The 1,134,509-nt window shown below is 42.8% G+C and overlaps 6 protein-coding genes across 29 annotated transcripts; 2 read left to right on the top strand and 4 right to left on the bottom strand.

Moving 5' to 3' along the window:
* Positions 1-4,984: 4,984 nt before the first annotated feature.
* On the bottom strand, positions 4,985-14,451 carry LOC102451968 (inhibitor of nuclear factor kappa-B kinase-interacting protein). Its single transcript, XM_006118277.4, has 2 exons — positions 14,313-14,451; positions 4,985-6,245 (listed from the first exon to the last, which is right to left on the bottom strand). The coding sequence occupies exon 2, from the start codon at positions 6,222-6,224 to the stop codon at positions 5,490-5,492; it is 735 nt and encodes a 244-aa protein (XP_006118339.2). The 5' UTR covers positions 6,225-6,245; positions 14,313-14,451; the 3' UTR covers positions 4,985-5,489.
* On the bottom strand, positions 13,887-27,654 carry LOC142818169 (inhibitor of nuclear factor kappa-B kinase-interacting protein-like). Of its 4 annotated transcripts, none has more exons than XM_075934060.1 (4): positions 27,520-27,654; positions 25,650-25,876; positions 17,955-18,072; positions 13,887-15,163 (listed from the first exon to the last, which is right to left on the bottom strand). In XM_075934060.1, the coding sequence occupies exons 2-4, from the start codon at positions 25,835-25,837 to the stop codon at positions 14,330-14,332; spliced, it is 1,140 nt and encodes a 379-aa protein (XP_075790175.1). In that variant the 5' UTR covers positions 25,838-25,876; positions 27,520-27,654; the 3' UTR covers positions 13,887-14,329. The 4 variants fall into 4 exon arrangements, with proteins under 4 accessions (XP_075790175.1, XP_075790181.1, XP_075790186.1 ...); XM_075934066.1 differs by having other exon boundaries at positions 25,650-25,848; positions 27,520-27,648; XM_075934071.1 differs by having other exon boundaries at positions 25,650-25,848; positions 27,495-27,620.
* Positions 27,655-27,700: 46 nt separating this feature from the next.
* Positions 27,701-116,232, top strand: APAF1 (apoptotic peptidase activating factor 1). 6 transcript variants are annotated; one of them, XM_075934001.1, is made up of 28 exons: positions 27,706-27,961; positions 28,258-28,323; positions 34,194-34,374; positions 34,722-34,908; positions 35,856-36,053; positions 37,655-37,838; positions 39,706-39,818; positions 42,696-42,827; positions 43,213-43,451; positions 46,992-47,159; positions 51,406-51,537; positions 55,548-55,661; positions 57,449-57,633; positions 60,557-60,683; positions 65,888-66,013; positions 76,832-76,963; positions 79,396-79,521; positions 80,272-80,433; positions 87,076-87,204; positions 88,982-89,107; positions 90,616-90,735; positions 100,353-100,478; positions 102,881-103,006; positions 105,244-105,363; positions 106,014-106,139; positions 109,274-109,399; positions 110,269-110,415; positions 114,628-116,232. In XM_075934001.1, the coding sequence occupies exons 3-28, from the start codon at positions 34,237-34,239 to the stop codon at positions 114,772-114,774; spliced, it is 3,756 nt and encodes a 1,251-aa protein (XP_075790116.1). In that variant the 5' UTR covers positions 27,706-27,961; positions 28,258-28,323; positions 34,194-34,236; the 3' UTR covers positions 114,775-116,232. The 6 variants fall into 6 exon arrangements, with proteins under 6 accessions (XP_075790158.1, XP_075790154.1, XP_075790145.1 ...); XM_075934023.1 differs by lacking the exon at positions 80,272-80,433 and having other exon boundaries at positions 27,705-27,961; XM_075934012.1 differs by lacking the exon at positions 28,258-28,323 and having other exon boundaries at positions 27,706-28,215.
* A 17,861-nt stretch (positions 116,233-134,093) lies between these two features.
* Positions 134,094-957,476, bottom strand: ANKS1B (ankyrin repeat and sterile alpha motif domain containing 1B). 11 transcript variants are annotated; one of them, XM_075933974.1, is made up of 27 exons: positions 956,736-957,476; positions 862,131-862,211; positions 851,416-851,572; positions 831,793-832,089; positions 822,662-822,737; positions 820,130-820,231; positions 798,944-799,060; positions 793,589-793,764; positions 751,737-751,877; positions 718,871-719,036; positions 717,644-717,688; positions 674,844-674,980; positions 652,075-652,243; positions 535,682-536,262; positions 529,884-529,953; positions 471,354-471,460; positions 424,923-425,021; positions 393,142-393,294; positions 215,788-215,895; positions 210,565-210,744; positions 195,004-195,075; positions 188,052-188,180; positions 186,465-186,536; positions 169,754-169,840; positions 162,821-162,958; positions 141,996-142,163; positions 134,094-135,966 (listed from the first exon to the last, which is right to left on the bottom strand). In XM_075933974.1, exons 1-27 carry the CDS (start codon positions 956,867-956,869, stop codon positions 135,859-135,861), a joined length of 3,870 nt encoding a protein of 1,289 aa, XP_075790089.1. In that variant the 5' UTR covers positions 956,870-957,476; the 3' UTR covers positions 134,094-135,858. The 11 variants fall into 11 exon arrangements, with proteins under 11 accessions (XP_075790089.1, XP_075790042.1, XP_075790047.1 ...); XM_075933927.1 differs by having other exon boundaries at positions 134,094-135,969; XM_075933932.1 differs by having other exon boundaries at positions 195,004-195,078.
* Positions 957,477-994,076: 36,600 nt separating this feature from the next.
* On the bottom strand, positions 994,077-1,083,898 carry BLTP3B (bridge-like lipid transfer protein family member 3B). 4 transcript variants are annotated; one of them, XM_075934115.1, is made up of 22 exons: positions 1,083,529-1,083,886; positions 1,065,553-1,065,699; positions 1,047,458-1,047,620; positions 1,045,289-1,045,327; positions 1,044,133-1,044,224; positions 1,040,127-1,040,316; positions 1,037,051-1,037,191; positions 1,036,215-1,036,385; positions 1,029,099-1,029,279; positions 1,027,604-1,027,687; positions 1,024,197-1,024,379; positions 1,023,994-1,024,085; positions 1,016,764-1,016,905; positions 1,015,813-1,016,006; positions 1,011,625-1,013,120; positions 1,010,949-1,011,124; positions 1,008,755-1,008,882; positions 1,006,710-1,006,860; positions 1,003,558-1,003,814; positions 1,000,859-1,000,967; positions 996,654-996,835; positions 994,077-995,608 (listed from the first exon to the last, which is right to left on the bottom strand). In XM_075934115.1, the coding sequence occupies exons 3-22, from the start codon at positions 1,047,518-1,047,520 to the stop codon at positions 995,480-995,482; spliced, it is 4,200 nt and encodes a 1,399-aa protein (XP_075790230.1). In that variant the 5' UTR covers positions 1,047,521-1,047,620; positions 1,065,553-1,065,699; positions 1,083,529-1,083,886; the 3' UTR covers positions 994,077-995,479. The 4 variants fall into 4 exon arrangements, with proteins under 4 accessions (XP_075790230.1, XP_075790239.1, XP_075790220.1 ...); XM_075934124.1 differs by lacking the exon at positions 1,065,553-1,065,699 and adding an exon at positions 1,069,810-1,069,883; XM_075934105.1 differs by lacking the exon at positions 1,065,553-1,065,699.
* Positions 1,083,899-1,105,854: 21,956 nt separating this feature from the next.
* Positions 1,105,855-1,131,248, top strand: ACTR6 (actin related protein 6). Of its 3 annotated transcripts, XM_075934161.1 has the most exons (12): positions 1,105,879-1,106,013; positions 1,110,230-1,110,294; positions 1,111,120-1,111,237; positions 1,111,723-1,111,791; positions 1,113,742-1,113,865; positions 1,117,437-1,117,572; positions 1,117,664-1,117,720; positions 1,119,289-1,119,387; positions 1,119,571-1,119,649; positions 1,128,032-1,128,203; positions 1,129,209-1,129,347; positions 1,130,916-1,131,248. In XM_075934161.1, exons 2-12 carry the CDS (start codon positions 1,110,281-1,110,283, stop codon positions 1,131,043-1,131,045), a joined length of 1,137 nt encoding a protein of 378 aa, XP_075790276.1. In that variant the 5' UTR covers positions 1,105,879-1,106,013; positions 1,110,230-1,110,280; the 3' UTR covers positions 1,131,046-1,131,248. The 3 variants fall into 3 exon arrangements, 2 of the variants coding, with proteins under 2 accessions (XP_075790268.1, XP_075790276.1); XR_012905363.1 differs by lacking the exon at positions 1,110,230-1,110,294 and having other exon boundaries at positions 1,105,855-1,106,013; positions 1,128,138-1,128,203; positions 1,130,916-1,131,054; XM_075934153.1 differs by lacking the exon at positions 1,110,230-1,110,294 and having other exon boundaries at positions 1,105,855-1,106,013.
* Positions 1,131,249-1,134,509: the final 3,261 nt, after the last annotated feature.

Below are 1,134,509 nucleotides of genomic sequence, written 5' to 3' on the forward strand. Positions count from 1 at the left end.
GAACTGATGTATGATTAAACAGAATATCCAAAACGGGGAGCTATTTACATCCATCCTGATGAGTTTTGTGGAGTTTCTTGCTATTGTTAATCTGAGTTTGTGATATAATGGAAGCCATTCTGTTTTGTCATGTAAAATTACTCTAATTCCATGACTCAAGAAAAATGCAGGTTAGGATCAGAAGTAGGGATGTAATAGTACAGCTGATTAATCAAAAGCTTATGGGTTAATGCTATAGACTACAATGTGTCCCCATCCCCTGTCAGTAAATTTTTTAGCAGGCTGGCCAGCAGCACAGCTCAGTCCTGGCTGCACTGGGTCCTGGACCTACCCCTGCTGTGGCTCTACATTTAAAGAGTATTAGGAGGCAGGTAGGCATCCCATCTCGGTTCCGGCTTGTACTGGGAGCTCAGACCCCTTCCCCTCCCTCCCCCACACACAGAGGGGCTGTGTCTAGACTGGCAAGTTTTTCTGCAAAAGCAACTGTTTTTGTGGAAAAACCTGCCAGCTGTCTACTATGGCGCTTGAATTTCCCTAAGAACTCTTGACTTCCTGCTGTCTGAAATCAGTGCATCTTGCAGAAATACTGTGCTGCTCCCGTTCGCGCAAAAGTCCTTGTGTGCAAAGTTTTTGTGCAGAAGGGCCAGTGTAGACAGCTCAGATTTGTTCTGCACAAAAAAGCCCTGATTGCAAAAATGCGCAAAAGTGCCTTTGCGGAAAAGCATCCGTGCCAATCTAGACTCTTTTCCGCAAATGCTTTTAACGGAAAACTTTTCCATTAAAAGCATTTGCAGAAAATCATGCCAGTCTGGACATAGCCAGGAGCTGCCTGGGGCCTATAGAATAGTCCACTAACTGATAAGAATTAATGAGGTTAATTGACTATCAATTAACTGATATTTAACATCCTTAAGCAGAAGGAAGAGCATGAAGTTGAATCACCAAACAGTAGGCTTGGTCAGTCTGCACTACAGAGTTTACAGCTGTACTGTACTGCTGAGCTGCTCTATGCTGACAGGAGGGAGCTCTTCCATTGGCATAATTAAACCACTCCCAATAAGTGGTGGGAGAGCATATCCTGTTCACACAAGTGTATATCAGTGAAACATGTTGGCTTTTTCCCCACATTCCTAATGGACAAAAGTGCTAGTCTAGAAATAGTCTTAGATGATGTACTATGCAAAGTCAATCTAATGTTACTCCCACATGTACCTTTATCTTGTGCAATTGTGCACTCCACAAACCAAAATCTGTAATGCATTTGAGACTGGATGAAAAGGTTCAATATGACTTTCTAATAATATTGAGCCTGTATCTGTACATCTTAAGCACTCTCCATGGCTCGAGGGATGACTTATTCCATCTATTTCAATAAAGAACTATCTTAACTAAACTTGCTGGGTTTAGTGTAGGATGGTATTTGTGACCTGTACTATACAGGAGGTCACACTAGATAATGTGGTCATTCTGGACTTTAAATTCTTCTGCTTCAGTCCTATCTTTTCACTCTCTCGAGCTTTAGTGATGGAAACAGGTTTACTTTATAGTTCTCTCAAGTCCTAGGTTTGCATGACCAAGAAGCAAAGGTGCTATTACATGTACCCTAATTAAATGCTGGGGTCATTGACAGCATTATGTACAGTAATTGAAAACAGAACCATTCTCCAGCAGGAACATTAATGATGACCATTACCTGTTCCCTAGACTAGTATTCACCATTTCACCCTTACACTTGGCTTAACCCATAATATTCCCATTATTATCCCCTGCATAGAGCTTGCTCTTTTGCCCAGATAATTACCTTGCCCTATCCCCTTCTGGATCTATCAGACTGTAGTGCCTGAGCTTCTTTACTTTCCATTCACCATCCACAATGAGTAAGTACAAAAATGTTCAGATAAGCATCTGAGAGGTTAACAGACTTGTGGATATCCCTTCAACCAGGCCCAAATGAATTTCAAATTTTTCAGCATGACTATACAATTACAAACTATGTACAAGGTATGGGATCATGTAAGTATATTTGGTGTAGTTAGTATGTATCAGTTTGTATACTGTTGATAGCTCTCATGTGGCCTTTGAAACTTGTTTTGAAATCCTCCTCACCCACTTGAGCTAGCTTATTCACAGGGCATGTAGGACAGTCTCCAGTGTATTTTGCATTCGCTTTATAGCTTATATTATAAAGTCTTGGTATGGACTGCATTTTTGAGGTGCGTACAGTGCCTAGCATTTTGGTGCTATTAGAATACAAATGGTGAAATTCATCTGAGGAAGAGATCACAGCTTTTGGAATATTTCCCAATACTACTGATTGCCAAGAGACCATATATGGGGGAAAAGCCTGAAAAAATATGAGTTCTCAAACATCATTGTACTGTGCCCTCTTCTGACAACAAATGTTACACATGACCCCAATGCTCTAGGGGTGTATGGTGTTGGGAGAGGAGGGGAAAGCCTAAGTCCCACCACCCTTGGCAGGGGGACAAAGCCAAAGGGCTTCAGCTTCCATCATGTGTGATGTGGTTCAGGCTTCAGACCCAGGTCCCAGCTTGTCTAATGCCAGTCCTGGCAACCCCATTAAAACAAGGTCATGACCTGCTCTGGGGTTCTGACCCACAATTTGAGAACCACTATAATAAAAAATGCATAAATAGCAGAGCCTGAGGCATTCCTTTGCTTTGAGCAACCACTTGACAAAATTATCATGGCTTCTAAATTTTTGATCAACTTTTAAAGATTACTTATACTAAGCACCCTGTTTTTCTTTCAGAAAGTCACAACTCAGGTTTCACTATACTCATAGGCTACGTCTATACTGGCAGTTTCTTGAGCAATGACTTTTGCGGAAGAATTCTTGCGCAAAATGTCTTCCACAAGAGCACGTCTACACTGGCATGTGCTTTTGCACAAGAGCATCTGTGGCAGTGTGGACGCTCTCTTGCACAAGAAAGCCCTGATGGCCATTTTAACCATAGGGGTTTCTAGTGCAAGAAATTCATGTTGCCTGTCTACACTGCCCTCTTGTGGAAGAACTCTTGCGCAAGAGGGCTTATTCCTCATGGGGAGAGGAATAACTCTTCCGGAAGAAGCCCTGTATTCCGACGTTAGACTGTAAATTTACTTGCACAAGCACACGCGTGCAGTGTAGACACCCAAGTTTTTGCGCAAGAACAGCTGTTCTTGTGCAAGAAGCCACCAGTGTAGACATAGCTGCCACCCCTCTTCTGATGACTCTGAAGAATTTACTTGATTTTTACAACATAACCTGATCGAGCCAATGTAGGTAGTAATACCCTATTTTAATTTCCTGATGTGAGCCAAGGATCTTTTTCTTTTGGAATGTCTCTTCTTAAGAGTGATAGTCTTAAATACATTAAAATAAATTAAAATTCCTTTACGACATTGATGCACTCCAGTGGTCATAGTACAGCCAGTCCCCGAGTTGCGAACGGTCGACTTACGACCCTTTGCAGTTAAGACCAAAAATGTCATAAATGGCGGACCCCGAGTTACAAACACGATCCACGCTTACAAACAGCGTGGTCATGTGTTACTCAATGGGTCTGACTTACGAACAAACCGAGTTACGACCAATTGCTTGGTTCGTAACTGGTTCATAAGTCGAAGACAGGCTGTAGTAGCTTTCATTGGGTAGTGATTTCCATTTGTACAATTGGTTTTATAAAGGAAACAACCAAACACAGCACAAGAAACCCACAGATGGGAACTCCTCCAAAATCAAATACACCCACATATTTTATATTTACCAGTTGTTTCAAGGATATTTTGGATATCAAGTGCTTTGATCCTATCTGTATTAGTAGAGACTGAAACTCTCTTAACCAGGATTCTCTGGCCTGGCAACATCCATGGTCTACCATGGATGTTGCCAGACTAGAGTCCTGGTTGGAAGGCCAGCAATAAGGATCCCTGTGGAGCTGGCAGGGCAGGGGGCTGCCCATAGAGAGCTGATGACGGAGCCACCCAGTGCGTGGCAGCAGGACTGCCTAGTGGGGTTGGAAGACCTGGCATGTAGGATTGCCAGGTGTCCGGTATTGACTCAGTCCGGTATTTCCACTTCCTGTCCGGTAAAAAATACAGGAAAATACCGGACACCTAAAATGTCCGGTATTTTTTAATTTTTTCCCTTGCTTGGAGGTGAAAATACCAGACACCTGGCAACCCTACGACACACTCAGCAACTGGGCCCAGCCTCCAATTCCCATGCCTACCTGGTTCCACAGGGAAGCTGCCTTCTGGCTCAACCAAGAAAACAAGATGGCTGCTGGCAAAAAGCCTAAAGACCTGAAGCAGGGGGAAGCAATGCCTTCCCTGGGTCTTAGTGCTCAACTTTTCCTATCCTGCATGCACTTAAAAGGGGCCATGCTGTTTTATTTTATTTTTTTTGCTTAACTCTCAGGGTTTATTTATTTATTTATTTTGCTCAACAACTTTGCCCCCCCTCCCCCCAAAGAATTTTTTCCCTGGTGTTTTGTGTGTGTGTGTGTGTGTGTGTGTGTGGTATTTTTGGTTAAACTATATGGCAACCCTACTGGCATGTGGCTGCCTAGCAGGGCTGGGAGCTCTGGCGTGCAGAGGGCTACCCAGATAGCCCTCTTTACAGACCAAGTGATCATCAGTGCATGAAGGGGACAAATGAACAGTAGAGGCACCTTGCACAGGGAACCCAAAGACATTGGAATGAGGACCTTCTGTTAGGGGTAGTTAGTACCTCTTTCATTACACTGTCCCCACAGCGTTTTGCTTTGCTGTAGAAAGAATTTCTACAGCTCCACCATACATATTGTGACTGCAGTCCTGAATAAAGGATTCCATTTAGCTTGACAATTATAATACTTTGCATTTAACATGGAAAATTTCTGACAAATTTCCATTTTCAAAGATAACACTATTTCTAGTCATTGCTGTCTTCTGTATCCATGACAAAATGATAGATGTAAAATAAAAACAAAACCCCACATACTGGGAAAAACTTGGGGTAGGTATTTATTTGAGAGAGGAACATGAAATGCAGATGCAGTTTTGTGAACTTATGTTTAGGACTGCATCCGGAATCCACAATTTTATTCAACTTCAAAGCAGTAAGGAAGCCTGAAGACCCACCTGTCAATCTGAAGGCCTACCTGAGCTAAGAAAGCAAACTTATAGGTAAGAACAAAAATAGAAATTAAATAAAATATTTACATGTTTAAAAGTGTGTAAAATAGTCTACTTCAGTTCTACAAAACGAATAATTCATGAAAACATTCTGCTTTTCTAATAGTGACCTGGATCAGGCTCTTTATCACCTGAATTGTGACAAAATTCTCCTTTAAAAGGAGGATTGGCCTCCAATTTTGTTTCAGTATGCTTTGAAAAGAAGCCTTTAATTAAACCTCTCTTTCAGTGTCTTAGTACCATGCTTGACTAGATTATCACTTTTCAAATGCTACTACTGTGTTTCATGCAGTCTATAGATTAAGTAATTAATTCACATCTAACATCTTGGTTATTTCATCTTTCATATCCTTGATCTCAGTCTGAACTTTAGTTAAATTGGACAGTTTTTCATTCAAGAAAACAATTTCTTTCTCTCTTTGTAACAGATCATCAACCAACCTTCCTATTCTTAATGTTAGTTCATTTATCAAAGGTTCCAAACGGGCAAAATCTTTCTTTAAGTTGTACACCTTGGGTTTTAAATCATTTGCAAATGTAACTGTCTTCAGAACTTTTGCTCTGTTGCTTTCCAGGTTTAAAAGTCTGTCTGAATGTTTGCTGAAATCATCTCTCAAGTCAGACAATATGATTTTAATTTGCTCAATTCTTTTTGAGTTATCAGAGGCAAAACTTCGTAGCTTTGTAGTACGGTCAATGCTACTTGTTAGCAGATCACCTATATTTTGTACAGTCTTCTTTTCAGCTTTATTGACTTTATCTTCTAGAGCTTGCAGGGAATCAGTCAGTAAGGTCATATCTGACACTAGACCTGAAATGCGTCTTATGTCAGTTTTTACTGTTGCAATCTTTAGAGATACATCTTTTGCTATCAAAGCTGTACTCTGCTCAACTTTTTCAACTGCATGAAAAACAGTTGTTAAATTCTTCTGCAATTCTTCTTTTTTTTGGATTGTACTCTTAGACCATGTTTTCATGCCAGAGAGATCCTCTTGCAGATGTTTAACATGAGAAATTTTCTGAAGAGCTTCCAGTTGTTCCATTAAGTCTTGAGTCTTTTCACACTAGAGGGAGATACAAAAAAAAGTATTTCACAAAATAAGCACAAGTTTTTAATGAATAAGTTCACAGCTAAACGGCAATTAAGTTTTCCTGAAATCTTTCTGTTCTGAGATCTTAAACATTAGTGATGGACCCAGGGATCTCGGTCTTTAAAGAACAGTATTTCTGCCACAATGCGTTTGTCCCAGACTTTCACCCATTAACTCAATTTTTCTACATAAGTATAGGCAACAGATTCACATGTAATACTAGAATTCTCCTTTTACTGTTACAACATAGATTCATAATTTTTTTTAAGGCTGGAAGGGACCAGGATGAATTTCTGCTCTGACCTCCGGCATAGCATGGATCAGAGACCCATACCTAGTAATTTCTGCATTAAGCCCATAATTTCTATTTGAGTTATAGCGTATCTTTTAGAAGAGGTCGATTTAAAATAATTGTGATCCATGAATGTTCTGTAAAGGGACTCTGTCCTGTTCTTATTACAGCAAAGACTGCATAAACATTCTTTTGAACATTTATTTACATACACATCAAAAAGTACAAAAAAATAACATTTAATAACTTGAAAAGTTAAATGATTATTCATTTGGAGCAAATTTTTAAACTATATTCAGCAAAATCTTTCAGAGGGGAAAGAAAGCAGTTTCCTGCTCTCACACTATCTTAATGAGAGAAGATTCAATCCACTCTTGGGTTTTGTCTTAAGAGTTTTTTTTTAAAACGTCTATTCCTACTCTTCAGACAAACATGCACTTGATCAGATAAGAAAGGAAAACATTCTGCTTGGTACTGCTTTATTTGTTGTGGGTGAGGCAGGACACAGTATGAAGACATGTTGATTACAAACAGATATACTTTAGTTTCTAGACTATAGTTCTCCAGTACAAGAGGAAATGCTCTGGTCTCCTACCACTAGTTTTTCTTCATGCTGAGAAACAGAGCTAGTTACTATCACAACATACCATAGAATCATAGAATAATAGGACTGGAAGGGACCTCGAGAGGTCATCGAGTCCAGCCCCCCGCCCTCAAGGCAGGACCAAGCTCCATCTACAATGTAGCTTAGGAAGGTGAAATCATAACGTTAAATTAATTCCAAAACCTGCAAAGTTTGGAAACAACAGATGGCAAAAGGAAGATGAGAAAGAACAGAACGGATATACTGGAACACACTAGGGAGTGTAGGAGCTGATATGAGATGCTGTCTATGGTTTTAGCATCTTGACTGGTCTGTTGGCAGCCTGAGTATGTCCTCCCACTGCCAAAGTCATAGACAAAGTTGATGTTCATTTGAAGACATCAATGACTGTGAAGATTTGAGGTTTTATTTTGCCAATTTATGATTTCACATGAGTACGTGAAGGTCATTTTGTCACCATCTGGTAGTCTACACAAATAAATTTTAGACAAAACCTTGCATTCAATTTTGTGCTTGTCCTTATCAACTTTTTTTAAAACAATATAATAGTTTATACGTTGAGACTTTCTTTGGTCACCTTTTCCTCCATCAAAATGGGATCTGTCTTTTAAAATGGTAACAAAATATAACTCCCCAACATTACAATGTAGCAGTAGAAAATGACTCCCTCTAACAAAAACAGTATGCACTTAGAGCAGTGGTCCCCAACCTTTTGGGGTTGCCGGGCGCCAGGGGGCGTGGCCGTTCGCCTGCCAGGCGCTGGGGGGGAGGCGGGGGCGGAGCCCCCCCATAGCCGCATTCCGGGGGCCAGCGCTCTTCCATCAAGCGCCGCGCACCCGGCGCTGGCGCTCTCTCCCCACCTCCCCCAAGTGCCGCGCGCCCGGGGCCGGTGTAAAGTTAGTGTTTCGGTCGCTGCACCGGCGCTCTCTCCCCCCCATGCGCCGCAGGGGGTGAATCCGCAGCGCCCCCGGGGCCGGCGCTCACCGTGTGCCACGCGCCCAGGGCGGCTCCGGAACCGCACATGCGCCACGTGCCCGGGGCCAGGCCAGCCCTGAGCACTTGGCGGGCGCAGAGAAATGCCCCCGCGGGCGCCATGGCGCCCGCGGGCACCGTGTTGGGGACCACGGACTTAGAGTAAACAGACATTTTTATTTATAATGACTCTTTATCAAGGCAATTGACTATATATCATTTTCTATTAACCATCTCTTTCAAACATGTAAAAATGGACAAGATACCATATGTGCTAGATTCTTATTTATGGGCTCAATGGAGTATTGGTATTAAAAACAGCTGGGTCCCCCTTAATGCTGATAGTTGTACAAAAGGAAGTTTGGGGCCCAAGATATTTGTGTACATAAATTTTAAAGTACTTGTGCATTAGTATTTTGTAGCACAAGTTATGTAGCTTGTACAATATAAAGTTGTTGATGGCACAACACTGCATACAGCATATACAATTTATTAACTGTGACAAAGAATGAAGGTGTCTGTTCTGAAGAGCTTATAACCTAAAGGAATAACACAGATTGGAAGAGAACAGTAAACATCTCTAGAAGTTGACCTTAAGATTGTACTTTGGGAAGAGTCATGACATTCTGTTATAGCTCCAAATGAGTTTTGTTTTCAAACTTGTAACACCTGCTATTATACCCTTCTGGAACTTAGATGCACAGGAAAACATTCAAATGGTTTCTTTTGAATTAAAAATTACTGTTTCAAATTTATTTTATCTAATTCAATTATTGTTAATTTTAATTTAGGGATTTGGTCCCTGTGTATAATTCTCACTGCTGTCTGCCAACTACTTTTTGATCCAGATCACTTTTTTAGCACTGATGCTGACATTGTTTTTAACTTTATTTACATCACATTTAATATCTTGTTCAACAACTGCTTGTGTGATTAAACTCCAAGCTGAAATTTACAGCTAGTACTCCACTCTGTTGTTCCTTCTATTAAACTGATCACATTTATAGGACATGATTCATTCTTAGTGAACCCATGCCAGGATTACACCATTTCACCCCAATAAACTATTTCACATACTTTTCCCTGGGGGACAAAAGTCTAGTTTGGTTGTAATTACCATCTCATTTTCACAAATTCATACTTAGACTGAAAAGGCCTAATGTGAAATTCTAGCTACACTCAAGCCAATGGCAAAACTCCCATTGATTCAGTGCAGGCAAAATTTCACTTCTACTTAAGAGTCCTAGCTATCCCCGGTGAACATAGGATCATTTAATACAGCCTGTGGTTCCCAAATTTAAGATTTTCAGGCAACTTTATTGGTTTACTGGCTTAAGAACTTCGTAACACACAATGCTCACTACTATTTGTTCAACTGTATATTCTATCTAGCCTGCAATGGAATTTGGATTGATCCAGACCTACAGTCTAAAGATGGTAAAAGTGGGATCTCAGTCCTTACTGTTAACCAACACCTATTATATAAAAGTGAAAATTCTAAGTTAAAAAACCCCCAAACTTATGAAAAGTATTAAAACGTGTTACAAAAAATTATTATCCATAAAATGTTAATCAAGAGAAAAACAATCTAGATAGCCAAGCAGACTTTGTGCCACTTGAGGCAGAAAAATGAGAACACACCTTTGTTGAATAAAAAAGTAAATAGATATAGAAGTGTCACTGAGGTACATTTTGTCTATTAAGGGACAAATAGGATTAATATAGCTATAATTGTTTATTAGAGATTATTTTAATCTGCTAAGTAAAATAAATAAATACGTGAAAATTGAGACGAGAACAATTTTATGCAGAGTTAATCTGCTGAATTTAATGGGCATATGCAGCTCACAAAATCATTACTTTGGACCAGTCTTAAATCAGGAATAGCCAAAAATACAGTTTATACTGTAAGGTTTTTGCACAAGAAGCTTTTTGCAGAAGAGATCTTCCTCAAAAGCTTTTTGTGCAAAAGTGTGTCCACACCTCAAAAGCGCATCACAAAAGTGATGTGCTTTTTCACAAGAGAGCATCCACGCTGCATGGACGCTCTTGCGCAAGAAAGCTCTGATGGCCATCCACAGAGCACCTGTGCTTTTTCTGATAGGCTCTTTTTGCACAAGAAACCCCTGCGGAGCATCCACATATGCCTTTTTGCGCAAGAACTGTAGTGCAAAAAGGAGTTATTACTCATAGGGAGAGGAATAACTATCAGCAAAAGCCCTCTGTCCTGTTGATTTACTGTATTTTTTTTTGCGCAAAAACACTTTTGAGGTAGCGGAGGACACTCCTCTAGTTTTTGCGCAAAAATCTTGTAATGTAGACATAGCCATAGTGAAGGTGATTAACTGATAAGCAAAAACTTATTGGTTAATGTTTTAGACTACAAGCATTTCCTCCCCCTGCTTCCCAGCCCCCTGCCAATAAATTTTTAGCAGGCAGGTTAGCAGCCTAATCAGTTCTGGTTGTGCTGGATCTGGGACCTATCCCTGCTGTGGCTCTGAATGTAAAGTGCATTAGGAGCCAGGTGGGCAGGCAGTGCAGCTCAGTTCTAGCTTGAGCCTAGAGCTCAGAAACCCTCCCACACCTCCGACAGAGGCTGCTGCGCTACTGCCTCTGTATCAGAGGTAGCAGTGTAGGGCAACAGGCAGCTGGTCTGAGAGGAGAGCTGTTTTTTAAACTGGTTCCCCTCATGGACCAGCTCCCATTCGGCACACCACACTGCAGAACGGCAGGGGGCTCTTCGGGAGCCGGGCTGGAGCACACTGGCTGCCAGCCCCACCCACAGGGACTGTAGAATAATTGAGTAACCCTATGAATTCTTATCGATTAATCAATTATTCCTAGTTTGCAAACCAAGTATGTGACTTTAGGCATGCCTGTGCAGCAATTAAAAGTCTACAGTGGGCCTGTGCCAGCTGAAACAGGCTTGCAGGGTTCAGGCTAAGGCAGTGTTTAATAGCAATTTAGGCTAAGGCTGGCACTGGAGATGTAGGACCCTATCCTGGGCTCCAGCCCAAGCCCAAATGTCTACATTGCAATTAAACACCCCTTTAGCCAGAACCCTGCAAAACTGAGTCAGCTGCAGTATAGGACTGTTCAATTGCGAGTAACTGACTAATTGAATAGTTGATGCATTTTGCATCAAGTATTTCATTAGTCAATAGAGCGCCTTGTCTTCAAAGGCGAGAGCACTTTATGGAGCCCAGGTTCAGCTGGGGACTCCCCAGCTGATCCTGGGCTCCATGCGGTGCTGCCGCTTTGAAATGCTGTGTGCAGCCTGGAGATATCCCAGCTGGCCCCAGGCTGCATGCGGCATTGCCGCTTTGAAGTACTCTCTCTTCTCCTCACCCTCCCTTGCTGCCTCTTTCTGACAGAGGCAGCAAGGCGGGGGGAAGTGACTAGTCCTTTACATCCCTACTGCAGTAGAGACATACTTTTGAGGTTTAAAATTCAGACTACACCTGCCCTCATCTTCAATATAGAAGGCTTTTGCAGATTACAAGTCCTCATGTGTAGTGCACCAGTTTGATCTAAACAGATCTGTGAAGGTTACATTTCTACACTGAAAATAATGATGGTTACAATGCACTTCACATAAATCAGGCATAGCTCTCTGGTTCTAACAGGCTGCCAGTGCAGCTCTTGATTGAGCAAAGCTTGAATAGTCTTGTTTTACCCACCTGATAGCTGCTATATTAGTTGTGTTTTAACTTTGAAATACAAGAATTTATATTGGAAGTCACATTTCTTTAGGCCTACTAATGTGCCATTCAAAAGGATTTTTTTAGATGGATTGTAGTGTGATTAAGTGTGATTAGCACCAAGATTAATTGTCTTGTATAAGGACAAAAATCTGGTAATACTGACATGAAAAGGGATTAATAATTGGAGAAAACTAATGTCTTTTAAATTTAGGAAATATAAATTGCCTTAGAATTAATAATTTTGAATTTTTGTTTTTAATGAAAAGTTGGATCCCTATCTAGCAACAAATGTAAGTAATAAAGGGCAGGGAAAAATCAGTAACAAAAGTAGTCTGTTTCTGAATGTTAGGCAGGTATAAGTGGGAAATGGAGATTTATGAGATGTTTGAGGGAAGATATGTTAACCCCGAAAAGGAAGTGATGCTAGCAAATTCACAAAAATTGAAATGATGGAAGGTTATTGACAATAATGTTATACTCAGGTTGGGAAACATCTTAACTCCACAACTAAACCCACAGACTTCAGTGAGACTTTCCTACAGAATGGAGCTATTCAGTGTGAACAGGGGTGGCACAATTTGTCACAATGATCTTGAGAATGTCAACTACAGTAAGTGAGGAGGCCAATTGCATGTGGCCAAGGAAATGAAGGAGAGAGAAATGTCAAGATTAACTGTTGTATAATCTATCAACAAACAATATCTTAATGGAGATCTTAGCAAAAGTTGTATATTTTGCATTGCAATCTGGCCTTTTCAAAGATTACCTGTCACCAGGAGAAGAGATCATGTTCTCCTCTCATTTATACTGTGTTTACGGGGCTTGTACTTATGTATTTCAGAGGGGAATTTAGACCAGCATAAGGAAATTGTTAAATGTACATAATTTATTACCAATAATCCAGAAAGTCCTCTTTTTGAGCTGTCAGTTTAAATTCAAAGTGCTGTCCCTGCAAAGGGTTTTTGGGTCAGCATCACGGTTCCTTCTAATCTTTTCCACCTATGTGCTGAACACATTTTTATGTTCACTGAGGTATTGGAGAATGTGCACCACCCGTATAAACAAAAAATTATCTGTGGGGGCTGTGCTAATGAGTTAGGCAGCATTTGAATCGCTCGAGTGGCTGCACAAGCACAGAACACTGGAAAACAACTAACTGTATTGGGGTTTATATTACAAATAATTAGAATATATATGCTTCAATGGAAGTGAAGTGGGTATGTTTCTAATCTCTCACAACACTCTTCCACTGAGGCATAATTATTATAAATAATTAGCATTTTTTGAAAACTAGTTAGGTGCAGACTCAAAATCTAAGGCTATGTCCTCTCAAGTAATAGGTGTAACGGCATTGCGCAAGAGGGTTTTTCTTTCGCAAGAAGGGAGAATGTAGACGCTCCTTCTTGCACAAGAGCCTCTTCTGGAAAAAAATGGTGGCTCATTAGGTATGCAAATGAGGCTCAGCGATATTCTATGCTTAGCCTCATTTGCATATTACTCATGCAAGAAGCCGCCAGTGTAGACCTAGCCTAAGAGTCCTTGTAAAGAAAGCACTTCCTGAATTTAAACTGACGACAGAAGAAAATCCCCCTCCGTCCCCTATTTATTTTGGAACGGGACCTTTATTAACTCCATTCATCTGAAGAAATTAGTTGTGCCCTGAAAGCTCATACCACCATCTACATGTTTTGTTAGTCTTTAAGGTGCTGCTAGATTATTCGCTATTTTTAAAGTTTTATCAGAAGAAAACTTTCGGATTATTCCAGTAAATACAATTAGATCACAATTACAGCTCATTTGGGGGCATATTTGTGTACACCACTATGGTCTCCAGTATAGGAGAGTGGGGATGGACTAAAGATCAAATTCTTTGCTCTCAATAACACCCATGTAAATCTGGAATAATTCCATTACATTTACCAAGAACAAAATTTTGTCCCCACAAAAGAGATGCAATTATGATCTAATTTTACTGAATGAAACCAAATTTATGAAACTACTGACTTTTATAATCAATATGATACATTAGAATCAGACTACAATTCATATAACCTGTTCAGGAACAGGTATTTAATGTTTCGTATATTACAATACAACTAATACATGAGTATGAACTATAATTTTGCAAAAAGCTGTAATAAGAAAAAAATAATTTAAATACAGTGTTTCAAATTCTGAATTAAGATCCACGTTTTTTCATGGAAATATTTTAATAAAAAGAATATCATTATAAAACATGAAAAAATTGTCTGTCTGTCCGTCCCTCTTACCCCATTACATTTTATTTTTTTCCTCTGTGGTAAGTTTAGGAATATAAACTCTGATACAATGCTGATAAAAATCAATGACACAACTTCTGCAATTTTTCAAAGTTTTTTGGACTACTATTTTTGATTATCATTGTTTGTTTATAAACACATTAACATAACTGAGCTATAAATATTGTCCATATTGATAAAGTAACATACTTAAATTGAGTCTGAACTCATTTATCACCACCATCATTCTGTTCATTTTCTAGACTGTAGTCTAAAGGCACTTCTCTTGTGTTTGAAGATAATGTAATGTCATATACTTTTTCTTTTAAAACAATTATTTCATTTTGCAGTTTTAAAATGTTGTTGTCATACTGCATGCTTTCAAGAACCTTTTGCATTTCCATTATACTTGACACTGTTTTCAGCATTTCATCTTCCATGGTATAGATCTGTAACGTCAAGTCTTCCATCTTTTTCTCTATACCGGTCAGCTCACTTGATACTCTAAGAATGGACTGAATGGCATTTTCAACTATTGGCAAGTGGGACTTGCATTCCTCAATTTTCGGTTCATAGTCTGTAAGCTGCTGACTCAGATCTATGTCTTTGGCTAACAAAGCATTCTGCTCTTCTTCTAATTTTTCAACTGTCTTTGTATCCAACTCCAACTGCTGTTCAACTCTAGAAAGCTCATCATCTTCCTGTCTTTTTAATGTTTTAATATTTCTTAGTGTACTGTCTTCCAATTCTTTTAACCTTTCTGAAAGAGACTTTATATTTTGATCAGCAGTATTAATTTGGGCCATAACTTCAGTATGTATGAACTTTGCTTCAGATTTTAAACTACTAGTGTTTGCATTCATTTCATCCAGGCTTCTTTTCCAGGAGTCCATAACATTTTGGAATGTCTCATTAATGCTTTGCATCTTTTCAGAGAATGTCTGCTCACTGGTCTGAATGTCCTGCATGATGTTACGGAGAGTGGACACTTCCTGCTCAAACTGGGTCACCATAGAGATGGATGAGGTAGCTTCCTGCAGGACACTTTCGGAAGACTCAAGCTGCATTTGTAACACAAAAGAATGTCCATGTCTACTTAATATTAGATTGGAAGAGCACTTCTATTTTATACAAGTGGGAATATAATATATACATAAGGCTCAGTCAGTCTCTTGGAGAAATTCCCTCTGACTTGAGACACATTTCCAATCTTACTATTTAGTTTAATAATTTATATTAATTTATATTAAAAATCTTGTTGTTCCAGTTGCTTCAGGCATGCAAAAACTAGAGAATTTTTATGACTGTTTTCACATGTGTATTACTACTTAGGAATTAGTATATCCAGTTAATTTGTTACTTAGCATCAGAATTACTACATTCAAATCATCTTGACCTCAGTTTCTATTTATATAAAAACATAAACTGTCATAACATATATGTAAAGATATTGAGCAACAAACTTAGAACAAATACCTTCAAATTACAAATAAAATATTACTACAGGTACCTAGAATTAAATCATTCAATTAAGAGTATTACCAAAAGACCAAGTGGTACAGGGCAACCACAATGCACTACCATACAGAGAATCGAATGTGTCTCTTCCCTGTGAAATCTAGCAGGAGATAAGAGCACTATGAAAACAATACACTAAACTAAGGGAAGAAAACAGAGGGTGGAATCCTAAACCCAGCAAAGTCAATGGGAGTTCTGCCACTAACTACAGTGGGTTCCACGATTTCAGTCAGAGAGCATAGGAAAACTTTGTAATACTCTTTGACCAACTGAAGAGCACAAATGAAATTCCAGAAGGAACATAAAAATATTTCAGTTTAGAAACAACTGAAATAATCTTTACAACAGAGAAGGAGTAAGTTTGCATGTATTATACTGAAAATCATGAATAATTTTCCTTGGATAGACAACTCTTTGTTTTAATTTCTTCAATAGGATTTTCTTTTGTAAAGATATTATGCTGCCCAAATTTAAATCACCAAGTGAAAAGCCTTAATTTAAGTAACTGATTCTAATCAACTTTTCCATGTGTACTTCCTTTATTTTCTAAAGACAGGTGCATTACCATTGGTTGATATAACCATTAATACATTTATTTACAACTAAATTAAGTCTTTATACTAGACTTGGTATATTTTTTTCCACTAACTAGGGGGTATGCGCTAAAAGCGTATATTTATTTATTTAAGGAATTATGTTTCTTGCTAACTGTCAATTTTAGACTTAGAAAATGGTGAATGAAATTGTTTATTTACCTAGTCTGTCATATTTTTACTCATGATTTATGTCCAGCTGCATTAGGATGGAAACTGGAATTTAACTGAATGCACAACAGCAAATACAAATATTTATCAACAAAACAAGCTCTTAACTATTGTGCCATATTTGTAAAACTCAAAAATTAAGTGTTGGGGGGGGGGGGGGGGGGAGATCTCTCTTTATACAAAAAAGAAAGTCAACATTTTTGATAGAGACTGATGGATTTAGCATATCTATTTTATTTAAATATTGTAAGAGATTATAAGGTTAGATGTTAACATATTTCATATTAAATTCAGAATTGTAAACAGGTTTATTTTTTAAAGAAAATATATTATAATTTAAATATCAAAATAAAATAAAATAAAAACATTTAAAAATCATTGAATTTTATCCAATATATGTACAAAAAGGAATTCCAAGTTTGAGGTCAGCTGTCTAGATTGAAGTGTACAGAGTTTCAAATTAAATTATCTGCGTGACTTTATAAGATTAGGGCTAACATGGCAGTATAGGCACAAGCTGTATTATGCTTCTATCATCATCTGTACCATAGAATGATTTTAGAATAATATTAACTTTTCTAACACAACACAACACAACACAACAGTAGAATGGAAAAAGAACACAATGCTGAAAATCAGCTGTTTTAAGATTTTAAAATTGGTAACACAGAAGACAGTTTGAAGTGGGAGCAAGACCAATTTACCATACAAGAATTTCTGTCAATTTTCTTTAAAACAATATATAGCTAAACTACATGGAAAACTAAACTTCTAAATTAAGCCATATGAATTTCATGGAGGACTTTTAGTAAAGAAAGAATTAAAATACAGTTCTGTAACATGCATGATTAATGGATGGACAAATTTAGGTCCCGTATTTGACGTATTAATAGTCTTGTAAGCAGAGTCATACATATTCTAGAAATAAAAAAGTGAGCACTTTTTTATATGTAATTACAAATGAAAACAGTATTAGAGGTCCTGAAAAGATCAACAACAAACAAAAATATAAATAATGTGAAACATTTTCACTCAGCTATTTTCCACAGGGTGAAACACTGACCTTACTGAAGTTGATGAGAGCTGTGCAGTTAACTTCAATGAGGCCAGTATTTCCTTAGCAATGCTGGTATCTCAATATAAACATACATTTGTCTGTGTGCTATTACTTACATAATAAGTAAGTATTATATAGCAACATAGTCTTAGAAAGTTTTTTATTATTAGTGATTCTACCATAAATGTAATAATATGTAGCATTTCATAGCATTCATCCAGAAAAACAACTTTATAGAACTGTTTAAATATATTTATTTCCATTTTATAGCATTAGAAAACTAAGACAGAGAGGTTAAATTACTTGCCCAAAGTTATACAGCAAGTAAACAAAAGAGTTCAGAACAGAACCAAAAGCGGATCTGATGTCCAATAAAATGTCCCATTAACTGCCATTTAGATGACTGAATAAACATTTTACAATGGTCTAATTTAACTTTGACTAAATCATTATGAATTAATACATTTTAGCTAATATTCAATATGGGTTGTCCAATTAAATTCCAATTATTACCTTTTCAGAAATGAAATTAACTTTATCTTCCATATTCTGGCATTTTCCAGCTTCCAGCTGTAATAAACGATACTCTTTCTCCATGTGAGCAAGTTGGCCTGATTGCTGATATAGGAACCTACAATCATGAAAAAGTAGTATATATAATTTGCATGCTTTAAATGTTTTAGCTCTTGATTCTGGAAGAAGCAACATGAGTGTATCTACCTTCACACAGCTTGATGCATGATCAGACCCATAGAAAAGAACAGGACTTATTAAGTTTGGTCTACTTTAGGACTGGAACGATAGACTACCAAAGGGAAAAAATAAGGAAATGGACAAAAATAGCATTTAAAATAAGAAAGTGTGTGAAAGACAGATTGTATGCGTGTTCTACTCAGCTATCACCAAGCTACATAACCACTTCATTGTGATTTAGTGTAAATATATTGAACAAAAAGTGCCTTCACGGGAAAGGAAATCCTTAAATTTTTTTTCACTAAGTGGTTAGCTGATTAGATGGTCAAGTTAAATAAAACAAGATAATTTGCCTTCTCAAAACTATATTTAGCAGCTCTGACACAGGGAGGGCCAAGCTAGTTCTAATTTTGTGTTAATTTTAACCACTGCTGTTGTGTTGTGGGAATGCTTATATTTCTGCTGCCTGTGACGTACGAGTTCTGTGGATAAATAGATTTTATCCTACAGGCTCTTAGTTCAGGCTCTTTCAACTATTACTTATTTTAAACAAAAAGAAAAAAGTTAATTGAAATGTCCCTGTATAATTGGCACATGTTCCAAAACATAGCAAAAAGCTGGCTCAAACAAAAGAATGTGTGCTCAGTAAACAGTCATACAGCAGGAAGGAAAACAAAGGGAGTTCAAAGAGATGGGAAAACCAGCATGGACTAGCCTTACATGTTAAGGTGACCATATTTCCCGAAGATCACCTTACATGCATGGGACTGTTCTACTGGTAACATGAATCTGCCAAACTCCCAATCACAGCTGTCGCTTATCACTTGAACCCTGCTGGCCCCCCTGCTTGAAGGCTGCTTCTCATTGCTAGAGCCCTGCCTGCCCCCATTCACTTGAGCACTTCCTCCCTTTCCCCTCCAGCTCAGCCTCCCCCCTGCAGAGTACTGGCATCTCTGCTCACTCTCTGCATATTCCTCCACATCACAAATGAGACAAATGCTCTCTTTTACAAAAAAAGTTAGGATGGCTGGGGCAGGGCTTCAGAAAGGGACTCTAATGGACACAATGGGACATGTCTCTACACTGGGAGTTAAGTTGATTTAAATGTGTTGCTCAGGAGTATGATTTTCCACCCCCTTAGTGATAGTTATATCAACATAAAAGACGGCAGTGTACTCCAAGTCCTGAATTTTAGCTGGAAATGTTTTCCAACATGGAGACTGACATTATATAAAGGAGAAGAAATGCCCCAAGAAATTCCCTACTCCCTTCCGCCCCCTCCCGCCCACAGCCATTCACAGCACAGGAACAGATATACAAAATAGCCATTAAACAGAAGAAACGGTCCTGGCCTGATAAGTTTGGCCAGTAAGGCTATTGAGGGCACGTGATGAGAAAAAACTATGGTTTGAATTTAACCTAGTTTGTAAAGTTGGACATTAGTTGCATTTTATCTTCATTTTTCTTGTAACCATTTCTGACTTTTATGCTTCATTACTTCGTTTCATTTAAAATGTATCTATTTGTAGTTAATAAACTTCTTCTGTTTTATTTAATCCAATGTGTACTAAGGATGTAAAGGAGTAATTGAGTATATGATTAACCAATAAACCTAGGCTTATTGGTTAATCTTCTTGACTACTTATTTCCTCCTCCCCTTGCTGCCTCTGATACAGAGGTAGCAAAGAGCGGGGAGAAGCAGGAGAAAGTCTGCCTCTACATCCCTGCTGCCTCTATCTGCTGCTGGGCTCTTACTACAGTAAAACTCCATTAGTCCAGCATCCAATGCTCCGGGACTCCTGATGGTCCGGCACCATCAGGAACCCGGAAGTGCTGGGGCAGCCGGACAGGCTTCCCCCATTCAGCTGCTGCTGGAACTGACCGGCAGCTGAATCGGGGAAGCCGGGAGCAGAGCAGCTGGGGTGCTGCTAGGTTGGTCTGGTAGCGCTGCCCCTCGGGGCTGCAGGGCCAACCCGGCAGCACCCCAGCTGCTCTTGGGGACTCCTGGGGCAGAGCAGCTGGAGTGCTGCCGGGTTGGTCCCGCAGCCCCGAGGGGAAGCGCTACGGGACCAACCGGGCAGTACCCCAGCTGCTCTGTCCCAGGCGTCCCCAAGAGCAACCGGAGTGCTACTGGGTTGGTGCCGTAGCGCCGCCCCTTGGCACTGCAGGACCAACCCGGCAGCACCCCAGCTGCTCTATTGCAGGCATCCCCGATTCAGCTGCTGCTGAAACTGACCAGCAGCGGCTGAATCAGGGACTCCTGGGGCAGAGCCTGACTATCGTAAGGGGGGGCTATGAGGGGTCTGGGGTGGCATCCCCTCCCACCCCACTCCAGACCCCTCATAGTCCCCCCCTTCTGATAGTCTGGCATATCTGATAATCCGGCACCCCCTGGGTCCTAAAGGTGCCAGATTATCGGAAGTTTACTGTACATTTAAAATGCAGAGGCGCAATGTCCCAGACTGCTCTGTCCTGGCTTGCAGTGAGTTCAGTAGCTCTTGTTTGCAGCAGCTGCAGGCAGAGAGGTTGCATCCCCTCCTGGCTACCTCTTTTAAGCTGGCTCCCTCCAGCACTGGCTCCTGTTTCTCCCCCTTACCGTCTCTGAGAGGGAGCAAAGGGAGGGAGGAACGAGTAGTTGATTCTCCCATTGACTACCAGATAAGCTTATGCTTATCAGAGGCATCAGCACAGGTTGTGGCAAGCAACTGGTGTATGCACAGAGCTGGTTTTTTAACTGGCTCCCCTTGCTGACCGCCTCCTGTAATAGAGGCAGCAGCAAGGGATAGATAGCAGGGGACTCCTTGGGAGTGGGGCCAGGAATGCACTGGCTGCCGTCCCCGGAGACAGTAGAAAGTTGAGTAACCAATAAAAATTCATGTGGTTACTCGACTATCCGAGCAGTTCCAAACCGTTGGTTCACGAACCACTGGCTGCAGTAGCAGCTGCTGGAGCTGAAGACAATTGTTCATGGTGGCTGATTTTGCTTGGTGGCGGTGCTGGGGCTGAGGGAGCAGCAGGCAGAGAAGGAAGCGCTTTCCTTCCACCTCCTACCCAGGTAAGATGGTGGCCCAGTCGGGGCTCCATACTCCCTCCACCTCTACTCATGGGGATGAGAAACATGCTTGGGAAGGGGGAGCAAAGGAGGAATAAGTGTGCATGCCACCAATGGCCGCTCCCTCTGCCTGCACGGCAGCAATGGCTATGCTCCCTAGAGGGGGAAGCCTTGCTCTCGGGAGTGTGGGGGTGGGGTAGGGTCATGGTGTGGGCATGGGCTATAGAGGTCAGAAGTTAAAGGGTTAAATGGCATAGGGATGGGGGTCAAAGGGTGTCAAGCACTGGGAAGTAAGAGGCTGGGTTGGGGCTAGGCGGATAGGTAACATTTTATTTGCATATTTACATATTCATTATTTGCATAATACACACACATACATACAAATAAAATGTTACCGGTCTGTTGAAAGTTTCTGAATGGGTTTGCTGGTCCATGATATAAAAAAAGGTTGGGAACCACTGGACTGTTCTATTACCTGCTATCTAACATCCCTGCTGTGTATAATATGAAGTGTCTGACAAATTATTTGAAATAATAAGATATCATATTTTTATCTTAAAGAAATAACAGACTTATGATACTTGTATTGTCCAGGAGAGGGCCAGATGATGCAGGAAATATATTTCTTGGAGGGGGGGGAGGGTAAGATTAGGAATGAACGGGGGTGACCTTGTACTATAGCTTAGACCAGTGGTCTCCAACCTTTTTACACCCAAGATCACTTTTTAAATCTCAGAACAAGCAAAGATCTACTGCCCCACCCTTTCCCAAAGACCCCACCCCTTCCTTGAAGCCCTGGCCTCTCTGTTCTCCTCTCCATCACTTGCTATCCCCAGCTCTTATACACTCTACACTGCCACTTTTTTCCCCAATTCTTATGTAGGAAGAGGTTTTTCCAACATTTGGCCTGTCTAGACTGGACCAAATGTTAGAAAAACCCTTTCTTTTTGAATTCCCCTTATTCCTCGTGGAACGAGGAATATAGGGGTTACCGAAAGAGCATGTTTGCTCTTCCACTAAAAAAAAAGCAGAACAAATGCATCCTTGGATGCGGAAGAGTTTTTCCAGGATGTCTCCTGCAGTCTAGCCGTTCCCTCACTGGGTTGAGACAGGATGTGTGGGCTCTGGGGTGGAAATGAGGGATTTGGATGTGGGAAGGGGTGAGAGGTGCAAGCTCTGGGAGGAAATCTGGATGCAGGAGGAGGTGGAGAAGGGGATGCTGGCTCAGGGGGGGAGCTCCAGGCTGGGGAGCATTGGGGTAAGATGGAGGGTTGAGGTACTAAGCAAGTCACAGGCTCATGGCTGTGAGGATGCAGGAATTTGAGTTGGGGTATGTGAGGGCTCAGGGCAGGGGGTTTCAGTGTATGATAGGCTCAGATCTAGGAGGTGCAGGAGTGTGGCCAGATGGGGGCGTGGCCCCAACTGGGTTTTTTTTTTGGCCAGGCTTCATTTTTAAATAAAATACTATGTTAAACACAAAAAGTTTCTGCATTGTCTTTATTTATGCGAAGGGCAGGGAACCTATTTTGAGTCAGGGGGTCACTGACCTACAGAAAAGTCGGTTGGGGCCACACAAGGGAGATGCCAAAAAAAACCAAACCCTCCTCCCAAAAAGACCCCAGGCCTCACTAATGTGGCCCCAACTATGCTGGTGGGAGCAGGGGACATGGTACTGGGGAAGGGTGCTAGTGGGTGCTGGGGCAGGGGACAGTGTGCTGGGGTGGGATCAGGGTTCTGCAGCAGGGGACAGGGTGCCGGGGTAGGGGACAGGGTGCCAGTGGGAGCAGGGGACAGGGTGCTGGGGTGGGGGCAGGGTTCTGCAGCAGGGGACAGGGTGCAGGTGGGGCACAGGAGAGAGCGACAGGATGCTGGGGGGAGGGGATAGGGTTCTGCAGCGAGGGACAGGGAGTCCCCTTCCCCAGCCTCCTCCAAGGACTCCCCTCCATCCCGCCCCGCAGAGAAGGAAAGCCCCCGCGCATGCCTACTCTGGGGCCGACACCCCCTCCTGCAGCGCAGGGAAGCCCCTGTGTGCCTCCTCTGGGGACTCCCCCAGGCAAGTTCCCGGCACGCCAAAGAACTTAGGGAGGGGAGCAGCCAGTACTCTTCCGGAACACCCAGAAGTGGTGCGAAGTTGTAGGACTTCCATCCACCTTGCGGGAAGCCGGCACTACCTCCACTTTCACTGCAAGTAGGTAGTGGGGCTTCTTGGGGGTGGGGAGGAAGTGGGCGGGGCTCAAACACCATGCGATTGACTGGTCGAGGCCTCACAACCTATCAGTCGATCGTGATCAACCAGTTGGTGACCACGGGCTTAGACTGATAAAGAGTCAAGATGTGGTAGATTGGCTGCAGTTCACACACAGGCATAGCTGTTAGTAACTTACATGTTAGTGGCTGTTTGAGAGCAGTCCATAGTGGAGGCTATAGCAGCAAAGCAGTGTAAAATGCATCCCAGGTTAAAGGGCAAGGGTAAACACAGCTACACATTAATGTACCTTGAGTATGACACTGTGTAAATGTTATAGTCTTAATACAATGAAATTGCAGTTGATGGCATGTAGGCAACCACCACTACCACCATAGGATGAAATGGGAGACAACGGAGAGGGCACTGTCAGTGAAATAAATTTAATTTGCTATTAACATCTCAATCCCAAATCAAGATAGAAAAAGTACAGATAGTCCAGGGATCCTCTTTTTGGGATCAATTTAAGTAGAAGAATTTTTTTTAACAGAGATCTATTAAAACAACATACAGCAATTAAAGAGAGAACTGAGTCCAAAGCATCTGTAATAAAGGACTGTTGAAACTGAGGTCTGGAGCAAAAACTAAGAAAATGTAATTTATACCTATCCCACATGTGCCAATTTAAGATGAACTAAAATTATACAGTTTTTATTCTTCTAATCCAGACAATCCTGTGACCTAGTCAATGATTATTTGAGTGAAATTCTATTCCTACTTAAGTAGAAATTTTGCCACTGACTTCACTGGGACCAGTCTTCCACCCATAGATTATACAGTTTGTAATTTCTAGCTAGAACATATCTGTTAGAAAAAATGTCCAGTTTTGATGTAAAGAATTCAAGTGGTGACGAATCCACCATGTCCCTAAGTAAGTTATTTTATTTTACCAACACTGTAAATAAAATAAACAATGCCTTATTTCTAGGTCCAATTTCCAGCTTTGCCTTCCTGCTGCCATTGGATCTCATTATAATACCTTTGCTTACTAGATTAAAAAACTCTCCACTACTGGAAATCTTATCCACATATAGTTACTTAGACATCATGATCAAGTCACCTTCTAACCTTTTTGTTAATCTAAATAAATTGAACTTCTGTAGTCTCCCACAGTAAGATAGGTTTTCCAGACCTCTAATCATTGTGATGACTCTTTTTGGAGCTCTTCCCGTTTGTCAACATCTTTTTAAAATGGCAAACACCAGAAATGGACACTAGTCTACTAATGCCATATACAATTCCATTGTATGTGACAAGGAAAAAAAATCAGAGAAAGTAAAATTTAAAAGTGTGAAACTGTCTATATTAGGGATGTGAAGGTTTAACCGGTTAACTGGGAAGCCTCATCCTTAATAGATGAAACAAAAAACAGGACTATGTAGCACTTTAAAGACTAACAAGATGGTTTATTAGGTGATGAGCTTTCATGGGTTCTACCCACTTCTTCAAATCAAATAGTGGAAGAAAATTGGCACAACCATATATACCAAAGGATACAATTAAAAAAAATGAACACATATGAAAAGGACAAATCACATTTCAGAACAGAACGGGGATGGGGGAGGGGAGAGGTAAATGTCTGTGAGCTAATGATATTAGAGGTGATAATTGGGGAAGCTATCTTTGTAATGTGTAAGATAATTAATGTCTTTGTTTAAACTTAGGTGTAAAGTGTCGAATTTAAGCATGAATGACACTTCAGAGGATTCTCTTTCAAGTGTGGTCTGAAAAGGTCTTTGAAGCAGGATGCAGGTAATCAAGTCATTGAGACAATGTTCTTTCTGGTTGAAATGGCAAGAAACTGTTTTTTCTTTGTGATCCTGTATAATTTCTGTTTTGTGAGCATTGATTCTTTGAACAAACGTCTCAGACACTTCGCCAATGTATATAGCAAACGGACACTTTCGGTACACAATACCATACATTATATTTCTGGATGAGCAGGAATGTGTGTTCTTGATCTTATAACTCACTTGGTTAGGTCCAATAATGGTATTAGCAGAGTGAATATGTGGACAAAGCTGGCAACGGGTTTGTTGCAAAAGAAGGTACCAGGGTTGGTATTAGTGTGGTATGTCCTGTATGACCATATAATTTATGCTATCATGTGCCGAAAGTGTCCGTAAGTGGTTAACCAATATGCTTAACTAGTTAGCAAGTTAAAGAGGAGCTTACACCCCTAGTCTATATCCAGAATTACCTTTAAAGGATTACTTACCAGGTCAGCAGTAGACAAGCAAAAAGTGAAAGTAGGTTTAAGACTGTTCGCGAATCTATCCAAAAGGAACTCGGGCTATTTCTTCCACTTCTGGGATTAGAGAGCATTCCATAATTGCTCTGCTTCTGTGGTTCTTCGTTATGCTTTGATGAAGGAACAGGTTTCTTTCTTTGCTTCACATCAGACATTTTAAGAATATCTTTAGGAAACAGAAAGCAAGCAGAGAGCTAGCAAAAGAAAGCAAAATGAGTTGTTTAGTTCCTTCGGGTATGCCTACACTTGCACCCTCTTTTGAGAGAGGGATGCAAATGAAGACATTCGAAATTGCAAATGAAGCCGGGATTTAAATATCCCGCGCTTCATTTGCATATTCACATTATGGCAGTATTTCGAAATAGCACTATTTTGAAATAACAGCCACTGTTAAGATGCGGTTATTTCAAGAGAAAACCCTTCTCTCGAAATAATCGGTAAACGTCATTGTATGAGGAATAAGGGTTATTTCGAAGAAGGGTTTTCTCTTGAAATAACCGCATCTTAACACCGTCTGTTATTTTGAAATAGCACTATTTCAAAATAGCACCATAACGCGAATATGCAAATGAAGCATGGGATATTTAAATCCTGGCTTCATTTGCAATTTTGAATGTCTTCATTTGCATTCCTCTCTCAGAAGAGGTTGCAAGTGCAGACATACCCTTCCAAGTTAACACAGAGAATTCCCAAAAATGCACTTAAGCAACTGCACTCAACATTAATTGCTTGATATTTATTCAGTTATATTAATCATTTTCAAGAATTTGTCATAACTATTCAGTTTTCCATTACATGACCATCATCTTCCAAACTTTCAAAGAAATGGTCCAATTCTTCATAGCACTAAGCCCATAGATTTAATTTAAAAAAAGAAAAAGAAAGCTGATTCCACATAAGCCGATGGCAATTGTCCAGGAAAACTTTCAACTACTCAGGATGCAGAAGCAATTGGAGTTTACAAGATGTTCTTAAGATTACTATGCCTAAAAGAGATATGAAAAATAAACAAAACATTTTTCCAAGACAACACTATCTTTCACGATTTCTCATGTTTGAGCAACTAATCTGTTGCTTTACAGTTGAGTCTTTCACAGCGGAAAAGGGGAAAAGAACCTGGGATAGTGAATCACCTTGGGAGGGGGAGTGAATGTTTGTATTATAACTTTTAAAATATGTCCGTTCATAAAGCCAGGTTCATTAGTTACTATATTTTTCAACCTTCAAATGCAAATATATGTAAATGACTTAAAACAGCTATTTTTCCTGTTTTGTATTAAGCACTATTTAGGGAGTTTTAACAGCTTTAAGAATCCTTGCCCTGTAAATACAAGAGACAAAACAATAATAAATTATAAACAAAATCTCATTGTTCAACAGGCATTCTACCGTAATATAGTCCTCGCTCTATTTAGCGGCGCACAACGCTTTACCGTATGACCAAATGAACATCTATGAGATGAAGGTTGAGAAGATACGAGAGTTATTAACACGAACGCCAAGAAGTGCATCAGGCATGAACAAAAAAAAAGATCCCCACCGCTCAGACCCGACTTTCTTTAAAGCCGTTAAAAGTTGCTTTGGGCGGAGCACTGGAAAACTCCAAGGAAAACGAATTTCGGAAGGAATGTTAAAGGCGACTTAAAACGTTTTAAGGCGGACGCAACCCGTCGGCCTGAGGGGCGCCCCCAGCCACACGCAGGGGGCTGAGCAGCGCCCCGCAAATAACGGCCACCCCGCCCGTCACCTCCTCAGGATCTCCCATCGGCAGCCCTGCCCCCCCCCCCGCCATCGCTCTCCCGATCGCCTCACCCCGTCGCGCGCCCGTTCCCGGTACCTGCAGCTGGAGCCAGGCGCGCCACCCTCCGCTTCAAACTCCTGCCCTGCTGCCGCTCCTCGCGGGCTCGCGCGCGCCACGTCAGGCGCCTGCCCCGCCGCTCGCGCCCCGGCACCCAGCGTGGGCGGCTGTGCGCCAGCGCGAGCCCAGCGGCTGAGGGTGGGAGGGGCGGGAGGAGGCCGTGGCTTTGTTCCGCGGTCCTGGGCGCTGGGGGGCGGTGTGAGCGGCGCGGCCGCTCGCCGGGAGGCGTCTGTCCTGCCAGCCGCGCCGCCGCCCAGCCTCGCGGAAGGAGGAAGTGGCAGCTGGTTGCGGGGCGCCTCTCCCCGCGCTAGCGGCGCCGAGCCTGACTCAGACCCGCGAAGGGTCCGAACCTGGCTCGTGCTAGCGACCGGCCTCCCCGAGACCCTGCTCCGCGCTGGCTGCCGGTTTCTGCCGCGGCCCGGTAACCGCGCGCCCCAACGGCCCTGGAGAACGGCGCGGGGGGAGGCGCGGGGGCCTCGCTGAAATGCCGCGGGCTCTGCGGGGGGGGGGAGGTGTCTGTCTCCCTTCCAGCCCCCCTCCCTCACTCGCTGCCGCTCTAGCGCAGAGGGTTTGTGCGGCGGGGGTGTGAAGCCCACGAGCTTCTTTTTCCCATTGGTGCCGGAGCTGTGAGACCCCCGCCCATGGGAGCGGCCCCCGGCCGGGGAAAGTTGTCCGGTGCGTAAAGTTTCGTGTCTAATTTCCACCACTTGCCTCTAGGGGGCGTCGGACCCTCTGCGTGGCCGGAGCTTCTGCCGTCGCCCAACCCCCCGGGAGTGCAATGAGGTAGGGTCTCGCTGGCACGTGCTTGCTGAGGCTGCGGCGTGGCTCAGCTATACCTGGGAGCTCGCCTTTGTGATTTTTGAGGCTGGAGGTGCTAGTAATAAATAGGCAGTTTTCAAGCCCAAGTGTTCGGTTTCTGCCTGCTGAGCTGCTGCTACATGGAGATCACACAGCTGTTGCTGCCATCATGTGAGATAATGTAGAAAGACTCATCAGTGCCACTTTCGATAATGCATTTGAATTCTGTTTTTATTTTGGAGACAGTTTTCCTTGGCTGGATGTTTTTTTCAGTCCTAGTTTTATTTTAGCTGGCGCTGTACTTCATAAATAGATTATATAATTAACCTTTGTGGTTGTCACTTGCAAGAATATACTGATAGGGTTTTTGGCTGCCTTCAGTGTCTTTATTATACATGAGAATGAATAAGAACTGTTTTGTCTTTATCGGACAGTTTTGTGTTCTGTTTAGTACATGCCTGATTCCTTACTTAAAGGCTGATGTAATAGGGAGATCTGTCTCATTGGGGAGACTTGGGACATAATTGTGTTTTTATATTACTCCTTAAAATAAGTAGATTAGGCCCAACATTTTGATTTATGGACTGTAATGATTTATTTTAAACACTCCTTTGTATTGAAAACCAAAGAGTGGTACATTGTATTAGTACAGAGGATCCTAAAAGAAAACAGAACTTGCCAGAGCAGTCTGGATCAGAGCAGACCACTGATTCATTTACTTTTGTACTGCTGTCTCTGATTGAAAGTGACCAGAGCCAAATGTTTCAGAGGAAGTCTGAAGAAGCTTCATATTTCTTGGGGGAATTTTGTGCCACTGTGCATGTGCAGAATTAATTTCCCTTGCAGAAACTGGTTACCTGATAAGCATGGCAGTGAAGCTAATGCTTACCAAGTAACCAGTTAACTGTTTAACCTTTAACATCACCAGGGCTTGACAAATGGCTGCGAAATCTGCTCACCAGTCCCGCACTGCACATGCGCAAGACCCGCATGCGCGCGCTGTCGGTGAACGGGACAACTGGCTAAAATCTACTTACCATAGGCGAGTAGATTCAATGATTTGTCGAGCCCTGAACACATCACTAATTCTGACTGGGAAGCAAAAGGAAACTGAGAGAGAGGTCACATGTCCCTCTCCAGCAGCAATGTCAAGCAGGCATAGCAGAAGCAGCCAGGAGAGACATAAATCACTGCCAGGTGGGTGGCTGGGCTAGGTGAAATTTCAAGGCTGTCCCTTTCACTTGCTGTTACAGTGCACCTGGTTCAGAGGGCTGGGGCTCTAGTGTGTTTCTGGAGCATGTCCAGTGCTTGTGCTGCATCAGGGTAGGGTGCAGCCTCACCAGTGAGTTTGTCCTGAAGGGAAGGGAGGCTTCAGGGTGATCCCAATCTTCATGCAACCAGTGGCTTATGCTCCTGTTGGGAGGCAGGTTTTGCGCACACCCCTTGATCGTGTTGTGCCTGCCCTGCAGAGGCATGGGCAAAGAGAATGCACTATGGGGAAGTTGTAGGGTGTCTTGGCCAGGAATGCCATTTAGGGAGTGCAGGGTGCCCAGTAGTGGTGGAGGACCTTAAGGTACCCTATGGTGCAGTATGGTGTTGGAGTTTGGGAGGAGGTCAATGTGGTGGATTAGAAGAGTCAAATCTCCATAAAAGTAGAGGTGAGATCATAGGGATATGCCCTGGGGAAAGGGACAGTGAGTGTGGGAGGAGTAGCTAGGGGTGCTGCATATTTTCGATGTTGGTAGGGACAGCCTGACTCAGAGCCCCTGTTGAGCATACTCTATCCTGGGTTTGCAAGAGCTGAACAAGACTTTGTTAGAATTTTTTCCTGCTGCTGCTGTGATGCTAGGCACTGGAACTGAGAGCGGAAGATAGAGTAAGCGATAGAAGATGCCTTCTTGCTAGCACACAGCCAGCATTGCACTGGAGAAGGAAGCAGTCTGACTTAGATGCAGTAGTGGGTAGAGGAGTTGGAGCAGGAGCTGGGGGCTCAGATAGGAGTCTAAAGGTTGGAGAGGGCATCGAAGGAGCCAGGCATTGTAAGAGAATAGGGAAGATAGCAAACAAGACATGAGTCATAATTCTTTCACTGTATTCCGGGCTGGTTAGACCTCACCTGGAGTATTGTGTCACATTTCAGGAAAGCTGTGTCAAATTGGAGATAGCTCAGAGAAGAGCAGCAAAAATGATTAAATGTCTAAAAAACATTATCTATGATAGATGATTGAAATAATTGGTTTTTTTTAGTTTGGATAAGAGAAAACTGAGAGGGGACATAACAGCTTTCAAGTACCTTAAATGTTGTTGAAAGGAGGAGGGGAAAAAATTATTCTCCTTAACCTCTGATGACCGGATAAGAAACAGTAGGCTTAAATTGTGGTAAGGGAGGGTTAGATTGAACATGAGAAAAAACTTCTTAACTGTCAGTGTTGTTAAGCATTGGAATAAATTACCTACGGAGATTGTGGAATCTCCATCGCTGGAGATTTTTAAGATCAGGTTAGACAAACCCCTGTTAATGATGGTCTAGATCAGCGTTGGGCAACCAAGAATAGGGAGTGGGCTGCATTAATGGCCCTCCCTTCACTTCACTGGGCTGCAGTACTCTGTGGAGCATGCAAATCTGATTCACATTTTGTCCTCGCTCTTCCCCCTCCCTCCCAGATCTGGAACAGCCACAACCAGCTTTGAAGAACTGGGAGGGAAGGGAAGAAGTAGGAAGTGCAGGGTTCCAGTGCCGCTGTGGGAGAGTGGAATAGACAGGGTCTGTAGACTGCAGGTGAAGCTCCAGTGGGCTCCAGGTTGCCTAACACTGGTCTAGATGGTGCTTGGTCCTGCCATGTGTGCAGGGAACTGGACTTGATAATCTCTCAAGATTCCGTCCAGTTCTGTGATTCTGTATTAGGAGCAGGAGACAGGATTTATAAGGAAATAGAATGGGGGTCAGTTAGAAGTTAAGTAGGAGTTGTGTGGGTCGCAATGGAGAAAAGCAGGTGAGAAGTATAGGAGCAGAAGGGAGGGATAGGGACAGGTTGTAGGGACAAAGGATATGTAATAGGGATTTGAAAGTGTAACCGTGTACACAGTTAACTGATGAGCCTAGATTAATTGGTTAACCTTTATGGTTACCGGCAGGCTTCTGGTATGTGTAGGGAGCCTGCGTACATTGCACAAACAGGCTAAACTGAAGTTACATGGGTAATGATGCTAGCATTTTCTAGCATTTTGATGCTTGTGTTTGCAATCTTAATATTCTTCTAATGTAGTTTTTTTAAACATAAAGCTGATCCATGTTACATCTGTGCCTTAGCGAGAGCTTTGCTGCTGCCTAGCTTTGTGTTCAGCTCCCTCACAAATCTGCTTTGCTAGCAAACTCATAACGACTCTACTAATCCAAACCTTGTATTGCAAATAACAATAAGAAAACCCCAACTCCTGAATTCTGTAGAGGCATAGCTGCAAAATCTAGTTCCTCTCACTGGGACACTTCTGTAGGGCTGGCTTGCCATGAGTATTTGGGAAAGGGTGAGGCCCCAGTCCTTACTTTTCCCCTTCTGATGACCCAAGGAAGGGTATAAAGTGTGCGGAGAGCAAGTGAGATGTAAACATGTATGGTGGTGGAGCTTTGTGGGAAATTCTGCCTTTACATACTGATGCTTTGGTATAATCTAGCTGTGCTCTCAGCAAGCAGTGTATGTGAGTAGCTTTTCCAGGGACTTGCCTGGGCAAGTTAGGCAACATTGGAAAACAACTAGTTGGTGAAACTTGACAGTTTTGAACTCTTGTCTTTGGGGAGACTTACTCAGTTATGATAAATAACTCTTTGTATGGTTCACTGCAATATTTGAAAAGTGCCTTGTCCTTGAGACATTATATTAATTGGTATATGTGTCAAAAACATCACTAACTTGTTTGTTTTTCCTCTTGAAAAGTTAATATATATTTGATTGCTAAAAAATGGGAACGTCAGTTGATCTGCAAAGAATTTGTGTATTGAACATTGTCTAATTTCACAATTAAAATATGAAATGTCTCAATTTCAATCATGCTTTAAGTACAAATTTAAATACAACTTTAATGGCGGAGCCACTTAAGTGTCCCAATTATACATAATTTGGCGTGTAGTAGGAGTGTGTTCTTTTTGATAACGTGAACACATTATTAGGGTTTTTGGGTAAGATTTTGAATATACTGGTAATGTTTCACATTTATTGTACAGTATACTTCTAAAATCCAAACACTAATACCTGTCTTTCATTTGCCAAAAAAAAAAAGAAAAGCTACTTACATGTGTTATACTATAAAACAGTGTATTTCAGTCTTTCCGGAATAGTGTATCCCTTTCATGAGTCAATTTATCTTGCATCTCCCCAAGTTGCAACTCACTCAAAAATTATTTGCTTTCAAAATAAAATATAAAAGTACAAAAGTGTCACAGCACACTATTGCTAAAAAAACTCCTTACTCTCTAATTTTTACTATATAATTATAAAATAATTGGAATATAAATATTGTATTTACATTTCAGTGTATAGTATATAGCACAATATAAACAAGTCATTTAATTTAGTTTAGTTTGATTTTGCTAGTGCTTTTTACATAGCATGTTGTAAAACTAGCCAAGCATCTAGATGAGTTGATATATATTTCTGGTTGAGAATCACTGCTAAAGGAGATGATGATAGAGGATTTCATTTTGTTTCCTTAATTTACAGGCAGTCTCTGAGTTACGCGAATCCGACTTATGTTGGATCTGCACTTACGAACGGGGCTTTTCTCGCCCCGGAACTCGCGGGCGGCGGGACCACCCAGACGCGCAGTGGTCCCGCCACCGCGTCCTCCAGGGCGAGAAAAGCTGCTCGGGGTGTCCCTGGGGGTCCCGCGCCTCTGCGGCTTTGCTTGGGGTGTCCCTGGCCTGCTAGGGACCCCTCCCAGCAGACCAGGGACACCCCGAGCAGACCAGGGACACCCGGAGTAAAGCCGCAGAGGCGGCGGAGTCCTGTGCCTCCAAGGCTTTGCTCCGGAGCAAAGCCGCAGAGGTGCGGGACCCCACCACCTCCAAGGCTTTGCTCCGGGTGTCCCTGGTCTGCTGGGGACACCCCCCCCCCCCCCCAGCGGACCAGGGACACCCGGAGCAAAGCCGCAGAGGCGCGGGACCCCGCCGCCCCCGCGGCTTTGCTCCGGGTCTCCCTGGTCTGCTGGGGGGGACGACGCAGCTAGTGCGCCACCCCCCCCCAGCAGACCAGGCTTTTGTTGTGGACGCCTGGGGTAGAGCAGCTGGGGTGCTGCCGGGTTGGTCCTGGGGGGACCTACCTGGCAGCGCCCCAGCTGTTCTGTCCCAGGCTCCAGATTCAGCCGCTGTTGAAACTGATCAGTGGCTGATTCCAGGAAGCTGGGGGCAGAGCAACTCTGCCTCCGGCTTCCTGTTGTCAGTCCCTGGTCAGTTTCAGCAGCAGCAGCTGAATCTGGAGCCAGTTCCGACTTACGCACAAATTCAACTTAAGAACAAACCTATAGTCCCTATCTTGTACGTAACCCGGGGACTGCCTGTATTATGTTTATCAGCCGAGCTGGATATAAGCATCTGAGCATGGATGGTAATACAGATATCTAGGAGAGGGGTAATACAAATATCTTAATATAATGTTCTCAAGAAATACCAGTAATAGGCTGACATGTTGGTTGCTTGTGCAGTTTCTAGTGATGTAATTCATAACATGAACTTAACTGAAGATCAGCTATATTTCAGCTGCTGGAGTTAATGTTGGGGTTACTGTTGCCATTTGCTTTTTAAATGACATTACATAAAAGGAAATATATTTTGAAATCAATTTGTTTCTTACTGTCTTGACTAGCTCATGTTCCTGTGCAAATTTATTTTTACTGCACTGAAGAAAAATGGATGTGAAGTCTCGAAATCATTTGCTTCTGAATCATGAAGCATTGGAAAGAGACATCAAGACCTCTTACATTATGGATCATATGATTGCTGATGAAGTACTAACATTACAGGAGGAGGAGAAAGTAAAAGCACAGGTAAAATACATATCTTAATCAATTTCCTGTTCTCAGACTGATCAACATGTTTTAGAATACTTGTTTGAATAAACTTCTGACATCTTAGGCCATGATTCAGCAATATACCCAAACACATGTCTAACTTCATGTAGGGCTACTTACATGCTCAAAGTTAACTGTGTGTTTGAATATCTTGCTAAATTCAAGTCTTAATGCAAGTTCATTATCTGACCTGTATTAGCAACAAGTGTTCCTGGCAATAAGAAGCACAGTATTTAACTAGCTAGGTGTTGGAACTAGATCTAATAAGTCTCTCAATTTTTGAGATTTTATATAATAAATTTTTATTTCTTTGCTTCTGTTAGACTACGCAGAGGGAGCGAGCTGCTATGCTAATAAAAATTATTCTTGCAAAAGATAATTATTCATATATATCCTTCTATAATGCACTGCTTCATGAAGGGTACAAAGACCTGGCTGCTCTTCTTCAGGATGGAATACCTATCCTCTCTTGTAAAGGAAACAAGTCTATGGATGGAGGTACTTCATATGGTCAGTATAACTCTTTCATTCTTTAGTCTTGAAGATAGACTTAAATCCTGGTTTAATTCCTTCAAAATGAATAAGTGTACGGCTTCTTGAGACAGTTTAATTTGGTATGGCACTAGCCAATGTTTCCATATTTCATCTGACATACAGGGTGGGGAAGAGAGTGGTCTTGTATGAAATTGGTGGTTTCATGTTCAGTAATTTTATTTTAAGAAATTTTCTGTTGATTAGTATTTAAATGAAGGCTAACATGTCCCATATTTCCATTTAAATCTGAAGACTTGACTGTGAAGAAGTAGTCAAGAGGAAGAGCTTTGTTGTAAGCATATTTTAAAGAAGCTGAATTTGAGTAGAGTATAGAAGTAAAATTCTGAAAATCTTCTTGGAAACTTACTTCCTGCCCACAAAACTTTCTTTTATGTTAATTTAATACTTGGGGCATACTAAAAGTCCATTAATAGTTTATTCACATTTCTCATCTACCATAAGCGTGTGTTTAAAGTATAGACTTCAAATTGTCTTAAGTGCATTCCTAAACCGATTCAAACATCTTGTTGGCAGTAGTTGTGTTCTGTGACTGATGTGAAATGGGGCGATTGTCTCTGAGCAATCCTTAGTGGCATGAGCATTCATATAGCATTTGAAAATGTGCCATCAACCTTACTGTACTTTTATTGATTATCTAGGTCTAAAAATGTGTCATGGAGGGTGAGTTACTCCTTTATGCTACAGTGATCAGTCCTCTAGTTCACAGTGGAAATGTAATCATAGGCAGCGCAGTGAGAGAGAAGCCGATTCCTGTTTTGTAACCTTTATGTTTGTTCTGGGGACAAACAGTAGATTTCGGCAACTGATGATCTAGTAGTTTTTATAACAGAATTTGTTTTAAGAGCTGGGGGGAGATTGTTTAGACATTATTTCTGTTCTGTGTATGTATTTTTAAATTTCAGTGAGGACTGTCCTCTGTGAAGGTGGAGTACCACAAAGACCAGTTGTATTTGTTACTCGTCCAAAACTAGTGAAAACAATTCAACAGAAACTGTGTAACTTAAGAAGTAATCCAGGTTGGGTCACTGTTTATGGAATGGCAGGTTGTGGGAAGTCTGTTTTAACAGCAGAAGCACTTCGGGATCACCATCTTTTGGAAGGTACTTTTAGCATTGTCATATAACTATTACAGGTGCCCATTCTTAATTTGTACAGACAGTCCTCTGGCAAAGCCTCAGAAGTGCGGGACCCCGCCGCGGCTGCGGCTTTGCTCCCGGTGCCCCTGGTCTGCTGGGGACTGTCTCCAGCAGACCAGGGACACCGGGAGCAAAGCCGCAGCGGCGGCGGGTTCCGCGCCAGAGCAAAGCCTCAGAGGCGCGGCACCCCGCCGCTGCAGCTTTGCTCCCCGTGTCCCTGGTCTGCTGGGGGGCAGGAGGGGCGCAGGTAGTGTGCCCCCCCCCCCCCCCCCCAGCAGACCAGGCTTTTGTTGTGGACCCTGGGGCAGAACAGCTGGGGCACTGCCGGTTGGTCCCGCAGCGCCGCTCTGGCACTACTGGACCAACCCGGCAGCACCCCCGCTGCTCTGCCCCAGGCGTCCTGATTCAGCCGCTGCTGGTCAGTTTCAGCAGCAGCTGAATCAGGACGCCTGGGGCAGAGCAGCTGGGGTGCTGCTGGGTTGGTCCAGTAGCGCCGCTCCTCGGCGCTACTGGACCAACCCAGCAGCACCCCAGCTGCTCTGCGCCAGGCGTCCCCAAGTCAGCCGCTGCTGAAACTGACCAGCGCTGACTACAGGAAGCCTGAGGCAGAGTTGCTCTGCCCCGGGCTTCCTGGAATCAGCCGCTGATCAGTTTCAGCAGCAGCTGACTTGGGGACGCTTGGGGTTCTTAAGTTGAATCTGTATGTAAGTCAGAACTGGCGGTCAGTTTCAGCAGCGGCTGAATCTGGACGCCAGTTCCGACTTACATACAGATTCAACTTAAGAACAAACCTACAGTCCCTATCTTGTACGTAACCCAGGGACTGCCTGTACATAACATTTTCATAAATCATTACTGAGCTTAAGTCCCATTGCAGGTAAATGGGATTCAGGCTTCTAAATGACATGTGCATTTCTGAAAAAAGTCATCTAGTATTTATAGTTTTGATACTCTGAAACCGTGTTTCTTAAACGTTTTAAGACTGAGGAACACCAAGGATTTTTGGTTGAGCCACAAAAAAAAAAAAAAAAAAGAGAGTCCGGGGTGGGGGGAGGAGGGCAGGGGTGGAGTAAGTTATTGAGAGGCAAAAAAGGTAGGGGGAAAGTTATTGAGCAAAAAAAAAAAGTTGCCTGCCCCTTTAAGGGTGGCCATTTTGAATTCTCTTGTTTTCCACAGTACACTTCCAACTGCCGGTGTGCCGCGGAACACAGGTTAAGAAACGCTGCACTAAAATCATTGGATGTAACTAGGTCATGGAAAAAGTCCTCAGAATTACTTTCCGATTCTGCATAGTATTTTTGGAATAAGGATATAAGCAGTTCACTCTGCTTTGGTTGATGTGCAAATGCGTTTGAATTTAGAATTACGGAAGTATTTTATTCACATTTCAAAATATGTTTACCTAGTTTGACAGCTGCTTAGGAACCTAAAATTTATTTCCATCTTAGCTTTATGAAATATTTTCTTGATATAATTTTGATTATATTTATCACTAATTTGTCACTAATAGCAAATATGTGTCACCTAAAAATACGTATTTTAATTCTTCATTATCTTTTTCCTAGATTGCTTCCCAGGAGGGGTACATTGGATTTCTGTTGGAAAACAAGACAAGGCGGGACTTCTAATGAAACTCCAGAATATTTGTAGTAGACTAGACCAGGATTTCTCTCTTTCACAGAGGCCACCACTTAATATTGAAGAGGCTAAAGACCGTCTTCGTCTGCTGATGCTGCGCAAATACCCCAGGTACTATTGATGGGATAAATGATGTGTCTGAGGAATTAGGTTATATATAAGAAAACACAATCTTGGTCAAGTTATTTAGCCTTATTGTGACTCCTCTTTAAAACTTGTACGAGGTTATAATGTGGTCACCTTTTAAATTCTTTCCAACCTAACCTTTGAATATCCTAGGAAGTAATGCAGTAGATTATAGAGGAAATGTTGTTTAAGGCAAAACTGAAGGATCTTCAAGAAGTTGGGTTACTCTTAAACATATTATCAGGGCTCGACAAATCAGTGAATCTACTCGCCCGTGGCGAGTAGATTTCAGCCGGTCGCCCCGTTCACCAGCGGTGCGTGCATGCACAATGCGGGTCTTGTGAATGCGTAGTGCAGGGCTGACGAGTAGATTTCACTGCGGTTTGTCAAGCCCTGCATATTATGATGCTCAAATGAAAGGCCCCGTATGAGGATTTTCCACTCTGTATGTGTGATGGGTTCAGAAAGGCATGCAAAAACTGAAATTAGACACACATGTAAAAGGATTTATAATATACACTGGAAGATTTACCCCGTGTTGCTTGGGTCCTTACCTCAAATATTTTTATTTTTATTCATTTAAATAATTGTTCTGGGGTAGGACTGTGGATGAGGGGCTCGGTATGCAGCCCCAGGGAGAGAGGATTACTCTAGCCGTCTGATCTGATCTAGCTCACTGACAGATCTGAAGGTTTGCCCATCCCTGGACTAGGAGGGGACACACGTTGTAATTTATGTAAGCTTATCTTACTGCATTCATCAGGGGCTTCTTGCATTCCTCCATTCCACCTCATAAGTTCCTTAAATGCCATTCCTGGGATTCTCCAGTCTCTCTTCTGGTTCGGGTTCTGTGTGTCTCCTTACCCTTATGTTGGGATCACTTGATTGCCTCTCATGGGTATTGTTTGTCACTCTTTTCCCCCATAGCAGAGTACACATTCTCCTATCAACACTAAGGGATCTTTTTCTTTCCTGCCATGCTGAGAGTTGTGTTTCTCTTTCCCTGCACTCCTGCTCCCCCAGTTCTTCCCAAAAGTCCCTTTCTTCCATCTCAATAGCAATGGATAGGTGCTGGCTGGTAAATTGTCTTCTCTTGCCATGGAGTAGATTTTTGTGGAGGTTGGATATCAGGAAGAAGTAGTGAAGCTTCATCTTCTTCCCTGCCTGCTGAGCCACCACCACATAGCTGTTACGTGGTTAGCAGTTCTGAAAGCAATTTGCTGTCTACAAGCTGGGATAATGTTATACTTAAATGAGTTAATGGGTGTCATCTACCATTTGTTTTTGTTGTTGTTTGATTTGATGTATAGAAAATTGCAGAGGTACTTTAATCTGTAGTTGTGCTAATGAGATCGCACGTGGCTCAATATGTCCTTCAGTGTTACATAGTTCTGACTTTCTTCAAAACAAATAGGGTTCCCTGCATTTTTGGAGTTTTAGATGTGCTTCTCAAAAGTTACACTTCACAAACATACACATACAAATAGAGAGATGCTGTTGAGTGAGTGGAGGGTAAGCTTCTCAAGTTTGGAAAACATATATATATTTTTCTATCCTGAAAGGTATTAAGAAGAAAAATTTCGAAATGCTTGCCTAATAATTCATTTGTGACAGAGATACAGCCATAAATTACAAGCAAAGTTGTATATTTTCCCTATTGACAAAGTGGTGAATGGCAAAACGTTTACAGTAATTAATTATATTTTGAGATATTTGGCTTCAAAACACACCATTCTTTCCTGAATTGCAATATTTAATGCGACTTACAGATAGCATTTTAATAATGAAATAACTTTCCAGAATACTTTTTTGAGAAGTGGTTAGTTGACCCTAATTTTTTTTCCTGGTTTAGGTGTCTCCTAGTTCTGGATGACATTTGGGATTCCTGGGTATTAAAAGCTTTTGATAATCAGTGTCAAGTTCTTATTACCAGTAGGGATAGGAGTGTAACTGACTCAGTGACTGGTAAGAATTGTTTTCTTCCCTTGCCTAGCTTTTGATACATATGTATGTTTTTAAAGCTATTCAACTTTTGATTTAAATGTTTGCATTCCTTTTGAAAGGAACCGCTTTTTTCTTTTTCACTTCAGTTATAAAAATAATTTGTCAGGTGTGCTCTACCTCTCTTGGGTGCAAGTGGCTAATGTAATAGGGGATTTAAAGTACACAGAACTGGTAGAGTTGTCTGCTACACTCCAGTTCCATAAGTTTATGCATGGGAAAATGTTATGTACTATTAACATAAAACAGTATGTTATGAATCTGACATGTTGCCTGGAATCTACTCTTTCTGATTTCTCCAAATCATTTTGCAGCTTGTCTTTTCTGCTAGTGTTGGTGGAATACTTGATCATAGTTCATTTGTCTTTTTAAATTATAATATTAACTAACTCCTAAATTGCTCTTGCAGTCCCACTTGATAGCATTCTCACCTTGGAAGTCTTTCTGCAAGTAATTAATTTTCTGTTATTCACCTGATTTCTAATAATCCATGTTAATAACACATACTATTAAAACTAAATATCAACCAGTTAACAATATGAGTCAGAGTTCAAAAATTTGCTAGTTATGTTAGATGCCTTTGTCTGTGGGTGTGCAACTTGAGACTATTACTTTCAGAGGATCAGTATTTAACAATTTTGAAAATCTAGACCCCTTGAAGTTTCTCACATTGAATGCCCAAAATCACCACTTGCTTTTGAAATTCATGCCCACAACACAGTTCTACATTAAATATATTTTATCTACAGGCAGTCCCCAGGTTACGTACAAGATAGGGACTGTAGGTTTGTTCTTAAGTTGAATCTGTATGTAAGTCGGAACTGGCGTCCAGATTCAGCTGCTGCTGAAACTGATCAGTTTCAACAGCGGCTGAATATGGACGCCAGTTCTGACTTACATACAGATTAAACTTAAGCACTCCAGGCATCCCCAAGTCAGCTGCTGCTGAAACTGATCAGCGGCTGATTCCAGGAAGCCCGGTGCAGGGGCTTCCTGTAGTCAGCCACTGGTCAGTTTCAGCAGCGGCTGACTTGGGGACACCTGGGGCAGAGCAGCTGGGGTGCTGCTGGGTTGGTTCAGTAGCGCCGCCGCTCCTCGGCGCTACTGGACCAACCCAGCAGCACCCCAGCTGCTCTGCCCCAGGCGTCCTGATTCAGCCACTGCTGAAACTGACCAGCAGTGGCTGAATCAGGACGCCTGGGGCAGAGCAGCTGGGGTGCTGCCGGGTTGGTCCAGTAGCGCCCAGAGCGGTGTTATGGGACCAACCGGCAGCGCCCCAGCTGCTGTACCACAGGCGTCCGGAGCAAAGCCGCGGAGCACGGGGGCAGCGGGACAGCCCAGACGCGCCGTGGCTGTCCTGCTGTTCTCGGGCTCCGTGGCTTTGCTCTGCTTTGCTCCCCGTCCCCCTGGTTTGCAGACCAGGGGGATGGGGAGCAAAGCGGCGGAACACGCGGGCAGCGGACAGCCCAGAAGCATCTGGGCTGTCCGCTGACCACGTGCTCCGCCGCTTTGCTTCCTCTCCCTGGTCTGCTGGAGAGGGAGAGGGAGGGGCCCCGTTTGTAACTGCGGATCCGACATAAGTCGGATCCGCGTAACTCGGGGACTGCCTGTATTAGCTACTTTGTGGCTTTTGCATAACCCTTTAATACAGACATCATGTAATTGCATGCTGCTTGCAAAGGTGCATTGAGTGAACTCATGGTCAGATTGGCTAGTAATCTCATTTTTTTTCCTTCCTCACCTTGTTAAGAACAGTTGCAGAACATAATTTCCGCCTTCCCTAGGCTGTGGGATATTTTTCCTACTCAGTATATTTTAGTTTTATTGTTGTGGTTCTGATATTTCATTCACTAGAACTCTTAAAATTCTTAGATATGTTTTTGTTCAAACCTATTCAGATTTGTATATGATTTCCTCTATTTTCTTTTTATTATCCTCCCTGATGTGTATTGCTGTTTGTGCCACAAGAAAGAACGCTATAGTTTTAGATTTATTTTTAAAGTGTAAACATGTTTATTACTAAGAAAATTTGCCTTCATTTAGTGCCTTTCAGATTTACGAGTTATCTTTGGTGTGCTGCTTTCTGTTTCCTTCCTTAAGCTGATGTTTGCCAAAGTCTATCCCTCTTGAAATAAGGGATAAGGGATCTTTCGGAAAAGGCTTTATTTTTCGAAAGATCAGCCTCTAGACTGGCGCTTTTCTCCGACAAAGCTCCGTGCCGAAAAAAAGCAACAGCCATTTTTATGCTAATGAAGCGCGGGAGATTTAAATCCCTGCTCCATTAGCAATTGCGATACGTCTAATTTAAATCCCTTTTCCGAAAAAGGGATGTAGTCTAGACGTAGCCTTAGGTTTGGGCTTCTATAATATTTAACTCTTTGGAATGGGAACTTGTTTAGCAAATTTACATACTGTACCATTTCATAAATATTTATGGCATGACATAAGCAACAAAAAAAACACTTGCAAAATCTGTAGTCAGTGATGTTTTACTTAAGCTGCCAACCTTCACTATGTTTTCTTAATCTATTTTAAATGCTAACTTTATTGGGTGGGGAAGGAGATGGCCTGAATACTAAACTATAGTCTAGTAATTATCACTGCAACAATTTTGTACTTATTACATATCGGTTTGATAAGTGTAATTTATGCTCCTTTCCCCATCAATCTAGGTACAAAAGTACTTTAGTGACATACAAAGAAGGAAGAGCCAAGTCTTTAAGCACACACGTTATTTAAAGTTTTTGTTTGGTAGTCCTTTAACCTTTTGCACACAAGCTAATTTAAATACTTCAGATACTTCTTACTAAGTTTTTGTTTTTACTTAATTTAAATCTCCAGGCAATAAATATGAAGTTTCTGTGGAGAGTGGATTAGCACACGATAAAGGACTAGAAATTTTATCTCTGTTTGTTAATATGAAAATAACAGATTTGCCAGAAGAAGCTAATAGTATTGTAAGGGAATGCAAAGGTATGTAGTTTTAGTTTTTACAATTAGAAATATTTTTATTTTTTAGTTTCTGCTTTATAGAAATAAAGTAAGGAACACTAAGTCTGTACTACAGCATTGTTTTAAATGAACAACAAAATGAATGCTTATCTTGGCTTTTGAGTATACAGCTTTTTCTGCCTCCTTTCTCATTCTGTGTAGAGTATGTACAGGAAGAGTATTCAGATGAGTTCTCAAAAGTTTCATACACATAAATAAAGTGCATATCTTGTTCACTTTGCCTCCAACATCCCAAGATGTTTGTCGAAGAAACAAGAACCTGACCTGACTTCCTCATCAATGTCTGTATTAAATTGTTAAGCAATAAATTTCAAGATTTTAAACTTTTTTTATTCATGTTTTTCAGGTTCCCCTCTTGTTGTGTCATTGATAGGTGCACTATTACGAGATTTCCCTAACCGATGGGAATATTACCTCAGACAGCTGCAGAATAAGCAATTTAAAAGAATAAGGAAATCATCGTCTTATGATTACGAAGCACTTGATGAAGCCATGTCCATGAGTGTTGAAATGTTAAATGAAAAATTTCAAGACTATTATAAAGATCTTTCTGTCCTTCAAAAGGATGTTAAGGTGCCAACTAAGGTAATAAAAGCAAAACTGAAGAGTTTTATAGTTGTTATTGAGATTCAACTACTCACTTTGACTAAAAGTAATAGTTTTTCTTTTCCTTTTAATATGTATGACCTAATGAAAAGAATTTATCACCAGTGTGATTTTAAAAAGTAACAGCATCTTAGTTTGATATTTAAGAAGTTGTACCTGAAGAGCTGTTGCAATACGCTTGAACCTCTTTAATCTGGCAACCTTGAAAAATAGGCTGTGCTGGATTATGGAATTTTCTGGATCATGGATGTTTGCCATAATGAAGGGTAAAAAAGTCTTACTAAAGCTTTTGTATTTACAAACCGTTATAGAGAACTTTACATGTATGTATAACATGTCATAAGATAAATCCTTAATGCACTGTATTTAAACTGTTGTTGGGAGTTGGGTGTACAGATTCTGGGAGGCAGGAGCAGGGTGGGAATGGGGCCGGGGGGAGAGGTAGGGTGCAGGAGTGTGCTGGGGTGGCGTCTAGGATGGTGTAGGAGTGTGTTTGGGTTGGGGGGGTCTGGTCTGGAAGGGAGGGAGGATGTAGGAATGTGCTGGGGGTGTGGGATCTGGGAGGTAGTGAGGGTGCATGAGGGGCATGGGTTTTGTGGGGTCTAGGCATAAGGAAGATGGGATTGGGGTGCTTATCTGGCATCCCACTCTCAGGGACACACGTGGCTCCATGCCTCCTGCCATTCCCATTGGCCATAATTCGAAGCCAATGGGAGTGGTGGTGGGGGGCAGCTGCCAGACATGTGCTTTACCGCATTGCTGTTCCCCCAGTTGGGGGTAGACGAGAGTGGCAGCACACAGAACTGAGTCCTACCTGTGCCAGGCAGAACCCCCAGGCTGGATCCAAGCTACGGCTGGGCTGGCGTGCATCTGGCCTGCAATCGTAACTAGCGGGGAGCTGATGCTGGCATTCAAGCCATATGAAGGTCTGAACCATGGATGTTCCTGAATCACAGACACCCACATTAAGGAGGTTCAAATGTAATATAATACCTAGGCCTTATATAGCTCTTTTGATCAGACTTTATTGATTTAGCTAAAAGTTGAAAAAGCATATTGAAAGTGGTTAGCATTTGAGAGAGGTTGAGTAAATAAGCATGATCTTCATTGGTAAGAATGTGCAGATGAATGAAGGCAGATGGGTGAATTAATGGCAGGCTGCCACTTGATTAATTTAGTGCTTCTTCCCAGTGTTGTTTCGCTTACCTCTCTCATACTAGGCATTTCACTGGGCCCAGTGTGGGTTTACATGGCTCCCTACATATAACCAATAACATGGGGCAGACTCTCCTCAGCTTACCTTTAGGACTTGGCTCACTTCTGATTCTTTTTGCCCTACACATATAAGGAGGTACTCAAGTGGTATCTAGATCTCTGAAGAGTTCCGGTCTCCCCTTTTCCTAAGCAAAATCCTGGGTCTAATTTAAGAACATTAGAATGGTTATACTGTGTCAGACAACACAGGTGCTCCAGTAGGAATGAAGAAAACAGGTAATCATCTCACCTGTTTCCAGCTTCTGGCAAACAGAAACTAGGAACACCACTCCTGCCCACCCTTGCTAATAGCCATTGATGGACCTATCCTTCAAGAACTTAGCTAGTTCTTTTTTGAACTGTTATAGGTTTTCGCAACATCCTCTGGCAAGGAGGTTGACTGCGTTTTGTGTGAAAAAACACTTCCTTTTGTTTTTTTTTAAACCTGCTACCCGTTAATTTCATTTGGTGACTTACAGTTCTTGTGTTATGAAGAGGAAACAAACTTTCTTATTTACTTTTTCCACTCCAGTCATAATGCTATAGACCTTTGTCATTCTCCCCTTAGTAGTCTCTTCTTCTAAGGTGAAAGGTCCCAATCTTACTAGTCTCTCCTCATACAGAAGCTGTTCCATACCCCTAATACATTTTGTTGCCCTTTTCTGAACCTTTTCCAGTTTGACTATTTCTTTTAAGATGGGGCAGCCACACGTGCATGCGGTATTCAAGATGTGGGCATACCATGGATTTATATAGAGGCAATATATTTTCTGTGTTTATTGTCTATACCTTTCTTAATGAGTCCCAAAATTCTGTTCGCATTTTCGACTGCTGCTTCACATTGAATGGATGTTCTCAGAGAACTATTCACAATAACTCCAAGATCCCTCTTGTACATAATTTTGCATTTGTAAACATTGAATGCCACAGGCCATTTTACTTCCCAGTCATTCAGATTTGTGAGATACTTTTATTGTTCTTCATGGTCTGCTTGGGACTTGACAGTCTCTTGTAGTTTAGTATCATCTGCACATTTTTGCCACCTGTTTACCCCTTTTTCCATATAATTTATGAATATGTCGAATATGACTGGTTCCAATACAGATGGCTATGTGTGTGTCCCAGTAGAGCTTGGACCTCATTGGTCTGGCACCTTTGGGACCTGACTCGACCCAAATGAGGGGATTTGCTGGGCCAGGGAAGGTCCCTCCCCACTTAGCCATGCTGCCACTGGGCTTGGCCTCCAGCCCTTCAGGGCTCTCTGGCTGTGGTGCTCCATCCCTAGCAGTACCAGGGTCGGAGTGCCACGTCCAAAGCCGTGCAGCTACGGCAGAGCTCTGCAGCCTCCTGGGGCTGGGGCTCTGCGGCCAGTGTGTAGGGACAGGGACGGAGCTCCGTGGCCCAGGCCATAGCTCCATGACTGCCGCTAGAGCTGGTGTTCCCCGGTTGCTGGAATTAGAATGCAGTCAGGAATGGGGCCAGAGCTCCCTGGCTACCACTGGGGTCAGAGCTTCTTGGCCAAGGCCAGAGGCCCAGGGCTGCTTGAGCCAGAATTCCCCCCCCCTTGCCCCTTATGGTGCTCCTGCCCCACCACCAGACCTTCCTCTTCCTGGGCTCTGTCGGACCATGGATGTTGTCTGACCGGGGAGTCCCAGTTAAGGCAGGTACAACCTGTACAGACTTCGAGATTTACCCCTGCCCTGTGGCCCTTTCGTTTTTTGTGTAGGCTGACCACCGGTTGCAGATTTCAATACAATTAAATAAACTAATAAAATTTTGCTCCCCTCTTCTAAAAATGAAAACCAATTACTTTTTCTCAAACTGATCTCTAGAGTGTGGCTTTACTATGTTTTTTCCCATTTTCCCCCTGTGCATTTTAAGTACACTCACTTCTTACCTGGTCCAATGGTAGTCTAAATATTTTGTACATCAGATTTTCCTTCCCTTTTAGTTATTTTAAACAAAGATTGCACATGTGCTGTCTTCTGGAGCTGGAAATCTCTCATCAAGAACTTAAGTATTTTTTGGCAATATTTAGGGCTAAGAAAATTTCTACTGTGCATTTTTGTGTAAATCCAAATTGATCTATTAATCTAGTTTGGTATGGAAAAATTAACATTGGTGACCTCATTGTTTTGTCTGTTCTATAAGAAGTTGTATTCATTAATTAATGTGGTCTTTGTTGTCTGGTAATTTAAGTAATTTGGGGGTAATAGCCATATTGCTGCTTTAGTCCTACCTCTTTTATGTTTTATGGCTTTTCAGGTGCTTTGTATTCTTTGGGATATGGAGACTGAAGAAGTTGAAGATATACTGCAAGAGTTTGTTAATAAATCTCTCTTATTTTGTGACCGTAATGGGAAATCATTCCATTATTATTTACATGATCTTCAACTTGACTTCCTCACAGAGAAAAATCGCAATCAGCTTCAGGTACAGTAGCCATAACTCTAGTTTATACTTACTCTTAAACATTGGTCAGCCAGGTGTAGCGATGGGCAACCTAGGCTCGTGAATGGGCCACATGAGTGTGTCTCCATCTCCACGAGCTGTAAGATTGTTGTAACCAAGATGGTTTTCCGGGATAGGATAGTTTTGCTAACAGTACTGGCATACCTAGAATTTGTGGATTGTGTTGGTTGAACCGCACATAGCAAGTGCTTTGATTGGCTGTATAAGGAACACATAGATCTCACAGTCATTGTTATGAGCATATACCTCACTTCATCTGGTTTTGTTTTACATGCATGTTGCTTTAGTAATACTGGTATGGAAAAAACTGCTTGGTCAGAAACCAGCAGAATCTGGCAAACCTTTGGGCAACAGTAAACAAAATGTCTTGTGGGTTACTCATAGAATCCTGATGAGCTGCATGTAACCTGTGGGCTACAGATTTCGCACCAATGGCCTACTGTGTTAGATACACTTCTGTTACAGAAAATAGCCGTAGTCTATATTCCCATGTTACAGAATGTTAATAACCATTTTTGTAAAGGTAGATCTTAAATGCAGTTAACTTTAAGTATGCTTATTAATGGGGTTTTTTTGACAGTCATAATTTGTAACTATTTTGATGCTGAGAAATTTGAAAAAGTTGAGCTTAGTTGACAGTGGGCATGTTTGGAGTTATAAGACTCTTTAAAATAAATTTCTTCTCTTGTCTCGGATTCTCTGGATATTACCCATTACAAGTAGAAGATAATCTTCACACCACTATGTGATGTCATACCACTTCCTTTTTGGTCTATTTTTAAATGGAGTATAGAAAAGTGTATGTGTGTGTATATTGGTGGTCTCTTGAATGAAACCCGGGGGGGAATGAGAGAGTGATTGCAAGTAGTATATATTTTTCTCTCCTATTTGCCTTGTAGTATACACTCAATTAGCAAAAGTAACAGTGAGAAATTAAAGTCAAAGAATAAGATCAACAACAAGAGTTATTTATGCATGTTACAAAAGGCTTTAGAATTTAAGGCTGACTACAACCGTAAAATCTTTTTAATTTAGATTTTTAAAAAATAGTTCCCCATATTTCACTTTCCAGTTTAGTTCATTAATTGGAGAATAATGTTCTTTGAGTACTGTCCCTCTGGGTGCTCCACTGCAGGTGTCCGTGTGCTCATAGTTGGAAATTTTTGGTAGTAGTGCCTGGTTGGGTTGCATAGGCATAGTCCCTGATGCCATGCAACAAACCCCCTGTCAATTTCTTATTTACCAGCCTAGGTTACGAATTGAAACACTCAGCAGTGCCTGGCTACTTTGTAGTTAATTATTCTACCGTTGTTACTTAGCTTCCTGTTAGCAGATACTTCGTTTCCTTTTCTTTTCCTTTTTCCTTGATTTAAAAAACAAACAAACCAAACAAACCCACAGAAACCTTTTCCCTTCTCTTTTCTACCTTGAATTGTGTCAACTGCCTATGAAGACCTTCAGTAACCGTCAGCATATGGAGCCCTTTTGGGAGTGAAATACACCAATAGAAATGCCCTGTTTCCTGGACTTTACACACTGCTGCACCTGTGATCGCTGCCTAGGCAAAACGCATATTTCACAGAAGTTTTAACATTGTCTCATGCTCACGGCTAGAAATTTACAGTTCAAAATGTCTCCTTATGGTGCAGTCTTTGAGAGGTGCTTTGGAGCCTGAAATTCTGGGCCCTGCCCACCTCTAACTTGCCTCACCAACTGCAGTTTCAGACTAGAGTCCTTCCTCAGGGCAACATGCCAAACCTAAGAGACAGGCACCTGACTCCCCAAAGCAGGAACCAGCCATAAAGAGCCTTTCTGTGTATGCAAGTTAAATAGTGGTTAGTAAGCTAATTGAGTAGTTAATGGAATTTCCTTTGACCACTCAATTAGTCGATAAGGGGGTTAATTCCTAGGCTGTGGTGCAGCTCTGCATTTTAAATGGCAGATCCACAGCATAAGCTGGGACTTAGCTGTCCCAGCTTGCACCCAGTCCCAGACCCGGCAGCTCTTACGACATTTAAAAAGCAGAGGTGCAGTGTAAAAGTAGGGTAGGCAAAAACGGAATTATTGTTAATTTTAGTTGCATAAACCCATAGTAGCACTTAAAATAGCACTATTTTCTGGCAACTAATGATTAAAGAGGGCATAACAGGGCTTTATCCTTCTCTGTCTCTTCTCTAGCCACAAACTGCTTGGCAATCTTCTTTCTCTCAAAACCTTTTTGCAATTTATTTACAGTGTCCTTTCCCACCACTTTTACAATGTGTGTAGCTCAGAATATATAGTGGTATACACTTGTCAGAAGTTCACTTAGCCAAGAATGAAGAAGAGAGAATGCATCTTTATTCTGAGTGATCTTTCCTGGCTCTGCTTCTGAAAAACCTGCTAGTTTCTCTTCCTCTCAAAGAACTTCTTTCGTACGCCTCTTCTACTTTCTGGGATAATGGGTTAATTAGCCTTATTGCTCTCTCCTGCCCAGCCACAATCTATCAATTAGGCTCCTAAGGTTTACTCTGAGGACATTTAATTGGTGATCCAGTGATCAGAGTGCTGGTATAGCTACCGACAGGGATGGATTAAGAAAGGGAATTTGAGGGTACAGGTAATTACCCTGAGCTAAGTATGCCTGGTCTACTGCCCCTAAAGCCCCTGTGTTCCTGGCCAGACTTTCCTTGAGGGGAGGGGAAGGAAGCTTGTCATGCTGCTGTTCCTTTCCTTTCTGGAGCTGTGTTGCTGAAAGTGCTGGGAAACTCTGTCCCTGCACTGACTGCTGTTGCCTGGGTGCTCTGCCCCGCAGCTCCCATGGGCTGGGAATCACACCTGATACCCTGCACCTCAGCTCTGACCCCTTCCTGCATCTTAACTCCATCCAGAGCCCCAGCTCTGACCTTGCTCCAGTTCTCTAGACCTCTCCTAGAACCCACACGTCAACCTTGAGTCCCCTCCTACACTTCTGCCCAGACCCCACACCTCCACCCCAACCTGGGCCTGCTCTCGCAGTCCAAACCCCGCGGCCTCAGCCAGGAGCCCCCTCCTGCATCCCAAACTCCTCATCCGCAATCCAACCCCAGAGCCCATACCCCCAGTCAGAACCCTCAATTCCTTCCACATCCACCCTTCTGCCTGAACCTACAGCCCTGTTGCATACCAATCCCTCATTTTTGGCCCCACTCCAGAGTCTAGGGGGCCAAAAATCTAATAGACCCACACTTCCACAAGAGTTAATCTGACCCTGACTACTGTTGTCCAGCTCTCTGTCACAGTGGAATAACTAGTTTCAGGAAGAATTTGAGCTGTAACTATGTAATAATAATGTATCCTCTGAGGTCTGAAATTAATTATAAACCAAGTTTTTACAGTATAGATCGTGAAAGCCTTTTAGTGTCCTGCTTTTTCTAGGTTGGACTGCATGTGGTTTTGGGACTTGGCATGGATGAAATCATCCCTCTTGTCCCACTAAAAATCACCTCATCTAGGGATGCCATAGTTTCACTACTGAATTGAATAGAGAATGAGCCCAGTACGTGGAGGGCATCGAATTTAGGGTGGGATTTTCAGGGGGAGGGAGGAAGTAGGTGACTTTGAGGTATAGCTCCCACAGTTCTCTTGAAATTTCCACCCTAAATTTTCCAGGAACTCAGAAGATACAAGAAGCCAAAAGTGATCTATTCAAAAGCAAGAAAAAAATTCAAGATCCCTCCTCCTCTTGAAGAGAAAATATCTTTTTCATACCTCCATAAAATATTTTATGTGCAATGTAAAAAAGATAAATGTTCTCAGTAGTCATGTACTGCTCTGCAAAAGCAAATAGATTGTGGAGTTACCACACAAAAATGACTACTTTGTGCATATAGTATGTGAGCTCCTAAGGCCATAGAATGATTTTATTTTGTAAAGTGTTTTATGTGTTGATAGTCTTTGACAAATACAGTGTGATCTCCTCATAACTTTGGGATTTCCTTTATTGAAAAAATGATGCTGATCTAGACATAAGTACCTTAAAGATATTGGGGAAAAATTTGAAGGAGAAATGAATTAACCTTTCAGATTGTGCATTTAGATGTTTATTTTACTTCACACTTTAGAGGGGTGATAATTAAAAATCTGAGTTGATTTCTTCAATAACATCTTTTTAAAACTAATAAAAATATTTTTATCCTAGGGTTTGATGTAGTACTAATTGAAAACGTGTTACTATTTGTTATTGCAGGAGCTGCATAAAAAGGTAGTAAATCAATACAAGAAACATTATAAACTACATATACCTACTCCAGCTCAAGAGGACTGTATGTATTGGTGTAACTTTCTAGCATACCACATGGCTAGTGCCAACATGCAGAATGTAAGTTCAGACTCACAAACTTGATCTTTCCTATTTTCCCCACAACTATATAGGGTTGTGGGGAAAAAAGTTTCCCTATATAACTGTTCCCTACAAAAGTTTCTTCCTCCAGTTGTTGCAGACTCCTGCGATTATATTGCAAGGCTTTTAATGAATTCTGTTAAAATTCTTTGAATTAAGATTAATGTAGCTGTAGTTCATAGTATTAAAAATACAAGTGTTTGTGGTGGTGCAAGGTTATTTGCAATGTCTATAGAAGAAGGAGGCATGCAATTGTAATTCCTTTGGTTATCATCACTTTTAAACCTCTGACTCTACCTCCCACCTCTCCCCCCCAGAGGTTTAAATATACTAGTTCAAATTGGATTCTCCAGGAAGCCACAGACAAAGTATTTTTGGATGAAAAAGGCTAGTTTCAAGCAGACTCAGGGCTGCCTTTGTGAGCCAAGAAACACAGAGGATCTCTGGTCCACCAGAGAGCCCTAATCCTTAGGCAAATGTTGGAAGAACTTAGATAAACTGTCTCATGAGACTTAATTTTTGTTCTCACCATTGTCTTACTATATATTTTAGAAATGTGTTTCTGTCTGCATGTGAGTTCATTTGTTCAAGAAATCCTCCTAAATGGTAAGAGCTAGGACTACCAAATTTGGTATGCAGCTTCCTCTTACCATAACTTGAAGTAAAGATTGTGTTTGGTTGTGCCAGAACAATGGGATGTGCCTGGAATTTGATGGTTTCTCATAAAATGGAAAAAGGAGAGGGACAGTTACACTGTAGACTGGCCACAAAGGGAAGCACCAAGGGGCCAGAGATGGGGACTGGGACAGCTGTAACCCATTGGGTCAGCAGGGGGCAGGTGTGAAGAAAGGGACAACTATTTACTATATATTTCAGAGTTTCTGTGTTTGTCTGTCCCCAGTCGGGAGACATGCACCCCTCCCCTAGCTGTGCCTGCTGTAACAGCAATGGACAGGCATTTCTTACCTAGCCTCAAGCTGTGCTGTGAGAGAGCTGGGGTTGTCTTCTCCCCTTGGGGCAGCCTGCATACTGAACTCCTCATTCTCAGTCTCGCATCAGACTAATAATTTAAATGAAGAAAAAGAAAATATATTTGAGTTAAGGACCTGAGCAATGCTGGGTAAATCTTCTAGTTTTGTGTTATATTGTATATGAGCCACTCGGGACTTTTAATGATTCTGTGGATGTACAGATTGGGGGATATCTACACATACCATCATCTGTCTATCTTACTGGGTTTTGTATTCATTTAACATTGGTCCAAAAAGTAAAATTTTGTCTTTTTTTTTTTTTTTCTATTGGTTTTTTTGGGGACAAAAATTTCAGTTAGCTCTATAATTGGATGGAAAAACGGGAGAGGAAGTTCTATGAAAACTACATCAATATCTCCCATTTGAGTTCTGAACTTTTGTCAGTTTCAAAATTAGAAATGTTTCTAACACATTTTCTGCTTGAATTATTTTTATTATGTACATCAAAGATAATTTTTGCAGAGTTCCTGTTCATATTGTGTGCTCTTGAAAATCTGTTTGTGCTAAAGCAAAAAAATATAGGTTTTTTTTAATTGTAAGCTTTGAAGTATGGGATTGGATTCTTTCATTTCTAAAGCACTTAACAGATTGGTGTGACCAGAAAAAAAATCAGGTAGGGTAAATTGGAGACTCTTGGAAAAAGATTACTAAGAGAATGAATCTGAAAAAAGTAACAGCGATCAGCTGTCTGCCATTTACATAAAAGTGTAACTTTTATAACTTCTGAGACAGACTCCTGGCTAAGCCAGAACTCTGCCACTACAGCCTGGCTGAGAAGGTCAATTAGAACCATCTGAGCAAGCCCAGGCCTGAAGGGCCAATGGTAGCAGCTGTGGGCCTCACAAGCCATAGGGCTATATAAGGCAGCCAGAGGGGAGCCAGGAGAGAAGTAAGAGGAGCCAGGGTGTGGCTGAGTGTGCTCCCCAAGCCAGAAGGAGAGGCTAGCTGAGTTTGCAACAGTCCAAAAGCTTTGTAAATAGAAGGTGGTGGGAAACTGATAATAAAAGGCCCGGGTGACTGCACCAGAAGGGGGTCTCCAGCTGATTTGTGGACCAGAAGATGTCCCAAGGCAAGGGGCCTGAGCGAGAACCTTGCCACACTTCATTTTTATTTTTGTAATGTATGGTGGTAATGGAGCACTCTTTAAATATATTGAAGGTCTGTTGCTCATTGTTAGCCAGGACACATTTAAAGCACTTGTTGTGTGTCCATATCGGGGATTCATAGCCTTTAAAGAAGTGATTAGGGTTTTCATTTCATTTATTTTGTAGAATATTTGCAGATTTACCCAGCGTTGCTTGGGTCCTTAACTGTAGTAAAGGTTGAAGTTTTATTTATTTATTTTCTTAACTTAAGTAAAATGTACTTCCTATATTTAAATGATTGTGTAGGGCAGGAGGTTGGGCATGGGAGGTGGGTTTTAGGGCAAGGGGTACAGGAGTCAGCGAGGTGTGACAGGCTCAGGGCAGAGGGTGGGAGTTGCAGGAGTCAGGTCAGGAATTCGGGAGTGAGGGGATTCAGGGCAAAGGTGGTGCAGGAGTCAGGGCTAGGAGGTGTGGGGGGCTCTGGGCAGGGAGTGTAGTGTGGAGGAATCAGGACAGGGTTTTTGGGACTCAGGGCAGGGGGTGTGGGTGGAGGAGTCAGAGGTTGAGGGGGCTCAGGCAGGGGATGGAGATGTTGGGGCACATGGTTGTGTGCAGGGAGGGCTCAGGGTAGGATTCAGGGAGGTAGGTGAGGGCCTCAGGGCAGAGGGCCAGGAGGTCTGGGGGGGTGGGGTGGGGGCTCCTCCTTGATAGCTGCTCCTCCTGTGGATGGTCTGTGCTGCCCTGCCCGGCCTTCTGCTTGTGGGAGGGTAAAGGTGGCAAGGCTGCTGGCTGGCAGGTTTTGCCCTCTCTCCTCCCATCTGGCACTGTGGTCGAGGGCCAGTGTGGAAGGGTTTGGGGCAGGGGAGTCACTTATCTGTGGCTGGCAATATGGAGAGCTCTGGCCACTGTCTTCCTGGTACAGCTGCCTGCCTGTGTTCACTCTGCAGTATAAATGTCCCTTATGCTTGCTGCCCTCTGTGGTCATTGCGGGGCATAACTGTCCCTCCTAGCAGCCCTCTTTCTTTATTATGGAAAACATTTGGACTACAGGCACATGCCATTGTCCAGGCACAATCAAACCCTGACCTTGTTTTAAAATAAGAGGAAGTTGCATACCAAATTTGGTGGTCCTAGCTCTTATTGTTTAGACGGAGTTCTTTATCCAACAGACTCACAGACACACACATTCTCTAAAATTATATATATTTTTTCCTTCCTCTTTCCCTCTTCCCTCACTCTTGGTCAACTTTTTCTCAGCTAAAATAGAGCTAATTAGTTTTATGTAGTGTGGTGCTCTTAGGCAATCAGATTAATTCACAATAGAGGTGATGTTAAAAACAGCTTCATCCTTTTGATAGACAGAATTTATTTGGTTGTTTTACTCTACAACTGCTTTAAAATTTGACTGTGGTGACTTTATGCATAGTAGTTATACTTTTTGTTTTTTTCAGGACCATGAAAACTTTATAAAGTCATCTTTTTAAGGCATTCTGTTGGACTGTATTTTTTATTTTTTGACTAATTAAAGTGAATATTTGGGAATCTTATCTTTTCTCTCTCTACTAACTTCAGGCTCTGGTTAATAATCCCTTTTTCAGGGCCTTACATTAGTAGTCTCTCTGACTCCCTCTTCAGGTGCTTGTAATTGATGAGGCTTTTTTAAACTTTCCCAATAATACATTTTAAATTTTATGGCTTCTTTAAATATGGTTTTTTTTCCTTTGTCAGTTGTCAATCTATAAGATTTGAAGCTTTAGAGGGATGTTTTTTGGGTTTTTTTACTGTACACATTTTAAAATGCTGTATAACAATTTTATATATGCAATAAATTTTTTCCTTACGTATTTTTGTTAAACTTATTTTTTTCTTACAGGAACTTTGTGCTCTCATGTTTTCTCTAGATTGGATAAAAGCAAAAACAGAGTTGGTAGGGCCTGCCCATCTGATTCATGAATATGTAGAATATAGCCCTATATTGGATCAGAAGGTATGTTACTTTAAGATAAATGACTAATAGTCTCTAACCAGACCTTGTTTTTCTGTTTGATTTAAGCTTTTTTAAAAAAAGAATTGAATGGTCAAAGGCAGGAGTGGTAAACTATGGAGTTGCCACTACAATACAGCCTGTAGTTTGAGGAAGAAAAAATGAATTCTTGGACATTAATATAAATATGAGTAATGACCATAAAATCATAGACAGTAAAACTTGTTATCCAGTACGTCCGGGGATTAGGGCGCACTGGTAACCTAAAAATTCAGGTTATCTTGGGGGAGGGGGAGCATGGGAGCTGTGCGGGGGCTGGGATGTGGCCTGCTGGGGGGGAGAGTGGCCCACGATCCATGTGGGGGGGGGCAGGATGCAGCCTGGTGAGAGGGGGAGTAGAAGCTGGGGGGGGCAGGAGGCAGTGATGGCGGGGTGGGGGGGGGGGCTTGCCTGCCAGGGGGCACGAGATGTGGCCTGGGGGGTGGGGGGGCTGGAGATGGAGATGGGAGGTGGTGGCGTGGGAGCTGCTGGGGGGGCTGGTCTGTCAGGGGGCGCGGGATGTGTCCTGATGAGGGAAGATGGAAGCCGGGGATGGTGGGGGCAGCCTGTCAGGGGATGCTGGCCTGCTGGGGGTGCCAGGAGTTGTGGGGGGGAGCCAAGATGCTTGCTTCCGGCTCCTGTTTGCCCCTCCCCTAAGTATGTGCTGCACTCTCATCTGAGGAACACTTAAAGGGCCAGTTTCCTTTTTCTTTTCATTTCGTTTTGCTAAAATTTGCCAGTTTCTACAGTTTTCCGGATGCTTAAGTTCCAGATAGTACAGGTTTTACTGTATTAACTAAAACAGAACACGTATATTTTCAGTGCGAAGATTGAAAATACATAAATGTATGAAGAGTGTGTTATATATCTCTATATATTTATCTCTGTGTGTGTGTGTGTGTGTGTGTGTGTGTGTGTGTGTGTAAAAACAAACTTTTTATATAAAATGTTAACTTATTCAGTATTTTAAAGTTAACAGACAAGTAACACTATGCTTCAGCGGGGTAGCTGAGTTAGTCTGTAATAGGAAAAACTTAAACAACAAATGGTCTGGTAGCACTTTAAAGACTAATAAAACATGTAGATGGTATCATGAGCTTTCGTGGTCACAACCCATTTCTTCAGATGACCGGAGTGTTGGATGTCCACAATGAAGAATAAAAGAGGGAAGGAGAGAGGAGGGGAGAATAAAAAAAAATTGAAGGGGGGGGGTGGAGACAAAGAGGCAGTGGGTAGATAAGTTTCAAAGTGAAGCAGAGCCATCCTGCAACAGGAAAACTATTAGCACCTTAATGACAAGATAGTTAAAAAAGGCTAATAAGAACCATTAGTTTGCACTTGGAGAGGAAGAGTACTAACAGATTCCGTATAGACATCAAGAACCATTGGCAGCTTCCTTGGTTGGTTGATAATGTTCCTGCAGTCCCCATGTCCAACTGGGACAGATTCTCTCACCCTCACTCTGAGAAATAAATGGTTGAATTTAAAAGAACTGCTTTGGGATTAAGAGACTACTCAATGTGAACAAAAATGATGGTATCTGATCCATTATTCTGGGAAATCAGTATCATACAAAGGTTACTTCCAAATATTCCAGCCAATTAAATCTGCTCCAGGACTAAATATAAGATGCACTTCTTAAAGAATATTTGAATTGTTATGCAAAATGCAAAAGTATGAATAATATATATTTGAAAAATGTCTGTCCAATTCAGGCTGTATTATCAAACATATACCCATTTTGTTCACAGGATAGCATAATACGTGAAAACTTTCAGGAATTTCTCTCTTTAAATGGACATCTTCTTGGAAGGCAGCCATTTCCTGACATTATACAATTAGGACTGTGTCAGCCAGAGACTTCAGAAGTGTATCAGCAAGCGAAACTGCAAGCGCAGCAAGAACTTGTTAAAGGAGCATTTTACTTGGAATGGGTGTAAGTCATTGCAAACTGTTTTGATGCACTGGACTCTTGCATACAAGAAACTAAAAAACTCTCCTGAAAACTATTTTCTATGTATAGTTAATCCACAAATACCTTTAAAGGGAATTATGATTTTTATAAGAATAAGAAATCCAGCAATTTGAGCAATTGTAAATCTAAAAATTATTTTTAAAAGTCCAAGAAAGATAACATGGCTGAATAATTCATTTGGGGTAGGTAGTTGGTTTTTTTTACACCCGTACCTAAATGTATGCTGCAAGGTTTGATCCTTAATGCTGAAAACAGTAATTCATGTAGGTATAGAAAGAAACTTTAAGATAGGTAGATAGAGGCAGGGTTGTCCTTACCATGAGGCGAACTGAAGCGGCCACCTCAGGTGCCAGTCTGTGGGGGGGATGCCACTAGGACCCAGAGAATTGAGACCTTTCAAAGTTTTGGCCCAAGCGAGGGAGCATAGGGGCGTTATTTGAACTCCCCGCCTCAGGTGCCAAAATGTTGTGGGCTGGCCCTGGATAGAGGGTACATACCATCAGTCCAGTCCAGTGAAGTGAGGTAAGATTTGAATAGCCATAAAAGAAATGTCAGAGAATTCCAATTGCTTTGGAAGGTAGGATTAAAATTAAAAATCATCTGGACAAACTGGGGAAATAGTCTGAAATAAATAAGTTGAAATTCAATAAGGACACATGCAAAGTACAGGCAGTCCCCGGGTTATGTACAAGATAGGGACTGTAGGTTTGTTCTTAAGTTGAATCTGTATGTAAGTCGGAACTGGCATCCAGATTCAGCCGCTGCTGAAACTGACCAGCGGCTGACTACAGGAAACCCGAGGCAGAGTTGCTCTGCCAGTTCCGACTTACATACAGATTCAACTTAAGAACCCCAGGCGTCCCCAAGTCAGCTGCTGCTGAAACTGATCAGCGGCTGATTCCAGGAAGCCCGGGGCAGAGCAACTCTGCCTCGGGCTTCCTGTAGTCAGCCGCTGGTCAGTTTCAGCAGCGGCTGACTTGGGGACGCCTGGGGCAGAACAGCTGGGGTACTGCTGGGTTGGTTCAGTAGCGCCGCTCCTCGGCGCTACTGGACCAACCCAGCAGCACCCCAGCTGCTCTGCCCCAGGCGTCCTGATTCAGCCGCTGCTGAAACTGACCAGCAGCAGCTGAATCAGGACGCCTGGGGCAGAGCAGCTGGGGTGCTGCCAGGTTGGTCCAGTAGCGCCGAGAGCGGCGCTGCGGGACCAACCGGCAGCACCCCAGCTGCTCTACCACAGGCGTTCCGAGGAAAGCCTGGTCTGCTGGGGAAGGGGGGCGCACTAGATGCGCCCCCCCCCCAGCAGACCAGGGAGACGCGGGCGGTGGGACCAAGACGCGCTGCGGTCCCACCGCCCCGGTCCTCCACATCTCCCTGGTCTGCTGGGGCCCACCCGGGTCCTTGGCGGCTTTGCTCCGCGTCTCCCTAGTCTGCTGGGGGGGGCTCCCCCCAGCAGACCAGGGAGACGCGGAGCAGCTTTTCTCGCCCCGGAGGGCGTGGGCGGCGGGACCACGGCGTGTCTGGGCGGTCCTGCCGCCCGTGTCCTCCAGGGCGAGAAAAGCCCCGTTCGTAAGTGCGGATCCGACATAAGTTGGATCCGCGTAACCCGGGGACTGCCTGTACTCCAGTTACAAAGGAACACTCAGTTGTGCCCACACAAAATGGGAAATGACTACCTGGAAACGAGTACCGTGGAAAGGGGATCTGATAGCTATAATGCAGGGGTGGGGAACCTCTTTTTGGTTCAGGGGCCAGGGCTACTCATCCACAGAAAAATCAATCAGGGGCCGCACACAAGTGAAAAGCTCCGTTCTCCCTGCCCCCACCAAAAAATCCCCCCACTCCTTACTGACTAGGAGAAGAAAGACTCCTCCTACACTTCCCTAGCACACCAGAGCTTTGGGAGGCCCAGCCTGGTAGATTTTTGTGTGCTCCAGCCCTGCAGTATGGCAGAGGGGGGCTGGAGCACCAGTGTAGGCTCCCCAATGCTGGGGGGGACCCCTGAGCTTCAGGGGCCAGATCCAGGCAATCTGGGGGCCACATCCAGTCCCCGGGCCTGAGGTTCCCCACTTCTGTTATAGTGGATCACAAGCTAAATGAAAGCTAACAGTAACACTGTTGCATACAAAAATTGAATATCATTCTGGGATTATGAGCAAGACACAAGAACTAATTCTTCCACTCTACTCAGTGCTATTAAGACCTCAAAAAGTATTTTTGTACGGTTCTGAATACTATATTTCAGGAAAGATGTGAACAAATTGGAGAAAGTCAGCAAAATGAGTAAAGGTCTATAAAACACGTTGTATGAGGAAAGATTGAAAAAATGGGATTTGTGATAACCATTTTCAAATACATGAGAAGTTGTTACAAGGAGGAGGAAGAAAAATTATTATTTTTAAACTTTAAGGATAGGGCAAGGGGGATTTAGATTGGAAATTGGGAAAAGCTTCGTAATTGCAAGGGTAATGAAGCAGTGGAACAAATTGCTTAGGGAAGTCATGGAAAATCATTCACTGGAGATTTTTAAGAACAATTTAGACAAACACCTGTCAGGAATGGTCTAGTTATTACATAGTCCCGCCTTGGGTGCAGGTGGACTGGACTAGATAACCTATTGAGGTTCCTTCCAGTTTTTGTATAATCCCGTTTTTGGATAATCAGATCTCGCCATCCGAAGACATACTCAATCAAGCCTTTGCTGTGCATGTAGAAGATTGCAATGTGTGTTACTGTTCTGTCTTTTAGATTTCAGAACATAAGTAAAAGATATTAAAATACTCTGTGAAACATACATATACATGCATTTTTTTGGGTGGATTAGATTGAAAAGAGAAACCTCACAAGTATTTTTCTGAAATCATTGACTATTATTTCTGTGTTGTAGAAATAAAAAATCCATGAAGAACCTCTCCCGTTTGGTTGTCCGACCCCATACAGATGCAGCTTACCACGCCTGCTTTTCCAAAGATGGACAAAGAATAGCTTCTTGTGGTGCTGATAAAACCTTACAGGTAATAAAATACATACATGCAAGCAAAACTATATATAAAACAGTCTGAACAAAATAGTGCTTAGATTTTTCTATTTTAGTTTTACTGTACAAGGATGCCAAGAAACTAGAGTACTTCAGAGGGAAAATAATTCAAAAGTGTATAGACAACAGTGCCAAAATTATTTTTACTGTGTTATTTATGTTGTCATCTTTTTATTCACGATAAAGCATATATAGTTCAAGGGTTTATATCCCCTAAATGCAGCTATAGCCAGTGTAATATAAAGATGTCCATACTAGATAGTTTGTGCACACTACTGGATCATGTTGTATTGTAGACATGCCCTTAGGTGATGTCTGTAGTGGCTTATCTATGGTGCTGCAGCTGTGTCTCTGTACCTCTCTGAGAGGGAATAGCTAGGTTGATGAAAGGATTCTTCCATCATCCTAGCCATGGCTACCCAAAGGTTTAAGTTGAACTAACTTTGGTGCCCAGGGATGAAATGTTTCACCTCTCCGAGGGTGCATCTAGATTATATTCCTCTTTCTAAAGAGGAATGCAAATGAGAGAAATTGAAAATGCAAATGAAGCGCTGATTTATAAATCTCGTGCTTCATTTGCATAATCTCTTCTGATTGCTTTTTCAGAATAGATTTTTTTGGGGGGGGGGAAAGCACTCTCGACCTGGTTCGTTCGAAATAAACCAACAACCCTTTTTCAGGAATATTGGTTCTCTTGAAAGGAGTTTTTTTCTGAAAGAACTCCATCTAGACTGTGCCCTTTTTTTTTTTTAATTAAATCTCTTCCGAAAAAGTGATTGGAAGAGATTATGCAAATGAAGCATGAGATTTGTAAATCAGTTTCATTTTCATTTTTGATTTCCCTTGTTTGCATTCCTCTTTCAAAAGAGGAGTGTAGCCTAGATGCACCCTGAATGACATAATGGTGGAATTATTAATATTAGAAATTAATAATGGGTAATGATTAGAGTTTCCGATGATCTGGTAGGGGTCTGGAGAAGCTCCTTGTAAGGCCTACTACATCTGCAGCAGCCCTTTAGGAGTAGTGGGCTCACCACAGACCTCACCACAGGTTTACACACTGGCTGCCCAGGAGCTGGGTCAGCATGGGCTGCTGGCTTTGCTCCCAGGGAGCTGGCTGCAGATCCTGCAGTGAAGTCCTCCCAGGAGCAAGCCTGATTCTGCTCCTGGGAGGCAGCCTTGCCACAATAGCAAAGACTCCTCGCTGGGAATGAGGCTGACAGCTCTTGCCAGCCCCACTCCTAGGAAGGAGGCTTCGTTGTGGGCTCCGCAATATAAAGCGTATTTAACTTTTATACTGCAGAACCTGCCGAATGTAACCGTGTAATCACTAGGATTTTTAGCAGTTAACACGGTTACCTTTTTAAATGAATTTTTATATCCCTATTTTAAGTCCAAAGGCTATGTGATATTTTATACACTTGCTCTAAATATGGCTAACTGTCTAAAAATAAGCCATCACTGTATCCAATACAGTATCAAAGTATTCCAAAGCATGTGGTCAGTAGGCTGACAAATAGGCCCGACCTAGGGAAAACCAACTCATGCTCATGTGCTCCAGAATGATGAGGCATGATCAGACAGAAAACTCTCAGAGTAATAACTTTTTTATTCCCTTCAACAAACTAATGTTATGGCCAATTACCACTTTAGCAAAGAATTTATTTGAGACAGTTAATCCTAATTCTCAAATTTAATCCAGTTAAGATTTACAACCTTTTCTCCCCTCCTTTTCTCTTTCCCTTCTTCCTGCTAGCTAACACGTTTTTGTTGCACTTGAGTTCAGATAGGCTTTGCTTTTAAGTAGGGCTCTAGCTGACCCTGGGCTCCATGCAGCACTTCCCCTTTGAAGCTCTGGGGCAGTGTTTCCAAGGGGCAGCGCAAGGTGGAGCCCAGGCATCAAAGTGGTGCATCAAAGGAGCAGTGCAACACGGAGCCCAGGATCAGCTGGAGTGCCCAGCTGACCCTGGGTTCTGCTGCCACGGGGAGCCCAGGCTCAACTGGGAGTCTCCAGTTGACCCCGGGCTCCATGGCTGCCCCTTTAAAACGCCGTCTCTGGAGATTGAGATCAGTTGGGAACTGCCCACCTGATCCTGGGTTTCCTGCGGCAGCGGAACCTGGGGTCAGTTGGGGACTCCCGAGCTGACCCCGGGCTCTGTGCGATATTTCCCTGGAAGACTCCAGGGCTGCCCTTACAAATGCGCACGGCAGCAGCTTTGCTGCCATTGCCCCTTTAAAATGCCACCTCTGCACTCATTTGTAAGTGGTAGCCCTGGAGCCTTCGGGCTATCCAGCTGATCCCTGGTTCTGGGGAAATACCACACAGAGCCTGGGATCAGCTGGGGAGTTGCCAGCTGACCCCGGTTCCGTTGCCGTGCGGAGCCCAAAATCAGCTGAGAACTCAGCTGATCCCGGGCCCCACGTGGCATTTCCCCAGAACATCTGGGGAGTCCCTGGCTCAGCTGTGAAGTGGCTGCTCCTTTGAAACACCATCTCTGTGCATTTCAGAGGGGCAATGGAGCCTGGGGTTAGCTGGGGAGTCCCCATCTGATCCTGCGCTCTGTGCTGTGCTGCTCCTTTGAAGCGCTGCATTGGCACTTCAAAGGGGCATTGCAACATTAACATCTGCAATTAACGCGTTAAAAAAATGTTAATCCTGGACGGCATTAATCGCAGGCATTAAAGCATGTTCATTGACAGCCCTTCTTTTAAGATAGTATTGGTATTGTTGTGAGAAGGTACCTGTTGGTTCCTTCAAAGACACATTCTTTGTCTTATTTAAAAACCATCTTTAGTCACCCATATTGGTCAGAGATCTTTTTAGAAACTCCCTCATCTCATTGATTAATTTTATTTTTTGAAACAGACATCCTCTCTACTTCATTACTTTTGGCCTTATAACTCAAAAATGGAAGAACTAGGACTATGGGTGTACAATGTCAAAGCAGTTATTATAGGGATCACAGCCGCCTGGTGGAATAGCACTCATGAATGCAACATAGGCATTGAAATGTATGCACTGTTTAAGAGAGAAGAGAATAAAAGGTAAAAGTGGTCCTGGGAGAGGGGTTTGAATCGCCTGGAACCAGAGTTATACCCTTTCAACTCAAGGAGAAGGGGAAACCATAAGAAAAAACTCCATAGTTAAATGATCTTGGCCCTGTTTCAGTTGGCATCTCAGTACTCACTTGAGAACAAATTTTTGTTGAGGATCAGTAGTTTTTGAGTATGGAAGTTTAGTCTAGATTAAGCAAGGATCCTGCATTATCATAAAAGTAAATTTGAGAATATTTGGCAAAGTGATTGAGGTCTTCTTCCCCCCACTTCTTCCCATTCTGAATTTGAGGAACTTGGGGATGAAAGATTTTGTTGTAAGATCTTCCTTGATAAGATGAAATGTCTTCCTTTCTTCCTCAAAATCATTGTTTTTTATTAGAAAAAGTCCTTATATATCGAAGTAATCTGATTCTTGTAATCTATAGAACTAGAATTCCTCATTTTAATGTAGACTCTAGGAAAGTGTTACCCACATGGAGGATTAAAGAATAAATATTAATGTGTACAATGTTTTCTAGTTTTGCGATTTAAAATTAAAATATCAATATTGTTAGTTGACAATCAATTGATTGTGTCCTTTATACATTCAAAATTTTGTATGTTAAATACTGAAGAACCTGATTAGAAACACAAGTCTATCCATTGACAAATCTATCTTCATACAGTAAAACTCCATTAGTCCGGCATCCAATGCTCCGGGACTCTTGATGGTCCGGCACCATCAGGAACCCGGAAGTGCTGGGGCAGCCGGACAGGCTTCCCCCATTCAGCTGCTGCTGAAACTGACCAGCAGCTGAATCGGGGAAGCCAGTAGCAGAGCAGCTGGGGTGCTGCCGGGTTGGTCTGGTAGCGCTGCCCCTCGGGGCTGCGGGACCAACCCGGCAGCACCCCAGCTGCTCTTGCGGACGCCTGGGACAGAGCAGCTGGAGTGCTGCCGGGTTGGTCCTGCAGCGCCAAAGGACGGCGCTGCGGGACCAACCCGGCAGGACCCCACCTGCTCTGCCCCCAGGGGTCCCCAAGTCAGCCGCTGCTGAAACAGATCAGCGGCTGATTCCAGGAAGCCCGGAGCAGAGCAGCTCTGCCCCGGGCTTCCTGGAATCAGCCGCTGATCTGTTTCAGCAGCGGCTGACTTGGGGACCCCTGGGGCAGAGCAGCTGGGGTGCTGCCGGGTTGGTCCCGCAGTGCCTAGGGGCGGCGCTACGGGACCAACCTGGCAGCACCCCAGCTGCTTTGCCCCAGGCGTCGGGATTCAGCCGCTGCTGAAACTGACCAGCAGAGTCAGTTTCACCAGCAGGCTGAATCCGGATGCCTGGGGCAGAGCAGCTAGGGTCCTGCCGGGTTGGTCCCGCAGCGCTGTCCTTTGGCACTGCGGGACCAACCCGGCAGCACTCCAGCTGCTCTGCCCCAGGCGTCCCCAAGAGCAGTTGGGGTGCTTCCGGGTTGGTCCCGCAGCCCCGAGGGGCAGCACTACGGGACCCACCGGGCAGTACCCCAGCTGTTCTGTCCCAGGCGTCCCCAAGAGCAGCTGGAGTGCTGCTGGGTTGGTGCCGTAGCGCCGCCCCTTGGCACTGCGGGACCAACCCGGCAGCACCCCAGTTGCTCTATTGCAGGCATCCCCGATTCAGCTGCTGCTGAAACTGACCAGCAGCAGCTGAATCAGGGACGCCTGGGGCAGAGCCGGACTATCGTAAGGGGGGGCTATGAGGGGTCTGGGGTGGCATCCCCTCCCACCCCACTCCAGACTCCTCATAGCCCCCCCTTCTGATAGTCCGGCATATCTGATAATCCGGCACCCCCTGGGTCCTAAAGGTGCCGGATTATAGGAAGTTTACTGTATTTTTCTAATTTTTCATCACTGCACATACACTCTTCCCATCACTGTTTTTCATCTCAAACCTAAATTTTAATTTCTGACAGTATTTTTAAGAATAATTATATCCCTTCCCCAGATATCACTTTCAGCAGCTCAAGGGCATTCTTATTGTTCCTGTGGTCTTCAAGCTGAGCTCCAACTTTGTAAAGAATAGATATTTAAAATTCTGGGCGCACATTCCATGAGATGATAAACAGCTCAGAGTACGATAGATGTAGGATTTCAGTGTTTATTATACTCTGCCCATGTAGGTGTTTAAAACGAAAAGTGGAGAGAAACTTTTGGAAATAAAGGCTCATGATGATGAAGTACTTTGTTGCAGTTTCTCCGCAGATGACAGATTTGTAGCAACGTGTTCAGTGGATAAAAAAGTGAAGGTAAAGTTACAGTGGTGAACACTTTTCCTCAAGGTAGAATAAGTGGCTCTTTTTCTAAACTTTTTCAATTTAAATTGAGCCAGCGTTAAGATCTTTTGTTTATGTATACCTTACGTGAAAAACAAGTATTGTAGGTGCTGGTTTTTTAGTTTGAAAAGAATTTTAAAAGACATGCTTTTATTTTATATGTTTCAATGTAGAGCATAGTTTTGTATAAAGCGTAATTTGCTATATTATTTAATTTTAAGATTCTTCAGTATGGCTGGTGTATAATATTATTTGTCTGTGTGAACAGAATCATTACAACGTAAGTGACATCAGTACCATAATTAGGGTTGCCAGATGGTTTCAACAAAAATACCGGATGCACCTGACATTACATCACGATTTACGTTACATCTTATTTAGAAAATACCGCACATTTATATTTTCCTCATTTATGTTTTCTCATGGTTACTGGTTTATAGAGGTGCAACCAGGATAAAGTTTATTTAAACAGAATACTGCAGAGCTTTCAGCATGTAACCATGTAATCACTAGGATTTTTTGTGGTTACATAGTTACCTTTTTAAACTTATTTTTACATCCTTAGTTGCTGGTGTGTCAGAAGAATACAAAAGAGGGATCATTCTCCACCAGCAAAGCTGAAGGAGCCAGCGACTGTAAGATACGCCCCCCACAGTTAGGCCACATCACCAGATTTCAGGGTAGGGCCACATTGACTCCTGCTCCAGCACGGCAGTTGAGTCTGTACCCACTTTACTCGCCCAACCCTAGTGGCCAGCAGCTGCCACTACCCTCCACAACAGAAGCATTGAGGCTGCTCAGGACTTGTTGCACTTCATGGCACCATTCTCATTCCTTAGGGCCAAAGAGATGGTTGGCGCCACCCCATTATCAGGTGCCATCAAGAGAGAAGCTGGCAATGATGTCCCAATGTTCTCCTTCTCCATGGCACCCTCCAGCACTGGCACCTCCTGAGAGAGCCCAGTCAATCCTCCAGATGTTAATAATCTGCACCCTGAAGTTTGGCTCCTCCATGGTCTTCTTTCTAGGAGACCTCAGAATCAGTCTGACTCCTACCGCTCCAGTAGTGGCATCTACATTAGTGGCATCAGCACAGGCATTGACTGTAGCTTCTACACTGTCTTGGGCTTCAATACTTCTGTCAGCACCGTGTTCAGAGCCAGCAGCCCCAGCACTAAGGTGCACAGCACTGTACACATTGCCACTTCCGCAGGCCTCCCAAGAGTCACAGGATCCCTTGGGCACTCCTGACAGGGAGCAGCCTCCTGTTATGGGGGCCTTCTTATTGTCATTGGAACAGGCACTGGTAGACACTGCCATAGCCCCAGTGATTGAAGACAGCAGGGTGTGACAGCAGCTGCTGTGTTGGGCTGCCCAGGATCTTGGAATCAAGGCAGAGGTAGTCTAGGATTCTGAACCCATGGTGGACATCTGTTCCTTCTCACATTATATGGTCGCTCATAAAAAACTTTGTGGACTCCACCAAGGCCCTGTGGCAGACCCCTATTGCCAAGCATAATGAGCAGTGATATTTTGTGCCTTCTAATTGTTCATAACCATTACGCTCCCACACACAGCCTGATAGAAGTGTCTCTACAACAAGGCAAATTAGCGCAAACAAGAAGGTTTCAGAGGGCTCTCTCCCCAAAATAGAGAGGCTAAACATCTAGACCTGTCTGGAAGAAAGGTCCGTTCTTCAGATGAATTAGAGCTCTGAATTTCAAGCCAGCAAGCTGTTGTCAGCTGCTATTTATAGAACACCTGTGCAGCAATACAAAACTTGCAGAGCTGCTCACCCTAGACTCCTATGCTGAGTTTATGGTGTTGGTTGAAGAGGGCAAGCTAATCTTCTGAGCTTCCCTTCAGGCTGTTTTGGACAGTGCTAATGCCACCATGAGATTCATGGCTACAGAGATTGCCATTAGAAGGGGATCATGGCTTCAGGTGTTGGGTCTCCCATATGAAGTCCAGCAGACTATTCAAGATCTCTCATTTGAGGTTGTGACTCTGTTCTCTGAGAAGATAGATAAAAGGCACACCAGAACAAAATCTGTATCCACTCAACATCACATTTTTGTCCTGACTATCACCTTTCTAGCGTGGATGGTCCTGTATCAGTTTGGACCATTGGGCACATGTCACACTAGAGAGGGGATATGTAGCACAGTGTGCCAGATTCAAACTTTGGCCACTTCAGTCATGGCTACCATCAGTGTGTTGGCCAGTCTGTGACAGTCTGTACATGATTGTAACGCTGCCTTACCTGGTACTCTATTCCTGCCTGTGGTGGCTCTACTCACAGATAATGTGTGAATGGATCCCTTTCATCAGCCCTCAGTCATTCCTCTCTCCTGTGACGGACACATCAGACTTGGGCTGAAGAGCACATTTGGAAGACCTCAGAACACAAGGTCTTGGTATCAGGCAGAACTCAATCTCCACATCAGTGTTAGAAAGCTGAGAGTGATATGCCTGGCAAGCCAAACTTCTTCTTCGGGTAGTCCCCGTGGGTGCTCCACGTCTGGTGTCGGGCTGGTCCCGGCGCCACGAATCGGAGCTTGCCCTAGCTGTAGCCGACCGGGTCGCGCATGCGCGAGCAGCGTTCGCGCCTTTGAACAGCCGCGCGGGACCCGGTCTCCGCCAGTTCCTCTCATCCGCCCCTGGTCGCGGACGGGGCTCCAACTTGTCTTCTCCCTACCTCAGGAAAAATTAAAGAAATACTGTAAAATAACATCGGCATTTAACTATAGAAGGGAAACTGATTAACAAAGGCGTAATTAACTTTAAAACCGGCGGCTCAAGCCGCGGCTCTGGTCACTTTCTCCGCGGCTCTAGCCCTACCGGCTTATTTAAAAAAAAAAAAAAAAAAAAAAAAAAAAAAAGAAAGAGATATAGATGAACAAATAGTAATGGACACGTAGGGGTTCACAAAATATACAAATAAGGAAACGGGAACAGAAATTCTGTCAGGGAGAGGAGCGCCAGGCAAGCCCTCTCAACCTTTCAAAATGCCGGGCTCCCCCGGTTTCAAGAAATGCTCGGTATGCAGGGACTCTATGCCGCTCTCAGACGGCCACTCTGCCTGCGTTCGCTGTCTCGGGGAGGCACATATTCCCCAAAAGTGTGGGCACTGTGCCAAGCTCACTTCCAGAGCTCGTAAGGAGCGCGAAAGGCGCCTGAAGGAAATTTTATTTGATAAGGCATTGATGCCTTCGGCTACGGCAGGATCCTCTGCCTCAGACCCCACTTTGGAGAAGCGGAGGGCTCCTTCCCCGAATTCACCTTCCCCGAGTAGGAAGAGAGCCTCTCCAGCAAAGTCCCTGCCAATAGCCCCACAACCCCGGGGCAGCGCAGGAGGAAAGCCGGGTGCCTCTGGTTCCAGGGCAGCCCGTGCACCGGCAGGAAAAAAGCCGCCCGGCACATCAAAGCCGCGGCCGCAGCCGGCACCGCAGGAGTCCCTTAAAGGGCCAGCTACGTCGGCACCCACGCTCCCGGTGCCGATCACTCCAGCCTCCTCACGCAGCTCTCCTCGCAGGGAGCTGTCCTCAGCACCGTGCGCACCGCCGGTGCAGCCTATGGAAATGCCTGCCTCACGTTCTACTGAGCCTGTGACCCTGCAGCCCTCTTCTCAGGACCAGCTCCCACCTCAGATCTCTATGGCACTATCCAAGCCAGGTGCTCAGGTGGTCTCGCTCTCACCCTCTCCGGAGGCATCTCCCCACCTTCCTTCTCAAGCTGATCATGCTCTGGGTCATAGGAAGCATTACAGTCGTAGTGTGTCTTCTCACCACCACCATAGGGACCGTAGTTGTTCGCATCACAGGCGCTCTAGGTCTCGGTCCCCTTCCAGACACTCCACGTACTCATCACAGCATTCGTACTATGACAGGCATGGCAGCACTAGATCTTCTAAACACTCGTCACCTGCGCACTCTGCTCGGCATGGTTCACATTATCATAGCCGCTACTGTGACGAATTTTCGCGCTGTAGTCGGTCACGATCTCGCTGTAGGTCACCATGCTCCTGTCGCTCAATAAGTCCAGGTTCCACACATTCTAGATGCCAGGGACAGCCTTCCCGGAGATCCGTGAGGCCCCCACGATCCCCGACCCCTAGGTCGCAACTATCAGACCTGGAGGAGGGGCAACTTTCTGAGTCAGAGCCAGACAAGTCTCCTAATGCTAATTCTTCAATATCTTCGGCTGTTAAAGCCATAACTCCGAATGAATCGTCACTCCCTGATGATCTAAAAGAGTTCCAGGATCTGTTTCGCCGGGTAGCACAATCGCAAGAGGTACAGATTACTGAGACCGAAGGGAAACAGCATAAGTTGTTCAAGAATTTGCATCCAAAACAACAGAGAAGGATCGCCCTACCAATAGATGAAGCCATTATGGAGGTGGCCGAGGATATCTGGCAAACGCCAACCTCAGTGCCACCTACTAATAAAAGAGTGGACAAAAAGTATTTCGTACCATCAAAAGGATTGGACTTTCTTTTCAACCACCCACAGCCTAATTCGTTGATCGTAGATGCTGTCCGCCATAAGGCAAAGACTCCGCATTTTAAAAATTCACTTCCGGAAAAGGACTCTAAGAAACTGGATTCATTCGGGCGTAAAGTCTATTCTTCCTCAACCCTACTTCTTCGCATCGCTAACTATGCTGCGCTCCTCTCAAATCATAATTTTGATAACTATTCCAAGCTTCCTGAACTTATGCAACATCTTCCGGACAGTAAGAAACATCTTCTGAAAGCTGTAGTTCAAGAGGGATTCGCGGCGTGCAGAACATCCCTACAAATCGCTGTTGATGTAGCGGACACCGCGGCCCGGGCCATGGCTTCAGGCATTGCTATGCGTAGGGCCTCATGGCTACTGTCAGCGGGAGCTCCTAGGGAGTTGCAGACCAAGGTTGAGGACATGCCCTTCGATAAGCAAAAGCTATTTGCCTCCTCAACCGACGAAATTTTACACTCGGGGAAGGACTCACGTACTACCCTCAGAACTCTGGGTATGTACACGCCACCTTTCAGACAGAGGAGATATTATCCATTCCAAAGAAGGTATGACTATCCCTCGTATAGGCAACAGCAGCGTGTACCTGAGCAACCCAAATTTCGACAGCGCCCGCAGCGCAAACGACAACAACAAAATCGTCCATCAACCAGACCTGCTCCTAGGCAGCAGGTTTGACTCGCATGCAGAGGACGCGAACATGCCTCCAGTGGTCAGTATACAGAAGCGTGTTTCCATCACATTCAACCACCGGCTGAAGCCCTACATACATCAATGGGCCAGCATTACATCGGACCGCTGGGTCAGAGAAGTAATAACAAAGGGCCTCTCCATCCCATTCCGTTTGCTTCCCCCCACCACCCCCCCCACCATAGCTCTGATTCGGAACCCGTCCCACGAGACCATTCTTCGGGAAGAAATCCTCCACCTTTTAAACATAGGTGCCATAGAGCGAGTCCCAAACGAGTTTCGCGGGAAAGGGTTTTACTCCAGGTACTTCCTGGTCACCAAGAAATCAAGCAGGTGGAGGCCAATCCTCGACCTAAGAGGTCTAAATCGCTTCATCCGCAAACAGCGCTTCAAAATGACCACGCTGGTCAAGATCATGCCAGCACTAAACAAAGGAGACTGGTTCGCAGTCCTAGATCTACAGGACGCTTATTTCCACATTTCGATCCACGTGGCACACAGGCGATTTCTCCGCTTCGTGGTAGGAAACGATCACTTCCAGTTCAAAGTACTCCCGTTCGGCCTTATATCAGCACCAAGGGTGTTCTCCAAGACACTAGCGGTGGTAGTGGCCCATCTACGCAGAATAGGAGTCGCAATTTTTCCTTACCTGGACGATTGTCTGATCAAGGGGCGCACCCACGCAGAGACCTCCCACATGGTGAGGGTCACTCTAGCTCTGTTCAAATCCCTCGGCCTTGTGGTAAACATGGAAAAATCCCGACTGCAGCCGGCGCAGACCCTTACTTTCATAGGAGCACGGCTAAACTCTCTCGAGGAAAGAGTACATTTGCCGGTAGAGCGCTTCCAGGTCATAAGGGACCTAGTGACAACGGTTTTGCAGTCTCCTATGCTACCAGTCCGTGTATACCTGCAGCTCCTCGGTCATATGGCGGCTACCACAATCATCGTGCGGCACGCAAGACTAAATTTAAGGTGCCTGCAACACTGGCTGGCCACTGTGTACAATCCTGCCAGGCACAGCGTTCGCAAAACCGTGGTGATACCCGTGCAGGTCAAGCAGTCACTCCACTGGTGGACCGACCCCAGCAACATGCTAGTAGGGGTTCCATTTCACGCTATGCAACCAGCAAGAGAGATGACCACAGACGCGTCTCTCCTGGGTTGGGGCGCCCACATGGGTACCCAAAAGGCGCAAGGTCGCTGGTCCCCAGCCGAGATGTTGTTGCACATCAACCTCCTCGAGCTGCGGGCAATATTTCATGCATGCAGGCGGTTCAAACAGCACATAAAAGGCACAACCACAAGGATTCTCACAGACAACATCGTAGCGATGTACTATGTGAACAGACAAGGCGGTGCTCGCTCCAGATCCCTTTGTGCAGAGGCAGTTCGACTGTGGAAATGGTGCATTCGGAACGACATTTCTCTCGTCGCTGCATACTTACCCGGTGCACAAAACACTATCGCAGATGCACTAAGCAGACATTTTTATCAGGACCACGAGTGGGAAATTCGTATGGATGTCCTCATGCCCCTTTTTCACAGCTGGGGTCATCCGGACATAGACCTCTTTGCTACAAGGACCAACGCGAAATGCAGAGCTTACTGCTCCAGAGCGGGTCTGGGCATACACTCTCTGGGAGATGCGTTTCTCCTTCACTGGGGAACGTCACGGTTATATGCATTCCCTCCTGTTGTGCTCATTCCCAGGGTGCTAGAGAAGGCCATAACGGACAGCGCACGAATGCTGCTCATAGCCCCGGCTTGGCCCAGACAACCATGGTACTCGACCCTCCTGCAGCTCTCGACTCGGATACCTTACCGATTCCCTCACCTACCGGACCTGCTGTCGCAACAGAACGGCTCCCTTCTCCATCCGAGGCTGGACACCCTTCACCTAACAGCATGGATGATAGATGGTTCAGCTCATCAGAGATGCGTTGTTCGGACCAAGTAAAGCGCATCTTGCTGTATAGCAGGAAAGAATCGACTAGAAAGACCTATCTTTCAAAATGGTCGAGATTCACTCGTTGGTGCGCTCCTAAAGATCTCGACCCCTTTCTTTCACCACTGCATATCATATTGGACTATATTCTCCAGCTGCAGACGGATGGTTTATCTATATCATCACTTCGAGTTCATGCAGCGGCGATTGCGGCCTTCCACATGCCCATCGAGGGGAAATCAGTTTTTTCCCATCCTATGGTGGCGAGATTCTTTAAAGGCCTAGTTAACCTCAATCCACCGGTTAGGCCCCCGCCTCCTGAGTGGAGTCTTGACTTGGTCCTCGATGTTCTAACAAAAACCCCGTTTGAGCCTCTAGCAACCGCTCTGCTGCACCATCTTACAATGAAAGTGCTTTTTCTCCTTGCTATAACGTCGGCACGAAGGGTGAGTGAGCTCGCAGCACTGATGGCATCGCCCCCATATACGGTTTTTTCTAAGGAGGCGGTAACATTGAGATCGCACCCAGCCTTCCTACCGAAGGTCTGTACTGAGTTCCACATCAATGAGCCGATCGTTCTGACAAGCTTCTATCCGAAACCTCACACGTCGAGACAGAACGCCCTCTTGCACACTCTGGACGTCCGCAGGGCTCTAGCCTTCTATATAGATAGAACTCGTGCTTTTAGAAAAACGGACCGTCTGATGGTCTCCACCATGGGGCACTCTAAAGGTCAAGCCCTATCTGCCCAACGTATCTCGAAGATTATCGTGTCGTGTATCACTACCTGCTACAACTTGGCTAAGAAACCGCTTCTATCGCACCCTAGAGCCCATTCGACACGGGCGATGGCTACGTCAACGGCCTTCGTCAGAGGGGTACCTTTACGCGACATATGTCGTGCTGCTACATGGTCTTCCAACACGACGTTCGCAAGACATTATGCAATAGTACAGCGCCTGGCTTCTGATTCGGCCCTAGCCTCAGCAGTGTTGCCAAGCCGCGATGCTAGTGATTCCGTAGCCCACGTTTAGTGGATTACTGCTCCGGAGTCACCAGACGTGGAGCACCCACGGGGACTACCCGAAGAAGAAGAAGAGGTTACTCACCTTCGGTGCAGTAACGATGGTTCTTCGAGGTGTGTCCCCGTGGGTGCTCCACGACCCGCCCTCCTCCCCGCTACGGAATCTTCTTTATTATCTTTTTCAGATGGCGGTGAGAGGAACTGGCGGAGACCGGGTCGCGCGCGGCTGTTCAAAGGCGCGAACGCTGCTCGCGCATGCGCGACCCGGTCGGCTACAGCTAGGGCAAGCTCCGATTCGTGGCGCCGGGACCAGCCCGACACCAGACGTGGAGCACCCACGGGGACACACCTCGAAGAACCATCGTTACTGCACCGAAGGTGAGTAACCTCTTCTTTCCAGGCCCACCTAACAGGGAGATGTGTATTGGTCATGACAGACAATGCCACAACAATGTTTTATATCAACAAATGAGGGTGTACGATCCTCTCCCGTATGCCTGGAAGCCCTCATTCTGTGGGACTTCTTTGTAGAGAACTCGATTACACCTGCAAAATTGTACCTTCCTGGAGTGCCGAACAAGTTGATGGACCATCTCAGCAGGTCCTTACATTACCACAAGTGATCCCTGCATCCTGACATCATAAACTCAATGTTCCATTGTTGGGGCTTTCCCTAGATAGACCTGTGTCACATAACACAACAGGAAGTGTCAGCTCCTTCTTGAATCAGAGTCAATGATACATCACAGACATGATTCTCCTCCCATGGAGAGTCCATCTCCTATACAAATTTCTGCCTATCCCTCTCGTTCACAAGGTGCTCCTCAAGATACGGAGGGAAGATGCTTCAGTGATATTATTAACTCCAGTCTGGCCCTCCAACATTGGTAAACATCACTCCTGGAAATGTCTGTGAAGCTTCACACACTTTTTATTGCTCTTCCCAGATTTACTAACTCAGGATCATGGCTCTCTCCAACATCCAAATCTTGAGTCATTGTACCACATGGCATGGAGGCTTCATGGCTGAACCCAGTGGAGTTCTTTTGCTCTGTTCAAGTCAGACAAATCCTCATTGGAAAGAGGAAACCATCTATGAGAGCTACCTACCTGGCCAAGAGGAAGAACTATTCATTTGCTTGCCTCGGTGCTATCTCCACTAGGCTGTCTTCTCCACCTCAAGCTACAGATGCTGTCTGTGTCATCAGTAATGGTTCACTTGGCCACTTTCTCTGCCTTCCATCCAGGCACAGAGGGAAGCTCGATCTTTGTTAACCTGTTGGTCAGAATTTCCTCAAGTCTCAGCAGACTAAGCTTGCAGGCCTTAACATCAGAGCCCATTTACACTGTGTTCCATAAGGACAAGGTTCAAATGAAGCCTCATCTGGCTTTTCTCCCAAAGATTGTCTCCAAGTTTCACATCAACCAGAATATCGCCCTTTCTATATTCGATTCTAAGCCACACTCAAGCAGTAGGCAGCAAAGGCTTCAGTTATTAGATGTTTGCAGAGTGCTAGCCATGTACATTGAGAGAAGGAAACTATTCTGCAAGTCCTTCCAGTTATTGGTGGCAGTGGCAGACAGAATGAAAGGTCTTCCTGTCCCTACATTCATGAATGCTGCAGCCTAGCAGGGGTACCTGCTCTTCTGGTCACTGCACATTCCACCAGAGTTCAGGCCTCTTCCAAGTGTCTCTGGCACAGGTTCCCTCCCAGAGAATCTGCAGAATAACAACATGATCTTCCATACACACCTTCACCAAGCTCTGTGCTGTCAATCAATAGGCCAAGGATGATGGAAGAGCAGTGTTCCAATGAGTGAGCAACTGTGACTCCACCTCCTGAACTTAGACTTGTGAGTCACCTTATTGTAACTAACAGAACAAGCACTCAGAAGAAAAGAACAGGTATTAATCTTCTTGTAATTGTGATTCTTTGAGATGTATTGCTCATGTCCATTCCAATAACCACCCTCCCATGCCTCTATCAGGGTTTGGCAGGGCTCTGTATTGAGTGCCATGGAAGCATGAGTCAAGGGGGTGCCCAGGCCAACCAAAATTAAAGCTGCAATGGGAAAAATCTTTCAGCTTCCATGCATAGGCATACACCTGATTGTAGTGGGCATGAACAATGCTTCTCTAAGAACAGCAGTTATGAAAAGATGAATAACCATTTTCTTTAACTCAAGACTTTTTTCTAACATCATCTCTGTTTTTCAAATGTTTCAGTGAGGTGCAGGCCTGCCCATTTTGGCAAGGTAATTTGAAAAGATAATTCCAAGCATCTTTTTGTAATTACATTTTTAGTAAAAGCTTATTGTCTGACTACTTTTGTTTTTAAAAGCCTCCTCTATTTTCCCGTCTTAGCCATAAATTATTACTTGGAAGTAATATTTTTCATTTTAAAATATAATAGTTTCAGATTTTTACCTTCTTTCAGATGTTACTTGGAGAAACACTGTAAAATAGTTACAATCTTAGGAGAAAAGTGAATTTCATTTATAGTAAATGTTTCAGTATAGCTGTAAAAAAATCAACAAAAACACACTTTGTTTTTTATAAGTGTATGAAATATATATCAAATGATTTTTGGTTGTTTATTCAAATCAATTAGATCTGGAATTCAAGAACTGGTCAGCTTCTGCAGGTATACAAAGAACATGATGAACAGGTCAACTGCTGCCAGTTCAACAACATGGATGATCAACTTCTCTTAGCCACCTGCTCAAATGATACTTACATCAAAGTAAGTGGAAAATGTTGAGATTATTTTATACTGTTCACTAGTAAAATGATTTGTTGTAAGTGTACATGCACTTAATAAATACCATAAAACAAGTTCCTTGACTCAAAAAGCTGACTCTAAGATATTAGACAAGGCACATGACAACAATGTAGGTAAGGAAGAATATAGTGATAATTTCTCAGAAGATAGGTAGAATTCCTAGAAGTCCATTTTTTTACAAGGGCTAGTGAGACAGTGGAGTGGGACTTAGCTTAAGAGGACAAGGAAGCTGCCTCAATAGGAGACAGTATGCTAAAAAGTTTGAAAATGAGAGTTTGGGAAAAGGCTAATAGAAAAAGATTAGGAATGGAGTAGTGATAAGAGCAGAAAGTTTGGAGAAGGAAAGATTATGTATGATCTTCTAATTCAGGGTTGTGATCATTGCTTAAATATCAGAGGGTACAGAAAGCTAATGAAGAGACTCAAGGGAAGGGGTTTTTGTTGAAATGGCAAGAGAAATAGATGTTATTAGCAACTGCATTTTTGAATGATTGGGAATAGTGGGCAGAGTAAGTGAATAGGAGAAATCAGAAAGAAAAAGTGTAATAATTGAGGCAAAATGACCAATGCATCGAACAGAGGTTCTCAATTGTGGTCCACAGACCAGTGGTGGTCTGTAAGCTCCATTCAATTGGTCTGCAGATCGTTTCCTCTAAGGTGCATGCCTGGCGGATGCACACAAAACAATGAAGGGCTGTCCACCTAATTAGTGGCTTGCAGGCATGGCTCCACTAATTAGGTGTTTGGACCCTGGAGAAAGATGCGCATGTAAGTTGAGGCAGTGGCATTAGGGGAAGTAGGAGGTAGGTAGGAGGGGGAGAAATTGGGTGAGAAGAGGGCTTAGGAATTAGGGATGTGCAGGGTTGTGGCAGCCAAAGAGGAGACTTTTCCTAGCTCCAGGACTGCGGATGCTGTGGAGAGACAGTCCTCCTTCCAAGCCTCTACTCTGTAGCGGCTAGAGATGTAAAGGATTAACCAATTAGCCCCGTAAGCATTGCCCTACTGGCATGCTTACCAGATAACAGGTTAACCGTTGCCATGCCCAGATGGAGCTGTCCCCCACCTGCGCTGCAGGGGACCCAGCCCGGCCAGAGCAGCCACACTATGGGTGGGGGGGCTGCTCTGGCTGGGCCAAACCCATCACACAGCCCCCTGCCTATGGCATCATGTGGTAGGCTCTGCCCTTTCCGACTCGGTCCATTGGACGGAGGGCTGATTCAGCAGCCTCCCACCCACGGTGCAACATGGTGGACCAGTTAACCATATAGCTTAACCGATTAACATTTTAAATGGGATTTTATATCTCTAGGTATGGCTGTGATAGGGAAGACCCTTAGGGATATTAAAATGAGTTGTGGGCTTTTATTTATAGAACCAAAACAAAAATAAAAAATAGAACAGTACACTGGAATGGATGAGGTGTTAGGATAATGACCAAGATTGTCATTTGACTAGTGACTTTATATGCCTCAATTTTTGAGACACCTTCACAGGATCTGATTTTTCAGAAAGCACTCAACTTACTCATTAAATATTTGGGCCCCTTTGAGGTATTTCAAATGGGGCATCCAAAATCATCTACTCTTAAAATAGCTTGTCTGATGGACTAGAGAAGACGGGATAGAAACCAAGTATTGCCAATGCAAAGGACAAAATGAATAAAGAAGAGCCACTAAAGGTAGTACTGAAGGACCAGTTAGGATGAGAATCGAAAAAGATTATAGATTCAGAGAAATGAGAGTGATCAAATGTTCAGAAGGCTATGTTCAGACAAAAATTATAGTGGCCTTTTGATGTAGTTAGCAGGTCATTAGTGACATTGGGGTAAGGATAGAGTCAATGGAGTACATTAATTGGATGTAAGACTATTTAAGGGGGATCAAAGAGAGTTTAGGAATTATGAATAAACTGCTCCTAATCTAGGAAGATAGGATAAAAAGAGAGGTATTTTGAGAAGCATTGTGATCAAGGCAAACTTTCCATACTGGTCTCTTCCTCTCACCCCACCCCAGTTTACCTTCTTCAAAGGCCTTGTCTTCAAAAGGGTGAGAGGAAAGGCATGTTCTTAGTTTGAGTTAATTAACTGAAGTGTACTAAAAACTTTAGGTAAATCCTTGTGAAGATAGGCAATTTTTAGTTTTCACATGCATTGGTAGGTCAAAGTAAAACATTTGAAAATCTCAGCCTAAAAGTTCAGGTAACTTAACTTAATGAATAAGTGTTGCCACTGATTTCCCTGTGTTGCTTTGTATGTGAAGAAAAATCTGAATTAAAGCTTTTCTCCAGTTTTTGAATGTGGATTCCTGTTTTTGATAAGAAAATTTTTGACGTTCTTACCTTTAGAATTTTTTATTTTTGTTTAATAGCAGTTGTGTTGTTTACTTTATATGCAGCTTTGGGATTTGAACAGAAAACATTGTCGAAACACAATGTTTGGTCACACAAATTCTGTCAGCCACTGCAGATTTTCACCAGATGACAGATGTGTGGCTAGTTGCTCAGTAGATGGAACTTTAAAGGTATGCTTTGTAAATAACCAGTCTGGTTTTTATTATAGAAATTTCTGTTATCTGATTATAACATACTTTTCATTTTTATACTGTCTTCTATTCAAGACTCTCAAAGCCTTTTAGAAATGGTAATGAACAAAACCAAGTATTTTCACTGAGTGGTAGCTGAGTGGCATTTCTATTTTAAAGATGGCTCAGATGTTAAAAAACTTGCTCAAGATCCGAGAATAATTCTGTGTCATAGATGAAATAGAACCTAGGTGTCTCATTTCTAGTCCTTTATTTTCACCATCCTTCTTGTCATGTAACTTTTCTAATCAAAAGTGTGATTTTTGTGATATATTTTTAAATAATATGCGTGTAATAGCTAAGATTTAGCCTGATTGAAAAAAGAGATCTACTTATTAAAATATATCTTCAATATGTTCATCAGGAATGACTAAAACACAAACTAGCTGGAGCAGAGATTTTTGTAAAGTAGCTGTTCCCCAATATTGTAATGTTTTCCTTTAAAAATGGAGGTATAGTTACCAATTACAACCTAAAACTTGTACCATTTGAATCACTGTTCAAAGAACATAAGAACGGTCAGACCAAAGGTTCATTGGGAACATTCAGGCTCATCTTGAAAATTAAACTAAGAATACTGTATGTGCCTTTTAATAATGAAATCAAAACATCAATAAATTAATGCTAATTTCACTCATCAATACTAATTGATTTTTAAAACTAACTTTAATAATATATTTATCCTTGAAGTTTTGGGATGTGTGTTCAGGAAATGAACTGAAAACTATTGATATAAAAGAATTCTTCAGAAATGCAGATGAACACCAAGATGATGTGGAAGTGTTAGTGAAGTGTTGCTCCTGGTCAGCAAATTGTACTACAATAATGGTGGCAGCAAAAAATCGGCTGTTAGTAAGTTCTTCATAATATTCAAACTCTTATTTCTTCTTGTGGCCTCCATTTTGTTTTACTTCAATCAAGTGAAAAAAATACTTTGTCAAAGTGTGTGCGTGTGTGTGTGTGTGTGTGTGTTAGTACAAATTGTTAGTGGAGGATAGCAGGAACATTTTATAGTATGAGGAGAAAAACATTTAAATTATCTTCATTCCTACAGTACAACTGTCCTGGAGATCAAGATGCACTAGTTTAGATATGTGGGAGAGAGCAGCTATGACCTGCATCATCTTCATATCCTGAGATGTGGGTTGTGAAAAATTAGCTGGAAGCAAACCATGCAGATAATGTATACACTATATGTAACGTATGGCAAGAGTCCAGGTATTTTCCTAAAGAAGGGGCTAACTTACAAATTTTGAGAGATGCTATAAATTGTTTTCAGCTGCAAGCTCCCTCGGGACCTAACTGATTCCGGACAAGGGAGTTTTCCAGACCAGGGAAGGTCTTGTGGGAGGGGGGCACATCAGCCTCTCTGCTGGACTCCTGCCTGCCACCACTGCCCTCAACCCCCATGCTGCGGCAGCCGTGTAGGCTCTGTGGCCCCATTAGATCAGGTGGCCCTGGCAGCCCGAGAGCTCTGCTGGTGGTCCTTTGGGTGCTTGCAGCCCTGCCAGCTCTGAACTCTGTGGCCTCTTCCCCACCACCTTCCTGGCCCTTGGTAGCCCCCCATCCTGCGATCTCCGGTGACCCTGCTGGCTTCCCAGCACCACTGGCGGCGAGCTTGGTGGTTCCCCTGCCCTTTGGAGTCCAATGGCCCTGTTGACTTCCCGGCCTGCTGCAAGCTCTGCTGTCTCCTCACCCCATGATTCCGGCACCTCCTCTGGCTTCCCAGCCCAGCTGGCTGCAGGCTCTGGTGCCCTGTGGGCTCCGTTGGTCTTGCTGGTTGGCTCTTCTCCAGCCACCAACAACTACAGATGTTGCTGGATCAGAGAGTTCCAGACCACAACCTGTACTGGCTAAATGCTATTTAATGGACTCACTCCTGAACAATTTTTGTGCACATATTGTTCCCTTTTACCCAACAGGATTTTTTTTTAGTTATATATTTCTGTTCTGTTTACAATTTGTTTTGCCATTCATCGAAGCTGGTGTGATTCAGCTCTGGGGAAAGATTGAGGAATGAAATCCTTCTGCCTATTTATTCATTTATTTTTATTTCTGGACCTACGCAATGTCTGAATAATATGGGTGACGGGCAAGATTCAACATTTTAGCACCAAGTTAGCATGGTCTCATTGTCAGATCTTATTGGCTCTCTCTGTTTTATGGGTGCTTTCTGCCTTTTTCTCTGAACAACAGCCAAGCAGCTGGAGTTACCTGGGGGGAGGGGGAGACAGCTACTTTTACTCAAAGCACCTGGAAGGGCTGCCTGTGAAGGGGGCTGTGGGGATAACAGAGCGTTTCCTCCTCCTTTATTCAAAGCAGCCCAGCACATGGGGTTGCCTGGGAGGGAGGAAAGCTGAGAGGGGCAAGGAGTTGCTGCTGCTTTTTTTCAAAAACCGGTTCAGCACATGGGGCTTCCGGAGGGAGAGAGGGTGGAGGCGGCAGGGAGTTGCCCCCGTTTGTGTACAAAGCAGCCCAGCACATGGGGCTGCCTGGGAGGGAAAGTGAAAGAGGGTTGCTATCTCTGTTTGCAGTCACACTCTGATGACAGCTGCTGGGGCTGGTTGAGAAGGAGTTGCCACTTTTTACAGGCACAATGATGGCAGCTGTATCTGCTCCAGAGAGTTGGACTCTGAGTCAACTCTCCCTCCCAACCCCCATACTGACTCCTCCCCACTTCTATTCCCACTTCCTCCCCCCCCTCCACACAACAATTTACCATTTTCCACCTTCTCCTTCTACAGGGTCAGAACTCAGGAGAAGGTAGCTAATTAGTGCAGGCATGCTGCATGGCTTCACTAATGAAGTGGGCAGGTCTTAATTTCTTCTTGCATGGCTACTCAGCCATACACTTTTCAGGGAACTATGGTGGGCAGTAATTTTTAATGAGGGGCCACTCCAAGAATTTGTAAGTGGTCGAGGGCTGCATTCTTCCATGATATTAATGGAGGAAGTGCAGACTCATGGATGGAGGTTGAGTGCAGAATGGAGCTCAGAGTAGGAGATTGGGTATGTTAAAGATAGATTAAAGAGATTAAATATTTGGGTTTTTTGCATAGGTTGGGGTATAGAAGAGGGGTGGGATCTGTATTTAGCATTGCTGATTGGATCCAATGGTTAATTACTCTAGCTATTAAAAATACATTATCTTTATTTGTAGTCAGAATTTGTCTTTCTTCAGATTCCAGCCATTGTTGTATCTTTCCCTGTTAGATTAAAGAGTTCCTTATTTAATCTGTTTTCTGCAGATACTTATAGACTATTACCAAGTCACCCTTTAACCTTCTCTTTGTTAAGCTCAAAGAGTTTAAATCACCCTGAGGCATGTTTTTTAATCATTCATGTGATTCTTCTCTGACCCCTCTCCAATTAATCAACATCCATCTTGGACAGCTTCCATTACCAAAATAAGAAAACTAACTCTATAGCACTAAGACGGATACTAATACAGAAACCAAATTCCTTTCTGAATGCAATATTTTGCAATATAAAATGATGCCTACAGTTACTGCAGGGACTTTGTACTAGCTCCGTGCTGGGGCCAGAGGAGTGTGCTGTTCCCCTGGCTGTGTTAGCTCTGAACCCCCGTCATAGGGCTTACTAGGCAGCTGGGCAGCCATGCAAACTTAGAAGGAACCCTGGGTCTGGAAGCAGTGTGTGTTCTGGAGTTAGACAGCGTAGCCAAATGTACCAACATCATTGTTTAGGTCATTGATAGGGATTGAAGCCAGGACTTTGAGCATTGGGGATTATAGAGAGACACCAGCATAGTTTAGAGCAGCAGATCTCAACCGCTGGTCTGTAGACTGGTGCTGGACCACAAACTGCTGGGCCGGAACGGCTACCGGCACTAAAGCCAGCTGTTTGTGGCAGCTCTCCGGGTCGGGGCTGAAGTACACCCAGGCCCCCTGAGCTGCTGCACAGCAACTGGCTTTAGCTCCAGCAGCCGCCAGGTGGCAGGCGGCTGACAGAGCTGAAGCCAGCTGTTCACATCAGCCCTTTGGTGGACTAGTAATATTTTACATAATGAATATGCAAATATGCAAATAAAATGCTACTGGTATGCCAAAAGTTTGTGAATGGGTTTGACAGTCTGCAGTATAAAAAAGGTTGGAAACTACTTGTTTAGAGAGCCCTGGGGGCCCAAATTACAGGAACCTCCCTGGGCATTTGAAAAACTGCCCCCTCTCTGAGCCTTCTCTTGCTGCCTCAGTGGAAGGGAGGCAAAGTAGTTACAGTAGTTGGCTGTAAACTAGTTTGTGGTTCTTCGTGTCAACAGAGCAGAAAAGGCCTAGTCCAAAAGCTTGCTCCTTCCTCACCCCTTTGAATAATCTGTGGAGGAGCAGTTGCAAGCCAGGTCTCCGTTTATGCGTACAGGAAGTTGCAGATGGATGAAAGGGGCAGCAGACTGTAGGTTTGACGCCCTCCAACTTGTGGGCATAGAGATGTAGATAGCATTATAAAAGTGCTACCTGAAGTAAGGATATTAAATTGCAGTTTTCTGTCTAATCGTGTAGTCAATATAATTTGTATTGTACATGATTAGTCCATAAGGACTGCTCTGCAGAGCTGCAGTGGGGATAGCTCCTGGCCGCAGCTCAAGCTGGGTCTGAGCAGTGCCAGGTTTGGGAGCCACCTGTGCTATGGCTCTGCATTTTAAATGCATCTTAAATGCCAGAGCAGCCCCTGCCTGTAGCCAGCCCTGGCTGCTGCGAACAGGGGCTTTTTGATGGCAGAAGTCTCTGTCAGCAGGGGAGGAGGGTGGGGTCCAGCTCCCTGCTAGGACCCCCGCAGACAGGGGCTGCTGCTGGAGCATCATACCCGATTTCCTCCCTCCCTCCGAGGTGGGGGGGAGGGGAGGATGTCGGGAGGGGACAGGTGGCACTGAGGAGACAGTCCTGGGGGGTATCGACTTTTAAGCTGGCTCCCCCCAGCACTGTCCTGTTCCCTCCCCTTCCTCTCTCATACAGAGAAAGCAAGCAGGTGGGTGGGAAGGAAGCAAGCAGTCGACTACTCGTTAACACCCCTAACCTGAAGGGAAAAGCATAGTAGCTGAGTTTGTGAACTAAATTAATGGTAGCTGCTTAAAGGCATTTGAGGGAAGCTAGAAATTCTATCAAATCGTTGTGGATTGAGTCAGGAGATGATTACAAATCTAATTATGCCATAAAGTAGTGATTAGTATTATAAACTCATTTTTTTTCAGGATCTTACAATTGAGTTATTAAAGTCGCTCAGGATTAAAAATTGGCAAAGGATTAGCCTTTTGTTTGTCAGAGTTCTGATAAAGCATTCAGCCTTCGAGTTGTGGCATGCAGAAATAAGATATTTTCAGGATTAGTTGTACAACTCAAAAAATGGCTTTAATTGTATCTATTAAACAATTATACAACAGACCATTTACCCGATTTAATTTAATATTTGATTATTAGAAAAAATGAAATGGCTGAGAAAAAGTCAGTTTTACAGCATGTTGTTTATATTTGATGGAGCCAGTACTAATGCAAAGTTGTTTCCTTTAATTATAGGTTGCATCATATAAATATTTAAAAGAAAACTTTTCATTTATTCAGTGTTCTACATACTGGCTGGGGGTAAAGGCTCTGGGATAGTGGCAAGGATGAAGGGCCAATGTAGTATATTTTTGAGGTAAAAAGTTAACTATTTTAAAAATATACTCATGAGGGAATCCTGTGCACATGCAGAATTCATGTTCCTTGTAGATTTTTTTTTCTTTTTCCGTGCAGAAAAATTGCCTTCTGATTGGGAAGTACAGGGAAGCTTGTGAGAGCAGTATTGCATCCATCCCCAAGGATGTCCTGTTTTGTGGCTCCTGCTTTGCACATGGCTCAACTGTTTGTCTTTGCTAGGCTAGGAGGAAGAGTAGGACTTGCTCTTCCCCTGCAAGGAGCAGATAGGGAGCAGATATCCATCCCCAAAAGTCTCCCCTAGCTGCAGGAAGCTCCCAGAGCATTTCCATTCATTGTTCCTCTGTCATGGTGGAAGGGGTCACTATACAGGGACCTGCTTCCCTGTCCTTTTGTGTCTGGGGGCACCCAGATGCTCCTGCAACTAACCCCCCCAGCTGAGCCTCCCATCTTCCCAGGCAATGTTCTCTTTAATCTTTTCCACCCCGTGCTAATTTTTCCCACCTAATTATGGAATACTTTTTTATGTGTACTATGGCAGGGATGCATAGGCACCACCAGTAGAAATAAAAATCCTAGCTGTGAGCATTCAGCTAATCAGGTGGGTGGCACTTGAATCTCTCCTGAGTGGCCACACAGCTCACAGGAAACACTGCTGCCGAGCCTTACTTTCTGTACCTGGAGGATTCTCCCAGCTTTCCCCTCCCTCCAACCAATGATGGGCAACTTAGGCTAGTGAGTGGGCCGCATGAGTGGCCCCCCTTCATCTCAGTGGGCTGCAAGATTGTTGCACCTGGGATAGGGTGCTTTTGCTAAACACTCTTGTGAACCTAGAATTTGTGGTATGTATCAGTTGAACTGTACCAGGGCTTTGATTGGATGCAGAGAGAGTGCCTGACTTTGTTAACATTGTGTGCAGTCAGCATGCATCTCACTTCACTTACCCTTGTTTTGCATGCCTGTCACTTTTTAGTAATAGCCCAGATGGAAGCCAGCAGAATCTGGCAACCCTGCACATGGGCAACAGTAAACAAAATGTCTTGTAGGCCATCCATAGAACCTCGATGGGCGACATGCAGCCTATGGGCCACAAGTTGCCCACCCCAACCCACTGAATCCAAGCCAGCTGCAACCACACCCCCACTCCACCAAACTCCAGTCTGTCAGCACCCAGGCTCTCTGTTGAGCCCCCATGCCTAGATCCTCCATTCTAGGCCCCATCCTCCCCTGGAAACACAAACACCGTCACTTGGACCCTCGTATAGGGTCCCAGTAATTGGCCCTGTACCAGAACCCCACGCATCCAGGATTCCCTGCCCACTGCCTCGCAAAGGACCAGTCTCACCCCACATCTGGATCCTCCCCCATACTAAGCGTTTCCACACTTAGATCCTGTCTGAACCTTGCACTGTGTCACGGTGAGATGCAGCTTTATTGAGTCCATGTCATAGGGAAGGCAGAAGGTGCTCCCCCATCTGTGTGCAGCCAGTGGCCTGTGCTCTCCATTGCCATACTGGAGTCTCCACATGTATTTATTGACACATTTGCAGAATTTTTAAATAGTATGCAGATAATTTTACTTTTTTGGTGCAGAGTGTATTTAATTATGCTTTAAATAAATACTTGGATGATAAAGGTCTCTGAAAGAGGAGTGGGTCTGTTAATTTAAGGAACCACATTCTACCTAAATGGTTAATGCTTGTAGTTGAGTGCTTTAAACTACCACTGATGATCATAGTTAATTATTTGCCAGCAATACAGTACATATAAATCTTAGTTTTTAATTAATAGCTAAATAGTCACAATGTTAATACAATATAATTATTAGAATTTTATATGTTCACAGCTTCTTGATGTTATAACCAGTGACTTGTTAGCAAACGTCCTTATAAGTCACCATAGTACAATCCAGTACTGTGATTATTGTCCTGGCAATCAATTGGTAGCAGTTGCTTTATCACATTATTCTGTTGAGGTAAGTGACTATCCTTGTTAACTTAACATAAATAGTTCTCCTGGGATGTGATTTGGAGAAAATGGGGTGTCTAATTCCATTAATTTTGGAGAACTAGAACTTTTCAGTGACTGCACTTACGTCGGATCCGCACTTACGAACGGGGCTTTCTCGCCCCGGAGGTCGAGGTGGCGGATTGCTACCTGCGAGCTCCGGGGCGAGAAAGCCCCGTTCGTAAGCTGCTCCGGTGCCCCTGGTCTGCTGGAGACCGTCTCCAGCAAACCAGGGGCACCGGGCAGGTTCCCGCGCTTCTGAGGCTTTGCCAGAGCAAAGCCTCAGAAGCACGGGGAACCGCCGCTGCTGCCGCTTCAGTCCTGGTGCCTGTGGTCTGCTGGGGACCGTCCCCAGCAGACCACAGGCACCGGGACTGAAGCTGCAGCCACGGCGGGGTCCCGCGCCTCTGAGACTTTGCCAGAGCAAAGCCTCAGAGGCGCGGCACCCCGCTGCCGCTGTGGCTCTGCTCCCCGTGTCCCTGGTCTGCTGGGGGGAGGGCGCGCAGCTAGTGTGCCCCCCCCAGCAGACCAAGCTTTTGTTTTGGACCCTGGGGCAGAGCAGCTGGGGCGCTGCCGATTGGTCCTGCAGTGCCGCTCTGGGCACTACTGGACCAACCCGGCCGCACCCTAGCTGCTCTGCCCCAGGTCCTGATTCAGCCGCTGCTGGTCAGTTTCAGCAGCGGCTGAATCAGGACGCCTGGGGCAGAGCAGATGGGGTGCTGCTGGGTTGGTCCAATAGTACCGAGGAGAGGCGCTACTGGAGCAACCCAGCAGCACCCCAGCTGCTCTGCCGCAGGTGTCCCCAAGTCAGCTTCTGATGAAACTGACCAGCGCTGACTACAGGAAGCCCGAGGCAGAGTTGCTCTGCCCCGGGCTTCCTGGAATCAGCTGCTGATCAGTTTCAGCAGCAGCTGACTTGGGGACGCTTGGGGTTCTTAAGTTGATTCTGTATGTAAGTCAGAACTGGCGGTCAGTTTCAGCAGCGGCTGAATCTGGACGCCAGTTCCGACTTTCATACAGATTCAACTTAAGAACAAACCTACAGTCCCTATCTTGTACGTAACCCGGGGACTGCCTGTATATGTGCAAAATTAACTTAGTTACTTTAGTGTTCTTGGCACATAATGGAATATCTTAATTTCATTTTTATATTTTTACCCATTTTATTAGCGGTATAATTTTGAATGGCAAAATACTGTTTTTGAACTATACATATTGTTCATTTTGAACATGTTTATTTTTTATATTTACACATGAGCTGCATAATATACTGTAAAGTAAAATTTTCATGTTAAAAGAAAAATTAAAAAAAACCCTCAATCTCTAAGAGATATGGTACAAAAGACTTTTATATAGTATACCAGCATACTATAGTGCTTTTGATGATTCACCCAAGTGAAAAACACTAAGTAGTTAATAATACTTACTTTAGCCATTCTAGTCCCAAAACATTTGAGTATCGTATTTTATAGAACAGATATATTTGTTTATATTTTGCGTACCACATATATTAAATTGATTTAATTATATAAGCTGCAAAGGCTGATCTTTCAAAAAATAAATGTCTGTATAATGACAGCAGAAGAAAACTCCATGTTCGATTTAGCATATTCACGATGAGGACTGAATGCAAATACTAGTAGAAAAAAATAGGTTCTTGGGTATTATTATATGTGCTTGTGTTTCGTATTTCAAATGTGGTGATGATAGAGTCGGGCTCTCCTTTTGTTATATTTTTGCTGTAGTTATGGAATACAGAATCCTTTGCAAAAGTAGCTGATTGTAGAGGACATCTGAGTTGGGTTCACTGTGTGACATTTTCCCCTGATGGTTCTTTATTTCTGACATCATCAGATGACCAGACAATAAGGGTAAGGTAATAACTTCTAACTTCTGAAAGAAAAGTGTGCTGCAAATATCTTGTTCTTTTGAAAATGGCTAGATAACACTCATGTCCATCTTAGGACAGGAAGGTTTTAGGTATTCAAAATCTCCCAATTTTCAATACTTGAAATCTTAGACTTGGATCCTCAGGTCTACTGATAAGCGCTATATAAGAGCTGTCTATTATTATTAACAATACAGGTTGAAACTCTGACCATGGACGTTTCAGGACCAGAGAGCCCTGGTGGAGGGCCACTGCCTGGGAGCCCTGCAGGCTGGCAGGGTAGCAGGAGGCCAAAGCACGGCAACAGGGCTTCCTGGCAGGGTAGTGGGAGCTCGATGCTCGGTAGTGGGGCTGCCCAGTAGGGCAGCAGGAGCCCAGTGCACAGAGGCAGCAGGGTTGCCTAGCATGGCAGTGGAGCCTGGCATGACAGCAGCAGCCCAGTGCGTAGAGACGGTGGGGCCGCTTGGCAGAACAGTGGAGGCTAGCAGTAGGGGCCAGTGACAGGGTGGGGAGCCAGCTGAGAGACCAGTGGTCAGGCCAGAGCTGGCGGGGGGAGCAGCGGCAAGAGGGCCAGAAATGACCTCCCCTGGTTTGGCAAAATCCCTCATCTGGGGCCGGTCGGGTACCTGTTCAGGGAGGGTCCAACCTGTGGTAACATACATGGAATACTCGATTATTTGCCTGGGGCTGCTCAGATCCTTAACTCAGTATTTGTTTTTTAGAAAATAGAATGAAAATGTACATGCTTCATTTGAATCATTACTCTGGGGTGCGGCTGCTCATGTATATAAGCTGCGCCTGGGAGAGAGGACTACCCCAGCCCTCTCTGACCACAGCAGCTTGGGGCCAGGTGAGAAGCACTTCTCCATGGTTGCTGCAGCTCCAGTGGCATGACTGAATGCATGTACCGCAACTTGGGCAGGTCTAGGTTCGTCTGCCTCCTTCATTCCCCAGCCAGAGTGAGGAATGCAACAATATGTGCACTTTTCTCTTGCTCCCTGGCAAAAGGGAACAGCCGGTTTTAGCCCCCTAAGGGGCAACTGGGGGTTGGAAGGCTCAGGGTTGGGGTAGTCCTGGAGGCAGGGGGAGCGCCCTTAGCCCCTTTTACCTACCTAGCGATTCTCTCTCTTTTTCATATGATTTTATATGCCCCCATACAATTTAGGAGGAGTTACTGAAATATAGAATGCAATAGATTACTTTCATTTTTAAAATTGTTTTCTTTCATTTCAAGTTAGGAAGTGGTGTCTCTGACTAGAGGAAATAGGGGAGTCAGTACAGGAAAAATATCAATATTGCACTTTATCGAATTGGATTGTACATCCCTTCCTAGTAATCATATCAATGAAAATCATTAAGTATTGAGCAGTTATTAGTGATTTTAAATGACTGAATTGGAGTTTCTAACTTTTTGTATATTGCCTTATTTATTGACTGAAAGTTGTATAACCTGTTCTTTATAGAACCTTTGAGACATTGTTCTTTTAACAGATTTGGGAGTCAAGTAAGGTGTGCAAGTCCTCTGCTGTTGTGTTAAAACGTGAACTAGATGTCGTGTTTCAGGAAGATAAAGTTGTGGTTTTAGCAATTCTCAATCAGAAGCATCTACAAGTAAGTATCTCTGAGTGGACTTCAGTACATAAATCAATAATATGCCTGAGGCTGTCTGTGAAAAGCACATTAAGGATTGTTGTTTTTGTTTATGATTTAAGCATTTGGATCTGGTATGTAAATGGATAATGTTTTGTAATTTACTCAAGGATTTACTGTAAAGGAGCTATGCCTATTTCAATGAGCAAGACCTATCACATTTTGCAGGATTTTTCCTTTGAAAAGTTAGATAGGCAAATTGAAGCTGACTGCATAAAGATAGGCAGAGGACCTTTTCTGTTATAAAATAACTATTCTTTATTGGGGGTATGCCTTATATTTTACTCATTTTTGGATACAATATTTTTGTATGGGTTAAACCCACAGATTGTTGTTGACTAAGCATACTAAGTACTTTAAACATGCACATGTAGCTAGCTGCCTTCACTTTTGTAATTTCTTCTTTGGGTGCTTCCAGGTAAGGTATAGAGATGTCCCTGAACCATGGAGTAGAGCTTTTTTTCAGCAAGTGTGTCAGCGGGCTGTGCATGTGTGAGGGGAGCCTCAAGCTGTGTTCAGTTTGGCACATCACATGCGCAGGCTCCCCCCCGCCCCTTCAGTTCCTCTTCTGCCGTAGAGCTCTCTGTTCTCCTTAACAACTCTCCTCAGGGAGGAAAAACCTGTCAGTTTTTCTCTCTCTCTGTCACTTCTTGTTGTTCTTTGACTGCTGCCTCCTTATTCCCTTAAAAAAAAATCCTGTAAGCTCCTTAAGGAGCCACTGCTTGTCCTAGCACCTGTCTTTCAGGCAGTTGGGCACCCCCTTTGTCCCTCCCTCCCTTGAAAAAAATAAATAAAGAAAAAAGACAGACAATAATGACAATAATAAACAAAAGCAGAGAGGCAACATTTGGAGAAAAGCAACACCACAAACAGTGAAACAGATGCCCCTACAACCCTTGCAGACAGCGCAATGCTGGGTTCTTCCAGTTTTAAAAAATGTCGGTCATGCCAAGTCCTGATGCCAATCTTGGACATACATGCGGATTGTATCCTCTGTTTGGGGGAAGCACATGTACCCCAGAGATGCGAACTGTGCCATGGTCTCACAGCGAGAGCCATGAAGGGTAGGGAGCTCTGGCTCCGAATGTTTTTATTTGAGAGGGCGATTCAGCCTGAGGGGACTCAAGCCTCTTTGCCAGTGGGGCAGGCTCCCTGAAAGAGAGCCGCTTCAGCGTTGCTCCAGGACTGGGCTAAGAAGCCCTTTAAATCTCTGCCCCCAACTTCATCCCCTAGAGTAGCCGGAGGGGACAAGATGAATACCCCTCACACCGAGGAATTCGGGGCCACAACTGGCACTGCAATCTCTGCACTGGGTGCAGCCCTGGTCCTGAAAAGAGCTGTATTGGCACCTGAGAGCTCTCACCTGCACACCGAGATCTGTGCCACCAGCGAACAAGCAGTCCTCCCATAAGGGACCACTGTCAAACACGAGGTCCTCACCTCCTGACTCAATGCTGCCCCCCCATGGAGGCTGTGGCCCAGTGCCAGGCAGACACAAACAGCAGGCAGGGTGTTTCACCTCTTCCCTCCAGAGAGGCTTCTCTTTTGCCATTCTCACCATGTGTTTCCCCGCACTATGTGAGGTCTCCTGCACTCTCTGAGCATGCTATCTTTGGCCAAAATGATCAGTACAGTGTTTTCACATCACTTGTCCCTCCACTACCTTTCATCATCTTTATTACTACCAAGAGAAACCACGATACCCTTCTTGGTACTCGGAGTAGCCATAACCACCATCCCACAACCTTTCCTGATGGTCACCATGGGACCATTGGAGTCCATGGAGAAGACTGCATCATCTATCCCAGGGTACGTCTAAACTACATGGCTCCATCGACAGAGCCATGTAGATTTGTTTGTTCGGCAAAGGGAAATGAAGCCGTGATTTAAATAATCGCGGCTTCATTTAAATTTACATGGCTGCTGCGCTGAGCCGACAAACAGCTGATTAGCTGTTTGTCGGCTCAGCATGCTAGTCTGGACGCTCCCCTGCTGACATGAAAGCCCATTATCGACCTCCCCGGTAAACCTCATCCTACGAGGCATAACAGGGAGGTCGATAAAGGGCTTTCAGGTCGGCGCGGGAGCGTCCAGACTAGCGCGCTGAGCTGACAAACAGCTGATCAGCTGTTTGTTGGCTCAGCGCGGCAGCCATGTAAATTTAAATGAAGCCGCGATTATTTAAATCGTGGCTTCATTTCCCTTTGCCGATCAGCCTAATCTACATGGCTCTATCGATGGAGCCATGTAGTTTAGACACGTCCCAGTGAGGAGACTTCCCCCACCATCCCTCTCTCACTATGCCAACACCTGTGGACTCCGAAGAGGAGGAGGGTCAGCTCCCTGATGAACACACTGAGTTACTGGACCACACGGAATTCCCTCCTGATAACTCTTCATAAACCCTAACGAAGCTCTAATACCAGACGATACTCATCCAACAGATGATCTAAAACAACTCCAAAAATGGTTTAAGAGGGTGGCGATCACCCAAGACATCCAGCTGTATGAAGTCAAAGAGAACAGCATCGACTCCTGAAAAACATATGCCCTTCTTCACAGTGAAGAATCATGCTGCCCTTCAATGAGGCTGTCTTGGAGGTCTCTGATGAAATTTGGCGAACCCCTGCCTCAATTCAACCAGCATGTAAAAAGGCCAACAGGAAATACTTCATGCCACCAAAAGACTTAGACTTCCTTTTTTCACATCCCAAACCCCTTTATTGTGGACACTGCTAATCATTGTGTAAAGGCCCCTCAGGTCAGACCAGCATCCAGTGACAAGGATCACAAAAAATTAGACCTATTCGGATAAAGGCATATTCCTCGGCCACACTGCAGCTAATAATTCCTAATTACTCAGCATTGCTAGCAACCCACGACTTCGATAACTATTCTAAACTGGCTAAGCTCATGGAACATCTACCACATTCCAAAAGACCCATACTCACATCAGTCATTCACAATGGGCACACTATTGCTCGTGCAGCCCTTCTCAAGAGACGTAGCGGACACAACCACCAGGGCAATAGCCACGGCAGTGGTGATGAGAAGGGCCTCTTGGATCTTATCAGCCAGCATACCCAAATAACTCCAGTTGAAGGTGGAAGACCTTCCATTTGATAAGTGCAAACTTTTTCCAGCTAGTACTGACGAAGTCCTGTATAGCAGCAAGAACTCATGCACTACCTTTTGTACACTTGGCATATATACCCTTCCATCCACTGAAAGCGTTATACTCCGTACAACAGAGACAGCTACTATAACTGTGTTCAGCAATAGCAATGTGACTATAATCGTGCCAAACAATGATCCCAGAGGAAGTGTCCACCTCAGGCTTGCTCCTTGGGTTCGCAGGAAGCGAAGCAGCAAATTTGCTGACGATATCAAGTTTGCACATTTATACCAAGCTGGGAGGGGTTGCAACTGCTTTGGAGGATAGGGTCATAATTCAAAATGATCTGAACTAACTGGAGAAATGGTCTGAGGTAAATAGGATGAAAGTTTAATGAGGACAAATGCAAAGTACTCCACTCAGGAAGGAATAATCAGTTTCACACATACAGAATGGGAAGTGACTATCCAGGAAGTAATACTGCAGAAAGGATTTTATGGGTCATAGTGGACCACAAGCTAAATATGAGTCAACAGTGTAACACTATTGAGAAGGTACACCTTGCAGCAATCTTAACTCTTCATGAATGGATAGATGTCTCATCTGTCTTTGCACACCCCTTAACATTCAAATTTCTGAAGGGCCTTCACAAACTCTACCAAGTAGGGTGCTAGTCCCTACTTGGGATCTGAACTTGGTCTTGGACGATCTTATGAGGACTCTCTTCGAAGTTTTGTCCACTCCCATTCCTACAAATGAAAGTGTTTTTTTTCCCTCTATATATTCTTCTCTCAGCACACTTAACTAAAACACAACTTATTGCAGAATACAATGTGCACAGACCCTACAGAAAGCTTGTTTTGTCACTGCATTCATTGTGGCTCATGCCATTGTGGGTACCTTCCAGTTCCTCTTCGAGTGTTCCCCATGGGTGCTCCACTCATGGTGTCAGGCTCGTCCCGCACCTCAGTTCGGATGCTTTGTATAGCTGTTTCCAGCCGGGTGCGCGTGCGCAGGGTGCAGCTAGCGCCGTTCACGCTCTTTGATCTTCGCACGCACCCGGCTTCCTTGTCAGTTCCTCTCACCGTTCCGTATCTGTAAGGGGTACAAAGAACAAGAAAACAACTCCGGAATGGGGAGGAAGGGTGGGGCTTGGAGCACCCACGGGGACCCATCTCGAGGAACCCTCGTTACTGCTTAAGGTGAGCAACTTCTCCAGGAGGACATGGCTCGCCTCGGCAACGTGGGTACCAACATCACAGTCCCGGGCATTATATTTATTACAGAGGGTATCAGCTTTTGACACCTCCAAAGAATAAGCAACATTGCTATACAATTCCCCCTATTCTGTCACTGATCAGAGGGATACAGAAGATGATTGAGGACTAGTCCAGAGTTCAGCTTCTGGGATCATGTTTATCAGGAAGCCTATAGTGATCTTGAGAACACTCACCATGCTGTACATCCATTTCTTTACCTTCCATTACAAGATAATGTTGTTAGCTATGGTCCAGTGGTGCATTAATATCTGAGGGTATGTCTACACTGCCACCCTAGTTCGAACTAGGATGGCTAATGTAGGCATTCGAAGTTGCAAATGAAGCCTGGGATTTAAATATCCTGGGCTTCATTTGCATCTTGCCGGGTGCCGCCATTTTTAAATCCCCGTTAGTGTGGACTCCGTGGCCACGGCTACACGCGGCACGGAGTAGGTAGTTCGAATTAGGCTCTCTACTCTGCTCTGCTCTACTCTAATTAGGCTCTCTAATTTGAACTACCTACTCCATGCCACGTGTAGCCGCGGGCACGGAGTCCGCACTAACGGGGATTTAAAAATGGCGGCGCCCGGCAAGATGCAAATGAAGCCCGGGATATTTAAATCCCGGGCTTCATTTGCAACTTCGAATGCCTACATTAGCCACCCTAGTTCGGACTAGGGTGGCAGTGTAGACATACCCTGAGGGAGGTGGGGGAAAAACCAAGTATTACACAATGTGGCTGTTAAGCAGAGACAGTTGTGGAAAGAAGTAATTTCAGTTGGATCTTTAATACTCTCATTCCTTCTTGGGAAGAATCACATTTAGAATGTGGTTAACTTTGTTGAAATGAGTTTGTGGAATGGCACACACAGGATTATTGTGGTATGAATTATACAAGATTCAATAGGCTGTCACCAATGCAAAATGCTTCCTATTACTTATGGAGGTCATCACAATTGAACAGATTGAGAGGGATTTTGTCTAGTCAGACTCATGATTTTAATTACAGGAAGTGTTGTTAACAGAAATCTAGAAGTTTTCACATATGAAGAAAAATTTTGTTTCATTTATTTCTTGCTGTCTTCTAATCAAATGCAAATATTAGAGAGCAACTTTGACACATTAGACATCAGAAAAGCTTTCAAGATTTTTCTTTACTGGACCTAAAAATCCAAGGTCCTATTTTTCCATTGGACCATGAGGTGCAGGAGACAGAATGCATTCAGAATATCTCCACTACAAGAATCTGTAACTATATCAAAGAACCATGTAAGGCTGAAATGATTTGAGGGAATTTGTCCAGAACAGCCACATTTTCCTGGGTTGATAAGGCTGGCAAAGGAGAAATGTAAAGTACATATTTAGTTAAATTTTATAACTAAAATTGCACTAAAACTAACACTGTTTTTATAAAATATTAAGCTCAGCTTCCAGGGGTCTGGTGATGCTGCTTTTAGTAGATGGGATTTCAAATCAGTTGAAACTGTCTAGCTTAGTTATCTGTACTTCTAAATTCTGTTTTTTGTCTCCTTATTCCCTTATTTTGCTTTTTCCTTTACTGGCTATTTCCCACAAGTAGAGCTGATATGCCTTGCACAAAGGAGAGGTGGACAAACTTTGTCTTACTGATCAGTTTATTCTCTTTGAGAAGGGTTTGCTGATCAGTCCACACTTAATTTTTTTGTAGGGAGGGGAAATAGTGAATCTAATCAGTTGAAAATGTGAATGTATTTTTGCCAAGAATATTTGTTTGAGCAACTCGTATGCAATAGCATAATTGGACTCTTTTTTTCTAAGGTAACACACATGACCTACTTATGTACAATTAACATATGTATTTGTGATATATTGTAACAAGTTCTTGTGTTAATTATGGACAAACTCTTTTAGGAAAAACGATGGTGGGCAAGTCTTGTACTGACCAGGTTCACCTAGATGTGGAATTCTAATTACCTCCACCCAAACAGCAGAGGAGACCCAGCCGTACAAAAATAGGACCAATTTATGTGCCCCTTCTTGAAGAAGAGAAATTGACAAAAAAATAGTGTTATGGTGCATAATCAACTAAAGATGAGATCCAAGTGTAATGCTGTTGCCAAGAAGTCTAATATAGTTCTTGGTTAGAAAAATAGGGGAATATCAAGTAGGAGTATGGAGTAGAAGATAGCTTACCAAAGCATTTGACACTGGTGTGACAGCTATTGGGAAAAAAAGTTATAAAAGCCTAATAGAGAAAATTAAAAGCTTGACACCAAGAGTAGGCACTTATGAAATTTGAGCCAAATAGAATCCAGAGACTGAGCTAAGAATGTGTAGGGTGAACAATAAGCATTGCTGCGGGAGTCAGCACTGTCTCATGCCCTGCAGGTGGAGGAAGTGAACCCTGAGCATCATAAGCTGGCTCAAAGTGGGCTGGATGCGGCCTGCAGGCCATAGGTTCCCACCCTTATATTAAAGGATCTGAGTGCATAGTAGGGACGTTAAAATTTAGCTGTTACATGGTTATGCACACCTCCAGTGCAGGCTGACAGCCAGCTCTTTGGGAGGCAGTGTGCGCTGGGAGCCAGCTTTTAAGCTGCTGCCCCGTGCTGTTATCTCTGATACAGAGGTAGCAGTGTGGGTGGCATTTGGCTTCCCAGGAGCCAGCTTTTAAGCTGGCACCTGGCAATCATAGCCTCCTGTCTGGCTCCCAGGGAGTCAGCTGCTGCCTCTAGGTGGCAGCTGGCAGTTCGAGAGCTATACCGGGAGCCAGGTGTAGTTGTTTAACCGATAAGCATCGGTTACCCATTTAAACGACTACTCTCTTATGTCCCTAGTGCATAGCAATATTCCTCATGGAGAAAGAAGTTGATAACTCTTGAGCATTTTCCCAATCTTGCATATCTGGGTTCTATCTACCTGTTTATTTAGTACTATCTCTTGTTATAGGTGTTTGTGTTTATAGTCTTTGTTTTTTGTAATCTTACAGTTTGCAATGTTTACATTAGAAAGTGTCTTCTGCTGTCCCGGGTGCTATTATCCCATTGTCATTAGGTATATTCGAAAGAAGTATAAATTAAATTAATTAATTTAAAAAATATAGGTAACCTTCTCCCCCAGGAAAAAAGACATTCTTATTTTACCTCTATACAATCAAAAATTTTGTGAGGCGGTGTTTGACTCTAGAGACTTTTCATTTCAATGATTGATTTGTTTTGAAACTGTTTTAATTTCACATTCTGATGTCATTTATACCTGGTAGGGATGTGAATGTTTAACTGGTTAACCGGTAAGCCTCATTTTTAATGGGTGAAGCTTACTGGTTAAGATTAATCGGTGGGGACTGGAGCAGCTCCCTGACTGTTGTGGGCAAGGGACTGGCCTGCCGCAGGCAAGAGTTGCTCAGGCATCTTGGTCAGAGCAGCTTCTGTCTGCAGTGGGCCCAGGCACCCAGCAGGCAGAGGCTGCTCCAACCCAGATGCCAGAGCAGCCTCTGTTCACAGAGTTAGGGTTTGCTCTAGCAGGGATGCAAAAGAAGCCTGGCCTGCTTCAGGGGCAGCGGCAGGCAGCCCCAGCCAGGAGGAGCAACCCCTCCACCCACCCCCCCCCTTTAATCCGTTAACCTGTAAACAATGTGCTTAAACAGTCAACCAAGTAAATGGGATTTTACATCCTTAATACCTGATTTCCACTTTTTTATAAGAAGATATACAGAGCAATGCAGTTGTTACAGTAACTGAATATTCTATAACCATAAAAATACACTGGTGGATTTTTTTAAACTTTGAAGTGGGACTGGATGACTCTGAGGGTAGGGATACCTGGTAAGCAGTGCCTTACTATCATGCTTACTGGCTAACTGGCACCCTGCCCGAGCAGCCCCATAATTGTAGCATGCTACAGGTGGGGAGGGCAGGGAGGACTGCTCTAGCCCAGCCACGTCCACTATACTATCTGTGGAAAGGGGGCGCTTCAGCTTGGCCAGGCCTGCCGCACCAAAGGAAGGCTGGTTAACCCTATAGTTTAACTGATTAACATTTTACGTGGGATTTTATAACCCTGTCAGAGGGTTTGATTATCAGGTATAGAGTATTTTATCTCTAGGTCATAAGTTGAACTGTGTTCAAGGTTAAGAGTGTTGGTGTACCTTCCGTCAGCTGGCTGGCATATGAACTTGTTGGTTCTTAGACTACTTCCCAGTGAACAGGTAGCCACTTGCCATTTTTTAAAGAAAGATTTGACTTTTGATTGTCAGAAACAGATGGATTAAAGTGGTCATTTGCACACCAAGGAAAATGTTCCACTGTGCCTCTGCCTTTTAAGCCTGCTGACATTTCTATGGACAAATTACTTCTGTTCGTTGTCTAAAGGAGATTAACCAATGAGAATCAGAAACCTGCCTGTGGATCTAGGAAGAGACCAGTGTATGATGCGTACACAAATGCTGCTGGTTTTGGCCTGTGACTATCTTTAGAATAACCTTATTCAGTGTATAGTACAGTTGTGACCCGAGTTACGATCACCTCCACTTACGACCATCCGCACTTACGACCAAAGTGGTCGTAAATGCAGATCCAAGTTACGAATGGCAATCCGCACTTAAGAACAGCACGGTCGCCATGTAACTCTATGGGATCCGAGTTACGAACTCTTCGAGTTACCGACCAAATGTTGGTACGTAACTTGTTCGTAACTCAGGGAGCGGCTGTAGTTAAAAGAAACAAACCATGGGGTTCTCCCCCTCCCCACTACACACACATAGTTACTTTTGCATATCAAAGAGAGAAAAAAATCTCTAAAATTTAGCCAAAGTGTTTTCTTTCCCAGAGACGGTTTAAAAGGAGACATTTTCACTTGTTTGTAAATCATTGCATTCCAAAGATCTTTCCATGAAGATTACCTAAAAGTGATAGTTAACTGTATGTCACTTCTGTATTTGAAAACTGTTCTGCAGGATCTATAAAATCCTGGCAGCTTAAATTTGTTTTGTCTAAAGAACAAGTTCCTGGAGCTAATTATACAGCTTTTATAACTGATTTCTGGTTAGAAAAGCACATCTGAATGTTATCTAGCCTATGTTCAAGTAGGATATATGCTAAAAACAGTTTTGGTCAGATACTAGATTTCACAAAAGCTCTCTACGCTTGTCACAAGTTTTTAAGTAAAAAAAAAAAAATACTGTACAAAGTTGCTATAGCTTAATAATCCACATTTTTTTCTTGCAGCTAATTAATGGAAATACAGGCCATACTGAGTATCTGACTGAAGCCCAGGAATCACCTATTTGCTGCTGTTGCCTAAGTGAAGATCTTCAATATGCGGCATTTGGAGAGGAGAATGGAACAGTAAAGGTACTGTACCCAGATTTTTGGACAGAATTGACTAAACCCCCAGGTGTTTCTAAGAATTTTTAATTAGCTTCCTTTAATACAAAAGTAACATTTAAAAAAATATAGAAAGAGAGAGGATAAGTCATTCAGGTATTGCTTTTTAAAAACAGAGTATGTTATACTTTTAAAGGTTAAAATAAATGGTATATAATGCTGTTTTATGGAAAATCAACTGTTCCCTACCCAATAATGAATATACCAACCCAGCTCACTCCCTGCCATGTGGGAAAACAGTGGGAATGGCTTTAGGAAAGGAAAACGGAGAGGTAATCTGCAAAGACTTTAAGAATTCTGTAACTGGGGTTTCTCCTCTTCTAGCAAAAGCAGCAAGATGTTGGATCACAGACCCCAATATCTGCATGGATCTAGGGTTCTACTGGATAACCTATGCCTCTGTGCTGCCTGCATATGGTCCCCATTAGTTGTCCTCTGCTCTGTCAGATGACAGATGTGGGTTCCAGAATGTGGAGATCACAATGTAAAGAGTGTATTGCTTGAAATTTAATAGAGCCTCATGTCACGAGTAGTTCCGGATGTGACTGAAGGTACTATGAAAAGGGAGAACAAAGTGTTCCCTGGCGATAGCACTTTTGGAGACTAACGTTTATTATCTAGTTTATAAACTTCAGAACTGTCTTGGCAATTATCTCCATATTTTTATCTGCGTACATAAAAAGAGTAAATAGAGCAGTGGTCACCAACCATTTGAGGTTGCCAGGTGCCAGGGGACGTGGCCGTTCGCCCGCCGGGCGCCAGAGGGCGGGGACACTTGCACGCCTGGGGGCGGGGCTCCCCCATGCGCCGCATGCCTGGGGTGGTGCCCCCTTCAAGGGCCGCACTCCCGGGGCCAGCGCCCTCCTCAAGCACCGCGCGCTTGGGGTCGGCCCTCCCTAGCCCCTCCCCCCCAAGTGCCGTGCGCCCGGGGCCGGTGCCCCTTCCAAAGGCCGCGCACCCGGGGCCGGCGCTTCCCCCATGCGCCGCACGCCTAGAGCGCGGGCGGCCAATCAGCAGCGCTCCCGGGGCCGGCACTCGCCATGCGCCCAGGGCCGGCTCCGGCACCATGCATGCGCCACGTGCCCGGGGCCAAGCCAGCCCCGAGCACTTGGCGGGCGCACACAAATGCCCGACGCCCCCGGGCACCATGTTGGGGCCCACTGAAATAGAGTGTTAAGAGCAGTAGTGTGTTACACATGTTGGCCGCTTGTCTAATTTCACATCTGTCAGAACAGAAAGAAGTGCTTACAAATTTTGAAAATTGCACTTTCATGTTAATCTGTTAATTACGGAATATAACACAAATTTAGAGGCCAGCTTGCTGTGTTGCAGTCATGTTAAAATAAAACATGACACATATGTAATTGAGAAATTGTATAGTCAATAGTTTGACAATGCTTTGGTTTGTAATGAAATATGTTTGAGGCCAAATAACCTATGTGAGTTAGGTTTATTGAAGTAAACCAATAATAACATAGTATAGAAAAAGTTTCTATCAATTTCTGAAAAGCCATTTTGTGGAACAGTCCATTCACTCTAGCCAGAATATATGCTTCCAAAACTACACCCCCTAAAGTGATCTTTTTCTACCCAACCTGTTTATAAGTGCAAAATACTGTATAAAGTCACTTAACCACTTAGTTTTCTACCTTGTTTTTCTGGTACTATGGCATACTCTTAATCTCTTCATTATGAATACCTGCATTTCAGGTACCAAAGGAACTCCTTGGTCTGAACTAGGGTAGAACAATCATATGTTTTTATCCTTTTCTTTTGAGACATTTCAGTACTGGTCTGTAAGAGTAAATTCCTTCTTGTTGCTAGAATAAAGAGGTCATTTGTCCTGGTCTTGACAGCTTCCCTATTTGCTTAAGCCAAAACTTACTGTAGTGAATGAAAGGGGCTATGGGATACTTAGCATAAGCGAGCAGGATAATGTAAAAGGCTAGGCCAATTAAGGCTATATAATTGCTATTACATTACATTTAGGTGCTTCATGCATACTGATAGCTGTATGGTGTGACTAATACATATTGGTAATGGGATGCACGTATGCCATCGCAGAATGTATTAGTCAGCAAACATGAGCGCACATAAAACTTCACACAGGTTGATATATGCCAAAGTAAATTGAAGGACTTATAGCCAGTGTTGAACAATGTAGATTATCTTCTCACTTTTTCCAAGGACCAAGCTAATGTATAGGGCTTTCTTTCCACCTACTGGTTTAGATTTGAGTCCCTGCTTTTATATAATACTGTATAGTATTCCATTATTTTTACTTCAGGTGTTTTGCTTTCCTCTGTTTGTTCTATTAACGAAAATATTTTAATTCTTCATAAATGATCTCTCTGATTTTAATTATTCAGGTTTTGGAATTGTCTAATAGGAGAGTTTTCAAATCCAGTACTGGTCATGAGAAATCTGTACAACATTGCCAGTTTACATCTGATGGACAGACCCTTATTTCAAGCTCTGATGATTCAACTATACAGGTATGGAAAATGTTTTAAACTTACATTGGAGAATTCAAAGCTGTTTTTAAAAAAGGTAGGGTTACGCTGCAGATAATGCAGACTCAACAAACTCCATCCATTTTCCATATTGACCATTTTTAGTCTCATGGTCCATTTGGATGGAGCATCATCACAGCTGAGAAATGACGACTGGTCAGGAGATGTCTGTTAACAAGATCAGTTCTCATTTACCCAACCTTGAAGCTTGCTGTCTGTCTTTCTACTGGTATCATTCACAAATTCTATATATATGTGTACATAGAGGCACAAATACTACACAGATTGTTTGATTTTTGAATTAGAGACTAACCAAGATCAATAGCTCTAACGGCTTATAATTTACCTTTACAAATTTGAGGTACTTAACTTTTTTACAAATACATCTCTACTAACATTCAAAATTGGGTCTTTGATATCAATGGATATGTAAAGAGTGAGGAATTTTCTGACTTACCAATCCTATACTCAATGTTCCATTTTTTTAAAAAACTGTAGAAGATGGGGACAGCAGAATGTTTCTTTTATGTAATTAATTATGCATGCTTATCTTGTTGAACAGAAACAATAAGAACCAAATCTGAAAAAGGAGCAGTTCCTTAATAGCTTAAATAGAACCAATTTTTTAGTAAAATGTAAGGTACTGCAGTGACTATTGTGTGACCATTTAGAACTTTTCTATTTTCTGGTCACATAATGATGAATTACACCCTTTTGGTAAATGTAGCTGAATAGTGGTCATATTTGCAAAGAAATATGGATTCTCAAAATAGGACAGTTCAGACATTGAGTAATTTAGGAATTTTGGGACCTGATCCACAGTACATTGAAGCCAATAAAAGATACATTGACTTCTGTGAGCTTTGGATCAGGTCCTCAATTCTGCCTTTATTATAAACTTAAATCTGTGAAGATGAACATTTAAATATTGGAGGCTAGGATTGAGCTTGAGATCTGATTCTTTTTTGCACACTTGTGGAGGTAAGCATTATTGAACAAAGGAAATTTTTATTAATTCCTTTAACTGACAGCATAAGTTTTGTTTTTGTTTCGGATTCCCTTTAGTGGCTAAGTTAGCACTGAAATTTTTCTGGATTTTCAACCACATACTTTTCTTGGCTATTGGCTACCTATTTTCTTTGGTGCAGAAAGCTATATGTTTAAAATAATTAAAAAAATAAATCTTTGAGCTGTTTAATAATTTTTGTAAATGAGATAACATCCTTTGAATGTTTAATGCACAGTTGCTGAAATTAAAAGAAAAAACTATACAAACTTCTAAAACAAAGGGGCACTTGATCAAAAATGTATTTTAACTGTAAAATGAGTAAAGTTGTAAAATAATTCTGTTAAAGTGTGAAAGGTTATTTATTTGACATAATCAAGGTTTTAAGGTCCCAAATTCGAGTTTTCAGGAGAAGTTTTCAAACTCACTAATTACAGCTAATAATTGAAAGTCACATTATACAAATTTTATTGGGAAGGCTTTTCCCCTTTTTAGAGTTTTTCTCAAGGTTTACTTCATTCACATGAACTTTTTATCGGCTGGCCATTATGATACACTATTATATGCTTTCGTAATTGGCTCACGTTTGTGCTTACCTGAAGTGTTTTTCAACAGAGCCAGTTACTTTCAACACTTTAGAGCAGTGATTCCCAACCTTTTTCCCATGGAGGAACCCCTAAAATAATTTTTCATATCCCGAGGAACCCGTACCCATGAAAACGTTTGCTTGGCCAGAAAAAGTTGACAGTGGGAAGTGCAATTCAATTACTGCTATATTTTTTAAATAAAATGTATTTGTAAAGAGCTGGGTGGGTGAGAGAGAGAGAGTTTACATTGTAAGAAAAAAATTGGAGTATTTTTCCTGTCTTTTTTTGTATTATCTAATCTTTTTTTTTTTTTTTCCTTTAAATATCCTCCCCCTCCTGCCTCTCACTCGCAGAGCCCAAATGGCCGCTTGCTCCTGCGCAGCGGCCCGGCTGAGCTGCGCAGAAGTCAGCCGAGTGCCAGGGTGGGAGGCAAAGGCAATGACAGAGGTTCCAGGCCCCACCCAGCGTTTTTTATTCCATGATTTCTCGCGGAACCCTGATGATGGTCCGTGGAACCCCAGTTGGGAAACACTGCTTTAGAGGGTCTGGAAGACCATGGATATATTCTGCTGAAGAACCCATTCTTTGTTTTTTGAAATGCTTACAGATTCTATGTTGATAAACAGGTATGGAATTGGCAGTCAGAAGAATATATATTTTTAAAAGGTCACAAGGAAGCAGTGAAGAATTTTAGGCTTTTGGAAAATTCAAGACTTCTTTCTTGGTCATTTGATGGAACAGTCAAGGTAAATAAAATGTCTTTGTATTGACAAATTATAGAAGATGCATTGTATCTTCAATTGGTAGCAAAATACATGCAAAAACAAAACTGTATATTTAATTTTAAATTTTTAAACTTGTGTCTTATTAATGCTGAGGTTTTTATCTATTAATGGAAACTACATGATATAGCTGCATTCACCAGTTGCAAGTCCTTTTTGTTGAAGTGGTGCATCAGTGTAAAGTGTATTTTTTTTTCACCAGAGTAGCTATACTGGATGCTAAAAATCCCAATGCAAACAAGGCTTAAAATTGGGAGTAATTGCTGTATTTAGGAAATGCAAAAGTGTCAGAGTCAGTTCAGTAGGAAAATGTCAATTAAAAAAACTTAGTATTTTGATTATATTTTGCTTTTTCTGTTGTTGGGTTAATTATGCATTCCATTACATTGTGTAGTAAGTTCAAATACACATTTTCATTTATTTTTAATCATTCACCTTACTACTCCTATTGCACCCTTACTATTTAGCATATTTATAAAGTCACAAACTTATTGGATTTTCTTGATGTACTTAATCCAGAATACATTATTGTATTAGAACTGTCTTATAGATTCTGAATTTTGATCAAAAAGAGCAAAAGTAGCCTGTACTCTTTAAATTTTAATATTTTATAGGTGTGGAATATCTGTAATGGAAAAATAGAAGATGATTTAGTTTGCCATGAGGATGCTGTTCTTTCTTGTGCCGTTTCGCTTGATGCCACCAAATTTTCATCTACTTCTGCTGACAAAACTGCCAAGGTTAGTAAACATAATGTTGACAAATCTGCACAATATGGTGAGTATGTCCTGGAATTTGTGCTAAAGATAATTTCATTAGTTCGCCAACAACAATTCAAAATACCTCTCAGCATTTTGAAATATCATATTTGCATCATGGGACTATCTGTTAGTTTATATGTTTGTTTGTGAGATTATAATGTGGTCTGTTTTGGGGTCTGTGTGCTGAGCCAAGCATCTGGCTAGGCTGAGAGTTGACTAATGAGTCTTTTGTCCTCCGATTACTCAGGTCTGTAAAGTGCCTTGAGAAGGGAGCAGAACTAACTCAGGGAAAATATTATCCCAATTTTTTTACATATAAAAAGAGGATGTCTAAATTAGTCGTCACCACTGAAGAAAGAAATCACAAATTCTCTGAAAACATCTGTTGGGTGTGCAATGGCAGTTAGAAAACTGACAGAACCACTAGGAAAGGGACACACAAAAAAAGAAAATAAAATGCCACTATTAGGGATGCAAAATCCCTTTTAACTGGTTAAATGGGTAAAATCTGGGAAGTGCAAGGTGGAGATGACAGAGGTATCATACTTACTCATAAGGTGGGGAGCTTAAAGCCAGAGCCTGCCAAGATGGAGGCCATATGAGATTGGCCAGTCCCCCAGAATAAGAAACAGGTCCAGGCCTACATTGTGATGGCGGGGTACTAGCAGAAGTTTATGCCCAACTTTAGCTCCATTGCCACCCCCATCACTGAGCTGTGTAAGAAAGGTAAGCCAAACAAAGTGGTCTGGACTGAGCAGTGCCAGAGGATCTCTGTGCACTGTAGGAGGCCTTTGTTGGAGCCCAACTTGCCTGCAACAGCCAGGCTGGAGCAGTCCCCCAACCTCAGATGCTTTGGGAGGATGGTGAAGCCCCTGCGTACAACACATCTGGCCCTGCCGCAGACAAGGGCTGCTCCATTTGGGCTGGAGCACCCCTGTCTGCAGTGGGCCCCACGGGGTTGGAGCATCCTCCTGCCTGTGGTGGTTGGGAAGCTGCTCCAGCCCTCACCAGTTAATTAGAACTGTAGCTAACCATGACTAACTTTTCACATCTGTAGCTGCTATATAAGTCTATATAAATATGAATATGCATGCAGTTCAAGTCACCCCATCGCAAAATTGGAATTAGAGTTGGAAAAGGTGCAGAGGATGGCAACAAAAGAGATCAGGGATACGGAACAACTTTATCTCACGAGAAATTAAATAGACTGTGACTTCTCTTTTTAGGAAAGAGACAACTAATGTGAAACTATGATAGAAGTCTATAAAAAAATGAATGGTATAGAGAGAATGAATAGGGAAATATCATTTACCCCATAGCACAAGAACTAAAGGTCATCTGATGAAATTAAGAGGCAGCAGGTTAAAACAAGCAGACGGATATACTACTTTAATATAACACACAGTCAGCTTATGGAATTCATTGCCATTATGTGCTGTCTGGCTATACAGAAAGGACAGGCGACATTTGTCATGAATTTAATCAGGGCACAACTTTAGAAATAAATGGAGATTGCCTATCTCCTAGAACTGGAAGGGACCTTGGGTCATCGAGTCCAGTCCCCTGCCTTCACAGCAAGACCAAGTACCATCCCTGATAAATTTTTGCCCCAAATCCCTAAATGGCCTTGGTGAGGATTGAACTCAGAACCCTGGTTTAGCAGGCCAATGCTCAAACCACTGAGCTATCCCTCACCACTAACTTTATTATTAGATGACTGGGACTACCCAGCAGATAACAGCATATTTATTCCATAATTATTTGAGGGGCTTTTACCAGCTCTCCCTCTTTTCCTTCCCTGTCCCTTCAGCTAATCCATTGCTGGGACCTTACCGTCCACCTCGGCCTGATAGCAGGTATTAAGGTGGGCTGTAAGAAGGGGGGTTGGCTAATATTAGGAGTCCCCAAATGATTCCCACTGTTTACTCCTTTAATGAACACCTTTTATTAAGTTCTTTTCCAAGTCATTTACCTGCTCGTATAACTTTGCAATTGGAGTGCCTGCATTGGACATTGACCACAAGGAGGTGCCAGCAATTAGCTTGGCTACTTCCTCCCTCACTGCCAGGTTTCCAGATATCTTCTAATGCTATTTTTTATATTGAGTAAAAACATGACAGCATCTAAATTGGATAAGTGAACCCCATCCTCCTGAAACAACTCAGCTGTCTCATATACTGTGCCAGGATGTGAAATTACTGCCTCTCCAGTACTCAGCTTAGGTTCCTGTTTTTGGAATTTGGGCTATTTTTTATTTTGCTCTTTCTAGCAGTCATATCCTTGTTGTCTAGAAGTCTGCATCTATACATTAAAATGTATTTTGTCTAGTACTTGTAATTCAAGTACTTTTATAAAAATTGTATTTAATCAGAGTAGGCAGTTCCTTTGTCCACTGTTTTGCCCAAGTTTTGTTTTGGAAGAAAACCAGAAAAACAAGTTCCAACATGTCAAAATGTTTTGATAATTCATTTTAAAATGACCTTTTGTCTAGAATTGTGAATCGTATATAATATTTTTCATATTATCTAACCTAAACATCATTACTTTTCAAAAATTTCCTTCCAGGGAATATCACAATTTTCCATTTTTGTTTCTGTTCAGAAAAAAGCCACATTTCAAAATCTCTAAATCTTTTGAGAAATGCAACTTATAAAATAATATTTAAACTAAATAAATCATTTACGTTTCCCTTCAAGTTACAAAGAAAACTTAGCCATGTTTCTTAAGACCATCACCTTTAAGGTTACTTTTTGTCAGCTGTTTGAGTGGGCTGCTTATGTGTGTCCCATTGTATTACACCAGGAGCACATTCTGGAGTATATATATTTTTTTCATCTTATAAAAATATCTTTGTATTGATTAGTGAATTTCCTCTTCCTGAATAACTTCATAAACTTTGTCTAATGGGCCAGGAGCTTAAAATGTGTAATAAAAAATTGTGCATACTTTTTCAAATAATAGCTAGCAAATATGTGCTTCTCAGATTTATGTACTTTGAGTATTTTTAAGCCTTACGTTCACGTGTTTCTGATCAGATTGAACATATACAATTTTGTAAATTTTCCATGATGTACCACTTATCTTCACTATTTTATTAAATGTTTTATCTTTAGATATGGAGCTTTGAAAGTTCATCAGTTCTTCATGAGCTTATTGGTCACAAAGGCTGCGTGCGGTGCTGCACTTTTTCCTTCGATGATAAATTCTTGGCCACTGGAGATGACAATGGAGAAATAAGGGTATATTTGGGGACATTTTAATATTCGAGTCAAAACTACCCTAAGGGTGCTTAGTCTAGTGTACTTGGAAGATACGAATTTGGGTAATTATTTCTGCCCTGCAAACACTTACTAAATGGCAAAGGGAAATCAGGCAGAATATAAACAATGGAACTTTTGCCATCAAGATGACTGCATGTTTTTGTAGTGGGTATAAAACGGAAGTCATCTAGAAACTACAGGCTATTGAGTTGCTTTAGAAATGTATTTAAAGATCACAATCAATAGACTTAGAGGGTAAAGTTTACAAATAAGAAAAGAACATTCAGAATAGATGTGCATGTGTACATTGGGGTTTGATCATCTATTGCACATCTTTTGCTTCATTGATTTGTGTTCTGAGACTCTGGATTGTTCATTTTTAGGACTCATGGTTTATAAATATACTTATGGATTGATAGGAAAGGAGTCCCTTTTTAGGCATTTATTGCATTTAGGTTTATGTATTGCACAGGGAAAAAAGAGAAAAAATGTAATATAAATAGCCTTCTGCCCATTCCTCACTCCTTGAAAAGTAGAAAATATATTTATTCTGTTGACTTTATGGTTTTTGCTAGTGGTATAAATAATGTTGCTCTATAGATGGCTAAATTCTATGGGTTCTTTATACCAGTTAGCCTCCTCCTTCAATTGTGCATTAAACACTCCATATACAATAAAGGTTTAAGATTTAAGAGTTATTCTTTGAATTATCTTCTTACTTTACATCCTACTATAATGTTTGAGGTAAAGGTTGGATTTCTCTAAATCCTGTCATCCTTGAAGCAATTATCCTTTTTATTTAATGCCATCAATAGGTTGTATATATTATTAATTGATGTCTTTCTTAGATTTGGGATGTCTCAGGAGGTGAATTACTTCATCTCTACTCCCCTGTTACCGTAGATGGAGGAGAATCAACACATGGTGGCTGGGTAACAGACCTCTGTTTTTCTCCTGACAGTAATATGCTTGTGTCATGTGGAGGATATCTTACGGTAAGCCCCACAGAATACTATTCTAATTAATTAAAGTACAGGTTTGGAAAGTGACAACTTGGGTGTTATGGTCATATTCACTTTTCAAGTTTTAAAAACTGTTTCCCTTCCTTCCTCAGCCCCAGTTTCTCATTGCTGACAGCTTTCTCAAATTTGTTTGGGGTTGGCTTTTTTCATGCTTGATTTCTGTTCAAAAGTTTTAAAAAAGTTTGAGTGAAATCCATTGTTTTGAGTTATTTGAGGATAGCACTGGTGAGACGCTTTCCATATATATCTTAAATCTTGGATCAGTTGCCATCTATAAACCACTGTATTTGCAGTGCCAGAGAAAATAGAATTGAATAGTCAATTATGATGATCAGTGCATTCATGGGCATTTCTAAATCTCTCTGCTGTACCTAACCTGGTAAAATGTCTTGGTAACTGAACTTTTTGATAGGCTAATCAATAGAGTTTCTCTTTTACTTAGAAAAATCAAACAAAAACAACAGTAGAAGTGACAAATCTTACATCGCATCACTAGACCTATGATTAAAAGTAGAAACTTGATTATATTAGCAAAATGGCCCTTAATATAAGAACATTTGTTAGCAGAGCATAGTCCTTGCTGAACACCCTTAAATCTCCTCAAGCTTGGGTGGCCAATACTTCCAAAACATCAACGTCAGAAAGAATTATGTGCACTTCGCCTTGCAGAAGTGGGCCCTTATTTTGTAAGAGCTGAACTTCAAATATTGGTTTTTCACTTTCTTCATAAATATATAAAAGTTTAAAAGAAGTTGGTGACGGCATGTGGTCCTGATCCATAACTAGGTCTTCTACAGGCTATAGTAATACACATACTAATAATGTGGTACTGTACTTTGGAAGACATACTGTAAAAGTTCTCTGAAAGGATGCCAGTTAAAACTGGAAATTGAAATTTGTCATTGATGGAGAAATTTCTAGTGGTTACATTTGTATATTCCATTAGAAACTGTCAGTAACTATTGTGGTTAAATTCATTGAGCCATGTCTAACTCTGCTTTTTACAGACTACTTCCAAATTCTTTAATACGAGTTCCATGTGTGGAAAATAAGTTTTTATAGAACCATAGAAATGTAGAGATGAAAGAGACCTTGAGAAGTTAAGTCCAGCCTCCTGCACTGTGTCAGAGCCAAATGAACGTTGACCATTCCTGATATATTTGTCCAATTCGTTTTTAAAAGCTTCCCATGATGGGAGACTTCGCAATCTCTCTCTGAAGCCTACTCCAAAGCTTAAGTACTAGGGATATAAGCAACTAGTCAAGTACAGGCACTCCCTGACTTACGCGGATCCGACTTATGTCGGATCCGCACTTACGAACGGGGCTTTTCTCGCCCCGGAGCTCATGGGCAGCGGGTTGCCACCCGTGTCCTCCGGGGCGAGAAAAGCTTCTCCCTGTCTCCCTGGTCCCACTGCCCACGTGCTCTGCGGCTTTGCTCCACGTCTCCCAGGTCAGCAGACCAGGGAGACGGAGCAAAGCCATGGAGGACTTGGGCGGTCCCGCCACCCCCGTCTCCCTGGTCTGCTGAGGGGGGGGGGTGCAGCTAGTGCCTCCCGCGCCCACTCCCCCAGCAGACCAGGCTTTTCTTGCCTACCCCTGGGGTAGAGCAGCTGGGGGCTGCCGAGTTGGTCCTGCAGCGCCGCTCCAGACCAACCCAACAGCACCCCAGCTGCTCTGCCTCAGGCGTCCCCAAGTCAGCCGCTGCTGAAACTGACCAGCGGCTGACTACAGGAAGCCCGAGGCAGAGTTGCTCTGCCCCAGGCTTCCTGGAGTCAGCCGCTGATCAGTTTCAGCAGCAGCTGACTTGGGTATGCCTGGGTTTCTTAAGTTGAATCTATATGTAAGTCAGAACTGGCGTCCAGATTCAGCCACGGTTGAAACTGATCAGTTTCAGCAGCGGCTGACGCCAGTTCCGACTTACATACAGATTCAACTTAAGAACAAACCTACAGTCCCGATCTTGTACATAACCCGGGGACTGCCTGTACTTCCACTTTGACAGTTATTCTCCATATTGTAGTTCTGCATTTTATTGTGTTTCCGTAAGTGAAATACTTTGCACTAGTTTTCCCTGAATTTTATCTTTTTTAATTCAGATCAGTGTTCTGGTTTGTCAAGGTTATTTTGAATTTTAAACTTATCCTCCAGAATGCTTGCAACCTCTTCTCCACATGGTATGTTCTGAAAATTCTGTAAGCATATTCTCTTGCTCCATTATCCAAGTCATTAATGAAAATAAGATTGTGGCTTTTGTCTTCACTAAAATTTCCAGATCACAGTAAATCTTGGAGGGTGGGAGTGGAAATTGAAAAATTATTTTAAAATGGTATTGAAACAGCAATTCCTAGGATGCAGTTCTTAATTCAGTGGAAGTTCTATATTGGCCAGACCCTTGTTCTGTCTGGGTATGTCTACACTACTCCGCTAGTTCAAACTAGCGGGGTAATGTAGGCATACCGCACTTGCAAATGAAGCCCGGGATTTGAATTTCCCGGGCTTCATTTGCATAAGCGGGGCGCCGCCATTTTTAAAACCCTGCTGGTTCGAACCCCGTGCAGTGCGGCTACACAGGGCACGAACTAGGTAGTTCGAACTAGGCTTCCTAGTTCGAACTACCGTTACTCCTCATTCCACGAGAAACCAAAGGATATATGGTTGTGACAATTTTCTTCCACTATTTGATCTGAGGAAGTGGGTCTGGCCCACGAAAGCTCCCCACCTAATAAACCATCTTGTTAGTCTTTAAAGTGCTACATAGTCCTGTTTTTTGTTTCAGCTGTACTTTGAACAAATTTTCTACCTTCCAATGAAATGGATAATGATCTCATTATCTTTTTAAATGTTTAAACCTTTAGACTGCAGCTAAGCTCTTGGCCTTAATGATCTCTCTTTCACAGTTATTTTGTGATATAAAAATATATCTCCTCAGTTTTGAATGCTGTTTTTAAATTTTATTTGCTCCTGTACTAAGAGAGGGGTAACCTGGAGTCTCTAACTTAATCTTTTCTTCCTTTTACTATTTTATATATGCCTTTATTGTGTATCTGTAAACTAACTAGCCGTCATCTCTTCTGTATCTTCTAATCTGAAAGTCTCTCCGGCCTTTAATAGGGAAGTTAACGATCATTTATTTGTGTAAAATTTGTAGCTGCTGGAAATTCTAGCAGTTACACATTTACCTGCAGGGGGGAGAGGGGCTGGCGGGAGCCAGTGTTTGGGAGCTACCGGCTTTTAAGCCATCTCTCTCAGAGCACTAGCTAGCCACTGCCTCCGATAAAGAAGTAGCAGAGCAGGGGGGGCAAGTGGCTCCATGGGAGTCAATATGCCCTGGGAGCCGGCTTGAAAGCCACTTGGCACATATACTGGCTCCTGGCTGCCTGCCTCTTCCCCCTGTCTCCCTATGCTGCTACCACTCTATCAGAGGCAGATGGCTCCATGGAAGCTGGTGCTCATGGAAAGCCAGCTTTTAAGCCAGTTCGCCCCAGCACCGGCTCCTGTCTCCCCCTCTCCCGCCACTGTCTTTGTGGGAAGCAAGGGGTGTGTGTACAGACGGCTCTGCAAAAGCCAGCATGCAGAGAGAGACAGCTTTTAATCCAGCTCTCTGCACATGCGAGCTCTGCAGAGACAGCAGCACGGGTGCGAGAGGTTCCTGCCTGCCTCCCTTTGTGCCGCTGCCTCTGTGGGAGGCAGATGTGGGGGAGAGGAGAGATGATTCTAAAGAAGCAGAGCAGTGCGGAGAGCCAGCTTAAAAGCTGGCTTCCTGCGTGTGTTGGCTCCCGCCTCCTCACCCCTCCCTCCGCCCACGTTTCCATCTCTGTGGGAGGGAGTAAGGGGGGGCACAGGCTGCTCTGTGGGAGCCAATATGGGTGGGCAGGCACTGACTCCCCCCACCCTCCTCCAGGCAGCAAGGAGTGGGGGTTGCAAGTAATGGGTATGGTTAACTTATAAGCCCAGCCTTATCGCTTAATCATGTAATCAATTACATGCTACCATCCCTAACCTCTAACAGCTTTTGACCCTCTCTTAACCCCTTGTTTTATTTGAGATTTTTTTATTCTTTCCCCAGATACAGAATGAAGGAAGAAAACTAGTCAGTCACCTAGGCCCACCATGCTAAACTTATTTTCTTTGACTTGTATTCTAAATCTGTTCCTACTAACTTAAAATGTTTCTTTCTTTACAGTGGTGGAATATAATGACTAAAGAACCTTTACAAACATTCTACACAAATGGAACTAACCTCAAGTCGATATGTGTGTCTCCTAGTTTCAAAATATATGTGACCATTGATAACCTTGGTATTCTTTATGTGCTACAGATGATGGAATAAATTATTGAGCACTGTGGATGTTAAAATTCATGCAACTGATTTATAGAGTTTTGAATTGGAAACAAAATTCTACTAAATCTATTTGACATTCATTAAACTGTGAAGTGTTTTGCAGTATTGGATTCATTAAATGTTTGTATGTATAATATTTATGTAAATTTTTGCAAATGAGCATACATTTCATCTTGGTTTTGATCAGCGTTGTTATTGTTAATGGTTTGTCCTTACATTTTGATTTGCATACTAAGTATGCACCTTGTTATATTGTTGGTAAAATTATATTAACTTGTATTCAGATAGGGTGAGATGATTAACAGCAGAAGACATAATAGGAGTATAATACATGGAAATCATAGTTTGTAGAAATCTGGTGGCAAATGTTTTCAGGCCATGAATGTGAGACTGCCAAGTACCAACAATTATGATCTTTTACTAGGCATGTGTGACATTGTTTTAATGAATATAGAAGGGAAAGAATTAATGACTTTGCTAGAATTTCATTTCTCAGTACAAACTTGGCACTGGTCATGGAAAGAATTTTAGCAAAGAATCGAGTAGCTCTCCCACTTGTACACCAGTACTAATTTGCACCACTGCATGAAACCATGATGATTTCAAGATTTACGGAGATGGGTGCATTATAAAAGAGTAGTGAATGTGGCTTATGAGGGGGGAAGATAATGGCTGCAGCACTCTGTAGGCACACTTTCAAAGGGCGTTGGTAATTGCATTGAAGGAGATTGTGTGCTCATTTTCTAGTCAGAGGAAAGCCTGCTAAGTTGAGGATGTAAATGGGTCAAAAGGCTCTTGTTCAAAAATACTGATGTTTGCAGTGTTGCTAAAAATACAGAAATTTTCTTTTTGTTTAAGGTTAGTGTTCACTCTAGTTTGTGCCATGAAGATAATATTATGTGCTATCCGGTCAGCTTTGTTTACAGGGAATCCTCTGCAGAGGAATCTTTTTGATCCCAAAGTATGTGATTTTTTTAACACATTTGTTGATCCAGTAAAAGATATAATGTATCTGAGATTTTCTACACTATCTGCCTTTTTCTTAACTTAGATTTTGTAACTATTTAATTAAATAACCAACTATTTCTAATCAAATTTAAAGTAAGCTTTGTTCTAGTCCATTGATTCTGTCTGTCTGTGAACTTGCTCAGGCAGTAGTAACTGTGATTTCCTTTTCTTTCAATTAATAACAAAACATTTTTTAACGTCAGTATTTGGATGTTTAACACATTAAAGTGTGTATATATAAATTTTCAATGTCAATTTTTCATCTTGTATTTCAGAATAAGTTTTAAAATCTCAGTGTGTTTTCTATGACAACCAAATTTTTATTTCTTTGTCTATAATCTTCTGCAATACGACTGTATTAGAGCAATATTGAATACGGGTAATGTAATGAAGTTACAATTAGACATGTAAAAAAATAAAAATAAATTTAAGAGATGAGTGTGTGGGTTTGGGGTTTTTTTTTGTATATTGAATACTGGAAGATTTACCCGGTGTTGCTGAGGTCCTTAACTTGAATAAGTTTTATTTTTCTTCATTTTAATCATTGTTCTGGATTGTGGCTTGGGATGAGGGGTTCGTATGCAGGCTGCCCTGGGGAGCAAGGACAACCACAGCCCTTTCTCACTGCAGCAGCTTGGAGCCAGGTGAAAAGTGCTTGCCCATGGCAATTGCCATTGCAGCGAGCACAGCCGGGGAAGGGGTGCATCCCCTTTGCTGGGGGACAGATAGACACAGACAGACTCTCTGAAATATATACCGTATATTCCGGCGTACAAGACGACCTCTGATGTTAAAAAACATCCCCCAAAAATCGGGGGTCGTCTTGTACGCCGGATGCCCCGCCGCCGGAGCCCCTCCGCGGCTTTGAAAGCCTCGGGGAAAGCCGGCGGGGGGGCATCCCAGGCGCGCATGGGCTGCCCCCCCGCCGGAGCCCCTCCGCGGCTTTGAAAGCCTCGGGGGAAGCCGGCGGGGGGGCATCCCAGGCGCGCATGGGCTGCCCCCCCGCCGGAGCCCCTCCGCGCCGCCGCGGCTTCCCCCGAGGCTTTCAAAGCCGCGGAGGGGCTCCGGCGGGAGGGGGGGGGGGGGCAGCCCAGGCGCTCCTGGCGGCTTTGCTCCCGGTGCCTCTGGTCTGCTGGGGACCATCTCCAGCAGACCAGGGACACCGGGAGCAAAGGAGGCGGAGGGGCGCTGGGGTATAAGATGAAACCCTATCTTTTAATTAAAAAGATAGGGGGTCGTCTTATACACCCAGTCGCCCTATACGCCGGAAAATACGGTAGTAGGTAGCTGTCTCAGTCCCCATCTCTCATCCTTTGCAGCATCTCTGTGGTCATTCTGCATTATAACTGTTTCTCATAAAATGGAAAGGAAGGGGCCTGGCAGGAGGTACATTCGAATTCCAGGCACATCCCAATCCTGGCGCAACTAAATCCTGACCTTGCTTTAAGTTATGATCAGAGGAAGCTACATACCAAGTTTGGTGGTCCTAACTCTTACCATGTAAGAAGAGTTCTTGAACAAACAGACCTGCAGATGGTTGGACAGATGCACATTTCTAAAATATACAGTAAAGATTTTTTTAAAGTTCTGCAAACAATCCAGGCTGCTTCAGCCTAATTTGTGAATAATTTTTGGAGCTCTTAAGTTTATACTTTATTGGGAGGAAGAGTGATTCAGGGGTAAAAAATGAAAAGAGTGCTGAAATTCTTTTTCATGAACATGCACGAAAGAAAAGCAAAGTCAGGAGATAAATAATCTTTCCAAGTGCGCTACCGTCTAAATACATGAAATATAATGACATTTCAAACTTCATAATACAATGCTTTGCAATAAAGTTAGCATTAAGAAAGAAAGGTTGAAGGACAATAAAAAGGTGAAGGGTGGCATTCTGGTGTCCTGTTTGCTGCTACACCTCTGTGGTGGCCCCTTGCAAGCTATGCTGTAGCAAGTGGGAACTGGAGCACTGAGAGTAGCAAAGGAAATTCTGGACTGCTCCAGGCTACAGGGCATCCCATAGATAGCTCTGATTTCACTTTCTGTGCTGTTCCTCGTAAAGGCATAGTGCAGATAGTGAGCCAGTATTTCAGATACATTTGAAAACAGCCAGCCAATTAGGTAATAGGACGTGTCATGTAAGCTACAACAGAAAGAAACCTATACAAAGTCTGTGAAAGATGAGGGTGAATCCTTGGAAGATTTTAAATACATACAAGAATAGAATGTGATATGACTGAGATAATTTATACCGGCAGAGTCAAAGCAGAAGTTAATGGGGCAAACATATGGAGTTGGTTTAGGAATGAAGGGAAATACGTCTTTTGTAGTTAAGACGCTCTCACAACTGCAATAGATCTTTAAAAATGTAACTGCTAAGACAAGCTATAAAAATGCCAGGGCTGGCCTTACCGGGAGGCAAACTGTGACACAGCCACCTCAGGTGCCAGACTGGGGAGGAGGAGCACCACTAGGACCCAGAGTGTAGAAAATTGTGTCTGCTGCTGGTGCACATGTATTCTCTCTTACCATCAGAGGAGTAGAACAGGAAGAAGGCAGCATTGAGACCTTTCAAAGTTTTGGTCCAAGCGAGGGGGCATAGGGGCGTCATTTGAGCTCCCTGCCCCAGGTGCCAAAATGTTGTGGGCTGGCCCTGAAAAATTTGGAGTTAAAAATGTAACTAATACAAGAAGCCTCTTAATTGTCCAACCTGTTTCTAACAGGGAAAAAAACAGTTTTGTGATGTGATAATACATTCTTGGTATGTTGAGGTCAATATGAGTTTGAGGGAAGAAACCCACTCATATTTTTGTCTGCTCTTAACCTAAGAAAGCAAGTCCAGCCACAGACTTCTAGCAGGTCATCATTTGGCAGTGGCACTGCTGTTTGTTGAAAAGTGTTAAAGGTGAACTCTTGACTGAGTCACTAACAGTTAACCACCCCTAACTTTCAGCCAGCCAACATGGGTGAGAGTAACCCTAAAATCTAGTCCTTTTGTGACTATATTAAACATTCAAATCATAATCATTTGATTATTACTGATTAGATGTAGTAATTAGCATTTTTACAATTGCTCTAACCATGCCTAAAATAGTCTTTGGCCTTTGGATTTACTAAAGGCATAAAGTGTAACTGCGTAACATGAGCTAGGGCATGCAGGAGGTCAGTGCAGGGACTAGATTGCTAGTGGGCACATGAGGATGAAGAGGAGAAAGGAGTTGCTATAATACATAACAGGCACTAGACTGGATGGACAGCTCTATTGCATAAAGGAGATTATGGGTAGCAGGTAAGGAGGGGAAAGGGCAGCTATTCTGTGGAGCACTCATCAGTACACACAGGAAGAGAGAGGGGAAGAGGCAGCATACCAGGCAGTGGGGACAGGAGAGTGTCAAAAGGGATGGTTATGCTGCCTATAAATGGACTAGGAGTAGCAGAGAGTGAACGCAGTGGTTCTAATGTATAATGAGTACTGTGGGCAGCAGAGTGTGAAAGGGAAATGAGCACTGATCCTGAATAATAGACACCGGGGGGGGGGGGGGGGGGGAGGGGGACAGGAAAAAAGGGAGGTTATACTTCACAAGGGCCTCTAGGGACAGTGGAGTGTGATAAGGGTAGTAGCACTTTTCCTGCTTAATAGACTTTAGGGGTAGCAGAGACTTCAAGGCTCCATATTGCATTGTGGCTCCTAGTGTCCACTGTGCACAGTGACCTACCCCTTTCTGCGCGTTTACCCTCTGAATCCCATACTGGGTGTTATGCAGAATAGCTGTCCTTTCACCTCCTCAGGTTCAATGGGCAATGATGGCAGCTGATAGAGAAGGTGGAAAAGCTACTACACTATGTTTTAACACCCACTAAGGCAGTGGTTTCCAAACTTTTCAGCATCATGCCCCCTTTTGGATTTTTGAGAAACCCTCGCGCTCCCCCGCCCCCAGCAGCAGCAAAACTTGTTGAGCAAAAAAAAAAACAGGAACGGACAGGCTGAAAAACAAAAATAGCAGAAAAACTGGGGAGGAATTGATGGGGGGGGGGGCTGGATTACCTTGCGCCCCCCTGGGATTTCTTCATGCCCCCCAGTTTGGGAACCCTGTACAAGGGAATGAAAGGGATGTAAGGGTGCCTAGGCTGCAGAAGAGGCAGAACAGAGCAAAGCAGGGAAAGGAGTGCTCCCTACTCCATAATAGGCACTAAGGACAAGGTTAAGGTGCAGGAGGGACAGTAGAGAGTAAAAGGGGGGGAGGGGAGATTACACTGCACAATGGCCACAAGGACTAGGAGAGTCTGAGGAGGGGTAAGGGGCATTTGTACTGCCTCATCAAGTCTAGGGACAGCCAAAGGCAAAGGAGGGAAAGGGGTAGTGAAGGGCCTAATGAATAGTGGGAGAAGGGATGAAAGGGGCAGTTGAAGTAGAAGACTGTGAGGAGAGGAAAGGGAGGTTATCCGGCTTAATTGGAAACAGGCAGCAGAGAATAGTGGGGGGGGGGGGGGAAGAGTTACCATAGTTCTTAGTGGACGCTAGGTGGAGCTGCAATGTAGTATAAGACTTCCTTTCCCACTCACTGCTCCCCATGGAGTTAGGCAGTAAAGCTTCCATTTCAGCACCTCATCCTCTTCAGCCCCTATGGCTGTTCAGTCAGTGAACTCTCCTTTCCCTCCTTTGGCCCTCTGCTGCCCTTAGTTCCCATTTGGCAGGAGAGCTGTCACTTTCCCCATTTCGTTCGCTGTTGCCCCTTGTTCCCTCTCTTGAACTTAGTATCTCTTGTTCAATGGAAGCAGATGTTTCCTCTCCTCAGTGTCTGCTGTCCCTGTTTCCCATTAGGCACCATATCTGTCCCTTTCTCCCTTTCGCTAGCCTGCCACTAGTGCCCCTTATGCAATGTAGCTCCTTCCCCCCCTTCACTCTCTGCTTCCCCTCAGAACCTTTCTGCCTATCATCCTCTCTGGCCCCTATGGCCTGTTATACAGGTCAGCCAATGCTTAGCCCACTTCACTCTCTGCTGCCTCTATTGTCCGTTTTGCAGCAGAGTCGCCCCTTTCAACTCTTTTCCCCTCTTCCATCTCTACTGCCAGTTAGGCCAGTTACCACTGCTTTCCCGCCTCTGCTCTCGACTGTCCCTAGTCACGGTGAGGTATTGTAAGCCCCTCTGTCCCTTTCTCACGCTCTCCTGCCCATAAGGGCCGTTGTACATTTTAATTGTCCCTTCTCCCCTTCACTGTCTCTTGCCCCTTCTGTCCTTTTTTGCAATATAGCTGCCCCATTATGGAGTATGGGCACTCCTTTTCCATTTCTCTTCTCCGTCTTTTTGCCCTTTATACCAACTAGTGTCACAGTTGAGTTTTTGTCATGGTGGTATCCTACATTAGCAATAATTCCAACAGTTGCTAGTTGGTAGCCTTGCAAATTTAGCTGATGAGAGAAGAGTCAATAGTATTGCTTACATTTCTGAACAGGGCAATAAAATGGAAGATGTGAGCTGTGAAAGGAGAGCAAGAGAACACAGAATCATATTGCTCAAAAAAGATTTGGGGTCAAAAATGCCAGCAACTTCTTTTCATGAAAAGCAAAAGCAAGAGTAAAGACAAAGTTTTGTACTTTACAGAAACATTTGGGGGAGAGGATACAACTTGGTCAGCAAGTTTTCTTTGATGCTTAGCTGTGTTCCAATTAACACAAAACGGAATAAAGTTTAGCCAGAAGCAACTTATCTAGATAACATTAGTATTCCCATTATCTCTTGTAATGCCAGATCAAACAGAAACATTTCTCCCTCCAAATCTAATAAACCAACAATTAATGAACATCTCCAATTTTGTTATATAGTCTCCTTATCATTAGCTAAAATCAATAACATCAGCTTCTCCATTCTCTGGATGATGTTGTGCTTCAAGTAGTCTTTCCAGAAAGCACTTTCCTTATCTAAGTTGCTGCAGAGTGTTTGTCACCTCCTTATCTGTAAACACTTCCCTTAACACTTCACAAATCTTTGCTGTCCTGAGTTTCTTTACTAAGGAGGGAGGCTGAACAAATTCACCACATTATTAGTGTTTTCAGGAAATCTTACATTGCCTTAACTGGCAAAACCACTTTAATTTAATTTTTTTTGTCTCCTAATCTGGTGTCCTATATCACACATTTGTTTTAATGAGACTGATTACTGCTTCCAACTTCTTTTTTTTAAGGACCCCAGAGAGAAGTACCCATTGTAATCAAACAGAGGACAGCTTGAGGGCCAAATGAGTCCTGTCACCTCGGGTACATCTGCACAGCAACATTATTTTGAAATAACATAGTCCGCGTCGACACAGCAGGCAGTTATTTTGAAATAGTGTGAAAATAGTGTCAAGCTGGAGGACTTCTTACTTCGACTCCTGTTACGCTCATTGTACGAGGAGTAAGGGAAGTTGGAGGAATCGTGCTCTATTTCAAAATAAGTGCTGTGTAGATGCTACCAATTTAGAAATAATCTAACTGATGTAGCTCAATTTTCATAGCTTATTTTGAGTTAAGCCCTCCTGTGTAGATGCAACTCTCCTGAAGTTTCCTCCAGTTACAGCTGCCTTTTTAGAAGCAGGTTGTTCATGCAGCCCCCTTTTGCAGAAGAGCTTCCTTGAGATAAATTCCAAATTTTATTTCAAATGGTTAGACCAACAGGTAAGGTTAATAATGTCCTGGACTGATTTGCAGCTGTGTCAAAGGGCTGTATTGGATTTCTTGAGAGATTTTCTCCTCAGTTCCACTTCCCCTTCTGAGGCATTTGTGATAACTGGTGTCTCCAGCAGGCTTCAGGGAGTGATTCAGCATAAGTAAATCAGAGGCAAGATACAGCCTTTGCCAGGTGGGGTCATGTCAGCCCTTTCTGCCCCTCTAGCAGGGGAAGAGGCAGGATTGGAAAAATTAGCTTTTGGAGAAATGTCTGCCATAACATTTCACCTTGCTGTGTGCTATGGGCCTGCCCTCCTTGTGCCATGGCCCCGATCCTCTCCACATATGCTAGAGGGAAGGGGGTCTTTGGGAAGCAGCTTTCTGGCTATCAGCAAAGGACAGGCACTGTGGAGAATTCCCCCCTAGTAGGATAGGGCGCTTTCAGAGTGTGGCCCTTTTATGCTTCAGAAGGGTGTCAGAGCAGTGTGAGGGTGTCTTGCCCCACCTAGGAGTGCCAACAACTGCTCAATCCAGAACTGCTTCTGATAAGTTTCAGTGCTTGTTGGTAAAGCCCCGAATAGATACAAAATTTGTATCCACATCCACATTGGTATCTTCGAAAATAAGCCGTGGATATCCATGGAATTGCAGGGCTCTACTTGTTTTGCTTAATGTCTCTGTCACTACAGGGCTTCTGCACAGCACTGAGCTTCTGTCACTCAGTTTGTAACTTTCCCCTTTTGAGTCTCTATTAACTATATTACATTCTCAATGCAGTTTCTTTGAGCAAAGTTCTATAATTGATTTTTTTCTTATATGCCTCATTCCTAGCATGGGATAACAGGATTGCCCAGGTGTAGCCCAAGATGGGAGGCAATAAACAGTTTCTCCAATGTCTGTCTCAGGCTGTCACAGAGGGCAAATCTACACTCATAACTTCAAATACAAAAATGATATATGCATACAAATAGCATGAACAGAATCAGTGAACCATAAGCTTTTCATAGATATCTTACTTGGACCACTTTGTACATGAATTGGTGCAAACATAACCGTGGCTGCAACAATGTTTTTGTACGCTCACATCAGAATCCAATAATGTGACCGCCTGTTTTTTCTCTTCAGCATTTTTCAGTTACTTTCATAGATGAACATGAACTCAACAGTAGTGTAGGAGTGCACATTGAACTTCTGAATGCGTGATGCTTAAATTGGTTCAAAATGAGGCTAAACAAATGCATACTTTCCAGCAGTTTGTACATTATCTAGGTGGTATAGCTAATATTTTATAATACATACCTGCATATGTAAATATTATTTACTATTTGGAAGACATTTACATCTACCAACAAAGCTATTCTACTTCATGATGATGTTTTTGTAAGGGAACAGGCAATTTTTTTCATCTTCCACAATTGTTTTGATAGGTTATTTCTGGAGCTTCCTAGTAGCTACATGTGTGGATCTATCATATCACACTTTTAAAATGGAAATTACTCGCCTCTAATTATTGTTTTTTTAATTGTATAATTATAGCAGCTACATATTCTTTTTCTCCACTTGACCAGGAGTTATCATATTTCATTGCACTGTGACCCTCTTCTGACAACAAAAATTACTACATAACCCGAGGAGGGGGAAACTGAGCCCTGAGCTCAACTGAGGTCTGTTGCACTGGGCAAAGGGGGGCAAAACCAAAGCCTGTGCCCCATCACCCTAGGTGGGGTGACCAAAGCTGAAGCCCAAAGATATCAGCCCCAAACAGGATGCCTGTAACTTGAGCGCTGCCACCCAATGCTGAAGTCCTTAGACTTTGGCCCGGATTGGTGAGGCTCAGGCTTTGGCCCAGGACCCCAGCAAATCTAACACCAGTTGTGGCAACCCATTAAAAAGGAGTCACAACCCATTTTGGGGTTCTGACATAACAGATTGAAACTCACTGCACTAGACTCAGGAGTAGAAATAGCTTCTTACAAGTACTATCATATTGCTCCCTGGGGTGATCAGGGTAGGAGGTGTGATAGGACAACACCTGTAAGAAATTTAAGTGTGGGGGCTCAGGGCAGAGGGTGGACATGTGAAGGGTGCAGGAGTCAGGACAGGCCTGGAGATGTGGGGGTGGAGTACAAGGAGGGGCTCAGGGAAGAGGATTGGGGAACGGCGAAAGGAAACGGTTGGGGGGTATGAGGAGGAGCTTACGGCAGGGGGCTGGAGTGTGTAGGTAGGAATGTGGGAGGGGGCAAGGGTACCTTTTAGGGAGAGCAGGGGGAGCTGAAGCCCTCCTCCCCCATTCTGAACAATGCTGCTTGTTGCTTGCTCTTCCCCTTCTGCCACTGTCAGGGATGGCGAGGAAAGCGCAGAGCATGGGCTGGCTCACTCACTCCTCTTCCCCTGCTCTCTGCAGCCAGGAGGGAGAGGAAAGCAGGCGAGCCGTGCACTTTCCCCTCACAGTGATGGAAGTAGGAATGGGAGGTTTCATCCCCCCAGTCCTCCCTATAGGACATCTGGGGCAGGGGGGCTCAGGTAGTACTGGACCAGTGTAGGGCGTGACACCAGAACTGTCCCGTTCACCTGCCTGCTGCTTAGCATGGCAGCCTGCAGCAGAGCCTGTCTGGAAGTGAGTCACGCCTTCTCCTGCAGTCGAATGCCCCAGCTCGCCCTAACTGGAGTGGCACAGCGGGGAGCACTGACTTATACTCACCTCTGACTAGACTCAAGGTTTATTAAATATTTATATGCTTGAAAACCTGCTGGTTAGGGCAGTTTACTGGCTCAGACTTTGGCTGTGTGAAGCGTTCTGAATATTGCTGTGCTTCAAGAGTAGGGAGCCAAGAGTACAGAGCTGCTAGCTTCAGAATGAGAGCACATTACAGGTAATTTTCTTTTCCCAGGTGCATCAGTAATTTCCAATTTCATTCTTTTCTTCATAAACTGTTCTAACGCTATCGGTGTTTTCTCTTGTTCACATACCTCCTTCCAAAGCATAAGACGAAAGATTAGGGCAGTAGGAGGAAATTTATTTTTGGTTTAACATCCAGTCACTGGAGAGGGATTTTGCAAAGGAGCTGGTATGTTTTTAATGCAGGATTAGAAAATGCCTAGTGTCTGGTGGCGATTTTTTTAACACAACATTTGTGGAACGAACAAATGAGCAGTTAGTATAAATAACTTTCCCTAGGCTTGAATCTCTAGAATGCAGAGCAATTACCTCTTGGTTGTTTTTTTTTTAAATAGCATCTGAAGTTTCAGAGAGGCAGTAGCCATGTTAGTCTTTACATTGCCACTGGACTCCTTGTTATTTTTGCTGAAACTGACTAACAAATTTATTAGGGCATAAGCTTTCGACAACTCATATCCTCATATGCTTGGGGTGAGTTTTTTCAATGCCCTAATAAATGTGTTAGTCTTTCAAGTGCCTTTGGACTCATTGTTTCCCGGAAATTTGCATTTCTCTGGGTCAGAGGTGCTGTGCTGCGGTCAGCACACATGCAAGCGCATTAGTGCATTCATGTGACTGGACTGGAGGTTCTGTGGAGTTCACTTAGGACACTCCCAGGCTGCAGCGAGGCTTATAGATCCAGATGTGTGAACAACAGACACAGGAGCAGGGGTGGCCCTAGACTAGCTGCCAGCAACTGGCGCACTAGGTGAACCATGCAATCGACGCCCCCACCTCCAAACCCAATGATATTGCACCACCATTTGGCGCCCCATTTAATTTGGCGCCCTAGTTCGCCTATATGGATGGGCCCACCCCTACACAGGAGTGAGAAGTGAATAGTGTAAGCAGGGTCTTAACTGAAGCTGATTAAGAGAAATGAGGTAAGCTTCTGCCTGACTTCTTAGGAAAGCCACAATCCATTTTTTAAAAATAGGCACAATATAATTTCTTTGCTATTTTGAGGTACCTCATTTTTCATAAACTATTTTAAAATATCTCACAGCGAGGTGCTTCACTGTATTAATTTCTCAAACAGAAGCAAAAAAACCTGTGGTCCTTGCTCTAAAACTAGTGAAAAGAGTAACAAAATAAACACTCATTTAGCAGGTTTTGGAGGGGATCTATTGTCAACCTGCTGCTATGACTCACTGGAAGCAATATGTTTATTGAGGCAAATCTTTAGGGTACAATGTTCTTCCTTTTAAAGTTACGTGTTATGGTGGGTGGCAGGATAGAAATCTCTGCTGGAGCTACTAATGTTATTGACTGGCACAGTACCCAAAGAAAGATGCTCTCAGGGGATGGCTGCTGCAGACAGATATAAATTGATTGGCTTATGGAAGTCACTAAAAAGGACGTTTAACTTTTCGCTAATTTATTACACAGTCTAGCCAGGAAATTTTGATTTGGTTTGGGAAATGTATAAGATATTGCAACAAGTCAAAAATCTGCAAACTTATTTCCATATCATTTTCTTTCACAGTGTTGAAGGAAACAAAACTTGAAACTCTCAGTTGGGGTAGGGTGTTTTCCTTTGTACCCCTGAATAGCATAGGAACTTTGATTCTTAAGAACATAAGAACGGCCATACTGTGTCAGACCAAAGGTCTGCTAGCTCAATGTCGTGTCTTCTGACTGTGACCAATGCTATGTGCTTCAGAGGGAATGAACAGAACAGGGATTCATCAAATCATCCATCTCCTGTCACCCATTCCCAGCCTCTGACAAGCAGAGGCTAGAGACGCCATTCCTACCCATCCTGACTAATAGCCACAGATGGACCTAACCTCCATGAATTTATCTAGTTCTTTTTTGAACCCTGTAAAAGTCCTGGTCTTCACCACATCTTCTGGCAAACCTATAGATGTCCTCGGAATTGTGAAGTTCCACAACCTTGTCAGAGATGCCTGAGCTGCCCAACCTGCCTATGCCACATACGTGCCTCCTACTTAGTCCTTTGCCGCTGGCTCCAACATCCCTGCAAATGGTGGTTCATATTGCAGTGTGGGTCACTTAACTACGCTGGTGGAGGAATCAATGCTATGAGGAGATGCTGTTGCACATAAGACTTGATAAGATAGAAACGCATATACAGTAGGAACAAAGCATTTAGAGAGAAAAGATTCTAAAACCAAACATGACTCTTGATTTAAGAGTTACAGCTTCAGAAGGGAAGAACAGCCAGTGCCTGAGCTCAGTCACCGCCACTGGCAGTGTTCCCTCTAAGGTTTTTCCAACCATGAATGGCGTGAGTTTTGGTTTGTGCACCAATATTGAGGTCCTGTGCACTGGTTTGGATGTGTGCCACTGTGGCACCCAATTTATTAACATACACATGTTCCCGGCCGCCTGAACAGTCACCTCACCCTTTGCCATGCAGCAGGTCTGATTCCCAGCTGCTGGAGGAGACCTTGCCCCACCCTCAACCATGTGACAGGCCCCATTGCTGAGCCCAGCCACCAGAACAGGCCCCGACCACCCCCATCTCCTGCCACTTGGCAGCCCTGGCCACTGAAGCAGGCGTCCCCCACCCACCACGCGGTTTCAGCAGGTCCCCCCCTCAATCCCAGCAGGTCTGTCACCCCTTGTCATCTCAGCTGGCCCCGCCCGCTGGAGCAGCTGCCTGCTATGCGAGTGCTACTGCATGGTTCTCCAGAGGAGGTGGGCGGGGGAAGAATTTTTGTGTGTGCAGCTGTGCAGGCATTCACTTTAGCGGGAACATTGTCCACTGGGTAAAAATAGTTGATACACAGGGGCCAGTTGCCCAGGATCCACATGGGAAAACTGTGAAATTCCATCCCGAGGTGGGTTGATACCTAAAAACAAAAGCATTGCTTGGTTTGCAGTGGGAACAAAACTTTTACTCTTGTGTGCTCTCAGAGGTTTTTAGCTTGTGGTCCATGGACCCCTAGCAAAAAGAAAGTTGAAAAAATTTAGGGAACGTTGTCTTTTCAGAGCTAAGAAAAAAGACATAGACAAGAAAGTGTTTTTACCCACCTGCTCTCCCCCCTCCCTTCAGCAGCTGGGGCACTTTCAAGTAAATGGTAGGAAAAGTCATTCAAATGTGAGTTCAAGTATCACTGGCTATAAGGAGCAGGAAAATATTAATACATTAAGCAAAGGCTGACATTGCAGTAGTCTCTATATTCCCACTAGAAATTGTTCTTCATTTAGTGTTAATACTGCCCAAGTGCATTTTCTACCAGTATAATCGCTTGAGCGGAAAAAAGGTCAGCAGTTATATCAGCATTTCCATTCGCACCAACCTCTGCTCATTTGCCATTGTACCCAAACACAATCCAGCATTCCAACACAGACACTAAAATTCTGACACAAAACCCTTCACACTGCTGACTCCTGACAGTCCCTCTCAAACACAAAACCATAATTCCAAACATGGCCAGATTAATATGCCCAGATAAAAATGATGTTAAAATAGAAATAAGGGTACGCATACCCTGAACATGTAATGTGGGTTGGTCAGACATTATAGGGGGTGTCTCTTAACAATGAAATTCCTAGGTTTAAGGCCAAACATAGATTCAAATATACTGAGTTATGGTAAAATGCAGGACACCCGAACAATTTTCACTCTCTAATGCAGTGAGGTCATTAATACACAGGCTGTGTCTACACTGGCACCCTTTTCCATAAAAGGGATGCTAATGAGACACTTCGGAATTGCAAATTCCGCGGGGGATATTTAAATTATTCCTTTCAAGTAGGAATAAGGGATCTTCTGGAAAACGGCTTATTTTCCACAAGATCCCGTCTAGACTGGCGCTTTTCTCCAGCAAAACCCCGAGCCGGAAAAAAGCGGCAGCCATGTTCATGCAAATGTCATTTGCATGCCATGTTCATGCAAATGCCGTGGGGGATATTTAAATCCCCCGCGGAATTTGCAATTCCGAAGTATCTCATTACCATCCCTTTTACGGAAAAGGGTGCCAGTGTAGACACAGCCCCATAGTCTGTAATGTTCAAAGGCTCAGAAATGTAACTTGTTTTTAAAAACTAGTTTAATCCATTTATTCTCCTCATGGTGTCACTGCAGGACAGAGTTAAGGTTGTTCAGGTGCTCTTGCTGTGTGCATTTCTGTACTGTAGCACATAGGAATGTCGTTTGCTTTTTGACCTTAACGCTGAATTTCCAGGGTTTCTAATGCTTGTTCTGCAAATGATTACAACATGTTTGTAATGTATTTTACTTTAAGTTACCAAAGTGCCCTTTCTCTAGTCTTAACAATTTATGTCTGGAAATTCTTTTGTCTTTTTTAAAAGATGAAAAAATGTCAAAAATACATAACCATTGGACAGGAAACCTAAAGAAAAAATCTTACCTGTGTAATATTTCTAATTATTTGAAGTGATGATGTAGCAACAGCAAACCTAACTTTTAGGGCAAGCGTCACTACATACTGGGATGCGTAGGTGTAGCGCAAAGTAGCCATGCTGGTCAGTTTCCAGTGTGTCTCCATAATATTTTCCCACTAGATGTGCCTATGGTCTTAAAGGATAGAGTGTGTTAATTGGTCATGAAAAAGAGTCCCTCAGTGACCCTTGTGCAAGTGCCTCACAATATAAGGCCTCAGCTACATGTACATGGGTTCAGCACAGAATCTGGAATGGAAGTTACAAGCAATATAATCAGTGCATGCAGCCTAGCATGAGTCAATGTGATGTGATGGAAAGAGCTACAGGCATGGTTGAGGCACGCCTTTGTTTAGACTATCACCAGGTTGAATCACCCCTGTGGAGTGTGGTCTGTTACTATGCAATGTTTACATTTTCAGCCATTTGTTGGCTTTTTTATTAAAGCCCAGTGCACTGTACACTTGTCATCCAGTACACCATGGAGTTCACAATTTGACCCAGCTCTAGCCTAATGTCACAGGTTTCTTCAGGCTTCACTTACCTGTTTACTCTGTCCTCGCCTGTCCTCCACTTTCTGGCCAGCACTTGCTAACGCCAGCGAATCATGCCAAAAAGCCAAGATGACCTTCCACGTCCCTTCCCCTGTGGTCACAGACTGATGGTCATGGCCACTGCTGAGCTGGGGGACCTAATTCACAAGGGGTGCTGCTGTCTAAGGGTATGTCTACACTACCCCGCTAGTTCGAACTAGCGGGGTAATGTATGCATACCGAACTTGCTAATGAAGCCCGGGATTTGAATTTCCCGGGCTTCATTAGCATAAAGCCGGCGCCGCCATTTTTAAAAGCCGGCTTGTTCGAACCCCGTGCCGCGTGGCTACACGCGGCACGGGGTAGCTAGTTCGAACTAGCTAGCCATTCCGAACTATCTGTACACCTCATGGAACGTACAGAACGTGGAACGAGGCGTACAGATAGTTCGGAATGGCTAGCTAGTTCGAACTATCTAGCCCATGCCGCGTGTAGCTGCACGGCACGGGGTTCGAACAAGCCGGCTTTTAAAAATGGCGGCGCCAGCTTTATGCTAATGAAGCCCGGGAAATTCAAATCCCGGGCTTCATTAGCAAGTTCGGTATGCATACATTACCCCGCTAGTTCGAACTAGCGGGGTAGTGTAGACATACCCTATCACTGTGGCTCAGCAGGAACAGCAGCCTGTGTGCCCTAACTGTGAAGTGCGCAGGCACATGGTTCACTCCCTTCCTGCAGTGCAATGTGGCTCTTCTAGCCTTTTCTCCCCCCTAAGCTAGCTCAGCGACCTGGTGCCAAAGCCAGGCCAGGGACTACAAAGTTGGACTTACAGGCTGCAACACTCAGTACTGCAATGGTTAACTTTCAGGTGCTTACGAATATAAGTGAACAGCAACAGGATGCCACAGCTTCCTATGCAAAAATGAGAGGAGTGAGATGGCTGAGCAGCCACTAAAGTCAGGGTTGGTGCCAGTTGGCCCCGAGATGCCACTGAGAGGGCCGTGTCCTTACTCCCTCCCTTTGTACAATTAGGCTCCTCAGGCCAAGCGATAGCGCGGTCTCTGGCTCTGCTTGCTAATCCTAACCCAGGAACCCCTCCCATAGAATCTGGCAATGCAGGTGCCCAAGTCACTTCCTGTGAGTCAGATATAAATGTGCCTGTCTCTGTCTCCACACAAAATGGCTGCAGGAGGAGGCAGTAACTTTATACCGTTAAAGCTGGAGCTTAGCGCCCTCAGCTGGGAGGTTGGCGACTCAGGTTCAAATCGCATCATTGTGATTCTTTCACAGACGTCATGGTGGCTGTGATTGTCCACAACCTCGGTGACTTCCACAGTGACAGGTGTAGCTGATATCAGGCCAGTTGCACTGGCTGCTGCTGGAGTGACCCAGGGCCAGCGGCACCAGCTGCTGCTCAGAAGGCTCTTGGCAGCTGGCTCTGGGGCCCACTCAAACAGCGCTTGTTGCTGCTGGTCTGGCACATACCTCTCCCCTTCTCCCCGAGCAGCTGGGGAGCTCCTGAGCAGTTGTTCACAGGGTACCCCCGAGCCAGCTGCGTGGCCATTGCTCTTATGGTCTGGGGACTGCATAGACAGTAGCCAGTGTGGCTGATCCCAGCAGGGGAGCCAACAGTCATGCTGGGCCCCCGGGCAAGGTGGGATGGGGCAGCTCCACACTCCCAGAAGGGGAAGGCTCTCAAGCAGTAAGGGTGGGGCTGGAGGCAGCCAGCCCTCAGTGCTGTCTGTAGTGCACCAGGCCGACCCCCAAACCCGTTGAGCTGCCCGGAGTGCACCATGCAGAGATCTGGCGGCAATTTAAATGGCCTCCAGCTCTGAGTGCAGCGGCGGCACCCTGGGCCCTTTATAATTGCTGGGCCCCAGGCACTTTGCCCCCCTGGGTCATCCAAGCAGCAGTCTCAGGGTGGCTGGAACAGTGACCCCAGGGGTGGCTAGACACTGTCCGGACAACAGTTTCCAGGAGCAGCAACTGTGGGGGAAGAGCGGGGTGCAGTTAGCTCCCAGCAGGGCCCCCACCAGAGCAATGGGGCCCCAGAAATAGAGATTTACTCAGGGGTATTGTTGGTAAAAGTCCTGTGAATTTGTATTTAGTGCCCATGAGCGGTCCATGACAGTCATCCTCTTGAATGTCAGTCATGGGAGGTAGGGCTTGCCCGCCCTCCCCCCCAGTCAAACACCAGCCCTGGAAAGCCCAATTGAAAAGGGTTTGTGACTCACTTTGGGGTCCCAACCCCAGTTTGGGACCTGCTGTTGTAAGGTGAGCAGTGCCATCACCCCCGCCCCCTCAATTTTGACAGGAACCCAGTCCTGTAGGCAAGCACTGAGCATGCCTTGGGGGTGCCCCGAAGAGCTAGGTGGAGGAATGCTGATTGCCCCTGATTCACACGGGTTTAGGCAGGAGGTAGGTGCTCTGATGCCTAAAGGGAGACACAATCACACTTGCTCAAAGGTAGAAACACAGGCACCCAGGAATTTTAACCTTGAAAACTGAGTGAATTTACACATCAACCTGGTTCAGCTCCCACTGGCACCCAAGTACCTTAGTGGATTTGAGCCCCAGGGACCAAGCCCACTTGCTATAACTTTCCCCACCCTGTCTCCTCTCAAAGCTAACACCCTACCCCCCACTCCTGTGTCCCAACCTACCCTTTACCCCAGAGACCACAATGGCTCCCACCTGTTGTAAAGCCCCCTCGCAGTTTCTGTCCTGCTTCAAGCTCCATATCTCCATGCCTCCTGGCTTCAGTGCCTCCAAAACCTGAGATACTCTGACCCACTGCCTGCCTGTACTCCCCAATGTGCCTCTTCCCTTGGGAGTCACAAAGGGTGGTGGCCTTCTCCACTCTGTCATTTAGCTAGCGTAGGGATGGGCAATAATTTTGATGGCAGCGGGCGGTGTAGGGGGGGTTCCAAGATTTTGGTAAATGGTTAAGGGCTGCAGTTTTCTATGGAAATGATGTGGGGTTTGGGACGGAGGTTGGGTGCAGAAGGGAGTGTAGGGTAGGGGTTAGGGGTGAAGGAGTGAGTTGTAGACTGGGACAGGGGATTGGGGTATAGGGTCTGGGTGGGATATGGGTGCAGGAGAGGATTCTGGCCTGGGGAAGGAGCGTAGGAGGTAGTACAGGGTCTGAGGGGGACTTGTGATCTGGGCGGTGTGGGGTCCCTGTGTGCAGAGGGTGTGGGTGGTGACCTAGTCCAGGAGGGCTTGGTGGCTGGGGGCAGGGAGCTGGGGTGCAGTGCCAGAGGCAGGCTCTGGGTGGGAGGAGCTTACCTAAGCAGCTCCTGACCAGAAGCCCAGAGGACCCATCAGGAAAGCTCCCTACCTGCCATAGCCCCAGACCGTTCCATGTGCCGCTCTGGGCCCATAACTAAAAAATGGTGTCAATATTAGTGTCAGAATGCATGGCCCTATATGTGCATGCACATTTCCCCATTGAAATGCAGAGTCTGATGCAAAACCCATTGACTTAGAATCATAGAATCCTACAGCTGGAAGAGACCTCAGAAGGTCATCAAGTCCAGCCCCCTGCCCAAAGCAGGACCAATCCCAACTAAATCAACCCAGCCTTCAAGGGGAGTACTTGCCCCAAGGTCATTGGACTTCAGAACAAGCCCTTTATGTGCCCCAGTGATAGAAATGTAGCTGTGTTAGTCTGGTGTAGCTGGAACAGCTGAGGAAGTGGGTCTGGCCCACGAAAGCTCATCACCTAATAAACCATCTTGTTAGTCTTTAAAGTGCTACATAGTCCCGTTTTTTATGTGCCCCAGTGAGAGCAAAATGATGCACAACGCTGTAGTGACTGTACAACTTCATTTTATTTTGTGTGCTTTTATAGGATATAAATAAATGACAAAATTACAAAATTTATAACTGGAAGCCCAAGCATATTTACATATAAGTATTTGTTGCAGTGAGGCTCTTATTTACTTTGTTCCTATACAATTTTCCTTTTGGTACCATATTTTTCAGTGTTATTTTTACTGTCAATTTACTACATACATATCAACAGTGAATAAGCAAAATATGTACAAGGAACTATTTGTTCAAGTAAATTGAATACTGTATTAAAAGGTTTTCATTGCTCAGAGCTATAGGTTTAATTAAACCATATACAATTATCAATTTTAAACCAAGTCCAGTTATCCATTTTTTGGAGTTCACCAATTAATGATTGTAATTGAAAAGCTCAGTTAGATATGAAATAATAATAATAAAAAAACAGTAAGACAACCACACAATTTATCAATATCTCTATAATGAACTTCAAAATGATTCACAATTTGACTGGATAGAACAATATACATTAAAATGTCATTTTTCTCTTATGATATTTGTACCGTTATAATTCAGTTCTACATAAATATACATTATGGCATTATACAAATACTCCACAGACATTAAAAAAATTAAAACACTTTAAAGAAAATGTAAGTAAATTTCATTTCATCAGGCAAATGCTTTATCATTTTTGTTTCATGAAAAGAGTTTTAATCCTTTGGAATTTTTTTTCTTTTTCCTTTTTTTATTTAGAAAAATGTCTGCAATAGAACGTTATCAACACTCCTTTCAAACAAGCTTTCTTTGACAGAAATCTTGAGAGCAAAATCTATAGTTTTGATTATGTTCTCCAGAACTGCGGTTGAGATTTTTAAAAATACGAATAGAATTCACAACTGTAGCAACTTTAAACTGTGTAAGTTATTGTATGTGTAGTGCAATGACTAGTCTGCTTCTACTCTAGTCCCATCAGATGAAGCATCTAGCTCATCCACAATTGATGTTTTGCTAAAGGTACTGTAGCAAGTGCTTAGTTAGCTTTAAAATAAACTAAATCTTTCATAGTTAATCTGACTTTATCACCCATAAATATTTCTATGTTCTCCCACAACATTCTTTTCCATAAAAATATCTCATACATGACACATTTTCTATGCATTATTATTTCCTCTTTTGAACCAATCATAAAATTCTGATCCTTTGTGATACTGCGATAGATTAATTTTAAGAGGATCAAAGGACATTAATGATTACATATAAAACCAGCACACACAGAAATTGGGGTAACTAATTTCTTGTTATTTTGTGATGATTTTTTATACAATAAGTGTAATCAATTCGTAGGAGTTCAGTTGTTTCACAAATATTGTATTTAATAATTCTATTTAAATTAAAACCTATCAATATTTCAGTAAACCCCCCACCATAGGTCATACTCATAGGCAGCATCAATGTTAGTTTAGAGAACTTTTTAAAAAGTAGAATCCTAAAATAAGAAATCAAAGAAAGCACTGTGGCGGAGTCACAAGAGAGAACTGCTTGAAAAATATTTCCTCACTCTTCTTGCAGACTAATTTAAAAGTCTTCATACAGTGTCATTCGCCTGACAGTGCTGCAGGAAGAACCTCCCCAAAAATGAGTACCAGCCTTTTGTTGTTAGTTACAAGGCCACTCTTACAGTGCAGTCTTCCTCTCTACTGGATTGAAATGTTGCCGTAAAGGAAAGGCTGTGCTGTGACTACTTGGAGTGCAAGGCACAACAAGAACCAGAGGACAGTTTTGTATCAGAAAATTGTAGTTTCATACTTGGTATTAATTCCTCTTTTGGCTTCTTGTCCAGGTTCTACAATCCACGGTAGATTAGCAAGAGTCTTTTGTTCAGATGGATCTATCTGCTTTAAAATAAATATAAATAAATACATGCATTTAACTGGATCAGCACGTCTGTACAAAGCATCTCAAGTGCTAGTTTTGCATCTGTGCAAGAAGTCATAGAATAAATCCAATTGTTTTACCATCACAGAGAAATCTATACAGGACAATACTTACTTATGATTAAGCTTTTTTTAAGGACTTCATCCTGAGCTGTGTGCTCTAACCTTGTTTAACATAACAGCCAGATGACAGCATCAGTAGCCAAAAATTGTTCTCTCTCAAGATAATCTTAAACAAAGCATTCTGTCATACACCACAAAACAGGACGTTAATTATCTTATAGTAACTGGAGGTTCTTTGAAATGGATGATTGCTATCTGTAGTCCATTGTGGGGCCACATGTGCTCCAGGCACCCAGAGCTGGAGAATTTTGAAAGCAAAAACCGTTGATCCACCCATGCACCTTGGCTCACTATCTACTTTTAAATGAGGAGATTAAAAAGTGGGTTGACCTGACCACCTCTTTATTGCAAATTAGAAAAGATCCAAAACAAAGGGGAAGGAGGGTTGGTAGTGTGAGACAGAAAAGGACCACAGCTATCTCCCGCAGCTATTAGAAGGTAAATAACCTTCTAGGAAAAGAAAGAGTGTGAAGCATGGGCCTGGTGCTTGAACCACTATGATTAACAGACAGGCTGTGTCAAAAGCAAATGTTTGCCTGCAAGTCTTTCGAGGGAGTCCACTAGCATATTCTGGTTTCCTGGTAGCTAGATTGCTGACAGGGCAATCTGATTGCTGATGCACCAGTTCCATAGACTGACAGCTTCTCCATACAGTGGATGGATGTCGTGCTTCCCTGTCGGATGTAAGGGATGGTTGTGATGTTGTCCAACACTATGAGAACACGTGGATCTTGAAGGAACAGGAGAAAGGCTTTGCAAATCCTTAAAACTGCTCATTGCTTTAAAACACTGACGTGAATCCTGGACTCTTGAGATATCCAGTGCCTTGTGCTCTATGAATGTCTGTGTGCATTCTTCAGTCCAACAGTAAGCATCATCCTGGCTGGTGTGGAGGCAAGAAAAGCAACCCCCACACATTCCTGGCAGGAATTCTTCCACCACACCAGGAATAGTTTCACCATGGTGGGAACAGTCACTGTGGTGTTCATGGATTGTCGGTTAGGCAAGTCCACTGTTTGGAGCCATGCTTGTAAGCAAGGAGGGTAGAGTCTTGCAAATAGCATGATGTAAGTGCATGAGGCCATATAGTCTAAGAGACACAGACATGCCCTGACAGGTACTCAGGGGTTGCTTATGACCTGGTCCATAATATTGTTCATGGCCTGAAACCTGCCCTACGCAGGTAAGTCCTTGTCCTGGCTGAATTTAAAGACAGCAAGACGAAGTCAGTGTAGGGGTGAAGATGGAATTTTTGGAGCATTTGCACTGATCCCCAAAGAAGAGAGGAGCTGCAGCACTGTTGAAGTCATTACACGGGCCTCTTGGCATGACCTGGAGACAAGGAGACAATTGTCAAGGTGCAGAAGATGGTACAACCACAATGTCTCCTACAGTCTCCTACTGCAGTTTGGTAAATACCCCTGGGCACTAGCATTGCCAAAGAGGAGTACATTCTATTGAAAATGATTGGAGCAGTATGGATGCCCACATGAAAGCTGGTGTCCATGTCAAAAGCTGTAAACTGCATGGCCTTTTCCAAGGATGGCATTATAGATGCCCACATCATAAGGAATTTGAGTTTCTGCATAAAGTGGCTAAGCTGCCATAAGTCAAGAATGAGTCTCCATCTGGCCTCCTTTTTGGGTATTAGGAAGTATGGCAAGTAAAAAACATCCTTGTGGTACAAACGAGTAATTCAATCTATCATGCCTACTTCTTGTTCGAGAATGTTCAAGTGCAGTGACCCTGAACTTTTCAGGGCTGTGCTCCCCTTACTTCTGCTGGGGCCAAGGGTGTGATTCTGGGTGGAGGATGAGGACAGTGTAAAGGGGGCCAAGGCTGGGAATGGGACCTTGGCAGGGATGGGGCAGGAAGAGGTGGGACAGGAGTGGGGACTTGAGGGAAGGAATGGAGTGAGGGCAGGGCCAGCACCCCTCCCCCCATAAGAACTGGGGAAGTCAGTAGATTTATAACCTCTCTCAAGAGGAAGGGACCCAAGGGGGAGGGAGACTCTGGGTCTGGGGGAGAGTGAAAGTGTCCTCAGGCAGCATGTTGGTTTCAGCTTTTCTCAGAGTGAGAATGGTCCTGACCACCCAAACCACAGTCTGTGCTACAGCTATTGAAGACAAAGATGGTTCTGCATGTAACTGAGGCTTAGTGCTTGGTCTTCATTCGCGCTGGCAGGTCCCAGCATTTGTGTTTCGTGGGGTACCACAGGCACTAGTGTCCTTGATCACAAGCCAGTGCTGATGGAGCACTTGTCTTGGGGAGTTTCTTGTCACAGCTTGGGATTTTCCAAGTTCTCTTGGTCTGAGCTTGCTGTTCAGGCAGGGATGAGTCGGATTTCTTCAAAGTGGATTTGGAGGAAGACTTAGTGCCATGCTAAAGGGGAATGCTCCAGGCTCTCCTGACAAGACCCTGCTGAAGGAGCTGTGTGGGATCCACTTCACTTCAGAATTTGTGGCAGGAGGTGCACCCCTGGCTGAGCCAATCTGGGGGTGGTGGTGGTGGGGTTTTCTCTGGCCCACATTGAGCTCTCTTGGCCTTTTAGATTAGATGCTTCCCAAGGTGAAGCTCCCACCTTTCTTGAGTATGGCAGGGGAATGAAGGGCAGATACTGCCTCTTGAGGCACTACAAGCATTGCTGGCAGTCAGTGGTGATCAAGAAGGATCGAAGACAGGACGCTCAAATGTTGAAGCTGGGAGTCCTGCGGTTGGGTGGATGGTGTTCCCCAGGGCAGGGAGACTAACTGTGAAACACTAACATTATCAGGTACAAACTTCACAGACACGCACAGATAGTCAAAGCAAAAGGGGAAAACTGAAGTGCTGGATTCTGGGGATTTCAAACTGAACTACATGGCAATGAGAAGGAATGGGGAGGTGGTCGCCCCACCCCATCTTTCATCTCCTCAGCTGGAGGCACAAACGGTGAGCTAGGGATGTATGTGTAGAGCTATGGACACCACTTTCAAAATTCTCCGGCTCCAGGCACGTGGGGACAGGCATCCAAAGAAGAACAATACCTCTCTGACATTTACGCACTTGAGATGGGAGTTTTAAATTGAGTTAAACGAATAATGTAGGCGCTAGCCAGGGTGATCATTCCATCAGGCCTTCATTCGGAGTATCAGTTTAGATGCAATAAGAACTTTACCAAAAACCAAACCACAGCTGAACAATTTGTATCTTAGGTTAGAACTGCGGCTGCCTTCTTCAGTCTCGACAGGAACTTATAGCATCTTCTGAGTCTTCAGTATTAGAACTGACTACATTTCGGACTTTTCCAGTTCACAGGAAATTCTGCCTGTTTGTAATTTAGTTTCATTGCTGCTGTTCAGTGGTGGCAATCAGTAGAACTGACGCGAATCATGTCAGCAGCGGCTAGAGATTTTGACAGCCATAGCTCTGGGGCAGCCCTGCCGCGCAGAATGCTCCTGAGGCAGGAATCCCTGAGCTTCCAAGCTCCCAGGCCAGCCAGATCCCTGACTTGCCCAATTCCCATTCCTGCAGCCTGCAGCCTTCGGAGTACAGCTCAGCCTCAGGAAGCCTGAAATCCCCGAGACTTGAGCATCCCACGTAAGCTGGGGCTCACAGGACTTTCAGGTTGCCTGATACGGAGCCAGGAGCCTAGACCCTGAAAGCCACATCATGTGCTATGATTCCCAGCAGCAGGGAGCCTGGAAACCCTGAGAGCCCTGATTCAAGCCAAGGTTTTAGGGCTTTCAGGCTCCACACTGCTAGAACAAGGAGCTGAGTCTCAGTTAAAACTGGGACTTATTCCTTGTTTCTCTTCAGGGAGCCTGGAAGCCCCAGCGTCCTTGGACTCAGGCCAGACTGCATGGTTGCCCAGGAACCATGGACCCTTAAAGCTCACTGTTCTCAGCCCATTCTTCTCCTAGGTCAGGGATGGGCAATAGTCTTTGAGTGGGGGCCACTTCAAAAATTTTTGAAGTGGTTGTGGGCCACCCCAGAAGGGGCGGAGCTTCGGGCGGATGGGTGGAGCCTTAGGTTGAAGGGGTGGGGTCTTTAAATAGCAGGAGTTGGAAGGCTTACGCCTCCCCTGTGGCTCCCAGGCATCATGTGAGCTGGAGACAGGAGCAGCGAGCCTTTCAATTCCTGCTATTTAAAAGTCTCGCTGCTCCTGGCCTTGCTGCTAGCCCATTGCCTGGGAGCCGGGGATGCTAGAGCCCTTTCAACTGCTTCTATTTAAAGGGCTCACGCTCTCTCTGTGGCTGCCAGGAAATGCACGTGGGGGCGGGGCCTGCAACAGCCACGCAGGCCAGATCAAAGCTCTAGGCTTTTGCTCACCCCTGTCCTAAGCAGAACTGTATCCATGATTTGACAAAAATTCACTGAATTCAAAGTGTTTTTGTGAAACAAATCAGGTCCCACAAGTCAACCTTTTTTGACTGAATTCTTTAATGGGACAATTCCTGACTAGCGCTACTCAAACTAGATTTTAGCAATCTCTTGGACTGCTGACTGTCTTTAAATCTCACAATTTTTAGCTCTTTCCCAAGTTTCCAGGAAAGGTGTTGTGTATGGAGGAGACCAATGCATTCTGGGCCATCTTTAAGTTCTACATGCCCCAAATTATATTTGATGAGTACAATCAATAACCAAATATGAGACTGAGGACCTACCTTCTTAAGTAGAATGTCACTATAGATATGGTTTTGTTGTGAATTGTGGGAAGGGAAATTAAATCAGGGAACCTGTTTGGGCTTATGGAGAAAATATTGGGAATGTGTGTTGTCTTCCACAGAAAATAAACTTTGGAAGCTTTGGAAAGAGAAGGAACTCATTCTGGTGGGAGGAAAGCGGGAAAAGGGAGATAACTGAAAGTTCAGTCAAGTCTTAAATTAGGATTTAGTTGATGGAAGCCTTATCTGAACCATAATTCTGTGCTTTCAAAATCTGCCAGTCATTGATTTGCACTGATCTTGTACAGGCAGTCCCCGGGTTACATGGATCTGACTTACATCGGATCCCTACTTACAAACGGGATGAGGCAACCCCGCACTAGCTGCTTCCCCCCAGCAGACCAGGGAGACGTGAAGCTAGCACCCCCCCCCCCCAGCAGACCAGGGAGACGCGGAGCGGCTTTTCTCAGCAGACACTTCAGCTTGAGAATAAAGGACTGAGGGAAGTGAGGTGTGGGAGAATAAAACTGAGCTCAGGAGAAATGTTTGGCTAGAGTTTCCCCTACAATATGTACCAGTTCCAACTTACATACAAATTCAACTTAAGAACAAATCTACAGTCCCTATCTTGTACGTAACCCGGGGACTGCCTGTACTGGGGAAAGTCACAGTCACTCAGTAAAGAGACATGACAAGATTATTGTGCTAATACTTGATTGACCCCCGAGGACTGTTTTTTAGTTAGCTTCTACAGATATTAATGTTACGGTCTCGTACTAGTGTCAAAGCTAAACAAAAAAGGATACAATATATCTAGCTAAATTTTGTGTTGATTTACACCTGGTTGCAGTTTCAGGGCAATCACAGTGACAGCACAGGTTGTAAATCAGAGCTGATTGCGGCCTGTGCTATTTAAAATAGCTTCATTGCACCTGGAAATAAACATGGAAACATGTCAATCAGTGGGGCATAAGCGATACCTGACTAGTACTACATATAGAGCTCCTTAAAGTGGAAGGGTCCGAGATAAATGTTATGAATAGTTGGCATGATGAGATTCTAATGCCTTGTAGACTGACTTTGGAGTGATGACTAGATGTGGCCTGGCTTATCTTGGGAGGTGCTTTTCTGATCAAGCAAATATATAAACGTCTATTAGACTCATGCCAACATATTTGTTTGTCTAGCTGGGTTTTGGTTTTCCTATTTGCTACTTACCACAGACTTTCGAATACTAACACGCGGCTTTGGAATTGGTTTGGTGGGTTTGTTTTCAAAGCTTTCTGGGAGAGTTGAAGAATGGCCCCCTTTTCGTGCCTGTAGTGCGAGCTGGTAGGCCACCTCGAATGCCTGTCCGAGTGTAAGAATAATTTCATAGGCTAAATTCTGAAACAACAAAACATTCATAACTAGAGTTAGGATAAATTAGCATTTATAAATATGAATTAAGGATAATCCTGCCTAGTGCTGTGGGATAGACTTTTACATGCATGTACTGTACAACTCAATGCTACCCTATCAATCTATATACATATTTTAGAGTGTGTCCGTCCACCTTGTGTCTGTTTGGGTATGTCTACACTATAGCACTAATTCGAACTAACTTAATTCAAATTAGTTAATTCGAACTAAGTTAATTCGAACTAGTGCATCTAGACCTAAAAACTAGTTTGAATTAGCAAAATGCTAATTCGAAATAGCATGTCCCCTTTGAGTGGACCCTGAGCCGAGGTTAAGGATGGCCAGAAGCAGTGCCGGCAGGGCATCAGATTAGGACATAGAGTGTGGAGCTACTGTCTCAGGCTAGCCAAGGGCTGTGCTTAAAGGGTCCCACTCCCCGCCCCAGACAGACAGTTCTCAGGGGTTCCCCGCTTGCAAAGCAGTCCTGGCTTGGAGTGCCCTGAGTGCCCACACTCGGCACACCACAGCCCTCGGCCATCAGCCCAGCTGCACTTGCTGCAGGCTGCCATCCGGGGGGGGGGAGGTGTTAATCGGGGGGCTGCAGGAGAGCTTCCACCCCGAGGAGCCCGCAGAGCCACCTCAGTCCTCCCCATCGGGGGCTCGTACCCCATTCCTCCCTCACCTCCTTCCACTTACCCCTCCCTAGCCCCCCTTCCTGATGTACAAAATAAAGGACACGTGTGTTCAAAAATAGAAACTCTCTTTATTGAACAAAACTCAGGGAGACAGGGAAAAGGAGCTGGGATAGGGGAAGAGAGAGGGTGGGAGAGGGGAGGGCAACTAAAATGATCAGGGGTTTGGAACAGGGCCCATATGAAGAGAGGCTAAAGAGACTGGGACTTCTCAGCTTAGAAAAGAGGAGACTGAGGGGGGATATGATAGAGGTCTATAAAAGCACGAGTGGTGTGGAGAGGGTGCATACAGAAAAGTTCTTCATTAGTTCCCATAATAGAAGGACTAGAGGACACCAAAGGAAAGGAATGGGTAGCAGGCTTGAAACTAGTAACAGAAAGTTCTTCTTCACAAAGCAAAGAGTCAACCTGTGGAACTCCTTGCTGCAGGAGGCTGTGAAGGCTAGAACTAGAACAGAGTTTAAAGAGAAGTTAGATAAATTCATGGAGGCTGGGTCCATGGAGTGGTATTAGCCAGGGGATAGAAATGGTGTCCCTGACCTCTGTTTTGGAAGGCTGGAGATGGATGGCATGAGACAAATGGCTTGGTCATTGTCTTCGGTCCATCCCCTCCGGGGTAGCTGGTGTTGGCCGCTGTCGGCAGACAGGCTACTGGGCTAGATGGACCTTTGGTCTGACCCAGTACGGCCGTTCTAAGCTCAGGGCTCAGGGTCGGGGGTCTCACTGGACCACCTTGATTTTCATGCCAACCTGCTCCTAGGTGGCCAGGCTGGCAGCTATCCTGCCCTAGACAGCCACTTTCCTGTGCCTAGTGCGGAGGTCGTCGATGAGGTCCATGATGTCCGCACTAGACCAGGTGGGCGCCCGCCTCTTGCGGCCCCGGGCAGCCTCCTGGGAGCCGCCAGCCTGGTCCCGGGAAGAGGCAGAGGGCTGGGTGGCAGCGGGTGGCTGGTTTGTGCCGTGCCAGGTGCAGGGTCTACTGGCTGGGTGCTGGCAGGCACCTTTAAGGGCTCCGGGGCTGGGAGGGGGGCAGACGAGTTTCCCTGGTGGTGCCCAGAGTGGCTACCAGGGAAAGCTGGGGAGGGCTAGCCTCCCACTAGTTCGAATTAAGTGGCTACACATCCCTTAATTCGAACTGCTTAATTCGAACTAGGCGTTAGTCCTTGTAAAATGAGGTTTACCTAGTTCGAATTAAGCGCTCCGCTAGTTCGAATTAAGTTCGAACTAGCGGTTTGTATGTGTAGTGCCTATGAAAGTTAATTCGAACTAACATCTGTTAGTTCAAATTAACTTTGTAGTGTAGACATACCCTTTGAGAATCAGTTTGTTCAAGAACTCCTCCTAAATGATAAGAGCTAGGGCCACCAAATTCGATAGGCAGCTTCCTTGTCTCCTAACTTAAAGCAAGGTCAGGGTTTGGTTGTGCCAGGACAACTGGAAGCCCTGGGAAAAGGGCTGTTTTCCATAACAGGCAAAGGGAGACGCTGCTGTTTGGAGGGACGTAATATGAGAGCAACCACTGGCAACAGTGAGCTTGCAGGGGAGAGCTATCCTGCAGATAGCTGGGGGGCCACTGGGGGAAGCCATATTACCAAGGGAGGGGACTGGGATTCTGCTATTTGCCTGCCAGCAAACTGAGTAAGTAGCCCCGCCTACCCCAAATCCTTTCTCCCGTTCCCAGTCCTTGGCTATAGTGCTAGCGGGAGGCGGAGGGGGGGGGGGGGGGGGAGGGAAGAGGGAGGAAGGGAGAAAAAATACCCCTGGTAGCCAGGATGAGCCTGGGGAGGATAAAAAATACACAAAGGCAGATGGGGGTGGGGAGGGAGTTGGGAGGATAAAAAAACTGGAGGTGGCTTGCTATGTCTTTTCTATCTTTAACATCTGTGATTCAATGCATCTCCATCAAAGGGCAACCCAAGTGTGATTTGCCATAATGAAAGGCATTATTCCAGGCATGTCCAAAGTCCGGCCCGCGGGCCAATTGCGGCCCGTGTTCCGGTTTAATACGGCCCCACGGGTAATTTGGCAATATCTATCTTTTATGGCCCCCAACGAATCCATATGTATTGAGATGAATACATTGTAAAATCTCCGTTAATGTCAGTTGGTCTAAATCAGTTATAAATATATTTGGACACAACATGTATACTTGGTGTTATGTTCCTGTTCATATTTTTTGAACTTAAAAGTTGACAGACAACCTTTATTACCAATAATATGTAATGTGTTTACAATGTTCCTGACATATATTTCAGCTTCTTGGATTTTTTTTTCATCTGGCCTTCAGATATGAAAGGCAGAGTGATTTAACACCTGTTTAGATTTGTCATCCATGTGACGAAATGAAAAGTATGCCGTTTGCAATAAACTTTGCATAAAATAGTTAATCTGCATTTAATTTTAATGGTTCAAAGAATGTCAGGCAAAATGGTCGGCCCTCACGCATGTTCACTTCATCAAATCTGGCCCTCTTTGAAAAAAGTTTGGACACCCCTGCATTATTCAATTGTTGTACACAATGTTTCAGTTGTTAAACATTTAAACAGTGATTAAATTTGGGTGGGGTGGCCTGCTCACACCTCATTGTCAATACATAGAATAGATTGATGTTCTTGAATTTCTTCTCTGTAGCTCCATTCTGTGTTCCAGCACGATAATTCAAGGGAAATTCTTGTAAGTTTTATTTTAGTGTCAGATCACAGAACTGAGCCAGTGGAAAGGGAGGGTGAGCCAAATCACATGCTTCTTCAACCAAGTCTGTGTGCATCACACACCCCCCAGCAACCTTTCTTGACTCTCCTTCAAGATGGCATTCATCTTGTTTCATTGTTTCATTAACTAAGAAGATGCCCTCTTTCAAAATCTGCAGTCTGAGTCATTGCTTCCCCTCTATTGTGTCTCTGAACACTCTGTGGTGCACAAGCACAGAATAGCAAAGGCACAGGAGGGAACTCATTTTCAATGAGCATTTCCAGAAAACTGAAAGGGAAGTGTTGTAAGTGCATCTTCACTTTACTGGGCTGAGTTGAAAATATGGTGTCAGGCCTGTGAGCAACATGCTCAGGCTTTGTCTTCTGCAAACTAGAATATCAGCAAATTCTGGGAGGTTACTGTGCATTGTGGGGTGTTTCTTACCAAAGAAGTCTAATTCTTCAAGAATGAGACCAGTGGGTGATAGCATAACTAGAGTAATAGGAATGCTCAAAATGCAGGATAGACTATTTATAAGGTGTGAAACTTGGGAATTTGGATTTAAGGGATTAGTGTGAACCTTTCCTTTGGTAACTTGGGCTCAACACCCCTGTTGGAGCTTTGAGCTTCAGATATGCACAAAACCCAAATCTCAAAGTGAAATGTAGTGGAAACCACCATGCTTCATTCAGTTTTAGGTTGAAACCATGATGAACGAATCACACTGGACTTTGCTGCAAACCCACACATTTGCACAAGCTCATTGGAAAGGGTAGTGAATCCTTCAGTTAACCAGTTTCTTCAGTTTCTAGTTTGTAGAAGCAATGAACCCAAATGAGATTTGAGTAAGTATCGAATCTGCCCTTCACTAGTTAGACCTTATAATTTTATCCTATCCCTTATTTCAAGCCATCAGTTAAACCCCCACTGTTGACATGAAGGTATTTTCTCATTGTAACACCTACTTTAGGAACAGCATACCAAATTCAGACCTTATGGAAGCAGGTGCACCTCCAGTGATGTCAGTGGAATTGCATCTGTTAACAAATGGGGCTAATTATTCCATCAGTGGCCCAGGTGAAACTCCCACTTCCTTAAGTGGCAGTTGTATCTATGCAAATGGAGGAATTAATTGTAATTGGGTCCCAGATTTGCATTTGGCTGATTATAAATCTTCTGGTGCAGCCAGCATTGGTCATGATAGATTAGATAGAAAACATGAATTTTTAACATGTTCCTCCAAATGTGACCAGACTGCTGTCAAGGTCCCTGCGTAGGCTGCCCCTCTCAAGACCCTTTTCCAGTCCACTGAATGTTCTCTTTTTCAAGAGACAGGCTCATGCCTTCAATGCATTTGGGGATGGGATCTCATGATCCAAACCCTCTCTGATTTGGTCTCCTGGTTACACCCCTTAGTTGCCAATCACACGATAATAGCATATGTTTGCAGTGATACAGAAATAACGTCTTTAAAACAAAGGAGGATTTATTGTGCCATAACGTACACAATGCCTTGAAAAGAGGATTTAAAATAACAGAGACCCATATCATATTTCCTTCCCTAATTTGAACTTTCATATCTCTAGCTCAGGAAGACCTACCTGTCTCAGTCCCAATCTCTGAGGTGGGAGAACTACAATACACTTCATTCCCAATGCTCCTCCTTCCCCTTGATTGAGTTCTTCCAGCATGTTAACCTTTACATTTATACACCTAGGGCCAGTTCTCCCAGTACACTCACCCTCCCCTTCCCTTTCATAGGATCTTTGGGGTTTTAGGTCTTCTTTGTCCCTAGGCTTAGCCTTGGGCAGAGTAAAGATATTCTAACCTGGAGGGAACTAGAAGGATAACTTCTCCTCCTCATGGAGGGCCCAGTTACTGTTCTCTCACCTGCTTGAAAGTGTGTACCTGAAGCTGTCTTATACCTTAGTGCTTGTGGTGGTTCCTGCCTACAGGCCAACCCCCAGGTCCAGTCTGTCTTAACTCTTTGCATTCAAGTAGGCAGCAACCAGAGAAACCAACTCATCCATAGCAATCAGAAGAAATAAGAACAGACATTTTCTCAGTTCATTGCAGCTGCTATGATCACATCCACCATCACCGCAAGCTACTCAAGGATTCATACCTATAATACTGAAATCATCTGCTTGACCTGACATGAGTAGGGCAGCCAGTTAGGGAAACTTGGCCAGATTTGCTCAGTGCAACAGATGCAGTTTGCGAAAAGATTCACAGACTTTAAGGCCTAAAGGAATCATGACTTCACAGACTTTAAGGCCTAAAGGAATCAGTGTGAATCCAGTTCAGCATAGGCCACAGAATTGAGAAGCCTATTGGTCATATTTGCCACAAATGCATAGAATGACCCATTGCATGACTCCCAATGGTGTGTCTATGCTAATGTCACAAGATTAAGACACATCTTGCACTGTTGTAGGGACATAACAGTGCACTGTCATATAAGGTTAACCGTAGCGAAGATTATATACTGATAAGGAATAAGTTGACAGGACCGGGGTAGAAAAATGGTGCTGGAAAAGAGCACATGGTAAGTCCAGCAGTGCACTTTATAGCATGGCCTGCAAGGCCATCAGGACACAGTTTGCACTAGCTAAGTGTTAGGTGACAGAGTAGATGGGAACATAAAAATTGCCATGCAGCAACTTGCCATGCAGCAAGAAAAAAGGTCCAGCTAGTCTGGAATCCCGCTTCCCACTAGTAATTAAAAATAGTTCAAGATGCTGCAAATTATTTTCCTCTTTAACACATTTTATAGCAGGACAACAGCCATGCTCAGAACCTGAATAATCCACAGAGGAGCTTGACGTGCAGGCTAAATGCTACACTACCAAGTTTTGTCAACAAAACTTACGTCAATACCCAAAAGTCAAGTGAACAAAAATTGCCAAAGGGTGTTCACACTTGTTTCCTCTGTCGATGGATCGTGTCCACACGGGGGGATCATTATCGACAGTGTGAGAAATGCACTGTGGGTACGTATCCCACAATGTAGTGTTGTGGGAAGGCAGAGCTTATCCCTGCGCATCTTGGGATTCCCTTTAAATTCTGTCACAGCTTCCTCAGCTGTTGGGAGCAGCATCATGAGTAGCTCTGTGAGCTCTCTGTGCTGAGGAACGTCAAAGTAGCACAGCAGCCTAACCCCCTCTATCTGTGGCAGCAATCTGCCTGCCTACTGCAGGGCAGAACAAGAGCAGTCACTGATTTGTTGTTTGCTTGTTCCACAAATGGAGCAACTCAGTCAGCAGTCAGATACTTCCCAGAGCTTTGAAAGGGGAGAGGTGCATGCCTGCAGGGCAGCAGAGATCAAAAGCAGAGTGATCAAGACAGGCATTGTGGGATACTGGTGGAATCCAGTTCTGTCCAAAAAACAAACAGCAGAGTCTACACTGGCTCTTTGTCAACAATGAAGGAAGGGGAAAAGACAAATGTCTCTCCTAGTTGTGCAAGTTTTTTGTCACTGAAACTGAGCATATTTCCTGACAAAAGCTGCATTGAGTTTTGTCACCAAAAGGAAGTTTTTGGTGACAAAACTTGGCAGTGTAGAAATACTCGCAGTAGTCACATGTAAATATAGATGTACCTGATGAATGTGTTTAAATATGACCTAGTAGAGAAAATGGACCATATTATGTTAAAGAATATTATGACTGTAACTGGGAAAGGAGTCATATATTATTTATTAAGCCCCTTGAAACAAGGCAAGGATGTACTGGAATTAAGGATTGTCTGGTGATTTTTAAAGCAGGAAAAGCCAACTGCAGAAAAATATTTATACAAACTGGATTAACATAAGAACATAAGAATGGCTATACTGGATCATACCAAAGGTCCAGCTAATCCAGTAGCCTGTCTGCCAACAGTGGCCAATGCCAGAGGGAATGAACAGAACAGGGATTCATCAAGTCATCCATCCCCTGTCACCCATTCCCAGCCTCTGACAAACAGAGGCGAGAGATGCCATTCCTATCCATCCTGGCTAATAGTCATTGATGGCCCTAATCTCCACGAATTTATCTAGTTCTTTCTTGAACCCTGTTAAAGTCCTGGTCTTCACAACATCCTCTGACAAGGAGTTCCACAGGCTGACCGTGAACTGTGTGAAGAAAAACTTCCTTTTGCTTGTTTTAAACCTGCTGCCTATTAATTTCATTTGGTGACCCCCTAGTTCTTATATTGTGGGACTAAGTAAATAACCTTATTCACTTTTTCTACACCAGTCATTATTTTATAGACGCCTATCATATCCCCCTTTAGTCTCCTCTTTTCTAAGATGAAAAGTCCAAGTCTTTTTAATCTTTCTTCATATGGGACCCATTCCAAATCCTTAATAATTTTTGTTGCCTTTTTCTGAACCCTTTCCAATGCCAATATACCTTTTTTGAGATATGGTGACCCCATCTGTACACACTAGTCAAGATGTGGGCTTACCATGGATTTATATAGAAGCAATAAGATGTTCTCTGTCTTATTCTCTATGCTTTTTTTCATGATTCCTAACATTCTATTTGCTTTTTTGACTGCCGCTGCACATTGAGTGGATATTTGCAGAGAACTATACACAATGACTCCAAGATCTCTCTCTTGAGTAGTTGTAGCTAAATTAGTCCCCATCATACTGTATATATAGTTGAGATTATTTTTCCAATGTGCATTACTTTACATTTATTAACATTAAATGTCATTTGCCATTCTGTTGCCCAATCACTCAGTTTTGTGAAATCTTTTTGAAGTTCTTCACAGTCTGATTAGTTTGGGGGATTTCACATTTACATACAGAATGGGAAGACTGCATTGAAGTTGACCAATATAGGTGCTTTACACGTGCAACACCTGAGTAGGAGAGTGGAAATGCCACAAGGTTCCCTTGAGGAGTTTCCACTGGACCTTCCTCATGGGTATTTGTGGGGGACTCAGAGTTTCCCCCCAGTAGAATAACCAGGAGGCTCAGCACTAAAAATCAGTGGCTCCCCCATTATCTATGGAGGGCTGTGTCTAGACTGCCTTTTTTTCGAAAAAGCTTCACCTGCATCTTTCTTTTGAAATTAAATTGAAAGAACGCAGCTTTTCTTTCAAAAAAGGCGTTCTTGAATGCAAACAGGGCTTTTTCGAAAGAGAGTACCCAGACTGCCTGGGTGCTCTCTTTCAAAAAAGCGGCTCACTTTTTCGAAAGAAGAGATTGCAGTCTAGATGCTCTTTTTCGAAAGAAGCTTTTTCGAAAGTATCTTTTGAAAAAGCCTCTTTCGAAAGAGGCTTGCAGTCTAGATGTAGCCGAGGACTTGTGCTTCCACAGCCCCCTTCAGGCTCCCAGGAAGGGAAGCATAGTTGTTGGATCCATGGGCTGCTTGGACCTCCTGCAATGGCTGGTGGCCCAACCTTCTTCCCAGGATGGCCGAGAAGGAAAATAAGTTAAGGCTGCCAGGGTATGTCCACGACAGCACAAAGACAAGGAAGAGGTAGACTGTCTCCTTTTTTTTAAACTTGAAGTTGTAACACGTACATGCCTCAGCATGCCAGCCTGACTCAAATGTCTCCTGTCACTTGCATTTTAATTGTTCTATTACTATTTTATATTTTTTTATTACACTAGGGCTACGTCTAGATTGCATCCCTTTTTCATAAAAAGGATGCAAATTAGACCTATCGCAATTGCTAATGAAGCGGGGATTTAAATCTCCCCTGCTTCATTAGCATAAAAATGGCTGCCGCTTTTTTTCAGCACGGAGCTTTGCCGGAAAAAAGCGCCAGTCTAGACGCGGATCTTTCGGAAAATAAAGCCTTTTCCAAAATATTCCTTATCCCTTATTTTAAGAGGAATAAGGGATCTTTTGGAAAAGGCTTTATTTTCCGAAAGATCCGCGTCTAGACTGGCGCTTTTTTCCGGCAAAGCTCCGTGCCGAAAAAAAGCGGCAGCCATTTTTATGCTAATGAAGCAGGGGAGATTTAAATCCCCGCTTCATTAGCAATTGCGATACGTCTAATTTGTATCCCTTTTACGAAAAAGGGATGGAATCTAGATGTAGCCTAACTGCTTTTTATTGTGTGAAAATTTCAGAGGTTTTTGCATATGACACTGCATATATTACTGTTGTATCTTTACTGTGTTATTAATGTTTTTACAAAACTATATTAAAGTTTCTAAGATAGTTAAAGTAAGAATAGATCATAAATATGCCTTTTAGGTTTTTTTTATTTATTTTTCATTAATGGTGACTTGCAAATAATTTGTTAAAAAAAAAGATTTTTTCTCTTTTTTTTTTTTGTCTAGGGAGGACATGAAGGGTTTCTGCTGTTTTGTAAAGACTCTCTCCCCGCACAACCTCTTTTGCTAAAAGCTCAGGATCGTCAAGTCTGGTGTGAGGAAATGTTTCATTGGTGTGGAGAAATGTAGCCTGGTTTTACTAGATAAACTTTTCTAGAGGTGCTGCTGTTCATGTCTTTGACAGCTTACTGTGAGCTAACATATCTCAGTGGAAAGGGGAGGGCAGGTTAATAAAGCCATTCAGGATGCATCTACACTGCACCTGGAGCTTGAAAAAAGCTACCCAATTTGAGCTATGCAAATTGCATAGCTTATTTCGAGTTAATTTTGAAAGAGCTTATTTTGAAATTTGGTGCTGTCTACACAGCACTTACTTGAAAATAAAGTGCTATCACAAAACATCCCTTACTCCTCATGGAATGAGGTTTACAGGGACATCAGAATAGCGAGCCTGTTATATTTTGAAACAATGGGCATGCTCAAAAGAGCAGAATAGCTATTTCGGGATACCTCTGTAATGTAGAGTCCCAAATACAGGAACGTAAAATAAGTGTTAGCAAAAACTACAAAAGTACAGAGGAGTTTAACACAACTTACTAAAAATCCCTTTCTTGTTCAATTGCTAAATTTCAGTTTCTGGTCTCTTGGGATTTCATAATTTCTCTAGTTCTGAGGGACAAAACCCAAACCAGAAAAAACCAGTTTTAAATTTTTTTCCCACAATAATGAAATAATAAAACAGAGCAAGCCCACTTTTTTCTTCTGAAAAGTCACTTTTCCACTTTTTACCATCCCTTTTGATTTTCCATATGAGATTACCCACTCATCCACACCCACACCCACACCCACCTCCCAATTCTCTGACCCAGCCCAAGAGTGTTCAGTGCAAGTCTTGAGGGATATAAAAGAAGGAGAAGATAGCTTTATGTTGTGCAGGCTTTGGTCTAACCTGGCATGAATTGAAGCTGACCTAAGGCTATTCTGATCTCCACTGGCTGATTTCTATTCCTAGGGGCTAAGGACCTGTGCCCTGTGGTGAACTGCAGTTTGGCATAGGATCTGCCATGGTAGCTTATTTTTGGAGAACCCCTCTGTGGTGGAGGGAATGCTTCCGTGGCAAGTGAAACCAGGTTTATGACTTCTTTGTACTATTGGGGAGTGCAAAGCAGCCTTTGTTGTACTGATGAATAAGGTCCCATATTTGTACATTCTCAAAGTCTGATGTTTTGGGCATTTTCAGGCAGAAACATTACTTTTTATGTAAGTGTGCTATGCCGCACACAGTCACCTCATAATACTAACTTAATATCAACAAATGTCACAGTTTACCTCTCCTTACATTAATTTTGATTTCTTCTCACCAGAAAATGTGAAATTAGAAGGACCATTTTTTGCAAGTTAAAAAAGGGGTTAAATGTATTGATTTTAAAGTACTGAGTGTATCTGTTTATTTAAAGTGACAAAATATATAGTTAAAAATAAAATGCAAATGCACATTTTTCCACTGTCAGAATTGGATTTGCTGGATAGAACTACTGTAATACACTGAATATAAGAACAACTTTTGCAGTTATTCATAAATGTGTTATGTAGCCTAGGAGTATATTGCTTCTATGGGCAAAAATACGCTTGCAAGATCAAGCTACCATAGGAACAAACAAGCTCTGTACTTTAAATAGAAAAGGTGATCTCAATCGACTGCATGTTTATTTGTGCACATTTAGCTTCTTTTTGATGGTGTTTGTGCTTGGCATCAAAAATGTTACATCCTGAGAAATAAAAAATAAAACAAATAGAATATTTGAACAGGCAGCACCCTGGTGAGAATTATGTAGCAGGAGAATACTATGTTAAAACATCCAGACATGAAAGTCTATCTGTGTTTCTTAAAATAGCCATGGTAAGTGCTAACGGCATTTAGCACTGTACCCAGAGTAAAGAAAATACTGGAATTATCCTGAATTTCTAGTCTCCACTTGCAAGGCAGAGAGAAATTTAATTAGATCTACTACACCTGGAACTATATGTGCTTGTGTTAAGCCTTATTGACAAGAGACAGTACATTGTAGCTATTATGAGCTTTTCAAAGGATTGGGAAAATTAATAAATCAAATTGACTCAATCAGGGCAGTTCTAGCTGGTTTACTTTTCATTAATTCTGCTTTCTTTAATTAATAACACATTTTGTTGATCAAGGCATAATATTTTTAAATATATATTTAATTTTCTTTCTATTCCCTAGTCACACCTAAATCTCAGTAGAAAGAAATGTATAAATAAAAATATTTAATAAAAAATAAAAATTCTTCTAAAGGCCTTGAACAGCTATTTAAAATAATTAAACCTTTCTATTCTACCACCTACTAATACTACCTTAAGAGCCACAACTAAAGTGGCATGTTCAGACACAGCTGAATTGTTTCTAATGTATCTAACTGATCTATATTCATGGGAAATGTGTTTCAAGAATACATGCACAATATACTCTGAGGATTTTACATATTTGTGCATTTTTTACTTTTTGCTAGCTAAACAACACAAAAGAGAATTGTAAAGTAATAGTGTAATATGCACTTATTCAGGTGTTTTTTCTATAGTAGTAGGAGAAGTAGGGATTTTTCCTGAAAATAAGATTTTTGAGACATAAGGCATATAGGTTCACCCCTAAAAATAAGAATTAAGTGCTTTTATCTGCTATTTTGGCTTCTGTCTTGAGAGCTAATATCCAGAAGGTCATTTTGAAAGCTTTATAAATTTAGATTGGAAAAAAAAGGTATGCTAAAACAGAATTTTTAAATGGGACCAGTCTCCCATTCCTTGTTCACCGAAAACTCCCACTGACTTTGCAGCATACAGACGTGCTTATGGGCCGAGGAACATTTTGCATACAATAAACAAAATCATGTTTTTCTTATTGAAGTCTAGTGACATTTTTCAAATTATATGTAGAACTCAAGAAAATCCCCAAGAACAACTGGGAAACTAGGCTCTAGTCCCTGCTAACAGGGACATCTGAGACTGTCCTCAAAGCCAGACCAGTCGAACTTAGCATTGAGCCACTTGGAGTCAGGGAGGAGTCCTCCACCCCCCATCTGAGAGGCATAACACAGTTCACCATTTCTGATGACAAAGAAGAGGCAGATGACAGTACAGGCCAATAGAGGATGGTCCCTGACTCCAAGACTGGCCAGGCATGGTGACTCTGACTCTAACAACTTAGCAGTCAAAATGCTATTGGCTTTGGTTCCTGCATGGATACTGGTACTGGACAAACTATTGCCAAGATACTGCAGCTACTATGATGCCATCCACTACTGGAGGCTTTTGCCACTGCTAGGAACCTGCTCTTGCTGTCAACAGTGATGTCACTGCCAATACAAGAGAATCTTTATTAAGGTTCATTTTGCACTGATTTCGACATTCTACTCCTTGGTTCACATGAGATGTCTATCCATTTTCTCAAGGGCCTGGAGAGACTATATCCTGTTCCTCCATGTGATTTAAAGCTGGTCTTATTAAAATGTATGGATCCCCATTTAGGCCCTTGGCAATGTAGCCCTTGTCATATCTTTCATGGAAAGTGACTTCATTACTACAGCAAAAAAATCTCAGAGAACTATGCCTTCATGTCAGAGCCTCCATACACAGTTTTCTTTAAGGGTAAGGTGCAGCTGCATCTTCCCCCTCACTCTTCCCCTCAGCTTCCTCCCAAAAGTGGTTTCCCAGTTTCCCAGTAATTTCCGCCTGTTTTCTATCCAAAGCCACATATGAGCAGGGAAGAACATCTTCACACTGGATATTAGAAGTGCCTGAGCATTCTTTAGAGAGCACTACACCGTTCTGTAAATATACCCAACTCTTCATAGAGATTGTAGAAAGGATGAAAGGTCTCCCCGTCTCAAGTCAGAGACATTCACAGTGGATCACATTGTGCATGCATACACATAATATGAGCAGGCAGGCATTCTGGCTCCAGTTATCCTGACTGCCCATTCCACTAGGATGCGTCTAGACTGGCAAGATTTTGCGCAAAAGTGGGCGCTTTTGCGGGAAAACTTGCCAGCTGTCTACACTGGCCGCTTTAATTTGCGCAAGAGCACTGACTTTGTAATGTACAAAATCAGTGCTTCTTGCGCAAATACTTTCACGCTCCTGCTCGGGAAAAAGCCCTCTTGCGCAAGAATATTTGCGCAAGAGAGCCAGTGTAGACAGGGAAGAACTGTTTTGCGCAAAAAAGCCCCGATTGCTAAAATGTCGATAGGGGCTTTCTTCCGCAAAATCGCATCTAGACTGGCCATGGATGCTTGTGCGCAAAAGCACTTTTTGCGCAAAAGCGTCCGTGCCAATCTAGACGCGCTTTTGCGGAAATACTTTTAACGGAAAAACTTTTCTGTTAAAAGTATTTCTGCAAAATCATGCCAGTCTAGACGCAGCCCTAGAGTGCAGGAATCATTCCAGGCTCAGGTCCTATGCGGGACATCTGCAGTGCAGGAAATTGGTGCATACATTCTCTGCTCCTTATGGCATATTACTCAACAGGCTAGGGATGTCAGTTTCAGTCGAGCTGTTTTACAGTCAGCACATCCATGAACTCTAACTTCTTTGCAACTGCTTGGGAGTCACCTTCATTGGAATGGACACATGCAATCATTCAACGCCCCCCCTCAAAACCCCACAACAACCCCCCCAAAACTAACCCCCCCAGTTATTAACCTTTCTGTAACTCTTGTTCTTCAAGATGTGTTGCACATATTCATTCCGTCCCTCCTCCCTCTATATATTGGAGATAGCTGGAAAGAAGGAACCAAGAAGTGCAGGGTTGGCTGGGCCCTTTATATTAGCACTACGGGTAGAGCTACGCTGCACACTTATTTTGAAATAAGCTATTCTGGAATAGTTATTCTGAAATATTTTATTTCAAAATAGCACATCTACACTGCAGGGAAGCCTCAAGATTAGTCCAAGGCAGACTTCCCTAATGTAGATGTGCTATCTCAATTTAGAGCCCCAGGAGGCACTGGGGAGGACTACCTTAGGATGGCTCCAGTGAGGGGCTATTTCGAAATAGCAGAAGTGGAGCGTCCATACACATTTTATTTTGAAATAGCTATTTCGGAATAGGTGTTATTCCTCATAGAGTGAGGTTTACAGATTTAGGAATAAGCCATCTGTTATTTCGAAATTATTTTGAAATAACAGAACGGCTGTATAGACGCTCACATTATTTCAAAATAACACTAGTTATCTCGAAATAACAGTGCAGTATAGATGCACCCTATGAGTATGTGGCACCAGAGGGGACCAGAGTCACTCGGATGGGTACCACAGAGGGAAAAATTTCTAGTAACTGTTCTTGGGACAAGCACACACCTATACTGAATGGACATGAGCAACACATCTTGAAGAGCAACAGATACAGGAAGCTTAGTAACAATTTTTTCTTATGAATTTACAAACCACTTGAGATTCACTGTGGTAGCTAGTTACCATGGTATCTTTGGGATCTCAAGAGGTATATAGCCTTGTAGTTCAGCTATCTATGTGATCTTCTCTTTAAATATAAAATATATTTCATCCAAGCAAATGTAAACATTTGATGCATACAATAACATGAAAATGTATTAGCAAAGAAGGTTTTCTATCCTGAGCTTTTCTAGTGTGTACACTATAAAAATTTAAACATATACATTTTAGGATGTTATAAGATCAAGCCCCTTATTTTTGAGCACTCTGGCCCAATTCAGGAAAACTCTTAAGGCATGTCTACATTGGAGAGTTATTTTGAAATAACACCCCTTATTTCAAAACTAGCCAATTAGCCCGTCATAAGACGGGATTTTCAGGTCTTTCCTCCACGTCGATCTTCTCTCCTGAGCCTCCGGTCTCGCGCTCCGTGTGTGTGTGTGTGTTTGTGTGTGTGTGTGTATCTCTCTTTCTCTCCTCCTCCCACTGCCTCCCCCCCCCCTCTCAGCTCACCTCCGCCTCCAGCCTCTCTCTCAGTCTCCCTCTTTCTCTTCTCCTTCCCCTCCTGCCTCTCACTTGGGGAACCGCAGAGCCCAAACAGCCGCTTGGGCACCGTGCTCCCTGTGCTGCATGGGGAGCGGGGAGCCCAAACGGCCGCTTGCGCCGCTTGCTCCCCCGCTGAGCGGCGCAGCTGAGTGGCGCAGAAGTCAGCCGAGAGCCACGGCGGGAGGCAAAGGACGTGACTCAGGCAATAGCACCGCCCAGAGGGAACAGCCAGGGAGGCAACAGTGCCGCCCAGAGGGAACAACCAGCATTTCAAGTGTTACAGAGTCACAGACATTGGGCTACTATATATATGATAACAAAGCAAGCATCCACACTACCAAGCCTGTTATTTCAAAATAATGGGCTTATTATTTTGAAATAATAACTCCTGCTTGAGAAGAGAAATAAGCTTATTTCAAAATAGTTATTTCAGGAGTTATTATTTCCAAATAACTTGGTAATGTGGACATAGCCTTACAGTGTTAAACACAATCAATGAAGGGACTGGGCTGCAAGGGACCTTGGGATGTCATCTAGTCCAGTCTCTTGCACTGAGGCACGACCAGGAATACCTACAGCATCCCTGACGGGTCTTGTCTAACCTGTTCTTAAAAAGCTACAATGACAGGAATTCTACTCCTCCCTTATTAGCATATTCCAATGCTTAAGTAGTGCTCATAGTTGGAAAGTTTTTCCTAATATTTAGTGTAACCTAAACCATTCTTGCTGCAGCTTAAGACTTAACTTCTTGTCATCCCTTCAATGGAGATGGAGAACAATTTATCACCACCCTCTTTAAAGCAGCCCTTAACATATTTGAAGACTTTTATCTGGTCTCCCCAGGTCTTCTTTTTCCAAGGTTAAACATGCCCAATTTTTTAAACCTTCCCTCAGAGGGCAAATTTTCTAAACCTTTTATTATTTTTGTTGCTCTCGACTCTCTCCAGTTTATCAACATCTTTTCTCAATTGTGGTACCGAAAACAAGATACAGTTCTCCACCTGAGGCCTCATCTTTGCCGAGTGGGACAATTATCTGTGGCATCTTACATACAATGCTTCTATTAACATACTCCTGAATTATATTAACTTTTTAAGCAAATACATCGCATTGTTAATACCTATTAAATTTGTGATTGACTACAACCCCTAAACCCTTTTTAGCTGTAGTACTACCTAGCCACTTATTTCCCTATTTGTAGTTCTGCATTTGATATTTTTCACCCTTTTATACTTAATTGTCCAGTTTCTCAATTTGTTTTGAATTCTAATTCTGTCCTTCAAAAGGCTAACAGTCCCTCTCTGCTTGTGTCATCTGCAAGTATTATAATTAAGGCTGCAGTTTTTCAGTCAAGGGTATTTTTAGTAGAAGTCATGCACAGGTCACAGGCAATAAACAAAAATTCACAGTGCATCACCTGCCCAGGATTTATATTATATACTTCAGACTAAATCTTGGGGTGGAGTAGCCAGGCGGAACTGCAGGTGCTTGGGGAGAGGTGGTTAGAGGCATTATGGGTGCTAGGGAGGAGGCGGCCCAGGGGTCAGACATTCTGGGTCAGACCAAAGGTCCATCTAGCCCAGTACAGTGGCCAATGCCACGTGCCCCAGAGGGAGTGAACAGAACAGGGAATCATCACATGACCCTTCCCTTGTTGCCCATTGCCAGCTTCTGACAAACAGAGGCTAGGGACACCATCCCTACCCATCCTGGCTAATAGCCAGTGTTGGACCTAACCTCCATGAATTTATCTAGAGGCATGTCCCTCCTTCAGGTCTTAGCTCCACACGCTACCTCCACCCCAAGTGCCATCTCTGCAAATCCCTTTGGTAATGAAATGCTGACAGTGGGAGTTTTGTGGGTGGTGCCTGCAGGCAAAGGCAGCGCACAGAGCTAGGAACTGAGGAAGGGACATTGCCACTTCTGAGGAGCACCCCAAGGTAGGTGCTACCCAGATCCCTCATCCCCTCCCACATCCCAACTCTCTCCAGCACCCAAACTCCTGCTGATGCAGGATGTGGGCATGGGTGCATGTTGGCCTGAGGCTGCCTCAACAGTGGCCAGTGTGGCTGACCCTGGGGCTGCCCAGGATGCTCAGGTGGCCCTCAGGCCATCAGCACAAGTCACAGAGATCCTGGAAACTAAACAGAATCGGTAGTTAATAGAATCCATGACTTCCATGACCGTAATCACACTCACCACTCCATAAACAATGAAAATATTGTCCCATTACGGGATCTAGGGAAAATCCCTGTAAGACTACAACCCCTAAACTAGATATTTCTCCCACTTTTTGACAACAAACCATTGATAATTACTCTTTGAATAAGGTATTTCAACCAGTTTGCTCCCATTTTATATTAATTTAATCTATTCTATACTACATTTTCCTGGTTTACGAGAATGTCATGTGGGAACTGTGTCAAAAGTCTTACAGAAAATCAAGATATTTCACATCTACAGGTTCTCCCTATCCACTGTGCCAATACTTCTTTCAAAGGAGAAAATTAGGTTCATTTGGCATGATTTGTTTTTGACAAATCATGTTAATTATTACTTATAACCCTATTAGCCTCTAGTTGCTTACAAATTGATTGTTTTGTGTTACAGTATATTTCCAAGTACTGAAGTCTGTCTGACTAGTCTACAGTCATTGAGTCCTCTTTGCTCTCCTTTTTAAGGCACGAATATTTACCCTTTCACAGTCCTTTTGGACCTCATCCAACCTCCTTGAATTCTTGCAGATAATTTCCAATAGTTCAGAGATTGCTTCAGCTAAGTCCTTAAGTATGCTAGGGTGATTTTCAGCAGGTCCTACTGCCATCAATACAGCTAATTTATCTAAACATTATTTAATCTATTCTATCCCTATTTTGGTTTGTGTTAATTCTCCTTGTTGTTACTATCAATAGTGTTAAGAATCCCATCACCCTTAACCCTTTTTTAGTAAAGATTGAAGTAAAATAGGCAATAAATACCTTAGCTGTCTTGATGTCGTCCATTTTTACTTCTTTCCTGCTAAATAGAGAACCTGTACTTCCATCTTTCCCTTGCCAGTAATTATAGATCCTTTTTTTCTTGGTTTTTATGTCCCTTCCTAGCTGAAACTCATTCTGTGCCTTAGCATTTCTGATTTTGTCCCTGTATGTCTGCGCTATTCTTTTGTACTCATCCTTAGCAATTTGTCCTTTGTTACGTGTTTTATGGAATTCCTTTTTGATTTCTGGGTCAATAAAGAATTCCTGATGGAGCCATATTGGCCTCTTATTTGCCTTCTTATCTTTTCTTCATAGTTTGCTGTTGCACCATTGATATTGTCTCTTTAAGAAATTGCTAGTTCTCTTGAATTCTATTTTCATTAGATTTCCTTCCATGGGACCCAGTTCTCTGAGTCTGTTTTAATTCCATTGTCCTTATTTTGCTGCTGTCACATCTTCATTTCCTTAGAATCATGAAATTTACAATTTCATGATCACTTTCATCCTAATTGACTTCCACTTTGAGATTTGCAACCAATTCCGCCCTGTTAATTAGAATCAAATCTAAAATGGCTGTCCTGGTGATTACTTCCTTTGCTTTCTGAAACAAAAAGTTGTCCCCAATACAGTCCAAGAAATTACTGGACATTCTGTGTTTTGCCAAATTATTTTTCCAACAGATTCTGTGTAGTCCCCTATTACTACCAGCTCTTGTGTGTTGGATATTTCTGTTATTTGTTCAAGAAATGCCTCATCCACCTCCTCCTCATTTGGTTGTCTGAAGTAGACCTCTATCACAATGTCAACCCCTCCCCTGTTTTTTCCTTATATCTTCAACCCACAGACTTTGATCTGCACTGCCTGCCACCGCTTTCTGAATCTCAGAACAAATGTGTATATTCTTAATATATAATGCAACACATCCTCCTTTTTTCCTCTGCCTGTCCTTGCTTAACAAAGTATATCCCTCTATACCAATATTCCAGTCATGAGATTTATCCCACAAAATGCCATAAAATTATAATTTATCTTATGAACTAATATTTCCAATTCTTCCTGTTTATTTCACATTTTCCTTCTATTTATTTACACCTAAGACGTTGAGCAGTTGAGAGTCCTCCAAACTTATCTGTAATTTTCCATTTCCTGCCCTACATTTAGCCCTCTGTTAAGGTCATCTCTCTTTTTAAATATCTACATATAGATGTTTGTCACATCCCTTCTTTGAACCTAGTTTAAAGCCCTCCTCCCTAGGCTGATGAGTCTGTGTGTGAATATACTCTTCTCCATTTTGATCAGGTGATTCCATCTCCCTTCTGCAGTTCTTCTTCCCATGGCCGAGTAAGCCAAAGCCCTCCAGCCATCACCATTTGCTCAGCCATACATTCATTCCCAGGATTCACAGTGCCATTGACTTCAATGGGACTACACAGATGCTTCAAGTAAAGCTTACTTGCTTTCACGGGTCGAGCCAAAGTACTTGACTACTTTTGTGATTAAGCTTCAAAAGCATAAAGTACATCGGTCCAACTATGCAATACGTTGTTGTTTTCATGGAAATAGATCAGAGTTTGAGAGTATTTATGATTTTTACTTCTTTATAATGCCCTGAGATTTCAGAAGGCATGACCAAACTTTTCATAAAAAACTTTATGAGCCATTCCCATAGAAGTCAGCTAAAGGAATTGTATGTATTAAATAGTCTTGGAGAAAGCTGTTTGCCAAACCTGATAATCAGAATCAACAGCTGAGAATCATAAGTAAACTTGTTGCAGAGGAAAAAGTTTTCCACAGAGGAATGAGGGGAAATGATCCAACATCACAGAGAAATGCTTTCTAATCCTTCAGCAGTGTCATCTTATCACCTACCTGACTCTTTCTAAACTTTTTCAATATATGTAACATTTAATATTACTTATTTTATACAGATAATTTTAAATGAAAATGATTTTTAAAGGATATTGTCAAATGAAACAGTTTCTTTAAACTGACCACGTCAAATGCAGTGAATACATGGCAGTAGTGGTGATTAGTCTTCAAGTCTTTAGTGATGTATGCAAATGTTGAGAGGTCTTCAGGGTCTTGTGCAGCACAGGAAATGTTGCGGATTTCATGTTCAGCAATAATATTCTGTTAAAAAAAGAATGGAAGTATCATTGTTTTTCGGTCAACAGAGGACTTAAGTGTGGCTGACCCTCAAGTAATAACTTTATCTGTTTTTAGCATGTCTCAGAGGGGTAGCCATGTTAGTAAGTAACTTAAAAAAAACTTAAATGAGTGGTCCTGTAGCACTGTAGGGTATGTCTACACTGCAGGGCTTAACTCAAAATTAGCTACACAAATTGAGCTACGTCAGTTGCGTAGCTTATTTTGAAGTTGGAAGTGTCTACATAGCACTTATTTTAAAATAGAGCACTTTTCCTCCAACTTCCCTTACTCCTCAAACAATGAGGGTTACAGGAATCAGAGTAAGAAGTCCTCCAGCTTGACAGCATTTCGACATTATTTCGAAATAACTGCTGCTGGGTAGATGGGGATTAAGTTATTTCAAAATAACACTAGTTATTTCGAAATAATGTTGCTGAGTAGACATACCCTTAGATAATCAATCTATCTATCTATCTATCTATCTATCTATCTATCTATCTATCTATCTATCTATCTATTGATAAATGGTATCATGAGCGTTTGTGGGCACGACACACTTCTTTAGATGAATGGAGCAAGAGGCACAGAGGAACAAATATGAAGCAGAAAGAGAGGAATGGGAAGGAGAAAAAAAACCCTGTCAATTAAAGTGTCTGTGCTAAATGAGGCTTTTGGAGCAGGCTGTAAGTGTCTGACACTTCGCTTTTGATGTCATGTGGGTGTTGAATCTAATGGCCCATCCAGGGAATGTCTTTGTTCAGCCCCTGGATAAATGTTTTTAGCATATTAAGGCTACAGTCATTCTATGTATTAAAATATTTCAATGGTATTAGGTCTTTGATTAAACTGTGATTAAAATATCACACTGTCAGCTTCTTTCACAGACCATTAAATTCTGCCCCTTCCAACAGTATCCAAAATGTTATCTATCACCAATAGTGAATCCTACAGGAAACTGCAAAAAGCTGGAACTTTCCTACAGTTCTGTGTTATTTTTCAAATGAGAGCACTGTGTTATTTACATGGTATCCTGCGATAAGGAGGCATCTTTCATGAAACTCAGATGAGAGAATAACTATAATCGATTATTAATTTTCTAGTTGTATATCCATTGATGCTGTTGTTCTGTTCTGACAATCAGCATATGGTACCACTGCAGCCCACAGGCAGATGAGACAGGATAAGACATTGCAGGTGCGTACTCTGGCTCTTTGCATGCTGCACTCTGAGGAAATTCAATCTGACTCTTCCACCTCAAACAGAAATAACAATACTAATCAATGAATAACACAGAGCTGTTAAGGGGGTTTCTACTTAGGAAAAGGGTTTCTTTGAAAAAATATGGCAATATATCTCAATATGCTGCCAAGATCATCCTGCAGGAGGGGTATGGAGAAATTAAACTGTTCATTCAGAGAAGGACACTTGGGTAATGGCCAAATTAAACTACAGAATGGTACTGAAGCAAAGCCAAGACATGGCTGTCTGATGGGGTGAAAAGACTGACAAATGAATGTTCACCCGTGTAAAAATATTGTTGTACATTTACCATGTTTAGGCCAGAGGACCGAGGAAGCCGAAGAGGAGACTGAATTCTGGTTATAGATTTAAGCCTCGATTTTGACAAAGGCACATGCTCAAAGAGAATTCACGAATAAGTATGGTCTTCACTGCATGGGTAAGAGCTTTCCTAAATCCCAGTGTTACTCATGTGGCTACAAACAAAGAATGTTCCTGTCCACAGCATGTCATCTCTACTATAAAGCAACAAATGGTCTGGTAGCACTTTATAGACTAACAAAACATGTAGATGGTACCATGAGCTTTCGTGGGCACAGCTGTGCTGATGAAAGCTCATGATACCATCTACATGTTTTGTTAGTCTATAAAGTGCTACCAGACCATTTGTTGTTTTTTCTGTACAGATTAACTCGGCTACCCCCTGAATCATCTCTACGATTGTGCTGCTACACGCTTTTTGGCACCAAACATATATATTATAATATATAACGTCTAATGTCAGAGTCAGTAAGCTCTATGGCTAACCTGTGTCAGTAACATTTATGCAAAGTAAAAGGATTCTTTGAGCATGTCTCTCTTGTTTTTGTCGTCTTCTAACCTGCCAAGATGAACTTGCAAACTTGGCAAGTTTTCTAAAAGGTCTATTAATAGCTAATTGAGGAAATAATGAGTGAGTAAACTCTGGATCAAAGGGCATCATTCTAACACTTTTATACTCAAATTATGCAAAAATCCAAAATAAATTGTAACTCTTAAACTGTTGTAGCACATTATTTGATTTCTATTTCTGTATAATGCATTATTCATACCAAATAACAATAAACAATTATTAGGCCTTAATGGACACCCATTTGTGAAGATCTTTATACTCAATTATATTTAAGGTTCATTTGATTTTGTATTGCTTTAGGCAAAATACAATAATATGGTTTTCTTTATATTTCTTTTGTTCTCAGTTTGAGAACTGTTGGCCTAGGCAAAAATTTTATCAGAATTAAAATCACAGTAAAAACCAAGGTGTTAGTTTCCTGATGTGTTACAATTTTGCATTAAAGATGAAAAAGGAATTTATACCCAGATGATATTTGAAATGTTTCCTCCCAAACCAGGAACCACATAATACTGACCTCATTTAAAAAATCCTATATACTTGAAAATAGCTTCAACTTACTAAAAGTTTTGCTAACTTTTGTAACCCTCTCAAGTACCTTGGTCTCAGCATAAAGTGCACTGGTTTAGAGATTTGTGTTTTGAAACTACAGTAGTTGAAATTCACAAGAGTGTTTTGCAACATTTTAACTTGAAATCTCCAGGTTTTTACCATTTATGCATACTGAGATTTTTGCTAGAAAGGAAGGAAAGGCCTATGAATTTCCATGGTCCAAAACAAACAGCTGAATTTCCCTTTATGTAGTTTTTATAAAAAGCCCTCTCCCTCCATTGCAAGTTGCCTGCAGTGACCTAGATTTCCCTGGGACACTTCCACTGCAGAACCATATTCTTGCCATGTAAGCACTGAAACCATTACAAACCAGTTTGCTGTTCCGGAGTGCACCAATCTGGCAATGACCAAAGATTCTAAGTCTAAGGGTATAAAAGGTCCCATCCACAAAGTGCTACTTAGTTTCTGGGTTAAAAAGATACTCAGCAAGCTCTGAAAAAGGCAACAAAGAAAGGAAGCTGAGCCTGGCTCTGCTAAGGAATACCTTTGCAGAGTTCTAATTACTGGAAAGCAACCTTCCTTTCTCTTCTCTAATTGTCTCAGCTGATTCTCATTGTCTCAGCTCATTCTTAGGAGATGACCTATCAGCACAAATCCTCCAGAAAGTAGTAAACGAGATGTGATCAATAATAAAGAAAGCTAAAGACTGTTCTTTCTAACTCTCATCCTTTCTGCTTTCAACAGCATGCTGAGTCAAAGTATGATTCAGATGCCAAATAACCAGGGATACAACTCTGGTGGAATGAATTCTGAGTCCTTCCACTATCTAAACCCCTGCCTTGTCATAACAATTTAAGAGTATGTAGTTTTATTGATTTTATAGTCTTTAGTCTGAAATGGCAAAGCCTGAAAATTTGATCTATGAAAATATTTAGTCCTTTCAAGGAAACTCTAACCTGTAAATATCTAAGTTAAGGCATTTGGCTCTACTAGGCATGTTATGAGGCTTTGGAAAGTGTAAAGAAAAGATACTGATTTGCTTCAACTGGGAGTCAGATATAACTCGGCATAGGATCTTGAGATAAGCAAAACTTATTGGCTACGTCTACACTGGCATGATTTTCCGGAAATGTTTTTAACGGAAAACTTTTCCGTTAAAAGCATTTTCGGAAAAGCGCGTCTAGATTGGCAGGACGCTTTTCCACAAAAGCACTTTTTGCGGAAAAGCGTCCGTGGCCAATCTAGATGCACTTTTCTGCAAAAAAGCTCCAATCGCCATTTTCGCGATCGGAGCTTTTTTGCGGAAAACAAATCTGAGCTGTCTACACTGGCCCTTTTGCGCAAAAGTTTTTTGGAAAAAGACTTTTGCCCGAACGGGAGCAGCATAGTATTTCCGCAAAAGCACTGGCAATCTTACATGAGATCGTCAGTGCTTTTGCGGAAATTCAAGTGGCCAGTGTAGACAGCTGGCAAGTTTTTCCGCAAAAGCAGATGATTTTGTGGAAAAACTTGCCAGTCTAGACACAGCCATTCTGATTACATAGTGTAAATGAGGCTGGGTTTTCATGTACATGACAGTAACTCTTATGAACACTACAAAACCTTTAGTTATTGATACATAACAGGTGCCATCAGCTGCAGGCTTATCTGGAAGCAAGCCAGTTAGTGCTAGGTTTGAGATTCCACACAGCAATTTGTTTCTGGACTTGAGGGAATTGGATAGAGCACACACATGGGCAGAGCTAGAAGCAATGGCCACAGGAGAGTGGCAGATTGCTACATGGACTTAACAGTAGGGAAATGTAGTCCAGAGTTCACAAGTGTGAGAAGATATGTTGCTGTTTGAGAAACTGGATAGGACTGATGCATTACCTATCTTTCTAGCCAAAACAGAAAAACCCTTGCACTCCAGCATGTAAGATTTCAGTGTAGAATATTTGCAAACATAAAATTTGCCATGTTCCTCCAAAAGAAATGAGGGAAAGGTAAAAACTCAGTTTTGCCCCTGATGGAACACGAAGACTTGAAAGAAACCCTTAGGTCTTTTGCTGTGCCAATGAGGACATTGAGGGTGCGTCTAGACTACAGGGTTTTGTCGACAAAAGTGGACTTTTGTCGACAAAACTATACCTGCGTCAACACTACCGCTGAGTTCTGTCGACATAACGTCGACAGAACTCAGCAGTTTTGTCGACGCTAGTAAACCTCATTTTACGAGGCATAACGCCTTCTGTCGACAGAGTTTCTGTCGACAGAAGGTGTTATTGCATGTAAACTGTCCTTTGCGCCCACACTACCATGTCGACAAAGCAGCTTGCTTTGTCGACAGAACTGAATGTAGTGTAGACGCTCTTTGTCGACAGAAGTTTTGTCGACAGTATCTGTCGACAAAACTTCTGTCGACAGAAGCCTGTAGTCTAGACGTACCCTGACATACTATTCATTTATTTCTCCCATAATGAGTTCTGGTCTTTTCCCATACTCCTCCACACATGCAATTTTTAGCTCACAATTGGTTTTTCTAAAAGTGAAGATCTGCTCTAGGAATTATTTGGAGGAAGTTCTCTGGCCTCTGTTATGCAGGGGGCAGTCTAGATCACATCATCTGTTCTGGCTTTAGAATCTATGAAAAAGCCTTCTTAAATTGGTCCACTTCTAATTTAATGCCTACATAAAGTGACTGCCAATGGCAAGGTTGAGGGATAACAAGGGATAGTACATGAGCCAGATTCTCCAGTGTGGCCAAAAATGCAAAGCAGTCACAAACCCTGGTAGCCCAGTGAGATAGGCCAGTAACACACATGAAACCAAGTAACACCACAATGTTTTTTGTTATTTGCATGAATTGATATAATTAGTATTTTCTTGTCATCTTAGAGGCTAGTACATTATATATCCTGTAAGAAGCCTGCAAATTTTATTTTAGCTGAGCAATAAATCCTCATACTTTCCAGCACTATGTTCTTCTGTCTTTCTATTTGTGCTGTGGTTTATAATGCTGCAAATCTAATTAGAGAAAAAACCCTGTACAAACACCAGATGCCCTGGCACACAGTATAATGAAGAAGTTTGGAGACTCATAGTGATTGTGAAGAAATTGGTGCAGTACAGAAAGACAGAGTGCAAATACCTGTAAACTTCCTGTCACAGGGTGACTGGCCCCTGCAAGAAAAGGAGCAGATTCCAGTGCACCTGCACTGATTATCTGATGTTCAGTTGGACCTAAAGAGAAGCTACATGGTCTTAGGAAAGGGGAGACAGATGGAAGTAGTAGACAGATGCCTGCAGGGTGTAAAGAGGCTCCTGAGTCAATAGGGGAAAGACACCAGGAGAAGGCCATAATCCAGGCAAGAGATACTGGAACAGCAGGAAGACCATCAGGGAGATGGGGCTGAGTCGAGCTGCATTTTCTTTTTGAAAGACATCAGTCTGGAAGAAATAAATTTCCCAGAGGGGGAAAGTTCTGTATCTCTGGCCAGCATGGACTTTTTAAGGGAGCCTGAGTCAAGGTGAAACTGAGGGATGCCCCAGCAAAGCCATACATGGCCAGAAGGGGGCACTAAAGGGCAAGCACCATCTATGACACTCCCTTAAAATGGCTGAGAGCTGGAAAGCTATCAGACCAGTCTTGTAGCTCTTAAACTTTAATGTTGGGTCTTCTATAAAATATCACAATTTTACTATGCTTATAGGGGTGAGGAAAAGGAAATAAATATCACGTATGGGATATTTTGTTTTTTGAAAAGCCTGGAGTATATACTTTTCTGCATAATGTACTGTAAGGGGAATACAAGTTGGGGATTTTGTTTAGGTGAGGAGGGATATCCTGTCAAATCCTTCTTTTGCTGAACTTCTCTTTGATGAAGGAAGACTGGACATAATTCCCTCAGAAGTGCCATCACTGCTGCTCTATTTGCCCACAAGAGTGGATTTCGAGAGCGAGAAAGAGACAGAGGTACTCTGTGTGTTCAGGGTAGGAGAGGGGGAAAAAATGGGGTACCTGAAATCTAAGTTTTGATCCTCATGTTGCTTTTGCTAGATCACTTCTTTAGAACAATGAGGAATAAAATCTGATGTCCAAAAATTACACATACCTTATTTGTTGCATCAATAAATTTGACTCCTTTGTAAGAGACTGATAGAACAATAGTAGGGACTTTCTTCATTTGCTCTGTGGACTTCTGAAATAAAAAGTGAGACAGCTGTTAGAACAGTTTGTTCTGCAATGACAAGTGTAGTCTGATTACATTTTTTCTTCTTTTTCTTCTATTGGAAAAATATATGTGAATTAAAGAAAAAGAAAAACTTAATTTAAATATTTTTCTCTGTCTCTGGATTATGCTTTGGGCTTGTGAAAAAGCTGCAAACACAGTCTACAACACAGATATTAATTTGCTAGAGAAAAATAATTGAATGGCTATATTTACACTTTAGTAAGGTGAAATATGAGTAGGGACAAAACTCTATAATATAAAACTATTGTAGCATGTATTAGTACTTAGTTGGTAAATAAGGCTCAGAGAGCATTCATTGTGAGCGCCACAGATAGCAAAAAATATGACGTGGGATCAATGACATTTTTTTTGGCCAAGAAAACAAGCTCAGTTGCAATCAAATACGGAGATAACACCAAAGTCAGAGAGAGCAAGCTGCAAAGTAATCTAGAGAGATTATTAGAGCTGCTAAGTAAGATGAAAGCCAATACTTATAGGCTACATCTAGACTGGCATGATTTTCTGCAAATGCTTTTAACGGAAAAGTTTTTCCGTTAAAAGCATTTGCGGAAAAGAGAGTCTAGATTGACACGGACGCTTTTGCGCAAAAGCACTTTTTGCGGAAAAGCATCCGTGCCGATCTAGACGCGGTTTTGCGCAAGAAAGCCCCAATGGCCATTTTTGCCATCGGGGCTTTTTTGTGCAAAACAGTTTTTAGCTGTCTACACTGGCCATTTCGCACAAAAGCATTTGCGCAAGAGGGCTTTTTCCTGAGCAGGAGCAGCATAGTATTTGCGCAAGAACACTGACAATCTTACATTAGATCATCAGTGTTCTTGTGGAAATTCAAGCAGCAAGTGTAGACAGCTGGCAAGTTTTCCTGCAAAAGCGACTGCTTTTGCGGAAAAACTTGCCAGTCTAGACGCAGCCATAGTGTGCTAAATACATACAAAAAATAACCTGCACAGATCTAAACTAAGGACTATTACTGTATCTGGAAATAATATGTCTGAGAAAAAAGTAGAGTTAACCATAGACAGCAAAATAATCATGATTTTGAAGGAGAGGGACAATAATCAGATCTTCTAATTGGGTCCTATTCTCTCAGGATTCAAACAGAATTATATATTTGTAACAATATGAAATTAAAAACCATGCGGCCAACCAGATTCTGAAATTATGTTCGTTTCCATGAACAATGAGGGTAATTAGCTCTGCTAATCAAGTTTCATAGTTAACCAACACACACACACACACACACACACACACACACACACACACATCTATGTATATACATATAGAGTGTTGTTTCATAGTTAACTATGTAAATATATATATAGTCAGCATGTGCCTTTGCATCTCTCTTATTAATGGTGGGAGTCCGAACAAGACAATCTGTACTGAACAAAGCTTCCTGTAATCAAAAGGGCTAAAAACATCCTTAAAAAAAAGAAAAGAAAACTTAAATGGAAATTTCAGAGAATGTAGCAAAATCTGAAGGAAGGTAATAATTATATCCACATTTCTCCTGAACATGGAAAAAAGATTACTGATGCCAATGGAGGGTGTGTGTGAAAAAGATGTCAAATATGAACTTCTTCATAAAATTCAGTGACAGTTCACAGAAGGCGTGACAGTGAATTCATAAAAGCTCCAGTATATCCATCCATCAGAATAGCAGGCAATACACCCAGCCTACACTTAGTTCCAGACAAAATATTCACAAACATGACAACATAGATTTAATCATCTAGCAACCAAGCTTCTAACTTCCGTCCTTTCCCTTCTATTCCTAGAGCTAAATCTCTTGTTCAGGCACTCTGTCTTCTATGTTAATTAATTTAATTGCCTCTTGTCTGTCTTTCCTAATAACACTTCCCATTCCTTTCTAGTCCCTATAAAACAAGCCCACTAAATGCATCTTCTCTGCCCATTGATCCTATCTCATCATTGTCTCTTTTAGTCTCTCCCCTGGACTTCAAATATAGCAAGTTCAAGCTTTATGTCCTTGCCTTCAAAGCCCTGCATAGTTCTGCCCTCCCTACATAGGTCTGCCATGACCCTCCTCAGTTCTCTTGCCATTTGAAGCACGTGTTCATTGAGGATTCTTGAAAGTGGGGATGAAGGGCAGATTGTAGGATCCAACATGACAACATCTCAAAGAACCATAGTTAGCTTTGGGTAAACAACCACAGTAATCCTTCTGACTGGGGGGAGGAGTAGTGTCAGCTGCATTAGTCAAACAGGGATTGCAGTACTGCTCTCCTGAACTTGTCATCTGCTCTGGCTGTCTAGCCCAGGGTACAGCATTTGATAAAATGTCAGTGGGTTACATTATATTGCCACGTGGCATATTTCTGAAGCAGTAGAAGAACATCATGTAAGATCTCCAGATATTTAATGATGCTCTGTCTCCCACCCCCTCCCTTTTTCTTTCTCTCCCCCTTCCCCTGCCCCTCTCCTATTTATTTCGAGTTTTCAAATCCCCAACTCATAACTCCAGTCATCTGAAGAAGCAGGCTGTGCCCACGAAAGCTCATGACACCATCTACATGTTTTGTTAGTCTATAAAGTGCTACCAGACCATTTGTTGGTTTTTATGTAAGATCTGGGGATGCGAACTGTGAGAGAGGTGCCCAGCCAACTGGCAAATCAAAGAGATACATTGTGTCACCCAATTAGATATTTTTTGTGATGAGATGGAACTGACCTTTGGAATGGCCAGGTACAGCCAAAAATTACCACAGACAGCCCGGATGATTTGGGTTTGTGAATATAGTAAAACAAAGCTTTGCAAATGTCCAGCACATGCAACTTCTCTCTTGATGAAGGAGTGGGGTTTCAGGAAGAAGACATGCAGATTGACTGGCTGATTCAGATGGAATTCTGACACCACATTGGGGATGAGCTTGGGATAAAGTTTCAATATCACCTAGTCCAATGAAATGTCCTGGTAAGAGGGTTGGCCATAAGAACTGTCTTCAGGGTGAGAAGAAATAAGGAGCATCCTGAAAATTTTGAGAGGATGCTGCTGAGGTACAAAGTAGGACCATGTTCTTGGGTAAATATGCAACAGGCCCTGATAAATTCTGGTATCTTTGGGTGGTGAAAGGCAGAACATGACTGCACAGGTGGATGGCAAACTGATATTGCTATAAGCTGAACTTTAGTGGAGCTGAATGAAAGGCCAGACTATTTCAGATGTAAATAGTCAAGACACTTTGGTACTGAAGGCTGCAGAGGGTCCAAGCCACTGCTCTTGTTTCACCACAGCCGCAGCACCTGGGAGTGCAGGGTGCACCACCCCGCCTGCAACAGCCACCCACACCCAGGTCAGCAGGCGCACCAGGAACCAGGAGGAGTACCAGCGGTGGCACCTGTGGCTACTGAGGCAGCAGCTCCACACCCAGGAGCACTGGGTCTGCGAGGACCTGCAGCTGCAGCAGCAGAGCTTACAGGCACTGGAGGATCAGGGCCGTGCCCTCAGAGGTCACCTCCAGTCCCTGGTGGACAGGTTCCTGCCTCCTCCTGCGCTAGCCCCTGCGGCCAACCCAGCTCTCGTTCCTCCTTCCACCCCTGCTCCCACTTCCTCCGCACCCCCCGTCCCTCTTGCCCCACCCTCCACACCCACTCCCCCCCGATATCCCCACACCTGCAGTGCTGCGAGACAGGAGAGCTAGCCGGACCCCAAACCCTGAGCTTTCCCTTCCCTTCCTCCCCTTCCTCTCCCTTCCAGCTCCATCCTCCCAGGTTTCCCCCTCCCCTCTCCCACCCTCTCTCCTGCCCTCTCCCGCCTCTTTTCCCCTGTCTCCCCAGAGTTTCCTTCCACCTCCCCAGTTGTGATAAATAAAGAGAATTGTTATTTTTGAAAATATGTGTCTTTTATTTGACATCAGGAAGGAGGGGGGGCTAGGGAAAGGTAAGTGGAAGGATGAGGGGGAAGAATGGGGCACAAGCCCCCGGTGGGGAGGGCTGGGGAGGCTCTGAGGGCTCCTCAGGGTAGAAGCTCTCCCGCAGGGCCCCCTGGATCCTGACAGCCCCTTGATGGTGCTCCCGGATGGCAGACTGCAGACAGTGCAGCCAGGCTGCCGGCAACATGTCCACAAGATGCAGCAGAGTCCCCGGGGGCAGGTCTGGTTCCATGTTGCAGAGTGCCATGGTGCCCTGAGTGAGGGCAAGCAGAGCACTCCGAGACACAAATGCTTTGCTGTCCCTCAGTGAGGTAAACCAGCAAGCAGAGAAACCTGAGAACTGTCTGTCTGAGATGGGGGGTCGGTTCCCTTTAATCACAGCCCTCGGCTAGCCTTAGGCAGCAGCCCCACACACTAAGTCCGACCCTGATGCCCTGCCGGCACTGGTTCCGGCCAGCCTTACCTTCAATTCATGGTCCATTCAATGTGGATGTGCTATTTCGAATTAGCAAAATGCTAATTCAAATTCGTTTTTAGGTCTAAATGCACTAATTCGAATTAGCTTATTTTGAATTAACTAATTCAAATTAAGTTCGTTCGAATTAGCGCTGTAGTGTAGATATACCCTGGGGGATTAGGCCCCATTTGTTTGTGAATGGTGCAGGTGACATCACCCTATCTCAAAGGTGTCTGTGCTTCTAATCTTTGTTGGAAAGTTGGATGAGAACATGACTCCCTCCTGTACATGTTATACTCCATTCTACTGATTAAGTCTGTGAGGACATGAGGTAACAGAGACCTTCCTATCCCTGCAGCATCTCACTTGAGACTAAAGGGATCCGAGTCACACTTGTAGGGACTGCAGGTGAAGTCTACATGACGAACATGAGGAGACACAGGGCACAAGTGTGGCCCTGATCAATGCTCTTCAAAAGAGCCCAATCTTATGGACAGGCGGCATGACGCACCTACACTGGGAACCACACTGCAACATACTCAAAGAACATTGTGTCATCAATAATCGTACCACCATGACCCATTGCATGTTCTCTGTCATTCATCTGTTCATCTTTATTGGGGAGGGATTATGCTTCTTTTATATTTGAACAGGACATAGCATAGTGTGGGCACAAATGGAAACAAATTATGTATAACAATAAAACATTATTTACTGTTAAATTCCATTAATTATTTAGCAGTTGTTATAAAAATAGTTTCCATAACCTTTGAAATAATTTGGAGACATCTGCTCAGATTCCACAATAATCTACCATATTTTTCACACTTGTGTGGTATTTTAGAATCCTGCACTTCTCAGTCTTTCATATTTGCCACTTATTATTCACTAGTTCTACGACATCACTAGAGAATTTGTATCCGATAACCCCTTATTCTATCACATCACCAACATCTGTTAGTTAATTAGCGTGCACAGTCTAAGGCAGGGATGGGTAAAATACTGTCTGCAGGCTGGATCCAACCCACCAAGCCTCTGGATCCAGGCTATGGCTCATGAGGAGCCTTAATCAGGCTCCCTGGCTGCCCTGCCCTGCTCAGAGCAGCTATCTGCCATGTGTTTCTGTGAGCACTGCAAGCCCAACAGAATGGGAGGGGAAGCTTCACCTCTAGCACAATCTCACAGTTCCCATTTGCAGGTTTCTGTTTGCAGAACAGGCAGCATGCAAAGTATTCCTCCCTGGGGCTCGCAGTGTTCCGAGGAGCATATGGCCCCTGCAGTCTGTGCAAAAGGCAGGGAGCCTGACTGAGGGACCTTCTGGACTACTGGCCAGGAACTGCCCAGATAAGTACCTCCTGGTTAGTGCCTGCCTCTGGCACCCCAGCTCTTCCCTACCCCCAACCCTCTGTCCCTCTCCTTCATCCCTATTCCACATAAACCAAAGCCTCTGCACAAACACCCACTCCCAGACTCTGCATCCCAATCCTTTGCCCCAGGTCACAACCTAAATCCCTGCCCCCTCGCACTCCCACACCGCTGGCCCAGGTCACAATCCCTTTGCAGACCTTGTACCCTGTCCTATATTCCTACAGGGTGGAATCCTCTTCTGCATCCATAATCCCTCCTGGATGCTGCACTCCCTCCTGCATCTGAGTCCCCTGACCCACCTCACAACCCTCTCCTTCACCCAAACTCCCTCACTGTTTCCACACACCTTCCTGCACGCTCAGCTTCCTTCTGTACTCAACCTCCATCCCAGACCCGGTGCCTCCTCCATTAATATCATGGAAGAATGTGGCCCTTTATCACTTACCAAATTCTTAGAGTGGCCCCCATCAAAAATCACTAACCCTCATCTAAGGTGTGTTGGTGTCCCATGGACTCTGGATAATTTTAAACATATTCATCTGTGCATGTCTTGACGCATTTGAAAATTTCCCCCAGTGGCTACTATAGATCTGAACTTTCAGTCTTTTCTTCCATGTCAGGTTTAAAGACTGAAGTGAATTAACTGGATAACTAAACTACAGTAAGGTAGAATATATATTTTGAGAGGACAAGCAAAGAAAGTCACACAACAAATAACCTATTTGGCGAACCATGCATATATATTTAATGATGCAGTGTCCCAGATGTCAATATCTTATAAATCCTCTAGATTTAATTTCTGCTGTGTTATGTCTAAGGCACAAATCCTGCAAAAAGAGCCATGTTGGTGGAACCTGTGCTTCCTGCCTGCAGTGAAATGTGGCACTGTAAATCTTATAGGAATCAAAAAATAGATTTCCACATTACTATAAATCCTGTCCTCAACCAATACATCATTTCCTCCTATCTTTTGATTTAGACATTGACCCAAATAAACACCTGCTGTGACAGCATGGGCAGCCTTTTAAGTAGAAAATGAACTCAATTTACGTCCTTTTAATTTGAGACCCACCCTACTATTATAGCCCTAAAAATCCACTTGCTAGTGATTACTTGAAGGCAGATGTGGTTTGTTGTATGCTATTTTATTTGTAATTAAAAAAAGAAATATATGAATAAACAAAATAGATGTTTGATGGTTTGTCCCTTCACTTCACTGTTCTTATACTGTAAACTACTCAAGAGAGGAACCATGTATTTGGATTTATTTGTACAGCATCTAGGAGGTGAAAGTCTCAATCCCGACTGGGACTTTTGAGTGCTACTGTAATAAAAATATAAATACTAATAATTTTATTATATTTTATGTTTTGTTAACAACTTAATAACATATAGTGGCCAATATAAAATCATGTTAATTTCCAGATTTTTTTCTCTATTACTAATTCAAATAGATGCTGCATATACTATTTAAAGAGATTACTCAATTATGCCAAACCATTAGCAACATAATAAATATATAAATTGGGAGTACATGTTTAAGAGTTTGTAAAATCTTAAAGTTAAATCCAGTCTCTATTTTCCCAAATGAATCTGCTAATTATGGTTTGTATTTGCTTGTGATAGCTATCTGAGATTATAGGTGCAGATTACAAAATATGTAATTAAACTGTAGAGTCAATACTATTTTCTAAAAAAAGTCTGAACATGACTCTATACTGTTAGTGACAATTTGTTCCTACTGCCCTCTCATCTGAAGCTTAATGTTTCAGTACAGGAATCACACTATCCCTAATCTTACCCACAAGTATCTTACTTACAGTTATTCTAGGGTGTGTCTAGACTACATGCCTCCTTCGACGGAGGCATGTAGATTAGCCAGATCGGAAGAGGGAAATGAAGCCGCGATTAAAATAATCGCGGCTTCATTTAAATTTAAATGGCTGCCCCGATCTGCCGATCAGCTGTTTGTCGGCAGATCGGGGGAGTCTGGACGCGATGCCCCGACAAAGAAGCCTTTCTTCATCGACACAGGTAAACCTGGTTTCACGAGGCTTACCTGTGTCGATGAAGAAAGGCTTCTTTGTCGGGGCATCGCGTCCAGACTCCCCCGATCTGCCGACAAACAGCTGATCGGCAGATCGGGGCAGCCATTTAAATTTAAATGAAGCCGCGATTATTTTAATCGCGGCTTCATTTCCCTCTTCCGATCTGGCTAATCTACATGCCTCCGTCGAAGGAGGCATGTAGTCTAGACACACCCCTGGGGATTACATATCCTTACTGACTTTTTGAGTAGTCTGCTTGGACAATGTTGTTTGTGTGAAAGAGAAAATAGTAACAAATATTCACTTTTGGTCAAATTGGTGTCATAGCTAGGCACTTTGGAAAGTACTTAATACATTCTATCAAATTTGCCATCTTCTCTGTTTCTATGAGTTTTTACAAAATCACCTATATCCTTATTGGCTATAATAATGTAATCTCTTTTGATAAGATATTTCTTCTAATTGCCATGGCAAAAAGGTCCAAAGCCATAATAAAAAAGATGATACAGGAATTATGTTTGCCTTGCATCTATCGATACGTCTAATGGTGAGAAACCATGCCCCAATCTTGCAATCAGTCTCTCTCCAGCAGATTCCTTGAACCCATGTGGCTCTAATTTCAGAATCAATATTAACATATAGAATAGAGTCTGTTGGATTCATCTAAAATAAATATGCTCTATTCATCAAACATTATGCCATAGGGAGATTAGCAAACTAACTCCTCTCCACCCTGTCAAATGCCTTCTTCAGTGCAGCAGCATGATGACTGTGTAATGTAAATCTTTCATGTGTGACATTCAGAATTCATCCTTTTATAAACCACTTCAGAAATTATGTACTAATTTTGGCTCTAGATCCTCCATTAAGTACATAAGCAATCTTGCACATACTTTAAACATAACATTAATGAATTATCTTGAACAGTAATTTGCATATCTCTGTAAGTCTCTATCATGTTTTGATGTGAATGATATTATCTTATTTAAATACATCAAGAAGTCTATTATTGTCAGCTTCCTTAAACATTCTCAATAAGGCTGCGGTTGCTAATCATTCTATATTTTGTAAAATTATGAGCATCTTTGTCCAGAATCTTCCCAAGACTCAACAAGTATACAGCTGCCAATGTTTCCTTCTACCTTATAAACTTTTTCTAGAGACTCTGTCTCATCTTCAGTAATAAAAGCCATATCAAGCCATTTATTGAGTGAGCAATAGTCACCCATTTATTTCTGATTCATAAAGTTTTTTGAAAAAATAATGCAAATACTCTCTAGTTAATACCTCACAAACTACATACAAATCTACCATATGATGTGATAATGATAGGTATTATTCATTCTACTTGATGAGCATTGACTTGTGCTGTTAACAATTTTCCTGCTCATTCTCCATACTCATGGCTTTTCTTTGAGCCTGAACAAAACACATTCATCCTCTGACTGAGAACATATTTTGCACAAGCCAGTCCCCTGAACTAAATATGTTGTATAGGAATCTGGCAAATTCTGCCCTTTTGTCTCAAGCTGTCAAGAACAATTTTTTTAATCAGTTTTGTTTATCTTATCCCTCTGAGATGCGAACACTGCTTCAATATGTGAGTCTCACATTGTAGGAGATGTAATTACAGACACCACATTTTAGGCAATGACACTGTTGAAATCCTATATTTGGGGGGTGGAAGGAGAGACGTGAGAGGCAGGGAGTAGTTTTCTATGACTTTTGTAGCATGCAGCATTCTCCTCCCTCCCTCCATAAGCACTGCCAGGTCCAATAGCTGGCACATGGAGGAGAGAGGGAACAATATTTTATCTCATTTTTGTTTGGGGGAGGAAGGAGAAATGACTAAGCTAAAGAGGCCATAATCTCCATCCAAATTCTCCCCTTTACATGGGGCGGAGGAAAAGATTTAGGTCTTGACAGGCTGCCCCTGTCTATTCCATTTCTCCATTTCATATAAGGTACATCAGCTGAGAAAGGCTGGTTCCCTTCTGTTTATCTTTATCACTGAAGATGGAAGGACTGGGCTGTGTGACACTTTCAACTCTAGTATTTAAATCCCAATTCAGCAAAGCATTTAAGTACACCCTTTTGGTGAATCAGAACCTTTGAACCTTGGTTCCTTCCCCGTACCCAGAAAAATCTTCCTAATGTTTACAGTGTCACTGGAATCCAAAGAATAGATCCTCAAATGCCCCAGTAGATCTGATTGTTTAGAATCTGATTTATGTAGCTGTGTAACTTTAGGATTTGGGGTTTTTTTGTTACTGGCATTTAAACAACCCGCCTTATGTATGTGCTAACAGAACTGGTACTAAGTAGAAAATAGTGCCCTCTAGGCATAGTCAATATTCAAGGAATTCAGCTGTGTGGTCACCAGTGTGAGCCTAAAGTAGAAACAGGACTCTGCTCAGCTCCAGACAGGAGACTTCTTTTTCAAAGGCAAAGGCATTCTATTCTGTCTTCCTGTTCCTACAGAGATCTGAGGCAAAAGCAATAATCTGATATAAAAGAACAGCTTTTACTATCTCTCATGCTGAGAAGGATGAAAGTCCTTAATTCTTGGATGTATCTCTCAATATAATTAATAAAAGCATTTGGGGCCAGGACAGAAAAATTTAATCTTGAAATACCAAAGGTCACCTTACAGCAGGTGTGGAAAGGAGATAAGGAGAGTGTTCTGTTGTCTGCAGAAGGGGGGAGAGATGTTACAAGAGAAGTCAGCTGAAACTGAACAGGCAGATATAAAAAATAAATCCCAATCCAATCAAATTACGTGGATGGGAGAAAAGTAATCCTTCTCACAGGTGCAGTTCTTGCCAAATATCTGTAATTTTGGATGAATGCAAGAGCAGCATTAAGCTCTCAGAAGCAAGCAATCTGAATTTTTTTGCTGGAGACCCCATCTTGAAATCACTTTTAGACACCTCCATATTTTTCCCCCAATAAATGAATCTATGAATCTATTTATTAGGATGTAAAACCCAAAAAGCACAATGGGTGACCAAAAAGGGGGTCCCTATTTAAACAATGGTTCTGATTTCTTCAATACTGCTGTAAATTGGGGTTGCATACTCGAGAGAGAAGTTATAACTCCCTTGGTCTTGGTAGTTGTGACCCCAGTTTGAGAACAAGAAACACGAACAACTAGAAAACGTACTGGAGGGAATAATCTAGCATGAGAAGGGAATAAATCAGATCACATGCTAATAGGTTACGTCAAATTCTAATTTTCCTGACTCTGTGAAGGGTTCAGGAAGACTGAGACACTTTTCCTCTTGATGGACAGGAAGCTAACTTTCATCAAGGGAACAGCAAAATTGCTTATAACAGAATAAGGCCAGGTAAGCACCACAAGCCACACTAAGGAAAATTCCAGGCACCTTAATTTTCACAGATCATTTTCTAAAAGCAAGACCTGCCAGACTCTATAAAGAGTAACTAACACTTAGTTCATTTATAGCATGAACTTTATTATGTTACAGGCTTAGTGAATGTAAAAGGAAAAATAAGAGTCAAAGGCAATGGGCCAAATTTTGTTCTCTGTTACATCAGTGTAAAGGCTCTAACTTTAATGAGGTTGTACCAGTGAGCAGAATTTCGTACCCAACAGAAAATCAAATATACATTATGTCACAACTTCTTAGGGCACTTAAATGAAAACAAAACAAAACCATAATAGAAGAATAAACCTAATGGTGCATAAAATGCAGTAATGAATGTAAGTAACATAACAGATTTAGGACTGAAGATGGCTTACGACTATTTGATCCCCCTAAATCACAGATGCCAATGGGTTACATCAGTAGTCCCCAAACTTTTCATGGTCATACTCCCTCTTCCCCCGTCTATGCCCCTCCCCATGAGCTGGGGCCAGGTGCAAGGCTGCAGCTTTCGGGGTGGGGCACAGACAAAGTCAAGGGGGCAAAAGTTGGAACTGTAGCTCAGAGTGGGCCTGGACTGAGAGCGGAGCTGTGGCTAAGGGCCAAAGCTGGCAGAGCCAAGCTAGGTAATGGTGAGGGCTGGTAGCCAGGGCTACAGCCAGGTGTGACACCATAGCAGAGAGCCAGGGGTGCAGCTGGGGGTGAAACAGAGCTGGGGACAGAGTGGGGCTGGATGGTGCTCCCTCCCTGCCCTCTCTGGGGACTGGCCCAGGCCCAGCCATGACTCCCAAACCTGCATCCCCTTAGAGGGAAACACCCCACAGTTTGGGAACCAATGTGCTACATAGAGAGGGAGACATTTTTGAATGCCAGATACCATTGAAAAAATGTTTAAACATTATTTTCCCATTGACTTCCATAGGAATAGGAGAACAAAGAGTAAGAAGCACAAGTAGGTGAAATCCTAAACAAAAATAGATTCTATTTTCATGCAAATATTCCTTGCAATGACCAACAGCAGGATTTTTTCTGAACAAAATATTTTAAGATTTTCATTTTAAAAAGCAACAGAATAGTATTTAATTGTATTATGTTCCATAGAGTACTGATATAACTATGTTCGGGTATGTCTACACTACAGCACTAATTCAAACTAACAATTCGAATTAGTTAATTCGAACTAAGCTAATTCAAACTAGTGCATCTAGACCTAAAAACTAGTTCTAATTAGCATTTTGCTAATTCGAACTAGCATGTCCACACTGAGTGGACCCTGAACCAAAGTTAAGGATGGCTGGAAGCAGTGCCGGCAGGGCATCAGGTTAGGACTTAGAGTGTGGAGCTGCTGTCTCAGGCTAGCCGAGGGCTGTGCTTAAAGGGACCCGACCCCCATCCCGGACAGATAGTTCTCAGGGTTCCCCGCTTGCTTGTCTACCTCGATGAGGGACAGCAAAGCAGTCCTGACTTGAGTGTCCTGAATGCCCACACTCGGCACATCACAGCACTCGGCCATCAGCCTGGCTGCACTTGCCACAGGCTGCCATCTGGGGGGGTCAATCGGGGGGGCTGCAGGAGAGCTTCCACTCTGAGGAGCCCGCAGAGCCACCCCAGTCCTCCCCATCGGGGGCTCGTACCCCATTCCTCCCTCACCTCCTTCCACTTGCCCCTCCCTAGCCACCCTTCCTGATATAAAAAATAAAGGACACGTGTGTTCAAAAATAGAAACTCTCTTTATTTAACAAAACTGGGGAGGGGGAGGATTAACCTCTGGGGAGACTGGGAAAAGGAGGTGGGAGAGGGGAAGAGAGAGGGTGGGAGAGGGGAGGAGGGAGCTGGAAGGGGGAAGCCAGGGGAAGAAGGAGGAGAGGAAGTATCAAACTATGGTACGCCATATCTTCAGTACTGTGTATGGATGTGGTCTCCTCACCTCAAAAGAGATGTTTTGGCCTTGGAAAGGGTTCAGAAAAGGGCAACTAAAATGATTAGGGGTTTGGAACAGGTCCCATACAAAGAGAGGCTAAAAAGACTGGGACTTTTCAGCTTAGAAAAGAGGACACTGAGGGGGGATATGATAGAGGTCTATAAAATCATGAGTGGAGTGGAGAGGGTACATAAAGAAAAGTTCTTCATTAGTTCCCATAATAGATGGACTAGAGGACACCAAATGAAATGAATGGGTAGCAGGCTTTAAACTAATAAAATAAAGTTCTTCTTCACAAAGCAAATAGTCAACCTGTAGAAATCCTTGCTGCAGGAGGCTGTGAAGGCTAGAACTATAACAGAGTTTAAAGAGAAGTTAGATAAATTCATGGAGGTTGGGTCCATGGAGTGCTATTAGCCAGGGGGTAGGAACGGTGTCCCTGGCCTCTGTTTGTGGAAGTCTGGAGATGGATGGCACGAGACAAATGGCTTGGTCATTGTCTTCGGTCTATCCCCTCCAGGGTACCTAGTGTTGGCCGCTGTCGGCAGACAGGCCACTGGGCTAGATGGACCTTTGGTCTGACCCAGTACAGCCATTCTTATGTTCTTATGTTCTAAGCTCAGGGCTCAGGGTCGGGGGTCTCACTGGACCACTTTAATTTTCAACTTGAGGTCCACGATCTCCGCACTAGACCAGGCGGGCGCCCATCTCTTATGGCCCCGGGCAGGCTCCTGGAAGCCGCCAGCCTGGTCCCGGGAAGAGGCGGAGGGCTGGGTGACAGCGGGTGGCTGGCTTGTGCAGTGCCAGGTGCAGGGTCTGCTGCCTGCGTGCTGGCAGGCTTGCACCTGGCACAGGCACTGTAGCCAGACTGTGCCCCTTTAAGGGGTCCAGGGCTGGGAGGGGCGCAGATGATTTTCCCTGGTTGTGCCCAGAGTGGCCACCAGGGAAAGCTGGGGAGGGCTAGCCTCCCACTAGTTCGAATTTAGTGGCTACACAGCCCTTAATTCGAACTGCTTAATTCGAACTAAGCGTTAGTCCTCATAGAATGAGGTTTACCTAGTTTGAATTAAGCGCTCCGCTAGTTCAAATTAAGTTCGAACTAGCGGTTTGCCTGTGTAGCGCCTATGAAAGTTAATTTGAACTAACGGCTGTTAGTTCGAATTAACTTTGTAGTGTAGACATACCCTTACTCTCAGGGAAAATCTAAAATTCCTATTAAATTGATTTTCATAAGATTCGTCTTAAAAAAACATAATTTAAATTTGAATCAAGGTGATAGCACATTTTAAACACTCATAAATTAGCCATAGCATATGTATAATAATTTTGATGTTCTGAGTTGAGTCAAGTATAATACATTTTATTGAGGATGTCATATATTACTAAGGTGCCACATTCCACGCTTAAGTCTATGTATGCATATTTCTGAAAAACAAGTTAATGCTGAATTTGAGGGGTGGAAAACCTAAATTATAGAGAGTATATTCTCCCTTTCTCTAGACCCCCAAATCACACATTTGTGATTGTGGGTCCTTAAAAAAAAGAGTTAGTTCCACCAACAGGGTGAGTTTCCAATGTGAGTAAAAATTATTAGTATGCAATCAGCTGAAAAAACAGAGATCTCCAGGCAATTTATAAGGCATAAATTACTGTCAGCCCTTAGTTAGAATAGCTTGTGTGAAAGCCTGTGCACTGTAGATATGTAACCAATAAGGAAATGGTTGTCTGACTGCATGAGTTTTATACATTTTTTAGCTCCACAGCAGATACAAATGCTAACTCTAGCACTCAGGAAACATTATGCATGATGCCTCTAAGTTCCATAAACCAATGAATGGATTATGCACATACATTTTCATCTGCATAGATTACGCTGTAATTATATTCTTCATTTTTCTTAACCACTTCAGACTACCATGTGCATGAGAACACCGTTGATTGTAATGTACATATAAGAAATTATGTTACAATTAGATATATATTGTATAGCTAGGATGTCTTTATTTTATGTTTCTAACTATAAGAAGGGTCTGAACCACTGCTTCCAATGTAGCCAGCTGAAAGGGGAAAGGAGCCCCGGGTATGGTTATGTGCACTCAGTTGTTTAGCCCTGCAAGGTATTCAACTGTTGATATGTAAATACAGCTCATGCTGGAATGGGAAAGAAATCCTGGGTGTGATTATATAAATTAAGCTGAGCCAGTGCTATAGGCCTGATAGATGGTCAATTGTTAGAACAGAATTTTGCATATTGTAATTAATTTGGCTGTTGTGGGGTCACAAACCATATGGGGTTCTACCCTAAATGTGGGAATTGTAAAATTTAACCACCAGTGCTTGCAGGAGAGACACTGTCATTGTAAAAAGTCTCAGATGGACAAGCCGTTCCCTTCCAGACTCAAGTGGATTGAATTGGGGGAAAAAAGTTTGAACCAGCAGGCTACATGCCCTCCAGGCATGAGCTGTAAGAATGGTTCAACCTGTCTCTTCCCTCCTGTTCTAAGGGTAGACCTAAAACAGACTCCATAAGGAGTCTCTTTATATTTTGAAATATTATTCCAGTAGAAGCTGGAATCTTTTGGTCAGCCTATATGGTGGGCCAAGAGCTGAAATCACTAGGTTTGGTCCAGAGCCAGACCCATTGTGGAAGCAGCAGCAGGTGGCCAGTGGGGTAGCTGGCAGTAACAGCCAGGGGGTGGCTGGTAGGAGCAGTGGCAGGTGTCCAGCACGGTAGCTGGCTGGTAGAAGTGGCGGCCAGTGGGGCAATTGGCAAGGCGGCTGGCGGGAGTGGCCAGCTGGTAGGAGCAGCAGCAGGCAGGCAGCGGAGTGGCTGGTGGGTGATCGGTAGGAGCAGCAGCAGACAGCCAATGGGGTGGTTGACAGAGCAGCTGGTGGGAGTGGCCAGTGGGTGCCTGGTAGGAGCAGTGGCAGGCGGCCAGCGGGGCGGCTGGTGGGAGCAGCTGACAAGTGGCCAATGGAGTGAGTGAGATGCCTCCTATCCCCACCAACCTCCAAGGTGATTGCAGGACTGTGCTCTATATTAGGAAAGGACTTTGTAACATGTTAATAAATTATGCACTAGTGTGTGTATATATATATGTATATATATATTTCCTTTTAGTAAATTATATTTATATTACCATGCATGAGCCATAACATTAATGAAATAAAAATGATTTATTCTCACTAGTATGCACACTGAAATGCATGAAAATTACTTTGAAATATGTGCAAAGAATTGATAGGAAACATGACACATACAGCAAATATATATGTATATATTTTTTAGCCTCAGTGTGATAATTAAAATGTATATAAAATATCTATTACTTAAAATCATGATCCAGAGCAGAATGGACTTTCTATTGAATACCGAAGTAATTTAAAGGATGATGGAAACTAGATAGATCACGTGGCATTATAAAGTAGCAACTTTAGTTTACTGAACAGTATCTACTATTTCAATGATTAGACATGAAAATACACATGCATTGACTTACCCTCATCTTTGCACAGGCATCCTGTGTTGATTCTGTGCCTCTAAGCTCTTTTACCAGCATAGAACCTAAATACTAAAATAAAAAATACATTCAATTTTCCTTCGCTAAAATTCAGAGCAAAGATAACTTTACAAAAGTCTGCTAAAAAACTAGGGAAACTAGAATAGTATTAGGTAGCCTAAGCATTATCTGATTTGGGATTTTTACTTTACTATTAAAATACTATAATTTCCAATGGAGGTTGTCACTTCATAGTCTATATGAAACAGGAATATTTACCAGTAAATCAATAAATGAATTTAGAGGGAGAACTTATAAGTGATACCAGAAAGTAGTTCCTCAAATTAAACAGAAAGCACTACAGAGTGCTATCTTAAGAAATTGCATCTGATTGCAAAGCAAGCATTTACCACTTCTTTTAAAGCAGCCATCTGCAAGAATCACATCACTGCATATAATTATAGGGTTGCAGAAGACAGTAAAGATAAGTTATGTGCAGCTGATGTGAGCCAACAGATATACACAGATAGTTAAAATATACAGTTTCTAGGCCTACAGTTAGAGAGTCTCTTTAAAGACTTTAGTTCATACCTCTTTGCCAGATATACTGACCTGAAAAAGGCAATAATGTACACACATTTCAGGATAGATAGCAGTAGAGCACAGTACAGAACTGGGGACCATTACCTGGTGCATTATAGCTAAGATAAAAAGGTAAACAAGCCCAGTGCAACTGCTTAAATATAGGGCACTCTAGCTGTATTCAGTTAAGTATTGTAGGTTATAAAATAAATTGAAATTGAAGCATATAAGCTAAACATCTGTGATTTAATCTGAGTCTTGGATCAAGTCCCAGTTAGGACCTGTTTCTGCTTCACTGGAGTGAATGAGAGTTTTGTTATTGATGTCAGTGGGAGCAAGATTAGGCCCTTTCATAGAAATAGTACCATTGGAACAACCTTTGATATAAGAACATTTAAACTACAACATTTAGTCTAATTAAGGGTCTGTCTACACTTAAACTGGTACAGTTGTGCTGTTCTACTCCAGGGTAGACACTCACTACAGAAATGGGAGGAGTTATCCCGTTGCTGTAAAATAAATTATTTTTTTGGTTGAATACATACAGGATATGGGGCCATGAGCCCATGGAAGTTTACCTGCAACTTCTTTGTAATAGACACATTACTATTTGAAAATTCTAGTGTGCTGCACTTGTGTGCTGGGTGTATAAAAGCATCAGTGTAAAAGATTGGGGAACATGTCATAGTCACCATCTGCCATTTGCTTTCATTGTCATTGATAGCCTTTGAGCCTTTTTCTGATGGTATCATTTCTCAGTTGCTATGGATGCATGGACTGTAATACATCAGACAACCAAAATAAAAATAATTTGTTTCTTTTTTTTTATAAACAATGGAAATGTTTCAAAGGAAATACCATGATTCATTAAAAATAAAGAATGACCTTGTGTTACTGGAAAATATAATAAATTAAAAAAAACCAACACCAGCGCATTTCAGATGATCAGAGACATTTATATGTAATCTATCAAAAAACCAAAACATTGATTTTATCAATACTTACAAATGCTTTATAATCGCACGATTGAAAGATGAGTTTCTCTGGGTGATGTTGCCAGTACTGTACTGGAGTTGATGCTGTGGCTTCATTAGGTGGTCGTAAGGTAATTGAAGGCTCTCCCCAGTCTCCTGTCTGAAAATCATATTTGTTCTAAAAGTAAAACAGGCTGTAGGCAAATTTGCTACAAAGTAAGCTCTCTTTTTGTAATAACTGCTTTACATGTATCGTGTACTTATTATATATGTTATATAAATAATATAACATAGGAATACATCTTGGATTATAAACTGAATCTTGAAAAGTACTATATAAAACAGTCACCTTGCATACAGTTTGGTGACGTTTGAACTTAGTTTACTTTTAGAATAAAATAAACACTTGAATTCTTTTAAAAATATACTGAGTTTGTAAGATATGTATGAAAATGAGAGCTCTTAGAAAGTCATAAGAGAGTGAAAAATCCCTCCCATTCATAGAAAAATAATTCTGCTTTGTGTTTTGCAGACTTTTCTCTACAGCTAATACATTTCCTATTACCCCAATTTATGTCATTGACAATACAATATGTATATTTTACAAAACAATCCAAATAATTCAGATCTTGATATGATTTAAATACTGATTCTCTATAAACATATACGTTTAAAAAGCAAGATATGCTGTTGTAATTAGGGACAATTTCATATATTAAAAAGCAAAATACAATTCTGAAGAGTAAAATTTTGTGGTAGGGCAGTGAGCCACCACCACCTAATCAAGAACAATTTGTTGCCACCAACAGTCATCAACACTTCACTATATTACAAGGGACATTGATAAAATCATTATTTTCCAGGCTAATAAAAATAGATCTAACCAGATTTTGAAAGTCCAGTTGTCTAGTTTATTGTAAACATTTTGTATGTTTGAATGCACTTTATTATTCTCTAACATTTTAAGTTTATCCCTATTATTCCAAATTTTAGTCTCCTGAGCTGGGAACTGTGTTTCTTTTTACGCATTTTAAAATCATTACCTACTACATATTTGAGAGAGTTTGTGTGTCTGTCTGTCCATCTATCTGTGGGTCTGTTTGTTCAAGAACTCTTCCTAAATGGTAAAAGCTAGGACCACCAAATTTGGTATGCATCTTCCTCATTAAGTTATCGTAACTTAAAAGAAGGCAAGGGTTTGGTTGTGCCAAGATAATGGGATGTACCTGGAATGCAATTGTTTCTCATAAAATTGAAAGGGAGAGGTCTGCAATCATTGACAATTATACTGTATAATGAGCACAGGGGGCAGCCAGGGGCCTGAGATGAGGACTGGGACAGCTATAACCCCATTAGGGCAGCAGGGGGCAGGGATGGAGAAAGGGACAGCCATCTACTATATATTTGAAAAAAAATGTTTCTTTCTGTGTCTGTCTATGTCTCTGTCCACTAGCTGGAGAACATATACTCCTCCCCCAACTGTGCCCACTGCAGCTGCAGCAGCCATGGAGAGGTGCTTCTCACCTGGTCCCAAGCTGCTATGGTGAGAGAGAGCTGGGGTTATCCTCTTTCCCTGGGGCAGCCTGAGTACTGTTTCCCTTATCTCCAGTCCCTCCTCAGAGCAATGATTTCAATGAAGAAAAATAAAAATTATTTTAGTTAAGGACCCGAGCAATATCAGACAAATACTCTAGTAGCCTATATATTCTTTCCTCTTTAATCTGTCTACCTACATATATACCTTGATCACCTTCTATTGATGTCTGCCTGTATATTTAACACTATTTCCTTTTCACATCCACACTTAACATTTCTGTTAAATTTCTGTCTCCTTCTATAACGCTCTTCTGACATTTTTCTGAGGGCCAGACATGTCCCCAACCCCTCCAGGATAATCAATGGAATTGTGATTTCCTTCCACATTGTTCTATTGGGACATTGTTTGCTCCCAAAGGAAAAGATTGTAGAGATCCAGTCCACAGGGCTATTGCTGATTTGATGACCCAACATGGATCTTCCTCATCATATAGTTTTTGGGGCTACAACTGACCTATGGAAATTCTCACTTTTCTGTATTAGGTCTCTCTCTCTCTCTCTCTCTCTCTCTCTCTTTCTCTCTCTCTCTCATGCCATTTTCCTCTCCGATGTGATTATTTTTTACTTTGACTTGTTCTACCTTTTCATCTACCACCGCATCTACAAGAGCATTTGCCATCTTTGCAATACTTTTTTTCAGTATGTGTTGGAATTGGCAACAAATTGTTGACTGTTAAGCTAGTAATAGAAACATGGAATCGGATTAAGATTCCTTCTCTAAAAGGTTATGGTAACACTTAATAATTAAGGTAAAACATATGAAAATATTGTTATCAAACCAAGTCTAGCACACCACCACCTTATCAATTAAACCAGGACAGAATAAACAAAACAAGAACTGTACATCCATTTTCATGTGTCACACAGTAACGAAAGGACAGAAACTTACACAACTTTGCAATGAAAAAGCAAGAGGTAAATCTGGAAACATCAACATTACCCTGCCAATGTGATATCTTAAAGCAAGTGTACACATCATAAAACAAGTAGAAGCTACTTAACACCAACATTATTGCTCCCATCCGCAGCTGTACAGTAATTCACAATCTATTTAATGTTGCTAGATACTCCAGAAATGGGGAGTGCTTATAAGTACTTTGTCAGATATATGAAATGTCCCTTTGCAGAAGTAAGCAGCATAGACTGCACAGCTGCAATGCTCACCTTTTGCAAGGAAAGCAATGTTGCCATTGCTACAGTTATGGCATCTTGTGATGTGATCAGAGAATATTCACCTGCTTTTACAGAAGTGATGATTCAATATGATTAAAAAGACAGGGCAGGGCTCTGGAGCTTGATTCTCTTCTCTCTGAATTCAATGAGTGAGATTTACTACCTACTACAAGGACAGCATGATTGAATCCTTTGGGAGAGCTTATGTCATCTCTATTATTCAATAGTTCATGGCCCCTAGATGTCAGAACACTTGAAATCCTCTCACCTTAAGACTTTGCTTCTACTCCCTCCCCCCCCAGTAGTGGCTTTCAATGACCTAAAGATCTGCTGGAAAATTTATGGAGGAAACTGTTTAGTGGCAGAGCATGGTTCATGCATTTAGCAAGAGGATATTGTGATGGAATAAGCCTGACCAAAGGGCGGATGGAGTAAAGAAGCTATAAAAGGTAAACCTTTTTGATCCTTGCTTCTTGGACCCTGGCTATTCAAAGGATCTTAATAATGTAGGAACAGCATTCCAATAGTACAAATGACACTGGGTCATCTCCCTAAACCCCATGTTGCACTAGTCCTAAAAGGATTTGCTTTCATAACACAGAGGACAGATAGCAGCGAGAGATTAAATGAGGAGTAAAAGGAATAAATGAATTTATATTTGACACTATTTTTGCACAAAAGATATTAAAAATAGAAGTATTAAAAACCTTTAAAAGCTGTTCTGTAACCAATATTTCAGTGTTCAAATGGACAGCAGTGGCAGGAGAACAGTGAATATTGTTAACAGACAGGTCTAACATATAAAGAAGCTAGGAGGTGACAATCTTGAGGAAATGAGAAATAATCTTCAGATCAAGTATGAGGGAGTGTGAAAGTATCATTCCTTTGTATTAATTACTCAGTAAGTACAAACATCCAAATAAGGACCCTATTCCTTTCACATTTAGATAAAAAGAACTGATAGCATTACCTTAAAAGTACTTGGGATTATAATGGTGGGTCTAAACATATAACACAGCAGAGAGAGCTACAGAAAACTGCGGTTATGACAGACTTTTGGAATTGAAGCCCTTTTGTGTATTCCAATCAGCATCTCCTTGTAGAGATAGCAACTACTAAGAAAAGCTGCAAAAAATTAAATGTAAGTATGGATTATTCTTGATTGAAGGAAAAAGAAGGCATGTTACTCACAGAGCCCTGTAATGCTCTTTAGTAACTATATCATGTGCTCTTTAATATTCAGCTGAAGCTATTTTTTCATCTAATTTCTTTTTGATTGCCTCCCACCAAGCTCCTTACAATTTTAGGCAATGCTATTGCCAATATACACTATTTCTCCTAAGTCAATAATAATAATTGCTATGCATGTATAAATGGATCAGTAGACTCTATCTTTCCTAACTACATCATCTCCCTACCACTTTTCACCTTCACTTGTACCATCATGTCCAAAGTTAAATTGTAAACCCTTCAGGACAGGGACCATGCCTTTCTATTTATTCTTGGGATACCAGACTCTAAAACTCTGTATAAGAATAAAGGCACTTTTCTGTTGAGTCACTAAAATTCTCCTCTGAAATTTAGGATGATTATAGCTGAGTTATGTTGGGCAGGGGAATCTAGTTAATTCCATCCAGGATGTAAAGGAGTGGAGCAGCTCTGGGCAAGAGGAAAGCCTAAAGAGAAACTGTAGGGCTTGAGGAGGAAGCTTGGACTGACATTTTTGAGGTTCGAAAAATGCCAGACCTGAGGGATGAGTCTGGATTCTAACTCATGGTCCAGATATTGGGATTCAAGCCCTTTCACAAACACCTAATGTATTTTCAGCTACTATAAAATAATATGATGATCTCCATTTTGTAGGTTAAGACACTGGGCCCACTACATTTAATTTAGTTTTTATTAGTGCATATGTTCTTATAAATATTTTTATTTTAGTACTTCTATTTGTAAGTCCCAAAGATAACCAAACAACTAAATGTTTTATATTACAGTATACCATATAGGTGGAGGTGATATCCATGTGATGAACTGATAAATGTGATACCTTTATTCACTGTATGTCAGTTTGTCAGGTATCAGAGAGATTTTCACATGTTTTTCATAGAATTGCATGCCCACCAGGCTGTCTCCTTAGGCCTTAACATTTCATCCATCCTACCCCCAGCAGCTTCCAACAGTTACTGTGTTGTCTGTTTTCCATAAACTACTCTGAGAGGAAATTTTTTTTCTCTTACTCCCTATGAATATGGAATTCATCTCACAAAATTATCCCAAGACAAGCCCAGGAGAGCGAGATTCAAGTCTTCATCAGTGATGGATTTTCTAGTCATAAATGTCAGAGCTTTTAAGTTATATATCTCATGTTTCTACGGTACTTTATACCACTGGTACTGGGGCGTAGGGTTGCCAGATGGTTTAACCAAAAATACTGAGCACCCCCACCAAAAAAAAAAAAAAAACTGGGAAAAAAATTCAGTCAAGAAAAAAAGGGGGAGACCAAAAAAAAGGGACCTCGACAGCAGTTACTAAGAAAAAAAATCAGCACAGCCCCTTTAAGAAGAGGCTTTTTTTGCTGGTGGCCAGTTGGTTTTTCTGTTTCAGCCACAAGACAAGCCCCTGCAGAACCAGGTAAGCGGGAGGGTGTCGGGGGAAGGGGGAGTGAGCCCGGCGGAGGGTCCAGGGGGGCCTGGGTGCTGGGACTGGTTTCTGAGTGTGTCCTAGGGTTGCCAGGTGTCTGGTATTTTCGCCTCCTGGCAGGGAAAAAAAATATCGGATAGTTTAGGTGTCCGGTATTTTCTGATTTTTTTTTTACCAGACAGGAGGCAAAAATACCGGACTGTCCGGATCAATACCGGACACATAGCAACCCACTGGAGAGAATTCCAGCTTCCTAGGGGAACACACCACTCCTGCTTCTAGCCCTAGAAAGTTATGGGATATTCATGAAGTGACACTGAAAATATAGATTAAAACTATTAGGCCATATTTAGAATTTCAACTCATAAGCTAGTTTTACATTTTTCCCTCCTGCAGTTTGACTCCTGGTAACTAAGGAATCTGACTTCAGAGGCAGAAATGTCAGAAATAATTTCCAAGACAGTTTTTTGTATAAACTCTCCAAAGCATTCATAATCTCTTCCTAAAATATGGACGGAACAAAATATGACCCAGAAAAGCAGAGTAGGCCTATTTTAGGGGTTTTGAATTTTGTTTTTTAACAGGGACTATTTGTTGTGACCATTCACCAGTAAAGTCAGGTGTTTTAATTCTAGCTCTATGCATTAGTGGCTAGGACTATAAACAGGACTATAAACTATACAATACAGTGCTTTTAGCCAAAATTTTGTATTTGTTGTTCCTGGAGGAATTTTAAGTGTTCTGTGGGACCAGCCAAAGTCTAATTCAATTTTTTAATGTCTACTGTCAAAAGAGAGATTTCCTGTGGGCACCGTGGAAGGTTTTTAAACTTTGTTTTTTGAAAGAAAGGTAAGTTTTGAAATGATTCAAAAAGTTTCTGCTTGTATGCCTGAAGAAACTCTGAAACTTTCTAAAGAATGGTAGCTGAGAGCTTCCTATGACAAAGGTAATCTAAAATGGCAGCCATGTTATGTGCATAGGACCCTCATGAGCCTCATAAAAGTATCATATATGGGAAAAAGTGAGAGAAAACATTCTGCATAGCATGTTACATTAGAGAAAACTGTTTTTACCATCACTTCAATAGCATATTTTTTCACATAAATTATACAATTTTGGGACATTATCAAGGCCACATATAATTCACAAGAAACGGCTTACTGCCAGAGTGAAAATGGCATCATCTCAAAGGTCATCAACTATTATGAGGAGAGTGGATCCTACTTATAAACAGGGAGGCTGCAGCACAAGACAGGGTACACAAGCTAAGCAATTTACACATTCTTGCTTTTAAAAAAATGAGAAAACAACGTGTTGGAACAGACTTATCATTAGGTAAGTTTTAACTTAACTCTAGAACTAAAAAATCCTTCATCTCCAGTCATACAATCAACATAAAACTAATCACACACCATGATAGATGAATGTACACACACATAATCCTAGGTGTCAGCACACAGTACGAATTGTTTTGCAATTTCAACATGACACCCATATGTAAGTACTAACAACACCATGGCAACACATTACACTCCCATACAGTGACAATGTAGCCATTTATTACAGTATCTTACATTATGAACCTGATGCATCGATGAGAAAGGAAATCCTGCATTCTGGTTGGTCCATATCTCACAGACAGAAGACTGCTAATATAAACAGAAAACTATATCTCATCTTGTAAATATTAGTGCACTTCAGCCATCAAAAAACAGGAATAATAAGTATGAAAAGAAATAGATTGTAACAACATTAAAAAATGAAATTGGTTTAAAAATGGCAGCACGTAAGAGTCATTTTTCTTTTATTTGCTGACAAAACATTTTTGACTGACTGGAAGAAAGTATAGTTTATTTAGAGTCTTCAGAGTAGATTTCAAACTGCACACACAATAAAAATAATTTAATCAGAAATGCTGATGAAATGCAGATCTGTAAATAGAAAAACAGAAAATAAACAAAGAAAATAAATAAACAAATGGAAAAGTCTAGAGAGGTGGCAAAATGAGTTGCTTTCAGTTTGTTTTTTTACTATCCACAAGCTCAGTTGTATTTTATTTTTTGAGTCACATTCTGTTGGCATTGGTGAGAAGGGGATTCATACAGATTTCTTTACATGGATTAGGAAAAATAACAGTGAAATAACCTAAAATTCCATTTGCACTGTAACTATTAATAGAATAGAAGCAAGACAGTAAAATGAAATGATCATCCTCCACCTTCCTCCAACAGTAGCTCCCTTTCATACAAATATATAGGGCCAAATACTGCCCTCTACTGCACTAATGCATCCCCCTGAAGTTAATCAAATGGGCAGAACTGATCTCATATTGCCCCTCCAGGATTTTACAAGCAGTTTTTAACAACAGTAAAAGGATGATACTGCAGTAACTGTAGCAACAGAACCATATAGACATAGCATCTGTTGGCCCATTTAGCATATTTTCTTAGTGAGATGTCATAAAGAAAGCCACTGTGACACTACAAGAAATGCTAAGATAACATCTCATAGGAGCCAAGCAACTAAAATAAGCATCAGACATGGGACTTGCCCACAGTAGCCAGAGCAGGCAAACCCCTCAATGCCCAGCTCAAACTCCAGTCAAAAGATATAATCATAATGGGTCACAGACAATTTCCTTCAATTGGGTTGAAAGAAAGACAGTTTGAAAACTATTGTACTAGGATAGTGGTTCCCAACTTTTTTTATACTGTGGACTGGTAAACCCATCCACAATCTTTTGTTGGACCTGCAACATTTATTTTCATATTTTCATATTCATTATGTAAATAATGAATATGCAAACATGCAAATAAAATGTTACCGGTCTGCCAAAAGCCCCAGCCCCCAGAGCTGCCACAAAAGTCTGGCTTCAGCTACAGCAGTTTCCACATGTTAGGCAGCTGCTACAGCTGAAGCCAGCTGTTTGGAGCAGCACGGGGGACCGGGGTTGAGGTACACCCTGGCCCTCTGAGCCCCTCAATGGCAGCATGCTACCCCAAAACAAGAAAAGAATCAAATTATAGCCACCCCTCCAATCTGACCAATAGTCTTGGTGTACCCAACTGATCCCTCACTCTCCCAGGCCCCAAAAATCAAACCAAACTTGGGCACTTAATACGAGAGACACACAGCTCTGCTGAAAAGGTTAACAACTATCAACATTTTGCATAGGGATACTGTGGAGGACAGAGAAAAATGTCATCAGCTACTGCCTAATCAGTATTAGCATATGCCCAAAGAAATAAATGCAAGCCATTAACATCACAACAAAACATCAAACTATACATATTCATATGAAATATCATTCCCGAAAAATAGAGATAGGTAGATCACATATATGGGAAGTTTCCCAGATCATTGTCAGGACCCTTTAGAAGCACTGTGTTAAGAAACTTCCATTGCTTCTGTCAATCTGGCTTGACTTACTTACTTTTAGACAGTGCAGCTTAATCCTCTCAGATACCTGTCATTCAGTTAGTGGCCAATCAGACCACAGAACATTTGAGCACTTAATTCTTTCCCAGTTTACTTTCATTCTACTCTCCTTTCCCCTATAGTCTAGTATATCCACACGTTAAAAAAAGTTAGCCCTACTTTCTGAAATACGTCTAAAGCTTGTCTGATAATGTTCCAATAATCTCTAAGAAACATCTGCATTAATGTAACCAAAATACTGGTGCAGAGTGCAAGCATTCTAAGGAAATGCTACTTTTGTTTGTCACTTAGAACATGCTTTTTGTTAGTAGATTTGCAAGCAGTTCACCAGCCTCATTATCTCCATTTTACAGATGGTGAAATTGAGGCACAATTCATGTAAGCAACTTATCCAACACCCAATGCAGGAACCAATGACAGAGTCAGGATTAGGACCCAGGTCTTACATTTCAGACGCCAGAACAGCACTACCCATCTAAGAAATAAACCATACTAACTCAAGGTAATAAGGGAAGGCAGGTGGAGAGGCTGAGAGGAGAAAATGCTGTACACTTCTCTCCCTTCTTTCTGGCACTGCGGACCATGCTCATAAATGTCATCTATGGAGTTCATGACAAATAACCCTTTGCCCCCCAACAAGTAGAGGCTGCCTCTATTAAAATACTGACAGAAAGCTTGTAGTAATTTGAAAACTTGGGAAGGTTTGTCAGGCAGTTACTTAAAAAAATGTGTACTGTAACTCCATCATTCTCCTACCCCCACATAAAATGGCAAATGCTGGAATTAAAAATACTTTAACCTTGGCTATTAGAGAGACAAAGAGGCTGAGATAATATCTTTTATTGGACCAACTTCAGGTGCTCAGAAGAAAAGTTCTGTGTAAATTCAAAAGTTTCTCTCTTTCTCACCAACAGAAGCTGGTCCAATAAAAGATATTATCTCACTCAGCTTGTCTCCCTAATACCATGGGACCAATATGGCTACTACAACACTACATTAACATTGGCTAGTCATGAGTGACTTGAAGTCATGTAGTCTTATTCAGAGCAGGATCTAATCCACACAGGTACAGTCAGAGATACTGATCTTCTTGTCGAGCCTTACGATAAATGAACTATGCCCAGTGCTTGTGATCTACAGGATAGATTCCTGATTGAACTAGTGCAGGACAGATGGATGGAAGTTTGCATCTTCTTTATTCAGCATCTTTGTGTGTGGGAGGAGGGGAGATGTCTCTGTGACTGAACAGATGCTCACAAAGCAATGCAGTGGCTAAGAGAGCAAATGGCATCCTTGGATGCATAAGCATTCCAGTGACACCAATTCTAGTTCTAGAATTTAAAAAAGATTGCTGGCAAATTTGAAACATTTCAGAAAAGAACTCCAAGAGTGATCTGCAGCCTGGAAAACCCACCAGAGAAAGGCTACAGAAGCTCATTCTATTTAGTTTATCCAACAAAAGGTTAACAGGGGACTTAATCACTGTCCTACATGGGGAAGAGATTTCCAAAAGCAGAGAGCTCTTTACTCCAACAGACAATGGCAGTACAAAAGCCAGTGATTGAAAGCTGAAGATAAAATAAATTCAGACTAGAACCAAAGTGACATTTTTTAATAGTGAGAATAATTAACCATTGGAACAGTGTACCTAAGGAGATGGTGAATTCTCTATCACTTGACCACTTTAAATCAGGACTGGGTACCTTTCTAAAAATATGTTCAGAATCAGCTAGTGATTATCTGCATGATACAGGAATCATGGGATGAAAACTCTCTAGTCTGCTATGTAGAAAGCCAGACTAATATGACCATAACAATCTCTTAAAACTGTCTACATTGTCAATCATGTGTGATGCAATCTCTTGAGCTAACCAGAAGAGACTGAGGTCATGTAAGTGCTCTCTTGCAACATGAATACTTGGAGCCTGTAGTAAAATAGCCTCCAAGGGGTTAACTAAGTTACAGAAAGTATAATGGGTTGGTGCCATGTTCCATCCCTCCTTTGCTTCCTGTTTAGTTAGTGGCTGTTTCCTCTTTCTCTTCTGTAGCTGAATAAAGCAATTTGTTCCCAGCTTGCATTACAATAAGTAGGGTGGGTTTCCTGGGCACCAAGCAGTCTCTTTACGGGACCACTGTTATAAAACAGCTGTGTAGATCCTTCTGCTGAGTCCAAAAGCAGTCACATGTAGGAAAGAAAAACTCTGAGGAAGAGGGGAAGGTGAGCAGCTGGCCTGAACATGCAGTAGCATCACTGTTCCTCTCCCAGGCATAACAAACAATGACTATTCAGGTCCATCACTGGAGAGGCACCATGCACAAAAGTTGAAATACATCCTTTCTTACCCATGTCTACAGGACCCAGAATAAAAACTATATGTACATTAACACAAACTACCCAACACTAGCTAACTAACATATTGTAATTCAATTTGGTACTAAAAATAAAGGGAATGTTTGATTCAACCCCCAGAAAATCATTCTGGGCATGAAGAGCAGGTCCTTTGAACTGCAGCTGGCCATAGAAAGGGATGAAATGGGATGCCTGGGCTTGCATTGTGCTTTTATAATCCAATGAAGATAAACATTCAGAGCAGAGAGGGCTCTCAGGCAGCGACATTGCTTTTCAGAGGGTCACCAAACTCTCAGGACGGGCAAGAAAGAAGGGAATGCATCTCATGATTAGGACTATCCAAAGGTTGCTTTCACAAACAAACTCCTTTGAGCCCCCTTGTGAAAATGGGGGGTGACAGGAATTCTGCCTTCCGGGTAATTCTTCACATGAGAAGGATCTGCAGAAAAGTGACATTTTCCTAAGAAAGCAGTTTGAGCCATGACTACTTGCTCCCGGCATCTGCTGCAGACATATATGTACCTTGTAGTTGTCCTTTGATATAAAGAGAACAAAAGGACTCCCTTGTTTATCTGTGAACCAGCTGAAGCCTTTTCACATTGGACTCTGATCCCCTGATCCCTCAGATGAAATTCCTCTTCACTCAAGCAGTCTGCCTGTGGTTGAGATGAGCTGGTACATGCAGAGAGACCTGGTAGACTACAAGCTGTTTTTAGATTTATTTTCATCCCGTTAAACAGGAGCTGGGTTTCTTCTGGGGGGGAGTGCTTAAGGTTCCTTCTGTTAATCTGTGTAGACTATTACTGCCTTATGCAATCTGAGAAAACATGCCAGTTTCCTCAGAGTAAGATACATCCTTGCATCTTAGGAGTATAAGTGCACTGATATACAGCAAATCTTTTGTAGACTGACCACTTCCCATGATACTAATGTTTCCCCCCCCCCACAAATGCTCCCCAGCCTATATCCTTGCATCTCTCAGTTATTCCCAGACTGGACATCTTTGGAGGTTGTCATACTGGGCTTCCTGTGTATATGCATCTCAACGGTAATGCTATATAAAAGTCAGCAACTGCTTGATGGATTTAACAAATGAAACCTTTATAATCTTTGGACTGAAGAAATTTCACATCACTGTGCAGGTGATGATTTAAGGTGGCAAATCTGGCAGACAATGTGACACTAAGTTCTGAACTAACAACCAACATTTACAATGAGAAGATTTTTTCAGAAAAGCGCTCTACTTCCATTTGAGGGCCTTAGTACTTTCCAGGAGCTAAAAGAATTGGAGACTGTAGCTTAGAGCTCTTCTCTGGACTCCAGAGCTCATTGAAATATTTTATTTTATTAAAATCTGAATTACTTTGTCAAGAGGAATGACCACTCTCCCCGGATCTTCCAGATCATCCTTACAAAAATAATGCCTGTATAAGTGAGAAAATGTGTGAATGAGTAATTATCACCCCTCCATCTTGGTTTAGCATTTGTGGTATTAACTGTATCATTTATATAAATTATTAAAGTGGCACATTCTTCTTGGACTCTGTATGCTGACACAGTGTGCAGATCTAATCTGCATCCCATTGGATTATTTCAAAAAGCAAAAGCGAATCACATTTTTGAAAACATTAGGATTTTTCAACTAGAAATGTATAAGTTAGTTCTTAATTTCTTTTTTATAGTTTTACTTGGCCATATTTAATACCCTTGTATGCAGTGCTTCATAGAAGTGAGTTTGGTGAAAGTTAGGGGTTACAATAGTCAGATCAAATAGTATGCAAAAAGATGACATTCTTTCAGTAACATTTATCATGCCATCAAAATTCTCACGTGGTCTTTTTTCCTCTGCTGTAAATTCAAGTTCTTCAAAGCTTAGCTATCTTTCAGTATTTAAAAATATAACACATTTTAAAAAGGTGAAACTCGAATCGTTTCATTAGGTTCCTATTGGGGTTTTCTAACATTACATCGGTCTTGTGTTCTTCAGTATTTATATTTTCCATTTGTTGGTTGCATTTTGAAACAGAAATCAAATTCTCAAACAAAAGCAGAGCAAAAGATTTTCATCCATAATGACCTCATCTTCATTTTACCATTTTTAAAAATCCACTGCCATAGTAAAGCACTCTCTGGCATAATGTATTTCACCAACAATTTCAGCTGTTGATAAAACACACTATTCTCACTATAATCCACTGGTTTTTGCAGATGATCAACTTGCACATTGGTCTCTTCCATTAGACATTCAACTTTTAATTTCCTTCATAATCTTTAAATCCTCCAAAGGTGAGAGTGGGGGAAAAGAAAAAAGAAATACAATAGTATAGATAAACAAACAAAAATAACAGACTCATAGTTAAACCCCAAACTAGGTTTTAAGAGATATGGGTTCTATTAATGACTCTGCCACAATCTTGCTCTATAAACCCGGCCACATTACAATCTTTCTATGCGTCAGCTTCCCTAGGAGTAAAATGGAGAACATGATATTCACCCATGGTAGCCTCAAGGACATTGTGAGATAAATTCCTAAAACATTTGGAAGATAGTGTAGAAGTTCAAGCTATAAAGAGCAGAAAACATTCTCCCTCAGCTGTTCACAGAAACCTGTATCATCCTCTCTAGCTTTTGTTACACTTTGACTTAACTATAAATAATATTTAGTTGCTGCTAGTAGGCATCGTTCCACTCATGGAATAGAATTCTAAGTATTAGTCCTAAATCTTCAATCAATTACAGATATACCAAAACTTCACATTTCAGCATAGCACCACACTTAATAGAACTACTTTACTTCAAATGCACAATCAAGCTATTATCCTATTATATTACTTAGCTCTTAAGTTTTAGAATAGAGCATCAAATCAAATTATGAAATAAAAAATACCTAGAAAAGCTTAAAAATTGAATTGACATAGGGTTCAACCCTAGGTGAAGATTCACCATCTTCAGTGAATTCCCTAGACCAAGAACATGTGAATTCATCCCCCCCCCTCCAACCTTTTGAGATATGGAAGACTGTACCTCTTCCCATTACAACAGTAGTCCAATATGCAAAGGCCAGTGTAACAACAATGTCCTGGTCTTGCAATTTTTTATGCATTTTTACTCTAGGTGTTAGAGTTTCTTTGTGGTTTGTAAAATCTTTAGTCCTGTAAAGAGTTGATATTCTAAGCAGCTTTTCTTAAGGAACTTAAGCAGGCTTTCTTTTCATGCCCATGATTTTCCCAGCAAATGTTAGATCTTCTTGAGATTTCAGAGACTGATCTTAACTTCACTAACTTCAAGAGGACTCTTTCCATTTTCATCAATGAGCTTTTCATCTGGCTCAATCTTTGCTCTGGAAAAAAGCTATGTTTCTACAAAGTTGATCAGTTAGGATTGATGGTAGCTAACATCAGGATTATTAAAAGCACCATAATGTGGGTCCTTCTGGAGAAGGTACTGGTCTCCAAAGACCTGTCAACCACACTTCAGAAGCAGCAGTTTCCACTACTATGACCTCCTGCAATGCTCAGCATACTGATCTGTGCTTGGCTCTAGCTGCCAGAAAGAAAGTAAACAATGGCAGTCACATTTTGGAGCTATGGAACTTTTTCTCAGTCCTGGAGGAGGCAGGAAGAATGGCCTGACATTTGGATGAATCAGAGTCCCATTTAGTCTTACATCTCCCCAGTTAGGCTTCTTTGACCTTTATGGCAAGGTAAGGCTCCTCAAGTTACATATCTAGTCTGATTTCTAAATAGACTTTTTAAACACAGAGATTAATATTCTCCTCTGAAAAGAGTTCAGTTGTCGGTCAGAAGCTGCCTTTTGCTGACCTTCAGGAATCATTTCATTGATTTCCCAAACAAATCAGATTTTCATTTAAAGTTTAAAGTAATCTTGAGTGTATTTAGAGCTACACTAAATATGTTAATTTGATCACATTCATCTATAACTTGCAGGCTTAGCACTAAATCATCTTCTGTCTCCAATACCAATAATACACTAGCCAGTCAGTCCTATCTTTATAAGTTTCACAAAATCCTTTTCACAATCATCTGTGTTACATTTTGGCAATTTCTCTGCTCAACTCCCTAGGACTTCCAAGATTTTACAGTTTGGCTGGGAATTTAGAAGACACCAGATACCCAAATCCCATTGAAATTTAATTGGATTTGAAAGTCCAAATTGCTTAGGCTCCTTTGAAAATCTCTGTGTTATTTTTTTTTACCCCCCAGAAAATAAGTCCTAATCTGATCTCCTGTACAGCTTGGTGGCGGGTTGACCAGTGTTAAACAAATTTAATCCAATCTTGTCAATTGGGCAAATAAGTTCCAAAGATATTTAGAAAGAAATAAGATCTGAGTATGATTTAGGAAAATGATGTAACCATTTTGTCCTCTAATGCATTAAATGGCCTTATCTTAGCAAAAAGCAGGAGGATTGATATCTAATGCAATAGCATGCTTGATGATTAATACATAGCATATAGTAAAATATGTGTCATATTAATGACAGAACAATTAGAGTGCATGGATTATTTTAAAATACATTATTTGAATTTAGATTTTACATTTAAAGCTCAGAATAGGCTTATTGGAAAGTAATATAATCAAAGAAAGTTGAGAAAAGAGCTAAAGTGAACAGTGTGATGGAGCCACATTTTTTTAGTAAGCTATAAATCTGTAAACTGTCATTCATTCAGTAGCTTCTCTTCAATGTAAGTTAAAATGTGCCCATTAACTAAGTGATGAAAAATACATCTAAATGCCCCTCAAAAATCACAGCACTGAAGACTTGCCCTGCCATCCTTATGTACATAGATCTTTCTATGATGAAGTATATACCCCTTGAATAGAACCTGGCAGAGAAAGGATCAAGGGGAAAAGGAAATATGAAAACTATCCCCGGTAACACAGTAGAATATTAAAGGAGTTGTCTCTGAAAAGTACTGTAGCTGGGGGCAAGATGCTTTCAATAACTGCTTACAAAGAAGTTAGTCCAGCACAATGCAAAAGCATCTACACGTTTGGATCAGAAGAAATGCTAGATACAACAGAGTGCAGCATGTCCATGCTTGGGATCAAACTGAATGTTTACTTTCATGAGGAATTTTTGGGAAAGACTAAAGATATGGAACAGCCTTTCGCTAGGAATACCAGGAACAACAAATTAACCAGTTTTAAAACTGATCTTAATAGATTAATGAATAGCTTACATCAGTGGTTCCCAACCTTCTCAAGACTACGGATCCCTTTTCAATCTATTACAATTTTAGAGACCTTCTCCCAAACAATATATCTGTTTTCAAACATTCCATTACTTGATAATCATTTGAAATGAATAGTAGTTCATGTTAGCTAAACAAATATAGCAGTATTGAGAGAGAATGCAGGGTGTTCACATTGAAATGTAACAACTTTGGGGTACCATATATTTTTATTGAATAAAATTGTATTGGATCCACCTATCCATTTTTGCTAGATGCCCAACTAAACCCTTCCCACCACTCTAATAGCTTTTGAACAGTTAGAGTGAGTTGACGTATTCACATCACATGATTGTTTCAAAAAAGAGAAAAAATGGTAAAAAGTAACTGACCCATTTGTAAAGTGACTCCAGAGGACAGTCACAGATTGCCAGGTTCGGCACGGGCTGAGGGACATGCAGACTGCAGGGCACAGAGGTTCTCAGCTCCCATTAGCTGCTGTTTGCAACGCCGGACAAAAATCTCCTGGTAGAAAGTCCCAGTCCTACAGTGGGCTCAATTCTTACTTTTAAACTTTCCGTGGACCCCCTTCAATACTGTGGTGGACCACCAGGAGTCCGCAGACCACAGGTTGGGAACCACTGGTCTTACATGATGGAGTGGCCTATGATAGCAGGGGACTGGACTTGATGACTCAGGAGATCCTTTTCAGTCCTACGTTTCTCAATAAATTTAATTTCAACAAAGCATTTGGGGTACATGTCAAGATGCTGAGAAAAAAACTGAATTAAAATATCTACTTTGAGACAAAGCCCAGTTTCACCTCTTAAGAGCATGACTCTGTCGAACTGAATGATCAGCTCATGGAGACATTGATATTTCCATGATATTCCTGAAGAAAGACTTTTTTCAGATCATTTCCTGAGGAAAGACTTTATGATCAGCAAATGCTATATTGTATTAGAGTGATCTGCCCTATGCAATTTGTATATGGCAGTAATGCACCCTTATTTTCCTCATGGCTTCCCCACATCATTGGTCTGTGAGGAGGCTTTATGGAGCCACTCTTCCTCGTAGATTCCCATGAGTTGTGTATACACCAATACCCCAGAACCAAATGCAGAGCTAGCAGAGAACCCAAAGAGATTTGTGTTCAGATGCGAACACAGCAATCACTCCAAGCTGTGATTTCATCCTGGATCTAGCTTTTTTCATTTGGTACCTACAGGAATCCTAAAGGATGACTAGTACCAATTTCTCACTGTGATAGTGAGAGAGAAGGGGCAGAAGAGCAGTCACTGGATACCAACTCCCAGGAAAAAGAAAACCAAGTGTCTTTTCAAGTGCATTGAAGCAGTAGAGGTACCAAATGCCCTGTTCTCTACTTGGATATGAGGCACATATCATGGCCTTTCAGGAAAAGCAATTGTAATTTTTTCTGAAAAGTCCATAGGTATCTGAGAAAGGGATGTTTCAAACCTCTCTGCAGGATCAGGATGTTAACACAGGAAAAGAGGAAAGTAAAAGGGAGGCTGGCTGGGATGCTAAAATGGTACTTAAAAGAAAACAATAGAGCCTAAAAGAGGAAGAGGGGAGAGCAAACAAAGTAATAAAATGTGCACAAATCAGTCTACTCAACTACAAATAATGAGATATTTCATATTCAGATATCCAAGTTTTATGATCTTCAAAGACAGGAGTGGGCAAATAATTTTTGATGGGGGGCCACTCCAAGATTCAGGTAAGTGGTTAAGGGCCATACTTGTCTGTGGAGGGGGTGTGGGGTCTGGGACAGAGGCTGGGTGCAAAAGGGAGCTCAAGGTAGGGGACTAGGATCTGAGACGGAGTTTGGGTGAAGGAGGGTGTTGTGACCTGTGATTGCAGTGCAGGGTCTGGTAGGGGATATGGGTGCAGGGGAGGATTCTGGGTTGGTGGAGGGGTGTTGAAGAGGGTGCAGTGGTGGGTGGCAGTTGTGACCTGGGGCTGGAGGGAGAAGGGTGTAGAAGATTTGGGTTGTGACCTGGGCCAAGGGATTTAGGTACAGGGTTGAGGAGGGGATACAAGTGCAGGAGAGGAAAGATTTAGAAGAGGGTGCAGGATTTGGGAGGGAGTTGGATGGTGGGAAAGGGTGGGATGTCCGAGGCAAGCTCTGGCTGGGCGGTGCTTATCTAAGCTACTCCTGGCTAGCAGCACTCTCAGGAAGGATTCCACCCCCGCAGCCCCAGATTTCTGGCTGGTTGTGCATGGGGCTGTCTGAGCTGCAGGGAGGGAGAAGGGAGGAAGAGGCTTTCCTTGCTGCCCTTGCTCCCTACAAAATCTCTCAGGGTATGTCTACACTACCCTCCTAGTTCGAACTAGGAGGGTAATGTATGCATACCGCACTTGCTAATGAAGCCCGGGATTTGAATTTCCCGGGCTTCATTAGCATAAGCGGGGAGCCGCCATTTTTAAATCCCCGCTGCTTCGAACCCCGTGTAGCGCGGCTACACGGGGCTCGAACTAGGTAGTTCGGATTAGGGTGCCTATTCCGAACTACCGGTACACCTCGTTTCACGAGGAGTAACGGTAGTTCGGAATAGGACCCTAGTCCGAACTACCTAGTTCGAGCCCCGTGTAGCCGCGCTACACGGGGTTCGAAGCAGCGGGGATTTAAAAATGGCGGCTCCCCGCTTATGCTAATGAAGCCCGGGAAATTCAAATCCCGGGCTTCATTAGCAAGTGCGGTATGCATACATTACCCCGCTAGTTCGAACTAGCGGGGTAGTGTAGACATACCCTCAGCTACTACTGGCTGGAATCTGGCCAAGGGGAGCTGAGAAATTGTGCTGCACTGCCCTTGCCCACAGCAAAATCTCTTAGCTCCCATTGGCCAATTTCCTATTGGCTCGCTGAAGCGTCTTCCTCCCTCTCAGCATGCAGAGAGTCACAGGAAGCAGCTAACAGCACTGCTCCCTGACGCAGGGGCAGGTGTGTACCAGGTCAAAAGGCTTCACAGACCAGATCCGACCCACAGACCGTATCTTACCTGTTCCTGTTCAAAGAAGGCCTTGGAAAGGGTTCAGAAAAGGGCAACTAAAATGATTAGGGGTTTGGAACGGGTCCCATATGAGGAGAGGTTAAAGCGACCGGGACTTTTCAGTTTAGAAAAGAGGAGACTGAGGGGGGATATGATAGAGGTATATAAAATCATGAGCGGTGTGGAGAGGGCCGATAAAGAAAAGTTATTTATTAGTTCCCATAATAGAAGAACTAGAGGACACCAAATGAAATTAATGAGTAGCAGGTTTAAAACGAATAAAAGAAAGTTCTTCTTCACACAGTGTGTAGTCAACCTGTGGAACTCCTTGCCAGAGGAGGCTGTGAAGGCTAGGACTATAATAGAGTTTAAAGAGAAGCTAGATAATTTCATGGAGGATAGGTCCATAAAAGGCTATTAGCCAGGGGATAAAATGGTGTCCTTGGCCTCTGTTTTTCCAGAGGCTGGAGAAAGATGGCAGGAGACAAATCGCTCGATCATTGTCTTCGGTCCACCCTCTCTGGGGCACCTGGTGCTGGCCACTGTTTGGTAGACAGGATACTGGGCTAGAAGGACCGCTGGTCTGACCCAGTACGGCCGTTCTTATGTTCTTATGTTCTTTTTTAGTAATAATTAAGCACAGGCATAATTCTGCCCCCCACTTCCTAGACTTAAATCAAATTTCCCTTCACTGCGAAAGCATAGCAGATTGAAAGCATGTTTGTACATGCAACAACTTTCCCCTGCTCTGTTTTTGGATTAGAATAAGAGCCCTAATTCAGTAGGATGAAATTATACAACCGCCAAGTTTTTCTTTGAAATAAAAATCCAATTTCACTTTCCTAGAAGTGTTTGCCTTAACAAATAGAATTCATCAACTGATCTTGGATTCCCAGGTAGCAGATGGGCTTCATTTTTCATTTGCATTTTTAATTGCTTTTTCTCTACACGCATTTAACAAAGAGGTTGCAGCCTTTTCTCAGTGATGTAGACTATTACACAGTTATTTGAACAGTCTTTGCCACTTTGAACTACTGAAATACGCTCTACTTTGGGCTATGCTCGAAGACTACTTTGAAGCTTCACAGAGAGCAGAATGTAGCAGCCGGCCTGCTTAGTGAAGTGAACTGTTCATGTTACAAATGTGCTCCATGAACTGCACTAGCTTCCCATCTGTTTTTGGGTGCAATTCCAAGTTTTATTTTTGATCTACACTGCAAAGCATTATGATTTTGGACTTGGTATCTTTCTCCCTCTACACCAAGAACAGCAGAGATCATCCTGAGGCATTTTTGCTTATAGCTTAGCTTTATTGACCTTTTGAGTGATACAAGACTCATCTTTTTGGTCAAGCATATGCTTGATTTAAAATCATCAGTGAATTTTTTATGGTTGATTGAAGGACTACAGGGAAGGGGGCTGGTTTATTCTGTTGACAGTTTGATTTAATGTTGAGATGTATTTAGTGCAATGGTCATAAGCATGTAAGTCATTCTATATACATATATTACAAACCTTTTAAGCATGTCCAAATAAACTCCAAGATTACACACTTCCTTAGAAAATGGCAGGCACACTCAGTATAAGAAGCAGTCATCCACCTCCCTATTTTCCCTGCAAAACTGTATCATGATTGTCTTTTCTTTAGCGAGGGCCTGCCAGCTCATTTTTATCTTGGACACTCTCTCAGCCAATGTTAGGAATCCGTACCATCCCACAAAAAGGAGAGATGAAGCCAGCGTCTTCTGAATACTGATGAAAACACAGTCTAAAATTGAATTTCCTCTCAGGAGCTTTTACAGCTGTCTGTGTAGAACATGCAATGCAATCGACTACAATCACAAGGAACCGCTCAATAGAGGACTCTCATGGAGCAGAAGCTACTCCTAAACTCTGCTTTGGAGTGGGATAGAGTCAGCAAAGAATAACCTTATTCAGCTATTCCAGGTCCCACAGACATGTCAGCAGCACCTGGGCTGCTACCAAAAAATCTGCATTATGTTTCCCCATGAAGAGAAACTTAAACAGGACAGTGATGCCTTTAACATCAAACAGTGACTTCTTGAGCAAGGGCCTGGCAATTGCATGTTTAAGGCTAGTGAATACCTTGGCCTCCTGTAAGGAAGTATAAACAATCCCCACTAATAACTAATGTCATCCTGATGCCCTTCCTCAGACAGGAAGGTGTGGATCCATTTTACATGGAACTGCCCAGATCAAGCACATTTCAAGATTAGAGCCCTAATAATTTTCTGTGTCCTGTTCTAACTTATTTCTCTAAAAGTAAAGCTGTATTCCAGAATTTCTTTCCTTACTAATTTGTATTTCTTTCTTTCTTAAAAAAAAAAAAAAAAAAAAAAAAAAAGGTTCCTTACTATGGGTGTGTCTAGAACTACAGGGTTTTTTCGAAAAAAGTAGCCTTTTTTCAAAAAAACTGCCCCTGCGTCTAGACTGCTGCTGCGTTCTTTCGAAAGTAAATCGAAAGAACACAGCAGTTTTTTCGACTGCGGAAAGCCTCGTTTTATGAGGAAGAATGGCTTTTTTCAAAAGTGCTCTTTTGAAAAAAGGCGCTATGTAATGCAAACTGTGCTTTTTTGAAAGAGAGCAACCAGACTGACTGGGTGTTCTCTTTCTAATAAGCGGCTTGCTTTTTCAAAAGAACTGGTTATAGTCTAGACACTCTCTTTCAGAAGAGGCTTTTTTGAAAGTATCTTTCGAAAAAGCCTCTTTCAAAAGAGGCTTGCAATCTAGACGTAGCCTATGAGTTGGAAAATGTAGGTCCTGAACTTGCAAAACACTCATTCATAAGATTAACTCTTTGTGGGATTGTGAGTGTTATTTTTAAGAGTATAAGTCCCTGAAAATGCAAATAGGCACTTAGTGGGATTTTCAAACGCAAATAGGCATGTATCTGTATTTAGGGACATCTAAATGCATTTAAAAATCTGGGCTTAAGAGTCTAAAATGAAATATATACACATACTTTTGAAAATATTATATATATATATAATATATAATATAAAAAACCCAACAAAACAGGTACTATATTTGCTGATTTGGATCTGCCCCCAATATCTGACTATGAAACAACGACCGGATTTAATTCTTTGATCAACAGTATGAGTACGAGACCTTACCTGTGCCATCTGCCTCTCCAGTTTTGACCGGGGAATATCATCAAAATAATTTTCATTTCTTCTTCTCCTTGCATCCCCCTGCATGATAATGTGAGGAACGTCTAGGGAGCCACCAGTAGTGTAAGTGCTTTGGCTAAGTGAGGGAGACAACTGAGGAGGAGTATGGTTACCGCTGGGTTCCTGGATAGAAATGGAAAACGCAGCATGGTATAATACTATTTTTATGTCTTCAAGCAACCTGTTTAAAATTATATTTGAACTACTGTCAGTACAAAATTTAGGACCATTTCCCGAAGAAAGACTTTATGATGAGTGAATGGTACAGTGGGTCTGGCCCACGAAAGCTCATCATCTAATAAACCATCTTGTTAGTCTTTAAAGTGCTACATAGTCCTGTATTTTCTATTAGACTGTGACTTGCCATACACAATTTGCATATGGAAGTTATGCACCCTTATTTTCCTCATGGCTTCCCCACATCACTGGTCTGTGAGCAGGCTTCATGGAACCACTATTTCTCCTTGTATATACAAGCTGATGGAGATGGGCGGAGAATGGACAGAACCTTGGCTCTGCTACTTAGTGAGTGCTGCTGATCCAGAGCAAAGAGGGGAGTAATTTGCTACTGGGACAGGATGACAGAAAATTCCATTCCTATTTCCCAACTCTGAGTCAAGTCCTCTCCCTGAATTGCTGCTGGGAATATGCAGCTACAGGCCAGCCCTTGTCAGCATGATTGATGCCTGAACAATTTGTAAGGGTCAATATACTACAGTAATTACTCGTTTAACACGTGTCCGCTTAACACGTTTTCACGATAGCACGATTTTTTTAGGGAACGTTTTTTTAATAACATGACCGTCCCTGAAATAACACGGAAGTGCTCCGGTCACCCACTCTCTCTGCTGGGCTGCTGTGAGCCTCATGTGTGCTCGCAGCTCCAGCCTTCACTTGTTAGCAGCCGGCTGCTGAGCACAGGCAACTGCCTTGGGACCGGGACATAAGGTTGGGGGAGAAAGGGGACTGGGTTACAGCAGGGAGAGGAGGAGTTTGGCTCTGGAGAAGGGAAGGGGAGAAGAGGGAAGGGGATTAGGTTGGGAGTATGCCCCTGTGACGGGTCTGCTGGGACTGCATCCGGGAAGGGGGAGTTGGTGGGGAACAGGATGGCGAGTGGCGAACCCTCCGCTGCTTTGCAGGAAGGTGGGGGAAGCCCTGTACAGCCGTCTGGGCACTTCATCCCCTCTTGCAGGCCGGTGGCTGGGTTTCCCCAGCCGGCCTGTCACCGGCAGTTGCGCAGGGCTTCCCCCGCCTCCCAGCAAAGCGGCAGAGGATTCGCCGCTCGCCGAGCCGTTCCCCACTGACTCCCCCTCACCGGAAGCAGTGCGAGTCCCTGCAGACCTGTCACAGGGGCATACTCCCAACCCAATCCCCCTCCCCTCTGCTCCCCTTCCTTTCCCCAGAGCCAAACACCTCTCCTCCCTGCTGTAACCCAGTCCCCTTACTCCCCCAACCTTATGTCCCGGTCCCAAGGCAGCAGCCTGTGCTCAGTGGCCGGCTGCTAGCAAGTGCAGGCTGCAGACAACTCAGTACCAACAGAAAACTGACTTTGACACCACCGCTTGAAACACAACCCCCACCTTTTTCTATTATTTTCAATGGGAAAATTGACCCCGCATAACAGTTTTTGCTTAGCACGATCATTTTCTGAAACATATCTACCGTGTTAAATGAGGAATTACTGTATCACTTTGGAGAAGCCAAGTAGTCTCTACTCAAGCAATGTCTTCCCTTGTTGGGACAGAAAATGTGTGGGAAGAGACATAAGATATATAGGCTAAGTCTACACTACTAAGCTTTGTCAGCAAAAAACTTAGATTGACACCAAAAAGTCAACACAACAAAAATCTCCAAACAGAGTTCACTCTTCTCCCTTTATTGACACATCATTGACAATGTGAGCAATGCACTGTGGATGTGTGTTCCACCGTGCAGTGTTGTGGGAAAGCAGAGCTGATCCTTGCACATCTTGAGATTCTCTCCACGTTCTCCCACATATTTTTCAGTTGTTCCCCTTCCCTCTGTAGCACCAGTCTGTTCCTAATGCAGTACAGAACAGGAGCATTTCAGTGATTTGTTCTTTGTTTGTTCCCCAAAGGGAGCAGCACACTCAGCTGTGAGATACTTCCTGGAGCTTTGAAAGGAGAGGGTTGCATGCCTGCAGGGCAGCAAAGATCAAAACACTGAGCAGAGCCATCAAGCCAGGCATTGTGGGATACCGGCAGAGCCAGTTCTGCTGACAAAACAAACAACAGTGTCTACATTAGCTCTTTGTCAACAATAAAATGAGGGGAAAGGAAAAAGTCTCCTGTAGAGATGGAAGTTTTTTGCTGGCAAAACTGGGCATTTTTCCTGACAAAAGTCACATTGTGGTGTGTATGCTCTCACTGTTTTGTTGCCAAAAGGCAGTTTTTGGTGACAAAATTTGGTAGTATAGACATGCCCATGCTTTACTTACAATTTGTAATGGCCCTGCAGAATACAGTTTATACAGGAATATTAGAGAGAGAAACAGAGCACAGATTACAACTCCTAGAGCTCCACTAAACATCAATAATCAGCATCTACCCAGCCTGTTTACGTGTAACAGATGCAGGACACTGTGGTCTTGCTTACACTGAGTAGTTTGGGAATTGCAACCTTCAAATACACTCATCAGCATGCCATATGTCCAAACACAGAATTGCAAACACTAGTGCACAGGTCACATCCAAGTGAGGTTGCACTTGCTAGGAGGAAAGCTAACAGCATGCTCTCTCCCACCATGTCAATCTGCATTGGTACTGTACTAGCGACAGCAAGTATTATAGCATAGCAACTACACTGTATCAATTCTTCTTCCCACATCTGTCCCACAATGCACTAGTCACTTCTTAAGTGGACTCTGGTCAATTTTCTGGACTTTGCTGTAGGGTCAAGTTCTCCAGAAGCCCTTCTGTCTCCATGTATGTATCCCTTTTGGCAGCATCCACTCTGTGCAATCATCAAATGTCAGTGTTAGCTTTCCAAGCTGCTTTTGAATCATGTTTCAAAAGAACCTTAAGCTGGCCTGAAGCACACAAGAGTATTTGTTTAGATCTGGGATGATAAGGAAATACAGTTACAGGTGAACTGCATTATCGGGAACAGTCTGGTTTCTGACCAGGTGTTGAGCAGATGGTCTAGAATGGGATCACATGTACCTGGAAACAGTGCAAGGCAAAGATAAAGATAATTTTTTTAGGCTGTCAGTTCTTTGGACCAGGGACTGTGCAGTTTATGTGTATGAAGCATATCAACAATATACATATATCACTAAACAGCAGTGAGCCTGAAGGTACTGTACAATAATGCTGAGATACAAATGGCTGCTCTGATGCAGGAAGGAGAAGCTACCTTTGATTGCTTTAGAGTAATTAATTAAAGTGGATTCTTGGTGCAGAGTCAAACGACACTGTGGACTGCACCAAGGAACTGTACTTCAACCTACTGTGAAACCAGGAGGAGAGAAAGGATGCCTGCGGTGGTCTAATGTGTTTGGTTGCTCTTCCAATGGAAGGTTTCTGATTGGAGAAAACCATTATAAGCCTCCACATTTCATACTGTATCTTTTTTACTTTTGCTTCAATATTTACAAAATAATGTTGAAACCTACCATTGGAACTAGAAACACTGAAGTGGTAGTATGTGGCTCTTAGCCCAGCTAAGGCTTATATTGACATCCTTTTAGGGATAATCTTCACACAAGAAATGGTTCTTTCAATGTCCTAGAGACAAACAGATCTTCCTACGGCAGCAACTCTACATCTCACCTTATTCAAATTATTTTCAGCTTGAAATAAAATCATTAGTGCATATTATAAGGTAAATGCTATACTTATGTTTTTGTCTGAGTATTTCTATGGTACAGTATCCTCAGCTATTGAAGGAGTAAAATACTTTAATCCAAACTCATGTGTTTTCCTTTAGGGCTCCCAGTGAAGACAATTTTACTGTAAGGTGGGGAATAATATTTAGTTACTGTCTTCATCAGTAATCTTAGCTGTTGGGCAGAGAAATATTTTTCATCATCCTTGATTACACAGGAGGAGATGTAGTGTACTTTTCACAGTACCCCGAGAATGTATAATGCCACTAGTAACATAGGCTTCTCCACCAACGGAATCGAAAATATCCCCCTCTCTAGAAATAGTTTTCCAATCCAGTGCATCGAACCCACTGAGATCAGAGTGTGCTACTTTCAGCCACTGGCTATTTCTTTTTTATTTTAGCACTTGCAGTGTGCCAGGAAACCATTCACACAACAAATCAAGATATAAAATGTAACTAAAAATATCTCTAGGGCAAGACATCATGAACTCAATGACACTTTTGCTAGCACGACATTACAAACAGGTTTTAGGTATCTAAATCCAAGCATCTGGAGATAGCTTTTTGCGAATAAAGAGGGTAAACACAGGGAGATCATAGAATCAGTGATTTTCTATTAAATTAAGATTATAAAAGGCAGTATCAGCTCCCACTTTGGTTTTACTTTCTCCTCTTAGCACCAGGAAATGTAACTAGGAGCACATTATCCCTCTGACAACTAGAAATCCATTCCATAATGAATTTCCAATCAGAGGAGCAGTCACCATGGATATATTCAAATCAAATCTACTCAGAATGAGGAAGAACTGAATGAAAATGTTATAGTAAAAGGTGCTAATGAGCATGAATTACCTTGACTACAACACAATAAAGATGGGGTCCCAGATCACAAAGTTAGAAGGACAATAAATATCAAGAAAAACAAATTTTCTGGGATTAGAAATCTAGTAAATTTATTGCAATGGGAGGAGTATGAAAATCAGTGCACGTGGAAATCCCTAGGAAGCACCATGACCAGGCTTGCAGGAATGGAGTTATTAATGAAACATGAATAAGACAAATAACTTTAGATATCAAGGTGTTTTGGGGGATCTATTCATGTTCTCTCACTGATTTCATTTAGCGCTGTGTAAGTAAAGCAGACTTGCACTACAGAGAAGCAAACTGGCCTTTAAAGAATGAAAAGGAAAGTAATAAAACTCACTCTATATGCTTAGCCACAAAGTGACAATTATTTGCTCTTGCAGGTTTTTATGCATAGGATATTTATAAAATGATTGCTGGCTTTACAAGATATCAAATTTGCCAGGAACTTACCCTGAGGGTTATTGACCTTGGTGGTTTCTGAGGAGGGTCTTCGTGAAGCCTGTCTCCCAGAGATGCCAAAATGCGTTTCCTGTGGCCAACCAAGCTGATTTTTAAAACCTGGGGGAAAAAAAGCACTCAGGTAAGAAAATTCATTAAAATCATTAAACAACCAGTCAGAAACAAAACCTTTTTTATCAACTTCTTAATAAATAAGTACTCTGCCCTGGTACAAGAGAGAGAGCATGAGAGAGAGAGAGTGAGAGCACACAAGCAGTGGGAGGTGTACAAAGATTAGCAGAGAGTGCTTCAGGTCAGAGGGGAGGATGCAGAGAGTAAAAAGAGGAGAGAATGGTATAGAATGGGGAAAACCCCACGCAAGTACAGTTATGGAAAGCGAAAACAAGAACAGCAGAGTAGAAATGAGAGAGAAATAAAAGAAAACAGAGAATTATAGACTGAATTCCACATGGAACAGTAGCAACAGAAAAAAATAAAATAAAACCAGCAAGTAAAGATTGGGGAAGAAATGATAGGAATGCAGACAAGAGTGAGCAATGGAGAATAAAGGGAGCACCTGAAATGGAGGTATAAAGGTGCTAGAAAAGTGTGAGTAGCTTTTCCTCCACAGCAGGCCTCCCTGCAAAGTCCCACAAGCTTATTATCTTCATATTATTCAAGATATATAGGAAATCAGTGAGACAAAATAGGCTGAGATGCCAGCAGTATGTAGGTGACACTCAGGTCTGCACTTACTTTACATCAAATGTAAACAGTGCCAAGATGGGAAAAGTTCAGAAGACTGCAGGAGGGCAAACACAGATCCTGTCTTTAAAAAGGGGAACAAAGAGGACCCAGACAACTATAGCCTCATCAGCCTAACTTTAGCACTTGAAAAAAATAGTGGAACAAATTATTTAATAATCAGTTTGTAAGCACTTAAAGGGTAATGGTATGATAAGTAATAGCCAACACAGATTTGTCAAGAACTCATGCCTAACCAACCTAATTTCCTTCTCTGACAGGGTTATATGCCTAATGGATGAGGGAGAGGGACAAGCTGTGGACGGGATGTATGTTAATTTTAGTAAGCCTTTTGACACAAATCTCACATAATACTCTCAAAGGCAAACTAGGGAAAAGTAGGTGTGGGATGAAATTACTGCAGGAAGCAGTGCAGGTCAGGCCACTGCTTCCCACAGCTCCTATTGGCCAGGACTGGCAAACTGTGGTCACTGGGACCTGGAGGGCTCTGTGCCTGTGGACACTCAGGTAAACAAACCATCTGGTAATGAACTGCATGCAGCCTGTGGGCTGGAAGTTCTGCACCCTTGGATTAGATGATGTCTCAAGATCCCTTCCAGCCCTACATTTCTATGGATTACCATCTTTTTCAATGTCTAGGCATGAAGAACAACCCGAGAAACTGCTCCATGTTAAATCTCATCCAATGAATTTACTCTGGTCATGTTGCAGGAAGAGAGAGCATCTTCCCTTACTGAGGGCATTGTCCTCTGACTGTTAAGATGTTCTGTCTAGGAATGAGGCCAAAACATCCCCAAATGCTCACATTGGACTAAAAATGTAGCAGATTATTTGTGTAGCCCAATAGGTCACTCTGAACAGAACTCCAGTGCTCTGGTCTCTGTTGAATGAAAAGTCTAGTTCAAAGTCTCTGTCTTGATATTCAAAACTTTGCTAGGACTAATCCCATGGAATCTGAGAAATTGCCTTTCTCCACATGACCAGTGAAACTGATGACTAAGAAACATTAGCAGGATCACTAATTAATAAATCAGAACAGGAATGACTTGTGTGTCACTTTCTTTTCCTGTAGCTTCCTGCAACTAATGAACACCAAGACAGAAGAGGAATGAGTCCCATGGAACTGGAGGTGGATCTCCAAATAATTATGCTCTTTTGGAAAGAGTGGGCCTAATCTAAAAACCACACCAGTCTCAGAGTAGCAGGTGTGCCACTAAACCTGTTTCACATTTTATTCTTTCACGAAAATTGAATATTCCCATCAATCTGGATGTGGAAGGATTTGACAATGCATCTTACAGAAACATTATATTCGGCCAACAGGAAAATCTAATCACAGATTAGGAGTTAACCATTTTGTTAATGAAAAAGGCTTTGTTTTTGCCCTCGAAATGCCTTATGAGATTCCTCGTAATTGTCTTACTTGGGGTTTCAGTGATCATCTTCCTAACAGGAAATATTATCTGAAACCCTTATACATTTGAATTATAAGAAGAGACTTCAAAAGTTGATCTCAAAAATTGTTCTATGTTAGGTTATTCCTTCAGTATTTAGCAAAAATGTCAAATATCAAAAATATGGATGAATAGTTTATAAGGGAATGAGGCCTAAGGCAGTGTAATATTACAAGCATCCTGATATTTCACACGTAAGAGATTTATACTTACTTGGTGCACACAGAAATCTAGTGCCCTTCAATATTTCCAAAATCAGGTAACACTGATAGACAAATATTGATTTCTACTGTCAATTAATAGCATCTCTATAGTTGTTATGCAATATAGCATTATGCAGTAAAGATTTAACATATTTCATACATGGCATGAAACGAGTTTTTGCAGTTTGGCTGTGATAAATCGTATAGCTTGTGTCATGACACTGCTCCAGTAGCTTAAGGCATTGCATAGCCTAATTTTTTTTATCAGAGACAAAAGATCATGTGTATGATATGACTTTTTCTTTGATGACAAACATACATGTCACAAAAGAGTTGCACGCCTCTACCACATTTTTAGATTAAGCATATCTGCCAGTGTAGTGAGTTTGCTTATACTTGGTGGTATAATAAGAACATAAGAATGGCCATACTGGGTCAGACCAAAGGTCCATCTAGCCCAGTATCCTGCCTGCCGACAGTGGCCAGTGCCAGGTGCCCCAGACGAGATGGACATGATCAAGCAAATTGTCCCCAGTCATCCTTCTCCAGACTTTGACAAAGAGGCCAGAGGCACCATTCCTTACCCTCTGGCTAATAGGCTTTTATGGACCTAACCTCCATGAATTTATCTAACTCTTTTTTAAACTCTGTTGTAATCCTAGCTTCCTCTGGCAAGGAGTTCCACAGGTTGACTGTGCTCTGTGTGAAGAACTTTCTTTTATTAATTTTAAACCTGCTACCCATTAATTTCATTTGGTGTCCTCTAGTTCTTATATTATGGGAACAAGTAAATCACTTTTCTTTATTCACCTTCTCCACACCACACCACTCATGATTTAGTTGTAGCTAAATTAGCGCTCTGTAATATTTGAATTGTCATATTGTAATTGTATTATAATATAATTACAAGAAGAGTGCAGCTAGACATTTATCAAAAGAAAAATATAAGCACAGAGGTAAAGTAATATTATATTTATGTCTCCATATTCTCTAGTCATTCCATGAAGGAATGTCACAAATTCACAAAATATGACTAATATTTTGCATCTGGATTTCTGATTTTGCCGACAGATGTGAAAACACACACACACATATGTATCCTGATAACTGCCTGGGGACTACATACATATAAAATTATGTCTGCTGCAATTGGCATAAACTTACACAAGAATTTTTCCACCCAATCTGTCATTTTCTGATTAAATAATGTGATCTAATGGCATGATTTTATAATCCTCTCCACTTTTGGTCAGACTAAAGCCTCTTTGGAGGACTACAAAGGCTAACAGAATTCAAGAAAACAAATCCTGAAAAATTATGAAATCTGGTGAACATTATGCAGGAACAGTTTAATAGGGTTGTCAGTATGCCTGAAGCATCTCACCTTGTGAGCAGGTATTGATCCTGCTGGAAAAAGGATAAGTGGGTTCTGCTGATTCACTGAGGGTATGTCTACACTACCCCGCTAGTTCGAACTAGCGGGGTAATGTAGGCATACCGCACTTGCAAATGAAGCCCGGGATTTGAATTTCCCAGGCTTCATTTGCATAAGCGGGGCGCCGCCATTTTTAAAACCCCGCTGGTTCGAACCCCGTGCAGCGCGGCTACACGGGGCACGAACTAGGTAGTTCGAACTAGGCTTCCTAGTTCGTGCCCCGTGTAGCCGCGCTGCACGGGGTTCGAACCAGCGGGGTTTTAAAAATGACGGCGCCCCGCTTATGCAAATGAAGCCCGGGAAATTCAAATCCCGGGCTTCATTTGCAAGTGCGGTATGCCTACATTACCCTCCTAGTTCGAACTAGGGGGGTAGTGTAGACATACCCTGAGTCAGGTAGCTAGCTCTTTACCCCATGCAGATCTCAAATAGGTGGGAACATTTCTCCAGTCCAGACCCTAAGAACATTCAATCCTTGGTAGCGGGCTTGAAAAGAATACTATGTTGCTTTTTATTTATTAATAAATCCAACCCCTAGAAAAGGGATGGGTTTTTATTCTACATAGTGTGTTGACTTCATTTTGGAATGGCTTGAAACAGGCACCTACTCACAGGGCAGCAGTACTGCAAGGAGGCTGGAGACTGACTCAGTTAAGAGGAAATGGAGTAAACAAAGCTCAGAATACTATTAGCATTTTACTAGTGGCAACATCAGTTCCTCCAGAATGTAAGCTTCATTTAATTAAAAATATGTTTCTAAGGCCTTAAGGTTGTAAAGGAAACCTTGTACATGTGAACCCTTGCATGGATGAACCAATCAGGTGCTGTCTTCCTGAGCCTGCAGATAAACATCTGAAACTCCAACTGAAATTCAACACTTAACTATTTTACTGCTGATCACTTTAGGTGAAACCATATGCTTTCTGGGATTGTGTGCAGATAATAAATTGAGTATCTTCACTCTTCCCCTGCCTCACAATGTGGCCCCTGGTTGGATAATACCAAACACCACCAGAATTAAGTGTCCAGAACCCCCATATCCTGCAGCAAAAGGTGTTTTTGAAACTCTCAAGGCTACGATTTTTGTGAAAAGGAAGAATTCAGGGAACAAAAATCAGCCAATGTGGAGTCACGAGGGTCTAAAAAGGAGTCCTGGAAATGTAAACATGAATTAGCTTTCAATCCATACCCATGGAATCAGTATGGCAGTTGAAGGCATGTATAAATGATTCCTTCCTTACGTCTTCCCTGGAGATGCTCTTATGTGGCTGGGTGATGGGTACAGGGTTTAGTATTATAAGGACTTGGAAAAGTTAGACATCTACAAATTGCACAGCCTGGATAACAGAACTCCTGTCATAAAATGAACCCCCAAGAAAATACCTTGATAATTTTCCAGACATGATCATCCCATGGTATGGATTAAGTACAAACTATGTTACAACATTCTACATCTCACTGGCGCTGTACAGAAAATTATCTGCCAAACCCTGAAAATCAGGCCTTGTCCACACTGGGACTTGTACAGTAATTGTATTTGTATCTATTTTCAAATATAGTTAAAACCAGGCTTGGTTGTAATTGCTTGTGGCAAACTCGAGTCATCTTAGTAAACCATTAGAGCACTGAGACATAACAGTTTCTGAATATGTGTGATAACCCCTTATACACAGCGGAACTTTAGGCACTTAAAGTATTAAAATATATTTTATATTTTTAAAATTTAAAGCATTTATATTCCTCTAGCGTGTATTTTAGGATATATTTTAAAACATTGGAGCACAGGATTCATGTCATAACGGTGTCTGACAAGGCAGAAGTAATAATACAGCAGTGTTTCCTAAAGAAAAATGGTAAGAAACTGAGGTATAGCAGTCCTGCCAGTGCACAAATTGGGCTTTCCTGATATATAATTTACCCAAAAAACTTGGCCGTAGGCTGAAAGTTGGTATCCATTGCATGGGCAAATCACTTTCATTTTACTGACAAGTAAATATGGCTGAACTGTTAAACTTTGAACAACAGTTTCGGTACATATATAAACATAAAGCTGATAAAATTACACTGGGCCTCACTGCTCTGTCATGCTGAAAACTTGCTGCAGGGAATTAGAAACACAGGGAAAAACAGATGTTCAGTTTGCAAGGTTTCTTGTTAAACATTCTTTCCTTAAGGGGCTGCTGTCTGAGGCCCTTAGGATTTGCATAGAGTGAGACATTTCAACCCCAGGAATCCTAGGAACAGGTGAAGAAGGAAAGAAGGGACCAGTTAGATACATGGAAATTCAAGGAATTCTCTCAGCAGGCCCTCTCTCCCTCTTAGAAATATGGTGGCAGAGAAAAGCAATCTGCATGCTCCTGTATCTCCTCAGGAACAGCCATAGAGAATGCAAATTCCTATAGCTCCATGCTGTGCTAATTCCCAGTCACCTTTTTACTCAGGAATCCAACCAGCCTGAAAGGGATAGTATTGCAGAGTGGCAGTTGCTTATTCTTCCCCATCCTACACACAACCCCTACTCCAAAACATCAGGGGATCCTTTGCATGCTAAATGCAGTAGAAGGATCCTTGTATGCATGTATCATGTATGCATTTAAGAAAGGAATACTCTGGTCTGCTGAAATCTTGAAGTAAAAGAGCTGTTGCAACATAGATGGACACAAGACAACATTTCTGGATGCCCTTGTTTCAACAGAAGTCATTACTTCCATGCACATCAAGCTGGTAAGAGACTGGCTTATAAGTGATACAGGATATGTGTCATTATCCTACTGTATATATTAACCATTTGGAAACAGATGTCAAGTTGTCTTGGTAACAACAACATTCTACACAGACAGATGGTTGTCTAATAAATTCTCTTTCTATAAGTCAGTCATGAAGAAATGAGATAAATAATCTACCTGGAAAAAATAAGGCTCACATATAACTTAGTTTCAGAAGGGTAGCCAAGTTAGTCTGTAACAGGAAAAACTTAAAACACAACAAACAGTCTAGTAGCACTCATCTGAAGAAGTGGGTTGTGCCCATGAAAGCTCATGATACCATCTACATGTCTGGTTAGTCTTTAAAGTGCTACCAGACTATTTGTTGTTTTTTAAGTTTTTCGTATAACTTAGTGGCAGAACTGCCTTCTAGGGGTTCTGGAAGGCCAACAGGCTTATGTCTTCTTTAAGTATATGGAATTATGAGTCCTGATTCTGGTATCATCTGTGCTGGTGTAAATGAGAAATATGCCCACTGAAATCAGTGGAGTTGCACTGTTTTATAATCAGTGTAAAGCAGAATCAGATTCAGGCATCCTAGGTTTATTTTAGGGAACCTGAGCATTATCCTGTGTCACTGAAGTTACCGGAAGTTTTGCCATTGGAAAACCAATGAAAAATCTTCAGTATGTTCCCTAGGACTCATCCTGCCATCAACCCCATTTCAAAATTTTCATTAATTTTAATGGCAGGATCAGATGAGGCTTAAGAAAAATATGAGACTGTAAGAGCTTCATATTTTTCAGCTCTATATAAAAATAATACTGATGTTATGCTTGCAACTGATGATCCTTAATGTCACAATGAAAATTATTAGTTTCATTTCTTTATCATTGTCTTCTCCTAATCTCTATTAATTCAGACCTGGTCATTAAAGACTTTTACTATATCCCCTTATAACTGGTCTCAGTCTACACATTGATTCATTCGTACAGAACAACTTTAACTTTAGTTTTTAATTAACACATTCATGGACTTTTTTAAACATCTTGATTTAATAGTTTGGTAAACCACAGATGTAAGAAACACACACACAAAGGTTTGTGTGTGTGTGTATGTATGTAAAGTAACTTTTATTTTATCTGAGGTTTGCAAATAATATGGGATATTGAATATCATTTCTATCCCAGAATTATTACAATCACAATCAACTTGGTTGATTCAGAGACACAAAGCCAAAAATGATTTATCATTCTATTTAAACTGCTCTTAATGATGAACGGGTTATAGACACAAACAGAGAAATGCACTTCTCCCATCCTCACAAAGGCATATTATTCAGGCTCCATGTGGGTGGAGTGGGTGCCGTTATGCAGGTGAACTCCAGCTCCCACTCAGTACTAGAGCGTGGGATTACTATGTCACTAATCCCTCTCACTGACTTCTGTTTGTGCCTGAGAATTGAAATAGTGGCTGCATCCACTCAGATCTGCATGTGCAGAGTAGAAAAGTTCATGGATCTGGAGAATCTCTTCTGGCCTACCCCTAAGGTAGGGCTTGCACAAAGAGCTACCTACCCCATTTTACCTTGCAGTATTATTTGTATAACAGTTCACCTAAAGCATAATTCATGTCACTGGCAATGTAGCCAATCCTACACCAGCGACAGGGAGCCACAAATCGTGAGTAGGCAGCACGGGTGGCCTTCCTTCACCTAGGTGCAGTGTTTCTCAAAGTGGTCCGCAAAACCACTCTGAGAAACCTGCTGACTGGCTGCTGTGGTTTGTTTATTTACCGGCTCAGCAGCCACTGAGCCTCGCAGTTCCCATTGGCTCTGTTTTGCCATTTGCTGCTTCCCGCAGCTCCCCTTGGCTGCAAACCGGGAACCGGAGCCAACGGGAGCTCTGTGGCTATGAAGCTGGTAAATAAACACACCAGAGAAGCCAGTTAACAGGTTTCTCAGTGTGGTTTCATGGACCACTTTGAGAAACACTGCTTTAGCGTGCCACAGCAGCCTGTACGTGACCCCACAGTCCCCCTGTCTGCCCCCTTCCCACACTCACCTCTTCCACACTAGGACATTGGAGTCCTCACTTCTTATTCCTCCCCCTCCCACCCAGCATGTTTGGAGGAGCCGGGAATTGCCTGATTTGCACTTCATCCTTGCTCCTTCCCCTCCATCCCAGAGCTTGAAGAGCCATGAACAGCTGATCAAGGCATTCCAGCTCTGGGAGGGAGAGTTAGGAGCAGGGATGGAGCGCAAATCAGGTGATTCGTGGCTCCTCTGAAAGTGCTGTGATGGGAGGAGTAGGAGTAGGAAGTGCAGGGCTTTGGTGCCCAAGTGCGTGAGAGGCACGCAGGAAAGGAGGGAAGCCAGAGGGTCCACTGGCCGAAGGTGGGCCTGCAGGTTGCCCACCACTGTCCTACATAATTCTTATTGATTCCAGGTAAAAGGAAAGAGAGTGTTCTATTAATAAGTGGTGTCTGAATTACTAAATAGAATTATATATTACAAGTACCAAAATTATTTTATACTGATGCTAATCATTCCAATGAACATCAAAGGGAGAAAATAATAATTTGGCATCCGATACAAAAATTGCAACTTTCTGTAGTTCACAGTTGTAATAAAAAGACACGTAATACACACAGAACAAAAATAATTATTTTTTAAGATCAGATAGTAACATTTTATAGTGAAAATATATTAAAATAGAAATGTGATTACGTAAGTTTGTTTTTACCTCATACAATTGTATATCATGGTAAAAATGGTAATTAAACATAATAAAAAATACAATATAGTGTTGAATACCACCTCCTAACATTAAAATTTTAATGCATACTATCAACATTCGGACATCTCACAAATCACTATAAATGCCATCTTCAATGAGCACAACAAAAGTCAAATATCAGACATTACAAATTTTATTAATAATCAGAATAAAGGCTTTTGAGAAACATTTTATTTAGGAGAGGTAGCTTCCATTTGTGGGTACATTTACATGTCAGACAGCTGTATGATTGAAAATCAAATGATTATTATATTTGAGAATTTTCAATGCAGTAAATGATCTTGTCTGTGAACCAAACTAAGCTTAACAGTATGGGCCCAAACTTTGCATGCTTTACGCAAGCAAAACTTCTCAGTGAAGACAACTTTCATCTACATTCAGGCTGTTTTGTGTTAGGCTGTGATGTGCAGAGAATAAAAAAACAAGTGTCATGTTTGTCCAAGAACTTGTCATTGTTACTCATCCTAACCTAAGTCTCTGAATTCAATATTTGATCAAACACTGAATTAATATTATACTGTAAGAGTAGTCACTTTACAAAGGAAGAGCTTAAAAATAAACATGTGATACTTGTTTGTATATTTTGAAAAAAGAATAATCCTCAACAATGGCAATATGCCAACATAGGGAAGTCACAGTGAAAAGAAGAGGGCCAGTATCATCCTCACATCTACCCCAAAGTATCACAGAAGTGTTCTTAGAAAATCGGCTGAACTACAGGAAGTAACTAGCTTGAAAGACAATGATCATCACTACCAGTTAATTTCATACATCACAGGCTGGCATCATGCTGTACTTCGACTCTGACTTTGTGAGCAGGAAGCACTGCGGGTGGGAGAAAACAGACTCGGTGAGCACAGCAGGATAGTTGGATTAACTCCACCAGGGGCAGTGAGGGGACAGTGAAAGCATTTCTCAAAATATCTTTTCCTTTCATGCCTCGAGGTGAGCGCAGGCAGGAACATTCTCAGAGCCAGAGGGGTTACGAATGGATACAAATAAAATGGCGAAAAATATTCATCCCTCAATAGCTAATGAAAGGTCTCCCCGGTAGCTCCAAGTAACATGACAAATACCAACATAACAGATTTATGGCCTGCACGATTTGAGATAAACTGAAATCATATGGCCATTAAAATCATACACATCTTATGCAGATTTCTTCATTAAACATTCAACATTAGCATGGTGTAAACAAAACAGTTTTGGTCGGGAAGCAAATTGGGAAGAAACTATTCAGAACTTACTGAAGTATTTTCAAAACGGGAGACTGATTGTGACTTACAATTAAGGCTGAGCTAACCTCTTTGGGTAATTAAAACGTAAAAGTACCCCAAGTCTTTGGCTGTCCCTATGAAACTATATCTTTTAATTTTGAAAAATTTCACATATATGCCTTTTGCATTTTCTTGTGCTGCTAAGTTCTGGAAGACACACAGTGAGGGTGTGTCCATGCTGCATCGTTATTTTGAGATAACTAGCGTTATTTCAAAATAATGTGAGTGTCTACACAGCCATCCCGTTATTTCAAAATAATTTTGAAATAATGGACGGCTTATTCCGAAATCTGTAAACCTCATTCTATGAGGAATAACACCTCTTCCAAAATAGCTATTTCGAAAAAAGGTGTGTGTAGATGCTCCACTGCTGCTATTTTGAAATAGCCCCTCATCAGGGCCATTCTAAGTTATTCCTCCCCAGTGCCTCCTGGGGCTCTAAATCAAGATAGCATGTCTACATTAGGGAAGCCTGCTTTGGACTAATTTTGAGGCTTCCCTGCAGTGTAGATGTGCTATTTCGGAATGACTATTCTGGAATAGCTTATTATGAAATAAGCGTGTAGTGGAGACATACTCTAAGAAGGGCTTTTCTTGGAGTATTTCTATCTAAGCCAAAATCACAAATTCATGGGTTATCATGGGAAAGCTTCCCTTTCAATCATTTCCAGACCCATTTTCTTTTATAAAATGTTACTGCAATGGGCTGTTATTGTGGAATGATGTAGCAATCTTTCTGTCCGCTCTCCCCCGCCCTGTGCTCATTTTTGGGATCTTTCTCAGAGGTCTCTGGAAAAAAAAACTCTTAAATGGGGATAACTCTCATCTCTATGAAGCTGGTGTGAGAATGGTATGCATGTTTTGTTCCTCACTTTAGGCCCAGTCACTTCCTACTTCTCACCCTGTGCAGATCCTGAGAGCAAAGTTCCAGGAAGAAGGACACTGGCAGGGAGGCTGGCCCCAATCTTTCCTCACAGAAGAATCAAATCCATTATGTTAATTCTGCAATGAGCTCCGTATGGTTTGATTTCTGGATCTGAAGAGCGCTTCATAGGCTGCAGTGGGCCTAGGATTTCAGCTGGAACACCCAGTTGAAAAGGGACCTGGTGGCTCTACTGAGCACTGCTGAACAGGCAGTTAAATGTCTGGTTGGCACAGACCTAGTAGGCTTCCCACATGGGAACTGCACATGTCCCTCTGGCTCTTGGATGTAGGGGCAGCCACAGGAGCGGTGCACACTGCCTCCGCTTCAAGCACCGGCTCTGCAGCTTCCAATGACTGGTAACCCAGGCCAATGGGAAGTGTGGGGTGGTGCTTGTGTAAGCCACACACCTAGGTTACGTCTAGACTACATGGCTCCGTCAACGGAGCTATGTAAAATAGTTTATTCGGCATAGTCAAAGATGCAGGGATTTAAATAATCACGAGGCATATTGGAGCAGTCGACAAAGTCTTCTTTTGTTGACCGTGCCACGTCTAGACTGCCGCGCTGTGCCGGATCAGCTGATCGTCAGCACAGTGCGGTGGCCATTTTTATTTTAATGAAGCAGGGATTATTTAAATCCCCGCTTCTTTGACTATGCTAAATAAACTATTTTACATAGCTCCATTGATGGAGCCATGTAGTCTAGACGTAGCCCTAGTGTGGTTACTGAGCAATGCAAGTGGTACCTAGACCACAGCAACAGTTAAGACCTCTACAGCATGGGCTGGGAGCCAGCTGGCTTTTAGCTCAGAAAATAGAGGCTCCTATACGCCGCTTCAGAGATCCCAGGTTCAAATCTGCATGGTGGTGGTTACACCTGCATCGGGGACAGTGTAAGAACTGCCTATGAACCAGAGAGACATTTCACTGTTCACAGGAGTCACCTGAATGAAGTAGGCCCACCTGGACTCTGAGTCCCCTAACCCACCCTCAATCCTTGGCCCAGCCCTGAGCCCCTCTTGCAGCAAAACTCCTTCCTGGAATCTGTATCCTCCTCCTATGCCCCAACTCCTTGACCCAGTTTTGAGCCTCCTCCTGCACTCAAAACCACTTATTCTAACCCAGAGCCACCCCACAAAGCCCAAACTCCTCATTACCAGAGCCAGCATTCCCAGTTGCAGTCTTCACCCCTTCCACGCTCTATCACCCTGTCCTAGCTCCAAGCTCCCTCCTCCTCCCACATACAGAACCCCTTATTTCCGGTCCCACCCTGGAGCCTGCACTCCCAGCCCAGAGCCCTCATTGTCTTCCACACCGCTACCTCCTGCCTCAACCAAGACCCCTTTCTACATTCCAAACCCCTTAGCTCCACCCCACACCAGTACTCTATACCCCTATGCCTCCTCCGGTACTCTATACCCCTATACTCAACTCCACCCAGAGCCTGTACCCCAACCCTCTGCCCCAGCCAGGAGCCCCCTGCATCCTGAACCCCTCATTTCTGGTCCCACCCTGAGGCTCACAGCCTTAGCCAGTACCTTCACCACCTCCCCACCCCAGCCCCCTTCTCCAGGCTAGTGAAAATGTGTGTGTGTGTGTGAGGATAGGGGAGAGTGAGCAATGGAAGGAGTGAATAGGATCAAAGCAAGGGTATTTGGTTTTCTAGGATTAGACAGTTGGCACTCTTCTCATTGTTGGATTGAGGCCCATGGAGGAAGGACACAAGGATGGGAAGACAATCATGCCCAGGATTATTACCAAATCATTCTTTATGAGTAAGTAGTTCTATATAGTCTCCAATACTGTAATTTATAAAACTTCCTTGATCCAATGCCTTGCCAGTCTTATGGTGGAGTTATAGCATTTCCCCATATATTTAACCTAAATTTTCTCAACTGTACCTTCCGATTGAGTTATGAAAATAACCATTATTTCCTTTATAAACATCCCTCTACATATTGGCAGAGAGCTGCAATTGCCTTCAGTCTTGTTTTCACTAGATGGAGCATGCTTATTGCACTAATTCTCCAGTTATCAGAGTCTTCCAGGCGAGACAGGACTGAATTTCTAATGTATAAAACAAAGAGATGAAAAAAAGAAACCCGCTACTCCCAGCAAAAAATCCCTTTTTTTAGACTTCCACATTTATACATGATAAAATAGAGAGAATAAAAGGATTAAAGATCAATTTTCTTTTCCTTTTCAGATCACCTCTAACCTCTCCTGATACCATTCTTATTTTTCAAACTTTTTCATTTAGGTTGATCTCCCCTGAATTTTCTGTAATTGTGACCGTTTTGTTAAAGAAAGAACCCAACAGAGCCCTAAGATGTGTCATAAGAGTAGAATAAATAGCCTTATAGTTTAGGTATTTCTCTGAAAATGCACAGAATCAGCTTTTTTAGGGTGCCACATTGTTAACTCATGTTCAATTCAATATCTACCACACTCCCCATATCAAGCCTTCTGATATTACTGTTTATAACCCTACAGTCATTCCTATATGTTGCTTCCTACATCAATCAGTTTACATTTCTCTTATTAAATCTCATGTAATTGATTTCAGCCCATTTCTCTAAAAAATCCTGGTTTACAAATCCTACTACAGCACAAAAGAATCAGTCTTTGGACTGGAAATAATGCCGCTACAGATCTGCATTTATTGTGACAAGGCAGCAGAACATGAATCTTTGCTAGAGCTTGAAACTATACATCTGAAAGGAAAAAGTATTAATTTATATGTTGAATATACAGCACTGGGAATATTAATCAACAATATTCTGAGAAGCCAAACAGGTTTTCACATCTTTGCTCCACAAGTGTAAGCTACAGTACATATCAAATTAACTCACTACAGAAAAAAAACCCCAACAACCTGTCATGAACATTTTATAGCAAGTCACCACATGAGCTATGATTAATAATGAATCAGAAGTGCAGAGACAGTATGAATAACAAGAAAAAAAAAGACTTCATTAAGTTAAAATGATGAAATAATAACGTAATTTAGGTAGTCATTCAGTGTTCTGATATATAACTTTTTGGGACATATTTACATGTGTATTTAGGGTTAAATTTTATGTCTGATGTGAACTATAATATTAAATAACTGTCATGGAATACATAAATAAGGCTAAATCTAGACACTGTTAATTAAGTATAGTTTCAAATACTCAGTTATTCATGGGCATATCCAGTTTACATTATTTTTATTTAAATTATCCATAAATTTTTTACATTTAGGGTGCAGTACAAGAAAATGGAATTAAACCCACGCCGAGAAAATGGACACAGAAGCTCTTGCTGCTCCTGTGGTAACATACACTTTCTGTAATTGTAGAGTTCAAAAATATATCCACACTAGACTTACATTCATATTTTCTTTGTTACAGATAGGTCATGGAGATTCAATAGTGTAAGAGAATAGAATTTCTGCACTGCAGTGAAAGAGTTGTTTAAGTACAAGTACTGAAAAATATTTAAGAAGACTAAGATATCTTTTTAAAAGTATCACATTAAACTCCCTTATGACATGCTGTAGGTTTAATTTTCTGATTTTTAAGGAGTCATTCAATATTTAATACATTTCTTAAGAGAATTAATGTACAGTTCTTATTTTCTGACTTTAGTATGTATCTTTTGTCCTTTACAAAGTCCCAGCATTCCCACTGAGATTTCTAGATTTAGTATCTTCTCTTGCTGTGAATCAAGAGTACATGATCAATTTTGGAGGGGCAAGTGGACATTCTATCATCACAGTGTACCATATACATTGTTTGAAATCATATGCTAAATGTATCATGCTTGAAGATTTAGTCTATGATGTAATATCAATGGAATATTTTTAAATAAAACATCCAGGTTGCAAAATAAAGGTCTCGAGTCTCAAACTGGGCAACAATCTCCCTTGTTTAACTTAGAAGATAGAGAAGTGAACATGGTACAGCCACAGTCACACTCAACTCTTTTAGCTTTCAGATGGAATAACCTTCTGGATATTGACATAGAGGCTCCAGTTCAAAACCTGTTGTTGTGATACTAGTGGATGGGGGAGCAAAGTGGAATTCTTAGTGTTCTCATTTCCTCATCACCACCTCAGAATGCCCTTCTAGCTCAGAGCTGTTTCATAGAAGTGCTAAAATCTAACCTCTGGGAACAAAGAGAAAAGTTTTGGTTTGTTTGTGGGTGTACCGAGTACATTTCTGTATGCTTCATTCTGAATTTATATAGCACATAGCCAACAATACATAACACCTCACAAAGAATAAGCTGCATTACAACAGAAAAACAAACTTATTTTATGGACATATAATAACTGAGGTTCAGATGAAGAGATCTCACATAGGACAGAAATTTCCACCATACCAGTGTCAAATGAACAAGACAAAGACATGCAAACAACAAAGGAAACGAATGCAGGGTAAACCAAAAATCACAAACATAACAAATTCTGAATATATAAATTGGTTTATGTATGAAGTGCTTTAAATGCTAAAAATAAAACATTAAATTAATTACCTAGTTTCATAGGCAACGAATAAATGTCCCTGAAATAAGATGCTAAAATGGGAATTGTGGGATCAATGATAAACGAGTAGCTGAAAACCGAAGAGATTGAAGAATTAACATAGAAGAAACAGAAAGATCTACAAGGAGATCATTAGAGTAATCAGCTAAGAAATAACTAAAGAAGCATTGGGCATTGGTGCAACTAAATGTAAAAATAAAGATTTGAAAGATATTAGATGTGACAGCTATAAGATGTATGCAGTAAATCATAGTAAATAATATTTTGTCTGCCAAACCTACCAATTCAGACCTATTAATCTCTCCATCTCTGCAGTTTCCAGTTCTTTCTCTCTCATCTGCTAACCTTTTCTCTCTCTAAAACTTTTTCTCTCCTACTCAGTTCAGCAGCCCACCCAAGTTCCTTTTCACCCTGCAGTGTTGTCCTTGGTCTATTCCCCTTTTCTGCACTCTCCCACCTAGCTCAGCAATTTAATCTGAGCCTATATCTCATGTTGCCATCACAGCCAGCTGAACAATACAGATAAGTAAGGGAGAAATGGCAAAACTGAGGGAGAGTAAGAAAAAAACAAAACCACAGGCTAGAAGTCAATAATAAGATGGGTGAATGAGAGTGCCTCATCTTGAATGAGGGTATTGATATAATAGTCATCAGAGAAACTTGGTGGAATGAGTGTAACCAATGGGACACAGAAATATCAGAGTACAGAATATATTGGAAGGACAGAACAGGTTGTGCTGGTGGGGGAGTGGCACCATATCTAAAACAAAATATAGAATCAAATTAAGTAAGAATCTTAAATGAACCAAACTAATCCATAGTATCTGCATGGACAATAATTCCATGTTCTAATGACATGAATATAGCGGTAAGGAATACATTATAGACTAGGTATGTTAACTAATGATTAATTTACTAGTCAAGCAGTTGATGGAATTTCCATCGACTACTCGACTAGTCAATAGGCACTTCTGCATTCCTCCTTGGAAATGCACAAGAGCCCTTATAGGGCTCTTGTGCATTTCCAAGGAGGAATGAGGAACTCCATGTGCAGACCGGGGCCAGACGCTCTTGTGGATTTCAAAGCGGAAGTGCGCTCATGGAGCCTGGGGTCAGTGGGGAACTCAGAGTACCCCGCTGGCCTTGGGCTCCACACAGGGCCAGATTAAGGCATGGGCTAGCCGGGCAGCTGCCTGGGGCACCAACCTATGAGGGGTGCCTGATGGCAGCTGTAAGAGGTGCGCAGCGCCCCTTATAACTGCCATCAGGCGCCACGCGCCCAGCTCCTGGATCGCGGACTGCAGCAGCTCCCAGAGGCCACCCTGCAGCGGCCACCTGGGGCGGAGGCTGCGTTAATCCCCGCAGCACCGGCCAGCAGTGCCCTTCCCCCCGTGACCGTGGAGCCCTGCATGGCCAGCCTCGGCCCGCCTGCGTCCTGCCGCCGCCAGCTCCGCGCGCCCTCCCCCATGTGCCGGGTGGGGCCAGGGCCGCATATGTGCCCTCCCCCATGTGCCAGCGCAAGTGCGGGGCCGCACATGCACCCTCCCCCAACCTGGGGCGCAATTAAACTGTCTGCCCGGGGTGCCAGAATGGCTTGGTCTGGCCTTGCTCCACATGGCGCTGCTGCTTTGAAATGCTGTGATGGAATTTCAAAGGGGCAGCATCACACAGCTGAGCCCAGGATCAGTTTCAAAGCAGAGCTGCATGGAGCTGACCCTTTGAAATACCACAGCGGCGTTATGATAGAGGCAGTGGGAGGTGAGGGGAGAGAGGGGAAGGGTAATCTTCTAGTTGACTAGATTATCTGATAAGCATTTGCTCATTAGATAGTTGACTAGTCGACTAGTCCTTAACATCCTTATTATAGACCACCTGACCAGGATAGTGAAAGTGACTGTGAAATGCTAAGGGAGATTAGAGAAACTATAAACATAAAAAACCCCTAAAAATATTAGGGGATTTCAACTATCCCCATATTGACTGGGTACACGTCACCTACAGTACAGGATGCAGAAATAAAGTTTCTTGACAGTTTAAATGACTGCTTCAAGCAGTTAGTCCTGAAACCCACAAGAGAAGAGGCAATTCCTGATATAATCCTATAAGGAGTACAGGATCTAGTCCAAGAGGTGAATATAGCTGGAATGCATGGTAATAGTGACCATAATGTAATTAGATTTATCATTCCTCTATTGGGAAAAACACCACAGCAGCCCAACACTGTCAAATTTATTTCAGAAAGAGAGACCGCACAAAAATGAGACCAGTTAAACAGAAATGAAAAGTGGCAGTGCCAAAAATGAAATCCCTACAAGCTGCATTGACTCATTTCAAAGCACCATAATAGAGGCTCAACTTATATGTGTACCCCAAATTTAAAAAAAATAGTAAGAGAACCAAAAAAAAGTGCCACAATGACTTAGCAAGCAAGTAAAAGAAGCTGTGAGAGATAAAAAGGCATAATTTAAAAAGTGCAAATTAAATCCTAGTGAGGAAAACAGAAAGGAGCAGAAACTCTGTCAAATTAAGAATAAAAATATAATTAGAAAGGCCAAACAGGAATTTGAAAAACAGCTAGCCAAAAACTCAAAAAAGTAATAGCAAATTTTTACAAGTACATCAGCTTATAAATCAACCACTGGGGCCACTGTACAATCGAGATACTAAAGGAACACTCCAGGATGAGAAGGTCATTATTGAGAAACTAAATGAATTCTTTGCATTGGTCTTCACAGATGAGAGCACAAGGGAGATTCCCAAACCTGAGCCATTCTTTGTAGATGACATATCTGAGGAGCAGCCCCAGATTGAGATGTCATTAGAGAATTGGAACAAACTGATAAGCTAAACAGTAATAAGTCACCAGGAGCAGATGGCATTCACCCAAGAGTTCTGAAGCAACTCAAATGTGAAATTGCAGAACTACTAACTGTGATTTGTAACCTATCCTTTCAATGATCTTTTGCACCAAATGACTGGAGGATAGGTAATGTGATGCCAATTTTTAAAATGGGCTCTAGAAGTGATCCTGGCAATTACAGGCTAGTAAGTCTAACTTCTGTGCCGAGCAAATTGTTGAAACTAGAGTAAAGAACAGAATTGTTAGACACATAGATGAACATATCTTGTTGGGGGAAAAGTCAAAATGGTTGACTGTAAAGAGAAAGCGTTTCTGTAAAAGGAAATCACGGCTCACCAATCTACTAGAACTTGTTGAGGGGATCAATAAGCATGTGGAGAAGGAGGATTCAGTGGATATAGTGTACTTAGATTTCCAGAAAGCCTTTTACATGATCCCTCACCAAACGCTCTTAAAGAAAGTATGTTGTCATGGAATAAGAGGAAAGTTCCTCTCATGGACTGATACTGGTTAACAGACAGGAAACAAAGGGTAGAAATAAATGGACAGTTTTCAGAACAGAGAGAGGTAACTAGTGGTGTCCTGTAGGGGTCTGTACTGGGACCAATCCTAGTCAACATATTCATTAATGATCTGGAGAAAGGGCTAAACAGTGAGGTGGCACAATTTGCAGATGATACTAAACTGCTAAGATAGTTAAGTCCAAAGCAGACTGCGAGGAGCTTCAAAATTATCTCACAAAACTAGGTAACTAGCCAACAAAATGGCAGATGAATGTTAACATTGATAAATTGAAAGTAATGCACATTGGAAAATATAATTCCAAGTATACGTATAAAATGATGAGGACTAAATTAGCTGTTACCATTCAAGAGAGAGATCTTGGAATCATTGTGCATAGTTCTCTGAAAACATACATTCAATGTGCAACAGCAGTTGAAAAAGCAAACAGAACATTAGGAATAATTAAAAAAGGAATAGAGAACAAGACAGAGAATATCTTATTGCCTCTATAAAAATCCATGAAATGCCCACATCATGAATACTTGAATATCTTGGCACGGGAAAAAGTTCAGAAAAGGGCAACAAAAAGATTAGGGGTTTGGAATGGCTGCTATATGAGGAAAAATTAATAAGACTGGGACTTTTCAGCTTGGAAAAGAGGCCACAAAGGAGGGATATGATAGAGATCTATAAAATCATGACTGGTGTGGAAAAAAATGAATACAGAAGAGTTATTTACTCCTTGCCATAATACAAGAACTGGGGGGCACAAAATGAAATTAATAGGCAACAGGTTTAAAACAAACAAAAGAAGTATTTCTTTGTGCAACACACAGTCAACTTTTGGAAATCCTTGCCAGAGGATATTGTGAAGACCAGAACATTAACAGCGTTCAAAAAAGAACTAGAAACATTCATGGAGGGTAAGTCCATCAATTGCCATTAGCCGGGATGGGTAGGAATAGCATCCCTAGTTTCTGTTTGTAAGAGGCTGGAAATGGATGACAGGACAGGGATCTCTTGAGGATTACCTGTTTTGTTCACTCCTTCTGGGGCATCTGGCATTAGCCACTGTTGGAAGACAGAATATTGAGCTAGAGGATGGACCTTTGGTTTGATCCGGTATGGCTGTTCTTATGTTCTTAGATGGGATGGCAAGTAAAACAGATGGTAAAGAAAATGAAAGGCAACATACCAGATTAATGATACAATATTATTTAAATTAATTGAGGCTATTCTTTTAAATAATAGAATAATATGTAATACATATTTTGAATGTATGCATTACCTTAATGCCTAATTTCCTTTGCATATGTGAAGCCAACAGATCCAGGTTGTTGGCAGGTGGGATTTAACCTGGGACCTTAGAGGCTAAAGCCATGAGTCTGTACTGCATGAGCTAAAAGCTAACTGGCAATTAGCTAAGGCTGTAGAGCAGATTTCACTCTCCCTTCTCAGTGATCTCAGTGCCTCTGAGTTACACATGCATCATCTACTGTGATGATGACCTTGATATGTGTTTGGCCTTCATGGCAATCTTATTCTGCCTCCAAAGATACAACTAAAGTGTGAAAGAGAATGATAAACACGCCCACTTTCCACTCTGAAAGTTGAATCTGTGTATAATCAGTCTTCTATTACACTCAAGATGCTGCCGCTATGAATACTCCAACAAATCCTTGCTATGTACAGAAGCCTCAGATGCCTTAATTCACTATTAAAACCAATGTTACTGTTTTAATGTTGCTGCTGCATATAAAATGTAAATACAGGTTGAACCTTCCTGATCTGGCACCCTGGGGACCAGACTGGCCTTTAACCAAGGAATTTGCTGGATAAGAATAGGTCAAGGCTAGCGCCAGTACTGCCGCTCAGGATCCCATCCTCCAATTTCTGGGCTCTGTCTCTTATCCTGAGTGCACCCCATCCCCACTGTCTCCTCCCTCCCTGAGCTTGAAAGTCATAAATCAGCTGCTTGTGGCATTCTGGAAGCTCTGAGAGGGCAAGGGAAGAGTTGATAAGCACAGGGCTGCCGGGAAAGGGTCAGAAGGGGGAGCTTGGCACCATTTTTTCCCAAGAGTGCTCCAGCCACAGAATTGCCAATGAATCCAGACCAAGGATGTTGCTGGACAAGGGAATCACAGGTTACAGGGGTTCAACCTGTATGATATATATTCAGCATTTTACCAGTATAAGGCATTGAACAGAATGGCTATTATCTAATACCTTATACTAGTGAGTATGAGTGCACTTATTAACACCATTTTCTGCCATACATTTTTAACTTAATGTTTAGATATGAAAAACTATGAAAATATATCAACTAATGAAGAGATTTTTTTGCAAAACTGCTTCACTGGCGATACATTTTGTCAATGTCTCAACTGAAATTTATTCTGGCATAATGCAGAAAATACTAATAAAATAGTCTAATTTAACAGCATTTTATTTTTGCACCAAGTGAAACATGAAGGCCAAGAACTGGCATGTATGTCAAAGTCATCCAAGGCAGCTTTAGCATATCTGCAACAATAGTTGGGAATTTTATTTTTTAGAAAACACGACATGTGTTTGTATCAGCAAGCTTATCCATCTCCTCCTACACCTTTGTATTATAAGCACCCCTTCCTTCTGTTTGCTGGTAGAATACTAATTTGGCTTCATTTAAATGCTAAAGAGGCAGAGTCCAGTTATCTCATTTACAATATGTGTAAAATTGAAAAAAGTGACAAGCAGAATACAAGTCTGAAAGTGAATGAAGGGTGCCTTATTACACAAACTGCACTTTAAAATTTCCATGGAATTATTTTTTCCAAGAAGCCATCGACCAAAAACTAGATGAATTTCTTTTTCCCCCACAAATCACTTTAAATTATTGCAGGGGAGAAGATAATTTTTCCTGGGTCAGTCATGATTATTTCAACCATTTTACACAGCCTCCTGAGTCTTGATGCTAAGAGAGAAATCCTCAGAATATGGCCTCTGTATGTGCATGGGTAGTCACTTATACATGTAACTATTTGTTTACACTTATTTATGTACACAAACGACAATATGTCCTTACACAAAGTCCATCCTGAATGGACGTTGAGGGCACACACAGAAAATACTAACATTTGCACGCACAGTAATCATGTGCAAAAAATTGTGCATGGATAAAAATAGAAGCTGGACTGAGTCCCTTTTTGAAAAATTTGTCCTAGATGTTTCTCAAAGGAGCTATGCTATTACTTTGAGCTAATTCTGCACACGTTTCTGGTGGAATGAACACGTGTGAGTGTATAGAAAGGAGTATGTATACACTAAGGTGGGAAAAATGTGAAAGAATTCTTCTTCCTTCCTTAAACCCTTGCACACACATGCCTGTCTTTGGCTAGCATGAAGACAAACCACCAGCCCAGAATGGGCAAAGAAGGGTATAAGGACCATTTCAGATATTTCTTGGATGTTCAACAACATAGTAACTGAGCAATTAGTAATTAAGATTTGCATAGAGTTGTTCATATAGTCTACTCCAAATTGAAAAACAATTTCATTTTTCAAGCAAAGTGTAAAAAGCATATTGGGTATTATATATCCCCAATGATGTGGGGAATGTGGACTGGTAGATAACAGGAGCCATTAAAATTATAAACCTTCTGAGAATATAAAAAAGGCAAAGTATTTTTCTTTTCTTTGTAAGATACTATAAATGTTATCATTCCTGAAGAATAAAATATTCCAAGGATATATCAGTAGAAGGCTAGTTAGGAAAGCCACAGCTTGCAGATTTTGGTATGATAATTACTTTAACAGTCCAACATTTGGGGGACTGTAGAGCTAAACAAAATCTCAAATGTAAAAAAAATAATAACATTGTTTTGAACCTGCTTTGCACCACTAGGATGATACAAACTGGGCCAAGAATCTGGTCCATGAACTTGTAAATGAGAAATATAATCTATAATTAAATGGGAAACATCTTTATTATTGTTTTAACTTTTATCGAAATTGCATGGCTAAATCTATGTGTACCAAACTGAAAAGTTATCCAAATATTCCTAGTAGATTATGCACAGAATGAACACTCAAGACAACTCATTTTTTCTGTGTTAGTAGTATTAAATTTTTCATGCATTTTAAAGTGGGGTAATGGTTAGAAAAGTAATCCAATAGGTCAGACATTTCATTAACGCAAACATTAAGGACAAAATCCTGCTGGCAGAAGAATTTTTTTTCTCCCCATTGCCTGTGGAAATTTGTGCATGAGCAAGGCAATAGATCTTACTGAAAAGCTGCTTGTTTGCCTCCCCCTTGCAGCTGAATATTATAGATCTTGATGTAGAAGGGATGCAGGAGATCTACAAGCCTGATTTACATGATGAACATTCAGCTCACAGTTAGTACCTTTTCTGGGGCTAAGTTTATGCATATGTTCCAGGTCCAAGATTCTTTGTTTCTTCTGGCAAATTTAAACACATTAGTCTATTATACGAGTGTAGCAAGATTATTGTTTTAATAGAGGCTGTTATCTGAAGCGTATCTACATTAGCAACACATGAATTTTCAAAAAATGTTATATAGTTAGCTGGCAGAATTACTTTTTTTTCAAATTTCTACAGATAATATCAATGCTTATATTTAAGCTTTTAAAATGTTTATCTGTTTAAAAATCTTCACAGTTGTAAAGTTGATGGGTTTCAAGCCTTTGTAATCAATTTAAACTTTCACATATTTGGGAAATTACAGAGCGGACCAAACAATAATTATTTAATGACATTACATACTGCAGTTCAAAAAGTTAAAGATTTATAACTGTTAAAACTCAAATTGCTGACATCACATGTCAAAACACTCAAAGTAAATATCCTTAAATCAAACTGTAATAAGCTCTTCCAGTAGCATTATTCTTACTTTACCTGTCTATAAATTTTGATTATTATCAACAAAATATTTTGTTGGTTTGTGAGTGTACAGTGAAATCTATGTTACTGATAAAAATCTAATCCTTCCAAACCTATATGTGTATACAGGTAACCTGGAAATTATATAAAATATATTTGCAGGACCCTCTGATAAGTCATGATTAATGTTACCAAGGGTGAAATACCAGTCCAAGTGACATCAACAGCAAAATAGCTCCTACCTACAGTAAAGCCAGGATTTCACCCAAGAGTGTGTGTTCCAAAAGAAATGGAAATTGCACTGCATTACAGAAAGGGACACATTCAAAATTAGGTTCTACTATAAAAACTGACTCTTGTATTTTCTTACTCAGCAGAACTGCTCTATGAATGTGTTCAATCTCAGATCTGTTTATATTATGACTAAAGAACTTTGTGATTTTTATGGTGTTATCATGCCAGAGTCAACACAACTACATGAGAGTGAAGCAGATCTCAATCAGTGTTGCCAAATCTCTTGATTTTATTGTGACTCTTTCCTCAAACCTCCAACATTTTAGAATCTGAAGACTGTACAAGATTTTCAGTTCTGATGTGAAAAAAGAAAGGATGTTTTTAGCTCCCACAGTATAGGGGAAAACTTAAAATGTGAAGCAAGTTAATTCTCAAGGCTCAGGCTAGAAGGCAAATAAAAAGAATTTATAATTTATTATTTCACCCCTAAAATCTCTTGATTTGTGAATGGTTGAATTTGGCAATATTACATTGTCAGGTTTTTGCCTTCAGAGCTGTTAATTATGGAACAACCAAAGAGTCAAATTCTGCATTCAGCTAGACTTGAGCAATCCTGTTGTACATTTGGTCTGCAGAAACTTTATTATTACCATTGACGTAAGAGCCAGAAAAAACATAACTTACTTTTCAGATTCTATGTTGTGTTTGCAGGCCGATTAGAAACACCATTTTACTTCTAGATTTAGCAAACATCACCTGAAGGTCTATAAGAAGCTAGAGTACCATCCATTAGACATAATCAAATTTCAGAGTACACTCACATTTCAATGTGTTCCCAAATCTCACAATTTTATTGCCTGTCTTGCAATAGTTGGTATTTTTACTAAGAGCCCCAGTTTCTGAAGCCATGGGATTATGTGAGAAGTTCAGCTTTCATGTGTGTGTGTGTGTGGTGGGAGGCGGGGAGAGAGAGAAGACTTCCATAACCCATGGGTGCAAAGAAAAGCCTGAAAATATTATAAAAGTGTAATATAAGACACAAAAACAAGAATGCATATAAAGAGAACTTCAACATTTATTTATTTATTTAATAAATGATGCCTAGTTTCAGAGGCAGATGACAGTTTTGCGGGGCCCCGGGCAGCGTAATTCCGCGGCCCCCCCCCTTTGCCACGGCGCATGCGCAGTGACGCCATGCGCATGCACAGCGGTGCCACGGCGCATGCACGGGGGTTTCTGAAGCGTGGGGCCAGGGCGGCTGCCCTGTTCGCCCTGCCCTATATCCGCCCCTGCCTAGTTTAAGTCTCTGAATGCTTGGGGTTGGCAACAATGTCCTGTTTGTGATATTTCAGTCAGACTCTTTCTTCTCACAAGCTAGTTGTTGTGCTAGCTCATCTATGTAATTCTAAATCCTTTCAGTTAAATGCCACATTTAGCAAACTTGTGGCATAAAACTCACATTGTGGATGGAATTAGGTCTCTCTCTCTCTAACACACACCCAAAGGTATTTCAGAATAAATGGTCAGAAGCTCTATTTTTAAGGGAAAATGGGAAGACATTTGACTGAGTGCTGAAAGTTGAAGGTTTTTCTATTTTTTGTTTAATCTCTTTATTTTGGTCATTTCCTATATTGCATTTGGTCATACTGTGTAAGGGAGATTACTATAGGGATGGTAGTGATGGAAATTATTGTGTTCCTTGGCCCAAACAGTTAGCTAGTATGTGGGGGCTTAAAACGTTACTTCTGCTAGGAGTAGAAATTCATTGTATGGGTTAGGTATTTTTATGGTACAACCCTGTTTATTTAAAAAAAATTACATGGAGACCTGTTTCCAGAGTTATAAGAGGAAGCAGTCCAGCTTAGCAGAGAAAAAAAGAGTTTGCAGAAAGGAGAATTTAAAGGGCCAAAACTTTACTTTTAAATGTGACAGATGCATGAAGAGATTGTCTCTCTCGAGTGGTTCTCTTCAGTCACTACTGCCCTAAAACTGAGTGAAGTTTTACCTCATCAGGGTGCATATTCATGGTCTCTCATGAAGGAAGCCTGCTATTATTTACGAGAAGCTGCTCCAAACTTAAGGGGAAGCACAGAAGAAGACCCAAAAAGTGCCTGTTTAAAAATTTAGCAATTGAGTGATGGAGGATGACCTTAGGGGCTGATTGGCAGTGAGAGGCAACATCCCAGTCGGGAAAGACAGATGATAGGTAGAGTGGGGAAAGACTGAGTAAGTGCCTTGTAAGTGAGGACAAGTAGCTAATGTTTGATGAAGCAGAAGAAAGAAAGGAGAAGTGATGAGTTGAAGAAAGGGAGAAGATCTCATCATATTTTTGTCAATTTCTCTTGGAAGAAATCAACAAGATCCTGTGCCAAGACACCAATGGAATCACAAGAACTTGAGGAGTGAGACCAATCCGGTGAAAATGTGACAGAACCTGCAGATCTGAAGATATCCACTTTATATCAATGGGTACCTGCATCCATGGATGTGAATGTGGATATCTGCAGTTCATTTTAACAGATGCAGACGTGGATACACATTTTTTATCTAGAACCTTACAAATTTGCAGATATCTGCTATGTATTTGAGAACATCCGCAGATATGGATGAGGAAATCCATAGCTTGTTTTTGTAGCTAAAGATGTGGATACAAATTTTGTATCCATGCAGGGCTCTGGTAACAGTGATTGCAGGTTTGTGAGTCAATTGAGTTAGACATGTAGAATTGTTTAGTCAGTCTGGTCACAGGATTCCCTCCAGAGTTGTTCTGCAGCATGTGAACAGTAGCACAAGGAATGGACGTTAAAGGTGAGCCAGGCTCTGAGGTTGGCTGGGTGGACCTCATAATGGGAAAGTGAGGCAAAAGAATCAAGGAGAAGAGTGAAGCATGGATAAAATCAACAACCATATCAAAGAAAGAAAAAGGATAGAGGGCTGAGATGAGACAAGTCATCAATGCTGAATGACTGGACATCATGGAAAGAACGAGCAGCAGATAGTGAGGGTTGATGGGTGATGCTGAAAGAGACCAGATGATGGTTGGAGAGAGGAGAACTCAGCCAAAGAATGATCAGAAAGCATCCACCAATCCTCTTCCTCATTAGTCTCATTATTGGATCCAATGCCCCCCTCCAGTTACACTGGTGAGGTAAGCAAAGCAGGGAGGGATCCTGGGTGAGAGTGAGATATGTACCATGGAGGCATATTTTCCCTTCTCCGGAACTCACCCTGTTGGGGTCAATGCTGGGTGATAACAACTGAAGCAGCATTTCTCATTATTCGCTCACCAGCAGGGATACAGCAGCATAAAATAATGAGGACAATGTCAATATTATTTCTAGCTGCTTTCCACTATACACTGTGAGCATTCATCCCTTCCCTGTACGAACTGTGAATACCAGTGTGTTGTTGCCTGGGGCAGAAGCCAGTAGGTAGACTGTGGCTGTACAGATCTTAAGAAGAAACAAGCTGCCATGTGGGAAGAAGGGAACCAGGATATTCAGGCAGAAACCCCAACCTCTTCATAGATGGTCCAAGATCTTTAAGATGTTCCCCTAAAAAAGTTTGGGATAGCCATGGATTTGGAGATCAAGACCTCTTTCCATTCAGGGTAGAGGGGCAAATGAGCACTCCGATGGAATCATCTATAGAAAATGCAGAAATGAACTCAGAGCTTTCCTGTGTCAGGGATGAAATAATCTCTTCTTCTTAGCAATTACAAAATATGTGCTTGACTACATTTTTTCCCAGTCAGTGTTAACATTTGTGTTTGAAACTACTTCCAAACATTACTCATGCTCTCAGACAAGGCTTCCTGATTTACTAGATAAATGAAAGTGGGGCTGGGCAAAAGTCATTTAAGAATAAGAAAATTGTGAGACGAAGTTTTATTTCACAGCAGGCTAAAAAATGATTACAGAAAAGTGAAGAGCAAAAGATGACATATTCTTTTACCTTTATTTCCACAGCCATTTAATACAACACAGAACCACTCTATGGGCTGCTGACTGCATCCATTCTATGCCCATTATCCAGCTTCTTCGAAAAATGGAATACAAACTTGTATGTTTTATCTTATTGCAGCAGCATAGAACCTTTGTATTGAGAGCCAAATGAAAGGCAAAATGGGAATTTAGGTCAGTGAGAACAGTCCAAGTTTAGGGGGGTATATTCTCCTCTCAATGCCTTAATATACTTGCAATATTCAAAGACATTATGCAAAGGCCTTAAAAAGGGAGAACAAACTCACGTGAAAAGAACCCACTTGTGAAATCAACAGAGAAAGAGGAAAAGCAGTGAAAAACTAAATTTCTTTGGGTTAAAAGAATATCACCAGTGGAATGACATACAGAAGCACAGAATGTACTATTGTATACCCAGTTTCCATGGATTTTTGCAATTTGCGAATCTGATAACAATGCTATGACTACGCCTTTGGCTCCTCCACAACCTCTAAGATGCTTCCATAGAAACAACTGCCAAGGAGACTGGGACTACAAATTGTGGCAGGTCAGCTACTTTTTAGCCTTCTGACTCTCCTGCAGCCAAAAGGGTTACTTATTAGTAATTATGAACTTTGATTGCTACACTGTTTTACATGAAAGCTAGTTTTGCACCCTGATTTTCCTGTGGCAGTTATCTCCCATCTCCACATCAGATTGTATAACAGATCACACACTCAGTTTTTTTGTTTAAATGCACATACTTCAATTCTATCCAGAACCGCTTGTGCAATGTGGCTATGTTGTGCTATAACACTGGTAAAATCTGTCTGTAGATAAAACATATCTAGATGCAGGATGATCACTCTTCGGCAGAGGATGGGGGAAAAGAAGTTTTACACTTTTTTAAAAAACAGAAGGGGAATTGAAGCGCAGATAGATTCCGTGATTTTCCTAAGGTCACACAAAGTCTGTGACATAGCCAGGAGTTGAATCCTGATTTCCTTAGTCCTAATCCAATGCCCTAAATCACAAGAGTATGCTGTCTCTACACACAGGAGACCCAGAATCAGGAAACTGCAAAGCAGAGTTTTATGAAACTTTGTATTCCCATCCCAATCTGCATTGTATGCAGCTTGGCCAGACTCTCTAAGCTCTGCCATACAGCATTCACTGTATATGTACAATAGTACATATAAAACCAGATGATTTATATTTTCCATATTGCCTCTTTATGCTGCTCTTTGTTTTCATAAACCAAACATAGCCCTTGTGAAAAAAAAAATCAATGCATTCTCTCTCATGAGACAACTCTACTTTAAGAGGAAAATGTTGATGCTATCCAGACTGACATCTCAAACTGCCACCTTTTTGATCACAAACTAGAAGAGTGTTGTTATACAGAGTTACACTTTTTGTCAGAGATAGAAGTATAATCTATATACTGAATTTGAAAATTGGTAAATTTTAATTCCAAAGGGTATGTCTATACTACAGAGAATTACCGAAGCTGCCACTATTGATATTCCAGGGTTCGAATTAGCGAGTCTAGTTAAGACAGCTAGTTTGAACTGAGAGGGGCACTCCGATCAATGCCGGTAGTTCTGCTTCCACCTAAAGTAAGGGTAGTCAAAGGGAGAGTGTTCTCACTTTGACTGCCTGAAGTGTGGACAGTGCTAAAAGTTGGGTTAAGGTACATCAACTTCAGCTATGCAATTAACGTGGACATATCCTACGTGTATTACCTAAAATAACTGATTACATTTACCAGATAGGGATAAAACAAAAGGAAAAACGATGTAGCACTTTAAAGACTAACAAGATGGTTTAATAGGTGATGAGCTTTTGTGGGCCAGACCCACCTCCTCAGATCATATTCTGGAAGAGAATTGGCATGACCATATGTACCAAAGGAATACAATGAAAAAAGTGAACACATTATTAAACTGACAAATCAGATTTAGTACAGAAGGTGGGGTGTGGAAGAGGGAGGGAGGGAATAGCTATTTATGAGTCAATGAATGGCTAATCAGGGGTTATAAGTGGGGAAGTTTTCTTTGTAATGGGTAAGGTAATTAGCATCTTTGTTAACGCCCATTCGTAAAGTGTCAAATTTAAGCATGAATGAAAGTTCTGAAGTTTCCTTCTGTAATCTGGTGTTAAAGTCTCTTTGAAGTAAGATGCATGTAGTAAGATCATTAAGACTATGTCCAGGTAGGTTGAAATGAAAAGCAACTGGTTTTTCCTTGTGAAGAAGTCTGATGTCTGATTGTGGGCATTAATTCTTTGGCGAAGTGTCTGAGAAGTCTGTCCAATATACAAAGCAGAAGGACACTGTTGGCACATGATGGCATAAATTATATTTCTGGATGAACAGGAATATGTGTTCTTGATCATACAACGGACATAGATAGGTCCAGTGATGGTGTCACCAGAGTAAATATGTGGACAAAGTTGGCAACGGGGATTGTTGCAAGGGAAAGTTCCAGGGTTGGTATTAATGTAGTATGTCCTGTGGTTGTTGCTAAGAATCTTCCTGAGGTTAGGTGGTTGTCTGTAGGAGACTATGGGTCTGTCCCCAGAGCCTCTCGGACTGTAGTATCCTGTTTCAGTATAGGTTGTAGGTTATTGATAATGTGTTGGAGGGGTTTAAGTTGGGAGCTATAGGTGATGACAAGTGGTGTTCTATTGTTGGTTGTCTTGGGCCTATCTTGAACTAGATGGTTTCTGGGTATTCGTCTGGCTCTTTCAATTTATTTTTTTATTTCCCCTGGTGGGTAATTGAGATTTACAAATGTTTGGTAGAGATCTTGAAGTTTCTGGTCTTTGTCAGTGGGATTAGAGCAGATACGGTTGTACCTAAAGGCTTGACTATAGACAATGGATCGTATGGTGTGTCCTGGATGGAAGCTGGAGGCATGTAGGTAACTGTAGGAGTCAGTGGGTTTTCTGTATAGAGTGATATTTAATTTTCCATTAGTGATTTGTACTGTGGTGTCCAGGAAATGGATCTATCATGTTGAATGGTCCAGGCTGAGATTTATGGTGGCGTGTAGGTTAAGTCTCTGTGGAATGCGTCCAGTGTTTCTTGGCCATGGGTCCAGATCATAAAGATATCATTGATGTAGCATAAGTAAAGGATGGGTAAAAGGGGATGAGATCTAAGGAAATGTTGTTCTAAGTCAGCCATAAAGATGTTAGCGTACTGTGGGGCCATGCGGGTAGCCAGATAGAGATAAGTGAGGAGAAAATGATTAAAGATTTAATAATCCAGCAGGCTACATAAACAGCTGTATTGCGACTGTTGTTCAGGGTCAGAACGAAGATCAGAATACAGAGACAAGCCAAATTCAAGACTCTCAGGTCAAAACCAGAAGGTTTCACATGAGGGTCGAAACCACAAGGCCATCATATGAGGGTCTGGGAAGGGTCAGTAACAGGGTTGGAGTGAGGTCAGAGCAGGGCAATGACAACACAAGCAGGGCTTTGGCAAGGCTGTGGCAGGAACATGATCAAGTGTAGGCTGGGCATGGAGAGTCTGATACACTCTTGGATCGGAAGAATCCCAAGCATTGTTACAGGCTGGGGACTGACTAAGCAGCAGTTCAGCAGAAAAGGAGCTAGAGATTACAGTGGTTGAGAAGCTGGATAGGAGTCACCAGTGTGTCCTTGCAGCCAAGAGGGCTAATGGCATATTGGGGTGCATTAGGAGGAAGACTGTCAGCAGATCTAGAGAAGTGATTATTCCCCTTTATTCGGCATTGGTGAGGCCATATCTGGAGTATTCCATCCAGTTCTGGCCCCCTATAGTGGGGTAGATTGGCCCCCCACTTAGCCGGAGGTGGAGAAACCCCTCAGGGAGCCATTTTGGGCCCAGCCTAGCCCTGCCCCCTCACCTGACCGGAAGTCAAAGGGCGGGGCTAGGAGTATAAGAAGGCTGCCGGGGAGCTCAGTCAGGGCTCCTGCAGGGGGAGGTTAAGACCGGGCCTAGACCGCCCTCAGCGTCCTCCCCAGAGGCCAGCCAAGGCTTCCCTGCCAGGGCTACGGAGGCCTGGCCAAGCCAGCCAGCCGAACCTCCCGTGGACCCCGGGGACTGGCCTGAGCCGCTGGACCAGCTGGAACCCCGATGGGTACTGGAACGCCGGGGCCAGGCGAGCCCACGTGACGCTGCAGAGTTCCAACCCCTTGACCCCTGGATTGGGCCGACCGGACACTGCTGGGACGACAGCGCTTTGACTCCCTGATAGAACTGCTGGAGGTACAGGTATCAGCGAAGGGAGAGACAAGAAGTGGCCCAGGGGGTAGCATGGGCTGAGAACAGCCCTAGGCCAGGAAGTTGTGGGCTGGAGTCCCTGCTGAGCCCGTAGCAGCTGAACTGCTGCATCCAGGGCCCCTGGGCCGGGGCGCAGTGGAGTGGGTGGGCCTGCGCCCCCCCTGCCACCCACTAACCGGGTGGCAGTCTCCCCCTTGCCACTGCTGCAGGTGCACTACCTACCCAGCTCTTGAACTAGGAGCTTCTACAAACCTGTGTGTTTGTTTGCGGCCATGGCTTGAGTCAGGGCCTGGCTGCCATTTGCTGCCCTGCCCTGAGTTAGGGCCAGCTCAGCTTACTGTGTTTTGCCGCCCTGCCCTGCTCGAGGGCCTGGGCCTCCGTATGGTGGTTTTGGTACCCGGCCAGGATCCGGACCGGACCTTTTAAAGGCCCAGGACTAGGACTGTTGCTCTGCCCCTAACTGAGTTAAGAGACTTGAATATACGCAGAATTTCTTCCCCCATGGCCCGGGCCTGAAGCAAGGCCGGGCCCCTGAACTATTGTCTCTCATCCCGACCTGAAATAAGGCCGGAGATAGACTCATAGACTCGGACTATTTTAAGGCACGGTAGGGCCATAGGGCGGACTAGCCACCCATTGTACCAGGGCGGAGGAACCGCCTCCTAAAGGCCTGCCGACCTACAACTAACCGTCCCCCGGAAGGCGGGGGGGGGGAGGGGGGGAGAAAGGTCAGGCTATTGTGGACATTGCCGGAGGGCTGTGTCCTGAAAGACCGTGCCACCTGCCGGCAGATCTAATTCCCCGAACAGATGGCAGGGGGCGCTGTGGTGGAGCGGGAAGCCCGCTACACCCCCCCACTACAGAAAGGATGTGGACACATTAGAGAGGATCCAGCGGAGGGCAATCAAAATGATTAGGGGACTGGAGTACATGACCTATGAGGAGAGGCTGAATGCTTTGGGCTTATTTAGTCTGCAGAAGGGAAGAGTGAGGGGGGATTTGATAGCAGCCTTCAACTTCCTGAAGGGAGGTTCCAAAGAGGATGGAGAGAGGCTGTTTTCAGTAGTGACAGATGGCAGAACAAGGAACAATGGTCTCAAGTTACAGTGGGGGAGGTTTAGGTTGAATATTAGGAAAAGCTATTTCACTAGGAGGGTGGTGAAGCACTGGAATGGGTTACTTAGGGAGGTGGTGGAAACTTCATCCCTAGAGGGGTTTAAGTCCCAGCTTGACAAAGCCTTGGCTGGGATGATTTAGTTGGGATTGGTCCTGCTTTGAGCAGGGGATTAGACTCAATGACCTTTTGAGGTCTCTTCCAATGCTAGGATTCTATGATACACTGTGAGACAGCAGTAGTGTTTATGGCTGGGTACTACTGTTGCACAGACTGATCTAATGCCCTGGGGTGACTGGACTAATCTTGCTCTCAGTCCCTGAGCAGTAAGCACCATTTTAATCTTTAGGTTAAGAATACCAGCTTCGCTCTCCAACTTGCTTATATCTAGTGGGTTAAGAGTGGCTGCAACTCTTAAAAATTTATTGACAAGGGGATAATGAGATCAATCTTGGCTCATTCATCCCAGAATGCTGTAAACAGCAGAAATATAAATGCAATGTATGTTTAGTTTCAATCTAAGGAAAATCCATTTTGAGGAAAACAAGGATTTGGGCAGTATTGATTGATTTAGATTTGTACCATGCACAGAGTTTCTTCCATATTTTGGCATATGACATAGGCCATTACTTCCAAGACAACAAAGCTTCCATTATTTAGACCAAGCAGCCTTTCCTCTTTAATTGACCCTTTATAAAAGCCATTAAGTTCTGTGGAGTCTTTCAGGGGCTAAGAACTGCAGTGGACCCAGAGTTAATAGATCCTATCTGACAGGCAAAACTTTGTAGGATGGGAGAAGATTATGATCATCTCTGAGTAACAGTAACATCAAGGTTTTAGGGCACAGATAATAGTGGAATCGGAAAATGCACAGTAGACGCCTTTTGGAAATGGCTGAGAGAATATTATAGAATCATAGAACGCTAGAACTGGAAGGGACCTCGAAAGGTCATCAAGTCCAGTCTCTTGCCCTCATGGCAGGATTAAGCACCATCTAGACCAACCCTGATAGATGCCTATCTAATCTGCTCTTAGATATCTCCAGAGATGGAGATTCCACAACCTCCCTAGGCAATTTATTCCAGTGTTTAAGCACCCTGACAGCCTAGTTATTCAAGGCTCTCTCCCCAGTTCTTGTGTCAGGAATAAAAGCTTGGGGTCTTTTTGGATGCAGACAGGTCCATTCTGAGTTTTACAATAAATTTTTGCAAGAAAGGAGAACACAGAAAGGTCTGTAGACCACCAGCTAGTCTGCTTGGAGACAGAACTGCACTGACAGGCTGCCAGAGGGGATAAACTAAGTTCCATCTAGTGACTGACAGGTCTGGTGTTCATCCTTAGAGGGAAGGATGTTGTTGGAAAACCAAGTCTGGCTGTAAAAGATAAAAACTAATATAATCATCTATGAAAACTTATCCTGATAAAACTCACTTATTTTTCACACTTTATGGCATTTTACATAATTTTATCTTAAGCTTCTCCATCGCAGAGACTGCCAAATATATAGTGTGTATTTAGCTAGTTTGCTGAAAACTGGACATTCTTAGTGCTTAATCTCTTTTCTTCCCTACAGTAGGGAAACTATTATAATGGGTTAATTATATTTTTTCATACTAACAGGAATAAATAAAACCAGCAACTTCAATTATTATTATTATTATTACTGCTACGATATATTCTAATACATTTTGTATAACTCATTGCCACTAATAGCAACCCATCTACTGCTTCTGCAAATAATGCAATACCTTGTTACCTAGCAACTGAGCAAAGTCACTGCTACACTGAAAAAACAATCTGAATGTCGACAGAACATTCAGAAAGAACACAAATAATCCATTCCAATGCAGAGGAATTCAACATTTAAATAAAATATGCTTGATCCTCATCGTGTTATAAGTATCTTCAAAGGCTGGGTTTAGATAAAACATGCATAACACAATACTGACAATATCTTTATGTTCCTGCTGAGGTGCTTCTTGGAATATTTTATGGACATAAGTAGGGGAAGAGGGGGAGGGAGGAGAGAGAGTGCATACTATTAATATTGCCAAGACTGAGGGTTTTTTTTAGTGATGCTTCAATAGGAACTTTAAAATGTCAGCTTTATTAACAGTAAGTGCAATTACTTTCTTTCTTTCAACACACCACTGCACAATACTATTCTTTTCAGAATCTTTAGCTCTTTTTTGCACAGTGTCAGGTGTACAAAATTACATCCAGTATTCCAAAAGAAAAAAAAGAGACACACCTGACTGCATTATTTTTCATTCCCGTTTTGACAGATTATATTGGGGGTTTTGTGCTGTGCAATTTCCTCACTACCCAAGAAGGAACAATCCTTCAAGATGATTTTTGGTTCAGATCCATATTCCCGGGAAAGATGTGACTTCTGTAGAGTGAGCTTGGAACCTTCTATTTACTGCTGTCTTTTGGCCCACATATGCACTCTGACTAGCCAGTGTATAAAAGATTGCATGGCCCCTTCTGCTACTCAGGTTACTCCACTTATATATCAAGAATCTGCTGGGAAATTATGAAATAATGGGAGTGTGGATCCATGAAAATGATCATGCTGAAAGGCTTCAGTTACTATAGTAAGAAAGCATTCTTTTTTATTTAAGCATTTCCTGCTGTGCTCACCATTCTGGGTGATTAATGACCAGCCCTGAAGCCCTAAAGGAACTAGATCCCAGGACTCAATTAAAGACTGACTGCAGGACTACTCTTCCAAACTGAGCTACAGATCTAGAGACTAAAGAAAAACAGTTATGCCACGGAAAGTAACAAACACAACTCTAGATAGCAGCTTCTGTAATGGAATCATTTCTGACACACGAGGTAAAAGTTTGCCTTAGAAATGGTTAAAAGTGCCCCAATTTCTGTCAGCATTGTGGGCCTTATTTCTGTTTAAAAGGTAAGTTTACATCCTGCAATGTAGTCCGCCTTCCTCTGGTAGTGAATGGAACTTAGTGGAAAACAGATAAGGGTTGAGGGACTGGTGGTATGTAGTAATAATCAGAGGGCACCTTTGATAAGAATTTGAGATGTGGGAAAAGACTACCTTCTTTTTACAGACATCATCTCACTTCCGAGATACTTTTACGGGGTAGGTCAGGATCAGTGCCAGTATCTTAGACTCCCCATAATGAAGTTTTCCCTCTCGCAAATGCAATCTTTAGTAAGAGGTTTTGCAAATAACATGGACAGTGATACAAATCAAGATTCCATAACTTTGGAAAATGCCACTGTTATAGGAATGGTTCATGTACCAGAGCAAATTAATGGAGTAAATCCTCCAATAATCTCTCTGTAGGATAAATAAACATGTAGTTCTAAACAGACAGGCAAAAATCCCCAATACTAGAACCAGATGCACTCTTCATAAAATGACAAGTCCAAATTACTTGTCATAATGGTCAAATCATAATGGTCCCTTCTGACCTTAAAGTCTATGAGTCTATGAGTCTATGAGTGTACTTAAAAGAAAGCAGACAGCTCAGAACTAAAAGGATGGAGGACTAGTGGGCATCCAGTCTTTTGTCTTACCCCAATGGAAAACCATTTCCAGTCTGAAGAGTAACTATTATTGGTGGAAGGATTCTTAGTTTCCTGTAAAATTTGCTGCACCCAAAGGAACAATCATAGTTCAAATTATTCAGCCAGCCAGAGACAAACTTTGGATTAGATTGTAGAATTTGGCCTTGCCTCCAAAATACAAGATTCAGCACAATGAACAGAAAGATTTGAATCTCCACTATAGAAAGCCAAAGCTAGTGAGCTGATACTGGGGTTCTGAGTAGCACTGGGGCATTGCCCTCCCTAATATTTTGGAGAATCCTAGGGATAAAAAGAAGAGATAAAAAAAATTGGATTAAACATATAAAGGAGTAGAATTTAAGACAACAATCAATGCACCTGTGAGAGCCCCCCATATTCCCCTACCCCTGAAGCAAACTGACAGCACTTTGCATTGTCCTCTATGATAAAGAGATCTATCCAAAGGGTTCACAACTTCTGAAATAAGATACTAACTACTTCAACCTTGAGCTATTTGGGCATAGTATTGTCTGCTGAGGTCATCTGGCAGACTGTTCTCATTGCTTGAACTATGCAGAGCTGTGGTTATGAGGCACTGTTGGACACACCAATTCAAGAATTTCATGGCTTCTCAAAAAAGTGACAGAGATGGAGTTTTGCTCTGCAGGTTGCCATAATAAATGGCAATGGTACTATTTGTCAGGATTTCCATTAATATGCACTTTTTACAAGGCAGAAAAGACTTGCACACCACGCAACCTGTTTTCACTTCCAAGATGCTTTTACAGTTTGGAAACTTCCTGCATTCAGAGTCCTTGGATTGTGTCATAGCCCAGATCTGAAGTGTCTGTTACTACAATGATTGCAGAAGATGTAATAGAGCTGAACAGAACATCCTCGCGAACACTACCCTCACAGAGGGGAACCCAAAATTGCAAGAGGCACAGTAACTACTCAGTTCATCTCACTTGGATGCAGTCAGGATACTGTTTTCAGCAAACCCTGCAACAGATTAAATTGGAGCCTGGCTTTGGGAATTACATCTGTGAAGGATGACGCTAGGGACAGAAACTTATAGATATTTGAAATCTTTATTTGACGTCAAATACCAGCAGTATCGTGATCATTCTCTGGAATCTATCCTAAGGTCATGCATTCAAAAATCACTCCTGGAAACTCCACTATCTTTTTCAGGATAAAAATGGGGTTTTCCATGTTTATTCTGATGATCAGGGACTGGAACAATCATACAGATTATTTTGAGAAATTACCTTTATGAGTCAATGAGATACCAGAATACGGGTAGTTATCTAAGGTGGGATATCTTTATTGTCAAAAACTCTATGAAAATTCTTGACGCTGTGGAGACTTCAAATGGTTGGAACATGAAATTGGTGGTTTCTCATCAGGGAGAAGGGACTATATTAATTACCTAAAATTGTATGATATTGGTATAATTGGTACAGGCAAGTAGTTAGGGTAAGCAAAACTGTATGATGGAGTATGTTGTTGGACGAATACCAAAAATAACATATGCTGCTGGGTCCACAAAGATACAGCAGACTAGACTCCCGGATGGAAGATTCATTCAGACTCTGCATTTGGACTTTGGCAGGGGGGAGGGGGAGTTGAATTTGAAAGACCATTGTTCCTTTTCTCCTCTGGAGCCAACCGAGGTCACAGAGTGGGTCTAGATACATTCAAACATCTATTTTCTGCTTAGTAAAAGCCACCTGTATTTGAAAAGCCCACTAGCTTCTATACTGCCTAGATGGCCCCAATCTCTGGAAACAGAACATAGTAGAATGTTTCTTGGCATAGGGAGTGTAGAAATTTGAAGATTTCAAAAGCAGCCCTTGAATCTTTTAGCTTCCAATGTCACTTCTCTGTCTTCTGACAGACAAAATCAAGACTTCCAAAAGAGAAATTGTCTATTACTGTTAGCATCCCAAAGAAAACCCCAGAAGACTTCAGTTATGACACAGACATGCAGCAATTCTCTAAAACGAGTCATATTTTTTTATTTAACGTACTCACTCTCCACCACCCCTATCAACTGTCACTTGAAAGCTTATTTTATGTACGTTTAGATGGGGTATGATGTGGAGCTGTCAAGTGATATTATAAGATTATGGGCAAACTGAAACATTGTTTCCCAAAATGACAATGTTTCATTTTTTGCATAATTCCAGAAACATAACACCACTTTGGTTTTCTAAAGTTTAAGCTAATTTCAACACCTTACTCTCATGCTTATTAGCCAAAACTATAAAATGTCAGTTTATTGAAAGATTTTTGTTGGTTTTGCATGTGCATGCTTTTTTTCAGAAATGAGGAAGCTGTTTAGCATGTGACAAAAATGGTGAGAATCATGATCAATAATACAATTTTTTTTCCAATTCAGTTCCAGTTCAGTTTCAGTAGGGAGGACAAAACTATGGTTCAGGTATAGTTCCAGTTTACCTCAAAATACTGTCTTGAACTAGTCCCAGTTCAACTCCATAGACTTCCTGATAGAAGATTTTAATTTGTAACTGCCTATGTAGACAGTATTAGTCTATAAAATATTCTAGAAACTAGCTTTTTAATTCAGTGACAGTCATGCACAGGTCAGTGTTAGTGGTAATACACAGCTTCATATTATGAATATGCAAAAGCTCAGAGGGAAATAAGTGACCTAAAAAGTAGAGAGAGAGTCCACAAATAAACCCTTGCCTCTGCACTGAAGAGAGAGTAAGAGCATATACTGCTTTTACCACTCCTACCATCCACAATGTGATAAATCCATTTGACCCCAAATCATATCCAGAGGTGCTTGGCGTATCAACTGGACTGCATGTAACATTAGAGGGACGAGAATGTCTACTGATAATAGCAGGGTTAGTGAAGAACAAATGGAGAGATTTGTGAGACGTGCCCTCATAGGCAGTGGGCAAATGGCTGGCTTGGGGAAGCAAGCTCCAGGCCTGCCCAAGGTCCTGCTCTTCCGTGCCCACCACAGCCTGCCCCCATTGTGGCCACTGGTCCTGTCCCCCCGCAACTCCCTTCCATTATGGCCACAGCCCTTGTCCAAGGCTAGCACTTCATCCTCCTGGCTGATGAGTACTTGAGACAGAGCCTAAAAGGGGTTGACAAAGCTAATTGTACAATTGAAGTATTTGACAGATACAACAATAGTAACCGCATTGGACCAGATCTAAGGCTGGATGCAAGAAATACCAAGTGAGTATACTCAAGTGACATCCAACAAGCAGCCACTTGTAAAATTCCTCTGTCTCTATGGGCGTGTCTAGACTACATGCCTCCGTTGACGGAGGCATGTAGATTAGCCAGATCGGCAGAGGGAAATGAAGCCGCGATTAAAATAATCGCGGCTTCATTTAAATTTAAATGGCTGCCCCGCTCTGCCGATCAGCTGTTTGTCGGCAGATCGGGGCAGTCTGGACGCGACGCGCCGACAAAGAAGCCTTTCTTGATCAGCACAGGTATGCCTCGTGAAACCAGGTTTACCTGTGCCGATCAAGAAAGGCTTCTTTGTCGGCGCGGCGCGTCCAGACTGCCCCGATCTGCCGACAAACAGCTGATCGGCAGAGCGGGGCAGCCATTTAAATTTAAATGAAGCCGCGATTCTTTTAATCGCGGCTTCATTTCCCTCTGCCGATCTGGCTAATCTACATGCCTTCATCGATGGAGGCATGTAGTCTAGACACACCCTATATGGTTCAAAATGCATGTACAAGAGCACAACACAGACACTTCTTCCAGCTAGCATAGGAAAGTTCATCACCAGTAGAAATGTTGAAGAAGTCCACGATTTGTATAACACTCAGAAGGAAGCTGACACAAGATGCTTCCGCATACTGAATATGCTAATATAGTTTTTGGGTCTCTTGGTGTCAAAGGAACTGTAGTAATTATGTAATCTGATACAGATTTTTTTGCTTTGTACTGTTTACTGCTTTCCAAAGTGGAACAGACAGCATGGATCAAAACAGGCTGGTAACAGTGCCTAAGTGACAAATGTTGCTACATACTTGTGTGTGCAATCCATGATGCACTCACTTTTGACTTCTGCAATGTATGTACAATAGGAAATATATTAAACAGGACTCCCTATCTGGAATTGGGGGAAAATCTATGTTTAATGTCAAAATAAAGGAAACTTACCACTTCAGAAATCTTACTACACTGGAAAAGATTGATGTCCAAATTACAATTTCTGCAGCAACTGCTTTGGAGGATAGGATTGTAATTCAAAATGATCTGGACAAACTGGGGAAATGGTGATTATTCTGGGATGTATTAACAGGAGTGTTGTAAGCAAGTCACTAGAAGTAATTCTTCCTTTCTACTCTGCGTGGATTAGGCCTTAACTGGAATATTACGTCCAGTTCTGGGTGCAACATTTCAGGCAAGTTGTGAACAAATTGGAGAAGGTCCAGAGAAGAGCAACGAAAATGATTAAAGGTATAGAAAACATGACCTATGAGGGAAGACTGAAAGAACTGCATTTATTTAATCTGGAAAAGAGAAGAGTGAGAGAAGGAACATAACAACTTTCAAGTACCTAAAAGGTTGTTACAAGGAGGAGGGAGAAAAATTATTCTCCTTGGCCTCTGATGATAGGTCAAGAAGCAGTGGGCTTAAACTGCAGCAAGGGAGATTTAGGTTGGAGATCAGGAAAAACTTGCTAACTGTCTGGGTGGTTAAGCACTGGAATAAATTATCTAGGGAGGTCATGGAAACTCCATCATTGGAGTTATTTAAGAGCAGGTTAGATAAATATGTATGCTTGGTCCTGCCATGAATGCAGGGGACTGGACTTAATGTTCTCTTGAGCTTCCTTACAATTCTAGTATTCTACAAGTCTGGAGCTACATCTAGACTGCAAGCTTCTTTCGGAAGAAGCTTTTCCAGAAGAGAGCATCCACATAGCAAAAGTGCCTTTTCGAAAGATAGCGTCCACATTGATTGGACGCTATCTTGCATTTAAGTTGTGATTACTATGAATGGAGTGGCCACCAGGTTACCTGTGCTTTTACCTGGAGGCCTCTTCTTTTGAAAAAAAAAAAAAAAACCCACCCCTTATTCCCATCCACACACGTCTTTTTCCAAAAGAGCTCTTTCGGAAAAAGGCTTCTTCCCCGTAGAAAGAGGTTTACCACGGTTGGAAAAACCCCTGCATTCTTTTGACTTTCTCTTGAAAGAATGCAATTGCAGTATGGACGTAAGTGGCCATTTTTCTGGAAAAACTGCAGTGTAGACATACCCTGGAAGCTTATGTCAAAAGAAAACCTTGGCAAAGATATGGATGTCCTTATGTGGTTGATAAATTATTTCCTGTATTCTATGGCCCAATGGCATCTGAGTTTCTACAGCTGGTCTGCTCTGGCCTCGCACAGTTGGCCGCCTGCAGAATTAACTGGTAAGTGTACTGGCAAGCCTCATGCCTACCGATTAATCATTTAACTTCCCTATCATATTCTTTTCCCTTCTTGGGTTACATAAATTTCTGCTTGGTGAACATTTTCTTAGGGTGAACAGAAAAACAAGAAGTGGTGGCTGATATTGTGAATGTCGTTATGAATGCATTACACACTTCTTTGGAATGCCTCTATAGTGAAAACAAAAATGCTCTATGCACAATATAGATACCACAATGTATAATGGAGTGGGCAATACTTTTTGGTGGTGGTGGTGGTGGGGCTACTCCAAGGTTTTGGTAAGTGGTCAAGGACCACACTTTTTTATGGAGAGAATGCAGGGTCTGGGACGAAGGTTAGGTACAGAAGGGAGCTCGGGGTAGGGCACTGGGGTGCAGGAGAAGGTGTGGGGTCTAAGATGGAATTTGAGTTAAGGAGGGGTTGTGACCTTGGGCAGGGGTTTTGGGTCTAGGGTCCAGGAGTGGGTATGAGTGAAAGAAAGGATTCTGACCTATAGAAGGAATGTAGGAATGGGTGCAGAGTATGGGAGGGAGTTGTGACCTGGGGCAGGGGGTAAGAGGGTGCATAGGGTTTGGTGGTGACATGGGTCAAGGGATTGAGGTGCAGGGTCCAGGAGGGGATATGGGTGCAGAAGAGGACTGTGGCCTGGGGAGGGATGTATGAGGGGGTTAAGGGTCTAGGAGGGAATTAGGTGTGGAAAGGGCTGGGGTGCCAGATGCAGGATATGGCCAGAAGGTGCTTACCTGGCCAGCAGCACTCTCAAGCAGATTTCCCTGCCCAACTGTTCCATGTGGCTCTCTGCACTGTGTGTGTGGGGCGGCGGGAGGGCAGAGGAGGTGTTAACCTGTTTCCAGCCAATGGGAGCTACGAGATTTTGCTTGGGGCAGGGGCAGTGCGTGGCAGCATCCTGCTCCTCCCCCAGCAGAATTTGGGCAGGGGATTGGACTTGATGACCTCCTGAGGTCTCTTCAAACCCTATGATTCTACAGGGAGTAGAGAGCTGCTTTGAGCGGCGCTGCTCCATGCCGCCATGCCGCAGGGATGTACGGGCCAGATTAAAAGGCTTGTGGGATGTATCTTGCCTGCCCCAGATGTATAATATGCATAAGACTTTTGTTTAACAAAATATATTTTTAAGGAATAGCAGCACACAGATCTTCAAAATCAGAAAACCATTTGCATTTTACAGTAAATTATATATACAGGCAGTCCCCGGGTTACATGGATCCGACTTACATCGGATCCCTACTTACAAACGGGGTGAGGCAACCCCGCACTAGCTGCTTCCCCCCAGCAGACTAGGGAGACGTGAAGCTAGTGCCCCCCTCCCCAGCAGAGCAGGGAGACGCGGAGCGGCTTTTCTCAGCAGACACCTCAGCTTGAGAATAAAGGACTGAGGGAAGTGAGGTGTGGGAGAATAAAACTGAGCTCTGGAGAAATGTTTGGCTAGAGTTTCCGCTACAATATGTACCAGTTCTGACTTACATACAAATTCAACTTAAGAACAAACCTACAGTCCCTATCTTGTATGTAACCCGGGGACTGCCTGTATATATACACACACTCAGGTAATACTTTGTCAGGCCAACTTAGACCTGGCATAAACAGGTGCATCAGCAATGGACATGTCTGGTCTGAATAAAGTAGCGATGCAAGTTACACGCTGACGGTATGTCTACACTACAGCGCTAATTCGAACTAACTTAGTTCAAATTAGTTAATTCAAACTAAGATAATTTGAATTAGCGCAGCTAGACTTAAAAACTAGTTCGAATTAGCGTTTTGCTAATTCGAACTAGCATGTCCACACAGAGTGGACCCTGAACAGAGGTTAAGGCTGGCCGGAAGCAGTGCCGGCAGGGCATCAGATGAGGACTTAGAGCGTGGAGCTGCTGTCTCAGGCTAGCCGAGGGCTGTGCTTAAAGGGACCCGACCCCCACCCCGGACAGACAGTTCTCAGGGTTCCCCGCTTACAAAGCAGTCCTGGCTTGGAGTGCCCTGAGTGCCCACACGCGGAACATCACAGCACTCGGCCATCACCCCAGCTGCACTTGCCACAGGCTGCCATGCGGGGGGAGGGGGTAATCGGGGGGCTGCAGGAGAACTTCCACCCCGAGAAGCCCGCAGAGCCAGCCCAGTCCTCCCCATCGGGGGCTCATACCCCATTCCTCCCTCACCTCCTTCCACTTACCCTTCCCTAGCCCCCCTTCCTGATGTACAAAATAAAGGACACGTGTGTTCAAAAATAGAATCTCTCTTTATTGAAAAAGAGGTGGGAGAGGGGAAGAGAGAGGCTGGGAGAGGGGAGGGCAACTACAATGATCAGGGGTTTGGAACAGGTCCCATATGAAGAGAGGCTAAAGAGACTGGGACTTTTCAGCTTAGAGAAGAGGAGACGGAGGGGGGATATATGATAGAGGTCTATAAAAGCAAGAGTGGTGTGGAGAGGGTGCATAAAGAAAAGTTCTCCATTAGTTCCCATAATAGAAGGACTAGAGGACACCAAAGGAAAGTAATGGGTAGCAGGCTTCAAACTAGTAACAGAAAGTTCTTCTTCACAAAGCAAAGAGTCAACCTGTGGAACTCCTTGCTGCAGGAGGCTGTGAAGGCTACAACTAGAACAGAGTTTAAAGAGAAGTTAGATCAAGTCATGGAGGTTGGGTCCATGGAGTGGTATTAGCCAGCGGGTAGAAATGGTGTCCCTGCCCAAAGTTTGTGGAAGGCTGGAGATGGATGGCACGAGACAAATGGCTTGGTCACTGTCTTTGGTCCGTCCCCTCCACGGTACCTAGGGTTGGCTGCTGTCAGCAGACAGGCTACTGGACTAGATGGACCTTTGGTCTGACCCAGTACAGCCATTCTAAGCTCAGGGCTCAGGGTCGGGGTCTCAGTGGACCACCCTGATTTTCATGCAAACCTGCTCCTGGGTGGCCAGGCTGGCAGCTCTCCTGCCCTAGACGGCCACTTTCCTGTGCCTAGTGCGGAGTTCATGGACGAGGTCCACGATGTCTGCACGAGACCAGGTGGGTGCCCGCCTCTTGCGGTCCTGGCCAGGCTCCCGAGAGCCGCCAGCCTGGTCCCGGGAAGAGGCGGAGGGCTGGGGGGCATCGGGTGGCTGGCTCATGGCGTGCCAGGTGCAGGGTCTGCTGGCTGGGTGCTGGCAGGCTTGCACCTGGCACGGGCACCGTAGCCAGCCCGTGCCCCTTTATGGGCTCCGGGGCCGGGAGGGGGGCAGACGAGTTTCCCTGGTGTTGGCCAGAGTGGCCACCAGGGAAAGCTGGGGAGGGCTAGCCTCCCACTAGTTCAAATTAAGGGGCTACACAGCCCTTCATTCGAACTAGTAAGTTCGAACTAGGCTTAGTCCTCGTGCAATGAGGTTTACCTAGTTCGAACTAAGTGCTCCGCTAGTTCGAATTAAGTTCAAACTAGCGGAGCGCTAGTGTAGCGCCTATGAAAGTTAATTCGTACTAACATCCGTTAGTTCGAATTAACTTTGTAGTGTAGACATACCCTGACAGTCTAGATCTTCAGCAGCATCAGAGTTGGAGCGCAAAGGTAGATTTAACATATTTGTGTTCCCCTGATCCTCAGGGCTGTTGGGGCCCGATGTGATGCTCACCTCTCTTACAGCTTCATCAGGACTGATCTAACTTTCATAACAAAACTTTAAGCATGAGCTCTAGCCAGACCGTTACTCTTTCCTCCAACATACCCCCAAAAGTTGACAGTGTAGCAGCAGAGCCAGCTGATGGGGCACAGAGCTGGTATAGTCAGCGGTGCACTAGCCAGAGATTCCCCAATGCAAGGAAACCCTCACTTGGCCTGACAAGGCAGCTTTCCAGTCCTTTTGCACCACTGGAAAAGCACAAAAGAACAAGAACAAAGATCGAGATATGCTCCTTTTAGAGTGTATAAAAAATGAATCAGAGTAACTTGCAAGGAGGATTCAGCATGCAGTGTGTGGAAGTATGCTGAAGAAGCAGACGAGGATTGTGTAGAAGGAAGCTATAAAGATAACTAGAAGTGCTAAACCCATTTATTTTACACTATTCAGTAAGATGCTTTTCTTGCTACACCACCTCTTTGTGCTCCCTCTACAAGGAAGTTAGATTCATTCTGCATCCTTCTATCACCACAAATGTATGCAAAGTATACCTTTTTTAAAGCTATGCCTATTTGCTGAACTGACACCACTATTTATGTCACTGCTGAATTTGGAAAAGTATGCCAGAATTTCAACCAGCTTTGCTTGTGGCTGAAATACAAATGATCTAAAAGTGAGTCTTTATGAAGGAGGAACTTCCACTCTTAACACTAGTAGCAATAGCAGATACAGCTAAACTACAGTAAGACACTTGAGCACAGGACTGATATATGAAGTAATATTCTCACATTAAACTGAAAATCAAGATACAGTGTGAAGGACAGAAATCTTTAAAGAAAGAGACAAGTTAGGACAAAGTTTAAATTCATATTTATACCTCCAGAAATAAATATACTGCAGTTATTTCTGTAGTGAAGTCAGATAACAAGACTGTTTTGTGTAATTATTCTAGAACTCAAAATATATAACATACATGTCAATATGACTACAAAAACATGGGGAAAAAGCCCTTAGTTTTTTATCTGCTCACAATGCCTAATGCATTTGTTTCTTGATAGAGTATTTTTATTCTAAACAATTTTTGCAAAGGAAATATTTTTATAATTAAGTGAAATAAACAGTCATTGGGAACATGTGTTGCACTCTGTTGTGTAAGTGAAGGGGAATCAGGGAAAAAAATGAGGCAGGATATCCACCAGAGAGGTAGATTGGAAAACCAGATACTATCTTCCCTCGGGCATTGGGACCCCAGCAGGTCTGGACTGCCAGCTACAGGGTGTTGTCAACCTCTAGGTGTCCTCTGTGTTCAATACCATCTACCCCAGTTGGCAGCGGGACTGTGGCCTGGATTTTCTCTAATTGTGAAAATAATTGTGACCCTATCTTGATTAGAAATAGGAAAGTTTTCTAATTTTCTGTTGATTCAAATGATACTTTGAGCGAGGAATACAGGGTTTCCCATCAATGTCAAGTATACAAAAATCAAGGACTTAGTGGCGTAAGAAAAAATTAGGATGTAATATGTATTTACACTAAAAAATTAATTAAGTCATTTGAATATACTCAAAATGTTCAAAGAGGAAAACCTGTAATTGAGGACTCACTTTTTACACAATATGCATTCATCCAGTCTTTATTTCAAAACATTCTAAGATAATATTGGAATTAGTGTTTTTACATTGTTAGTCTTATTATTATGAAAACTTGGTTTGTAATGTTGTTATTCTTTCATTTTTAACAGGGAAGCACAAAAGGATTTCAGTAAAGTTCTCCAGCCAGACAGATTGCCTGATTATATATACAGTTAAAGACCACAATATACTTAAAAGAAGGGTAGCCAAGAGGAAAAATCATCTGAGCTAGCAATCTTGAGCCAAAATTTTTAAATTATGGGACTTTGGTCTGAATTTCCAATGATTTTTTTCAAAGGTGCTGAATTCCTGAAACTCATGCCACTTCTATTTAGGTGCTGAAATATAAAATTTGGAGCCCAACTTTAGACAACATTTGAAAATTTGGCCTGTATCTTGATTAAATACAGGATTCAGAAGTTCTAGTTGATGACTTATTCTCCATGACAGGTTTAACAGTAAATAAATTATGTCTTTCCTAGCAGAGACACATAAGAGGCAACAGAGGTTTCAGGCAGCCTCTTCTGCCCCAGCAAAGCCATGCTGGAGGCAGACATAATGCAGCCAGGTAATGCAATGCCTGTTGCCCCAGAAAGGATACAGATAGATAGGCTGCCCAACCAGCACCGGTTTTGCTGAGGGATGAGCTGATTCAACCTTTTAAAAAATACATAGTAAGAGATGTTGCTCAGCCCTGCCTTCCACCAATATCTAAGCATAGTATGCCTGACACAGGCATAATGGGCCAGATCCTCTATTTATACAAATTGTTGCTCAGTTGAAAATCAATGGAGCCATGACAATTTACAACAGTTGAGGATCTGGCTCAATGCCTCTAAGCATCACCACCTATGATAGTTAATGACCCTTCCCACAACCTCACTGTGCAGCTCTCCATTTTAGAGACATAATTAAGTCCTATGTTTTGTGAAACAATGTACAGTTACAGAAAATATCATCAATGCTCAGTTTATGAAGTTAATCAATGTTATGCAATTACAATGCCAGAAGATCTCAGTCATCTGCAGACAGACTGAAACCTTGACCCTCTGAAACTTAGCTCATCAGCCTCTACCCACATGAGCTAAAAGTCAGCTACCTGGTAGCTAAGGCGAGAGAGCAGACTCATAATTCTTTCTGTAGGTGGTCTCTATGCACTAGATTGGTCAGTACACCACACCCAGAAGCTGTATGGGTTACATTACACAATCCCCATACTGAATCCAGTGGTGCAATGGGTAAGTATGTCCCTAGAGACTTGAGTTCCCATATCAGTTAACAAATTAAAATGAGTTCGGTCGTTTCATCTGAGTCTCTATTTGGGTATTTTGGAAAGCCCATAAATATATATTAAGTCTTAAAAGAGGTCCAAGCATGGTGTTAGATGACACTGCCAATCAGGACTGAGGTGCACTAGCATAAGTATGTGATTAACCTCCCTTCCCTGTTTCTTGGTTCAGGCAAATGCTAAGACTCTCCTTCATTTTCATGAACACCAATTCCCTTTCATATTTTTAAGGAAAATAATTATGTGCATACAGTTCCATAATGTGGTTTAATTATAGCCCCATGGCATACATATTGTGCTATTTCTTGTCACTAAACACCAACAAAATACTTTTAACTAAAATTATTTTTCTATGCATTTTGAGTCCACTGACTTCAATGGCAACTTATTAATATTAAGGACATATTACAGATGTTTGATGGTGAATCAGGTTTTAATTAAAAATTAGCTTTCTAGGTGACTGCATTATTGATAATACTGTACTTTTATTACATTTTGGTATGATCTATGAAGTCATATCTGGAAAATTAAGTATCAAAACAATTATATGGCACAAATGTTTTACTGTTTCTATATAAGCTAGACGTTTCTGCTTAGGAACCTTTTGTTATTTTAAATTCTAATTTCTAATTATTTGTAAATTATTGCTTACTCAAGAATTCTATGAAAGAAAACTATGTAAGACTTTATAAAGCTGAATAATAAGATCAGCATATTAAATTATTTCTGCAAAATGTTCGAAAGCCTTTTGTAGTTGATGGACATTTTGATACTGACATCAATGAAAGCAGGTATAATGAAGAGGATTTTCGGTGTTATTTTTACATAACAGTACTATTTGCACTATTGTGTGCGTCTCTGATCCCTCAATCTGCTGTATCATTACCCAATGGGGGTGAACAAGGACTGTTTGCTCTAGCGACAGGCTGAGATACAAGTGTGTGGGCATTACCTAGTCTCCTGTGGCTAGATCCCCGTATAAATGGAGCATTTGAGAAGACAATGGCAAATCCAATTGTCCAGACATTGAGACCTAGCAACCAAGGACCCAAGAGATTTGGATCTCCTCAGCTTTCAGAAGGTAGTTTGAGGAGCATTTCCCAGCTGGAGAACACATGACTTGGAAGGCATGAGGTGGCAAACTGACTTCTAGAAGGACTCAGGGCTCACACATGGAGTATGACCAAGGAGGTCTGATGGAGAGACAGACAGGGCTTGAATCAAGGGTTCACTGTATATTGACTGGGCTATGGACTAACCAGAATGGACTATGCTTTAACCTTCAGTTCTTTATACCACTGAAAGACTTTCTATGCTGCATTTTAATTCACAAATAAACCTTTCTATTCTGACAATGCTGTGGGACTGTTGCTGCAAATGCTAGGTGAGGTGCACTAATCTCTGAGGAGCATACAAGTCTCCATAAGAAGTCCTTCTCAGTTGGCTTCACTGAATGGAGCTCACAGGGTGAAGCAGGGGTGCTGACAGCCAATGGGTCCAATCTAAGAAATCAGGGAAGCCACATGGCTTTCTCTACAGAAAGAGTGAGTCCCATAGAGATTGGCACACGTAAGGTGTTATTCCTACACACTGTTCAAAAGTTGGGGGCATAGCACCAATCCTGTGACAGCAGGATGAGACCTACCATCAAACAGATGAGACCTACCATCAAACAGGATGAGACCTAACCCTCATAACAAATCTTAATCTATAGCTGCTCTTCATCCACATACTTGAGTAATGTATAAATATACAGCAGTAAACCCTGAGGAACATTGTCATTCACTTCGTATTTTCATCCACAGAGATAATCACACTCACTCATTTCTTTGACTCATTATTCTACCCATGAGTTTGCAATCATTCACCATTTCTAGAAATTAAAACAAATTAGGTATAATACAATGTTCACCACTGCAACCTGGAATCAGAAGAAAGAAGCTGCTCTGACTATGCACTGAGGAGTTTATATACACTAATGGGCTTGCTAGTCCCACTGATTTCTGTGAGAAAACTCCCACTGACTTCAATCAAAGTAAGACTGGGTCCTAAGTATTACTACATTAAGGGTCTGCTCTTGCACTGCAGTCAGTGGGACCACTCACCATCAGCCTCTAAGGGACATTAGTGAAAGAATGATTCACCTTCTTTTATGTAAAATTTCTCATCTTATTTTCTTCTGCTTTTTAAACTCTTTTATTCCTCCCTCAAAAAGAAAAGATACTGCTCAAGGAAAGTATTTTGGATTTTAATCAATGGGCTAAATTCTGCAGCCAGACACACAGGAATCTCAACTGACTTCATTTGTTGTCATTAGTACAAAGTGCCAGCAAGTATTAGTTCAAAGTTTTAGTACAAAGTGCCATGGTATTTGGTCTTTAGTATTCCGAATAAGAGAAGAACCACTTGATTCCCTGCTGCCTACAACTTTCAAAGAGAATAGAAAAGATTCTGTCCAGTCACATGGGGTGTGTCTACATAGCCAGTCTTAAATCAAAATAAGCTATGCAAATTGAGCTACATCAAGTATGTAACTTATTTCGAAATAGCTTATTTCAAAATTGGGAGTGTCTACATAGCACTTATTTCAAAATAGAACACTTCTCCTCCGACTTCCCTTACTCCTCGTACAATGAGGGTTACAAGAGCTGGAGTAAGAAGTCTTCCAGCTTGACAGTATTTCAACATTATTTTGAAATAACTGCCTGCTGTGTAGATGCAGACTAATTTATTTTGAAATAACGCTAGTTATTTTGAAATAATGTTGCAGTGTAGACGTACCCATGGAGACTCAAGATCTCCTAAGTGAACCAGATGGAACACCTGAACAAAGAGACAATTTTAGAGCAATTTCTTAATGTGTCCACAAATGTGCATAAATATTACAGGGCACAGGAGGCTGGGTGGGGTGAAGCAAATTCCAAGAGGCAGAGTCCTGCTTGAGAGAAAACACTACTGGCAACACTGTTAGATCAGACCCATGAGACACCGAGTTTGAACATTGCAGATGCATCTACATTAGCTGGGGGGGATAATTGGATGGTCATTACGATAATCTCAGTTCAAGTAGCTGAATATTACACGAACATCAGGAGTTTCACTGAGCACCTGAATAGCAGACAGTTCAGAATCACAAGTACAGTTGTGATGTGCTTTCATGTGACTAGCCCACTCAAATGGGGTGGCTACATTATGAACTAGCAAGAATTTTCAGCTGGCTTTTATTAAAAAAAAAATCCTACTAGAGTCCATTTCAGCAATCTGGCCAAGAGGACATGAAAGCGTGAGTAACGGAGACAAGATCTACATATGATGAAACATACAACAGCAAAACTTCTTTTCCATTTGCAACTGGGAGCTTAGGAACAATGATGGTTCTAAGCAGAATCCCTATGTTGCGGGCGACTTTAATAGTGGTTCACCATCTCTGTTGATGGAGACGTTATAGACCTTCTCCATCAGTTATTTACCAGATCCTGAAAACTATTACCACTGAGAATTAACATCATCTTTGTCTTGTCCAGATGAAAGGTAAAGATTTCAATTCAAATCCTTACTTCTGTGAGCCTTGTGTCGGGGTCAGACATCAGCAACATACTCATGACATTTCAGCCCATATCCTCTCATGAATCTTTCAACAGTTCCAAGCAGATGTTTAATAGAAACGGTGACAAGATTGGATCCTATGAAATCCCACAAATGAGGACTCCAGTAGGAATAGCAGCCACCTATCAATGCCCTCTTGGAAGGACTAGAAAGAAATGGTAGAATCGCCTAGTCTTATGGCAGGCAGTTTGAGAAGAAGTCTCTCAAGACTGGATAGTGTTAAAGGTTCCTGAAGATGGAGGATGTAAGCAACGACCACTGGCCTTTTCTAGTGCCCCTGGAAGATCAACTAAAGGAATAAGAGTCATTTCCATTCCATTGCTCAAATTTGAATGTGTCAGATGGTTTGGAGTTGGTTGGCTCTCTCTTTTTAAGTGATCTTTCCTAGAGAGAAGAGGTTAGTTATTCAGGACATTGGTGCACTGGTGCCTATAGACGATTTATTTAGCAAAGTCCTGATAAGTTTTTTTTTAACAGTAGCTAACATTCCTCTTACCTAGAATAGGCACAGATAAAGCTAATATGAAGTTAGGCATACCACTTGCAAAGTTGCAAGTTTCTCCTCTTGGGACACAGGTTTATGGTATGGCTGCTCTCTCCCACTTTCACCTTGTTATCCCAGATCTCATGAGGGAGATTTGAATGCTAACTCTAAGCATTTTAGTGCAGATTACACAAATACAAAAGCAGAAGTAAAAAAGTCCATCTTTCTCCCCATGTTGACTGCTGCACAGCATTACAAGAACTTTTTATGTCTAAGACAGATTAATTACTGGACCTCTCATGGCAATTCCCTAGTGTTCTTCTCACATTTTTGTTACAGGTAATCAACAAACAAAGGTGACCTACAGAAGATGGTTCAGAAGAAGGGAGCATGCTGGTAGATGTACAGAGCTGAATTGTAGTAGGGATATACCACACCCCTGTATTTTGGGATGGATGAGAAAAGACATCTTCCACGGTGTCTGAAAATTAACAGGACCAATAAATCTCCATAAAAGCAATGATCAAACCACAACAGCAATTGTTTCTCGAGTTCTGTTTTCTTGCCTGTGACTAAGTCTAGAACATCTTGACATCGGGGACCAATGATTATTTGTTCTAGACATGAACCAAGAGGCCTTGTGCTAACAACTTACTGCTACTGGCTGTGCCAAAGAAAATTGATTTGTGGTGGTTCAGTGGGCTAAGGAATTCTCTGGAAGTTTAATTTGTTCACCAGAATTTAACTTTCATTTTTAAATAAAAAAAGCATTCACTAGTTCTTATAATTTTGAAGATAACTTTCAAAATGTGAAACAAATATAAATTGATGTCTGCCTGAGTGTGCAAACAGCCTGAAATAATAATTTTGATAGAGTCATGAACTGGTCAAGTCATTTCAAAGGTGTGCTAACTCTGAAGCCTAATTATAATTTAATTTTTCAGCGTTGTTAATCAAGGCTGAGCAAATCATTGCAGATGGGGAACAATATGAACATCTATACAGTCAAGAGAGTGATGTCTTGATACTCAGTATGTCTTAAGCACCTGGAGTTTGGACTATATATGGAGTTTAGAAAGGTACCCTTCTTGCTGCCCGCAATCAATTCAACCCCTCTATTGCAGGCAAAACCAAATCTTCCAGGACTGTCTAGGGAACTTCATTACAAGGCTTGACGATATCTTAGTAAACTTCAGAGCACTGTAGAAGTTTAATATATATGTGAAGACTGCAGCTCATTATGCTTATCATTGTGGTTTAACACAGAGGTGGGAAACCTTTTTTGGAAAATCAGTTGGGGGCCACACACAAGTGAGAAGCAAAAAAACAAAAACAAATTCAAAAACCACCCTCACTTACTGACATAGTCTCTGAATGAAAAGTAGAAAGACACTCTCCACATTCCCCTCACACACCAGAGCTGCAAGTAGATTTTGTGTGCTCAAGCCTTGCAGTGGGGCAGAGGGGGTCTTGAGTGCCAGCATGGACTCCCCAATACTTAGGGGGAGCCCTGAGCCTCAGGGAACTGGATCCAGGCAAGCCTGGGGCCACATCTGGCTGCAGGACCTGAGGTTACCATCCGTGGTTTAACAGAGAAATACATAGGAGGGTTTTTTTCAAAAATGTATTCTTTTGACAGATTAAATAAAGTGGAATCAGTACCATCCAGACTGTTGAGAAAATTTAAAAGAAAACAAATATATAAAAACATCCATCACTGAAACACAATGAATGTGATTGTTCTCTTCTTGGAACTTAACTAAAATCATGACTGGACTAGGGAAAGGGGCCTTCTTGAAGTTTCTCAGTTAGGGTGTGACTACACTGCACCATAGCTCAAAATAAGATTTACAATTTGAGCTATGCAAATTGTGTATCTTATTTCTATCATATTTCAAAATAGCTTATTTCGTAATTTGGTGTTGTCTACACAGCGCAAAATTGTGAAATAACCACTATTCCGAAACATCCCTTACTCTTCGTCGGAATAGAGAGGCTGTTATATTTTGAAATTATGGGCTAGCTGTGATGACACGGGATAGTTATTTTGGGATACTCCTGTATCCCAAAATAATGCTGCAGTGTGGACATAGCCTTACCGTAATACCACCCAGAGATCTGCTTTATTCTCTCACTGGTTGCATTTAGGAAAGGATGCAAATCACAGCTAGGATCCGTTGTCTTGTTTTTGCATCTGCTATTCTCCGCCCATTCCTAAGTAATTTGGAAATTGATTCATTTGAAAGTGGAGGATTTTTTTAGGTGGCATCACAAGGAGAAAATCTGAGTTCTAACCAATCTGACTTTTTTCACCACACAGTCAATCCTTAGATGTATTGTGATGCTTTCAATTAATGCCCAGAAGCATAGTGTATTTTTGTAATGGCATTTTTATGGATAAGCTTGTCTGGCACTGGCTGATTACCACACATCTCCTTCCTTTAAACCAATCAAAATTAAGGATATCAGTAGTATTACAAGATTTCCCACCCCTTCCCCATTGACATACGAGTATTTTTTCTAGTCCCAACCCTTCAACCATTTGCACACATGCTTAACAGGAAAATCATTGGAACCATCCACACACCTAAAGTTAAGCACAGTTGTAAGAAACAGAAAGATCAGGGCCTCTGTCAGTTACAAAGCTACATTAGAGAGAAAAGCCTTGTCCTCATGATGAACAAGTGTCAAATTACTATACCACAATTCTTAAGCTAGAATAAATCTTTATTCCTCGTATAGTTCCATTAAACACTTTGTGATGCTATCGGAATGGAGTTGTATAACATCATGGTAATTACACATTGCAGGATCAAGGTGTTTGAAAATAAACATTTACTCATTTTACATAAATGCCTTGGATTTGTATTGGCATTTGTGTAGAAATAGGAAACCATTACACTGTGACAACATTCTATTCTGGTGACCTTATCTCTTCAGAAGAGTACTACATCTTATTATTTCTCAGATAAGTGAAGTACATAAATATGGGGATTTTTTATATGGATCCAAAAGAACAGGTGCTATCTGTCACAGCAAAGGCTACTTTCCTACTAGTTGGTAACTCATTGGCACAACAGACCAGAATGTCCAAAGAAGCCAAGATATGTTTTTTTCAGTAATGCTCCCCAAACTGGACATTATGGTTTATGTTGTTAATACTGCTGCTGTCCAGAGCACTGTGGACTAAATCTTGATTTTGTGTATGTGGGCATGCATTGCCAGCACTCAACCACTTCACATACATGAACAAAAGTGGAAAGGAATTTTTCCAAGACACATGAAAATAGGTCTTAGTCCACATACTTAAAACCCTCAAAGAAAAATATTACTGCACATGTGCAGTAAGTTGTAGTCTAAATAATATGATAATGCCAATTCTAGCAACCATCATTCCAGAATATAAAGAATAGCTTCTTACATTTGATTTTTAAAATCTAAGCCTTTATGAATTACAAAAGCATGAATCATGAGTTCAACTTGTACTCATTGCTGTTTCTTTTTTACATTCCTAGCCCTTAAACAGCTGAACTGATTTTCTTGACAATGTCTAAACAAAAAGGACAAAATAGCATGGTTGTAAAGCTGAGACCGTCTTTGACAAGTTTTAGTCCGGAGTTATAAAGTCTCTGAAAATAGAGGTTTACAACGTAAATGCTGACACAACCTTCATGAAAGCAGCAATTGCCGGCTCTGCATGCTATATTATAGCTCTCCAGGGTGTATCACTTGAAAGTACATTCCCACTCTCCCCCACCCCAAAAGATTAATCATTGCTTAAAAATACACGAAGAGAGCACAGTGTAGATAAAGCTTTTCAGTGTCTCTTCCTCCCAGTACCACTCAAAGGTGATGAAAACTCACCAGACGACAGGACCCATCTCCATCAGGCAGCTGAAACTACATCGCACGCGATTAACATGTCGCTTTACCCTTTTTTTTTTTTTTTTTTTTTTTTTTTTACAAAACACAGAATGATCGACATTCCTGAATACGAAGCATTGGGGAGGGAGGGAGAACAGATCACCTGCCCTTTGCAACACTACAGAGCTGGAGCAAGGCAGGCAGATAAATAGACAGACAGACAGACAGACAGCCGCACAGGTTAACATAAAATAATCCTTAGCATCAAACCAAACTACAAGAAATAAGGGTGGGGTGGGTGGGGGACAAAGGGTGAGCCCCCCAGGTTCGGGCTCAGCTTCCTGCCCCAGGGGCAGCAATCGCCCTTCCCCACCAGAGCCGGGGGGCTGCGGAGGGGAGCAAGGGGGGCACAGCGGTCCATGCAATGGCAATCCAGGCGCCCTGGCTACTCACCGGCCCCCGGTCTCACCTAGGAGCGACGGCGGCGACAGGTTGGGGAGCGGGCCCTGCCGGGCTGGGCGGGGAGCGGCTGCGCTCAGGGATATGTATTTGCTGCAGCTTTTATCCCTCGCCTTTGTGCATCTTGCCTTGCCCCGCGGAGTGAGGCAGGGAAAGCGCGGCGGAGCCGAGCACAGCTGAGCGCTCACCCGCTCCCCTCCCCGAGCCAGCCGACACCGCCGCGCGCGCGCCCCCGCGCCGCCCCCCCCCTTTCCTCCCGCCGCGCGCTCAGGGCAGGGGCAGCGGCAGCGGCTCGCTCGGCGCCCGCTCGCTCGCGGAGGGCTGCGGGGGGAGGGGCCGGACGGGGAGGGCGCGCGCGCCCCCGCACCCCGGGGCTGGCTGGGTCCCGGCGCCGCGCTGGCGCCCCCCAACCCCCGCCGCGCCGGCCCCCGCGCGCATCCCGTTACTATGGTTATGCTCCATGTCTCCCCCGCGCGGGGAGGGGGCGGCGGCCGCTGTGCAGCGCCCACATGGTGCCCGGGGAGCCGGCTGCTACCGGTGACTGCACCTGGGGCACCAGCCTCCGGCCGGGGGCAACCGAGCACAGGGCGCGGGAGCGGGGGCGTCACGGGGGGGCAGCTGTTGTTGGAGGTGACTATCTCCTCCCCAGGGGCGGGCCGGAGGCCGGTCATTCCTCTGGCGGGGGGGGGGGGGGGGGGGGGGAGCACAGCAGAACCCCAAAAGTGCGGGGGGAGAGTCCGGGGGTGCAGCGTCTGCAACTTACAGAGGGGAGGGGAGGAGAAAACCATCTTGCCTCCTACCAGCTCCCAAAGCAGCTTCCCTGTCTTGCCTCTCAGCTCAGCCACTTGCTTGTACATCAGGGTTTGGCTACGTCTGAGCAAATCTAGAATTCACGAGTTAATGTGAACAAATCAGCATCCCACCCGATTGTTTCCTACAGTACAGGCGTCCCCCTCAGCACCAACAACGGCATCCGCTAATAAAAGAAATATAAAACAAAAGATAATTCCCTTAATATTAACTTTTAAAAATGTCTCAGGGCAGAGTTGCTCTTGCAGATCCATGTGGTGGCTCTCAAACGTTATTTTGTTCCCCCAAGGGAAGTTTTATGTACATAAGATGAGCACATTATCAATCAAGTTCTGCCCAGGGGTCTAAGATCAGAACTTTGCCAAGTCAAAATATTTTACTATAATGAGCTAAGCACATGTAAGTCATGTAGTTCCTAGTGAAAATGATGCTACTTTGGTATAGTTCCAATAGACTGCAAGGTTTATTCTAGGAACTAATAGATTAAAGAATTTAGGCCCTTATTCTGCATTTGGATCCACATAGCCTCAATGGATGCATCCATGTGGATTGTCAGAGTAGGGCCTAAGTTTTCGGACATTTTTAGTTTTAAACAAAACAAACAAGTGAATGTAGTGGTTTTAGTATGATTTGCTGCCTCTGCAAAAGAAAACTGAAAGCCTTGTCTAAACTGTAAGTCCATCAAGTTAGGTTAGGTCAGTGTGCAGCCTCCAAATAATTAAGTTTGCTGTTGTTGTCTATGTAGGCTCCTGCTGTTGGCGGGCAGCCTCACCAGAGGCACTTGGATCAAGAGGGCACCAGCTGTGAGCCACACATGGGGCTGTCAGCTAACAGGCAATGTAAGTAATGCAGTGTCTACATCGACACTGTGTCACCTTAACAACATGGACCTAAGCACTTCGTTTATTGCAGAAGTGGAGTTATTAATGTAGTAGGCAACCTACATTGGTGGGAGCAATCTTGTAATATAGACGCTTACAGAGCAGCTTACAAGAGCCTAACTTTACAGACTAGTGATGGGCAACCTCAATTAGTGACTGGGCTGCTTGAGTGGCCCTCTTTATCTCAGTGGGCTGCAAGATTGTTTTAACCAAGTCAATCTCCCAGGATTCGGTATTTTTGCTAACTGCGTTTGTGTACCTAGGATTTGCTGGGTTTGCCAATTGAACTGAAGCAGCACTTTGATTGGATGCAGAGGGAGCACATGACTCTCATAGTCAATGTTGTGTGCAACCAGCATGCACTTCACTTCATGTGCCCTTGTTTTAGGTACATGTCCCTTTAGTAATACCAGTAAGGGGAGAAAAAAAAACCTATGTGGATGGAAACCAGAGGAATCTGACAACCCTAAACAAAATGTCTTGTTGTCAGCACATAGTCCCTGATGGGCCACATCTGGCCCTCAAGCTGCAGGTTGCCTACCGCTGGTGTAGACCAGTGTTTCTCAAAGTGGTCTGCAAAATCACTTTGACAAACCTGCTAACTGGCCATGTGGATGTGTTTACTTGCCGATGCTGTGGCCACAAATCCTCATGGTTCCTTTTGGCTCTGCTTCTCCGTTTGCAGCCAAATGGAGTTGTGGGAAGCGGTGGCCAGACACACACCACTTCCTTCAGCTCCCCTTGGCTTTAAATGGTGAACTGGAGCCAATGGGAGCTGCGAGGCTCAGTGGCTGCAGCACCGGTTTATAAACACACTGGTGTGGCCAGTTATCAGGTTTCTCAAAGTGGTTTTGCAGACCACTTTGAAAAACACTGGTGTAGACCAACCAGGTGTAAAGAAGGAAGGGATGTAGCAGATGAGGGTTGAGATCCAGTGATAGCTGTTGAAGCCACCTTTCACAGCATCGACACAAGCTAAGCGAATGCTCTTGAGTTTATCATTTGCATAGGCACTAAATTAACTTACAAAATAAAACAAAAGTGAAATTCACTGGCAGTCCCATTTTATATATGTATGTATACAGAATTGCAAACAGTTGGTTTTTGAACAGGACCACTGTGGTTGAGGCCCATTTGAAATGTTATTCCTCAAAGACTTAATTATGTCTTAAACCAAAGCTGAGCGGAAACATTTTGAAAAGCACCATAACTCAAACAGTAAGTGTTCGCTGTTCATAAAAAGCCTACTTCATTATTGTGTTAATAACAATAAAATGTGTTTACTGCACAGACTAGTCTCTCCTCCCTTCCCTATACAAAAAAACCCCTAACTGATATGGCATAAAGAGAAAAGTTATGTGACATTTTATGATTAATTCACTGACCCACTCTTTGGAAAAATTATAAAGCATAATAATATTGACTTTGGATAGAGAAATACAGATTTGACTAAAGTGAACAAAGTAACTTTTATTATAATGCCCCCTTATGTAATTGCAGATTCATGTGTGTGGCTTAAAATAATGTAATGGATGTGCAGACAGGCAGTTCCACAATATTGTTTTTTAAAAAAACTTCTGTATATAATGACTGAATTTAAGTACCTAGATTTGCCAAATTAACATCCAACTTAGGCTTTCTTCAGTACAAAATCTTGGAAGGGGTTTTGAGGAGTCATTTTGTTTGACTGAATATCTTACACTGCTTCCTAAGGTTGCAATCCTGTAACTAGGCAGACTCTTGTACCTGTGCAGATTGGATAGCATGATTGGATCTATGTTTGGAAGCAAATCTAAAATAAGTAGATCTGATTTGTAAAACAGAATTTCCATCTCATGGGAAATTCCAACATTTTGAAATTTGATTTTGTCCTGGATTGAAATAAAAAAAAAATTCTATTTTTGTGGTATAGAAATTTGTATTTGAAAAACATGAAAACAAATGTACTGAAATGTTTCTTTTTAATTATTTAAACATATAAATATTAAATATAATATATGGATCGTCTATGTTGTGAGTAACATTCTTGATGTGCTGGAAAGGCTTTTTTGAAAAGGAACATTTTGCCACACTGTTTAAAGATGATTGGTCTTTCAATTTGCCTACATTAGGGCTACACTGTAGCATTTTGTTGGCAGAGGCTTTTGTGGAAAAAAAATGCAGTGTAGATGGGGCCATTTTGCGCAAAAAACCCTTTTGCACAAGATCCTGTATTCCTCCTTTTTTGAGGGATAAGGGATCTTGTGCAAAAGGGTTTTTTTGCACAAAATGGCCCCGTCTACACTGCATTTTTTTCTGCAAAAATGTCTTCCGCAAAATGGATAGGAAGAGACTATGCAAATGAGAGCATGAGAAATGCTAATGAGTGCTTCATTGCATTTCCTCTGCCAACAAAATGCTACAGTATAGACGTAGCCTAGATGTTTCAATGGGTGAATCCTTTTGATTGAATATGCTTTGTCCTCAGCTGTCATGTGCTTTATCTTAAGTTTTGTGATCTTCATTGCCTCGGTAGTTAATAGAGTGAAATTCAGTGTTTAGTGTAATTGGGACTGATCCAGTAAACACTTTGAAGATAAGGCCAAGGCTTTAAACAGACATCTGAAACTGACTGAGGGCCAATAAAAGGACATGAGAATGATCTGATGTGATCTCCATGACCTAGATCGTGGAGAAAGTTGGCAACCTAGTTCTATGACAACTAGAGCCTCGGTAGGTACCATCTTCATATTCAGCTTCAAATATGGGGTTTTATAGTAATTCAGCCTGGAGGTGACAAATGGTCAGGCCCTAGAAAGAAGCAAAGAGTTTAACAAGCTGGAGGTAAAAGAAGGCATTTTTAAAAATAGACAGTATCTTGCTCTCCAAACTTAGTTAAATGTCAAACAGGACCCCAAGACTTTGCACCAATGTAACCAATGGGGGCTGTCCTCATTCAATGTTGTATCTAATTCTTCAGTTTTGTAGCTAATTCTTCAAAATCTTTCCCCTTTTCAACCATCATCACTTTGGTAGCTGGATTCAGCTTGAGCCAGTACCCCTCCATCCAAAATCTGATCTCCTGTAGGCTTTCGGGTAACTTAGTGATGGGGGTTGTGTCAATGTTATAAGAAATAACTAAGTGTTCTCTGTATATTGTTGGCATCTGAGCTGGTATTGTCTCTCTCTCTCCCTGTAGTCTCATTTATATAATGAAGAGAAGGAGGGATCCCTGTGGGATATTGCGGGTAAATAAGAGAGGAATGGATGAAGCCATTGTAGCGTTGGGCAAGCTATACCTAGTAGATCATGTTGGCAGATCAGTAGTGTCTTGTGTCAGAGGTCCAATGATCTGAGAATAGAGGTCATGCCTCCTTCCATGGCCATAAGAAGGTAGTCTTTCAGTGCTCCTAAGGCTAGTGCTGTGCTCTGCTCAGTTAAAACCCTGACTGTCATGCATTCAAGATGTTGGTTGATGTCACATATTGTTCAAGCTTGCTGTTTCTCTTATCTCAATTATTTTGCCCAGGAATGGGCAGCTGGAAATTGGATGGTAGTTAAAGGTATCATCACGGTCTGCTTTTGGCTTTTTGAACATCGGGTGAGACCGTTGTGTTTTCAGTGAGTTTGTGAGTATGCTTCTCTGAGGGAGGTATTAACAATTTCCACTATTAGTGAGGATAGTTGATCTTTGTTTCCACCAGTCAGAAGGGACAGAGATCCATTTCACAGGTTGCAGCTAAAGATCAGGAATGGAATTTTCTTCCCTGCTTAATCTCATATATGTTCAGTTGATCTTAACGGCAAAGTACACTGGCAGCTTTTTACAGTGGTCAAAGCTTGGTCCAATATGGGATATGCACCCAAGAATAGCTCTGCTATCTGTGATTCTTCCTGCATTGATGTAGGCCTGTAAAATTATTGGTGCTGATGATGGATGAATTCAGAAAACTTTGTGTTCTATTAACACTGTAACTATTTATCTGTGTGCTTCATCTACTGTAGTTTGTCTGTGAACCACGGTGATGCTCTTGGGTAGGGAGTGGGCCCAGGTGTCAGAGGTACTGTACTGTACTGATGTGCTAATGCACTGGTTCCTTGGCATTGTATTTGGGTAGTTGCTGTCTTAAGGACGAGTTGAAAATCTGGAAGGTTCAGGGAGTACTCGTTACCCTGGCAAGAAGGAGCGAAGACTGATCTTTTGGATATGATCAGACAAGGAGAGTAGTATTTTGAGGGTTTGTCCAATGCATAATTCTAGCCTGAAGATATTATTCTTCATATCTCTCTCACTATGTGGGTCCAGAGATGGCCATAGAGAATCCTTTTTACCATGCGTGCCGTGAAATCTCATAGACATCCACATACCAACCATAATTTATTCTGCAGTCATTGACAACAGGGCTGATCCAACTTCCAGTGAAACTAGTGAAAAGACTGGCATTGATTTCAAGGGCAGCTGTATACAATATGTTACGTGTTGCGAAAAAGAATCCCATAAATGGTCTTCTATTGGAAATACTGGAAAAAGTAACATTCTCCATCCATACCAAAGCAGTCAGGCTTATTTGTTAGATTAAAAAAACACCCTCTCCCCCAATCCTAATGAAGATGGCCAAAGAGTTCATCATGTCACACAGCTGATCCTACTGCTTCTAATGAGAAGATAGATTTTGAGCTTTGTGGTCTTGTTTAAGAATGGATGGCTTTTTAAAATAAAATTGTGGTCTGTTGGAGAGAGTGGAAAGCTAGTTTTTCCCCCAAGATGTATTGTTCATAAATTTCAAGTTTATGTTTATCTTGGAATTTTTCTAGCCAGTGAAGATTATTTTATGATAACTAATTAATGATCTCTTAAAGGTAAGTTGAAACATTTTTTTCAGTAAGCCTTATTATTACCATAATGTCCTAAATGCTCAGACAAGTTTCGACAAGTTTCAATGTTAAATCATTTTTCTCTTTCAGTTCTGAGTCATTTGACTCAGTGTTAAAAATTAGCACTGCCAGTTTGGACTGGACTGCTGACATAAATACCATCATTTATCATCATTGTAGCAAAGGAAGTAGAGTTCAGTGCAAATGAAAATTAGTCATTGGTGGGAAGTTAAAGGAGCTGAGCTACTCTCTACACACTGAGGGAAAAGAGCAAAATAAAACAATATAAAATAAAATTTAAAGACCCTGGTCCTGCAGTCTTTGCTCAAGTATAATTTCCATTAACTTCAAAGGGACTTTCACCTGAATTATGTCTACATAGTTAGGTCCACAAGTATAGGTTTTATGAGTACCCAAGATCACCATAATCTGCAGAGAGTTGGGCAAGAGACTTGTGAGAAACATTTACTGTGCAGTAGAAGTGAAATAAAATGATAGAAAAATTATGCGAATGGAAAAATCTCAGTGGTATAAAGTACTGCTTATTGTATTGGAATATTGTACTAATTTGAATGAAAAGCCACCAGAATGGGAAAAAGGAGCAGAGCAAGTCCTACTAAACTGGAGTTTGCTAAGAGAGCGTGTTAGGCACTGAATAAATTAAGCATTTGCACCAGAGCTGAGTGGGTAAAGTCACTCTTCTGTATTGGTCTTGGGATACATGCATGTTAGTTATTATTGGATTATATTTTTAATTATGTTATCTTTAATTAAGGAAACAGAATAGAAAGGCAAGGAGAACACAATTTGCTAACCTTAGAAATTTTATTCTCTGCTGCTGAATAGTGGCAGTATTGCTGAAGAGAGCTTTTTGGTGTGGACAATAGATGAGTGAGCATGAACAGGAAATCACTTTACCTTTTTGAGCATGAAAAATATGTATAATCTAAGGGTCCTATGAGAACATGACTGCCCAATTTGACAAGGGTTAAGTGAATCAGACCAGCAAGATTCTTCCCACAGTCCTTCACCTCCAAAGCTGTCTCTCTAAGTCACATCCCATCCCTTAGAAAGTATGATAAACAAGTTTTAGTAATAGGACTTAGGGAATATTTAACTGCACAGGATAAACTATGACAGGAAACTAGCACTAAAAAGAAGTTAGGATGGAACAGCACTTAATTGACTTATTTCATTCCTTTCAGATAGATTACAGAGGATGAGCACTGCCACTCCAAGAACTCTCATGTGTGGACTTTTGCAAGGGTCAAGATCATTCAGTCTTTTCTTCAGCAATTCAAATGTCAACCACTCAGGGATGTCTCTTCCTTAGGAGAAAGGGCAACCTGAGGGCTTGCTAGCTGTGAGGGAAGCAATTCAAGTGCATGTGCAACATATCTTTGTCTCCCTTACACACACCTGGGTTCAGGTTCCTTGCTGCCAGTGATATCATGCTGAGTGGAACAGAGGGGGATGACTGAGGTACCCCTGCTGATATTGCATAGAACTGTTAGTGCTATTTTTTTAAAAACTTGCTCTAAGAGCTCAGTAGAAAAGCCAGGCTGAGATAGTGTTTCCACTTGCTTCGCCTTGGTGACAGCACTGTCCATTTGGCAGAGAAGGATGTCACTTACACTCACTCCTAATACAGTGCATAAAAAAATAAAGAGCTATGTATAGAATACTCACTATCTTCCTGGTGGAAAGTACTGTCCTAACCTGATGACCCTAGTGATCACTATTTTGCATTTTGAGAACAAGAAAGACATGGGGATGTTGCTATTTAGGGCTGTCTAATTATTGTGTGGTGCTTAAATACCACAGCAATGGGCACCTCAGAAAACCCTATGGGGTAGTTACTCACCAACTTGAGCTGAGAAAGTCTAAGAAAAAATGGCACCCTTTGAAAGGGATCTAATGTTAAGGATTAGTCTAATGTTGGGGATATACATGAAGATAGAACTCTATTTTATTTCATAAAACACAGACTGGTTACCTTGGAATAGAAGGTATGTGTGTAATCCAGGCCCGCTTGATTGGTGCTCTGTCCCCCTCTAGTGACACCTATATGATCAAGAGATTAGAGTCTACTACAGGTCTATTTAGAAGACTTGTGGCTTTTAGCTTATGCAGTAGAGGCTAATTCAGAGGTCCCAGGTACAATGACAACCAGGATTTGAGCACTATCTGAAAATTCTGAAGCAGATGAGGAAATCAGAAGAAGTTATTGACATTACCATATGAGTGCATCTACACTGTACCCGTAGCTCAAAATAAGCTACTCAATTCGAAATATGCAAATTGTGTAGTTTATTTCTACTTAATTTCAAAATAGCTTATTTTATAATTTGGTACAGTCTACACAGCACTTATCATATATATAGTAGCCCAATGTCTGTGCGTCTGTAATGCTGACATACTTGGCCATGCCCCCTGGCCGTGTACGTTAGCGCCTCACCCTCCTTCCCCTTCCTCTGTGGCACACTGTGCCACTCAGCTGGGCCCCGGCACCCCATTTTTGAAAGAACTGCATCTAGACTGTGGTTTCAATTTCGAAATAGCGCTTTTTTGAAAAAGCGCCTTTACGTGATTATGCAAATGAAGCGCAGGATATTTAAATCCCGACTACATTTGCACTTTTGAAGTGCTTCATTTACATCCCTCTGCCAATACAGGAATGTAACTAGACGTAGCCTGAGAGAGTAAAGCTCTTGTCCAATTTCTCATTTTCAAGGTGATCAAGGATCAGGACCCTTGCGGAAGTATCAGAAGACAAGAAGGCTACATCTACACTGCAGTGCTATTTCGGGATACTGGAGGTATCTCAGAATAGTTATTCCATGACTTTTTGTCTAGACATAGCCTGAGAGGCTAGCTCTGAAGAATTTTAGATAGAATAAAAAACAAAGAGAATAAGGATCAAACAATCATTAAATGAGACAAAGTAGGATAAGACCTGAATTGGAAAGAAGTATGATTTAGACATGTGGTATCAGCAAAGTTAGAAGCTGTTGAAGAACAGAGGGAAAAATACATAGAGCCATTCAACCTCATACTAATGGGAAGTATTTCTCCTTTGACAAAACAGAGGAGAATTAAACAAAGAGATGACGGGAGATCAGTAAACTGATCAGTGATCAAAAAGTAAGCACTGAAAAAGAGTCTGAAAATGTAAGCACTGATTAAGACAAGAAGCTTTAGTTAATCATGATTAATGAATACATAGTGTGGAAAATGGCCTGAGAACTACAGAACAGTATGTTGCACTGGTGAGCAACCTGATTGTGAGCTGTGAGATATTTTGCTAACTTTGACCATCTGCAGGCACCGCCCCCTGCAGCTCCTAGTGACTGTGGCTTTCTGATCCTGGCCATTAGGAACCGCAGAGGGTGGTGCCTGTGGACAGTAAATGTCAGCAAAATGTCCTGTGGCCTGCAATCAGATTACCTTGATGGGCATGCAGCTTCCAAGCCACAGGTTGTCTTCCACCAGTATATTGCTTCCCAGTAAGTTTAACTTAAACACCTGGTAAATTGTTCAAATAAGCTGTCAATATGTGAGCAGCTTCAGAAAAATAATGTCATACATATTATCATAATTGGGACCAATCTTGCATGGAGTTAGTTGGTCAGCATTTTTCTTTCAGAATGATTGTCTGGCAGAAATTTAGTTTTCAAAAAAATCAGCATTTTCCATAGGAATATTTCAATTATGGAAACAAAAAAATCAGTTTTCCAGTCTCTGAAGGACTACATCTCACTTAATGCAAAATGGATCCCCCTCTACCCAAACTGCATGATGCACCATATGAAACACATGTCTATGGATGGATCATGGGAGAAGTACTCTGGCCAAGGAGCCTGGCACATTGGAAAGGATGGCAGTATCAGACTCCCAAAGTACTGTACAACTTGCATGAGGCAATGTGCCACAAATGGAGAAATGCTGTTTAATGTTAAACAAATTTGAAACCAAACATCTCAGTATTGGGAATGCCAAAATGTTTCATTCTGTCTGATCACTTTTAAATGAAACATTTCAGCCTTTTAAAATTGTTTTTTTAAATATATTTTGTTCCCTGAAAAAATTAAAAATTTCAAATTTTTGTCCCAATTCGGGGCAAAACTAAGTGTTGCAATATTAGAATTTTCTGTGGAACAGAAATTTTGCAATTTGCTCAACCCTAGTGAAATCAATGAAATGAGACTCAGTTACAAATGTAAAGTACTTTTTTTACAGAGTGAGGAATAATTAAAGACATAAATATAAACTGGAAAAATACAGGTAGATAGTACAACCTCAGAAAATTCATACATTTTAAGGCCAGAAGGGGCCATTATGATCCCCTAATCTGACCTCTTGTATAACACAGGCCAAAAATTAAATATCCAACAATTGTCACTTCTGCCTCCAGGATTACATGTAAACTGAATCTAAGTAAATAGTTCAAAGCTGCTGTAGAAAAGAGAAGTGCTATGTTTAATTGTTTTAAGTTATAGGAATATCACACACTAAATAAACTAAGGCATTGCTTGCCTTAAGTCTGTGATTGCATAAAATGCCCCTCTTCCTGGGATTCCATAACATACAGATACCTGATATACTAGCCATAGTATCACCTCTATTCCTTATCTGTGGTTCTATTGGCCTCTGGCTCAACAGACAGTGCAAGTGCTCTACCAACTGCTATTCCTTGCTTCATTCCCCTCCCATGATTTGCCCTTTGGTCTCTTCTCCATGCTCACTGGGGGAAATGCATGTCTATATAGCAAGCTATTATTTCAAAATAATGTTGAGCTGGAGAATTTCTTACTCCGACTCCTGTAATGAGGAATAAGGAAAGTTGAAGGAAGAGTGTTCTTCCTTTGACTTCCTGCTGTATAGACAGCACCAAAAGCCAAACTAAGCTATTTTGACTTCATTTATGTAATTGACATAGAAGAAGTAAAGTATCTTAATTTGACTTTTGCCGTGCAGTATAGACATGCCCTGGGTTCCCTAAACCTCAGTTACCATGTCTGGGCTCCTGAAAAATATATCATTAATACTAAGCAATACGGAGGTCACCCTTTTGAAAAGATGCATTTAAGTCGTAGAAAGCTTGGCAGAGAGAAATACAAATGAAAAGATTTGAAAAAACAAGACCTATGAGAGACTGCTAACAGAGTTAAATGGGTTAATTCTAGCCAAAAGAGACAAACACAACTATTTACCAAAAATTAAAAGAGATGTCATAAAGTGGGAGAATTTTTCTGATTAATCAAAGAAGAATGAACTGTTAGTTTAACAAGTAGATGGGAAAATGTAGGTTAAACATTAGGAAAGACTGTATAACTATAGAAACAGTGAGGTTATGGTGCAACCCAGGGTGGTTGTGACATTGCCATTTTAAACTGAACTATTGTATAAGAAGCCCATTTATTATTCTTGGGGATGGTTTATAAATAACTGAATCAATCCTGCATGTTACAAGAGATGTATTAGATGGCCCCAGAGAAGTCACCTTCAGCCAAAATGATTCTATAGCTATCCTAATCAAAATCTTTTGTTCAAAGGCAGCAAAATATGAGATAAATTTACCTTTTCATAATAGCTATAATAATAAATGACTACTGTACTTTTTAAAAGCAAGTATTTTACTCTTTACCATTACATAAGCAAGCCAGTCATTAATTCTGGTATATGTTTTACTTAAAAATTGTTACATTAAGAACATTAATGTGTCTATGATATAAATGGAGAATAATGAGTATGGGCCTGATTCAATGAAAAACAATGCTACAGAGCCAGATGTAAAACCCGTATCTAACTTTTGAGACAGAATCTTTATTTTCTGATCTAATTTTAAAATGTAAAAAAAAAAAAAAAATTAGTATCAGTCCACAGAAGACACTGACTACTTATGTCCCAGTCTTGTAATGAGCCCTGTGTGAGCAGTCCCTTTTAACCTTCTGTAATACCATTGTACCAGCTCTCTCCCCTCCTCTTAAGCAGTCTCATCTCTTCCGTATACAGTATTCAGTTATTTAATATTTTTATGCTTTACTTTAAATTTTAGGACCATATTCTTCCTTGGTGTAACTCCATCAAAATCAATGGAATTACAACAGGTCAGAATTTGTCTTTTAATTATTAATAGAGCAAGAATGATTTGGACATTTTGAAACACACAAACATACAACTTTTGTTACTTCATGTCTTCATTCTTTCATCAGTCTGGAATTAGAAACATTCATAACTGGCTTCTTTCTCTCATGATGCGTTAACAATATCCATAAATATCTTTCATTTGAACAGTTATAACAAGTCAGTCTATAGATTAATAGTGTAAGCAATAGATTATTTTCAAATACAAGAAGAAATACCAGTACTGTACTGTCTTTTAACTCTTTCAGCAGTAAATAAAACAAAAAATTGGGTTTATAGACTTTAATATAATGTGATCAATATTTAGAAGGTTTATAGAACCTAATTTTCAGTTAAAATGGTTTTGGAAATAATTTAAATTAATTCCCTTAAAACTCACTAGAACATTAATGGTTTCATTGAATTGCTGAGCAGGGCCTGAATCTTATTCACAGTGGTTGGGACATGTAAACCAGAGCAAAGGATATTGGTAGGCTTGGCAATAACCAATTTTATTTTTTTAATAATTTTTATTTTATTTTTTAAATATTTTTTTTACATAAAATATTAATATTTATTTGAAACTTTTTATTAGCTTTTTATTGATTACATTTTTACTGTTGAAGTCAGTTATGGTGGGAGGGAGATAATTATTTAATTATAATAGACACAGTTTCAAAATGTTAAAATTTTATACATTGTTAAAACACAAACCGTCAATATCACATATTTAATATACAAAATAAATATCCTTAATCAATAAATGAGACCTGTTTTTAGTATTGATTTGTTATCCATTTGTAATAAGACTAATTCAAAAATCCTAAACCACCGGATTTTAACTCTAAAGTTCTCAAGCAACATTTTTCTTTCTGTTCATCTGTGCATATCAATTATTTATCAGTAGACATATTTTTGTCCATTGTGCGTCTTTTACTGACATTTACCAATAAATATCGAATCATTCCAAGTCTAGTTATTGAACAAGAAGGCAAAGAGAATTCTTAATACTAATCTCCTACAAATTAGCATGGCTGGTGCCTAGGTTCTCATTTCTGTGCAAATTGCTAGGGAATGGGGGTCCGGAGAATTTTTAGGGCTCACTGAATGAATTTCAGTCTAAAGCTGTAATACTTACCTATAAAATGAAATTTGTTCAGCTATCCATGTTAATATGTGAAACAGCCAAGTTTGCACATTCTTAATTTCCTTCCTAGTGTTGCTATCTTAGATTTTATTTCAACCTGGCAGCACCATGAATAAAGGCAAATTGCTAAGTGGCAATGATTAGGCAGCTGTCCAGCAGAGACTTCTGTTTATGATATTTATCCTATTTATTTGTTTATACCTTCATGACATTTTAAACCTTTCTCAGAACTATCTAGGGGTATGTCTACACTACCACCCTAGTTCGAACTAGGGTGGTTAATGTAGGCAACCGGAGTTGCAAATGAAGCCCGGAATTTGAATTTCCTGGGCTTCATTGCATCTTGCCGGGCGCCACGAGGAGTAATGGTAGTTCAGAATAGGAAGCCTAATCCGAACTACCTAGTTCATGCTGAGTGTAGCCGCAGGCACGGAGTCCGAACTAGTGGACATTTAAAAATGGCGGCGCCCGGCAAGATGCAAATGAAGCCCGGGAAATTCAAATCCTGGGCTTCATTTGCAACTCCGGTTGCCTACATTAACCACCCTAGTTCGAACTAAGGTGGTAGTGTAGACATACCCTAGTTGTGCACTAGGGCTTATATAAATTCACTTATTTATTTGTGCTTTCCTTGTCCTGCCACATTTCCTCCAGTTGTTGGCTATACCTATTTGGGGTGGCTTTCAACTGCCTTATCCAAAAGAGTGTCCTTCCTCTTTTTGAAGTCCCTTTTCTCATTCTCTCCACACCTTCTAATTTCTGTAATGAATGATGCTTACAGACAAGAGGCTCATTCAATGTGCAACCCTGATTTGTTCACTATGCATTGTCAACATTGTGCATTGAATGATGCACTATGGAAAAAATGGTATGTCATCTTATAAATAAAGACTGTGGGTATGTCTACACTGGAGCTGGGACAGACATGTGCTCACTCTCTTTAAGCTAGAAAGCTAAAAAATAGAGGTATGACCAGAAGTAGTGGTTCAAGCTAGCTGCTCAAGTACATACCCATGCAGATGGGCAGCCATCTACTTTAGGATTTTATGCTGTCACCCATCACCATAGAATCTGAATGCCTTGCACATAAAGTTAATAGCAAAGTCCTTAGTAGTCTTCCATAAAGTCCCTGGCACAGTATATCTGTGCCAAATAAAGTCTGAATGGGCAATCAATTTTAGGATTTCCCAGTGGGGGACATGCACCCCTCCCATGACTGTGCTCATTGCAGCTGTAGCAGCCATGGATAGGCACTTCTCACCTGACTCCAAGCTGCTGCAGTGACAGAGGGCTGGTGTTGTCTTTTCTACCTGGTCCAGCTTGTATACTGAACCTCTCATCACTACCTCCATCCCAGAGCAATGATTTAAATGAAGAAAAAAAGTATTTCAATTAAGGACCCAAGCAACACCAGGTATATCCTCTAGTATACGTAACCCAGAGGCTCTGAGATTATGAAGAAAAAGGAGAATGAAATCTGTTCTACAACCTTAGCTGAGAACATTGGATTTTAGGACCTGTGATACAGGCACATCTATTTAGCTCCTAAGTGACGAGGAGTCCTGTGGCACCTTATAGACTAACTGAAGTGTAGGAGCATAAGCTTTCGTGGGCAAAGACCCACTTCGTCAGATGCATGTAGTGGAAATTTCCAGAGGCAGGAATAAAATTTATTCCTGCCTCTGGAAATTTCCACTACATGCATCTGACGAAGTGGGTCTTTGCCCACGAAAGCTTATGCTCCTACACTTCAGTTAGTCTATAAGGTGCCACAGGACTCCTCGTCGCTTTTGCAGATTCAGACTAACACGGCTACCCCTCTGATACTTAGCTCCTAAGGTTTCAGGTTCAATCCCACCTACCGATGACTTTGTTCTGTTGGCCTCACAAGTGGAGGCTTGTTCAGGACTTCAGCTGGAATGTCTCTGAAATTCAGGACACGCTTCCTCAACCAGGGGAAGTACATAACCTACACATCTTCTAGGTTTGGTTTACTGTCCAATCTAGTGGCACTGAGACCTCTTAGCCCTGGTCTACACAAGGGAGTTATTTCAAAATAACTCTTATTTCAAAATAACAAGCAGAGTATCCACACTACCAAGCTCGTTATTTTGAAATAATGGGCTTGTTATTTTGAAACAATAACTCCTGCTTTCCACAAGGAAAAACACTTATTTCAAAATAGTTATATTGAAATAGCATTAGTGTGGATGCTCCACTTCTGCTATTTTTGAATAACTACTGACCAGAGTCATTCAAAGTGATTACTCCCCAGTGCTTCTTGGGGCTCTAAATTGAGGTAGTGCATCCACATTAACGGAGCCTGGTATTATACTAATTTTGAGGCTTCCCTGTAGTATGGACACACTATTTCAAAATAGTTATTTCAGGAGTTAATTTTCAAAATAAGACATTTCAAAGTAATTTGCTAGTGTAGACATGCCCTTACAGAGGGCATAATGAGTCTGCTCTATATCTTTAGCTGAGAGCCAGCTGGCTTTTAGCTCATGCTGTAAAGGCTCACGGACTCAATGCTAGAGGTCCCAGGTTTGATTCTGACTGTCTGTGTTACATAAGGATATACAGGGCCAGATTCATCTCAGAGCCTACATTAAAAAATACCAGTGTAAGCATCAAGAAAAGCGTCTAGTGGCAATATGTTGGAGCACAAAGTAGCTACACTTTTGCTTGTATTGGGGGTGGGCCTATAAGGAGCCAGCACATCTCAAAAATCTGCTTTTACTGACTGGAGGGAGCATAGTTAGGCCAGTCAGGGAGGACACTGTTTTAGCTCTTCTCTGCTCCCATGGATAGAGCTCTGTAGACTTCTCAAAAGAGTTAAAGCTTTCACTTCCCATCAGAAACAGGATTCACTGCAATGGGGATGCCACCATCTGCAGTGCGAGTCCAACTCTAGACAAGGGAATTTAGCTGGCTCAGGCAAGTTACAATTGGTACCTCACTATACCAGGTTTTCTGAATCTTGTCCACAATATTTTAATAATACAAGTTTCTTCATGAACAATGTTAAAGCATAATAGACAGAAAACTCCAACTAAAAATAATGTTTGGTAATAACTATTTGCATGTTGCTTCTGCAAATCAGTGGGAAAATGCTGACTAAAACAATAAAGTAATAAATAAAATCAATTCTTTATAATAACTGAGATATTTCTTTATATAATGTGTGTTGAAATTAAGCATGTTAAGGTTTGGCTATATGTAGTTCTGGGCAATTAAAACTGGGAAATTTCTGACCAATACATTTTGAAATCTACCTCAACTGGATGTTCCACAATTGTCTCTCTTACAGGAGTCACAAACTCATGCCTTTTTCCCAGCCCGTGCCTTTTATTGCTATATACTTCCATAAGACCAGAGGGTCAAATATAGAGGCAGGCAGATTTTCTGCCCACACTACACCCTTTGCACTGCTAAAGATAGGAAAAGGTGGAGACTCAGCAAGCCATAACCAGCTCCCTGTTGTTCTCCACTCTCTGAAGTAATTTTTATCTCTGGTAGATACATATCTCTGTCAAACAGTTGCACCATTGCCTGAGAATGTGCCGTGACACTGACAGTTGATAATTATGCAATAGCTGTTTTTAGGGTATCAGAAAAAGTAGCTTCAGGATAATCAGCATTTTGAAGATGCTTGCCTAGACTGCAGTGTGAAATCAACCTGATTCTGTCCATCACTGATACAGGCAGTTTTGTTGCTGATGAATACAGTATAAAGTGTCTAATTTCTTATGGCTGGGAATAGACCCCATTTAAAGTAGAAGGTTCTTGTCAAATAAATTATAACTAGAGAGTTTAAAACACCAAGGACAACGGCAACAAAAATAAATTTTTATCATTTACTTGCTTCAGAGAGGACAAACTGAAGGAACAAAAGACTAACAAAAGCACTGGGTAGAAACAAAACCTGAATTAATTTATTTATTTAATGAATGTATTGATGTGAACAATGTAGTACTTTGAAATAACAATTACTTTTGATAATCTTCCATTTTCTGTCCTTTCCTTTTACCATATATACCACCTTATAGGTCTGAGCTAGTGCAGTGAAATGGAATACTGCAAAAAAAAAAAAAATTCTCTCTATCAAAAAGGAATGGGGTTTAGTGATTAAAGCGAAAGGCTGTAGAATTGGGGCTCAGATTTAGGTCAAACCACTTGTAAAGTGTGGCTCAATCAGAATACTGGGAAATGAGAAAGTATGACATGTCCAACCTTTTTTCATTCCATACATTTCCATCCAGAAAAATCCTCTATATCTTTTGGCCCAGAACAATCTCAAACCAAGTTCAATTCATACAGTGCAGCCAAGAGGATATGAGCACCAGGAGGCATTGGCGATGGATTGGCCATGTGCTTTGGATGAAAACTGATTCTAACAACAGAGTAGCAATAAGATGGACACCTGGAGGCAAGTGAAAATGAGACTGCCTGAAAACAACATGGTGAAGAGCTATGGAAGCCAAGCTGAAAAACCTAGGGCACAGCTGGGGAAGCATTAAAAGACTTTCCAGTAACAAACAGGAGTGGAGGAGCTTTATTGCAGCCCTGCATGCCAAAGGTGTAATAAGAACATGATGATGATGATGATGATGATGACCTGTAAGGTGTGATGTCAATTAAGCCCCTACCTCAATCAGCACCACTGTGAAGTTAATCAAAAGAAAAGGACATGACTGAAATCACAGGCTATATCTGACTAAATAAATAAATAAAGCAAAAAAAACCCCCAAACCCAACAACAAAAACCCACAACAAAACCCTCTGCTACTATTTTTGCAAACATACCCAAGCCATTTGTGGCAGACAATCAGGGCTAGCCTTACCATAAGGCGAACTGAGGTGGCTGCCTCAGGTGCTGGTCTGTGGCGGGGTGCCACTAGGACCCTGAGTGTAGAAAATTGTGTCTGCTGCTGCTTGCATATGTATTCTTTCTGAAGTATCATGAGAGGAGTAGAACAGGAAGAAGGCAGAATTGAGACCTTTCAAAGTTTTGGCCCAAGCGAGGGGGCACAGGGGTGTCATTTGAGCTCCCTGCCTCAGGTGCCAAAATGTTGTGGGCTGACCCCGCAGACAATTAAGAGGAGGAAAACAATGTGTGTAAGGATTTTCTGCTGTAAGGTTTGCTGTTCTTTTTTTGGTTTCTGTCATCAGGAAATGTAATAAGTTTGGACTATTTTTATAGAGGATTTGATAATACATCTTGCTGTGCAATTTTACTTCTTTTTTCATCTATGGAGTAAGAATCAACAGCAGCCAAATCAGCATCCTTGTGTTTTCTTTTCCCCATATGAATAATTGTTGGTATATGTATATAAGGACTGGAGTGTCATACCATATTAAAAGTCTTATAATTTAGATCAAATTCTGCCTCCATTCTCTTTGGATTTAGCTATAATAATTAGTTTTTGGAACCAAAATACAGTAGAACTTCAGCTTTACCAACACCTTGGGAAAGGAGGTTGTGTCTGAAACATTGTAATGCTCATCAAAACATTGTGGCTGTTCTTTAAAAAAAATTACAACTAAACATTGACTTAATATAGCTTTGAAACTTTACTATCCAAAAGAAAAATATGGCTTTTCCTTTTTTTGTAGTTTATGTTTAACAAAATACTGCCCTGTATTTGCTTTTCTCTTTCTCTGCTGCTGCTACCTGATTGTGCAAATGAAGTGGGCAGTTTATAACTCTGGTGTTCGTAACTCTGAGGTTCTACTGTATTTCTAGTCTATCTTTTTTCAATGCACATATTATTAAAAACATAATAAAAACAAAACTCTAAAAATAAAACTCAGTTTCTTGTTTTCTTTCTATTGAATGGGAATGCTGTACTCTGTCAGGGTTGGAAAAATTCTGGGTTTCTTCTCAGAAACAGAATGACAGGGTTCTTTTGAAGTTTTCCTGATAACCCTCACTCTGGTGGCACTGTCGTGCAACTGCGTATACCTCTTGCCTCACGTCATATCACCAAATTTACTAAAACAAAGATTCTTCAAACCTTAGTGAACAAACTTAACTGTAAGCATGAGTAATATTATTGATTTCAATGGTATTATACTATGGCTGTGTCTACACTGGCATGAATTTATGGAAATGCCTAAAACGGAATACTATTCCGTTTTCAGTTTTTCCGGAAAAGGAACGTCTACATTGGCAGGCTGCTTTTCCAGAAAAGCCCTTTTTCCGGAAAAGCGTCTGTGGCCAATGTAGACGCGCTTTTCCGGAAAAGAGCCCCGATCGCCATTTTCACGATCGGGGCTTTTTTCCGGAAAAGACTACTGGGCTGTCTACACTGGCCTTTTTCCGGAACAGTGTTCCGGAATAAGGACTTATGCCCGAGCGGGAGCAGAATAGTTTTTCCAGAATAGCGGCTGATTTTGTACAGTAGAGCATCGTTGCTTTTCCGGAAATTCAAGGGCCAATGTAGACAGCTCGCAGCTTATTCCGGAAAAGCGGCTGATTTTCCGGAATAAGTGGCCCAGTGTAGACACAGCCCATGTGTGTGCTTAAAGTCATACACATGCATAAGTGCTGCAGCTTGAAATGAAACACAACAAGATGAACTCTTGAAGCATCAGAATAGAATAGTTTCTCAATGAAAAATGAATGGGTAGCAAGCAGGATATATTTGACATTCTCTTCACTCTACAACCAAAAATGCTCTGATGAGAATGATGTTGATCAAGACTTTGAAACTGAATAAGGAGTTGCCAAGAGCAACCAACAGAGGGTAGGTTCTAGTGGAGTGTTAGATTAGTATTCCAGGATAACAAAACTGTAGTTAAGGAAACTAATTTTATTGCTTTGTTATGGATAATTTTATATTCATCATGGAAATCTCTTGGCCTGTCACACTTTGGAAAACCGGGAGTCATGCATAAACTCTGATTTGCCCTTGTCTTCGGATAAGGTTGTTGATAGAAAAATAGTTCAAGATCACTAACTATTCTTGCTGATATGATCACCAATTGGATGGTGAACTTTAAGATTTATAGGAACAAAGAAGTTTCCCACATGAAGAAGCTTTCATCAAGAACTTTTGTTTTAGAAAAAATTCTTGACCCCAGTGGAATGGAAAAGGCAAAAATATGGCTATTTCAGGTGTTGCTGTAAGCCGTTGTTATGTCTAAATTACTTGATACCCATCTAAGTATATCCACATGGCTAAGCATAATTTCATTCATATCTGGTGTTCATTGTGTGAAGAGTACTTCTTTTTGTTTCAAACGTATTGCCTATTAATTTCATTGGTGACTCCTGGGTTTTGTATTACATGATAGAGTACATAACCCCTTATTCATGCATGCCATGTGCCATGCTATCCTTTTCCATGCCATTCATGATTTTAATAGATCTCTATCATATCACTCCTTTGTTGACTCATTTCCAAGCTGAAAAGTTCAAGTGTTTTTAATCTCTTATCATATGTAAGGTGTTCCATACCCTTACTCATTTTTGTTGCCTTTCCCAATTCTAATATTTTCTTTGAGGTGGGGCAATCAGAACCACACACAGATATGGTATGTGCCATGGATTTATGAAATGGCATTATTACTTCCTGTTTTATTATATCTTTCCTAGTGGTTCCTAAAAATCTATTAGCTTTTTTGACTGCAGATGCACACTGAGTGGATGTTTTCAGAGAAATATTCAAAATGACTCCAAGATCTTGTTGAGTTGTAACTGCTAATTTAGGCCCCATAATTTTGTATGTATAGTTGGGTTTATGTTTTCCAATATGCATTACTTTACATTTCTCAACATTGAACTTCATCTGCCATTTTGTGGGCCAGTCACCCAGTTTCTAGAGTTTCCTTTGTAACTCTTTGCAGTCTACTTTGAATTTAAATATTTTTGAGTACAGTAGAGTCCCTATCATCCGACCTAAATGGGACCGACACATGGTCGGATTACCAAATATGTCGGACGATACAGACTCTACTGTAGAGAACAACGGAACAGCTGATGCCGCTCCTGCCAGGGACAAAGTCCCTGCAGAGCAGCATCAGCTGTTCCGTTGCTCTTTAGGAGCAGCTGCTGCCACTCCTGCCGGGACGCTTCCAGGCAGCAGTGACAGCAGCAGCAGTTTCTCCTAGAGAGCAAGGGAACAACTGATGCCGCTCCTGCGGGGGGATGTCCCCCGCAGGAGCGGCATCAGCTGTTCCCCTTGCTCTCTAGGAGAAACTGCTGCTGCTGCTGCTGCCACTCCTGCCTGGAAGCGTCCCGGCAGCAGCAGCAGCAGCAGCAGCAGCAGCAGCAGCAGCAGCAGCAGCAGCTTCTCCTAGAAAGTGATGGGTCAGCAAGCGGGGCCGTTCTCTCAGCCTGTGCTGTATCCGACCATGCAGGGTCGGATAAATCGGAGTGTCAGATTACTGGGAATCAGTTAATCCGGACTCCACTGTACTTTTGTTTCATCTGCAAATTTTCATACCTCACTTTAGTTCTTGGAGAAATCTTTTGAAGGAGTGATTGGCTTGCTTCCCTTAGAATACTGTTTATGTCTCTGCTTCAGGAAGACTAGAGAAGGCATGGAGACTCCTGTGAACACCTTATGGAGTAAGCTAGACATGGTGGTTTTAATGAGCAGCAATGGAGGCTTAGGTTGGACATAAGAAAAAACTTTCTAACTGTCAGGGTGGTTAATCATTGGAATAAATCACCTAGGGTATGTCTACACTACCCTCCTAGTTTGAACTAGGAGGGTAATGTAGGCATACCGCACTTGCAAATGAAGCCCGGGATTTGAATTTCCCGGGCTTAATTTGTATAAGCGGGGAGCCGCCATTTTTAAATCCCCACATGTTCGAACCCCGAGTAACGCGGCTGCACGGGGCTCGAACTAGGTAGTTCGGACTAGGTTCCTATTCCGAACTACCGGTACACCTCGTGGAACCTCGAGGTGTACCGGTAGTTCGGAATAGGAATCCTAGTCCGAACTACCTAGTTCGAGCCCCGTGTAGCCGCGCTACACGGGGTTCGAACAAGCGGGGATTTAAAAATGGCAGCTCTCCGCTTATGCAAATGAAGCCCGGGAAATTCAAATCCCGGGCTTCATTTGCAAGTGCGGTATGCCTACATTACCCCGCTAGTTCGAACTAGCGGGGTAGTGTAGACATACCCCTAGGGAGGTAGTGGGATCACCATCATTGGAGATTTTTAAGAAGCAGGATAGACAAACATCATTCAGGGATGGTGCAGATGGTGCTTGGGCATGTTATGAGTGCAGGGGACTGGACTTCATGATCATTTGAGGTTCCTTCCAGTTCTATGATTCTGTAAGGGTGAATTATTGAAGAAGAGAGGGAGTAGTTGAAACCAGAGGCATTTACATGATTGTACTTTATAGAGGGATGGCTGAAGAGATTGCTAGGTCTCACAAGGACATCTGGAAGCTATAGAGTTGGTAGATATTTCAAAAGAGTGAGAACCTGCAAATCCTCCTCTGATTCAAAAGGGGTTTTGCAATTTTGGAGAACATAGGTTTGAGAGGCAAAGCAGGGCTGCCTCTGGGAAGAGACGTTTTCAGGGAGACCTGACGGGAGGGAGTCAATCTGAGGGATGAACATCACTGGAAAGAGCAGGAGCACTGGAGTTAGTAGTAGCCTACCAGGATAGCAGTTGCTAGAGTTGAGAGCGGTGGGAGTGCTCGGCCCACATTTTTTTCTTTTTCTGAATGACCCATCCTGAATGACACATTGCTGGCTGGTATAGGAATAAAGGTCAGGAATAAAGCAGGGTTTGGGCAAAATGTTGCCAAGAAACAAGGTACCTGCTGAAACAAAACCTCCCTGGACACTGAAGAGCCAACTGAGAAGGGTGGGGGCACCAGGACAAGGAGCTGAGTACAGAAGCCTGAGACCTAGAAAGTTGTTGTTGGACTAAACTGTTCTACTGGTAAGCTAGGGAAGTCACCAGATCTGCCTCTAGTGGTTCTGTGAAAACCCTTTCTCTGCTAGGGAGAGGGAAATCATTTACAGAAAATCACCTGAAAAGAATTCAGTGGAGACGCAGTCTTTGAGTCCTGAGCAGAAGACTGAAGAGCTGTAGATACAGTTTTATATGTACGTCACCAAAGGGCACTGTCGAGAAGGCTGATGAAGGAAGTAAAAGCTTAGGTACTTGGACACTGTAGAAAAAACAGCTGTTTTCCCAGCCTTATAGAGCAGTTGATTCACAAAAGAAACATATTAGAGTGGACAGAAGTTCATTGACTATGGAAGCTCTGGTTAGCCATTTATCCAAGCTTAACACTGGCAGGCCAAAGTCATTGTTAGTGTAAAGAGATGTTTTATTGAAGACAATTTAATGGCACCAAGTTATACTAGCAGTGAATTTGGCTCATCTCATTCCAAGTACTTTTTGTTTTTAGAGATGCAAGTACATGGAAAAGAAAAGCACTGTCTGAGTATGTGACAGCATGTTTAGACTGCCCGCAGCTTTTGAAAAAAGATATTCAAATTCGTGTCGAATTTGCATATCTTTTCCGATCCCATTTTCGGAAGAGTTTTTTTTTTTAAAGAAAAAAAAGCAGTCTACACGTGGTTCTTTTGAAAAAAAAAACACATTTTCAAAAGAACCCGGTACACCTTATTTTTTTAGGAAGAAGAGTTCTTTCGGAAAAGGTTTTTTTTTTTTTCAACAGAACCGCATCTAGACTTTTTTTTCCAAAAAACCCCCCTCTTCTGAATATGGGATCAGAAGAAGATATGCAAATGCGTGCCAAATTTGTATACCTTCTTTCGAAAGCTGAGGGCAGTCTAGATGTGCCCTGAGAGACAAAATGACAAGAACAGAAGAAACTAAGGGGGAAAATCAATGTCATGGGAGGAAATCAACAAAATTGAAAAAGAGTATGCCTCTTTTATTTTCCTACTAGCTGCATGAGTGATGCAACTCTTTAAAACCCATGAATGAAACCTTGGCTTTGTTGGAGTTAAGAGAAATTTTGTCCTTGATTTTAGTAGGCCAAGATTTCAGCCATATGCTTACCTGATCTCTAATTGCCCCTTTATTCCTTAGTTGTGATGTTTTTGTTTTGTTTTGTATTTTAAATCTTATAGCATCTGCCAGTTTGAGAAAGCATTCAATGGACACTGTCAACTTGAAATTCAGGCAGTTTGAAGAAATGAGTTAAAAGTAGTTTCAGGTTATGGAAGCTACCCTGGAGCGTCCTAAGCAAACCTTGAGGCTTTAGAACAGTATTTTCCCATTTTAAAAATAATGGCTTTTTCTTTCCTTGCTCAGCAAAAAGACCCATAATCAAACCAGGGATAACTGAATGACTGCACTGTTTATTTTGATTGCAAGCTCTTTACGGCAGGTATCATCTTTAAATAGTGTGTGTTCAGAGTTCAGCACAATGGGGCTTGGACATCTACAGCAATATAAATAACATATAGGAAAAACAGTGAAAGTGACTATGCTCAGTACCGTCAAGTAAACAAAGTGAGAAAAAAACCAAACAGAAACATGAATGTTTTTCTCTAATCCTTGTAGGTTAGTATATAATGGTGGGAAGCTTTCAGCTTTTTAACTTGATGGCATCTCTTTAAAATTTCTTGAAAATCCAAACAAATTCAAACTCATCTATGCTGGCTCACAATCTTGAATGAAGCGCTTTACATTTTATTGACTATTGTAGATCTCAGTCTGCCAGAACTGTACTCTTACAGCTTGTAAATTTATCATCTTGGTCTGTGATCTTGTCAGATCTCCTGTGCTATTAAAATTCTATCAATCCTCTCTGTATTTGGATGGAAAGCCTTTAAAGAAAACCCAGAAAATTGTACTGTTTGCTCAGTGACTTCTATTCATTCTTACGAGTAAATAAAAAAAAAAGTACCATTTCCAAATCATTCACTCTGATTAGTTGTAATTAAGAGAGCTTAAATACTTTAAAATTCTTGCCCAGATGTCTGTAATTGAGTCATATTTTGGATAACTGAATAAATACAATTTATTATACAATTTATTTTCTCCATCTGATATACAACACCAATTCCTTAATCATTACCAAATGTATTATTTTTGTTTTCTTCTTTTTTGCCTACTGTGCACATTCCCATCCTCTGCACCTAGTTTGACCTCTTTCATGAGTTTTTTTAAAATTACTAGTTCAGTCCTATAATGTTTTCAGCAATAAGTCTTAAATATCTGTGAAGAGATTATATTCTAGATAACTGATTAAAACATTATGTCTTGTTTTAAATTAGCATATATGCAGAGGCCCAATCTGTAATCAAATAGCCAAAAAAGAAATATTTTTGCTAATTCATTAGTATTTTGATTTTTTCAGTTACACAATATCATTTTCGTGAAGGAAACATGGGCACTTATAGAAATTAGGCAACCATGCAATCCATGTATAAAGATGTGTATACTGTAGTTTAAATTTCAAGTCAAGTGAAATATTAATGAACATGGATCGAGGAAAGTAAACCAGGGTTTTAAATAAATACATTACAGGAGAATCGCATATACAGCCCCATCCTGAAAGACACTTACACTTGTGAGTAACCCACTGAAATCAATGGGATTAGTCATACACATAAGTGTTTGCAAGATAAGGACTTATTGTGAAGAGTTCCAAACAGGACACACATAAAAAAAGCCTGTGTAAGTAAATAAGTGCTCAAAGTTAATTTGATGCATCTTTCTATTGAAGGGTTCTTGGAAGGCTTAAACTTCTCAGGAAGTTTTCATGACTAGTTGTAGAAAATATTGTTCCCAGTCTGCCGCTTCTTTATATTAGGAACCAAGGATGCAGAATACCACCTTAATGATTTGTCTCAAGGAACAAGGAACCATTCTTTGTTTTTGGTGTTTGTCTTCATATTTGAGCATGGTATACTCTCCCAAATACTTAGCTGACATTTGCTTTATGATACAAATAATTTAATTGCTGAAGAAGTGTTCCCTCCCAACAAATTTCTTGAAATTATGAATATTATTAAAAACCCGACACAATATGATTAAAAATACATCACTAACATCTGAAATGAATAAAACAACCTAGGGAATTCATTACAAAAAAAGGAACAACAACAACAACAAAAAAGGAGAACGGAGGAAAGAGTAGTAAAAGTAATACTGAAGCTAGCTATGGTCATATTAAAACACCCAGGGGAAAAAAGCATTTCAAGGTATTTTTAGGAGTGAAGAAAGATAAAAAGGGAAGGCTGCCATGGGATTGAAGTACAACATCCTAGAGCTCACCATATCAATGGTACCTCTAGCTGTAATCCCTAAATGCCAAGTGGTGTGGAAAAACAGGTATCTGTCAAGGGTTCTGAATGGAGTCCAGGCTTGCAAAGCCAAGGGCTTTAATAACCAGATTTTGTATCTCAGAATTGCATAGACCTTAGTTTTATCATCAGAATCTTATAATACTGAGCCATTTTATTTTTTTTCCAACAAACAGAAATTGAAATTTCTCCATAAATACAACCCTCAAGACACTCATTTTTACCAGTTTAATTTCTGTACTATCCTTCCTATAATATAGTGCACAAAGTTGTGCACAGTACTTTAGGATTGGTCTCACCACGTCTTTGTATGGTAATTGCATCTGATTTTAGCTCTGCTTCTCTGTTGACACATCCCTGTGTTCTGTTTGCTTTTCTAAACACTGCTGGATATGAAGTGACGGTTATAAAATTCAGTCTATTATTACTTCCATATCTTTTTTCCCTATCAGTGCCCACAGCTGAGACAATTTGAAGCATAATATCTTTTGTCATTTTCAATCCTTCACTTTATTGTTTGACACTTTTCTGTATTAAATTGATTTATAGAAGTTAGAGCTGGAAAAGGTTTATTTGATTATCCCATTCAACTTCCTGCAAATACAAGATTATTCCCTGCAGTATTTTTTCCAGGGTTTGTCCAGTATAGTTTAAAAATAGATTCTATCATTTCCATTGAGAAGCAGTGTCACAGCCTAATGCATCTTTACAACACAATTTTCCCTTCTAATATCAAACTAATTTTTTCCTGTATTAATTTAATCTTTTTACTCCCCATAACTTTGTGTTGCATACTAATAGATCCTTATTCTTTGTTGGTGTTTTACACTTTTCAGGTATTTGCAGACTCTTATGATTTCTCTTAAGCTTGATCCTGAAAACATGTAAACAAGTATGCAGGTTAATATATGAGAATAAATGTACGCACACTAAGGCTACGTCTATATGCAGAGTTTTTGCACCAAAACAGCTGGTTTTGCGCAAAAACTTGTGGAGTGTCCACGCTACAAGCGTGTTTTTGTGCAAGAAAATGTACAGTAGATCGTCAGAAGACAGGGCTTTTTGCACAAGAGTTATTCCTCTTTCTACGAGGAATAAGCCTTTTTGGGCAAGAGCTCTTGCGCAAAAAGGCATGTGTGGATGGACAACAGGAGTTTCTTGTGCAAGAAACCCCTATCGGAAAAAGCACAAGTGCTCTGATGGCCATTTTTTGAATGGCACTCAGAGCTTTATTGCGCAAGAGAGGCCATGGCAGTGTGGACGCTCTCTTGTGCAAAAGCACATGGCAGTGTGGATGCGCTCCTGCCCAAGAACTTTTTGCGGAAGATCTCTTCTGCAAAATGTTCTTGCGCAAGAAGCCTGCAGTGTAGATGTAGCCTAAGTGTTCACAGTATTTGGGACTTAGTCAAACTACACATATTTGTTTTTTATTTTTCTTCATAAATCAGTCAGTCAGTTAAGTCCTGTGTCTGTTTTCTTCCAATTTGTCAATATTTCTAGTAAAAAATGGGGACATTTCCCTCTACATTCTAATAAATTTAAAATGGATCCAACTAACTCAATTTAAAAGCTGATGGAAAGCTATCTTTTATTAGAAACACCACTGCAAAGACTGACAAAATTCTAGGTGCCAACATCTAATCAGTTGCTTCAGCCAAAGAGAATTAACTATGAAACACATACAAAAAAAGCCATATTCCAAAAAATTAGAGTAAAACATATACTACAGCAAGAATGCCAACCAGTTACTGGCAACACTAAGGCTACGTCTACATTGGCCCCTTTTCCGGAAGGGGCACGTTAATTTCAGAGGTCGTAATAGGGAAATCCGCGGGGGATTTAAATATCCCCCGCGGCATTTAAATAAAAATGTCCGCCGCTTTTTTCCGGCTTTTAGAAAAGCCGGAAAAGAGCGTCTACACTGGCCCCGATCCTCCGGAAAAAGCGCCCTTTTCCGGAGGATCTTATTCCTTCAAAGTAGGAATAAGATCCTCCGGAAAAGGGCGCTTTTTCCGGAGGATCGGGGCCAGTGTAGATGCTCTTTTCCGGCTTTTCTAAAAGCCGGAAAAAAGCGGCGGACATTTTTATTTAAATGCCGCGGGGGATATTTAAATCCCCCGCGGATTTCCCTATTACGACCTCTGAAATTAACGTGCCCCTTCCGGAAAAGGGGCCAATGTAGACGAGCCCAGTGGGAAAAGAATGTTTTGGGCTGCCCATATTCTCTATGATTGCTTATCAGCTGCCATATGACCTAAGTCCTCCCATTTCAAATTAAATTTTTCTATGCAGTAGATAAACATACACTTCCAAGTCATCCTAGGTCTACCCTGGCTTCTTGTTGGATTTTCTGGCTTCCAACTGACAGCCATAATTGGTAGTCAGTTATGATCCATTCATAACACACTCCCTAGCCTCTGACATCTTCTCTTATAAATTATTTGTGACAGTGATCTTGCTTTAGTCATTTTTCTGACCTCATCATTCATTTTCTTTCCTCATAGCATCCTCCTAATATTGTATGCAATCACTTGTGATGAAACACATCTAACTTCTCAGCATTTGTTTTCTTAAATTGCCAGGTTTCACTGCCATAGGTTGCTATGGCTATAGCAATAGCTAAAAAGATGCTTAGTTTTATATGTAAGGATACGTAAGGTATATACGTTTCCAAAGGTTCCCAGATTTACCGAAGGTTGTGTTTGCTTTGTTGATCCTTATTTTTATTTCTTCAAAGCATGCACCATCTTGGCTTATTGTGCTTCCAAGATATTTGAATCAATCTACCCTCTCTAGCTCTTCCTTGTTGATTTTGATGTTTAAATCCATATCTCCAGTTATCATGGTTTTGCATTTCTTTATATTGAATCACCATCCTACCTTTTCTATCATTTATTTACCTTCATTTGTGCATGCTTGAATTCCTTCAGCATTTTCATCAGCAAAATCTAGATTGAATAATCTTGAATGATTCCACCTTAAGACATATTGATTATTTTCACATTGTTTGAGACCATAATCAATGGCAAGCAAAACCAAGAATGTAGTCAGGATGCACCCTTGCCTTACTTCTATCTTAATTTCAAATGATTTACTTAATCCATTTTGACAGAAAAAGCGGCAAGATTCCGAACTACAGAATGTGTACCGCATTGAGCTTAAAAACTGATGTGAGGGTCTTAGAGACTATGAAGCAAATGATGTAGAGAAACATTGGGACTATTTTAAAACAGCTGTCATTGAAGCAGCAGAAATGAGGATTGGTAGAAAAAGAGAAACTGTGAAAGAACCGCATATGCTCCAACCCCTCAGACAGAGACCTACACCTACAAGATCTTCAACAAGCATTCTGTAAACTACGATACGCACACGAAGAAGTGAGGAAACAGATTGACAGATCCAGATGTGTACCCAGAAGCCTCCTGCTATGGGACAGCCCAAGAAAGAAACCAACAGAACACCACTGGCCGTCACCTACAGTCCTCAGCTAAAACCTCTCCAACACATTATTAGTGATCTACAACCCATTCTGGACAATGATCCCTCACTTTCACAGGCCTTGGGAGGCAGGCCAGTCCTCCACCACAGACAAGCCGCCAACCTGAAGCATATCCTCACCAGCAACTATACACCGCACCATAATAACTCTAACTCAGGAACCAATCCATACAACAAACCTCGATGCCAACTCTGCCCACATATATACACCAGCAACACCATCACAGGACTTAACCAGATCAGCCATACCATCACTGGTTCATTCTCCTGCTCATCTACTAACGTAATATATGCCATCATGTGCCAACAATGCCCCTCTGCTATATACATTAGCCAAATTGGACAGTCCCTACATAAAAGAATAAATGGACACAAATCAGATATTAGGAATGGCAACATACAAAAACCTGTAGGGGAACACTTCAATCTCCCTGGACACACAATTGCAGATCTAAAGGTAGCCATCCTGCAGCAAAAAAACTTCAGGACCAGACTTCAAAGAGAAACTGCTGAGCTATAGTTCATCTTCAAGTTTGACACAATTAACTCAAGATTAAACAAAGACTGTGAATGGCTAGCTAACTATAAAAGCAGCTTCTCCTCTCTTGGTATTCACACCTCCAGATCAGCTACTAGAAGTGGGCCTCATCCTCCCTGATTGGATCCACCTCGTCATCTCTAGCCTGATTCTGGCCTGCATATTTATTCCTGCCTCTGGAAATTTCCACTACATGCATCTGACGAAGTGGGTCTTTGCTCACGAAAGCTTATGCTCCAACACTTCGGTTAGTCTAAAAGGTGCCACAGGACTCCTCACCGCTTTCGCAGATTGAAACTAACACGGCTACCCCTCTGATATGTGAAAGAACAATGGATCTCAGCACAAATATGGGAACTCATCAATCAGATGAGGAAACAGAAAACTAAAGTTCTTTGAAATAAAGATGAGGAAACAAAGCAACTCTATAAAAATGTTGACAAAGAAGTAAAGAGATGCTATAAAAAGAATAAACGAAACAAGAGAGAAAAGGCTGAGGAAGCTGAAGATGCAAAACAAAGAAATAATACTATAATTGTCTATATGATCTTGAAACAGCTAGCAGAGTACAGGTTTAACTCCAGTTGAGTTCCAGTGAAAGGGAAATTTGGTGAAACTCTTAAGACTCAAGAACAAGAGAACAGATGGGTTGAACACTTCACAGAAATGTTTAATCAGCCTTGTCTAGCAACTCAACTTGAGATCAACAAAAAGGAACTGCCAGAGTTAGACATCGATGTGTCTGAAATCAAAGTTGATGAGGTGTTGTAAACTTTATGCAAGGTAAAAAATAACAAGTCACCAGGGCTACATGACATTCACTCTAAAATGCTCAAATGTGAGGGGAAGGGGGGAAGAGTTGGCAACAGAAGAAAAAGTTACAGAAGAATGGACACTCAGTACTATCAGCAAGATTCCAAAAACGGGAGACTTACATATCTGCTCAAATTGAAGAGGAGTAACTGTTTCTTCCATCACAGGAAGTTTTAGCTATGATTGTGTTAAACAGGAAGAAAGGAAAATTGGATACCGTTCTTCACAAGGAACAATCTGGTTTTAATCAAGGTTGTTCATGCACAGACACGATTTTTGCCTTAAGAAGGGTATTGCAAATGCAAATGAATTTCAAGGAACCCTCACTATTAATTTTAAAGACTTTCAAAAGGCATTCACCAGTGCAAATAGGGATACAATGTGGAAAATTGTTAGGCAGTATGGAATTCTGATGCAACTTATCAATGTAATGAAGGCATTTTACATTAACTTCAAATGTTAAGCCTACAGGAATCTCATGATTAATCTGCAGAACCAGAAGCTACAAAACTGGAGTACTATATTCCCAGCTCTGCCACAGGCTTACTGCACAAACTTTAATAAGTCAGTTTACATCTCTGTCTCTTTGTTTCCCCATCTGCAAAAGGGGATGATATTTACTTATCTTACATAGGTGTTGTGAGACTTAATTCATTCACGTTTGTGAAGTGCTTTCATTTTCTTATCTCTAAGAATCTTTAAACATCCAATGCATTATTAGAAATATTAACAGAAAAAAACCACTAAACATTCATGAATAATAGAGAGCTTGTGCTAATTAATGATACATTTTTGCCAACATAGCTCCTTTCTTGATACAATTAGAAAAGCAATAGATGAAGGGACAGATGAACTTGGACCACAAGTTGAATATGAGTCAACAGTGTGATGCTGTTACAAAAAAAGCAAATATGATTCTAGGTTGTATCAACAGGTGTGTTGTAAGCAAAACTCGTGAAGTCATTCTGCCACTCTACTCTGCACTAGTTAGGCCTCAGCTGGAGTACTGTCTCCAGTTCTGGGCGCCACATTTCAAGAAAGATGTGGAGAAATTGGAAAGAGTTCAGAGAAGAGCGACAAGAATGATTAAAGGTTTAGAGAACATGACCTATGAAGCCAGGCTTCACGAACTGGGCTTGTTTAGTTTGGAAAAAAGAAGATTAAGGGGGGACATGATAGCGGTTTTCAAATATCTAAAAGGGTGTCAGAAGGAGGAAGGAGAAAATTTGTTCCTCTTGGTTTCTGAGGACAGGACAAGGAGTAATGGGCTTAAAGTGCAGCAGGGGAGGTTTAGATTGGACATTAGGAAAAAATTCCTAACTGTCAGGGTGGTCAAATATTGGAATAAATTGCCAAGGGAGGTGGTGGAATCTCCCTCTCTGGAGATATTTAAGAATAGGTTAGATAGACATCTGTCAGGGATGGTGTAGACGGAGCTTGGTCCTGCCTTGAGGATGGGGGGCTGAACTCGATGACCTCTCGAGGTCCCTTCCAGTCCTATTATTCTATGATTCTATGACAGCAGTAGATGACGTGTACCTAAACACCCCAAAAACATTTTAATTGGTTTTGATAGGAGGAAAAATAACTTGTCACAATTATTGCAGAGCCCTTCCCAATATAAATCTTGCAGCACTGTACTTGTCCTTTGAGACCTAGAGCCAGATCAGAGATACAGTGGTGCAAGTTTTCCATAATTCCAGTTTTCCACAATTCCTAGTCCTAACCAGTGAAGGTTCAACATTTGGTGAAGTAGCACAGTAATCTCCACCAGGAGACATCTATGGTGTCCTGACCAGATTGTAGAGCTTCCCCAGCAAATACTGCCCAGGAGATACCCATTGCCTCCCCTAGCTGGTTGGCCTGACCCCTTCCTGGACTGGTCTCATCTAATGGCTTGCAAGGAGGTCATTCTAGTTCTAGATCCATACATACCTCATAGAAGGACTGGCCTAAATACATAACAAGTATTTTCTGAGAATTTTTATTGTACATAATGCATATTAGTCCTCTCATAAATAACATCCCACCATAATGAGATGGAAATATTGTAAGACTTTCATCCTCCAAAAAAGGCAGAATCTCAATATTTCTTGTATTAGCAGACTTGTAAAATGATAAGAGAAAGCCACTCACCAAGAAACAGTACAACTGATCATGAAAATCTTGTCTTGCTGCAATCTATTTTGTTTTTCCAGGCATTTTAAAATTAAAGCACAGTTCTACACTGAAAAGAGGCTCTAAAAATGGCATCTTCTTAGAGAACAGTTCAGCTACTTGTTTGGATTCTGAGTTGTAGCATCTGACCTTAGCATGCAAAATGGATGTATTACTAATTCCTTCTCTTAGTCATGTACAACCACTGTAACTAAGAGTGACTGAGATGAATTCTCTTATTTTTATGCTCCATTAACACAGTTATTTGTTAAGTCCCAATCAGTTACACCCAGGCAAACCTTACTGGGGGCACTAGAATGGTACAGGAGTCACTAAGGGCATAATAGAACCCACAGAACTTTTATTGTAGATGATTATATGTTGAAAAAGATCAACTCCAGTTTGAGTTTGAATGGGTGGCACTTAGAAAAGGTATCTGTAAATTAAGAACAGTTGTGGAGATCACTGAAACATGGTGAGCCAAATTCTTCCTTCATTTACCCTGGTGCCACTCCTCTGACTTACAGTGGCAATGGTACTTGCTTAAGGCAGGACTCAATGTGGTTCACTACATATGGAATTCCATCATGCCAATTTACTCTTGGGTATTTATGTTAAAGTACATTTCTAGTCTAAAAACCACTCAGGGTAGGTTTGAACACATGTATTTTTGTTGATTAGTATCTTATTCCATGAGTAGATTCACTGATGACAATGGTAATATTTTCTTTTTACTCACTGTTAGTAAAAAAGGCAGAATAGAGCCCTGAATAATTTTTCAAAGTAGAACTGCACTCTAACATAAATTCCCTGTCATGGGACTGATATGAAAAACACTGTCAAAAAATATGGCTTTTTCACTTCATTAATAAGCATTCAGCCATTAATCTCCAAGCTCTCAAAATGTTGTTCTTGATATTATCTACAACTGACTTGTTAGCCCCACACAGTTCTCTTACATTTACTATCTTCATATCGTTCCTATATGAACATGCCTGGGTCTAGGTAACATTTTATCAAGTGTTGCCTATCAATGAATTATAAAGTGTTAAGCAAGCTGAAGAGAACAGTTATACATAAATAACTTATATAGAAATATCTGTCACACCAAATAGTTTTAGTCCAACAGCTGCAGCATATTAGCTTTCATGGTGATCCATTTCATTATAAAACATTTCAAACATGACTAGAAAATGTTTCCAATCTACACAGTTTCTATTATGCTTTACTTGAGGATTGTGTGTCTTCCACTGGCATTGTGATTCAAGGAGACCCACCCTCAAGGGATGGTAGGTGGAGCATACGCTATCATCTCCTCAAGGTTCTGCCGAGGAGACAGCTTTAATTTATGGCAGAGGTTCCCCAGGAGTACCTTCAGTGGAGATTGTAGGAGCATGCACCAAACCAGTGGACCCCAACCTTTTCGGGCTGCCGGGCACCCGGGGGCGGGGCCGCCCATGCCCCACATGCCCAGGGTTGGCACCATGCATGCGCCATGTGCCCGGGCAGGGCCGGCCCCGATCACTCGGTGGGCGCACATAAATACCCCGCCCACGGGCACTGCATTGGGGACCACAGCACTAAACTAAAACATCATCCATGCACCCTGCCAATATGCTCTGTTTCTAGCCAGCACTGCCCACTACAGGGGCTGAGTAGCCAGCTCCAGACTTCCAGAAGAGAGGAGGTTGTCAGCACTTTGCACTACCCGTTTGTGTACTGGCCACTGCTAGGGGCCAACAAGTCCTAAGATACACCAATGATCATTATTACTGATCAGGTGCCCCTGTTTACAGGCTAACTTTATATTTTTACCCCATCTCACTGTTCTATAGATGGCTTAGCAAATAGACTGGACCAAATTCTACCACTGTGCATAAAGCTGGTGATACTTGCATTGAAGTCAGAAGTTAAGTTGGTGGGAGAGCAGGGGAAGTAGTGTCTCTTTTCCAAAAAACATCTACAAAATAAGCTGCATCTATATGCTACCAAAAATGAGATGCTCAACAAATTGCATGGTATTCAAATTATGATCATATGTGCCCCCTGGCTCTGTTGAGCTTCTCTGGCTTGGCTCCCCCTTGGTGACGCTTAAATGCCCTGCTGGGCTCTGCTTTGCTCGTCCTTGGTTGGGGATATAAATAAGTGGAGGTATTTCTCAAGACCACCCATATGTGTACCAAAATCAGAGTAGATTGTGCAGATATTAATACCAGGACTCTTCATTTCCTTTCTGCATGTCTTGATGAGCAGTTCAATAGTTAACAGTGTTAACATTTATAATACAGACGTATCAGAAAAGCATACAACCATATACCACCCTTGATTCAAGCCCTGATGGAAGTCAAGGGGAGCCATGCTTTTATACCTGATGACACAATTTGGCAATTTATATGCAAACTGTGAAAATAAAGCAAATGTACTTTACGAGTTGCAGATGTATGAGAACCAGTGGGCTATAATTACAGCACTTTGTAAATGATGTGTGAGTTATTATAAATGAATCCTTCTGCTCATCAGTGAATGGGTCAATCAACAATACCTTACATATAATCAAAAAATAACTGGCATTTGCTTTTCCAGATACATGGCAGGGGAGGGGAAAGTGAAGAAAACGGATGTTCTTTTCCCATGCAAGCACTTCAAATACGGTACAAGCAAATACCAGAAATATCAAATAGCTATAGGACCTAGAGTACAAAACCATATCGACTCCAGTTCAATCTCCTTTTCAGAGTTTTTCTCATTACATTTTTTTTCTTCCCAACCCCTTTTAGTTTCCCACTGTCAAAGGGCCAGGATGTCACCTCTTTGCTCCTGCTCTCCCTTAGAAACATAACAAACTGAGCAAATCAATGGGAGCCAACAGTGCTCCAGGAGTGATCATTTTTTTGCAGGGCAGGCTCACAATGAGAGGCAAGGCAAGCACTCTGGCAGTGAGAAGCACAAAGTGGTCATTAAGTTAGCTTATACCATCACCATCAACAGGGCTAATATGCTCTTTCGAAACCATCTTGCTGTTACTTTGTTTTTCATTAAAACTTGTTTCCAAATCTTTTCTCTGTTTTCTCTTTGTACTAAATTAAAATTGAATGTATTTTTTCAAAAGACACTAAAAAGAGAACAAGCAAGATTTTAAAAAACTTGTTAAATGATTTAATTTCTCAGGGCTCCTCTTCTCCTTATGGTAGGATAGAGAGTCCAATCCTCTATCTGTGAACATCAGTGGGAGAAGCAACCAGGTGGAATTATACCCTATTTGCCAGTTTTCCTAACTATTATAGTTGAATTATTTCATTAGCTGAGAAAAAGGATATTGTTTAATGAATGATAATCTTTTGGATGACAAAATTAATTAACAACTAATTAACTTTGTTTTAATGACTCGTAACAGTAACTGGATTAGATGTACTGAGAACAATGCAGCTCTAATCATCATTGAAATTAAGCAACAGGATTCCAAAATAAGAACAGGTCACCTAAGACTCATAATACTTTAGAATAAAATCAAGGTTGTACCCTACCATTTCATATTTGCTTAAAACCAAGTATACACCATCAAACTTGGATGATAAAGGTGACTGACTCAATGACAGACTGATCAGCATTCTGCATCACCATGAAAGAAACCTGGGTTCAATTTCATAGCCTGGTCTCAACTCCAGGCTAGGAACATCACACAGACAGCATTCTTAGGCCCTTGAGGAGAAAGAATGCCTCACCTTGCCCAATAATGATTCTTTTGACTGATTAAATAGTAATGTTAATAGTCTCCGAAGGGAGTCATTTATTTCCTGGTCCAGAAATCAATAACCACACTGAAGGGTTAGTCATGGTCTTGTCCTGGAAACACTTTTGAAAACAAAGTTGCAGTTTGAAATTGGGAAACTGAAGTGTGGTTCTGAGCCACACTTTATGACATGGATACTGTGCCCATGTTTGCTTTGTATGTCACAGGGATACAATGAATCGAGAGTAAAACAAAACTCCTGATTCAGCTTTATTTTTTGTTTGAGAGCAAGAGAGCGAGAGAAAGACAAAGGCTCATTTAAGGGATGGCTTAGCCTTGGAGTGGTGGGGAGTGGGGGTGGGAGGCTGTCCAAAGCAGGAAAACAATAACCTAAAAAATAAGACAAAAATATTAAAAACAAACAAGTATTTTACTTATTTGATTTTTAACTTTCATTTCTCTTTTATAAAATGTTAATATATAATAAATGTTTTATATGAAAATGTCTTTTTTGTTTGTAGTAGTTTAGAACAATAGTATTATTTATATAGTACATTTTTCTAAACTCAGAAAGACATTTCAGGGTGTGCACACATAGAATATCACCACATATGACTTGAAGGGAAGCAAAACCATATCCACAGACTTGGGCATAGCAATGTTTCAGAACAACACAAACCCTGCCACACCACATTGTACTAACTTGAACAATAAGACAAGAATTCACAAGTGCCTTTCTGTGAGAACTGCAAGATAAACAGACAGATAGAAGCATACCAACAAAGAAATTGTTATATGATAAACTGGATAGTGTATGATTATACATATTTTTCTCAAGGAACCTTTTCTATTTGCAACTTTTAAGGTAAACAATTTGTATTCAAAGAAACAGACCAATTTCTCCAATTTCTTACACTTGATACATTTGTTAGGAGACAATCAAAGACACTTTAGGCTGGATCCAGATAACTTTCAGGATTAGCGGAGGATTCAGATGTCAAAGAGACTAAATGCATAATAGTCTAATGAAGTTTAAAGAAATAATATTATTTTTCTTACTGTTGCCATGGGCTTTAGATAAAGCCCATATTGAATTAAAGAAAAATCTTAGTTATTGCTGACAATTTTTCATATTGAATTAGAAGCTGATATAAAAAAAACCTGCTGATAATTCTGTTTCCCTTTTTACTAATGTGATGATACATTCAGTGTAAAAAAGTAAAAGCTAATTTAAAAATGCTATTAAGGAACAAATTCTTTTCTATTTGGCTTACATTTTTACTTTCAATTATTATTGTTTTGATTTACCTTCTCTGGTAACCAGCAACTGCAGATTTTGCAGAGATTTTTTGTTTTATTTTGGAGGTGTTACTGAGGACTCCATATCAAAACTTGTATTGAGGTATGAAGTTGTGGAGGGGATTAAAAGTAATGTGCAAATGTGTTGGTGCTGCAACATGCTTAGTGTTAGTTTTCTGAAAAGGTACATCTAAACCTCTTCAGTAATTAAAAATGTCTTCTTTTTGAAATTTAGGCCTTGTCTCAAGGGGAAAGATTTTCAGCATAAACTGCCAGGCATCTGCACACAAATGATCTCTTATTTTGCTTTATGTTGCATCTTATCCCACTATAATTAACCCACTTTGGGAGCATCATAAATATTTCAGAATGAGTTATAGCATGAGAAGGGTTCAATGGCTGTATCTCCATTTCAAATATTACTTCAGGTAGTCCTCCCACTGCTATCACACACTTTGCATGTGGATTGGCCTGTCTGGTTACTTAGGCACTCTCCACAGACTGGGGTCATCTTGAACCCTCTCTGTTTAAATGCTAGCACATATCTGAGTGCATGCGTTAGCAATTCTATGTTGTGGCAAGGCCGCAGGTCCTGAATCCATTACAGTCACAATGCCTGTGATTCTCTGTGGTCTCATCACTTCCTGGCCTTTGGGGAAAGGTGCATATTCAGTCTCATCTTTCTTATAGTCGCCAGAACACCAAGATCTGCTAGCAGTTACTGGAGCAATGCAGGAGAAGAGGTACATTTAAGGCATAAGTCAGTACTGTGCCAAAGCCAAGACACAACCAAGACCTCAATCCCAGTACTTGTGCATACTAGCAGGAGCTGGACCAGATTTTGTCTGAGATGCCACCATACAACCCTAATCTATGGGAAACATTTTGCCAGTGGCCTGCAGCACTGAAAGCACACAGGCAGCCACAGACTCAAACAGCCACAGACTCTTCAGAACACTGCAGAACCAGCAGCAGGATGCCAGTAGCAAATGTGCCCTGACAGCCAAAGGGACAGCACAGCTGAGGGGACCACAAAGTGCTGCATTATGTATCCCATGTGTGCCTGCTTCAGGGGATCTGGAAACCTTTCTTTTGGTACTGGCTACATGCTGCCATGACTAGTGGACATTGCCATGCCAGAAGGCAAATTTGTGCATTCCTGTGCAGTGCTCATAGCTCCCAACATGGTGCCCAATCAGAAGACTTAACAGTTAAAAATGGCTTTTATTCCAATCAATATTCAATCCCACACCCAAATACACTGGCCGCTCTCCTCTTGATGTTCCCTACCGCCCAACTGTCTCTCCCACCCATTTTCTTGCTTTCAGCTATATAGCACCATGCAAGTTTGTCAGCCTCACGACAGAGATAAAAAATGAAAAGACAAACACATTGCCTCTAAGGCAATTTTATTGTAGCAAAAGGAAAAGCAAGAAATATACCAGTAGCAAATTCACTTAAGATCACAGTTTGGTCATTGTGCTGAACTTTTATAAATATTAAGATTTTTGGACATGTAAAGTTAAACAAGATAAACAGGGCACCTGAGGTTCTCTTAAATGCTCTATAAGGTAAGCACAGCTGCAAAGGTTAAAAAGGCTTTTCAACAAGCACTCACTTGTTGCAGTATATTGCATTAGTCAACTCATTACAGGACATGCAAAGCAGCTGCAAAACTTGTTTATTTGTAGCACATGTGATGATATTGGATGTGATATGTAAGAAGATAAGTTTCTAGGAGAATACTTTTTGTACTGTCTCTCTCCTCTTCCATCTCCCCCCTTACAGCTCTCCCTCATTGGTGAGGATCTCTCCCTTGCTCTCACATACCATGCAAATGAAATAAGCAACTATAAAAAACATAGATCTTTATGAAAAGCCTTTAGCTCTGTAAGGAGGCATCTCTACCTTCTTTTCAGTCTTATAGAATCATAGAACCATAGAATCATAGTTCAAAGGAACAATTCCCCATCATTCCACAACTACTCAGGGTCTAGTTAAACAGATTGTAAAGGGTCCAGTGTCACCAGGAGGCCATGCTGATTCCCTAGAGTGCCCTGCCAGAGGGCAGTTGCAGTGCTGCAGTTGCCAGCAAGTTTGCGTGACATGCCTTGGCCTAGCCATTGGCTTAGTGACAGGGTATAAGGCCCAGCCTGATGCACAGCTTGGGCTAAAAGTTTATAAGGCCCAGCCCTGGGTCAGGGTGGGGTGGTTTACATCAGCAGTTCAGTAGTTCACAGTTTATAGGGCCCAGCCCTGGGTCAAGGAGGGGTGAACAAACGTTTATCAGAAGCAGTTCAACAGTTTAGAGCTTTGTCCAGGTCCCAGCTGGGCAGGGGTCGGGTCAACTCACTGGTGGAGAGCCGATAAGTGCAGGAGTTTTTGCCCCACAGGGGGAACCTGCCACCCCAGGGTTACAGGCCCACCCGCTCCATGCATCCCAGCCCCAGGCCCTGAAAGTGGCAGGGCTGCAGCCACGGGGTCTGTGGGGATCTGAACCGCTACATGCTGATTAGGTCAGTGGGTCAGCGGGGATCCAAGTTATAATGCGTTGCCCACCCGACATCCATTTCCTCAGCCGCCCCAGGATTGGCTATACCTGGGCCGCTTTTCAGTTCCCCCCAGTGGCCTACCAGGCTTTGGCACTGCCCCTTGTGGTCTTCTGGCGACATAGGGGCTGGGGTTCATGGATTTCGGTTCAGGCACGAGCCCAGGTGGGCCAGTCCAGTCATCTGGGCCCAGCAGGAGTCCCGGAGAGCTCGGTGTGTCTTCAGGCCATGGCGGCGGTCTCAGTAGCCCGGGCCAAGGATCAGGGGCTGGGAGGGGTCCTAGCAGCCAAACCCAGTCCTCCCATTGGGGGCAGCATGGCTGAGCCCTTCACTGACGGCACTGGAGTCAAGCATCTGGCCTGTTCGGCTGCCAGACTCTGACTGAGCTCTCAGCTCTTATACTCCTAGTCCCACCCTCCGGCTTCCTATAGTTGGGGCTAGTTAAGGCTGGACCCGCCCACCAAGGGGTCTTAGAGGACGCTTCGTCTTCCAGGTCAGAGGGAGGCCATCTTGCTGTCCCAGCCTCATTACACAGATCCTTTCTCTTATCCATAAGAACATAAGAATGTCCATACTGGGTAAGACCAAAGGCCTTCCAACAGTGGCCAATGAGTGCCAAAGAAGGAATGAATAGATCAGGCACCTAATTGTGTACCAATGATTCTGGAGCAGCCTATTTGTATCAATGATGTTCATGATTCTAGTGCTCAGCAGTGCTTCTGCAATGCTGCCTGACAGTCGTCTGAACATTTATTTGAAATGGAAACAATTTGAAAACACTTGCTGGCCTACAAAATCCAGACACATTATGGGAAACCGTGGAGGGAATCTTCAGACTTCAACTCCAAGTCCTAGAATTCCCATGGTTTGTGAAGGACATCTAACAATCCACCATGATAATGCCTTGAGCTAGCAGCAGAACATTGCACCCTGGGATATCTAGTTAGAAATTGTGCATATGCAGAAAAAGTGTATGCTGTATGGATGCTATGATTCCACAGGAAAGTAGCTTAAGCCACATTGTACAAAACATTGTGGACTTACTCTTTTGGCTTGCTTATATCTGTATAATTAAAGTAAAATTATGTAAAAAAACCTTTTCTGTATAAACAAGGCTTTAGACCTCATTTTTCCTTCAGATTCCTCTAGTTTAAAAAATTGGTTGGTTCAATTTGTATAAAATGTGTATCATATCAGGTGGTATTCTACTAAACAGCAAATAGCTGATTTCTGTTTGGAAGTTAGAGAAAAGATGTGTATACATGTGGAAGGTGGCTTTATAATAGGGTTCTTGCTTCATCTTCAATGATGGAGAGACTAGTGTTCTCCATAATATCTGAATCGTATCTTTTTTCTACCTCACTAATAAAAAAAGAGGTTTTTCCATATTCAGCAGAAGATGAAATTTTCAGTTATCAAATGTGAGAAGAGGTGTTTATTTTCTCATACTTACAAATATATTCCAAATTGTTTGCCTAATATCATAAAACCCAGGTGTACCGTATTTGTGAATAACTTGTTTAGAGAACATAAGAACTGATAAAAACAATGATTTATTCTGAGTATAAACATCCATTTGAAATGCAGCCCCACATCAGATGATATGCTCCCTCATCATTATGTCTGTATCTTATTCAGTCTTTTCCCATTCTTTTTTCGCCTCATATTTTTAAGGTTAGTACATTTTACGGTGTCCCTCATTTCTTTTATCTGATACTATTTTTCATTTATTTTTTAGACTATTTTCCCTTCTGATGCTATTCATTTTTTAGTTTCCAATAAACAGTTCTTTATATTTTCCTTCAGTAGCTGTCTTCATTTTAATATTATATTTTTATATTTTAAATTCAGGTTCATGCTTATCGCAGCTATCTCACCTCTCTTGTAACCATTTCCCACTGTATCAGTATCTCTGAATGTCTTTCCTGGCTTTTTTCCCATTCTCCCTAATGTTTCTTCACAGAACAGGCACAGCACTAGCAGTGGAAATGCAGCATACTAACAGGCCTGACAATGTGCTTCAATGCATTTCTTGAGGAATCATCTTGAGAGACGTGAAATAATTTTGCCTCTGTGTCCATTCAATCCCTGGCCTTATATTTGGATTTCTAGCAAAACTGACTGATAATTTGTGCCCTATGTGAAAATGGAAACTGAGACCATAAAACTCATTACACACAAACCACCAAACAGCCATCACACAGCAATGACTTTGGGAATTAACAGCCTATGTCAGACTAAAAGCATTCAATCAGAAGAAGAAAAAAGCTCTGTGTGCTACTACTAAAAAATGAGAAGTTCCGTGGCACCTTAGAGACTAAGGGTATGTCTACACTACCCCCCTAGTTCGAACTAGGGGGGGTAATGTAGTCATATGGAGTTGCAAATGAAGCCCGGGATTTGAATTTCCTGGGCTTCATTTGCATAAAGCCGGCCGGCATTAGTTCGGATTAGGCTTCATTTGCAACTCCGTATGACTACATTACCCCCCCTAGTTCAAACTAGGGGGGTAGTGTAGACATACCCTAACAGATTTATTAGGGCATTAGCTTTCGTGAGTAAAACCTACTTCATCAGAAGTACAGTTAGGGCATCTACACTAGGAAGCCATTTCAAAATAATTAAAATGGATTTAAAAACTCCCGAAATAACAAAATCAAAATAGTATGTCCACACGATGGGGAAGCCTTGAAATTAGACTGAGTCAGCTTATGAAGCACTGGGGAGTAATTAGTTTGAATTAATCTGGGAAGTAGTTATTTCAAAATAGTGGCACTGGAGCGTCCATACTACTGCTGTTTTGAAATAACTATTTTGAAATTAGAGTTATTCCCCGAGGAAAGGAAAAATACAGATTTCTAAATAAGCATCCTATTATTTCAAAATAACAGGTGTGGTACTGTGGACACTCCACTTATTAATTCGACCTAAGGGGTTATTTCAAAATAAAGCCCTAGTGTAGACCAGAGCTTACTGAGTAACTTGGAGAACATTCATGCAACTTAGCTGGGCATGTCTCTATGTGCTGGTGGCTGAGTGATAATAGCACCTAGCGGGAGTTGCTGCTTGTAACTTTCAAAGCATTATGAAAGACAGCCCAGACTGGAGACTTAAGGGGGCACAGTGGTCCCACATTCCCAGATTGTACCGATGGAGTTCCATCACAACTGTATAAATAGCAAAACACATGAATGCCCTCCAACCAGAAGGAATATGTTATATGAAGCTTAAAGTGAGCTTGGAAAAATCTGATAATATTCCAAAGGGAGGAAATGATGACCACCTGACTGGAAAATCATAGAATCATAGAACACTAGAACGGGAAGGGACCTTGAGAGGTTATCGAGTCCAGTCCCCTGCCCTCATGGCAGGATCCATTACCATCTAGACCATCCCTGATAGATGTCTATCTAACCTGCTCTTAAATATCTCCAGAGATGGAGATTCCACAACCTTCCTAGGCAACTTATTCCAGTGTTTAATCACCCTGACCTTTAGGAAGTTTTTCCTAATGTCCAACATAAACCTCCCTTATGGAGGGAAGAGACAGGAAAGAAGGCTTCCTTAATCTCTTATGAATAGCAAATATGCTCAAATGAAACCTCTTGCATGAGAAAAGGAAATGTGTTTCCTGTGGAAGTGAAGCATCAGAACATATTTGACTAAATTGTTCAGGTTAAGGATCCTCATGAAGAAAGTTAGTAGCTTGAATAGTCCTTACATGACATGGCTTGAGAACAGACTGGAACAATAGCTATTTGGGATAGGGAAAGGTAAGATGTCGTGTCGTTTGGGCTGAATGGTTGAACACAGCTTACAAAATAAGGGGAAAGAAGGAAGAAAAATGTAATGGAATAAGTATCGTGAGTAATCTGCAGTTGGCTGTTGATTTGAGTAATAGAAGTAAAGATATGAGAAAACAGTATTCAATCTCCACCTGATGTGGGGCTAAAAATGCTGGGCTGGCAACTCCTTGTTTCTATTTTTTATTTCTCTTACTGGAAGAGAAAAATGCTCTAAGTCTGTCCCTTTGGCATCAAGAGTAATTCTTCTCCTTGGGTTCCTCAGGAAGCTGCCCTTTCTTGCATCCTTAATGGCATTTCCCAAATAGTCTCTAAAAAGCTTCGAGTTATAAAAGGGAGTTTTAGAAAAATGACTCTTGATGACTGAATCATTTCACCAGGCTTTTAACCAGAATTTCTTTCATGTGAGACTGGAATAAAGGAGACTGTAGGATGAAAAACAGGTAATATCACTTACAAAATCATACACGGAAAAAAGATGATTCAAAACAGTTTTGTACTTGCTTATCCTAAACTTTGAATGTGAGAGTAGAGAAAATCTTTCAGATTCAGAATAAGGAGGTTCTTATTGAGACTGTAGCAGACACAGATTCACCAAAACATCACAGAGGAGCTTTTGACATTATATTCCATGATTAACTGTTTTTCTGCTTAGCTGAGCACCAGAAGCATCTACCTTAGGGATATTAGGGTCAGATAATTGGATAATTCCATATTATCTTTTTAGATTTTATAACAGATTTTGCTATGTGCTGTAGGTAGCTATTTTTTGCTGGTGATGAGATCATTCTCAAGCCACTATTTGGAAAGCCAACTGTATCTTTGAGATTTTTATTTAAAATGCCCCTTAGAGGAGTCCTTATGCTATTTCTTTATATAATTCTTTATATGTTTTTGGCAATATTTTCAATTAAATTGATATTTATCTTTCTAAACACTTTTGATGTATTGTCAAAATCAGAACCTGATGGGAAAGAGGATGAAGATGAAGCACATGAGTTGGGATATTCACTTCTACAGAAAAAATAGAGTAGATTTGTTTTAATATTTTATAACTAGTTCCTTGGATTTCTTAGAGGTTGAAGTATGCTCACTTTTACCCTTACATTTGTGAAGAGTAGACAAAGTCTGAAGAACTATAAGTTTTAGGAGGGACAATGGAGGGAGATTCTAATCCTAGATTTGATGGTAAAAGGGATAGCTTCAGTTAAAGCGATGGAGATCTATTGAAATAATCCAATGTTCCAGGTCTGAGGTGCATGAAGGAATTATTAGGTAAAGTATCAGAATGAAAATTGCATCTGCCAGATCCAGAAATTGTAACTGAGGCTATGTCTACACTGCATCCCCCTTGTGCAAAATCCTATGCAAATTAAGTGCGGCGTAGCATATTGCCGCGCTTCACTTGCATAATTAATTAGGGGCTGTTTTTGTGCAAGAGGCTTTTGAGCAAAAAGGAGCCGTCTACACAGCTCTTTTTGTGCAAAAACACCCTCTTGCACAAGAGCTGTTCTTCCTCATTTTTTCAGGAAGAACGGCTCTTGCGCAAGAGAGTGTTTTTGCGCAAAAAGGAGCTGTGTAGATGGCTCCTTTTTGTAAAAACCTCTTGCACAAAAATGGCCCCTAATTAATTATGCGAATGAAATGCGGCAATCTTCTAAGCCATGCTTCATTTGCATAGGCTTTTGCACAAGAGGGATGCAGTGTAGATGTAGCCAGAGAGACCTCAATAAATTCGTAGGTACTGCTAGGTAACATTTCTCAGTGAATAGTTAGTTTGTTAAAAAATGGAGGTTTGACTCAGTTGAAACTATGAATCCAGACAGATAGAATAATAGATTTGAGTATAAAAAAAGTGCGGTGGGGTGGGAAATATTTAATTTCAATATTTTCTAAATGTAACCGTTCAACTTCTTCATTTTGAAATGTTTTCTTTTGATTAAAAACACCCCAAAATGAAACATTTGTGATAGTGCAATGAAATAAAACATTCCACTTAACCTGTAACATTTTTTCGTTTTTTACTTCAATAAGAAAAAAGTAAAGATTGTTATTTCATGTTGACCAGGAACAATTTTTGTTTCCAGATTTTTTTGTTTGGCCTCTAAATGGAAAGTGAACATATTTACACTGTTCTATTAGGCTATGTCTACAATGCAACACTATTTTGGGATACCGGAGTATCCCAAATTAGCTATCCCACGTCTTAACATCAAGCCCAGTTTTTTGGGCTTACTATTACGATGTCCATGTAAACCTCATTTCACAAGGAATAAGGAACATTTTAGAATAGCACTTTATTTTGAAATTTGGCACTGTGAAATATGATCAAAATAAGCTATGCATAGCTCAAATTGTGTATCTTATTTCTAGCTATGGTGCAGTGTAGAAGCACCCTGAGACTACGTCTACACGACGAGTTTCTTCAGCAGAAAATATGCTAATGACGGACTCATTAGCATAAGTCACAACATCATTAGCATATTTTCTGCCATTTATTTTTGCACAAGGGGTTTTTGCGCAAAAAGAAGCAACATAGCCACTTCCGTTTTGTGCAAAAACCCTGTTTTACGCAAGATCCTTATGCCCCTGTGCAAAACGGGTTTTTTGTGCAAAACAGAAGCGGCTACATTGATTCTTTTTGTGCAAAAACCCCTTGAGCAAAAAGAAATGGCAGAAAATATGCTAATGATATCGCAACTTATGCTAATGAGACATAGCCTTATAGAGCACAAACAATAAATCTGGTAGTCTGATGAGAAGTTTTTACAGAGATTTCATAAACAGATCAATTTCTGCCTTGAGGAATATTAACAGTCATTATGAGGAAGATTTTTTGCTGCTATGGAGAATTGGTCAAAGTGCTCTGATTTACTAAAGAAGCGTTGGCTGAAGGAGGCAGTTTGCTTAAGTCCTGCTGCAGGTGTTTCACAGAATTGCTTTCATGCTTTTTACATATACAGATGCAACCCAATATAATAGCTGCTACCTTGAGATTGGTGGCTGCACCATGACTGAGAGTGCTATTTTTAATCATTGTTTCAATGATGATTACAGGCGTTGCAGAGTGTTTCTTCTAACAGGCTTCTCAGAGTGTTTCATGTAACAGCAGCCATTCATCTCTCTTTCTTCTCTTTCACAAGCCACTTAGATACTGTCTAACATGACCTTTCCACTTTCATTTCACCCTGCTTTTTGGAAGCATATTTTTAAAATCTAGCAGATGCTCCATAACAAATATGAGTTATCATTAGGTCTGTGATGACATTTGGACAGGTAATATTACTCTCGGGCTACGTCTACACTGGCCCCTTTTCCGGAAGGGGCATGTAAATTTCAGCAGTCGTCGTAGGGAAATCCGCGGGGGATTTAAATATCCCCCACGGCATTTAAATAAAAATGTCCGCCGCTTTTTTCCGGCTTTTAAAAAAGCCGGAAAAGAGCGTCTAGACTGGCCCCGATCCTCCGGAAAAAGTGCCCTTTTTTAAAAGCCGGAAAAAAGCGGCGGACATTTTTATTTAAATGCCGCGGGGGATATTTAAATCCCCCGCGGATTTCCCTACGACGACTGCTGAAATTTACATGCCCCTTCCGGAAAAGGGGCCAGTGTAGACGTAGCCGCGATGTCTATAAGGGTAAGTCTACACAGCAGTATTATTTTGGAACTGAAGTTATTCCAAAATAACAAGGAATGCATCTACGCTGCAAGCCTTTATTTTGAAATAATGTTGAGCTGCAGGGACTTCTTACTCTGACATATGATAACCCTCATTTTACGAGGAATAAGGGGAGTCAAAGGAAGAATGTTCTTCCTTCGACTTCCTGCTGTGTAGACAGCAGCAAAAGCCAAAATAAGCTATTTCAGCTTAAGCTACACCATTGATGTAGAATAAGTTGCATAGCTTATTCTTACTATAGACCTGCTGTGTAGATGTACCTGTAGTGGGGCGAAGTGGCCGCTCACTGACCCTGAGGGGGAGGTGCCCCTCCCTCAAACCTTGGTGGGCAACACCTGGCCCTGATGACCCTCCTGACTGGAAGCCAGGAGGCAAGGCCAGAGATATAAAAGACCTGCTAGAGAGGCCAGTGTGACCCCAGCGCCAAAAAGAACCAGAAGCCTCCCCTGCCCGGAGGAAGAGCTGGACACAGGAGAGGCGGAAGACCGGCCTGGGCCACTGGTGCCCCTACTGGACAGTGACCTGGAGGGACTGCTTGCCTGACCAGGGGTTCCGGACCTACGAAGCCCAGAAGCCCTGCACCCGAAAAAGAGAAGGGAAGAAGCCCAGGGGTGATCGACCACCGTTTGGCTGAACCAGAACCAGGGTGGTGCGTTGTGGAACGGATCCCCACTGACCCAGTAGCAGATGGCTCTACAGCTACTAGGGCCCTGGGCTCAGACATGGGGGAGTGAGTGGGTCCGTGTCCCCCCTGCCACCTCACCCCTGGGTGGCAGTTTCTCCCCTTGGCTGTTACTTCATAGCAGCCTGCACTTGCTGGACCCCCACCTGAGCAAGGGGACCCAGCTAAGTGCGCGTACCAAGACTGTTGAACTGCTTATTTGTCTGCTGCCACACCCTGAGCAAGGACTTGATTTTGTAAACTCTTTTGCTTGCTGTCCCACCTCGAACTGAGGCTTGGGACGCTGAACTCTGTGCTTGCTACCCCAGACTGTACTGAGGCTTGGGCCACAGAACTGTTGACCTGTTTATTGCCCACCCAGAGCAGGGGCCTGGGCTCTGGACTGCTTATTGGTCAGCCAACAGCCCTGAAGAGCTGAGCGCCACAGCTCAGTTCCCCGAGAGACTAAGCAGGGGGTAGTGGGGCAGAGTGGCTGCCCACTGACCCCGAGGGGGTGGCGCCCCTCTCTGAGGCTACAGGCTTACAGTGCCCCAAGAGTTAATTCCAAGTAGTGCTGTGAAAACAACTGCACAGTCATTTAATTCTGCCTCAAGTCAGTCTTGGTATGTTTTTCAGTTTGTTTTAATAAAGGAAGGAAGGGAAGTTTGGCTCTTAAGTTTGTTCTTTTTGATTTCCAGAAGGATGGGAACTTTTGTCAACACTTTTCTATTATTCAAGAGGTTTTTTAGGGACACTAGGTCTTGGTTTATCTACTCACTGAAGGAATAACTTTTATATTTGTTTTATATTTCCAGTTTATATTGATAGATAATAATCTTTGGCAATTGTCTGAGGAGAGGAACCTGATAAATGCAAAAATGTTTTCAGTTGATGGAGTTTAGCTTATATGCATCATAATTATTACATTTTTACTTAGTAATATCAAATAATGATATTAACCATATGGTGGTGATCCTAGAGGGCCTCAGGTAAGCCAACAATATCGTCTCATAAAAGTTGTGTTAAAGAGGCTTACCAAAATTCAAATGGAGGGCTGTGTGTATCTTCTGTTCTTTATAGAAAGTAATAGTAGAGGTGATGGGTCATTAACATCTACATATCTGAGGGCTCGCATTCTGCTATGATCCAACAGGAGGAAGTGCTTCCAGGAATTTCTAGAGATTTTCCTTCAGGGTCCTATGTTAGGCATGGTTGACCCTCTGCCTGAAAAAAAGGCAGAAGAACAAGCCATCATAAAACATAAGGGATTTCTTAGTGCTTATTTTAATTAAAATTGATTTGTGTAGAATAAATTACAATTGCTCCTTTTGCTTGTCAAATGGGGTTGCTAGCTGAAGTATGTTTTTTAGCAAATATGTATCGATGCTATATCCTTAAAATCAGAGTGGGCTTTTTAATGCATCTACTGTGCATTCTAGATAGCACTTTGTTTATTGGAAATGTCTTAATAGTTTTGCATACAGTTGCCAGAAGCAGCATCTGCTAGCCTTGGAAATTAAAATTCACAATGAAGATATATGAGCAGAAGAAGGGCAATCTGTGCTGGAATTTAGGGCCCATATTCTGTCCTCAATTATATTTCCATAATTTCAGAATAAAGCTTTCGAACCTGATAGATAGTTTAGAATTAAATCAGTGTAAGAGGACAGAATTTGGCCAGATGTGGTTAAGACTTTTAACCTGTTAGTTAATCTGCATCTCAGAATCCAAGTGTTAATGATAATGCCGTGTAAATGATACCCATTTTGGCATAGTTGACAAAATAAAAGGTGTTACTTAATATATCACGATTTCACTAAAAAGATTCTTGCTGATGATAGGAGGCTCAGAAATTCCATGTAAAAAGAAATACTTCTAAAATGCAAGTGGCAGTCCCACCCTGCAAGATTTCAGAATGCTGCATTGAGCAGACATAACAGGATATTCTTCCAAAAATAATGTTTATTTGGTACTTTTAATTTAATTTATTAAAGCTTGCTGTAAAAAATATCATAATCTCTGATTAGATTGGCACAGGCATTTATTTATAGCTACCACCATTCAGTAGTGGCCAAACTGTACATCTGGGTTTTTATACAGTCTTCTTATGTTTGTAGCCCCAATCCAGCAAATCAGTTAAGCTTTGAGTAGTTCCATTCCAGTCTATTTAATTAATGGAAATATTCATGTTTACAGTTAAACAGATGCTTAAGTGCTTTTAAGGTCCATCAATAGCTAATAGCCAGGATGGGCAGGGATGGTGTCCCTTATCAGATGATGGGGGACAGATGATGTATCACTTGATGATTATCTGTTCTGTTCATTCCCTCTGATGCATTGGGTATTGGCCACTGTCAGACGACAGGATACTGGCCTAGATGGGCCTTTGGTCTGATCCAATATGGCCCTTCTTCTGTTCTTTTTCTGGATGGAGTCCTAATAGAGATGAGGAAATATTCTGTAGCAATAAGTATTTTCACCTGCATGTCTCTTTTCATAGCAGGTGTACCATGGTAGGGAGCACAGTCCCCTATTTCTGTTTATTTCTATCTTTGCTGCAAATTATTAGGGGCAGAGGGAGGTTAACCAAAATGTAATGAAGAATTTCATATGAAATGGTACCATGAGGTCATGGGTGAGCAGGCAAAAAGTCACCAGCCTGAGGCAGTACAATATATCAACAAAACAGAGACGCCGACTTTGTATAGTAGTGACAAAACATTAAATAATCACTGTATGTAATTGGTCACATGTGAAAAATATTTTCTTTGAAATTATTATGGTCCTATCTGACAGAGAACAGCGATAAATATCTTAACTTTGTCCTGCAATCAGTCTTAAAATTTTTGTAATTTGCTAGTAAAGGGGACTGATTGATTGAGGAGGTGATTGACTCTGAGTGAGTTAGGGATTCTGTTGTTGTGTTTTACGCTAGTGTTTCTTTTTATTATCACAAGATAGACAGACAAATATCCCCAATATGTGAAGTTGAAAAAAGGGGATCTCTTAGCCCTTTATCCCTTAATGATGCAGATAATTAATTCACCAAGGAACATATATATACTGTTTGGAATTTGCAAGTAATATTTACTGGTAAAACATTACCAACAAGGTTAGCACTAGTATCAGTCAGGAAGGTTTGAAGCCAATAAAATCAGTTTGAAAAATAAAAAAATTATCTGAACCGAATTTCTCTGCTCACCTGAAAAGTCTACGGCCACGTCTATACTACATGATAAGGTCAAATTTATTAAAGCTGATTTTTTTAGCACCCAGTTTTGTAAAGTCGTAGATTCATGTCCCCACAGTGCACAAGAATTCAGCACAGTTTGAAATAGTGCATCCCCAGTAGGGTGGCTACCATCAACTTTGAGTGTGATGCACTGAAGGTAGCTATCCTACAGTTCCTTCAATCCTTTGCATTCTAGGTCATGCTCTCAGAGCATGCTGGGATCAAAACTATTCAGTAGGTGGTTCTGGGCACATGTCATCAGCGTCCCATAATGCACTTGTTTCCTCCTTCCTCCCTGCTTGAAAGCAATGGCAAAAGAGTCTCTTCGTGCCATTTCTTCCCCTGGTTATTTGCATAGACATTGTAGCGGAGTAAGCATGGAACCTATCATGGATCCCCTTATGCATTAAAGCATTATGGCAGTCATATTGACGGTTATGAGCCTTATGCTGGAGTATATCCAGAGCATATTCAGGATCTGTCAGAATGAGGAAAGCCATGAAAATACTTTTCTGAGAATCACTTGAGTTGAGTGACTGGCAAATGCTGCTGGCATTCAATTTTCTGGACACAAATATCCATTCAGTGTGCAGCAGCAGTCAAAAAAAGTAAATAGAATGTTAGGAGTCATTAAAAAGGGATAAAGAATAAGACAGAGAATATCGTATTGCCTCTTTATAAAACCATGATATGCCCAATCTTGAATACTGCATACAGACGTGGTCATCTCATCTCAAAAAAGATATATTGGCATTGGAAAAGGTTCAGAAAAGGGCAACAAAAATGATTAGGGGTTTGGAAGGGGTCCATTTGAAGAGAGATTAAAAAGTCTTGGACTTTTCAGCTTAGAAAAGAGGAGACTAAGGGGGGATATGATACAGGTCTATAAAATCATGACTGGTATGGAAAAAGTGAATAAGGAAAAGTTATTTACTTACTCCCACAATATAAGAACTAGGATCACCAAATGAAATGAATAGGCAGCAAGTTTAAAACAAACAAAAAGAAGTATTTCTTCACTCAGCGCACAAACAACCTGTAGAACTCCTTGCCAGAAGATGCGGTGAAGGCTACAACTTTAACAGGGTTCAAAAAAGAGCTAGATAGATTCATGGAGGTTAGGTCCATCAATGGCTATTATCCAGGATGGGTAGGAATGGTATCCCTAGTCTCTGTTTCTCTGGAGGTGGGTGACAGAGGAGGGATCATTTGAGGATTACCTGTTGTGATCCCTCCCTCCAGGGCATCTGGTATTGGCCACCATCAGCAGACAGGTTACTGGTCTAGATGGACCTTTGGTCTGACCCAGAATGGCCATTCTTATGTTCTAATGGAATGCCAGTTCTGGTGCCATCAGAGAAGCACATACTGGTGGGACTGCATAGTTATGCAGCTATGGGACAATCAGCAGTGGCTTCAAAACTTTTGCATGCCTAAGACCACTTTCATGGAAGTTTGTGAATGTCTTTCCTCCACCTTGAAGTGCAACAATACCAGAATGAGACCTCCTCTGACCATGGAGAAGCAAGTGGCAATTACCCGGTGGAGGATTCAATGCCAGACAAGTATTGGTCAGTTGGAAATCAATTAAGAATAGTGAAATCTAGCATGGGGGTTATTGTGATCCAAGTAGTCAAATGACTACTCTTCTGCAATGGAAAGTAGTGACTCTGGGAAATGTGGAGGACATAGTGGAGGGCTTTTCTACAATGAAGTTCCCTAACTGTGGTGGGGCTATAGACGGAACACACCTCCCTATCTTGGCACTCTGCCACCTTGCCAAAGAGAGCATAAACCACAACAAGTACTTCTTGATGGTGCATCAGATGCTGGTGGATCACAAGGGCTGTTTCACCCACGTCATCATAAGATGGTTGGGAAAGGTGCATGATGCATGCATCTTTAGGAACTCCTACCTCTTCAGAAAGCGGCAAGCTAGAACTTTCTTCTTAGACTGGAAAATTAACATTGGAAGTGTTGAAATGTCAATAGTGACCGTTGGCCACCCAACCTACCCCTTGCTCCTGTGGTTCATGAAGTCACACACAGGCAGCCTGGACTGCAGTAATGATCAGTTCAGCTAGAGATTGAACAAGTGCAGAATGATGGTAGAATGTGTTTATGGGCATTTAAAGGGAAGGTTCCACAGTCTAATGACTAAGTTAGACCTCAGTGAATGCAACATTCCCATTGTAGTGGCAAACTGCAGTATTCTTCATAATATTTGTACGAGTAAGAGGGAAAGCTATATGCCAGGGTGGGGTTGGGGTTGGGGTTGGGGGAGCGGTCAAGGCACAGTGCCTAGCCAGTGTTTATGAGCAGCCAGACTCCAGAGCAATAAGGAGTACAGCAAGGGACACTGCAAATCACAGAGGCTTTGAAAGACAGTTTTATGAATAGACAGATTTGAGAATCATGCAAGTTGCTCTCAGAGGAGCTCCCACATTCAGTGTGCTGACCTGTAAACATCCACCTTTGACACAAGCAATAAAGAGATGGTTGTTCAGAAATCATGCATTTTTATTTAGGGAACACAGCAGAGAGAGAAAAGGAGTTCATGGTGGGAGCTTGGGTGCGGCTCACAACTGTAAGAAGGACAGAGTTTTGTTTTGGGAAATATCCCTAGTGGTTGAGTGTGAGACTATCCTTGATCTTTCCTCTCCCCCCACATTGTAGGGTCTCTGGGGAGAGGAAATATGGAACTTAATGAGGAGGGAATATAATTCTGCAAGGTCTGGAAGGGGTGCCCTTGCATGTAGCTATCCTGGAAGGCTGCCATGTGGTTAATTGTATCTGCCGTGGTCTTCAAAACTCTCTCCTGGGTCTTTACTTCCAGCTCCCTGCATGCTCTCCTATACACATGCTTTATTCTCATCTCCAACATCAGTGTATTCCTTAAATGCTCCCTGTCCAAGAGGGCGGATGATATTTGCTCCTTGAACATGTCATCCCTAGTCTTTTTTTGCCTGCGGATCTGTGCCAGCCAGACAGCTGGCAGAGCCAGAGGAGTGTTCAGCATGCTTACTGCTATTCCCGCTGTAACGAAAAATGAAGGGCAGACTTTACAGGAGATACAATGTAGAGTGTAAAACCTAATCTGTTAGAATAAAAGAAAGGTCTGTCTAGAGACTATAGAGATGTGTCATATACAAAGCAATTTTGTTTTTAAGTGGCCACTTTGCAGCAGGTACACCACTGAGTTCTTAGAGGAGCAGCTGGATTCAGTTTGGTGGCTAGCATGGTAAGGAACAACCTGGGGCTTGAACCTGTGGAAGGCAGGGGGCCTGGGTGTGGTGGCAAGGTAGGGTAGGAATTCATGTGGTGCCCTTATATTTGGTACCCTTAATTTTCCAGAAGAGTGCAACTTTCCCTTCTCACAGGACTATGCAGGCAGGAGGGACAAGAGAGTCAGGGTATGGCAGCAGGGTAGAGCAGGGGCTTACATGGCACACGTGTTTGGTACCCTCCATTTGCTGGGAGAGTGCAACTTTCCCTTCCTGCAAGACCATGTGAGTGGGAGAGGGAGGGGCTCTGGGCATGGTGGCAGGGCAGGAGCTCAAGCCTTGATTCATTGGAGATGAGCTAATAGCTTTGCCTGCTTCCTTCAGGTTGCCACGTATGATATCAGTCTTCTCCGAATCACACAGAGTGATAGGGAGCAGATTCTGACTGATTGTAGCAAGAAACTTGGACCTTATGATGCTTTGCTTTGTACTGCAATGATGCCAGACCACTTACTGCTGACTTGGCATGGAAAGGTGTTCTACCAGGGAGAACAGAATAAGGCTCCATTGCCCAGAAACCTTGTGAGAGGGTATGTCTACACTACCCCGCTAGTTCGAACTAGCGGGGGTAATGTAGTCATCCACAATTGCAAATGAAGCCCGGGATTTGAATTTCCCGGGCTTCATTTGCATGAAGCCGGCCGGCGCCATTTTTAAATGCCGGCTTGTTCGAATCCCGTGCCACGTGTAGCCGAGCGGCACGGGGTTCGAACAAGCCGGCATTTAAAAATGGCGCCGGCCGGCTTCATGCAAATGAAGCCCGGGAAATTCAAATCCCGGGCTTCATTTGCAATTGTGGATGACTACATTACCCCCGCTAGTTCGAACTAGTGGGGTAGTGTAGACATACCCAGAAGGATTGAAGAGTTCCTGTATGAAAGCTTTATGGAGATGTGCATGGAGGATTCCTGTTTCATCTCCAGATACATTACTAAGCTGTTCTGGGGACTCCCCGCCCCACTGTGTAGGCACAGTGGCCACTACAGATCACATCCAATTGACTTAACCTGCTTGTAGCAGAATGAAAAATGTGAGCTCACCAGAAATGCCCTCCTTGGAAGCTGTGCCTGGCTGCAAGATCTCCTGGGCTGTCAGTGACATCAATTACCCAACTCACATGCTGAACACCCTCCTCCTCTTCCTCATCCAAGCTGTCCTCAACACTGCTGCCCAAGTTTAGGAGAGGAATGTCTTAGGAGGAATCCATGGACAGGCTAGGGAAGCTAGTTGGGTTCTCCTCCCCAGAATCACATGCAGCGGCTCACAGAAGCAGTATATTTGTGGTGATGATTCAGACTGTCCATTTGCCTCAGACTGTCCATTAGCCTCCTTTGTCTTCTGGTATGACTATCTCCTTTATTTTCACGTGGCACTGCTAGACATCCCTAGTCTATCCTTTCTCCTCCAGGCCCTTTGCAATCTTGGCATAGATATTTGTATTTCTTCTGCTGATTTGTAGTTCTGCAAGAACAGATCCCTCTCCCCACACACAGTAATGAGGTCCAGGATCTCCTGCATGCTCCAGGCTGGTGCTCATCTGCTATCCTGAGAACTAATGTTGTGGTGTGCTGCTCAGGTGTGCTTTCTACTTGCCATGCTGGCCACACCTGAAATTAAATTCAAATTTTCCCAGGGCTTTTCCTTTTCACCTTGAGAGCAGTAGAGTTGAAAGTCCTGGCCAGAGCAATCACCACAGGGCATTGAGGGACACCTCCTGGAGGCCAAGAACTTTGACTTTTACAGCACTGCATCTGCACAGCACTACCTTAAAGATGACCATGCAAGGTCAAATTTAGTGTTACTCCTTATGAAAAGCAGGAGTGCCAAAACTGACTTTAGTGGCCCTTAAAGTTGATGGAGCAGGCTTCCTGGTATGGATTCATTGTTTACAAATTCAGCATAATGCAGTTAAGTTCAAACTAAACTCCAAGTGTGTACCAAACCTACATATACTTAGGCTATGTATACACTGCAGGCTTCTTTCGGAAGAAGCTTTTCCAGAAGAGATCTTCCAGAAAAACTTCTTTCGAAAGAGAGCGTCCACACAGCAAAAGCGCATCAAAAAAGAGATCTGTTTTTTCAAAAGATAGTGTTCACATTCATTGGACGCTATCTCGCATTTAAGTTGTGATTACTATGGACAGAGTGGCCTCTAGGGCGCCTATGCTTTTTTCCTGCAGGCTTCTTCTTTCAAAAGAAACCATGGCTTTCCCATCCACACGTGCCTTTTTTCGAAAGAGCTCTTTCGGAAAAAGGCTTCTTCCTTGCAGAATGAGGTTTACCAATGCTGGAAAACCCCCTGTGTTGTTTTGACTTTCTGTCAAAAGAACACAATTGCAATGTGAACGTAAGTGTAGTTTTTCCGGAAAAATGGCCATTTTCCTTGAAAAACTCTGCAGTGTAGACATACCCTCAGTCTTCCCCAGGTCTCTAATGCTTGCTTCATCATCTTGTATCTAAGACAAGGCTATACAGGAGATACCTTTCATGTGGTAAGAGTTGATAAATTTATAATTCAAATTTAGCAAAGAAATAAATTAAAGGAGACATTTGCTTTACCTATAATCTGCTGGGTGTTACAAAATTACAGCCATGTAAATTATTTTTTCCTCTACATCTTTTCCATTATCTGTAATGTGCTGGGATTTCCACACTTAAAGCATTGCATTTGCCTAGTTAACAATGTATCTTAATTTTTAAAAGCCCATACATATTAAGCTATCGTCAAATGCTTCATAATTCAATGAAGACTTGCTGAATGGTGATATTAAAAGTAAATAAAAATCAGGATCCTTTGCTGGTATAAATCAATATAGTGCCACTGAAGTTAGTAGAGTAAAATATTTACTAGCAACTAACCACTTTGGGCTAGTATGTAAAATTGGCTACTCAGAGGCACAAAGGGGTCTAAGACCTGAACATAACCCCTGCACAAGTTAACCAGAATTTACAAATATTTCCTCTTATTCAAAGGCACCATAGATTTTGGGATCCAAGTGATTCTCCAGACAGAGAAAATGAGGTCATCTCTATCCTGGCAGTCCAGAGAAACTTCCAGGTGAGCATGCCCAAGGAAATCTGGATTGATCAGTGGATCATAACTGGATCTCATAGAATACCTTAACATTTCCATTAAGATTTGCTTGAGTAACACACTGAATCTACTTTGGCTGGGGTAGAACTCTTTGTGTTTACTTCCTGTGCGTATTGCAGTGAATGAGATTAATAGCAAGATTGTTTGCAGAAAAAGATCATGTTAAGTATCAATTAGAGAATGTTCACACAAAGCAAATTTTGAACTTGTAAATATGAATATTTACAAATAAAATCTGATTTTAAGAATTTCTTTCAACCATTCCTGGAACAGAAACATATTATTTTATTTAAGTGTTCAATAGCACATCTCTAAGATAACTTAATATTTGAATACTCGCAATTGTGAACAATTTGTAGACTTGGAGTTATTCAGAGAACTCAATCCATGAAATACACCAAACAGCGAATACATCTGAGAAAGTAGTAAGATTATCCCATTTCATACACAGAAACTGAGGTAGAAATAATTGGCTACATTATGCACTATGGATGATTTGCAAAGCTTTAGTGATAGTCACTGCCAGAGTGCTATACTTGTGTGCTTAGTTTAGCTAACAGTACTTTTACAGCAAAAAGCAGAATCATTCAGAATAGCAACTGCATGTGCATTTACTTATTATTTTTAGAGCTGTTTGAATATTTATTGACTATTTTTGCCATTTTTTACTTTGTTGTTGTTGAAAAACTGTTGAATTTGACCAGCTCATGATTGTTACAGCTGGCAACAGTGCGCTGCAGGATGTACCATACAAACAGACACATATGAATCTGGCCCCAAAGAGTTTACTGTAACAATATTTTTGTTAGGTTTTCAGTAACTGCTCATAAAAATATAACTGACAAGGTGGTCATTTATAATATGGACAAAGTGACCATTGCTGCCTACCGAAACAAACTGGGGAAGCAGAAGCAGTAAGAGAGAGTTACTCACCTAGTGCAGTAACGTCTGTTCTTTGAGATGTGTGTCCCCATGGGTGCTCCACTCGAGGTGCTGGGCTTGTCCCAGCGCCGCAAACCGGAGGATCTTCAGTAGCAGTAGCCCCCCCCCCCACTGGACCGTGCATGCGCGACCGCTGTTTCGTGCCTCTCAGCTGAGCGCGGTCCAGCTAGTCAGTTTCCTCCCAACCGGAAGCATCTGAAAAATATATAAATATAACTTCGAAGCAGGGAGGAGGGTGGGACGTGGAGCACCCCATGGGGACACACATCTTGAAGAACAGACATTACTGCACAAGGTGAGTAACTCTCTCTTCTTCATCAAGTAGTGTCCCCAATGGGTGCTCCACTCGAGGTGTGTCCACAGCAGTGGTCCGATGACAAATGCGTGCTTCGGAATCATCGGTTCTGCGCTGCAGACAAGACCGCGTGAGCTACTGCTGAGTCGGTCTTCAGAGAGTTTACAAGAGCATAATGTTTAGCAAAGGTAAGATTAGAGGACCAGGTAGCTGCTCGGCATATGTCCTGTAATGGTACTCCACGAAGATAGGCAGTGGATGCCACCATGCCCCTAGTAGAGTGAGCTCGAGTTCGGTCAGGCAGGGGTTTGTTCCGTAAAGCGTAACAACGTCTAATGCAGGCGACAATCAAGCCTGATATGCGCTGTGCAGAGAGCTGTTTGCCCTTGCAACGTTCAGCTGTAGACAGGAATAGTCGTTGAGATTTTCGAAAACTACGCGTCCTTTCGAGATAAAAAACCAGCGCTCGTCTAACATCTAGAGTATGCAGACGGGACTCCTCCAGAGAAGAATGAGGCTTTGGGAAGAACGTTGTAAAACACATGGGTTCATTTATATGAAAAGCAGAATTGATCTTTGGCAGAAAGGCCGGGTGTACACGAAGTACCACGGCATCACTGGAAAACTGTGTATACAGTGGGTCTGCCGAGAGAGCTGCTAATTCACTCACTCGCCGCGCAGATGTAATAGCCAGGAGGAACACCACTTTCATTGTAAGCATCCGTGAATCAGTCGATGTTAACGGTTCGAAAGGAGGGCGAGTAATAGTGTCCAATACTAACGCCAAGTCCCGTGGCTCCGGAGGAATCCTATGAGCTGGATATAGGTTGTCCAGGCCCTTAAAAACCTCTTGGTGAGGAGGTGTGCACACAGTGAATAACCGCCGATGGGCAGAAGGAAAGTGGAGAGTGCCGCTAAGTGCACCCTAAGAGAAGAACATGCCAACCCTGTCATCTTCAGGTACAAAATATAATCCAATACCTGCTGGACAGGCAGCGAGAGAGGGTCGAGATCCTGTGCCGCACACCAAGCTTGAAAGCGACACCATTTCTGCAGGTAAGTCTTGCGCGTGGTGTGGCGTATGCTGTTAATTAGTACGTCTCACTTCGTGACAACACATGAACTCCAACCCTTGGAGCCAGCTAGGAGCCACGCCATCAGGTGCATGCAGTTGATGCACGGGTGGATCATCGTGCCGTGCTGTTGAGATAGCAAATTGAACAGTACCGGTAGCCGTATCGGTTCAACGACTGACATCCTTGACAACTGAGTTAGCCATGTCTGCCGGGGCCAGAAGGGTGCTATTAAAATTGTTGTTGCCTGGTCTGCCGCTACCTTCTCCAGCGCCCTCGGGATAAGCGGGAGAGGAGGAAATACGTACAACAACTGGTGACGACTCCAGTCCAGCAGGAAGGCATCCCCCAAGAAGCCTGCTCCGGTGCCCACTTGAGAACAGTACTGATGACATTTCCTGTTGCTGCAAGTGGCAAAGAGATCTATCTTTGGGAAGCCCCATCGTTGGAAGAGGTTGCAGGTGACCTCCGTGTGCAGCTCCCATTCGTGCTGGGAGAAGAAATTCCTGCTGAGAGCGTCGGCCCAGACGTCATCCTTGCCAGGAAGGTAAGCTGCCGTCAGGGTGATACCATGACGGATTGCCCAATTCCAGAGGCGGACTGCCTCTGTGCAGAGGGAGTGGGAATGCACACCCCCTTGCCGATTGATGTAATACACCGTGCAGATGTTGTCGGTGAGGATCTGTACTGATTGACCGCGAATGACATGGACAAAATTCCTGCAAGCGTTGAAGACCGCTCGAAGCTCAAGAAAGTTTATGTGTTGCAGTGATTCTTGGGGAGTCCAGAGGCCTTGCGCTTGGCTGTCCTGTAAATGAGCACCCCAGCTGAGCAGAGATGCGTCTGTTGTGATTTGCAGGGATGGTCTCTGAGCATGGAAGGGAACTCCTAACAACATGTTCTTGGCGTCGCCCCACCATATCAGTGAGGTCCTGACTTGGTTCGGGATAGAGGCTGCCCTGTTTGTGCTGTGTATGCCGGGGGTGTACACTGTGAATAGCCAATGCTGGAGACCACGGAGATGAAGCCTTGCATAAAGAAATACAGACGTGGTAGCCGCCATATGCCCTAGGAGCTGCAGGCAAGTAAGTATTCGAGATTTGGGGGAAATTGAAATAGTCTGTACCAAATCTCGAATTAGTTGGAACCTTTTCATGGGCAAGTATGCTCTTGCAGTTGAGGAATCGAGCCTCGCCCCTATGAACTCCAGACCTTGATTCGGAATGAGAAAAGACTTCTCGGCGTTGATTACGAGACCGAGAGCTTTGAATATCATGGTAGTAGTGGTGACCGCCCACATAGCTTCGTCGAAGGTGGGGGCCTTTAGTAGACAGTCGTCCAGGTACGGGAAGATGGTAGTGTCGAGATGGCGAAGATAAGCAGCCACCACTGCAAGGGTCTTGGAAAAAACTCGTGGAGCCATCGAGAGGCCGAAGGGTAGTACTCGGTATTGGTAGTGGTCGACTCCTACCACAAACTGAAGGAATCTCCTGTGAGCCGGATGAATTGTTATGTGGAAATAGGCATCCTGGAGGTCGAGGGAAGCGAACCAATCCTCCTCTTTGAGAGCCGGAATGATGGAAGACAATGTGACCATTTTGAATCTCTGTTTCTGCAGGTAATGATTGAGCTGACATAGGTCCAGGATAGGCCTCCAACCCCCTGACTTCTTCTGGGTGAGGAAGTAACGGGAGTAAAACCCTCTCCCGCGAAACTGGGCTTGTACCCTATCCACCACTCCTAACGAGAGCAGATGGAAAACCTCCTGTCGTAACAGGTTCTCGTGAGAGGGGTCCCTGAAAAGGGAGGGGGAGGGAGGAGAAGGGGGGGGAGAGAGTTGAAGGGAATGAGGTATCCTGTGGCAACTATGTCGAGGACCCACCGGTTGGTGGATATACGAGACCAACGATGTTGATAAGGTCTCAGGCGGTGATGGAATAAGACTTGCACGTTGTGTGGAGTCTCTATCAAGGGGATGGTGCAGAGTCCCTCGACCAACTCATCAAACTTGCTGCCGACCTTGTTGCTGAACAGGCGCCCTGTTAGAGCGTTGTTGACGCTTTTGTGGGCGCTGTCTAGGACTTTGTTGTTGCTGTTCAAAAGGTCTGGACCGAGGTGTGGCATAAGAAAACGGTCTTTGCTTGTTATAGGGCGTGTATCTCTTGCGTTTATAAGGAGGCGTGTACATGCCCAGTGTTCTCAAAGTCGTGCGCGTGTCCTTGCCTGAGTGGAAGACCTGATCGGTGGATTGAGCGAAAAGTGACTGCCGATCAAATGGTAGGTCCTCCACCTTAGACTGCATGTCTTTTGGGACCACAGCCTGGTGCAACCATGACGCTCGGCGCATGACTATGGCTGTAGCCGTAGCTCGAGAAGCTGCATCAGCCGTGTCAAGTGCTATCTGCAACACCGTCCTGGCAATGGTGTAACCCTCTTGTATCACTGCCTTCAAAATCTGGCGTTTAGAGTCCGGCAAATGTTCAAATAGAGGGACCAGTTTAGCATAATTGTCAAAGTCGTGATTTGCCAGTTGCGCTGCATAATTGCACATTCTTAAGGATGCAGTGGCCGAAGAGTAAACCTTCTTGCCTAGGAGATCAAGGCGCTTAGCTTCTTTGTCAGTTGCTGCATTTTTGGCTTGAGAAGTCTTTGCCCTCTGTTGTGCCGCGTCCACCACGAGGAAGTTGGGCTGAGGGTGCGTAAATAAAAAGTCCATCCCCTTTTGGTTTATAAAGTACTTCTTGTCTGATTTCTTATTAGTCGCCAAGGATGTAGCCGGGGTCTGCCAGATGTCATCGTCAATCTCTAGAATGGCTTCATCAAAGGGAAATGCCATCTTTGACTTCTGGGACAGTTGCAGGATCTTCAACAGCCGATGCTGCTTTTGTTGCACGTCCGTCGTATGGATCTCTTGGGACTGGGCTACCCTCTTGAAAAGCTCCTGGAACTGTCTATGGTCCTCCGCAGGAGACAAGTCCCCAGGGACCACGGCATCCTCAGGTGATAAAGGTGAGTTGGGAGCCGGTGAAACCAGGCTTTGATGGTCCTGGTGCGTGTGGTCATCCTCCTGATAGACGGATGCTGAGTCCTCCGCCAGAGCCGGTGGAGCAGCCAAAGATGAAGATTGTACTGGCAGCTGTGGAGATAGAGTCTGGCTGGATCGCGGTGAGCGTGAGCGGAGACGTTGTCTATCCCGAGGAGAGTGGTGGTCATAATAACGTCGGTCATAATGATGTCTGCGGTATGGACTCGGAGAACGTCTGGAAGAATATCTTCCATGAGTGTCATAATGGCGAGAACATTCTAGGGTTCTTGTTGACCCTGGAGAAAAAGATCTCCGGGAGTAGGGAGAAGGAGATCGGGAGTAACGCTCTCAGCGATATTGGCTTGACGGTGAGTGGTGGGATGACTGGTAGTAGTGGTCTGGGGCCGATGAGTAATGATAATGATAAGGAGCATGATGATGCGCAGAGTAAGATGACCTAGGAGAGACCGGTCCCGGTGAAAACATTGCACAGTCGGGTGTCAAAGACGGTGTCCGGAGCTGCGCTGACTTGTGTTGTGCTTTTGTCGGCACTGCGAAGTTGGAAGCAGGCAGCGGTGCAGAGTATAAGGGACTAGGGGATGATGAAGCGATCCCCACAGCCTGGTTGTTTATTAGCCGACCCGGTGCCGTAGGCTGCAGGTCCGGTGCGGGTAATGCCGGTGCCGCAGGAAGTGAGGCAGAGGCACCCTCTTGCGGCACCGATCCCGGTGCCGCTGACTCTGGCACCGGGGGAGAAGCCGCAGCAATAGCTGGGGAAGACGTCGGCACAGCAGCTTCTGCGGCTACAGTCATCTGCGCATGTGCAGGAAAAGCCGATGCCGGGGCGTCCGCCGGCAGCTTTAGAGCGGCAGTTTTATCCGTTGCCGGCACCGACTCCACTCTTGAGCCCCCCGCCGGTGCCGGGATCGGTTCCTTGCGGTGGGCTCTGACAGGAACGGAGGAGCTTCGGCACTTGCCCATTCTATCCGCAGGAAGCCTCAGCGAATGGCCAGAGGTTCCTGGTCTGTCCCCGCTGCTTACTCTGCTCGCCATGCTGCAGGGACTGTCCTGAGCCATCCGGTCATCAAGCTGCCCAGCCGGGCGCGGGGCTGACGTGTCCGGAGCCTGGAGGGCTTTGTTGAACAGGAGAACTCTAAGTTGGAGCTCTCGATCCCTCCAGGCGCGAGCTGTCAATTTGGCGCAGTGACTGCACTTCAGGGGAACATGTCCATCCCCGAGACATTTTATGCAGCGAGAGTGTCCATCTGATACCGGCATGGCATTTTGGCACTCAGTACACTTTTTAAAACCAGGTGATCCTGGCATCCTTATTGCGACCTGAAGCTTGACAGACAAGTACAGGCAAAAACTTTTTTTTTTTTTTTTAACTAAGAACTATTACTAACTACAACTATGCTAATATTAACAATTTATAACAGAAACAGCAGAAAAGGCTAAACTAACTAATTTTCCTCACTCCTCAGAGAGGAGGGGGAGCCTAGGGTAACTCCGTCTGCGGCCACGGACGGTTGAAAGGAAACTGACTAGCTGGACCGCGCTCAGCTGAGAGGCGCGAAACAGTGGTCGCGCATGTGTGGTCCAGTGGGGGGGGACTACTGCTACTGAAGATCCTCCGGTTTGTGGCGCCGGGACAAGCCCAGCACCTCGAGTGGAGCACCCATTGGGGACACTACTCGATGAAGAACATATTTGTTTTGGCAGTGGGCAGAACAGATTGTTTTGAAAAGTTCTTCATTTATCCAGAAGACTTAATTTATAATCTAAAAGACTGAGCAGAAGTGTTCTGGAGATGGATCACTTAATTTCTAGTAAAGCTAACAAGCTTTTGGGGTCGGGCAGACACTAGAGATAGAAAAAACCTTGAGTGAGGCAGGCAGCTTCTATTCTGGGGATGCACTAGTGTCACTTCAGGTTTCCCCCTCATTCCTTCAATTTAATTAATGACAATGTCAGAGATCAAATTATAGACTAATGTGATAGCTCCTTGTGATGGAGTTGAGAATCCCAGCATACTTTTTGTCCCACATGAAAGAAAGCCTGGTGCACTATTTGTTTTAAGATATGCTCAGAAAGAAGAAGGAAACTTGTTTCTAGCAATCAGAGCTCAGTTTGGACTTTAGTATTCATAAGTGGAGTTATGATTTTTCTTCATTTTCTGTATCAATTAAGGAACCATGAGAAAGAAGCTCCTTCATATTTTGGTGACGCATGCCGGGAGTTGCACGTCAGTACAGCTGGGTTGCAAAGCATTAATAAAGAATATACATGAGCAGTATGTACTTCAGTGCTTGTATTGTTTTATTCATAGTCATAGTTCAAGTAGATGCCTCTGAAGATGGCCTGGCAGCAACATTGCTACAAGAAAAGGAAGGTGCACAACACAATGCCAGGTAGCTTATATGTGTTGAAAGCTATTTCAGAGAGAAACAATATTGGCCAGTTTAGAAAGAGAACAGGCACTGCAATGAGTCAATTTTTTTCCAGGGTGATATTTTATTCTGAAAATGAATAGTAAAAGGATTACAGTGGTTGTAAAACATGAAAGCTCATAACCCTTTTGTAAGTAGGTGGCACCTTGTAATGTGGATACATAATTTTGCTATTTGTAATAAACAGGAGCATAAAGATTTGCTGACAGATTATGTCTTGGAATATCTCCAGTTTTGCTCCAGAGAAGGCAGAAAGGATAATGTGACAGGACAAGCTGTCAGGGGGGAGTAGAGAAAGAGTCTCAGACAAGAACAAATCGGCATTCACTAACAGCTGCACTTTATATTCCTGTTCATATTGTGTTAGGGCCCTATGATGGAGTGTTTACCCACACTGGAAAAGAAAGGGTACCCAATTAGGGCCCAATGGAGTCACATGAAGGGAGCTACAGGGCCAGAGACAGTCAGTTGCTGCAGGGAGCCCAAGGAGGAAGGACTGTGTTCCTAATAGGGTGCAGGAAAATAGTACTTTGGACAGAGCATTACTGACAGAGAATGGGGGAGTAAGAGATAGCTCCTGGCTGGCTGGAAGCTTTGAAAAGAGGGTGAACAAGGTGCTGTTGATCCAGGGAAGTGCGTCAAGGATTTGGAACAGAAGAGATGGAGGTGAAAAAGATGTAGCAGGACTCTGCTATCCACAGGTTTTCTGGGCTGGGACTCAGAATAGTAGGTGGGTCTGGGTCCTCCCCTATTCATCACTTGGGAAATGGCAGGATTTGGACTGCAGTACTAGGGAAGACATGGATGGTGGCATGGCTGGAGGGCTGAATCATGAAAAAGTGCTACAGTTCCTGGGCGAAATTGACTCTGCAGGTAGAAAAGACAGCAGGAGAAACTTCACAAGCCAGCATGCCAGCTGAGAGAGTTAATACTTGAGAAAAATCAACAGAAAGTGCCACTCTGATGGGTGAACTACATCCGAGGCCTAAAGACTGTAGAACTGAAAAAAGTGTGGATCAGTGCGTCTTTTTTCTCCAGCGATAGAAAATGGGGGCTACTCAGCTCCACAGGCTGAAAGGCAGGAAACTGGCCCTGTAAAGTTTATTCCTCACTTACCTGAAGGGTGGATTCAGGACCTGAATCAGAGCAGATTGGCTCTCTAAGGGTATGTCTACACTACCCCGCTAGTTCGAACTAGCGGGGTAATGTATGCATACCGCACTTGCTAATGAAGCCCGGGATTTGAATTTCCCGGGCTTCATTAGCATAAGCGGGGAGCCACCATTTTTAAATCCCCGCTGCTTCGAACCCCATGTAGCGCGGCTACACGGGGCTCGAACTAGGTAGTTCGGACTAGGGTGCCTATTCCGAACTACCGTTACTCCTCCTGTGAAACGAGGAGTACCGGTAGTTCGGAATAGGCACCCTAATCCGAACTACCTAGTTCGAGCCCCGTGTAGCCGCGCTACACGGGGTTCGAAGCAGCGGGGATTTAAAAATGGCGGCTCCCCGCTTATGCTAATGAAGCCCGGGAAATTCAAATCCCGGGCTTCATTAGCAAGTGCGGTATGCATACATTACCCTCCTAGTTCGAACTAGGAGGGTAGTGTAGACATACCCTAACAGTGAGGAAAGCATATGCCATATGAGAATGAGGGGAGAAGGGCTGGATGTTATTCTTTTAATGATAAATGCAAAGCATGCAAGGATTGCTTGAAAGTCCTTAAAATATAGACTCTTCTGCCTCACCTCTACAAGCAGCTGCAGGGAAAACAGCACAGAGGAAGGATATTGTTGCTTGATTGAGAATGATCCAGAGGAAGCAGAGCCTGTAAAAAGAGCTTGTAGTAGAGGCTTGGAGGAGTTCACCTCCCACACGGCTTCCGAGCTCTAACAACAGCTGTATAGTGGATGCTCTTGGTATATGTAACTTTGCATTTTGGAGGCTTGTTATGTGTGTATTTTGCAGGCTAATAAACACTTTGGATTTAATGAAAATCTCCTTCCACTTTTGTTCTTTATCTCACCACACTTCTGTGGTGGGCAAAGGCATCCTGATTCACTGCTGTGATCCTGCAGAAGGAGGCATGAGAACTGCTGGAGTAAGGCAATGCTGTTGGAATGCTGCATCTGAGCTTTTGGGTACACAGATCTGACATAAGTCTTTATTCATATATGATGGATTGGCTATGGAGTCTAACATATAATTCAGTAGCTTCAGGGGGTAGCCGAGTTAGTCTGTACAGAAAAAAACAACAAATGGTCTGGTAGCACTTTATAGACTAACAAAACATGTAAACGGTATCATGAGCTTTTGTGGACACAGCCCACTTCTTCAGATGACCGGAGTTTTGATGTGCAGACCCAAAATAAATAGGAGAGAAGGTGGGGGAAAAGGAAGAGGTGGGAGACAGAGAGTAGAGGGTATAGAAAATTCAGGAAAGTAGAGGGAATCAGTAAGTATTTGAAGATTGGGTAGTTAAAACGAAGCAGATAAGAATCAAAGTCAATTGATAGTATCCTTCCTGGCATAGGAATCTACACAAAGAGCTGTTTGCACCTTCATTGACTGTATGTTTCCTTTACATATATCTGATTTGTGTACATTGATACTTTCCTGCAGAGACTGTCCAGTTTGTCCAATATATATAGCAGTGGGGCATTGTTGGCATTTGATGGCATAGGTCAAATTACTGGATGTGCAGTCAAATGACCTTTTGATTTGGTAGTTTATGTTGTTGGCTCCAGTAATGAATTAGCTAGTATAAATATGTGGGCAGAATTGGCATAATTTTTGGTTGCAGGTCTGGGTTCCTGGCTGCTTATGATGTGGTTGTGTGGCATGGTTACTGGAAAGAATTTGTTCCAGGTTGGGGGGTTGTCTGTAAGCGAGAATAGGCTTTCCTCCCAAGGCCTCGGAGAGTGAGGGATCATTTTCCAAGATGTTTTGTAGATTGTGCATAATGTGCTGGAAGGGTCTGAGTTGTGGACTATAGGTAATAAGTGGAGTTCTGTTATTTTCTCTTTGGGGTCTGTCTTGAAGTAGTTCATGACTGAGTACTTTTTTGGCTCTGTCAATTTGTTTTTTCACTTCTCCAGGTGGGTATTTCAGTTTTAGGAATGCCTGAAAAACGATATACGTAAAGAAAACATACAGAAACCTATTGGGGAACACTTTAATCTTCCTAATCACTGTTTAAAAGATCTTCAAGTGGCTATCTTATCACAAACCAATTCTACTAACCAGATACAGAGAGAAGCATTGGAATTAGAGTTCATCCGCAAATTCAATTCTCATACTAATGGACTCAATTGTGATGAAGGATGGTTAGGACACTATCTACCTTAGGGTGTGTCTAGACTACAGGGTTTTGACGACAAAAGTGGACTTTTGTCGACAAAACTAAACCTGCGTCTATACTACCGCTGAGTTCTGTCGACTCAGCAGTTTTGTCGACGCTGGTAAACCTCATTTTATGAGGAATAACTCCTTTTGTTGACAGAGTTCTGTCGACAGAAGGCATTATTGCATCTAAACTGTCCTTTGCGTCCACACTGTTATGTCGACAAAGCAGCTTGCTTTGTCGACAGAAGTTTTGTCTGTCGACAAAACTTCTGTCGACAAACCCCTGTAGTCTAGACATACCCTAACAGTCATTGAAGGTGTAAACAGTTCTTTGTGTAGATTCCTATGCCAGGAAGGATACTATCAATTGACTTTGATTCTTATCTGCTTCGTTTTAATTACCCAATCTTCAAATACTTACTGATTCCCTCTACCTTCCTGAATTTTCTATACCCTTTAATCCAGTGGTCTCCAACCTTTTTACACCCAAGATCACTTTTTAAATCTCAGAACAGGCGAAGATCTACCGCCCCGCCCCTTCCTTGAAGCCCCGCCCCTTCCTGGAAGCCCCACCCTCTCTATTCTCCTCCTGTCCATCACTTGCTATCCCCAGCCCTTAATTTAAAAATAAACTGTTTATCAGAGTTTAAGTATGTGATACATAAAATTAAAATCACGTGTTTATAGTTATGAAATAAATGGTCTGTTTTTATTTATGCTATTTAAATCTAAAATGAAGCATTTATAATTATACATTTTGTGGGGACAGAGTTCTGTGGCTGGGGGCAGGAGAGAGGGAACAGGGTGCTGGGAGGGTAAGGGACAGAGTGCCAGTGGGGACAGGTTTCTGCAGCTGGGGACAGGGTGCCAGTGGGGACAGAGTTCGGGGAGTGGGGATGGGAATAGGGACAGAGTTCGGTAGCTGGGGACAGGGGAGTGGGGACAGCGTTCTGTAGCTGGGGACAGGGGAGTGGGGACGGGAGTGGGAACAGCATTCTGTGGCTGGGAAGTGGGGGTTGGGGAGTGGGGTGCCAGTGGAGGCAGAGAGTCCCCTGCATCTCCCTCCTCCCAGGATTCTCCTCCCCACCCCCAGGGAAACCAGTGTGTGCCTGCCCCGTGGCCACCCCCCGCGCAGGGAAGCCCCGCGCGCATGCCTGCCCTGGGGCCGATCTCCCCCCCCACGCAGGGAAGCCCCACGCGCATGTGCCTGCCCAGGGGCCAACCCCCCCGCACGTGCCAGAAAACCCCCTGCGTGCCTCCCGCGGGGCTGACTCACCCCTCCTGTGCAAAGCAGGGAGCCGATGCTCCCTCCCGCAGTACACCCGGCAGAGCAGCTAGCGCACTTCTGGAATCGCTGGAAGTGGCGCTAAGCTGTGGGACTTCTGTCCATCCCCAGGAAGCCCGCACTACCTCCATTTTCACTTGAGTTAAGTAGTGGGGCTTCTCGGGGGTGGGAGGGAAATGGGGGCGGGGCAGATAGGATGCCTCGCGAGCGACTGGTCGAGGCCTTGCAATCAACCAGTAGATCGTGATCGATCTGTTGGTGACCACGGCTCTAATCCCTGTCTCCCACCCCTTTTTTTCCTCCCCCCTTCTCTCCTATTTATTTTGGGTCTGTACATCCTAAACTCAAAACTCCAGTTATCTGAAGAAGTGGGCTGTGCCCATGAAAGCTCATGATACCATCTACATGTTTTGTTTGTCTATAAAGTGCTACCAGACCATTTGCTATATAATTCAGTATTCCTCCAGCCCACTTTCTCCATGTGGTGGGTAGGTTTCTGCAGTCTCGATTCTTCTGTCTTTATTTGCCATGCTATCCTGGGTGCCCTTGATATTTTACCACTTTTGGGCAGCAGGAGCTTCAGTTTTCGGTCTTACATATACTCATTCCCGGAGGAACAAATATTAAACAGAGCTGGTAGACAACCAGAAAGGCACCCTCCTTCCCTTCCTCTCACTTGCTCTAGAGGCTTTAGCAAATCAGATTTCTTGCATGGTGCCTGCTATCAAATGAGGAGGATGTCACCCCCCCATGTTCTTTTTGGGAAGGTTACAGAGTCCATTTGACCATTGTTTTGGTCTCTTTTTACTGGTATGTGGCCTTTGTTATCTTGTGCTCTCTTCTTTCTTCTGACACAACCATCTGGAACAGATATGTAAGGTGTGAAGAGATACCAAGAATATTTAGTGCAATGTATTTCCTGACTGTATTTCAGATATGAAATACACAAAAGACATGAATACTGAGGATATGGCTCTTAATACTAAACACATTTGTGGGGTGGGATTCAATGTAGGGTGTGACATAGGGCTCATCTACACTTCACCTCTACTTTGAGGTAACTAGCAGTATTTCAAAAATAATGCGAGCATCTACACAGCCATTCTGTTATTTTTAAATAATTTAAACATAACGGGCAGCTTATTCTGAAATCTGTAAACCTCGTTCTATGAGGAATAATGCCTATTCCAAAATAGCTATTTTGAAGTAAGGCATGTGTAGATGCTCCATTGCTGCTATTTTGAAATAGCCACTCACCAAGGCCATTCTAAGGGTATGTCTACACTACCCCGCTAGTTCGAACTAGCGGGGTAATGTAAGCATACCGCAATTGCAAATGAAGCCCGGGATTTGAATTTCCTGGGCTTCATTTGCATAAGCGGGGCGCCGCCATTTTTAAATCCCCGCTCGTTCGAACCCCGTGCCGCGCGGCTACACGCGGCACGAACTAGGTAGTTCGAACTAGGCTTCCTAGTTCGAACTACCGTTACTCCTCATGGAATGCCTAGTTCGAACTACCTAGTTCGTGCCGCATGTAGCCGCGCGGCACGGGGTTTGAATGAGCGGGGATTTAAAAATGGCGGCGCCCCGCTTATGCAAATGAAGCCAGGGAAATTCAAATCCCGGGCTTCATTTGCAATTGCGGTATGCCTACATTACCCCGCTAGTTCGAACTAGCAGGGTAGTGTAGACATACCCTAAGTTATTCCTCCCCAGTGCCTTCTAGGGCTCTAAATCGAGATAGCACATCTACATTAGGGAAGCCTGCCTCGGAGTAATTTTGAGGCTTCCCTGCAGTGTAGACGTGCTATTTTGAAATAATTTATTTCAGAATAACTATTCCAGAATAGCTTATTTCAAAATATGCTTGCAGTGTGCACGTAACCATACACTCTTTCCTATGGGACAAAATGTTAAATGAGAGCACAGTGCAGCCCTAGATGCTTTAGCACTAGTCTACAGGTACATCTACACAGCACCCTGCTGTCAGAATAAGCTATGCAATTTTGCTAATTGGGTAGCTTATTCCAAGTCTAAATCGAAAGAGCTTATTTTGAAATTTGGCTCTGTCTACACAAAATAAGATACTATTCCAACAAATCCCTTAATCCTCATGGAATGAGGGTTACAGGGATGCCGGAATAGTGCACCCACTATCCCATGAAATAGCAGGCACTTTTAAAGATGCAGCATTGCTATTTTGGGGTATTTCCAGTATCCCAGAAGAGCAACCCAGTCTAAATGTATCCTAAGAGATCCTGTTTGTATTGGATCAATCTGCCCTGTTGAGTTTATAACTGAGATATGAGTTGATGCTAAGTGTTTATACTTTTTTTGATGTGGACAGGCCTGATCAGCTACAATACAGAAAAAGGCAACTTTGCCTTGCAAGCTCAGTACTAATTTGGCAGAATGAATATTTGAGTGGCTTGCTGATCTGATACCTAGCAAACAGAGGAAGGTTGAAACAACGATAAATTATTACCTATAGCAGACAACTGTCCAGTCCCACCACCTGAGTGATCTGGATTGATTCATTAACAGCAATTACCAGCTAGACCATTGGTACACGGAGTACTGTAGTTTAGTGTGATAAACAGATCTGGCTTTGTGAACAGGTGTTAATGCTGGCTGTGTCTATTCCAAAACTTTTCCCATTCTAGCACCATTTTAGTATCAGGAGCCATGCAATTCAATTGCTAATGGAGAGACTTCTTTTCTTCTGGGATTAGAAGAAACCACACAGTTGCAAACATAGCAGTTTCCTAGAGCCAGGTTCTTTGCAAAGGTGGGAAACTGATCACAAGATTGGTAGTGATCCTGCAAGGGGCTGAGATGATTGATTTATGTAGGCAGTTAGTTTTCTAGGCATTAATTAACACACTCATGTTTCAATGCTCTGGTTGTTTGCCAGATGACTTACAAATAGAGAGGTAGGGCAGGGAGGGGAACTTTCTTTCCTACTAGGGGCCATATCCACAATTAAAATGACAAAAAGAATATGCTGTGAATCAAGGAATTTGGCTGCTGGCCCCATAAAACACTCAGAAAAATCATTTTAATAATGAGCAAAATACCTTGTCTGGAGTCCTTCTCCTTAGTTGTCTGCTCCATCCCTGGCAGTGGGCTTTGATAGTGAGTCCCTATTGTCTGGAACGTTCTGTGCCCCCATCCCTGTCACAGTCCCCACCATTGCTGCTCCTGCTGCCAATTTCTGCCCCTCCACCACACGCCACCAGATTATTCCTGGATGCTGTTCAATAGTATGGGAGGCTCAGTGGATGCAATACGCTTCAGAATCTGCTTCAACTCATTTAGGAAGGAGCAGATGTGCCTTCCCAGCCTGGAGGTTTGGTTGCTGTCCAAGACCTTATTAAAGTGCACTTGAAAGGCTTTATCTTTTGTCCTAGCATTGTTTAGCTCCATGGTCAAGCTTTGGTCAGCCTCTGAGCAATTTTCACATACATCCCAGGGTTTTGGATTTGGTAACCGAGTTTGGACTGGCAGTGGCACAACTGAAAAGTTATCATAACCATGAACGCTTACTTAAAACCAGAAAAAACAATAAATCCGGGTCATTCAATCATGCTTTCATTTGATGGTTGAGACTAAAATGTTCCTTAGATTTGTAAACTGCACTGCAGTGCTTGTATAAGATGAATTGAACAATACTGTTCCTTTTGTTTATCTTTTTTACAGTGCAAATATCTGTAATTAATAACAGTATAAAGTAATCACTATACACTTTGTATCCTGTAATTGAACTCAATATATTTGAAAATGTAGAAAAACATCCACAATATTTGTAATACATTTAAATTCTTATTCGACTATTCTCTAATGGTTCAATTAAAATTATTATTAATTGCAATTAATTTTTAAAATTTAGTTAATTTTACATTAATCACTTGAGTTAACTGCAATTAATTGACAACCCTAATTTAAGCAGTGTTTTCTCTATAATGTAATTAGTTACAGAAGAGCCCTGCAAATCCATGGCTATCCACTTACTATCTGCAGGTATCCACATCTATGGAAGTGGATACAGATATCTGCAGCTCATTTTTGCGGATGTGGATGTGGATATCAATTTTATACCTAGAACCCTGCAAATTTGTGGATATCCACTTTATATTCATGAGTATCTGCATTCACGGATGTAGGTAGGGATATTTGCAGATCATTTTTGCAGATGCAGATGTATACCACTTTTATATCCATGCAGGGCTCTATGGGCAGGGCTTTACAAGTGGTGGCGAGCCCCGATCGCCAGCTGCGTAGTTTGGCATGCTGCGCATGCGCAGACTGCGCTGAGCATGTGCTATTCGCGCTACAGCGCCATGCCGGGCTAAAATCTACTCACCACGGGCAAGCAGATTGCCCTAATTGTCGAGCTCTGTCTATGGGTGTATCTACACTGTACCTGTATGTCAAAATAAGATATGAAATTTGAGCCATACAAATATATCTTATTTCGATCTAATTTTGAAATAGCTTATTTTGAAATTTGGTGCTGTCTATACCCTCGTGGAACGAGGAGTACAAGGACGCCTGAATAGCGTGCCCATTATTTTGAAATCTATTTTGAAATAACGGGTGCTTTTAAAGATGCGGAATAGCTATTTCAGGATACTTCCATTATCCCGATACAGCGCCATTGTCTAGATGTAGCCTAAGCGACAGAGTTCAGTCAAATGCTTATTAATGTGTTACATGCACAAAAAACAAACATGTCCAGTATTCTTAGTTAGAAATAACCATTATTGTGTAACAAGAGTAAAATCAAATTAGAAAAGCCAGATCTTCATGAGAGAGTACACAGAGCAGCTAGGATCAAGAAGAAACAAAACTTAAGCTTCAGTGTCAGCAACATGCTTGGATTTAGAGAAATACAGACACAAAAATTTCTGCAAAGCTTTGTTATTACCATGACAGAAGGAGAGTGCACAAACTTGTACTCTGCTGCAGAGACAACAAAGCTAAACCTCACAGAATTTTTTCTAGAACGTAAAATCACTTTTCAAACTAAGGCTTAGGTCCAGTCATCTACAGAAAATTATATTGATCACTGCAAGGAATTATTATTGTTTCTTATGGAAGATCAATTACACCTACGTAGCTTCAGAGGAAGCCACCCAGAACAACAAGCAGAGACCAAATGCAGAAACACAACAATCTTCTTCCTTTTTCTCATTACCACTGTCTGCGGGTAAACAAAGAAAACACTTCCATACTAAGCCTCTATTACCTCTCTGCATTATTAGATACTTTGGTCACCCAATACTCCTGTTCCATTTTCAGATGGTTGCAAGGATGATCATAAATGGCCTGAAATGGTTCATGTCCTCCCTGTCAGACCAAACCTAAAGGATTGTCAGGGGCAACTGTTCCTCCACTTCCAAACCACTTATTTATTGAGACCCAAAAAACTCAGTTATTTTCTCCCACATCATTTTCTCCCATACCTACAAGAATTGTTGTCCAGATACAATAGTAATAGGGACCATATAGCAGACACCATGAGGGTCACTTTCCTTTTTAAGGAGAAATCGGTGACATGGAGTGTAGATATTTCTTTAGTGTAATTTGTTCATTTTAAACTGTTTATAAGCCTTTGATTAGAGGTGGTCCTAAATAGCACAAAGCTCTCTTTAGGCATCCCAGTCCAAAATCCAATGTGCAGTCCCCAGGAAGCACTTACGCAGCAAGCATGAGCTGTAATTGGAGAGATTAAGGCAGAGAGCAAACTCTCTTGATGTTCCCCACAACATTCTCCACAACAAAAGTAGCCACAAATCAAACCAAGAGCTATACAGCATTTCTTCACAATCTACAATACTTATATGTTAAGAAAAAGAACTTGTAAGACTGTGTGTAACAGCAATGTCTAGTGACTTGCGCCAAAAAAAGTATTAAGAAAAGGCTGTTGGGAGAGCTGGCAAGACAGAACAGGCTGACATGCCAGAATGCAGACAACTTGCAGCTCTGCAAGTCCTTTATTGCCAAGTGTAAGCAGCACCATGTCCCAGCTTCCCCCAAACTAGAAGAAATCAGCAAATGGTAAAAGAGAAATCAGGCAAGACTGAGGTGAAGCTGGTAGAAAGAGAAAAAGCACTTGAAAGAACTCACATCATCTGTCACATCTCTCATTGTTGTGGGCATTTTCCCTCAGACTGTTAAATCAGGCAGCAGCCTTGGGATATTTTGGACTCCTCAGTACAACTGGATGCCCAAATAGTCATGGCTCACTTCCATCTGTATGCCATCCTATTGAACATAAATCTGGCCAAAGGGATGCATACATTTGTGATCTCCAGCTTTGCTTATTACAACTTACGGTGCTTAGGATAAGTCACACACACTTTGTTCAGCAGTAAAAGCCGCTGTGAACACACAATCCCAGTACTTTGTTCTCTACACTGGCTCCCCAATGAATACAGATTCCAATTCAAGTTCTCCATCCTGGTACTCAGTGCTCCCCCATGATTGTCCCTAGCTATCCAAAAAATTAACTTTGTTTCTGTGATCATGACCCTGCTACATTCCACTAAAACAATGAAACCTCTCAACCCACAGACAGAGGCTTATGGTTATGGCAGACAAGAACTTCATAGGACCCTGTGTCTTGACTATGGACTCAGCGTGACAAAACACACTGCATGCCAAACTCATCGTTTTAAGAGCTGAATGAAAAACTCTTTGCTTTGCTTTAGCATTCCTTCAGTTTAAGAAAGACCACATGCCTGCAGCATTACATTAATGGAGTTATTTCTGTTAAAGTCTGAGAAGGAAGAGAGAAAACACTAGTTATTATTATATCTATTTCAAATACATAGGAGATTCTCAGATACTAAAATGATGGGGTCATAAGCAGTGTTGTCTTCAAGTTGTCATTGTCAAGTCCAAGTCAAGTCTCAAGTCACTACAGTTCAAGTCTTAAGTCGAGTCTCGAGTCCCTAAAGTCACTTACGAGTCAAGTCTCAAGTCTTAATTTTAAAAAACGTCAAGTCACTTTTGTACAAGCCATCAATATCGGCATTTTTTGGACATATTTTTCACCAAGTCTATTTAACAAAATTAGCAAGTCTCAAGTCACAAACAATGAACCCGAGTCGAGTCTCAAGTCGAGTCACCTAGGCGACTTAAGTCGGACTCTAGTTCAAGTCGTGGGACTCAAGTCAACAACTCTGCATATAAGTACTTAGTTTGATCCCATAAAAGGCGCAATATGCAAAAGCCAAGTTATAACACATTTTTTTTGCTAGGAATCAAAACTTTCCTGAGCTGTCCAATATACATTTCCCAGATTTTGCCTTGTTGAGACCATAGCTTAACAGGAGCATGATAAATTAATATAACTAGATCAATTCCTTTATGTGAAAATGAATGTCTGTCTCACCTGAATTCAGATCTCTGTTCGTAACCACTAAAAAGTCCTACTTCATTAGCAGTTAACACACACTTTCATTGGGAATAAACCAGATTCTCCCCCGTCCCCAAAACTGAATGGGAAATCACTATGATAACTGTGTGATATCCATTGGTAAGTGTTGGATTTCTAATGGCAACCACAGTACAATCACAAATGGATAGACATCAAGTAATTCATGTTTCATTTTTAAAATATAGTAAAAACAATTTAGACTACAGGTCTCTTAACAGGCATCCTCGGGACCTGAGCCAGGGATTTTGCCGAACCAGAGAAGGTTCCTTACCCCAGCCCCAGCTGCTGATTCTGCCAGCTGGGGGCGGGGAAGAAACGAGACTACCTCCAGCCCCTCCTGAGCTGCCTGGTAGGTTGCTGGCCTTGCTGCTGCTGCCCAGCCAGACTGCTTTGCTGGGCTCCAGCAGCCCATGCTGCTGCGGGCTGCTGGAGGCTCTGGCCCTGGTCAGCCTGCTAGGGGCTGCCGAGGGCTCAGCCTCCAGACCTAGCTCTGCAGCAGCCTGCAGGCGCTGACCCCGCTTTCGCAGGCTGTCCAGGGCTTGGGACCCATGCTGATGTGGGCTGCTAGGGCTGCCGCCAGCCCTGACCCTGGTCCTGATGTAGTGGGCTGCTGAGATCACAGGCTCCTGCCCCATGGCAGCCTGCAGACTCTGGCCCCACTTCCATAGGCTGCCCAGGGCTCTGGCCCCAGCCCTGTACTCCCATGGGCTGTTGCCAGCCCAATCCTGTGCTGCCACAGCATGCCCCGACCCAATCAGGGGATGTTGGAGACTGCTGCCGGCTCAAGCACGGCACTACTACTATGGGCTGCTGGGGGCTACCACCCAGCCCCAGCCCCTGCACCCTTCCCACTGCTTCATCCTGGCCCTTCCTGGATTGCCCTCTTGCCACTAGACTACTGAGGTTCTCTGAACCAGGAGTATCTGTGGTTCTGCCAACCTCCAAATTCCGGTTTTGGGAGGTGCAACCTGTACCAAATAAGGATATTACTGTACTTTATAAAGCTCTGAATATAGTTGAAATAGCTAAGTTATCACACATAGTGAAAGGAAAGGAAAAAATTAAGTGCCAAGCTTCAGGGTACTCTAAAATGACTCTTTAGCAGACACGCTTCAGAAATGTACAGATCACTCACTACATCATGTAGTTTCTCCAAAGAAAATCACTACATGCTATATCTACACTCCACAAACCAGATGATGTCTAACATTCCCAGCATTTGCTGGAGAGGATGTGGAGAAATTGGTCGCTGAATATGCATGTAGGAAACTGCACAAAGATCTAAATATTTTGGTCACCGATACAAAAGTGTACAGAAAATGGTCAACATACTTGTATAAAAATCCTTCCTTTTACATTCTAGGAAAATACTCCCTAACTATATAAAACAACAAGGAATTTTAACAAAAGCAACAAGGAACTACTTTACCCTGCAAGGGAAGGCACAAGGGGGCAGGAGAAGCTTCAGAGAGGTGTAGTTGGCCTCCAGAATGTATCCCACAGGAACCAGTCACACAGATTGGGGTTATTTTTAGGGATTTGCTTGTTTTCAGCCTCCTTTTGAACTGGGATTGTTGGGGTGTGTAAGGGTTAAATAAGGGGTCTGGGTAATTTCTATCTGTAATGGGGGTACAACATGGGCAGACAGTGCTTAAAAACACCCATACTGGGTCAGACCAAAGGTCCATCTAGCCCAGTATCCTGTCTGCCAACAGTGGCCGATACCAGATGCCCCAGAGGGAGTGAAAACATCAGGTAATCATCATGTGATCCCTCTCCTATCATCCATTTGCAGACAAACAGAGGCTAAGGACACCATTCCTACCCATCCTAGGTAATAGCCATTGATGGACCTAATCTCCATGAATTTACCTAGCTCTTTTTTGAACCCAGTGAAAGTCCTAATCTGCACAACATCTTCTGGCAAGGAGTTCCATAGGTTGACTGTGAATCACATGAAGAAAAACTTATTTTTGTTTGTTTTAAACCTGCTACTTATTAATTTCATTAGGTGACCCCTAGTGCTTATATCATGTGAACAATTTATAGATGTATAGACTTACTCTGAGTCCTCCTTTTCTGCTTGCTCAGGATAGATAAGCTATAGCTGTACCCCAGATGTAACTTGCCATAAATGGTCTACGTGTTAACCATGCTATCCTCTTTACCCCCTTATCCATTCCCATTTGCTCTGAAGAATACATTCAGGGTCACATGTCTTTTCTCCCTGATAAGTTGCTGATTTAAGGAGTTTTGTGATTTGAAAACTGCCTACATCAGCTAAAAAGCTATAAACAGGGATGGGTATAATTACGTTCATCATATTGTTATGATTATGCATTATATGGGTGTTCATATTACTAAATTAGGGTATGTCTACACTACCCTCCTAATTCGAATTAGGAGGGTAATGTAGGCATACCGCACTTGCAAACGAAGCCCGGGATTTGAATTTCCCGGGCTTCATTTACATAAGCGGGGTGCCGCCATTTTTAAATCCCCGCTCGTTCGAACCCCGTGCAGCGCGGCTACACAGGGCTCAAACTAGGTAGTTCGGACTAGGATTCCTATTCCGAACTACCGGTACACCTCGTGGAACCTGAAAAATAACTCTGTAGGGAAGAACAGGGCAATAGGTGAGCATCAATGTAGAATTTCATCCATCAACTAATTAAAAACAATTAGGGTGTGTCTAGACTACAGGGTTTTGTTGACAAAAGTGGACTTTTGTCGACAAAACTATACCTGCGTCTACACTGCCGCTGAGTTCTGTCAACATAACGTTGACAGAACTCGCAGATTTGTCGATGGCTGAAAACCTCATTCTACAAGGAATAACGCTTTTTGTCGACAGAGTTCTGTCGACAGAAGGCGTTATTGCATCTAAACTGTCCTTTGCGCCTACACTGTCATGTTGACAAAGCGCCTTGCTTTGTCAACAGAACTGGATGTAGTCTAGACGCTCTTTGTTGACAGAAGCTTTGTCGATAGTATCTGTCAACAGAGCTTCTGTCGACAAAAGCCTGTAGTCTAGACGTACCCTTATACACATGTTTCTAGGTTGGTGTTTGTGTGAGATACATACTCCAGTCTAGGAAAATGTAAGGGCCATCCAAAAAAGGGTCACAAAATAATAACAAAAAAACTACTAAGTATAGGCAGATTAGTAAAAGGACAAATATTCTCAAAATGGTTGAAAACTATGATTTTCAAGTTGACAATGTCCCTTTAATTCTGATAACAAGCTCAGTGTTCAGTTTCTTTCCACATCTGAAGAGTCTGAGAGAGTCTGACACAGGCCCACCAATGAGAGGGCAAGAGGGCAAAGGTGGCAGTTGCCATAGGGCCTGGTGATTTAAAGGAGCCTGGGGCTCCTGGCTGCTGCAACTTCTACCGCTACCCAAGCCCTTTAAATCTCCATCCAGAGCATCATGCTGCACATTCAGGCAGTTCTGAGGTTTGGTGGGACGGAGGTGCTGCACCATGCTCTGGGCGGAGGAGAGGGCTGGCTGCCATTAGCCCCATTCCTTCCACGTGAGGCTCTGCCCCTTCCTAAAGCATAAAACTCCCCACTACCTTGCCCAGGGGCCCACAGAGACTGTCGGCACCCTAGTATGACATTGATAATTATCTGAGTTGAGATTTGACAATTGGAAGGAATCAGAGGACCACCTATATAGTCACTATTTTAAATAGTAGAACTGTAAGGGACCTCAAGAGGTCATGAAGTCCAGTCCTCTGCCATCACAGCAGGACCCAGTACCACCTAGACCATCCCAGATAGATGTCTATCTAACCTGCTTTTAAATATCTACAGAGATGGAGATTCTACAACCTCCCTAGGCAATTTAGTCCAGTGTTTAACCACCCTGACAGTTAGGAACTTTTTCCTAATGTCCAACCTAAACCTCCCCTGCTGCAGTTTAAGCCCCATTGCTTCTTGTCCTAACCTCAAAGGCCAAGCAGAATAATTTTTCTCCCTCCCCCTTGTGACACCCTTTTAGATACCTGAAAAATCACTATCATGTCCCCCCTCAGTCTTCTCCTTTCCAAACTAAACAAGCCCAGTTCTTTCAGTCTTCCTTCACAGGTCATGTTCTCTAGACTTTTAATCACTCTTGTTGCTCTTCTCTAGACCTTCTCCATTTCTCCACATCTTTCTTGAAATGTGGTGCCCAGAATTGGACACAATACTTTAATTAAGCCTAATCAGTGCAGAGTAGAGAAGATAAATGACTTTGTGCATTTTGCTCACAACACTCCTGTTAATGCATTCCAGAATCATGTTTACTTTTTTTGCACACTGTTGATGCATATTTAGCTTGTGGTCCACTATGACCTCTAGATCCCTTTCTGCAGTAACCCTTCCTAGACAGTTGCTTCCCATTCTGTATCTGTGACACAGTGTCAGGGGGTGCACACCCCCCCTGTGCCTCAGTGCCCCCTGACTGTCCTCATATAGCCCCTCTCAGGGCAAGTTACAGTCTGTATGGGTTGCTCATCATAGGCATCTGCCACAATGGCTCAGCTTACCTAGTCGGCCTCATGATAGGCCCGCAAACCAGAGGCTGTGTCCCCAGCCCCCTAGCCAGGGGGAGTCTTGGCTGGCCCGCTTCCCACCTTTGCTGGCTATCCCCAGCTTGTCTCCCTCCAAGGAGCTCCTGCTTCCTCAGCAGTCAGCCCTCCACTGGCTCCCCCCCTAGCAAACTGTGCTCCTCCCTTTATAGCAGACAGCTGGGCTTGTCTAGCCACCCGGGCTTCTCTGGATCTCTGACAGCTGGGCTCTCATTAGCCTAACCGCTTCAGCTGGGTTCTTCCAGCCACCCTAAGGCTCAAGGCCTGAGCCTTGGGCTTAAAGGCCCAGTGCAGGGCAGGTGCCCTGTCACACACGGATTGTTCCTTCCTAAGTGGAGTACTTTACATTTGTCTTTATTAAACGTCATCCCATTTACCTCTGACCATTTCTCCAGTTTGTCCAGATCATTTTGAATTTTGTCCCTATCCTCCAAAGCAGTTACAACCCCTCCCATTTTCATATCATCTGCAAACTTAATAAGCATACTCTCTATGCCAATATAATCATTGATGAAGATATTGAACAGAACTGGTCCTAAAACAGACCCCTTCAGAACCCCACTTATGTTCTTCCAGTACGATTGTGAACCATTAATAACTACTCTCTGGGTATGTCTACACTACAACGTTAATTCGAACTAACTTAGTTCGAATTAGTTAATTTGAACTAAGCTAATTCGAACTAATGTATCCAGACTAAAAAACTAGTTCGAATTAGCGTTTTGCTAATTCGAACTAGCATGTCCACATTAAGTGGACCCTGAACCGGAGTTAAGGATGGCCGGAAGCAGTGCCGGCAGGGCATCAGAGGAGGACTTAGAGCATGGAGCTGCTGTCTCAGGCTAGCTGAGGGCTGTGCTTAAAGGGTCCCGACCCCCACCCCGGACAGACAGTTCTCAGGGGTGCCCCGCTTGCAAAGCAGTCCTGGCTTGGATTGCCCGGACTACCCACACTGGGCACATCACAGCACTCGGCCATCAGACCGGCTGCACTTGCCGCAGGCTGCCATCTGGGGAGAGGGACAATTGGGGGGCTGCAGGAGAGTTTCCACCCCAAAAGCCCGCAGAGCCAGCCCAGTCCTCCCCATCGGGGGCGCATACCCTATTCCTCCCTCACCTCCTTCCACTTACCCTTCCCTAGCCCCTCTTCTTGATGTACAAAATAAAGGACAAAAATGGAATCTGTCTTTATTGAACAAAACTGGGGGAGACTGGGAAAAGGAGGTGGGAGAGGGGAAGAGAGAGGCTGGGAGAGGGGAGGGCAACTAAAATGATCAGGGGTTGGGAACAGGTCTCATATGAAGAGAGGCTAAAGAGACTGGGACTTTTCAGCTTAGAAAAGAGGAGACGGAGGGAGGACAGGATAGAGGTCTCTAAAAGCAGGAGTTGGGTGAAGAGGGTGCATACAGAAAAGTTCTTCATTAGTTCCCATAAAGAAGGACTAGAGGACACCAAAGGAAAGGAATGGGTAGCAGGCTTCAAACTAGTAACAGAAAGTTGTTCTTCACAAAGCAAAGAGTCAACCTGTGGAACTCCTTGCTGCAGGAGGCTGTGAAGGCTGGAACTACAACAGAGTTGAAAGGGAAGTGAGATCAAGTCATGGAGGCTGGGTCCATGGAGTGCTATTAGCCAGGGGGTAGGAGTGGTGTCCCTGCCCAAGGTTTGTGGAAGGCTGGAGAGGGATGGCATGAGACAAATGGCTTGGTCACTGTCTTCGGTCCATCCCCTCCAGGGTCCCTAGGGTTGGCCGCTGTTGGCAGACAGGCTACTGGGCTAGATGGACCTTTGGTCTGACCCAGGACAGCCATTGTAAGCTCAGGGCTCAGGGTCGGGGGTCTCAGTGGACCCCCTGGATTCTCTTGCACACCTGCTCCTGGGTGGCCAGGCTGGCAGCTATCCTGCCCTAGCCTGCCACTTTCCTGTGCCTAGTGCGGAGATTGTGGACGAGGTCCACGATGTCCGCACTAGCCCAGGCGGGTGCCCGCCTCTTGCAGTCCCGGGCAAGCTCCCGGGAGCTGCCAGCCTGGTCCCGGGAAGAGGGGGAGGGCTGGGGGACATCGGGTGGGTGGCTCGAGCCATGCCAGTTGCAGGGTCTGCTGGCTGGGTGCTGGCAGGCTTGCACCTGGCACAGGCACCGTAGCCAGCCCGTGCCCCTTTAAGGGGTCCGAGGCCGGGAGGGGGGCAGACGAGTTTCCCTGGTGTTGGCCAGAGTGGCCACCAGGGAAACCTGGGGAGGGCTAGCCTCCCACTAGTTCGAATTAAGGAGCTACACACCCCTTAATTCGAACTAGCTAGTTCGAACTAGGCTTAATCCTCGTAAAATGAGGTTTTCCTAGTTCGAACTAAGCGCTCCGCTAGTTCGAATTAAATTCGAACTAGCGGAGAGCTAGTGTAGCACCTATGAAAGTTAGTTCGAACTAACATCCGTTAGTTCGAACTAACTTTGTAGTGTAGACATACCCTCTGAGATTGGTTATCCATCCAGTTATGTATCCACCGTATAGTAGCCCAATTGAAGATGTATTTACCTTGTTTATTGATAAGAAGATCATGAGAAACCGTATCAAATGCTTTGCTTAAGTCTAGGTCAGGGCTACTCAACATGCAGCCAACAGCCCATTTGTTTGTGGCCCGTGGTGCTATTTGGGTTTATATAGGGCTCAACATGCAGCCTCTGGGTGGGATCCTTTGAACATGGCCTCCACTGGGAGTGTGCTCCACAACAGTGAGGTATCTCCCAGGTGGGGTGAGCACTGAAAGATGCAAGTGGATGGGCTGGCTGGAACCGACAGGTACAGAGTGTTGGTGTTTTTAGCCCCCAGGGAGTGCTGGGAGCGCCAGGCATTGTGAGAAGTGCTGGCTGCTTAGCCTGAGAGGTGCTGACTGGCTCACACTGGCTACATTTGGGTCTGGCACCATGGCTTAAGGCTTAATATTTGTATTCATGCCCAACAGTGTGAAAGGAGCTATTTGCATATATATTTGCATATATATGTAACCACACTTAAGTTGTGGCCCCTGGGGCTTCCAAAGTTGAGTAGCCCTGGTCTAGGTATATCACATCCGCCACTTCTCCCTTATCCACAAGACTCGTTATCCTATCCAAGAAAACTATCGAATTGGTTTGACATGATTTGTTCTTTACAAATCCATGCTAGCTGTTACCTATCACCTTATTATCTTCCAGGTGTTTGCAGATTAATTCCTTAATTACTTACTCCATTATCTTTCCTGGCACATAAGTTAAACTGACTGGTCTGTAGTTTCCTGAGTTGTTCTTATTTCCCTTTTTATAGATGGGCACTATATTTGCCCTTTTCCAGTCTTCTGGAATCTCTCCCGTCTTCCATGATTTTCCAAATATGATAGTTAAAGGCTCAGATACCTCCTCTATCAGCTCCTTGAATATTCTAGGATGCATTTCATCAGGCCCTAGTGACTTGCAGACATCTAACTTTTCTTAGTGATTTTTAACTTGCTCTTTTTTCATTTTATCTTCTAAACTTACTCCATTCCCACTAATATTCATTATCTTTAGGGGGTAGCCAAGTTAGTCTGTTACAGAAAAAAACAACAAATGGTCTGGTAGCGCTTTATAGACTAACATAACATGTAGATGGTATCATGTTTTGTTAGTCTATAAAGTGCTACCAGACCATTTGTAGTATTCATTATGTTAGACATTCCTTCATCATCAGACTATTTGGTGAAGACTGAAACAAAGAAGTCATTAAGCACCCTTGCCATTTCCAAGTTTCCTGTTACTGTTTCTCCCTCCTCACTGCACAATGGCCTACCCTGTTCTTAGTCTTCCTCTTGCTTCTAATATATTTATAGAAAGTCTTCTTGTTTCCCTTTATGTCTGTAGCTAGTTTGACTCATTTCGTGCCTTTGCCTTTCTTATCTTGCCCTTGCATAGCAGTATTGTTTGCTTGTATTCATCCTTTGTAAATTTTTCCAAGTTTCCACTTTTAATATGACTCCTTTTTGATTTTTAGATCATGCAATCTCTTCTGGTTAAGCCAACGTGGTCTTTTGCCATACTTTCTATCCTTCCTACGCAGTGGAATAGCTTGCTTTTCGGCCCTTAATAATGTCCCTTTGAAAAACTGCCAACTCTCTTCAGTTATTTTTCCCCTTAATCTTGCTTCCCATGGGACCTTACCTACCAGCTCTCTGAGCTTGCCAAAATCTGCCTTCTTGAAATCCATTGTCTCTATTTTGCTGTTCTCCCTTCTACCATTCCTTAGAATCATGAACTCTATGATTTCATGATCACTTTCACCCAAGCTGCCTTCCACTTTCAAATTCTTAACCAGTTCCTTTCTATTTGTTAAAAGATGTTTGCTTGTAGTTTAAAAGATGGGCCTGGTTGATTCCAATCCAAGTTATACTTGTGTAAACATGGAGAAATGTCATTGAAATTAATAAAGAAGTTATGGCTTTGAAAAACAGGTATGAGATCAGAATCCAGATTTAAGCTACTCTTTAAAGACTTGCTGACTTTTAGTGGCACACTAAGATAGTACAATGTTGGAAATGCTCAAGAGAATATTAAATTTGCCAGTTTTGGCTGTGACATTTTATATGCTCTCCTTGGAAACGACATACAATAGGTAAGTTCTCTAGTAATAATAGTACTCAATGACAGACACTATTAAAGACAAAATAGAAGCACTGCATTGAGAATACCAGAAGAAAAGAACAGAAAATCTTTTGGTTTTCTGATTATGATTCCAGTTGTGGAAGTGTAATCATAATGAAAGGGTTGCTTATTTCCACACTTCTATTGTTTTTATTCCCAGAAGTGAGACACACACTAAAGGCCAAGTGTTAACTGAAAATTATTTAGTTTTCATACATCATAGAGAGCTTTTATAATATGGCTATTTGAATTCTAGTAGGCTGTATCACCCATTTGTCTAACAGATGACATGTGGCCTAAAGTGAAACATGATGGATCAGGTTTGCTCATCCTTCTCATGCCATATAGCCCCATTCACTGGTTCCCCACACTTCCCCATTTATTAGAATTATTCATAATGATAGTCCCTAGTAGCCAATAATATAAAATAATAGTGATCAAATTATCTTTAAATTAGTAATATTCAATTCTCATTTAATTCATCAGATGTCTGAGTATATGTTGATATTTGAAGCCAAAAGATCAAAGAGTTTTCAGGGAGATCTATTTATCACCGATGTCCTCCTCAATTATCATATCTTTCATGAGTAAGTGCATGGACTTCCAACATTTCTGTGTTAAAAACTGGTTATTGAGTGATTAACTGCATGACACAAAAGGGCGTGGCTACTGGGAATTAATCGCTCTGCATATGCCACTTTTGTGTTCTGATATTATTTGCTCTAAGTGATCTATTTGTCCTTTTAACATAACAAAAGCCTCAAAGGCATTTTTGTCAAGCTGCCTGTAGCAGCTCATGACAGAGTGCGCCAATTTTTGGGAAGTCTGTTGAGAAGCAAGGCACAGATCCCATATTGACTGTTTTCTATACTTAGATTTCATAAACCAAGTATTAGGCGTGAATTCCTCAAACATTATAACAGGCTTAATATGGAGTCACAGACAGTCCCCTTGAGAACTCTGGTCTATCTTGCCACCCAGTCCAGGAGATAATGCTGCTTTCTTCTTGTTTACAGTGCTATCTGAATGTAAGAATAGGCATTCACATGGCACTCTGTAGCCGACATCACAAGGTACTTTCCTACCAGAAGTGCTAACAAGTCACAAGTCCCTTCATGCTTCAACCCCATTCCAGGGGATATGCATCCTTGCCGATGCTGGGTTCTGCTCAATAAAAATCCAAAGCAAAGTGGACTGACAAATGTTCATTTCCATCATCTGAGTCAGATGTCACCAGCAGAAGGTTGATATTCTTTTTTGGTGATTTGGGTTCTGTAGTTTCTGGATCAGTGTTGCAGTTGTAAGACTTCTGATGAGGTCCACATCTCTTCCCTTTCAGAGTTTGGATAGCACTTCAGATTCTTAAACCTTGGGTCGAGTGCTGTAGCTATTTTTAGAAATCTCATAGTGATACTTTTTTTCATCATCATCAACAACAACCATGGGCTCAATGCCCATTGGTGTCCAATGCCTCCCTCACTATTTCCTTCCATCTTTTCCTGTCCAGTGTGGAGTGGCTTAGTTTCTGTAGACTAGCTCTGCACCAATCTACTATATCATCTACCCATTCTCTGGGTGGTCTGCCTCTTCTATTTGGACCATCCATTATGCCGAATACCAGGGTCTTAACTTTTCGCTCATCATTCATTCTGCAGATATGCCCAAATAGCTGTAACTTCTGTTGTACAACCTTCTGTAGTAGGTTCTCTTTCGGCTGTATCTGCCTATATAATTCCTCATTGGTGACCTTCTCAATCCATCCTATTCTCAAGAACTTTCTATAACAACTCCTCTCAAATGCCTATATCCTTCTCTTTGAATCTTTTGTTATCACCCACGCCTCATATCTTTACAACATGCTGCTAAATACACACATTTTCAAGACGCTCAGCTTAATTCCTAAGCTAATCACTTTACTTTTCCAGAACTTATCCATTGCATTCAAACTCACTCTTGCTTTCGCTATGCTAGTCACTATTTCCTTCTTACAGCATTTTGTCAAATCTACCGAGAAAGTATTTTTAAAACACACATGTGCTCGGTTATTATCCAAGAATGCTATAACATGAAATATATGGCAGAATGCAGGTAAAACAGAACAGGATGCATATAATTCTCCTCCAAGGAATTTAGTCACACATTTTATTAATACATTATTTTTTTAACAAGCATCATCAGCATGGAAGCTTGACCTCTGGAATGATGGCTGAAGCATGAAGGCACATATGAATCTTCAGTATATCTGGCAGTTAAATATCTTGTAATGCTGGCTATAAAAGTACCATGAAAACACCTGTTCTTACTTTCGCGTAACTTTGTAAATAAGAAGTGGACAGCATTATTTTTTATAAATGTAAACAAATTTGTCTGTCTTTGGGTGCATCTACTCTGCACCATAGGTTGAAATAAGATATACAATTGAGATACACAAATTGAGTATCTTATTTTGATCTAATTTCAAAATAAACCACTATTCCGAAACATCCCTTAAACCTCATGGATGTGAAATACAATCAAAACAATGGGCTTGCTATTCTGATGTCCTGGTAAACCTTGTTCCATGAGGATTAAGGGACTTGTTGGAATAGCGGTCTATTTTGAAATTTGGTGCTGTGTAGACAGTGCCAAATATCAAAATAAACTATCCTGAAATAAGCTATGCAATTTGTGTAGCTCAAATTGTGTAGTTTATTTTGAGCTAGCGCTGCTGTGTAGATGCATTCTTTGCAACTGGCTGAACAAGAAGTAGCACTGAATGGAGTTGTAGGCTCTAAAGTTTTACGTTGTTTTGTTGTTGAGTGCAGTTACACACTCTTACATTTGTAAGTTATAATTTCATAATAAGGAGATTGCTCTACAAAGTGAACTGAAAAATACTATATTCATAATAAAAACAATAATATAGAGTGAACACTATACACTTTGCATTCTGTGTTGTAACAAAAATCAATACATAGATTTCAACTGATATTCTTTTAAAACATTGTGAATAATCATGATTAATTTTTAAAATCCTGATTAATTTTTTGAACTAACTGTGAGAGTTAACTGCGATTAACTGATAATCTTATTTAAAATAATCTCATCTCACACTGTTGCCAGATTTTTGATATGGATAGTTAACTATTGATTGCAAGGTTGGGGAGGAATTGTGGCTTCAGAAGAACTTTTTCTTTTTCTTGTTGTAAGAATTTATTCTCTTTTTATACTGAAAAATTGGAAGTTGTGTGAACTTCAGCCAAATCAGCACATCCCAATGCTTTTATTTGTTCAAATTGCATGCTGAATGTCATCACACCGGTGATTGTTGTGACAGCTTATTTTAATTTTTTTTGCCAGAACATTGCTTCTAATCTGTTTTGTCCATTGCTTGAAACAAATGTCTATTCTATATCCATCTTACAAAACCCCAAGACCCAACATCTGTCAGCCAATTTAGTCCCTGTTCAAGAGAGCTATTGGACATGAGGCAAAGGGATTAGGCTGGCATAGCATGTGAAGCCAACCTATGCAACCTGGTGCAACCCTATAGCTTTGTACATTACACAAATCTGATTTCTCAGGATTTGTGAAGGGATGGGTGAATTTTATCAAAAGAAATGAAAAGTGACCTAATCAAGGTGTACACGGTTTTGAGCAGTTACTTATATGAACTACTGCAGCTGCTGTCAAGCCCTAGAACAAAGGAGCACAAATGTGAACTAAGAGAAACTTGGCCTAAAGGCACTTTAACAAAAACGGCTTTACTCAAAATCTGAAATGTCTGTAGAAAGTACTATAAAAAAGACAGCTAGTGTCAATGTTCTTCAAAAAGTGGATTCAGCAGCTACCTGGGGTGGGAGAAATGAAGGAAGTTGAGCATGTGAAATTGGAAGGGCTGTTTTTGCTCCTTTTGTGCTAATGTTTTGTGTAGATTGTACATATTTTTGGCCTGTGATTTATTCTTAAGTATTTAGCTGTGAGTATTCACAATTCTATGTGAAAGCTACTACTTGCTGGTTAATTTTGACAGGACACATAGCTCATATGGCATGGTTTCTGCTCCCTGAGTGGATGAGTATATCTTATAGAATCAAGTTTCTAGTGCAAATACTCAACATTTATTTTCATTACTTATTCTCAAATATTTGTTTAAAATTCATTTGAACATTCCAGACAGTCAATTCATTCACTTAAATATGCGTGGGCAACACATAGAGCTGAAGCAAATTCAATTTTGACTATGGAAGTTGTCAACATTTTTGAAATGATCACCTAGCTCTAAATGCATGCATTGAAACAAACAAACAAACAAACAAACCATAAAAAACAAAAACAAACCAAAAAACCCCATACCAACCAAGCAACCAACCAACCAACAAACCCAAAAGGGCTACTCTGGTACAATTTGAAGCATCCTATAAACATATTCCAGTCATTTAAATATAATAGCAAATTAATTCAGCCTTACAAAATAAAACTGGCTCAATGTCCAATGAAATAACAATATGATCATGTTTACTAAACTAAATTCCATCTTCACTTACATTCATGCAACACTACAGACTTTAACAAAACCACATAGGTAGAATTGGGGGAGAATTTAGCTTCAGCAGTGATTTAACTGATAAGCACTATACTATAACTCACCAATGCATTTTAACAATGCTGTTTCATCTAATAAACCATCTTGTTAGTCTTTAAAGTGCTACATTGTCCTGCATTTTGCTTCAGCTACCCCAGACTAACACGGCTACATCTCTATCACTGTTTCATATTGACATACTGACATACTGTAACCATATTAACTATGAAGTATATATTAATATAGCCTCTGGGAAAATATCCACATGTTTTTGGTTTTGGCATATGCATCATCATCTGAGATGTAAGTATTTGATGTTAAAGTAAGAAGATACAATTAGAACTCTCTAAAATTTTTGATACTTGTTAGAAGAACACCAGAACCACCTAGTGGAATTTTCTTTTACTACAGCGTCTTTTAATGCCATTTTGTAAATAGTAAAGGCAAATATAAGATCCTTAAGGGGACGTCAGATGTTAGTATGCAATATTGCCCACTGAATTGTATGAGTTAGAGACGGAAAAGACATATTAGGTCTTCAGTCCATCTCCTTCCATTGCAGGACCATTTCTATTATTGCCCACTATTGTTTTACTCCTCTGGTTTTACATGTGCCCAGTGGATGCATTACTTGTTTCGGGAGACTGCTTCATACCTTAAATCATCTTATGTGTTTCCTTTTCTTAATTTAACCCTACTATATTTAGTCATATCCCCTTGTACTGTTCTAAATTGTTCTTCCTCCGTAGTGTTTATACTCTTCATATATATGTAGATTTATCACTTTCCCTTTACACTGCATAGTGAAAATGTATATACAAAGATATAGATATTTAACCCCTTTAACCTTTTCTTATAAATCATTTTCAGTGATCACCTTTTAAGTTTTGTTATTCTGGATCCTGGTCAATATCTTTCTGACAACGAGGTGCCCAGAATAAAATGAAATATTCCAGGCACAGTGACATTAGAGACTATTAGCTCCCAGTTGTGAGATACTTTTCATAAGTGACAAAACTACTTTGGTTTCTCTTTTAGTGCCCTATCATATATCTAGCAAGATATCCACTGTTGCTCCTCAGTCTCTATCAGCGTTATTTTTTTTAGATATCTCCCCCATGTGATGTGAATGCGTTCCCCACAGATATAAATAACTTTCATGTTTCCAGGTTTCTAAGTGGCAGCCACATTAGTCTGTAGTCACAAAAAATGAGTACTGGGGCACATTAAAGCAGAGCCATAGGATTGTTCAGGACAGCTGCCCTATGCATTGTGCTTTGGGGGCCTTGAGGTGCCCCAAACCCAACCTATGGAAGGGTTCCAGATTGAGCCAGGAGATTACATGGGGAGAAGGGCCTGGCAAAGGGCAGCAGCAGGGGTTGCCCCCTCCACATTGCAGCAGTGGGTTCCAGAGCAGCCTGACAGCCTGCTCTGCTCTACCGTGCCCCATTACCTCCCAGCCTGCTGTGCCCTGCTTCTCCATGGCAGCAGGGAGCAGAATGCCCCAGCCCCAAGATGGAGCAGAGCACAGTGGGTTGGGAGAGGCTGGGGCAGGTTGAGTTGGAACAGGATTCCAGGCTGCTCTAGATCCTGCTGCTGCCATGCGTTTGCAGGTGGGTGGAGTGGGGAGGGGTGACCCCCTGTAGCCTCCTGTCTTGCATTGCTCAAGTGAGGAGAAGGGTGGAAAAGAGGGGTGAGGGTGGAGCAAGGGAGGGTTTGGGGGAAAGGGTGGAGTGGGGGTGGGGCCTGCAACAGAGGAGTTGCCTTGGGTCCCGCATCTGGCGCACTGAGGGGGGTGGGACTGCCCCAGCCCCCTGCACTCCAAGGAACAGCCTGGCCTTAAAGACTAACAAAAAGGGGGTTTGACCAGTAAGGCTTATGCCCTAATACATTTCTTAGTCTTTACAGTACCACAGGACTGGTCAATGTTTGCTGATCGAATCTCATTTTATTATTTTCTGTCTATCTAGGTTTCTTTGTCCTCACCTGTGTTTGGAATGCCTCCAAATGTTGTAATATCTGTAAATCATTAGCATCGTGTTTATTCTCTTGTTCATAACATCAGGAGATGATACAGAAGTAGTTATTACAGATCTTAAATACACAAACACTTTGTCTACACTGCAAGTTTTGCGGCAGAAAATATGCTAATGAAGTATGCATTAGCATGAATCACAACATCATTAGCATATTTTCTGCCAATTCTTTTTGCGCAAGGGGTTTTTGTGCAAAAAGAAGCAGTGTAGCCGCTTCTGCGCAAAAGGTTATTTTTGCGCAAAACGGAAGTAGCTACACTGCTTCTTTTTGCACAAAAACCCCTTGCGCTAAAAGGATCAGCAGAAAATACACTAATGACATCGTGACTCATGCTAATGAGTCTCTCATTAGCATATTTTCTGCTGAAAAATCTTTCAGTGTAGACAAAGCCAAAGTGTTCTGGGACACATTTAAAAATCATTTGTGCACACCTGACCTTCGACAACATATTTGCGCATTTGTACACACTCAACCTTAGACAACATATTTGCACACTATTATTCATGCATCAACAATTTACCCACATCAGCTGTGTATTATATAAGTAATATGGTCACCAGTGATGTAAACAAACTGTTCATACATGTAGCTTAGTGCATAAATTTGCGCACACAAAAACTGAGCTTGGCTTAAGATACATTTTGACAATTTGGCTCTAGAAGCCATTTTTTTCAACAATTAATATTCAGGTATACCTCCGACTGTTAACTATTCAGAGGAGGTGCAGCCTAAAGTTGGTGAGTTTTACAAGTGCAGCTCCTGATTTTTCTATGAATAGGACAACAGAATTAAATTGGAATCCTTAGGAGCTTGACACTGATCTCACTACTGAAGCTGTATAAACAACATATTTTTCAATTTGCTGGCTATTCAAAAATAATTTGGGGGTTGAGCACATCAAAATTTGGTGAAAAGATAAAAAAAGTTTTTTGGGTCGAATGAAAAATTTGATGCTCTCTTAACAAAATGTATCATTTTGAGATTTTTTTAAAAACATTTTTGACATTTTAAAAATAAAATTGAAAGAAATGTCAACAAAAAGTAATTTCAAACTGAAATTTTAAAAAAATCATTTAAAAATGTTAAAATGGAATGTTTCAACATTTTGGATTTTTTTTACATCAACAGTTTGGAAAAAAAAAACCATGAATTTGAAAAATGTTTCCATGCTGACAAAAACAGTTGTAGCCAATTTTTTTTCCCCAGCTCTGCTCATGATATGGCTCCGCTGGTATGAAAGTTTTCAATACCTGCAAAACTAAAGAACATAGTTAACTGAAGATAGCCAGCACACCTGGGTCTATATTGTCAGTGTCTGTTAGGGTATAAGGTTTATTCCTGCTGCCAATCAATGAATGGACATTGATTATACTGCAATTAAATCTATAAAGAACATCCTTTGAACTTATTATAAGTAGTGCAGCATGGTTCAGCTTTCCATCCTCCTTTAGGCAAAATTCAGAAGGCCTGATTTTCAGAGTTGCTGAGCACCCACATCTTCAGTTGAAGTCCATAGGAGCCATAGCTTCTTAGTACTGCTGAAAGTCAGGTACCAAACATGAATTTTGTCCAAGTAAGTAATATGGGATTTGACAGAAAATGTTTGCAATACAAGGCAAGCACAACACAACACCTCGTGTGAAAGTTTGTTCCATATGGTATTATCCAATGGTTTTCTCCTCCAAAATATAACATTTAGACAAAATAAGACTAACTACCAATTATTTCCAGGGCTGGACACTCTGAAATCATCATTACCATCACTAAAAGGCGAGGGTCCAAAAGCAAGTAGTAGTGGTTGCTGCATTTTTTGCTACACATGCCATGAAAACAAACAGGCTACGTCTACACTGGCCCCTTTTCCGGAAGGGGCATGTAAATTTCATGAGTCGTAGTAGGGAAATGCACGGGGGATTTAAATATCCCCCGCGGCATTTAAATAAAAATGTCCGCCGCTTTTTTCCGGCTTTTAAAAAAGCCGGAAAAGAGCGTCTACACTGGCCCCGATCCTCCGGAAAAAGCGCCCTTTTCCGGAGGCTCTTATTCCTACTTCAAAGTCTACTTCAAAGTAGGAATAAGAGCCTCCGGAAAAGGGCGCTTTTTCCGGAGGATCGGGGCCAGTGTAGACGCTCTTTTCCGGCTTTTTTAAAAGCCGGAAAAAAGCGGCGGACATTTTTATTTAAATGCCGCGGGGGATATTTAAATCCCCCGTGCATTTCCCTACTACGATAGGTGAAATTAACATGCCCCTTCCGGAAAAGGGGCCAGTGTAGACGAGCCCACACTGTACAGCATGGCAGGGCTAAAAAGCAGATGTATAACAATGCTTTTCACTTCTCTAACTGATGTGCTATATTCTGCGGTATATTACAGCCATAACAATTTCAGCTTCTTACATTTTGGATAAATAATTTCTGTTTTCTTTCATGGAACCACATGTAGCCCTATGGCTATGTCTACAATACCAGGTTATTTCAAAATAAGTTATTTCAAAATAATAACTCCTGAAATAGCTATTTTGAAATAAATTTATTCCTCTTCACAAGCAGGAGTTATTATTTTGAAAAAACAAGCACATTATTTTAAAATAACAGGCTTGGTAGTGTGGATGCTCGCCTTGTTATTTCAAAATAAGGGAAGTTATTTTGAAATAATTTCCCAATGTAAACATGCCCTCAGAAAGCAAATGCAATTCCATTTATTTCATAAGATTCACCTATGCCAGGGCTTAATTTAACCAACTTGTGTTTACAGCTAGCTTAAAGAAAACACTAATAATTTGCTTATTCAAAATGCTTGAAATTTGAAGAGGTGATCTTCCTGTGTAAGATATATTTCCAAGTTGGTTCATGCCAAAATGTGCTTCTTAACTTCCAAAACTTCTGAAAGAGGGTTGAACTTTCACGTCCAAAAGCATGACATCTTTGGGAGAAAGATCATCTGTCTCTCAAGCCAATTTTTTTTATAAATAGAAGTAAAATCATCTGGGAAGTGTTCCATATTCTCCACGATGTGCTTGAATGTTAATGTTTGCATTGAGATTTTTACATTAACAGCTGTGTCTGTGAAAAACATGAAGCCTTCCATCTGTCTAGTGGCTCTGCATTACTACACTTCAGTTATTTCACCTAATGATTGGAATATATTTTAACCTGAATTGGCCTTTTTTACTTTAGTGCATGGATAATCTTAATGGTGCACTTTGCCCAAACACTGCCCCATTTGGGCATCAGTTGGAATAAATATGGATTTGGCATAGAATACTGTCTGGAGGACTTCTGGGAATGGTCAGTTACACATATTTTAGAAGCTGAAACATTTATTAAACATCTTAGATACTTGTTTAATAAAAAAAAAGTGAACTTCCTAGTTGTGAGTAGGTCATGAGAATGGTTTTGTTCCTGATTTTTAGAGCTCTGCACATTTGTGGATATCTGCTTTATATCTGAGTATCCATATCTGCAGATGGCAATGCAGATATTCGAGGCTCATTTAGCAGATAAATATGTGAATGCAGATACAAATTTTGTATCTATGCAGGGGTCTATTCAATTTAGGGTACTATTGCTTTCAATACTGTTTAAAAGCAGGAAACTGAGAAGTATTCAACTTGAGAGGGTAGGGGAGGGAGGAAGTGAGCAAGATAACACAAAAAGCAGATCAGATAGTTTGGTTTAAATTATATCACCTTGTTTAGTGATAGTGTAATGCCCCCTTTCATGTTATTTAATTTGTATGTAGCTCTTACACTTCTATACTCCTCAGCCTGCCTTACTGCAATAAATAGTTCATACATTTTAAACTTTCTTGAGTGTCTCACAACAAATAATATATGTAATGATGAACCATACAAGTAGATAAATTAGAAACACACACTACATATACATATACACAAGCCAAACTGACAGCTGTCTTAGATAGGCACAGCTTCACTAAAGTCATTGATCCATATAAAAAAATTTCCCAAGCCCTCTGTATGTCTCCTGTCACATTTACCAGAATTTGTTTATGAGCAACAGTCAGCTGCTTTTAGAATTATGTCACCAAAACAAGATTAAGAATTCAAGGGAAAAGCAAACAGTAGCAGCAGATGAACTTTGGTGCAACAAAAGCCCCTTTTAATGAAAAACATCTCTACAGATTAAAAAAAGGAGGAGAGATCGGGGGACCAAAATGATGTATAAACAGAATTGTTTCTGAACAATGTTCTTCTAAGATTTTGAGGAGCCAACTACCCTTTCCAACAGATAAAATATACTAAATTATAGTTATCAGGTTAGTTTCATGTGCAGGAGACTGACCAGGTACCATTAATAACACTTGCCTATTCCAGGCACTAGAATCTAGTGACTAGAATGTATCAGAATATTTTTTTAAATAAACAGTACTGGCATTCTCACCTAGAGGTATTTTGTCCTTCGTATAATCATCCATCCAAACACACTTATTGGCAGCTAAATGGGGGTTATATTTTATACTTTCTATTTTCTTTTAAATAACCAGTAAAATCATACACAGATTTTTTTTTATTATGGGAGGTATGAAATGATGAGAATGATATAGATGGTGATTCTGATGACATATTATCTCACCTTGACCTCATGCTGCTAGAAGTTTCTATTCTCTGGTCTTGACATACAGTAGAACCTCTGAGTTATGAACACCAGAGTTACAAACTGACTTGTCAACCACACATCTCATTTGAAACCAGAAGTATGCAATCAGGCAGCAGCAGAGCCCAAAAAACAAAACAAAACAAAACAAAAAAACCCACGCAAATTCAATACAGTCTTGTGTTAAATGTAAACTATTAAAATGAGGGAAAAGTTAAAAAAGATTTGACATGGTAAGAAAACTGTTTTTGTGCTTTTTCATTTTCATTTCATCTTTCATCTGCATAATAAAGTTTCAAAGCTGTATTAAGTCAATGCACAGCTGCACACTTTTGAAAGAATAATCACAATGTTTTTTCAGGGTTACAAACATTTCAGAATTCAAACAATCTCCATTCCTGAGTTAGTCATAACTCTGAGGTGCTACTGTATATTTATTGTCTTGTAAATTTTTACATGGAACAGTCAAACCAAATAAGCAAGTACCAAATCAAAATAAAAGTGTCCACCAATCCATTGGTTTATACTGAACTGTGAATAAAATTACAGTATAAAATTACAGAATAAAATACATACACGAGAGATATAAAAAAGAGTGATAAACATGGCTTATTTGTGAAAATATAGGGAATGGGCAGCACTAACCCTGAAATCCCTTCTGATATGCCGTTAGCACCTTGCTTCATAAGAGTAAGAGGAGTGCACTCAAATGAAATGGGAACAACATCTGTATGCAAATGGAAGGTCTGAAAAAATGCAGTGATGGAGGCAGATAGTTGCCCTTTTGCTCTTTATCAGAGTTCCAAAGAATATTCATAAATGTTGCAGTGAAAAAGCAAATTACATTAATGCACCACTCCAGCATAACACCTTAAAATCCATTTCTTGAAACCATCCTTTCTGCATTGGTCTACTCTCCAGTGAACTCTTCACGCAAGCCACATTATTTGTAATGAGGTCCTGTGTTTTGTATTGTCTGATGGTAGACTCTTTGAAACATGGTCTGGGTCCTTCCAGTTTTCTCCAGAACTCCGTTTTGATGTTATATAAATATTGATTAATTATCAACAGTTCAGCCTATGGTTTGGGGAAAAGGCTTTCAAGAAATGCACAAAGATAGTTCCCTGACCCAAAGACCTTGCAAACTACGCAATTTACAGACCAAAAGAAGATGGAGATATGAAAATAATCTTGCATATTATAGAACTTCACAACTAACTGCTACTACACAGCTTCAGTATTTTAGTTTATTAAATAAACCATCATCTATTTTTTCTTTTAGATAACCCCTTTCCCTCTGTTAGTTCCTTGCCTATTTTTATTCTTTCCTGTTGTGATATTTTAGCAAACCTAACAGCAAGCACTTCCATCACCTTTTACATTTGACCCTGACCTTTGTTTTACATTATGATCACATAGTCCACTAACCCACCCAACAGCCATCCTTTCTCCTTATTCTCTTCTCTTTCATCCTAGTCATGTCATAGGGTGTGTCTAGACTACAGGTCTTTTTTTCAAAAAAAAGTGGCCTTTTTTCAGAAAAACTTCCTCTGCATCTAGACTTCCACCACGTTCTTTTGAAATTAAATCGAAAGAACGCGGCGGTTTTTTCGACCGCGGTAAACCTCATTTTACAAGGAAGTGCTCTTTCAAAAAAAGGCGTTCTTGAATGCAAACAGGGCTTTTTTGAAAGTGAGCATCCAGACTTCCTGGGTTCTCTCTTTCGAAAAAGCAGCTCACTTTTTTGAAATAAGTGGTTGCTGTGTAGATGCTTTCTTTCAAAAGAGGCTTGTAGTCTAGACGTATCCATGCAGTGCGGATGAGGAATGAATGACTCCAATTCAGATGACACTTGAATATGTAAGTAGACTCCTGAACAGTTCACTTAAGGCTACGTCTAAAACTGCAGCAGTTTTTTGGAAGAGGAAATGCAAATGGAGCTCTCATTTGCAAATCTTGCACTCTCATTTGCATATTCTCTTCCAATCCTTTTTGCGGAAGAGGTTTTTGTGATAAAAAGGCCTGTGTAGATGGGGCCATTTGTCGTAAAACCCCTGTTTTGAGCAAGATCCTGTAAACCTCATTTTTTGAGGAATAAGGGATCTTGCACAAAATGGGGGTTTTCCCACATATGGCCCCATCTACACGGGGCGTTTTATAGCAAAAACTGCTTCTTCAAAAAGGATTGGAAGAGAATATGCAAATGAGAGAGCGAGATTTGCAAATGAGCACTCCATTTGCATTTCCTCTTCTGAGCACTAGACATTACCAGGGCAGTGGGTATATGAAGGCCTGCCTGGTGCAAGTCCCAGTGCTAAATTACCACTATACCTATGTTCTTCCCAGGGCCAGGTATTCCCTAACTATGAAGCACTCCATAATAAAACATATTTCAATATCTGACTACATTTACTATGTTTAAAACATACAGTTGTTATGAGGTACCTGCATCATATTATCTTCTGACAGTAACATGACAAGTATTGGGGAGTTTGGTTAACATGAAGCTGATCACATTTGGCACATACAATACACACTGAACATGTCTAATACTTTATTTAAAAATATTTACATCTATTTGGATGGGATTTAAAAGGTAATTTGTAACATTTACTTAATGGGAAAGCAATAATTAGATATTAATAAGGTATTCTGTATTTCAATTAGTGTCTGGTTGAGGCCAATAGTACCAAAGACTAAAGTAAGAAATAAATACAGCCTTTTAGATGGCGTAATACACATTTCAGGAATATAACTTACATTTATTTAAGAAATGAAAAGGATTTATTGGTTGATATGCAGATGTAACTTTTGCAAGGTATAAAGAATGTTTGTGCAACTTTCGTTATAGGTCAGCTACAGTTGGTTTATTCATTTTTGTTCAGGTGTGAGTTTCTCCTCTTAAGCATTGGAGTATATTAGATCTCAGTAACATTTATTCCAAAGATGCAGTGGATATATACACACCATGGTTACAATTCTCTTCTTACCTACACTGGTGTCAATTGGGAGTTACTCCACTGAAGGCAATTGAGTTACTATAACACAAACCTAATTTAGGTGGGTGGAAAGGCAAGCCTGATATGAAAACCATCTTGTATTTTAAAAATCTTGACAAAATGATGAGCATATTTAACATTACATTCAATTCCTCAATCTTATTTCTCTACCCAATTCACATTTTGTATTTTCACTTTCCAGGGAGCCACAAACCAACAAAAACAAAAGCACATATCAAACCAGATGATATAGGTTAATGGTGTCTACATAAACCATTAAACTATGTGATCCTGTCCAAGATCCACTGCACAGCCCAGTGTTAATTGAATTAAGTAAGAAGAAAGAGAATATATTCCACAATATTTAAATTCATTACACTCCCTAGCACATTGTTCTTAGTTCAGACAAAAAAAACCCACATGCATATCCATTCTCTAATTGCTTTTTTATGGTGTACATTTAGGAATCGGCCCAGAGTTTTGCCATCCAATCTTCCTCAGGTACTGCATCAAAGCTATTGTTAAAATAGGTCTTCCAGATGTTGAACTCATAAGACAGGAAGCACAAACTGATTTGTGTTTAGTTATGTTTATTGAAAACATCGTAGAAACATCCTGGGTTGGGGAACATGAATATTTAATTCACTTTATTCACTTATATAGTTTTTCATAAATCTTGCTCTATTTCTGTACAGTATATGGATTCCTTTGTTGATTATTGGAAGGACAAGTATTTTCAGTAGTTATTGTGATGAATGCATTTTGTTTCGTCAGATGGCTTACGCATGAAGAGGGGGTGATGAGGGGGGATCCTCTTTGATGATGTAGCTGGCCGATCAGCTGTGAGGCAGCTCAGCTGCTTCTACCCCTGATGTTTAGTTTTGAATCAGATGTTGTTTTAAATAGTAGTGTAGCATCTTGGATGTGTAACCCCTGAGGAAAGCAGGATGGCCAAAACCTTGGGCTGATTCCTGTATGTATAATAAAAATAGCAGTTAGGAGAATGGATATGTCATTAGTCTTTCTTTTTTTACTAGGAATAATCACTACGGGGAACAGAAATATGAGTACTACTTGCTAGATTATTTTTATTATAATGTTGCTAATCCAGAGTAACTCTGCTATCAATGGATTTACAACAGAATAAATGAGATAAAACTCTGACTACATTTTTCAGTATTTGTACCATTTGCTAGGTTTGCAAATCAAAATGTTTATTATTTCTTCCTGATCCTGAACAGCTATGGATTTAACATTGTTCATGATTTTCCCAATGCTTAGAACCATATTGGCACTATTTTTCATGACAAAGTGGAACGCTCTTTTATGTTCTTTTAACAAACTAAGCAAAGCAGATCTAAACCAGGCATACTGCACCTCCTTATGTGAGTACTGTTCTGTGTATTAGTGGACATACACACACATATACCCAGTGCCTCCAACAGGGGGAGAGGGCGAAGGGGATAGTTGCCCTAAGGTCCAGTGATTTAAAAGGGCCTGGAGCTCTGGGCTACCACTGCTTGCACAGCAGTAGCTGAGGCCAGATGCCTTGGCCCTTTAAATCACTGCTGGAATCCTGGGTAGCATGATCTAGACTGTACTGCGAGCTGGTTAGGAGAGGCTAGTCCCTAAACCCACCCTCCAAACAGAGGCCTCTGCTTCTGGGGGCCAGAACCAAGCACCCACCCCATTGCTCAGGGCCTGGCTAAGTCTGTCACCTGCCCCTCTTCTACCCCCACTTTCCTAAATTCCTGTCTAAATTATACAATAAAGGAATTAAGCCCAAATATTGATGGTGAAGAAACCAGTCTTTTAGCTTTTTTATTTAAGTTTGAGAATAATGTTTAGAACAAAAAACTTAAAAATAAAAGTCAAAATCCGGAGGCTAGTGAAATGGAGATAAGAAAAGATCAAAAGAGCTAAGTATAAATAGTTTCATTACCTTGTGACTACTAAGGGAAGGGAACAATAACAACTTCTTATAAATATTTAAATGGTGTAGATGATAGGACTGAAGATTTATTATTTGGAGTTGCAGAAGAAGGTATAACTAGAGGTAATGGAATAAAATTAATAAAAGAAAATGCAGAATATCAAAGGGTTTCCAGCAGTGAAGTCTATTAGAATATAGAATAGTTTCCTGTGGAAAGTGACAGAAACTTCCTGTCTTAGAATAGTGATAGAAATGTAGCCGTGTTAGTCTGGTGTAGCTAAAACAAAACACAGGACTATGTAGCACTTTAAAGACTAACAAGATGGTTTATTAGATGATGAGCTTTCGTGGGGCAGACCCACTTCCTCAGATCAAATAGTGGAAGAAAATAGTCACAGCCATATATACCAAAGGATACAATTAAAAAAAAGTGAACACATATGAAAAGGACAAATCACATTTCAGAACAGAAAGGGGATGCGGGGGGAAGGAAGGTGAATGCCTGTGAGTTAATGATATTAGAGGTGGGGAAGGGTAAATGTCTGTGAGTTAATAGTGACTCACTATTAACCCACAGACATCTACCCTTCCCCACCTCTAATATCATTAACTCACAGGCATTCACCTTCCTTCTCCCCCTCCCCCCCGCATCCCCTTTCTGTTCTGAAATGTGATTTGTCCTTTTCATATGTGTTCACTTTTTTTTAATTGTATCCTTTGGTATATATGGCTGTGACTATTTTCTTCCACTGTTTGATCTGAGGAAGTGGGTCTGGCCCACGAAAGCTCATCATCTAATAAACCATCTTGTTAGTCTTTAAAGTGCTACATAGTCCTGTATTTTGTTCCTGTCTTAGGACATTTAAAATGGACAAAATCTCAAAAATGGATTGAGGCTACAATCCCTCATTTTCAGGGGATGCACTGGATAAAGAAATAGGCCTTTTCCAGCTAAAATGCAAACAGCTTCTGCTTCTCCTTGTTACACACTGTTGATATTTCCAAAATGCTTCCCTCCCCTATGCTAACAATGTCTCTAAAATCTGTTCTTTCCTCACCATCTCTGTGACAATGACGGTTGCCAAGTTCTTTGTTATTTCCATTCTTCATGACTAAATCTGTCTGGGGAGAAGCAAGGAAAGGCAACTGGGAAAGCTCAGGATCTCACATCCTCCTCCACAGGAGCGAGAGTCCAGCCATAACTCAGTTATTTCATAACTGGGCTCCCCACACAGCAGTTGGTGAAACCCAAATAGCCAGCAGGTTGGGGAGTCAGGGTAGTGGTCTGCAGTTCCTGGCAGGTGACAGAGCAGGGAGGTGAGGTGGGAGTTAGGAATATTGTGTTGCTGCCTGGGTGGGGACATAGAGGGGAAACTGCTCTGGGGCCTGGTGATTCAAAGGGCCTCAGGACTCCTGGCTGCTGCTGCCACTAGTACAGCAGTGCCAGGGCTGGAGGCCTCAAGCCTATAGACTGTTGCTTAAGCCCCGTGTGGAGCACTTCAGGAGGCACGGAAGGCTGATGGGGTGGGGACGGTGCAATCCAGGTGGGGCTGAGAGCTGGCTGCCACAAGCCCTGACCCTTGTGCCTGAAGCCTTGTCCCTTCCAGCAGCATGAAGCTGCCCCTGCCACCTTGCCTATGGGCCCGGCAATTCTATCAACCCCCCTGCTACTATGACAACTGAAAAGGAAAAAAGCCTTGGCAGCAACACATACAACGAGGAGAGGGATGGAGAAACACGTGGTTCTGTGTGTATATTAGATGTTCTGAGACCCACAGTAAAGATCTCTCAAAACTAAGAAGGAACAGAAGAACCTGAATTAAAAACAATATTTTTGAAAGGAATTAATTTTCCCTGAGAGAGCTCTTCCAAGAGAGCACTGTCTGAAAATTGGCAATGTCCAGTAAAAGCAAAGGATGCATTGTAAACTCGGGAGGTTTTATTTTCCTATCAATTGGGGGTTCTTCCTTGTGGCCTCTACAGCTGACCAAGTTTCTCTCACACAAAGGCATCAAAATTGGTTTACAACATTGTATAAATGTGCTCAGAACTTTAGTGCCAGTATATTTGTGCTGATATAACCTACAATGGACTTCAAATTCAGTCTTCAGATAGTCTCTAATCAATTTTAAATACCTGCAGCCAGAACTATGGGAGGCAGGCTTTTGGGGTAGCAACCTCAGACTGAAAGAAACAATTTATTCCATCAAAATTAGCTTAAACAGTATCTGACTTTAAGGAACTTTTGAGCACACAGATAAAAGTTAAATAATCACTGTTCAGAGAATTTAGAGGGAGTGTCTTTTGTTAAATGGTTCTCAAATGTTAGCACCCCAAATGCCTCCATTTTGATTTTATTCTTTTTGTGGGCCTTCAAGGGCGTCTCCTACCCAGCCTCAGTCCCTACTCTCACTGCACCCCAAGGACCCACTCCTACCCTGTCTCTTCCTGCCCTTGCTCCATTCTTCCTCCTTTTCTTGTCCTGAGCATGCCCTGTCCTCACTCTTGTCCCCCTCTCTTAGTACCTCCTTCATGTTGCATAACAGCTGTTCCCCTGAGTTGGAGACACTGGATGGGAGGGGACAAACTGATCAGTGGGGCTGATGGACCCCTTGGAGTACCTGCATGGATTCCCAGGAGTCCATGGAGAGCAGTTTGAGAAACACTATTCTATTACATAATTTATTTCTAGGAAACTGTTATAAGATTGCATGTTTGCTGGGACCTGACCAAAAGGAGATGTATCTCTCATGAGGCTATTCTGGTACTTAAATGTCTTAAATAACATGAATTAAGACAGCTGAACGGGGACACATCTTTTGACTGCATGCCCCATTTTACTGTATTTGTGGTGTATGTTCACTGATACCAAAGGGATGAGAAAGTAAAGTACAGTTAATTTATTCAGGGTTGTTCAAACATACTGTAGGTAGAACAAACAGTTGCCTATGGCAACAAAATATTTAGTAACTATTTTATTTGTTTATTGTCTGTGCTACTGCAGGCTATGAAGGGGATAGGGGGCTTGGTCATTTTCTACTTGCTTAAGGGCAGTGGGAATGCTAAGGTTGCTCTTGAGTTTATTATCCTGCTCTTGTGCTTCCTAGAATAGAAATACTATACTGAAACTTCAGAAGGAAAACACTGAGATTTAATAAAGCTGATTAGGTGATATGGCAAGCTATTTTCTTCCTGTATGATGGAAGACTTCATTATGATATTTCCAGGAGGGCACCCTCTGCTTTAACAAACAGAGAAAATATAATCATAAAAAAAGCCATGTCTTACATAATAAATGACTCATTTGTGCTGCACCGTGTTCCATTATAAGAAAATCTTCCTGCAAGTAAAACATACTCGATACTAACATTGCTCAGCTTTGATTATTAGTGCTTAAAATTGCTGCCAATCAGCAGTTTCAGTATTTGATTTTCAGATATGTCAAGGAAAAAGAGAGGAAAAAACCCCTGCAGTCCTAGTGTAAAAACAAACATTAGTTTATCAGGAGAGGAATAGGACGCATTGTTATAAGATTCACCTTGATGTTACTGAATATCTTAAATTTAAAAATTTTGCAGGGAAATTGTAAACTTATCTAAAGAAATAAAATGTTAAATTACAAGATTTGCTAAATCAAATGTGCTTCAATGGCCATGTTATTTGTAACATCAGAAAGAGTGAACCATTTTTCTTAAATTGACAAACTCTAAAGAATATTAAAAATAGGGGTAAACTGATTATGTTACATTTACACATGACTCATTAATTAGTTTGTGAAGAACTGCACAAGATAGATGAGGATAAATTCACTATTTCATCAGCAAACTATTTATAATTTTGATGAGATTCACAGAAGAAATGTTCCCTACCTTCTGTTCTCCTCCTATGTATATTGTAAAACTGAACAAACTACTTCATATTTTTCCACCCACTTTCCCCTGAATCTGAGTCTTGCTGAGATCTAAGATGAAGTGGGAGGAGATGGCAGTGAAGGGGAAAACTTTGAAAAATTGCCAGGGCTTGCACAGTGTCCTAACTTTCACTTAGAAACAGCATAGGCTAAAGTTGCTGATATATTTTAAAAGTGTTTTGTATTACCATCAAGAGCAGAATAAACAGTTTGTGCATCAGGCCAGACAACAGGTGAGGCTATCCCAATCTGCAGGAGATAATGCCAGTTCAGGATGCTCGTAAAAAAAAGAATAACCTTAGCAGAGAATCCAAAGTCAGGGAAATAACTTGTTGCCACATTAGACACATGGCTGCAGAATATCGAGTACTGTAAACTTCCAGTAGGACATCTGGCAGAAAACAGCAATATTAAAAGAGTAACAGTAGCTTTTGAAAAATCATCAACAACCACAGATGTTCAATAACTTAGTGACTGATAAGGCCATTACCATTATTCAAAGTGGGGAAAAAAGGATACCAGAAGGAATCTTTTTCCATGACCAAAGGCAAGATCCAATAGAAGAAATTGACCTATATGACTACAGTCACTGAGCATATCCATCCTTGCACAACACTCTCCCCCCGCCCCCACTGCAAACCAAATAAAAAATAAACCAAAAAGCTACTCAGTACAATACAAAAAATCTTTGAGGGTTGCAGTACATATTCTGGACATGTTGAACACATAACCATATTTGCATGGGGAAACAAATTATAGTTTTTATACAATTTGCTTATTGAACACTTCGTATTATCAATACTATTCCAAAGAGAACTAGTCATCTAAGAGTTGTCATTTGGATTTACAGTTATACCAACTTGTACCAAATTAATTTAATATATGCAATAGAATTGTATTGCTACCAGGAGCTAGAGAGTAAGTCCATATATATAGCTTAGCCTCATCTAGGCATATTTTTTTCTTGATAACAGTCATTCAGTTCTTTTGCAGTGTTGTGAAAATGTGATTGCAAATGTCATATTTTATGTGTATGAGTAACCATCCTATTGTCAAACATCCACAAAAAATTGCCTAACTGTAGGTATTTGGTCCTAAAATGTATACTACATAGCAGGTGTTTGCAAACAGACAAGCTGGGAACATGTATTTGAAGGAATTTTGAAGCTTTCCCCCCATATTCCTCCAAATAATTCATATACACATACATGAATGCATTCGTTCAAATCTGAAGCTATTTACATATATATCAACACCAGGATATATGGGATTACTTAAATATAAAACATCTCAAAATGTAATCAGAAGGAATTTCTTAAGTATGCTAATCATCTCTCTCTATATATTACATAACTAGCACCTGAAAGAACTGTAATTCAAGCTGCTTGCTAGAAATCTTTAGAGTCCCGTAATAACTAGATAGGCAAGAAATATCTGGTTTCTAATATAACTATCAAACACATCTGCATATAATGATAGTCAGATTCAGTCATTTAATGGTGGATGTAATCTGTAAAGATCTTGCACAGCGGGGTGAAACCAAGAGTCCAATATACAGACTACACTGAAACAGCTGAACAAAATGAGTTGTTTGCAAATTTTTGAAAATCACAAATCACAATTGCAAAGTACTGAAAATAGATTATTTTTTGGACCTTTAATAGACTTCTTTAATTTAGAAAAGTACAAAATAAATGAAGTGTCTTCTGAAATGCTTGCTACTGGAAAAATTTGCAAAACATTATTTACAATGTGGATTATGCTCTGCTATTTAAAACATGCTAAACTGTTGACTGAAAAGTGGCCGTGTTTATGTGATCTTCTTCTAAATCCAAGACACTTGGGGGAGCAGGCAATAGATCTGGGTTTTAATGAGAAGAAACCTGCTGGTAGGAGAGTCAGAGCCAGAAGTGTGTGAGTAAGAGATGGGAAATGTCACTTCCAAGTCTAACCTCTGATGGGATCCAGCATCCTCTCCCTCAGTGGTACTACACTGGCTCTGCCCCACACATTATTAGGCCAGTGGCATTCAAACTGAGATTAGTAGAAACGAATACCATCTAAAACAAAATGTTAATGAAAATCTTTTAAAAAGTCTTGTGGTTCATTCTAAAAGAACTTATGCAGGGGTGAGTGTGAATGGATTCTCTGTACCTTCTGCACTTTATTTTACACTTGCACTGGGCCATACACCATCATTTACTGGAGTGTAAAACTGGTACATTCCATTGAGTAAAAACCCTGTGGGAAATGTACATCCCACAAAATATCTGCATGTCAAAAGCATGACTTATAGAAAAAAACAATCACGAGGGGTATGTCTACACTACATGGCTCCATTGATGGAGCCATGTAGATTTATTTATTGGACAAAGGGAAATGAAGTGACGATTTAAATAATCTCAGCTTCATTTGAATTTAAATGGCTGCCGCGCTGAGCCGACAAACAGCTGATTAGCTGTTTGTCGGCTCAGCGGGCTAGTCTGGACGCTCTGCGGTGGACATCAAAGCCCTTTGTTGACTGCCCGGTAAACCTCATCCCACGAGGAATAACGGGGTGGTCGACAAAGGGCTTTGATGTCGACCCGGAGTGTCCCGACTAGCACGCTGAACTGACAAACAGCTGATCAGCTGTTTGTCGGCTCAGCGCGGCAGCCATTTAAATTTAAATGAAGCGGCGATTATTTAAAGCCTAAGAGTATTATATCATGTTCATATGCACAACCCTTCAGGAAAGGCCAGTGAAGTGCCAATGAAGTAAGGGGAAAGATTTGTATTGATTTTAGTGGGCTTTCAATCAGGTTCCAAATGCATAAAATGTAAGCAGAGAACCATACTTTCTTAAAAAGCAAAAATGTATGTTTCCACATGATCACAATGCAAAATTTATGTCAGAGCAGAATTCCCAGCCAGGGACATCAAAATGAGTTCCTCTTCTAAAGTTAAAATACAGTCCTATCACTAATCCAGTTCTGATATCTATTTATTTTTAATTACATATATTTGTTATAGATCCATATTCACGGTGCCCAACTTTGGCTAATTTGAGTAAGGCACCAGCATGCACATTGTCAGAACAAAAGCCTACAGAAACTAGAGTATCTGGAAGGAGTGCCACGGAAAAAAAGACCAAATTCCCTGGGCTCTTACATTGTCTGAAAAAGAATTTTCATGACACTCTAGTCATTTTTAACAGGAAAGTTACCTACCAATATCTTGAGTTCCCAGAGCGTATTACCTATACATGACCCACAATCTTGGAAGCACGTCTCAGCACCAAAAGTCCTAGAATCATTTGAAAAGCAATTGCAACCTTTTCAGTCAGAAATGATGTTCGGAGAGAGTCTAAAGGGCTGAATCTGCAAACATACTCAGTTCTTTTTAACTATTTTGAAATATAGCACAGGAGGTAATATTGTCTGTGAATGCCAGTTGCTGGTAAGTAACTGGTAAAAAAAAAAAACCTTTCATTTTCCTTCCAGAATTGCCTCTGAAGATGGGACTCTTGGGAGATTAAGCAGTAATAATAGCCACAGAAGAACTCAGGAATTCTTAATTGAATGGAGATTGATGGAATGCTCTCTTAAGAGGAAAAAACATCTAATCTAGGCCCAGAAAAGAAAGATCAAAACTGAATGACCATGTGGACAGGACTCCATATAGCAGCTGTATACATTTCACCAGTATATGGTTTGCATTTTTCAATCAAGCCATGGAACTCGCCTCTGCTCTTTTGGAATAGACTGGCATGGCTTAGTGCAGGAGTGGGCAAGAATTTTTGATGGGAGCCACCCCAAGAATCTAGTAAGTGGTCAAGGGCCACACTCTTCCATGATATTAATGGAGGAGGTGTGGGGGTTGGGATAAAGGTTGGGTGCAGAAGGGAGCTTAGAGTAAAGAGCTGGGATGCAAGAGAGTGTGGAATCTGGAGGGTGGAGGGAGTTGTGACCTAGAGGAGTGGTGTAGTAGAGGATGAAGGGTCTGGGAAAGGGTTGTGACCTAGGGCAGGAGTGCAGGAAGGGGTGCGGGAATTTGGTTTGTGACTGGGGGTAGAGGATTGCGGTGCAAGATCTGTGAAGGGTTTGTGACCTGAAGAATGGATGTAAGAGAGGGTGCAGGATCTGGGAGGGGTATGGGTGAAGGAGAAGGGATGCAAAGAGTTTGGGTTACATGGGCTAGGGATGCAAGAGGGGGACAAGAAGGAAGGGGCTGGGGTGCCAGAGGCGGGCTCTGGCTGGGAGGGTACGTCTACACTACAACGTTAATTCGAACTAACTTAGTTCGAATTAGTTAATTCGAACTAAGCTAATTCGAACTAACGGATCCAGACTAAAAAACTAGTTCGAATTAGCGTTTTGCTAATTCGAACTAGCATGTCCACATTAAGTGGACCCTGAACCGGAGTTAAGGATGGCCGGAAGCAGTGCCGGCAGGGCATCAGAGGAGGACTTAGAGCGTGGAGCTGCTGACTCAGGCTAGCCGAGGGCTGTGCTTAAAGGGTCCCGACCCCACCCCGGACAGACAGTTCTCAGGGGTGCCCCGCTTGCAAACCAGTCCTGGCTTGGATTGCCCGGAGTACCCACATTGGGCACATCACAGCACTCGGCCATCAGACCGGCTGCACTTGCCGCAGGCTGCCATCTGGGGAGAGAGGGCAATTGGGGGGCTGCAGGAGAGCTTCCACCCCAAAAGCCCGCAGAGCCAGCCTAGTCCTCCCCATCGGGGGCGCATACCCCATTCCTCCCTCACCTCCTTCCACCTACCCTTCCCTAGCCTCTCTTCTTGATGTACAAAATAAAGGACAAAAATGGAAGAGAGAGGCTGGGAGAGGGGAGGGCAACTAAAATGATCAGGGCTTGGGAACAGGTCCCACATGAAGAGAGGCTAAAGAGACTGGGACTTTTCAGCTTAGAAAAGAGGAGACGGAGGGGGGACAGGATAGAGGTCTATAAAAGCAGGAGTTGGGTGGAGAGGGTGCATACAGAAAAGTTCTTCATTAGTTCCCATAAAGAAGGACTAGAGGACACCAAAGGAAAGGAATGGGTAGCAGGCTTCAAACTAGTAACAGAAAGTTGTTCTTCACAAAGCAAAGAGTCAACCTGTGGAACTCCTTGCTGCAGGAGGCTGTGAAGGCTGGAACTACAACAGAGTTGAAAGGGAAGTGAGATCAAGTCATGGAGGTTGGGTCCATGGAGTGCTATTAGCCAGGGGGTAGGAGTGGTATCCCTGGCCAAGGTTTGTGGAAGGCTGGAGAGGGATGGCACGAGACAAATGGCTTGGTCAATGTCTTCGGTCCATCCCCTCCAGTGTCCCTAGGGTTGGCCGCTGTCGGCAGACAGGCTACTGGGCTAGATGGACTTTTGGTCTGACCCAGGACGGCCATTGTAAGCTCAGGGCTCAGGGTCGGGGGTCTCGCTGGACCCCCTTGATTTTCATGCACACCTGCTCCTGGGTGGCCAGGCTGGCAGCTCTCCTGCCCTAACCGGCCACCTTCCTGTGCCTAGTGCAGAGGTCATGGACAAGGTCCATGATGTCCGCACTAGCCCAGGCGGGTGCCCGCCTCTTGCGGTCCCGGGCAAGCTCCCGGGAGCCGCCAGCCTGGTCCTGGGAAGAGGGGGAGGGCTGGGGGGCATCGGGTGGGTGGCTCGAGCCATGCCAGGTGCAGGGTCTGCTAGCTGGGTGCTGGCAGGCTTGCACCTGGCATGGGCCCTGTAGCCAGCCCATGCCCCTTTAAGGAGTCTGGGGCCGGGAGGGGGGCAGACGAGTTTCCCTGGTGTTGGCCAGAGTGGCCACCAGGGAAACCTGGGGAGGGCTAGCCTCCCACTAGTTCGAATTAAGGGTCTACACAGCCCTTAATTCGAACTAGTAAGTTCGAACTAGGCTTAATCCTCGTGGAATGAGGATTACCTAGTTCGAACTAAGCACTCCGTTAATTCGAATTAAATTCGAACTAACGGAGCGCTAGTGTAGCGCCTATGAAAGTTAGTTCGAACTAACTAACATTCGTTAGTTCGAACTAACTTTGTAGTGTAGACATACCCGGAGAAGCTTACCTGGGCAACTCCTAGCCAGCAGCCCCGCTGGTTCTGAATGCTGTGAGCCCAGAGGAGTGAGGGGTACTTCCTGTGCTGCCTGTACTGCCAGCAGGCAACTCCCATTGGCCAGAAACTGACCAATAGGAGCTGCAAGATTTTGCTGGGAGTAGGGAAGCTGGCAATGTGTGAAGCCTCTTTCCCATCCCCACAGGCTTGCAACATTCAGGGAACTGCTCTGAACTGTGTGCGGGGATGGGGGAGAGCAGCCAGGAAGCTCCCATAGGCTGGATGTAGCCCACATACCATATTTTGCTTGTCCCTGGCTGAGTAGGATACCTACCTACTCATAGCAATTCTGAATGCAGAGAAAGCTTCATTGTGAAAATCTCTGTAGATTGTGATCTATATTGAAATATCTGAACAAAAATTATTTTCTTCCTTGAATTCTCCTCAAAAACATGCACAGATTTTTAAAAAAGATCTGAAAAGGTTTTTGAAAAGGTTTGGTCTTGTTCAAATTTTGCTAATGGTAGCCTACAATTCTTAAAATTTAACTTGTGCAGTCTGGCTTTCCCAGGCACGCTTTGTGATTCTAGGAAGAAGAATGGGAGATTAGTAGTTGAATTCAAGAAAAATGATAAAAATACATTCTCACCCTAAATGCATCTTTAAAGTAACACCTTGCTGATGTTCATGAAAGGTTAATCTGACAAAAATGGCTGAATTTCTCATACCCACTTTGTAGAAATAATATAAACCTATCCTGCAATTTGGAAGAAACAGTATAAACACTCCCCATTGGCTTAAACTCTGGAGATGCAAGTCTGATAAGAATTAAATTTAAGAACACTTGAAGCTAAATGATTATGCACCATAAGATAAAGATTAATTATCCACATATGCAATCTTTTAGAATGTATGAAAATAGAAGATTCTTGTACTGTAGGGATACTGCTGCTGTAGCTGCTAGATAAACAAATCTAGATGAAAGATGAATGAGATTTCTTCAGGGAGAATCAGTAGTTCAGAATAAAAGACACTGATCAAGAGCAAAGACATTATGTTATTAATTACATGGAAAAGCATTGAAAACATAGGTCATCATTTTAGACAAATTAGGTGATTACAGAAGAATGTCCTTAACCTTTTTCAGAGAGCCGGGCTAAAGTCTAAACATCCACCCAAGATAGATAAAGTGAACCTATATCTGGATATAGAAATTCACCTTGCACATGGACTAGGAAATCTGGGAGATAAGAGCACAAACACTGAAAACTCCATTTTCTGGGCAAGGAGAACTGAAATTTATCTGACAAGATGAATCAATTGTGAGCTCTTTCCTATCTCACCATTCGGAGAAATTCACAAAGGAGGAGAGTTAGGAAACTAATAAATCCTTGAGTCTAGTGTAGAGAAGTGAATCTAACAGAGTCTAAATCCCAGAGTCAGGGTCCCCAAAAGGATACAGAGAAGCTAATTGGAAGCCAGCATGAAGGAAGTTGGAAGCCAGCATGAAGCAAAAGTGAATAGTGCTTTTTTCTGTGATTTCTAGGATTCGACTATTTGAAGTAATTGTACCCCATGATGCAAGGGCATGAGAGAGAATCTTCAAAAGATTAAGGAATTCACCTTCATACTGTAGTGAATACAAGCAGATTCACCCAGCCTTGTAGCTCCCCAAAGTGTACTCTGGCATGCTGCAAGCAGGGCCGGCCCGAGCCATTCTTGCGCCCTGGGCAGCAGGCGCGTGGTGCATGCGCGGCCCCACCCCAGGCGCGCGACACCTGATTGACGTGTATGGGGCGCTGTGCCCCTGGGCGCATGGTGCATGCACGGCTCTGCCCCCAGGCGGCAAGCTATGGGGGGGGTGTCTTGGGCACACAGGCCCCTTAGCACTTCAATCAGGTGCCCCCCCCCATAGGTTGGCGCAGCAGGCAGCTGCCCTGTTAGCCCCCCTCCCTCCCGCCCGCTTAATCTGGCCCTGGCTGCAAGATGTAAGATCATGCTGTTAAGTGCTGGAAGTTTAACACAGCTTTGTACAGTAGAAACAGGATGTGGTTTTATACTCAGAACAATTATCTGCATTATTTGGAATCTCGGCGTGGTGGAAAATCTCTGGCCTTTTTAAAGTATAGAAGATCTGCAATAAATTCTATTCTCTGTACAGAAATCAGGGTAGATTTCTCCATATTGATTAGGAGCCTCAGTGCATTGAAGGTGGACTGCACAGTGGCCATGCTGGACAGTATCTGAGACCTGGGCCATGTTCTTACTGGTCTGTTATCTAGGTAAAGGAATATGTAGATTTTTGTAGAAATGCTACCACAGCAAGGTGTTTTATGAAAACAGGATGAATTCTAATATGTCAAAGCTTAATACAGGTTGGAGCTCTATGGTCCGGACTTCAATGTCTGACAACATCTTTGGTCTGGGAATCTTCCAGGATACTCCCACCCTTGGGCACACAGGGGGAAAAGTTGGGTCTCATGCTCATCCTCATCCTCATACTCTCAGAGTTTCTGGAGCGCTGCACATAGCTCATTTGCAGTGCTGAAGCTCAGGCAGGGAGTGGGAGGATCAGGGAGGGAGACACTCAGGGGAAGAGGCAGGATGAAATGAAGCTTCTGAGTCACTACTACTTATGACAGAAGGCTAGCAACACAGAACTTGTATAACTTAATTTACAGTGTTCAGTTCGGTGGGTAAGCAGTGTATAGCAACAACAGTCATTGCTTTTCAAAGTATTCTATAACTGTCGGCATCAAGGAAGGGGCCTGACAAAATGGTGGATGCTCATTGGCAATTCTTAAAGGAGACAATGTTAATCTTTAACAAATCTAGAGCCCTATTCTGATTTGACCTACTCTAGTTATACAGTAGTGCAACTCTGACTTCAGTGGAGTTACTCCACATCTGAATTGTTCTAAGTGAGCCAGAATCAGGCCAAAAGCCTTTAATGAGGTTTAAAGACCCACTTGGGGGAGCTAAAAAGTAATTTGCTGCCAGGTTGATTTTGGCAAAGTCTTCAGAGCACTTTAATTTAGAATATGTAGTATAGACAGGAAGCCCTGTGCAACAAAGTTCTTCACCCCTTACCTTGTTCAATTTAATGCTGGTAATTTGTATTAACTACTGAAATAAAGTATTTCCCGTTTCTGGCCAGAATTCCAGGCAGATTTTATTTCACTAACTCTGCCTCAGGTCATCACAGTTTATTTAAAAAAGAAATCACATTTAAAGATAGGATCTCTATGTCGGCCTGTAAACTATCTTCTGGTATGTGCATATAATATCCATTTAATTCAGTGGGCATTATGAATGTATGTAACATCTGGGAAAGAATTGGTCCTTATAGTAATCAATTTTTATGTTAATAAATGCATGGAAAGGGGCTTTCATGGGAGCATTGTGGGGAGAAGAAATTGTATGAAATGATATTTTATCTTTCATTTTATGAATTCTTTTTCAAGTCCCTGTTCTGGGCTGTATCTGAGCTGTGCCCTGGGCAAGCTCAGGGAATATTGGATGGTGGCTTTATACCATTTTTATGCTTTCCCTTTCCCCAACACTGGGCTTCACTAGGTCATTCCCCAGCATAAGTTAGAGCAGCTACATTAATGTATGCCTGGCTTCCCATGGCACCCAAAGGACTATTCTGGTAGTTAGAGGTTGATGTGGCATAGAAGAACTATGTAATGGCCTCTCCAAAAGGGAGTGGAGTATACCTTCTGATTCTGTGAAGAGGGCAGCAAGTGTGTGGAATAAGAAGTTTTTACCATCCTGGGAATTCCTTACAGGTCAGTTCAGCTGTCTGCATGGGTGCTTTAATCAGTTGTAGCATCAAACTTTTACAAATAGACAACAATTCAGTTGCAGATCCCTTAGCCTCTGTGGAAGCTATATACGATTATGCTGTGCTATCAAGTTAGTCATTATAACACTGTGCAAAATTAGAATTGTTCTACAGTCAATATATAACAACATTTATAGTTGCTTCCATGTATTTGTGCATCACCAAATGAATCTTATTTGAGAGACAAGAAAGCACAGTTATGAAAAGCGAACAGTTAAAATATTTTGTTTCTTAAACATAGTTTTGAGTACATGCATGGCTTCTTTTAACTAGGGTTCATTTTATGTCAAAAATAAATTATAAGAAACATTGCAAGTATTGTTGCTATACTCGTCTCAGTCAAACTGGAGAAAACATGTTTTATAGTTATAACCTTTGTTTTCATATACTTTTTGGAAAAAAATGTATTGGATTTTTACCCACAAAAGCTTGTGATATTCATTAATCTCTAAGGTGCCACAGTACTGCTCGTTGTTTTAACAGTTAGGGCATATCTACACAGCAGGGCTAATGCCAAAATAAGCTATGCAACTTGAGCTACATCAATTGAGTAGCTTATTTCAGCTTTTGGTGCTGTCTACACAGCAGGAAGTACGAGTTAGAGCACTCTTCCTCCGACTTCCCTTAGTCCTCGTAAAATGAGGGTTACAGGAGTCAGAGTAAGAAGTCCTCCAGCTCGACATTATTTTGACATTATGTCGAAATAACTACTTGTTGTGTAGACGCGGACTATGTTATTTCAGAATAACTAAAGTTATTCTGAAATAATGCTGTTGTGTAGACATAGCCTTACAGACTAACACAACTGTTCCTCTGAGTCTTTTAAAAAAAGGTTTTAGTCTTCCTGAAGCCAAAGTTTATATCATACTAATTTAAGTTACATAATTAAGACAAGGACAAAGTACATGAAAATGAAAGGTATATCATGTCAAGTAAAAACCAGTAATCTTTAACAATAATTAAGAAATTGGAACAGTATAAAATATTTATTTATATGGCTATTTCCTTTCATAATATCTCTGATTTGTAATGGGACATAATAAAGAGTATATAAAAGTGTGTTCATTGCAGATTTGCTTTTCATGCAACAAATAGATTAACTTACATTTATTAATTCGCTGTCCCAGATTTTTTTCACAAGGTCCATCGATGTATAGCCATTAATCAGAAAGGATTTGGTATAGTCACCCAGTTCAATGGAGTCTAGCCAATCTGCCACAGAGGTGGGGTTGTAGCCGTCATTACCGATCTGCTTCATCTGAAATATACAAATGAATAAAGATTACTAGAAATATTATTAAGCATCTTTTTGACAACATAACATGTGTTAAGTTCTTTGGGTCAGAATTATTTTCTTTTGACCAATGGGTAGGTAGGCTTAGAGGCTAGGATAGAATGGAAATAGCAGATGTTGTATATTTTGATTTTAATATGACTTTTAGTACTATCTTGTATGACCTCATCATAAACAAACTAGGGAATTACAACCTAGATGGAGCTATTATAAGGTAGTGCATAACTGGTTGGAAAATTATTCCAGGAGAGTAGTTACCAATGGTTTGTAGTAAAGTTGGAAGGGCATATTGAGTGAGGGTCTCCAAAGATCAGTTCTGGGTCTAGTTTTGTTCAATATGTTTACCAATGATTTAGATAATAGCATAGAAAGTACACCGATAATTTACAGATTGTATCAAAGCTGCAAAGGGTTGCAAGTGCTTTGAGGACAGGATTAAAATTCAGTATGATCTGGGCAAACTGAAAAAATGGTCTGAAGTAAATAGGATGAAATTCAAGAACAACAAATGCAAAGTACTCCATTTAGAAAGGCTCAATCAGTTGCACACATACAAAATGGGAAATGACTACATGGGAAAGAGTACTACAGAAAGGGACCTTGGGGCTGTAGTAGAACACAAGAAAAATATGAGTCAACAGTGTAACAATGTTGCAAAAAAGGTGGACATCGTTCTGGGATATATTAGCAGGACTGTTATAATCAAGACACAAGTAGTAATTCTTCTGCTCTGTTCCACACTGATTAGACCTCAGCTGGAGCAGTGTGTCCAGTTCTGGGCACCACATTTCAGAAAGGATGTGAACAAACTGAAAAAAGTCCAAAGAAGAACAACAAAAATAATTAAAAGTCTAGAAAACATGACATATAAGAGAAGATTGAAAACACTGGTTTTGTTTAGTTTGGAGAAGAGATGACTGAGAGGGGACACGAGAACAGTTTGCAAGTGCATAAAAGATTGTTACAAGGAGGTGGGAGAAAAAATGTTTTCATTAGCCTCTGAGGATAGAATAATAAACAATGGGATTATGCAGCAGGGATGGTTTAGGTTGGACATTAGAAAAAAAACTTCCTAACTGTCAGGGTGGTTAAGAAGTAGGGAGGTTCTGGATTCTCCATCACTAGAGATTTTAAGAGCAGGTTAGGCAAACATCTATCAGGAATGGTCTAGATAATATTTAGTCCTGCCATGAGTGCAGAGGACTGGACTAAATAACTTCTCGAGATCCGTTGTTCCACTCCTACGATTCTATAGTTCTGTGACTATTTCTTTAATAATTAGCATAATCTGCAAAAAATTAGAAATATTAGGATTTTGATTTTACTTTTCTAAATTCCTCTAAGCTACCAATAAGTAAAGAACTGTGACTTATCTTTCTGAATTGTTTTCAATGAATACGATTGAGGATTTTCAAGTTAGCTATTAATGATAAAATTTGGAAGAATAAAATATATAAAACTTCAGCTTGTTCAGTTGTTTAGGCATGCAATTTATAGGAATATATAAAGCAATATATAATAGTAATGGTTCAAACTGCATATGTAAGAAAAATGAATTACACAACAGCATCACATCTTTATACAAAGTGTAACTATTGCTAACTCAGTCACATATTGCAGTAGTAAATTTTTAAGAAGGAAGTTTAGAAGGCCTTATATTTTCCACAGACTTTATGGCATGCAAAACTTTAATAGAGTGAGTGCTAGCAGCCTGTCTCCAATTTCTCTTTGCTATATACAGTTTTACTGTAAGGGAACAAAACAAGTGTGACAGGAGCATAATGTTTTTGAGCTTAACTTTTAAGTGAGTGACAATGTAATTTAAAAAGTAGAGACTGTTGAAAATCTTGCCTGAACCAATTTTATTTATTTGAAATGTAATTTAAATTCAAGGCAGTAGAAAAAATTTAGTTTGCTTTTGAAAGCTGGAGAAGTGTTCACCGAAATATACAATGCTTTCCTTTCAAATAACTGGCAGACACCTGACACATGATGATCTTGTTCTTACTTTGTTGCAGTATCCTGGAGGAACAGGCAAAGGTAGGCACACTGCAAGGGGGGGCTGCCACTCTAGTCCTTGACATTTTGTTGCATGTGCTGGATATAAAACTTCATATGATGAATGTGACATTGTTGTCTTGAATCATAAAACAGGGACTGGTGGGTAATTCTGAGGCAGTCCACCTGCAGGACTGTGCCTGAGTAAGGCTCCCAATGTCCCCAGTTTCTGGGGAAGCCTGCCCTGGAGCATAGTCTCCTAACACAGATTGGTGGAGAATGACAATTCCAATTCATGGAGAACTTCAAAATGTTGGGATGTTGTTTTGAATTAGAATGAAACCAGACTTTGAAATCCTCTGTGAAACAGAATTACTGTTCCCTGCCCAGCTATACTACAGCTATCCATAACTCAATTTTTACTATAAGGCTGCTCTACATTAAATCTCACTCATTGACATGAGAGATACAACCCTTCAGTTACAGAAGTAGAGATGATAGGCTACATAGCTTATTACTTATTCCATGGTTTCTCCATGCCCTGTTTTATGATCTAAGACAACAGTATCACATCATCATAAATTTTTATATCCAGTACCTGCAACAAAGAACAAGAGAAAACAGTGGCAGATACCCTGAGTAGTATGCCTAGTTTTGCCAGATCCTCTAGGGAACAGCAACAAAATAAGATCAAGATCAGGATGTGCTATGTGTCTGTCAAATATGTGAAGTGACAGCATTGTATATTTAGGTGAACACTACTTCAGGATTCAAAAGCAAATTTTACATATTTTTCTGCTACCTTGAATTCAAATTACAGTTTATTTGAAATGTTAAGAAATAAAATTGATTTAGGCAAGACTTTCAGTTCAGCAGTCTCTATTTTTTAAATTACTTTAGCTTCGTCTTGCTTGATTTTTTCCAGGACTTTGAACTTAGGGGAAGAGAAGGATGTAGAGGATCACCCCTCAGTGTAAAAGAAACACATCCAAGATAGATTGGGCATCTTCACCTTCTCTGGAGCAAATCCTCTGACACTGGGAGCTCACTTATTTGCAATAAGATTCTGTTTCCAGATACTCTGATAGGGAGAAAATATTGCTTGCTAGTGAGTAGTGAGTGAGTACTTGTGCTAATCATATACCGGCAAGTCTCTGCTTAGTTGATATGCCAGTATATTGTCCTGGCCTGAAAAATATAGAGCCATGGCATAAAATTGGCATACTATGCACCATTACTATGGAGCTATAACTTCTTTGCACAGCTGTCTGGGTACCTACTTTTTTTCTCCTAAAACATTACTATCATCTTGTCAGTGACTATTAGAACCACTTTCTTATTTAAATGATGGAGACACTTGAAAATCGAATGTATTGCTCCTAATTACAGACCATTTATATGTTTTTTTTTCCTCCCAGGAATTCCAGGGACTAAACTGTCAATTGCCCTGACTGGAGGCATGAGAGATGAGGAAGGTCGGTGAAGCCAGGGATTTCAGTATAACCCTTGTGAGAACACTATGATGCTGAATTCATCATATAAGGAATAAAGTGACATTCCTGGGTATTGTCAATTTCCTATCTATTCTACTTGATGTTGATAAGCAACATCATAGAGGCTTCATCTTTGGACATGGACACAAAGTTATATATGTCATCAAAGACAAAAGGTCCATCAGCTTGAGGAAGATCATCAGTTTTTGGCATGAGCTCTCCAGTAATATTTCTGTTGATGTAAGGACTTTTAGACACATTCCTTCTGGAAGAAAAATGCTGCCTGTTGGAAAATCCAGAACTGTCCCAATAAGAGCTAGGGCAAAGCCGTGTGTGATTTCTTTTGGTTTATCCTGAACTCTACAATTTAGAATAAGGTATGTGTTTATATTGTAAATATTGACAGGGCCTTCTGAGACGATGTCCTTATGAGCCAATTATCCAAATAGGGGTAGACATGGATACTCTGACATCTCAAATGTGCCACTACCAGGGACAGACAGTATGACTACTTGAGGTATCAAAAGAAGGACTTTATATTGGTAATAATTTTGGCCCACCGCCAAAAGAAAGGTAGTTTCAATCTGAATGTTTGAATGAGAAGTAAAAATATGGGCCTTGTACACTGAGAGCCTCAAATTAGCCTTGAGTAAATAAGAAGGGGATGACTGAGGCCAGGGAAAGCATGCAGAATTTGTATTTTCTGATAAAAGACGAGCTTCTGAAGATCTAGAATGGGTCAGAGACGTCCATTCTGGGAGGATGACAAAGTATCTGAAATAAAATCCCTTCCACACAAACTCTACAGAAACTTTGGAAATTCCTCTATATAACCTGATTCTAGCAGGGAATTAATTTCTGATCATTGGACAATCTACAAAATCCACTGGTCTGTGGTAATAGTATTGGAATATGTAAGCAATGGGAAAGAAAGTAGAAATTCTCATTTATCCCATAAAACTGAGAAGTCAGTGCAAGGATGATGATACAGTGATCGTTAACTCATGATTTGTAAGGCTTGTGTCTCTGCAAATGCTGAACAGGGATTAATTGTTGGGATTGCTTTCTTTTAAAGGGATAGAAAGTTGAGGCCATGTATAGCAGTTTCAATTAATGAAACTCTGGTATATCAAATTATTTCCTTGGGGGTTGAGAAATCACCAGAGTTTGCAAAATAGATACACATGTCTTTGTCTCACTAGAAACTCATCTGTTCTAGACATATATGACACTTACCATTAAACTGGAGGTCTTTATCTGAATTCTTATTTCTGGTGGGGATGGTCAAATAACCATGGCTACATCTAGACTGCAGGCTTCTTTTGGAAGAAGCTTTTCCGGAAGAGATTTTCCAAAAGAACTTCTTCCGAAAGAGAGCGTCCAACCTGCCAAAGCACATCGAAAAAGCAATCTGCTTTTTCGAAAGATAGTGTTAACACTGAATGGATGCTATCTCACATTTAAACTGTGATTACTATGGACGGAATGGCCACCAGGGCACCTATGCTTTTTCCTCTTTCCTCTTCTTTCAAAAGAACTCCCTCTTCCCCATCCACACATGCCTTTTTCTGAAAGAGCTCTTTCAGAAAAAGGCTTCTTCTTCGTAGAAAGAGGTTTACCAAAGTCGGGAAAACCCCTCTGTTCTTTCAATTTTTTTTCAAAAGAATGCTATTGCAGTGTGGACATAAGTAAAGTAGCCATTTTTCCGAAAAAAACTCTGTAGTGTAGACATAGCCCATGAGTGGTGCATAAAAGTAGTTGTGCATGCTACTGTTTTAGATTCTACTTAAAAAAGCATTGAAGGATGCTAAGGCAAGCTTAGCTACTAACTGACTGTAAAGCATGAAGACTTTTGGCTTATCTTCACTCACGCTTCCTGAATTAGCATAGTTTAGATGTGTTTCTAGTGATCCTTTTTGGCCCTGAGGTCAAGGCACTGCATGCAGAGCAATGAGAAGTTGAATGACCGTTCCCTAATCAGGCCAAACAATGCCTGGATGCCTGAAACAGGAATGACAGGAAGGCTAGAGGCATACTTCTTGAACTATGATTTCTTTATCTTCATTTCCAGCGCATTAGAACCAAAGACTTACAGGCCAAAGAACGAACTAACTAAGCAAACTAAGGGGGTGGCATTAAGAATAATCTCCAAAGATCTGGCAAAGTTATTGGTACATATACTACCACAGTTGAAAAAGAATTGAGGCAGCCTTGACCACCAAACATTTGTAGCTGCAAGAAGAAGGACAAGTTGAATAAGAATACTTCAAAAATTGCTGCTATTAGATTGTTCCATTCACCCAAATAGCACCATCAGCTGATCCCCATGGGTGGAAATGTGCAGAGGCCACTCAAAGAGCATACCACATGAACCAGAAACCTAGTGAATAAAGCAGCATCATAGTAGCAGTTAGAGGTTCCGTTGTAAGAAACCGTATCTGCTCATCAGAGAAGGACTTTTACCTCTGTTGTGGAGTTCACAAACCATTCATAATACTTGAGAATATGGACTTAGGTTAATTTAGATGTAAATATGAACTCAAAATTCTAATAAAGGAGGCAGCTAAAAAGAATCAGAACATCTGAAGCCCACCTGTGAAGGGGTCAAAGTATCAGGAACTTCTGTATAGTGATGTAATCTTATTCCAATTAATGGTGGGAACAGTGTCCAGATGCATACTGAAATGAATTATACCTCACAGTGAGCAAATGTCCTGACACCTACTACAATTTGGTAGAGACTAGATGCTATGTTCTTAGCTTGATACTGCAGGAACTGGAAGGTTCCACAATCAGTGAGATAACTGCTTCCAATTAAAATGCTTCTGTAAATCCCCTTGTCAACAGGGATTGAGCTACCCCCATGTTAAGTCATCCCTAAACCTATGCAGGCTCCATCAGCACCTACCAGAAATTTCTGTGTCCCAAGTCCAATAGGGTGTGCCTTCTTCTGGCATATGTGTGATCTCTGAAACAGGTCTTTTCCAGAACACAGACTAAGATGCTCTTGGACAGGCAGAGTTAAGCATTATAAAAGGGTCTTATTGCCTATGTTACTGTGGCCCAATCCTAGATTACCAGGGACAGAGAACTATTCTTCTGAGAAACCGGATAACAGGTTGTGGAAATCATCATCATCATCTACACTCTTCATGGTTTCTATACCTTGAAAAATGGCTGTGCTGAGCTGGGACTATTCCAGGAAAAGTTGCATCAGGGTTATCAGTCTGTACTAAGCAACTAGGCAATGAAACAAGGCATCTATGTTAAACTGAGCAGCTTAGCTCCTATGTCACATAGGGCATTTAATGGAGTCACTATCTGTGGGATTTGTCAATGCATCCAGATTCACCCTTAGAAACTGTGCCTTAATGCCAATAAGATTCTGAAGATAATTCATGGATGAGTCCACTGATAGGGACAAATGTGTGAGAAAGGTTTTCCCCCACCTAAAAATTTCATACCATTCCCTCAATCAAAATTTTGTGCACAGAGAAAGGTGGGGGTATATGCCAATGTCCCAAACCTTCTTAGAGCAGAACACAACAGGGGACACAACCTTTTTTTTCCTATACAGAATGCTGAGGAAGTATGGAAAGGCACTAGTGCTCCAGTGCTGAGCTGGGCTACCTGATGTCTAGGGATAAAAGGGAGCCACTGTAATGTAATATAGCTTCATGATGAAGCACCTCTTATTCATGGTATGTAAGCTCTGACTGCTAGACTCTAAGGGCATGTCTAGACTACATGGCTCTGTCGACAGAGCCATGTAAACTAGTTTACCCGACATAGTCAATGAAGTGGGGATTTAAATAATCCCTGCTTCATTAAAATAAAAATGGCCACCAAGCTGTGCTGACAATCAGCTGATCCGGCACAGCACGGCAATCTAGACGTGGATCGGTCAACAAGGGAAGCCTTTGTCGACCGCTCCTGTAAACCTCGTTTCATGAGGCATAAGGGAGCGATTGACAAAGGCTTCCCTTGTTGTTCCCATGTCTAGATAGCCACACTGTGCCGGATCAGCTGATTGTCAGCACAGCGCAGCGGCCATTTTTATTTTAATGAAGCAGGGATTATTTAAATCCCCACTTCACTGACTATGTCGGGTAAGCTAGTTTACATGGCTCTGTCGACAGAGCCATGTAGTCTAGACATATCCCTAAGGTGTTCCTTCTCAAGACAATGTGAAGTTCCAGCCATGCTAATCCCCACAAAGTACATCAGAGTCTAGTTACTGGAAAGCCAAGAAAACACACTTTCAGTGGTATTGATGTGCTAATATAAAGATGTTCATATGCTGAGTCAACACAACGCCAAGATAGAGGCTCCAAAGTACTTATGCTTTGAAGCTGAGGTTTCAGTACAGCAGCATTTCACCTTCATAACACCTGGGCCCCAAGTTCAAGGTATCTAATTTCTCTGGTGCCCTTGGTGGTGCAACTTACTTTTATGGCTCTAATGAGCATGAAATACTTCATGTTTATGGGGCCCTTAGAGTTAGATGTCTCCACTAAGACCATGATGCACCTAGGCAGAGATTCTGGAGTGCTTCTTCTGCTTGGTGCAAATGCACTGCTGTAACAACATGGCTTCTCTGTAGCCATGTTAGAAGGCCTGTGCTAGGCCTGAACCAAAGCCGCCTTCTGCAGCCAGACTGAAGAGTAGCAGCCAGCTACTAGACATTTTTTTACTGGGCGAGAGATTCCTCCCCCCGCGGATGGATGTGTGTTCGTATCAATATGGGTTTCAGTCAAGGACACTCCTTGGCAACTTCTTGGTCAGCAATTGGCATATCTCTGTTTACAGTCATTCACGGTCACACAGCCTGGGCCTTCTGCTCTGTGTGCCTTGTATGCTCTAGGCAAGCAAAAATGGATGTTACAATGGGGGTTCCTGTCTGGCTACATTCTACTTCTTGATACGACACACTACATCCTAGGATACAAGATGGCGGTGATACCAGCACCTCTTGCCTACTTTGGGGGAATCTAGAAGTGCCCGATGGCTGGAATAGAAGGTTTAGGATCTAGGAATTGGCGAGGGTCCTTTCCTAGTGCTGTATATCGAATGTGCACAAAAAAGGTAGCTGCATTAACTAGGCATTGCACAATACATAGAGCTATGCAGAAAATGATTACAAAAATTACAGTGGTTAGAGCAGTGGTTATAACAGAGTGTAAAAAAAGAGTTAGGGAAAATCTCAGCTGTTGGGCTAACCAATTTAGCCATGAGATGTTTACATTCTTAGTTACAGCATGTCTTACAACCTTGGATCTGAGAGCAAGCTAAAAGTGTTATCAACTCAGCCTTGAACATAGACACAGTGAAGTTTCAGAGTTTGGATTCTTAAAACAATAACTTGGTTTTCTTAGAGAGCAAATTTAATCTTAAAAGTTGAATGCCTAACACAAGCACTAACTAATTTGTGCTTTGTCTGTTTGCAATTTTAAGCAAGAGGACATTGTCTAAAACAAAATAAAACTAGTTCATTTGAAACCTACAAAATAAAGTTACAATATATAGAGCTCATTCTTTGGACAGTCATTTTCCTTTGGGCTATTCCCGGTGGCAACTCCTTTCCCTCCGATATGGGCTTAATGATTGGGAGAGGAGTGTGAAGTGTTATGGCTTGAGCTTGGGTTAGCTCCTTTGTTTCTCTTAGTGCTGTGTAGGCTGCCAGAAGCACTTTTCATAAAGCGTGTAATTTAACTATGACCTCTGCCATAACTTCGAGCCAAACTGTATGGGGCAGCGGGGTACAGTTTCTCCTTCTTGCCATAAGGCATAGGACATCTCTGTGTTTCCCACAGTAAGGTACAAATGAAATGGGGCATTCAGGTGAATCGGACCCATAGACTGATAAGTGCGTATCTCGTTATCAGCTGTCTCAGAGCTTCCTTGTGGATGGGGGCTCATTCTTATCGAGGATGCTTCCTGAGCAAATTATATGGGGAGTAGGTACAAATTAAGATTCCCCATTTTTCTAGATCTTTAATTAGTTCACAGACCGGAGCCATAGCTTCGGCTGGAATGCTGTACTGTTTTATCTTGGTTACAGTGGAAGGCGGGAGAGCGGGGGTTTGAGCTAGCAAAGTTTTAAAGCCAGCTCCAAAAGCTCATTTTTCTCCATTAATTACTTTCTCCTTCCCCTCTCTAGCCTCAGGAGGAGCCGTTCCTGAAGGTGCTCCATGTCCTTATTTAGGGTTCGCACCTGGGTATCCAGGTTCTGGCATTGCTCTCAGAGTTTGTATCTCTCTCTCTGCACTTTTATCAGCTCTGTTTCTAAGTTCCAGTAGCTAGAGCAGGCTGCTTGCCACACACCCTTTAACAGCCAGATGCAAGCGCCTTTCCCTAACATCTCTTTATCCCACTTAGGGTTGCCCTATCCCTCTCGGGCAAACTCCTTTTCTATACAGCTAAAATTCATGTCAATCGTGACTGGCTTCATGCTGCTGTATTTGAACCAATAGCACAATCCTGCCGACTACGCCAATTCTGTCAGCCGACGGTCAGGGCAGTGTGTGTGTGTATGCCTCCGAGAAAAGGTTTAACGTCCGTGTCTTTACTGCTAGGACCGGGGTCCCGTCGCAGAGGGTGGCCAGCAGGCCAACAGATGCCCTGTTATATAGGAAGAGCTTATTACACCTTAGATTTTAACTGCTAGAACACAAAGTTCCTTCGCAGCGGGCAGCCTGGGAAAGGCTGGAAAGGTGCTTTAACGGATCTTGTCACCTGGGAGTGACACAGATCCAAACGCCCAAGCTCTCCCTATGTCTGTCCCTTTATGACCGGCTGAAGTTCTTTTAAATTGTGCTTGGTTCTGTTACAGCAACTGAAGGAGTCAGGTTAAAGCTTAAACAGTTACAGGTTTATTAAAAAACTTATAAAGCATATGGTTACAATGGCTATTGCTCTATTTCTTAAATGCTAACAAATACAGATTTTAAAAATGGTTACAAAGAAAATAAAGATAGAAAATAGAAATAATGGTACTAAGTGACAGCTTAATCTTTAAAGAGCTCTAAGTCTATGTATATATATACTTAAGCAAAGGACTACATCCAGGTACAATTTTTACCCCTTTCTGTGCCTCTCGACTCCAGCGTGTCAGGCCAGGGCCGGTCCCTCAATTCCTAGGAAAGACGAATACGAGGTGGGCGTCCCCTTGGAACCTCGGGAGATCAAACACCTAACCCGACCAGCAGATAGATGGTAGATTGACACTCAGAGAAAATGCGCTGCTGGACCTATCTTTATACCCCTGGGGGCCTGTATTCTCTTTCTTATCTAAGATGCCAAATTGTACTGGTCCGTTTTGTGGCGCCAGTTTTTACAAGCAAGTTTCAAGTTAATTTACACTTGCAAGAGAGATAACTAAATTGTGAGCACTAGACATTTTTTTACTGGGCGAGAGATTCCTCCCCCCCGCGGATGGATGTGTGTTCGTATCAATATAGGTTTCAGTCAAGGACACTCCTTGGCAACCTCTTGGTCAGCAATTGGCGTATCTCTGTTTACAGTCATTCACGGTCACACAGCCTGGGCCTTCTGCTCTGTGTGCCCTGTATGCTCCAGGCAAGCAAAAATGGATGTTACAATGGGGGTTCCTGTCTGGCTACACCTTCCAGTTAGATAAATCAGATACCCTATGGAATCCTCCTATTGATCAAGAGAATGTACCTTAACAGCTTGATGGCCAAGTTTGGAGTTATGTCTCCAAGGATCTGGTGGCAGGGTGGGCTATGGATTGGAACTCTATTATCCAGAAAGCACAAAAGAAAACTCACATGGTATGTGGTAAGGCAGAGAAGGAGAGAATCATCATGTTGAAAGATCCATGCAAAACCACGCAAGAGAAACCCTAAAAATCAGAACCCTCCCCCAAATAATTCCGCAAAGCAATTATTCTCAGCTGTTACAGACCAACTGAAGAGTGGAAGATGAAGCCATTGCTTTCAAAGCTTTCACAGGCAAAGCATCTAGAAGAAGCAACTATTCTGAACTTTTATAGGAAGATAAAAAACAGCTACAGGCAGTCCCCGACTTACGCGGATCCGACTTATTTCGGATCCGCAGTTACGAACGGGGCTGCCCCAGAGTACATGGACTGCGGGACCTCGCGGTCCTGCTGCCCGTGTACTCTGGGGCTTTCTCTGCGTCTCCCTGGTCTGCAGACCAGGAAGACGCAGAGCAAAGCTGCAGAGGGGCTCGGGCAGCGCGGCAATCCCGCTGCCCGAGCCCCCCCCCCTCCAGCGTGGCTTTGCAAAGCCGCGGGGGAGGGGGGGGGGCTCGGGCAGCAGGGCACCCCAGGTGCGCCTGGGCTGCTCCACTGCCGGCTTTGCAAAGCCACGCTGGAGGGGGGGGGGTGCGTCTCGGTCCGCCGCCCGTGTCTTCCTGGTCTGCTGGGGTGGGGGTGGGGGGCGCAGCTAGTACGCCCCCCACCCACCGGAAGACTAGGCTTTTCTCCGGACACCTGTGGCAGAGCAGCTGGGGTGCTGCCGGTTGGTCCCGCAGCGCCGCTCTGGGAGCTACTGGTCCAACCCAGCAGCACCCCAGCTGCTCTGGTCCTGATTCAGCTGCTGCTGGTCAGTTTCAGCGGCGGCTGAATCAGGACGCCTGGGGCAGAGCAGCTGGGGTGCTGCTGGGTTGGTCCAGTAGTGCCGAGGAGCGGCGCTACTGGATCAACCCAGCAGCATCCCAGCTGCTCTGCCCCAGGTGTCCTGATTTAGCCGCTGCTGAAACTGACCAGCGCTGACTACAGGAAGCCCGAGGCAGAGTTGCTCTGCCCCGGGCTTCCTGGAATCAGCTGCTGATCAGTTTCAGCAGCAGCTGACTTGGGGACGCTTGGGGTTCTTAAGTTGATTCTGTATGTAAGTCAGAACTGGCGGTCAGTTTCAGCAGCGGCTGAATCTGGACGCCAGTTCCGACTTACATACAGATTCAACTTAAGAACAAACCTACAGTCCCTATCTTGTACGTAACCCGGGGACTGCCTGTACTTCAAAGCCCTGACTTCAGTACAAGGAAAACAACTGCAGCTTCAAAGGAAACTTAAGATAAATGGTTAAGTATCAACTGAAAGTTGATTAATTGGAACAACTTGGAAGAGACAGACCCATACAGAGAACTGCCTGAAGTAAGGCAGTGTCCTAGAAAGAGCTGGAGCAGCACTAGGAAAAAATCTGGGGAACAATTTCAAACTGCAATCAGAAAAGAGCTACTAAGAAGATTCTGAAGGAAAATGAACCAATAATAGTTGGAACAGAACACAGGAAAACGCTGATGTCAAACTACCCACACTCGGGGTATGTCTACACAGCAAAGTTATTTTGAAATAACAGCTGTTATTTCGAAATAACTTTCCTAGCATCTACACAAGCCAACTGCTATTTTGAAATTAATTCGAAATAAGCGTAAGGCTTATTTTGAAATTGGTAAACCACATTCCATGAGGAATAACTCAAATTTCAAAATTACCTGGCCACAAGGTAACTTCTGACCTGATGCCCTGCTGGAACTTAAATGCAATTCAGTGTCCAATCAGTGTGGACGCGCTATTTCGAAATAGCAAAAAGCTATTTCGAAATGCATTTTGTGTATAGATGCATTATTTTGAAATAAGATATTTTGAAATAACGTTCTAGTGTAGACATACTCTCAGAGTAAAAAAAAAAAATAATCTGAGAACAAGGGGAGTTCCAGTATGTCTCACCTCAGGGAGCTAAGACTCAGCAGTAGGAACCCTGTACATATGGTGTTTTTTAAAGAGGCATAGCAAAACAAACACAACATAGGAAATAACTATTTGATTTCAGATTCTATGTGACTTATTTGCCATTTTTGTTCTTAGTTTTGGATATATTTTGTGCTTTTTTAAAGTAATTATACATCAGAAAATACAACTGAATGTAATTAGATAACTATGAACACCATTCCTGTTGTACATAATTTGGCAAGCTACAAACAGCTTCTTCACAACTAGGAGGATTTTTTTATTTATTTGTTTTTCATACAGTGTGAGTGTGTTTTTAGCAGTGATGTGAATAGACAATGATGAGAAGACTTACTGCTTTGCAGTTGAGGTGAACAGTTTTTAATCAGGCTTGTACACAGAGGGGTGAAGGGTGTGAACTCACCCACACCTCGGTCTCCTCTTGGGCTGATTCTGGCTGATCTGGGGATGTTGGGGTAGTGTGCTGATTGAGCCTCCCTCCCCCATGCTGCAGGGGGAAGACAGAAACGGGGCAGCCACCAGCCCACACCATGGGCCAAGCTGCAGCGGCCTGGCCAGACAGGGACTGATTCTGCCTCATCCCTCACATCCAGCTGGGGAAGTGGTCTGCTTTGTGATCTGCCGGTTGACCACTTGCAATCGACTGGTCAGCTGAAATCAATGTCTTGGGCATCCCTGGTATAGGATATAATTGGGCTATAATTAAGATCTGCTGGGCATCCCACAAGCATCAGGCCACCTAAAATCTACTTAACTACTACTAGCCTATATATAGTCTAAACTGAAAAACTCTGAAGATGAAGACTGGAATATTTTGGAATATTGTTTTTCATTACGATATTACAGCAAGATTCCTGAAGGTAATTTCTATAAAACTTTTATTACTGTATACATTTTTAGTAGGTTATGGCAAAATCATTTTACCGATCACTGTTTCCACTTAGATTTTCATTAACCTCCTCTTATGCACACTCTTTGCATGACTGTTTTGAACTCCTTTATATTTAAAAAAATTGCGGTCCACATTTACAAAAAAAGCACCCCCGCACAGAAATTCCTGCATACGGGACTGTAATGTTGATCCCCGATCTACTGCCATAATTTACACTTTGTGGACATTAGAATGTGTTTCCAGGTGATTGTGGTAGTTATGAAAGGACAATGGTATAGTAAGAACAGTGGCAAGTCTGGCTTCCCCAAACTGCAACACCAACATGCCTCAAACCCTTAACCTGGAAGCAGCACCTCTAATAGCGAGAGGACAATTTGACACCGCTGTTCCTTGGTCTCTTGCTGAGAATAGCAACAAAGAGAGCTGTAACTTGTCACCTTACCTCTCTCACCATTCTGTCCAAAACAATGGAGATTAAAACACACATAGCTATCCTGTTCCTTCAAATGTTCTTTCAAAGTCCTTCATTAGCTTATCATTCTCTATATCAAATGACTTGGCCCTAACCAGCAAAGCTCTGGATATTCTTGCCTAAGGGAAAATTTTCAAAAGTGCCTAATTAAAGACTTTTCAACACTGACATTTAGTTTGCAGCAAGCTGTCATGTAAATCTACCCACACCAGCCTGCTGTGCACTAAGGGTATGTCTACACTAGGAAATTATTTAACGTATTTTTAAATAATAACTCCCAAAATAACTATTTTGAAATAGCATGTCCATACTACAGGAAAGCCTCAAAATTAGTCCAAAGCAGGCTCCGTTAATGTGGATGCGCTATCTAGACATACAGCCCCAAGAAGCAGTGGGGAGTTATTACTTTGAATGACTTGAGGGAATAGTTATTTTGAAAAAGCAGCAGTGGAGCATCCACAATACTACTATTTCAAATAACTATATCAAAATAAGCATTATTTCTCGTGGAAAGCAGGCATTATTATTTCAAAATAACCAGTCCCTTATTTTGAAATAACAGGCTTGGTAGAGTAGATGCTCTGTTTGTTATTTCAAAATAACTGAGTTATTTTGAAATAACTCCCTAGTGTAGACCAGGGCTGAGTGTCCCCCTACATCTTTATATTGGTCTGAGTTTCCTTTTACCTGTATACTGAGTGAATTCCCTCTTCAGATGGGACTTGTCCTTCCTAGTCACTCAGGGTATGTCTAAACTAGCCCCATAGTTCGATCTAGGGAGGCTAATGAGGGCCACCAAAATTGCAAATGTAGCGCAGGATTTTAAATATTAAAGCCCTAACTCGAATTAGCTGTTATTCCTCCTGCAATGAGGTTTACCAGCTAATTCGAGTTAAGGCTTTAATTCGGAATCCCATTTCACTGCCGCACATAGACGTGGGCAGTTACTTCGGGCTAGTCAATTTCTAAAATGGCGACCGGCCAGGAACATGCTAATGAAGCGCGGGATATTTAAATCCCACACTTCATTTGCTATTTTGGTTGCCCTCATTAGCCTCCCTAGATCGAACTAGGGGGCTAGTGTAGACATACCTTTAGGGTGCATCTACACTTCAATGTTATTTCGAGATAACTAGCATTATTTCGAAATAACAATGCAAGTGTCTACACAGCCATTCCATTATTTCAAAATAATTTCAAAGTAATGGACGGCTTATTCTGAAATCTGTAAACCTCATTCTACATGGAATAAGCCTATTCTGAAATAGCAATTTCGAAATAGGCATGTATAGATGGTCCACTGCTGCTATTTCAAAATAGCCTCTCAGCAGGACCATTCTAAGTTATTCCTCCCTAGTGCCTCCTGGGGCTCTAAATCGAGATAGCACATCTACATTAGGGAAGCCTGCCTCGGACTAATTTTGAGGCTTCCGTACAGTGTAGACGTACTATTTCGGAATAAGCTATTTCAGAATAACTATTCTGGAATAACTTATTTTGACATAAGCATGAAATGTAGATGTACCCTTAGATGTTTTTGAAATATCAAACCTAAAACACAATTTCTATTTTTTTACTTATGTTGTGAGAATTGGGCTTACAAACTAGGTATGTCAACTTTCTACTCATACAAAACCGAACACCTTTGTCCCATCCCTGCTCCAAAACCCTGACCATGCCCAACTCCTTCTCATAGGCCACATATCCTACTCACTCCATCTCATCCACCCTCCCTCTGTTGCTCAGTCTCCCCATCCTCATTCATTCATTTTCATTGGGCTGGTTTAGAGGGCTGGGGCATGTGAGAGAGTGAGGGCTGCCTAAGAAGGAGTACTGCTGAAATGGATCTAGGGGGTCATAGTGAACCACAACCTAAATATGAGTCAACTGTGCGACAGTGTTGCAAAAAAAGTAAACATCATTCTGGGATGTTGTGATGGGGTGGACAAAGCCTGACATCCCTGCTGGAAGCCTTTCAGCACCCTGGCCAGCAACAGGAGCAGTAGAGACGTCCTCCAGGCAGAGTAGAGTGGCGCCTTTGCTTCAGCCAATCAGGATGCAGCAGGCTGCTCTAAAAGGAGCTGCTAGGTAAGGCCTGTCAGATCCTTTCTGGAACTTGACCCAGGCAGACCTCAGGGTGGTAGCTGGGCATCGTATCTGATAGGAGCCAGGTCCTGCGACAAAAAAAGGCTAGCCAAAAAAGCCAAAGACAGCCCTGCAGAACCCCGGACAAGGGGAACTCTGCCACAAGGCTCTAGAGAAGGGCTGATGGAACAGCATCCCAGGGAAGTGGCCCAGGGCATGACAGCAACTAAGTACATTGAAACTCAGCAGGTAACTGCTACTTACAGGGCCCCTGGGTTGGGACCCAGAGGAGTGGACAGGGTCCCCCCCTGCAAACCACACCCGGGGGTGGGGGTAAAAGAAGAGGCCTAATCTCTGGCCACTGACTGGACATTGTCTCGCCTGCAGACAGGTGAGTAAATACTGTGAGACCCCCCTCAGCCACCAAAGGGTGCTCACACGAAAGGCAGAACCTGTTACAGATGTATTAACAGGAGTACTGTAAGCAAGACATGAAACATAATTCTTCCTCTCTACTATGCACTGAATTGGCTTCAGCTGGAGAGTGGTGCCATATTTCAGTAATATGTGGACAAATTTGAAAAAGTCCAGAGAAGAGCAACAAAAATGGTTAAAGATCTAGAAAACATGACCTATTAGGGAAGATTGAAAGAACTGGGTTTTGTTAGTCTGGACAGAGAAGATTGAGAGGGGACATGCTAAAACCTTTCAAGTACATAAAAAATTGTTACATGGAGGTGGTAGAAAAAGTATTCTCCTTTACACAAATGCTAGGAGTCTGACTAATAAGATGGGTGAACTAGAGTACCTCGTATTAAATGAGGAGATAGACATAATAGGCATCACTGAAACCTGGTGGAATGAGGAAAATCTGTGGGAAACAATCATACCGGGATATAAAATATATAGAAAGGATAGAGCAGGCCGGGTGGGTGGCGGAGTGGCACTGTATGTGAAAGATAATGTAGAATCAAATGAAATAAAAATATTAAGTGAATCAACATGTTCCATAGAATTGCTATGGATAGAAATTCCATGCTCCGATAATAAGAAATTAGCAGTCGGGATATATTACCGACCACCTGACCAGGACAGTGATACTGACATAGAAATGCTGAGGGAGATTAGAGAGGCTACCAAAATAGAAAACTCTATAATAATGGGGGATTTTAATTACCCCCATATTGACTGGATACATGTCACCTCAGGAAGAGAAGCGGAGATAAAATTTCTCAATGGCTTAAATGACTGCTTCTTGGAGCAGCTAGTGCAGGAACCCACAAGGGGAGAGGCAATTCTCGATTTAGTCCTGAATGGAGTGCAGGATCAGGTCCAGGATATAACCGTTACAGGACCGCTTGGGAATAGTGACCATAATATAATAACATTCAACATTCCTGTGGTGGGAAGAACACCTCAGCAGTCCAGCACCCTGGCATTTAATTTCAAAAAGGGGAATTACGCAAAAATGAGGAGGTTAGTTAAACAGAAATTAAAAGGCACAGTGACTAGAGCCAAATCCCTGAAAGATGCATGGAAACTTTTTAAAGACACCATAATAGAGGCCCAACTTAAATGTATACCCCAAATTAAAAAACATAGCAAGAGACCTAAAAAAGAGTCACCGTGGCTTAACCGCCATGTAAAAGAAGCAGTGAGGGACAAAAAGGTATCTTTTAAGAAGTGGAAGTCAAATCCTAGTGAGATAAATAGAAAGGAACATAAACACTGTCAAATCAAGTGTAAACATGTAATAAAAAAAGATTTTGAGGAACAGCTAGCCAAAAACTCAAAAAGAAATAACAAAATGTTTTTTAAGTACATTAGAAGCAGGAAGCCTGCTAAAAATCCTGTGGGTCCCCTAGATGATCGAGCTATAAAAGGAGAAATCAAGGACGATAAAGCCATTGCGGAGAAACTAAATGATTTCTTTGCTTCAGTCTTCACGGCTGAGGACGTTGGGGAGATTCCTGAATCTGCACCGTCCTTTGTGGGTGATGAATCTGAGGAACTGTCCCGGATTGAAGTGTCATTAGAGGAGGTTTTGGAACAAAGAGAAAAACTTAATGTTAACAAATCTCCGGGACCGGATGGCATTCATTCAAGGGTTCTAAAAGAACTTAAATGGGAAATTGCTGAGCTATTATCTGTGGTTTGTAACCTATCCTTTAAATTGGCTTCTGTACCTAATGACTGGAAGGTAGCCAACGTGACACCAATATTTAAAAAGGGCTCTAGAGGCGATCCTGGCAATTACAGACTGGTAAGTCTAACTTCAGTACCGGGCAAATTAGTCGAAACAATAGTAAAGAATAAAATTGTGAAGCATGTAGAAGAACATAATTTGTTGGACAAAAGTCAACATGGTTTCTGTAAAGGGAAATCCTGTCTTACTAATCTATTAGAGTTCTTTGAAGGGGTTAACAAACATGCGGATAAGGGGGATCCAGTAGATGTAGTATACTTGGATTTTCAGAAAGCCTTTGACAAGGTCCCTCACCAAAGGCTCTTGTGTAAATTACATGGCCATGGGATAAGAGGGAAGGTCCTTTCTTGGACTGAGAACTGGTTAAAAGACAGGAAACAAAGGGTAGGAATAAATGGTACATTTTCAGATTGGAGAGGGGTAACTAGTGGTGTACCCCAAGGGTCAGTCCTGGGACCAATCCTTTTCAACTTATTCATAAATGATCTGGAGAAAGGGGTAAGCAGTGAGGTAGTAAAGTTTGCAGATGATACCAAACTGTTTAGGATAGTCAAGACAGAAGCAGACTGTGAGGGACTCCAAGAAGATCTCACCAAACTGAGTGATTGGGCAACAAAATGGCAAATGAAATTTAATGTGGATAAGTGTAAAGTAATGCACATCTGGAAAAATAACCCCAACTATACGTACAGTATGATGGGGGCTAATTTGGCTACGACAAATCAGGAAAGAGATCTTGGAGTTATCGTGGACAGTTCTCTGAAAACTTCCACACAGAGTGCAGCAGCGGTAAAAAAGGCAAATAGGATGCTAGGAATTATTAGGAAAGGGATAGAAAATAAGACCCAGAATATCTTACTGCCCCTGTATAAAACTATGGTACACCCACATCTTGAATACTGTGTACAGATGTGGTCTCCTCACCTCAAAAAAGATATTTTGGCCTTGGAAAGGGTTCAGAAAAGGGCAACTAAAATGATTAGGGGTTTGGAAGGGGTCCCATATGAGGAGAGGCTAAAGAGACTGGGACTTTTCAGTTTAGAAAAGAGGAGACTGAGGGGGGATATGATAGAGGTCTATAAAATCATGAGTGGTGTGGAGAGGGCTGATAAAGAAAAGTTATTTATTAGTTCCCATAATAGAAGAACTAGAGGACACCAAATGAAATTAATGGGTAGCAGGTTTAAAACTAATAAAAGGAAGTTCTTCTTCACACAGCGTGTTGTCAACCTGTGGAACTCCTTGCCAGAGGAGGCTGTGAAGGCTAGGACTATAATAGAGTTTAAAGAGAAGCTGGATAAATTCATGGAGGTTAGGTCCATAAAAGGCTATTAGCCAGGGGATAAAATGGTGTCCTTGGCCTCTGTTTGTCAGAGGCTGGAGAGGGATGGCAGGAGACAAATCACTTGATCATTGTCTTCAGTCCACCCTCTCTGGGGCACCTGGTGCTGGCCACTGTCGGTAGACAGGATACTGGGCTAGATGGACCTTTGGTCTGACCCAGTACGGCCATTCTTATGTTCTTATGTTCTACACCTTTGATGATAGGACAAGAAGCAATGGGCTGAAATTGCAGCAAGGGTGGTCTGAGTTTGACATTAGAGTAATGTCTTATCAGGGTGGTTAAACATCGGAATAGACTGCTGAGGGAGGTTGTGGAATCTTCATTATTGGAGATTTGTAAGAGAAGGTTAGACAAACACCTGGCAGATCAAGGATGGACTGGATCCTGCCATTAGTGCAGGGGACTCGAAGATCTCTTAAGTGTTCCCTCCAGTCATATGATTCTATGATACTTAGCCCCAACCCAGAACCCGCACCCCCAGCCCGAGCCCCACACACCAACCCCCTGTCCCCAGCCCTGATTCCCCTCTCACCCGCTGAACACCTCAGTCCCAGCCCAGAATACCATCCAAAACCCTCATCCCTAGCACCACCCTTGAGTCTGCAACCGCAGCCAGACCCCTCAGACCCTAGGGTACCCCAATCCTCCCTGCGAACCCAAATGACACTGCCACCCCACTGGCACAGGGAGTGAATCCCAAACATTCCTGGAATGGGACTTCATCTACCACTTCTCCCCCTCCTCCCTCCTATGTGTCCATTTCCTCCCCTACCTAATTTCTTTTCTTTCCTCTCTTCTTTTGCCTTCTGTATAATAAGAGTCTGTCTTAGTTGACAACATTGCTGTAAGCCTGTCACCAAAGAAGCAACTAAAAGTAATGCCTTATAATAGCAAGTACAAGTTTGCCAGAGTGATTGATAAGACTATGTGCTAAGGCCTGTATTTTTCCAGCAATGAGGCTGCAACACTCGAGAAGATTACATTTTCTATCTTTGATATTCTTTTCTATTCCCTGTTGTGTGTGATTGTCTTGTTTTGTCATTATTGGAAACAGGGCTGGACTGTAACATCATCCTCAATTGCTTCAGCCTATCTAATATTACATTTTCCTTTCCTTAGGAAGGGCAACAGTTACCATCTTTAATACCACCAGAGAAACTTCAGGGGATAGCCAAGTTAATCTGTTAGGCTACGTCTACACTGGCCCCTTCTTCGGAAGGGGCATGCTAATTCTGAACTTGGGACTAGGGAAATCCGCGGGGGATTTAAATATCCCCCGCGGGATTTAAATAAACATGTCCGCTGCTTTTTTTCCGGCTTGGGGAAAAGCCGGAAAAAAGCGTCTAGACTGGCACGATCCTCCGGAATAAAGCCCTTTTCCGGAGGATCTCTTATTCCTACTTTTCCCCAAGCCGGAAAAAAAGCGGCGGACATGTTTATTTAAATCCCGTGGGGGATATTTAAATCCCCCGCGGATTTCCCTATTCCCAAGTTCAGAATTAGCATGCCCCTTCCGAAGAAGGGGCCAGTGTAGACGTAGCCTTAGGGTATGTCTACACTTGCAGCCTAATTCAAACTAAGGCTGAAAATGCAGGCATTCGGAATTGCAAATCAAGCCCAGGATTTAAATATCCCACGCTTGATTTGCATGTTCCTGGCCGGTTGCCATTTTTTAAATTTACAAGCCCGAACTAACTGCCCGCGTCTACATGCGGCAGGAAAACGGGCATTCAAAATAGTCTTATTCCGAACTACCTGTTAAACCTCATTGCAGGAGGAGTTACTACATATTTACGTTAGTGAGCAACCAGCATTTGTTCCAGTATCTCAAGCCCAACCCTATACAAATGGCATTATGAAAGCAGTAATCTGACTGGATTATTCCAATTTTGCTTATCTTTTATAACTATACTATAATTTGGTCTCTTAGCCAATTTCTCCTGAGATAAATCATTACTCAGGAAAAATAGTAACATTTTTATGATTCTGGGGTAAACCCATTGGCTACGTCTAGACTGGCATGATTTTCTGGAAATGCTTTTAACGGCAAACTTTTCCGTTAAAAGCATTTTCGGAAAAGAATGTCTAGATTGGCATGGACGCTTTTACACAAAACCACTTTTTGCGGAAAAGCGTCCGTGCCAATCTAGACGCACTTTTCCGCAAAAAAGCCCCGATTGCCATTTTCGCTATCGGGGCTTTTTTTGCGGAAAACCAATCTGGGCTGTCTACACTGGCCCTTTTGTGCAAAAGTTTTGTGCGAAAGGACTTTTGCCCGAACGGGAGCAGCATAGTATTTCCGCAAAAACACTGACAATCTTACATGAGATCGTCAGTGCTTTTGCGGAAATTCAAGCGGACAGTGTAGACAGCTGGCAAGTTTTTCTGGAAAAGTTGCTGATTTTCCAGAAAAACTGGCCAGTCTAGACACAGCCATTTTGTTATAGTGGTATAAATACAGCATAGGGGAGTATAGAATGAAATGTATCAATATTTATATGTAATTATAATTATATATATGTATATGTAATTTATATATGTATTTTTTCCTATTCTAAAGTATTACAAACTTTTGCAGGTAAGCTCCTAAATCTGTCAGTTGTATTAGAAATGCAAAACTTTCATTACTCAGCAGGCAACCAGCATCTAAAAATCAAAGGACAGTTTTCATTTTCTACTACTGTCTCGCTGCTGCTTTTCCAATCCTATTTTCACAAAAATGAAGGTTGGTCAGGGAAAGTACAACTTTTAAAAATCAACATTTTCAAAGTATAACATTAGATTTGTCACTTGTTTTATTGTCTATGCTTATCCTGTATTCTCTGATGCAAGAAAGTGGGTTTCAAGTAGTGTTAAGACACAAGACAAGTTCCTCAAAAAACATGCCCTCTTCCCTCGGTTTTCTAGTTATAGACAGTCACAAAATGAGAAATAGAAAATGCCCCACAAGAACCTCTTGAAGTTTTAAAAGAATTGTGAATAGAAATACTGAAATTTTAGAAGTAAATTATATTAAAAGATTTTTCTCTATCACCACACATAGAATCACAGGATTCGAAGGGACTGCAAGGGTCTAAAACCCTGCTCAGATGCAGGATTTGTTGGTTTATACCATCCAAGACATATGGCTTCCATTTGAAAACCTCTAGTGAAGGAGCTTCCACAACCTCTTTACACTGTCTGTTCCATAGTCCTACTGTGCTTACATGGTTGGATATCTTAAAACACTTTAAAATATATATACTTATCTTGAAAATACGATGGGACTGGACTTGTCAACAGATTAACAAATACATTATCACTGTATTTTTCCGTGCAGGCTGTAAAAGGATTTTCAAAATTTGCTGTGTGCTAATTGAGAATATAACCAAGATGGGCTTATTAGATAAGATCTATTATAATACTGATTTATGGCTTTACGCCCTTGGCAGCTCTTCCTTTAAAAAACCCTGGGTTTTGAATAGGAAATGACACACTATTACAGCGTAAGCTCTCTTGTGTTGCCAAATCCTTTAAATAAAGAGTTGTGATGCACAGCGTTTGCTTCCAACTTCCTTCATTTTGGTATAACATTTTTACATTAAAGATGCATTAAGAACATTATCTTTTTGAACTATTTTTTGCCCCAGCTGGCAATCTCCAAACACCTTCTGACTGTTATACAGCACTAATTCCAGTCATTCAAAGGTATTTAACGATCTCGGATTTACAAAATGTGGCTTCTACCAGGAAACCGCATGACTCATTTATTCTCAGAAGCAACTGGTTTTGAGGGTTCATTTAAAGTTTGACTCTGCCATCCTTACTCATATTGAGTAGTACCACATACCTCAGGGAGTCTGTACATGTAAGTAAGAGTATGTCTACAGTACAGTGTTATTTCAAAATAGCTTATTTCAAAATAGTTAGTTCAAAATAGCTTATTTCGAAATAACACGTCCACACACAAAATGCATTTTGAAATAGCATTTTGCTATTTTGAAATAGCGTGTCCACACTGAGTGGATTCTGAATCGCATTTAAGGCTGGCCAGAACCAGTTCCGGCAGGGCACCAGGTCAGGACTTACTGTGCGGGGCTGCTGCCTGAGGCTATCTGAGGTCTGCGCTTAAAGAGACCCCCCTGGACAGCCAGTTCTCAGGTTTCTCTGCTTGCTTATCTACCTTGATGAGGGACAGCAAAGCATTTTGTCTCTGCATGCTCTGATTGCCCTCACTCGGGACACCACAGCACTCTTCAACATGGAGCCAGAGCTGCCCCTGGTGCTTCTCTTGGACGCGTTCCTCCGAGCCTGGCTGCACTTTCTGCAGGCTGCCATCCGGGAGGTCCATCGGGGGGCTGTCAGTATCCAGGAGGCCCTGTGGGAGAGCTTCCACCCTGAGGAGCACTAAGAGCCTCCCTGGTCTGTCCCACTGGGGGCTTGTAACTCACTCCTCCCTCATGTCCTTCCACTTACCCCTCCCTAACCCATCTTTCTGATGTCAAATAAAATATATGTATTTTCATGTACACAAACTCTCTTTATTTAACAACACGGGGGGGGGGGGATGAAACTCTGGTGCGACTGGGGAAAGGAGGCAGGAGAGGGGAGATGAGAGAGGGGAGGGGGAAACCTGGGAGGAGGGGAAGCTCAGGGTTCAGGGTCTTGCTGGACCAACTTGATTGTCATGCAAACCTGCTCCTGGGTTCACATGTGGCCTTTGGTGGCCAGGGTGGCAGCTATCCTGCCATAGATGGCCATGTTCCTCCATCTAATGTGGAGATCATGGACATTGGGGGCATCCCCCCCCAACTTGAATAAGGTCCATGATCTCTACCCTGGACCAGGTAGGTGCCTGCCTTCTCCGGGCCCTGGCAGGCTCCTGAGAGCTGGTAGACTGCTCCTGGGGAGCGGTGGAGGGCTGGCTGCCAGTGGCTTGCTGGCTCATGTTTTGGGGCCAGTGGGTCAGGGGCAGACACTGCTGGCTCTGAGATGGCAGGCTTGGAGCTGGCACAGGCACTGTGGCCAGAGTCTACCCCTTCAAGGGATCCAGGGAGGTGGGGTGGGAGAGAAGTGTTCTTGGTTGAGGCTGGAGTGGCCACTAGGGCACCCTGGGAAGGCTGGAGGCCCCCTATTTCGAAATAAGTGTTTACACAGCACTTATTTCAAAATAGCCATTTCAAATTTGGTGTTATTCCTCATAGAATGAGGTTTACCAAATCTGAAATAAGCACTCGGCTATTTTGAATTTATTTCAAAATAGCAGTTTGGCTGTGTAGGTGCTAGTAAAATTATTTCAAAATAATGGCCGTTATTTCGAAATAACTTTGCTGTGTAGACATACCCTAGGGGAGCTATTCAATGGGAGAGGATGTGTGGCATAATCTGTGACTCTTTAGCTCCACATACAGCAAGCAAGATTAGAAATGGACATGTATAATGTTCTGTATTTGTAAAAGCTGTGTATTTCTTTGTCATATTTGTTTTGCAAATATGCAACTAATGTTGGGATTTAGCATAGGAACTTCACACACATCTAGGGCTGAATAATAAAAATAAGCAGAACAATGGGTATTAATTGTGGCATTTCTTGAATGATGTTTCCAGTCTAGGCTTCAGAGCTTATAATTTTCATGAGTCCCATTTATTAAGCATGGCTTTCATTAACACTGCAATATTATAAAATCTTGTTCCTATTTTTTTGAGTTAGAGAAAGAAGAAGAAAAATGCATGATCCTCAATAAACAAAAAGGAAACATGTGGACAAAATATTTCAATGGAAGAGAGCTAACATTAAAAATATAAAATAATGTTAGCATAAAGTTATAGCTAAAAAGTGCCAGAAACTCTAGAATTCACAGTTACAATTTAAACATCAAACTTAATTCAGTACACTCTGCCTATAAACTAAAAAAAAACAAACTATTTTCTAGTCCACCTTACTTCCATCTGTATTTCAAATACAGTCAATGAAATACATACCACTATATTTACCCATGCTGCACTACATACAGACAGTGACCATCTACATACAAGGACGCACCAGATGCTCACTCATCCTGTCCTTCTCAATACCAGCCAGAACATGCTGTTCTTCACACCCTTACTTATTCATCTGTTCGTTATGCACCAGAAAGCCTTTTTCACCTAATTCATCTCACTGTACAGCCTGGAAAATCTTGTATTTGCTCTGCACACATTCACTGTAGGGATGCGAGACTGGATAGAGCACTCATACACCTTACTCTGGGATTTGTTCTTGCTCTATCTTCTACAGAGTCAATATGCATTCAGGGTCCGTTTTTCAGCCTCCTTGGCCTTAAGCAGAATTGAGACCCAGCTTCTGCCTGACATTATTCCCTTAGGCTACGTCTACACTACAGGTTTTTGGCGCAAAAACCCGCGGAGCATCCACACCTCAAGTGCATTTTTGCACAAGAAAATTTACAGTCAAGCAACAGAACAGAGAGCTTTTTGTGGTATACGTATTCCTCTTTCTATGAGGAATAACTCCTTTTTGTGCAAGAGCTCTTGTGCAAAAAGGTGTGTGTGGACAGGCAGCAAGGGTCGTTGCGTAAAAATTGGCCTCCAGAAAAAAAAAAACAGGTGGCCTCTTGGCCACTCCATCCAAGTTAATCAGAACTGTATAGGTCCTATCTGCTGACCCTCCCCTTAAAGCTGCAGGCACCCTGGCACGAAGTTTGCAGAGAGCAGGTGCCTTCACTGTGTGGCTCTGCTTCAGCCACAATGGCCAACCAGGAAGCTCCCTGAGACCCCCCTGGCCCTTCCTGAGAGCAGCCCCAGAGGTCCCAGGACCCCCCCTCCAGAGGGACAAAAAGGTGTGCCCCATCCCGGAGTGGCCTGGAGATTACGCCCCTCCTCGAACTGTGGGGCAAGGAGGAGTCGCTCCAGGATCCCCGGGCCAAGTGCTGCAACGTGGAGATCTTCTCCCACATGGCTGTATCCCTGGTGGTGTGACGTCACCCTGTCCTAACCATGGAGCAAGTCTGGGTAATGGTGAAGGAGCTCCAACAGGGGTACGTGAAGGCCATGGAGTGCAGGGTGTGCTCAGGTGCAGGACCCCACACCTGTCCTTATTACACGGAGCTCCACCACATCTCGAGGAGTGGGGAAATCTCTTCACTCCCTCATCATGGTGGACTCCAGCCTGGACACCCTGGTAGTCATCCACCCAGAGGTTGCCCCTGAGGAGAAGCCGGAGGGCCAGGTCCAGGCCCAGCCAGAGGAGGAAGAGCAGGAGTCAGGGACCATCACCCTGTCCCTCGAGCCAGTCCCCGCAAGCTAGGATATCTCCCAGGCCTCCTCAGAAGCCTGGGAGGGATCTTCAGATGAGCTGGCACACACACACACACACACACACACACAGGGCAGGGGAGGCGGGTGCACAGGGAGCATGGTGTAGCTTGGGCTGAACATGGCCGGAATCCTGCTGCCAGCCTCATGCAGGGGCACAGACATCCTGCCCTCAGTGGGGAGGTGGGCACACCCAGCTGCAAGCAGGATAGCTGCAAGGGAGCAGGCACGACCCTTTGCCTCCTTCCTCCCCCCCCCCCCCCCCCGGAGTGCTGCACACAGCACATGGGCATGCCTGCATGTGCTAAGCAGCAGCCGCTCCTACAGACAGCACACGAGCCGCAGCTGTGTGTGCAGACCCCAGGGAGGGGCAGGCTGCTCCTGAGTCCTCTGCCATCCATGAGGAGATCCCACTGTGGCTGGACACTTCCCTTGCCTGCTTGGCTGTGGTGTATGTGGAGGGGGGTGGAAAGAAAGGGAGCACCATGGTCCTTTGGCCACATCAGGCTCCGTGACACAGGGCATACTGTGCAGGCCACACATGGCCTTGCACCTGGGACATCCCCCTCTTGTGGGCTGTGGAATGGTGAGGTCGCCACTCATAGAGGAAGGCATAGCTTCAGGGAATGTGTGTGTAGGGATGACTGATGACCCTCTCCCTCTTATGTGGGAGCCACATCACTGCCACAGCCACCTGCCAGAGTCTGGGGGACCTGCAGATGAGCCTGGGGACCAGAGGACCTCTTGAAGCAACATGTTGGCATCCTGCATGACATCCATGACACTCTGTCACGCAGGCTCAATGTGGACCTGGAATGGCGGAAGTGTGCATGGACTGAAATGATAGCATGGTGTAACACCATGTGCAGCATCATGTCCCGCATGGGGGAACACTCACTTGATGTTGCTGCACCTGCCTTCCACCCTACTGCCCCCTTCCTATGGCCATTGCCCATCCGTCTGCCCACCCTGCTATACCCTCTGATCCCTCCCCATGTCATGCCTCTGCTTCCTCCCTTACCAATGCACATGCCTCCTCCCCAAGTGATGCCTATGGCCCCTCCTCCTGGCCCCCCTGCCAACCCTGACCCTGTTCTAGCCACCCCTCCTGCCCACCCCTTTCTGGTCCCCAGACTCACCCAACCCCAAAGAGGTCTCTGCACTCAAGGTAGCACAGTTCAGACATCCCCCTTCCCCTGCCCACCTTCTGCTCATGTTCAATAAAGAGACACTCCTTTTTTTTTTTCAAACCAAACAGATATGTTTATTGGGAGGTCAGGGAAAGGGCAAGGGGAGGGGGGAGAGGGGAAAGGAAGAGAGCGGAAAGGCACAGGCCCCTAGTGGGGCGGTCCTGGGAAGAGTAACTGGGGGGCCTGAGAGAACCTCTTCCTTGGGCCTCCTAGATGCGCACTCCCAACTGATGGGCCTGGTGGGTGGCAGCTGTTCAGGGCTGCTCAAACACATGGCCCTCACAGCCAGCGTCTGCCCCCCACCCTGGAAGGAAGGCCTTCCCCTTGTACTCTAACAAGATTGTGGAGCACACAGCACGTTGCCACCACTTTGGGGATATTGCACTCCCCGATGTCCAGGTGGGTGAGGAGGCAGCATAAGCATCTCTTGAGGCGCCCAAAGGCACACTCCACCTGCATCCTCACTTGGTTGAGGCAGGCATTGAAAAGGTCCTTGCTGGGATCCAGGTGGCCAGTGTATGGCTTCATCAGCCAGGACATGAGCGGGTATGCTGTGTCCCCTACTATGCACATTGGCATGTTCTGGTCACCCACAACAAAGTCCCAGTGGGGGAAAAAGGTGCCCACCTCCAACTTGGCACACAGGCTGGAATTCCTAAAAACTTGGGCATCCTGTGCCCTGTCTGACCACCCCACATAAATGTTTGTAAAGTGGTGCTGGTGGTTCATCAGCGCCTGTAGGACTATAGAAAAGTAGCTCTTTCGGATGATGAACTGGGCTGATGATGGTCCAGGCCTGAATGGGGATGTGTGTGCTATCAATGGCTCTCCTGCAGTTTGAGAACCCCTGGGCAGCAAATCCGGCCATGGCTGCGGCCAGATGCTCGAGACGGACGACTCTGCGTAGCAGCAGGGAGTTGATGTCCCTGATGACCTGCAGAAGGAGACAAAGAAACACACAAAACAGAGAATGAGAGGGGTTGTGTGAGCCCTTGGGAGGTGCTCGTCCCCCTCCCCTCCTCTGCCCCTCCCAACCCTCCAGGAGTAACCCCCTATGAGCCTGTGCCTTCTCCTCCAGCAGCAGGGCTGTGAGAGGGTGGGATGGCACAAGCCCCCAGAGCCAGGGCTTCCACCCCACCCCCAGTCCACCCTTTACAGTCCCCAGCTTTCCCCCTGAGAGTTCTCCTTATCCAACACCCCCCTGCCCCTGTGCAGGGACTGCAGCCCTTGAGCTCCTTACCTGCATAAGCAGGGCCCTGATGATGGACTTCCCCACCCCAAACTGGTTGGCCACCTACTTGTAGCTGTCTGGGGTGGCCAGCTTCTTCAGGGCAATTGCAATCTGCTTCTGCAGGGGGATGGCGGCCTTCAGGTGGGTTTCGCATCTCTGGAGGGTGGGTGCAAGTGAGGCACAGAGCTCAAGGAAGGAGGCCTTGCGCACGTGAAAGTTCTGCAGCCACTGCTGGTAGTTCCACCGCTCCATGACCAGCCGGTCCCACCAGTCCAAACTGGTTTCCAGCCTCCAGAACCTTCTGTGTATGGTGGGGTGCGGCAGCCAGAGTGGAGCAGCTGCAGCCATGCAGAGGGTGACGAGGAGGAGTTCTGAGTCCACATCCAGCATGAACATGTAGACAGCTGGAAGAAAATCCTGCAGGAACTGCAGCATGGCCATGCGGGGCTGTCACCTGTCCAGGGACAGCTCTGGCTCCATAGCACACAACAGGAAAAAGCTGTAGCATCCCCAAAAAGAACAGGGCAACCCCAGCAGGCACTGCTGATGCTTTGCTGTCCCTCAACGGAAGTCCGCAAGCTGGCAGTAGAAACAGAGAAACTGCTGTCCGGGGGCGGGGGGGTCCCGTTAAGCACGTGTCTCTGCAGGGCTCCGGCAATGGCACTTGAGCAGGGCTCCGGCAATGGCAACTGGTGACCTAAAGCCTGGCTAGAACTGGTTTTGGGTGGTTTATATGAAAGAGAGCATCCAATGAGTGTGGACGCTTTCTTGCGCAAAAGCACATTGTTTTTGCGATGTGCTTTTGTAGTGTGGGAGCTCTTACGCAAGAAGTTTTTGTGGAAGATCTCTTCCGCAAAAAGCTTCTTGTGCAAGAAGCCTGCAATGTAGACATAGCCTTAGATGGCTTCTCAAATCATGTGACAACCTGCAGGGTCACAAGATGCCTAGTGCATCTTCTCAAGTTTCCGCAAAAGTCAAAGCTAGCAAGAAGCAGATATTAATTACCTACTGGCAAATTGTGGTGTTCTATCTAGCATGTAGTTTAAATTCCAATGATGCAAGCATCTTTTCTTAGCACGCTTCACACACTTCCAGTGTATAATGAAGACCAACTTGCACCCAAAATATATTGGAAAAATAAGTGCAAATTACAGGATCATATATCTGAAGAGCAGAATTCAAATATTTAGCAGGACACTTGATGACTATCAGCAGTTTCCAATCCACATAGTCACCAATCCACATATGAAAGAGGTGGATTGAATCCATAATGGAATATCTTGAGTTTCTCAGATTACTTAATTGTACATTTCCAATCTGACCTCTATATCAAGAAAATTAGTCTGGATTTTAGACAAAAAATTATTTACAGATGTGACCCAATAGTCACTAAGTAAAAGCTGTCCCCAAACAAATCCCTAGCCCCACACCATTTGTTTTTAGCTTTATGTGCTAAAATACTGAAACATCAAATATTTCTATAATCATCAAATATTTCTAAAATGCTACCAAACCAGAATAGTACATGGTGCAGCTGACTAGGCAAAGCATAAGGCAGTAGGAAATTAGACTCACAATGTCCAAATTTCTGCTGAAGAATGGTATTATGTTTTTCAGATACTTGGTAACCCAATAATAAAAGAAACTGTACCTTTGGAAGGAGCTGGATTGCCTGTAATATTCTTTGCCTGTGTCCAGAGTTCAGTATTCCTATTTCCAACAGATCCTGATCCTCCATTACATTGCTTCCCTGAAAAAGGAGATATTCAAATCTGAATCAATCATGAAATAAGCTCCTAGGTTGAGTTTAAAAGAGAATAACTTTACTTAACACACCATCTGACAACAATCATAAATTACTGATGATTGCATTGATTTCCAGGTCTACAAAATGTGAAAGGACCTTGAACTCATAGATAATTACTAGTGTGCGGGCAGTGTTGCTCATGGAGAAATTGCAGTTCCCACTAAAAACAAATCCCAAAACGGAATCTTTCTCCTATACTCCCCTCTTATCATTTGACTGAGCACAAGGATATAAATATAAAATGTAACTATATGCATAAAATGCATCATCCGTTTTTCTTTGCACCTCCCCATACACTATACACTTTCTTCCTCAAGTTAGAAAAAAAATCACATACAATAAGATAAACTCAGTGTATGGATGCAGTTGGATGGAATTATTTAGTAACGTGTTACTAAAATGCCTTGTAACAAGGTGGCTTGCCCTTGGGCTAGAGAGGCTGTGCCAAAGCAAACCCTGGTCCATTTCTTATAAAGAGCAAAATGTTATAGCAGCATGGGGGAAACTGTAGAGAGACTGCAGAGAATGTAGAGAAGATCCTGAGAGCAGAGAAACTGCTCCTGTTAGGAAAGTTTTGGAATTTTGACCAGATCAGGAGAATTTAAGCTGTAACCACTATCAAATATTTGTTCCCCATATTGGAACTAATAGCCTAATCAAGTCACCCCTTAAACTTATCTTTATTAAACCTAATAGATCAAACTCCTTCAATATAATACTATAAAACATGTTTTCTAATCCTCTAATCATTCTTGAGTTTCATCTCTGAACCCACTTCAATTTACCAACATCCTGTTTGAACTGTGGACATCAGCACTGCTACACTAACATACATCGTCATATGTACTGTGGCAAAGTCCCTTGTTAGCTCTCCAGGGGTTCTGCGCTTCTTGACGATTTCTTGTGTGCCTCAGAGACTCACGGTAACGCCTTCACTGCCTTGGGACTTTCCCAGAGACAAGGATCCCCGCTTACAGAGTCCTTCTCATCACAGGCAAGTCCTGAGTAAGGGGGGAGGGGAACCAATCTCCTTTTCTTGGCCTTTGGTCTGTTCCTGTCACCCACCACTTCCTTCTGTTATCTTCCCCCTTTTTACCGCGGGGCGGGGCGGGGCTCGGCTCAGCGGACCTCTCAAAACTCTCCACCCCTGCTGCCTCGGAGGAACCCTTTTATAGGGACCCAGAGGCCTTAACTAGCAGCAGGTGCTTAATTCACCCCGTTACAGGCTGACTCCTAATTAGGCCTCCATTGTCTGCCCTGATTGCTGGGCTGCATTCAGGTGAGTCTAACTGGGAAACAAGAAGGCATTAACCCACTCCTAATATAGCCGCCTTCTATAAAATATTTGCAGTTCACAGGCTGTAGTCTGCCACAGTATATACATAATTCAGAAGAACATATGTGTAGAGGCTACGTCTAAACTGCAGTGTTTTTCTGGAATACTGGAGGTATCCTGCAAAAGCAATGCTACGTCCACGGAATGTGTCCACTTTTCCGAAAAAACATTCCGAAAAGCGGACACATACTTTTGTCATCCCTGTAAACCTCATTTTATGAGGAAGAAGTGATGGCTCGAAAGAGCAGATTTTTCCAAAATTTGGCACCGTGTAGTCACGCCAAATGTCGGAAAAGCCTCTTTTGAAAGAAAAGCAGAAAAAGATAGGCAAATTACAAACCACAATTTGCATATTTTTTTCGACTTTTCTTTGTAGTCTAGACATAGCCAGAGTGACAGGATTTTATCAGGAAAAAGAGTGACCTCCCAACACTCTGGGAGGAGTAGCTGCAGGGAAAAATATTTACTCACTTGTATTGTAACTGTTGTTCTTTGAGATGTTCACACATGTATTTCATCAGGTGCATGTGTACCTGTGTGTTGGACAGCTTTTTGTATCAGTACCAGTTGAGAAAGTGCACATGCTGTGCACTCTCACTGAATAATAGAAGCTAAGGTAACCACGTAGAACTTTATTTTCTTCAGGTACTTAACTCTCTTAGCTCTAAAACTGGCCTGAGACCTCCTTTTGCTTTGAGAATAAGGATATTGCAGCAATAAAAATCATTACCCCTGAGGAACAGAAGACCTTCCTTTATGGCTCCTACTCAAAGGAGAGATTAGATCTACACTTCTGCCACTTGAATGCCTAAAATTGAGCCCACCCTTTTAAGCACTGCTTGGCGATCCCCGTAGTCCTGTGGTAGTGGAGAATCTCATGATACAGAAGAGGATGCACCATGATGCTGAGGCAATGGCTGGTCAGCATGTTGTTGTGGAGGAGCTGTCTGAGCTACTTCCAGGTGATCAGTACTGGTTCTGGTACTAAGATTCAGAGAAAGTTGTCTGAAGTGCTGATGATCTTGATGAACTTTCATGGGACCAGCAAAGGCCTGGCATATACGCAGCAGAACTTGAACCCCTAAAAGGGTGGCATGGCTCCATTTCTAATCTTGGAACCAAGAATCAAATTGATCAAAAAGGGCCTAAAAACTGAAGCCGATCACTAGCACTGACTATACTCTATATCTAATTACTAGAAGGAACTGAAGAGAGTCAGGGTAGTTCTGTCCTCTAATACCAGCAGGCAGTGGTGTGTGACAACAGAGGGTGCTCAAGCTGCCCTAATGGGTTGTACTAAGAAAAAAAGTTATCTGACAACTGTGCACAAGGTTTGCACATACCTGCACTGGAATAGACATATGAAATCATTTGAGGGCAAACCTAATTATTGAGATTGTTATTTGCTCCACCTTTGATGAAAAAGCAAAGGCTTTGATGCTGCAGATTTCTTAAGTCTGTTCTACAGGCCTTAAAAAATTCTTTCAGCTTTGAATTGAAGTAGAAAAGATCTGTGAGACTGTAAAGCAGAATCAGATCTCATTCCAGTTCTACATTAATGTGACCTCATTCTACATTAATGTATGTACTTGTGATTGACTTTAATAGAACTATGATGATCTACACCAGCTAAGGATCTGGCCCAGCTTTAAAACGTCTGTAAGTTAAATTCTACTCTTGTTTTAAAAATATTTCTTCAGTTAATTTAACAGTTAAGATAAACCGCTGCTAAATAAACAATCAAATGTTTAAAAACATAAAAACAACAAGTAGTCCTGTGGCACCTTAGAGACTAACAAAAATATATAGTATCATAAGATTTTGTGGGTAAAATGATGTGCTCATCTGATGAAGTGGGTTTTACCCGCGAAAGGTCATGCTACAGGTTAAACTTCTAAAATCTGGGACTCTCTTGTTGGCCACATCCGTGGCTCTACTGGACCATGGATATTGGTGGATCAGAGAACCACAGTTGGCCAGGTTTAGGGGCTGGGCTGGCAGTGGGGAGCACAGCCCTAAAGGCAGTGGGTTGGCGTGGTGGAGCGCAGAGCCCCCAGCTCAGGCTGGTGGTGTAGAGTGCAACCCTGCAGGGGCTGCAGGCAGTGGGCCCAGTACCTGGGATCATAGCCCTGGCAAAGCAAACAGAGCCAGGAGCGCAACCCTGCCTGAGCGGGCACAGCGAGGCATGCAACTCCGCCCAGGCCGGGGCAGCAGGAACACTGCTCAGGCCAGGCTGAGACAGCAGTGCCTGGCACCCCCAGCATGGTGGGGAGCACAGCTCTGTCCCCAAATGGGAGTGCAGCTCTGGCAGGAGTGGGGGCAGTGGGGCCAGTAAGGGAGCAGGGCTGACAGCTGGGAGGGGAGCCTTGACACATAAAACTGGGAGGGGAGACTTAACATCCTCTGGTCCAGCAAACTCTGGTTTGTAACCACTCAGGTCCCGAGTGCGCCAGGCCTGGGAAGTCCTACCTGTTCTAAATATTTTTGTTAGTTTCTAAGGGTATGTCTACACTAGCTCCCTAGTTTGAACTAATTTAAATCCCGGGCTTGATTTGCAACTTCGAATGCCTACATTAGCCTCCCTAGTTCCAACAAGGAGGCTAGTATAGACATACCCTAAGGTGCCACAGGACTACTTGTTTTTAAAGTTACAGATGAATATGGCTACTCCTCTGAGATCTGAAAACATAAAACTCACCTTATGATAAAATTTCAAACAGGATGCTTTTTCCTTCAGGCCTAATGTGCATCACATTGTCAAGATGACAATTTCCTGTTTGATAATTATTATTTTAAATTTACAGTTAAGGCATATAAGATTTATAAAATGAGTTGTTCACAGTTCCCTGCAATTAACGTGGTTATCGGATATTTTTCATATTATGTGTGTTTTCCTTCAATAAACACTTTTTATGTGTGAATCAGTGTTGAAAGGAAGTATTTATTTTAAAGCAAAGCTGCTAACACATAAATAAAGCAAACACATTACTTACTCATGACTTACTGTAACTTTCCTCTGAACACACTGAATATGTATTATTAGTGACGAATGACTCTTATGAGGATTGGAAATCTTATAAGAACAGCCTTTCCTGTGAGATTGTCTGTTTAATCAGATTTGAAATACTGATTTTTGGCAGTCCCATGTCAAGCCTCAAATTATGCCTTAGTTGCACTTGTGCAACCATTTTATCCTCAGTGGAGTTACTCATATATAACAAATCAGAATTTGAAAAGAAAGGGGAAATTTTGCATATGAACTCTGGACAGCAATTCTGTATGGAGATTCCAACACCACAAGGGACTATTATGATCACCTAGTTTGGCTGCCTGTATAACACAGGCCATTTAACTTTCTTCCAAAAATTCCTGGAGCACATCTCTTAGGAAAAAAAGAATCCTGATTTGAATATTGTCAGCAATGGGGAATCCACCATAACCCAGGGTAAAATGTTCCAATAGTTAATTAGCTTCACTGTTAAAAATGCACACCTCATTCCCAGTATGAATTAGTATAGCTTTAGCTATTAATGATGCACAGGCCAGGAAAAAATGCAGTTCACTCTCCCAAAGCTCTTTTGGTTCTACATTCCCATCAATATTAAGAGCTTAGGGTACGTCTACACTGCATCCCTAGTTCGAACTAGGGATGCAAATGGAGACAACCGAAGTAGTTAATGAAGCGGGGATTTAAATATCCCACGCTCCATTAACATGATCTCGCCGGCGCGCTAGTTCGAATCACAGCTGATTAGAACCAGGAAGTGCGCGCCGGGACGCGTTAGTTCGGACTAAAGCCCTTAGTCCGAACTAATGTTACTCAACATTTTTTGAGGAGTAACATTAGTTCGGACTAAGGGCTTTAGTCCGAACTAACGCGTCCTGGCGCGCACTTCCTGGTTCGAATCAGCTGTGATTCGAACTAGCGCGCCGGCGAGATCATGTTAATGGAGCGCGGGATATTTAAATCCCCGCTTCATTAACTACTTCGGTTGTCTCCATTTGCATCCCTAGTTCGAACTAGGGATGCAGTGTAGACGTACCCTTACTTGTTTCCACTGAATTAAGCAGATAGAACTATGAATACACAGGAAGATCTGCTGAGAAGTGCCATTTTTACACAGTACTGTAGCTGGACTCATAGCAAAGAAAACCTGGCTTTTCAAATGGAGAGGTATGAAAAAAATCATATTAATCCCCCCTTCAAATTCTAAATTCGCTTCTGTAAAACAGTAATAAACAAATGGCATGATTGTGCAGTATAAACATTTTACTGGCATTCATTGGGAATGATCCTGTAACTGGACACTCCTCTTAAATGCTCACTGTCTCTTTCTCCCTCTGATACGTCCTATAGGCAATGAACTGGTTTTGGTGGGTCTTCAGAAGCTTGGTCTCCAGTCAAGTCATGAAATCTGAGTCTGCGTCTACACTGCAGGCTTTTTGTGCAAGAAGCTTTTTGCAGAAGAGATCTTCCACAAAAACTTCTTGTATAAAAGTGCATCCAACTCTTGTGCAAAAAGGAGTTATTCCTCGTAGAAAGAGGTATACCTACACCACAAAAAGCCCTCTCTTCTGCCATTCTACTGTAAATTTTCTTGCACAAAAACGCGCTTGAGGTGTGGATGCTTCATGAGTTTTCACGCTATTTTTGCGCAAAAACCTTGTAGTGTAGACGTAGCCTGAATGAACTCCTTCCAGGGTATTAAAGACTCCAATAATAAACAGTCTTTCTGCCCTGCCTAGGGTCTTCAACCCTGGCCATGGGCACTTAAAATTAAGCCCTTAGTTCAAGTTGAATTTTAGCCTGAATTATTTTAGCTAGGATGGGCAGGGATGTAAATCTATACTCTTCAGTGTCTCTAGACTGTTTTCAAGAAACTGGGAATACGCAACAGGGGGATGGATCACATGTTCTGTTCATTCCCTCTGAACTAGCGGGCATTGGCCACTATCAGAAGACAGGATATTGGGAAAGATGGATCACTGGTCTGATTCAGTATGGCTGTTCTTATATAATTTCAAAGCTTTGTCTTGGGCTTTATGCCACTTCATCTGTGGCCAGTAGGGGAACCAGGACCCACTACCAAGTTCCAGCCCAGGGACCCTATGAATAGGAGTTATGTTAGGGGTGGGCAAAATATGTCCAACGGCCACATCTGGCCCGCCAAGCCACTATATCTGGCCTACAAGAGCCTCTGCCAGGCTTCCTGCCTGCCTGCCACACTCTAGCACACTGTTCAGAGCAGCTCTCTAAACTCTGAAAGCCCAAAGGGAGGGGAGAGAGGCTTCACATGCTGACTACGCCCCGAGTACAATTTGCAACTCCTATTGGCCAATTTCAAGCCAATGGGAATTGCCTATTTGCAGGACAGGCAGCGTGCAAAGTACGCCCCCCTCCAGGCTTGCAGTGTTCAGACTCAGCCACACACAGCTGGTGCAGGGTCATGGAAGGCAGGGACTCTGGCTGAGGAACTAGTTGGGCTGCTGGCCAGGAGCCACCCAGGTAAGTGTCTCCTGGCCACAGCCTACCTCTGGCACCCCAACCCCTTTCTCTCCCAACCCTCTGCCCCCCCTCCTGAACTCCTACCCCATGCACACCTGCTCATGCATATCCCCACCCAGACTCTGCACCCCCTGATGCACTCCTCCTCCAGATCAAAGACTCCTCCCAGTCCTTGCACCCCAATCACCTACCCATGCTACAACCCAAATCTCTGCACCCCCTCCTGCACTCCTGTCCCGGGTCACAACCCTCTCCCAGTCCTTGTACCCTCTCCTATACCCTTCCTCCAGGTCAGAAGCCTCTCCTGCATGCATATACCCTCCTAGAACCTGCAGCTCCTCCTGCACCCCAGTCCCCTGCCCCAGGTCACAACCCCCTTCTTCACCCAAACTTCTTCCCAGACCCTACATCCCCTCCTGCACACCAGTCCCTTACCCCAAGCACCCTTCTGCACCCAACCTCCATACCAGACCCCAAATCTCTTCCATTAATAGCGTGGCCCTTGACCACTTACCAAATTCTTTGAGTGCTCCCTCTCCATCAAAAATTATTGCCAACCCCTGAGGTTTGTACTAATTGATTCAATTCATTGCTGCCTCCTCCCTGAGCCTCATTAGCTTCACCCTTATCTTAGGGTTAAGGTTCTCAGGTCTTCTCTCTCCCTGAACACCCACCTAAATAGAATGCAGCTAGAAAAATCTTTGGTTATCCTTCAAGTTCCTTTGCCTCCCTGGTCGCAGTCAAGACCTGACTTGCTAAGGCCAGGCAGCTCCTTTCACTATGACTAGCAGGGCTCACATTTGTTGTTGCTAGGCCTTCTTTATAAGACTCAAAAAGTCTAGAATGCAAGCTTGTACAACTGCCAAGCAGCAGACATCTTTATGCTGCCACCAAATGGAAGCTATTACCAGCTAATGCTCCAATGCTCATGACCCACTGTGGAGACAGACCATGTGAAGTTCTGTCTCTCAAGTGGTCTGACAAGTAGTAGTCGTATTGCTTTTGACTGGCCAAGCATTCTTTTTATGGTATGATACTTGTATTGTTGGAGCTTCCTATTTAAATATAGGATTGAAAATTCGGAAACATTATGCTTCTGAAGTCTATGATGGATGCTCTATGGGAGTTCTGTGCCAAGGAAGTGGAGGCAATCAATTTGCTCAGAGACTGTTGTAAGAAGTGAGTCCCATGGCTGGGGTAGGAAGCCAGTCAGCACAAACTCTCAGTCATCAGGAGAGAAAGCTTATATTCCCAGTTCTTTCTGCCTCTCAGTTTTAATTCTAGGCAGAAGTTACTCTTTTGGGGAACATGTGACTCTACAAGGCAACAAATACTTTGGAAATGTCAATCATTCAACCGGATTGCCTTCTGGAATGAAAGGAAGGATATGTCCATCAATGGCTATTAGCCAGGATGGGTAGGAATGGTGTCCCTAGACTCTGTTTGTCAGAGGTTGGGAATGGGTGACAGAGGAGGGATCACTTGATGATTACCTGTTCTTTTCATTCTCTCTGGGGCACCTGGCATTGGCCACTGTTAGAATCCTGGGCTAGATGGACCAGGAGAACTGGACATGCCCCACAGGTACCTCATTTTTTGAGGTTTACAGGATCTTTCGAAAAAGGCTTCTATTTTCAAGAGAACCACGTCTAGACTGTGGTTTCAATTTCGAAATGGCGCTTTTTCGAAAGAGAGCCATGACACTATTATGCAAATGAAACACGGGAAATTCAAATCCTGGCTTCATTTTCAATTTCAAAGTGTCTAATTTACATCCCTCTGTCAAAAGAGGGATGTAGTCTAGACACATCCACAGTGTTTAAGTTCCCTAAAGGGAAAAAGAGACACAAAAGTATAACAGTCCTTATACTAAAATGTGTATGTCTCTCTCTTGATATACTGTCCTTAACCTCTGATTATAGGACAAGGACTGGACTAGACCATGGAAATCAGGGAGGAGAGCATGTTGAATCTGTGCTGCAGAATCTGTGCCTTGGCTCTTGTGGGATCTAGGTGAGTTCCTATAAATTCCAGGAACTGAATTGGTTCCATAGTCAACTTTTAAAAGTTGATTTGTAGGCCTAAGAGTTGAAAGAGAGATATTACAGCCAGTACCATGCTTAGGGTATATCATTCCCTTGATTAAACAGTCATTGAGATTGTCATGGACAGAAGGAGCGCTGACCAGCACCCAGTGACTAAGAGGTTAACTCAGGTAGCTAGCAAAGCTGCTGGCAAGCAGCCAGAGAGCCAATGGGCATACGGTGTTGAAATCTGAATTGTATAAGATACCTTGCTTGCTTTCTTTATGTGGGAGAGATAAACCAGGAGTTGAGAGACACAGAATGATTTAAATCCAGGCAGAACCACCATGCCCCCATGGAATTCAGGGTAAGAGAGTGGATTGAACAAAGAGAAAATTAGAAGTAGGTAAAGGGAAAAGTGAATCCAGTTGCATTCAGAGTAATTTTTCTTTATTTTGTGGTTTGATTTCAATGCTCTGTGTGAATCTATGCCTCCCCTTCCCCTTTATCATCTAAGCATTGTGCCAGAGATTTTCTGGTTTTTTAATTTGTTTTCCTTAGTTGCTCTGTAACATCTAGCAACCACATATGCTTTTGCAAGTTTATCTTTTGTTTTGTAATAAAAATCACTTTTTAAAAGGTGATGATCTGATTCTTGTGTCCTGGAAAGTCTGTCTGTGTATATCTGCATGCCTCTGACTGAGGGGTCAGCAAGCAGAGACTGCAGCTCATTTTTCTTTTTATTTTTCAAGCTCTTTTGGGGCAAAAGAGCTTGGGATACCCTTGGGGTTGATTTTATGTATTCACCCCTGGTTTTTAGGGATCAAAAAGCACTTGATGGTGCTAGTGAATCCCCCAAATCTGTGTATTATGATTCTGGGGGCAATTTTTTTTGTAACCAGTGCCTCTAGAGGCAAGATTTTGAAGCTCTCTTGTGGGCCCTCACCTTCTGCACTCAGAGGCTGTGTCTAGACTACACTCTCTCTCGACAGAGAGATGTAGATTAGGCACATCGAAATTACTAATAAAGCAGGGATTTAAATATCCCATGCTTTATTAGCATAAACATGGCCACTGCTTTTTTTCGAAACGGAGCTTTTTTTTTTTTTTTTTTTTTTTTTAAAAAGGCAGTCTAGACGCAGATCTGTTGAAAAATAAACCCTTTTTCGAAAGATCCTGTAAACCTCATTTTTTGTTGACAGAGAGGTGTAGTCTAGACGTACCCAGAGTGCCAGAGTGGGGAACAACCCTGACAGAGATAGGGGAATATTATTATCCCTTGACATCAAAGGTGAACAGTGGTTACTGCCAGGGTCTTGGAAAAAATCCTGGGGGTCACAGATAAATCAAAAGGAAACACCCAATACTGGTGGCATTTTGAGCTGACAGTGAAGTGAAAGAAGTGCCTGTGTGCTAGATGGATTGTGATATGGAAATATGCTTCTTGTAGGTCAATAGCTGAGAATGAGTCTCTCCCATCTAATGCTGAATGTTTGAACTGCTGCCCGTGAGTCCTTCATGGTGTGAAGGACTTTGTCAATTTTGGCAGCAAAGAGGTGAGATTTATTGAAAGGGAGGTTGTCCACTTTCTTCTGAAAGTTTTCCAGAATGCCCATTGTCTGGAGCCAGAAGGCCCTGTGCACAACTACTGCTGTTACAGTCATGCAGGCTGCCATGTATGCTACATCCCTGGCTGCCTAGAGGGCTATGCATGATAATGTTTGACACTCCTGTATAATGGCTTGGAGCTGTGGGCACTTATGTTTTGGAAAATGTTTGGCAAGCTCCTGACATTTGGTATAATTGGCATAGTCATAGTTAGCCAAGAGAGCTGAATAATTTGCTACCCAAAGCCGCAAAGTGGCTGATGAGTAAACTATCCAGCCACAGAGATCAAGGTACTTGTGGTCCTTGTCTTGTGAATTGGAACGAAACTGGGGAACTTTCCCTGAACTGTACAGCATCCACTACCAACGAATTCAAGTGGAGGGTGAGAATATAGAAAGTCCATATCTTTCTCCTACTTCCTCCGTACCATATAGTGAGGGTGACGCAGCTGGTCAGACTAGTCGCTTCTCTTCCCAACACTCCTCATCCACCCAGAGGAAACCTCCTTGGGACACAGACTATTGGTGATTTTCTATTGGTTCATTTATTAGTGGGAAGAACTGTTGCCAGTGTTTGCCATATTGTATCTGCTGGTTCCATAGTGGCCAAGGGCTGCAGAATTTTAAAAAATTTGTGCTGTTTTTTTTTTCTACTTCTTGAAGGTCAATTTCCTGTGTCATGGCTACTGTTTTAAAAAGATCCTGGAATTGTTTCAAGTCATCGGTGGATGTGGGTGCCTTGTTGTGGGTGAGGAGGAGGAATTTTTTAGTGGTAATCTATCCTCAGCATCTCTGGGGCCTACATTCTCTTCCTCGGAACTTGCACTTTGAAGTTGGTGTCATGGGTGTGAGGTGGAGGAGATCTAATCACTGTCCTGGCAAGAGTGGGTGATGTTGTTCATGTTGTTCTCACATTGAGAGGCATGCATGGAATGCAAGTGCTTTTTCCTCACTATCTTAGCATCCAGGGAACGGGATAAAAAGCAAGCCGTGTCTTGGAGTGCACGGTTGCTGCCCCTGTACGCTCCTGAAATGGCACCCTTGTTTGAACCCATGAATTGGCCACAATGGGACATCTGGTCCCTGTATAGATGTCACTGAACAACACCACCAACTCTTGCCAAGACAGTGATCAGATCTCCTCCACCTACTCTTGCCTACCCTCACAAAATGGCACCCTTGGGTACAAAGGCAGTGAATATGGCCATGGCTTGTTCATACCAATGAGGAAGCAGTGGTCCATATGAGGGTTTGGATGGTCTGTGTTCCCCAGGAGGTCTCCTCTGGGTGGGTGAGGAGTGTTGGGAAGAGAAGCAACTATTCTGACCATCTGTATCACCCTCATTATATGGTAAGGAGGCAGAAGGAGAAAGAGGTGGCTGTTCTATAGTGCCAGTAAGGGAGTGACTGGTGCTGTGAAATGGGAACTGTGGCACTGAGTGGACCTCTATGTCTGTATTGTGGAGGAATTGAGTCAGTGCTGAGGTGCACTTCAGCACTGTATGTTTCAGTGCTGACCTAGTGGTAGTGGCTGGTACCAGTTGTCCCCTGCTTGTCAGTGCCAAGGAGAGTCCTGAGCCCGGCGCCTGTGGTGGTGGCATCTCCACATGGGTTGGTATAAGTGCTGTTTTCTGTGCTGGCATTGTCAGTGCCATTGTGGAGATATTACATCTTGGCTCCAAGCCTGCCCTCTTAGGGTATATCTACACAACAGCGTTATTTTGAAGTAACTGATGTTATTCTGATTAACATAGCACGTGTCTACACTACAAGCCTTTATTTTGAAATAATGTCGAACTGGAGGACTTCTTACTACATCTCATGGTAACCTTCATTTCATGAGGAGTAAGGGAAATCGAAGGAAGGGTGTTCTTCCTTCTATTTTCTGCTGTGTAGACAGCACCAAAAGCCGAGTTAAGTTATTTCAACTTAAGCTATGCAAGTGACATAGCTGAAGTTGTGTAGCTTAATTCGACTTTAGCCCTGCTGTGTAGATGTACCCTTAGATGCTATCAGCATGTATGCTATGGTGATGCCAGAGGTGTGAGCTTGTCAGCGGTCCTTATTCTAGAAGAGCTTGTTTTACAACTGTCTGAGGAAGATGAAGCTCGCTTCTTAGGAGCAGTGGAAGTCTGAACCTTGTCTTTAAACCTAGCTTTGGATGGGTCAGTGAGAGGTTTGTCCTGACTGGTTAAAGGGATTTTTCCAGGAGAATCATCTTGAGGCATAGTTCTCTATCTTGCCTGATCCTGGCCTTCATGCTGCTGCAATGAGGGCACTTTTGAGGGATGTGGCTCTCTCCAAGACAGTGAACACAGGAAGAGTACCCAACAGAGAGTGGCATAGCATCTCTGCAGGTGTCACATTTCTTGAGGATGGGGGAACTGTGCATGGTGATAGTTGGGGTTTTTGTCATCTTGTTTCTTGAGGATGCAAAGTTGTTTTTAAAGGAGTTGGGGTTGACTCTTTAGAACAAAAAAGAAGTTGAGGGAAGGAGTTTTGAATGGGGGAAAAGGGGAGGGGACAAAAAACATAATGATTTTTCCCTCTCTCAAGAAAAAAAGGGCAAGAGGAAAAACTTGGAAAGGAATAAAGGAATAATAAGGCTATTTTCTTGTGTCTCAGATAAAGAAGACTGCTAAGAGCTTAGTCTGTTGCCAAGGGCAGTAGAGAAGGAACGGGGAGGGAAGGGCTGCACTGTGCACGCAGTCAATGGACACAAACAGAACCACGAGGTAGCTACTGCACATGTGCGGCACAACCAGGCACTGCTAAGAAAAATCACCAGCACAAGGACGCACCCACACCAACAGTGGAGCACCCACAGAGACAGCACTCAAAAAAGAACTGTAAAGTTCTTTTTTAACTTCAAAAAAATTGCAGAGAAAATTATGGGAGGAAACTTTGAAAACAGTAAAGAGATTATGTAACCATGACCCTAAAGTCCTCAACTTTTGACAAAGGACTATTTTTTTTAATAAAACCCTTTACTGAAAGAAGAGATTAGCCTCACTCTAGGATTCTACATTGACTCATTAGTGAGCCCCTACCTTGCAGAGCAGTTTCTAGCAGCCACCAATGCTGCAGACTCAAATACAGTACATTTACTGAAATTAAAGCACAGTCTCCTAGGGAACTGTGCTGTTCTTGGCAGTTCAAGGCTGGAAAACACAAAAAATACCTCACAAAATGATTAGGAATGTCCTAAATAATCAAGACCCATTTCTTTTTCATTTTCTAAGTCCTCAGTCAGAAAGCCCATAAATTTCTGGCATGGCACAGTTTTTCCACAAGGCAGAAAAGATTACTCATCAGAGGTTTGGGAGCAAGAGATGGGTAAATGCAGTTTTCAGATATCAAAACTGCTACCTGTTAATGTGAAGATTTCATCTGCATCATACATTCATTTCAAATGCATCATACATTTATTTCAAAATCAGAACAGGCAAACAACCAAACATTTGCTTCTTTTAATATAGGTGAAAAAAGGTTTGCATCTTTCTAATGTGTCACCATTAATAGAAAACAAGCTCTGTAAGAACCATTATTGAATGACATGCTTGACCTGTACTTGAAGGTTAAGAAGATTTATTAGATCCCTAGGCTAGTATAGACATTTTTGCTACACTCAGAGACCTGATTAGTCCACATGAGAAACTGACCCCCCCCCCAAAGAACTAACTTTGAGTTAGTTGTAAGTAAAAGATTGAATGTATGTGAAATGTCATAAGGAAAAATTGCTATGCTATTGCTATGCAATAACCACTTGATTATGATTCAGGCATTTTAGCATGTGTGGTTCTATATTAGATTAAATCAATAATATAGACAGCAGGGCCAACAAGCCACCGTGGGCCCAGAGTAAGGTGTGTGTGTGGGGGAGGGGGGGGTCAGGCTCTGCATCTCCAGAAGGGGTGGGACTGAGGGTAGTCAGCCCTCAGAGCAATGTGGAGCAACACTCCAGCAAACTGCACCACAATTCAGACACTGTCACAGTAGCAACTGAATACAGACATCAGATTTTTTTTAATTTCCTCCATGCTGTCACAACAGGGCACAGTTTTGAGTGACTTAATTATACATTTCTATATCTGAATATGTTTATATTTATTTTAAATGTAATCTTAACTTGAACTTTTCTGGTTTTGTAGTTTTTTGGTTTGGGAATAATTACAACATACCTGTAATTCTTCTACCCTTAAATTACCAATACTGATGAATACTCTCTACTTTAAAGTTAACTTATTGTAGTTTTCTGTCTTGGAATTTCCTGTTACTAAAATAAGAAACCTAAAGAGCATGTTACCAGGCATTATGTCTAATGGTTTAAAGAAATGTAGTACCAACATTCATTTTTTAAAAATTTCATTTTCAGGGCATTTTCACCTGTATACAGTGCCATGCAGAGCAGCCAGTATGTACTAATTACTGTGTTTGCAGGTGCTTTTCAATTGCAGTTAATTGATTGTCTATGTTAGTGAAATTGGAATTACATGAAAGGGAGGATGGGAGGAGCCCAGTAGCTCCTGAGTCCCAATCTGTCTATACTTTAAGGGTTCCTTCTCGGGGTTGTGTCACTGCAGAGGAGGCAACAATGCTATTAGGAGCTTTTCAAGTACAGATGCCCAAACTTGCATCAACCAGAAACCTTCAAACAGCAGTGACAGTTGGACTAAGCAGTCAACCAATGAGAACTGTTGTCACTTCTTCCTCATTACAACCAGCAGAATTGTTCCATGTAAATTATCTATAAAGAAAACATGAATTACCTTTGATGTCACAATGACCTACTTAAGTATGACCTGAGCTGTGCAACTAACCCTATATGTAACCTATATAATCACAATAATTAGCTACAACAATTATTCATAATTTGGTTTAATTACAGTCTAAATTCTTGAAATGTAGATCATGCACACAGTTTCAATTAATTTTAATGAGTCTGGATTTTGTATAATTAAGATAATTGGAGAAAAAGAAAAAGTCAGTTGAATGAGATGCTAAGTTTCTTAAATGACCCATTTAAAATAATTTTAACTTTCACTAGTAAATATGTAAATTCCCAGAAAAAATATTCTTTAGTTCAGAAGTAAGTGCTGCAAGTTTGGGCAGAAAATACTGTCTTTCACACATAACAAAGAAGTTGAATCCCTGCTTCAAGTGCAAAATGGAATTCAACTTTAAAGATGAGACTGGTGTGTCTGTAATAAATTTAATCCACCCCTCACCTCCAGAAAATTCCTACAGTATTACTCAGATGCACACCTTAAGATAAGTGCATTTCATTTCAGATAATCTTGTCCTTCCTTGCCTTGCTATCATTTATCATCCTCAGCTATAGTATCAGAACTAAAATAGTAACTCTGATAATTGTCTGTGATCCATGCAGATGCAGCAATCCATTTGAGAAGATCACAACACAGGACCATGGAGTTAAATGTAAACAATTTGGGGGCATGGACCATTCCATATTAAAAGTGGTTAGTTCAAATTTGAGTTCCATGGTATAATAGTAAAAATAATAAGGAATTTAGGAACTGAATTGATTTTTTTTAAGTTTAGGTCTTTTTAAAACAATCTGATAAAATAAGTCTGAAAATAAGAAATATAAGAAACAAAAATGTGCTTTTGCTGTATAGTTGATTTAGCCTGTTTAATTATGTTTTCCAGGTATTCTGCTATGCCAACAGTAATCAATAACATTGACAAAGAAAGATAATCATGTTTGCAAGCACAACAGAGCTGCCACAAAGCAACTGAGAAATGCTATCTCCTATTTCCATGAAAGTCAAATAGGAAAAATATTACGTTTGGTTTAGCAGAATTTTGGTTAAGTCTAATTTTTAGAAGGGACTTAGGCTCCTAAATCAGTTCAGTGTTGCAATGCTTAGCACAAACAACACCTACATACCTTTTAAAATTGTTCCTAAAGGCAGACATAACACACAGTATGATTGAATGAGCTGCCATCTAATATTGCACATTTCTGAGATTTCTGTTATACAATTTGGTGTGATTTACTTTTGCAGTGTGTGCAGAAATGTTATCTTCCAAATGCCTGAAACCCAAGGGGTACATGGAGATAAACTTTATTTCCTCCATATTCTTTCTAAAAATATGAGAACATTTGATTAAGGGTTGACAATTTTCTTTTCTTTCTTTACTTGTTATTGCAATTCATTTCACACAGGAAGTGGGCTGTGTTTTTCTTATTCTTTCCAATTCAGCTGCTGAGCCGCTCACTTTGCGGGCCCACTCTAGTTACCGTGGCAACAATAAGGTCGCTGTAATATGATACCATGTGCATTTTGTCAATACACTGTGCTATTGTTCTCTGATAATATTTTTGAGAATACCTTTCCATATGCTGATAAAACAAGAGTAATTACCATATGACTTGTGCACGGACCACATCACTGTACTAAGAGCCATTGGAGAAAGTGACTCCAGGAAGGCAAATAATGTGTCTTGTAGCAAAAATCAAGTTTGAAACTTTCTAGTTTGGCACTTTCTGGTCTGGCAACATCCGTGATCTGCATTATTTTAGTTAACTGGATATCCACTTAGCATGCATGGGGCCAAGTTTCCCGTCTTCTATAAAATTTGTTTACAGCTACTAGCCCTGGCTCTCAGTGTTCTGTGATGTTATTTAGCTCTAATTTACTCCTAAATGTTTTCTAAGAGCCCAGTAAGCAGTGGAAGTGCTGGTAATGCTGCTAGACAATACTGACCTCCTGTGGTACGGCAAATTCTCTGGTTCAGCACTTGTCAGATCCTGTGGGTGCCAGACTAGAGAGGTTCAACATGCACTGAGCACTGACCAGTTGGCTTTATCTCTGTATTGATTTGATCCTTAGTACTCATATCCTGATCCAGTAAAGTGCATAATATATGGTTAACTTTAAGCATGAGTTGCGCCACTGATGTCAGTAAACGTTGGTGCTAGACCAAGGGGCGATGGATATCTGACAGCACTTCCTGGCTTAAAGTTGTTTCCATTATGTTCAGGGTTTACAGTTTGGATCAATGTCTTTCAGTCCTCCCTCCACACTCTACAAATTGTTCCAGTTCCCCTGTCAGTAAAGTTAAACTTATTTATTTAACAGCTTTGTAGAACTGGGACTGGAGAGCTGAATACATTGCAGCACTGAGCCCATAATCATCAGGAACATAGCTACTGCTCTGCTCTGCTGGTTATTTGGGGCTCAGTTACTTTTCAGTGCTCAGAGGGAACTTGCACTATCATACCCCTTCAGGGTTGCAACATATTGTCCCCTATTCTGCGAGGCCTGCTTTTTGTACTGGTATAGAGGGGCCATGGCTCTGACCCTTTCCCATCTTCTTTGGGATGATGGAAATCCCAAGGCCAAAATAAGAAGCAGTTCCTGCAGAAAATGTACTGATGCAGTCCAATGCTTCCCATTCATTGCTCTATAACTATCTGGCCCATACCAAACACTGAAAGAACTGAAAGCAAACTGGATAGACTTAGGTCATGAGTCCTTGAAGGAATACATCAATCAGAGAAATACTATATTTAAAAATGAAAGTTTAGATTTTTGGAAAATCATTTTGTGGCAAAGGGTAGGTGAGGGGTGACTACATCACCCCTCACCTACTGCATCAAATTCCTTACAAATAGAACCATTATTATAGTATTACTGCTTCACTGTTAGGCCAGGACATAGTTTTCAATAAGATTTTACGTGTCATGGTATGGCATCACTGACATCAAACCAAATCACTAGCCATTAAGTTGGTCCCATGTAAAATATTAATCATCACACACATTAAAACAGATTTTTAATTTTCTTTTGATTATCTAACCCAGCAGTAATAAAACTTTTGACTTTCAAATATGAGCAGGAATACCTGATTAGGCTCATGGTCATGCCTAGTGTCCATCACACAAAACTCTTTCCTCCCTTACAACTTCCTCACCCTACTCTCACATCTCTTCCTACAGCACTTAGTTCTTCCCTACTAAATTATGTTTCCACACTTGGTTCTGTTATTCTAATCCCTCATTCTGTCTACCTTTCCTCCTTCATTCACAACTGTCCAGTATTCAATTTCTCACCTTGTGATGGGGTGTGTATACCCCTCATTGGGCAACAGGGGGTTAACTCCATGCTATGGCAGCAGAAGTTTCACCTCTCAGACCATACTGGGCATGCCCCAACAGTGTTGGGTAGGATGCGGGAGAAGGAGGAACCATGGGGCTAGATGCGGTCCCCAGCTTGCCTGGATCCAGCACCTGGGCTCCTCCTCCCAGCATTGGGGAATCCGCACTGGTACTCCAGCCCCCATTTCCCCTTGCCCGACTGATTTTTCTGTGGGTCAGTGGCCCCATACCCAAAAAAGGTTCTCCACCCCTATCAGACTGCTGAGAAGAGAGGATGCTCTAGGCCAGGAGCTGCTATAGCCACGGATTGCAGAAACCCAAGGACCTGGAAATTAGACTGGTGACTTGTTACCCTTAGCAAAAAGCTGGGAGGCAGATTTCCAGAAAGTTGCTCCTGTTAGGGAGCCCAGGGATCCTGATGATGTAGCAGCTGTGACTTCAGGAACAGTGATAGGAAGTGGCCTGGGGAGGTGGGTGGTGTGGTATCTAGCAATCCAGCAAGGTCAGCGTGTTGCGGTAGGATTCCCCGCTGACTGGGTGACAACCACCCCTGTTGCTGACAAGGCCCCGTGCTGGGACTTGATGGAAAGGGAGGTCCTAGGTCCTCCATCGTGGCTGCCACCTGCCTCTAGGTGGTAGCCAGCTCTTCGGTCTCTCACCGCTAGGCCACACACCCCGGGCCAAAGGACAGTTATATAGACTATGGCTGCTAGGCCACACAATTCCAACCCTAAGGGCAGTCAGGAAGACTGCAACCACAGTGGGTTCACATCCTGTTCCACACCAAAGTCTGACAGGTTGTGCATATCCCTTGATCTATCCCTTGTGGAAGGGTCCCTCCTTCTCTGGCCAGCATTAGGGCTAACAGCCTTCTCCCCCTTTGCCTTGGGTTGGGGCTTGTAGCTGGGTTTCTGGGAGCCCAGCCACTCCTTCTAGGACTCTCTCCCTGCTGTTTCTAGCTCTAGAACTGCTACAGCTTTGTCTCAAACTCTTGCTCTGTTTCTCACTGTCTCTCCTTCTCTCCTCTACCTCTCCTTCTGTCCTCTCACTCTCCCCCACCTTCTAATTTGGGAGGTTTTTAAAGGCCTCCAGCAGGCCTCCGGCAGGCCTGAAGTTGAGTCAGCCAGCCCCAATCTTCCTGGGCAACTCCCTGCCAGCTGCTCCTAATTGCCCTGCAGCCCTCCACCCCTAATTAGCAGGCCTTTTACCCTTTGGGGCTGCCTTTTCCCCATTCTGGAGCAGTCCTCTGGCCTGACCTTGTCACACATTCCCCTCTCCTGCTCAAAACTATGGGGTTGAGCTACTTGGGTCTGAAAAAAGGGTACCCTTGTTAAACAATCTGTGTTCCCATGCTGGACTCCAGACATATGTTGCACACAGAAGTGGAAGGGGTGCAGGGACAGGAACCACCTGGTTATCCTTGCAATCTTGTCCTTGTTCCGGTGCATACACTGAAGGGATGCATGAGTGGTGACAAGGGTAAACTTTCACCTGAATAGATAGTACAGCAGGCTTCCTATAGCCCACTTTACTGTGAGGCATTCCCTCTCTACTAGGACACAGTTTTGTTCTCTTGGCAGGAGCTTCCTTCGTAGATACAGGACTGGATGTTCTTCTTCTTTGACCATTTGTGACTACACCAGCCCTAACCACACTTCTGAGGCATCAGTTTGCAAGATGAATTCCTCAAAATCAGGAAGTACTGGGTCACAGCACTTGGTCACTGCAGAGGGCAGCCTTCAGAGCAGTAAAAGCTTGTTCTACTAGAGTGGTCCATTTCATGATGTCTGGGCTGCAGGTTCTTGTCAAGTCCATCAGGGGGTATGCCCTAGAATTGAAGTGGGGAATTAATCTGCGGTAATATCTGACCAGTCCTAGGAATGCCCTGACTTGCTTCTTCCTGGATGGCTGGGGCCAATTTTGTATTGCCTTTACTTCATTGAGTTTGGGCCTCACCATGCCCCTTCCCACAATACATCCAAGGTATTTAGCTTCGGTTAGCCCTATTACACACTTAGCGGGGTTCCTGCTCTCCTAAGGGTAACTAACAGAGACTCCACTTTCTATAGGTGTGTGTTCCAACCTGGGTTATGGATAACAACATCATCATTAAGATATGTGGCCACATACTTGGTGTGCAGGCATAGTAGTTTGTCAATGAGCCTTTGGAACATTGCAGGGGCCCCATGTAAGCTGAAAGGGAAGACAGTATAATGGAAGAAGCCCTCTGGAGTTGAAATGGCTGTCTTTTCTTTGGCTCCCAAGGCTAGAGAAATCTGACAGAAGCCCTTGATTAAGTCAAGGGTGTACAAAAACTGGGCTTTTTCCAGTCTGTTGATGAGCTTGACTACCTGTAGTATGGGGTAGGTGTCAAACTTGGACACCTTGTTCAGCTTTTGGAAGTCATTGCAGAATCGTAGACTTCTGTTGGACTTGGGTACCAAGCAATTGGGCTGGACCATGGGCTATGAAATTCTTCAATAACTCCTTGTTCCAGCATTTTTCTTAACTTCAGTCTAGACCTCCCCTCTTTTTGCCCCTGAGATTCGGTAGGGTTTAACATTCACCTTCACGTCAGGATCTGTGAGGATGTTGTGATAAGCCTCAGTTGTTCTGCCCAGCTTTGCTGAAAACACATCACAGTTTCTCTCAATCATGCCAGCAATTTCTGCTCCTTGATTCGGGGTCATCTCAGGGGATATTCACACTTGTCTTTGAGGGTTTTCCTCTTGATGCAGTACTCCTAGGGCAACCAACTTCTCTGTCTCACCAGGATTTCAACATGTTGACATGATATATTTGCTCTGGATTCCAGTGGTCAGGCTGATGAACTTTGTAGTCTACCTCCCCAATAGCTTCTTTTACCTCATATGGACTCTGCCACCTGGCCAAGAACATTTCACCATTGAAACCAACACCATTAGCTGGTCTCCCATTTGGAACTTCTGGGTTGTTGCTTGGTGATTGTAATAGGCTTTTTGGACCTCCTGTGCCTGCACTATGAGGGTGACTCTGGCTATCCTGTCCCTTATCTGGAGTACATCATCAATGATATTTCTCCCTTGGTTTAGCTGCTTTTCCCAGGCTTCTTTGGTGATGTAAGCCAGGGAGTTATGGCCATATAACAACTCCAATGCAGAGAATCCAGGTGAAGCCTGATGGATTTCCCTCATGGCAAACATGAGATACGGCAGCACGGTATCTCAGTCTTTCCTGTTCTGGCGTACCACCTTCTTTATCATGCTTTTCAGAGTCCTGTTAAAACCATTTAATGAGGCCGTCGGTTTGTGGATGACAGACTGATGGCCTCGGGGCCTGTATGCAGAGCATTGTACATAAGTTCCTCATTAACTTGAACACCCATGCTATGTCTACACCGCAGGCTTCTTGTGGAGTGTCTACACTACAAGCCGTTCTTGTGCAAGAAAATTTACAGTAGATCGTCAGAGAGTGCTTTTTGCGTAAGAGTTATTCCTCTCCCCACGAGGAATAAGCCTTTTTGCACAAGAGTTCTTGCGCAAAAAGGCATGTGTGGACAGGCAACAGGGGTTTCTTTCGCTAGAAACCCCTATGGCAAAAATGGCCATCAGAGCTTTCTTGCGCAAGACGGCATCCACACTGCCATTGTACGCTCTTGCACGAAAGCACATCTCTTGCACAAAAGCACATGGCAGTGTGGACGCGCTCTTGTGTAAGAACTCTTGTGTGAAAATTTCTTGTGCAAGAAGCCTGTAGCGTAGACATAGCCAAATAGTGTCCCTTGCTCTGTTAGGGTTTCTTTGGGTATCTCTACTCTAGAGAAAATTTGAATTAACTCTCTAGCAATGGTCTTGAACAAGGTTTTGTGTAGGGGAAAGCTGGCATAGTTCAACACAACTAAAATGCTCTGATGGCCCCATGTGGACTTCTCTAGTGGGCCAATTATGTCCATGGCAATTTTCTCAAATATTCAATAACTGATGGGATACCAATGGGGCCCTCAAGTGTGGTTGGGGTCCATGCAACTGACAGTCAGGGCAGGAGGCACAATATCTCTGGACTTCCATGTAGACCCCTGGCCAGAAGAACCTCTGTAAAATCTGGACCAGGGTCTTATCTACCCCCAGATGCTCCCCAAACAGATGTCTATGGGCTAACTTCAATACCGTCCTGCAGTGCTTTTGAGGCACTAAGAGTTGTTCCACTACTTGTTCCTGAACACGAGCAATTTGATACCCCAAGTCTCCCTTAATTATACAATATGGCCAGGACCTTTGCTCTTTCCTTCCACAGGGACCCCATTAGCCTTGACTACGTCCTTATGGACATTACGATAGATGGGATCGTTGGCTTGATTCTGCTCCAAGTTCTCCCATGAAGGTCTGATTTGTCTGAGCTCAAGAGGACCTACCTCGGCTCCCTCCCTCAGGGGCCCTGAAGAACTGGGTCCTGTTTCTGGCTCATCTACTACTTGTGTTGCCCTCTTACTAGTTGGACCCACTTCCTACCCCCTACAAGTGCATGCTTTAGGTTCTGGGCCAGGATTCTCTTCCCCACCCTTTCAGCTGCTCTCCTCTCCCACCTTGCCTTCCAGGGATTCCCTGCACAGAGAACAGGTCCTCGGCAAACTCATGGAAGATCGGGAGAGAGCTACCTTTTTCTTCTCCATCCATGGGGAGCAGGTCACTAAACCCGGGGAAGTCCCATCCTATGACGATTGTATAGAGGAGCCTTGGGACCACCCCCGCAGTCATGCTTGTGACACTCCCTTGGACTTCTATCCTCACAGCAATGGTGGGGTAATAGTTGGCATCCCCATGTATGCAGGATATTCCAGTGCATTTGGCTCGGGACAGCTGGTCCCTCTCCACAAGCTTCCCTGAGATCAGTGTGACTGCCCTCCCTGAGTCCACTGATGGTGGTCTCTATGCCATTCATTTTTATGGCCAGGTGAACTGATGGGGGCCATTGCAATGTCTACAAGATTTATAAGGGCACAAGAGTCTCGCAGGTCCCCTAAGTCACACTTCATGGATTCGTCTATATTAGGGCATTGAGCCGCTATATGCCTTACTTCCCCGCAGGCATAACACCTATACTTTGCATAAGACATTCCCCTATTCTTTGGGCTGTTGAGCCTCCCTCCCAGGCCCTCTCTACCCCAGTCCCCAGATCCCTTCAACTGCTCCTCAGTTTCCTTCCTCTCTGACCGAGCGTGGTCTGAGGCTTCAGGAAAATGAACCCGTGGAATCAGGACAGGTCTCTTGTTTCAATGTACCACTTCCCCAGAGGTCTGGGAAAATTATCTGGCTGTCAAATGCCTCTCAACGGGGGCCTATAAGTCATTGAAGTTAGAGGGATCATTCTGGCTGATCCATCCATGCAGATTTGGTGGCAGCCCCCTCAAGTACCTGTCAAGGATGATAAACTTGATGATTTTCTCTGGGCTATGCATCTCTAGCCACAGCCACTTCCAGGCCAGATGGATTAGGTCGAACAGGAGGGACCTTGGTGGTTTGTTTTTCAGGAAGAACAGCTCTTCTGCAAGAGGAGGTTTTTGTGCAAAAAGAAGCCGTCTACACAGCTCCTTTTTGTGTAAAAGCCTCTTGAGCAAAAGCAGCTGCTAATTAATTATGCAAATAAAGTATGGCGATATTCCACGCTGCTCTTCATTTGCATAAGGTTTTCTGTAAGAAGGCTAAAATATAGCCATAGCCAATGTGTCTGCAGCCAGGCACTTAAGTTTCAGGACACTAAAGATGAATCAATCCCAGTTGAGAAGAGAAGAGAAGAGAAGAGAAGAGAAGAGAAGAGAAGAGAAGAGAAGAGAAGAGAAGAGAAGAGAAGAGAAGAGAAGAGAAGAGAAGAGATTTTTATTATTCAAACAAGACTATCGTTACAAGCATAGTACATGACTTGGTGTTAAACAGCCGTGATTGAAACAAAACTCAGAGATTCGCCCTGGGATTAATTCTTGGATATAAGAGAGAAAAACAAAAGACAATTAACCAGCTCAGACATAATTTCCAAATCCCAAACAAGGAAAACAATAAATTTGATGGATTACCTAAACTTCTTTCCTACTCACACATTCTGATGAATCCAGGGGGTCTGTTTTGGGGGGAGTTCATTTATTCCCTCAGTGAGCTCTCTAACAAAAGAGCTTGCTCTTCTCAGTTTGAAATTCTTTAGCTGCATTTCATTGGCCTATGCCCAAAGCCTCTCTGCCTCAGATATAGAGATTTAAGGTTTCCTCGCTCTCCGGTAAGTTAGACTTTCCTTTGCAGCTCGCATTCATGATACCTTGTCACATCCTTTACACATTGCCTGTATCTAGTATTTCAGATATACCACAAAACATCAGTTACACTAATACTCAGTAATTGTACCACAAATGGGGCCCTTTTCCAGTACATGAGCAGCTCAGGTACTTGGAAGTTGTAAAATATTTGAGAAAATAGGTACCTGACACAACTGTTTTATGCTGCTGTGCAAATTACATACGTGTCACGGCTGACTTAGTCTTTTACTGCTGGTGAATAAAAGAAAATGTCCCTCCAATTCAAGAGTTCCATTCTCAGTAATTTCTCAGCACTAATAGGAATTTATCACTTTTCCCCATGTTTCCTACTTTCACAATCTGGAGATATTCTACAACTTCACAGCCCTCCTATTCTTCCCTGAGGGTATGCCATTTTGGTCTATTTAAATGGAGATTCAAAGAGGAAAATCCAAGAGGTAATACACAATTTCTTGCCCTCATGTTACTCAAGAGAGTTTTCAGACTATGAATCACAGGTATCTAAAGAAATGTTTTCTGAAGACAGCAGACCAGCCCTGGGTAGTATGTTAACTTCAACATACTGTTAATACAAAACACTAACAATGAGAGATACAAGGTAGGTAAGGTAATACATCCTACTGGACTAACTTCTTCTGGTGAGAGTGACAAGCTTTAGAGCAGAGGTAAGCAATCTTACCAATCAAGACAACCTGCTGGTGGACTATGAAACTTTGTATTTACATTGACCATTCGCAGCCATGGCATCCAGCAGTTCCCAGTGGTCACAGTTTGCAATTCCTGGCCAATGGGAGCTGCAGGAAGCAGTGTAGAACACAAAGACTGCTTCCCATAGCTCTCATTGGACAGGAATGGTGAAAGGTGGCCACTGGGAGCTGGGGGGGGGGGAACAAAAAGAAGGAGGGCAAGCATGCCTGCTTTAGAATATACCCAGAGATCTTCAGGTCGAGTAGAAAAGGCATTCATAGTGTTACATCTAACTACAAAGGGGTATGTCTACACTAGCCACCCTAGTTTGAACTAGGGTGGCTAATGTAGTCATTCGAACTTGCAAATGAAGCCCAGGATGAAAATATCCCGGGCTTTATTTGCATGTTCCCAGGCGCCGCCATTTTTAAATGCCCGGTAGTTCGAACCCCCTGCCCGCGGCTACACGCAGCACGGGCTAGGTAGTTCGAACTAAAGCCCCTAATTCAGACTACCGTTACTCCTCCTGCAAGTGGTCCGTTCTCCTTGAGGACACAGTAGGTGAAACCCAGCCCCACTCTGCAAGGCGAGGATGGCAGGTGTCTGCACCATCATGGCCTGCTATCCCCGGGAGTGTGAACTGGCCAGGACTGCACCCCAGCCTCTTTGCTGCCTACAGTGTGGTGGGGGGGAGGGGGCAAGGGAGATGTGTCCTGCTTCTGTGTAGAGGGGGCATTTGGAGGGAGGGCAGTGTGCAGTGTCTCTTCCCGGGATAAGGTCCCTGGGCTCCCTCTCCCCTCCCGCCCTACCCCGCATAAGGGGACCATGATGTCACTCACATGTGGAGGCCTCCCCGGCCTCAGATCAGGCTGCTGACGGGCTCTCCGGTTAGGCTCGGGGTTCCTGGGTGCAGGTCAGGTTCCCTGAAGGCTCCTGGCTGCCGTTGTCCTCCTCCTCCTCTTCCCCTGTGTCAGGGGCAGGGCCTTCAGCCCCGGGGTCAATGATGACTGGGGGCACAGACCATCTGACCCCACAGGATGCGGTCCAGGGCCTCATAGTAGGGGCAGGCCTCCAGGTCAGCCCCTGGTTGGGAGGCCCTGGCATAGGCCTGCCACAGCTCCTTGATCTTGCTCTGCACCTGCTCCTGGCTACACATGTGGCCTCTGGTGGCCAGGCTGGCAGCCATGTGGCTGTAGACGGCTGCATTCCTGCTCTTAGTGCAGAGATCATGGGCATTGGAAGCCTCCCCCCAAATCTCAATAAGGCCCATGATCTCCGCACTTGACCAGGAAGGCACCCGTCTTTTGCGGCCCCTGGCAGGCTCCTGGGAGCCGCCAGCCTAGTCTTGGGGAGTGGTGGAGGGCTGGATGGTAGCAGGTGGCTGGCTCATTCTGTGCCAGGTGCACGGTCTGCTGGCTGTGTGCTGGCAGGCTGGCAACTGGAACAGGTACTGTGGCCCGAGTCTGCCTCTTTAAGGGCTCCGGGGTTGCAGGGGGAGCAGATGAGTTTTCCTGGTTGTGCCCAGAGTGGCCACCAGGACTCTCTGGGAAGGGCTGGAGGCTAGCTAATTTGAAATAAGTGTCTACACAGCACTTATTTCAAATTAGCTATTTCGAATTAAGGTTTTATTCCTCATAGAATGAGGTTTACCTAATTCGAAGTAAGGGCTCTATGTGTAGACAGCTATTAAAGTTAATTCGAAATAACATCTGTTATTTCGAATTAACTCTGTAGTGTAGACATACCCTGAGTGGTTTACAGACTTTTGTAATAAGCAATAAACCAGTGTTTTTACTGAGTCCATGATTTTTAATTTCTGACAAAGTTATAAAATTAAGCTTCCAAGATAACTCTTCAAAGGAGCTGTGTCAGTTTCATTTAAGGACAAAGACTGAGAGTTCAGATCATGTTGTGAAAAGTGTCCACCCATGGATAACATGGTAGTTTCTTTTATCTTTTTTATGTGTGAGTTCATTTGAGTGTAGTGATTGTCTCATGCAACTCACATAGTTGTTGGGACATTTAGCCCTGGTCTACACTAGGCAGTTATTTTGAAATAACCCCTTATTTTGAAATAACAAGCAGAGCGTCCACACTACTAAGTCTGTTATTTTGAAATAATGGGCTGGTTATTTAGAAATAACAAGTGCTTGTCGTGAGGAATAATGCTTATGTCGATAATGTTATTTCAAAATAGCATTAGTGTGGATGTTCATCTGCTGATATTTCAAAATAATTGGCCTCCAAAGGCCTCTCACAGCTTCCCTTGTGGCCACCCTGGACACACCTCTGACAACTCCAATGCTCCCCTTCTTCTGCAGAGTTTAAAGCTGCAGGCAGAAGGAAAAGGGCCTGTGGCACCAGGACAGCATTGCTGGCCCTGCACACATAGCATCCTTCATTGGAGCCATGTCAGACCGTAGGGCTCCTCAGCCTGGAGCTGCCCCCCCCCCAAAAGGATGTCTTCTCAGGTGAGTTCTATCACTTTCCCTATATACATGCAGAGGCAGGAGAGGCCAAGGGGACAGTGTCTGAAACTAAGGCCTCCTGGATGAGCACAGCTCCTTGATGTGCTCTTCTGATGGCACTGATGTCTGGCTGCTCATAAGCCTTGCCCCCCACCATGGCAGGAAAGTCTCAGCAGGACATTACCATGTAGGGGCTATTTCACTCCCAGAGGTCCAGGCAGGTGAGGAGACTTCTGAATTTCCCCTTTAGGCTGCTGAAGGCACACTTGACCACTATGTGGCACCTGCTGAGCCTGGCACTGAAGTACTCCTCGGTCAGGTCCAGGTTGCCTGTGTAGGGATTCATCAGCCAGGAGAGCAAGGGATAGGCTGTGTCTCCCAGGATGCACATGGGCATGTCCACCTCCCCAATCCTGATAGTGTGGTTGGTGAAAAAAGTGCCAGCGTGCATCCTCTGGAACAGGTTTGAATTCTGGAATATGTGGGAGTGTCCATGAAGTGCCCCTTGTGGTCCACCAGGGCCTGCAGCACCATTTGGAAGTACCTCTTCCTCTTTTTATAGTCTGAGGCATGGTGGTCGTGGGCCAGGATGGGAATGTGGATGCCGCCTATGTCCCCTGTCCCGCAGTGGGGAAGCCCATGGTGGCAAAGCCATCCACGATGGGGTCAATGTTCCCCAGAGTAATGACCCTCCTCAGCAACATGGTGTTGATACCCTTGGCTACCTGCATGAATAGGGCTCCAACCGTGGATTTCCCCACACTGAACAGGTTCCCCAGGGAGCGGTAGCTGTCCAGCATGACAAGCTTCCAGAGGGCAATGGCAACGCACTTCTACAGGGGGACGGTAGGTCTCAGCTGGGTGTCCTATTGCCTGAGAGAAGGGCCAGGCCACTCACAGAATTCCAAGAAGGTGGCCTTCTGCATGCAGAAATTCTGGAGACACTACTGGATGTCCCATCACTGTAGGATGATGTGGTCCCACCTGTTGGAACTGGTCTCCTTCCGCCAGAAGTGGCATTCCGCAGCGAGCAGGGGATTGAGGATCATTTGCTGCATTAGGAGTGCCAGGGCTTGGGTGAAAAGGTCCTCTGGTCCAGGCTGGTCGTCATCGTCCTGAAGAAGCATGTGGGCAGTGTGAACGAACTGTGCCATGAAGCACAACATGAGGCCCGTGAGCTGGCATTGCTTTAGAGCAGCTCCGGCTCCATGTTGGAAGTGCTGTGGCATCCACAAGGAGCAACCAGAACACAGAGGGTGAGTTTGGTGTCCCCAGAGGGAGTAGGAAGTGGAGAAGTGTCATGTGAGATGTGGCTGTAGAGAGGAGCCCCTTTTAGGACATAGCTCAGCTAGCCTCAGCAAGCAGCTACAGGAAGTGTTCACCCTCCTGGTGCCTTCACCAGAGTGCTTTCAGGGACTGTAAATGTGATGCAGGCTCCAATAAGTGTGGATGCACTATTTCAAAATAATTCTGTGCTAATTCAATGCTGCCTTGTAGTGTGGATGCGCTATTTCAAAATAATTCTGTGCTAATTCAATGCTGCCTTGTAGTGTGGATGCGCTATTTCAAAAGTTATTTTGAGAGTTATTATTTCAAAATAAGTATTTTTGAAATAATTCCTAATATAGACATGCCCATAGTGTGGTGGGTGAGAGATACCACATTTTATGATAAGCATACATAGGACCCCTGGATCCTGAAAGATGTAGTAGTGGAGCTATGTCTCAAGATTTTGCATTTGTTATTATGGCATTTGTATTTGCACTAACATTATTCCTCCATGCTATTTTCTGATGAGATGTTTGTTTTTCCTGGTACTGCCTAACTCACATGTAGATTTTTCTGTTGGGGTCAAAATAATAACTTTTGAATTGTTATTGTCCAGTAAAAGGCTATTAACATGATTTTAAAGCAGGGAAAAGTTGTATATAATAAATGTGATTAACTTCTCTGAGGAGTTAACATGAATAAAAGTGATAAACGTAGTGTGCTTGGATTTCATTAATTTAATATAGTACTGCATTAAAGACTTAATAAAGGTATAGAACTTATGATTTCAAGTGAGATGTGGGTTGGATATTATCAACAGTTATACTTAGCATGAACTTCAGTATATACAGTAAGAAAAATACAATTTATTGTTATGAGATGTAGTCTCAGCTGTACACTAACAGGAGTTACATGAGGGATTGTAAACTATGCACACTCTAAGTCTCAGTGGTAAGAATACATAAATAATTATCTGCAAAATTCAGGTTCTTTAGATATTTGCTAAATAACATTACTTGTTTCTCGAAACTATACTTCCATTAGAATATAGTCTAAGAAAAAGACTAGAGGCCAAATTGGCCAGTGGTGGTATAAGCATGTGCAATTCTTGTGAAGCCAAATTAATTTACCAGCAGTGAATTTGACTCTGGGGCTTTGTCAATTGGAAAATCAATTAAAACAAATGATAGAGAAGATTACCCAGATAACTTTGAGTTAAATTAAAGAAATTAAAGAAAAGTTTTGCACATGCACCTATCATATATATAGTAGCCCAATGTCTGTGACTCTGTAATGCTGAAATGCTAGCTGTTCCCTCTGGGCGGCGCTGTTGCCTCACTGGCTGTTCCCTCTGGAAAGTGCTGTTGCCTGAGTCACGTCCTTCGCCTCCCGCCATGGTGCTCGGCTGAGGGGCAGGGGGGTGATGTACACGGCCAGGGGGTGGGGCCTGACTGTGTATGTCATCGCCCCTCACCCCTTCGAGCTCCCCTTCGCCTCCTGCCATGCAGCATGGGAAGCACGGGGCCCAAACGGTCGCTTGTGATGCTTGCTCCCACACGGCAGCCTGGCTGAGTGGCTCAGAAGTCAGCCAAGCGCCACGGCTGGAGGCAACAGTGCCGCCTAGAGGGAACAGTCAGGGGACAGGGCCTGCATTAGCGTGCATCTCTGACATCAGGAAAGGGTGCTGGATTCAAAAGGAGGAAAGCGGAGCAGACACAGAGGACGTGGAGGAGACAGAGAGGAGAACAGAGGAGGCAGAGAGAAGGTGGAGGACAGCGAGAGAGAGAGAGATGCAGCAGGAGGAGGAGAAGAGAAACACAGAGTGAAAGGCAGGAGGGGGAGAAGAGAAAGAGAGAGAAAGAGAGAGAGGCAGGAGGTGGATGAGAGCTGAGAGAGAGGGCGAGGCAGTAGGAGGAGAAGAGAGAGAGAGAGGCCGTTTGTGCTGCTTGCTCCCGCACAGCAGCCCGGCTGAGTGGCACAGAAGTCAGCCAAGCTCCACGGTGGGAGGCGAAGGGGGGTGGGGCGGTGACGTACATGCCCAGGGGGCAGGGCTTGGACGAGAGTGCATCCCCGACGGAGACAGAAGAGAGCGGAGAGAGAGTGAGAGGCAGGAGGAGGAGAAGAGAAAGAGAGAGACAGAGAGAGAGGCAGAAGGTGGAGAGCTGAGAAAGAGAGGGGGAGGCAGTAGGAAGAGGAGAGAAAAAGAGAGAGATGGAGCAAGAGACCGGAGGCTCAGGAGAGAAGACCGACATGGAGGAGAGACCTGAAAATCCCGTCTTATGACAGGCTAATTGGCTAGTTATTAAGAGTGCCCCTTCTTCCCATTATAACACCCTGATTACAACTGCTTATAAAATTGCCAAACTTAACTGTTTAAGCTGTAATTTTCCATGCTAGACATCTACATCGGGCTGCCCTTTTAAGGGGAGGAAATTTCAGCCATAATGATCCAGCCATTGGATTGGAAAGAGTGAGGTTTGGAAAAAGTAATTGGTTTGCCAATGTTGAGTTCTTGAGATCTTTTCTTTTACATGCTCTGCCATTGCTGTTGTTTGGAACAGGAACTAGAAATTTGGGCAGGTGTTCACTTTTGTGCCAGGGATATGCCCTTAACATTTCTTGTGAAAATCTGTGTAAACTTGGCTTAGTTATAAGCCTTTTTAAGATATCAATTCTTGAAGTCTCACTAGAAACTGCATGCATTTTTTAAAACTAAAATCTCTGGAGATTTCATTCTGCCTAAGCATGCACCAGGCCCTCACAATGCCTAGTTTTGACATCACTCTGCAGGTGCTATTCCTTCAGAGTGACTGAGCATCTTCTAGCTCCAGGGAAAAGAGATGAAGACAGCTTTCCCTGCAATTGCTTTTTCAGGCCAGGGTGGAAACCAGACTCTGGAACAGAGATCAGAGATCCCTTGTTTCCTGTGGTCTTAATGACTTTCCGCCCTCCTGCTGCTCCCCAGGCAGTGTGGAGGCAGAAGTCATCTGACTCAAATGCAGAGTGAACAAGAGCTGATGGGGCAGGGTGAGAATTAGGGAGAAAAGAAAGGGATCTGGTGAGTCTGAGATTGGAGGTGTGGGCAAGAGAGAAACTGTGATTTAGTGTATGTCTATGGTTTGAGCTGGGGATGTGATTCCCAATTTGAGGCTATGTACCATGTCAGCTCAAGCTAGTGTGGGAGTAATTAGAGCATAGCTGTGGTGGTGCAAATGGTTGGAGGGGTTAGCTGCCCCACATACCTAGTATTTCATATGGGTGTACACAAAAGACAGCTGGCTCCTCCGATCACTTGCACGGCTGTGGCTATACATTAGTTTTACTGCACTTGCTCCATCAGAGCTAGAATGGACATATCTTGTTGAGCTGGGAATTACAATCCCTTTCAAGGCGTAGACATACCCCTAGTCTCAGTCTCTCATGGGGGTAGTTCTGGGGAGACCAAGGAGTGCACTGAGACTGACTGGGCAAGAAGACTGGGATTCAGAGCTGATGAAGGAAATGGGGTGATGGAGACTGGGAGTGAGTTGGCAGGGAGAGAAACTGAGGTCAGAAAATTGCTGGGGGAAAAGGAGTTGATTGAGACTGCGTGAACAAGAAGACTGGAAATGCACGTGTGTGTGAGAGAGAGAATAGAGACAGATTTGATGAGGAGCAGGGAGAGAACTGGGACTGGCTAGGTAAAGAGATGAGGACAAGGAGTTGAGTTGGCAGTTGGGTGGAGAATGAGATAGGATGGGGAGTCTGGTGAGTGGAACAGGGAGGATGGGGTTGAAAAAAGGGGCTGAATGAAAGCTGTGGGGGAGGGGGGGGGAGAGAGAGATTGGATGAAGAGTCAGGAAGAGGGAAAACTGGAACTGATGGGGCTTTTAGACCCTGAGTGGAGGCATGGAGGGAATGGGAGATTTGGAATCAGACAAGGAACCAAGATAGAGAGATGGTAGGACTATGAAACTGGATCTTGGAACAGAAGTCTGAGGAGGGGAAACGAGGATTCTGAAGGAAAGATAATGGGACTAGGATGGGTAAGATACAGGACTAGGAGAGGGTGAGGTTGGAGGGGCTGGGTAGAACAGTTAAACTTGGGGGTAACAGGCACAAAGGTCTAGGACAAAATAGTACACTCCCTTTCAGGGCACGGAATAGAACCCAATATTCCTGAGTATACTGAGCAGGGTTTGAATAGTGTGCAGTAAATACAGGCATTTGAAAAAATAAAATTATTTTAAAGGAGTTATGTCACAACTTCCCCCACTCTCATTAGCTGTGGGCAAGTAATTGGGGTCTCCCCTATAGATTCTCCCTCCTTTTCATGCTTGAATCCTGATGGAGGTAATGCTTCATGTCTTGCTGATGACAGGTATTGTCTCTGGTACAATAAATCTTTTCCCTTTGCTACATGCTATCCTCTCCTTTCTTCCCCTACCACCAAGACTAATAGTACTGGAAGTAGCTATCTAGCAGTAATAATGTTGCTACCAATTTCCTGCTGGGATGGTGCACCAGATTGTTTCAGTGGGGAGAGTTCTGCACTCTAAAATGAATCTTGGTACTATTTTGCATATTTGCTAGTCCACTAGTCCCATACTACTTCCATATATATTCTCAAAGATGACTGCCAATAGATCTAATATTTCCTCTGCCTATTTCTTAAGACACCTTGGACAAATATCATCTGACTCTGATGATTCATATATTTTAATTATCTAAATATTCTTTTATCTGTCACTTATACATCCTGTGTCCCTAATATCTCAGTGGTCTTCATTAACATTTACTATATTTCACTTAACCTCTTACTTTATTCTTTATGCAAAAACAAAACAAAAAAACCCAAACCAAAATAAGTATTGTGGTTCAGTGTTTCAGAGCATTCTCCATGTCCTCTATTATCTAAACTTTAGCAGCAGTCATATATTTTTCTTACTATTTTAACCTTGACTTATTTATAAAGCATGTGTTATTTCATTTTGTTTCCCCAGTTAGAAAGACGTATTTTCTTGTTTAATTTTCCTTTACTGTGCTTGTATGCTTTTATTAACTGTTTATGCTTTGTATTTTCTTTATTTTAGGTTTGATTTATTTTTCATTTTTGCTCCTTAAGCACCTACTGTTAAAACCACCTTTGTTCTCATATTGCCTAATTTTATTTGTAGGAGCATAGTTATCTGCTGTGCCAGGATTACAGTATCTCTTAAGATCTTATCCACATGTCTAGTTATTTTGTAGTACTTCTAACCATTAAGCTTTACCTATTCACTCCTTTAATTTTTCAAAATGTAATTACTCGTAATCAAGTCCCTCTGTACTGCTGCCTCCTATTAGCTCCGTCCTTAATGTATTCCGAGAATTATCATTGTGTGACATGAGTTTACCTGAAGGCCCAAGCTCCAAATTATTTCCTTTCCATCAGGCAAATATTATTTGAGAACATTTACATAATGGCACTTTGACCAGCTTTCTTTGAAATTTCCTACAACACACAATTTCTGTTAATGTTAAGAACATTCCCCTCATAGGTTACATAATAGCCAAATTTTTCCTTTATATTCAGGTCACTAGCTCCTTTTCCGATCATCAGTTCACACTATAAATATTTCTCTTCTTTCATCTATATTCTATAATGTGAATTTAAATGTGTCCCTCAATGTTTCTGTTTTCTAAATTATATACATGATTTCCCTCAGCTTCCAATTAACTTTCAGTCTTTATATATTGACCAGTTTTTTCTATACCTTCCTAAATTCTAAGGAGTAGCATTACACACCTTATTCCAGGTAGTGTCACTTCTGAACTTCAACTATATTCTCACACAAAAGAATACCGGAATGGGATTCGGGAGAGCTGGAGTCTCTTTGTTGCCCTTTCCGTTCACTAGCCCAGTATGAAGTCATTCAACATAGGGGAAGCCTTGCGACTTTTTACACAACCTTGGAAGACTAGGCCTGAGGCTCCTTTGTGTGCTCTGAACTGTGTGTCAGTGTGTGTGCATCTCAGACCAGACCCACTCAGACACGCCACCAGGAACATGCTTTATTCTGCAATCACAGAACAGGATTACAGTTTAGCAGCCTCCTCTCTGCTTGCAGCCTTCATAATCCCAACACAGTCAATGCAGAGACCCTGCTACGAGAGCAGAGGGTACATCCTGGCAGAAACCAAGAAGATCTCCCAAAATTCCACAGTTTGCAGGCCACAACCTGTAGTTCCCAGGGCTGCATCTGAAGCACACTGGACCTTGGGCTACACCCTGACTCCACTTATTGTAAGGGCAACCTCACCCCTTTTCTTAGTCAAAACACTCTCCATCTGAATATCACATGCCACACCCTTTTCATATATTTCCACGAGCTTCCTGCTGTACATCATCCAACTGCAGCTCTGGCCAAACCTCCCCCGCTCTCCCGGTCTATACTCCTCTTTCATCAGGCAGTCCTCTGTTCCAAATCAAGCCTGTCAAGTGCTTTGCACTGTCTTATTGAGCGCCTTTGAATGAGAGGTCTCTCTCTGGGCACCTCTTCGGTCTAATCCCACTCTGTCTTCCCTTCTCCAATCTAATTAAGATTGTTCAGACTCTCCTTGATTTGATCATCCTCCTCCATGGTCCCCATGGTTTGGTAAAGCTCCTCTAGTACTAAGTACTGAGTCCAACTGGTCTGAGGCTAGGTGTGGGTCTGGTGACTCACTGTAGTGTATCCCTGGCTTCCCTTCATTGCACTGTCCATCCCCTATGTCCCAGGTATCTCCAGTGTATGTCATCTCCCTAGTGGTTTTCTTTCCCCTATAGCAGTCTGGTCCATCTGGGTGCATCTACACTGCACCCATAACTCGAAATAAGCTACACAATTTGAGCTATGCAAATTGTGAGCTATGCAAATTGTGTAGCTTATTTTGAGTTAATTTTAAAATAGCTTATTTTGTAATTTGGGGCTGTGTACACAGCTGTTCCAAAACATCCCTTACTCCTTGCTGAATGAGGTTTACAAGGATGTCAGAATAGCGAGCCCATTATATTTCGAAGTAACGGGCTTGCTGTTAAGACGTGGGATAGCTATTTTGGGATATCTCTGGCAACATAGACAAGCAACTCCCCTTGTCTTCTGATCACGATATAGCAAATTGGCAGTAGTAGTAGTAGTAATAGTAACATAGGTCAGTGGATTGTTATCAGTTAGCACTGTGAATTGGTGTCCTAGAACAGCGGTGCACAACCCATGGGTGTATCCTCCGGGGAGGTCACAGCACCTTGGGCCAGCCGGTATTTTCTTTTCCTGGCTCAGTGCCTGTACACATGGTGAGAGTGGGAGGAGTGGAGCAGCAATTAAAGGGACTGTGCTTTTTTTTTTTTTTTGCTCAACAAAAATTTTCCGGACCCCTTTTATTGGGTCTGGGGGGTCATGAATGCCAAAAAGATTGCACACTCCTGTCCTAGAAGATAGTTTCTGAATTATCTGCAGCTGCCCATTTTAACACCAAAAACTCCTGTTTATGGACAAGATTTTTTTTTCCTGCGGAAGTTAAGGACCTGCTGGCATAAGCTATGCCCTCTTCTTCCCTAACTGAATGCGTGCCATTACAGCTTCTAGCCTTTCCATAGAGGTATCTGTCTGGAGTATGAATGGCAAGCTTTAATCAGCATGACCCAATGTTGGTACAGTAGTCAATTTTATCTTCAGCTCCATGAAAGTGTGGTCACATTCCTCCGTCCAAACAAAACTGGGTATCTTAGTGGGCCCCCTCCAATTTCTTCTTTTGGTCTGGGTCTCCCTTGCAGTTAGTGTGAATCTTGAGACTGCCAATTTGGAGTAGCTTTTGATATATCATCTGTAATAGCCAGTGAATCCAAGAAACTGTAACACTTCCATCCTGTTAGAAGGGATCCTCCAATCCTTCACCTATTGTGTCTTATCTAGATCTGTTGCAATGCCTTGGGCAGGCATCATCAAGGTAAATCAATACTGCTGAGTTCAAATTCCTGAAGGCACGAGTCATCAGCCACTGGAAGGTAGTCATGGCATTATGTAGACTGAAGGGCATCCCGTTACATTCAAATAGCCTCCCACGGGTGGTTATGCAGTTTTGAGGTTATCTTTCTCTGCCATTTCCACCTGCTAGTACACTGAGGTAAGATCTAGTGTGGAGTAATATCTGGCTTCTCCTAGGTCATCCAGAGCTTCTTTGATACAGGGCAGAGGAAATCCATCTTGAGAGGTTTTAGCATTCAGCTGTCTGTAGCTGATACACATTCACATAGAATTATCTTTCTTCCTTACCACCATCATTGGTGAAGCATAAGGGCTTTGACTCAGTCTTATTGTCCCTGTCTCTGCCATCCTCTGCATGTGTTTGTGGACCTCCTGGTACTGTGCTGGAAGTATCCTCTGATAGAGTTGCCTCACAGCAACAGTATCAGTCAGAGGTATCTCATGCTTGATTGTGGAAGTACAGTTTAAGTCAAGATCATTTTTAGAGAATACATCTGCATTCCACTTCAGAATTTCTTCCAATATCTTCAGTTGAGCTGGGTCCTGCACAGCTACCCAACTCAGGTCTACTTCTGGCCCACCCGCATAGTCCTGAGCCTGAGCCTCTTCCCTCTTCATTATTCCTCCTGCAAGGAGGTTTAACAGTAGTTCGAATTAGGAGCTTTAATTCGAACTACCTAGTCCATGCCGCGTATAGCTGTGGGCAGTCAGTTCGAACTACGGGCATTTAAAAATGGCACCCGCCCGGGAACATGCAAATGAAGCCCAGGATATTTAAATCCTGGGCTTCATTTGCAAGTTCGAATGCCTACATTAGCCACCCTAGTTCAAACTAGGGTGGCAGTGTAGACATACCCTCAGTTCTTGCCCTGGAGAATATTTTAAGTTGTGGCTCATGGTAGCCATGTTGTAGACTACTGAAGCGGTAGTTGGAGCAGAGGTGAGGCACCGAAAGCCCAGGGGCTGGATGCAACCCCCAGCTTGCCTGGATCCGGCCCCTGAGGCTCAGGGCTCCAATCTCCCAGCATTGGGGAGCCCATGCTGGTGCTCCAGCTTCTCCACTGTCCCACCACACGGCTGGAACATACAAAATCTACTAGACTGCCCCCAGGCTTTGGTGTGATGGTTTCTCCAGAAATCCTCTGTGACGGTTGTGACCCTGAATCAATTAGAGCCTTGCACGGGATACCATTCACTTCCACAATTTCCAGTTTGTGGCTGGTAGAGCAAGCCGGGAAACTGTGCATAATGATGCTACTGGGGGACTTCTCACCGGCTCTATGCCCTTCACCTGCCCCTCAGTATCAAGCTTTAGCAGTTTAAAGAAGAGGGAACTTTACCTTGCTTTGGCCCCATGACATGCGATCGAGGGGGCTGATGGCAGCCACGGGCTATCTGGCCTTCTTGTTCACAACAGTGGTATATGAAATGGCCTGTGGTATCAAGAACTTCAATCACTTCCCCATCTGGAATTTTGGGGTGTTGCTCTTGCTACTGTGCCTTGCTGTAGTACTTGTGCCTCTACCTCCCCCATTCTCACATAGCTTTGTTTCTGAAGAACAGTCAGTTCTTGAACTAGCCCAGATAGGCATCACAACATTGCCTCCAGCATCACAAAATCTGGGGTACTGCTGGGTAGAGTGCACCTCAGAAGCAGCCTGCACAGCACCATCTGACAGGGCATTTTGTTGCATACTTTTTATCCTCTGGGCTGGCCTATGCATTCTACCATCTACGCTCCTCTCCTGGGCCAGGTGACACGGTTCTCCTTGCAACTGTCAGAGTGTCATGAAGCAAGGATGTATGGACATCAGCTTGTTTCACACGTCTCAGTTCTGGATGTCCTGCATGAACTACTGTGTCACTTTATAGTCCCTATCAGGGAAAGTCTGGCTCTGTTGGAACTTCTCCTCTACTACCTGCAGTAGGACTTCTAACGCAATGGCATAAGACGAGGCTGTCTCTGCAGGGCATTGTCATCTCTCATAAAAGTCTGCTATGGTGTCCAGCAATAAATGACACTACTCTGCTCTATGCTCTTCAATAGCTCAGGCTGGAAACTACTCCTGAGATGGCAGATTAAAGACTAATTTATGGGCTCTTGACTGTGTGCAAAAAATCAAACTTTCCCTATCTGAGTCACAGCACCAATAGCTAAAAAATGTAGTCCTTCAAATTCACTAACCCGGTATGAGGTTATTCAACATAGGGGAAGCCTTGTGACTTTTTACAAAACTTTGGGAGACTGGGCCTGAGGCTCCTTTGTGTGCTCTGTGTTGTGTATCAGCGTGTGTGCATCTCAGATCAGACCCACTCCAAACACCAGGAACAGGCTTTATTCTGTAAAAAACACAGACCAGGATTTCAGTTTAGCAGCCTCCTCTCTGCTTGCAGCCTATGTGCTCCCAGCTCAGTCAGTGCTGAGATCCTAGAATTCCACAGTTTGTAGTCCATGACTTGTAATCCCCAGGGCTGCTCCTGAAGCACACTGGACCGTGGGCTATATGTCCCTGGATCTGTATCTGGCCTTTTGAGTGATGCTGGACAAGCTATATTGTCTCCCCATGCCTCAGTTTCCCAATCTCTCAAATTAATATAATGGTTCTTACCTCCCTTTGTAAAGTGCTGTGAGATCTATGGCTGAAAATGTTGCTATATACGCCTGTGTGTTCTCAGAATCCCTGGTTAGTTTTATCACAAGGACTGCAAGATATATTTGACTTTAAGTATATTAGCATAAAAATGCATGTAAAAATATAACTGATAGAACAGAAATGTGTCTAAGGGAATGACCTTTTCATAACCTATTTTTGCAACTGCTTAATGTTTATTTCCTAAGTTAATAACAAATTAATCAAAACCAGAAAAAAAGAGATAAGCATGCAGAGACATTATAAAAGGAGAAATAGGGGAAACCACTAGCAAAAGTATTTTATTACGGCAATGTAAATTACATTGCAGAAAATGTTACATTTGAGTATGTAACCAACCACAAAGAGCAAAATGAAATGATTGGTTAAGACACTTGTTTTAAACCCATGCTAAGTTCTTGTTAAATAGTTGTTACAATTTTTTGTTACTGAAAATTTAGAGCATAATGGAATATGTGCTGTTGATGACAAGTTGACATTTGATGTTAATTGGATAATGCTCAGTAATGCAGCCAACCACAAAATATAATATATATATGAAAATTTTAGCAATATGGACCAGTGTAAGTGGACAAGCCTGGACCCTGAATTACATTTTCTGCTTTTGTGCTGAATAATCCTAGATGTTTATTTTTTGATTAATAAAACAGGTGAGATTGACCATTTGATGTCTCATTGATCAATATTCTAAATCTGTGGTTTTCAACTACAGACTTCAAAATTTTTTTGAAAGGTTGTGCCAACCCTTTGGAAACCTTAGACATGATCTGTGGACCCCTAAGAACCACAGACCACAGGTTGAAGACTACTGTGCTAAATAGAACCTATTATTACAAAAAGCAGTATATAAGCATTAGGTATTATTAGTATTATTTCAAGGGAAAAGAATCAGCCTCCAGTTCTTTTTGCCACTAGAAAACATATAATAAAAGTATGTATTGGCATAACATTTCTTATTTAAGAGATAGTTACTCTATGGAGTCATGTCTGAATATATCACGTTTATTGAACTGAAGTTATTCCAATTTAGCTTGCTAATACTTGCTAATTTTGTGTACATTCATACTTATGAATAACAAAACATTCTTTAAACATGTGGTCTCAAATTTTTTAATTTTTTAAATCAAGACAATGACACCTAATTGTTTTTACCCACCAAAGTGAAGGGTTTTAACCCTATCCTTCTCTACTAGAGTAGTGAATATTTTAGTTCAATGCACTATTGTAGCACATTACCTAAACTATTAATGATATTAGTACCCAATCCTGATTTCCCTAGTCATATAAGTAGTCTCATTAAATAGTTGCATTTAAGTTGCATATTTTGAGAGTAACTATTTCTAAAGTAATTGGTGTCTAAAATTATATTGCAAAGTGCACTAAAATGTTGTTTACATTATTCTAACAGAATCATAGGGTTAGAAGGAACCACAGTGATCATCTTCTAGTCTAATCCCCTGCTAAAATACAAGATTTGCTACATCTAAGGCATCCAAGACAGGTAGTTATTCAGCCTCTCTTTAAAAACCTTCAGTAAAGGAGCTTCCACAACTTTCCAGTCCGTTTATTCCATTGTCCTGTTGTTCTTACAGTTTGGAAGGTTTTCCTGAGATTTAATGTAAATCTGCTATGATATAGTTTGAATTCATCGTCTCTTGTTCTGTCCTCTGTGGCAAGAGAACAACTTTTCTCCAGCTTTTTTTATGGCAGTCTTTCAAGTATTTGAAGACAACTATCATGTCCCCTTTTAATTTTTTAAAGCTTGATACAATCCTTAAGAACGGTAAAGAGAGGATATATTGCATTTGTACCTTATAAAATTATCTGGTTTTACGCAGACTTACACTATTTTAAAAAGACACTAGTTAAAATCAAAAATATAACTCCAGTAGTTAACTCAGCCTCCATGTATATCAACCATTAAGAAGAGAAAAGGTGACAGAGTAGTTAAAATTTGCACATGCACATAGATGCAATTTGAACTGTTTTATTAGGAATTAAGGAAAACATTTTTATAGCTTGGAGGATTAAAGGTTAACACCTAAGTACAAGTTGCCTTTTAGAGATGCAGAACACCTGCAGAGCCCATTAATTTCAATTGGAGTTTCTATTTAGAAGCATGCTCTAAAGAATCTGTTGTGGATAGGGAAGGAAGAAGAGACGATGAAATGATTCTCATCTTCCCACAATGTAAACGTGTAGGAGGTAGCCACAATGCTGATGCCTGTGCTCCTGCATCATAAGAAATGGTCTTGCATTTTAATAGATACTCAGGAGATACATGTTCAGTTCCTAGCCCTGTGTGACTTCTGTTAAGTTACTCAGTTTCTCTGTACCTCAGTTCTCCATCTGTGAAATGGAGATACACGTATCAATATTTGGGAGATGCTAGACACTATCATGTTGGATGCCAAATAAGCACCTGGACAGAGAGGGGCCCATGTGAGTAAGTTCCTTAGGAGTGGAAAGATAAAATGTTGGACAAACCATTGTTCCACGGTCAAAATGCCAGTTGCAGTTAATGGAGTGTTAAATATTTGGATATTACTGAACAGTAAGTGTTGGAAGATAAAAATAATTTGTCCATTCAATCAAATATCTAATTTTCCTGTGAACTCTGCCTCTTTTTGGTGATCTGGTCCACATTACTCTCACCTAATGTTTATAGGTCTTGGAGACCTCAACGTGGTCAGATTGTACTAGCATGTGATATGATTTAAACATCTTTTAAATTATTAGGAAAATGTACATATATGTGGTCATATGCAGACCTCTGTCAGAACTAGTCCCCAGTAGATACTGTGAACTAATCTGTTGCAATTGTTTCTGGGCATCCATTTCCCTAATCAAAAATTGAAAGTTACTATGATCCATCTCCAAAGTTATAAAGACATATGCAAGGATGATAACCAACCTACGATTGCATATATTTTTCATTAATCCATCCATTAGGATGTCCATTAGCTCATTATGTTTCTTCATTGCTTATATCCAGACAATATACTCTAATTTACAACTAGCTGTACTGATCTAATTGTCAAGATATAAATCCTCCTCTGTCTGGGAGTCAGTTTAATTGCAAATGAATCCTTACACTGTCAGATTTTCAATGTCATCAGTATTTCTACCCCACTCCATAGCACTGCACCAAACTTCTAACACAAGTATGTACATCCCAAAAGGTACAATGGTCCTTTAACAAATTACAACACAACAACAACGACAGGATATGTTTGAGAATGATTCTATCTCCACAAGTGGCTATGAGCCAAGTCTTGAGGCTAAACTATGTATGGCTTAACTAAACATTATGTGGCTGCTTCTCTTGAATTATTATAATAATATGACAGGATTTTTGTTTGCTATGTGCAGAAATTCTCTAAACATAGAAACAGGTTTGGTAAAAAAAAGGAAGAGCAATCTTTTCAAATACTGATTTTAAATGCTACATTTTAAAACAATTGTAACAACACCTACATGAATTGACAAACTACTGGAAAAGAAGAATCTAGATGGCATAGTTTATAGGTAAAGAGGTCATTTCTTGAATCCATACACAGAAAATTGTGAGAATAAATCTTCTTAGACACTTAACTGCCATTAGAATTATCTTCCGTGCCCTGTGAAGGCAGAATAAACCCAAGGATATAATTTCTATAAATCTAATGAATAATTTAGCATAAAACCCTTTTATCTAAGAAATACCTTAGTTACCAGAATGTTAATTTAATTTGTAGATTTTTGCCTAAATAGAATATATTTGTTCTTAGATATTGTATGGTATTTCTAATATTAATTATAGCATCATGATATTCCCTTTCTTGTTCTAAGCATTTATTAAGACTTGTTCTACTACATCGTATATAATAAGAGTGCAGTGGCTGTTGCTTAGGCAACAAGAAGGAATAAATGCGGGTCAGAATGTGCTTTCAGAAAAACAAGAGCAGAAACATGGTACAGAATGAAGAACAGACATGTTTAACTGATTTTTCATTGCATTAAAACAATAATATTGTTCAAAAGCAGACAGCCAACCAATTTTAGTCAAGTCTACAGCTGAATAAATAAGCTTACATAAAATAGATGCATTTTAAAACAATTTTTATTAAAATAAACAATTTTTGATATTATAGAAAATATAACATTGCACGTTTAAATTAACAGACATCTCATTTATCCTATTCCCCTAACAGACCTTCATTCTCCAATTTTAATATCTATAATTCAGGTTTAATTTTCTTTTACAATTTAGGATAGAAAGTAAAGTATTTTAGTGACAATAAACATTTATGAAATTATGCCAGGAGAAACCTGTTACATGATGTGATGATGTACGCCAACAAATAATATATAAACAAACTATAGGATATAAAATTATTGTAAATACTGAAGTTATTATATCTTTATTGTCTCGCTACATTATTTCAAAGCAATATGTTTAATTACTAGATTCAATGTAGTGGTTTAATATCTTATTCATATATGCATAGAACTCCAAATAACATCAGTGGAAACTATATGTTTTACCAGTGATATGTATTCAAGAAGAAACTAAATTAGAAAAAAACTAGTAGACTAAGCTGATCAAAATGCTTGACTACCATACAAACACCCAGGCTATAACTTAACCCACATAGTACTTGAAAAAGTTTGGTGTGGCTATTTATTAACAGAAATTCATATTGACGTAGGTATATTTATATAATTATGTCAATGAGCAATTTATGGCTTGCACACTGAAGTCAATTACAGTGTCCACATTGACTCCAGTGGATTTTGGATCAAGCCCCTTCAGCCCTAGTACAGGTTTGGAAAACATCTCAAGTCAATTTTTCTACCTACTCACTGTTTACCTGTAGTAGGTGCACCTCTACACATTTGTTATGCCACCTACAACCCTTGTGAACAATTTCCCTTTTATAATTTTTTTATGACTTATGCTCATCTGTGGTAGTAATTCTAAAGCTACAGAATATGTAAGATAATAGTGGTAGCAAGCTTGGCTACAATGAAATCCATGTAAGAACTTTTACTGGATTAATGAAGCCCATAAATTACATTTACGTTTATTTTATTTTTATGAGAATCTAATTTTTCTCCATTTAAAATCAAGAATATTTAAAAGAGAAGAAAAAGCTGCTAAGATTTTTTTTTTTAGTATTATCAAAAGAACAGATAGCAGCCATATAGAGGCAGGAGAAAAAAATTAAAAAATACATATATGGAAATAAAAAGAGATGTTTTTTCTCATTTTTCTTTCTATAACTCATAGATGTACATTTATTATTGGCAAAAAAGTGAAATGGGGAAATATGACTGAAATGATGATGTTTTTCTAGTCATAACATAGTCATGCCAAAGTCCACTTGAAAATCTTACATACCATATTTAACCAATGTTGTTAGAATGGCTCTAGAGCTATCCAAAGATGAAAATACTGAGAAAAATAATGAGTTGAGACCTGATAATGTACAAGTATGGTGAGTGGTTTTATGACAAATAAAAATGATAAACATTGAAAGAGGTATATTCATGGTTATGTTGTAATCTTATAGATTAGCTCCCCCCTTAATCATATTAATTTCAAGTGGAGAGATTGTACACATGAGGTTTGCATCCATACTACATGTGGATACCTTAAAATTTAAGGTATTTGAAATAATGTGGTCTTTTTGTTCATCTCAGTGAAACATTTAGAGTTAAACTAGGAAACTTTTGGTAGCCATTTAAAGGAATACTCTTGCTTTCCTGTTCAAACAAGTGACACTCATAAACTGATTACCTACCCCACTGCCCAACAACCTCACTTTATTAAGACACACGGAATTAATTAGAGTTGATACAGTTTGTTCAATAATTATCCATAATTAAAATATATCTTCCTGAACAATGGCATGACATGCTACCTAATTAACTTGGTGCTAATGTTTAAATAAAAGTAATATCATGTGATGTGCAACAGATAGGGGTGTGGCCAAGCCTTTACATACGGGGGAATTGCCCCCTCCCAATGATGGTGTGAAGTACTATGCATTTCTACTTTTTAAAAATCCTGGAGATTGATATGGGGGAGGGAGATAATCTTAATTCACAACTTCTCCTTGGCCATGTCCCTGGCTATAGATACCATTTCTTAACATATATATATTTTAGAAGTTTACTCTAATAACTCACATACCGATTCAGCTTTATGTAGAAAACTGAAGCACTACCAGATTTCAGTGCAAAGCAGAATAGTTCTAAGCTATTTAAGATCATGTAAGAGTCACAGACAGACAATAAAACCGAAAAAGCAGCTTCAATATCTATACACAGCAATACAGAGAAGGATTCTTACCATAAACTGCACATTGTCAAATCCATTAGCCAGCAAGTGGTTCTCATACTGAGGTAGCCCAATATTTTCCAACCATTGTCCCACTGTCTGGACAGGGCATCTGGGTCCTGTAAGAGGGTGAAGAGGGAGGCGTTTAAGCAACGAGTAGCCATCCACTGGATAGTAGCGGTAGTCCTGGGCTGAGAGGTGGCATTGCCACATCATGTTCCTGGAAAAGTTGTTATCAAAGGAGCCCGCCAGCTTGACAGATTAATGTTTTCAGCAAGGAAGAAAGTCAGAAGTAAAACATAGTTTACAGGGCAGTCTATAGCATATGATCCGTATGATCTGATCCTAGCTCAACATTTCTTAGTTATTAATCTTTACTATAGACCATAACGTCATACAGTGAAAAAAAGGCATATCAAGCTGTCAGCTAAGCTGTTTGTCGTTATATGTGATTGTAGGAATACTCCACAATGAGCAATGCACTGCCAGCAGCAAGAATTCTTTTTATCAAGTACTCCTACACTCATCAGTATGCAGCTCCATGCTCCTTGCTCCCCCTCGCTCGCTCCCCTTCATTACCCAGCCTAGGCTACACCTCGCATTTTCAATAATAGCCATCAGATAAGGCAGATTTTTTTTGTCTGCAAGCTGTAAGCCTGCTGCTGCTGCTTCCTCCTACACACTCATCCAAGTGTCAATCTTGAATGATGAGAGCAGTCAAAACAAATGCAGAAAATAGAAAGATTCAAAAGCAAACTAAAGCTCTTAAATCTGAATTGAATCTTCATACCAGTTACACATTACAGATCTGTTTGTTGTAGATATTTTACGTTTCAAAAACATCAGGAAATGTAAAGAATTAACCATAGCCTATAGCATGGTTTACTACATATTCCATTTAATACATCATAAATGGTCTATAGCTCTGCTTAAATTATACTGAAAATAATCATTCATTTTCTTTAATGAACTAACAACAAATGAATACATTTTAGAATGTTTTTCCTGTAACCATCCACAAAACAAACTGTAAAACAACCATATAGTCAAAATAATTAGTTTACTATCTCCAGGATTTTTCAACTGTAAAATATTATTAGACACGAGAAAACCTTCATTCTAGCCTACTTGTGATTCAAAATGAAAAGGTTACCATTTCAAATTAAGAGTTAAAGGGATATTTTTAACAAAGTAAAATTGAAAGTACAGATCCTTTCTCAAAAATGAATGTTGAATGATAACAGAAGTGAGTCTCAATGAAAGGCAGAGTTTGTGTATTATCTTAATATACCAGGGAAAAGGCAAAGACACAGATGATAAATTGAATGCTAAAGAACTACATTATTCAAGTGCTTACACTTTGACTTTCCTCCTTTCACAGAACTTTGAACTAACCACATGCATTATTTAAACTCTACAAATTTTGCCAATATGATAGCTTTCTATTACTTTGGTTGACCATATTAGGTCTTGCTAGAAATTATTCTTTTTCATACTACACACAAATAAAATCAATGTAAATTTAACCCTTCTCTCCCCACAGCAGTTACAACTTAAAGGCTGCAGCACCTTATTGATGTATGAGAATTAGAAAGTATGATAAACTAAAGCCCCAATTCAGCATCCAATGAAGTCAATGGGAAGACTCCCATTATTACAATGGAGATCCTCAAACTTCTAGTCCTGAAATAGATATACTGGTGCTAACACCTATGCTCATACGGAGTCACACTGAAAACAATGGCTCATCTTACTTCCTGTGGCTTTGCACATGAATAACTTCATTGACTCCAAAGGTGTTATGGCTGATTGATAACAGAGTCAGGAACCGGGGAAACATGCACAGGTACATGCATTTGCACCAGTGCATTAATCTGCCAGATCACGATGAAATGTAATTTTATCATCCAAGCTTAATTGAATGCTAAAGTGAATTATAGCATAGGTATTTAAAAAGTTGGTTAGATTTTAACATCTCTGAATTTTGATAGTTAAAGGTGTTATTAGTTAATACAATAACATTTTGTTTAAACTAATGACTTTTCATTTGACAAGTTTCACTACTGGACCCATTCAAATTTCAAGATTCGATATCTCATGACCTTCCACGGTTAGTAACACAGCAGAAAATCCCCTTTTCTCCATGAGATATAGCATTTCTATCTAGCAGTAATGATGGTACACTGCTTTATTCTGAACTACTTTATGCAGATGAATTTCTTCTATTTCTTTCTCTGAGACCTTGTTAGTTGGACTCCTGGCACTAATGCTTCTGGGAGAAACACAAAACTAGCATAAATAACAATTTATATTATTCCTAATATAAGTCCTAATATTTCTGTGAATATATTTCTCAAAATAAATAACAGTAATTGAGCTACAGGGCAGGACTAAACTTGATTATTTTAATTTTTGCTGTATTTGTATAGAAATTGCTGGCCAATTGTTTCCATCTTACTTTTTTGTGAAAGAAGCAGAATACAACAAATTTTAGTTTTTTATATTTTGTGCACATGTAGTCATAGGGATGACCCAGGAAACATAACTTGAACTCCAGAGGCCTTTATTTATGTAAATAAATGATTGTTGCTATTCACACGGCCATTATGCAACATTAACAGCAATTCTGCAGCAGAAGATGTACTTCCTGTGCTCAAGGCACTGCACAAAGGAACCATAGAAAAGCTCATAGAGATAGTCCATGTCCATTGTGTGTGCTACCTCAAGTGATAGAGAGACCTACAGTGATGCAGGTAGATTTTACAACTTGCCTGTGTGTGGCAGTTGCCTTTTCTTACAGCCTTCAGTTAGGGTACATCTACACTGTACACTTATTTCGGAATAAGCAAATGCCCATCAAAATAGCACTGAGCTATTTTGAAATAGAGCATCCACACTCATTAGATGCTGAATTGCATTTAAGGCCACCTAGAAGCCCTTCAGGCAGGGCATCAGGACAGCAGTCACCTCCCTGAGGCTTGTGCTTAAAGTGACCCTCCTATATAGTCATGTCTCAGGCTCTTCTCCTTTGCCTACCTCCTTGAACAAAGACTTTTCTCAGTGTGCTCTGGTTGCCCTCGTGGACACCGCAGCAGTCCTGCCATGGAGCCAGACCTGTCTCCAAGCTCTTCCGTCTCATGGTGCACCTCCTGCAGTTTCTGCAGGCTGCCCTCATGGCTATGCAGGAGGAATACCCCTAACTCATTGCAGGGCACCTCCTCTCCTCTCTCCATGTGCTGTTCATGACGCTCAACCCCACCCACCCTCCCCTGCAGACTGTGAACTGCTGCTTCTGGCACCTGGACACCATTCCAACCAGTGGGACCAGATCGTCATGGAGTGGTGGGACAACCAGCAGAGGCTCCACAATTTCCGCATGTGGAAGGAGACCTTTTTGGAGCTGTGTGAATGGCTCGCCCCTGTCCTCACACGACAGGACACTCACATGAGACCTGCCATCTACCTACAGACGTGAACAGCCATTGCTATTTGGTAGCTCGCCATACCGGACAGCTACCGCTGTGTGGGGAACCAGTTCGGGGTGGGGAGATCGACCGTAGGTGCTGTGTTGATGCAGGTATGACTCTCTCATGCTATTGTGCCAGGGGGCCAGTGAACTGCTTGAACGGGGATCTCTAGGGAAGGGGGTGGTGGTGATGGAAGCCCCCCCTGGGAGGTTTTCAGTCCCACCTTCACAAAGCCCTGAGGGGGATGGGGTAAGTAAGGATTGCTCCTGGTGCGTGTGACCTGGCAAGCAGGTCTTCCTGGACTTGCCTTCGCCTGCAGGTCACGCGGGGTCGGGAGGATGGTGTGGGAGAAGTGGCTCACACCCCACTTGCAGCTGGTCCAGCTGCAGAGAACAAAGAGAAGAGCAGTCATCCCTGGATACATGGTGCATGAAGCTTTGCCCTCTTCTCTGAGCTGACACCGAAAGGTCTCAGGTCAGATGAAGGGGATATGCTTCCAGCAAGACCACCTGAGGCCTGGACAGCGGGCCCTTTCCTGCTGGGGTACATATGTCCTTGGAGGAGCCTCACTACCCCCACACCCTGCGGACAAGCAGGCATGGGAAGGTGCTGGCCAGCCCAGGAGCCTGCGGGAAGCGGGGGGGAGGGGGCGGAGAGAGAGGGGGGAGAGGAGAAGCAACTTGGTGTCTTGGCTTCCCTCCATGCCATGCACACATCAGGTCCAGCAGTGGTGGCATCCAGCACAGAGAGAGGACTAGTATCTCTGCCCACTGGAGGAGAAGGGAGTAGGGTATAGGGGCTGTGTAGACACTCCACTTCTGCTATTTCGAAGTAGTCCCTCACCAGGGCCATTCTAAGTTATTCCTCTGGGGCTGCCTTGGATGAATTTTGAGGCTTCCCTGCAGTGTGGACATGCTATTTCAGAAAAGCTATTCTGGAATAGCTTATTTTGAAATAACAGTGCAGTGTAGATGTAGCCTTACTGACTTCTGGACAATTGCAGGTCCACAGTTTAGTTTCTGTGGGACTTTCTCAATGGGCAGTCTCTCTTTTTCACTAGTCACGCCTCATTTTCCAATTACCTTTTGTAAGAAGACTTATGCCTTGACTATACTAAAAAAGAGCATTGGTTTAACTAAACATATTTAAAAACTGGCCTAGTTTCACTGGTGTAAATCCCTAATCTAGATACACACAATCCTTGCTCATATCAATTTAACCTCACTTAGTAATTTATTAACACAAACTAAATTGATATAAGTGAGGATTTAACTGATTTCAGTGCAACTTTATTAGAGGTTTGCACTAGTTTGACTAAATCAATTTTTAAATCAATGTTCTTGAACCAGGAGATTCTTTTTGTAGTATAGATAAAACCTATGACTCATTTTTCAGTCCTATATAATGTCAAATCAGTGCACCTTTGCCACATATATCTATTTCCTGACTATCTTGTACCTCATGACACATTTACATTGCTATAGGGTCCCGATCCTGCAGTTGGTTCTGTTTAGGTACAGGGTCCACCAAGATATTTAACTGATGGTTGAGGTCATCACAGAATTTTGCACCATGTCTTCCTCCTGAGAACTTGTGGAAGATCTCTGGCCCAGATCTATAAAGAGGATTAAGCATTTATGTACCTATCAAATCAATGGAACAACACTGCACCCCACAAAGTCCGGGTTAGGTGCCTAGGCTCCCTATGTTGAATGAGGAGAGACAGAATCTTAAGAATAGCATCCGAAAAAAGCTAGCAAGATAGGCAGGGAACCACCTACACTAGCAAATGGGGGATGCCAAGGAGAGGTGTCTACACTAAGCCCCACCCCTATCACAGATATAGGTGCCTAAATCTAGGCTATAGGATCTGCACTAGGAGCCTCTCTCTTGGAGTCAAGTGGCTTGCACTGTAGACACACTCTACAGTGACTTATTCCGAAATAACGCTGCAGTGTAGATATACCTGTAGTGTGGACGCTCTGTTTTCATTTTGAAATAAAGGGAATTATTTTGAAATAACTCCCAACTGTAGATCAGGGCTCAGGGTCTTGGGGTACCACCACCCTTAAGTAGCCAGAGGAGAGAGTAGGAGTCACAGGGAGAGACCACCACCTCTACAGTTACTACAATACACATTTCTTTTATTTCAGTGTCCAGGCATGGAAACAGTTTACTAGAATACACATCTGTAATCACTCAAAAATGATAAATGATCCCGCTAAATCAAGTCACTCTCAAGGCTAATTTAATGGTCCTTCACATTCTCAATCATGGGAACTCTGGACTGGAAAAGATGACCAAATTAGACTTGTATTTTGACCTCTTTCTAATGTAAGGCAGAACCACCATCTTTATATGGCTAAAGTAACCCTTGGCAAATATATTCTCCTATTCACATTTACTGAGTACAAAAATTACAAATGGTGATTACTATACATATAAACGCAGTCTGAGGAGTGGTCGGATCCTGTCTTCTAGAGAACTTCCAGAGTGAATAAAAATAAATTATTTTTTAAACAAAAATTTTGAAAATTGGATTTTAAAATTAATTGAAATACAGGGTTATATTTTATCAAAATAAACCTACTAAAATTAAATTTGAAATTAGACCTTAATATATTTGTCAAAATTATTATAATCTATATCAGGAATGTTAAAATGCATTTAGTTAAGTAATCATGTAACTGATGAAAAATTCACGTGGTGGGCAGGCAGGCAGGAGCCAGTGCGTGTGGAGAGCCAGCTTTTAAGCCAGCTTTCTGTATGCACTGGCTCCAGTGGAGCTGTCTGCCCTACCCATGATGGCTCTGTATCTGAGGCAGCAGCATGGCGGGGCAGGCGGGAGCCAGTATGCATGAGGAGTTGGCTGCCCACATGCCCTGGCTCCTGCCTACTCCCTCTCCCCACACACTGCTGCCTCTGTATCAGGCTTTAAAGCCAGCTCCCATGCAGACAAGGAGCTTCCATGTAACTGTGCATGTTAACCAATAAGTCCAGGCTCATTGGTTAACCATGAACACAGTTACATTTTCACATCCCTATACATTACAAACTAACCACGAAAAATAGTATTAAGTAGTACATGTTTGCTGTCAAATTTTAAAGAAAGCCAGACAACTGAACTTGTGGAAATCTTGGGCTAAATACTTGGAACCAGAGTTATTTGAAATGTTAAATCAGTTTTGATGGTACAGGCAGTCCCTGGATTACGTACAAGATAGGGACTGTAGGTTTGCTCTAAAGTTAAATCTGTATGTAAGTCAGAACTGGCGTCCAGATCTGCCCCGGGCTTCCTGGAATCAGCCTCTGATCAGTTTCAACAGGCTGAATCTGGACGCCAGTTCTTACATACGGATTCAACTTAAGAACCCTAGGCGTCCCCAAGTCAGCTGCTGCTGAAACTGATCAGCGGCTGATTCCAGGAAGCCCGGGGCAGAGCAACTCTGCCTCAGGCTTCCTGTAGTCAGCGCTGCTCAGTTTCAGCAGCGGCTGACTTGGGGACGCCTGGGGCAGAGCAGCTGGGGTGCTGCTGGGTTGCTCCAGTAGCGCCACTCCTCGGCGCTACTGGACCAACCCAGCAGCACCCCAGCTGCTCTGCCCCAGGCATCCTGATTCAGCCGCTGCTGAAACTGACCAGCAGCGCCTGAATCAGGACGCCTGGGGCAGAGCAGCTGGGGTGCTGCCGTGTTGGTCCAGTAGCGCCCAGAGCGGCGCTGCGGGACCAACTGGCAGCGTCCCAGCTGCTCTACCACAGGCGTCCGGAGAAAAGCCTGGTCTGCTGGGGGGGGGGGGGGGGGCATATTAGCTATGCCTCCCCCCCCCCCCCCCCCAGCAGATCAGGGAGACGCGGGCGGCAGACCGAGACACACCGTGGTCCCGCCGCCCGGGTCCTCCGCGGCTTTGCTCCCCGTCTCCCTGGTCTGCTGGAGACCAGCAGACCAGGGAAACGGGGAGCAAAGCCTCTGAGGACGCCGGCAGCGGGACAGCCGTGGCGCGTCTGGGCTGTCCGCTGCCCGCGTGCTCCCCGGCTTTGCTCCATGTCTCCCTGGTCCGCGGAGCAAACCCCGTTCGTAACTGCGGATCCGACATAAGTCGGATCCGCGTAACTCGGGGACTGCCTGTAGCAGACTTTTCTGAAGGTGCATTTCAGTTTATTCATCTAGTTCAGTTCAATGATTAGATCATTCAAAATTCAGAAACCAATTGGAAGTTGATAAAGCAGGAAACTGGGCCTACAGATTTACCCTAATTGTGAGTGAAATATTTAACAGTGAGGAAAAGTTTAGAAAATGCCTCAATAACTTGTAACAACAAATGTTGGTGGGAAAAGGTGCAAAAGGAAGACAGACTTAATTAATCCAATCAAAAAGGCCAACTGATATAATTCTAAAGGACTGTGTTAAGATCATGCCTGGTAAACAAGTCAAATATGAGACTGAAAATAAATGAACCAAAATCGGTGTGTTGGTAATTTGGCCTAATTGGCAGAATAATAAGGGGCTGGAATATTCAGCCCAACACTCCCTTTGCAGATCCTTAAAAGAAAAGAGCATTGGGAACAAAAGTTAGCAGAAGAGGAAGTAGTCTGAAAATAATGACTGGCTGGGAGATCAGTGAACAGGAAAGGCATGAACTTCACTTTCATCACTCTCATCCCCACTATCTTCTTGGACCTTGGGAATCCACAACATCACTGCTGGACTTTCATCATTCTAATCTTGAGTGAGGACCTGATTAGCCCAGGCCAAACACAGAGACAGAGAGAGGGGGACCCAGATGGCATCACCTTTGCAAAAGCTTCCTTAATGCTTTGGCTAAATTCCAACCACCACCTGGGATATAAGACTATGTTACCATCCCCCTCCCTCCTATATATATATTTTTTTTCTTACCCCATTCTATTTCTTATTCTTCTCTTTTTGTCATCTAATTAAATTAGAGTCTGACTGTGCTGACCAATATCATGTATTTTATAACACTGCCGTAAGCATGTGACCAGCAAGGCAACTATAGGCATGTCTACACTGTAATTAAAACCCTCCGCTGGCCTATGCCAAGTGACTCAAGCTCCAAGTGATCAAGCTAAGGGGCTATTTAAATATGGTCTAGATGTTCTGGCTGAGGCTGGACTCTGAGAAGTAAGAGCATCCGAGAATTTGGGCTGCAGTTCAAGCCTGAATGATGATACTTCAATTTAAGAGCCCTTTAGCTTCACCTTTGCAAAACTGAGTCAGCTGGCATTGGCCAACCATGGATTTTTAATTGCAGCATAGACATAGCCTGAAAGAGGACTTAAATACGTCAATGTTAGAAGGAGGCTTATCCCTTTATCCTCCTACTTTCCTGTTCCTTCTCACCCTGGCCTCTCTCACGTGAACAGAGAACAGCAATACCTGCAGTCCGGAGATGCAAACTATTCAATGTATATGGGGGTTAGCTTCCAGCATGAATCCAGTTTCCTTTCTTTTTTCCCTTGTTCCCTTGTTTTTTTCTCCTATGTTTCCCATTTTCTTCCTGTTTGCTCCCAATGTATACAGTAATGTTCTCAGTTAAACGTGCCATGCCTATGTTTTTCTAGCAATGATATTGCAAACGAGTGGGAATATCAGAAACCGAAGATGCATTTTCTATTTTTAATGTTTTCTTTTTATATCTTTTATATTTCTTGTCTTGTTTTGTTCTCTAGAAAATGGGATCAGCCTTTAACAGCAGCAGCAAAAATTTCAGCTCTATCCCAGAGCAACTTTTCTCTTAAAAAAAAAAAAGAAGCTATTGCTAACTAATATCAACTAGGGATGTTTTCCTTCTACAAAGAAGGAAACAAAAAGGGTACGTCTAAACTACATGGCTCCGTCAACGGAGCCATGTAGATTTGTTGTTTTGGCAAAGTCAAATGAAGCCACGATTTAAATGATTTCAGCTTCATTTAAATTTACATGGCTGCCGCGCTGAGCCGACAAACAGCTGATGAGCTGTTTGTCTGCTCAGCGCGCTAGTCTGGACACTCCCCTGCCAACATCAAAGCCCTTTGTCGGCAGCCACGGTAAACCTCATCCCACGAGGGATAACGGGGCTGCCGACAAAGGGCTTTGATGTCGGCAGGGGAGCATCAAGACTAGCGTGCTGAGTGGACAAACAGCTCATCAGCTGTTTGTCGGCTCAGCACGGCAGCCATGTAAATTTAAATGAAGCCGCGATCATTTAAATCGCGGCTTCATTTGACTTTGCCTATGTGTCTAATCTACATGCCTCTGATGACAGAGGCATGTAGTCTAGACACAGCCAAAGTGAATTGAAAGTCTTTGTTCTGTATCTTCAGTAAAAGGTTAAAATAATTGTTAGTGTGGCAGGCTAAGGTTTCTGTGTACCAAACATTCTTTAAATCTATTTAATGTTGGACAGTGACTTGGCCATATTAACACCTTTTACTTTTGGGGTCCATTGAAATTAATACAGTACATCTTCCAGTCTATAAATAAAAATTAGGTGTAAGAGCCCGAGATCAACTAGTTCTAAAATCCTAAAACACACGGTACCAGAAATACACAGTTCAATTCATTAACTACACATAGTATTTCCTTTATTTAATAAAATCAGTGTTAAATGATAAACTTGTTTTGATGAGTAAAATGTTATATACCCAGCACATTTAATGCAATTTATTGAATTTGAAAAATTAAAATACTGTTTTGTGCATTATTAATTTAATTTGAATTTCTACACAAATAGACCTAGACACATATTACAAGTAAAAAGCAAATAAGAAACACATCAATCACCATTTTCTAACATAATTAACATTTAAGAAACTGAATATGTATCAATTAAACTATATATTTTCTTAAATGAATGTGTACAGCTATAGCGTACCATTTTGATTAGCAAAAAGGAGCACCAACTGTAGTGTAAAGATTAAATTTAGTACAAATTCAATACATTTTAATGGCTAACAGTCAATAAAATGTAACAGTCTGTAGGAAAATAATTACAAAGCACAAATGCAAATTAGTTTAAATCAATTATTTAAATCATTCCATCCTGTGACTTTCTGACCTCCACAGGATGAAAAAAATGAGGGACTCTGGCTCTCCTTTTTTCTTTCATCCCTACATGCATGAGTTGTTAGGATAATTAATCTTTTGGGTAGGAACCTAGTTGATGATTTGTCAAAGGTCAACTGAACTGTACTTTTTTTCTAGTTGGCTTTTTTATGTACAAACTGCTTTTGTTCAGATATTAATTCCCAAAGAAAAACTCATTTGAAACTGTTCCAGTCTATCATGTAAATATATATTTTTTGTCTACAAAAACCATTAATAGAATATTTTGATTTCAAAATCAAACTACCAAAGGTTAGGAAATGTTAGATTTACACTTGTGAGTGCAACCTTAATTCAGCACCCTTGTGTGTCCATTCTCTGTCCTGAATAAGGTCCTATGGCAAAACAGGTAAGCTTGCAATAAGGGTCAAAATACATATACATAAAGGGAGCTTACTTGACAATGATACATCTGATATTTTCCTAACTTTCAAGCACTTGATTTTGCGACCTAAATAATATTATTTTAAATGCTTTCAGGGGGTAGCCGAGTTAGTCTGTACAGGATAAACGTAAAAAACAACAAATGGTCTGGTAGCACTTTATAGACTAACAAAACATGTAGATGGTATTATGAGCTTTCATGGGCACAGCCCACTTCTTCAGATGACCCAAGTTTCCGGTCATCTGAAGAAGTGGGATGTGTTCACGAAAGATCATAATACCATCTACATGTTTTGTTAGTCTATAAAGTGCTACCAGACCATTTGTTGTTTTTTAAGTTTATTCTTTTAAATGTACATAGCTTTTTGCTTGCAATTTCTGAGAGGGAGTTATACACAAAAAAGGTAAAATCAAATTTTGTTATGTACTACTCAACCATTTCATTATGCTTCATCAACAGGGTTTGAATGCTGAGCCTTCAGCACTGCAACACAAACTGCTGCTTCTTGAGGACACTAGCTGACAGTGGGAAAAAGGCTTTTATTCCAGCATAGTAAAATGGACTCCTCACACCATGAGCTGGGACCATGTGTTAGGTCCTGGGAGATTATAGTTGGAAGTTCAGCTCAGCTCTCTCCCTCTTAAGATGAGATTTGGTGGAGTCATACCCCATGTTTTTCTCCCGTAGGGTGTGGGATATGGAACACTAGGATCATGTCTTAATGGAGCTCTATGTGTAACTTAAAATTCTTCCCCCAGTAGAAATCCCTGCAGAGGGGTTGCAACAGCATAACTATCTGCCAACCTTGTATGAAATCCTCCTTGGTGCTCAGGAGGTATAATTTACACCTTTTTGCTCATGCTTCAGCGAAAGTGAACCATAGTCTTTTGAGAGAAAGAAAGATTGTTTCTTACAAAGTGCTGTGTTGAGGCAGCAATTAGAGCAACAGTAAGAATGTTTCTCCTGCTGCTTGCATGAGATCCTCAGGAAGTATTTAGGGAAAATAGTAAACCTATGTCCACCATCTATGAGTAATTATTATAGTTGATTTTAACAATTTTTAAGAAAAAAATCTTCTAATTTGGCATGACAACCTGATTCAAAATGTATTATTTAACTCAGTAAAGGATTCTGAGATACTGTTTTCAGGAAAAGACATTTTATACTCTAGTGTATGGCAGCATAAAACAGTATAATTAAAATACATTTTTAAAATCAAGTCTTTGTGTGGCTCAGTCCTCAAAGTAGTAATAGTGGACCATAGAGGAAATTTTGAACAAAATATTCAAAGAAGAAGTGAGAGCTTCCTTCCTTGTTCAGGAATGTCTGAAGCAGTGGAGCATGCAGGCTGAAAATTTCCAAGACTATAAAATAAATGGCAGCCTTAACATTAAGGAGTTTGAAAGCTGCTTAGGTTTCTAATAAGGCCCAATAACACTGGCAGAAAGGCCTTTATAATACTGTAGCTCTCTTTGGCCATGTCTACACTAGGAAACTATTTCAAAATTAGCAAATTCAACTTAACAACTTCAAACTAGCATGTCCACATTACAGAGAAGCCTCAAAATTTGTCCAAGGCAGGCTCCGTTAATGTGCTACCTCAGACTGAGAGCTCCAGGAAGCACTGGGGAGTAATTAGTTTAAATTACTCTGAGGAATAATTATTTTGAAATAGTGGCAACGAAGTGTCTACACTACCATTATTTAAAAATAATTATTTCAAAATTAGCCTTACTCCTGATGAAAATCAGTGGTACAGATTTCAAATTCCATGGCCCGGTATTTCAAAATACATTTGCTTATAAATTTGACCTTGGAGAGGTTTTTTCAAAATAGAGTCCTAGTGTAGACCAGAGCTTCATGTTTGGAGTTGTTGAATCTTAAAACCATACAAGATGATATGTTTAGCTATTTCTCATGAAAAATTTATGTCATGTCAGTTTGGAAGGACATGTTCCTTTTGTCTTATTTCAGTACGTCTCTTCATTCTGTTCTTTTTTATGACATTCTTTGCTTCCCTCTCCTCTTTCAGCTACCTTTCTTCATTTGCTTTTATTTCCACCTTCTCAAGCTAACAGTTTTTATCACTGGCTCCTTTCCTTTTCCGCCATGCTTTAGATTTTTGGAGTCTCCTTCCTCACAATACCTATATATGCACTTCCTTCTTCTCTCATCTCTTTCTCATGCCTTTTATTATTTTTTTTTTTTTAAGATTAGAGGGCAAAAAAGGAGTTACTTTTAAAAAAACCAGCTAGCTACCGCAAAGCAGCTAAACCACTTCGGAGTTTGTCTATACTAAAAAAGAGGGTTAAACTCAGGAAGGGATTTGCTAACATGTTTGAACTAATCCCAATTTAATCATCTTTTTTTGCAGTGTAGCAGATTAGCACATTAAGTTGATTTAGTTGTTCAAAGTCACCCCTTGTCTCCGAGGGTATGTCTAGACTACATGGCTCCGTCGATGGAACCATGTAAGCTAATTTACCTGGCATAGTAAAAAAAGCTGGGATTTAAATAATCCCCGCTTCATTAAAATAAATATGGCCGCCGCGCTGTGCCGACAATAAGCTGATCCGGCACAGCGCGGCAGTCTAGATGCAGATCTGTCAGCTGGGGAAGCCTTTGCCAACCGATCCGTTATGCCTCGTGATCAAATCATGATGAAAAGTCAATATCTCAAAAATAACAAAAAATTAACCGTTGAAACATTTCATTTAGTTAATTTCAAAGTATTTTGTTTTGATTTAGGCTTTAAAAAACCCTTTTCAGTCTAATTAGCTTACATTTCTAAATGAAAAAAAAATTTTGAACTGGAAAACTCCAATTTTTCATAAAAAAGTCAAAATGAAACTGATGATTTTGAAATACTTTTTTGTTTGACATTTTTTCAATTGAGAAATTTGTCAAACCCACCCCCATTTCACAGTTTCAGGTTCAACAAATCAGCAATATTCAATTAAAAACAATAATCATAGGGTAAAAAATTCCAAACTAATGAACTAGATATAAAAGTCAAGACTTCAACATAGAAACTAGACTTATTGTTTAAAGATCCCTATAATCTTTGCCACACTATACAATTTACCCCTTGTTGACAATGGATGTCAGCAACAGACAAACTGGTTCTGAACACAGTTTAGCTCTAAATGTAGGCATAGGTAAACTGGTTTCAATAACTTTTCAACAACCATGGTAAAAATTCACAAGTTAGTTGCATCCATTGTTATCACCTATTGTCAGCAATTGTTAAGTTCTGTAACATAAACAATTATCAACCCCAGCAGGACCAGATGGCATTGACTCAATAGTTCTGAAGGAGCTCAAATATGAAATTGCAGGACTACTAACAATAGTATGTAATCTACTGCTAAATCAGCCTCTATATCAGATGACTGGAAGATTGCAAATGTGCAATTTTTAAAAAAAGCTCCAGAGGTGATCGTGGCAATTACAGGTCAGCAAATCTAGCTTCGATACCAAGCAAACTAATTTTAACTACAATAAAAACCAGAATTATCAGACTCATGAATGAATATGATGTGTTAGGAAAGAGTCACAAACGTTTTGACAAGGGAAATTATGCTCACCAGTCTATTTGAATTATTTGAGTGGTCAACAAGCATGTGGACAAGGGTGATCCAGAGAGCATAGCATACTTTGACTTTCAGAAAGCCTTTGATAAGAATCCTCACCAAAGGCTTTTATGCAAAGAAAGCAGTCATGGGATTAGAGGGAAAGTCATGGAATGAGAGGGAAAGTCCTGTCACTGGTCAATAATTGGTTGACAGATAGGGAACAAAGGTTAGGAATAAGTATTCAGTTTTCACAATTCAGAGAGTTAAGTGGTGGGGTCCCTCCTAAGGACCTGTACTTATCATTGTGGAGAGTTTCTGAAAACATTTGCTTGAAGTGCAAAGGCAGTCAAAGATGCTAAGGATGTTAGGAACATAATACATAACAATACAGAAAATGTGATAATGCCACTATGTAAATCCATGGTATAGCAAACTTTTGAGTACTGCGTACAGTTCTGGTCACTGCATCCTAAAGACATATATTAGAATTTGAAAAAAAAATACAGAGAAGGGCACCAAAAATTATTAGTGGAAGAGAAATTAAAAGGACTGGAGCTATTCAGCTTAAAAAAGGGATATGGCAGAGATCTATAAAATAATAGGAAGTCTTATTTATCCTTTCACACAATATGAACCAGAGGTCACCAATTAAATTAATAGGCAACAGAAGGAAGTACTTCTTCACACAGTGTATCAATAGCCTGTGGAACTCATTGCCAGGGAATGTTGTGATAGCCAAAACCATAACAGGGTTAAAAAAAAGAATCAAATAAGTTTATCAAGGTTGGGTCCACCAACGGCTATTGTCCAAAATAGACTGGAATGTAACCTCATCCTCTGGGGGTGAATCTACACTGCACCCTTACCCCAAAATAAGCTGCACAGTGCCACATTTCTAAATAAAGTGCTGTTCCAAAGTGTCACTTAACTCTTGTGGAACAAGGGTTACAGGGATGTCCGAATAGTACACCCATTATTTTGAAATTTATCCTGAAATAGCTCTGCAGTGTAGATGTAGCCTGGGTGTCCCCAATCCTCTGACTGCTAGATGCTGGGACTGGATGACAGGGGATGATCTAATATTGCCATTTTTATCTTCTTATGTAAACAAGCCCCAAAGCCTAGAGCTGGTAGAGTACTCAAAACCAGTATTTGTAAACAATCACTCAAATTCTGAGCCACTGCTTGACTTAGCCAAAATCATATGCTCCAGTTATTCAACTGCTTGCAAATATTACTGGTGAATGGATTTGTGCTTGCATAAATTTTGGGGGCAATGGCTGCTCTTTATACAAACACCACAATCACATGCAAATAAGGTTATTTGTGCCTGAACAAGAGAATTCATTATCTGCAATTATGCTATTTTAAAAGTTTCAGACATCCAATCAGAAAATAGAAATAACAAAGTAACTCAGATAACTAATGAGACACAACAAATAGCAAATACTCAAATCGGACAATTTCTAAACAAGAAAATAAAGTTTAACCATCCCAACTGTCCAGTGATTAGCCATGAAAAATACTAATTCAACTAATTTTGGTTCAAGAATAATTCACATATTTTCTACCTATATTAATAGCAATGAATAATTCAACAAGAACTATGTAGGAGAAGATTGGGATGCAGGATGGTTCTCTGGATGGGGATCAAGGGGTTTGGAGGGTTAGGGATCAAGGCTACAGTAGGAGGTTGGGGTACAGGTAGGGAAGGGATACGGACTTAGGGTGGGGCTGGAGGGGTTTATAGTACAGGATGGGGCTAGGATAAAGGGGTTTTGAGGGCAGGTAGGGAATCAGGATTGGAACAGGGGGTTGGGCTACAAAGGAGATGAGGCTCCAGATACGGGTGTGTGCTCTGGGGTGGAGGTGGAGATTAGGGTTTTGGGGTGAAAGCAGGTGTTCCGGGCTGGGATCAAAGTGCATGCTGCCCTGTCCAGTGTCACCATCCCTGCAGCTCCCACTGAGTGCAGATCCTAGTCAATGCAGAGCTGACACTTGGGGTGATGCAGCGTGTGGAGCCTCCTGGCTGCCCTATGTGTGGGAGCTGTAGGAGGGACATGGCGCTGCTTCCTAGAGCTGTGCAGAATCATGGCGGGCACAGAGCTTGCCTTGGTCCCTTTGCATGGCCAATGGTCAACAGCAGATTTTAATGGACCGGACAACAGTGCTTGCCAGAGCTGCCAGGATCCTACCGGTCGAAAATCACACACCTGGCAACCCTAGATGAACATGTGTTTATGTAAACAATCTGGGCCATAGAATTATAGATTTTTAAAGCCAGAAGAAACCATCAGATCATCTAGTGTGTCTACCTGTATACCATAAGCCACCAGCACCAAACAGCACCCTCACACTAAACCCAACAATTGAAATTAGAACAAAGTATTATAGCCCCCAGGAAATTAAAACTATTATGTACCAAAGGTAGAGAACAAAAAGATCTGAGGTACGCCAGTGCCCAATGCCCCAACAATAGTAGGAAACCAATTAGGTAAGATATGCCCAGTTTACCTTGGCAAGCTCATAATACCAGGCACTACAGAGGAAGGGAAACCACCCCTTCAAGATCATTGCCAATTTGGCCTAGGGAGAATTCCTTCTCAGCTCTCAATATAGTGAGATAGTACGCAATGTTCTTCTCCCTAGGGATTCAGTCTTACAATCACATTCATATAGGTAGGTCCTTACATCTCTACATACTACCAATCTATGTTCTTCAGCAAATAATCCACATTTTTGCTTGTTTAGAGAGGCATTTAAGCACAAGTTTAATAATTGCCAGAAGCGGGTAAGGACCTCTGTTTAATACTGCACCAAACATGACACCTCCAGTGGAACAATAATTTTTGAAATCATGCAGTTTCAAGCCTTATCCTTTAAATAAATGAGTGGGCAGAAATCCCTTTCGCCCATACAGAATCCTATTGAAGTCAGTTTAAATTCAGGATGACACAAGTGAGAGTCACAAATGGCCAAGAGGCAGAGAAAGAGGAGAGGAAGGGCAACATTGACAATAATAAGATCATGAGTTATCCAGTGAAGTATGCCATGGTATTTTAAAACAAAAATATTTCTTGACTAGCACTACTCCAGCTCAACCCAGCCCCCTCTAACAGAAGTGATGTTTTTGACTGGGATTTGAATGAGAAGGAATTGGCTTGTTGGACAGGAAAGTCTAAGCAAAAAGGGCAATACAGAAAAATAAAAGGCACAAAAGAGAAAGATGTAAAGGAGGAATAGAGGCTGGCAAGAAGGTGAATAAAAAAGAAGACTATATCAGAGATGTAGAAAACTTGATTTAGTAAGTTGTGGCCAGTTAACAGTTCTCCTGTCATTTTAGCTGTATACAGCTTGTTTATTCCTTCTTCCCTGTGGCATATTTTTGCAAAGGAATCTGCATTTCAGCCATGTGTAGACAACATATATGTGTGTTATATTTAGGAGTCTTCAGGGTAAAATTTGCCAGTGCAACTGAAATAGATAAATAACAGATACTGAAGGAGATGCTTAGGTTATCTGGTTCCCAACTCCCTTTGTCTTTAATAGGAAACTCGTTGTTAAAACCCACAAAATGCTTTGAACATTTACCCCACAATTTCCTTGTCTTCCAGAAAGGTTTCTTGGAATTCAAAAAGTCATTAAATATACGAGTATCTTTATTTCTTCTTCTCAAGCATCTACAGCAGAGGTGGGGAATAATTTTAGTGGGGACACGCACACCAAGATTTTGGTAAGTGGTCTCAGATGGAAGTTGGGTGCCAAAGAGAGTTGGGATATGGGACTGGGATGCAGAAGAGGATGTGGGGTCTGAGAGGGAGGTTGGGTGAAGGACAAGGTTGTGACTTAGTGTAAGGGATTGGGGTGCAGGGTCAAGGAGTGGGTATGGGTGCAGGATAGTATTCTGGCCTAGGGAAGGTGTGTTAGAGAATGCGCAGGGTCTTGGAGGGAGTTGTGATTTGGGAGAAAGGGGCAGTGTGCCTGACACAGGTTCTGGCTGGGAGGTGTTTACCTAGGCAGCTCCTAGCCAGCAGCCCTGCAGAAACCTGAGGCTGCAGCCCCAGATTATTGGCTGGCTGCCTCATGTGGCTCTCCTCCGAGCAGATGGGGGGGGGGAGGCAATGGGAGCTGAGAGATTTTTCAGGGGGGTGGGCAGAGCAGAGAGTAGCCTGCTGTTTAAAGGTGTGAGCTGCTCTATGTTAAGGGTCTCAGCAAGGTTGCTGCTGGCTGTATCTGGAATCTAAGCAGGTCATATCTGGCCTTCTGGCTGCATCTTGCCCACCCCAATCTACAGTATACTTGCCAGCAGCCCCACAGTCTAATTATTTATAACTAGCAGGTGAGGCCCATCATTGACCAGACAAAGTCATTTTGCATAGATTATACTTATAGTAAAGTTCAAGAAATTAAATATATGCAATTGAATGCTTTATTAATGTTCTTGCCAAAGGGAAGTAAAAGAATAGTTTTAAATTTTTAGGATTTCAACTTCAAACATTATTCAGTTTATTAAATAATTACCATAAATAGTACATTTGAATCAGAAACTTGTAAAGCTTCCATTACTCTTACTGAAACTAATTTGAATTATTTTGTGATTTGTAACAGTGAAAATGTTCTTTGCACTAAAATGACAGTTGAATAAGTGACTTAATTTTAATTTTGTTAGCAAATATTTCTTATGAACTCTAATCATAATAGTCATGACTTTTTTCCAATGAAAAACAAAAATAATTATTTAAACCAGTGTTTCTCAAAGTGATCCACGGACCCACTCTGAAAACACTGCTACCGGGCAGCTCAGGTTTGTTCACTTACTGGTTCTGCAGCCACAGAGCCTTGCGGCTCCCATTGGCTGTGGTTTGCCAGTTGAGAAACACTGACTTAAACCTCTCACCCAGCATATTCTGGTGTAAAAAGCAGTGCATTCAGCTAATTTAAGTGGCAGGATTGTTTATGCAAAATTTGGTATCTGTAGGTAATTGTAAAGTATGACTATTTTGCACAAACAAATCCACAAACAAACAAACTCTTTAAAATATACAGTTGATGTGTTCTATCAAATTTATATTATCCTAATGATGTATTCAGGAGCATACAATATATTATGCATGTCATGTTCTGCAAAGAATGTTAAAGACAACAATTTATCTCAAGTCATTTACCAATACATATAACTAATTTTCCTTTGCCTCACAACTCGTGTAGTTATTTACACCTAAAACAGGTTTAAAATATTGCCATTCTGATATGGTAGACTTTTACATTAATTTTATGTAGATGTTAATGAATATACTAGATGTAAAGCAGAGAAGAATCAGGTCCATATATGTTGCCAATTCCCAAATATTAATGGTGATAAAGAAAAGAGTTCATATTCCCACATTTCATATAATTGGAAAACTCATATGGATATTTTATCTGTAAATAGCAAGTGACATAAACCATCTGTATACAAAGTACAGCTATATTTATTTATTAGGCTGAACAGATACAGGCAATATTCATCCTGTGCCTTATTTTTACACCTCACTTGTCTCTAGATGAAGAAAAATATAAAATCTAGATATACAGTAATATTTCTGGGAATTTGTATGCTACTGATTAGCCTTTCAGACTTTCTGAGATCCTAACTGCTTCTCCTGTTATACTGATAGTTGATTATGTAGTCTCTATCTTCCCCCACATGCTATTCCTTTTCGACATTTAACCATCATTCCTGTCACTCTGGCTCACAACCTTGTTGCCATATTTCACTTCTCTTTGTTCTTCTCAAACATCATCATCTAAGCTGCTAAATTTTGCAGTTCCTTCCTCTAAATTATCCCCAAAGTATGTCCCTTCCCATACTGTCACAATTATGGCATGATCATCTTTGGCAGTCTTGATCTCTGCCTTCCTGGCCTTCACAGATTTCAAATTGCACTTTTCAGGTCTGTCCAAATTTCTGCTGTACAAACTGTATTTCTTGACTCTTATCCCCACTGTATCACTCTGTGAGTCTTTGTATTGGCTTTTGATTGCCATCTGTAACAGACTCTTCTCCCAACATTCCCCTCCCCTCCATTCTCTAAATTTGGCATGCCTGTTACTCCCCTAGCCTTCTATTTCCATTAGTGCCTACATGCAAAGGTACTGGAACGAAGGGTGCTGCCTTGACCACTGGCTTAAAATAACAACGACACCAGGCACACCCACAAGGGTGTGTGTGTGCAAAATGGGGGGCAATTTCCCTGAGCCCAGCGATTCAAAGGGGCCAGGGCTCCCAGCTTCCCCACTGCTACTGCAGCAGCAGTGGTGGCCAGAGCCCCAGGTCCTTTAAATCACTGCCAGAGCGGCACACCATGCACTACGGAGGCAGTGCTATGGATTGAGGGGAGCATGTTGCGCTCTTGGTGGTGCTGAGGGCTGTCTGGAGGGCTAGCTGCCTTGGCCCCTGAAAGGCCCTGCCCCTTCTGGGGGCAGAAGGCAGCCCCCTCCACACCCACAGAGGCTTCCAGTGCCCTCAACAACACCACAAATATATGGTTTTTGCCTTCAGCATCCTCACTATAAAATTGTTCCAGAACCACTAACTGCATGAGCAAAATCCAGCTCTCATTTACACTAATATAAATCCAGAGTAACTCCACTGATTTCCAACTGAGTTATTCCAAATACATGCAGATAAAACAGAACAATTTTGGAACCTATACTTTTCCTTATTTAGTCTCATTTCCCATGACTAATCTGTGTACTGTGGCTCTACCTGCACTGCAGCCTTATTCTTCTTCAACACTCTCTTAAAACTCACTTCTTTTGATCAGCTTTGTATCACTGACCTTCACTCAGATACCAAAGATAATGGCAATACATTTAATATACTAAATTTAAAAATAAAAAGGAGTTAGGCAAGATACTTTATAGCAAGCATTTCTCATGATCTTTAACTGTTATAACCTTGACACTGATATTTAAATAGTTTTTGCCGAACATTGGAAAAAATTGTGAAATATTTCTTGTGTAATTATGGCGAGGAAAGGCGGGAAGCTTTCTTTTTATTCACATATTCTCTTTATTCACCAAGTGTAGCCAGACAGGAACCCCCACTTTAACATCCATCTTGCTTGCCCCTCCTAGGTGCTTGGAGCATACAGGGCACACAGAGCAATAAGATCACCATAGTCTTTGAAGCCTTGTCAGAAGGCCTGGATATGATAGCTGCTGTGACCCTGGATGGCTGTAAACAGAGATACATATTGTTGACCTTGAGGCTGCGAGAACTGCCTTGGCTGGCACCTATATTGATACGAACACACAGTCGTCCACAGTAAAGAATGTCCAGTACTTACAACTTACAATTTAGTTATCTCTCTTGCAAGTGTAAATTAAGTTGAAACTCCCTTGTAAGAACTGGCGTCACAAAGATGGACCAACACAATTTGGCATCTTAGATAAGAAAGAGGATACGGGCCCCTATGGGTATAAAGATGGGTCCAGCAGCACACATACTCTGAGCGTCAATCTACCATCTATCTGCTGGTCGGGTTAGGTGATTGGCCTCCCGAGGTTCCACGGGGACACCCACCTCGTATTCGTCTTTCCTAGGAATTGAGGGACCGGCCCTGGCCTGATACGCGGGAGTCGAGAGGCACAGAAGGAGGTAAAAATTGTACCTGGATGTGGTCCTTTGTCTTCAGTGTACACATAGACTTAGAGCTCTTTAAAGATTAAGCTGTCACTTGGTACCATTATTTCTATTTTCTATCTTTATTTTCTTTGTAACCATTTTTAAGATCTATATTTGCTAGCAGTTAAGAAATAGAGCAACAGCCATTGTAACCATGATTTATAAGCTTCTTTAATAAACCTGTAGGGTATGTCTACACTACCACCCTAGTTCGAACTAGGGTGGTAATGTAGGCAACCGGAGTTGCAAATGAAGCCCGGGATTTGAATTTCCCGGGCTTCATTTGCATCTTGCCGGGCGCCGCCATTTTAAAATGTCCACTAGTGCGGACTCCGTGCCCGCGGCACGGACTAGGTAGTTCGGATTAGGCTTCCTATTCTGAACTACCGTTACTCCTCGTTTCACTAGGAAGCGTAGTCCAAATTACCTAGTCCATGCCGCGTGTAGCCGCGCGGCACGGAGTCCACACTAGTGGACATTTTAAAATGGCGGCGCCCGGCGAGATGCAAATGAAGTCCGGGAAATTCAAATCCCGGGCTTCATTTGCAACTCCGGTTGCCTACATTACCACCCTAGTTCAAACTAGGGTGGTAGTGTAGACATACCCTAACTGCTTAAGCTTTAACTGGACTCCTTCAGTTGCTGTAATAGAACCAAGCACAATTTAAAAGAACTTCAGTCGGTCATAAGGGACAGATATAGGGAGAGCTGGGGCATTTGGATCGTGTCGCTTCCAGAGGACAGATCCGTGGGGCATCTCTCAGCCTTCCCTAGCCTTCCCGCTGCGACGGGACCTCAGTCCTAGCAGCTAAAGACACGGGTGTAATAAGCTCTCCCTGTAAACTCTGGGGCATCTGTCAGCCTGTTGGCTGCCCGCCGCAAAGGGACCCCGGTCCTAGCGGTCAAAGACATGGACGTAAAACTTCTTGGGGCGCCCGTCAGCCTCCCCTAGGCCGCCCGCTGCGACAGGACCTTGTGTCCCAGCAGTTGAAGACTCCGGTGTATAACACACACATACACTGCCCTGACCATCAGCTGACACCAAGTACATCATTAAATTATTAGTCTCAGGCTATGTCTACACTACAAGGTTTTTGCACAAAAACCAGCAGAGCGTCCACACCTCAAGCATGTTTTTAACAGGGGGAAGGGAGGAGTAAATCAAAAGGACAGAGGACTTTTGCGGGTAGAGTTATTCCTCTTCCCACGAGGAATAACTCTTTTTTGCGCTACTGCTCTTGCACAAAAAGGCATGTGTGGATGCTCAAAAAGAGCCTATCAGAAAAAGCACAGGTGCTCTTATGGCCTTTATGTGAATGGGCATCAGAGCTTTCTTGGACGCTCTCTTGTGCAAAAGCACATCACTTTTGTGATGCGCTTTTGAGGTGTGGACACGATTTTGCAGAAGAAGTTTTTGCGGAAGATCTCTTCTGCAAAAAGCTTCTTGTGCAAAAACCCTGCAGTGTAGACAAAGCCTCAGGGAGGTGTTATTTTCATATATTTTATGACCAAGTGAACTAGATTAAGTAGGCACCCTGTATTTCTATTCTACTACTTGTAGAAATCCTACATATGAAAATTTTTGTTTATGTTACCTTGACTTTTCCCATTTCTCTCCTTCATATAGTATAGCTCTCCCTGTTGTAACTTGTCCCTGTGTAGATGCTTACCTTTTGAGGGTGGGATTGTGTTCCAATGAAAGGTGCTAAATAAAAGCAAAAAATTCTTACTATTAGCATTAATTATCAGTCTCATTACTGGCCATAAAATTATCCCAGCTCCTTTTAAAATCCAACTACAGTACATAGGCCAAATTCTGAACTCAGTTAATGACTAGAAGTCTAGAATAGAACTATTCACTACAGTAGATTCCTTTGAACTTACATTTGTTGAAGTAGAATTTGGACATTTGACTAAAACAAATGTATTTGTTTTAAATTTACCTGCCATTAGTTTTGAGTGCATTAATTATAAATGAGATGGTTGGGTCAGGTCAGCAGGTATAGTGGTCTAGGCCTCCAACCCCAGTCTTCCTGTTAGTTCAAGGTATCCCAGCTTATAATAGAGGTCTTTCCTGAATTGACTCTTTGATGGTAGACTTAGCTCTGCTCTTGTTGGAAACAAGGATTATAGTCTAGAGTCAGTAGGGGGACCTGGGCCCTCCTACTCAGTAGAGGGACATGGGTCCGCCCATTCTACAGGAAGTGACCCAGGATCCTGACAGTAAAATGGTGTTTACCAGCCTACCTTCAGCCATTCCACATGCTTACCTTCCATTAAGCCACTTCTTGCCATCCCTAGTTGCACAATATTTCCTTATATTTATGTAAGCCCCTCCATATCTTTAATCATCTTTGCTTCTTTATGCTGCAACTTTTACAATCTAGGCTATACTTGCTTTCAAAAAGCTGTAATCTCAAACCAGATTTTTTTTAAAATAATTACCTTGAGATTAAACATTCAATATCTGTTTCATGAGCATCTGATCTATTGTCTGTGTCTGACAGACTGCAAGCTCTTTGGAGGCAGGAATTGGATCTTTTCTTGTTTGTACAGCACTGAATATGCCTGTTAGCTCTCAAAAATATTTATAAAAAACATAAAACTCTAAAACCCTAAGGGGCTATGATTAAAAATTTAGAGTATTCAAAATCAGGAAATACTATACCATTGATTAATAGACTACAGGAAGCTCTTTTATTATTTTAGTCTTTTTATTAATGAATCACCCTATTTTCTTGTTCTAATTGTTACCCATTTAAAATAGTTATGAACGACCTATGCATTTCTGTGGTAAACAATAAATAAAATCTCAAACCAAAGGTGAATACTGAGGAAAAAACTCATTTCAAGTGACCTGCTAAACTTCGGAAGAACTTGCTAGTTCCAAGCTATGTGTAAAGAAAACACAACTAGTATAAAGGGGAGGGCTGAATGTCATATCAGTAAGAACATAAGAATGGCCATACTGGGTCAGACCAAAGGTCCATCTAGCCCAGTATCCTGTCTGCCGACAGCGCCACTCCCAGATGTCCCAGAGGGAGTGAACACAACAGGTAATCATCACATGTTTCCTCTCATCATCCATTTCCAAACAGAGGCTAGGGACACCATTCCTACCCATCCTGGCCAATAGCCATTGATGGACCTAACCTCAATGAATTTATCTAGCTCTTTTGTGAACCCTGTTAAAGTCATAGTCTTCATAACATTCTCTGGCAAAGAGTTCCACAGGAACTGTATGTTATACCATTAATCTTTCAGACAAGGCCATATGTCTAAAAACAAATCCACAACCTCCTAAAACATTTACTGAAATGGGGGAAAGGGGATAAATCCTTCTGCTTTTATGAGAATAAAACACCACCTATAAAATATTTTTTTCTACATGCGACAAATCCAGACCTCAAAAAGCCTTGAATGAAAAACACACAGGCATTTCAAGGTAAATGAAAGCCATCCTAAACCCATTTTGGACATCATAGACATAGATTAGACTGATCTCAGGTAAAATGCCACTTAAGTGGAACAAAGTTATACCAGGAATGAATGTGGCCCATAAAGGAAAGCACATACATATCATGCATTAGTCCACTGAGGGAAATGTGCTAAAAATAAATATTAGACCAGGGCTAGGTAAAATATGGCCTGCAGACCAGATCTGGTTCACCAAGCTGACAGATCTAGCCCATGTACACAGCGGGGAACCTTAAGCAAGCTTCCTGCCTCTCCTGCCCCTTCACACTGATCAGAAAAGCAGCTGCAGAGCTGTTTGTCTTTGAACAGCAGCGAGCCCAGAGGATGGGGGAAAGGTTTTGCATGCTTCTCTCACCCCCAGCACAATCACATTGGCCAGTTTCCAACCAATGGGAGCTGCCTGTTTGAAGATCAGGCAGCATGTGAAGCACCCCTCTCTGCTTACCTCAGGGCAGCTATTCACACACCCACAGCCCCTGCAGTCTATGCAGGGATGGGCAGGCAGGGAGCCTGCCTGAAAAACCAGCTGGGCTGCTGGCTGAGAGTCACTCAAGTAAGTCTGGCCAGAGCCTGCTTCTGGCACTCCTGCCTCTTCCTCCCCCAACATTTTCTCCCCTCAATTACCCCTACCCAACATAAACCAAACCCTCTGCACCTGCTACACCCCTACACCACATAACACAAACCTTCTACCCACTTCTGCACTCATACCCCATCCTAGACTCTGCACCCCAATTTCCTGCCCCATGTCACAACCCCAGCCCGCCCAAGGTAACAGCCCAAACCCCTGAATCCCCTCCTGCAGCCTAATTCCCTGCAGCAGATTTAAAACAAACGAAAAATGTATTTTTTTCACACAATGCACAATCAGTCTGTGGAACTCCTTGCCAGAGGATGTTGCAAAGGCCCAAATTATAAGATGATTCCAAAAAGAACTAGATAAGTTCATGGGGGATAGGTCAATTGATGGCAGGATGAGCAGGGATGATATCCCTAGCCTCTGTTTGCCAGAATCTGGGAATGGGCGACAGGGGTCAAATCACCTGATGGTTGCCTGTTCTATTCATTCCCTCTGGAGCATCTGGCATTGGTCACTTTTGGAAGGGTACGTCTAGACTACAGGGTTTTGTCGACAGAAGTTTTGTCGACAGATACTGTCGACAAAACTTCTGTCGACATAGAGCGTCTAGACACATTCAGTTCTGTCGACAAAGCAAGCTGCTTTGTTGACAAAACCCTGTAGTCTAGACGCAACCCTACAGGCAATAACACCTTCTGTCGACAGAACTCTGTCGACAGAAGGTGTTATGCCTTGTAAAATGAGGTTTACCAGCGTCGACAAAACTGCTGAGTTCTGTCGACGTTATGCCGACAGAACTCAGCAGTAGTGTAGACGCAGGTATAGTTTTGTCGACAAAAGTCCACTTTTGTCGACAAAACTCAGTAGTCTAGACACACCCGAAGACAGGACATTGTGCTAGATGGACCTTTGGTCTGACCCAGTATGACCATTCTTATATCCTTATAAACAACAAATAGTCCTGTGGCATCTTAGAGACTAACAAAATAACGTGTACTGTAGCATGTAAGTGCACTTTTCAAACCCATGCCTCCCAGAAGTCTGGCTTCCTCTCCTTCCCCAATCTGTTCTGCCCGTACTAAATGACTTGGGGTACCAACACTCTAACATGAAATCTTCCCATCTCCAGTGTGCTTCTGCTTGTAAAAGACAGAATTTGGCCATAAAGATATCAAACTTTCTTTGTGCAAAGGAAGACTTGTTGGGCTGGCCTTTTCTCTGTTTGCTGCCATATGGCTGCAGCTTTGGCAAAGCAGTCTTCCTCCTAAGCTGTTAATATTCTCCCTTCTCAAGGGCAGAACACAGATAGATTATAAGTACTTAATTAAGGCAGTATTTTAATTAGATATGTGTAGGCATGTTGGCATAAGGCTGTTTTCACAGTGGTTAGTTATATATCTGCAATGATATACTTTAATTGTAGTTTAGTATGTTTAGTTTAAAGCAATTGCTTCCTCTTTTTAACCAACAGCATAGTTAAACTTAGAACCTTAATATAATGCATCCAATTCAAGTGCTTTAATGAGAGGTGCTCTGCTCATCTTTATTCCTTTGTTTAAATGTGTCATAACTATCTGCTTCTTTCAGTAAAGGGACAAGGTGGATGAGGTAATTTTTTTCTATTGGATCAACTTCTGTTGGCGAACAAGACAAGCTTTTGAGTCAAACAAGGCTCTTCTTCAGACTGACCTGTGTAGGGGGTTGTAAACATGATCTCCTAGTGTGACACTGTGGCTAAAAAAGCTAATGCAATCATTGTGTAAATAAACAGAGGAATCTATTTTAAGAGCAGGGAAATTATTTTACCACTATATATTTGATACCCATGTGACTACTTCTGTATACTGTGTCCAATTTAAGGTCTGCACAGTTCAATAAGCATATTGATACATTGGAGAGGGTTTACAGAGGAGTCACGAGAATGATTAAAGGATTAAAGAAACTGCCTTAGAGTGAAAGATTCAAGAAGCTCTATTTAGTTTTAAAACAAGAAGATTAAGGGGTGACTTGATTGCAGCCTGAGAGTAACTACCTGGGAAATGAATATTTGACAATGGGTTGTTTAGTCTAGCAGAGAAAGGTATAACATAATCCAATAGATGGAATTTGAAGCTAGACAAATTGGGATTGAAAATAAGATGTACATTTTTAACAGCAAGGCCATGTCTACACTAGGAAACTATTTCAAAATAACTAAATTCAACTTAACTCACGATTTTACAAAATCAAAATGGTGTGTCCCCACTACGGGGAAGCATCAAAATTAATCCGAGGCAGACTCCATTGATGTGTATGCACTACCTTGACTTAGAGCCCTAGGAAGCACCGAGGACTAATTAGTTCAAATTACTCTGGGGAGTAGTTATTTCAAAATAGTGGCACCAGGGCATCCATACTAATGCTATTTTGAAATAACTGAGAAAAACAGGAGAACAGATTTCAAAATACGTATCCCCCATTTCAAAATAATGGGCTTGGTAGTGTGGACTCTCTGCTTATAATTTCAACCTAAGGGGGGGGGAGGGGTATTTCGAAATAAAGTGCTAGTATAGACCAGAGCTGAGAGTAGTTAACCACTGGAAAAATTTACTATGACTTTTTTTGTTGGACTGTTTGGCAAATAGATCTATGGTCGGAAAATGTTTGACAATATGTGCGGATTCATTTGCCACTTGTGTTCGTTTGGAAGGGCTCTTCTGAGTGTGTCTGTTGTTGTGTTCAGGGTGCTCTGGAGGTGCACCCCAGTAATATTTATGTTGAATTTCAGGCACCAGTTCCAAAGTGCTATGGCCTCTGTGCAAAGTGCTCAAGATTGGGTCCCGCCCTGATGATTTATATAAAACATCGTTTTGACATTGTTTATGTACAGTATGATATGACTGTTGATGATGAATGGGAGGAATTTCACGCATGCATTCTTGACTGCAGGGGGTTCCTGGACATTTATACGTAGGTTCTTGGTGCTGCTGGACAACAGACCCTAGGCTATGTGATGTCATAGGTGGGCGCCCCTTCCTGTAAGAGACACATCTGTCATCATCTGTGACAGACCTGGCCAGGTCTGGACACCACTGAGGGAGTCTGCTCAGGGTGAATTGCTCAAACTCAGGGCTCCTTACTGACCCTGACTGGGGACCCTTCCCAAATAGGCCACAAACCAGCCACACTCACGTGCAAAACCCCTCAGAAACCCCAGCTCTCTCTGTTCCACAATCAGCCCTGGGCCTAACACACAGGTGAGAGGTTATAGAACCCAACCTCACCTATTCCAAACAGGTTCTTCCAGTCCCAAGAAACCAGCCACAGTTCCCCGTTCACTTTATACCTTTGGATCTTACCCACAAGATCACACTGGGCCAATCCTTTAGAATCTAAAATCTAAAGGTTTATTAATAAAAGAAAGAAACATGTGAGAGTAGGGTTGTTAAGGAAAATACATTACATGCATCAAATCACCAAGTTCTCGATGCAGGCTCTTAGCAGAGATGTTATAAACTTCTATCTTAAAAGTCTCTGGTGTACATCCTGTGTCAGGATGGGCCCATGATTCTTCCCGGCTTGCTGTTCCACGCAGAGCTGCATCTGAAATTGGTAGCAGAACTGAAGGCAAGATGGAGTCTGCCTCATGGCATTTTATATTCAGCCCTGGTATCTTCAGCTGGAGCAGGTCACATGGCCCAGTGACCTATCCTTGTGTCCCAAGTCATCAGTTATCAGAAACTGACTGGTTTGCAGGTCACAGACACATTCCTTAGGTGTGTATTGGCCTCTCTGAGAACCTTGTCCCTGGAGCCTCGCTTATTAGCATAGTCACCGACTGAACATTCCTTGCCCATTGCTCTGACTCAGACACAGAATCTTCCAGCATCAGCACAGAGTACATATTTATAACTCCACATACAGATATCACACAAGTACATGAATAGCATACATAAAATCAGTAGAACATAAGCTTTCATCTGACACCTCACATGGCTCCCTTTGTATACACTTTGAGGCAACCACATCCCCCTTGGGTGCAGCAGTGACCTTTCTGATCCCCTTAAAATCCAGTAGTGTGATATCATCAAGACAGACAGTTCTGATGGATGGAAGGGGACACTGGAACAAAGGCTGTATAGACTCAACCATCACTGCAGGGATTTCTTAATCAGTACCGGGAGGACAAGGGATTTGGATAATGGGTGGATATTGGGCCTGTAAACATGCCCCAGCCAGCCCTGTAAACATCTCATGTGAAGGCAAGCATTGCTGACAACAAAATTGCACACTGCCATGTGCCCCAACAGTCAGAGGCATTTGAGTGCCGTCGTGCAGAGGCTGGATTGTAAGGTGTTTACCAAGGCCATAATTTGTTGGAAATGGTCCCTAGCGAGGGTTGCGGTGGCCCTTATTGAGTCGAGGTATGCTCTTATAAATTGGATCTTTTGTGTAGGAGACAGCATTGATTTGGCTTTGTTTAATTGCAGGACAAGGTGTTGAAATAGATGTCTTGTTATTGACAGTGAACGGCAGAAGTCATTGCATGAGTGCACTTTGAGGAGGCAATCATCCAGGTAAGCGTCCATATGATGAAGCGTTGCTTTCTCAGATATGCTGAGACAACCGCCAGAACTTTCTAAAAGACCCTCAGGGCCATAGACCCCTGGAAGCACTTTGTATTGGGAGTGTTGAGAATCTACAACAAATTAAAGAAAACGTCTTTGAGCAGGGTGGATGGAAATGTGAAAATATGCATCTTGCAAGTCGAGGGACAAGAACCAATTGTCCTGTTCCAACACCAATATGATAGTGTCAAGTGTTACCATCTTGAATTTCTGTTTCTGAATGAATTTGTTGAGTGCATGGAGGTCTAAGATGGGTCTCCAACCTCCTCATCTTTTTTCCATCAGGAAGTAATGGGAGTAAAAACCTTGGCCCCTAAATTGTACAGGGACTGGTTCGATCACACCTATGTGCAAAAGGTGTTCTACCTCTTGTTGAAGTAGAATCTTGTGAGAGTGGTCTCTGAAGAGGGACTGGGAAGAGGGATAGAAAGGGGGTAGAGACATGAAGATAGCCTCTCAATTATCTGGAGGACCCATCTGTTAGAGGTTATACATTGCCAGTTGTTAAAAAAGGGTAACAGTTGATGATGGAACAAGTTTGCATGCGATGATGGCATTGGAATAGGTGAGAGACTCTCATGACCTTCAACCTGCTGTTCAAATTTGCTTATTGGACTGCTGCGACTGTTGAGAGTTGGTAGAGGAACGGTGTCGTTGTTGAATTCTGCCTCTGTCTCTGTTCTGTTAGTGTTGATCTTGTCTGCTATCGTGTTATTAGTATAAGGAGGACATTGAGGTCGTGGATAGAGCTGATATCTGTATTGTCTTCTTCTAGATGCCTGATTGTGGATCCCTAAGAATGAAGCGTTGCTCTGAAATCCTTCATGGAATGAAGAATGTTGTTGGTGTTGACTGCGAGCAACTTCTGACCATCAAAAGGAAGATCTTCTACCATAGATTGGATCTCTCCAGGGAACAGAGAGGAGTTAAACCATGAAGCTTTTCTCATGACTTCTCCTGTTGCTATGGATCATGCAGCCATGTCAGCAGCATCTAATGCAGCTTGCAGTGCTGTTCTGGCTATAGTGTGACCCTCCAATACCAACACTTTGAACTGTTGTCTTTTAGCCTCGGAATATCAGCAATAAAGTTGTTGAGTTTGGTGTAATTTCTGTAGTCATATTTGCTTAATAAAGCAGCATTATTGGAAATGCAGAATTATAGAGTGGAGGACATGTATACTTTGCATCCAAATGTGTCACATCTTTTGCTATCACAGTCCAATGGGATGGACCAGATTTATTGCTGTTCGGGTTTCTCTCCACCACACGAAAGTTAGGTACTAGGAGAGTAAAACGAAACTCAGATCTCTTGGGTAGAACATAATACTTTTTATCTGTTCTCTTAGCAGTAGACGAGATCGATGCCAGAGTTTGCCACATCATCTTTTCAGGTTCCATTATTGCTTCATTAATTGGCAATGCTATTTTAGATGGTGTTACTGAGTGCAATATGACAGTTAGTTCATGTTGATTGTCGATTACCTCCTGGAGAGGAATGTTTAATTCAGAAGCTATGCATTTAAAAAGGTCTTGGAAACGTGCAACATCATCTGAGGTAGTTGAAGCTGGAGGCACAGACACTTCCTCTGTTGAGATGGGTTCATTTGGATCCTGGTAGGCACTCGAATCCTGCATGGGTGGATCCCCTTCTGGTGTTTGTTTAGAAGATGAAAGAGAGTATTGCACTTTGTGTTGTTTCCGGCCCTGGTGGTGCTTTTGATAAAATTGTCATCTGTCTCAATATTGCCAATGTGGGTATGGCATAGGTGGGGGTACCCAAGAATTACCATAGTATGGAGGCATGTTCCCAAATTCATGGTAAAGTCTGGAAGAGTAAATAGTCTGATCTGTGTAAGGATAATTTTTTGGAGAAAATCCCCTAAGAAGTTCATCTTCAGACTTGGATGAAAAATCTTTCTCTAGAAAATGATCTCTGTGATGTTAACATAGCAGGAGAATGATCAAGGTTTAAAAACAGTGAGTTGAACGTAGATAAGACTAACAAGTCTCTGTATTGAGTGCAGTGTTCAGCTGGTGTTGACGGTGCTGTAGTAGGGAGCACTGATGATATTTGAGGCGTTGGATTGTGCCTCGGTGCCGAGCTGACTAGTCCGCGTTAGGCGCCTCTGTAGTGGAGGCAGAGGTGCCGGGTGATGTGGTAGATGCCGTGCTTTTATGCTGCACTGGTAAGATCATGTTGGTGCCAGATGTTGTAGCTGCAACTTAAAGTCTGACTTGAGAGCGTGGTTTAGCACGTCATTTTATTAGCTGCATTGGCAGCTACAGAGACACCCAGAGCATATGTGCTGAGATGCAGTGCCGCCACTGTTCTCGGCACTACCCGTGAGAGAGATGGTTGTTTTGGTGCCATAGCCTCCTGAGACAAGGAGAACGCTCACTTTTTGGTGGGCTTTTTGCCTCCCTACTGTTTCAGTTCCTCAGGCTGTTGACCTGGGTCGGAAGCCGGTCTGAAGGAATTCTCACGTAAAATTAGCTCGAGACACAAGTCTGTTCTTTCGCACCCGCGATTTCAACTTTGCACAATGAGATCATTTTTGAGAGACATGCTTCTCTCCAAGGCAGCGGATGCATTGTGAGTACCCATCCAATACAGGGATAGGGTCTTTGAATGAGGAACAGCGTTTAAAACATGGTGAGCTGGACATGACACTGAAACAAGTCAATAACCGCAGGAAGGGGTTAACTGGGAGAAAAACCACTTATCGTAATCTAGTTTTTTTTAAGCAAGCTAACTAACTAACTAACTGGAGAGAAAAAATTGGTTTGGAAAGGGAATAAGTAGCCAAATGCAAAGAGTCTAGGGAGCTCTGCCGAGGTCCATCTGCAGCTAAAGGTGGTAGAGAAGGAACTGAGGAATGGGGGAGGGGAGACTCACGCATGCGTGATGCCTGCCACCTAGGAGTGCGCGGCTGAAGACTCGTGCATGTACGGACCCAGGAACTCTGCTCTGAAATCTCTGATGTAGAGCTCGGCTGCGGCGCACTGACCTAATGTGGAACACCCACAGGAACACCTCTCAAAGAAGAACCTGTGTTATGCAGAAGGTCAGACTAGACAACTGGTCCCTTCTAACCTTTGAATCTCTGAGTAAAGGAATGAATTTTGAGATCGCTGTATTCTGGAGTTACAATTATCTTTGGTGTAAAAATGTAATTTCCTTTATGCAGTTTCAACCTGGTGCATAAAGTTAGACTCTTAAATCATCAGGTTTTTTTCAACCACAGGATTCTATTCTGAGGAGGAGGACGGGTAGGAAGAGTTGAGGTCCATCCAACCAATAGGAGAAAGAGTATCTTCCATACTGTCTGATCAATCTAGTGAGAGGGATTTTAAACTAGCTTCAAAGTGTGTATGTGACAAATGCCCACAGATAGGTATAACAGAAGGTAACATTAACAGAGATCTAAATCAGGGGTCTGAAATCATGGGCCGTATATAGGCCATGACTGGTCAGAGCACATGTGCAATCCAGGCCAGAAATCCCAGAAGGCTGGGCGATGGGAAAAAGACTCTCCATTCCTATCCCCCAAACCACACCCCTTTCTGACACTGTCTGGCTCTCTTCCCTCAATGGCACCTTGTCCCCTGAGGGATATGACCTCAGAAATTATGGAGGGGACTGGTGTGAGGTGTCAGCAGCAGCCGGGCTCTCCTGCACCTCCTGTGGCAGTGGGAGCTGCAGGAAAGTGGAGCACACACAACTCTACTTCCTCAAAGCTCCTGCGCTGCTGCCATCCCCACACCAGGCCCCTTCCCTGGTAATTCCCAAGGCTGTGGAAGCATTTCTAGAACAAATAACAGAAACATTCAAAATGCAAGTCTTGATAGTCATGGGGGACTTTACTCAGATATCTGCTGGAAAAGTAATATGGTAAAAAACAAAATGTCTAATAAGTCCTTGGAATGTATGGGGGCAACTTTTTGTTTCGGAAAGTAGAAGTAGTAACCAGTCATGCTAGACTTCATTCTGATGAGCAGGCATGAATTAATTGTGAATCAGAAAACGGAGGGCATTTTAAGTGAATATGATAGATTTCATGATTATAAGGTAAGGAAGAAATGAGAGTAGCAGAATAAGACAATGGACTTCAAATCAAGCAGGCTTTAATAAAGTCAACAAATATGCAAGTAAGGTCCCATGGGAGGAAAATCTGAGAAAAAGAAATTTAGGGAAGCAATCAGTTTCTCAGAGATAAAATATTAAAGTTGCAACAGCAAACTACCCAAGGCAAAGGAAATATAAAAAGAATAGTAAGAGGCCAATATGGCTTTAATGACCTGAAATCTAAGAAGAACCTAACAAAATATCAAAACAAAGACAAATTGCCAAGGTTGAGTATAAAAGGCTACGAAACGCATACAGGGGTAAAATAAGAAAGGCTGAGGCAAAAAAGAGTTGTTTTTTTAAGGGATGTAAAAGGCCAAAAAAAATTGTTTTATAATTACATTAGAGGCAAGAGAAAAATGAAGGAAAGAGTAGGTCCTCTATTTAATGTGGAAGGAGTGCTAATAATGGATGACATCAAGAAGGCTGAGGTGTTTGTCTCTTTTGTTTCACTCTCACTAAAAAGGTAAGTGAGAAAAATATTAACAACAAGAAAAAAGGGATGCAAACCAAAATAGGGAAAGTACAGATTAAGGAATATACAGATAAATTCAATCACTGAAGGCATCAGGTCCTGATGAAATTCATGCTGGGGTACAAAATGTCCTGAACCAATCTCAGGACTATTAGTGATTATCTTTGAGAACCCATGAAGGATGGTGAGGTTTCAGATAATTAGAGGAGGGCAAACACTATACTTATCTTTATAAAAGTGGCGAGAAGTCCTGTGGCACCTTATAGACAAACCGAAGTGTTGGAGCATAAGCTTTCGTGGGCAAAGACCCACTTCATCAGATACATGTAGTGGAAATTTCCAGAGGCAGGTATAAATATGCAGGCCAGAATCAGGCTAGAGATGACGAGGTGGAGCCAATCAGGGAGGATGAGGCCCACTTCTAGTAGCTGATCTGGAGGTGTGAATACCAAGAGACTTCAGCCACTAGAAGTGGGCTTCATCCTCCCTGATTGGCTCCACCTCGTCATCTCTAGCCTGATTCTGGCCTGCATATTTATACCTGCTTCTGGAAATTTCCACTACATGCATCTGACAAAGTGAGTCTTTGCCCACGAAAGCTTATGCTCCAACACTTCGGTTAGTCTATAAGGTGCCACAGGACTCCTTGCTGCTTTTGCAGATTCAGACTAACACGGCTACCCCTCTGATACTTATCTTTATAAAGAAGAACAAAAAGCACCCAGGGAACTATAGACCAGTAAGAATTACTTCAATATCTGGAACAGTATATGAACAAATTATTAAACAATAAGAACAGGTATTAATTAAGTGATCTCTCCCCTGACACCAATTCCCAGGTTCTGACAAATAGAAGCTATGGGCAACATTCCTACCCATCCTGGCTAATAGCCATTGTTGGACCTATCCTCCATGAATTTATCTAGTTCTTTTTTTTAAAACATGCTAGAGTCCTGATTTCACAGCATCCTCTGGCAAGGAGTTTCACAGGTTGACCGTGCATTGTGTGAAGAAATACTTCCTTTTGTTTGTTTTAAATCTGCACCCTATTAATTGCATTTGGAGACTATATTGTTATGAGAAAGAGTAAATAACAATTCCTTATTTACTTTATCCACATCAGTCATGATTTTATAGACCTCTATCATACCCTCCTTAGTCATTTCCTTTCCAAAAGCAAAAAGTACTAGTCTTATTAATCTCACCTCATGTGACAACTGTTCCATACTCCTAATAATTTTTGTTACCCTTTTCTGAACCTTTTCCATTTCTAATATATCTTTTTTGAGATAAGGTGACCACATCTACATGTCATAATGACTCCAAGATCTCTTTCTTGAGTAGTAACAGTTAATTTAGACCCCATCATTTCATATGTATAGTTGGAATTATGTCTTCCAATATGCATTTACCTTACATTTATCAACAAAGACTTTCATCTGCTCTTCTGTTGCCCAGTCACCCAATTTTGTGAAATCCTATCAAAGTTCTTCGTAGTCTGCTTGGGACTTCACTATCTTGAGTAGTTTTGTATCATCTACCAATTTTGCCACTTCACTATTTACCTCTTTTTCCAGATCATTTATGAATAGGACTGGTCCAAGTACAGACTCTTGGGGGACACCACTATTTACTAAATGCAGTCAAACAATTAAAAATTAATTGCAATGAAGTACAACGTTAATAATAGAATACCATTTATTTAAATATTTTTGATGTTTCTATATTTTCAAATATATTAATTTTGATTATGATACAAAATATAAAATGTATTATGCTCACTTTATTTGTATACGAAATACAAAGAAATAATATATTTTTAAATGTATCTTATACAAATATTGTAGTGTAATCTCTTTATCATGAAAATTGAACTTACAAATATAGATGTATGTACAAAAAAATAACTGAATTAAAAAAATAAATCAATGGAAAACTTTGGCACCTATGAGCCCATTCAGTTCTACTTCTTGTTAGCCAATCACTCAGACAAACAACTTTATTTACATTTGCAAGAGATAATGCTGCCTGCTTCTTGTTTCCAATGTTACCTAAAAGTGTCAACAAGTATTGATGTGGCACTGTTGTAGCTGGTGTCACAAGATATTTATGTGCCAGATACACTAAAGATACACATTCATCTGAAGAAGTGGGGTGTGCCCATGAAAGCTCATGATACTGTCTATGTTTTGTTAGTCTCTAAGTTGCTGCAAGACTATTAATTGTTTTTAAGTTTTTTTAAAGATACACATGTTCCTTCATGTTTCAATTGCCATTCCAGAGGCCCTGCATTCCAGAGGCCCTGCATGCTGGTGACATTTTTTGCTCAATAGCAATACAAAGCAAGTTCATTTTCATTATCTGAGTCAGCTGTCCCCAGTAGAAGGTTGATTTTCTTTATTGGTGGTTCAGGGTTTGTAGTTTTCACAATGGGCTGTTGTTCTTTTAAGACTTCTAAACACATGCTTCAAGCAGTGGTTTTTTTGTGATGGTACTGCCCAGTAAGTAGTACTGGCATCTCCTGTCACAGCTTATCTGGAAAGAATGGAGCATACTGACACCTCTGTATGGAAATGTCCGATAGTCGGCTGAACTGCGTGTCTTAAAGGGGCTGTGTCTCTTAAAAGGGCAATGCCGGCCCTACCCAGATTTTTTTTTTTTTTTGCTCAACAACTTTTCCCCTGGAGTACTGGCATCTTTCTCCCTCCCCCCCAAAAAAAGCACTGGCTCTACCCCCTTGTCCCTTTCAGATATTGAAAGGCACTTCCGATTTTTAAGCCTGGGGTCAAGTGCTGTATAGCTATCTTTAGAAATCTCAAGTTGGCATTTTCTTTGCATTTTGTCAAGTCTGCAATGAAGATGATTTAAAAATGAACATGTGCTGTATTATCATCTGAGACTTCTATAACATGAAATATATGGCAGAGTACAGGTAAAACAGAGCAGGAGGAATACAATTCTCCCCCAAGGAGTTCAGTCATTAATTTAATTAATGCATTTTTTTAATGAGCATCATCAACATGGAAGCATGGACTATGAAATAGTGGCTGAAGCATGAAGGGACATACATAAGAACATAAGAACAGCCGTACTGGGTCAGACCAAGGGTCCATTTAGCCCAGTATCCTGTCTGCCAACAGTGGCCAGCACCAGGTGCTCCAGAGAGAGTGGACTGAAGACAATGATCAAGCGATTTGTCTCCTGCCATCTCTCTCCAGCCTCTGACAAACAGAGGCCAAGGACACCATTTTATCCCCTGGCTAATAGCCTTTTATGGACCTAACCTCCATGAAATTATCTAGCTTCTCTTTAAACTCTATTATAGTCCTAGCCTTCACAGCCTCCTCTGGCAAGGAGTTCACAGGTTGACTACACACTGTGTGAAGAAGAACTTTCTTTTATTCGTTTTAAACCTGCTACCCATTAATTTCATTTGGTGTCCTCTAGTTCTTCTATTTAGGGAACTAATAAATAACTTTTCTTTATCGGCCCTCTCCACACCATTCATGATTTTATATACCTCTATCATATCCCCTCTCAGTCTCCTCTTTTCTAAAATGAAAAGTCCCAGTCGCTTTAACCTCTCCTCACATGGGACCCGTTCCAAACCCCTAATCATTTTAGTTGCCCTTTTCTGAACCCTTTCCAAGGCCAAAATATCTTTTTTGAGGTGAGGAGACCACATCTGTACACAGTATTTAAGATGTGGGCATACCATAGTTTTATACAGGGGAAGTAAGATATTCTGGGTCTTATTTTCTATCCCTTTCTTAATAATTCCTAGCATCCTATTTGCCTTTTTGACCACCGCTGCACACTGTGTGGAAGTTTTCAGAGAATTGTTCATGATAACTCCAAGATCTCTTTCCTGATTTGTCATAGCCAAATTAGCCCCCATCATACTGTACGTATAGTTGGGGTTATTTTTCCCGATGTGCATTACTTTACACTTATCCACATTAAATTTCATTTGCCATTTTGTTGCCTAATCACTGAGTTTGGTGAGATCTTCTTGGAGTCCCTTACAGTCTGCTTCTGTCTTGACTATCCTAAACAGTTTGGTATCATCTGCAAACTTTACCACCTCACTGCTTACCTCTTTCTACAGATCATTTATGAATAAGTTGAACAGGATTGGTCCCAGGACTGACCTTTGGGGGACACCACTAGTTACCCCTCTCCATTCTGAAAATTTACCATTTATTCCTACCCTTTGATTTGACAGTGTTTATGTTCTTTTCTATTTATCTCACTAGGATTGGACTTCCACTTCTTAAAAGATACCTTTTTGTCCCTCACTGCTTCTTTTACATGGTGGTTAAGCCGCGATGACTCTTTTTTAAGTCTCTTGCTATGTTTTTTAATTTGGGGTATAAATTTAAGTTGGGCCTCTATTATGGTGTCTTTAAAAAGTTTCCATGCAGCTTTCAGGTATTTGGCTCTAGTCACTATACGTATCTTTAGTACAAGTTACAATGCCAGCTACAAAAATATTTTCATTTTCAGGTAACACCGTAAATAAGAAATGGGTACCACTATCTCCTGTAAATAAAATAAACTTGGTAGGATATAGTGGACGTGGAGACTCTAACATTTTATATTGCTTTGTTTTGGAGTGCAGTTATGAAAAAAAAATCTATATTTGTAAATTGCACTTTCACAATAAAGAGATTGTAATACTGTATTTGTATGAGGTGAACTGAAAAATATTATTTCTTTTATCTGTTTTACAGTTCAAATATTTGTAATAAAAACCATTATATAAAGTGAGCACTGTGAACTTTTTCTTCTGTGCTATAATTGAAATTTGTATATTTGAAAATTTGAAAAACTCCATCAAAATATGTATAATAGATTTCAATTGGTATTCTATTATTTAACTGTGTGATCAATACTGTGATTAATCTCAATTTTTTAATCACAATTTACTTTTGGGTTAATTGCGTGACTTAACTGATCAACAGCACCATACCGATACAAAAATAAAACATCCACACTGCTTGTTTTTGCGCAAAAACCCAGTACAAAAATGAATCAGCAAAAAATATGCAATTGAGATAGCGACTCATGCAAATGAGTCCCTCATTGGCATATTTTTTTTGCTGAGAAAACTCAATGTAGATGTAGTCATTTTGTTCATCTATGAATCTTAAAATTTTGTTCTTTTTTACAGTTTCAACCAAGTTGACAAGAACTGAAGTTAGGTTTACTAGCCAGTAATTGCCAGTATAACCTTTAGAGCCCCTTTTAAAAATTGGCATCACGTTAGTTATCCTCCACTCATCTGGTACAAATCTGATTTAAAACATACTGCAAACTACAATTTCACATTTGAACTCCTTCAGAACTCTTGAGTGAATACTATCTGGTCATGCTGACTTATTACTGTATAGTTTATCAGTTTGTTTCAAAAACCTCCTCTCATGACAATCCTCAGTTTTTTCACCTAAACAGAATAGTTCAGGTTTGGGAATCTCCCTCACATTCTCACCCATGAAGATGGATGGAAAGAATTAATTTAGTTTCTCCACAATGGTCTTATTGTCCTTGAGTGCTTCCTTAGGCATCTTGATTGTCAATGGCCCCACTGCTTTTCTAGCAGGCTTCCTGCTTCTGATGTACTTAATATTTTTTGCTATTATTTTTTAATCTTTGGCTACTTTTTTTTCAAATTCTTTTTTGGCCTTCTTAATAATATTTTTTCACTTCATTTGCCAGAGTGGATGCTCTCTTCTGTTTTTTTTTCATTAGGTTTTAACTTCATGCAAAAGGTAGTAGGAAAATATAGTTATGCTATGCTTTTACAGTAAGGAGCACTATCTAGCACATTAGCAAGCCAAGCAGGCTAATGTCCACGTTAGCTGCCTCTTGTATGAATACATAGAATGAGAAAGAGAGGCTTCCTACACTATTTCACACCCTCTTTCAATACACCTAGGCAGGATTGATCACAATTAGACTTATGATCATTAAACTGCAAATGAAACATCAGCTCTGGGACCTATTTGACATATGTAGGTCCCTCAAATGTTCAAGTAGACCTGAAGATTATTGTGATTTGGGGGAAAAGTCAAAATCTACTGAGGAAGACAGAAAAGAACAAATTCTAGCAAGTCAAGTGTAAAAACATAAGTAGACAAGCTTAAAAGAAGAAGAAGAAGAAAAAGAAGAGAAGCAACTAACAAAAGATGCAAACCTAACAGCCAAACTTTTTTTAAGGTATCTCAGAAGCAAGAAGAGAATGGGGCCACTGGACAACTGAGGAACTAAAGAAGTGCTCGAGGAAATTAAGGCTGTGGCAGAGAAGATAAAATAATTTGTGTATTGGTCTTCACTGCAGAGGAGAGCCATTCTTTTAAAATGGCAAATCTGAGGAACTGTGTCCTAGATTGAGTTATAGAGGAAGTTTTGGAACAAACCAATATATGAAAAAAATAATAAGGGAACAGGACAAAGTGGTAGTCACCCAAGTATTCTGAAAGAACAGAACTCAAATATAAAATTTCAGAACCATTAACTATGGTTTGTAATCTACTGCTTAAATCCTCTGCTGTACCAGATGATTACTGGATAGGTAAGGTGATGGTGATTTTTAAAAAAGACTCTAGAAGCAGTCATTCCAAATACAGGCTGGTAAGCCTAACTTCAGAATCAGGCAAATTGGTTAAAATGATAGTAAAACTCAGAATGATCAGATACATAAGCAGGACATGTTGGGGGAGAGTCAACATGGCTTTTCTAAAGGTAAAGTATGATTCATAAATCTACCAGAATACTTTAAGAGGACCATCAAGCATGTGGACCATGGTGACCCAGAGGACACAGCATACTTCAACTTTCAGAAAAGCTTTGACAAGGTCCCTCATCAAAGAATCTTTTTGTGAAGCAAAGTAAGCAGTCATAGGATAAGAGGTAAGGTCTTCTCACAGATTAATTTCAGGTTAAAGGATAGACAATAAAGAATAGGAATAAACAAACAATTTTCAGTGGAAATAGGTAAATTGTGGCATCCTCCAAAGATCTGCATGGGGAAAAGTGCTGTTCAATATAACCATAAAAATCTGAAAAACGAGTGAACAATGATCTGGCAAAGTTGGCAATTTCTAGAATTTTATGCAACCTTGATAAGTCCAAAGTAAACTACAAGGAACTAAAGTAGGATATCACAAAACTGTCTGACTGGGCAACATAAAGGCGACTGAAATACAATGTTGATAAATGTAAAGCAATGCACATTAGAAAACATAATTCCAACTATCCATGCAACATGAAGAAGAAAAAGATCTTGGAGTCATCATGGATAGTTCTCTGAAATCACCCGCTTTGATGTGAAACCATCCAGAATTAGCCTAACTGATCACTCATTTAAATACTAGAACCCTGAAACATTCTTATTTCCAGTATGAAGTATTTCCTATTCCCTGTGTTCAAGAGTCATTTCACCTCAAAGTGGCTAACTCCCTTAGTAATTCCCTTTCAAGTAACTTTCAGAAATAAACTCTGAGCCCCATATATCTGCACTACCCCAGGGAAAATGGGGGGGAGGTGGTGTAAGTGCCCTCCCCAGGAAGGTTCGGTCTGTCCTGGCTGCGCTACAGACAGCACGCGGTGGCCAGGATTGCAGCGGGAGTTGCTCCTAGGAGTGGGGCGCAGGGCAGTGGCGGGGAATGAACACTCCCAGGCACCCAGGCACCCCAGTGACCGTTGGTTTTGTATGTCTCTCTGCAGGCGGTGAAGACCATCAACAGGGTGCTGCTCCACAGAGTCGTCCACCTCACCGACCTGGACGCGGTCATCCAGGGGTTTGGCACCCTGGGCTTCCCCAACTGCGGGGGGGGGGGGGGGGGCGGCAATCAACGGGACACACATCCCCATCTGTGCCCCGGACCACCAGGCTTCCCTCTTCATCAACAGAAAGGGATACTTCTTTGTGATCCTGCAGGCCGTGTCTGACCACTGGGGCCAGTTCACGGACATCAGTGTGGGCTGGTCCGGCAAGGCACACGACGTGCGGGTGTACCGCAACTCCTCCGTGTGCCAGAGGCTGCACGCCGGGACTTTCTTCCTCGACCGCCACATCAGGGTCAGGGACGTGGACGTGCCAGTGTGCCTGCTGGGAGATGTGGCCTACCCCCTACAGCCCTTGCTGATGAAGCACTACACAGGACACCTCAGCCCCTCCCGGCAGGCCTTCAATGCCAGGCTCAGCAGTGCCTGCATCATGGTCGAGGGGGCCTTCGGCCGACTGAAGGCACAATTTAGGTGCCTCCTTACCTGCCTCAACCTCTCCCATTACAATATTCCACACATGGTGGCAGTGTGCTGTGTGCTCCACAATTTGTGTGAGAGGAAGGGGGAGGCTTTCCTGCCTTTCCCCTCCCTAACATACAATAAAAACACCTGTGTTGCCACAAAAAAAAACTCTCTTTATTTAACATAACTGGGGTGGGGAGAGGGGGAGAATGAGGATGGGAGAGAGGAGGGGGGAAACCTGGGAAGAGGGAGCTGGAAGGAGGAGGTGAGGGGAGGAAGGGGGAGCTCAGGGTTGGGGGTCCTGCCGGCCCTCTTGTCTTGCAGCACTGTGAGTGTGGAGGCCTTGGCGTTCCCAGGGAGGAGTGGGTATGAAGGGTGGGGCAGGAGGGACATGGGGGGGAAGAAGTGGGAGGGGGAGCAGGGGTGGGAGGAGGAGCGACAGCTGGGGCAGCTACAGGGGCTGGAGTAGCAGGAGGCAGCAATCAGTCCGCCAGGGTCTGCAGGTGCTCGCGGAGGGCACGGCCCTGCTCCTGCAGCTCCCGCAAGCTCTCCCGCTACAGCTGCAGGTCCTCTTGCACCCACTGCTCCTGGCTGTGGACCTGCCATCCCTGCAATCACAGCTGCTGCCTCTGGAAGTCCTCCAGGTTGCGGGGGCGCCTGCTGGCCCAGGTGAGGGTGGATGGTCCAGGTGGGGTGATGCGTCCTGCACTCGCAGGTGCTGCGGCTGCAGTGAAACAAGAGAAGTGGTCAGTTCTTCCTGGGGACACAGTGGGTGAAACCCAGCCCCCCGTCTGCAAGGTGAGGACAGCAGGTCTCCACACCATCACGTCCTGCTATCCCAGGGAGTGTGAGCTGGCCCAGGACTGCATCCCGGCCTCTGGGCTGCCTATAGTGTGATGTGGTGGTGGTAGGGGGGATGGGGAGGATGTTCCCTGCCTCTGTGTAGAGGGGGCGTCTGGAGGGAGGGCAGTGTGCAGTGTCTCTCCCCAGGGTCAGGAGCCTGTCATGTGCCTTCACGCATAGACGTGTGTGGGGAACAGGCCAGGGCTCCTGCATGGCACCCAGATGGGGCCACAAGTCCTGGGTGGCACGGCAGATGCACAGGTTGCTGCCTGCTCCATGGTCGGCAAGGCCCACACGCACGGTCCCTGGGCTCCCCTGCCCCAGCTCCACATAAGGGGACCATGATGGCACTCACATGTGGAGGCCTACCCGGCCTCTGATGAGGCTGCTGACGGGCTCTCCGGTTCGGCTCGGGGGTCCTGGATGCAGGGCACACTCCCTGCAGGCTCCTGGCTGCCGTCGTCCTCCTCTTCCTCCTCTTCCCCTGTGTCGGGGCAGGACCCTCTGCCCTGGGGTCAATGACCACCAGGGGGGCACAGACCATCTGACCCCCCCAGGATGAGGTCCAGGGCCTCATAGTGCAGGCAGGCCTCTGGGTCAGGCCCTGGTTGTGAGGCCCTGTCATAGTCCTGCCGCAGCTCCTTGATTTTACTCCACACCTGCTCCTGGCTGCGCATGTGGCCTCTGGTGGCAAGGCTGGCAGCCATGCGGCTGTAGACGACCGCATTCCTGTGCCTAGTGCGGAGATCGTGGGCATTGGAGGCCTCCCCCCAAACCTTAATGAGGTCCACGATCTCCGCACTAGACCAGGAAGGTGCCTGCCTTTTGCGGCCCTGTAGCCAGACAGGCCCCCCCGTCACATCAATCTTGCTTGCCCTCTGAGATGCCTGTACACAGGGCAGAGAAGGAGCAATAAAATCAACATAGCCTTGGAAGCTTCGATGCGAGACCAGGATATGCGAGCCTCTCTCTGACCCCGAGTAAGCTGAAAACATAGATATGGGAAAGAACAATTGAGGCGATAAACTGACCTCGAGGCCGCAAGAACTGCTGGGCTGGCACCTAATGTTGATATGATCACACAGAACCGTCCCTGGGAGAGGAATCTCCCACTGAGAAAAGAATCCTTAGTACTTCCAACTTAGTAAATTAAGTTCGCAACTCCCTTGTAAGAGCTGGCGTCACAAGAGACAGGCCAGCACCATTTGGCATCACAGATAAGAAAGAGAAATACGTGACCCCATGGGTATAAAGATGGGTCCAGCAGCACACTTACTCTGAGTGTCAATCTACCATTTACCTGCTGGTCAGGTTAGGTGTTTGGCCTCCCGAGGTGCACGGGGACGCCCACCTCGTATTTTCGTCTTTCTGAGGAATTGAGGGACCGATCCTGGCCTGACACGCTGGGACCGAGCGACGCAGAAAGGGGGTAAAAATTGTACCCGTATGTGTCCTTTTGTTTTAGTGCATGCATAGAATAGAGCTCTTTAAAGATTAAGCTGTCATTTGGTACCATTATTTCTATTTTCTATCTTTATTTTCTTTGTAACCATTTTTTTTAAGATCTATATTTGCTAGCAGTTAAGAAATAGAGCAATAGCCATTGTAACCATATGATTTATAAGCTTCCTCAATAAACCTGTAACTGTTTAAGCTTTAACCTGACTCCTTCAGTTGCTGCAACAGACCCAAGCACAATTTAAAAGAACTTCAGCCGGTCATAAGGGACAAGTATAGGAAGAGCTTGGGCGTTTGGATTTGTGTCACTCCCAGGTGACAGATCCGTTGGGGCATCTCTCAGTCTTTCCCAGACTGCCCGCTGCGAAGGGATTCTGCATCTTAGCAGCTAAAATCTGAGGTGTAATAAGCTCTTCCTATAAAGGGGCGTCTGTTGGCCTGCTGGCTACCCTCTGCGACAGGACCCCGGTCCTAGCAGTAAAGACACGGACGTTAAACCTTTTCTCGGAAACACACACACACACACACACACACACACACACTGCCCTGACCATCGGCTGACAGACCCCTGGGAGCCGCCAGCCTGGTCCTCGGGAGCGGTGGAGGGCTGGGTGGCAGCGGGTTGCTGGCTCATTCTGTGCCAGGTGCATGGTCTGCTGGCTGTGTGCTGGCAGGCTGGCAACAGGCACAGGCACTGTGGCCAGAGTCTGCCCCTTTAAGGGCTCTGGGGCTGGCGGGAGGGGGGGAGCAGATAAGTTTTCCTGGTTGTGCCCAGAGTGGCCACCAGGGCTCCCTGGGAAGGGATGGAGGCCCCCTAATTTGAAATAAGTGTCTACACAGCGCTTATTTCAAATTAGCTATTTCGAATTTGGTGTTATTCGTCGTAGAATGAGGTTTACCAAATTTGAAATAAGGGCTCCACTATTTAGAATTTAGCAGTTTGTATATGTAGACGCTATTAAAGTTAATTCAAAATAAGGGCTGTTATTTCAAATTAATTTTGTAGTGTAGACATACCCTAACTCTCTTACAAGGCATTTACATAAAACTACAGGAGATTTGTTGTATCCATAAAGTTTACAAAATTGATTAACTATTTGAAAATATGAGATTATATAAAACAATTGTCATTTAATATTACATTAATTTTTCTATATAAATATAGCCTTGAGTCTTGTGATAGGCTGACCTGAGTGCAGTGCAGGATCTTGGAGGGGGAATGGAAAGACATTATGGCTTTTTTTTAAAATCTCTATACATGACTTGAACTTGGGTCTCTTCCATTCTAAGTGAGTGTCTTAACTGCAAAGCTGATTATTCATTTCCATACTTTATCCACTGGTTTAAAGCTTATAAGGGAAGCAGAAACAACCTCGTCTCTTCCTTTAGCTGTTCCGTGAAGCCTTTGCTTTGCTTTTGTCAAAACACCCTGAAAATCTAAATCTTTGGGGTCAAAACAAAACATTTCATGTTGACATTAGTGAAAACTTTTGACTATTTTGGTTCAACTCAAACATCTGGCAAACGCCACGTGGATTTGTGAAAAGTTTCAGTCAACCTGCAATGGCATTGTATAGCGAATAAACTATTTCTCTGAATATCACCCATTTCTAATTATTTATTATTCATATTACTATAGTGACTGGGAGCTCCAGCCACAGACCAAGACTTTGTTGTAATTGGAGCTATACAAAACAGAGCAAAGAGACAGTCTAAAGTAGAAAATACTGCTAGTATTCAAATAAGGCCTTGTCTACACCAGGAGATTATTTTGCATTCACTAAGTTCGAGTTTGTGGATTTTACAAATTTCAAGTTCCATGGTCTTACTATGGGGAAGAATTGAATGTAGTCTGAGGCAGGTTCCATTAATATGAATGCACTACCTTGGATTCAGAGGCCCAGGAAGCATTCTGGGGAACTGCAGGAGGTCTCTCAGAGGCCAATTAATTCAAATTAGCGGCACCGGAGCATCCACACTAACGTTATTTTGGATTTACAAGTTTGGAAATAGCGTTATTCCTCATGAAAAGCAGAATTACAGAGTTTGAATTCCACGGCCCCTTTTTCCAGAATAACGGGCTTGGTAATGTGGATGCAGTTCTTACAATATCGACCTTAAGAGGCTAATTTCAGACTAAGGTCCTAGTGTAACGCATTCTCATTCAGATATAATAGTTTTAAAAGATTTAATTAGATCTCCCTGCTCTTTTATATGATTTTTGGATATCTGAGATGACTCTGATGAGTTCTCCACACTAAACTAGTTTTTCCCCCTTTACTTGTTTTTTAGGTGTCACACTCCCTGCATGCCTTCTTTGAAGCATGACACTAAAAAACAGCGATTTGATTTTAGAGGCATTTCTGTCTTATATACTGGTATTTCTTGGAAAAGGAGCCATTATTACAGCACTCAAGGGGTACAACTACACAACAGGGCTACGATTACACTGGCCCCTTTTCCGGAAGGGGCATGTAAATTTCACTAGTCGTCGTAGGGAAATCCGCGGGGGATTTAAATGTCCCCCGCGGCATTTAAATAAAAATGTCCGCCGCTTTTTTCCGGCTTTTAAAAAAGCCGGAAAAGAGCGTCTAGACTGGCCCCGATCCTCCGGAAAAAGTGCCCTTTTCCGGAGGCTCTTATTCTTACTTCAAAGTACTTTGAAGTAAGAATAAGAGCCTCCGGAAAAGGGCACTTTTTCCGGAGGATCGGGGCCAGTCTAGACGCTCTTTTCCGGCTTTTTTAAAAGCCGGAAAAAAGCGGCGGACATTTTTATTTAAATGCCGCGGGGGACATTTAAATCCCCCGCGGATTTCCCTACGACGACTAGTGAAATTTACATGCCCCTTCCGGAAAAGGGGCCAGTGTAGACGTAGCCCAGGGCTAAAGTCGAATTAAGCTATGCAACTTCAGCTATTTCAATTGCGTAGCTTAAGTCGAAATAGCTTAACTCAGCTTTAGGCGCTGTCTGCACAGCAGGAAGCCAAAGGAAGAACACTCTTCCTTCAACATCTCTTAATCCTCATAAAATGAGGGTAACAGGAGTCAAAGTAAGAAGTCCCCCAGCTCAACATTATTTTGAAATAAAGGCTTGCAGTGTAGACACACACTTTTTTATTTCGGAATAATGTCAGTTATTCTGAAATAATGCTGCTGTGTAGACATACCCTAGGATACTGGTAAATCAAGCAACTTGTGTGTGTGTGTGTGTGTGTGTATGTGTGTGTGTGTGTGTGTGTGTTTGTTTTAAAAAGTATAACCTTACCTAGGTGAAGGCTTTTTCAAATAGAGTATGAAAGAAAAGGTGAATTCAAACTGAAGCAGGTGCAGGAAAGGGCTTCTAGAATGACCCAAGGAATGGAAACCCTACCTTAGGAAAGGAGACTCAAAGAGCTTGACTTGTGTATCCTAAGCAAAAGAAGGCTGAGGGAAGAGAGGGTTGTTCTTTATAAACACATCAAAACCATAAATACCAGGGAGGTAGAGGAGTTATTTAAGCTCCAGTGTTGACACAAAAACAAATGGATATAAATAGGCTGACCAGACATCTCATTTTTAAAGGGACAGTCCCATTTTAAGCCCGCCTGCTGATGTCCCAACTTTTTCTTAAAAATGGGCAAATTGTCCTGTATTTTCTGTCTTTCCCAGTCAGTTCTGGTAGGTCTTGCTGTTGGCCAGATCCCTCCTTGCCATCTGCATGCCCATCAGTGGTGACTGTGTGTGTGGAGAGGTTCCAGTGGTCGACAACGGAAGTGGACATGCAAAGCTGCTGGTGGAGCAAAACTGCAGCATAGGAGCCAGATGCTCCCTCTGCTGGTCCATCAGTGTAGTCCCTACTACATGACATCAGGGCTCTGCCGCTCATCCCATTTCCATCTGGCACGGGCTGCATCCCTTCTCAGCAACCTTGTGTGCGCCCCCATGGGTTGCCTTGGAAATACACAGCTTCGGATACCAAGAGAGGTGGGTTTGTCCTGTGGGACAAGTCAGGCAAGGGTAGAGAGCACCAACCAGGGAGATTCAGGGCATTGGTCACCCTGCTGTGTGAATGAGATGTATGGGAGTGTGTCCCTCACACTCCCATGTGAACCCTAAAGCCTTAAAGATAGGAAGGTAAATAAAAAGAATCCAGCTATGCAATATGTATGTTTAACAGATGCTCAGTCAACTAGTTGTTAATTTGAACATTAGCACTGTTGAGTTCTGATTGATTACCATTGAACTCACTTGAATACGAACAATTTTTCCAGGTGTCCCATATTCAACACAGGTAAATATAGTCACCCTAGATATAAACTGCCCACGAACAAATTTAGGCTTGAAATTAGACAGATTTCTAAGCTTCAGGAAAGCAAAGTGCGGGAATGTCATTTGGAGAGGAGCAGAAAATCTAATTGGTTTCAAGACTGAGCATGGTAAGTTTAAAGAGAGGATGGTATTATGGAACTGCCTATGACATGAATCTAACAGCTGGTGATGGGACATTAAATTGAGAAGGCTTTGAACTATTACAGAGAATTCTTTTAAAGTGAAAATTCTAATGGTGATGTTTGCAGCAAGCTCTGAGAGAGACTGGCACTTCTTTGTTTACATTAAAGATTGTTAGATTAGAAAAATATGCTCTTACTTGGTTCATTTGTATACTTATGATTCTTCATTGATGGTAGAATTATATAATGGAGCTCAGCTGCACTTACACTGATAAAGAAAAGGTGGTACCGGAAAAGCTAGGTTGTCAGCCAGCTGCAAACTGAAAGGAAGGAATCTGAGACCTACAGAGGCTTTTTTGGAACAGAAAAATTAAGACACAATAGATCTCCTGCCAGATGAAAGGGCTGGAGAACTGAATATCACATGTGAGTGTTAAGAAAAAGAGTATGGAACACAGTGCCCACTGATAAGGAAGAGAGCACATATGCTTGATGGCCAGAATTATTGGGAGTCTCATGAGATACAGTTTAAAAAATTAGAGGGAAAATGAAAGTCTGGTCACAAGAAGTAATGGGTGCTTATCTAAACTATATAACCCTATGTGCCTATTAGTGTTTTGTCATCCCCTTTCCTTTTGTCACTATACTTCTCTTGTGTTTTCTTCATATTGAGGCTCTAATTTTGGTTGAGATCTCTAAGGATATGTCTAGACTACATGGCTCCATCGACGGAGCCATATAGACGAGTTTATTGGACATAGGGAAATGAAGCTGCGATTTAAATAATTGCTGCTTCATTTACATAAAAATGGCCACCGTGCTGTGCCGATCAGCTGTTTGGCGGCACAGCACGGTAGTCTGGGCACGCTGCGGTCGACAAGGGAAGCCTTTGTTAACCGCTCCGGTAAACCTCATTTCATGAGGCATAACAGAGCGGTCGACAAGGGCTTCCCTTGTCAACCGCGGCACGTCCAGACTGCCCCGCTGTGCCGCCAAACAGTTGATTGGCACAGTGTGATGGCCATTTTGATGTAAATGAAGCGGCGATTATTTAAATCGCTGCTTCATTTCCCTATGTCTAGTAAACTCATCTACATGGCTCCGTCGACGGAGCCATGTAGTCTAGACATACCCTAAGTGCTACTATAGTCCAAAATAACAACAACCATTGTCATCTTGGCTGGAGAAGTCTTGTCATGGCGTAAGTGCCAATTTGTTGTCTAGAGGTCCTTTACCTATAATTTTACTTAAGAGCATTACAAATTCTAGAAAATTAGCACAATATGCCAGGCATTTTTCAGTCTCTCTTAATTTCACTATCCCGATTTTTCTACCATACTGCTCATTCTCTTCCAGAAACAAATTTGCGTGTGCCATGTATATTTTTGCAACCATATTTGCATTCAAATCTGTTATTTCCCTGGATTTCTTTTTTACTGACTAGCAATTATTTCTGCCTAATTGATAAGCTGCAGATCTCTTCTGGTATAGACACCAGTACTGCTCCATGAAACAGATAGCTATTGGAATATTCTGTATTACAGTACTTTATCTACAAGATAATATGCATAATCACTGCCCAATACAGGCATATGTGACTCCATGGAGGAATTAGCAGTGATTTTCCAACAGTGAGGTGGCATCAGGCTCATTCCCAAAAAAGAAAGAGTTACTCACCTTGTGCAGTAACGGTTGTTCTTCGAGATGTGTCCCCGTGGGTGCTCCACTCTGGGTGCTGGTGCGTCCTCGCGCCGGCGACCGGAGACTTTTTCTAGCTGTTTCTGCCGTGGCGCGCAGGCGCCGTGGCGCCCTCTAGTGTTGTTCGAACTGAAGGGCACCTGCGCGCGCGCGGCTCCTCCGTTCCTTCTCTACCCACCAGAGCATCAGGCTTCAAGCAGGGGAAGGAGGGAGGGTAGTGGAGCACCCACGGGGACACATCTCGAAGAACAACCGTTACTGCACAAGGTGAGTAACTCTTTCTTCTCCTTCGAGTGGTCCCCGTGGGTGCTCCACTCTGGGTGACTACACAGCAGTTGTCGGCTCGCGGAGGTGGGTTTGGAGCCGTGTGGTAGTAACTGTAGACAGCACTGCTTGTCCAACCGCCATAGAAGATGCTATCGAGGTGGAGAGAGCATAGTGTTGTGCAAAGGAATGGTCGGATGACCAGGTAGCGGCGTTGCAAATGTCTTGTAATGGCACATTATGGAGAAAAGCGGTCGTGGAAGCCACTGCTCTAGTGGAATGAGCTGTGATAAGTCCAGGTAAGTCTTTGTTATATAAAGTATAAGAGGTCTTGATGCAGGATGTAATCCATTTAGAGATTCTTTGAGATGAGACTGCTTGTCCCTTGGATCTAGCCGCGTATGAGATGAAGAGTCTAGGCGAGGCCCGCCATGGTCTCGTACGATCTATGTAAAACGCCAAAGCTCGTCGGACTTCGAGAGTGTGCCACACGGCGTGGGTCGGTTCAGTGTGTGGTTTAGGAAAGAATGCAGGTAAGTGTATGGGTTCATTCACGTGGAAGGGAGAGAGTACTTTAGGTAGGAACTTAGGGTGGGGTCTAAGTACCACCCTGTCCTGTAAAAACACAGTATATGGGGGGTCAGCCATCAGAGCTGCAAGCTCACTCACCCTCCTACTGGAGGTAATGGCGACCAGGAAAGCCACCTTCATCGACAAATGAGAGAACGAGCAGGTTGCTATTGGCTCGAACGGGAGTTTTGTGAGGCTCTTGAGGACATGGTTCAGGTCCCAAATGGGGACTGGTGGACGAACCGGAGGAAAGGTGTTCTGCAGGCCTTTGAAGAGGCACTTGGTTATTGGGTCAGCGAGGAAAGAAGAGCTTGGAGGGTGATGGTGGAAAGCTGCTATGGCCGCGGCATGGACCTTAATAGTACTAAGTGCTAGGCCGGAATGTTTCAGAGAGAGTAAGTAGTCCAATAAGTTATGTATTGGAGCAAGGTGTGGTGGGTCTGCATGGGTCTGAGCATACCATTGGGAGAAACGCGTCCACTTGTAGCGGTAGGTCTTCCTAGTAGAGCGTCTGCGACTATTAATTAGTATGTGTCTTACTTGTTCTGAGCAGGCAGTTTCGGCATCATGGAGCCATGAAGGAGCCAAGCGTGGAGCTTCAGCCTGGTGATGTCCGGGTGAAGGGTTTGACCATGATCTTGTGAGAGGAGGTCGCAGCGTGGAGGGAAGGGATACGGTTCTGCTATCATCATCTTGAGGAGGTAAGGATACCATGTTCGTCTGGGCCAAGCAGGTGCCACCAAAATCATGCTTGCCTGGCTCAATCTGATCTTGTCCAGGACTCTGTGCAGGAGTGGGAGGGGGGGGGAAAGGCGTACAGGAGGGAGGAGTTCCATGCGATGGAAAGGGTGTCTCCGAGGGAATTCCTGCCCAGGGCTCCCCTGGAGCAGTAGAGGTGGCACTTCCGATTGTTCTTTGTGGCGAAAAGGTCCACTTCCAGTTGGCCCCAAAGACGGAAGATCGGTGTGAGGGCGCGTCTGTCGATCTCCCACTCGTGCTGGTCCATGAATGTGCGACTTAAGGTGTCTGCTGTGACGTTGAGTATTCCGGGAAGGTATACTGCAGAGGGGGTGACCCCAGGGGAGAGGCACCAGGTCCAAAATTTGGTGGCTTCCGAGCATAGAGAAGGGGAGCGAGCGCCACCCTGACGGTTGATGTAATACATGCATGTGGTATTGTCCGTCATAATGGTGATGGTCTTGTGAGCTATGTGCTGAATGAAATGTTGGCATGCGTATCTGACTGCCCGTAGCTCGAGAATGTTGATGTGGAGTGCTTGCTCTACGAATGACCATTTGCCTTGGGCTGTGATGGTTCCCAGGTGAGCTCCCCATCCCATGAGTGATGCGTCTGTTATGAGCGTTAAGAGTAGACGCTGGACGTTGAAAGGGGACACTGTGTAGCATGTTTCGAGGGGTTGTCCACCAGAGCATGTAATTGATAACGCGAGGTAGAATCGCAACATGCTTGCTCATTTGGTCCCTGAAGGGTTTGTATACCGTAGCTAGCCAGGACTGAAGGGGTCTCATGTGGAGTCTGGCGAGATTGACGACGTAAGTCGTAGAGGCCATGTGCCCGAGGATTTTGAGGCAATGGCGGACCGTGACAGTAGGTGCCGCCTGTGTTGCTCGGACAAGGTCGCATATTGTCGCGAACCTGTGATCGGGAAGAGTGGCCCTTGCTGTGATCGTATCGAGGAGGGCGCCTATGAATTCCAGTTTCTGTGTGGGACGCAAAGTGGATTTTGCGTAATTTACGTGAAACCCGAGACTGAGTAGGAGGGCTACTGTGGTGTCTGTCATGGCCTTTGCTTCGTGGAAAGACGCAGCTTTTATGAGGCAATCGTCCAGGTATGGAAATATTATGATGCCTTGGCGTCGGAGAAAGGCCATTACGACTGATAGAGTCTTGGAGAATACCCTGGGGGCCGTAGAAAGGCCAAACGGGAGTACTCTGTATTGGTAGTGCTGGGTACCCACTATAAATCGTAGAAAGCGTCTGTGAGCAGGATGAATTGTAATATGGAAGTACGCGTCTTGAAGGTCGAGAGCCGAAAGCCAATCGTGTTGGTCGAGAGAGGGAATGATAGTTGAAAGGGTAACCATCTTGAAACGGTGGTATGCAATGTATTTGTTGAGGCGCCTGAGATCTAAAATGGGGCGCCAGCCTCCTGTCTTCTTCTGGGTTAGGAAGTACGTCGAGTAGAATCCCCGGCCGCAGAATTGTGTTGGTACGTGTTCTACTGCGCCCAGTTGAATGAGGCGTGAGACTTTCTGTAAGAGTGCGGTTTCGTGAGAGGGGTCCCTGAAAGGGGATAGGGTAGGAGGGTGGTTGGGCGGGGTAGACGTAAAGGGGATGACGTAGCCAGACTGGACTAAATTCAAAATCCACTTGTCCGAGGTAATGAGGGACCATTGGTGGAAAAAAGCTCGGAGGGGGTAGTGAAATTGTAGGGTAGCTGTCGGGAGGGTCGGCGGATTGGCTTCCTGGCTCTCGACCAGGCCTTCAAACCTGCTGCTTGCCAGCAGGGGGATGAGGTGTGGCATGTTGCTGTTGACGTTGAGGTCTACGACGATGTGGTCTTTGTTTATGGAAATCGTATTTGGGCTGTTGACGGAATGGTTCCCTGGGTCATTGGTAAGGCTGATATCTATTCCTTCTAAAAGGGGGAGTGTACATTCCTAGAGTTCTAAGGGTTGTACGGGAGTCTTTCATAGAATGTAGCACCTCATCGGTCTTGGATGCAAATAGATTGGTGCGATCAAAGGGTAAATCCTCGACCTTTTGCTGAAGGTCCCTAGGGACGCCAGAGGGTTGTAGCCATGACATTCGGCGTAGGACTATTGCGGAGGCTGTAATTCGAGCCGCAGTGTCTGCCACGTCCATAGCTGACTGTAAAGCTGTGCGTGAAATGGCCAGGCCCTCCTGCATAATGCTACGCAGGGCTGGGCATTTATGCTCTGGGAGATGTTGAAGAAGGTCCTGGAGCTTCGAGTAATTGGCATTATCATAGTCTGCCAGCATAGCGGTATAATTGGCCACTCTAAGGAGTAGTGTGGAAGAAGAATAGACCTTTCGGCCCATAATGTCCACCTTTTTGTGATCCCTGTCCTGTGGGGTTGATCTTAAATTAGGCTGTTTACCCTTATGTCGGACCGAATCCACTGCCAGGGAGTTAGGGGGTGGATGGGTGAACAGAAAGTCCATATCCTTGGGAGCGATGAAATATTTGCGGTCTACTCTCTTGTTTGTTGGTGTAATGGACGCTGGCGTTTGCCAAATGTTGTTGGCTGGGTCCATAATAGCCTCATCCATCGGGATGGCGATTCTAGTAGCTGTTGGGGGTTGAAGTGAGCGGAGAAGTCGATATTGTTTGACCTGGACCTCCTGAAGATCTTTTTCTTCAGCTAGTGCTACTCGTTTAAAGAGCTCTTGAAACTTTTTAGTGTCGTCTCCCGACGGTGGGGCATCAGTGGTGACCGCTTCGTCTGGGGAGGAAGAGGAGTTGTGCATCGGAGATCTGGTCTCGCCATCAGAAAGTGAATCATGGCCATCCGAAGGAGCAGGAGAGTTTGGCTCTGTAGCTGATGTGGTAGCAGGGGGAGAGGCTGGAGGTGGCCTAGAGACTGTAGATGAGGGCCGGTGGTGAGACCTCTTTGGGTGTGGACTCCACGGTTGCCATTGTGTGGCGTATGGCGGTGGTGGATAGGGGTATTGGTGTGGATACCATTGGTGCGGAGGGGGAGGGTATGCGTACTGAACCGCAGGCATTTGCCAAGATGGAGGTCTTTGAGACGGGCTGGAATGCTGTGATGAGAATCTGCTTCTAGGTTCGGTTCCGATGCCACTAGCTGAAGAATGGTGTGATCTGGTAGAATGGATGGAGGAAGCCGGGGATGGCGGTGCCGATGAGGTGTGACTCCGCACCGAGGATCGGTACCGGCTTCGGCTTTGAGAGGGTGCCGAGCGGTGCGGTTTCGGCGGTGATGTCGGTGCCGACGTACATCTCGGCACCGAGGTTTTACTGGATAGGCTTTCGGTGCGGGCTTTCTTCGGTGCAGGGCCCGGTGCCGTTAGGTGTTGTTTTGGTACCGAGCGCTCCATAGACGGCGCCGTCGGTGCCGATGACGGCTTAGGTGCCAAAGCGGCCAGTGCCGTTGCCTTTTGTTTCGGCTCAGAATGAGCTCTCTTGTGCGGTGCCTGCGTCTTAGACCGCGGCGCACCGGAGGTTCCCGGCATGTCCACAGTGCTCACCGGCGATCCTGAGGACATAGCTGAGGCCGGAGGGAGAGCCGATTTTGATGTCGCGGAGGAAGAATGGGTAGGAGGCTGATCTTTCTCCATACCCTTAGCTTGCTGAGGCGAATCGTCTGAGGAGGGACGGAGCGACTTCTCATATAAGAGAGTCGTGAGTCTGTTGGCTCTGTCACGTCGCGCTCTGGCTGTTAGCTTAGAGCAGTGCTGGCACTTCTGCGTCTGGTGTGCCTCCCCCAGACACTTAATGCACGCAGAGTGTCTGTCGGACGCGGGCATGGCATCCCGACATGATTCGCAGCGCTTAAATCCCAGCGAGCCGGGCATGAAGGGCTGGGGAACAAGCGGCGAACCGCAACCAGAGAAAAAACTTTTTTTTTGTTTTGTTTTTTTGTTGTTTTAACTGGTTAGGGGGGGTTTAAGAACTTGGATAATGAGGGAAGAGGGGGGTAGAAACGACAATTTTAACTGTTTTTCTCTGACAGATTTGGCAGAGAGAGAGCGCTCCGTCTGCTGCCGAGGACGGTAGAGAAGGAACTGAGGAGCCGCGCGCGCGCAGGCGCCCTTCAGTTCGAACAACACTAGAGGGCGCCACGGCGCCTGAGCGCCGCGGCAGAAACAGCTAGAAAAAGTCTCCGGTCGCCGGCGCGAGGACGCACCAGCACCCAGAGTGGAGCACCCACGGGGACCACTCGAAGGAGAACAAATTACTCCCCATGCAACTCTTTTTTCCACCAGAATAGGGAGATGAAATGATAATTTCTAAAATCTGATATCTCAGCAAAGTAATATAGATTTATATTGACATGCCAATAATGCTAGCCATGACTTAGACACCTCAGGTTTGTCTACTCTAGGGAAATTGGAAAAAATTGCCCACTGTTGCTAGCACCAGTTTCTGTCAGCACTATTTTGGCAGTGTCAAAGATTTGTTTGAAACAAGGTAAGATAACTTGGTGCTAAAATAATGTCACCAGCTATTTACACTAGGGATCCCAACATTGCCAACAAAGATTCATCTGTAAAAAAAAAATCACTATTGAAGAGAATATTTGTAGACATTTTTCTCTGCTAAGGTTACAAACAACATTAATGATTCCAATTTACCATTGATACTGATGATTTTGAAATAGTTGTCATACTGCTTCTGTGAAAGTAAATGAAACTAATTCTGTCCACTGGTATTAAAATAAATATAAGATGGATTTCAGCATATTAGGTTACTTAGCAGAATTGTATCACAAATGACCTATGTGTCCTAAAAGCCAGCGTATTAAGTAATATTTAGAAAAGCTTTCTTTCATACCTGCAGCATCATCATTCATCTCTAGCCCAGTGTTAATTCCAGCATCTATGGAACTTATTATCTTATCAATCTGCAAGAGAGAAAGCAGGAAAAATATCTCATTTAATTAATCTATTGTATTTGATTACAATGTTCAAACACAGAAACTACGACATTTTACTGTTATAAAACAACAATGTAATCAAGAAGATCACAAAGAACAATTTATTAGCCAAATTCTTCACAACTGAATTTTCCCCTTTTTCTTTTCCAATTCACAAACTCCTATGCACATATAACTGTATCAGCATACTTTCAACCCCTTTGTCATACTTTAGATGTACGTAACTTAAATAAAGATACATAAATGGTGACTGTGTAACCATTCTGTGTAACAGCAGAAGGGGTGAATTTATCCCAGTATATATATGGAGAACAAAAATTTGATAACTCCTCAGTGTAACAAACAAAGGTATAAAAATATTCTTTTCAGACTCAAAATAAGGCACAACTTTTGAGCAACGAGAGTAATTAACTATTTGGATCAATTTTCCAATACTGATTCTCCATCAGTGGAAATTTTTACACCAAAGTTAGATTTTTTTTCGAAACAATATGCTCTAATTTATTAAGGAATTAATTCAGGGAAGTTCTATGATCTTTGTTATACAGAGATCAGACTAGATGATCACAACAGCCTCTTTTATCTTTACAGTATATGAAATGGGAACTTAATTTACAGGATGCAAAGAAGCACTGATTTGTTTGATGATGTTTGTAAGCCATTAGAGGATTATCTAAACAGTAATGCTCTTTATTCACCAAGTGCACACATTCTAGGCTATTGGCTCCTCAGCTACCACCTCTCTTGTGTGGAGACTTGTCTCTCTCTCCCACTTGACGGGAGTTTTACCAGACTGTATGGTTCCTTGCCCACACTGTGATTTTGTCCGCAAGCCAGAATGCCTAACCAGGCCAGCATATGTGCTATGCATTCTCTCTGAAAGCTTATGAACAGCATCATTGCAAGCAGTTATAGGTCAACACATGGCTCTGTATAAGTAAGTACATTTATTCTTAAGGTAAAAAGCAATACACAGAAAATATTAAGCAAAAATAAAAAGAAATACCTGGCCCATAATGTGACCATAAGATTAATCCAGTAAGATCTCTCAAAGATACAAAGATGTTGCAGGAAACTGACACATCTGTCACACTAATGGATAGTGATATTAGCTTGGGGTTATTAAGCACTGATTTGCTTGTTTATTTAAAATTGTAGCGTAATTTTCTTAATCTCCTATTTGCTTGTTCCCCCCCCCAAGCCTACTGCTGGAAAAAGAATTATGCCGACTGTAGCATGATATGGGTTGTGAGCCATATCACATCCCTCCCAAGATGCCTTTGCACATTTGTTAATTTGAAGGGTTTTAATGGTTTCATAGATTTCAAAAACAGGGGAACCACTGAGATTATTAGTCTGACCTCCTGCATAAAACAAGCCAGTCCCAGAGTTTCTCTAAAATAATTCTCAAAACATATTATTTAGAAAAAAGCCCTCCAATCATGATTTTAAAATTGCCAGTGATGGAGACTTCACCATAATCATTGGTTGGTAAGTTGTTCCACAGATTAATTACTCTCATTGTTTAAAAATGCCTTATTTGCAGTTTCAATTTGTCTATCTTCAGATTGTTTGCAAAACCCCATTATTTAACATGTGTTCAGTGTGTTGGTACTTAGGGGCTGCGTCTAGATTGGCATGATTTTCTGGAAATGCTTTTAACTGAAAAGTTTTCTGTTACAAGCATTTTCGGAACAGAGCATCTAGATTGGCACGGATGTTTTTCCGCAAAAAGTGCTTTTGCGGAAAAGCATCCGTGCCAATCTAGAAGCGCTTTTCCGAAAAAAAAGCAGAAAACAAATCTGAGCTGTCTACACTGGCCATTTTGCACAAAAGCTTTGCACGTAAAGGGACTTTTGCCTGAACGGGAGCAGAATAGTATTTCCGCAAGAAGCACTGATTTCTTACAGTAGGAAGTCAGTGCTTTTGCGGAAATTCAAGCGGCCAGTGTAGACAGCTGGCAAGTTTTTCCGGAAAAGCGGCTGATTTTCCAAAAAAACTGGCCAGTCTAGACACAGCCAGAGACTGTAACAATCTTTTCTTTCTTAAGCATTGAGCTCCTTGAGTCTATCACTAGTAGGTGTGTTCAGAGTCACTGACAGCCTTCACGGGCCCCTGGCCAAGGTGTGTGTGGTGCCTGACTCTGTGTTCCTGGAATGGATAGAGTCTCGGACAGAAGGGGTGCCGTATGCCAACTCCCAGGCAGTCCTCAGAGTCGCCCAGAGAGCGGCGCACATTCCCTTCACCCTACCCCCTCCCAGTCTTAGCGCTGCCTGGAGTATGCCGTGCTCTGACAGTAATTGAAAGGGCTCTGACAATAGTTTAAAGGGCTCAGCTCTCTGGCCGCTTCTGCTACAGGGTGGGAGCCTTGGGCCTCTCAGACTTCTGAGGCCCCAGGGCAACTGCCCTTTTTGCTCCCTTCCCTTTCCTTCCCTTCCCTGTCAGCGAGCGTGGGTATGTTCTTTACTCCTTTAACTGTAACTCTTCTCCGCTCTGAACCCGCTCCAATTTATCAACCTCCCGTTTGAATTGTAGGCACCAGAATGAGACATAGTATTTCAGTGGCAGTTGCACAAGTGCTAAACACAGCAATAAAATAACTTATCTTCTCCTATGTGAAATTCCCCTGTTTATATATCTAACTATTGCATTAAGTTTTTGAGACACAGTGCTGCAAAGGGAGGTCATGATCAGCTAATTATCCATCGCAACCTCAAATCTTTTTCAGAGACATTGCTTGCCAGGCTAGAGTGCCCCATCCTATAAATATGGCCTATATTCTTTGTTCCTACGTGTATACATTCAGTGATATTAAATTACACCAAGCAATCCAAATCACTCTGTATTAGTGACCTGTCATTTTTATTATTTACCACTCCCCAATGCTTGTGTCATCTGAAAATGTTATCAGTGACGATTTTAAGTTTTCTTTCAGGTCACTAATAAAAATATTAAATGGCATACAGCCAAGACCCAGTCCCCAACAGAAAACCACCTGCTCAATGACATTTTGTGATGTATCAGTTCACATCAGATTTTACTCAATTTATTGTGTTTCATTTTAAATTTTATAATCAAAATGTAATTTTTAAATCAAAATGTAATGCAGCACCAACTCAAACCCCTTATAGAAGTATATTAATTACATTAACATTATTACCTTTATTAACCACATTTGTAATTTCATAAAAAGACATCAAGTTAGATTCTATTTTCCATAAACCCATGTTGATTGGCATTAACTATATATTCTCCTTTAATTCATTATTAATTGAATCCTATTTCTGTTGCTCAGTTATCTTGCAAAGAATCACAATATCTGTCTGAAAGTACTACATTTACCCAGGCCATTCCTTTTACCCTTTTTAATATCAGAGCTACTGAATTTAGTGCAACTCCACCTCAGCTCCACCCTCCACTTTCCATGGAAAACTATAAAACAAAAATGTAGGTCTCAGGGTTGGAATGGTATATATAATAAGTGAGAAAGCATGATGATAATAAGTAAACAGAGTTTGAAAATAGAGAAACATTTTGTCGTTTATTCATATGTTTAATGTTAGGAAAGAGGAGTTCCATTTTTTCCTAAATAATAATATCTGTGGCAGGAGAAAAATCAGAGATGATATAAAAATTCCAGCATCTGCAATTTTAAAACCACTACACAATTTCTGGTAAATGACGCTTACATTTTTTAAAGGCTCTAGTTTAATCTCAATAACCTAAAATGTACACCAGTAACTAAAATTATAATGTGACTCCAAACATTTTTCCACTGAGAAGATATAACCTTCACAATTCAATCTATCTTACTGGTAACTTATTAAATCAGCTGTGAAAGTGACCTGCAACAACTGTTTTTAAAAGGGAGTTTCTTTCTGAGACAAAAATGAAGGTATGAAGGTTCTAGGCTTCTTTTCAATTTTTTCTTTTACTTTTTAAAAATATCCTTAGCTTGTCTCCACTAGAGATAGCTCATATAATAGCATTACAGTTCACACCATGAGCACAGATGATAGAGGTGCACTGGAGTAAAAAATTATCTGCACCAGAAAATGGCTTAGTCCGGTTTCAAACCCTTGTTACACAAAACAAGCAAACAAAACCTTATTGTAGACAAGCCTTTAGACTATCAATCTCTTTTCTGCCTGGTTTTGCTAGAGGAGCTAATGGATGTCTCTGAGGGTAAGCACTGTTAGTTTTTAAATTTTATTGAAAATAAGTAGTGGGATGGCTTTAACTAAAATGTTCACTCTCTTCAACCTTAGTTAGTCATTGGCATCAATTAGGTGATAATACTTTTAAAAGAAAGTTTAAACTGGGAATACTAAAAAAGCCTTCTCTCCTCTACTATTCAGTTTTCATCCTCTTGACTCTTGTGATATCAGCACTTTACTAGTTGTTAAGAGTTCTTCAGGAAAAATAGGACATACATTTCTAATTTTGAATAACAAGACAAATAAACCAAACCAAACCAAACACTACGCACCTTTTATGCCTTCTTTATATGTAGAGCCCTGCCTGGATACAAATGTTTACCCACAGATATATGCAGTAAGACATTGAGATATGTAGGGATCTACTCCCAAGAGACACTGCAGCTAACAAAAAGGAGTATGGAATCCTTCGCACTTAGGAGCTAGTCCCCTTCAGCAGGAACTTCTCCTTGCAACATGGCTATACTGCCCACAGCCCCACCCAAGCTATGGTGTCTCCTGTCTGGGATTATTCAGCCCTGCTGGGGGTAGGACTGGCAGGAGCTGACACTATGGGGTGTATGTATGGGATAGGGATATTTCCCTTTTGCAGCTTACCTTTAAAGAAATGCGACTGCAGCTACACAATAGTTGCAAAATTTCAAACACCTCCCTCTCCCAACTTATTAATTACAATAAGATAGGAACTTCAGTCTCTACAGGAGACAATTTATGTGCTTAACATTTAGCGCAGCCATAAAGAAAAATTCAAAGTAAAGACTCTGTAAAAAATACTGAAAACTTTCAACTAAATTCTGAAATTGCAGAAAAATGTCCTTCAAATATATCACAAAAGCAGCATTAATTTGTACCAACATCCCAAATCAAAATAGTCCCAAGCACAGCTCCCCTCCAACACCTGCTCATTCCTGTAAGGATCAGGAACATACAAAATGCAATGTAAAAGTGGGACTGACGGAGGATGTGTTATATATCAAGGCTTTGTGAAAATTCAGAGGTTTTGTTCCACCAAAAAAAAGTAGAATCTACAGATTTTTCATATCTGCCATTTACTGTTGTCTCATTAACTGATGCCCCGAAGAGGCTAACTGAAATAATCACCAAGCACTGAAACAGCAAGGAGAAGCAGCAATATGAAGCTATTTTATCAATTTATAAATTCTAGTAGTGTAGAGGTTTAGTAGGATATAATATGTGCTTTCTCCTGAACATCACAGAAAGTTACAGATTACTTCTGGTTGACTTCATTCCCTATGGAAACAATAGACTCTGCTAAGAATTTGGCATTGAGAGCAAAAGTGGATTTCCATTTTATCCTAGCTGTCAAACGGCTATGTAGTACTCCATGATACACATTCCCTGAGGATTTCCTATTGAGCATATTCAATTTATAATTTCTTCCCCCAGTAATTTGGAAAAGAGAATAAGTTTCTTCACAATTTTATGCATTTATTTGTGCAATGTAACCAAAGACTTACTTCTTCCCATTCTGAAGTAAAGGATGGGGTTCTTTCAGAATTTCCTTTAGAATTTTCTTGGTTTGATATGGGTTCACTCCAGCTGCTTCCTGCTTTTTTCCCATTAGATGGATAAGAGATGAGATTAGAGTCAGACTTTGAAACATTTTTGGATAAATGCATTTCAAGCAGAGTCTTTGGCAAAGATCGGATCCTCCCAAGTGTGCATGCTCGCTCCACAAATCCCCCAGTCGTAATAACCCATTGTTCACTTATTCTTGTTGTTGTGCCAACCAATGTATTATTTTCTAAAGGATTAATTTTAGTATGAAATATGGTTCTGTTTACAACTTGTGGTTTTTTTTTCTTAGCTGGCGGATCAGGGTTGTTTTCCTGCTGTAGCTGTCTCTGTTGTACTGTGTTCTTGTTTAAACTGATTTCTTGTTGATCACTGCAATGGTTTGCTTTACTATATAGCTGAAGTGGATTTTCAGGTGGGTCACATATAGGTGAAGATCCATGAAGTAGACCAGCAAATTGCTCAGCAGGGTGTCCTTTGGGAAGCTTATTTTCAGTGGATGTTTCTTGCTGACAAAGATTTTCTGCAAAATAGTAAGCGTTTTCTGTTTATAATTTTCATCAAAACATACTGATACTTTCTGATACAAATCATACTGATCATACTTTAAAAATCATACTTATCTTAACAAAGGGATATTTTTGGTATGATCTTTTGTACTTAAATATGTATGGAAACTGTATGTTTCCTATCTTAGCAGTCATGCATTTGGTTTATTCTTAATCTTTCAGGAAGTTGCACTCTGATTTTTTTTCCTGATAAATGTGATTAATTGACTTACTTTAAGGGGAAAATAAACATAAGCACCTCAAGAGTGCTGAAAATAAAAACTAGTAGAAAAGGGAATTGTTAGGGTACATATGGTTATTTTTATCTATCTTGATGATTTATCTAAATTTGCTTTTAAAAAGAAATAGGTACAGACTATACAATCTGCTGTTAAATTATTTGTGTACACTTACAGGTAATAAAATGCATTTGCAATTGTGATTGACAGAAATATTGTACTATCATCAATTACTCTTTCTATAGCCTAGTTAGTGACATCTAAACTAGGATTCATTTATCCTTTCATCAACTAAAGAACTGTTCTGGATTATGTGTTTATGTCTTGCAAATTGCAAGAAGAGTTTCAAAACAACAGCAATCATTGTAAAAAAAGAATAGGAAATTAAATGCATTTTATTGTCTTCAAAATATCCCATGTCTCATCTCTTTTAACAATTAGCTTTCTGTATGATTTAGCAGAAAACATACCTTTTTAGCAACCACTAGGAACATTTGTCCTTATAAACCTGTATCAACCCAGGTCAAGAGAAAGGACCGAGGGCTTCTACACACATAAAAGTTGTATTGCTTTCACTATAATGGAAAAAGTAAAGAAAACAACCCCCACAGTATGGATATTATTTCAAGAGGGATAAGGGAACTTTCGGAAAAGGCTTTATTTTTCAAAAGATCAGCGTCTAGACTGGCGCTTTTCTCTGGCAAAGCTCCGTGCCGAAAAAAGCGGCAGCCATTTTTATGCTAATGAAGCGCGGGAGATTTAAATCCCTGCTTCATTAGCAATTGCGATACGTCTAATTTACATCCCTTTTCCGAAAAAGGGATGTAGTCTAGATGTAGCGAAAGAAAGAAAGAAAGAAAGAAAGAAAGAAAGAAAGAAAGAAAGAAAGAAAGAAAGAAAGAAAGAAAGAAAGAAAGAAAGAAAGAAAGAAAGAAAGAAAGAAAGAAAGAAAGAAAGAAAGAAAGAAAGAAAGAAAGAAAGAAAGAAAGACTACCTTCCCAGGGTCATAGATGCATTGGCTCTAAGAAAAAAATCCCCAAAAAGCTGCCATCTCAAGTGATTTCACCCTAAAACACCAGGATGGAACACCTGAATTCCTTCTTCAGGGGTACCCCAAGCTCTTTTCCCCCAAAAGAGCTTGAAAAAGGTAAACAGAGAAACAACCTGCAGGCTCTGGTAGCTGTCCATCCCGTATTAGGCAGGCAAATATACACTCACACACAGATCCCTGTTACTTCTCAGGACACAAGAATCAAATCATTACCTTAAAAAGTTATTTTTATTAACAAAACAAAAGATATACTTGATAAAGCATACTTGATTGCTAGGTGTTACAGAGCAAATAAGTTAAACAAATTTAAAAACAGAGAAAATCTCTGGGAACAATTCTTAGATAGTGAATGGGGGAGGGGAGGCATGGATTCACACAGAGAAGTTCAAACCAAACCACAAAAATAAATAAAAATATCCTAATCACAACTAAATAGTAAGTTGAGGGTCAGTAATATGGAGTCAGCAGGCCTAAGGCCTGCAACATGGAAACAGCAACAGGCCTGCAATCTAGTGAGCAAGACTTTGGTTCAGTAACACAGGAGCCAAGAAAGAAGCTCTATTGATAATTGTGTGATTGTGTAAGTTAGGTCGAGCATGGAAAGACACATGAAGGCACTGGGTACAGACTGTCAGCCAAAGGGGAGTAATGGAACAGCTTAATAAGAAATGTCTTGGTACAAAAACTCCCTAAAAACTAATGCACATACCGACCTACGTTCAGGACCAGGTCGGAATTGACAGCATGAAGGATAATAAGTAAGCCCCCCTTCCATAAGGTGAGAGGTGGTAACTAGGAAACAGAAGGTGGTAACCTGGTACGTAAAGAAAGGATGTAAGTTGTTTGTACCTGTCTATAAAAGGACACCGCAGAGGGTGCTCTCCGGCCGACCTTGGGGAGGGGGGAGGGTTGCACTAGGCGCCTGAATGGCAGGAGTCATTGCCTAAACTTACAGAATGCACAGAAGCTTAACTTTGACTAACTGCTGTTAATATCTGATATATGGCAATAGGCCTGCCCGGTGTTGGTACCTTGTCAACGCTGACCATAGTGCCCAGTGGTGTAACATTGTACTGATCTCTGTTACCAACTGGTAGAGCTTCGCATTTGACAATTAACCTGCTCGATTGATTTCAAACCGCCTGCATCTGTCATTTCCGGGGCCTCTCAGAGATCTCTTGTGTTGACCCAAGTCCACGGGGTCTAACACTCTAGATAAAGGGAGTACCAATTGTTACGCATGCAGCCGAAAGTTTATCACCACCAATGGAGTAGAGGTCCTGTCAGGAGCGCGCCAGGATGACCCTGATCACACGACACTGACACTGACAGTCCAGACTACCGAAGGTACCAAGGTACGAAAACACCGAGGTACAACATGTTTCCCATTATTTACTCATGATCCCTTCCTGGTTCAGTCCACTTCCATGCCCCAAATTCCTTGGAGATATGGTAGTCCTTCCTGGGTTTAAATCATTCTGTGTCTCTCAAATCCTGGCTTAACTTCCCCACACAAAAAAAACAGGTAAGGTATTTTATACAAGTCATATTTGAGCACTGTATCCCCATTGGTTCTTCTGGCCCTCTGCCAACACCCTTGCTAGCTACCTGAGTTTAATCCCTTAGGGTACGTCTATACTTGCACCCTAGTTCGAACTAGGGATGCAAATGTAGGCGACTGAAATTGCTAATGAAGCGGTGATTTAAATATCCCACACTTAATTAGCATGATCTCGTCGGCGCGTTACGCCGCTCAACAGCTGTTTTGACAGTAAAAGTGCACGCCGGGACGCGTTAGTTCAAACCAAACCCCTTGGTTACTCCTCATATTTAAATCCCCATTTCATTAGCAATTTTGGTTGCCTACATTTGCATCTCTAGTTTGAACTAGGGTGTAAATGTAGACGTACCCTTGTTTACCGGGTTCTGACCAGCACTCCTCCTATCCATCACACACACCCTAAATCACAGACGGTGCTGGACAGTGTGGCCCACACTGGCTATGATTTCTTCCTGGAGGTCTAGAATAAAACAGAGTAATATACATGCACATGCTACATTTACTACTGAATACACAAAAAATTAAACATGACTCCCCACATGCATGGAATACAATAACTTGGATAGAGGGAAAATTTAACTGGCTTAATCTGGGAAACCTTCACAGGAAAGTGCATCAGCTACTCTCTGGCCCCCTGCCAACACCCTTGCTAGCTACCTGAGTTTAACCCCTCAATCACCAGGTACTGGCCAGCACTCCTCCTATCCATCACATACTTGTATAACTATTTCAGTTTAAAAAACAAGTCAAATATTATACCTCTAAGATAAATAATTATATCAGTATACAAAATGTATGAAAAACTTGTAAAGTCAGTTTGATTTTATACACAGCAAGGCTATCAGAAGGAAAATCACCATATCATAGGCAAGAAAGTTGATCAATTCCCTTCCATTTGCTAAAACTTGTCATAAACCATCAACATTAAACTATGGTTCATAGAAGCCTTCCTGGCAGTCCATAAAATGAGACAAAATCTGAGAAGCAAGCAGTGGGAGATCTAGAGAGTTGGGAAAGGAGATTGAACAGAACAGAACAGAACAGAACAGAACAGAACAGAACAGAACAGAACAGAACAGAACAGCCCTCTCTCTCTCACTGTTCAATAGTCTGAAAAAACTGGAGAACTACTATTCCAAGCTCATTGGTCATGTCTCAATGCTACTGCAAAATGCTGTGCAGAACTAGAAGGAATGTAATGGCCTGTTTAAACAAACTACTTATCTTCTTTGAAAAACAGATGCCTAAAATATATCTGTTAGGCAGACCTGAGCATTTTGGAACAGAGAAGGTTTAGGATGCTATGGTAAAGGAGAAGATGTGCGATGTGATAATGCTTGTAGAATCAATGACATCAGAAAGGCTGTTTTGTGGGAAAATAGAGGCAAATTCCTTAACTTCTTTCAACTTTTTAAATTCACTGGATGAGTTCTGTAAGAGCATAACCTGGAGGGTAAATTCAGAAGGTGGCATCTGTATGTGACCTCAACTCTACTTAGAAAGCAGGAATAATCTGAGTATGCACCTAAAACCCAAGACTGTGAAATATCTCTCTGGTTCAAAAGCTTCAGGGGATAGCCGAGTTGGTCTGTAACTGGAAAAACTTTAAAATCAACGAATAGTATCTCTCTGATTGTGTGTCTAATTTACAGAAGTGTTAGTTGATAGTTTGCCTTTTCTATTTTTAGGCATTTTCATTTCTGTAATTTGATCTAAATGGAATATTCTAATTGTTTGTGGTATAATTTTATTTTCCCCTTTTCAGTTGAACACTGAATATTCTTTAAATAAATCCAGTGTATATATTTGTATATATTACTTCTCACTCTCTGAAGGTTTTTAGTGTAAATGAACTGGATGTAGGTGATCTGGCCTACCAGTCACAGCTGGACTGAGGCCTGCATGTAAGGGACAGTATTCAGTGAGCAAAGGTTGGAGGAATCGCTAGAGCTGGGTTCAATAAGTCAGGCTGATGTAGGAGACCAGAGATCTAAAGTAGTATCAAGCTGAAATCAGGAGGCAGGAATCAGGACGAGAATCAGGCTGGAACTAGAAGCCAGAGATCAAGAGACAAGGTGAGGTATCAAAGTCTGTGTGGTTTTGCACACAACTTCCTGGGATATTGATCACAGTTAAAATAGGGCACTTGGCTAATCAGAGGCTTACCCTGGTAATGCTGAATTTCTTGGCCTTCCTGTGGTACTTATTCTCTAAATTTTCACTGAGTGTGGCTTTGCCTCACCATCTGGGGGAGGAGGGGGGGTCATCAGCTGTCCCAGGCTGTTTAGAGATCAAGGTTCTAATCCCTGCATCTTATTATTGCATCCCACTTTACGCACACCCTTCCTCCAGGTGGGTGCTGGGCCTGGGTTATCTGTATGGTCTAGATTAATCCTTTTTTACTAGATGAGGGGCATGGACTTGGGCAGCAGACTCCCAGGAGACTTCTTTGGGATCATAGCCCCTCTCAGTCAATTAGATAATATAGTCTGCCCCTCTGCAATTTACAGTAGAGCATACAATGGACTGTGTATTCCTTATGCCATAGACCTGAACTGGCAAAGTAGCTGATATGACAGATTGGAAAAGAGGTTCTCTGTATAAGGCTTCAGCAGGGATTAGTAGAAAATGCATCTTAAGAGGTTCAGAGCGCTGCAAGGTGATGGGTTTGATTTGCTGAACTGCTAGTCTAACTTGAAAGACAAAATGTTGGCCTTGCTCTGGAAGCCTACAAACATGGATCATATGAACCACTAGGAGTCGAGCCATTGTTTTAGCAGAGGGCAGGCTGTCACAGGACACCATTTTAGTCAGTTGATATATAGCAGCCAAGACCACAATGTGGCTAGAGTCAAGAACTTCCACTATGAAATCCATGGTGATTGAAACCCAGAACCTAAGCGTGGTCTTCAGAGGCATTAAAACACTAAGGGGCTTGGAACATATTATCATAGTGGGCACACCGAGCTCAGGAATCGACATAGTCAGAAACTTAAGCTCACATGTGGGGCTTCCAGAAGAAATGGGGAGCCACATAGAAAGTTTTAAAGTGTCCAAAGCAGCCTGCAACAAAGTGTCATGGCAGAAATTGAGAACTTTTGTCTAGGGGCAACCTGATGGAATATATATACATTCATCATGATATATGGTCTTATCCTGTGTGGAGCTGTGCATTTTAGTATTGGTTCTCATTTGCTCAGGCTGTTCCGTCACCTCCTGAGCTAATAGAATGCCCTATGAAGTGGATCAGATTGGATTAAGTAGGTCTTGGCAAATTATTAGGCATCGCCTTTCGTGGGTAGAACCCGCTTTATCAGATTTATTGGAGTGGAAGTTACAGAAGCAGGAATATATAACTTCCACTCCAATTCATCTGATGAAGTGAGTTTTACCTACAAAAGCTTATGCTCTAATAAATCTGTTTGTCTCTAAGGTGCCAGATACAGACTAACATAGCTACTCTGCTGAGGTGTGGCAAATTATGGCACTCAAGAAGTTACAAGGTTTTAGGAGAAAGGGTGGCTCTTGGTTGCTTTTTGCTTCTGTGGTAGCATTCCCCCTTTCAAAATGAGGCATGGGCTTTCTCATTCTTGGTTCCCGGGTTATAGGTGATGACAAAATTGAAGAGAGAAAAAAAGAATGTTCATCTGAACTGCTTTTGGTGCAAGGCATGAGTTTTCCATAGATAGTCAAGGTTCTCATGGTCAGAAAAGACTTGCACTGGGTGTTGGGCTCTTTAGAGGTAAAGGTGTCATTCTCTGATGACTGATTTAATTGTGAGTAATTCCTTACATAGTACTTCATAATTCTGTTTGGCGAGGATGAGTATTCAGGGATAGTAGACATAGAGGTAAAACAGTTGCTATGGACTATGTCTCTGAGGGTATGTCTACACTAGCTCGTTAATTCGAGATAGGTAGGCAAATCAGGCAACCAGAGTTGCAAATGAAGCCCGGGATTTAAATATCCAAGGCTTTATTTGCATGTTCCCATCCGGCCACCATTTTAAAATCCCCCTTAGTTCGAACGAACTGCCCGCGGCTACACGCGGCAGTTTAAAGTTAATCCAAACTAAGGACTTGTGGAATGAGGAATGAGGTGTCACAGTTAATCCGAACTAAGGATTTAGTTCAGATTAACTTTAAACTGCCGCGTGTAGCCGCGGGCAGTTCGTTCGAACTAAGGGGGATTTTAAAATGGTGGCTGGATGGGAACATGCGAAAAAAGCCTGGGATATTTAAATCCCGGGCTTCATTTGCAACTCTGATTGCCTGATTTGCCTACCTAGCTCGAATTAACGAGCTAGTGTAGACATAGCCATTGGGAGCAGCTCTCTCAGAGTATCTTGGAGGCATGAGCTTACATTATAAATACCTGGGCTGAGTGCTGATGTGCTAGAATGGAAACAGTGGTAAAGGCAACTTGAAGGTATTTGAAAGCATGGTGAGTTTTGGATGTCCAAACAAATTTTGTGGCCTTATGGAGGAGGTTGGTCATGGAGACTATTTGTCCATCAGTAAAACTTCACAAAGGAAGAAATGGGACCTGGGCATGGCCCATCTGTAGCCAGTCTCCACCTTCAAGGGATCCATCTTGACACACTGTGGGGCCCCAGAAGAAATGGGAAGCCACATAGTAAGTTTTAAAGTGGCCAAAGTAACCTGCAACTAAATGATGCACCCCAGCAATTAATTTTAAATCTGTCATAGAGAGCTAAAATTGCTCTTCCCGATGTGTTCAATGCCCTAGTTTTCTTAGGCCCCTCTGAAATTCTTGAGTCTTCACTAGGTATTTTATAGCTATCTTTAATTGTTGTTTCAAACTGTTTAATTGGCATTGAAGTAAAGGTACTGTTTTGTCACAGGGTTATCATCATCATTAGCTTTATAAGTGTCCTTATTCCAACACCTCTGATGTTATCGTTATTCTTGGGTGAAGCGCATGTATTGCCTGCCTGCCTTTGTAATAAAAATGTCCATGATATTATTGTATATGTGTGCATGTAAAACATTTGAGAACATATTTCCATTTGCAGAAACTAAATAATCTAGCTTTGCCATTATCTCCCAGCCTCATATTGCTATTTTGCTGGTATCATGAAGCCAAGGGTGGGCAATAAAAGGTGGCAGTATACCAGTTAGAGTCCCTAGTGGCTTGCCACTGATATTTACCTGTGCCTCCGTAGATATTGGTGATCACAGCTCTCATTGGCTGCCAACTGCCATTCCAGACAATGGGAGCAGCAGGAAGCAGTGTCCCAGTCTGAATTAGCCAGGAATGGATATCCACAGCCAATGAGAGCAGTGATTGCTGATACCTGCGGAGGCACAGGTAAATATAGCAGTGGGGGCCTGCCAGGGTCTAACTCTGGTGGATCAGATCCAGCCCACGGGCTGGTATTTGCCCACCCCTCCACTAGGATATATAGAACCAGTTTTCAATTTAGACAACAGATTGAAATATGGATTTCTGCTGACTGCCATTTCATATTTACACTGTTTGAGTGGCGTAACTTACAAACACCTCATCAGATTAACATGACTTTCTGAATCTCACTCAGAGACTGCAGAATTTATTAAACAAAGTTCAGGAGTATTCTAAATTCAAACACATTATGTGAATTTCCTATTCTGACTTATTATAACTGACTTATTCATACTTGTATCTCAAGAGATGCCCTTTTCAAAAAAGAAGTAGACTTAGCAAAAGAGTAGTGCCTGTTAATAAAGGAGGAAAGGAAATAAATTCAAAAATGTAATGGATAAATTTTATCTACCATGTTACATCTTTAACAAGCACTGTTGTTGCCATGGCAAGAGTTTTTAATGTAGAATAAAAATCCGCTGATAGAGATTTGTGTATAGCTCTGGTAACAACTAAATGACAACCGTGCTTCTAATCTATTCAAATTCTGATTGTGTATGATCTTAAAGATGTTTTTAGCCATATATTCTGCACATGTGTAATAGCTGTCCAACCTAAATTCCACATAATCACTCAGTTGACAAAACTGGCAATTTCTGTGATATTAGTACAGTATCCAGTGAGCATCTCTTATGCTTTCTTGCATATTTATGGAGCCACCTGCTTAGGAGGATAGTAGGCTAATGGCAGCTTGTTTGGCAAAAAAAAAAAAAGTCTTTGATGTACAGGAATACTTTGCGGATCAATGATATCACTTGTATTTTCAAGGTGGTATAAAACAAGATGATAAGCAAGATAAAATAGCAAATTTACAGTATTTTAGCTCTGAACTGGAAGCATTTAGCAAAGACAACAGAACAACAAACTATTACTTCATACAGCAGACAACAGTGCTCTGAGTAAGTGCCAGCTACTTGAAAGCAATGTGATAGCAGATTTCTTTAAAGAGGTGCTGCAGTATATTCTCACTCTAAACTCAGGCCGTGTCCAGACTCAGGGTTTTTTTCGGGAAAAGCAGCCTTTTCCTGAAAAAACTTCCCCTGCGTCCAGACTCAAGCCGCGTTCTTTCGAAATTATTTCGAAAGAACGCGGCTTTTCTTTCGATGGCGGTAAACCTCATTTCACGAGGAAGAATGCCTTCTTTCGAAAGTTCCTCTTTCGAAAGAAGGCATTCTTCAATGTAAAGAGGCCGTCCTCGAAAGAGAGCATCCAGACTCGCTGGGTGCTCTCTTTCGAAAAAGCGGATTTCTCTTTCGAAAGATCCGCCTGCAGTCTAGACGCGATCTTTCGAAAGAGCCTCTTTCGAAAGAAGCCTGCAGTCTAGACATAGCCTCAGAGGGGTATAATATCATGAACTTTTGCGGGGAAAACCATAACCATGATACTATATATATATTTATTAGTATCTAAAGTGCCACAGGACTACTCGTTTTTAACCTTCTCTACTGTGAAACTCTAGTCACCAATAGCAGCACAAATAAGGAGCAGCAACAATCAGCTGTTACCTCAAACTCCCCCAAAAGAACCAAAGGGACCTGACACCAAGGGAATCTTCTCCCAGTGCTTGCTGCGGCACCCCGGGCTATCAACCCCACTGGGCAGCCCCACTGGGACACACACAGCTTCTCAGCTGTGGGGATCTATGCTCCTGGCCCCACTGGTACCTCACTGCCAGCACAGCCTGCAACCCTGCCAGTCTGCAGAGATCCTAGGTACCAGTGATCCACCAGGAGTCTCTGGTCCTGGAACATTCTTGGTTGTGCTGGACCACACATGTTGCCAGACCAGAGAGTCCCATTTTATAGCGGTTTAACTTGTACCAGATTTTTTTGAGCCCCACTCACATTTTGCTTCTTCTCATGTCATAGACTTCATTTTAGCTGCACTTTGGCACATGATTGGACTCCTCCACCTAACTACTATTGGCACCTATGTAATGGCATTTACTGCCACCGTTTTTCTCACCTGCTACATCTTGACCCTTGTCTTTGTTCTTCTGATATGTACCATTATCCCTTTTCCTCACTCAAGACCATCTCCTTTGCATCACTACCTCCCTGTTTATCATTCCATGCTTCTCCTGCTTTTTAATTCAATCAGTTAGTGACCTCTCTTCTCCACACAAAAGGTCATTTCCCTTCCCACAGAGAATAAACTCAGTTATTTAAAAAATCAACAATAAAATTAATCAGTTAAAATGTGCTGTAGAGTTATATCCATATTCAAGATCTGGTCGTGACTTCCTTTAGATGCACAGATTTCAAATACAAAAAGGGCAATTATAATAATCTAATCTGACTTTCTGCATAACTCAACATAGAATTTAACCTAATAGCTCCTGCATTAAGATCATAATTTCTGGTTGAGTTACATCATGTCTTCTAAGAATCTGCTCAACGATCTTCTTTTAGTAACCCTTGTCCTCTCTTCCTACAATCTCTCCCCATGATTTTTTCTCCATGTCATGTCTTCTCTAAACTTTGTTTTGGGGTACCGACCATGGCCCTGATTCTCCAATATGTTTGAATTGTTCCCAAACTCACTAAGGACTGCCCAGATCCAGCAAAAATTAGAAAGGAGAGGTCCTGCAGCAGACTAAATACAGAAGAGCCAGCTCTCCAATGTCCCCTCTGATATACCCTCCACCTGTCCTGATTCTTTCACATTAGGTGTGGGAGAGTGGCTGATGAAGAAGACAGCTATGTGGTAGCAGTGGAGGGTTCTCCCATGACTAAGGGTCAACAGCATACTTAAACAGATCTCAGCGGAACCATTGTACCCACATGCAGTACCTAAAGCTCGCCTTTATCTTTTCTTCCCATATGATGTTTATTTTGATCCTCGCTCTAACCAGTTGATGATCTGACAGCATACATATGGCCAATTCTGAAATGACTGTTATATCTGTAACCAGTCACCTTTTGTCTTCCAGGACATAATCGGTTTCATTTCTTATTACATCATTCGGTGCTCACCAAGTCCATCGCCTTCCTACCCTCTTCTTGAAAGAGGTGTTCATGAGATATAGATGTGAGGCTTCTGCATAGTCAGCCAGCCTTTGACCTCTTTCATTTCTCATATCTGAGCCATATTGTCCTATCAAGTTCTTCACAAAACCTTTCCACTTCCTCGTCTTCTGCAGTGGATGTCAGTACATATGATACAATTATTTTCATGGTAGCTGATTTGCCTACGCTCATCATAAGCACTTCAAAACAAGATAAAATTATCCATGAAAAAAAGTTTCCTGCCCTCTTTGGGCACACAATAAATCCAACTCTCCCAACTTTTCCTTCTGCTGCTCCCAGAGGAATTTGTGATCCATTCTTCCATTTTGTCATGACTTCCTTTTTTATTTTGGTTTCAGTTATGGCAATAATGTCAATGCAAATACGATGCAATTCTTCCATAAATATATCAAACTCATCGCTTGAGAGGGATCGCACATTAACTGTGCCAACATATAAATTAATACAAAGGGATAGTCTCAATACTGTGAGACTCTTGGCATCCTCTGCTCTTATATCCACCACTCCACTACCATCACCATCACTGAGGAAGTGAGGAGGAAATGCACAGGAATGAAGGTCATGCTGTATTGTCATAGTGTTCTTAGTTGCGGTGGCCAAATTGTCACCTCGTGGTCAACCTTCTGGTGAACTTCTCTGTACTTTGCTAGGCTGGTCCTTGGACGGTGGACATAAAGTCTGCCGCCAGGGCCATACTCAAAACTTTTCAAGCTTGGTAAAACCTCCCAGAGCTTACGCTCCACTGGCCTAGTCTTCACGAGCCCAGGGTCACCTCCATGCCACAATGAGGCAACGGAATAGGATTTTGTGGCGTAAATGATTAAAAGTAATGACTGTTATATCTGTAACCAGTCACCTCTTGTCCACCAGGACATAATCAGATTCATTTCTTATTACATCATTTGGTGCTCACCAAGTTTATCGCCTTCCAACCCTCTTCTTGAAAGAGGTGTTCATGAGATATAGATGTGAGGATTCTGCATAGTCAGACAGCTTTTGACCTTTTTCATTTCTCATATCTGAGCCATATTGTCCTATCAAGTTCTTCATAGAACCTTTCCACTTCCTCATCTTCTGCAGTGGATGTCAGTAAGTATGATACTGCGAAAAAGGATTTGCCATTAATATATTAATGATACCATGCTGTTACCATATGATTAAGGAATTTTTAGTGTTTGTGGTCCTAAATTAGATTAAGCTGATTTTTAAAGACATCTTTGGTTTTCTACCCTCCCCCCCATGTCATGATCTGTTGCCCATCATTATAGTGCATCAATAAGGTTGCTTGAACATCCCAAATTTCAATTTCCATATTTTAATACGTTTGGGATTTCTTACATTTGAACATAACTCTGAAAGTTCCTTGATTTATGATATTTATTTCTGGAATAATTACAGTATCCTTGGACTGTATTTTACTACCAGCTCATTTTCCAGCAGCACAATCCCTCATGTTTTGCTTTTCAAAATACAATATTCTGAAGACCACGAACAATCATATTATGGATCACATGTGAAAGTCTAAGAAGCATTGATCTGAAGAAACAGAGATAGTTTTGGATATCCAGTACATGAATTTCACCACACCTCACATCATTTCAGACAGATGAAATACTGTATTAATACCTTACTGATTTGGAAGTTCTGATTGAGTAGCTCAATTGTATACTACATAAGATGGGGCATTTTTTTCTTTACAAATTTGTGAGAACATTTACAAAATGAGTGAAAATTGTTGCAAAACATTATGCATTTTGAAGAAAGTTATATATTACTGGGTTAAGATGTCCTGTCACCTTGTCTTGCTTGTAGGAGAGAGAAGCTAGTTGACTAGGAAGCAGTTGACACCACATGTGTGCCATCCTAGGAGGATGCCATCCTGGGAGGAGAGCCAGTCACCTCCCCTACCCTGTTGTCATGGAATCTGGCCAGGACATGCTTCATGAGCCAGGGGATGAAGGGGTAGGCTGCATCAGCCAGGATGATGATACACATGTCCACCTCCCTGACTCTGATGATGCAGTTGAGGAAAAAATGCCAGCATGCATCTTTCAGAACAGGCACGAGTTCCAGAAGATGCGGGCGTCATGTGCTTTCCCCAGCCTATCAACACTGATGTTGGTAAAGCATCCCTTGTGATCCATAAGTGCCTGCAGCACCATGGAGAAGAACCCCTTTCTGCTTATGTAGTCCAAAGCATGATGGTCAGGAGCCAGGATGGGGATGTGCATGCTGTCTATGGTTCCCCACCCCCATAACTGAGGAAGCTCATGGTGGCAAAGCCATCCACAATGGTGTCCATGTTGCCCAGAGTGACGAACCTCTGTAGCAACATGTGGTTGATGGCATTCTCTACTTATATGAGCACAGCCTGACTGTAGATTTCCCCATGCTGAACTGGTTCCTAATGGAGTGGTAGCTGTCTGGCATGGCGAACTTTCACAGAGAGATGGCAATATGCTTTTGCACAGAGATGGTGGGTCTCAGTCAGATGTGCGGTCACCTGAGGGCAGGAGTGCCACTTGCAGAGTTCCAGGAAGGTGGCCTTCCACATGCAGAAGTTCTGGAGCCACTGCTGGTGATCCCATAGATGCAGGACAATGTGGTCCCAGCAGTCCAAACTGGTCTCCTGCTGTGAGAAGCAGCATTCCACAGTGTCCAGGAGATTGAGAGGCATGCACAGCAGCAGGAGTGCAGGGACCTGGGTGATGAGGCCCTGCAGTTCGGGATGGTCCTCGTCCTGCTGGAGCAGCATGTGGGAAATTTGGAAGTTCTGCACCATGAGGCCCAGCATGAGTCCCTTTGCAGCAGCTCTGGCTCCATGTTGTGTGTGCTATGGCACACTGCATCTGTTTTGTATCCCATGAGGTAGGAGGCAGTGGAAGAGTGGCGTGTGAGATGCAACCATAGAGAAAAGCCCCTGAAAGTACATGTCGCAACTTGCCTGACCAAGCAGTCACAGGAAATATCTGCCCTCCTCGTGCCCTCCCCAGAGTGCTTCCGGGGGCTCTAAGTCCGAGGTAGCGTGGAAGCACCATTTCAAAATAATTCTAAGTAATTTTGATGTTCCCCCATTGTGGGGACACACTATTTCAATTTTGTTATTTTGGGAGTTATTTCGATTTTACTTATTTCAGAATAATTTCCTAGTGTAGACATGCCTCTAGTGCTGTTGCAAGACTAATGGGTATATCTTAGTAATGACAGCCCATAAGCAAAGCTTAAGGTAATCTTGTTTGACAACAGTATGAAAAGATGCACTTTTTAGTTTGTAAGTCTAGAACCAGTTTCAAGACAAGACAAGAATAAGTTCAAACTCTGAATGCTTTTGTACTGCTTCTGGACTTCTGTCCATCCTCTTGATAATAAGGAATCCACTTCTGATCTTCCCAGTGTTTCCTGAGACAAAACTCTGGAAAAGAAAAAAATGTGGGTGGAGGATGGAGGAAGATGGCATGGAATGCAGGTCAACTGGGTGTCTGAACTAATCATTTTCAACAATGAAAAAGCTACGATAATTCCACTCTGTAGGTCTAAGAAATGGATGAAACAGTTTCCAAAATGAAAGTTGGATATTAGAGACAAAATGAACCTGCAGTCCTAGGCAACTTGTCAGACTGTGGCAGTATAGAAATAGAAGAAGTTCATCTCCAAAGGACCTTCCCTTTATCCCACCTCTTCCACTCCTGGTAATATTAAAAATTCAAGAGGAGAATAGAAAATGTCCCATGAAAGGTTACTGACTGGAATCTAAAGGAAAACTAAGTAAAGCTTGTCTTCCCCTGAATAGACTGAGTCAGTCTGAGAGATGTGGAAGTATATATTGCATCCTTCATATTCCTAGGCTCTTGTCAGATTTAGATTGAAAAAAGGACTTCTCCTTCAAAATAGAAAATTTCTATTCAGGCATGCATTTCAACTAATTTCCAGAGTACCCGAAGAGTAGATTCTGCTGCCTAAGAAATCTATTTTTTCAGACTCTTTCTTGGATGGGACAATTTGTGAGACTTATTGACTTCATAATACATCAAAAATCTAGGAGGTCGGTGTTGGAAAACATTGAAAGTCCTGCTGAAGACCTGGTTTAAGTTATTTACCTTCTTGACAATTGCAGGTGCAGATGCTGAGGCAAACCAGAAATCACTAGCAGGATACAACAGGCTCCAGGAAGTGATGCCTTTCCTTGCTATTAAGAATTCAAAATTTGGAAGAAATTATGTCTTTTCTTGAACTACGATGCTGTTTGGCTCTAAGGATTTTCTTCATTAAATAGTTTGTACGTACCAGAAGAGGACTACTACATTGATAAATACAGACTAACTCGGCTTCCCCCTCTGAAGCTTTTGTACATTGATAAACACATGGCATTGATTTCATGAAAAGTTGTAAATGCTGTATCATCCTCACCAGCATAAGATTGGTTGTTGTGACACATTGCCTTCCTCTGGGGTGCCACTTGATGTTGTGGGTTACTATTGACAGGTCAGTTCTGGGAAGACTCACCTTAAGGGATTTGCCACAACACTCAGGTGTCGACCCCAACTGGAGTGCAGATCCAAAAATATATAATGAAATCCTCTCCTTCAGTACAGAGGAAGGTATGCACTGCCTCTTACCCCCCACTCCATTATTAATTGTAAAATCTGGGTTTTAGAATAAACAAAAACAAGTTTATTAACTAGAAAGGGAAGATTTTAAATGATTAAAAGAGATAACAAATAGAACAAAGCTGAGTACTAAGCAAAAAAATCAAAACATGTACACAATACTTAAGATCTGGTTTCAAGAAGAAATTTCTCACCCTAAATGTTATTTCAGGAAAGTTGCAGAGTTTCTGTAGCTTAGAGATCCAGTTATCACTTCTTAGAGACTAGATCCTTATCTCAGTCTGGACTCACCCTTGCCTTCCCCATTAGGCTAGTTCCTTTGTCTCTTCAGGTATTTTCAGCAGTCTTCCTTCATGGATAGGCAGTGGAGGACAGTCCTGGTGGCTTTTACCTTACTCCCCAGTATTAATTAAGTTTTACATAAGATGAGGATTTTTTGTTCCCCAAACTTGATCTCCTCCACATGTTAGTGGAAAGTTATTAGAAGTCCAATATAGTGTTTAGTACCAGGTAATAGCACCACCTGATCTAGTAGTGGCACAGCTAAGTCCCAGGATGCCTCTAAGGAGAGAGATTAATATCTTCACAGCCTAGCTGTTTCTTCCTTGTGGCCCAGCAAGGCTGATGGCCTATAGTCTGGTAGATATCTCCCAAATACACACTACATAATTGTTACATACCCCATATTCCTAACTGGAAACATAAATAATACATGTATGCAAACTGGATGATCACATTCAACGAATCATAACCTTTCCCATTATATCTCATATGACCCCTATTGCATAAAACTTAGTTATGTCCTATTCATATCAAAAGCATATTTCTATGAATATGGGGTCTATATCAGAGTTGCCATTACTTCTTCTTCATCTGTAACATATAAGTTACCAGAGTCAGAGAGAGAGGAACGGGATCTATAACTGATGGTAGCAATGAAGAAAGTGGTGATTCCTCTCTTGCAATTTGGTAAGGATCAACAGAGTGAGTTCCAACAGGGTTGTGAGCTGGTCTCTTGGTCTGCTTGTATTGAGAGGCTTTTGTCAGTATGGTCACATATTCCAAGGGTTAATCTGAAGACAAGTTAAGAGTCTCCAAAGAATTTCACCAATAGGCATGAAAACCATCTGAATAGAAAGAATGTGTACCCCTTGGAGGATGAAACTCCTTTATTTTCAGAAGCTGATTAGGTGAGCCTCAAAGTCCATCCCAGATACTGACAAAAGCCTCCTAAATGTCTCCCACAACCAAGTTACTGAAACAAGAGTCTTGCACATCCCCTCCAGATCAAAAAGAGGGTTTCTATCTGATCACTTCAATGAATAATGAACACCCTGATGAAGCTTGAGCCTATGGCACAGCTGAGGGTCTCATACAGCCTCCAAAAGAGGGAGAGCCTCTCAGGTTCTTAGGATTTGGACAACTGTTGGTGGTACTCTGAGAGCTGATGAAGCCAGAACCAAAGTTTCCAAATCAACCCATATTCTCCTTGGATCCATGACACATGGATTCTTACCTCATACCATTTCCTCTTACTGTTATGTTTACAAGGGAGGCAAGAGAAGAATCAATGCTATTTTATGAACTAGAAACAAAAAAAGACCCACATTCAAAATGTCTCATTTAACTAGAGGTTTCTTTGGTGCCATGAAGCATGAAGCTGATTTGTGGTAGGTAACAGAAAATAAAGCCACGAGCACAAAAGAAGTTTCAGTTCCAATAATGTTCAAAATTGGTTTCAGATTGAGGTCTGGAAGTTTTATATAGTCCCTTAAATGTTCAGACCTGTCACAAATTCCCAGGCCCTGGTCTATACCCTAGCCTTTAACCAATCTCAGGGGAGTTCCCCTTTAGTGTGCTGGACCTGAAAGATCCCCACAGGGACAGGTCCAGGACCTGTACAACAGAAAAGGGCCTTCGGGCACCAGAATGTCGATCTCTATCTGTGCCTTCCTGTAGCCAGTCCAACCAATCCAGACAATTTTAACACTTTTTCAGGGCACAACAAACTCAGTCAATATCTGTACCAACACCAGGCAGTGTTTTAAAAACAAGGCATTATTTTCTTAGTTACCTGGAATACAGAATTAGAAAGTCCTTTAGGGTATGTCTACACTATCACCCAAGTTCGAACTAGGGTGGTAATGTAGGCAACCGGAGTTGCAAATGAAGCCCGGGATTTGAATTTCCCGGGCGTCATTTGCATCTCGCCGGGCGCCGCCATTTTTAAATGTCCGCGCTAGTGGACATTTAAAAATGGCGGCGCCCGGCGAGATGCAAATGACGCCCGGGAAATTCAAATCCCAGGCTTCATTTGCAACTCCGGTTGCCTACATTACCACCCTAGTTCGGACTAGGGTGGTAGTGTAGACATACCCTAAGTTAGCAGGAGAGAGGCTGAAGCCAGTTGCAACACAGTGCATTCTTCATTCACTGCTTCCTTGTGCTCCCTCTCTGCTGTCTCTGTCCCATTTGTCTCCAGAGTACCTCTGCGAGTCCAGTTCCAAACACAGACACCTGACACCATCTGCCTTTGTTTTCCCGCTCAGGGCCTATGCTCTGCTCCCCTGAAGAAGGAACCTCCTCCTTTCGACTATTGTTCCTGAGATGTGAATGTCCCAGTCATTGAGGTTTTCATTATCTTTTGCCAAATCCTCCATTCACACTATTCAGTTTGTTAGTTATTCTGGACTCCAAACAGATAGCTATGTGAGTCAAACATTCCCTCCCTTCTCTTAACACTCAGCAAGTAGAAGTATAAAGCACAGAGGGGAAACTGAGGTGTGTATGCGAAAACCAAAATTCCGATATTTTTCACAGTATCCAGAACTGCAAATTTTGTGCAACTCCATGTGGTATGTTATGCAAATGTATTGAACTAATTTACATATATCCATAAACATTGACTTAAATACATTATTGGAAAAGCTGGGAGTAGAAATCATGGTTTTCTGAATTCTAGCTCACTGCATATACCCCTAAGCTATGCAGCATTGCATGGAGAAGACAGAGTGACAAGAAATGAAATTTAATATGTCCAAGTATGCAGACTCTTTCTAAACGATTACTAATATTGCAATCTACCTTAAACAAATTCATCAAGCTATATAAATATTTTACTAGGAAATTAGGCTAAAAATATTGATTTTCTGGACAAAAAGAGAAAAGTTCTCTAAAAGAACAGTTGCTTACCCAACAGTGGCTGTGGATCTTCAAGATGTGTTATTGAACACATATATTTCACTTCTGGTATGTATGCAACCATGCATAAAAGATCTGTTTTCTTTAGCCAGCAGTGTCTATTGGGGCCATGCTTGTGTACTCAGGGCCCTTATATCTCCCCTCAAAGGGCACAAAAGGTGGAACAGGCCCTCAGTTTCTTTGCCACGACAGAATGTGTAAACCTCCTTGCAGGAGGCATAAGGGATCTATCGAAAAAGGCTTTCTTTCTAAACAGATTCCCCTTAGACTGCCATTTTTTGCTGACAAAGTGCTGAGTCGGCAAAAACGTCGGCCATTTTTTATGCAAATTAATCACAGGATATTTAAATCCCCGCTTCATTTGCTATGTCGACCTGCCTAATCTGTATCCCTCTGCCGGCAGAGGGATGCAGTCTAGACATACCCTGAGTGCTTGCAATTTCTTTAAATAATGACTGCAGGACAGCGCTACCAACATGAATATCAGATCTTCATGCTTCAACTAAATGTTGCATGAAAATGTGGACTGATCTCTATTTAACTGCCTTATGTGTGGAGAACATAGGATCTCACTAATAAGATAGGGTATGTCTACACTTGCACCCTAGTTCGAACTAGGGATGCAAATGTAGGCATTCGAAATAGTCAATGAAGCGGGGATTTAAATATCCCACGCTTCATTAGTATAATCTCGCCGGCACGTCATTCCGATCAACAGCTGTTTCAAAAGTGAAAGTGCGCACCGGGACGCATTAGTTTGAACCAAATCTCTTGGTTCAAACTAACGTTATTCCTCATTTTTTGAGGAGTAACATTTTTTGAGGAGTAACGTTATTTCGAACCAAGGGGTTTGGTTTAAATTCCCACTTCACTGACAATTTCGAATGCCTACATTTGCATCCCTAGTTCGAACAACGGTGCAAGTGTAGACATACACATAGTGAATAATTATAGTGAGTTATTGTGATGTATTGGTTCAGTTTAACTGTGATCAGTTAGAAAAACAATCATGAAGTCAACACAATAGCTAAGCAGAAATTAAAAAGTACAGTGCCAAAAGTAAAATCCATTTAAGCTGCATGGAAACTTTTCAAAGATAGAAGCTCAACTTAAATGTATACCCCAAATTAAAAAACAGAGTAAGAGAACAAAAAAGTGCCACTGTTGCTTAACAACCAAGTAAAAGAAGCAGCGAGAACTAAAAAAGCATCATTTAAAAGGTGGAATTTAAATCCTAGTAGGGAAAATAGAAAGGCGCATAAACTCTGTCAAATGAAGTGTAAAAATATAATTAGGAAGGCCAAAATGGAATTTGAAGAACAGCTAGCCAAAAACTCAGACAGGAATAGCAATATTTTTAAGTACATCAGAAGCAAGAAGCTTGCTAAATAACCAGTGGGGCCTCGTATGATCGAGATGCTAAAGGAGCATTCAAGGACAATAAAGCCATGGGGGAGAAACTAAATGAATTTTTTGCATTGGTCTTCATGGCTGAAGATGTGAGGGAGATTCCCAAACCTGAACCATTATTTTTTAGGTGACAAATCTGAATGACCTGTCTTAGATTGAGGTGTCAGAGGAATTTTGGAACAAATTGATAAACTAAACAGTATCAAGTCACCAGGACTAGATGACATGCACCTAAAAGTTCTGAAAGAACTCAAATGTGGAATTGTGGAACTACTAACTGTGGCTTGTAACCTATCCTTTAAATAATCTTCTGTATCAAATGATTGGAAGATAGCTAATGTGACACCAAGTTTTAAAAAGACTCTAGAGGTGATTCTGGTAATTAAAGACCAATAACTTCAGTGCCAGGCAGATTGGTTAAAACTATATTTAAAAAGAGAATTATCGGATACATAGATTAACATAATTGGTTGGGGAAAAGTCAACATGGTTTCTGTAAAGGGAAATCATGCCTCACTAATCTACTAGAATTCTATGAAAGAGTCAACAAGCATCTAGTGGGATCCAGTGGATATAATATATTTAGATTTCCAAAAAGCCTTTTACAAATTCCCTCACCAAAGGCTCTTAAGAAAAACAAGCCATCATGGTATAAGAGGGAAGGTCCTCTCATGGGCTGATAATTGGTTAAAAGAAAGAAAACAAAGGGCAGGAATAAATTATCAGTTTTCAGAACAGAGAGTAGTAACTAGTGGTGTCCCATAGCAGACTTTACTGGGACCAATCCTATTCAACATATTCATAGATGATCTGGAGACAGGGATAAACAGTGAGGTGCTAAAATCTGCAGATGATACAAAATTGCTCAAGATAGATAAGTCCAAAGGAGATCAAAAGGATCTCACAAAATTACATGACTGGGCAACAAAATGGCCAATTAATTTTAATGTTGATAAATACAAAGTAATGCATATTGAAAAAGATAATCCCAACTATACGTACAAAATGATGAAGACTAAATTAGCTGTTACTACTCAAGAAAGATCTTGGAGTCATTGTGGACAGTTCTCTGAAAACATCAACATAATGTGCAACAGCAGTCAAAAAAGCAAACAGGATGTTAGGAACCATTGAAGTGTATAGAGAATAAGACAGAGAATACGTTATTGCCTCTCTATAAATCCATGGTACAGATGTGTGTGCAGATGTGGTTGCCTCATCTCAAAAAACAATATCTTGGCACTGGAAAAAGTTCAGAAAAGGGCAACAAAATGATTAGGGGCTTGGAATGGCTGCCATGCGATGAGAAATTTATATGAAAGAGGTCTATACAAATTATGACTGGCGTGGAGAAAGTAAGTAAGGAATAGTTCTTTACTTGCTTCCATAATAAAAGAATTAGGGGTCATCAAAGTTCAAAAAAGAACTAGATACATTCATGAAGGATATGTCCTTCAATGTCTATTAGCCAGGATGGGTAGGAATGATGTCTGAGGCCTCAGTTTGTCAGAAGCTGGAAATGGGTGGCAAGAGATGGATCACTTGATTATTATCTTTTCTATTTATTCCTTTGGAGGCACCTGCAATTGGCCACTGTCACAGACTGGACTAGATGGACCTTTGGTTTGACTCAGTATGGCCATTCTTATGTTCTCAAATAAGGAACAGCAGCACAAACAGTTGAAAGGCAATAGCCATGCTATCAGCTGTGAAGAGGTGACTTCCAGGTTCCAACAAAAATGGCACAGCATCCAGAACTGAATATTCTGTGCAACTGCATGTGATGTGTTATGCAAATGTATAGAACTAATTTCTTCTAAAGATAGAAAGGGCCCTAAATGGTTAAAATGACTCCCTACAGAAGGAGGAGTAGCTGCTTGAGAGGCAACATTGATGGGAAGCCATTAACAAAGGCAAAGATTATGGTTGGAGAGTCTGTCTATCCCAGTTCAGAGGTGGAAGTACTTGGGGTAAGTGGAATTTACTGAAATTTGTGAGGAAGAATTAAGGTTCACACAAGATCAGAGTTGGATTTCATGTTTTAAAACTTTCTCTGATTGCTATGCATTGTATTGGTCTCGGGCTGGAGGGAGGCCAAGCTGCCTCACTACCCGGTCTAATGATCAGTTACTCTCTTATGCCTCCTGCAAGGAGGTCTACAGGATCTGTAGAAAAAAGCTTTCTTTCTCAACAGATCCCCCTCTAGACTGCCACTTTTTGCTGACAAAGTGCTGAGTTACCAAAAACGGTGGCCATTTTTTATGCAAATTAAGCATGGGATATTTAAATTCCCGCTTCATTTGCAATGTCGACCTGCCTAATCTGCATCCCTCTGCCCACAGAAGGATGCAGTCTAGACATACCCTAACTGAGCTCTGCACTCCTTTTATACTTCTGGACCCACCTTTCTGCTTCCTGTGGGAGGGACTGGGTTGCTCTGGCACTGCCCACCAGGGGGTCTTAGGAACTGTTTCCCTTTCTGGGTCAGCAGGAGGCCAAGCTAACTCACTATAGTAACTTTATGTGAGTAAAAAATGTGTTTGTTTTGAAGAAGCTTTTTAAAATCACTTTAATCAGCTGTTACTCAAGCAAAGTGTCTTGGAGATGCCAGATAAAGTTGGTTGGAAACAGGGGGTCTGTTACCATGTGAACCAGTCTAAGACTGGTAGAACTATGGGGCTCCACCCAGAGAAAGGTGAAAGCAGAAAACCCTGTCACCGGTGGAGTGTACGTGAGAGGGATTGCAGCAGGGTCTGAGGTGTAGTCTCCCTAAAACTGTGATGGTGTGTTTACCAGGGAAACTACAGAAGCTGCCTGAATCCTGGTGAAATGGGCTATAACCTCCACTGATGCTTCTAATCTACCTAGCATATAACATGTTTCAATGCTGTTGGAAATCCATTTAAATTGCCTTTGAGTAGATATTGCCTGACTTATCCCCACAAAATGTCTAGGGAAGCTGCTGAATGGCTATATCTGTCAAGGTAATATAATTGTGGAAAAATAACTTTGTACATCTATAGCAAGGTTAAGCAGACCCTTTAATTCAGTTTTTATAATCTACTATTGCTGCTAAACACCTCTGCAGTGATGCAGGATAATTCTGCTTTGAAATGAGACTAACCATTCTAGTGCTTTCTTTGGATCATACATGAACTGCTAGCTCTGACAAATTACTCTAATTTACCAAATATGTAGGAGAGACTGAATATGTGGTAGAAGTTAATAAATAATTGCAAAAATATTGCAGTTGATTTAATTAGCATTTTCTTCATTTGAAACAAATTGAAAATCACATGTTACAGTTTCCTTAGATCTTTCACAAATATCTGTTATAATTATAGCTCAGCAACTCAGATGCAACAGAGATGGGCACCAGCATATAACTACAGCTGACACACATTTTCACAATTTTTGAATGGCCTTTTAAGAAAAAGAAGAAGTTACTCACCTTGGTGCAATAATGATGGTTCTTCAAGATGTATCCCTGTGGGTGCTCCACTGTAGGTGTTAAGACCCATCCCGGTGCCGCAGTCCAGAGATTTTGAACAGCCATAGTCAGCTGGATCGCACATGCACGTTGTGATCTCACAGCGTTTGTGCCTTTCATCTCATGCACGATCCAGCTCCCGCCAGTTCCTGTCAATCTCTCCATCTGAAAAAGAACTAGAAAGAGCAGATTATGGAGCTGGGAGGCGAGTGGGTAGTGGAGCACCCACGGGGACACATCTCGAAGAACCATCGTTACTGAACCAAGGTGAGTAACTTCTTTTTCTTCTTCAAGTGGTCCCCGTTGGTGCTCCGCTGACGGTGACTGCAGAGCAATAGTCACACAGATTGAAGTACGTGCTCCGTAATCAGGGTTGATGTGGAGGAGACAGTACTGCTGCAGCCACCGAGGAGTCCTTTGTTAACTTGTTTAAAATTGCATAGTGTCTCATGAACATGGCATTGGAAGACCACGTGGCCACTCGACGTATGTCTTGAAGAGGGACTCCCCTAAGAAAAGCCATAGTTGTGGCTACGGCCCTTATAGAATGAGCTCTAGGATGCATTGGAAGAGGCTTGTTATGAATCAAGTAACATGTGGTAATACAGGTTGTTATGAGCTTGGCCACATGTTCGGAGGACAGCACTTTGCTCTTGGTGTGGTCTGCTATAAAAAGCAATAAATGATTCATTTTCCTCCAGGTCTTGGTTCTATCTATATAAAAAGTGAGTGCATGCCGAACATCTAGTCTATGTAATCGGACTTCCATGGTGAACCAGGGGGTGCTGGATAGAATGAAGAGAGTACGATTGGCTCATTAACATGGAATGCGGAACATACTTTTAGGATAAAGGCGGGATGCGGTCTGAGTATGACTTGATCCTTGGTAAAAAGGGTGATCGGTGGTGTTGACATTAGTGCCACAAGCTCACTAACTCTCCAGGTGGAGGTTATAGCCAAGAGAAGAACAACTTTTAGTGTCAGCAATTGAAGGGACATGGTGGCCAGAGGTTCAAATGGAAGATGGGTAAAGGTATCCAAGACTAGGTCTAAGTTCCATGTCGGTGGAGGGGTCCTACATGATGGGTTCAAGTTAGTAAGGCCCTTAAGGAAACTCTTTGTAGTTGGATGTAAGAACACTGATGTACTATCCATGACATGGCAAAAAGCGCTAATTGCAGCTAGATGAACTTTAAGGGATGGAATGGAAAGACCCCCCATGGCTGAGGAATAAAATATAATCAAGTATGTGGTGAACAGATGCAATCTCTGGGGTTAGGCTCCCTTGCTAACAAACCTGAAATGGCTGTATACCAATTCCCTGTGACTCCACACTCCATTGGTAGAACACCATGATGTGAACCTCCACCACATAAACTTGTACATCATGCGGGTGGTGCCTCTCCTGATGTACAGGAGGACGTTCTTCATTTGGTCTGAACAAGCCTGTTCAGATGGGTTGAAGCAGTTATGAACCAAGCAGTCAGGTGCAGGGTGTGTGGCTGCGGGTGGATGAGGCACCCTTGGTCCTGAGTCAATATGTCTGGTAGATTGGGTAAGGTATATGGGCTCCAGAGAGACATTCTGTGCAGGAAACAGGAACCAAGACTGCCTCGCCCAGGCCGGGGCTATGAGAATCACTGTGGCTTCGTTCATCCTGATTTTTGTCAATTCCCTTGATATAAGGACGGTGGTAGGAAAAATATAAAGGGAGCCTCCCCAATGCTGAAGGAAGGCGTCCCCCAGGGATCTCTGACCTATACACACTCTGGAGCAAAAGCGGATGGATTTCTCATTCTCGCTCGTGACAAATAGATCTATGCTCGGGAATCCCCAACAGCAGAATATACGATGCAAATTTGCCACTCGTCGGGCACAAAATGTCTGCTGAGGGAATCTGCTGTGAGGTTGTTCATGCAAGGTAAGTATGATGCTATTAAGGTAATGTAGTTTCGATTGCACCAATTCCAAAGATGGACAGCTTCTGTACAGAGAGATCGTGTTCCACTTTGGCAATTGATGTAGTACATGGTGGCGATATTGTCGGTAAGTGTGCTCACAGTCTTGCCACGGATATGCTATTGGAAATACATGCAGGCATTGAAAAATGCTCTGAGCTCCAGCAAGTTGATATGGAGGGATGCTTCTGCCCGCGTCCACTTGCCCTGCATGCACATGTCATTGAGGTGCGCCGCCCGACCAATCAAAGATGAGTCTGTAGTGATGTGGATGGAGGGAGAACGGAGTTGGTGGAAGGGAACTCCAGCCAAAATGTTGCACAGGTTGGTCCACCAGTGAAAGGAAACTCGCACCTTGGGAGTAGGAAAAACCAATCAGGTGATCTGATGCTTCGTGGTGATGTATACTGATGCCAGCCAGGGTAGGTCTAGACTACAGGCTTTTGTTGACAGAGGTTTGTCAACAGATACTGTCGACAAAGCCTCTGTCGACAAAGAGCGTCTAGACTACATCCAGTTCTGTCAACAAAGCAAGCCGCTTTGTCGACATGAGAGTGTAGACGCAAAGGACAGTGTAGATGCAAAAATACCTTCTGTCGACAAAAGGCATTATTCCTCACAGAACAAGGTTTACTGCCGTCGACAAAACTGCCGAGTTCTGTCGATGTTATGTCGACAGAACTTGGCGGTAGTGTAGATGCAGGTATAGTTTTGTTGACAAAAGTCCACTTTTGTTGACAAAACCCTGTAGTCTAGACACACCCTTAATGTTGAAGGCAATGGAGATGCAATCTGGTATGTTGTACCACATGGGTCGTGGACGCCATGTGCCCCAGTAACTGAAGACAGGTAAGTACCGAAATGGTAGGGCTGGTGTTGAATATGGTTATGAGATCCTGAATCACCTGGAACCTTTGTGTCGGTAAATATGCGTGCGCTGATACCAAGTTGATGTGTGCGCCTATGAAATCCAGAGTTTGCGCAGGGGTAGTTGTGGACTTCTGCTTGTTTATCATTAGGCCTAGTGCATGGAAGGTTTGTCTTGATTTCTCCATCATGTGTTGAGCCTCTGCAAGGGAACGTCCTTTATTAGGCAGTTGTCTAGGTAAGGAAAAATGACGACTCCTTGCCATTGCAAGTATGCTGATACTAGTGCCAAAATCTTTGAAAACACTCTGGGTGCCGCTGACAGACTGAAGAGTAGCACCCGATACTGGAAGTGCTCCTCCCCTACTATCAATTTGAGAAAACACCTGTGAGCTGGGTGGATTATAATATGAAAATAGGCATCTTGGAGGTCGAGAGTTGTGAACCACAGTCTAACGATGGAATTATAGAAGCAACAGTCACCATCCTGAAGCGTTGCTTCCTTAAGTATCGATTTAACTTCTGAAGGTCGAGTATGAGTCTCCATCCTGTCTTTTTCTGCGTGAGGAAGTAACACAAATAAAACCCTCTTCTACGAAATTCACTTGGTACTCTCTCTACTGCTCCAATAGACAGAAACTGACTGAGCTCTTGCTGGAGGAGAGCCTTGTGAGAGGGGTCCCTGAAGAGGCATGGAGTGAGTGGGGTTGTGGGATGTATGGACATAAAGGGAATGGTGAGTCCGGAGGAGACGATCTCTAAAACCCAGAGGTCGGAAGTAATTGCGGTCCATTGATGATAAAATGGCCTGAGATGATAATGGAAGAGTAGTCGACAGTGATGTTTCTCAGTGATTGTGGAGAGTAGTTCGGAGCCCTTGACAATGAAGTCAAACTTGCTGCTTGTTTGTAGATGCAGCAGGTGCTTGATTTGTTTGGTTTCTTCTTCTCTGAGGGCATTGTCTGGCCTGGTCAATCCCCTGCTGTTGCTGCTGCCTATAATGGTAAGTGTCATACCGTCTTTGGAATGGTTGATATCACCTTCTGTGGTATGGAGGGGTGTACATACCCAAGGTTCTGAGGGTAGTATGTGTGTCTTTCCCGGAATGGAGAACAACATTAGTTTTTTCTACAAAGAGCTTGAGTTTGTCAAATGGAAGGTCCTCTACTTTGGTGTGTGATTCCTTGGGGACTCCCGCGGAATATAACCATGAGCAGGGCTCACCGAACCGCGGCGAGCCCTGCTCGCCAGCTGTGCTGTCCAGCGATCTGCGCATGTGCAGATCGCCCGAACCCAGCTCTTCCGGGTTGCCATCTACTCACCATGGGCGAGTAGATTGCATTATTTGTCGAGCCCTGACCATGAGGATCTCCTCATATCTATGGCAGTGGCTACTGCTTGGGCGGACATGTCCACCACGTCCAGGGCAATCTACAGCCCTGTCCTAGCTGATGCATAACCCTCTTGGACTATCGCCTTCAATATCTGTTTATTTGAGTCCAGAAGGTGATCCATGATTGAGGTTAACTTTGAATAGTTGTCGAAATCATGGTTTGACAACAACGCCACATAATTTGCAATTCTCAATAAGAAAGTTGCTGAAGAGGTCAAGCCCTTCTTCTGAAGAGGTCAAGCCTCTTATTGTCCTTGTCCGAAGCAGTCACTCTATACTGGGGGGTTTTTGCTCTATGATGTACAGCATCCACCACCGGTGAGTTTGGCTGAGGATGATTAAAGAGAAAATCCAAGCCCTTTGATGGAACAAAATACTTTTTGTCTGCCCTTTTGTTCGTTGGGGTTATAGATGTAGGCATTTACCAGATCTCTTCTGCTGCTTCTATGCTAGCCTCATCAATTGGAAGAGCCACTCTGGCTTTCTGTGTGGGCTGGAAATCTTTCAGGAGACGGTGCCTCTTTTCCTGAACCTATACCAACTGGACCACCTGTGTCAAAGCCAGCCCTTGAAGAGGTCCTGAAACTGTTTCATGTGATCCGGTGGAGAAATATCCCCTGGTATGACAGCTTCATTGGGTGAGGAAGATGATCTGTCCTCCGGTGATTGGTCTGGGTGTTGCTCCTCCACCTCTGACAACTGACCTTCTTCAGGCTCTGATTGTAGTTGTGGCTGAGGAGGAGAATTTGACAGCGCTGGGGAGGTTATGTGTTCATCTCTGTCAGATTGTGGGAGAGAAGCTCGACTGGATGCCCTGCAATAACAGGGAGAGGCTCTCCTAGAATGGCGATAGTGGGCCGTATGGTCCCTGTGATTGTAATAATACTGATGTGGTGGAGAGTGTCTGTAGGAGCAACTATAATGCCTGTCATATTCTGGTGATCAAGAATAGTACCATGAACTCCTCAAAGAACAGGGTGGCGACATTGATATTTGCCTAGAGTGATGGCCGTGTACGGCACTGATCTAAACGGAGACCTGCCTCGCTCACTCTGTCCATAGCGCTCGTGGTGCATATAGTAATGCTGCAGCTCTGGCGATCTCGGTGCCGGAGGGGAGGGCTATGGTGCCGGGGAGAATGTTGGAGAAGGCAACATTGACGATGTCTATTAGATTTGGCTGACGCCTTCCTATGCAAACTTGCTGTAGGTGCCGGGTTGGATTGTGGCACCGAGTGATCAGGCTCCGGTGCTGGTGTTTGTGGCACCGATGGCTTCGGTGCCGGGGTGTCGGCGTGGATGGCTTCGGTGCTGGGGCTGCTGAGTCGGAAGGCCTAGGCATTGTGTGCGGCTTCAGTGCTGAGGTTGCCAGTGCGGATGGTCTCGGTGCCAGTGGCTCATGCAGAGATACTTCAGTCTCTGGTGCTGTCACGCTCGGTGCCGACGCAGCGGTCGGTGATGGCAGTTCCATGTCCACCATCTTTTTCTGTTTAGAAGAAGCTCCCGAACGGGAGCTGGACATTCCAAGTTTGGCTCCTGAGCCTATTTTGCTACTCGGAGCTGTTGGCAGTGAACGTGCCGGAGACACTGTCTTCTTCCTTGTGGGGGCTGCCCCAGGGGAGGATGCCCTCTGCTTCTGAGGAGGTGGCTAGGGAGACCCTGTCTCTGCCGGTTGGAGTGCCTTGTCGAGCAAAGCATGCGCAGGTGCAGCTCCCTATCGCACCACACTCTGGCCATAAGTTTAGTGCAATTAATGCACTTTTGAGGGACATGGCCCTCACCCAGGCACCTGATGCAAGATGAATTGCCATCCAAGGCTGGCATTGCATCTCGACACAAATCGCATTTCTTGAATCTGGGTGAACCCGGCATTCTTTCTGTCATCTTCTCTCTGTATTTCTATTATTATTCTTTTTTTTAAACTGATTAACACTAACTAAGAACTATATATAATGGATAATAAACTTTTTTTGATAAAACTAGAACTAGACTACAACTATCTCTACTAAGTTAACAGAACAACAATCTTAACACTAACTAACAACTATTTTAGGTCTCTAAGGAAGAGAGAAGCGGAGATGAGGGAAGCTCCATCTGCGACCCAAGGCAGCTGAAGAGGAACTGGTGGGCGTGAACGCTGCGAGATCGCAATGCGCAGGTGCGATCCAGCTGATTATGGCTGTTCAAAATCTCCGGACTGCAGTGCTGGGATGAGGCCCAACACCTACAGTGGAGCACCCCCGGGGACCACTCGAAGAAGAATCAAGTGTTTCAAAAAATTAATATAACCATTTTATGGATCAAACTGGAAAAATAGGAATTTTTCAATACATTATTTTTATTACAGTGCTCTTGCTCCATCTCCCTTTTTCAAAGAAAAAAGGGTGGAGGGGGAGAGAGGAAAAATAAAAGGAGAACAAACAAAAAAGGAAATGTGGATGGTAGAAGTGAAGGAGAAACTTCCAGAAATTTCTAAAACCAAAATTTTCAAATGAATGAAAAATGTTCCTTTTCAAAAATCAATGGAATGGAATGACAAGTTTTCATAAAAATGTTTTAAATTTTTGATAGCTTTATGGCTATCTAAAAAACCTATCAAAATGTGAATCTAAGTATTCTGCATGGCTGCATCTAAACTGGAAAGTTTTTCCGCAAAAGCAGCTGCTTTTGTGTGAAAAACTTGCCAGCTGTCTACACTGGCCGCTTAAATTTCCGCAAGAACACTGACTTCCTACCGTCTGAAATTAGTGCTTCTTACGGAAATACTATGCTGCTCCTGTTCGGGCAAAAGTCCTTTTGCGCAAAGCTTTTGCGCAAAAGGGCCAGTGTAGACAGCTCAGATTTGTTTTGCGCAAAAAAGCCCCGATCACGAAAATGGCAATCGGGGCTTTTTTGTGGAAAAGCATGTCTTGATTGGCATGAACGCTTTTCCGCAAAAAGTGCTTTTGCGGAAAAGCATCCATGCCAATCTAGACGCTCTTTTCTGCAAATGCTTTTAACGGAAAAATTTTCCGTTAAAAGCATTTGCGGAAAATCATGCCAGTCTAGACGTAGCCCATGTGTTTGTACCTTAATAACTGAAGGGAATAATAGAAAGACATCCATTGTAAGATGCACTAATAAACATTTGTGCATATGGCCATTTGTGGAAAAAAAGATAGATATCTATTATTTTGTATGAATATTATATGTTCCTCGGTTTACCTCCCTGATATTATTTTGATAGGCTGTATGGATTCCAAGAGGAAATAAATAGGAAATGAAATGACAGGAAAAAAAAACACCAAGGAAAAATATCAACGGTTTACAAGAGAACAATGAGGTAATTCTTAATTGAGAAATGCCTACCTGTCTGTCTTTTCCCAGGCAAACAGGTTATTTTCCAAAGGCCTGAGCCTAAAATTAGAACACTGAACTGTTAAACCCTCCTGCCTGGACAGTATGGGTGTTTCTACACAGCACCTTTATCTTGAAATAAACTACACAATTTGTACTATGCAAATTGCATAGCTTATTTTGAGGTAATTTCAAAGTAGCTTATTTTGAAATTTGGCGCTGTCTACACAATGCCAAATTTCAAAATAAAGCGCTATTCTGAAACATCCCTTAACCGTCATGAAATGAGGTGTACCAGGACATTGGAATAGCGAGCCTGTTGTACTTCAAAATAACGGGCTTGCTCAAAAGACGCAGAATATCTATTTTGGGATACTTTCGGTATCTCAAAATAGCTCTGCAGTGTAGACATAGCCTAAGAGGAATGGTGGTAACCAGACAACAGCTGTTTGGAGAGAGATGCAGGGGGGATGAGCGACAGAGAGAAACTGCTGTAGGGTAGTTTTCTCTGCCCAGCCCACAGATGGAGACTGCTGGTAAATGAAGTTTACCAAAACTTCAACACTTGCAAGAAAAGGATACTATTTAGATGAGACCAGATGCCTCTTGGCTTGCAGTGTTTTAACCTTCCCTGTACATGCTATGTAACTAGCTGTGTATAAACAATATTCTGTTTTGAAAAAATTTTATTTGGAGTTATCCAGTGGTTTTGGTTTGGAGTTACAGGCTCCCAAGAGAAGTTTCCTGCAAGAGCCAAATACAGTTAGACTTGCTGTATTAACATAACTTGGGGTGAGGGGCAGCTGAAACCCAGAGATCAAATCCTACAGTGGAGTTCTAACCAGGAGAGAGATAAGGGAAGTGAAGTCTGTCACCTCAGGGGTACATTTTAAACTGGGAAAAGGGATGTAAGGTGAGGTTTGCCCTGCAATCATGACACCATTGCTTGTGAAAATATGTACATATACCTCTAAGTATCTAAATATTTAAGCAATTATCTGAGCACATGCATGTTTGAGCATGCAAATGCAGATTGTGTTAATCCAATGAATGGGTGCAGAAATTAAGTTTACAATAAATTACCTGCAGCAATATTTTCTCAAGAGAAGCCAAAAACCACTCAGCATCTAAGGATGGAATGATGCAGCACTCCTCTCCCTCTGTATAGCAAAGAATCAAAATCTCACAGCATCTGTCAAAGTTTCTAGAGCAGAGGTGGGCAATAAAATGGCAGCAGTTCATCAGAGTTAGTCTCTGGTGGGCTGCTGCTATATTTACCTGCACTGCTTAGGTATAGACGATTATAGCTCCTGATGGTCATGGATTGCCGTTCCTGGCCAATAGGAACTGTGGGAAGTGATGTGAACTAGGACACCACTTTCCACAGCTCCCACTGGCTGGGAACAGTGATCCATAGCCAACAGGAGTTGGAATCACCAGTATCTGTGGAGGCGCAGATAAATATTGCAGTGGTGGTCCGTCAGGTGCTAACCCTGGAGAACCAAATCTCATCCCTGTTCTAAAGAATAACATCATTTTATGAACCTTCAGTCAATACATAGCTCACCTATATACCAGATGGGAACTCTTTCTGTACTTCTCACTAGGGCAAACCAGAAGGTATTCTTCCATGTGAGGACTTAATCATAGTACAAGACTGACAACCTTGGAGATAATTAATACAGCAGCAATGCAAATTTATGCACAATTTGCACTCTTACTAGCAGTGCACTGTACATCAACCTTCACACAGCTGGACTGAAGTATCTAGTCAAGACTCTAGTCCCATTCTGTTTTTGCATGGTTAGGAGATGGGAGTGGTTGTTTACAAAGTCTTTAATGCATTCTGGTACACTAAAGATATCAACAATTTTCACCCTACACCAAATTACTTGATAACTTTTGGACTACTGTGCTATACTGTCTCTCCCCTATACAAATTACTTCATATCTTGGAGATTTAAAAGATTTTACTTAGAACTTTTGAACATGCCAGTATGGCATTGAAAATGCCAGTTGTTTAACAAACTCTTCCACAGCTCTTCCCATGTATAAAACTCAAAGCACTTTGCAGAACAAGGCAAAGTAAGATGCTGTCTGTATTCCTGGCACAAATTGAAGTACATTGATTATGAAACAAGCTTTGTGCTGTTAAAGCAGTATTTCAGGCACAAAAGTGCAATCTGTTATATTTACATAGATAATTCAAAATTGCATTATGTAGTTGCTTTTTACTTTATTACTAGAAATATTGAACTATTTCTGAATAGACAAAAGTGTTTCCAAATACCCAACATTAACTAAGTAATGCTAAAATGGCAGTGTTAAGAAGTAATTTTGGCCTCTTTTGTATATCATCTAGTCAACAGAGCATAGTTGACGTAATCCCAAGGATGCTGAAGACACAATCTCCTTTCAGAGGAGATTCCAATAATAAATCCCTAAGGGCTTTAAAAGATAACACTTGACTAGGTTAACAGAATACTTATTATATTCAAAGTCACAAGTTCAAACTATGACATTTGGAAAAAGTAGAACAGTTGAACCTGATGACGTTGTAAAAAGGATTAAACCAGTATGCAATAGTTATTTAAAGGTCTTTAAGGCACCTTTCTCCAGTGGTTTTATATAATAACAGTAATTCATAAATAAGTCTTGTGTGTGCCAATGGGAGCTACAGGAATAAGAATACATATTTAGCACTCTGTGTTTTCTGGGGTGAATATGCCACATGCTGCCATGAGGAAATGGATTTTATTTTAAAGACCGATTAAAAGAAATGTTGGCAGCATAAAGAAAGATCAGGCATATAATACAGTTTTTAAAGACATCTAAATATTTTTAACCAATTCTGGGATTTCATTATTATTTTTTATTTTACGGTATCTAGATGTGTGCCAGGCAAATAGAGCGCACAACCCAAGACAGGTCCTTGCATCAAAGCACAAACAATGTAACAGCAAAAGGTTTCTTGTACTAAAATTGAATTTTGTCTTATTCTAATACCATCAGATTCAATTGTTGTATGCTCACATTCAATATAACTTGTGCATTTCCATGTTCAACATTAGTCCAAACTTGGGGTCCAACTGTACCCCTCTGATATATACATGCAGCCCCCACTGGTTTCAATAAGATTACACATGTACACAGTGGCCACCATTACCATGTCAACAATGACCAAACAGCATCAGATAAATCAGGGTTATTTCCTGTTCTTAGGGATGCGCTAAGAATTGACAGATATTAAATGCTGATGCTCCTAGCTCAGCAGTTACAGGTTGCAAAGTCCACAAGGGGAGGGTTCTTCATGGGATCACCAGTCTATTTAATTTCCATTTGGGCTGGAAACACTGAAAGAACCACCATCTTATGGTATTTTGATACTTTTGATCCAAGACAGAACTCAGAATTACAAAGATATGATGAAAAGATTTACAATATAATTGGGAGAATTAGATGAAATTTTAGATCACAAAACATGTCGGGTTTAAGTTTGATTAGATAGAGTTTTTAATTTTTTACCCTCTCAGGTGTGAAAGATATTTTAAAAATGTTTGTAAGCACAATAGGAACATAAACCTTGACTGTCATTATTAAATTATTAATTATTATTAAGTTTGAGGTTGTTGTCCTTAATTTTAAACCCTGTGATGTTTGTTATCCTTTCAGATTAGTATCTGGAATAACAGAAAACAGTAAATATTACCTATCAATCTATTATGAGCACATTTCAGACTAAGTAGTATTAGAGAAAGGAAAACAAGATCAGTCATCAAGAAATTAAATACAAGACTTTCACAGATAATTTTAAATAATGTTGTAAATAAATATTGCAAAACTATTTACAATTTTGTTTTTGCAAGTTCCATTGTATATGCTTCATAATATTATTTAACACTCATTAATATGTTTACCATAGCATTTTACTTCACATTTTCCACCATTGCATTACCAGCGATCCACCTCTACTTATTACATTCCACATCCTAATGACTTAAAAAACCAAACAATGGGTACTGAAGAACAATTTGCACCTTCTCTATCAGCTTCCTATGGCACGAACACTCTAATTGACTGTTTCTTTCCCCATTTTTCCTTCTTCCCCCAAGCCCATATTTATTTTGGAACTGGACCTTTATTAACTCCATTCATCGGAAGAAGTGGGTTGTGCCCACAAAAGCTCATGACACCATTTTCTACATGTTTTGTTAGTTTTTAAGGTGCTGTTAGATTATTCCTTTATTTAAGTTTTTCCAGTTACAGACCCGGGCTATGTCTACACTACCTGATCTATCAGAAAAAGATACAAAAGTTTTTTCGGAAGAGACTTTTCTGAAATTTGGCCTGTCTACACTGGGCCAAATTTCAGAAAAGCCTCCTCTTTTGGAAGAGCACTTCTTCCTTGTGGAAGGAGGAAGACAGGGCTTCTGAAAGAGTATGTCTGCTCTTACGCAAAAAAAAGTGGGCATGGTGGAGTTTTTCCAGGATACCTCTGGTATTTTCCAGGATACCTCCTGTAGTGTAGACCTAGCCTCTCACGGCTACCCTGCTGAAGCTTTTGAAAATGGTGATAATGTTAGTATGAGTCACCTGCCCACATTTTAGCCATCATGTTCCTCAAACGAAAACCCAAGTCTAGCTGACAATGGTTAGAATCTTAGGTGGTCTGTCCACAGCATTCCCACTCATTGCTACCTTTGGTGAAGCTGCATCAATGATAGAATAGTGGTGGAAAATATGAAGGCAAATCTTAATGTAAACTAATCATATAGGATGTAAATTATTCTTGTGTCCTTTTGACAATTCTGGAAGCTCATTCAGTAACAAGAGCTGTCTGTCCCAGGACAAGAAATTATGCTACATCAGTACTTGCTGGTAATTTTGCAAGTGTATTTGAAGTGAGGCAGAGATATATGATTTTCTCCCTATAATTCTTGATGAGGTTGTCCTTTAGTGATTTGACTACTCATTGAATTACCTTACTAGCTAGAAAATCTGACTTCCAGTAAGTATAAACGTTTAATAAATCATCATTGTGAATTGGTGAACTCTCTTCACATATTTGGATATGAGCAAGATAAAGGAAAGCATTAGCTAAAGCTTCACAGATGGTGAAAGGAGATTCAGGAGAACAGTCAATCTGCTTTTCTACTGGAATTCTAAGATACCAAATAAATAACAAGATGTCTAAAAAAAGCTCAATAGCTAACCATTCAGATTCATAGATTTTAAGGGCAGAAGGAACCATTATGATTATCTAGTCTGATGAGCGTCCTTAGAGAAGCATGATGTTGAGGAGAGAAATGTCTTCCCAAAACAGATGGGCATCCAATAGTAAATGTGGAAGTTGAAGAGGCTATTTCCAAGCTGACTACAGAATTTAGTATTTCACATTAGGCAATTTCATGCACCATAAGCATATGATAGATCCACATAGAAGAGAAGTTGTGAAGAGAGATGCAGAATCAACTGAAGCAACAGAAATAGGATCATAGCTTTAGCTTTCTTGGAAGGAAGTATTATGGAGACCTCCTGGGCCAACGAATGAGTCTCAGATTCCATCCCAGATGACTGTAGGATAGACTCAAAGTTCCTAGATTGATATCTTAGTTTTCAGGGTCTCTTTATACCTAGAAGAACTATGGCTGTAATTGTAGATCAGGGGTGGAGAACCTTTCTTGTGCCAAGGACCACCGATCCACAGAAAAATCAGTCGGGGGCTGCACAAAAGTGGGAAGCAAAAAAGAAAAACAAAACCCTCACTGGCATGGCCCCCGACTATGAAGGGAAAAGACATTCCCTTTCCACACCAGGACTAGTAGATTTTGTGTGCTCTAGTCACATGGTCGGATAGGGGGAGCTGGAACACCGATGCAGGCTCCCCAATGCTGGGGGGAGGAGCCCCAAGCCTTGTGGGCCAGATCCAGGCAAGTCGGGGGCTGCATCCAGCTACCCTGTTGTAGATAAACTGCTTTTCAAATACATTTTTTTGCCCTCCCACCACATTTCCAAGGTGTATATATACTTTTATGGCACTGGTCTTGTCAAAGACTCAGGGTGTTATGGGCCTATAATCTAACCTGAAATTTGTAGTAAACCTGAGATGAGTGAGTTGACTCCTTTCTAACGACTAAATCTGGGGACTAAATCTTTGACAAATCCTCGAGACTGCTGTTGCACTCTGAAGAAAAGATTGAGAAGGCAGTTCTCACTCAGAAACAGATCACTCAAATATTGGCAAGAAATGTCCTCTCAGAGAGGCTTCATCTATCAGGAAACATGCTCATTCTTTAGTTAAATCTGAAGTTAGGAGCCATGCAAATCCAAATCACTCTAACAGCTAAAACAATCTGTTTAATAGCATTGTGGGAGGATACAGCAAACATCTCAACAAGGATGATCTCACAAGACTTGAGTATAATGATTGGCATAAACTCAAGCTTCTGAGGTCTGGGAACCAATGTAGTGTACCACACAGCCAAAAGATGATTGATATATTTGTTATAAATTATTAATTTAAATGAAAAATCTATTGCCGATTTGAACTGAAACTACATCTTTAACCTTAATTTAGGCTTAATTTGTTGAAACATAAGCCTGGCTTAGATCATGTTCATTATGAATTGAATGACCTTCAGTAGCACAATGGCAAAACCACTTTGTGATTTTTACTGTTGATGCAAAAGAAAGATAAGCACATATTGAATATCAACTTCCTGGAGGACCTGGGTTTTTTTGAGATCACTCAAAATTTTGACATTAACAAATTCTTTATTAACACATTATTCACATAACAAATAATACTTTGTATTTTTATAGCACCTTTGTAATAGAAAGAATCATCTGAAGAACATAACAAAGATGATTAAGAATTATTATCCAGCACACAGAGACTAAGGCTTCGTCTACACTGCAAGGTTTTTGCCAAAAACGGCCATTTTCGCACAAAAATCTGCAGAGCGTCCACACCTCAAATGCACTTTTGCGCAAGTAAATTGGCAGTCAAATGGCAGAACAGAGGGCTTTTTCCGGTGTAGGTATACCTCCTTTTACGAGGCATAACTCCTATTGTGCAAAAAGTCAAGTGTGGACGCTCCACAGGGGTTTCTTGCACAAAAAGAACCTATCTGAAAAAGCACAGGTGCTCTGATGGCCGTTCTGTGAATGACCATCAGAGCTTTCTTGCGCAAGAGCATCCATACAGGTGTGGACATGCTCTTGCGCAAGCAAAAGGCTTCTTGTGCAAGAAGCCTGCAGTGTAGACGTAGCCCAAGGGTATGTCTACACTATAGAGTTTTGTTGGAAAAATGACCATTTTTCTGACAAAACCTGGGTTACATCCACACTGCAATTGCATTCTTCAGAAAGTAAACTGAAAGAACAGAGGGGGTTTTCCAGTGTTTGTAAAAAGGAAGAAGCCTTTTTCTGAAAGAGCTCTTTTAGAAAAAGGTGTGTGTGTGTTAGAGTGGTGTGTGACAGGGCGTTCGCCCTGCACTGGCCCTTTATGGGCAAACCCCAGCCTGAAGCAGGTCTGGGGAGTTTAGCCCCAGCTGGGGCTGCATTAGGGGATGAGGGCCCAGCTGGGGGCTATATAAGAACCTGGGCGGCGGCTCCCAGGAGGAAGGTCAGTGAGGGCCTGGCTGCTGGGGAAGCAGGAGGCTCCCTGGAGCTAGAGCAGGGCTGGGGAGGCAAGGCAAGGCAAGGCAAGGCAAGGCAAGGCAGGGCTAGGCTAGGCTAGGCTAGGCTAGGCTAGGCTAGGCTAGGCTAGGCTAGGCTAGGCTAGGCTAGGCTAGGCTAGGGGCGCTCTAGCCAAACAAACCCCCAGACTGCAGGGCCTGCATAATGGCCCGGTGGAGAAACAACAACACCCAGAAGGGGGGCTCAGAGACGGACCTGGGCACTGCCGGAGGGCAGTATGGTAAAGAGGATGACATGGCCTGGAGGAAAGAGGGGAAGCCCCACCAGAGGGACGATACTCTGCTAGCAGAAGGAGCTGATTCCGGAGGCAGACGGCAGACCCCTGCTACAGTGGTGAGTGAACCCCCTCACATGGTGTTATAATGTTGATGTGTTTATAATGTTTATAATGTAATGTAATTGTTGTAAATAGGATGTAGGTAAGGTGCACACCTAAAGGAGCAGTTGATGCTATCAGTAAGTGAAAACAAAATGGAGTTTCTGGAAAGTCAGTTAAACTTTTCCCACCTTGTGTCTGCACTCAGTACCAAAATTGCACCAGGCACACAAGATCCTTTGCACCCAGCCCGGAATTGTGCACACCACCCTACTCAAGTTTACAGTTGACCTGTCAAAGGTTCTAAAAGGAAAAAAAGCACAGCACCCAGGGGTGGGTGGTCAGTGTTCCGGTCTATGTCTGCGAGAGCAGCACAGTGTCACAGAAGGCAAAGGCACAGGGATTATTCATAACTGTGGTGGGTTCCCACACTACGCTGTGGCGAAGACTCAGCACTGGTGATCTGGTATACACCAAGCAGAGGTGTTTGATCTCTACCTGCCTCGGACCATAACATTGTCATAGTCCCTTAAACACTCCGTTGTGGTCCAACGAAAATCATCCCAGAACTGCGAGGGATCACTTGCGAAAGAGCCTCTTTCGAAAGAGAGCGTCTAGACTGCACGTTGAACTTTCGAAAAAGCGGCTTGCTTTTTCGAAAGAAAGCATCCAGTGAGTCTGGATGCTCTCTTTCGAAGAAGCCCTATTTACATTCAAGAACGCCTTCTTTCGAAAGAGGAACTTTCGAAAGAAGGCGTTCTTCCTCGTGAAATGAGGTTTACCGCCATCGAAAGAAAAGCCGCGTTCTTTCGATTTAATTTTGAAAGAACGCGGCTTGAGTCTGGACGCAGGGGAAGTTTTTTCGGAAAAAGGCTACTTTTCCCGAAAAAAACCCTGAGTCTGGACACAGCCTAAGAGCTAAGCTGAGCCCAAAGGTAGAAGGTTGCAAGCAGCAGTACCACCATTGGCAACACAGAGACTGTTGTAACATATAAATACCTTACCTGTATTGGGGATCTTTCTGTCTTCCTTCTCTTCTGTTTTGGGGTGGTGTTGGATTTGTTGGTGGTTGTTTTTGTTCTTGTTCATGCACTTGTCAGTTTAAATTCTACAATATATTAGTGAACTATAATCTGGACTCCAAGTGTGTCTTTTTTGGGGGGGGGGGGAAGAAATCACCGGTGATCAGATACGGTTTCAAGGGCCTCCCTTCTGGTAACCAGAGCATTTAATATCATCAATCAGATCCCTTATCCTAAATTCTAAATTAATTCTAAAGATTATGCTTGTTACTGAGACTCTGGGGTAACATGTGGACAGGGAAAAGGGAGTTCTTTTGAAAGAAGAAGAAAGAGGAAAAAGCACATGTACCCTGGTGGCTACTCTGTCCCTAGTAATCACAGCTGAAATGCAAGATAGTGTCCATTCAGTGCAGATGCTATCTTTCGAAAAAGCAGATAGCTTTTTTATTGTGCTTTTGCAGTGTGGATGTTCTCTTTTGGAAGAAGTTTTTTTGGAAGATCTCTTCCGAAAAAAGGTTCTTCTGAAAGAAACCCGCAGTCTAGACATAGCCTCAGAGTGAAGATCATACAGAAGGTTAATGGCAGAGTCAGAACACAATTTTTATCTTCTGACTTAGTCTTTTTCTTTAGCAATAGGTCATTCTATAAAAAAAAAAAGTTTGCCTGGCTCTTCAAAAGTGTATTAAAGATACTTACGTGAGAGGGCTTACAATGTGACTCACATTTCTATGATGCATCAGATAACATCTGTCTTGTAGAATTGGTATTAAAGAGAAATGTTGGAGGAATTTGCCAAGAGGATTATAAAGAAGGATTTAAAACTGAAATTGTTTGGTGTGTAAGAATCAGGACGACATTCCAGGCATATGAGATAATACATGAGAAACTGAAAGTAGAAGAAAAGAACGGTTACTTACCTGTAACTGTTGTTCTTCGAGATGTGTTGCTCATGTCCATTCGAAGTAGGTGTGCGCACCGCGTCTTCTGGAGCGTTTTCCCTAGCAGTACCTGTAGCGCCGGCAGGGCACCCTCTGGAGTGGTGCCGCCATGGTATAAGTACCCCTGCCGGCATAAGTACCCCTGCCGGCGCTGCCCCACCTCAGTTCCTTCTTTCCAGACACTCCGACGAAGGGGAGGTAGGGTGGGAGTCGAATGGACATGAGCAACACATCTCGAAGAACAACAGTTACAGGTAAGTAACCGTTCTTTTCTTCTTCGAGTGGTTGCTCATGTCCATTGGAAGTAGATGACTACTAAGCTAACCCCACGGAGGAGGGGTCGGAGCAGTCATACCACCAGAGTCATGAAGTGAGGTGAATAATAAACTGATTTATTTGAACAATTCAACACTGATAAGGCACCATTTAAGAACAAAGACAACCGGAAACACATTTACATCACAGATTCGAGGACTGCAGAGTCCACCCTTGCATCCTCCCTGACCTGCTGAGGTAGCGCATAGTATGTTGCAAACGTGTGAAGGGAAGACCAGATGGCTGCCCTGCAAATTTCTGTGATTGGTACCTGGGCACCAAAGGCCACCGAGGATGCCTGCGCCCTGGTGCAGTGTGCCTTCACCCTGGGTGGGGTTTTACCAGCCAGGTGATAGCATTCTGTGATGCATTGCACCACCTATCTTGATAGCCTTTGTGTGGAAACAGGAGACCCTTTGACCCTGTCCCCGAATGCAATAAACAACTGTTGTGATTTACGGAACGGCCTGGTCCTATCAATGTAGAATGCCAGTGCCCGCTTGGCATCCAGGGAGTGCAGAACCCGCTCCTTAGAGGAGGCGTGAGGTTTTGGGGAAAAAAATGGGAAAGAAATCTCCTGGGACAGGTGGAATGGTGATACCACCTTCAGGAGGAAAGCTGGATGAGGCCGTAGCCTTACATTGTTATTGGAAAAAACAAGGTAGGGCGGGTCTACAGTTAGCGCCCTTAGTTCCGACACCCTTCGAGCCGATGTAATGGGCACGATAAAAGCAACCTTCAACGAAAGGTGCAGCAGGGAACACGTGGCCAGCGGTTCAAAGGGAGGTAGAATAAGCCTGTGGAGGACCACGTTAAGGTCCCAGGCAGGAAGCGGGGCCCTCACCGAGGGGTACAGCTTTTCCAGGCCAGTAAGAAACCGTTTAACCACCGGGTTAGAAAAAAGGGAGACTCCTGCCATTCCAACATGGAAGGCGGAGAGAGATGCCACATGGACTTTGATAGAGAAAGATAGGCCACTAGACCGAAGCTGGAAAAGGTAGTCAAGAATAATTGGAATAGGAGCCGAGGACGGGTGTACTCCTCTCCGGGACGCCCAAGACGAGAAGCGACGCCACTTGGCAGCGTACGACCGTCTAGTAGAGGGTTTCCTGCTACTGAGGAGAACCATCTGAACCTCTTGGGAACATTCCCTTTCAGGTTGGTTCAACCACGGATAAACCATGCCGTTAGGTGGAGAGACCGGAGATCCGGGTGAACCATGATCCTCTCGCCCCAGGGTTGAATTAGCAGATTCCGGACTAGAGGGAGTGCTATTGGGTCCTTGTCACGTTGCTGAATTGGAGGAAAGCAGCCAGATCGCTGCTGCACCCCTAGGTGGGGGTGTTGGCCCCAGAAATTGGTGTGGGGGGAGCCATGTGGGGTATTGAATGGGAGATTATTGTTTGTTGATCTTATGTACGCTATTTATGTGAGTGTATAATGTCTGTGTGTGTAGGTAGGAATCTGTAATCTGTGTGGAAGCTGAATATTTCTGTGAATGTGGTTAAGCATGGCTATGGACAGGCTGAGTAGCAAAGCCCTGTGGAACAATGGCTCTCAATAGGCTATGGACACACCCAAAGAATGGGATTTGTCACCTGAGGGCAGCCAGCAGGAAATATAGAGATTGGCCTCTGACCAGGTGACTTGCTGCAGACTAGAAGAGGCCAGGAAGGAGTATAAAGAGGCCATGTGATCGATGCCATTTTGTTCTCAGCTCAGCACTTCATCCCAGAGGCAGCACTGTAGGGATTGAAGAGCCCGGAAGACCTGTGAACCCATCCTGATCGTAGGATGTGCAATAAGAACTTTTAAACCAGCAGCTGCAACATCTCTGCTAGAGCCTGCATCGAGAACTGGGAGATTCGGTGCATGTAACGTACTGTACTTTAATAACCTTACTCTCATGCTTTTCTTTCTTGTAATAATAAACCTTTAGATACAGATTCTAAAGGATTGGCCCAGCGTGATTTGTGGGTAAAGGTCCGGAGGGTAAATTGACCAGGGATCTGTGGCTAGTTTCTTGGAACCGGACAGAACTTGTTCGGGGTAGGTGGGATTGGGTGCTAGGACCCCCCACCTGTGTATAGGCCCGGGGCCATCTGGGGCACGGATATTGCTGGGGTGTCGGAGGGGTTTTGCTCGGGAGGCTTCAGGCAGGCTGCTGAAGCGCTCTGTGAGACTGGTTTGTGGCCTGTGTGGAGAGGTCGCCAGTCAGGGGGACTGTAAAGAGCCCCGGATTTGAGCAATTCGCCCTGAGCGGACGCCCTAAGCTGTGCCCAGACACGGCCCGGTCCGTCACAGTCCTGGACAAGCATGTCCACCAGGATGGGGAACCAGAACTGTCTGGGCCACCTGGGGGCTATGAGAATGATCGAGGACCAAAATGTCCTTGCCCTGGTGAATACCCTGGAAATTAGGGGAAACGGGGGATAGGCATAGAGAATGCCCTCTGGCCACATGGTCGTCAGGACATCCCACAGGGAATATTTCCCCAGCCCCAGCAGGGAGCAGTAGGTTCTGCATTTGGCATTGCTTGCCAAGGCGAACAGGTCTAGGCAGGGATAACCCCACCTGCGGAAAACCTGGCAGAGAGCAGAGTCCTTGAGGGTCCATTCGTGGGCTCTAAAGGATCTGCTCAGCATGTCCGCTAGCAGGTTTTTGCACCCCGGGAGGTATTCCGCTTGAGGTGTGATACCGTGCGTGACACACAAATGCCAAAGTTGCAGGGCCTCTTTGCAGAGGGGAGGTGATGGCGCCCCACCCTGCTTGTTGAGGTAAAAGACCGCCGCTGTGTTGTCCATACGAACCAGGATCGAGCGGTGGGCGAGCCTTGGTAGGAAGGCTTTGCAGGCTCGCCTCACCGCCCGCAATTCCCGGACGTTTGTGTAGGGCACGCTCGGAGGGGGACCAAAGGCCTTGAGTTCTGTGTCGCCCCAGGTGCGCTCCCCAGCCCAGGTCGGACGCATCGGTGACCAGCGTCAGTGAGGGGGGAGGGGTACTGAAAGGGACCCCACTGCGTACCACAGATTCCTGGGTCCACCATAGGAGGGAGTCCAGAATTTCTTTGGGCACCATAATTATTGAGTCCCAAAGACCCCTGGACTGGCTGAAGGCCCTCGCCAACCACGCCTGCATGGGTCTCATCCGCAATCTGGCATAGCAGACCGTGTACGTACACGCCACCATATGGCCTAGGAGCCTGGAGCAGACCCGAGGGGTCGTTATAGGGGACTGGGTTAGCCCCAAGATCAGCTCCACTATGGAGAGGAGCCTGCTCTTGGGCAGGAACTCCCTTGCCACCCTCAAATCGAGGAGGGCTCCCACAAATTCTATCTGTTGCGAGGGAATCAGGGATGACTTCTCGACATTTATCAGGAATCCTAACCTTAGGAAAAGGGCTCTTGTGAGTGCCACATGAGCTTCTCCCTGCCCGTACGAGTGACCTTGAATCAGCCAGTCGTCAAGGTACGGAAACACGTGCACCCCTTGTTTGCAGAGATATGCAGCAACCACCGCCATGCATTTCGTGAATACCCTCGGTGCCATACATAAACCAAAAGGGAGCACCGTAAACTGAAAATGGTATTGGCCCACCATAAACCTGAGGAACCTCCTGTAGCTGGGTCTGATTGCCACGTGGAAGTACGCGTCCTTGAGGTCGAGAGTCGCGTACCAGTCTCCTAATTGTAGCACTGGGATGACTGATGCCAAGATCACCATTCTGAACTTGTGTTTTACTACCGCCTCGTTTAGATCTCAGAGGTCCAAGATGGGGCGGACCCCTCCCTTCGGTTTGGGGACAAAAAAATAATGGGAGTAAAAACCCCTTCCTCGCAGCTGCGGAGGAACCTCCTCTATCGCTCCTTTTTTGAGGAGAGCAGACACCTCTTGACAGAGGATGTGTTCGTGAGAAGTGTCCCTTACTAGAGACGGCGAAGGGGGATTTGAGGGCGGCGGGCCTAGGAATGGGATAGAATAGCCTCCACTTACAATGTTCAGAACCCAGGCATCTGAAGTTATTGTGGCCCAAGCATGGGCAAAAAGGGATAGCCTGGCCCCAAACAGGGGGCCAGGGCAGGAGATTGGTATGGGACTCTCGAACAAGGCATCAAAACTGAGGCTTGCCCTGATGGGAAGGACTGTGAGGACCTCCATGCTGGGTATCGGTCCTGGGGCGATGATGTTGACCCCTAGCCCCCTGAGGGTGCGTAGCAGCCCTGGAACCTCCACTGGAGGCCTGGGAACGGTGCCTCCAGTATTCCCCATGGGGGACTTTTTATAATGGAGATTGCCTATCTCCTAGAACTGGAAGGGACCTTGAAAGGTCATCAAGTCCAGTCCCCTGCCTTCTCAGCAGGACCAGGTACCATCCCTGATGAATTTTTGCCCCAAATCCCTAAATGGCCTCTGCAAGGATTGAACTCACAACCCTGGGTTTAGCAGGCCAATGCTCAAACCACTGAGCTATCTCCCCCCTCCTATAGGGCCGCTGTCACCGCTGCGGGGCCGGCGTGTGGATGCCCAAGGACTTCAGGGTGGACCTAGTGTCCTTCAGGGTATGGAGCCTAGAGTCGGTGTGCTCCGAGAACAGAGCTTTGCCCTCAAAGGGCAAGTCCTGAATTGTGTGCTGCACATCCGGGGGAATTCCCGCAACGTGGAGCCATGCCCCCCGACGCATAATGACACCAGTTGCCATCGTGCGGGCCGCTGAATCTACAGTGTCCAGAGCCGCCTGGAGAGCAGTTCGCAAGATGACTTTGCCCTCTGAGGCAACAGCCACGAACTCCTGGCGGTCCTCCGCAGGGAGTCTGTCTCGGAACTTTTCGACGGCCTGCCAGGTGTTAAAGGCATACCTACTCAGCATTGCCTGCTGGTTTGCGATGCAGAGTTGTAATGCCCCCATGGCGTAAACCTTACGGCCCAACAGGTCCAGCCGCTTAGGCTCCCTAGCCTTTGGAGAAGGACCCGGCTGAGGGAGTCTTTCCTTTTGGGCCGCGGCCTGCATGACCAAGGACCCAGGGGTGGGTTGTGAGTACAGGTAATCATGCCCCGAGTTTGGGACGTAATAACGCCTCTCGACCCCTTTTAAGGTAGGGGTCAAGGTTGCCGGTGTTTGCCATAGGGCGTTGGTAATCTTTGATACCGTTTTGTTAAGCGGTAAGGCCAATCACGCAGGCGCATCTTCCGTGAGGATGTCCACCATTGGCTCCGTGTCCTCGATGACAGGTTCCACCGGAACGGCCAAGTTGGCAGCCATGCGACGGAGGAGGTCCCAGTGCATGCGGGCATCCATTGATGGCAGGGTCTGCTAGTGCCTCATCCGGGGACGATGACGACGACTCCTGAAGTGGCACAGGAACAGTTGTCGCCAACTGCGGAGCCGTCTGAGTAGCTTGCGCTCCCGATGGGTCCACCTCCGGTGCCGGCGGTTGCGGTGCCACTGGATCGGGTTGAGGTGCTCAGAGAGGGAGGGAGGGGCTCGGGACAGGCACGCTGACAGTTGGGAACGGTGCCCTGAAGTCCCCCACCCCAGAGAAGGAGGCAGCTGACCTTGCCACTGATGGTAGGCCCAGGGGGTCCAGAAAGGCCACTGAGGGTGCAGAGGCCACGTTTGTTGAGTGTGTTCCCTCCTATGTCTGGACCTGGACCTATGGGTCGAGGATGCCCTCGAGGAGCCCGAACGGACGAAGGCAGCATCCGAGTCCGAGGAATAATCGGACTCCGGCCAGGGTGGAACCGATGAAGAAAGCGGGGCCAACCTTGCCATTGACTCAGGCTTACCCGCATGAGTACGTTGTGGGGTCGGGGGACCCATGCCCTGTGTCGGAAGGCTCACTGACGGTTGCGGCACCGGGGGACCCAGACCCGGTGCCGAGGGTTCTACGGCATCCAGTTGCGGCACCGGGGTGCCCAGGCCCGGTGCCGGTTGAGTCGCCAGCAGCTGCGGCACCGGGGTGCCCAGGCTTGGTGCCTGACGAGACTACGGCGTCGATGCCGGTGCAGATGAAGGCATGGAGACGGACGCCGGCTCCTGGGTGACCTCCAAAGAGGAGAGAGAGGTCTGAGTGGACGCCACATGGCTACTCAGATACGGCACCGGCACCACCAGGCCGGGAGCTGGTAAGGAGCTCAACTGCAGCTCAGTTCACGCATGGCTGGAAACTCCCTGAGAGTGACGGCTCGGCGATGAGAAGGGTGCTGAAGTAGCGATCGATACTGACCCCACATGGGGTGGTCCTGACGCATAAGCCACTTTAGCATGCCGACCTGGGCCATGCTGGGGCGAAGCCATAGCCAGCCGAGCCTCCGACGATGGTGACCTCGACCCTTCCGAGTCAACCGAGGATGGAGGGGAGGTCGTGAGGCTAATAAGGTCCTGCGCCGCCTCGAACGTATCTGGCGTGGACAGGCGGTGTAGAGGCAGGTGACCAGGACTACCTAGGCCTCCTCGGTGCCGACGGTGCGGAGGGGATGATACGCGCACCGGAGAGCCCACAGTGCGGTGCCCCACCGACATTGTCTTCTTCGAAGGGGACCTTCCCCGGGATTTCTTCACTCTCTTAGGGTATGTCTACACTACCCCCCTAGTTCGAACTAGGGGGGGTAATGTAGTCATACGGAGTTGCAAATGAAGCCCGGGATTTGAATTTCCCGGGCTTCATTTGCATAAAGCTGGCCGGCGCCATTTTTAAATGCCGGCAAGGTCGAACCCAGTGCCGCGCGGCTACACGCGGCACGGACTAGCTAGTTCGGATTAGGCTTCCTAATCCGAACTAGCTGTACACCTCGTTCCACAGGCGTACAGCTAGTTCGGATAGGAAGCCTAATTCGAACTAGCTAGTCCGTGCCGCATGTAGCCGCGCGGCACTGGGTCCGACCTATCCGGCATTTAAAAATGGCGCCGGCCGGCTTTATGCAAATGAAGCCCGGGAAATTCAAATACCAGGCTTCATTTGCAACTCAGTATGACTACATTACCCCCCCTAGTTCAAACTAGGGGGGTAGTGTAGACATACCCTTAGTCGGAGGAGAGTTCGACCGGTGCCGAGAACTCGACGCCGACATGCGGTGCCGGTGAGGGGCCTCCCGCGTGGAAGCCGGTGCGCTGCGCGCCGGTGCGCTGCGCACCACACGCTGTTCCGGCTGAAGTGTTGTCTCCATGAGGAGAAGTTTCAGGTGGGAAACCCTTTCTTTTCTGGTACGGGACTTAAAGGACTTGCAGATCTTACAGGCAATAGCCAGATGAGCCTCACCCAAGCACTTAAGACAGCTGTCGTGTGGGTCGCCCCTGGGCATAAACTTCCCGCAGTCAGCGCACGTCTTGAAGCCTTGCAGCCCTGGCATTCCTTACCCCCAAGGGGGAAGGAATAAAGCAAAGAACCTAACTATCTAACTGTGAGAACTATTTACAAATGAATGTGAGAACGGGAACCATTAACTAACTAAGTAGACTGTGAGATATGGAGACGCTCCAACGACCGTCGCCACGGTAAGAAGGAACTGAGGTGTGGCAGCGCCGGCAGGGGTTCTTATGCCCCGCCATGGCGGCGCCACTCCAGAGGGCGCCCTGCCGGCGCTACGGGTACCGCTAGGGAAAATGCTCCGGAAGATGCGGTGCATGCGGTGCGCACACCTACTTCGAATGAACATGAGCTACCACTCGAAGAAGAACCCAAAAACTGCAATTAAGGAAGACTCTTAAAGGATTCATACCATTCATACACATTTTTGACTCTCTCATCTAAGCAAGAGATAAATAAGAACTTTATCCATATACCAGGCTACATGCAAGCAACACTGATGTATTTCGTATATACTTTTAGCACTACTACATTTATATCTCTTGCTAAGTAACTCATATGGTTAACAAAATTTGAAATTAGCTGTGTCTGACTCTTCTAGCCACTCTCCACAATCTCCTACATCTGTTGTAAATCACTGTCCAGAGACAAATTGAGGCTTTCAAATATTTGTTTAATACTCAGTCTCCACTTGTGTCTTTGTAATTGAAGTGCATTGCATGCGGTCATTAGTTTCACTGTGTACCTACGATATGTTTAATTATGCAACTTTTTCTTTTCAAATAATAGAGACATTATTTTCAGTATTCCATTTTTTTTTCATCTGCTATAATTCAGGTTGTAGATTTGTCATGGATAATTTTGTGGATGAGTCATGAAAACACTGTCAATATCACAGCTCTTGGGAATCACGGGGAAAATTATTCAAAAATATCATAGAAAGATTTTGTAGCAGCTAAACTACTTTTGCAAAACCAGGTATTCAGTTCTTTTAAAAACATGTTTTTGGAGAACCAAGAGATTTTCTGGGTATTTAGCAATGTGTCACTTTGGTTTCTTTCCTTAGGCAGAGGGTATATCTTTTTGTAGATTCTGAGGCTTTGTCTTAGTTGGAAATTTAACTATGTTCTCATCAGGAATTTTCTCCTTAATGTGTTCCCTATTCATATCATATTTATGCCATGGCAGCCAGTATGATCTGCGGTATAGGGAAGAGCCTGAGTTAGTTTCTCATATTTTGCTAAACAGAAAAGACTGTAGTGAAAATATGTTGTCATGACCAGGGCTCGCCAAGCGGTGGTGAGCCCCACTCGCCAGCTCCACGGTTTCACGCAGTTCTGTGTTCTGTGCATGCGCAGATCGCTCTGCGCTGGCTCTTCTGGGTTGCAATCTACTCGCCACGGGCAAGTAGGTTGCATTATTTGTTGAGCCCTGGTCATGACCAATGACAACAAGAAGCACTGTATGGCTATGTCTACACTGCAGGCTTCTTGTGCAAAAACTGTTTTGCACAAGAGTTCTTGTGCAAAAGGTCTTACGCAAGAGCATCCATGGCAGTGTAGACGCTCTCTTGAGCAAGAAACCCCTGTTGCCCATCCACGCTGCCTTCTTGAGCAAGAGCTCTTGTGCAAGAGGGCTTATTACTTGTGGGGAGAGGAATAACTCTTGTGCAAAAGCCCTCTGTTCTGACGGTTTACTGTAAATTTACTTGCACAAGAACATGCGTGAAGTGTAGATGCTTCACAAGTTTTTGCACAAGAACAGCTGTTCTTGCGCAAAAAGCCTGCAGTATAGACATAGCCTGAGTGTCCAGTCTTGAGTACAGTATTGCCATCTATCTGTGCACTGACCTAGAAGTCAATTACCGTACCTTAATCTGTCTCTGTTTATAGACTTCAATCTTACATTATTTCTCCAGCTTTAGTTATCTTTGCTCTCTAGAATTATGGCTACACAGCAGCTTTATTTCAGAATAACAGTGCACATCTACACCACAAGCCTTTATTTTGAAATAATGGCAAGCTGGAGGACTTTTTACTTGGACTCCTGTAACCCTCATTTTATAAGGAGTAAGGGAAGTAGAAGGAAGAGTGTTCTTCCTTCCACTTCCTGCTGTATAGACAGCGCAAAAAGCAAAATTAAGCTATTTCGACTTAAGGTACACAATTGACAGGGCTCGACAAATACACTCGCCCTCTCGCCTGTGGCAAGTAGATATTGCCAGCTGGTGAGTGCAGGGGCGGACTGGCTTGGTGGGCCATTGTAACGGGCTGCCCGAAACCCACACTACGGGCAGCGTGGCCCCATCCAATCCGCCAGCCGGCCGAGGAGCAGAGCGTTGCCGGGAAGGGGGAACTGTGGTGATTCTCAGCACCGGGCTGCCTGTGTGCAGCTGCGGTGCGAGGAGGTGGAGTGCCGGCAGACACCAGGACGCTGGTGTAACGTGGCCCCACCGATTTTAAAGGGCCGCGGCAGCTCGGCTCTGGCTGCATGTCCCCGGCAGCTGGTTGCGGTGTGTGGCAGAGCCAGACCCTGCTCCATCGGCTCCAGTCCTGCCACGGCCCCAGCCCCTTGCCAGCGAGAGACCGCTCCCGGCCGACCATCTGGCTAGCTGCGCCCGCCCCACACCCCATTTGGCTCCCGCCGCCTATTCACCATGCCACCCCTGCACCCCAGATCCCATGCTCTCCCTCTGGCTCTGCGCCACCCTTGCACCCTGCTCCCCCCATCCCTGCTCTCCCCCAGCTCTGTCCTGCCCTTAGACCCCGATCCCTCTGCCCCTCCTGTTCCGTGTCCCATTCCCCGTGCCTTCACCGCACCCCACATGCTGCTCCCCCCAATCCCTGCATCCCTCTGCCTCTGTGCCTCCTGTTCCCCGTGCTATCCCTGCACCCTGTTTCCCCTGTGGGTTGGGAGTGAGGGGTGCTTGTCCATAGGGAGAGGCTGGACAGGGCAGGGAAAAGGCTTCTGTGACCCAGCAGTGAGTGAAAGGGGGAGTTCACTTGAAGCGCCTTTGCCTTTATGGAAAAAAATGAATGAAAATGCTATTTGCTATTTATAGGGCTAAAATGCTGGGACAAAAATGAAAACAAACAAAAAAAACATTGCAAAATGCAAACGTGTAAAAGACAACAAAAAAGGGGGGGAAATGTTTTGCTTGGCCCTGGGGGAGGGGAAAAATATGGGGGAGGGGCTTGTGCTGAGGGGAGTGGAGGGAAGGAAGTCAGGAGAAGAAGAAAGGGGAAGGCACCAAGGGACAGGGGTGCAGGAGAGGAAAATCCCAGGGGGCCAAGTGCAGACAATGAAGAAAAGGGCAGGAGGGGAGGTATCAGTGGGAGAGGGGAACAGGGTGATGCTGGGAGAGGAGAGGGTAAGGGCACTGGGGGATAGAGAGAGGAAGGGGAGGTGCTGGGAGAAGGCTTGAAAGAAGGGGTGGGCATGAGTAAGGTGGGGATGGAGCAAGGCATGTGTGAGGGGACAGGGGCATGAGGGGAATGGGGGCAGAGGGTGCTGAGGGGGTGGGTATCAGGGAAAAAGAGGGCAAAGGGGGCAGGGGCAATGAGGGAAGGGGGAGGAACCAGGAGGGTGCAGGTGCCAGGAGATTCTGGGGGTGAAGCAGAAGGGCAGAAACCTGCAGGGGAGGGACCAGCCTCAGAGGAGAAAGGCAGGGCAGTTGTGTAGAGGGAGGTGTTAGGAGAGGGGATGAGGAGGGGTAGCTCACTTGATCAGAGTTACAGAGTGCAGGTGCCAGGGACTACTGGATGAGTGGGCATCGGGGGGGGGGGAGAGAAGGGCTGGTGGAGGGGGGCAGGTCTCAGGAAGGCTGAGGGCAGTGCGAAGGGCAGGAATCAGGACAGCAGGGGAGGGTGAGGGGTAGTGAGGGGGCAGCAGGCACCAGGGGAGCTGATGGAGCAAGAGGAGAAGACATGGCAGCAGAGGGAAAAGGTAGAAGTTTATAAGATATTTATTAATAACTTCGGTGATATTTATTAAGAACATATTAGTAATTACTGTTCTTATTCTTATTAGGAATTTATGCCATTAAAAAAAACACTTTTGGGGAGGAGGGCGAGTCCCTTTTTTGTCTGGTGAGTAGGGTTTTCCATAATTTGTTGAGCCCTGACAATTGATGTAGCTGAAGTTGTGTAGCTTAATTCAAGTTTTCAAAAAAAGGAAAAACATAAAGAAAAGAATATCTCCTGAATCTAAACAATGCTTCTATCTTTCTTAACGTGAGTATTATATATTTGTTAACTCCATAAATTGTTTAAAGGTAAATCAGGAGGGTATATCTGTAGGAAGTTATTTCTTGTTTTTTTAACTGTATTTGTTTTTCTACTTTTTCTTTGTATACTACATTGTTTTAAAAATAAAAAATAGTGAAAATAATTATAAAGTAAATAAAAAATCTTTGTTTGACCCTAAAAAGAAGTATTCCTCTGTCTGTGGTTTCAAATCTTCTAAAGAACCAAACCCGGTTACCAAAACATTTGATTGCAAGGCAAGAGACTCAGTGTGCCAGGCCCATTAATTATCCTCTCCAGGCAATGTAGCAATGAGGCATGTTCTTTACTGTAATGCACCCTGTGATGGCACCAGCATCAGCAGGCACAAGTCTCTAAATAGACCACCAAACCACTATTGTCTTCACTTATATTGGGAAGCATACAACATGCCCCCGTCACATGCATGGGATTATATACACTACAGAACCATAACAAATACCTCATTGCTTACAGTTGGCCAAATGCACATTCCACCACCATCTTGCACCTACTCTCTGTATAGCTGAACTGCCTCCTGCCCAGTGGGTATAAATCAGGAGAAGCCTTCATCAAACTAGGGCAACAGAAAGGAAGGCTGGATCACCTTAAACCACATTTTACACAGATATCCCAATATTGAGGATGTCATTAAAGGTAGAACAATGTATCAGCTTTTCCATGTTAAAACAGGCCAGATCTTGAGATGCACCTGGCATGATGCACATAGATGGTACATCCTGTACGGACATCCACAATATGCCACAGTGGTCTGTGACTGCACTTCTGTTGTAACTGCAAATCACTGCCTCTTCCTTCTATGGACAAAAAGCTGTATTGGAAACACCCACCACTGTGTCTTGACTGCAGTTTCTGCAGAAACATGTCAAAAAAAATTCCTCCATAAAAGTCTGCAGATGTTAGTTCTAGATCTTAGGGTAGCAAGAACCATTGCTTCAGCACTAGAATGCAATGCACACCCTGCATTTTATCCATATATCAAATGCATTTCCTGATCCTAGATCATTTTCTCTCATAGTGCCCAGAGTGGGCAGACAAAATGTCCCACAAAAGCAAGCCTAATGCAGGATAGTGAATTGTAGCACTATGGAAACATGAAATATGCATCCATGTATCTATACTGCCTCTCATGACCCAAATAAGTCACCAATGTAGATACAGGAGTGACAGTAGCATGAGGAAATAGACACAAATAACCAGCGATATAGATTGCCATGAGATGATTACCCACAACTGCCAAACTTGTGATTAGCCTACAGCCATGTCTTCACTAGGGGGAAAAAAAGGTGTGTTCCTAACCTGAGTTAACTAGCAGGAACTAAAATCCTAGATTATATAAAAAGTTTGTTAGACTACAATTAGACTAATTTACCTTGATCTGCTAACTCATGTGAAAACTACAAACTGTCTTGACTACACTAGGATTTTACTTCCTGTTAACTAACTCGAGTTGAGAACACCTTTTTTCCTAGTGAATATGTGCTTTGAGAGTATAGTTGGACCAAGTGAAAGTGTACATGAGTGATGAGATGTTTTCTTTACAATAATTGATTGAAGAGCAGAGAGAGAACAGGATTAGATGAAGGGAAGGGAAGAGCTTAAGACAAGATGAGAAAGAAGGAAGTAGGGGCTGAACAGAAGGAAGAGTTCTCAGCAATAAATGAAAGAAAGGGGATAAGAAAATAAGAGAAACAAGGGTTAAAAAGGAGAGGAAAACTATTGTGAAGGCAACCAGGCAGTGGAAAGGAAAAGAAGAAATATGGTTGACACTAGAAATAAAAAAAAAAATTGGAAAAAGAAGGAAGAGAAGGACAGAAATGCCAAAATATTACAAATACAATGTTTTATTTTATATGCAAAAATATCTTTGGTGTAATCTATAGAACATTACAAAGGGACTCCCTCCATTTTCCAGCATATATGCATTTATTATATGCACAGTTGGTTCTGGTAAAGTTAGGGCAGTTACTATCTGAGGGTATGTCTACAATACCCCCCTAGTTCGAACTAGGGAGGTAGTGTAGACATACCTGAGAGAATTCTGTGGCTGCAAAAAGAATTTGCCTGGTGCAAGTTTATTCTACAACAGGTAGGTGAAGAGAGGAATCCTTAATTCCACTGCAATCGGTTTTATTGGATGATGGTCCTATTACTTGGCTCACACCACTCAATTTGTCCATGCTTGTATCCTTAAATATGTAGAGGATAACCTATTAATTATATTATTTGGGGTGTTAATAATCATATTGCTAGTGTTAGCGATACTATATCTAGAGCTATATGATTTTTCTCTTCTGACAAAAAAATCCCAATTCCATAATTTCAGTGGGTGATTACTGTAATACATTTCTGTCACTCACTGTGATATAACTCTCTCTCTTCAATCTGTCATGTCTTTTTTCCTTTTCCCTGATTTAACATCCTTAAGAGTAACAAGTTTGCTTTGCTCGATGAATGAGAAACCCATGGATGCTTTCCTCCAATATCTCTCTTTTATAATATCAAACAAGTTGGTCATTTAAATAAAGTAATTAATTCCTTTCAATTCTGCTTTCACCAGAATGAAGAAATACATCTACTCTTTTTTCTGCTAAGTGCATTTTTCTTTGTAAAAAGAGTAATCAAGCAACAATTGACCAAGCAATAACTGAAGGAAGCTAGTAGGTCTTTAGAAAGACAGTTGATTGTATACATTTCACAAGAGGAGTCAAATTGCTTGGAAACTGCAATTATTTATTAAATTTTGGCAAACATCCAAGAATTCTATCAATAAAAAGGTCAGTCCCAAGGTCAATTATTCCTGAAGGGACACATTCAATGAAGGAAGTTCTGAGTGGAAGGGTAAGGAACTTCAATTAGGTTGCTGTTTAAAGGTATCAACCTAAACTTTGCCACATATATTTGTCAAATATTACATAGCTAATCACAGATTGTATGTCTGGCTATTGGATTCTCTGAATTATGTCATAAGTGGAAGAGACAAGTTTACCCAGTGATTCAAATGAAAGTATACTAAAGATTATATCTCTCTCTTGTAAGTATTTATCTGCCTTAGTGTACACAGGAAAATCTACATTTGTATGAACTGTAACATTATCCATTCTAAAGGACTGTCAGAACCAGAAAAAAAAACATGGAAATCAGTTTATCAAGACTAATTACCCTGGTTTGTACTAAGTTTTTACTCATTATCATTCAACATCAGAGCTGGATCAAAACAAGAAAAATATGGATGATAAAAACAGGCAGTAAGGAGGGCAGAACCTACACTTCTTAGAGGGACACAGTTTAGATTCAGATGAGGATTATGACTTTCAAAGGAGCAAAAGGGCATTTAACTTCCTCATGGTCCTTTGAAAGTCCCAATCATCATTTTAAATTAACCAGCCTAAATATTTGCAATTAAAAATCCTTAAGTGATCGTAACAACTTAGATTAAGTTTTCTGGTAGTTGAACAGGAGCACTGTAAAAATGAATGTCTATAAGCAGTTTGTTTGAAGTCCAGTTTCTGATATAGTATCAGAAGGCAACAGTGTGGCCTAGTGGATAAAGAACTGCATTGGGACACACAAGTTATATTTCTGGTTTCACCACTGATCTTCTGGATGAGCTTGGGCAAATCATTTTATTTCTTTCTCTCCCCACTGTTTTCCTATCTTTAAAATGGGGATAACGATACTTATCGCTTTTGTAAAGAGCTTTGAGATCTGCTCTTGAAAGGAGCTGTGAGAGAGAGAGAGGTTGTACTGTCTTCCAAAAAAAAAAAAAAAATGGGCCAGGCCTCAGTTGTCATGAACAATTGATTTACATCAACTGAAGAGTTAGCCATGAGCATTACAATTCTTTTAAAAATGCATAAATACTTTTTCTATTCCCAGGCTGATGTCAGAGTCCTTTTTGCATGTAAGAAATTGACTACAAAGGGAAAACTGTAAAATTAACTACCAAACTCAAAAAATGCTGCTGAATGTACAAAGAAGTTAGAAAAAATGCTTTTCTAACTCCTTTCAGTTTTAGTAATTACAAGTGGCTACTTGTAAACTATAGTAGATATACATATTTTAAACAAATATAATTATTCAAAAAGTGTCCCTCTAATGAGGTGAAATTAAGGTGAACAGACAGCACACATTTTTCTTTTAGATATACTTACTTTAAAAAGACAGCTGACTTTACTCTTCAGATAATACAATTAAACTAAATCAGAAACAGATGGTACATAGTATTCCAGCTACAATCTACTTCTGTTGTTCTCCTTGAGCTCTCTATGAGAATGCAAAGCCCAAACGAAAATATAGCACTTCTTCTATGAGGGGGATGAGAATATAGAACACAGGTAAAATGGTCTGCATTGTGATTGCTGCAGAAGCAGAGAAGGGAATTAAAGGACATGATAGTGTGCTATCAAGTTTTGTGACCAGGAATTAGGGATGATAAGAGCCATGGTAAAAGATGAGGAATGTGTGTATAGACAACGATTTTATAATTCTACTTTTGAGAAAACATTAAATGTTGATCAATGCACTGACATGAAACATTGTGAGTTAGCCTTTGATCCAAAATGCACGGAAGAAAATGGACACTCTCCTGACTGGCTCTGGATCAAACCCCTTTATCTCCCATTAAAAGATTTAAAGAGGATCAGTTTCTTTATGTGACAATGTGCTTTAATATATAATTATTAATTTTACTATACATATTAACCATCTTCCATAGTTTAATATTGGTTACATTACTTCTCAATAATTAGTAAATAAATGGTTTGCCAAAGTGCTGTAAAGCAAAGCATTTTTAGATCCAAGATACTTGTTTCTAGCAATAATTAATTATAACAATCAGAATGACCTAGCATTATTTTTCTGCATTGGATATAGGGTAGTTTAATCATTTAAATTTTGGAAATGTCAGGTTACCATTCAGCAACATCTGCATATGAATAGCATGGAACAGTTCTTCCCAGGCTTCTACTTATTTATTATAATGATTACCATAGTGTTGTAAATATACACAGTGCTTTATTAAACAGACTATAAAATGACACAGTACCGGAAAAAAAACTAGACTAAAAATAGTTAGGATGTAATTTGTTAAACTTTCAGACACAGAAACTAAATACATTAGTTAGATGCAATGTATAAACTTAGATGTTTATATTTCACTATTAATAATCATTTTCAACTACGTTTATTTATGACCAAGCAGCACTTCCCCTACTATAAATATATTAATATTTCTAATTAGACAACAGCAACACAAACCACATTTATTCAGTCTTCAAGTAGAAGATGTTAATAACGTGATAAAAGCGAAGAACGCTAATTTTGTTGTCAATTCCATATCCTTGTAATTACCTCTTAAATGGGCAGCATTTTTCTTATTGTAATCACTGCTGTTTTCAAAAGTATTAGAATGAAAAAAACAGTCTAATTAATTCTTTCAAGAGAAACAATGCATTTTGACAAATTCCCCACATAGGGCCCAAGGCTGCATAAAGTTATACATGTGTGTAATTTTACTCAGACCAGTGCCAAATAATTCCAGTGAAAGAACTCAGGTGAGTCAAGTTATACCTATGCAATTCTTAGCAGGATCAGGAATGCCTCTTTTAAATGTGCAGAACGCAATTTTAATTTACAATTCATATTAATTTTATAACACATGTACAAAAGAGAAACCTTTGATTGTCAGCTGTTTTGATTTATTATGGGTCATAATCTACCACCCTTACTCCCATTCAGTAGTTTTATTCAATGTTTCAGTGTTTTCAGGACAGGATCCTATAATAATCTTGATATTTAAATTACCATCAAAAGAATACATAAACTCAAATTAAAGTTGTGACACCGAGCCAGAAAAGATTAGGCAAAGCAGGCTAAATAACCCAAATTCAACCTTTAAAGACATATTATAAATGTATATAAAGGGCAATTAACACAATTCCTTATAAATAGCTAACAAACTATCTAAAATTAGATAAACTCTAGAGCTTTGACATATAGACCTGTATTGTTAGAGAATTCAAAGAAGATAGTTGAATTGGTTTGTTTTTGCCTGTATCTTGTTAGAGGTTAATAATGTAACCAGATGGTTCCTGATACTATATTCTATGGATTCAGAGATCAAAAGGGGGTATTATCATGTAGCTGGAACTTGGGTATAATAATACCAATGACTATACTTCTCTTTGAAGTTTGTAGTAAACGGTCTATGAATTGGTTTATGGATAATTATCTTATGTTTATGAATCCAACTAATTACGTGTGTATACAGAGAGAACGGTTTTATTTTAAAGCCACAATGTTTCACCCAAGGAATACTGGTTATGAAGAGGCGGTGGATAGCCAGAAATATAGCCTCCCACTAGAGCCTCAGGGACAGTTTCTACTTCAGGGGAGGGAGAGCTCAGTCGTTTGAGCATTGGCCTGCTAAACCCAGGGTTGTTAATTCAATCCTTGAGGGAGCCATTTAGGGATCTGGGGCAATTCTGTCAGAGATGGTACTTGGTCCTGCCATGAGGGTGGGGGACTGGACTGGATGAGTTCTCAAGGTTGCTTCCAGCTCTATGAGAGAGGTATATCTCCATATATTAAATCAATACAGGTTCTCTATTTAAGATCTGCTTAAGCTTGTTCAGGGCAAACTTGCATAACTAGACTGAGGTCTTCAAATCCAGTCTGGATTACTCTCCTATTTCTCATGGAAGAATTGGAATAAATTCTATGGACTGCTTATTTGAACTATAATTCTGGAAATAATTCTTTGCAACTCAGCAGCTCAGCTTCCCTGCTATGAATAAAGCTTTTATGTCAGTTTCACATTTGTATGTATAATTATCTATTAACCATAATACTGTCTTTTCTTTTTAATAAATCTTAGATTAAAAATAAGAATTTGTTGTTAAGTATGTATATGGGTAAGTTTTGAAATATTAATTGGCCTGGTGGGTAATGTGTCCAATAGCTTGTGATTGACAGAACTTGATATTTGCTGAACAAGATTTTCAGCATTTCTGATCATATTTGACTGGGATGTCTGGGTGGGAATCCAAGGCTGGTTTGCTTTGAGAGAGCTGTGTTTTGGCTTTTGGGTAACCAGTAAGGTATTGTAGAAGCTGTTTTGTTGGTGGCTTGCTGAATTTATTAGAATAAAGACTGTTTGAAGACAGTCTGCCCCATTCTTTGTACAGCCACTCCCCGAGTTGTGAACGGTCGAGTTACGACTGTTCGCACTTATAACCAAAGCTCCCATGGAGCGGTTGTAAAGGCGGTCCCCGAGTTACGAATGCGATCCGCACTTACGAATAGTGTGGTTGCATGTAACTCAATGGGGTCCGAGTTACGAACGGATCAAGTTACGGCCAAGTGTTTGGTCCATAACTTGTTTTTAACTTGGAGAGAGACTGTAATTTGCTCTGGCTGACCAATCTCAATGAGGACTTCCTCCAAGCAACAAGGCCACAAATGTGAATGTGGGTTGGTTCATCCATTTTCCAGAATTACTAAAGTAAGTGTTCAGCTATTATTCAGCAACAGAAAACAGAATAAGAACTGCCCTGTGGAAATGGCTGAGTATTACCCTGACACAAACAGATATGTGAGCACAAAGCCAGCACAGAGGGTATGTTTATACTACAGAGGGTTTTTTGGAAAAATGGCTGTTTTTCTGAAAAAAACCCATCAATTATGTCCACACTGCAATCGTGTTCTTCCACAAGAAAATCAAAAGAAGAGAGGGTTTTTTCTGACATTGGTAATCTTCATTCTATGAGGAAGAAGCCTTTTTCTGAAAGAGCTCTTTCAGAAAAAGCCATGTGTGGACAGGGAAGAGGGAGTTCTTTTGAAATAAGAGGAAAGAAGAAAAAGCACAGGTGCTCTGTGGACACACTATCCATAGTAATCATAGCTTACATGTGAGATTGCATCCATTCAGTGTGGACACTATCTTTCGAAAAAGCAGATCGCTTTTTCGATGCACTTTGGCAGTGTGGACACTCTCTTTCGGAAGAAGTTTTTCCAGAAGATCTCTTTTGGAAAAGCTTCTTCCAAAAGAAACCTGCAGTCTAGACATAGCCCAAGAGTGCTGCTCATATAGGCAGTGCTTTAAGGCAAGGGAGGAGGCATGTCAGGGATGGCAGATAGTAGGACAGAGCTCAGATTAACTGATGCTGCAGTGTTTCTAGCTGTAGCATAGTTTAGATTGGAGCATCCATATAGCAGTTCTATGTTATAAAAAGGTCAATTGTAGTTCATGGCTGACCCAAGGTAGAGGAAGCAAAAGCTACTTCCTCCTTCCAGCTGTGCCTGTTGTAAATTCGGGGGATTGAGACAATTGTTTTCAGGTTGCCTCTCTGAATATTCAAAAAGAGTGCTCTGCATTACTTTACATTAGGTTGAGTTAGGAAGGGTTTCTTCACTATCACAAGGGGAAAAAAATCCCTTTTCTCCTCTTATTTTCTAAACTTCCTCGGTCTAATACACTCCTAGAATGCCTCCATTTTTAAACTTGTAAAATATTAGTTCCCTCATATAGCTGTATGGGAAATATAAACAGAAGAAAAATATCAACTTAATTTAAAAAATTGAATGAAATAATTAGCTATAATAATAAAGATGAGAAATTGAGCACTCTAAGGCTATGTCTACACAGCAGCATTATTTCGGAATAACTAGCATTATTCCAAAATAACACAGTCTGTGTCCACACACAAGCAGTTATTTCGACATAATATCAAAATAATGTCAAGCTGGAGGACTGCTTATTCTGACTCCTGTAACCCTCATTGTATGGGGAGTAAGGGAAGTTGGAGGAAAAGTGCTCTCTCTCAAAATAACTGCTGCATATACAGCACCAATAGTCGAAATAAGCTCTTTCGACTTAAGCTACACAGTTAGCGTAGCTCAAGTTGTATAGCTTATTTTAAGTTTAACCCTGCTGTACAGACATGCCCAAAGTCCTTGAAATGTAGTGTTAAGGTGGACACTTCAACTTTCCCCTTTGTGGCAAAAAAAGGATGTATCTTTTTATCATGTCATTTTTCAGTTTTTCAGATTATAATACGAGTGCTAATTCAATCAATACATTTAGCAGTGTAGACAGTCTCAACTATGAATAGGTTTTAATAATATAGTTAATACATATAAAAATAGAAAAAGATCAATGTTCTTTGCAAATATAAGGCCCTTGATTCCATAACTAACTGTACATAACAAGTGCATTGCTTTATCTTCATAAAGCCTAAATGACTTCACTGAATTCTGATAACAGCGTTTACGCTTTCAGATTTTTAAACAACCTTTAAGGGTATTTAGTATACTTCAGAATTATTTCAAGCGTATTTGGATCAAAAGAAAGGCCATTTCAAACAACAAATGTTTGCTCAGAGATAAATATTGATTTCTCGTTTTTCTCCTACATCTAGGAAAATCTAAATTTAAGCAATACGATAGAATAACATCAAAGACAAAACAAAGCACCACCCAAGTGACTAACTCACATATTGTTGTAGCATGATTGTGTTACCTTATCTAACACCTGTTTCAATTTTTCCACTTGTGAAATGGAACAATTGTAGATAGTAAAATAAATATAATCCTACTGAATGCTAGTAAGGACAGTATTTGGCACACTATGGCTGTTGGAAATATGCTCAGATTTTTTAAATATTCTATATTAGTGATTTTTTGTAGGTAGAACATAGAAATAGGAACTGATTTTATACAACTTTAATATACTTAAAAATACTGTTTGATAGGATATAGAGGACTGAATTATTTATACTATGAGAGATTTGCATGACATTTCCCCATCCCGATGCATACATTGACACACACGTATAAACCTTAAATACTCATCTATTTTTGTGACAGACATCCAACTTGTATCTATTCCCTCTCACAAATGTGGTAATTCCTAAGAATGTGATTATTTCCTTGGGAACTGTGTTTAGGGAGTATTGATTGATTTCAGATATCATATAAGTATATCTACATTATATTGGAGGCTTGGCAACTCCCAACAAGCATGTCTTTGCCCTATGGGCAATCACCCCACTTTACTGAGCTGTTGAGCATGATAGCTGCCCCAAAATGAGGGGAAACAACCATAAGAACATAAGAACGGCCATACTGGGTCAGACCAAAGGTCCATCTAGCCCAGTATCCTGTCTGCCAACAGTGGCCAGCACCAGGTGCCCCAGCGAGGGTGGACCAAAGACAATGATCAAGCGATTTGTCTCCTGCCATCCCTCTCCAGCCTCTGACAAACAGAGGCCAAGGACACCATTTTATCCCCTGGCTAATAGCCTTTTATGGACCTAACCTCCATGAAATTATCTAGCTTCTCTTTAAACTCTATTATAGAAATATTAAACCACTCAAAAACATTACATTTCACTGAGATAGCCTAATATTAAGTGCAAAGGCTTTAGCTAGACCAAAATATTACATCCTTGCAATCAGTTCTCAGGTGATTAAACTGCATCAAGATGCCACTGCTGTCTTATGAAATCAGAGGGAATTGATTGGGTGAAATGTGTCTCAGTGATCTTAGCATGTGAATTATGTTTCATGCGACAGAAGGAATTATGTTCCATGCTATAGAAGCAAACTCCCTCTACTCCAATAAGTTCCTTGACAGTCTCATTGGGGGAGAGATTCCTCCCCAAACTCAAATATGGCAATATGACCTTTCACATGTGACTAAGACACACCAAACAAGATTCTGAAAAGTAGATTCTCTGTATCATCACAGAACACTGGTCCACCCTGTATGGTGTCCCATCTCCAACTGTGGACAATCTCTGATGCCTTAGAGGAAAGAAGGCCCCTGTCCCCTGCACTTCCCCAAACAAAGAACACATCTAAGTCAATTGTTGGAAAGATTCCAAATAGCTCCAATTGTGACAATTGAAGGAGATTCAGAACACTGTGTAACTGTAACACCGGTCTACAATTTTTTAGAAGTCGTCTGCTTCAGAGATAAAATGTGCTATTTATTATGTATTTTGATGTGCTGAATTCAAATATGACAATTAAAACAACTGATTGGCTACTGTTTCCAAGATCTAAGATTTAAGTTTTTACATTTTACATCTATGTATGTTGTGTAGATAGTGGAGTTTTAATCATAAATTGTAAACCTAGGTTTTTTCATATGTTTATGGTTGCTTTACATGATATTTCACCTGTCCTGTTTATGTAACACTTTAAAAATCAGCAAAAGGGTTATATAAATAAAATTTATTATGAAACAAAAGGCAAAAAAATACTATGTACATAATTTAGTCCTATTCAGTGTCTACTCGGCGCTTCTTGGCTTGTCTCTTGTATTCATTAAATGGAGCATCTCTTCTCACTGTCCAGCAATAGCCTGCAAGCATTGATGGGCTCCATTTGCCCTGATAGCATTTCTCCATTGTTGCAATGTCCCAGTGAAATCACTCGCCATGCTCATTGCTCACTGCTCCGCAGTTCGGTGGAAAAAAAATCTAGATGAGAGTACAAAAAATGTATCTTTAGTGACATGTTGCAACCAAGGCTTTTGTATGCCTTGAGGAGGTTTTCCACCAACAACCTGTAGTTGTCTATCTTGTTGTTTCCGAGAAAATTTATTGCCACTAACTGGAAGGCTTTCCATGCTGTCTTTTCCTTGCCACGCAGTGCATGGTCAAATGCATCATCTCAAAGAAGTTCACGAATCTGAGGACCAACAAAGACACCTTCCTTTATCTTAGTTTCACTTAACCTTGGAAATTTTCCATGGAGGTACTTGAAAGCTGCTTGTGTTTTGTCCACGGCCTTGACAAAGTTCTTCATCAGACCTAGCTTGATGTGTAAGGGTATGTCTACTATACGACCCTAGTTCAAACTAGGGTGGTAATGTAGGCAACCGGAGTTGCAAATGAAGCCCAGGATTTGAATTTCCCGGGCTTCATTTGCATCTCACCGGGCGCCGCCATTTTTAAATGTTCGCTAATGCCGACTCCGTGCCGCGCGCCTACACGTGGCACGGACTAGGTAGTTCGGACGAGGCGTCCTATTCCGAACTACCATTACTCCTCATTTCACTGTTTCACGAGGAGTAATGGTAGTTCGGAATAGGAAGCCTAGTCCGAACTACCTCGTCTGTGCCGCGTGTAGCCGCGCAGCACGGAGTCCGCACTAGCGGACATTTAAAAATGGTGGCGCCATTCAAATCCCGGGCTTCATTTGCAACTCCGGTTGCCTACATTACCACCCTAGTTCGAACTAGGGTGATAGTGTAGACATACCCTCAGAGTTGTAACAAAATCTTCCTTGATTCAACAAGTGGTGGATGCTGAACACTTTTCCTCCCAGGCTCCAATGACTGTCAGAGTGGCCAATCTATCTTGATGTAGTGGGAATCTCTTGCACGACTATCCCATTCGCAGAGAAAACAGCAGTCCTTTGTGTATCCAGTCTGCAGACCAAGCAAGAGAGCAACAACCTTCAAATCGCCACAAAGCTGCCACTGATGTTGGTCACAGTTTATGCACCTCAAAAGTTGTTTCGTGTTGCCATAGGTTTCCTTCATATGGACTGCATGACCACCTGGAATTGATGGCAAAACATTGCCAATATGCAGCAAAACATCCATGACTTCTAGGAATAACATGATGCAATTCATATCATGTATGATGCAATACCAGCTTCAGATTGCATCATTCATTGTTTTGCCTAAAAAGCAAGTACTGTCCAAACCCAGTCATAGATTTATTCATAGATAGTCAAAGATGTATTTTAGTCATTTCTGGTTTAAATTGAGATCCCTTCCCTTTATAACTCACTTTTCCTCCGCCATTGGCAAGTCAAGGGTCGTATATACTGACCCAATAGCATATCTTGAAAACTAGAGCCAATCAACAATTTTAAGCATCATTTTCGTTCTCAGTGACCCAGAATTAGTAAAGTTTGACTACATTTATTTCAGAAGCATTTTGGCTATAGAGCAGTGTAATCTGTCGTCCTGTAAGTAGTGATAAAAGTTTAAACATAAATGGCTGTGATTTATGCGAAGAATAACATAGATGGATCAACATTTAATTTTAGACAGCATCAGGAGGCAGCATAGATTAATAAATAGAACAGTGAACTTGGAGTAAGAATACTGGCCCTATTCGTAGCTTTGCCACTAACCTGCTATGTGACTTAGGGTAGTTCACTTCATCTGTCTGTTCTTCACTTTTTTCTTTCTGTCAAATAGGGTTAATGATCATAGAAGCACAGAAATGTTGGACTGTCCTGTGTTAAGACAAGACCAAGTAAACCTAGACTGTCCCTGACAAGTGTTTGTCCAACCTATTCTTAAATATGTCCAGAGATGGGGATTCCTCAACCTCCCATAGAAGCCTTTTCCAGAGCTTAACAATCCTTGTAGTTAGACATTTTCTTCTAATATCTATCATAAATCTTCCTTACTGAAGATTAAATGCATTACTTTCTTGTCCTTCCTTCAATGGACATGGAGGAGAACTGATCCCCATCATCCTTATATTAGCCCTTAACTTATCTGAAGATTTATCAGGTTTCTCTCATCAGTATTGTGTTCGGGCATGTCTACACTACAGAACAAAGTCCAATTAAGATACGCAACTTCAGCTACATTAATTGCATAGCTGAAGTCAAAGTAGCTTAACTCAGCTTTTAGTGCTGTCTACACTGCAGGAAGTCGAAGGAAGAACACACTTCCTTCAGTTTCCCTTACTCCTCATGAAAGCAGGGTTACCAGCATCAACCAGGGTGCCCCTCTCACTTCAAATTAGCTGTGTTAACTAGACTGCTAATTTGAACCCTGCAAGATTGACAGTGGCAGCTTCGATCTTCCTCTGTAGTGCAGACATACCCTTACTTACTTTCTTTAGTAAATTTCTTTGAGAACTAAGGCTGAAAAGAGCTAAGTATTATCATTATATTAGAAAGATGCTTGGTCAAATTCTTAAATTCTAGACATTTTGAAAAGTTATGACAATAAGACATTTTTCCCCAAAAAGTTTAATACTATATTTCATGTATCTCAACTGAAGCCAAAGGAATTACCTCACAGATTAATTTGACCCTGCAACTCTCAGATAGTGTATTGCTTTCCAAAGCAAAGTAGCTAAAATAATTAAAAGACTGACAACTTATCCATGTTCAGTTTCGTAAAGAGTGACTGGAAATGCCTTCCTTTATGGTCATTTCAGACTAGGGCTTGATCTACATTACAGGGTTATGTCAGAATAATTACATCACTCATAAGGGTGGAAAATCCATCCCCTTAGTGACAGAGTTATACCAAGTGAACTTCTGGTATAGACAGCTCTATGTGAATGGGAGGTTTTTTCCCATTGACATAGCTACTGCCTCTTGAGGGAAGTGGAGTAATTACGCCAAGAAATGCTTTCCCATTGGCGTAAGTAAAGTCTTCATTAAGCACTACAATGGTGTAGCTACACTGACACAGATGTGCTGCTGCAGAGTTATATGTGCAGACAAGCTCTGGTTAATTTACCTAGCCACATCACACCTAATACAGTATATTTACTTTGATTATACAAAGGAGCAAAAAGACAATCACTGCATCACTCACTATCTTTGAGTTTTTTCTGGTTGCCTAGGCAACCCAGCTCCAATGTTATGATACTGATTATAAAAAATTAAAAAGTAATGTCACTGAATAAATGTCCATTCAAAATAAAAGGTATTCATATTAGTGATTATATTTACCAAAAAAATTATTTAGAAGACCAGACTAAATGTCTATTATTGTTTAAGCATTTTTAAACTAATACAGCTGAAATGGAACTAACACTAACCAATTTTTATGTATTACCAAAATGCATCAATTTTTTCAAGATGCTAAACTTTGCACTTTTCTTTTCAGAAAAAATCTTAGATCAAATCCTGCAATCCATATTTAAGCTTTAGAGAGATGTGAAGGCGTTAACTCACTATAAGTGCTGGCAGGTGCTCGGAAGCATGGGTATGGAAGAATCTCCAGTTTCCAGGCAACCCCTATGGACTGCCACTCTGACCATACAATGACCCTCTTGAGACTCAACTTTCTGGCCATGTCACTCTTTTATATATATCTGTTTTGGGTTATATACAAATTCTAGCAAAGGGTAGCCTCGTCTGCCAGGTAAGGCTCTCCAAACTTCCCCTAGGTTAGTAATTCAAGGTCTTGATTTTTCTGACTTCAGAGTCTTCTTTTGTCAGACTATCCCATAACATGTGTAGGTTTACTGCCTTCTGCATCCCATAGTGATTGGTAGATGCACCTTTTCCATTGTGTTCCCATCCAGGGACCAGTATCAGACAGCTATATCCTGCACCAAGAAGGGCTATATTGCTACTTCCATTGATAACTTCCTACTAGCCTCCTATTTCTCAAGAGATAAAATATACATTAAGAAACTGAAATGAAAGGTAAAGTCTCTGTGATTCTGGCAATGTTCCCATAGCCAGAGACCTCAAGTATGTGGACTCCCAGAAGTGGTCCTTCCCCAGAGCTCAGTGTGTAGTTCAGTAGCTCTCTCTACCATATGTACTCTTGGACCATTCTCCTTTTGAGTTCCTCCTCCAGGACATGTATGCTTTGAAGTTTTTGTGGGGTGGACCCACCTAGGCCCAGAGCAGCTGCTTAATTCTTTCCTTACTAGTGTGGGATTTGTATATCATCTACAGAAGGTAATACACCTGCTGATTTAAAGTAAAGATCTAATTCTTTGCTCTTTTTTACATTAAGATTCCTCATAGCCACTGAAAACAAAATCAATAAGATGGTGTAGACTGCAACTATGTCAATTTAGGCACTGCTTAGATGAAAATATAAACATACATAATAAATAATATAAATAATTGAGAGAGTTTGGCTATGTCTACACTACAGAGATTTTCTAGGATACCAAAGGTATCCCAGAAAAATTCTCCCAGATCCAGGGAACACATCTGCTTTTCCGAAATTTTTTTCAGAAGAACAGATGCGCTTTTTCAGCATGCCTATAAACCTCATTTTACGAGGCAGAAGGGATGTTCCAAAAAAGGGTTTTTTTTCCAAAATTTGGCTATAAACCTCATTTTACGAGGCAGAAGGGATGTTCCAAAAAAGGGTTTTTTTCCAAAATGTGGCTGAGTGTAGACAGGCCAAATGTTGGAAAAGACTCTTCCAAAAAAAAGAAGTGGAAAAAGCTATGCAAATTGCAGTTTGCAATTTGTGTAGCTTTTTCTAGAAGAACAGTGTAGTGTAGACATAGCCTTTGTAAGCTACTCCTCTCTAGAAATTAGGATCTAAAATTAAAACTAATTTACCAGTTATAAAAAAACCCCTCTCTCAGCATTAATTACTAATACAATCCAACTCAGCTAACAATTAACAAAACTGGTAAAAAACTTACTGATGAAGATAGAACAACCCTTTTCAGAATCATATCCCAAGTTCTCCATATTACAGTAGAAGGATTTTAAAAAATTAAAATAGTCTTCATTATCTCCATGTTCTGCTCTTGAAGGAATTCTGCACAAATCAAAATCTGTGAACAATATTTTAAAATCCTGCAAAATTCTGCAAATTGTATTTGTCAATTAATATATGTGAAAACACACACCACTGGCTGCACATAGGTGGGAGATTACCTTTCTGTCCTTATCCTTCAATGTTATTGATTCTGTATCCTTGCCCATTGGGTCCATAGGCTTGTCAACACTACCTGCTGTTGTAGATTTACGTGAGCTATGGGTACCAGGCTGAAACTCTCTTGGTGGTGATGGTACTGAGGATACCAAATGTGCCAAGAACCAATTGCAGCTATCTTAGGGTTCACTGTGGGGACTTCCTGATCTCTGTTTTTTTACAATTTATAAAGAGAGGACAGTGGGTTGGTTCATCAACCCACAGTCTTTAGATGTTGAGAGCTCTAGGAAAGACTCACATCTACCAGGTGATTTATGGCCTGGATCCACAGGTGGTTGGAAAGTCATCTCCAGAGAGATGATCTTCTGACTGATCTCTCTAACATGAAGAGACCTGAGCCTCAGTTGCTGGAGAAGACAACATTTTTGTTGAATATGGTCTTCCCTGAGGCAGCATATGCTCTGGAAGCGCTGGTCTGTGACAGAGATCATGTCTTTGTAAGAAAGGCACTTCTTGAAGCCCGATGAACTGGGTAAATCCTTTTGGTGGAAAGGTCCCCAAAGAGGAAAAAGCCCAGGAAAAATAAAGTATTCTTTAAATAATTTGTTGAGAGAGAAAGATAAGGAAAAGGAGGGAAAAAACTATGACTTAAATGACACTAAATGCTACAAGGTTAGGGCTAAGTAACTATAGAAATGCAAAATTAAAAGCAATGGTTATAACCAATGTTCCCTCTAATTATCTGTCACCCAGTTCCAGCTTCTAGTAGTCAGATGTTTAGGGACACCAAGAGCATGGGGATGTGTATCTGACTATCTAGGTAAATAGTCATTGGTGGACTCTATAGTTTTATCTAATTCTTTTTTGAACCCAATTATACTTTTGCCCTTCACAATATCCTTGGTAATATATTCTACAAATTGACTTTGTGTTGTGTAAAGAAGTACTTTCTTATGTTAGGGCTTGTCTTCACTATGGGATGTATCAGTGCAGCTGAGACCGATGCAGCAGGCATTGATTTATCAGGGCTAATGAAAACACGATACATTGATGGGAGAGCGCTCTCTTGTCATCTTCAGAACTCCACCTCAATAAGAGGTGGAAACTACACCAACAGGGGTATGTCTACACTACCACCCTCGTTCGAACTAGGGTGGTTAATGTAGTCAACTGAAGTTGCAAATGAAGCCTGGGATTTAAATATCCCGGGCTTCATTTGCTTCTTGCCGGGCGCCGCCATTTTTAAATCCCCAGTAGTTTGGACTCCGTGTCCGCGGCTACCCGCGGCACGGAGTAGGTAGTTCAAATTAGGCTTTCTAATTTGAACTACCGTTACTCCTCGTGGAACGAGGAAAGCCTAATTCGAACTACCTACTCTGTGCTGCATCAATGATTGTATAGACCTCTACCATATATCCTCTTAATTCTCTCTTTTCTAAGATGAACAGTCCTAGTCTTTTAAATATGTTCCCAGATGGGAGCTTTTCCACCCCCTCCCCCTTATTTTTGTTGCCCTCCTTTATACTTTTTCTGATGATAGATAGATAGATCAATCTCCCAGTAGAACATGTCTATATTATATATTCTAGAAAATTTACCCCGAGTTAGAAAATAAAATGGTGGGATTGGGAACGAGGAGTCCAGTATGCAGGCTGGGAAGAAAGCACCTCTCCATGGCTGCTGCAGGTGGCACAGCAGGAGAGAGGGTGCATGTCCCCCAGCTCAGGCAGGTCCAAGTATATCTGCCCCGTGCATTCCCCAGATAGAATAAGGAATGCAGCAAACAGTGCACTTTACATTGGCTTCTTGACAAAAGGGAATAGCCAGCAATGTCCCCATACATATTGGGGGGAAGCTTAAGCCCCCACAAAGGGCACATGGAGGTGGGAGGCTCATGTGAAGCTGAGGATGAGGGGTTCAGTATGTAGGCTACCATAGGGAGACAGAACTACCCCAGTGCTCTCTCACTGCAGCAGCTTAGGGCCAGGTGACAAGCACCTCTCTGTGGACACAGCTGGGGAAGGGGTGCATGTCCCCCATCTGGGGCAGGTTCAAGTTCATCTGCCCTCTGTGCTCCCCAGACAAGCTAAGGAAAGAAGGATTCTGTGCACTTTACCCTGGCTCCCTGATGAAGGGGAACTGCCAGCAATGTTCCTTTATGAATTGGGAGGGGAGCTTCAGTCCCTACTACCCTCCCTAAATGGTGTCTGGGAGGTGAAAGACTTGGGATTGAGGCAGTCCTGGAAGGTGGGAGGGTACACCCTGGTCAGACTCTTTCACCTGCCTGACACCATTTTCTGTATTGTTCTATTAGAAGCAATCCTATTCTGGGCACATCCCATTTTCCTGGCACAACCAAACCCTTGCTATGTTTTAAGTTATGATAAAAGGAAGTGGTGCATCAAATTTAGTGGTCCTGCCTCTTACCGGTTAGGAGAAGTTCTTGATCAGACAGATAGAATCAGACAGACAGACAAACTCTCTCAAATATTCATACATGCTCCATTGAGACTCTAATCTTTTGTGTATAATAATTTCCACCAAAAAGAAGTCATAACATTAGCATCTCTAAAAAAAAGTGCTTCTTACTTTAGCTTCATATCATAGTTCTATTTGCTGCTTGAAATGGATTCTGAACCTATGCCTTTACAGGAAGTTGAGAGACTTCTTAACCTTCTGATATGTCACAATAGGGGAGAATGAATGGTGCTAATATTTGGATAGATACCTCTACTGTTCTTGTCAATCCAACTTTTATATGTCTGGTCAAAAGAGAATGGTCTTGTTTCAACTTTTAAAGGAAATAAAGGAAGAAATATTTCCCTTTAAGTACATTGGCTATAAGGCTCAGTTCTTGCTTCTTTGTAAATATTAGCTGTACTTCAGTTAATTTTTTTCTTCCATTTATCCTTTAACTTCTCAGTTTTCTCCACTATATTGCTTCCAAGTTTGTAGAAACAAAAACATAAAAAACCTCTTGTCCTACCAGCACCCTGTTCCAATAAAAGAAGAAAAACTAATAAAGCACATTTGCACAATGCTTTACAATCTGCAATCAGAAATGTACAGAGTACAATTGCCTCCCAGGAGATCTGGGACTACACTAAACAATTGTAATTGCCAGTCATATAACTTTCATGCAAAAACTTCCCAAATGGTCACAAATGCAGAGGGATAACTTTATCTACCAGCAACTTGCAGCCAACTCTAGAGGTGATGGCAGCACCTCTTCCTGGTGTGTAACAACATTATACAATGGTCCAGGGCAGATACCATCTAACTTTATACTTTCATTTACCCATCATTAAACCCAGAGACTGCTTTCATACCTCACTAACTTACTGATGATTCAGTACCTCTTTAATGAGACAATCTACATAATTTGCAATAAAAGATGGAGACTTGTTTTTCAACATACATATGCTTCTCTTTCCTTTACTTGCACATGGGGGATGGCCATGAACCCTGCTCACCTCATATCACAACCACAGCTCTGTGATGCTCTCTGAATCATCTCTGAGCCTGTTGAGTCATCACTCAGCCTGATTACTTGAGGACCTAATGTCAATCAACCAGGATTCAGACAATCTAGAGCAGGGTGGGGAACCTTCTTTAGGTTGGGGACCGCTGACACACAGAAAAATCAGTTGGGGGACACACACAAGTGAAAAGTGGGAAAAACCCCTCACTGCGGCCCACAACTGAGAAGGAGAAAGACACTCCCCTCAATCCTCTCACACACCAGAGCCAAGGGGGCCCATCCTAGTAGATTTTGTGCACACCAGCTCTAGGGGAATAGCAGGGGGGCTGGAGCACCAGTATGGGCTCCCCAGTGCTGTGGTTAGGCCTGAGCCTTAGGGATGGATCCAGTCAAGCTGAGGGCCATATCCAGTCCCCGGGCCTAAGGTTTCCTACCCATGATCTAGAGGTACAGTTCTACCCAGGTGATCCTAATGCCATAGATTTAAGCTCCCAATGAGAGCAGCCACTCCAGTAAGCGCATCGTTACTATCTTGTCAGGAGTATCCCCCACCTCATGGTGGTTCTGACAGACCGTTCCTGTCCCTGATCCAGCTTTGTTCCAGCTCTTTCCTTGACTCTTCCTCTGGTTCCTGGCTCCATTCAATGACTGGACTACAGGCAGTCCCCGAGTTACGCGGATCCGACTTATGTCAGATCCGCAGTTACGAACGGGGATTTTCTCGCTCCGGAGGACTGGAGCGGCGGGACGCCTGGTCCCGCTGCCCGCCTCCTCCGGGGCGAGAAAAGCTGCTCCCCATCTCCCTGGTCTGCTGGGAGAGCCAGCAGACCAGGGAGACGCGGAGCAAAGCGGCGGAGGACCCGGGCCGGACCCGTGGCGCTGATCTGGAAGCGCCGCGGGTCCGGCCCGGGTCCTCCGCCGCTTTGCTCAGTGTCTCCCTTGTCTGCAGACCAGGGAGACGCTGAGCAAAGCCGCGGAGGACCCAGGGCTGGACCCACGGCGCTTCCAGCTGATCTGGAAGCGCCGCGGGTCCGGCCCCGGGTCCTCCGCGGCTTTGCTCCGCGTCTCCCTGGTCTGCTGGGGGGGGATGCAGCTAGTGCCCCCCCCCCCAGCAGACCAAGGAGACGCGGAGCAAAGCCAGGGGCCTGTGGTAGAGCAGGTGGGGCGCTGCCGGTTGGTCCCGCAGCACCACTCCTTGGCGCTACTGGACCAACCCAGCAGCACCCAAGCTGCTCTGCCCCAGGCGTCCCCAAGTCAGCCGCTGCTGAAACTGACCAGCGGCTGACTACAGGAAGCCCGAGGCAGAGTTGCTCTGCCCCGGGCTTCCTGGAATCAGCTGCTGATCAGTTTCAGCAGCAGCTGACTTGGGGATGCCTGGGGTTCTTAAGTTGTATCTGTATGTAAGTCGGAACTGGTGTCCAGATTCAGCCACTGTTGAAACTGATCAGTTTCAGCAGCGGCTGAATCTGGATGCCAGTTCCGACTTACATACAGATTCAACTTAAGAACAAACCTACAGTCCCTATCTTGTACATAACCCGGGGACTGCCTGTACTCCAATCACTAAGTCTGACCATACACTTCTCAGTTTCTAACAAATCTTCCACTAACTAGTCTCCATCTTCTCTCATTCAAACAGTTCAGGATTGTGTAGGTAACTCCTACTGACTATTTCCAAATTCTGCAGGGCAGACTTAAGGTTACGTGGATGTTTACCATAACTCCATATTTCCTGATTTTCTGAGGTTTGAATTTTGCTGAACTAAACATTCTGGAAAGGCACAACCATAACACTATAACAAACTTTTTTTTTTTTCATTTAATTCCATGACAGTCCTGGTAAGAAAGTGAAGAATATATCACCTTCAGTTACAATAACAGAGATATTTTAGACAGACAAACCCTAATTATTCATATGGGCTTGATTTTGTCCAGGTCCTGAATGGGTGCATGAGAGGAGAGAGAGCACTAGGAGCTTCCCCGCTTGAGTTCTCGGTGTAGGGTTCAGTCACAACTAAAGCTTGGCAAAGAAAATTTCAACTAATAGTTTATTTGCTAAAAAACAGTTTCAGGTTGACTGAAACCTTTTGAAAACTTAAGTCAAATTCAGCACATAATGCAATCCTCTCCTTCTCCCCAAATAGGAAAGAATTTTAAAAAAATCAAAATGTGGCAGCTTTTCATTTCAGTGACGTTTCACTTATGCATTTATCTACATTTCACTTAAAGTAACCACAAAAACATACCCAAAACCAAAATAATCATTTTGTTTAACACGCAATTTATTTTTAGATTTTTTTGTTTCAGCCACTGAACTGAAAAAAAAAATCAGCTCAGGCTCTTTAGGTCTCCTATGTGACACTAACCTCTCCAAAAAGGAGAGGGGTCTGGACAAAGCATTTGTCTGCTCTCGATCTGTGCACTGGGGAACTTTTGGAAATACTTGTACTTTTTGTGGCTTTTCGGAATAGGAGAAAGTAATCAACAACAGCCATAATTTCTTCTTCCCTCTCTTTCTTCCCACTCCCACCCATGCACTTTATTGCCTTCCCCAGTTCTGTGTTATTTTACTTTCGCTTCATACATAAGACAACAGTAACATATAGTCTTGGAAAATTAATCCTTTAACTGGCCTTTTAGAGCTGGCTGGCTGTGTCAGTACTAGTGAGAGCAAAGGTAGCAATGCAATGCTTTTGTACAGTAAATTCATTTTTCATATTAAGTATTATTTTTGTGCTTGATCCAACTGCTGTTTAAATAATGATCAATTATCAATGGGAAGAAGATTGAACACTTAGTAATTAATGTTTCTCTAATATATTTATTTTGCAGTAATTGTTTCATCCCTGAAAAAAATCTTAGGTTTTTTTATTTACAGTGACTTGGTGCCAGCATATGCTGCAGTTCCAAAAAGTGAATATGCTCCCACCTGAACAGTTTAATATTCTCCAAATCTTTCAGTGATTATTTCCTAAAAGGAAGACTTCCTGGGAAACTACGCTGATAGCTACATTTATCTAAGAACTCCATTCAGAATGCATTGCTGTTTGTGGTTATGTGAACCCTAGGATAGTGTTCCTTCTTGAAAGAGACTTTTTAGAAATTCTGGAAGTAAATTTCTCCAACAATCGAGGGTATAGATATGTATTTTAGTACATATCCACCTCTACATTTTGGCTTCTCTTTCTCTCTTACCTCGGGCCAGTTTGTTTGTTTTTTTCCAAATGAATGCTGAAATTCTCACAATTGCTTGACTCCATGAGTTGGGACCAAATATTTCAAGGCTTGTAATCAGTCACAAGAGCTGGTAACAATGACCATTCGCAGTCTGCTGAGAACTAGCAGGTGATATGGTGCTAGCTCTTCTCATTTGTAACTGCTTCTACTAGTCATGTGGCTCTTCATTTGAAAAATGTGTCTGGGTCTCTATATTAGCTGCCTGAAACAAAGGGGAGAATCTACCTTAGCTGCCTCCATTAGATGCTGCTACAACAACCACAATGAGAAGAAGAGGAAACAAGAATTGATGGGACTGGAGTTGCCAGTCAGCAGCAGGAGAGGAAAGTCTGCCAGAACAATATAGAAAGGAAGAAAGCAGCCAGAGTACAAAAAAGATTAGAGGTCAGTCAGGAAAGAAATATCTATGGAAGAAGAGAACCAAGTGGCAGAGAGTCATGGGCAGTGGAGAGAAGGACCAGGTAACTAACCGGAAAACATAAGCAGGAAGAAGAGAGGAACAGAACAGATATGAAAGACACATGAAAACTAACAAGGGTTTTTTGTGTCATACAGAGAAAACCACCACGTTTTTTCATAATACTTTCCACACAAGCCATTCCTGGAGCTACTATGGAACAGTAAACAATTGTGTATGGGATGTTTGATGGTTCACCAAACACATTACACTATTATGTTTTAGATATATTTAATTGCTAATCTGGATTTTTTTAAGCGTGATCATTCCATAGCTTTTTCCTTACATAGCCAAAACATGGGACATAAAAGAACAGCTGTATAGTATTATTTTTCACAAAACATTAATGAACTATGCAAAAAATGTGAGAAATGAGACATAGCAATGCAGGGGGTCACAAAAATATCTGTTTAACTTCAGAACAATCTTTTCCATTTTTCTTGAAGAGTTTGTAAAGATCTCAATTTTGAAAAATAATTTAATATTTCTCAACATAATTAGCTTGATTTTGAGACAGAAGTGGCATCTGTTATATGAATTAGTTGTCAATACTGGATAGTACTCAGCAAAGTAAAAGCTCTACATTTCAATATTTTAATCAAGTAATCATTTTTATTTTGCATTGACTCACCAATAGAATAATACATGTATCAAAATTGAGATGTCAAAAATGTGCAAAACTTAAAAAAAACCCTGCACCAGTTATAACACAATATAGCTAAACAGAATACTTACTGAATAAGTATTAAAATGACAAGGAATCAGAAGAAAGGTAGAAAACCTTAGGGCAAGAGAAAATATTAGCTACTAGCAAATTTACCCAGTGTTGTTTGGGTCCTTAACTCAATTATTTTTTTAAATAAACTAAAATATACATACCTTATTGAAATGATTATATTCTTCAATAATAATTTATTTTGTATTAAATTAATTTTAGAAATTTTTAAATTGGGAATGCCATCAAGTGTTTTCTTCATGCCTATAAACTCTTATGGTTCATTATATTTTAACATAAAAGGACAATAATCAGTTTGGTTTCCAATAACATTGTCTTCTAGTTTTCAAAACTTAAGCATTGACTTATCTGAGTCAAAACAGAGCACTAATACAAATTTCTCCATTTTATCTCTCTTCTGTAAGATGTATTTAGAAAGAATCCTATTCTATGTTCATCTTATTTTTCTGGCTCATCTTGGTTCAGTTTCTTTCAATATTCATTCACTTATGACAGTTTTGAGGATTTTACTTTATTTGATGATTATGTCTGTTTTCTGTTTGGTTTTATGAGAAGCAATGCCATTCCAGGCACATCCCATTTTCCTGGCACAACCAAACCCTTATGTTGCTTTAAATTATGATAAGAGGAAGTTGTATGCCCAATTTGGTGGTCCCAGCTCTTACTGTTTAGGAGGAGTTCTTGATCAAACAGACAGATTGACAAACTCTCTAAAATATATAGTAGATTAGAGCATACTCTTAAATGGCATTTCAATGATTATTGGTAATCAAATGTAGACTCAGTACTACAAACCATATAATAAAGCATTTGATTTTAAAAATACTTATTAGGACCAAAACCTACTTCTAGAGATTGTGACAGGTGGTATTTAAGAGGAAAGAAATCTGTCCATAATGGAACAGTGCTGATCTCTGCCTCACAAAGATTTTTCTTTTGATGATTATTTCCCAGAACAAAGTAATGTTTCACGATACAGATTGCAACATAGAAAAAGAAGATGTTACAGGCCTTTTTTTTTTTTTTTTTTTTTAAGAGGAAGGAAAATTGACATCTGCAATTTTTGTGCACATTTACTCTTCTTTCTAATAAGTGATAGTGGTTAGAATACATTGCAGCTTTCACTTCAGAAATGCAAAAGAATCTTCATGAACACAATGACATTTTGAGTACCAATTTAAATTCCTTGGAGTGAAATTTTACCATCTGGGAGATGTTCACATTTAGCTTGATTTTCTGAAACTCTGCACATTATCAGTAAAGCACAGTTTCTACAAAATCCTTCTCTATCACAAATATGTATTCTCGGTAAGCTGATCTAGTTATGGGAAATATTTGAAGAACTATTCTTGGACTACATTTGGGATTACACTTAATTGTGTTTTGTTTATTCATGGAGTCTGTTACCATAGACAACCTTAGTAATTATCTTTTTCCAAAAGCAAATTCATGTGGTCATTTCCAGTTATAAAGGTAATTGAAGCAGATATTAACTGCATGTTTCTACTGATAGAGCAAAGAAAAAAAAATCTGTTGTGGGTTCTGAAATTTGATTTGTCCTTTTCATATGTGTTCATTTTTTTAACTGTATCCTTTGGTATATATGGTTGTGACAATTTTCTTCCACTATTTGATCTGAGGAAGTGGGTCTGGCCCACGAAAGCTCATCACCTAATAAACCATCTTGTTAGTCTTTAAAGTGCTACATAGTCCTGTTTTTTGTTTCAGCTACACCAGACTAACACGGCTACATTTCTATCACTCTCTCATATACATGGTATTCTAAATCATATAACAGAAGCCGGTATTCTTTTCGCTCATCCTGGAAATCTGGAGGCATGAAATGATAGAGTTCATGATTCTAAGGAGTGGTAGGAGGGAAAACTGCAGAATAAAGATAATGGATTTCAAGAAGGCAGATTTTAAAAAACTCAGGAAATTGGTAAGAACCCATGGGAAGCAAGTCTAAGGGGAAAAGCAGTTTGAGAAAGCTGGAAGTTTTTCAAAGAGACATCATTAAGGATACGTGAACAAACCATCCCACTGCATAGGAATAATATGATGTATGGCTTAACTGGGAGATCTTCAATGATCTGAAACTGAAAAAGGAATCCTAGAAAAAACTGAAAATAGACCAAATTACAAAGGATGAATATAAACAAACAACAAATGCATATAGGGACAAAATAAAAAAGGCCAAGACCAAAATGAGATTAAACCACCTACAGACATAAAGGATACAAGAAATCATTCTACAGATACATTAGAAACTAGAGGAAGATCAAAGATAGGGTAGACCCATTACTCAATGAGGAGAGAAAGACAATATCTGAAAATGTGGAAATGGCAGATGTGCAAAAGGATGGTTTTGTTTCTTTTTTTCAACAGAAAGGTTAGCAACACAAAAGAATGTGTAACAAAGTGAACACCCAAAAAAATGAGGCATGATCTGAGAGTAAAATAGGAAAAGAACATGTTAGAAATTACTTAGACAAGTTAGATGTCTTCAAGTCAGCAAGGCCTGATGAAATACATTTTAGAATACTCAAGAGGCAGACTGACTGAGGAGATATCTGTGCCATTAATGATTACCTTTGAAAACTCATGGAAGATAGGAATGATTCCAGAGGACAAGAAGAGGGCAAATATATTGCTAATACAATAAAAACTCCAGTTGTCCGGCATCCAGTGGTCCAGCACTCCTGATAGTCCGGCACCACCTGGAAGCCGGAAGTGCTCTAGGCAGCTGGACAATTGAAGCTGCTCTGCCCCAGGCTTCCCTGAGTCAGCCGCTGGTCAGTTTCAGCAGTGGCTGACTTGGGGAAGTCTGGAGCAGAGCACCTGGGGTGCTACCGGGTTGGCCCTTGGCCCTGCAGGAGAACATCCACCCCGAGGAGCCCTCAGAGCCTCCCTGGTCCTCCCCACTGGGGGCTCATGCCCCATTTCTCCCTCATGTCCTTCCACTTACCCCTCCCTAGCCCCCCTTCCTGATGTCAAATAAAAGACACGTATGTTCAAAAATAGAAACTGGGTTTATTGAACAAACTGGGGGAGGGAGATGAAACTCTGGGGAGATTGGGAAAAGGAAGTGGGAGAGAGGAAGAGAGGGGAGGGGGAAACCTGGGAAGAGGGAGCTGGAAGGGAGAAGCAAGGGAAGAAAGGGGAGGGGAACCTCAGGGTTCAGGGTTGGGGGTCTTGCCGGACCAATTTGAGTTTCATGCAAACTTTCTCCTGGGTTCGCATGTGGCCTTTGGTGGCCAGGCTGGCAGCTATCCTGCCATAGATGGCCACATTCCTCTGTCTAGTGTGGAGATCATGGACGTTGGGGGCATCCCCCCAAACCTGAATAAGGTCCATGATCTCCACCCTGGACCAGGAAGGCGCCCACTTTCTCCAGCCCCTGGCAGGCTCCTGGAAGCTGGCAGATTGCTCCTGGGGAGCAGTGAAGGGCTGGGTGCCAGTGGCTTGCTGGCTCATGTTTTGGGGCCACTAGATCAGGGGCCCCGGTGGCCACTGCTGGCTTTGGGCTGGCAGGCTTGGAGCTGGCACAGGCACTGTGGCCAGAATCTACCCCTTTAATGACTCCGGGGCTGGTGGAGAGGAGAGTAAGTTTTCCTGGTCGTGCCCAGAGTGGCCATCAGGGCCTAAACTGAGGTTGAGATGGGCATAGGATACAGACTTGTTGAGAGTCTCTGGGTTAAGTAAAAAGGGTTAAAAAAGCAAGGGTGATATCATGCTAGGGGTCTACTACAGACCACCTATCCAGGCAGAAGAGGTGGATGTGGCTTTTTTTAAACAGCTAACAATATCATCCAATGCTCAGGATTTGGTGGTGATGGGGGACTTCAACTATCCAGACATATGATGGGAAACTAACACAGCAGAGCACAGATTATTCAACAAGTTCTTGGACTGCATTGGAAGCAATTTTTTTCATTTCAGAAGGTTGAGAAAGATGCTACGGGGAAGCTGTTCTAGATTTGATTTTAACAAATAGAGAGGAACTGGTTGAAAATTTGAAAGTGGAAGGCAGCTTGGGTGAAAGTGATAATGAAATCATAGTGTTTATGATTCTAAGGAATTGTAGAAGGAAGAACAGCAAAATAAAAACAATGGATTTCAGGAAGGCAGATTTTAGTAAATTCTGAGAGCTGGTAGGTAAGGTCCCTGGCTGCACCACCAGTGTCTTGTACAGAGCTACTCCCTGTAGCGATGTGCTTCCTGTAGAAACCTAAGTTCTCCTTAAGTACCACATTCCCAGCCATGCTATGGGGCTCCCTACAGTTCCTGAGCCACTACCTCGGGACTTCTGGCTGCATCATCAGAACTCCCCGCACTGGTAGAGTCCCCTGCCATGGGGCTCCTTACATCACCAGAGCCCCCTGCCACCAGGCTCTGGCCACATCCTGGGACTCCCTGCACCACCTGAGCCCCCTAGCAATGTGCTCCCTGCATTGCTTGAGCCCCCTGCCCACCACTGTCCTCCCTGCCCTAGGTTCTCTAGTCCAGGAACATCCATGGTCCTCCCAGACCACGGTTGTTGTCAGACCAGAGAGTCCCAGTTTAGGGAGATACAACGCGTATAACATTTCCTTTCAAATGGCATGTAATTCTACTCTTGCCAAAAGCCACCAAAATGTTTTATGGACTCAAAGATCTCCAGGGATCATTCTAAATCTATACAGGGTCAGCCTGAGTGGGGTGTTTGCTCAGTTAATCAGGGTTAGAAGCCCTTGTAGCTCAAGAACACCACACAATGGCAATCACTGTACAAATTGTATTCTTGGTAGTGCAGAGACCGACTGCACCTGTTCTTGCCCCATGGTGCAACTGAGAAGATTGTCAAAAAGTTAGGGACAGGAGAATGAGTTCATGGCTATATTTTTTTCCAGCACTAGCCTGCACAATGGGGTTCACATGTGAGAGGAAACATTCTGTAACAGCCTCTGCTCCCATAAATGTGAAACAGCACTGGAGTGGACTGCACCTGCCTAAGACGTAATGTCCTTGATGTTTCTCCTTGGGCAGTACTTGTGACTACATGCCGCAGTTTAGCACATAATGTACTGAATGCTAAAGCTGGCATTAGGGCTCTTACATTACTCTTTTAAAAATACATTTTTTCTTTAGCAATTACTGACTCCATATCTGACGAAGCTGCAGAAAATGAGTTATTTAATCTAAGGTCAGAAATAATTTTTGCTTCTGGCATGTACTTCAAAGCAATTTTTAGAATATGAAACTGAAGTGATATCCTGTGCTAAAATGCCCCATTTTGATCTTCAACCTCAGAAACACAGAAGGAATGCAAATTTAAACACGGAGTATAGCAGAATCCTGTGGCTCATCCGTTAAGTGTTCCAATCCAACAAAACCCAGTTTTAAGAAACTTTTCAAACATATGTCCATATATCAGTCAGGCTTAGAATTGTGCCCGCAGTGTTTGTGAACACATACATTTGTCTCTAGTACTTTTAATGAAAAAAAAAAAACCAACCTGACCTGAAAAGGAAACTGCCATCCATATAATGTTATTGTACTAGGTCTGATCCGATCCAAAGCCCTCTACAACTCAGTGGAAGTCTTTCTTAGACTCCCAGGGGGGTTGAATAAGGCCTCTAATGAGTAAATATGTTGAGACAAGTAATCAGAATTTATTTATTCATTCATTTATTTATTTTTCTTAATAGCCTATACATAATGTATCAGAGATTCCATTACATTTATCAGGATTTAAAAATATAAATAGCACAAACATTGGTCCCATATCAAAAGGTATTTGGATAGCTGGTTCCATAAACTCATATGGAGTCCTATTGCCTTCTAGGAACAGTCTATTGCAGGGCATTGATTCTAATCCAAGTTTCCTGAGAAATTTAATTAGTAGTTATTAGTCTATAAACCAGTCTATCAGTGATGGCACACAGTCAAGTTTCTGAAACTTACTCAAATACCATAGAAACTTTTCTGATTTCCACTCCCTTATGATACATAAAATTGAAAATGAAAAAGAAAGGAATGCAAAAATTTGTGAGAAACAATAGAATTATGTTCAGAAGGGATATCCAAGAGAAATATTGGATCTCATTGTGTTCCAATCTCAATGCTCAAAATAACACGATTAAAATTCATTTTCATTCATTCACTGGCGATCCCTCAATTTGAGTACGATATCTACTGCAGTTTTACAAATGAAGGATATAATAGATGAGAAAGGACCAAGGTGACAGACATAAAAAATTATTCACCAAGGAAGCTTTAGTGTATAGGATTCATTCCTTTACAGAAAATAATTCTTTGTATAACTTCTAATGATTTTGAGGGTTCTTAGATTAGTACTGAACATAGGTAGCGTTGGGACTAAAATTAGTGACATTTGAGAGATATGCCTCCAAATGACTATTCACTATTTTATATATATATATATATATATATATATATATATATATATATATATATATATATATTTATTTATTTATTTATTTATTTATTTATTTCTCAGGAGCTTAGTAATTATTTTAATCACTGTATTTAATAATAATTGCTTAATTTAGTAATTAATTTTTAATGTAAATATGTTTGGGGGTTAAAAGCCAAACTCAACAATATCTGTAATCTGATTTAGAGAAAGCTGGAGCCTGAACCTGCAGGGAGATGATCCTCAACTGGTGTAACTGTCATAATTACATTGCATTCAGTGCTTCCTACCATGGTTATTTCCATTCGATACAGTAGGACTACTCATAATATCTGTGCCCAGTGCTATATATATGATTGATCCTTTACATCATTGCACCAGTGCCTCAAAGTAATTAGCTAGCTAGTGTCAGCAAACAGCTATGGACCTAAGACCATCCTTTGAAGGAATTACGTGACTCCTATAAAAGTCAAATCCAATAATTTTTCATGAACAATTAAAAACAACGTAAAGAAATGTTTCAACACACTACTTAATTATACTGAAAATATAAAAAAATGTTCAGGGTGTATCCAACTCTGACTTATTTAAATCACATTTAGTGAAGAAAGTAAGCTATTTTACCATACTTTCAGAAGCAACTGCATTGAATATTTTTATAGCTGAAATAGGTACTAATATAATCCAAGAAGTGATAGAAGTAAGAAATACCATAGTCCAAAATATGTGAACTTGCTCAATTTACAGAGATGCCCCTAAAAACTAAAATGCTAAAATGTGCAGTAATAGAGCATACCTGGTCAAGATTCCAGCAGTGCACCATGGCAAAATGCTTTTGTTCTAAAACTGATGTAGCACAGCTTTTGTGACAATCGCATGTTTTCTCTGCTGAAAAGGAACATTATTTCCCATATGCTACTGTTGCTATTGGTGATACTGAAATCTTTGTGATATAATGCAGAACACTAAAGAATTTTGATGAATAAAATAAGACACACTATAACAGTTAGGTATTCCCTGAGAGGAAAGACTGTATTGTGGCGATGGCCCCGGATTGGGACTCAGGAGATTTCTAATCCATAAGGGTATGTTTACACAGCAATGTAACTAAAGTTATTCTGAAATAATATAGTCTGCGTCTACACTTGAAGCAATTATTTCAACGTAATTTCAAAATAATGTTGAGCTGGAGGACTTCTTATTCTGACACCTCTAACCGTCTCCTGCAATTGACATCGCTCAAGTTGCATAGCTTATTTTGGCTTTAGTACAGCTGTGTAGATGTACCCTAAGGCATTTGCCCATTGTGCAGAGGAATAATCTCCCTGGCTCAGATCCTCTAAAACATTTAGAAGCCTTGCCCACGAAAGTTCATGATACTATATTTTTTGTTAGTCTTTGAGGGGCTACAGGAACACTCTTTTTTAAGGTTTTTTTTCTAGTGAAATCAATGTAACTTATGGGCCTAAACACCTTTAAGGATTTGGGGCCCTGTTTCCCATGTGTAAAATGAGATTAATACCACCTCTTTCCTCTCACTCTATCCCTCATTACATGTATGGATAGCAATTAGCAGCTTCAAGTTTGCTGTAAATTTCACTGACTTGTAGTGACATTGTAGAAGCCATTTTATTTTCATAAATAAACTTAATCAACAACAAACAGTATTGCAGCACCTCAGAGTCTAACAAAAATGTAGATGGTATCATGAGCTTTCTTGGGCACAACCCACTTCTTCAGATGAATGGAGTTAAGGGGTCCAGGGACACATAAATAGCAGAGAAAGAGAGGGGATGAGGAGGGAAAGAGAAGGAAAAAAATATTGTTAATTACAGTGTCCATGGAAATAGCAGCAGCTGAGTGTCCATGCTAATGCTATTTTAAAATAACTCTTTCAAAATAAGCATTATTTTCTGATATAAGCAGGAGTACAGATTTTTAAATAACCAGTCCATTATTTTGAAATAATGGACTTGGTTAGTGTGGACACTCCACTTATTCTTTCAAAATAACTCCCTAGTGTAGACCAGGGATTAGTGATTATTTTACTTGATAAAACAAAAATGGTTTTGAATGCTCAACATTCTCTTGTATCACTTCTTAAGGGTGACACAAAAATGTCTGCTAAACTGCAACAAAAACTACGGTATTTTGCCCAGATTGCGCTATAAGAATCAAGTGAATTTTTACCACTTTTAGAAGTCTGCTTGGTAATCTGCAGCAACTGAAAGGCTCTTCCAGGTCTCCAGAAACCAAATATTTCAGAGCTACCTTTCCATTGTGACTTGACATGTATATAGTATTTCCCTGTTACCACCCCTCTTCTCCTGGCTGGCACGGGTCTGAGGGGACTTTGTGAGCTGGTAACAAATAATTGACACACTGTGACGGAAGAGAAATAAAATTCCAGCAAACAGGTGGAGAGACCTTATAGATCTTCCTCATGGATTTGTCTATGGGTCATAATGGGTATTACCCAAACAGGGTTTAAGTTGTCTAATATTCAGGACATTTAAGATCTTTTCTCAGAAATACTGGATAGCACTGATCACTTTATTCAGGGGCAGGAATCAATATTCTGTCATGAAAAATGGGCATGGCCATGAAGAATTTGACAGCATTATTCCTGTCTGAGGAAATTTTCAATGGGAATAGCAGTTTAAAAGGTAGATTTATTAGCATGTGAAAGAATGCTGGTTCATATGCTGAAGGAGTCATTGTTTCAGATATGTTTCTGACTGGGTGTAGGTAAGTGGTTTTTTCATGTTTTGTCACAACTTTAAAAGCAGTGTCTACTTTGTAGTGTAGGAAGGAATTTAGCACAGCACAACAAAGCCAAACTCAAACTGGGAATGACAGACTTTAGTGGTGGTACAGGTTTGAGAACTCCTGCCCTTAACAAGCCTATTTTTCTCCACAAAAAGGTAGGAAAAAAGGGTAACAACGCCTTTGCTATGACACAACTTTGTACTAGTTACTGTTCTATCAAAGTGTTTTGCAGGAGTTCATATTCAAAAAGTCTTGCAGACAGTGACCTTAAATCCAAACACCTGTGTTCGGTGTATTTATTTGTGTGGGTTGCAAAAGCTAGGAGTGGCACTTGACAATCATGTATCATTTAGAATACAGTGTAGCTGACAGGAAGAATAAAAGAAAAGCATGCCCACTGGAAGAAGTTTATTACTCACAATATATTAGAACAGAAATTAACTCACTCCCACCAATGTGGTTTTGCTGTGAAGAGTGTTAGTGATTTGCCAATATTTTTTTTAAATATGCCTGTAGGTGAAGCAAAGATGTTATTTACTTCTCTTCTTCTTTTTAGGCACAAACATTTAATACCCAGAAAGGCAAATTACAAGCAGAATTAATTAGGAAGCCAGCCTTGGATGCTAATGGCCTTAGTAATTACTAAGAATTAGAATAAAAGTTACACTTTTCTCTTATATATGACAATATTTTTCTAGATGCTAATTACTTTATCAAAGGAAATAAACAATTTAGAGAAGACTAAAGAAACTAACATTTTACATTCAATGATTTTGAGCATTAGACGGTATCAGAAAATGCACTCTCTTAGGGTACATCTACATTGCAGGCTACGGTAGAGTTAAGATACACAATTGCATAGCTGAAGTCAAAGTCATTTAACTCGCCTTTTGACGCTGTCTACACAGCAGGAAGGCAGAGGAAGAACACACTTCCTTCAACTTCCTTTACTCCTCGTGAAAGAAGGGTTATAGAAGTCAGAGTAAGAAGCCCGTTATTTTGAAATTATTTTGAAATAATGGGCTTGCTGTGTAGCAGCACACTTTATTTCGAAATAACATGAGTTATTTTGAAAGAAGCGTGCAGTGTAGACATAGCCTTACTAGTTTACTATGAAACAGTGATCCATCTATCCACTTTAGTCCTGAATGTTTAGTAACACGTACGTTTTAACTAAATTAAGTGCAAAAACAGTAAAAAGATAGGTCTCATATGTATATTTTAAATAAACAAGAATATGTGTATATATAAGAGAAAGGGAGGGAGGGAGGGAGAGAGACAGGACAGAAAGAGAAAGATTGATTTTAAGGATCCAGCAATAATATTTTAATCTCTTCAGTTTGTTAAACCTTGAAACAGACTTTTCTCTACTCAAATTAGTCATAACTATCAACTTTCTGAACCACAATGTATTCAATTTAACCATATTCAAGTTAAGCCAGAATCTTAGTTACATAAAGATAATAATCAAAATGGGACAATATTTTCCATGCAGATCTGGTTGATGGAATTCAATTTAATCAAGATGATTCCCAATTCTGTAGCTGTTCTGTGTGAGTAGATGCCCACGCACCCATGCATAGCTACTCTGTCTTCACAGGGTATGTCTACACAGCAACCTTATTTCAAAATAACTAGCATTATTTCAAAATAACAGTCTGTGTCTACACAGCAGGCAGTCATTTTGAAATAATGTCAAAATACTGTCAAACTAGAGGACTTCTTACTCCAACTCCTGTAACCCTCATTATATGAGGAGTAAGGGAAGTTGGAGGAAGAGTGCTCTATTTTGAAATAAGTGCTGTGTAGACGCTCCCAGTTTTGAAATAAGCTACGCAATTGATGTAGCTCAATTTGCGTAGCTTATTTTGAGTTAAGCCCTGCTGCATAGATACACCCTGCATGTGCCAGTGCCCAGTAGACAGAAGAGCTAGCTTCAGGAAGAAAGTATGTTCTCACCATGGCAAAATATTTGATCTATTTTAAGAGGACTATAAAGATGTGTTTATGAAAGACTATGATTTGGAAACTCTCAATAAGGAGAGTGTGGTGAATGGGGAATTTTGGAGGTGTAATCTGGAAGTGGAGGTTGGGAACACTGCATGACTATGTGGAACAGTTCACTACAGTAACTCTCCAGTTTGTTTTATTAAAATTGTAATCCTTTTTTATTTACTGCTTTGTTATTTAATGAACCCCAAGATCATTACAAGGGATCACAAGAACTGAATAAGAAGAAACTGCTGTCATTTTGAAATTGATTTCTGTGTTTGCATCTGAAAACAGAGATAAAAGGAGGCACTAGAAAAGCACATGGAGCACCAGGAATAGAGGCATCAAGGCTTTTGCATATATTTGGTGAGTAAATAATAGCCTAACTTGATCTTCCATCCAGTCTGCAATTGTCAGACAACGTTGCAGAGAACTGGAAAAAAATTCATACAAGAAATTTGAATTGCATGTTGTTGCGGAGGAAGCACTGGATATTTTAAAAAAACCTTTTTAAGTTTGAAGATGAAAGCATGAACATAATTAAAATACTGACTAAATTCGAGGAACACTTCATAACAGAAAGGAATGAAACCTTTGAAAGAGGGACATTTTTACATGCATGCAGAAAAATTGATGACAGCATAGAGCAATATGTCACAGAATTAAGGAAATCAAGTAAAACCTGTGATTTTGGTGAGCTGACAGAAACTGGCCAGAGAGAGAATCATTTGTGCCATTAAAGGCAAACAGAGAGAGACTGTTAGATGAAGGATACTTAACTTCAGAAAAACTCTCCAAATATGCAGGCCAGAAGAAACTGTGAAAGCACACGCCAATGAATCAAATACACCAGGAGAAATTCATGTATTTCATAGAAAAGAATGTAGCCAGAATAGGTCAAATCAAAGAATGGAAAAGCTAGCTATAAAAAAAAAAATGCTGGGGGAAGATGATCATGTGGAAGGTGTGGTTCATACCAGGGCCTTAATTCTGTCATAAATGTGCAGAAAATGATAATTTTTGCAAAATTCTACAGACCCTAAGTGCAGAAAAGTCAAGTTTATTCAGTTAAATCAGTCTGGTTGAGGAGTTTTTCATACATGTACTGGGTTCTAGCAAGCCTGGTGAGAGGTACTGGATACTGCCTATGACAATGAATGGAACAATTATTCCACTGAAACTGGACACAGGAGTTCAAGTTAATATTCTGTCTGAATAAGTTTATGAGAGACTGAAAATAAGATCAAAATTTGGACCAACAAAAATAAAAGTCACTTGTTATTCCGGAACAATTATACCAGCAAAATGGAAGTGCTTTGCTAGCATCAACCATAAATCATGTACAGGCTCCTTTCATTGTAGTGCCAAAGAGCTGACACCAATTTTAGGTCTGGTTGCATGTGAGAAATTCAATCTGGTTAAAACAGATGCTCTCACAATAAGATCATACTGAACCTGGCTGTGAGGTACTCTTTTGGGAATATCATGATGTGTTTCAAGGGGTGGGTTGTTTGTAGGATGAACATACCATCTGGAGAAACAAGCAGGTCCCTCTAGTTATTCATCCATGTAGAAAGGTGCCATTTGCATTCTCTGGTAAACTCAAGGCTGATACTGAGAATATCAGAGCAGGAGATTAAACATTCTGAAAGAATCATAGTGTCGTGCTAATCTGCCTAGAGAACTGGTGTGAGAGCTAAAGAGTCCCATGACAGCAATGTGCAGGAAACCTTGTACTTTCTAGGAAGTTGGTACATTGGGTTTATGGAAATGTAATAGATGGGCTGAGAATATAATGCATGTGTTGTGTTATATATGTATATAAGACCTAATTAATTTTTCTTTAAGAGGTTAGAGATCTGTTTATGAAAGATTGTGATTTGGACATACTGTCTCATAAGGGACAGTATTCTGAGTATGAGAATTTTGAGATGTGCCCTGGAGGCTAGTGCTGGCTCTGGGGTGGGGCCAGAGATGAGAGTTTGGGGTGCGGGAGGGAGCACCAGTCTGGGGCTGAGAGGTTTGGAGTGAGGGAACAGATTCTGAACTGGGGTACAAGGTTAGGGCATAGAATGGTGTTTGGATGTGAAGGGGCTCATGGTTGGGGACTGGGAAGCAGGAGGGGTTGCAGACTATAGGAGGTAGCTTGGGTGCAGTAGGGGGTTCCTAGCAGGGGAACATGGCTGTGGTGCAGGAAGGGGTGCAGACTCCAAGATGGAGTTTGGAGATATAAGGGAGTAGAGTATAGGAATGCAGGGAGAAGGCTCTGGGCTGACTTACCTTGGACAGCTCCCTGCAAACGGTGATATGTCTCCCAGCTCCTACGCATAGATGTGGCCAAGAGGCTCTGTGCACTGCCACCCCTGCAGTTCCCCTTTGTTGTGGTTCTTGGCCAGTGAGAACTGTGGAGCCAGTGCTTGGGGCAGGGCAGGGGCAGTGCATCAAGGCCCTCCTTTTGCCTAGGAGCCAACTCAGCTGAGGGACATGTTGCCACTTCCAGGGAGCCATGTGGAACCTGCCAACCCTGTACCAACTGAACATTAAATAGCATGGTCAGTGGTGCTGATTGGAGCCACCAGGATCTCTGTTTCACTGGGTATTCAGATTGAAAAGAGGACATCTGGCAACCATACAAAAGGATGGTATGCCTCTGCACATTTTGTCCATGATCATACAAAAACAATACCACATTTTTATTATCCTCTGTTGTTGGCAGTGTACAATTTGGAACAAGGATATAGAAAAACTCTGGATCTTCCTATCAGGAATATAATAATCCTTTCAAAAGATGTCTCCAAAATTAAATCTTTGGGGTAAAGATATCTTCCTTTGTGTTTGTACAGAGCCTAAGCATGATGGGACCCTTAATACTAGTGAGGTCTTTCTGCATTTCTGCAATAAAAATTAATAACAGTACATGAATACTTCAGTAGTACTGTAAGTCTCTTGGTTTCACTGCTATCATTTTTAGTAAGTCTCCAAGCACTGAGCAGTCACAATTAAACTCTGTGAGATCTGCAGAAATAGCATAACAATACAAATAGTCACAGAAAAAAAAATTTGTATTTCAGTCGCTGGAATATCTAGGATTGCCCAAGAAAAATAATTGGGAAGGAAAAACAAGTTCGTGGTACAAAAGAAAACACTGTTTGTACCTAATGCTACAGAGAAATTAATGCTACAGGGAAATTAAAATACTATTACTATGAAAAATGACCCAAAAAAAATCAGCTGCTGTCACAATCTTCCAGGTATTAGTGACACACATTTAAGATGATTAGGGGAGTCTTTAACAATTATTTTAAGTTTTCTTGTTGGTTTTGAAAGGTAAATAAAATATGTAACATGTGGCAGGGCTTCCATTTTACTTTTTCCACTTGCTCTTCCCCGACATTGGAAATATAATCCCACGTGGGATGGCAGGGGAGTTGTATGCACTCTTCCAAAGTGAAGGACACAGTTTCTCTTTCCCACTGTAAAACCTGGAAGCGTTTGTGGTGTTTTCTCTATGTTCTTCAATTTAATAATGGGGTTTGCCTCTTTGTGGAGTGAGTCCCAGTTGTGGGATATCACAAAAGGCAAAAACCACCTTTTAAAGGACTTTTCCACTGTGGAGGTAGGGGGGAAGAGGGTATGAAAAAGCAATAAATCTCAAAGAGTTTTATCTTTCTTTGGGAATCTCTGTGGATCTGATGGGAGAGATCATGAGTCCTCTCCTCTCTCCCTGTCCAACTCAGTCCCTGCCCACTCAATCTCAATTTCGGGAAGGCATATTTTGGTAAGCTCAGAGAGCTGATAGGTAAGGTCCCATGGGAATCGAGACTGAGAGGAAAAACAACAGAGGAGAGTTGGCAGTTTTTCAAAGAGACATTGTTAAGGGCCCAAAAGCAAGCTATTCCGATGTGTTGGAAAGATAGAAAATATGGCAAAAGACCGGCTTGGCTTAACCACGAGATCTTGAATGATCTAAAAATAAAAAAGGAGTCTCATAAAAAATGGAAAGTAGGACATATTACTAAGGATGAATATAGGCAAACAGCACAGGAATGCAGGGGCAAGATTAGAAAGGCAAAGGCACAGAATGAGCTCAAACTAGCTACGGGAATAAAGGGAAACAAGAAGATGTTTTATAAATACATTAGAAGCAAGAGGAAGACCAAGGAGAGGGTAGGCCCATTGGTCAGTGAAAAGGGAGAAACAGTAACAGGAAACTTGGAAATGGCAGAGATGCTCAATGATTTCTTTGTTTCGGTCTTTACTGAGAAGTCTGTAGGAATGCCTAACATAATGAATGCTAGTGGAAAGGGGATAATTTTAGAAGGTAAAATAAAAAAAGAACAAGTTAAAAATCACCTAGAAAAGTTAGATGCCTGCAAGTCACCAAGGCCTGATGAAATGCATCCTAGAATACTCAAGGAGCTGATAGAGGAGGTATCTGAGCCTCTAGCTATCATCTTTGGAAAATCATGGGAGACGGGAGAGATTCCAGAGGGCTGGAAAAGGGCAAATATAGTGCCCATCTATAAAAAGGGAAATAAGAACAACCCAGGAAACTACAGACCAGTTAGTTTAACTTCTGTGCCAGGGAAGACAATGGAGCAAGTAATTAAGGAAATCATCTGTAAACACTTGGAAAGTGGCAAGGTGATAGGGAACAGCCAGCATGGATTTGTAAAGAACAAATCATGTCAAACCAATCTGATAGCTTTCTTTAATAGGATAACGAGTCTTGTAGATAAGGGAGAAGTGGAGGATGTGGTATACCTAGACTTTAGTAAGGCGTTTGATACAGTCTCGCATGATATTCTTATCAATAAACTAGGTAAATACAACTTAGATGGGGCTACTATAATGTGGGTGCATAACTGGCTGGATAACTGTACTCAGAGAGTTGTTACTAATGGTTCACAATCCTGCTGGAAAGGCATAACAAGGGGTGTGTTTTGGGACTGGCTCTGTTCAATATCTTCATCAACAATTTAGATACTGGTATAGAAAGTACGCTTATTAAATTTGCAGATGATACCAAGCTGGGAGGGATTGCGACTAATCTGGAGGATAGGATCATAATTCAAAATTACCTGGACAAATTGGAGAAATGGTCTGAGATAAATAGGATGAAGTTTAATAAAGACAAATGCAAAGTGCTCCACTTAGGAAGGAACAATCAGTTTCACACATACAGAATGGGAAGCGACGGTCTGGGAAGGAGTATGGCAGAAAGGGATCTAGGGGTATAGTGGACCACAAGTTAAATATGAGTCAGCAGTGTGATGCTGTTGCAAAGAAAGCAAACAATATTCTGAGATGTATTAACAGGTGTGTTGTGAGCAAGACACGAGAAGTCATTCTTCCGCTCTACTCTGCGCTGGTTAGGCCTCAATTGGAGTATTGTGTCCAGTTCTGGGCACCGCATTTCAAGAGAGATGTGGAAAAATTGGAGAGGGTCCAGAGAAGAGCAACAAGAATGATTAAAGGTCTAGAGAACATGACCTAAGAAGGAAGGCTGAAAGAACTGGGTTTGTTTAGTTTAGAAAAGAGAAGATTGAGGGGGGACATGATAGCAGTTTTCAGATATCTAAAAGGGTGTCATAAGGAAGAGGGAGAAAACTTGTGCATCTTGGCCTCTGAGGATAAAACAAGAAGCAATGGGCTTAAACTGCAGCGAGGGAAGTTTAGGTTGGACATTAGGAAAAAGTTCCTAGCTGTCAGGGTGGTCAAACACTGGAATAAATTGCCCAGGGAGGTTGTGGAATCCCTATCTCTGGAGATATTTAAGAGTATGTTAGATAAATATATATCAGGGATGGTCTAGACAGTATTTGGTCCTGTCATGAGGGCAGGGGACTGGACTCAATGACCTCTCGAGGTCCCTTCCAGTCTTAGTATTCTATGATTCTATGAATCTGCATGGATCCCAGCCTTCAAGAGCTCATTATGGAATCCATAGAAGAGACAATTCATTTTACAACTAGAGTACTCAAGATCAGTGCAAAAGGGGGGAGACACTTTTTACACAGACCTTGGAGATTATGCAAATTTTGGGCCTGATAAGTATAATGAGACTTGATTTAAGTTTAGAGTCGCATTCAAAATTAATACTCAGTTCTTAACTCCTATCAAAACAAAAGCACAGCAAAATTTTAAAATGGTTGGAATACAACATATATAGACACTTAGATGGCCAAAAAGTTAACCTCAACTAAACTGAAAAACTGAAAAGTTTAAGCTTGAGTAAGTATTCTAAAATATCAGTGATCTGTTGTAAAGTAAATATGAAAATATCTCATAGTGTTCTCAGAGAATGACAATGTTGAAAAGGAGCATTCTAGGTCTTGCAGGGGGACAACAGAGCAAGGGCTTAATGACTGAACCACTGTTCTAGATGCATTTAGTTCCACAGATGAAGATGGCCTTGATACTGTTGATATGAGTGTTGAAGAAATCAAGAGGAAGCCATGTTCTTGCCTAACTTGAAGGTCCCCGTGTACCATGTATGTTGTCAGTACTGTACAGTGCAGTGGGGCAAAAAAGGGAGCTGGGATTGAATGGTCAGCAATGCTATTATAATCAGCATCAAAGTAGCAGTCCCAAAGAGTGCTAAGGAAACTATACTATAGATTGATGGCATTGAGAGTTAGGCAGAGGCAACAGTATGAGCCAGTACCAGTGTAGCCACAGTTTGCATATACTGATTCACTGACAAAGATGTTCTGTACTGTTTATACACTGTTTCGGTACTAAGATGTTCAATGGTAACCATACTGAACTGCAACATCTCCTTGAATCTTGAATGGCATCATTGTTGGAGATCTACCTCTAACCTTCTCCAAGCTATGTGCCTTTTTGGCAGAAAGTTTCTATTGAAGCTGCAGTTTTGACTGATGAGACTTGGAAGCTGCTAGAGCTTGTGCTGACAGGAGCACTTCTGCAGACAGGCATACCACACACAAGAAGTGAGACTCACTGGGATCTGATGCCAATCTCATGGCTCTGTCAATTAAAAACACTTCAAGGTGGCCTGTCTTGGATTTCAGCATCGTTTTTGAAAAACACAGATATATCACAAGTTTGATTAGGGCTGTTGTAATTCCCCCATACTAAGGCTATGTCTAGACTGCAAGCCTCTTTCGAAAGAGGCTCTTTCGAAAGATACTTTCGAAAGAACCTCTTTCGAAAGAGAGCAAGCATCTAGACTGCACGCGGAACTTTCGAAAGAGCAAGCCGCTTTTTCGAAAGAAAGCACCCAGTGAGTCTGGATGCTCTCTTTTGAAGAAGCCCTATTTACATTCAAGAACGCCTTCTTTCGAAAGAAGCACTTTCGAAAGAAGGCGTTCTTCCTCGTGAAATGAGGTTTACCGCCGTCGAAAGAAAAGCCGCGTTCTTTCAATTTAATTTCGAAAGAACGCGGCTGCAGTCTAGACGCAGGTGAAGCTTTTTCGGAAAAAGGCTACTTTTCCCGAAAAAACCCCTGAGTCTGGACACAGCCTAAATGAGCATCTTGTGTCCCCATCATTAATAAGCATAACAGCCTTCATGGGAGGGGGAAATAATTCAGGCTGCGGGACTTAGTATTAGCTGTCACTACACCTTGGTACCAAGAAATAATAAATACAGAACTTTTCTAGTGAAAAGGAAACCTCTCTCTTCTGCCTGATCCAAGCTTGTGAGGAGTATTTAAGCTGGTAACAACTAACTGACATCTTGTGAAAGGAGAGAAATATAAGGCCAGCAATCAAGTGGAGGAGCCTCATGAACCTCTCTCATGGGCTTTTATGAAGGTCACAATAGGTCATGACCAAGAAGAGTACATTTAAGCTGTAAGCTCAGAAGTACTGGATAGCACTGATTTCTATATCTGGGCCGCGGGGCAGGGGGAGGGAGTCAGAAAAAAATATTTCCTAAAAAGGAAAACTAGCATGGCTGGGTTGAGTTTGGTAGGCATCTGTGGAAATTTTCAATGGGAATGGCTCTTATAGCTGTGGCGAGATTTATTAGCTTTCCATATGCTGGTTCATATGTTAAAAATAAATTAAGAAATGCAACAGTCACCAGACAACTCATATATATTTTTCCTGTTTTTCAAAAGGAAGTCTAATTAAAAGTTTTGCCAGCAAAGGACTAACCTATCTCTTACACTAACTGCTAACTGGAGTGGACTATACACAAGTAAAACAAAAGACAGCACTACGTAAAAAATAGTCAGCAAGCAGCTCCATCTTAAAACCAGAAATGCGAAGTCAACTTTTTTGTGCTCCATGAGGGGATGGGGGAAGGGAGAGAATCCCTGCCAACCCCCCAGAAGGGGCTAGAGCCAGGGGGAGAGAGCCCCACCAGCACCTCCACACCAAGGGTACGTCTACACTACAGCGCTAATTTGAACTAACTTAGTTCGAATTAGTTAATTCGAACTAAGCTAATTCGAACTAACGCGTCTAGAACTAAAAACTAGTTCGAATTAGCGTTTTGCTAATTCGAACTAGCATGTCCACATTAAGTGGACCCTGAACCGGGCTTAAGGCTGGCCGGAAGCAGTACCGGCAGGGCATCAGAGGAGGACTTAGAGCGTGGAGATGCTGTCTCAGGCTAGCCGAGGGCTGCGCTTAAAGGGTCCCGACCCCCACCCCGGACAGACAGTTCTCAGGGGTGCCCCGCTTGCAAAGCAGTCCTGGCTTGGAGTGCCGGGAGTACCCACACTGGGCACATCACACTACTCGGCCATCAGACCGGCTGCACTTGCCGCAGGCTGCCATCTGGGAAGAGGGGACTATTGGGGGGCTGCAGGAGAGCTTCCACACCCAGAAGCCCACAGAGCCAGCCCAGTCCTCCCCATCGGGGGCTCGTACCCCATTCCTCCCTCACCTCCTTCCACTTACCCTTCCCTAGCCCCTTTTCTTGATGTACAAAATAAAGGACAATTGTGTTCAAAAATGGAATCTGTCTTTATTGAACAAAACTGGGGGAGACTGGGAAAAGGAGGTGGGAGAGGGGAAGAGAGAGGGTGGCAGAGGGGAGGGCAACTAAAATGCTCAGGGGTTGGGAACAGGTCCCATATGAAGAGAGGCTAAAGAGACTGGGACTTCTCAGCTTAGAAAAGAGGAGACGGAGGGGGGACAGGATAGAGGTCTCTAAAAGCAGGAGTGGGGTGGAGAGGGTGCATACAGAAAAGTTCTTCATTAGTTCCCATAAAGAAGGACTAGAGGACACCAAAGGAAAGGAATGGGTAGCAGGCTTCAAACTAGTAACAGAAAGTTGTTCTTCACAAAGCAAAGAGTCAACCTGTGGAACTCCTTGCTGCAGGAGACTGTGAAGGCTACAACTACAACAGAGTTTAAAGGGAAGTGAGATCAAGTCATGGAGGCTGGGTCCATGGAGTGGTATTAGCCAGGGGGTAGGAGTGGTGTCCCTGCCCAAGGTTTGTGGAAGGCTGGAGAGGGATGGCACAAGACAAATGGCTTGGTCACTGTCTTCGGTCCATCCCCTCCAGGATCCCTAGGGTTGGCCGCTGTCGGCAGACAAGCTACTGGGCTACATGGACCTTTGGTCTGACCCAGTACGGCCATTGTAAGCTCAGGGCTCAGGGTCGGGGGTCTCAGTGGACCCCCTTGATTTTCATGCACACCTGCTCCTGGGTGGCCAGGCTGGCAGCTCTCCTGCCCTAGCCGGCCACTTTCCTGTGCCTAGTGCAGAGGTCGTGGATGAGGTCCACGATGTCCGCACTAGCCCAGGTGGGTGCCCGCCTCTTGCTGTCCCGGGTAAACTCCCGGGAGCCGCCAACCTGGTCCCGGGAAGAGGGGGAGAGCTGGGGGGCATCGGGTGGCTGGCTTGATCCGTGCCAGGTGCAGGGTCTGCTGGCAGGGTGCTGGCAGGCTTGCACCTGGCACGGGCACCGTAGCCAGCCCGTGCCCCTTTAAGGGGTCCGGGGCCAGGAGGGGGGCATACGAGTTTCCCTGGTGTTGGCCAGAGTGGCCAGCAGGGAAACCTGGGGAGGGCTAGCCTCCCACTAGTTCGAATTAAGGGGCTATGAGGAGTACAGCTAGTGGAATGAGGAGTACAGCTAGTTCGGATTAGGAAGCCTAATCCGAACTAGCTACTCCGTGCCACGTGTAGCCACGTGGCATGGGGTTCGAACTAGCCGGGATTTTAAAATGGCGGCGCCCGGTTTATGCAAATGAAGCCCGGGAAATTCAAATCCCGGGCTTCATTTGCAAGTGCGGTATGCCTACATTACCCTCCTAGGGTATGTCTACACTACCCTCCTAGTTCGAACTAGGAGGGTAATGTATGCATACCGCACTTGCTAATGAAGCCCGGGATTTGAATTTCCCGGGCTTCATTAGCATAAGCGGGGAGCCGCCATTTTTAAATCCCCGCTGCTTCGAACCCCGTGTAGCGCGGCTACACGGGGCTCGAACTAGGTAGTTCGGACTAGGGTGCCTATTCCGAACTACCGGTATACCTCGTTTCACGAGGAGTAACGGTAGTTCGGAATAGGACCCTAGTCCGAACTACCTAGTTCGAGCCCCGTGTAGCCGCGCTACACGGGGTTCGAAGCAGCGGGGATTTAAAAATGGCGGCTCCCCGCTTATGCTAATGAAGCCCGGGAAATTCAAATCCCGGGCTTCATTAGCAAGTGCGGTATGCATACATTACCCCGCTAGTTCGAACTAGCGGGGTAGTGTAGACATACCCCTAGTTCGAATTAGGAGGGTTGTGTAGACATACCCTATGACCTTTAAAAAGAAATTCTACACTTCTGTTTCACTCATTTAGGTGCTTTAAAAATGGTTTCCCCTTGGTGTTGACTCACGTACCAATACAAAAAATTAAAGTACTCAGTCATATTCATTAATTTTGGAAGGATTCCGGTGAATGGTCATTAGGACGATGAGAGCAGTGTAGCCAAGTTGGGAGTACAGATATTAGGGGGAAAAAAAGGGAAAGACTCCGCAAAAGGACTAAAGGTAAAAGGGGATAGAGCATAACTTGTTTCAGTACTGGCTGGTCTGCATAAAAATAGATGTGATTTTTTTTTTTGAGGTGGTCAATAGAAAAACTCAGAAAGACTGAAGTTTTAGGGGTTTTTTTAAACATGCTTGACAGGTTTTTGCTAGTTCTTTTTGCTCCAGTCATCTCTCATATGCCACACAAATATAACTGATAAGCAGAAAGCTTTTTAAAAAGGTATAAACAATCTGGCTTGGGGAAGAATCAGAAAAGCTACCAAAATAAGAATAAGTAGGAAGGATAATTAGGGGGGAAAATATATATATTGAATTTTAATTGCATAGATTGTTCTAACTAATTTGAACTCTATTTTCTTATTTTCTTCATTGTTGAAGTTGTGCATTTCAGATACATATACAACTGAAGAATTTGCTTGAAATTCTTGTAATAATAACCATGTCCATAACGTATTCCTCCCTAGATGTAATTTTCTCTTCTATATAGGTTTTATTATTGCCCCCCTAACAGTAGTATCTGAATACCGTCCAGCAATGCATTCAGCAACGTGAAATGTAAAAACAAACAAACAACTTAGCATGTTTAGTCCTGAGGAGGAGGAGGAGAAGAAAAAGAAGGAGGAGGAGAAGAAGAAAAAGACCTGGTAACAGTCTTCAAATATGTTAAGGGTTGTTACAAAGAAGGGAGTGATCTGTTGTTCTCCATGTCCACTGAAGGTAGGGCAAGAAGTAATGATGGTTAATCTGCAGCAAGGAAGATGTATGTTAGATATTAGAAAAAGTGGTCTAATTATAAGAATAAGTGCTGGAATAGGCTTCTAAGAATAGTTGTAGAATCTTCCTCATCCGAGGTTTTTAAAAATAAGTTAGACAAAAAGTTGTCAGGCATGAGCTACATTTATTTGGTTCCTCCATAGTGCTGGGGACTACAGTTGATGACTTCTTTAGTTCCCTTCTTTAGGCGCTACATATCTGTGATTCTATGTGACCACCATCTGTCACACATGGGTCACTCTCTTATTCTCTCCCCAAGTAGAAGTGTGTGCGGTGGAGCATTTTGTTTTGGAGGTTTTTTTTTAAAATATAATACACAAACAGAGCTTTGGTTTATGCTAGAGGAGACAAAGTCAAAGAAATGAGTCTTGCATTTAGAGTGAAAGGCAGAAAGGGTTGTGATGGTTCATAGTTCCTGTGGGAGTTCTTCCAGTCTTGAGCTGACTCCTGAGAAAGGACCTTCTCCTGCATCATTAAATGCTATATGTCAATGTCTAATCTGGTGGGAGGGTGGGGGAGAACTATCCTAGGATGAAAGGCTGGAATTCTATCATGGCACTCTTTTTCAAAATGAGTAAGTGTTTCCACTCATTTCATTATAAGTTTTTACTTGGTCAGCCAGCCTTTGATTCCTAGTGGACTTGGTTTAGGGTAGGTACGAAGAAAAAAGATCAAGCACACTCAAACTGCAAGTCTGAGTAAAACATAACTTTGCTCACATTACTCAGCATATGACTGTGACCTTCACACAGATTGCAACTACATTGGAGATTCAAGCTTGATTCCTAGCTTGAATCAAGATACTTGCGTCAGCTATCATCAAGCTATCACTTCAAAATTAGAAGTACCACTCTGGAAACATGAACAGCAGTGAACAGCAGCATGGGCTAACTGTCCTGAGTAAAAACCCATCTGAACTACAGGTGTACGTGCTTAGGGCAGCTACCCTATGTTACCACAAGCCACTGACTTGTGTCTATACTACCATTTTTAGCATGCTAGCTCAATGAGAGCTAATATGAGAGTGTCTACTCAAGCTAGACATCATACGCCCAGCTCCAGCTATAGGTGAAGCAATGGTCAGAAGGTTCAAGAGTCTGATATGGGAAAACATCAAACATTCACACTCACCCCAGACTACAATAAGCATATTAGAAGCCCAGAATGTCCACTGCTTGAACATACCTGCTTTACACTAACCTGCTTTAATACTGTACTGGTCTAATAATCAGAACAACTGTATGGATCTGGTCATAAGCATACTGAATGCAGAGGAATCCTGAGCAACTGTTACACAGTTCTGCTTATCACAGATTTAAGTCAAAGATTATAACATAAGGTATTGACAGAAGGATTCTACCTTCTGGGTTTTACTAGAAGAGCTGGGTAATAAATTATTATATATTTTATGTGGGAGACAAATACCTATGTATCACCAATTTATAATACAGACAAAATGATTTTATTCCACACACTAAGCACTTAAGCATGTAGATATTTTAAAAAGCACAATTAAACATATAAACAAAATCAGTAACAGCCAATAAAACCTTTTAACTAAGACCGCCTTCCTCATATGTGTCCCTGAAAAGATTAGCTTTGCACCTGCCATGAGCTTTTGGATTCATTTTTATCATTAATATTTTGTATATTTTATGCATCCATTAAATGCCTTCAAAATAAAATAATAAAAAAGAAATAAAAAGCAGCTGAACTATTGCCCATTCCTCATCCCAGATGTAATCTAAATATTTCTGAAATTAATGAACATCCAAAGTCCTTAACCAAAATCTCCCTAGCAGAAAAAGAGGGGAAGGGCCAGTCTGATTGACCACTTCTTCCACCCCATACCTGACTGCACTACACCAAGATCTTTTAATCCCTTAATTAGGCCATGCTAACTTGAGCCTTTTAAACAATAAATGTTGTGTTTCTACCTCCACCATTTATTCCCAAGAATGAATTGAGTGCCCATATAAATCCAAGAACGGTCAAAATCTTCTCCATCTTTTCACACAGGAGCCATTAAACTGTGCCTGACAGTAGGGGCTAGCAAGAGGCAGTATGGAAATAATACTACTTGAAGCAGGCATCATTTCTCCTCAAAGAGAGGCAATGCCGCAAATGCTTTGTGACATCCCTATTAAGGGCCCTTTACAAAGATGGCCTGGAACGGGAAAGATACTCCTGGATTCTCCTTATATGGGCTTCATACTTCCTTCATTCTTAGCTGTCTGCGTCTGTACAGTTATGTGAAGAAGGGGCACAGTGCAGCCCATAGGAATAGAGAAAGTGGGACATCTTTGAATCTGTGACAGTAATTCTTTACAAATGGAAGTTCATAATCTTAATCACTTATTATTGCCATCAGATCCTCCAATGTGGTAAGAACGTCTTTTTGGCAAAGCAGGATATTATTATTTTTAATGTCAATATTAAGTCTAATTTTAGAAAGCAAAGCTCAATCTAGTAAGATACTGCAAGATCCCTGGAAAAAATCTTATAGGAGTTCTCATAACCCATTTGGAACTGTAAGATTCAATTTTGTCCTAAGGCAATATATGAAGCCTTTGCAGGAACATTTTGCAATAGTTTTTAATTAAAAAGTTACTTTCTTAAGGTCTGTAAGTCCCATATTCTTGATTGTCAAAAGAATCTTTAGTATCTTAAATTAATATTAAATATTTGGAAATAAGTGTAGAAAAATCTCTACCTAGGTTAAAAGGAAGTGTACTGTTATAAAAGCATACTATACAATAATCTATATTAAAAGAAAGGTAATGGTTACAACAAGTCTGTAACATTACAGTCCTACATAAAACAAATGTTCTAAGAAAAGTTAAAGCACACACTGGGGTTAAAAGCATTGAATAAGAAATGTGGAACATCAGAATTTTTCAGAAGCTTATCCAATTCTAATCAATGTTGTATTTCTTCTCTATGATTTCCTGCTTTCAAGCATTCAAGACATGCATCATTACAATTGTATAAAATAAATTTCTGATAATTAGAAAGAATGTGTAGTATATTAATGATAAACCATCTCTGCAGCTACTAACTGAAAATATACCACTAAAGTGAATGATTTTCTGCTGAGCTTGAATTCATTTGCTATATCTATGAATACCTGTAAACATTTGGTTTGATTAAAATATGCTCTTCTTTCAAAACTGAAGATTTAAGTTTTAATAGGCTCTTTGTTTGATGAAGGCAGATTTGTCAGAGGAATATGAGATGCAGGGGAAGCCAGCAATAGTCACCAGATCTGTCATCTGTAGTCTACCCACATATCATAAATTCCTGCTGTGCTATTCCCATAATCTTGTAAATATAGGATTAAATACCTCTTTAACTGTTACACCTCAGCAACCCCTTTCACCTCAATCTCCATAGAAAAATCTGCATTTCACTTACTCTAGCAGTGTGAGTTATTAAAAGGACAGAGGTCTGATTTTTCCCTAGTTATCTTTACTATATATTTTAGAAATGTGCATCTGTCTGTTCATCTGTGAGTCTGTTTAAGAACGCCCCCTAAATCATGGGTTCCCAAACTGGGGTGTGTGAAGAAATTCCAGGGGCGGCACAAGGCGACCCAACCACACACACCCCCATCAATCCCACCATGAGTTTTGCTGCTATTTTGGGGGCAGGGGGTGCTCAAAAATCAAAAAGGGGGCATGATGCCAAAAAGTTTAGGAACCACTAAATGGTAAGAGCTAGGACCATCAAATTTGATATGCAGCTTCCTCTTCTCCTAACTTAAAACAAGGTCAGGGTTTGGTTGTGCTAGGATAATGGGATGTCCGTGGAATTCAATTATTTCTCATAAAATAGAAAGGGAGGGATCTGACAGATGGGAGTTATACTGCAGAATTACCATATGGCAGGGGTAGACAAAAGCCTCTCAGTGGGCCAGATTTAGACCGCCTTGGGCTTTGATCCAGCCCACGAGGCAATTACAGGCCCTACCCACAACGGGTGTGTGCAGATGGGGGAAGGAGCTCAGCCCCGCCCCAGTGCCGCATTATGACTTTCGTGGGCTCTAGACACTTTTGCCTTCGTGGGTCCCTCCCACCATCATAATATCAACATTAAAAATTATTTTTGATATAACTTTAAATACTTCAACTTTTTTTTTTCTGTTTTAGGCAAAATTTAATAGATTTTCGTGGGTCCTAAAAGTTTCATTTTTTTCGGCCCTAAAAGTGACGTGAGAAAAAAATTAAAACATTTTCTTCGACCCTAAAAGTTCATTTTTTTTCTTCTGATTTTAAAAGAAATTAAAACATCCTCATGGGTCCCTAAAAGTATTGTGGGCCCTAGGCACTGTGCCTATTGTGCCTAATGGATAAGTCAGCCCTGCCCCACCCCTCCATCCCTGCTGCAGAGGAGGCAGTGCTGGGGCCAAGGCTCCGCAACAGGGCTGGCCCTGGAGGCGCTGCTACCGTGGCCACGCAGCCTGGGGCCAACCCCTGAGGCTGGAGGCGCTGCAGCCACAGCATCTCTGGGCCAGCCAGTGCCTCCGGGGCTGGCCCTGGGCCACCTGGCCGCAATAGTGGTGCCTCCGGGGCCAGCCCCAGGCTGCAGTAGTGGTGCCTTTGGGCCGGCCCCGAGATGCCTGATGGCAGCGGCAGCACCTCCGGGGCTGGTCCCAGGCCACAGTAGCAGCACCTCCAGGCCGGCCCCAGGATTCCTGGCCATGGCAGCAGTGCCTCTGGGGGTGGCCTGTGGCTGTGGTGCCTCTGGGGGCACATCTGAGTAGCCACATCAGTGGCGCTTCTGGGGTTGGCCCTGGGCCACAGCTCCTCCGGGGAAGCCTGCGGCTGCTGGCCCCAGAGGCAGACCTCGTGGCCGTAGCAGCAGCACCTACAACATCCGGGATGGCCTGTGGCTATGGTGCCTTGGGGCCAGCCCTGGACCACATGGCCAAGGCAGCGGGGCCTCCTTCCAGGGTGGTTGCGACAACATGGCTGCAACTATTGCTTCAAGAGAGCACAAAGCCAGGTAGGGTTCCCCTTCATGCCCAATCCCCACCCTCCCCCACGCCAATACCATTCCTTCCCTCCTCCCCAAGACTTAGCACGCTCAAGTTGCTCCCACACTTTCCCTTGTTCTTGCACCCTGTCTTCTGGCTATATGCAGCACCCTCCCTTGTTCCTGTTCCCTCCACCTGGCCAGATACCCTACTCCCAGTCTGCTCCTGCACCCCAGCTCCCTCCCAGATCTTGCACCCCATTCTACTTGCTGAAAGCCCTGCCTCACGCATTGTACCCCTCATTTTTGTCCCTCCCTCAGAGCCTAAGGAGGTCCATAAAATTCACTAACTCCAGAACCCCAGAAAAGTAAATCTGGTCTATGAGAAGCTCTGAACCTCATTTCCCCCCGTCCCTTCCTCTCACCCCATGAGGCTGGGGCATCAGAGGAGTGAGGTGTCTCAGTTGGGGACACATCAGTGCGAGTTGGGGGGTTTGGGAGGAGTTGTTTTGCTTCTGACTTGTGTGATCCCCAACTGATTTTTTGTAGGTCATTGACCCCAGACCCAAAAAGGGTTCCCCACCCCTCCCATACATAAATAAAACATTGAAATCTTTTGTGTTGGACATAATATTTTACTTTATTTAAAATGTAGTTTGATAAACTAACATAAGAAAGTTAAAATACTTAATCTGTTTCATGATTTAAATTAAACTGTTCTTACTAGCTGCAGCTGGTTCAGAAAATAAAGTTACTATACCCATCAGGGTAGTTCTCAACCTTACCCCTTCTGCCCGAGGCCATGACCCTTCCAGGTCGGACCGTGGCCACTTCTGAAATTTGTGAAGTGGCCTCTCTTCCAAAATTATTGCCCACCCATGCCATAGTAGGTGGGGGAGCAGCAAGGGGCCACACATGGAGACTGGGACAGCTATAAGCCCATTGGTCCAGCAGGGGACAGGGATGTAATAAGGGACAGCTATCTACTATACATTTCACAGAGTTTGTCTGTGTGTCTGTCTGACCCCCGGCTGGAAGACATTCACCCCTCCCCTGGCAGTGCCTGCTGTTGCTGCAACAGCCATAGACAGACACTTCTCACCTGGCCCCAAGCTGCTGCAATGACAGTAAGCTGGGGTTGTCCTCTTGCGGCAGTCTGCATATGAAACCTCCATAACCTCCTTCATCTCTAGCCTCACCCCAAAACAATTATTTAAATGAAGAAAAACAAAATTTAATTGAGTTAAGAACCTGAGCAATGCCAGATAAATCATCCAGGTCTGAATAACTGGCATTTTTCACACAGATGCATTTGTAGAGAAATTCTTTTTGATTGGAAAAAAATAACTCACAAAATATACTGTTATAAAATGTTTTCTGCATTTAATGTGGAACTGAATATTGTTATTGAGTGTCATAAAACCTTATTGTTTAGGAAAAGGTTAATTAGGCCTCAAAGGCTACTTTTCTATGGAATATATTCCTTTTTATGACTTGCTAATCAGATACTAATATTTTGTAATAAAGATCTGTTATTTTTAGAGAAGGGTATTGAGGATTCAGCAGCATTATTCATTCCACAGCTGCCAAAAGGAATATGTGAAAGCAGAGAGTTTTTTATTGAGCCACGGAATGAAGAGGTCACCCTCAAAAAAGGCAGGAAGTTTCTGCATTAGTGCCCTCCACTGGCATCCTGTCAGGGGAAATCAGCAGTAAGTTGCAGTTGGGGTAGCTAACAGAGCAGACTGCCCAAGGGACAAGCTGACACAGAATAGCTTATTGTTTCTAACTTTTGTGATTTTTGTCAGATGTTTATGATATATGGAATTTTCTTAAAGCCCCAGCTGCTGGAAACACAAGACTGCATCAGAATCTTAAGGTACATCTACACCAGTGTTTCTCAACCAGTGGTATGAGTACTCTTAGGGGTACTCGAGAGAATTCTGGGTGGTACGTCAACACAACTGAAATTTGGAGAAAACTGAATTTTTGTTTTAAGTTTTATAGCGCTTTATTATTTTTGTACTTTTTAGACCGAACAATTTCATTGCCTGTCCGGCTACGATTAAGTTGTTTAAACAGATGTGTTGCAATGGTAGAAAAACATTTTGTGTGTCTGAAAACTTTAGGTAATGGGGGTACTTATAATTTTTTTAAACGGGTACTTGATTAAAAAAAAGGTTGAGAAACATTGATCTGCACTACAGATGAAGATTGAAGCTGCCTCTATTGATCTTCCAGGGTTCGAATTAGCGGTCTAGTTAAGACCGCTAATTCAAAGTAAGAGGGGCACTCTAGTCAATGCATGTAACCCTGCTTTCATGAGGAGTAAGGGAAGTTGAAGGAAGAATGTTCTTCCTTCGACTTCCTGCAGCCTAGACAGCGCCAAAAGCCGAGTTAAGGTTCTTCAACTTCAGCTACACAATTAACATAGCTGCAGTTGCGTATCTTAATTCAACTTTGTCCTGTAGTATAGACATACTCTTAGTTGTCATTTAGTAAAAGTTAAGCTTCTAGTTGTCAAAGTTGTAGGAACATAAACTTAAAAACAAAACCAGAAAGCAAATAAAAAGAACCATCAATTTTTTTTTTAATATTATTTTTAAACCAAGACTATGAGTTTTGAGATTAGACTCATGATACTTGAGTGTTTGGAGGTTTTGAGTAAATTGGGACTGGGAATTTTTTTACAAAATGGTTTTTGTTGGACATTGCTGATTCAAAACCAACACTCCTCATAGAAACATAACAGTTTTAAAATATACTTAGGAAGGGTTTCAACTCTGTGATGGAATTTTTGGTCAGAGACTGGGAAAGAAATCCCTAAAAAAGTCAGTAGCACAATACTCCAGGCACTCTTTTGGGATACCAGAGATCCACATCTAACTTCCTGCTCTGAACTAAGAAAAGCGGGAACCTAACCCAAGATCTCTTACATCCCAGATGAATGCCAGAACTACTGGATTACTTTGGGTATGTGTACACTACCCCGCTAGTGCGAACTAGCGGGGTAATGTATGCATACCGAACGTGCAAATGAAGCCCGGGATTTGAATTTCCCGGGCTTTATTTGCATAAGCCGGCCGGCGCCATTTTTAAATGCCAGCTTGTTCGAACCCCGTACCGCGCGGCTACACGCGGCACGGGCTAGATAGTTCGGACTAGCAAGCCATTCCGAACTATCTGTACACCTCGTTCCACAGGTTTAAACAGATGTGTTGCAATGGTAGAAAAACATTTTGTGTGTCTGAAAACTTTAGGTAATGGGGGTACTTATAATTAATTCCACGAGGCGTACAGATAGTTTGGAATAGCTTGCTAGTCCGAACTATCTAGCCCGTGCCGCGTGTAGCCGCGCGGTACGGGGTTCGAACAAGCCGGCATTTAAAAATGGCGCCGGCGGGCTTATGCAAATAAAGCCCGGGAAATTCAAATCCCGGGCTTCATTTGCACGTTCGGTATGCATACATTACCCCGCTAGTTCGCACTAGCGGGGTAGTGTAGACATACCCTTTGAGTGTCTGGTTTTTCCCACATTTTTTTCTTCCAAAATGTCTGTATCCTTCTAATATGTAACGAAAATAAATGCTAGAATCTTATATAGCAGGTCATACTATATGATCTCAGTGATTCTTTCCAGCCTTGGAATATATGAATTTTTTTATTAAATAGAATTTTTGTTTTCTTGCCAGCATTACTAATGCCTCTAGCCAGCATTGTGCAATTCTACCTATCTTTGTCTGTACTCCAGACTCTTCTATTTGAGGGGAAGGGCTTGGGGCTCTTCCATTGTCAGAGCACCTGCACATTGTAGTACACCTGCTTCAGTTTAGCATAATCAAAGGCTGAATGTAGCCCTGTCTGTGGCTGTATACTGCTTCTTTTTAAATATATAAAGAAATAGAAAGATATCACTTAACAGATGAAATAAAATGTGTTAAAGTGAGAGAATCCACTTGCATCATTATAATAAAATGTGTGTGTATCTAGCTGGCCATCAAAGTTTTTCTTATGCTGCACCAGTCTAGATGTGCCATACACTAAATCAAATGCTATAGGTTTTTTTTAACGTATAGTTAAAAAAAGATACTTTTGTGTTTCAGATCAACTCGAGACCAAATGGCCCTATCAACAATTCATGTAAATTCACCAAAGTATGAGTTTCCTTAGCAAATATATAAATTACATGCCATTAGTGTTCACCAAGTGGAGGCTGAATGAGTTTCTCATTCAATTACAATTGTGGGGGAAACAGACAAAATTTCATTTTCTCGCTATTGCTAGGAATTGAGAAAAACACATTCCTATATTAGTTCTAAATTAGAAAAATATAACAACTACAAAAATTGGACATGGAAATGTGCTAGTATGTCTTGATGAGCATAATAAAGTACATGTGGCATAAGACTGCATCCTGTAGTATAATGGATCTTCAGTTATAGTAATTGTGTTTATTCTGAGTAATAGGATAATACTGTTTGAAAATACAATGATGTGCAACCTCAGAACTAAGTGTTCCAAATACTAGTGTTTTGCTTTTAAATCTTGGAGCCCAGTACAAGTGTATTTCCAATTATTCTCCTTTTTGTTAGTGCAAAGTAAAACAATTTTCAGTTTAAAGTGTTCCTGATGTAAGAATGTGTATATGATATTATTTTAAATCATACTACAATCTCATACAGGGTGATGATAATTGTTTTGTCAAGAGTAAAATATATTATACTCTTTTAGTTATATTGTTAAACTAGACTCAGTATCGGGTACCCTGAGATAATATGCACAAGACATACAAATAATTGCATGGTAAGTACACTTTCAAGATAGGGTAGCACTTGAACATATTAAGATTGGGTTCAAAGTTTACTTAAAGCAAATTTTCAACATCTTTGTTTTGTATGAAAAATATAGTGTAATTTGCAGCACCAACTGTGATTAAAGATTCAATTCCCTAAGGATTTTCAAATGAATTTTTATTTAGTTTATGAGTTAATTGAAACTGATTTAAAAATGAGATCTTAAATAAATGTCCTGTATCTGACATTTTTTTACCCCTTTTACTAACAACTGTCTGGTTTCCTAATTTTCAAACTGCCCATATTATTACAATTCATTGTCAGCTAGCATTAAATGTACATTTGAATTAATTAGGTTGTGATTTAACAAAATTATTAATGATTGTTCTTATCCTTTCCATTATATTAACAACATTCCCCTGTTTAAAATGTCTTCACAGTATAATGTGAAATCTTAATCACAGCCTCAGGAATATAAGCAAATATTTAGGATTGATATGTGTTTATGGGGGAAGCATGAACTCATAATTAGGATCCTGCAAGGGAGATTAATGCGCTGCCTGTAGTGTGAATCCTTATCAGTTAGAAGCAGAAGGAAGTTCCCTGTGATAATACCGAGTCTGTTATTATCAGTATAAATGTGCTCTGCGGGCATTAGTGTACACTTTAAAAGCATCCCTTAACTTGGCATTTCCCTGCTTCTTAGATTTTGCACTGGGAGGCAGGGCAATCATTTAACTAAACTTTTAAATAAAGTTTTTGTTTATAAAATAAAATTCTGTATAACAAACCGCTCTACAGTATATTTAAAACAGAATAAAGTATTACACAAGTACCCTTTTCTTTTGTTGTAAACTCCACTCCAATTCATCTGATGAAGTTGGTTTTACCCATGAAAGTTTATGACCTAATAAATCTATTAGGGCAGCGTTTCCCAAACTATGGGTCACGGCCCGGTACCAGGCCATGGGAAAAAAATACTGGGCCTCAGTGTGGCTGCCGGGAGGGGAGCAGAGCGGGGCGGGCTGGGAGGAGGTGTGTGTGTGGAGGAAACCGGCCTGCGGAAGCAGGGTTGGGGGCAGCAGGGCTGTCCTGCGGAGATTGGGGCTGGCAGGATGGTGGCTGGCGGAAGCAGGATTGGAGGTAGTGGCAGTGCCAGCTTGAGCCACTCTTGCGCCCTGGACAGCGGGCGCACAGTGCATGCGCAGGCCCCGCCTCCTGAGTGTGCAGCACCCCGTACAGCTATAATCAGGCACCACATGGCCCCCGCCCTGGGTGCACAGCGCCCCTTGCACTCTGGGGGCGGGGGCCACATAGTGCCCCTTACAGCTGCAGTCAGGCACCCTCCATAGGTTGGCATCCCGGGCAGCTGCCAGGCTAGCCCCCCCCTTAATCCATCCCTGGGTAGCAGGGCTGTCCCGCGGAGATTGGGGAGGGCAGGCAGCGGAACCAGGGCTGGATGGGGAGGCTGGATGGGGGGCTGGATGGGGGAGATCAGGAGGAGGAGGATGGGAGAACCAGCTGCCGGAAGCAGAGCTGGACAGGGGCAGTGGGGCTGGTTGGGAGGGGGATTGTCAGGGGAGCGGGGCTGACCAGAGAAGATTGGTGGGGGGTGGGGAGGAACCGGCCGCCGGAAGCAGGGCTGGATGGGGGCAGCAGAGCTGGACTGGGAAGATCCAAAGGAGAAGGGGGGTGAGGAGAGGGACTGATCCGGGCACATGTAGACCCACGAGTTTATTGACCCACAAGTGAGTCCAGTCCCGGGGATTCCATTTTGCCCGCCCTCCCCTCCCCCCAAATACCCTCTCTCAAGTAGTTGTGAACTGCCTGGCTGGTAGACACACGCATGCAGGATGAGCACATCTACCAGCCAGCCAGTTTGCAACTACAAACTGATACACATAATTATAATAAAACTTACCTAATTAGAAAATACCAGACATTTTATTAATTTCTCAATTCATTTCCTGGATAAAACCCTCAAATACGGGACTGTCAGGTACAAAACTGGACACCTAGCAACTCTACCCTTCCTTGCACCCTCCGTCCTAGCCAGATACCCTACCCTCAATCTGCTCCTGCTCTCACCTCCTGGAGTGCCCATGCGGCGCCAGGTCCCCCAAGCCCTGGCCCAGGCTTGGCGGAGGATGCAGCCAGGTGAAACACTGAAAATGTATTCATTTTTCATTCTTTTTTTTATATGTGTTTATATTTTTGGGCTGCAAAAAACAGTACTGAAAAAAAAACGGGTTCCAACTAAAGTAAAAAGTTTGGGAAACCTTATCTAGCCAGCTTTCTATCCATCTTACAGTCCATTTATCCAACCCATATTCCCTTAACTTGCTGGCAAGAATATTGTGGGTGACTGTATTAATAGCTTTGCTAACGTTGGCACTGGGGGCTTTGGGAGGACCAGAAACAATTTTTGAATATTCATCATTTGCTTAATGAATATGCAAATTAATGTTACCAGTCCTCCAAAAGCTGGTGAATGGATTTACTGGTCCCCGTGTCAAAAAGTTTGGGAACCCCTGTATTAGGGTATGTCTACACTACAGCATTATTTCAAAATATCTTATTTCAAAATAGTTAATTCAAAATAAGTTATTTCGAAATAACACATCTACACACAAAAAGCATTTAGAAATAGTGTTTTGCTATTTCAAAATAGTACATCCACACTGAGTGGATGCTGAATCGCATTTAAAGCCGGCCAGAAGCAGGTCCGGCAGGGCATCAGGTCAGGAGTTACTTTGTGTGGCTGCTGCTTGAGGCTACTTGAGGCTTGTGCTTAAAGGGACCCTCCTGGACAGCCAGTTCTCAGCTTTCCTACCTTGATGAGGGACAGCAAAGCATTTCTTCTCTGTGTGCTCTGGTTGCCCTCACTAGAGACACCACAGCACTCTGCAACATGGAGCCAGAGCTGCCCTGGGCACTCTGGTGCTTCTCGTGGACGCGTTGCTGCGAGCCTGGCTGCACTTTCTGCAGACTGCCATGTGGGAGGTCCATCGGGGGTCTGTCAGTATCCAGGAGGCCCTGTGGGAGAGCTTCCACCCTGAGGAGCACTAAGAGCCTCCCTGGTCTGCCCCACTGGGGGCTTGTGCCTCATTCTTCCCTCACATCCTTCCACTTACCCCTTCCCAGCCCCTGTTCCTGATGTCAAATAAAATACATGTATTTTCATGAACACAAACGCTCTTTATTTAACAAAACCCGGGGAGGGGGGATGAAACGCTGGTGAGACAGGGGAAAGGAGGCAGGAGAGGGGAGAAGAGGGGGGGAAACCTTGGAGGAGGGAGTTGGAAGGGGGAAGAAGGGGGAGGGGAAGCTCAGGGCTCAGGGTTGGGGGTCTCTCCGGACCAACTTGAGTTTCATGAAAACCTGCTCCTGGGTTCACATGTGGCCTTTGGTGGCCAGTCTGGCAGCTATCCTGCCATAGACAGCCACATTCCTCTGTCTAGTGTGGAGATCATAAACATTGGGGGCATCCTCCCCAAACTTGAATAAGGTCCATGATTTCCACCCTGGACCAGGAAGATGCCCACCTTCTCCAGCCCCTGTCAGGCTCCTGGGAGCTAGCAAGCTGCTCCTGGGGAGCGGTGGAGGGCTGGCTGCCAGTGGCTTACTGGCTTATGTTTTGGGGCCACTGGGTCAGGGGCAGTGACTGCTGGCTCTGTACTAGCAGGCTTAGAGCTGGCACAGGCATTGTGGCCAGAACAAACCCCTTTAAGGGCTCCGGGGAGTGGGGAGGGAGAGCAGTGTTCTTGGTTGAGGCTGGAGTGGCCACCAGGGCACCCTGGGAAGGCTAGAGGCTCCCTATTTTGAAATGAGTGTCTACAAAGCACTTATTTGGAAATAGCTATTTCGAATTTGGCATTATTCTTTATGGAATGAGATTTACCAAATTCAAAATAAGTGCTCTACTATTTCAAATTAATTTCAAAATAGCGGTTTAGCTGTGTAGATGTTAGTAAAGTTATTTCGAAATAACTTTGCTGTGTAGACATACCCTTAGTATCTCCTCGTTTTGGAGTAACGGTAGTTCGGACTAGGAAGCCTAGTCCGAACTACCTAGTCCGTGCCGCGTGTAGCTGCACGGCACGGAGTCAACACTAGTGGACATTTAAAAATGGCGACGCCCGGCTTTATGCAAACGAAGCCCGGGAAATTCAAATCCCGGGCTTCATTTGCAACTCCAGTTGCCTACATTACCTCCCTAGTTCGAACTACGGTGGTAGTGTAGACATACCTTAAGGGTGTGTCTATAGTTCGGTGCTATTTAGGGATACTTTCGGTATCCTGAAATAGTTATTCCACGTCTTTTGAACAAGTCCGTTATTGCAAAATATAACAGACTTGCTATTCCAATGTCCTTATAAGCCTCATGACACAAAGATTAAGGAATGTTTTGGAATAGTGGTTTATTTCAAAATTAACTCGAAATAAGCTACACAAATTGCATAGCTTAAATTGCATAGCTTATTTCAAGCTAAGGGTACAGCGTAGACGTACCCTATGGTGCCACAGGACTCCTTGTTGTTTTTGCAGATACAGACTAACACAGCTACCCCTCTGGGTCTATTTTAATAGTAGAAATAAGAAATTTGCTTTCCCCTCACCATCCTTATTGAGCCAAATTTATCATTTCTAATTCAATGTATTTTCCATTACCCTGGTTCCACAATATGAATTTTAGATTATTCCAAAGCAAACAGAAATTTTAAACCTCAAATATGTATTCTATACACACAGTACTAATGATTCATGCAATTATATGAAAAGAATTAGGCCTATTAAAAACAAAATTCAGAAAAAGCTAATATATTTTAGTGATGGTGGTAGGGTTTTGTGAAATCACTTGTAGGGCTGCATGAAAAGTGTCAGCACACTCCCCACCAGCCAAACCGAGATGTTACATTTGTCTTTTGTTTAGAAAAATATCATAGTAGAAATTGGCAATATTTGTACTGATAAAAGTATATAGAATGTTACCAAGCTATATTCTGTTTTCTCTAAACACTTCCAAGTACAGAATTGAAATCTTGTTCAGTTGATTTAGTACCCAGTGACTCTCCTTTTCCTATCTTGATAAAAAAATGGCTTTATTTGTTTTCTTACCTGGAAGTTCATTCTCTTCAATTGATCCAATGGAAAAATTAGCTGGACTGATTGAAGGACTGGAAGTAAAGCTTGCATATCCAATGGATGAGTTGATTTCAAAATAATCATGCCTCTGATTTAGTCGGTGACATTCCAGAGCAGATACTATTGATGTTCTCTGTTTGGGCTGAAAAAAATCGAGTTCAGAGTGTAATTAGTTCAAATCTAGTCTTATTATTAGTTTTCCCTATCTGTATTATTTGACATTCACCCCACAGCATTGAGGCTCATCTCTTTCTAAAAAAATCTAGCCAGACAGGCTGTGTTTACTTATATCCAACTTTTTCTCCAAAATGTGAACAGAAGTTTTGTATACTTATCACCTTAATCCCAGAATACATTTTTGCTTCGGAAGAGAATAGGCTTCTACATATTTACCTACATTAATTGTAATCCTCTTTTAAAACATGGGGAGGGGCACTCCTTTCAGTAGCTGGTTCTGAAGTTTTGCTCTGCTTAATATATATCTTACAAAGTATTTAGATCAATCTCTCTGATGTCTAAATAATGAAAGTAGCAAACCAGTGATGATAGTAGATAAATTTCATGCAGCAGGGGTCAAGCAACTCCTCTGATGTTTTATTCATACAAGTAAGGCTCTTAAATTTGACTTAATTGGCCAAAGACTCTCAAAGATCTAAGAGCTTATATATAACTAAAGAGACAATGTCAGCTTAAAACCATATATTGGAAACATTCATTCCATCACCTATTTTCACAATATTCTAGATGATTAAACCTGAAATTATGAAAATGGAGGTTGAGTTTTGGTTAGCCTCCCAACATACCAAGATAGTACAGCATATATAGAGATCATCTGAAAAAAAGAATCTGCTTTAGGTTACATCCAGTGTCAGATGATGGCCCCTAGGAGCAATGGGCTCTTTGTTGGGGCACATGCCTATGCACACTCCTTCCTCAACACAAGATGTTAAAGTATATCTAGCTCAATTAAGTCAATTTCACTTGTGTTTATGGTCCACTTCATTTTGAGGTTATGAATGTTGAACTGTTTATTACAAAAACAGAAAATAGAATATTTTTTGCTGAAAAGCTACTGTTTCTATTAGAATGTTTAAAAAATCTTAAATATAATTTGGCGCCTATTCTGTAAAAGTTCTTTTCTTCGATAGCTAAATTTTGAGCATACTATGAAATTACTGTATCCTGTTAAAACTGAAAAAGATGTGTAGGTAAGGACAGACACCCGACTGGGACTCGTTTTCAGTCTGTGGAAGGAAATTAACTTCTTTAATAAGCCAAAAAAATATTTTATCCCTGCCATGGCTCATTCCTACCACCAGTAACTGCAGTGAAGATTTTCATGAAAGGAGACAGACAACAGCATCAAATAGGTTTGAGTAAGAGGTACTGATATAGGTCTTAGTCAAACTACTTCTCAAAATGGCCAAAACTACTAATGTATGTTAACAAATGTGCACCATTTATTTTTGCCAAAATGAGATTCACCAATGAAGTAATTATGTTTAAAGGAACATGTTGCAAGGTTGCTCATCTGTCAGATAAATATTCTTGCCCTGTGCCCATCCAGTGGTTTGATTTGAAGGCTTTGGGGAAGAGAGAAGCTGGTGTCATGGGAGTTATATCTGGTGTAATTGGTTTATTCACATGATTCTAGTTATTTTTAAACTGAGACAAGTCCAACATCACATTGGCAGCTCCAAACTCTGACTTGGTAACCCTGAGCAGCCATCTCCATCTTTGTTCTTCCAGGCCTCCACTCATCCTCTCATCTGCCATGGAACATTCTACTATGTCACTTGCCAGTCAGAACAGCAGCTGCACATTCGCCACACTGCCCTCAGCAGGCCTATTACTGCTCCGCTGATTTATCAGACATTATTAGTCTAGAATCACGTATGCTACTGGAACTTTTCTTTGAAAGTTTCTGTGTAAAGCTCATGCACAAATCGTGAAAACCCTATTTCATGAATTTCAAAGGAATGAATGCATGCACTTAAGCGTTTTGCTCAATTATGCTTCCAGCAGTTAGCTGCTAAGAAGCAATCTGTTGCTGATCTTAGTATTTGTCCTCATTCTAAATTCCAAGCTCTCATAGCAATTCCAACTGGCAAAGGAAGTGTATAGGGAAGGGAGAGAGGTATACTACAGTAAGCAAGAAGGGTTCCTTTTTGGTCACAAGTTATACAACTATTGGGGGGAACTCCTGTTTTTAGGGAGTACTTTTTACTTTCTTAAAGTGGCCTAACCTGCAATTGTATAGTAGCTATAGCTCAGTACCCCCTCAATAAGTGCTTTCATCCTACTGTGATAAAGATGCCTGAGCACTTAGTTAAGAAACTTTCAGTACAGCCACTCAAAGGACGGATTTTCAGAATTCATCCTCCAATCTTGCTTCCTGAAGAACTTTGGGATTACAAATCCACCTACTATATTAACAGACGGATAAGCAGGTAACCTTCCTACTCTGCTCTGAATATAGTCTACAATGTACATGGCTCAAATTTACCCTCTTCCTGAGGTCTGGCATTATTAACTTAACCAACAAAACCTAAACCTAATATTACAATTTCTTTCTAATCCTAGGGTTCTTCTACAGAACCTTCTCTATTTAAACCTTTATCCTAGAGGGGCAGTCTAATTGTGTTATACACTGATTGAAACTAACAAGAACCACCTGCAAGCATGCAGCAATTAGTATAGTTATGCAGGGTTCTAGCACGTGAACATCAGTGGTACAATAGAGGATTCTTATGCAGGGTCCTAGAAAATGTCATTCTATTACAAACTAGTAATTGTTCATTAATATATGCTAATTGCTTCTATTAGGATAATCCATCCAATACAAAGTTAAGTCACAGAAGAGCATTGAGAATGCCAAATTGACAGAGTGGTCTTATCTGCTGCTACTAAGAGCTGTCAACATTTTTCTTTATGAGAAAACTGATGACCTACAAGCTCCTTTGTAATATTCCTCTGCAGGAGCTTGGGGTCAAAATATTGATGTCATGAAGCATAGTCTCAAAGGAAAGGCTGAATAATACAGTCCATAGGACTTCTCTGAATTAATTATTGAGTGAATTAGAGTATATCTTTAAGAAAAAAAATCCATTTATAAATTTCCCAGGGTGGAGAAACAATGAAAGCCTAGAACAGAGTTTAAATATCATTGTTCATATGTACTGTGTCACAATCTTGAGAAAACATCAAAATGAAACAATGTCAATTTTTTGTAACAAGTCAATTTTCTGTAGCTATTTGATCAAAAATATTTTATATGATAAATAAAGCAACATGGAACAACTACAATCTAACTTGGTTCTCTATCATCTATTTAGAGCCATCTATAGATTTATGGCCTCTTGGAGGAGGCAAGTATATTAAGCATAATGGTTTCTCAACTTACCTATTTAAATATCAGTCTCATATTTCCTTACATTAGAAAAAGATATGTGTTTTATAAGATGAAAAATAGAGAAAAGGAGTAGTTTGAAAATCGTTCCATTTAAAAGTCAGTCAACATATAATGCAATGAAGTTAGGGTATGTCTATATTGCCACCCTAGTTCCAACTAGGGTGGCTAATGTAGGCATTCGAAGTTGCAAATGAAGCCCGGGATTTAAATATCCCGGGCTTCATTTGCATCTTGCCGTGTGCCGCCATTTTTAAATCCCCGTTAGTGCGGACTCCTTGCCCGCGGCTACACGCGGCACAGAGTAGGTAGTTCGAATTAGGCTCTCTTTAGGCCTAATTCGAACTACCTACTCTGTGCTGCGTGTAGCCGTGGGAACGGAGTCCGCACTAACGAGGATTTAAAAATGGCGGCGCCCAGCAAGATACAAATGAAGCCTGGGATATTTAAATCCCGGGCTTCATTTGCAACCTCGAATGCCTACATTAGCCACTCTAGTTCGAACTAGGGTGGCAGTGTAGACATACCCTTAGAGAATGAAGTCCACTGTTCATCCAAAGAGCAGGAACAATGTGGGTAGCGACAGTTCAGGCTTTGCACCTGTGTCTTTCCATGAACCACAACTTGGCCTGGAGAGATCACCATTCTTGTCTCATGCTTAGTCTAATTACTAAGATTAGCAGCTGTGTTAGATAGGATGGGTGCTGGCTTTTTCCGAGTTGACGAAAGGCTTAAACTCCAGTAGCTAAGGAGTGTTGGCAGTGAGCCAGGAGAGCCAACAGTTGAAGGTGTTGAGATTTGAATTGGAATATATACCTGCCAGCTGTTTTTCCTTTGTGTGAATTTTAACCTATGAGTTGGGGGAATGAGATGAATTGAACTAAGTAAAACTACCATGCGTACAAAGAATACTGGGTGTGGAAATGGACTGGACCTTGAAGCATGAATTGTGAGTAGAGAGGGAAATATCTATTTAGACATGATCAGGTTATTTTATTTTTTTGTTGCATGGTTAAACTTGTGTCTGCTAAGTCCATGTGCCAACCCCCATACACTGTAACTTTAAGATGAATCCCAGGGATGAAAATTGTGTTTAAATTGTTTTTTTCTAAGTTGCTTTAAAACAGCTAGCAACTAAGTATGCTTTATCAAGTATATATATATTTTTTAATAAAATCACCTTTTTTTTTTTAAGACTATGGTTTGATTCTTGAGTCCTGGAAGGTAACAGAAGGTCTGTGACTAAGACTGAGAGGTCAGCTATTAGAGATTGCAGATTGTTCTCTCTTTTTATTCAAGCTCTCCTGTGATAGAATAGCTTGGGGTTCCCCTCTGGAAGAGATTCCAAGTGCTTTTTCCTGGGTTCAATAAGGAAGGGGTTTTCACTTGGTGGTGGCAGCCTATCTCCCAAGGCCAAGGAATATGTGACCTTGGGGAGCTTGTAAGCAGAGGCCTATAGAGAGAGGCAAGGTATTTTTAAAGTCTCTTGCGGGCCCCCACCTTCTGCACTTGGGAGTGCCAGAGTGGGGAACAGCCTTGACAGCAGCAAAATGGATGCCTACTGTGTATTAATTGTACCTCTCCTTACCTAGATCTGGACTGAGAACAACAAATAGCCATAAAATGTCACCAAACTACTACTGAACTGGGTTTGACTCAGACTAGTAATCTAGAGTTGAAAAGATTTGATTGTTCCATTACCAGTCTCCCAAGACAACAAAAAATAACAAATAGCCCTATGCTGTTTTTAAACTTTTTTCTGTTAGGTTACCTCTATACAGCAGTGCTATTTTGGGATACCAGAAGTATCCCAAAATAGCTATTCCGTGCCTTTAAATGAACCCATTATTTCGAAATATATTTGAAACAGGTGTGCTATGCTGGTGTACCTGTAACCTTCGTTCCACAAGGGTTAAGGCACTAGTAGGAATAGTACTTTATTTTGAAATTTGGCACTGTGTAGACAGCACCAAATTTCAAAATAAGCTATTTTGAAATTGCTTCAAAATATGCTACGCAATTTGTGCAATTAACTTACTTTGAGGTGCAATGTAGACATATCAGTACAGACTAACACCGCTACCCCTCTGAAACCAAGACAACTAGTTCTTCAAACATCAAAATAAATGAACAAGTAGAAGAAACACGGTCTTAATTATCTGCATTAATTTTTTTCATACCTATAGATATTAAAATGTCATGTAACCATATCTCAAATTATGACTATGACTAAAAGTAAAGATAAAAAAGCAGGCAGTTTCAGCATTCATACTGACAATCTTGCTTTTTATCTCTTAACATCTTAATTCAAAGCAGCAGGTAGTAATTACACTGTATTTAGCAGCAAATATGTCCCAAGCAGCTACAAGAGAGACCTAATAACATGAGGAACATTTTAAAACTGAAAGTAGTAAAAAGAAATATTTGCATTACTTTAACCATAAATTATTCTTTGCTACAAAGGCAATAAACTCTAAAGCTAAATATATTTAATTTTATTGCTAGCCAAAAAATTCCTACAAGTTGAAACTTTTTAGTCTGGTGCTCTCTGGTCTGGCATTATTTTAGTTAGCCAGATGTCCACTTATCATGGATTGGCCAAGTTTCTCATGGTCCCATAAAATTTGTTTATAACCACCAGTCCTGGCTCTTTGGCTGTGTCTAGATTGGCAAGTTTTTCTGCAAAAGCAGCTGCTTTTGCGGAAAAACTTGCCAGCTGTCTACACTGGCCACTTGAATTTCCGCAAGAACACTGACTTCCTACTGTCTGAAATCAGTGCTTCTTGCGGAAATGTTATGCTGCTCCCGTTTGGGCAAAAGTCCTTTTGCGCAAAAGGGCCAGTGTAGACAGCTCAGATTTGTTTTGCGCAAAAAAGCACGTCTAGATTGGCACGGACGTTTTTCCGCAAAAAGTGCAAGGTCTGACATATGTGGCCTCTGGGAGGAAGGAGGAGGTCGCGACAACGACGCCGATGGTTGCGTTCGGTGACCCAAACCGTCCAACACCACAGAGGGGGGCACGGGCCCCTGCTACTTGTGGTATGCCCACGGTGTCCAGAAAGGCCACTGCGGATGCGGCAGCCAAGTCTGCTGCACCTGTGAATGGTCATGTCGATGCTGGGAACAGGATCTATGGGCCGAGGAGGCTCCCGAAGACCCCGACCTGATGAGGAGTGGGGGGCAAACCTGGCCATGGACTCGGGCTTCCCAGCATGTGCACGGCGGGGACGTGCCGATGCCTGTAGCGGCACCGGGAGACCCAGGCCTAGTGCCGAGAGAGTTGTTGGCGCCTGCAGCACCGGGGGACCCAGGCCCGGTGCCAGAAACAGTGTTGGCGCTGAAAGAGATGTCTGGAGGCCCAGTCCCGGTGCCAGTTGCATCGCCGGTGCAGAGCATGGCGGTGCCGAGACGAACCCTGAAGAGGACGACATTGCCGTCGGCTGGGGCACCGGCAAGGTCCACATGGTTGGTGCCAGTGCTTGTGACGGTGTCGAGATGTGTGTCGGTCCCAAAGAGCCCAGTGCCGATGAAGGCGACGGTGCCGCAGACATTGCCACAAGGCTAGGGTGGTACGGCACCGGTGCAGCCAAATGAGGAGCCGGGAGAGAGCCCAGCACCAATGGGGGTCGAGCCCAGTCGTATGCCGAGTGGGGCTTAGGTGCCGGCGTCAATAACTGAGTCAATGCCAGGGCAATCGGTACTGGTCCCACGAGGGACGGTCCCGACGCATAAGGTGCCTGAGCCTGCCGGTCATGCTGGTGCGGAGGCGAAGCCAGAGCCAATATGGCCTCTGGTATGGGTGATCTCAACCCTTCTGCCTCAACCGACGATGGAGGGGAGGTGGTGAGACTGATGAGGTCCTGTGCCACCTCAAAGATATCCGGCGTGGACAGACCGTGCGGGGGCAGTTGCCCTGGGCTGGAAGGGCGTTCTACTCGCTTACGCCGCACCGCAGAGGATGTGTGCACCAGTGAGTCGGCACCACAGTGCAGGGCCGGCGTGGTCTTCCGAGACGGGGATCTTCCACGAGACTTTTTCGCCCTCTTGGATGCCGGAGAGTGAGACCGGTGCTGGGATCTCGACGCCGAGGCCCAGGCCCAGGCCCAGGCCCAGGCCCAGACCCAGGCCCAGACCCAGACCCAGACCCAGACCCGAGGCAAGACATCTCGCGTGGACGCCAGTGCACTGCGCACCGTAGGGTGGCCAGTCGGTACCGGCTGTAAAGCTGTTTCCATGAGGTGCAAAGTTTTAGGAGGGAGACCCTCTCCCTTTTAGTGCGCGGCCTGAAGGACTTACAGATCTTACAGGCGTCTGTGAGGTGGCTCTCACCCGGACACTTCAGACAGCTGTCGTGTGGGTCTTCTTTGGGCATGAACTGTGCGCAGACAGCGCATGCCTTAAAGCCTTGCGGCCCTGGCATTCCTCACACCCAAAGGGGGAGGAGGAACAAAGGACAAAGGAAACACTAACTACCTAACTAATAGAACTATTTACAATGCTAAGAGAGAAACGGGAACCATTAATTAAACTAAGAGAGAGACACACTCCAACAACTGTCACGGGCGGTAAGAAGGAACTAAGGTGGTGCAGCACCGGCAGGGGTACTTATGCCCCGCCATGGCGGCACCACTCCAGGGGGCGCCCTACCAGCGCTACGGGTACCACTAGGGAAAACGCTCCGGAAGATGCGGTGCACGCGGTGAGCACACCTAATTCGAATGGACATGAGCAACCACTCGAAGAAGAAGCATCCGTGCCAATCTAGACGCTCTTTTCCGCAAATGCTTTTAACGGAAAAGTTTTCCGTTAAAAGCATTTGCGGAAAATCATGCCAGCCTAGACATAGCCAGTGTGTTCTGTGCTTTTATTTAGCTCTAGTTTACCACTTAATGCCTTCTAAGAGCCCTGTAAGCAGTGGAAGTGTTATTAATGCTCCCGTGGTTTGGCGAATTCTCTGGTTCAGCATGGGGTCAGGTCCTGAGGGTGCCAGACAAGAGAGGTTCAACCCGTAGTGACTTCTGTGTCTATCAAAGAGGATTCTGAATTAATACAGTGTGATCTCCAACATGCTGCTCAGTTAACTTTCAGCTGGTTCACACTTCCTCAGTTCTCAGGATGACCTGATAGTATGTTAGCATACTTCCTTGGACAGCTGAGAGTTACTGACACACACAAAAATGGCACAGCTGTCATTGTCCTTTTGTGTATTTTTGTGTGCACCGGATATGATGGTGCTTTCTGTTCTTGTGTATTCATAGTGCCTTTTCTGTTTGTTATTCTAGTTCCTCCTCCTGACCCCTCCTCTGCTGGATGAGGTCATCAAATGCAAGCAATCAGTTGAGCTATTCTTTCTCCTCCGCTGCTTCATTTCAGGCAGCTAGTTTGCATGACATGAATAGTTGGGATGAAGGAAGGTATGTATAGTTCTTCTCCTCTTGGGCCCCAGTTTTAATTTCTTAGAGTCAGCTAGCTACAATGAGTTCTGAGGTGGAACACCTACTGCAGCTCTCCCATTGCCAGGAATTCAACTGCTTCCAAATTCAGTGCCTGGCAAACCAAGTCAGCTGGGACCAATAAATGCTCTCTAAGGCTATGACTACACTGCAGAGCTTCTCCGGGATACCAGAGGTATCCCGGAAAAGCTCTGCTGCGTCCAAGGAACATGTGTGCTTTTCCAAAAAATAATTTGGAAAAGCAGATGCAGTTTTTTGGCATCCCTGTAAACCTTGTTCTACAAGGAAGAAGGGATGTTCTGAAAGAGGGTTTTTTTCCGACATTTGGACCTGTGTAGACAGGCCAAATGTCGGAAAAGCCTCTTCCGGAAGAAAAGTGGAAAAAGATACACAAATTGTATTGTAGACATAGCCTAAGTAACTGTACTCCCCAATTGGTGAGAAAAGCTAACCAAGCATCATTTAAAGCCTTTTGCAACAGCAGCACAGTGGCTGCCTTGTGTATTCCACGTCTGTACCTGTTGCAGGCCTACTTCTGTCTGACACTTGTTCCAATTCTTGCCAGCTCTTTTTCAACCCTAGTGTCTGCTTACCTCTGAACTCCTGGCTCTGACCACTGGCTTGCCTCCTGACCATGCTTCTCTGGCTCTTCTCTTTGGTGCTGCTCTGACCACTAGGATAGACTCCTGTCTCCATCCACTACATTGTATTATCAATATCTTGTGTGACACCCATTTTGTTCTGATGCACTAAATCTTTCAATCTTTGGGGGTGGTACTGGTTCCCCAAAGATTCACTGTTAATCACATCTTGGGAAACATGATGTCTGATGTTTTGAATCAGAAGGTCAAAAATTGACAGTTTATTATAGATTCAGATTTTCTAAAGACCTCTGTTTCCAGCTATTCCAAAATGTCCAATTTAAAACGTAGCATACATTAAATCCAGTCCCCATTATTTTTGAAAATCTGGCAAATAATGTGTAACATCAAAGAGTGCTGTACATTTTCTAATGATGACTTGAGTATGTTTGATGATTATTCCATTGATATAGAAAAGAACAATGGAAACATTTACAATGCCAGTGCTGTACCTAATCTGCAGGCACTGAGAAAACGTTAGCCTCTGAGATTATGAAAAGTGCCACATTCACAAACTTTATATGCCCTATAGTCACTGAAAAATTTCTGCTGAATTATTCATTGAGACTTTTAAATATTCTTTGATCCACTATTCAACCATTTACCTTCAAGAGGCCTGATCCTGAAATACCATAGAATCCAAAATGTTGCGGATGCTCAGTACATCAAAGCCTGTTAAACCACTGGATCCGGCCTGCGGCCACCTCACTAAAGCCCTTATTAAAAAGCAGATCAGCCGCTTTGAACAACTGGCTGCTAATTGCTCTGGATGCTGGGGAGAAAGTGGGAGGCTTCGCATGCTGCTCCCGCCCCTTTGCAAAATCCCTCAACTCCCATTGGCAGGGACAGCTTGGGAAGCCTTCTCCCCCACTCACTTCCCCATGCCTGGAACAGAGCCACATGGAGCAGCCAGCCAATCAGCCTGGGACTGCAGTGCCTCCCACCCAAAGCCTGCCTCTGCACCCTACCCCTTCTGTCCCCCCAACTTCCTGCCTCAGCCCACCACCTCCTCCTGCCCCAAGTCACCACCCAAAGCTTCTGTATCCCCTCTCTCCACCTCCTCCAGGTCACAGCTACCTCCCAGACCATACACCCCTTCCTACACTCCTTCCCCAGGCCAGAATCCTGTCCTGCACCCCTCCCTAGCTCTGCACTCCATTTCACTGCCCCGATCACCACCCAAATCCTCTGTATCCCCTTTTCCCAGGTCATAACACCCTCCTAGGCCCTGCACTGCCTCCTACAACTCTCCCTCAGGCCAGAATCCTCTGCTACACCTATACACTCTCTCAAACCCTGCACCTCAAGCTCCTCCCCCAGATCATAACTCTCTCCTTCACCCAAAATCTCTCTCAGAGCTCACACCCTATTCTGCACCCCAGTCCTCTATCCCCCAAGCTCCCTTCTGAACCACACACACCATCCCAGACCCCACACTGCTCCACAGAAGTTCAGCCCTTGACCACTTACCAAAATCTTGGGAGTGGCCTCCCATTAAAAATTAATGACCATCCCTGGCCTATATATTGTAAATAGACATATGTGTAAATCTGAATTCCTCTGAATTAGAAAACTAAAACTTAAGGACAATTTTAGACAGCATCTTCAACAAGAGAAAAATATCTGCTCTGAAACACATCACTACTAATAGTGAGGGATACTCACATGCTTAAACTTATATACGTGCTTAAGTTCCTTGTTGAACCAAGGATGAATTGAAGCTTAAATGCACTCAAACAGCTTGTTTTCTTTTTTCATCACTACTGTGTATTGAACAGATGTTTTTATTTTCATATTTGCTCAGCTCTAATTAAAATAATCTAATTGGAATAATGTTTTATAATGAGCTGTTAAAAGACAAGGTCTATTACAATGTTCACGATTAATAATATTTTAGTTAAAAGTGTTAAGTAGTCACTAAGTATCTATTATTTTCTAAACAAGGATTTCTGAATATCCTGCTCTGGGGATACTATCAGCCTTCTCCCCACTAATTATGTCAGAAAATATACTTTCATTTCAAAATTTGAACAACCTGTATGGAAGTATATTGGAATACTGTGGAAGTTTTTTTCCCATTCTACTTGTATTAGTGTATATGAATTGTTAAATTTTTAAGGAGACATTGATAGCATATTTATTGTTTCTTTGTTATGACTATTTCAGAAAACATTTGTGCATTCAGAATTACTAGGATAAGAAAGGTTTTGAACTATTTCCAGTAGAATCGGGAAGTTACTTAGGGTACATCTACACAGCAGAGCTAAAGTCAATTTAAGTTATGCAACTTCAGCTATGTCAATTACGTAGCTGAAGTCAAAATAGCTTAACTCAGCTTTAGGCACTATCTACACAGCAGGAACTCGAAGGAAGAACACTCTTCCTTCGATTTCCCTTACTTCTTATAAAATGAGGGTTACAGGAGTCAGAGTAAGAAGTCCTCCAGGTTGACATTATTTTGAAATAAAGGCTTGCAGTATAGATGCACTCTGTTATTTTGGAATAATGTCAGTTATTCTGAAATAACGCTGCTGTGTAGTCATACCCTTAGCTTTAAAAATAATTCCATATAAACATATATAACAATCTGAGAATCAGGAACTAAGGCTATCTTTTCACAGCAAATAAACATCCATGACTGGCCCAGGTCAGCTGGTTCGGAAGACTTAGGCTGTGTGACAGGTTTGATCAGAAGGTCCCCATTGGGACTGTCACCCCGTGTGCTGGTGATGCCAGTAAGCCCACCTACCTGCCCCACCACCTTGTCCCGCTGGGCCAGAAGCTCTGGTTCTCCCCCGCCCCTCGCCCCGCAGACAAGGCACAGAGTTGGAAGAACAGCCTCCTAGCACAGCAAAAATGATTCTGAACCAGCTCAGCTCTAAGAGGGCTCAGCTATGAGGCAACTGAAAACACCCAGGAACACAGCCTCAAAGAAGACCAAAACCCCACACAAATCCATCTTACTCTGTATAAAGTTTACACAGAAAAAGCTCATACGATCAGTTCCCTTTATCCATGAGAGAGCCATATGCACAGTGGTTGCTCTCTGTTAGTAACAATTATATACACTGGGCTTGATAATAAACAAAAGTGTTTTAGTAAGTATAAAAAGTAGGATTTACATGATTGCAAGTGAAAACAATCATGGAATGTAGGATTGCAAATGAAAACAAGCTGGAATGTAGGGTATATCTACATGGCAATTAAAAACCTGCAGTTGGCTAGTGCAGACTTGAGCTCGCAGGGCTCAGACTACGGGGCTCTTTAATTGCAATATAGACTTTAATTGAAATAGAGGCTGGAATCTGGGCTCTAGTACTCTGCAAGGTCCCAGAACTCAGGCTGCAACTCAAAACTAGAGAAATGGTCTGAGGTAAACAGGATGAAGTTTAATAAGGGCAAATGCAAAGTTCTCCATTTAGGAAGGAACAATCAGTTTCACACATACAGAATGGGAAGTGATTGTCTAGGAAGGAGTACTGCTGAAAGGGATTTAGAGGTCACAGTAGACCGCAAGTTAAAGATGAGTCAACAGTGTGACACTGTTGCAAAAAAAAGCAAACATGATTCTGGGATGCATTAACAGGAGTGTTGTGAGCAAGACATGAGAAGTCATTCTTCTTCTCTACTCTGTGCTGATTAGGCTTCAACTGAGTATTGTGTCCAGTTTTGGGCACCACATTTCAAGAAACATGTGGAGAAATTGGAGAAGGTCCAGAGAAGAGCAACAAGAATGATTAAAGGTCTAGAGAACATGAGCTATGAGGGAAGACAAAGAATTGGGTGTATTTAATTTGGAAAAGATAAGACTGAGAGGGGACTTGATAGCAGCTTCAAGTATCTAAAAGGGTATCACAGGAAGGAGGAGGGGAAATTGTTCTGCTTAGCCTTTGATGATAGGACAAGAAGCAATGGTTTTAAATTGCAGCAAGGGAGGTTTAGGTTGGACAGTAGGAAAAACTTCCTGTCAGGGTGGTTAAGCACTGGAATAAATTGCCTGTGGAGGTTGTGGAATCTCCATCTCTGGAGATATTTAAGAGCAGGTTGGATAGACATCTGTCACGGATGATCTAGACAGTGCTTGGTCCTGCTGTGAGGGCAGGGGACTGGACTTGATGACTTCTCGAGGTACTTTCCAATTTTAGTATTCTGTGATTCTATGACTGCACTTGAAAAGCCCTGCAGCATAGGAGCCTGGGAGTCAGCTGGTATGGACCAGCCATAGGTGTCTTATTGCAGTGTAGATGCATTAGTCTATTCAAATGCTGATTAACAAATGACTTGCTGTAAATCCAGAGTACTTTGCTCAGTGTGCTGACTAATGCACATAAGACTTTACATGGGAGTTGAGTGGGCTAGATTGCAATTTAAAGATATTATATCAATCTAACACACCCCTTCTATAGCTCTAGTGCACACAAGGCAAGATGTACTTTAGTACATGGTAAGTGTTCAAGATAAAGCTCAAAAGGGGTTTTAGATTTTAGGAGGTGTTACTTAGATCACGATATCTTTCACAATCTAACTATACAACTTTAAATCACAGTCTAAACAGAGTCCCTGTATACCACTCTGTCAGTATCAGAAAGTCTTATAGTGGTCATAAATGGTAATTTACAACCGTTTTAAGGAACTCTTACTTTTGCAGAGTAGTATAAGTGGGCTTCAGTGTAAATGAGCTCACGAGCTCCTACAGCACTAACAAAACTGAATCTGAAAATAAAAGAATAAAGGGCTTAAATAAAATCAAGCAAACGAAAGGAAAATCCATATTATGTCAGCTTTTACAACAGTGTTTCCAAAAGTGGAACTTTGTTCATTTACAGAGTCACTCTTATAGTTTATGGAAACTAACAATTATGTGCTATAAAACATGCAAATATTAACTATTCAGAATGAAAACTCTGATGTCACATGGTATTTTTTAAAAAAGTTTCCAAGCATTCTTTTCAGCACAAAGGATTGTCAATAATTTCAAAGTGAGAGGAACATGCCTGAGAGACAGCTTGATGTTTCATGCAAGCGTAACTCATGGCCTGAAATTATACTTGCTTTTCCAGGCTAAAATTTAATAATCAAAATAATTTTTGATGGCGTTAGACCAACACAGAGTTTGCCTGAATAAGATGAAAAAAATAAGTTTCACCATCACTTACGCGTACACTAAACTTCAAAGCATTCTTGTTTGTATGTAAAATGATAGCTTTGAATCAATTTCAAAGAATATCCTAGACATCAATGGACATAGGCCTATTGATTATGGCGAAAAGCATGATTCAGAGGAAAATCAGGGCCTCTACAGTGTCTGGCTCAGCAGGCAGAGGAATGCTGAAGGTGCTGTCTTCTGGTTCCCATACATATCAGAGGCAGCTTCTTTAACTTTCTGCCTAGAGACTGTCTATAGCCTGGAGTCTAAAAGAAATTAAAAAGTCTTAAAAGGGGTTAGAGGGAGCAGAGGACTTGGTGAGGCAGTGGAACATGAGGGAAACAAGGATCCAGAATGGATTGTGAGGAGGTGGTAAAGTGGGTAGAAGATGGGGATAGGTGTATGACCATGCAAAGGACCCAGCAGCTCTTGAGTATAGGGGTCGGGGGAGCTTAATAGACAATCAGAAAACTGCACATTCTGGCACTTGCTGTCCCATCAAGTCACTCCCTTGGTATGTCCCTATGCTAGATAGAAAAGAGGAAAAAAGTGGCATAGCAGTTTAGTCCGCCCTTGTGCTAGGGCTGTTCCCTGTGGGTTGTTCCTGTTCCCCTTAAATCCTCTCTACTCTGTCAGAATGGCATAAAGGGGCCCTAGCAGGGACAACATATGCCCCTAAAATAAATTAAGCTGTATATTATATATTATCATTATTATTCATTATAGAGAGCAACCAAGATCAGGGCCCCATTTTACTAAGGCAGGACAGTATATTCAGAATAATAGCCCCTGCTCAAAAGAGTTTGCAATTTTAATAGACAAGACAAAGGACAGGGAAAAGGGAGTAAACTTCATGTTAGTTTCACAATTTCTTTTTAAAATATTCTTAGGGTAAGGTCTTGTTGGGAGGAGATTGGCTAAATGGCTAAAAGAAGCGTGTGTATAGTGGGAGGGGGGAAGATAGCAGGTAGGGATCATATGGGAAGGGGAGCAGTGAGCTGTAACACACATATATCCCTAATGGATTGAGCACAGAGGCAGACACATAAAACACACTGACCAATATGTTACATACTTTCTACTATTCAAGTGTTCTACATAGCAAAAAGGATACCTAAATGTCATGTCTAAGTTATTTTGACTATCCATATAACAAGAATGGTGAAGTTCTGATCATAAACTCATGTACTGAAAGAGCAGCTTTTCTACTGCAGTAGGATAAGAGCAGTGCTGATATTATATTTACTGAGAGTGGGTGAATGATTCTGATTTAAATCCAGACATCTCCTTCCCTGAGTCCCTATGAACTCTATTCAAGATGAACTAGCACAAGAACATCACCATTCAATGTTCTGGGTCCATCTGTTGGCAATATCATGATGAAAACAGATTTTTAAATGCTATTTTCAATGAACTATCACACAACAATTTGTTCCAAGAATATTTCCAATGACTGTCTGTGTGCCTACTACTAGAAAAAACAACTTAAAAAAAAAAAGGTACTCTAACAGGTTGAATGAACCTCCTAAATCCAGGACTCTCTGGTCTGGCAACATCCATGGTCTGGCATGTTGCTGGACCAGAGAGCCCCAGTGCTCGGGAGTGAGAGCTGGTCGGGAGTCCAGCAGCGGAAGAACACTACCGTTGGGATTGGCAAGCCCCACCCCAGAGAGCCCCAGCTGGGCACAGCATGGCAGAGCAGCCATGGAATCCCAACCCAGTGTGGCAGCAGTGGGACAGCCATGGAGCCCCACCCATGGGAAGTCCTGGTTGGGTGCAGCAACAGCTGGGCAGCCATGGAGCTCAGACCCAGTGAGGTAGCCATGTATCCCCATCCTTGGGAAGCCCTGGCCAAGTGGGACAGAAGTGTGGCATCCATCAAACACCATCCTTGGGAAGCCCCAGCCAGGTGGGACAGAAGCAAGGCAGCCACAGAGCCCCAATCTCTGGGGAGCCCCAGCCAGGTGGGACAGAAGCAAGGCAGCCATAGAGCCCCAATCTCTGGGGAGCCCCAGCAAGGTGGGACAGAAGCAGGTCCATGGCAGCTGGGGAGCTCCGTCCCTGGAGAACCCTAGCCAGCTGGCAGAAGCAGGCCAAAGCCAACCCCAAAGCCCTGCAACAGCAGGGCTGCAGCAGAGCCAACAGGAGGGAGGGGCAATGTCTTGGAAGGCCGGTGGCAGGGAACCTCCCGATTCAGCAAATTCCCTCATTTGGGACTGGTCAGGTCCGGAGGGTGCCAGACAAGGGATGTCCAATCTGTACTATGATGTAGAGGGGAAAAGACAAAGGGCCTACAAACATAGAAAAAGAAGGAGACAACTGGGAATAGTCAATAAAGGCCAAGAAGCTAATATTCTATACATAGGTTAGCCTGGATTCAGGCCAGAACATGGAACTGTGACAGTGGCACTAATGGGTGATTTCTAGCTGTTAATAGATGGAGAGCAAACATCCATTCTCATTTTTTTAGACCTAGCTCCAGGATTTGACACTGTGAACCATGAGATTCTGTTCTCATGTGAGAGATGGCTAAGGTGCAGGGAAATGTGTTTAAATGGTTTGAGTCAGTCCTGGAATACTGATGGGAAACTGTACAGCTGCCTCTAGATCCTCACGGTGGAGTCCCACAAGGATAAAATATCTCTCTAGTTTGTTTCAACATCTATGGTTAGCTACAAAGTGAACTGGTCAGACAACTGAAGTGGAAGCAATATGCAGATGACACACAGATCTACCTTTCACCACTACAACCACGCCACTACCATCAGGATGGACCAATGTTTGGATGACATCAGCTCATGGACATAGAGCAGCTGTCTGAAGCTGAACTGCGGCAAGAAAAAAAAAGTGATGCTGGTGGACAGAGGGAAACATGTTGTAAAGTCTGTAGCCATGGCACAGTCTCCTTTGGTTGAAGGTACCAAGTCACAATTAATCAATTCAGCCCACAGTTTAAGAATAATCTGGGTTCCTCACTGATGCAGCAGTTGGTTAGGAGACTCCATACCGGTGTCTGATTACAGGTAGTCAGTTATTCAGGCTTGTGTCATCTCTTAGGGTATGTCTACACTACAGCGTTATTTCGAAATATCTTATTTCAAAATAGTTAATTCGAAATAAGATATTTTGAAATAATGCGTCTACACACAAAATGCATTTTGAAATAGCATTTTGCTATTTCAAAATAGCACATCCACACTGAGTGGACTCTGAATCGCATTTAAGGCTGGCTGGAACCACTTACGGCACGGCACCAGGTCAGGACTTACTGTGTGGGGCTGCTGCCTGAGGCTAACTGAGGTCTGTGCTTAAAGACCTTTCCTCCCTGCCCCCCTCAGACAGCCAGTTCTCAGGTTTCCCTACTTGCTTGTCTACCTTGATGAGGGACAGCAAAGCATTTTTTTTCCGGTGTACTTTGGTTGCCCTCACTCGGGACATCACAGCACTCTGCAATATGGAGCCAGAACTATCCCTGGGCACTCTGGTGCTTCCCTTGGATGCATTTCTGTGAGCCTGGCTGCATTTGCTGCAGGCTGCCATCTGGGAGGTCCATCGGGGGTCTGTCAGTATCCAGGAGGCCCTGTGGGAGAGCTTCCACCTTGAGGAGCACCAACAGTCTCCTTGGTGTGCCCCACTGGGGGCTTGTGCCTCTTTCCTCTCTCACGTCCTTCTACTTACTCCTCTCTAACTCCCTTCCTGGTTTAAAATAAAATACACATATTTTCATAAATATAAACTCTCTTTATTTAACAAAATGGGAGGGAGGAACGAAACTCTGGTGAGACTGGGGAAAGGAGGCGGGAGAAGGGAGAGAGAGGGAGGAGGGGGAGGAGGAAACCTGGAAGGAGGGAGCTGGAAGGGGGAAGCAAGGAGAAGAAGGGGGAGGGAAAGCTCAGGACTCACGGTTGGGGGTCTCGCCGGGTCAACTGTCTTCCAGCATCGCGGGTGCGGGGACCTCGGCGTCCCCAGGGGAATGGGGAGGGGATGGAGGGTGGAGAGGAGGTGGAGGGAGAAGCGGGAGGGGGAGAAGGAGTGGGAAGAGCAGCGGTAGCTGGGGAAGGAGCAGGTGCTGAAGCGGCAGGAGGCAGCACGCTCTGCACCAGGGTTTGCAGGTGCTGGCAAATGGCATGGCCCTGGGCAAGCTGCTCCCGTTGGAGCTTCAGTCTTCTTGCACCCAGTGCTAGAGGGTGCGGTGCAGGGTTCGCAGTGCACCCAGGTGCTGCTGTTGGTACCCCTCCATTGCATGGGTGAGCCTGAAGAGCCCTTGGGTGCAGGAGCATGTCCCGGGTGGGGTGGTGCACCCTGCACACGCAGCTAGTGCGGCTGTGGAAAAACAAGAGAAGTGGTCAGTTATCCCTGGGGACACAGTGGGTGAAGCCCAGCCCCCCTCTGCAAGGTGAGGATGACCATTCCCTGCACCATCAGAGCCGATGCGCTTGCACACAGGCTATATTTGGAACTTCCTGCTATCCCTGGGAGTGGGAGCTGTTTTGAGACTACACCCATGCCCCTGTGGTGTATATAGTGGAGGAGCGGGGGAGATGTCCCCTGCCTCTGTGTAGAGTGGCCTTGTGGAGGGAGGGCGTCCTGCTGTGTCCCACCCTGGAGCCAGGAGAATGTCATGCCTCCTCACACATGTATGTGGCTAACAGGGTAAGGCCCCTGAGTGGCAGCCAGCTGGGACCACATGCCCAGGGGTGGCATGGCACATGGTCGCACATGCACAGGTTGCTGCATGATCTGTGGACAGCAAGGCCCACACACGCAGTCCCTCATTTCCATCCCCCCTCCCCGCATAAGGGGACAGTGATGGCACTCACATGTTGTTGCCTCCCTGGCCTGAGATAACACCGGCAACAGGTCCGCTGGGGCAGCTTGGAAGTCCTGGCTCATCTGGGTGATGTTAATGGCCTCCTCTGTCCCCTGGCTCTCCTCCTCCTCCTCCTCGATGCCCTGGTCGGGGCTCTCTGCCCCAGAGTTGATGACCACCTGGGGGGCACAAACCGTCCCACCCCCCAGGATGTGGTCCAAAGTGTTGAAATAGGGGCAGGTATGTGGGTCTGCCCCTGGTTGGGAGCTGCCCCCTGTGGCCCTAGCGTAGGCCTGCTGCAGCTCTTTGATTTTCATACGCACCTGCTTCTAGGTGTGCATGTGGCCTTTGGTGACCAGGCTGTCAGCCATCCTCCTATAGATGGCCACGTTCCTGCATCTAGTGCGGAGATCATGGACATTGGAGGCCTCCCCCCAAACCTCAATCAGGTTCACGATTGCCACATGACCAGGAAGGTGCCCACCTTTTGTGGCCCCTGGTAGGCTCCTGGGAGCTGGGAGACTGGTCCTGGGGAGTGGTGAAGGGCTGGCTGCCGGTGGCTTGCTGGCTCATGTTTTGGGGCCACTGGGTCAGGTGCAGTGACTGCTGGCTCTGGACTGGCAGGCCTGGAGTTGGCACATGCGTTGTGGCCAGACTCTACCCCTTTAAGGGCTCCAGAGAAGGGGGGAGGGAGAGAAGTTTTCCTGGTTGTGCCCAGAGTGGCCATCAGGGCACCCTGGGAAGGGCTGGAGGCCCCCTATTTCAAAATAAGCATCTACACAGCACTTATTTCGATTTAGCTATTTCGAATTTGGCGTTCTTCTTCGTGGAATGAGTTTTACCACATTTGAAATAAGTGCTCCGCTATTTTGAATTAATTTCGAAATAGTGGTTTGGCTGTGTAGACACTAGAAAAGTTATTTTGAAATACCTTTGCTGTGTAGACATACCCTTAGATGGACTCTAGCAATCTGACAATATATCTTGTCATGAAGTCTTGGGCCTCTGCTGGATTGTTGAATCAAATTCAAGTCTAGGTCCTTATTTTCATGGCACTCTATGGCCTGAGCCCAGATCTAGGCTATCTAAAGGTATGGGATGGAGACTTTACTCCACAACTTTACTCTCTGGTACAACAGAATTATTTACAATAAGTGCAAAGTTTAATCATGTGGGAGATCAAATTGGGGGGGGGGGGCTGATCCTAGACTGTGGGGTGAATTCTCCAGGAACTAAAAATCTATCACAAAGCTCATCACCTTCTACTCGAAATATGACATTTCTTTGACTTTGCCTTCTGTAACGGAACTATAACAACAACAACAAAAATCAAAACTATCAAAACAAGACACATCAATGCATATGCTTGTCTTCCTGTAACGAGGATGAGAAAAAAAACTAATAACTTGAGACAGATGTTAGTCATATTGCTTAATGTCCTACTGGAAGATGTTTAGAGTCTATAATAATATACAGAATTAGAAATATGTGGAAAAGTGTAACGTTATGTAGACTCAACAATAATATAAGATACAGTAAAATAAAAAATATATAGAAAGTTATAAAATCAAGTGGAGAAAAGTATATTAGAGGAAGGAGGCCTGGAAAAAGGATGAAAAGAAAACAAACACTTGGAGGAAAACTAATGGCAGCCAAATATAGCACTAGCATTAGACAAATGTTTTATTTGTCATTATTCTGTAACAAGAAAAAGTTGTGTAATTCCCTTGTACATCTCTCTGATCATAATACCAGAGGTTCTAATTTCCCCATGTGTAACTATGTATAACTAGCCAATTAGCTCGTCATAAGACAGGATTTTCAGGTCTTCTTTCCTGAGTGCTCTTGCTCTGTCTCTCTATCTCTCTTCCTCCTACTTCCTCCCCTCTCTCTCAGCTCTCCTCCGCCTCCTGCCTCTCTCTCCGTCTCTTACTTTCTCTTCTCCCCTCCTGCCTCTCACGCTTCCTTTCTCTTCTCCTCCTCCTCCTGCCTCTCTCTCCCCTCCGTCTCTCCCCTTCCCTCCCGCCGTGGCGCTTGGCTGAGTGCTGCCTGCCCAGCCGGGCTGCCGCGAGAGAGGGGGGTGGGGCGGTGACGTACACAGCCAGGGGGCGGGGCTGTGTATGTCACCTCCCTCCCTTCCCCTCCCACGCCAGGGGAGCCCAAACAGCCCCTTGAGCTGCAGGCTCCCCTGGCGGCCCGGCTGAGGGGCACAGCACTCAGCTGAGTGCCACAGTGAGAGGGGAAGAGGGCGGTGTCATCCACGGCCAGGGGGTGGGGCTCCCTACATCTCCACCCTCCCCGTCCCCTCTCCCGCGGCGTCCTGGCTGGGGGCACACTACTCAGCGCCACGGCGGGAGGAGGAAGGGGGGCGCCCCCCACCCTGCCAGGTTTGCTTCCCGCCTCCCTCCTCCCGTCCAGCCCCACGGCCCCCGATCCCCCCCCAGCTCTGCTTCCCGCTCCCTCTTCCTGCTGGCCAGCCCCACGGCCCCCCAGACACCCTCTACCTCCCCCCCCCGCCAACACTGCTTCCCTCCCTGCTTCCTCTGGCCCCCCCCATACTCCTCTCCAGCCCTACAGCCCCCAATCCTCCCCCAGCTCTGCTTCACGCCCTCCTTCTGGCCAGCTCTGCCCTCCCTTCTCCTCTCTGCGTGGCGCCCCGCCCTCCTTCCCCTCCCTCTGTGGCACAATGCACCGCTCAGCTGGGCCCAGCTGAGCGGCTTCCCAGCTGGGCCCAGCTGAGCAGTTGCCCAGCTGGGCCCGGCAGGAGCGCCACAGCGTGCCACGGAGGGAGGGGAAGGGGGGCGGGAGCCACGCAGGGAGGGGAAGGGGGCGGGGCTGGCTGGAAGGGAAGTGGAAAGCAGAGCTGGGAGGGTTTGGGGGCTGTGGGGCTGGAGGAGAGGATGGGGGGCCCGGAGGAAGGGAGGAGGGAAGCAGCACTGGCGAGGGAAGGGTCTGGGGGGCCATGGGGCTGGCCAAACCGCCACAGAGGAAGGGGGGCGGGGCGCTGACGTACACGGCCAGGGGGCGTGGCTGTGTACATCAGCATTACAGACTCACAGACAATGGGCTACTATATATATATGATGCTTTTCTGAGTACAGAAGTTGTTTTTAGAAATTGTTTTGGTTTTCTCTGTTTCACCATTTTTTAATTATCTGCATTTATATATTCAAAAGTCCTTATTAGAGACACAGTACATGCATACATACATCTAAGTACACACACATGGTCAATTGTTCACAGAGTCAGAAACAATTAACGAGAGTTTATTCTGATTACCTACCTGAGGGCGTATAACTTTTACTATATTTTTAAGCGCAGTGTCTGGTGATGGAGGAGAACAGTCAGGTGTTGGGCCTGTTGAGCTGTTTCTATGGTTACTAGTTCCTGGTGCAGTAATTGCTACCTGAGGAGCATTATCTGTGAATAAAAATAGCATTTTGATGAAGCTATTATACTAGTAGAGCATATGTCTTTTAAAATCAGAAAATACTTTTGAAAACAGAAAAATATTTTAAGTTTGAAGAATTCTCATTATTGAGCATAGATAGTGAAGAAAATACTGCATATTTATCCTATATTTTAATATGTTTTATTTCCATTTAAGCTGGTATATATCACCCCCTATGGTACCTAAATATTAGTGCACACAAAATGAAAATTATTGTTTAATTCATTTTTCTGAATTACTTGTTATGGTTCCTATTACTACATTTATAATCAGAATAATCTAAGGCTAAATATCAACTACAGGTCATATTGCTTTTTGTGGTCAGCTTTGCTATAATAAAACCATTAAGGCAGCAATTCTGCAAAGTACTTAAACATGTGCCTAATTTAAAGCATTTGTGCAATCCCACAGGAGTCAGTGTAACTACTTGTATGCTTAAAATTAAGTAAATGACTAAATGCTACATTGCACTGAGGCCTATATGCTCCTATGAATTAGGATATGTTAGTTGTTACAAACACAACTCTGAAAACACACGTATCAAGGTTTGAATACGATTAAGAGGAGTAGGGGAGAGATGCAATAGTGCATTTCTTAGAAGCTAACAACATATAGGACCAGATTCTTAATTACACTAAAGCCCCCTTACCTTGCTCTGGCAGTATATAGGGGTCTTAAAGTTTTAAGTGAAAATAAATGTAATTAACCCCTACTTAAAATCCATTTTACAGGAACAGAGCAGTGAAAAGCAATTTTCAGAGCTGCAGTATATGTAAAACCTATGCACTTGGTAGGACCTGACTCTGATTCCTCACTTCCTTTAAAAATCACTTTACACCCCTGTAGTCATGCAAAGTCATGCAAAAGTTATCAAATGTGTAAGTATTCCCACTTCGAATATGCCAGAGCAGCATACATTGAACACATAGTGTAGATAAGAATCAGGCTCCACTGTGTTTATCAAAATATCTTACATTCTTGCATTCTAAGTTCTACATCAGGAATCTCAAACTCAATTTACCTTACCACCAGTGCCAGTCCTCAAATCCTCCGACTGGCCCAGCAGGCACCCCTCGCTGGCAGAGCTCTTGGGCGAGAGGGGGTCTCCACATGTTTTAACTCCAACACACATACACCTCCCAGACGCATGAACTTTCTCCCATGCATCCCCAGCCCCATTTGCTGCCACCAGATGATTTAATTACTCCTGCCTGCCGGGACCCACAGTGCCATCACAGGTAGGGTAGCGGAGGTAGAGCAGCTTTGGGCTGCTAGCTCTGCATCACTACTGGCATATCCTGTGGCCCAGGGGAGATGTGTGCAGATCCATCCTATCCATAGGATGCTTTGGTGTGACCACCCTATCCGTCCTATGGATGGGATGGTCCCCCAAACTCAGGGTACCCTTTGAGACCCTAGGCAGCTGCAGGAGGTACGGAGAAGTGGAGCTATGCAGCAGCCTGCTCTGCTCTGCTCTGCCATCATCTCCCAAGCCAGCCTGCATTGGAGCTGGAGCGTTCCACTTCCCACCAGCACAGCGAAGCACAGTGAGCGGGCTGGCCTGGGAGATGGTAGTGGAGCAGAGCCAAGACCACTGCATTGTTCCACTTTCCCACAGCTCCTGCCACCACAGGGCTCTGGTAATTCCAAAGGTCACCTCACTCAGGGGAGGAGGCTTTAGGAAAGGAGTGCAATGGGAGAGTAGGGGCAGAGCATGGGCTGTACTTGGGAGAAGAGTAAAGATACCTCCATGGGTCACAGGGGCTCGTGTCAACTGCTGTGTGCGGGCCAGATTGTGGAACTGCTTGGACCATGAATAGCCGGTGGGCCATGAGTTTTAGACCCTCTATTTTACAATACATTTCAATTAACCACGCTGAAAAACCCAACAGCTCAACATTTCAGAACAGCTGTCCTTTCCCAAGGGAATAAAGCATCATTATGTGGCTGTTTCTTATAATCAATGCCCTTATTACTAACAGCTTTTTATTTTTACTTTATGATCTACCATCAGATGACAAGAAATGATGTACCACATGGGTTTTTCCATCAGAGACAGAATCATTACTAATTCAACTATAGCAAAGGGATTAGCTAGTTTAAGTATATGGGATGCAATTTCATTAATAATAAAAAGCCTTGAATTAATTTTCTTTTGTAATATAAATTATTGCATAATTATAATGCTCTACTTTGCTTCACTTTCAATATATTCAACATATTCATAAATGATCTGGAGAGAGGGATAAACAGCGAGGTGGCAAAATTATGAGATACTAAACTGCTCCAGATAGTTAAATCCAAAGCAGACTATGAAGAGCTTCAAAATAATCTCATGAAGCTAGGTGAGAGGGCAACAAAGTGGCAGATGAATGTTAATGTTTTTATATGCAAAGTAATGCATATTGAAAAATATAATCGCAACTACACATATAAAATGATGGGGACTAAATTAGGCATTACCACTAAAGAGAGAGATCTTGGAGTCATTGTGGCTACTTCTCTGAAAACATCCACTCAATGTTCAGCAACAGTCAAAAAGCAAACAGAATGTTAGAAATAATTTTAAAAGGGATAGAGAACAAGACAGGGAATATCTTCTTATTAAAATAGCTTCTATATAAAACCATGGGATGCCCAGATCTTGAATACTGTGTACAAATGTGGTCACCTTATCTCAGAAAATATATCTTGGTATTGGAAAAAGGCAAAGAAGGGCAACAAAAATTATTAGGGTCTTGAAATAGCTGCCATATGAGGAAAGATTAATAAAACTGTAACTTTCCATCTTAGAAAAGAGGAGACTAAGGGTGATATAATAAAGGTCTATAATACCAAGACTGGTTTGGAGAAAGTAAATAAAGAAAAATTATTTACTTGTTCCCATAACACAAGAACTAGGGGTCACCAAATGAAATGTATAGGCAGCAGATTCAAAACAAACAAGCAGAAGTAATTCTTCACACAACGCACAGTCAACCTGTGGAAATCCTTGCCAATGGATGTTGTGAAGACCAGGACTTGAACAGGGTTCAAAAAAGAATTACATAAATTCATGGAGGATAGGTCCATCCATAGCTATTAGGCAAGATGGGCAGGAATGACATCCATCTATTGTATAGAGCCAAGTCCTAAGATACAACCGGATTTGCTCCGATCCTACAGACAAAGACAAACACCTAAAGGATCTATATAGAGTATTCCTAAAACTGAAATACCCACCTGGAGAAGTGAAAAAACAGATTGACAGAGCCAAAAAAGTATCCAGACATGAACTACTTCAAGACAGACCCAAAAGAGAAAACAACAGAATTCCACTTGTCATTATCTACAGCCCACAACTTAAACCCCTCTAGCGCATTATCCACAACCTATAACCTATCTTGGAAAATGATCCTTCATTCTCAGAAGCCTTGGGGGAAAGGCCTATTCTCGCTTACACACAATCCCTCAATCCGAAACAATTTTTTTTCCAGTAACCCTGCAACACAGTTACATCATAAGTATCCAGGAACCCAACCCTGAAATCAGCCCTGGTGCCAACTTTGCCCACATATCTTCACAAGCGAATTTATCACTGGACCCAACCACAACAGCCACCAAATCAGAGGCTCATTTATCTGCATATCCAGTAATGTGATCTATGCCAGCAATGCCCCACTGCAATATATATTGGACAAACTGGACAATCCCTGCAGGAAAGAATTAATGCACACGAATCAGATATCCGAAAAGGGAACACACAAAAACCTGTTGGGGAACACTTTAATCTACCTGGACACTCATTAAGGGATCTCCAAGTTGCTGTTTTGTTACAGACCAATTCCACAAGCCAAATACAGAGAAGGATTGGAACTCCACTTCATTCACAAATGTAATGGTCATGCAAATGGTTTAAATCAGTGTTTCCCAAACTATGGGCCGCGGCCCGCTACTGGGCCGTAGGAAAAAAATACCCAGCCTCAGCATGGCTGCCGGGGTGTTCCAGGCTCCCAGAGTGCCCATATGGCACTGGTTCCCCCAAGCCCTCGGCCAGGCTAGGCAGAGTCTGCAGCCAGATATTCCGGGCTCCTGGCAGAGGCATAGCTAGGGTTACAGGGTGAGTTAAAACAAATGAACTCTTGATCTCAGATGGGGATGGAAGGGGGGACTGGCTGCGAGGGGAGCAGAGCGGGCCGGGCCTGGAAGAAGTGTGGGTGGGTGGGGGAACTAGCCACCTGGAAGCAGGGCTGGGGGAGGGAGGCTTGGGAGCAGCGGGGCTGGCCGGGGGAGGTCGGAAGGAGGAAGAGGAGGGGAGAACCTTCCACTGGAAGCAGTGCTGGATGGGGGCAATAGGGCTGGCCAAGGAGATTGGGGGGGGGGGGACCGGCCGGCCAGCGGAAGGGGTAGAGAGATGAGAACCGGCCGCCAGAAGCAAGGCTGGACTGGGGCAGCAGTGCTGCCCGGGGGAGATAGGGAAGAGAAGCAGGGAAGAACCCACTGGCTGGGAGGGGGTCAGGGGAAGCAGGGCTGCCAGGGGGCGCGAGATCGGGGGTAGCAGGGCTGGCCAGGGAAGATGGGGGGAGGAGGGGAGAACCAGCCGCCGGAAGCAGGGCTGGACACAGGCAGCAGAGCTAGCTGGGGGAGATTGGAAGGGGAGAACTGGCTGGTCGGGGGGGGGGGGAAGTGGGGCTGGCTGGAGGGGCAACGGGTTGGGGGGAGCGAATCGGGGCTGCCCCCCACCCCCACACACACACACCCCTCGAGTAGTTGCAAACTGTCTGGCTGATAGACACACTCACGCAGCATGAGCACATCTACCAGCCAGGCAGTTTGCAATTACAAACTGATACACCTAATAATAATAAAACTTACCTAATGAGAAAATACCAGACATTTTATATGTCTGGTATTTTCTCAATTTGTTTCCCGGACAGAAACCTCAAATACTAGACTGTCCGGTACAAAACCAGACACCTGGCAACTCTACCCCTCCTTGCACCCTCCCTCCTAGCCAGATACCCTACCCCCAGTCTGCTCCTGCTCCCGCCTCCCCGAGTACCTGTGTGGTGCTGGGTCCCCAAGTCCTGGCCCAGGCGCGTGAAACACTGACAATTTATTAATTTTTCATTCTTTTTTTAATATATGTTTATATTTTTGGGCTGCAAAAAACAGTACTGAAAAAAAAAAACCAGGTTCCAACTAAAGTAAAAAGTTTGGGAAACCCTGATCTAGCCAGTTTTCTGTCCATCTTACAGTCTATTTATCCAACCCATATTCCTTTAACTTGCTGGCAAGAATATTGTGGCTGACCATATCAAAAGCTTTGCTAGAGCTGGCACTGGGGGCTTTGGGAGGACCAGAAACATTTGCTTATGCATATGAATATGCAAATATGCAAATTAATGTTACTGGTCCTCCAGAAGCTCATGAATGGATTTACTGGTCCCCATGTCAAAAAGTTTGGAAACCCCTGGTTTAAATAGTGATATTGGATGGCTAGGACATTATCAACCAAACAAACAATGAAGGTGCCAGTGGTTCTTGATGTCTGTGTAGAATCTGTTCTTACAAAAGACAAGACTATGCAGCACTTTAAAGACTAACTATTAGTCTTTAAAGTGCTGCATAGTCCTGTCTTTTGTTTCAGTAAGACCAGACTAACATGGCTACATCTCTATTATGAACCTGTTGTTAGTACTCTTCCTCTCCAAGTGCAAACTAATGGTTCTTATCAGCTTCTTTTAACTGTCTAGTCTTTAAGGTGCTAATAGACTATCTGTTGTTTTTCAGTTTTTCCTGTTACAGAATGGCTTTCCCTTTTAAACTTATCTACCCACTGCCTCTTTTTCTCCCTCCTCCCCCCTCCAATTTTTTTTTCCTTCTGCCCCCTTTTCCCATTTGTTCTTAGTTCTGGACATCCAACACTCCAGTCATCTGAAGAAGTGGGATGTGCCCATGAAAGCTCATGATACCATCTACATGTTTTATTAGCCTTTAAAGTGCTACTAGTCTATTTGTTGCTTTTTATATTTATCCCTAGCCTCTGTTTGCCAGAAGCTGGGAATGGGTGATAAGAGGGACCACTTGATTCCCTGTTATATTCATTCCCTCTGGGGCATGTGGAATTGACTACTGTCAGAAGACAATATACTGGGCTAGACGGAACTTTGGGCTTATGCTAACATTCTTGTGCTCTTAGGTTCTTTGCTGGGAATAGGACCAAAACCTCTTTGAAGGTAGTATTTTTTTAAGATAGCCCTAACTGTAAATGCATTCAGAATGATATGCATTTTTGTGCAGCAATTTAGGACAAAAGGAAGCAATTTAGTCTTGAAATAGTAGGGTCATACTCTGCTGCATCCAGTGGCAAGTGGGCTGGCAATTGGAGACCAGACTGACAGTAAGCTAGTTATTGGTCTCTGATTCTCTGCCAGTTCCAGGAAAAGTTATAGTAATCTAGGGACTGTTCTAGCATGCATCAGCTGCCAATGGTCCCCAAGCATGAATTCCAGTAATCCCCAGTGGATAATCCATGCTCCAGTCATGTTCTCTTCCTACTCCAACACGCCAACTGTCATAGGAAGGGTGGTATGGAAGCCATTTCTGGCTCAGTGCCATGCCAGTGTAGATGGGCCAAATGTCAGAAAAACCTCTTCCAAAAAAAAAGTGGGAAAAGTTACGCAAATTGCAGTTCACAATTTGCACAGCTTTTTCTGGAAAAAGATTGCAGTGTAGACATAGTCTCAGTTAACCAGTTTTTAATATGAATTACACTGATTTTCATTTAATATGAATTACACTGATTTTTAAATAGTGCTTTTTTTAAAGCAGAATGTCTCTGCAACCTTAAATGTTACAGAAGTCTAAGGCTATGTCTAAAATACATCCCTCTTTTGAGAGAGGGATGTAAATTAGGCAGATTGAAAGTGCAAATGAAGCAGGGATTTAAATATCCCGTGCTTCATTTGCATAATCGCGTCACAGCGTTCTTTCAAAAAAGAGTATTTCAAAAGTGAAACCGGTGTCTAGACACAGTTCTTTAAAAAAAAAAAAAAAAAAACAACAACCCCCCCCCCAAAAAACCCTTTTTCAAAAGATCCTGTACTCCTCAAGCTGGATGTTTCTTGGGAGCCAAAATGGGTGCCTGCAGTTGCGGTTCTATGTTCATAGTAAGGTACATACATAAATTGTGCTTTATTTTCACAAATACTAAGTACAGTAAAACTCCGATGGTCCGGCACCATCAGGAACCCGGAAGTGCTCTGGGCAGCCGGACCATTGGAGCTGCTCTGCCCCCAGCTTCCCCGATTCAGCTGCTGCTAAAACTGACCAGCGCTGAATCCGGGAAGCAGGGGGCAGAACAGCTGGAGTGCTCCTGGAATCAGCCGCTGGTCAGTTTCAGCAGCAGCTGACTTGGGTACACCTGGGACAGAGCAGCTGGGGTGCTGCTGGGTTGGTCCCCGCAGCGCCGAGGTTTGGCGCTACCAGACCAACCCAGCAGCGCCCCAGCTGCTCTGTCCCAGGCGTCCCGATTCAGCCGCTGCTGAAACTGACCAGGGCTGACTCCAGGAAGCCCGGGGCAGAGCAGCTCTGCCTCTGGCTTTCTGGAGTCAGCCGCTGATAAGTTTCAGCAGCAGCTGACTTGGGGACACTTGGGGCAGAGCAGCTGGGGTGCTACTGGGTTGGTCCAGTAGCGCCGAGGAGCGGTGCTGCGGGACCAACCCATCAGCACCACAGCTGCTCTGCCCCAGGCGTCCCCAAGAGCAGCTGGGGTGCTGACAGGTTGGTCTCGCTGCGCCAAGGGTCGGCGCTACCGGACCAACCCAGCAGCACCCCAGCTGCTCTGCTGCAGGCGCCCCCGATTCAGCCGCTGCTGAAACTGACCAGCAGCGGCTGAATCGGGGACTCCTGGGGCAGAGCCGGACTATCAGAAGGGAGGGCTATGAGGGGGTCTGGGGTAGCATCCCCCCACCCCACCTCAGACCCGTCATAGCCCCCCCCCCTTCTGATAGTCCGGCATATCTGATAATCCGGGTCCTAAAGGTGCCGGATTATCGGAAGTTTACTGTACCATGGGTAGGTGAATATAAGATGCAAGAAGAGGCAATGCCTGCCCTTGGTTTTATTGCTTAAACTCTCCCCTCTATCTATCTCTATTCTGACCATTCCTGAGCATTCCCATAGCAGGCTGTTGTAGATTGGTGACTCTTCCCCTGAAGCTTCAGGGAGTAGCCGAGTTAGTCTTTCTAGGATAAACTTAAAAAACAACAAATGGTCTGGTAGCACTTTGTAGACGAACATGTTTTGTTTGTCTATAAAGTGCTACCAGACCATTTGTTGTTTTTTAAGTTTATCTTCCCCTGAAGTGGATCTTAACTTAAAAGTAAAAAGCCTTCCAGCTTGCCAAACCCATTAGCACAATGCTGAACCTGGGAAAAGCCATTAAGTGATAATGAAGCCCTTTAATAGGCATGTGAGAACCCTGAATTTACTGTCAAAACCCCTTGTGCATTTCCACGTCTACAGGATCTTAGCTTAAAATTTGCTTTAAATATTCCATTAGTTTATTCATCATCATCAACAACATTGGGCTCAACACCCGTTGGTATCCGATGCTTCCCTCACCATTTCCTTCCATCTTTCCCTGTCCAAAGTGTGGAGTGGCTTAGTTTCTGTAGACTAGCTCTACACCAATCTACTATATCATCTACCCATTCTCTGGGGGGTCTGCCTCTCCTATTCAGACCATCCATTATGCCAAATTCCAGGATCTTAACTTTTCACTCTTTGTTCATTCTACAGATATGTTCGAATAGCTGTAACTTCTGTTGTATAACCTTCTGCAGTAGATTTTCTTTTGGCTGTATCTTCCTATATAATTCCTCATTGGTGACCTCTTGCGTCCATCCTATTCTCAGGATCTTTCTATAACAACTCCTCTCGAATGCTAATATCCTTCTCTTTGAACGTTTCGTTATCACCCATGTGTCCCATCCATAAAATATACTGCTAAATACACGTTTTCAAGATGCTCAGCTTAATTTCTAAGCTAATCACTTTACTTTTCTAGATCTTATCCCTCGCCTTCAAATTCACTCTTGCTTTTGCTATTCTAGTCACTATTTCCTTCTTACAGTCTAGATCATACGTCATATTGCTCCCCAAATAGGTGAACTTCTCTGTGTTCTCTAGTTCAATCCCATCTACACTGATTTTCCTTCCTATTTCCTTATCTCCAAATATCATTGTCTTCGTTATATCAATACTCATAATCAGTCCATACTGCTTCCCTTCGTCATTTAGCACCTGCACCATTCTCACTAGCTTCTCTTCATCTTCCTCGATAACTACATCATCTGTGAACCTCAAGTTGTTAATTTTCATCCCGTGCACCAATATCCCTTCCACCTCTTCCTCAATCTTGTCTGTCGCTCTCTCTTCATTGCTGAAGTTTATAAAACCACATCTCTTTAAAAATCCTTGCATAGATTTTTAGATGCACAATCTGAGTTTCCAGCTTTAGCCTGAAATGCTTGTATCTTCGGACATATAGTTTTTTAAATAAATTATTCAAAATACCACCTTGATCTAAAATACACATTTTAATTTTAATTACTATTGTACAAAACTTGCTTCCAAAGTGTGTCTGTTCTTTCTATCCATCCCTACTTTCCTTTCACCCCAGTCCCTCCTCCTCCCATTCAAGAGAGTCCTTAAGAGACAACATTCCTTTTCTTCCAGATAGTTGAGCAAATGAGTTACCTTTTTTTACGTCTAACTTTTTGATGAAACTAGTTTTAAGGGAATATTCCACCAAAATCAGTATCTTACTAAAATATTAAATTCTTTATGTCTAAAATCTTTGAAAACATATTTTAACTTAAATATATGCTGAAATTTCATCAACATGTCTATTGTTATGCAGATCCCACACAATAAATTAGTATTCTCTTTGTCTAAAAGCAATGAAGTTTGTCATGAGCACATTAAACCACTCTGACTAATTTAAAATAATGTTTCAGACTGTTAACTATGTAGTAATCTAGAATGAGTCCTTTATGAAGGCTAAGGAGCACATTTAAAATATCAAATCACCAAAGAAATACTGATTAAGAAAGTGTAAAAAAGAGAAAGGATGCATCATGTATTGAATAATATTTAATGTTGTATTCAGCAGGACAGCTGACTTGCCTGACTACCAATAAATCTCTGACAAACTAAAGGGTATATCAAAAAAACCTGTGACTGACTTTTTTTATTCACAAATTTCAGGCATATAATTTGGTACTTTCTGCATGAACAGTATTCACAATCTGGCATGGAGTGGAAAACATGCTCCATTCTCTTTGGAAAGAAGTTTTAGAAAAGTGGGTTTTTTTCAATTATTTGCTACATTTGGGATCAGGGATTTGCCTGGAAGGGGTGAGCAGAGTGTGGGATGGAAGAAAAGACAAAGATAGTAAGGGAGAGGGGAGCCTGAGCAGAGTGGGGACATGGTCTGGGTAAAGCAAGGGTGGAGTATAAGCAAGGCCATAGGCTTGCTTCCCCAAACAGCAGCTTCACCCACCCATGCTAAATATTCACCAGCTCTCATATTCTTAAGTACTTTAAGCGCTGCACTATAGGCACTCAATCTTTTGAAAATCTTGGCCACTATGTCCAAAGGTCTAACCAAGGATGGAACTTATTTATTTGTACTTATTTTTACTAGTACATGTGCCTGGCAGTGACTGCTTAGTGTTTACTCCTACTAAGGTTGCTTATATCTAGGAAAACTTACATTTGTTCCCAGTTATAAAAAGCAAAAGCAAAAGAATCAAAAATAGCTTGCCTGGAAATATACATGATGTAACTATGCAGTGTCACATATGAAAAGGAAACATCAACGCATTAATGGTTTAATTAGAATGATTAAGAAATCGTGCAATTCAGAACCAGACCTTACAACTAGAGCTCTGCAAATTCGCAAATATCAGCATAATATCTGTGGCCGTAGAAGCGGACATCTGTGGCTCTTTTTTGCAGATTCAAATTTTTATGTTTGTGTCCTTTTATGTACTACAATATTAGAAGGAAGAAAATGTACTGTAGGAACAGCCGTGCTCAAAGTATCAATGTAATTATAGACCAGCAGTTTTTTATTTTCATCCCAATATCCATACACTTGGGGGAACAACTATACACTGACAATCTCCTGACCCAGAAAGTCATTATCACCTTTGCAAAGTGTTTCAAGACAACCAAATGACAGTTTTGCCCTCATATATTCCTTATTATATTGTTAATTATTATTATTAAGCAGGCAACAAGTATACCAGTACCAAGCAGAAAGTGAGGCTTTTTAAAAACACAATGTTGTACTTGAATTCCTGAATATACCTGACCAACTCAATAAGTATTTGACAAATAATATTGCTAAAATCAAGTAATCTCCACAACTTTGTACTGATGTTTTTAAACATAGCATGTTGGGGCCAGATAAATTGGTGAGTTACTTTGGTGACACAAAACAGATATAGATATGGCTAAGCTGGTAGGCTAAAACCTGTGTTATCCAGCACACTTGGAGATTGGGGCGTTCCGGTTATCTAAAAATTCCAGTTATCTGAGGGTCCCATCAACCTAGGAAAAACCAATGGACAATAATACTCAAGTTTTTAATATTGGTAGTTTTGTAGTGTGAGGCAGTTGGTCTCACATTTCTATTTTGAGTTAAAGATGACTAGTACTTTTTAAATAAAAAATTGTTTAAGCCAGTCATGGTAATCCAAGCTAGGCCTGTGCTCCTGAAGATGTGACAGTATTGTGTCTAGGAGCAATGCCGGTTAACAAAGTTTTCTGGTTAACAGAGTGCCAGATAACAAAAGTTTCACTGTAGTAGTGTGACGGGTATTAAGGGTGCGACCACCCCCTTCGGCCTGGAAGGGGGGGTTCAGCGGACCCACCGCCTAACTAGAGTCTGGGTCTTGGGGTCCTCTGTCCTTTGGAACAGGTCCCTTGGGTGCGATCTCTCTCCCCTGAGTCGGGAGGAGGGGCTCAGCAAACCTGTAAATCCCCTTGGGGAAGGGGTTATGTTGGAGGCCCCGGCCCTCCCATCTAGCCTGTGCTCGGGTGGGGTCCAGCCAACGTGTGCAGGGTCTGTGGTGAGGTTCTGGCTGGCTGGGGTGTCGTGAACCCCTAGGATAGGGGTAGGCATGGGGGAAGGGGAACCCAGACCCGCCCTCACCTCCAGGTCCCAGCCCGGGGCCCTAAGTGCAGGGTGCGGTGCTCACCTTGCAAGACGGACGGGGTTACTCCCACAACTCCTCCATGCACAGGCACCAAAGGCACACCTTTCCGGGCTGCTTCCTTTCCCCCTCCCGGAAGATCTGGCCCGGGGAACTGCCACGGGTCCTTACCCCCGCTTGGTCTGTCTCTGGTCCTCCTGGGTGGTCCAGTGGCCCGCGGATCCCACGCTGTTTCCTCCAGCACGGAGGCAGGTCCTCCCTCTCTCCGCCAGGCCGGGGCCGCTTCCTCCAAGCGTCCCTCTTTTGCCTCCGGTCCTGCCGCTTTTCAAGGAGCATTTCAAGGAGTGGCGCGGCGGAGGCCCCGTGCCCTGAGCCGCCCGGTGTTCGCTGGCTCTTACGCTCTCCCGGCCTCGCGCCAGGGAGCGCTGGTGTGGCTTGGCCCCTCTTCCCATGCGGCAGGGCCGCGCCGCTCCCCCGCTCATCCCTGGCCCTACTACGCCGGAGGCCGGGGTTGCCCTGGCTGGATGCAGCACCGGCTTGCCTTCTCTGCCTCCGGGAGGGGCGGGGCCTCCCCGCTGGCTGTGTGGACCCTCGCGGGTCTGTCACAAGTAGGTTTCCAACTGTTTTGTTGGAACTGTCACTAGGGTAAACAACTATAATGTATTGGTGAATCTAGGCCTATATGTTTTGTCTATATTTTAGGTCTCATCTGAATTTTAGATTTAGCTATTAAATAGCATGTTGCAGGACAAAGGGATTCATGTGTTTGTTTTAATTACAATTAAAAAATAACTACACTAGTTCTGACGAATTTATCACAGACTTTCATCTTAATGATTTTCAACACAATTATATGTACAGTGTTATCGGAACTGAGTACAAAATTTACCACAACAGGTTGAACCTCTCTAGTCTAGCACTATCTAGTCTGGCAACATCCATGGTCCAGCATGATTTTAGTTAGCTGGATGTTCATTTATCATGAGTGTGGACAACTTTGCTATGGTCCCATAAAGTTTGTTTAAAGCCATCAGTCCTGACTCTCAGTGTTCTGTGCTGATTTAACCCTAAATATCTTCTAAGAGCCTAGTAAGCAATGGAAGTATTAGTAATGCTACTAGACGATACTGTTCTGCTATGGTTTGGTAAATTCTCTGGTCCAGCATCAGTCAAGACTCCAGGGTGCTGAACTAGAGAGGTTCAAGCTGCATTTTATTAAGTCATTGGCAAAGCACAGTGAATGCTAAAATGAAACCAATCCCTTCAATAATGAATTGCACATAATCTACAAAGCAAACATTAGTAAAATGATGACTTCAGTGCATTAGTGATTAAAGAAAACAGATTTCTGCACTCAAACATAGGTGTGTTTAAACATTTGTTGTACCTGAAAAAAAAGTGAGAGTATCATATGACATCAGCTTGATTTATCCCTTGGGATCCACTGGGCAAGGCAGACTGCTGTTTCCAAGAACAGTTAGCATCTTGGAATGGAGGCACAGTGGCCCAAGCCACTGAAGATGCTGGAGCTAGCAAGTACAGGTCCCACATTGGGCAGAGTAGTTCCCCAAATGGTGGGAGTTTCACTGATTGAGTATGCCATCCTGGCAGATTCCATCTTTTTTTAGCTTCAGACTTAAAAGCTGCCCTTCGTTAGGAGAACCCCATATGTGAATCTTCACCTCCACCCATCATGATATAGCTTTTATACTCCAGGGTATAAAATTCAGAATTAAAGAAGGGACAAATTACATATTTTAAGATCTGAAGACATCAAATATTAATAGAGAAAATGCAAAAGGAGCACTCTGAAGACTCAGGCATGGAATCAGTGAGCAGCTGAATTTGATATGTGGGAAGAAGAGCTGTGTTAAACTGTATGCATTTATTCTCTTGAACTCGTTATGTTGTATATATTATATATAAAAACCTGAATTAGCATTGTTGTAAATTGGTTAGTAAATATATAGCTGAAACTGTTCTGTTGAAAGCTCCTGTAGCTATAACTAGCTTGGTATTGGATCTGGTAGCTATTTTGAGATAGTGTTTGAAATTAATTACTGGTGAAGTGCATCCCAGTGGCAGCAGGGAGGCTAGTAGTTGTTTATGTTATCATCTGTGAGAGTTTGGTTCTGATTATTAACTTTTTATTTCCTCTTTTCACTCCCGGTAAAAATAAACCTTGCAATTGTTTCAAATTTGCATAACTCTAGTACTGCCAGACAATGGTTTGGAAAGACCTCTCATTAAATACTGATGAGCGATGACTGGTCATTTGCCCTATTTCCTGAATAATCTGGCACTCTGCCTCTGCAAGCTGTAGATGCCCAAAAGAAATGCTACAGTTATTTATCCTATATTTGGGGGGGGGGGGGGGGACTCAAAATTATGAGCATTTAGCACTGGCTTTTGCATATTTACATTGTTTGACATGGCATGTTTGCAAGGTCTATGACAGACATTTCATACCCTTTCACATTTTCTTTGTCTCATTATTCTAGTCTAATTGTTAGGTTTCTAGAAGATAAATATTACAGAATGTGGTTATATACACTTGATTATGTCAGCAATTCATTATAAATCATAAACCTTTTCTCAAAAAGAATATTCTAGGATGTTACTGGGGGCTGATTGTACTCATATTTATGTTAATAGCAAAATTCCCATTTACTTCTGTGCGAGCACTACTGGGACATTGAATTGTACTCAGTATATAGTATAATATTTTGCAAAGTGCATAGACAAACTTTGTTTTTCTGAAAGCACTGGCAGAACATTAGTTGATGACTGATGTGATGTGCTTTATTTGCAGTCCATTTCAGAATGCAACCAGAGATATGTCATCTGAGTAAACCACCCTAATCCACTTTAACAGAGTTGATAGTAACCTCCAGAGACTGCTCTTGGTAATCACCAAACTTCAGCAGTGTTCAAAGTAACAGTCTTAAATATTCGCCTATATCTAGTCTGATGTTTAGTGCAGTTTCCAGACATTACATAAGTACAACCTTTATTGTCTGTGTTCACTAGTATGTGTAGATGTTGGAATTAGGCATGCTAGAAGTGTGTTGCAGTACCCTGGTGTGAAGTGGGTTTCAATTATAAACCTAGTTTAAAGTTTGATTCAATGGCTCTCAGTCCTCTACTATAAAAATTGTTCCACTACCCCTGCAAGTATCAGTCATAGAATCATAGACTTCGAAGAGACCTCAGGAGGTCATCAAGTCCAGCCCCCTGCCCAAGGCAGGACCAATCCCAACTAAATCAACCCAGCCAGGGCTTTGTCAAGCCGAGACTTAAAAACCTCTAAGGATGGAGAGTCCACCACCTCCCTAGGTAACCCATTCCAGTACTTCACCACTCTCCTATGGAAATAGTTTTTCCTACTATCCAACCTAGATCTCTCCCACTATAACTTGAGACCATAGCTCCTTGTTCTGCCATCTGTCACTACTGTGAACAGCCTTTCTCTGTCCTCTTTGGAACCTCTCTTCAGGAAGTTGAAGACTGCTATCAAATCCCCCCTCACTCTTCTCTTCTGCAGACTAAACAAACCCAAATCCCTCAGTTTCTCCTCACAGGTCATGCGCTCCAGCCCCCTTCTAAAAACATTTCTACTCTAAAATAAACCAAACATTTGGAAACATGAAGGTTCTAAAATAAGGATGAAATTTAATAACAAGCAAGTGTTTCAAAGTCAGGTATCTATTGGTTAAGGTTAAGATAATCACGATAGTTGTGTTTTGGCTACCTTAATTTTGAATTTTCATTCTTGACTTTAAAACCTTATTACCACAATTGTAATATTTTTGTATGTTATAAGTATTTATAGTGAGATTTTGCGTTCCATATAAAAAAGCATAAGAGGTATTGTGGTACATTGGTACAGTAAAACTCCATTAGTCCGGCATCCAATGCTCCGGGACTCCTGATGGTCCGGCACCATCAGGAACCCGGAAGTGCGGGGGCAGCCGGACTGGCTTCCCCCATTCAGCTGCTGCTGAAACTGACCAGCAGCTGAATCGGGGAAGCCGGGAGCAGAGCAGCTGGGGTGCTGCCGGGTTGGTCTCGTAGCACTGCCCCTCGGGGCTGCGGGACCAACCTGGCAGCACCCCAGCTGCTCTTGGGGACGGCTGGGGCAGAGCAGCTGGAGTGCTGCTGGGTTGGTTCCGCAGCACCAAAGAACGACGCTGAGGGACCAACCCGGCAGGACCCCACCTGCTCTGCCCCAGGGGTCCCCGATTCAGCCGCTGCTGAAACAGATCAGCGGCTGATTCCAGGAAGCCCGGGGCAGAGCAGCTGGGGTGCTGCCAGGTTGGTCCCGCAGCCCGGAGGGGCAGCGCTACGGGACCAACCGGGCAGTACCACAGCTGCTCTGTCTCAGGCGACCCCAAGAGCAGCTGGAGTGCTGCTAGGTTGGTGCCGTAGCGCTGCCCCTTGGCACTGCGGAACCAACCCGGCAGCACCCTAGCTGCTCTATTGCAGGCATCCCTGATTCAGCTGCTGCTGAAACTGACCAGCAGCAGCTGAATCAGGGACACTTGGGGCAGAGCCAGACTATCGTAAGGGGGGGGCTATGAGGGGTCTGGGGTGGCATCCCCTCCCACCCCACTCCAGACCCCTCATAGCCCCCCCTTCTGATAGTCCGGCATATTTGATAATCCGGCACCCCCTGGGTCCTAAAGGTGCCGGATTATCGGAAGTTTACTGTATATCAGTTAAGTGTTAGGAGTTATTGTACACAGAGCACTGGCCATTAATACACGGTCACTGTTAACGTAATTTGTTGTTTCTGTACTATGAATTTCATGGCAACATAAAAATTGTCAAACTAGTGGTTCATCTAGCTCAGTATTCTCTCTCTGACATTGGCCATGACCAGATGTTTCAAAGGAAGGTGAAAGAAATACTGCTGTTTGTTGGTTTATGATGTTAAAGCATGAGTGTTTATAGCACATGTAAAAATAATATCTAAAGCATCTGTGGATGTACTCATTACCTATCTAAATATACAAATTTTTTATAATTAACATCACAGTAAGATTTTTTTCATAAGTAAATGATTTATGTTTACCATTTTAATTCTGTTTTAATATTTTTCCTGCAATTTTTGTTAGTCTTTTTTCTATTTCTTTTTAGATAAGCCAAGGAAAAAATAGTCCATATAAACCTTCTCTACCAGATTAGTAAATGTACATTAAACATAATACAGCTGTACTCTCATCAAATTTCTTAAGCTTTAGGTCTTCAGAATTTTTTATGTCCTTCAACCCAAACCACGGAAACTAAAAGACTACAACTTCCATATGTGAAACTTAGAGTCTTCTAAACATTATCACATGAAGTGTTTAAATTAGTGGATCTTATAGTTTCCTCAAAGAGATCACAGACCAGAGGTATCCAGGAACAACTCTGTTGCATCCAGAAAATGAGTTTGCTCTTCCACTTTTTTTTGCAGATGAGCAAATGCACTCTTTTGGGGAGCCCTGTATACCTAGTTCTACAAGGAATAGGGGCTCCTCTGAAAGAGTAGGCTTTTCCACCACTTAGCCCCATGTAGATGGGGCGAAATGGCAGAATAGCCGCTTCTGGAAAAGCAAATCGGAAAAAGTTACACAAATTGTAGAGTGCAATTTGCATAGTTTTTTCTGAAAAATGGAATTGGGTTTGTTTAGTTTAGAACAGAGAAGATTGAGGGGGGACATGATACAGTTTTCAGATATCTAAAAGGGTGTCATAAGGAAGAGGGAGAAAACTTGTTCATCTTGGCCTCTGAGGATAGAAAAAGAAGTAATGGGTTTAAACTGCAGCAAGGGAGGTTTAGGTTGGACATTAGGAAAAAGTTCCTAGCTGTCAGGGTGGTCAAACACTGGAATAAATTGCCCAGGGAGGTTGTGGAATCCCCGTCTCTGGAGATATTTAAGAGTAGGTTAGAAAAATATCTATCAGGGATGGTCCAGGCAGTATTTGGTCCTGCCATGGGGGCAGGGGACTGGACTCGATGACCTCTCGAGGAGGGATACAGGGATGCCGAAAGTACACACCTGCTTTTTTGGAAACTGTTCCAAAAAAGCAGACACGTTTCCTGGACATGGCAGAGTTTTTTCAGGATACCTAAGGTATTCTGGAAAAACTCTGCAGTCTAGCCCCAGTCACAAGCCTTGAGATTATGACTAGATAAAAAAAGTGTACCTGTCCCCCATGACGGCAGGAGCATACATATCCCCCACAAACATCTGGCCTTAACCAGATTAGCCAGATCAGAGATACTGCTTATAATGTTGTCAAGATAATGTTTTTACAAAAATGAATTTCTCTGATTTTTTTTCCAACTGTCACATATTATCTTTCTGTCCAAAGTTGCCAAAAATGTCTGCTTTGTCGGAGGATCATACATGAGAAATTTCAGGCATACCAAGTGAATTCTGTCAAAGTTACAGAGAATCAAAAGAGAGGATGGTCAAATCAAGCGTATAATAGAAAGCTAAGCACAACCTTGGTTGTAAAGAAACTACTGTATCTTTGTAATTCTTAGTATTTACTTTACTGAGCTGTTCATTTTCAAAACACTTTACAACCTTTTTTTATTTTTTAACAAATTGAAGTATATTTTTCTCATTCCATCCAAAAAAAGACAGACTGGACCTGTTAACTTAATGAGATACATGTTTTATCAACAAAGCACATGAGTGTTACAAGCTACTCTTGGCTAAACTGCTTGTTCTTGCTCTCGTTTCTGATAAGCTTCAAATATGGTTTAGGTTCTATAAGGCTCAGAGTCACAAGTTAATATCTGGCCTAAATAGACTATTTCAGACCTTGCAGAATTTCATCAGCATAGTTTTCAAAGCTGAGTTTTCAGAGCTTTAGCCAGCATGTTGTCTACATTTCAGGCTTCTCTAAAGTTAGAAACTTCGCCAACATATCCTTTCTCTATTCTAATTGTCCACAATAATCAATTTATTTTGCCAGATTTATTTACCAATTGCTTTCTGGAAATATTTCTTAGTCTGTAAATTGTTCACAAACTTTATTATACCTATTGGATATTCAACATTTGAAAAGTTGCAGTTAGGTTTGATGGGACATATGTCACATGGCATATTTCTCTTCACAAGTTGGATAAACATAACTCAGATTCATATCTCTAGCGACAATACTTCCATTTATGAACACAGTTTTCCTCCTCATACTACAATTCACTTTATTCAATTATGTTTCATGCTGTAATATGTCTCCCTGGAAAATATATTAGACACAAGATGACCTTGTTTACACACCAAAGTAGAAACAATTTAAATGAATTTAAATAATAATATAATTAAACTGGTGAACCACTTTTGTCCCAACACTTCTAAATGAGTCTACAAGTAGCATAACAATTTAGCATAGGTTTACCTTGGTCTATGTGCAATTTTTCTACCAGGATAACTATTCCTGTTAAGAAAGTGAGTTTTTCTGAAAGACTTAAACCATTACAACATCTAGCATAGGCATGGTTATATAGTTATAAATCATACCCATCCTGGACAATGATCCCTCGCTTTCACAGGCCTTGGGAGGTAGGCCGGTCCTTGCCCACAGACAACCCGCCAACCTGAAGCATATTCTCACCAGCAACTACACACCGCACCATAATAACTCGAACTCAGGAACCAATCCTTGCAACAAACCTCGGTGCCAACTCTGCCCACATATATACACCAACACCACCATCACAGGACCTAACCAGATCAGCCATACTGTCACTGGTACATTCTCCTGCACATCCACCAACGTAATATATGCCATCATGTGCCAACAATGCCCCACTGCTATATACATCGGCCAAACAGGACAGTCCCTACGTAAAAGAATCAATGGACACAAATCTGATATTAGGAATGGCAACATACAAAAACCTGTAGGGGAACACTTCAATCTTCCTGGACACACAATTGCAGATCTAAAAGTAGCCATCCTGCAGCAAAAAAACTTCAGGACCAGACTTCAAAGAGAAACTGCTGAGCTACAGTTCATCTTTAAGTTTGACACAATCAACTCTGGATTAAACAAAGACTGTGAATGGCTTGCTAACTACAAAAGCAGCTTCTACTCTCTTGGAATTCACACCTCCAGATCAGCTGCTAGAAGTGGGCCTCATCCTCCTTGATTGGATCCACCTAGTCATCTCCAGCCTGATCCTCGCCTGCATATTTATTCCTGCCTCTGGAAATTTCCACTACATGCATCTGACGAAGTGGGTCTTTGCCCACGAAAGCTTATGCTCCTACACTTCAGTTAGTCTATAAGGTGCCACAGGACTCCTTGTCGCTTTTATAAATGTGATATACCAGTACAAATTATTTCCCTTCTTTTACTAGGGTTGCTACCTGGAAGGTTTATGACTGGTATGGCTATGTTTTTTTAATGGCTTTGTCAGCTGCTGGTCCATGATGTTGTTATATGCCAGTTTCTTGGGGTTTTGTTGTTGTTCTGCTATAGTCAGCTATTATTATGCTATACAACTGAAGAACCTTAAAAACACATTTTCTCTCATGTGCTCTCAAATGGGTTCTTCCAGATTTCCACTATTTAGAAAGACATTTTAGGGAGAAAGAACATGACAATTAACTTGTTAATCTCTCTGCAGTTGCTAATGATTCCATCTAGTATCCCTAGTGCTTTCTCTTATGCTTGTATTCCTTGTACAATCAAAATTCTATTCCATGTGGCCTCAGCCTGCATTTTTTGCACACCTAGGCCTAGCAATGACATCACTAGGAATTTTGGGTGTTCAGTAACGCAAAAATCTGATTTGTCACTCTTTTATTGCATAAAAATGATAACATAAAAATGAAATATATGGGGGAAATGGATGAAACAGAGTTTTCTGGCAGCAATGTGCACACTGCCATCAGGAACAGCAGATGCAGCAAGGGAGAGAGAAACAGAGTAAATGGAAGCAAACAAGATTTGTTATTATTGAACTTAAAATAAAATGAGAGAGTTTATTTTTTGACAAAATACTGGTTTCCTTCATTGGGAACCAGTGTGTTTTTAAATCAAATCAACACTGTACAAAACAAATAAATCTGTTCATTATGTACATAAGTGGTTAATTTCTGTAATTAGTAAATATTTTAACAAATATTTTTAATTTAACACCACAGAGTAAAGCATGCCAAGATGTTTGCCGTTTAAGTCTACTAAAGTTACAAAAAAGTTGACTTCAGGGTTCTAACAACATGTGTTTTGTGCTAATATAAAGAGTATATTCCTGATATAAGAGACTGAAATTTTTTTGAATCGTAAATGCCAAATCTTGTGGTCCTGAGAGGCCAGTGTCTTTAGCATTTCAGTCAAATTCTGAATTAAATATTTTATTTGTAGGAGTCTAAATAACAGAAGAGATTGGTAATGAGATATGAAGCATTTTACCCTTAGGTCACTAGTTCAGAACTGAGGCTATGTCTAGACTGCACCTCTCTTCTGCAAAACCTTATGTAAAGGAAGCATGGATTAGCATATTGCCATGCTTCATTTGCATAATTATTAGGGGCCATTTTTGCACAAGAGGCTTTTGCGCAAAAAAGAGCTGTGTAGATGGCTCCTTTTTGCGCAAAAACCCCCTCCTGCTCAAGAGCCGTTCTTCCAGTACCAATATGGCAGATACACTCTCTGTGCATAAGTGATGGGAGCAGATGGGGAATGGACACAGGAATGGGGAGTAATCTGCACTCTGAAAATGGCCACTGCAAATTATTCCTCCCTGAAAAACTGGGGTAGCCAAAAAGCATAGATAATTCAGGTCAAATGCCTCCTAGGGCCCTTGATGGAGTGGCCCAGCTATGCAACTCCCTTTACACAATTTTGGTCCCAACAGAATTGGAACCTTGTTCAATTAAAATAAATTAGAGAAAAAATATACAGTTTTACTACTGTTATTAATCATGGTAATCGAATAAGATTTTAAAGCAGCACTCCTGTACACCTGCTCAAACTTACAATTAACCATCAGTTTATCTATTTAAATTATAGATTGAATAATGGTTGAAAGGGTTTTTAAAACTGCGTTCTTGAATAGATTAAACTGGTTTGTACACTGCTCTGTGCTAAGGATGTGAATGAGTGATCAGTCAACCAGGTGATGTTTACTGGGTAACAGTTTTCTGGTACCCAGGCTCAGCCTCCTGCCTGTGGCCTGCCAAAGGTGGAAGGCTGTTCCAGCCCTGCTAGACCGTCCCTTCCCCCGCCCCCACGGGCTGCCAGCTCCCTGCCCATACGGGGCTGTAAGTGGCAGCCCCACACAGAGTTGGGAGTGGTAGCCTTGCACAGGGATGGGAGATGGAGCCCCACTGACTAAGGGCTGCTCCAGCTGGGCTGGAATAGTCTCCTGCCCAGTATCTTGCTTAGGTTAACCTAATATTTAACCAGTCAACTGATTAATTGGGATTTTACATCCCTCTGTGCATTTCATCCCTGATTAAAATTAACTAGCAAAGGAAACTGCAACTAATAGCTATTTAACAAAAAGTAAATCTGATAAAAAGCATTTAGGTAAAAACTCTAAAATACAGAGAACCTCAATGTGACTGAATTACTTCCTTGATTTGAAAAAATGGCTTTGTTGAACAAACTGCAGTCAAATTTAGAACAAAAGCATTCTGCATAGTAATCATGATTGGGTGAACGAAGCCCAGATCTGGTTTGAATTTATGCATATTGATGAGGAAAAATTATACTTTCACCACCTAGTGTCTAAAGTGGTTCAAATCTATCCTGAAAGCTGTTTCCTCTAATTGCTGTTTAATGGATAACAATAATAAATAATGAATCATAATGCAAAATTTAATATGTCAGATTGACATTTTTGTTGGTAAAAAGGAGAAACTGACAATACTATGGAAATGGAATGATCATTCTAACCATATAAAACTGCTTATGGCCACACATTGGGATAGACGCACTCCTACTTGTTTTGATAATTGTTTGCCCAAGTGCCATTAAAGGTTCTTATTTCATTTCTATGGGCATTACCTTTGAGGAAATGCTACAGTACCTTTAGGAATAACTCTTTTTGTGCAGTGCAGCACATATCTGGAGGAGTATGTTAAGCAGCATCATTAGAATATAATACATCTTAATTACACACACAAAACTACATTAAAAGAATGTTAAGGTTGTAAAGTCAACCACTCAAAAAGGTAAGAAATGCCAGAATTAAAACAACCTGTGTCTTAATTTAGTCCCTGTGTGCAAATTCATTATGATACAGTTGGTAAGTATATGATCACATTTTTCTTTCCACAGGATGCTGCCTCACCCAATGCATTCAGTGTAAGGGGACAACGAGGAACAAATGAGTACTTATTTAACACAAAATCAAGATGTCAAGCACAAAATTAGTCAAGGTACCAAGGGACATGAAGAAAAGAAATTTTTTAAATTGTCTACACATCAATGCTAGGAGCATAGGTAGTAAACAAGATAATTTTAAATTGCTCCTTTATGAGCAATTTCATTCAACATAGTTCATATTACTGAAGCTTAATTGGAACATTCCTTTGATTGGAACATTAAAAGCACTAGTTATGACCCATATTGGAACATTAAAATTACTAGTTATGACCCATTTTAGTAAGCAAAGTGTGTGAGAAAAAGGGAAAGAGAAGTGCCAGTCTATATAAGAAATCTGATTACCTGTTTCTGATTACCTGTTTATGTTCCTGACAACTTAGAAGCAGGTGACCTTGAAAGCTTATGGATCAGTGTGCGAACATATGAAGTACTAGATGGGGTATATGACGTCTACCACAGACTATCAAATCACACTAGAGAATAGGATGATGGGCTCTATAAAGACCCTTCTATAATGTGTAGAGAGGGAAAAGCTGTTATTATAAGGGACTACAATCTGAGTAACAGTCTGGAGGTTTCATGCTACCTAACAATCTTCTTGGAATTTCTAAGGATTATGGTTAACATTCACTGAAGTATTGTTACCTTGTTGTGGAGGAGAGGCTTGTATGTTCCAGTGAACCCCAGGACTATGTTGTATGGAGTCTAGTGCTCCTGACAGGGTCACCCTGGGCAAACAGGTTGAGTTAGAGATTCCATACTAAAAAAAAAATCTAACTCAACACCTTAATAAAAACCCTAAAATGCCCCCATTAACCTTGCCTGAGCTAGGGAGACTAAGATCTACCCCTGGGAGCAGTGTCTAATGAGTGCCTGGTGGTCAGATCCCCATATAACTGGGCCATGCCCAGCCCAAAAACGTGACATAGACCCATCTCGTGAGGTCAGAGGGGAGAACAGATATTAAAGAGGCATGCGCTAAATTCAGTCTCTGACAGAAGGCAACTGAGAAGTAACTGAGGGAGGTTCACATGTGAACCCCTATAGGCTGAAGCTGGGACACAAAAATGTGTAAGGTACAGCTACCAAAAATCTCTGATGAAAAAGCACAGGTACCTATGTCCACGTAAAGTGGAATGCTCACAGGGACATTACTCAAAGAATATATATTTTGTCATTTTCCCTGTGTAATTTAATGGAAGGGTTCAGTATTCCTTGTAAGCTGTGTACTTCTGTGGCTGCCTAGGAGAGATTCAGATGCCACCCAGCTGATCTGCAGAGTGCCCATAACAAATTTTTTTGTTTCTACTGGTGGGCACATTCACACATGCCTTGGTGCACAGAACGTAATTTATTCTGCATATGGATGGAAAAAATCCACACATGGATCCCAATATTTTGCTAACTGTCCTACCAGAAAATGTATAAGGAATGGAAGAAAGGAAGGATCAACAAGAAAAGCTACTTCCTGAAGGTCATCAAGTGTAGGAATGAAGTGAGAAGTTCTAAAAAAATCAGAGTGGGACCTCATAAAGGATATTAAAACAAATAATAAAAGGTTCTACAGCCCTATACATTTAAAAACAAAAAAAACAAGGAAAGAAGAAATGGGACCAGTAATCACTGAGGATGGGTTGAAGATTAAAAATAAACTGCTTAATACCTAAACAAATACTTTACATAAATTTTTACTAAAGGTAATGAAGCGATTAGAAGTAGTGACAGAGTGGCTAATGGGAATGATCATATGTAATTAGAAATTACTATGTCCAAAGTGGAAGTCATACTCAAGCAGCTTAAAGGGACTAAACTGGGGGAGCTTGATAATTTTCATCCAAGAATATTAAAGGAACTGGCATATGAATTGCAAGATAAATAGCCAGGATACTTATTTAGACCAAATAAAAGCAGGTTAATATGGTTAGTGACATTTAATGTACTGTAGGAGTAAAGCAGAATAAGAATGCTTACAGTTTAAAATTAATACAATAATGTAAGAAAAAGAAGAAGTTACTCACCCTGTGAAGTAACGATTGTTCTTCGAGATGTGCCCCGTGGGTGCTCCACTCCAGGTGTCGGGTCCCGTCCCGGCGCCGCGAATCGGAGAGCTATCAGAGCCGTGGTCCGCCGGACCGCGCATGCGTGGCTGCCCGAGGCGGCGTTCGCGCCTTTGATGTGTTGTGCGCGGTCCGGCTTGCTCAATTCCTCTCAGCCGCTCCCTGAAACGATAAAATGAAAATACCGGAGCGGGGAGGAAGGGCGGGTCGTGGAGCACCCACGGGGCACATCTCGAAGAACAATCGTTACTTCACAGGGTGAGTAACTTCTTCTTCTTCTTCGAGTGGCCCCGTGGGTGCTCCACTCCAGGTGACTTCAGAGCAGTACTCGAACACTTGAGCGCTCCGGGACTAAGGTTTATGGCTATGCGAAAGTACTGCTGTAGCCACGGAGGAATCGGCAGCAAATTGGTTTACTACAGCGTAATGCCTCATAAAGGTAGAATGCGATGACCATGTTGCTGCTCGACAAATGTCTCGGAAAGGAACACCTCTAAGAAAAGCTGTAGTCGTGGCTACTGCTCTCGTAGAATGGGCCTTAGGAGTACCCGCAAGAGGTTTGTTATGTATAGAGTAGCAGGTTGTAATACACGACACTATTAACCTCGCAATCCGTTGGGAAGTGATGGGTTGTCCCTTGGTTCGATCTGCTAACGACACTATTAGACGGTCCGATTTCCTAAAGTGTCGCGTTCTTTCGATATAAAAGGCTAATGCCCTCCTCACATCGAGCGTGTGCAATCGTGCATCTTGCCTTGAAGTATGAGGCTTGGGATAGAAACAGGGGAGAACAACTGGCTCGTTGATGTGAAAATCCGAACAAATTTTTGGAACAAAAGCTGGATGAGATCTCAACGTTACCGACTCTTTAGTAAACACCGTGTAAGGCGGTGATGACATGAATGCCGCTATTTCACTCACTCTGCGAGCTGATGTAATGGCAAGCAGAAAAAGCAACTTAGTAGTTAGAAGTTGCAACGGTATCGTAGCCAAGGGCTCAAAGGGGGGGCGTGTCAAGGAATCCAGAACAAAGTCTAAATTCCAGGAAGGTGGTGGTGGTCGCCGTGGTGGGTTGAGATTTGTAAGTCCTTTTAGGAACCTCCTTGTGATGGGATGAGCAAATACAGAAAACCCATCCTGACCTTGATGAAAAGCACTAATTGCTGCTAGATGCACTCGCAGCGAGGCTATCGCAAGGCCCGTGTCGTGGAGGTGTAAAATGTAATCAAGTATCTGGGATATTCCTGCGACGTAAGCATCCCTACCATCAGTGCTACACCACGTTTCAAATCTGGCCCACTTGGCGAGGTAGGTCTTTCGAGTGGAATCTTTTCTGCTGTGTACTAATACTTCCTTGACTCTCTGCGAACATGATCGTTCGATTGGATTGAACCAGCGAGCATCCACGCCGTGAGGTGTAATGTTTCGGGTTTCGGATGGGAAAGGGAGCCGTTGTCCTGAGTCAAGAGATCCGGAAGCAGAGGAAGGGTATACGGTGTCCTGATGGACATCTGGTGGAGTACTGAATACCAAGGCTGCCGTGGCCACGCTGGGGCTATGAGAATTACTCGAGCCCTTTCTACAGTGATCTTTTCCAGGATCCTGGGAACTAGGACGATCGGGGGAAAGGCGTATAGCAGCGCCGTTCCCCAATTGTGGAGAAAAGCGTCTCCCAAGGAGCGATGTCCGATCCCTGCCCTGGAGCAATAATAGGGGCACTTGGCATTGGCAGCAGTAGCGAACAGATCTATTGAGGGAAACCCCCATTGGGCGAAAATACCGTGTAGAATGTCCGTGCGAAGTTCCCACTCGTGGTCGTGGGGAAACAGCCTGCTGAGTGAGTCCGCAATAGTATTCTGGACACCCGGCAAATAGGAAGCTGTTAGGATGGTATTGATGCGGGTACACCAGTTCCACAAGTGCATCGCTTCTATACAGAGAGATCGGGATCGAGCCCCTCCCTGTCTGTTTACATAATACATGGTGGCAATATTGTCCGTAAGGATTCTGACAGTCGTGTTCGTTATATGGGACTGAAAATGCTGACACGCATGACGTATTGCTCGTAACTCGAGAATGTTGATATGTAAGAGCATCTCCTGCGGGGACCAGCGACCTTGAACCGTCATGTCGTCCATGTGCGCTCCCCAGCCAGTAAGGGACGCATCTGTTGTTATTTGCTTCGACGGTTGCGGACGGTGAAAAGGAATGCCCGCCATAACATTGGTCGGCTTGGTCCACCACTGTAGGGATTGTTGTACATGTGACGGTATCGCCACCACCTTGTGAATGCTGTCCTTCATCGGAGTGTATACTGTACTCAGCCAGTGTTGAAGGCAGCGAAAATGTAACCTTGCGTTTTGAACAATAGTTGTTGAGGCGGCCATGTGTCCCAGTAGTTGTAACGGTACTCTGACGGGGATCGTTGGAGCATACGTCAGGGTGTGAACAAGATCTTGAATGGCGGCAAAACGTTCGGCAGGTAAATAAGCGCGCGCTGTTCTCGAATCGAGCCTCGCTCCTATGAAGACCAGATCTTGTGTAGGTTCTGGCGAGGATTTCTGCATGTTTATGAGTAGACCCAGAGAGTGAAAAACCTGAGAGGCTGTTGTCACCATGTGTTTGGCCTCTGAATATGTTTGACCTCTTAGGAGGCAATCGTCCAAGTATGGGAAAATTGTCACTCCCAGTCTGCGCAAGTGGGCAGCCACTACCGCTAAAGTTTTGGTGAAAACTCTGGGTGCACATGCCAAGCCGAAGGGTAGTACTTTGTACTGGAAATGTTCTTGACTTAGCTGGAAGCGGAGAAAACGCCTGTGTGCCACATGGATCGCTATGTGGAAATAGGCGTCTTGGAGGTCGAGGACTGCAAACCAGTCTCCCTTGTTCAACGACGGAATGATGGCATTTAGGGTCACCATCTTGAAGCGATGTTTCCTGAGGTAGCGGTTTAGCTTGCGTAGGTCCAAAATGGGTCTCCACCCTCCTGTCTTCTTTGGGGTAAGGAAGTACCGGGAATAAAAACCTTTTCCCTGGAACTGACTTGGTACCCTCTCTATAGCACCGATATTCAGTAGGCGCTGAACTTCCTGTTTCAGCAAATGTTCGTGAGAGGGGTCCCTGAAAAGGGACGGGGTAGGAGGGGTGGTGGGGGGAATGGATAGAAAGGGGATGGAGAGACCAAATTGTACCACCTCCAGAACCCACTTGTCCGTGGTGATACTGGACCAGTGAGGGAGGTACTGTTTTAATCGATGGTGAAACATGTGTAAAGAGTCCTGTGGTACGTTGAACGTGGGGGTCGTGCTTGCATCCTCGACGGGAAAGTCAAATTTGCTGCTTAGGTGCAGGTTGATTGGATGAACGGTTCGTTTGAGATCTTTTACGTTGAGGACGCTGCCGGAAGCGCTGATTGTTTTGGGGACGTGATTGATTCTTATTGAATGCATAATCGTACCTCCGTTGGTAAGGATAGTAACGTTTACGTTTATAGGGAGGTGTGTACATTCCCAAGGTACGTAAAGTGGTACGGGAGTCTTTGCCAGAATGAAGAACTTCGTCGGTGTTACTAGCGAAAAGCTTCTGTTTATCAAAGGGTAGATCTTCTACTTTATTCTGAAGCTCCCGTGGAGTTCCAGCAGATAATAACCAGGAAGACCGCCTCATTGCGACCCCCGTAGCTGTGGCCCGTGCAGCTGTGTCAGCCACATCCATGGCCATCTGCAAAGTAGTATTACAGGCTATATATCCTTCTTGGACTATGGCTTTCAGTAAGGGTTTCTTGGCATCAGGTAGATATTGTAGTAGCTCTGTAAGCTTTGAGTAATTATCAAAATTGTGGTTAGAAAGGTGGGCTGTATAATTTGCGATTCGTAACAATAACGTAGCCGAAGAGTAAACCTTTCTTCCAAACACATCCAATTTTTTATTATCCTTGTCTTGGAATGTATTCTTATATTGAGGAGCCTTAGCCCTCCGCTGTACCGCCTCAACTACAAGAGAGTTGGGTTGGGGGTGGTTGAAAAGGAAATCCAGTCCTTTAGCAGGTACGAAATACTTTCTATCAACCCTCTTACTAGTTGGGGCAGCCGATGTAGGGGTTTGCCATATTTCGTCTGCCACTTCCATGATGGCCTCATCGATAGGGAGGGCGATTCTTGCCCGTTGTTGCTGTCGCAAATTCTTTAAGAGACGATGTTTCTTCATGGGAACGTCTGTTAACTGTATTTCCTGTGTGTTTGCAACCCTTTTGAATAGGTCCTGGAAGTGCTTCAGGTCATCCAAGGGAGAGGCATCATCTGGAATCATTGCTTCATCCGGTGACGACGAAGGACAGTCAGTTGGAGAAACGTGTGGCCGAGGATCTTCTGTCTCGGACAGTTGGCCCTCTTCTGGTTCTGAGTGATCCTGATGGATGGTTAAGCTTTCTGATGGAGGTGATGAAAACGATCTTTGTGGACGCTCTGGTAAGTGCTGCGCACTGGGTGATAGACAGTTACGTGAAGAACTCCTATAAGATAGGGTAGCGCGACCAGGGTGGGGATGATCATATTCAGCCCTATGGTAGCGATCATAGTAACGGTCAGAACGTGCTGGTGAAGAGTATCTGGAGGATCTTGAACTGCGAATATAGTAGATCCGTCGTGGCGACCGCCTAGGTGATCTATGCCTTGATGAACTCCTTGGGGAGCGAGAACGTGATGGGGGGCGTCTTGTTTCTATATAGACCGTGTCCCCATGGGAAGGTCCTCTTAGCACTTGATAAGATGGAGAAAGACTATAGTCCCGGTGCCTTCGGTACCTGGGTGGAGAAGGAGACGGTCCTGGAGAGAAGGTAGGCGATGGGGAAAGCGCCCTGTAAGTTTCTCTCTCTGCGGCTTTGCAATGCAGTGAAGCCTTGTCAATTTCTCCTGCTGGTGGAGAGCTCGGTGCCGCACGCGGCTGTAATGCCTCTGTATCGCCACATGGGGGCAGCGTTGACCGTGCCGACGAAGAGCCCGGTGCCGGCAGATCAGCCAGCGGTGCCGCCTGAGAGACTTGGCGGCTCGGCACCGAGGGGTTTAAAATCTCCGCCGCCGGCGCCGCTTGGGCGGCAGTTGGCGGTGCCGGCTTTCGCGCTCCTGCCGATGCTGGTTTCTGCGCGGTTTTTGGAGCCGGTGCCGGTCTCGTCTGACCAGGAGCCCGTTTCTGCCCTGGGACTGCTGACCCAGATGCCTCGTCAGGGCATCTTGTTTTAGTGGTGTCTGGCAGCGATCGAGCTGGGGACGCCTTAGTCTTTTTTGTAACGGCTGTCCCGGGAGACGTTGCCCGCCGTTTCTGGGCTGCTATGCCAGAGGCGGGTATGGCATCGGACTCCAGCGCCTTGCCATAAAGAATAAGTTTGAGGCGCAAGTCTCGGTCCTTACGAGCCCTCGCCGTTAACTTGCTACAGTGAGTGCACTTCTGGGGGACATGCGTCTCACCCAGGCACCTCACACAAGAATCATGACCGTCTGATATCGGCATAGGGTCCTCACAGACGGAGCATTTTTTAAAACCGGGGGATCCCGGCATAGTGAATTAAGGAGGAGGGAGAAATTGAGTACTCTCCTCCACTTGTCCCCTCAACTGGCTGTGAGATCCAGTCCGTTTTTCTTCTTCTTCTTCTTTTTTTTTTTTTTTTTTTTTTTTTTAAGTAAAAACCAACAAGAACTAATTAACTAATCAGGCTCTGAACTATTTACAAATGTGAAGGCTTCTTTGAAAAAGCTGTTGCGAAGTGAAACTGACAAGTAGGAGCTCTCGTCCGCGACCGAGGGCGGCTGAGAGGAACTGAGCAAGCCGGACCGCGCACAACACATCAAAGGCGCGAACGCCGCCTCGGGCAGCCACGCATGCGCGGTCCGGCGGACCACGGCTCTGATAGCTCTCCGATTCGCGGCGCCGGGACGGGACCCGACACCTGGAGTGGAGCACCCACGGGGCCACTCGAAGAAGAACAAAAGAAAACTAGTGTTTGTCAGTATTCCTCTAAAATGTTCCACTAGTTTAAGTAAACAGCATGTGAGAAAATAGCAATATGAAAGTTATAGTATGATTCCACTGTATCTGAATAATACTAAGTGTAGCCGTATTCAGTTCTTGTCTACTACTCTCTATCATTTATGCCAGATTTTATAGGATTTGAGAAGTACACAGAAAAGGTCAACAATACTCATTGGAAGGACAAAACCACTGTAAATAAAATAGGAGGATATGCTACAAAATCTATATGTTCATTGAAAAAATATTATTCACAATAAATGTGGATGATTTCATTTGATTAGTAAACAGAAATTGCAACCGTAGTATTTTCTGCCGTCTACAAATAATAGTAGGCAATGTGAGAGAAAGTAAAAGAAAAATAAATCATCAAATGTCAGCAAGTTCTTAAAAGGAGAAAATAAATGAATATCTGACTACAGGTTGGACGGTCCTGGTCCAGCACCCTAAGAACCTGACCAATCTGAAGAAGGAGTTTGCTGGTCAGCCTCTCTGCTGATATATTCTAGGCTCTCTCAGATTCTGCCAGCAAATCGCCAGGCTCCCCTGTCTATGGGCCACCAGGCTCCCAGCTCCTCGGCCAACCCCAACTGGCCCGAAGCTCCGCTGTCCCAGGGCCCCTGGAGGTCTGCTGTCCCAGGTCACATGGAGCTCTGCTGACCTGGGGCTGCTGGGGCTCCACTGCTCTGAGTTGCTGGGGCTCCGCTGCCCAAAGGCTGCCAGACTCAGCTGCTCTGGGGCCACCAGGGCTCCTCTGCCCCAGGGTTGCTAGGGTTCCGCTGTCCCAGGGCTGCTGGAGCTCCATAGCCAGCCATAGGCCACCGGCACTCCACAGCCCTGAGGCTGCTCCGGGGCACCAGGACTCTGCTGCACTGAGGCAGAGCTCTTTGATCCAGGGGCTCTCTGGTCCAGCAACATCTGTGGCCCAGTAGGACCACGAATGTTGCCGGACCAGAGAGCTCCTGGACCAGAGACGGTCAACCTGCAGTAAAGATTCTTGAGGCATCATTTTGGAAACATTCAGAAAACCGGTTATATTATTGGAGAATAGGTCCTTTAAATCAATGCTACTTCATGGGAAGAATCCACTATCTTCACCAATGTCACTAATATTTAAAAGTTCTCCTTGAAAACACTAGTGCATTAATCTAGGATATTTTTTAAATGGAAATTAGCGCTCAGTATTATGGCAGTGAGTGTGATAAAAAAAATGTAGCATGTTGCTGTAAATGTCATGTATTTTTGTTCCTCGGCCACCCTGCATATAGTCATTAAAGTTAAATTCATTTGCTAGGCTTTTAACTAAGACCATCATTTTCTATCTACATGCAAGTACAAGCATAGAAGCTCAAGGTGTTATGGGAAATATGGAAACACTACCTACTCCCCAAAAAATAGTTCATGAAATGGTGCATCATGAAAGTCAAGTAGATGGGGTGCAGCCTTCCGGTCATTCACAAATGAAAGTGAGTGCATTTTGCTGCCACTGCTATTTGCGTATCCAGATGCAGAGAGTCTGCAAACCAGGGCTACAGAACAACTGAACAATATGAAGGCAGGTGCCTTCAGGTTATTGGGTATGGGAGGTTGTAGAAATGGCAAGTTCTTTGGAGTAGTCCTTTCCCACCTGTTCCACCTTAGACTTGTCTGGGTTCAACTTTTTGCTGCTTTTGATTAGGAACTGAGCAATCTGAGAAATGGTACTATTTACATGATTGGAAGATATACAACTTGATCCTGCAGTAGATTAGTCTCTGCCAATCCAAAAGGGAAACTCCCAGTTTGAACTAGCACCCAAGTCTAGGTTCTGGCATGTGCTTCCAAAGTGCATAGCATTCTGATCTATATATTTTTCTTTGTTGTTTTGGATGCATGCAGTGGTTACTGACGTGCTTTTAGAAGTTCTTTCCACTTCTGATACTAGTGATCATGTAAGGGGATTAATTGTGCAACAAACTATTCTGGACATAGACACTGACTCTATGGATGCACCATGGCTAAAGCACCAACATAAAAATAATAAGGGATGCTCAGCACCCACTAGCCACAGCTAATCAGTAGCACTATCAAACAGCTGTTTGGTAGCTGCGGGAGAGGTTTAGGGAAGAATGGAGAATAGGTTAGTGGGAGGGAGTGGAGCCTTCAGGAAGGGGGAGGAGTAGAGAAGGAAGAGGCAGAGCAAAGGGGGCTTGGTTGCAGGGGCAGAGTGAGGGTGGGGCCTTGGGCAGAGGAGTGGTGGAGCAAACCTGGGAAAAAATAAAAGCTAGCACTTATGCTGGATGAAGAAATAGGATATTTTCACACCATTATTAGTCACCAATCTCTTATAGATTGATGACATCTTGAGATGTGATAAGTGGAATTAGACAGGTTAAACATATTGTTCTTATCAAGATGGAAATAGCAGTGCTGATGCTTTATATAATTTCGAGGTGGACTGGTTTTCAGAGGTGATATTGGTAGCAGCCAAGAAACTTTCAGCAGTGTTGCAATATCTGTGGAGTCTTGGCACATATTGGCTGAAGGTTTCCTAGAGGAATAATTTGCTTCAGAAACACAAAGTCTTTTTTTTATTATTTCATTTCGAGGTGGTTTCGGACCAGTTGATACACTTGAGATCGAACAGGAATTATTATATTTAACCTATCATAGGCAAATCTGGCTTTTATTTCTATTCAATCTAAGGTGGGCTGGATGAAAAGTTGGCCAGGGTCCATGATTGAGAGCTGCTATGCACAGAAGCTCATATAATGAAGTTCTGTATGTCTTGCAGTCACTGGCTTTGAAAGTTCAAATGAAACAGTGCTTTTTCATCATGTATTTGTAACTAGTGTCTTTGGGCATTTTGGAAGAATGAGCTACTAACCAGATCAGTGCATGGCATTTTTGAATAATCATTGTTCCATAATGGTAGGGCATGTGGGATTAAAAGTCTCAAAACAGACCATATGGGATGGGGCCATTTGTATCTTTGGAAATGTGCTGTTCAATGTGAGTCAGTTAGAAATATTGATGTGGTTGATAGGCCTGTACTGAACATATTTTAATACTCCATTAAAAGCAATGGTTCATAAGCTTTTTTTGCTGGAGTCTTTCTAATGTGGATTACGAACAGAAGAGAAACAAGCAAAAGATTTACTTGTTAGTAGTTATCTCATTGCTTGGTTTATTATTGGCTCTTCGTGTAATTTATTGCCAGCTAAAAACAATTAAAATATATTTACAAAATCCTTCTGGGTTATCTGGATCAAACAAAGTTCTACCCAAAACACATTTTTTGGGGATAATATAATGATCAATTCTCATTTCCTGCTAAATGCTTCAATCTCTCTCCATGTTTTTGCTTTCTAAAGCTAACTGGCAGCACAATACACTGTAAGCAGGCAACTTTGTCTCCTACTGAAACTGAGGCCTTGTCTACCCTATGAAATAAGTTTGAATCTCTTAAGGTCAATTTCTGGTCATCCAGTTTTGCAGAGTTAAAGGTCCATGTCCCCACTGTGTGCAAGAATACCACGTAGCTCAAAATAGCACTTCCCCCTTAGGGAGACTGCTGTCGAATTTAAGAACAATACATTGTGGGTAGCTATCCCACAGTGCCTATGCCACTTTGCATTCTGCTATGCTCCCAGTGCACTCTGGGACTCAAACTGTGCAGTGGGTGGTTATGAGTTCCATGTCCTGGGACCCCTGGGGGTGGGGGCTATGAAATTGGGTGAGGAGGGAAAGTTGTTCTGCATGAGGTGGGGGGGTGTAGGGGTCTCTCTCCAGGCTCTCTGCCAGGTGCTCCATCACAGCCGTCATAAACAAAGATATTCTCCTGTTGCCTCTCTTGCACTTCCCTACAAGTTTTCCTGTCCTAACGCACTGCTATCTTGTCCTACTGATCCACTATCCCATCCTGCCACTCTACTATCCTCTCCTGGTGCTGCACCTGCATCTCCTCCAGCAACATATTCCTCCACTACATTTGATCCTTAAATATGTCTTCTCTTGTCCATTTTAGCCTGGAGATTTGTGTGAGATGGATAGCTCCTCCAGCGGGAAGATGCAGCAAGCTGTTCCTACTGTAACAAAAAGTTACAAGGGCACATATTACAGGAGATACATTGTGGAGCCTAAGACCTAAACTGTTAACGTACAGTAAAGGTCTCTGTAAACCAATGGAAATGTGTTCTGTGCAAGGCCAAAGTTATGCTTTAAAGTGCCCACTGTACAGCGGGTATACAACAGAGTTCTCAAGGGAATGTCTGGAAAACTCACATAGTTTGGAGGCAGGAGTGATAAGTGGCCTCCCTGGACACAATCCTGTGGGCAGTAGGGGGGACAGAGGGAGCAGGGTGGCATATCATGCAGCTTCCCTCCTCTGTATCCGCCAAACCCTGCTTCCTGGGACTGTACTCTCCCATCCCCTAGAAGTCTACAGGCAGGAGGAAGGGAGGGGGTGTCAGAAACTGAAGGAAGCCAAGCTAGCAACAGAGGCAGCAGCTAATAGCTTCCCCTCCTCTTTCATTCAGATTGCCACATGAGAGATCAGTCTTCTCTGAATCACACAGAGTGATAGGCTACATTTCTATCACAGAGTGATAGGGAGCTGATGTTGACTGAATGTGGCCAGAAACCTGGGCTTTATGCTGCAGTGTTTTGTGCTGCAATGATGCCAGACCGCTTACTGCTGGCTTGGCTTGTCAAGGTATCCTGTCATGGAGGACAGAATAAGGCAGGCCTCCCTAGAAACCTTATGAGAAGGATCAAAGAGTTCCTATCTGAGAGTTTCATAGAGATATTCAGGGAGGATTCCCGCTCCATCTTCAGGAACGTTAACAAGCTGTTCCAGGCACCGCATGCTGTGTAAGCACAGAGTACATCACACATCTCACTCAATTGTCTTAACCCGGTTGGAGAAAAACAAACAAACCTGTGAACTCACCAGAAGTGCCCTCCCTGGGACCAGTGCTCATCTGTGAGACATCTTAGGAGGAGGGGACTGGCTCCAATGTGATGAATAGTTCTTGATTCTCACCACTCACCATTGTCTCATTCTCCTTCTCTTCCCCCTCCACCACCACACTGTCCTTCATGCTGCTGCCCTGCGTGTCTTGGGTGAATTCTATGGTCTGGCTTGGGAAGCTGGTCAGGTCCCCACCCAAGATCGCATGCTGCTGATTGTAGAAATGGCACGTTTGCAGTAATGCACCAGACTGCTTGCCTCTTATTTTCTGATAGGATTGCCCCGGTTCCTTTATTTTAACATGGCACTTCTGGGAGTCCCTGGGGTATCCTTTCTCTACCATGTACCAAATTTGCTATCTTTGCATAGATATCGGCATGTTTTGGTGCACGAAGTTTGTCCAGATCATTTTGTATTATGATCCTATCCTCCTTTGCAACCCCTTTCAGCTTGGTATCATCTGCAAACTTAATAATCATACTTTCTATATCAATATCTAAATTGTTGATGAAGATAAGAACCAGTCCCAAAGCTGACCTCTGTGGAACTCCACTTGTTATGTGCCTCCAGCACATAATTAACGACTTTCTGAGAATGGTTATTCAGAAAATTATGCACCCACCTTATAGTAGCCCCATCTAGGTTGTATTTCCCTAGTTTACTGATAAGAAGGTCATGCAAGTCCATATCAAATGCTTTGCTAAAGTCTAGGTAGACCATGTCCACTGCTTCCCCCTTATCCACAAGACTTGTTATGCTATCAAAGAAAGCTATCAAATTGGTTTAACATCATTTGTTCTTTACAAACCCATACTGGCTGTTACTTAACACCTTATCTTCCTGGGTTTGTTTATATACCCCAGGTTTGTTTATACTAGAAAGCCTGTAACTTTTTAACTATTTTGGCACAGTTAACATGATATAACTCACTTTAGGGTGGATACAACTAGATTTTGTATAAAGGTGTTCCTATATGGGTATCACTGTCCCTATATGGGAATAAGAATACTAGTATGTGTCACCTTTTTATCAGTTACTTGTGCCTACACTAGGGTTTTTCCTGATATATAACTATTTTGTTTTTAAAAATCACCATAGCTAAAATTGTAAGCCATAACCCTTTTAAAACTAGACCAGGCCCAATTCTCATTACTACAGAACACAGAGTTAGGGTGTGACCTTTAAAAAAAAAATTCTACTTTTGAAATGAATTGCCCAACTCAACATCCCTTGGCTATGAAATATAGACTAACAGGATAAAATGTTACTATTGGCCTAAATAGTCTTGAGATTTTACAGTGTGGACTTTTTAAAGTGTTTAACACGGCATTTAGCACACTAATAAAATGTAGCATATTTACATTTTCTCACACAAGGCAATCAACATCCTTTACTGGTACTGTAGTCACCTGTTAATTGATTTTTATATAAAACTGGCAAACTCTACATCACTGCAAGTGCCTGGAAGTTACTATTTTAGCAACACAATTATCCAGTGTCTAAGGCAGGGGTGGGGAACCTTTTTGGGGTCAGGGGTTGCTGACCCACAGAAATAATGCTTATTTCAAAATAGTTATTTTGGGAGTTATTTCAAAATAATTTCCTAGTGTAGACATTCCCATAGAGATGATTGATTTTTTTTTAAACACACATTTTAAAAGGATGATGGATTTGTTGCTAAAAGTTCACAAAGCTTGACTACAGTCTTTAGATCAGGAAAATATTAATGTCTGCTTTATGAACTATTAAGCTTTTAGGATTCTATGAGGGAGTATATCACATACTGTCTTATGTGGACTGGCAAACCTTGTGAGGAGGGCTTTAAACTAGGTTCGACGGGGACAGGTGAGCAAAGCCCACAGGTAAGTGCTGAATGTGCGGGACTTGGAGATGGGTTGGAAATGGGGGGGGACTACGGCCTATAATGGCAAGGAGAAAGGAGGGTCAGGGCACAACAGGGAGGCAAGATCAAATCAGTATCTTAGATGCCTATATACAAATGCGAGAAGTATGGGTAATAAGCAGGAAGAACTGGAATTGCTAACCAATAAATACAACTATGATATCATTGGTATTACAGAAACCTGGTGGGATGGGACGTATGATTGGAATGTTGGTATGGAAGGGTACGGCTTGCTCAGGAAGGACAGACAGGGAAAAAAGGGAGGAGGGGTTGCCTTGTATATTAAAAATGTACACACTTGGGGTATGTCTACACTACCCTCCTAGTTCGAACTAGGAGGGTAATGTAGGCATACCGCACTTGCAAATGAAGCCCGGGATTTGAATTTCCCGGGCTTCATTTGCATAAGCGGGGAGCCGCCATTTTTAAAACCCCGCTGGTTCGAACCCCGTGCAGCGCGGCTACACGGGGCTCGAACTAGGCTTCCTATTCCGAACTACCGGTACACCGGTAGTTCGGAATAGGAAGCCTAGTTTGAACTACCTAGTTCGAGCCCCGTGTAGCCGCGCTGCACGGGGTTCGAACCAGCGGGGTTTTAAAAATGGCGGCTCCCCGCTTATGCAAATGAAGCCCGGGAAATTCAAATCCCGGGCTTCATTTGCAAGTGCGGTATGCCTACATTACCCCGCTAGTTCGAACTAGCAGGGTAGAGTAGACATACCCTTGGACTGAAGTGAAGATGAACGTAGGAAATAGCTGTGTAGAGAGTCTCTGGGTTAAGCTAAAAGGGGTAAAAAACGAGGGTGATATCATGCTAGGAGTCTACTACAGGCCACCTAGCCAGGTGGAGGAGGTGGATGAGGTCTTTTTTAAACAATTAACAAAACTATCCAAAGCCCAAGATTTGGTGGTGATGGGGGACTTCAACTATCCAGACATATGTTGGGAAACTAACACAGCGGGGCACAGGCTATCCAATAAGTTTCGGACTGCATTGGAGACAACTTTCTGTTTCAGAAGGTTGAAAAAGCTACCAGAGGAGAAGCTGTTCTGGATTTGGTTTTAACAAATAGGGAGGAACTAGTTGAGAACTTGAAAGTGGAAGACCGTATAGGGGACAGTGATCATGAAATAATAGAGTTCATGATCTTAAGGAAAGATAGAAGGGAGACCAGCACAATTGAGGTAATGGATTTCAGGAAGGCAGATTTTGATAAGCTCAGAGAACTTGTAGGTAAGGTCCCATGGGAAGCAAGACTGAAGGGAAAAACAACTGAGGAGAGTATTTCAAAGGGACGTTGTTAAGGGCCCAAAAGCAAACAATTCCGCTGTGTAGGAAAGACAGAAAATATGGCAGAAGACCAGCTTGGCTTAACAAGGAGATCTTGCACGCTCTCAAAATAAAAAAGGAGTCATATAAAAAATGGAAACTAGGACAAATAACAAAGGATGAATATAGGCAAGCAACACGGGAATGCAGGGGCAAGATTAGAAAGGCAAAGGCACAAAATGAGATCAAACTAGCTACAGGCATAAAGGGAAACAAGAAGACCTTTTATAAATACATTAAAAGCAAGAGGAAGACCAAGGACAGGGTAGGCCCACTGCTTAGTGAGGAGGGAGAAGCAGTAACAGGAAACTTGGAAATGGCAGAGATGCTCAATGACTTCTTTGTTTCGGTCTTCACCGAGAAGTCTGGAGGTGTGCCTAACGTAGTGAATACAAGCAGAGAGAGGGTAAGTTTAGAAGATAGGATACACAAAGAACAAGTTAAAAATCACTTAGGAAAGTTAGATGTCAGCAAGTCACCAGGTCCTGATGAAATGCATCCCAGGATACTCAAGGAGCTTATAGAGGAGGTATCTGAGCCTTTAGCTATGATCTTTGAAAAATCATGGCAGACAGGGGAGATTCCAGAAGACTGGAAAAGGGCAAATATTGTGCCCATCTATAAAAAGGGGAATAAGAACAACCCAGGAAACTACAGACCGGTCAGTTTAATGTCTGTCCCAGGGAAGATAATGGAGCAGGTAATTAAGGAAATCATATGCAAACACTTGGAAGGTAATAAAGTGATAGGGAATAGCCAGCATGGGTTTGTGAAGAACAAGTCATGCCAAACTAATCTGATAGCTTTCTTTGCTAGGATAACGAGCCTTGTAGATAAGGGAGAAGCGGTGGATGTCATATACCTAGACTTTAGTAAGGCATTTGATACGGTCTCGCATGATATTCTTATTGATAAACTAGGCAAATATAACTTAGATAGGGCCACGATAAGGTGGGTGCATAATTGGCTGGATAACCGTAGTCAGAGAGTTGTTGTTAACGGTTCTAAATCCTGCTGGAAAGGGATAACAAGTGGAGTTCCTCAAGGGTCTGTTTTGGGACCCGTACTGTTCAATATCTTCATCAATGATGTAGATATTGGGATAGAGAGTACGCTTATTAAGTTTGCAGATGATACCAAACTAGGTGGGGTTGCAACTTCTTTGGAGGATAGGGACATAATTCAAAATGACCTTAGCAAGTTAGAGAAATGGTCAGAGGTAAACAGGATGAGGTTTAATAAAGAGAAATGCAAAGTGCTCCACTTAGGAAGGAACAATCAGTTCCATACATACAAGATGGGAAGCGACTGTCTAGGAAGGAGCATGGTGGAAAGGGATCTAGGGGTCATAGTGGACCACAAGTTGAATATGAGTCAACAGTGTGATGCTGTTGCAAAAAAAGCAAATATGATTCTACGTTGTATCAACAGGTGTGTTGTAAGCAAAACTCGTGAAGTCATTCTGCCGCTCTACTCTGCACTAGTTAGGCCTCAGCTGGAGTACTGTGTCCAGTTCTGGGCACCACATTTCAAGAAAGATGTGGAGAAATTGGAAAGGGTACAGAGAAGAGCGACAAGAATGATCAAAGGTTTAGAGTACATGACCTATGAAGCCAGGCTTCATGAACTGGGCTTGTTTAGTTTGGAAAAAAGAAGATTAAGGGGGGACATGATAGCGGTTTTCAAATATCTAAAAGGGTGTCACAAGGAGGAAGGAGAAAATTTGTTCCTCTTGGTTTCTGAGGACAGGACAAGGAGTAATGGGCTTAAAGTACAGCAGGGGAGGTTTAGATTGGATATTAGGAAAAAATTCCTAAGTGTCAGGGTGGTCAAATATTGGAATAAATTGCCAAGGGAGGTGGTGGAATCTCCCTCTCTAGAGATATTTAAGAACAGGTTAGATAGACATCTGTCAGGGATGGTGTAGATGGAGCTTGGTCCTGCCTTGAGGGCGGGGGGCTGGACTCGATGACCTCTTGAGGTCCCTTCCAGTCCTATTATTCTATGATTCTATGATCTATAAAAAGATCCAGGTAAGTAAATTAAAATGCCTAATAAAAGTGTCAAGTACGGTAAAGAAGCCAAAACAGGTGGATCAGATTAACCTTTTTCATCTGTTGTAAGACAGACATGTGAATTGCCAACTAACAGAAAATTTCCTGGAACGATTCTATTTTAAAAGTTTGTTTTGTATAGAACTTCTCCTCAATCCAAAGTCGCAAAATTATCTTTAGAAAAATTAATGAATACTTCAGAACATTGCTGAGAGAAAGATTAGTACTGTCCATTTCAGATGTGGGAAAGCCGTGTCAGACAGAGGTTAAGTCATTCAGCAAGCCTGTTGCAGAGTCAAGAACAGAACACATTGTGGGAGCTATGAGAGGACTTAGATTTTTGCAGTGCTGAGCATCACACTATATAATTTTAAGCACCTAGAAAATCATTGGAAGAAAACTGTGATCCACAAAACCAAGCGAGGCATCTGGGCTCCTTATGCAATGAAAGGGAAGAGATAGGCACGTAAGAATGAGAGCCACAAAAGCCAGCACAGTAGATGCTAAACCATCTAAGTTAGCTAGTGAGAGATGATGTCAAAGAGGTGTGCTAAATCTCACCCTTCCTTGGAGATAGGCACCAACATCAGGACTACAGGGAAATGCTTATCTCTGTTTAGCAACCCACAAATAGATGTCAGCTATCCCATGAGAGTCCAGAGGCTTAGGTACCTAAAGTTGTTTCTTGTAGGAATAAGTCAGGGCCTGCTTTACTTCACACAGAATAGGGAAGGAAGAGGTGTCCACTTGTAGCCTAGAGAACTCACCTGGGTTGTGGGGCTCCCTCCATCTCACCTGTTGAAGCTGTACCACTGTGGATAAATAACAAAAGAGTAATTGGAACATGGGGACAGAACCCATTATCTTCCACTGGATGACAAAATTGTTTTCTCTCTCAATTTCGGGCCTGATAACTTCCACTGTGGATAATTACAAAAAGGTGAGCAAATAAAGTCTAGTGGCTAGGGCACCCAGTTGGGAGGTGGGAGACTGACAGGAGCAGATAGACTGGATCCTCATTCTCAAATTATTTATCCACAGTGGAATAGCAGGGAAAACAAGGAGCTGCCCCTTTTCCTCAGAGTAGATAATTAACTCATAAGCTAGCCCTTAATAATCTGACATTCATACGTATTTCCAAAATTATGATTCATAAACAAGATTATGGTGATCAAAAAGTCAATGGTGTCGTTCCCAATGTTTCCATATACTGTTGTGATTTCTCACTTGTCAAAATATGCTCTGATTCCAATTATTTGTAGTAAGAAGATTATACCTTGCAAATGTGATATAAATGGGTGACTCAGGAAAAGTCAAAACAAGAGCAACAAGGAGAAGTATGTACTTTTGGAAAATGTAAACAGAGTCCTTGTTTATAATATTATTCATATGACTCAGTATAATTGTTATTATCTTGTAAACATAACTCACTGCTGTTCAGAACTGTGTAATCCACACACTAATTTGTCAAATTAAAATTATTTTAGACAGTCATTTCATGTCTCTTCCAGTTTTTATTCACTGCATTCATATGAAATCAGAGCTTTTTGCTTTTGTATATATATATTAATTCAAAGGTACTTTCTTTAATTTTATTTTCTGGTGTTTATTTTGCTAATTGTCAAGTAGTGAGAGATTCAGAACTTTTTATTTATTTTGTTGTTTGTATTACAGACTACTGGTAACACCTGGTAAAAATGGGATGTTGATGAGGTTCAGGCACATGTTGGGACTCGAGAAATTTGGCCTTGGCTTTTCCATATACTTCCATATGAATCTAGGAAGTCATTTAACCCTTGCCTTAGCTTTACTTTTACAAAATATGGATAATATATTTGCCTCCTCTCATAGAAGTTCATTAATGGTATAAATCATACTTAGATACTTGGATGAAAGGCAATACAATAGTGAAAAATATTATAAGCCAACACTATAATATTATACATATCATCAGAATATAACATTGATAAGGTAAGCGAATAGTGGTGATTTACCTGTTCTTGAGGAAGGTACTCTTGCTATTTCTAAAGAACAAGGTTTCTTCGTAACTGCTATGTCCATGAAATCACAAAGGTTATTTTCATTTTCTGAAGAATGAGCATCAAGAGAAGCTGAAGGTACTACTTCCAGTGTATAGCTCCTTTTCTTTGGGTAAGCATCCTGAAAAATAGAAATGTAACTACATGATGAAAATAGCCTTGGTGGATGCAGTAAAACTGGAAAAGAGAACTTAATTCAATAACTCTGTCAAAAACAGAGCTTAAACTTCAACGAATTAAATAAATCACTTCCTATTGAAACCCTAAATTTAGTAACTGGAAGGAGTTACTTATATTCTATCATAAATCTCACTATTGAATATTAAATTTTATTTCATTATTTGCAGGGCTCGACAAATCACTGAATCTACTCAGCCGTGGCAAGTAGATTTCAGCTGATCGCCCCGTTCACCAGTGGCGCATGCATGCTGTGACGTAGTGGGGGTACCTGGCTGGTTTCTATGCTGCTGGCTCTGGGGTAACCCCCACTGGCTGCCATGGGTACCAGGACCCAGCAAAACAGGATGAGTCACTATGCAAACCAGTATGGCCAGACACCCCCCATGGAGAGGAACAAAGGAAGGTGGAATGCTGCCCTGGCTGGGGGGCAGGGCTGGAAGAGAGTTAGTTGGTTGCTGTCTGAGAGCATGGAGGAGACAGCCTAGGGAAAGGGGCTGGAATTTAGGGGCCCAGTCTCCCCCATCTCAGGGGGGCCTGAGGCATCCTAGCCCAGCTCTGTGACCAGATTACATCTGTGCTGTGCTGTATCCTGGAGAGGCAATAAACTTCCTCTATTCCACCGGCTGGTGCAGTCTGTTTGTGCCATTTCGGGGTGCAGGAGACGGGGGACCCCCAACCCGCCGTCACACATGCGCAATGCGGGTCTTGCGTATCCACAGTGCAGGGTAGGCAAGTAGGTTTTGCCGCTGTTTCTCAAGCCCTGATTATTTGTGATTATGATTGTGTATTAATTTCTTCAACTCTTCATTTGGCATATTGCAAATGCTTTAATGGTGCAGTTGCTTTTACTGTACTTTTTTGCTAAGTATAGATATATATTATATCCTGATTAGATTTTAAAAGTGTATTTTAAGAAAGAAATAAAATTATATAGAGTTAATAAATGGAATTTCTTTGTTTAAAGGGTTTTTGAGAGTTTGTTCATACTAAACATATAGATAACCGATCTATCGTTTGATGGCAAAACCCAGAAGAGATTACTTTCCTCTTAATATCTTGAATGGCTAGCATTACAGGCACTAGGGCTCTCTTTTGTTATTCTTTTTACCTATGTCTTTTTGGCCATGTCTACACCTAAAAACTATTTCAAAATTACTAATTTGGATGTAAGAACTCCCAATTTAACAAATTCAAACTAGCGTGTCCTCGCTACGGGGAAGCCTTGAAATTAGTCTGAATTAGTCCAAAATAGTGCATGCACATTTAACGGACCCTGCCTGGAACTTAGAGCCCCTGGAAAAACTCTGGTGAGGGCACCAGGAGGACGGATACTTCCTGTGGCTGCTTGGTTCAGCATGCTTTCAGGGGCTCCTCTCTATGGCCACATCTCACAAGTCACTCCTCCACTGCCTCCCTCCTCGCAGAACAGAAAAGGGACGCAGTGGGCATGTGCCTTCTTGTGCTCTGATTGCCAACATGGATGCCACCGCACTGACGCCATGAAGTCAGAGCTGCTGCAAAGCAGTGCAAAGCTCATGGTCCTTCTGCTGTGCCTCATGGTGCAGTAGTTCCAAAGTGCCTGCGTAGAATCATAGAACCATAGAGCTGGAAGAGACCTCAGAAGGTCATCAAGTCCAGCCCCCTGCGCTAGGCAGGACCAATCCCAACTAAATCAACCCAGCCAGGGCTCTGTCAAGCAGAGACTTAAACCCCTCTAGGGATGGAGACTCTACTACTTCCCTAGGTAACCCATTCCACTGCTTCACCACTCTCCTAGTGAAATATTTTTTCCTAATATCCAACCTGGACTTCTCCCACCACAACCATTGCTCCTTGTTCTGCCATCTGTCACTACTGAGAACAGTCTTTCTCCAGCCTCTTTGGAACCTCCCTTCAGGAAGTTGAAGGCTGCTATCAAATCCTCCCTCATTCTTTGCTTCTGCAGACTAAAGAGACCCAACTCCTTCAGCCTCTCCTCATAGGTCATATGCTCCAGCCCCCTAATCATTTTCGTTGCCTTCCGCTGGACCCTCTCCAATGTGTCCACATCCTTTTTGTAGTGGGGGGCCCAGAAATGGACACAATATTTCAGATGTGGCCTCACCAGAGCCAAATAAAGGGGAATAATCACATATCTGGATCTGCTGGCAATGCTCCTCTTAATGCAACCTAATATGCCATTAGCCTTCTTGGCTACAAGGGCACACTGTTGACTCATATCCAGCTTCTCATCCACTGTAACCCCCAAGTCCTTTTCTGCAGAACTACTACTTAGCTGGCTGGTCCCCAGCCTGTAACAATGTTTGGGATTCTTCCGTCCCAGGTGCAGGACTCTGCACTTGTCCTTGTTGAACCTCATCAGATTTCTTGTGGCCCAATCCTCTACTTTGTCTAGGTCACTCTGAACCCTATCCCTGCCCTCAAGCATATCTACCTCTCCCCCTAGCTTAGTGTCATCTGCAAACTTGCTGAGGGTGCAATCCATCCCCTCATCCAGATCATTAATAAAGATATTGAACAAAACCGGTCCTAGAACCGAACCTTGGGGTACTCCGCTAGAAACTGACTGCCATCCTGACATCGAGCCGTTGATCACTACCCGCTGGGCCCGGCCTTCTAGCCATCTTTCTATCCATCTTACCGTCCATTTATCCAATCCCCATTCCCTTAACTTGCTGGCAAGAATATTGTAGGAGACTGTATCAAAAGCCTTGCTAAAGTCAAGGTATATCACATCCACTGACTTCCCCATGTCCACAGAGCCAGTTATCTCATCAGACGCTAATCAGATTGGTCAGGCACAACTTGCCCTTTGTGAATCCATGCTGACTATTCCTGATCACTTTCCTCTCTTCCAAGTGCATGTTGCTACAGAGGGACCAGTATGAGGAGGACGAACCCCAGCCTGCCTCGCAGACCCTGTTTATCCAGATCCTGGTGCTTCTACTGCTGTATACACTCCCTCCCTTGGATACCATGGAACACCACTTCTGGCAACGGGACACAAGTTCAGATTGTTGGGACCGCATTGTCCTGCAGGAATGGGATGATCAGGAGTGGCTGCAGAACTTCTGCATGCGGAAGGCCATCTTTCTGGAGCTCTGTGAGTGGCTCACCCCTGCCTTCGGGCTACAGGACACCCGACTGAGACCCGCAATCCCCATGCAGAAGTGTGTGGCCATCACCCTGTGGAAGCTTGCCACACTGGACAGCTACCACTCAGACAGGAACCAGTTCAACGTGGGGAAATCCACAGTCAGGGCCATGTTCCTGCAGGTAGCCAAGGCCATCAGTTACGTGCTGCTACAGAGGGTCATCACTCTGGGCAACATGGACAGAATCATTAACAGCTTTGCTGTCATAGGCTTCCCCAACTGCGTGGAAGCCATAGACAGCACACACATCACTATCCTGGCCCCCCTCTATCGAGCCTCAGATTTCATCAACAGGAAGGGGTACTTCTCCATGGTGCTGCAGGTCCTCATGGATCACAAGGGATGCTTCACTAACATCAATGTTGGATGGTCTGGAAAGGCACACAAGGCCCGCATCTTTCGAAACTCCTGCCGCTTCTGAATGATGCATGCCGGCATTTTTTCCCCAGACCACACCATCAGAGTAAGGAAGGCAGACATGGCCATCATGATCATGGGTGATACAATCTACTCTTTACTCCTCTGACTCATGAAGCCTTACATGAGCAGCCTGTACTGCATCAAGGAGCAGTTTAACAGCAGGCTGGGCAGGTGCCGAATGATGATGGAATATGCATTCAGCTGTTTAAAGGGGAGATTCAAGACTCTCCTCATCTTCCCGACCTTCTCCTTCCCACCTTTCCCCCACACATTCTCCACCCACGCCCACCCCCAGTGCGCAGAGCAAATCAGACATTGTTTATTAAAAAATGGGAGTCTTTATTCAGGAGACATACAACAGGGGAGGGAATGGGAAAAGAACCTGGAATGGGGGAGGTGGGCTCAGTGATGGGGCTGGGAGTGACACTTGCCTCTGGACACCAAATTTGGTATACTGCTTCCTTTTATCATAACTTAAAGCAAGGGAAGGGTTTGGTTGTGCCAGAAAAATGGGATGTGCCTGGAATGGGATTGCTTCTCATAAAACCATACAGAAAAGAGGCAGAATCACCAGGCAGGTGAAAGGTGCTGGCTGTGGCCCCAATCCCCCATGAATGAAAATAGCACAGTCTGGTATAGGAATTTCTCTAAATTTGTGGTTGCAATCCAGAAAAATATGACAAAAATATGCAAAGACAAGATCTCACAGGAACACAGTGTTTGGCTACTCTGTATCAACCATATGAAAGCATATAGAAATCAGACCCCATGTAATCTGATATGATAAGAAATTATCTAATGGGCCAGAAACCACCAGGTGTTCATAAGAGTCGTACAAAAGTAAAGTATTTCCCAGCAAACAGTAGAAGAACGTGCTGCCCAGAGGAGATTAAGGCATATCCATTTTCCCACAGACTGACGGTTGGGAAACTTTCATTCTTAACCCATTAGGGTAATTTGCTAGCAAACAGTAAGACATTTTGCTGATATTGACTGTCCACTGGCACACACACACACCCTCCCAGTGGCTGTGGTTCACCATGTAAAATGAATACAGAAAATGGTCTTCAGACTATATGCAAGAGAAAAAACTGGCTAGCTTTAATAATTAAAAATTAATTTCCATTGAGAAAAGTAAACAGTGTGGCAGCATGTCGGGATTCCCCTGCCTCCTGCACCCCTGTAATGGCACAAGCAGACTCCACCAGCCAGTAGAATAGCCAGGAGTTTATTGTTTCTCCAGGATACAGCACAGCAAAGATGTAATCCGGTTACAGGGCAGGCCTAGGATGCCTCAGCCCCCCTTGAGATGGGGGAGACTGGGCCCCTAAACCCTAGCCCGTTGCTTAGGCTGCCTCCTCCATGATTGCAGACAGAAACTAACCAACATCCCTTCCAGCCCTGCTCCCCCAGCCAGGGGCTGGCCCTCCCTCCTTCTTTTGTTTCTCTCCCTTTGAGGTAACTGGTCCGACAGGTTGGGAGCCCCTTGCATAATGACTCATCCCCTGTCCTGCTGGGCTGTGCTACAAACAGCCATCAGCAGAGGTCACCCACAGCCCACCACCCAGCATAGCAACCAGCAAGGTACCAACACTACATCACACAAGGTTCAAACTAAAATTCAGAAAAAGAAATAATGAAAGGGAAGGTAAAAAACCTGTTGCATCTTTTACCCTTCCATCCTTTGTCTGTATGTTTGTCCATTCATAGTGTAGGCTCTGTAGAATAGCATCCTTATTTGTTTATAACAGTGCCCTAAAGTGCACTAGGTACTATAAAGGAAGATAAAGAATGGGCAAGTTTTGCAATTGGACCTCCTGAATTATCATGTATGTAGGGTTACCAACCATCCAGGATTGGATTGGAGTCCCTGGGAATTACAGATTATCCTTTAATTAAAGATTATGTCATGTGGTAAAATATCCAGGAATATATCCAAACCAAATTGGCAACAGTACAAATATGATTTTATAAACTCAAAATGGTCTCATTAGCCAGATGAAAAAAAATACAAAATGGTGCCTTTGGTACCAATCCTGCAAAGATTTGAAAACGTGCTCATCTTTACACATGGCAAAACGTCCAATTGAAGACAATGGGATTATTCACGATGAGAAAATAAAGTACATAGGCAAGTCTTTGCAGGATTGGTGCCTTAGAATGGGTTCACACAGGACCCTGCAAAATCCTGCAATTTTTACAAGATGGAAATGATAGCACTGTACTAGTAAAGTGTTTCCTTTCTTTCAATTGGGACAAAAGCAGAATACTTCTTCCACCTACACTAATTCCAATTCTAATGGATTATCAGAATCCATGAATTAATTATTGGCTTGTTTTGTGTGTATGAAATTAATGAATAGGCAAAAGAGAACATATCATTCAAATTAGTGTAGAGATGCAAACAACATGGTTTCTTCTGAATTTAGAAATAACAGCTGTCTTGACTTTCAGATAAAGCTTGTACTCTTTCTCCTCTCCCCACACAGAGATGCACAGTCCCCCAACACAGCAGAGCCAGCGTGGTTGCACTTTACTGAAAGGTAGAGATTTTGAGAGCCCATTGCAAGTGTATGCATCCCCTGGCACTCTGTTCCACAGAGGTTCTCTGCAAGTAGTTTCACAGAACAACTTGAAGAAGGGGAGAGGGTACTGCTGGTTTTGATACATTGCAGGTCTAGTGGCCACTGCTCCTACAGAGGGTTGTCAAGCACTGCTACTCCATAGCAAAGAAAAGCATTGTCTGGGGAAGGATATGCCCTATGTGTTTATGACTGTAACTTGTAATGGCATACCGCACAAATTTAATTACCATGGCAACTAAATACAATAGCATAACTCAATTCAGTTGTTGTACACGACATCTTCTGCTGACATAATACAGAGGCAAGGCGTGTGGTGATGGCAAATTTGCAAAGAGTGGATTACAGCACAAGCCATCTAGGAACCCACTAACACGAGCACTGTTCTAAAAGTCTAAGGTACTGATTGGAGAGAGGCATGCTCAAGGTACCTGGGGGTAGCCCAGGATGTCCACTTTCTAGTTTGCGAATTCTTCTATCAGGAGAAAAGCAAGCAACTCATGTTGCAAAACTACTATAAAGTGCCAGGCAAAAAATGTTAAATGTGAAAGGGTTGTTGGTAACGTTGGTGGAAGCAGAGTTACCAACAGGTAAACTAATATTCTAATAGCAAAAATAATGGCAATAAAATGTCCAGTGTAAGTTATACTTGCCAAAGGCAAAAATTAATCTTTCACCAACATGCAAAGGCATCTGGAATAGTATCAGATGAGCAATTCAGTCTAAAAATTAAGCTTCAACTCAATAAAAAATATATAGATAGAAAATGCAAATATAAAATTAATTTATTCTGAAACAACAATAGAAAGACTCCATGGTAGGTATCATATGTTCATTTCTGTATGTGCCAAAGTCCATTGCACAGTTATATATAATTTAAATAGCCAGATGTTAGTAAATCACATACCTGAGTTTTCAAAATAATTGTAAAAAAAAATTTAATCCTCGCTTCTTTCTAAAATGGAAAGCTGTACAATAATCTTTTTGGTATTAGAAGCTTTCGTTTCCCTTTTCCCCGCCCCTTCTCCATGCAGTTATAGTATGCAGTAAGTCCACACCAGTCCCAAATATATCCAAAATGTGCAAATGCACATAAATGTCCCATTAAAATGAGAGTTGTATTACTCTTGAATAATCTTTAACACAGAATCAAAATCTCACTTGTATTTGGGGTTAATTTTAACCAGTTAGAGATGATTCAGTTTTGAATCTCTAAAAACTAATCTGAAATGTCAGAGCTGTCTAGGATATGGTAGAAAAGCTATATATATATAAAATGAGTATCAGATACCTAGTAGCTAACTGCTGTCAGAATTAGTTCTAATTTGGAATAAGGATTTCAGAATATTTTAAAGTATGCTATGTTAGCTGGCAACACTGTCGTTAGTAGTTTAGTAGAGAGGATGAACATGTATAAACAACATACAAGGAAAAACATATTGCCACCAATTGAAAAAGCATTAACAAAAGTGCAGTGCAGCAGGTGAAGCAAACATACTGAGCCTTTTCTATTCTTAACAACAGCAGTGTGCTGGGATGCAGTTGCTGTAAGACTGCCAATGGCATACCAGTCCCCTGATTGGAAGACATCCAGATAATTTGCACAATTGTGAGCATCAATTGATTAGCTGTTTCGTTTTTTTCAGCTACATGATTTAAGTGTCATATCTGGGCCAAGAGTGCAAGATGGGTGGAGAGCAGAAAGAGGAAAAAAGATTGAGATTGCAGTTAAGCAGGAGTATATTCCTAGACAGAAATTAAAAAATGAAAAACAACAACAAAAAATACTAGGAAAGCCACCAAGAAGGAGAAAGTCTTCTAATTTACATCACTATATGCTATTGGAAAAAAGAGAAGAGAACAATCAAATATTACACTAAGATAATTGGTCAGTTGGAAGATTATGGCCCAAATTCTGCTCTTGTAAATAAAAATGCTTCATAAGATCACAAACATCCAAACCAAACCTCTGTTGCTAGATACTGTAGTACACACATCCTGAGTTTCAGAACTCTGTCTTCTTCTGAGTCTCCTGCCTCAATTAGGCTACATCTATACTGCACTCTCTTGAGCAAGAAAATATGCAAATGAGGTGAAGTGATGAATATTGCCATGCCTCATTTGCATACTTAATGAACTGCCATTTTTGCACAAGGGGCTTTTGTGCAAAAAGGAGCTGTCTACATGGCTCCTTTTTGCACAAAACCCGCCTCTCGTGCAAGAACCGTTTGCCTGAAAAAAAGCAGCAGAACGGCTCTTGTGCAAGAGGGGGGTTTTGTGCAAGAAGGAGCCATGTATATGGCTCCTTTTCCCACAAAAGTCCCTTGCACAAAAATGACATCTCATTAAGTATGCAAATGAGGCACAGCAATATTTACCACTTCACCTCATTTGCATATTTTCTTGCGCAAGAGAGCACAGTATAGATGTAGTCTCAGAGTTTAAAGATATGTTAGCATTTGCTAGCTTAATACATGCTGACATTTTAAAAGTCTACTGTAAACAAGGCACACTTGTAAGCTAATTGAGTTAAAGGCTAGCCTTCCTGCTATATTTTATCTTAACTAGCTTAGTATTTGCTAATGCTCAACTTTCCTCATCTGGACTAGAGATTTAAAAGACAGAGCAAGATAATAATGTAACTAGAGTTATCAAGTGATTTAAAAAATTAATTGTGATGAATCACATGATTTCAAAATTGATTGTGATTAATAGAGCAATTTATCACACTCTTAATAACAAAATTCCATTTTTGCATGTTTTCACATTTTCAGATATATTGTTTTCAATTATAACACAGAATCTAAAGTGTATGTGTGGCGGAGTCCTCGCTCAGGCCCCTTGGTCTGGGACACCTTCTGGACCACAAATCAGCCAGAGACGCTGATCCGTCTGCAGATCTGGTGCAGTCATCCGTGCTTTTATTATTAGTGCCTACCACCTTCTATTTACAAAGCTTACAGTTCATTCAGTCAGCTCCTCCATCTGCCTGGGAGCACACTAAGCTATACCCTTCCTCCTTGCCCCTTCCTGGCTTCCTTCCTCTGCCTTATATAGCCCTCTCCCAGTGAGGCCCACAGCTGTTTCTAATAGCCCTTCAGGCCTGGGCTTGCTCAGCTGTGGCCATCAGCCACTTCGGGCAGGCTACAATGGCAGAGCTCTGGCTTAGCCATCAGTCTATCACAGTATGGTACTCGTTTTAGATTTGTACTGTAAAAATAAAAAGTAATATTTTTCAATTCACTTAATACAAGTATTGTAGTGCAATCTCTTTATCATGAAAGATGAACTTACAAAGGTAGACTTACGTACACAAATAACTGCACTCAAATATAAAATAATGTAAAACTTTAGAGCCTACAAGTCCACCCAGTCCTACTTCTTATTCCACCAATTGCTTAAACAAGTTTGTTTATATTTGCAGGAGGTAATGATGGTCATTTCTTATTTACAAGAGCAACTAAAAGTGAATATAGGTATTCTCATGGCACTGTTCTAGCCGACATGGCAAGATATTTATTTACCAGATGCATTAAAGATTCACGTGTTCTTTCATGCTTCAGCCTCCATTCCACTGGATGTGCGTCCATGCTGATGATTGGTTATGCTCAATAATTATCCAAAGCAGTGAAGACCAAAGCATATTAATTTTTGTTGTCTGAGTCAGATGACACCAGCAGAAGGTTGATTTTCTATTTTTTAGTTTCTGCATTGGAGTGTTACTGTTTTAAGACTTCTAAAAGCATGTGCCACATTGTATCCCTCTCAAATTTTGGAAGGCATTTCAGATTTTTAAATCTTGGGTCAAGTGCTATAGCTATCTTTAGAAATCTCATGTTTTGTCAAATCTGCAGTGAAAGTGTTCTTAAAATGAACAACATATGCTGGGTCATCATCCAAAACTTCTAAAAAAAGAAATCTATGGCAGAATGTGGGAGCAGGAGACATACAATTCTCTCTCAAGGACTCACAAGTTACTTTTTTAATGAGCATCTTCAGCATGGAATCATGTCCTCCAGAATGGTGGCCAAAGTATGAAAGGGCATATAAACATTTAGCATATGTGGCACATAAATACCTTGCAATGCTGCCTACAAAAGTATCATATGAACACGTGTTTTTTACTTTCAGGTGATGTTGTAAATAAGAAGTGGGCAACATTAACTCCAGTAAATGTAAATAAACTTGTTTTTCTTAGTGATTGTTTGAACAAAAAATAGGAATGAGTGGACTTATAGGCTCTAAAGTTTATTTTGTTTGGTTGGTTTTGAGTGTAGTTATGAATTAAAAAATCAATTTTACATTGCAAATATTTGTAATAGTAATAATATAAAGTGAGCACTGTAAACTTTGTATTCTATGCAAATTTAAATTACTGTATTTGAAAATACAGAAAAACATCCAGAATATTTAATAGGTGTCAATTAATATTCTATTGTTTAGCAGTGCAATTAAAACTGCTATTAATTGTAATTTTTTAAATAATAATTAATTTGAGTTAATTGTGAGAGTTAACTGTGATCAACTGCCCTAAATCTAATATTACACATTTAAATCCTAGACAAAAGGAGGTGTTAGTGGATCCACCTCACTTCATCATGTTGGTATGTCCAACTGACTCAAACTTTGAATCCTTTTTCCTCTTTTAAATTTTCTGTCTGGGTGAGCTCATCCATTCACACAGTTTCGGCTGTTCTCTTGATGATGATTCACAAATCTACCATTTCACTCTTCATCTGTCTCTCACCATCTAAACATTCATTTCATACAGTCTCTTAAGCATCTCTTCTTTGATCCTACATGGTTATCTTAAAATTAACATGGTCAAAACCCTACCCGTACCCTCCATTCTCTGGCGCTCTTGATATCTCCCCTAGCACTCAGGCTAACAAGCTAGAGTCATCTTTCACTCCTCCCTATTTCTGTACATCTAGATTGCATCCAAATTTGTCACTTCAGCCTCCCTACAAATTTCTGAAATCCAACCTTTATTTCTACCCACACTTCAAAAAACACTTCAGAAGATTATTTCCTATTCTTATTATGGCATCCTTTCTGTCTTCTTTCATACTCACATAACTTCCTATAACCTATACACCTGCCAAGATAAGCTTTTATAACTATAAATCTAAACACAGTACCTCTTCTCTTTTTGTGCCTCTACTGACTATCCTTTTCTTTGCTGTTTCCAGGTCATACTTCTTGTTTCACTTTCCAGGCCCTCTACAACTAAGCCTCTCACAGTTAATATACAAAAAAAACATACAGTATACAGTAATCCCTTACTTAACACGTTCCTGTTTAACACGTTTTCACGATAGCACAATTTTTTTTTAGGGGACATTTTTCAAACAACACAACCCCATTCTTGCAATAACACGATTTCCCCTAGGGCCGGACGGTGGCCGGCAGCTGCACAAGGCTTCCCCTGCTTCCCTGCAAACAGGCAGAGGTTTGCCGCTCGCAGCGTGACCCCATCTGGCTGGATGCAAGGCAACTGGCCAGAGGGGGTCACCGGGGAACTGCACGGCAAGCAGCAAACCTCTGCCGCTTTGTAAGGAGGAAAAGGAAGCCCCACGCAGCTGCCGGTGACCAGCCAGCTGGGGAAACCCAGACGCCGGCTGTAAGCCCCCTCCCCTGTCCTTCCCTTTCCTTCTCCAGAGCCAAACACCTCTCCTGCCTGCTATAACCCAGTCCCCTTTCTCTCCCAACCTTATGTCCTGGACCAAGCTGCTAACAAGTGCAGGCTGGAGGTGCGAGCACACATGTGCTTGAAATGCAACCCCCACCTTTTCCATTATTTTCAATGGGAAAATTGACCCCGCATAACACGTTTTCACTTAGCACAATCATTTTCTGAAACATACCTACCGTGTTAAATGAGGAATTACTGTACTCATAAGTAATATACTTATCCACTTATCTCTTATCATGTTGGCTCAATGTCCCTACCCTCTGTCAATGATGCCAGACTTAATTACCAGCTTCTCTGCGTATACCACAACACTCTTGTGCTTTCTACCACGCTGCCCCTTATGTACAGAACTCCCTCCATATATTGATCTATAAAGGTAGTACCCTACCCTATTGATCTATAAAGGTAGTACCCTTCTATATAGCTTACTGCATACTCATCACTTTGACTAGATCTGAATGGAAATCCACTAGTGTAAATTCAAAGCATGATACACAAAATGTTTCTCTTAACTGCCCTTTTTTCTTTCCATTTTGCTTCTTTATGACTCAATTGTTTGTATTCACTATAATTTCTACCTATAATATTACCTTCATGTATATGTACTATATTTAGGTGTGTGATATTACAGCATCTTTAGCTCATAATCATCATTCCTAGTGGTAACATCTTCCAGAGATGGCATTACACCAATGAGAAGGCTTGACTACATGACCTTCTGCTTAGCATTAAAGAGTCAAATTGCTGTTGCAGTTGTGATCGCTTATATAAATTTGGTTCAAGAACTAAAAGTCAGAAGCAACTGTGGCTCAGATCTAACCTGAACCATTGTTTGTTTGAACTTCACTTAAGACTGCTTTTACAAACACAGCTGACAGACTGGAGAAAAGGGAAACTTGTTGAAAGTTTATTCTCTCTTCACATGACATGAATAGACCTTGTTGAAATCAGCGGGAGTTACTTAAACCTGAGTGGGAAGAATAGCGCTTCAGATATTTGATCTTAAATACTATGTAAGTAAAATCATAATCTATCCTCTACAGGGGAAAAATCCTAAATCCAGTGATATCCCAGTAGGCTTAATTTCAGTTTGACCAGGAAATACTGAGGTGTCAGGAAACCATAATACCAGTTTTTTGTTTACACACAGATTAACAAAAAATTAGTGGCCAAGATTTTCATTATTTTGATTTAAGGGGCCCTTGGCTTTACATATATCACTGAAACCTAGAAAAGAACCTGGCAGAGTATAAGACATGAAAATATCTAGTTAAATAAGGAAATGGTTACTTTCCTTCCATAACAGTTGTTATTTAAGCCATGTTGCACATGCAATGTCCGGTATTTTCTGTTTTTCTTGGACAGAAGGCTGCTTGGGACATTCTTCCCCTGCTGCATTTGGTGGGGGTAGGGAATATGGGACTTAAAGGCACCATCACTTGTTTTTTTGCTCAACAATTTTGTCCCCCCTCCCCCCCTTTTTTTTTGCTCAACCAATTTTTCCCCCGCCATGTTCAGTATCTTTTGTGACGCTATCTGGCAACCCAAGGGATGGGAGGAGCAGCAAGTGTGCTTCTCCACAAGCCAGATCAGGCACAAAGTGTCGGGGCTTTCTCCTCTCCCTTCTCTCCCAACAGGAAGCTGGCACAGGTGCTGTAATCTTGTGGAGGAGAGGGAGGCAAGGCGAGGCTGGAGCACCAAGCCGGCAGTGGCCCGCGCACAGGGCCCAAGGCAGCTGGAGGCAGTGGTTCCCCGCTGAGACCCAGAATGTTGGGGCCCTGAATGCACTGGCACCAACCTCTACTCCTCCTGCAGGAAAGCCAGGGGCCAGCAGGGCACCCCCTGAGGAGGGGGGGGAACCCGGAGCCATGGCTGTCTTTTCCCTCTCTGGGGACTCTGCTGAGGCTAGGGGGCAGGGCAATGCAGAGAGGCATGATGATCTCACTCTCTCGCCCTTCAGGAAAATTATGTTTATATTTTCGGCACGTCTAGACTATATTCTAATTTCAAAAGAGGATATGTAAATTCTGCAGGAATTTTTCCGATCGCTTTTTCGAAAGAGAATGTTTCAAAAGTGAAAGTGTAGTCTGGACACTATTTTTCGGGAAAAAAACCCTTTTTTGAAAAAAAAAAACGTTCTTCTAAAAAAGGAAGGTTCACATGGTTTTTCAAAAAAGGGTATTTTTTCCCCCCAAAAAACTGCGTCCAGACTACTTTCACTTTCGAAACACCCCCCTTCGAAAAAGGGATCGGAAGAAGATATGCAAATTTCCACAGAATTTACATATCCTCTTTTGAAACTAGAACATAGTCTAGACGTGCCCTATATATAGAGAAAACCTCTGTCAGTAGAAGTGGCTCAAAAAAGGTCCAGGGATTATTAATGCCACAATATAGTTTCTGGTTACTGCAGAAATATGGAGAGAGATTTATTTTTCTATAAGGAGCTGATAGAATCTCCCTCATTATCTTTTTACCTTGGAAATTAATTAAATAACTTGTGGAGGTAGTAGCAGTTGCAAACAATACTAATGCATGATGATATTCTTATCTGGTGCGGGATGTCTTTGTAATAGAACGGGAAAGCAGGTAGCAGTGAAGAATTTTACTAAATTTAGATTATATTATCAGATAATTAAAACTGCATAATAGTAGAGGGGTAATGGTAGTTCGAACTAGGAAGCCTAGTTCGAACTACCTAGTTCATGCCCCATGTAGCCGCACTGCACGGGGTTCGAATGAGCAGGGTTTTAAAAATGGCGGCGCCCCGCTTATGCAAATGAAGCCCGGGAAATTCAAATCCCGGGCTTCATTTGCAAGTGCGGTATGCCTACATTACCCTCCTAGTTCGAACTAGGAGGGTAGTGTAGACATACCCTATGAGATCTTTAAAAGATGCATTTTGTAGTTACAGTTATGTTCTAGGAGAATTTGTCCTAAGCCTTAAATGGTTATAACAATAGAAGTAAAAATTATATAAAATATTTCCAATTTCAAAACAATTCCAATGAACATAACATAAATTCATGATAAGTGTCTCTCCATTCATCTGAAAGTAGTAGTGTTGCTGTAATTTTATGGCTAGTAAAAACAAGACTTTTTGTATATACTGTTAATAATTTCACACAAGTCATTTTTGTAATATCGTAATTAGAACCATTTTACAAGACTGAGTCAAACTATGTTAAATGTACTGCATTATGACAGCTAGCTGCATAAATATGCAATTTGTCAAAGAATGGATAATAAGGTTCATTTCCAGCCACATAACAGAATTTGAGAAAACCCCTGTGGTGATATGGCATCAGGCAGGGGCAATCACCTGGACTACAGGATTTGCTTCTGTCTTGCACCAAGAATTCATAGTACTGCTTTGAAAAGGGGTTGTCATACCTGGTTTGGGAAGGGCATTAGGGCTGAAATACTGGATTTGTTGTGGCATTGTCATGGGGTGTATGTATCCAATGGTTGGCCAGCAATCAAGGGGTTAATGCAGGTACTGCTTGCCAAAACTGATTGGAATCCTCCCAAAAACAACAAGGAGAACGAAAGACCTGGGAAGCAGAGGGATAAGGCGGAGGCACAGGCGATGGGAGCTGGAGCTGCCCAGCAGCCTGTTCTGCCACACAATGCTGTCCTCTCCCAGCCTGGTGCATGTGGCTTCTCAGCGGTGGCGGGAAGCAGAGCACCCTGTCCCAAGATGCTTTGGTTCCTGATGCCCAGGGATCAGCAAGGCACTGAGGGCCAGGAGGGCAGAACAGCGGGGCAGAGCAGGGACCTTGGCCCCCACCACCAACGTGGTGAGCGGGGGGAAGGCAAACCTGGCTGCCACCACACCTGGCCCCCATAATTCCTTGAGCCATGTTGCTCAAGGGAGGGGCAATAGTGCAGGGCAGGGGCAGAGCTTGGGAGAGGAGATGTGGGTCCTGCAACAGGTTGTTACCCCAGGCTCTATGACCCCTTGGGACAGCCCTGTGTTCAGGGTACAGGAAGAATTGTTTAGCCCCAATTCTACATGTCTGGCTTCAGACCCTGACCTTGAACCCAGTGTTTCTCCTACAACCCTCTGAGACATTTAAGTGCTGAGGGAGTTTCCAGACCCCCTGGGCACTGGGATCCACCAGGAATAAGGAGAAAAAACAAACCCCAGCAGGACTCTGAAAAGAGGAACTGAGTAACTGCCCTGCCAGACTAAGCAAACGCTGGTACAAAGTTCCATTTGGCCAGAGGGGGCTGTTGTGTTGCATTCCCACACCAGCCCTCAGGCAGCAATCTGAATACGTGCTCAAAGATTTATCGGAAACGAATTTTCTTCCTCTTCAACACTTGCAATTGGCTTTGTAAATATACATTGTCATCTAATGAGCTGAGAGAAATGTGAGCACCAAAACTCTAAACAAAGATTACACATCTTCCTTCAGATAGTTATCCATTTGAAATTCAGGTCATGTTCTTAGGTGTGTTCATAAATTAGTCACATGAAGTTGGTTAATGCATTTATTTGCATTTAAAAAAATTAAAGATTATTCATAAGAACATAAGAATGGCAGTACTGGATCAGACCATAGGTCCATCTAGCCCGGTAGCCTGTCTGCCAACAGTGGCCAGCACCAAGTGCCCCAGAGGGGGTGGACAGAAGACAATGTTCAAGCAATTTGTCTCATGCCATCCGTCTCCAGCCTCTGACAAACAGAGGCCAGAGACACCATTTCTATCCCCTGGCTAATAGCCTTTTATGGACCTAACCTCCATGAAATTATCTAGCCTCTATTTAAACTCTGTTATAGTCCTAGCCTTCACAGCATCCTCTGGCAAGGAGTTCCACAGGTTGACTATGCACTGTGTGAAGAAGAACTTTCTTGTATTAGTTTTAAACCTGCTACCCATTTTGTGTCCTCTAGTTCTTCTTTTATGGGAACTAATAAATAACTTTTCTTTATCCGCCCTCTCCACACCACTCATTATTTTATATACCTCTATCATATCTCCCCTCAGTCTCCTCTTTTCTAAACTGAAAAGTCCCAGTCGCTTTAGCCTCTCTACATATGGAACCCGTTCAAAACCCCTAATCATTTTAGTTGCCCTTTTCTGAACCCTTTCCAAGGCCAAAATATATTTTTTGAGGTGAGGAGACCACATCTGCACACAGTATTCAAGATGTGGGCGTACCATAGTTTTATACAGGGACAGTAAGATATTCTGTCTTATTTTCTATCCCTTTCTTAATTCCTAACATCCTATTTGCCTTTTTGACTGCTGCTGCACACTGTGTGGAAGTTTTCAGAGAACTATCCATGATAGCTCCAAGATCTCTTTCCTGATTTTTCGTAGCCAAATTAGTCTCCATCATACTTTATGTATAGTTGGGGTTATCTTTCCAATGTGCATTACTTTACACTTATCCACATTAATTTCATTTGCCATTTTATTGCCCAATCACTCAGTTTGGTGAGATCTTTTTGAAGGTCTTCATAGTCTGCTTCTATCTTGACTATCTTAAACAGTTTAGTGTCATCCGCAAACTTTACCACCTTGCTGCTTACCCCTTTCTCCAGATCATTTATGAATATGTTGAACAGGATTGGTCCCAGGACTGATCCTTGGGGGACACCACTAGTTACCCCTCTCCAGTCTGAAAATTTACCATTTATTCCTACCCTTTGTTTCCTGTCTTTTAACCAGTTCTCAATCCATGAAAGGACCTTCCCTCTTATTCCATGACAATGTAATTTACACAAGAGCCTTTGGTGAGGGACCTTGTCAAAGGCTTTCTGAAAATCTAAGTATACTATATCTACTGGATCCCCCTTGTCCACATGTTTGTTAATCCCTTCAAAGAACTCTAAGGGTATGTTTACACTTGCAGCCTATTTCGGAATAGGGCTGCAAATGCAGGCATTCGGAATTGCAAATCAAGCCCGGGATTTAAATATCCCGTGCTTGATTTGCATCTTTCCGGCTGGGCGCCACTTTTTGAAATTTACAAGCCCGAAATAACTGCCCACATCACACGCGGCAGTGAAATGGGTGTTCAAAATAAAGCCCTATTTCGAACTACCTGTTATTCCTCCACAGTAAAACACCAGTGGTCCGGCATCCAATAGTCCGGAACGCCTGATGGTCCGGCACCATTTGGAACCCAGAAGTGCTCCGGGCAGCCAGACAATTGGAGCTGCTCTGCCCCGGGCTTCCACTATTCATCCGCTGCTGAAACTGACCAGCAGCTGACTCTGAGAAGCCGGGGGCAGAGTAGCTGGGGTGCTCTGCCCCGGGCTTCCCAGAGTCAGCCACTGGTCAGTTTCAGCAGCGGCTGACTTGGGGATGCCTGGGGCAGAGCAGCTGGGGTGCTGCCAGGTTGGTCCCGCAGCACTGAGGAGCGCATCCCCCCCACTCTACCCCAGACACCTCATAGACACCCCCCCTTCCAAAAGTCCGGCATATCTGATAATCCAGCACCCCCTGGGTCCTAAAGGTGCCGGATTATCAGAAGTTTACTGTAGTTCATTATGTTTAACACAAAATTGCAAAATATACAGTACCATAATAAAATATATTTTTACTATAGTAAATACTCTCATAGTTGAGTGATGTACCATATTTCAGTTACAAATATGACAATTTGTTTCAGAATTGATGTGGAGTTGAAATTTGGCTACATTACAAGATTTATACTTCTACATCCTAATTGTTAAAGTGCAGCAACCAGTATAAAGAAAAGTACCAACACATGTAAATAGCCATTTAAAGTATAATTTCACATCAGCCCCCCCCCCATCTACCACTATAGCGTATATCATATCATGCCATGTCAGTATCTCGATTCAGATTTAATATATGCTAAATGCAGACCATTATTCTTTGACACTCAGTAATTCACAAAGAATAGAAAGAATTAAGAGATCATCACATTCTAATTTTAGTGTATATGCTTGACCTACTTGAAATAGTACACAGTCCTAAGTGATTTTCTTCACTTGGCTTTTTATACCTAAAATCAGACAGTTTTAAAGTTTAATTCAACTTAGGGTTTTTTTAGTCATAGGTATATTCTCATATTAAATTGTCTTCATGAGATTGACCTCATTGTCCATGTACTGAAACTTTTTGTTTAGTTTTAACTATTGATATTGCATTAGTATAGTGATCATATTGTGAATCAAATCAAGTTCTTGGATTTGAGACCTTTATATTCAAGTTGAGACTGTGATCACCTTCTATGTACATGAGGAAAGGGCACAATGAGCCTTCCAGCCCCTGTGTATGAGTGTAAAAGTGTGGGGGGGGGGTGTAGGGAGTTCACAGGCTGTTCTAACACTTTTGTAAGTGCTACAGTTGAATGCATATATTAGAGAAATCATAAAATCATACAAATGGAAATTTTTATTTGAATCAAGAAGCCAATGATTAGTTTCATTCTTTTTTTTTAAAAAAAAAAGTAAACCCCTTGTAGTATAGTGTTAAAATAAGCCACAACTTTTTTTTCAATATGCTGATTTTACATCACTGTTCAGCAAGGTATAATCATCACCTGCTGATTCTTTCTGAACAGAACCCATATTGCACTTTTCATTAGCTGCTTCAGTGTATGGATAGAATGGTCTTGAAATTATAAATAAACCTTCAGTTTAATTAAAACTTCAGAAGAATCACCATTAAGGCATTCAATGAAATATTAAGGTTGAATGAAAAATAGTGTTAACTTTTAATGGATATTGCAGGTTCTCAATTGAAATTAGTTTAAATGAAATCATCTAATTTTATAAAATTGCAAAGATAACACAATTAGTTTAACAATAATTTTAACATGGCTAATGGAGAACCAGATGAGCTGCAGGGAGATTAAGCGCATGGTAAAAAGATTTGTTCAACTGGCTTCTAGCAAATCTGAAAACCATTAGGTAAGAGAGTTTCTTGCACTAGTCCCACCACTTTCTGTCACCTGTTTCCATTGCTTACCTTGATAAGTAGCTCAGGCTACTTACATGATCTGGCAGATACAATAGTAGTGTAACAGGTGTAATTATCTTAATAAGCTATAACCAGCAATTTAACAGAGAAAGAAGACAGTGAAGAATTATACACCTATAGATATCTTCCTATCTCATTTGATCTCTCTGAATTAGTTAGCCCAGCAGCCATTCATTCATTTTATCTTGTGAGCTGGATAAATTTTTATAATCCATGGCATCAAATTGAAAATCAGAGTAATAGTTTAAGATTAGATCTTGAACTTCTTAGGGCCAGATCTTTTGCCTAGTTTATAACAGCCTGGCTCCAAATTCAATTTATGTCAGTGTAAGATTTGACCTCCTCACATCTTTGATATAAACTGTATCCCAAAATGCTAAAATACAACATGGCTGACAACACATTAGCAACTGCAGAAAAAAGAAGCAACGATTTTGATTAAAATTTGAACTGGTGAGCTGGATTCTCTTCTCACACAACAGAATGGGTATATATTCAGACTGTAGAATTTTTATTACTATTGATGCAGCAACAAACTAACAACCTGAGAAACTCATAGTATTCAACTTTGATTAGTGAATTAGATATGAACCACTTTGCCCCTTTTCTGCAGATCAATAATGACCTCTCCTCATACCTCAAATAAAAAAGCAAACATTCTGGCAACTGATTAGACTAATAATAAACACAGAATGAAATCCTTTTATTCTGTTGCATGTGCATGTGCTGTGAGAGAGTGTCACTGCAATTCTAGGTAGACATTCAAAGTTGAGAAACGCACATGAAAGCCTTTCTCGAAAGATCCTGGACTAATCAAAAGATGAGGTTTACAAGATCTTTCGAAAAAGGTATTTGGGGTTTTTTTTGTTTGTTTTTTTTTAAAAGAACCGTGTCTAGACTATGGTTTCACTTTCGAAATAGCATTTTTTGAAAAAACACCACAACACGATTATGAAAATGAAGTGCAGGAAATTCAAATCCCAGCTTCATTTGCAATTTCGATATGTCTAATTTACATCCCTCTTTTGAAAGATGGATGTAGTTTAGACGTACCCATAGAGTATTGAGACTCTTGAAAACACTCAAAGAACTGAGGACAGGCAGAAAGGGAGTATCTAGTATTGAAAATGAGTATGTCCAGATGTGAATATCAGGAAGTTGCAACTGACATTCTCCGATATAGCTCAACCAGAGCTATTATGCTTAGGAGGGAATAGCTGCGAATGCTGTAGAAAGTGATTACATTAAGAACTTTGGTTTTCACATGCTTAATTGTGACTTCAAAATTCAGCAACTCTGGAGATTGTCTTCACTGAGAATGTACCATGCCAGCACTGCTCTTAGAGGCTACCAGACTCTGCATGTGTCATCTCCACAGGATAACTGAATATGTTCTGACCCAGGGCTATGGCGTAAAGGCAGACTTTCCCTTGCTGCTCCAAGTTTTCAAGGCTGTGGTGGGAACTATATCTTCTGTGCTATCAATTACCTCCGCCCCGCCCTGCTGGCACCCAGAAAATGTGGACAAAGAAGCCTCCTCACAAATTCAGAGGGAACAAAAGCCAGAATGAAGTGGGTAGGGATGGGAGAAGTGTGGGTGTGTAGGCCAAGGTGAAGGGGGGTGAGAAATTGACTGAGATATGGGAAGGACTAGAAATAGTGGGGCAAGGAGACAGAGCTGGAGAGAGGAGACTGAGACCAACAGAGCAATGAAACACAAGGGCTTGAATGAGAGGTAGCAGAAGCTTGGAATGTTTGGGCAAAGCAATGGGGAACTGGTAAGGGGTTAGATGGGCCTGGGGATTGTGGCATGGCGGCAATCTTACAAGAAGCTGAGATCAGGGGTAGAAAACTGGGACTAAATGGGCAAAAAAACAGTGTGAGATTTAGACTCAGATAGCAAGCGGGAAGATTAGTACTCTCTGGGCAAAGGAACTGGGTCAAAAAGCCTGAGGAATGGAGACTGGCACTGTGCAGACAAGAAGAATGTGTTAAGGAAAACAAGCCAGGGGTGAGGAAGAGTCAGGGTTGGGACAAGGACAGTTTCGAGGGCACAGAGTAAAAGGGGTCAAATTTGGGGGAAGTGCAGGCAAAAGGATCTGTAATCACTTGCACATTTTCAGTTCCATAGCTTGGAATGGCATTCCTCTGCTGTCAGTAAATAGCTGTGACAATGACTGGCAAAAGGGCCCCCCTCCAGGGCTGGCTGACAGTTATAGTAAGTTGTCATTCTGGAAATCTTTTGCCTCAGTGATACTATTGGGACAGCTCTATTTTCTGCTATGGTCAAGCCAATCCCAATTCCTTCTTTCTGATGCAGGTCAGCTTGTGGAATATACATAAGCAACACATCTCAAAGAACAACATGTATGAAAGGTTAGTAACCATTTTTTCTTCTTTGAGTGATTGTATATGATTGCACTTCCAAGCAGTTAAATAGGTGCTGGGATCAAAGCTCATGTATACACAGACTGCAGTACAGCTTGACCAAATTTGGCATCATCTCTTGAGTACTGAGTGATAGCATAATGGGAGGAGAAAGTGTGCACTGTTAGCCATGTTGCTGCTTTGCAAGTGTTCCGTGTAGGAATATCATTGAAGATACTTGCAGTGTTGTGGACTGATCAGTCAGTTTGTCTGGAGGGGAGAGGTCTACCAGATAATAACATGTTCAGATACAAGTAAATATCCAAAATGAAATTTTCTGTGCAGTGACTGGATTCATTTATTGATTTATTTTGTCTGATATGGTCATGAACAGTTGGATCGACAGCTAAAATTGTTTGTTCCTGTCTGTGCAGAACCCCAGTGTTTATCTACCATCCGATGTTTACAGCTGTTGGTCGTTCTTTTTTGAGTGTGGTTTGGGGTAAAACACAGATAAGTAAACTGACTGATTGCTATGAAAATTTGAAACTACATAAGAACATAACATAAGAAGGGCCATACTGGGTCAGACCAAAGGTCCATCTAGCCCAGTATCCTGTCTGCCGACAGTGGCCAGCACCAGCTGCCCCAGAGAAGGTGGACCAAAGACAACGATCAAGCGATTTGTCTCGTGCCATCCGTCTCCAGCCTCTGACAAACAGAGGCCAAGGACACCATTTTATCCCCTGGCTAATAGCCTTTTATGGACCTAACCTCCATGAAATTATCTAGCTTCTCTTTAAACTCTATTATAATCCTAGCCTTCACAGCCTCCTCTGGAACAAAAAAAATTACATGAAAAAGACTGTACACAGTCATTCAAATGTGAAAGCACAGTTTGGAGAGTTTTTTTTGCCAAAGTGATAACAATGGGTACAGCTACACAGCAGGGCTAAAGTTGGAATAAGCTACACAGCTTCAGCTACGTCAATTGCATAGCTTAAGTTAAAATAGCTTATTTCAGCTTTTGGTGCTGTCTACAGAGCAGGAGGCTGACCACTCTTCCTTTGACTTCCCTTACTCCTCGTAAAATGAGGGTTAACATGAGTCAGAGTAAGAAGTCCTCCAGTCCTGACATTATTTTGAAATAAAAGGCTTGTAATGTAAACACACACTATGTTATTTCGGAATAATGTCCCACCAATCAAATACAAATGTTAATCTAGCTATGAAAGGGGACTTCGGATGTCTATATGTGGAAAGTGTTCAGCCATAAATATTTTCACACTTTGGACACATTTATATACAAGATCTTGATTCCCTGTTTCAGCTAGCTACTTGGTTCTCAACTGTACAAAATACATCATTAACAGAGCTGGTTCTTTGATTAGGGTTTTCTTTCAGTGTCCTCTGCTTCATGCAGTGGAATGAGATTTCTCCAGACAGTAAAAAATAAAATTTCTTTACTCATTTTCCACTTCTGAATCAATTTTAACAGAGAACTGTATGTGCAGTACCTTTCTCTTTGAGCCTGACTCTTGGGACAGGCAGAATTTTCATTGGTGCCATACTTTGTTTGAAGGCTAGATAGAGCCAGTAACAGTTTCAGTCATGAAAATGTTAAGAGTTATTTTAGAATGTACTCTAATTACAGGTGTTCCATACTAGCAGCAGGAAGAGATGCTAACAGTGCTGCACCTGTAAAAAGGCTTTTAAAAACACAGCAAAAGGAAGGGGAAGAATATCTTTGGGTACAGCCTGACTAGGGCTATGGCTACCCTACAAAGAAAAGTCGGAAAAAGATACGCAAATTGCAGTTCACAATTTGTGTATCTTTTTCTACTTTTCTTCCTAAAGAGGCTTTTCTAACATTTGGCCCATCTACGTGGGCCATAAGGATTTATTATACACAAACTATCTTGGAACATAAAAAGTGTCATTCACCTTTTCTAACACAAAATCACCCAAAACCACAGGACTTAGTGGTAATGGGGGACTGCATCTACCCTTACATTTGTTGGGAAATACAGCAGGGTACAGGTTATCCAACAAGCTCTTGAAATGCAATGTTCACAAATACAAATTGGGAAATGACTATCTAGGAAGGAGGTCTGCAGAAAAGGATCTGAGGATTATAGTATATCACAAACTAAATAAGGGTCAACAATGTAATACTGCTGCAAAAAAGGAAACATTCTCAGAGGGTATGTCTACACTACAGCACTAATTCGAACTAACTTAGTTCGAATTAGTTAATTCGAACTAAGCTAATTCGAATTAGCACATCTAGACTTAAAAACTAGTTCGAATTAGCATGGTGATGGACGGGTACATGAAGAACCCCTATAAGATAGGGTAGCGTGTCCAGGGTGGGGGCGGTCATATTCAGCCCCATGGTAATGGTCAGACCGTGCTGGCGAGGAGTATTTGGAGGATCTTGAACTGTGGATGTAGTAGATCCGCCACGGCAACCGCCTACGTGATCTATGCCTTGGTGACCTCCTGGGGGAGTGAGAACGCGATGGAGAGCGTCTTGTTTCTAAATAGACCGTGTCCCCATGGAAAGGTCTTCTAAGCACTTGGTAAGATGGAGAAAGGCTATAGTCCCGGTGCCTTCGGTACCTGGGTGGAGAAGGAGATGGTTCTGGAGAGAAGGTAGGTGATGGGGAAAGTGCCCTGTAAGTTTCTTTTCCTGCAGCTTTGCAAGACAGTGAAGCCTTGTCAATTTCATCTGTTGGTGGAGAGCCCGGTGCCGAACGTGGCTGCAGTGCCGCTGTATCTCCACACGGGGGTGGCGTTGGCGGTGCCGAGGAAGAGCCCGGTGCCAGCAGATTGGATAATGGCAGTGGTGCCGCCTGGAAGAGTTGATGGCTCAGCACCAAGGGGGTTTAAAAATGCTGCAGCCAGTGCCGCTTGGGCAGCCGTTGGCAGTGCCGGCTTTCGCGCTCTTGCCGATGTCGGCTTCTGCGCAGTTGTTGGAGCCGGTGCTCCTGCCTCTTCCAATCCTGGCTCAGACGATATCCTAGCTCTAGGAGCCCGTTGCTGTCCTGGGGCAGCTGTCCCTGATGCCTTGTCAGGGCATCGCATTTTGATGGTGGCTGGCAGCGATCGAGCTGGGGACGCCTTAGTCTTTTTCGTAATGGCTGTCCCGGGAGACGTTGCCCGGCATTTCTGGGCTGCTGTGCCAAAGGCAGGAATGGCATTGGACTCTAGCGCCTTTCCATAAAGAATCTGCTTCAGGCGCAAGTCCTAATCCTTTCGTGCCATTGCCGTTAGTTTGCTGCAGCGGGATATGAGTCTCACCCAAGCACCTGACACAAGAATCATGCCCGTAAGATGCCGGCATGGGTTCCTGGCAGACTGAGCACTTCTTGAAACCGGGGGACACCGGCATACTGAAGCAGTGGGGAGAGAGAAATGGATTATGTACAATCTCTCCTACGCTCGTCCCCCTAACTTGTTGCGCTGAGACTCGGGACTGTGTGTTTAAAAAAAAAAAAAAAAAAAAAAAAAAAAAAAAAAAAAGATAGCCACAGAGACTGTCCAAAGTCTGTAGAAAAATTGTGGGGTTTTTTGGGTTTTTTTTAGAACTGGTAAATTTAATGAAGAAGTAAGGAACGATAGAGTTCTGAAACTATTTACAAATGTGAAGGCTCTGAGAGAAAACCATTGGAAATGAAACTGACAAGAAGAAGCTCTAGTTCGTGACCAAGGGTGGCTGAGAGGAATTGAGCAAGCCGGACTGCGTGCAACACATCAAAGGAGCAAACGCCGCCTCTGGCAGCCACACATGCGCGGTCCGGCGGACCACAGCTCTGATAGCTCTCCGATTTGCATTGCCGGGACGGGACACGACACCTAGAGTGGAGCACCCACAAGGCCACTCGAAGAAGAACTATTAATCTTGTCTGAAACTCTGCAAAATTTTTTGGTGAGAGTTCAGGAAGTGTGTGTAAAGGGGAAAGCCATGACAAATGCCCAGCTGGTCAAGAAAAAGTGGAAACTTTGAAGATAACCAGAAAACATCCATTGTGCCTCAGGCTGAATAAAATTAGTAGTACTGACGAACCCTGGAGACAGACAGACACCCCCAAGAGTGAAAGACAAACAAGAGACAACAATAGGAAACCTGACAATAACCATCAAAGGATAATTGTGGAAAAACCTGAGATTAACACCATTTAAGGATAACTGATTGTAGCATGACACTATAATACCCATAGCCTCAAATGGGAACTTTCATGTATAAGAAGGCAAGCTCTGGCCAGGGGTGGACTGGCCCGGCGGGATACCGGGAATTTCCCGGTGGGCCATCGTCAGAAGGGCCGCCACTCCTGGAAGCAGGGCCGGCACATTTCTAGGGGGTGGGGCAGCATTCCGACCCACAGGAGGAGCAGATGGTGAGCCCCGCGGAGGCCGCCCTGAGTTGGGAGCTCCGCACCCGGCTGCTTGGAGCCTGCGCCTGGCCCCGGGGCACTGGGAGCTGTGCGCGGGCCCAGGGCTCTGCCGCCAGGGGCACTGGGCTCACACATCTGGCCACGGTGCCTGGGGCAGGAGAGGCTGGCTGCGGGGGGACTGGAGAGCAAAGTAAGCCCTGAGTCGCCTGTGGGGTGAGGAGGGGAGACGGCAGCAGGGGACCAATGATGGGAGATAATAAAGACGTGGGTCCCACGCTGGGCTCACTCCTCCTCCTCTTTTCCTTGCAGGGGCTCATCAGCACTGGCCAGAGGGTCGGTGTGAGTCCCAGTTCACTGAGCTCGTGCTACTCCAGAAAGTCGCCCTGCCTGGGGAGCTCCCCGTGGCCCTGGGAGGCACTGCCAGCTCCTGCTCGGGAAGTCTGTGAGCAGTGCGGCCCTGTTGCAGCTCGCCTGCCCCATGGCCCGGGCTCCTGCGCGTCCAGGCGCAGGCCCCACACGGCTCTGCCATCGCTGGCAGAGCTGGAGTCAGCTTGCTCCCCTGGCAGGGCCCAGCTGCACCTTCAAGTGCCACCCATGTGCCCCTTCCGGCTGGCCACCTCCCCTCCCCCGCGCCTCACCACAACTCCCCTTCTCTCCCGTGTACCCCCCCCACCTGTGTTCTCTCCCCTGCAACTCCCCTGCCTGTGAACCCCCCTTGTCTGGCTGTCCTCCCCCCGGCTTGTGTGCCCCTGCCCACTGTCCCACAACCCCCCCCCCCACCTACCTCACCCCTCTCTTCTCCTCCCCTGCCTCAGCCTCTGCCCAGCAACCCCACACCCTACCTCTCTGGCCCACTGCAACCCTGCTGGGACCCCATCTCCTCTTCTCACCTGCTCCTTCCCCCGCCCCCCCCATCGCCCACCTGGATCTCCATCTCCCGTCTGGCTCTCTAAACAATCCCCCCTCCCCCTACTCTCAGGGCCCTGAACCCTCCCCCCCCCCCATACCTGCCCAGGAACCCAGCCCCCTTGTGCTGTGTCCTGACACCCTCGAAACGAGGGGGGAGGGGGAGAGCGCGGCCAAAAAAATTTTTGCTTGGGGCGTCAAAAAACCTAGAGCCTGCCCTGGACGCAGGGAAAGGAGGAGGGGCACACAGGAGTGACTTCATGGGGAGGGTTGTTCTCAACCCATTTCCTGGGCCTATTTTGATTGCCAGTCCACCTCTGGCCATTAAACTCTGGGTTCTGTCCTGCAAGCCAAGCCTTAGAGGAGCCTTGAATCACGACTGAAAGACTCCCCGCCCCCAGCTAGTCACTCAGTCAGTCTTACCTGGCCAGTAAGATGGATTTGTGCCGTGACAGACTGATAACTATACGCCATCTGCTGGACTTGTGTGTGTGTGTGAATGCATATGCTACTTTTCATTTTGTATTTTCAATAAATATGGAGTATTGCGTTTTCCCCTGGAAAAGACCCTGTGTGCTTCTTACAAGCATAACACAGTAGCAGCTGGACAATGGTGTAATGACCTTATGTGGCCTTGAAGAAATTAATCTTCCTGGCCCCCACAGTTGCCTTATGAAAAGCTTGTTAATTTGTCTAAAACTGGGGTAAACAAACATCTAAAAGTGCCTTGAACCCTAAGATAAACTAAGATGTGTATTACAGTATGATGCTCATCTCTTTTAAATTATATTTTGAAGATTATTTCTGAGGTTAAAAGATTGAAGATAAAATTTTCAGACGTGTCTATTTGACTTAGACTAATTCTCATTTTCAAAGTAACGTAGGCATTTCTGAGTTTGTCTCATTTGATTATAAGTCTTTTAGGTACTTTTGCTCTGTGCCTTTTTAAAGTGTGTTTAGGAAACTTGAATTTTGCAACTTCTACAGGTATAGGATGTCCATTATCCATGACATTTTGAGAGGAAAGCATAGGAAAAATATTATTTTGTGCAGATAAAAATGTGTAGCAGATACTTTTGTGTCATAGATTATGTCGGTCTGTAGGTCTTCCTGGGAGTACATCAACTCATCTAATATTTGCCTACTTGTACAACAGGCTACATAAAAAGCATTAATAATGTCCGTATAAACTAAAATTTCAAACAATGATTTGTTCCTATTACTGTATATACTATACACTGAAATGTAAGTACAATATTTATATTCCAATTGATTTATTTTATAATAATATAGTAACACAAAAGTAAACAATTTTTCAGTATTAGTGTTCTTTGTATTTTTATGTCTGAATTAGCAAGTAAGTAATTTTTTAAGTTGTCATGGGATAAGAGGGAAGGTCCTTTCATGGACTGATAACTGGTTAAAAGACAGGAAACAAAGGGTAGGAATAAATGGTAAATTTTCAGAGTGGAGAGAGGTAACTAGTGGGATCCCCCAAGGGTCTGTCTTGGGACCAATCTTATTTTAAAAAAAACCAACAACAAATGGTCTGGTAGCACTTTATAGATTAACAAAACATATAGATGGTATCATGAGCTTTCGTGGGTACAGCCCACTTCTTCGGATGACCGGAGTTATGAGTAGGGGATATGAAAATATATAGGATAGGGGAAGAGAAAGGAAAAAGGAAGCGGGGGGGGGGGGGGGGGGGAAGCATCATTAAGTATCTGGAGAATGGGTACTTAAACCTAAGCAGATAAAGATCAAAAAGTCAATAGATAGATTGCTGAGACAGGAAGGATACCACTCAGAAAGCTGTTATAAATGAGCTAGAGAAAGAGATAGAAATGTAGCCGTGTTAGTCTGGGGTAGTTGAAGCAAAATGCAGGACAATGTAGCACTTTAAAGACTAACAAGATGGTTTATTAAATGATGAGCTTTCGTGGGCCAGACCCACTTCCTCAGATCAAATAGTGGAAGAAAGTAGTCACAACCATATATACCAAAGGATACAATTTAAAAAAATGAACAATTATGAAAAGGACAAATCACATTGCAGAACAGAAGGAGGATGCGGGGGGGTGGGAAGGGGGAGGAAGGAAGGTAAGTGTCTGTGAATTGCTGATATTAAAGGTAGGGAGAGTGGGATGTTTGTGAGTTAATGGTATTACAGGTGATAATTGGGGAAACTGTCTTGATAATGGGTGAGAAAGTTCAAAGACTTGTTAAGTCCTTGTCGGTAAGTGTCGAATTTTAACATGAATGACAGTTCAGAGGATTCCCTTTCAAGTGCAGATGTAAAAGGTCTTTGTAGCAGAATGCAGGTGGCTAAGTCATTTAGAGAGTGTCCTTTCTGGTTAAAGTGGCAAGAAACTGTTTTCTCTTTGTGATCTTGTCTAATATCTGTTTTGTGGGCATTAATCCTTTGGCGAAGTGTCTGAGATGTTTGTCCAATGTACATAGCAGACGGACACTTTCGGCACATGATAGCGTAGATTATATTTCTGGATGTGCAGGAATATGTGTTCTTGATCTTATAACTCACTTGGTTAGGTCCAATAATGGTATCAGCAGAATGAATATGTGGACAAAGCTGGCAACGGGGTTTGTTGCAAGGGAAGGTACCAGGGTTGGTATTAGTGTGGTATGTCCTGTGGTGGTTGGTAAGAATCATCTTGAGGTTAGGTGGTTGTCTATAGGAGACTATGGGTCTGTCTCCCAGAGCCTCTTTGAGTATGGTATCCTGTTCCAATATAGGCTGTAGTTTCTTGATAATGTGTTGGACAGGTTTAAGTTGGGGGTTGTAGGTGATGACAAGTGGTGTTCTATTGTTGGTTTTCTTGGGTCTGTCTTGAAGTAGATGGTTTCTAGGTATTCGTCTGGCTCTTTCAATTTGCTTTTTTGTTTCTCTGGGTGGGTAGTTGAGATTTATAAATGCTTGGTAGAGATCCTGAAGCTTCTGGTCTCTGTCAGTGGGGTTAGAGCAGATGCGGTTGTATCGAAGGGCTTGGCTATAGACGATGGATCGTGTGGTGTGTTCTGGATGGGAGCTGGATGCATGTAGGTAACTGTATGAGTCAGTGGGTTTTCTGTAGAGAGTGGTGTCTAATTTTCCATTGTTGATTTGTACGGTGGTGTCCAGGAAGTGGATCTCTCGTGTAGAATGGTCCAGGCTGAGGTTGATGGTGGGGTGTAGGTTGTTGAAATCTCTGTGGAATATCTCCAGTGTTTCTTGGCCATGTGTCCAGATCATAAAGATGTCATCGATGTACCGTAGGTAGAGGAGGGGTGAAAGGGGACGGGAGTTGAGGAAACGTTGTTCTAGGTCAGCCATAAAGATGTTAGCATACTGTGGGGCCATGCGTGTACCCATGGCTGTGCCGCTGATCTGGAGGTATAAGTTGTTCTCAAACCGGAAATAATTGTGGGTGAGAACAAAGTTACATAGGTCTGCTAGAGAAAGAGGTAAACAGTGGGTGGTAAAATTTGCAGATGATACCAAACTTGTCAAGATAGTTAAGACCAAAGCAGACTGAAGAGCTTCAAAAAGATCTCAGCAAACTCAGGGTGTGGTGTGTCTACCCAGCAGGGCTTAACTCAAAATAAGGTATAAAAATTGAGCTGCGTCAATTGCACAGTTTATTTCAAAATAGCTTATTTTGAAATTGGGAGCAACTACACAGCACTTATTTTGAAATAGAGCACTCTTCTTCTGACTTCTCTTACTCCTCAAACAATAGGAAAAACTATGTAGCACTTTAAAGACTAACAAGATGGTATAATAGGTGATAAGCTTTCATGGGTCAGACCCACTTCCTCAGATCATATTCTGGAAGAGAATTGGCATGACCATATATACCAAAGGAATACAATGAAAAAAGTGAACACATTATTAAGCTGACAAATCAGATTTAGTACAGAAGGCGGGGTGAGAGGGAGGGGGTTATGGGAATCGGAGTAAGAAGTCCTCCAGTTTGACAGTATTTTGACATTATTTTGAAATAACTGCCAGCTGTGTAGACGCAAACTAAGTTATTTTGAAATAATGTTTCCGTGTAGACCTACCCTAAGTGATTGGGCAGCAAAATGGCATATGTAATCTAATGTTGATAAATGTAAAGTAATGTATTAGTAATGCAAATGTAAAATAAGAAAAAAATAATCCCAACTATACATATGAGGGGGACTAATTTAGCTACAATTACAAGAGAGAGATCTTGGAGTCATTGTGGATAGTTCTCTGAAAACATCCACTCAGTGTGCAGCAGCAGTCAAAAAAGCAAATAGAATGTTAGCAATAATTAAAAAAAGGGATGGAGAGTAAGACAGAGAATATTTTATTGCCTCTATATAAAACCATGGTATGCTTACATCTTGAATACTACTTATAGATGCGGTCACCTCATATCAAAAAAGATATATTGGCATTGGAAAAGATTCAGAAAAGGGCAACAAAAATGATAAGGGACTTGGAATGGGTACTATATGAAGAGAGATTAAAAGTGAATAAGAAAAAGTTATTTACTTACTCCCACAATATTAGAACTCAGGATCACCAAATGAAATCAATAGGCAGCACGTTTAATACAAACAAAAGGAAGTTTTCTTTACTCAGCACAGTCAACCTGTGGAACTCCTTGTCAAAGGATGTGGTGAAGGCTAGGACTTTAACAGGGTTAAAAAAAGAGCTAGATAGATTCATGGAGGTTAGGTGCATGAATGGCTATTAGCCAGGATGGGTAGGAATGGTGTACCTAGCCTCTGTTTGTCTGGATATGGGTGACAGGAAAAGGATCATATGAGGATTACCTGTTGTGTTCCCTTCCTCTGGGACTTCTGGTATTGGCCACTGTCAGCAGATAGGATCCAGGGCTAGATGGACCTTTGGTATGACCTGGTATGGCCATTCTTATGTTTAAGTGAGGTGCAACTTGGGAGTATGCAAAACATATCAAAGTGGTTCAATAGTCTGGAAAGCTGGAGAACCACTGATATAAATGACACTGCATTGCATTCCTGTGGATTTAGGAACATGATGATAGATACAAAAGGTCTGTCATACCTGATAATAGATAGTTGCAAAAGGTCTGTCAGAGAAAGACTGTAAGAATACTCCATAGTTTACAAATTTTAAAATGGAAAGATAACTACCTGTGTAAGAATGGGGAATCCAAGGTTCCTACATCCATTGCAGGGTGTTAATGCCTCCCATAAACCTGCAGGACCACAGCTGTTTTCCCGGGTATCTTCTTCTTCCTCTTCCCCTAGAGAGAGGTTTGTTGATGAAGGCCTCTGTGGAAAAATAAGTTTATTTCAACATTAAACAGAAATATTTTGCTTCATTTTACCATAGTTCAAAACACTAAAATAGAAATTTCACATTTTTGGAAACTGATAAATATACTTAATTTTCAGCTTAATATGTTTATCTATTCAATCAATATTCAGTAAAACATACTTCCTAAAGAAAAGAGATATGTAATAAGCTATGGTAAGTTATATTTTAAATAGAATTCCACATAGACATTCAGAGACACAATTAATCACCTTCAATCTACAAATAATATTCAGATTATGTATAATGCACAGCACCAGACACTTCAACTGAAAAATAAAATCAGTTTATTTTAATTCAAACTTCAAATTTTACATTACTATTTTCCACTATAGCTTTCAAAGAATGAAAACTAGCATTATTAAATGTTTATTGCTCTTAGAAATTGTACAATAGGTAGAAAATTACAGAAACACCACAAGACAATGGGATCTTGTTTCTATAGTCATATATTTTTAATTAATATAATATTTAATGACAACAATTTTAGCTTGGATTGGCTAGTGGCTTTTGCAGAGAAGAGTAGAAATTTAATTACTATTTAGGATTTCATTTTTAGTTTGATGTTTGCCAACGATGAAAAAGGTAATTTGTTCTGTATGGTGAACAATATTTAATATTTTGTATTAAAAAAACCCTGCTATGTTTGTTGGCTAGTTTTTCTTCAGGGGAAGAGTAGGAGGGCTTTTAAGGGTGCATGTTTGTTTACTTTACATTTTAAGATTCATTTTCTAAACATATTATTTTATTACTTTATTTTGACAATCAAGTAGTGCTATGGAATGTGTTGCTATAACAACAACATTATTCCATGGATTATTTGACGGTTGGGTGAAATATGCAGGGTTTGGGTCATGAAAGTATTCTATTGTTATATATTTGTGTAGGATAAGAAACAGCCCCCAGGACCAGGCAATCTAGAATTATGTGATTCTATCATATGTCATTTTTATTCTACATGTTTGCATTGGAGATATATAAACTTTAACCATTATGACAAAGAAAAAAAGCACTCTCTTAACAAAAAACCCCCAAACAAACAAACAAAAACCCTACAAGCCTGCTCTTTGTTCCTCAACAAAGGTGACTTCTACTATCAAAAAGTATTTAGATTTATAAAATAAACAATGCATTTCCCATGCTTTGGCATACTTGCTTATTTTATTTTCATAACTTTGTCATATTGCTTATGCCACTCCATAAATATAGACATATTCTTTAGAAGATACATAAAAAATCTTCTGCCACGGTCAGCATAATAAAATAATTCTCTAGTCTTCTAGTTCTAGCCTGTTCATTGACCATAGACAATACAAGTGGCAAATACCTGCATGTCTGTGTAAAGATCTAAGTTCAGGAAACTTGAACCTATGAGGTGAACATTGTGCAACACTCTCCCCCTCCTTTTCTTCAGTCACTCCCTCTTTTGCCAGGTGCCCCTCTAAATTAGAAAAGTGTTCACTGAGTGAACTCATTAATGACTTGACCTCTGAGTCTTAGATTAGGAAATGAAGGCATAAACAGTGCAACTGATGATCCCAGAGCTATATTGTTCACATACAAAGAAAGAGTGAAAACCAAGATTGATAGTGTGGAGTAAAAAAGATGGGAGAGTGAATTTACAGCAAAACTGGTCAACTTATATTGTTAAGAGGATTATACATCTTTCACTGAGCTGTAAGATCAGTGGCAGTCTACGCCCACCTATGGGCCCAATTATCTGCACTACTAAAATAACTGTGGTTTGCTACATGCAAAGGGTTATAAGTATTCCCTGCCCAAAAATCAAAAGCAAAGAAGCCCCTTTTAGTAAGTGTCAAAGAATTGCAATAGCATCTGGTGAGAAAGAATGCAACAAAGTAGACTGTATCTAGACCGCAGGGCTTTTTTTGAAAAAAAAGTAGCCTTTTTTCAAAAAAACTTCACCTGAGTCTAGACTACAGCCGCGTTCTTTCGAAATTAAATTGAAAGAACGTGGCTTTTCTTTCGACGGCAGTACTCCCCATTTCACGAGGAATAACGCCTTTTTTCGAAAGTGCTCTTTCGCAAAAAGGCATTATGTAATGCAAACTGTGCTTTTTCGAAAGAGAGTATCCAGATTGCCTGGGTGCTCTCTTTCGAAAAAGCAGCTTGCTTTTTTGAAAGTACTGATTGCAGTCTAGACACTCTTTTTCGAAAGAGACTTGCAGTCGAGACGTAGCCGTAGTCTGGGCTAGTGAAAGTAATTCAATAAAAACTATATAAAATGAGAGACTCCCTTAATATAACTGCAATGAAGATGCATAAATGAATTAAAATTATGCTAGAGAAAGAATACAATCATTTAGCCATTACAGAAATATAGTGTGACAAACAAATGAAATGCTAATGAACAGCAGATGAATATCAACTGTTCATAAATGACAGAGGAAGGAGAGGATGATTTACTTTATGTAAAACATACAAATATGAAATTGAGATAAAAGTCAGGCTTATGGCAGTATGAATTAAATACTATGAATAAAAAAGTAAGAGGAAAGGGAAAATATTTTCTTGGATATTTCTGCCCCATCAAACAGTAAATAAGGACAAAGAGTTTAAGGGACATTAGAAAAAATGAATTAGTGCTCTTGGGTGACTCCAACTACATAGATAGTTGTTGGGGAAAAACTTTAGTGAAGCAGAAGTCCTCCTTAAATGTTTGCCATTTCATAAACAATGGTTTTGAATCACAAAAGATTAGAATAGAAACTAAAAAGAGACTCATATGCATAGCACTCACCAGCAGAAAAGCATTAGTAATACATACAAGCAGGTAGAAACCATTTGGTTAAGGATCCTAAATTAATTGAGTTTAACATATTAACAATAGATTGCACCCTAATAGAAATGCTGAAATTCCAGAAGACCAATAGCCCTAACCTATAAGGTTCATCAGGATCAAAAGAGCATATATGCTTTAAAAAAAAAAAAAAAAAAGAGAGAACAAAAAACCTTGAGAAATTATACAAAATGTCTAAAATGGAATATCCAGAAAGACAACCACAAGAGCTGAATGGCGAAAGAGATTTAATAAAAGACTCAAAGAAGCCAGATGCTTTGATTACTAATTCAGGAAATAAGTATTAGATGTTCGTAACAGTGAAAGTTTTAGAGTGAACTCTTGTCCATACTGAAATAAATGTCAAAACTCCTATTGGTCCATCTACCCAGTATTCTGTCTTCCAACAGTGGCCAACACCAGGTGCCCCAGAGGAAATGAGAACAGGTAAACATCAAGTGATCCATTCCCTGTTGCTCATGCTCAGTGTCTGGCAAACAGACTACGAACGCCACCCCCAACCATCCAAGCTAATATTCATTGGAATTTACCTATTTCTTTTTTGAACTTTGCAATAGTCTTGATCCTCACAACATCTTCTGACAGTTCCACATGTTGACTGCACATTGTGTAAAGAAATACTTCAGTTTGTTTGTTTTAAACTTAATTCTTATTAATTTCATTTAGTGATCCCCTAGTTCTTGTGTATGAGAAGGAGTATATAGCACTTCCTTCCTTACTTTCTCCACATCAGTCATGGTTTTACAGACCTCAGTCATAATCCCCCCTTAGTTGTCTAGTTTCCAAGCTAAAAAGTCACAGTCTTTCTATTCTCTCCTCATACAGAAGCCATTCCATACCTCTCATAATTTTTGTTGCACTTTTCTGAATGTTTTCCAATTCCAATGTATTTTTGAGATGGGGCAGCCACATCTGAACACAATATTCACATATTTACATAGAGGCAATATGATATTTTAGGTTTTCTTATCTCTCTAGTCCTTTCCTAATAACTAGCCAATTAGCCCGTCATAAGACGGAATTTTCAAGTCTCTCCTCTATGTCAGTCTTTTCTCCTGAGCCTCCGGTCTCTCTCTCTCCCTCTCTCTCTATCTCTCTCTCTCCTCCTCCTCCTCTTGCCTCCCCCCCTCTCTCTCTCAGCTCTCCTCTGCCTCCTGCCTCTCTCTTTCTCTTCTCCTCCCCCTCCTGCCTCTCACTTGGGGGATTGTGGAGCCTAAACGGCCATTTGGGCTCCACACTCCCCGTGCTGCATGGGGACTGTGGAGCCCAAATAGTCGCTTGTGCCACTTGCTCCCAAGCAGCAGCCTGGCTGAGTGGTGCCCCCTGGCCATGTACGTCACTGCCCCGCCCCCCTTCCCTTCCCGCCGTGGCGCTCGGCTGACTTCTGCGCTGCTCAGCTGGGCCACCGCGGGGGAGCAAGCGGCGCAAGCAGCTGTTTGGGCCCCGCACTCCCTATGCAGCACGGGCTGCCCAGAGGGAACAGCCAGCATTTCAGCCATTACAGACTCTCAGACACTGGGCTACTATATATATGATTCCCAATATTCTGTTCACTTTTTTTAATGATGCTGCAAACTGAGTGGATGTTTTCAGATAACTAACCACAATGACTCCGAGATATCTTCCTTAAGTAATAACAGCTAATTTAGACCCCGTCATTTTATATTTTATTTTAGACCCCGGGATCAGTGTTTCCTTTAATGTTTATGTGTACAGAATGATTTTTGTTATGTGCACCACTATGAAAATGATCTAACACATTACAAAAGTAATTCTGAACCCAGACAGTGTGCAGCAGGAAGGGGATGCAGGGATGGGGCAGAACAGCTATGAGGCAACTCAGGGTTGGGAGAGAGGCTTACTCCTCTAGCCCCAGCAGATAGCCTGCTGCAGCTGAGGAGAGGTGCCTCTCCTGCAACTCCAGCAGAGAGCTGCCATAGCCAAGGGAGTGGCATCCCTTCCCCCAGCCCCAGCACGGAGCTGCTGTGGCCCAGAGGGAGGCACTTCACCTGATGGCTCTCTTTCCACTCCTTAGTTTAAAAGTTGCTTTACAACCTTTTTAATTTTGAGTGCAAGTAATATGATTCCATTTTGGGGCCAGAATTTGACTCCTGACTATCTCAGATATTGAGCATACAGAATGATTCCTCCAGAAGGTATGTGTGTAATGTCCATCTACCTGTGAAGCGTATCTGCAACTCTCTCCAATACACTTCTGGTTAGAAGAGACATATACATGCATATACAGGTGTCTTTAGATGAAAGCATAGTTTTCTGTCTCCAGGAGAGGGTTGGGTTTTTTTTAATATTGGCCAGTCTGTGCACAACATACATATTGATCATCATATCACTGATCATCTAGAATCCAAGAGCAAAAATCAGCAGCAAAGGTTAGTGAGAGGAGAAAGGAAGGAAAAAGCCTCATTACATAACCAAACTTCTGCACCTTTGGACTCTACAAACAGTTTCTTTACTTCTCTCAACTATAGTTTACAGTTAGTCCAAATAAAAATAAAAACATTCTCTTCCATTCAAAGTCCAGAGAAGCCTCTACAGTCTGTGCTTCTAATGTTGTAGAATAACATTCCAAAGTTTGGATCTTCTCTAACATTAGTAAGTGCCATTGTAAATATACTTCACTATCTAGACAGCCCTTCTCCAAAGATAAATATCTGTTACCCATAAGCCTGCTTTATTTCTTTTTATTTGCTGTCTTTCCCTATTCATAACTACAGCTGGAGGTCCCTCCCTTTTAGGTTGATAATTGTGGCAGATATTGGTGGGCAGACCTGATTTAATTCCCTTGTTCCAAGGCATTCCATTATCTCCTTGTCCCAGTCCAGCATTCATTCTATCACATAGTTAAACTTCCTATAATAAAGACTGGTTTTCTGTCACTTATCAAAATTTCATGCTAACTATTTTGAGGTCTTTGACGAACCTGTAGCTAAAAAAATTCTGCTACTGTGCACCCAATAGAGATACAACAATGTATACCACGCAGCTGAGATCTAAAACCAAACAGTAAATTATCTCTCTGCTTATATTATCTCTATTTTGGCATAATTACCTTCAGGATGCAGAAATATGGCTAATATGTTGAATTTAAATCCGTATCCATTGTAATAATTCAGTGTCAGCAAAAATGTTTGATTTTATAATACAGCTTTTTAGCATTTTTCACCACATAATTCTGAAGCCTACTTAACTTATATTCACAACAAATGCCATGTTAGGAACTACAGTTGAATACTCAGTCATAATAAAAGTTTCAGAGCTGGAGGTCTAGGCTGCAGGAGACATCCAGCTGTAAAATATGTGTCCTCTAACTCTATCCTCCTCCTCCCCATGCCAGTTGCCAGTCATTTAAAATTATTTTATTAAACCACTTGAAAGCTACAGAACATTGATTCAAAGGTCCCTGCCTCTTGAAGACTACACTATTCGACTATGTCTACATTGAGCTTTCTTGCACAAGAACATATGCAAATGAGGCATGGTGATGAATACTGATGCGCCTCATTTGCATACTTAATGAGCCACCATTTTTGTGCAAGGGGCTTTTGCGCAAGAAGGAGCAGTCCACTGTTCCTTATTGCACAAAAACCCCCTCCTGCCACTTATTTTCAGGCAGACAGCTCTTGTGCAAGAGGGGGTTTTTGTGCAAGAAGGAGTGATGTAGACTGCTCCTTCTTGCACAAAATGGTGGCTCATTAAGTATGTTAATATAAGCATAAATATTCATTGCCGTGCCTCATTTGTATATGTTCTTGCACAAGAAAGTGCAATGTAGCCTTCCTGTTCTCTGGCTATTTAGAAGAAGCAAAATATATCAAAGGCCAAACATCACCACCAGCGGTGTGTTTTCAACTGATAGTGAAATCAGTGGGGGTTGTATGAATCTAACAAAATAATTTGATAGTTACAAACCTATGTATAATATTTTATTTTAATATTACCTGTATGTATAATTTAGAAACTACCATGCAATTGGTCTACCACCCCAATCTGGTTCTACTATACTCTGTGCAACACATTTATTTATTTGTTTATTTGTTATATTTTTACCCCACCTCTCAATTTAAAATATTTGAAGTGGCTTACAAAATTTTTAAGACACAATAAATAAATATATATGAAAGTAAAATACAAGACCCCAAAGTGGGGGACATAAGACCTGAGGGACACACACACACACACACACCCCTAAACACCAATAAATCATAGGTAAAAAGGGTGGCTTTCCCCTGGTGCCAAAACAGTGCCAAAGTTGGCACCAGGCGAATGTCCCGGGGAGAGAGAGATTTCCATAGCCTAGGGGCAAAGGCTGAGAAGGCTCTGCTCCACATAGATGTCAACCTTATCTCAATCAGTGCAGAAACACGGAGCAAAGCCTCCTCAGCTGATTTCAATCCCCAGGCAGATTAGTATGGGAGAATACGGTCTTTCAACTATCCTGGTCCCAACCCATCTAGGGCTTTACAAGTCATAATCAAGTCCTTGAATTGTGCCCGGAAACATACTGGAAGCCAGTACAGCTGCAGGAGCACTGACATAATGTGCTTAATATAGCAAGTGCTAGTTAAAACTTAAGCAACTGCATTCTGGACCAGTTGAAGCTTCTAAAGACTCTTCAAAGGCAGCCACACATAGAGTGCATTACAATAATCCAATCTGGATGTGACAAGAGCATGAATCACTGTAGCCAAGTCATTCTTATTCAGGAAGGCTCTCAGCTGGTAGATCAGCTGAAGCTGCCAAAAAGCATTCCTGGCCATCGAGGAAATCAGATTTTCAAATGCTAGAAAAGAGCGCAGAAGGACTGCCAACCTGCATATCTGTTCTTTCAGGGGAAGTATGACCTCATCCATAACAGGTAACAACACCACATTCCCAGTCAGATGGCTTTCTGATCCACAGGACCTTGGTCTTACCTGGAGTCAGCTTCAGCCTATTCGCCCTCATCCAGTTCATCCCCAGATCTAAAAGACGCATTAATAATCCCCTGGATCTACCCAGTCATCCCTTCTCAGCTTAATTTAATAAGTCACAAAGGACATGGACCTGAGAGAGCATGTGGTTGGTCTCACTCCTCCAAGCACCTTGCCCACAACCTCAGTCTGCAAAAGCTGATACTGATCCAAAGAAAAATGAGTACGCAGTGCACCCAACACATTCCATACCCTGCTTACATGACAGCCAGAGTCCAAATCAGACCAGATGTGAGTAATCTTATTAGCAAAGTGCTTTGCAAACAAGTCACAGTGGATTGCTGAGGACTTCTCCATTTCATCATGAGGGCCAGGCTGCAAGAGGCCCTTCACCACTTGAAACAATTCCACCAGATGGCACCATGCAGATGTGATGCGAATGGAGTAGTAACTCTTCTTCGCCATCAGCACTGCCACAGAAAAGGCTCGTAATTCGACTCTAACCCGCAACTGATCAGACTCAGTTCAAGTTCTCTTCCAGCGGTGCTCTAGCCATTCCACGAACTATTTCTCTGCCTGCAACTCCCCAGAAAATCAGGGGGCAAACTTGGTTCAATTAGCCTGAAAAGGGTGCTTAGGGGCAATAGAGTCCAACACCTAGGCTACCTCGATGTTCCATATATCGACCAGGGCATCAACATGACCACTAGCCATTATATGACTGAACAATCCCTCAGAGATCTCAGGAAACCTTCTGGATCCATCAGCCTCTGAGGGCAGACCATCTTAATTGGTCCCCCGTCTCTGTGGGGGCAAAAGTCAGCAAATAGTCTAAACTTGACCAGGTATTGATCAGTCCATGACACAGGGAGCACAACCACATCCCTTCTCTCAAAATTTCTATCATCCTTAGTCCAAAAGACTACATCAATCGTATGACCTGTCCGGGGGACAGGAAGGGGGCAGTTATTTCTTGGGATAATCTTTAAATCATCATGGTGGCCAAAAAGTCTCAAGCAGGATCAGATAGGTCTGAGACCACCTCAGCCAGCTTAATCAAAGCATGCAGCAAGGCATGGCGGTACACAAGCAGAACACCCAACTTATCCTGGCCACTCAACACCAGGTACAGACACTCAAAACTAGTGCTTTGTTAAGACTGGAGCCCTGGCCGGTGAGATGGTATCCCAATAGACAATCATCTTCCCTGCTCCCTCCAACCGTCAAGTCAAGGCTGGTGCTTAACTGAGAACCCAGCCAAATACAATGGGAGAGATCAATGCCTCCCTCCACTCCCAGCCAGGTCTCAGTGATACAGGCCAGTCTAGCCTTGCAGGATACCAACCTGGCATTCAACAACAGCACTATCAGGCCAGCTGTTAAGATTCCCAAGGTCACTCAAATGGACAACAGGACCTGAACAAGGAATAGCCTGTAGCTGTCTACACCTGTTACCCTCCAAAAATATTCCCACTGGAGACCACCCAGGGTTACACTAGCATGGGTTTATTGTTTGAGGTATTAGCACTCCCCTGTATGCACTACAGACCTAGAGCTGCCACCACAGGTTTAAACTAAAGAAGGAACCAGCTATCTCTCTCTCATACACACAAAAGCCCACACATCCCTCCATTCATTCACACACATTCATTCCTGCTCTCAGGCACTCACACTCTTACACAGGCATATGGGTTGCAGAAGGAGCCAAGGCATGTAGATCCTGGACCGTCTGTCTGCTCATCATGGCTAGGGAGCTGGTCAGGAAAGACACTGGTTGTAGAGAGGAGTTTCTCAGGAGCAGGGGAAGAAAGAGACAGGAGTCTCATATGTGCTCCCTCTCCTTTTATTGTGTCTGAATGGCCCGTGTCTCATTTACCTTGTCATCAGGGAACATGCCCAGACTTCCCTTTATCCAGCAAAGCAGCAGTCTCTGATGACTTATCACCATGTTCTCCAGCCTTAACCTTGTAACTCCTACTAAACACAAACACACACTTACACACCCCTACAAAGTTGCAGCTTACATTAAGTTTCTGAACTTATAAAGCACAGTTGCTGAGAGTTACCAAGCTGCAAAGTTTGACAAAGATTACAATGAGTTGCAGTTTAAAACACCTTAGACATTACAGTTTAGAGTATTCCCAGAAAATTCATGTGTAAAATCAAGTAAGCTCAGGCAAAGGCTTTTTATGCAACAAAACCTTGTTCCCCTCAGCTGGCCGGTGCTGATCTTACTGCCCCATCTCCCCCTACCCTCACAATTCCCATTATGCCATCTGACCCCTCCCTCTTAACCACCCCACCCATGTCTCAACACATAACCAGGGAGGGGGTTTCAATATCCCCCCCCCCATCCTTGATCTTCAGTACGGGCAGGTAGGGGGAACCTTCTCTCACCAAGAACCCTCCCCTACCCTTCCTGCTCTCACCAGGCACTGAATAGGCCACCAAACAAATAACAATTGTTCTATTCTCACCAGCACAAAATAATACGCTATAGTACACACACACACAAACCATCACCACAATACAACACACACCCTCAGTTTGCCCCAAAGGACTGCACCAAAAGGTAGCCCCCTTTGGCTCACCCCTTTGGCATGACCCACCAGCAGAAGCCTCCTGGGTTTCCTGGTAATGGCTGCAGGACACATCTGCAGCAAATGATCTTAGTCTTAAAGGCACAGGCCTCTCACCCAAGGAATGGGGCAGCAGCAACAGCCAGGCAAAGGCTTTTCTTCAAGGGGGGTTGGGAGAAATGCTGATCTTCACTCCCAGCCCTCACCCCTCCTTCCTCCTTCTGAGGTCTGGGAAAACACAGCTAACTCCTGGGGGCTGAGCCTGAGCTGAGGCAATGGTGCCTTTATGCCAGCTTTGTGAATCTCCAAATCTGGACCTGCCAAGGGATGATCTGTTCTCCTGCATAAGTTAAAAGAGCCCTGAGGAACGTCTAAATCCACGGTTCCCAAACTGTGATACGCATACAGGCATCTCTTGGGAACACATGGGAGAAATTGTGTAATGGTGGATTTTATTATTTTATTTATTGCATTTTCCTAATAGGCTACTTAAATGAAGCTTTGTAATTCTGTGGAAATTTGTTATATAAAATATAGTAGATAATTTACTTCAAGATGTATCAATGAGAACACAGATGCACAGAGATGCTTATGTACAAAGCCCTCACCTCCAAACACCATTTAGTATGGGGTCAGTTGTCCAGTCTAACTGAGCTCAGAACTTAGTCAGAGGGGTTTTTTTTCAATTGCATATGTTGCACTATATCTGTATGTTACAGTGAAATATCGACAGATGCTAAAGTCAAGTAGTGTTAAGAACACATAATAATCAGTGTTCAGAAGGACAGGATACACAGGCAGCTAGGAGATCTGGAATTGGTTACGCAATAAGAAAAATTTAGGAACCTCTGCTCTAAATTATGCCTAGCTGTCCAGGTCCAAAAGAGGTCATTCTGGTAGCTAGGGCATAAGGACACCTTAGCCATAACCTCTACAATAGGAAGAATATTGTTGTGCATTGGGCTGTCGTAAATATAGATCTTCTTGTTGTTATAGTAACTGAGTTAGGTCATTAGGGGTCAGTCCAGCCAGTTTTGACTGGTTCTAGTTAGTTCTGTGTTATGAAATAAAATGGAAACTTGCAACCACTGCAGCTCTCTGTGTTTCAAATGATTTCTTCCTAAACTCCAATGATATAATAAAGTGGTGACGAGAATGGGACACCTGTGCTGCCTTCAACAACAGCAGAACTAGAAGTTAACTTAAGAAAACAGACCTTTTTTACTGTTCTAGAAGGTTGGGGTAAGAGCTGACTGTTACACTGACAGTGCAAAAAGAAACTAAAACCAGGGTCTGCTTTGCTCTGACCAGAGTGAAGCCCAGTGCCTGGGAGAGCTTAAAAAAAGAGAGCGAGAGAGAGAGAAGGAAAGGAAGGAAGTGCAGCAGCCATAGTTACACTTACGGGGCCACTGGAACCTCTTGAGGAGACTATAGAGAAATGGTGTGTATATACTGAGCGTTCTGCGCTTTTTGTTATTGCAAATGACATTAAGGAAGAGAGCAAGGTGCCAATATTCTTAAGTGTTATAGAGATTAAGACCTACTCTCTGGATACATCTACACTAGCCCCCTAGATCGATCTAGGGAGGCTAATGAGGGCAACCGAAATTGCAAATCAAGCCCGGGATTTAAATATCCCGCGCTTGATTTGCATGTTCCCTGCCAGTTGCCATTTTAGAAATTGACTAGTCCGAAGTAACTGCCCGCGTCTACACGCAGCAGTGAAACAGGATTCCGATTTAAAGCGCTAACTTGAATTAGCTGGTATTCCTCCTGCAATGAGGTTTACCAGCTAATTCGATATTTAAATCCCAGGCTTGATTTGCAATTTCGGTCACCCTCATTAGCCTCCCTGGATCGATCTAGGGGGCTAGTGTAGACGTACCCTCTGCTATGCAGTTTGCTGCTCCGTTACACCACAAACCAAAATCCTGGGGTCACATTATGGGCCAAAACCACTGGTAATTGCAGAAAGGTATAGGTTCCACGAAAGAGACCAAAAAGAAAGTGAAACAGTTGTACAATTAATAGCAACATTGAAACGCTTGTGGTACACTGTGAATTTAAGGAGATGTTAAATGATGCCATATGTGACAGATTAGTGTGTGGCCTGGACAGTGAAGCTGTACAGAAGCATCTATTAACAGAGGCACAGCTCACCCTATAGAAGGCTGTTGATATTGCGGTCTCCATGGAACTGGCCACACAGGACGCTCAATACCTCAATGCACCCGTTATGGTGCATAAAATGTCCCACGAACCTACCCAAAAATAGTGGGGAACCAGGAATGTTACCGGTGTAGTAATCTGGGTCACCATGCATCAGAATCCTGGTGTAAGGACCTAGTGTATCAACAGTGTGGAAAAAAGGGACACATTGAGAGTGCCTGCAAACAAAAGGAAAAAAAGTTCTGTGGTTTGGTGGACCAAAAAGGAAAATCTGCGTATCATTGAGCAGACTCTGGATGATCAAGGTGACACCCTGTCCAAAGACAATGTGCCACACTACGTTTTGTCTTTGGCAGAGGGCTCATATGAATACTGGGTAACCCCATTGCTCGACAGCAAACATGTATGCATGGAAGTGGACACTGGTGCAGTGGTTTCACTGGTCTCAGACACTGTGGATACGTCTAGACTACATGCCTCTGATGACAGAGGCATATAGATTAGACTACCCGGCATAGGAAAATGAAGCTGCGATTTAAATAATCACCGCGTAATTTAAATTTACATGGCTGCCGCGCTGAGGCGATCAGCTGTTTGTCGGCTCAGCGTGGTAGTCTGGATGCTCCACGGTCGACATCAAAGGCATTTGTTGACCTCCCAGGTATGCCTCCTGGGATGAGGAAGAGAGACCAATTGCCTTTGCTTCATGCACCTTAAGCAAGGCAGAAATTGACTATGCACAAATCCAGCGTGAAGCACTGGGAATCATTTTCAGAATTTGGAAATTTCATCAGTACCTGTTTGGATAGAAGTTTACACTTCTCACTGGCCATCGACCTCTGACTGCAATTTTTGATCCACACACAGGCATTCCACCAATGGCTGCTAGTCGTATGTAACAATGAGCATGGTGGCTTTCTGGACACATGTATGAGATCAGATATCAAATCCACTCTGCATCACAATGCAGATGGTCTCTCACGGCTGTCTTTGCCAGTCAAACATCAAGATAGTGGCAAGAAGGAAATCTTCTACTTTGAACAAGTAAAGAACACACCGATCACTGCTATGCAAGTTAAGAGAGCAACTTGTGTTTACCCAATACTGTCCCAAGTTATGGATTCAGTGATACTTGGACATATCTTGGGACTCTCAGGTCTCACTCAACCTTGTTCCCTACATGTCCAGGAGGACGGAGTCGTCAATCCATTGTCTGTGCACAAAGCTATTTTTGGTGGCCTGGCTTGGACTGTGCGATTGAAGAGAAAGCAAGAGCTTCTATTTCATGCCAGGATGTGAGGAATACACGTCAGTTGGCACCTCTACACCCATGGGACTAGCCTGAAAAACCATGGCAATGTATTTGTGTGGATTTTGCTGGCCCATCTGAAGAAACCATTTTCTTGGTAGTGCTGGATGCCCATTTCAAATGGCAAGAAAGCTCTATAATGCTGTCCACTACTGTTGAGAGTACTATTAAAAAAGTATGCATTATCTTTAGTCAGTTGGTCTGCCAGAATAATTTGTGAGAAACAACAGTCTGCAGTTCATCTATCAGGAGTTTGGAAATTTTATGAAAGCAAATGGGATTCATCACATTACTTCAGCACCATATCACTGTTCACCAAGGCTGCATCTAGATTGGCATGATTTTCCAAAAATGCTTAATGGAAAAGTTTTCCGTTAAAAGCATTTTCGGAACAGAGTGTCTAGATTGGCATGGACGCTTTTCCGCAAAAGCACTTTTTGTGGAAAAGTGTCCGTGCCAATCTAGACGCGCTTTTCCGCAAAAAAGCCCCGATCGCCATTTTCGCGATTGGGGCTTTTTTGCGGAAAACAAATCTGAGCTGCCTACACTGGCCCTTGCGTAAAGGGGACTTTTGCCTGAACAGGAGCAGAATAGTATTTCCGCAAGAAGCACTGAGGGTATGTCTACACTACCACCCTAGTTCGAACTAGGGTGGTTAATGTAGTCAATCGAAGTGGCAAATAAAGCCCAGGATTTAAATATCCCGGGCTTCATTTGCATCTTGCCGGGCACCACCATTTTTAAATCCCCAGTAGTTCAGACTCTGTGTCCACGGCTACACGCGGCATGGAGTAGGTAGTTCGAATTAGGCTTTCTAATTCGAACTACCATTACACCATCAGGCCCTAGCCATTTCCAATTTAGCACATAAAATTTAGTGGACACTTTTTACCTTAATCTCACTGGGTATGTCTACACTACAAAGTTAATTCGAACTAACGGACGTTAGTTCGAATTAACTTTGATAGGCACTACACATACATACCGCTAGTTCGAACTTAATTCGAACTAGCGGAGCGCTTAATTCGAACTAGGTAAACCTCATTCTACAAGGACTAACGCCTAGTTTGAATTAAGTAGTTCGAATTAAGGCCTGTGTAGCCACTTAATTCGAACTAGTGGGAGGCTAGCCCTCCCCAGCTTTCCCTGGTGGCCACTCTGGGCACCACCAGGGAAACTCGTCTGCCCCCCTCCCGGCCCCGGAGCCCTTAAAGGGGCACGGGCTGGCTGCGGTGCCCGTGCCAGGTGCAAGCCTGCCAGCACCCAGCCAGCAGACCCTGCATCTGGCACGGCATGAACCAGCCACCCGCTACCACCCAGCCCTCCGCCTCTTCCCGGGACCAGGCTGGCAGCTCCCAGGAGCCTACCCGGGGCCGCAATAGGCGGGCACCCGCCTGGTCTAGTGCAGAGATCGTGGACCTCATCCACAACCTCCGCACTAGGCACAGGAAAGTGGCCGTCTAGGGCAGGATAGCTGCCAGCCTGGCCACCCAGGAGCAGGTTTGCATGAAAATCAAGGTGGTCCAGTGAGACCCCCGACCCTGAGCCCTCAGCTTAGAACGGCCGTACTGGGTCAGACCAAAGGTCCATCTAGCCCAGTAGCCTGTCTGCCGACAGCGGCCAACACCAGCTACCCTGGAGCGGATGGACCGAAGACAATGACCAAGCCATTTGTCTCGTGCCATCCATCTCCAGCCTTCCAAAACAGAAGCGAGGGACACCATTTCTACCCCCCGGCTAATACCACTTCATGGACCCAGCCTCCATGAATTTATCTCACTTCTCTTTAAACTCTGTTATAGTTCTAGCCTTCACAGAGTCCTGCAGCAAGGAGTTCCACAGGTTGACTATTTGCTTTGTGAAGAAGAACTTTCTGTTATTAGTTTGAAGCCTGCTATCCATTCATTTCATTTGGTGTCCTCTAGTCCTTCTATTATGGGAACTAATGAAGAACTTTTCTTTATGCACCCTCTCCACACCACTCGTGCTTTTATAGACCTCTATAATATTCCCTCTTAGTCTCTTCTTTTCTAAGCTGAAAAGTCCCAGTCTCTTTAGTGTCTCTTCATATGGGACCTGTTCCAAACCCCTGAACATTTTAGTTGCCCTCCCCTCTCCCACCCTCTCTCTTCCCCTCTCCCACCTCCTTTTCCCAGTCTCCCTGAGTTTTGTTCAATAAAGAGAGTTTCTATTTTTGAACACACGTGTCCTTTATTTTATACATCAGGAAGGGGGGCTAGGGAGGGGTAAGTGGAAGGAGGTGAGAGAGGAATGGGGTACGAGCCCCCGATGGGGAGGACTGGGCTGGTTCTGTGGGCTCCTTGGGGTGGAAGCTCTCCTGCAGCCCCCCGATTGACCCCTCCCCAGATGGCAGCCTGCGGCAAGTGCAGCCAGGCTGATGGCCAAGTGCTATGACGTGCCAAGTGTGGGCATTTAGGGCACTCCAAGTCAGGACTGCTTTGCTGTCCCTCATCGAGTTAGACAAGCGAGCAGGGAACCCCTGAGAACTGTCTGTCCGGGGTGGGGGTCGGGTCCCTTTAAGCACAGCCCTCGGCTAGCCTGAGACAGCAGATCCACGCTCTAAGTCCTAATCTGATGCCCTGCCGGCACTGCTTCTGGCCATCCTTAACCTCGGTTCAGGGTCCACTCAATGTGGACATGCTAGTTCGAATTAGCAAAACGCTAATTCGAACTAGTTTTTAGGTCTAGATGCACTAGTTCGAATTAGCTTAGGTCGAATTAACTAATTTGAATTAAGTTAGTTCAAATTAGTGCTGTAGTGTACACATACCCACTGTGCCTTAGCTCCCCTGTAAAATTATTATATTAATAAATAAGGCTATTGATTAATCACAGTTAGCTAATGCAATTAACTCAATAAAATTAATCACAAATAAAAATTGTGATTAATCACACTGCTAACAATAGTATACTAACAGAAATGTATTAAATATTTGTGGACGATTTTCTACATTTTCAATATTAATTTCAAATACAACACACAATACAAACTGTACAGTTCTCACTTTATATTATTATTTTTCATTACAAATATATGCACTGTAAAAATTATAAAAGAAATAGTATTTTTCAATTCACCTCATTAGTACTGTAGTGAAATCTCTTTGGCATAAAAGTATAACTTACAAATGCATTTTTGTTGGTTTTATAACTGCACTTAAAACCAAACAATATGAAACGTTAGCGCCTACAAGTCTACTCAGTCCTACTTCTTGTTCTGCCAGTCACTAAGGCAAGTTTGTTTACATTGATGGGAAGTTATACTGCCTGCTTCTTATTTACAGCGTCTCTAGAAAGTGAGAACTGTTATTTCCATGGTACTATTGTAGCTGGCATTGCAAGATATTTACTGCCAGATATTCTAAACCTTCATATGCCCCTTTATGCTTCATCTGCCACTCCAGAGGACAAGTTTCCATGCTGATGATACTCTTTAATAAATACATTAATTAAATGTATGACTGAACTCCTAGGGGGAGAATTGTATGTAAACTGTTCTGTTTTACCTCCTTTCTGCCATATATTTCATGTTGTAGCAGTTTTTGATGATGACATGTTCATTTAAGAATGATTTCACAACAGATTTGACAAAATGCAAAGAAGGAACCAATGTGAGATTTCTAAAGATAGCTCCAGCACTCAAACAAGGTTAAGAATCTGAAGTGCCATCCAAAATCTAAAATGGATTAGGAGTAGAGCATGCTTGCAGAAGTCTTAAAAGAGCAACTCTCTGATGTGGAAACTACAGACCCTGAACAACTAAAAAGGAAAATCAACCTTCTGTTGGTGGCTTCTGACTCAGATAATGAAAATGAGCATACATCAGTCTGCACTGCTTTGGATCATTATCAAGCAAAATCATCAGAAACATAGATGCGCGTCCTCTGGAATGGTGGCTGAAGCATGAAGGGACTTTAATATATGAATCTTTAATGTATCTGGGATGCAAATGTTTTCTAACACCCACTATAACAGTGCAATGTGAACACCTGTTGTCATGTTCAGGTGATATTGTGAACAAAATGTAAACAGCATTATGAACAGCATTGTCTCCTATAAATTTTAACCAAACTTTTTTATCTGAATGATTGGGTGAACCAGAAGTAGGACTGAATGGACTTGTAAGCTCTAAAGTTTTACATTGTTTTATTTTTGAACGTGGGTTTTTTTTGTACCTAATTCTATATTTATAAGTTCAAATTTTCATGATAGATTGCCCTACAATATTTGTATGAGATTAACTGAAAAATATTATATAATTCTTTACATTTAAAATATTTATAATAAAAATAAAGTGAGCACTGTGCTCTCCGTATTATGTCTTGTAATTAAAATCAATATATTTGAAAATATTTAAAGTAAATGGTATTCTATTATTGTTTAGCAATATGATTAATCCTGATTCATTTTTAATTGCACAATTAATCATGATTATTTTTAATAGCTTGACAGCCCTATTAATAATAGCCTCCCTTCACAGGAGTATTGTGAAAATAAATTCACTAATATAAAGTATTCAGATACTGCAGTGGAAGAAATTACCAGTTCTGTATTCAGAGCAGAATTTGAATAGTGCTCTGTAAAGAAGGTCGAACTCTAAACAATGAGGGAAAACTAAACTGCTGAATAGGTGCTCGCTATACAACCACCATCCACTTGTGTTCTGAATGAGGCACAGTTAATATGGAAAAACTAGTACGCAATGATGTAATTAAAGATTGTACTGTAGTATAATGCATACACACAAAAAGGATGGATAAAGGTTGTATAAGTATATTAGATTCTGGTATTTCCTAACTTTGAGCGCTTGACTTTGCAAACTTAGCCTAATGTTTTAATGTAGTTTGTGTAATATATAGTGAAAGCAAAAACATTTCTAGATCTGTTTACTGAAACTATGAAAGGACATGTTCAAGGCGACAAAATCTTCATCTGTTAAAAAGCCTAATGGACAAACTGTTGTTGAATCACTGCGGGGAAATGTCAAGCATAAAAATGCAAGTGTTTCCTTTTCTTAACTGCAAATCAATTACCACATTCACAAGAGGAGAACAACTTTTCATTTGTTAATATAAAATAAATGAAGGAACAAATTTGCAGATCAACAGCACTGAAGTCAAAGAGCCATGTATTTACAACACAGCTGAATTTGGCCCACGGACCTTCCTCTTGAGGTGACATAGTATAAATGTAGTACAACTAGCTTTGATATAAAGCACTATTTCTTCTCTTATCATAGAATCACAGGGTTAGAAGAAACCTCAGAAGATCATCCAGTTAACCCATGCTAAAAGTAGGACCAATCCCAGGTAAATTATTCCAGATGGTTTTGTCAAGCCAGGATTTAAAAACCTCTAGGGATAGAGATTCCACCACCTCCTTAGATAACCCATTCCAGCGCTTCACCACCCTTCTAGTGAAATAGTTTTTCCTAACATCCAGCCTAGCTGTCCCCTATTGCAACTTGAAACCAATGCTGCTCATCCTGTCATCTGTCACCACTGAGAACAGTCTCTCTCCATCCTCTTTGGTGGCCCCCTTCAGGTGGTAGAAGGCTGCTATCAAAACCCCCCTTACTTTTCTGTATACTAAATAAGTACAAATTCCTCAGTCTCTTCTCATAAGTCATGTGCTCCAGTCCCCTAATAATTTTTGTGGCCCTCCACTGGACTATCTCCAATGCATCCACATTCTTTCTGTAAGGGGGGGGGGGGGGGGGAAGGCAGCAAAATTGGACACAGTACTCCAAATGTGGCCACACCACTGCCAAATAAAGGGGAATAATCACTTCCCTAGATCTGCTGGCAATGCTCCTACTAATGCACTTCAATATGCTACAAGGGCACACTATTGACTCAAATCCAGTTTCTCATCCACTGTAATCCCCAGGTCCTTTTCTGCAGAACTGCTGCTTAGCCAGTCCGTCCCCAGTCTGTAGCAGTGCTTGGGATTCTTCCATCACAACTTCAGGATTCTGCATTTGTCCTTGTTAAACCTCATCAGATTTCTTTTGGTCCCATTCTCTAATTTGTCTAGGTCACTCTGGACCCTGTCCTTACCCTCTAGCTTAGTGTCATGTGCAAACTTGCTGAGGGTGCAATCCTTCCCCTCATACGGGTCATTAATAAAGAACTGAACAAAACCGGGACCTTAACTGACCTTTGGGGTGCTCCACCTCTTAGTAACCACCAACCAGTCATCGAGGCATTGATCACTATCCATTGAGCCCAACAATCTAGCCAGTTTTCTATCCACTTTACAGTCCATTTATCCAATCCATACTCCTTTAACTTCCTGGCAAGAATACCACCGACAGTGGTGGGCAAATGGCTGAGTGCCGGAAGTTGGTGAGCTAGGTAAGGGGAGAGGAAGCAGTCCAGGACAGGGCATTCATTGGAGCCCATGGGCTGGCATGTTACGGCGGGAAGCCCCGCTAGTGGGACCGGACCGAAGCAGGTCTGCGTCCTTAGGGCCCTGGGCTGGGGTCCTTAAATGAGGGCGGGCCTGGACCCCCCTCTCCTCGCTGCCCAAGGCACCGGTAATAGTCCCAGGCGCGTTTGGGCCAGACTGGTCTCCGAAGTGAAATTGAGAGAAAAGGACTAATAAAGGAAGGACTTGACGCAGGTCAGACTCTTGTACTCGCTGGGTGAGGGTGTGTTGGGGTATAAATAAAGACACGAGGTGACTAGCCTTGGTGTACATTGGTACATATGGTATAAAAGAATTTTAAACAGAAGTTTCTGAATTCTTGATGTGGGTAACCTAATACTTTACTTAAGATTTTCAGCTGCTAAAAGAATTTAAGAAGGATAATAATAAACAATGTGAAAATTTATATCTTGATGGCATATTGAAGTGCTATTAGTAAAGTAATTATATTTTTTATTATATTAACAAGGTATTGGTTAAAGATGACATAGTGAATGAAGACGGTGGAATTTCCTTATGTGAGTATATGTGGATTGGGAAAGATATTTCATTTGTGCTCAGATCTGAAGAAAGAGGATAAAATATTAAGGGTTTGATCCTGTTATGTTCTGAGTACTGGCTCCCAATACAACAAAATACCTAACCAAGCACTTGACTTTCAGTATGTGAGTAGTCCCATTCTAGTCAATGGGACTAGTCACATGCTTAATGTTAGCAAAGATTTAAATTTACTGAATCTATAACAGTGGTCAGCAACTTGCAAGATCAAGCCCTAGGTATTAAATTCTGCTAGCAAGCATAAGCATAGTGTAAGTGCTACACGCAGAGCAGAGAAGGAGTATTTATAGAGGTCTCTGCATTCCTAGTCATACAGTGGATTTGAACATTAGATTAGCCATACGTAGGCCAAAATAAAGGGAGACTTTGAGGTACTGTAGGCTCAGTGAATAGCATAGATATGGCATATTATATTTTGAGTCAAAGATTCAGTAAGCTCCAGCAGCATATCCCAAAGTTCAAGTACATGACTAGTTCCAACCAATGGGACTTTCTCATGTGCCTGAAGTAAAGCACAAGCTTAAGCATCTCACTGTATCAAGGCCTGAGTATTCACACTAAATGAATCATGTCAAAATTTAACTCATTGTGTGGAAACAGTGTAATATTTTCCATAAAATAGATTGTCAATTAAGGGTATCAAGGCCCATAAGAAAAATGAAATCAAGGGTTAATATTTGTAGAAATATCAATCCAGTGTGAAGAAAAAACTGAAGCTCATTTAGTATCAGTAGATACAAGAAAAAGTAATTCAGGGTCAACACAATAATAATATTTTTGTAATACACTTCCCCAGCAAAAAACCAAAACATTTCATGAAAAACACCTAAGAATAAAGCTATATGCCTACAATCACTATTCTATCTGAGTGTTATCTTCATACAAACATTTGTAAAGCTCAACACAGTTTAAAAGCAAATTAGCTGGAAAATATATATTTTTCTTTGCTTTAAGTTGTGAAAGAAAGGATGGATGGGTGGGTGGCAGAATGATGGAGCTTATAGAAAATGCATTATTGTTCATGAAATATGGCAGCAGGGAAAATAAATTAAAGAAGCAGGGGAAAATTATGTCATAAGTGAGTGGGCAGCAGTCACCATTTTATTATCCTCCTACCAGCTAGCATTTTTTGGATTAAAATACATATTCTCAGTACAAGTGTGTTACTGAAAGTGCAATTGTTTTTTATTAGGAAGTCCTTGTTCTATTAAAGATCTCAGAGAAATTCTATCTGAATGGGCAAAGCCATTCAAAAGAGTCACAGGTTAGTCATCTGAAGATGAAGGCTGGATAGAATGGACAGTCAAAAAAGACTTTGAAGAATACTTATGCTGAATTAGCTCTGATTCCATTAACAACAAGCTGGTTGAGATTTACTGCTTTGTATCTCACATGATAAACATGACTTTATAAAACTGGTGCATAGGAAAAAATTGAGAATCAGTTGAATGAGAGCTCTCACTATTTTCCCTGCACAGTAAGGTCACAGCGGATTTGGGTTACTGATGTTACCAGTCCTAGGCAGAGGAGAAGCTCTAGGGTGGCAGGTGATACCATCTTGAACCAGAGCTAGCCACAACTTTCTACAATTTCTCTTCCCTTACTGCCTGCTGCACAACTTGCTCTCTGCTAAGGCAAATACATACAGAAAGGCAGTCATATCCTTAGCCCTGAGGGTCTTGCACAGGGTTCTCCTTGCATACCTACTCCTGAACATTATTGGATCAGAAGCGTTTCTTGCATCATCATGAGAGTCCTTTTTGAAGGCTCCAAAATTCCTACATCTCACAATTAATTTGTAAGAAGCAGCAATACAACATAATGTTTAAATAAAAATAATTTAGGTGCTAAATACAAGCTCTCTTGACCTTAATAATAACAGAGAGAGCTGGATTTGCCCTTTAGACTATATAAGATTTTACAGTAATTTTGATTGTCATGGATTCAGGCCCAGCCAAAGAATTTGCAGGGCTCAAGGCAGCACGCTGTGGTTGGCTGAGCCGCACGGCCACATGGCTCCCAGTCAGGGCAGTGAGTGAGTGACCAGGTGGGCGGGGCTGGACAGCGCAGGGCCCTGAACGCGCAGGGCCGCAGAGACCTGAATGCACAGGGCCCCAGGCAATCGCCTGACTCGCCTTGCCCAAAGGCTGGGCCTGCATGGATTCTTGGGAAGTTGGAGGGTTAGTACTCAAAGTACTGCCCCCATCCATATAACATGGGATCTGCAAAATATCCATTAATTTCCTTAGATTGTAAATTCTTTGGGTATATGTATACTGCAATGTAAGCCTGGAATTAGTACAACTCTGATTAGCAGTACCTGGATTTGTTAATATAAGGCTTGAGCATCTACACTAGGGGTGGGCAATAATTTTTGATGCGGGGAGGGGCACTCCAAGAATTTGGAAAGTGGTTGAGGGCTGCACCCTTCCATTATATTAATGGAGGCAGTACGGTGTCTGGGATGGAGGTTGGGTACAGAAGGGAACTTGGGATAAAGGAGGGAGTTTAGGTGAAGGAGGCAGTTGTGACCTGGGGCACTGGACTGGGGTGAAAGGGGCTGGATTGTGATTGAGGGCAGGGAATTGGGGTACAGGAGGGGGTGTGGGGATTTGGGTTTTGAGCTAGGGCAGGAGAGGACTGATCTGGGACAAGAGATTGGGGTACTGGATCTGGGAAGGAATATGGATGCAGGAATGGGTCAGAGTATTTGGGCATGTGGAGTACGGGGCAGGAGTGGGGGGCCAGAGGGCTGGGGAAGGGAGGGATCGGGATGTTAGAAGCATGGTCTGTCCAGGAGACTTACCAGTCAGCAGCCCGTTCCTGAATCAGCCTCTCTGCCAGCCAGTGTTCTCTCTACCAGTCAGTCAGCGCATGGAGCCCTGAGCCTCTGACAGGTCAGGGATGATTAATCACCTGTAAAGCTATGCTGCCCCGCAGCTTAGAGGGAACACTGCATGCCTGCTCCGCCCTTGCACAGGCAGCAGCCATGTGCTCTGGAGTCCCTTGTGTATTGTGGCTGTCTGTTATTGAAACAGACAGCTCCCAATGGTCAGTTTCTGGCCAGAAACTGGCCAATGGGATTGTGCTGGGGGCTGGAGCAGCTCCTAAAGCTTCACCCCTCTCCTTGGAATCACAGCTTTTAGAGAAAAACCAGCCCGCAGCCACGTTTCTGAGCGGTGTGCAGGTGGAACGAGGTTAGTGGGGAGCCTGTCTAGGGCTCCTCACAGCATCCATGGGCTGGATCCGGTGGCAAGGTGGGCCGGATCCATCCCATCGGCCGTATTTTGCCCAGGCCTGATCTACACTCATCTATAACTCCAGGTTATGAATTGTTGATCCCAGGGTCCCAACTTGGCACCCTACAGTCTATGAAATGCCTACAGACCCCAGAGCAGAATCAAACCTGGTAAATCTGGAGCTTAGTTTATGAGCCTCTACTGAATGAGCTAAAAGCCAGTTGGCTTGTAGCTAAGGCCGTCAAACAGATTCTCTCTGCAAAAGGTCTCAGTGCCACTAGATGGGACAGTACACCACAGCCAGTTGGTGTGTGGGTTGTATCTACACTGCATTATGTAGGCCCAAGTTCCACCCCACATGTCCTAGACATCCTAACACACTCCCAAAATGTGACTATTTTAACTCTTTCTTTGGGATGAAGTGTGGAAAAACTTGATTATCCACCAAACATAGCTATCTACAAGACAAAGAAAGTTGGACATTTTTGGCAGTCTCCCCAGAGCTCAAATCCACTGGGGCTGGATTGTGTTTGAACTTTGGGTCTTGGATTGATTCCAGTTCAGATCCTCCACCCTTATGGGGCTCTGGGTCCAAGTACTTGGCTAGCACAAATTGTGTATAGATGGAAGAGGAATAAAATTTGAGACTGAGTTTGAAACCTAGGCTTATACTGCAGTGCAGACATTTTCTTTTGACATGGCAGTGCCTTGCAAAATGGCTTTCTAGGTGCTACAAGAATGTAAGTAAATGACTGTTAATAGGAAATAACTGAGAGACTAGAGTTAGGAATAAAATACTCTTGACTTTTAGTATTATGATACTTTCCCCTAAGACAGGCAATCAGCATTGACACTGCTTTTTTACAGGCTGTTACTAGATGGTATCTCATAGAAGAGCATTAATACCAACTGGGAAGAGCATCAATACCAACAGAAATAACAGCAGGGGTAATGTGGTGTCATATGCACTCCCCATCACTGTGGTGACCATATTTCAGGGTGCAGACGCTGCCTCCTCAACCACAAGGGAGTTGGCCGTCTCCATAATCTGCAAAACTTCACCACTCGCCAGGCAGCTTGGCCCAATGGCCAGAGTCAATATATATCCCTCAGTTCATCTGTAAATGGCCACCAGTCCAGGGCAGTATGGCCCACTAGCCAGAGTCAGTAAATAGTAGCCCTCAGTCTAGGGCAGTATGGCCTAATAACCAGGGTCAGTGCGGTTGGGGGCTAGCACCCCGGTAGGGGGACCTGAGCTCACCCTGCTCCACCAGATCCCAACCCAGGGCTCTGTGAAAAGCAGCATGATCTGTCTCTCCCTTGGTGGGGAATCCAGCTGAAACATGCTAACGATACTTGGGTGGGAGAGGCTGCTCCTACACCCTCCCTGGATTACTTCCTACTGCTTTGTTTGGATCAATGTTCCACATGGTAGCTGGATCTTCCAGCTCTCTGGCAGCCGCTTCTCCCTGGAATTCCACGGGGGTTGCATTGTCTCCGGTTCTCACTGCCAGGGTGTCTGGCTGCAGCAGTTCAGGAGCTCCAGCAGGAAGTCCTTCTCCTTTGCTGGCCCTCCCAAACTGAGCTGCTCTGCTGCCTTTTATACTGCTCCTACTCTTGGATCATGCCCAATCTGGGTGAAGGGGTGGGACATCCTCTGCCCACATAGTCTTAGTCCCTCTTCCCCCCCACACACACACTTCAGTGCGGCATATGCTCTCCCTGTCACAGGTAGTATTCACAGAACCTCCTCAATCTCAGATAACTAATAAACCAGACAAAACTGCAAGATATGTGAGAGTGAGAACCTCAGAGTAGCTTCTAGACAACTCATCCACACACCCCCATGACAAGAGGACTAAGACATGTACTACGCAATAAGCATGTTGAAGTTAGCTGGAAGGAGGAGATTTCAGAGACAGATAACAGATACAGATAGTAGCATGAAAAATTCAATTTACATACATTTTAGGAGTGATAGCATCTTGGGAGGTAAAGAAATTGGTATCAAATTGGGAGTGTATATTAGAGGAAGTTCAGATAAATCCAGAACCAGATTCTGATCTCAGTTACACCAATATAAACCGTAAGTAATTCCACTGAAGTCAGCGAGTATTCCTGCTGTTTGAGATCGGAATCTTTCTCTCCACTATTCATTTTTACCAGCTAAATTTTCTAACAAAAGATTAAAATATTGCAAGCAAAATGCAGTGACACTCAATGACAAAAAGTATCCAATTGTTCAAAGGGCCTAACACTGGATACTACAAAACTAGTTATTTTCTCTGTTTGCTGCCAGTACAATGGAATGAAATAAAATACAAGGTAGATTGGACCATTGTGCACACCTGCACTATGTGCTTGCCCGAAATACTGCAAAATTTTTCAGACATGTTCTCTTTGTTAACTTTTCATTGGTGACAATTGTGCCACATGATTACCATGGAAAAAACAGCCTGGATTACTTTTTTGAGTTGCTCACCCTTTCAAATGGGGAGTTCCCTATTGCAGTTACAGCTAGGGTAGTGCCTGGTATTCCAACTACAACGGCGTATCTACACACCTCAAATAACTATTTTGAAATAGCATGTCCACACTACAGGGAAGCCTCGAGATTAGTCCAAGGCAGGGTCCTTTAGGGTACATCTACACAGCAGCATTATTTTGGAATAACTGACATTATTCCAAAATAACAAAGAGCTCATCTACATAGCAGCCATTATTTTGAAATAATGGCAAGCTGGAGGAGTTCTTACTCTGACTCATGGTAACTCTCATTTTACAAGGAGTAAGGGAAGTCAAAGGAAAAGTGTTCTTCCTTTGACTTCCCACTATGTAGACAGCGCCAAAAGCCAAGTTAAACTATTTCAAATTCAGCTATGCAATTGACATTGCTGAAGTTGAGTCGCTTAATTTGACTTTTGCCTTGCTGTGTAGACGTGCCCTAACCCATGAAAGATGATGCCCAAATAAATCTGTTAGTCTTTAAAATGCCATAAGACTTTTTTTTTCAGATAGGGTATGTCTACACTACCACCCTCGTTCGAACTAGGGTGGTTAATGTAGGCAAACGGATTTGCAAATGAAGCCCAGGATTTGAATTTCCCGGGCTTCATTTTGCATATTGCGGGGTGCCGCCATTTTTAAATGTCCACTAGTTCGGACTCCGTGCCCGCGGCTACACGCGGCACGAACTAGGTAGTTCGGATTAGGCTTCCTATTCCGAACTACCGTTACTCCTCATGGAGTAGAAACTAACATGGCTACCCCTCTGAGGGTCAGAAAGTAATGGCTTAGCCATGCCAAGTAGCAACCCATCTGAAATTGGTTAGTGTGCTCTCTGTATGTTTCAGCCTTTCATTTGCTGCCTTTACCAATGCTCCTGCAACTACATTGCTATTTACACTTACACATGCTCAGTGAAAATTTTTTGTTTTTATTTTTCAAACATTAATACTGGAATAAAAGTAGGATGATGATGATCATGATTGATGATGATGAAAAACCAGAAAAAATAAAATAAAAAAATTTTTAACTACACATTTAACTACAGTATAATAGAATCTTTTTATGTATTTTTTGTCTTCAGAGCTAATAGTTTTTCCAGAAATTCTGATTTGTGTATGCTCACATAATTTTCTTCAAAGTATTCTCACTCATGTTGAGCCTCTTGATGTCTTTGAAGTAGTCCAACTTTGAAAAAAAGCGTTCTGTATCAATAGATCCAGGAGCTATACTCAAGGCTTGCTGTGTCTTTGCTGAAGCTGAGAACCGTGTTTTGATGATTGTTCCAAAAAGCCTTCACACTCAGTTTTACATTGTCAGGGTTAGGCACGTAAGTAATAAATTCTTAATTCAGATATGAAATTTTGTTTTCAGTGGCAAATGGTTGCAACATTTGGGCATAGTGGGCACAGTCTGTTGCAACATTCACATTGAGGAAAGGATGCAACACCTGGAAGCAATTTGAAAAAAAAAATGGCACCAAACATTTTGGGGCCAGAGTTGTCTCCCATTTGTTGCTGAGCATTGTATAGCAGGTTTTGAATGCTTTTTTTGGTTTTCTTGTGTTGTGGGATCAAAAGGATTTCCAGAAACAGTTAAGTTTTCTTGCCATATGTTTCTCCTGCATCGTTTGTGGTCATTTCAGCTGAGATTTTGATTGTCGGTCTGGTAAACATCTGTATTGGCAAACATGTGGCAGTAGTCAGAGAAAATGTCAGTGTTTTCTATCTGTCAAAAGGTGATTCCAAGTTTTCAACACTGAACATTATCTTGGTGAGTAAAATCTGGTGGTTATTTTGGTTATTTGCCAGTCTAGTTAGAGTTTAGAACCAACATACTCTGGATGACCTAGGAGATGCACTAGCACAGTCCACACATTATTTATATGACAAGAAGCAAAGTATGCTATCTTTCAAAAAAGCAGATTGCTTTTTTGATGCACTTTGGCAGTGTGGACGCTCTCTTCCGAAAAAGCTTCTTTCGAAAGAAGCTTGCAGTCTAGACGTACACACACTGTATAAAGACCTCATCTTGTTTGTATGCTTGAAAAAGGCCTTGAAACCAATTACACAAGATTAAATGTCTACGCAGTTGCTGCTTGTAGCTCAACATTAATCAGGTGAGCAGGATAGGTAATATTTAGCAGCTCTGGGTTTTAATTAAGTTTAATTTCCTAACAAAGTTAGGGTATGTCTACACTACCCTCCTAATTCGAACTAGGAGGGTAATGTAGGCATACCGCACTTGCAAATGAAGCCCGGGATTTGAATTTCCCGGGCTTCATTTGCATAAGCCGGGCGCCGCCATTTTTAAATCCCGGCTAGTTCGAACCCCGTGCCGGCGGCTACACGCGGCACGGAGTAGCTAGTTCGGATTAGGCTTCCTAATCCGAACTAGCTGTACTCCTCATTCCACGAGGAGTACAGCTAGTTCGGATTAGAAGCCTAATCCGAACTAGCTACTCCGTGCCGTGTGTAGCCACGCAGCACGGGGTTCGAACTAGTCGGGATTTAAAAATGGCGGCACCCGTCTTATGCAAATGAAGCCCGGGAAATTCAAATCCCGGGCTTCATTTGCAAGTGCGGTATGCCTACATTACCCCGCTAGTTTGAACTAGCGGGGTAGTGTAGACATACCCTTAGACATGTAGGAAGCAACTTCTGTGTTAACTGTGGCCAAATTTCCCTACCTTACTGGGTAAGACTCAAATGGTAATTCATTGCTATGCCAATATAACAGATGTCAGCAAAGGGGATGACTGTCACAATAAAAACAAAGCAGATTCATTCAATTTGAAATCAAGAAACAAAAACAAAAGACCAAGAATTGGATGATCTAAAGCATCAGAAGACTTATCAAAAATTAGAAGAGACACCATCTTTCCATCACTTCATTCCATCAGTTTAGATACTAAAGCACTCTCATTTTTTCAGATATTTACAACTGAAGTTGTCTGCATTAGAACAAATTCACAAGATCCTTGCCACAATCACGCATCTCCTCTCTTTCATTAAAGCCCTGCTGGAAGCTCATGACACAGACTGATTATCCTAAAGCTCACTTTCTTCTTTACACTTCTTGTGTCACTTCTTTTCAATGTGCTCCTTTACTGTGTCAGCACAACACTGACCCCAAAGTTGCAGTATTTGCAATGGGATGCATCCTCTTAATTTCTGCCTTTACTTTGCTTGAATTTCTAAGCACGGATTTTCTTGTTGGTATTCAGGCACAGATATGTATTTTTCCCACTTTTAGTTTATCTTTATCTGTAGAGCATTTATTGTTTAAATTTCAGCACCACACTAAACACATGTAAAATTAGGCAAACAGCGTCTCCTTGTGAGCAATCATAATGCAATATTAACATTCGATGCCCTGACTTCCGCCATCTGTGTGTTCTGTGTTTCACACTGCAGAACTGCTTCAATCTCAGAGCTCTACTACACAAGAGTTGTGTAAAGCATTACTTTAACAAAAATAATTAAGTGGAAAAAATACTGAGTGGATTGATAAACAGATGTAAATCAGTAAGAACCAAATTCCTTTAATAAAAAAACCTGGCAAATAGTGAAAACTGATAGATCCAGACTAGCGCGTGAGCCGACAAACAGCTGATCAGCTGTTTGTCGGGTCAGCGCGGCAGCCATGTAAATGTAAATGAAGCCGCGATCATTTAAATCGCGGCTTCATTTGCCTTTGCCTATGTGTCTAATCTACATGCCTCTGCCGACAGAGGCATGTAGTCTAGACACAGCCTAAGAGCATAGTTATTAAAGGTTCACAATCCTGGTGGAAGGGCATAATAATTGGGGTTCCACAGGGGTCTGTTTTGGGACTGATTCCGTTCAGTATCTTCATCAATGATTTAGACGATGGCATAGAGAGTATGATTATTAAGTTTGCAGATGATACCAAGCTGGGAGTGTTTGCAAGTGCTTTGTAGGATAGGGACAAAAGTACAAAATGATCTGGACAAACTAGAGAAATGGTCTGAGGTAAACAGGATGAAGTTTAATAAGGACAAATGCAAAGTACTCCACTTAGGAAGGAACAATCAGTTTCACACATACAGAATGGGAAGCGATTGTCTAGGAAGGAGTACGGCAGAAAGAGATCTAGGGGTCATAGTGAATGACAAGTTAAACATGAGTCAACAGTGTGACACTTGCAAAAAAAAAAGCAAACATGATTCTAGGATGCATTAACAGAAGTGTTGTGAATAAGAGAGAAGTCATTCTTCTGCTCTACTCTGCACTGATTAGGCCTCAATTGGAGTCATTTCAAAAAAGTTGTGGAAAAATTGGAAAAGGTCCAGAGAAGAGCAACAAAAATTATTAAAGGTCTATAAAACATATCCTATGAGGGAAGACGGAAAGAACTGAGCTTATTTAGTTTAGAAAAGAGAAGACTGAGAGAGGACATGATAGCGGTTTCCAAGAATCTAAAACAGTGTAACAAGAAGGAGGGAAAAAATTGTTCTCTTTGGCTTCTGAGGACAGGGCAAGAAGCAATAGGCTTAAATTGCACAAAAGGGAAGTTTACATTGGACATTAGAAAATACTTCCTGTCAGGCTATGTCTAGAATGGCATGATTTTCCGGAAATGCTTTTAACGGAAAAGTTTTCCGTTAAAAGCATTTTCGGAACAGAGTATCTAGATTGGCACAGAAAAGCGTCCATGCCAATCTAGATGCGCTTTTCCGCAAAAAAGCCCCGATCGCCATTTTTGCGATCGGGGCTTTTTTGCGGAAAACAAATCTGAGCTGTCTACACTGGCCCTTTTGCGCAAAAGTTTTGCACAAAAGGACTTTTGCCTGAACGGGAGCAGCATAGTATTTCCGCAAGAACACTGACAATCTTACATGAGATCATCAGTGCTTTTGCGGAAATTCAAGCGGCCAGTGTAGACAGCTGGCAAGTTTTTCCTGAAAAGCAGCTGATTTTCCAGAAAATCATGCCAGTCTAGATGTAGCCTCAGGGTGGTTAAACACTGGAATAAATTGCCTAAGGAGGTTGTGGAATCTCCATCACTGGAGATATTTAAGAGTAGATTAGACAGACACCTGTCAGGGATGGTCTAGACCAGTGGTTCCCAAACTTTTCGGCATCACGCCCTCCTTTTTGATTTTTGAGAAACCCTCATGTCCCCTCTCCCCCAAATAGCAGCAAAACTTGTTGAGCAAAAAAAAAAAGGAACTGACCGGGGACAAAAAACAAATAGCAGCCCAACTTGGGGGAAGGGGGAATTGACCAGGGGGGAGGGAAGGGGTTGGGTTGCCTCGCACCCCCCCTGGAATTTCTTCACGCACCCCCAGAGGGGCACGCCCCCCCAGTTTGGGAACCCATGGTCTATATAGTACTGGGTTCTGCTGTGAGGGCAGGGACTGGACTCAATGACCTCTTGAGGTCCCTTACAGTTCTATGATTCTATACTTCTATGAAGTGTCCCAGAAATTCCAATATTTCGGCAAATATTTCGGTGGGGGGGTGGAGAAAGCCCCGAGGCTCCCTGCCAGATCTGGTTTGTGAGGAACAAGCACAGACAGAAATGGCTGTGTGCACTGCTGCTCTCCCTCCCCTGGCTGGGGGAACAGCATCTTAGGGACATGATTCCTGGAGGCTTTTCCCACTACTCCAGAATCCAGCCAATAGGAGCAGTGGGAGGCAGTGCCTGGGGCACGGTGTTGTGAGCTGCATGAAAGCAAGTAAGTGGTCCCCCTCCCCTTATGCTCAGACCCTGCACCCCCAGCCCACTTACTCACCCCCTGCCAAGATTCTACAGCCCCAGCCTGCTCACACACTACCTCCTCCGAGTCTCTGCACCCCAGCCTGCTCACTCATCACTTCCACCAACACCCACACCTCCAGTCCACTCACTCACCACCCTGCCAAGACCCCACGCTCCCAGACTGCTCGCTCACTGCCCTGTGATTTAATTTTTATACTTTTGTGAGAGACTTTTCATATAAATAAACTCATAAATCAGAAAAAAAAATCCTTTGTCAGGTCATGTGTCCTGATTTTTGGTTCGGAAAATATGCCCACTGTAGCTATATATTAGAGTTTGAGGAAAGAGGAATCTAAGCTGGAGCAATATACTTAATGAGGGGGTGGAAGAAGGTATAAGAAAGTGTAGTATATGTGCAAATCTATGTTTACCTCCCTGTATTAGGTTTCTTGTTATATCTCTTTCTCTGGCTCCCTGGAATACAAGTGAATATCCTTAGCTTTCCTTGGATTCATTTAGGTTCTTTTAGCATCCACTTACTGACATGTAAGTTACCTTACACAACACCCCTAGACATGCTTCTTATATACTTATGCAATCCATTTTACTACATTAATATTTTCTCCTTATAAGAAATAAGGATTTTTTTTTATTTCTAGGCAATTTATCCAGTAAAGAATTTACACAGTAATGACAAAAAAGTATAAGTTGAAAAATTCTTATATAAGATGGCTGCTTTTGTTCTTTAAAGTACTGAGCCAGACTGCCATCTATTGGAAAATAAAGATTTTTAAAATTATACTGTTTCTAAGGGGAAAAAAATCAGAAACTGGGAAAACTCATTGTTAAAGGCTGTCATTGACATGTATCCATTCAATCATGCTTAAAATAGCCTTTTCTCCAAAAACAATTTTTCTACATGCTAACCCTGTTTACTTGGGGGCTGTGTCTACACTGGGCCACTTATTCTGGAAAAGCAGCCGCTTTTCCGGAATAAGCTGCGAGCTGTCTACACTGGCCGCTTGCTTTTCCGGAAAAGCAATGATGATCTAATGTAAAATCGTCATTGTTTTTCCGGAAAAACTATGCTGCTCCTGTTCGGGCAAAAGTCCTTTTCTGGAAAAACTGTTCCGGAAAAGGGCCAGTGTAGACAGCACAGTAGTCTTTTCCGCAAAAAAGCCCCGATCGCGAAAATGACGATCGGGACTTTTTTGCGGAAAAGTGCATCTACATTGGCACGGATGCTTTTCCGGAAAAAGTGCATTTCCGGAAAAGCATCCTGCCAATGTAGACGCGCTTTTCCGGAAATACTTATAACAAAAAAACTTCCATTTTAAGCATTTCCGGAAAAGGGTACCAGTGTAGACGTAGCCAAGCTGAGTATAGTGTGAATGATTTGCTGTATGTTGAGAAGGATTTTTCTTCTCAAATTTCCATTATACATTTTCAAACAAGTATCTATATCAGAATCCAGGGTTCCTTTCATTCCTTGTTGCTTAGTCAATCTCAATTGTTCTTTGAGCAATTACTTCTGATACAAACACTAGTATCTGAAACCAGTGACATGGACTAAGGTGCCACCATAGGGCACTACGGGAGTATAAAGCCCTTCCAACTCACTTGCACAGATATCCCCAGTTTATCTAGATCAGGAGACTATGTGGAGTTTCAGGGGGAGAATATATTCAACAAAGCTGCCATGCCCAAGTGTGAACAAATGGGCAGAAAGTGGTGTGGAATAAGCATAGCTATGACTTCACCCATCACAGCACACAGAAAAAGGAGTATACTATGGATGGCTATAGGACAACTCAACATATTCCCTCTCCCTTAAGCAACATCTCACACTCAGGATTTCAAATAAAGCTCAAGTAGGCCATTAACTAGGTTAAGAGTGCTAGCAAGGAATTGTTGATCAATAATTTATACTATTGTGGTAAGATGAATTTAGATCAGGGGTTCTTAACCTTTTTACCTTCACACCTTCCCCGAAAGTGAACTTCATGTTCACACCCCCCTGGGAGCCATTTTGTGCACAGCCTAGCCCCGCCCCCTCACCTGACAAGAAGCTAAGGGGCGTGGCTAAGACTATAAGAACTCTGCCAGGGAGCTCAGTTGGGGCCCAGCCTCTGAGGGAGACAGAGGCCTGTCCAGAGCTCCTGGCTGAGACCTGGCCCGGGCCTCCCACAGCCACCTTTCCTCAGGCCAGTGAAGGTTTCTCTGCCTGGGCCGCCAAGGCTTGGCCAAGCTGGCCAGCAGGGCTACCCTCTGACCTAAAGGAACACAAGGCTCTACTGGTGCCTGGAGATTTGAAGGACCGGACTGAGCTGAAGGCCCGGCTTGAACCTCGAGGCCTGCCTGAACCCTGGGACCTGGTGAACCAGCTGGACTCTGGATGCAGCCGTCCAAGCTAATTCCCAAGTTTGACGGCTGGTGGCACTGTGGGGTGAGTGAACCCCATTACAATGCCTAAATGAATAATATGAGCTTTTTACTTTGAACCTTTTCCTAACAAATTTATGTAGTATTTGAAGATGAAAGTCGGGAATGCTCGCGTACTGTTATTGTAGTGTGTCGTCATATAGGCCTGATTGATTTGCACTGCTATTGTAGTGTGCTGATCTCTAGAAGTTAATAAGAAATTAATGTTTATAATTTTAATTCATAATATTAATTATGAAGAAATCTAAACTTTAGAATTTTATCCAGTGAGAAGGCAATTGCAATAAATTTTCTGGGAGGCACCTCACACCTCCCCTGTATCCCCTTCACTTTTTCCCTGGGGAGGCACACCTCACTGGTTAAGAACACCTGATTTAGATTAACAAATCAGTTATTTTAGTATTTTTGATCTAATATTAAATCCAAAACACAGCATTAAAAGAAAATTAAGAGTGCAAAGTAAGAACAAAATTAATCAAAGATCGAAAAGGACATGAAGAGAAGAAATTATTTAATAGCACATACCAATTCTAGGAACCTAGATAACAACCAAAAGGAAGGAGAATTGCTCATTTATGAGTATAAATTCTATCTAGTTGATATTACTGGAATCTGATGGGATGATTAGTCAAGTGGACTATTAAAATCAATGGTTATAACCTGATTAGGAAGGAGTGAGTGGGCAAAAAGAGAAGGAGGAATGGCATTACTTGTTTCCAACATTTATAACTCAAAAAAATTATCTTGAATGTTTATGGAGCAATACCTTGACAAATAAAGCAGAAGATTACTAATTGGTATCTACAGAACACCAAATCAACTAGGGAACAGAATGACTGTTTCCTTACACACTTATATACATTGTATAGGCAAAAAAGCTGTGTGATCATGGAGAATTCAATTTGAGTGGCATATGGTGGAGGTCTCATGCTGCCAGCATTAAAATATCACGGGAATTTCTAAACAGAGAGAACAACTTCCTAACTCAAAAAGCATTGTAACAAAAATTCTGTATTAGAGCTTGTTCAAACAAATAGAGTTAGGGTATGTCTACACTACCCTCCTAGTTCGAACTAGGAGGGTAATGTAGGCATACCGCACTTGCAAATGAAGCCCGGGATTTGAATTTCCCGGGCTTCATTTGCATAAGCGGGGAGCCGCCATTTTTAAAACCCCGCTGGTTCGAACCCCGTGCAGCGCGGCTACACGGGGCTCGAACTAGGTAGTTCGGACTAGAGGTGTACCGGTAGTTCGGAATAGGAAGCCTAGTCCGAACTACCTAGTTCGAGCCCCGTGTAGCCGCGCTGCACGGGGTTCGAACCAGCGGGGTTTTAAAAATGGCGGCTCCCCGCTTATGCAAATGAAGCCCGGGAAATTCAAATCCCGGGCTTCATTTGCAAGTGCGGTATGCCTACATTACCCCGCTAGTTCGAACTAGTGGGGTAGTGTAGACATACCCTAACTGATTACAGAACTAAAAATTAATGGTAACTCGGGTACAAAAGATCATGACTTGATCACATTTATAATATTATATTACATTACATTATATCAACCCCATGCTGCACCAGCAGAGTGGATCAATCATTGTGAGCCCAAAAGGCCAAGTCCTCTTTTCCCTAATGCACATGCTCCAAATGGAGAACCCAGATAAAAGGAAGCAGACCACCTTATTTGGGGTGGGTGATGGAGGAGGAAGGATGTACCCTGCTGGTGCCTGTGATACTCCTGGCAATAGATCTTGAAGACCGGTACTATACTCCATGAGACTGGACACCTACAGAGATTGCTGGAGAAGACTAGCCACTGCTTGCTGAGGAAGCTGCTGACTGCTCTATATCCCAGTACAAAGGGAAATAAGGCCTGTTGAGTATGTGTTTGTTTGTTTGTTTGTTTGTTTGTTTACCCCACGTAGGGGCCATACACTGATTGATAGTTTGCCCTGCCCCTAGGGCTAATTTCACAGTGTAACTGCATGACTGAATGAGGAGGTAGTGAACCTGTTTCTTTTGCTGCCCCAGCCATGAAGCTGCACAGCTACAAACTGTTTGCTTACTTTGCCCCGCCAAGGGACAGCAGTTTGACTGCTGTTAAGAGCTATTGCTGTCCCACCCATGAAACCATAAGCCTCCAGACTGTGTAATTGGTTTGCCATCCAAAGCCCACAGTGTACCAGTGACTGGTCCTATACTGGACTGATGGGGGCACCCCAGCTCAACCCCCATTACAGATGCTTTAAGAGGGCCATTTTCACAAAGCTGAAAATACCTATGAACCAAATCATTTGTGAGGAAAAATGTATTCAGAAAAATAAGAATAATAATTTAGAGCTCAATTTGTATAACAAATTGAAATTTTTTTTAATGAGTATACAAATTTGGTTGATAAAAGTAACAGTGGTGACATAATATACATAGACTTCTCTAAGGCATTTGACTGTGTAAGGCATAACATTTTGTCTAAAAATCTAGAAAAATATAAAATTAAAATTACATACATTACAAGAGTTTAAAACTGGCTAATTAAGGTCTCAAAATGTAGTTGTGAACAGGGAATAATCACTGAGGGGAGCTGTTTCTAATTGTTAAAGCCAAAAATATAATGGGACTCAAAAAGGTAAATCCATGAAGGACTGGTCCATCAATGGCTATTAGCCATGATGATCAGGGACACAAACTCATATTCTTAAACATCTGACTGCTGAAGCTGGCCATGGATAAAAAGGGATGGATCACCTGAAAACTGCCCTGTTCTATTAATTTCTTCTAAAACATCTAGCTCTTGGAACTGTTGGAAGTCAGGAAACTAGGCTAGATGATGTTTGGTCAGATCCAATATGACCATACCTAGGCTGTTATGAACCTGAAATGAAGCTGTCAGCTCAAGAGAGGAAAGCAGGCTATATCAGGTAGAGACACTAGCCCACACACAGGAAACTAAAGCAGGGCAGTATGATAGAACAGTTCCTACCTCCTCCGAAGCCACTTGCCTCCAAGATACGATATTATTTATCAGACTACCCCCTCAAAGGAATACCATTGCCTAGTAAAGTGAAAAAAAATCGGTTTCTGTATATTTTGTTTTTCTTTCCTTTGTATTTACCATGGCTGTTAAAATTCCTGTATTATAGTAGCACTAGCACATTTATCCAGCATTACTTGGGACCATAAAAAGGGGCAAAGGGCAGGGAACTAAGGGTGTGGGGGGTGCAGAAGTCAGAGTTAGGTGTAAGGAGAGGCTCTGTGTGTGTGTGTGTGTGTACACACCATGGCTGCTTGCTCTTTCCCTGATTGTCCCTATCACAGAACAAGAACACAGCTTGTCTGCTCCCTGAGCTTCCCAGCCAGAATGAAGAATGCAGCAAACAGTGGACTTTCCCCTCGCTCTCTGACAAAGGGCAATAGCCATCAACCTCCCCATATGAATCTGGGGGAGAGCTTCAACCCCCTCTGCACTCCTTAAAGGGCACATGGGGTGGGGAACTCCCAGATGTGGGGGCATGCCCCCAGTCAGCCCCTTTCCACTGCCTGGTGATTCTGTCTCTTTTCTGTATGATTTTATGAGACACAATCCCATTCCAGGAACACCACATTTTCTTGGCACAAAGAGAAGTTACTCACTTCGTGCAGTAATGACTGTTCTTTGAGATGTGTATCCTTGTGGACACTCTACAGTTAGTGTCAGGCTCATCCTGGCACCACAGATCAGAGACTTTGAGAGCAGTGATTGGGTGGGCTGTGCACGCATGAGCGGCACTCTCGCCTTTGAAGTAGCGCACGCAGGCCGCTTCTCCTCTTTCTTCTTTCACGCCCTCGTGGGCTGCTATTATTGCCTGAAGAAGTGGGGACAAGGGTGGGTAGTAGAGCACCCATGGGGATACATATCTCGAAGAACAATTGTTACTGCATGAAGTGAGTAATTTCTCTTTGTTCTTCAAGTGATGTCCCCATGGGTGCTCCACAGTTGGAGACTGAGAAGCAGTGCCAATTGAGATGGATGGTGGGTTTCGATCAATTGAGACAGATTGTGGAGAGAACTACGTTGGCTACTGCAGTGTCTGTTGTGAAGCATGGTGGAATGGCGTAATGCTTTATGAAGGTGTGATTAGACAACCATGTCACTGCTCTGCGTATTTCCTGGAGTGAGACTCCCTGTAGGAAAGCAGCAGATGTCGCCATAGCTCTGTTAGAGTGGACCTTTGGATTCATTGGTAATGCCTTATTCTGGAGTGATTAGCATGTAGTAATGCATGATGTTATGAGCTTTGATATGCGCTGGAAAGACAGTGGTTTTCCCTTGGACTGCCTGGACAGGGAAAACATCAATCCATGGGATGATAGAAAGGATTCAGTCCTATCAAGATAAAAGACAATTGCCCTTCTGACATCCAGGGTGTGTAATATGGCTTCTTCCCTGGAATGATGTGGCTTTGGGAAGAAAGTGGGCAGGATTATCGGTTCATTGATATGGAATTCTGAGTTCACTTCGGGTAAGAAGGACAGGTGTGGCTGGAGGATGACCTTGTGCTTGTGAAAGGTCATGTATAGAGGTGAGGCCATGGGAGCTGCGAGTTCGCTGACCCGCCTTGCAGAAGTGATCACCAGAAGGAACACCGTTTTCATGGTAAGAAAGGTAAGTGGTGTGGTTGCCAATGGTGGTCTTGTGAGTGAGTGTAGGACCAATTCTAAGTCCCACGTGGAGAGAATGGGTTTTTTAGTTGGGTGAAGGTTCTGTGGGCCCTTCCAGAATCTTTTTGAGATGGGGTGTGCAAATATGGAGAACCCATCAAGGGGAGGGTGGAAGGTCGTAATGCTCAATAGCATTCCCATTGATTTCAACAATAATTTTGCTTGAGTAAAGATTGGAAAAAGGCTAGAGGATTTCTTCCACAATTGTTAGTAATGAATTACAATTTTTAAAGATAAAATTTTGTTGCAAGTTTAAAATACAGGTTATCTTGTTTAGATATATTTCAGTAAATATATTTATCTGATTTACCATTGTGTTTTCCTGCTTCATGAAAAGAACAGATTTTAAAGTTTGCAGGTATTTCCAACTCACATTCTCTTTAACTTTTTATAGTTTTATAAGAATTTCAGTTTTATATTAGAGGATTATATTGATTATATTTCCTACAAGATGGTAACTGAGGGCCAGATTTCCAAAGGTTTTTAGGTTTTGAATTAGATTTATGATGTATCTAAACAGGGTGGTAGGCAAATAACTCACATTGACTTCAGCGTGGGAATTAGATCCCTGACCTGCCTAAACACTTTCGTAAATCCCTCCACGTGTATATATATGCATCTTTAGGCACCTAAATACTTTTGTAAATGTATAATACAGATAATAGCACAGAAGATTCAACTGGCAGTTTGTTTTCCCCATATCTATACTATTTAGCATTCTGTTCTTTTAGAACAGTATTATCTGAAGGTAGCAGTTAGCTTTGTTTCCTTTAAGAACACAAATAATTCAATTCAATCACTTTATTCCATGAGTAGTTCCACTGATTTTACTCAGCAAGTAGGGTACAACTCAGCATAAATAACCGTTCCAGAATCAGGTTAAAAAGAAGTAGTCTTGTTAATGTACCATAAGAAATTAATCCTGGAAACCTTTATTCATGGAAATAATATTATTTAAATCAAATTCTTATCTAAGATCATTGACTAATTTCATTAAAAAGTTATAGTACCAGGTCCTATTCCATTAATGCCATGAATCCCTTTGCATGCCTATACATTTTCAATCCTGTATGAGGAGCTGAAGCTGTTCAGCATCTTACAGGATTGAGCACTTTGTGCATAGTCCTGTGAACACTTAGTGCTAGGTGTTATAGTTGAAAACTTGAGTAGTCCCACTGACTTCAGTGATATTGTTTTCAATAAAAAGCTCTAAACTGTTTTAACTATTTGTACAATGCAGCCTTATGGATTAGCTAGACTATAAATCCTCTACTATATTGGGGTATGTCTACACTGCCCCGCTAGTTCAAACTAGCGGGGGTAATGTAGTCATCCGCAGTTGCAAATGAAGCCCGGGGTTTGAATTTCCCGGGCTTCATTTGCATGAAGCCGGCCGGCGCCATTTTTAAATGCCGGCTAGTTCAGACCCCGTGCCGCGCGGCTACACGCGGCACGGACTAGCTAGTTCGGATTAGGCTTCGAACGGATTAGGCTTGGAACGAGGCGTACAGCTAGTTCGGATTAGAAGACTAATCCGAACTAGCTAGTCCGTGCCGCGTGTAGCCGCACGGCACGGGGTCCGAACTAGCCAGCATTTAAAAATGGCACCGGCCGGCTTCATGCAAATGAAGCCCGGGAAATTCAAATCCCGAGCGCTACATTACCCCCGCTAGTTCGAACTAGCGGGGTAGTGTAGACATACCCTTGGTGAGCAATTTCTCACCAAAATGGTGCCACAGAAGTCATTGTAGGTATGTCTACACTATGCGACAAGATCGAATTAAGATACGCAACTTCAGCTATGTTAGTTGCATAGCTGAAGTCGAAGTAGCTTAACCCAGCTTTTGGTGCTGTCCACACTCCAGGAAGCTGAAGGGAGCACACTCGTCCTTCAACTTCCCTTATTCCTCATGGAAGCAGGACTACTGGCATTGACCAGAGTGCCCCTCTCAGTTCGAATTAGCATGTCTTACCTAGACATGCTAATTCAAACCTCTGGAAGATCAACAGAAGCAGCTTTGATCTTTCCTATAGTGTAGACGTACTCTGTGTGAATAACTGCTCACCAATGTAAGTATGGGGTTCATAATCTGGTCGTATATTTATAAGAGAGACACACTATATACTTTTACAGATTCTTGGAGTTCTTATATCATTCTTTATATATATTTCCTTTCTTTAATTCTTGAATGTACAATAAGTAATGTAAATATAATTGAAAAAGTTCACTTGATATCCCATCTTACTTACTATATTAAGCTTAGTTTGGATTCCATTGCTCATAAATTCTTCTTCTGATATCTTACTAAAATTTTCCAGATAGTGGTCTGATATTGTATGACACAGATCTTCAAAAGAATACTCCTTTTCTTGACACAGTTTGATTTCATCTAAGAGTTTTGATAACTCTCCAGTCACAGCTTCACCTTTTAAAAAACAGATATAATTAGTCAGAATAATTAGAATTTAAGGGGGATTTCTGTTGCTGATAAGTAATGCAAAACTTTTAAATCTTGGGTATTCCTTACATTGCATGCCTTATAGACTACATCTTGACGCTTACATACAACCCCAAATAAAGGATAGTGTAGTGGAGCCACAACCCCAAGACTACAATTAGACTACACCTCTCTGTTAACAGAGAGATGTAGATTAGGCATGTCGAAATTCCTAATGAAGCAGGGATTTAAATATCCCATGCTTCACTAGCATAAACATGGCCGCCGCTTTTTTTCAAAATGGAGCTTTCGAAAAAAAACCAGCAGTCTAGATGCGGATCTGTTGAAAATAAACCCTTTTTCAACAGATCCTGTATTCCTCAAAAAATGAGGTTTACAGGATCTGTTGAAAAAGGGTTTATTTTCGACAGATCTGCGTCCAGACTGCCATTTTTTTCCGAAAAAGCTCCATTTAAAAAAAAAGCGGTGGCCATGTTTATGCTAATGAATTACAGGCTATTTAAATCCCTGCTTCATTAGCAATTTTGACATGCCTAATCTACATCTCTCTGTCGACAGAGAGGTGTAGTCTAGAGACAGCCCAAGAGAAGCACTGAGGGGCATTCTACATCATCTGCTTTCCCCTGTAAGCTGTGTGCCATGGTAGATGAGGCATTGGCTGTACACCTTCTCTCTGCCCTCGGGGCATGTCTACACCATGTCTTCCTTTATTTCGAAATAACAAGGCGAGCATCCACACTACCAAGCCTGTTATTTTGAAATAAAGGGCTTGTTATTTTGAAATAATAACTCCTGCTTGTGAAGAGGAATAATGTTATTTAGAAATTGTTATTTCAGAAGTTATTATTTCAAAATGTAGTAAAACTCCAATAGTCCAGCATCCAATTGTACAGCACTCCCGATAGTCCGGCATCAAAGTGGCAAGAGCCCAGTGAGTGAGTTTTGGCAAAAAATGAGTCACAAGGCAGCAGCGGCAGCAGCTGAACCGAGCGAAACTGGATGGGACCGAGTCAGTCTGCCACTGGCATTGTGTGACACTGGACAGTGCTTGTGCTACAATAAAAAGGGTTAAAAACACTTTATATACAGTGTGTGTATATATATATATATATATATATATATATATATATATATATATATATATATATATATAAAAAACCATCTTATTGTACCTCCTGATAGTCCGGCATATCTGATAATCTGGCACCACCTAGGTCGCAAAGGTTCTGGATTATCGGAAGTCTACTGTAACTTATTTCAAAATAACTCCCTAGTGTAGACATGCCTTAAGGGTGAAAAACTTGTCAAGGAAGAATGCCAACATTCATTTTCATAATGGGAATATGCTATAACACACAAAATGCTTTGCATTGGCAACCCCTTTATTTCTGTGGGTAATTAAGGGCTGGCTAGGTTCTAGAAGACTATAGCGATCTGTCCCTTGAATCAAACTCTCTGGGGTTTGCAACAAGATGTTTTCAGTAAAAAACAAATAGTACTAGAATCTGCTCCCTATAGTAGTCTACTAACAATACAAGTTTGGTGAGTTTCAGAGTACTGCAGGATTAAAAATCCAGTTATTAAATTCTTTACTTTGATGATGTTATTCCTTTGTTAATAGCTGCCTTTAGTGATGCAAGTTTCAAAGCTGATGAGGTAATGGGGACAATGCATTCATTAGGGCCAAAGAAGACTCTAGTACTCTTACTCACGCTGAATAGCACTTTATTCTGAAAGTAGTCCATTGATATCAGTAGAACCTCTTATGGAGTAAGATGCTATTCAGTATGAACAGTAGTATCAAAATCTAGTCCTAAACGAATGTCTGTTGCACAACAGGAAGGACAAGATTGTAAAAGATCCTGGTAAGAGGCCACACAAGAAGTCCCCTTCACTTTCCCAAGTACACAAGGGCTTCCCTCAGCAGAAGGCCCTTCACTCCCTGTGCTCTAGCTCATAGCCAGCGCTACGTATAAGCAGACTAAGCAATTTCTTAGGACCCTGAGCAGCTCAAGATGGCCCCTATTCACTTTTTTAATACAGGCAGTCCCCGGGTTACGTACAAGATAGGGACTGTAGGTTTGTTCTTAAGTTGAATCTGTATGTAAGTCAGAACTGGCGTCCAGATTCAGCCGCTGCTGAAACTGATCAGTTTCAACAGCGGCTGAATCTGGACGCCAGTTCTGACTTACATACAGATTCAACTTAAGAACCCCAGGCATCCCCAAGTCAGCTGCTGCTGAAACTGATCAGCGGCTGATTCCAGGAAGCCCGGGGCAGGGGCTTCCTGTAGTCAGCCACTGGTCAGTTTCAGCAGCGGCTGACTTGGGGACGCCTGGGGCAGAGCAGCTGGGGTGCTGCTGGGTTGGTCCAGTAGCGCCGCCACTCCTCGGTGCTACTGGACCAACCCAGCAGCACCCAAGCTGCTCAGCCCCAGGTGTCCTGATTCAGCCGCTGCTGAAACTGACCAGCAGTGACTGAATCAGGACGCCTGGGGCAGAGCAGCTGGGGTGCTGCCGGGTTGGTCCAGTAGCGCCCAGAGCGGCGCTACGGGACCAACCGGCAGCGCCCCAACTGCTGTACCACAGGCGTCCAGAGCAAAGCCTGGGCTGTCCGCTGCCCGCGTGTTCCGCCACTTTGCTCCTCGTCTCCCTGGTCTGCAGACCAGGGAGACGGGGAGCAAAGCAGAGCAAAGCCGCGGAGCACGCGGGCAGCGGACAGCCCAGATGCGTCTGGGCTGTCTACTGCCCATGTGTTCCACGGCTTTGCTCCCCGTCCCCCTGGTCTGCAGACCAGGGAGACGGGGAGCAAAGCAGAGCAAAGCCAAGGAGCACGCGGGCAGCGGACAGCCCAGATGCGTCTGGGTTGTCCGCTGCCCGTGTGCTCCGCCGCTTTGCTTCCTCTCCCTGGTCTGCTGGAGACCAGGGATACGGGCCCCATTCGTAACTGCGGATCCGACATAAGTCGGATCCGCGTAACTCGGAGACTGCCTGTATGTGTTGTGTGGCGACCCAAAAAATATTCCTGCTTAGGAACACCAATAGGCAAGCACAATCTCTGCTTTAGCTAGTACAGAGTGCTCCATTCTGCTACATTTTTAGGAACTGAAAAAGAGGGACCTTTTCACTTTCCCATAAATTCACATTGTGGTGCCAGTGCACTGAAGCAGAACACTCTAATCCCTCTTAATAGGTGGAGCAGCTTGTACAATGTGCATGTGCTTAAAGAAGCCTCAGGCAGATTGTGCCTGGCCTGAGAGTTTCCTTGGTGTGCTTCCTGGTACAGCTCTGCACTACCCCCCTGTACAGGATAGAACATAGCATGATCTAGCTCTCAGGATAATTTTAAAAAATATAACTAAGGCCAAATTATGGCTGAGATTTTCAAAGCCACCAACAGGAGCTGTAAAATTCTCCTGTTTGGCTTTGAAAATCCATGGGCTTTCTATACTCAAACTCCCATTAATTACAATGGGATTTTTGCACAAAAATTATGAGTAGAACATGTCTCAGAATCAGGAATTTTAAGCCTTCATATTTTGCTTTCTGGTTAGCACCATAAAAAACATTTTAAAACCATGTCTCTGTTGATTTTCTTAAAGAAAGTTCAGTTAAAGAAAACCAAAAAAACAAAATTTAATATTTTCTTACATTATTCACATCCTGAATGTGGAAACAAGAAATGTATGACTGAGAACTTACTATTAACAAGAAATGAAACTTTATGCTTCATTTTTTATTAATTAATTTCAGGCCAGATTCTAATATTCTTTATGTTGACTAGAACCTTACTCTAGGAATGATCCCACTGAAATCAAAGGGGCTACTTGTGGAGTAAGGTACTACTCAACATTACTAAGACTATCAGAATCTAGCCCTCAGGAGCAAGTTGAGTTTTCTAAAGGGTGTAGATCTTCGATGCAGGAGAAGCAGTAAAACAGAAAATATATGGCTTTATTGCCAGAAAGTAGTTTGGAATTTCACATAAGGGGATGTTTCTTTTTGTAGAGAAGAACCAATGCTTAGGGTTGCTTTGCCACAGTTATGGGGAACATCTACAGGAGAGGTATTTCTGTATTGCAAATGGGAGCACATCATACACAAGAGAGCTCTTAACTATGGAAGGGCATGAGAGACAGGAAAGTATGAAACTGGTCCTGTGTAGTGTGTGGGAATGCATTACCTGAGGGAAAAGCACTCAGGGACCACAAAGATGATTGTGGTACAAGAAAACCATGGTGTAAGAGGTTCTAGATGGAGAATGGGAGTGCAGCATAGACAGGTGAACTTTACAGGAGGAATGGTAGGGTAATAAAAGGGAAACTACTTGTATGGGGAAGCAAGAATAAGTGTGGGACACTTAAAGGGGAAATGACAGCAGAGCCATGTGGCACATAGAGCATGTTTTTATTTTGCTTCAGTGTGAAAGTAGCACCTTAACTTTAAACATACAGTAAAACCTGTGTTGTCCGGCATGCCTGGGGATTAGGGCGTGCTGGTAACCTCAAAATTCTGGTTATCGGGGGGAGGGAGAGAGCCATGAATGGCCTAATGGGGGGAGATGGGATCCGGGATGTGGCATGCTAGGGGGGGGCGCGGGATTCAGCCTGGTGGGGGGGGGGGGGCGGAGGCAGAGATGGCGGGGGCGGCCTGCCGGGGGGGGCATGTAGAAGTCATGGGGGAGGGGGAGCTGGCCTGCCAGGGGTGCCAGGAGCTGCAGGGGGAGCCGAGATGCTTGCTTCCCACTGCAATTCGCCCCTTCCCCAAATACGTGCTGCATGCTCATCTGAGGAGCACTTAAAGGGCCAGTTTCCTTTTTTTTTTTTTTTTTTTTTTTTTTTTTTTGCTTTTCCCGGTGTCAGAAATTTGCTGGTTTCTACAGTTTTCTGGTTGCTTAAGTTCCAGATAGCGCAGGTTTTACTGTATTTTAAAAGAGATAAGACAAACTCATTATAATGCATTATGGTTCATTAGTAGTTCATTAGTCTTCTTGAGAAATAAAACTTCTTAATGTCAGTATCTTCCTTTAGTTCCCCTCTCTCTCATGTATATTAGTATAAAATAAATTGTCCTTCGTTGTATAAAATGTATTATTAGAAAGATAACCTTTGGCATGGGTTGTGCAGTCATAAAACAGAAATATTTACTTTTAGTTGTTTGTGATGGAGAAACTTCTGGGGATAATATGCAAGACTGATGTTCTCGCACTGGGTATTCCTGTTCAGGTTCCTCCAAAATGGTTGCATTTCCTGTTTTTATGTATTCTGTAATTAAAAAGACACATACACACACATACCACAACTCTTAAATTCATCATTTTTCCAACCAAAAGTATGTCTCCTTTTTTTCCTCATGAAAGGGCATTTCCATTTTTCAAATTACCGTGCACAATCATTCACAAATTATTACTCTGCAGTGTTATTTATTTTAAATATTATAGAGCATCATAATGGCCAGTAAGTCATCTTATTTAATTTGCTGAAAATATTAAAACCTCATTTTAAAATTAATCAGTTTGGCATCTGCAATGATTTTTTCCTCTATATTTAAAATGCACACACCGATTCCTCTATTCTATTATTGTTGAAAGACATATTATTGTTATACGACATTTTTCAATGTTTGTTTTTAACTTAGTATTTAGTTTTATTAAAATAAGATAATGAATGTAAAATGTTAATATTGCTTATTAATATGTTTGAAATAAAATATGGCATGTTACATGCACGTGCACACACAATATCCTCCTAAACTTTGTTTTCACTGGCAGTGTAGAAAATGCAGTATTCTAAAAGTTAACTCCTTGATTTGATCTAAACCCTTTCCTCCTTGAAAGATTTCCTAAAGACTCAACTCCAATGCTTATGAGAGATCAGCCAGTTTATTATAGCTAGAATGATGATCAAATGAAGCTAGATTTCATTTATTATAACAATGATTTCTGAAAATGCACATACTATATATTTGATTGCCTTACTACATATCTGTACACTGCCTAGCACAATGAGATACTGATCCTGAATAGCCTCTCTGTGCTATTATAATGCAAACCTTAAATAAGAATACATAAAAGGTTAACTTATTGTAAATGACTTGATTTTTCTAACAGTAACTCAGTTTAGACAAAGATAGTTTAGACTTAGTTTAGACAAAGATATTTTGACTCCTCGCCTTTTTTATTTGTTTATGTAGACACTAACAACAAGGGGTGATAACAGAACATGATGTAACATTCAGAAAAGAACCACAACAACTTAATTCACTTGTATCTCATTAGTAGTGTGGGCAGTTATTCTAGAAATCAATAAATGGCTTACTTCCTTGACAATTATATCTTCCCAAGTTGTTTAATAATTATGGTCAATAACACATGAATTTAGCTTGGTTATAAAGTTTAGAAACAGACAATCACAACAACAATACCCTACCTGAAAAATAATCCTCTGAGGCAAACATTGGGATTAGAAAGGAAATAAAATATGAAAAGTAACACAACTTTAGGATTCATTTACAATTTTTACAACTGTATGTTTCCTGGGTGACATTTATAAACCCTCTGGACTGGCAATTGTCTCCTGGTTGGACTGTGGTATATTAGGGATGTTGATAGCATGGAATTGAATAGTTGTGTAACTGAATGAAATTTTAGCAGTTACACGACTATATGATAGTCTCACTCCCAGGAAGCCTCCTGCCACCCTGTGCTGCTGCCTCTCCATCAGCTCCCGGCACAAACCTCTCCCTCCTGCCATCCCACACTGCTGCCACAGAAGTGGCAGCATGAGGTGCCAGCAGCCCTGTCTGAGGGGGGTCTGAGCTCCCTGTGGACGAAGATTGCTCCACAGCAGCAGCCCCTGTCTGTGGGGAGCTCAGACCCCAGGGATAGGGGCTGTTGCCATGGAGCAGCCTCTGCAGTGAACCCAGGCAGCTGTGGACAGAGGCTGCTTCAGGGCAGCTTCCCCAGCCGCACGGGGGAGAGGGACCAAGTGGCACTGTGGACTTGGTACTCGGGGGGAACCAGCTTTTAATCTGGCTTCCCCTAGCACTGGTTCCTGCCTGCCCTCCTCTCCCCCACAGCCTCTGTAGGAGGCAGCAAGGGGGAGCAGGCAGGTCTGCAGAGCCGGGCACGCACAGGGAGCCTGCTTGAAAACCAGCTCCCCACATGTATCAGTTTCCACCTGCCCCCTTCACCCTCCACGCCTCCACTCTATCAAAGGCAGCAGTGTGGGAATGGGGGGGAACAGTCAGATCCAGTGCTCATGGGGAGCGAGCTTTTAAGTCTGATACAGAGGCAGCGGGGGAGGGAGGGGGGAGAGGGAGAGAAGGGAATGCATGTAGTCAACAAGATTAACGGATAAACCCAGGCTTATTGGTTAATTGTGTAGTCATCTACTCGCTGACATTTCTGTTGTATGTTCCCGTTTCTTTATAGAATGAGAGTGTGATAAGGCATACAATCCTCAGAGCAGGCAACAAGAAATTAATGGTTTGCTCTTGACTCAGCTAACCTTGCCCTGCCACACTTACAAGATACGGAGAAACTATAGGAGGAATTAAGAGGGAATAGAAAAGCTCACCTGTGGTCACACCAGGGAAGAGAAAGGACAGCTGCCTTGCAGCTCATGAGATAAGGGCTGAGCAAAGATGAAAACTCTTTTCTGTGTTATGTCCAGAGAGGGGGGCATTTCCTTCCTCTCACCTATTGACCAAGTTTGGGTCAGCTTCCCGTGTTTTGTTTATGGGTTATCCCAAAAGAGGAGTGTACTGTGCACTGTGTGGATGGAGGCCAAGCTGCCTCACTACATTGTCTGACTACCAGTTATGAGACCAACAGAAACCTGACACAGTCTAGGGGTTCTGGCCCATAGGAGCCTGGCTAAACAATAGTCCTAATTTTCAGGCCTCTTACTCAGGGTGAGGCTATCAAAGGTTCAGGGGCTCAGGCCAATGTGCTGGACAAGCTGAAGTACAAAGCCCCAGCTCCGGCTCAGGGCAGGGCAGGGCAAACAGCAAAGTAAAGGTTAAGACCCTCTTTAGCCTAAGCGGTGCTTTTTTTGTGATGGTACGCACCAGTACGGTGTACCGGCACCTTTTTTTGTGAGCACTCATGCTGGGTTGCTTTCCCCTGGCACAGCCCCTGGCTCTGGCAGCACTCATGCTCACTCGTTTTCTCCAGGCACAGCCCCCAGCTGGCCCTGGGAGCACTCGTGCTTCAGTATGCGGCTTAGCTGAGCCAGCGGGGAGGTGAGGGAGGTTGAAAAGCAGCATGCAGTTCCACTGTTGGGGCAGAAAAGTAGCACATGGCTCAGCTGGGCTGGGGGGTGCAGAAAAGAGAAATATGGCTCAGCTGGGCTGGGAGTGTGGAAAAGCGGCAGGCGGATCAGCTGGGTTGGGGGGGGCTCAGTGAACCGACACTAGAGGTGTAGCGACGGGGGGCAGTTGCCCCTGGGCCCAATGCTAGTTGGGGTGGGATCAGAGTGCACACCGCATAGGCCCACGTGACACACAGAGCAGAGAGCTGGGAGTTGGGCCAAATGCCGCCTCCCAGTACACACTGCGAGCCGAGGTAGCCGGGACAGCGGCAGGAGCAGCCACTTTAAAGGCAGGAACAACGAGAAGTCCTGTGGCACCTTATAGACTAACAGATATATTGTAGCATAAGCTTTCATGGGCAAAGACCCACTTCATCAGGTGCATCTGAAATAAATGGCATTCCCCTCGGGCATACCGGCACCTATTAGCATTTATTTTCCTGGGGCAGCTTGGCTCCCGATGGAAGTCTGTTCAGGATATGTGGGTATTAAAGGGGCTTTGAGCACATTTATGTTCCCAGCGCAGCTTTCTTTTTTCTTTTGCTTAACAACTTTCCCCTGGGGAAAAAAAAAAACACTGAGCCCAAGGGGTAGTTAAAAAACTCAGCCCTTGTTCAGTGTGGGGCAGCAAGCAGTTAAGAGTTCAGGCCTGTTTGTAGGCTAAGCAACAGTTCATAAAGCCAAACGCTGGGTCAGGGCAAGGCAGTAAACAAACAGTATTAACCAAAACAGTTTAAAGCTCAGGTCTGTCTGCAAGCTGAGCAGGGGGTCGAGCCTCCTTGTTTGGCAGACAGCTGACAAGCGCAGGGGGGGTTGCCCCAGCAGGGGGAAACCTGCCACCCAAAGTGAGGAGTGGTGGGGGGGGGACACAGGCCCACCCACTCCGCTGCATCCCAGGGCCCTAACAGTGGAAGCAGGGACTGCCACTGGATCAGCAAGGATCCTGGCCACAACACACCGACCAGGTCGCTAGGTCAGCAGGTATCCTGACTGCAACACACTGCCCAGTTGATCTCCATGTCTTCTGCTGACCCAGTGTCAGATGTCCCTGAGCCACTTCCCAGCTCCCTCTGTGGCTCAGCCTCTGCTCCTTGGGGTCCACCTGGGACAATGGTGTTGGCAGAGTGTCCATGGGCTCTGGGTCTGAGTCAAGCAGCAGACCAGGTGGCGCAGCCCAATCTCCTGGACCTGGCAGGGGCCCTGACCATACAGGCCAGTCTTTGGGGTCTGGCAATGATCATGGTGGTCCTGGCCAGTCTTTGGAGCCCGGCAGCAGCCCTGGTGGCCCAGCCCAGTCTTCCTTCTTAAGGTGCGGAAGCCACACCTTCCTCCTTGGGAGCGTGGGCAGAGCGTCTGGCTTGTTCTGCCGCTGGGCTTCAACTGAGCTCTCAGGCCCTCCTCTTATACTTCCAACCCCACCTTTCTGCTTCCTGTGGATGGGGCTGGGTTGCTCTGGCACTGCCTACCAGGGAGTTTTGAGAAGTGTTTCCCCTTCCAGGTTAGCATGAAGCTAAGCTGACTCACTGCAGGAAGAGACTTGGAATTGATCTGGCAATAGACCCAAAGCACAAGAGGAGACATCCACCACCCGAAAAAGTAGAGCGATTTTATGCTCTGAAATCCATCTTGATAGTCTCTGTATAGAAATAGTGGATCCCTTATGTCTGTCCACAATAGAGATAGTCTAGAAGACTCCCAAAATGATTTTGTCCTATTTAGATGGAAAGCCAATGGTCTTCTGACATATAAGGTACAGAAAGAAACTTCCAGTCCTGAGCTATGTGAGTTTTCTTTTGGGGGGCTGAGGGGAAATGAGTATGGTCAAAAGAAATTCAAATGTTTCCTTAGATAGAAATTCAGGGTGTGAACAGAGGGAAACCTTGTCCCTGAAAACCACATAAGTGTCAGCCATCATCACCTTGATTTCTCCAACTCTGAGAGCTGATGGTAATCTTCCTGGACAGGTTTAGTTAGGAACAGATTGCCATTGGTTCAAATGGGGAACTTGTGAGGCCTCAGAACTAGATTAAAATCTCAAATTGGAGTGGGAGTCTTTATTTGAGGGAAGAGGTTCCCCACTTCTCTATCTAATGTTACAGTTGTAGGGTGAGAATCCTTTCACTAAAGAATGAAAAGCTTGTATCGCAGCCAAATGAACTCTGATCAAGCTACTTGATAAACCCGTTATCTTCAGTTATGGCAGATAATCCAGAGTTGGTGAAAGTGAAGACAATTCAGGTGCAAGTTGATGATTTTCACACCAATAATTAAGTTGTTTCCACTTCTGATAGCAATTATTAAATTTACAGGTATCCTAGTTCGAACTACCTAGTTCGTGCCCCGTGTTGCCGCGCGGCACAGGGATCAAACGAGCGGGGTTTTAAAAATGGCGGAGCCCCGCTTATGCAAATGAAGCCTGGGAAATTCAAATCCCGGGCTTCATTTGCAAGTGAGGTATGCCTACATTACCACGCTAGTTCGAACTAGCGGGGTAGTGTAGACATACCCAGAGAGAGTTGTTGCTTTGCTTTGCCTGTTAATATAAAACATGCAGGCTACATTGTCTGTCATGATTTTTGATAGCTTCTCATCAGATGAGAAGCTGAAAATGAAGACAGGGACTTCTGATCATTCTTTGTGCCAACAGGCTGATGTGAAGGCTGGCCTCTTGAGGTGACCAGATTCACCAGATTGCATGGAGATTGAGACGTGTCCTCCCTCCATCCCAGCAGTGATGCATCTATCATCACAGTTACTGTCAGAGAAATGAAATGGTGACACTTAGTTCAGTCTAAGAAATCTGTCAAGGAATGGAATCTTGTTTGACTAAGCCAGAAGTTCTGGAACAATTTTGATTGTGGGGGAACTGAGAGTCATTAAACCAAACTGTAAATTCTGTATATAATGGAATTCAATTCAAGCCAGGAGGCACAGCAGCATTCCCAGCAACTATTGTCTAAGTTGTGTTTCAGGTGGACTGTTCTAATCCCCCTGAAAATAGCTAAGGTGTAATCTTGCATGATCTGTGATGAAAGTTGCAAGCTGCATGTGAGCCAAGAGCTGGAGGCAGTTCCTCCCTGAGGTTTGAGGGCACTCTTGAATAGTTCTGACAAGGTTTGATAGGGTAATGAATCTGTCCATGGGGGATGATAGGACCTGGCACTCATCAAATCCAAGGATGTCCCCTTATGAAATGTATTTTCTTTACTGGGGTCAATATGAATTTCTCTATAATGAGTTGGAGTCCTAACTGTGGAAGCAAAGAAAAGGCCTTCTGGGTGGCTGGCTCACTCACTGCCTCAACCACCTGAGAATTGGGTAGAAGTGGGAGAACAGAAATTCAGTCTTTGGTGCGGACATATTTTTTGTCAGGTCTCTTCCAAGTTGATTGTATTGTTGCTGGGATCTGCCAGACCATGTTAGCTGGAGCCAGAAGTACCTCAATGATCAGGCAGGCAACCCTGGTAGGTGTTACTGACTAGAAAATATCAAATAAAAAAAACAATTAGTCTGCATCTACACTGGCATGATTTTGCGCAAATACTTCTAACGGAAAAGTTTTTCCGTTAAAAGAATTTGCGCAAGAGAGTGTCTACACTGGCGTGTGCTTTTGCACAAAAGATACTTGCGCAAGAGGGCTTATCCCTGAGCGGGAGCGTCAGAGTATTTGCACAAGAAGCACTGATTTCGTACATTAGAACGTCAGTGTTCTTGCGCAAACACTCGCGGCCAGTGTAGACCCAGCCTTACTGATCTGTTCTGTAACTGTTGTTCTTTGAGATGTGTTGCACATGTCTTTTCTACTCTTTAAATGTGTGCCCAGAGCATGACCATTGGAAACTTTGTCCCTCAGCAGAGCCTGTTAAATAAGTTCTCCTTGCTGATCTGCACCACTGCATGCAGGCATAAAGCGCAGAACTACTCTAGCCCTTCTCAGTTCCTTTTTGGCACAGTTATGCTATAGACGGGTTAGGGGCTAGATTGTGGAATGCACACAAGTAACATCTCAAAGAACAACACTTAAGGAACAGGTTAGTAATTTTTTTTCTTCTTTGATTTCACATGTGCATTCTTCTTTTGGTGGAGATTAGACTTTCAATAAAGACTGGAGAACAACTCATCCCTCTCTAGTGTCATTTCTGAAGTTTTGAGTCACAGCATAGTGGGAGGCAAATGTATGGACTGATTGTCAGATTGCTGCTTTAAAAATATCTGCGATTGGAATTTATGCTAGACTAGCCACCTCAATTAACTGTAACCTAATCAAATGAACTATGACTGATAGGCAGAGCAACATTAGCCAAAAATCACAGCACAAGATGTGATTCAGGAAGAAATTCTGAGTGGAGATTGATTGACCACTGTCAACCATTGATAAGATTTATGAAAATGTCTGGTTCTATCTACGTAAAATATCAAGGCTCTTCTGATATGCAAGGTATGCAAACATTCTCCCTCCCTGTTCATATGTGGTTTTAGGCAGGAACTAGCAAATATATTGGCTACTTAATGAAACCACATTTGGGAGGAACTTCAGATAAGAATGTAGGCAACATTAATGTACACAGCTCCTCCACACTTCTGGCTCAAGTAATGGCTAACAGAAAAGCCATCTTCATTGGTAGAAACATCACAGAGTAGGTACCCAACAGCTCAAATGGGGGACTCGTTAACCATGACAATATTGAATTTAAATTCCACAGGGGATTGCGGTCTTGTACTTGAGTGTATAATTTGACTAAGCCCTTTAAAAACCTTATGGACATGCCATTGGATAAAATAAGGCAATTGTTCACCATAGGATGCAATGCTGAAATAGCAGCCAGATGTATCTGGAGGGCAGGGATAGGGTCCAGAGTGACCTAGATAGATTAGAGGATTGGCCAAAAAAATCTGATGAGGTTCAACAAGGACAAGTGTAGAGTCCTGCACTTGGGACGGAAGAATCCCAAGCATTGTTATAGGCTGGGGACCAAATGGCTAAGTAGCAGTGCATCAGAAAAAGACCTGGGGATTACAGTGGATGAGAAGCTGGATATGACTCAACAGTGTGACCCATGTAGCAAAGAAGGTAAATGGAATATTAGATTGCATTAGGAGGAGCATTGCCAGTAGATCTAGAGAAGTGATTATTCCCATTTATTCAGCTCTGGTGAGGCCTCAGCTGGAGTATTGCATCCAGTTCTGGGCCCCCCACTATAGAAAGGATGTAGACGCATTGGAGAGGGTCCAGTGGAGGGCAACCAAAAAGTTTAGGAGGCGGGAGCACATGACCTACCAGGAGAGGCTGAGGATTTGGGCTTATTTAGTCTGCAGAAGAGATGAGTTAGGGGGGATTTGATAGCAGCCTTCAAACTTCCTGAAGGAAGGTTCCAAAGAGGATAGAGAGAGGCTGTTCTCAGTAGTGGATGGCAGAATAAGAAGCAATGGTCTCAAGTTACAGTGGGGGAGGTCTAGGTTGGATATTAGGAAAAACTATTTCACTAGGAGGGTAGTGAAGTACTGGAATGGGTTACTTAGGGAGGTGGTGGAATCTCCATCCCTAGAGGTTTTTAAGTCTTGGCTTGACAAAGCCCTGGCTGGGTTGATTTATTTGGGATTGGTCCTGATTTGGGCAGGGGACTAAACTCAAAGACCTCCTGAGGTCTCTATCAGCCCTGTGATTTTATGATTCTATGATTCTACCTGGATAGAACTAATTGCCAAATGTTGGTATTTCAGGTATTACAAGTAATACAGAGTATGTTGAACTGAAGAACTAGACGTTAATACCCCATCTTGATGAATCAGAGTGAAGAAATGCTCCATTTAGCAAGGTAAGTTTCTCTTATAGATAGCTTTCTACTGTTTAGCAGGATCTGTGGAATAATTTGCAAATAAACTTTGCTTTCTACTGTCTAGCCATGGGACATCCATGTTGTTTGCTGAAGGGATTGCAGGCTTGAGTGGAGAAGGCAATCATGATACTGGGAGATTCCATCTAAGTTCAGCGGAAGTGATTGGAAGTTTGAATGTCAGCAACAGGAGAATGGAGAACCAGTGTTTATGGGGCCCTGGGAGGGGTTCAAGTCTGACTCTAGCCTGGTCCTGTGTTATTTTTAGCAATACTCTGTGAACAAGTGGGATTGGTGGAAAAGCTTAGAGAACCATGCCTGACCACACCAGTAAAAAATTAGCTGTCATGGAACCCAGACAGTGGCCCTGGAGGGAACAGAACTCCTGACACTTTCTGTTGTGCTTTGCCTGCCTGGGGAAAAAACATAGCTGGAAGATCTGGCTACATCAAGCTGAAGCGTGCACTTATGGTAACTCATAAACAGTATGCACAAGCAGTCTGTTAGGTAATTCTATATGCCTTGGCATGTAAGATGCTTCTAGATATATTGAGTTGGCAATACAAAGCTCCTAGAGTAGAGTTGACACAATGGAGAAGAATAGGCTCTCCCCAACTTGTCAAGCTCAAACATTTCCACCATATGGTCTGTAAGGACTAACAGTTTTCCTGATCTGTGTTAGAAGTATCTGGCAAGACAGTCTGACATCTGTCAGTTCTCTGACAATGATTTAGAAAGCTTAGTTATCTGAGGACCATAGAACCTACATCTCTAGAGAACTGAGGTGGACTCCTCATCCTATAGCTAAAGCATCTGCCATTAGCATGAGAGTTGGTGGGGGAGGGAGGCAAACGGAATGTCTGCATATACATTGGGTTGATCTGTCCACAAATCCAGGGAGAGGAGGACATGAAAGGCCACTCTTACCACAGAGTCCAATTGATGGCTGCTTGGTGAGTAATCTAATGCCAACCAGCCTTGCAGAACTCTGAGTTGCAGACTGGTGTATTAGAACATGTAAATTCAGGAAACCATTTGACACGGAAGTCTCAAAGAGTTACATTGCTGTTACGACCAAGTAAGCCTTCAAACATAAGACAAATAAATTCTCTGGAACCTGGGGTCCAAAAAAAAGGCCATGGCTTAAACTGAATCATGTACAGCTCCTACATCTCTATCTTATGGATTGGGGAGAGAAGAAACTTTTCTGTGTCGATTAACAGTACCAGAGCAAGGATGCTGACAGGATCAGAACAACACTATTCTGCACTTGCCCTTTGGACTGGCCCTTGACAAGTCAGTCATCTAGGTAGGGGTAAACCTGTACTCTTTATCTTCAAAGCAATGAAGCTACTACTGCCATGACCTTTGTAAAAACCCTGGGAACTTCAAACACACCAAAAAGTAGTATGCTGAACAGGTAATGGTTTTGATTTGCCAGAAATCAGTGGTACTTCTTGTGAACTTCATTAGCTGCAATATGAAAACAGGCATTTTTAAGACAAGAGCAGCATACCTGATTCTACAATCCAGGGAACGGATAATAGAATCTAGAGCACCTAGGCATGTTCCCACTTGATCTTTAGTAGCACTTTGTACAGAGTGGGATTGTAGGAAAGCCTAGTAAAGCTTTCCTGTCTAGAATAACAGGAAGGCATCTCTGATGAACTCTGTACTCTAGCCATTCAGGGAGTAGAACTGATGGTATTTTATGTTGTACTTGTTCATAAATAGGTCTGTTTAGGGGAAAATGCATTTGCCTGCATTAGGATCAAAAGACCATTTAACATGACTGGCAGTCTGCTAGCTTGTTCTGCACCCAGGGAGATAAAAACTTCCAAGTTGACTATGCTAAATTCCCACAAGTTAATTGCTTCCTGCCACAAGAGGAATGAATGATTGCTCTCTCTGTCTATTGAGATAACGTATTGCTGAGATGTTGCCTGTAAAGACAAACAGATTTCCCCCCCTCCCTTCCCCGGTACAAGGAATAAAAGCCAGACAGGTAAGATGAATTGCCCTGAGTTCTCTGAAGTTGATATGAAGGGCAAGTTGTGTCAAGTATCAAAGACCCTGATTTTGAAGTGGCTCCAGATGAGCTCCCTGCTCTAGAGCCAACACATATGAGACAAGTGTAGTTGAGAGTGGAGGAAAGGAATGCCCACAAACTTTGAGACAATACAATCTCCAATTGAGTGAAATTAGAACCTTCAGAGATACCATGAGCACAGTCTCCACCTAAATATGGATTGGAGAGTACACTGAGGCTAGTTGTGCCTGAAGGGGTCTGAGATGCAGCCATGCTTATTGTAGTACATATATGCACAAAGCCATATGTCTTGGGACTCAGTGATGGGATGTACAAGTCCAACACTGGACAAGAGATTAAGACATTGCTCTCAGCTCAGCCAGCCCTGCTCTACCACACTGGTAGAGCCCTCCTTATCTAAAAAATGAACTTTGGATACGCACATCTACATCTGTGGATGAGCATACACCCAGATAAAACCAGATATCTGTGAATTCACCAGGTTCTAGATACAAAGTTTGTATCTTCATCCATATCCACAAAAATGAGTCACAGATATCCACAACTTTGAACGTAAAGTGGATATCCACAGATTTGCTGGGCTTTACACCCTTGTAGGAAATGCACCAACTAGAGGATGAGTTAAAAGAGTGGGGAGCAACTTAGTTGGCAGACCAGGGAAGAAGAGTGCAGACCTGCAACGCCAGCAGAGAACAGCTAAGGAAAGGCAGAATTTCTTCCTAAGACAACTCCCCAAATGTCCCACCCAGAGGCTATGTCTAGATTACAGTGATCTATAGGAAAAAGGTATGCAAAATGCACTCCGCAATTTGCGTACCTTTTTCGGATAGTTTTTTTGGAAGAGGTTTTCCCAAAATTTGGTCTGTCTACACTAGGCCAAATTTTGGAAAATCCTCTTCTTTCGGAAGAGCCCTTTTTCCTCGTGGAAGGAGGAAGACAAGGCTTCCGAAAGAGCACGTCAGCTCTTCCGCAAAAAAAAAAGCAGAAGAGCAGACACGTTCCCTATATGCGGCTGAGTTTTTCAAACCTCATAGTCAAACCTAAGTGGACCCTGAACCAGGCTTAAGGATGGCCGGAAGCAGTGCCGGCAGGGCATCAGAGGAGGACTTAGAGCGTGGAGCTGCTGTCTCAGGCTAGCCGAGGGCTGTGCTTAAAGGGTCCCGACTCCCACCCCGGACAGACAGTTCTCAGGGGTGCCCCGCTTGCAAAGCAGTCCTGGCTTGGATTGCCCGGACTACCCACACTGGGCACATCACAGCACTCGGCCATCAGACTGGCTGCACTTGCCACAGGCTGCCATCTGGGGAGAGGTGGCAATTGGGGGGCTGCAGGAGAGCTTCCACCCCAAAAGCCCGCAGAGCAAGCCCAGTCCTCCCCATCGGGGGCACATACCCCATTCCTCCCTCACCTCCTTCCACTTACCCTTCCCTAGCCCCTCTTCTTGATGTACAAAATAAAGGACAATTGTGTTCAAAAATTGAATCTGTCTTTATTGAACAAAACTGGGGGAGACTGGGAAAAGGAGGTGGGAGAGGGGAAGAGAGAGGCTGGGAGAGGGGAGGGCAACTAAAATGCTCAGGGGTTGGGAACAGGTCCCATATGAAGAGAGGCTAAAGAGACTGGGACTTTTCAGCTTAGAAAAGAGGAGACGGAGGGGGGACAGGATAGAGGTCTCTAAAAGCAGGAGTTGGGTGGAGAGGGTGCATAAAGAAAAGTTCTTCATTAGTTCCCATAAAGAAGGACTAGAGGACACCAAAGGAAAGGAATGGGTAGCAGGCTTCAAACTAGTAACAGAAAGTTGTTCTTCACAAAGCAAAGAGTCAACCTGTGGAACTCCTTGCTGCAGGAGGCTGTGAAGGCTGGAACTACAATAGAGTGTAAAGGGAAGTGAGATCAAGTCATGGAGGTTGGGTCCATGGAGTGGTATTAGCCAGGGGGTAGGAGTGGTGTCCCTGCCCAAGGTTTGTGGAAGGCTGGAGAGGGATGGCACGAGACAAATGGCTTGGTCACTATCTTCGGTCCATCCCCTCCAGGGTCCCTAGGGTTGGCCGCTGTCGGCAGACAAGCTACTGGGCTAGATGGACCTTTGGTCTGACCCAGGACGGCCATTGTAAGCTCAGGGCTCAGGGTCGGGGGTCTCAGTGGACCACCTTGATTTTCATGCACACCTGCTCCTAGGTGGCCAGGCTGGCAGCTCTCCTGCCCTAGCCGGCCACTTTCCTGTGCCTAGTGCGGAGGTCGTGGACGAGGTCCACGATGTCCGCACTAGCCCAGGCGGGTGCCCGCCTCTTGCGGTCCCGGGCAAGCTCCCGGGAGCCGCCAGCCTGGTCCCGGGAAGAGGGGGAGGGCTGGGGGGCATCGGGTGGGTGGCTCGATCCGTGCCAGGTGCAGGGTCTGCTGGCTGGGTGCTGGCAGTCTTGCACCTGGCACGGGCACCGTAGCCAGTGTGCCCCTTTAAGGGGGCCGGGGCCGGGAGGGGGGCAGTAGAGTTTCCCTGGTGTTGGCCAGAGTGGCCACCAGGGAAACCTGGGAAGGGCTAGCCTCCCACTAGTTCGAATTAAGGGTCTACACAGCCCTTAATTCGAACTAGTAAATTCGAACTAGGCTTAATCCTCGTGGAATGAGGATTACCTAGTTCGAACTAAGCGCTCCGTTAGTTCGAATTAAATTCGAACTAACAGAGCGCTAGTGTAGCACCTATGAAAGTTAGTTCGAACTAACATCCGTTAGTTCGAACTAACTTTGTAGTGTAGACATACCTAATGAGATTTACAGGGATGTCAGAATAGCGAGTCCGTTATATTTTGCAATAATTAGTGTGTTCAAAAGACACGGAATAGATCCAATATCCTGAAATAGCGCTACAGTGTAGACATAGCCTTATTGTTTACAATCAGAGTAAAAAGTAAGAGCAGGGGTCTCGAACTCATGGCCCGCAGGAAGTGTTCCCAGTAATCTGTGCACTTGTGCAGCCACCCAGAAGAGATACAAATGCATCCCAGATGATTAGCAGAGTGCCCATAGCTAGGTTTTTGTTTCTAGTGGTGGTACACATTTGCACATGTCTGGGTACAGACAGAAAAATTATTCCACACATGGGTGTAAAAAATTAGAGGGAACATTGCACATTGGTCATCTACAGCAGTGTTTCTCAACCAGTGGTACAAGGACCCTGAGGGGTACTCAAGAGAAGTCTAGGGGGTATGTCAACACAACTGAAATTTGGAGAAAACTGAATTTTTGGTTTAAGTTTTACTGCACTTTATTATTTTTGTACTTTTTATACCCCAAAATTTCATTGCCTGCCCAGCTACGATTAAGTTGTTTAAACAAATGTGTTGCAATCATAGAAAAAAATGTTGTGTCTGAAAACTGTAGTGACTGAGGGTACATATAATTTTTTTTAAAGGGGTACTTTATTTTTAAAAAAGGTTGAGAAACACTGATCTACAGCCCAAGTATTTTTGCAATCTGGCCCAGGGCCAGCCTGAGCCATTCCTGCGCCCCGGACCCCAGGAGCGCGGTGCTGCCCCCGGGAGTACAGCACATGTGCAGCCCTGCTCCCGTCTGGTCCGGCAGCCCGCGAGGCACCCACTAGAATGGGGCACCCCAGGCGGTAGCCCGGTCAGACTGTAGCTTGGATTGGCTCTGATCTGGCCTAGGAGTCCCTGAAGCCCAGGGTGTGTGTCTCCCTCCCCATCCTCCAAGCTCCTCCCTTCTCACCACTGCTCTTACCCTTTCTCCACATTGCACCTTTTCCCCCAAGGGATACAGCCTTGGGGATTGCTGGGGGCACATGGCACAGGATGAAGTTTTTTTGCGTTTGTTACAAAAAACATTTTTCTTGTCATTTCTCTGAACTGCTTGCTTACTATCTCCTTTTTTCATAATAGCAAAAATCCTGTTGCCTGAATTTGAGAGAGAGAAGGGTTCTAATATAGAAAAGAGCAGGCTGCAGAGAATTAAAAGATGGTCCAACATGCACCTGCGTCATATTAGCATGTGCTAAAACTAAAACACAGCTGGTTGGTTTAATTTTAGGTCTCCCAGCCTTGGCAGAATTCCTTTCATCTTCAAAGCCTAATTATAATTCCCTAAATGCCAACACTGTTAACTGCTTCAATATTTAATGATATCATTTTGCTATATCAACTGAATAAATATCCAGTAAGCTGGTCTTACTTGGCAAATCCTGATATCTTATAGTTTGAATGGGGGATATAATAACCATTTAAACTTTAAAATATCAGCCACTTGTTCAGCAGCTAAACTGCAAAAAGGAGTTCCAATTTTAGTTTTAATTCTAAAGTTTTCTGCTGTTCCCATCCACACAAATCACAGAAAACGACTCCATCCAGCATATGGGAGATATTAAAAAATTGAACCATTTCTAATCAGTCCTTCTAGGATGAATAACTACAACACAATATAAACTATAAACAGGTGTATAGTTAGACTATTTTGTATGTGATTGCTTTTGCAAGTGATTTCATCACTGTTTTGCAAAAATCTGCCATATTTTTTGGCAAAAAACAGGCAGACTTTTTTACAGATATGGGAAGAGTCCTCTACCCAAGCCTCAAAAAGGGAACACAGAATGAAAACCCCAAGGGCATGTCTAAACTACATCCCTCTTTTGAAAGAGGGATGTAAATAAGACAGATCGAAATTGCAAATGAAGCTGAGATTTGAATTTCCCATGCTTCATTTGCATAATGGCAGCCATGCGTTCTTTCGAAAATGGGTATTTCGAAAGTGAAACCACTGTCTAGATGTGGTTCTTTCGAAAAAAAAAAAAACCTTTCGAAAGAACTGTTATGAGTGAAAAAATGAGGTTTACCGGTTCTTTCAAAAAAGGATTTTTTTTTTCCGAAAGAACCACATCTAGAAGGCAGCTTTACTGTTGAAAAGCTCTTTTTTGAAAGAACGTGCGGCCACCACGATGCAAATGAAGCATGGGAAATTCAAATTCAGGCTTCATTTGCAACTTCAATCTGCCTAATTTATTGCCCTCTTTCAAAGGAGGGGTGTAGTCTAGAAATAGCCCAAATGAAGGACACAATAAAACTATTACTGAAAGAGCTTGAGTTAAACAAGATATTGGGAAAGACTGTGTGGTAAAAAAAAATTGCAACCACTTCTAGAATCTCTTCTAAATTATTTATATGCAAAGTCTTTTTCATCTTTTAAACACACAGATTCTCAAAAGCCACTTTGGGGATGGCTGCGTGATAACTAAGTCCACAATGGCCATAGAAAATTTCATCTTTGATTTTCAAATATTGGAGACCTTCTTGCAGAATACTAAGATCTTGTAAAAAAATGATAGGCCTTTTCTTTATTTTCCCCATCTCATATACACATACTCACACTGGCTAAAATACAAAGCGGTGTAGCCTTGGTAGCACAGAAAGCAGCAGCAGGAGCATGGCTAAGCTGTGCCAAGTATATACTCACTGGCTTCAGGTGGGTTTGTACACGGCTTGGCCATGCCTTGCCTCTTCTCCTGCTACCTGTGCTATTGTGGCTTAGATATTATTAACTCTGACACTAGTACAATGAGGCCTAGCCTTGAGTATGTGTATTCAAATGAGGGGAATCACACCTGTGATGGAGTATTTGCCCCATACAAGACTGGAAGGATGAAGGGAGTCCTTGGAGTCCTACTATACTTTGCACCAGAAAGGAGCAGTGGAAGTGAATCCTCCAAGCGGCATAGAAAGTTTGTTTGGAGCACAGCCAAACAGAGAAGGTCTGCACAAAGCAGTTAATCCAAGGTCAATGGGCTGATTTAAGAAGAGCTGAAGTGCAGAAAGGGTCAGTCACTGCTGGCAGTTGAAGATGTGAGGACTTTGCCTCTTGTAGCCTGAGCATCTTGGACAGAACTACTACTGGCAGGGACTTGCTGGCTCCTTGGACTGGGAAGCTGAATGACCTGAGGCAATGGCAAAGAAGGTACTGAGCCCATTGGAAAGTGGTCCAGGGAGACACAGCAGCATTAGGAGAAGTTAAAGCATCAAAACTAGTGACTGCTCCCTATAGGTTTGCGGGGTCAGGACCCTGAATATTGGCAGGCCTGGTACTCAGCTCTCACCACTGAGGAAGTGGCTGGACTATAACAGTTACACTCCCTCACCCTGGAAGGGGGAAACACATAGCAATATAGCCAGAGGCCTGGTCATGAGGAGGATGCAGCAGTTCCTGAAAATAAAAGAGAGGCTGTGGGTCAGAAGGAGAGCCAGAGCCATGGCAAGGATGGGGGCACTGGCCTCAAGCTAATCTCTAGAGTAACCGGAAGGAGGAGTTAGCAGAGCAGCGAGGAATGGACTCCATGACAACACCTGTTGCTTCTAATGTAGACACAGCTTAAAAGACACATGGGTGTAGCTGATTTCCGAGCATATTTTTTTAAATGTTCAAATAAGCACCTTTGCATTTTGTACAAGGTTTCCCGTCAGGCTTGAAGGCATGCCTTGCAGATATCTGTAAAACGAATGTGTCATCTTTACTTAAAACCCTCCTTTAAACTCTTTTTCTATAATGCCTACAAAGCATTTGACAATTGCTACATTGTTGATGTGCTGAGAACAATGCCTACTGTACTATGCTGACCAATGTTGTTTCGTTGTTTCCTGGTACTCCCGCATCTGTCTGTCTATCGGCATTTGTTGTCTCTTGGGATATGTCTACACTACCCCACTAGTTCGAACTGGCGGGGTAATGTATGCATACCGAACTTGCTAATGAAGCCCGGGATTTGAATTTCCCGGGCTTCATTAGCATAAAGCCGGCGCCGCCATTTTTAAAAGCCGGCTAGTGCGAACCCCGTGCCGCGCGGCTACACGCGGCACGGGCTAGATAGTTTGAACTACGTAGCCATTCCGAACTATCTGTACTCCTCGTTCCACGAGGTTCGCACTAGCCGGCTTTTAAAAATGGCGGCGCCGGCTTAATGCTAATGAAGCCCGGGAAATTCAAATCCCGGGCTTCATTAGCAAGTTCGGTATGCATACATTACCCCGCTAGTTCGAACTAGCGGGGTAGTGTAGACATACCCTTGTATACTTAAATCTGATCCTAAGTGGATTGTCTTTTTGTTTGGTATTCATTCAATGTGGTCCTGGTCCATAATTGGGCTTCCAGGTAATATTAACAATAATAGAATCCTTATAACGAGAATTTTTGCTGCTATATTTTCAAGTGTTATTCTGCATGTTCCTTCAACAGCATAAGAAGTTATGGTCCCAGAATGATAAGACAATGTAAAATGATGAATTTGATTTTTAAATATATGCCTCAAAGAAAAAAATCAAAACACAGAGCAAGAATCAAAACAGCTGAAAAGTAAGATAAACACCAGACTCTGAAGGAGGGTGGATGGGTATGTGAGAATCCTTCAAGATTATGTTCTTTGAGAAGGATTGTTATAAATAAACAATTTTCCCTTCTTGGAAGAACATTTTGTAAAACTTTCACTCCTGGAGAGAAACAGTTACTTACTGAAACTGTGGTTCTTTGAAATGTGATGCAGAGTGTTTCCCAAGTAGGTGTGTTCACACCTAGCACACTGGTGGTGCAGACTTAAATAGCACCTGTAGAGGGATGGCACTCATATCTCATACTACTTTCCCCTGATTATATGAGGGGGTGCTACTCCAACTATCTCTCATTTACTTTGCACCAAATGCCAAGGGGAAGATTTTGATGCAGAAGGGATGAAGAGCAATGGTGCAACATGGTGAGTTGGACCACCTGGGTGCAAGCAGACAGGAGACCTAATAGGCTCAGACACACACAGACTGTTGTAGACCATTGTGATTGCAAACTGAGGCACAGCTGTCAAATCACCTGGAAGCAACTGGTCAACAGGAAAACCCTTTACTTCTCGGAATCTAAGAGGATGCCAGTGAACTCTATTTGCTGAGTGGGGGCAAAAGTCAACTTCACAGTGTTTAGAATGATTCCCAAATGGTCAAGTAAGCATAGCATAATGTCAACATGAATGAGAATTTCATCTCCAGAGCCTTTTTTCAGCAACCATTTGTCAGGCCTTCACAAGTCGTCAAAAAGAATCCTTGGCCCCATTTCACTCTATGAGGCACAAGCTTCATGCCACCTAAGTCCTCTTTTTGAATGATCTACATTTTTCTTTTCATTTTTGTTGAAATTTCAATTTTCAGCCTCTCTAATTAGCAGCAAATTTTGTAATTGTGCTGATGACAGTGATATAATAATTTTTAAAGATACCATCCAGGCAAGAGTCTTGTTCTTGTATTTTAGGGAGTGCCTACACTGCATCCTTAGCTCAAAATATGATATGCAATGTGCGCTATGCAAATTGCGTATCTTATTTCAATTTTATTTTGAAATAGGCTATTTCAAAATGTGGTGCATCTATACAGCACCAAATTTTGAAATAACACACTATTTCGAGACATCCCTTGTCCCTCCTGGAACGAGGTTTACAGAGATGCCAAAATAGTGCATCCACTATATTTCGCAATAGCGGACGCATTCAAAGATGCTGGGTATCCTGAAATAGCCTTGCAGTGTAGCTGTACCCTTAGATCCTTAGAAAAAGACTGATAGAACTCCTTCAATTATTTAAGTTTTTGACCCTAGAGGATGGCTGTAGAAAGGTTGAATATGCGCCTGACCCTAAAACTGAATGTTGTAGAACAAGATTTGCCAAGTTTAAGTATTCTTTTCATTCCTTGATTGTAATTGGCAAAGAAGTTCACTTTTGGAAAATTAATTTCTTTATTGCTCCAATTGCATTACTGAAGATCATTATATTTTTTTCATTTTTATCCTTACGTGCTCAGTGCAGTATATTTTTTTGTTAAGTGATTGCCTCGGGAACTTCAGCATGGGTTTTAGCATCCTAGTGCATACCATGACACATCCACTCTGTTGGTTTTCTCTGGTACTTTGGTGTCAAGCCCGGTGCTTGTCTCATCTCTTCAGAACCATTAGCTCAGTGCATATGGTAGTTCTCTTCAAAGTGGTCCTGACCTATGAAACCTTGTTTATTTGGTATATCAACCCATGAACCAAGGCATTCCAGTGTCTTGTGTATTTTTGGCCCATCTATGGTTTCTCTGAATTTTAAATACCAAAAAGAATGTAATTAGTTTCAATGCTTTTTTGCTACTCTGTTGTCCAACCTTTTCTTGCAAGCATGTCTTCAAAGGATGTCAAAAAAGGCTCCTCAGAGGCTTCAAACTTTCCTGGTGCGAAGCAGCTACACCCATAATGACAGCTATGTTCATTGCTTTGTCTGCCTTAGGTTCAACAGTGATGTTCAGGGATGCCAAATTTGCCTGCAGATGTCTCCCCGTGTATGGAGAAAAAGTGAGGCGCACATTCAGAACCTTCTTACGGCATCCCATTAAGACTCCTCAGCATCCCACATAAAGTCAAGCAGGAATCCTTTGAAGCACAAACTCTCAGAGATAATACTTAAGTTGGTGAAGACTGCTGATTGCCCCTATTTAGTGCTATCATTGTATACACAGGCATGGGACTGGCTTGCCTCTTATAAGCCAGTGGAGCAGCTTCCCCATCCTTTAATTAGTTTTACTGTAGAGTACTGACCAACCAGTTCTACCGTACTTAAGGTTAGTGAGTTAATATATTTTATTGAACCAAATTCTGTGGGGAAAATGACATGCTTTCAAGCTCCTCAGCTCTTTTTTAGGTCTGTGGAACTCTAAAGCTTCTCTGTTTCACCAGCAGAAGTTGGTCTAATAAAAGATATTACCCATCTTGTCTATCTTTCATCCTGGGAGCAACATGGCTACAACATTGCAAACAATGAAACTGAATTGAGATATTACCAAAAGTTAATTTTACAAATAGCAATGTAATATGAAGTGCAAATGACACATCAAATAAGTGTGGCTTCTTACATTTTGTTATCAGAAAGAGAAAGGAGTAAAATTTTAAATGTGGTAAAACAAAATGAGACCATTGAACTCTGTATGCTTTCCAAATAACAACCATGTACTGCAGTATTTTTACTCGAAGAAGAATCATGAAATAGCACAAGAGAAAAATAGTATTCATTTTAATTTACCTGTAATTTTATTCTAATTTATCTCTCATTTGATTAGAATATGATTTAATATGACTTACCTTGAAGTAATGTAGCAATTTGTAGTGACTGCTGGGAGGGATGTTCTTTAAGGATATCAAAAACAGTTCTACCTAAACTGTCCTTTATGTTGGCATCAATTCCTGAAAGAGAGAGAGAAATATTTAACCCAAATGTCTACCATTATAAATGTAGTACATCAAGTGTCACAAATTGGATGCTGATGCCTGTGTCTCCCCATGGAGGAGCGCTGAGAAGGGAAAATCAAGCTATGCTGGATAAGAAGAGAGAGAAACAATAAGGTGATAATGCAGGAAGAATGATCGTATACATATGAAACTACTGTACACTGTGGCCAAAGTAAATGTTGCCAAGTAATGAGAGATAGTGGAGAAAGAGTTGAGCTGTAGTACATTTGGCAATTGGGAAACTATTTTTGTTTAACCCCCAACACTGCACACACACACACACACACACACACACACACACACACACACACACACACACACACACACATATATTAAATACCCAAAAAATGTTGTTAATGCAAAGTTAAGGTTGCCCAATGGTGCCTTGTACTCTTCCAGAATGTGGAGAGTTAATAAACTTAAATGTCTGAAAACCAAGATGTAAAGAGTTATGGTATATAGGCTTACATTGTGTATATCTTATCTCTTTGAATGATGCCCTAACATATGAACAACAAACATGCTAGCATTCTATCCACACAGAAACTACAAAACACTTTGAGGGCAAGCACATTAGCACTAGAACAAAGTCTAAAAGCGTGGTGCCCCACACGCTAGCCACTAGCCACATGTAGCTATTTGGCCAGTTGAGTGTGGTTAGTTGGCTTGAACAATGTGACTATTTGGCTGGTTGAGTGTGGCTAGTTCACTATAGCAGTAGCCACTATAGTGGTTGGACACCATGGGACTCTAAAACATTCTGTTGGCTAAAACAGTACTTGTGTTTTACATGGCGTAGCAAAATACAGCTACCTATACCGGGGCTATATTCAAACCATGAGCCTATTCCACAAAAAGCACCCCGGATTTCAAATCATTAGAGGGTCTTGTGGATGGAGAGGGATGGGGGGGGGAGGACTTGCTGATGCCCTTTTGTGTGTGGGTGCATGTGTCTATACAGCACGGTTATTTCAAAATAACAGATGTTATTTCAAAATAACAATGCAAGTGTCTACACAGCAATTCCATTATTTCAAAAATTCAGAATAATGGACGGCTTATTCTGACTTCTGTAAACTTCATTCCATGAGGAATAACACCTAATCCAAAATAGCTATTTCAAAATAGCTATAGTGTGGACACTCCATTGCTGCTATTTAGAAATAGCTTCTCCCCAGGGCCATTCAAACTAATTACTCTCCACTGCCTCTCAATTGAGGTAGTACATCCACATTAGGGAAACCAGTCTCAGATTAATTTTGAGACTTCCCTGTAGTGTAGATGTGCTATTTCAAAATAAGCTATTTCAGAGTATTTCTTCCAGAATAGCTTCTTTTGAAATAAGTGTGCAGTGTAGACGTACCCATGTGTGTTGAACTGATACATTTTGAGCTTTCTTCTTGTGTGTGCAGCAGAACAGACATTTTGTTTACAATTTTATCTCTAGTTTGATATAAATGAGTCACACAAACACTGAATCCTTGAGTGGAGATCTTACTTCTGTTCCTTCTTGTCCATAGGGCCCTTCTTGTCTATATTATTTGCTTAATCTAAAATAAAGTTAATTTAAACTGTCATTCATGTAGAAAGAAGTTCTGAGCTTTAGGGACAGAGGTAGTGTTGCTTTAAGTGGGGGCCTGAGTCTTGAAGTCTGAGTTTCTCTAGGTTACATAAGGGTCTTCTCTAGGTTGCATAAGAGGCTTTCTCAGACACCGAGGGACTTGTAGGATGATCTGGAATCCCCGGGACAGGTAGGGCACCAGGGTAAGTGGTCCTTGAAAAATCAGGGAGACACTCTTTAACAATCCATCTAAAGGAAACATGAATCCTTTATGGGGAGAGATTCGCTCTGATGTGCCTTACAGTTGAGGGGATCTCAGGAATTTGCACTTCCTGTGATTCCTTTACAAATGAGAGGTTCTTATAGTAAAGATGGACTCAGACTAGCTTTGTACTTGTTTTACCTCTTGGTCTACTACCCATTTGGATGGGTGAAGAACCTGACTTAGGGTCTATGTTGTATGTGGAAAACAGATAGAATTGTCACTTTCCGGCCCTGGAGCAGGAGGGCTGGCTCACTGCATGAGTAGGCTGTCAGTTCATCATACAGTAATGCAGCAGCACTTGCACACCAATGTGTAGCTAGAAACTTTCTAGACCTCAGTGATATCCATGTTCTCTGGAAGCTGATGATGAAGCCCTTAAGATGAAAGGTTGATATCAACAAAACGTTTCAACATACATAACATTTTTCTACCTACTGGCAGAGAAAAACTATATCCAAGTATCTAGGCTAGATCAGAAGATAAAAAAAACACACTTTTTGAAATCAGAAATATGAAGGACATTTGTTAGTTTAAAAATCACATGCGAAATGTTGTATACCTGTTTCTAGCAAAATGCGTACTACATCCACCTTTCCAAATAAGGCTGCTTCATGAAGTGCACTCCCCTTTTCTGTCTGGAATAGAACAGATGTGATGCATTAAAAACACTAAAGTACCAAGAAATTCGTTCAAAAACTTATGAATTTAGATAAGGAAAATTTAATATAGTTAAGAGAGTAAAAAGTAAAAGACTGTTGTCTGGGCAAGAATAATTACCAATAGTATTTATTACAAATCATTTATACAGGGCTGCAACATACAGAAGTAGAGAAAGTTCTATGATAAAAGAATTTAATTATCATAAAATCAAGATACAATAAATAAACATGGCCATGATGTTATTAGGCAAAATTCCTAGTGAAATCATTGCAAGTTTTGATTGAGTAAATATTGCAGCTCTTACAACAAAATTTAGGGTAAGTAAATACATTTATCTTAGGATTTCATAGTGCTGCCCATTACCAAAGTATCTGGGTATCCTCCATGTAAAATTAATAGCAATAATTTGAAATTCCAATACTGAAATCCCTAGTGGACACACCTGGAAATTTCTAGCCTTTCTCCATTTTCAGGGTAAAAACTTGGGGAATGATTTGTTTGTGTGTACCTGAAATTTTTTGTTGATGTTGCTTGTCTTTTACTTTTCTTGTGGAGTGTACTTGAGTATAAGGGCACATCAGTATTTGACTTTCAGTTTTGCTATGGTGGAAAGACTTTCAATAAAAAAATACTTATTACCTATGCATTAAATTAAACCACTGATTTTTGTTATTGTTATGCTCTATAAGAATGTACCAGTTTTATGACAAACCATATTCCTTTTTGGTGGAACACTGAGTCTTACACAGATTTGCAGTAGCAAGAAACTTTGTTCCACATAAAAAGATAAAAACTGGAAATATCTCCTGCTACTGCGTTATTCTGAAATAAAACAGAATTAGTAAAGTGTCAAATGTGAAGACCTTTTTTCATTTACGGCTTATAATGCAAATATAGTAGCACACTTTTATTCTCAATTTTGAAGCAAGTAAAGTCAAAACTTATATTCAGGTTTTTCTTATTCCTTGTAGGTTTTTATGCCCTTTTGAAGCATATCTTTCCCAAAAAGTGAGTGCTATTAGTATGGCCAGAAATATTCCTAAGGTGGCATGTAGTGCAAAGGATGGCAATCATATTTCATAAGCACAATGGGTCAAATTCTGCTCTCATTTACATTATTCAAATTTTCAATTTTCTATGCAGTAAATACAGAGGCCCTAATATGAATTGAGACCCAGATGCATTAGGCATATAATAGAAGATAGTACCTGCACCAAGTAGCTTATAACTAAATAGAGACCCTAAATAACAGGTGAGCATGGAAAACAATGTGGGAAGGAGGGAAAAGAAGAGGTAAAAGCAATAGAGACACCATGATACAAAGATAATCTTAAATGTACAATTTGCAGGCTCACTTGTGAGCTGCAAGGTTGTTGTTTTTTTATTAGTGTTTTTAACATCTAAGTAATAGGTAACCTGCCCAGTCCTTATCATTAAGAAGTTCATGATAGATGTAGACTGGAGGAGATGATTTAAAGTACAGGGAAACAGCTTTGTGAGTTGATTCAAGAAGTGTGTTCCACATACTGGTGGCAGCAAGAAGGATGGGCCATAGGTATTTGTGGGAGAAATGGACTGACAGGCAATGGAGGTTGCCATCATTAATGAAAAAGGGTGGGAAGGTGGTAACAAGATAAAAGATTGGATAAAAAGACGTAGCTAAAGTGTAAAGGGCCTTCACAGCTATGCAAATAATCCTTGCATGGAACACATTGTACTGTGCAATGTCATTTAAGACTAAGGGCCCAAAATCTATCACTCACCAAAACCTGTGTATTTTTCATATGTTTCAATTAAAATGAAAACTTCAAAGCATAAACTGTTGAAGCAGTTTTGTATTGCCCACTTCTAAATAATTTCAGACTGAAGGACATTGGAAACACCTGGGAAATGAATAAAATGTGTGATTAATTCAATCCAGAATTAAAAGCTGTCTATTATTACTGCAAATATTTGTTAAGATTAAAAATGGTCAGGGAATACAGTAGAGATTAATAAAGCAATGAACATAAACCCTCCATTTACATAAATAAATGTTTACAAACACAGGTGATTGTAGATACTTCTATAATAGTATCACTATATTCTGAGAATTTTTTAAGGCTGGTATAGCTGAATTTGTTTAAAGAATATGAAAATGTACAATTTAATTTACCACATGGGGTTACACTTTTTAAACTGTTCTCTTCCAATTAGTGATGCAGAGCATTTTAATGAATACTAAATCAACTGAGTTCAGTATTAGGTAACACACTACTATACGACATTCTGTTCAGTTTAATAAACTGATAGAAATTATCAACGAAAAAGTATTCAGAGGTTAGAGAAGTAATGAGTTAAGAATATAGAAAGAGACAATTTGTCAATATACCAAGATAAGGTATGAAGGGAATTTGTTGACAAAAAAGATGGATTTGCTGGGAAAATAAATAAATTCACCAGGGTTAGAAGAGCAAACATAACAGAAAGAGAAATTGACCCAGCACACTAAATAAAAAGTGAAACAAAGGGTAGCATCAAAACTGGTTAAGAAAAATGAGAGCAACTGAAAATAAAGGCAATTGTAAGATTCTAACATATATGGCAAAAAAATGGCACTAAAAAGTAGGGAATATTTTTCCTTCCTCACTAAAAACAGGGGAGTTATTGTACAAAAGCTAGCAAGAAACTGAAGTAAAACTTATAATTAATATAATCAGCATCAAAGCTAAGAAACTAAAGTCTTTTAAAGACTGTCTGTTAGTGCATCTAGCAGACATCATGTAGAACACTCCAACCTCTGCAAAATGCTCAAAACTAGCACTGACTTAAAATGAGAGGTGACATTTAAGAAATTTTATTAACTTTTTCTTTCAATTAAGTATTTTATACATACATTACAAATAGCTATTTATATGAAAGTTAATAAGTATTCTATTCATGGTAAAACTGTATAAAATTGGCTTAGGAGAACTTAAAACAGGGCTGAAATTATACTGATAATACACAAGGAGCATATATTTTATTTTGTAGAAATATTGGATAAAAATGTATCCTTGACATAACTATGTTGATTTACATGGCTCTTCAACAGAGATGATTTTCAGAGTAAAATACACATAGGACATCTCGTATCCGGCACCCTCAGAACCTGACTGGTCTGAACCAGGGAATTTGCTGGACTAGAGATGGAGCTCTGATACAGCACCCAGCCGCTGACTCTGTCAGCTGGAGGGGGAGAAGCGGAGGGGCTCCCTCCAGCCTTTGCTGGGCTGCCTGGTGGGTCACTGATCCTGCTGCTGCTGCCCCAGCCTGGGCTCCAGCAGCCCACACTACCACATAAAAACATAAGAACGACCGTACTGGGTCAGACCAATGATCCATCTAGCCCAGTAGCCTGTCTGCCGACAGTGGCCAGCACCAGGTGCCCCAGAGAGGGTGGACCGAAGACAATGTTCAAGCAATTTGTCTCGTGCCATCCTTCTCCAGCCTCTGACAAACAGAGGCCAGGGACACCATTTCTATCCCCTGGCTAATAGCCTTTTATGGACCTAACCTCCATGAAATTATCTAGGTTCTCTTTAAACTCTGTTATAGTCCTAGCCTTCACAGCATCCTCTGGCAAGGAGTTCCACAGGTTGACTATGCACTGTGTAAAGAAGAACTTTCTTGTATTAGTTTTAAACCTGCTACCCATTAATTTCATTTTGTGTCCTCTAGTTCTTCTATTATGGGAACTAATAAGTAACTTTTCTTTATCCGCCCTCTCCACACCACTCATTATTTTATATACCTCTATCATATCTTCCCTCAGTCTCCTCTTTTCTAAACTGAAAAGTCCCAGTCGCTTTAACCTCTCCTCATATGGGACCCGTTCCAAACCCCTAATCATTTTAGTTGCCCTTTTCTGAACCCTTTCCAAGGCCAAAATATCTTTTTTGATGTGAGGAGACCACATCTGTACACAGTATTCAAGATGTGGGCGTACCTTAGTTTTATACAGGGGCAGTAAGATATTCTGGGTCTTATTTTCTATCCTTTTCTTAATAATTCCTAGCATCCTATTTACCTTTTTGACCACTGCTGCACACTGTGTGGAAGTATTCAGAGAACTATCCACGATAACTCCAAAATCTCTTTCCTGATTTGTCATAGCCAAATTAGCCTCCATCATACTGTACGTATAGTTGGGGTTATTTTTCCCGATGTGCATTACTTTACACTTATCCACGTTAAATTTCATTTGCCGTTTTGTTACCCAATCACTCAGTTTGGTGAGATCTTTTTGGAGTCCCTCACAGTCTGCTTCTGTCTTGACTATCCTAAACAGTTTGGTATCATCCACAAACTTTACCACCTCACTACTTACCCCTTTCTCCAGATCATTTATGAATAAGTTGAAAAGGATTGGTCCCACGACTGACCCTTGGGGGACACCACTAGTTACCCCTCTCCATTCTGAAAAATTACCATTTATTCCTACCCTTTGTTTCCTGTCTTTTAACCAGTCCTCAATCCAAGAAAGGACCTTCCCTCTTATCCCATGGCAATGTAATTTACACAAGAGCCTTTGGTGAGGGACCTTGTCAAAGGCTTTCTGAAAATCTAAGTATACTATATCTACTGGATCCCCCTTGTCTGCATGTTTGTTAACCCCTTCAAAGAACTCTGAGGGTATATCTACACTACCACCCTAGTTCGAACTAGGGTGGTTAATGTAGGTAACCGAAGTTGCAAATGAAGCCCAGGATTTGAATTTCCCGGGCTTCATTTGCATGTTGCTGGGCGTCACCATTTTTAAATGTCGACTAGTTCGGACTCCGTGCCCGCGGCTACACGAGGAGTACAGGTAGTTCAGAATAGGAAGCCTAATACGAACTACCTAGTTCGTGCCGCATGTAGCCGCGGGCACGGAGTCTGAACTAGCGGACTTTTTAAAATGGCGGCGCCCGGCAACATGCAAATGAAGCCCAGGAAATTCAAATCCCGGGCTTCATTTGCAACTCCAGTTGCCTAAATTAACCACCCTAGTTCGAACTAGGGTGGTAGTGTAGACATACCCTAATAGATTAGTAAGACATGATTTCCCTTTACAGAAACCAAGTTGACTTTTGTCCAACCAATTATGTTCTTCTACATGACTCACAATTTTATTCTTTACTATTGTTTCGACTAATTTGCCCAGTACTGAAGTTAGACTTACTGGTCTGTAATTGCCAGGATCGCCTCTAGAGCCCTTTTTAAATATTGGTATCACAGTGGCTACCTTCCAGTCATTAGGTACAGAAGCCAATTTAAAGGATCGGTTACAAACTACAGATAATAATTCAGCAATTTCCCATTTGAGTTCTTTTAGAACTCTTGGATGAATGCCATCCGGTCCCAGAGATTTGTTAACATTAAGTCTTTCTATTTGTTCCAAAACCTCCTCTAATGACACTTCAATCCGGGACAGTTCCTCAGATTCATCACCCATAAAGGACAGTGCAGATTTGGGAATCTCCCTAACGTCCTCAGCTGTGAAGACTGAAGCAAAGAAATCATTTAGTTTATCCGCAACAGCTTTATCATCCTTGATTGCTCCTTTTATATCTCGATTGTCTAGGGGACCCACAGGTTTTTTAGCAGGCTTCCTGCTTCTAATGTACTTAAAAAATATTTTGCTATTTCTTTTTGAGTTTTTGGGTAGCTGTTCCTCAAAATCTTTTTTTGCTTTTCTTATTACATTTTTACACTTGATTTGATAGTGTTTATGTTCCTTTCTGTTTATCTCACTAGGATTAGACTTCCACTTCTTAAAAGATGCCTTTTTTCCCTCACTGCTTCTTTTACATGGTGGTTAAGCCACGGTGACTCTTTTTTAGGTCTCTTGCTATGTTTTTTAATTTGGGGTATACATTTAGTTGGGCCTCTATTATGGTGTCTTTAAAAAGTTTCCATGCAGCTTGCAGGGATTTGGCTCTAGTCATTGTGCCTTTTAATTTCTGTTTAACTAACCTCCTCATTTTTGTGTAATTCCCCTTTTTGAAATTAAATGCCAGAGTGCTGGACTGCTGAGGTGTTCTTCCCACCACAGAAATGTTAAATGTTATTATATTATGGTCACTATTCCCAAGCGGTCCTGTAATGGTTATCTCCTGGACCTGATCCTGCGCTCCACTCAGGACTAAATTGAGAATTGCCTCTCTTCTTGTGGGTTCCTGTACCAGCTGCTCCAAGAAACAGTCATTTAAGCCATTGAGAAATTTTATCTCTGCTTCTCTTCCTGAGGTGACATGCATCCAGTCAATATGGGGATAATTAAAATCCCCCATTATTATAGAGTTCTTTATTTTGGTAGCCTCTCTAATCTCCCTCAGCATTTCAATGTCAGTATCGCTGTCCTGGTCAGGTGGTTGGTAATATATCCCTACTGCTAATTTCTTATTATTGGAGCATGGAATTTCTATCCATAGCAATTCTATTGAACATGTTGATTCATTTAATATTTTTATTTAATTTGATTCTACATTATCTTTCGTATACTGTACCACTCCGCCACCTACCCAGCTTGCTCTATCCTTTCGATATATTTTATATCCCGGTATGATTGTGTCCCACAGATTTTCCTCATTCCACCAGGTTTCAGTGATGCCTATTATGTCAATCTCCTCCTTTAATACGAGGTATTCTAGTTCACCACAGGCTGCTGGGGATTGGTTCTGGTCCTGCTTGGGCTGCCAGGGGTTCGGGAGCTGGTCCCAGGCACACGGCAGCCTGTAGGCTCTGGCCCCACTTCCACAGGCTGTCTGGGGCTCTGGCCCCATGCTGCTGTGGGCTGCTGGGGCTTTCTTCAGCCCCAGATCCAGTTCCTCTGCTGTGGGCTGCAGAGAGCATGGGCTCCTGCCCCACGGCAGCCCACAGGTTCTGGTCCTGGACTTGCTTCTGTGGGCTGTCTAGGGCTCCAGCCCCATGCTGCTGGGGGCTACCACCAGCCCCAGCCTTAGTCCCACTTCCATGGGCTACCTGGGGCTCTGGCCTCAACCCCACACTGCCATGGGCTGTCACCATACCGACCCTGCACTGCTGGGGTCTGCTCTGACTCAGTTCCAGTGCCACAGGTTGTTGGGGGCTGCCGCCAACTCTTGCCCCATCCAGCTGCTTCAACCTGGCTCCTCTTAGATTGCCCTCCTCTCCCTAGGCTACCAGGATTCTCTGATCAAGGAACATCCGTACCAGATAATTCCCATTTTGGGAGGTGTTACCTGTACTATTTTTTATGCAAACCAGTGTTAATGCAGTTTAGTCTGTTTCTTTTCCATTCATTTTCTGGAGATGTAATAGGAGATATATAACCAGATGTATAATCAGAAACAATTATTGGAGGGATGCATTACTCCTTGCTCTAAGTTACTTACTTTTAAAAGCCTGGTCTACACTACAGTGGAAGGTCAAATTAAGATATGTAACTCCAGTTATGCTAATTATGTAGCTGGAGTTAAGGTGTCTTAAATCATGTTTCTGCGCTGACCACACAGTGGAAGGCTGACAGGAACAAATAATTTTGCAAAATGTTTTCAAAATTTTCAAAGTTGCTATCATTTTGAAGAATTTGAAACAGACCCATTTTTGGGTTTTTTTGTGATTTAAAATATTTTTCAGTATTTTTCCAGGTTTTGTTCTTTTTGCTTGTTTGTTTTTGCCCTCTTTTATTTTCCTCTTTCTTTCCTTTCCCCCTTGTTCCTTTTTTTCCTTCCAATCGTTTTTAAAGACTATGTTCTTAATGGAAGAGTCCAGAAACAGAAAAAATAATTTGGTGCCTGGAAAATAGGTATAAGTATGTAATACTTATATTCCAAGCTGTTAATTAAAATGAATATAATACTAGAAAATTAAACTGGCTTATCTATCAGGTTTACGGATACACCTATTATTAAAAAATTCCCAGTTCTGCTTTTGTTCATGGGAAAGATTATGGTATTTATTTTGAAAATGGATAAAAGAAGGAACCACCATATGTGGTAGAACATTACTATAAAGCCAGCAAGTAATTTTATATTTGAAATAAAAACATTATTTTTTATGCCAAACATAGTCCAGCCATGCAAAACAAGAAAAATAACATAATTAGGTAAGGTATTCTTATTTCCTATTCTTTAACTTAGAAGCCATTTCATTTCCCTGCATTGGAGAGTGGATATACGTGATTTATTGCTACAGTACTGTATATATACTTCCCTATATTTTTTTTATTTAAAACTGACACCCTGTGCAGCTGAAAATAATTATGTTGAATCAGAAGTTATGGGAATCTGCTGCAGAGCAATTTTGGTGCAGTGAATATTGTTTTGTGCTTATGTAATAAGACCAAAAAGAATCAGAAAATTTAATTCCTGAGCATCCATATCTCAATTTAGAACTGGGTTGAATATTGGAAAATGAAGCTATCTGGCTCTAACTATTGCTACAAAACAAAACTGCTTCAACAGCAAAATTCACCTTATTGGTGGAGTTACAAACATGTGACAACCAAAGAGATCTAGTGAAGCAGGCACACCAGCGGGTGCAGTTGAACACTTTTGTTTTGGCATTCTTATACATTCTTCAAGTCTGTGTATTGAACAAACTGATTATCTGTATATCTATAGCAAAATCTCAGACAAACTTATATTCTAGCTTCCATGTTCTGTTTAGCAGAAAAGACCCACAGTAGATGTAAATCAGCACAGTGCCACTGAGGCCAAGAGAGAGGTAATAGCCCCGAAGATGGGGCTATGCTAATTTACATCAGATGTGGACCTTACTCAGTGTCATAGTCCATGGTTCAGGGAAGCATTTAAACATAAAGTTTAACTTTAAAATAATGGGATTTAAGCAAGGGACACTTTTGAATCAGGGCTACAGTATCCGGTTAAATACACTTAATAAACTTGAACTATTAGTCTATTATACATCACCTTGAAGAATTTCATGATTTCTTATAAAATGCTACATAAATGTGTTTTAAAACAATAAATGAAAAGAAGCTTCATGTATATACATATATAAACTGGAAGAAAATTGGACACTAACTTGGCAGCTGACATCCATTCCAGCCTCTAGTAGCACCTGTACAACAGCTTTGTGGCCATTACGTGCAGCCAGATGCAAAGGTGTGTGTTTCCTAGTATTGCAGCTCATCAGGTTCGGATATGCATTGATGATCATCTTCACTACCTGAAGACGTCCATATAATGCTGCAAGATCCAAAGGAGTTTCCAATTTATTGTTTCTTATTGTAGGATCTGTTAGTTCTTCCAGTAAAACAGCAACTACTTCTGAATGTCCATATTGAGCTGCACAGTGCAAAGCCGTTTCATTTTCATTGTTCTGTTAAAAAAGAGAATCTTAAGAATTTTCTAACTCTGCCTTTAGTAACCCATTGTAAATAAAAGGTATGAAATATGATGCAATTTAAATCCATCAAAGTGTAACTAATTTAATAAGAATGTCTCTAAACAAGCTGGTGACCCTCCAGCAATTCAGCTCTGTCCACACGAACCCTAGCCATCCTCCTTACTATACTGCAGTGGAAGGAATTTCAAAGCCTCCTGCCCCTTATCATCTGCTGAGACCTGTTATCTCTCTCTTGACCAAGTTTCCTTTAAAATTACAGTTCAAAATCTTTTTCTCTGAAATCTTACACCCTAGCTTAACGGTCTGCCCTGCCAATACAGGTCATTTTAATAAAAGCAAAGTCTTTTAAAGTAGAGAAAATAGAGAAAACTTGGAAAAATGAAAATTGTTTAAATAACATTTTAATCATTAGTATATCATTATAAATATTGCTGGTAAAGACAACTATACATTTTGTGGCAATATATGTGTGTGATAATTAGAGTTCAGACACTCCAAGGGCAGAAAAGGGGGTCTGAGCCGCCAAGAATAAGTAACTGAATCAACAGATTATATGCAATGTTATTGTGCTATAAAATATATTGAACAAGGTCTTTTATGAAAGCCTAAATTTTCAAAATGTTGTGAACAAAACTGCAGTAAAATAAATTGGCAATTGCAGCCTAATTTTCTTAAACACTTATTGCAATTATGTATGCGCATAAAATAATTGCAATAAAATGGCCAATTATATACTATCTTGCGCATGCAATTCCTTTATTTGCATATGCAATTAAGGTAGTTTCACCTAGAAATTAGATATGTAGTTGCATCCATGTTTTGTATAGATAATATTAAAAATGTAGGCCTTCAAAATTTTATAAAGGTTCAGAAGCTTAATATAAAATTATGAATCAGATATAGCTACCCATTAAATATATGAATGAATGTTTAATTTGAAGGGTTTTAACTTTTTTAGTCATTCATGGATGATGTATAAAAGCATCTGGAATCCATTTCAATATTTTGATATATTTATCTGAAAACAACTCAATTCCATTTTCATTAATCATATGCAGTTCACATATCCCTCATGATCTGGCTATTTATATATTCCTATGAATGATGTAAATAAAATGTGTTTTTATTGCAAACATATAGGTGCCTAAAAGATACTAATTGGTCCAAAATCCTAATTCTGTACAAGAGAAAGAAAATCACCTCCTTTTGCATAATGAATACCTGACTAAAATATGAGAATATATTTAAAATAGAATTTTTGAATAAGTGTGTCAGTAGATTACATTTCTCTGAAAACTATTGTTCTATATTTTTTGTATAAACTCCCATTTTCCCATTTGGTAAAAGTAAAAGTATACTTGGATTAAAAATAAGACAAACTAATTTTGAAATTTTTTAAAAATAGGCAATATTGAACTAGAAAGGGAAAGATCCAATTTGGAAAAGTCTTGTTATTATTAAAACAATATATATATATATATATATGCTGACAAAACAAACAATGTATATACTGTGTTATCACACTATTAATTAAATCTTAATAATAGAAAATAACCCCTTCTCCCCCACAAAAATATAAATGGATGGAGTCATTGATCTACATAATTTGACAAACTGTCAGTATTAATCTAAAATATTCTGTCTCATAAGCAAGTACTGAGACTAGTGGGGAACATTAAGTGGCTTCTTATACAATTAACATATTCTCCATCCTGGAGATAAGATATAAGCTGAATTTAACGTATTTTTTCATTTCTGTGTTAATAAAATCAGGTCCCATGAAGGAAGGAGTTTGGACACTACATAAAGAATGCAAAAGCAACGAGGAGTCCTGTGGCACCTTATAGACTAACTGAAGTGTAGGAGCATAAGCTTTCGTGGGCAAAGACCCACTTCGTCAGATGCATGTCTTTATGTATTATTACATAAAGAATGGACTGTATATGAAAATATGCTGGTGATGGCATGCTTATTGAATCATCCCACCAGATCTGTGCACTGAAGAAAAAAAGTGTGTGGGGGGGGGGTTTACCACTTCCATTGCACTGTTACTGTGCCCAATGGACCTCACAAAATGCAGTCTGCAAGGTACTATTGGGGAGGATACAGAGACTGGTCAGAAGGAAGGATACACTTACTGTATCCAGGTCCATGGGAAAAATAATATAGCCTGGGACTGTATTATCTTTTCCCCAGAGGATCCCGAGAACAGCCTTGTCAGGATGTGGTTGAAGGGGGAACCAGGAGCTAGAGCCAGTGAAGAGACCTTCTGTAACACATGCCAAATTCTTGAGATCCATCAGGCATAGGTGGGACAAACCTTGCTCTCCACTGAAATGACAGGAAGGAATTCTGCAAGGGGATCCTTACCTACTTCCTGCCTCACAGGTCACTCATGTTTATTTTTACCATAGGAGTGGATGATCTTGACCTATGGTAAGTAAAAATTTAACATGGCAAGTTAACAGCTTTTACTTGTGTTGAACACATTTTATTTTGTTTCCCTATTTTAAGACCTCTAGATATTTAATAATCTCAACAATGCTGTTGTTACTGACTTGCCTAAATAGTGTGGGCAAAGTTTATTCCTAAAGTAACTCCATTGACTTTAGTAGAATTTCACAAGTATTACATTTGGCCTTGTATCTCTAAAACTATTTGCATTTTGAAATAATCTAATGGGTAACATAGAAGTCATTGTTGACCAAATGGGTAATCAGTTTAATCAGAGCATATTGGAATAAATTTTCAGCCATAAACACTGTCAGCACAAACTATGCCAGTACAACAGGGAGATGCACAACTGCCTGGTATGAAAATACAAAAGTCTGCATCCAAATATGTGTGTATCTTTTGTGGTGCCAACAGATATAGCAACAGATGAGAATTTGGCACAGTCTGATATCCATAGGATAACCAATGCAGCTAGTCCAGAAGAAATAGAGTAGCATATTGAAACAAAATTTCACAAGCACATTACCTGTGGCTCCAGTTGCAGATTGAAAATGACTAAGTCTATTTGAGCCCAGTCAATTTCAATCTAGAGTCAGTGTCATTGATAAAGAACTTTTATTGCAGTTCTATTGAAATTGTTGGGTTGATCCTAAAAAAGAAGGGAAAAAATAGGAAGGGAGGGCAAAGAGAGAAAGAGAAATAAGGAAGGTGGGAAATACAGACAAACACAGAGTAAGAAACCAAAATAATGAGAAGAAAGGGGCCAGGTAAGTATTGGGGGTGACAAGGTACAAAAAAGTGCCTTATCTTTTCTATTCAATGTCACTTTTGAAACAAGTAGTTATTTACACCTCACTCCCAAATTATTTATTTCAGAAACCTGAAAGGCATCCTGTGATACATCCTTCACGCGTCTGTAATCACATTTTAGCTTACTTTTAGACTCAGATCTTCCTGATGATAAGCTGAAGATTGACATGACCACCTGTGATTTAGATATGTCAGCATTGAAATTTCTGAACCAATATTTAGCTGCTAAGGAACAACATGGACAAACATGAGCCTAAGTCTGAAGCTCTAGTCATAATACTGCACTGATATATGTACACATTGTGAAAAGGCAAAGTTACAACTCTAATATATTAGAGATATTGCTGAGAATTTGCTAGTGGGATTGCTGAAAGGTACAGGACAAAATGTAGGGAAATTAATGTTCTGGCATGGATATGATATGGGTTTTTATTTAAAAAACAAACAAACAAAAAAAACCTTTACCACTAACAAATAGCCTGGGTAAATTAGAGACTTTCACTGTATAGCTGCACAAGAAGTGTTGACTATTAGGTGGAGTTGGGCTTTCCAAGAACTCTTTTATTATCTAAGCATTTGATGAACTTGAAAAGGAAAAATTAACAATTCAGTGAGCCATTTCTTGATCACATTAATCCCAGCGTCTTATCTAAAAAAGGATTTTTTAATGACAAGCTCTGCTCTCTCAGTTGTGTTGCTCAGAGGATGGGATGGGACTGCCCATACTTACTGCCAGGAAGCAGAGCAATGTAGCCAATGTGAGCTGGGGCTGCACGACTCTGCTTTACCCCACTGCGGCTGGTGAGTGTGCAAGGACTTGACCCCCACTGCCTGCACCAGACCCCTGGCCTTGCTAGCCCCCTGGGCCACTTAGGTTGGGGAAAGAGGCAGAGCAAGGGCAGAAAAGAGGAGGGGAGAAGGTGGAGCAAGGGTAGGGAGGGATGAAGCAGCAGTGGGGAAAGGTGGGGTCTAGGGTAGAGGGGATTTGTCCTGGCCCTTCCCTGAGCTGGGATGGGGGTCACATGGCCAGTGATCCCCATGGTCCCACTCACTTGTCAGCCCTGCAAACAACTCACCTCCATCCAAAAACAAACAGAAATTAGAACTCTTTCCATGTCCAATATAGTCAAGTCTTTTAAAAAAAAAAATCTAAAGTACTTTAAAACACATGGAAGATCCAATCTTCTCCCCACTCTTCCAATAACCATCATTCTCAGAAGAAAAATACATGATTTCAACCTAGTGTAAACATGTGGACTACGTCTACACTGGCCCCTTTTCCGGAAGGGGCATGTAAATTTCACCAGTCGTCGTAGGGAAATCCGCGGGGGATTTAAATATCCCCCGCGGCATTTAAATAAAAATGTCCGCTGCTTTTTTCCGGCTTTTAAAAAAGCCGGAAAAGAGCGTCTACACTGGCCCCAATCCTCCGGAAAAAGCGCCCTTTTCCGGAGGCTCTTATTCCTTCCTTTGAAGTAGGAATAAGAGCCTCCGGAAAAGGGCGCTTTTTCCGGAGGATCGGGGCCAGTGTAGACGCTCTTTTCCGGCTTTTTTAAAAGCCGGAAAAAAGCGGCGGACATTTTTATTTAAATGCCGCGGGGGATATTTAAATCCCCCGCGGATTTCCCTACGACGACTGGTGAAATTTACATGCCCCTTCCAGAAAAGGGGCCAGTGTAGACGTAGCCAAAGAGTTGTAAAACAGGAACCTTGAGAGCTTGATTATTTGAGCCAATATGAGGTCTGCCTTTTTTCAGATTTATGTGCTTCTTTCAGTTTTGGTGTTTCCATAGCTGTTTTAATTTTCTGCTGACTAGCACTCCTTATCAAGGAGTAAGGTTCCATAACCTGCTCAGGCCTGATCTGCCCGAAAACTACAAATATATTATGACAGATTAAGCACTGGGATTTTTAAATACAGAGAGTATGTCTACACTTCACAGTTATTTCTGAATACCGGAGGTATCCTGAAATAACTACCCCATGTCTACACAAGCTGCCTGATATTTCAAAATATTTTTCAAAATAACGGGCACGCTATTTCAACCATCCCAGTAAACCTCATTGCATGAGGGTTAAGGGATGGCTCGAAATAACACGTTACTTCGAAATGTGTGGCTGTGTAGATGCACCAAATTTCAAAATAAGCTAAGATACAAATTGTGCATCTTTTTTCGAGTTTAGAGTGCTGTATAGATGCACCTCTACACTGCACTGTTATTTCAAGATAACTATTTTGTTATTTTGAAATAATTTGGAATAATAATAATTTTGAATAATTTAAGCTTATTCTAAAATCTGTAAACTTCATTCTATGAGGAATAACACCTATTCCGAAATAGCTATTTTGAAATAAGGCGTGTGCAAACGCTCCACTGCTGCTATTTTGAAATAGCCCCTCACCAAGGCCAGTTTAAATTATTCCTCCCCAGTGCCCCCTGAGGCTCTAAATCAAAATAGCATGTCTACATCAGGGAAGCCTACCTTGGACTAATTGTGAGGCATCCCTGAAGAGTAGATGTGCTATTTCAAAATAAGCTATTTTGGAATAACTATTCTGGAATAGTTTATTTTGAAATAAGTGTAGACGTATTCAGAGATGAGAATAATTTAAAACTTCAGTGAAGAAATTGTCGGTATTTCAACAACCATTTTCTGCTCTTGGATATATATACGTGACTTCCATTAACTTATCATATTTTTCTGAAAAACATAATTGGGGGGGCAAGGGATGATTTGGTCTATCTGGAGATCATGAGAGAATGGTGAAAGTTTGTTCTCAATAAACTAGCTTTCAGCTGTTCCCAGTAAGAAACCTAAATCCAGTGGTTAGCTGGTCAGAAGATCAAACAAACCAGCACAAAAACATTTAAGATAAATATGTATCTGTAGAATAAGAAAGTTTATAACAGAAATGTAGAAAAACTGCAAAACAATCTACCAAATGCTTCAAATGTCAGTAGCAAAAAGGTATTTTTAGATAATAATTTAATTAAGAGTTGAGGGCCATTCACTTTTCCTGTTGCAAGATTTTGTTTCTCTTCATTTCACCCTTTTTGGGTAGCAGTTATCCCATATTAAGGTATTAAGCTTTCTTAATCAACGACACTCAGTGCCATTCCCAATTACTTTTCTTGTAAGTGCAGCTCAAATTCCTTCATGCACACCCTGAATGCAGCAGAAGTCATGGTTTGGAGAAGACAGCCCACAAACTTGCTTAAAAATGGAAGGTGGGGAGAATAGTAATATTTTTGCATTAAATGACATCACTAACAGCATTTAATATCTAAACCTCATCCTGATGATTCAGGGGCTCCAATAAATGTAGTTAATTATTAACATGTTATTACATCAATAAGGGCAGAGAAAAGGGCACAGATAATTACAAACTGTAGAGAGGAAAACTATCTAGAAACATCATCGGTGTCTACATCATTTCTTTAAATTTGTTAATTATCATATTTTGTCAAAAATGTAAAAAAAAAAAACCATAATTTTGAACCAGGTATTCATCCCCCTTATCTTCTAGCTTTTTGTGCCTGGTTATGTTTTCATACTTTTCTTCCACTACTGACATATTGAGCCATCTAGTGCTCGTCCTTTGGTGCATATTGTCTTTTTAAAATATATATTATGGCTTCTTAATATACACACATATTTTGATGAGAACTGTTATTATAATCTCCATAAGAAATGCTTGACTAGATAGTAGGGATGTAAATAACTTTTAAAACCATTAACCAGTTAACCAATTAAAAGTATATTGTTTAACTGGTTAACCATTGGCAGGCCAGCGCAGAGCAGCTGCAGCTGGCGTCCCGGTGCCTCTGTGGAGCAGGGCCCCGCCTGCCAGGCTAACCCACGATGGCCAGGGTCCCACTGGTTGGCCAACTGTGGTTGATGGCTGCTCCAGGCCAGTTCACCATGGTCAGAGATTTGGACAAGGTCCAGTTAACCCAGGGGAAGGCAACAATTTTTGTAGGGGGGCATCTCCTTGAGTCCTGGGAAGTCTTCCAGGGCCTCAGGCAGAAGGAGTGGAGCTGGGGACAAGAGGGGGGGAGGACTGTGTGTATTTGACACAGAGACTGTGACACTGGTTGTGTGTGTGACTGTGTATGGCACAAAGACTGGGAGTATGCGTGTGTACAGTGACTGTGTGTGAGGCAGAGACAGTGAGTGACACAGATTGTGTGTAACCTAGAGACTGGTTCTTTGTGTGGGGAGGGCCAGAGTGAGAAAGACATGCAGACAGACTATGACAGAGCACACTCTCCCCACATTGAGCAGGAAGGAGTTAACTCTGACGGCTGAGAAAGCCACACTCCCTTTGCCCTACTGGAGATGCTCGAGTTGTACTGCTATAAAAGGGAGCAGCTCAGCTCAGTTGGGGCTCGTGGCTTGAGGAAGAGGATGTGCCTGGCCAGCTTCAGGCAAACTGCATTGACTACCCAAACGCTGAGATGCTACCATGCAGGCTGGAGGCCAGACATATCCATACACCTCACAGGTTCCAGAAGCAAGCACAAGCAGCCAGATCCCAGATGAAGGAGGGGAGTTGCAGAGTCAGCAAGTTTCAGATGGAGCTTTTCCCTGCTGACTCAGTGGCTAGAGAAAGCCACCAACAGGGTCCTGGGCTGGAGATCAGTGGAGTGCAAGGGCCTGAACCTCCCCCTGCTGGGGGATATAATCCTTTCCCCTATCTACTGTCCCTTGAAGGGGATCACATTCCCCCAAAAGGAGGAATGAGTTATAGATGGGGACTATTGAACTGCGCTGCTCTGCAAATAGGGGCAAGTTAGAAACTCTGACCTTTGGGACAGCCTGCCCCGGGAACTAAGGGGTGTGGGGATTTATAGACTTTGGTGGGTAGAGTTAGAGACACGGACTGAGGAACAAAGGTGGAGAAGAAAGAGTTACCTTGTGCAGTAACAGTGGTTCTTAGAAATGTGAGCCCGTGGGTGCTCCACTCTGGGTGCTGGTGCATCCTCGCACCGGCAACTTTTCCAGCAGTTTCCACCATGCCGTGCACATGGCACAGCACCCCCTTGTGCCATTGGAATCTGTTAAGTGCACACACAGTGCGGCTCCTCCATTCCTTCTCTACCTGTTAGTGCATAAGGCTACAAGCAGGGGAAGGAGGGAGGGTAGTGGAGCACCCACAGGGACACATCTCGAAGAACCACTGTTACTGCACAAGGTGAGTAACTCTTTCTTCTCCTTCGAGTGGTCCCCGTGGGTGCTCCACTCTGGGTAACTACAGAGCAGTTGTCGGCTTGAAGAGGTGGGTTTGGAGTCATGTGGTAGTGACTGTGGATAGTACTGCTTGTTCCACCGCCATGGAAGATGCAATCGAAGAGGAGAGAGGGTAATGTTGCACAAATGTGTGTTCAGATGACTAGGTGGTGGCATTGCAGATGTCCTGAAGAGAAACATTGATAAATAAGGCAGTTGTGGAAGACATTGCTCTGGTGGAATGAGCTGTGATAGTTTCAGGTAAGTCTTTGTCATATCATGTATAACATGTTCGAATACAGGAGGTGATCCATTTTGAAATTCTCTGAGATGAAACTGCTTGTCCTTTGGATCGTTCAGCGTAGGACAAGAAATCCTAGGGGAGATTCGCCAGGGTCTGGTTCAGTTCACATAGAATGCCAGTGCTCTCCAGACGTCGAGAGTGCACCATGTGACCTCAACTGGATAGGCATGCAGCTTGGGAAAAAAGGCAGGTAAGTGAATGGGTTCGTTGATGTGGAAGAGAGAAGAAACTTTGGGAAGGAACTTCGGGTGGGGTCGGAGTATCACTCTGTCCTTCATGAACACCGTGTATGGGGGTTCAGCCATCAAGGTGGCGAGTTCGCTCACCCGTGTACTGGAGGTTATTGCAACCAGGAAGGACACCTGCATGGAAAGATGAGGCCAAGAGCAAGTAACTAAAGGCTCAAATGGTGGCTTTGTCAGGCTTTTTAGAACGTGGTTCAGAGTCCAGACAGGAACTAGAGGACGGACAGGTGGGAAAGTGTTTTACAGACCCTTAAGGAACTGTTTTGTTATTGGATTAGCAAGGAAGGAGACCTGATCAGTGGAATGATGAAAAGCTGCTATGGCAGCAGCGTGGGCCTTGATGGTGCTGAGAGCGAGGCCTGACTGTTTCAGGGATAATAGGCAGTCCAACAAAATAGGGAGGGGGCAGACTCTGGTCATGTTGTGTGTGAACGGTTAAACCAATGAGAAAATCTATTCCATTTATATAGGTATGTTCTCTTAGTAGATTGTCTTCTACTGTTGATCAGCATCTCTTTCACTGGCTCTGAACAGGTATTTTCGGCATCTTGAAGCCATGAAGGAGCCAAGCGTGGAGGTGAAGCTTGTGGAGGTCTGGATGGAGAGTCCTCTCATAATCTTGTGACAGGAGATCGTGACGGAGTGGGAAGAGATACGGGTCCGTCATCGCCATCTTGTGAAGGTAAAGGTACCATGTCTGTCTCGGCCACGCCGGTGCCACTAATATGAACTGAGCTTGTTCTATCCTGATCTTGGTGAGGACTTTGTGTAGGAGACGAAAGGGGAAAGGGAGGAAAGGCGTAAAGGAGAGGAGCGTCCCATCTGATGGAAAAGGCATCTCCAAGGGAGTGTTTCCCTAAGGTTGCCTGGAGCAGTAGAGGTGGCACTTCCTGTTGTTTTTCGTGGCGAAGACCTCTACGTGTGGTTGGCCACACTGATAGAATAGTGGAGCGAGAGCATGCCTGTTTATTTCCCATTCATGCTGATCGTGAAATGTGTGGCTTAGGACATCCACTGTGACGTTGAGTACCCCAGGAAGGTAAGAAGCTATTGGGGTGACCTGATGTGCTAGGCACCAGTTCCATAATTTGATGGCTCCCGTGAAGAGGGATGGGGGCTGTGCATCCCCCCTGCTGGTTGATGTAGTACATGCAGGTAGTGTTGTCTGTCGTGATGGTAATGGACTTGTGGGCTATGTGCAGTTCAAAGTGTTGGCATGCATATCTGACTGCACGTAATTCGAGGAGGTTGATATGAAAGGTTTGTTCCGTGAAGGACCATTTGCCTTGGGCTGTGATGTTCCCTAAATGGTCTCCCCAAACCATAAGTGAGGCATCTGTCATAATTGTGAGCGTGGGGGGAGGACGGTGGAAAGGTACGCTGTCTAGCATATTTTGTGTGCTGGAATAGACACAATTTTGCAGAGTTGGTCCCTGGAAGGCTTGTAGTTTGCGGCCAGCCACGACTGCAGGCCCCTCATGTGGAGTCTGGCCAACTTGACGACATACATCGTAGAGGCCATATGCCCAAGGATTCTGAGACATTCACGCACCGTTGTGGGGGGAGCTGCCTGTGCACTCATGATAAGATCACGAATGGTGATGAATCTGTGTTCGGGTAGAGTAGCTTTTGCTGCGACCACGTCGATGAGGGCTCCTATAAACTCTAATTTTTTAGTTCGAAGTAGCATAGATTTTGCGTGGTTTATATGAATGCCCAGGTTGACCAGAAGGTGCATAGTGGCGTCGGTCATAGTTTTGGTTTCCTGAAGGAACGACCCTTTTATAAGGCAATCGTCTAAATATGGGAATATTATGACCCCTTGACATCGAAGCGAGGCTATTACGACGGCCAGAGTTTTGGAAAACACCCTGGGAGCCATTGAGAGTGCCCACCATAAAGCGTAAGAAACATCTGAATGCAGGATGGACCATGATGTGGAAGTAGGCATCCTGGAGGTCGAGAACTGAAAGCCAGTCCCCTTGATCCAATGCGGGGATGATTGTTGCTAAGGTCACCATTTTGAACCGGTGATAGGCAACCTACTTGTTGAGTCTCTTCAAATCCAATGTGGGTCGCCGCCATCCACTTTTTTCCTGGGTTAGGAAGTAAGTTGAATAGAAGCCTCGACCTTGGAATTCTGGTGGAACTTGTTCTATGGCACCCAATTGAAGAAGGTGCGAAACTTCTTGTAGGAGAAGGGTTTCATGAGATGGGTCCCTGAAAAGGGATGGGATGGGAGGGTAGGTAGGAGGCAAGGAAGTGAAAGGGATGGCATTGTCATGTTGAATCAGTTCCAGAACCCATTTGTCTGATGTAATTTGGGTCCATTGATGGAAAAGGGTTCGGAGAGGGTGGTTGAATTGAGAAAGAGTGGCTGCAAGTGGTAGTGCAATGGCTTTCTGGCTCTCGACCTGTTTTTCAAACCTGCTGTTTGTTTGCAGGTGGGTGGGTTGCAGAGGAATGTTGTTGGTGTTGGCATTGGGGTCTGCAACATTGGGGTCTTTGTTTTTGATGGAAGTCATATCTTGTCTATTGTCTGAAAGGCTCTCTGGGCCTCTGGTAAGTCGAGTACCTGGTTCTTTTAAAGGGAGGAGTGTACATTCCCAGGGTCCTGAGGGTGGTACATAAGACCTTCATAGAATGTAACAATTCATCCATCTTGGCTGCAAAGAGGTCAGTTTTGTCAAAGGATAAGTCTTCAACTTTTTGCTGAAAGTCTCTCGATGCCTGAAGCCAGGAGATCCTTTGGAGTATAATTGCAGATTCTGTAATATGGGCCCCGGTGTCTGCTACATCCATTGCAGACTGCAGGGAAGTACGGGAGATGGTGTGACCCTCCTGCATGATAGTGAGTAAAGTTGGTCTCTTGTGTTCTGGAAGGTGTTGAGCCAGATCTTGTAATTTAGAATAGTTGTCGTGGTCATAGTCCACTAGCATTGCCGATAATTAGCTGCTCCAAGAAGCAAGGTGGCAGAAGAATAGACCTTGTGGCCCATGATGTTGACCTTTTTGTGGTCTCTGTCTTGTGGAGTGGTCCTGAGATTAGGCTGTCTGCTCTTATGCTGAACGGAATCCACAACTAAAGAGTTTGGAGAAGGATGAGTGAAAAGAAAGTCCATGTCTTTAGGAGCGAGAAGATATTTGAGGTTGGCCCTTTTGTTCGTTGGGGTAATGGACGCAGGAATCTGCCAGATATTGTCAGCAGGGTCCAAAATAGCCTCATCCTTTGGAAGTGCTATTTTGGAGGAAGTGAGAGGTTGCAGTGTGCGTAAAAGTCGATACTGCTTCACTTGTACCACTTGAAGGTCTCGCTCCTGCGCCAAGGCTACTCATTTAAAGAGGTCTTAGAATTTTCTTGCGTCGTCACCAGATAGTGGAGCTTTGGCTGTGACTGCCTCATCGGTAGATGATGAGGAATTGTGTAAGGGGAATTTCTCCTCCCCTTCTGAGAAAGAGTCCTATATTTCAGAGTGAGCTGGAGAATTTGGCTCGGACACTGAAGTAGTGATAGGAGATGAGACCAGTGGTGGTCTAGAGGTGGTAGAAGGGGCACGATGGTGGCTCTTCTTAGGCTCTGGCTCCCATTGCTGCCACTGAGTGGTGTATGGTGGTGGCGGGTAGGCATACTGCTGAGCATGCCATGGTGGTGGGGGAGGAGGGTATGTGTATTGTACTGAGCCTGGTTGCCAAGAGGGAGGTCTGTGGGCTGGACTGGACTGTTGGGAAGAAAACCTACTCCTTATTTCTGTGCCCAGCTTGCTGGGAGACCAGGAAGCAGTGGATGACCCGCGGGACCACACTGACTGTATGGAAGAGCCCGGTGAAATCGGTGCCATTGGTGTGTGACTTCGCACTGGGGATCGGTAATGCTCTTGTCCTTCCATTGGTGCTGATGCGTGAGGCTTGGTCGATGCCGGTGGCGGCACTGGTGCCGAGCAATCCAGGGGAGGCATGTTGGTGCAGGGCTTTTTTGGCACGGATACCGGTGCTGTTTTGGTATGGTACTTCGATGCTGAGCGGTCCTTATGTTGGCCTGCCGGTGCAGCCGGTGCCGTAGGATCCAGTGCTGATGGTCTCTGTTTCGGCTCCAAGTGAGCTCTCTTGAGCGGTACCACCATACCAAAGGTGCCGGGCCTATCCTCTGTGCTGACCCATGCGGCAGTCGGGAAAGGCCTGTTTTCGATGCCACGAGGCCGGAGTGGGTAGAGGGACATGTCTTATCCATAACCTTACTCTGGGATGCCAGTTTTGGAGCCCTGGCTGAATCCTCTTGCGTTGGTTGAAGGGACTTCTCATAGAGGAATGTCTTTAGCCTATTTGCATGATCACGGCGCACTTTTGTCATGAGTTTTGAACAGTGGGGGCACTTTTATGTCTGATGTGACTCCCCCAGACACTTTATGCACTTTGAATGCCCGTCAGAAACGGGCATAGTATCACAGCACGTCTCGCACCTCTTAAAGCCAGGAGAACCGGGCATGAGGCGGCGGAGGAAAAGCGGCAAGCTGCAACGAAAAGCTTTTTTTTTTTTTAACTTGACTGGGATGGAGAATGGGGTTGAAAAACTTGGATGATGAGGTAACTTTAGGGGTTAACTGGATATTTATCTATTATTTGACAGAAGTCAAAGAGAAAAGAGAGGCTCTGTCTGCTGCCGAGGACAGTGGAAAAGGAACTGAGGAGCCGTGCCGCGCTCATGCCTATCAGATTCCAATGGCACAAGGGGGTGCTGCGGCACATGCACGGCGTGGTGGAAACTGCTAGAAAAGTCTCCGGTCGCCAGCATGAGGACACACCAGCACCCAGAGTTGAGCATCCACGGGGACCACTTGAAGGAGAATCCGAGAGCGACAGGAGAGAGATTGGCACCTTCACCCCACACTTGGTGAGGGGATCCTTTTTCTCCATGTTACAAAGACAGACATACAGACAGAGTGTGAGCTGGCTGCTGAAGAAATCTTAGGTACAGTGCAGTTTTTTAAAAAGCACTCATCTTGGTCACCACACATCTCTGACTGAAGCAGCTCTCCTTTGTGTCCCTCTCCCTGCTCCTTCTCTGCAGAAATGGGGTACAGGGGCAGGGAGACACCTTGACATCAGCACTTCCATATCTCTGTCTCCCTCCACCCTTTTGCACAGCTAGCAGGAGGGTCCTGGAAGCAGTTTGACTGCAGGACAGAGCAAGGAGGAGGGAGTGGCAACTGAACATATACTACCGCTGCTGTCTGTAAGTATGCATGCTCTGCTAATCAGCAGGAGAGGGGGGCTGGATAGAAATGCTGGGTGGGCCAGATCCAGCCTGCAGGCTATATTTTGCCCACTCCTGGATTAAATATTTGCCCAGTAAGCATTCCAGTTAACCATTTACATCCCTAATGGATGGAACTTAAATTTATGAAAGTATTAGCCTAAAGATATATTGACACAATATATATGTTTGTAGTACCTATAATTTTATATGGCATATGATGCATTATTTTATTTAATATTTAATGAATCCCTATTTTTCATTTTCTAATCCAATATACAGACAAATTATAGTTTAAACATTTTTAGCATTTTACATCTGTTTGCTTTAAATATTTTTTTCCATTTTGCAGTATCAACCCTCTGACTTCTTGTAACTCAACCTACATACGTTTTACATTAGCTAAAATATATCTATGTGACTAATGCCTTCGCTAATCTCAATTATATATTTGCCCTACATTAACTGATCCATATTTATTTTGGAGAAGTGTCAGTCTACATTTCCCTCTCCCTCATGATTGTCATGAAATTGTTGGCCTCCTTACTTGTTTTAAGACACAGTTTTACATAATTGGAACAGTAGGGGGCATTCAGAGCCTAAAATGCTGGATATGTTTCTATGATACTAACAGGTAATACTTTAAATCTGTAGCAAATACTTTTGCTTATTTACAATACCACAAATTAAATCCATTAATTGATATGTTTTGTGTATGTAATACTATTGCGTAGGACATGTTGCTCTCATTTGCTGTACATCTTGGATTCTTGCTCTGTTCTTTAACAGTGTTTTCTTTTCAAAAACCTCTATTTTATATAACATTACAATAAACTATGTGACAAGGGAATATTACAAAAGTAATGTTAACAATTTTTACTATGGGCGAAATTACTCCTTTGTGCAGAAAAACTCAGAGAAGAGAAAATATTAATGCAAACCATGCAAAAAACTAACCTAACGTGTGTGTGAGCGATATCTGATGGCCAGGAAGTGGAAAAGAGCATGACTAAAAAACAAGGAAGAGCCTGAGGATGTGTGGAGAATTATATATTCAACTCCACAGATATTAAAATGTTCATGTGGAATATCATACTCTCTGTGCTTCACTCAGACCCCTACCTTTCTGACAGCATAGCCAGGTCAGTTGCCTTGCCATACTGACATTGGCTACCTGCTATGGCTGTGCATTACTTCTCCCTTGAAGGGAAGAAAAAGCTGCAGAGCTAGACTTAATGCTGTATGGTTTATTAAATAATATGGCAATTTGCCATACAAATCCATAGACTCAGAGAAATTTGAGTTGGAAAAGATCTACAATATATGGTCATCAAGTCTAATCTGCTGACATTGAGGGCTTATTTCTACAATAAATTATCTAGTACTCTTTCCAATCAGTTTTAAAATCTGTAAAACCATAGTGTTTCCACTTCTTTCCTTGGGGAGTGTGAACAAATCTCACCAACATTACTTTTTCTTATTTTCACTTGATTACTTCTACTTACATTCCTCTGTACCACATTAAAAATTTGTCTCTCCTTGTTACTTCCCAAAAGAATTTCTAAACAAATATTATGTATCCCACTAGACATTTTAGTTTTCAAAATCTTTTTTCTCCACAAGCCTAGCTAAGGCTACACTGCAGGGCTTAACTCAAAATAAGCTATGCAAATTGAGCTATATCAATTGTGTATCTTATTTCTAAATAGCTTATTTCAAAATAGGGAGCATCTACACAGCACTTACTTCGAAATACAGCACTCTTCCTCTGACTTTCTTTATTCCTCATACAATGAGGGTTAAGGAGTCACAGTAAGAAGTCCTCCAGCTTGCCAGTATATTGACATTAATTTGAAATAACTGCCTGCTGTATAGACGTGGACTAAGTTATTCTGGAATAGCGTTAGTTATTTTGAAAGAGTGTTATAAGAGTATATAGACGTACTCTAAGTATCCTTACTTGGTTACTACCTTTCATTTGCAACAGAATTATATTTAATCTCATTTCATATGCTTGAGCATTAATTTCTAAGGCCTAATAGCTATTTGAATCCCACTTACCTGTAAATTAGTTTTATGTAATTTGGCCAAGACAGAATGTGATTCCCCTTATTAGTAGGTATAGATAAAATAATGAAAAACTGAATTAGGGGATTTGTTTCACTCTCTAGCCCTCCCCTTTCCTGCCCAGTTTGATTCCTCTCAATCTGAAAGAAATACTGTTAGCCTACTTTTGCTAATGGTAAGTGTCCACTGCAATAAATGTTCCTTAGGGAAGGTTTCTGTAACGACCCAGACCGAACACACACCTCACACAAAAATAATCAGCTAAATGGGCTTAAAATTCTTTTCTCTGTAATCAATAGCACACACCATGATTTCCAAGTAGCAGCATACCAAATCCGATGGGAGGGCCAGCCACAACACCTAAAATTAATCTAAACAGAGGTTATAGGGAAAGGGAAGGGACTCAGAATAGACTGATTTTCCATCGCATTCCATTCTGAAAGAGCTGAATGCATAGCTTTAAGGACTCTGACTGATGTGACAAAATGCTGGTACTGCTTCATGAAGTTATATAGAGAGAATGCCCAGTTGCTGCTTTGCACATCTCATCAACGATCATTTCTCCTCCTTCTGGCCAGAGATGGCAACAACCCAAATGGAATAGGCTACTGCATAGGCTTCTTGAAAACAGGATCTGATTCAGCTGACTATGACATGGCATAACACCCTCTATCCCTGTTTACACAGCCAGTAAAAGACCAGTGAGTCCACACTGTGGAAGTATAATTTCTAGCTAAATAAAACTTAAGGATGATTTTCAAATCTTAGTTGTGCCACATTTTTTCTTTGCCTGGAGACACGGTCAGAAATTTAGGAAGGAAATGTCAAATGGAAAGGGGACAAAACTCAGAAAAAAAAACTGGAGTAAGTCTTCACTAATACTTACCCCTATTAAAAGGAAACTGCGGAGGCTGGAGGCACAAAACAACAAGAATCAGGAAATGCTAATGCCTGGGCACTTACACTCACAGATTTTGTTTTAGGGGCAGAGGCAAATAATTATCTTGACAAAGTCACACAAGTTTCCAGGGAAGGTCTTGGCCAGACTTTTAGGATTTTTCTTTAGAGGACAAAAAAGCCTAAGCCTTCACGAAGTATGTATTATTCAATCTAATGACTGTGGGGTATGGACATAGACTAAAAGTGGCTGTCAACCCTTACCACATCTTCTGATTCATCTATTCTTTAATGGGAGGCGACTTCTTTATCAAGTGAATTTTTCTCCCTTTTGAGCAGGCTGACAGGTATGGTTTGCCCTATGGCAGGGATATGCACACCCTCAAAAAGGCCAGCAGCTGCTCATATTTCCTGTGTGCATTGGCAGCAGCTCCTGGCAAACGATTACTTCAGGAAACAGAAACTATGTTTTTCTTTAAATGTAGTGCACAGTTGGTCAAAACTCTTCTGGGATGAAAAATTTTCATTTGGTTTGGAGGGTGGGTTTTAATGAAAAATGTACTGAATTAAAGGCAAGAAAAGGAGATAACTCCTTCTCTCCCCCCCCCCCCCATACATAGTTTTTCAGTTTGAAGCAAAATTAATTTTTTCATTTAGTTAATTTTGAATGTTTTTCATAAACATGAAAAACCCAAAATGTCTGAACAAAAAGTTTCCATTTCTTTCTAATTGTTTTTATAAAAAAATATCTTTTCCAGCCAGCCCTACTTCTCAAAGTATAGCCTTGCTTATTTCTTGCATAAAGGCGGCATTCCGTAGACAAGTGCATTACTTTGACAGTGTGATAACCCTGTAACTCAGCTGGTCTCGTACTTGTCAAGTGCTGGTTCCATCTAATCAGGTCTTGTGGTTGGAGGAGAGATTGAAGTCAGATATAGGTGGTCAGGACTGGGACAAAGTCAATGCTGGCACCAAAGTCCAGGCACAGGCTGGGGTCAAAACTGAAATCAAGAATTTATAGATAAAGCCAAATCAGTATCACAGATGAAATCCAAATGCAGGCCAAAAGTCAAAGATGGATGGCCAGAGTCTGGGAATCAGGAAGCAGGGCTGAAGTGTGTGTTATAACTGATTTGGAGCCTAATCAGTATAAGTGCATGGCCAACACTGGAATGAGGCCTATGAAAGGGTGGGATAGGAGCAGAAACCACCTCCAGAGCAGGCGGGGAGTCTAGTGAATCTGTTCCATTGAAAGAAACTGAGAGGATTCGTAGGCAGCAGTGCAACTACACAGGCTAATCTACAGCTCTGTGTTGGTTAGGGAAATACCTGACCTTGGAGGTCAGTTGAGATGGGCTTTGCTCAAGAATTGGCTGTTGTCTAGGCACTAATCCCACAAGTACAACTATTATGAGACATGCATGACAGCCATAGAGGGTGTTTGCAGCATTTATATCATCAGTTAATAGCTCGTTGAATAGACCCTGTCCTTTAACAGCTATGAGATTTTTTTTGCCAGCATTTGCCATGCAGCAGAACGGATGATCATTTAGCCCCTGTTATTCACAGATATATGCATACTATGTTTGTAATATAAGTTTACACAATACATTTGTGTTATATTACATTGCAAATATTCCAAATAGACAGGAACATATTACAATTTACTTCATAAAAGTTACTTTAAGAAAGTGAATATGTAAGTATGCTGCTTATTATACTTGAGTGTACTAAGAATATATGGTAAAAGCTAAAGTTATGCCTTTAGAAGAACTCTAGAAACAAATAGCAGTCTCTGAATCGTCTTTAAATAGTTTCTTTATTAAGATCTTCCACAAATATAGTTTCCTAATTCAATGGAAAATATGTTCTGCACATGCAACATGGAAGGCTTTATCAAACCCAAAAATAAATTTCTACAGCTTTAAGATGCATGGAAAGCAGACATATTTTGCTGAATCTGGATATAACTTTGCCATACCTAAACATAATTATTTTTATGTTCTGATGCCATAAACAAAGATTTTTAATCACTTCACCTGTTCATTCACTCTGGAGTGTGATGGTCCATGATGGATGAGAATCTTCACAATATCTACATCTCCTTTCCAAGCAGCCAAGTGTATAGGAAAATAACCTTTGTTATCTGCCACGTTAGTTGATGCTTCATACTGAAGTAATTTGATAACTACATCCCTGGAAAACAGGGGGAGGAAGGGGAAAATGCTAAAAATTGAGAGGACAGCTTGTTTTATAGAGTTTGTACACATTGTCAAAATGTTTATTCTTAATAACAGATGAGCCAAATCCCACAGTCATTCATGCAAACCTACTGAAATTAATTTGCTTAAAAACTGACTACAGACTGCAAAACAAGCTCAAAATGTTATGATTAAATGTTATGTTTGTTCTTTATTTTAATGACTGAATAAAGGGGTTATTTACTGACAGTAACTCAGATGTATTGGAGCATAAGATTTCGTGGGCAAAGACCCACTTCATCAGATGCATGTCATCAGATGCATGTCATGTTGGTAAGTAAGCCCTTTTTCTTCTTTGTGACATTGCCTCCACAGAGTTCCATAGCAAGAGATCATTGAACGACAACATACTTAGGTGTTTACTAATCTCTCTGAAAATCCTGTTTTCATTTTTAGTTTCTTATTTTTCATCTACCAAAATCAATGAGCGATGACACAACTTCATTATTTTTCATCTGTAGCTGATTTCTATTAACATGTTTAAATTATATTTTATAGGACTTTCCATTCTTTGTAAATAGAAGGTGCTCGATATAGCCGTTAATTTTTAAGTAAAATTCCATATTGATTTCAACAGGATGCTCTGCTTAAAAACAATAAGGTCTGAACTACAGTTAGTAGGTATGCTAGAAAATAAATCAGTTGTGTCTTACCTGTACATTTATCTTCTCATAGAATTAACTTCTATTAACTTAGTCAAGGCCTAAGCCCTAAATACATTAGCTACATTCATCAGCTAATACAGTAGAGGCAGTTCTGGACAAGCAAACACTGACTCTTTAAGAGCTGGCATGAACCAAAAAAACTGAGGAGTACTCTGAAAGCAGATTACAAGAAACATTATTTCTTATGTTAAGAACTTAGGCCTTGACTAAAAATATAGGCAAAACTAAAACCTGTGGTCCCTAAATCTGTCCCAAATACTGCAAATAAGGACAATGATATAATGTTAAATCTGGACAAAGGAAGGAGAAGGCCTACAAGATGCACCCCCATATTGTCACTGAAAGATCACTTCTGGATTCAGAAGACATGACAAATCTGATACAGGGAGGCCAAGTCAAGGTTTCAGTCCAATGGTCCATTTACCTACCACCGAGAAGGTCAAACTGTGCGGGGTGGGGAGAGAAAAGGCCACATGCAGCAAGGATAGTCCTGCTAGCTTCTTTGCTCCAAAAGGAGTGGACCCAAGAACCGAGTCCAATGACTGCTGTGTGTTAACTCTTTCCTGGTAGAAGAAAATAACAGAGGTTTGGCACGATGTGGGCTCTTAGGCCTGGTCTACATTACATGGGAAGATCAAAGTAAGATACACAACTGCAGCTAGATAAATTATGTAGCTAGAGTCAACGTACCTTAAATCCCCATCCACACAACAGGAGGTTGATGGAAGTAAATGCTCCCATCGGATTTCCTTACTCTTCATGAGGAGTAGGAGTACTGGCACAGACAGGGGCGCTCTTTCAGTTCAATCTAGCAGGTCTATATTACACCCTCTAAATTGAACCCCAGAAGATTGACCTTGGCAGCACTGATCTTCCATGTTGTAGACATGCCCTTAGGTAGCCAACACTTTGATATCCAACAAAAATGTGCCTTGAATTGCATGTGGCTGATGGGCATAGTTAACCTAGGAATTGTGTTTCAGGACCACAGTAAAGGTACTCAGTTGAGAAAATATAATACAAACTACACTGTTTAAAGGATAGCAGACTATACTAGTAAAAACTTAAGAAACATAGAAGATAACAAATGGAGTACTGCAGCAACTTGGATTAGGTCCAATATTTATTCTATAAACAAAATATTTTGCTCTAAATAAACTAAGATGGAGTAGTAAACAAATGAATATTTTATACTTTTGTTGTCTCCAAATCAGACGTACCAGCTAAAATTCAGGGAAAGCTAAACTATTTATGAGCGGGGATAGCCCAGGAGTTGCAGTTTGGGCAGAAACAAATTAATGAGGTCTTGGGGATAAAAGTTGCCTAAACAATATACTTTTAACTGAACACTAAGCAAGAAAAAGACTTGGGAGTTATAACAAACATATCCAAGAATGGTTTTGAACATACAATAGAAAAACTGGATAGCCATTAGAGACATATTAAAGGAATGCATTATATCATCCTCTAAATGGCATATTAAAATACTAATATCTTTTAGTACACAATGATGAACATTGGCAAGAAAAAAGGATCATTGGTGAGATATAAAAGGTACAGAAGAGAACAATGATAGAAGTGGTAGAATTAACTGATAAAAAAGTATAATTAGAATAGTTCTGATTTTGATTTTAATATGTTTTTCATACTCTAGGTACCCCCCAACTCTTTACAAAGCACTGTTTGCTACTGATAGGGCAGTGATTGGAAGGTCAAACATAGCACCCATTTATGCATTCAGTGGTACATAATCACTATGTCCCGACCAACATATTTTCTTTTACTAAATTAAGACTTTGATATTCAAGGTTGTTTGTTATCTTCTCTTTCAAAAAGTGCAAGGTAACATTAACTTCCTATTGACGTTTATCAAAAATGTAAAAAACAAAAAACGGATGTCTTTTTAACAGCTCATTTAGAAAGTATGTACTATGGATGCCATGAAACTGATAGGATAAAAGCTGTTTTGACAGGAAACAAGAAACAGTGGTCATGGACCTCTAAAAATAAGTTAAAATAGCTTTAAAGGAGTTTAAGAGAAATGCTCTATTTGAATGTGAATAGTCACATTAAAGCAATGTTAAAGGTGCATATTCGAAATCAGAAACAAACATAATCAGAAAAATGACAAAATTAAGACTCCAGTAACAATGTTGATTAGGCTCCACTGTGCATCCTGTATATTTTATAGTAACCTACAAACTTAACCAGAAAAGGGCAGAAATAAACAATGAAATATATCTGCAATACAGCCAAATTATGTTGCTATAGAAAATGTCATTTTTAATTTATTTTTATTTTTATTTGCCTAACATTTAAGCCCTATATAATAGCATTTGCCTAAACCCTAACATTTTCATGTACCTTTTGTAATTTAATTTCATTTGCTATTTAAAATGAAAAGGGAAAACGTCATTTTCTATGGTTAATTTTACTGTAAATTCTTTTCATTACCATGTGAAAATCACACAGGATAATGAGAGGAGGGGGAAGGTTAATTTCCACACTGGTAGGTGGCTGTTTTTTGTTTGGCTGGAGACTAACAGGTTTACATTGTGACAACTTTTGTTACAAGACAGAGAGATATTTCCTTTTTTTTAAATAAAAGTAAAAGCTGAATATTTGGAAAATACTACAGAATGTAACAAATATGCAGATAACCTACAATAGCAGGATCTTTAGAAAACTTGCACTCTTATTTTGCTTTCTGTCCCTGATGACAAGGCAAGCAGTATTTCTGGACTATTTTGAAACCTTTGTGTTTCAGTACGATATTTAGAAATTCCCTCATGGTTTTTTTTCCTTCTGTGCTCATCCCTTTGCTCAGGAAAGTAGCTCTCCATTTGCCTGTCAAAATAGGTAGGCTAAATTTTCATTGTGATCGCTCAAGAGTGGTGATGGGGAGACTAAGGTTTCATTAGATGTTTCTAAATCTTACCAAATTATAATGAACATGCTCAGCAATGTGAAGTCAGTTGGAATTAAAGTTGCTCTGAAACTGTCAGGAAGTACTTGTACCCTGGATTGTGTCCTATGTCCATACCAACTTTCATCTTTCAAATTCTAGCCATTTTTACTGTAAATCTGCCTTTGACTTCAATGGAAGCAGAGTTAAGCCAACAATGAATGTGTCTGAAAATAATATCTCAAGCTCTTAAATAAAAAACAGCATAAGATATAAAAACACTAACTAAATAGATAATGTAAATAGACCTAAAGAGTCCACATATCCTTCTTACCTTCCAGAATGCTAATATGTTACTATGATTAGCCTGAAGTCTATCGCTGAATCTGGATATCACAACATTATGCTTCTGCCCAGTTTTTCACTTTTTAAAGTACAAAGTGACAGTTCAATCCTCAGACTGAAATATTCAGTCAGACTAAAAAAATGAACATTTTTTTGCAAGCTACCTTGATCTTCTGACAACTGGGAATGCATAGTTGCACAAGAAATAAATTATAAAAAGGCCCATGATGTTTCTGTTTTTTCAAAGAGATAGGCTAAATCTCAGTCTTGTGCAAGAACATATGCAAATGAGGTGCGGCGATGAATATTGCCATGCCTCATTTACATACCTAATGAACTGCAATTGTTGCGCAAGGGGCTTTTGCGCAAGAAGGAACAATCTATACTGAAAATAAGCGGCAGAACGGTTCTTGTGCAAAAGCCCCTTGCACAAAAATGGTGGCTCATTAAGTATGCAAATGAGGTGAGGCAATATTCATCGCTGCATTACATTTGCATATGTTCTTGCACAAGACTGGGCAGTATAAATGTAGCCATAGAGTTTAGTAGACTACATTAATGACTTTGGGCTAATTCTAGGGAGATAAATTACAGAGACAGACTATTTGGAATCTAGTTTAGGAGTAAAACCTGGAGGATTCACATTATTTGCTCTTGTGTTCATTTAGAAATAAAATTAGTACTTATAGACTGTAAGAAAAATGTGGTCTACAGTAATATTAGAAAAATGACAGGCTTGTGTAAAACAAATAATAACACATAATACATATCCAGCCATTCCTATACCACCATACCTGTCTACATCCAACAGTGTAACAATTTGTAACTAAATAGACGAGGAATACAATTATTCTGGGTCTATGTTATTTTATTTAGATCTGACCCAAAAACCCTTTGAAGCCAATACAAGTCTTTCCGTTAATTTCAGTAAACTTTGGATCAAGCCCTTATCTCCAATCCAGATGCCCAACTTGTCTTCAAACTATGGGAAGCCATGGAAGTACTAATATCCACAATAAAAATGGGGTATCCAAAACAGAGATGATACCAGACTTGATCACAGTCAAACAAGAGCCAGTGGAAGAATCAAAACAGAATCTAGAACTCTGATTAGGACTCTCATTTCCTTGTTCTGATTGTTAGATCATACTGTCTCTTTAGAACCAATTACATAGACTCAGAAATGTTTCTGTAAATATGCCTCTTGAGAAAGGAGTTTAATATAAATATTTTCTTAAGTCAATTTATTGGACTGTTTTCACCCATGTTGAGATGAAGAGGTTACTTACCTTGGACATTAACTGGAGTTCTTTGAGAATGACTGCTCCACTCATATGTAAATGTATCTTTGATTTGAGACTTTTGGTAGTAGTGCCCATTCAGTCTACACATGTGCCCACACTATTTTTGTGCCCCATACCAAGGGTATATACAGCAGTGTCAGATGAACTGTCCTCAGTTCTTTGTTTACTGCAATGTCCACAACGCCAAGACACTGAAGCAGAGGGAATGAAAGTTAGGTGGTGGAGCATCCATAGGGATAAACAACTCAAAGAATTCCAATTACTGCACTAGGTAAATAATCTCTTATTCTTAAGTATTGTTTCTATTTGTTCTCTAGCTCAGAGAACTCCCAAATAATACCTTCTAAGGGTACATCTATACTTACCATAAGATTGAAACTCCAGAGATCGATCTTCTGACGTTCGATTTAGCGGGTCTAACATAGACCACTAAATTGAATACTGAGGGCAACATCCCGTACTGGACGTCACCAAGGCTCAGCTTTAGGTAAGCCGACTCTAGCTACGCATTTTGCATAACTGGAGTTGCATACCTTAAGTCTACCTTCCTGGTCTAGTGTAGACTAGGCCTAAGGAGATGGGTACTTCAGAGCCAGATCTAAGACTGACTGGAAACTATGGAACCACAGGAGACAGATACCCTAGAAGTGTAAACTAGACCATATTATTTAGAAAAGGTGTGAACCAAAACACATGTGGCAGATTTTCATGTTTCTACAATAGCCTGAGGGCTCTGCAACATCTGGGAGAGGAGTGAACATCAATGTATTTGTTTATATAAAACATTGTGGTGGTATTTTCTGTTAGAACTGAGGCACACTTACCCTTGAGGTGAAAGGCACACCACTCACAGCTCTTTTACACTTATATACAGTGGAATCTCTTCACGAAACCAAAGGTTCTAAGGTCTCATAGACTCATAGGCTGCATCTAGACTGGCATGATTTTGCGGAAATACTTTTAATGGAAAAGTTTTTCCGTTAAAAGTATTCCCGCAAAAGAGCATCTAGATTGGCACAGATGCTTTTGTGCAAAATCTTGCCAGTCTAGACGCACCCATAGACTTAAAGGCCAGAAGGGACCATTATGATCATCTAGTCTGACCTTCTGCACAATGCAGGCCACAGACTCTCACCCACCCACTCCTGGAATAATCCTCTCACCTATATCTCAGCTATTGAAGTCTTCAAATAGTTTAAAGACCCCAAGATGCAGAGAATCCTCCAGCTGTGATCTGTGCCCCATGCTACAGAGGAAGGCAAAAAACTGCCAGGGCCTCTGCCAATCTACGATGGAGGAAAATTCCTTCCCGACCCCAAATATGGCGATCAGCTGAACCCTGAGCATGTGGGCAAGACTCACCAGCCAGACACCCAGGAAACATTCTCTATAGTAACTCCTATCATGCCTCCATTGGCCTATTTACCACTGATAACGAAAGGTCAATTAGTTACCAAGATCATGTTATCTAAGTGTGCTTCCCACCACATCACCAATGCATCCATGACTAGGGTGAGTGCTGGCTGTGGTTTGGGAAAGGAAATTCCCACACAAATTGCCTGTGGGTCTAGCTGGAATGGGTAAAAGCAAGGCAGTAGCTTAAAAGGCTTCCTTCTCAAGGTTGGTGTATGGAGGCCTAGATGTCCTTGTGTCCCTCAGGACATGAAGACTACAACTGGTTGGTTTAGCCAAGAGCCCCAAGCATTCAGTGGGAGGCAAGAGACCTAAAGCCATGAACTCCTGTGCATCATAATGCCTGTGGACATCGCATTGGTGGCAGAATCTGTTGAGTCCAATGAGGCTTATAATGAGCAAAAAGGCACAGCTGTTTTGCATTTTTCAAATTAGGGGTGAGATCTTATTGCCCCTGTCTCTCCTTAGCATTGGCCACATCCACAACTAGGGATATTAAAAAGCATGTAATAGGGTAACCATGTAACTGCTGAAAACCTCAGTGGTTACATGATTACACATTCTGTAGGCTCTGAGCCTGCAGCGAAGTCTCCCCAGGAGCAGGGCTGCCAGCCCTTGCTGGCCCAACTCCCAGGAATATGGCTTCACTGCTGCAACGAAGCCACCTCTCTCAGGAGCCGAGCAGGCAGCTTTTGTCCACTGGGCTCCTGTGGAGGGGACTTCATTGCCCTTCCACAGCAAAGCTGTCTCTCTAGGAGGCTGAGTGTAACCAACACCATTAACCAATAAGCATCTGCTTATCCATTAAATGGTTAGTCATGTACACTCTAACATCCCCAACCCCACTCTGCCCGGTTGAAGGTGAGTGAAGGTGAGTGAATAAGTACTCATAGCCTTAGAGGACACAAGGAAGATGACGATGCTGCAGCAGGCCCTGAGTGTTCCTGACCTTTCAGCTCCCAGGTGGCCTCCCTGATGGATGATAGCAGTGATAGAATCATCATGCGTGTGGTGGCAGTCCTTTCTTCCACCTGGACATGGACATCTATCGAGGTGCCGGACTTGATGCTAATCATGGTGCCAGGCTGGGTGCTGAGCACAGTGCTCACTGCGGTGGTGGGTATGGTGCTGGAGCCACATTCTGACCCTCTTGAGGGTTTCCTGGACAAAAAGGAAGATCAGAGGCCTCTCATCTTGTCAGAGGCTACTGATACAAACTAGGAACTGGGGCCCTGGGCTTGACAGTACCCTCAGAGTGTCCAAAAGGGCTACTGTACTGGGGTTTTCCACCGAGCGCCTGATGTGATTGCTCCCAGTGGGAGCATTGAAATCAATGCTGATTTCTTTTAGATATGTAGGAGTCTGGCTCTGAAACAGAGGTCAAGCCTTTGAAGGCCAAGAAAGCACAGTACCAGATGGTGCTGAAGTGTAGTGCTGGGGGGAATGGTCCCAGGAGGAGCAATGCCAGGGAGATTGGTCCTTGGATGACCAGTGTCGAGGCAAGATGGATTGTTGGTGAAGACTATATGCCTCTGGACATTCTAGTGAGTGCAAGCATTCTAGTGGGTGCTGGGTCTGGCTCCTGTGACAGCCTGTGCACCAGTGACGATGGAGAGTGGTAGGCGGTCATTTCAATAAAGTCCCTTCTGCCTGAAATGGATGGGTGGCATTTCCAAATCTCCTATCTGGCTCTCCCACATCAGGCAGTCCACAAGAACCAAAATCAACAGCTCTGTGCATGGTTCACAAGGCACCGATTGTTCACAAGGCACTGTGGGGTGTCCTTCATGAGCCTCATCACCTTTGGTTGTTGGTGATGACCCTCTCTCTGGCTGCTTCTGTTTCTTATATTGCACTGGAGAATATGAATGATGTTGAGAGGTCACTGCACCAGCAATACACAATGGAGACTGGGGGTGCCAGGAAGTCTTGAGCACCAGGGCATTTGGTAGTGCCATACTACCCTGCACTAAGGATAATGTTCTGTGCATTGATGTAGTCGATTTTGGTGGTGGGCCAAGTTACACCTGTAGAGGGTGAATAGTTGACTCCATAAGGAGTTTGAGCCTAAAGTCTTTTTCCTTTTTCATGCAAGGTTGGAAACCCCTGCAGATCTTCCATTTGTTTGTTTGGTGTGCTTCATTCAAGCACAAGGCAAGATTTGTGAGGGTCTTACCAATAGGCTTCTGGCACAACGCACGGGGTTTGAAGACCTGGGACTGAGTCATGCCCCAGTGCCTATTGGGATAATTTGCTGCCCTGGCTTGCTTATGGTCTAGAGGTCAGTCTGACCATCTTGGGGGACTTTCCTGGGGTTGGCCCCTTAGAGTGCATGTTATGACTTGATGTTGCCCTCCCAGATCTTGCTCAGGTCCAACCTGTATGATGTCAAGGCCCTGGGAAATTCCACCATTAGCAATCCCGCAGCTGCCGTAAGCTCATCATTAACCATACTGAAGGTCAATAAATGTAGTGCTGTATATACACATTCCTGGCAACTTAGGGAGTGCTTCAAACTTGTAATCTTCACCCCACCCAATAACTTCTTTCCAAAGAAGAAATAGAAGCCCCACAGGAAGCTGGAAGTGAAGACCTCAAACATTGGAAGCTGTGGGGGAAGAAGGGAGATGAAAGGTATCTGTATAGAGGGGGAGTGGCCGCCCACTGGGAGAAGTCCCCCTTCGCAAGCCTCTGGGGAAGAGCCTGGCCCCAACTGATCATGTGACCAGAAATCAAGGGGTTTGGCTAGCAGGATAAAAAGCCAACTTAGAAGTTCAGTCAGGCCCCAGCTGCCAGAGGAACCAGACGCCTGACCTGTGCTCTTGCACTGGGAGGCTGCTGAGGGCTTGCAGGAGGCTGAGGACTGGTTCAGACCACTGGGACCCAAGACGTCCTTTGACTCGGAGGAATTACCAGCAATGCAAGAACTGTTTACCCCAACATCCCAGAAGGCCTGTTATAGGACCGGTAGGTGCAGATGGGAAAATGGGAAGTAGCCTCGAGATAGCCAACATTAGTCTGGCCAAACTAGAGCTGATGTCAGCGTGCTGTGGTGAGGATCCCTGCTGATCCAGCAGCAGGCTGATCTGCTGTTGTTAGGGTCCTGGGCTGGGACACAGTGGAGCGGGTGGGCCTGCATTCCTCCCTGCCATGCAACCCCCAGGTGGTAGTCTTCCACCTCTGCTACACCAGGCCAATAGCCTGTGCTTGTCGAATCTCCGCTAGAATGAGAAGACCTGATTGTTTGAGTTTCCCGACTTTGACTACTGATTATTTGTTGCCCTGCCCTGAAGCAGGGCCTGGGCCACTTTACTAATTGTGTGTTTGTTGTCCCTCCCGTGTGTCGACCCGAGTCCCAGGACTAGAGTTGCCAGCCCAGAAGTGGGAAATTGACCTACTAACTGTTGCTTTGGTCTGACCACAGGCCTGAGAACAAGGATTACTGGAACTCAGTGAAGTGAGGCAGAGTGGCCACCCCCGACCATCCCCTCAAACATTAACAAAAAATAAAACTAAGGAGGCCTCTATCTAATGACTAAATTAAAAAATAGCTCTAAAAGCAGACTTGTAAAGAAGTGCTAATTGCTCAATCTGATGCTAAGGCTATTGAGAAGGGACTGAGGGCAGTTTGTTTTATACTCCCTATAAACACTCAATATGAGGCATGAGGATAGTTGGGGTCCAGGTGCAAATAAAATGGGCACTGCTACAAAAATTCTCTAATCAAGGTCATATGGGGTGCATGAACACCTGAAATGGAATCCATAAGGACAATAATACTCAAAGAAGTCAGTGTTATGCTACATTCATTAAGTATACCCAGAGAAATATGGCCATAAATATGAGGCAAATGGCACTTACCTGTGTCCATTTAAAGCTGCATGGTGTAAAGCAGTGTAACCCGAACTGTCTGTGCAGTTTATATTTGGACCTCGCCAGATACTGCAAATAAAACACAATTGTAAAATTATTGCTTTTAATGGAAAACAAAAATGTTTGATGAATGATGAAATTATAATATGAATGTAAAGGTTCCTGCAATAGAAATAGCTAATATATCAGGCACAAATTATTTAGAAATGCCTTCTATGTGGAAATCGACATACTGAAGTTCAAGTAATTTATTTATAAAAATCATTTAACATATGTTCATCTTATGGCAATCTTGAACTTCATGTAGGATAGTTCTTAAAGATTAATAACTACTCTGTAATTTCAGTCAGATCTCTTCTTCCAGTAATAACATTCTGCTACCTGGAATTTTCTACTAAATATGCTGAAATACACTGTGATTCCTTTCACACTAGTTTTTCACCAATATAACTTTGTTGACATGAGTTCAGTCACTCCTGACTTAAAGTAGTGTAAGAATAATTGTTGCCAATAACATCCTTTAAAGAGATACAGTCACTTTAAAAATCACACTCTGCCTGTTATATGTACTTCCTGCTTTGAAAAGTAACTCCTAAGATTATATAACTGAAAGAGCAGTAAAATCTATTTACCCTATTTATTCAATTTGATAACTTTGTGAATTTGATAGTAATTTGTGTATAGTCCACTTCATTATTTTTCCTTTGTAGTCAGTTTTCCTATTGATTGCCTCCATTGTTCACAAAACAATATGGGAATGGTTTTTTTAAGTAGAAACTTCAAAGTCAATGCAGTACCTGAAAGTATTTTCTGTTCATTTTAATTGATTAAATTTCATGCTATGTCCCTTTAAATTGTAAAAGCACTTTAGTATTGTATTACTTTATGCAGTGTAGCCTTTTCAGTACATGGAATTATGAGATTTGAGCAGCAATCCTGGTTCATACCAAGTATGAAAATACTCTTCAGCCTTCATAGACAAACAATATTTTTCCTTTACTTCCTTAGGAAATTACATGCTGAGTTTTCAAAGAAAATGGTCTGAAGCAATTCAGTTAAAAAAATTAATTCAGCATTTACTGTAGTTTTCTATGATCAAAGTCACCAAACTTGGCTGTGAAATGGCTAGATGTGTCTAAAAGACTTTTTTTAAGACTCCTACATTAGATCTGTGTTTGTGTCTAGAGATTACCTATTTTCATATTTCAATTATTTTTTTCAGTATTTGTGCCTGAACTATTAGTTAGTTCAGAATTATAAATAATTGTACTTTCCAGGGGGAATATTATAGCCTTTCTGTATAAATGACACTCAGGGTATGTCTAGACTACATGGCTCCATGAAATGAGGTTTACCAGAGCGGTCGACAAAGGCTTCCCTTGTCAACCGCAGCACGTCCAGACTGCCCCGCTGTTCTGCCAAACAGCTGATCGGCACAGCACGGTGGCCATTTTGATGTAAATGAAGTGGCGATTATTTAAATCGCCGCTTCATTTTCCTATGTCTAGTAAACTCATCTACATGGCTCCATCGACGGAGCCATTTAATCTAGACATACCCTCAGGGTGCATCTACACTGTGGTGCTAGCTTGAAATAAGCTATGCAATTTGAGCTATGCAAATTGCATAGCTTATTTCGAGATAGTCTATTTCAAAATATGGCGCTGTCTACAGAGTGCCAAATTTCAAAATAGACTGCTATTCCAACAAGTCCCTTAATCCTTGCGGAATGAGGTTTACCGGGTCATTGGAATAGCATGCCCATTATTTTGACTGCTTTTCAAAATAACAGGCATGCTGTCAAGATGCAGAAAACACTAATTTGGGATACCAGACGTATCCTGAAATAGCGCCGCAATCTAGACGTACCCTCAGACCTTTGCAGGTTCAGGCTTTAATTGTCTTTTTGGAAGTTAATACAAAGAAAAATCTATTTCTTTGTGTCCTTCAAGAATTATAAAGCTGTTTTTCAATTTTCCTATCTTCTTACATTAGACATACAAAACACTACATCTATACTTTTCTTACTCAGTCTCACTGTGTGTCCAATAATAGGATCTCCAGTCACTTTGAAAATGTTACTTCATATGTCATGTGAGCAACTTGCAGCTATAAAAGTCACCTTTATCTCTGGATCCTTCAATTAAAACAGTTAATTTCAGCTTCCTGAAGAAGGAAGAATTGAAAGGCATTTTGGCATATCAAAAAATTGACAAAAGAAACATTATTAGATGCTAATTCCTTTCTTCTAAAGCTGACACATCCACTAATTTGTCAATGATAATTGTATTTAGGCTTAGCCTCCAGACAAATCTGTCAAAGAACAAAATTTATTTTCATTCAATAGGAAAAATGAAGGAGTATTTCTGATTCGGTGCTATGTAGAAAAGACCAGAACAAAATTTGTTTTCATCTCATCCTATATGATTCCTTATTTTTAAGGTGTCAATTCATAATACTTGTTGAAAAGATACTAAATTTCTTCTTTTTTATTATTTTCCCTAAAAGTTATCTTTCACTGCTTATTATTTTTCTTTAGAGACAACTGATGAATGATAGAATGATTTATAAACAATTTCTCTTCTCTGAAATCAACACATTTGTTAGGCTAAATATATCCTTTAAAAGGTAGGGCAGGGTAAATATATTTGTATAGCTGTGAATATAGTATTTAAAATTTTACTGTTTTAGGGGTTTTTTACACAACACATTCAAAATACAGCTGAATTTAGAATTACTATTATTTAGAAAACACTTAAACACATGCACAGATATAAGTATATGCATATTTTAAGAGCCTGAAATACATAACTATTGTACAAACTATGTACTTTAAGTACAAAATTATTGACACCAATAGGACTACTTACATACTTAAAATAAAGCACATTGTAGGCTCAGGGCCTATATCATTAAGTTCAGACTGTACCAATGCCATGGCTAAAATTTTCAAAAGCATAGTTACTCAGAGGATAATAATTCCATTTTGCAATGGTTTCAAAGCTTCATATTTTGTTTTAGCTCTGGATTTTAATCAAAACAAAACCTTTGAAACATTTTTGTGAAATGAAATTGTATCACAAAAGTCTACTATTGCATTGAAAAGGTCAGGTTTTCAAGTCAACTCTCAGACATTCTCTCTCTTGCTACAAGTGACTTCAGAGCTGTGAAACAAAAGAGAAGCTAGCAAGCTGCTGCCAGGAAAAGCAGAGAATTGAGGGTGTCATAGTATTGTATCGCTATTCTTATTATCAGCGATTTCTGTGCTGTCTTCAGAGCTCAGTACCCTGACAGCCACCACCACTCTCTTCTCTGACTTCAGAGCTAGGTAGCTCTATTTGAACTTTTGTGGCAGCAGCAGGGTGGGAACATAAACAACTACAGACACAAGGAGTGGGAAAACGATCAGGTAAATTTGGGAACCGCTGTACTAGACTATGTGGTGAAAACCTTCCTTTAAATACATTTTCAGCAGTAAATTATTCAGATAATATATATGTCAGAGATGTCACGCTCTGAGACTTTTAGGATTGCTTAAGAAAAAAATTAGGGAGGCAGCTTGGATCTCCCTCCTTTTCCCCTGAAGAAACCAGGAAACTCTATTTCCCAGTCTCCTCCTCCATTGTGCTCCAACCCTGACTCCCCAAAAACAGAGAGGAAAAGAACTGGCCCTGAGAAAGCATCACTTCGATACCATCAAGGCACCTTAATTACCTTAGCCAGTTCTCAGCTTCAGCCACTTTCCTGGGTTGATCCACATTTTCTTCTCCCTCATCTGTCATCTCCCCATTGTCCTCCTTTGCCACTGTCTCCTCCTGCCCCTCTGGCTTCTCCTCCCCTGAAGATTGCTGCTCATTGAGGGTCTGACAGGAAGTAAGTCATGGGGTGCTGGCTTCGCTGACCAAGCCAAGGGATGTGTGTTGTACTCTGCCCCCTGTGGCTCTCCGAAGTATACTCTAGGTACCCAGATAATATTAATGTAGTCCAACAAGGTTCACATAGAGCAGTTACTGAGCAATGCACAATCTGTGGCTTGAGCAGGAATCCAGAAGTGCCCCAATCCTAGGGTTGCCAGATGGTTTAACCAAAAATACTGAACACCCTCTCCCCACACACAAAAAAAGGGGACATTTTCTCGTTGAAAAAAAGGGAGGAAGACCAAAGTTGTTGAGCAAAAAAAAAAAAAAAAAAGAATGCAGAGAGTTATTAACCAGCATGCCCTTTAAGAACAAGAGGGGCTGGGCTCTGCCTCTCCTGAAAGGCTGCCAGCAGCCCATCTTACCTCCCTCCCCACTCCAGGCCAGACAGCTCCCCTGCAGAACCAGTAAGTGATGGGGGGAGGGCTAGGCCCAATTGCTAAGTGTGTCGTAGGGTTGCCAGGTGTCCGGTATTGACCCAGACAGTCTGGTATTTTTTCCCCCTGACCAGAAAAATATATCAGAAAATACTAGACATTTTAAGTGTCCGGTATTTTCTGTTTTTTTTACCAGACAGGAGCCGAAAATACCGGACTGTTCGGGTCAATACCGGACACCTGGCAACCCTACCCAATCCATTCAAAATTGTTACAGCTTGCCTCCTTTCAGACCCTCACAAGGCAAGCCATAGTGCTATTTGCTTTGTTCATCAGACCCTAATGGTAGTAACTAACCCAGGATATGGTGTTTTTTCTGAAAAAAACCTTCAATTATGTCCACACTACAAAGGGAAAAACAAGTAGGCACCTAAAAATTGTATAGTGAAAAGCAGCAGATAAGGATCATATGATAGCAATAGATATTTGCTTTTAATAAATAAAATTTTTTTACAGGATTTTATAAACATTAGCAGGCTGAGAAAGCCCCGGTTAGAGAGGTTCAACCTATAGTGAATTTCAACTCTAGGCCTCATCCTGATCCTACTAGTGAAAACGCATCAGCTTCAAAGTTTAAGACCTTTAATTTGTTTATTTTTTCACAGAGCAAAAGTTACACGGATTTATTCTATTGCTAAAATTATGATCCATATTTCCAAATATGCATGTTCACTTTTACCAACATCTGATGTGCACACCCAAATTAGAATCACGAGTGCAGTTATGTACATGCACAAATTCCTGATTTGCATATGCTCATTCGGTATTAGTGTTCGTACAAATTGGGCACAAGTAAATATGTGCACACTTTTGCAAGTACACTTTTTAAAATGTGGGCCTTTCTGCACATTAAACACAGCACCGAACTGTTAAAATGCAAAACTGTCATTTTGACTCATTGTGAACAGATGAAATAGCTCCCATCTCTCTTTTATTTGATACATAGATATCACTTCTTCATTTTTAGTCCATTATATATGACTCTTTTCTAAGTTTCTTTTTATGAACTGTTACCAAAGTGCTCAAAAATGTTTCAGTATTTTTTAAATTTTTCACAGTTCCCCATTGAGTGGTAGCTTTAAGGGATACATTATTAAATAAAATTTATTCTTCTTCATAAAGAATGGTTAATTTCTCTTTCTCATAAGTCTCTATATAATTCAAACTACTTCACTTAATTTTAGGGGTGTATTTTTCAAATTGCTTCCCAAGAAAGTAGGTTTAAAAGCTTTAATGCATACCATTAGTGAATGAAATTGGACAAGCTACAATTTTCACATACAATATAGTCCAATAAATATATTTTGGACACAATACAGAGCATTCAAAAGTTGTGCATGCAAGGAGACCAAAAAAGCGCAGTGCAATTTTTTGTGGACAAGCTCAACTATAAGTTTTGAATTGACAAAAGCAGAAGATATCCTTAATCACACATTTTAAATCTTAACTGAAATATTGAAAAGGGCAATTGCACACAGAGTATTAAAAAGCCAAATCAATCAAAGAAAGAGCTGAAACTTAAAATTAAAAAAACAATCCAAAAGATAAATGTTAGAAGTTTTTCTTATTTCATTAGATACCATTATCAAACCAAAATATAGACTGACAAAGGGACTTTTTGAAATTGAAACACCACTCTATCCTCTTCTTGTGATGTTTTTACTTACTAAAATCTAAACTAACACTTTTATTGTTACTTTATGATTTTATATATTTAAAATTATTTCTTTCAGGTTCAATGATGCCTTTAGGCACTGTGCTAAGAGTGGTAGTGAGCAAAATGTGAGCACAGTAGGAAGGTTTCTCATCCCACAAGAATTTTTTATTTTGAAAAAAAAAATCCTGTCCTGAATAAGAACAAAAAGTCAATCTCAAAAAAAAGATTGGTAACTGACAAACAAAAATATTTTTCTGTTTTAGTCAATTGCAACATTTTGTTTTCATAGTTTTGACAGATTTAATTTAGATTTAAACCTTTTTTTCCCTTTTTAGACTTTTTTTAGGGAAAGTTCAGAGAGCAGTTGTACACTTAGGGTATGTCTACACTTGCACCCTAGTTCAAACTAGGGACGCATATGTAGGCATTTGAAGTAGTCAGTGAAGTGGGGATTTAAATATCTCGCACTTCATTAGCATGATCTCGCCGGCTCATTACTCTGCTCAACGGCTGTTTCGAAAGTGAAAGTGCACGCCAGGACACGCTAGTTTGAACCAAACCCCTTGCCTTGAACTAACGTTACTCCTCAAAAATTGAGGAGTACGTTAGTTAGAGCCAAGGGGTTTGGTTCAAACTAACGTGTCCCATCACGCACTTTCACTTTCAAAACAGCTGTTGAGCGGAATAACACACTAGCGAGATTATGCTAATGAAGCGCGGGATATTTAAATCCCTGCTTCATTGACTACTTTGAATGCCTATATTTGCATCCCTAGTTCGAACTAAGGTGCAAGTATAGACATATCCTTAGGGAGAGATAATCCCTCAGAGTTAATATTTTTTCCCTGTTGGAATTATGCTTTCTTCTTTATTTTCCTCTTTTGGAACATTTTTCAATGAAAATCCTGCAGGCGATAAGAAAAGAAATCACTGGAACAAAGTATTGATTGCAATATCACAGCCTTTCTATTAGGAAATACTGAGTCAGATGCCTCATTCAATCTATACTAAGAGAAAGAAAGCAAAGTTTGCATATCTGGCCTTTCAAATCCACCTGGGAAATAATACTGTTTGCAGCAACAATTTTACTCAGAAGCAAGATGACTGTATCCACATATAGGAGAGCCAATAATTAAAGGTTGTACTACCAATGGTCAAAGAGAGCACTAGAAAGTGTCAGAGGGGTAAGCCATGTTAGGCTGCATTTGACAAAAATGCAAGGAGTCCTGTGGCACCTTAAAGACTAACAAATTTATTTGTGCATAAGCTTTGATGGGTAAAAACCACTTTGCCAGATGCATGGAGTGGAAATCACAGAAGTAGGGAGATTTTATATGTGTGTGTGTGTGTGTGTGTGTGTGTGTGTGTGTGTGTGTGTGAGATAGTACCCACAAAAGTTAATGCCCAAATAAATCTGTTAGGATATGTCTACACTACCCCGCCGGGTGTATGGGGTGTTCAGGGAGGGGTAGCACCTCTGATGTACGGGCATGTCATGTCCTTTTAGGGCAGCTCATCCACCTTTGGTCCCCACTTGTCACTCAGCTCTCACCTGTGGCTCCTAGTAGCTGTAGCATGTGCAGCGGCCACACCCCGGGCAACAGCTTCAACAGGCTGGCTAAACCAGGTTGAGAGTAGCTGTCGGGTCATCGACCTTCGGTGAGATAGAGACTTGTCTATCCCGAGCATGTGAAGACAGACTCCGGCAGATCGAGCAGATGAGACCTACTAGAATAGGACCAACGGTCATGAAGGTGGTTTCTGCAAGCGATGTTGTATGCTAAGAGCACGGCAAGACATGAAAGATGCCCTGGTCAACCACTGCGCCCAGCCCATCTCCAACCGTCTTGACATTAGTCCTGCCATTGGAGCAAGATGGAATCTGGGAAGAGAGAGTGAGGCTGACAATTCACGCGCAAGTCTTGACATCTCGACATCCCCTAATTCCCATAAACCTTAAAGTCCTGTGGCGACGGGCGAGCGACGAAGCAGCAGGTGTGGATACACTGGGAGCTGTAGCCGCGGACCTGCACACAGGCGGCTCAGGTCTAATGGTCGTCTTCTTGCTGGCCGAAGCAACAGCTGGATTTGGCGTCTACCTAAGGGTATGTCTACACTACCCCGCTAGTTTGAACTAGCGGGGTAATGTAGGCATACTGCACTTGCAAATGAAGCCTGGGATTTGAATTTCCCGGGCTTCATTTGCATAAGCGGGGCTCCGCCATTTTTAAAACCCCGCTCGTTCGAACCCCGTGCCGCGTGGCTACACGGGGCACGAACTAGGTAGTTCGAACTAGGCTTCCTAGTTCGAACTACTGTTACTCCTCATTCCACGAGGAGTAACGGTAGTTCGAACTAGGAAGCCTAGTTCGAACTACCTAGTTCGTGCCCTGTGTAGCCGTGCAGCACGGGGTTCGAACGAGCGGGGTTTTAAAAATGGCGGAGCCCCGCTTATGCAAATGAAGCCCGGGAAATTCAAATCCCAGGCTTCATTTGCAAGTGCGGTATGCCTACATTACCCTCCTAATTCGAACTAGGAGGGTAGTGTAGACATACCCTGAGTGACTGAGCAGCCCTCTTTAGGATTGCACTGCTCACCTCCGTAGTAAGAGGAAGGGGCTAGAAAAGGTGCCCTAAACATTGTTTGCTTCATAGAACCCTGGCCAGCTTACCGCGGCTGGAGGGGATCCCATCTCATGCGGTCGAACAATAAAATTTCAAACAAAATGCAAGGTGACACCACTCACTATTGGCACATGGAACGTACGCACGCTTCAAGACAACCCTTCAGCAGATCGATCAGAAAGAAGAACAGCCCTGGTCACCAGAGAGCTCACAAGATTTAACATTGATATTGCGGCACTGTGTGAAACTCGTCTAGCAAATGAAGGTCAGCTCATGGAAACAGGAGGTGGTTACACATTCTTCTGGCGTGGACACAGCGGTGACGAACGTCATGAATCTGGAGTTGGCTTTGCGGTTAAGAATCATCTTGTCCGCAAACTTGCCAGTCTTCCCAAGGGCGTGAACGACCGACTCATGACACTGCATCTTCCACTACCGAGAGGAAAGCAAGCCACACTGATCAGCGCTTACGCGCCCACAATTACGAATCCGGATGAAGTAAAGGACAAGTTTTATGAAGATCTCGATGCCCTACTCTCATCCGTGAAGTGCACCGACAGGCTGATTCTACTTGGCGATTTCAACGCGAGAGTAGGATCTGATCACACTGTCTGGGATGGCGTCATTGGAAAAAATGGAATCGGTAAATGTAACAGCAATGGCCTACTATTACTGAAGACATGTGCGGCTCATGATTTGATCATCACCAATACCATCTTCCGCCTGCCCACTCGCAAAAAGACGTCCTGGATGCACCCACACTCTAAGCACTGGCATCTCATTGATTATGTCATTGTGCGGAGGAAAGACAGACAGGATGTAAGAGTGACCAAGGCCATGCCGAGTGCTGACTGTTGGACTGACCACAGACTTATCATCTCCAAATTAAGCTTTCACATCAAGCCAAAGAGACGTCCGCAGGGAAACAAAGCTGTGATGAAAAAGATCAATGTCAGTAGACTGAGGAACCCCAACACAGCAGCTTCACTAGCAGAAGAACTTGGCAACCAACTTTTAGAGCTGCAATTAGAGGAAAATGCTGAGAAGGACTGGGAACGCTTCCGGGATATTGTGCACTCTTCTGCACTAAAGGTTCTTGGACCCTCACACAGGAAACAGCAGGACTGGTTTGATGAAAACGATGAAGAGATCAAGGCCATACTTGCTGAAAAGCATCGCCTTCACCGTGCTCATCAGAATGACCCGTCGTCAACAGCTAAGAAAAATGCCTTCAACAACATTCGCAGGATCGTACAGAGCAAGCTTCGCAAGATGCAGGACTCCTGGTTGAGTGCCAAAGCAGATGAAATCCAGAAGTTTGCTGATAGAAACGATGCCAAATGGTTCTACGAAGCCCTTAGATCCTTGTATGGACCTCAGCCCTCAGGGAGTTCCCCTCTACTGGACTCAAATGGTGCAACTCTCATTACTGAGAAGACTCTGATTTTACAGCGTTGGGCTGAGCACTTCCAATCCGTACTGAACCGCCCATCTTCCATCAATAACGAGGCGATTGATAGAATGCCCCAGGCGGATATCAACCACAGCCTGGATGTCTCACCATCAGAGACTGAAACCTTACAGGCATAAACCAGCTGTCCAGTGGCAAGGCCCCAGGATCTGATGCGATCCCAGCGGAAGTCTATAAGGGTGGTGGTGCAGTGCTTGTCGACAAACTCACTCAGCTGTTCCAGTCCTTCTGGAATCAAGGATCTATTCCTCAGGAACTGAAAGACGCGTCCATCGTACACCTCTACAAGAGGAAAGGAAATCGACAAGTTTGTGATAATCATAGAGGAATATCACTGCTTTCCATCACAGGTAAGATCCTTGCACGAGTGTTGCTGAATCACCTGATTGACCACCTGGAATAGGGTTTATTACCTGAGACACAGTGCGGCTTCAGCAAAGAGCGTGGCACGGTGGATATGATCTTCGCAGCCCGACAGCTCCAAGAGAAGTGTCAAGAGCAGAATCGTGAACTGTACACCATCTTCGTGGATCTCACCAAGGCTTTTGATACTGTCAGTCGCGAAGGTCTGTGGCGTATCATGTTGAAGTTTGGGTGCCCTGACAGATTCATCTTGATGGTACGTCAGTTCCACGACGGCATGACGGTTCGTGTTCTGGATGATGGAGAAGCTTCAGAGGCCTTTCTCGTCACAAACAGCGTCAAGCAAGGGTGTGTGCTGGCACCGACCCTGTTCAGCATAATGTTTTCAGCCATGCTGTCAGACGCCTTTCAGAACAGTTCCTTGGGAATCAGACTGAGATACAGGACCGATGGGAAACTGTTTAACCTGCGAAGACTCCAGGCTGTCACTAAGATAAAGGAGACTGTGCTACGAGATCTCCTTTTTGCTGACGACTGCGCCCTGAATGCTGGATCAGAGCAGGAAATGCAAGCCAGCATGGACAAATTCGCAGCAGCATGTGACAACTTCGGCCTTCTCATCAACACAAAGAAAACCGAAGTGATGCACCAGCCAGCTCCGAAAGCTCAACATCAAGTGCCCACCATCAAAGTGAAGGGACAAAAGCTGCAAGCAGTGGACCAATTTACATATCTTGGCAGCACCCTCTCCCGCGCAGTGACAATTGACATCGAGGTCAACTGCAGAGTTGCCAAGGCAAGCTCTGCATTCGGCAGACTGCTGACCAAAGTGTGGGACCGCCGTGGAATAAGCCTTGCTACAAAGCTTAAAGTCTATCGACCAGTAGTGTTAACTACCCTGATGTATGCCAGTGAGACTTGGACTGTATACAGGAGGCACGCTAGGCAACTGAACCACTTCCACACGATTTGCCTCCGCAGACTTCTGAGGATCCGGTGGCAGGATAAGGTGCCAGACACAGAAGTACTTTCTAGAGCAGGCCTGCCGTCAGTTTACACCCTGCTGATGAAAGCTCAGACACGCTGGGCAGGCCATGTTGCAAGGATGCCAGATCATCGCGTCCCTAAACAGCTCTTCTATGGTGAGCTGTTTCAAGGGAAGCGATCGCACGGGGGTCAAAAGAAGCGGTACAAAGATACGCTTAAAGCCTCTCTCAGGTCCCTGGATATTGACACCACCTCCTGGGAGACCCTGGCACAAGACCGATCAACATGGCACACGCTGCTCTACCAAGGCTGTCAAACATCTGAAGCCAGAAGGACAACCATAGCACAAGAGAAGCGAGCACTCCATAAAGCCAGAGTTGCAAAAGCTGCAACAGTGGTGCCCACACATGTCTGCCCGACATGTGGCAGAACATTCCGTGCCTGTATCGGCCTTATCAGCCATTTGCGGACACACCGTGGACAGTCCACAACCCGTTAGATGTCAAGGTCCTCTTCGAATACGATGGACGAACAACAACAACTAGTTCGAACTAGCGGGGGTAATGTAGTCATCCGCAATTGCAAATGAAGCCCGGGATTTGAATTTCCCGGGCTTCATTTGCATGAAGCCGGCCGGCGCCATTTTTAAATGCCGGCTAGTTCGAACCCCATGCCGCGCGGCTACACGCGGCATGGAGTAGCTAGTTCGGATTAGGCTTCTAATCCGAACTAGCTGTACTCCTCCTTAGGGTATGTCGACACAGTAAAGTTATTTCAAAATAACTTTCCTAGCGTCTAAACAGCCAAACCGCTATTTTGAAATTAATTTGAAATAGCGGAACGCTTATTTCGAATTTGGTAAACCTCCTTCCACAAGTAATACCGCCAAATTCAAAATAGCTAAATCAAAATAAGCGCTGTGTAGATGCTTATTTCAAAATAGGAGGCCTCCAGCCCTTCCCAGGGTGCCTGGTGGCCACTCTGGGCCAAACCAGGAAAACTCTTCTGCTCCCCGCCCGAGCCCCGGAGCCCTTAAAGGGGTAGACTCTGGCCACAGTGCCTGTGCCAGCTGCAAGCCTGCCAGCACAGAGCCGGCAGTCCGTGCACCTGGCCCAGCATGAGCCATCAGGTGCCACGCACCCAGCTCCCGGATCGCGGCTGCAGCAGCTCCCAGTGGCCACCCTGCAGCGGCCACCTGCGGTGCGGGTCAAGTTAACTCCTGCACAGCCGCACAGCAGTGCCCTTCCCCCATGGCCACGGGGTCCTGCACGGCCAGGCTCGGCCCATCCCGCCCCAGGCAGCCCCGGGCTGCAAGCCAGCAACAGTACTGGGGTGGGCCTGGCATGTGCGTCCTGCTCCACGAGCCCTCCCCCACGCACCAGCATGGGGGCGGAGCCACACATGCACTTTCCCCTATTCGCCGGTGCAGGGGCAGAGCCGCACATACACCCTCCCCCACGCACCGGCGCGGGGGCGGGGCCACGCATGCGCCCTCCCCCAACCCGGGGCGCAATTAAACTGTCTGCCCAGGGCACTGGAATGACTTGGTCTGGCTCTGCCTGGGGCAGAGGGGCCTTCCCATGACACTGAAGAGGAGGAGGAGGAGGAGGAGGTATGGCCAGGAGCCACAGGAGCCTGGAGGGAGTGTCCCCGCATGCAGGACCCCCGAGCCATCACAGAAAGCCTGTTGCTGGTGTCATCCGAGGTCAGGGAGGCCTGGACATGTGAGTGCCATCACTGTTCACTTATGCGGGGAGGGGGAGGGGAGAGAGGGAGACCAGAGACCATGCGTGTGGGCCTTGCTGACCATGGAGCACGCAGCAACCTGTGCATGTGCCGTACCACCCTGGGTATGTGGGCCCGGCTGGCTGCCACACGGGGCCCTGTCCTGTTACCCACGTGTGTATGTATAAAAGCACATGACATGCTCCTGACCCCAGGGAGGGACACTGCATGATGCCCTCCCTCCACAAGCCTCCTCTATGCAGAGGCAGGGCACATCTCCCCTCCTCTCCCACCGCCACACTATTTACAGCACAGAGGCATAGGTGCAGTCCCTGGCCAGCTCACATTCCCAGGGATAGCAGGACATGCCAAACATCGCCTGTGTGCAAGCACATCGGCTCTGATAGTACGGAGACCTGCCATCCTCATCATGCAGAGGGGAGCTGGGCTTCATCCACTGTGCCCCCAGGGATAACTGACCACTTCTCTTGTTTCTCCACAGCCGCAGCAGCTGCGAATGCAGGGTGCACCACCCCACCCAGGACATCTTCCTGCACCCAGGCACTCAGCAGGATGACCCAGAACCAGAAGGAGTACCAGCGGCAGTACCTGGTGATCCTGCGAAGGCAGGTTTGCATCCTGGAGCACTGGGTGTATGAAGACCTGCAACTGCAGCGCGAGTGCTGGTGGGAGCTGCTTGCCCAGGGTCGTGCCATCTGCGACCACCTGCAGACCCTGGTGCAGAGATTGGTGCCTCCTGCCGCTCCAGTCCCTGCTACCCTCCCAACTATCACTCCTCCTCCAACTCCTGCTCCCCCTCCTGCCTCTTCCTTCCCCCCCTCCCCACACGCCTCACCCTCCATACCCACTCCCCCCCTGGGGACACCGAGGCCCCCACACCCACAGTGCTGGGAGACAGGTGGACCAGCAAGACCCCCAACCCTGAGCTTCTCCTCCCCCTTCCTCCCCTTGCCTCTCTTTTCTAGCTCCCTCCTCCCAGGTTTCCCCCTCCCCTTTCCCACCCTCTCGCCTCCCCTCTCCCGCCCTCATTCCCCCACTCAACCCAGTTATGTTCAATAAACAGAGTTTGGTTTTGTCAACACGTGTCTTTATTTAATGGGAAGGGAGGGAAGGAGGGTTCAGTGAAAGGATGTGAGGGTGAAATGAGGCACAAGCCCCCAGTGGGGCCCACCAGGGAGATTTTAGTCCTCCTTCGGGTGGAAGCTTTCCTGCAGGGCCTCCCGGATACGGACAGCCCCCTAATGGGCCTCCCAGCTGGCAGCCATGCGGGGCTATGCGTACAAGCCTGGCAAGTGGTCAGCCTCTGCCATCCAGCCCGGCAGGAAAGCCTTCCCCTTCCTCTCGCACAAATTATGCAGCACACAACACGCTGCCACCACGTGCGGAATATTCTGCTCAGATAGGTCCAGGCGGGTGAGGAGGCATCTAAAACAGGCCTTCAACCAGACAAATGCCCCCTCCACCACGATGCAGGCCCTGCCAAAGCTGGCATTAAAGGCCTGTCAGGAGGGGTTGTGGTGTCCCGTGTAGGGCTTCATCAGCCAGGGTTTTAGGGGATCGGCACATCTCCCACCAGGCACGAAGGCACGTCCACATGCCCGACCCTGATGTGGTGGTCAGGGAAGAAAGTCCTAGTGTGCAGCCTTTGGCACACGGAGGAGCTGCGGTAAACCCATGCGTTGTGTGCTTTGCTGGACCAGCCCACGTTAATGTCCACAAACTGGCCCCGGTGGTGAGACACAGCCTGCAGGATGACTGAGAAGTATCCCTTCTGGCTGATGTACAGGGAGGCCTGGTGGTCTAGGGCAGGGGACTCCAAACTACGGCCCGCGGGCCGGATGCGGCCCGCGAGGCCCTCTCATCCGGCCCATGGAGACCTTTTTGTCTACGGAAAAAAAATTACGGAAATTTACGTGTATCCTGCCAAGATCAGCCGCCGCTTACGTGGACGTTATGTTTTTACCGAATTAAAATAGAGGCACGCAGTAGTGCGTTATGTTTTCCAACCAATCATTACATTGCAAAACCTTATTCGCTGCTTACTTACTTACTCCTTAGGGACAAGTTCAAAATAGGACTGGTGGGTTTTTACCAGTTTTTGCCCAAGGAAGACTTTCCTAATGTCAAAACTTTTGCATCAAGGTACCTTTCAATCTTTGGAACAACATACCTGTGTGAACAAACATTTTCAAGAATGAAATATGTGAAGAACAATTTGAAAACAAACTTGTCCGATGATAATCTCAGGTCACTGTTGATGTTAGGGACAACAAATCTAAAGCCAGAAATGTCTGCTATTTTGGCATCCAGGAAACAATTTCACCATTCACACTAATATAGGTGTTCATGTGTAGTGTATCAATGTGTTATTAAATAATAACTGAATAAAATAATATTAAATAAATAATTAAAAACAACATCCATGTTTTGATTGTTTTTTATTTGGACCTCAAGTGTGTAGTCGGCCCCCAAACTGCTGTTTGATAGTTAATGCGGCCCTCGGGCTGAAAAGTTTGGAGACCCCTGGTCTAGGGCATGAATTGGGATATGCATCCCGTCAATTGCCCTCCTCCCCCCCCCCCGCAGTTGAGGAAGCCCAGCGTGCAAAACCCCTTGATCACTGCGTCCACATCAGTGAGGTGGATGACTCTGCGGAGCAGCACTCTGTTGATGGCCTTGACCACCTGCAGAGGAATACACAAAACCACCGAGAGTCACTGGGGTGCCAGGGTGGTTGAGAGTGCACCTTCCCTGCCACTGCCCCGTGCCCCCACTCCCAGAAGCAACACTTCCTGAAATCCTGACCACCGTGGGCAGTCCATAGTGTGGGTGGGACAGAACAAACCCTCCTGTGGAAGGGACTTGCACCACCTCCCCCACTTTTCCCTAGGGCAGCCCATCCTCTCCTCACCCCCCTCCCCACTCCTGGCACAGTTGCCAGAGATTGCCATACCTGCATGAGCACTACTCCAAAGGTGAATCTCCCCACGCCAAACTGGTTCGCCATGCATCGGTAGCTATCCGGAGTGGAGAGCTATCCAGAGGGCGATAGCCACACGCTTGTGGAGGGGAATGGCGGGCCTCATGTGCATGTCCCATTGCTGCAGAGCAGGGGCGAGCCACTCACAGAGCTTGAGGAAGGTGTCCTTCTTCATCCTGAAGTTCTGGGTCCATTGTTGGTCTCCCCAGTGCTCCAGGATGATGTGGTCCCACCAATCGCTGCCGGTGTCCATATGCCAGATGCTTCAAGGCACGCTGGTGTCCAGGAGCTGTAGCGTCGGGATCAGGCTGCAGCAGATGCTGCAAGGCAGCCTGCAGAAAGTGCAGCCAGGCTTGCAGCAACACATCCAAAAGAAGCACCATAGTGCCCAGGGGCAGCTCCGACTCCATGAAGCCAAGTGCCGTGGTGTCCTGAGTCAGGGCCACCAAAGCAGGCAGAGACAAAAATGCTTTGCTGTCCCTCAGTGAGGTAGGCAAGCAAGCAGGGAAACCTGAGAACCGACTGTCCAGGGGGGTTCCTTTAAGCACAAGCTTCAGATAGCCTCAGTCAGCATCCACACAAAGTAACTCCTGACCTGATGCCCTGCTGGAACCAGTTTCAGCTGGCCTTAAATGCGATTCAGCATCCAATTAGTGTGGACGCGCTATTTCGAAATAACTGAACGCTACTTCAAAATACATTCTGTGTGTAGACACGTTATTTCTAAATATCTTATTTTGAATTAACTATTTTGAAATGAGATATTTCAAAATAATACTGTAGTGTAGACATACCCTTAGTCTTTCAGGTGCCACAGGACTCCTTGTTGTTTTGAGTAAAAAGTGGTCATCTCTCTATGCCAAACGCGTGGGATCATTCAGGTTATAATCTGATTTACCTAGGAACCTAGGGACTAGAAGGGTTTTACTCAACACTAGTAAAAGGTTAAAATTTCCCTCCTTTCCTATGTAGAATGGGAAGAAAATTCAGTGAGGTGAATCTCACTGACTATCCAGCAGTTTCTTGCTGCTCATTGGCCTGGGTTTTTTCCAAGGGAGGTCATTATTGGTCCAATTAATATTGTATTTTAAAATGCATAATTGTACATATAGTTCCATTATTTAAGTGCTATTTTATATACATGGAAATGTGGCTCATTGGTATATCTCTGGAAGTTTCACTGTTTAATATATGCCATGTTTAGTCTTTTTTAATTTCTGTTTTCTGGCTCTATGAGTAAAATAATACCAAAAAGAAAATCTGACTGCAAATAAATTACCGGATTAAAGATAACAATCAAAGCCAGGACACAAAATAGTATTCCAATGAAACTACATGTTGTATCTCCCTTTACCGTGACACTCTGGTATGGCAACATCCCAGGTCCAGCGGGACCATGGATGTTCCTGGATCACAGAGCCCAGGTATAGGGAGATCTGGCCGCAGGGCAAGAGTGCAGCAATGGGGGTTGGCAACTCAGCTAGGAAGCCAGTGTTGGGGGATAGGCAGGCAGTAGTTGGAGGCTGGCCTTGTCAGGGGAGCTCTGGCCACGGCACCAGCCAGGGAGCTCCACCCCTGGCAGTGGAGGTCCAGCCCAAGCCACGGAGCTCTAGTCTCAAGAGCCAGGGCTGATCAGGCAGCAGTGGGGCCAGGCTAGAGTCCTAGCTAGGGGGCAGCGGTTCAGAATGGGCCATGTGGGGAGGGACCTCCCCTGGTCCGACAAATCCCCTCGCTCGGGACTAGTCAGGTCCAGACGGTGCTGGACCAGCGAGGTCCAGCCTCTACTTTCCTCTAATCTGGATTTGTTTACAACCCTTAGTTATATGTGTTTTAAGAGTGGGACATCATAGGACAGCACTGAGCATGATGTTATTTTATGAGGGATGTATGATTGATTGCTAAAGAAATTCTGTTTAACATAATCCTAAGGATCCTAAACATAACAGTTTTAAAAATGCAGGGTCATCTACTGAGTGATCCTAATGCAGGGATAGTGCTGGAAATTGGGTGTTTTCATGGAAGCCACCAATCCCCTCTTTATGAAGCCTCTGTAAAAGCCTGTCATAACCAAGACGAACTCTGAGCACTTGAATCCAGAGATTGTTCCCTTGATGCATCCCAAATGGGTGAATGTCTTGGATGAATTTAATCATACATGTATACTGAATGTGATGAAGACATAAAAGTGCAACAAGTATATATTTTGTAGATTGTATTTTCTGTCTATACAGATATGGTCAGATAAGTTAACTCCTGCAAGGCTTACTTGGACAAAACTCCTACTGAAGACAATAGGAGTTTGTCTGAATAAAGATAATGTAAGGATTGCAGAATTTGGCTGGAAGGAGCAAAACACTGTCCTTATAGAAAACTGATTCTGGAATAACTCTTCAGTTAATTTATATTAGTGTAGGAGAGAGTTAACCTAGAGTGTTAACTTTATAAAGTGCTTGATTTTGCTAAGATTCTGCAGCTCATAGAGTATCTTTTTGTGAATATTTCGTTTTACATATTTCCAAGATTTATTAAAAATAGGTGGTGATATGGCCACATATTTCCTGCACCAAAATCTGCTTTCAGATATACTAGTGTTTCTTAATCGATATCAATGAAATTACTGGTATAAATGAGAACAAAAAAAACCAGTTACTCAACTTTTAACTGTTGTTCTTTGAGATGTATTGCTTAGGTCTATTCCACCTAGGTGTGCGTGTGTCACATGCATGAGTTCTGGAAGCTTTTTACCCTTAGCAGTACCTGTTGGGCCAGCCAGGGAGACCCCTGGAGTGGCGCCACTATTACAGCGCATATACATCTCTGCTGGCCCATCACCTCCTCAGTTCCTTCTTGCTGGAAGTTCCAATGAAGGGGAGGTGAGCAGGATTTGGAATGGACATAAGCAATATATCTTAAAGAACAACAATTACAAGGTGAGTAACATTTTTTTCTTTAAGAGCTTGCTTATGTCCATTCCACCTACGTGATTCCCAAGCTGTCCCCACAGAGGGGGGATCGAAACCTAGGAGGAAATGGATTGTAACACAGCCTTTCAGACAGCTGCATCTTCTCTTGCCTGCTGAATGATTATATAAGGATTAGCAAAGGTATGAATGGAAGACCAGATAGCCACCCTGCAGATATCCAGAATCGGCACCCGCACTAAAAAAGGCCATAGTGGAGGCCTAGTCCCTAGTGGAATGGGTAGTAATGGGGGGGGCTGGTAGCAGTGTCCCTGCCAGGTCATAGCACATCTTAATACAAGCCATGATCCAAGATGAGAGACACTGAGCCGACACTGGAAGGTCCTTCATTTTGTCTGCGGTGGAAACAAACAACTGTGTGGCCCTGCGGAAAGGCTTTGTTCTGTCTAAATAAAATGCAAGGGCTCTTCTCATGTCTAATGAGTGTAATGCCTGTTCTTTCCAGTCCACATGGGGCTTAGGGACTGGAAGGAAAATGTCCTGCCACGTGTAGAATGAGGACACCACCTTAGGCAGAAAGGCAGAGCGTGATCTTGTCCTTGGAAAATACTATATAAGGGGGCTCCATCATAAGGACTCATAGTTCAGAGACCCTTCTGGCCAATGTGATAGCCACCAGGAAAGCCACCTTCCACAAGAGGTGGGGCAGGGAACACTTGACTAATGGCTCGAATGGGAGACATATTAGGCCTTTGAGCAGTAAATTTAGATCCCACTGAGGAATGGGCTGTCTACCCTGAGGGTAGAACCTATCCAGACCATTTAGGAAACATTTAACTATAGGGTTAACAAAGATGGAGCCTCCCCTTTCCCCTACGTGGAAAGCAGTAATAGCTATCAGGTGCACTCTCACCAAGGAGGTGGATAAACCCTGTTGCCTAAGCTCAAGAAGATAGTCTAAGATTAGCAGGATAGAGGCTTAGTGGGTCCAAGTTGAGAACTGCTTCCATTTGGCCCTCTAGGTCACCCTGGTGGAGGATTTCCTACTTTCCATTAACACCCGCCTGACCTGGTCCGAACCAAACAAAATTCCACCCCTCAGCTATGAATCTTCCAGGTCATAAGGTGGAGAGACTGCAGGCTTGGGTGGCACAGATGACCTTGGTCCAGCCTCTGAGGCAACAGGTTGGGGAGGAATAGTAGAGTGATGGGGTCCTTCACCAACAGCGATACCAAAATGGTGTACCAGTGCTGCCATGGCCATGCCAGGGCCACCAGGATCACTGACATGTTGTACTTCCTCTCACTCCGGAGGACCTCATGTATGAGCACAAATAGAGGAAAGGCATATAGGAGATAAGGGGGCCACCGCACTATCATGGCATCTCCCTCCAATCCCGGGCACTGATTGAGGTACAAGCAGAACTTGACACTTCTTGTTGGCCTGGGACGCAAACAGGTCCCAGAGAGGAGTCCCCCATTTGTGGAAGAGGTGGTACCACATCCTCCCTGAGGGATCACTCGAAGGTAAAGAATGCCCTGCAGAGTCTGTCTGCTAGAGTATTATGAGTTCCCAGCAGATAGGTGGCCTAGAGGTGGATGTCCTGTGTGATGCAGAGGTCCCAGAGGGCTAGAGCCTCCTGACACAGGAGAGAGGATTGAGCACCACCCTGTCAATTGATATAAAACCTCACTGCCGCGTTGTCCATCGGACAGAGACACAATTGCCCCTGAGCTGGGGTAAAATGCTTGGCATCCAAGGCACACTGCCCTCAGCTCCTGGACATTTAGTTGCAGATACTGTTCTGTCTGAGACCACATACCTTGCGTCCTGAGCTCATCTAGGTAGGCTCCCCATTCCATATCTGAGGCATCCATCAGCAACTGCACCGAGGGAGGCACACCTTGTCCTCCTGCAGCCACCACTCCAGTATGCTCAAGACCACCGGTGGGACAATCACCACCATGAGTGTGGGTTGGGTTGTAAACCTTTGCCAGCCACAACTGCAGTAGGCATAGGTATAGCCTGGAATGTTGCACAACATTCATGCATGCTGCCATGTGACCCAGCAGTCTCATGCAGTTTCTTGCAGTTGTCAAGGACACCGCCTCTAGCCTCAGAATAATATCCTTCATTACCATAAGCCTAGCATTTGGGAGGGATGCACATCCTGTCATGGAATCCAGTCTTGCCCCCACAAATTCTATCTTTTGCATAGGGACGAGAATAGATCTTGCTTCATTCACCAGAAGCCCCAGACAGGAAAAGGTCTGTTTGGCCAGATCTATATGGCTCAACACCTGCCTGCTGGAACAACCTCTGATGGGCTAGTTGTCTAGGTAAGGGAAGAGTTGTACTCTCCTCCTCCTGTGGAAGCCTGCCACGGTTGCCATACAATTGGTAAACACCCTGGGGGTGGTGGACAGGCCAAACAACAGGACTGTGAACTGGTAGTGGTCTGTGCCAACCATAAAATGGAGAAACCTCCTGTGGGAAGAGATAATGGAAATATGGAAGTATGCGTCCTTCAAGTCGAGAGTGGTGTACCAGTCCCCTAGATTAAGGGAGGGAATGATAGAGGCCAGGGTCACCATCATGAACCTCAATGAGCTGGGATGGCCAGAGTGGTGCCATGAGTGTGACCAGTGTGGGAAGTGGGACCGCCAGGCCTGACTGCAATGAAGATGCTCTTGATATCATTGACTCTACGTCCAACTCCGAGGAGTATTCCGACACCGACCAAGATGGTGCAGCTGGCAACGAAGTAACTTGATGCCAGCTGTGACATGCCATCGCTGTCAGCTTCCCTCCATGTGGTGCCAGCAGTGCTGGTGGTGGCATGATGTTATATGCCAATACCAGGCCCAGCACACAAGGTCCAGACAGCCAAAAGCTGTCCTATCAGGGCCGGTGCTGCCGGAGGCGCTGGTGCCAGTGCCAGGCGCGTTATCATAGCCTCGACATTGTAGTCTTCGGTGCTGGTTGCCACTCTGCATGGCTCAGATGGGAATCTGCACATGCCAGTGCCAAGCCCGGTGAAGCCATGAGCCCAATCAGCTCCCAGGCCTCAACAAATGTGTCCAGGGTTCACAAATCCTCTCCAATGACAGGTCCTGGACCTCTGGACTACTTGCCAGCGTGGAGCTCGACCTACACCTACACAGCATGGTAGCAACATCACATCCAGGCGGGGATGGAGCTTTCTGGTGTCCCTCCTGTGGATGCACTTCAAGCACGCTTCTTGATGGGGACCTTCCTCTCTGCATCTTCTTTGGTCTCAGTGCCAGGGACTGGGACTGGTGCCACAGTGCCGCAGATTGCCCCTCCCCCACTGCATGTCTCAGAGTAGCACCTGTCTTGTACACCGACACTGGTGTACTTCTTACAGAGGGTGCTGGGCCTGATGCCACTGGCTGGAGCACTGATTTCATGAGAATCAGTTTCAGTCTCGAGTCATGCTCCTGTTTTGTTGTAGGCATGAGGGACAAACAGATTTTACAAGAGTCAGTCAAGTCTCCTTCTCCTAGGCACTAAAGGCACTCCTTGTGGAAGTACTTCAAGGGCACAAGCTTTTGGCACCTTATACAAGGCTTAAAGCCATGAGATCACAGCATTCCCCCCTGGAGGAGGAATGGAGTACTAACTAATACTACTCTAAGAGAACACTAACTTGATAGCTACTAAGCAACTAACTATTTACAAGACTGAACTATTTACAGACAAAGTAACAAATGCTAAGGGCACACTTGCAAAGAGCAAGCCAAGCATTCCAACAACCGTCACAGGCAGTAAGAAGGCACTGAGGCGGTGGAGGGTCAGCAGGGATATATATGCGTTGTTATAGCAGTGTCACTCCAGGGATCTCTCTGGCTGGCCCAACGGGAACTGCTAAGGGTAAAAAGATTCTAGAACTTGTGCTCATGGTGCGTGCACATCCCAGTGGAATGCAAGCACTCAAAGAATTGGACCCTGACTCTAAAGATAAAAGACAAATCTTGCTTCCCATTTCTTTGGCCATGGAGGTCACTAATGCCACAGGAAATTATCCAGCTTCACTGGGCAGTGGATAGACAAGATATCCTAATACTGGTGAGGGGTCTGCACCCCTTCCCAATATGGCTCTGAGTTTAATGGAATTTACTTCATTCCAATATGTAGCAGGAACACGGAGGAGGAAAAAGGACAGGATAGGAAAGGAAAAAGAACAGAATCATTATGCAGATACAATAAACATTTCCTCAAAGGACATGTGCCTTCCTCCTAGCTTCCATAGAAATCTCCAGCACACAACATTCTTACTTGAACTGTTCATTAGGGACAAAAGAGTGTCGAGGGAGAGAGAAATGAAATAGATAGGGCCAGATCTAGAGCTGTGCAAATAACTGATTTTTTTCATTTGGTGGTCATTCTTAAAAATAGTAAAAAAAAAATTCAACTGAACAAAATGCTTCATTTTTGAGCTTTTGTAAAATGCTTAAAAATAAAATTAAGTAAGTTTCAACATGTAAAACTGTTTCAAAGTGAAAAATTAAAGGCTGCGTCTAGACTGGCAAGTTTTTCCGCAAAAGCAGCTGCTTTTGCAGAAAAACTTGCCAGCTGTCTACATTGGCCGCTTGAATTTGCGCAAGAACACTGACGATCTGGTATAAGATTGTCAGTGTTCTTCCGCAAATACTATGATGCTCCCGTTCGGCAAAAAGCCCTCCTGAGCAAATGTATTTGCGCAAGAGGGTCAATGTAGACAGCTCAGGACTGTTTTGCGCAAAAAAGTCCTGATGGCGAAAATGGCAATCGGGGCTTTCTTGTGCAAAACCGCGTCTAGATTGGCACGGCGCTTTTCTGCAAAAAGTGCTCTTTTCTAGACGCTCTTTTCCGCAAACGCTTTTAATGAAAAAACTTCCGTTAAAAGCATTTGCGGAAAATCATGCCAGTCTAGACGTAGCCAAAAGGTTTTGTTTTGAAAATGTCAAAATGAAATATTTAAGTTTTTTAGGATTTTAAGTGTTTTGTTTTTCAATGAAACAATTCAGTAAATTTGAAATGAATTTACAAAATATGTTGGTCAACCGGAACCTGCATTTTTTGGTGAAAAATAGCTTAGGATGAAAAATGTTGCCCAACCCCAAACAATCAAAGCTGTCATTCTTACTGGCAAGCAAAATAGATTTATATAAGTCAAAAGATAGTTACAGTATCTGATGGGTCGATCAAGAATCAGTTGCCTCTATCAGCATGAATGTTAAACTTTGACATCTAAAAAACCATATAATATACTGCTGCAGAGCAAGGGTGGAGTTTCAGGAGGGTGGGGAGGAAGCAGCCGTGTGCTCCAGAATGCAGCTTGCTTTTCATCCGGTTCCCTGGACATGAAGGCTATGTCTACATTATAGCCTCTTGCGCAAAAACATATGCAAATGAGGCAACGTGTGTAATTTTTCAGCTTCACCTCTGCCAGGCTGGAAGGGACTTGTTAATTTCACGTGACGCTAACAAGATACTTGCAGCTCTAGTGCTGAAGAGGGAAAGAGCTGTTGCTCCCAAGATAGGGACTGTAACACAACGGGTCTCACTGCCTGCTGCTCCTGCTGTTCCCTAGGAAATTAATTTTTCCGCTCTGGAGTGCCGCCTTTTGGCTGGTGTCTTGTTCCCCCCAGCAGACTCGCGTCCTCTGCGGCGAGAAAAGCCGCTCCGCGTCTCCCTGATCTGCTGGGGGGGAGGGGTGCTAGTGCTGCGTCTCCCTGGTCTGCTGGGGTGAAGCGGCCCCCGCACCGCCGGAGGCGGGAGTGGGGGAGGCACCCTGCACTAGCTGCGCCCTCCCCCCGCCGTTTGTAACTAGGGATCCGACGTAAGTCGGATTGATGTAACGCGGGGACTGCCTGTATAGCTATGTTCCCAACCAATGCTAACCCTCATTCCCTTTGATAAACTCCAAACCACCATTCCTAAGCAAAGATCTTTGAAAAAAGATACAGTAAATGACCAAACAACAATAATGGAAATTAATGCTGAATAAATGACAATTCAGTAGATATGATTCACAGGGATAGCTGTGTTACTTTGTTTCAGCAAAACCAACAAGGAGTCCAGTGGTACTTTAAAGATTCAAATGGATTAGGACATTAGGGTGTAAGCTTTCATGAGATATAATTCAGTAGATATAAGTGTACCTGTACTTCAGTTCTGCATTCAAGTTATGATTCTTGCATAAAATAGCAAATACCACCTAATCGTTAATTTAATAATTTGTTATTCATTTCTTTTAATTTAACCAGCATTATGTGAAATTAGTTGTTACAATCCAAGTAGTTGACCACATTTTCTAAGAGACTTGAATCTCAGATTACAAACTCCCAGCTATAAATATATCAGACCCAGTACATAAGCTAAAATGTCATATTTACAATCTTCACAAAATGTAATTTCTTAATATGTGAAACTGTCATAATTTGGTAAATTTTAAGTAGTACCACAAAAGTAATCACTACACCAGGCATGAAATAAAATAAACTATGGAAATTTGGGGCCAGATCCTACACTCCATACTCAAACTGAAAATGGTGTAAAAATGAAGAGTTTTCTCTTCCCATCTCTCCTCTGAGTCATATTCCATATAGGGATGTAAGCAACTAGTGATAAGACTAGTTGCTTCCCCACCCCTCTGCTGCCTCTACCAGCACCGTCTCTGTGGGGGAGGCAGGGGAGGTTGAGGCACAGCAGGAAACAGTGTGAGCAGGGACTAAAGTAGTTGTCACTCATGCCAGTTCTGCTGCAATTCTGCTTCTGAAATGTACAAGGGGCTTCCACTTTTGAACTGTAGCAAAAGTCTGTCGCAGTCTTTTACAGTTCAAAGGCAGAGGTGCCCTTATCGACTAAACAAATAAATGATGGAAATCCCATCAACTAATCAATTAGTTAAGTAATCTAAATTTAACATACCTAATCCCAAATCTGGAACATTACTGAGACAAAATGATGATACAGAGCACGTTTGCTCTGCTTTTGCATCATCCACAAGAGCTCAGTAGCTCCCAGAGTCTCATGTTCCTTACAGTGAGCACAAATTGGATAATCCTACCAACAGAAAATGTTATTTAAGAACACATTTTAGTATTATAACTTAGAAGGAAAATCTAAAGGTTTCAAAACTATAGATGTCACTAGGTTTGTTTGGTGTATTTTGGGTGGCTTACAAGATTCACACAAATGTTTCATAACTTATTCCTTAAAATAATAACACAATAATGTTTAATGAAAGAGTCATAGATCAAAGTTGTCAAATCACTAATATAATGTTGTGTTTAAAATGCTTGTAACCATTTGAAAGACCCAGAAAAAGACAAATGTCGATCATGTCTTTTATTAAAACTAACAAATAATTTATAAGCTTCATGGGGGTAGCCAAGTTAGTCTGTGACAGGAAAAACTTTAAAAACAGCAAATAGTCTAGTAGCACCTTAGAGTCTAACAAAACATATAGATGAGCTTCCGTGGGCACAGCCCATTTCTTCAGATGACAGGAGTGTTGGAAGTCCAGATCCAAGAATAAATAAGGGAAGGAGGGAGGGCGGAGAAGGAAAAAAAAGGAAAAGAGGAAGAAAAAAGAGAGACAGTGAGTAGATAAGCTTCAGAGAGATAGCTGAGTTAGACTGTAACAGGAAAAACTTAAAAAATAACAAATAGTCTAGTAGCAGCTTAAAGACTAAATAGTTAAAAGAGGTTGATAAGAACCATTAGTTTGCACTTGGAAAGGAAGATGACCAACACCAGATTCTACAAAATGTATATAAACAAGATTTATACAACAACTTGCAAGGTAAAATGTTGTAATTATTGTAGGAAACATTTACTGACTGCTTTACAGTCAGTTTATGTTCAATTTTCTCATTCAGATCAATTTGGATTATTGATTATTGGATTATTAAAAGTAATCATGAAAACCAAGACTCATATGTTCAAATGGTACAGCAGTATGTACTACAAGAGAGGGATCTGGCTGATGTTAAGAGAATATCCCAGACTGAAACAAAGTTTACAAATGGCTTATTACTAAATGTGTCTAAAAAGAACATAACACTTTTGGGGTCACCAAAAAATGTATATACTAATACTGAACTTACAATTACTGAATAAATGTATCTAAAATAAACACCCTGCTTTTGGGTCTACAAAAATTATTAACTACAAATGCTGAAAAGGGAGTTACTCACCTCGTGCAGTAACAAATGTTCTTCGAGATGTGTGTCCCCGTGGGTGCTCCACTCTAGGTGAAGGGTTGCCCTGAGCCGCAGATCGGAGCTTTGTATAGCAGTTTCCCCTGTTGAGCAGAAGGCATCTCGAGCCCTTCCCGCCTCCTGAGGAGCGTGGCTCAATCCCCTCCCTTTCAGTTCCTCGTCTCCGCCCGAGAATTTTGACTCCGAGCAGAGGGGAAGAAGGGAGGGTCATGGAGCACCCACGGGGACACACATCTCGAAGAACACTCGTTACTGCACGAGGTGAGTAACTCCCTTTTCTTATTCGAGCAGTGTCCCCGGGGGTGCTCCACTCTAGGTGACTACAAAGCAGTATTCAATGTAAGACTGGAGGGAGCCGGAGCCATTGTTTAGCAGTGGTAGAGAGTACTGCTGTGGCAACTGCTGAATCACTCTTGAGTTGTGGAAGGCTAGTATAGTGTTTAGCAAAAGTATGGTCTGAAGATCATGTTGCTGCCCGGTAAATATCTCTTAAGGGGACGTTGCCGAGAAAGGCTGTAGAGGCAGCCATGGCTCGAGTGGAATGCGCTCGTGGTGGGCGCTGTAGCGGTCTATTGCCTAGAGAGTGGCACTTGATTATACATGTCGAGATCCATTTTGAGATTCGTTGTGATGAAATTGGCGCCCCTTTTGATCGTTCAGCGATGGAAATAAAAAGTCTTTCGGATTTACTAAATGGTTTTGTTCTTTCTAGGAAGAAGGCCAGAGCCCTCCGGATGTCCAGAGTATGCAGGGTGACATCTCTCTGTGAAGAGTGCGGTTTCAGGAAGAAGGTAGGTAATACGATCGGTTTGTTGACGTGGAATTCCGTACAGACCTTAGGCAGGAACATAGGGTGGGGTCTAAGTATGACCCTATCCTTTGTGAAAACTGTGTAAGGGGTTTCTGACATTAGTGCTGCAAGTTCACTCACCCTTCTGACGGAGGTGATGGCTAAAAGGAAGCAGACTTTCATAAAAAGAAGGGAAGTGGTATTGTTGCCAATGTTCAAAGAGAGGTCTGGTCAGGTAGTCCAAAACAAGATTTAAGTCCCACAAGGGGGCTGGGGCTTTATATGGTGGATACACATTTGGAGTCCCTTGAGGAATCTCTTTGTGATAGGACGGTTAAAAATGGAGACGCCGTCCACCAAGGTATGAAATGCTGCTATTGCAGAGAGATGTACTCTTAGAGAGGAAATTGACAGTCCCGATGTTTTAAGGTCCATAATGTAATCTAGAATGGTATTCAGTGGAGAAACACAGGGTTCCACTTTGGCTCGTTGACACCAGTGAGAAAAACGTACCCATTTGTGCTGGTAGGTCTTTCGCGTGGATTGCCTCCTGCTATGAAGGAGGATGTCTTTCACTTTCTGCGAGCAGCGGTCTTCTATCTTTGAGAACCAGAAAGAAGCCACGCCTGAAGATGCAGTGTATGGAGTTGGGGATGTAGTATCCTGCCATTGTTCTGAGATAATAGGTCTATCCGGTATGGTAGAGGCTGGGGAGGCTGGACCGCTAGCTTGTGGGTACCAGGTTTGGCAAGACCATGACGGGGCAATCAGGATGACTAGGACTTTGTCTCTGAGGATTTTGCGTAGGACTCTTGGGATGAGAGGTATGGGGGGAAAGGCATAATGTAGGGGGGCTGCCCATTTGATTAGAAAGGCATCCCCCAGAGAGTACTTGCCAAGTCCCACACGTGAGCAGAATCAGGGACATTTGGTATTCTGGGCCGAAGCGAAGAGGTCTATAGATGGCATTCCCCACTGGAGGAAAAGTGAGTTTGCGTCCTCCGTATGTAGTTCCCATTCGTGGTTTAAGGTGAAGTTCTGACTGAGGGAGTCCGCTCTGGTATTGTTCACCCCTGGCAGATAGGATGCTATGAGGGTGACATGGTTGCGGATGCACGAGTTCCAGAGGTGAATAGCTTCCGCGCATAGGGAGCGGGCTCCGTCCTGTCTGTTTATGTAGAACATTGTGCAAATATTGTCCGTTAGGATGCGAACTGTATGATTGGCAATGTTGGGGGCAAAGTGTGTGCAAGAGTTCCTTACTGCTCTTAATTCAAGAAGGTTGATATGCAGGAGTGTCTTGCTTAGGGACCACCTGCCCTGAACTTCGCGGCTGACCATATGTGCACCCCAGCCGAGGAGGGAAGCATCCGTGGTAATTTGGATAGTGGGTTCGGTTTGCTGGAATGGGACCCCCGCCAGAAGATTGTTTGGCATGGTCCACCATCGTAGGGATGCAAGCACATTTGGTGGGATGGTAATTCCCTTGCTTCAAGGATGTCGCAATGGGATGTAGACGGTTGCCATCCAGAGCTGGAAGCATCGAAAGTGTAGGCGAGCATGGTGGACTACGTAGGTGGTGGAAGCCATGTGTCCCATTAGTCGGAGGCATGTAAATACTGTGGTAGTAGGCATTGTGAACTTCCTGGTTATAATTTTCTGTATCGTTGCGAAACATTGTCGAGGTAGGTATGCTCGGGCTGTAACGGAGTCCAGTCGTGAGCCAATTAACTCTATATCTTGGACCGGGTATAGCGTTGATTTGTCTTTGTTGATCAGGAGACCTAGCCGATTGAGAAGGGTCGCAGTCGTATGAATCATAGAGGTGGTTTCGGCATATAAGGATCCCTTTAGAAGGCAGTCGTCCAGGTGGGGGAATATGATAACGTTCTGCTGTCTGAGGTATGCAGCTACAAGCGCTAGTACCTTCGAGAATACTCTCGGAGCTGATGAGAGGCCGAAGGGAAGAACGTTGTATTCGAAGTGGTATGGACCGAGCACAAAGCGTAGGTAGCGTCTGTGGGAGGGGTGGATGGTTATATGGAAATAGGCATCTTGGAGGTCGAGGGCTGCGAACCAGTCCCCTCGATCTAGTGCAGGAATGATTGCGGAAAGAGTGACCATCTTGAAACGCTGTCTCTTGTGAAATTTGTTCAGTTTGCGGAGATCCAATATAGGTCTCCAACCCCCTGTTCTTTTCTCGGTCAGGAAATAGTTCGAGTAAAACCCTCTCCCGTGGAACTCTCGGGGTACCCTTTCTATAGCCCCGATGACAAGGAGCTGATCAATTTCTTGTTTTAGAAGGGTTTCATGAGAGTAGTCCCTGAAAAGGGATGGGGTAGGGGGAAGGGTAGGGGGAATAGAAATAAAAGGGATGGTATATCCCACTTGAATTATCTCTAGGACCCAGTGGTCCGTTGTTATGGATTCCCACTGTGGGAGGAAGGCGTGCAAATGGTGGTTGAATAGATGGCCATGTTGAGGTGCTAGATCGAACGGGAGGTCTTGCAGGCCCTCGACCAAATGTTCAAATTTGCTGCTTAGATGGTTGGGTAGCCAGTGGGCGGGCTTGGTTGGGTCGCCTTCTGGGACCTTGCTGTCTTGGTCTGTTGTCTTCATAAGGCCTCTGTGGTCGATTGTATTGTCCATACCGGTATCGATTATATGAATTATATGGGGTGTATTGCTTGCGTTTATAGGGTGGCATGCACATACCTAGCGTGTAAAGTGTGGACTTAGAATTTTTGCTGTTGTGGAGCATTTCGTCCGTAGTGGCTGCAAAGAGCTTTTGTTTGTCAAAAGGCAAGTCCTCCACTTTGGGCTTGAGTTCGCGGGGAACTCCAGACGACTGGAGCCAAGAAGCTCTACGCATCACCACTGCTGTAGCTGTAACTCGGGCTGCAGTGTCAGCTACATCCATTGCTGTTTGGAGAGCGGTGCGGGCGATCATATGGCCCTCATGAACTATTGATTTCAAAATGGGTCTTTTGGAGTCGAGGAGCTGTGCCATTAGTTCTCCTAGTTTTGAGTAGCTGTCAAAGTCGTGATTTGCTAAGAGAGCAGAGTAATTTGATATTCTGAGTTGTAGAGTGGAAGAGGAGTATACTTTCTTGCCAAAGGAGTCCAACTTTGTGTGGTCCTTGTCTGCATTGCCCGTCCTATATTGTGGAAGCTTCGCTCGTTGTTGTGCTGAGTCCACGACTAGTGAGTTAGGTTGTGGATGAGTGAAGAGAAAGTCGTTGTCTTTTGAGGGGACAAAGTACTTTCTGTCAATTTTCCTGTTAGTTGGTTGGATGGATGCAGGCATTTTCCACAGATCCTCTGAGGTCTCCATGATTGCCTCATCTATGGGTAGGGCAATCTTGCCATGTAATGTCGGGTGTAGATTCTTTAGCAATTGGTATTGTTTCTTCTGCACTTCTTGCAGGGAGACATTCTGGCTTGTCGCTACTCTCTTGAATAGTTCTTGGAACTGTTTTAGATCGTCAATTGTTTCAGTGTCTGATAGTACTACGGCATCCTCTGTTTGCGCATCAAGGGCATCAGAGTGTTACGTTAACTGACTGAGTATCTGAGTCATTGTCTGAGATTCATTCTGCCTCGTCTTCCGAAAGACTTGCTGGAGGTAGGGGTTGTGGCCGAGGCAAGCTTCTCCGGGATGCGGTGGAGCGAGGTGGAGAGCGGTGTCCATATGGCTCCCAGTGTTCCCACTGTCCCCATTGCGGTGGATAAGGTGTGGGTGGGTAAGGTCAATTTGGGTGCCACAGGGTATGTTGTGGCGGAGCCCTATAATGGGGAGAGCAAGCCTTCCCAGGTGACGGTGTCGCGAAGAATAGACCGTAAGGTGGTCTTCATCAGGAAAGGGGGCATCCTGAAGAGACAACGGTGATGTCGACCTGGGAGGGGATTGCCTTGATGGAGACCTTCCAGGAGAGTAAGAAGTAGAGGGCAGGCAGGGATGTTGATGCCTGCTGTGTGAATCAGTCTCTTGCTGGGACTGATCCCCAGCAGCCTCATTTGGCTGATTGTCTGGCTGTGGCAGGACCAGCGGAACACCAGCTGGTGCCAGAGACTTCGGGGGCTGACCATCCTTTTGCTGCGGTGCTGTGACTTTAATAGGCACCGCAGCTTTAAGCCGTGATGCAGTTTTTGGCGCCGCAAAGACTTGAAGCGGCGCCGGGGCTGGAAGCGGTGCCGCGCTTTCAAGTGGCACCGCGGTTTGAAACGGTGCTGGCTTTTCATGCCGTGCTGGCTGTTTAGAGCGATCCCGGGGCCACTCAGCTGTTGCGCGCCCCAATGCCGGTGCGGAGTGCGAGGATCGCCCCGAAGCCTTAGTGGCAGGGGATTTAACAGTCTGGTGTGCCTCTCCTCTGTGTTTGGAAGAGGAAGAGGCTGGAAGAGAGCGGGATGGAGAGGCTCTTGGTCTCGGGGCATTTTTGGAAGATGGCGGATGCTCTTGCCGCGGTGCAGATTGTTCTCCCGCAGGCTGTAGAGCTTTTTCAAATAAAATCATCGTGAGGCGGAGCTCACAGTCTTTTCTGGCTCTCGCCGTCAGGGAATTGCAGTGGGTACAGTTGTGAGGAGAGTGGGTCTCCCCCAAACACCGTATGCAGTCTGAGTGACCATCTGAAGCCGGCATTGGGTCCCAGCATTGACCGCACTTTTTAAAACCTGAGAAGCCGGACATTGCGGGCTCTCTCCTTCTTGAAATTATTATATTTATCTTCTATATTGTTATAGTTTATGTGGTTTTGCTGCTTCTTCTTCTTTTTTTTTTTAATGTCTTTATGTGTCTCTTGTTTTGACAGGCGGGAGAACGCCGGTTCACCGGAGTCCCGGTCTGAGGTAAGTTCAAGCCCCCTGAGGGGGGGATTTTAATTAAGTCTATTTTTCCTATTTCTAGTTTTTTGTTTTTTTTAAAAAACAAGGAGAGAGTAACTTGGATAAAACAGGGGAAGCTAACTATGCCTAAATAACTAAGGGGAAAGTAGTCAGTCTGACAGGGAGCTCCTGGCTGCTCTGTCTGCTGATGAGGGCGGTTAAAGAGGTACTAAAAGGGAGGGGGCTGAACCACGCTCTTCAGGAGGCGGGAAGGGCTCGAGACGCCTCCTGGGTATGAGTGGCTCAACAGGGGAAACTGCTATACAAAGCTCCGATCTGCGGCTCAGGGCAACCCTTCACCTAGAGTGCAGCACCCATGGGGACACTACTAGAAGAAGAACTTATAATTATTGCATATGTCCAAATAGTAATGCAAGAATATCAAGGCCATGACTACTGTAAGCGCTCTTTTAGATTGTAGTCTTATTGACCATGACCATATCACCAATCCAGCAGAAGATACATGCTATATTTAGTAATACAAAAATTTAGAATGTGGCGAATTAATTAATCAGATAAACTGTTAGGGTATGTCTACACTAGCTCGTTAGTTCGAGGTAGGTAGGCAAATGAGGGCAACTGGAGTTGCAAATGAAGCCCGGGATTTAAATATTCGGAGTAGGTAGTTCAAATTAGAGATCCTAATTCGAACTATCATTACTCCTCGTTCCTAATTCGAACTACCTACTCCTGTGCCACGTGTAGCCGCGGGAACGGAGTTCGGACTAAGGGGGATTTAAAAATGGCGGTGCCCAGGAACATGCAAATGAAGACCGGGATATTTAAATCCTGGGCTTCATTTGCAACTCCAGTTGCCCTCATTTGCCTACCTAGCTCAAACTAACGAGCTAGTGTAGACATACCCTTAGTGCTCTTATTACCTTTTATCCGTGCTCTCATATGCAGCAGAACTGCTAGGACAGTTTACAAGCCTGTCTGTATCATACACCTATCTATGAAAAAAATCTATGGGAATCAGCCAGCAAAGGAGGAATATCACAGTATCCTTTCTGAAGGAGGAGTTTGGGGGACTGGAATTTGGAGGCAAATCTCCCTCCCTATCCCACTGATTTTAAGGAACCATAGAGAAAGGAACCCACTAACACAATGAAACAGAAGCCATCCTGGAGCGACTGTTGACTACTTTCCAATCTCCACTCTTTGCCCCACAGCTCCTGCAAGAGTCAAGAAGCCCTTATTACTATTGGTACTTAATGTTTGTATGTAGTCCCATAGGTGATCATAACACTTTACATTATGGCAGCCTCATTGGTGCTGATCAAAATGTTTATTGTAGCTGAAGTTGCATATATTAAATTTACCTTATCCTGTATTGTAGATATACCCTTGGGCTGTGTCGAGACTGGCATGATTTTGCGCAAATACTTTTAACGGAGAGCATCTATACTGGCATATGCCTTTGCGCAAAAGATTTGCTTTTGCGCAAAAGTATCCGTGCCAGTGTAGACGCTCTCTTGCGCAAGACAGCTCCAATGGCCATTTTAGCCATCAGGCTTTCTTGCGCAAGAAATTAACTTGGCTGTCTAAACTGGCCCTCTTGCACAAGAATACTTGCGCAAGAGGGCTTATCCCTGAGCGGGAGTGTCACAGTATTTGCGCAAGAACCACTGATTCTGTACAGTACAAAGTCAGTGTTCTTGCGCAAATCCTCATGGCCAGTCTAGACAGGCGGCAAGATTTTGTGCAGAAGTGGCCACTTTTGCGCAAAATCTTGCCAGTCTAGACGCAGCCTAAATGTGTGGTAGAGAAACTTGGAATGACAATGACTAAGGATGAAGCAGTAAGGTATCTGAAACCCTCTTCGGCAAATACTCTTTTTTCACCAGCACAAGATCTAAAAACACAATGGCTACATCTCCACAGCAGTGTTATTTCGGAATAACTGACATTATTCCAAAATTACAATATGCGCTTCTAAACTACAAACCTTTATTCCAAAATAATGTCAACCTGGAGGATTTCTTACTCAGACTCATGGTAACCCTCATTTCATGAGGAGTAAGGCAAGTCGAAGGAAGAGTGTTCTTCCTTTCACCTCCTGCTGTGTATACAGCATCAAAAGATAAATTAAGCTATTTTGACTTAAGCTACATAATTGATGTAACTCAGCGGTTCCCAACCTTTTCCAGATGGGGACCCATTTTGACAATTCAGGAAGACTTGTTGACCCAGGGCAATTCAAAAAATGTGTGAATAGCTCCTTAAGAGTCACCTGGGGAGATACCTGGGAACCCTTTTGAAATGTAATGGCGACCCGTCTTTGGGTCCCAACCCAAAGGTTGGGAAACCCTGATGTAGCTGAAGTTGCATAGCTTCATTCGTTAGCCCTGCTGTGTAGACATACCCAACATCTAGAAACAATGTAGAAACAAGCAAACAAACAAAACCAGCTTAGCAGATGAAGTGCTGGGTAAGCTGCTTGATAAATTAATGTGACCTAGTTGACATATTCAGATTTTGTAGAAACTAAGCTGTCATTAAATATATATATATATAGCCCTGATGGTTAGAAAGAAAACTTTCCACACTCATATCAAATGTAAACAGGTGGTGTGTTGGCTTCCTTGAGCACAATTGCTCTGAGGAGGGTGAATTCATCATTCAACTCAATACAATTTAATGCCACAAAATGAATGACATTTAGTAGTCGATAATTAATATATTATTGCTCTGGAATGAAGAATACAGTGGGATTGGACATAGGAAAAGGGAGACATACAAAGGAAAGGAGAGACAAACTGAGAAAGATGGAAAAGGAAAAGAAACAATAAACTAATAGAGCAGTAGTCCTACTGAATGTAACTATAAGGCACTTACATAATAAAAGATAATGTTCAGGGAAGTATGTAATCTTAAATTTACATCCCAGACCATGATCAGAGTTAAAAAGAAAAACAAAACTGCAACTCATTACATACTTTACATCTCTGGTAAAAAGCTGCAAATTCCTCCAAAAGAAAATATTGAGATTTTGCTTTGGTACAGCAACTTATTCAGGGTACTTGTAGACAGGAGGGCTATTTTGGAATACCAGAGGTATCCCAAAATAGCTACCCCGCATCTTTTAAATGTGCCCGCTATTTCAAAATATTTTTCAAAATAACCGGTGCACTATTTTGGTTTCATGAGGGGTAAGGAATGTGTCAAAAAAGCATCACAGGTAGCCGAGTTAGTCTGTACAGGAAAAAACAACAAATGGTCTGGTAGCACTTTATAGACTAAGAAAACATATAGACGGTATCATGAGCTTTTGTGGGCCTAAACTCAAAACTCTAGTCATCTGAAGAAGTGGGCTGTGCCCACGAAAGCTCATGATACCATCTACATGTTTTGTTAGTCTATAAAGTGCTACCAGACCATTTGTTGTTTTTTCAAAAAAACATGTTATTTCAAAATATAGCCCTATGTAGATGTGCCAAGTTTCAAATAAACTATTTCGAAAAACAATCAAAATTAGACACACAATTTGCATAGCATAAATTGCATATTTTATTTTGTGTTTAGTGTGCTGTTTAGACGCACCCTCAGAGAGATATTAACAGGATATAAATAGCTCAAACCTTTCACCAATGAGAAAAATATAAAGGTTAATATATCTGCTATAGAAAAAAAAATTCAAGATTTCAGTATGAAGATTACACTACAAAGGCTTTAATTTGCCTTTACTATAGCATTTGGTACAATCTTGCCAGATGTAAATTATATACATTATTGAAGTTGAATCAGATAATTCACTTTGGCTGTGTCTAGACTGGCCATTTTTTCCGGAAAATCAGCCGCTTTTCCGGAAAAACTTGCCAGCTGTCTACACTGGCCGCTTGAATTTCTGCAAAAGCACTGATTTCCTACTGTAAGAAATCAGTGCTTCTTGCGGAAATACTATTCTGCTCCCGTTCAGGCAAAAGTCCCTTTTGCGCAAAGTTTTTGCGCAAAAGGGCCAGTGTAGACAGCTCAGATTTTGCGGAAAAGCATCTGTGCCAATCTAGACGCTCTGTTCCGAAAATGCTTTTAACAGAAAACTCTTCCATTAAAAGCATTTCCGGAAAATCATGCCAGTCTAGACGTAGCCTTTGTGTATTGCTCAAGATAATTCAAGAACACAAGATGCTACTCTAGATACAAGACCAGTCTGGCTAAATAATGTTTTGTTTTGTTTGTTTGTTTTCTCCTTTTTCTGACATAAACATATAAATAATCTGAGGATTAATAATAACTCAGAAATAACCAACACAATGAAGATGTCTTTTTAATAGGGAAAAGGCCCTTTAAAGAAAGGATTTTTAGAGGAAAAAGAGAACTCCAATGTGTAAGTTTTGCAACTTTAAATAGCTCTCTCTATATATAAAACAATTTTTCCTGAAGGGTGACAGAATGATCTCATCACGCTCTCACACTATCTGGACGTCATCATGCGCTCGTGCTCTCTGGCCGTGAATGCCATTGGAGAGGGACGCTGGTGAGTGTAGAGAGCACAGGATGCAGCCTGCTAGTATCTAAAAAAATTAACTTTGTTACTCCCAAAATTCTGAGAGAAAACTGTCACTCATCTGTAGTGCTAACTGAATTTTATAGAAACAAATACAGTGGATACACTGTATCTTTCTAAGAAACCTACTTGTTGTTTTAAAATAGAGAAGTTTTCAAGATTCACAAGCTTGTCAAGCTATTAAAATAGATTTTGAAGTTGCACTGTACAGTCTCTCTCTTTCTCTTTCCAGTATAAGGGATAAGTGGAAATTCCAATACCTCTTCCTTCCAAACCTTCCTTTCCAAGCAGAATCTATGCTTCCCCCTCTTGTCTTTGGTTATCATTTGGGGGAAGAACTAGTGACCAATACCCCATCCAATCCACCATTTTCCGGTGTAATTATTTGTCTCATCTATTTCATTACTCTAAAACAGGGATGGGCAAAAGGGCCTCCATGGGCCGGATGTGGCCCGCCAAGTGGGTTGATCTGGCCAACGGAGGCCCTGCCACTCCCAGGCCAATTAAGATCTGGGGGTGGGGGAAAGCGCACAAATTTTCCTACACCCTGCCAAGAGCGCCCTACCAATCAAGGTCTGTGGGTGGGGAGCCAGGGAAGTATCCTGGCCCTGCACCTTCTGCTTGAGGCTCCTCCCCTTCTGGTGCAACCTGAAATTCAGAAATTTTCAAAGTGGCCTACAGCAAAAAATAATTGCCCCCTCCTGCCCTAAACTATGGCTAAAAGTTTGGGGAAGCATAAAGGACGCTTCTGTTATATAACCCTACTGGCTGTAGTTGGGATCCTATATGGATATATGAATCATATTGACTCATTGTGACAGGCTTTGCTCATTAATTCCATCCTAGAAATAAGAGAGATATGAGTGACCTTTGGGGGAAATAATTTAGGTTGAGTTTTAAGTTTTGGTTGTCATTATTATGAGAGTTATCACTGAAGCCAAAGCATAGCAATGGGTTAAGTTGGGACTAAACATAGTAGGACAGATTTTTCAGCTGCTTCAAATAGTTGTGAGGATTTGCTCCAGTGTGAATAGCTCTGTTAAGAGTAGCTCAATAATTCCACCTGTTCACATTCCCCCTTTCTATTTTCATGGATGCATGATGTGATGAGTCATGAACATGTGTGTGATTGCATATTCAGAGTCAGATTTTTTTCTTGCAGTTCATGTTTGGTTGGAAAAGAGATGAAATGTCTGCAAAACTTTCAACAGAAGCCAGAAATGATGTTATATTACTTCTGAACTTCCAAGAGATAAAAGTTCTGTTTCTCTGTTTATGCCAATAATATTCAACTGGGTTCAAAATAAGGCCTTGCTGCATCCCATCCCAGTGAGAGGAGCAGAGAAGAGGTCCTCCAGGCATCATAAAGTGGCTATTTCTCTGACAGCCAATCAGGACCCAGCAGATGGGCATAAAAGAAGCTGCAGGGCTAGGGCCAGGCAGTTCCTTTTAGGAGCTCGATCCAGTCAGATCTATATACTGACTGGAAGAGCAGCAGCACTATGGACAGCTCCCAGTGCAAGCTAAACTTAAATCTGGGCAAAACCCAAGTCCAGTGGCCAAAGACTAGCCACAAGCCTAATGCAAAGAACCAATAGCACCGTGGACAGAGCTAGTCAGATCCTAGTCTAAGGGCCTTGAAGACAACCATCCTGTGGCCACAGAGGGGCACTCACAAGCAGCTGGATTCCATTATAGTGGTACCAGGAGTGAGGTCTCGAGCTACCCCTGTATCCAAGGGGTAATAGATGAGCTGGTGAGGCTGCTGGCCCAGCAGCAGCATAGCACCGCAGAAGCACAGAGGACCCTGCAGGAAGCCCAGCAAGAGGCTCAGCAAGCAGCCCAACAGCAACAGAATGTACTCCTGGAGGTGCTCCAGCTCCAGCAGCAGAGGCAAGAACAAGAACATCAGTTTCAGGAGCCAGTACTGGTGATGCCAGTTCCTGCTAATCCGGTAAGCTCAGGACTTGGGATATTGCTAACCAAGTTTGGGCCAAACAATGATCCAGAAGCTTACCTAGTAAACTTTGAACTAGTAGCTACAACTGCTGGTTGGGACTGAACCAGCTTCTGTGTGGATTTCAGAGCACTGAATGCCATCTCCCAGTTTGATGCTTATCCCATGCCCCGGATAGATGAACTCTTGGACTGGCTGGGGAAAGCACGCTACATCACCATGTTGTATCTAACTAAAGGCTACTGGTAAATACTGCTCACAAAGGACTCCAGGGAAAAAACAGTATTCACCACCCCTCTAGGATTCTTCCAATTTGTAAGTATGCCCTTTGGGCTCCATGGGGCACCAGACACCTTCCAGAGCCTAATGGACCAGGTGCTGCAACACTATGGCCAGTACTCTGCGGCCTACCTAGATGATGTAATAGTCTTTAGTGAGGACTGGAAATCACATCTGACCCATGTCACATCTGTTCTGCAAGCCCTGAGGGAAGCTGGGCTCACAGCAAACCCTAAGAAATGAAAATTTGGGATGCAAGAGACGAGATATTTGGGATATCTGGTAGACAATGGGAAGATACAACCCCTATAAGATAAAACCAAAGCCCTAAACAAAACCCCAGTCCCTATGATGAAAAAGTAAGTGTGGGCCTTTTTGGGGCTGGCCAGTTACTATCGCCGGTTTATTCCTAACTTTGCAACTCTGGCAGCCTCATTGTTGGACCTAACCAAGACCTCGGCTGCAAATACGGTAATTTTGGACACCAGATTGCCAAAAGGCATTCCAAAATATAAAAGACATTTTCAGAAGGCAACCAGTACTTCAATGCCCTGATTTTTTCTTTACCATTTATTTTATAGATAGATGCTTCCTCCATAGCCTATGGGGCTGTACTCTCCCAGAACTTCCAGGGGGTAGAACACCCCATCCTCTATTTAAGCAAAAAATTACACCCACAAGAGACCAAGTACTTCACCATAGAGCGAGACTGTTTAGCCATCCACTGGGCGGTGGTAACCCTATGCTACTACCTAGTAGGAGCCCCATTCCTGCTCATTACAGATCATGAACCTTTGAAGTAACTGCAAGAAATGAAGGATACCAATCCCCGGATCACACAGTGGTACCTAGCATTGCAGCTTTATGCCTTCACAGTTGGACACTGCCCAGGGTCCCAACATGGCAATGCAGATTTCTTCTTCTGGGCGGGGGGAGCTATCGATTTCAGGGATACTCCTGACCAAAACTTTTCTCTGGGAGGGAGGCGTGTGATGGGCTGGACTAGGCCCCAACGCCCCCTACAGGAGGCCAGTGGCCTTGCCGCACCCCGTCCCAGCAACAGAAGCAGAGAAGAGGCCCTCCAGGCATAATAGAGTGGCTGTTTCTCCAGCAGCCAATCAGGACCCAGCAGGTGAGTATAAAATAAGCTGCGGGGGTAGGGCCTGGCAGTTCCTTTTAGGAGTTCGACCCAGCCAGGTCTATATACTGACTGGAAGATCAGCAGCACTATGGACAGCTCCCAGTACAAGCTGAACTTAGATTTGGGCAAGGCCCAGGGCCAGTGGCTGAAGACTGGCCACAAGCCTAATACTAAAAGCCAATAGCACCGTAGACAGAACTAGTCAGATCCTTGTCTCAGGGACTTGAAGACAACCAGAAAAAGATTTTGAGGGGCACCCCTTGGCCAAAGAGGTGCGCTCACAAGTGGATGGAGCCCATTACACTGCTCCGCTCCTGTGAGCCAAGCTCCCCAGTGCATCACTCAGGGGAATAGAGCAGGCTGGGGATGAGTCACTCTGCTTCCCGTGAGTCTTGCCACCACTGGTGAGTGTGGACGTGGGCCCAACCCCTGTTGGTAGTGTCAGGTCCCCAGTAAACCCCAGGCCACCCTGGGCTCCCCAAAGTACAGAGCCCAGGGTAGCTGCCCCAAACTGTCCTATGGATAGGAGGGTTCTGCTTGAGATCTAATGAAAGAGAGCACCATCCTGGAAGAAAACCAAAACAACTCAAAGTTCATTTTTCATAGAATACAAGTTAGTCCCAAAATATTTTGACCCTCTCACTATTATTATTTGTATTATCATGCTGCCTAGATTGTCCTAGTGTCAGGAATCAGGGCTTGCAGCACAGCTAACCTCCAGACAACCTCATAAGTACAGCTGCAGCATACTTCCTGATTGGCCATGCCACCTTATTGGCTATAAGAGCCAGCAGGGTGGCTCTTAAGACAACATTAACAGAAGCTTGCTGGCTGCTCAATGCCCTCCACTGTGCCTGCTCCTACCTTGTTTCTGTTTTACCCATACTTTGAACCTCTTCCTTGCCTGGTACCCTGTTTGCTCCAGTTGTCACCCTCTCGTTTGACCCCTGACTTTGGCTCCTAACTACTGACTCTCGCTTGATGCTTAGCTCTGGTATTCAGTTCCTGTTCTCTGATATAACACTGAGCTTTGGTTCCTATTTCCTGATATTGGCCATGTCTTCACTCCAGGGAAGACTGATTCTACTGCGATTGATCTTTCAGAGTTTGATTTACCAGATCTAGCAAAGAGCTGTTAAATTTAACTCAGAGGGTGCCCCCAGCGGCTGCCGGTACTTCTGTTCCTGTGAGAAGTAAAGGAAGCTAACAAAAGACAGGCAATTCTAAAAGTCTACAAGGAAGATGAGGCAGAATAGTCATAGAGCCCAGAGTACCTTTGCATGATATAATTCAGCCATCAGAAGAGTGAAGGAAAGTGAGGAGCAGGTTCATCTCCTCTTGCCTTTTTTGATTCCTGCTGGAGGAAGTAATTTACTTAAGCAGTAAGCAACTCCTTAAAAAAGAAAGGAGATTAAAAGAAGAATAAGATTAGTATGTGAGAGAAAATTGATTAAATGGGGTGGGAGCTATATTTAGTGTAAAATTCCAAGAACAGATACACTTGTCCTTTGAGATTTAAGGGTTAAAGAAAGAGACATCACTGCTGTCAGACTTAAAATCTAGCAATTATCCTGAAGCCAGCTGTCCTTAAAATTCCATTCTATATTTAATATCCTCTAGAAATGTTATCTTTCATAATTAAAATTAGTTGCAAAAGACATGGGTAAAACACAGCCAACTAATACATCCAAACACCCACAAAAAACTCACCATTTTTATTGCATCATATCATGCATTAGTCCTCAATGACTATTAAATGTATTGAAGTTATCATTTTCTTTTCTCTCAAACACTTTTTCATTCTCTTTCCCTTTTTAAATCAAGTCTCTTCTAAGGGGACCTCTACTCTACAACACTATTTTGAAATCACTAGCGCTATTCTGAAATAACATAGACTACGTTTTACTTTTGAAAGAAGATATGCAAATTTGGTGGGAATTTGCATATCTTCTTCCGACTGCTTTTTTGAAAGAGGTTTTTTTTTTCGAAAAAGCAAGCAGTCTAGATGTGGATCTTTCAAAAAAAAACCTCTTTTCGAAAGAACTTTCTTCCTAAAAAATAGAGATTTAAGGTTCTTTCGAAAAAAGGGGGGGGGTTTCGAAAGAACTGTCTAGACTGCTTGCTTTTTTGAAAAAATCTTTCGAAAAAGTGATCGGAAGAAGATATGCAAATTCCTGTCAAATTTGCATATCTTTCAAAAGTAAAATGTAGTCTAGACATGCCCTTAGTCCGCATCTACACAGCAGGCAGTTATTTCAAAATAGTGTCAAAATACTGTCAAGCTGGAGGACTTCTTACTTTGACTCTCATAACCCTCATTGTATGAGGAATAAGGGAAGTCAGAGGAAAACCAGGAAGGAACCACGCCATCAGATGTAGCGTTTGTGGTTGTGGGTGGCAAAAGGTGCCCCTATTCTGTGAAAAGAGATCGGGGCGGGTTGGAAGTGGGTAAGGAAGTCAGAGAGATGTCTAATAGAGATAGGGAAACCAGATCTGCCTTGCCCATGCAGGGGTTATGAGTTTGACTAGAGTATTTTCTGACTATCTTGCAGAGGATGAGTGGAATGGGAGGACAGGAGTAGAGAGGTGACTATTCTATGTGGAGCAATATTGAGGGCACTTGGTGTTGGGGCATATCGCAAAGAGGTCTACCAACAGCCAACCCCATTGGCAGAAGATGCCAGGCTGGACCCCGGTATGGATTTTCCACTCATGTTCTATTGCAACCTGATGGCTTAGGGTATCCACAATAACATTTTTGATTGTAGGTAGGCAAGTTGTAGTGATGGTAATATTTTCCGAAAATGCTTTTAACAGAAAAGTTTTCCGTTAAAAGCATTTTCGGAAAAGCACGTCTAGATTGGCAGGATGCTTTTCCGCAAAAGCACTTTTTGCGGAAAAGCGTCCATGGCAAATCTAGACGGGGTTTCCACAAAAAAGCCCCGATCGCCATTTTCGCGATCGGGGCTTTTTTGCGGAAAACATTACTGTGCTGTTTACACTGGCCCTCTTGCGCAAATAATTTGCGCAAGAGGGCTTTTGCCTGAACGGGAGCAGCATAGTATTTCCGCAAGAACACTGACGATCTTACATGAGATCGTCAGTGTTCTTGCGGAAATTCAAACGGCCAGTCTAAACACAGCCTGGATGTGTTGAAAGAAGTGTTTGCAGGCATTGTCCACAGCCCAAAGATCCAGGGGATTGATATGGAGCCTGGACTCATGAACAGACCACTTGCCCTGAACAAAGTGATGTAGGAAATTGACGCCCCCGTTGAGGAGGGATGCATCCGTGGTGATGTGGCTGAATTTTGTGCCTGATGAAATGGGACACCAGTAAGGAGGTTCCCTAGGTCGGTTCACCTTCATAGTGATGAGAGGACACTCAGGGAAACGAAAACATGTTTGTGCACCCAGTGTTTGGATGGTTGGACAGTATGTAGACTGAGGCAAGCCAGTGCCGAAGGCAGCTGAAGTGCAAGTGTGCTTGTTGTACAACATATGTTGTAGCAGCCATGTGCCCCATAAGCTCAAGGCAGGTACATATTGAAACAGTGGAGCTCAACGTCATAGTTGAAACCAAGCTTTTTATTGCCTCGAAGTGTTGATTTGGTAGGTATGCTTGTGCTGTGGTGGAATCGAGATGAGCTCCTACAAATTCTAAGGATTGGGTAAGGGGGAGAGTAGACTTCTGTTTGTTGAAGATGAGGCCAAGAGATTGGAAAAACCCCTTGATGAAGAAGAGCATCTCTTGGGCTGTGTCTAGACTACATGCCTCTGTCGTCAGAGGCATGTAGATTAGACACATATGCAAAGGCAAATGAAGCCGCGATTTAAATGATCGCGGCTTCATTTAAATTTACATGGCTGCCACGCTGAGCCGACAAACAGCTGATCAGCTGTTTGTCCGCTCAGCGCGCTAGTCTGGACGCTCCCCTGCCGACATCAAAGCCCTTTGTTGGTAGCCCCGTTATTCCTCGTGGGATGAGGTTTACCGGGGCTGCCGACAAAGGGCTGTTTGTCGGCTCAGCGCGGCAGCCATGTAAATTTAAATGAAGCTGCAATCATTTAAATCGCGGCTTCATTTGCCTTTGCCAAAACAACAAATCTACATGGCTCCGTCAATGGAGCCATGTAGTTTAGACGTACCCTTGGTGAAGAAGAGCATCTCTCTTGTGGTTTGCTGTGAAGGGCCTTAAATGAGGCAATCATCTAGGTACAGAAATATGATGATGCCTTTGAGATGTAAGTATGTCGTGGCTACAGCCGGGATCTTGGAAAAGACTCTGGGAGAAAACAAAAGTCTGATAGGAAAAACTCTGTGCTAGAACTTAGGTGAAGCAACCGTAAAGAGGAGGAAGCATCTGTGCGCTGCATGCAGGGTTATGTGAAAGTACACGTCTTGGAGGTTGAGGGCTGCAAACCAGTCTCCCTTGTCCAGTGCCAGAATAGTTGGGGCAAGTGTGACCATGGAGGTATTTGTTTAGATGGCGGAAGTCAAGAATGGTTCTCCAACCACCTGTTCTTTTTACTTTGAGGAAGTAATTTGAGTAAAATCCCCTGCCCTGATAATGCCTGCATACCCTCTCTAGAGCTCCTATGCTTAGGAAGTGATGCACCTCTTGATGGAGCAACATTTCATGAGAGGGGTCCCTGAAGAGGGATGGGGAGGGTGTGGAGGTTGAGGGAACTGAAATCAAGGGGATGGAATATCCGCACTTCATGATCTCCAGGACCCAGTGGGCCATGGTAATTGCTGCCCACTGGTTGTAGAAAGGGTGGAAACAGTGATGGAATATAGCATCTTTGGAAGACACTGGTGGAGTGTAAAGGTTGTGCAAGTGCTTGACCAAAGCCTCAAACTTGCTGCTTAGAGGCTTGGTGAATGGACAAATGAGTGTTGTTGGGTCACCAGCACTTGTTCCTCGTCCTGGAGCGATTCTGGTCAAATGGCCTTTGGTGTTGCTGTTTACCAAATGTAAGGTGTCTCTGTCTCTGGTCAGGAGTATACCATCTCCTACGGTATGGGGGTATATACATCCTCAAAGTGCATTAAGTGGTCCACACATCTTTGCCGGAATGAAGGACTTTGTCCATTTTCACAGCAAATAGTTTGTCTTTTTGTCAAATGGTAAGTCCTACACATTGGTCTGAAGGTTTTTGGGAATACCCGCTGCTTGCCACCATGATGCGTGTCTCATCACAATGTTGCAGTTGCTCTCATGGCTCTTGACTCTGCCGACACAGCCATTTGCAGCTGTGTGAGATGTAGTATAGCCTTCCTGCACTATAGATTTTAGTATAGGTCTTTTGTCATCAGGAAGATGTTGCATTAATTCTGTCAATTTCGTGTAGTTATCAAAGTCATGGTTGGCTAATAGTGCCGTATAGATGGCTATCTGAAGCTGCAGCTGCCAAACAGATCTAACCATTTATGATCCTTTTCCTGAATGGCAGATCTATATTGTGGGCTTTTGTATAAGTGCTGTGCCACATCTACCACTAGAGAATTTGGTTGTGGGTGAAGAAATAAAAAGTCCATGCCTTTAGATGGGATGAAATATTTTCTGTCTGCCCTTTTGTTGATTGGAGGAGCCGTGGACAGGGCCTGTCAGACCTCATCTGCTGTTTCCATGATTGCTTCATCTATAGGCAGTGCATTCCTTGATTTAGTGGACAGTAGGTTCTTCAAGAGCTTATGTTGCTTTTTTTGCACCTTTGATGGTACCACCTCTGGCTGGTAGCAATCCTTTTAAATAAGTCCTGATATTGCTTCAGGTCATCAGTTGGTGACACGTCATCAGAGTCATCGATAATCTGCACCTCTTCTGTGTCTAGCTCCACCATTGGGGAAAGAGCAGTATGAGGGTGAACGGGGGGTATTGACTTCTGGGCAGGTGTTGATGATGTCGTATACTGGCGCCCAGTGCTGCTATGGAGACCAGTGATAATGTGGGTGATAGGGCCAGTCAGGATACTAGGGACTATAGTGAGAGTAACATGGCTGGTATCTGTCATAAGTGTAACCAGTCAGACACGACTCCCCCCACCTCTTACTGGCCTCTAGCTGACTGGACATATCCCTCTTTCCCCTTGACCCTACCTCTCTTAGTTATAATTTATGTTAAGCTCTGTATCATTCTTTTGGTATGTTAACCCATATTATTTACATTAGATCCTTTTAGTATGTCAGGTAATCCGATTTATGGTAGGTTTCTGGTTACTTAAGGCCATAAAGCTGAATTTTACCTAGAAACCAAATTGCTTATGAATATGTATAACCTGTGGAATGTGTGTTAGGTGTGAATGAGAAATACCTAATCAAAGGCAGTTTAGGATCTGTGACCTTGTAAGCCAGACAAAGACCCTGCAAACAGATAAATTAACTAAGAAGCAGTCAGAAAATCTCTCTCTCTTGGACAAAAATGTAACATCACAGCAGAAACCTGGGACTGGCCCAGAGAAAGTAAAGCCTCCTGCAGATCTGAAGGGCTCTCCTAAGGAACATCATGGTCGAGTCTCTGGGAAGCTAATGCGTGGCCAGTACTCCAGCCACCAGCAAATCAAAAGTAATCTATACCACACTTGCAGCCTGCCTCCAAACTGCCAGCATGAATGTGATGTATCTGTGTGAATACTCTTAAGAATCTGTACCAATAAAAAACTCCAAAAGCAATACTGGTCCAGCCCACCCTTTGTGCAGGTTTCTTCTTCAGCAGGTCTGAGTAAGTGCAACAGTAATATGAATAAGCTCTGGTTGGAGAGAAGTGTTGGGATGAGAATATACTCAGACGATCCCCTTCATAGTCGCTATACTGGTGATTGTGGTGATCAAGGAGATCCATAAACTGATAAAGGGAAATCAAGATCGGTGCCTAAAGGAGGAAGCATACAGAGATCTAGGTCTCAGTTCCGTATCTGGCACTGGTGCATTGTATTGTTGTGAGTGACTGGAAGGAGGATGATGGCTGAATGCAGATTCCTGCAGTGCCAGAGAACGCAGTATCAATGCCGAGGGTGATGGTATCAACTCTGGTCTCAGCATACGAGCCACAGGATTGGCGGATTTAGCCCTAGCCTTTGTCAGCACTGGTGGTGCTGAAGCACTGTCATGTTCCCCGGCAATAGATTTTTTTCAGTGCTGGAGTAGCCGGTGCCATGATCTGTTCAGAATATGACTTCGGGTCTGTCATGTGCGGTGTCCGAGGTGCCCAGCTTGTCTCCCATACTAACCCTTGACAGTAGGGAGAAGGCTGGAGGAGTCCTTCTTTCAGTTGAAGGCTTGGGTGAGGTAGAGCTCGAGGTTTCATGTTTGGTGGCAGTCTCAGACTGATTACTGACGTCTGTTTGTCTGTAGTTCAAGTGCTTTAACCAATAGCATCATATGTAGCCTCAGTTTTTATGAGCTCTGGCTATGAGGCCACAGCAATGACCACACTTCTGGGGTACACATCTCCCCCAGGCAATAAATGCAGGACCCATGGCCATCAGAAGTGGGCATAGGGTCACAGCATTTCTCATACTTTTTAAAATCTGGGGGTGCCTGCCTTTTTTTTTTTTTTGCACTTTTTTTTCAGTGAATGTGTCCAGCAGCTGTTATTGTCTGATTTTCTTTCAACTAAAAACAGTTTATTCTGTTTGTCTACTTTGGTTTGTTTTCTTTAAAAAACAAAAACAAAAAAAATGAAGTAGAGGCCTGAGGGCCACAGCCCCAGAGGCTGGCATTGCACTGTCCCTAAGGAGCTGTGCCTTAACTATTTACAGCAACTATAAAGAGAATTTGTTTTTATCTAACTACAACTAATTATAACACAGAAACAACTGTTAAAACTAGTTATACTTCAATTCCTATCTACAGACAACTGAAGAGGGAGAGGGATCAAGCTCTTTCTGCAACCAAGGGCGGTCGGGAAGGAACTGAGGGGAGTTGGGCCGTGTGTGCAAACTGCAAAGGCATGAACGGCACGGACCCCCTCACGTATGTGCAGCCCGATTAGATACTGCTAGAAAAAGTCTCTGACCTGCGGCACAGGATAAGCCTGACACCAACAGTCAAGCACTCATGGGGACATCACTCGAAGAAGATTTATACATTGCACATACTCAGTAGAGATTTCTTAGATTTTAGTGCCTAAATTTCCTGAAGATTCTGTCGATATTGAACATGCTCCAGCCTGAGACTGAACAGGATTTTCCCTACAATTGCAGCTCTTGGTTGCTGTGAATCATGTCACGTCCAGATATCTCAATTAAGAGCAGAAAGTAAGTCTCTTCTGTGCTCTCAACCATTCCCTAGGTGGGCCAGGCACAGCAGAGGAGAAAGCTGCCTCATTTGTCTGCAGAGAGGATAAGACCTATATCTTTCTGTGGTTAAGCGGAGGAGGCAAGGAGGAGCATGGCTGGATGAGCAGGCAAAAACTGGTATTGAAGGCTGACATAGGAGAGGGAAATTAAGACTTGATTTGGGATAGAGGGGGAAGACTGGGACTGGCTGGTCAAAGGGACTGGGATTGGGGAAGGGAAACAGGGAGCCAACACATTAGGAGCAAAAAATGGGCTACAAAAGGAAATCAAGAACAAGGAGCCTCTCTAAACTTAATGTGCCCTCCATGCGTATGTATTATATGGTATATTACATGGGTGATGACTTTGGGAATTCATGCAAACTCAGTTATATTTTGTGGCTGCCATTTTGATTGTATCCTTCACAGTGATTTTCACTTTGTGTTATAACCTCCATGTTGGGTTAAAATATACAGGTAGTGGAAAACCAATCTCGATAAGGTTTATTCTGGGGCCACATTGCCTGTCCCGTACTTTGAGGCTAGCATCGGGGGAACTGCTTGGAATTAGCTCAATTGGGTAGGAGAATTGGACAAAGGGAGATTCGCCGAGCTGAGCCTAAAGGCACTGACACAGCTGCCCAAAGGGGCTCACCCTGAGGGAAGGGAGGACCTACCCCAAAGACAATCGGCAAGGGCAGTATCCCTCTCTCCCCGCCAATGTGGACATTGGTAACCCCCTCTTATTATGGTTTGGACTTCCCCAACAGGGGAAAGCCCTGAACTATGCTGACGGAGTGGGGGTTGGAAGGAGAAGCAAAGGCCCAAGGACGACAGACTTGGTTACCATGGCTTGGAGCCTGTTGGAGTAAGAGGTTTCAACTTCCCCACAACCTCATGGCAGTCAAGGGTTGTGGTTGTGACCACTAGGCCATGAGGATGATTACACCCTTGCATAAAGCTTTTTTGGGGTATAAATATTCTATGAATTTATCTAATTTCACATTCTAGCTATCAGAATCACCATACCAAGTTTTTTATAGATCACTAGATTATAATTGCCATCATTGTTCTTCTCTGTGCTCTTTGCACTTCCGTTTAGTATATTAATATGCTTCATGTTATAGAACAAAACTACTCCATCTTCCTGCTTGCATTATAAATTCAAAGTCCACAACAGATCATTTCAGTGAAGGATCTTCTTGCCTTTGTCTTTACCAAGAAAAGGCTTCCCAGTTCTGAACCCAAGTAGTGCTCATCTAATGTAAGTAAGTTTATGTGACAAAAGACATTCTAGTGCTTATATACCAAAAACCTTCCTCTTCCTATCTTGATTTGCAACTGTCAACAGATGTATTTCTGAAAAGAGATACTTCCTCAATTTGTTCTGAAATATTTTATGTTCCTAACAGACCTTTCTTAATTGGTTTTTGTTCCCTCATGAACTTTAGTATAAGGATGAAAAATTCCTGGGATTTTCCACTGGGGTAATAGCAGCACTGCTCCCCAGAGGACAGCATAATATCCAAATATATTTCTTTTGTCTCCATTCAAACTCAACACTGTGAAGTTGCCAGTAAGTGTTACTTGCCCTTTCTTTCTTTCTTTCTTTCTTTCTTTCTTTTCACTCTGTTCTTCTTGGTTACAGGTAGGGTTAATATCTGGCTTTGACCTATTTTCAATCTGATGATGAGTCTCTGTTTTCTCAAGGTCAGAACACCAATCTTTTTGTAACTAGACAAAGGCTTCACCTTCTCTTATTACTGCTTGTTGCTATATTCTTCCTCTTGTTTACCTGATCATCTATTCTTTCAATTGATTATGTCATTTGCTTTTTTCCCTCCTCTGATTTTGTTTCATAGGATTATCTTTGTGACTGCAGCTGCAAATGTTGTGTTTATATTTTTATCTCAAGTAACTGTGCTTAACATAAGGATTTCCAAATATATTGAGAACTCATTCCAAGAAAGAAAAACAATGTAATCCATAAAGAAGCTAACTTAAAGTAGCACTATTGCTCCCTTTGGAGGGAGAGGGTCTGCTACAATGAAATTAGAAAAATGGCAATACGCTGTATACCAGTCTTATGCTGCTGGATGCTAATGCTGAAATATTGATGAAATAAAACAAGAGTGGTGAGATTGTGAAAAGAGAAAATTGGAGCTGGAAATACTTAACAGGCTATTCTATGCTGTAATGCTTCATTAAGCTGTTTTGGTGAAACAAATACTTTTCTCCTGACTATTAAGTAGCACACACACTGTGACACAAGTCATTTAAGCCGATGAAAATATAAAAATGTCTTATGAACAAGAATGGATTGATAGAATGATCCCATCTCAGCATTACTTCAAGTGTTGTTCATTGCCAGGCCAACTAAAGCCTATGGCTACTGCATTTAATATTGTGGCATTCTTGATTAATCCATAAGGATGTAGTAATACCTTAGGGTATGTCTACACTACAAAGTTAATTCGAACTAACAGATGTTAGTTTGAATTAACTTTGATAGGCGCTACACTAGCAAACCGCTAGTTCGAATTTAATTCGAACTAGCGGAGCGCTTAATTTGAACTAGGTAAACCTCATTCCACAAGGACAAACGCCTAGTTCGAATTAAGTAGTTCGAATTAAGGGCTGTGTAGCCACTTAATTTGAACTAGTGGGAGGCTAGCCCTCCCCAGCTTTCCCTGGTGGCCACTCTGGGCCAAACCAGGGAAACTCTTCTGCCCCCCCTCCCGGCCCCGGAGCCCTTAAAGGGGCATGGGCTGGCTATAGTGCCCGTGCCAGGTGCAAGCCTGCCAGCACCCAGCCAGCAGACCCTGCACCTGCCACGGCTCGAGCCAGCCACCCACTGCCACCCAGCCCTCCGCCTCTTCCCGGGACCAGGCTGGCGGCTCCCGGGAGCCTGCCCAGGTCCGCAAGAGGCGGGCACCCGCCTGGTCTAGTGTAAACATCGTGGACCTTGTCCACGACCTCCACACTAGGCACAGGAAAGTGGCCGTCTAGGGCAGGATAGCTGCCAGCCTGGCCACCCAGGAGCAGGTGTGCATGAAAATCAAGGTGGTCCACTGAGACCCCCGACCCTGAGCCCTGAGCTTAGAATGGCCGTACTGGGTCAGACCAAAGGTCCATCTAGCCCAGTAGCCTGTCTGCCGACAGCGGCCAACCCTAGGGACCCTGGAGGGGATGGTCCGAAGACAATGACCAAGCCATTTGTCTCGTGCCATCCATCTCCAGCCTTCCAAAACAGAGGCCAGGAACACCATTTCTACCCCCTGGCTAATAGTACTCCATAGACCCAACCTCCATGACTTTATCTCACTTCTCTTTAAACTCTGTTCTAGTTCTAGCCTTCACAGCCTCCTGCAGCAAGGAGTTCCACAGGTTGACTATTTGCTTTGTGAAGAAGAACTTTCTGTTATTAGTTTGAAGCCTGCTACCCATTCATTTCATTTGGTGTCTTCTAGTCCTTCTATTATGGGAACTAATGAAGAACTTTTCTTTATGCACCCTCTCCACACCACTCATGCTTTTATAAACCTCTATCAAATCCCCCCTCAGTCTCCTCTTTTCTAAGCTGAGAAGTCCTAGTCTCTTTAGCCTCTCTTCATATGGGACTTGTTCCAAACCCCTGATTATTTTAGTTGCCCTCCCCTCTCCCACCCTCTCTCTTCCCCTCTCCCACCTCCTTTTCCCAGTCTCCCCAAGTTTTGTTCAATAAAGAGAGTTTCTATTTTTGAACACACATGTCCTTTATTTTGTACATCAGGAAGGGGGGCTAGAGAGGGGTAAGTGGAAGGAGGTGAGGAAGGAATGGGGTACGAGCCCCTGATGGGGAGGACTGGGATGGCTCTGTGGGCCTCTGGGGGTGGAAGCTCTCCTGCAGCCCCCCAATTGACCCCCCTCCCCAGATGGCAGCCTGCGGCAAGTGCAGCTGGGCTGATGGCCAAGTGCTGTGATGTGCCGAGTGTGAGCACTCAGGGCACTCCAAGCCAGGACTGCTTTGCTGTCCCTCATCGAGTTAGACAAGAAAGCGGGGAACCCCTGAGAACTGTCTGTCCGGGGTGGGGGTCGGGTCCCTTTAAGCATAGCCCTCGGCTAGCCTGAGACAGCCGATCCACGCTCTAAGTCCTAATCTGATGCCCTGCCGGCACTGCTTCCGGCCATCCTTAACCTCGGTTCAGGGTCCACTCAATGTGGACATGCTAGTTCAAATTAGAAAAACGCTAATTCGAACTAGTTTTTAGGTCTAGATGCACTAGTTCGAATTAGCTTAGTTCGAATTAACTAATTCGAATTAAGTTAGTTCGAATTAGTGCTGTAGTGTAGACATACCCCTAGATACATAGACCAGTTATCGGTCCCATATTTCCCTCCTTTCCATGCTGCAGAAGGAAGGTGGTGAACAAAGTGGAAAACTGTTAAAATTGAAGAAGATTCTGAAACATGATTGGTTCCTGGGAGCCCACAAAAACCTGTATGCACAAACATCATGTAGTTGAAAAATAAATAGTTATGAACCTTACAGCAACCATGGCTCTTTGAGATGGTTATTGTAAGGTAAGTAATCATTTCTTCTTTGATCATCCATATACAGTAAACTTCCAATAATCCGGCACCTTTAGGACCCACGGGGTGCCGGATTATCAGATTTGCCGGACTATTGGAAGGGGGGCGCTATGCGGGGTCTGGGGTAGGGGTGGGATGCCACGCCAGACCCCTCATAGCCCCCCCTTCCAATAGTCCGGCTCTGCCTCAGGTGTCCCTGATTCAGCCGCTGCTGGTCAGTTTCAGCAGAAGCTGAATCGGGGACGCCTGCATTAGGGCAGCTGGAGTGCTGCCGGGTTGGTCTGGTAGCACCGACCCTTGGCGCGGTGAGACCAACCCGGCAGCACCCCAGCTGCTCTTGGGGACGCCTGGGGCAGAGCAGCGCTACTGGACCAACTCAGCAGCACCCCAGCTTCTCTGCCCCAGGTGTCCCCAAGTCAGCCGCTGCTGAAACTGATCAGCGGCTGCTCTGCCCCGGGCTTCCTGGAGTCAGCCGCTGGTCAGTTTCAGCAGCGGCTGAATCGGGGACAGCTGGGGTGCTGCCGGGTTAGTCCCACAGCCCGGAGGGGCAGCACTATGGGACCAACCTGGCAGCGTCCCAGTTGCTCTGCCCCGGCTTCCCCAATTCAGCCGCTGGTCAGTTTTAGCAGCGGCCAAATCGAGGAAGCGGGGGGCAGAGTAGCTCCAATGGTCCGGCTGCCCGGAGCACTTCCGGGTTCCTGATGGTGCCGGACCATCAGGAGTGCCGGACCATCAGGAGTGCCGGACCATCGGAGTTTTACTGTATAACCCACTCTTGGGCATTCAGTGAACCTCTGGTGGTAAAATGCTGATCATCCAGCCTGATGTAGGTTTTACTTGCTTCCTTCTTGAACACAGTATGTGTATATATGCTTCAAGAGAATAAAATATGACCCAGGAATCCCTAAATGAATGAAAAGCCTCATACATCTTTAGCACTAAAAGAGACCCAGGTTCATAAATGGAAGATCTTATTCAATTGACTGTACCTCTTATCTCAGGTTACTGGAAGAATAGAAACATGATTATCTTCTCATAATAATGCAAGTTGTCATAGAATGGAGTGTGGTGTTAAAGGAATCCAGGACTGCCTAAATGGGTTTTAGCTATCAACTCTGTCTAAAAACAGATTTAAATTCCTTTAACAAAATCCAAGACTTCATTATCATTCATCTTAAATTGCAGGTAGCTTTTTCTAACACAAATTGAGTAACTTTTTCTATGTTTTTGGTATCATTCTTGGTGGTTGCCACTTTCTTTCATTAGCCACTGCAACCCATCAGCAAGACAGGTATTAGATGAATGTATAGGTTCTTATAAAAAGTACTAGATACCACTAAACTGCCTTCTTAGCTGTAGGTGTCACTGATGCTGGAGTCTGTCAGAAACTATGCTAGCTCTACCAAGGTTTCCTTTATGGATAATGCCAGGCAACTAGGTAAACAGATATAAAGTAATGTATGTCCAAAAGTCTGTGAGAACTCTATTCTACCTGCTCCTCTGCAATTTCTAGAGAATCAGCTATATCTGAGCAAATTTTGAAAGTTCTCATAATTACTGGGATAAGATTGGAACTACAACTTTGTAGATGCAGCAGCTATCCTGGTTTGTTCTTCCATCTGGGAGTGTTCATTTGCTGACAGTTAGCATACGTCTACACAGCAACATTATTTCAAAATAATGTTGAGATATTGTCAAGCTGGAGGACGTCTTACTCCAGCTCCTGTAACCATCATTGAATGAGGAGCAAGGGAAGAGGGAGAAAGTGTGCTCTATTTCAAAAAAAGTGCTGTGTAAATGCTCCCTATTTTGAAATAAGCTATTTCAAAATAAGCTACACAATTGACATAGCTCAATTTGCATAGCTTATTTCGAGTTATGCCCTGCTGCGTAGACGCAGCCTTACTGGTTGATCACATTGGGTGTCTCAAATGGCAACCTGTCTGGGCAGGTGAAGGGTAGCAAATTCTCAAATTAGAAGGTGCAATTAGGGGGAGCCATTTAAATGGGCAAGGGAGCTCCAGCCCTCCCCCCTGAATTTTGTACCAGTGGTCTACTCATCCTAGCCCCAGATAGAGCTCTTAACTCATAGACTCTGAGGGTACGTCTAGACTACAGGGTTTTGTCGACAGAAGTTTTGTCGACAGATACTGTCGACAAAGCTTCTGTCGACAAAGAGCGTCTACACTACATTCAGTTCTGTCAACGAAGCAAGCTGCTTTGTCGACATAACAGTGTGGACGCAAAGGACAGTTTAGATGCAATAATGCCTTCTGTCGACAGAAGTCTGTCGACAAAAGCGTTATTCCTCGTAAAATGAGGTTTACCAGCGTCGACAAAACTGCTGAGTTCTGTCGATGTTATGTTGACAGAACTCAGCGGTAGTGTAGACGCAGGTTTAGTTTTGTTGACAAAAGTCCACTTTTGTCGACAAAACCCTGTAGTCTATACACACCCATAGACTCCAAGGTCAGAAGGGACCACTATGATCATCTAGTCTGACCCCCTGCACAGCGCAGGCCACAGAATCTCACCCACCCCTCCCAGAATAATCCTCTCACCTATATCTCAGATATTGAAGCCTTCAAATACTTTGAAGACCCCAAGATGCAGAGAATCCTCTAGCTGTGATCTGTACCCCATGCTACAGAGGAAGGCGAAAAACCGCCAGAGCCTCTGCCAATATACCCTGGAGGAAAATTCCTTCCCGACCCCAAATATGACGATCAGCTAAACCCTGAGCATGTGGGCAAGACTCATCAGCCAGACACCCAGTAAGTTCTCTATAGTAACTCCTATCATCCCTCCATTGACCTATTCCCACTGATAATGAATGGACAATTAGTTACCAAGATCATGTTATCTCATCAAACCATCCCCTTCATAAACCCATCTAGTTTAATCTTGAAACCAGATAGATCATTTGACTATTAACTGCTACAGAATCTGATATGTGATGCAATTTGAATGCAATACATCGTGATATGTGATGAATATGGAAGCAGGGAGCAGCACAGTCTTTATAGCAAGGAGTTTGTTTATAAACAGAGGCAGGGTGATTAAAATAACAAAAGGCTTGTCATTAAAGAAAACTAAGGATCATTAGATAACACATTGTCAGGCACGCCAGTTAAAAGATGGAAAACAAAGGCTGGGAATAAATTGTGAGAATGGAGAAAAGTAAATAGTGGTGTCCCCCAAGGGGTGTGTACTAAGACCAAAGCTGTTCAAAATATTCATAAATGGTCAGGGGAGGAAGGGGGAAGGAAGGGTAAATAGTGAGTTGGCAAAATTTGCAAATGATTCAAAATTTATTCAATATAGTTAGGCCCAAATCAGACCGCAAAGAGTTACAAAGGGATTTCACAGAACTGTGTTTCTGGGCACCAGTGGCAGATGAAATTCAATAAATGTAAAGTAACGCACAAGGCAAAATATAATCCCGGATATACATACATGGGATCTAAATTAGCTGAACCCATCAATAAACAGATATTAGAGTCATTGTGGATAGTATTCTGAAAATACATGCTCCATGTATAGTGGCAGTAAAAAAACTAACAAAATATTGGGATTCATTAGGAAAGGGAGAGATAATAAGAGAGAAAATATTATATTTCCGCTCTATAAATCCATGGTCTCCTCACATATTGAATACTGTATGCTGATTTGGTCACCCTGTCTCAGAAGGTATATTGGATTTGGAAAAGGTACAGAGAAAGGCAACAGAAATTAGGAGTACTAAATACATTCCATATAACGAAAGATTAAAAACACAAGGACTTTTCAGTTTGGAAAAGAGATAATTAAGGAGAAGATATGACAGAGGTCTATAAAATCATGAATGGTGTAGAAAAATTGAACAAGGAAGTGTTTATCCCTTCAAATAACTCAAGAATTAGGAGTCGCTCATTGAAATTAATAGTCGGCAGATTTAAAACAAACAAAAATGTACTTCTTCACAGTGAACCAGTGGAACTCTTTAGCAGAAGATGTTGTGAATACCAAGACTATCACAGGATTTAAAAAAGAGCTAGATAAATTTATGTGGAATAGGTCCCTCAATGACTATTAGCCAGTGTAAACAGGAATCCAACACCTTATCCTGCATGTGCCTTTCTTCTGTTTGCCAGAAGCTGGGAATGGGTGCCAGGATGAATCCCTCAGGCTACGTCTACACTGCAGGTATTTGTTGTCAGAGAGTATGCTAATGAAGCACTCATTAGCATTTGTTGTGCTGTCATTTGCATATTCTATGACAATGCTTTTCGCGCAAGAGATTTTTGCGCAAAAACAAGTAGTGTAGATGGGTCCGTTTTGCACAAAAAACCCTTTTGCACAAGATCCCATATGCCTCAAAAAAGGAGGTATACGGGATCTTGTACAAAAGGAGGTTTTGTGCAAAACAGACCTATCTACACTGCTTATTTTTGCGCAAAAATCTCTTGCACAAAAAGCATCGTCAGAGAATATGCAAATGACAGCACAACAAATGCTAATGAGCACTTCATTAACATAGTCTCTGTAGACAAATACTTGCAGTGTAGACGTAGCCTCAGTGATTACCTATTATGTTCATTCTCTGAAGCACATAGCATTGGCTACTGTTAGAAGGTAGGATACTAGGTAGATGGACCATTGGTCTGAGCCAGTATGGCCATTCTAATGTTCTTATATAGAATCCAGATGTATCTGCCCCCTGCTATGACCCACTAGATCTTACTCGCCTTCCAGAGAGGAGATAGTACCCGCAAGTTCTGATGGGGTCTCTCTTTCTCTCTCTCTGAAGAGTTAGTATCAAAGTAAGAATATATATTAAAATTCTAAACCTAACAGCGTACCTTAAGTGACTTACCACAAGATGTCAGAAAAAACGGTTACTTACCTGTAACTGTTGTTCTTCAAGATGTGTTGCTCATGTTATTGGATTCTAAAGATCACTGTTGCACCCACGGGGAAGAAGGTGTTTGCCACCAAAAGTCTGTACAAAGGGGGTCACGTGAGATGTTGAATGAAAGCTTATGTTCTACTAATTCTGTCTATGCTCTTCATGTACTTGGATAATATCTGCATGTGGAGTTATAAAGATGTACTCTGTGTTGATGCTGGAAAATTCTGTCTAAGCAATGGTCAAAGAATGTTCAGCCAGTGGTTATGCTAATTAGCAAGGAAACAATGAATCTCTAGGTGACAATACACACCTGAGGAATATAACTGATACCTGCAAACCAGCCAGGGAAAAATGGCTGCCAGCATGGGACACAGGGATAGGTCATTGGACCATGTGACCTACTCTGTCCAGGAAGATGCCAGGAGAGATATCTCAGGGTATGTCTAGACTACATGGCTCCGTCAACAGAGCATTTCACGAAGCATACCGGAGCAGTTAACAATGGCTTCCCTTGTTGATCATGGTGCGTCTAGACTGCCCTGCTGTGCCGATCAGCTGATCGTTGGCACAGCGCAGTGGCCATTTTGATGTAAATGAAGTGGCAATTATTTAAATCACCACTTCATTTTGCTATGTCTAGTAAATTCATGTACATGGCTTCGTCGACGGAGCCATGTAGTCTAGACGTATCCTAAGTGCCATGTGGCACCCTCCATCTGGTCTTGAGTTCAGCTCCTGATCCCAGATGTAGCCTTGCAGGGAACAACGAGCCAGGAAGAACAGTGGAACCATCCTGACATAGGATGTACACCAGACACTTTTAAGATAGCAGTTTATAACATCTCTGCTAAGAGCCTGCATTGAGAACTTGGTGATTTGATGCATGTAATGTATTCTCCTTAACAACCTTACTTTCATGCTTTCCTTTCTTTTAGTAATAAACCTTTAGATTTTAGATTCTAAAGGATTGGCTCAGCATGGTCTTGTGGGTAAGAGCCAGAGTGTAAATTGATTGGGACCTGTGGCTGGTTTCTTGGGACCGGAAGAACCTGTTTGGGGAAGGTGAGATAGGGTTCTATAACACCTCACCTGTGTGCAGGCCCAGGGCTGGTTGGGGCACAGGGAGAGCTGGGGCGACAGAGGGGTTTTGCTCATGAGGCTTCTTGCTGGCAAGATGGGCAGTTGAAGTGCTCTGTGTGACTGGTTTGTGGCCTATTTGGGAAGGGCCTCCAGTCAGGGGCTGTAAGGAGCCCCAAGTTTTGAGCAATTCTCCCTGAGCGGATGCCCTCAGATGTTCCCAGACCCAGCCCAGTCCGTCACACCATTCAAATTAAGTGTGCACACACCGTGTGCACAGATTCTGGAGCCTTTTTCCCCAGCGGTATCCTTCAGGCCAGCTGGGAGCCCTCTAGAGCGGTGCCAGCATAATGGTAAATAAGTACCCTTGCTGGCCCTCCCCACCCTCAGTTCCTTCTTGCCAGAGAATTCCAACAAAGGGGAGGTGGGGGGAGTGTCGAATGAACATGAGCAACATATCTCGAAGAACAGTTACAGGTAACCGTTTTTTCTTCTTTGAGTGCTTGCTCATGTACATTCGAATTAGGTGATGCCCCAGCCAAGACTATTGGAGGCAGGATTGGAGATCAGTATAGATTAAACCAGGACCAATTGCAACACTGCAGTGTTCACAGCTGCATCCTCCCTAGCTTGTTGGGCAATTGCATAATGCGCTGTGAACGTGTGCACAGATGACCATGTGGCTTCCCTACAGATATCCAATATGGGAACCTACGTCAGGAAGGCTGCTGATGAAGCATGTTCATGAGTGGAGTGAGCTGTGATGCATGGCGGCACCTTACCCGCCAGGTCATAACATTCTCTGATACATGAAGTAATCCAGGATGACAAATGCTGGGCTGACACACCTGTATGCCCTTCATCCTTTCCGCTATTAAAATAAAGAGCTGTGGTGATCTGCAAAACTCTCTTGCCCTGTCTATGTAAAATGCCAGAGCACGCGTTTCGCATTTAGCAAGTGTAGGGCCCATTCCCTAGGGGCGCATGGAGCTTCAGGAAGAACATCGGTAGATAAATGTCTTGCAACATATGTAATGCAGAGACCACCTTAGGGAGGAAGGCCGGGTGGGGACACAAACAAACCTTGTCTGCTGAAAAGACCATATAGGGAGGGTGAACCATCAGTGCCCTCAGCTCCGAAACCCTCCTAGCCGACGTGTTTGCTACTATAAAGGCCACCTTGAATGACAGGTGCTTAAGACTGCATGTGGCCAACAGCTCAAAGGGAGGGCACATAAGTTTGGTGAGCATGAGATTGAGGTCCCACAGCTGCATAGGCTGCCTGACCCGAGGAACAGCCTGTCCACCCCTTTGAGGAACCTGTTGACAATGGGGCTTGCAAACACAGATCTACCCCCTTCCCCTGATGAAAGACCGCTATAGCTACCAGGTGTACCCTAAGGGAGGACATAGAAAGGCCCGTCTGCCGTAAGTGCAGGAGGTAGTCTAGGATCAATGGGATGGGTGTCCATAAGGGATGCACTCCCTTCTATAATGCCCATTCGGAAAAAGTCTCTATTTGGCCAAGTAGGCAGACCTAGTGGAGGGCTTCCTACTTCCCAACAGTACTCTCCTAACTCCTTCTGAGCATGCCTGCTCCATTTCCATCAGTGATAGATATACCACACCTCCAAATGGAGATATACCTATCTCATAGAATTGGAAGGGACCTTGAGAGATCATCAAGTCCAGTCCCCTCACAGCAGGACCACATACCATCCCTGACAGATTTGCCTCAGATCCCTAAACGGCTCCCTCAAGGACTGAGCTCACAACCCTGGGTTTAGCAAGCCAATGACCAAACCACTGAGCAGGACCTGGGTGGCATAATTGTCCTGCTCCCAGACCCTAGATGAGTAGATCTGGCACCACGGGTAGGGCTATGGGTCCCACCCCCAGTGTCATGTCGAGGAGGATAGGGAATCAGTATTGCCTGAGCCACTTCGGCACTATCAGGATGACTTTGTGTATCAGGGGAAATGGGGGGGAATGCATAGTGGAGGACTGGGGGCCAATCGATCATGAATGCATCCCCTCTGGACCCAGGTAAGAACAGTAGCCCTGACACTTCCTGTTCCTATGAGAGACAAAAAGATACAACTGGGGACGACCTCACTTCTGGAAGATCTCCTTTAGTATTTTGCCCTTGAGGGACCGCTCGTGTGTCTTGAAAGTGTGGCTGAGAGTGTTCTCCGGTAGGTATGCAGGAACAGACATTCCTGTTCCTCGGCAGGTATGCAGCCTCCAAATGAATGTTGTGAGCTATACAGAACTCCCAAAGTAGTAGGGCTTCTAGAAACAGGGGAGAGGAGCAAGTTCCACCCTGTCTGTTGATATAAACATTGCTGCCATGTTGTCCATCAGGACAAAGAACACTTTGTGCCTCAGGTCAAACAAGAACACGTGGCAGGCCAGCCTGACCACCCTGAACTCCCTGATATTTATGTGGAGCCCCTGCTCCCTGAGGGACCACATACCTTGGGTCCAATATTACTCTTGGTGTGCACACACCAAGAGTAATATTGGACCCAAGTGACGAGTAATCCAGCGCTGACCACGGAGGTGCAGACAAAGGTGCCTGAGAGAGGTACCAGAGCCGATGCTGTGCCATCTACTCAGGTTTGCCTTGATGAACCAGAGCAGGAGATCTCGTTGGCACCAGGGGCAAAGCATCCGATGCACTTTGATAAGGTGCTGTTGACGTCGGCCCGATCCTCTCGTCTCCCGGTACTGACCGCCCCGGTGCTAAAGAGGTCGATCCTGCCAGCATCGACGCTGACGTTGGTGCCAACGAGGCCCCCAGTGCCAGAGAAGTTTCCAATGTCGACGAGGGCAGATGACTTGCTTGACGCGGCACTGGATCCAATGCTGGGGGAGAAACTGGCAAGCTCTATAAGTTCCCTCACACAGTCGAAGGTCTCAGGGGTTGACGGCCTGACCACTTGGAGAGTCCTCTCTTGAACAGCATTCCTTGGCTGCAGCGAGCTCAACCGGTGCCTGGAGGACTGGAAGCTCTCCAACAGGGTATGCTCTTGATGTCGTTTGCCCGTGCCCCTGCTTCCCCAGGGATCTTCCCCTGTGCTGCCTCTTCTTCGGTACTGGAGATTGAGAACAGTACCTCGGAGATGCAGTCTTTTGCAGAGCTTAGGTATGTACTGGTGCCATGGAGGATTCACACACCAACGCTGGTGCGCTCCTTACCATCAGTACCCATTCCAATGCCAGCTGAAATATGGACTTCATAAGGAGCAGCTTTAGACGGGAATCACGTTCCCTCTTCGTGTGGGGCTTAACCCCCCCTGCAGATTTTACAGGAACCTGCAAGGCCCTCCCCCAGACACTTTAAACAAGAGTCATAGGGGTCCCCCGCAGGGGGTTTAGCACAAGTTGAGCAAGGCTTGAAACCCTGCGGACTTGGCATCCCCTGCCCCTGGAGGGGGAGATAATGATAAAAACAATATAACTGCTAACTATTTACACTTCAGACAACTAACTAAAAAGACAACTATGTACACACTGGGTGCAAAGTCAGAATGACGAAGACTCTCCAGCTACCATCATGGGCAGTAAGAAGGAACTGAGGGAGGGGAAGGCCAGCAGGGGTACTTATTCACCATTATGCCAGCGCCACTCTAGTGGGCTCCCTGCTGGATGGATGGATACTGTTGGGGGAAAAAGGCTCCGGAATCTGTGCATGCGGCACATGCACACCTATTTTGAATGCACATGAGCAAGCACTCAAAGAAAAACATGTTAGTAGAGCTGAGTGGGTTGAATATTTGTCTTTCTTTTATATAGAAATTAGATACAAGGGTCCTGTCAGCTAACTGCTACGTTATCTGCCAGAAAACTAAAGTTTTCAAGTGCCCAACTAGTCCCCAGAATCATGATTAAAGTTGCTCCCCAACCAAAATCTGAAATGATGCCCCTGGGTGCCATGTACTTTGTGTCACGTGGTTCAAACCATAAAAATTTGAATAGGGCCATGACTTAATAGTGTATGCAGAGGGTCAGGGAGGATGTTAGCAAGTCACATGCACATTCTATTACCCCCTGTAACTGGGATAGACAGGAATCCTTTGACCATCAAATCAAACCATAAATATAGAATGAAATTTATAGAGGATCCCTCCCCACTTTGTTCAGAATCAGATGAGAAGAACACATCCTCTAAAGGATGGGCAATCCTAGTAGGCTTAATTGTGCCATGCCAGGAGTCTTAGCACCAGAGAGGCAACTGGTAGTTATAGCTTTGGGCAAAATATTCATCACCGTGAAGAGTAACAGAGACTTTGCTTTCTTCATCCTATGTAGCTCTCCTGGTGCCTCAAAGTAGGAATGTTAGATATAGTGTAATTGAATAGTCATGTAACTGCCTGAAATTTTATCAGTTACACAACTATTCAATAATCCCCGGAGGTGAGGCCAGCAGCCAATGTGCTTATGCCCACTCCTGGGGAGCCCCCTCACATTGCTGCCTCTGTATCATAGGCAGTAACACAGGGTGACAGGCAGGAACCAGTCCATGAGGGGAGCCAGTTTAAAAACCAGCTCTATCCACAGACCAGCTGCCTGCCACCCCGCACTTCTGCCTCTGATACAGCCCCTATCCACACTGTCAACTGTGAAACAACTGCCAGAAGGCAAGCTACTCTAACTTCTAAAGGTATATAACACTACTAATATACAAATACCTACACTAAAGCACAGAAAAGAAGGTGAGATGCAAATACAGGTTCAATCTCACAGCTACTGGTATAAAGAAAAAACAGAGGGGACCTGCTCTGTCTTTTATGCCTTTGGTACAGAGCACAAGGACACTCAAGACACCTCCTCAGATACAAGTGACATTGCTGACCAAAATGTCCCAGTCTGAAGAAGCTGGGGTATATGTGCACAGAGACTGGAATACATAAGGACAATCACTGAAAAACTGAAAGCTTGAGCAGGAGGGCTAGAGCCAGAAAACACCTTTGTAGTATAGTGCCCTGGCAGAAGGGAATACTGGTTAGACCAGAATTAACTCCCTTATTAGGGCCTTAAACACACATGTATGCACACCCTTTGACAGAAGACTGGGCCTATGGCTATCAGGAAGAGCATATTGTATCATGGAGTTGGAGGAATTATGCTTTCGGAGGAGGGATTGCCTCTCTTCACTAATGTTCCAGAATCCACAAGAGGGACATTTGAATTTCAGGGTCATGCTCTCACCCCTTCCCAAAGGTCACATGGTTTCTGCTACAAGAAACCTATTCAAGTTCATTTGCAATGTTTTCTGAGTACTTTTTACTCTTACTCTGAAGGAGGGACATTTAGCCCTAAATCATGAGTACATGTAAGTGATATCAGTGTTTTCAACAGAAATGGGTAGATCAGTAAATGCTACAAATGTTTAACTGAAGTTTTATAAGGAACTCTAATTGTAGTGAAAAATCTATGTTATCAAAGAACTGACAGGACAGTTGACTTCTAACTACGAAGTGTTGAATACATGAGGGAACTGGCATAGCTCTTTTTCTAAAAAAAGAAAGATCTTAATGATCAAAGGAAGGAATAAAAAAATTTATAAGTGACATTTAGCACAAATGGATGGAGTAACAGTGTCATTACTCAATATCTTCAAAAGATTGCTAGCTTTCTCTGAAAGTGCTTCAAGTAGGGTATAAGAGCTAATATTAAAAGTGTCTTAATACGTTAATACTAATACTTTGAGAGAAGTTGGCCCAAGTATATGAAAAAAATCAGAAAATTCTTACACAAAGTTTCTTAGAGGATTAGAAGATGTATAAAGCAAAAGTATAATGAGCAAATGGAATAGGGAAGTCAAATCCCATTTAATTGGTTAACCAGTTAAACATGATGGTTAACCAGTACCCAAGTAAAGGGGGGTAGGTGGCAGGACCACTCCAGTCCTCCTAGAGTTGCAGGCTAGGGCTGTTCCAGACCGACCCTGTCTGCGGACAACCAGAGCAGTCTCTGCCTGTGTTGACCCCAATCTGCCACGTAGAGGGGCTGCTCCCGATAACCAGAGCAGCACCTATCTCTGGCGAATCCCCCACAGGGCTGAAGCAGCCCCTAAAAAATTGTTGTGCATCCCTAAAAAAAGAGTACACAAAAATATATTCTAAGAGTACTGTAACGCTGGCAGATCAGGTGCCAGCCTGTGCCATGGCCCATAAGCCTCACTGAACAGTGACAAATGCACAGTGTAGCTCATCTGTGTTTTAGCACTGTTAGAGGTGTTAAGTTTCTAAGAAAGCTTTGGTTTTGGACTTCATGAAATGCTTGTAGTTTGATGCATACATTATTCTTGCTTATAATACCTTTATCCCATGTTATAAGTTAAATATTTAAGTATTTGCTTTGTAAATATATAAATATTTTCTATGAAACTGGAAACCCCCACCATCTTACTAAGTGTGAAATACCACTTTACCACAAGTGGTATAATCTCATCTCCAACAACAACAGTCTATAAACACTAGACAAGCCATTGTGGAACATCAGAGACAAAAGACTTTGTTAACTGCTCCCCTTCATCGGTGAAGAGATTTATGTGAACCTTCATCTCATCACAACTTGAACTCTGGGGGAAAAGAATAAAAATCACTGACCAGATGGAACTGTATCACTATGCTGTTTGGAATATGGAGATGGCAATATTTCTAAGCATAAGTAATTTTAGCCTGGGTTAACCCCAAGGACATACAGAGCTTCCAAGAACTTCCATTACTTTTTGCAACCTAAGACTGTAGCTCATTTCTGTATGTATATTACTTGCTTTGCCCTTGTAAATAACTCATTTATTTTTTCTGGTTAATAAATATTTAATTTATTACAGGACTGGCCAAGTCTTTGGTGAGATATCTAAGGTACAAGTGATCCTGAGTCAGTGACAGGTCTTTTTGGAATATTATTATGATTTTTGGTGTAAGGGACTATCACAAAGACAGGCATGCATAGGTGGCAAGATAGACTGGAGTGCCCAAGGGTACTCTGTGACTCCATACTAATGCTATCATAGTGCCTGAGAAATTCACACTTGATATTTGGTTGGTGAAATCTAACTATAGAACACAGTCAATTCGGGGTGTGGGCCATGTTTTATAACAATCTTCCCTAAGGTGAAGACATATTTGTGAGCCACACCACAAAGCGGACAAGTACAATAGATATGAATTAAACCTGCATTGTTTAATAGTGCCTTACTGTTCAGATGCTGTGCTAAAGAAACACAGTGGTAGCTAAAACCTGACAGCCAATTTTAAATGGTACATACTAGATCTACAGTCAGCATAATTCTACTATGCTAGCTAGTAGGTATTAAGAAATCACTTAGCCATAAGGAAAGCAGACAGTATATTATGTATAGCCAATGCCAGTACTACAATGCAAGACTAGTTGAACCAGTAGATATACAGTCTCTCAGGAGATAAGTTGAAATCGGGCCATTTAAAGATCAGTGTTCTTGATCACTAATGTGGACAAGTCTATTTTATTTTTTCTGAGATTTTAATAACTAGTCGAACACTCCTGTGCACTATGATAAAATAAACTAAAGATAACTTTTAAAAGAAAGCATTTCTTTAATTAACTGAACTCATTGAGGGCCGATTTCAAATGAACGATAAAACATAAATACAGTAAAATTCATTTTCTTTAAGAGAAGCAAGAATACTAAAACTATCAAGTTCTGTCTGAGCAGAAGTGTAAAATTTTGAAGAAAGAGGAAGATGAGTATATTCTTTCAAACACAGAAGCATGCAAGTCACAGTCCTAACAGTATCTGACTATGCACAGGAGAAGAGAACCTAATGTACTGATGAAGATACTTTGGTGAGGAAAAGCTAGTTTACTCACTTCAGCATTTCTAGATCTTCTTTTCGGAAGTCAATGCTCCAGAAATCTTCCTCAAATTCTAAGCAATATTGGTATCTTGTAGCTGATAGTACTTTTAATATAGAAAAGTAAGATACAGCTCTTCCTACTTTCAAAGGTCTAGGTTGTTTTATTATCAGTTTTCAATAAATGAGGCCTAAAAGAAAATATGTATCATAACTGCTATAAAACAAACATTTCCTTTTTTAAATACACTCACTTATAAATTATACTATCTTGGCCAGTATTAATCACTCACTTTAAAGTTTTTTACAGGGGAATTAAGTTAAGTTTGCTCAAGTTATTTCTTCATTCTTATACAAATATTAACAGGCAAGTAAAATAAAAAATGTAGGTAAACCCAACCCAGTTCCAATTTGTAAGGGTACATCAACATAGCACCATTATTTCAGAATAAATGACGATATTTCAAAATAAAGTGCGCATTTACACACAAGCAGTAATTTCAACATTATGTCAAAATAATGTCCAGCCAGAGGACTTCACACTCTGACTCCTGTAACCCTCATTTTATGAGGATTAAAGGAAGTTGGAGGAAGAGTGCTCTATTTTGAAATAAGTGTTGTGTAGATGTACCTAAATTTGAAATAAGCTATTTCAACTCAAGCTACATAAAAGCATAGCTCAAATTGCGTAGCTTATTTTGAGTTTAGCCCTGGTGTATAAATGAACCCTAAGACAGTACCTACTGTGGTAAGATGAGGGCCTAAAACATTAGCCCATGCAGCACAGTCCTGGTTTGAGGCCTGAGGCCGAGTTAACAATGGGCAAAACATGGCTAACATAAAGCAAAGCTAAGATGTAAGCAAGAGGCAGGCCCCAGCACAGAACTTGGCACAAATAGGTTTGAAAGTGCAAAACACTAATTGGTAATAGGCCCAGGTACAGAACAATAATTGCTACTGGTCATAAGTGGAAAGCACAGATCGTTATTAGCTCATTAAAAAAGACCTTGGTACCCACTCCTCACAGATACAGACCCAGGTTCAAGAAAGAGTCTAAAATGACAGCATGATGGATAGAGATGATCTAATCAAACCACAAGGTACAAGATGAAAGGTGGTATCTAAAGTAGCGTCAGAGTTGGTGACCTGATAACGTCAGAGGGTGGCAATGTGACGATGTCAGTAGCTAGGTGTGATTTGTTTGTACCTGTATATAAGGTGATGTCTTGGGTGGACAGACTTTGTATGACCAGGAGGGCAGTGGACATTAGGGTTGCCAGATGGTTTAACCAAAAATACCAAATACCCACCTGCCCCCTCCAAAAAAAGCCACCAAGAAAAAAATTCTGTTGAGGACAAAAAGTTGTTGATGGAAAAAAACAACAACCCCGACAGCAGTTATTAAGCCAAAAAAAAAAAAATCAGCATTGCCCCTTTAAGAAGAGGGGGTTTTTGCCAGTGGCCATTTTGTTTTTCTGTTCTAGACACAAGACAAGCCCCTGCAGAACCAGGTAAGCGGGGGGCGGGGGGCATCTAGGGGACCCAATGGGGGGCTGGAGGCTGGGCCCAGTTGCTGAGTGTGTCATAGGGTTGTCAGTTATCTATTTTCACCTCCTAGCAGGGAAAAAAATCAGAAAATACCGGACATTTTAGGTGTCCGGTATTTTCTGATTATTTTTTTTACTGGACAGGAGACGAAAATACAGGACTGTCCGGGTCAATACCGGACACTTGGGAACCCTAGTGGACATTTCCCACTGATTGAGTCATTCCATTGTAACAAGTACATGTGCATAGTGGTTCAGTAGAGTCTACTGACAACTGTTACTGTACTTAGCTTTACAATAAACCTGGCCTGGCACCTTCGATCCTTATTTGGTTTGTGGTCTTTGGGGGCCCACTCGGGGTCTGCTGTGGTCATTGGGCCCACATCATTGAGCACACACGCCAGCAGCCTTCTGGTTACTTCATTGACAGAGCCAGAGACCTGTGAGGACACCACGGCAGTAAATCCACCTAACTACACCTACACTACAAATTACTTTGGCATGATTTGCAGCATTCAGTATAATCCACACTGCTGAGAGATGTAATTTATACTGACCTAATCCCTGTGTTGTTGGGAGAGCTTCTGCCAACATATCTACCACTGTGTTAGTCTACACTACCAAGCCTGTTATTTCAAAAAAAGTTCTACAAGTGTATTTGTTCATCTGTTCTATTGAATTGCCCGCTGTTTTACTAGATAAGAATACGGATACTGGTTTAATTTACATTTACTTCTTCACCTTAAATGGCAGAGTGCTGTAACTTTGCTAATATAATTACTGAGCCAGAGACAGAAATATGTTGAAACATATTAAAGTCTTTGTTCTTAGCTTATTATTTCAGGATAAAAAGAGTATATCAAATCGTGCTAATTAACTCAGGCTGAGTAGCATTAATATCTGTTCATGTCATAACTCTACTTCCTTTCCTTACTGAAATGGCAGAAAGGAACAAATTTATGGACACTGGTTTCCGTGATTCTGTTTCATTCTCCCATTGCCCTTATCACAGAGTTACACAGAGATTTTATCAAGGAAACTGGTTGCAACCTTAACTATGAAGTGGCTACTGTATCTTCATAAAAGTGCCTTTGTAAAAATGAGTAAATATTACCAGAATAGACTATATTTTCCTAATGTTATATAATTGATAAATACATTTTCAAATAAGGAAATTACTATAAATACATGCAAGTGTTAATATTAATTTCAAAACATATCATACATTTCTTTAAGGTATGTGCTATAGTTACAAAGTTAGCTGCATTACTGACCTATCTCAGTATATATCCCTTATAGGTGTGGCAGGGCATTACCTGCACTAGCCCTTTAAGGGGCTGAGACCTGGAGTCAGGGGGAAGCCCAGCTGAGGCAGTTAAGGAGGGCCCAGCTGGAGGCTCTAAGAGCAGCCCCTGGGAGCAGGAGAGAGACCTGCCTCCCTGCAATGAGAGAGGCTTTGGCCTAACAAACCCAGACTACTCGGCCTGAGGCCCAGGGCTGTAAGGAGGCAGTCAAAGAGGGCAGGGCTCACATAGGGGCAGCCCTAAAAGACCAGGCTGCAAGGAGGCAGCCGCGGCAGGCTGAGGGAGTTCAAGCCAGGGAAGCCTCAGGCCACAAGACCACAAGACAGGGTTGCAGGAAGCAACCGGGCAGGCAAAGGCGTGCCTTTGGCCAGGGAGGAATGGCTGGGAGAGATTGCAGTCCACCCTGAGACAGGGCTAGAGAGGGACTGGCAGTGGGCCACTGAGGCCTGGAGGGTGCTGAGGAGCTGTGTGTTCCAGGAGGGAGCTGGGTGTTCCCAAGAAGAACTAGGAGTCCTAGGGAGTAGGGATGACCCTGGAAGGAGGACTGAAGGAAGAACAATGACTCCCCACCCCCACACCCCAGAAGGGGGCGCAGACCAAGACCGGAGTGGACACTGCCAGAGGGCAGTGCCCTGAAGAGTAACATCTCACCCAAAGGGAGCGCGTCGGTGTCAGAGCCACCAGTTACTTCCCCAAAGCCACCCTGAGGGAAAAGCCATGCGGAAAGTGAGTCCAACCCATTACATAGGTTTTAGACCTCATGTCGTTACCTAAGGTAGAGTGTAAAAGATGGTTGCTACCTTTTTTGTTAATTTACATTCCACTCTTGGTGTGTGCACATACTGTGTATAGTTGTTGGAAATTTTTCCGTTAGTGGTATCTGTCAGTGTGGCTCAAGTGCTCTCTGCTACTATGCCCCACTATGTACAATTATAAAGTACCCAGCCACCCCTGAGTTCCCACAGTTCCTTCTTCCCAGACAGCTCTGATGCAGAAGGGTATGAGGCCAGGTCATAGAATGACAAGTGCGACAACTCAAAGAACAGTTATAAAAGGTTAGTATCTGGGTTTTTTTCCCTTCAAATGACTGCATATATGCAATCCAATCTTGGTGACTCATAAGCCATAACACAGAAGGAGAGATCAGACTTCATGTATCCAGAGACTGGAGTACGACTCACCGAAATTTAGCATCATTTCTGAGTACTGAGTAATGGCAAAATGAGATGCAAAGGTGTGAAATAAAGATTTAACTCTGTGTCTCTCATTTATTTATATATAATTACATATAAATATATTAAACATCAGAATGGCCCAGTCAATATACAGTATTTATACATCATTACAGGCAGCAACAAATTCACCACATATTTCCCCCCTTTGTATCAGATTGGATGGGTATGCTTCTAGGTATACATGGAGGCTTTCCGGAAAAGGGATGCAGATGAGACAAGTCGGAATTGCAAATGAAGTGAGGATTTAAATTTTCCCCACTTCATTTGTATAAACATGGCTGCCGCTTTTTTCCGGCTCGGGGCTTTGCCAGAAAAAAGCGCCAGTCTAGACGGGGATCTTTCAGAAAATAAAGCTTTTTCCGAAAGGTCCCTTATTCCTGATTTTAAGAGGAATAAGGGACCTTTCGGAAAAGGCTTTATTTTCCGAAAGATCCCTGTCTAGACTGGCGCTTTTTTCCGGCAAAGCCCCGAGCCAGAAAAAAGCAGCAGCTATGTTCATGCAAATGCAGCGGGGAAAATTTAAATCCCTGCTGCATTTGCAATTCCGACTTGTCTCATCTGCATCCCTTTTCCGGAAAAGGGGTGCAGCGTAGACACAGCCGGGATGTTTTTATATACCCTAGCATGCCAGCGTTACCCTAACATTTCTGACTCTGCCACTAGGACCTGAACTGGCCACTTCCTCTTTCCTGTCACCTGCTAGACATCACGTATGCTTTAATGTGCTAACTACTGAAACTATATGCTGGGTTTTTGCTCCCTTTTGTCAGGATAGGCCAAATCCCCAGTAAAGCTGGTCTTTACCAAGCAGTAGTTCCTAGTCTCCCCATTCTCCATCTTTGGCATGCCTCTGAATGATTGTCTCTATCCCTGCTCTGCATGCAAGCCCCCTAATGTGGGGGCAAAGAGGCAACTGCCCAGGTAGGGTTGCGAGATGTCCAGTTTTGAACTGGACAGTCCAGTATTTCAGCTTTCTGTCCGGGAAACAAATTGAGACATATAAACATATAAATGTCCAGTATTTTCTAATTAAGTGTATTATTATCATGAGTATCAATACGTAGTTGCATACTACCTGGCTGGAAGACACACACACAGTGCGTGAACGTGTCTATCAGCCAGGCAGTATACAACTATTCAGTAGAGAGGAGGGGGGCGGGGGCGGGATGGAATCTTCAGAGCCAGACTCGCCCGTGCACTATGCCGGGACCGTGCATGGGATGGGCAGCACCCCGGGATCTGCGTGCACCTGGGCCAGCCCCGCTCCCCGCCAGCCAATTCCCCCCCCCCCCCGCTCCCCGACTCCTTCCTGTCCAGCCCTGCTTCTCGCTAGCCAGTTCCCCCTCAGCCAGCCCTGCTCCCCCCCAACCAGCCCTGCTCCCCCCGACCCGTTCCTGGCCAGCCCCACTCCCCTCCTGGCCAGTCCCCCCCCTCCCCAATCTGAGATCAAGTGTGTCCGGTATTTTTTTTAAACCATCTGGTAATCCTAAGTCCAGGGCCTGGCAATTCAAAAGGGCCTGAGGCTCCCAACCACTGCTACTACTGTGACAGAGCCCCTGGCCCTTTAAATTGCCCCGCAGCCTTGGGCACCATGCTCCAGGCAGCGCTGAAGGGCTGACAGAGGAAAGCTATCCCCCAGCCCACCCCTTCTGCCAAAGGCACTGCCCCTTCCAAGAGCACAGGAATGCCCCTGCTCCTTATCCACCAGTCCAGCAATTGTGTTGGCCCCCCTCCCCTCCTAGCTGTGTGACTGAGGAACCATCCTCTAAAAAATAATCCTTTGCTCTTTACCCGGAAATTATTCTCACTCTTTTTCCAAGACCTCCCATATTTCAAAGCTCCTTCATTTGCATCATCTGCTGTGACTGGTACTTAAAATTTGATCTTCTGACCCCTACTTAGCTCTCAGTTAACAGAACAGAACTCTGATTTAACTGCGTAACATTATTTCCCAACAAAATATCAACTGGAACATACTCCAATATTCCCAGCAGCAGCAGCCCAGAGTCCTCCTTGTTCTTTACAGAGATATGGGCTAGAGGCAGGCAGCAAGATAGAATATTCATATATTAACACAGGCAGCTCCAAATCCATCACAGTATGTTCCATTTCTTTATCTTCCATATAATTAAGCCATATGTGTAACCTAAATATACAATACACACAAAAATTGATAAAAGAACATTATAAAAGTTGCAAAGTCAAGTATTCAAAAGTTAGTAAGTGACAGAATTAAGGTTGCCTGTACAAATCTGTCCTGTACAAATATTTGCCCTTATAAATATGCCCTGTCCCTCCAACCTATCCCTGTCCCACTCCTGACTCCTTATCCCAGTCCTCTTATTTTCATTTAGCCAGTCCCAGTCTCTGTTCCTCAAGCTTCTCATCCCAGCTCCAACTGCCTCATCCAGCAAGTACTATTCTCACCCCTCTTGACTACCAAAATCCTCCACTCTATCACTCAGTTCCAGTCCCCTTGCTCTGTCATTCTCAATTTCCCTCTGACCAGCTTTTTGTCCCCAATCTGTTTGTCCAGCCAGACCCACTTCCCCCCTTCCCAATTCCTCATCTAATTCATCTACCCTGACCACCAGTGACCACCCACCTCGACCACATTCTCCTTCCCCACTAGTTCCTCCTTGAACTCCTTCTCCAATCTAAGGGGAAATCTACACTGCAATAGGAAGCGTGATTGCATACCAGTGCTAGGTTTAAACTGCTAGCTTGCATGGTGTAGCAAGGGTGTGTGGCCTCCCTCCCAGACATACAAAAGGATATCTGTGACTGCTCCCTGGTGGGCACAGAATCATAGAACCAGAGAGCTGGAAGAGACCTCAGAAGGCCATTTAGTCAAGCCCTGTGCCCAATGCAGGACCAGTCCCAATTAAATCAACCCAGCCAGGGCTTTGTCAAGTCGAGACTTAAACACCTCTAGGGATGGAGACTCCACTACTTCCCTAGGTAACCCATTCCAGTGCTTCACCACCCTCCTACTGAAAGAGTTTTTCCTAATATCCAACCTGGACCTCTCCCACCGCAAATTGAGACCATTGTTCCTTGTTCTGCCATCCATCACTACTGTGAACAGCCTTTCTCCATCCTCTTTGGAACCTCCCTTAAGGAAGTTGAAGGCTGCTATCAAATCCCCCCTCACTCTTCTCTTCTGAAGACTAAATAGACCCAACTTCTTCAGCTTCTCCTCGTAGGGCATTTATAAATCTCAACTACCCACCCAGAGAAATAAAAAAGCAAATTGAAAGAGCCAGACGAATACCTAGAAACCATCTTCTTCAAGACAGACCCAAGAAAACCAACAATAGAACACCACTTGTCATCACCTACAACCCCCAACTTAAACCTGTCCAACACATTATCAATAAACTACAGCCTATATTGGAACAGGATACCATACTCAAAGAGGCTCTGGGAGACAGACCCATAGTCTCCTATAGACAACCACCTAACCTCAAGATGATTCTTACCAACCACCACAGGACATACCACACTAATACCAACCCTGGTACCTTCCCTTGCAACAAACCCCGTTGCCAGCTTTGTCCACATATTCATTCTGCTGATACCATTATTGGACCTAACCAAGTGAGTTATAAGATCAAAAACACATATTCCTGCGCATCCAGAAATATAATCTATGCTATCATGTGCCGAAAGTGTCCGTCTACTATGTACATTGGACAAACATCTCAGACACTTCGCCAAAGGATTAATGCCCACAAAACAGATATCAGACAAGATCACAAAGAGAAAACAGTTTCTTGCCATTTTAACCAGAAAGGACACTCTCTCAATGACTTGACCACCTGCATTCTGCTACAAAGACCTTTTACATCTGCACTTGAAAGGGAATCCTCTGAACTGTCATTCATGTTAAAATTCGACACTTGCCAACAAGGACTTAACAAACATTTGAACTATCTCACCCATTACCAAGACAGTTTCCCCAATTATCACCTCTAATACCATTAACTCACAAACATCCCACTCTCCCTACCTCTAATATCATCAATTCACAGACACTTACCTTCCTTCCTCCCCCTCTTTCCCCCCCCCCCCCCCCCCGCATCCCCCTCCTGTTCTGCAATGTGATTTGTCCTTTTCATATTTGTTCATTTTTTTAATTGTATCCTTTGGTATATATGGTTGTGACTACTTTCTTCCACTATTTGATATGAGGAAGTGGGTCTGGCCCACGAAAGCTCATCATCTAATAAACCATCTTGTTAGTCTTTAAAGTGCTACATTGTCCTGCATTTTGCTATACCAGGAGTAAATTACTACTTGAACCAACAACTGCTTCTTCCCCTTTCCTCATCCCATAACCTCCCTCAACCCAATCACAAATGCTGGTTCAACTATTCTGGCAAGAGATTTGGGAAAAGGAGCACAACTGTAGATTACACAACTATCCCTTGCCTCCCAAATACTGTATACCTACTTGTTCCATGGAGGAAGTAAGTGGGTGAGTGGCGTCACTTACTCCTACACTCCTTGACCCAATATCCATGGGGCACACAAGTGTAAGCGTTGGGCTACTTACTTCCTTACACAAGCACATAATCCAATATGCAACCTAGCTCATAATGAAAACCTTCTCATAATAGGTGAGAAGGTTGATTGATAATATACATAAATTAATTTAGTTTATGTATAAATTTATATTTGGTGCACTGAAATGTTACTTATCCCCATTATGCAAGAAGGCCCCTGAGTGATCACTTGGCCACTTGACTACATATGAAATTACGCTGCAGTATATGTGTACAATACAGGAAGCCAAGTGATTGCAAATTATTTATGTGAATAATTTCACAAATTAGCTACAGGGATGCCAAGCAGGATATGGAAGTGGATAAATAATTACTTGGGAAAATAGAACACTAAAAATAAATGGCAGTGATGTTATTAAGAAAACCAGAACAGAGATTTAATTGGGATCCTGGGGTCAATACTTCCAATGTTGGGGGAGGAGAGCTACTTTCAGAAATGACCTAGATATAAAGATCAACTAGTCACCTTTTGTGGTATCTTGAAATGGACACAAATGAACATTGACAATGCAGCAATTACATTTAAAAGAATTTTAATCATAATGTCTTACCCTTCAGAACTGTAATTCATCTGTAGAGTACAGTCTAATTTCCTATATATTGGTAGCCTGTATGGTTGTACAATAAACGCATATAGAGAAAAGTCATAAAATACTTGGAAATAAGAAAAAAGGGACATTTTTATCTATACTGTCTCTTTATCTATAAAACTTGGACACCTTCTTTAATAAAGTATTTCCTTCCTTATTATATAGATATAGATAAATTAAACAAATAGTATTCCCTTGTTTTCCAGCTTCTGAATTCAAAATATAAATGACTCTAGTCCAGGAGTTCCTAAACTTTTTGACACAGGGACCAGTAAATCCATTCTCGAGCTTTTGGAGGACCAGTAACATTCATTTGCATATTTGCATATTCATTAAGCAAATGATGAATATTCAAATATGTTGTTTCTGGTCCTCCCAAAGCCCACAGTGCCAGCTTTAGCAAAACTTTTGATATGGTCAGCCACAATATTCTTGCCAGCAAGTTAAAGGAATATGGGTTGGATAAATGGACTGTAAGATGGACAGAAAGCTGGCTAGACCAAGGTTTCCCAAACTTTTTACTTTAGTTGGAACCCGGTGTTTTTTCAGTACCGTTTTTTGCAGCCCAAAAATATAAACATATATTAAAAAATGAATGAAAAATGAATAAATGTTCACTGTTTCACCTGGCTGCATCCTCCACCCAGCCCAGGCCAGAGCTTGGGGACCCAGCACCACACAGGCACTCTGGGAGGCAGGAGCAGGAGCAGACTGGGGGTAGGGTATCTGCTAGGAGGGAGGGTGCAAGGAGGGTAGGATTGCCAGGTGTCCGGTTTTGTACCGGACAGTCTGGTATTTGAGGCTTCTGTCCGGGAAACGAATTGAGAAAATACCAGACATATAAAATACCTGGTATTTTCTCATTAGGTAATTTTTATTATTATTAGGTGTATCAGTTTGTAGTTGCAAACTGCCTGGCTGGTAGATGTGCTCATGCTGCGTGAGTGTGTCTATCAGCCAGACAGTTCACAACTACTCGAGGGGTGTGGGGGAGGGGCCCGATTCGCTCCCCCCCCCCCACCCGCTGCCCCTCCAGCCAGCCCCACTTCCCCCAATCTCCTCCCGACCAGCCGGTTCTCCCCTCCCGATCTCCCCCGGCTAGCACCGCTGCCTGAGTCCAGCCCTGCTTCCAGTGGCTGGTTCTCCCCTCCTCCCCCCATCTTCCATGGCCAGCCGTGCTACGCCTGACCTCATGGCCCCTGGCAGCCCTGCTTCCCCTGACCCGCTCCCAGCCGATAGGTTCTTCCCCACTTCTCCTCCCAATCTCCCCCGGGCAGTATTGCTGCCCCAGTCCAGCCTTGCTTCCGGCGACCAGTTCTCCCCTCCCCACCCCCCTTCCTCCAATTGGCCTATTTCCCCACCCCCATCTCCCTGGCCAGCCCCATTGCCCCCGTCCAGCACTGCTTCCAGTGGCAGGTTCTCCCCTCCTCCTCCTCCCGACCTCCCCCAACCTCTCACTGGTTCATGGAAGGCACTGATCGCTGCTAAGTAAACTTTCAGGGTTGACATGGAGAGGCCAGAATCGTGAAGCTGGAGAACGTAATCCAGGACCTGCCACAAAGGAGACACAAGGGGTTGCGTATTTTGAGTTCGATACCATTGAGCAAACCTGCGCCACTTCGCCAGGTACGTTTTTTGTGTCGAAGGTTTCCTGCTGCTCATCAAAATTGTCTTGACTCGTTGTGAACAAAGGTGCTCATCATGTTTGAGCCAGTTATCAGCCATGCTGTGAGGTGGAGTGAATCAAGTCTGGGATGCAGGAGAGCCCCTTCCTCCTGTGATAACAGGTCTGGGTGAAGAGGGAGTGTCCATGGTGGGCATATCGACATCCTGTGCAAGAGTGGGTACCACGGCTGCCTCGGCCATGCTGGTGCTATCAGGATGACTATCGCCTCCTCAAACATTATTTTCTCAAGAGTCCTTGCGACTAGGACTGTCGGGGGAAATGCGTAAAGGGGCTATCTGTGCCAAGTGGTCAGAAAAGCGTCGCCCAGAGAACCCCTTTCCATTCCAGCTCTGGAACAGAACTGGGGACACTTGGCATTGTGTGCTGTGGCAAAGAGGTCTACTGTCGGCGTACCCCACCTGGAAAAGATGTAATGCAGTACGTCTGATCTTATCTCCCACTCGTGATCCACAGGGAATCGTCTGCTCAACGAATCTGCAATGACATTGCTGATGCCAGGTAAGTAAGACGCTGTGATGGTTACATCGTTCCTTATGCACCAATTCCAGAACCGTATTGCTTCGGCGCAGAGGGAACGAGATCTGGCGCCTCCCTGTCTGTTCACATAGTACATCGCCGCCACGTTGTCTGTGAATATCTAGACTGTGGTGTGCCGTATACGTGGGAGAAAATGCTTGCATGGCAGAAAAATGGCACGTAACTCCAAGAGATTGATGTGATAAGTCTTCTCTGTGGAGGAGCACCTGCCCTGAATGCGGTCATTGTCCATATGCGCACCCCAGCTTATGAGAGAGGCATCTGTTCTTATAAGCGCAGAGGGCTGAGGACGACGGAATGGGACTCCCGAAAGGAGGTTTCCTGTATGCTACCACCAACGCAGGGAATCGCGGATATGCGGCTGCACAGTGACCGTCTTGTGAATACTGTGCTTTTGTGGTACGTTTACACAGTGTTAACCTAACCAGTGTTGAAGATCCCTGAAATGAAGTCTGGCATGAGGGACAACAAAGGTGGTGGATGCCATGTGGCCCAGAAGATGAAGGCACATATGGACGGATACAGTTGGAGCGGTGTCAAGGACCTTCACTAGTTCTTGTATCGAGTGAAACCTGTCTAGAGGTAAGTATGCCCTTGCCATGATAGAATCTAGGACTGCCCCTATGAACTTTATATTTTGTGTGGGAGCAATGGTCAACTTCTGTTCGTTTATTATAAGGCCAAGAGAATCGAACGTGTTTCTGGTCAACGAGATCATTCGCATGGTCTCCTGATGCGCTGGTGCCTTTATGAGACAATCGTCCAAATAAGGGAATATGAGAACGTACTGGCAATGGAGATATGCCGCGATGACCGCTAGAGTCTTTGAGAAAACTCTGGGAGCCGACACCAGGCCAAAGGGGAGGACCCTGTATTGGAAATGGTCGTTGTTTCTCACGAAGTGCAAGAAGCATCTGTGCGCCAGATGAATCGTAATGTGAAAATATGCGTCCTGCAAGTCGAGGGCCGCAAACCAGTCATTGTGATTCAGAGATGGGATTATTGTCGCCAGAGTCACCATCTTGAAACGTCTTTTCTGCAGATAACGGTTGAGCCGACGCAGATCAAGAATTGGCCTCCATCCTCCTGTCTTCTTTTGCATCAGGAAGTAGTGGGAATAAAAGCCTCTCCCTTTGAACTCTTTTGGGACTCTCTCTATGGCTCTGATGGCAAGTAGGCGTAGAGCCTCCTGTCGCAAAAGAGTGTCATGAGAGGGGTCCCTGAAAAGAGACGGAGTTGGTGGATGGGTAGGGAGTATAGATGCAAAGGGGATGGTGAAACCTGATCTTATTATTTCCAATACCCATTTGTCGGTGGTTACTTCGGCCCAACAATTGTAATAAGGCCGAAGGCGATGATGAAAGATGGGTATGGTATCGGCAGTGATGGCAACAACGACTAGTGAGTTTGCGCCCTCGACAGGCGAGTCAAATCTGCTGTTTTGTGTGCGGTACGTTGGTCACCCTGGGTGGTTGCGGATGTCTACACTGCCGTCTTTGTTTGGATTGAGTCTGATGAAAAGGACGAGGTTGTTGTCTTTGGAACTGAAAGTCATATAATCTCTTATACGGGAAGTACCTTCGGCGACGGAACAGTGGTACGTATATTCCAAGCGTACGTAGGGTCATACGCGAGTCCTTTCCAGTGTGTCACACCTCATCAGTTTTGTCTGCGAATAACTTCAATTTGTCGAAAGGAAGGTCTTCGACTTTCGCCTGCAAATCCCTAGGGGCGCCCACAGCAGCCAACCATGATGCTCTGCGCATGGATATTGCGATAGCTATTGAACTTGCAGCAGTATCCACAACATCCATGACTATCTGTAGACTAGCTCTAGAGCAAGCGTTCCCCTCCTGTACCACGGCGCGGAGTATGGCCTTGTCCGCTTCGGAGGCATTCTGGGCAAGCTCTGCCAACTTGGTGATGTTATAGAACCATGGTTGGACAAAAGTGCCACGTAACTGGCAATACGAAGGAGGAGGGTGGACGAAGAATAAACTTTTCGACCGAAGATGTCTAGTTTTTTGGCCTCTTTCTCCACTGCTGCATTTTTCACCTGTGGATTGTTGGCACGATTAAGGGCTACCAGTACCAGAGAGTTTGGCTGGGGGTGGATAAAGAGAAACTCCAAACCCTTGGAAGGGATGAAATATCTCTTTTCCGCCCACTTTGATGTATGTGGGGCGGAAGCCGAGGTGTGCCAGATTTCCGAGGCTGGTTCGAGAATGGCCTCATCAATCAGAAGTGCTGCTCTTGACTGTTGTCTCGGGTGAAAATTTTTCAGCAGCTTGTATTGCTTGGTCTGCACGTCCGCCAGCTGGACATTCTGTGTCTGCGCTACCCGTTTAAAGGGAATTCTCGACCATCATCCGGGGGTGAAGTGTCCTCTTGAAATACGGCCTCGTCCAGGAAAGGATGACGAAATGTCAGCTGGAGATACTGTGCACGGAGGGGCATCCTCGTCCAAAATCTGACCCTCCTCTGGTTCGGACATCTGAAGAGGAGGAGGAACGAGATCTACAAGTAGGCATCCCATAATGCGGTAGGGGGTGCCTGTACACATAAGTATAGTGAGGCCTCAAGTGCCAATGTGGAGAACACGGGCTGCGCTGATAACGAGGCTCTCACAGAGAATGGTACTGTGGAGGGGATGGAGACGGTGCCGGGGAAAACATCGGTGAGGGAGACAGGGACACCCTTCTTGGAACCGATTTCCTTTGAGCCTTTGTAGGAACAGCTGAAGGCGAAGTGCAGGGCTCATCAACGGAGGAATGTCTTGAGGCTTGATCCTCATCGTCCAAAACCAGTATTGGGGAGTGCCGTACCGATGAAGCTGGGGAGGCTAACTCTCCTACCGGTGCCTTATGAGGAACCGAACTGTGGTGATCCGTCAGTGCCGTACTTGGTTTCTTAAGAGTTTGCAGTGCCACCTCCGGTACCACAGTGTGGCTGTCACTCGGCACCGTATCCGGCGCCATGGGCGTTCAGTGTCCCGGTGCCGACTGGGCTGTCGGTGCCATCGATTGAAGTGGTGTCAGCCTCGGTGCCGTATCATGCCTCCCATGCCGTTGCACCGTCAGTGCCGAGGTCCTTGGATCCGGCACCTGCGTAGGTGGCCGCCTGTGAGTCGGAGGAGCCGTTTTCTTCCCCACCGCCTTAATAGCGCTCGAAGGCGCCGGCACCGAAGAGGAGTGCACCAAAGGCTTACGCCTCTCTGATTTTTCTTTCGCAGGCTGACGACCGGTTCCAGAGGTTCCCGGTTGGTCACCCTCACTGACTTTAGAGAGAGGGGCCGCAGCCAGGGATCACGCTGGGGAAGCTTTCTTCCCTTTCTTCTCAGTCGACTCCCTCAGCGGTGACGACCTCCGCTTGCACTGCATAGAGGGGTCCCCTTGAGCTGCTTCAGAAGGCTGCAGAGCCTTATCAAAGAGGATGAGCTTGAGCCTCATGTCTCTGTCCCTATGTGCCCTGGCCGTTAATTTTGAACAGTGGGCACACTTGCTCAGTATATGGGACTCCCCCAAACAGCGTATACATGCGTCGTGGCCATCGGATGCTGGCATGGGGTCTTTACACAGGGAACATTTCTTAAACCCTGGTGAACCAGGCATTTTGATTCTATTGGGTTAAAATAGTAATAATAAACTAGAACTTAGCAACAATAACAGTAACACTGACTAACTACGTCTAACTTTAACTTTTTGTTTGTCAGCTGGGGACTGCTGACCCTGGACTCCATGTGGCACTGTCACTTTGAAATGCTTCAGGGAGCCCTGCGTCAGGCTCCTCATGGCATTTCAAAGTGGCAGCAGCCCATGGAGCCTGGGATCAGATGGAGACTCACCCACTGACCCTGGGCTCCATGCAGCACTGCTGCTTTGAAACATTACGTGCAGCTTGGGGACACCCTAGCTGGCCCTGGGCTGCACATGGTGTTTCAAAGTGGCAGTGCTGCGTGGAGCCCAAGGTCTGGCGCTAGGCTCCACATGGTGCAGCCACTTTGAAGTACCCCCTTTTCTTCCCCCCACCCTTGCTGCCTTTTTCCGACAAAGGCAGCAAGGGTGGGGGGAAGCAACTAGTCAATAGGCTATACTATAAGTATGTGCTTACTGGATAGTTGACTAGTCCTTCACGTCTCTAGTAAGACTAAAAATAGTAATCCAGGCAAGGCCATCTCTAGGGAGTGCAGGAACAGCAGAGTTGCTAAGTTTGTGAGCATTTAGTGGATAAGGGGTGTGGCAAGGTCCTTGTTCAGGCCCCTTGCCTTGGGACCCCTTCTTGGTGCAGTCACCTGTGCCTTTTATTGTCAGTACCAATTTCCCACCACCTTCTATTTACAGAGCTTTCGTTCACAGCAAACTCACCCAGCCTCTCCTTCTAGCTTAGGAGCACACTCAGCTGGACTCTGGCTCCTCTGGTTGTCTTATATAGCCCTCTGGCTAATGAGGCCCACAGCTGCTTCCATTAGCCCTTCAGATATGGGCTTCCTCAGCTGGCTTCCATTTGGCCTTTTCAGCCAGGCTGTAGTGGCAGAGCTCTAGCTTAGCCAGTAGTCTGTCATAGGGACTGTACATGACAGGGAACACTCTTAGGATTTGGGGGTTGCCATATGCCTTTTGATAACCTGCATGAAGAGAGTGAGGCCTGGTAGATAGTGTTTTTTGCTCACAGCAGATCAATGGCAGACACAAAAAAGATTTCCTCATGCTAAGGGTTGGTGCTGTTAAGGTGCCTTGCAACACCGAGTACACCTAATGGAGTGTCACAGTGGCATAGTTAGCATGATCTTACACCCAGTTTGCAGATTAGGTAAGGATCATAACTCCAAGCACTTGTATATTATATTGTAAGAGATTCACAAATAAAATGATTGGAATCAGTCAATAAAAAAGCTAGGTATTTTTTATTTGTTTATGTTGAGTAAGGGAAATAGAACACAGAAAAACCACAAAATCAGCAGACCAGAAATATAATCCAAACTGAATAAGCTTCAGCTACAGAAGCAATGCCCAGCTCAGGGATTAGTCACTGCAGGGAAAAACACTGAGGAATTGAGATGTTTCCCTCATGAAGCAAGATACAATGAATGTAGGCACTGCCCCCAGCATAACTGCTCCACAGATAAAGCTGAGCAGCTTGGAGATGGCTAAAGGCAATCAGCAAAGAACTGGGAATACTAGATGTGGGTGACCTCAGAGAAACAGGCAGTAATGGAAAGAGCAGAGAATAGGGAGCAGAGAGAGCTACACATCAGAGAACCTTGAAGCTAGAAGACAGAAAGTGCAAAGCCCAAGAAGCAGAAGCCTCAGAAAGGAGAGACTGTATGCCATGAACATACTGGAAAAAGGACAGAATACCTCAGGCACCGGGTACTTCTCCACTCCAAAGACCACATAACTGGGACAAATTATGCCCAAATTACAGGAAGACAGATTGCACTGAAAAATATTTAAGCACTTCAAAAGGTTCTACAGTGTACATAATATCCCCTGCTGACTGAAGAATGACTGTTGTGATCTCCAAGCTAACTGTAAACTTTACAGGTGTTTAATAAGGCTGTAAATGAGGCTATAGGCTCGTCTAGACTATGCTGAAGTTTCGAAAGAGGCTATGCAAATTCTGCAGGAATTTGCATATCTTCTTCCAATCTCACTTTCAAAAGCAGAGCTCATTTTTTGAAGAAGAGCAGCTTTTCAAAAAAACGGGAGGGGGGGTTGCGAAAAAACACGTCCCAACTACTTTCACTTTCGAAAGCTCTGTTTCTATTAAAAATTAAGGATGGCAATTTGTACTCATCTATATGATTAACCGATAAGCCTAGGCTTATCGGTTAATCTTGTCAACTACTTGCATTTTCCCCACACCTTGGTGCTTCTGTGTCAGAGGCAGCAAGGGGGAGGAGCAGGAGCCAATGCTGGAGGAAGCCAGCTTAAAAGCCAGTTTCCCCCAGCACCAGCTCCATGGTGCTGCCTGCCCCCATTACCATGCTGCTGCCTCTGTCTATGAGGGGGTCTGAGCTCCCCGCAGACAGAGACATCCTGGGCCCGCTGTAAGCAGAGGCTGCTTCGTGGCAGCAGTTCCTGTCCACAGGGGGTCCAAGCAGCCTCTGTCCACGGAGAGCTCAGACATCCCACAGACAGGGGCTGTTGCCACCCCATGCTGCTGCCTCTATATCAAAGGTAGCAGCACAGGGTGACAGGTAGCCAGTCCGCGAGGGGAGTTGGTTTTTAAACTGGCTCCTCTAGCAGACTAGCTCCTGCCTGCCACCCTACACTGCTGCCTCTGATACAGCTGCTGGCCCCACTCCCAGGGACTACTGAATAGTTGTGTAACCGATAATATTTTATGCAGTTACACAACTATTCAATTGTACAACAGCTAACATCCCTATTAACATTTTTCAAATCACACTAGAGAAGCATCACCTCAAATTCAAGAACCTCAAGGCTGGTAAATTAGGTCCTGTGGAACATGTGCATAAAATAGTGGATTGTTTGAAAAAAATAGAGAGAGAGTAAAGGGATAAACACCTCTGATCAGCTGCTTGATTTAATTGCTCAGGAGCAGTTCACAGACAGTCTGCCCTCAGTGAGAGCAAGAATCAGGTTTAGTGGGCAAAGCAGATATCCTGGGTGGGGAATGAAGTTGAGTGTCAGCACCAGAGTCATATGCCAATTACCCTAGCCAGGGTCAAATAAAAGTCAAATCCAGGAATTAAATTGAGGATTAGAATCAGGCTCATATACCAAATGCCAGATCCAAGAGACAAGGTAGAGTCAGACCCAGGGGTTTGAAGGCTGCAATCAAATCCCCCCTCATTCTCCTGTTCTGAAGACTAAATAATCCCAGTTCCCTCAGCCTCTACTTGTAAGTCATGTGCTCCAGCCTCCTAATCATTTTCATTGCCCTCCTAATTATTTTCATTGCCCACAATTGCTACCTAGCCATTTAGTCCCCAACCTGTAGCAATTTATGGTGGGATTCTTCCAGCCTAAGTATAGGACTCTGCACTTGTCCTTGTTGACCTCATCAGATTTCATTTGGCCCAAACATCCAAATTGTTTAGGTCACTCTGAATTCTATCCCTACCCTCCAGTATGCCTACTTCTCCCCATAGCGTAGAGTCATCCACAAATTTTCTGAGTGTGTAAACCAACTCATCATCCAGATCATTAAAGAAGATGTTGAACAAAACTGGCCCCAGGACCACTCCTAGGGCACTCCACTTGATGCCAGCTGCCATTTAGACATTGAACCATTGATTACTACTTGTTGAGCATGACTATCTAGCCAGCTTTCTATCCACTTTATAGTCCATTAATACAGGCTATATTTCTTTAACTTGCCAGCAAGAATACTATGGGAGACTATCTCAAAAGCTTTGCTTAAGTCAAATTATATCATATCCACTGCTTTCCCCATATCCACAGAGCCAGTTATTTCATCATAGTAGGTAATCAGGTTGCTCAGGCATGACTTGCCCTTGGTGAATCCATCTTGATTGTTCCAGATCACTTTCCTCTCCTCCAAGTGGTTCAAAATTGATTCCTTGAGGACCTACTCCATGATTATTCCAAATACTGAGGTAAGGCTCACTGATCTCTAGGGGTATGTCTACACAGCAAAGTTATTTCAAAATAACAGCCATTATTTCAAAATAACTTTACTAGAGTCTACACAGCCAAACCGCTATTTCGAAATTAATTCGAAATAGCAGAGTGCTTATTTCAAATTTGGTAAACCTCATTCCATGAGGAATAATGCCAAATTCGAAATAAGTGCCGGGTAGACATTTATATCGAAATAGGGAGCCTCCAGCCTTCTCATGGTGCCCTGGTGGCCACTCCGGCCTCAACCAAAAACACTTCTCTCCCTCCCCCCTCCACGGAGTCCTTAAAGGGGTTGACACTGGCCACAGTGCCTGTGCCAGCTCCAAGCCAACCAACCCAGAACCTGCAGTCACTGCCCCATACCCAGTGGCCCCAAAACATGAGCCAGCAAGCCACTGGCACCCAGCCCTCCACCGCTCCCCAGGAGCAGTCTGTCAGCTCGCAGGTGCCTGCCAGGGCCCAGAGAAGGCAGGCGCCTTCCTGGTCCAGGGTGGAGATCATGGACCTTATTCAGGTTTGGGGGGGATGCCCCCACGTCTATGATCTCCGCACTCGATGGAGGAACGCGGCCGTCTATGGCTGGATAGCTGCCAGCCTGGCCACCAAAAGCCACATGCGAACGCAGGAGCAGGTTTGCATGAAAATCAAGTTGGTTCGGCGAGACCCCCAGCCCTGAGCTTTCCCTCCCCCTTATTCCTCTTGCTTCCCTCTTCCAGCTCCATCCTCTCAGGTTTCTCCCTCCCCCCCCCCCCCCAGCCTCTCTTCTCTCCTCTCCCGCCTCCTTTCCACAGTCTCACCAGAGTTTCATTCCCCGTCCCCCCAATTTTGTTAAATAAAGAGAGTTTGTGTTCATGAAAATACGTGTATTTTATTTGACATCAGGAAGGGGGGTTAGGGAGGGGTAAGTGGAAGGGCGTGAGGGAGGAATGAGGCACAAACCCCCAGTGGGGCAGACCAGGGAGGCTCTTAGCACTTCTCAGGGTGGAAGCTCTCCTGCAGGGCCTCCTGGATACTGACAGTCCCCTGATGGACCTCCCAGATGGCAGCCTGCAGAAAGTGCATCCAGGCTCGCAGCAATGTGTCCATGAGAACCACCAGAGTGCCCAGGGGCAGCTCTGGCTCCATGTTGCAGACTGCTGTGGTGTCCCGAGTGAGGGCAACCAAAGCACACAGAGACAAAATGCTTTGCTATCCCTCATCGAGGTAGGCAAGCAAGCAGGGAAACCTGAGAACCAGCTGTCCGGGGAAGGGGGGGCAGGTGGTGTCCCTTTAAGCACAGGCTTCAGATAGCCTCAGGCAGCAGCCACACGAAGTAACTCCTCACCTGATGCCCTGCCAGACCTGGTTCCAGCCGGCCTTAAATGCGATTCAGCGTCCACTCAGTGTGGACGCGCTATTTCAAAATAGCCAAATGCTATTTTGAAATGCATTTTGTGTGTAGATGCGTTATTTTGAAATAACTTATTTCAAATTAACTATTTTAAAATAAGATATTTTGAAATAACGCTGTAGTACAGACATACCCTAATTCCCCAGATTCCTTTCTTCCCCTTTTTTGAAGATGGGCACTACATTTGCCTTTTTCCAATTCTTTGGGATCTCCCCCGATCTCTAAGAGTTTTCAGAGATAATGGCCAATGGCTCTGCAATCACATCAGCCAACTCTCTCTCATGTCCACCTTTCTAAATAGTCCTTAACCTGTTCTTTCACTACTGAGAGTTGCATATCTTCTTCCCATCAATGTTCCCTCTAACATTTTCCATCATTTGGGTGGACTGAATTTTCTTTTGGGTGGTTTGAAATTTATTATGTGCAACACCAATATTGAGGTCGTATGTGCAAACAAAAAACCTAGATATAAGTATATATTTTAAACAGTTCATAGGTGTGGAAGAAGAAAAAAATATTAAAACAAGGGATAATTAACAAGGAGCACTGCTTAAGAGGTGTAATTAATATGAAATTAAATAAAAAGAAAATTAACACTACCATGTATTATCATCCTTTCTAACAACTCAAGCTAGGAAACTCACCAAAATGAGGCATACTGAAAACAGCTATATAAATAAATCAAAGATATGGCCACTAAGTACAAGCATAAAAAATATGCACCTTAGCCCCAATTAAAAACCTGCTCCTATAGACTACTAAATCTTCAGAATCTCCACTAAAGCTGCTCTCAAAAAAATGAAGCATCTGCCAAACTACTAGCATGCTACAGACTTTCGTAGTTCACAAAACTATCCCTCTTGCATGCATATTATCTGTACATAGCTCAGCTTTAATATGATAAATACATCTATGAGTCAAATAGAAATAGTCATGCTGTCCTTGCAAATATTAATACAATATTTACTGACCCTGGAAAGAAGAGTAAAAGGCATTCACTCAGGTGTATACAGTTTCTCTGGAATGTCAACTCTTAATTTGATTAATAGTGCACAGTCATAGAACAGTAAAAATAAGTAATAAAGCAACACAGACCGCAAACAAAGCCACAAACAACAGACAATACTGAAAATAGAGAGGGAAGTAAAACATAAGGTGGTTGGTTATGGGTATTTTAAATGAATGTTTAGGATCTATGCTATGTAAATGAAACAGAGACCTATAAAAGCAGATACAAGTTCTGGTTTGAAACTTCCACATTGTATATCACCAACTCAAAGAGTAGAAGCCCCAGAGCACATTAACACATGGCTTCAGAATTGGTAGACAGATCCATGCTTCAGAGAGCTTGCAAATAAAGTCTTCATCTTATAAAAGACCTAGCTTCACACCTAGTGCATGCCACTCCTGAGTTCGCCCATTGACTCATAAGAGCCAGAACTATACCAGGCACCAAAGTTCTGGCCTTAATACCAATACCCCATCCAAAACAAATTCTAAAACTTAATGAAAATCACTTGTCAGGAATCCAATTCTAACTGAAAGGCCAAACAAATGAACAGGATCCATGATAAAGTTCTTTCCATTTCAACAGTTTACGATATATGATTTAGTAACACGAGATTTAAAAAAAAACATTAAGATCAGAGTTGTCAAATATCTACAATGCTCAAAAAACTTCTGTGAAAAGAATCTTTTTCTTTCTTACCTTAAGCCATTAACACCTATGTAAACTTTGTTTGAAATGTAATCAAGCAAATGTCATGAACTAGGCCTTTTGCTCCAGTATTCATTCACTAAACCCCAAATTCTTATCTACAAAAGTAGCCTAAACGTTTTACAATAAAAAAACTCCAATACAATTGAAGTCAGATCTGCAATAAGATCTGCTAATGCAGACTCTTGGGCTACATCTACACTGCAGTGTTATTTCAGGATACCAGAAGTATTCCGAAATAGCTATTCCAAGTCTTTTGAGCTCACCCGTTATTTTGAAATATAATGGGCTGCTATTCCGATGTCCCTGTAAACCTCATTCCACAAGGAGTAAGGGACACTTCAGAATAGTGATTTATTTTGAAATAAGTACTGCGTAGACAGTGCCAAATTTGAAATAAGGTATTTCAAAATTAAATTGAAATAAGCTACACAATTTGCTTAGCTCAAATTGCATAGCTTATTTTGAGCTCTGGGTGCATTGTAGACACACCCTCTCAGTCCTCTTTACTTCTCTGTTCTGGATCTGTCTCCTTCCAAACAAATTAAATTTTAGCCCAGGCTTTCTAACATCACAGGGCAGATGGTTACCTATTAACAAACTCGACACTGCCAAAATCAAGCTCTTTATCTTTCTCTCCTGATATTAGGCGAAAAATATTTTGATCTAAAAATGCAGAGGATTCACTGATTTGTGTTTGCTCTATAAGTCTAACAGTAGAATATAGCAGGCTGCTACAATATTCTTCACCCCATCGTATTATTCCTGGCATATTTCAGATCTTGTAACAGTTGGTAATTAATACCAACTCCTCCTCACTCCAGCCTCAACAAGAAAAGGGAAGATGTACTTGGACTAAGCTCCCTTTGTTGCATTGAGACAACAGAGATTCCCTGGCAGCACCCCATCTCCCATGAAGCCCAGCATGCCAGCATAACCCACCTAATATTTTTGTACCCCTCATGCAGCCTTCTCTCCCAACCCCAGCACAGGAGAGAGTCCCGTTTCTCTCCCCTGTACCAGATGGGAGTCATGATGCCCCAAACAAACTCCCCACCCCTACCTCACCACACAGATGCTGGCAACTATCCATCCCTTCTTTAACCCACCTACCGTTGTGCAATCTGCTCCCTTTGGTCCCAGCCCAAATGGGGGCTGCGAGAGTCCTGCCTCTCAGAGTTGCAGGCACCAGCAGCTGCAACCCAGCTGGGCGTCAGAGGACATACTACAAACAAAGTCCCCACCCCCATCACACCAATGCCAGCACCCACCTATCCCCTTTCCCCCATCTATCCCATGCAGCCTGCTCCTCTTGCCCCAGAGCTGGGGGCTGGGAGAGAGTCCTGAATGTCTAACTAGCTGCTGTAATCAGAGTAGCTTCTCTCCTCTCCTCTCCTCTCCTCTCCCGGCTGCCACAGTCCATCTGACAGACGGAATGTCCTAAACTCCTCTCCCCATCCTAGCAACTCCCCCCAGCCACTTATTTCCTTTCTCCTCCTTATGTCCCCTGCCTACCATATAGGAGAGGCACGCTCCTCCATCCCCAGTAGGGTGGTACTACTGAAGGAGAAATGCAAAGGGTGGGAGATGTAGGCACCAAGGCAGGGAGTGAGGATGCAGGAGTCAGGGAAGGGGGGTGGAAGAAGTGAGGGGGCTCAGGGCAGGGCATGGGGGCAACTGGTGGCTACTCCCCGAGGCCGACCCAGGGCGACAGAGGCCATTGCAGCCTGCCTGCCGGTTTCTCCCCACCCCATGGCAGCTGAGGCCACATGGCCTGCCTACTGGCTGCTCTCTAGGGCAGCACAGAGTGGTGGGGCCATGCAATTCAGCCAGTGGCTGCTCTCCACAGCCATGGCTGGCCAGGTTGGCAGGGGCCATGATGTTGGCCAGTGACTGCTCTGCGGGGCTGGAGCACTTGCTGTCCTCCTTTGGTCATTCTGGAGTATTTGTCCCTGTGTTTGCTGCCCCAGTGTAGTCATTTCCTTTTGATGAGAAACAATCACATAACATGCACATCCCATTGTCCTGGCACAACCAAACCCTGACTTTGCTTTATGTTATGATAAGAGGAAGTTGTGTACCAAAGTTGCTGGTCCTAGCTCTTACCATTTAGGAGTTCTTGAACAAATGGACTCACAGACAAATGGAGACACAGGGAGACAGACAGATGCACAAACTCTCTTAAACATATAGCAGACTAAACTCAGTGTAAATAATTTTTAGCTGTGGGGGACAACAACTGTACATCTCTCTCCTTCATTGATAAAGGGAGCAAACTTATGAGCTTGCTCTGCATAAAACTAAGAAGGATTTCTCTGGCGTTCTGAACCCATTGGAGCTGCGCACCTGAGGCCATGTCAAGTCTCTGTGGCTGAGCTTTCCCAGAGCTGAGCAGCTCTCGGTGCCTCTGTTGCAGGCTGTAACCCCAACTCTGGGGTTTATTTTGATTTGGAGCATCATTTTTTTTTCTAAAATAAAAAATATAAAAAAATGCTTCTTAGAATTAAAAACTGACATTTCTTTTTTAAAAAGTTGAAAAAAAATGGTTTTTTTTAAATGAAAGTATTCTGGCAAAATTGATGTAAATTCACAAAATATTTTGTTGCCAAATCTTCATTTTTTACCAAAAATGTTTTAGTTGAAAAATTTTGTTCAGCTCTATATACTACTGTGACTAGTCCTGGTGAAAATGTAACCTCCAGTAGTAAGTGGAGATATACCTATCTCATAGAACTGGAAGGGACCTTGAGAGATCATTGAGTCCAGTCCCTACCCTCATGGCAGGATAAAGTACCAACCCTGACAGATTTGTCCCAGATCCCTCAATAGCCCAAGGATTGAACTCACAGCCGTTGGTTTAGAAGGCTACTGCTCAAACCACTGAGTTATCCCGTCCCCCCCTTAAGTGAGCACAGGACAGAGTCCACAGATTCACACTTTAACCTATCAGCTCAACTTTTAATTCTTTCATCATTTTTTTAAATTGTTGTACGTTATATTTTTATTTCTGAAATTGCTCAATTTCCTGTTTACATTTCTTTATTTTTAAAATGACTGAAAAATGTATCCATCTTGTTTTGAAACATAACATTAAAAGTTTCACAGTCACAATAATATGCTACTTACCCTGCATTACAGTTAAACAAACCAAAGTGCCTACTGTAGAAAAATAACATTACCTGACTTTATACTGTATGAAATGTTTGCTTTGCCACTAATAATCAACGACTACCATAACCCATTAACCGGTTTTCTGTTATACCCTTTTGTACATTATACAAACCAGATTATAAATGCACCTAATATGCCAATCATTTATAATCAGAAAAACACAAGCAAACACACTTTCCTGCAGAGATTTATAGGACTTGTAATTTACAATAAGAAAGTAACCGTGCAAGAACAGAGCATAGGGGACAGCTCTAAAAAAACATAAATATATCCAGTTGAAGTAGTACATAATTAATCATTGCACTGAAATGAACTTCATTTTGGTAAAATTATGTTGTTACAAAGAAATATCAATCACATTTTAATAAGTGATGCTTATCATCTAAATTCAAGCAATTATCTAACATCTTTTTTGCTAAGCATGCTATTCAATTATGGTACCAAAGGCAATTGTACAAATGTATTTTAACTATAGCCAACATAGCAATAATTAAATAAAAGTTAATTGTCGCTGTGACCACTATGGCATCACTGAACTTTGATAAACTGTGTGGATATTTAAACTATTGTTTACTGCTGTTAAATTTTTTAAATCAAAAATAAAAGTTAAATTGGTATAATTTTGACAGGAATATTACTATTTCTACAATGGAAAATATCATATGCAATATAAATAAAGTGGCCCGGGTCTTGGAAAATAGAGATGCACTGGCAGTAGAATCTCAAATGAGTTAACCTTTCTTGCCTTCCATTTAAAGAATTTCCATTAATCTGGGTCTGCTTCTTTTCTTCCGGTAGAACACATTTAATGATTAGTTCAAGTTTTAAGTCAATAGCGTTTCAATTCATTCTACCTTGCTGTGCTGGGTCTAGTATGTCTGGCAGCAAATTGTGTGCTGCAGACCTTTTCTTATTTGAAAAATGTCAAATGTCATAAGTGCTTGTGATAATGCACTTCTCACTTGCAACATGATGAAACTTAACATCAAAAGCACTGTTACATACTGCATGACATATGACTAAAGTCTAAAGTTGATTCCTTTCACTCAGACATGACCACTATGCCAATTTTAGTCAACTAAATCCAGATACTTTTAAAATACCACTGCTATTACCTAACCTGCTCCATAAGTTTTACACCTAACTCTATGCTGATGAACCTCTCGATGAGAGGTTCACTTTCTTCATTGTACAGACTCATTGCCATGGCATGGTTAATTTCTTCTGCAAGCAAGGGTAATAACTGGGTGAGAGTGTGAGAAGTTGTGGCTTTTTCCATATAACTACAAACACAATAGCTTCCCTGTCATTAACAACACACATATTTTAAAAAATAATTGAAATAAGATACGATTATAAAAGAAACATGAGAGTGATTGCACCATTGTGCAAAGCAATCCACCCAATAAATTGCATAAATTCAGCATGAATGCTAGTAATACAGCAGAAACAAGTAGTACCCTGCTGACACACTGAAGGCAAGACATTCAAAATTCTTATGTATTAATATAAGGAATGGCAGTGACTTTACACACTGACACACTGTACTTGTGACAGTTAACAATTTATGGATGCTATGAAGAATACCGGCACGAGGATGAGGATGGTGATGAGGCTGATGGTGATGCTGAGGAGGAGGTTAATATCCCTAGATGCTGCTGGGGAATCATGTCCCTACCTCAGTAAGCTGGATAGGGGAATAGCTCCAGATCCACTGCCCAGGATCCCTCCTTTCCTCCCCGACAGGAGTTTCTCCACGAGAGCCACATTCCCAGTGCGAGCAGCTTCCAGCAGTTCCTGGTCCTTCCCCATGGTCAGTGGCCAAACACTCCCTCCCCCTCACAAAATACTGTAGATATAGGTTAGCCCCTTCAAAAAATCCCTCTCCTTCGATCAAATAATCTTCTCCTTGCCTAAAAGCTCTGCCTGAAATCTGGGCAGAGAGGAGATGCCTGCATCCCCTACAGAGCAGCAGCAGAAGGGAGCAGGAGAATCACCTCCTTCTAGTTACACTAGCTCAATTCTGGGTGGAGTGTGGCAGGAAAGCGGGGGGGGGGGGGGAGGGTTGAAGGGGAGGAAATGAGGCCAATAAAGGACCTTCCCACACACCCCCTCCCCAAATCCCAGCCTGCAGGGTGGGCGAGGGGGGCTGGCTCAGCCTCAGAGCTTGGCGGGGGAGGGGGGGAGGAGAGATAATGACCAGCAAGGAGGGAGGAGGCTCAGCCCTGGCCAGCCAGGCCCGTTGCTGGGGAGACACAGCTCTCTCCCTCTGAGTGGCTGGCTGGCTGGGTTTGGTCCCACCCCTCCTCCCAGGATCCCAGTCCCAGGGCCTCGCCTTGCTGCTGCTGCTGCTAGCGCTGCGCTGGGGGGTTGTGCCCCTCCACCGCCCTGGCCGGCCCGGCCAGCAGCAGAAGCTGGAGGCTCCACCGCGGGGCGCGCGCGGCGGGACCGTTAACGGCTCCTGAAGACAAGGCGCTGCGCGTGCTTGGCGGGGAAGGGGGAGGGTCACACACGGCGCGAGGCAGGGGCTCTGTATGGTGCCCGCTACTGAGGGTGACGGAAGCAGGTGTTCCCGGTGCAGCTCAGTCAGGGGCAGGGGCGGTGAGTCTTGCTGTGGCCTCGGAATAGCTGCAGCCGGGTGAGTCCTGGATCCTGGAGAGCGCGGGACGGGCACAGGACAGGAGCCTCACACTGGGAGGGATCAGAGGACAATGTGACACACACACACACCCAGCGGCGGGGCCAGGCTGCCTCGCTTGTGTGGGGAGGGGGCGAGAGCAAGGGGCTCCGGGTTGCACTGGCGAACGCAGGAGTTGAGGGGGTGGGAGTGGCAACACCCCGCTCCCTGCCCTGCACCGTGGAGCTCCCCACCAGCTGAGGGGCGAGGGAAGGGTCGCTGGGATTCAGACATGAGCCCATAGGGGTGGAGGGAGCTACTGCTCCGAGCCCCACACACACCTGCACATGGGGAGGGGGGTAAATAATCAATGGCTAAACTCCCACTGGCTTCACTCGCTGGGGTCAGGCTCACTCCTTGGATCAGAAAGGGTGAATGTTGCCAGTTAGGGCTGACTGTATTTCTGGAGGTTTCATCACGTGGCATAGTCTTTAATTAAAACTCGTCTTTACTTCCTGGAGACTCCAGGGCAGTCCTGCAAGGTTGGCAACTCTGTCAGGGCTCCACTGAGTTTGCAGGACCGTGCCTCACCAAGGAGGGAGAATACTGAGAGAACTAGACCCTCTTTAGATGTGATCTCCTCCTGTCCTGGTGCTAGTGGTGCGGACAGTGAGCGCTTTTAATGTGAGGTTTCTTCCATGATGATGATGATGATTTTTCACTTGCCTTGGCAGCTGGAGAATTTTTCTTCACACTTCCAGTAGGTTTTATAAACTATGTGGAAAATTTGCTCTTTTGCCCAAGTCATTAGCTCATCTTTGTCTAATGCTTTATTTGAAACTGTTTATATATGGAAAGCCAACTAACAGCCTTTTCACACCTAACTGATTTAGTAAATTACCTTTAGTATTTATTACTCCTGTAGCAACACATGTCTTAACATCCCTTAAAAGTGCTTCCTCATGGAAGGCAATCACAAAGCACCCAGTAAGAATGGGTGCAGGATCAGATAATAAATTCGACCTGGATCCAGTAAACTCACATGAATAAATGTTTGCATGTAAATGTTTGCAAGATCAAGGCTTTAGTTAACATCGACAAAAACACATGGGCTGTGTCTACATTGGTGCGATCTTGCGCAAAAGCAGCCACTTTTGCGCCAATACTTGCTGCCTGTCTACACTGGCTGAGAGTTCTTGCGCAAGAACACTGACATTCTTATGTATGAAATCAGTGCTTCTTGAGCAAGAACTATGATGCTCCCACTCAGGAAGAAGCCCTCTTGCGCAACTGTTCTTGCGCAAGAGGCCAGTGTAGACAGGCAACATGAATTTCTTGAGCAAGAAAGCCCTATGGTTAAAATGGCCATCAAAGCTTTCTTGTGCAAGAGATCATCTACACTGGCATGGATGCTCTTGCGCAAAAGCACATCTCTTGTGCAAAAGCACATGCCAGTGTAGACACTCTCTTCTGGAAGGCTACGTCTACATTGGCCCCTTTTCCGGAAGGGGCATGTTAATTTCACGAGTCGTAATAGGGAAATCCGCGGGGGATTTAAATATCCCCCGCGGCACTTAAATAAAAATGTCCGCCGCTTTTTTCCGGCTTTTAGAAAAGCCGGAAAAGAGCGTCTACACTGGCCCCGATCCCCCGGAAAAAGCGCCCTTTTCCGGAGGATCTTATTCCTACTTCGAAGGAGGAATAAGATCCTCCGGAAAAGGGCGCTTTTTCCGGGGGATCGGGGCCAGTGTAGACGCTCTTTTCCGGCTTTTCTAAAAGCCGGAAAAAAGCGGCGGACATTTTTATTTAAGTGCCGCGGGGGATATTTAAATCCCCCGCGGATTTCCCTATTACGACTCGTGAAATTAACATGCCCCTTCCGGAAAAGGGGCCAATGTAGATGTAGCCGACGAGTTTTTGCACAAGAACTCTTCTGGTGGCCCATATGGTGAACCTGAGCTTAGAGAAGTATGTTGAGGGAGACCATATTAAATACTGATGACCTTATCCAGTTTCTGTTAAAGTCAAAGGAAGTGTACCCAGTTGACTTCAGAATGAACTGAGTTAAATCCTTGGTGGAGAATACTGCTCTTTTAGGGAGCTATGTTTTTCCCCCATATATAGCAGATCATATGACTATTTTATATGTTTTAGTTAGTTACATTGTCACTTTTTAAAATATGAATTTAAATACATTACTTAGCTTAACTCTGTTTCTGTAAAAATATACTATTTGGAATCACTGCCCTGCCATTATGCTGAAAATACAGCTGTTCACAGCATATTTAAATAAAATTCACTTTTTATCCAGAAAATTAATCTTACATATTTTAAATGGAGATGTGAAATGATGAATGATTTTTTCCCCAGAATATCAGCAGGATGGGGCATCTCATTATTATGTATGAAGCCTCTGTATAGTTCTTGCCTTCCTGATTGAAATACATACATTGTTTGATATAAATAACAAATATTAGGACCTGATTCTGCAAGCTTTTACTCATGTCAGTGTTTTCATTAATTATTTTTTTTTTATAAATAAATATATGAATTAAGATTTACAGTTTGAGCTCTTAAGTCACAGCTGATCTAGGTCACATTTAAACCATCAATCTAGGATAGAAATAATAAAATATAGAGCTTATTACCAAACATATGAGTCATCTTGTTCCAACATTGAAAGTCTCTATCAATGGCATAAAACCCCATCTCTCCTATTCCATAATCTGAATCTAGACTTGTCCATTATATGGCTGGCCAAATGTAGCCCTTAGTTCCATCAGACAGTGGGATTGCATCATTTGAGTCTCATGTGGCACAATGTGTATGAAGGTACTAAAAACAAAGGCTCTGACACTGCAGTAAACTCTGCACTAGAAGGCTCCTGTACCTATGCTGAGTTCTCTCAAAGTCAATGTGGCTCCACACAGACTCAGAGGTCTGTCTGTGTGGTGCTCATTGGAGTTTTGGGGCCAAAATCTGCATGGGTGCAGATAATTATATGGATAGGAAGCCGAACAAATGCTAAGGAGCAACCAGATTTTAAGAATTTGGATTGTTTAGGTGATTGAACCAGCAGATGGCAAACATGACTCAGTGTAAACAAATGTTACATAATTAGTCTGGAGAAAATAAAATCTAAGGATGATGTGCTAAGTGAAAATATAATCCAGGAGACTGATCAGGAAAAAAATAGAGGATCATTGTGCACTTGTTAACACTGACAAATTCAGTAGGGATCCTTGGACGTAGCTGATTTCAGAATATGCCCCACTGAAGCCATCAGCCCAGTGTAATAGAAGTGTTACTCATGGGATAAGTGACTAGAGCAGCTGTAGCAGAGAATTAAAGACACAACTTTCTCTTTCTAGGGATGACTGATAGAAGAGTGTAGTGAAAAAAGCAGACCGATGGGATTAAATTGAATCAAAAGTGTGGGTAGATTGGACCAGATGGCCTCCCAATTCCTAAAAGTTTTTATATTCGTAATTATTTATGGTGTAAGCACAGCATTGTGGGCAGTGTTGAAAAATACATGCACTATGAACAGGTTAAAGAGATTTAAAATGTAGTACAGCTTTGTGATATATACAGGCAGTCCCCGGGTTACGTACAAGATAGGGACTGTAGGTTCTTAAGTTGAATCTGTATGTAAGTCGGAACTGGCGTCCAGATTCAGCCGCTGCTGAAACTGACCGGCAGTTCTGACTTACATACAGATTCAACTTAAGAACCCCAAGTCAGCTGCTGCTGAAACTGATCAGCCGCTGATTCCAGGAAGCCCGGGGCAGAGCAACTGTGCCTCGGGCTTCCTGTAGTCAGCGTTGGTCAGTTTCAGCAGCGGCTGACTTGGGGACGCCTGGAGCAGAGCAGTTGGGGTGCTGCTGGGTTGCTCCAATAGCGTCGCTCCTCGGCGCTACTGGACCAACCCAACAGCACCCCAGCTGCTCTGCCCCAGGCGTCCTGATTCAGCCGCTGCTGAAACTGACCAGCAGCGGCTGAATCAGGACGCCTGGGGCAGAGCAGCGGGGGTGCTGCCGGGTTGGTCCAGTAGTGCCCAGAGCGGCGCTGCGGGACCAACCGGCAGCGCCCCAGCTGCTCTGCCCCAGGGTCCACAACAAAAGCCTGGTCTTCTGGGGGAGGGGCACACTAGCTGCGTCCCCTCCCCCAGCAGACCAGGGACACGGGGAGCAAAGCCGCAGCGGCAGGGTGCCTTGCCTCTGAGGCTTTGCTCTGGCGCGGGACCCGCCGCCGCTGCGGCTTTGCTCCTGGTGCCCCTAGTCTGCTGGAGACGGTCCCCAGCAGACCAGGGACACAGGGAGCAGCTTTTCTCGCCCCGGAGGTCGAGGTGGCGGACCGCTGCCTGCGAGCTCCGGGGCGAGAAAGCCCCGTTCGTAAGTGCGGATCCGACATAAGTCGGATCCGCGTAAGTCGGGGACTGCCTGTACTACAAAATAAGGATAATTTATAAAACAACCCAAGTATGTTTCAATACATTTATGATTTTAGAAAAATAGTACTGTTCCATATGTGAGCAGAATTTTGATTATGTGATTTTAGTATTTGGCATTTTTCACTTGTGTCCATCCATTACAGCATTCATAGAGTTCCAAAATTTCTCAGTAGCAGAAACAAATACCTTTGTTTCTATTTTTTTATTTGTCAAAAAAGCAAAGACAGAGCAGTTAGCATAACTAAAAACTTCTCAATGTGTTTGTCACTTCAGAATATTGAATATTACTGTTACAAATATGTTGGGGCATATTTTTGATTAATTGTTTTTTGACTAACACCATCACATTTTATCAGGACAGAATATAATTCCTTGACTTCCCCTTCTGCCTTTATTTTTCTCTGACACCCCTTCATTTTTCCCTTTTATATACAAGCAAAGTTACACAGATTGCATAAAATCAAACAGTTGCATAAAATACAAAAGCATAGCACTAAAACTAACGATTCTAAATGTAAGCTTTCATCAGTTCTCCAATACAAGATCATATAAAACAATGCAGAGAACTCAATCAGTAGTGCTGGCAGCCATTATGAGAAACAGCTACAAATAATGAAACAACCCATCAAGTTACTTTTGGCGATCAAAAAAAATTCTTGTTGTCCCTCTCCCCAAATTTGCATATCTTAAGAAATGTCAAGGACAATTGTGCTCCTCTGCTTTAGCTCTTAAAGGTGCTACTCCCCGCATATTCCTAAGGCAGTGCACATCATCTCAAAGATTTTCAAAAAAGGGAGTTACTCACTTCGTGCAGTAGCAATTGTTCTTTGACATGTGTGTCCCCATGAATGCTCCACTATTGATGACGGGTCGCTCAGTGCCACAGATCAGAGCATTGCAAAACAGTTCCTCCCCCTTCCTCCCCATTGGGCCATGCATGCACAGGAGGCATCTTGAGCCGCTGCCTCCTGAGCACCTGACACGCGAGGCCCAGTCCCACCCTTTTAGCTCCTCATCTACATCTGAGTAACTAAGACTCTGAGTAGAAGGGAGGAAGGGTAGGTCATGGAGCTCCCACAGGGATGCACATCTCAAAGAAAAGAATGGTTACTTACCTGTAACTGTTGTTCTTCGAGATGTGTTGCTCATGTCCATTTGAAGTAGGTGTGCGCGCTGTGTGCACCACGTCTTCCGGAGCGTTTTCCCTAGCGGTACCCGTAGCGCCGGCAGGGCGCCCCCTGGAGTGGTGCCACCATGGCGGGGCATAAGTACCCCTGCCGGCGCTGCCCCACCTCAGTTCCTTCTTGCTGGATACTCCGACGAAGGGGAGGTAGGGTGGGAGTCGAATGGACATGAGCAACACATCTCGAAGAACAACAGTTACAGGTAAGTAACCATTCTTTTCTTCTTCGAGTGGTTGCTCATGTCCATTCGAAGTAGGTGACTACCAAGCTAACCCCAAGGAGGAGGGGTCGGAACAGTCATAGCACCAGAGTCATAAAGGAAGGTGAACAATAAACAGATTTATTTGAACAAATAAACAGTGACAAGTCACCAACCCAGAACAAAGACAACGAGATCTATATATTTACATATTTACATCACAGATTCGAGGACTGCAGAGCCCACCCTTGCATCCTCCCTGGCCTGTTGAGGTAGCGCATAATGCGTTGTAAACGTGTGGAGGGAAGACCAGGTGGCTGCCCTGCAGATTTCTGTGATAGGTACCTGGCCACCGAAGGCTACCGAGGACACCTGTGCCCTGGTAGAGTGTGCCTTTACCCTGGGCGGGGTTTTACCCGCCAGTTGGTAACACTCTGCTATACATTGCACCACCCATCTTGAAAACCTTTGGGTAGAAACAGGCGAACCTTTTCCCTTTCCCCCAAATGTGACAAACAACTGTTGGGATTTACGGAAGGGCTTGGTTCGGTAGATATAAAAAGCCAGAGCTCGCTTGGCATCCAGGGAGTGTAGAACACACTCCTTAGGGGATGTGTGAGGTTTAGGGAAGAACACTGGTAAATAAATCTCCTGGGATAGGTGAAAAGGGGAAACCACCTTTGGGAGGAAGGTTGGATGAGGTCGTAGCCTCACATTATCACGAGAAAAAACAAGGTAGGGCGGCTCTATGGTCAGCGCCCTTAACTCTGATACTCTTCTAGCAGACGTAATGGCTACTATGAAAGCAACCTTCAATGAAAGGTGCTTCAGCGAACAGGTAGCCAAGGGTTCGAAGGGATGGGACATAAGCCTGTGAAGAACCAGGTTGAGGTTCCATTCAGGGTATGGAGCCCTCACCAAGGGATACAATTTCTCCAAATCTGTAAGAAACCTTTTAACCACCTGGTTAGAAAAAAGAGAGGCTCCTGCCGTACCCACATGGAAGGCGGAGAGAAATGCCACATGGACTTTAATAGACGAAAAAGACAAGCCAGAAGAACGAAGTTGAAAGAGATAGTCGAGAATAGCTGGAATAGGAGCTGAGGACGGCTGTACTCCTCTCTGGGATGCCCAAGACGAGAAGCGCTGCCACTTGGCAGTGTACGACCGTCTAGTAGAGGGTTTCCTGCTGCTAAGTAGCACCATCTGTACCTGTCAGGAACATTCCCTTTCCGGTTGGTTCAACCACGGATAAACCAGGCCGTCAGGTGGAGAGACCGGAGATCCGGGTGAACCATTATTCCTCCGTCCCAAGGTTGGGTTAGCAGGTCCCGAACTGGAGGGAGTGCTATGGGGTCCCGGGCCAGCATGTCCACCAGGATGGGGAACCAGAACTGTCTGGGCCACCTGGGGGCTATGAGGATGATCGAGGACCTGAAAGTTCTCGCTCTGATCAACACCCTGGAGATTAGTGGAAATGGGGGAAAAGCGTAGAGGACGCCCTTTGGCCATGTGGTCATTAGGGCGTCTCCCTTGGAAAAATTCCCCAGCCCCAGCAGGGAACAGTAGTTCCTGCATTTTGTATTGCGTGCCGAGGCAAATAGGTCCAGGTGGGGATAGCCCCACCTGTGGAAAACCTGGCTGAGTACAGAATCCTTGAGCGACCACTCGTGGGCTCCAAAGGATCTGCTCAGTGTGTCTGCAAGCAGGTTCTTGCACCCGGGGAGGTATTCCGCCTGGGGCGAGATGTTGTGCGTGACGCATAGGTGCCATAACATAACAGCAGGGCCTCCTTGCACAGAGGTGGGGAACGTGCCCCACCCTGCTTGTTGAGGTAGAAAACCACTGCAGTGTTGTCCATATATACCAGGATGGAGCAGTGGGAGAGCCTCGGCAGGAATGCTTCGCAGGCTTTCCTCACTGCTCGCAGTTCCCGGACGTTGATGTGCAGGGACCGTTCGGACAGGGATCAGAGGCCCTGAGTTCTGTGGCCCCCGAGGTGTGCACCCCACCCTAGGTCGGATGCATCGGTGACCAGGGTCAGCGAGGGGGGAGGGGCATTGAAGGGAACTCCGCTGCGCACCACGGATTCCTGGGTCCACCAGAGCAGGGAGTCCAGAATGTCCGGGGGCACTGTGACTATGGAGTCCCATAGGCCCTTGGACTGGCAGAAGGCCTTCGCCAGCCAAGCCTGCAGAGGTCTCATCCTCATCCTGGCATGTCGCACCGTGTAAATGCATGCCGCCATATGTCCCAGGAGCCTGGAGCAGACCCAGGGAGTCGTGATGGGGGACCGGGTTAGCTGTGAAATAAGCTCCCCTATTGCAAGGAACCTGCTGTGGGGCAGGAACACTCTGGCCACCTTCGCATCGAGTAGAGCTCCCACGAACTCTATGCTCTGGGAGGGGGTCAGGGATGACTTCTCAACATTCACCAAGAGCCCCAGCCTTAAGAAGAGAGCTCTTATGAGTGACATGTGAGCTTCTACATGCTCATACGAGCAACCTCGGATTAACCAATCGTTGAGGTAGGGGAACATGTACTCAATTGCGCAGAAAGGCGGCAACCACAGCCATACATTTCGTGAACACCCTTGGCACAGTACACAACCCAAAGGGGAGTACCGTAAACTGAAAATGGTGACAGCCCACCATAAACCGAAGGAACCTCCTGTGACTGGGCCTGATAGCCACATGGAAGTAGGCATCCTTTAGATCGAGAGTCGCGTACCAGTCGCCCAGTTGTAGTACTGGGATGACCGAGGCTAAAGTTACCATTATGAACTTTTGTTTCACCACCGCCTTGTTTAAGAACCGGAGGTCCAAGATAGGGCGGATACCCCCCTTTGGTTTTGGGACAACAAAATAACGGGAGTAAAACCCCTTGCCCCGCAAGTGCGGGGAAACCCTTTCTATTGCCCCTTTTTCAAGGAGTGCCCCCACTTCCTGAAGCAGGATGTGTTCGTGAGGGGTGTCCCTTATTAGGGACAAGGTAGGGGGTTTTGAAGGTGGTGGGCCCAGGAATGGGATAGAATAGCCCGAATGTACAATGTTGAGGACCCAGGCATCTGATGTTATTTGTGCCCATGCCTGGGCAAAATGGGAAAGCCGGGCCCCGAATGGGGGGCCCGGGTGGCAGACTGGTACGGGACTCTCTAGCTCTAAGTCAAAATTGAGGCTTGCCCTGATTGGAAGGGCCGTGAGGGCCTGCCCGTTGGGGATCTGACCTGGGGCGACGATGTCGACCCCAGACCCTTGAGGGTGCGCGGCCACCCCGGAACCTCCACCAGAGGCCCGGTAGCAGTGCCTCCAGAAGTCCCCACAGGGGATCTGGGGCTGCGCTCTACCCTGCTGCCTAAACGGCAGTTGACGCCACTGAGTAGCTGGCGTATGTATGCCCAAGGACTTCAGGGTCGACCTAGTGTCCTTTAGGGCATGGAGCCTGGAATCTGTGTGCTCCGAGAACAATGTCTTCCCTTCAAAAGGCAAGTCCTGGATAGTGTGCTGGACATCCGCGGGGATCCCCGAAACATGGAGCCACGCCCCACGGTGCATAACGACACCTGTCGCCATGGTGCGGGCTGCCAAGTCCACGGTGTCCAAAGCCGCTTGGAGGGCAGTTCTTGTGATGATTTTACCCTCGGAGGCCATAGCTACAAACTCCTGGCGGTCCTCCACCGGGAGTCGGTCCTTAAATTTCTCGACTGCCCACCAGGTGTTGAAGGTGTACCTGCTCAGCATCGCCTGCTGATTAGCGATACGGAGCTGCAGAGCTCCCGAAGCGTATACTTTGCGGCCCAGCAAATCCAGCTTCTTAGGTTCCCTTGCCTTCGGTGAAGGACCGGGTTGGGGAAGCTTCTCCTTTTGGGCTGCGGCTTGCACGACCAATGATCCCGGGATGAGTTGGGAGTACAGAAAATCGTGACCCGACTGCGGGACAAAATAACGCCTTTCTACCCCTTTTTGGGTAGGAGTCAGAGTCGCTGGCGTTTGCCACAGGGCATTAGTAATTTTTGAAACCGTCTTGTTAAGTGGTAGCGCGAATCGTGCTGGGGTGTCCTCAGTGAGGATGTCTACCATCGGGTCAGTATCCTCAATTATGGGCTCAACTGGAACAGCCAGGTTGGAAGCCATGCGCCGCAGGTCTTGATGCGCTCTGGCATCCATTGATGGCAGCTCGGGCACCGGGTCTGCCAGTGCCTCATCGGGGGAAGACGACGACGATGACTCCTGGACCAACGGGGGGCCGTCGCGGTCAACTGCGGTGCCAATTAGTCGGCCCGAGCTTCCGTAGGGGCTGCTCCTGGCACCGATGGCTGCGGTGCCGCTGTGTCTTGTGGCACCGGGAGAGGGGAGGTGGGCGCCCTAGACAGGGACACAGAGGGATGAGAACAGTGCCCTGAAGCCTCCGACGCCATAGATGGTGGTGGTTGGCCCTGCCACTGATGATAGGCCCAGGGAGTCCAAAAAGGGCCACTGCGGATGCGGGGGCCACACCTGCTGGTTGTGGTCCCTTTGGTGCCTGGATCTAGATCTGTGCGTCGAAGAAGCTCCCGAAGACCCTGAGCGCACCGACACCGTGTCCGAGTCCGAAGAGTAATCGGATTCTGGCCATGGTGGAGCTGACGAGGAGTGCGGCGCAAACCTGGCCATCGACTCCGGCTTGCCTGCATGCGCGCGGCGCGGACGGGTCGTCTGCGGTGCCGGGGGACCCAGACCCGGTGCGGCGAACTCTGATGGCACCAACAGCTGCTGCATCGGGGTGCCCAGGCCCTGTGCCGGTTGCCCAGTAAGTAACTGCAGCACCGGGGTGCCCAAGCCCGGTGCCATTTGAGGCGGCATTTGCGGCACCGAGGTACCCAGGCCGGTGCCATGTACGCCAGTTGCGGCACCGAGGTGCTCAAGCTCAGTGCCGTGTGCGCCAATTGCAGCACCGAGGTGCTCAGGCTCGGTGCCGTGTGCACCAATTGTGGCACCGGGGTGCCTAGGCCCGGTGTTGGCTGCGTTGCCAGTAACTGCAGTACCGAGGTGCTCAAGCTCGGTGCCGGTTGCGATGGCTGAAATAGTGGAAGCGGTGCCGTCTGGGGCTGCGGTACCGGGGTGCCCAGGTCCGGTGTCGATTGTGCCAACTGTGGCTGCGGCAACGGGGTGTCCAGGCCTGGTGCCGGTTGCGCCGACTGTAGCTTCGGCACCGGGGTGTCCAGGCCCGGTGCCTGTTGCATGGCCAATAGGTACGGCACTGAGGTGCTCAGGCTCGATGCCGACCGAGTCGTGTCCGACTGGAGTGGTACCGGGGTGCTCATGCCCGGTACCGGGCTGGACCACTGAGTAAAATCCGGTGCCGATGACGGCACGGAGATGGACGTCGACTCTTGGGAAGCCAGATAGCCTTGGGAGTATGGCACCGGTACGGCCAAGCGGGGCTCTGGCAACTTGGAGAGCAACGGCCTGCCATGGCTCGAGGCTCCCTGGGAATGACGACCTGGCGTCGTGAAGGAGCCCGTAGTAGCAGTGGGAGCCAAACCCAGCGTGGTTGGTCCCGACGCATATGCCACTTTAGCATGCTGACCCTGGTCATGCAAGGGCGATAGCGGCGCCCTTGGGGCTTGCCCCGTGGGCGACCTTGACCCGTCCGAGTCAACCGACGATGGCGGGGAGGTCGTAAAGCTGATTAAGTCCTGTGCCACTTCAAAGGTGTCCGGCGTAGACAGACGATGAGAGGGCAAGCGGCCCGGGCTCGCTAGCCCCCCTCGGTGCCGACGGTGCACCAGAGGGGAGGCACGCACCGGTGAGCTAGCGGTGCGGTGTCCAGCTGACGCTGGCTTCTTGGACGGGGACCTGCCCCGGGACTTCTTCACCCTCTTAGAAGGGGGGAGAGTGAGACCGGTGCCAGGAGCTTGCCGCCGATGCCCGGTGCCGGTGTATGGCCTCGCGCGTGGAAGCCGGTGCGCTGTGCACCGCAGGCTGATCTGGCGGTGCCGGTTGAAGCGCCATCTCCATAAGGAGAAGCTTCAAGCGGGAAACTCTGTCCTTTCTAGTATGAGGCTTGAAAGACTTGCAGATCTTGCAGGCTATTGCCAAATGGGCCTCACCCACACACTTAAGGCAGCTGTCGTGTGGGTCGCCCCTGGGCATAAACTTCCCACAGTCAGCGCACGTTTTAAAGCCTTGCGGCCCTGGCATTCCTTACTCTCAAGGGGGGCAAGGAACAAAACAAAAAACCTAACTATCTAACTACACAACTATTTACAAAGTGAGAAACGGGAACCATTAAACTATCTAAGCCTAACAGCTATAGAGAGAGAGAGAGAAGCTCCAACAACCGACACGGCGGTAAGAAGGAACTGAGGTGGGGCAGCGCCGGCAGGGGTACTTATGCCCCGCCATGGCAGCGCCACTCCAGGGGGCGCCCTGCCAGCGCTACGGGTACCGCTAGGGAAAACGCTCCGGAAGACATGGTGCACGCGGCGCGCACACCTACTTCGAATGGACATGAGCAATCACTCGAAGAAGAACAGTCGTTACTGCACAAAGTGAGTAACTTCCTTTTTTAATTCGAGTGATGTCCCCGTAGGTGCTCCACTGTTGGTGACTATAGAGTAGTATTCAAGTTGGATGGAAGGAGTTGGAGTCATTGTTTGACGGTGGTGGACAAGACTGAAGGGAGTCAGATGCTAGTTGAAGTAGTATTGCATAGTATTTTGCAAAAGTGTGGTCTGAGGACCATGTTGCAGCTCTATAAATGTCTCTTAGGGGGACATTGTTCAGGAGGGCTGTGGAGGCAGCTGTAAGCTTGAGTGGAATGCACCTATGCTGGATGCTGCAAGGGTCTGTTAGGCATAGTATGGCATCTGGGTATGCACGTTGATATCCACTTTGAGATTCACTGAGATGAAATAGGTGTGCCTCTCAATCGCTCGGCAATGGAAATAAAAAGTCTTTGAGATTTTCAAAAGAGCCCGATTTTGTCTAAAAAGAAGGCCAATGCCTGTCAAATATTGAGGGTATGTATCATAGCATTCTTTGGTGAAACATGTGGCTTTGGAAAGAAGATAGGTAATACACTGGTTTTATTGATGTGGAATGCTGTACATACTTTCAGGACAAATGCTGGATGAAGCCTCGGTATAACTGTGTCTTTTGCAAAAATAGTATAGGGAAGCTCTGCCATAAGGGCCTCAAGCTCTCCAACCCTCCTCACTGAGGTAATGGCCAGTAGAAAGCAGACCTTCATATATAGAAAGGGAAATGCAACTGTGGCCAGGAACTCGGATGGAGGCATAGTCAAACAGTCCAAAACAAGGTTCAGGTCCCATGCTGAGGTGGAGTTCTGTGGGGTGAGTATATATTAGGGATGTTAAATTTTGAGTAATTGACTATTTGGTTAGTCAATACAGTGCCTCTGTCTTTGAAGTGTAGCAACAACCCTAGGGCTGTTGCTTCACTTCAAATGTGAAAGCCGTGTGGAGCCCAGGGTCAGCTAGGGACTCCCTCACTGACCCTAGGCTCCATGCAACGCCTTCACTTTGAAATGCCACGGGGAGCCAGGCATCAGGCTCCACACGGTGTTTCAAACCAGCAGCGCTGCACTGAGCCCAGGGTCAGCAGGGGAGTCCCCATCTGATCCCGGACTCCATGCGGTGCTGCTGCTTTGAAATACCATGTGCAGCCTGAGGCCTCAGCATTTTAAAGCGGTAGCACCATGTGGAGTCTAGGATCTGGCCCCAGGCTCCATGCGGCACTGCCACTTTTAAGTACCCCCTCCACTTCCCCCCTCTTCCTTCCTGCCTCTTTCTGATAGAGGCAGCAAGGGGTGGAAGTGACTAGTCGACTAGCCTGTCGTCTATCCGATAAGCATTTGCTTATCAGATAGGGATGTGAACAACTAGTCCACTAGTATATATTCTGGAGACCCTTAAGGAATCTTTTTGTGACTGAGTGAGCAAAAATGGAGAGGCCATCCACCGGGGAATGGAAAGCTGTTATAGCTGAAAGGTGAACTCTTAGGCTATGAATAAACTACCCCCCTCTGTCAGCAGAGGGATGTAAATGAAGCATTTAAAAAGTGCAAATGAAGCAGAGATTTAAATATCCCATGATTCATTTGCATAATCGTGTCATGGCACTGTTTCGAACAAGTGCCATTTTGAAACTGAAACCACAGTTTTGACGTGGTTTTGCCAACAACGGGGCAATTTTTCAAAAGAGAGTACAGGATCTTTCAAAAAATCGCCCTGTTGTCAGAAAAACGCGTCTAAACTGCAGTTTCAGTTTCAAAATGGCACTTGTTCAAAACAGCATCATGACACAATTATGCAAATGAAGTGCGGGATATTTAAATCCCCGCTTCATTTGCACTTTCGAAGTGCTTCATTTACATCCCTCTGCTGACAGAGGGGTGTAGTTTAGACACACCCTTAGGGAAGAAAGTGAAAGTCCAGATGTCTTAAGTTCTATTATGTAGTCAAGGATGACATTCAGTAAAGACATATGAGGGTCCCTCATCGTTCTTTGACACCAGTGAGAGAAACGAGTCCATTTTTGCAGGTAAGTATTTTGAGTAGAAGATCTCCTACTGTGAAGGAGAACATCCTTCACCTATTGAGCGCATCGGGTCTCTAGTTCCCCAAACCAGATAGGAGCCATGCATGGAGGTGAAGGGTATGTGGCTGAGGATGCAGCGTCATCCCACGATTCTGGAAGAGAAGGTCACATTGACATGGTAATGGGTAAGGAGGTTGAGTCAACAGCCTGTGCAGGAATGGAAACCATATTTGATGTAACCATGATGGAGCTATCAGAATGACTTGAGCCCCTTCTGCACAGATCTTGTGGAGTACTCTAGGAATGAGTGGTATGGAGGGGGGAGGCATAGTGTAATGGGGCCATCCATTGGATCAAGAATGCATCCCTGAGCAAGCCCTTGCTCAGAGTCCCACTCTGGAGCAGAATAGGGGCATTTAGAGTTGTGGGGAGAGGCAAAAAGGTCTATTTTTGTACAAACCCATCAAGAGAAGATCAAGTTCATGACCTCAGGATGCAGCTCCCATTCGTGGTCCACAGAAAAACTGCAGCTCTTATAGTCCACAGTGGTGTTGATGGTTTAATGTTATGAGTGTACCCTGGTTGTGGACGTACCAGTTCCATAAGCGGATGGCCTCTGAGCACAGGGAACAGGACAGAGCACTACCTTGTGTATGTAAAACGTAGAGATATTGTCCAAGAGGACTCAAACTACAATTGGCAATTTGGGGTATGAAGTGTGCGCAAGCATATCTCATTGCACTGAGTTCTAACATTGATGTGTAGAGACATCGCATATGGATACCACTTGCCCTGGACTACCTGATCTTGAAGATGGGCTCCCCAAACCATCAGGGATGCGTCTGTTGTGATTTGCGCTGTGGGCTGGGTTTGGTGAAAGGGGACGTCTGCCTTGAGATGTCCACTGATGTCCATCAGTGTAGGGATGTCTGTTGGTACAGTAACCCTCTTGTGCAACGAGTGGAATGAGGGAGTGTACATAGAGGCTATCCATAGTTGAAAGCATTGGAAACGCAAGCGTGCATAACAGACGACGTATGTATATGCTGAAAAGGGAAAGGTGCTATCCCCTGTGCCTTTTGGCCTTGTGGTGCAAGGGCAGAAGCATGAGGCTATGTCTAGACTACATTCCTCTTTCGAAAGAGGAATGTAAATGAAGCAAATCAAAAGTGTAAATGAAGTGCAGATTTAAATATCCCATGCTTCATTTGCATATTCATGTCTGAGCGCTTTTTCGAGAGTGAAAGCTCAATCTAGACTGGGTTCTTTCAAAAAAAACCCTGTATATGCTATTCGTGTACTTGTATAATATCTGTATGTGGAGTTATAAATATGTACTCTTTGTTGATGCTGGAAAATTCTCTGTCTGAGACAGAGCAGCATGCCAGGAATGTTTGTTCAATGGCTATGCTAATTAGCGAGGCTCTAGGGATAATAGATCTCTAGGTGCCAAAGACACACCTGAGGAATGAATCTGGATGCCTGCAGACCAGCCAGAATGATGATTGCTAGCTTGGGACACAAAGATAGGTCCCTGGGCCATGTGACCCACTCCAGCTTGGAAGAGACCAGGGATGGATATAAAATGCCATGTGGCAGACTCCATTTGGTCTTGAGCTCAGCTCCTGATCCCAGATGAAGCCTTGAAGGGAACAACAAGCCGGGAAGAACCGTGGACCCATCCTGACATAGGATGTACACCAGAGACTTTTAAGATAGCAATTTATAACATCTCTGCTAAGAGCCTGTATCAAGAACTGGGTGATTCAATGCATTTAATGTATTTTCTTTAACAACCTTACTCTCATGCTTTTCTTTCCTTTAGTAATAAACCTTTAGATTGTAGATTCTAAACTATTGGCTCAGCATGATCTTGTGGGTAAGATCCAGAGTGTAAATTGACTTGGGACCAGAAGAACCCGTTCAGGGTAGGTGAGAGTGGGTTCTAAAACCCCTCACCTGTGTGTTAGGCCTGGGGCTGATTGGGGCATAGGAAGAGCTGGGGTGTCAGAGGGGTTTTACTCGTGAGGCTTCTTGCTGGCCAGATTGGCAGCTGAAGCGTTCAGTGTAACTGGTTTGTGACCTATATGGAAGGTCTCCAGTCTGGGGTTGTAAGGAGCCCCGAGTTTTGAGCAATTCACCCTGAATGGATGCCCTCAGCTGTGCCCAGCCCCAGCCCGGTCCGTCACACCCACAAACAGTACTGGGAGCAAGTGGCAGTCCTACTAAAGGGTAGAAAAGGAGACATGTGTGTAACACATGTGACAGCACATCGAAAACCAGGGAGCGAGGAAGGATTTTGGAATAACAGGGCAGATGCTTTAACCAAACAAAGGGCCCTTTTAACGCAAAATGAGGAGCAGGCAATCAGTGTAGTAACCAGAGCACAAAAGCAGGTGACAAGTCCAGACACTGTATCTACAAGCCCTACAGGAAGGGGATGAAGAAACTGAACAATTACTAAGACAAAGACTAATCAGAAGGAAATGGCATGTACACAAAGACGGGGTAGTATGGGTCACTAAACATGACCCAGACCTTGGAGAACAGTCTAAAAGGTGGTTGGTGCCTAAAAGAGTCAGAACTGAACTGGTTCAATATGTTCATGAGCAAGGGCATTTGGGGGTGGATAAAACTGTGGAAATTTGGTGGAAAGAATATGGGCAGCCTAAGGTTGTTTGGACCAAACTGATCTATCTGCAGCCAGACTGAAGAGCAGAAGCTATTAGGTGTAAAGCTTGGAGTAATATACTCACATTCCATCCAAATTGCATTAAAATAGTGTCACACTAGGCTTTGAGAAGAAGATCCTGTCCTAATGGCACCCACTCTCACCAGATGAAACAGATATCAAGATGGGTAGAGAAAACTTAGTTAACAGCATTTCGTCTGAAAATAAACTGTTTATCAATAGTTGAGGTTGTGGAATCCTCATTCTATGATTATTGTTCTCACTTTCCTATTGTTTGTGCAATCTCTATCTGGTTTGTAACTGTTTCTCTCTGCTGTATAATAATTTTTCTAGATGTAAGTTAACTAAGGTGATGGGGTATGATTGCTTAGGTAATTCTATTATAGCAAGTTATGATTGGTTAGTAAAATTATACTAAAATAATTGGTTAAAGTATAGATAAGCCGGATTCAACTTTCACTATATAAACTGGGGGTCCAAGAAGGAAAAAGAGGAGAAAAGGGAAAAGAAGGAAAGGAAGAAAGGAACCCCAAGAAGAATGAAGGAAGACCTGGAAGAAGAACTCGTCTCCAAAACACAGCCTAAGACCAGAGCTGCTAGAACTTCTCTGCACAACTGTGACATGCAGCAGCTAAGATCCAGAGAGACTGCTCTTATCTGGTCAACAGGAGAAGTCTGCCAGCTTTTGTCAGGATTGGTGAGCACGACACCATATGCTTAACATGTATATTCTGCTTGTTTGGTAATTGTCAATAAATAGAGAATAAGAATATTACTGTGTAAGGCTCTTTTAGTGGCAAAAGATCCTGCAAACCTGCAGGAAGTTATGCCCTGAGCCCTAGGAATTGGGTAAGAGTGTGTGTTTATATTAACAAGGTTGCACCTTGAGCCCTAGAATTGGGTAAAGGTGTGTGTCCCTAAAGTGTGGAAGGGATAGAGAAATTTGTGCAGGTAACAATATGGCCCATCAATTGAAGGCAGGTAAGTATTATGGTGGAAGAGCTCATGGATATGACCGTGATGAGATCTTGGATGGCTGCGAATCACTTTGGAGGTAAATAAGCGTGGGCTGAAAGTGAGGCGAGTCTAGCACCGATGAACTCTGTCTTAGATTGGCTCTAGCGTCGACTTTTGTGCATTTATTAGAAGATCAAGACGAGTGAGGAGGGCTTTGGTCTTGTTCACCATGGAGGCAGTCTCATTTCTTGACCTTCCTTTTATCAAGCAGTCATCTAAGTGTGGGAAGATGACTACGTGTAGCTGTTGTTGGTGTGCAGTGGCTATGGCTAGGACCTTTGAAAACATTCGGGGAGCCGAGGAGAGGCCGAAAGGCAGAACCTTGTATTGGTAGTGGTCTGCTCCTAAATGAAGATAATGACGATGAACTGGGTAAATGGCATTGTGAAAGTATGTGTCCTGTAGGTCAAGGGCTGTGAACCAGTCCCCCTGATCCAATGCTGGAATAATTGTGGTTAGCATGACCATCTTGAAGCGCTGCTTTCTGAGAAATGTGTTCAGTTTGCAGAGACAGAGAATCGGGCTTTCATGAAAGGGGTCCCTGAAGAGGGACAGGGTAGGAGGTAGGGTAGGGGGTAGAAATAAAGGGGATAGTGTATCCCATATGGATTATCGCCAGCACCCAGTGGTCCGATGTAATGGAATCCCAGTGTGGTAGGAAGGGGCACAAATGGTGGGTAAAAAGATGGCACTGCTGTGTTGGCATTAGATCGTGGGGGAGGTCATGCAGACCCTCAGCCACACCCTCAAACCTGCTGTTTTGAGGCCTGAGTTGTAGCGTGGTAACGCTGGTTGGAATGACTCCTCTGAGGACGCTGTCGAGATCAAGTATCTTTGAGGGGGTTGATTACATTGACCATATTTGTTATGGTTTTATGGAGTATAGTGCTTGCACTGGTAAGATGGAGTATGCAAGCCCAATGTGCTCAGTGTGGTTCTTAAGTCTTTGCTACTATGAAGGACCTCATCTGTGTTGGATGCAAATGGGAGGTCCTCCACCTTAGACTGGAGCTCATGAGGAACACCCTGAAGCTTGTAACCAGGAAGCCCTTTGCATCACGACTGCTGTGGCTGTCGTCCTGGCTACAGTATCTGCCATGTCTGGAGCTGTTTGCAGGGTGGTACGTGTGATAGTGTAGCCCTCATGGACTATCACTTTCAAGATAGGCCTCTTTGATTTGAGGAGTCATTCCATGAGCTCTCCCAGTTTCGAGTAATTATCAGAATCATGATCTGCCAAGAGGACAGTGTAATTTTCTATTGTAAGCTGAAGTGCAGAAGAAGATTAGACCTTTCTACTGAAAAGGCCTAACTTCTTGTGGTCCCTGTCTTGGTTAGCCGTTGTGTACTGGGGTAGGTTAGATCTGTGCTGAAGCAACTCTACAACCAAAGAGTTCAGCTGCGGGTGTGTGAATACAAATTCAGTGTCTTTGGTATTTTCTGTCCGCCCTTTTGCAGGTAGGTTGAATAGATGCGGGAGTTTGCCACAGCTTGTCAGATGTCTCCATAATTGTCTTATCTATAGGCAAGACAATTTTCCCCTGCAACATGGGGTTCAGATTCTTCAGCAAATACTGTTGCTTTTCCTGCACTTCTTGAAGTGGAACCTCCTGACTTGTTGCTACTCTTTTGAATAACTCCTGGAATTGTTTAAGATCATTGGCTAGGCATGAGTCAGATGTTATGAGCATCATCTGGCCATGATGAGGAGTTATCTGTGAGTGAGATATCCAGTGTATGAGGGTCTGGATCCCTGTCATCCATCTGTCCCTACTCCTCCTCTGAATCTTCAGGTGGGTTACCTAGGGAAGTAGTGGAGCCTCCATCCCTAGAGGTGTTTAATCCTCGCCTTGACAAAGCCCTGCCTGGGTTGATTTAGTTGGGATTGGTCCTGTCTAGAGCAGGGGCTGGACTTGATGGCCTTCTGAGGTCTCTTCCAGCTCTATGGTTCTATGATTCTAGGTGGGGAAGGGATCGGGATGGAGGCAAGCGTCTTTTTATTGGTGGAGAGTGGGTTGATGAGTGCTGCCTATATAGATCTCAATGATCCCAAGATTCCACTGTGGTAGGTAAGATGGAAGGGGGTAAGCCCAGTGTGGGCACCACGTAGGCTGATGAGGTCTTTCTCTGCAATACTGTGAGCATGAGCCAGTCGGTGGTGAGTGCTGGCATGAGAATGCACTGATTTGGTCATTATGAGCCAAGGTACTACTGTGAGAGAGTAATCCCACGTGGGGACATGTGAGTTGGAGATACTGCAGGTGACAGACCTGTAGAAGTAGGGTGTGACTGAGGGTGCTTGGCTTGACTGTTAGGGACTGTTAGATCTGCCAGATATTGCCTGAGTTAACTGCAGGTCTATATCAAGTGCCGGTGCAGATGGTGCTGAGGGCAGTGGCGTTGAAGGCAGTACCAGCTTGTTAAAGCATGTTGCTTTTGCCTGCAGTACCACGGCTTTTTGTGGTGCCGAGCTCTTAAGCATCATTGGAAGAGAAGGGCGCACTGGTGCTTCTCTCAGCACCAACGAGGTGCGTACTGGTATAAGTGTTGCAGTATGGGCTCTGCCTGCTGATTTTGTGGCAGTGGCCCCAAATGTTCCAGGTCTCTCTCCCCTGCTAATTCTTAGGGAGGAGGAAGGAAGGAGGGAGCAAGCTGAAGAAGCTCTCTTCTTTGTGGCTTTCTGGGGGGGTGGGGAGGTAGCCCTTTTCTTTGGAGAGTTGTCCTGGTTAGAGGAAGTGTCTTGCACTTCAGCAGGTTGTATAACCTTATCGAACAGTCTCTAGTGGAGCTCTCTATCTTTTCTCAGTCTCGTGGTCAGGCTTGACTAGTGCTCACATTTTTGCGGGATGTGGGCTTCCCCCAAACAGTGTATACAGAGAGAATGGCTATCAGATTCTGGCAGGGCCAGCTCTAGGCACCAGCAAATCAAGCACATGCTTGGGGTGGCACATTTCCAGCGGCGGCATTTCCAGGTAAGCAGCCGTCCCCGGAAATGCCTGGCCCCATCCCGCCGATTTTAAAGGGCTGCAGGAGCTTGGCTCTGGCTGTGTGTCCCCGGGAGCTGGCTGTGGGCCTGCCGCAGCCCCAGCCCCCTTCACCTGCGAGAGACTGCTCCCTGCCAGCTGCCGGCTTGCTGCGCCCACTCTGCCAATTTTAAAGGGCCATGGGAGCTCGGCTCTGGCTGTGTGTCCCCGGGAGCTGGCTGCGGAGTGTGGTGCGGCCAGGCTCCACCCCACCCTGCTGGATCCAGTCCTGCCATGGCCCCAGCCCCCTTCTCCAGCGAGAGACCGCTCCCTGCTGGCTGCCCGGCTCGCTGTGCCCGCCCCACCCTGCACTCCTCTGGCTCCGCACCGCCCATTCCCCGCGCCACCCCTGCGCCCAGCACCCAGCTCCTCTGCACCTCTGCTCTTCCTGTTCCCTACAACTCTCTGCTTCTGTGCCGCCCCTGCTCCCCCTATCCCTGCGCCCCTCTGGCTCTGTACCTCCCATTTCCTGCACCACCCCTGTACCTCCCACACTGTTCCCCACACCTCTCTGGCTCTGCGCACCCCAGTCCCCCTGCTTCCCTTGGTCCCCGCGCCCCTCTGGCTCTGCGCCTCCCATTCCCCACAGTGAACCCTGCTCCCCCAGTTCTCCATGCCCCTCTGGCTCTGTGCTGTCCCTGCATCCTGCTGCCCCTGTGGGTCGGGAATTTGGGGTGCTTGTCCATAGGGAGGGGCTGAACGGGGCAGGGAAAAGGCTGTTGTGACCCAGCAGCGAATGAAAGGGGAGGGGGAGTTTTTTTGAAGCACCTTTGCCTTTATGGAAAACAAATAATTAAAATTATGTTTGCTATTTATAGAGCTAAAATGCCGGGACAAAAACAAACAAAAAAAAACCATTGCAAAGTGCAAACGTGTAAAAGCCAACAAAAAAGGCGGAGGAGTGGGGGGGGGGGGGCAAAAAAAATTTTTGCTTGGGGTGGCAAAAAACCTAGAGCCGGCCCTTGATACTGGCATGGGCTCTCGGCAGTCAGTACATTTCTTAAAGCCTTAGGAGGCAGTCATATTAGTTAATATTTGTTGATTCGACTCCATTCCTTTTTTTTTTCCAGAGAAGCAGGGAACTGAGAGATGCCTAGTTCACCGCACTTGAGCGCTTTAACATCACGTTCAAATCCCCAAAGGGGAAAATAAAGGAGGGAAACTATTTATACAAATTTCTAATGATAACTCTATAAAAGGAACTGTCCAAACACTAAATGACTATCTGAGATAATGAGAGTGAGAGAGCATTTTGAAGCTCTTCCTTAGGGTGTGTCTAGACTACCTAGTTTTGTCGACAAAAGTGGACTTTTGTCGACAAAACTATACCAGCGTCTACACACACTCCTTCCTCAGGATTATTGGCTTCCCCTAGGCTCACTAAGTAGTTACGCACTGGCTGTATAATGAGCCTGCATTCTCGCTCACTACTCAGGTTTGTATATTAATGGCTTGCCAGAAAAAGGGCCAGTCCTGGTCTATGGTTATGGGCTAGGCCAATTTTTCAGCTAGGACTACCATTATCAATGCAGCACAGGCTGCCATTGTCAGTTGTAGACATTGGCTGGGATATTTTTTTATATCATCATGTATATATTTCAGGTGGGTCATATTCTTAGGAATAGAATCATCACATGCAATGGAGGCCTGAACCACTGTTTGACTGCAGCCAGAGTCCAAGAGTCCTGGAACCAACTTCCACTCATGAGTACCATCAACTGAGGGAAAGTCTTTTCTCATGCCCAGGTTTCTGCTATCCAACCCTGAGCATATTCACATTCCATAAAAGAGCATTAATTAATTAATGGAGATTGCCTATCTCCTAGAACTGGAAGGGACCTTGAAAGGTCATCAAGTCCAGTCCCCTGCCTTCACAGCAGGACCAAGTACCACCCCTGACAAATTTTGTCCCAAATCCCTAAATGGCCTCCACAAGGATTGAACTTATAACCCTGGGTTTACCAGGCCAATGCTCAAACCACTGAGCATCCTGCCAATCTAGACGCGCTTTTCCGAAAATGCTTTCAACAGAAAACTTTTCAGTTAAAAGCATTTCCGGAAAATCATGCCAGTGTAGATGTAGACGTAAAGTCTGACATTTTGGACTAGTTTGATATTTTTGAAGGGACTCGCCATCAATAGTTTAGGCCTGAGATCTACCACAAGAGAGTGCAAGACCTCGTTGTAGCACAATTCTTGAGAGAACACTGTGGCTGAATTTAGAGGACAATCAGGTTTGTAAGGGCCCAGGCTATTGTGTCAGAACAATTCATAAAGATATCAGCCACAAAAAAATCAGGGGGTACTATGGAAGCACCTAAGAATGTTATCTGACACAGTAAGGCTAATGGAGTATTTTGCAGAAGCCAAAAGATCACTAAAGGCAGAATCACCCAAACATCAGTAGGAGACAGAATGGAAAGAGACCTTAGCAGATAAGCCATAATCAGTAACAATCTCTCTGATCCACTGAAGGAGTCCTTCTAAATGGCATTAGACAACCCCTGGGTAGCTCCAGGCAGGCAAGACAACTGGGCTCATACACAATACTGTCAGTGTGATGTCCAGGTACCTCAAAGGGAGCAGGACTCATAGACCAGGGTCCAGCTTACCCGCCCCTAAGAAAGATGCCAGTGGCACCAGACCATTAACATACGATTCTTGTGGACAGATAGGTCACACAAAGTGAGAATGCTTTTCTGGAAAAAGTGGCCAGTTTAGACACAGCCTACTTGTTTGTAATTGTTTGCTGTAATGAGTCTAGGACAACAACATGGCCTCCCTCTGGCCCGGACGAGGAAGGGCCCTCTAAGACATCTTGGTGAGTGGGTTCAGCTTCACGTAGCCCCACCCACAGGAAGCAGAAAGGTAGGACTAGGAGTATAAGAGCTCAGCTGGAGGCTGAACAGGCCAGATGCTTGGCCCCAGCATTGAAGGGTCCAGCTGCACTGCACTGCACGCAACGGGAAGACTGGGTGGGCCATCAAGACCCCTGATGGCCCCTGATGAATGGTCCAAAGACATGATGAGACCTCCGGGACCCTTGCCAAGCCCTGATGACTGGACCGATCCTCCAGGGCCCCTGCTGGAGCTGGAACCGGAACCTACAGACACACTGCCAGTACCTCAGTTCCCAGCTTATCCCAAGGAGCAGTGCCCGAACCAGGTAGGCCCCCAGGGGGGACTGGGAAGAAGCCCAAGGACAGCCAACCCCAGGGTGGCTGAGGAGATGGTCAGCATGTTGCGGTTCAGATTCCCACTGACCCAGTGGCTTCCCCGTTGCCACTGTCAGGGCCCTGGGCTAGGATGCAGTGGAGCGGGTGGGCCTGTCCCCCATACCTCCTCCTCCCCCTGCCATCCCTCCTCTCGGGTGGCAAGCTTCCTGCTGTGGAGGCAAACCACCCCAGTGCTTGTGGACTCTCTGCCAGCAAGGAGACCCGACCCCTACCCGGCTAGGACCCAGCTGGAGCTTTAAACTTGTTGAACCGCTTGTATTAAATGTTTATCTGTCTGCCCTGCCCTCCCCCAGGGCTGGGCCTTAAAACTGCTTGCCCAGGCTGCGCCTTATAAACTGTTGCTTGGCCTGCAGCTAGGCCAAGACGTGCCGAGCAAATTGTGTGGACAGAGGCACTGCAACTCCCTTCTTGCTGGACAGTCGAGGGAGTCATTATGGCCTCCCGCTTACCTGGACACTTTACATTTGTCCTCTCCAAGTCTAGATTACAAAGCACTGGCCCCATGAAATATGGTACTGAATCAAATCCCACTGCTTTGGGGGGCCCCCAAACCTGCTACTGACACCCTCTCAAATGTAACTAAGAAGGATTCAGAGGCATTGTGATCTCCATCATAACTTCACTGGAACTGGTGGGAGAAGCCACCTTTGAGGAAGCATGACCCCCTGGGCAACCCAGCACTATGTGCTGTAGTATTTCCTTTTGAAACTACTGCTGCTGGGCCATCAGTTATTTCGGCGGCTGTTGTTGTTGTATGGTCTGAATTTAATGCTAAGTGTTCCACTATTGCAGCAATTGCTATTGGTACTACTGTTGCAGATGGGCTTGGTGCTGCTGCCTCTTCAGTGTCCACTTACCAGTACTCCAGTTCCATCTTGCATGGAACAGTTGAGCTCTGGAACTTTTTTAAAACCCCTTGTATCAAGCATAGTTATATTGACATTCTCTGCATTTTGTGGGGGCCAGAGGTTTCCTGAGTTCCCTCCAGACCCTGCTTTCAGTTCTTAATACCCTCCCCTCCCCTCCCCAAAAAAAACACTTTTGTGGCATGAGGGCTTCTCTGAATTAAATAAACAAAGAGGAGTCCTAACCTCTTTCCCTTATGAGAGAGGGGACTCAATGTGAAAAAAAGGAAGTCAAAGATGGCCTGCCTATCAGGCAGTCTTCCTGGATTCCACCCTTTGGATTTAGTCAGTGAGGTTTATTATCTTTTAATGGGGTCTACCTCCAGTCCCTTCTCTTGCAGAGTACTTCAGTGCAGTTCTGCCATTTGTCTGCAGGCCTGTTTGTCTCCCTTTCAACTGAAATATGTTCTCCTCTTAAACTCATACCCCCTCTCTTTCAGGCAGAACAAGCCTTGCAGGTGTGCCCTCAAAGCAGCACAAGCCCAGAAGAGCTAATTAGTCTCCTCTCTGCCAAAGTGATGGAATGTCACTTCACAATTTGCAATACTATATGTAGACAAAGCAATGCCATTTTGATGGTATTCCCATGAGTATTATATAATAGAGCATGGAAATAATAGTTTGTTTATACAGCTCTGATTAGATTATGCCTTGAATTCACATTGAATTCTGGGCAGCTCATCAGAATGATGGAGGGAATTCAACAAACATCAAAATGGGTCAAATTATGCCTTCCTCCAGTTGTATGGGGAAGGAAGGCATGTAAGAAAATGATCCCTCTTCCCTTGTGAACCCACACAGCAGCAGGATGCAATTGTAAAATGTTCTTTGTGTCTTCACTGTAGCTCAAGATGCCACAAAGGGAAGAGTCTGGGACCAATTTTCTCAGGTATTGGCTAACAGAACCGGCTAAACATACAATGGGGAGCATTCCTTATAATGTTCTATTAAAAGTGAGTTTTCTGTTTCTGCATGTCCTGGAACTGTATTGCTGTGCTTACACTAGAGAACTGAACCTCTCAGAAATGAATTCATGGGGGGTAACATTGACATAAGTAGTATGGTGGCTCCATCAGCCATGCTGTGCCTGGTGCAATTTTGCTCAAATAATAAGAGCTAAAATTAACGAGCATATTCATTAAATTTCTTTACATGCATTTGGTGTATTGCACCAAGCTGAATGAGCAGTATAATTATTCTCACAGCTCCTATTTACTGTGCTAGTTTTACATCACTTTGCTCACAGAATATGCTTGACTGTTTTTCATGCATTAAATGGAAATGCAGAATGAAATGCCATCACTGTTAGGTAAGAGGTGCATGCTGATTAAGTGCCTCAGTCCTGCACATGGGCAAACATACAGTATTCTGTAAAAACTTTGGCTGTACTACCCCGTATATATTTTAATGCAATACAAATCTCTTACATTTTAGTCGGTACATTGCAGTTTCTAGGTGACTTAAAAACATTTGGTCTCCCACTTATTTTTCGTTTTAAATCTTTGCACCTATGCCACACATCAGCTTTTTGGCCCTCTGAAGGCATATCCAGGGGAAAGCCTCCTCTGAAACAATCTAGCAGTGAATGGCATAGAACAGAGCTGAAGAAATAGATTACCATCAACACAGAGCACAAATGAGATTTTTTGGTGTGTGCAGCACTATTCAGACAAATACATTCGTACAAACATGATACTTGCATAGCAGAGTAGTTAGGAGACCAGACAAGCCACCTACGCAATAAATGGTGTACTATGGACTTGTAGTATGACTCTTTGCACAACTAGGGCTATCTTGCCAAAAGTTTCCATTCTCCCTGTCTCTCCTCTGGTGGAAACTAGATAGTGGAAAAGTACAAGGTGATTAACTTTGCTCAAATCAAGTCTAATTCAGAGGCTGGAGTAATAGATGACCTATGCATCCATTGGGTGCTCTTGAAGATCTGGATATGTGGTTGGATGACAAAATAGTGGTTAATGCAGCAAATTTCTCTATAAAAGCCCTTGATGCAATCTTTTTAAAGACCTCGTGTGGCAGCAGAGGGAGGGTGCTTCATAGCTCACCTCATGCAAGACTGTGTCTTATGAGCATCACCTGACCCAAAATGAGCCAGGAACTAGGAGCAAGGCTATGTCTAGACTACAGTTTATTTTCAAAAGAGGATATGCAAATTCTCTGGGAATTTGCATATCTTCTTCCAATTTCACTTTTGAAAGCGGATCTTTTGAAAGTGGTAGTAGTCTGGACACTGGGTTTTTTTGGGGGGGGAGACCCCTTTTCAAAAAACACTCTTCTTTAAAAATGAGGTTTATGTTTTTTTGAAAGGTCCCCCGCCCCCCCAAAAAAGCATCCAGACTTACTTTCACTTTCAAAACTGGGGAATTTGCATATCTTCTTTCGAAAATAGAATGTAGTTTAGACGTACCCTAAGGGAACTGTTGATTTATAAGGAAAGATTTTAAAATGTGTGTTTTGGTTAATCTTGATTAAGAAAGGGACTGACTCTACATGGTATAATTGGGAATAATGAGAACATCTGAAAGAGGAAAAATTCAAAATAAGATCAGGAAAACTTCCAAATTGTTTGTCAGTGAGATTTGGGAATAGTCTTTCAGCGAAAACTTAGAAATCTCATCACCTGATACTCAAAACTAGCATGGGCAAAGGGAAAAGACAGTTACCTACCTTCTTGTAACTAGTGTTCTTTAAGACGTGTTGTTTAATTCTACTCCAATCAGGTGTGTATGCATGATGCACACAAGTGTTGGAAATGTTTTTCCCTAGCAGCTCCCATCGGGGCTGGCCGTGGAGCCCCTTGAATTCGTGCCACTATGGCAGCCTTTATATGCTATTGCCACCCCAATATCCCTCCTCATTCTGGTTTTTTTTGCTTGCTGCTTCAACAGAGGGGAAGGAAGGAGGGTATTGTAATGGACATGAACACTATGTCTTGAAGGATACCAATTACAAGAAGGTAGATAACTCTCTTTTCTTCTTTGTGTATTTGTTCACATCAATTTGAATGAGGTGATTTCCACGCAGTTACACCCCCAAAGTGGGGCCAGAGTTAGGAATCACTGATTAGGGCACCATTCTTCCAGCAGACCTGGAACTGGACCAGAGGTTGAAGCCAGAGCTGAAGATCAAAACAGCATAGGATCAAGTGAAATACTCATATCTTCCCCCTCAGACCTTGAAGCTGAAGCTGGTCCAGGTCTCAAAGCCAGAACTATAGAGACCCTGTCAGAATTGGACACAGCTGACAAATCTGACATGCAGGATCTGGCACTGTTAACAGTGGCCATCTTCTCCCTTGCCATTTTCATCAAAATTGACACAGCTGGAACCAACAACGTGGTTCTCAGTTCCATAGCTGTCTGTCCTTCTCCAACCACAGTGATTTCAAAGCCCTATGTGCTTGAGAAACAGGGTCTGGAGCTGGACTTGACAAAAGTTCTTATTTCCCAGAGCTTTTAAGCTCTTCAATGTGCTGATTGAAGGCACAGGCACCAGGACTGGCCTCTTAGACCTTAGATATGAAGCATGCTCAGAACCAGAAGGTTTAGCCTCACAGACCTTCTGGTGGAGAAGTGCCTATAATATGTTCTGTCTTTTCCTTGTGAACTCTGGGTATGAAAGTCTAAAAGATGAGACACCCACAAGGATAATGGCTCTCTTTCCAGTACCTCAGGCATGGTTGTCCAAAACCAGGAAGACAGCTGAGCATGAAGCATGTCCCTTGAATCTTGGTAGCAGGAATTAGGGCTTGTAGCTGAGCCTGGTACCAGCTGGCTTTACCTCACTAGTGAAAAAGAGGACTCCCAGCTGAATCACAGGGGGCTTGTGTGATTAGCCAGATCACTTGATTAGCTGGAGGAACCAACAGACATGCTTTTAAATCCAGCAACAGCATTGCTAACAACTGTTCAATAATTATGCCACAGTTGCAATCACTCGTGTCTGCTTGTTTTACCAATCTTGCTCTAATCCTGCTCCTGCTTTATTCCCAGCCTTACTCCAACTGTGTTCCTACCTTGCTGCTGTCCCTGTTTAGTTCCTGACTCTGGGTTTGACCCTTGGCTCTGACTCCTGTTTCCTTATTGCAATCTCTGATCCATGGCTTAGATTCTGGTTTCCTAACTTTGGCTCAGTCCACAAGACCTGACTGTCCACTATTTCATTCATTAGGCATGGCCCATTAAGCCCATCTGCCTACACCCAACTATTTTCCTTCTGTTCTGTCATAACCAACCCAGAACCCACTAAGTTAACTAGATTATACTTATCACTAAGATATAACCATACTAAAATAATTATAAAGACACTAAGAACTGGAGAAAACCACAGATTTGAAGGGACCAAAACAGTTCACTTCTTTCTGGTAGAGCAGTTGGAAGGAACTGAGCTGGCAGGAAGTTCTGCACCCCTTTATAAAGCCTAGTGGTCAAAACATTTGGACATGCAGAGGGGAGAAATGCACAGGTGGTTTAATGGACACTGGAGAAGACTCTACCCTGAGGCCCCATAAAGCAGTGTAGTAGCCATAACTGGGAATATGCAGAGCAACTGAAAACTTCAAATCCTTCTTTTCTATGTTTTCCACCTATGTCCCTTACTGAGGGCATTAAATTCTCTTTAAGCGCAGAATATATAGCATGTTATGCTGTAAAATTCAAAGGCAATGAGATTAACTTCCTGTTGCCTTTGTCCATTGAAACAGTTTCTCAACTCCGATTTCAAGGAGTTTCTACAATTCTTGTTATCATTATAATTTTGAAGGACACCTTTTCTGTCATATAAACTAAAATGCCTCTGATAATTGTAAAAGGAAAGTTTCACATCACTTTTTAGGTCATCACTCCTATAAGAGATTTCTTCAGATGGAAATGGTTTGGAAGCTTTTGAGTTAGGTCCTCATTTGAATTTCTAAAGCTTCAGATGTTAGTGAAAAGGTTTGAATATGGCCACGAGGATCAAAGATTAAATTAAGGTTCCACAGATGATTACTAGGTTTTAATATGCTGCTTTGACAATGTTCACATCAATTATTTGTCAGCATTTGTTGTACACAGCATTTACACACAGAAAAGCTGGAGATTATACTTTTAGAGACTTGGTAACTAAGACCTTGTCTAGGTCATCTTTTTTTAAAAAAAAAAATCAAGAATTCTCTAAATAGACTTTTTCTGGTGAATTCTTTTTCCATTTATCACCAAGAAGTATTTCATAAGATGTTGCATGTGTATTTTGTTTTAGATGTAACAGATTTTTCTGGATTGTCATCATTATTATGCATTTTGTATGAAATCCCTGATTTCTCTAGCAAATTCTACTCTAATTATGTCAACAGATGCAGCTGTGTTCACGTTCAATGTATTATCAGATTTTATAATATATTCCAAGGTATCAGAAATATCTACAAGATGTTTCTCCATTTACTATGAATTTGAACATTATTATGTAGACAATTACTGGTGAGTTTCTTGACTTGAGATTTGTGTTAAAGAGATTAGAGGGAAGGAACTACCAAATTAAGTATTAACCTGGATGAAAATGCATCTGCTTTTTATGCTCTTTCCTCCAGCTTCTTGCGTAGGATTGTGGTGGTGTGGAAATTCTTTGTATCTGAAATATCATTTCTTTGGTAAATTTCATGGAGACTGATTTTGACTCTTGCTGCAGGTTCTTGAGACACTACACACAATCTAGAAAGGAATGAATGCCTAGATAACTTTCCATTCTTAGTTAAATTAGCAATAATATACCTTGTTATAGTGCCATCTAGTGGAAATGAAGGCAGTCTGTTAGAATGTTAATGTATCTGACATATTCAAAGTAGCTTTGTGGTTTAGATGCATACCTTCCACTAAAATTGAGTAGATTGAAAAACAAAGATTTCTCTAGCTAGCTACAATGCTATACAAAGAAACTGACATTATACAAGCAAAGTGGCTTATCTATGTAATGAGAAAGGAAATAGAACAAGTTTCCAAGACTTTGCATTTCAGCAGCAAAGATGAAGTTCTGCAAATATGAATATTTTATTGTAAAAAGGGATATGATGTTTAAGATAATATATTTTAACCAACTCTAGGCAAAGGAGTTTTTTCCTTTAAAAAAAAAAGAATTGGCAAAATATTTTAAAGACAAGAGCAAAATGGCATGTCAGAAAGAAAGCAGAAATAAAAAAAATCTGACAGTCATTATCTTAAATATTGCTATGAAAATTAATCATTGCAACAAGATAAGAACTCAGCACTTGCATACGGAGATTTTCATGGGTTTAATAAGACAGCTTATGGGACAAAGAAATCGAGCAGTGACAATATATGGTAACTCTAGGGAAATGAAGCAGTAATACAACATGACTTCTTGTACTACCATCTAGTAGAGGTTTCAGATAGGATACCTTATAGGTTATGGTACTTACATTTATTTGGGGGTGTTCTGTGATGAGAATACCTTAATACTATTACTACTTCTGAGAATTAGTTGGTCTAGCTATATTTTTCCCATTTAAGTATCCAGATTTTTTCATGATAATTCTAGTTTCACTAGTGCATTTCAATGCTGTGAAACATTCTTGACCAGTACAATATCATCATACTGTGATGTTGCTTCACAACAGCAATCCTGAACCACTTCATGATAACATTGTATTGAGATATGATGCAAGTTTGTTTCCCAAGATAAATTGTTAAAGGCAGCATTCCCTATTTGTACTTTAATCAGAGTATCACTTTTCCTTTAGTAGGCCTCCCAGTGAATTTCTGAGATTGATTAAATCAAGTTATGGGGATTCAACAAAACTTTGTGCTGGGTGAACATATGAGCCAAACAGTTCTCATTTACTCTTTTCCAGCCAAAACCATTTCTTTACTATCCTCTGTCTATGAACTTCAACCATTTTAAAATGTCTCTTTATTAAGTGGGATTTCACTTTTTTTATTTCCAAAATGATACTGTGACCAACACAATATTTAGCACTGAAGTTAGTGCTGAATAAAGATTTGGTAGGTTATGCTTTAAGGTTTCCAAGAGTGAGACATACGTTTATGATATAAAAATGAATGAAAGCAAAAGTAGAGGATATGGAAAGATGGGGATAAAATTATGTTGTGAATAGATCAAGTTGGGAATGTTTTGGAGTATCACAGGGTACGTCTAGACTACATGCCTCTGGCGACAGAGGCATGTAGATTAGGCTACCGGACATAGTAAAATGAAGCAGCGATTTAAATAATCGCCGCTTCATTTAAATTTACATGGCTGCCGAGCTGAGCCGACAAACAGCTGATTAGCTGTTTGTTGGCTCAGCGCGATAGTCTGGACGCTCCCCTGCCGACATCAAAGGTATTTGTCGACCACCCAGGCAAACCTCATCCCAGGAGGCATACCTGGGTGGTCGACAAATACTATGTCCGGTAGCCTAATCTACATGCCTCTGTCGCCAGAGGCACGTAGTCTAGACGTACCCTTAGTTGTTCCCTATGAAACATCCTTTCTACAATCTGATATCACACACCTGTTTGTGGCCTTATTTGGGTGACAGACTCTGTACTCGTTGTCAGAAGAATATTTTTGGACGAGTTAGCTCTGTCAATTTTTTTTCCCCAAAAAGAACACTATAGCACAATCTTAAAACTTGCATTAAGAAATTGGGGGAATCAGAAAGTTGAAAAAAAATTATTTTCACATTTAACATTTAAAAAAAATATTTTAAACAAATTATTGTGAACTTTTCCCATAGTATCTAGCAAATAATTTATCCTTTAAGCAGCCAGAGGAATTTTTAAAAAGTGTGTTTGTGTGTGTTTAACTTGCACTACTTTTTCTCTTCAGTAACTCCACTGCCCTCAATAGCATTATTACTGATTTTTTACTAGTTTAGAGAGGAAATTCATTTCCAATTAAAAAGAAACCATCTTATAAGTGCAATAAAGAAAATTTCAAAGAAAACGTTTTAAAAATTGAATATAAGGACATGTATAGTATATAGCTCAAACTTAACCATATTTCCGCATTAATTCCAAGATCAACATTCACAAAGACATTATTTAATTAGCCTTGATTCATTGTGTTCCACTTTTTGCTGAAGCTCAAAACAATTTCCTTAGCCTTTGGCTACACATTTCTTTATGAATACAGCACTCATTTAAATGAATTTCTCTGTGTAGTAATCCTATATATGGACTCTTGTTCTTTACTTCAGTAGAAATTTTATACTGAAGTAAGGAACACAGGATCAGGCCCTACACTGGTACAAAACCATAGTGTGAAATTTACACTGATGCAAAGTTGTTCTGCATCATTAAGACTCATGATGGATCAGTCTCTACACAATGGATGGGAGGGTGTCGCCACTTTAGCACTGCACAGGTCTACTAAGAAGTCCATGATTCTGTGGCTATAGGGGTAATAACTGATGTAAAAGACCTCAGGGACTGCTATTCCAACTCATATTGTAAAGTTAGGGGTGGGAAAGAACACAGCTGTTTTCTGATACAGTCCCACACCATGGTCCCAGGTCGAGGTAGATGGATTTACAGATTTCAGCAAATACTTAGAGCTGATTGATTGCTCTTTGATGTTCATTGACATGTTACTGACACCATTTTTCAGCTTGTACAATGAGACACAAAAGAGGGAGCTATAGCATTAGCACTTGGATGTAAATGAACTTAAACATAGGTAGCAGGTATATTAGGCCAGGGGAGGCTCAGCCTTCCCAACACCTAGGCATGGCCCTGCCCACAATCCAACTGAGGCTCTCTGCTGCTTCCCCTCTGGTCCCAGCCCAGACAGGCTGCTCATCTTCCCTGAAGTGGGCAGGGGCTAGAACAGCTGACCCTGGGAATTAAGGTAGCTGGATCTGATATGGAGCTGCAGGCACTGGAGTTGCCTGCCCAGTGCTTCAAGGTTGGAGGTGCTAGGACCACCCATCAGGTGCTCTGGGGATGGGAGTCCTGGGGCTACCTGCAAGGCACTCCAGAGCTGGGGATCACCGAGGGATCTCTCTGGGACTAGAAGCACTTGGGTGGGAAGGGGCAGGCAGACATGAGGCCTCAGGATGCTGGCAGTGAAGGGGAGGTGAAAGGGGTGGGGCCTCAGGCAGAAAGGGGATGGAGGATGCTAACCTCCACAAATGGGCAGCTTACCATGTCATCCATGAACTTAAAGTAATTCTTTAGCATTCTGTGCTAAACGTCTCAACAACTAGGCTGAGGATATTCACTTTGGTTCCCACCAAATACATTCACATTGTGGCTTGCTTGCTTTTGATTCCTGTAATGTCTTCACATGTGCTATGCCCGCAACACTGAAAATAGTTGATATGTTTAATTTTATCATTGACTTCAATGTTACTAATCATGAATAAATTTAAAGACATGACACATCAGCCATAGGAAACTAGCTTTCACCTGGAATTAGCCAATTGAGGTCAAATATGTGATTGATTATAAGAGAAGAAAGAGGCCCTTAAAAGCTAGCCTACCAGTTAGAACTCCAAATTTAGCAAAGCATGAAAAAGCAAACAGTAGGTTTGGATTAAGGAACAGGGTCAATTATCTAGGATTTATGGGGAGAGTCATGGAAGTTACTAAGATTCATTAGGGAGGACTGGAAGAGCCATAAGATTTGGGCAGCAGGGCAGGCTGAAAGTAGAGAATGAAAGAAGTTATCTTGGAATGCTATAAGGCAGAGGAGGAACTCAGGAAGCTGTATTCCTGGTGTGCCTCTTTGCAAGGAATTTTGCATGACTTTTTTTTTCTTTTAAAGTGCTGCTCACCAATGGTCTGCCAACATGGTTGGTATACATTCTGGGAGGGTTCTTTGAGCTGGCATGGGATCTAAGTGAGTTACAGGTTAACTCTTAATCTTAGCATTGAACATTATTTCTAAAGATGGTGGATTAGCATTAAATTTAGTTGAGGCTTATTTAAATTCACCTGGAAAAACAGCAAATACAGTCGTGGCAACATTTCAGCCATGAGCCCTCTGGAATCAAAGTTCAGTGTGAATTTCAGTCCCCCTTCCATCAAAGATAATAGATTGTTCTTCAATGAATAAAAGGCTCAAGAGGCTCTTCTTCTGATACAAATGTTAAGACTAGAACTTGAGTGGTTTATGAATGGTAGCAGAGCTCTGAGCATGAATTATAATTCTGTACTTAATCTGAAGCCATCAGTTGCCATTTGTAATTTAACATATTGAGGCTTCATTTTTAAACTTTGTCATATCAAAAATTAACATGCTAACGTTTCCTTTACATGTTTTCAGTAGAGAACATGGATTTAAATGGCAGGATGTTATCTTTCTCAGTAACATCAAGTACACTGTACAACTCAGCACAAAAAATGCTACTTGTATCTTTTAAACGGTTCCCAAACACTGCCTATTACTGTAAAGTAGCTCTAAGCATTCAGTACTGGAATGTAAATGAAGCAGGGCCAGAATCCCAAGATTCAGAATTGCCACAAGCAGCTTTTTAAAGTGAAAGAGAAATTCCCTTATGCTAATAAAGATAAGTTTGGTATTGTTGTTTTCTTTCTTACTCAATGATAAACCTATCCTCCATGAACTTATCTATTTCTTGTTAAACCTAATTATAGTTTTGGTCTACACAACATCCCCTGGCAATAAGTTCCACACAGGTTGACTCTGCATTGTGTGAAGTAGTGTTTACTTTTGTTTGTTATAAACCTGCTGCCTGTTAATGTCACTGGGTGATGACCACTGGTTCTTGTGTATGTGGAGGGGTAAATAGCACTTCCTTATTCACCTTCTCTGCACTATTCAGAATTTGATAGACATCTATTAATTCCCCCCCCCCCCCCGCCGCCAATCTTGGGGGGGGGGGGGGGGGGAAAGGGATGGCAATCTTAACCTCTTCTCATATGGAAATTGCCTAATACTTCTAATCATTTTTGTTGCCTCTCTCTGTACCTTTTCCAATGCTAATGTATCTTTTTTCAAGACAGGGTAACCAGAACTGCACACAGTATTCAAGTTGTGGCCAAACCATGGCACTATATTTGGTTTCTTATTAGCGATCTCTTTCCTAATGGTTCTGAACATTCTGCTAGCTTTTGACTGCCACTGCACACTAAGCAGATGTTTTTAGTGAACTATCCACAGTGACTCCAAGATATCCCACATAAAACTTTAATTAAACAGTTTCATAGTCCAAATATGCAAAGTAAAATCATAAGATATTAAAGACTTTGATAGATTTGTTTGCATATCCTCAAACAAAATTCCCCTCAAATATCCTATGGTGCAGAAACAACAAGTGCAATATCAATTAAAATGTCTTCAGTTGCCAGACGCAACAAGGTCACTAGTTAAATTATTCAGTGAATTACTTCTAGCAAAAACAAGGTCTTAAATGAATGTACAACTTTTCATTTGTTATTAAAATTGATTAGAAGCACACACTAAAAATCTGGATTTTGTGCTTTTTTATTTATATATATATGTATCAGTTCTTTTAGCTGAAAAGTATAGTTCAGTTTGTACAAATCACCCACAGTTTAAACTGCATAAGTACACTTCCTTGTAACTTCACAAGTTCAACAGGGTAATTAATGATTCTCTAAAGTTTTTTTTCCCAATCACAGTGGTATACAATTTATAAATTCTAGTAGTTTTTTAATAAACAAATGAACAGTATATTGGCCATGGCTGATCCATGCAGCATATGGATCAGGGGTGTGTAAAAATGGCTAAGAGCTCATCTTTGCACATACCACTGATTCCATTGCTGTCTCTTTGCACAGCAAGTCCTTCTGCATGGTATACAATAGTTTAAGGGATGATCTAAATTGCACCAGTCTGCAATACCCACTTTGAAGCATAGGACTGGTCTTGCAGAAGTAATCCACTGCTACAATTTTTGTTACAAGGTCCCAATCCATTACCCAGGTATACAGTGCTCTCTTCCAATGCTAGTAAGTCTCTATGCCACAGGAAGATTATTCAAACTTAGTGATCCTGCCTGGGCCAGTTACACTGACTTTGGGCCACTTTGAGGCCAATTATGTTAACTTCTAATGGCCAGAGAATGAGACCCATTCAGTTTATAGTGCAAATGTAATCTTCTTTAAAGTATGTATTTGTTAACAGTAAAATCATTTAATCTTAGCAAATAAAGATACAATATATCAGTGATGCATGGTATGCACTTTACTCAATTACTCATGTAAACATCTTCTCTGGCCCATTGAACCATCTCAACATCAGATCTGTCTGTCCCCCAGATGATTTTTCTTCCAAGATTATTAAAATTAGATGCTCAGATCCTTTTTGTTAGGGAAATTAGTAAAGTACAGTATAAATTGATTTTTCCTGTATCACTTCTGCTTAAAAGGGATAAACAGAAATAACACATGGCAGTTTCTAATCCTGTTCCTTCATAAATTCTCAGAATAGTATTTATTCCACAAACCTATTGTTCTATGCTCATGTCAAAAGATAGTCTTTCACTAATTCACAAACAATATTTCAATACAGCCCTTCTTACTCCAGTGTAATCTTTGAAACACAATATCCACTACTGTTGATGTTCAATGGTCATCCTCTTTATTTGATGAAGCAGAGTATCTTTTTCCATGTGAATCTCTGCCAGAGCCATTTTAGCTCTGGCTAGTTCCTGTTTAAGACATTCATTTTCTTCAATAAGCTGAAATAATCAAATTGAAAAAGAAAGATGTTAGTATTTCGTGTACTGCAAACTTTCTCCTGTCAGAATAACATTTAAAAAGGCTGGGCCCAGATGCTTACCCTCTTAGCTAGGGTGCAGCTGTGATGGGGTAGGACACAGTGGAGACATTCTGGAGCTGGGTGATTGGCTCACATTTGGTGATACAGATTGCACTTCTATAAACCAGAACTCTCTGGTCCAGCAACATCTGGGGGGCCCTGTGAGATGTGGGGGGAGGAGGGGAGAGGCACGCAGCCCTGCTGGGCTGGGAGGTAGGGATGGGCGGGATCCATGTGGAGGAACAAGCATGCAGCTCAGCTGGTTTGCAGGCTCCAAAAGTGCACAAATCAGCTAGGCTGGGGGCACAGGCCAGGAATCCCAGCTTGTGGTTCAGCTGTGCTAGGAGGCAGCTAGGAGATAGTACAGACTCAGCTGGACTGCAAGGGGGAGGGATAAGCTCTGTGGGACAGAAGGGGGAGAGCCAATAGCAGAGGAGCCAGAAATGACTTTTCCTAGTCCAGCAAAGTCCCTCATCCAGGACCCGTCAGGACCCGAGGGTAACAGACCAGTGAGGTCCTGTGGAGCAGCATGAAGAGCATCAATGTAATGATCTGCTGCAGTTGATGGCTAAATCTCATTTTAACTCTGGTGTGAAAGAGGTGAGAAGGAAGGATCTCTGGGCAGGCTTGAGAGTATACCGGGAACATGGCCTTTACACTCCCTCTGAGGTTTGTGGCATACTGGGGTCAGTGATACCAGCTGAGATCTACATTGGAACAACTCCTCCTGTTATTTTGGGGTGAGTACCCTAATTATACAACAGTTTAAATAAAGTTGCATCCTCTTCATTTAACCATAGTATGGTGCCTGTTCCTTGTTGTTTCTATGCTTAACCAAAATCAAGTTTCTCAACAAAAATGATATCCTAACAGTCAAAATCTATAATCTGTAATAGTTCTGATTGCTTACTACTACTACTATGCAATTTAGTTAAATTAAAATGGTAACTGAGGTTTATTACTACCTCCTCTCTGAGGAAATCAGCTGTAGCCCGTCTTGATGTAGAAGGTCCGGGGATTTCTGGAGATGTCTGTGTGGCTTGAGACACACAATTCTGTGTCTTGTGTCCGGTATCTCCACCCACTTGCTGCACTGTAGCACTCGATTTCTTGTAGTTCAACAGATCATTGCTTAATGTTTGATTATCTGTTTCACAGACATAGCAGAAAGTTTGAAGTGTTTATTTTTTAGGACTCGTTAAAATTGAATTAAAACTTCCAACAAGTACAATTTTAACATTAAGTATTAGTATACCTATATCTTTATTAACATATAGATAAAAGGTATATATCTTAGAAGAAAGGGAAAAAGGTTGTGTGCGTGTGTTGCTTTCATGCTTCTAGAAATAGTAAATATGAACTGTCAAAAATCATAACTGAAAAATTATTTTATATGACCAGTTAGCTAAACATAAAAAGGAAGCTATTCAAAAAGTATATCTAAAAAACATTTTAGTCTGGGATTGTCACATGCATGTATCTTGCACTGAATGGGAGTTGTGGTATTATTATTATTAATATATGTATTGCAATAGTGCCTAAGAGTATATCTACGCTGCAGTTAAACACCCACCACTAGCCTCTGTCAACTGACATGGACTCATGGGGCTTGGGCAGTGTGGCTTTACAGTTGTGGTATAGGTATTCGGGTTTGGAGTGGAGTCTGGGCTCTGAGATCCTCCTGCCTTGTGATGTCCGAGACCTCAGCTCCACAGGTGTAGACATACCCCAAGGTTTAGTCAAAATGGGGACCGTACTTACATATGAAGACATGGTATAAAAAGCCTTCTGGACCCAGCCCTGAAGATAATTTTAAATTTTTCCGAGTTTAATGTTAAAGAAACTTTCTTCTATTTATTATTAAAGATTCACTCTCATATTTAATGTACTTGCAGGTATGGCAAAATGTTCTTTTAATAATCTAAATCTTAAACTTTTTTAAAAACATTTCTCTCAACTACAGGAATTTGCCATTGTATTAAAAATATATTCAGATTCACAACTATGTCTATAGATACACATCATTTCAAATTTGACCTCCACCATGACTTGCATTGCAACTGAGGTTTCTACACAGAAGGAATAGGGAAACATTTGAAAACTTTATAACATACTTTTTACCCACTGGAGAGAAGAATACAAATGATTGAAAGAGACGTTAGAATTGTATATTTGCACAATAATTAAACACTCATTTTTCAGTTTTGAAACATCCAAGATAACTAAGAAGAATTCCAAAGCACCAGACAACGTGTAACAAAATAAAAAAATACAAGCTATCTTCAATTTGTGTACATGGATTCATTAAGTATCTGCAAGGTAAGTGGTGAAAACACATCTTCTATGTAAGTCTTTACTGCCATCTTGTAATGCATTATGATTTGTGTATATACCGTGTATTTGCACACACCCAGTCACACTGTGGGTATGTCTAGACTACATGGCTCCGTCGACGGAGCCATGTAGATGAGTTTACTAGACATAGGAAAATGAAGTGGCGATGTAAATAATGGCCGCTTCATTTACATCAAAATGGCCACCGTGCTGTGCCAATCAGTTGTTTGGCAGCACAGCGGGGCAGTCTGGACGCTCCACGGTAAACCTCATTCCACGAGGCATAATGGAGTGGTCGACAAAGGCTTCCGTTGTCAACCACGGCGCGTCCAGACTGCCCCGCTGTGCCGCCAAACAGCTGATTGGCACAGCACGGCAGCCATTTTGATGTAAATGAAGCGGTGATTATTTAAATCGCCGCTTCATTTTCCTATGTCTAGTAAACTCATCTACATGGCTCCATCAATGGAGTCATGTAGTCTAAACATACCCTCAGTGTACAGTCAAATGTGTGTATGCACACACAATTTTATATGAAGCAAAAAGGTTAAATCCCAGTTTGAAATGCAAATCTCAAAGTAGTCCTTCCTGTGGAGATGCTCTAGTCTCCGTAATAACCATAATCACAAACAGATACTTGTCCTAGCCAGATATTCTTTGTTTGTTTTCAATTACATGTAATATGGTATCTACTTCTACTGTCCACTTTGCTTCACAAAGATTGCTCAGAGGTTTTCCCTCATGTAGATGCCACCATGCAGTTTATTTACAATGTTTCACTACACCACTTTCTACATTCAAGTAGTCACAGTATTTATAATGTCATCTAGTCCTACTATGCTTTCTCCAAAAGGGAAGAAAAGTGTCTCCTCCAGAGAATTCCATTTGAACCCTTATCAGTCTCTTTTCTCCTTCTCCCACTTCCCTCTTGTGCTCTTTTATCAGCTCTCCTTGTTAATGGGCTAATTAATTTGCAAGCTCCAAACTGATTTGGTAATCAGGGGCTCCCCTCCAGAGGCCTAATTGATTAATCAGTGATGAGAGAGTGCTGATGCAATATCCTGTCATACAATGCTTTACTTTATTTCCTTAATAGAAGACTTACCCTGCATTGCTCATGTCTTTCCAGGCAGGGGGCTGCTGGTTGGGGGGATGTGTGTGCTGGAGTCAGGGCAGGAGGTTGAGGGGGTTCAGGGCTGGAAATGGGGATGCAGGAGTCAGGGAAAGGAGTGAGGGACTCAGGAAAGGGGGGTGGAGCCATAGGGCAGGGGGATTTACCAGGTCCATCCATAGCAGGGAGGATGGTGCTGCAGTTACTACCTCTGCCCCAGCTCCTACGGGGGAGATGGTGTTGTGTGGCCTGGCCACAGCAGGTCCTCATGGGAGGGGAGGAATGAGGGGGACAGCACAGGAGGCGGCAGTGGTGGGAGGGGAGCTGTGCTGACCAGTGGTGCTCCCCTCCTCCATCCTGTACTGGAGCTGAAGGTGGAAGGCATTTACCAATAGCCAGCAATACAAAGAGCTCTGGCCCCAGCTGGCTACCCTCTTCCTCACACCCCATTCTGGTCACTCTGCAGTATATCTGTCCCGAGTTCGCTGCCCCCAGTGGTGATTGCAGAGCATAGCTGTCCCTACTCTCAGCTCTCTCCCTTTCTCTGTTAGGGAAAATGATCCGATTCCAGGTACATCCTGTTTTCCTGGCAAACCAAAGCCTGACCTTGTTTTAAGTTAGGAAAAGAGGAAGCTGCCTACCAAATTTGGTGGTCCTAGCTCTTACTGTTTAAAGAGGTGCTCTTGAACAAAAGGACTCACAGACGGGGACACACGGACACACACAAAAAGAATCTGGCGCAACTGGGCAGTGGAATCTAGATTTTACTTCAAGGAAGGGGAACCTTTTCTGGGCTGGGGGCCACCAGAGGGGCCAACAAAATTGCTGGGCTCCCTGGCAATGAGGCGGGGGGAGGGTTTCCCCATTTCAGGAAGGCTTGGGACTTTGTGTAGAAGGGATGGGCTGGGAAGCCAAGCCTCAGCAGTACCCAGATGGTGCAACACCCCCTTGCCAGCCGTCAGAGCTGGCTGGAGAATGCCAAATAGCATTCCCACAGTGATTCTGAAGGGCCCAGGGCTCCAACCATCACTGCTGTTGCATTAGCAGCTGCAATTCTGGAAACTTTAGAACTGCCATCCCTCTTCCCCCCAGCCCGTCGGTGGGCCTGAGGGCTGCTGACCCACACAAAATCAGCTGAGGGCCACACACTAGTGAGAATCAATACATCGTAATAAATAACTAATTCATTACGTAGTTACCCGTAATATATATGCATAAAAAATAGCTAAGACAACGTGTCACCATTTTTCTGCAACATTTAGACACTTAAATTGTGCTTAGTCATCTCTGAAAATGTTGAACTGAATACATGTACTATGAAGTAATATGAACCACTATGCAACCATTGGTTTAACTGCAGGACCAGGTCCACAGTCAAAACACTGCTACAGGGACTGCTTTCCCTGAGTAAACTGTATTTAAGTTTCAGTTCACAATGAACACTGTGGCTACAGTAACACTATAAACTACAGGAATGATTCCTCCTATAGTCATACTAGGTTCTGAGCTAGTATAAACATATGCACACAAATGGAATCACAGCCCTAGCTAATGGGTGTAGACCTAGTCACTGTGCAGTTAGCAATTCTGTGGGGGAAATTCACTTTTTGATTACTAGCTACATGTCCAAAATAATGTTCCAACAAAGTAGAAATGCATAAATACAGCAGCATCTACATACTTTCAATTGTTATTAGATTTTGGGGAGAATGTATCAATACATACCTCTGATGCAAAAAGAACCATCATCATTCCTCTCTAACAAAAGTAGGTCAATATGCAGTGTTACAGGAGCTGGTTCAGGAGCTGAGAGATTATCACGTGAGCTGTCGTCCTACATAATAAAAGTAACAAAAATAGGACATTTAATGTTGTGTCTCTATTAATGACTGGAAATCAAAACAGCTAATTCAAAACTTCAGCTAAACATAGTTGAACAGATTAATGAAACCACAAAATCCCAGTTATAAGATGTACATTCAGACAGAATTTTATAGTGAGATATCTGCAAAACTTCAGTGTTATTAAAATTAGTTTGACCTACGGCAAAACAAAGGGTCCAATTTATCTCTGGTGAAGGCAGCATATACAATTTGACTAGAATACTTCAATGAGACCAAAGCAAGACATTCTTTAATATAGAAACCCTCACCAGAAATGGTATTAAGAAATCAGTGCTATATAATCTCTCATCTGATTTTCCCTTGAACTATTTAAAGATAGTAGGGCTGTGCCTAACCTTCTTTGGGGAAGGGTTTTATTTTTAAGAATTTACGTTGTGATAATAGCTATAATAGTTTGTGTCCCAAAGACAAAAAACCTCACAAAACTGCTTATGGTGATTTCTCCTCAGTTATGATCCACTATTTCTGACAAACAGAGCAATGTGTCTAATGTCACCAGAAAGAAAACATTAACAGAATTATTAGCATCAACAGGAAAATAACAAAAACAAATTATTAAAGTATGAGAGGGAAGGCATCTTCAAAGAGCAAAGACTGCAATATGAACAAACAACCCTCAAAACTGACCCAGGAAACAGTGTACCAACTTCAATACAAAGAAAATACCCACTAAATGGTGTTTGAAAACCTTCTCTAAGTGCTCTCTGTGCAGTTTCAATGGCACAAATGACACTTCATTGCCAAAGCAAGCTGTTGAAAATTTCCCTAGCAGACAATCCTCAGATGATATAAATCCAGCATACAAGGAGCTGTTGGGGGAAGTAAGGGACTGAGAATTCTGCTGGATTCTTGAGTTGGCAAAACAGAGACTGCCTTGATGGTGTAACTTAATGCAGCCTTAAATTTGAGAATGATCATGGCCCAAATGCAGAGTGAGGGTGCGTCTACACCAATGTTTCCTCAACCTTTTTTTTTTATAAAGTACCCCTTTAAAAAAAATTGAGTACCCCTTAAAAAAATAGAAGTACTCCCAGTACCTACAGGTACTCATACCACTGGTTGAGAAACACTGGTCTACACTGCAGGGCTTAACTCGAAATAAGCTACGCAAATTAAGCTACATCAATTGCGTATCTTATTTCGAAATAGCTTATTTTGAAATAGGACACTTCTTCCAACTTCCCTTATTCCTCGCACAATGAGGGTTACAGGAGTTGCAGTAAAAAGTCCTTCAGCTTGACGGTATTTTTACACTTTCAAAATAACTGCCTGCTGTGTAGACACGGACTAAGTTATTTTGGAATAGAGCTAGTTATCTCAGAAAGTGTGTCCCTTGTATCTCTCACTGTTCTGAAATTTTCCAAGGTTATTTCTGTTTGAGGGCTTTTAAAAAAAATAGGCATCAATGACTTTATAACCTTAAATCTCTCTTCTTTTCTTTTTAAGTCAGTGAAACCACTGGCTGCTTTAAATCTTTTAAGGAATAGACTATGAGACTACTGCAGTGGCCTCAATGTTGCTATTTTAAGCCACACTAGTGTGAAAGGCTTGTATTATTTAGTAACTGCTTCTAGGTAGGTTAGAATGTAAAGTCTGGGCTCTAGTTAGTAGGCAAGGTGAATTGAAGTCCTCACAACCTCTTTCCTTGCTCTATACACAGCTTTTGTCACCACAACTGTCCTCAAAGGGCATGTCTAGATTACATCCCTTTTCTCAAAAAAGGGATATAAATTAGACACTTAGAAATTGCAAATGAAGCTGGGATTTAAATTTCCCATGCTTCATTTTCATAATGGCAGCTACTTTTTTCCCCTCAAAAAGGGGCTTTTTGAAAGAAAAACAGCTGTTTAGACGGGGATCATTCAAAAATAAAACCCTTTACCGAAAGATCCTGTACTCCTGAAAAAATGAGTAAATGACTGCCTAAACAGTTGTTTTGCTTTCAAAAAGCCCCTTTTTGGGAAAAAACCTGCGACCGCCATTATGAAAATGAAAATCCCGGCTTCATTTGCAATTTCAAAGTGTCTAATTTACATCCTTTTTTCGAGAAAAGGGATGTAGTTTAGACACAGCCAAAGAAAGAAGGCTAATGAGCCTATACGGTACTTCTCTGATTATGTTTATTTTTATTGGAAAGCAGATGTTACTGCAAAGCAACAAAAAGGCTCACTCTACCCTTGAGAACTTGGAACATCTTATTGAATACATTCCCAGTAGCTGCTATTCTGTAGACCAGGACTTGTTAAAGGAAAAAAAAGATACAAAGTATAAAACATTAATTCATATAACCAGTTTGGTCATGCACCAAATTTACCTTTAGGCAGGCCACTGAGCTAACCCCATTTATGGATTTATAAATTGTTTTAGTGTTATCTAAACCTAAATATCCAATTAAGACTTTAAAAACGACATGAGTTTCTTTGAAGTTAACTATATCCAGATTACTAAATTATCAGCAAAGAAACAAGAACATACAATCTAAACAGCTAAGAGAAGCAAAATGGCTCCTAGTTAACATACTTTTAAATTAATCCTTGTATTAGAAACTTTTATCTTCATAGGCATTACTGCTGCAACAGTTTCATCTTCTAGAAAATGCTGAATGTTCATGAGGGAAGATGTTAGGAATTCAGCACTAAAATTCTCTATATGACATTGCAGAAAGCCATTTTTTACAGCCAGCAGAGAGTGTACTACAGCACTTGGCCCATTTTCCCATCTCAAGTTAATTTCAGGTGATGACTTAATTGGTCCAGCCACAGATTTATTATCTGAACCTAGTGTAGAAGAAAACACAGTTAGGATTAAAATGTATTGCAATATTTGAAATTTATTGCAATTATTTCTACCTGCTTTGTAGTTCTGTAATCACAAGAGAGAAGTGGAAACATAACTAGTTTTTCAACAAATTAACCAATGTCTTTCTTTTATTCAGAAAAACCCATACTTGAGATGAATCAGAATTACAATACTGCATATGCATAATGTATTCCAAATAATTTTTATCACTTTTTCATTCAAAGTTCTGATCTCTTAATGCATCATTTAAAAGTTGTACAATGAGCAATAAATTGTACATACAAGTAAGTAGCTTGTAACAGAGACAAGTCAGTATACATACACTCTTATTTTATTTATACACACACACACACACACACACACACACACACACACACACACGAGTGTATCTGTCTGTGTCTGTCTGAGAGTCCGTTTGTTCAAGAACTCTTTCTAAATAGTAGGAGCTAGGACCACCGAATTTGGTAGGCAGCTTCTTCTTCTAACTTAAAGCAAGGTCAGGGTTAGGTTGTGCCAAGATAACCGGAAGTCCCAGGGAAAGGACTGTTTTCTGTAATATGCAATGGGGAGGGGCTGCTGTTTGAAGGAACGTGATGCGAGAGCATCTACAGAGGGCAGCAAGCCCACAGGGGCCAGTTATCCTGCAGAGTATCCATTGGGAGTAGCTATACCAGCAAGGGAATGACCAGCAGGGCTGAGGCTCCACCATCTTTCCTGTCAACATAGCAAGTAAGCAGCCCTCCTGCCCCAAACCCTTTCCCCAGCTCCCAGCCCTTGGCTGCATCTCTGGAAGGTGAGGAGGGAGAAAGAAAAAAAAAAGGTCCTTGGTAGATGGTGAGGACTGGGGGGGAGAGAAAAGGCCCATGTCAGATGGTACTTTGCCAGGCCCTGAACCCTTCCTCACACCCAACCCTCACTCTTGCCTCCCAGCTTCCTGAATTCTCCCCCACATCTGTAAGGCCCTGTCCTGACTCCTGTACCCGCAATGCCACTAATCCCCTGCCCTAACAGACCCAGGCAATGCCAAGTAAGTCTGCTAGTGTATATATAAGGATATTGCATTTTTTCCTGCATGCAAAACTTGTGTTGTCTTCAGTGGGAGATCTGCATGCATGGTAAATTCAAAGTTAGGCCCTTCACAAACTTTTTTTTCTCCCTAATAAATTACTTAAGACTATAATTCAGGAAAGCACTTAAGTCTATCCACATTCAGGAGAGTGCTTAAGAACACATTTTACTTTAAGTGCTCTCCTGAGCAAACCATTACTTGCCTGTATTGTAACTGTTGTTCTATATGTGGTTCACATGTGCATTCCACTTACGCATGTGCACATCCAGCACACTGGAATCTGAGAGCTTTTTGCAGTGTCATCCCAATCTCCTCAATTCCTTTGCATCAGAGTATGCGGGCTCAGGACTCCAATGCAGAGGGAGACAGGGCAGTTGTGAAATACATGTGCAAACCATATCTTAAAGAATAGTCACAATAAAGGTAAATAACTGGGGGGTTTTCTTCCTCAAGTGGTTGCATGCATGTATTTCACTCAGTTGACTCATAAGCACCGGTCACTCTGTGCATACCTCCATGTCATCAAGACTGCTTCAAGATCTGATGTGAACTTTGAGAAAGCAATTTTGCCACCACTGTTTAAGTAGAGTCTATTAAAATGTTGGGTTCAGAGTCTACTTAAACAGTGATGCATGCCATCAGGGAAGTAATCCATGTAGAATCTGTGCTGAAACTGCCTGATCTTTCCTACTGTCAGCTCTATTTTCGGATGGGGAACCTTTTTTGGGTAAGGAGCCACTGAGCCACAGAAAAATAAGTCAGGGGCGACACACAGGTGAGAAGCAAAAAGCCCCCAAACCCTCACTGACGTGGCCCCTGACTGAGAAGGAGAAAGACACTCCTCACATTCCCCTCCCACAGCCTTGGGGGGCCTAGCCTAGTCGATTTTGTGTGCTCCAGCCCCACTGTGGGGCAGCAGGGGTGGGGCTGGAGCGCCAGTGCTTGGGAGGTGAGAGGGAGGGCGCTGTGTCTCAGGAGCCAGATCCAGGCAAACCAGGGACCACAGCTGACCTCCAGGCCCGAGGTTCCCCATCCCTGTCCTATTTATTCTGATGTATACAGTTTCAGATATAGGGACATATTTGGATCTACTGCAAAAGTGTTTCTGGACCAGGTGGACATACTGATTGCAAAAAGCATGATTAATGCGCTGTTAACTGGCACTGTTGTGCTATAAGAAACATTCACAGCTGCAGCATTTAAGCATGAGAATCTTATCAAGCATTTAGAAAAAATTGTAATTGCACCTCACCCCTCTGGGTACAGGCTAGATAGTAACTTCCTTTACATAAGAAAGCTAAAATTAACAAAGTGTAGGTGTTGAGATGTATTTCCATAGATTAGAATTTTAAAGTTAAAGTTATTTTGAAGTAAAGAATAATCTGCTCTCTCTGAAGGTTCACCAGACCACAAAATTTTAAAATTAAGAAAAGTTAGAGTGTGATAATAATGAAGTTCTAGCTTTGTAAAATATCAATAACAATCTAATTCAGGAAATTTGACTAAAAAACAGGTGAATTGGCAGAATTCAATATAATTCATTAGGTTTCTTTTTTCTTTTTTTTTTACTCACCATCCTCAGCAGTTCTATTTTTATTCCCCTCCCACTCACTGCTTGATAATTAGAAAAGAAGGTAGTTGGAATAGTGATTCTAAATTGATTGATAAAAGAATCACAAGGCTTCTTAGGTATTTTGAATTTGAGAGTAATATTTGTATGATTACGTATTAGAGGGAAGGCAACCTTAAAACTTAACATAACTTCTTCATAGTAAAATAAACGCTTTCCCACTCAAATTCTTACCCACAGTTCTGTTGCAAAGATAATGTCGAACACTGATATTGCCCAACTGGCTTGGTATCACCTGATTCACCTGAAGGCATACTTCTGTGTCTTCACCTTTGATGTCAATTTCACCATTAACGCCAAAGATTTTAAAAACCACAACAGATATCTATCAACAAGATACAACTGCAATTGTAAACTATTTTAATTACAACTTTCAATTATTAGTGTGCAAATATCAACAATACTATATAAGTACAATAGGAAACTTGTATCAATGCAATTCAAACGAACATTTTGGAATTGAAGTTCCTTATTCACCCTTTTCTCCCCCCTCCTCACTCATGAGAGAGGTACTCAGAGTGCCAAAGAACAGTTATTTTTCTCTTTTTTTATTTCCCCTTCAAACCTATAATGGACTAATCAATGTACAATAAAAAGCAGATGCAATTCCACCTGCAGTCCATCAATACAGATTTGAAAAGGCAAGAAGGGTCACAATATGAGATGGTTCCCCCAAGACAATTAATATGCTGCCTTGTTCATAATCATAGTAACTTAAGCATGTGTTTTATATTAAGTATGTGAGTAGCTGAAATCATTCAAGTGCTGAATCAAAGCCAGAGAGAAATCCTAGCTAGAGTCTCTTAACTCAGACTCTGCAAAATAAGGCACTCTGCTTCTACTAGCCTGCACTTTCCTCTTATTTTATTAAATTTGAATACCTCGTTGTCAGGCGACAAGAGCTTCAAAACTTCAAGTGCTGGTGCCACTTTTTGAAATATAAGCTAAAAGTATTATTATTCATTATTATTATTATTATTATTAGCAGCCAAGTTTTCTACATTAAACCACATTAACATGGAATCTGTACTAAGTCTGTGAAATCATGTTTAATTGGTTAACCAGAGGCAGGGGCCGCTCTGGACTCCGAAGTAGCCTCTGCCTGCAGGGCACCCAGGGCTACCATGGACAAGAGCTGCTCTAAACAATGAGAGAAGTCCCTGTCCATGGAGGACCAGAGGTCGGAGCAGCTTCCTGCCCGCAGCAGGTGTGGAGCTGATCCAGCCCCTACAGGTTAACCTTAACTGGATAAACAAACATTCACATCCCTAATCTGCTCACAATTAATTTGCATCCACAGCTTCTGTTTTCACACATTGTATATTACTTACATGCAGAAATGTAGATTATTATTGAAAACTAACCCAAAAGGATACTTATTCATAAGTGTGTGTGTATATATTATATAAAATCATTTGTTAAATAAGGTTTTCTTTAAAAAGGTATTTTGCAAGTGTTTTTTTTAAATACTTTGCATCTGTAGAGTTATATGCTGAATGTCTCCAGTAGAGAACGTAGAAGGGCAGTTTGCAAATAGCTGATTTCAAAAGCATGGGTTTTTTTTAGGTGCCCTGTAGCCTCATTTTACCACTCTAAATTATAATACCAATTTACGATGCAAGAAACTCAGATTACAATAGTGATTAGCATAATATAAATGGATAGCTAAATATTAAGAGGAGATGCAACCACTATAGAACTCTATCAGTGCATGGAGAATGTCTTGGGAGGGGAGATGGTCAGAAAAATGGCTTTTTCTTTTAACTAAAGGGCATGGTGACACAAAGATTACAGTATATATTATGTTCTACACCTTGGGTTATATATATATATGAATATTATTTTTAAAAACTTCACAAAACCATGCCATATATTTTTAAAAAAGCCACTTAGCTGACCTTTTAAGAGGACAACTCTGTACTCCAGCAGGTCTCTAAAGTGGATATAATGTCACCAGCACAGTACATACTGATCATTATTTGGAGCAGAGGTAGTTAACCTTCAACTTTAGAGACCCTAAAAAGAAAAAAAATCTAAAATCAATTCTGTATTTAAATTCACTTTTGTTACTGGAGCATTCAGAATATAAATATACATAGCTAATAAATTTAAAACATATATTTTCTTAAAGAGAAAAACAAATATTTTAGCACCACTTAAATTTCAGTTCTTTTTAAATTTACTAAACATGCTCCTTTAATTAATTTCAATAACATTACCATTTCTTCATTAGTTTCTTGAACACTCTCTGAAGCTGCACTGATGGCATCTGGAGATGACCCACCACAATTGTCAACTCCTGTGACTTCATCTTGCACATATTCTGCTGGTCTTTTGTCATTCATGGCTGTGATATGCATATCACCAGAAAAAATACAAAACGTCAATATAATACCATCAGAATTATTTATGTATTAATATGAAGACATTATCTTAACTTTTATAAAAGGGTTAAATATTTTATTTGGATAATTTAGTAATAAACAAACCTTTACATTTAATTAAATAAATTAGCCAAATAATAGGCATACTGATTTTTGTCCTATCACTCAGATCATGTGGGAAACTGCTTGTTAGCACTGGCAACAAAGTAGTCAATTTCTTAATTTGTCTTTGTTCTCGTTAATCTAGCTATACATATAATCTCTCTCAAATATTCTCTTTGGATGAAATCCACTTCATCTACATAGGGCCCAACTATTCAAATTGTGTGAATGTGGAGCAATTAAGGAGAGGAATTACACCCCTTTGAGCCATGCAGTCATGGTGTTGAGTGCTTGCTATGCTAGCCTGTAAGACGGACTTAATACCTGTAACTCTTCCATGTCTTTTATATAAGTACTGCCGTAGTCACCAACCAGTAGATCGCGATCTACCAGTAGATCTCGGAGGCTCTAAGAGTAGCTCTTGAGCCCTCATTTGAGGAGCAGCTACTCACCGAGCAACAGCACAGGTGAGTAGCTGCGAGGAATGGTGGGAATTTTTTTTTGAAGTAGCAGTATAAGGATTGGGGATAGCAAGTGATGGAGAGGAGGAGATGAGAGAGGGCGGGGCTTCAAGGAAGGGACAGGGTGGTAGATCTTGGCTTGGTCTGTCATTTAAAAAGTGATCTTGGGTGTACAAAGGTTGGAGACCACTGAAGTACTGAGTCCACAGACACATGAACATGTGGCCCCTTTCCTGCCTAACACAGCCAGTTCATCATAGCATCCATGCCAGTATATATATGCTGGCATAGAGACATTTCACAGTGCATAGGGGATGCACAAGCACCCCAATGAGGCCATTTCATACTTTTAGAGAAGTGAGAAGGGCCCTGCTCTTGTCTTCCACAAGAGAAGTAAATTTCACTCTATGAGGAGTTTGTTCAAGTCTTTCAAAAGTCAATGATCTGCCAAATATGCATAGATATATTTTCCAAGACTTTACTGTAAGTGGCTACAGTTCTTCTGTTCACAGAAATTTTCAGTCAGTTTATATTACTTTATTTAGTTAAAGCTATAAAAACATATGGGCTGAGAATTCAGATGGAAAATAGCAGTACAAAAGAAATTGATCTTTTAGAGTCTTGCTACTGTACTTGTTACTTTTTAACAAAATTATTTCATCAGCCTTCTCTTAGAAACTCATCATAATGTACATAACCGCAAAGTAGGGATGTAAAATCCCGTGTAATTGGTTAATCGTTTAAATGTAGAGCACCCCGCCTCCCCGCTTCTGCCATGGCCAAGATGGAGCTGCCCACTGCTGCAGGCAGCAGCTATTCTGAACAACTGGAAATGGTAAGCATTGCCTGTTAAGGGTAATGCTTACCGGTTAACCTTTCACATTCCTACCCCCACAGAACTACAAATTATCTAAAACTAACAGATATTCAACATCAGGCCAATTTCTTCCTCAGAAATCCACAAATGGCTCCCACTGATGTAATCAGAAGTTGGACATGCATCTGATAACAGTATTCAGCTAATAAGTACCATGAGGAGAGAGTCAAATCTGTTTGGTTATTAGCACTGCTAGTACTAATGCCAAAGGAAAACACTTACCTATTCCCACATTTTTAAAACCAAAAATCTTGATACACATTTTCAATGGTAAAACAACACTATAATTTAAAGTCCAATCCTGCAAACAGGTACTGCTGGCCAATGACAGTAGTTGCTATGAATTCCTGGTCCTACACCAACACTATAATTTGGTTCCCTTCTTTAAAAAAATCCCTCAACCTCCACCCTTGAAAGAGAGAATAATCGAGTCAGCTGTCAGTTTATTTTTAAATTATATCTTTCATCTAGGTAGGAAAATCTCTGTTGCAACCAGCTGGTGCAGTAATTACAACCGCTTGAGTAAACCACTTTAGCACACTATAAGGTAATATATATTGTATGCAACCATTTTGTTAAATTTGTTTACCTTTCTCCATAAAGATTTGGCTGTCACTTCCATCACTCTCTAGCAAATGTTCTTCTAACATCATACTCTCAGTAGAAATGGTATCCAAAGAAACTTGTGATGGACTTCTCTTCATATTCTTATAAGAAACAGAGAATGCAGGGAGGTTGGACGGGCAGCGTTCCTTAGGCTTTCCACTTTTTAATATAAAGATATTAGGAAATTATTACTGAAAACGAAAGGATTTCTAGAAAAGAAAATCAAAATCCTCCAAAGCAGGAACAAAATTAAAGAAATATTGATATGTAATATAAAATAATTCTGTAATCCTTAGGGGGAAAAATAGAGATAAACAAAGCAAAGCATTCATACTCCACAGTTTAAAAATTACACTGTTAAACACGTGTCAATGATTTTGGTTTTTTTACAACTATTTTAGAATATGAAAATTCAATATTCTGTAAACAATTTAAAGTTTATTTAACAGAATGTTCAATTTTTAAACCTTGTTGACTGTGGGATTCCACTATCACTGCATACCTACAGAATTTATTAATGCTTAAAATGTCTATTTTAAACTACTAAACTTTCAGTTTTATTATCAATGACAATTCTGAATTGCATTTGGCTTGTACTATCAACTAACTTTTCCTAGAACATAAAGAGTAAACTCACTAATTGAAAATATCTTTTATACCTTAATGTAGACTGGGATGCAAGCATTCTAACTGTAGACACTTTGTTGATTTCAGGTTCTTCAGATTGTACGGTGATTTCTGGTTCTAACTCTGCAACTTTAACAGGAGAGCCTTCAGTTCCACTTTTCTGATTACTTAGCTTATTTGAAAAAATATTTTTATCATCCTCTTTATCAGTGAGTAACTCAATAGAATCTTCTCTGTTGTTTAAAACATTCAACAAATCCCTAGAGTATAAGCTGCTTTTGTCACTCAATTCCACACAGACTTCATCTGAATCACTTCTACTGAAAAGTCCACTATAAACATCTTCATTTGTTTTTCCCAAACATTTATCTGATGTATCGTCTAAAAACAATATTCCCGCCTGAAAATCCATATCACTATCTGATTTAAAAAGAAGGGGATCCATCAAAATGACTTTGTTAGCCTCAGTGCTCTCAGATTTACACTCAGTTACATAATTCATACCCACACTCTGTGTTGTATCATTAGTTATTAATTTACTCTCTGATACAAGAATTTCTTCCTTTACCAAAGGGGAAAGAGCTTCTGCTGTGATACTTTCATCTTCCAAAACTGAAGACTTACAGGGTTTTGCCTGAGCCACTGGATGGAGCAATAGAGCTACTTCTGCACTTTCAAGTAGGAGCCCAATACAGATATCTGTCTGTTGTGCGGGTTTGCCTGTGACTGCTTCTACATCTTTCCTTAGGTTTTCCAAGAGCAATACAAGCGAGTCATGGAGCAACAGTAAGAAATGGTACTGGTAATGATTGATTTGCATGCTAACGTGTTTTTTAATATGAACAAGGACATGTACATCTGCATCAGAGGAAGAACTTGCAGACAGAACTCCTGAAGTGTTGTCTGAAGGATGACGATTTTGAATCCCATTGGTCAAGGGCTCTGTCTCAGTGCTATAATATTCCCTTAAAAGCTTTTTGCGCTGAAGTCTATTAGCTAGGTCACTAGAATCACTTCTTGGAATGTTAAAAGCTGTTTGATAAGAAAAGAGCTCCTTTTGTGACTGTACAAATCTTGTTGGCTGGCAAACCCAAAGAGAGAGTGGAAATGAGTCCACAAAGTTTATTGGTCGGCCTTTCCCACTTTTCATTCCTTCATAATCGATCCAAAATTGGGAAAAATGCACAGCCCATACATCAGTGGCAGCAGATGTTTTTAGTGCATATTTATTTAGCTTGGGAGTAATATAGCCTTTATAGACATCATGCATTTTAGTATCTTGTTCATGAGCATGTCTCTGGAAGATTGGATGCAGAAGATTAAAATTGTTATGGGATTTTGGAAAGTTGGTGAAAGTTCTACTGAAAAATTCACAATCTTTGAAGTTCTGGAACAAGGCTTCCAGGTCAGAGTGTCTACAGTTTGGTGAATGCCTTGTATTTGTAGCAATCATTTCAGAACTCTGAATAGAAATTGCACGTGGTTGATCTTTATGGATTTCAGCTTTCTTTTCATGTGGAATGATAAACTGCAATAGAAAAATACATTAGTTACAAAGTAGATTAAAAAGGTACTCAGTTTTAAAGAAAACAATAGTCATGTGAAGTAAAATAACGAATGAAATTAAAGTTCTGTAGGATGATATATACACTAATTTAGAACAGGAAAGGCCAGGCTCCTGGTTCTGCAGCTTTTCACTTGGATTCTACAAAGTTTGATCAAGGCCGCTATTAGTGCACAAACTTGTTCATAAGAAAATTGCGATGAACCTCAATGGACAAGCAAAGATGACGAGGCTTCCAGCTTTTTTTACTTGAAATATGCAAGATGGATATGCTGTTTAGGTCAGCTCAGAAGTGATTTTGTAGACAGTTTAATGAAAATTTTGTTCATTTGTTTTAAAGTTATCCGAACATGAAATGTGAACTCTGCTTCCTTGTGCATACAGAAGAATCTTTCATTATTATTGATTGCTCAGCATTGTGAAATAACAGTTTATGCATATAATAATCATCAAAACAACCAATAAAATGCAACAATATAATTAATATATTTTTAGGAAACATTATAGAATACGTGATAAATGTTTTGTAATCTAATCATGTAATGAAAACTCACATGCCATATCTATTGGCAAGATGATGTGTTAGAATCCACTCTGTGAATGTGTGTGTGTGATTAAAATCTCAGTCTAATGTTGTAATCACATTTTTTTCTTGCTATGTTTAAAGTAAAATTTTTAGAATGATTAAAACAGAAGTATTCCAGTGTGCTGGATTCCTCTCAAATTGCACATCTTTACCCTCCAAGTGTCAAAAAAGTAAATAATATTTTAGACCCTGATCTTACATGAGATTCTGCTAACACAGATTCCTGAACCCACATATAATATCAGTGGGATCAATAGGATACCATTCAAGTATAAGGATTTCATGGCTTAATCCATTTGTAATGTTAGGGCTCAGAGTACCTGATCCTGCAAACTTCTGAGCACACAAGTAACATAATTACTTGTGTTATAATTAGCCTATCATCTTAAATGGAATTACTCATGTGAATAAAGTATTTTATGTAATTAATTAGATGCAAGGTTACGTCCTAAATTTGTAAGTAAGAATTCATTACACCACAAATACATTTTCATAGTCAGTATTTGTGTAGTTTACAATATTATTACATATAGATATCAAATGTATATTTACAAAGTTTTATTTAAAGCAAGGCTACTCATCATGTGGCCCATGGTGTAGTTTGGGTTTATGTGGGGGTCAACACGTGGCCAGGAGCCACAACAAAAAAGTAGTCAATATAATGGTCTTCTGTTGATTTGCATTATAATAGTTACATTCCTGGACTATCATTGCTCATTAAAAGTGCTGTCATATGGGTAGAAATCGGGTAAATATTGCATTTTATTAAAATCAGCAGAACTGACTTAAATGGGGCCTGCATGTTGTGTAGTCTTGCCTTAATTTTTGTATTCATGCTCATCACTATGAAATAAGCTATTTGCATATATATTTGCATGTATATGCAATCACACTCAAGTTGAAGCCCTCAGCATGTGCTGTGAGTATCATTGTGGCCCCTGGAGCTTCCAAAGTTGAGTAGCCCTGATTTAAAGCATCACACTTTCATACCAAGAGTTTGTCTAGATGGTGCGAGAACATGATTTATAGGGGAGTTTGATTTCTAAACCTCATTCAAGTGTTGCACATTAATTGGTCTTTGTAGATCCTACTAGGGTGCACTTCAATGTAGAACTGTTTCAAACAATATTAGCTGTGTCTACACAGAACACCTGATGCTTTAGAAATCACATCCTGATAAAGCATATTACATATAATTCTTATAAGCATAACAAACACCCCACGCAGAGAAATCTTAAATATTGCAACATGCAAAAATGGTATGAATAAAGCGTTTCTCCTCCTTTCTTTGAGTGTTCCTTACCATTCACAATTACCAATTAAACTTATTCTGCAATGCCATTTTTATGACAATTGCATTTGGTAATTTTGTTTGCCAAACTAAAATGAATTTCAAAAGCTCACATCAAACTGATAACTGATCAGATCTTTAGATCTCAGCAGTTCAGCTCTCTAGAGTATCAATTTCATAAGACCTGTATAGCTTCATGATGCAGAATGAAGTGCAATCTGTAGTATCTTACTACAAGAAAAGAAAAATTCTCATTGTGCATAATAAAACTACTTAAGCTGTACTCTCCCCTCAAGATCCACTATACTAAAGGATCACAACCAAATAGCTGCAGTTCTACAAAGAGCAGGAAAAAGGCATGGTCAGCTGGTGCCATGACCACACTCTTATTACATATCACACCACCCAAAAAGCTGAAGATCTCATAGCTGACAATTTATGGCATGTTACTACTGTTCTGTGCACATTAAAGGTTCAATTGCACACACAGAGAACTAAACTGTAAATATGCTATCCAGGCATACTTTCTACTCTCAGCTATGCCAGAATGGCCTGTTAACCGTGAGACTTTTAGCCTAACCTACTGACTGCTCTGTAGCAAGGGACTGTCTAGAAGAGATGGTCTGCTACAGGATATCCTGTTCTGCCTCACATGTCTTTCTTTACATCATCGTACTCTTAGCATATTCTCTTTTTCAATACTTGCCTAATAATGCTTTTCAGAGATAAAAGAGAGAGTATTTTGCTCTAAACCACCAAATACTCCTTCCATACCATACCTTTAACATAAGTCCATCAACTCTAACATCAACATGCTCATCAGATTTTGAATTGTCATTTAATTTATACATGGCCATAAACTGACTGAGACTTTGCTTCAAATCCAACACAAATTGATTTAGCCAAAGAATACTTCTCTCATCCAGAGTGAACTGCAGAGCATTCAGCTGTACATAGAGGTTCGGACATGGAACTAAGGAAGAAACAAAACAAAATTAAAGCAAATTATAACATTTATTTTGACTTAATAATGCAGAGCCATATCGCCTCTATTTTATACCATGGAAGAAATGAAAAACCCACTCCATTGGCCATGGGAAGAATAGGCTGAGTGCATCACTCCCCACTCTCTCTGATGTTCACTGCATGAAAATCTTAAATTAAAATAGAATAAAAAGGAGATGAGCACCACAGTTGAAGGAAAATGGCAGGGCCAGAGAAGAGCCTCTATCATGAGCGTGATCCCCAGGAAGCCTGCTGGGATTTCCTTACATAAGAGATTGCTGACTCCTGTCACATGTTACTAAAATAACTGTAGCACATCTTTTGTTACATCTTTGATAGAACTGCAATACGTTGATTTCTTTTGTACAACAGAGGAGTGCCAATATTCAAAAAAATGTATATAAACACACTATACAAACAGTATTTCTTGATGAAAATGTCATGCACAGCTGAGACTTAAAAAATAATGTTTACAAAAATCAATACTTTTTAAATGTGTTGGTAGGAGCAAAAATGAGTGATCATGGTGAAGTGTTATGTTCACAAAAATACTCTTAATTAATGTTCACAAAAATAAATCTTACAATTAATTCAGTGCAATAAGCTTTTCACCATTTTTTAACACAAGCTTGAATCAGTATTGCCATCAGGCCTCAAGCTACCATTAGGCTTTGCAAAAGGCAAAATAATGGAAGAGCAAAGGTTCTTCAGAACAAAAATCTTACTAGGATAATCTTTTCCGTCTGGATAGTAGTATTCAGTGAATTCAATATGGATAGCTGACATTTCAGGTGGAAGGTAAAGTGACTTTTTATTGCATGAAATCAGAGTTTTAGGGGAAGAACGACATTGGTCTGCTGTAGAGACCTGAAAAAGACAAATACTTAGTTTTATCAATATGTAACTATATTTTTGTGAGTCATTACATGTGTTGCAATTTAAAATGCAACACATTGGTACAGTAACCCCATGAATATAGATTCCCTATTGCACACTTTGCAGGGAGCAATGCCTATGTGACTGTCATGTTCTAGAGGCAGTCTGCATGCACTTATCTCTAAAGGTACGTCTACACTACAACGTAAATTCGAACTAACTTAGTTCGAATTAGTTAATTCGAACTAAGCTAATTCGAACTAACGCGTCTAGATCTAAAAACTAGTTCGAATTAGAGTTTTGCTAATTCGAACTAGCAAGTCCACATTGAGTGGACCCTGAACAGGGCTTAAGGATGGCCGGAAGCAGTGCCGGCAGGGCATCAGAGGAGGACTTAGAGCGTGGAGCTACTGTCTCAGGCTAGCCGAGGGCTGCGCTTAAAGGGTCCCAACCCCCACCCCGGACAGACAGTTCTCAGGGGTGCCCCGCTTGCAAAGCAGTCCTGGCTTGGATTGCCCGGAGTACCCACACTGGGCACATCACACCACTCGGCCATCAGACCGGCTGCACTTGCTGCAGGCTGCCATCTGGGGAGAGGGGCCAATCGGGGGGCTGCAGGAGAGCTTCCACCCCCAGAAGCCTGCAGAGCCAGCCCAGTCCTCCCCATCGGGGCTCGTACCCCATTCCTCCCTCACCTCCTTCCACTTACCCTTTCCTTAGCCCCCCTTCTTATTGATGTACAAAATAAAGATAACGTTTCTTCCAACATTGACTCTGTCTTTATTGAACAAAACTGGGGGAGACTGGGAAAAGGAGGTGGGAGAGGAGAAGAGAAAGGCTGGGAGAGGGGAGGGCAACTAACATGATCAGGGGTTGGGAACAGGTCCCAGATGAAGAGAGGCTACAGAGACTGGGACTGTTCAGCTTAGAAAAGAGGAGATGGAGCGGGGACAGGATAGAGGTCTCTAAAAGCAGGGGTTGGGTGGAGAGGGTGCACACAGAAAAGTTCTTCATGAGTTCCCATAAAGAAGGACTAGAGGACACCAAAGGAAAGGAATGGGTATCAGGCTTCAAACTAGTAAGAGAAAGTTGTTCTTCCCAAAGCAAGTAGTTAACCTGCGGAACTCCTTGCTGCAGGAGGCTGTGAAGGCTGGAACTAGAACAGAGTTTAAAGGGAAGTGAGATCAAGTCATGGAGGTTGGGTCCATGGAGTAGTCTTAGCCAGGGGGTAGGAGTGGTGTCCCTGCCCAAAGTTTGTGGAAGGCTTGAGAGGGATGGCACGAGACAAATGGCTTGGTCACTGTCTTCGGTCCATCCCCTCCAGGGTCCCTAGGGTTGGCCGCTGTCGGCAGACAGGCTACTGGGCTAGATGGACCTTTGGTCTGACCCAGGACGGCCATTGTAAGCTCAGGGTCGGGGGTCTCAGTGGACCCCCTTGATTTTCATGCACACCTGCTCCTGGGTGGCCAGGCTGGCAGCTCTCCTGCCCTAGATGGCCACTTTCCTGTGCCTAGTGCGGAGATCGTGGACGAGGTCCACGATGTCCGCACTAGCCCAGGAAGGTGCCCGCCTCTTGCGGTCCAGGGCAAGCTCCCGGGAGCCGCCAGCCTGGTCCCGGGAAGAGGGGGTGGGCTGGGGGACATCGGGTGGGTGGCTCTGTGCCGTGCCAGGAGCAGGGTCTGCTGGCTGGGTGCTGGCAGGCTTGCACCTGGCACGGGCACTGTAGCCAGCCCGTGCCCCTTTAAGGGGTCCGGGGCCGGGAGGGGGGTATAGAGTTTCCCTGGTGTTGGCCAGAGTGGCCACCAGGGAAACCTGGGGAGGGCTAGCCTCCCACTAGTTCGAATTAAGGGGCTACACACCCCTTAATTCGAACTAGTAAGTTCGAACTAGGCTTAATCCTCGTAAAATGAGGTTTTCCTAGTTCGAACTAAGCGCTCCGCTAGTTCGATTCAAATTCGAACTAATGGAGCGCTAGCGTAGCGCCTATGAATGTTAGTTCGAACTAACGTCCGTTAGTTCGAACTAACATTGTACTGTAGACATACCCTAAGAGAGGATAGAACTGGGACATTGTGATGCACTACAATCCCCATGTACGTGTTTATGGGAAGAAGCAGGTGTATGCAGCAGACACCCCCTCTACAAATTGTCCTCTGCTTTCTACCTGCTAGCTTTGGGGATAGCCACACAGGCAAGAACCAGGCAAGGACCTGGTCAACAGAAGAGTGGGGGGGGATTTGGTAGCAGCCTTTAACTATCTGAAGGGGGGTTCCAAAGAGGATGGAAAGAGGCTGTTCTCAGTAGTGATAGATGGCAGAACAAGGAGCAATGGTCTCAAGTTACAGTGGGGGAAGTTTAGGTTGGATATTAGGAAAAACTATTTCACTAGGAGGGTAGTGAAGCACTGGAAGGGGTTACCTACGGAGGTGGTGGAATCTCCATCTCTAGAGGTTTTTAAGTCCTGGGTTGACAAAGCCCTCGCTGGGATGATTTAGTTGGGGTTGATCCTGCTTTGGTCAGGGGGTTGGACTCAACCTCCAGAGGTCTCGTCCAACCCTAGGATTCTATGACCTGGAGTGACGTAGCAGCTGCACTATGAATACCCAGGAATCAAAACACAGAAAGCTCTGCAGAAGGAGGGATGTGCCTGAAAGATAGCCGGACCATGGTATTCCCAGTTCAGCCATCTGGAGAAGTGACTACAGACAACATTCTCCACTCTCTGCACTGTTCTGGAACCATATGTACTTCAGCTTATGCAACACCTCTTCAAGGGTAAGCTTTGGATCACATGCTGTTCAGCAGGGTGCTCAGCACACTACTGCAGGATTCTTTGGGCTCATGACACGTTGAGGTCCACTCAGCAGAAGAAACAAGTACTAATAGAAAAACATCTCCCCAAACTTGTACTTTTAACAATATAAATGTTATACAAACTTTACATTAATTGTGTCAAGAGTAAACTATGCAACAATAAAAAGTGTTACTTTTGGCACATAATTTTTTTGGCTCTCTGATCACTTAAGATTTCTTTGAGTGTGGATTAATTTATTTCTGCCAAATCAAATATGTTTTCATCCCGAGCTTTTGTTTGACAGTTCTGACCTTCAAAATAGCTAAATTTTTTAATATACAATCTTTGTTGGATTCTGTTATATTTTTGCAGGAGTATAAACCTCTTCCACCCTATTCAGAAATCTTATATTTCGTACATAGCTGTATTAATACTTGTAATAATTCTAAATACAATGCAAAATATAATTTCCAAAAGTATGACATAAGAACAATGACAAGCAGTAATACAAAGAGGGCAAAAAGGGAAAATAAAGCATCTGAAAAGAAGCAAATTAAATGTAAAATTTCTATCAAACTACAAAGCAAATATTTCATAAAATATAATACAATTACTTAAGTGTATAAAAAAAAATCTAAATTCAAATGTGAGCTTCTGTTAGCAAGCTGTAATCTCTGCTCCAACAGGGAGACTAGAGCTGGCAATAGCCTAGGAAAGGTCAAGATTAGGATGACTGAAAAAGGCTTTAAATGAACACACATCTCAGGCACCCTCTGCTGGCAGTTACTGTGGGACTTGAGCTGAAATTTTAAGCTGCCTTTCCCAGCAAAATGTCACCCCAGTGCCACTGGCATTATGTCCTGGAGGCAAATACTCCTCTAGCATAGCTGCTCCCTCACTATGCAAGTGAAAATGAACCTGCACCAGAGACAGTAAATAAAACAGCAGCAAAAAACAAAAAGAATAAATGTCAAAAAGTCGATTAAAAATCACTTGAAGTAAAATATTAATAATGAAATGTTAAATCAGTTTAAACATTAGTCTGAAATAAATTAAGTATATATTTAAACATGGATTGTGAAACAGTAAAAATTGAAAAAAAACCCTAAGGCCTGGTCTACATTATGAGTTTAGATGGAACACTGATCAGAGAAGACTGTATCAGAAGCAGCAAGTGGGGGAAGCAGGAGCCAGTGCTGGGAGGAGCCAGCTCGCCCTAGGTTGGGGACCTTCCCCTGCTGTGGCTCTGCAGTTTAAATGTAGTAGGAGTCAGGTTGCCTGCCTGACTGTCTCTTGCAACATTTAAACTGCAGAATCGTAGTGGAGGGTCGCTCCCGGAGACTTTCTCCCTTATTGACTAATTGTGTAGTTGACAGAAATTCTATTGACTACATGATTAGCCGACTACTTGCTTCCTAACATCCCTAGTATCAGATACACTTTGGGCTGTGTGAGCCCCTGCTGCCACAACCTCCCCCTCTCCTAGCAGAGTCCCTTGCAATCATGGCTCTCCTTTGCAATCACACACTAAGGATGTAATAGTGTAGTCAATTAACTGATTAACTGACAAGCAAAAGCTCATAGGTTAATGCTATAGACTACACACATTTCTCCTACCCTTCACCCCCACCCCCCAGTAAATTTTTTAGCTGGCTGGCCAGCAACAACAGGGCACCATTAAATGCATGGAGGAGAACAATACTGCAGGAAATATGAATGGAGTGTGAGGAAAGGAGAATATGCAGGGAACACAAAACCAAGATCCAGGAGAAGATTTTGAGGCTTGTGGGGCAGCCAACAAAGATGCTGAAGTTCCTGATAGAGGCACAAAGCATATGTTGCACAGTGCGTTCCTGTACCCCATGCTGAACCACCTGCCCTCCTCACTAAGTTCCATAGTCTCCCTTCCCAGGCGACCTACAATGCAGAGTCAGGGGAACAGTCAAAGACAGCCTTTCATTCTACTCTCAGGCATGTCTCCTGAAACAGAAGGCTGTCATTCCCATAACTGTGATTGCTGAACCAGGTGACTGTAATATGCCACTTTTTCTTGTTTCTGCTCCTCCCTTCCCCCGCCCCCAAATCCCTGAGCTCATGCTCTAAACTAATTGTTTTTCTCTCTTCCTTGGTTTCTCTAAATAAAAACATGCATAATTTCTCAGCAACAGGATCTTTATTGTATTACTGGGGGAGCGGGGGAGAGGGAAAGCTGTTTACAGGACAGCACACTTATTGCAGGGGGCACCTTGTTAACAGGAACATACATGACTAGCATATTGCTATTTGGTCATTCACAAACCTGGTTTTCAAAGCCTCCAATTTGCCCTCCTTATTACCCTAGTGTTTGGCTGCTCATCAACAGTGGCTAAGCGATCTGCCTTGGCTCTCCATCCCAGCATAAAGTTTCCCCTCTTACTTTCACAGATATTATGGAGTGCACAGCAGGCTGACACAACAATGAGAATAACAAGACCACCTGTGGCACCTTATAGACTAACAAATGTATTGGAGCATAAGCTTGCATGGGCAAAGACCCACTTCATCAGATGTATGTAGTTGAAATTCCTGAGGCAGGTATAAATATACAGTAAACAATGAGAACGTTACTTTCACTGAGATCTATCCTAGTCAATAAACTGCAGAGTCTTTCCTTTAAACATCCAAATGCACATTCTACCACCATTCTGCACTTGCTCAGCCTGTAGCTGAAATGCTCCTTACTGCTGTCCAGGCTGCCTGTGCATGGCTTCATGAGCTGTGGGAGCAAGGGGTAGGCTGGTTTTCTGAAGAGACAGGAGTTTCTAAAGATGTGTGCATTGTGCACGTGTTCCAACCATCCCACGATGATGTTGGTGAAACGGCCTTTGTGATCCACCAGAGCCTACAACACTGTCAAGACGTAACCCCTGCAGTAATGTATTCTTTAGCAAGGAGGTCAGGTGCCAACACAGGGATATGAGTTCCATCTATTGCCCCCCCACAGTTAGGGAACTCCATTGCAGCGAAGCCATCTACTATGTCCTGCATGTTTCCCAGAGCCACTAACCTTCGTAGCAGAGGGTACTGATTGCCTGGGCTACTTGGATCACAGCAGCCCCCACTGTAGATTTACCCATTCCGAACCGATTCACAACTGACTGGTAGCTGTTTGGCATTGCAAGCTTCCACAGGGGTATTGCTACTTGAGTCTCAACTGTCAGAGCAGGTCTCATTCTGGTATTTCTGTATGTCAGGCCAAGGGAAAGCAATTCATAAAGTTCCACGAAAGTGGCCTTACGCATGCAAAAGTTTTGCAGCCACCACTCATTGTCCCTTAGCTGCATAACTATGCAGCTCCACCAGTCTGGGCTTGTCTCACAGGACCAAAACTGACGTTCCACTTTGTCAACAGGATCAACTGCTGCCAGCATCTGCCAATTGCTTTACTCAATGGTTTCATACATGTCTGTATTCGTGCCCTCCTCACATTCTTCCTGGCTCCTGCGACTCCTGGCTACACTCTGGACATAACTCAGTATAATGCCTGAGGTATTTGCAATGATTGCAAGAACAGTTTGAAGCTGAATGGAATCATTGCTTGCCCTGCTATGACGTCTGCACATATAATGAAGGGTAAAAGTGTGTGAAAACATTGTTTGCCGTTGCTCTCTAGAGGAGGAGAGGGAGGAGATAAGTACACTATGAGAGGCTGACAACATGTACTCAGAACCACCCGTTGCACCATTTTTCCCCATCAGGCACTGAGAGCCTAAGTCAGAAAGCAAAGGGGTGTCAGGAACTGTGGGATAGCTACCCATGATGGATCACTGTAGAGTCAAAGATAGCCACCCTACTGAGGACACACTACATCATATTCTTACGCACAGTGGGGACATGCACCTTTGATTTTACAAAATCAGGTGCTAAAAAAATTGACCTTAATAAATTTGACCTAATCTCTTAGTGAAGACATGGCCTATATTCATGCTATAACAATGAATCCTTGAGTGCTCCACATGACACAAGGAAAGGATAAGCCATCTCAGGTGATGTCTATATTACAGCAGATCCCTTGCAGATCCAAGTCTTGCTCTCATTAAATCAATGACAAACTGAAATTATTTTTTAAAAATATCAAGCAAGAGCAAGCCATAAGAGTCCAATTCAATAACTAATACAGTCAATAGAAAGAGTCCTGCTGACTTCAATGGACTTTAGATCAGACCCTTAAAAATTATGGCTAAGTATACATCAGGGGTATAGGACAAAGTGACCTCAAATTCACCAACTGGAAAAAAAAACCTACCTGGTATATATTGAAATCTGCAAGTCTAACAACAACAGGACTAGACATGAGTTTATCCTTTGGATTTCCTTTATGTATCTGTTGTTCCTTGCCTGTAAGAAACAAGAATGGTAGTCATTTAAAAGAACAACCTAATTTAGGATACACTGCTGCCTCCAGTGAATATAAATGTAAGCAATAAAATTTATGAACAGAGAAAGTACCTGTTTGTATGTTTTGAGGAGAATCATGAGGCGGGGATTTAGTTGGAGAATCTATATTCTGATCCTTCACAGCCTGTTTAAGCAATTCAACATTGCTTTTGAACTCATGTAATAATTCTTGGGCCCAAAGGCTTCTGGTTTTGGTGGCATCACTATAATACATCCAGTGACTGCAGCTGTCTCCTACAAGACACACACATATGTGGCCCAAAACTAATACGACGTTTCCATGTGAAATATATTTCTGATTGAAAAAATTGTAAACTTTTCAGATTTTCTTCAAAAAGTTACCATACTAAATCTTGTGATTATACAGTAATGTAAATGGCAAGCATAGCACTAATTGGCAAACTCCTCACAGATCTCGAAAATATAATTGTTCTTTAGCTAGAGTTGTTAGACTACATTCAGGGCTAGCCTATATTCATTAAGAGAAGAGATTGCTAATGAGTCAGGCATTTTTGTAGAGCAATCTACAAAGAATGTACACAAAGTACTATTTCCTTCATCACAAAAGAAGGCAGTATCCTTGCTCATAATTTCCAGCAAGTCCTGTGAACCAAGGAATTTTGTTGATGCTCCTTCTCAGGGACATGGACAATGACAGAAACAGTTGAGACTATTCACTCTCTCTTGACTTCAGGTCCCTTTCTACCTCTCATATACAGCTGTAACCAATCAACTGACCCAGCCTTTGGCTTAGCAGCTGCTCAGACCTTGCCATATTGTCTCTTACTGTTTCAACTATTACTACACACAGGGTTATTTAACTATTCTTTCATCTAGCCTGAACAAAAGATGCTTACTGTTTGTTTAGTCTGCAGAAGAGAAGAGTGAGGGGGGATTTGATGGTAGCCTTCAATATGCTGAAGGGAGAATCATAGAACCATAGAACTGGAAGAGACCTCAGAAGGTCATCAAGTCCAGCCCCCTGCTCTAGGCAGGACCAATTCCAACTAAATCAACCCGACCAGGGCTTTGTCAAGCCGAGACTTAAAACACCTCTAGGGATGGAGACTCCACTACTTCCCTAGGTAACCCATTCCAGTGCTTCACCACCCTCCTAGTGAAATAGTTTTTCCTAATATCCAACCTGGACCTCTCCCACCACAACTTGAGACCATTGCTCCTTGTTCTGCTATCTGTCACTACTGAGAACAGCCTCTCTCCATCCTCTTTGGAACCTCCCTTCAGGAAGTTGAAGGCTGCTATCAAATCCCTCCTCACTCTTCGCTTCTGCAGACTAAACAGACCCAACTCCCTCAGTCTCTCCTCATAAGTCATACGCTCCAGCCCCCTAATCATTTTGGTTGCCCTCCGCTGGACCCTCTCCAATGCGTCCACATCCTTTTTGTAGTGGGGGGCCCAGAACTGGACACACTACTCCAGATGCGGCCTCACCAAAGTCGAATAAAGGGGAATGATGACATCTCTGGATCTGCTGGCAATGCTCCTCTTAATGCAACCTAATATGCCATTAGCCTTCTTGGCTACAAGGGCACACTGTTGACTCATATCTAGCTTCTCATCCACTGTAACCCCCAAGTCCTTTTCTGCAGAACTACTACTTAACCGGTTGGTCCCCAGCTTGTAACTATGCTTGGGATTCTTCCGTCCCAAGTGCAGGACTCTACACTTGTCCTTGTTGAACCTCATCAGATTTCTTGTGGCCCAATCCTCCAATTTGTCTAAGTCATTCTGTATCCTATCTCTGCCCTTAAGCGTATCTACCTCTCCCCCCAGCTTAGTGTCATCCGCAAACTTGCTGAGGGTGCAATCCATCCCCTCATCCAGATCATTAATAAAGATACTGAACAAAACCGGTCCTAGAACCGAATCTTGGGGCACTTCGCTAGAAACCGACCGCCATCCTGACATCGAGCCATTGATCACTACCCGCTGGGCCCAGCCTTCTATCCATCTTTCTATCCATCTTACCGTCCATTTATCCAATCCACAATCCCTTAACTTGCTGGCAAGAATATTGTGGGAGACCGTATCAAAAGCCTTGCTAAAGTCAAGGTATATAACATCCACTGACTTCCCCATGTCCACCGAACCAGTTACCTCATCATAGAAGCTAATCAGATTGGTCAGGCACGACTTTCCCTTTGTGAATCCATGCTGACTGTTCCTAACCACTTTCCTCTCATCCAAGTGCCTCAATGTGGATTCCTTAAGGATCCCTTCCATGATTTTTCCAGGAACCAAGGTAAGACTGACCGGCCTATAGTTCCCTGGATCATCCTTCTTCCCTTTTTTGAAGATGGGCACTACATTTCATTGGGAGGTTCCAAAGAGGATGGAGAAAGGCTGTTCACAGTAGTGACGGATGGCAGAACAAGGAGCAATGGTCTCAAATTACAGTGGGGGAGGTTTAGGTTGGATATTAGGAAAAACTATTTCACTAGGAGGGTGGTGAAGTACTGGAATGGGTTACCTAGGGAGATGGTGGAATCTCCATCCCTAGAGGTTTTTATGTCTCAGCTTGACAAAGCCCTGGCTGGGTTGATTTAGTTGGGATTGGTCCTGCCTTGGGCAGGGGGCTGGATTTAATGACTTCGTGAGGTCTCTTCCAGATCTGTGGTTCTATGACTAACTCATTGACTTTAAGCAGGTCTCTGACTGATGGCAGTTATTAATCCCTTCCAACACAATATCAACTCTTATCCAGCAGCTTGTACTGAATTTGTTTTAATATACCATTGAACAGAAGTTTCTCAGTTTCTCCTCCTCCAAGCAGAACAATAGAAAAGAACTGCTTGCTCTGGTCCATATAAGAAGTCCATATACAGCCCATCACTATATTGGGCTGTAGCTAATCCCAAATTTAAAAGTAGTTTTTGCCATAATTCAACAACCGGCATTAAAGAAAAATGATTTTTAATGTTTAGATTTCTGTAAAAATCTATTAGCCAAAAATGATCTGCAACAAATGCCTAGTATATTTATTGTTAGTAATGCAAGCTTCAAATTTTGGTATCAATCAATTCTTCTGTGACTTAATATGATTGCTGAATGGCAAGCTCTTTGCATTTCCATAGTACCACAATAGCATAGTTAAGTGCACTAAAGGAATTCTAGGGAATCTCTGTAACACATTTGTAGAATTACATGTGGAAACAACACAAAGTTTGAGAACTGCTTATCTGGTACTTTGCTCTCTGTTAAATTTCAGATTAATACATTGATAACCTGGTGTCCTTTCTCTTGAAACTGATTACAGTGTTCCAACGCAACTGTATTTATGTCCAAAGTACATTGCTTGAAATAGCTAATGATATGTATATATTTCAAATACATATATGTAGAAATATTGCCCAAGTCTTCTGTATACACAACTAATTTTTAATCTTTAAAACCAAAATAAAATTCATAAATATATTAATAAATATGCAGTTACATACCTGCTTTGTGAAAAGGATAGTAGTCCACAGTTAAATGGCTAAAAGAAAGCTGCATAGCTCCTCCTGTAATACGTCTGTCTGAGCCTGTAAAAGAAGGTAATATTTAGCAACATAGATACCTGATCTAGTTTTCATTAAAGTACATCACCATAGCCAAAAATAATGGATCAAAAAATGAGGTATCACAAAAATAACTTTATAGGTGGTAGAGGAGAACCTCAGGCCTGGGGGCCAGATGTGGCCCTCGGCTTCCCTGGATGTGGCCTCCAAGGGTCAGGGCCCCTCCCCAGCATTGGGGAGCCTGCACTGGTGCTCCTGCCCTTCCCCTGCGTGGTGCCCCATCATGAGGCTGGAGCACACAAAATCTACTAGGCTGGGCCTCCCTAGGCTGTGGTGTGGGGAGTGTCTTTCTCTTTCTCAGTCAGGGACCAAGTCAGTGAGGGTATTTTTTTGTTTGGGTTTTTTTTCCCCCTCACTTGTGTGAAGCCCCCTGATTTTTCTCTGGGTGCCCCCTGACCTAAAAAAAAGTTACTCACCCCTGCTTTACCGTAATGTAGCCTGGCCTAACTGGCCTAGATGGGCTCCCAATGTGTAAGATAAGACCAATAAATTTATTGCTGGTGCAGTTATCAAGGAAATATTTTTGAAAAATTCTGATTAATTATTAATCTCTTCTATATCCATCAACTATAAAAGCAGCAAGCTAAAAAATAGAAAAGTTACCATGAGGCTCTTTGCATGTACATTTGTACATACCGTACAATCTCGAGTATAATGCGCACTTTTTTCCCGATTTTTGGGGGGTCAAAGTCAAGGTGCGCATTATACATAGGAGTTATTTTTTTAAGTTTTAAGCCGATGAACCTGTAAGTAGCCCTGGGCTGGGGAACTCTCCCGCTCTCCTCCGCACAGAAACTTTCCCGCTGCAGCACGGTGTGGGGGCCACCACCCCGCCAGGCTCACGGACAAGGCAAGGAGCTGGTGGCGCCACCAGGCGCCATCATTGCTTCTTCAGGTTGTGGCAGGCGCGAGCTCAGCGCAGCGCAAGGACAGCTGTCAGGAGGGGCAGAGGCAGGTTTCAAACTCTGCTGCTGGCTCCCCAGGCTGCACGCGCGTTTCCCAGGCGAGCCTGTAGGTGGAAGCGGTGTGTCCCTCCCTCCCGCTCTCCTGCAGCCCAGGGCCGGTGGCTCCGGGAAGCAGGCGAGGCTGGGCTTGGTGCTGGTGGGTTGGCTCCTGGCTGTGGGCCGCGCACAAGCTATATAGGAGTATAGACATATAGGTGCAGTGTAGGTGCGCATTATATATAGGAGTTCAGATTTTTTCATTATGCTAAGATTCAAAAGTCAAGGTGCACATTATACTTGAGATTTTACAGTAGTTTTTTCAGGTCATCTAAGAGAGACTATAGACATCTCAGAAGTCTTCTCAATCTCTCCTCTAATTTACAATAAATTTGGAGATATAAAACTATTTTGGAAAAGGAAATTTTTGTTACCTTTTTCTTTAGCATGAATATCATCACATATATGCAGGTCCAAGTGAGAAATTACTAAGTGATGAGAAGTTTCCTTAACATCAAAATCACTGAACAGTTTTACAGTTGCATCATTTTGATCAGGTGTTACTGAGGCCTGATGGGTTTTCACTTGCTGAGAGGTGGGTACAGAGGTCGAACTCTGAAAAGATTAAAAGTCACATAACTTTGCAGAAACTTTTCCTTAAAGCATTAACTTCAAACATTTTAAGACTGAAATGTAAAAGCAATTCTAGGGGGAGATTTTCACAGGTACAAGTGCAGTTAGGTTTCCAATTTCCACGGAAAACCAGTGGGATATAGATGCCCAATTGTTGTATGTGCCTTGGATAATCTAACCCCTAATCACTGATTGAAGCATTGGGTGTCCTATAGGTACTAGACAGCAGCAGTTTCATTTAATCAGCCTTCATATAAACATCTTTTCATGTTCATATAAACATCTTTTTTTCTTATCACGTCAGTCTGCTATATACCCATGCAGTAATGGATGGTAGGGTGTAGAGTGGATTTGCCAGTATGTGGATTCACTGGTCATTATTCTTGATGGATAATTCCAGATCAACTCTAGCTACAACACCCTCAGACTCCAATAGGAGCATTAGAGAAATATCTCTGCTTCTTTGTGGACAGCGAAAGGAGGGAGAAAAAAAAGACTCAAAAGCCCAGCTAGTCTGTCCTGCTGTGTATGTTAGCAGAAGTTCAGGTTTTCAACATAATATGATATTCTATTTGTGAAATCATTATCACCTCCATGGCAACAGATTATGGTATCAAATACTGACATATGATTTCATTCCCAATTCAAATGAGAGACGCTGAGTTGATAGAGGAAACGTTTTTATTAAAACATAATTTGTCAGTACCACTACAGGGAAATGAAACTGTACCAGTACTTTCAAAATTTGTGTATCTTCCTTTTCTCTCAAAATTTGCTCTAGCATGTAAGTCGTCTTCTGTTATATATTTGAGAGTTTGTCTGTCTGTTCATACATGAACTCCTCCTAAGTGGTAAGAGCTAGGACTACTAAAATTGAGATACATCTGCCTCTTGTCATAACTTAAAGCAATGTATGGGTTTGGTTGTGCCAGGAAAATGGGATGTGCCTGGAATGGGATTGCTTATCATAAAACCATACAGAAAAGAGACAGAATCACCAGGCACATGAACGAAGCGGTCTAGGGGCACACACACCCCTCCAGTCCGGCACTGCCCCAGGTCCAACCCTCCCACTCACACACCCCTGTGTCCTTTAGCGAGGGTGGGGGGATTGAAGCTTCCCCCCTCCCAGATTCACATGGGAACATTGTTAGTTGTTCCCCTTCTTCAGAGAGCAAGGGGAAGAGGAGGTTACTTACCTCCTGTAACGGACGTTCTCTGAGATGAACATCCCTGAGGGTGCTTCACATCAGGTGTAGAGCGTCCCAGCACCTCTGGACAGAGTTCTGCTAGCAGTGTCTCAGTGGGGGCCGTGGATTTGCGGCACGCGGAGCGTGCAAATTCTCTGTCTAGCTATGCGCATGCGCAGCCCCCAGCTTCCTTCAGTTTCTTCTCTCTCCGGAACCCGGCGGAGGAGCATGACTAACATGATTATTTCTAATTTGATTTTATTTCAAGGTTTCCGAAGTAGTGGAGAGGAAGGGAGGGTAGTGAAGCACCCCCAGGGACACTCATCACGGAGAATGTCAGGTACAAGAGGTAAGTAACCTCCTCTTCTCCATCGAGAGGCGTCCCTGGGGGTGCTCCACATCAGGTGACTACAAGCAGTCTATCTTATGGAGGTAAGGACTTTGGATCAGGTAAGTGTGCAGTCTGCAGGGCTGCTTTTGCTAATGTAGTGTGGTGTAAAAGATTCGATATAAGCGAGTAGTGGCTCGCGAAAGTGTGATCCGTGGACCATGGTGCTACTGCACAGATATCCTCAAGTGGAATTTCTCTGAGGTATACAATCAAGGTTGCAAGTGTCCTGGTGGAGTGTGTTCGGATTGGAACAGGCAGCAGTAATTTTTTACATGAGTAGCGGGTATTAATACATGTCAATATCCAATGGGGTAGACTTTGGGATGATATTTTCTTCCCCATGTTATGGTTAGCAATGGAAACCAACGGCTTCAGGAAGAACACAGGTTGATATGTTGACTGATTTATGTGAAAGGTTGTGTGGATCTTGAGTAAAAAATGTTGGGTGTGGCCGTGGTTTTGTTAAAGTTGCCGGAATCAGCCCAAGGTTCCTGTGGGGGTTACACATCAGGGAAAGGAGCTTGTAGGCCCTTCAGAAACCGCTTTTAGTCCTGGGGTGGAATATTGTTATAGAAGGTAAGTACACTCTGACTGAGGCTAATGAGAGATTAGATCGCTTCAGGTGCAATAATTATTGAAATATTGCCCAGAGTGTGTGTTTGCGGTGATATATTGCACTCATGGGCCCAGTGTATAAATTGTGCCCATTTACTGATATATGATTTTGTAGTTGCAGGCACTCTGCTATGCAGAAGAACTATGTGGACTTGTTGGGAGCACTGGAGCCCTATGTTAGTGAACCATTGAGGAGCCACGCTTTTAAGATGGAGCATCGCAAGCTGAGGGTTAGGGGTGCTGATTTGCAGATGATAGAGGAGGTAGGAGACTTGTGGTAATGCGATTGGATGGCTCTGTCATCCGGCATAACAGAGAGAACTAAGGTTGTCATGGCCAGCATAGGGATATGAGAATAATTTTTGCTTTGTCCCTCCTTATCTTTATGATGACCTTGTTCAGGAGGGGAAATGGAGGGAATGCGTATAGCAGGGGTGCGTTCCATGAGAGAGTCAGAGCATCTCCTAGGGAGTGTTTGCCCATGCCCACTCTGGAGCAATATATCCTGCACTTTGTTGGATCTGGTGACAAACAGGTCTATGCAGGGGTGGCCACATTGGCTGATTATTTCTTGCAAGTTTGAATGGTTCAACTCCTACTCAGGTTGTTGGGGAAGGGCCGTTCTTAGGACGTCTGTTGTTGTGTTGAAAGCCCCAGGTATATGGCATGCAGATCAGTGGATATGCTGTGCTATTGCCCAGTTCCAAAGGGCTATGGCTTCTCTGCACAGGGGCTGTGACCGTGCTCCGCCTTGTCGGTTTACATAAAACATGCACGCCGTGTTGTCTGTGAAGACACGGACATATATCCCCATCGCCTGAGGGAGCAGCTTTTCGCACGCTAGACGGACGGCCCTGAGTTCTAATATATTTATGTTCAGGGCACATTCCGTGGGGGACCACAGTCCCTGAACTGTTTTACCTTCTATGTGAGCGCCCCAGCCGGTGAGCGAGGCATCCATGGTAATGACTACTAAGGGCTCTAAGGACTGGAAAGGTATACCTGTGGTTAGATTAGATACTTTTGTCCACCATTTGAGAGATGCTTTAACTGAAGGAGGCATAGTTAGCCTCTGTCAGTGAGTGAATATTTGGTCTGTAGTGCATTAGGGGCCAGCCTTGGAGACATCTCATAAATTGTCTCGCATTGGGAACCACAGGGTTGCAGGAAGCCATATAGCCTAACAGTCGGAGGCAGTCAAGAGTGGTGACTGTGGGCATGTCTTGGAGGGATAATGCCAGATTCCTGATGTGAGTAGCCCTGTCGGGGGGAAGCAAGGCTCTGGCTGTGACAGATAAATTGGATGGTCTGCAAGGGAGAAAGTATCGATTTAGGGTGGTTCACTAGGAGCTCTAAAGAGGGGAAGCAGTCTAATACGATGAGAGTATGTCGGAGGCACTCCTGTCTGCACCTTGCTTTTACAAGGCAATCGTCCAGATAGGGATATATAGTGATCCTTTGTCTCCTTAGGTGGGCAGTGACTGTCGCTAGAATTTTGGAAAAGGCTCTCGGAGCTGTAGAAAGTCCGAAGGGTAGGACCGTGTACTGAAAAAGGCGTGTACCTAAAGCAAAACTAAGAAAACGTCTGTGAGAAGGTCTAATAGAAACATGAAAATAGGCATCTTGCAAGTCGAGAGAGGAGAACCAATCACTTGGCTCCAGAGCAGGAATGATTGTGTTTAGGGTAACCATCTTAAACCTATGTTTCTCAATGAAACTATTTAGGTATCTGAGGTCCAGGATGGGTCTCCAGCCACCAGACTTCTTCTGGATTAGAAAATAGGGTGAACAGAACCCTGTTCTGTGGAACTGAGAAGGGACAGGTTCTATGGCTCCTATATATAGCAGGTGATCTATCTCTTGTTGTAAGATCTTGTGAGATGGGTCCCTAAAAAGGGATGGGGTTGGAGGTGAGAGGGGGGAAGGTAAAGAAAGGAAATGGTGTATCCCTGGGAGATTGTTTGAAGAATCCATTTATCTGAGGTGATAAGCTCCCATTGGTAGAAGAAAGGGAGTAAACCAAAATGGAAAAGATTGTAAGGGTTTAGATTTGCTGGAGATGGTGATCTGGTTCTCGATCTCTTGACTGTAATCTCAGATTTGCTTGTTGGATTGTCCTTGGTGGTTGGGAGTGTTGGATTGAGACCACTGCCTCTGCTGCCTGTTCCGACCACAGTTTTGTTGGTATGGAGGTTGTTCCCGTCTGTGGTACAGGAAGGGAGGCTGATGGTATTTTGGCCTGTGATAAGGCTGATACCTATATTGTCTGGATCTCATTGTAGGGTCCTTGATACCCAAGGATCACAGGATGGCCCTGGAGTCTTTCATGGACTGAAGAAGCTCATTGGTTTTTGAGGAGAAGAGTCTGTTACCCTCGAAGGGCAGATCCTCTACAGCTACCTGAAGTTGCCTCGGGAAGGCCGAGGAATTGTACCAAGCAGCCCTGCTCATGGTAACAGCTGTAGCCAACGCTCTAGTGGCTGTGTCTGCTGCATCAAGTGCCGCCTGGAGTGCTGTGCGCGAAATTGCTTGACCCTTAGAGACAATGACCTTAAAGTGTCCTTTTTTACTGTCTGGCAAATCGTCAATAAATGTGTTCATTTTTATATAATTGTTGTAATTGTATTTACTGAGAAGGGCTGAATAGTTTGCCACCCTCAGTTGGAGTGTAGCAGATGCGTACACTCTCTTGCCAAAGGCGTCTAGCCTTTTGTTGTCTTTATCTGATGGGGTTGAACGATTTTGTTGTTTGTTTGTCTGGTGTGCAGAGTCTACCACCAGAGAGTTAGGTGTGGGATGTGTAAAGAGAAACTCAGAGTCTTTGGGTGGCACAAAGTATTTTTGATCCGCCTTTCTGCTAGTAGGTGTTTGCCATAAAGTTTTTGCAGGTTGGAGAATGGCTGGATTGATAGGGAGAGCAATTTTTGAAAAAGAGCTGGACTGTAAGATGTTAGTGAGGTCGTGAGGAGCGTCTTATACCTCCTCCACCGATATGTTTAGATCTTGTACTACATGTTTAAATAGATCTTGGAAAGAGGCTACGTCTTCTGAGGTATTGCCAGTGGGAGGCAGTATCGCTTTTCCCATGTTTGCTGATGATGAGGTGTGAGCCAGAGATGCTGTGGCTGACCTGGGGGAGTATTGGCTGTCATTATCACTCTCCATGCCTCTATGAGGAGATTCAGTGACGCGAGGGAGTGGCTTCTCGATGTGTTTCGTTTTTCACGATCTCTTTTTGTGCTGATATAGATGATGGCTCCACAGTTGCCACTGTGGGGGGCATGCCAGCGGAGGGGCCATCCAGAGATATGGAGCCCATCTGCGCTCTGAGGAGGTCAGGTGTCATATATCCATATGTCCCTATTGTGGGGGGGCCTCCGGTGAGAATACTTCACATTCCTCGTCCTCTTATGAGAGGGGGGACTGTGGATATGAGTTGTTAGAGAGCAATGAGTGAAAATATCTATCTTCACTCAGAATAGAAGAGTGAAGGGTTGAGTCGATTTACAAATCTTTACTCTCCCTGTACATGACGAGAAGAGTTTGTGACCTGGAGGGCTGTGCTAAGTGGGAGGAGCCTGCATTTACCTCAGAGGTGAGAGAGAGCAGTTGGTAACCCCTAACTGTTGAAAAAAGGGAGCAGCATTTAGAGAGTGCTCTAATCCCTCCATAGTTCACTAAGTGCCATCGTGAGTGGCTGAGATACCGGTGTAGCTGTCATTGGGGTCAACATTACCGGGTTTACTGAGGCTGACACAGAATGGCACTTTCCTTCTATTGGTGCAGCATTTGAAGTGCTTTCAGGCTTACTAAGCTGTTCACCTGAGGTGCCTAGGCAGTCGAATGTGCTGAGGCGAGAGAGCACTGCTGCATTCCGTCTGCAGCCGGGGACGGAAGAAAGGAACCAAAGGGAGCCGGAGGCCGCGCATGTGCATAGCTAGGCAGGGAATTAGTGCACTCTGCGCATGCGCGACCCCCGCTGAAACACTGCTAGCAGAACTCTGTCCAGAGGCGCTGAGATGCTCTACATGTGATGTGGAGCACCCTCAGGGAAGCCACTCGATGGAGAAGTGCACAGTTTACTGCATTCCTCACTCTGGCGGAGGGGTAGAGATGACAGATAAAACTGGACCTGCCCCAAGCAATGTACATGCACCTCTCCCCTCGGCTATGCCAGCTGGAGCTGCAGCAGCCATGGAGAGGTGCTTCTCACCTGGTCCCAAGCTGCTGAGGTGAGAGAGGGCTGAGGTAGTCCTCTTCCCCTAGGGCAGCCTCATCCTCAGTCCCACCTCAGAATAATGATTTAAATGAAGCAAGTACATTTTCATTTTATTTTCCCAAAAAACAAAAATTAATTGAGTTAAAGACCTGAGCAACACCAGGTAAATCTTCCAATTAAATATATTTTGGAATTCCAAAGCAGAAAATGATTTTCATTGTAAATGCAACCCTAGATAGACCACATTTAGTCAACTATTAGTCACAGAAATCTACATATTCCATATTCATGATTTAATATAATTTACTTCCTTTTCACAATATTCAAAGTTACAGATCTTACAATAATTTTAGCATGATTTAAGATGCAAAATCTAGTACTCTTGATCAAAAATGAATAACTGAAGAGCTCTCCACAATAAATTCAACCAACTAATTGTTTATTATCTGTGTTAGATTATCTGTATTCACTAAAACTTTACGATGACAATCAATTAGCTTACCTGTGTGGGTTCAGAAGCCAAGCTTTTTCTTTGTTCAGTTGATTTCTCTATTGCTTCACTAAGAGATTTGGCATACTGTACCATAGCTTTCAACTGGGAATCAGTTAAAACCCATAGCAAATCATCAAGTATTAGAACAAGTTTTGATGCCACTACATTGCAATCCTTCAACTGTTGAATAAATTTAAAAAAATAAAAATTAAATGGGAATATTGCATTTGTTGTAAGAAATTAATATCTGAAAAGTTAAAATACACAGGGCATGGTACGCAAAAAATGTGACACTGTTCCATAAGATTAAATTAATATTTCTTTTAAAGTGTGTCTGCCTACTAAGCAAATAAAACCATAAAGTAATATGAGGTTCTATGTGTGTGTCTCAAGGATTTTTATATTAAATATGCTCAATATACAAATAAAAAGACGCTGTTTTCAAACTGACAACTCTGTATACTCAATCTAAACCCTGAGAAATAAAGCTGAGTTCTTTCCTCACATCACAAATAATCACAAATAAAGGCAATACAGGCCAAATTAGACGACTCACTAAACTTGTAACACGTCTTAGTCTTCACATTTTGCCTGCTCTATTCCTTGTTCATTGCATCAGTCTATTATAATCAGAACTTGATAAATTATTCTGATAATGTTTCCTCAGAAGTACAACAAACATAAGATGAAATAACTTAAATGAACAGAGTGCATATATTACATAGTTCATGGCCATAACTTCTGCCGTATACCTATCGATACGGACTGCTTTGTAAAAATAAACATCAAACACACAAAAAATGAAAGAATGTATAAACATCAGATTCACAAGTTTTCAGATGTACCCTTCTTTTAAGTGTAATTCTGATTTTTGATTGGTTAGTAATCAGTCGAACTGGAGCACTCATGATTTCATGCTGCGAACTTTGGATTGCATCTGCTTCTATTCTGATCATTTGCCAGTTGATCTCTTTAAAAGTTAATACCTAAAACAAAACAAAGCCTGTTAATTTAATATGCAATTTATTTGCCAGTAATAAGAATAAGAATAATATGGAGTTCTAGCAGCAACAGAAAAGGCATGTTCTATTTGCATATTCTGACTAAAACTGTTAGTAATTAAAGCTCTGATCCTTCAAGTGACTCTGCAGAGGTGCTCTCAAGAATTATTTTTCACACTGAATGTAATTATGAAATCTACTCATTCACTTCTATAGCATTTAGTTTTTTAAAAGATATTATGATAATTTCTGCTGCAGATTGGACTTCTCAAGCCATGGTCTACACTAGAGAATTATTTCAAAATGCCTCCCCTTATTTCAAAATAAAACAAGTTGAATGTCCACACTACCAAGCCCATTATTTTGAAATAAGGAGCTGGTTTTATTTCTAAATAATAGCTCCTGCTTTTCACGAGGAATAATGCTTATTTCAAAATAGTTACTTCAAAATAGCAGTGGTGTGGCCGCTCCAGTGTCACTATGTTGAAAATAACTATGACCCAGAGTCATTCAAAGTAATTTCTCCCCAGTGCTTCCTGGGACTTTAAGTTGAGGCAGCACATCCACAGTAAGGTACCTTGGACTAATTTTGAGGCTTTCCTGTTGCATGGAAATGCTATTTCAAAATAGTTATTTCAGGAGTTATTATTTCAAAATAAGTTATTTCAAAATAATTTTCTAGTGTAGACATGCCCAAAATGTTCAATTCTACTGTTCATATTTTGGGGGATAGGGGAGGTTTAATAGTATTTTTTTAATTAAAAAAAATTTCGACATATATTACGGATCCCACCGAGGATATGTCTAGACTCAGTCGACAGAGCCATGTAGATGAGTTTACTGGACATAGGAAAATGAAGCGGTGATTTAAATAATCAAAGCCTTCGTCGACCACTCCGTTATGCCTCGTGGAATGAGGTTTACCGGAGCAGTCGACAAAGGCTTCCCTTGTCGACCATGGCGCGTCCAGACTGCCCCGCTGTGCCACCAAACAGCTGATTGGCATAGTGCGGCAACCATTTTTATGTAAATGAAGCGGCGATTATTTAAATGGTCAACAGAGCCATGTAGTCTAGACATACTCTGAGTGTACAACTCTGAGCTGATGAGGGACAAGCAGGCAAGGAGTCAGATGAAGATGGAGAAAACTATTCCTGCCTTCTTTAAGATCACATAGAAAATAGAATAGATAGGCATTTTCATTGGTTAAATACAAGTAACTTTGTTTATAACAATCCTCTGTAAGTATAAGCTATTTTAAATGTAAAAGTGCTTGTTGTCCTACTAGACATAGGAATGACACATTCAAAACCTACTCAGGGTTATAAATCCCTTAATGTCTGGACTAAAAATTAGGTACTTTACAATCTCAGATTATAAAGTAGTGTTAATAAGGTTAATATACAATCAAAGGCACGTTCTAAAGAATTCTTCATTTAACAAAAATAACATGGCTTTCCAAATACATTTAAGCAAATAACATGACTTTCAAATATCTAGTCATAGACTAAGCTTCCGCTAGGGTGGGTGCCTGCATGGATGCGCACAAAGAATTCTAATCCCACTCACCGCCTCAGCAAAGCCATGCACTCACCTTCCTTGCATGTGGACAGTGAGCTGCTGCTGGTAAAGCTGGGCTTGATGGAAGAGTAGGGGGCCAGAGCTGCGACTCTGGCTCCGGCTCCAGCATGCGGGACAGCCGCCCGCCACGTAGCCCCGCTCCAGGAGCAGGTCGGCAGCCACCACACAGCCCTGGCTGCAGCTTCAGCCCTTTGCCTTGGCTGGAGTTGCAGCCAGGGCTGCGTGGTGACTGCACAGCTGCTCTGGGGGCTGGGGCCTGGACTGTGGCTGTTGCCATGGCTGGAGGCCAGAACCAGGGCCAAGGGCCATGGCCTGACCTTTGGTGTGGCGTGGCTAGGGCCACTCCAGTGGACAGGTTCAGCCCTTCCCCTGGGCTGGAGCTGCAGCTAGGGCTGTGTGGCAGCTGCCTGGCTGCCACTGGGCCACATGGCGGGCAGGTCCCAGAGCTGGAGAGGACTGTGATGAGGTTGCTCCTGGGGCCATAGCCCCCTGCATCCTTCTTCCCCTCTCACTGCCCTCTCCTGGATCTCCACATGTCACTGGCCCATCCCCAGCACCCCACTCTCTGAAAACCCTAGGTGCTGGCTGCAGCTTCCCTCTGCCCCAGGCAGAACTTGCAGCCACCCTACAGTGAGCAGCCTGGGGCAGCCTCTGCCCTGCACACAGGCTGCCACAGAAACAGCGGTCCCTGGAGGGAGGCAAGTCTCACCTTCTCCCCACCAGGTGATGGGCTTGGGGTCACAGCGAGGGAGGGGACGTGGCTGGGGTCTCTATGCTGGGAGAGTCTCTCGGGGAGCAGTGCCACTGATGGGTGCCACAGTGGCACACATACAAACAGGTGCACATTACCTCAATATTGGTGCACAAGACAAAACTCACTCTGCTCCCAGATGGAAAATCTTAGCGGGAACACTGGTCCCAGATACAAGCTCTTATTAACATGCCATTAATTCACATATGAGCTACGAGAAGGTACACTGGGAAAAAAGTAAAAAGGGGAGTTAAGATTTGTATGGGTGACTAATTTTGAACTCAGATAATATTTGTAGCTTTTTTAAAGACCATTACTATGTACTCACTGGGTTTCTGCTCTTACATAAATTATAGACATCAGTCACTTTTAACTCTGGCTGAAACTTTCTTACTCAGGGGCAATGAAGTGGCAGGGTAGACCTATCCTAAGATAGCTTTCTTAAGCACACCCATATATCTCATCTTATAAGCACTACAGCCATAACCTTGGCACATTCCTCTGATGGTTTAAAATGATACGGTCACAATTTAATTATCTTCCTTATTACAAAGTTAATAAAAGCAAATAGCAAAAGGTATTCCTTACCTCTCCATGCTGTGATTCGTGTATTCGAGTAAATCTTAGATCACCATGTTCCCAGTTTGCATTTACACTATATATTCTCAACTGGGAAAGTTCAAATGAAGCATTAAAAGCTTTCGCTCCAATCCGGATTATAATGGAGTTTACAGAAACAGAAATTCCTTCCACCACTTTTTCAGCAAACCCATATTCACTGGAAAGTGAAATGCCAATATTTAAATTAGAGATCTAATGTTAGTGCATAAAGTGATATTTATTAAGCAATAAGACACGAAACATATCATACAATATAAAATCTCTAGTGCATCCCATCCCATTTGTAAATTTGCATTAGATATATGTAACTCTGAAAAATGTATAAGAAATATAGTACAGGTTAGACCTCTATAATCTGGACCCCCCTGTCTGGCAATATCTGTGGTCCAGCACTGGTGGGTGCTTTGGGGCTGGACCATTCATAGGGAAAACTTGGGAGCCCCATGCTCAGCAAATCCTCGCCTGCCCTCCCAGAGCTTCTGAGGGGCCACAAATAGCCCATTTGTGGCATTCAAGCTGAGGGCAGAAGATGGGGGGGGGTGGGAGGGAAAGAGACACCACAAGTGTAGAAGGGCACTTGAGGGGAGATGCCAAACAGATACAGAGCTCCATGACTGAGGGTGAGGAGGGCAGCCCAGTGGGGGGCCGGGAACATAGTCCCGCAGCTGGGATCCCATGGTTGGCAGCCGGGGGCTAGGAATGCAGCTTGGAGGCTACGAGGCTCCACAATCTGCCTCTTCCCCCAAACACACCCCCTTATCCCTGCTTTGTCCATGCTTGCCCCTCTGCTACTGCCGAAATGGAGCCCTGCAGCCAGAGACAGCAGAGGGGCAGCACCGACTTTCTCTGGTCCAGCAAATTCCCTGTAACAGAGGGTTTTCCTACATCAATCTGGTGGCAGGATTGGAACAGATATCAAGTGTAAAACATGCAACTTTCCATTTTAAATGTTACTGCATTATTCACTCTTCTTGTATCTACTTATGTATATTTAAAGAAATATTAATGTAAAATGAATTAAACTATTCCACCATTTCAGCATATTAGATAATATTTATCTATACAATAAAGCTTAAAGCTATAATAACTTCGGGGGTACCGAAGAGATGGAGATGCTTAAACCAGGGCCTCCCTAGTAAGAAAACAGTCATGCAGGACTACAGGCAAAGCACAAATAGAAGCTGACACCGATTTCGAAACCCACAAAATTAGTCACAAACACCATTATACTTGTTAGATAGGAGGACCCTGGCCCTGTGAAGAGGAAATGTCAGAGCTAAAGGATCTATGCCTTAAGCTTGCAGGACTGCATTCTGTGCCTGCAGACCCAAGTTGCTGCCCTCCGTCTATAGGGCTCCCACTATCTCCATCACAGAGATATGGGTCTTTGAAGAATCCACACACACTTAATCAGTTCCAGTTCTCTTACTGTCTGTGTTGGGGCTGCTCAAAATATCAGTGATCAGGTCATAGAGGTCATGCCTAGTGGTTAGCATAGGCATTAATAGCCAAGAATCAGAATCCAGGGTCAGGACTCTGGAGTCAGGATCAGAAGCAGAGTCAAAGCTGAAGCTGAGGTCAGGATTACAGCCAAAGATCAGTACTAGATCACCTGGAATGAGGCATGCCTGGATCCAAGGCAGGAGTAGGAGATCCCCCAGCCATAGGCAAAGGCTTTGAGCAGCTGCTGAGTTGCTGCTGCTGTTGGGCTTAAAAGCCATACTGATGACTCTTCCAACCATTCGGGTGTTACAGCCACTTAGGCAGCCTACTATAGCCCATCTATAGATTGTTCAAAGACTATACTGTAGTATAGACTCTGCTTGCAGACTGATTCTGCTACAGATACTGATTCTTGACAATGATATTCTATTTACTGAGCAGATGGGAAGCACATAGGATATGTCCCAAAAGATGTGTTTCCCCTTTTGAAGTCCCATGAAGTTGCTAAGTTAAAATCTGTGGATCTCACATTTTCATATATGAAGGACTTTTTCATCTTTCCCAGCTTATTCCTAATTATGACATTTTATGGCTTGTGGGATACATGAGGTCAGTGTAGATGATCATAATGGAACCTTCTGGCCTTAAAATCTATGGATCTGTATGAGTAATTGCACCTATGTTGTATTAAATTAATATTCTGTTGCTTTCAAAATGTAGGTCTCTTTTCCTGTCGGCTGCAACATTTCTGTCATAGATGTTGAACAGTCACAATTAAGTTCCGGCCTGTCCACTATTAGCCAGTCCTCCTTTTTTGAATGGACTGAATCTTCAATGTCAAAATCAAGTAGGCTGTGTTCACAGAAAATTATTCAAATGTCTCTTTATTTCAGTGGTCACCAACCAGTAGATCGGGATCTACCAGTAGATATTGGCACCTTTGACAGGTAATCCTGTCTAGTTTGGCCAGGAAGCTGTCAAGTGCTGGGACTTCAGTTGCCCCTCCTCCCACTGTCATACAGCTCCTGCCCTCTGCCTTGGAGCTGCCCCCTGGGAGCCTCCTGCTTGTTATGTAGGGTGTGGGAGGGAGAAGGGGGAGGCGCTGATGTCAGGGTATCCCTCCTTCCCCAACTTCTGTACCCTATCTCCACACAGGGAGAATGGGATGGAGAGTGCTTGGCAATGCAACTCTGTCACTCTCACCCTCTGTGTATCTCAGTCATTCTCGCAAATACACACTGTCCTTCACTCATCTCCTGACCCAATACATATGTGGGGGATGTTACTTCATTTACTGCTTGCAAAGTGTGTTATTTTTGCTTTCTGACTGGTTTGTGAATTTCATAATTTTCATTTCTCTCTTATGCTTAAATGTTTTCTAATAAAGAGTTCTAACATGCCTAACCTGTCATGGCTGGAATCATCCCTATTATAATTGCTGCTCCTGGAAGTGGCTTAGTTCAAGACCAGAGCTTGCACCCCATCCCCCTACCCCAGCCTGGTAAAAGTGAGTGAGGCTAGGAGAAGAAGGGGAATGGAGTGAGCAGGGTGAGGCCTTGGATAAGGGGTAGAGCAGGGGCAGTGCCTCAAGGAAGTGGGGTAAGGCTATTTGGGTTTGAGGTAGATCTTACATTGCACTGAAATTGAAAAAGTGATCTTGTGGTTAAAAAGGTTAGAGACCACTGCTTTATTTGAACATACTATCATGATCTAATTAGTTATATTTCTTAATTGATTTTCTAACACTTTCAACTTGTTGACCCTTTTCATATCATGTAGGGCAGTCAGAACATTTTCATATTAGACCCAGTACTAATCCCTTGTGTAGTTAAGACACTTCTGCTTAATATACTTGCCTATGCAGTTTAATAACCACAAACATTCTACTGTCTAATGGTACTATATTAACGTGAAGACTATAAAGAAATAATTCCATGTGCTCCACTAGAGTCTCCTCTTTCAGGCAGCTTTAGAAAATATGAGATTACAAGATTGGGACTCCCTGTTGCACTGATATTTCAGTCAGATTGGGTTATATGTCAAATCTCTTAGGACAGATTCACCTGATATATTCACTGAAGAAAAGAGAACTATGAACATTCATACAAGCTGAGAATCTGGATGCTATCTGTTGGACAAAAGTTAATATTTTGAGCGCAGCATATTTTTTCTCCATACAATTCAAGTTATTTTTCCTTGAACCTATCCAAAGTATGTTGTTCTTATGGTGCTTGAGCTTTATTCCTCCACCCTCAGATGTATTAAACAATCTTATGAATTAGAACATGCAATATATACTTAGGATAAATTTTCAAGCTTGGATGCCTAACATTATTCACCTAAATCTGAGCAACCAGACTCTGACCCTGTATTTTTAAAGGCTATCATATTTTACCTTTAAATTAGTGGAGCTAACCTGCTTCTGGATGCACATAAATACTCCAACCTTCTCTGCTTCATGAAAACTGATCTGATAATTTTAACTGTTTTGTATCAAGTGCTTGTCAAATATTTTAAAACTACAACTGACCTCTGTCCTGATGCAGTTGCTATAGGTGATGGCCCATTAGGGGGACGTGGTTCTTCACAAGTACTCATTTCCATTATTACCTTATCCAGGGACTTGAAAAATAAACAAAGTAATGTGGTTATAAATTGTAATCTACCACAGTAGATTAAAAGATCATTTAGATAATGTTCTTACTATTCTTAATTATGACGCAAGTAAAAAATCTTTTCATAAACATTTTGTAGCCATAGCATTTTATTAGAAAATCTTTAGTAGAATATATTACCATGTATGTGTCTAGACTTTTGTTTATACAGTACTTCTATCAGATACCATATTCTTCCATCTCTGCTAGACTTTCATGGTCATATATAAATTTTGTCTACATCTTGGCTCCTAGTCAATGAAATATGTTTTTCATCACACTGCAGTACATTTCTCAAAGGCTAAATTCTGAATGGGTATATGATGAGGAAGACATCTGATTTTCTCTACACAGTCTATCAGTGTAAAGGCTACATAATATTAGCTTTTATGTCCTTTGACTATTATCTATAGTAGGTTTTTCTGTTCAGACTTTTTAATTACAAAGTGTTTGAAACTGGTCTATTGTTGACATTTATCAGTGACAGCAAAACTTTTTGTAGATACAGGCAGTCCCCGACTTACACGGATCCGACTTACATTGGATCCGCAGTTACGAACGGGGCTGCCCCCGAGTACACAGACTGCGGGACCTCGCAGTCCCGCCGCCCGTGTACTCCAGGCGAGAAAAGCTGCTCCGCGTCTCCCTGGTCTGCAAACCAGGAAGACGCGGAGCAAAGCCGCTGCCCGAGGCCTCCTCCCTCCCCCCCCCCCCCCCCCCGCGGCTTTGAAAAGCCTCGGGGAAGCCGGCAGCGAAGCAGCCCAGGCGCGCCTGGGCTGCCTCGCTGCCCGAGCCCCCCCGCTGCCGGCTTCCCCGAGGCTTTGCAAAGCCGCGGGGGGGGGGGGGGGGGGGGGGGGAAGGAGGAGGCCTCGGGCAGCGGCTTTGCTCCGCGTCTTCCTGGTCTGCACTTTGCTGTTTCCATCACTTCATAATTACTCAGTCAGTCAGTTTAGGCTTCAGAGGACTCACTGAAGGTAATTCCTGGAAACTTACTTTATATAGATCTACTTTTTGGTTGATTTCAGAACTTACCAGACATATTGGATGAGTTTTCAATTTTGTCCATGGTATCTGAAAAATAAAATATTATGCTAAAGCAAATCAAACAAACATCAAAGCAAATATGTAGTAATCAAGATTAGGGATGTAAGCAACTAGTCAACTATCAGATAAACAAATGCTTATCGAATACTCAACTACTGACTCGACTAGTTGCTTCCCCCCCACTTTGCTGCCTCTATCAGAGAAAGGCAGCAGGGTGGGGGAGCAGGATCCGGTGCTGGGGGAGCCGGCTTAAAAGCCATTACCTCCAGCACCATCTCAATGGGGAGAAGGGCAGAAGCTCAGCAGGAAACTGGCGGTGCTTCCGCCTTCGAAATGTAGCGTAAGCAGAGCTCTTGTACATTTCAAAAGCAAAGCGCCACTAGCAGCACGGGGAACATTTTAAGAGAAGGGAAAGCAGGACCAGTGAGTGGGAGATGCTCCCTACGGCACTTCTGCTTTTGAAATGTAGCAAGAGCCAATAGGGCTCCTGCTACATTTCAAAGGTGGAAGCACCCTTATCAACTAATCGTATAGTGGATACAAATTACATCAACTATTCAATTAATTGATTAATCCACATTTAACATCCTTAATCAAGATATGTTGATCACATTTATTTTCTAGAAATAAAAATAAAATTTACTTTGAATTTGTGTACCTTTTTCCGATAGCTTTTTTGGAAGAGGCTTTTCCAAAATTTGGCCCATGCGTACTGGGCCAAATTTTGGAAAAAACCTCTCTTTTGGAAGAGCCCTTCTTCCTCATGGGAGAAGGAAGACATCTGCTCTTCTGCCCCCCCCCCCCAAAAGCGGTATCCTGGAAAAACCCCATAGTGTAGACATAGCCATATTTAGCTTGTGGTCCACTATGACTCCTAGATCCCTTTCTGCAGTACTACTTCCTAGACAATCACTTCTGATTCTGTATGTGTGAAACTGTTTTTTCCTTCCTAACTAGAGTACTTTGCATTTGTCCTTATTAAACTTCATCCTATTTACCTCAGACCATTTCTCTAGTTTGTCCAGATCATTTTGAATTAAGACCCTATCCCTCAAAGCACTTTCAACCCCTCCCAGTTTGGTATCATCTGCAAACTTAATAATCATACTCTCTATGCCATCATCTAAATCGTTGATGAAGACATTGAACAGACCCGGTCCCAAAACAGACCCTTGCGGAACCACAGTTGTTATGCACTTCCAGAATGATTGTGAACCGTTAATAACTACTCTCTGAAAATGGTTATCCAGCCAGTTATTCATCCATCTTATAGTAGTCCCATCTACGTTATATTTCCCTAATTTATTGATAAGAAAATCATGCCAGGCTTTATCAAATGCTTTACTAAATAAACAACATTGTGTGAGAAACAAACATCATATAACACACTAAGTAATGCAGTCTCAAGGACAGGTAGCTTAGGAGCTATTGGTGACAAAAATAGGAATTACAAACTGAATGCTCAACAACATGCCTTATATGGAACCAGAAGTATGCAATAAAAAGCAAATACTATACAGAATATTACTGTGTTAAAGTACTAAAAGTAAAGGGATGTTTTTAAAAAGATTTGACAAAATAAAGAAACGGTGTTTAATTTAAATTAAAATGGTTAAAAACAGTATTTTTCTTTGTTATAGAAAATTTTAAGCTATACTGAATCAATATTCAGTTGTAAACTTTTGAAAGAACCACCATAACATTTTGTTCAGAGTTGCCAACATTTCAGAGTTATGAACAATCTCCATTCCCAAAGTATTCATAACTGAGGTTCTTCTGTAACACACAAAAGAACAAAGAAATAATTAAAGCTGCTAATATGACATTGCCAAAGGAAATGCCAATATCTTCCTCCACAAAAATATTCAATCCCTCACTCCGTTTCAAAGTACATATGAGAAAAATTCCACTCGGATAAAGAAAAAAATAAATTAAATCACTTCTCATTTTCATTGCTTCTTAGTCTTACAAGAGATAATATCTACTGCCTTCACCCTTTAATGAAACTATTAAATATTTACAGGAAATGTTTAACATTATGAAATTCAGAATTAGCTATTTTCAGACTTCTTGAAAATAAGTTCTAAGGCAGCAGAAAAGAGAAAAAAAGGTAGAACGTCTTGCTTAATTACTGTTACAATATAATAAAATGCTCACCCTTATTGCTGCTTTATTGCAAAAGACCTTGTTTATGGCAAGCCATGTTGGAAGATCCAGCATGTTCTGAAGCACCTCTTCATCCAGTTCCAAGTTTGTTAGCTGACCTTCCCCTTTCAGTGTGCTCAGATTAATCTTGTCAGGTGACAGGTTTTTGGTGAACCTAAAGAAGAATAAGCATTAAAGCTTAAGTTAATGTTACATAGAACAATTAAAAACAACAAATGGTCTGGTAGCACTTTATAGACTAACAAAACATGGAGTTGTAAATGGTATCATTAGCTTTCATGGGCACAGCCCACTTCTTCAGATGACCAGAGTTATGAGTTTAGGATGTGCACACCCAAAATAAATAGGAGAGGGGCAGGGAAGAGAGGGAGGGAAGAAAAAGGAAGGTGAGTAGGAGTCAGAGAGCAGAAGGAATCAGTAAGTATCTGAAGATTGTAGTTAAAATAAGCAGATAAGATTCAAAGTTAATAGATAGTATCCTTCCTGGCATGGGAGTATACACAAAAAGCTGTTTGAACCTTCAATGGCTGTTAAGTTGGTAGTGTCCCAACCAACTTTCATCACAATTAAGTCCATTAGCATGTGAATTGAATTTGCGGATGAACTCTAATTCCAATGCTTCCCTGTGGATCTGGCTTATAGAACTCGTTTGTGACAAGACAGCTCCTGGAGATCTTTAAAGAGTGATGTGGAAGACTGAAGTGCTCCCCAACAGGTTTCTGTATGTGTCCTTTACATATATCCGATTTGTGTCCATTGATTCTTTCCTGCAGAGACTGTCCAGTTTGTCTAATATATATATATATATATATATATATATATATATATATATATATATATATATATATATATATATATATATATAGCAGTGGGGCACTGCTGGCATTTGATGGCATAGATCAAATTACTGGATGTGCAGTCAAACAACAATTAGTTATCCATGTCATATCTCACAATATATAAATCAGCAAAGTAATAATCTGGAAAGAAAAGACTTCAAAATATAGTTTGACTCTACAAAAATGTAATAATAATGGCCCTGAGGGGTTTCACTGTTATTTGTCCCTCTATGACTTGCATATCAAATCTGTTCCATTTCCAAGTAAACGGATTCTAACAATAAAGATGTGTTCTTTCTGACTTGTCAATCATAAGAAATAAAGATTCTGTACTTAGAATAAAGATTCTGTACTTAGAATTTAGTTAACAATTATTTTGATGTGTTTGAGTAAAAATAGAACCCAGCTCATTCTCCTCAGAATTGTTTTGACTGTGTAAGGTTGATAGGAGAAAAAAAAAAAAGGGTGAAATGTACTTATTTAAAGAAAAAGCAGATAAGATTATGAATATTCAAGGAGCAGATATTTTGATTAAGAAAGCAGTATTTTTACGAAAGTAATGTTTTCTGATTTTATTCACAGTTGAAGATGGACAAAATCTTGTACAAATTATACTTAAAACATTCACTAGGATTTAATTTCAGAATTTATCAAGAACATACAAGAACATATCAAGAAATTGTTTTATTAGAAAGTATTCAAGTGTATTTACAATGTAGCAATTCAAAGACAAGATTATAAATCCCTACCACAAATGCTTTTGTAACAGAGTATTCTTCAAAGTGTCATGATATGACTACATTGCAATGTCTTCTGTATATTTTTAAAATTAAGAAATCTCAAAGATGACATATACACAGTACATATTACTAGTTTATTAAAAGGCATCAATTTACTTAAATCAACATAACAGCCCACGTGATTGTGTCAATCAATGCACAGCCTAGTAATGTACAAGGCAAAGTCAAGGAGTGCTTTGCTAAACTTACCTATCTACCTAAATTGTTACATCACACTAAGCACACGGTTTATCAGCTTTGGTGGATTAGGGCCTGAGTGCCTAACTTCCTTGGGTTTGGTTCACAACTTGGACTCTCATTTTATAGCTTCAGATAGTAAAAAACATCACCACATCCACTGAATGCGTTTTGGATCTTTTCAGAAGCAGATTGATACTTGTCAGTTTTTGCCAGAGGAAGGGAAAATATTCCCGGAATCACAACTGTGCTGCCATGTCCATGCCAGGTGCAGCTCATATGTTCTCTCTGAACTGTGAGAGACTGGTTCCTAAGAAAACTGTCAGGTTTCCTCTTAACCTAGGTTTCTTTTCGCCCCTTCCCCAGTCCCCAATTACTGCTGAAAATATATGGCAGTAACTTTCCCAATTTGGCTGTTACATCAAGTTCTGGGGCTACCAAAATGTATAAGCACTTTACCCTGCTTAAAAACCAAAATGCCCAACACACATTTAATAGTATAATATTCTTGTCAGGGAAATGGGTATCATGTCACTCAATAAGACATCAGAGCTACACAGAATTCCACCACTGCCTACCAATTTAAGCACAACTTGAAAATATAAAAAGACTATGCAAAATGCAAGAAACAGTTTTACATTCGCTGATTTCAATGCTAAAGGGGACCATTGTGATCAAGTCTGTTCTTCTGTAGAATGTTCCCCTCAAATAATTCCTAAAGTATATCTTCCAGAAGAACAGACAATCTTGATTTAAAACATTGTTAGCAATCAAGAATTCACACGACTCTTGCCATATTATTCCAATGGTTAATTACTCTCGCTGTTAAAATGTACACATTATTTCCAGTCTAAATTTGTCTAGCTTTCAACTTCCAGCCATTGGATCACGTTACACTTCTCTCTGGTTGACTGAAAAGCCCACTATTGAATATTTATTCCCCAAATATAGACTTGCGGACTGTAAGCAAGTTACCCCCAAATCTTCTCATTGTAAAGCTAAACAGAGTAAGCTTCTTGAGGGTATCACTATATGGCATATTTTCATTTTCACGGCTCTTCTCTGAACCCACCTCTGTTTAACAACATATTTTTAAATTGTGGACACCAGAATTGAACACAGCATTCTGGCAGGAGTCACACCAGTGCTAAATGCAGAGGTAAAAGAGCCTCTGTATTTCTACTTAAGATTCCCTTGTTTACACATCCTAGGATCATATTAGCTCCTCTGGTCATAGAATCACACTATCAATATATTATTCTAGTTTTTTAACCAAAATGTTTTGTGGTACCAACTGAAATGCCTTCCGGATGTCAATGTATATTACATCTATGCTATTATCTTTACAAACCAAACCTAATCTAAAAAAGATCTAAAGTTAGTTTGACAGTATTCATTTTCTATAAACCCATGCTGACTTATCATAAAGAATTAAAGAGGAGTTCCATATCAGCCATTCCATTATCTTGCCCGGGAAGGATATCAGGCTGACATGACTAATTACACTGGTCATTTCATTTACACTTTTAAAAAATTGGAACAGTTTTTTTCTAGTCTTCTAGAACTTCTCCAGTGCTCAAAGGTAAACCAAATTAAAATGTTTTGATTTTTTTTTCCTTTTTAAATAAAGAGACTGTTCATTCCTCAAAGATTGTTTAAAGAGATTTCTTTTCTGAATATGTCAAATGTGTGTTGAAAATAAACTTGGGCAACTTGCTTCTGATTGAATTATATATTTTTTTCAATTACCTATCATTCAGAAACAAACACTGGCACAAATGTGGGACTACTGTAAAAGTGACCAAAATTAATTTTCAAGATTATGAAGAAAGAGTAACTCATTCTTTGCAGTAACTATGGTTCTTCAAGATGTGTCCTTATGAGTGCTCCATCTAGGCATGCTTGCATCCTGAGTGCCTCAAACTAGATATTTTAGGCAGCAGTGTCCGTTTGGCCACACACACACCCTCCCCGTTTCATGCCATGTACCATGGCCAGGGCTCACCGAACCGCGGCGAGGCCCACTCGCCAGCCGCACTGTCCGGTGATCTGCGCATGTGTATATGTAATGTTACGTTTTATTATACCATTATATTTATAGTTTAATTTGTATGTACAATGTGGTAATAACTTTAGTCTTTAGTCTTGCTAATGGGTATATACATTACTTCAAACAAAGCATTTATACAGTAATTTGTTTCTAAAGCAAATATTTTCAGATCTAGCAAAAACATTTTCATGATCTGCTCATGTAATGGTTTTCAACCTGTGGTCCACAGGCTGTATTTAAGAGGTCCATAAACATTTGACCTTACTATAGAACAGTAGCTTTCACTTTTGGGCTCCGCAGGCTGTCAAGATTTCCCAAGGGGTCCCCACCACCATTTGAAATTTTGCAAGGGTCTGCAAATTTAGTCCACACTGGGCTAACATAACATAACCAACTGGAAATTTTCAAACATTTTATATAATATAGAAGTGTGTGTTTGTATAATAAATTTACATTTGTAACAGAGGAGGCAATAATAATCCATAGGATAGTTTTTCAAAAGATTAAGAATAAAAATAAAGGGTATATAGACAGAATTTTTATCACACTTACCCAACCTTTATAGTCTGTGATTTGGTCTGTGACAATCCTGGATTCTGAACAGCAGTACTCCAAATCGATTGTGGAAAAGACAACTGATTGGCCAAGAAACACAAAGCTATCTTGAACACAGGTTGGTGAAGGATGGGTTAGAGAACAAATGGATCTTGCCTATATAAACATTTAATTCATGGCAAAGGTGGGAGTAAAACCCAACTATCTGTGTAAATCAGGGATGGGCAATAATTTTTGATGGGGGGGCCACTCCCAAGACTTTGGAAAGTGGCCGAGGGCCACACTCTTCCATGGTATTAATGGAGGACGTATGGAGTCTGGGATGGTGGTTGATGCAGAAGGGAGCTTGGAGTAAAGGACTGGAGTGCAGGAGGGAGAATGGAGTATGGGAGGGAGTTTGAGCAAAGGAAGTATTTTTGACCTAGGGCAGGGAACTGAGGTGCAGGATTTTGGGATGTGACTTAGGGTAGGAAGGAATTGTGATCTCAGGCAGGAGACTGGGGTGCCAGATCTGGGAGGAGTTATGGGTGCATGTGGAATAGCGGGGCAAAGGGTTTGGAAAGGGAGGGGCTGAGGTGCCAGAGGCAGGTTCTCGCCAGGAGATTGTGCTAGGCGCGGGAGCAGTGTCTGAATCTTCCTTCCTCCCCTCTGGACTTAAAGAGAAAGTGCTCCAGAGATGCCTTTCTGAGCAGCATGTGGGGCAAGCAAGGTAGCCTGCCTAGGGCTCCCCACTGCCTCCGTGGACCAGATCCGGTGGCTTGGCAGGCCAGATCCTGCCCATGGACTGTATTGTGCCCAGGTCTGGTGTAGATCCTACTGCTACTCACTAAAAGTTCTATACTGTACTTTTTATCTGCTCCCTAGGGTTAATTAAACTCACTAAGGCAGTGGTTTTCAAACTTTTTTTCCTCATAACTCAGTTGAAGAAAATTATTGATGGCCAAGACCCAACAAAATTTGACAAGAGCATGGACTCTGGGATGGGGCTGAGGATGAGAGCTTTGGGGTGTAAGAGGGGGCCTCTGGCTTGGAGTGGGGTTCAGGAGTTAAGCAGAAGGGGCTTACCTTGAGTGGCTCCCAGTCAGCAGTGCAGTGGGGTTGCTAAGGCAGTTTTCCTGCCTGTCCTAGCACCACAGACCATGCTGCACCCCAGAAGCAACCAGCAGCAGGCTCCCAGACAAGGGGAGTGTGGAGCTAGTGCTCAGGACAGGGCAATATGGAAAGCCTTATGCATTCTTCCCCCATACTTCAGGAGCCAGACCTGCTGCCAGCCACTTCTGGAGCGCAGCACAGTCTGTGGTGGCAGGAAGCTGCCTTAACACCCCCACTGATCATTCTGCAGCAACGAGACCCAGTGCCTGACATTCCATAACTCAGTACTGAGTGACAACCAATAGTTTGAAAATCACTGCACTAACAAACTTCTAATGCATGGCAGCAGGGTCCACATGGACACCTAGGGTGTGTCTAGACTACAGGGTTTTGTCGACAAAAGTGGACTTTTGTTGACAAAACTATACCTGCGTCTACACTACCGCCGAGTTGTGTCAACATAACATCAATAGAACTCGGAAGTTTTGTCGATGGCGGTAAACCTCATTCCATGAGAAATAACGCCCTTTGTCGACAGTGTTCTGTTGACAGAAGGCATTATTGCATCTACACTGTCCTTTGCGTCTACAATCTCATGTCGACAATGCGGCTTGCTTTGTTGACAGAACTGGATGTAGTCGAGACGCTCTTTGTCAACAGAAGCCTGTAGTCTAGATGTACCCCTAGTACGCAGCAGGCTAGGATGGAGTACATTTACATGCCCATTCTCAATAGACTAAGTATTTGAATAGACAGCCTCAGAAGGAGTGCTAACTCCTCTTCCCTCCTAAAGAAAGACACTCTTGTGAAAGTATGGCTTAAGCACTGTATGACCAAAATTTGCACCAGGTGATGTAAGGAAATTCAGATTCTGGTGGTTAGTGAAGCTTTGGAGAGAATGTCTGATGCCTTGCATAATTCAAATTTGAGGCTACGTTTAGACTACAAAGATAAGTCAGAAAAAGATACGTAAATTGCGAACTGCAATTTGCATATCTTTTTCTGCTTTTCTGTTGAAAAGATGATTTTCTGAAATTTGGCATGTCTACATGGCACCAAATTTCAGAAAAACCTGCTCTTTCGACACATCCCTTCTTCCTTGTAGAACGAGGTTTACAAGGATGGGGAAAGAGCATGTCTGCTTTTCCGAACATTTTTTCGGAAAAGCGGACGCGTACCTTAGACACTGCATAGCTTTACCGGGATACTTCTGGTATCCCAGAAAAGCACTGCAGTCTAGATGTAGCCTAAACTTCACCATACAGACTGAATAAGGAGACTGCCCAAACAGAATGAGCCTGGATTACATCTGGGCATCCGAGTCTCATCTACTCTGAAGGCCTGCTGAAAGATCCATTTGGCCAGACAGATCAAATCAGATGGCCTTTTCTAAATTCCTCAGAGAACAAATGACAAGTCCACTCTATACAAATGTTCAGTACTAAGTCAGGGGTGTCCAAACTTTTTTCAAAGAGGGCCAGATTTGATGAAGTGAACATGCGTGAGTGCCGACTATTTTGCCTGACATTCTTTGAACCATTAAAATTAAATGCAAATTAACTATTTTATGCAAAGTTTATTGCAAACGGCATACTTTTCATTTCGTCACATGGATGACAAATCTAAACAGGTGTTAAATCACTCTGCCTTTCATATCTGAAGGCCAGATGAAAAAAAAATCCAGGAAGCTGAAATATATGTCAGGAACATTGTAAAGTACATTACATATTATTGGTAATAAAGGTTGTCTGTCAACTTTTAAGTTAAAAAAATATGAACAGGAACATAACACCAAGTATACATGTTGTGTCCAAATATATTTATAACTGATTTAGACCAACTGACATTAACTGCGATTTTACAATGTATTCATCTCAATACATATGGATTCGTTGGGGGCCATAAAAGATAGATATTGCCAAATTACCTGTGAAGCCGTATTAAACCGGAACACGGGCCGCAATTGGCCCGCGGGCCGGACTTTGGACATGCCTGGTTCTAAGTAAATGTTAAGTCCCTATAGCAAAAGATGTACCACACCTTTTCCTTCTTACCTTGTGACTCTGTACTGAAATTCTATTGAGGTCCAATGATGCTGGAACAATTTGTATAGTGGGGGTGCTGAGAGCCTTTGAACCAAACTGTAACTCCTGTACATAATGGAAACTGCTTTAAGCTACACCTCTCATTCCAGCATCTATAAAGAGGTCCATGTTCAAAGGAACATGACCTAAGGAAGGAAACGATGGTAAATCCTAAAAGTCACCTACCATATTTTTGTGAAAATAAAGTGGGGACAGTGGAACAAGGTTATTTTTCAAGTTCTCCCTTTCTGCTTGAGCAGATGTGCTCTAAAATACCACTTTTTAAATGAGAAAACATAACTGCAGTATGCTCAGAGATTCAAGGGGAAGTTTTATACAAAAGCACCCAGGGGAAATTACAGACCTGATAACTGAAGTTATGAAAAAGTAAATGTTTTCATGTTTCCAGACGCTAGAGGGAAAGAGTTCACCATTATCCCATTAACTATGTCCTGTGGAACCATAAGCCTTGTGAACTGAAACCACAGGAGATTAGGGATTAATTCTTTGTGTTTCTTCCAAGATAAATTCAACAAGGTAACCTTTTACAAAAACAAAGGCCTGAGTGACTCTTTTTGAAATCCCAAGTTATTTCAGATAGCAGGAAGTAGAGGAAAAGACACAGATTACAGCATGAAAAAGACTGAATTGCTAGGGAGCAAAGGGATCAATTAAGGAAGACAAGAAATTGCATAAGTGCTAAATGATTTCCTTGCATCAATCTTAACCCCCAGGGGATAACAGCAGATACCTACAGGAAGGCTACTCACCCTGTGCAGTAACTGGAGTTCTTCAAGACGGTTGTCCTCGTGGGTGCTCCACCTTTAGGTGCGCAAGCAACGCTGCGCCCACCAGTCAGAGATTCTTCGTAGCAGTGCCCCCCGGCTGGCCACTCAGGATCTTCTCTGATCCGGATCCCGAACAGAATCGAAAGCAGAGGGGAGGAGGGTGGGTGATGGAGCACCCACGGGGACAACCATTTCAAAGAACTCCAGTTACTGCACAGGGTGAGTAACCTTTCCTTCTTCTTCTTCGAGGAGTGTCCCCGTGGGTGCTCCATCTTTAGGGGACTATAAAGCAGTATCAGTGTTTGGGGGTGGGAACTTCGGAAGGCTTGTTTCGGCTACTGAAAGTACTAAGCAGCCAAATCAAGTGTGAGTGTCCGCATACGATTGGATGGCATAGTGACAAGTAAAAATGTGAGCGGAAGCCCAAGTGGCTGCTTTGCAGATCTCATCTGTGGAGATACTGCGGAGGAATGCTGTGGAGGCGGCCACTGCCCTCATAGAATGGGTACATATGAACAAGGGAAGCTGTTTGCTGAATACAGCATAAGCCATCCTTATACAGTCTGAGTTCCACTTGGAGAGTCTCTGTTTGGAGATCAGTTGCCCCTGAGATCTTTCTGTGGAGGAGATGAACAAGCGAGGTGTTTTGCGGAACGGGCGTGTTCATTGAAGGTAGAAAGCCACCACCCTATGGACATCGAAGATATGGAGAGTCTGTTCCCTGTTGTTGCTATAAGGCTTGGGGACGAAGACAGGTAAATTGCTTTGTTACAGTGGAATGAGTTAAGCACTTTGAGAAGAAATTTAGGGTGGGTCTATAGGACCACCTTGTCCTTGTGGAAGACCATATACGATGGGTTGGTCATAAGAGCACCCAACTCTCCCTCTCTTCATGCTGAAGTAATAGCAACGAGAAAGGCCACCTTTATGGATAGATGAAGAAGGGAGCACGTAGCTAATGGTTCAAATGGTTTGCCTGTTAATGCCCTTAGCACAAGATTAAGGTCCCATGCAGGGACTGGTTCTTTAGTTGGTGGGAATGTATTGTGTAGACCCCGAAAAACCTTGATAGAGCTGAGGGATAAACCAGAGTTGTGAAGGTGTAGTAGGTAGGTATGAGTGGGATTGCCATCTGTGTGGGAGTGCAGTGTCAAGAAGAGCACCAGCTAGTGAAACACTGCCATTTTTGAGTGTAGATATTCCTCGTTGCAGGCCTACGACTGTGAGAATCATCTGGACTTCTGGAGAACACTAGATCTCTGTCATGGTTAACCAGCAAGGAGCCATGCATGCAGGTGAAGATACTCGATGGTGCTGAATCTTCCCGTTCTGTTGCGTGAGCAGTGACAGAACATGGGGAAAGCGACAAGGGGGACGCCTGGCCATGTGTAGAAGAGCTGGATACCAAGTCTGTCTGGGCCACCGTGGCACTAGCAGTATTACTTTGCCTATTTCCTGTTTTATTTTGAGTATCACTCTCTGGATGAGAGGGAATGGTAGAAATGCATATGCTAGAGGCACGTCCCATCTGATACTGAACATGTCCCCCAGAGATCCTGGGCCCAATCCCGCTCTGGAACAATAATGAGGGCATAATGAATTCCTGTGTGTGGCAAAGAGGTCCAGTGGAGGAAATCCCCATCTGTGAAATAGATGGTTGATGGCCGCTCTGTTGATCTTCCACTCATGACTGAGAGAGAAGTTTCTGCTGAGGATGTCTGCTTACATATTGTCCATGCCTGAGATATATGTGGCTATAAAGGTGGATGTGACAAGGGATGCACCATTCCCATAACTGTATTGCCTCCCGACAGAGCTGGCAAAAATGGACACAACTCTGCTTGTTGATGTAGTGCATTGTTGTCGTGTTGTCTGTCAGTACGCAAATGGTATTGTTGAGAAGTGCATGCATGCATAGCAGACTGCTCTGAGCTTGAACAAACTGACGTGTTTGTGTTGCTCATCTGGTGTCCACATGACTTGAACAACCTGGTTCTGCAAATGAGCCCTCCAACCTGTTTAAGGAAGCATCTGTGGTCATTGTAAGGGTTGGGGGGTTGCGTTGAAAGGGGACCTCTGTACATACATTGCCGATTTGTATCCACCAGATAAGAGAGACTTTTATCCTGTCTGGCATGTTGAGAGACTTATTCAATGGGTGAACATGCGGCCTGTACACTGTCCTGAGCCACATCTGCAATGGTCTCATATGCAAGCGTTAATAAGGTACCACAAAGGTGGTAGCTGCCATGTTACCGAGGAGACACAGACACTGCCTGGTGGATATACAGGGGCTGAGCTGTGCCAGATGCACCAAGTCCTGAATTGCTACAAATCTATGCTGCGGAAGCGAGGTTATCACAGTTATGCAGTCCAGGTGTGCCCCTATGAAGTCTAGTGTCTGTGTTGGGAGCAAGACACACTTTGCTAGGTTTATGCATAGTCCGAATCTATGAAATAATGCCCTGGTAATCCTCGCTGCCTGCTGCGTATGGTAGGGCGAGGGGCCCTTTAGAATGCAATTGTCAAGGTAGGGAAAATGGTGATTCCTTTTGTTCTGAAGGGAGCGGCAATCACTGCTAAAACTCTTGAGAATATCCTCAGGGTGGTCGACAGTCTGAATGGTAGGACTCTGTACTGGAAATGTTGGTTCGCTACTATGAATTAGAGGAAGCGTCTTTGTGACAGATATATTGCAATGTGGAAGCAAGCATCCTGAAGGTTGAGGGTGGACAGGCAATCTCCTTTCTCGAGGGCGGGTATGACTGTGGAAAGGGTTACCATCTTCAAGTGTTGGTAGCGGACATAGGACTGAGTTTCCTGAGATCTAGTATAGGTCTCCAACCCCCTGATTTGTTGGTTGTGAGGAAACAGTGGGAGTAGAAACCTCTTCCTCTGTGCTCAATGGGCACCTCTTCTATAACCCCCAATTGTAGGAGGCGTTATGCCTCTTGTAGGAGCACAGTCTCATGAGAAAGGTCCCTGAAGAGGGACAGGGATGGGGGTTGCGGGTAGGGGGTGGAGATGAAGAGAATTACGTAACCCGTGTTGATGATCGCGGCAACCCACTTGTCGGTGGTAATGGATTACCAGGCACGATAGAATGCTGCTAGTCTGGAGCCAAATGTAGTATAAAAGAGTTAGATAGCCACCCTGGATGTATGGGGGCTGTCTGACCCTCAACCATGATTTCAAAATGACTGACGTGCTGGAGCTTGTCGGGTAACAGGTTGCTCTGATGATTGTCTACGTCTAGGTTGTCTGGGATGGCGTCTGTTATATTGTCTAGGGTGCCTGAAAGGCATCGGTTTGTATCTATATGTGAATCGTCTATTCTGCTTTTTCCTATTGTCAGGAGGCTGAATGTCAAGCGTGCACAGAGTGACTCAGGAATCTTTGAGGGAGTGAAGAGTCGTATTCGTGGTGTCTACAAAGAGTCGCAACATCTCAAATGGGAGGTCCTCTACTGTGCTCTGAACCTCCTTAGGAAAACCAGACAGTTGGAGCCAGAATGCTCATCTCATCACCACTGCGGATGCCAGAGATCTTGAAACTGTATCTGCAGAGTCAAGAGCAGACTGAAGTACGGTTCGGTTCGGGAGATCAAGGAACCTGCCTTCATCAAGGCCTTGTATTGCTTTTTTCATGTTGTCTGGTATAATTTCAATAAAAGTTGACAGTTGGTCGAAGCTGTGGTGTGTATATTTGGAAAGAAGCACCACACAGTTGGCAATGCGGAATTGGAGGCTGGCAGAGGAATATGATCTCTTGCCCATGCTATCGAGCCTCTTCCAATCCTTGTCATATGGGGTTGATCACATAGCCTGATGCTTACCCCTCTGGTTAGCAGCCTCTACTACTAGAGAGTCTGGCAAACAGTGAGTGAAGAGAAATTCTGCATCCTTTGAGGCGATGTAGTATTTTCAGTCAAGCCTCTGTGATGTAGATGGGATAGTTGCTGGGGTCTTCCAAAGGAGCTTAGCTGGATCCATCAATGCTTCCTTCATGGGTACCAAGAGCCTCATTTGCACTGAGGCATGAAGAATATTAGTTAGTTTGTGTTGTGTGTCAGGAAGTGTGGAGAGGGATATTTCCAGTTTGTCTGTTACTCTGTTGAATCATTCTTGAAAGGCCTTGAAATCATCCCAGGAACTCATAAGCAATGAGGGCATGATTGTGTCTGCCGTCAAGGATGGAGAAGATTGCATAGGTAGGGGGAAGCATGAGGGTTGCTCCATCCCTGTTGTATCCACATTGTCTTCCCTTTCAGAAAAATTCAGACTTGACGAGTGTAGGCTGGGAGGACGAGATCTGGCGGACGAATGGTATTGGTTGGGGAGGGAGCTGCTGTCTGAACAGAGCCCACAGGTCCCAATATGGCCAATTTGGCTGCATGAGTGGAGGTATCCACTGCTGTTGCCACTGTTGGATCTATATCGCTTTAGGTGAGGAGGTCATGGACAGTCGAGGTTGAGGAAGATCTTCCTCCTCAGAGTCACTAAATTGTGCTGGCATAGTTGCAGGAGTACCTGAGAATTAAATTTTTGATCTGTCAGGGGTGTCATCGCTGCCAAAGAGTGGGGTTCCCGGCACTGAAACTACTGAAAGCTCAGCTGTTGTGGTAAACTGAGGCATAAACGGAGGTGAAGCTATCGGCAGCGCAGAGCTGAGGGGCTGGTGCCGGTAGCAGGTAGGGCACCAGGAGCACGGCCATCCCTGTTGATCAATTAGCCGGTATCGGCTGCTCTGCGAGCAGCTCACATGCCACTAATGGTGCCCGCATGGAACGTGGTGCTGACAGTGACCATTTTTTTCCTGTCGCCTTTCTAGCCAGTGCCAGAGCGACGGCTTGATCAATTGGCCTCACTCTGCAGCTCTCTGAGGAAGCGCACTTCCTGTGCTTGTGCTCCCAACTTTTATGGGAGTTGGCACTAGAGCTTTTAATTGCCCCTCCTGGTAGCATGGAGGCAGCAGCAGTATTGGGCTTTGTACTCATCTGTTTCATCATCGGGTACGTAGACCCTGACAAATTATGAGCCCTGTTCCTTGCTGAGGGAGATTTTCTCTTGGTATATGGGCTAAAAGTAAGAATAGCCCTTTTCCCAGCATCTGTCTCCTGTGGACTATGCCTGATGGACGAGTTTGAAGTAGAATTAGAGGGGGGTTTCAATGCTTTCTCCATTTGTATGAAGCTGAAGCTGTCTAGCTCTCCTTGTGCACTTAGTTTCCTGCAGTGCAGGCAGTGCTCTATATCATGGTCTTTACCCAGGCAGCAGACACAGAGAGAATGTCCGTCTGCTATGGATATGGACAGATTGCAGTCCAAGCATCTTTTAAACCCATGAGAGGTGGGCATGTCCTGGGTAATACGCTGCAACAAGGGCTGCCATTGTAAAAGCGGAGCCGCAGTATGCGGCAAAGAGCGCTACTTTTTTTTTTTTTTTTTAAGAAAAATAAAGAAAATAACTGAAAAACTTCAATAATAGGAAGAAAGTGGCTGAATAAGAGTAAGAAATTAGGCTAGTAGAAGAGAGGGATGAGTGTGCGAGGGCAGCTGCTGAACAGCAACCGGAGCCAGCGGCGGACAAAGAAGAACTGAGGAGCTAGCTGGCCGCACATGCGCATTGCACACCCCAGGCACCTCAGCCTCGCTCACATGGCCAGCCAGGGGGGCATGGCTACCAAGAATCTCTGACTGGTGGGTGCAGTGGTGCTGGCACACCTAAAGGTGGAGCACCCACAGGGATGCTCCTCCAAGAAGAACGTATACCTACTATTTTCAGGTAACAAAGCGGAGACACTGTCAAAGATTGAAATGTCAGAAATAGTACTGGCACAAAGTGAATAGTAAAAAGCCACCGAGACCAGATCATAATCCTTCAAGAGTTATGAAGGATTTCAAGTAAGAAATAGATGAGCTGCAAACAGAAGTATGCAATCTCTTATTAAAATTAGCCACTTTATAGGTAGACTAGAAGGATTTTGTACTTCTTATCTGATAAGGTACATGGAGTGATCCTGGGAATTAAGAATGTAAATTTTATTTTGGAACCTGGTAGAATAGTTACAACAATAATTAAAGGAGTTACAAAACACTTACATGACAGGACCAGCAGCAGTGCTGAGTGGAAATCGAGAAACTGCAAAAGGGATACCAGAAGGCCAGAAAGGCCAACAATCAATCTGATGCCAAGCAATACAACTAGTTGCTTTTACAAAAAGCTATATGCCAGACACAACAGACACATTCCCCCAACCCATAGCACCATTAATACTTCTGAGGAGCGCAAGTCACAAGCCCCTGCTATGAACAGCCAGGAGGAGGTGGTGAACAATGAAGAGAAGGCATCTGTGGGGCGCAAACAACTGGGGGATCCAGCTGTGCAATGATCCAGGACCTGTTTCTGACAGCAGTAAGTTCTGCCAGTCAAGAATGGGCAAGCCTGATGCATAGCAAGGAACCTCAGACAAGTGAGTAGATACATTTTCACAGAGTTCCTATATTTTCACTTCCTTCTAGAGATAGGCCAGGGGGCATTCCGAGCAGTTTGTGCAATGCTCTAGACAAGTACCTACCAAATTATACATTTGGGTTCCTCATTTACATTTAATTTCTGTCATTATAATTGGAAGAGAGTTTGTTTTGTTTGCCTCCATATCCCTTTTCCTCTGAGACTGTTTCCCCTCACAGTCCTCCTTTTTACATATGCCACTTTTTAAACTAATTTTGCACTCCTTTTTCCTCTGATATCTACGGGTTCCTCACAATCATCTGTGGAAATTCTTGTCAGTGTGTCCCTCATAATTCCTTCTCTTGATGTGAACGGTCAGTGGGAGTTTTAATATTTACTTCAATGGCCTCTAAGCATAGAAGGGAAAATAATTAAGACTAGTCTTTTCCCTCTACAACAAACTTCTGTATTTTAGACCTGTTGGAATTCTGTAATTTTACTATAGCTCCAAATGCAACAACTGCAGAATACATTTGGAGCCCACTGATTAGAGCAGTGGTGCTCAACCTTTTTTACTTCGTAACCCCCAGGGCCAGGAACATTTTTTGTTGGGGGGGGGGGGAGAAGAGGCCCCTTTAATTTAAAGCTCCAAGCCGCCAGTCCACTCCCCCCGCCCTGCTGCGTGTAAGTCGAGCGCTGAGCTGGGAAGACAAAATGGCAGCCGGTGTAGCGCTGCGACCCCCCCCCCCCAGGATTAGAGAAGGAAAAGGTTTGGGACACAGGGACTATTTACTTGGTGTGCTGGCAGGCAAGACGGCAGAGCCCCAGCCCAATTGGCCACTCCATTGGTGGTGCAGCTGCCCTCAGTGGACACACTGCAGAATAGCTCACCCCTATGGGCTCGTTGTCCTAAGCGGCTGTTTTCATATTGTGTCGCACCAAAAAGCAGCTCTTCCCTTTGCATGTTATAGAAAATAGTCCTTTTCCCAGGGCTTCCAGTTGTCCTGGAACAAACCAACTCTGGTCTTGTTTTAAGTTAGGAGAAGAAAAGAAGCTGCATACCAAATTTAATGGCACTAACTCTTACCGTTTAAGAAGAGATCTTGAACAAATGGACTCACAGATAGACACGCTCTAAAATCTAAATATAGATAAGGGGCAACATTCATTGGACTAGACAAAAAAAATAACCCTATAACATGGTGGGTAGCCCCCAGGGTCCAGCCTCTGCTCTCATGCACGTTTAATTTATATAAAGTAGAATAACTTTAACAGAACAGAGAGTCCTAACCCAGAATTAATCAAACCCCAGTGGTTAGTGCACTCACCAGCAACATGAAACCCTCATACTCAAACTCCTGCTCCATGTTGTGCACGTGAATTATATAACTCACATTCCAAGTGTCAAACCTTTGGGTTACAGGGTGTAATGGGACACCACCATCACACGCTTTCCCCATTTTTAGGAAGTCACCTAAATACACTTGTGATGAACCTAGCATGGGGGGGTTGGGAATGAAATGATAAGAAAGGTGTCCACAATTATGAACCAAATTTGTGTCAAAATTCACAAATACTTTTCATGGATCCAATGCTGCATTTTTGAGTGAATGAATTATTTGACTAAAAGTTTTGACCAGCTATATTCCAGATACATCTCTTCTTTTTCACTGATGAAAAATTCTAGTTTCTTGTGCTTTAGACTGAAAAATAAATGGAATGATTTTGAGTGTGGCTTGTGTTCTGACTCAACTGCTACCACTGTTTCACAGTAATTAAACAAACTATAACTATCTGTTTCACTGTGGTTTTCATTATAAACTTCCTTTAGATCTTTAAAGCATGACAATATCAAATAAGTTCATTTTTGGAGGAAGTGGAGAGGCAGTTTCTCTGTGTATGCCACTACACGGATATCTAATTCATGCTAACTTATTAATGAACTAATTCTCTTGAACAGACAATTACATCTATACTTAAGATTTAACTTAAATTTCTTTAACAGAATTAAACAGATGCTGTGTTCATTCATTTTTCAATATAGTTAATGCAACCCTATCATCAACTACAGGAAGTCTATGAGCATTAACTAATACAGGCAGTCCCCGACTTACGCGGATCCGACTTATGTCGGATCTGCACTTACGAACGGGGCTCTCTCGCCCCGGAGCTCACAGGCAGCGGTCAGCCACCTTGACCTCCGGGGCAAGAAAAGTTGCTCGCGGTGCCCCTGGTCTGCTGGGGACTGTCTCCAGCAGACCAGGGGCACCGGGAGCAAAGCGGGTCCCGCGCCAGAGTAAAGCCTCAGAGGCGAGGCACCCCGCCGTTGCGGCTTTGCTCCCCGTGTCCCTGGTCTGCTGGGGGGGGAGGGAGGGCGCAGCTAGTGTGCCCCCCAAGCAGACCAGGCTTTTGTTGTGGACCCTGGGGCAGAGCAGCTGGGGCGCTGCCGGTTGGTCCCGCAGCGCTGCTCTGGGCACTACTGGACCAACCCGGCAGCACCCCAGCTGCTCTGCCCCAGGCATCCTGGTCAGTTTCAGCAGCGGCTGAATCAGGACGCCTGGGGCAGAGCAGCTGGGGTGCTGCTGGGTTGCTCCAGTAGCGCCGCTCCTCGAAGCAACCTGGAGCAACTCAGCAGCACCCCAGCTGCTCTGCCCCAGGCGTCCCCAAGTCAGCCGTTGCTGAAACTGACCAGCGCTGACTACAGGAAGCCCAAGGCACAGTTGCTCTGCCCCGGGCTTCCTGGAATCAGCGGCTGATCAGTTTCAGCAGCAGCTGACTTGGGGTTCTTAAGTTGAATCTGTATGTAAGTCAGAACTGGCGGTCAGTTTCAGCAGCGGCTGAATCTGGACGCCAGTTCTGACTTACATACAGATTCAACTTAAGAACAAACCTACAGTCCCTATCTTGTACGTAATCCGGGGACTGCCTGTACACAGGACACAAGCAGGTAAAAGGCTAAATTAGAAAGTAATCCAAAATACCATTAAAGTGTGGGGAAAATCTGAAAAAAATAGATTGAGAAAGTCGGCACAGAAAACCTATTTTCTATGTCGTTTAGTTTACAAGCAGATTTACCTTTGGATATTTCTTTGAAATCTTCTAAACAGATTCTGCTTTTCAAAGAATTATAGGTACCAGACAAAAGGTACCTAACTAGTGACTTACAGTTTTCTCCCCAAAACAGACTATACAAAAATGTATAACCACCTCTAATGTTTATTTTTAAAAGGTGGGGGAAGAGGGTATTACCTGAGGGCAAGAAATTGAGGCAAAAGGCCCCTATTCCTGGTGAAAGCAAGTGGTCAGTTTCCATGGTTTCTTAGAAGCTTCTGGTACTCATTTTGGTAGTAAGGATATTCACAGCAAATCAATATCCACCACAGCCAGCAGGAAACGCTGCAGGGAATGGGACACAGGGGACACACAAAGGAGCAAGTTTAAGGGGAAAAGGAATGATACAGTGAAACCATTTTAAATAAAGAACTACAATTATGATGTTATACATTATGACATTCTGCAAAACATAATGACAAATTTGTATAAAGTGTCAAGGGAGGATGCTCACGAGAACATCCATCACTGTACCAATGCCACACACTTATATTTTTAAAAAACCCACAGCTGATATAGAATTTTAAAAATGCAGATGTACCATCTGTGACATTACCCAGGGTACAATCTGTACTGCTGATCAGCTGTGTCCCCTCAATTCTCTAAGCCTTGCACACTGCTTCACTGGAAAAGCAGCCACTCCTGGTCTGCCACACCCAGCCTCTAGCAAAGTAAATCACCCCAGCAATGCTGCATGAGTGCTACAGCTAGCTAGCCACCCAACCATGGATTATATTGCAGAGTAACACCAGCAAGTTCCAGAATTGTCCCCAGAAATGTGCATCTTGTACTGGCCAGTACCCTCCTGGACTATACAAGCTCATAGAAAGTTCATCATTTTATTAATAAAAATGATATGCATAAATCCGGTCATCTCAAGTCAAGTTTCCCAAACATTTTAATCCAAACACATACTGATTTAGATAAAACAATAAAACAACTTTATTAACAACAGAAAAATCTCTTTTAAGTGTTTACAAGAGTCATAAAGGTCAGAACTGGTTACAAAGAAAGAAAAGGCAAAACACAAACAAGTCTCTAACTTAACAAAATAAGTGAATTTAATGCAAAAAGATTTCTCTCAAAACATGGTTATAGTAGTCTAGTTGAATTATTTCACCCAGGAGCTCTTCCCTGGTTCAATGATGCCTCCTTTGTTTTTCAAGTGGTGTTGATGCCATGAGTAGAGATGAGGAGATAGAGGTAATTTCAGACATTTGCTCCCCTTTTTTATAGTATTTTCTAATCTTTGACAATCATCTCGAGCTGGAGTACAGGTGACAGCAAATCTGTAAGACGAGAACTTCCAACGGTTTCTTTGTCAACATATTAATTTCTTACTCACACTCTTCGTCCTGCAAAAACCATTTGATTTTGATGACACCTGGCTGAGGTATCAGTTTGCCTTTTGTCACTGAGGAATTGGTTTGGGCTTGCTTTTCCAAACTTTGAACACGCTACTATATTGCCACCTATATTTTATCAGATCAATAATAAACAGCAGATTAAGAGTTTTCAAATGATTCCTTACAAGGCATACTTCGTACCAAATGTATCAGTTTCATGGAAAGGGTGGACATAAGGATACAGATTGTCACACTATGTATTAATTAATATAGTTAATTTCTTAAAGATTTTTTTAAGGTAGACTTTAAAGTATGTTTGCAGTGTAAGGAGTGTAGAATTATGTGTTGCATTTCTTAGGCTACATCTCCACTTGCTAGAGGATTGAAACTCTGGCGATCGATCCTTCAAGGCGCGATTTAGCAGGTACAGTATTCCTCACCATCTCAAGAAGTAAGGGAAGTTGATGGAAGCATTTCTCCTATTGATCTCACGCTGTGGGACTGCCCCAGACAATCAATGCAAGATACTTAGACTCCGGCTACGCAATTCACATAGCTACAGTTGTGTATCTTGCATCTATTTTCTCTGTCAGTGTACACCTGGTTTCAAATAGAGTAAAAGGCATTTTTGCACTGTTTAACACGAAACATGTCTGTTTTTTCAGTTTTGTTTTGCTGGGTCTGAGGCTTCTTGACCCTCCCTGGACATTGGTTCCCACTCCATATTAAGTCACAGCATGCTTCATTTTGAAATTACACTCTAAGGGATGGGCAAAATCAGGTCCAGAGGCCAAATCCAGCCTGTGAAGCATTTCTCTCCAGCCTTCCCAAGTGTATAGTTAAAGACAGCAGCATGTGTTCAGATGCCTCTTCCCCTACCTTGCTCCATCCTATAGCTGAGCTGCTCTCTGGATTCTCCTGCTAGCTGTGCAGAGGTGAGTAAAGAGCGGAGTCCTGAAGTCAGGGTACTGGTACTCCCATCTCTGCAGAGCAGGGGATGGAGAGAGGATGACATAGCAGAGCTGCTCCAATCTGAAGCTCCAATCTGAATGACTCAGATGAGTGTCTGTCTTAAAAGGCAGTGCACTATTTCTAAGATTTCAGTGCTCATGCTCTCTCTGACACACAAACACACTTCCCTCCAATACGCCATCTCTGCAGAGCAGGGGAAGGAGAAACAACAGAGCAGGACAGCTTTATTTGTCTTAAAGAAACAGCATGCGTGTGTGAGAGAAAGACTCTGTGTATGATAGCATGTGGCTTCTCTCAGAAATTTACCCAGCAGCAGCCAGCACACGAACCCTGTCACTGTCACACACACCAGTCTGTGCCACACAGTCTCTGTGCTACACACACTCAATCTATGTCACAAAGTCTGTGTCACACACTGAGTGTCTCTCTTTCACACTAGGGATGTTAAATTTGTCTTTACTCCTTTGAGCTCCTGTAACGTTCTGTGGTTCATGTGATGCCACCAGCACACAACATGCTGGGGTACCAGAGTGAAAGACAAGAGATCCATAGCAGACCTGAATGTCAAAGAACCTGCAAACTAAAACAAAAATATTTACATTAAAAACACACTGAATGCCTTCATAATGAGGTATGAAACATACAATTCTACATTTTCCTTGCAAATATGGGTGTGTGTGTGTGTGTGTTGGTCACAATGTCAAAACCTTAGTATTAAAGTCCATTTGCTAAAACTGTGTATTGTATGAAGATAAACATTTAATTATTTGAATATAATGCATTATTTAATTTCTGGCATATGTATTTTGTGCAAAATAGCCTCAGGAGACCAATTATACCGGTACAACAAATTATTGTTAAAACTTTTGTGTGAATTGCATCAAAGAAAGCATCAACATACAGCTAGAAAAATATCAATTCAGGCCATGATTCTGCAACCATTTATACACATGGTTAAAGGCTCATCACCTGCACATCTATTTATGTGATATATGCCATCAGGTGCCAACAATGCCCTCTGCCATTTACATGGAACAAACAGGACTATCTCTACACAAAAGAATAAATGTACACAAATCAGACATGAAGAATGGAGATATTCAAAAACAAGCAGGAGAGCATTTTAACCTCCCTGGACACACACTTACTGACTTGCAAGTTGCCATTCGTAGGCAAAAAAAAAAAAAACACCACACACAACCTTCAAAAACAGACTGCAATGTGAAGCTGTGAGCTGGAATTCATATGCAAATTTGACACCCTCAAAATGGGTCTCAGAGACATGGAATCATTCATTACAATAAAAACAATGAGCAGTCCAATGACAACTTAGAAACTAACAAATATATCATATCGTATATATTAGCTTTCTTGGGTAAAACCCACTTCATCAGATGAGTGGGTTAGGGTTATTCATCTGATGAATTGAATTTTACCCACAAAAGCTCTTGATATAATATATTTGTTAGTTTCAAAGGTGCCACAGGACTGCTTGTTGTTTTAAAGTTAGTTTAACACGGCTACCCTTCTGAGAGGCACTGCAATAAGTACAGCCTTTCCCTGAGTTATGAATGAGTTACGGACCAAACACTTGGCCGTAACTCAATCTGTTTGTAATTCTGACCCCATTGAGTTACATAGCGACCGCGCTGTTCGTAAGCACGGGATGCATTCGTAACTCGGGGACCGCTTTTACGACCGCTCCATGGGACCTTTGGTCGTAAATGCAAACGGTTGTAACTCAACCATTTGCAACTCGGGGACCAAATGTAATTTTCATTTCAGATATTCTCACTTTGTCATCACTATTGAGCCACATCAACCTTGATTTAATTAGCACTTATGTCACCCTCCCATCTCTGTACCCCTGTCTTTATTTAGTTTCAAGCATCTGAGAAAGGGAGTTGTATTTCAAGAAAGCTTATGCCCTAATAAATATGTTAGTGTCTTTAAGGTATCAAGGGACTCCTCCTTAATTCTATACAAGAATCATGGAAGGATGAAATCTTTCTTGCCAGACTTCCATTCCACAGGTAATTTGTTAACATTGTAAAGCATGTTTCACAATTACATTTACCTTAGCTTCCATAGGCACAGAGGTTTAGTCCGTAATGTGACAGGTGCCTATTGTGACCTTTAACATAAATTTACCTGTAAATTAAAGTTTAAAATGTAAACTAACAGCGTAACACACTCCTTTAATAATATTTTAGTTCCATTCCTTTAAAAATAAAAGAATACTAGCAAACCTCGGTTTCAAATCAAGATTCCCTTCAAATGTTATTAAAAATTGAACGTTTTAATTTAATGTAACTATGACAGACCTTTTAAGACCAGTCACAAAATCGTCTACAATTAGATTTACTTACAGCAAATAATTCCAAACAAAAATAAAGTTTTCAGAAACAAAAAAGTAGAAATATATCTCACATGGAGTAATCTGTGATAATTTATTAATATTGTGTTTTGATTAAGTTGTTGTGATGTTACCATATGCATACACTGAATTAATGCAACAGCATATTTTCAGGAAATGCACCCTGGAATGGGGAAATGGATTAAGATATACCCTTCTCAGCAATATCTGAGACACAATGTAAATACCATTTGCTTCAGTGCCCTGGCTCAACTTGTTGCATAGGTCATCAAACTGGTTTTGGGAAGGAGATCCCAGAATGTGAGCTAAGAGAACAAACAAACAATTTTGGCTGGATTTCAAAACAATCTGTCACATGCACAGAAAATGAGAGCCAAGGTGAACACTGACTCCAGAGCCTGAGTTATCTGGGAAATTTGACTTCAGGACTCCATTTCCAGGATAGTAGCTCTTAGGAAATACAGACATGCACACAGACCTTTTGTTCTAAAAATTAGGAATGTCAATCGCAGTTAACTAACATCATTAACTCAAAACAAATTAATTTGGTGACTGATCCAGTTTTATTGCACTGTTAAACAATAATAGACTATAATAGAATACCAACTGAAAATTATAATTTTTTTGATGTTTTCTACATTTTCAACTATATGGATTTCATTTACAATACAAAATACAAAATGCTCGCTTTATATTTTTCTTACAAATATCTGCACTGTGTAAAACAAACAAAAGAGGATGTTCTTTAAAAACATATTAATTAAGTTTGTGACTGAATTCCTGGGAAGGAGAACTGAATGAATCCTGCTCTGTCATTTTACCCAATTTTGACATATATTTTGTGTTATGGTCGTCTCGGATGATGACCCAGCACGTTTTTCATTTTAAGAACACTTTCACTGCATATTTCACAAAATGCAAACATGATACCAATATGAGATTTCTGAAGATAGTAACAACACTAGACCCAAGATTTAAGAATCAGAAGTGCCTCCAGAAACTGAAAGGGATGAGGTACAGAATATGATGACTAGGGATGTTAGCTAACAGTTAACTGAATAGTCAACTAACTGCATAAATTCTTAGCAGTTACACAACTATTTGATAGTCCCCAGGGGCAGGGCTGGCAGCCAGTGTACTTCGGGTCCACTCCCAGAGAGCCCCATGCCACCCCACACTGCTGCATCTGTATCAGAGGCAGCAGCACATGGTGGCAGGCAGGAGCCATGCCAAAAAACAACTTCCCTCGCTGCCCTGCACTGCTGCCTCTGATACAGAGGCAGCAGTTTGAGATGGCAGCAATCCTTGTCTGGGGAAGGGAGGGTCCAAGCTCCTCCCAATGGACAGAGGATGTGGAGGGGGAGGCAGTGTGGGAGGCTGCCCCGAAGCAGCCTCTGTCCGTGGCAGCCCGGGCTGGCCAAGGACAGAGGCTGCTCTAGCAGCAGCCCCTGTCCACGAAAAACTAGGACCCCCTGCAAACAGGGTTTGCTGCTGGAGCAGCTTCTGTCCACAGCTCTCCTCCCAACATGGAGGGTTGAGATCACTCCACACGCATTTGGTGCCCAGCCCTCCTCCACTACAGCTTCTCCAGCGGCTCCCAGGCATTCCCAGTGTATGTTGCTAAGAAGCAGCAGCATGGTCCAACGTGTTTTCATTCAGTTTTATTGTTGCATTCTGCCAACCCTGGCTTGAGAAACACTAATGAAAGAAGGCAAATGGCAGCCTTCGAATATATATCACAGCAAATGCTGAATAGAATGTTATGGGTCAAAAAGGCATTTGTGGGCTATTCTCCTAGGTTGCATCTAGACAGAGGCACTATTTCGAGATACTGTACTTCCAGTATCCCAAAATAGCTATTCTGCATCTTGACAGTGCACCCATTATTTCAAAATAACGGGCACTCTATTATGACCCCCCTGTACACTTTGTTCCACGAGGATTAAGGGAAGTCTCAAAATAGAGCTCTATTTCAAAATTACGAAATAAGCTATTTCGAAATTAACTTGAAATAAGCAACACAATTTGCGTAGCTCAGATTGCATAGCTTATTTTGAGCTAAGGGTACAGTGTAGATGCACGCCTACTGAATATTGAAAGTTTGCTGTAAACAAAAAGGTGCAAAAGCTTCTAGAACAGGGATCTGCATCTATGGCTCAGTATGGAACCAATTATGGCTCTTTTGTCATTTCCAAAATGCATGCAACTGCATGAAAATGAAAAATTAAAAAAATTAAAAACATAATTACTCATGTAGCTGAAATGCGTGCATGATTCTGAATTTACCAGTTATGATGTAAACTTCAAAGAAATGTACAGAAAGATGCAGCAGCAGAAGTCCCATTAAATAAAATCTGTGAGTACGTTTCATTTATGCTATTATTAATCATCATATCAATTATCAATAATATTAAGTTGTATGTTTTCATTCATGCAAATAGATATTTTTATACAGCTCTCTGTTGACCATTTGTTCTGAATTTTGATGTGGTTTGACTCTTTGGTTTAAAAAGATTGCTGACCCCTGTTCTAGAAGAAAAGCTCATAGTAACTTTCTTTCCTTGAGTGCTAATCCCCATCAATTCCTATCAGGTGTGCATGTGCCGCATAAATGATCGCTGGAAAGTTTTTCCCCTTAGCAGTACCCACTGATCAGTTGTGGAGCCCCCTTGAGTGGTGCCTCCATGGCACTCAATATATGATTAGGAATGACAGTGATTAATTGGTTAGCGAGTAACCATCACCCTTACTGGATGATGCTTACCAGTTACTGTTTAGCCAGCGGGCCCAGCCAGGTTGGAGTAGCTCCCTGCCCATCTGTTTAAGCAATTAACTAGTTAAATCTAATGTTTTACCCATTAATTGATTAAACGGAATTTTACATCCCTATATATGACCTTACTGACCCTTCCCCCATTTGTTTCCTTCTTACCACCTGTGATGGTCATTAGTTCGATTAGCCTAGCAAGTGCTCCCTTAGCTCATTAGTTAGTTCAATAGTTGTTTAAAGTTTCAGGTAGTTTGTTCTGCCCTTTTGCTTTCTTCCCCTTGGATCTGTGGCATACCTCAGGACCAGGCATTTAAGTTGGGTTCTGCTCTGCCTGGAATGGCACATGCCTGAGCATGCCAACCTCAGGGCAGACACCCCAAACCATTTGTATGTTCTGTAATTAGACTCCACTTACCCAGTAACACAATGCATATTCCCAAAATACTGCAGTAATTTTATAGTGGAGTCCCAGACAGTCCCTAGATGCTCTTATATCTTTCCACCCAGGCTAGTCAGACTATGTGATGAAATGGTCACATACATCACAGATGGAAAATATTCAGGTTCTCCCAATGCCAATGAACTAATCACTCACTCCTTGTACCTTAGATATCTTACCAAAGAACTGTCTGTAGACAATTCTATAGTAAAAGTGTTTACTAACTAGGAAAAAGAAATAAGAGTTATGTACAGGTCAAAGCAGGCAACATACATACACTTTCGGTATGTAATTTAAAAGGTGACAAACCTATGCCTATGAGGGACCCACACAAATAATGATCGAAGTGCCTTGGAGAAGAGGTGTAAAATTTTGACCAAGGACAAAGAAAGAGAGGGACTCAGATCAAAATTAATCTTAATGGTGTATGCTCTCCGACCCTAAATTCCTGGTCTGAGTGAATCAGTGTGCAACTTGGTACTGAACAAACAACATAGTTATTCTCAGAATCACAACCTTTCCGGCACCACTTCCATTCACCAATGACACATAAGTGGAAGAAGGTATCTGAGAGGGGCCATTTTCCAAACAAGGCACCTCAGCTTTCCAGGACAACAGTAGCATGCCCCAGCAGGAGCACTCAGCTCCCAAGACTCAGGGACAAAGGCCATCAACTTTAGTTCCCACTGTGGTTCTGTCAAGTTTGGCACCTAGTCTCCCCCCTGAGAACCAATGTCAGATGGAAAAGTTGGACTTTCCATCCACCCTGACACTTTCAATGCTGCCAGGGACCTCACTGAGATGATGGTGCCACAAACCCAGGCAATGAAGGACAAGCCTTCAATGCTGTCATACCCAGCACTGTCAACAAAGAAGCCATCCATGCAATGCCATTCTCTTAGGCACCACTCCCACTCACCATCATGCTCCCTGGTACAGCCGGTATCCCCGCCATAGCATCGTTGCTGGTCTCCAGCATAAGCAGAGTATCAGTGCCAGAACCCATCAGTGCAGCATTCACTCATCTAGCAGAGGTCAGCGCCTCTGTGGTCTTCCAGATCCAGATCAGGGTCATCAGGATCAGAGATTAAATCCATTTTAAGCATAAACTTGTCAGGTAGTCAACTGGATTATTAACTACTTGCCTTCCTCCCTCCCCTTGCTGCCTCTATGAAAGGCAGCAGGAAGGAGGTGGAAGAAGGGGGGAAAACAGGAGCCGGTGCTGGGGGGAGCCAGTTTAAAAGCCGGTTCCCCAAGCACCTTTTCTGAAGTGCCACCTGTCCCCGAGGGGATAGAGGAGGCTGCTGCGACGCAGCCTCTGCCTGCAGCAGGCCAAGGCTCCCTGTGGATAGAGGCTGCTCTGGCAGCAGCCCCTGTCCACTGGGGTCCTGCTGGGCTCCCCCACAGACAGAGGCTGCTAGTCTCAGCATACTCGTGCTGGTCCAAGATGCTGCGCCTCTGTATTTTAAACATAGTAAGAGCCTGGCGGCTTTTACTCTATTTAAAATGCAGAGGCGCAGTGCGGGTGGCTCCCAGAGTGGACAGGAGCCAGGACTGCTCAGTCCCATCTGAAATCGGCTCCTCTGGAGCTACTCCCACTGAGGCTCTGCAGAGCAGCCCTTATCAACACACAATTATTCCAATAACCGCAATTTAACATCCCTAATCCATTTACTCTCATCACTATGAGACCTGGTCTCACAGGCTCAAGAATGAGATGCTTGTAACTTGGCCACCTCTCCAGCAACCCCAAACACAATGGCCCTTCTGGACTCCTGATGGGCATACCATCAGACCCAAGAACTGCTCTCCAGGGGCTCACAATCAGTAGTCTCGGAATCCAGAGTGTCCCACACACAGAAGAAGCAACAGGGCTGTAGGGGGGCAAACACAGCCCCATCCCATGCAATCACAGAGGTGTCTTCTTCAGCAGCCCAGAAACCAGTCCAAACGGTCACTGCCACAACAGCAGAGAGCCCATATGCAGAATCAGGACACCAGAGAGCTTAGGGCCAAGAGGACCTTATCCCACTGCAAGGCGGGGGGGGGGGGGGGGGGGGGGGGAATCATCTTTGTCACCAAAGCTGTGGCAGGAACCTTGCCTTTGGGGCCCATCTTCAATAGATCATATGCTACAGGCAGTCCCCGGGTTACGTACAAGATAGGGACTGTAGGTTTGTTCTTAAGTTGAATTTGTATGTAAGTCGGAACTGGCATCCAGATTCAGCCGCTGTTGAAACTGACCAGTGGCTGACTACAGGAAGCCCGAGGCAGAGCTGCTCTGCCCTGGGCTTCTTGGAATCAGCTGCTGATCAGTTCCAACAGCGGCTGAATCTGGACGCCTGAGGCAGAGCAGCTGGGGTGCTGCCGGGTTGGTCCAGTAGCGCCGAGGAGCGGTGCTGCAGGACCAACCCGGCAGCGCCCCAGCTGCTCTACCCCAGGCATCGGTGAGAAAAGCCTGGTCTGCTGAGGGGGGCACACTAGCTGCGCCCCCCCCCCCCAGCAGACCAGGGAGACGCGGAGCAAAGCCGCAGAGGATGCAGGCGGCGGGACCGCGGCGCGTCTCGGCGGTCCTGCCGCCCACATCTCCCTGGTCTGCTGGTGGGGGGCGCAGCTAGTGTGCCCCCCCAGCAGACTAGGATTTTCTCACCGTGGAGGACATGGGCGGTCCCACCGCCCGCGTCCTCCATGCCGAGAAAAGCCGCTCCATGTCTCCCTGGTCTGCTGGGGGCCAGGCCCCCCCAGCAGATCAGGGAGACGCAGAGCAAAACTGCGGAGGACGTGGGCGGCGGGACCGTAGCGCGTCTCAGCGGTCCCGCCACCCGCGTCCTCCGCAGCTTTGCTCCACGTCTCCCTGGTCTGCTGGGGGTCCTCCCCTAGCAGACCAGGGAGACACGGAGCAGCTTTTCTCGCCGCGGAGGACGTGGGCAGCGGGACCACGGCGCATCTGGGCGGTCCCGCCGCCCGCATCCTCCGCGGCGAGAAAAGCCCCGTTCGTATGTAGGGATCCGACATAAGTCGGAGCCACGTAACTCGGGGACTGCCTGTATTCTCTACAGTTCTACTCCTTCCCTGCCAACTACCCCCTTCTTCATCTCTATTAAGGGACCTTTATCATGAGCAACTTCTTATTCGGGAGATGCAATCATTCCTTGCTGTAGGGCAGTGGAGGTGGTTTCTCAGGAGCAAAGGATTCTACTCCCTTATTTCCTAATCCCCAAGGCATAGGCTGGTCTCAGGCCCATCTTGGACCTGTGTGAATTCAAATACATGCTAATGCTGAAGTTCTATATGGTCTCTCTGAGCACAATTATCCCTTTCCTTGAGTCAGAGGATTGGTGTGCCTCCCTTGACAAGAAAGATGTGTACTTCCATATATTCATTCTTCCTCAGCACAGATGCTTCCTAAAATTTGTTATCAATAGGAAACATAACCAGTTTACAATTCTACCATTTGGCCTGTCCAGCACATCTCAGGTGTTTAGCAAATGCGTGTCTATGGCAGCAGCCTTCTTTTGCAGGAGGCTCATGCAGGTATTCCCTTACCTAGATGACTGGCTAATATGAGGAGGTTCAGGAGGATAGATACATCCACCTAGTCAAATCCACATTTCAGAGACTAGGATTTCTCCTCAGTGTGAGCAAATCCTCTCTGTCCCAGACTCAGAGAACAGAGTTCATAGGAGTAGTGCTGGACTCAGTAAAAGCAAAAGTGTTTCTTTCTGAGACATGATTCCAAGCCATAGCAGGCATCATTCAAGGCCTCACTTTATACCCAACCATGACAACAAAAGGTTCCATGTCCTACTCGGCCATATGGCTACATGTACTTACATAGTCAGGCACACCAGGCTCACTCAGACCACTTCAAACGTGGCTGGCTTCAGTCTACCGCCTCCCTACCTACCCCCCAGTGCAACAGGCTGGATTAGGTACTTACACTCCCACAAGTTTTACAGCATCTCTAGTGGTGGCTAGACCCCAGTACAGTGTGGCAAGAAGTCCCATTCAGCAACCTTTAATCCACCTTCACCCTTGTGATGTATGCATCAGCATTTGGTTGGGAGGCACACCTGGGGGACAACCGAACACAGAGGTTGTTGTCATCAGAGGAGCTCTACCTTCATATCAATGTCAGAAATCTCAGAGCAGGCCAGCAGGTGGGCCAAACAATCCAACCAGTACTACAGGGCCAACGTAGGACAGTGTGACAATATTACAGCGATGTTCTACATCAACAAGCATGGCAGGATTTGTTACTCTCCCCTATGTCAAGAAGCCTTGTATCTTGGGAATTCTACATGGCTCCCTCTATTCATCTGCAGGCTTCTTATCACCCAGGAGCACAGAATCATCTGGCAGACCACCTCAGAAGACTTCCTCACAGTTAGTCCATCCGCCCAGATGTAATACTTTCCATCTTCTGAAGGTGGGGATTTTCCCAAGTCAATCTCTTTGCCACTATTCAAATGCCCAACATACTGCTCCTTTCAGAACCACAGTCGAAGCTCTCTCATGGATACCTTAAACCTGCTCTGGAAAGACCACTTCATGTGCACTTCCCACTGGTTCCCCTCATACACAGGGTACTTCACAAAAGTACTCTTTGTACAGAAAAGGGACAATATAGCCCTCATTGCTCCAGAATGACCCCACCAACATTGATATATCACACTCCCAGAACTGTCAGTGGACACACCACTCACAGTACCCCAACCTAATTACACAGAATTGTGGTGACCTCTACCACCAGACCTCCAGTCCCTCCACCTCAAATTCTGAAAGCTGCATGGTTAAACCCAAATGAGCTCCTGTGCATGAGCCCAGTCAGGAACATTCTCCTCAGCAATAGAAAACCAGCCACTAGGACCACTTATCTAGCCAGTTGGATAAGGTTCACTTGCTGGTGCATAGAACATCAGACACCGCCCTTGCAGGCCTCTCAGATCTTAGATTAACAGTAAGGCTTAGCACAGTGTTCTATTATGGTACATCTGGCAGCTACTTCAGCAATCCACTCTGGAGTTTCAGGTTGTTCAATATTCACTAGTCCTATAGTGGGACCCTTCATCTGGAAGGTCTGGAAAGATTACACAGTCACACATGACAGCCAACAGTTGCTTGGAATTTAAACCTGGTATTAGTTAGTGACTTACGAGCCCCCCTTTTGAATCATTAGCTACTTGCTCTTTACTCTATTTGCCCCTCCTGATTGCTATCACATCAGCCGGGAGGGCGTCCAATCTGAAAGTGCTAACTTCGGAGTCCTCTTACATTGTTCTCCATAAGTCCAAAGTGCAACTCAGGAAATTGAATGGTGTGAGGCAGTAGCGGATAGGAAGCAATGGCACCCAGTCTCCTCTCAGCATATCTCCTCATGGATTACATCTGAATGTGCTATTAGCTGGCCAAAATCCCAGCTCCCCCTGTTACAGCACATTCTAGGGCAGTGGTCCCCAACATGGTGCCCGTGGGCGACATGGCGCCCGCCAGGCCATTTATGTGTGCCCACAGAGCAATCTGGTCTGGCCTCGACCCCGGGCTTATGGCAGGTGCCAGCCCCGGGCGCATGGGCGGCCCCTGCCTGGGGTCGCGGCACATGCCGGTGCCGGCCCTAGCCCCGGGCGCGTGGCACATGCCTGTGCCGGCCCCGGGCGCGCAGCACCTGGGCAGCGCCTGCCTGGGGCCGCGGCACATGCCGGTGCCAGCCCTGAGCACGCGGCACCTGGGCGGCCCCTGCCCAGGGTCGCGGCACATGCCGGTGCCGGCCCCAGGCGCGTGCTTGGCCCCGCCCCCAGGTACGTGGGCCATGGCCCGTGAGCGGCCCCGCCCCCGGACGTGCGGCGCGTGAGCGGCTCCGCCTCCGGATGCCCAGCAGCCCCAAAATGTTGGGGACCACTGTCCTAGGAGAACCCAAGTCTTCTGCAAATTTCCTGAATTGGAACCTGAAACAGGAAGACTGCTGAGAACTGCAACGTGGTCATCAGTAGAGGTGTGAAGGTTTAATTGGTTAACCAGTAAGCCTCACCTTTAATGGGTGAGGCTTACCAATTAAGGTTAAATGGCAGGAGCTGGAGCAGCTCCCCAACTGCCACAAACAGGAGGCTGATCAAGCTCAAGCACCCTACAGCAGGAGCTACTCCAGCCAGGACATCAAAGTAGACCCTGCGTGCAGGACACCCTAGCCCACTGCAGGCAGGAGCTGCTCCATCTGGGACACCAGAGCAGACTCTGTGTGTGGGGCACCCTGGCCCACTGCAGGCAGGGGCTGCTTCAGCATCCCAGCCAATGTAGGGGTGTAGGCAGAGGCTGCTCTGGGTGGGCAGCAGCAGCACCTTCCTAAGGTGGGGGCAGTGCTCCCGCTGGGCTGGAACACACTTCCTCACCCCGCTTGCTCCCCTTTAATCTGTTAACTGGTTAATCAATATATTGAACCAGTTAGCCAATTAAAAGGGATTTTACATCCCTGATTGTCAGTGCCTATGTTTACTTCTCACTACACCATCACCCTCCATGTCAGCAATGATGCTACTTTTGGCAAAGCAATCCTTCAGGCTGTGATTCCTTAACTGCAACCCTACCTCTGGGAGAAGCTTGGATGTTCCTGATGGGGACTGATGTGAACAAGCACGTGAAGAAAAAAAAGTTACTCATCTTCTTGTAATTTCAAGATGTGTTGTTCATGTCCATTCCAATACCCACCCTCCCCTCCACTGTAGTAGCCGACAGGAAGGAACTGAATTGGAGAAATGTTGGCAGCAATGTTTCCTGTAAACTGTGCACTTGTGTGGCTAGCCAGGAGAGATTCAAATGACACCCATCTGATTAGAAAGCGCTCACAGCTAGATTTTATTTCTACTGGTGGTGCACATTGACACATGCCTCAGTGCACATAACATTATTCTGTTCATGAATGGAAAAATCAACACATGGCTGTAAAAGTTTAGAAGAAACATTGGTCAATAGGATCATATACTGAGCACCACAGAGGTGCCACTCCAGGGGGCTCCACAGCTGACACAATAGGTGCTTCTATGGGAAAAACTTTCTGACAATAGTGCACGTGCACTATATATTAGACATGAACAACATAATAGAAAACCCTCCCACCCATGGCTCAGTGCGGGTGGGAGCCTGCTCCAGCCACGGGCCAGTTAACAGTAAGCATCAGCTGGTAAGAGTTATGCTTACCAGATAACCAGTTAACCATTTACATCCATACCTAATAAATGTGGTTGGGAACTTATATTATAAAACCAACTATTGTGTGCAACAGCTGATTTTAGGTATGCCCATGTATCAAATACAAATAAGAACTTAATGTAAAATAAAAAGATTGTGGTTCTATTTATCCCTCCATGGTGCTTAAAATGTATTAAAACATTGATTAATTAGGAAATATGTTGTATTATGAAAGAATATATCTCTACTATATATGTAAACTTAGAAACTTTGATCTACAAACTCCTTGATTTTTACATATTAAACAACCATTTGTTAAGGAAAATTATGGACTTCAACACACTGTAAGATCAATTCCATCAACTCCTGCTGACTTCACTGGAAGTTGAAAAAGGTATGTGTAACCACCACTAGAAAGATTTGAACCTGGGACCTCTGAAGTTTAACAAAGTAGCCTCTAAAGCTTGAGCTATAAAGCCAGCTGGCTCTCAGCTGAGGTTGTAGAGCTCCCTTGTTCTTATCTCTTGCTGTAAGTGGTCTAAGTGCCACTACATGGGACAGTGAACCATACTAGGTATGTGGGTTATACAAGTATCACAGATGCTCCGGGTTTAAACAAAGGCCTGCAATTTCAAATATGCTCATGCTTAAAATAATTAAATACAAATGATACCATGGTATTCCATTTTCAAAGTGTTCTATTATGTTCAGGTCATAACAAGGTTTTTCAAACAAACAGGAATGCAACTATAAAATCAGAAAAAAAGAGCCAAGACTTTGTACCAGAATTTAGCTAACAAATCTGTTGATGCATGTGTCAGAAGAGAATTCAGCTGTCTTCCACAGCTATATTTGGTTTTCTTCTATTTGCTATTTATTCCTATTGGCACCAGTAAAAGCATATTCTGTCAATCATATGTGACTTGAAAGACACATACAGAACAGCTAAGAAGAGTGAAAGTGCTAGCTTTCCTGAGCAGTTTTTCTGATCATGAAGACAAACCCTAAAAGCTGACAATGTTGTGATGTCACCACAGAGTCTGACTACTAAGTGGTTTCTTGGTTTCCCTTTTTAAAACAGTGAAACCAAATAATGTAACTGAATTTTTAAAAACCTCCCATTAATCAGATCATCTCACTACATTCTATAACAGCTGGTGTCTGGTTACAGTTTTTATCGTTTTACACATAAGTTTATTTACATATGTACACATCCAGGACTGAGTGCATGTTTTACAACAGCATTGGCCTTTAGCATGAAGTGAATGACAAAACAATTGTCATTTAGCATGAAGTGAATGACAAAGCAACGCATCTGACAAAGTGGGTCTTTGCCCACGAAAGCTTATGCTCCAACACTTTGGTTAGTCTATAAGGTGCCACAGGACTCCTCGCCGCCAAAGTAATCAGAGTCAGTACAAAAGTTGTTAGTACAACTGCCAGAGACAAGAGTGCATGAACTGTTAAACAGCATCTTGTACTGTGCATATGTGCAAAAGAATTCAGATTTCACGCCAATATGGGGCAACACGTTGGATATGTGTACACTGGCATGATTTTCCGGAAATGCTTAAAACGGAACAGTTTTCCGTTATAAGTATTTCCGGAAAAAGAGCGTCAACATTAGCAGGATGCTTTTCCGGAAAAGCCCTTTTTTCGGAAAAGTGTCCGTGGCCAATGTAGACGCGCTTTTCCGGAAAAAAGCCCCAATCGTCATTTTCGCGATCGGGGCTTTTTTGCAAAAAAGACTACTGGGCTGTCTACACTGGCCCTTTTCTGGAACAGTTTTCCAGAAAAAGGACTTTTGCCCGAGCGGGAGCAGCATAGTTTTTCCAGAAAAGCAGCTGATTTCTTACAGTAGATTGTCAGTGCTTTTCCGGAAATTCAAGGGGCCAGTGTAGACAGCTCGCAGCTTATTCCAGAAAAGCAGCTGCTTTTCCGGAATAAGTGGCCCAGTGTAGACACAGCCGTATTGCTTTGATTGTGCTAGTCAAGGTTCCAACAGACCAGAAAGCTGTGCTGCATCCTAACTACATCAGATTTCAAAATGCTCTTTTGTTCACCCAACCAGCTCCCTAGTATAGTCATCCTTCCCTATGTCAGAGATTTTCTTATCCCAGACTACTCATTTGCCCCATGAGGTGCAGCAACGGCTACAATTTTACTACTGTTCCGGATCCCTTGTCATCCCAGACAAACGTAATGTGTCTCTGGAGCTGTCTTGACTCTGCACACTGGGCTCTATGACATCAGCCATGCTATTGCTTGCTCCTCCTACATACAACGTGTCAAGTCCGATTTACAACTTACCCGCTGATACACCCTCTTTTCCTGGCCAGTGACTGTAGCTCAGCTCTCACACACCTCAGTTAGTCACCTTCCTAACTACATCACGGTGAATAGTCCTTCAAAATATCGGATAACTATCTATGCATAACCATCTGCCCCACCTTGTATTTAGCTGTGACACTCTGGGGACATTTCCCAGACCTGAAAAAAAGCTCAATGTAAACTCAACAGCTTGTCTCTCTCAGCAGCAGCAGAAGTTGGTCCAACAGAAGCTATTACCTCACCCCTGTCTACCTTTCCCACTACACACTGCTGCTGGAGCAGAGGGGCACAAACTGAGCTTTGTCCTCTGCCACGGCCGCTTTGTACCCGGCGGCACTTAGAGGGGACGGGGATGCTCCAGGAGGGTGGCTGCAGGGGAACCAACCCCGCCGCGGTGACTCATCCCCTGACTCTCCTACGCCAGCCGAAGCGAATCCCTCTCCCCCCGCCGGCTGTTCTCTCACGGGGCTTTCCAAGGACCCCGCACATTAGCTCTCAAGCAGGGGAATTTTTTCTTGCCCTGTAACTTCAAGACCGCCCTACACAAGAGCTGCCGGCTCCCCCCGCGCCTCCCCCGTGGGGGGTCACGGGACCCCTTCCCCACCAGCAGCTGAGCGGAGCCCCCTCTGGTCCCAGAAAAGCGGGTGTCGAGTGGGAGCCCCGCGGGCCTGGCACAGCCCGGACCCCCCGCACTCACCTGGAGAGGTGCTTGAGGATCTGCTTCTTGATAATCCCCGCCATGGCCCGGCCGCCGCTCGCCCGCTGCGAGCCTCACGGGAACCCACCGGGGCCGCAAGCGCGGCTCATCCCCCGCACTGCCTCCTCCCGCGGTCAGCGAGCGGAGCCGCCTCCACTCACGCTCCCGCCGCCATCTTGGCTGCAGCATCGCCTAGTGACAGAGAGCGGGGGCGGGGCGGGGGGCGGCGCCGCGCAGAGACATCTCCCCCGGGGTGCGAGCCCCCCCCCCCCTTCCCGCCGCCTCTGCGGGACTCGGGGAGCTCAAACCCGGCTCGCACCTCGCTGCTTGTGGCAGGCGCTGGGGGGCTCCCGAGGGCAGGGAGTCACCCATCCGCTCTCCCATCCGCACTCAGCCGCCTTCCCCTCGCCCACTGCAGCCAGCCTGGCTCCCCTCTCCCCAGCCAGCTTCCTCTTCAGCCCCCTCTCGCTGCGCCTCAGCCTGCCCCTCCCGCTCAGCTCTGAAGCTGGGTTGGAAAAAAGCCTGAGCAGCAGTTTGTTAGAGCAAAGGGCGCCCTGCAGTGACCCAGCTCGAATTGTATTTGTTAGATTTTTGCCGACCCCTTGCGACTTCTCTTTGAAGCTCAGTCTCCCCTGTGCGTCCCTCACTGTCCCCAGGTCTGCCTCCTGCCTGCCTCCTCCTTCACCTGTATTGCCCTGCCACCCTTCACTGGGTCATCGAGTCGAGCCTCCACCGCACCTCACCCCCGCTTCCTTCGCAGCCCCTACTTCCATCATTCGACCTTGAAGGGAAAAACTATAAATCATGATCTAGTTTGTACTGTTCCTTTCGTTGCAAAGAAGGAATACAAACAATACATTCATACAGATGTAATATATGAGCTATGTAATAAGGAAGCATGGAGTCCATTTCTTTCGCATTTTTAATCAAGACAAGTCTGTTATCGAATGTAGGCAACTGTATTTTATTTATTAAGAGTTAGAAGATAATAACTGTTGACTAACACTTGAATCAGGAGTTTTGTACCATGACTACGTTTGTCTTCTGCCCTCCCCAGCCTCTAATTGTCTATGCCCATAATTTTTATATACACACCACAAATGTCCTCCTAATTGTTGGTCATACATGGAGTTGGAAAACTTTCTTTTATTTCATTTACACTAGCAATACACTGTTTGCTACAATATTACAAGGCAGAATGGAATTTGCTCCTCCTCCAGTTTTAAAGGTTTATCTCTCTAATAGACCAAAATGAAGCTTTTAGACCCATTATTTACCAAGGGTACTCCTTTCCACATGGAAACATATATATAAAAAAATCTTCACCAGGAACAGCAGGCCAAAAGAATTCATACTAGGCCCAAAGAAACCTAGCATAGTTATAACCTGTAAATTTCACCCTAATAAGAACTACTGAGGAGAAATCTCTTCAATAGTTCAGCACTTAGATTACTTTGACCTTTGATAACCCTGAATTTCCTAACATTTACTCAGGTACCAGTCTTTTAAGATAAGATATTTTAAAATTTTACTGAGGCTCTACTTGGATTAAATAGACAGATTACTTCCTTTCTTTGGAAACCTAGTCACCTAAAACTACAGTTAATCTCTAGGTGATCTCTAACAGCTTTATTTCCTCTATCAACAAGCCATCTGTCAACAACCCAAATGACCTGAAGAAGAGCTCTGTGTAAATTTCAAAGGGTGTAGCTTTCACCAACAGAAGTTGGTGTAATAAAATACATTAGTTTACTTACCTTGACTGTCCAACAAGCCATATATTCATTCTAGGTCCTCCCACTAGCAAAAAAACCACACACATGAAGAAGCATCCTTTTGATAACCTTTGGAAATACAGGCAGTCCCCGACTTACGCGGATCCAACTTATGTCGGATCCGCACTTACGAACAGGGCTTTTCTCGCCCCGGAGCTCACGGGCGGCGGGTCGCCACCCGTGTCCTCCGGGGCGAGAAAAGCTTCTTCCGGTCTCCCTGGTCTGCTGGGGGGGGGGGGGGTCCAGCAAAGCCGCTGAACCCCCCCCAGCAGACCAGGGACACCAGAGCAAAGCTGCCTGGGCGGCTTTGCTCATTTGCCTGGGAGCAAAGCCGCCCAGGCAGCGGCTTTGCTCTGGTGTCCCTGGTCTGCTGGGGGGGGTCCAGCGGCTTTGCTGGACCCCCCCCCCCAGCAGACCAGGGGGACAGGAGCAAAGCCGCGGAGCACGCCCGCAGGGGGACAGCTCAAGCGCGCCCGGGCTGTCCCGCTGCGGGCGTGCTCCGCGGCTTTGCTCTCCGTCTTCCTGGTCTGACCAGCAGACCAGGGAGATGGGAAGCAAAGCCTCGGAGCACGCCAGCAGTGGGACAGCCGCGGCGCGCCTTGACTGTCCCGCTGCCCGCGTGCTCTGCGGCTTTGCTCCGTCTCCCAGGTCAGCAGACCAGGGAGACGGAGCAAAGCCGTGGAGGACTTGGGCAGTCCCGCCACCCCCGTCTCCCTGGTCTGCTGGGGGGGGGTACAGCTCGTGCCCCCCTCCCCAGCAGACCAGGCTTTTCTTGCCTACCCCTGGGGTAGAGCAGCTGGGGGCTGCTGGGTTGGTCCCCAGCGCCGCTCTGGACCAACCCAGCAGCACCCCAGCTGCTCTGCCCCAGGCGTCCTGATTCAGCCGCTGCTGGTCAGTTTCAGCAGTGGCTGAATCAGGATGCCTGGGGCAGAGCAGCTGGGGTGCTGCTGGGTTGCTCTGCCCCAGGCTTCCTGGAATCAGCTGCTGATCAGTTTCAACAGCAGCTGACTTGGGGACACCTGGGTTTCTTAAGTTGAATCTGTATGTAAGTCAGAACTAGCATCCAGATTCAGCCGCGGTTGAAACTGATCAGTTTCAGCAGCGGCTGACGCCAGTTCCTACTTACATACAGATTCAACTTAAGAACAAACCTACAGTCCCTATCTTGTACGTAACCCGGGGACTGCCTGTACTTTAGTTAACTAAAGCAAAATGCAGGACTATGTAGCACTTTAAAGACTAACAAGATGGTTTATTAGATTATGAGCTTTCGTGGGCCAGACCCACTTCCTCAGATCAAATAGTGGAAGAAAATAGTCACAACCATATATACCAAAGGATACAATTAAAAAAATGAACACATATGAAAAGGACAAATCACATTTCAGAACAGAAGGGGGATAATAAGAGTTGTCCAAGGCAAAACTGGCAAGTTTGCAAAGTGCAACAGTTGATGGCACTTCTAGAATATATTCTAGGAATGCAGAGATCAGTTTTGTCACATCTCATACTACAGTTTGGACCTCCCTGGTCCGGCACCCTCGGGACCTAACCAGTCCCAAATGAAGGAATTTGGATCAGAGGAGATCCCCTGCCACCAGCCTCCCAGGACACTACCTCTCCCTCTGGCTGGCTCCACCAACTCAATTAAAATCTTACATTTCCTCAGTGGTTTCTGCTGGTGTCAGCAAAGTTGGTGTATAAATTATTGTTATGGTGCAGCCATTTGAGGGTTTTATTTATTTTCTCAATTATGTATGTATTCTTGCTAGATTTCTTTGTCTCTAGTAGGTAATCTAAAATAACTAGCTTATTATAAATGTCATGTAATGTATATTGTCTTTAATTAGCAATAGTAAAAATATATCACATTCTCTTAGCACCTAGAAATTTAGGTAATCTACATAGAACAACATGTGTAAGCGTAGGGCTGATGCTAAAATTGAAATTTTTGTAGAGCCTAAAAAAGAATGAAAATATAAATTTTGGTTCAATAAAACACTACCAAATAAGCATACAATATTATTAGGTAGTGATTGAGTTGACTGAAGAAGGAAATGGAAACATTAGCATATCCATTGTGACATTTTGCCCCTCCACCACTAGTCTAAGTATTGGGTGTTGTCATTAAGATGTAATAAGGACAGAGCTGACTGGGGGATGATAACTTGCATATCTGCTGTATGTTAAGAACTCTAATGGGTAGCTCTTGGACAGTTGCATAAGAATGCTAATTACCTAAAATATGTCAAAATTAAAACTTAAAAAAATGTTTGTGTGCTTGTTTTCTAGAAATTAATTAATTTTTAAGCACATATTTGTTTTTAGAAATTAATTAATTTTGAAGCACATATTAGCTAGGCAATCAAGAGGCAAGCTAGGAAAACAGCCTGTATTTTAGAGGGGCTTTTATTTAATGCTAAGAGGAAACCAGAAACTGCTGAACTGAAAAACAGACTTCTGATAATTCCAGTGACCTCCCTTCAAGAACAAAAAAATAGATCTATTCGAGCAAGGATTAAGGATGCTGTCATTAAGTCAATGACATAGAACATACAAAGAGGATTGGGCTAAAGCCAGAATATCTTGCATTCTGCTGCCAGTCCTGGCTTGAGAGATCTCTGTGAATCATGTAGAAACATTTTATATCAATCATTTTCTACACCCAGTATATGCAAGAAATTTAGATATATTAAACTTAGATGATATTTTAATGCTCTTCTTACATTACTGGATAAAAACAAAAATGCAAACAGTTAAACTAAAGAAAACATAAATAAAATCCATCATACTGGAATTGTACTCACTGGAAGTTTGACATGGACTTCAGCGAAATAAGATCTGGTCAACCACCAATTACAAGAAAAAGCATTACCATTGTTCTTACAATATTTGGGATAAAAGTTTGCTTGTAGGCACTGAGAAGGTTAATAGATAGAGCTCTGTCTACCTGTGTCACTTTGGGGTTACCAAGAACAGAGCACTTACCTGTTAGATCTAGACATACCTCTATCTGTTCCTGCTCACATTTGCATAACAGAACACTTACAAAAGGGGAAAAGAATTAAAAATTGAATTTATGTTTTTGTCTAAATGTTTATTTCTATATATATATATATATAATGTAGTATTGCTAATTCAAAGCTGTAAAAGTGCACAGCTTTCCTTCACATTTCCCAATTTACAACTACAGTTAGACACTACAGGCTAGACTCAATATGACACAGAACCAGAAGGGATTAAGCAACTGCAGACTAAATGACCCCAATTCAGAAACACGATAAAGAAGTGTATAACTGGTAATTGGGCTATTCCTTGCCAATAGCTAATATAGCCATTAGAGATGTGAAACTGTGACTGTGTAGATGGTTAACCCATGAGTTAACCCTCACAGTTACATGCAGGCTCCCATTATGTGTGTTTAATCCGGCCCTGGGGAGCCATCTGCCCCCCCCACACACACACACACACTGCTGCCTCTGTATCAGAGGCAGCAGTATGGGGGCAGAGCAGGTGGGAGCTAGTGCACGAGGAGTCAGATTAAAAGCCAGCACCCCACACACACCCGCCCCTGGGAAGCTGCCTGCCCTGTCCCCATGTAACCCCTGAAATTTTCAAGGATTGCATGCTTATTTGATAAAACACATTTTAACATCCCTTATAGCATAAGAACATAAGAAAGGCCATACTGGGTCAGATCAAAGATCCACATAGCCCAGTATCCTGTCTTCCAACAATGGCCAATGCCAGATGACTCAGAGGGAGTGAACAAAACAGGAAATCATCAAGTGATCTCTCTCCTGCCATACATTTCCAGTCTCTGACAAACAGGCTACGTCTACACTGGCCCCTTTTCCGAAAGGGGCATGCTAATTTTAAACTTCAGAATAGGGAAATCCACGGGGGATTTAAATAAAGATGTCCGCCGCTTTTTTCCGGTTTGTAGATAAGCCGGAAAAGAGCGTCTAGACTGGCCCGATCCTCCGGAATAAAGCCCTATTCTTAGAAGTAGGAATAAGAGATCCTCCGGAATAGGGCTTTATTCCGGAGGATCGGGCCAGTCTAGACGCTCTTTTCCGGCTTATCTACAAGCCGGAAAAAAGCGGCGGACATCTTTATTTAAATCCCGCGGGGGATATTTAAATCCCCTGCGGATTTCCCTATTCTGAAGTTTAAAATTAGCATGCCCCTTTCAGAAAAGGGGCCAGTGTAGACATAGCCACAGAGGCTAGGAAATCCATTCCTACTCAACTTGGCTAATAGCTAACCTCCATGAATTAATTTAGTTCTTTTTTTAACCCTGTTAAAGTCCTGGTCCTCACAACATCCTCTGGCAAGGAGTTCTACAAGTTGACTGTGTGCTGTTTGAAGAAAAATTTCCTTTTGTTTGTTTTAAACTTGCTACCTATTAATTTCTTTTGTGACCCCCTAGTTCTTATGTTATGGGAACAAGTAAATAACTTTTCCTTATTCACTTTCTTGATACCTGTCATGATTTTATAGACCTCTATCATTGCTCTTTGGTCTCCTCTTTTCTAAGCTGAAAAGTCTTTTTAATTTCTCTTCATATGGAACTCTTTCCAAACCCCTAGTCATTTTTATTGTCCTTTTCTGAACCTTTTTCAATGCCAATATTTCTTTTTTGAGATGAGGTGACCACATGTGTACACAGTATTCAAGATGTGGGCGTACCATGGATTTATAGAGCAGCAATGTGATATTCTCTATGCCTTTTTAAATTATTCCTAACATTGTTTGCGTTTTTGACTGCTGCTGCACATTGAGTTCTCACATTTTCAGAGAACTATCCACAATGACTCTAAGGTCTCTCTCTTGAGTAGTTACAGCTAAATTAGTCCCCATCATTTTGTATGTGTAGTTGGGATTATTTTTTCCAATGTGCATTACTTTACATTTATCAACATTAAATTGCATTTGCCATTTTGTTGCCCCAAATTTCTGAGATCCTTTTGCAGCTCTTCACAAAATTAGTATCAACTTCAAATTTTGCCATCTCACTGTTTACCCCTTTCTCCAGCTCATTTATAAATAGGTTAAATAGTATTGGTCCCGGTATGGACTCTTGGGGCATATCTCTGTCTACTCTGAAAACTTACCATCCCTACCCTTTGTTTCCTGTCCTTTAACCAGTTATCTGTCCATGAGAGGACCATCCCTCTTATCCTATGACAACTAATTTTACTTAAAAGCCTTTGCTGAGGGACATTGTCAAAGGCTTTTTGGAAATCTAAGTACACGATATCCACTGGATCCCCTTGTCCCCATGTGTATTGACCCCCTCAAAGAACTCTAGGGCTACGTCTACACTGGCCCCTTTTCCGAAAGGGGCATGCTAATTTTCCAGGTCGTAATAGGGAAATCCGCGGGGGATTTAAATATCCCCCGCGGCATTTAAATAAAAATGTCCGCCGCTTTTTTCCGGCTTTTAGAAAAGCCGGAAAAGAGCGTCTACACTGGCCCCGATCCTCCGGAAAAAAGCCCTTTTCCGGAGGATCTCTTATTCCTAATTTTTACGACCTGGAAAATTAGCATGCCCCTTTCGAAAAAGGGGCCAGTGTAGACGTAGCCTAGTAGACTAGAAAGGAATGATTTCCCTTTACAAAATCCACATTGACTTTTCCCCAACAAATGATGTTCGTCTACGTGTCTGAATTTTATTCTTTACTATAGTTTCAACCAGTGCTTTTTTTGTGACGGTACGCACCAGTACAGCGTACTGGCACCTTTTTTTGGGAGCACTCGCACTGGCCGCTTTCCCCTGGCATAGACCCCTGCCAGCCCTGGGAGCACTCGCGCCATGCCGCTTTCCTCCGACATAGCCCCCAGCCTGACTGACTCCTTGTGCGGGAACAGCAAGATGAAACTCAATTTAGTATGTTTTCATGTATTAATTCTTTAAAATCAAAGTAATAAATGGCATGTACAAATATTTTATTTTGATTTTTTATTTCAACAATATTTATTTATTTCAACATGATTATAAAAGTCTATCACAAATTCAGTAGAAAAGGGTTTAGGGGATTCAGTAAGAAGAAGGGTGGGAAAGGCATTTTTCAAATTTACTTTCCTCAAGAAATGAGAACCGGCACTTTTTTTTTTTTTTGTTAACAAATAAAGCACTGGTTTCAATTAATTTTGCTGGTACTGACATTAGGTGTACCAGTCAGTTATTGCCAGGGTCACCTCTAGAGCCCTTTTTAAATATTGGCGCAAAATTAGCTATCTTCCAGTCATTAGGTACAGAAGCTGATTTAAAGGATAGGTTACAAACCACAGTCAATAGTTCTGCAATTTCATGTTGGAGTTCTTTCAGATGTGAAAGAGGTCCCTTCCCCTTAGTGGGTTCATCCATGCTTTGTTGGTGGGACTGGCTAGACTGATGGAGTCTAGAACAGGTCTTGACTCATGACATTTGGATCTTTCTGTTGTGTCTCCCATCAGCTCCTCCTCACTGTTCATAGCAGAGGTCTCTGTCTCAGGCTTCTCCTAGGTGATTTTTGCAGTGCTGGTGGTCTCTCCACCAAGTATGGATGCAGCTCATTGAAATAGCAGCAGGTCTGAAGCTCAGCGCTAGAGCTATTTTTGGCCAACCTGGCCTTGTAGTATACCTGTTAAAATTTCTTCGCTTTCATGTGGCATTATTATTGATCCCTATTGTACCTCTTTCCTTAAAGTTGTCATGCAATCTACTTGCACATAACCAAATGCATAAATAGATTGATGTGAACTGACTCATGTCAACCTAATAGTGTAGTGCATACCAGACCACAGTTCCAGGCTGTAGAAAGGTGTTTTCTTCTGCCCTTGGAGTTAGATACCTATGCTATTTTTTAAGTCAAGTTAGGAAGAAAGTAGACAAGCTCTAGTGTTCCCGTTAAGCTGTGCACTTGTGCAGCCACTCAGGAGAGATTCAAATGCTGCCAGCTGATTAGCAGAGTACCCACAGATTTCTTGTTTCTATTGGTGGTGCACATTTGCACATGCCTCAGTGCAGATAAAATTTGTTCCACACACAGATAGGAAAAATCCACACATACATGGAAGAGATTAAAAGGAACATTTACCACTTCCCTTGTAACTTTTAGCCCAGTGGATTGGGCACTCACTTGGAATAAGGGAAACCCACAGTCTGCCCTTCACCCTGAGGGGGAGATAGGCTATAAACAGTCATCTGCTGCCTTATATACAAGAGCACTAATCACTGGCCTATAGGATATTCTGATCTGATGTTCCCTCCATATCTTCAGTGGAAGGTGTTCCACGGTGAATAAACCATTTTAAAATGTCACTGGCTCAGAGAGAGAGAGAGAGAGAGAAAGGCTGCGAACATGAGACTGATACTGTAGCCTGAAGTGCTTTCCCTCCCATTAGATATCAGAGTCCAAGGTGCAATGTCAAAGCACTGTCTATACAGCTTTTTTAAAGCACTAGCAGAAGCCTTACTAGCCTAAGTCTGTCATGAACCCCAGCTGGTAGGCTTGCTCCCACTCAGTCAAAAGTGCCCCATAGGCATACCCTCATAGGTGCTAGAAGGAGCTAATATTTCATATCTGATTGCTGACTGTTGTGCCATTTGTGTTATCAGTATCATATGAATTCCCTCTGTTGAAACTAGGGCTGTCAACTGATGTGTGTTAATGCCTGCGATTAACACAGGGAAGGATTAACATGTTAATTTTTTTAATACATTAATCGCAGGTGTTAACGTTGCACTGCCCTTTTGAAGTGCTGCTCTGGCGCTCCAGCTAATCCTCAGCTCCATTTGTGCTGCCCCTTTGAAGTGCCAGCCCCAGCGCTTCAAAGGGGCAGCACAATGTGGAGGCCCGGATCAGCTGGGAACAGTGCTGCACAGAGCCCGGGTCAGCTGGGGATTCCAGCTGACCCCGGGCTCCCGCGATGCTTTCCATTGGAAATGCCGGGGCTGTCTTTCCAAGGGGCAGCACTGTATAGAGCCAGCGTCAGGGGGGACTCTAGCTGATCCCAGGCTCCCACGATGCTGCCCCTTTGAAACGCCCCCGCAACATTTCAAAGGGGCAATGCATGCAATTAATCACGATTTTTAAAATTGTTTGACAGCCCCTAGTTGAAATCGCTTTCCTTTTTGTGCTCCTGCTTCTATCTGCACTGTAACATGGCATCACCCTTAATGGGTTTCCTTGGGGTTACTACTTTTAGAAATATGAATTATAAGACAAGAAACTAATTATTAAACATAGTCAAACTGAAAACAAAATGAAGTAGATGTGTATATAAAATACATTTTGCTTTGTAGCCTGCTAAGATATATCTTTTCTAGCCTATCCTTTTTCTTGACTTATTTTAATAGCATGCCAGTAATGCAAGGCCTACAGGACCTAATTTATCCTGTATGAATTAGCTTTAGCACGAGTATTGTGATAAAATATAGGGTTAAAATTATTTCTATTTTTCTTGTTATTTTTGAGATGTGTATTATGTAAGAATTATGAAAGGCCTTTGCAATCGAACTTACAGTTGATTTGGACACAGATGGACCATTACTCAGTATTGCACGAGTAAAGATAAGTACAAATCTGCAGATTCAGGCAAAATTTAAGAGACCAGATTTCCTGGTACCTAAACACAAGATTTCCCACCTTTTCTTTGTTCCGGAAATCAGTCCAAGGAGACATCAAGTGTTCTATTCATATTCATAGACCGCCCTCATTTCTCTTCCAATCAGCTGTAGGTAGCCACAGAAATCTTAGGGTACCAGGTCCTACTTTGGTTAGGAGGTTAAACATCTGGGCGCCAAAAAGAGGATAAAGGCTTAGAAATTAAGGAAGTCGGAGATGTTGCAGCTGCTGTGCTAAACCCACTCCGAAGTGTCCATTGTTTTCTCTCGAGGTCAGATACAAGCTCTATTCTCTTTTCAATCTCTATATCTCTGTCTTGCTTCATTTATTCTGTCTAAGTCTTGCTTCTAAGTATTTCATACTCCACTTGCACCAAGGTCTCTCAGGCAGCGGGAGGCTGGTCCTTCTACACTCGGCCTTTGGGGAGAAGATTCTGTGACAATGAAATTCTAGTAGGTAATCAAATCTATATAGATAAGTCCAGTGTTATAACATAGATTGTGTTAATGTTATCCACAGTAGGGATGTTAAATATAGATGAATTAACTGATCAAATAGTCAATGGGATTTCCATCAACTATTCAGTTAGTCAATAAGGACTAACGTGCTTTCCACCTTTGAAATGTACAAGAACCCCCGCTGTGGTTCTTGTATATTTCAAAGCGGAAGCACCTGTATAGAACCTGGGGTCAGTGTGGGACTCCCTGCTGGCCCTGGGCTCCACATGGAGTTCCAAATTTGAAATGTACAAGAGTCTCTGCTTGGGCTCTTGAACATTTCAAAGTGGAAGTGCCACATGGAGCCCAGGGTCAGCGGGGGACTACTCCCTGATCCCAGGCTCCACACAGTGTTCCAACTTTGAAATTGGGGCCCCGCTGGGGCTCTTGTACATTTCAAAGAGGAAGTGCCACTGCTGCACCCTTGCCCCATCCCACAGAGCTGGAGCTAGGGGGAACTGGCTTTTAAGCCGTCTCCCCCCAGCTTTTGCTTATTGGATAGTTGACTAGTCGCTTACATCCCTAATCCACAGAGGAGATTCAATTAATCTGTATACTCAGTGCTATATTCTCTGTTGTGTTTGCCACAGTAATCCCTGTAATAATAAAGCTTGTTTTAATTGCCTATCCAGACTGTAAGTGTGACAGTTGTTCTGGGCCAGCAGATACTCCTGAGGTGGAACTGTACCGTTACGTAAGCTTGTAACCTGGGATATGGAGGATGAATTTAGAATCTCTGATCAGATAGGCGAGCCTTACCCACCTAAATTTCACTATAAATCCTTCTCAGGCTACAGCTTCAAACTAAAATTGTCATTTTTGCAACCTGCAACTCACCTAAGATCATGTATATTGTATATCAAAGGTCATATTACTGCACAGTATATATTTACTTTTTGGTATTCTCTTACTTTTGCCACTCTGTGTTGAATGTTAATCAAGCTGAGATATTATTCCATGGCAGAAAAGTCCTAAGATAACAACTGTATGCATTAAGCACTAATAGAGCAAAACCTGTGTGATGTTAGCAGATCAGGTGCCAGCTCATGTTAAGGCTTCTAGCACTCAAATGACCACTGACAAACATAAGTGGAACCAATATGGTACACCTGTGTGTTAGTACTGTTAAAAGAGGTATTGTATTGTTAAAATAGGTATAAAAGTGTATTTAGTGTTTAGACCAGGGGTGGCCAATAATTTTTAATGGGGGGGCGGCGCACTCTAAAAATTGTTAAGTGGACAAGGGCTGCACTCTTCCATGATATTAATGGAGGAGATGTGGGGTCTGTGATGGAGATTGGGTGCAGAAGGGAGCTTTGGGTAAAGGATTAGGGTGCAGGACGGAGAGTGAGGTCTGGGAGGGAGTTTGGGTGAAGGAGGTGGTTGTGAACTGGGGTACTGAACTGGGATGCAGGGATTTGGGTTGTGACCTAGGGCAGGAAGGGACTGTGATCTGGGACAGAGGATTGGGGTGCCAAATCTGGGAGGGGGTATGGGTGCAGGAGGAAGGCAGAGGGTCAGGATATGTGGAGTAGGGAGGCAGGCTTGGAGGGTAGAGGGTTGGTGAAGAAAGGGCTTGGGGTGCCAGAGACAGGTTTTGGCTGGGAGACTTACCTGGATGACTCCCAGATTGCTTCTGTAAACCTTGTTCCACGAAGCATAAGGGAGCGGTTGACAAAGGCTTCCCCTGTCGACCGATCCACGTCTTGACCTGTGCACTGTGCCGATAATCAGCTGAGCTGGCACAACGCGGTGGCCATTTTTATTTTAATGAAGCTGGAGATACTTAAATCCCCACTTCTACCCGACATAGTCAATGCCTATTTTACATGTCTCTGTCGGCAGAGGCATGTAGTCTAGACATACCCTGAGAGGCCAGGATTACTAACAATAAGCAAAAAATCCCAGCGGTTGGCCCGGATCAGCCCTAAAGGACATATATATCTTGCCTTTTATAGAAACCTTTTTTTACATTTTAAACCTCATTTGGCTATGTCTAGACTACATCCCTTTTTCGTAAAAGGGATGTAAATTACATGTATCGCAATTGCTAATGAAGAGGGGATTTAAATCTCCCCCACTTCATTAGCATAAAAATGGCTGCTGCTTTTTTTCGGCACGGAGCTTTGCTGGAAAAAAGCGCCAGTCTAGATGCTGATCTTGAGGAAAATAAAGCCTTTTCCGAAAGATCCCTTATCCCTCTTCTGTTTATAGATTTACCTTTTTTAACCTTGTAAATAACTGTCTCATTCCCTTTTTCTAGTTAATAAACATTCAGTTTGTTACAGAACTGGCTACAAATCTTGTCTGTGTCTAGATTGGCAAGTTTTTCTGCAAAAGCAGCTGCTTTTGTGGAAAAACTTGCCAGCTGTCTACATTGGCCGCTTGAATTTCTGAAAGAACACGGACGATCTCATGTAAGAAATCAGTGCTTCTTGCAGAAATACTATGCTGCTCCCATTTGGGCAAAAGTCCTTTTGTGCAAAAGGGCCAGTGTAGACAGCTCAGATTTGTTTTGCGCAAAAGCGTGTCTAGATTAGCACAGACGCTTTTCCGCAAAAAGTGCTTTTGTGGAAAAGCATCCGTGCTAATCTAGATGCTCTTTTCCGCAAATGCTTTTAACGGAAAAATTTTCCGTTAAAAGCATTTGCGGAAAATCATGCCAGTCTAGACGTAGCCCCCGTGTTTGATGAGATCTGAGATACAATTGATTTAGGGTAAATGACTAGTCTTTTGGGACTGGGAATAACCTCAATTATTATTTTTGATGGAGTGATCCATATATCACAAAGGCAAAGTTACTTAAGTGCCAGGATCAGAGTACCCCAGGGGAACTGTCTGACTCCATGAAAGGCTGTTATAGTGATTAAGAAGTTTACAATTGATAACTGGTTGGTGGAATTGCAGTACAGTATAGCACTCACAATTATTTGGAGTGTCTCTCTTATTTTCTTAACAGTTTGCCCTAAAGTTGGAATCCATGCTCTAGAGCAGTGGTTTCCAGCCTTATTAACCACGCGGTCATGTTTTCAATTTATGTGCAATGTCAGTTCTACCTCAAACTCAAATACACTTGCCCTACTTCCTTTATACAACTTCTTTAAGGCCTTGCCACTACTCCATCCCTTCTCAGAGGCCTCCCACTGCTCACTTAATCCCTCTTCTTGCCCCATTCACTCACTTTCACCAGGCTGGGGTGCAAGCTTTGCTTTTGGGCCTAGGGGTTTGGTTTGGAGTGTGGCTTAGCCCAGTGTGGAGGACTGAGGTCCAGGAAGGGTTTTAGGATGCAAGCTCTGGGAAGAAGTTTGAGTGTAAGGGGACTCATGTTTGGGGCAGGAGGTTGGATGCAGGAGGCGGCTCAGGAAGCCTAATCTGTTTGGTCACCATTTAATTGAGTGAGGTGGTAGAGCAGTAAGATTAAGGCAGATTTATTCCTGCTCTGGCCCTGCACCACTTTTGAAAGCAGCTGGTTTGTACAACAATGGCTCCATGGCGCTATGTGCTGCCTCGCATCTACAGGCACTGAGCCCACAGCTTCTACTGGCCACGGTTACCATTATTGATCACTGGGAGCTGCAGGAGTAGTGTCTGCAGGCAAGGACAGCATGTGGAGACCCCCTACTCTGCCTTTCTCAAGGACTCCAGGGACATGCCAGCCACATCCAGGAGCAACAATTACCATAGGGATAATTACTCCAGCCACGATACATTAGGCATTTTAGAACTCACTACTCAAAGAATTACATTTAAGTATAAGAGAGAAATGAAAATTATGAAATGCACAGACCAGTCAAAAATAATCCACTTTGCACGTAGTAAGAAGTGGGCTGTGCCCACAAAAGCTCATAGACTCATGGGCTGCATCTAGACTGGCAAGTTTTTCCACAAAAGCAGCTGCTTCTGCAGAAAAACTTGCCAGCTGTCTACACTGGCCACTTGAATTTCCACAAGAACACTGACGATCTCATGTAAGATTGTCAGTGTTCTTGAGGAAATGCTATGCTGCTCCCGTTCGAACAAAAGCCCTCTTGGGCAAATGCTTTTGCGCAAGAGGGCCAGTGTAGACAACGCAGTATTGTTTTGTGCAAAAAAGCCCCAATCGCGAAAATGGTGACCGGGGCTTTCTTGTGCAAAACCATGTCTAGATTGGCACGGATGCTTTTCCGCAAAAAGTGCTTTTGCGGAAAAGCGTCCGTGCCAATCTAGACGCTCTTTTCTGCAAATACTTTTAACGGAAAAACTTTTCCGTTAAAAGCATTTGCGGAAAATCAAGCCAGTCTAGACGTAGCCATGGACTTTAAGGTCAGAAGGGACCATTATGATCATCTAGTCTGACCCCCTGCACAATGCAGGCCACAGAATCTCACCCACCCCCTCCTAGAATAATCCTCTCACCAATATCTCAGATATTGAAGCCTTCAAATAGTTTGAAGACCCCAAGATGCAGAGAATCCTCCAGCTATGATCTGTACCCCATGCTACAGAGGAAGGCAAAAAACCTCCAGGGCCTCTGCCAATCTACCCTGGAGGAAAATTCCTTCCCAACCCCAAATATGGCGATCAGCTAAACCCTGAGCATGTGGGCAAGACTCACCAGCCAGGCACCCAGAAAGTTCTCTATAGTAACTCCTATCATCCCTCCATTAACCTATTTACCATCTACATAATACCATCTACATGTTTTGTTAGTCTATAAATTGCTACCAGACCATTTGCTTGCTGTTTTTTTATAAACAACCCAACTGTGTCTAGACTGGCAAGTTTTTCCAGAAAATCAGCAGCTTTTCCGGAAAAACTTGCCAGCTGTCTACACTGGCCGCTTGAATTTCCGGAAAAGCACTGACGATCTCATGTAAAATCATCAGTGCTTTTCCGGAAATACCATGCTGCTCCCGTTCGGGCAAAAGTCTTTTTCCGAAAGACTTTTGCGCAAAAGGGCCAGTGTAGACAGCATAGTACTGTTTTCCGCAAAAAAGCCCCGATCGCGAAAATGGCAATCGGAGCTTTCTTGCGGAAAAGCGCGTCTAGATTGGCCATGGATGCTTTTCTGCAAAAAGTGCTTTTGCGGAAAAGCATCCTGCCAATCTAGACGTGCTTTTCCGAAAATGCTTTTAACGGAAAAGTTTTCCGTTAAAAGCATTTTCGGAAAATCATGCCAGTCTAGACGTAGCCCCCATGTATGTGTTGGGTCGGGAGAGGAGAATGAAGTTTGTTTTTGTGAGAATCAATCTCTCTCTCACACACACACACTCTTCTGTCTGTGTGGAGATAGGGTAAAGGAGTGGGAAGAAGGGACACCATGACATCAGTGCCTCCCCTTTTCTTTCCCACACCCTGCACAGAAAGCAGGAGGCTCCCAGGGGGGCAGCACCAAGGCAGAGAGCAGGATCAGCATGACAGTAGGTGGAGGGGCAATTGAAGTGCCAGTGCTTGACAGCTTCCTAGCCAAACTAGACAGGATCACCTGTCAGAGGCTTCTACTGGTAGATCCTGATCTACTGGTTGGTGAACACTGCTCTAGAACCACTGCAGAATAGCTTGATAAACTGGATGTCTTTAAAACCCAGATCCTCAAAGGCATTTAGGCTCCTAGCTTCTGCTAAAATGAATGTTGCTTGGAGTATTGTTTTATCCCTGTTGGTCCCAGGATACTAGAGCAACAAGGTGGGTGAAATAATATCTTTTATTACATCAATTTCTAGTTCAATAAAAGATTACCAGGAATAAATCCTAATCTCATTGTAGCAAATGGCAAAATTCTCACTGACTTTAATAGTCAAGAAACCAAAAAGAGAAGCGTTTCACAGAACAGCAATAGTATGATTTCTACTCAAATGAAAGAAATCATATAAAGTTTTTTTAATGGAGTCTTTCAAAACCCAGAAAGCCAACACTGATCTTCCCTGGTTTTCCTTGATATTTCCTTTGATCAAAGAAATTATGACAATAATACTTTAATTAAAAACACAAAGATATTGCTTTCCCTCATGCGTTACTAAGTACAGGAATTAAACAGTTGTTAAAAACCAATATGGAACAAAATTTTCAACAGAATCCAAGTTACTCTCTCTTTCTATTGCTCTGTTCCTTTTCTCTTGAAATGTCAATTTCAATATGGTTTCAATAGCCAGATTCTTCCAGAAGAAGGTTTGATTTCTCTTGTAATAAACAAGCCAGGAGGAAAATTAATAAAATTAATTCTTCTCTCATTAAAAGAGAACAAAACTCATTTTATCCATACTGATCTCATTTAAAGCTATTCTATTTTGCAAGTTTAACAACTAGATACAGGCAGTACCCAGGTTACATGGATCCGACTTACATCGGATCCCTACTTAAAAATGGGGTGAGGCAACCCTGCACTAGCTGCTTCCCCCCAGCAGACCAGGGAGATGCGGAGCGGCTTTTCTCAGCAGACACCTCAGCTTGAGAATAAAGGACTGAGGGTAGTGAGGTGTGGGAGAATAAAACTGAGCTCTGGAGAAATGTTTGGCTAGAGTTTCCCCTACAATATGTACCAGTTCCGACTTGCATACAAATTCAACTTAAGAACAAACCTATAGTCCCTATCTTGTACGTAACCCGGGGACTGCGTGTATTGCTTACCTTGGGGTTAGAGATAACAGTAGTTTAAGATATTAAAATCTATCATGTATCTAAACTGCTGCAGAAGCAATTCTTATTTCTCAAGTTCCTGTTATCTCACTTGCCCCAGCTCTTGCTCAAGGTACTCCACAGGTCTTAGATACTCTACCACAAAGCAGTGAGTCTCAGTTGTTTTCTTCTTAATGCAACAGATGTGGTTATTTGGTGGTGTTTTCCTAGCCTAAGCTGTTTTGTGGTTGATTATTATTTCCTCTTCGCGGCTGTTACATTAGTTACCTAGCTAACTGTATGGTGGATACAATTTGTATTGACTATACAATTAGTTGATATGACTGCTCTCCTCTCCGGGCAGGTTGGGCTTGTTAGCCTTGGTTGGCAGCCAGCCTAAGAGAAGGAAAACTCTGATTTCAAACCCTGGCAGATGGAGCTCGTTAGCCCTGTCAGGCCACTCATCTAGGAGAAGGACACTCCGACATAACACCGACGACCCGGGGACCTCGCTGTCATTGTCCCTGCTTGTTAGGCCATGGCAGATGAACCCCAGGTGTAAAGGGTGGGACCAGTACTGCGCACACTGCACTCCACCTAAAAACTCCATTGCGCAGGTTTGAAGGGCACGCGTATGTCTACGAGCGACAACACCACCATCATCAAGCCCTGCAGCAATGGGAAAGGGGCGAAATGGCAGGTGGAAGATGACACTGGAAGCCGCAGTTCCAATCTTGCATGCAGGCGGTTCAGGTGTAAGGGTCGTCAGATGTTGACCCCGGAAACAACGACATCATTTGGCAGTATCCTGAACGACCAAGCAGCCTTCTCTAGGGATAGCACTGCTTGCTCCAGACGGAGAAGGGCCTAGAAAAGGTGGCCCAACCAAAGCTCGTTTCCATTTCTCCCAGTTGGCTAGCCGTGGTCAACGGGCATCTTCAAAAGAGGTCGAACTACAAAGAGAAAGATAAGGTACACACCTGCTTCACAAAGTGTGACAGGACTAAAGCTTGTTTACTGGAGCATTAGAACCATGATTGATACAGCAGATAGTGATCGCTCACAACGGCACTCCGCTCTAGTTGCCCACAAGCTTTCAAGACTGAATGTCGACATCGCTACTCTTAGTGAAGTCCGCCTCTCCGAGGAAGGCAGCCTTCAAGAACATGGCACAGGTTACACCCTCTACTGGTCAGGCAAGACAGAGTCTGATAAACGCCTTTCTGGCGTTGGCTTTATGGTCAGGAACTCCATTGCATCCAAACTTACCAACGGGCGCCACAGATCACATTATCTCCATGTGCCTCCCACTTAGAAACAAGCAGCATGCCACACTGTTCAGCGTGTATGCCCCAACTCTTCAAACGGATCCAGCAGAAAAGGACAAGTTCTATAGTGATCTGCACAACCTCATCCAGAACGCTTGTGTAGACGACAAGGTCATCGTCCTTCGTGACTTCAATGCCCGAGTAGGTAAAGATTCAAAAGCCTGGAAAGGAGTGCTTGGCAAGCATGGTGTCAGAAACCGTAATGACAATGGGCGGCTCCTGTTAGAATTCTGTGTGGAGCAGCAACTTGCCATCACCAACACCATGTTCCAACAGAAAGACAGCCTGAAGACAACCTGGATGCACCCTCGGTCTAAGTGTTGGCATCTCATAGACTATATCTTGGTGCACCAGAGAGATCTTCGAGATGTTTTACTCACCCAAGTAATGCCCAGCACGGAGTGTCATATGGACCATCGCCTTGTGCGCTGTAAAATCCGCCTCCATTTCAAACCAAACCAAAGAGGGGAAGCGCCCCAAGGAAGAAGTTCCATGTTGGCAAACTCCAATCAATTGAAGTGAAAGCTAACTTCCAGGAGAATCTTCAGTCGAGGCTTGAGGATCCCAGCTGTCCCACAAACCCCGCTTCAGAAGCTTCTTTGGAAACACCTAAAAACCACCATCTTGCAGACCTCTGAAGATGTCCTAGGGTTTTCCTCTAAGAAGAACAAAGACTGGTTTGATGAAAACAAATCAGGAAATTCAAGAATTGCTGACGAGGAAGAGATCAAGCGCATCTTGCTCAGCCGTCCTGTCCTGATAAGAAGGCAGCCTTCCGCCTTGTACGCAGCAATCTCCAGTGCAAGCTTCGAGAGATTCAAAATGAATGGTGGACCAAACTTGCAGAGAGAACTCAGTTTTGTGCAGATACCGGTGACTACAGAGGGTTTTATGAAGCCCTGAAGGCGGTGTACGGCCCTTCGCTTTACATCAAGAGTCACTTGCGCTCTGCAGATGGCCAAGTGCTCTTCACAGACAAGGTGTCTGTCCTGAACCGGTGGTAGGAACATTTCCAGACTCTCTTTAGCACCAACCACATGGTCCAAGACTCAGCAATCCATCGTATTCCACAACTGCCAGAGAAAATAGACCTGGATGAGATTCCTAGTCTAGAGGAGACTGTCAAGGCCATTAAACAGAAAAGTGGCAAGGCAACAGGAGTCGATGGAATTCTACCAGAGGTTTGGAAGCATGGGGGCCCTAGCGCTGCACGCCAAACTCCATGAGCTTTTTAGCTGTTGCTGGGAACAAGGCAAACTACCACAGGACTTCCTGACTCAGTCATCGTCACTCTGTACAAAAACAAGGGGGATAAGTCAGACTGTTCCAACTACCGGGGGATAACTCTGCTCTCTGTCGCGGGAAAAATTCTTGTAAGAGTACTTCTCAACAGATTGGTGCCCACCATTGTAGAAGAACTCCTTCCAGAGAGCCAGGGTGGCTTCAGAGCTAATAGGAGCACCATCGATATGGTTTTCATTCTTAGACAGCTACAAGAGAAATGTAGGGAATAGAACAAGGGATTGTACGTGACTTTTGTCAACCTTACCAAAGCGTTCGACACTGTGAGCAGAAAAAGTCTGTGGCTAATCATGGAGCGACTAGGGTATCCCCCAAAGTTCCTCAACACGATCATCCAGCTACATGAAGACCAGCGTGGCCAAGTCAGACATGGCACTGACCTCTCAGAGCCCTTCTCAATACGCAACGGTGTAAAGCAAGGCTGCGTCATCGCACCGACTCTCTTCACGATCTTCTTCAGTATGATGCTCCAAAGAGCCACAGTAGAACCTGATGATGAAGACAGTGTCTATATCTGATACCGTACTGATGGCAGTCTGTTCAACCTGAGGCGACTAAAGGCCCATACTAAGACAGTGCGGCAACTCATCCGAGAATTACTCTTCGCTGACGATGCTGCGCTTGTTTCTCACACGGTGACAGCACTGCAGCATATGACATCCTGCTTTGCAGAGGCTGCCAAACTCTTCGGAGTATAAGTCAGCTTGAAGAAGACGGAAGTTCTCTATCAGCCCGCACCTCAGGAAGATTACCGCCCTCCCTGCATCACCATTGGCGAGTCAGAGCTGAAGACAGTTCATCAGTTCAGCTACGTGGGGTGTATCATCTCCTCGGACACTGAGGTTGATAAAGAGATTGATAACAGACTGGCAAAGGCAAACTGTGCATTCGGTAGGCTATATAAAAGAGTCTGGAACAACAAGCATTTGGAGAAAGGCACGAAGATTGGTGTGTACAGAGCCGTTGTATTGAGTACCCTCTTGTACGGTTCCGAGTTGTGGGTCACCTACCGGCATCATCTGCGTCTCCTTGAGCGCTTCCATTAACGCTGCCTCCGCATCATTCTTAACATCCACTGAAATGACTTCATCACCAACACTGAAGTTCTCGAACAGGCAGAGGTTACCAGCATCAAGGCCATCCTATTGAAGACACAGCTGCGTTGGGCAGGGCACATCTCCAGGATGGAGGATCATCACCTGCCCAAGATTGTGCTGTATGGCAAACTTGCCAATGGCCACCGCGACAGAGGAGCACCGAAGAAGAGGTACAAGGACTCTCTGAAGAAATCCTTTGGTGTCTGTCATATTGACCATAGCCATTGGTCTGCTTTAGCCTCGGAATGAGAGGCCTGGAGACACACCATTCACCAGGCTGTCTCCTCCTTCGAGACTACACGTAGGACTGATCTTGAGGACAAAAGGACATGGAGGCAGAATTATGACACCGCAGCACTAAACTCAGAACAGAATTTCCCTTGCTGCGACTGCGGCCGAATCTGCTTGTCCCGCATTGGACTCGTTAATCACCACTGAGCTTGCATCAGACGTGGACAAACCCCTTCCTAAATCTTCGTTCGCAAAGTCAAGCCATGAGATGACTGCTCTGCAGAGCCACAGCACAGGGTAGCATCAAGAGTGGGCTCAAGCCAGGACTTAGTATTCCTGGCTCCTGTTGGCTCTGGAAGCCACCCATGCTGCAACTCTTCCTATATTTAAAATGCAGAGGTGAAGCATCCCGGACAATCATGAGCCAAGACTGCTTGTTCTGGGCTCTTGCAAAGTCCAGCACCCCCTGTTTGCAGCATACAGCCCTATCCACCACAAACAGGGGCTGCTTCACAGCAGCCTCCTCTGGCTATTCCCCCTCCCACTTGCTGTCTTGGGAGGCAGGGACACAGCAAGTAAACTGCATGAGCGGAGACTGCTTTAGTCCCCACTCACCCCACTCTCCTGCTGTGCCTCTGCCTCCCCTTCTCCCCCATGCTGGGAGGAACTGGCTTTTAAGCTGGCTCCCACCAGCACTGGCTGTTTCACCCCCCTGCCTCTCTCTGATAGAGGCAGCAATGGGGGAGGGAGAAACCACTATTGGCGCCGAAAGCTGAGGGCAGGACTGAAAATCACGTGAGTCCCTCCCCCCCTCCCGTCAGGGCTACGCACGCTGCGACTAAGAGCGGCGCAGGCTTGAAGCCATGGCAAGCCCGAAGTCTTCCTCCTGCCCATCATGCAGTGCGGCCCCGTTCAGCTCGCACTCTATGGTCAGCAGGGCCGGCCGAGGCTCAAGGCGGGGAGGGGGGCGGGAGGAAGATGGCGACGCTGGTGCTGGATAACGGCGCCTATAACGCCAAGATCGGCTACATCCACGAACACGTCAGGTGAACGGCCCCGCCCCCGCCGGAACCCGGTGCCCATGCGGCTTCCCGGCCGCGCTCGGCGCCACGGGCTGTAGGGAGCCGCCGCGTCGCTGCGCTCGAGAGACCCCCCGGGAGGGCGGCCCGGGCTTCTCACGCTCCGTTGGTTTATCGGCTCGAGCGCCGAAGGTGCCGGGGCCTCGTTCCGCACCAGGCAGCTGAGGCCCCGTTGTCCTGTCCCGGCGGGGAGGGGGAGGGGGAGCGGATGTGCTAAGACGGGGTTGTCTCGCGGCTGGGAGAATTGAAAGCCTCGGACCTTACTTCGGTGTCCGATTTCTATGTGCTTGCTGGCGGGTGAGCTGCCCCTATCGGCTGTTCCTTGCCCTCTCCCACACCCGTCCCACAGCTGCCAAACAGCTGTGGCTGGTGGGTTCTGAGCATCCCCTGGTTTTTTCCCCAGGAGCCCTGGAACACTCACGGAGGCAGGGTCTTTGCCTCAGATCTTTAGCCAGGGTTAACTTTACCTAGAAAGTGCTGTGACATCCTAGCTTCTGCTATTTGCTAGCCCTGCTGATCCAGCTGGTAGGTCTGGTGGCCAGACCTACCCATTTGTCCCTCATCCGGACAGTAGGCCACAGCCACTTGTAGGTGATTGTGAGAGTTCTTCCTCTTGGAGTCCTTGTGAGGGGAGGCGCTCACCAGCAGCCTGTCCCAAACAGGGCAGGCTGACAATGGGAGCCTCAGAGTCCAGAGGCTCCTGCTGTCAGCTAGCCCTGGTCAGGGCTTCTGCTGCCTGCCTGCCTGCCAACCAGCAATGACAGTGGATGCTACAGGCACCTGGGATGCCCTGCTGTCATCCTCATCCCCAATGCCAACCTGGGAAGTGGGAGGAGGAACTCCCTGTAGGTGTCTTAGGCCTGAGGAGGGTGAAGAACCCTAAGAGAAACAGAATTGAGACTTTGAGGGTTGAATTATGCCCTGAGGATTTCAGGGGGATTACATGGAGAAGGGTGGGGCCTTAATGAGGTGGGTAGGCTGTATTAATGGTGCTGTTCTGAGTACATGGGCTGATTGCTAGGAGGGTGAATTTAAAGGCAGTGGGAGTTGATGTGGGAGCATGACTGATCTGATAGGCCATGATCATGGTTGGGGGGAGGGCACTAGATTGAGGTAGATTGGGTGGGGACAGCACTAACTGCCAGGTGGGAGATGGGCAGATGTGGGAGGTGAGAGCTCTTACAGCAGGGACTAAAAGCACCTTATCTGATGCATGTGGAAGAGAGGGCAACACTAATTGTCACACACACTTTGGGGATGGGTAGGGAGAGTTTAAAAGTGAAGAGATTGACCTAAATGTACAATGTAATTTTTAGGGTGGGGAAAACCTTTATGATTTAGGGGTCAGTCTCTGTATTTTTCAGGATCTAACTTAAGATTTTTTTTATCTTGTGCATTTGCTAGTGTTGCTGCCTTTATTGCAGAGGGAGCAAGGGCTGTAGCTTGGACAGTCCAGGAGTGGGCAGGCTGAGGGGATTTTCAAAGTGGGGGGAGGCACCCGTATGCTTAGTTTTCACTTGGAGTGTATCAACAACATTCCTACATCATTATTGGACAGCCATATTGGTAAAGCTTCAGTGTCACAAAAATGAGGAATTTGTTAATCAGAAATTAAAAGGTACAATGACTAAAGTAAAATCCCTGCAGTCCGCATGGAAACTTTTCAAAGACACCATAATAAAGGCCCATCTTAAAGGTATACCCCAAATTAAAAAATACAGTAAGAAAACCAAAAAAGTACCACGGGGATTAACAACCAAGTAAAAGGAGTGAGAGTTAAAGATGTCATTTAACATACAGAAATTAAATCCTAGTGAGGAAAATAGAAAGGAGCATAAACTGTCAAATTAAATGTAAAAATATAATAAAAGTTAAAAAGGAGTTTGAAGAGCAGGTAGCCAAAAAGTAATAGCAAAATGTGTTTTATGTACGTCAGAAGCAGGAAGCCTGCTAAACAACCAGTGGGGCTTCTAGACTATTGAGATGCTAAAGGAGCACTCAAAGATGATAAAGTCATTGCGGAGAAACTAAATGAATTCTTTGCTTCAGTCTTCATGCTGAGGATATTAGGGAGATTTCCAAACCTGAGCCATTCTTTTTAGGTGACAAATCTGAGGAGTTGTCTCCGATTGAGGTGTCATTAGAGGAGCTTTTGGAATAAACTGATGAACTTAACAGTAACAAGTCACCAGGACCAGATGGCATTTACCCAAGTGTTCCGAAAGAACTTAAATATGAAATTGCAGAATTATGAACTGTTGTTTGTAACCTATCCTTTAAATCAGCTTCTGTACCCAATGGCTGGAAGATGGCTAATGTGACACCAAAATTTAAAAAGGGCTGTAGAAGTGATACTGGCGATTAGTGGTAAGTCTAATATCAGTACTGGGCACATTAGTTGAAACTATAGTAGAGAATAAAATTATTAGACATGTAAATAAACATAAATTTGTTGAGGAAAAGTCACATGGTTTCTTTGAGTTCTTTGAGGGGATCAACAAACATGTGGCCAAGGGGAATCTAGTGGCTATAGTGTACTTAGATTTCCAGAAAGCCTTTAACGAGGTCCCTCATCAAAGCTTCTTAAGTAAAGTTGTTTGTCATGGGATAAGAGGGAAGGTCCTTTCATGGATTGATAACTAGTTAAGACAGGAAACAAAGGGAAGGAATAAATGGTAAGTTTTTAAATGGAGACAGGTAACTAGTGGTGTCCCTCAAGGGTCCGTACTAGGACCAATCCTTTTCAACCTATTTATAAATGATCTGGAAAAAAGGGTGAACAGTGAGGTGGCAAAATTTGCTGATGGTACTAAACTGCTCAAGATAGTTAAGACCAAAGCAGACTGTGAAGAGCTTCAAAAAGATCTTCCCAAACTAAGTATCAGAGGGGTAACCATGTTAGTCTGAATCCGCATAAACAAGAGAAGTCCTGTGTCACCTTACAGACTGACAGATTTATTGAAGCATAAGCTTTCGTGGGCAAAGATGCATCTGACAAAGTGGGTCTTTGCCCACGAAAGCTTATGCTCCAATAAATCTGTTAGTCTATAAGGTGTCACCAAACTAAGGGATTGGGCAACAAAATAGAAAATGACATTTAAGTTGGTAAATGTAAAGTAATGCAGTTTGGGAAAAAATAATCCCAACTATACATACAATATGATAGGAACTAATTTAGCTAAAACTACTCAAGGGAGAGATCTTGGAGTCATTGTGGATAGTTCTCTGGAAATGTGAAAACTCAATGTGCAGCTGCACTCGAAAAGCAAACTAAATATTAGGAATAGTTAAAAAAGGGATAGAAAATAAGACGGAGGATAGCTTTATTGTCTCTTTATAAAACCATGCTACACCGCATCTTCAATACAGCATGCAGATGTGGTCGCTTTATCTCAAAAAAGATATTGGCTTTAGAAAAGGTTCAGAAAAGGGCAACACAAATGATTAGGGGCTTGGAATGGGTCCTACATGGAGAGATTAAAAAGACTGGACTTTTCATCTTAAAAAGTTATGGAGGGATATGATGGAGGTCTCTAAAATCATGACTGACGTGGACAAAGTGAATAAGGAAAATTTATTTATAGTACTTACTCCCATAACATAAGAAATAGGGGTCACCAAATGAAATTAGTACGTAACAGGTTTAAAACAAAAAAGTTTTTCTTCACGTACTGTACAGTCAACCTGTAGAACTCCTTGTCAGAGGATGTTGTGAAGACTAGGAGGACTTGAACAGGGTTAAAAAAAGAACTAGATAAATTCATGGAGGTTAGGTCCATCAATGGCTATTAGCTAGGATGTGCAGGAATTGTCCCTAATCTCTGTTTGTCTGGAAATGGATGACAGGAGAGGGATCATGTGGTGATTATCTGTTGTGTTTACTCCCTCTGAGGCAGCTGGCATTTGCCTTTGTTAGAAAACAGGATAGTGGGTTAGATGGACCTTTGGTCTGATGCAGTATGGCTGTATTTATGTTATGTTCTTGTTAACATTGAACTTTGCCACCTAAAACATATCTTCCAGAAAAAGGCATCAGTGTTGAAGACATCATGAGATGGTGGATTCTCCATTTCCTTGAAGTTTATTTTAATTGTTAATCACTCACACTTTGAATTAAAAAAGAAAGTGGGGAATTTTGTCCAATTTGTAGAACCCTAATCTGTATTGCAAAAATAATTCACAGCTCTCTGCATCAACATTCAAAGATGTAGATACCCACGGATATAAAGATGGGATGCTAAGAAAAAGGTAATTTGCTAATCATATAGTTGATCGAATTTTTATTGACTACATGATTAGTCGATAAGGGAAGGCAGCTAAAGTGCTTAGTCCTGGCTCTGCATTTAAAACTTAGTAGGAGCCATGTGGGCAGGCAGCCTGGCTCGGTCCCAGCTTGCATGGGGCTTGGAACCAAACCTCGCTGCGGCTCTGCATTTAAAATGTAGGAGGAGCTAGGCAGGCAGGCTTTTGCTTATTGGTTAATCAACTATACTATTACACCCCTAATAGAAAGCAGATATCCACAAATTTGCAGGGTTCTAGATGCAAAATTTGTATTTGCATCTGCACCATATCTGTAAAAATGAGCCACAGAGATCAGCATCTACTTTCGCGGGTGTGGATACCTGCGGATATAAAACGGATATCCACAGATTCGCGAGTCTCTATTAATTTGATTTTTTTTTTTTAAATTTTAACATCCGGCTGTTGTTGATTATTGTCCTTACCTTAGCCTTAAGTGATCTTTTTACGTATTCAAAGCCCAGACCATTGAGTATTGGGCAAATACCTCAGTTGGGCTAGTTCAAAACCAAAAAGATGTGATTGTTAAGGAAGGAAAATGTTTTTAGCTTCTGGTTGAAAGTTTGTGTAACCTTTTTTTTTTTTTTTTTTTTTTTTTTTAAAGCACTTCCCATTTCTCTAACTCTGTATGTTGAATTATGTGGTTTTGCAGTAAACTGCTTCTTTCTAAAAAATGCAGTCATAGATATATTTATGGAATTTATTAGGATGTAAAAATCATATTGTACATTTTATGTGATGCGTAGGAAAATAATCTTAACTTTTTTTCAGTGTTATTCCCAACTGCCAGTTTAGATCAAAGACCGCACGTTTGAAAACTTTTACAGCAAATCAACTGGACGAAATTAAAGATCCCTCTGGACTCTTCTACATTCTCCCTTTTCAGAAGGTAATTAAAATACTTTGCAGTTTTAACAATGCAGTCTGTGACAGCCCATTGATTAAGGAATATTTATTTTTAATATATGCAATATGCTACAAGTGCAGAGCCATAAACAATATTTAAAAAAGGCTTAGATACAACAGTGTAGCTTCAGTATCAGGCATGAAGTGTGGCTTGCAAAACCTGCCACTAGATACTAATTTAGGTAGGAAGCACAATTCATATTATGGTATCCTAAGTCATAGGGAGCAGTAGAGGCACAATATCACTTATCTTTGTATCTTCTTGTTTGTAGCTGGATAACATTTACTCCATTTGGAAGGGCTTCCATAATCTTAAAGAAGCTCTTATTTGTAATTTTTGATAGTCTCCAAATCCATCTAGCAATCACTGTTGGAAGCTTGAAATTCTGCAAATGTTAGTGATTATTTGTAAAAGAGCATTGCATATTTATTAATGTCTTTTTTTTTTTCTTTTTCAAACTTCCATAGGGTTACTTGGTGAACTGGGATGTTCAGAGACAGGTTTGGGATTATCTTTTTGGAAAGGAAATGTATCAGGTAACAAAAACACAGATTTTTGTATCTTAAATAAAGACTCAAAAGAATTACCGTAAAATTTTGAGTATAATGCACACCTATGTATAATGCGCATCTGCCTTTTAAAGGTCAAAATTCTCGAATAAACTAAACTCTTATTTATAATGTGCACCCACATTATACTTGAGATTTTAAGGTATGCATAGGAAGGAAAGGGCTCGTGCCTGCCGCCGGACCCTCTGCCCAACTGAGCTCACGCCTGCCTCGGGGTCCCCTTACCCAGCTGAGCTCGTGCGCACCGAGCTCATGCCTGCCGGGGGAGCCTTCCCTGCCCAGCTGCCGGTGCGCCAAGCTTGCGCCTGCCAGCTCCCCTGCCACAGCCCAGCCCAGCCCGTGCCTACTTCCCCCTCACACCCCCAGCTTGTGCCTGCCGAGGGTGAATTTAAAACTTTTTAAAAAACCTCCTATGGATAATGCGCACCCCGACTTTGACGTTAAAAAATGGGAAAAAAGTGTGCACTATACTCGTGACTTTATGGTAATAGAAGTAATACAAAAATATTCCAAATCATGGATATATTGGTTAATTCACTAACTTATGAATTTTGCAGAGAATTCAACAACACTCATACCTAAAATTTAGAAAAATGAGTTACCTATGATTTTGAGCTCAGTTTGTTCAGGCCATGACCTTGCAAGCTAGAACCCTTTTTTAACTTTACTCTCACAAGTAATTGGGTGACTTGAGTAGGGCTAGTCACTGGTGTAAAGTTAAACGTGTGTTTGCAAGATTAGGGCTTCAGCTAGTAAAAGTTACTAGATGGTTGCTTTTTTACTATTTAAATCTTGACTTATTTAAAGAGCGAGACTTTTGTTGCAGGGATGGGAATTGAAGGAGACCGTTACAAAAGTGGAAGAAGTACCAAGATTTACATTGACAGTTTTTTAGAATCAAATAGCCTTTTTCTGTGCATGTATTTATCATTCTTAGGAAGAATAAGCTGAATTTATAAAGTGTATTATTAGAATATTACTTTGCTCACCTTACCAACATGGTTTAGCACAAAAAGAGCATTGGTGATTAAAGCCATAATTTTTTTCACAAAAATAAGATGTTAACTTATAAAACCTGTCTTTGCAGCCCCTAAAGGGGAAGATGTTGGGAGCCAAAATAACTCCTCAAAATATTTTGTGTGTGTATTTGGATGGAGAAATTGGGCTGGTTAAAGATTTTAAACTATTCGGGTTTATTAAGGACACTCATTGCTGTGGGTTTTGTACTGACTTGGCGAGTGAGCAGTAAAGAAGGAACTCGATTTGTGTGCTCTAATTACCATTAAGCCCATTATGATGACAGCAGTTTAGTGAAGGACTGTTTTAGAATATCTGAGAACAGAGTAACTGCAGAAAAAACAAAGTGAAATTCTGGCCTTACTGAAGTCACTGAGTTTGGCCGTCGATTTCAGTGGGACCATGATATAGCCCACATTACTAAAGGAAGCACGCGTTTATACAAATAGCAGAATACAGTACTGAAGGGAAATTGTCATTTGTTAGTAGGACTAGGGTAAAGTTTCTTGTATGCACTCTTATCTTTCCTTACATTTCAATGGGTGATAATTAAAAGAATACTTTAAAAGGATAGGTTATTCTTAAGTGTCATAATGTTTAAATTAGGGGCATAGGTCATGGAAATGGAGGCATTCCATTCTGTCCTGAAAAATTATAACACCTTGTGTGGTGAAGCAGTGAAAATGCACATACTATTTTTTGTTTGTTTTTTTTAAAAAAAGCCCTTCAAAAATCTGCATGACACAGTGCTACCAGGAGCTAGCTGCTTGATATCCATAATTGGCCAGGGAGCAGTTTTAAATAGCATGGTGGTTGTAACACACCACAAAATGTAAGTAAGATGGATAGTGGTTTCTAAAATGTTGTTTGGGAACACAACTTTATTCTTCTTCTCCATAGGTGGACTTTGTAGATACAAATATTATTATTACTGAACCTTATTTTAACTTCAGTTCAATACAAGACTCTATGAATGAAATTTTATTTGAAGAATATCAGTTTCAAGCAGTTCTTAGAGTAAATGGTGAGTATATATTTTGTTGCTCTGCATTAGTGTGCTCCAAGTTAACTTCCCTCTTTTTAAAAATAGTGTGCCAAAGAAATTACCAAAGAAATTACTTCGTTTCCCTGATTCTATAGTAGTATGTACCTTTTTAGTTCTATAACCTGTTAAATTGTACTTGTTTGTCTAATATGTCTTCTATATTCTTCTGTATTTATAATATTTTAATATGCAACAGCTAGAAACAAAGTGAAAGCAAGGGGAGTATCAGTGTATGCAGATAGAAGTAACTTTGTCAAGTTTCCATTTTTAAGTTGGCTTCTGATAATAGGGATGTTGAGATGGGGAAGTATGTGAAAGACACTATATTGCTACTTCTTTCTTAGTTAGATTTGTATGGAATTTCTGACAGTTTTCATTCACCTTCTGAAGTGGCCCATGAAATACAATGCTACAATCATATAATACATTCTATCCCACAGAACACAAGAAATTGGTGGCATGATTCATCTTACAGTGCCCTTTCTGATATTGTTTTAAAGGTATGGGAGGAATGAGTTGGCAGCGCATGTGGGGAAGGTCTTTGTGAGCTATTGGGTCACTTTTTAGACAAATTCTAAACACAGTTAAGTACTGGTAGTGCTATGCTGAAATTACAGGAAAGATATGTTGGTTTCTTTTTAAAAAACTGGCTTTGAAATTGGTCACTGATCTTGGACTTGAATATATTAAATAGGTTTTTTTGTACCTTTTTCTGGGAAAGTCTTATCTGTTTTCTTTGTTTCTGGAAACGTTCAGAAATTCAAGAGTTACCGAACATAGACTTCTAAACTATTCATGTGCATTTTTCATTACACATTGGACGCTGCACCTGATCATGCTTTTATTGACATAAATGGAAGCAGAATAAATAAACAGGGCTTTTCATATTTCCTCTTTGGAAGTACAGTAGAACCTCAGTTATGAGAACCTCAGGAATGGAGGTTGGTAACTCTGAACAAAATGTTACGGTTGTTCCAGCTGAACACTAACACAATAAATTTTTGAAACTTTACTATGCAGAAGAAAAATGCTGCTTTTAATTTAAATGAAAACCAATTTACTTATCTTACCCCCCCCCCCCCCCTTTTTTTTTAAGTTCTGGTTGAACCTCTCTAGTTCAGAATCTCTGGTCTGGCATGATTTTTGTCATGGGTGTGGCCAAGTTTCTCAGTCCCATAAAACTTGTTTACAGCCACCAGTTCTGGCTCTCTGTTCTGTGCTGTTGTTTTAGCTCTAGTTTGCCCTTAAAAGCCTTCTAAGTTTGATCAGTGAGCAGCAGAAATACTGGTAATGCTGTTAGACAATATTGACCTCTTGCACTTCAGCAAATTCTCTGGTTTGGCACAGGTCAGGTCCCAAGGCTACCAGACTAGAGAGGTTAACCCTGTAATTTCAGTTTAACACAATGTTCTGTGTTGTGTGGTGGGGTTTTGTTTTGTTTTGTTTTTGTTTGTTTGTTGGGGGGAGGGGGTTGCTCTCTGATTGCATACTTCTGGTTCCAAATAAGCTGTGCGCTTGATGGATTAGTTGATAACTATGGTGTTTGTAACTCTGTGGCTCTACTGTACTTTTAAAGTGTAAGTGTGTGTGTGTGTGTGTGTGTGTGTGTGTGTGTGTACACTAAGGGAGATGATTCAAAGACCGTCTTTTTCATAAAGATAACTGTAGGTTATGATGCACTCTGTCTTTTTCAAAATTCTCTTTAATCCATTTGTAAGTTTTAAAGTTTCTTGCCTCTAGTGTTCTAAAGAATACCCAGCATAATTAGAATTAGAGTGGATTCTTTCTCTTCAGGCATATTGTGTCTGGTGTAGAGTGAGTTTTATAGCCAAAACTAAGAAATCATATAGCTATAATTTATAATTAAAGGGACACAGATTAATTTTCACACTACTGTAACTAGAAAGCTGAAGAACTATTTCCATTCTTCCAGTTTGTTTTACTCAGTAATTAAATTCCTCTGTCTGAGATTATAAAATCACAAATACCCAATTGAGAGTTATGGCGCAACGTGGTTCTCCAAACCACTTTTAATCCTCTTTTTGAAAATGTCATCTTGTGATTGTCAGGTCTTTTTTTGCATGTTGCTCAAATGGATTTCTTTTCATATATTTTAACAAAGGAATGCAATGGAGCTGCTAAAAGTTTTAAACAACATCTCAAAATCCCAAATGTAATATTATATTTAAAAGATGGGATAGAGATGTATTTTCTTATCTTGATGCTTTTTAGTTTAAATAAATACAAAAGGAGAATCTTTTTGTATACATAGTGAAGGGTGCTTGTAATATTCTTTAAAAAAAAAAGATTTTTAGTAGGGATGTCAATGTGTAGATGACAACACAATTAACCAATAAGCCTGAGCTTATCAGTTCATTCTGTCGACTTCATGCATTTTCCCCCTACCTTGCTGTCTCTGTATGAGAGGCAGCATGGGGTGGGAGCCAGTCCCCTCCACTCCCTGTCTCTTGGGGTGGGGAGAAGGAAAAGGGAGGCAGGAGCCAGCTCTGCAGTTCTACTTCTCCCCTTCCCCCTTCTGCCTGTGTAGGAGGCAGTGCGGTGGGGAGGTGACAAGAGCCTGCCACCAAGCTGCCTCTGTCCATGGCAGGCCCTGGCTTGCCATGGATGGAAGCTGCTCCACAGTGGTAGCCCCTGTATGCAGGGAGCTCTGAGCCCTGGGAGTTGAGCTAGGAGCACACTGGCTGCTGGCCCTGCCTCCAGGATTATCGAATAGTCGTGTAACCAATAAAATTTGATGTGGTTACACAACTATTCAATTACATGCTATCTAACATCCCTAATTTTTAGATAAATGTGGTAAATAATTAAAATACTATGTCTAATTGACACTGTAGTTTTCTGGTCAAGGAATATCTGTAAAAAGCTGCATAGTTGTTGTAGAATAAATATTTTAAAAGGTACGCTTCCCTTCGAACCTCCCCCCTCCCCATCGAGTTTGTCATGTTTTTCTAAAAATTGTCACATTCCATCCCAACAGATACTGTATTTCAGTGACTAATTAAGTTACTTCTTTTATATAAAACTGTGGGAATGAAAGATGCTTTATAACTAGTCAAAAATAACTTGAGTTGATTAAAAATGTATGCTGTATTTTTAACAGTGAATAATTATCCATTAGAACTTTTACCAAAAGTAGTGGTAGATTCTCCATCATGGATAACCTTTATATCAAAGTTTGTTTCTAAAAGATGAGCTCTAGGAATTATTTTGGGGAAGTTCTGACAGGAAAGTGATGACTGGATAGTCAAAATGGTCCTTTTTGGCTGTAGAATCTATTAATCACCTGGGCATACTGCAAATTCATCTACTTGGGCTTTTGGAAGGATAGAGCTTGATAAAGTCTGATGTTTTTGTGAGAAGAGGGGATATTACGTTTGATTAATTTTGGCTGTGGATGAAATTATGCTGTTGGAGCTATTCTGTATTCAGTTACCAAAGATCTACCGAAGACACCTAAATATGGGGTTAGTACTATATCTGCTTAGATATATTTTATATGTAAATATGGGTTGGCATGTTTTTGTTTCAGCCGGAGCTCTCAGTGCACATAGGTATTTCCGGGACAATCCATCTGAGCTGTGTTGTATCATTGTGGATAGTGGCTACTCCTTTACACACATTGTACCTTACTGCAGAAGTAAAAAGAAGAAAGAGGCAATTATTAGGTAAATTGCTTTATTTCCTTCCAGGTGACTTTTTGGTTATGGCTGAGGTGAATAATAACAGAATGATATTTTTGTCTTGTTTTTTTTCTAGGATCAATGTTGGAGGAAAACTCTTAACCAATCACCTAAAGGAGATAATCTCTTACAGGTAAAATGTGCTAATTGTAGACATGTGAAGCGTGGTCAGAAGCCAATAAAAGTCAACAAACATTTTTTAATTCATATAATTAAGCCTTTTTTGAGGAAGAGAAAAGCCTGTGTAAGATGACATCTTGAGTTTCAACTACCATTTTAAACACCTTGCTGATATGACTCTGGCACAGCAAAGTGCTTAAAGCAGTTGCACAATTTTAAGGATGTCAGTACTTCCATTCAGTGGGATTACTTGAGTGCTTCAAATTACACATATGCTTAAATATCTTACAGAAACAGGCTGAGAAACTTTTTTGGGGGAGATGTCATAATGGTAGAAAAGTTGTAACCAGATTTTCACCTGGAGGATAAGAAGGTACCCCATTTAGAATTGGACAGTTTAATTCCAGTGAACAGAACTCACTAAGGCAGTGTTTGCAGGAAAGTTCTATGTGTGTTGAGGGCCCTAGGTAAATACACACTTGCCCAACCCAATGTGGAGGAAGAGGTGCAGTCAGAGTGAGCCTAGCCTGCCTTGTAGTCATCCTGAAGCAATGGCTTTTGTCCTATTGGTCTGGGTCTGTCTCATTCTGGGTGTTGCAACCAGGCGCATGGGATTTCAGTGAAACTCATATGCAGTGCCACTCAGATGTCCCTCATCCAACTCACATATGAATTGGCTTAGCCATTCAGTGTTTCCCAGTTTGCTAGGGCAGCAGCTGCTGCTGCAAAGTGAGTGTGTGGGAAGCTCATTGTCCAACCTCTCCTCTTCTGGAGTCTCTCCTCCACACAGGGTAGGAATTAGGATTATGGTGCTGGGGCAGAAATGAGCATATGTAATGGTGAATTGCAAAAAATAAAATAAAAGGCATTGGTAAGTCACCTTAATAAGAAGTTTGGGAACCGCTGCACTAAACCTGGCATCCTGTACTGCAGGGGTGGGGAACTTTTTTGGGGTCGGGGGCACCACACAAGCAAAAAACCTTACTGTGGCCCTTGACTGAGAAGGAGAAAGACATTCCCCAGCATAGTAGATTTTGTGTGCTTCAGCCCCGCGGAGGGCAGCCAGGGGTGAGGGGCATGAGCGCCACTGTGAGCTCCCCAGTGCTGGGGAGAAGGGGGCCTCAGCCTTGGCGGCTGGATCTGGGCAAGCTAGGGGATGCATCTGGTCCCCAGGCCTGTGGTTCCTCACTCCTGCTGTATTGGGATCTTCTGTGATGGTACCTTATGCCTGTCCAGGGATCTTTGCTAGAAGACTTAGATGCAAGATCAAAGCTGCAGTGCTTAGTACTGGTGCTTTGTTTTTTGATGAATCGTAAGGACTCTAATATATTCAACAGCAGACATATTACTTTTGTAGTTTTGCATGTATTTAAGTGCACTGCAGCTGATTTATTAGAATATATATAAATCATATAACATTAAGAACTTTAATAAAAATACCCTTTTTTACCCAAATGTAAAAACTGCTTACGTGTAAGTTAATGTAAATCTCCACATGTTGAAATGTCAAGTAGTTGCAATTTGAAAACTGAACAGTAGTGAAAACTATCTATCTTCTAACTTTTTAAAATTTTTTTATAGGCAGCTACACGTTATGGATGAAACACATGTAATAAATCAAGTTAAAGAAGATGTATGTTATGTGTCTCAGGATTTTTATAAAGACATGGAGATCGCTAAGTATGTTGACTATATTGCTAAATTTGAAAGGAGATACTTCCAAATCTAATTGTGTAGAGCCAAATACTACTATCCTTGTTCAGGCAACGTCCCCCAGCTTGTCAAAGAGGCTTTTACGTAAATCAGGCTACAGGATTTGGCACGCTCTGCTATGTTACATTATATGTTCATTGTTTTTTCCAGATTGAAAGGAGAAGAAAATACAGTGATGATAGATTATGTTTTGCCAGACTTCAGCACAATCAAAAAAGGATTTTGTAAGGTAATTGTGACTGTCAGGGATTTCTGGAATACTCTCTGTTCCTCTTCAGACACTTTGGTAGTGAGGGAAGAAGGATGGATAATTTTTTTTTTTTTGTGATCCTGACTTGTAATATTTTCTGCATTAGGAGTTAATTGGTAAGTTTTTTTTTCCCCCGAAAAAGTACGATATAATGATCTGAGTTTAACTAACTTGCAAAGTGACATTGATTTTCAGATTTTAGAAATTTGAATCTGTTATATCATAGGCTCGGGCCTTGTCTACACTGAGAGATAAAGTCAAATTTATTAAGGTTGATTTTCTAGCAGCCTGTTTTGTTAAGTGGAAGGTGCATGTCCCCACTGTGCACAAGAGTTGAAGGTAGTTTGATGTAGTACATTCCTAGTAGGATGGCTATTGTCAATATTGAGAACAAAGCACTGGTGGTAACTATTTTTCAGTACCTGCTGTTCCAAAATTGTGTAGCAGGTAGTTCTGGATACATGTTGCCAGTGTCCCAAAATGTGCTCATTTCCTCCCTTTCTGCTTTAAAGCAACGACAGTCTTTTTGTGCCCCCCCCCCATTATCTGTGCTGATGTAATCGGAGGGTAAGCATATTAACAATCCTATTAACAGCAACAATCATATTTAACCATTGTGCACCTTATGCTGGAGTATATTCAGAACATATCCAGAGCCTACTAGAATGATAAAGAATCTCAGGAGACCATGAATATACTCTTCTGTGAAGCACTTGAGTTGAGAGACTGGCATATGCCAGCTGCATTTGATCCTCTTGACACAGTGGAATGCCAGTTCTGGTGCAGCAAGACAAGCACAGACTGCTGGGATTGCATAGTTATGCAGCTATGGGATGATCAACAGTGGCTGTGAAACGTTTACATGCATAAGGCTACTTACATGGAAACTTGTGAAGTGCTTCTCCCCCCGCTCCCCCTCCCCCCAAAGCACAAGAATACCAGAATGAGACTTACTTTGATGGTTGAGAAGTGAGTGGAAATAGCCCTGTGGAAACTTGCAATACCAGACAGCTACCAGTCAGTTGGGGGTTCAGAGTGGAGAAATCTAGAGTTCAGGCTTTTGTGATCCAAGTAGCCAAGGCAATCAGTATCCATCTGTTACGAAGAATAGCGACTCTGGGAAATGTCCAGTGCATAATGGAGGGCTTGTGCCATAATGGGGTTCTCTAACTCTGATGGGGGTGATAGAATGCATATGCCTATCTTGGCACTTGACCAGCTTGCCAAAAAGTATATAAATCACAAGGGGTATTTCTCGGTGGTGCTACAGGGGTGAGAGATCACAAGGACCTTTTACAGACATCAGCATGGGATGGTTTGGGAAGATTGATCTTTAGGAAGTCCTGTTTCTTCAGAAAGCTGAAACTTTCTTCCCAGACCAGAAAATTAACTTTGGAGGTGTTGAAATGCCTATAGTGATCGTTGGTGACCCAGCCTGTCCCTTGATCCTGTGACTCATGAAGCTGTATACAAGCAGGTTGGACAGTAGTAAGGAGCATTTCAAGTACAGGCTGAGCAAGTGCAGAATGCTGCTTTTGGATGTTCAAAAGGAAGGTTTTGCAGTCCATTCACTAGGTTAGATCTCAGCAAAAGCAATACAGCCGGTCCTCGACCGTTCGCAGTTACAACCAAAGCGGTCATAAATGGCAGACCCTGAGTTACAAACGTGATCCGCACTTACGAACAGCGTGGTCGCGGGTAACTCAGTGGGGTCCGACTTAGGAACGAACCGCGGTATGACCAATTGCTTGGTCCATAACCGGTTCGTAAGTCGGGAAGAGGCTGTATTCTTATTGTGGTAGCCTGCTGTGTATTCCATAGTTTTTGTGAAAGAAAGGGGGAGTTTTATACCAGGGTAGGTGGCAAAGGCACAGTGCCTAGTCAATAATTATGAGTAGCCAAACACCGGGGCATTAATGAGAGCACAGTGAAGGGCCCTGGAAATCAGAGAGGCTTTGAAAAACAACTTTGTGAATGGCCAGACAGTGATATGACAGTCAAGCATGTTGCTCTTAATGAGGTGCCCCCGCGTTAAGTGTGCTTGTCTGTAAGCCCCCATCCCTTTTCAACACAAGCAATAAAGAGACTGTCATTGAGAAATCATGTTTTTATTGAGGGAACACTGGGGAACAGGGACAGAAAAGGAGCTCAGGGCAGAAGCGTTGGGGGAAGATGTGGAGAGAAGGGAAAGCAGTATATTAGTCCCCCTGTGCATCAGTCACAGGTGTGAGAAGGACAGCCTGTTGCTCCAGGTCACATCCCTGGGGGTTGAGTGTGCGGCTGCCCTTGACTCCCCCTTGTCCCCTTTCTCCTGTGTTCTCGGACGCCTAGGTAAGGAGGCTATGGAACTGGGTAAAGTGGGAACAGGAGTCCACAAGGACTGAAGGGAGTGCCTGTGCATGTGGCTGTCTCAGACTGTCTACACTACATTTTTTTTTTTTTGGCAGAAGGGCAATGGAAATGAAGCGCTGATTAGCATTTTCTCGCGCTTCATTTGGATAATCTATTCTGATCCATTTTGGCACGTGGTTTTTGCACAAAAACATGCAGTGTGGACATTTTCATTTTGCACAAAAAGGGTTTTTTGCACAAAATGGACACGTCCACACTGTGTGTTTTTGCACAATAACCTCTTGTGCAAAAACGGATCGGAATAGATTATCCAAATGAAGCGTGAGAAAATGCTAATCAGCGCTTCATTTGCATTGCTGCTTCCGACAAAACATGTAGTGTAGACATAGCCTCAGAGTCTACCTTGCCATGACCGTCAAGACTCTTCTGGTTCTTCACTTTGAGTTTCCCTGCGTTCTCTCCTGTGCTCTCACTCCACTCATCTCATGCATCACTTTTCTCCACTCACTTAGTCATTCCCTGTCCATGTGGGCTGATTGCATTTTTGTTCCTTGAACATGTCATCCCTAGTACATTTTCACCTTCAAACTTGTGCTAGTGGGACAGCTGGAGGAGCAGGAGTAGAGTGCAGCAGCAAACATGTTCGCTGCTGCACCCACTGTAAGGAAAAATGGAAAGGCAGGTATTCCAGGAGATAAAATGTCAAGCATAAAATCTAATATCTTAAGTGTAAAGGAAGACCTGCCCAAAGAAAACAGGGTTGTGTTATATACAAGGCCACAGTTACACTTTTAAGCATTCACTATGCAGCAGGCACTCCATAGAGATCTTGGGGGAGCAGCTGGGCTCAGTTTGATGGCAAGCATAAGGGACAAGCCAGGGCTCGAGCCTGCAGGGGGTCCAGGCATGGCGGCAAGACAGGGCAGGAACTCACATGGTGACTGTGTTGGGGTGGAAGAATGCAGTTTTTCCCTACTGCAGGAGCATGGAAGTGGGAGGGGACCTGGGTGAGCAAGGGCTCAAGTGGACACGGAAGTTGCTGACTAAATGTGGCTATAAAACTAGACTTTGTGCTGCAATAATGCCTGACCACTTACTACAGGCTTGGCGGGAGAGGGTGTCCTACCATGGTGGACGGAACAAGATAGGCCTCCCCAGAAACCCTGTAAGAAGGATAAAAGAGTGCCTCTGTGTTTTATGGAGATGTGTAGAGAGGATTCCTGCTGCTTCTACAGACACATTAACAAGCTGGTTTAGGGAGCCACCACTGTGTAGGCACAGTGGCTGCCACAGATCACACCAAAATGTCTTAAGCCACTTGTAGCATGATTAAAAAATGTGAACTTACCAGAAGTGTCTTCCCCGCTTTATCATGGCCCCACAGCAAAATATCCCAGGAGGAAGTTTTTTCCAAAGTGATAAAGGCCCTGACTCTTGTTGAGATCTGATGTTCCACTCACTTGCTGACTGTTCTCCTCCTTTTTCATCCACACGGTCCTCCACGTGGCTGCCTGAGGAGTGTCTTGGGAGGAATCTATAGAAAGGTGCCGTTCCCACCTAGTATCCTATGAAGCTGCGCAGAGAAGCAGCATGTTTGTAGAGATGACCTAGACTGTCCGTTTGCCTGCTTTGCCATCTTGTATGCCGGCCTCAGCTCTTTATTTTCATGCAACACAGCTGGGTGTCCCAGGCACATCCTTTCTCCACCAGATCCTGTGATCTTAGAATCAGAGAATACTAGGACTGGAAGGGACCTCGAGAGGTCATCCAGTCCAGTCCCCTGCCCTCATGGCAGGACCAAATAAGGTCTAGACCATCCCTGATAGACATTTATCTAACCTACTCTTAAATATCTCCAGAGATGGGGATTCCACAACCTCCCTGGGCAATTTATTCCAGTGTTTGACTATCCTGACAGTTAGGAACTTTTTCCTGATGTCCAACCTCCACCTCCCTTGCTGCAGTTTAAGCCCATTGCTTTTTGCTCTATCCTCAGAGGCCAAGATGAACAAGTTTTCTCCTTCCTCCTTATGATACCCTTTTAGATACCTGAAAACTGTTATCATGTCCCCCTCAACCTTCTCTTTTCCAAACTAAACAAACCCAATTCTTTTAGCCTTCCTTCATAGGTCATGTTCTCTAGACCTTTAATCATTCTTGTTGCTCTTCTCTGGACCCTCTCCAATTTTTCCACATCTTTCTTGAAATGCGGTGCCCAGAACTGAGGCCTAACCAACGCAGAATAGAGCGGAAGAATGACTTCTCATGTCTTGCTCACAACACACCTGTTAATGCATCCCAGAATCATGTTTGCTTTTTTTGCAACAGCATCACACTGCTGACTCATATTCAGCTTGTGGTCCACTATAACCCCTAGATTCCTTTCTGCCATACTCCTTCCTAGACAGTCGCTTCCCATTCTGTATGTGTGAAACTGATTGTTCCTTCCTAAGTGGAGCACTTTGCATTTGTCTTTATTAAACTTCATCCTGTTTACCTCAGACCATTTGTGCAATTTGTCCAGATCATTTTGACTTATGACCCTATCCTCCAGAGCAGTGGCAACCCCTCCCAGCTTGGTATCATCTGCAAACTTAATAAGCGTACTTTCTATGCTAATATCTAAATCGTTGATAGATATTGGCATAGAATCATTGTATTAAGAAAAAAATACAATTGTTGATCTTGGCATAGATATGTGTTTTTGCTGGTTCATAGTTCTGCAAGAACAGATTCCTCCCCCTACACACAGCAGTGAAGTCCAAGATCTCTTACAGGCTCCATCCTGGAGCTCATTTGCAACCCTGAGCAGTCATAGTCAAGTGTGCTGCTTGCTCTGAGATCTACTCACTATGCTGGCCACACAGGAAATGGCCACAGGGCAAGTGGCCACCAACCTTTGCAGGCATCACAACTGTGACTATTATTTTTTCTTTTTTAATCTCTGTCAAATTTTCCTGGGTCTTTTCCTGAGCACCTTGAGAGCAGCAGAGTTGAAAGTCCTGGCCAGAGCAGTCACAGTTAGGGCACTGTGGGACACATCCTGGAGGCCACGAATGCTGATTTTAACAGTGCTGCATCTGTTCTACTCTAAAGTCACATATGCAAGGTTAAATTTCACTGCTCCTTGTGAAAAGCAGGAGCACTAAAATGGATTTTAACAGCCCTTAAAGTTGTTGGACTGGGGTTGGTGGTGTAGGCTCATTATTTAGAAAATCAATCTAATGCAAATCAAACCTAATGTTTGATCTAAACTCCCAGTGTAGACCAGGCCTCAGTATCTCAATCTCGCCCTGTATTCCTCGTTCTAATAGGAAATGTGAAGTACATTATGTCTTAATGTTGATCACCTTCTCAAGAATGGCTTATCTGTTGCTTATGTGGTTATGATTAGGCTTGGCAAAATTTGTTTTTTATTTTTTCTAATACAATGATTTTCATTGATATCTTTCAATTTTTAACTTTTTTATTTTTGCATTTGAGAATAGGTTAGGGCAATGCCGATGGTGGGGCTGTAGGGGGCTCCCTGTGCAAGGTACAGGGTAGACCGTGTCTGGCTGAGGCTCTGGCTGCAAGGGAGAATACCCCCTGCTGAGCAGTTTTACTGGTGAGTGAGCAAGTAGGACTATGACTTCGGAGCTGCAGAACTCACTGCACAGCTTTGGAGCAGGTGACATTGGATCCCTGCTGGTACATTTTGTGAGGATGGCTGGGTTCCCAATGGGGCATAGCAGAGACCCTTGTGTGGGACTGCCAGAAGGATGACATCTGCTAGTCTCCAGGAAGGGCATCTACTACTGAATAGCTCCTGCCTGGGAAGGGAGCCATTCAGTATCAGGGAGGCTTCCCCTGTGGCTGGGAACAGCTCCTCCTCTTTGCAGTCCTGGCTGGGCATCTCTGCTTTGTGGAGCCAGGACCAGTTTTCCTTTCACCTTATGCTCACAGGGATCCCATTTTCCTAGCTCCACTCTCTCACCAGCTAGGAACCGTTTACTATTGGGTAGTGTCCCCCACAGTTGCTAGCTAATCTTACTCCTTGCAGTCGTAGCTGGTTTCTCTGCTCCACTAAGTCAGGAAAACTATAGTGTGTCTCTCATCTTGAGCCTCCTAGGATTGGATCTTACGGGTCCCACTGCTGTGCAAGGAACCATCTGCAGCTCTGCTCTCCTGGTCCTCCCTCGCTCTTGATAGTGAAGTTGCTGAGGGCTCCCTGCATAATTGCTGAGCTATTGATACCTGATCTTTGCAAGTACAAGATATGGGGAAGGCTGCAGTCCTGGCAGAGCAGACTCCCAGCTTGTGTGAGTAGGTCCAAGCCATCAGGGCTGCAGAGGATTCCCTTCCCTGTGCAAGGAGCCACTCAGCAGCTGTGGCCTCCCACACGGTGGGCTTGGCTTCCTCTGCTGTCATTGTGGTTAGAAGTCTCTGCTTTGCCTTGATAGGACTGCAGCCTTGCCACTACACCTTGTGCCTTCAGGGATCAGGCATCACCAGCCCTGGGACAACACAAAGAACCCACTCACTCTGTGACAGCTGGAATGTAGAAAGCTCCATACATGACTACAGAGCAGGTGGCAACTGACCTTTGCAGGCATTTCAACTGTGACTATATTTTGTTGATTTCAATGTGTAAGCTGAAATGTTGTTTGCAGACAGTTTATAGGATTTAAAACTAAATGCTGCCAAGCCTAGTTAAATTTTAACTTCCTGTGCCTAGTTTAATAGTTCTATGGTAAAGTATAGTCCTAAGGCACAAATCTGATTTTGGTATCTTTCAGCTATTTTTCACATGCTATCCTGAGAAGTTGTGCTATTTTCTGGAACTTTAGACAATAAATGTTGTGGATGAATTTTATTAACATGACTACTAGTAGAAATTGATAATTAAGAATGGGATACTGTCTTCCATTATAGTGTCCTGTCTTTTGTTCCTATCTCACCTTTTAGAGCTGACATTTTTCATGTCTGTATTCCATTCTAAGGCCATATGTTTTTTGCAAAGATCAAATATTTTTTTAATTAATGAAGATGAAAAGTTCTCCTGCTAGACTATTCAAGTCTAATATTCAGACTTGGCGAAACTGGTAGTGTAAGTTAGAGAAGTAGGGTAAAAGCTTGAAAAGTACCAAATAGGGATATCAACATGTAGTCAAGTACATGATTAATCAATAAACCTAGGCTTATTGATTATAATCTTGAATAAAAGCATCCCCCCCGTGCTGCCTCTATATCAGAGACAGCAAGAGGGGCTGTAGAGAGGCAGGAGCTGGTGACCATGAGGAGCCAACTCTGATAGAGGCAGAAGCATGAAGGGTGAGGGGGACAGGTGGGAATCGGTACACATGGGAAGCTGCTTGCTCCTCCTCCCACTCCCCTCGGTCCTGCTGCTTCTCTTTCAGGAGAAGGGAGGCCCACCAGAAGCTGCTGTGGAGCATCCTCTATCTGCGGCTGGCCCCCCCGCAGAGGTTGCTGCCACCCCACAGTGAGGTGGCAGAGCTCCCTGGGAGTGCACTGGATGCTGGCTCTGCCCCTGGGGAACTACCGAATGATCATGTAATCAATAACATATTGTGTGGTTACATGACTATTCATTTAATCACTATCTAACATCCCTAGTACCAAAGTGCGCACTAGTCTTGCTTAAGCAAAACTGCAGGTGTCAGTGCAGAGGCTGGAATAGATGCCTTCAGAAATGCAGCACCAAAATGCTTTCATATGCTATTCAAGTAAACACCACTGTCTGATCAGTATGGCAGAAAAAGTAAACATTGGACACAATTCTCATGCTTAAGTCTATTATAAGGGATTACAAAGTGTTCTGCAATAGATGTCAGCCCCCGAAGACTTGTGCATGTTATGTGACTCAATAGATAGAAGATACTACTTTCAAAACATCCCATAACAGGGGAATAATATGTAAATAAGAATCTGATAAAGTTGTTACTTTTGTGTGTGTGCGTGTGCTCCCTTTTTTAAGAAGTCGTTATCATTCATGTCTGCCTAATTTAGCCAAGGGAAGAAATGGTGTTAAGTGGAAAGTACAAGACTGGGGAACAAATACTTCGTCTGGCAAATGAGAGATTTGCTGTTCCAGAAATTCTCTTTCATCCTTCAGATATTGGTATTCAAGAAATGGGAATTCCTGAAGCCATTGTTTATTCAATTCAGAACTTGCCTGAAGGTATAGTGGTAGCAATTTTTTGAAATGTATTCTTGAAGTCTGAAGATTTTTGTTAAATCCAAAGTATTAGAAGGCTAGTAAACTTGATGCATCAGGCATTAAGGAACTTAAAATGGATGTAAAGTGTGACAGTTTTAACTCCTTGTGAATGTCAGTTACTCCAGAGCTCTTTTGCAGTTTCCTTAATGTTTCCTGTTGCAGAAATGCATTCTCATTTTGGTAAAATGCTTGGTTTCTATTTGTGCTTAGTATGGCAGTATGAATAGAAACCTTAGGAATTCATTTTCCACTTCAAAACGCACCAGAATTGTATTTCCTCTGAGGATGGAAGCCTCGTGGCTAAATTAAACGTAGTTTCATTTTTATTTTAAAATGACTTTGGGCATTGGAAAAGGAAGGAGTTCCTGCTGGCCAATATATGCTGACAAATGAGACCACTGAATCTTAAAAATGAAAACTAATCCCCTTTCTAGCATGTTGTTCTACTTCTTGCTTCCATTGAATACATGTGAATTGTTATAGTATTCGGTAGATTGGCCATTTTCATTAGAAATGTATCTAACTTCTGTAGCAAAAAAGTTTCATCACTTAACTGTAGTATCAAAGCCACAAAACTACATTCATTCTAAAATAATTAAGACGATACTATTAGTTGGATTTCAGGAATGCTCTCATCTTTTAATAATACATTTCTAAAAGACAAATTTTGAAAGCCACACAAAGTAGAGAGACATTAATGAAAGTTCTTACTTTAAAAGGGTGCAGTTAATCAAATTCACATACTATACAAGAAAACTAGTTTCACATCTGTTATCAGATTTAGTGGAGTCTCTTGAAATGTGCATAACGTGTGGCCTAAATATAATCAGTATATATTTAATATATTTAGAACATTTAAAATGTAATTAAAATTAGTTTTAATTATTGTCCACTTTAACTTAATATTCATGAAGAAATTTGGAGAAGCCAAGACTGTTAATATATATATGTTGGCTTTGTTTAAAGAAATGCAGCCTCACTTCTTCAAGAATATTGTTCTGACTGGGGGAAATAGCCTCTTTCCAGGCTTCAGGGATCGAGTCTACTCTGAAGTTCGATGCCTCACTCCAACAGATTACGATGTTTCTGTTGTTCTGCCAGAAAAGTAAGTTCAAAACAATATAAATAAAAAGGCATCTATTTTATTATTTATTTTTTTCCTAACAAAATAGAAATTGTGCAGTAGAATTCCTTTTGTGGATTAAAGATGCTTATCTGTGTTTATATTCCATCCTTTACTTTAATCTGTTCAAGTGGCCCAAAACAGAAGGATGCTATAACTCATTACTTAAAGTGTATTTGCAGAGCTATATTTAAGATTCAGGACCACCTGCCACTCTTTTGTCTGCTCCAATGCTGCAGACACTTACACATGCTTAACTCTACTTCTGAGAGTAGCTCCATTGAAATGACTAAAACCATTCACAGAGGCAAAGTTAACCAGTTACATATGTGTTCGCAAGATGGGGGGATTATTTTCATGTCTTATTCTAAAGAATTCCTGAGTATTATAAACATTATTCATGCCGTATCATTGATACATGCAGCATTTTTAGGATTTGGAAAGTAGCAACTGGGTGGATGGCTAAAGATGTCAGGAGAAATAGTTTTGGACAAGAACACTGAGACAGATAGTCACCTCTTAAAATCATTATGAAATCATCACTGTCTAGACAGAGTAGCCAGAATGTAGGTTTAAAGTCTCATCCAAAAGACTTCTCCACTAAATAAATGCATTGTATGGAAATGAAACAAAATACAGGACTATGTAGCACTTTAAAGACTAACAAGATGGTTTATTAGATGATGAGCTTTCGTGGGCCAGACCCACTTCCTCAGATCAAATAATGGAAGAAAATAGTATGGAAATGTTATCTATGTTGGAAGACTGAGTCAGTCCAGCTAGAATGTGAACCTTAAGTTTGAAACATTCCTTTGAACTAAATGCTTAGATCACTATATCATATCCACTGGCTCCAAACCAGTTTTGTTAGTGCTAGTTTGAAGAATGACAGGGTTTTTTTAGTTAGCCTTGTACATCTGAAGTTCTGTTGGTTTTTTTTTTTTAAAAGGAAAACATAATTTCTATCAGAGAATTAAAAGTTATTTGGCCTCTCTGAGGAACCTTAAAACATGATGATCAAATAACTGGTACAAATAGTACATGCCTGATGTATTAAACAGTTTTAAATTGAGGTCTTTGTATTTGTAGTAAATATGTGATGACTGTTGTATAGATTTGTGATCTAGCTTTATAAAGGTTCTTTATATGGCTGACATTTCATGAGTGCTGTTACCAATTCACAACCTTAAGTGGATGCTGTCATTTTGAAAATATTTGGTGAGGTATACCACTCAAAAGTTTTCATCAAATAATTTTGCATCAAGCAGCAAATAACTTACCGTTCCTAAAATACATGGTAACCAATTTAGAACTTTATATACACACCAAAACGATCTGAAATACTGAGCCAGACCCCCACTGCATCTTTTTAATGGTGCAGTTTTTCAGATTGCCTCTGATGTATAGGCATAATCTGTCCTGGTTTTAAATGTAGTAATGGATGTGGCTCACGTCTAAATAAATGCCTACAATGATTTTTTTCAAATTACGACATAAGTTGAAGTATTTAAAAGTAACTTGTATGATAACTCTCTCTCTTCCCCCCTCAGCCCTATTACTTATTCTTGGGAAGGTGGAAAATTGATTTCTGAAAATGATGATTTTGAGGATATGGTAGTAACTAGAGAAGATTATGAAGAAAATGGACACTGTATTTGTGAAGAGAAATTTGATATTTAATTATACTTATTTGAACAAACTTATGTAAATTACAACAGTTCTTTTTTTTAATTAGGAATGTGTACAATTAATTTTAAATTACCACTTAACTTTTGTATATTACCCTTTGTCATTTTCACATTCCATTCCATCCTTATTAACATTTTAATACATTGTGTTGTTTTTTATGCAAAAAGTGAATTAAACTATTGACATGAAACATATTTGAAGATTAGTGTTGACGTTTCATTTTTATACACTTGTTTTAATTTAAACTTCAGCATTCATGTTGGAAGAGAAAATATTATCTTGTACTGAAATAGTAATGCAGAATCATCTGCATCAAATACTCTTTAACCTGGGCTCATTTTAACATATCCTGGAGGGAAAAACATCCTATAAAAGGTTTACTCTGACTAGCTGTAATTTTCAGTGAATGGTTAAACTCAAAATGTACATTCCACAATGGAATAGTTACACCAACTTTCTGAACACTATTCTTTTTTATAAGTTCAGGATAATGCTATACAAGAAATAACCCCTTTGCATATCTCTCACATGTAGTTAAGAAAAAACAATTCAGTCTCCAGATTAACTTCTTTGTTAGCCTTCCAGCAGTAACTCACATTTTAATATGAAATGATACCAATTGCTGAGTTGCATATCATACATAAACATCTCAGGTCTCAATTTTAATCCTTGTCTTTCCATATCTATATCTTGTGGTTCTCCCATGTTGAATATAGCTTAGTAAACTTTTAGATATAGACCCATCAACTGTGTTAATTGCCATGAACACCTGTGTTAAAATTAAATGTACTTCCAGTTGGTCTTTACAAGACATTTTTAATCTAACTTTCTCACAAATTCCTTAATTTGAAATATGTATCCTGTTTTCCCTTTTTCCTTGCCCCCCCTCTTGAGTATTATATGTACCAGACAGGAAGAAGATCCTTGGTTGTTGAACAAAGTGTGTTGACTTTTAAAAAAATAAATTACAACAAAATACAATAAGTAACTTTTGGAACAATACAGTACTGATAGAATTAGTAAGTTAGTGAGATCTACTAATTTAAATTGTGTAAAGAACATATGTCACTAAACTGGGAGGATTCTGATATTTAGAGAAATGTTTCCTTTAAGGTACTGCAAGGCTGTTAATGGAAATAAAGTGGCAGTTTTAAGACTGTAGTAGAGGGAAAAGAAGGAGATAAGGTACAGTTGATGGGCTGGTAAAAGGAAGTAGCCAAGAGAGCTCCGAGTAGCATCACTGTGATTAATGAAGTGGTAAGGCACTATGATATATTATCCAGTGAGGCTAGCTCAGCTAGCAAAAGTAAATAAAAAATCAAATATCTAGGAATCACAGATAGTCATATAAGCACTCCAAAATTAGAGTAGCTTAATTACAATGAGGGATATTGTTACTCATTAACAGACAATTGGTTGGTTAACAAGGCAAGTCCAGGAGAGTCAGCCAAGATCTATAACAGGGAGAGGAGCTGTAGTTAATTGACAGTGATTTCCTGTCATGTCAGAACTGACAAATCTTAAAATATTGATTCAAAAGCAAGAATTTATTGTATTTGGTGCACTGTTTGGATGGCAAAATAGTTTTTGGCTCTTGACCCTTTAAAGGGAGGATGGAGGGCTCTGCAGAGCATGGAAATTACTGGACAGAGTAACTCATGGGCTACTAGTTTGATCTGAAGATCTGGGTTAGGCATCTACAGGATAGCTGCTATGATCTGCATATGCAAGCTGATAATTTCAGGAGTGGCAGAAATGAGGCTTAACTGAGACTTGAATGTCGGCATACTGTTGACATTAGAACTGAGGGTGAATAACTGGGAGCGTAGTAACTAACCAAACTTATTTTTGCCTTGCTCCCTTCCCCCAGTAACTCACCTTCTTCCATAATTTAGATGAAAGCCTCTTAGACTTTTTCCTTCCCCCATTTCCCTCTGCAGAGGATATGGCTCAAGTACTCTAGGATTCTGAGTACCTAATTGGGTAAGGGCCTGATTTTTTCCACAGGCGGAACACTAAAACTATACTATAAAAGGAGAGTTGTCTGGTGTCAAGTTTTCAAGCAGGACACTTAGTCAAAAAGGGTCCATACCTAATGGAAACTGCAGGGGCAGCACTTGCAAACAAAGCAGCATGCAGAGCCACTTCACTGCCCCTCTGTGTAAGAGCCAGAGGGGGACGTGTCACTGCTTCCAGGAGCTGCTTGAGTACATCCCCTGGTCATCTAAGAAGTGGATTGTGCCCACAAAAGCTCATGATACCATCTACATCAGTGTTTCTCAACCAGTGGTATGAGTATCATTAGGGGTTCTGGAGAGAAGGCTGAAGGGTACTTCAACACAACTGAAATTTGGAGAAAACTAAATTTGTGTTAAGTTTTACAGCACTTTATTTTTGTACTTTTTATACCCAAACATTTCATCACCTGCCCAGCTACGATTAAGTTGTTTAAACAAATGTGTTGCAATGATAGAAAAATAGTGTCTGAAAACTAGGGGTACTTCTAATTTTATTTTTAAAGGGGGTACCTATAATTTTTTTTAAAAAGGAGTACTTTCCAAAAAAAAAAGTTGAAAAACACCGATCTCCATGTTTTGATTCTTTAAAGTGCTACCAGACTATTTGTTTGTTTATCCTGTACAGACTAACTCAGCTACCTCCTGAAGCATCTAAATATTCTTAAAGTATCTAATAAAGATACTTAAAGAATTACACACATGGGTGCTTAGACACATTAGTTGGCTCAACTGAGGTAGACCTATATTAGCAATGAACCTTTCACAGACCTTTCCGCAACTAACAGGGCTACCTACAGAAATGTTCTTTTTTCAAAACTACTTTAACCCTTTCTGTCCACTAGAGTATGGCTGTCTACATTGATGTGCTCTTGCGCAAAAGCATTTGCTTCTGCGCCAAAGCTTGCTGCCTGTCTACTCTGGCTGCAAATTCTTGTGCAAGAACACTGATGTTCTAATGTGTGAAATCAGTGCTTCTTGCACAAGAACTATGATGCTCCTGCTCAGGAATAAGCCCTCTTGCAGAAGAGGCCAGTGTAGACAGGCACCATGAATTTCTTGCACAAGAAAGCCCTATGGTTAAAATGGCCATCAGAGCTTTCTTGCACAAGAGAGCGTCTACACTGGCATGAATGCTCTTGCGCAAAAGCACATCTCTTACACAAAGGCACATGCCAGTGTAGACGCTCTCTTCTGGAAGAGATTTTGCACAAGAACTGTTCCACAAAAGAGTTATTGTGCAAAATCATGTCATACCAGTGTAGACGTAGCCTATCAATATATGAGGTACTGACATGCAAAAGCAGGCAGCTGTACCAAGCGTTATCAAAGGAGCTCACAGCGCAGCAGGTCATTCCCCGCAGGAGAGGGTGCTGGAAGTTTTTATAGTGGAGATGCGGACGGCGAAAAGCCCGTATTTAGTTGTTATTGGTACCTCAA

The sequence above is a fragment of the Pelodiscus sinensis genome, chromosome 1 (assembly GCF_049634645.1).
Source record: "Pelodiscus sinensis isolate JC-2024 chromosome 1, ASM4963464v1, whole genome shotgun sequence".
NCBI classification, from domain to species: Eukaryota; Metazoa; Chordata; order Testudines; family Trionychidae; genus Pelodiscus; species Pelodiscus sinensis.

Excerpts from the sequence above, each read along its gene's own strand:
- LOC102451968 (XM_006118277.4), bottom strand. The coding sequence starts at position 6,224 with ATGGAACAACTGGAAGCTCTTCAGAAAATTTCTCATGTTAAACATCTG.
- LOC142818169 (XM_075934050.1), bottom strand. Across the intron at positions 18,073-25,649 it reads GCTTGTCTACTGCTGACCTG|GTTCCTATATCAGCAATCAG; the intron begins GTAAGTAATCCT and ends TCATGATTGTAG. Across the intron at positions 15,164-17,954 it reads TTAATTTCATTTCTGAAAAG|CTTGAGTCTTCCGAAAGTGT; the intron begins GTAATAATTGGA and ends TTACAAATGCAG.
- APAF1 (XM_075934012.1), top strand. The coding sequence starts at position 34,237 with ATGGATGTGAAGTCTCGAAATCATTTGCTTCTGAATCATGAAGCATTG. Across the intron at positions 109,400-110,268 it reads ATGACAATGGAGAAATAAGG|ATTTGGGATGTCTCAGGAGG; the intron begins GTATATTTGGGG and ends TGTCTTTCTTAG. Across the intron at positions 110,416-114,627 it reads CATGTGGAGGATATCTTACG|TGGTGGAATATAATGACTAA; the intron begins GTAAGCCCCACA and ends CTTTCTTTACAG.
- ANKS1B (XM_075933918.1), bottom strand. The coding sequence starts at position 956,869 with ATGGGGAAGGACCAGGAACTGCTGGAAGCTGCTCGCACTGGGAATGTG. Across the intron at positions 393,295-424,922 it reads CAATCCAGCTCCTTCCAAAG|ATGAAGCAGATCGGTAATGA; the intron begins GTACAGTTTCTT and ends TGTATATTTCAG. Across the intron at positions 186,537-188,051 it reads CGTGCGATTATAAAGCATTT|TATTTAGGTTCTATGCTGGT; the intron begins GTAAGTATTGAT and ends TTTTTATTTTAG.
- BLTP3B (XM_075934105.1), bottom strand. The coding sequence starts at position 1,083,572 with ATGGCGGGGATTATCAAGAAGCAGATCCTCAAGCACCTCTCCAG. Across the intron at positions 1,044,225-1,045,288 it reads AAACTCATCCAATATGTCTG|TCCCTGGATAAGGTAATAAT; the intron begins GTAAGTTCTGAA and ends TTATTTTTCAAG. Across the intron at positions 1,024,086-1,024,196 it reads TCCTCAAAACATACAAACAG|GCAAGGAACAACAGATACAT; the intron begins GTACTTTCTCTG and ends TGTTTCTTACAG.
- ACTR6 (XM_075934153.1), top strand. The coding sequence starts at position 1,105,946 with ATGGCGACGCTGGTGCTGGATAACGGCGCCTATAACGCCAAGATCGGC. Across the intron at positions 1,111,792-1,113,741 it reads TTGGAAAGGAAATGTATCAG|GTGGACTTTGTAGATACAAA; the intron begins GTAACAAAAACA and ends TCTTCTCCATAG. Across the intron at positions 1,128,204-1,129,208 it reads AATTCAGAACTTGCCTGAAG|AAATGCAGCCTCACTTCTTC; the intron begins GTATAGTGGTAG and ends CTTTGTTTAAAG.